General features: G+C 44.4%; 1 protein-coding gene across 2 annotated transcripts; it reads left to right on the top strand.

Moving 5' to 3' along the window:
* The first annotated feature begins 120,587 nt into the window (after positions 1 to 120,587).
* On the top strand, positions 120,588 to 644,678 carry LOC147701763 (sulfotransferase 2B1-like). Of its 2 annotated transcripts, none has more exons than XM_086930379.1 (7): positions 120,588 to 120,702; positions 154,859 to 155,001; positions 293,828 to 294,039; positions 321,950 to 322,076; positions 336,468 to 336,562; positions 526,761 to 526,938; positions 644,290 to 644,678. In XM_086930379.1, the coding sequence occupies exons 2-7, from the start codon at positions 154,866 to 154,868 to the stop codon at positions 644,406 to 644,408; spliced, it is 867 nt and encodes a 288-aa protein (XP_086786505.1). In that variant the 5' UTR covers positions 120,588 to 120,702; positions 154,859 to 154,865; the 3' UTR covers positions 644,409 to 644,678. The 2 variants fall into 2 exon arrangements, with proteins under 2 accessions (XP_086786505.1, XP_086786504.1); XM_086930378.1 differs by lacking the exon at positions 644,290 to 644,678 and adding an exon at positions 582,124 to 582,662.
* The last annotated feature ends 256,404 nt before the right edge of the window (positions 644,679 to 901,082 follow it).

The following is a 901,082-nucleotide window of genomic DNA, read 5'->3' as shown; positions in this document are numbered from 1 at the left end:
AATGCTCATAGTGTGCCTACCGGGTGCAAGTCGCCCCCTTCCCATAAAAGACATGAAACAGGTTGTTGTCATTCACCGCGTAGTCTTTTATTTATTAAACTTCAAGCGGTGTCATTAATCTTTTATTCCTCTTGATTAAGGTTTAAGGTAAATCTTTAAAATTACTTGCTTATCAACACACATTATTAGATAATCTCAAAGTTATAGATTGTCATTATATTTAGACCCCGCTCTCCAAGGGGCCTTTTGCTTGTCCTTCGGGCTGTGTCAGCAGGCCACAACCAAGATAGCCTGCTCTCCTTAAGTTGACCGCCCTCCGGTCAACAGAGCCGCAGGTAAATAATCTGCCACTACTTGTGACCAACATACCGGGGTATACCCCCTCCAATGTTTATAAACCGACACCCCGTCATACGGGTAGGACAGGAGTGGTCAGGACCACCAGCAGGTCAGTCCCACCTCTCCCGCCAGCCCAGAGTCCCACAACGACTGCTTGCCCTTTTCCATGGGCAGCCAGTCCATACCAAAAGGGGAAGTCCACACCCTTTTCTTGCCTGGGACCCCGCCGTTCTCTTCCTTGTTGCAGGGATGGGTGGGTGGGTAATTCTTTTGCTGGTCTGCTGCCGCCGGAGCTGGTGGAAGAGGACAAAGAGGGTTAGTTCAGCCTCCCCCGGGGCTTTGTACCCTTGGGGGAGGGACGGTCAGCCCTGCCTCCCTGACGACGTGTGCTAGCTCTTCCCTGCCCTGATTGGTTACCACTTTTAAAAACATCCCTTCTGGCTCTGCCCCCGGATGCCACTAAGGGCGCCACGCCTCTAGGCTCGGGTGGCGCCGCTCAGTGTCGCTAAGCATAGCCTGGCTTACTGGGTACAGTTGGGCCCAATCTAAGTATGGACAACGACTCTCTAAGACATATGTAGGAACAAGGTTTATTGTTTAAACCTCACTCTGCTGACTGCCGTTTCGGGTTCGATGGTCTTTGGATGCTGCAGGAATGCTAGTGTACTGTCTGAAATGTGCAGCATCTAGTGGTGGCCCTCGCCGTTTCTGATGGCTGCGTAGTAAGCATAGACTCTGTCCCTGCAGTCATGACTCACGTCTGTCCTGGATTTCTTCTGATCAACTCGTGCGTAAGTGAGTTCAGGTCGAGCAGCGAATGTCTGCAAGGTGAGCTTTGTATGATATGTGGTGTATGAGTGAAGGGTGAGCACATCTTGAGTGCAAGATGAACAGTGCACGACTGGGAGCCGGGCCTCAGTGTAGGGACAGCAGTGTGTGTGTGTACACAGTGAGGTGTGAAAATGTACTGTGTAAGTGCAGACTGGGAGGAGTGAGTGCAGTACGAGATGAGTGGAGGGTGGAAGATGTGTGAGTACAAGGTAAGTGAAGCTTGGCAGCAGGATGAGCTGTGTCGAAGTCAGTCAGGGCCGTTTCTAGCTGTTTTGCCACCCTAGGCGATAATTAAAAAATGCCGCCCCTCCTCTTTATGGATGTGTACATATTGTTTGCTATGTACGTAGGCTTGTGCATTGCCTCAAACACTACTTTGCCGTGAAGGGTAGATGGACAAAGAAATGTGCGTGTTTTTTTTCCGTGTTTGCCTCAAAGCACATTTAACAGCTATCGGAGTACATCACCAAGGGCGACCAGGACAAAGACGGCTGGGTCAGAGGCCACATTTGGTCACACTCTAGCAACACCACTGCAAATCACCCACCTTTACACATCTCTTATCTACATGCCTGGGGCAGTGCAGACTTATACTTTCCCTGCCTGGGGGAAGTGAAGAGCCCAAGGTGCGAGGGCTGGCTGTGGTGAAATGCTATGTCTCTCTTGACACCAGGCCCAGTTCAACGCACTGCTGGACTGCGCACAGCTCAAGGAAAGGACTCTTCTTTAAGGCACACTCTCCGCGGCCTTCCTTGACCCCCCCTCTCCCATGTCATCTAGCCTCGCCCACATGCACAGTGGTATTCCATCACCTCACCGGCTAGAGGCCTGGACATGGGGCCGCTGCAGCCATTTCATGATCTTTGGACAGGGTCTGCTGCAACAAACAAGCCCGCGCCAACATCCATATCCCTCGTGAGGTATGCTACCCCTTGGAACTCCGAGTTATTTGTAGGGTTACTACATCCTGTAGATGGCAATTGTGGTGATTGAGGGTTCTACAAAAAAAATGTAACCACATATTCCTAAATTCTTTATAGAATGATTTCCTATGCCAATAAGCAAGAAGTGGCGCTGAAAAAAAGAGCATTTTTAAAATATGAAATGCGGAACAAAAACAGGAACATAATTCATGCGTTAATACTCAATAACAGTGGAGTTATGCAAGCCCCTGCAACCCCTGCGGCGAAAGGGGGATCCCAACCCTTCAAGGTCTCCCATTAGGCCCAAGGCCAATGAATAGCTGTGCGATATAGGAGACTCAAGGGCCCCTTTTCACTTTCTGCAGGGGGCCCATTATTTTTCGTTATGCCATTGCTCAAAAAGATGATTCAGAAAAGGAGATGGTGATGAATTGGGGCAGTGAGTTAAATAACGGTGATGGATCAAGCCCTGATCTTTGGACAGGGTAAGAGTGGTCTGCTTAATTCAGACACTCTGTTCATCACCACCCCCTTTTCTGAATCGTTTTTGGCCACTATGGGTGTGGCGGGGTATACTCAGACATGAGTCCCTTACTCACTGCTCCATCAGGATTCAAGCAAGCCGGGCCGACGACGGCTGAAATGCCAGAAACCGGTCCCCGGAAGCTTGTCTCCTTTCTGGTGAAGAATTGGCTTGGTAGTTTGGTCTGCCCTGTTCCCATGATGCACTGGGCCAGGGACAGACTGATTTGCATATAGCCAGGTTCTGAGCTGGGATGGGGCAGTGAGTTAAATAACGGTGATGGATCAAGCCCTGATCTTTGGACTGGGTAAGAGTGGTCTGCTTAATTCAGACACTCTGTTTATCACCACCCCCTTTTCTGAATTGCTCAAAAAGGGCACCCAGCTCTTGCAGGTTTGCAGCAGCTTTCAATGATTTTCTTTTGTAGGTTTTTTTTGCATTTGTACTTCTTAAATGTAGCTCATGGTTTTTGCCATCGCAATATAGTGAATGAAAGACAGAGGAAAATTGAATGGTCACAAGTTAATCATACGCCTTTAAATCATAACATTCTTCCCTTTCTCAACATTGCCTGGTAGAATACATCATCACAGTGCCAGATAATTTGCTGTTGTCATGCCTCTAGGGTAATTTTCTTAAAACAATTATTGGCCTTCACAAGTCTCCAGAACTTTCAGCTGAGCGACCTACTCGAAGCAACACATGTGACAATTAGCGATCTATGAATAACACCAGTCTGCCTAAAGCCACCCTCATGGACTATCTTTAATAAAATTAAGTTTGGAGGTGAGGCCAGTTTCACCCACAAATTGATAGTTTGAGTTCTTTGAGGCTCATGTGAAGTGCACATGATTTATGACCCACGGAAGAAGAAGGCATGGTCATTAAAAACAAAAGTAGATTTCTCTCTGAAATGAGGGCTGACAAGTTTGCCCCTCTGTTGTGCGCCTGTCTCTGGGGCCGTGAGGATGAGCTCGGAGACTCACAGGCCTCTTTTACAGCATTACAGCCGAAATATTTTACACGTTCGCAGGCCTGCACGTTGTAACATAGCTTTGCTCACTGACTGCAGTGACTCGCCTGTGCTCAGGTGAAAGTCACGTCCACAAGCAGGCGCGGTGCGTCCATAGGGGCGTGGGGGCATAACCCCCCCGCCCGCAGCCGCCCGCAGCCGCCCGCAGGAGACACCGAGGGAGAACTGACAATGCATGCCAGTCAGCATGACATCGGGAGGCGTCATGTTGATTTACATGATTGTTACCAGGCAGGCAGCAACACGAGTGCGCATGCGTGGGGACGGAGGGTGAATTTTTTACCCGTGCCCACGCATGCGCACTTGTGTTCGTGCTTTTTTGCGCATGCCCAATAGGAGCCCTTCGGTCTCCTAATGGGCGTGCTGTGGGCGTAGAGTAACCTGTGCCCCTGCAGCGCCAGGATTGGCTGCAAGGGGCTGCCAGTGCCATTCGACGACGTGAAGGTGCCAAAGGGTTGAGGAGAAGAGGAGGTGCGGACCCGGACTTGTTGTCATCATTCTGTGTTACACTGGTGTTATGTTCCTGGAGGTCCGCCCCTGGCGCCCCGGGCGTGGGGCGCGCTGGTCATGTGACTCCTGATAGTAAAAAGAGGCCTCGCATGCACGCAGGCGTTCAGAGAGGCGCGCAGACCAAGCACCAAAGTTATTCCCAGTGTCCGACTGAGTTTATTCTAGGGCCACGTGTTAGGCCTAGTCAGGATTAGAGGCCCCGGAGTGTAGGTCCCAGATTGATACCCCTAGGGCGATCACTTCCCATCTACAGGACACAACAACTGGTACTAATAATGTTGAAACCTACGCCCGACTGTGTTAACAAGTGTTAAAATGACAACATAATGCATTAATATTATCACAAAATGACATCAATTATGGCACATAATTTGCCATTTCTTGGTACATAATTTAGACCTCCCTTGCCGCGTATTTAAAGTCACCCTGGCAATAGTTGTTCCTGTACATAGTCACAAATTTAAAAGTATCTAGAACAATACACAAATGACTGTGACACTCTAGAATATAAGGTCTGAGCTGTACCAATGTGTATTCGGAATTGGAGGACTCAGGTTCGAATTCCAGCTAGATAGATCAGGGAGTAATGTACCTACAGCAGTGATCTTTCTGTAACCTGCAGGTCACATAACTGATGAATGAATGATGTATGGATGCAGGATGGGTGGGTGGGTGGATGGATGGGTGGATGCATGAATGATGTATGGATGGATGCATGCATGATGGGTGGATGCATGATGGATGGATGGGTGGATGCATGAATGAATGATGTATGGATGCAGGATGGGTGGGTGGGTGGATGGATGGGTGGATGCATGAATGATGTATGGATGGATGCATGGATGCATGCATGATGGGTGGATGCATGATGGATGGATGGGTGGATGGATGCATGAATGCATGATGTATGGATGCAGGATGGGTGGGTGGGTGGATGGATGGGTGGATGCATGAATGATGTATGGATGAATGCAAGGTGGTTCGGGCTCTCTCCCTGCGGTGCAATATGCAAATTAGTTTACGCCTCACCACTTTCAAATGTCACCAGCCGCCCCTGTCCAGAAGCTCCTCTATGTGGGATGCGGAACAGACCCCGGATGTGTTCTTTGCAGGTTCGTTCTGGTCTCAGACGCTCCACGCCACAGCACTAGTGAGACTCTGGTCTGGGGCCTCAAAGCGGGAGCCGAGGACTTGGAGTAAAAGACTGCTGGGACAGGTCTGTGTGGCACTGGCAGTACTGCAGGCAGTTATCAATTCACCATCACCTAAGGCACCAGAGCAGTGCCAGCCGACACACACAGTCTGTCCCCAGCGCACCTAGAGGGAGAGGGTGATGCGGGTGACTGTCACTGGCTGCTGAAGCACCGCTCGGGGTTGGCCAGAAATGATGCCCAGGGCCGTCATTGCGCTATCCCACGCTACAAGATTGACAGCCCTGGGGACCCACATATACTCTGGTAGTGTGTACCGCCGGCCCACTCCACACACCACTAGCTATGGTGCGCACAGTATGTACTAGCAAGTGAGCTTGCACTCCACTCACAGGTGCTGCTGCCTGCTTTTTTTGCCGCCCTCCCCATTTTGCCGCCCTAAGCGGGCGCCTAGTCTTGCCTAATGGCAGAAACGGCCCTGGTCGAAGCACCTCTGCATGTGAGATTCGTACCAAGTCACAGAGCACCTGCAGGATGATGGCTGGAGCAGTGTCAGGACTAGACGCTCCAATGACAGACCTCGTATTGAGGTGGAGAGAGGCCTATGTGGCTCTCGATTCTGAGGAGGAACGGAAATGGCTGCATGAAAACAACTGCAGCATTGAAAAGAAGGACGAAGTCTATCAAAGAAATACTTCATCAAAAGGAGTACACAGAGGAAAGCATTTTTTAAAATAGTAATTTATTCGCTTAGCATGTTGGGGCATTTGCTGGGTTAGAATTCTCCACAAAGCGCTTGAGCCTGTGCTGGCAGTCTCGAATGTACCTATGCCCCGTGCCTTAGAAATTATACGGTAGAGGAGGGGCAATTATGCGGTGGGGTTGAGTAAACTATGCAGCAATTTAAGATATTTTTGGTTTATTATTTTGACATTTCTACACTTAACACAGGCTGGCCGTTGACTGCACCGCCTTAGTACCAGCTTAACACTCAAATATAGCAATTTACAACAGAAAGGTCACCAGTCAACCTTTGCAAAGGGCCTGCCGCTGCGCTGTAACAGGTTGCTGTGTTTTTAGTAACTTTTCAACCCTTTGAGCTAGAAACAATATTATCGATTAAAATCTGCAGATTATGCAGAAGATGATGCATTACGTGGCAAATGTGACTTGCAAAAAATGTTGTTGAACAATACAATAATTCCAGTGGCCCTGCCTATGCTATGAAAAGCTGTGCTCTGGCAGTCTCTGAAGGGCTTATGCAATAAAGAGCTCTGCTCTGACAGTCTCTGAAGGGCGTTTGCTATAAAGAGCTGTGCCCTGAAAGTCTCAAAGGGACTATGCTGAAGAGCTTTGCTCTGGCTGTCTCTGAAAGGCCATCGCTCCACTTCCTGTGCTCTATGCCTGTCTGAAGGGTCTGCGCAATGCAGAGCTGTGGCCTGACAGGTTCTGAAGGGCGTATGCTGCCATGACTTATGCTCTGATAGTCTCGAGAGGGCTTATGCTGCCTTGTGCTATGTCTAGTCTCAGAAGGGTCTATGCCGTCATGTTAAGAAATATGCTGTGCTGTGATAGTCTCTGAAGGGCCTATGCGGCCATGCTTTATGCTCTTCACCATTGGTGAAGGGCCTATGCTGCCGTGTGGTATGCTCTGGCAGTCTCTGATGGGCCTCTGCTGCCTCGCGTTATGCTCTGACAGGTTACGCCACCATGTGCTATGTCCTGACAGTCCATATGCTATGCTGTTAAAGTCTCAGCCATGGGCCTTGGTTCAAGAAAGGAAAATGGCCCATTTGCCTGCTGTTGGGGTAATAAATTGCAGCACTGTCAGGGTTCAAGGTGCCCCAGTGCCACTGCACCTGCTGCATCAATGGTAGCTATGCCCTTGGTTTCACTACTGGACTAGATTCAATGTAATAATTCCAATCTGAACGGAACCTTTTTGATGTAGCCACACTCTGCTAAAGTGAGGCTCCCCACAATTTGTGATTATCTGCGATTATATTCTTAAATACTGTGACACTTCATCACCAGTGCTGACACCTTTTAATATTTTTGTTTTTTTCACATCCAAACTTCGATAGTTAAGATAGTGTAAACAAATAAAGTCAAGAGTGTTGCTATGCACCTGCAGCCTGCCCTGGGCCCCCTCTCCCACTTTTTTCACTTGTTTAAAACTAAAATGTTTTGGTTGAAACGCTCCAATTCAAAGTGTACAATGCAGAATACTCCTCATTGAAGAGAGGTTGATGGGCCGGACTGGGAACAGAAACCGGCCCTGGCAAACTGCTCAGCTGTCCCACCCCCCACTGGCCTGAGGGAGTGCAGCTCAGCAGTTTGCGAGGGCCGGTTTCAGCCGATTTTATTACAGAGGGCCGAAATTGCCGACCCCGGTAATAAAAACGGCCCCACCAGGGGCCAAAAACCGGCCCCCACCCTAGCGGCCTACCGGGGAAACGCCCAGTGCCTGCCATGGCCAGTTTGGCCCTTGTTGTATGCGGCTGTTTTCAGTGGCTGAGAAGGAGATTTATGTTATAATGCATCAGTTTCTTTAGAAGCACACAAACCACAATTGCCAATCTGGAAACTTCAAATGAAGAAATGGGAAATATCATAGACAAATATATTCACAAAACACTCAATCCATACTGGCCAACACACACGCAACACACAAAGATACAAGCATTCATTCTTGACACTGTATACGGACCACTTGCCTCCACACATCAGGTTCAAGTCGGATGTATGACGTTACCACGCTGTACATTTCAACGCGGTACATCACAAGGCAGCTTTTACAACGCAAGTCGTTACCATGACTTGCGCTGTAGGGTGCTGGACTTAGTAATAGTATGATTTACTGTTCCAACTCCAGCCTACGTACAGTAGGGACGGTGTTGGAATAGTAAATCACACTATTACTTAGTCTAGAGCGCCCTCCAGTGCAAATCGTGGTAACGACTTGCGTTGTAAAATCTGCGTTGTGATGGTACTGCTGTGTTTTGACCGTGTAGTAAAGGTTGTTTCCCGTTCAGGTCCCATGAACAGCTGAATGAAGAATTAACAACCATCTAATAATGAGATGCCACTTCAAAAGTATGTATTATTTAAATAGTTGCTGCTAATCTTTTCACCAGCTTTTTACAGTCACACATCGCAGAGCTATTTGTCGTTCTCATTGTTTCTTTTACTTTTTAAAGATGTTCCAGAGCAGAGTCTGCTCTCCAACATGGCTTGAAGTAAACAATAACAACAAGCATTTGCAATGCAATAGGTCTTACATTTACGCAAGTTTGAGCTAATGACATTGCAAATGACAATGGATTTTATTTTGTTTTAGTTTTTAAAACATAAATAAAAGGCATTGTCATTTGCAATGTCAATAGCTCAAACTCGCATAAATGCGAGACCTATTGCATTGCAAATACTTGTTCTCTCTTTTGCTGAGGGTCAAACAATGAGAATGTGGAAAATATGCGCTGGGGCCCCAAAGTGCCACTGGTGCCCGAGAGGGGTCGGGCAGAGAGCAGGGAGGAAAGGAAGCAGAAATGTATCATTATGAGGCATAGTAAAAAGAAGCATAGGATGGTGGGAGAAGGACATCCAGTGAAATCAAATCTTGTTGCATTGGTACTTAGCAGCGCCTGTGGCGGGCTCTGCAGAAAAGCTTTAGATCGCTGCACTTATTTGTTTATGCATACACTAATGGCACATTTACAGTAGCTTATCACTAGTATACCTAAGATAAAAGGAGCTTTTTGGTCCTGTGCGCAATTCTTTACTCTGCACCAGTGGCTTGAGTTCACGGAAGAGTAATATTGACAGGAGTAGTATTAATGATAATTTCTTATTATATACAACGTTATTACAGTTACTAAGCGCTATAAATATTAGCTGCTGTGCTTCTGACCCAAGTTAATGATACTCAATAGCACAAACAACTCTCAAAGGTAAGTCCTTCACTGCAGCTAGCGTTTTTCTGACAGCTTGCTAGCACGAATGAACTCCGCTCAAGAAGGAGCACACCAAAGACTAAGTGCTCATTCATTACTTGGCCTCTCGCTGATACTTAGCTGATCAACTCAACAGAGCGAGCTCGACTATGGGATTGAGTCCGATGTTGCACAAGAGAGCAGTGAATAACTCTAAATGTTCAGGCACTTATTGTTTTTGTATGTTTTATCATCACCGCATTTAAGTGTCTTCGCAAATTAGATGAACATGGTCTAGTTTGATTATTCGCTGTGTCCTCATATATATCTTGGAAAATGCAATTTTCTCTGGAGTAGCTGTTTTATCGATGAGGTAATATGTAAATATTCCACTTTATAGACGATAAGAGAGAGCTAGTAACAGTTGTCCCAAAAATAAATAAAGTTAACTTTAAAATGCAAATCAGCAAAATATTTCTCCCGTGATTATATTTGGTTCAGCTGGATCACTGACATAATATCGATGGAAAAAATATCGACCTACAAAAAAATCGACGTTGGAATATCGGAGACAAGAATATTGACAGCCTATCAACATCAACATGGTAAGTACAAAAATATCGAAACCAAAATATAGTTGTTAAAAATATCGTAGTTCAAAAAATCGTTTACAAAATAAATAAAATAAGTGTAAAATAAAGTAAATAATAGTTATACACCAAATAAACATAGTTACAAATATTTAATAATGTTTAAAGTTAATAAATAATACATATACAATAATATAACATTTATTAAACATATACATAAAAATTATAATATATACTAACAATAATACGTTTTAATAATTATTTTAATAACTTATACATTATTAAAAAGTATTATACATTACAAATACATCTACACACATAAACCAATAACATGAATAAAAAGTAAATAATTATATTTAATAAATTAAAAAAATATATATACTTTCAATATTTTTAAAATTAATATCATACTACATTATCAAAAATATTAATACAAATATAAAATAGCTAAATAAAAAAACTACTATTCAAAGTCCAAAAAAACTACAATAATGATAACATTGGATAGCGTAACACTTAAAATGACTTTTCTAACTTCAGAAAATGCAACAGTAGGGAAAGCGTTGGATAGCGTAGGGGTAAAAATTACTATTCCAACTCCAGAGGGGACAACAGTAGGGAAAGCGTTGAATAGCATAAGGGTAAAAAATAATATTCCAACTCCAGAGGGTGCTACAGTAGGGAAAGCATTGGATAGCGTAGGGGTAAAAATTTAATATTCCAACTCCAGAGAGGGCAACAGTAGGGACAGCGTTGGATAGCGAAGGGGTAAAAATTACTATTCCAACTCCACAGGGTGCAACAGTAGGGAAAATGTGGGATAGCGTGGGGGTAAAAATTACTATTCAAGCTCAAGAGGGTGCTACAGTAGGGAAAACATTGGATAGCGTAGAATTTAAATATAACATACTTATAAATAATTTTTGTATTTAAAATTATTAATAATTAAATTTTTTAATAACTCTACATCATTTACAAACACCCATTAATAATTATTAAAAACATAATTACAATTGAATAAGCAATTAACAATAAATTAACAATAAATACCAATACATTTTAATTATTAAAAAGAAGTCACCAAATAATAAATATTAAACAAAAAAATATATTTAATTACAAAAAAATATTAATTATTTAAAATTAATTCACAAGCAAAACATATTAAACAATAAAAAAAATGTCATACCAAATAAGACTTTTTATGAATCATTGATTACCAATAAATTACAAATATTTTCCAATTAATTAAAAATTATTACCAAATAAGAATAGTAATTGCCAATTAACAAAATTAATTACCAATTAAAAAAATAATTACCAATTAAAAAAATGGTTTGCCAATTAAAAACATTAAATACCAATTAAAAAAATTAATTATCAATTAAAACAATTAATTGCCAATTTAAAATTAATTAAAAATAAGTAATTATCCATACCAATAAATAAAAATAAATCATTAATTAATTACAATTAAATTACTTCCCACCCAATTCCCCTATGTATTCAAATTAATTTATAATTCCTAAAAATTAATAAATAATTTAGTATATTTAAATTACTTCCCAACCCATTCCCCTATAAACCCACAACCCACTCCGGTACTAAAACATAAAATTTACTTAAAAATAACATTATTAATATATAAAAATAATACCCATAACATTTAAAACAAGTAAAATACATAACAAAAAAAATATTACACATACATAATAAAATACATAACAATAATACAAATATCGATATTAGTAACTTTGATATTACTTGTATAGATATAAAAAAATCGATATTTCTTACCTTAGGGTCGGTATTCTGTCCAATAATATTCTTGACCTCGATATTCTGTACCTTAGTTATTTCCAACTCGATATTTTTGTAGGTCGATATATGAAACCCAATATTTTGACTGTGCACCGGTTCAGCTCATGTCTCCCCTTTTATCATTGTTTGTTTCCAGGTCGGTAGCCGACTGAAGTTATCTCTTAATCTTTTAATTGATTTTCTCAGATGTTTTTCTTTGCTGTGGCTAATCTAGCCAATTACACCCCTAGCAGCTCAGCAGGCATGCTGAATCAGTGATACCCTTGTTGAATTGCATTTCCAACTCACTGTTTATCACAGCACTGCACCAGTCCTCAGAGACGCTTTCTGATTCCAGAGCTGAAGTTACATTCCTGTAACATCTGTTACTGGGCAGTAACTAGCAGGCTATCGGAAAACCTCAATTGCAGGACACTGTCAAAGAAAGCACAAACCTGCCGTTAAGGAAGAAAACATTATGCTATTGTGAACTATCTCAGAGGCAACCTTAAAACAGCGCACAAGTGAAACAAGGCAAGGAGGAAGAAGAGGGGGCCATGCCCCCAACCACAACCGGAGCTTACATTTGTCGGCAGGGTCTCACACGTCAGTCAGGGAGGGGTATACAACATATGGCACACTGCAGGCAATTAAGTGCCAGGAAGCGGAGGAAAACTGTAGTTAGGCACCACTGCCTCGGGACTACATGGAAGTTACCATAAGAGCAACAGCCAACAGAAAGCAAGAAAAAACAGCAATGCCAGATTTAAACCAATCGCAAGGGGCAGGAGAAATTACATGAACTTGAAGCCAACATACAGATTACTTTAAGTCTCGCGGAGACAGCGCATGCGCTGCCAAACACGAGACCTAAAAAACTATGGTGCGGCCAGCATTGCCCCTGCAATACCACTTTATTTTCATTTACTTTAAGACATGTTGCACAGCAGTTGTGCTGCAGTGCAAAACTTTAAAAAACATTGACAACGCCATTGGTCGTGCATAGGTCATGCAAGGTGAAACATGATGGCTTTGCCAATTCTTGTCCTAGGACTGCAGTGATGTGACATTTATGGCAGCACTGAAAATAGTTCCAGCACCACTGGCAGGAATAATATGGGCCAATCAGAGGCTGCTGTGCCCCAAGGGTGCCTCTAAGCTAAGGTCATACAACAAGAAGCTCCTCGACACAAACCCTGTGACGATGGCGTGAATACCAGTCTCAGGGCCCCCTAAGAAGTCTCTCCCTCAAGCCCCACATCATGTTGGCTGCCCAAGCGAGGCCCCAGTCAGTTGACATTGTGTCCCAACAATGCCTTCAATTCAGCGAATTCATCTCAGTGCTGCAGAGTACGTTCTGTGAACAAGGGCATTGTCATAATAAAAAGCAACTAATTTATGTGACATACTGTTTGCTGGCTTCAGGGCTTTCAGTTGACTCAACAGTTCTAAAAAGTAGGCGCTGAGATGGGTCTTTATGGGGCTCTACATTTTTGCCCTCACTCGCAGGATGAAAAAAATAAATCTCAGCTCTGCAGGAGTACCACCCATCGCTACCTTTGGTGTAACTTCAATAAAACTTGTTATAGTTCTTTCACAGTCCTACCATTCAAGAACTAAAACATTTTTAATATGCTATACTACGAAGCCATGGTTGTTGCTTATTCATGTTATGCAACCAACACACATTGACAAAGTCAAAAGTGTTGGCTTGCTGTAAGTTAGTGTTACTAGCTGTATTATATAGCTGGGTGTAAAGACAGAAGTAGCAAAATACATTTGGGCAGCACACTAAGCTAAGTATAGATTTTCAATGCAGGTGCTTTTAATCCACACCCTTAATTACAATGGCCATGCCTCTAGGAGAGCTCGCACATTTTTTTCATCCCACTTAAAGTCCTGGCTGGGTGCTCTATTATGTGGGGAGGACATTAAAACATTGCTTATTGATCAAAGTTAGTCGTTATCAAATATAGACCATGGAAGTTCCAAATGTTGCAATGGTACATGTTCTCCAAACAAGCAGTAGAAAGTATCTTTCTTGGCTGTTAATGAGATGCCATGAAATGTACGGAATAATACTGGAGAGTAGTATGGTCATTGAGGCAATGTGCTACTCCTATTTAAAACGTAGCACTGTGGTCATTTTTAAAATATTACTTACTACTGAGTCAGCAATATTTTGTTACATGTTCTCTCTGGCCCCTACTTCCCATGTAAATAAATCCTACCCACTCACATGAATTTCTACATTGTGATGTTCACAGTGACATTGTCCTTGTGGTGCCTCGACCATCTCATCATGTGTCACTCTGAAAGATGGAAATTGACTTATATTTGTTATGACGGCAAAAATAAATTGAGAAATATGTTGGTGACCTCACATGAACACTTTCATTATGAACGTTCCAGATTATTGCTTTGCACAGAAGGGAGTAATATGACACCTCTGCATGATTACATGATCACAACCGCTTCCTTCACTGATGATAAAGAGTCGCTTAAAGTGTCACACATGTGCAATGAAATGTCACACTTTGACACACTGAAATAATAGAAATGTCACACATAACCATACTGAAAACTTGGCAGCTATGACACAAAGGGCCATATCTACCAGTAACGCTAGTTAGCAGCAGTTTTCTGACTGGTGTGTACCTCTGAAAACTATGGCCTTGTTAGCGACGTATGTACAAGACGTCGCTACATGGCTATAGCTTCAGGGATCAGTGGTGAAAACTGCCACTAACATTAGGGTGAAGGAGGTAGGATTTTTGCGGCGTTAGCGGGCAAAAACCAACGAAAGGCCCATTAGCGGCAAAAAAATGCATGTTAATCAGTCCAATTTGAGGTTTTTGCCTCTATTGGAAAAAATCAGTCGACCTCTAATAGAAAATAGGCAAAAAAAACAGTGAAATGCAGAATGGAGCAGCCAGGGCCAAGTCCAGCACACATTAACAACCCCCTCAAGCCACCCAACACCCAGGATGACTGGGATGAGAGCATGGATGCCTCACTGGACCTGCATCTGGAGCCTGGATGCCTCGCTGGACATGCGCCTGGAGCCTGGTTGCCTTGCTGGACCTGCGTCTTGAGCCGGAGTAGGATGCACAGGAGCTGTGGAGTCGATGACCCGTGGCGGTAGATATTGAAGTGTGGCGATCGCCTGTACCTAGTGGTGAATTCGTCAAGCCTCGGCAAGACAAGCCCTTGGACCACCTGCTTGAAATCAGTTTGTGGAAGGAATGGTTTGATATTTCTAAGGGTTCGCATCAAATGAGTAGCTCCCTTACATACATTACTGATGTGATTTTTCATGTTCAGGTGCTTGTCCAGGGAGATTCCGAGAGATTTGGCAGAGTTTATGATGAGAGGGGTGCAGTTGAAAGCAGTGAGATGATTCAGCCAATGGTCTAGCTTGGGGATGTGGTTCGGAGAAGAAATGAGAAGGAATTCAGTTTTGGAGGTGTTGAGCAGGAGATGGTTCTCAGTTAACCAATTTTTGCGTAGAGATTAGGGTAGTGTTGAGTGAGATGATGTTATCCGGGGATGAGATTTTCAGAAAAAGTTGTGTATCGTCTACATACATATAGAAAAGCATGTTAGTGGAATTTAGAGAATTAGATAATGGTTCGGAGAAAAGGTTGAAGGGGATAGGAGATAGGGCTGACCCTTGGGGGACACCAATGAATACTGGAGAGGGCCGGGAGAGGGAGTGGTTTGCCTTGACTCTTTGTAATCTGTGGTGGAGGAAGGGCGAGAACCATTGTAGGACCCGACCAGAGAGGTTGTCATGATTAACCGTGTCAAAAGCAGACAAAAGGTCAAGGAGGATTAGGAGGCAGGAATCCTTTTGGTCAAGCATTTTTAAAATGTCATCCATAACGTGAGTCAGAGCCGATTCAGTACTATACCCCTTCTAAAAGCCTGATTGATGCTGGTCTAGAAGTTGGAAGTTCTCTATGTGAGCACAAAGTGGGGATTATACGCATTTTTCTAGGAGTTTGGCTATGGTGGGATGTTGGAGTTAGGGCAGAAGTTATTGAGTTCAGCTTTATCTATGTTAGGTTTTGTGGCAATAACTCCTTGTACATATGCCCCAAAGTCTGGAACTTTTCAGTGTCCCATTAATGTAAAAAATATAAGGACTTGTAACTAACTTTACACTAACAATTGTATTACACATAATGGGATATGCACTTGCCCAATTAAAGTCTGAAGTCCAAAGGACAGGGATGTCATCTTACATAATCATATGAAATCATTGCATGGTCCAATATCTCCCTAGGTTTCTCATGTGCATGCTTATCTATGTCATTTGAGGTCTTCTCCAGTTATTTCTGTAATTATTGCTGAGTGCAGTTCGATCCTCCAATGTTGTTTCCTCTTGAATGTTTTGACCTAGTTTGCTGATTTTCCTGCCATTGCATTTTCTGATGTGTTTGAAGAATTTGGTGACTTTCTAGTTGTAAGAAATACCTGGGCTTTGTTGTCCCAATGGAAGTTAGCCTGCTGCAGCTTTGTATTACTCCATATTTATGAGGCCATGCAAAGTCACCTAGAGCGAATTGTGTTGTCTCTTACATGTAACTTAAAGGCTAACACCACTGGAGCATCAAAAAAGGTGACCCTCCAGGCACACAAGCCTCACATAAATAAGCCTCTGGGTGTGTAGAGTGGAGTACTCTACTGGATCTCAGCCCAAGAAGAATGGAGTAGCTATCTTGCTGCATAAAAATTTACCAGCACACATTTTAAAATCCTGAGCAAACCCAAATGAAATACATGTCATTATACAATTGCAAATGCATTTTTCATGTGTGAATCTCAAATCTGTGTATGCTCCCAGTTGGAACAATGCTGATTTCTTCTTGAAGTAAACAGAATGCCAGTGCTCGAAAGTGATAATTGTAGACAACTGGATTTTCACTATAGACTCCTTTGCTAACAAGTCTGGTCCCTTGGAAGTTGGTATCAGATAGGGGCGTCCTCAATGATTCTTTGATGGAGAATCACGATCCTTGGCACTTGCTACACAGCCTAATGTAGTAAATCCAGGACACAAGACGTAGGTTTTTGGTCGGTTTATTCCAAAGGAACAGCTTAACAACCACAAGTAAGTGGAGAAGTCCTTACAGCATCCAGTCCACAGAAAACTGTCCTAGTTAAGTAAAAACATTCTACATGACACAGAATAATTCTAAATGACACCAGGTAATTCCAAATGACATCAAGTCATGGAATACCACACACCTCCCCCCCTTTAAAAAAAACAACAACAAAAAACAAGTAAAAAAACCAAAATAAAACCCCAAGGAAAACAAGAATACTGAAATAAATACTAGTACATAGTTAAGTTCTAACATAATCCCTAAACTTTGAAGGAACACATTTTACACACTCGCTACGTCTTAAAGAGATTTCTTCACATTCTACATTCGGGGATTGATTACCAATCACAACACAAGGGTCAGGTTGAGCATCAGAGTGGGTCACAATATCAGAATTATTTACAAATTTATTTTCCAAATTGTCATAAACTTCGTGTGTACCAGGAAATCCATTTGAATTATGGTCCGAAATGGACTTCTGTGAGGGTGTGATCTTTTGAATAGAAGAAACAACAGAGGTCTTGCATAAGGAGATTCTTCTCAGATTCCATATTTTCCCTCCTTCCACTCTCACAGCTTTGCTAAAAATCTCAATAACTTTGACAGGGTCAGACCATTTAGAAACTTTCTTGTGTAGCAATCCACCCAATTTCACACGAACAAAATCACCAATTTTTATACTGCAAGAATTGTACTTCTTTTTGGCAGAATGTTGGACTATTCTTTCCTGGTATTTACCAATTTTATCTTTCAACTCTTTAAAATCTAACTCATAAGAGCATTTGCCTTTTAACCACCAGGGTAAAAGTCGAGAACCTGGTTTCCTACCAAGTAACAATTCAAACGGAGACAAACCAGTCACCGAATTGGGAGACAAACGATAGGTCAACAAGGTCGCTTGAAGAGCTTTCTTCCACTTCAACCCACTTTTCACAGCCAACTGACAAGATTCCTTGATGACCCTGTTGAACCTCTCAACTTGACCATTGGCTTGTGGAAAATAATTAGAAGTTCTTTTATGTGCAATACCACAATTGCTGAGGAACTCTTCAAATTCGTTACTAATAAATTGTGGGCCATTGTCCGAAATAAGCTCTTCCAGAAGACCTTCTCTTGCAAAAATTTCGTCAAGAAATTCAATGACATGCTCTGAAGAAGTTCTCTCAACAATCTTCAGTTCAGGCCATTTAGAGAAATAGTCAATAAGGACCAAAGCAAATAGTTCTTTTCCAGACTGGTAACTGAAAGGTCCAATAATATCAATGGCTAAACCACGCCAAGGACCATTGGCATATTCAATGGTAGTAGTGTCAACAGATACACTCTTCACAGACTTATCACTTAGCGAACAAGGAGAACAATTCCTGACCCAACAGTCCACCATAGCATCGACGCCAGGCCACCAGTAATGTTCCCTAATTCTTCTTTTGGTAGTGGACATTCCCATGTGTCCTTCATGTGCCAATTTGCAAATTGTTTCCCCTTAGCTTCAAAAGAGGAATGATTTTATCAGATCTAACAATAATGTCCTGAGACAACATTAGTTCGTCCCTAACTTTGTAGTATAATGACAAATCACCAGAAAGTTTCCTCTCCTCAGGCCAACCTTTAATCAAGAATTGCTTGACCTGGATCAAAACATCATCATTCCTCATAGCTTCTAACCAGTCTTTCTCAGAAAAGACCAAAGAACTCTCCTGACCTAATATCACATTAACATCTGCAAGTGAGTATGCAACATCGCAGTCGACACTTCTACCAACAGTTACACTTGCAGGGAAACGTGACATACAATCAGCATGAACATTCAAACGTCCTGGAACATACACAACCTCACAACGATATTCTTGTAATTTGGCCGCCAACCTCGCTAGACGGGCAGTAAGTACCCTTCCACCGCCAGCAGACAACATAGTGATCAATGGTTTATGATCAGTTCTCAAAGAGAATTTTGTTCCCCATAGAAATTGTCTAAAGTGCTGAGATGCCCAAGTACAAGCAAGTAATTCCCTCTAATTTTTTTCAGCATCACGTAAAGCTCTAGAGGCATACGACACAACAAACTCACCAGATTTGTCTTTTTGCATTAATACGGCACCTAAACCAACATTGCTAGCGTCAACATAGACGATGCACTCTTTACCTACTGAATATGGTTTCAAGAATGGAGCCTCAATGATTTTATGTTTCAGAGTTTCAAAAGACACTTGTTCTTTGCCCCATTCGAATTTAGCATTTTTTTTTAGTAAGATCCTTAAAGGATGTACAATGTCTGAATAGTTTTTTACAAATTCACCATACAATTCAGGTAAGCCTAAAAAAGAAAGCAATTGTTCTTTTGATATAGGTGCAGGCGCACTTACAATACTCTGAACATGGTTGATTTTAGGTTTAATACCGTTCTTTGAAATTTCGTGAGCTAGATACTCAACTTTATCTTATCTAAATTTGCACTTAGTAAATTTTAATGTAAGACCCTTGGATCTAACTTTCTCCAAGACAGAAACTAGATTCTCATCATGTTCAATGCTGTCTTTCCCAAAAATCAAAATGTCATCCTGGAACACTATAGCCCCTTTACAATCAGTTAATAACTCTTTCATAAGACGCTGGAAAACGGAGGCTGCACTCGCTAAACCAAAAGGCATGCGCAGATATTGGAACATCCCTTCTGGAGTGACAAATGCAGTCAACTTCCTGGAGTCCTCATGTAACTCCACTTGGTGGTAGGCACTGGCCAAATCAATGGAAGAAAAAACAGTAGCGCCAGATAGTGCAGAAATAAGTTCGTGTATATTTGGTAAAGGATGTTTGTCTATCCATATTTCTTTGTTAAGGCTGCGAAGATCCGCACATAAGCGAAGTTCGCCTAAGCTTTTAAGAGAAATCACAATGGGCGAAACCCAAGGGGAGGATTCAATAGGCTCAATTATGTTCCTTTTGACTAAATCATCTAAGATTTCTTTCAATTTAGGTCTGTAGGCTAGAGGAACATTTCTTACTCTGTGTCTAACAGGCAAAGCGTTGTCATTTAAGATAATTTTGTGTTTAAAGTCAGCATACTTTCCTAACTCATCGTTAAAAATTTCAGGAAACTTCTCAAGTACCATTTTTGTGAAACTACTGTTGGATACATCTAGAGTTAAGTTCACCATAGAATCAGTGATTGACTTCTGAAAACGAGGTTCATCAACATAAACTGGAGGATTAGCATTAGGATCTAATTTGATTCCTAAACCACGTTGATGAGGCCAACCAAGAATGGATACCCCTTTAGTAGATACATAAACTTTTCCCTCGATATCCCAATTCTTAAAGGATAGCTTAGCCCAAAAAAAAACCTTCTAAAGCGATCTTTTGTCCTGTGTACCCACCAGGATAAATATCTGGACTTAATAATCCTCTTTGGTCCCACAATTGTTCAAAAACGTTCTTGCTGATAATGGTGTACCATGCACAGGAATCAACAAAGACTTCAACAGGTTTACCATCCATAAGAATTGTACAAGAAGGAAACTTTTGTTGAACACATTCATCAACGGAAAGTATACAATTCAAACTATTGAGAACCTCTTCTTCCTCAGGAGAAATATAATTGACTTTTTGGCCAGACCTGCACACATTACCAAAATGCCGTTTTTTCTTGCACTTTATACAGATTTTGTCCCAAGCAGGACAACCTCTGTAATTTCCCACATGGTTGGGACTTCCACATCTATAGCAAAGTAAAGTACTTTTCTTAATAAAATTCCTATTATCATTGGGACTCTTAACATATTCCTTTTTAAAATTAGTTTTACTTGTGGAAACACTCGAAGTGGGTTGATTTTTAACAATGGCCACTTCTACCTCAGGGACATGTTTATTCTGAAGTTTTCCCCTAATTTCAGATACAAAAATTTCAGAATGTTCTATCCCTTTTGCTATATTTACTACTGCAGCTAATGTAGTTTCAGTACCCAACCAAAGTCTTTCTTGGATCTTTTTGCTTTTAGTTTTCATCATGATTTGATCCCTAAGGACTTGTTCATATGATATAGTCTCAAAAGCACAGGTGCAGGCAAGTGAACTTAATGCTGCAACGTCATCTTCAATTGTTTCGTCAGGTTTCTGCTCACGAGAATAAAATTTAAATCTTTCCATTACAGTGTTTATTCTTCTACCAAAACGAATCTTCATTTGTTTGGCAGCCTTATCAAAAACATCCATATCACCAGCATCTTCTAAAGGTGGTAAATTATCAAATTCTTTAATACCAGTTCCCCCAAGACAATGTCTCAAAAGAGCAAGTTTCCTTTTTGCAGAACAACCATCTTTTTCTAAGACCTCACATATGCAATAAACATGGGGTACCAAACATCCCATTCTATGGTAGGATCACCTGCAACTTGAAGAAAATGAGGAGGTGCAGCAATATTAGACATTCTGTAATAAAAGAGGTTAGTATTAATACAATATAAATAAGTAAGTAAATATAAAATTAAATTGGTGTGCAAATCACCGTAGTATAGATTTGCTGAACTGAAGTGGTGTGCAAATCACCATAGTATAGACTTGCTGAGATGAAGTTTCCCTTCTTTAACTTGTGGCAATGAAGTTTCCTCTCTTTAAATTGCCGTAGAAGTCTGCAGTGAAGCATATAACATAAAAATAGTAAAATTGTAGGTTGTTATAAATAAATGATTCCTTCGTTGGTAAGACTCAGAGAAAACACGAAGATTGAGCTTCAAACTTTATTAAGATGGCCGCCTTGAACGTCTTATTGTGCGCGATGACGTGCGCAATGACGCGAGTATCCCAGAATGCAATGCTCCGTGATCAGGCCGAATAGAAGACGAACTGCGGGAGGCGGAAGGCTCGAGCAATGCCCCGTGAACAGTTCAGGGAGAAACGAACTTCGGGAGGCTCGAGGTAAGCTCCTTTGAATGTAAACAAGTCAGGGAAAACTGCACACGATAAGCAAAACAAGTCCCGAATATGAAATTTGGGATCTACAATGCCTGATAAAAACACCGCTCGATGAGTGCGGTCGAAAGGCATGAATTTCGTGCAGGTGCAGGGTTTAAAATGAAAAGAGAACAAACTTACATTTGTCGAGAGAAATCAAACAGGTCCTTTTCGTAATGGTCAAAACTGCATTGTAGAGGAACTTCTCAGCGTTGAAGAAACAAGGTTTTCTTTTAATTAAAAGAAGAAAAAAAAATGAAGGTAACGTTTCATCTAACAGAAAAAGAAGTGAACGCTGTATCCTTCTGAAATTCCTATACCATCCTCGTCGGCAGTAATTATGTAGTAAATCCAGGACACACGACGTAGGTTCTTGGTAGGTTTATTCCAAAGGAACAGCTTAACAACCACAAGTAGGTGGAGAAGTCCTTACAGCATCCACTCCACAGAAAACTGTCCTAGTTAAGTAAAAACATTCTACATGACACAGAATAATTCTAAATGACACCAGGTAATTCCAAATGACATCAAGTCATGGAATACCACACCTAACAACTATAATACCTTTTTATCCTGCGCTAACTGCACTGCCTTGGATTGATTATTTTCTGATATTGATTTCTTGACACTTTTCCTACAGAGGAGCAGCACTTATAAAGACGCAAAAACATGTATTTCAGCTATTACAGTTAAGGAGTGATCTGTGTACAGTCGATCGCCAGTCTCTCTTTTCTCCTCACCCCTGTATCCAGTTGTTATTTGCCCCTCCTTTATTTAGCGGTTATTATATTAACCGAGTCCCTGCGACAAGTAAGAGATGAATTTGCAAGGGAACTTTGCGTGGGTGTAAATTTGGGAAAGAGCTTTCCCCTTAGCCCTAAAACACATGAAAATCCTTTGCTGATACAATGGGCAAAGAGAAGGCATTCAATGGCGTAGTTAAAGGTATATCTTCAAAAATATGAAATAGCGCAGCTGGAAATTGCTCTATTGAAGAAATTGACAATTTGGTTGAGGAGATGGAATCAATACTAAATACAAAATGTAAAATAATTAGCAATAGCAAAACAAAAATAACGGCCTTTTATACAAAAGGCCCCCTACGTACCCAAGTCATGAGCATTACACCAAAGGGCCTGAGAGCCGTAGTATTTGAACCCCAGCAATGCACAAGAGATATTAGCTTCCCCTAAACATAGAATGAAAGCCAGGAGCCAAAGTGTACCGCTCCGGAAGTCCCAAATAGTGCTGAGAGATGCAGAGAGGCCCTGACTCCGATTCTCTGTTCTAATAGGTTTTCCCCCCTAGTTGTCGAGATACCCGCAGACATTAACAGCATGGAAATACCCATACAGCCATCTAATACAAAAATGCAAGTAAAACAACATGTCAATACACAAGGAAAACCTAGCGAAACACATGCTCTGCTGATAACATTAGTATTATGTTATGTTATGTTATGTTATGTTATCTACATTTATTTTGCGCACAAATGCTCCAGCTAAGGAGCGTCCTGGCGCATGGAAAAGGTGGACATAACACAACGCAAGAAAACAAAAAGTGTAGGAGTCAACATAAAAAAATTAAAACAGGTACGTTTTCACGGCCCTACGGAATGCTAATAGATCCTCTAACAGGCGGATTTCCAAAGGGAGGGAGTTCCAGAGAGCCGCAGCTCTCACACGAAAAGAACGACCGCCCATCCGGCTAAGCCTGAAACGCGGGATAACCGCAAGGGATTGCCCAAGAGATCTGAGGGAGCGAGTCGGGACATAGGCGGATAAGAGATTATTGAGGATCTCAGGTGCCGATCCTTTTAAAATTTTAAAGGCAAGGCTAAGGGCCTTAAAGTGGATTCGGCTTTTCATTGGTAGCCAGTGTAAACTATTACAGGGCAATAGTTTAAGAACCAATCAAAACATGTCATTGATAGCTGGCCTTGTCCAGAAATAGGATGCACTACCAAAAGAGGTCGCTAAACTGAAGGGAATAATTGGCAACTTAACAATTTACAACGGGGCATCTAGAGACCCTTCCCCAGAAGAACACTGTGTATGCCATAAGAGGATCAAGATAGCCCCTCAAGATTCTGTAAATAATCATCCAAGATTACAAGATCTAGGAGATACAAAATCGAAGGACCCTAGAACTGATATACAGCGAGAGGGCTTAAGACCTGAATCATCATTTAAAAACTCTGAGGATAGGCAGAGTTAAGAAAATAGAATGAATCATAGTTAGGAAATAACAAGACCTGAGAGTGGGAATGAGTTGTCAGGAGGAGTGTGGAGGATTAGTACCTACACAAACATTCAATCAACTAAAAATAGAGGGGGTCACACTAGCTGGCACCGGCAAGGCAGGGAAAGTAAAGCATGGGTGCAAGATCAGCATTCTACCCAGCACATAAGACACCTACCCATGATACATATAGACGGCAAGCAGATTTTGACCACTCATAGGATAAGTAGTTGCACCAAATAAATGGATTGGAAAGTAGTTATGACATACATCCCCAAACTTAGGGGCCTATTATGATGATAGGCGGATTGCCCCCGCCAGGCTGGCGGTGGCCACCACCAGCCTGGCGTGGGCAATCCGCCCGAGATCCACGCTCGTTTTCCCCCCACCATATTAGTATGGCTTGGGGGACCTCGGCGGACAGAAAGACCGTCCGCCGCTTTTCCACCCCGCTCGCCTTGCAGCTGGGGTGGAAAAGGAATAATATGGTGGCGGTGTCTATCAGACACCGCCAGCCATATTATGATAGGCTTCTTTCAATGCCTTTCGGTGGCGGCAATGCCGCCACACGAAGGCATGCAGACTTCACTCTGGCGGCCCCCTGCGGGCCCCCAGAGTGAAGGAGAGTAGGGCGGTGCACACGGGGGTACCTGTGGTACCCCCCTGCATTTGTATAATCAAAGCAGCCGGCACCACGCGGTGCCTGCCTCTTTGATTATGCAAATGTAAAAGTGCTTTTTAAGCATTGTGGCGGGCGTTGCTGAGAGCACCGCCTGCCACAATGCTTAACATGCAGGATATGCCTGCCACTGTGGCGGGCACATCCTAATACCACCCCCGGGACCCCAGCCCTTATGGCGGGTGGTCCCAATCCCCGCTAGGATGACGGGCGGACAAAGTCCGCCCGTCATCCTAATAGGCACCTTAGTCTATTCTCATATACGGAGGACGAAGAGTCGCTGAAACATAAAGTAATACATTAAATTCGTCACAAGCGTGATCTGTAATCCGATCTGACCTATTGGAGGTGGAGCGTTTAACCCCTAAAAATTCAGCCTTCAATATCATACTACTCACGTTAAAAACAAAAGATGTAGCTGATGGATTAGCAACCCTTGATCAGAGGACGGGACCACTTTCCAGTAGCTCTATGAGATTCAGACAATTTAATCCCTGTGGTATAACAGAAGAAAACCATCTCAAATCTACTAACCCCAGTTCAGCAACTAACCCTGATCCTTCAAATAATAACTTAGAGGCAGTCAGTGATGGCTCCCCCATTGGGGCGTGGGGGCGTCGCCCCACTGCTTTCTCGCAGTGCAAGAAGACAGAAACATAAATGGTAATAACTACCATTTTATTCTAGCACTGTGAGAAAGCAGAAGTGCCTGGTTGGGGGTGGGCGGTTCTGCTCGAAGACAGGGCGGGGGCGGATTTGCTTGCCTACTGTTGTGGGTATTGACGGTTCGGTCGGCCTGGGGCGAACTGAACAGTCAATACCCACAACAGTGGGCAAGCAACTCCCCCCTGCCCTCAAGCAGGACCACCCACTCTCCCTTTTTCTCTAAGAAGGCTGCTGCATGGAGCAGCCTACATAGAGAAAACCATTAATGAAAATGGGGCAACCCAAAACGGTACGGACCTGGGTATAGTGCATTAAGAAAAAACAATGGTCCAAAACCTAAATCATTTCAGCCTGATTGAATCAGGCTGAAATGAATTAGGTTTTGGACCATTACATAGAGAAAACGGCCTGTCTGGGGCGCCTTCTGCTGCACCTCACCAATCACAATGCTGCCATTGCAGCGTTGTGAGTGGCGGAGGGGAGGGAGGCTGCCTTTCCGATGATGAGGGAGCTGCAGCCGGCTGGAATTGGAAAACGCAGGAGTCAGGACCGGATGGTGGGAGTTGGGACCCATCCAGAAGCTGGCACAGGAAGTTTTATTTTATATATTTTTTCATTAAACCCCTCCTGCCTGCCCCCCATTTTCCAGCGACAACCCCATTTCACCCGCCCATCATGCCGGCCTCAACTGCATTTTCCTATGGCACCAGGCGTAGATGGTGTGTACAGAAAGCACGTCACTATCTTCACCTTGAAAGAAAGTCTGGAAGATGAAATTGTTAAACGAAATACACAATTTTAAACCTTGAATTTTTCAAAAGACCATGTTTCTGTGGTGATATTTGTGCTGCCAAAGGGAGAAAACTAAAATAAACTGCACTTAAGATAAAATTGTGAAAAAAACGTTTTTAAGCATTAAATTAACAACCAGGTGGTATTAAATATAAATAATTTCTGGTTTCTGTGTTTAGGCCTTGATTGTTAGACCTGGCATCATTGGTGTGAGTCTCCCTTCCATTCTGATGGATTGCCTCCTCTGTTTTGATATGTTTTTGCTGGTTTTATGCTCTGGTCACTGTGCCACTGCTAATCAGTGCCAAAGTGCAAGTGCTCCCTATGTTAAATTGATTTACTAATTGGTGATTCCATGATTGGGTTATTTTATTTACCTATCAGCCCGTAGTACAGTGCGCCATGTGTGCCCAGGGCTTGTAAATCAAATGCTGCTGGTGGGCTTGCAGCACTGGTTGTGCCACCCACATAAGCAGCTTGTAAAGTGTGCTCAGGCCTGCCATTGCAAGGCCTGTGGGCAGTCAATTACTGCCATGTCGACTTGGCAAGTGCACCCACTTGCCAATCTCTAAACCTTCCCTTTGCTTCATATCAGACACCCCTATGGTAGGCCCAAGGGCAGCGTGCATTGTAAGTATAAGGTAAGACATGCTCTGGTGTGTGTAGCATGTCCTAATAGTGAATTGCAGCCATTTTCGTTATTCACTATTGAAATCTACCTGTTCTCCATGGGCTGGAATGGGCAGTTAGATTATTACATTCTTATAATCCTAACTGACTCAGGGAACATGGTAGAAATTCGAATTTAGTATGCCGGAACTCAGAATGATAAAATGCATCTTTTAGCAAAGCTGGTTTTAATATTCTGTGTTTGAAAATACCACTTTTAGAAAGTAGGTATTTTCTTGCCTAATTGTCCAGGCCTGCTTCTGCTAGGTTGTGTATTCCTTGTCTGGGTTTGTGAGTGACAGGGCTGGGGGATTCCAGGAGACAGGCTGGGGCAGCCCAGTGGTAAATAGAGAGATCTGCATCTAGATGGGAGGGAGGAGTTGCACCTGGGACCTGAATAAGGCTCGGCCTTCCCTCTACAATATCTGGCTCCACCTCCAGTGGCTTGTCTGATGTCTCTGCCCTGCACTGTGAAAGGAGGGAATGAATCATGTCAACAAAGTGCTCCAGAGCTGTATCTTCCTTCCCCTGTGCTGGCTCTACCTCCTGTGGGGCGGCTGATGGCTCTGCCCTGCACAGTGACAGGTAGAAGAGAGTCATGTAAACAGAGTGCTCAGGAACTGGTTTGGACTAGGCAGAGACCTCTCTGCCTTCAGAGAACAAAGGATTTTGGTGTATAAATATTGGGACCCAGTCCCAAGAATTTTAGATCACTTCTGGAACAAGAAACCTTTTGCCAAGGAGAATAACCAAGGAAGCTGCAGGAGTTTGACTGCCCCCCCTGCCAGTGTGCTGTTTGCTGGGTTGGCCTGCAGTGGTTGCTTCATTGCCAAGGAAAGGAGAAGGAACTTTTTAAGGACTTTCACCATTTACAGAATATTCTCCAAGGGCTTGCACTGTGCTTGCCTCCTGCTGAAGTCTCAGGGACAAAGTACTTCATCTCCAGCTCCCCTCTGAATTTCCTTGCTGGGAATTCTCAACTACAGACATTTGCATGTCGCTGGGAGCTGGAAGCGCGACGCATCAAGAGGAAGTGTGTCGCTGCCGCAGCTGACATCATTGCATCGCCTGAGAAGCGAGCCTTCGCCGCATCTCCCTGGAAGCGTGTGTTCATCGAAGCTGCCTGCTGTTGCATCACCGGAGAAGCGTGACACCATCGTGAGAGTCGCCATTGCATCACCGAGAAGCGTTTCGCAGAGCCTGTCGTGGCTCCATAGTACAGAGCTTTCGCAAGGCTGCCAGGACGTCTACGCATCGGCGTCGCATCACCGCATCAAGGGCGCCATCTTCTCGCATCACAACCGGATCATCGCATTGCAACAAGGCACCATCTTGCGCACCGCAACAGGCCCACAGGCTGAGAATCTACGCATCACCTCCGCACCAGTAAGGATCACGACGCATCCCCTACTCTGCGCAAGCCTTCAGGCACGACGCATCATTTCCCCCAGATCACGGAACCAAAGCATCTCCCCTTTTGCGAGCCTTTTGTTTACTTTACGTTACGCATCCAGGCACTTTGTTGAGAACTTTGTCGCATTTATCATCAACTTGAACTAAGTAACTTTTATCATCTTGAAAGCAATATCAAGTGTAGTATTGTGGATTTTTGTCATTTGGGGTCTTTTGTTTAAGTCGATATAAAGAATACTCATTTATATAAAACCTGTGTTATGCCCATCTGTAGTGGTTTCACTGTATTACTGTGTATATCCACAATACTTAAAACACTGCCTCTGAGAGAGCCTGTCCGCTCGTGCCAAGCTACCAAGGGGGTGAGCAGGGGTTATTAAGGAGTGTAATCTCCTTATCCTGACTTAGAAGTAAGGGTCCCAATTTGGACAGAGGTGAATAATACCATTGCCAACTAGAGACTCCCAGATCTAACATTGGTGGTTAGCGGTGAATATGTGGACTGTGCATGTGTGTTTCATATACAGTGATTGGTGTACACTACTAGTGAGTGCAGACCAAACACGCCCACATATGTTTTTTAGAATCTTTTTCCTTGGACTTAGTTTTTCCTAAAAAACCCCAATTTTTACTACCATGAGTAAACCAGTATCTGTTGCATCTATGGATCTTGAATTTGAGGAAGAGAGGTTGGATACCTACACTGTGAAACATCTGTGCAGGAAATTGAAAGTTGCTACACTAGGCATTTCTAAAAAGGATGACTACCAAAAGGTGCTGAGGGCCTAGGTAGAAGCAAGAAATGCCCATGATCTTGTGGTGGAGCCAGTTGTGAATGCAGATGGGGCCATTGAAAGGCCAGTGTTTTCAGATAGGGGAGCCTCTCCACCTGGCAGCAGTATCTCTTCCAAAGACCTGCCCCCAGAGAGTTGGAAGACAGGGAGAGAAATATGGTACTGTAGTTGGAGTTGGCTAAGCTTAAGATGGAGAGTCAGAGGGAAACAGAGAATAACAAGTTGTCTTTGGAAAGAGAGAGAATAAGAATGGAACATGAGAGAATGTTGAGAGAGTTAGAGATCAAGGCCAAGAGATTAGAATGCAATACCTCTGGTGTCAGCGCACCATCTGTGCCTTCAGAAGACAGGGTACATATTCCCAAGGATGTCATCAAAGATTTCCACAAAAGTGAAGATATTGGGCAGTGGTTTGCAGCCTTTGAAATAGCAATGTTGGCCCACCGGGTCCCAGAGTAGGATTGCGGAGTGGGGTTGTGGGGCTGCTTTTTAACTGAAGGTAGGGATACTTTGTTAGACTTGCCAGGTGATCATAGGATGTCTTATGCCCACATGAAAGGAGCACTGATGACCAGGTATGGGTTAACTCCGGAACTCTATAGACAGAGGTTCAGGAATTGTAAGAAATTGGAGAGAACCACTTGGGTAGAATATGTGTCTTTCTTTTGCAGAGCTATGGATGGCTGGGTGAGGGGTAGCAATGTTGAAAATTTTTAAGTGCTCCATGATTTGATTGCCAGGGAGAGGTGAGCCGCCGCGGCCAGGGCAACTGACGCTGGAATCTGGGGATCACGGTTCGATCCCCGGCTCCGGCAGCAGGTTAGCCCAGCACCATGTTACTCTGGGCAATAGCTTGCTTAATCTTTCAGACGGCCCCCAGCGCCTAACGGGTGATGGTTAGAGCTTTACAAATGTGGATTAATATTATTATTATTAATTGTCTGCTAATTGTTTTCCAGAGCTTCACCAGCACCTTATTGATAGCAAGTTAACTAACCCTAAAAAGCTTGTTGAAGAGGCTGGGTCAGTACCAGGGTCCACAAGGGTCTTTTGGGAGACTCCGCCAAAGGTGAATTGGGTCCCCAGCAGAAGAGTGGGGGGAACAAGGGTAAACAGAGGGAGTTCCAGAAAGGCCCCAAAGTAGTTCCCAAGGGAACCAAGTTAAGGGTTCCCAGCCTTCCCCTGAGAATAAGTCAGGATCCCTGAAAGGTAACCCTGTTCATAGTGGACCTGTTACCTGCCTTCAGTGTAAGCAGGTGGGACACAGTTGGTATGATCCCCAGTGCCCCCAGAAGGGTCAGTATGTGCCACCCCATGCACTACCCTCTCAGTTGGCCAGTGTAGCCCTGGGTTGGGAGGAGATGGGTGCTCAAGGTGGGTGGGGTCCCACAGAAATGTCCCTTGTCTTATTAGGAGACTTTGAGATGGTCCCTAGAACTCAACTGCCTGATAACACTAAGGAATACAGGCAGTGGGTGACCATAAATGGCCATAGAGTGGAGGCTCTGAGAGACACCAGAGCCAGTGTGACAGCTGTCAGGTGTCACTTGATGTCTGAAGAGCAGGTTGTCCCCAATGCACTCTTCCCAGTTGTTGCCGCTGACAACACAGTGGCTCAAGTTCCCTTTGAGAGGGGGGGGGTCTCTGGTACTCTTCAAGTAGCTGTGAGGCCCGTCATTCCTGTTGATTGTCTATTAGGCAGTGAGTGGAAAGCTCCCCTTGGGTTAAGGTGGAGAAGAAGGCGCATTGAGAGATGTTGGGTCTGCCTGAGTGGGCGTGTGTGACCACTTGGTCTATGGCAGCTAAGGGTGTTCAAGAGACCCTGGAGCCTGTAAGTATGTCCCAGGGACCTGCCTTAAAGAGGAGAGGTAAGGGGCATGGGAAACCGGCCCCCATTGTTACCATGGTCCAGAATGAGGCAGACTTTGAGGGGGATGCCCTGGAACCTAGAGGGGAGCAAGTTTATGAACTGGAGAACCTACCTGAGCTGACCCATTGGCAGAAAGAAGGTGCTCCCTCTAGGAAGGAATTTTGTGAAGAGCAGCAGAAGTACCCTTCTCTTGTGGGTTTGAGGCAACAGTCCACAAACCAGGCAGCAGGTGATCAGTTTGGATCACATTGGATCCACTAGGGGAACGGTCTCCTCTATAGCGAGCCTGGTTCAGCCTGTGTGCTGGTGGTACCCCAGTGCTTCAGAGCCTTCCTACTGGGTTAGGCTCATTATGTTCCTTTAGCTGGTCATCAGGGCCGGACAAGACCTTTGAAAGGTTTGTCTCCCACTTTTATTGGACCGAGATGCGGATGAGTTCAGAAACACATTGTAGGACCTGTCAAACCTGCCAGGCAAGTGGGAAAAGTGGGAGTAGGCACAAGGCCCCTCTCCAACCTTTCCCTGTAGTCAGTACCCCCTTTGAACGGGTGGGCATTTACATTGTGGGGCCACTAGACCCCAAGACAGCCATGGACAACAGGTTTATCCTGGTCTTGGTGGACCATGCTACCTGGTACCCGGAAGCCATTCTGCTCAGGACAGTGACGGCACCTGTGGTGGGACGTGCACTGATGGGGATCTTCTGTGTGGGGTTCCCCAGAGAGGTGGTGTCTGACCGAGGTACAAACTTCATTTCTAATTATATGAAGTCTCTGTGGAAGGAGTGTGGTGTTACCTACAGGTTCACCACTCCTTACCACCCACAAGGTAATGGGCTGGTTGAAAGATTAAACCGGACCCTCAAAGGCATGATCATGGGTCTTGAGGAACCAATGAGGCGTAAGTGGTACGTCCTCTTGCCATGCCTTCTGTTTGTCTCCTGTGAGGTGCCACAAATGTCGCTGGGGTTCGGCCCCTTTGAGCTTTTGCATGGTCACCCAAAAAAAGGACCTTTGAGTTTGGTCAAGGAAGGCTGGGAGCAATCACCCAGGAAACCTCCCCAAGATGTATATAGTTACATGCTGGCCTACAGGAACCAGACTCGGCAATTCAGAGATCTCGCTCAGGCGAATCTGGAAGCCAGCCAGGAGGAGATGAAGGGGTGGTACGATCAGAATGCCACTCTGATTGAGCTTCAGCCTGGATAGAAAGTTGCGGTCATGGTCCCTGTGGAGCCTTGTGTGCTCCAGGACAAGTGGACCAGTTCATATGAGGTGGTGGAGCGCAAGAGTGATGTCACCTATCTGGTGAACTTGCGGTCTCCCAGGATTCCCTTGAGGGTCCTGCATGTGAACAGCCTAAAGCCCCGCTTAGAAAGGTCCAAAGTGGGCATGCTCCTAGCGACAGATGATGAAATGGAGGAGGAGACAGAACCTCTTCCTGACCTCATGTCTGCAACAGAGCAAGATGGGTCAGTGGATGGTGTCATCCTCTCTGCCACACTGACCCCTGATCAGCAGCAAAATTGTCGCCAGCTATTGGGGAAATTCTCTTATCTATTTTCCTTGGTTCCTGTTGTCACAGAGTGGTGTGTCCAAGATGTGGACACTGGAGACAGTCCTCCTGTGAATCAGAAGGCTTACAGAGTGACTGAAAAGGTAAGGGCTTACATTAAGGAAGAAATCTCCAAGATGTTTACTTTAGGGGTAATTGAGTCCTCAAATAGTCCTTAAGCCAGCCCAGTGGTCTTGGTCCCAAAGGCTGCCTCGCCGGGTGCCACACCTGAACTCCGGTTCTGTGTGAACTACAGAGATTTCAATTCAGTCTCCAGGACTGATGCACACCCCATCCCCAGAGTTGATGAGCTCATTGATCGGATATGGGCTGCAAGGTACCTCAGCACGTTTGATTTGACATCTGGTTATTGGCAGATCGCCTTGACTGATGGGGCTAAGGAGAGGCCAGCATTCTCCACACCGGATGGGCACTACCAATTCTGGGTTATGCCCTTTGGGATGGAGAATTCACCTGCCACCTTTCAGAGGTTGGTCAACCAGGTGTTGGCTGGACTGGAGGATTTCAGTGCCGCCTACCTGGATGACATTGCAGTGTTCAGCGTCAGTTGGGAAGAACATCTACACCACCTCTGGGAAGTGTTGATGGCACTGTGTAAAGCAGGCCTCACGATCAAGGCGAGTAAGTGCCAGATCGGGCAGGGTTCCGGTCTGTACTTGGGTCACCAGGTAGGAAGCGGCCAGGTGGCACCCCTCCAACCCAAGATTGATACCATCCTAGCATGGGAACCCCCAAAAACTCAGACACATGTGAGAGCCTCTTTAGGACTCACGGGGTACTACAGGAGGTTTATTAAGGGCTATTGCAACATTGTGGCACCCTTGACTGCGCTAACTTCCAGGAAGCAGCCAAAAAAGTGAACTGGACTGACACCCGTCAGTAGGCTTTAGACGCTCTAAAGACTGCCTCAGATGGCTAATGCAGATGAGGGGTGAGAACCCGAAGTTGTTGAGGTGGTCAATTTCCCTACAGGGTATGGACTTTATGGTGGAACACCGCCCTGGTACAGATCACGCCAATGCTGATGGTCTGTCCAGATTTTTCCGCCTTAGTAAAGTAAACTCCGAAGGGGAAAGGTAGTTCTCCCCACATTACAGTTGGAGGGGACACGTGTTAGACCTGGCATCATTGCTGTGAGTCTCCGTTCCATTTTGACGATTGCCTCTTCTGTTTTGATATGTTTTTGCTGGTTTTATGATTTGGGCACTGTGCCACAGCTAATCAGTGCCACAGTGCAAGTGCTTCTTATGTTAAATTGATGTACTAATTGGTGATTTCATTATTGGGTTATTTGATTTACCTGTAAGCCCCTTGTACAGTGCACCATGTTTGCCCAGGGCTTGTAAATCAAATGCTGCTGGTGGGCTTGCAGCACTGGTTGTGCCACCCACAGAAGCAGCTTGTAAAGTGTGTCTCAGGCCTGCCATTGCAAGGCCTGTGGACAGTCTAGTACTGCCATATCGACTTGGCAAGTGCACTCACTTGCCAATCTCTAAACCTTCCCTTTGCTTTATATCAGACGCCCCTGTGGTAGGACCATGGGCAGGGGCATTGTAAGTATAAAGTAGGACATGCTCTGGTGTGTGTGTAGCATGTCCTAGTAGTGAATTACAGCATTTTTCACTATTGAAGGCTACCTGTTCTCCATAGGCTAAAATGGGCAATTAGATTATTATATTCTTATAATCCTGACTCAGGGAACATGGTAAAAATTCGAGTTTAGTATGCCTGAACTCAGAATGATAAAATACATCTTTTAGTGAAGTTGGCTTCAACATTCTGTGTTTGAAAATACCACTTTTAGAAAGTAAGTATTTTCTTGTCTAACTATCCAAACCTGCCTCTGCTAGGTTGTGTATTCCTTGTCTGGAGTTTGAGTGACTCCAGGAGACAGGGTGAGTCAGCCCAGTGGTGAATAGAGAGAGCTGCATCTAGAAGGAAGGGACATGTTGCAGGCGGGACCTGAATAGGGCTGTGCCTTCACAATGCTGGATCCACCTCCTGTGGTGCGTCTGATGTCTCCGCCCTGCACTGTGAAAGGAAAGAAGGAGTCATGTAAACAGAGTGCTCCAGGACTGACCAGAACTGGTTTGGACTAAATATGGGCGAAATTTGTGAATTTGCGGTACGCGAATTCGCACGAAAGCGAATTCGCGATCCGCAAAATCCATGAATTCGTGAGAATTTGCAGATTTTATTTTTGCATGTTCGTGGGCTGCTTGCAGTGCTTCAACCCCAAAGTTACCCATGCGGTCGTACTTGGGCGCGGCCATCTTGTTCACTTTGCGTATTTCCGTTTCCGGTCGCTATTTGCATGCTCGCGTTGTGCGCGAGGCGCGATTACATGTTGGCATGCGTTTTTGCGTGCTCGCGGGGGAAATATCGCGCAAACTTACCCAAGCAGTCCTCAATGGGCGCGGCCATCTTGTTTTTCATTCATGGTTCTGGCCATGCTTTTTCAATCCTCCCCTAATCTTTGCAATCTTTTGTTTCTTTGAACTTTTTTTTAATCTGTTTTACTCATTATGTATCCCTCTCTTTTTCTACATCTATGTTTTGTGTTTTTTTCTACTTTTGGTTACTTTGAAAGCTACTTTTTTTAACCCTTTTCTTTTCTATACTTTTTCCCTATTTTTTCCTATTTTTTTTTCCAGCTGTCCAGGACCATGGCAAAGGGAGCCTGGAAGAGCAAGGGGAAGGGTCCCACACCTAGTACCCGGCTCCCATGCGGGCGCTTACGGGGGGGGGAAGCAGTAATAGCCCAGGAGATTTTCTGCGCGGTGGAGGTTGCCACACTGATGTTCTTCATTCAGTGCCACCCCCCCAAAACCGTCACGGCAGGCGGCAGGCTCCGTGCCGGGTACGGGCTCCGGGAGCGTCAAAGGCTATGGGGGAAGGTGTGCCGGGCCATGTATCGTGAGTCTGGGGTCCGGCGCACCTACAGCCAGGCAACGCACCGGTGGTCCGACGTCCTGGACCGGGAACACGACCTGCTCGACCTGCTAGGCGTCGAGATCCCTGGGCTTGCTGAGTAGTAGTAGCTATTTAATCACTACTCTGTTTTCTGCTGCTCTATGTTAGCGTATTGCAAATGTTTTTTTCCGAAGAGCATGAATGCTGCAGATTACATTGCAGGTAAATTATGTTTCAAAAGCTTCTGTGAATGCAGGTGCTGGCCTGTTCACTGGCCGTGCTACTATGCTTACTTGTTTTCAATTTTGTGTTCATTTGGTCTGGGTGATGATTATGTATCAGTGTACTTCACAGAACTGTGTAATGCTAGACATTAGAGACTCAAGACCAGTCCTTCCTTTGTACTCCTGCCACTAAGAAGAGATAGTGGTGGTGATCATGACAGACTGTGTCTGTCAATTCGCGTGCTGCGTAGTGCTGCCTGCCAGTCCTAATAGAACCTTTTTGTAGGTTGGTTTAGTAAGTAAAATAACTAGTAAGTAAAATAACTTTCCAAGTAGTCTGTCCGCGAATCCAGCAATATCCTAGTAGACCACATCAGATAGGTCAATAAATTTAGTACAATTGTTGTCTATTTCCGCGAAATAATTTGTTATTGTTTTTTTTAAATGTTTGATGTGGTTGACAACAATCATCCATGTTTGTGTCTTTCTTTCATGTTGTACATTAGCTTCCCCCAGGGGCAAGGGGACACAGGAGGAGGTAGCGGCGCCGGCGGAGCAGGGACAACAGCAGAAAGGCCAGGATCAGTCCAGCGAGGGCTCCTCTGCTGGCCCCAGTAAGTTTTCCTATAAGAATTATAATTATAGTTCCCTATCTTTTACAGCACCTGTATTTTTTCCAAACGTTCCTCATTCTATTTTTTCCTAAATCGTCTTTGATCTTCATGTAGACTGTTTCTAAATTCTTATCCTGCCTCTAGTATGACTCCCTATGGTACTGCTAGATTATTATTAGTCTGTCTGTGTAGCTTACTAAGCTTGCACAGTTGTCAAAAGATGTTAAACAAAACTCCTATTCTATTCAGCAATAGCTCTGTGCACCGAGTGCAGTCCTCTGGGTTGTCCTTAATGTGTATTGTAGTCTTCCAAATGTTTATGCTTTGACAATTCCCAACAATAAAATGTCAATGGGCACCAAGAATAAGATACTAGTTTACTTTTTGATTGGATAGGACGACAATCCATACTACTACTGTTGCAGGGACTATTCTGCACAAACAGAACTATGGACAAGAAATAGGGCATTGGTTAAAAATTATAATAGGCGCAGTTAGACTTTCTCATAACAGAAGTTGAACCCCCAATCTCCTTACTGAATAGCTAGTGTGTCAGAGTCCTTATTTAGCTCCAGAATGCAGCGATGATTGATCTCCAATGATTATACAACCCAGGACATAAGAGTACGGAGTCAGAGTCCCGACCTCTCTGAGCCACGGACTCATGCTTGCAAATTGCAAACCCTTTCGCTCACTCACTCATGAACAAAAACCACAGAGCCTATGTAAGTTTTAAAGCTTTATTAAAAGTAAAAACATTTATTAAAATCAACTTCATCATATATGATAAACCGTGAAGGATTCAAAACTGAAAACTGTCTGATTTCACACATTAATTGTGGGAGAGCCCTCACCTGGTTGGAACTTCAAATCTTCTTTGTGGGGATGAATCGTTGCTGACTCCGTCCAAGTGGTGATGATCTGATCTTGCTTTTGTTCTTAGAAGGGAAGCTTCTGTCTGTTATGAGAAAAATGGTGCGTGTTAAAAAGCAAGCATTCCTCAGTTGCGCCAAAAAGTGTAGCAAGACATGTTACGGCTAAGAATAAATAAATAAAAAACCTTCCCTGAAGAAAAGGAAATTTGTAATTTAGAGACTAGAGAGTCACAAATTGTTAAATTTGTATATGTAGTAATAGTAAAAAATGTTCCTTCCTAGACAAAATAGGGAGTGGTGTATATGGCATCTAAGAATATGAAATGTATTTTCTAGGCGGAACATCGGCACAGCCATACACCATTGCCAGGGCTAGCGCGGAGGTGGGAACTCCTGGGGCGGAGGCGGTGCAACAGCCATCAGGAACTGCTGTGGGGGATGCCACGGTAGTGGCGGGCAGTGGTAAGCTATTATATTCCTTACTTATTGAGATTGCAGACTGCAGAGTGTGCTCCCTGCACGGGAGTATATGTTGTACAGTACAAGTACACTTTACTGTTAAGAAGACTTACAAATTTAGAAGTAAGTTTATGTCAACTAGGTAGAAGACATTCACCCTTGACTTCGCATGAGCAATAGCATTAGCGGCGGGAGTTGACGAGTAACCAATGGCCTACTCTAAATTTGACTTCAACTCAGCTGTGAAAGTTTTATCGGGAAGCCAAGTCAGATCAGAAATTAACTTGATGGATGGGATGAACGAAAAGGGAAAGAAGGGTGTAAGGAAGGACGAGTGACTTAAAAGTAATGACTGGCAAAGAATGTTATGTATTTTTGAATACTGCCCAAGGTGGCTGGGAATATGATACATGGCCGGTTGAAGGCTGAAGCAAGGATGGGTGGAAGGAGAAAGGGAAGAGGACTGCCTGGTGGGTGAAACAGAAACTGTATGTGTGTGCAAGATATCCTTTGGTTCAAATTCAAATGTAAGTCAAGCACAGATGCATAGCTGGCGGTTTCCAAAATGAAATAAAAAGGTGGTTTTTCTGTGAGAAAAACTAAGGTTTGTCCAGTTGAGACATTAAGAAGAATGATTGATATTTACTTTGAATGGATGGATGCCTGGATCATGGTGCTATCTTACGCATAGATAGCATAGGTGTATGTAGACAGAGTAGACGGTCTCTGGATGAAGTAAGTGTTACTTTGAAGAGCATGTAAAACCGCGCCTGCACGTCTGTTTCAGTGTAGCAAAGGCGAGGAAAAGAAGTTGTCATTTTTCAGAATACTACCATGACTAGCAGGGGCGGCTGGTGAGTTTTGTGAGTGGGGGTCGGGCATGCAGGCAAATAGACATGTATCTCATGCAGGGAAGATAAGGGATGCAAAGGAACAAGATCAGAGCTAGTGCCCTTGCTTGTATGCCTGTCTCATCCAGCCTTGCTTCTCTCTTTTTCCGTCTATCTCACTGTCCCTGCCACTTTCTTTTGTACTTGCTGCTGCTTTGTACCTCTCTGCTGTACCTTGCACCGGTCCCGACCTCTCACTACCCCATGCCTGTTTACCTCTCTTTTCCTGTTGAAAATTTGAGCTATATACAAACTATGCACGGTTGCCACTTGGCGCTGTGTAATATTTCAGGCTACTTCATTGTTATCACAGTGCGAGGTGTTGCCACGCAGTTGAAAGTCCTTTGCAAAGGTTTACATGCCCTCTTTAAGTTGTTCATTGCTGTATTTGCGTGTTAAACTGGTCCAAACGAAGTGAGACCTTCGCCCAGAAAGAGTAAACGTGTAAAAATGACAGAAGTAACACTAACACAGAAAGTGATGCACACGCTGCATACTTCGCCTTTTATGCCGCATAGTTTAGTAAACCCTGCTGCATAATGCGGTCCTCTTCTGACTCATAATTCCAGAGGCCATGCAAGAGGGCAACAGTGGCAGAGGTAAAATAAACCGGGCCAGCTGACACCAGCGAGAGCCGTGTCCCTGCTTCCTCAGTGTGTGGAGGGCTGCGGGGAAGCCCAGGGGCTGGGGGCGTGCTGCTCCTCATGTGTTAATATTACATTCATGGGGGACGGGGTTGCTCGCATTCCCTAGGGGTCTCTGTGCTCTGCATGCCACTTTTTCTGGACAGCACCAAGAACGTTTCACTTCCTAGCCCCAGACAGGCTCCTTCCCCCTTCCGGTACATTTCTTAAGAGCCACAACACAGAGCGCACACAGCGGTGTAACCAGTGGCTCGTGTACCCTCTGAAGGTGTTCTCCTGGCTGGAGGGCTTGCCTTGAGCTGCTGCAGGGCACGTTGGGGAGCCCCTGACAGAGGTAGCAATGTGAGTTTTCAAACAGGAAGGCTTGGAGAATGAAAGCTTACCTTGCTTTACACAGCCATTGCGCAGTTTGTGTTCAGGAGACACAAAGCCAAGGCAATCACAGCAAGTCCACCCCAAGGGATCAAACACAGTAAACAAGAATACAGCACACCTGCTGCCTGCATGCCGATTATGCCGAAATAAGAGCTGCGCAGCCAAACTCTTCAAAAGCCCACGCCCCCAGCTTCCATTATCCAACCAGGAGGCCTAAAAGTAACACAATGGCAATGGGTGCCCCAATTGTTGCCACCCACTACTTTCTCTTGAGAAAGGCCAGCCCTGCCCCATACCATTCATTTCAATAGAGCGCTGGTAAAATCGCCCTGGCTACAATAAAAGCGCCCTATTGAAAACTAACCACTTTCTGCTTTTTCTGGTAACTCCCTCCATGCTGACATCACTCTTCTAAATTGTGCATCGAGGGCGAGCAATAGTCCTCGCCCTAGTAGCTAGCACATGCGCAGGAGGTCTCTGACGTAACTTCATTCCTCCCTAAAAAAAACAACGGAATTTGTATTCACACGAAGCAGTGAGTACTTCATTTGTGAAGTGCTCACTGCATCGTGTTGTATATAAATTCTGTTTTTTTTTCAAGGAAGGGAGCTGCTGCATTATGTGCACAGTCTCTTATCTCCTCCCGTTGGATTCTAGTCCCGAAGCTAGTGGGGCAACACCCCTTTCGCCCCTCAACACCAGCCGCCTATGATGACCAATAGCAGTAGTTTGCAAGCACAGAATATATCCTGCCATTACGGTTGCCACTCACTACCTATGTTAATAATTTTATTACAACACCGTCATTCATGTGTGGCCTATCAGAGTTCACTCAATAAAAAAAAAAGCATCCCATATGTAAGTAAATATCCTGTGAAGGGATAGATAATCATATTATTTATCTTCTTCATTTTCCTTTTCTAGTAGTCATTGGCACTGCAGGGTGAAAGTTAAATTCATTAAGCAGTAGACCATGTAACAGAGTGTGGCCAGTGCCACCAGTAATAGAAAAGTAAGAGCTTCACTATCTGCATGTACTAGAGTGGTACAGTAACACAAGTCTGTGTCATCATGGTTTGCGTCTGTTTTTCTCGGGTGCAAGTTGACTGCGCTTATGCCGGCTTCCAGAAGTTTACGTACCAATTTTGCTAAACCAGAGAGAAGAAAAAGAAGAAGAAAAAGAAGACTGGTGTACTGTCTGAGTCTAATGTCATGAGTCCATATAGTGCTAGTAGAATTGATTCCTGAAACTCCCACTAATGTTAGAGCAGAGGCCGACAAAGTGGGAAGTTAGATAGATACAGGCCAAAAATGTTATGTTCTGTGCTTGCAAGTTGGTAGTGCTACTGTGACACAACTTTCTGCTGAATTATTTTGTGTTAATCTTAAAGAGCATTGGTTACATTATGTTTTTCTTTCTTTATATAGATGCTCCTTCCAAACCAACACGGGAGGAGCTGGCTAGACGGGCTCGGCAAAGGAAGCTGAAGGTGGTTGTCGCAGAATATCGGCGGCTGGTGGCCCAGGAGGAGGAGGACACGCAGTCTCTGCCCACAACATCCACCACGACAGCTGCATCCTTCTCCGCGCACCCTGGGTCAGCCAGTCAGCGCAAGCCTCTAGCGGTACGGAGCCATGGTACCAAAGCCACCCGCCACCGCACAGCAGCCAAAAAATCAGCTGCCCCCCACAGCAGGTGCAAGGCTCGTCTGCACTGCTTGGCCCTTAGGGTGTCCCACCTTGAGCAGGAGGTGGAAAGACTCAAAACCGTGCTCAAGAACCGCCGCAGGGAGGAGCATCTGGAACACCTGGCCAAAGGACACCGCCGGCGGCAGTAGAGGAAGAGAGACTGTCCCTTGCCCCTTTTTTAAAGACTTTTGGTGGGGTAGGAATTGGGGGTTGGGGTTTTGGGACTTTTCTTCGGGACATTTCATGGACATTGGTTGGGTTTAGGGAGGGGGGTGGGTTGGGTCGTGTGGGTTAGTTCATTTATGTTAGAGTCTAAATAATTATTTACTTTCAACTTAAACATAGCATAAGCATTTTTACTGTTTTGCTGGGGAGGTTAACTGTACGTTTGTTGTCCTGAAACTTAACTGGCTGCTTGATTCAAATTGTCAAAGTAATCGTCCAAATGTTTACAAAAGTAAGTGCCACTCACAGAGTTAGTGAATTCAATTGTCCTACTACTTTACTAGTACTACCGTCAGTCTCTCCTCTCTCCAAATCACATCACAAAAAATGGTCTGGACTAGCGGTGACGAGAGGAAGTTGAACGCTGCACCTTCTATCTATTAGTGATTTATACGCTCCTGATTGTTTTGGCTGACACATTTAAAATTCTCTCGAAATAACTTGACGGATTGACTGAAGCAATCTACATTTGGAAATGATTGCCCTCCCAGGCCTTACAACCTCCGGCTGGAGGTTTCTGATATATGTGTGCAACTTGTCCTGATGATGGTCCTATGGATTTTGTAAACCGACGAGGGACCGAAACGTCGATGCCTGACACCATTTTGTTTACATTTGTACCATTTTTTGTGATGTTACAATGAATGTATTATAATGAGAAAAATTCCTCTCCGCATAGTATTTCGTTTTTCCATGTAAATAGCAAAAGGTGTTATAGACTACTTGAAGCCAAATTTGCATATAGAGTAGTATTTATGTTGCCATGTTGCATTTTTTTTTTTTTTTGTTAAAATTTTTGAAAACCTTTATTGATACCAGAACACACAGCTATTCAGCCTGACATCCCGGAGGCAAGGCAGCAGGAATAAAGGAGAGAAATTGTGTCAAACAGTTGAGACATATTCATCAAAGGTTAATTTTATAATATAAAAACAACAACAGGCGCCCGCGGGCGCGAAGGTGGCAGTGCAGAAAACGTGACGCTGGGTGTCAGGGATGGGTAGGGAATAAGGCCGGTAAACACTTATTAAAAGCGAATTGCAGAATGGGAAGGAGGCAGGAGGGGGAAGGCATCAGGAGAATAAGTTACATTAGAGCTCAGTTGGCGTCACAGGTTAGGGAAAAGCGGTATCATGTTGATCAATCGGCTCAGGCGGCAAACACACATCCCCCCTATATTCGTTCCATGCTCCCCAAATTTTCGTCCAAATCCGAGGTTTCCCCCTGGCCACATAGACTGTCTTTTCCCTAAACATGCACCAGTCCATGCTGGCCTTCCACTGTACCAATAGGGGGGCCTCGGCCGCACCCCATCTCTGGGCTATGTCCCTCTTCGCCACCATGTTCCCAAGGGTGACCCACCTAGTCTGTGCAACGTTGTGGTCGGACGGCTCCCATACATTCAAGAGGCATCGACGGGCCTCCGCCTGGGAAGCCACGCCAGTAACCTCCTCCATAACGCGGTGGACCCTTCTCCAGTAGGAGGCGATCACCGGGCATTCCCAGAGGATATGTAGGAAAGTGGCAGGAGCTCCACAGCCCCTGCGGCAGAGACCTTCAGGTGAGAAACCCATACGCATCAATCGGGGCCCTGTCACATACACCCGGTGCAAGATCTTAAACTGTACGAGGCGAAGACGGGAAGAAATGGCAACCTCCTTAGGAGAGGAAACCGCCCCCTGCCAATCCTCATCGTCCAATTCAAGGCCATCTGTTACCCACTGGTCTCTCAATCTAAGGAGGAGGTCCGTGCGTGAATTGATCAACTTCTTATACGAGAGTGAAATTGCACTGTCTGGCATATGCCCATCCAGGATCCTATCTTCCAGTGGGGAACTTTCGGGAATGACGCCATCCGGCGGAGAGGCCGAAAGCAGCGCATGTCGCAGCTGCGCGTAGCGGAAGAACTCCGTCGCGCCCAGCTGGTACTCAGTTTGTAACTGGGGGAAGGTCTTAATCAAACCCTTGGAGAGCATGTCATCAACCCTGCTGATGCCGATGAGGTCCCACCTATCAAAACCCTTGGTGTGCCAGAGTCTACCCAGGATGTCGGAATCAAAGAGGGGAGTGAACCTCGTGAGTCTGCCCTGCCATCCTTGTGCCTTAGTAACCTCTTTCCAGGTGCGGACTGCCGTACGGGTGGGGCCCGTTAACTTACGGTCAAAAGACTTGGAATATAGGGCCCGGTAGTAATTGCCGTCGCCCATCAGCCACCTATCCATGGCATATCCGGGGCTCATCACTGGGCCGTAAAACCCATGGTTTAGGGCCGCTAGCTGCGAAGACCAGTAATAACGGCGCACGTCGGGGAGGGCGATGCCCCCATCATACCAGGGGAGCGTGAGTTTGTGGAGGGCGACGCGAGGGCGACCCTCCCAGAGGAGGCTACGAAGAAGGCCTTCAAGCTCACGAAAGTAGCGAGCTGGGACAGGGTCTTGTGCGTTTTGAAGTGCGTACAGGAATCTGGGCAGGGCCATCATCTTGAAAAGAGCGGCCCGGCCAAGCAGGGAGATTGGCAAGTGGCGCCAGCTGTCGACGTCACGTCGCAGCCTCTGAAGAGGAGGGAGCAAGTTATTGTCATACCTGAGCTTGGCATTACCAGAGATGTAAATGCCCAAGTATTTGAAACCGCGTGAAGCAATCTGAATACCGCAGCCTCTGGGGAGACGCGGAGTATCCCCCTTGAGGACATATAGAGAGGACTTGGCCCAGTTAATAACCAGGCCAGAGTACCGTCCAAAAAGTTTGATGACATCACAGGCCACGATAAGGGATCTGCCAGGTGAAGACAGGTACAGCAGTATATCGTCAGCGTACAAAGAAACCCTGTCCTCAAAACCAGGGGCCCATGTAATGCCTCTCAAGTCAGGATGCGAACGCAACAATGCTGCCAGGGGTTCAAGGGCCAAAGCAAACAATAGAGGGGACAGGGGGCAACCCTGTCTGGTACCGCGACGTAGGGGGAATGGCGCCGAAAGGCGGCCATTGACTGTGACATTGGCCATCGGGTCCGCATACAGGAGCTTCACCCAGCTCACAAAGACAGGGCCAAACCCGAGTTTGGTCAGAACTGCCCACAGGTAAGGCCATTCGAGCGAGTCGAAGGCCATAGTGGCATCCAAGGACGCCAACACAGCCGGCTCTTCAAGAGTGTGGGCCCGGGCCATGACCCCATAGAGGCGGCGCAAGTTAAGGGCAGTGTTACGGTGGGGAATGAATCCAGATTGATCGGGGTGCACAAGATCGCTAATGACTCCAATCAAACGATTAGCCAGCAGTTTGGCAAGGACCTTGGGCTCCACGTTAAGGAGGGAAATAGGACGGTAAGAACGACAAGCGTCTCGTGGTTTACCCTCCTTGTGGATGACCACGATGGTGGCCAGTCGTTGGTCTAGGGGGAGAGAACCTCTCTCAAAGGACTCCAAGAACATCCTACGGAGATGCGGGGAGACCGCGTCCGAGCGGATTTTATACAGTTCCACCGGTATACCGTTAGGCCCGGAGGCCTTTCCGGTATTAAGTGAGCGGATCGCAAGGTCGACCTCGTCCGCCGTGATGTCCCTATCCAGGTCTTCTCTTTCCTCCTCGGAAAGGCTGGGCAAGTCGATATCAGAGAGGAAGGCCGACGAGTCCTCCTCCGAAAAGTCAGAGGCAGACTCATAGACCCCCCGAAAGTAGTCAGCGAAAGAATCAACAACGGCGCTAGGATCCGTAAGGATCGCACCGTCGTCACCAATAAGCTCTGGCACCACACGGCTGGCCATCTCCCTTCTGTCAAGCCAAGCCAACAACTTCCCGGCCTTATCGCCCACATCATAGATGCGACCTTGCTGTTCCTTGGCCAGGACAAGAGCGGCATTAGTGGCCAGGGCGTGGTACTCCGCTTGTTTCAGCGAGAGAGTGTGGATGACCGAGGGGTCCGGGTCGGATCCCAATTGGGCCTCGAGGCGTAACACTTCCTGCTCAATAGTCAGCATGTCTGAGTCTCTGGTACGACGGGTATCAGCGATAATTGCCTGGGCCTCGCCACGGAGCACCGTCTTAAAGGCTTCCCACAGTGTAACGGCCGACTCCACCGAGCCCACATTCTCGGAGAAGTAAAGATCAATAGATTTGGCCAGGAGGGAGCGGGTCTTGAAATCGCGGAAATACCATGGATTGACCACTGCCGGGCGTCCCGACAGAGCCACTCCAAAGTCAAAGGAGACCCATAGCGGGGAGTGGTCGGAAATACCCTGCGCAAGAAAGCGGGCCTCGGAAACGGCAAGTGCGTCCGAAGCCAACGTAAGGACATAGTCGATACGCGAGAGACTCCCATGTGCGCCCGATAGGAAAGAAAACTGGCGGAGCGTGGGGTGCAAAAGCCGCCACCCGTCCACCAGCCCAGTAGACTCGAGGAAAGACGGCAGCCACCTCTGTGGTCCACATAGGTCGCGGGGCGGTTGACGATCAAGCAGACCAGAACAAACGGAATTAAAGTCACCCCCCACTATCAAACGACCAGCCGGCATAGACAAGATGGCACCACCAAGGTCTTGAAAAGTACTAGACTGGAGCCCTGGGGGGACGTACACAGACAACAACGTGAGGGAACGCCCTTCCCATCTACCAGCCACGGCGGCGTACCGCCCCCTATCATCAATCAAAGTGGTCTCTATCTCTAGGGGAAGGGACGCGGGCACAAGAATTCCCGCCCCCCTGGAGCCGGAAGAGAACCCCGAATGCGCCACCATTTTATAACCTTTGCGATTCAGGGCTTTACAAGTGTTGCCCACCAAGTGTGTCTCCTGAAGAAGTACGATATCTGGCATATGCCGTTTAATCAGTTGTATCACCACCCCTCTCTTGATTCGGTCACCCAACCCGTTAACATTCCAACTAAGAATTTTTAACACCCTACCCCTCATCCCTCCACTGCCCGCCCACCCATCACCCAAAGACACTCGCATCAAAGAAAGTCCAGGATCGCCATTGTCCAATTGCCACAAAAGAAAAAGAAAAAGAAAAACAACACAGAACATAACTGTACCCAACAAACCCCCCACCCTGCACCCCTGCATTAGACTAAAAAGCCCCCCCAACCAGCAGTGTGCCTGTCGCCCCATTAACTACTCTACAGAAGACCCAGAGGAGTGAGGAATCCCCGTGAAATCGTCCCGCCACCCACCATGAAAATAAAGGAGAAAGTAATAGCACCAAAAACACCAGTCCGGCGGTCATTCGAGGCAGGGGTAGCCCCAGCTCCCAGTTCATTCTTGCCGCTCCGCTCCGCCCGAGGCACCTCCAACATCGTCTTCATGCTCATCACGCTCTGGCGATACAGTGTCTAGCCACTCGCTAACATTCTCAGGATAGTCAAAAAAGTAGGCACGTCCCTTGAGTTCCACACGGAGCTTCGCTGGGAACTGCATAGAGTACTTGAGACCCATGTCTCTGAGGCGTCTCTTCACTCCCGCGTAGCTCAGCCGTTGACGTTGTACCAGCCTGGTGAAGTCCGGGTAGAAATGCACCTCCGCATTCTGGTAGTGTAGTGGCCCGTGCGATCTGGATGCCTGGAGGATCGCATCTCGGTCTCTGAAATTGAGAAGGCGCGCCACAATCGGTCGCGCGTCGCCCCCGTTTTAGGTGGTCCCCCTGGCACACGGTGGGCACGTTCCACTGAGAAAAAATTGCTCAGTCCAGAGGGCGCCAGATGAGTCTTGACCAATTCCTCCACAAACAGGTCCGCTGCGCCATTCTCGGACCCTTCCGGCACCCCTACTATACGGACGTTCTGCCGCCTGGCTCGCCCCTCAAAGTCCTCCAGTCGCTTTGAGAAAAGATCGGCAGTCGCTCGCAGGTTTCGGACCTCAGTTTGTAATTCGGAGACATCCGAGGTCAGACTGGTGGTCTTGATGTCAAGCGTTTTCACTCGCTCGTTTGTCTTGCCCAAGTCGGTCCTGATGAGGGAAATGTCTATAGCCATGGAGTCCACTTTATGGGACAGAGCCTCGTGCTGCTGCTGTACATCGGCACGGAGGCTGGTGATGGCACCCATGATGTCCGTGAGGGTAGGATCCGGGCCGTCCGGCGGGCTAGTCGCTGGGGTACCTTTGGAGATGGCCCCCGATGTAGGTGGCGACTTGAGATTCACATACCGCTCCATGCGGTTGTTCTGTGTTTGCGATTTGCCCCGACCACCTTTATTCGATGCCCTGTCCGGATCGCCTCTGCCCGCCATGATGGGTTCTTGAGAACAAAGGAAAGGCGGCAGCAGGTCAGGATCCACAGCCGAGGGGCAGACGGATCAAAAAGTCTCGATCAGGTCGGCGAGGGCCAGGCCAGTGCACAGTGTCTGCACCAAGGAGATGGCAGGCGGGTCCTGTGTAGTCCGATCAGGTGAAGTGACGAAGTGGCGAAGTCCGGATGGACAATGGCACCGTCACGGAGCGGAGTTCAGCTCGACATAACTTTGCTCAGGAGTCACCGATTTGGAAGCCGATTGCAGTCCCCGCCTCAGTAGGCCGTTAGCATTATAGTTCCACAAACGTGGGACAGAATTTCATGCAGGATAGTTGCGGTGGATCGGACGGTCCACGGAGCTCCGAGCTTACGCGGCCATCTTGGTCGCCCGCGAAGCTCCTCCTCTCCCATGTTGCATTTTTTGATAAAGAAAATAACTTATAAAAATAAACAACAGTAAAATACTGTACCTTCCTTGCATTTATTGAATGATAGATCACTGTTGTGACAAATTAAGAATTTATGAAGAGTATTTAAATAACTCCTACGGGGAGAAATTGTAATTTTGTTATTAATCATACCCAGTCCTCACGGGATTATTGGGTGGCTCTGTTTTGTTTAACAGTATTACATACAAGCATCATTTTGAAAGTGCGTACCATGAGTCTCCTTTTCAAGGATAGTAATTAGTAAGTATGGGCGAATTGTGCAGATCTGTGGTCCGCGAATTTGCGGGAAATCGCAAAAAAAACGCGAATTTGCGGATTTTCCTGCAAACGCGCAGATTTTTTTGCGATTTGCATAACTATTACTGGAGTACTTTCTACTGGCTAATCCAGTAAGTGCTACCTCGTTGGGGAAATGTATAGTGCTTTTCCTACACTACAGCTGCATAAAGTGCGATAAGAGTTGTCTCCAGTGACATCTGCAATAACGCTTTACCGGCAATGTTAGCCTATGGGCCAAATGACCTTTCCCCTCAACCTAAAACCAAACTGCTGTTTGGTATCAAAATTAGACCTTCTCAGCAGTGCTCCCAGACCCCTCAACCCACTCCCAAAAATCTAGAACACCCCACAGTACCCTCCCAAAAACATGCAATACTGCTACCTAGCATGAGGTCGAACTTAAAATCGTTTCAAAACGCTCTCTGCAACTAGGCCCAAACCCCCCTTTTTTACCATGGATTTTCTTCAAACCACTTGCAATCAAAATTAGACCTTCCCAGCAGTGCTTCCAGACCCCTCCACCCACCCCCAAAAATCTAGAACACCCCCAAACAGCCCCCCAAAAACATGCAATACTGCTAGGACTAAGTTTAAATCGTGCCAAAATGCTCTCTGCAACTAGGCTCAAACCCCCCTTTTCCACCATGGATTTTCTTCAAACCACTTGCAATCAAAATAAGACCATCCCAGCAGTGCTCCCAGACCCCTCAAACCACCCCCAAAAATCTAGAACACCCACAGTACCCTCCCAAAAACATGCAATACTGCTACCTGGCATGAGCCCTAACTTAAAATCGTGCCAAAACGCACCCTGAAACTAGGCCCAAACCCCCCTTTTCCACCATGGATTTTCTTCAAACCACTTGCAATCAAAATAAGACCTTCCCAGCAGTGCTCCCAGACCCCTCAACCCACCCCCAAAAATCTAGAACACCCCCAAACTGCCCCCCAAATACATGCAATACTGCTAGGCCTAAGTTTAAATTGTGCCAAAAAGCTCTCTGCAACGAGGCCCAAACCTCCCTTTTCCACCATGGATTTTCTTCAAACAACTTTCAATCAAAATTAGACCTTCCCAGCAGTGCTCCCAGACCCCTCAACCCACCCCCAAAAATCTAGAACCCCCCCAAACAGCCCCCCAAAACATGCAATACTGCTAAAAAAAAAAACTTTTCCACCATGGATTCAAACCACTTGCAATCAAAATTAGACCTTCCCAGCAGTGATCCCAGACCCCTAAACCCACCCCCAAAAATCTAGAACACCCCCAAACAGCCCCACAACAACATGCAATACTGCTAGGCTTGAGTTAAAATCGTGCCAAAACGCACTCTGAAACCCCCCTTTTCCACCATGGATTTTCTTCAAACCACTTGCAATCAAAACTAGACATTCCCAACTCTTACGATCCACTTGACTTTTTACCCAAGCACACGCACCCGCAAAACACCAAAAACGGCCAAAAAAGGCCAATTCTGGAGCAAAAAACACCAAACCCTGAGAATTTGCGTATTTTCGGCAATTTCACAAGAGATTCGCGGATTGCGAATTTACCGCCGAAAATCCGCACATTTCGCGAGCGGAACAGATTTTTGGCCCATGCTCAGTCATGGCAGGCACCACTGAGTGAAGCAACCTGATGTAGCATACCTAGGCTCTTTGTCACAGACAGACAAAGCATATCTGTAATGTTATGTTATGCTACTGGGGGTTTTGTAAAGCGCTCAGCTGCTCCGAAGAGCGTCCCGGCGCTATAGATCATTACACAAATAGACAGCCAAAGCGGCACTAACAATCAACAGGAACAACTTACAGGGCACAAAGATGAGCTTTAAGTCCCTTTCTAAAGGTAGACAGATTGGCAACGTTCGCAACGTCAAGGGCAGAGTGTTCCAAAGACGGGGGGCCAGGTAGCTAAAAGAGCGACCTCCACAACGAACACGTCTCACTGCCGGCACGATTGCATTGGCCTGGGCAGCCGACCTCAAGGGTCTAGATGGAAGATAGAAGTTGACCCTTCTCTGCAAATAGCCAGCGCCGAAATTGTGTAGCACCTTAAAAGCTGTGGTTAAGGTCTTAAAGGAGATGCGCTTACAAATCGGCAGCCAATGCAGAGTAACAAGGAGGTTGCTGCCGGCCCTGGCTCTTCTGGTAAGACCAAAGATTGCCCTGGCTGCCGAATTTTGGACTACCTGCAGGCGGGTCAGCAGATATTCAGGAAGACCCAGATAAAGGATGTTGGCATAGTCTGGGCGTGAGCCTATCAAGGCCTGCACCGTAATCTTCTTGTGCTCCAAAGATAGGTACGGCAGAAACTTTCTCAACATCCTTAGGATGGCGAAGCACTTCCCCATCAGGCCAGCTACCTGGGCCTTGAAGGAGAGGGTGTTATCAACCAGCATGCCCAGATTCTTAGCTGTAACAGAATCGCTGGCAGGGGGGAACATGACCGAAGGCCTCCAGTGCTTCCATCTCGGGTCGGCAGGACAACCAAAAAACAATATCTAATTGTATGCAGAAAGCCACATAGCCCCAATTTTACATGAACTGCTGTCTGGACTCTGCCTGGCATAACAACACTACACTGCCTCAACCACTCTATACCACAACTAGACAGACATGTAGTTCTGCTGTAGTAGTTGTTGTAGACTAGTTTACCTGTTTGGCACTCACGAATTGGCCATAGTTCTTCCGTAAACCAACACTGATGATCCATTCATCCCAGTGAGTGACTGTAAAGAAAAAATATATATTATTTAATCAATCATCATGGTATATTGGCAAACAGTAAGTCCAAGAACATTTTGCATATTGGAAAAGGCAACGTAGTGGCCCCTGCAGTTGAAGTATAATTTGAATTAAACATGCTAAAAAAAAGCAGAGTAGACTTCAGTTACATTTAGTGTGCAAAAGATTAAATAATAACAGAAGACATATGATTCATTTCATGCACAACAAACAAACAGCAATTACTTTCATCGGAGCCAGACAGCCGTTGCTGTCCACTACATACCATCTTCTTCTCATTATTCATTACCTGTTCCACTTTTTGTCTGCATCTTCTTCTTCTTCGTCCATAAGAACTCCATCCGCATCTCAACCAGCTCAGACGTCAACCTTACCAGAGCCGAACACCTTCACTTCCAGATCCACACCGATCCCAAGACCACACTCAGAGGCACCCTCCTCTACCGACCTCCAGGATCCCGTGCACAATTCAGCGACGACATCACTGACTTTATCACCCCACACGCCCTCCCCTCCGAGGAATACATTCTACTGGGAGACCTCAACTTTCACCTGGAAAACAGCAATGACAGCAACGCCACCACCCTTCTGGGCAATCTCGCCAACCTCGGACTCAAACAACTTGTCACTACCCCCACCCACATCGCAGGTCACACACTCGACCCTATCTTCACCTCCAGCAAACATATCTCCTTCAGTCACACCACAACTCTACACTGGACGGACCACAGCTGCGTTCACTTTATCTACAATAAGACCACAACCCACAACCATCCTCAACCTACTCTGCGAAGAAACTGTAACAAAATCACCATCGACCAGATCTCCTCATCGCTTCTTCAAAACCCCCCTGTCCACTCCTCAAACCCCGACCAAGCAGCCATTAACCTCACCCAATGGCTATCCAACAGCGCCGACATCCTAGCACCATTGAAAAAACGTCAAATCAAACTAGGCAGCAAAAACGCCTCCTGGTTCAACGATGATCTTAAGAAATCGAAGAAACTCTGTCGCTCCTTTGAGAAGGCCTGGAAAAAAGACCCAAACACCAGCACCAGGGACGCCTTCAAAAACGCCACCCACATACACCACCAACTAATCCGATCTGCCAAGAAAGCCGCATTCAAAGACCGACTAGACAACAACGCCCACAACAGCAAGGAATTATTCAACATCGTCAAAGAATTTACCAACCCCTCAGCCAACTCCAACGACATCACCCCCTCTCAAGCCCTCTGCGACTCCCTAGCTTCGTTCTTCCACAACAAAATCGCAGACATCCACAACAGCTTCGACAACCAACCCGGAGACCAACCCACCCAACATTCTGCAGGACCTTCACCCCCCTTGAACATCCTTAATAACTGGAACCCAATCTCCACTGAAGACACCATCCACCTGATGAACTCCATCCACCCAGGATCCCCCACAGACCCATGCCCTCACCACATCTTCAACAAAGCAGACTCCATCATAGCACCACACCTCCGAGACGTCATCAACTGCTCCCTCAACTCCGCCTCCTTCCCGGAAAGCTGGAAACACGCCGAACTTAGCGCCCTTCTAAAAAAACCCACAGCTGATCCCACCGAACTCAAAAACTACCGCCCCATCTCGCTCCTTCCATTCCCAGCCAAAGTCATCGAGAAAGCTGTCAACAACCAGCTCGCCGCCTTCCTCGAAACCAACAAATCCCTCGACCCCTCACAGTCCGGCTTCCGAGCCAAACACAGCACGGAGACCGCCCTCATCGCAGCAACAGACGACATTCGAACTCTACTGGACAATGGAGACACAGTCGCCCTCATCCTCCTTGACCTCTCCGCAGCCTTTGACACAGTCTGCCATAGCACCCTTCTACAGCGCCTCAGAAACATCGGAATCCAAGGAAAAGCACTGGAATGGATCACCTCGTTCCTTACCGGAAGACCCAGAGAGTCCGCCTCCCACCATTCAAGTCAGAGGCCACTGAAGTCATCTGCGGCGTACCACAAGGATCCTCACTCAGCCCCACCCTCTTCAACGTATACATGAGCCCCCTCGCGGCCATCGCACGCCAACACATCCTCAACATCATCTCCTACGCTGACGACACTCAACTGATCCTCTCACTCACCAAAGACCCTAACACCGCCAAAACCAACCTACATGAAGGAATGAAAGAAGTAGCCGAGTGGATGAAGCACAGCCGTCTGAAACTGAACTCAGACAAAACAGAAGTCCTTATCTTAGGTACCTCCCCTTCCGCCTGGGATGATTCCTGGTGGCCGGAGGCCCTTGGAAAAGCACCCATCCCGACGGACCACGCACGGAACCTGGGCGTCATCCTGGACTCCTCACTCTCTATGAACAGACAGGTCAGCGCAGTCTCATCATCTTGCTTCAACATTCTTCGCATGCTCAAAAAAACATTTCGCTGGATCCCCACCGAAACCAGAAAAACGGTCACCCATGCACTGGTTACAAGCCGCCTGGACTACGGAAACACCCTATACGCCGGTACCACCGTAAAACTCCAGAAAAAACTCCATCGCATCCAGAACGCATCAGCCAGACTCATACTAGACATCCCGCGTAAAGACCACATCTCCAGTCACCTGAAAAACCTCCACTGGCTCCCCGTCAATAAGAAGATTACTTTCCGCCTCCTAACCCACGCACACAAAGCACTTTACGAACTTGGACCCGAATGCCTCAACACACGACTCTCCTTCTGCAACCCCCCGCCAGCTACGATCCTCCAACCAAGCCCTTGCTACCGTACCTCGCATCAACAAGACCACCATGGGAGGTAGATCCTTCTCCGACCTGGCAGCTAAAACCTGGAACTCACTTCCCACTCACCTTCGTCTCACTCAGAACCACCTAGCATTCAGAAAGCAACTTAAAACTTGGATATTCGACAAGTAATTCCCCACCCTTCATCAAGCGCCTTGAGACCCTCTGGGTATGTAGCGCGCTATATAAATTTTTTGACTTGACTTGACTTGAAAGTGAGGGCCCTCAGGGCAGCCTCTCCTATCAATTTCAGAAGTAACTGTCAGCAATCAGCAAGCATGTAGTCAGTAATTCCAGTCCCACTTGAGGGGACTCGTCTACGAAGACAAAGTTTCTTTATTCTGCGTAATCCAGCCATCTGCCTTGAGGGAAATGGATAGGGGGAGTCTGGAGGAGGAGGATAGAGGAGCATGATTGAGTTGTGAACTTGTGACCCTCAGGAATGCAGACTGCGGCATATTCAAATCAATAAGAAAGAAGATGAAGACAGTGATGCTGATGGACTTGTTTTGATTAGGTGATTAGAGTTTTGTTGTGGTTAAAGTTGTAAAACAAAGAAAGACACACAGGAATAAAATTGAATAAGGATCAAAAAAAAGGGAAGTAATTTTCAGGCCTCTGTGTCAGGAAAGTAGAGCTCGTCCTCAAACTCTGTGAATTGAGACGTGAGTAGGTCAGCTAACAGAGAAGAACTTCCGTCAACTAAGTCGGTGTCCTCTTCTTCCTGCGTGCATTCACGTATTTTGTAATCTGGTTGTATGAAGTGCTGATTCATCTTGATCATTGTTAACCTCTCCACATTTTTGAGCGAGAGGCGGGTCCTTTTTGAAGTTACAATGGCACCAGCAGCACTGAAAACTCATTCAGAAGACACGCTTGCGAGTGGGCAAGACAAATAATTTAGAGCCAGGTTGGTGATCAGTCACCATAGAGGCCTTTGCCCGTACCAATACTGCAATGGGTTCTGATTAATAAAGACCTCTGTTGGGTCATCCTGATAGGCCTGCACAATCGACTCAAGGTTCTTCAGCGTTGCTCCACTTTGCGTACCATCTGTGGCCTTTGCAACACTGGAATGAGCAAACCCTTGATGAGTTAGCCAATCCGCTTCCGACAATATTATGGCCGGGCCTGGTGCAGGTGAGGATGATGATACTAAGCATGGGCGAATTTTGCGAATCTCGCGTTTGCGAATTTTGCGGATTTGCGAACTCGCAATTCGCAAAATCCGCGAATTCTCGCGAATTTGCGGATTTTTTTTTTTGTGTGTTCGCGCGGGTTTCTGCCAGTTCGCGAGGGTTTTGTACAATTTTCGCAAACGCGAACTTACCTGTCGGGTCGCAAGTTTTGCGAACTTGTTGTTTCTACATGTCCAGCCTGTTTGGGACACTCTTCTTCATCACTGCCACTCTCTGTCACCACTGCCACTCTCTGACTACTCATGCCACCCTCTGGCCCACCCATGCCACCCTCTGTTTCATCACAGCACCCTCTGGTTGTCCAGTCAGTGTACATTATTGTGGCAAAGCAAAGCACACCTTCCCTGCCTCAAGTGACCTGAATTAATTTGGGGCTGATTAATGTGTCACAGAATATTTTTTTAGCTGGCACCTGCTTCCTTAGTGCTTCCTGATTAGTGATCTTTTGCACTTGCTAAGTGCTTTCATTGTTGCAAAATTAGTTACAACACCTGCCCTGCCCCAACTGACAATAATGAATTAGGGGCTGATTAATGGATTTGAACTTCCAGCCTGGCTCCTGCTTGTCTCCCTTAGCTGTAATTCAGGACCTTTGTGGCATATGTGTAACTATTCTGAGGTTCAGAGCAGGGTCACATAATAGTTGCAAGTAGGCAACTGAACTCTGTAGGGGCCCCTCAGGAAGCACTACAGGAAATGGCTACTAATGATGAGCCTGAACTTTTGAACCTGGTAAGTTGTTTCAGTTTTGCTAAGATCGTATTTCTGCAATTTAGCGCTTATTCGCGGGCGCGAAGTTGTACTGGGAAGCCGCGAACTCACGCGAACAGTGCGAGCAAAATCCGCTGCTCGCGGATTTGCGGATTTTGCGGGAGATTCGCGAATCTCGCGGATTGCGAATTTACCGAAAATCCGCAAAATCCGCGAGCGAAACGGATTTTCCGCCCATGCTTAGATGATACAGTTGCTGGTGTCGTTAACGGCTGTGAGGGAAAGTGACTCCCTTCGGCCACAGATTCAGAAGTGGACCTTGACGCCGGAAGGCCTGCTGATTCAGTAGTACTTCTGCCGGATCTTCAATTTTCTGCCGCTCTTTTTCGAACCGAGTGGCTGACATACTTAGCCAATTTTTGTACCGTGGATCCTGAATAGTGGCACAAATGTAATGTTGTTCTGAATGTTTTTTTTTAAGCCTTTCATTGTCAACCAGGCAGCTTAATAACCTCTCCGCCAACTGATATACGTCTTGCTTTTCAGCATCATCTCGCAACGTTGAGGACACCGCCTTCAGTTGGTGCTCTAGCATGCGCAACAATGGGATAGCTTTGTCCAAAGTACAGTCCTCCCTGCTGACTTCACGGATGAAGACCTCAAAAGGACGAAGCAAGTCTATCAGGCTTTTAACTAGCTTCCATTCCTCCAACTCTAGCCACATGTCTTTCATAGAAGAACCCAGTCCATTGACATACTGATTGATTACCACCCACTGCTGAGACAGACGCTCAAGCATGTAGAATATTGAGTTCCAAAGTGTTATCACCTCCTGGATGAGTCTTCTGACTGGCAGTGTACGTTCACGTTGCATGTTTCTCAGCTGCTTCCGGGCCTTAAAATAATGGCTGAAATGTGTGCAGATTCTTCTGCAGGTGGTCAGTAACTTGCTGACTGTCTTTTATTTTTGCAAGAAATCTTGCACAACTATGTTAATACTGTGCGCCAAACACGGCACTCTGAAATACTCACCGTCATGCATGGCCTTAACTATATTAGTGCCATTATCCGTGGAAACATAAACAATCATGCGCTTTCTTGGATACAGCCATTGAAAGACCTTACTGTTAAACTCTTCCAAAATGTTTACTGCAGTATGAAATTTCTCCATGGCAAACATGTTTACTGTTGCATGTTTCTGAGCAGCTTAAAAAACTGTGTCAACACCTACATTTATCTTGTCTCTTACCCCTGCAAAAGAGACCCAGTGTGCAGTGATGCACATGTAATCAAGGGCTTGGCAACTGGTCCACATTTCTGTTCTTAGGTGGATAGTGTGAACAGCACTCTTCTGCAAAGCTGCCCCAATCACTTCAAGCACATCTTGATGTAGAGCTGGAACCACATCTCTGGCAAAATAGGACCGGCTAGGAACCTTCCATTTAGGACAGACTGTTGCCACAAATTAGAAAACCCACCCCTTCCACGATAGAAAAAGGGAGAAGGTTCAGCACTAGCATTTTAGCCAGCTTTGCGTTATACAGACGTGCCGTTGGGTGGTTGCGTTCAAATGGTGCATCTGACCAAAATATGCTTCTAGTGGTGGTCTGGACTGTTTTACATGATGATGATGATGCAGACTTCTTCAAACCAGTTAGGCTCATTGATGTACTTTTTTGCATTGGTGTCTCTCCCAGACTCTTAGTGTGCCTCATACATGTTGCAGGGCTAGAGGGTGTGGGCGCTACCACTGCAGTGCTGCTGCCAGGGGTACTGGGTGTACCAGAAAAAATGTCTGTCGCTTCTTCACTTCCCTCCTGCACGATCAGCTCCTCATCATCATCAGATGCAATATGAATGGATACATTTGGATTTATTTTTCTTTTGGCTTCCTGGATCTTACGTAGGTGCACCTCCCACTGGATAGTGTGGTGTTTTTTTAGATGACCTCTCTGGCCTCCGGTACCATAGTTGGTACCAAGCTTACCCCGACTAACTGATATTTTACAAATCGAACAAACAATCATGCTTTCCGCCTTTTGGATAACACTAAGGAAGTCCCAAACTGGGGATTGGAGATGTCTGCTGGTGGTGGAGGTGCTACTTTCAGGTTCAATGCCAGATGAAGTAGAGGATTGGCATGGCTGAATTCGACTCTGTTGTTCACTTACAGCATCACTAGTTGAGGTAATGGAGGTCAAGCTGGATGGAGGTCCCTGCCGGCCCTTCTGATGAGAAAATATGGAAGCTGCAGGTCATGTTGGTGTTGTAGTTAACTGCTTTGGTGGTGGTACAAGTGCCACGCCGCCCACATCCCGCTCAGCAGCCATTCGGGATAGGGTCAAAATGTCTGTCTGCTGTATGCCCGCTGGGGCTGGAGTGACGACTGTGATGACTGGGTCATCGTCAGACTGCTCTAAACAAATGTAAGCAGGGCCTACATGCAGGATGCACTGTTCCTAATGAGAATAATTCTCACAATTTCATACTAATTACATATCCTAAATAATGTGTAATCAAAAAATATATATATTTTCTTTGCAAAAACAAATTTATTTGCAATAGATTATATTCTCAAATCATACCATTGTCTTCAATAATTTGATTAGATAACAGAAGTTTTAGTATCTATATTTCACTATACAGTACAGTTCTCAATCCGTGCGACAACTCATAATGTTCCTGTGTACATCATTATAAGCACATGTTGCCTGATTTCATGTCTCAATAACTAAAACTTGTGAAGAAGCGTCACCTTATGCATTTCGGGATGCCCTGTTCCCTTCTTCAGGGACGAATACCTTCGAACCCGATATTGCAGGCTTTGTTTACGCTGCGTTCGTCAAATCTGTTATAAAAGCTAAGTTCACGGGTAAATGGGACAGAAGTGATCCTGGTGACTCAGCACTAGAGCCGAATTGTTCAAAGTGTTCATTGATAACAGCAACGGTAGGAGGGGAAATTCTAGATACTTCTTATATCGAACAGGATTGACTCTGCGCTGTTCATGCTGTAGAAAATCCTCTTGTCAACGGCTGATTTCGGCTTGTAATCTGTAGCTGCCATATCAAAGCTCAATCCGATGAACCGCGGAACAATATTTCATTGTCAGACTGTTCATTAGCAGCAGAATACACCACTTCTTGTTCGACGTCATCACCCATAACTGATAGCCTTCCGGGAACCTTCCTTTTAGGCTTAGCTACCTTTGTCAGCTCATTGCGTGCCTCCCCCTCAGACTGCATTGGTGGGTTCCAATCAATATCAAGATCATCAGAAGGAAGGGGGCTTGAAGAAGAACTTGTAGTAGCCCTCCTTGACCTTTTTCTTGCTGGGGATCTGGAAGTCAATGGATCATCCTCAGGAGGAGTGGCTTCCTCGGATGATACCTCTGCTTGAATCTCAATTTCCTGATGTGCCCCTACTTCTGGAGGAACAAGCATTGAGGGCAATTCTGCCACTCCGTGCGCCTCTCCTTGCGCCTCTACTTGCGCCTCTCCTTGCGCCTCTCCATGCGCCTCTCCTTGAGCCTCTCCTTGCGCCTCTCCATGCGCCTCTCCTTGCGCCTCTCCCTGCACCTCTCCTTGCACCTGTGCTTGCGCCTGTATTTGTGCCTCTCCTTGCCATGTACTTGCGCTTGTACTAGTTGCACCTGTGGTTGTCGTTGCAGCTTTCTTTGTTGAACACTCGTCAGCTGAGTTACACCCTGCGTTGATTGGGTGCTACTTTCTTGCGATGAGCCGACATCACTGGTCGATGGTGATTGAGCAATGACAGTGGCTGCCTCTGCAGCATTCATGGCCTTGGATCTAACCTTGCATGGTGGCACTGAGCCTAATGAAGCGGAGGTGCTGCTCCCAGCTTGGTCCTCGGCGGACCCCAATGCTGCAGGCGTTTTTTTTTCCCCAAAAAAAGTGTCTGTAGGCACACCAGTCTCCTTGGTAAGTGGCACCACTTGCTTCTTCTGCTACTTCTTACTGGCAGTGGCACTGGCAACTTTCTTTGTAGAGGAGCTACAGCCACCTTTCTTTGGGCCCATATTCTTCAGATGTCAGAACAGCAGGCCGCAGTTGCACGAGTTGCATAGTTGTCTGTGGTCACATGTGACGTCACGTGACATTGTCTGCACACACCGCTGCAGGACTTCTTCTTGGCACTGGTGGTTCTCTTGTGCACCTAAAAGCAAAGGAAGCCAGAGGAACATCAGTTAAACCCCCAAAAAGTAAAAAAACACACAAAAATCACCACAATCCAAATCCATCCATGCCCTCAATGATGTTTAAATTCAAGAGGCCAGTGGTTTTTGACCGTGCACTGCTTTACTGTTAAACAAATTTCATTCTAAACTCCACGTACTACCAGGAACAAATATGTTCCCACTTACGGGATGATAACACTTACATGTTATTAGACTTCAATCCTACGGCTGAAATCCAAGATACACTTGACAAGATCTTATTAAATGCCATGGAGAATGGGACCATCGACGGAAAAGTGAAAAACTATCTCACCACTAACAACCCCAAAGCTCCTAGATTTTATATGACTCCTAAAATCCACAAAGATCCCATTAGACACCATGCCGTCCTATTGTATCCCCTTGTGGAAGTCTCCATGAGCCAGTTGGAAAATTGTTGGATAAATATCTCCCAAAATTTGTACAAAACATGGGATCATTCATTAAAGACACCACTGACTTTTTGAATAAACTTAGTCAGGTACACATAGAAGGAGAAGACAATTTGTTGCTGTGTAGCATTGATGTTCAATCGTTATATACATCTATACCGCACTAATTGGGCATAGAGGCAGTTGAAAAGGATTTACTCCATATGGATTATGATGAACCCATGAAAATTTTCCTACTGCACAGCTTTTTCAAACACGAACAACAGTGGTATCTTCAAAAGAACGGAACTTCTATGGGCAATTGTGCCGCTCCTAGCTATGCCAATATCTTCATGCATGAGTATGAAAGTCAACATATCTTACAGTCGTCAAAATGGAAGCACCATCTACGTTTGTACCAACGCTACATAGACGATATTTTTATTTTGTGGAGAGGCACAGAAGAGCAGTTGAAGGACAATATTCTTGAGCTTAATGAAGTGGATGAACGCATTCAATTCTCTTTTGAAATTTAACACAATTCCATCAATTTTCTGGATGTAACCATTCTAAAATCAACCACAGGATTCACCACCACATTGTTTACTAAAAAAACAGATCGCAATAACATGTTGGCCTATCAAAGTTTCCATCCCCAGGCACTGAAACAGAATCTACCGTATTCACAACTTTTACGAGTGAAAAGTATTGTCTCAAACCCCGAGGAATACACTAACCAATCCAACAGAATGATACAGCGGTTTCGAGAGAGAGGTTATCCAGAAGCTGTACTGAATAAAGCAGTTGAACGTGATAACACCCAGGACCACAAATCACTTTTAACCGCTATAAAAACGTTAAAAAGAAACCTAGAATTACATGTGTCAGCAAATTTTCCACGGTCAGCTTTCAGTTCAAGAAAATCATTAAGAAACATTGAACGCTACTACAAACAGAACCTGATTTCCACACCATTTTTAATGATATTCCATTGTTCGGCTTCGGCAGAGCTAAGAATATTGGCGAAATGATTAAGCAATCCACACCCAAGGTCACAGCAAAAAAATACAGAGGTACAGTTCCGTGTCTGAATTGTAGTAACTGCAACAATATATTGCAGGGCAACAGCATACAACATCCTATGAAGGACAAAAGATACCATTATATGTGAACGCTACCTGTGATACTAGCAACCTCGTCTATATGTTGAAATGCCCTTGTGGAATGGGATACGTTGGCCAAACAGAGAGGAAACTCAAAATCAGACTTAATGAACATAAAAGTAACATCAGAACTAAATCGACAAAATCATTGGTTGCGGCTCATTTTACTGAAGCTAATCACCAAGTGAGCCAGATAAAAGCATGTATTTTAGAAATAATTGAAAGATCAGAGGAAAAGGACAATAAGAAATCCCTTTTGAAACGTGAAAAGAACTTGATTTACTTTCTTCAAACCTTGAAACCTTACGACATGAATGAAAGGGTTGAATTTTCTTGTTACTTATAACTTTATGCGTATGTACACATTCACACATGTGAGATGCTGGTTTTAATTTCCATTTTACATTTCGTTCTCATTGTAATTTTTTTCGTATGCTGTCATTCCGTTTAATTTACATATCAGGCAGGTATTACCACCACTGGCTCATGTTAGCTTCAAGTTGCCGGAGGAACTTTATTAGTCACGCTTTGTACACACTCCCCACCTTTAGCGGCACATCTTTAAGATCTCGTCTGTTCACATACGCGTATTTAACCACACACCCCCACGTCACAGATTTAGTGTTCCGATTCCGGTTTGGCAGAAACGCGCGGCGTTTGAATCATCAACGATGAGCAGCTTAACAGCCCCTGCAATCGGTAAGCGTTTTTTCCGTACTCCCGTTGCAGCATAATACTGACTTATCTTTCAGTTTAAGGTGGAGGTAAACACATGTGGTTGACTCGATTCACTCGCAAACCACCATGCTCCATTTCACCGTTATGAGATCTTTCACAAACGGAGTTTTACTTTCCACTCATCACACATCCCCTCACTGCTCAACCATCTTATAGAGCACGTTCGCCCTCACAATCCCCTTACCTTCGTTTTTTCACTTGCATGTAAACATTTCGGAAGTTCACGCTATGGCCCATAATATATCACGCTGAGATATCTGCCAAACTCTTAGTTAATGTGCACTATCCCTTAACCCTCACTTACCTGCTAAGCACATTCAAGCGTCATTTTGATGTTCAGTGATGTATTCATGTATAGTGATGTATACTATATATTTCTTAATAGATATTCCCCTGATGAAGGCAGCTGCCGAAATGCATTGGGCATGAAAAGAATATATGTTATATGGCATACCCAGGAGTGATAAACATTGATACAAATTTGCCTACCTGGATGCAGTAAACGGTGAATAAAATCACTTACGATACTTAAGAAGAACAACTCTTTGATTGTTTCATTTCAATTTTCAGCTGTAGTACACAGCGCCCCTTCTGTGCCCAAGGAGACACCAATACATGCGTGTTGGTGCAACTTCAATCGTTAAATTCAGGAGGCCCCACACAAAGCCTTGGTCCATGCACCACTCACTACCCCTGGGCATAATGTGTGAAAGCAGGGCAGGCTGGGTGCAGGCCTATGGAACAAAGCACATTGACTGGCTTCAAAATGGTCCCTTGTCCCCCAGCCAAATGGCAAGGCCCTGTTTGGAACAGGCCTCAAAATGGCCCCCACCCACATGGCCAGGCCCCAACTACACCCCAAAAAGTAAAAAAACACTCAGAAATCATCACAATCCAATGCCATCCATGCCCTCAATGATGTTTAAATTCAAGAGGCCCCACACAAAGCATTGGTCCATGCACCACTCACTACCCCTAGGCATAATGGGTGAAAGCAAGGCAGGCTGGGTGCAGGCCTATGGCACAAAGCACACTGCCTGGCTTCAAAATGGCCCAGGGTCCCCCAGCCACATGGCCATTGGCCAGGTCTTGCCTGGACCAGGCCTCAAAATGGCAACCACCCACATGGCCAGGCCCCAACAACACCCCAAAAAGTCGAAAAACACACAAAAATCACACAATCCAATGCCATTCATGCCCTCAATGATGTTTAAATTCAAGAGGCCCCACACAAAGCCTTGGCCCATGCACCACTCACTACCGCTGGGCATAATGGGTGAACGCAGGGCAGGCTGGGTGGAGGGCTATGGCACAAAGCACACTGCCTGATTCAAAATGGCCCCTTGTCCCCCAGCCATATGGCAAGGCCCTGCCTGGACCCGGCCTCAAAATGGTTCCACCCACATGGCCAGGCCCCAACAACACCCCAAAAAGTTGAAAAACACACAAAAATCACCACAATCCAATGCCCTCAATGATGTTTAAATTAAAGAGGCCCCACACAAAGCCTTGGTCCATGCACTAAGTGTGAGCATAAAATCCGTTCCGCTCGCGGATTTTGCGGATTTTTGGCAAATTCGCAATCCGCGAACTCCCGCGAATTTGAAGAAAATCCGCAAATCAGCGAGCGAACGGATCTGGGGGCAAAAGTTCAAGCTTCAAGCTTGTAACTATTTTAGGATGGCGCGGGCAAGCTGCCAGCACCATCCTAAAACAGTAACTAAGTTAGCTTCATCAGGAAGCACTAATAGATAAAATAAAGCAGCACCTGCTTCATTTTATCTATTAGTGCTTCCTGTTGAAGCTAACCTTCTGCCCTCTGCACTTCTGCCCTCTGCCCCGCTCCTGTTTTACTTTAGGATGGAGCCGGCAAACTGTCAGCGCCATCCTAAAACAGTTAATAAGTTATCAGGAAGCATTAATAGATAAAATTAAGCAGGTGCACCTGCTTTTTTTTATCTATTAGTGCTTCCTGATAACTTAGTAACTGTTTTAGGATGGCGCTGGCAGCTTGCCGGCGCCATCCTAAAATAAAACAGGAGTGGGGCAGAGGGCAGAAGGGCAGAGGGCAGAAGGGAACTAAAAGTAAAAATGAAAAAAAAAAACCCGCGACCACGCACAGCGCCCCGCGAACACGCACAGCGCCCCGCGAAATTGCAAAGCACCCCGCAAACACACAAAAATAAAATGAAAACGCAAATTCGCACAAATTTGTGAATTTTGCGGATCGCAAATCCGCAAATTCACGAATCGTGAATTCGCAAAATTCGCCCATGCTTACCATGCACCACTCACTATTCCTGGGCATAATGGGTGAAAGCAGGGCAGGCTGGGTGCAGGCCTATGGCACAAAGCACACTGCCTGGCTCCAAAATGGCCCCTTGTCCCCCAGCCACATGGCCAGGCCCTGCCTGGACCAGGCTTCAAAATGGCCCCCACGCACATGGTCAGGCACCAACAACAGCCCAAAAAGTCAAAAAAAGCACAAAAATCACCACAATCCAATGCCATCCATGCCCTCAATTATGTTTAAATTCAAGAGGCCCCACACAAAGCCTTGCTCCATGCACCACTCACTACCCCTGGGCATAATGGGTGAAAGCAGGGCAGGCTGGGTACAGGCCTATGGCACACAGCACACTGCCTGGCTTCAAAATGGCCCCTTGTCCCCCAGCCACATGGCCAGGCCCTGCCTGGACTAGGCCTCAAAATGGCCCCCACCCACATGGCCAGGCCCCAACAACACCCCAAAAAGTTTTTAAAAAACCACACAAACATTTCCCCAATCCAATGTCATCCATGCCCGCAATGATGTTTAAATTCAAGAGACCCCACACAAAACCTTGGTCCATGCACCACTCACTACCCCTGGGCCTCCTGGGCCAGTGTGGCTTTACACGCACCCCAAAATTAAACCAAAATTCCACATATAACAGTGAGCTATTAAATTCAATATCATGACATAATGAGATTTAAGTTCACTAAAACTCACAGAAACAGTTGTATCTTGCACCCATGACTAACCCTGGGCCTTGTGGCTACCCCCAATATATTTTTATTAAAAGTTGTGGAAAAGTTTAAAAATTGTAGTTCCAGCAACTGCAATGCCCCAAACAAACAACACCAACTTACTTGTAAAATCTCAAATCCAAAAGTAATCCAAAGTCCAAAAAGTCCTCAAATACAAATATCCAGCAGCAGCCACAAAAAGTAATCCTTCCAGCTCCAGATCCAAATGAAAAGTGACCAGGCCATGGACAAAGCACTGGGAGGAGCCTGCTGGACAGGAACAGGAAGTTGGAGACTCAGGGCCAATTCCTTCCTCCTACCCCTCAATATTGGACTCCTTGCACAAAAAAGTGCAGCCAAATGTCAATCTGAGGAGTTATTCTGATCAAAATCATCATATTCAGAAGGTTTATGCTGCCTGAGGTGGATTTCTTGTGCAGAATTAAAATTTTTGCAAGTTAGGCAATGCGAGCTGTTCAAATCGCCCGCAGGAAGTCAGCTGCGCGCCGCATCTACGTGATCGCAAGTGTTTACTCCCGCGATACATGATCGCGGGCCCTTATGACATACTCGTGTTGTCAAAACTCTCCCACTGCAAGATGGCAGACCGCGATGACGTACTAGCGGTCGAAAAACTCTTGCGCGATCACGCAGCAAGCTCCAAAATAGCGCAGCACGCGCAAGACGGGATAAAAAACAACTTGGCGAACTCAGAATTAAGGTAATTCAACGCCACGCGCGCGATATTGTATTTTTCAAACGCGACCAAGCAAAAAAATTCGCCGGCTTGCGAAATTCCGGATTTCTTGGCAAATTCACAGGATACGCGGACAGCGAAATTGCCAAAAAGTCCGCAAATTCCGCGAACGGAATGGATTTTGCACCCACGCTTAGTTTGGACTAGGCAAATGCCTTTCTGCCTTCAGAGAACAAAGGTAAACTGTGTATAAAAGAGGGAACCCAAACCCCAGAATTTTAGATCACTTTTGGACAACAAGAAGAAACCTTTGCTGAGGAGTGGAACCAGAGAGGCTGACGAGAGACTATCCCTAAGTTGAAGTGCTTTTTGTTGGATTGGCCTGCAGTGGTTGCCTGACTGCCAAAGAAAGGAGAGAGGAACTTTCTGTACTTTCATCAACTTATAAGGATCTCCAAGGGCTTGCCTCCTGTTGAAGTCTCAGGGACAACAGACTTCAACCACCAGCTCCCTACAGTCCTTTTGGAAGTGCCTGTAACTGTTGTGGGCCTTCTGAGAGACTGCGTGTCGCAAGGAGCTGGCAGCGCCACTCACAAACAAGAAGTGTGTTGCCATCGCAGCCGCTGCCATTGCATCACTGAACAATGGTGTCCCCGCTGTGGCTGTCGCATTGAACCGCAACCCAAGAAACATCTCGCAACATTGAAGATGCATGTCGACGTCGCAGCCACTGCCGTTGCTTCACTGAACAAGTGTGTCACCGCTGTAGCTGTTGCATTGCACCGCATCACAAGAAGCACCTCGCATCCACGGAGAAGCGTGCAGCTGCCGCAGCCTCTGTCATCACATCACTGAACAAGAGTGTCGCGGCTGCAGCTGTGGCATAGAGCTGAAGCGTCACGCATTGTTTGAGAAGAGTGTTGCAGCCAAAGCCGCTGTTGTGGGATCACTGAACAAGGGTGTCACCGCTGCAGGTGTGGCATCGAGTCAAGACATCTCGCAACATCGGAGGAGCGTGTCGCATCAAGAAGAAGATGCCATCTTTGTTTCTTTGCACCCGATATTCAAAGCATCACCGTCTTTGCGTGTAAGGAAGTACCGCATTACCATCCCCGCCACACTTTCGTTGTATAAGCGTTACGTGTCTTAAGGTACACTGACTCAAAGTGTTACATTTTGTTGTAATTTATCCTTTAAAGGCAGATTTTTTCGAAAGAATGTTGGGTTGGGGTTTTGGAATGTTTGTGTTGAAGCCAGGCAGTTGTATCCTGGACTGGCTGCTGGAAGACTTGCCTCCCTGGTGGGATTATAATAAAGCATGTTCCTGCTCAACCAATCTGGTTATGGACTTTACATTACTGGCGACAATCGACCCACCAGGAATTTATGGACCCAGTGGGGAAATTTATGGTGTTTTGCCATCTCTAACGGAATAAGGTATTATTTTCATCTTATGAAAAAGGATTTAATCGTCGTGGGAAATGATGAGCATTCTTTGATATTGCCGTTTTTTTTCGTTATTGGAACTTATATGTTTTTCTTCACTCGTTTTTGGGATGTCCTGAAGTAATTTATCAAACCTTGTTTCTGGCATTTTTTAAAAAAGGGAAACAAACGTTACCTTTGGCATCCTCGAGCTCCGCTGTGTTCTGTTCTGGACATTCTCATTCTTCCGCCATTCAGAAGTGCGTAACGTGAGCAGAGAAGCTCAGCCTTGTGACGTCGTTACGTGCGAGTGTGAAGGAAGGAAATAAACGGAAGCTGAGCAGCTACATGAAGTACTGCTTGCTTGTCTATTCCAATTCCAGGAAGTGAAAGCTGTTGATCGTGTTGAAGCACATTTCAAGTTGAATAGACAGCGTTTAAGGATAAGTAAACGACTTTACGAACAAAGAGGCAAGTCTGGACTTATTTTTTATAATTGAAGGAGCTTCTTTTAAAAAGGCAAGTTTGAATCTATTTTAAAAAACGGAAATCGATTTTTGAAAGGAAAAATTTGGATTTATCACTTAAGCTGAAGTTGGAGGAGATATTCACAAGCCTAGAAGTTATTTCTGGACAAAATATTTATTTATATTTTAATTGGCCGATTTTAACCACATTGTTGTTTTAATTAGTTATTTTAGATTATTATTTTGGCTTGTTTTAGTTAAATTTTATTGCAGGATGTCGGCAGCTAGTGAAATGAACCAAAAAGGAAGCAGGCAGTATTATTGAACAATTTGGGTATTGAAGGTAGAAACATTTATGACAGTTTGGATCCTATGCCTGTTGGGAGAGGAGCAGGTGAACCCAGTGATGTTTATGAAATGAGCGTTGTGCTTCTAAAGAATCATTTTGATGCACGCATTAATGTTGTAATGGAGAGACATACATTTTTTATGCGTGTACAGGGAAAAGCTTAACGTGTTGGAAATTATATAGCTGCGCTTAAGTCCCTTGCACAAACTTGTGATTTTGAACAACTAACTCATTCTCTCATCTGTGATCAGCTTGTGCGTTGCACGAATGATCAAAACATTCAAAAGAAATTACTATGAAAAAACCCCAGTTTGAAAGAAGCTATACTCATTGTTGAAAGCGAAGAACATACCTCCACTTGGGTGAAAGAAGTAAGGAAGGTCCCCAACCAAACTGATCTTGTTTTGTGCATTAATGATGAGAAAAAAGATATTTTTCAACCTGAAATAAATGTGGCTGCCGTTAGTAAAGTTCCTTCAAAACAAGAATTTTTTTTGTGAAAAGTGATAAACAAAAACAAAGTTTTAACTTTAACAGAGACAGTAGATTCCGGTGTAACAGATGTGGAAGTGAAAGACATGGTCCAAATTATCCTAATTGTTTTGCAAGAACTACCATCTGTAGAAATTGTGGAAAAAGGGGGCATTACGCAAGGATGTGCAAAAACGCAAAAGTCAATTTTATAGATGAGGAAGAAATGTCTACTCAGAATGCAATTCATTGTATCACTGACTTGTCCTCAGTTAACAATGTTAAGGCAGTAGATTCTGATGTGGTGACCATGCCAACTTGTAACATTTATGTTGCAAATAAGGTTGTACCGGTTTTGGCCGATTCTGGTTCTTTATTCACTTTAATTAGCAACAAATTTTGGTTTTCGACTTTTAGGATGGACAAAATTGAACTTTTGCCTCCTGATTTCAATCCTGTTGGCTATGGACGTAAAAAGATCGATTTATTGGGCTACTCTATTCAAACCAGTCTTTAAAGATAGAGAAACAGTGGGGAAAGTTTATGTTGCAAAGAGAGGGGACAATCTTCTGGGTTGGCGTCACCAAAGGGACCTTGGCATCACTTTAAATCCAAATGCTCCTGAACAGGTTATGTTCGTTTCTCAAGGTAGTGATGCGCTTGATATTTTTGAGAAGTTTCCAATGGTTTTCAGTGGAAAGCTTGGTCTTTTAAAAAATGTTAAACATAAAATAATTCTGAAAAACAATGCAAAGGCTGTGGTGCATTAAGTAAGGAAGGTTCCTAAACTCATGTTGAAACCACTTCAGGAGGAGAATGAGAGATTGTTAAAACTAGAGGTGATAGAAGAAATAGAATCTTCAGAATGGTTTGCACTGATTGTTTTGGTGCCCAAGAACAAGGGAAGTAAAATTAGGATGTGTGTAGACCTCAGGAGTTTAAATAATTTAATATGGGTAGATAGGCAACCGCTGCCCAATATCAATGAGATTCTGACAAAAGTGGGTGGTGCTAATGTGTTTAGTGTCATGGATTTATCTGCCGCATATCATCAGATAATGCTTCATGAGGATTGTAGGCAGCTTACATCATTTGTTACCCCGATAGTTGCTTACAGATTCATCAGTATGCCCTTTGGTTTAGCAAGTGCTGCTGCTTGTTTCCAGAGGGTTATGAAAAATGTATTATCAGGTATTGATTCCGTCCTTTTTTTTTCAGGATGACATTTTAGTGCATGGTACAGATGGGAGCGAGCATGATGAGATTTTCTTCAGAGTGCTATCAAAATTAGATGAATGTGGTTTAACCCTGAGTCGTGAAAAGTGCAAGTTCAGACTCAACTCTGTGTCATATCTTGGTCATTCAATTTCTGGGGAGGGTATTAGCCACAAAGTTGATTTGGTCGAGGCAATTTTACAGGCCCCAACTCCATGTAATAAAGACCAAGTAAAATCTTTCAATGGATTGGCTGAATACTACTCAAAATGTATTTGTAATTTTGCGAGTGTTATGCAACCTATTAGACTTCTTTTAAAAAAGGTTGTCATCTTTAAATGGGACTGTGAGTGTGCCAAGGCATTTGGTTTTGTGAAATCAGAAATTGCGAAGATGCCAACTTTAGGACATTTCGATGTTAGTAAGAAGACAATTTTGACTACGGATGCAAGCTTGAGGGGTTTGGGTGCTGTCCTTTCCCAAATTGTTGATGGTAGTGAAAGAGTAATAGGTTTTGCTTCTAGGGCACTTAAGGGGGCTGAAGAGCGTTACTCAGTGATAGAGAGAGAGGCTCTTGCTTGGTATTGGGCCATTAATCCCTTTAGGTTTTACTTATGGGGTTTACCATTTATTGTAAGGTCTAATCATAAGCCTCTTGTACATTTGTTTACGTGTCGGAATGTTGAGTGCACAACTCCCAGGATCAAGAAGTGGGTTGAGGGACTCATGGAATTCAATTTTTGTGTGGAATACTTACCAGGCCTTAGGAATGTTCCTGCTGATTTTCTTTCAAGGTTGCCATTGGAAAAGATCTTAGTACATGATTCAGATTTAGTGCAGCAAAGTGTCTCGTGGGTGAAAGAATCAGCGATAAATGAAGAAGAGTGGAAGAATTGTTTTTCAAATGATTTAGCTAGAGTGGAAGTCATGGATTTTACCATAAATGGTTGGCCGATGTTAAAAGATGTTAGTGATGTGGCTAAAGGTTATTGGAATGTTAGGGACGAATTGCACATTACACGAGGTGAGTTGTTTCCTGGTGATAGATTAGTTCCTCCTTTGATGATGAGAGAGAAGATAATAAATTTGGCACATGAGGGACATCTTGGACGCAGCCTTACCAAAGCTAGAGTTAGAGAGTCATATTGATGGCCGGAATTAGACCGTGAAGTGGAGACTGTTGTCAAAGATTGCAACATTTGTGCAGGAAATGATAAGTCAAGGAAAGTGAGAGTCACCCCACTTTCACCTGTTGCAATTCCAGAACGTCCTTGGTCGAAATTAGCAGTGGACATTGTTGGTCCTTTTGATAATTTAGCGCCTTCTGAGAGATTTGTTGTGGTTTTAGTGGACTATACGTCCAAATAGTTATCTGCGTGTTGTATGAGTTCTGTTCTGAGCAAAAATGTTATTGAGTTCTTGAAAAATGCTTTTACATGTGAAGGGGTTCCTGACATCCTAGTGTCTGACAACGGGGTACAATTTACATCGCAGGAGATGACCAATTTTTTGAAAGATTTGTCTATTACCCATCACAAAACTGCACTTTACGCTGGCCTGGTTGAGAGCATGAATAGTTTAATTAGAGCTTGTGCTCAGACTGCTTTTGAATCAAAGGTTGCCCTCAAACCCATTCTTAGAGAAAAACTTTGGGCGCACAGGAACACTCCTAACAGTGTGACGGGCATCTCACCTTTTAAAAGTTTGAAGGGGAGGATGGCTGGTTCAAAGTTGAATCCTTTATGGTTGAGTGTGAAAGACAGAGGTTGTGTTGTAAATAATGGGAGAGTACAAAATTACCAAAATAATTACAAAAGGAGATTTGCTTTTAAAAAAGGTGTGGAAAAAGTATTTTGGAAGGTGGGTGATTATGTTTTTGTAAAGGAAGCAGTGTGGTCACCAAAAGGTGAATCAAAATATTTTGGACCAAAAAGAATTGTTGAAGTTATGAGAAATGTTGTTAGGCTTGAAGGGGGCGATGTATGGAGCATGTCTCGTTTATCGCATTGTGCGAGGGAGGATGGTAGAAGGGTTTGTTCTGACAATTTTGTAAAAAAAATGGTTTAATAGCTTGATGCAGAACATCACTTCATGCAGCACTAGAATTAGAAGACCTCCTTTGTATTTACAAGATTATTGTGTTAAATGATTCTTTGTTCCATTATCATACACATGGTCATGTTTTCTTGCTTTTATTTTTTGTTGTTTTTTGTTGCATTGCCTTTTATTTAGTTTAGTTACTTTTGTTTTTATCTGTTTTATTATAATAAGGGAGATGTGTTGTAATTTATCCTTTAAATGCAGAATTCTTCTAAAGAATGTTGGGTTGGGGTTTTGGAATATTTGTGTTGAAGCCAGGCAGTTGTATCCTGGACTGGCTGCTGGAAGACTTGCCTCCCTGGTGGGATTATAATAAAGCATGTTCTTGCTCAACCAATCTGGTTATTGACTTTACATTACATTTTAAGATCTAAAGAGTACTAATGCTAATCCTACCATTTTAAGTACAGTATTGTGGATTTTTGTTGTGCGTACGACTTGGTCCCTAAGTGTCGGACGCGTCTCATCAAATCACACCCGCATATAAAGCTATTACAGTCTATGACCAAGGCGTGCGTACGCCTTGGTCCCTAATGTCCGAGGAGTCTCTTCAAATCGCACCTGCATTTATAGTCATTACAGTCTATGACCAAGGTGTGCGTACACCTTGGTCCCTAAGTGTCCGAGGCATCATTCAGAATTGCACCGGCATATATAGCCATTGCAGTCTGTGACCAAGGCGTGCTTACGCCTTGGTCCCTATGTTTCCGACGTGTCTTTCAGAATCGTACACGCCTGTGTGACCATTACATTCTATGGTCAGAGGCTGCCAGCCTGAATGTTTTGACATGGACTTAGGGGCTGGACAACACAGTGACAGCCTGTCACACAGTACAGACAATCACTATTCATGCTTCATTACATGTGTGGGTACATGTCTACACATGTCCTATTTGATGTGCACAATCTGGTGCACACTACCAGGATGTGCCATGTTACATGGTCACGAAAAGGCATTGTGTGTGATGCACCTCCCTACTGTGTTTGGGGTCTTTGCTGGTCCACGCAAGTGGCCTGGGCAATGGTACAGTGGCACATTGTGTATTGCCATGTTACATGAACCCTACATTACATATGATATGTCATGTGTGTCCCTGGGCTTGCTGTGTGTGGTACATCATGAGTGTGTGTGTATAGTGCTAGGCAAAATGATTTAATTGTATCTGGGAGTTGTTAGTCCCCCCAACCTCCATCAGTTTTGTGAATGTGATTTGGTTTTGTATCTGTGTGTCCCAGTCATCCACGTTAGACAAGCTTGTTTGCACATCCTGTGTGTAATTGTTGTGTTGGATTGTGTACATAAGACATTCCATGGTGACTGTGTCTATGTTGCGATACATGTTCCCCTTGTGTGTGACTGGCAGTCCCCTGTCATTTTGACAACACAACTATCCTCACTAGTTGTTGAGGTGTGTGTTTGGTATGTGACATATGTTCAAATGTACTGTGACAGGGAAAAACAAAGACACAAATGGCTGGGTTAACAATTGCACATCGTTGCAAAATTTGTAATTTCAGTTCAATTAGTTAGAGATCAAAGGATCAGGTGATGGGCATTCAACATTCACCAGAAGGTGTGGAAAATCCAAACCGTTAAGTAGAACATAGGATATATCCTCAGCTCAAATTCCGAGTAAAAAAGTTCATAGAGACAAGATGATCTTCACAACTTTCTTCTTTAATTCAATTATTTTTTTCTTCTTCGAACGTGGATATTATATCTTCTTACGTATGCCAATATTTTCAGTGCTTCTCGTACCGCCATTCTCAGTAGATTGATGCCAATCTGCTGAGAATGCCGGTACGAGAAGCACTGAAAATAGTGGCATATGGACACTGAACTGACAATTGGAAAGGATCGTTGGAAGAAGATATAATATCCACGTTTGTTTTTTCAGAATAATATTCAAAGGATTGGATACTCAACAGTTTTAACTTCATAAGGATATGGTACTTATGATGATTTTGCCCTGAGGAAGTCCGTGGTTGATTTCACACACGTCGAAACACGTGTTGGCTAGTGTTGGCTAGTGGTGGCAAGTTCTGTTTTTCTGAAGAAGAAGAAAATCGTTGAAATAAAGAAGAAAGTTGTGAAGATCATCTTGTCTCTATGAACTTTTTTACTTGGAATTTGAGCTCAGGATATATCCTATGTTGTACTGCGACAGGGCCCTACAGTTTGTAGACAGCAGAGCATGGCACTTGTAGTGTCACCATGTGGAGCTGACAAATTAGGTGAGGGTCTAATGGCTGTAAAATGTGTCCACGCTGAATTGCACACACCTGACTCAATTGTGTCCTGATGTGACGTAGCATGTGGTATTTGGCATGGTCATAGCCACAGATGTGGGGAAACTGAAATACTTTCTTTGATCCCCTATGTACCACAGGAGACCTAATGTCCTCAGACCTTGCAACCATGACTGAACGTGACTGCATGCAACGGTATCGCTTCACAAGCCAGCTGATTGAGGATTTGGAGGAGCAGTTGTCCCCAGATTTACAACCTGGGCATGATTATCCAACTGCGCTGACCCCCAAGGTGAAGGTGATGGCAGCCCTACATTTTGGTAGAACCGGAACATTCCAATACACAGTAGCTGGTGCTGGTGGGATGTCACAGATCATGTTCAGAATTGATCGCCGTGATGTTTTGGAGGGAATGTTGTTGTATCTGGACCAATACATCCAATTTCCAAACCAACAACAAATTCCAGGCATAAAGGGAGATTTCTATGCACTAATGTCATCGGCTCAATTGAGGAGACACATGTGGCGTTGGTACCACCACAGGACCATTAGCAGACTCACCGCAACCGTAAACATTTTCACTCTATTAAGGCCCTAGTGGTATGTCTTGCGGATATGAAAATGTTCACATCTCTGTGTCTGTTTACCTGCTTCAGAACACAACGCCTACATCATGCAGAATATCAGCATACCACATATGATGTCACAGCTGCAGAACCAGCGTGCCTGGCTTGTCGGTGTGTACTTGCACTTTACCCTGTGTGTTTTTTTGTATCTTGAGATTACAAGCTCTTTCCTGACCCCTTACATGTTTGGCTGCTTGTATGTAGGTGACTCCAGGTACCCCACCATGCTGTGGTTGCTGACTCCTCTTAGGAACCCTGTCACACCAGCGCAGATATGTTTCAATGAAGCACAGGGGCGGACCAGGCGAGTGATTGATCGGACATTTGGACTCCTGAAAAGCCGATTTTGCTGCCTGGACTGGACAGGAGAGGCACTCGGATTTGCACCTGAAAAGGTGTGCAAGATATTTATTGTGTGTTGCATGCTGCACAACATGCAGTGAGGGAGGAGGTGCCTCTCATCGAAGATTGTGACAGCCAACATCCACCAGCATAGGAGGATCTGGGCCTGGGACATGTTGAGAGTGACGATGAGGGTGAAGAGGATGTATGGACTCAGCTCATCAACAACTTCTTCTCCTAATTGTGAGTATACAGTGATGTGTTGTCAGCAATTCTTTCATCACCTGATATGTGTCTGTGTTGTGCACTGTGAGAGCATATGTGTATCTGCATGCTATGTGTCCTGATTGGTGCATTGATGTGTCCCTTGACTTAGTATGTCTGCCCAGTAATTGTTGCCATGAATCTTCGTATCTTTTCACAACTCTTTGAAATAGTGTTTGTAATTTGTACTGTGGATGCATGCAGTGATGTAGTGATTTTACTACTAGTGTATGTCTGTCATTCACAGGGTCCATTGGCTGATGTCTGGTGACATGTTACCTCTGAATCTCACAATACGGTCACAGAGTGCAACCTTTCATGCTTCCTGGATGCATCATCCCACACAGCCTGGTGCTGGCATGTCTGCCATTCTTGGTTACTTTTGGATCACTGTCATGTGAGGTTACCTTGCATCTGATGTTTAGTTTACCTGTTTTGTATGTATAATAAAGATGCACACCAGTTTGTGGTGGGCTTCATCTGTGTCCACACATCTGATAATCCTGATAATCCTTGGCATGCTGTACCTGTGGGCTGATTGCCACTGCTTCAGCATTAGTCTGTACTTGCATTTCACAATGTTTTAGGCAAAGAATCTGATGGGCATGGTGAATTTGTGTTGTGTTGACCTAGTAGTGTGCACCTCTCATATGCGTCACATCAACATAAAACACATTTCAGTGTTAAGATTGCTCTAGTGGTTTGCCTCAACAGTCTTACTTCAGCATATCATTACCTACATGTGACAAACCCAGTTAAATTTGAAACACAGAGGCTACAATTGTGAGTTGAAGTGTTTATTTGCATACATGTGTGTGAATGATATAGGTGACATGAAGTGCTGTACAGTGCAAAGGGAATACCAAGTTCACAGTTGAGTTGGTAGTGTTGGTAGATGAAATTACCAGAGTAAAGTCCACAGTCATTAGATCCATTGGTTCAATTCAGACCCTCCATCAGATGTGGGAGAGTCGGGGACAGTCGATAAGGTGAAGGGTTTGGGCACAATGGTGGAAATCAGGAACAGGTGTTCACTGCCTAGGGGATGTGCATGGCCAGCTGCCTCTCACTTATCCTTCTTTGGACGACCCCTTGTCTTCTTTGGGGGGTCCCTCAGGTGCAGGCTGGGGCGGTGCGTTGGAGTTTCCGTCAGAGTCCAGCTTCCTACCTGTGGCATTCGCAGATGTTGTGGCAACTGATATAGTGGCACACAGGGAGGTGGGGCCATGTTGTGTTGTTTGCAATCTGACATAGGCATCCAAGTAATTCTCTGTGCACCGCAGTGACATCATCCAACTTGTCCATCTTGGACTCCATGCGGGCCATGTGTGTCCCCACCAGCAACATGTGTGCATCCAATCTGGCATGATGTTCAGACTGCTGTTGTTTGATGTCCCTTAGGTGCCCCACAACCTGGCCAAATTCTCAGGTGCATTGCTGGTACGCATTAATGATGCATCACAACTGAGGATCAGCTTGGAATGCATCGCCATGGGTATGACGTGACCTCAACCTGCCCCCACTCCCACCACCCCTGCCCTCACGAGCAGGTCCTGCTGTTACAGGCACAGACGACACTGGGACTCCTCCTGTGATGGCACTGGTGGTATTGGCAGCTACCTCCGGTGTGTCCTGTGTTGCTGTGCCCTTGGTTTTGGGTTGCCTTGGTCTGTCCGTGTTAGTAGGGGTCATCTGGGTGTTGTCAGATGTAGCAGAAGTGGTGGCAGGGGATGCAGATGTTACTGATGCTGCACCCTGATCCACACCGGAGGGTCCTGGCTGCTCGTGGTCATCGTCAGAGGAGTGAGAGGCATCCACACCGGCCAGCTCTGTGTCAACCAGAGTTTGGGACTGGGAATCTTCCTCGTCTTTTCTTGCTGTTTCCCCAGCAGCCCCAGTGGGTGGAAGAGACACACAATGTGTGTTGTGATTCAGCAAACATCAACGTATCACACACATTAAAATTGGTACTATGCTTCATGAAGAGTGTATGTGCATGGCATTGTCCTAAATTATCACAGGCAGGTGCCAAAGTGGGTTCGGAACATTGACCTGATAACCAGATGGATTTTATGTGCATGTAGAGCTGTGTGCATGGACAGCTCGTATATAGTTAATTGACTTACATGGACATATCAAAATGTGTACTCCTGTGCCTTACACCGGTGTGTTGTTTGGTGTTGGTGGGAGTGATGTCTGTGACAGGGCCCGCTGACAGATGTAGTCTGAAGTGGCACCCCTCCTGCCCCCTGGACCAGATAGGCAGACATGGACCATTCTTCCATGATAGTGAGTCTGAGTACATGTTCAAGTTGTCTGACAGTGGTGTCATGGTGTATATTGGAGCCAAAGTCACAGCAAGGCCTTGTGCACCCCACACCAGAGGCCAGTGTAAGCAATATTATCAGTACTTTGCCACTCACTGTGAGGTGAGCATGGTGCATGGGGATATTCCTGGGACATGTGTGATGATGAGTATGTGCTGGGACTACAAAACCATCATGCTTTCAGCTACACTCACCTTCCCGGCACCTAAATCCTTCCTTCCTGTGACTCCGCTACCCTGGGAGTGTGTGTAACTGTGGTAGCATGATGGCTGACGTTGTTCGGTGATGTTTGTGGCCAAATCCCTAGTGTATTTGTCACTGGGTTTGTACATTTATGGGTGAGGTACATGTTACTGGGACATTGCAGGTATTGTGTTTGTCTAGGTGATACACACATGAGAGGATAGTTATCTTTAGGTTGATGTGGCTTGATGACAATGAATGTTTTCTCTGTCCCCCTGACATTAATGTCTGTGGGTGCAGATTGCTATCACATCACAATTTGGAATAGTTGTTTGTGTACTCACCAGGCTCTGGTATTCCAGGCAATCCATGGAGGATAACTGGTAGGAGCATGGCCCGCACCTTCTTCTTCCAGGAAGTGAAATGCACTGGTTTGGCAGCAGGGCCACCACCAGTGTGGTCTCTCAGAGCATGTTGTTTGCCGATGAGTTTCTTGACCCTCCTGCGTATGTCGTTCCACCTGTTCCTGATGTTGTCCATTGTGCGCATTCTAGGTGCTAGTACGTTCACCTTGTCGACAATCCTCACCCACAACTTGTTTTTCTGGGATAGGGGGATCTGTTGTACCAAGGAGCCACATAAATGTGGCTCTACTCTGATGGTTTCATCTACCATGAGTTCCAACTCACTGTCTGTGAACTTTAGATTCTTCTTTGGGGGCATGGTGATGGGTGTTGGTGGAGATGGATAGGTGGGTGGGTGTGGTAGTGATGGTTGGTGAGTATGTGTATGGCTGGGTGTATGTGAGTGTACTTATTGTTTGGTGCTAGTGGTGTGTAGTGTTAGCTGTATGTCTCAGTGTGGTGGTGTCGTCTGTTTGCAGGTCTGTGTGAATTGCAAAGGATCATGGTCTGGATTTTTGACCTTTTTATAGGTGGAGTTGTGGTGTGTCTTGGTTTGAATATTGATTTTTTTTGGTTTTCTAACTGCCTGTTTAGCCTTTTTCTGTATCAATTCCATGATTTCTTTAGGGCCTGATGGAGACGTTCAGTAGACTGGGTTGTACTCCTGTGGAGTCACTTGCCGGGTGATCCGAGTCGGTCACACTGACATTATGCTATGTTGCATGTTTCACATACGCGCTGGTCGCAACGGGCTCATTATCTTGCCAATCTCTCTGTTCTGTACGAATCGGTTGTATGACTTGGACTCTATGTGACTCGCTTTTGCCCGAGACACATTGCATCGTACTTGGCAGGTTGCACGGAACATGTTAGTGTCGGTCAGAACTATAGCCGTTCCGTGTCGGTCAGAAGGTTTTGGGTCCATTTCCGAACGGGGCACTGTTTTCCATACATTTCGGTCAGTCTGGATTGATTACGTGAGAGTCGGTTGGATTATGATCGGGATACATCGTACTTGCCATGTCGACTGACGCCTGTACGAGTCGATCGGACTTCAGTCCCGGTCCGTGTCGGTCGGAACGCTTTCCTACCTGGATCGAAATCGGGCTCTAAGTGTAGCTATAACTCAGCTGGAATTTCCAACTCAAGACATATTGGGGATAAAGATATTAACACACTATAAAGCTGGAATTTATACAGTAAAAATTAATAATAGACCAAGTCCACCCAGTAAGGAATCTCCAGTTATAGAGTTGTTGGATACGTTTTTAAGCACAATTGACCCGAGGGCAATTGCGATTGTGGGGGAGATTTTAACTGTAAATTTGAACCGGTTGTTGGATTGGAAAATATCTTTGAAGAGGAGGACATTGCAAATAATATTCCTCCTCTGGAAACCAGCCTCCCAGTGCCTTGCACAGTTGCAGCATCGCAACGTATTCAACTCTCAGGGCAGGGACTTAGGGTCGGTAATGGTCGACTGCCGTCTGATAGATAGAGTGCCCCTACATTTAGCAGAGGAACCACTAAGAGCAGCATTGATTACATATTGGTATCTATCAACTCCTGGCCTAACAACTATGATCTAATAGTTGAAATCAAAGATGATAGCAATCATTATCCTTTGTGTTTAACATTAGCAGTCTCTCTCTTTCAACCTACGAATTGGAGAAATAATGATAACAACTCAATTTCAACCCAGCCCAAAGTTAGTAACAACTGTAGAGCCCTGAAATTGCCATCAATAGTGGGTATAGACGAGGTTATGATAAGGATTTATAACACCTTTTCAGATGTCATTTCTCCATACATTGATATGCCTGTTGCAGAGATCCCTATAGCGCAGATCCACCACACAATGATAGGCAAATGAAAACAGATCTTGAGTAAGGTCCCTAGGGAGAATAGGGGGGAATACAGCCACTAATATCACAGCCAATCAGTGGTACAAACGCAAGTGCTGCAACGCTAAGAGTGGGCTTATAATGGAAGCAAAATCTAATGATGTCAAGACACTAAGAGACAAAAGGTCTTAAAGCAAACTAAGAAGCATTGGGACGATAGTGTCTGGATGGAACTGATTATTGAAGCCAAAACGAAGGATTACGCAAGCTTCTGGCAATTGATAGCCAAGGGTAAAAAAAATGGGAAGAAGTAGTATGGATCTCTTTTTGGACTCAGGCACTTGGGTCAACCATTTTTCAAAACTGCATTCAGAGACCATCAGTGATCCAATAAATAATCAGCAAGGACACATAAAGAACCCTGAGATATCTACCAATAGGGAACAAACTCAAACCCCGTTTTAGTATGGAGGATACCCTATCAGCCAACAATGCAGTTAAGCCCGGGACAGGCCCAGGTCCACATAAATTACCTGGCAAACGGTTGAGGCATGATAAAGCTGTTTGGGGGCCATATATGAATCATCTCTGTAATGCAGTGGTGGCAGGGTCCCCAAATACCGGAATCATGAAAGTGGCAGAAATTATTACTATTTTCAAAAAAGGAGACCGGCAGGACCCTTCAAATTTTCAGCCTATATGTTTAATCAATACTTTACAAGAGATCTATGCTAGGCAGATTTTATCACATTTAAATGACTGGACAGAGGGAAACCCTATTTTATAACAATACCAGGCTGGGTTTAGAGCCAGAACTAGTACAATGGACCAGGCCTTTAGACGCCTTTGCATGAATTGGAAACACGATTTTAAAGAAAGGCCACTTGTATATAGCTTTTATAGATTTGAAGGCCGCCTTCGACCTTATTCCCAGATATTTGCTTTGGAGTGCTCTAAAAAACCAAGGTGTACCTGAGGATCTTCTTGTGAAAATAATAAGATTACATGAAGTAAACTACTCAAAGGTTAAATGGGGACCCAAGTGGCGAGCCTACTGAGGCAATCCCTATAAGGAGGGGTGTAAGATAGGGCTGTGAACTGGCACCCACCCTTTTTTCACTATATGTAAATGATGCCCCCAAATATCTTCTGGGGTGTATACATGACTCACCAAAGTTAGGTGTGGTGCCAGTACCAGCTCTTTTATTTGCAGACAACACCATTCTATTATCTCAAACTCCGAAGGGACTTCAATGTCTATTAGACTTCTTCAGTGATTAATAAGATTCAAAGGATCATTGTTAGAACTGGGGGTCTCTAGTTGGCAGAGGTAGGTACCTTTGACTAAATATGGACCCTTGCTTCCAGTCAGAGTAAGGGTCTGCACTTCTAAAAGAACCCCTGCTTATCTCAGAGGCAGTGTGTGTCAAGCATGTGTGTACACATATACTAATAAGGTAAAAACACTACAAAAGGACACCATTCCAGTTTAGAAAAATGAGTAATCTTTACTAGACTTAACACACAACCAAACAACAAAAATCCACAATACTGTAGTAAAAAATAGACTTTAAAATGGTAGAAATAGCTTAGTTCAATGTAGATGGTAAAGGTGACTGTTTACTCTCAAAGTACCTTAGATGCCTCATGCAAAACAAGCAAGAGGGTCGCAGGGAAGTTGATGCACCGTTCCTTACACTCAGGGGAGTGGATGCATCAGTTCCTCAGTGCTGCTCAGGGGAGTTGAGGTTCGATTCCTTACTTTGTGGGGAGTCGATGCGTTGTTTCTTACTACGGCCCAGCGACAATGCGAAAAGATGGCTCCTCAATGCAATGTGAGGATCCGTTGCAATGCGACAAAATGGCGTCTGTGTTGCGATGCGACAATGTTGGATGCGTTGTGTGTACGCCCGAGTGTCACTCGGTGAACTCTGTAACTTCTGAGCCACAACAGGCCCTGCAACACACTTTTCCTGTTATGTGACAGCGACCTCTGTGTCGGAGACACGCTTCTCCAGGAATGCGACAAGCTTCATCGGTGATGCGACGCCGAACAACTGCTGCGGTGGCATGCTTCTTCGGCAATGCGACGGCAACTGCTGCGGCAGTGACACGCTTCTCTTCATTGCATCGCGCTTCCAGCTCCCAGTGACACGCAGTCCTCTCAGAGGGCCCAAACAACAGTAGGCACCTCTCTGCAAGTAGAATTCCCAGCAAGGAACTTCAGGGGGAGCTGGTGGTGAAGTCCTTTGTGTCCCTGAGACTTTAGAACAGGAGGCAATCTCAGCTTCAAGCCCGATGGAGATCTTCCTCAAGATAGTAAAAGTACACACAAAGTTCCTTTACTCCTTTCCTTGGCAATAAAGTAAACACTGCAGGCCAACCCCAAAAATAGCAAAACAGCACAGGGGCAGTCTCCTCCTTCAGCTTCCTTGGTTCTTCTCTTAGGCAGAGATTTGTCTTAATTCCCAGAAGTGATCTGAAGGTCTGGGCCCCAATATTTATACCAGTAAATCCTTTGTCCTCTGAAGGCAGAGGGTGCCTATACCCAGCCAAAACCAGTTTCATGCAGCTTCCTGGCAGGAGGTGGAAACAGCATTGTTGAAAGCTGATCTGGCCCAGGAAGCTGGAAAGGAAATCTCCTCCCCCTACTCTCTATTCAATACAGGTCCTATTCATCCCTGCCTTTACCCATCAGACTGCTGGAGCCAAGGCCCTCTCCAGCCCCTTGTCACTCACAAACCAGACATGGAATACACAAACCTGGCAGAGACATACTGGATGGTTAGGCAAGAAAATACTGAATTTCGAAAAGTGGTATTTTCACAGAATGTAAAAACCACCTTCTCTAAAAGATGTATTTTAACATTCTGAGTTCAGGCATACTAAACTAGGGCCTATATGTAGGTAATAGCAAATTACCGAATGGTAAATACCGAATTTTACCGATTCGGTATTCACTATTCGGTAATTGCTATGTAGGTAAAATATTCGCTAAAAATACCGAATCTGTAAGATTCGATAAATACTGATTCTGTAATTACAGAATCGGTATTTTCCATTGATTCCTATGGGCCTTGAAGCCCATAGGAATCAATGGCAAATACCAATTCTGTAATTACAGAATCGGTAAAATTACCGAATTTGCAAGGGTGACAGGGTGTTACTTTGACACCCTGTTGCACCCCTGTTTCTGGCTTGTTTGCCATTTGACACTTAGACATGCCCTTAGGGCATGTCTGTGTGCCACATGGCACAGGTGTACATGCACAGATGTGCATGTACTCTGGAATTCGTTATTTACCATGGAATAGTATTCCATGGTAAATAACGATTTGGTAAGGGCCTGTGGCACTGATTACAGTGCCACCTACATCTTGATTTACAGAATCGGTAAATTTACCGATTCGGTATTTTACCGATTCTGTACATTTACCGAATCGGTAAATATACCGATTCTGTAAATAAAATGACCTCTACATGCCAAATCCCAAATACCGGCCGGTAACGGCCGAAATCGTCCGTTACCGGCCGGTAATTGGCGACCTACATATGGACCTTCGTTCCCTGAGTCAATTAGGATTGTATGATGTTATAATCAAACTGCACATTCTGGCCTATGGGAACATGTAGCCTTGCAATGGTGAATAACGAAATTGGCTGTAATTCACTATCAGGACATGCCACATACATCAGGGCATGTCCTACCTACTTCATACAATGCACCCTGCCCATGGGGGTACCTTGGGCCTACCTTAGAGGTTAAAAAAATATAGAAAAGGAAGGTTTAGGGACTGGCAAGTGGGTGCACTTTGCATTGGCAGGCCTGAGCCACATTTTACAAGCTGCTTCCGTGGGTGGCACCACCAGTGCTGCAAGCCCACCAGCAGCATTTGATTTACAGGCCCTGGGCACACATGATGCACTTTACTACTGTCTGAAAAGTAAATCAAATAAGCCAATCATGGAGTCACTAATCCATTACAACAATTTACAAAAGGGAGTACTTGCACTTTGGCACTGAATAGTAGTAGCAAAGTGCCCACACCATCTAGACCAGCAAATCATATTTTGAAAATACAAGAGGCAACAATAAAAAATGTACAGGAGTCCCATGCCAATCATGACAGGTCTAACAGTCTTGAAACAAATTCTAACAAAACAAAATATATGGCAGTTAAACCCCATACATCTTTTAAGAAGAACATTACTGTCTAAAAATAGAATATGTGTTGAATTGATATTATTTGGGTATCACACTTAAAACCAAAATCACTTGGTACCCACTTCTGCAAAAGAGCAAGACCATCTTGCTCCAAAATTCCTCACCAATTCTAAAAAAAAAACAGAATAGTACCACTAAGGCAGTTTCCCCTGCACTTGTGTATATATATAGGGCACAATCACCAACCCTTTATGGTGCGAAACTATGGGGTGCTACCTGTAGGAACAAGTTTGCGGGGGAAGAAAATACTTTTTTTAGAAAGTTGCCACATCTCCCTGTGCGCACACTTGTCACTCCTTTTGTCATGGATTTGAAAATGAAACGCATTGTCCACCAGGCTACACTGAGACCGTTGTTGTTCTGGGTGCGATTGTGGACCACAACAGAACTAGCAAGTTATAAAGACGGGCTAGAAGAAATTCTAAGGTGTGATCAGTGTACTAGCCTCCAGTGGGTTAAGCATGTGCACATATGGTTTTGTAAACTTGGGTTGAAGCAAGCCCACTTTAATGACATCAACCTTTAAAAAACATTGAAAACTGCTTTTTGGGCATACGTACAAAATAGTGTTTCCCATATCCCAGGTATTGGTGGATTAACTTCTCAGTTCCGTTTTTCAAAACCAATTCCGTTTTTTGAGCATTATCTGGACGAAGTACAGCCTCAGTTGGAAAAATCACTGTACATTAAATTTTGATATGGTGTTTTGCAAATTAATTCTAACACAGTGAAATGGGGTAAAAAAATAGGTGAAAATAATGAGGACTGTTGTTTATTATGTGAACCCAATGTACAAGAAAAAGATTTACATATACTATTTTTCTGCCCAGCATATGCCATCCCAAAGGCAAAAATGGTTTAAACCCATCTGTCAGAATTTGGGAACTAGGGGGCATATTACCAAGCAATAACGATAATTATCGCTATTGCTTGGTTAGAGACAAAAATTTACCGCTGAGCTGCAGAGATTTTTACCGCAAATAAACCTTGGCATTACCAAGGTTTATCGCAAATGCGATAAAAATCGCCGCAATGCATGAATATCGCTGAAAAGTCAGCGATATTCATGCATTACCGAGCTAATGATCTTAGCCATGTTATCCACCTCCCATTGGATAACATGGCTAAGAACTGCTTAGGGCAGATGCAAGCTTTTGGAGATATTCGCGCTTAGCGCGAATATCTCCAAAAGTTGGTAATAGGAGATAGCGATGTTAGCGACTGTTTTCAGGCGCTAACATCTTGGCACGCGCACTTTGCATGTCATTAGTGATAAATATCACTGACATGCAAAGTGGGGCCCAAGATGGTCGCTATCTCCTACTAGCTGTCGCTAACTGGTGTTAGCGACAGCTAGGTAATAGGGAGATAATTTTATCTCCGCTTTCTTGGCTTTTAAAGCCAAAAAAGCGGAGATAAACCCCCTTGATAATATGCCCCCTAGGTCTTGTTCTGATGCGTAAAGAATACTTAAAACTGATACTTCACAGAAAGTTGTTTTTAGTGTTAGCAGATATTTGTTTGCCGTTGGTATATTAAGGGGAAAAAGGGCATGACATATTAATGTTCTAATCTTATGTGTTGTCTTATTTACCAATATGCACTTTCTTGCATTTGAACTTTAGAACTGTCTAGAGATCAGGCAGAATGCACGCTTGCATACGCTACGTGCTGCTCAAGTTCGCATATACGCACATCTAAAGCACTTGCACTTTTGTTCGCTACCCAGAATCTATGAAGACAATTTTAAACAACTACATGTACCTTTCTAGTACGTTCACCTTCCTACCTCAACCTGGATTATATATTCCCCTCTATGTTTTAATTGTCAATCAATCAAGTCAACTTTATTTCGGTTTGTTAATGAACCATAAAAGTACATAACAGTTAAAAAAAAACAATACATTTGCAACTCATCCAATGCATTGTAGATCTCAATTAGCATATTTACAGTAATCGGTTGACGTGCGGTTATAATATAACAATAAAGACATAACAATAAGATACAAAAACTAAGAAATTTCCTTTAAAACAGATAAAAAACTGATTATTACTAGGACAGAGCCATCCACCCACATAAGCGGTTTACTACACATGGATCAGTCTTCGTCTAGTTAACCACATCGAGAACAAGAATTTGGAAATAGCAGTAACTATCAATGCATCAGTATCAGTTTTTAAAATTCTAAAATAGTCTATATAGTTCCTCAGTCCTAGGTTAACACATAACTGTATAATCCATTTTTTCCTGCTGGCAGAATAAGCAGGACAAAACAAAATTACATGGATTAGAGATTCATTCGGGTCATCACAACCTGGACAAGGACGAGCTAAACCCAATTTCCATTTATCAGAATAGGAATAGAGGGGTAATGTACCATATCTGAATTGTAGAAACAATTTTTTTGCTAAGACAGGTTCTATAGCATCTAACTCTTTCTCAAAACTGTAAACACTCTTAAAGTGCAAGAAACTGTCGGTGAGACTAGATGGCCTGGCTGTTCGAAAGACCTCTTCAAGGTTATGATGTTTTATAGACTCAGCCAGGGTTCTCTTTGAGATAGATTTGCATGTGTCCTCCGGGTTAGACCAGAGATTCTCCATGCCTATCTTGGACGCATGCCCCCTTATAAAAGATAACCACTTTATCCTCCCCACACCCGGGCGAGCCATGACTATTTTTAGTTCTTCTCTATAACACTCAAGCTCCGGGACACTCCACAGTCTACGCCAGTAAAGAAGCGGGCGTGAGGCAATTACTTCTGCAATTGGCCTCAGATTTGTATCCAGCCTTAGTGGGACTAGGGGGGTGTTAGTGGGTAAGGAGAGCAGTTGTCTAAGGAATTTGTTCTCTGTTATACTAATCTCATTCGCTGGACAATGGCCCCAGAGTTCTGCCCCATAAAGGGTAGAAGATCTGGATTGTACCTTGTATATTTCCAGCGGTACACTGACCAGCTTGTGAACACAAGATTTCTGCACTTTAAGGATACCCCCCATGGACTGAGAGAGGGTCAGATTAGCCTTAGTCATTTGGGTTTCCCAACTCATTCTATCATTTAATGTCAGTCCTAGATAGGTAAAATGATTTACCCTTTCCAGGGCTCGTCCATCCATAGTTGGACAAGGGCAATTAGTTGTAATGCCATTAAACACCATGTACTTAGTTTTATCTATGTTTTTTACCAGATTCCTGTCCCTACAGAATTTGGTAAATTGATCTAACACCCGCTGCATCCCCATAGGTGTTTTTGAGAGTAGCAGGGTGTCGTCTGCAAACATCAGTGCAGGAAATTTACCACCAGCTAAATTAGGAGCATCACTGTTTTGGACACTAGTTAAGTCATCAACAAGGCCATTTAAAAAGAGGGAAAATAACATAGGGGCCAGTACACATCCCTGCCTAACTCCCTTCTCAATGGGAAAATCTCTTGTTAGCTGGCCATTTTTGCCATAGCAAACTTTTGCATAGGTGCCGTCGTGGAGTCTTTTAAATTGGAGACATAGATAGGGTGGTACCCCCATTGTTGTTAATATGCTCCAAAGTTGATTTCTGTCCACCATATCAAATGCGGATTTTAAGTCCACAAATGTCAGGTAGAGGCTCCCCCCTTCCATCACCACATGCTTCCAGTAAAGAACCTGGAGCCGTAGTAGTTGGTCAATGGTCGAGGTTTTGGCACGGAACCCTGCTTGCAAGTGGGAGAGGATGTTATTCTCACTAATCCAATCTTGCAAGCGTTGCAAAAGCAGTTTGGCATAGATTTTTTGGGTAACGTCAATTAGACTAATTGGTCTATAATTTGACGGGGCCAGCGGAGAACCCTTTTTATAAATCGGAATTATTTCGGCCCCCAGCCATGTGCTAGGAAGCTCTTGGCCGTCAAGAATGGCATTAAATATGACGGTCAAGTAGGGAACCCAGATCTTCGGCTCATCTCTAAAAAGATCACCAGGGATCTTATCCAGCCCAGGGGCCTTATTACTTTTTAACCCTTGAACTGCAACCTCCCATTGGATAACATGGCTAAGAACTGCTTAGGGCAGATGCAAGCTTTTGGAGATATTCGCGCTTAGCGCGAATATCTCCAAAAGTTGGTAATAGGAGATAGCGATGTTAGCGACTGTTTTCAGGCGCTAACATCTTGGCACGCCCACTTTGCATGTCATTAGTGATAAATATCACTGACATGCAAAGTGGGGCCCAAGATGGTCGCTATCTCCTACTAGCTGTCGCTAACTGGTGTTAGCGACAGCTAGGTAATAGGGAGATAATTTTATCTCCGCTTTCTTGGCTTTTAAAGCCAAAAAAGCGGAGATAAACCCCCTTGATAATATGCCCCCTAGGTCTTGTTCTGATGCGTAAAGAATACTTAAAACTGATACTTCACAGAAAGTTGTTTTTAGTGTTAGCAGATATTTGTTTGTCGTTGGTATATTAAGGGGAAAAAGGGCATGACATATTAATGTTCTAATCTTATGTGTTGTCTTATTTACCAATATGCACTTTCTTGCATTTGAACTTTAGAACTGTCTAGAGATCAGGCAGAATGCACGCTTGCATACGCTACGTGCTGCTCAAGTTCGCATATACGCACATCTAAAGCACTTGCACTTTTGTTCGCTACCCAGAATCTATGAAGACAATTTTAAACAACTACATGTACCTTTCTAGTATGTTCACCTTCCTACCTCAACCTGGATTATATATTCCCTTCTATGTTTTAATTGTACTTGACTGTAAGCTTAGCATTTTAATCACACCGTACTTGATATATCGACTCGCCCGCATTTTATTGTAAATGTAAACATTTTAGTAACTGCATTTGTTTAAGGCCATAACAATAGAATGTTTTGTATTTTAACTGTGTTTTATCAATATGTATAAACTGTTTATTCTGTATGTTTAAGTTTTTTTTTTTTAAATCGAATAAAGATTAACGAGAAGAACGATATCGGATGCTTCCGGGCTAGGTTACATAGATGTGGTATATTGGATCACATCATTTCAGATCACTCAGCTGTAAAGCTAACATTGGTAATGGGCATTATTTTGACAGCAAGACGGCACTGAAGAATGCCAACACATCCATTTAAAACCCTGTAGAAAAGAAAAAAACTACAGGAAACCTTAGTTTCTCCTAAACCTTCAATAGAATCTGTGCCAACTTTGTGGGCAGCATGCAAAGCATTTGCAAGAGGGCATAAGGAAAACATGGCACATACATTCCTACTATTGGAAAACAAAATCAAAGAATTGGCACTTCTCGATAGAACTTCTACTCCTGAGTGTTTACAGTTATTAGCAAAAGCCAAAATTGATGTCAGTTCACTTTTTACTTCCGAAGCAGAAAGAAAACTGTTTTGAATTAAATGCAAACAATAAAATCAATGTGAAAAAGCTGGTAGGCTTCGGGACACGAGTCAGCAGTGGCTCCTTACCAGGTGCTTAAGGGTCTAGCCCTGCCTCCTATGAGGCATCGCTCTCTGCCCCTTATCTCTGCTGCTAAAGAATTAACCGAACAGTGGGGCATATTATCAAGAAAGGGCCTTACATTATCGCCGCTTTTATCGGCAGGAAACTGCCGATAAAGCGGCGATAATGGGCTTGATAATATGCTTTATGAATTGCAATCGTAGCCCATGTTAGATGTGAAGACATTTAACATGGGCTTCGATTGGAATTCCATAGAGCATATTATCAAGCCCATTATAACCGCTTTATCGGCAGTTTCCTGCCGATAAAAGCGGAGATAACGTAACGCCCTTTCTTGATAATATGCCCCAGTGTTAATAAAAACACAAGTGTCATGTTTTCATGAACACTGTCAGCGCTGCAGGTCAGTCCTCTCACCCTCCTCTCCAAGATTCTGATGACAGTAGGAAGAGGAAGGGACTGAGGGTGCTGAAGCATGACCAGCCACAGATTGTTGTTTCAAAATGCAACACTCATAGCTGATGTCTGGATTGCTCATGTCTGAGGATCGAGTTCAAATAAGGTCCCCTCACAGAAGCACAATCCATTTTATTTAGAAAACATACTTGCATGCCTCAGGCAGTATAGAATATCTGCTAAAATGTGGCTGTCAGGTTGCATGTCAGGGTATCCCTGAGGCCTTTGAGAAGCCCCACAGAGCAGCAGGTGCAGGATCCCCAACACTATCGCAGATTCTTATAGGGCTGTGCTTTCAGTACTCTCAAGAAGCTTGGAGAGGGTTTGAGTTGGGGCTTACCTTTTTCAATCCTGTCCTTGCTGCTCCGCCTGGCTCCTCCTTGTGAATCATGGGTTGCTGCCTGCAGTGCCCAGCACCAGACACCTGCTCTGCTGCTGCCATGGAGCCTCCGTGTTGCCATCTAAGGAAGCAAAGTAAATAAAATAAAAATGGTTGCTCTCTGCAAGTGTGTGTATGTGTGAGTATGTTTGTTAGTGATTGACAGTGACTGAGACTGTGCTAGAGTGTGTGTGAATGTATTTGCAAGTTAGTGGGAATCAGAATTTTGAGAGTTTCTGAATAAGTGTAAGCGAGGGAGTTTCTGAATAAATCTAAGCGAGGGGGTGGGTGAGTGTGCTATAAGAAGTGAGTTATTGGAGATTGTGAGAGGGCGTGGAAGGGCATTTGGTGTGTAGCAATCAATGGTGCAGCAGGTGCAGTTGCACCACTGCCAAGACTTATTGAGCGTAAAGTGGTGAGTTTGTGTGTTTGTAAGTGAGAGAAAGAAACAAAAATGCAGAGCCTGAAATACTGGAAAAAATATTTGACATTATAGGACACCTATTACAATATGCTGGTGCTGGCATACTAGAGACAATTATTTGCCTAAGAAATGACAGCCACGGCATGCTGGGAACGAGTGGGTGGGTTGGAGGAAACAAACTGATAAAATGATGCCTCTGAAATATTGTAGGTACTTGTTGATATCTTGAACATCCATATAATTTGGGCAGTACCAGTAGCAAAACTCTGGTTGAGGAATATTGTATGTAATTATTGTCATTAAAGGTCTACATAACAAAATGCTGGTTTTGGGACAATGAAGGCAATTCTTAATATATGAAGCAAACACAAGGAGAAGATGGACGTAGTGCTGAAACATTTCAAACTCTCACCCCAAGTCACAGATCTGGGCTGAATCCATCATCATTCTTTAACTTACTCTGCCACCCCAGTTCAGACGCAGCTATATGCTAATCAGTCTTGACTCTGTTCCTCATGGGAACAATCCTGACCGAAATGCCAATCCATGTCTTCCCTGGACTGGCAACAAGCATCCTGTGACCATTTTCGGGCTAAGAGCCCTCATCAGCTAGGCTAGCTTGAATCCAGTGGCAAAGTGAGCAAGGGGCCAACATCTGGGCATACCCTGCCAAATTAGGGCGAACAAAGCAAACACAAGGAGATGATCGACGGAATGCTGAAACTTTTCAGACACTCACCCCCACTCACAGATCCGGGTTGAATCCATCATCGTTCTTTAGGTCACTTCGCCACCCCACATCAGACGCAGCTATATGCAAATAAAGTCTTGACCCTGTGCTGCATTGGAACAGTCCAGCCCGACCTGCCAAGCCTTGTCTTCCCTGGACCGGAAACAAGCATCCTGGGACTGGTTTCAGGCTAAGAACCCTCATCAGCCAGGCTAGCTTGAATCCAATGGCAAAGTGAGCAAGGGACCCACGTCTGGGCATACCCTGCCAAATTAGAGCAAACAAAGCAAACACTAGGAGATGTTGGACGGAGCACTGAAACTTTTCAGACACTCACCCCCAATCACAGATCTGGGTTGAATCCATCATTGTTCTTTAGCTCACTTTGCAACCCCAATTCAGAACCAGCTATATGCAAATCAATCTTGACGCTGTGCCGCATGGGAGCAGCCTATATGATCTCTATACTGGGGTGAATGTATGACATTGTTCTGCATTCTGTCCATCAATTGTTCTTTTTGCATTTGTCCTTTTTGTGCAGACTTGGAACACAATCTGATTCTCAATACATGATGGTGCTTCTTGATCAAATTCCAAAACCCAGAACATCCCACCTAGAATCAATAACAGCTTGATTGCGGCATTTAGAACCCTTCAAAAGAATCTATCTGCACTGTCATACGGGCCACTGTTAAAAATCATAGCTGCCAAGCTATTACCATCCTTAACATATGGTGCTGAAGTGCTAAACGGTAAGGATGCCGTACTTATCAACAATGCTGTGGCAAAAACCTATAAAATATTATTCTCCCTACCATGTAATGCCTCACAAGCGCAAATAAGGATGGAATTCGGTATGAACAATCAGCTATATGTCCGGCAAGGCCAAATATTAAAAGTTTGGAATAGAGTGAAGAATGATCAGGATAATCAATTGTCTATAGCTTTGTGGAGAGAGGTGAAAGATAACCAGAAACTGCAAGCGTGGAAATACCTAAACAACGCAAAAGAAGAATTTGGAATATCAGCAATCTGGGAAAACACAATAACGCAGGAAAGCTTTAAAAAAACAATCAATAAGCTGGTTACTCACCTATCGCTGCTAAAAGACAAAGCTCTATTAGTAAAACGTAAGCACTCATGGCCAATCATAAACGGCTACAAAAAAAAACAAGTCCAACCATACCTTCATACTGCATGGTCAGTCCAAAGTAAGCGAACATTTATAGGAGCACGCTTTGGTCTATGGCCAGGTTTATGTCATCTTCCACCCTGGAAGTCAAACGAGGGGCATACGTTATGTAGACTGTGCAAGGGGGGAAAAGAAGACATTGTGCATTTGGTATGTCTGTGCCCTGCCATAGACTCAGAAAGGAGGTTAATCCTCAGGAGGTTGTTTAACGCACGAGAAATAAGAACCTGTAGACAAGCAATAATGGCGTGCTTAAACCCGAATGACCTACCAATGAATGTTGCTTTTGTAAAAATTTTAAATGTGATTGCCAAAAGTCTTAACAAAAATTTTATCTAGTTATATTTTTCTCTTTTTCTCTCTCTTTTTAATGACATTTACTATTTGCATGATGTTTTAAATGTGTATTGATGCTGATAATTTCTCTAAGGTCACATTTTTGTAAGATTTTAATTAATCAAACAAATAAACTTAAACTAAACTAAATAGCAGCAAAATCACAAAAATAATGAATAATATATTTTACTTGATAGACTAAAATATACGTGTATGAACAAGGATGATCACTGGCTGCTCTTCGTCAGCAACTATTCTTCCAAAGGGGTGCATGGCAAATAGTGAGACCAGGGGGAGGAAAATGCCAGCAAGGGGATTATACTAGTTCCCAAAGTCAGGGCCTCACTGGTACAGGCTCCTATTGTCCATTAAAAACGTTGGCGCTGGAGGAGGTGCTACGCGAGCACCCAATATGGCCATGTAGTTTAGCATCTCCGTGAGACCCGAGCCTCAACCCGACATCCTGATGCCTATCCTGCGGCGCAGAGTCTGATATCGCCCGGCGGAGAGGGAGCCGTGCTTATTGAAGTTACTCCGGTCCCACTGTGAGGTCGGGGGGCCGACCGGGATGCCTGGCTGGTTCGGGCCTGGTGGACTGCCGGGGACTCGATTGGGAGAGGTGGCCATCCACTAATTGAATAACACCCAGGAGCGGAAGTCACCGGTCTGGCCTGGGTGCCGAAGGAATCCTACCCGCGTCGGTGAGCGGGGCTTGCAGAGTATGACCGGGGCATCGTGGAGGCCCCCACCCCCCTCCCCCCTGCCTGTAACATCGGCTGTGCACTTCGGGGGCGACCAGCCTGCGAGAAACTGCAGTAGGAGGACCCGGTTTTCGGCGGTGGAGGAAATCCTTGTAGGGGGACTAATTATTTGTGCCTGTGGCGGGTGCTGGGGGCCTGGAATGCCTGCAGGAGTAGGACTCGACTGCTGGGGCCGGTGGAGGCTTGGATTTGCTACATATTGGAGAGACAAGACACGCACCGGCTGCCCTACTGGATGCACGTGTGATAGCTGCAGCGTAGAGAATAAGGGGCTGTTGCGAGGTGCAGTGGGGCCCCTCATAAAAGGGGCTGTCAGCTCGATTGCCTAAGCCCGAAGCTTTGCAAGGGTGAGATATGCCTCTGGTGGGGGCTTGATAATAAGGGCGGTGTAGCGCCGTGGAGAGACGTTGGATGGGCTCCCAATTGATGGTTCGGATCAGGAAGTGATCTGGCACAGACCACAGTTGTACGGTCTCAGGACCCTCGAGGCAGGCACCTTCACCACCTTTTCGTTGAGAAGGGTACCTAATGGGTAACTACCTGGAGTCTGGCTTTGGTGTTTATGCTGTCCCGCCTTGATTGTCAACCAGTGATTTTTGTGCTGGCTGGGCATTGGCCCTCGGATTGTTTGTTGGCAGACCAGTGTGTTGAGACACAGACTTGTGGTGTGAAGGCCGAGTCACACAGTGTCGCTCGGTGTCGCTTAGGGTGAAATTGATGTGCCCGCTGTAGCGGTGGGCCTTGGGTGGCCCTGAGAAGCAGCAGTCTAGGTCAACCAAGGGGTCTCGCTACGTCCAGGCCAACAAGCTTGACCGATACACGCAGCCCAGAGGATTGCCTCCCGGGCCGGGGAGAGTACAAGACGGTGGTGGAGAATCTGCTTGGCCTTCCTTGGAGCCCACGATGCTGGATGCGATGGCGGCCATCGATGGTGTTAAGACTTCTCTTGAACAGAAGATGGAGTCGCTAGACCACAAGCTGGATACTGTGACCATCGAGGTCAACCCTATCCGAGCCGATCTCACCAAAACCAGTGAGAAAGTGAAGTCATTAGACATTAAAACCGCTATCCTGACAGATGATGTATCGCTGATGCAACAGGTAGTACGGAATCTTGGAGCTTTTAGTGACCTTACGAGCCGAAAGCTGGATGACTACGAAGGGAGGGCTTGGAGGAATAATGTGCAAATCATTGGTGTTCCGGAGAAAGCCGAGGGCCAGGCCCCTGACCTCTTTGTTGAAGACATCATCCTCAACCATCTGAAACCCAAGGGGCTGGGAAATTTCTTCACGATAGAGCGGGTGCACAGAGTCCTGGGGGAAGACCGAGGCCCAGAGCCCCACCTCGTCCAATGATCGCAAGGGTGCTTAATTTCAGGGGCAGAGACGCAATCCTGCAAGCCTCCAGATCGGGAGGCCCCCTGAAATACGAAAACTCCACTCTCACATTCTTTCCGGATTTCACTGAGGCGGTCCAGAGGCAGCGTCAGAGTTTCCTTGGAGTTAAGAAGAGACTCAGAGAAAGAGGTTTAAAGTACGCTATGATGTTTCCGGCCCGGCTGAGGATTGAAATTGAGGGGAAGGTATGGTTCTTTGATAATCCAGACATTGCTTCCGACTGGCTGGAGAGACTTCCGCCCCCAGTGGGGGGCTGCAGGGACAGCGTGGTGAGGGCTTGCAAGAGCAGGAATGATGTGCGTCACATTAGTTTAAGACGTTGGTGTTTGTCAGGTGGTACACCGCTCATAGGAGTTCCCTACCACTTTGAGAGTGAGCTGCAATAGGCGTAAGTCGTGACATCCTGGAAAGTGGGGGTTCTGACATCCCTCTCAGTTCTACTTTTAGGTAGTTGGTTAGTTAGAGTATGGGGCGACAGGCACACTGCAGGTTGGGGATTGGCGGAGGCCGCGAGCAGGGCTGCAAGGTGGGGGGAGGGGGGTTGGGAAAGTTGTTGCATAGTTGTTTTTTTTCTTTTTTTCTTTCCTTTGTATTAGGAGGCAGACCTATGATTTCTCTGCAGGTTCCCCCTCCTTTTTTCTTTTTGCATCAGGTGACAATGCTGCACCTAGACGTTCTCTGTGTGGGTCAGATGTTGCATGTTAGTCAGGGATCGGGATGAAGGTGCTGAGCTGGAATATGAATGGTCTGCTTGACAGGATTAAGAGAGGGATGGTGAATCAGCTTATTTTAGGTTGTATTATTGCAGGAGTTGTATTATTGCAGGAGACGCATCTTGTTGGCAACCGCTGCATGGCCCTCTATAAAGGGGGATATAAATTGGTGGCACATGCCGGGTTTACATCTGGATCCAGAGGAGTTGGTATTTTGACAAAAAAATTCCTTTCCCCCTGGCAATACAGGCCACATGGTCGGATAAAAGGGGCAGATATGTGGGTGTCTCAGGGCAATTGTGGGGAAGACAGTTACTTTTTTGTTGGTATATGTGCCACCTGGCCTTCAGTCCGACACTTTCTGAGACCTAAGTATAGTTTTCTTACTCTGCCCCTGGGTCTTTTGGTGTTGGGGGAGGCCCGCAGAAGCCCAGTACGAGTACTTAGATCATCGCAGAGGTGGCTCTCAAACTTCCTTGAGACGTTGGGGCTGGTAGATGGTTGGCGAGTGCGTAACCCGACACGGACACACTTCACCCACATATCTGCTAAACATAACAGCTTGTCCAGATTAGATTACATATTGATACCGGCGGCTATGGCAGCCACAGTTCAAGAGGCACGGTATCTTGGTAGAGGTATTTCTGACCATTCTCCACTGTGGTTGCAGTTCCGGTTTGGACAGCTGGCGGTGGGCAGAGTAGCTCCTATTAGTGCATGACATTTAAAAGACCCTGCCTCCAAGAAGGAGGTGATTCAAATTTCGGAACGCTATTTCCAGGAGAATGTGGGAGCGGTCGCTTCAGCGCAGTCTGTGTGGGAAGCATACAAAGTTGTAGCGAGAGGTGAGGTCCTATATTTAGTGGCGGGGAGGAAAAGGAAACGTCAGGCGGAGATGACTAAGGAGACGGAAGTGATAAGATTGGAGGAGAAGGTGGCTAGATCGGCCGCTCCGGAGGACCTCCACCTTTTGAAGTGAAGACAAGATGAATACAAAGGCCTAGCCAGAGAGAGAGCGATGGCCCAGAACAATGCCATACAGAGCTGAATATATGAACACGGAGATAAGGCTGGCAAATTGATTGAGCGGCTTGAGCATGAGGAATGGGCATCGAGGCTGGTGCCTGAGGTAGAGAGAACAACGTCAGATACATTTACGGTCCCGCAGGCGGTGGCTGATACATTTTCTGATTATTACAAAGGGGTATACACCGCAGGTAGAGGGTTTACAGAGGCAGAGAACAGTGAAATGATTAAAGATATCAACATGCCGGGGTTATCTGAGGAGGATAAGTGCTATTTAGACTCCCCTTTCTCCGACGATGAAGTTGCACAGGCAATTAGAGGGATGAAATCTGGTAAGGCGACTGGTCCCAATGGGATACCAATAAAATTGTATAAAATGAATGCTCATAAACTCGCCCCGTATATCTGGGCCATGTTCCTAAAGAGTAAAGAGAAGGGTCAGCTTCCAATACGACCAGCGAGTTGCATATATAGTGGTTATTCATAAGGCGGGTAAGCCCAAGACACAATGCTCTTCACATAGGCCCATTTCACTTCTTAATGCAGAACCCAAAATCTTGGCGAAATTACTTGGTACCAGGTCGGTCAAGGTAGTCACAACCTTGATACACCCTGATCAGTCTGGCTTCATGCCACACCGGAACACGGCTCTAAACCTGTGGAGGCTATTTGGGATTCTGGGTGGTTCCTCGAAGATACAGGAGCTGGCGGTCCTGGTGTCCTTGGAAGCCGCCATGGCATTCGACAGGGTTGAATGGAATTATTTGTTTGCAGTGTTGGCAAAGTTGGGTTTTGGAGTGGAGTTTATTGGATGGGTACGACTTTTGTACGCTAATCCCCCGGACAGAGTGGTTGTCAATAACTGTAGATCCCACGATTTTTCACTGGAGAGTGGCACGAGACAATTGGACTCCCGGATTTAAGAAAATACTACTGGTCTTTGCAATTAGCGGCTGTGAATCATGTCTTTTACGGTCCCCCTGGGGACCCAGGTTATGCTATGGACCGCGGGCAATCAGCCGGTGGGGATATTAGCAGAGCTTTGTATGCCAGGTCAGGGAGGTTCGCGCTATTGGGCCCAACTGTGCATGCAGTGCATGTGTGACACGCTGCTAATGGGTATTTGGGCTGGGAGGGACGATTGACATTGGCCACCCCCCTGTTAAATTTGGAGAGACTCGGGAGCTTGTGGAAGTCTAAGGGATTTGACACGTGGGATCATATAGGGATCACCCGGATTAAGGATGTGTGGGGAGGGGTCAACATACATACATTTGACTTTCTTAAGCAGCAATATAGTTTGCATGATAATGAGCACTATTGATATCGTCAGGTGCGACATGCTCTCCTCGTTCAGGTACCTAGGGACACAACGCTTCTAGAGGCTTCTCCTCTTGAAGATCGAGTGCTGGATGGGCACCTTCCCGAGAAGACTATCTCCTTAATATATAAGAAGCTTGATAATAATATGGAGGACCCGCTGGGACGTGTCGGAGCGCAGTGGAGTGCAGATAGGTTGGAGTTAGATGACCAAGACTGGGTGGAGGCGGTTTCCTCCCCAAAGGTAGTGGCCATTCGGATGAGGCTTCGACTAGTGCAGCTAAAGATCTTACATAGATCGTATATCACCGGGCCTCAATTGGTGCGTATGGGGCGAGTGGTGAGTGGAGAGTGCAGAAGGGGTTGTGGAGAGCCTGGTACTGTTATACATATTCTTTGGCACTGTGTGGCAGTACAAACGTTCTGGACGAAGCTTCATGATGATATGAAAGAAGTATTGTGAGAGGGAATACGACCTGAGGCTCAGAGGTGTATACTGAATGTGTGGGAGCCCACGGATCTGAATTTGTATTGGAAGCAATGGGTGACACTAGCGCGCATGGTGGCTAAACAAAATATAGCTCAACTTTGGGGATCAAGCCAGCCACCTGGAGTTTCCAGATGGGCATATGATTTAGCCTGGTTTATGCTTAGGGAAAAATCTGTTTATGTGGCCTTGAGAAATGGGGGAAGGTTTGGGGGGCATGGAACAGTCATCGTGGTGAGATTTGTGAGCCTCCGGTGCCACGAGCGGAATCGGAACCGCAAGAATCCCTGCGATCCTGTTAAAATATATAGAGTTGCATGTAAATCTTTGCATGTGGTATATTGACCTATACGAGGAGAAGATTGTTGTTTCACCTAATGTTCCTTTTTTCCTTTTAGTTTAATTTGTCAATAAAAAGAATGAAAATAAAAAAAACGTTGGCTCTCTTGAGCACCGGCGGTGGAGCTCGCTCTGTCCCAAGCTCGGGTTCCCACATCGACCAGGATAATGTACCCCCAAAGGGAATACATTTGAATTATCCTGTCCAATGTTCAAACAGTGCACAAATCTCACATCTCCCTAAACTAAATCCGTTGGTACTATAGCGAAGTACACCCTAACTTACACAGTCCATCACTAACTAATCTGAATTCTCCTTTGGTGCACTGTCTTTCAGCCAAGGGCACATACTGTACAGAGGGACTTCAGGCACAGAGGGGTCAGCGAAAAGGGGATCCTGAACAACTCGGATATCTGGAATAACAGCCGCATTCAACACATTATCATTTTCCTCATCAGTTTTTGTCCAGGTTAGCCTTGCATCACTGAAAGGGACAAACCGTCGTACCCTCTCACACTTGGAATCCCCTACTCCATCTTTCATCCACTGATCATAGGGCAGAGGCAGAGGGACCCTGATAGAATGGATCCAGTTCTTACGGCCAGCAACCTTAGCAGCTGTGCATGTAGATAGGAGCACCTGTTCTGGTCCCTCCCATCGTGGCTCTAAACTCTTCTTCCACTGGACGTTTTTCAGTAATACAAAATCACCACGCTGAATCTTGTATCTGGGCCCCTCTGGTGCAGCTGGTAGGGTGTCTGGACCTGTTGGTGAATAGAACACACATTTGCAGTTAACGGCAGAGGTAGTCAATCAACAACAGATACTCAATATCTGAAAACCACAGAGGGCGTGGGATGCTAGAGATATTTGCCCGACGTCCAAATATGACATCATACAGTGACAATCCTGTCGTAGAATGAGCTGCTGTTCTTGTCGACAAAAGAGCTAATAGGAAAGCATCTGGCCACTGTAACCTTGTGGTCTCCTTAATCTTTGCCAATTTCAGTTTGAGAGTACCATTGTAATTCTCAACCAAACCTGCTGACTGAGAATGATTGGCAGCATGGACCTTCTGTCTGATACTCAAACCATCACAAATCAATGAATTACTTTAGCATTGAAATGACTTCTGTTATCACTCCATATCAAACAAGGCAGCCCGAAGCGAGGAAAGATCTCCTTCAGGAGTACCTTTGCTGTCGTGATGGCTGTATTGCCTCAACCCATATACTGAATGCACAAATAACCACCAGTTCAGTTCAGAAAACTTTATTTCGGTTATTACGACCTTATAATGTACAGATCTAAAAATATATACAGCAGCATAATTAATCTCAAATATCAAAATGGGGAATTTGGGAAGAGGGAGTCAACACCAATTATATTAAAGCATCAAATACCAGATACAATACAGAAGCTATGATACGGACAGGCTAGCTATACAGTACAAATCTGGAGATGCATGATAATAGGTAAATAAATACTTAAAAGACAAGGCTAGTCTATGAAAAAGTTAAAAAACAATAGCACAGTATAAAAACTTAGTAATAGTTTAAAATAGACAATTATAAAAAGGTTCCAATAAAATCATTGCCACGTACCCTAGGCCTCATTGGATAATTTCAGTTGGGTCCTTCTAGTACAGCACATGGAAAACAAAAATGTAGAGACTGAAAACACAATCGAATACTAAGGTCAGATTTCAATATCCGAAATGCTTCCAGATGATTCCTGGTACCAATATTTCTGCAAATCTGTGCCAGCCAACGCTTCCGAGCCTTGCGGTAGCCAGGGCAGGCAAAAAACACATGCTGCACTGATTCATCTAAAAAACCCGCAGGCAGGGCACTATACCTCTTGTTCCTTACTCCACTTTGCAGTGTAACAGCAGAGTGGAAGGACCCCAAAACTGAATTGTAGGAAAACTTGTCTTGCCTCTACCGGTGTAATCAGGTCTAGAATTGGCTCAAAACGTGCAACATCCTTGACTTCCAGAAAAGCCATGGATAGTGTGCCCGTCCTGGGGCAAGAGTATAGTTGGGCCCTTCTATATTCTTCATACCGGGATTTGATAAGCTTTCTTGTGGTTTGGGGCAAGCACGTTCTGAGTCCGACCAACAATCACCCAGGCCCAAATTTGTCAACAGAGACTTTATATGTATAAACCAAGCGAGGTTAGCTGCACCCAGGGCTGACATAACCTCAGCTAACTCCTCCCTATATGTAGCTAGTTCTGGAGTGGACCAGAGGTGCCGCCAATATAATATGGGTCTAAGGCCCGAAGTGTCTGATATTGCCATTAGTCCTGAGTCTAGTCGAAGCGGGATCAGCAGGGTACTCGTTGGGAGTCCATACAACTGTCTGAAAAATTGGTTTTCTACCTTTAAAAGGGAATCTAGTTTAGAATGATCCCATAATTCAGCATCATAGAGTACTCCCCCTCGAGCTTGGGCATTGTAGATTTCTAGGGCTGGACTGACAGCTCTCTTACTTGATTTGCTATAGGCCTTCATGATGCGACCAGTTGCTTTAGCTAGTTTTAATGTGCTCTTAATATTATGGGCCACCCATTTCATGTTTTCAGCAATGGTGAGGCCCAGATAAATAAAGGATGAAACTCTTTCCAAGGTTTTCCCATTTAGTTGTGGGTTAGAACGAGAACTTTTTGGGCTATTAAATGCCATGTATTTAGTTTTCTGTAAGTTAATATCTAGGCCTCTTTCCTTACAGAAAAGTTCAAATTTGTCTAAGACCATCTGGATCCCCATGGGTGATTTTGAGATTAAGAGAGTGTCATCAGCGAACATCATTGCTGAAATTTGACGGGGCTCTAACTTGGGAGCATCGAGATCTTTTACCGTTGCCATTTCATTGATTAGCCCATTAATATAAAGACTAAATTGTGTTAAAATGATTGCATCTATCCAGCTGGATATAATCCATCTGGAGAACCTCAAAAGGAAAAGTGGGTAGTGCAAAATTACCAGGTGGTGTAAGGGTACATTTACCAGGAGTGTGAATCATGCAGTCCATGCAATACCTCACTAAATGTGCATCAAATGTTATCATTCTGCCATACAGGGTCTAATAACTTGCAAATACCCTTAGCACTAATATGGGCTGGGCCATGGCCCATTGTAACTACAAGAAGAACAAAAGCATCTGGCAACATCCATCTCTGTTTTCCTGACTTATCAATTCAACCTCCCTCATTATTCAATTGTGCTGTGCTTTGTTGCCACACTGCTAACTCTTCAATGGTGGCTTCACTTTTTATCTCTTTCACATTCTCAAGTGTGTCTTCAAACATGGTTACTTCAGGCACCCACCTAGCGGAACCTGCTATAAACATTCTTTTCATTTTAGTCCGGGCTGTTTCGAATTAGCCCTACCCACATCATCAGCAACTTTCTGATTGGCACTACACTTTACTATAGCTAATTTCTTATGGAGTGTCAAAGCGGACAAAAACTCTATATAAGATGCCCAAGCTGAATCGTTGTGCCATGCGAAGTAAGAAACCCTCTCTCGGCCCAGAGTTGCCCGAAGTTGTGACTCAATCCGAAGGCATACTGTCTGTCAGTATAAATATTGACAACCAATCCCTCACTCAATTGACAAGCTTGTATCAAGTCAACAAGCTTAGCAGCCTGGGCTGACTGTTAAGGGACTCAGGATGCTTCAACTTCTGTACGCAGCGTGGTAATCGCATACGCAGCAGTTGGTAATTTAAAACAAGAGCCATCGATATATAGTTTCCCTTGTGGGTCAGATAAGGGAACATCAGTCACGTCTACATGTAATGTAATGTAATGTATGTGTTCTTGTAAAGCTCACTGCTGCCCTAAGGCGTCATGGCGCTGTAGACCGCTGGGGAACCCATCCTGGCTATCCCTGTGAGATGGTCCCTACTGGGTATCTCCAAGGTGAAACCAGGCATCCACGGCGAATGTGAGGGGCCGTTGTAGAGATGAGGCAAGCTAATGCCCAGAGTTGCTGAGTGTGATTCCTGGTTAGAGTAGGCACCGAGGCGTGAATTATCGAGTCCGCTGACCCTGGTCCGCGATTCTGCTGCGTCTGGAATTGAACCCTGGTCCCGGGCCGTTCTCTGCTTCCGGGTCTGCCGCCTCTAACCAGTGAGCCACACCACTCCACTTACTTTCATCTCTTCTTATCTCTGGAAGATGCAATCATGTTTGTCAACTTCTTCATTCTCAGAAGCAAGGGTCAGTAACATGCGAGGTTTTAAAGTGGCACATCTTTTAATCGTGATGTGTTTAGCAAACAATGTTGTTTAATAACCAGTCAGACATGCACTGGTGAGTTGCTGTGTCTTTGTCTTATTCAAAAGGGCATTCACAGCATGTGGTACCATGACTATGAGATCAGTATAAAGTACAAGTCCAGCTGATTGTCTCATCTAGACTGCCACAACCACGACTACTCTTAGACAGCTCTGGAGGGCTTTTGCAATAGGGTCAAGAACAGCAGAGAAAAAAGCTCACAGCTGTTGCTTATCACCAAATTTTTGTGTTAAAACAGAAAGCGCAGAACCAGGAATCTCATAGATGAACAACACAAATGGCTTGTCATAATCAGGAGTGACAAGTATTGGAGCTGAACAAATCACAATTTTCAATTGCTCACAAGACATTCAGGCGTCCAAGGCAAGTCTTTCGTGGTTAGCACAAGCAAGGGTTTGATTAGTAAAGAGTAGTTAGGTATCCACTGCCTACAATAGGAAGTGATACCTATAAAAGTGTGCACATCTTTCTGGGTCTGTGGGATGGTGATAAGGGTGGGCGTAAAATCCGTTTCACGGGCGAATTTGCGGATTTTCCGCGATTTCGCGATCCGCGAATCTCGCGAAATAGCGGTAAAATCCCTGAATCAACCGGGACGAATTTTCAGCCAAGCAAGGGTTACAGCAGCAGGTGCAAAAGTTGAACCTAATTTCTTTGTAACCTTTTACAAAAGGGTTACAAACAAATTAACTTCAACTTGGACACCTGCTGCTAATTGCTTCCTGGCGCCTCGTTGCCTACTTGCAACTATTCTCTGACCCTTCTCTGACCCTTGAAGCAGGGTCAGAGAATAGTTACAAGTAGGCAACGAGGCACCTGTCCGAGGAATTAAACCTCATCAGGAAGCACTTACAGATATAAAAAACAGGAAGAAGGGAGAGGATGGCAAATACACCCATTTTGAGTTGTCAGGAGGGGTTAAACTAAAAGAGACCTTTACAGCACAATTTTCATATGCATTTTGCTAAAAATAAAAAGCTGTATGTTCTGTAGGGGCAACTCAGGAATCTGGCCCTTCAGAGATCTGGCCTCTCTTTCTTTCTCTCGTTCTCTCTCTCCCTCTCTCTTTCCCTCTCTTTCTCTCTCTTTCTATCTATCTATCTATCTATCTATCTCTCTCTCCCTCTCTCATAAACGCCTGCATGGGTAACTTCGCTATGCAAGCGGCTTGCGAAGATGCAAAAATCCCCGCGAACACGCAAAAAACCCCGCAAACACGCAAAAAACCCAGCGAACACGCAAAAAACCCAAAAATCCGCAAATTCGCACATATTCGCGAATTTTGCGGATCGCGAATTCGCAAATCCGCAAATTCGCGGATTGCGAATTCGCAAAATTCGCCCATGCTTAACAATGGTACTGTTACACTCAGGGGTTAATCTCCTACCCTCCTTTGATAGAAGGTGACCTAAATAGGTGGCCTCCTTTCAACAATACTGGAATTTAGAAAGATAAATGCAATTTCCTAGTCGGGCCAAATGCAACAACAATTAAACTGTGCTACAACCCTGCTCAGAATCAGAAGGAATAAGATGATCATCAACGTACTGCACCAATACATTACCTGTAGGAAGCAAAAGAGAATCCAATTGAGACTTTAAAGCTGACTGTAAATACTAGGACTTTCAGTATAGCCCTGAGGAGCTCCACAGAACCTAAAGCTCCTACCAGCTAGTGTAAACCCAAAACATTCCTGCTATCTGGATAAATAGGAATACTGAAATATTCATTTTTTAAATCAATACCAGAGAAGAATTTAGCAGTGGAAGGAATCATTGTCAAAGGAGTAGTAATGTCAGGGACCTCTGGAAACTGAGGAACCACTATTGTATTACTTTTGCGCAAATCAATCACAAAATAATAAAAATCTTCATGATCACCAGGAGAACCCCAAGGTGTTCGTTTAAGAATGAGAATGGGAAGAACAGTGTGCCAAGATGGCTAACGGATGAGGAACTCCGGCCCCTAGCGCTCTGGCCAGGGAATGACTTTTGGCGATAATCCCATTGAATATACCCCCTCCTCGGATCTTTTCACTCACCTGGGGTTCAAATGGACAATGGGCTGTTTGACTCTCTGATTCCTGCGATTCTATTCGTAACCTCTGAAGAACAAGCTCACGAGTGCGAAATGACACACAAGGTAACAGGACATCAAGACAGCAGGGAGGGTTGGATCACCCTGGATAAACTTCTACATGCAAGGCCCGATGTGATTGATCTGGCTCAGCGAGTGATCGTCTGCACACAGTTCCAATCAGCAGACCTGATATACCCTGCAGTAGCATGTAGATCAAGAAGAAACCTTTGGTTTTCTTTTGGCCTTTTGCTGATCCACCTCGCTACATTTCTCCGACTTGCCTGACCTTGATGCCTGTCCCTAAAATGGTGGTTGTCACCGCAAAATGAGCGTGATACAGAAGTTTGGTAGGTGGATTTGTCATCCAGCGTTAAACCGATTAGCCAGGAGGACCAAGTAAGCACCCACTCTTCCATCTACTCTCACTGAGCTCCTTCACCATTGCACCAACAACTCTACTAATTGCCTGACTCATTTGCCTGACCTCACTATGCCAGCTCTCTTTGCAATTTAAGTGTGAGCAGCATAAATAGAAAGAGAATGCGCACAGATCCAGGTGGAACCAGATGGTAGACCTGACTTACCTTGCAGGAGCAAGTAGCTCAAATGAATATGTCCAGTCCTCTTTGCCCTTCTTTGATCCACCTAATTGCAATTCCCTGACTTGCCTGACCATGCTGCCTATACCTAAAGTGGCGATGACCACGAAAATGAACAAGTTCCAGAAGTGCAGCGGTTGGACTAGATCAACCGGCCTTTACATTGTCTCACCTAAAAGCATCAATTAAGCACCTCCTCTTACATCTACTCTTACTCAGGCCACCATCTTTTTAGGGCCCGCCTAACCCAAGAGTCAAGGAGTTTGGGGCATGTGAGAGATTCAGAGGGATGCCGACAAGCTTATCCGAGTCACCCATGACTGGTGTTTGACTCAGCTTCACCAGTTAGCTTTTAAAAGTTCTGATAGTGGCAGTGAGCTCCCCTTGACTAGTCCAAGGATCTACGGTGGCGTGCTTGGCTCCCCCTGGGGTTCGAGCTGGAGGATGAGGTGAGCGGCGCTTCCCAGTAACTCTGGGACTGGTGCAGTCGATAGAATCTATGACAATGCCCCAGGGTGAAACTATTTAAATATTTTACGGACCTGAAGAGCCTGAGCAACATGGCTGATGCCCAGTGTAGCTATTTAGGCAGCTTTAGAGGAGTTTGGCTCTGGTTCACCCCCTCGACCGGCACCTGCCCAGCCGGACATTGGACATCGTTTTTTTCTCATCTCTCCCTTGTTTTTCCTTCCCTCCCCCACCTCCATCTCCCTCCTTAGGTCGCCTATACCCCTTCCACCCTAAACCTTCACTGATACACTGGATGTTTTGTATTATTGACCCCCAGCCGGTTTGTTTCTGTCTTTCACTTTGTCTGTTTTGTCCCCCTGAAGTACTTTCCCCTATGAAGGTATGCCTTAACATGATCTGCTTTCCTTACTCCTTTTTACCATTTCCCCTCTACCTGCCATTTCCTATTTGTCATGTGCCTTGTCTATGCTATGAGCTAATAACTCTTGTTATAATGTAATCACAGTTTTTTTGTTTGTTGTTTTTTTATAACTTTATTGAATTTTGCATGAAATACAAAACAAGAGACTATCTTTTAGTATAGCAGTTACAAATGTACATATCAAATATATGCATAAGTTACATCACCAGGATGTATCAGGCATAGTTGGTTACTAGGCAATAGAATGTAAGAACTTATCCACCCACCGCTCCGTTATAACTGCTCAGAGCAAACTGCACATCAAGCGTTGAAATCATCAAAGTAGGTGAAGAAGCGACACCCCCACCTATACAATTTGGTCAAGCACATATGTTGCTTAACTTGAATCGTCTGCAACTGTGGCAACACTCCCCTTGTCTCAGCGCAGCTTTTGTACAAAGCCCAAAAGTTTTTAGGTAGACTTCGTGGCGGTAGCAGGTCACTGAAGTTTTCCGTTTGTGTAGTGCTGTATAGCATATCACTCGACCATTGTGATATTGTAGGAGTCGGCCCCAGAGCAACACATTGCCACCCTGTATTTGGGTAACAAAAGGCCCATATCTACTAATCTGCGAGCCTCCTTATGTAACGATTTGCAGAATCCTAATAGTGCCAGCACTGGGTCTGGAGTGAAGGGCACCTCCACAATTAGACTCATTTCTTCGAATATTAGGTTCCAAAACTGTTGCGATCCCCGTACATAGCCACGCTAAGTGTATGTAGTCAGCCCTCTGTTCACTACACCTATCACATTCAGCCCCATCCCTCAGTCCATATCTTCAGAGTGTTTCCAGGGTGTAGTAAACTCTATTCAGGTAATAAAAGTGTATGAGTCTGTGTCTATCATTTAACGATATGTGCTTCGTGCTCACACAGCAGTAGGCTCACATTGCATCATCAATCTCCCTGCCCAGATCTTTTTGCCACTCTTATGGGGCTTTAGTGTAATGATTCTCACTGTAATCCATGAATAGCCTATATAATCGCGAAACCATCCGATATGGAGACGCAGCCTTAATAATATAGGATAATGCTGGCAAATCAGGCGTTTCCGCTAAGTCACCACCCAGGATGTACAATAATGTCTGTAGTATTCTGTGATGCTGAAATTTACTGAGTTGAGTAGCAGCCGTATCTTCCGGAACCAACTCATCCCATCTCTTCGCAAAATCCTCCACAAAGAAGTCCCCGACAGTCCGAACACCTATAGCATTAAGCGCCCTTATAATCCCTTGTGCCCTGCAGGGGGGCAGCCAGAGACACCATTCCAAGAGTGCATGAGGAGAATATAATCTGTGTCCCACCTGCAATTTCAGGAGATGGTACCAAGCGTGTGTTGTAGCATTAACCGAGTCCAGTATCTCCATTCTGAGATCTGGTGGTGAGAAAATTAAAGCTGCCAAGGGCTGAGGGGAGGCCGCCACTCTCTCTATGTATAAAGGTGGGGTGTCTGGTAATCCATGCATCCAATAGTAAACATGGGTACACTGGGCAGCTTGTTAATAAAGCTCCAGGTCCGGCGCACCCAGCCCTCCCATATGGTATGGCATACTTCCCATCTGATCCGCGCCTGTTTACCCGCTCAAGCCAATTTGATCGGCAGGGAATTAAGACGGCGGAAGAAAGAGCCAGGGAAAACGAGAGTTATATTGTGAAAAGAAACAAAAAAGGGGGTAGTACAACCATCTTCCTGATGGAGACTCTGCCCAGCAGAGATACCGGCAGATGAATCAACTCCTCAACGTCGTCATCTAACTTATAAATAACAACTCTATCATTTTCTTTAAACACCACATCTGAGTCTGTATGTATTTTAATCCTAAGGTAATGCACCAAGTCTGTTGTCCACTGTAGTGGACAGTCGGGCTCAAACGGAACAGTGACAGGCATAAGGGGAAATATCACAAATTTTGACCAATTGACCCTTAGCCCCAGCACCGCCCCGAAATACACCACCTCACGCAGCAGAGAAGAGAGATGTCTTTCTGGGTCATAGACATATACAAGGTGTCATCTGCGGAAGTAGAGATGATCAACTCGTAATTAGGGAATCTTATATCTTTAAACCTGTGATATTTATGAAGTGCACATGCCAAGGGTTTAGCACCTAAAGTGTATAATATGGGAGATGATGGGCAACCCTGACGCGTGCCTCTGGTGATGTGAATAGGGTCAGTAACAAGATTACCGATTTTAATTCTAGGAGTGGGCGCATAGTATAAAATCCCTATCAGCTGCAAAAAGACTGCCCCCATCCGCAGTAGAACTAAATGACCATTCCACTGAATGTGTTTGTAGGTTATGGTATGCTGAGTAATGTGTGTAGCTCCTTTGTCCGGGAAACTGTTACGACACACATCGCATAAATCAAGCTGCACCAAAAAATCTGCGACTGTTCGAGCTGATGATGTAAGTAGCCTGTCAGGCTCCCCGACCTATCTTTTCATGTTTTTTGCGCCATGTTAAAGTGACCACCCCAAAGTTGTTTGCCCTCACCACACTTACGGACCAACTCAAGTAAGAAAGTATAAAAAGCTGGTTTGTCATAGTTCGGCCCATAGACATGTACTAGCAGGAGTTCTACTCCCCGACCCCTGCACATAGATATCACGCATTGCCCTTCCGGGTCAGTATAGATTGGTTCTACTTTAAGCGTAGATCTAGGGGTAACCCACGTAAGGACCCCACGTGCATGCCTTGTGAAACCTGTAACATGTACATTACCAAGTAAGCCCCTGCTACGAGCATGGGGCTGTCTCGAGGCAGGTGAGTCTCCTTCAAGTACGCCACTTCCACATTGAATCTTACCAAGTAGGCTAGGACCTTTCATAGTTTCTTATAACCGTTAAGGCCTCTGACGTTCCACGTGAGTGCCCTAATCTTGCAATTAGGTGTGGGTTCACCTGTGTCAGTGAAGTCAGTTTTGGGGGAATGTGTGGTCTGCAATCCCCATCGAGCCATCGTAACAAGAAATATACATAACTAACAACATTCCACCTGGTGATAGCGCAGTAAAAATATCAATAAAAATATCATTGTAAATGCGGCGCACCATGGGTGGCGGAGCTGCGGCGCACAATAACTGGCGCATCCCTGTGGATGCACCAGTTATTATAATTCTGCCCCTATACATTTAGCCAACGAGGGAGCACTTACTGATTAGACAGTAGAAAGTACTCTAGCTGAGTAAAGGTATTGCACAAAAATGTGGCATCTTCGTGGACAAACACGCAGGGCGGGATTCATTCTGCCCCCTGTTAGACTTGTTTTTTGTGCCCTTCTGCCCTCTGTTAGACTCGTTTTTCCCTTGTTTTGCTGCCCTTCTGCCCTCTGTTAGACTCGTTTTTCCCTTGTTTTTCTGCCCTTCTGCCCCCTGTCAGACCCTTTTTTTGTGCCCTTCTGCCCTCTGTTAGACTCGTTTTTGTGCCTATCTGCCTCGTTAGACTCGTTTTTTGTGCCCTTCTGCCCTCTGTTAGACTCGTTTTTACCTTGTTTTTCTGCCCTTCTGTCCTCTGTTAGACTGGTTTTTTGTGCCCTTCTGCCCTCTGTTAGACTCCTTTTTACCTTGTTGTTCTGCCCTTCTGGTCTTTGATAGACTGCTTTTTGTGCCTTTCTGCCCTCTGCATCACCACATCATCACTCAGCGCTACCCCAGCATCACTCAGCACCACCACATTATCACTCAGCACCACCACATGCGAGCGGAATACATTTTCAGCCCATGCTTACATTAAAGCTTTCTTGGATAGCAGAGCGGCGGTAACGAGTAGGGACATAGGGGCTGACAAGAGATCGCAGATGCTGTGGTGCTGTGCCAGTTTTGATTTTGATATAGAAAAAATTGCTTACAAGGGAATTCTTTTATAAATTATTCTATAACAGGAGGTTGATCAATCTTGACTAAGAAAACTTAGGACCAACTTAATTCAATTAAAACCTGTTATTCATCTAATTAAACATTTGCAAATTCAACAAAGTGGTAACAACTCACAGTAGAAAAAGCTACACGGGAAGTAGATTCTATAGAATATCTTTTTATATCAAGTTTTAATTTTGTAGGGTAAGTTTCTTTAAAAACAGTGAAAATTAATCAACAATGTACAAGTGGACAAGACGTAGACTAGTTGTTCTTAAAATCCACTTGCGTTGCAGTCCACTCTTTTAAGTTAAGTCACAACGAATCTTGTTCACTGTATACAAAGATAACGCTGTATCGAATTGATCTGAAAACAAAGATGTGGACTAATATGTCAAGGTTTCAGCCTTATCATTGAGAAATCCTTAAAGCCATCCTCAGGACCTTCAATGTTTAGTAAAATGTGACCCCCTGAATCTCCACCTGATCGTCACCGACCACGCGGTTCGTGTGGGACCTCTGATTCAAAAGTTCCTTATTTATTGAGGCTTGTACTCGAAAATGGTGTTGTGGCGTCCCTAGTCCACTTCCACAGTAAATGCTTCGTTATTCAGCAAAACTTCGCCCGACGTGGCGTAGTCTCACAGGATAGTCCAGCCTCTCTGTATGTTTGTCAATTCTTTCTGACATTCTGTCCATTCTATAGGAGAAGGAGTCAATTTTAGTCCCCAGGATCAACAGACTACTCTGAAGGCCTTTCTCCATCGCTACCAGCATAGACCGAATATCCCCATCCTCCGAGGTAGTGTCTTTACTCTTAATCATTTTTTGTTTGAATGTGAACTGTGACCTGTCCACCCTCCCTATCTCAAGATTGACTCCAGACACTCTGCTTCTTTTAGGTTGACCATCCAAGCAGAAGCGGGGGAGGGATATAAACCCTGTGGGGGAGATCTTGACTGAGCGTGACTTTTATAAAAATGCTCTGAATAATGTTACGCCAGCAACCTGGAGCAACCGAAGTCAGGCCAGTCCTCGGCACAAACTCTCCAAGTAGTCACTCCACGTAAGGCGACATAAATCTCAAAGTGCCCCTCTGCAAGGGCTGATACGCCCCCTCAGTAGACCCCCGCCATGTTACATCTCAGCAGCAGGGCTCACACAGTTCTCTGCATCCCTCACAGGGTCACCCCACAATACCTGGCAGGCAGTGGTCAGCAGAAATATCTGTACCCTAGCTGGAGCCTTGAGTGCTTCATCATGGGGCCAGACACCACCATTCACAGATTCAGGCAGCACATCCAAGAGGAAATAGTTTGTTCCCAACAGCAGGCGCAAAATGACTAATATGCACTGAAGGCTGAAAGCATGGAAGCCTGACAATGGGATGGCCAATGAGGCGGCCAAAGATATTGCAGAGCATGCGAGCTGTCTCAAGTATCATCAGCCGCTCTCACTATCATGCACACCGCTACCGATGGGCACAGCTGCGCTATTCCTCTTCCTGCACAGTTAGTAATTGGTCTTCCTGGGGCCTTCACTCTCCCCCTCCGCCGCTTACAGGCAGCCATACAGGCCCGCAGCCGACTCACAGCTCAGCGCGGCAGGGAGAATATGCTATTGCAGCAATGTAAGATAGCGTCTACTACGTTGTCTGTGGTCGTTCCCTCACAACAGATGTCGGGCCATGGTGCCACTGTTCCACTGTATCGCCGGGGTCAGTCGGCTATAGGACGCTGCTTGTACACACTTCTGAGGGAGCATTGGTGGTCGACGCCCCGTGCCTGTTCTCCAAGGGTGCTCGGATGAGATCGGGACCAGTTTGCCTCCAGGTGGCTGCTCTGCTCCCGGCAGCGCACTTCAACCCCAGACTGCGGCTGCAGGCCCAGGTGCAGGCGTCTCACCGCCGACCCCTGTAGCTCGCTCCGCACCTGTTGTTGGGCACCCGAGACTGCTCGTGACATCCTGGCTGCTGTCCGGTGCAGGCTGCGGTACATTCCAGGATAGGTAGGACACTGCAGATGTAGGATTATTGATGCATAGTTCAATGGCCACGTGGAGCTATTGAGTTAGGTGGCCATCGCTGTTGCAAGCAAGCTCCGCCCCCATAATCACAGTTTTTTCTCCTACGTTTATACTTAGCTCCTGTAACTGATGTTAATTTAGTAAAATTGGGCAAAATTGGGCAACCTCGGCCGATGCCAGGTGAAGATGTCCTATGCAGCTATAGAATAGTTTAACTCTGGTTCAAACATCAGCCATCATCTACCCAGCCGGGCATTGGACATTGTTTTCCTCATCTCCCCACTGTGTTTCCTTTCGCTCCCAGCCTCCTTCCTCTGTTATTCATTGTCTACCTCCCCTTTTCCAGCCTGACCTTTCTGCGTCCCCTGAATTACTTTCCCCTTGCTGTTTTTTTCTACGTTATGCTATGCATTAGTAAGTCATGTAACTATGTTATACTGTTTCCCTTTCTCCATTTCTATGTTATGCGAGGCTCCAGAAACTGATGTAAGTATGTAACAATGTTCTGAAACAAGGTCCTACCTCATGTAAAGCGCTCTGATATATCCTGGTATACCCAGCGCTATATAAAACTTTTAATATAAAAATAAAATAAGGACTATTTCAACTATTGGCAGACCTGTCCTCAACCACTCCCCTCTTAATCAAGTCCTGAATAATTTGCAATAAGGCTCGCTCTCTTGCCTGTGGTATTTTATACTTAAGTATACGGGGATAAATAGCAACCTCCTTAACCTGTATCAAAACTGGCGGTATCTTCAGCAGTCCCACCTCTATATCACCTGTCACCAATAAAGTGGGTAGCACATCAGGAAATTCAACAGGAAAAGGCAGATCCTTCTATAGACAAACACTGTTTATCGACACTACATCTGGACCTATTGTCATGCAGACACCTGCTGGGGAACAATAAATCATAGTGTGCAATTTCTTCAACAAATCCAAACCCATAAAATTTTCACCACAATTAGATGTCAGTAAAAAAGGCAAATGCACAGTAAAAGGACCAATAGTCAATGCAAGATGTTTTAAAATGGGGCTTACAACCAGTACACCAGAAAAACCTACCAAAACATTATTGTGGCCAGACAGAACCGTCCCAGGGACCATATTTTGAGTAACAGAGCTTTTTCTCTCACTTGTGTCCACCAAAAATATCTTAGTCGAACCATGAAGTTCCGCTGTTACAAAAGTGCCACGCTGGTCTACAGGTATCGGAACTGGTCCCCTACGGCGTCCATGGCTGTTCTAGCTGTAAGACATTGATCTCACTTCCTCCATATCGTAATCATCATAATAGCACTGTCCCTCACAGGGGTTTTCAAAGCAATTGGTATCATTCGAGCCTGTGAGGCTGCAGCATTCTGAACTCTATCAACCCCAACAGCTCCACGACCCTGTTCATGATAAACTCGTTCTCTAGTGACCGCCAAAAGCATGGGACACTCGCTATGCCAATGTCCCTGCTGCTTACAGTACGTACACTGATTTGGGTCCAAAGGCGTAGTATTCAGCTAGTGTGTGGAAGCTGTCGGGCAAGACCCGCACATCCTATACCATTCCCTCTAATAGCCAGCTGCAACAAAACCTTTATCTTCAAATCCTTATGCTTTTTCTCTGTCCTCTCCTTTCCCTCATTATACCTATGCTCATAATGCTATGCCATATTCAAAATAACAGAAGCGGAAGAGGTGGACCAAGTACTTTCAGAAGCCTGCAATTGAGTCGCCACCTCAGGAAGTGAATTGGAAACAAATCTATCAACAAACAACTGAACACCTCCCACGATAGACAAATCCTGTCCACTGTAATCCAAAAACGTGTCCTCAAACAGGGTGAAAAAATCAGACACACTCATCTTTCTTTTGTCGGCAAGCTGACAATTTATCCCAATCTAAATTTCTCTGAAGAATAAGAGAATGCACATTTGTGATAATGTGACCAGGCAAAGCAAGTATCTTAGCTCAGGGTGTATCTCCTTGCTTCCTTTCCTGATCCCATGCTTTAATTTGATCCCATGTACCTCCCAACTCCACAACATGATCCTGCGTGTGTACCTGCCTCCAAATATCAACTGAAACCAAAAGATAGCCTCTCAATATCAGCAAGAGTCTATACAGTAGAAAAGGAGCTGTTAATTTTGGTATTTCTGAATGATATATAGGATGAACCACCCACATCGGAAATTGAGACACTGACCTGGGACTTTTCTCATGCAGTCTTCCCCTATAATCTATTATTGTCGCAACATTAGAAAATACCTATCCTAATTCACTAATATACACCTTATCTATAATGTCATATAAAATTTGGGGTCTTGCGCTTCAAAGTACTGTTGCCAAAGACCAATTAATGTTGTGCGCATGTGTTTAAGGGCATGCTGCTGTATAAAGGGCTCAACATCTATCATAGTTGCCCAGCTATCCTCTAAACCAAAAATAGGTTTACAGGCTCACTGAGCAGCCTGGTCTATTACCTGCTTCTCATCATCTCCGCATCAGATTGCACTAACAGCCCATGGGTTCCTTACATTTTGTCCAATCCCTATCATCAAATCCACATGGCCGTGTCCTGCTACTTACCAATGTCGGAGGATGAAAAACCATAGTAAGAGAAGCAACAGAAGTGACAGGCACTAACAATGCTGATGGTTGCGTCACAGGAGAAAGAGCTGGCAAAAAGGACGCTGAGACAATAGATGTGATGCCAAAGGGGATGATGAACGGAGCATTTGAGCAAATCAAACACTCACCCCCAGTCAACTGATCTGGGTTTAATCCATCATCATTCTTTAGCTTTCTCCACCACCCCAGTTCAGATATGGCCATATGCAAATCAGTCTGATCCTGTGCCTCATGGGAACAGTCTAGCCCGAACTGCCAAGCCATGTCTTCCCTGGGCCGGAAACAAGCATCCTGGGACCGGTTTTGGGTTCATAACCCTCATCAGCCAGGCTATCTTGAATCCAGTGGCAAAGTGAGCAAGGGACCCATGTCTGGGCATACCCTGTCAACTTAGGGCGAACAAAGCGATACCAAAGGGGATGATGTACAGAATGTTTGAGCAAATCAAAACACTCACCCTTAGTCAACTGATCTGGGTTTAATCCATCATCATTCATTAGCTCACTCCACCACCCCAGTTCAGACATGGCCATATGCAAATTAGTCCGACCCTGTGCCTCATGGGAACAGTCCAGCCCGAACTGTCAAGCCATGTCTTCCCTGGACCGGAAACAAGCATCCTGGGACCAGTTTCAAAATAGGTGTGGTAGGGGTACTAACAGTCACAGTTGCCAAAGAAGGAAGAGGAGGAGGAGAAGGAGGACCGAAAGCCACAGTTGTTGAAACAACAGCAGTAGATACAGGGGCAGAAACAGTAGACACAACTGTAACGGGCGACCGTTAGGCCATCAGATCAGTGTGATATATTCTTTGCGGGGCATATGGAGGCGGGGGTCAGGTGTATAGCAATTATTCTACAAAAATATCATCTTCTTCCTGAACCACATATGATTTATCAATTTTTAATCTGGACCTTATATCTTCACATTCAACACATTTTTCCTGTTTGTCCTTGTCATATGCAACCACTTTCTGAGTTAGTGTCTGCATTCTCCCCTTCCGAGCTTCCTTCTCTGACTTTAATCGCTTCTGTGTAGCTGCATTCTGCCATGTCCTGAGAGAATCAAACATAGACTGCCTACTTCATCACTTAAACAACTGCTCTTGTAAATGCTCAATCTTTTGTTCATCGAAAGTGCATTGTCCCTCGTATATTTGTGCCATAATGTACTAAACATAATGTGGCCAAGACCATGCTTCACATACATATCAACATTTGGAGTGCCTTCTGGAGGCACCGGCTAACTTTCTTCCAATCGAGCATCAGTAGAACAATAGTAACAACACAAAGAAACCAACTTACTTACACTACGCATTCTGAAATAAAATTATGTTCACTATTTTAAGCCTAGTAAAACAATTCCAATTACTTTTATCCAAAAAACGGCCCTTTGACCGTACCAAATATGAACCAAAATGGTACCATATCCACAAAGAACCCAAATAAATTAACCTGATGTTTACAGGTCAAATGAATTAATTCTCCACTGCTGACTCTTCAGACCAAACGGTCAGATCCGAGAGTTTTGCCGTTCAGGACTCCAGTTGGGATGACCAATGGGCGAGGCACCGCCCGCAGGACAGACGGGGCAGCTGCGAGTACCAGGAACTCTTGGTGCAGGGATTCCTGATCATACCCCTGTCCGCGGAAGGGGATGGGTCAGTCACCCGAAGTAGTCCCTGTTCATTCGCCAACTAAAGGAAATGACCCAAATAGGGTCACCCGGGTCACTCACGACCACCTCTCAGCCTTTCATACCAAATAAAGAGTAGTTCAAACAGTAGAGAATACAAACCAATGCTTGTTTATTCAGATACACTCCGAGTGGAGCCCAGTCTGCCCAGTTGCTTAGGAGTGCTGCTGAGGGACTGACATCAGCAAGCATAAGAATACATTATGTACAATTCGAAACTAATGGAAGCACCCTCACCGTGGAATTTTCCAAGCAGATGCATCTGGGCAGTAAATTACAAAGGAGTAAGTTTCGATTCTGAGGCCGGGCACATATTATCTGCTACACAAGGCCATTCTGCCTGTGCTCACCTCTAGACAAGTGGGAGAAGGTCTACATCTAACAAGAAAGGTTTGCCCTAATAAGAACAGTACATTCATTCGTGTGGCAGAACTCAGCTCTGAAGAAACATAACCTAGAGAAGGCTGCTTCTTGGAAACGGCAAAAGATTAGTTTTGATTTTGATTTCAAATGGCGGCCATACATAAAATGGTGCAGCGAATGCTAACTTTACATAAAAAATGCTAAATCATATTTTTCTATTCAAACAAGATCACCTTTTATTCAGGTTTGACAAAAATGTGTCTCACCTAACACAACAGTATCCATTGTGGATGTTATGTTGTGTGATCTAGTATGTAATTACAAACAAATAATCTGTAGATTTATGACTCCGAGTGTTCAGTGGATTCACTTCTTCCAGTCTCTGGGGTTGGGTGCCTTGTCAGAAACTGTGGCCTTGTTAAGTATGGACATATCAGGCCCAGAAGTGTCTTGGCTTGTATCACTGGTACTCCAGGTCTCCTTCCTAGATGTGCCACTGAGACTAGAGCCCTCTTCGCTCTGAGGTGGAGGCAGACTTTTGGAGACACGGAGGTTGTGGGTCTGTATACTTTCCAGGGCTGTGGTCACTTGAACTAGCCCACATACAGCATCCTGACAGCATTGCCCCATGTCAATCTGTATGTTTATAGTTCTTCTTTCCAGGGTTGTTGTGGACACTGCCAATCTGTTATTGCAACAGGTAGCGGCATCAAAGCATGACAGGTATTCTTTGTGCCTCTGTCTCTGCACATGGTGTTCTTTTTCCATGGCAGCAATCCATCTTGTCCTTTCTGCAGCTGGTGTATGGAGCTTAGCAGATGCCTATTGACAGTCTTCATTTGCTCATTTGAAAGTCTTGAGATGATGGACTTCTCCAGACCGCCAAACATAAGAACTTTCTGCCATGTTGTCTGACACATTCCCAGTGTGAACTGCTGTTGATTTCCATCTACGTCATCTGAGTGTCCTGAGCACTGGTGTTGTTGTGTCCCTGCTTTAGGATTGTCCCTCATAATCGTCCACAAAGTCTGGTAGAGGTGTTGAAATTGGACTGATGGGCAGAGGGGTTGCTAATGTGTTTGGCTCCATTTTGACGTGCATGTCAGTAGCTTCTCCAGCCTCAAATGTTTCTCACACATTCTGGGTGTGATCAGTGGAAATGCATGTATATAGTTAATGTAAATAAATGAGTAATATCTTTTCACAATATTGTTGTAACAGTGCTTGATGTGTGTGCCATGTTGATAATGTATAGGTTTGTGTAGTGTAATCTTCAGCCCACTGAATAGCATGCAACTATGGTGTACTACAACTCCCATTTTGCACTGCCAATGTAGTGCAAGCATCTCAATGTGGTCAGATTTGCTTTGATGTTTTAATTGAGTAATTGCAAACAGTACGTTATGTTAAGTAAGTAAAGGGGAGTTGACTTACCCTGGCTGGTGCCTGCAGCATTAGAGGTGTCAATGTCAGACACACCCACCACAGTTTCTGATTCCAGTCTCTCCTCAATGAGTATCTCTATGGGAGTGGGAATGGAGTGCTTTGAGGATATACCACCCGTGCCCCAACCCTCAGCCATCCAGAAAACCACCTTCTCCTTTGTGCGGGATCTTATGGCATATCACCGTTTGCAGATCTCTGGGATGGTCCTCTTTGTTACCCCAAGCGAAATCACCTTCTCCAAACTGTTGTTCCATATCTTGATGTTCTGATTTTCACTAACATTGAGAGATGCCTTTCCTAATAGCTGGTCCATATTGGCCACACATTCCTCTGTTAGAAGTTCCAGCTCCTTTTCTGAGAACTTCACTTTCCCCTTCTTGATCCAAGATTCCTTGTCCCCATCTTCATGGGCATGGTGCAGTGCAATCAGAGGTATTTCCTTGCCAGTACTCAGACAGGTGCCCTCCTACCTTCCTGCACCATCCTAGGTCTGCTGGGTTGTGGCCACAACCTGTATTTGTAAACTTCCTGATCTGACATCATCATTCTGCATCCAGAATGCAACTTTTCCTAATTTGTGATTTCCTAATAGGAAATCACAATTTAGTAATTTCCTAAATTGTATTCCCTAATTGCGAATGCAAATGTGTTGGCATCATTATTAATGGAATTCATGTTTACGGCCATCTGATTTTGTGATTCCCTAATAGTGGCTTTTACATATTCACTATTTGGAAATTGCAAATCCTGAGTTTTGTACATATTGCCCTATGTTCCTTATTGTTGATCCTGTTACACCCTAAACTACTAACCTCTGGCATGACTCAAACTGCTATCTAACCCCTGATCCGACATAACCACTAGGTAATGCACCATGACCTACATTTTATGCTATTGTAAACCCATCTTCTGAAATTCTCACAGACTGTAGTAACTATTTTAACACCCCTTTATCAACCTTACAAACGTGGGTACTGATTCCTCTGTAAATCATTTACTTGGTAAGTGTATGTCCCTTAGTACTTCAGTTCGGCTAATTTGGGAGTGCCAGTCAATGGCTAATCAGCAGTTTAAGCTCAATTTATAGAACTTGGCAAGCATGTTTCAAATGGTATGCAGCAGACACAGTGTTTGTCTGTACTCACTGAATTAGATATGGCATTTTGTTCCAACTTCTCTGACCTGCTAGTGGGAGACACTGCGTGCCTATGGGTGTGGTCAATATTGCAACTCCTACAAGAGAGCCTGAGAGTCAACTACAAGATCCACAGACCCTTGGAGCTGTCGGCAAGGCATCAGTGGGAGACAGTCTGTGCCAGCAGAGGAAACATTGACTGAGCCAGACTACAGCTACCGAGGTTTGGAATCACAGCCTGAATAGTGAAACAGGTAGGTGATCAATGTAATATTTAACAGAAGTACGAAAAATGCATTTGTTCCTAATTTTTTATTTTTCTCTCACTTCTCTCAGACCCCCTGCCCTCTCTATACCCTCCTCTTCTTCCACTTCTGGGTGATTGTTTGTGGGAGCGGAGAAGAGAAAGAGTTAAATGTTAAATATAAGCGAAGAACAATAAAACAGAGGCATTCAAGTGTTTCTAATCTGGGCGGTCTTCAGTATCATTTTATGAAAGTGTGAGCATGTTAAGTTTATTAATTGTGCAAGTTTATTTTAATTGAATTGGGAATAAAAAGTTTGAAAACATGCCTTTACGATATATTGCATGGACCTGATAGGTTCCTGTAAAACGATTGTCTAAGCTTGTAGGGAGGCACAGATTGGCAGTGGAAAGAGACAGAATTCAGTTGCCCTGAGAGGATGGGAATGTGTGCGTCACCAGGACACCAGGAGGCTGGAATACTGAACGCTTGATAGAAATTGTGGTACGACACAGTTTTATGTGCACAAATCCTGCTAAAGCTATGAGTTAGTATACACCGCATTATTGGTAGGAAGTTGGTGGTGGTGGGCCTGGACCTGGGATCAGGGAGCGGAGGCAGGTAGCTGATGCTGGATGTCCCTAGCATGGCATGTATGCACCAAGTTGCTTTCTTGTGGCTGTCTATGACAGGTCCTGCGGTTCTTCAGTTTCTTCGTAAGTTGGGTGGATTGAGAGAGGGGTATCACTGAATATGGCCAGGTACTCTCCAAGTCCCCTTTTTACCTTTGTGGACCCACAGCCCTTGTGCGGATGGGGTCTCCCTCACTCCTTCAAGACAAGCATTAAGACCACACCATTCTTTTGGATTAGGGGGTGTAACCCCCAGCCGTATTTATTGCAAAGTTAAAAAACATTAGTTATTAACATGATGTACAATTACACAGAAAGTCCGGATACATTGTTAGACAGATGATGTAACATGGCTAACCTTAAACTCTAATACACACAACACTCCTACCGTAAACCTAACAATGCATTTATTTACTTTCTGCGTGTCCCCTCTAGAGCCTACAGCAAGGCCAATGACGGGCAGCCTCCAGATGCCAGCAAACTACAAAGTACTCCGCCGGAGTAGGCTTGCACAGGGGGTAGAGCTTATCGGACGGATACTTTGCTCCCCCCATGCCCTGTGCCTTAAACTCCATAACGGGGGCAGCAAAAATGTTGCATACTTGCACCCTGTTGCGCATGCGCGTTAGACGGTGGCCACAGGCCCACTTGAAAGAGTGCCTCTCCCGGCCACCGCACCCTGACAGCCTACCTATCGGCTGTCAAAGCACCTGGAGTTACGTGGTTCTGACCTTTAAGGACTGTAGACTATGCTTACCAAGCATGACCTTACCGCCACAGGACAGCATAGTTGCCCAACTATCTGTCCTCCCCCTCAGCTCACTAGGAAGGTCATGCCCTGTAACTCGCGCCCTCCAACCATGCTAAAATGTCCTCCGTGAATGCCTGATCCCTTTTTGAATGATAGGTGAACCCCGTCTTGCAAAAAAGAACCGATCACCCCAGATTTACCCATGTCCTATTGAATTCTGTTTAGGGGTCCTGAACTGCTTCTCAAACCTATTGTCGATCTGCTTTACCACATGATTTAATGCTCGCGCTGACTCGTCCTCTCTCTGTTGGAAACTTGGAATCAGGTGAGACCAGACGATCATAGCATTGGGGCATCTCTTTGCTAACCATCCAACCTCAGTGAGCGGCTCCTCAACTAAAACGCTTCATCCCAGGTGAGCCGGGTCGTTACCCCCTAGGTGCAGAATCCGGATTGCTGGTTGTCCCTTACTTTCTTTTAAAGCGCGGTTCACCAGCTCCCTGAATTGCCCCATATACAGTATGGTCTGTTCATGAAACTCTATTCTTGTTCCCAACTTATGCACCTTGACCGTGTGAAACTGCAAGCAAACATGAAAATAGAACATCTGTCAGTGCATTGCCCTACTGACAGGCTAAACCCTACACTACTGCACATGATACTATGTAACAGTGTACTGATGCAAACTTCTTCCTGAGTCACAGGATAAAAAAAACTTGCAATTCACATGTAACAGAACCAATGGGCTAGAGCATGTGCAGCCACACATAGTCTTTTTTGCAGTTAGAGGACCACCTACAGATCCACTTGACCTGCTCCTCCCTTAGACCCACTGCTACTGCCTTGGTGGCCACCCGAGTTCTAAAGGAGTGGGTCCCAAAGATAGCCGAATCCAACCCGGCATCTTGGATGGCCAAACCCATGACTCTTTTGAACGGCAAGATAGTGAGGATTGACCCATCGCCACGGAGCAGAAGTGGCCCTGACTAGGCCGACGTCTGTTGTGCCATAAAGGCCTCTAGTCTGGCAATGGGGCCGCACGTATTACCACCGCTTGCCTCCCCCATGCTGGATCTTTTGGGCCCCACTTTTTGGCTGTCATTGCGGTGTGGATCAACTCCCAGGTATCACACTCAATGATATACCATACATAAAGGAACATAAAACACAGATGATTAGTGCTCCTAGCCTTTGTATAAGAGATGCAGTTCTCCTGCCAGCACAAGGGTGCTGAGGTACTGTGTGATACAATACATAACTTATTATAAGTGTACAAGTACATGGGTGCATAGGTACTGTGTGACAAACCACAGGCAAATATTGCATTAGTGTACAAGCACACAGGTGCAGAGGTAGAGAGTGATATAACCAGCTTCCAATTTATACGTGTACCTGCGATGGGTGCATAAGATGCCATTTGACAACAGACTTCCAATTCATGTGTGTAACAGCACACACGTGCATTTGGCACTCTCTAAATTGTGACAACGAAGCCTGGGATGTATTGATGTGACATCACAAGTACTGATAATGTATGTAAGTGACAACACAGAGGCAGGCGCTTTGCAAGACTGACATCAAAGACTTGGAATATATTGACGTGACATCACCACAGCTTTGAATGTCTTGATGTGACGCCAATAGTAAGCAGGTTTAAGGAAAAAGGGTGAACCCGGAATCACTGGGACCTGGGTGCTAAACAGTATACAATGAGGTGGTCCCAGTGTTGTAACATCAAACGTGTCAGACAGACAAACAAATCACAATAACATACAATTGTAGAAAACAAGGTGCAAATAAAAAGCTTCGGTTGTTTTAGTGTTATTTAATCACACTGAAACTGATAGTCTTTTCCTCAGACAATTATTGGAGAGCCTACATTTTTAACATAGTTTCAAAATGACAGTGCCCCAAGTAGAAAGAAAAGGGTAGGGGAGGCTGTGACTTATTTTGGTAGTGAGGTAGAGTTTAAAAATAGTGACGGAAAATCACAGACAGTTCAGGCATATATTCCTCATATGCCAGTGCAACAGGTGGTCAAGTACACATTCATCATAGTACAAAATAAATGTACAATTTTGCCATGTAGCATGAGGTTCACAGTAAGGAAAGTACTGTTGAAAGGACTGGCAAAAATTCAAATGTAGACGTTTTAACCCCATTTGTTGTGTAGGTTCTCTGAGACCTTACGCAAGGGGTCTTCCTCAGGACAGTGGTTTGGGGTGAAGGGGGACCTAGAAGGGGACAAGGGATGGAGTGTTGCGTCCAAGCTGAGATTCACAAAAAACTACACAAAATCCCATTAACTGTGTTGGGCCATTATAATTACCATGAGTGAAAGGGAGGATTCTCACTATCAATGGTGGAGAATCAAGGAGCTCCGTTGCTCACAAACAAATGGCGGCAAGAGTGAGAAAACACCTGTAGAGTTAAGGTGACTGTCAGCCATCTGTTCCACAATGAAGGGAAAACAAAAATAAGGGTTCTAAGTCAAAACAATAGCTCACTCACTAAGCCAGTGAATGGCAATCCAGGCAAATCAGGATGGCCAAAGCACGTTACCGGAGTCATAAATAAATTAAGGCTCCTGAGTCAATCAGGGGAGAAACCAGAATCAATATGTGAGGGGAAAACAAACCAGCTATAAATAATGACCAACAGCGTGGCGGTCAAAAATACATTACAAGTAATGTTACCCAATGTGAACGGGTGTGCAGCATGCAAGTGCAGCGCGTAGAGGGAACTAATAACACAGCGCGTGGGGCAGCCAAGAATTAGTCAAGTGCTGATGAAGACACAGTGGAGGCAAATATATAAATGCAGCAGAAGAAACTAAATCAGAATTGAGTGAAAAGCGGAAGCCGGCGAGTGAACGATAAGTGAAGGGCTAAATTATTTGTATGGTAGTTAGTACTAGAAAGGAGTGCCTCTGCATGGTTAAGGTATCAAGTTTAGAAAGGCTGATGGTGCTCTGAAACAGATCAAATGCCCCTGTTTAGCAAAAAAGTGAAAATGGCATGGCCCTAGTCGGAAAATAAATGTTCTGGTATCGCAATGTGCTCAGTGAAAGAGCTGCCACCATAAGTGTTAAAACACGGGGCCCTTAAGCTCTAAAATACATCAATAGTCTGTGAAGGGCAATTGGTGTGCCCTCTGTGGATAAACAATGAAGTGTAACCTTGTCGCAGAGCGCATTGTTGGTGTGCCATGTGCAGCAAATGTCAGAATGGTAATCTACAACCTAGGATGGCGTGGCTGCGAACCCGCGTCAAAAAGCAGCCACGGAAATGACTCGGCAGGCTGGTAATTGAAATGCTCCAACCCAGTTAATGGGATTTTGTGTAGTTTTTTGTGAATCTTAGCTTGAGGAAAAGACGCTCAGTTTCAGTGTGATTAAATAACACTGAAACAACCAAAACGTTGTGTTTGCACCTTGTTTTTTACAATTGTATGTTATTGTAATTTTTTAGCCTGTCTGACACTTTTGATGTTACAATACTGGGACCACCTTACTGTATGCTGCCAATCGTAAGCAGCCATGTTTCAACCTGAAAAAACGTCAAATGGTTTGACCATTCCATGGCAAATAATGGTCACTCCATGGATGGGTAGCATTGCGTTCTTTGCGCTCAGATGACCAGACACATTCTTAATACACGAGTAAGTTCTATGATAAAATGTGGCATGAAATTAGAGCGAGCTAACCAGGAAGTCATCACTCTTTAGCAAGTAAGGATATGTTTGCTTCCGCAAGGATTCGTTTGTGAAACTACAATGAGAATAACGGGTAATATACTGTATATACACCTTGCTGGCTGACCCGAAGCAGCGCTTTTAAACTCTACATTGAAATCAGACTTTCAATTCTGACCACTTAGCAAAGCCTCGGTTGTATTACATAAGGGACATTGAAATCTGACTTTCAATAAGAGCGCCTAGCCTAGCGCCAGTTGCATTAAGTGAGGAACATTGAAATCATACCGCCATTTAAGAGCGCCTTGCATAGCACAGCACCAGTTGCATTTACATGAGGAACAATGAAATCAGACTGTCAATGAGAGCGCTTAGCATACCAGCAGTTCCATTAAGTGAGGAACATTGAAATCAAAAAATTCAATTAAGAGCGGCTAGCTTAGCACCAGCTGTATTACATGAAGAACATTGAAATCAGATTTTCATAGAGACATTGAGAGCGCTTAGCGTAGCACCTGTTGCGTTAGCTGCTCAACATTGAAATCTGGCCATGACAGGCTGAAGTCCACTTGCGCCCAATGCAAACTGGGGCCAGATCACAGGATCTGCGCTGAAACACACAGTGTGCATTCTGACTGCTACCTTGTACCTTATTGTTTGACCAGCAAACATATCCTCATTAGAATCACAATCACACAACTTGGTCACGAAATGGCATCCCATATATCGGAACCTCAGTTTGCTATGCATTATCACCAGTGATTCATAACAGCCATTTACCTGGGTGAAATTCTAAATTCCAAGTTTTTTTTATTAGTTACTCTTGTCGTTACGATTAGTGTAAGAGTGTGTCGGCTCATTTCAGGGCTGGCTAAAAATAGCATAGTTGAAATAAGACATTATGTTGAGAGCAGTTAACATAGCCCAACTGCATTATATGAGGACACATTCATATTTTTTAGGCACGGGGAGATTAAGCGATCCCCTGCCTTACTCCTGCATATCATGTGATGCAGTCGTGCTAAGATGGACATGATAATATGTGGGAACCACCCCACAGTAACACACATGCTGTAACACGTGCTGACACTCATGCGGTAACACCTACGTGGTAATGCCCAGAAACGTCCATGTGGTAACATCACGGCAACCACCTCCATGTGGTAACAGCCACTTTGATAACACACGGTAACACTTAAACAGTAACAACCACTTGTTAACACCTAAGTGGTAACCCTTACACGGTAACAGCCACTTGTTAACACCTACGTGGTAACACACAATCACAGTCATGCGGTAATACCCACGTGGTAACACCCCCACGGTAAAAACACCAACGCAGTGAACACCCACACGGTAACACCCAAGCTGTACTCCTCTCTTCAGCAATGCGGGCATCTACCCTCGATTATCTAGGATCCAACCCCCCAGCGATAACCTAAAAATGTAAATGTACCTAAATGAGATGACAGAAACGTGTTAAAAACCATTCAGAGCATAAAACAGGCTGTTTATTTAAGGTGGTAAAAGACCTTGCTGGATCACATACAGCTGCCATACCCCCCCTCTCTCCAACACGAAATGTGATGAACTTGCTCAATATTTTACATCTAAAATTGATACCATTTATAAAGACATAGCAGCCCAAGAGGAATCCGTCATTGATGTATTTCCATCCTTCACTACTTCTTGTCCTCCTCCGGCCTTATTGCAGACCTGGCCCAATCTTGTACCAGCTACCCTTTTAGAAATTTTAAACATCATTAAATCCGGCTCACCTTTGGACCCCCTACCTATTTCGGTTTTACGTCAACTTGAGTCTTCTCAATTAGATGTTATCTGTACTTTGTTAAATGCTTCTCTTGATTCAGCCACGATGCCTCAGAGCTGGAAGCATGCAATGGTGACCCCACTTCTTAAAACACCAACGGCAGATCCAAATGTTGCTGCCAACTTCCGTCCCATTTCGCTGTTGCCGGCTTTCTCTAAAATCCTGGAACGGCATATTCATGCACATTTATCTCGTTTTGTTGTCACCAACAATCTTCTTCACCCCTCTCAGTCAGGCTTCCGTCAAGGTTTCTCCACTGAATCCACTCTTTTAGGAGTAACTGAGAATATTCGCCAACTACTCGATCGAGGTGAAACAGCTGCACTGATATTGCTTGATCTCAGTGCAGCCTTCGATACTGTATCGCACAGTATCCTTCTCAGTAGCCTTGCCTCTTTTGGTATCTGTGACAAAGCCTTACACTGGCTCTCTTCCTTTCTTACTGACCGGACCTTTCAATTTTTTTTCCAATACTTCCACTTCTAATACTTATCCTTCTCCATATGGTGTTCCCCAAGGTTCTATTTTAAGCCCTCTTCTCTTCAATCTTTATGTTGTTCCTTTAGCACATGTCGCTCATCACTCTGGTCTCAATCTTTTTACTTATGCAGATGATTCACAAATTGTGTTTTCCTTATCCCAAGCTGACCCTTCATCACCTTCCTCTTTACAATCAGGTCTAAGGGACATCTCCCGCTGGATGAGCTGTAATTTCCTAAAGCTCAACAGCGATAAGACGGAGGTGCTTATCTTCGGTAATAAGCCTGACCTTTGGAGCTCGAGACATTGGCCGTCAACTATGGGCGACTTACCCATTCCATCGGAACGAGTGAGAAATCTCGGGGTCATTATCGATAGGGAGCTATCGATGAAGGATCAGGCTAACAAAGTTGCAGCCACCTGTTTTATCATTCTTAGATGGCTGCGAAAAATCTTTTGGATCCTTCCTTCTGACACCCAGAGATCTGTTGTGACGGCGCTGGTGACCTCTAGATTGGATTATAGTAACGTGCTCTTTCTGGGGGCGACCAAGGCGGTCATGCGCCGTCTCCAACTAGTTCAGAATGCCGCTGCTCGGCTTCTGTGTGGCTGTCGGAAATATGATCCAATTACCGAACGCATCAAACAACTCCATTGGCTCAACCTTGATAAACGAGTCAAATTCAAGGCCCTATGCTTTATGCATAAGATAAAAATTGAAGTTGCCCCTACTTATCTGCAATCCCTGGTCAAACCCTATGTTCCCGCACGTTCCCTCCGTTCCTCCTCCCAACACCTTTTCTGTGTGCCTAAGTTTAGGCTCACTAGAGTGGGTGGCCGTTCCTTTTCTGTACTGGGACCCAGACTTTGGAATTCTCTTCCTCTGGACTTGCGAGTGGAGCATTGTCATCTTCGTTTCCGTAAAGCCGTTAAGACCTGGCTTTTTGCCCAATAACTCTTTCGGTTAGCCACAAAGCTTTCTCTAGTTCTGGCTTTTGTGATATATCTCCCTTTGGATTACTATGCTATACTGCCAATTAGCGCCGGGAAACCCTCACGGGTAGCTGTTCGCGCTCTACAAGATAAATAAATAATAAATAATAATAATTTCACCTCCACTATTGCTAGAACACTTCATCTCGAGTGTGAGTCATGACACCAGGGCCCCAGAAGCTGACTTAAAAAAAACACCACCTCTGTACTGGACGAGAGGCCATGTGATTGGACATATAATTCCACTGGGAACCATACATTAAGTAATAACAACAACGGCTATTCAATGTGCTCAAAATAGCCAATACTGTGGTATGAAGAGCTCCATACAACAATTCATCATTATTTACAGATGCTCAATACTATGGTATGAAAAGCTGCAATCAATAATTTAGCATTACTTACGGATGGGGAAGATAGTGCACAGGTTATTCACTGAAAGCCCCGGGAGCAGTGTCCTATCAATAATCAGTTAATTCATGTGTTTCTATCACAGTGCACGTGTGCAGAGACTTATGAGGCAGGGTCGGATTGGGATCGCAATTCGGCCCGGGCACTGACGAAAAAAGTGGCCCACATTCAAGAGGCGTGGCCCATATTTAAGGGGCGTGGCCCACATTCAAGGGGCGTGCCCTTTCATGAAACACCATTTGCACAGACAAGGAATGAAAGTGGGAGGATACTGTTCTTGCACCCGACACAGGGCCAAGATGACAATGGCCTACATGCTGAGCAACTAAAAAAAATAGCAAGGCCCCTTTTTGTCACAAAATTATTCCAGCCCTCCAGCACAGGAGCACCTGAAAAGCAGCAAAGCCCCTGCTATTACTAACCTACTCAGCCCTCCCCAGACCTTCAGCTCAGGAGCACATGAACAGAGGTAAGGCCCCTGCAATTAGTAAATTAATCAGCCTTCCAGGCCTCAGGAAAATGTCCTGGCAGGGGAGCACAAAACACAGCTTTCTGGGTCATCCAAGGTAGCCAGGTAGCCAGGGGGGAGGCTGAGGTGAAGCTGGTGCATGGGAAGTGACTTCCCAGTGTGTTCTGGCAGTTTGAGTATTTACCATTTACTGTAGTATTACCCTTGTACCTGTGTATGGTACCCTTTTGTAACTTGCACAATTCACTTTTCTCTTGTAACACACTGTTTGCTACCTCACACTTTTGTTTGCTTTAGATACTTGCACAAGTGCCACCATTGCCTACGTAACGTTTGTTCTTGTGCTGGAGTGTCTGCCATTAATTGCAGTATTATACCTCTACTTGTATTTTGTACGCTTTTGTAACCTGCACACATATCTCTTTTTCCTCCTGTAATGTATCGTTTGCTCCTCTTGTATTTTGGTTGCTCACTATTGTCACTTTTGATTCATGTAACTTAACGTTTGCTTTTGTAATTTGTCCACTTATAATTTTCTCCTCATGTATTATTGCTGTTCCTAGTGTGAAGCGCTCTGACACCTTCGGGTAAAGTCTGCGCTATATAAAATCGCATAAATAAATAAATAAAAACAAAAAAATTACAAACATCACCAGGCCCCCACAGCAAGACCCATTCTTCCTCGCCCACTATGCCCTGAATGTGAAGGGCTGTGGGCGAGGTGTTAAGACTAACACCGCTTCTGGGCTGCATGGGCGCCAGGGGGCCGAGGTGCAAATGGCTCAAAGGCCTGAGAAACACCTGGCCCCCAGGGAGGCCGATTATTGCAAACAATCACCCCTCCCCAGCCCAGCCTCAGCTTGATTGCTTGGCAGGGTAGGGGTGAAGGAGAGCCCACAGCTGACAATCTCTGTCTGCAGAGGCTGCTTTCACTTTCTCAGTCTCTGTCTCCGTGCACTCTGTGGGCCGTTTTTTTTTCCTCCCCTTTCCTAGTCAACTCTCTGTGGACTGGGACAGGGGAGAAAAAAAACGGCCCACAGAGGGCACTGAGGCACCGGCCCTTCGGCCCATTCCCGAATGCCCGCCTTGCCAATCCGCCCCTGTTATGAGGCGAGTTTGTTTAACATGTAGTGCATGCTTACTCCCGCTTGGATGGTAGTACTAACATGGATGGAAATTCCTTAGAGCAGAAAAGCAGCTGTCTATTTTCAGCAGACTTTTTCCCTCCCATTAGACTGTAGCGCCGAACTGTAGACTTCAGGCGCACAGTTCTTCGTCAAACAGTTTGAGATGGGCTGGGTGCGTCATAAGGGCCAAGCAGTTATCTACTTTCAGCCAACAGACTTTACACCACGCAATACCACTTTAAACACCCGGGCCTAATTTATGTGGCCATGCGTCACTTTTACGCCGCCGGTGCGTCACTTTTTGTGACGCACCAGCAGCGTAAAAAATGAGCCTTGTTGCACCATATTTACAAAGTGACACATCCAGGTAGATGTGTCACTTTGTAAACCCCTGCGCTACATTATACCTGCACCAGGTATAATGTATGCAGGGGGGCATTCTGATGCAAGATTTCAGTGCGCCACTTCTAGGATGCAAATGCATCAATTTCTTACGCCTGCCTCACAACAAGCGTAAGACTGACGCAGGCACTTTCACATGGGGCTTGCCCCATGTGAAAGGACACATTACTGGAGTTGCGTCACTTTTGTGAAACACTCCAGCAATGCGTCACTTTTGTGCCATACAGATACGTCAGAAATACTGACGTATCTGTAACTCCTTGCGCAATGATGCGTCATACTGTAAATATGACGCATCATTGGTGTCGCAAGGAGGGCGCAATAAAAAGTGACGCATCCCTGTTTTTTTTTTTAGTTTAAAAAGCTTTATTAGATCAAATATACGAAGTAAAACATCAGTACAAAATACAATTCACAATGCAATGAGGAAAAGGAAATAAAAAGGTATAAAAGGATGAAAAAACCTGATAAGTACAATATAAGTGTGAATTGCAAAATACGGAAAATCCCCAAGAAAAAGGGAAAACATAATGCATATACTAAGAGAAAATGCTTTTTTAAAGTTTTATGAGTAAGAAAGAAAAGAGAGAAGGAAAGAAAGAAAAAGAAAGGAAAGGAGAGAGAGAAAAAGGGGAAAGAAAAGAGAACAGAAAAAGAAAGTGAAAATAACATAGTAAGAACAATAAGGCATATTATGTTACACACCTGGAAAGAAAATCAGTTAAAGGTAACCATAACAAATCTCTTTTTTATCAAAAGAGAGGTAGTTGTTGCATGAGCACGATCAAGTCTATGGTGATGGCATAACAGGTTCCACCATGCAGTATAGGAGATTTTAGAACTGTCTTTCCAATTCGTAGTAATAATCGAAATGGCTATAAACAAGTCTATAAATTTACGAACAACATTAGAAACATTCCATATAGGAGAAGAACCACCTAAAAAGATATGAACAATATCAAAAGCGTTGTTGGAACCCAAAATATCATTCAGCTTGCACCATATGTTTTTCCATGGGGGATTAACCAGGGGACATTGGAAAAACATATGAAAGATGTTGCTGTCAGGGTGGGAACAAGACCAGAATTGACTAGAGTCTGAGGCTTTAAACTTGAGGAGGTCAGAAGGGGTAAGAAAAAGTCGATTATAAAAAAAATACAGAGTCTGAGTAGTGCTAGCTGAACGAGACACAGAGTGAATCCCAGACCAGATGGAATCCCAGACAGGAAAAGAAAATTCCTGTGCTAGATCCTTCTCCCAAGCAAGTTCGGTTTTGGATTTTGAACGATCAGGTATAGAACGGTAAAGGATCTTATAAATAGTAGCAGCTTTGTGTGGGGTGGTGAAGTCTAAATAAATAGAGTTTGATGGAATGTCATCCGAGAGGGAATTGTGGTATGAGATAAGAGAAGAAAAAGTGACCTTAAAATCTGGGAACTGGGAAGAATACTTATTAGATAAATGAAAGGACGAACAAATATCAGAGAAATCAATTAAAGAACCATGGGATAAAAGTTTATCAGCAAGTATAATGCCTTTATCAATCCATTCCTTCCAAAAGAGAGCTATATTATTAATGTTAAAGGAGAAATTGTACCATAACGGTGTGAGGGAATGCAAATAAGCTTGAGAAAAAGAGGAGCGAAACAGTGAGAGGGAAAGCGCCCTGGAGAGTTTGAAGGTGGGTGAAAAGAAGCGTTTAGGGGGTTGAGATAAATGAGTGGCAGCGAAAAAGGGGAAAGGCGAGAGTTGTGCCAACTCCAAGGCACTCCATGCAGTAATAGGAGGAGAGGGTGAATCAGATAGAAATGGCCAAATTTGTTTTAAAGTGAAGGAAGAATGAAAACGAACAATGTTCGGAAAGTTTACCCCTCCCAATTGCTTTGGATGTTGAAGGCGAGAGAGAGATATCCTGGCTTTGCGGTTATTCCAAAGGAAACGAACAAAGATACGATTAATTTGTGTAAAAAAGGAGGCGGGAAGAGAAATGAGTAACATAGAGAGGTAGAAGTTAACAATGGGGAGAAGCATCATCTTAATGGTTGACAATCTACCCCACCAGGATAATTCTAATTAATTCAAAAACTTTATTCGATCATTAGTTAATAATCATAAAAGTACATACATACATAAGTAATAAAAACATAAGGTTACAACAAATTTAAGAATAATCACGTATCAAGGAGCATGTTATTCCTCAAGCGTATCGCCTTTAAAATGAATACAGCAGTAAAAAAACAGATGTCCTGCGAATCAAGTCCAAATAAAAGCCCCATGGCCGATACAATAGTGAATACATTATATTTTTTAAAAAGCGGTTTCAAATATAATTTTCGAAGGTGAAGATAAAAAGGGCATAACAATAAAAAGTGCTCTGTGCTTTGCTTTGTGGTCCCGTCACATGGACAGGGGGCAGTAGTATAGGTCTTCATATCAGGATACGCGACAAGCAAATGAACAATCCCCATCCGTAATCTTGTCAATACATATTGGTGGGATCGGATAGTAACCATTTTAAGGTATCCTGAGAATCCCATTTCTACCTTTTTATACCTATCGTAAAAAACATGTGTGGAAAACTGAGCAGTAGCTACATTTCGCTTCCCCATACTAACCCTCAAAATTTCATGTTTAAGCTCAGTCTTCGGGATATCTAAAGCACAAAAAGGGTTATCGTGCACAGTAAGATTAAAGACATCTTTAAATGCTTGAATAATATAGTTAAGCCAGGTGATACGGGAACATTTATCCATGTGGAGACAGTCTAAAATAATCTTTCTTGTGAAACCCGTCTGCTCCTTAACCATATAGATATCCATACTAACAGAGGTCTTAATCTGATCAAGTCAGAAAGATGTTCCAGGCCAACCTCCTGATGGATCAGTTTTGTTGAAGCAGAAGACGGTAAACACAAGAGTTTTTTGACAAATTTGTTTTCCTCCACCTGGAGCATATTGTTATTACAATGGCCCCACACACCTGAGCCATAAAGGGCCAGAGCAACACATTTATGGCGGTATAAGTACAGCATGTCAGGTATCCGCCTAGAGCCTAACTTGGATGCAAACTTAAATATGCCAAAAGAACACTTGGCCATATTAGCTCTTACATTAATCATTTCTGGCGCCCACATCCCCCCACTGTTAAAAGTGATACCCAAATAACAGAATTTGTCAACCACTTGTATAGTTTGGTCCATAACTGTAAAGGGCCTTAAATTTTTGATTTTCTTACCGCAGGGCATTATAAAAGTTTTTGAATTATTGATTTTTAATTTTCTCCCATTAATAAAATCTGCAAATTTGTTCATGAGTTTTTGCAGCCCAAGGGGAGTTTGTGAGAGCAGAACCGCGTCATCCGCATAAAGCAATATTGGGATGGAAAGGCCGTCAGCGGTCGGTGCATCTGCATTGACGGTCCGTAGTTCAGACTCAATTGCATTAATAAAAAGGGAGAAAAGAAGAGGAGCAAGGACACATCCCTGCCTAATTCCAGAGCCTACCTTAATACTAGGTGTACACTCCCCCGATTGCCCATAACGTATCTTAGCCGTCAAATTCCTGTATAATTGGGCCAAGAAATAAATAATATCCTGTGGAGCGCCCATATCCAATAAGGTTGACCACAGAAGACCATGGTCAACCAGGTCGAAGGCGCTGGTCAAGTCAGCAAAGCAAAGAAACAGCGAGCCTTGTTTAGCCCGTGTATATTTGCCTATAATGAGGTCCAAATTTATGCACTGTTCTATAGTGCCTAACCCCTTACGGAATCCAAACTGGGAGTCCGCAAGGACCCCTTTACTTTCAATTCATTCCTCCAGACGACTCAGTAATACCCTACTCATAATTTTTAGGGAAGCAGTGAGGAGAGAAATCGGGCGATAGTTTTTTGCCTCACCCCTCGCCCCTTTTTTGTAAACCGGGATAATGATTGATTCCCCCCAGGTCTGTGGGGCCGCAGTCATTGCAGCTGCATTAAAAACCTTGGTTAACAATAGGCTCCAGATGGAAACCTCGGCTTTATAAAGATCAACGGGTACCCCATCAGGGCCCGGTGCCTTTCCCCCCTTACTGACCCGGATGGCAGCATCCACCTCGGAGACTGTGATGTTAAGAGGTAGGGGGGTGGTAGCTGCAGCCTCCCTATCACCCCCTACAACTAGTACTTCAGGGTTAAAAATACTAGAAAAATGAGCCACCCATTGTTCCTCAGTCACCTGAGCAGACATTACCGGGGCTTCATCATTTTGAAGAAAGGGACTGTTGACAGTGGACCAAAAAAGCTTAGCATCCTGAAGATCCACTGCCATGGTCAGGTTGTTCCAGGCCTCTTCCCTTAGTTCCTGTTTCCTGTCCTTCAGATGAATTGTGTATTCCCTTCTCAGGGCCCTAACTGCTTCCTTATCCCTGGGTTTACACTTAAGAGCGGCTTTAAGTCTTTGTAAGGATTTTGTGCATTCCTTGTTAAACCATCCCCCGGTGTTCCTAGGGCCTTTCGGTTTTATACCAGTTAAGATTTGTGCAATGTTTTTATTAATAATATCAAAACTAGCTTAAAATATCGGCATTATCCTTATCGGGTTCAAGACAGCATTCCACCTCATCTATACAGGCTGACACTATGGTACATAGTAAACGTTCCTCATTTTGCCTACTCCATTTAATTCTTGGGCCATTGGATCTATGTGGGACTACATCTGTCACTGCACCATGCAACGCCTTTACCTTATCCCCCCACAAAGAAAGATACATTGTTAAACAGTTGTGGTCACTAAGGGCTGGGTCAACTATTGCAGGTGAGGTACACAAAGCCATAATGCTGGAGGAGGCGATGAGGTAATCGATAACCGTGGCACAGTTCCTACCAATAAAGGTCGGTACCGAATTTCCCTCACTGTATACGCCAGGTAACATGATGCATAAATCCATTTTAAGCATAAAAGTGTTTAGAGATTCCCCATAAGCCGAATGTAAAAAGTGGGTCTGATCTTCCCCAACCTCCCCACCATACCCACACACCCTTTTGCCAACGAAGGGGCACATGTGAATGTTGAAATCTCCACCCCACAAAATATCAAAGGACACACTACTGCAACCTCATAGCCTTTCCACCTCCGCATCAAGTTCATCAACCATAACTGTTTTAGAGTGGTTAAAGACATTGTTATAGTGATTTATTACTAGGACATTTCGCCCATTCCTATGTTGTAACCATAACAACAGAGTTCAGACCAACAGTCCGGTGGATTTTCACTTGAACGGGTAACCTCACAGAGAGCAGTATCACCATCCCACCACTGGCTCTCCCCATGTTGGATGGCTGTGCATGACAGTCATAGGCAGCATACCCATCAAGATAGACATCTTCGGCCACCCAGGTCTCCTGGAGACACAAGATGTCATATTGGGTTATAAATTCTAACCATCCTAGACGATCTATCTTATTATTCCACCCTGCAATATTCCAACTCGCCATCTTATAGCCCCTTTCTGTTAAACTAACGGCCTCAATAGATAGTGGGGGCGTATGGATGTAGGTTACTTCCCCAAGCACGGGGTCATCAAATAGCCGAGTGGGTGTTATACTTCCATTGTCCAGGGTAGGAGAGTCTGGGTTGCATTGAAGCTGGCCAATATTACGTATATCACAACCAGAGTTACAAGTAACATTATACCCTTTGGGTGAGTTAACTTCAATGGGGCATTTTACCCCCATGCATACGCCCATATCTCTCCCTGTGTCTCCACAAAATCCCTTACCCACCTCCCCTGTGGCTTGTTGGCATCAGTCACAGTCTTCCAGGCCACTAAATACGTCAAACCTATTGGTGGTCTCCTGGGGCGTAAAGGGTTTAAGATGATCCATTCTCCTATGTGTTAGGGAATTATACCTTGGGGCTACAATATTCCACCCATACGAGTCTACTGCTATAGATGAATGATTACCATTAAATGTAGGGCCTTTATTGTAGACGGGTGGGCGGTATGGATTTGAGAACATTTGCCTCAATAATGGGGGGGGAGGGGCTCGCTGAGATTGATGATTGGGTGGGAACACCACTGAACGAGGATAAAAATATGTAAGAGGGCGGGGGGTAATAGATTTACTACCGGGATCAGAGGACCAGTTAAGTATAAAATGAACGGCATTCTGGTCTCTAAAATTTATGACCACTATGTCTCCCTCAATATCTTTGGGTCTTCCTCCCAGCCAGGGGAGACGGCGAACATGGACAATTTCTCCATTGATATTATTTGAAATGGGTCTATATAGGCTTAACCAATGCGATATTTTGTTTTTCAACTGGGCAAAGCCCTCCCGTTTGTTCTTCTCCAACTCAGGTACCCCAGTAAGGACTACCACAAAGGGTACAGCTTCTGGTGGAAGTTCTGTAAGGGGGCCCTTGTTATAGTTACCTCGAGCAGATCGCTCGTTTCCCCTGTCTCTCTTATTATTCCCTAGGACTTGACCTGTATTATTCGTCGGTCCATTAATCGTTACAGCCGGGGGCAAAGTGGATTTACTCTTAGATATAACAGAGTTACCCTCGATGTAATTTCACTCACAATATGTAAGGATTGAGGCAGGATGGTAGTCTGGACAGGGGTAGGTATAGTAGTTATAGCTGGAATACCTGATGAGGTAGGTAAAGTTGGAATTTGTATAGTGGGATTAGGCAATACTTTATTAATTGCTATCTTAATTCCCAGTTCATGCTCTATCTTCCCAAGTCTATCATCCAATTTATTAAGTCTTTCTACGATAGCCAGAGTATAGGCCCTTAATATAGACTCTATGCTATCGATCAAGGCACCGTTTGGAGGTTCCTGTAACGTCACAACAGCAGGAGGGCTGTCAGAGGTAGAGATGACCGGATCTATTATGGGGATTGCGCATGGATGTGTAGGTGATATAACTATCTTTCTTTTATCTGTTATTTTTACCCGTCCTCCCATACTACTGTCATCATTTTTAATGCCAAAGTCAGCATGATTAATTTTCCTCTTAGGTAAGTCAGATTTTTTACGCCTTTTGTAGGAGGAGGGCCATACATTTTAACTGGCGTGACTTTCTTTGCCCTACTTTTTACTGCTTTAGTTTGCTTAGGAATGGGGGTTATTTGTGCCTTAGTTATAACTATAGATTTAGTTGTGCTTGGATGAGTAACATTAGTTGTCAATATGCTGGTTGTGTCTAGGGGTTCAATTTCACTCGTAGATGTTCCCTCTCTAAATATTAGAGGAACGCTGTCCTGCGAGGGGGTACAGACATTCTCAATAAGGGTACCTTCCCCCGTAGAAATAATTAACACTGGTGAAACAGGTAATGGTCTATTTTTTAGGCTTTCAACCGAGCGCCAACGCTCAGCCCGAAGTTCTGCAAGGGTAGGGGTAGTTGGAGTATCCATGAGAGATTTCTTAAAATAATTATCTAATTTCCCATTAATCAGGCTCACAGGTTTCTCAGGGCCAACCAGCTCCGGAGTTAATATTTCAATGGACATAATGGTTGAAGATATAATATACCCCCAGGCACTTACACAATAGTCCTGGGCAGTTCAATGGTCGACCAGGGATTCTGGCCTTCGGGCCTCTGAGGGCCACAGAGGGCCCGCCCTTTGCCCGGGCTTAGCCCCGGGCACTCCCGCGCGCTCCCGCGCAGCAGGACGCAGCAATTCTTATAGGGCGATTACTCCAGTTAGATGAGGGGGCGGGGCAATGAGGGAGAGCAGCCCAGGTGTAACGGGCGCGGGGTTTCCCTTGGACTCCTGGGAGAGTGAGTCCACACCCCTTCGCTCACAGCCCTCCTGTCCCAGTCCACGGCCACAGGTGTTCCAAAGTGCTTCTGCCCAAGTCCCAGGGCGACGCGGGACCTGCGAAGCGGGTTCCGCTAGCAGCTGCAGGAAAAACGGCAGTTGGGGTCAAGCAGCAACCCGACCCAGTCACAGGCAGGCAAAGTAGGTATGTGTCCCGGTTCTAAAGCCAAGCGGGGCACTTTATCTCGATCCGAGGGGGCGGGGCGATGAGGGAGAGCAGCCCAGGTGTAACGGGCGCGGGGTTTCCCTTGGACTCCTGGGAGAGTGAGTCCACACCCCTTCGCTCGCAGCCCTCCTGTCCCAGTCCACGGCCACAGGTGTTCCAAAGTGCTTCTGCCCAAGTCCCAGGGCGACGCGGGACCCGCGAAGCGGGTTCCGCTAGCAGCTGCAGGAAAAATGGCAGTTGGGGTCAAGCAGCAATCTGACCCAGTCACAGGCAGGCAAAGTAGGTATGTGTCCCGTGTTCTAAAGCCAAGCGGGGCACTTTATCTCGATCCGAGGGGGCAGGGCGATGAGGGAGAGCAGCCCAGGTGTAACGGGCGCGGGGTTTCCCTTGGACTCCTGGGAGAGTGAGTCCACACCCCTTCGCTCGCAGCCCTCCTGTCCCAGTCCAGGGCCACAGGTGTTCCAAAGTGCTTCTGCCCAAGTCCCAGGGCGACGCGGGACCCGCAAAGCAGCTGCAGGAAAAACGGCAGTTGGGGTCAAGCAGCAATCCGACCCAGTCACAGGCAGGCAAAGTAGGTATGTGTCCCGTGTCCACCAGGATAAAAATAATGGAGACCAACATTCTATAAGAGCAGAGAGCTTGGAAAAAATATCTTTGTGATTAAGCTTACTAGTATCTTTGATAGAGTTAGCATACAAAACACCCAAGCATTTTATACTAATTGGATTCCATTCAAAACCCGAATCCAGAAACATATGTGGAAGACAGTGCTTATTAAGGGGTAAAACTTCAGATTTATTGATATTTAGCTTGTAACCAGAGACAGAGGAATAGTCTTTGAGTGAGGAAAAAAGGGCAGGCAGGGAAGTAGAAGGGTTAGAAATATAAAGTAAAATATCATCGGCATATGTTGTGAACTTAATATCTAATGATTTATAAACAAAACCAGAGTAAGAAGTGGAGCACCGGATCTTTTCAAGGAAAGGTTCTAATGCTAAAATAAAAAGGAGGGGAGACAGAGGACAGCCCTGTCGGTGCCCCTATGCAAGGGGAAGTAAGAAGACTGAGCGCCATTAACCCATATAGAAGTGAAGAGGGTTGAATAGAGTAGTTGAATAAGATTAATGAAACGAGGACTGAAACCGTGCCATCGTAGGGCCTCAAACATAAAGTCCCAATTAACCCTGTCAAAAGCTTTTTCAGCATCAAGGGTGATGGCCCCAAGGGGGTCATTCATCTTAGAAGCAAGGCGAATAATGTTGAGAAGTGTTCTAGAATTATCCGTAATGGATCTACCTTTGACGAAGCCGGATTGATAAATATTGATAAGATCTGGAACAACAGTATTTAATCGAGAGGCCAACATTTTTGCATATATTTTACAATCTGTATTGATTGAAGAAATGGGTCGATAATTTTTGCATAGCGAGGGATCTTTATCTTTTTTGGGGAGTAAACATAACATGGCTTGAGTAAAAGAGCCTTTGGATTCTCCCATGGCGAGAAACAAAGCTATCAAGGAGGAGAGGTGAGGAATGAGATGTTTTTAAATTGAAAATAAAAACGAACCGCAAAGCCATCAGGACCAGGAGACTTATCTTTGGGTAAAAGAGTAATTGCTTGTAAAATTTCTTGTTCAGAGATGGGGGCATCCAATGAGGAGAAATCAAGATCTGTAGAAGAAGATTTAGGTATATTAAGAAAGAAAGAGTCTATTTGCGAGCGGGATGGAGTAGATTCAGGGGTATATAAAGAGGAGTATTATTGAACAAAGCACAAAAGAATATTTTCATCTGTACTATGGCAAATACCATGCGAATCAGTAATGACAGCTATGCTGGATTTTTGTTTCTTGATTTTTAAATAATTGGCAAGAGATCGACCAGCTTTGTTGCGCCCACCATACATTTTGGAATTCAATTTTAAAAGATGATTGCAGGCCGTTTCACAAGAAAATGTATTAAATTGGAGTTTAGCTTTAATAAGAGAGGCAAGGGCTTCTGGGGAGTTAGATGTATAAAAGAAGTGCTCCAGATCTTTAATCTGTTCAAGTATAACAGAGGACTTGGATGGGGCCTGCTTCTTTTTACGAGAGACATAGTCAATGATAAAGCCTCTAGCCGAAGCTTTAAAATCGCCCCAAACTAAATGAAACTGGGAAGAGGAGTTAAGATTATTGTGAAAGAATTCATCCAAAAAAAGAGTAAATTGATCAATAAATTGAGGATCCAGAAGGAGAGAATTGATAAAACGCCACCGACCGGAACTAGGAGCATGTGAAGGAAGATCAATATGAAGAATGACAGGGGCATGGTTGGAAATAAGAATTGAACCGATTTCAATATTTGTCATGAATTGAAAAGTGTGTTGAGTGAGGAAAATATAATCAATCCGGGAGTGTGATGCATTAACAGGGGAAAAAAAGAAAATTCCATGGTATCAGGGTGAGACAACCTCCAGGAGTCAATTAATCCTCTAGAAGAAATTGCTTTGGAAAAAGACTTTTGCATTTTGTTAGGAATGTATCTAGTCTGAGACTTACGGTCCAGGAAAGGGTCCATTAATTGATTGCAATCACCACCCACAATTAGGTCAACATTTGTGTGAGAGGATAAAAACTTAGAAAAATCATTCCAAAATGTAAGGTCTATACCATTAGGACCATAACCATTGCAGAAAGATAAAGCAGACTTATTAACTAAAACATCTAAGTACAGCCATCTACCATTGGAATCCGAGATCTCATTGGTAAGCTGAACAGACAGTGACTTGTGGAACAAAATCACAACACCATTCTTGTTATTAACTGAAGGCGAACAGAATACTTCTCCCACCCACTGCTTACGTAAAGAGGACAGGTCTTTCTGGGAAAGGTGCGTTTCCTGCAACAAAGCAACCTGACATTTCAATCTTGCTAAGTGAGATAAAACTCTTTGCATTTTCACCGGGTTGCAGAGACCCTAAACATTCCAAAATATTACTCTAAGACCAAACATTTAAAGATTACAGAGAAAAGTAGGCATGGAAATAAAGAAAGATGAGGAAGGAAACTCAGACCGGGGATGAGAAGCTTAGAAGAGGAAGGAGAAACACTTGCAGAAAGAGAAATAATTTTTAAGAAATTGATTATATATATTTACCACAATAAAGAGAGAAAGAGTAGGTGAGCTGTAAAGAAAGTAGAAAGGAGGAAGCAAAGTCTAAAATTGAAAGCCCAGGAAAAATGGAGAGAGGAAGGCAGAAGTAAGTAACGAATGCCATAAGGAAAAGAAAAGAGTGGGAAAGAGGGTGAAAAGGTGAAGAGAGAGGTGCAAGATCAAAACTCCCTTGAGAAAAAATAAAGATAAAAAGGATGGCAAAAAACCAAGAGGTTTCAGCCATGCAAATTAGAGGCATGGAAAACAATAACGTGAGAGCGGGAGCAGCAAAGAACAAACAGCCGCACAGCAAAGAAGAAAGTCAATGCAAGGTCTCAAGAACGTTGAAGACTGGAGAGGAAAAGAAACAAAATACAAACTGATTAGAGACCAAACATGACAATAAAAACAAATGAAGGAAACTTACCAAACAAGTTAGAAAGGGAGGCAGCATACCGGAATGTACATAACAAATAACGACGGAGCAGCACAATGAAGGGTAGGTGGAGTCAAAATAATTGAGGGGGAGACCTAAAAAAACAAGATAAAGAGAACTAGAGGGTATTACAATGAGGAACAACAAAACAGGGAATCACAAGGCAATATACAGACACATGGAAACATTATGAACTGCTGTGTTCCATAGAATCTTCTTTATGTTTGCTGATAAATTTCTGGAGATCAGCTGGGTCTTCAAAGCTGAAAGTTCTCTCTTTGTAGGTGACTTTGAAAAACTAAGGGTGAATGAGGCTGTATCTCCCATTCATGGATCGCAACGTAGGTCGTAAGTCCAGAAATTCCTTACGACGCGCAGCTGTCAACTTGGAAACACCTTGAAAGAAAAAAAGTTTGTGGCCAGACTATAGCAACTGCGTGTGCTGTTTAGCAGAGTGAAGAACAGTCATAAGGTCGGAGTAGAGAAGAAAATAAATGATGATGCCTCTGGGTTTAGAAGAGGTGGAAGAATTTTTTGGTCCAAGACTGTGCGCCCTTTGAATGTTCACATCCAAGTGCTTAGGTATACCAGTGATGGGTAAAACTTGTGACTTTAAAAATTGGATGACATCAGACCCCTCCGAATTCTCCGGAACACCGTAAATACATAGGTTGTTGCGCCTATTGCGGTTTTCCAAATCCTCAGAGGATTTCTTGAGCATTTCACTTCTTTAGTGAGGCTAGCAACCCTGGCAGCAACATCCTGGGCTTCACTAATTTGTTGTTCCACATCCGAAACCCTCTTGTCCAGATTGGACCATTTATCATCCAGTCTCTGTAAAGTGGTGGTGGTGTCCGCCATGAAGGGGCGAATGAGGCGTAACTCTTCCATTATATCCTCAAGAGTCACAGGAAGTGGAGACTTAGAGGGAGAATGGAGGGTCCTTTTTAAGGCGCTTACCAGAGGAAGCAGAATCCTTGCGTGAAGCAGAGGTGGCAGTTGAAGCTTTTGAGTTGTGAGCGTGCTCCATTGCAATATAAGCAGAGAGGACCAATGTAGAAATAAGGAAAAGAAAAACAATAAAAGACCGAGCCACCAGAGTGCACAAAAGGGTGGATTAGCCCAAAAAACTACAGCAGAACAATGAAAGGCGCAGAAAAAGGAGCTGGGCACTCAAAAGTAGAGCAACTGTGAAGCAACAGCAACTGCGCTACATAGACCTCCAGATATACGTCAAAAACCAATGACGCACCATGAAAGGAGTAACGCTGAAGTAAATAGTGGGTCCGAGAACATCCTTGAATCAGTAGCTTAGGGCAAAAGATCTGAAGTTGCAGCAGTGACTGAGAAACAGAGGCAATTTAAGCGACATAGTCAATAGAGAAGAAGAGAGAATCCTTGTAGAAAAAAAACGAGTGAAAAAAATACTAAATGGCGGCAGTCGTCGAAGAAAGAGCGTTTTTGCGCTTTTCTACATGTAAACAGGCATTGTAAGTAGAAAGAAGAATACCCAGCTGGTGAGGGACATTTCCGACATCAGAATCCGCCTTTTTTGAGGGATGACGCTTGCAAAGAGCGAGTCCTTCGTGAAGAAAGCGCCGCCAGGATCGCGGAGCTCAAGTAGGAGCGGCCATTTTGTTTGCCACAACGCTCGCTCTCACGCATCGCTGTTTTCACGCAGCAATGCTTTACTTTTCATAAATGAGGCCCCCGAGGTGCAAATGAAACACTACATACACAGCATATGCAGATAAAGAATCGTGTAACAAACGTGAAGCTTTTCCACGAGTGTGATTTCTCAATCCCTCAAAACCACCAAACATTTAGCAAAATTGCACTCTTTCAGTAACCCCTGCCATGACTACATTTTTCGTAAATAGCACATGGCACCGTCTTGAGAAATTTGTACATTTTCCAGGCTAAAAGTATATGCTCGCCTCGACTAATCAGAGCTCTGACAGAGCTAGGGATCGCGCTGGGACAGCCGCCCCCTGACTCGTTCTCCTTGTTAGTAAATTACACTCTTTCCAACATATTGAACACACCCTTTTGGACTTGTGTTCCCTGAAACAGCTGATTTTCTTTAGATACCGCTGCGTTGTTTTTTCACCGCTCTACTAACTCCATGGGATGCATTGCCAGTGCCCTTTAAATTCCCAAATACGTACTACCCAAACCATCGCTGACGGCTACAAGTGCGCGCCTGCTAAAAGCACATGCTCCAACTCCCTCGCTATAGTGCCCTCCTCACTCGCTTCCTCACCAGCTGATTGGAAGGAGCAACCCACAAATAGATGTGCTATAAAGCGTGATCGCTCCCCACCCGGGCACTCCCATGAACTTAACTTAATTGAAAAATGCCTCTGCTGCTCTCCCGGGCTCCGCAGCTCCAAACCGGCTCGCATGCGTCTCCCCACCGATGATTTATTTATTTAATGCAATTTTATATAGCGTAAACATAACCCGAAGGTGTCAGAGCGCTTTACAAAAGAACCAGTTGCAATACATTTGGATTTTGGATTACATGAGTTACAAATAAGATACAAACAGAACAAATTGCAAATGTACAAGTTGTAAAATGACACAAGGAAGAAATACAAACAGAAAAAATTGCAAATGTAAAAGTTGTAAAGTCACTCAAGGAAGAGATACAAATGGATAAACTCTAAGAATCACATAAGAATGGCAGTGAGTACAAAGGTCTACTACATATTCTAGTGGTTAGAGTTATCTCTATATACATATATATATATACAAATAGTAGATTTTCTCAGGATTACATTTTACCGGCCATTAGGCTTGGACAAGTATATATCACATATTTACAGAGTGAACGGAGAAATAAAAAAATGAAATGAAAAGGGGTAAAGAGTGGAAGGTAGGGGAGGCTGAGATTGGTGAGAGGAGAGAGGGCACAATTGTTGCACAATAACATACGTTACAATAACATAGCAGAAAATAAGGACATGTTCAGATGGGGTGTGTTAGGTAGGGGAAAGACAAAAAGGGAGGAAAAGAATCGGACCAGGTGGTATCAGCAAGGATGGAGTTGCTTCAAGGGGGACAAAAGGAAAATTCCAAGATGGGATAAAAATAAATAATATCAGGAGGCGAGGTGAATGAAAAGGAAGGAGGGAGATCGCAAGTGGGGGGATCAGCACATCATCACAGGGAAAGGAATTGTCGGGAAACAAAGGGCGTAGTTCAACAGCAAATGAGCCGGAGGGGTCCTCCAAGATGGATGACCAGGGAAACGAGCACCGTATGCAAAGTCACAAAATGGCGGGACAACTCACGAGAACCAATTTGCAAAACAACACGGGTGCTGGAATAAAGGAGAAGAGCAGAGGGGGGCAGCCACAGGAGCAAGGAGGGAAAGGGATTGGGGGACCACCGAAACCCAAACGAGTCAATTAGACTCAGGGTTACTGGGCAGCAGAGTCGTCGAGGATGTTGACACGCCGTCTGTTTAAAGGCACAGTGTCTGGGTCGCAAGGTCAGCAGTGCCCTTCAGGCTGCACGCCAAACATTTGTGGAAGTCCGCATGGGTGCCAGAGACGCAGTCCAGGAAGGTGGTCTCGCCCAGGTTCAGACAGCAAAGAAAAGCCTTGGGGCGTCACGCTGTAGTGTAGAGATTCTCCCCAAAACTGCACCCCTATACCTGGCAATAATGCAACCTGAGTCCACCGCTCCACGATAATCAACACGCTACCTGAAAAACAAAGCAGAAAACAAATTACAGGCTTCTGGTGGCCCGGGTGCCGTGCCTATCGAGAGCGAAGGAACAAGAGGCCGTTCTGCTTCCCACGCCCCATTTTAAAGGGAGGGCTACGGGCCAGGCCGGTTTAAACCGGTCGAACCCTAAAGTGTGAACCGAAAGCACTAAAGTGCTTCCAGTTCACGGCCTGCCGAACGCCTCCAATTGGACGCTCAGGGGAGGTGGGAGTGCTCCCACCTTCTCCTTACCCCAGGGACCAATGCGACCGCCAAAATGGCGGCGCACGCTAATTTAGCGCTCAGCCTTGCCCAGAGTTGCGGTTCAGGACTGATAGGTGTACATGACACAGATGAAACGCAGAGAGAGATTTAAAAGCATAAGAATGTCAGTGCAATCTGTGTTGGACCAAATGCAGCAGGGAACCAGATATGTCCCCAAGGAAAGTTATAAAAATGGGTCAAAGCACTCATCAACAGATCCACTTTGTTTTGCCTTATTGAAGGTCATAATAATTTTCAGAAAATTCGGAATGTATTGTCCTATTTAAATAGGCGCATAACCGACACAGCTTACCTTCAAGGGACGTATTTGCACCATGGGTTGAACCTGTGCTTGCCAAATTTTTCCCCTCTTATAATAGTCCTTCAACGGGAGTTTCTATCTGAGGTTTCAATATTTGTAATATACATGGAGTCGATATTTAGATGCCTCAACGTGCACTCAGACTTTCAGGCACGTAGTTTGATACACCGGGGATTTCTAATTGGGGAGCATTTCACGCTAGTCAACGCATATCTTCCCGTTGTGATCTTAGTTTGCGTGAGGAATGACTCCCACGATCTATAAGAGAGGTAATTTTAATATCAAGGTGGTACTATCATGACATGGCCATAGACACTGAGGCATACCTGGGGAGATGCTCATGCCCTATATCCAATATTTATCAAAATGTTCAGCTGAACATATAGAAGTAGTGTCACGCTGGATACAAAGAGGCTGCAATGTATTTATCAGTCTATGGCACAGTGACACTTTTAGACTATTTGCTGCTTACTGGAGACATGGACTACAAATGATGGATATAGTGACTCGTCCACTCTGCTCATTCCCCAGTGATTTTGACTGTGACCCTCTACGAGGCTGGACAGTGACTGTGGGATTTGAGAATTCTGTTCATGGCACTGTTAGATCAGATGTTTTACACAGCAGTACGCCAGGCTATAGTGGAGTACTTTCAGTTGAATGTGGCTTCAGCGTCAATCCTGGTACTCTGTGGGAGGCTTTTACACCTTTATTAATGGGAGTGTGTATCTCCAAAAACATATGGCATTCTTGTGCTATTGGAGACAGACTCAACAGGTTGGTGAGCGAGATACATGAATTGGAGAAAGAAATATTTCCAGTTAAATGGCAAGAGTTGCTGTGGGGTATACAATGGGCCACTAAATTAGGGAAAGTGTTAGATAGCGTAGAGTAAAAATTACTATTCCCGCTCCAGAGAGTGCAACAGTAGGGAACGTTTTGGATAGCGTAGGGGTAAAAATTACTATTCCAACTCCAGAGAGCGCAACAGTAGGGAAAGTTTTTGATAGCGTAGGGGTAAAAATTACTATTCTAACTCCAGAGAGTGCAACAGTAGGGAAAGTGTTGGATAGCGTAGAAGGTAAAAATAACATACTTATATAAAAAAAAATAATTATTAAATAAATCTAAACTATTTACAAATACCAATACATAATTATTAAATATAATTACCAACGAATTGTTAATTACCAACGAATAGTTAAGTATAAAAAAATACTTCCCACCATACTCCCCTATAAACTCATAACCTGCTACAGAACATAATTATCAATTAATCAATTAATAACAATTAATTACCAATTAATAATTAATTAACAATAATATAATTAACAAAAACTATTAATTAAAGTAAATTATTACTTAATTACATTTAAATTATTCCCACCCTATTCCCCTATAAACCCATAACCCCCTACAGATCATAATTATCAATTAATCAATTTATTAATTTAAATCAATTTCCAATTAATATAATTTAATTACCAACTAATTCAAATTAATTTATTATTCTTAAAAATGAATAATTAATTAAGAATAATTAAATTGCTTCCCATCCTATTCCCCTATAAACCCACAACCCACTACAGAACATAATTTCCAATTATTCAATTAATTTAAATTAATTACCAATTAATAAAAATTAATTACCAACTAATTCAAATTAATTTATAATTCCTAAAAATTAATAATTAACGTAGTATAATTAAATTACTTCGCACCCTATTCCCCTATAAACCCACAACCCGCTATGGTACTAAAATACAATATTTTATTAAATTAAATTAAATAAAAAAAGAAAAATACATATTAAATACATAATGATTTACATAAAAATCATCTAAAAATCGATATTAGTAACATCAATATTACTAACAATGATAGTTGTGACATCGATATTACTAACATCGATATTAACAAAATCGATATTCTGTCCCATTGATATTAAAAATATCAACATTACTTACCTTCTATATTCTGTCCCTTCGATAATTAAACATCGACATTATTGTATGTCGATATTTAAAAATCGATATTTTGTCTGCCTACCAGTCAAGAGATCCATTAAGAACTGATCAATAAGAAATTGGAAGATAGAACAATTTTAGTTCATAGTGACTTTGCTTGAGCTATAGTATGATGGATAGCACATTCTTACTGTACTTCATCTGTAAGCCTACCTGAAAATAATCTTTTTTGAGCTGATTATTTACTGACGCAAGCTAAGTTATTTTCACTAACTCCAACCTAGCACAAAACCCAAGCTAAACATTAACTCCCAATCTGGAGGAGAAACAACCCCCAGGTAATTAGCACATATGTAGCAAATTGTTATATTAAATAGATATTTATTAGTACAATACCATATCTAGAACAAACAGACGGAGAACAAGCAAACAAGAAAATTGTTTAGAATAGCCCACAATCTTTTGATGAGTGATTTTACCTGTGAAAGACAGTGAGTACAGTAATGCAGATTCCCTTAACCTTTGAAGTGGGATGGAAGTGGTAAGGGTACCCGACATAGGAATCCATCACTACATTCTCATTTTGTTTTAATTCAGAATGAAGATACCAGCCTTTTAAGCTGGCTTGATGTTAGCTGATGAGTGATTCATACAGGCAATTCCGGATGGATGGTGTGTCATGTCTGGAGCTGAATATGGTGGATCAGTGGACTGATGTATTCAGTCCAGGAAATTGTTTGATCTCATGGTCACAGGTTCAAGTCCCATTGGATCCACTCAGCCGTTCATCCTTCATAGAACAATGCAATAAGTACCAGCGGTTTGGCTAACAATAAACATCAGCTGTTAAGTAATTTATCATGTTGCCCCAGTTGATGATCTTTCCCTTTCAAAATAGTTGTTAGGTTGTATGTGGTCAATAAATTCTATGTGCCCTAAGATTGACATTTATTCTCTTGCACCTTAGCTTTACATGGTAATGTATTGTCATACGTTAGTGGTACATTTTAAAGATTTGCCTGTAAGTAATGCCCCGTTAGCCTGGCAGTGGCCCTCTTGCAAGTTTGGACCAACTTACTAAATTGAACTGGGAAAAACGTCATGCTGTGACACACATCTTCCAGGCCTTACTTGGAGATAATGCTGATCATGTCTACAGCATTGCTTTGGGAATACAATACAACAAACCACAATGCGACTGACCAAGGTACGGCACCTCAGTTTCTCAAGTAAGCCAAATCAATAAATTGTCTGTGCAATCTCGTCCGTAGTATCCCGCACAAATACTCCACTGGATACCAGATAAGAAGATTCAATAATGGAAGGGCGGTGCACCAGAATGAAGTCAGAAATTCTTTATTAAGTCTTCAAATTAAAATCTTTTTGTGGACATCTGCCAACGCGTTTCGTTCCTGGAGGAACTTTGTTAGGGCAAAAATGTCTATGTCTGGTATCCCTCGAGCATTATCCAACAGTCAGTAGTTTCCTCAATGACTGATATTCAATAGTAATTTCATTTCTTTCACAGTTTGGTTTCATAAATCTTGCACACACCTCAACATCCCTCAGCTTCACAATTAAATCAATCTGTGCAGAGGGTAAGATACCAGATCCTTTAAGAACATCAAGAGTAGTCTCATCAAATTAAAGAGTATTCCAGGCCTCAGTATAAGAACCCCAAAAAAAAAGTCCTTGTCGTTGTAGACGTAAAGGTCCAATTGTCCCGTAATCCGACCATTAGAAATAACCATGATAGCTGAGTCAATTTTGGGCTTTGTTAGTATAGTTTATCAAAGGATAAGGTAAAATAATTGTCATCAGTAAATTTGCATCAGGTCCTAAACTAATTTGGGCAAATTCTAAATAAATATAACAAAGCGCAAGAGTTCAGGAAGGGATATGAAATATGCCATTTCAAGCGGTCTCCCAGCAAGGAAGAGACAACTAGGTCACATATGACATATGCACCAGTTCAGACGGGAAGTCAGGTAAATCCGCATCAGGCAAGTTCAAGATTGCCGTGGAAGTTCTGCAAATCTCTGTAATAGGATAATCTGCAATCCATGCGTTACCATCAGCATGTGTGCTCATGCCAACCAGCTCACCGAGCCCCCTGTTCAATCAGGCAATATTATATTAATAAAATTCCAGGGTGACACCTCCTAGAGTCACCTCTTCTGATCAGACCACCCAGTTCATTGGTCATCTCGTATAGGTTGAGTGTCAGGCAGCATAAAGAAAACACAAAGGGGTCGATTCCAATCGGGAAAAAAACATCCGTACGATTTGTATCCGGAGCCCTCTCCGTACGAATCATACCCGTCCATCCGATTCACGTAGTACGATCCGTTTCCGTGAATCCGTCCGAATCGTCGCGATCCGTATGTATTGCAAGGCTGGAACCGTGAACTGTACGACTCGTACACATGTCGTACGACTCGTACACATGCCGTATGACCTGATGAGTACGATCCGGACCGGGGTATGAGGACGCGATTCGTACGGTCCACGTCAGGTAAGGGTGAGTCGTATGGAAAAGCACACAAACACATACACACCGTACGGTCGGTACACCTACAATCATGGGGTACAGTTCTTACACCCCATGATCGTAGGGGTACGGTTCGTACACCTATGATCATGGGGTACGGTTCGTACACCCCATGATTGTAGGTGTATGAACTGTACCCTGGGGGACCGTTCTGTACCTGTTTCGGCGCGAACTCTGCTTTTACGGCTGTTTTCAGCTCCCGTAGAAAAAAGGTTGTACGGTGCGTACCCGACACGTATCGTACTTGCTGGGTCGTAAAAACCAGCCGTGAACCGTACAGATGTCGCGTACAGCAAGTTCCGAGGGGGAATCGTACGGAGATTAGAGTCATACGGTCTCTGTACGACTCATACGGAGTACGGCTCCTGGTACGAATCGTACTTCATCTTACGTACGGGGGACGTTGCAGGGTACGATTTGTATGGGAAAAACACTACAAACGGCTATTCAGAGCGTTTTTTCCCAAATCGGAATCGGCCCCCATATGTAGAGAAATAAGTGGGACAATTACGCATATCTTAAGCAATCCAATAAGTGAAACACTGAAACAATGCTTCTTTAGAAAGAGCACAAGTTCAAGTGGACAGTTTCTCAGGCAGGTGCATTGTAAGAAAAATTTTAGAAAAATATCCTGTTCAGTGCATGAGAACTCAGGAAAGAAAACACTGTTTCACGTTATTGGTTATATTGAATATTTCTCTCAAGAGCAGTTGACTCAGTAAGTCAAGAGATTTTACTTTTTCAGTCAGGCCCATATTAACTGAAACTAATTAAATGTAAAATATATTTGATCATTGGACATATGTTCATAGAGAATATAAGGATCTCATGATTCTAAAATAACTCTGATGCATTTGAAATCATTTCGTATGGTTACAAATACCACGTGCCAGTATGATGTATTGCTTGTTTGAAAGTAAAAAATATTTTAAATCAAGGTATTAAAAACTCGTTTTAGGCATGTAACGTTAGCAGATGTGTAGAATATATTCTCTGAAAGTTTCGCAAGTACATCATTAATTAGGCATGTGTAACACCTTTTTCTATTTTGTCATTTTGGTGCACGCGTTTACACATAACAGACAGATTTTAAACTGAATTTGTCATCTTATTCAGGCTAAATCTTGTCTTGATAATTAACTAATTCCTATTAGTTATACTCACATAAAATGATAGCAAGGAATTATTGGAGATAAACCTCCATAACATTAGAGCACACCATTTACATATATCTAGCACACATTAATGTAAAATAGTACTTCCAATTACTAAATCACAGTCTAGATTATTTACACAAACAATACTGTCTAACTACATTGTTTTCTGCATGCTTTTACAATGCAGTAACTAAAGTTCTCTTGTCTTGTCATATTTTATTGAATGTGAGTTGGTGCACGTTTATTATTTTCCCCTCAGAAATGCTATAATTCAGTTTCTCACATCTTTGAAAGTTTAAATGTGATTCACTCTCCAACACAACCAACTTGAACTTTATAAATGTTTATTAATTTATAGTACCCTATGGAAGAGAGAGGTGTGGGCTATGAACACATAGATTGTATTTTCTCATTTTAGAGGAGCAGCAAAAAGCATGAGGCTGGAGAAGAATGTGCTGGATACTGGGTGATGCAAAGTTGCAGGTTAAAATAGGGGTGTTCTCAGAAACTGGATGAATAGAGGATTACAAAAAAAAACAATCACTCCTGCCTTCATTTCTCAAAAGATTCTGGTACATAGCACACCACAAATCCTTATTCAGTTGAGTGACTATGAGGCCTTAGACACATAGGGGCTAATTTATGAACCTTTGCGCTTGTTTTGCGCAGCCCTTGCGTCACTTTTCATGACCATGCGGCAGCGTAAAACATGCACCATGTTGCAACATATTTACAAGGTGACGCATCTAGGCAGATGCGTCACCTTGTAAAGCCCTGCTCTACATTAAACATGCATAATGTATGCAGGGTGGGCGTTCTGACGTAGGAAAGCCCCATAAAAGTGTTGCAGTGAAATTTATGAAATTTCACTACAACACTTCTATGCTGCCAATGCTTCACAACCTAATGGCTGCCTCACGGCAGGCGTAAGGGTGATGCAGGCCTTGCCACATGGGGCATGCCCCATGTGAAATGAACATTGCTGGAGTTGCATCAGGCTTCCGACACAACTCCAATGTGCCACTTTTTGCGTCAACAGATACAGCAGTAATACTGAGAGCACTGGTTTATGGTGCAATAGATGAGCATGGGTCAGCTTAAATATGTGGTGTGCACTTGTCAAATGCTCAACAGCTCAACAAATGTAAAAGCTGCCCACTGTCCCAAGCAACCATTAAAACAGTGCACCTCAATTGCAGTACATGGACACTTGACGATCCATGTACTTCAATGGAGGTACTCTCTAGGGAGACTAATGCAATTAATAGCTAGAAGCTCGGTGGTGAGAAGAAACTTTCTATCTGGGCTGATCTTAACTGTTATTGACACATTTTTCAAGCAATGGTTGAATGACTCTGACCCAAGCGAAGCAATATTTTATGGCGGCTAACCCAAAGCCATGCCCAGTGTACTTTTTTAATGCTCATTACATGGGCTAGGGCAACACCTAAAGCGCCATGTACCTATCTCTAAAAACGAGACTGCTGTTATTACCACTACGAGTGTTGTATACTCAGAATCATTCTACTCTGCTATAATTCTCTTTAGGGTAACAAAATGTATTGGCTACCTAATCTTTTGACTTTGTTAGAAACGTGATGCATAATAATGACCAAGAATGTTCAAAGTTTGGGGAAATTAACATTTGCCTATCTTCCATCTCTGCATCAAAATCCATTGATTTCCTATTGTTTTAGTATTATTTTGTAATTATTATTGTGTGCTTTGTGAAAAAGCATGCAATGTATTTCCATATGAGAATATATACTGACAATGTGCTACATTAATCATACACTGAATTCATAATAATTTTCCTTATGTACCCGGGTTTGGTTTCTTTCTGCAGCTACATCATGTCTGATGATTATATTTCCTACAAAGGCTTCTTGTTTCACCCCTTGTCAAGCCACCAAACAAATCTCAACTTTGTAGAAAACGAGTTCCTGGTTTTGGATGATGACGTCTTCAATATAACATACCCCAAAACAGGTAAGTCTGAACTTGAATTATATCCTTTTCAAATGCTTTTTTTGCTTAAATGACTTCTCAGGTTGTGGTATTTGTGCTGGTCATGAGTAAAACTGAATAAACTACTATGTATGGTCTCTCAGTGCATGCAATTTCAGCAAGAGAGTTGGTTCTAGATAGGATGTAACAATGCCAGTGTTCTTTAGGAATAGTATTTAACATTTCCAGAAGAATTATCTTAAGCGATAACTTTAAATAGATTTCGTCCCAATTACATTTTTGACTCAATCAACAGAGGAGGACAGTTATTTTACCTGGCTTTAATGGTTCGATTGCCTGAGGTCACCCTCAATCAATCAATCAATACATTTGTAGAGCACGCTACTCACCTGTGAGGGTATCAAGGCGCTGAAGGGAGGGGGGGTGCTGCGACTGCTCGAATAATCAGGTCTTGAGGTGTCTCATGAAGGTGAGATGGTCCTGGGTCAGTCGTAGGTGTGTGGTGAGGGAGTTCCATGTCTTGGCTGCCAGGTAGGAGAACGATCTTCCTACGGTGGTGGCTCTGTGAATCCGTGGGTTGGTGGTGAGGGCGAGACTGGTGGAGTGGAGCTGGCGGGTGGGGGTGTAGAACGAGAGGCGATTGTTGAGGTATTCAGGGCCCATGTTGTGGAGCGCTTTGTGTGCATGGGTGAGCAGCCTGAACGTGATCCTCTTGCTGACTGGGAGCCAGTGCAGGTTTCTCAGGTGGGCGGATATGTGGTTGTGGCTAGGGATGTTGAGGATGAGTCGTGCGGAGGCGTTCTGTATGCGCTGAAGTTCTGAAGTTTGGCTGTGGTTTCTGCGTATAGGGTGTTCCCGTAGTCCAGTCTGCTTGTGACGAGGGCCTAGGTGACCGTCTTTCTGGTTTCGGTGGGGATCCACCGGAAGATCTTTCGGAGCATGCGAAGGGTGTTGAAGCATGAGGACGAGACTGCGTTGACTTGCTTGGTCATAGTGAGGGAAGAGTCCAGGATGAATCCCAGTTTGCGTGCGTGGTCCGTGGGTGTGGGTGCGGTGCCCAGTGTCGTGGGCCACCAGGAGTCGTCCCTGGCAGATGGGGATTGTCCGAGGATGAGGACCTCTGTCTTTTCCGATTTGAGCTTCAGACGGCTGTGCTTAATCCATTCTGCGACATCTTTCATTCCGTCTTGAAAGTTGGCTTTGGCAGTGAGAGGGCCTTTGGTGACGGAGAGTATCAGTTGGGTGTCGTCGGCATAGGAGATGATGTTGATGTTGTGTTTGCGTGCGATGGTGGCGAGGGGGCTCATGTAGATATTGAAGAGGGTTGGGCTGAGTGAGGATCCCTGGGGTACGCCGCAGATGATCTTGGTGGCCTCGGAGCGGAAGGGAGGGAGGCGGACACTCTGGGTTCTGTCGGAGAGGAACGATGTGATACAGTCCAGGGCCTTTCCTTGGATCCCAGTGTTGTAGAGGCAGGTTATTAGGGTGCGGTGGCAGACGGTATCAAAGGCTGCCGAGAGGTCCAGTAGGATGAGAGCGGATGTCTCTCCGTTGTCCATCAGGGTCCTGATGTCATCGGTGGCTGCGATTAGGGCGGTCTCGGTGCTGTAGTTGGCTCAAAATCCGGACTGGGATGGGTCGAGCGAGTTGCGTGCTTCGAGGAATACAGTCAGCTGTTTATTGATGGTCTTCTCGATGACTTTAGCCGGGAAGGGGATCAGGGATATGGGGCGGATGTTCTTGAGGTCTTTGGGGTCCGCTGTTGGTTTCTTCAGAAGGGTGTTGATTTCTGCGTGTTTCCAGCATCCAGGGAAGGTGGCTGACGTGAAGGAGCTGTTGATGATGTTCCGGAGGTGGGGTGCGATGATGGTGTTGGCTTTGTTGAAGATATGATGAGGGCATGGGTCGGAGGGGGAGCCGGAGTGGATGGTGTTCATGACGTGGGTGGTGTTGGGCGTCCATGCGCTGCGGCTCGTGGTGGGGGTCGTTGGTTTGATGGCTGGAGGCGGAGTCTGAGGTCCGAAGCTGTCGTGTATATCTGCGATCTTGTGGTGGAAGAATGTGGCGAGGGAGTTGCAGAGGTCATGTGACGGTGTGATGTCATTATTGCTGGCACTGGGGTTGGAGAGCTCTTTGACGATGCTGAAGACTTCTTTGCTGTTGTGGAAGTTGTTGTCCAGCCATTCTTTGAACAATGTCCTTTTGGTGGTGCGGATCATCTGGTGGTATCCGCGGGTGGCGCTCTTGAGGGCTGTCATGTTTTCTGATGTCCGTTTGTGGCGCCAAATTTTTTCGAGGGTTCAGCATGATTTCTTTGCGATTTTGAGGCCGTCTGTGAACCATGAGGTTTTTCTGTTCCTAGTCTTGCCTGGGGGTTTCTTCAGTGGAGCGAGGTTGTCGGCGCAGTTGGTGATCCACTGTGCGAGGTTGTCTGCTGCGTCGTTGGTGTCTGGGGTGTCGACAGGTGGGTTCTGGCTTAGCGATGTGGTCAGCTGGTCTGTGGTGACTTTGCTCCAGCATCTGTAGGTGACCTGTGGTGTGTGGTGGTGGGATGTTGTCTTCTTGAAGGTGAAGTGGATGCAGCTGTGGTCAGTCCAGTGTATTCTGGTGGAGTGGCTGAAGGAGACGTGGTTACTGGCGGAGAAGATGGGGTCAAGCGTGTGGCCAGCGAGGTGGGTAGGCGTGTCCACCAGTTGCTTGAGTTTGAGGTTGGCGAGGTTGTCGAGCAGGGTGGTGGTGGTGTTGTTGTTTTTTTCTCTAGGTGGAAGTTCAGGTCTCCTGGGAGGATGTACTCTAGTGAGGCTAGGGCGTGCGGGCTGATGAAGTCGGCGATGGTTTCACTGAATTGTGTCCATGGGCCCGGGGGCCTGTAGATGAGCGTTCCTCTGAGGGTTGTCTGGGGGTCGGTGTGGACCTGGAAGTGTAGGTGTTCGGCGGCAGTGAGTGTGTCATCCACGTTGGTCGTGACGCTGATGGTGTTCCTGTAGATGATGGCGATTCCTCCTCCGGTTTTGTTGACGTGGTCCTTCCAGGTGATTTTGTAGCTATCCAGGATGGATATGACGATGTCGGGGGCCGAGGAGGTGTTCATCCAGGTTTCTGTGAGGAAGGCGATGTCTGGTGCTACTGTATCAAGGAGATCCCAGAGTTTGACGACATGTTGTGGATGGAGCGGGTGTTGAGGAGGATGCAATTGAGGTGGTTGTTGTTGTCATTGCTGTGCTTGGTGGGTGGGGAGTAGGTTCGGTGGCAGGTGAATTTTCAAGCTAGGCAGATGAAGGGTCCGTGGGTGCGCCTCGGGGTGGCTGGGTGGCAGGCGGTAGGTTGTCCTGTGTTGAGTGTGGTGACGGTGGCGGTGTTGTATCTCAGTCTGGTGTCCTGGCAACGCTGGGGCCAGGGGTTCTGGCGCCGGGCGCAGTCCAGGCGTGGACGGGTGCAGATGGGCTTGCCTTTGGCGCGCCGGCTGTGCGCCCACTGCGCACGTCCGCTGCGCTTCCGCGCGGTGACCTCCATAAGAGGCGAAGTGGGAGGGAGGAGCAGCTGGGAGGCAAAAAGGGGTGGGCCGTGGGGGAGCAGCGGTGGGAAGCGGCGGCAGGGGGGGCACTGAAGGTAGTGTCGCGAAAAGGAGCGCCTAGCAGGCAAAAGGGGAGACAAAGCACAATGTACCAAAATACAAACAGCACGTTACAGAAGGCAATGGGAGAAAAGAAGAATTTTTCAGTCCAGGCAGCATTTAACCATAGGCGGCGAACCCCCGGTGGCAGCGGGAGTGAGGCAAGGGCACCAGGAGGAGCCGTGTGGTGTGGGGAGTGACCCAAGGTCAGGTCACCATTTGTGTTGGGGTGGGAATCTCCCAGGTAGATGGTGGTGAACTATACTTCATTTCATAAATAGCAAAGGCCACACTAGACTAGGCCTATTTACAGTAGAGAGTAACAAGATCTCATCATTCAAGTGCTGTAAAGTGCCTAAAAACCCATATCTCCATGATGTGCAGTCCTCAAATTCCACTTTGGATACCTGTAACCTAAACAAATAGTGAGTGCAAATCTCACTCTTCTGATGTCTTAGCTAAGCATGGGCGGAAAATCCGTTCCGCTCGCGGATTTTGCGGATTTTCGGTAAATTTGCAATCCGCGAACGCTCGCGAATTTACCTAAAATCCGCAAATTTGAACGCAGCTGATTTTTTTTTCTTGGTGATACAATTTTGCGGCGTGCGGCGTTCACTTTCCGTCATTCAGCGTTTGCCAAGTTGTTTTTCTCGATATTTTGCTAGTGCTGCGCCATTTTGGATCTTGCTGCGGGATCCCGCGGGAGTTTGGCGATGCATCGCGAGAGTTCGCAATTGCGAACATGTAGGTGCGGCGGGCAGCAACAATCTCGCACTCGCGAAATTATAAAATTTGCAATTCTGCACAAGAAATCCCCTAGCAAGCAGCATAGACCTTCTGAAAATGATGATTTTTATCATAATAACTCCTCAGGTTGACATTTGCCTGCACTTTTTTGGATTTGAGGCCTTTTGACTTTCTTTGGATCACTTTTGGATTAGAAATCAACTTTCACAAGTAAGTTTGTTTGGGGCATTACAGTTGCTGTTCTGCAGAAAAACGAGTTTTGCAAAACTGAAAGCACTCAGCAGGTGCAAAGGTTCACTCATCATTAGTAACCATTCCCTGTAGTACTTCCTGAGGGGCCACTCCAGAGTTCAGTTGCCTATGTTTGTTTGGGGCATTACAGTTGCTGTTCTGCAGAAAAACTACTTTTGCAAAGCTGAAAGCACTCAGCAGGTGCAAAAGTTCAAACTCATCATTAGTAATAGTAACCATTTCCTGTAGTGCTTCCTGACTGGGGCCCCTCCAGAGTTCAGTTGCTAGTTGCAACAATTCTATGACACTGCTCTGACCCTCACAGCCGGCTCATAGAATAGCTACAAGTAGGCCACAAAGGTCCTGGAAAAAAAATGGCACTGCAACAGAAAGCAAATTACAGATAAGGAAGCAGGTGCCAGACTGGAATTTTAAAACAGTGACACATTAATAAATCAACCCCAAATTAATTCATGTCAGTTGAAGCAGGACAGGTGTGCTTGCTTTCCCCCTCATAATCTACAGTGATGATGAACCAGAGGGTGGCATTGATGTACCAGAGGGTGGCATGGGTGAAATAGAGGGTGGCAGTGGTGAAACAGAGGGTGCTGGGAACCTGTGATGATGAACCAGACGTAGAAACAACATAGTCGCGACCGTTGCGAGCCGACAAGTAAGTTCGCAATTGCAAACTGGTACAAAACCCTCGCGAACTGGCAGAAACCCTTGCGAACACAAAAAAAATCCGCAAATTCGCTAGAATTCACGGATTTTGCGGATTGCGAGTTCGCAAATATGCACATTCGCGAACGCCAGATTCGCAAAATTCGCCCATGCTTAGTCTTAGCTGTTAAATCCAAATATTCCAAATTCAAAAATAAGGACGCTTCCGGAAGTACATCTGAGACTGCTAAAACCTTGAACAAGCAAGTCAAAAGGCCTCCTTTCAGACAATTAGAATGTTATCATTGTGGGAGTCCTTCTCATTTAGGGAATGCCATTTTTTGTCCTGCTAAGGACCGCACTTGTGATAAATGTATGCGTTAGGGTCATTTTGCTAAAGTTTGTAGAGCTTCCAATAGGGTTCAATATAAGAAAAAAGTTATTTGAGTAAGTCCTAGTAATGGTGTTGAGGAAGATCACATTCTCTTAATGGCATTAATGTAAAGGTTATGACAGACTCTGGTTCACCTTATACCTTGTTGAGTTACAAAGTTTGGTACAATAAGTTCAATGACAATCAGTTAATTGATTCCAAATTGCATCCTGTGGGTCATGGTGGCAAAACTATTGATGTAGTGGGTGAATTCTCTGCCACATTGAGGTTCCAATCCAACTCTTCTGATGGGATTGTGTACATAGCCAAGGATGATTCCTGTTTATTGGGTTGGTAAGATCAGAAGAATTTAGGTATTTTGCTTCACCCAAATAATCCAGCTCAGGTGGTGTTAAGGGACAAATATTTACCTATTATGCCTGTTAAACATACTAACATGTGGGAGTTGCAGTTTCCTGAAGTTTTCCAAAAAGGGTTAGGTACCTTGAAGGGTTGCACCCATAAGATCAAGCTTATTGAGGAATCGTGTCCAATGGCTCACAAGGTTAGAAGGGTTCCTTTAGCCTTGCAAGCTCAGTTGAAAGCTGAGTTACAAAAACCCTGCGACCTAGGTGTTATTGAACCTGTCGAATTTCCCTTTGGGTGGCCCCCATTGTTTTGGCGTGCAAGGCTAATGGTTCTGTCCGCATGTGTGTAGACTTACACGATCTTAACAAGCAAATTTGGATTGATCGTCACCCTTTGCCAAACATCACTGAAATGCTTTCCACTTTGCATGCTGGTAACATGTTCAGTTTACCTGATATGACCTCAGCATAACATCAGATCAACCTTCATCCTGATTGCAGACACCTGACATCCTTTATTAACCCTAAGGGCTTATTTCAATTCAAGTGCATCCCTTTTGGGTTGGCTTCAGCTTCCACCGTATTTCAACAGGTGGTTGAAGGCATGTTTAAGGATGTCAAAGGGGTAGTTGCATTTCAGGATGATCTTTTAGTGTTCGGCAATGATCAAGGTCAGCATGACAATGGAATGCATCATGTTTTTTTCCATTTTGAAGGCTAAGGGTGTAACTTTCAGTACAGAAAAGTGTAAATTTAGTGTTACCGACATTGAGTATTTAAGTTACAAACTATCTGCTAAGGGTATTGCACCTAAGCTTAAACTTGTTAAAGCCAATGATGATTGTGATACTCCCAAAAACAAGGATCAACTAAGGTCCTTCCTAGCGCTAGTTGAATTGTATTCAAGGTTTATTCCTAAGGGTACTGAAAAATATTTTCACATGAGAAATCTTCTTCAGAAAAAGGTAACCTTTGTTTGGTGTAATCTGTGTGATCAAGACTTCTCTCTTACCAAAAAGAAACTCGTTCATGCTATACCTTCAACACCTCTGATGAAACTTTCATTATGGCTGATGCCAGCCAGAAGGGTTTAGGTGCTGTTCTCATGCAACGCAGAGAAGGGAAGGATGAAGTTGTAGAGTGTTGAATCATCTTATTCTGTAATCGAACGAGAAGCCTTAGCGTGCTGGTGGGGCATTGTTCATTTTAAAATGTACTATTGGGGGTCCCACTTTTCTGTTCGAGTTGATTACAAGCCTTTGGTGCAGTTATTAACTACCAAAGGCATGGAACGAGCTACACCTAGAATTGCCAAATGGCAGTATAGACTTCAGGATTATGATTATACTGTTGAATATGTACGAGGTGCCAAAAATGTCTTGGTGGATTGCATGTCTTGTTTGCCTAGTTGCAATGAAGTGGATGAACTTGAATTATCTGAAAGTATGGATGCTGATTTGGTGTAACGGTACTATACTTGAGAGTGAATGGCTTACAGCTTGTGATACTGATGTCCAGATGACTAAAGTGAAAAATAGTATACTTCAAGGTTGGTCTGAATCGAAGTCTGATGGTGTAAAGAGTGATGTTTCCAAACATGTTTTTGGGAAAATTTCTATCATTGATGGCCTGCTTTACCTCTCCAGTTTGCTGGTTGTTCCAGAGAGTATGAGGACTCGAGTTCTCATTTTGGCTCACAAGGGGGATATTGGTATGCGAGCCATGAAGAGAAGGACCAGGGAAAACTTTTGGTGGCCTGGATTGGACAGAAGTGTTAAACACTTTGTAGGGATTGTATCAATTGTACTAGAATCGACATTTGTACGGTCACTGTTACCAGTCCGTTTGAAGCTATTGAGGTTCCCAACAAGCTAAGGGGGAAGTTAGCAGTTAATATTATTGGCCCCATGGTTATCTCTGGAGGTTTACTGGAGTATGGTATTGTTATGTATTTCTACAGTCGTTGGCCAGAGGTCAAGTTTGTCAAATGTCCCAATACCTTAAATGTCATTGAATTTTTGGAGTCCATTTTTCTTAGGTAAGGCATTCCGAAAGAAATCTTGTCTGATAATAGCCGTCAGTTCACTTCCTCTCAATTTGCTGATTTTGTCACCTTTTGGGCATTAAACACACCAGGACTGGTAGAACAGTTTAACAGAGTCATCAAAGATGACTAGGTCTAGTGGTTTGAACAGTAAGTAGGAGTTACACAAATTGTTGTGGGCTGTTCACACCACTCCTAATGCTGACACTGACCTATCTCTGTTTTCCCATCTAAGAAGCAGATTACCTGCATCTAAGTTAATTAGAGAACGGATGGGGCGTTCATCCTTTTCCAAGGAGAAAGGGGAGAATGTGATCAAGAAAAGAGTGTTTGCCCAGGATAAGTATGTGTGTGTGCGGGGAAGAGAGTCCAAAGTTGCAGTTGATAATTTTGTTAGAATTAAAGTACCCAGGATCATTGCTATGAAGGATTCCAAGTTCTCCTCTCCACAAAAAGTTGTGGATGTGAAAGAGAATGTGGTACAGTTACAAAATGGTAAGTGGTGGAACAAATATAAGGTTTCCATCGCTCATGACGTTCACAGGTGTGTGGTTCATAAGCCTGCTAGTAGAGATGATGTTGTGGCTGGTGGTGGTGAGAGAAGTGTGTCCAACAGAGCCATATTTCCATCATCTAGGTTGCATGGTTTTGTATCTTTAATTGTATTATTTTGTTCCACGTGCATTTGTACAGTATTTTATATATATCTTAATGTGTCTTCTTCTTTTGTTTTCCATTCCCTTGACTTCTGTTATTTTTGTTATGTAAGGGGGAAGATGTGTTATGTTCTACCTAGGTTCTACTTGTGGAATCGATGGGTTACCTGGAGAACGGAAAGTTGGAATGTTGGTTGGGAGTTGGGAGTTGGTTGTTCATGGAGTCAGAGGTCCAACTGGTCCTGTCATATTTCTTACTTCAAAAGGATATTTGCTTCACCTACCGACGTCCATTTAGTATGTCAACTAGAACAGGAAAGGATTTTTGGAGTAATTTAAAAAGTTGATATTTAGAGGTATCAATATTAATGTTTTCTATTATTAATTATCCTTTTTCCTGCTTAGCATGATTGATGGTTTCATTTGAAAGATTGTTTGAATTTGTCTGTGTTTGCTTATTCGCATCCTGACTCAGGATGCATGGAATTTTATTTTCTGATTGTAAAACAGTAACGTTATTTTGTGCAGTTGTTATTATTCCTCATGGGATGGAGAAAGAGCACTTTTTATGTTAGTGCTCTAGGTCTAGGTAGTGCCTTGGCCCTACAAGAGCATATGCATCGAGCAGTTCCCATTGCCTGCCTGCTACTGGGATCTTAAGAAGCTTTGTGAGCACTGTGCAAACATCTCCTCCCTGAGGTTCAGGAAACCACTATGTCAGCATGCTATGTGGAAAGGAGTCTGTAGCCCTTCTCCCCCAAGGAGATGGGGTGCAGTGAAAAGTGCTGCCAGTGACTGTAGGAATGCATCACTTTGCTGCTGGAGCCGATCATAGTGTATGGGTGTGGGTAACAAATACTGACTCTATCTGGAGCGGGTATGACATTTCTGTCATTGTGTCCACATTGAGATAAGCCATCTGACCACCTGTGCCAGCAGATGAAGCATTGTAAGTTGAGTTGTTGAGACACAAGTCAAGTATTTTTACTGGGGGAGTGCCAAGCTTTTCAAGAAAAAGGTTGTAATTGTAGGTGACAGCAGCATTTGCAAGTGTTTTGGTAGTAGGAAGTGGCTGGATAAGCAGGAAGAAGTAGAGAAGAACACATAGACACTAATAATAGAAGGTCATAGAAGAATATATCCAAGTATGCTCAGTCATCCCACTGATACAGCGTTGACCCTGAGAGACAGAGGGGTACTGATCAGGACGTTCCTTTGACCTTCAATTACAAATCAAAACACAACAGAAACCCTCAGAATGATATCTGGTGGAGGATATGTGGAGGTATTTAAACCTGGATTGCCCAACCATTTCAGATGTGTTATGCCCATGTTGAAAACATGAATTTTTAATAATCATTAAACTGACATCATTTTAGAGAGCAGTTGCTACCTTATTCATTCAGGTCCATTCTGATTTTTACTTTTTTTTTGTTGGCCACACAAGTACAGAGGTTCAACTCGTAAAATTCTTAGAGGTGGATGGAGTGACAAAGATTCTCTCAAAGGAGCATATGTAATCTTTCACTACCTCTGTTCGATATATGGACGTAGATCACTGTCATTTTGGAACACTGAGCAGTTCAAGCATGCTAAATATCCCACAGCATGCACTTTTCTCCTGAAACATGGTGCCTCATTAGCAAACACCAATTAGCATATTTGCCTTTTAGGTGGGTCCGAGGTAAATACTGTGTAAACCATGCATGAGTGGCATTAATGTGAAAGGCCTTATGCTGGATACAGTGTGGCTTTACACCACCCAAATGTGGGATTTTACTCCCATGGCAGAAAGGCTGGCAAGAAGCCTTGTGGCAGTGGTGGCACAATTATAATGTCAACATGTCGCAATAAAACCAGTTTTAAGATTTTTAAGCCTCCTCTATCATTCAGTATGACACATGCAGAGCATCCCTTAAGGCCTTGGAACATAATGTTCAGAAGTGAAAAGTGCAAGTTGTTAAAAACGTTCATGTATTTGTAATTATTTATTTCTGATACACAACATATTCCAGACAAGCTTAATTTCAAGTTGCAGTAAGGCAAAATTAACAAAGATAGGAAGACAGAGTATTCTAATAGATTTAGAGGATGCATTAAGGTGAGAGAGGTAAAAAACAGAGGTTTACATCATAAAAGCTAAGGTAGCTTCTCAGCAAGAAATTTTCAAAGAAATAACTATAAAAAGAATGAATAGTTCATAGGGATCCAGAACAATGTTAGTCATTAGTTGTGTTTTCAACTTGAATTTGAAGAGCTTTAGAAATGAGGCAAATCTTCAAAAAACGATGCGCCAACTTTGCCAACTTCTTCAATGATAACATCATGGATAATAAGCTCTCCCTTGAATATCACAACCAGTCAAATGAATGAGAACTTTCCTCACAGTAAGGAAGATACAAATCCCCCTTATCTATTAAGGCCTCTTTATCAATGATTCCTCCACAGGAAAAATACAGGGGTAATCACATTCGTAGGCCCCTCACAACTCCTAGAAGTTTTAAGTATTCAACCCACTGGAGAACCGGGCATTATGGGCCTGGCGGCGCAGGGCACGCCTTTAATCCCCGAGTTCACCTGCCTTGTTGAACAGAGACACGAGACACTCTGTTGAGCGTGGAAAGCCAGATTTATTAGCTGCAGCCAAGCACAGTTATCCCATAAGTTACACGCAAGGTAGGTTCTGAGGAGACTGCCACTTCAATCCGTGGTGCACAATCTTTTATAGGAAACACATTTACGAAGTTTACTCCTTCCACATACAAAACGGACCAATGAGAAAAGTTGGAAAACAAGCTATCAGGTATCTCAAATACGCCCCTCTCTCAGACCCTGTGTGTTACGTCTCCCAACAAATTAATCAGTGATGGTACCAACAATCCAATTTGCAGGTGGCAGGACGTATTTGTGTGCCTCAAATGATAGCTGTGTACCAAGAGAATACAAGAAGAGAATAGCGAAGCCAGTAGTATAAGATAATGTAAGGAAAGAATAGGAGAAGGCAAATAGTCAGTCGAGACGGGGATCAGTCAACCCAGACATGGATTAACGTAATCTCGGCCAGACCTTGACATCGGTTTCGTAAACAAGGGCAATGGAGTTACTCTTTAACTGAAAGGACACGCAGTAGCTGGGAAAAGCAAAAACACTCTGTTGCGCCGTGTGGCCTGAGTGAGGGCAACCCAAAATGGCGAGGAGACACAAAATGGCGGCTAGATACGGGACGAAGTCAGAAATCAAAGAACCTCAGACCCTCCTTTTGCCATTACTCAGGCAAAACACCGAGGACTCAAGTTAGTCTGAGTCGATGTCAATGGCCATGAGGTCATCGAGCTGTTGCTGTAACATCATTCTAATATTCTCTGTTTTCTGTGTCACAGGCTTTGGGATACACATTGTGGCACAAAGACCACAGATGGCAGGTCCACACTGTACACGGAGACAACAAGAGAAAATTATGGCCAAAACCATTCTAAAGAAAGTTAATATCTTCCATCCCCATGTGGACAGTAGTCTCCAAAACCATCCCATCACAGACCAATCTCCCGTGTCCTGATGTATAGACTCGGAGATGATATGCAACTTGGAGATAGCTTGGTATACCATAGGGGCATTATCAGGAATGTAAACACAGAAACTAGGCCCGATCAATTTACAGACTCCTCCACGATCTGCAAGGACAATGTCCAGAACCATTCGGTTCTGCAAGGTCATAAGGCGATACGCCTGAAGTTCGGCTGTCAAATTACTCAAGGCTCCAGAAGTTACATTTATAGTAGCCTCAAAAACACAAACTAGTTGTCTAATGTCTCTACTATTCGCCATTGTGCCCCAGAAAGGAAGCAACCCTTTCATAAAGTCACCTCCTTCTTGTCCTGCAGTGTCTTTTGAATGAATAACTCCCCTGCCATATCTCTTCCTATGATGACCTGAAGGAGCAGTATATGTTGGAGGAAGAAGAAAAGCCACATATCAAGTTCCTGAAAAGTAAGTAGGAAGCCATGTATAAGCTCTGTCATTGCAGATAAAATATGTGCCTTGTGATGGCACTAAAGGTGAGGGAATCTGAGGTGTATAGACATAAGTATGGGAACAAACACCCCTTTCCTGTTGATTCTTAACATTCTGACCATTAATTTGTAGACAGAAGTTACCTCGATGAGGTTCAGTCCAAATTGATGTGGAACTCCTTCGCCTAGCCTTATCCGTGAGGCTAGTAACATAACGAGTTATATTCCAGCCATCATATGCTCTTTTCTCATCCACGGGAATCTTGCTAATCTCAGCAATTCTAGCCATAGCTACTATTCCCTTTATCAAAGAACTATGACTGAAATCTGCTCCACCACCATATGGACTACCAGGAGGATACCGTAGTTGATTCTGATAGACATTAGAGAACATAGCCACATAGGCCCAGAGGGAGCCTTCATAGGAAAACGGAAGGACTAAATATGGCATCCGTCTCTCTGTATTATGAGGCATAAGCCCACAGACTCAACAATCAGTGGTATTCATTACCAGTTGATGCAATAACTGAATAAATGAATTATTGAAATATTCTGTTCTCCTAATCTGTTCGTGTTCTGGAAGTGTATGAAACCGATGTGGAGAGGCAGTAGTAAAGAGAGATAAAGAGACAGAAGTTGGAACAGGTGATGGCTGCATAGTATGAACAACCCAACTTACACACGCTAATAAAATATATGAACGTATTAAAATACATAATATTATGCCACACGGACTAACCAAGGATTTCTTAATTTTACTTTTCATCTTCAAATTTTGGTAATTAATTTCCACCTTTGTATCCATACTCTAAAGCATTGCTCACGGCAATCTTCCTAGATCACTTGCTGTGATTGTTAGCCATCCTATGGCACTGCAAGTCCTGCAGACCTATGTCACTACTCAGGTCACTGCTTAAGACTCCTACCGTGACCCTGCAACTTGATGGATAGTGGAAAAAGAATGTTTCTCAAAACAAAAATGTAATCAGGAAAAAGACAAATTAAATTGTCCTTTGCTATTCTTGGTGGCAAATTATAGCGAGTCTTATTAGGGATCATTTGCTCCTTAAACAAAGTTTCTGGGTTACCCAATCGCAGATGTGATGGTACAGCTTCTTGCAACACGTCGTCGTCTTCTTTCTCAGAGTTCGTTTGATCCAGGCGTCCACTACTGAAAGGTACAAATCGAGGGACTCTTTTCCCTTCACTATCACTCATGCCCTTACGAACCCATTGATCAAAAGGTAGAGGCAAAGGTACCCTCTTATAGTGCACGCCGTGGACCCAGTTCTTTTTCCCGATGACCTTTACCGCTGTACGTGTTGTCAATAAAACTTGCCGCGGCTGGCCCCAACGAGGTTCCAAACTCATTTCCGCTGGAAATTCTTTATGCAGACCCAGTCTCCGGGTTGGATGAAGTGACCTGGGTCCACAGAGGCCTCCGGCAAAGCGTTTTGAACGTGTTGATGAAGAACACGTAATTTAGTGGTGAGGTCATGCAAGTAGTCAATAAGCATTGGGTATGGGATATCAGAATACTTTTTAGGTCGAGGGACTACCCAGACATTGGCTGGCCGCCCAAAAATGACCTCATACGGACTAAGACCTAAACGAGAATGCACAGTAGTTCTCGTGGACAGAAGTGCCAAAGGCAAGGTATCAGGCCAAGCAAGACCCGTGCTGGCCTGAATATATGCCAATTTGAGCTTGAGAGTGCACTCTACCAAACCTGCTAAGGGTGGTTTGCTGCATGGAATTTCTGCCTAATACCAAGACCAGACAATGCGCGGCAAACCAAACCTCGGGAAAAACTCCTTCAAAAGGATTTTGGCAGTAGACAAAGCAGTATTGTCCTTTAGGGGGTAGGCCTCTATCCATCTGGAAAAGGCACACACCACCACCAGAACATACTTGAGGTTATTACAACGATCCGTATGAATGTAATCGGTTTGTAATACCTCGAAGGGATACGTAGGAGGAGCAAAATGACCTGCTGGAGTTGGGGTTCCCTTTCCTGGATTATGCATTAAACAAATAATGCAATGCTTTACCACATTTTCTGCACATTTAGGAATTCCTTCATTCTGCCATACTGGAGCCAAAAGTTTACATATGCCTTTTGCACTGATGTGGGCTAGACAATGTGCCATAGTAACTACAGGTAGTACATAGGCGTCTGGTAACAGCCAACGCTGATGTTTTGACAATTCCGTCCAACACCCAGTCGAGTCCAACATTCCTGTACTTTCTCTCCACTTACTCAGTTCTTTCTCAGTACCCTCTTCTTGAATCATTCTCACACTTTCTATCGTGTCCTCACACATTCCTCCTTCTTTGACCCATCTTGCAGGGCCCGCAACACACATGCGACTTGAAACATCTCTCGCTGTTTCCTTCGCTACTTCATCTGCAAAGAGCATTCCCACGAACCACATCATGAGTAATCTTCTTATGGGCACTACACTTGATTATTGCTATCTGTTTAGGCAGAGCAAGTGATTCGAGAAGGTCAGTTACCAACTGACCATGCTGTATTTTAGTCCCATGGGAAGTAAAGAATCCTCTTTCCTTCCACAAGCGACCAAAGCTATGAGCCACACCAAAGGCATATTGGCTATCAGTGTAAACATTCACTCTCTTTCCCTTAGCCAACACACGCTCTCGTCAGGGCAATTAACTCAGCTGCTTGGGCTGAATTCTGTGCAATACGTGCTGTCTCCACTACCGTATAAAAGGTGGTGACAGCATAAGCTGCAGTCGTTTCGCCATTTGGAAGCTTGAAACAAGACCCATCCACCCAGAGGATCCCATCCGTGTCCACAAGTGGTGTGTCTTTTAGATCTATTCTGCCTTTTGCCTCCTCCTCTGTTCGGAAAAAAACAATCATGCTGTTCTTGAATGCCTTTCTCGACCGGAATGGGCAACAATGTTGCTGGATTCAAAGTATTACACTGCTTGATGTGTATATGGCTGGCCAAGAGCATCAGCTCACATCCAGACAAGCGAGCACTAGTGCGATGTTGTGTCTTCGTTCTATTCAAAAGAGTATCTACTGCATGTGGAACCATGACAACAAGAGTGTTATATAATACCAATCCAGCAGACTGACGAATAGAGATTGCTGCCGCTGCTGTAGCTCTGAGACAACTAGGCAACGCCTTGGCTACTGGATCCAACGTAGCCGAAAAATAGGCACATGGTCGTTGTTTGTCCCCAAATTGCTGCATTAAAACTGACAACGCACAACCTTCTCTTTCATGAACATAGAGTGTGAAAGGCTTACTGTAATCTGGAGTACCTAACACAGGGGCAGAACACAAGGCAGTACGTAAGTCAGAAAAACTTTTCTGACATTCATCAGTCCAAGGAAGAGGTTGTGGTGTATCTTTCAACGTGAGTGCCAACAGAGGTTTGGCCAGCAAGGAAAAATTTGGTATCCATTGTCTACAATAAGAGGTAATGCACAGAAAGGCACACACCTCCCTTTGTGTGGATTGCACAGACATTTGTGCAATTGTTTGAATTCGTTCTGGGGTCAACCGCCTTCACTCCTTCGACAAGAGATGACCTAAATAGGTAACCTCTTGGCGGCAATATTGCAACTTAGAGGGGGATACTTTGTGATGCAAGTCAGACAAATGACGCAACAAAGAAACAGTCACATCCTTACAGACCTCCTCCGAATCGGCAGCAAGAAACAAATTGGCAACATACTGAATCAGAGTGGCACCTGGGGGCAAAATGAAAGCATCAAGTTGGGATTTCAAAGCCTGACTGTTAATGGAGGGACTTTCACAGTAGCCTTGAGGTGCATGTTTGAACCAGAAACTTTGACCTCCGAGAGAGAAACCAAAAATATCCCTGCTTTCCTCAGCAATAGGAATGCTAAAGAAAGCATTCTTGAGGTCTATAACCGAAAACATGCCGCTGAAGCTGGTATCATAGTAAGCAAGGCAGTGGTATCTGGGACAACAGGAAACTGGGGACAACAATCTTGTTGACCTCCCGAAGATCGATCAGAAAACGATATACAGGAGGCTGAGAAGGGTCAGTGCGTTTTAGAACATGCAAAACAGGACTATTGCAAACATTACCTCTTGTCTCTTCCATCACACCCTTCTGAACCACATCATAGATAATAGCTAATAGAGCTCGTTCACCATCATTAGAAATCTTGTACTGAGGAATACGTGGCAATTTAACATCAGGTTTAATAGTAACCACGTAAGGTGGAATCTGTAGCAGACCAACATCATTCGGACCTGTAGCCCAAAGCGTAGCAGGAAGATATTGCAATTCAGGCGGAAACTGATCTTTAGATAGATATGTAGAGGAGACCAATTTCTCACCCAAGGTAAGATGCACACCAGAGGGGGAATAATACGTGAAGACGTTTCAACAAATCCAAACCCAACAAGTTTTCTCCACAACCAGTCGTTAGAATAAGCGGAGCTTCCAAATCGTAATGACCAATCGAAAGAGGCAAAGGACAAGAAACTGGGTTGGCAACTGGGGCGCCAGAGAATCCTACAGAAACGTTCGTTAAGCCAACAAAGGTGCCCCAGGGAGTTTGGAATGAATGATAGAACTTCTCATCGCACCAGTATCCAAAAGAAATGGCTCTGCAACACCCAATGCAACTACTTCAACATAAGGCCCATTCTGATTCACTGGAACTGATACGACTCCCCTACTTTGTTCATGGCTGTCCTAAGTAGAATGAAAATCCTGGACCTCACCCTCAACATAATAATCATCATTATAATATTGTGCAGACTGAGTATTTTGCTGATCAAATTAATTCAAAGAATTCTGAGGGGGAAAAGGAACGCTGTCCTTGAGGCAACGCACCTCGCCCTCTACCTCTAGGTGCTGATTGAAAACCACCACGGCCTCGCGGCCCTGGAAATCCACCATTACGCTGCAATAAAACCGGACAGCTACTCTTAAAATGACCTTCCTCTTTACAATAGGCACACTGATTAGGACCAAGCAAAGGTCGCGGAACAAAAGGCTCAGGTTCCTGTAACAACCTCTGAGGCTGGGGAGGCTGTTGAAACTGATGTTGGCCAGATCGAGGGAGATAAGCCTGTTGAAGAAGAACCTTCGTTTTTAATTCCTTAGTCTTCTTCTCCATCTTATCTTTCTCTTCTTTATCCCTATTCTCGTAATACTGGGCAGTGGCTAATATCTGTGCAGACGAAGAAACAGCCCAGGAACTTTCGGAGTCTTTCAACTTATGGGACAGTTAAGGAAGTAAATTAAATACAAATTTATCCATGAATAATCGCTGCCCACCTTCAGTACTCATATCCTGACCACTGTGATCGATAAATGTCTCCTCAAAACGAGTAAAGAAATTGGAGACACTCTCATCTTTCTTCTGTTTACACGCAGCTAACTTATCCCAGTTAACGCATAAGGCAGGCATCATTGTCTTAATTAAAGCAATGATCCTACCAGGCAACTGTGCAATCAAATCATCTGGCTTAGCACCACCCACTTGTGCTGCATCTGCAGCAGCTATAGCGGCCCAATTACCACCTAAAGCTTGGTCATGGTCCTCTCTACGAATCCGAGCCCACAACGCTTGTGGAACTACATTCCCCATCAGCATATCAATATCGGCCAAGTTCATGATACATGCATCAACAGTCTGGGACAGCTCCTTATAATAGCCAGCAGGATTTTTACGAGGTTCCAGTAAAGACTGCTTAAGTGCTAAAACTTCAGCTCATTTCCAAGGGACATGTACCCATATACACTGGAAATGAGCAGGAACACCCTGAACAGCGCCCGCTTGCGGAAGTGCTTCTCTCCAGACTCCCTCATAGGATAATTGTTTGTTCTCTGTCTAACTGCAGGATCAGGTTCAGGAATAGTCTGGGAAGAATATAACGATCTTAAAGTAACAAGTGTCTTTACGGCATCATAAACTTCAGAACCCACAATAAGTCCTTTATCAAACCTGTCCTGTATATCTAACAGACCCTGAGGAGTTAAATCCAACTCCATATCCTCCCATCCTTTGACAAGAGCGTCACACATGAGATTAAAAACATATCTCTGCGTAGGCGCATTCCACTGGAGAAAGGTACTCAGAATATCGGGTACACTATACAGCGGACCACTCATCATCCATTTATGAGCAAGTGAGTCAAATACAACTAGTTCGGCAGAATCTGGAATTTTACTACGGGATTGCCTTCGAGAAAAGGCAGGAGTCCTATTAAAAGACCCAAAAAGAGGCGAGAAGAGACCAGAAACAGTATCAACCAACCTACTACGAGTCGGGGAAGAAGCAGACAGTAAAACCGGAGTTGCAGTATGAAACAAAGGAAGAGAAGAACTAGCCGTCACAAGAGAACCTGAAGATGAAGGAGACTGAGGTACAGAAGTTGGTGGCAAAGGAGGTGCAGGTGGCAATGCAGGAAGAGGCAATTGTGGAAGAGCCGGAGCACCTGGCTGAACAACAGGTTGCTGGACAGGTGGCAAAATATGGGTGCATTAGCTCCTGGTACATAAGGCGGAGCCAATCTCAACAAATGAAACATTAAGGGATCTTTGTCAGGGTCCTTACTCCGTGGAGAAATAGGCAACACAGGGAGCATCTATCTATTGCCATATGATGTTGTCTGTCTAAAACTTCAATTGCTCACTCATTCTCATTATCCTTGAATTGCTGAGCAGCCTGTATGATCGTCATATCTTTCGATTTCCTATCTCTTTTGCCTGCTTAATTTCTCTCTGTTTGGCTTCCTTACGCCAGAGGCGGAAAGAGTCAAACATTGCCGGCCAGGCTTTTCTTTTTTTTTTTTTAAATTTTTATTTTTGGTGCAAAACAAAGATAGTAGGTACATTGTCATCCATCGCATTTCCATACATAAGTTACTAGGTGAATGAGGTGATACAGTATTCACAAAGGCAAAACTTATAACATCCACAGTAGTATATAGCATTGCGAGTTTCGTTGACGATGTGATGAATAGGAATATACTTGTGTCGAAAAAAGACAGTTTGCAATTTTGTGTTTTGTTGGCTACTATCCGTCTGAGTCTTGCCGTTCGCACCTTGCAATAAACATAAAACAGTAAAAACAGCACACTTTAGTCCGGCACGTACTTGAAGTAGTAGCTTTCGGCACTCGTGGCACAGTCCATCTGTAAAGAGAGCAGTGTATTGTTACATAGCCCCCTAGTTCCCACCCCCTCCCATGCCACCTCCCACGGCTGCACCCACCCACCTCCGTTGCGCTCGCCCTGTTCACCTAGTTACAACCCAATCAACGCTCCTCGTCACTCTCTGACCCTCCTTCATCATCTTCCTCCAATGGTTCGCAGATATCCCCCCTGTATGCGTTCCAGGATTGCCACACCCCGTTCCATTTACGTGGGTTACCCCTCAATTTGTACACCGCCCTTTCAGTCAACATGAGCATGTCCATGTTGCGGAGCCATTGGGGTAGCGTGGGGAGATCAGCCGACCCCCACTTCTGTGCTATGTCCCGTTTCGCTGTTACCATCCCCACTGTGACCCAGGTTCTTGCATGAAAGGTGAGGTCTGTCGGCTCCCAGATGTTTAGCAGACAGAGCCGTGCGTCTAGGGTGAGGGTGGTATGAAGAGCTTGGGCCATCGTGCGTATTACCCGTTGCCAGTAGCCGACTAACAATGGACATTCCCACACCGTGTGTATGAAGGTCCCTTCTGCCCCGCAGCCCCTAAGGCAATATGGATGATCCGCCCTGTGCAGTTTGTGAAGTAATGTACGGGTGTAGTAGATTCTGTGAAGAAATTTTAGCTGCACTAGGCGAAATTTAGATGATATGCCTGCTTCACGGGGGGATGCCATGGCTGCGTTCCAGTCATTGTCATCCAAGTTACCCACTTCCGCCATCCATTTGTCCTTCAGTTTCCCCAGTGGATCAGGCATATTGTTAATCAGCTTGCGGTATGTCAGCGATGTCGCCCCTTCTTGCATGAAGTCAGTAAGTAGCCGATCCTCCAGAGGGGAGGATTCGGGCAGGGGTGCGTCTGGTGAGATCGCTGCCTGTAGTGCGTGTCGGACCTGGATGTATCTGTAGAGCTCTGTGTTCCCCAACTCATATTGGTCCTGCAAAGTGGCAAATGAGATCACTCCTTCCCTCGTCCACACGTCCCCCACCGTGGAGATGCCGATGCTGTCCCATTGTGCGAAGCCCTTGGAGCGCCGCAAATGGCCCAACGCCTTTGTGTCCCACAGGGGTGTAAGTTTCGTTATGACTCCATCCCACTTCAACTTTGCCTGCGCCTTGTACCATATGCGGACTGTGTGTTTCGTAGGCCCCGTGAGTTTTGCCGCCACTCCACGGTGATACAGTGGGGCCAATAAGGTGTTGGCACCCAGTTGTGCCCTGTCGGCCTTGTACGCTGGGTCTTCCTGCGGGGCATGTATCCATTGGTTAAGGATTTTGAGTTGGGCCGCCCAGTAGTACAACTGTACATTCGGGAGGGCGATGCCCCCGTCGTACCACCCCCTGTTCAGTTTAGTGTGGGAAATGCGGGCTGGCTGGTTGCCCCATAACAGGCCCGAGATTTGCGCCGTTATTTTCTGGAGGTAGCCATCCGGCACCAGATACGGGGCGTTCTCCAGCACATATAGGAAGCGCGGCAGAGCCATCATTTTAAATAGTGCTGCACGGCCAAGGAGTGTTAGGGGGAGATCCTTCCAATGTCGCACGTCTCCTCGGAGACGAGCTAAGGGGGGTAGTAGGTTGAGGCGTGAGAAATCTGCCTCGTTACGGGTGATATGAATCCCCAGGTATTTAAATGACGTGTGGGCCAGTTCCAGTGGGCAGGAATCCGGGAGAGGCGGGAGTGGGCCTCGCAGTTCAAAAATGGTGGACTTAGCCCAGTTGATGGTGTAACCCGAGATTCGCCCATGAGCCGTACATAGAGCCAGGAGGTTAGGGAGACTCTCTTCCAGGTCTGTGAGATAGATCAGCATGTCGTCTGCGTAGAGGGACACTCTGTCCTCCCATAACGGGGTCCATTGTATCCCTTTCAGGAGTTGGGTGGTACGAATCGTAACCGCCAGTGGTTCTAAAACTAAGGCGAAGAGCAGGGGTGAAAGCGGGCAGCCCTGTCGAGTGCCTCTGCCTAGGGGGAAGGTGTTTGAAATATGGCCGTTGGCCGTCACCTGCGCCACCGGGTCCTTGTATAGCATTCGTATCCAGGAAAGGAACACCGGGCCAAAACCCATACGCGTGAGTACTGCAAAGAGGTAGCTCCATTCCACCATATCAAACGCCATCTTGGCGTCCAAGGAGAGGATGGCTGCCGGTTCTTGCAGTAGTGGAACTCGCGCCAACACGCCATGCACCCTGCGGGGATTTAAAGCAGTGCTGCGGTGTGGCATGAATCCGGACTGGTCCGGGTGGATCAGGTGTGACAGAGTTGGCAAGATCCTGTTCGCCAACACTTTGGCAATAATTTTGGCCTCCGGGTTCAAAAGGGAGATCGGCCTATATGAGGTGCATTCGTTGGGGGGCTTACCTGGCTTCGGTATCGCCACAATAGTAGCCATCCGCTGATCGAGCGGCAGCGTTCCCTGTGTTCTAGATTCCTCGTACATATTGAGTAGGGGTGTGCTTAAGGATTCGGCCATGACTTTCAACCACTCAATGGGTATCCCGCTGGGGCCCATCGCTTTGCCTGGATGAAGGGCGCCTATGGCCATCTGGATCTCCTCCACCGTGAGAGGTGCGTCTACGTCCTCGGACATCTCAGGTGTCAGCTCTGGCAAGGGAACATGGTCAAGGGCAGTCTGCACCTCCCCCTCCTCTACCACTATCTCTGGGGTGTAGACTGAGGCGAAATAATCGGCGAGGACGTTTACTATCTCATCGGGGCGGGTGTGGTTGTTGCCCTGTGGGTCCATAATCTGCAAGATGTTCTTCCCCCCCCCCTGTCTTTTGTCTAACCATGCCAGCAATTTACTGGCCTTGTCTCCAATATCGTATACCCTGTGCTGTGTAGCCGCAATGTCCGACATCGTGACCCTGCGCATGTGCTCTGTGAGGCGGTGCTGGTGGATCTGGAGTTCGTGAAGCGTGTCGTCAGAGGGGTTCGCCATATGGGCCGTGTTGGCCCGCTCTAGGCCTAGTTCTATCTCGAGGGCCTCCCGCCTGTGCGTCTTTTTGTGATTCGCTATCACTGCTATGGCCTGACCCCGGAACACTGTTTTATACGCCTCCCACAGTATGGAGGGGGAGGCCACCGAGGATTGGTTTTCTTCGAAGTACTGTTGGGTTACCTTCTTAAGATCCCTGTTAATCCGGGGCACTTTGAGGTAGCCCGGGAAAATCGGGAATAATCTGCGCCGCGCCATGGTCGAAGTGGTGAGTGTCAACGTGAGTGGCGAGTGATCGGAGACCCCCCGTGGTAGTATCTCGGCTTCGGCTATCGTAAGGTGACCATTAATCAAAGTGAAGATGTAGTCTATCCTGGACAGGCTATTGTGTGTGGCCGAGTAGTATGTGTATTGTTGCTGAGTAGGGTGCAGAGCGCGCCAGACATCCACCAACCCCTGTGCAGTCAAGAATGTCTGGAGCCTGTTGGGCCCACCTGCGTGCGCACGTGGGGGAAAGCGGTCTTCTGAGTTTGTGAGTGCCAAGTTGAAATCCCCACCTAGTAGTAGTTCCCCATCAGGGAGTGTTAGCAGGAATTTGCCCAGATCCGGCAAGGCCTCAGAGTGTAGTGCTGGTGGGATATAGACAGAAACTATATTAAAGAGCTTCCCCTCCCACTGGCCATGCACTGCCGCGAATCTGCCATGGTCATCCGTTGCTGTAGACTTGACGATGAATTTGGAAGATTTTTTCTGCAGGATGCCGGTACCACGGGACCCCGAGGTGAACTCCGCGTGCACTACCATATGATAGCCTCTCCTATCCAGGGCCTTCGTGGCCGCTCCCGACAAGTGTGTCTCCTGCAGGAGAATGAGAGCCGGGCCCCGTCTCCTTATCCCCTGTAGCACTAGCCCTCGCTTGATCTTATCCCCCAGGCCCCTCACGTTCCAGGACATGACAATCAGTGAGTTCTTCGTGGTTGGGCTATCTGTTGCAGCCATTGCTAGACTCCCAATCCGACCTCCCTGCGCCCCGAGTGTGCCAGTATTTCTTGGTTACATAGAACATGCCTAGATACTTAAGTGTGCATAAAACATAAACTTGTAGGACCAAAAAGTCCCATAGAAACAACTTTTTCAACTCTTCCCCCCTCCCTGCCCCCCTGCTACACGGACTCAAAACTGCCCGCCCCCCCAACTTAGCAGAGTGCATATCCCATCCCCAAACCAGTGTACTTGCGCGTTGGGGTGAGGGACTCTCCGCAGCCGGCAGTCTCTCATTCACACCCCCGGAGGCCCTTCACCCAGTGTCCAATGGCGGGAAGCGCTTCACAGCTTAATAGTCTCAATACTGAAGTATGAATGAATTGTCCCCAAGCTTTCATTGTTCCTCAGTCTCGTCCACGCCGCCCTCAGCTCCCAAAGAGTCACTGTTGTCCGGCCTCCCGCCGGAGGCCTGCGAGTCTCTGCGATGGCCGTCGGCCCGATCCTTTCTGGAGCGATTCGTCCGTCTGTGGTTCTGACCCGGTCTCCATCCCTCGAGCCATTCTTGCACGTTTTCGGGGCAGTCGAAGAACCAGGTTTTGTTCTCCGCTACCACCCGTAGTCTTGCGGGGAATAACATGGAATACGGCAATTCCCTGGACCTCAGTTCCTTTTTCACGTCGAAAAACGTGCGTCGCCGACGGGCGACTTCCGCGGTGTAGTCGGGGAAGATGGCAATGGTGGCGTTCTGGATCTTGAGGGGAGGGGAGGACCTGGCTGCCTGTAGGATTGTGTCCCGGTCACGGAAGTTAAACAGACGTGCCACTATGGGTCGCGGGTTAGCCCCTGGCTTCGGTTGGCCACCCGGGACTCGATGGGCCCTCTCCACCGAAAAGAAGTTGGACAGTCCCTTTGGCTTTAGTTCGTTGGTGATCAGGTTCTCTACAAAGAGATCCATCGCCTTCACGCCTTCCGATTCCGGTACCCCTATAATGCGGATATTGTTGCGCCTGGAACGCCCCTCCTGCTCATCCAGCTTCTCCCTGAGCATTCTATTGTCCTGCGCCATCTTCCCCATTTCTCGCTGGAGTTCCGCGACGTCTTCCACCAGTGATTTTGTGATCACCTCCATACTCTTGACCTTCTCCGACATTTTGTGGAGGTCTGCTCTAAGTAGGGTGACGTCCGTGGAGATTCCGCCAACAGTTGTTTGCAGTTGTGCCAATGCTACCATGACGTCGTCCAGCGTGGCCTGTTTCCCCCCAGGGGAGTCGGCTGTTTTACCGGTCTGTTCCTTCCCTGCCGGGGATCCGGTGGGCTTGTCGGAGGTGAAGCGATCTATGCGAGTCTGTGTGACGCCGCCCTTAGGGCCCTTCCCCGCCATGCCGTCGAAGGTTGTGCTCCTCGTGCCCCTACGCGCCAGGATGTAGGGATCAGTGCAGGCCCCCAGACCAGTCCGATACAGCAGCGAACAGGTCGGGCGAGCTTCTTCGGGGCGGGAGGTGCTCCGTAGGTCGCCAAGTGCGTAGCGACGATCAGGTCATAGGATGGCGGGTACTCACTCCGTTGTCGATGCCCAGGCTCCCGGCACTTTGGGAGACGACCTCCGATGCTGTCAGGATTCCAGCGGTCCCCCCCTTGGGCACTGCTTCCTTGATTTGCCTGAGCCGCCGTCTCCGACCTCCTGAGGTTTGGTCGAATTGTTGAGGCCACCGCCGCGCGGGCACTTCCGGTCCAAGTTCTCCGGTCAGGATGCACTTCCGGCGGGGTGAAAAGCCAAGGAAGGTCCCGGCTCTGGAGGTGTTGGCAGGCCGGTCGGAGGCTTCGACGTATCTTTGGCTACTGACGTCGGATTTTCTCGCTGCTTGTCGCTGCTCACTCCGCCCGGTCCTGGGATCCGGTGCCTGCCTTTGGGGCTTGAAGTTGTAACGGATTTTGTGTCGGATCGACGAAGAGGCCGCTTCAGCCGCGGAGCTCGTCCCTTATGCTGCCGCCATGATCGGCTGCTAGCCACGCCCCCCAGGCTTTTCTTTTAAACAAAATTGCTTCCAAATTATCTAAGATATCAGACTCGAAGCTACCATTTTGTGGCCACCGTAAAACACCATCTTTCTTCGTGTATCGGATCCATGCCTCATTAAAGGCAATGGGGCTAACACCATGTTTAGAATAGAGCTCATAAGTAGGAGTTCCAACCGGAGGAATCGGACATGAGTCCTCGAATCGGGAATCCCTAGTACAGCCAAAACAACAAAGTTTCCTAAACCCCCTCAAACCAGGCACTTTCAAGCACACTGGTCCGTTTACCAATTTCAAGGAGTGAAAGCAAAGAGCACGGTACAAATGTACTCACCCCTTGGCTTCGGCTATTGCAATAGTCGAATAACAAAAGTTAAAAACAAAACAAAGAAGTGGGCGCTACCCACGAATACTTAACTAAATGGTCTTCTCACGCCAACAGAGGCCCGCCTAATGTCTCGCGGTACCAGTCATCACCGGAGGGTCCAAGGTAGGGCGGCAGTCAGGTCAGCAGTCATCAGCAGCCATCGGAAAGGAGTAGCCACGCTGCAAAAGACCTTCGGTCCACTTCGACATACAGGGGTCGCTTGACGTGGCTCGCGAATTTTCTGGAATTTTCTTGCGGGGCTTTTCACGACCCTCAGGCTGAACCGCTACCACGTTGGGCGCCAGTTGGAGAACCAGGCCTTTTGGGCCCGACGGCGCAGGGCACACCTTAAATCCCCGAGTCCACCTGCCTTGTTGAACAGAGACACGAGACACTCTGTTGAGCGTGGTAAGCCCGATTTATTAGCTGCAGCCAAGCACAGTTATCCTAGAAGTTACACGCATGGTAGATTCTGAGGAGACCGCCACTTCAATCCGTGGCGCACAATCTTTTATAGGAAACAAATTTACGAAATTTACTCCTTACACATACAAAACGGACCAATGAGAAAAGTTGGAAAACAAGCAATCAGGTATCTCAAATACGCCCCTCTCTCAGACCCAGTGTGTTACCTCTACCAACAAATTAATCAGTGATGGTACCAACAATCCAATTTGCAGGTGGCGGGACGTATTTGTGTGCCTCAAAGGATAGCTGTGTAACAAGATAATACAAGGAGAGAATAGTGAAGGCCAGTCGGATAAGATAATGTAAGGAAAGAATAGGAGAAGGCAAATAGTCAGTCGAGACGGTGATCAGTCAACCCAGACATGGATTAATGAAGTCGGCCAGACCCTGACAGCGGTTTCGCAAACAAGTGCAATGGAGGCGGCCTTCGAAACATTTGACCTCAAGCTTTTCCTAGATGCCTCCAAAACAAACACATGTGGGGTGGTCCTACACTGATTCACATCCTATCTACAGAATCCCTCTCAACTATTAAAATAAAAATAAGCAATCTGACCTCTGATACAGCAACACTCTCCCAGGGAGTCCCCCAAGGCTCTGTCCTCTTGCCTACACTATTAAGTATCTACTTAGAGTCCCTCACCATCATTCTCAACTGAGCAAACTTCCCCTTCCATCTATACGCAGATGACACCCTGCTCTACATGGAAATCTCCTCACTGGAGGATGCAATCCAGCTAAATGCCACCCTCAAAGAAGTACACCAATGGCTATCCCTCGACCACCTAAAACTCAACCAAGATAAGACAGAAATTCTTCTCATTTCAAAGTCAGAGCAATTCCCCCATATGCAAGAATAGATAAACTCCATAGATAATCTTAACTGCAATTTAACCCTAGCTGATTCCTCAAAATCTCTAGGAATCACACTGGGCCCCAAACTGATTATAGAAGATCACATAAAGAACAGTGAGAAGAATGCTTTCCACCACCTGAAACTTCTGAAAACAATTCGACCCTTCCTGCCCAAAATGATCTTAAATCTGCCCTGCAAGCGCTGGTGCTGTCCAGACAAGACTACGGAAACACCACTCTCAGGTCAATGGAATAAAAAATGACCTCATCTCCCCTGCACTGAAAGAATATTAGTCTTATAAAGTGCAAACTTTGCGCAAAGGCGTGAAGGCGCTGAACATGTATTGATGTGAAGTGATCTGATACCCTCGGGTCATGCCAGCGCTATATTAAACTCAAAATAAAATAAAAAATAAATATTTGCAAGACAGGAAGGAGAAATTTCCATCATTCAGTGACAATGTGGAGAGTTCTTACCTTATTCATCTTTTCCTTTGCTATTTTGCAGTGGAGAAAATAAAGTATTGCATGTTTTTGTTTGCTTTTACTAGGGGTAACAGGTTTGTGACATATTTGGGGAAGCAACAGTGTGTGGTCTTTCAAATAATGCAAATGCAAATTTAGTTTTATTTTTTGATAATGGGAAGACATTTCAGTTTGTTTTGATTGGGTCACGTCTGTTTTTTTTTAGTCCCAAAATGTTTTTTTTTGCATTAGTCAGGGTATTCAGTGGAGTCAAGATCTTCTGCGTGGTGTTGATGAAAAAGGACGAGCAGTAGAGTAATTTGGGTAAAACTAGGTATTCTATTCTAAGGATCCCTTGTGCTAAGCCTAGAATTGGAGCTGATTTTGTACTTGTAAAGAAGAAAATACGCCTCACTGATACATTCTTGGACATGAAGGAAAATGAGTGGCCAGAGTCAAATACACCCCATCTTATGTTATGTTTTTGCCAAGAGCATGAGGAGGTGTCAGATATGATGGCCAAATGAACGAGAAGTCAGAGGGATCTTTCACACCAAATGTTAGTACTTCAGCTTTGTCTTTGTTTAGCCAGAAGAATTGTGTTATTCATCCATTGTTTAGTGGCCGAATAGCTGAGGTATTCCTCCAGTGTGAAGCAGGGGATAATGTCAGAGAAATCTGACCTGTCTTGGTGAAGGTCAACTAGATTCTGTATGTCTTTGGCATACATTTGGAAACATAAACACAAAGACAAAGACCAGATGATAGATGGAATCCTGAATCAATCAAACTTTAACCCCCAGTCACAGATCTGGGTTAAATCCATTGTTGTTTTGCATGCCACACCATTCCAGCAATATGCAAATCAGTCTTCACACTGTTGCCCATGGGAACTCCATGGTATCCATGGTAAAATACCGATTCCTGTGTACATGCACATCTGTGCATGTACACATGTGCCATGTGACAGACTGACGTGCCCTTAGGGCATGTCTGTGTGCCACATTGCACACATGCCCGTTTTGGGGGTGCTAGAGAGTGTCAAAGTGACACCCCCTGCACCCTTGGCAAACTCGGTATTTACCGTTTCGGTAAATACCGAATCGGTATTTGCATTGAATCCTATGGGCTTCAAGGCCCATAGGATTCAATAGCAAATACCGATTCGGTATTTACTGAATCTGTAAATACCGAGTTTTAAGGTATCGGTAAAAAATCCAGATGTTGGTACCTACATCCCATTTATCGATTTTGAAATACCGAATCGGTAAAATTCGGTATTTCAAAATCGGTAAATGTGATTTACCTACATCTAGCCCTAGATCTATTGGACTCATGTTAGTTTAAGGTGTTTTTGAAAGTGAGCTGATTTAGTTTGACACTTTTTTTCCTAGTTGTTAGGAAGGTTTGTATCCAAGCTTTGTTTTGTGTATGAAGGCCAACATCGGGGTCCAATCACATGCTTAACTAAGTAAAAGGCTGAAGAAAAGTCCATTATTTGTCCCCAGTAATGTTTCATTAGTAAAGAACCATAAGTTCTTTAATGCAGAGGCTGGCGGTGGCTTTCCACTTGCAAAACTGTATTTCGGACAGCATACATTTTTATATTGATCTGGACACCATGTAAAATAAAAATGTTGTCACATTTTCCTCGCACCTCCCAATTCTAATCCTCAGAAAAGAGAGATTAAAAGCCATATTTATGTCTCAATTTGCATTGTGCATGTACCACACTGCAAATTAAAATTAGATTCATGAAGGCAAACAAGGCCACTTTGTGTGACCGAGTGGCTTCATAAAACTCGAGTAAAGCAACCCAGTGCAAATCGCTGCATTGCCTTACTCTGCACTGGCGAGGCATTCCATGGTCATTGCATGGATGTTCCCATTCAACTCAATTTTTTTTTGATGCATTCCCAGATTTACCAGAACTGGTAAACCTGGGAATGTGCCGAAAAGATACACTTTCCAAGGAGAGGCGTAATGTGGAGAAATATATTTATTTCTACTCTTTACTGCCTATTTCAATGTTGCTGCAGCGCACATATATTGAGGGAAATGCCTTTAAGGATTGTTTTTGTGCAGGAAGGTGCACTTTTTTGCACAAAAGGAATCTTGCATGCAACACAGGCACCCTTGCGCAAAGTGCAAAGGTGCCTTCTTTGGCCCCAGGCAGCCAAAATTGCACCAGCGCCGGGGAAAATGCCATTTCCTTTTCAGACTGTGCAGTGCAGGAAGGTGATTTGCTGTGCTGCACTGCGTGACACTTCTCCTAAATATGCCCCTTGGTTTGTAGTAATAATGCCCCAGAAAGGATTTCTGCTAAGATTGCCCATTTCTGTTTCATGGACCTGAGAGTCAATATGGCAGTTAAACCGCTTGTGAATCTTCTGCAGTGCATGTAGGTGGCCTCCCCCGAACACAGGCCTCATGGGGTTTGAAACATTGCCATAAAAAGGCCTCTGAAGAAAGAACAGTCCTGTTAGGAGAGATGAGGAAGAGGGCAGTAGTCATCCATCCCCCAAGGTTAGGTGGGCTGGGCAACACTCTCACATTCCAAAAAGCTGAGCCAGGATATAGGTCTATCCCCAGATACCTCAGTGACCAGGTAGGTACAGTGAAGTGGAGAGGAAGCCAACTGATTTTAAAGGACTGGTCAAAGGTTTGCCTCAGATCACCTATAGAGTTCAGCACACTGGAGCTCCCTTGAAACATTTTTAAATCCTGCCTTCTAGGAAAGCGTTGAAGATAAAGCAAAGTAAGTGCTGATAACTATTGGAATGGACAGCATAAGAAGTCATCGCCAACCAAAGGTAGGTGGTTCTTTGTCGGAATATTGTTAATAAAATATCATCTACTGCAACTACTTGTACACAAATATTGTCACATTTAGTGTAGAATTTCTATTAATTCTGTTTGGCCAATATATTTGGAAATGATAATTAGCACCCAATATATTTGCGGGTCAATGCATGCAATTCTGGTACAATTCCATGGTGAGTTACTACTTTAAAGCATTCACCCCTGGGAAGTAAAAATGCTTCTTTACTGAAGAAGACAGAGGGGCCCTCGAAAAGTGTACTCTGTAGTGTTTTACTGGGTGGTGGCAGGCCTCACTGGGACAGGCAATAACAGGCTCCACACTGCATGTTAATTAGTGGCCAGCTACAAACTGAAGCACCGTGTTCTTTATTATCTTTTCCTTACGCTGGACTGGCGTACGTCAGTCCAGATCATTACACACACGTACTGGGGGACCCAACTGGTTTCATGACTTGGAGAGGTGGTCTCGCCCTCATGGCAACAACACTACATTCCTCCTTTACCAGTAAATAACAATGGCCAAACAAACTTCAAACAACAACATTGAACAATTGGTCCACAAGAGTTCACAGGCAAATAATAATCCGCAAAAGTCTGCTACAACATGATACTCATGGAATATTCTTAGTGGGTTGCAAGTCACGGGTACTCGCCCACAGCAAATGGCTTGGCAGTCATCACCAGTCAACAAGACACAAAGCTTAGGCTGAGACCGCAGTTCATATCGACCTTGGCTGCTTCTTAGTTAGGGTGTCGGCGAAGATGATGGTGGATTATTGCTCCTTCTGGTTCTGGCACCCCTGCCTCTGACAGCGGGGGTTTCCGGATCTGAGCCCTGGGAAGTGCTGTTTCATTTGGTGATTTGTCATTTTCTCCACTAACCCTTGGGGGGTTTGTTGTGACCTCCTCTCGTTGGGGTACTAACTGCTGGAAACTCCTCAGTGTTGTCTTCCAGGACGGACATTCTTGAATTAGGAGATGTTGCGGGTTACACTCTCTTGGCCTCTGCGAGCGGTTACTATGGTAACTTTGACTTCGACAACTGTCCACGAGTCTAGTTCAAACGGTTATCTAAATTTTCCTTTGGGGTGGCTGTCTTGCACCAATACACGGTCCCCCACTAGGACGAGCGTTTCTTTTTTTTTTTTCTTTTGGCACCAATCTACCAAAGTGTTTCAACTCCCAGACATCATTAATGGCAGCGTAGGGTGCTCGATGATTTGACGTTTATTTCCCCAAGATGCCTGCTTGGCTTAGTATATAACGATGTATCAGATACCTAATTCCCTTTAATTGCAAGTCTGACTTTGTCTCATCACACCTTTGCTCATTCCTGAAAAAAATGTAAAGACACAAAGCCCTACTAATGGTGCACAAAGTTCTCCCCTCCAACGACAATAAATCCTACTCTATCTCACTACAACAATTTCCTCCATAATTGGACCAAAATGCTTTAGCAAAAGCATCTTCCTAGTGGCGCATCTTTTTTGCAGAAACCAAATCCTTAACCTTTGCCGCTCTACAAGAGAAACATGTACTTTTCTTTTTTAATCTTCTTTTTTTTAATTGCAAGCAGCTCAGGTTACCAGCATTTCCAAACAAATACAGATAAAAGCGATTACAGTAAATACATTGCATTTCGATGCATTCCATAAAGATTCCCACCAAAATATTGCAGAAGAACCTAACGAGAAAAAAAAGAAATATACAAAATTCAATATATCTCTACCCCCGTTCGCCCTCCATCCAACGCTCAATTGGAGCCCATGATTTTATACCTAGTGCTTTTTTTTGCCCTTTTGTTCTATAGATAGCTCGCTCTAAAGTAAACATAGCCAGCAAACGTGCCCTCCATGAAATAAAAGATGGCGGGTCTGAGCTAATCCAGTCTTGAGTGATACATGAGCGTAAAATTCCGATAGCAATGAATATTAGCTTCCTATGATCCTCATCAAAAAATGCCAAAGAGACTCCGATCAATACAAGCTCCGAAGTCAGAACTACTGGAGTACCAAGTAAAAAGAAAGAAAAAATTGGATTTCAGATAATATTAAGGAGAGATGAGGACAGAAAAAAAACATATGCATGGTGTCCGCAGCGTGCAAGCCGCATCTACTGCATGAAGTGCCAACAGAAGTTCCCCATTTGGATATTTTAGCTGGGGTGTAATACAGGTCGAACAACACCATATAATGTTGTGTCCGACTTCTTCCTGATAATAGAATGGAATTAGCCAACTTAATAGATTCCTCGATCTTAATATGATCTACTCCCATTTTCTCAGCCCAACTCTGTTGCCTAAACAATAAATCATCTGGGGAGAAGGTCAACAGTAAATTGTAGAAAAAAACAATTTTCCTTTTATTATACAGAGAATCAATCAAGGGAATCCGCTGCAATCCTGCACGTTCCTGAGAGCTTAACGAATTGAGCAGACCATACCACTGAAAATATTTAAAGTAATCGGCATTCGTGAGCTCGAATTTGGTTTGTAAATCCTGAAAAGATACCATATGATAATTCTGCCTGAGGTCACTCAGGTATATAATACCATGATTACGCCATCTTCTCAAATTGTTATCCCTACCAGCAGATGAGAAGATATGTGGAGACGCCAAAGGGGTATATCGCGTGATTTTGGGAATATCAGGAATACGGCTAATACATTTCCAAGCCCTAAATGATGCTTTTAAGATCTTACATTTTATTTTTTGTGGTAGCTGGGCTCAACCATTTTTAACAACCATCCCCTAGCCTCTACCCCTAGGCACAGCTCATAGATGGATGGTGCGTGCGCATCTGAAATCGGCGCCTTATCTCCAATTATTAAGGGAGTAATGAATTGCAACCAGAAGCAAGATAATAAAATAAGAAATGTGGGATGCCCCATCCCCCCGTAGCCTTTGGAAGTATCATTTTCTGGTATGCTCTACGATGACGCTTGTATCCCCATAAAAATCTTCCTGTCATTCTCTCTAATTGTTTGAAAATAGAAAGAGGGAACTCTAAAAGAATACATCGAAAAAGATATAAAAATTTCGGCAAAATAAGCATTTTTAGGACATTATTTCTCCCATAGAGTGACAAATGTAAATGATTAATACGTTCGAGTGTAGCATTAGACTTTTTAAAGATAGGATTGACATTAAATTCTGGGATCTGAGAAATTGGAGATTTAATCTTAACCCCCAGATAAGTCGCTGTGGATACTATATTGGGCAATGCCAGGGGCGACTGACCTGTAAACAAGATTTGTGTCTTTGACAGGTTCAGCTTTTAGCCAGAGAAGGCACCACACTGACTAGCCAATTCCTCTATCTTTGGGATAGCTTTTCCAATATCCCTGGTCATGACCACTACGTCATCCGCATAGGCTAATGTCCTATACAGTGTACCTGCCACTAACACTGGTGTTATCTCCTCCGCATGGTTTAGTTCATTAAGAAGAACATCAATATATATTGCAAACAGTAGCGGGGAGGCGGGACACCCTTGTCTTGTTCCTCGGTAGATGGGAAACGGAGTAGATTTATTTAACCCAATTTTAATGCAGGATGTAGGTGCTGAATACAGAGTTTTCACAGCCCTGATTATGCCTGGTCCGAACCCCTTAAAAGACAGGATATCCCAAAGGTATTGCCAGGCCACCCTGTCAAATGCCTTCTCGGCATCTAACAGGGTGACCCCTATGGGTGTGTTTGTACACTCGGCCCAGTCCAACAAAGCGATTACTCTCCGGATATGATCCGAGGTATCGCGGTTAGGGATAAACCCATGTTGCCAGCGAGAGACTGTGCTAGAGATTACTGATGATAAGCGAGCCGCTAATATTTTAGAGAAGGCCTTGCTATCAGCATTAATGAGTGAGATCGGCCTATAAGAGGCCGGGTTAAGTGGGGATGTGTCCTTTTTAATAAATGCCATTATAATTGATTGTCCCCACAAAAGGGGGGCAGTCCCTTTCTGTGCCTCCAAAAAAGAGGTTAATAGATCTTTGTTTTAGCACTTTTCTAAACATTCAATAAAATGCTAAGGGAATCCCATCAGGTCCCATGGCTTTACCCGTAGCAAGAGATAGTAGTGCTGAGTCGATTTCTTCCCATGTAATATCTGTTCTAAGATCTGGGCCTGTGCAGATAATAGTTTTGAAATATTGTCACATGACATAAAATTCAAAAATAACTCATTAGAATAGTCTAAGGTGTCCTGTTCATAAAGCTTATGATGAAATTGCCGAAAAACCTCTAGGATCTCTTCTGCTTCAGTATGAATCTGACCTGCCTCACCCTTGATTGTGCCGATAAAATTTGATGCCTCTCTTTGCCTGATCTTTTTTGCCAAGATTTTCCCAGAGTGTTCCCCCATTTCATAAATCTGTGTCCGCATTACTGCTGCCTGTTCGGCCAATTTAGATGCAAAGACTTCATAAAGTTTTGCTTTATAAATGGCTAGGGTTGTTTTAATGCCTTCGGTGTCCTGATTAGATGTAATAGCTGATGCTAACTTCTCTTCCCACTCCCGCACTGCTTTGAAGTGATGATCCATTTTGTCCCGCATGTTTTTATGCTTTTTAATCGAGTAAGCTAGGGACTCCCCTCTCACCTCCGCTTTAAAAGCGTCCCACACTATTTGAGGGGATAAGACGAGCGGTCTCGAGCGTGTCTTTTCTGGAAGGCTTCTTCTTTGTTGTGGGTCCTTCCGGAGTTTGACTGATTTGGGTGGTTGGGTGTCTCCTCCCACACAGGGTGATGTGTGATGGCATCAGTCACAGTTTGATCAAACCATAGCTTGCTCGGAGAAATACCAGTGACACAGTACGGGGTAAGCCGGTATTCTCATAAGAATTTGTACACAGCTTGTTCCAGGTTGCGGTTTTCTGCTAGGGCGATCTCAATCATCTTGTTGAGGGTTCTCATTAGGTGTTCCACTATGCCATTGGCCTGGGGCCAGCGCGATGTTATCCAGCGGTGTTTGACATTGTGGGATGCTAGATAGTCCATGAGTTCTGCACTGGTAAATGGTGGGCCGTTGTCAGTGTGGATCTCTTTGAAGAGTCCGTGTGTTGCCATGAGCTTTTCGAGCTTTGGGATTATTTCAGCCACAAGCGGTGTGGGTTTGATTTCTACTTCAGGGTACTGTTAAAAATCATCCATTACAACTAGCATGTGTTTCCCTCCAGGGAAAATGCCAAAATCTGCGCTTAGCTTTCCCTCTCCCACGGATTGCCAGGAGCTGCTTCCATGATGACAGATCTTTGTCTTTCTGGTGGACTAGTCGCTAGGCAGACGGGACAGTGCATCAGAATGTTTTCTATCTTTTGGTCTAGGCCAAGAACCCAGACCTCGCTTCGAAGGCGGTTGTGGATTTTAAAAATCCCTTGGTGGGAACCGTGCACTAAGAGAGCAGCCTTCTTGGTCAGGCCTTCAGGTAGCACTAGGCGCTGGCCCCTAAGGAGGCAGCCATCAGTAGTCACAGATAGCTCCTGGCAAACCTGATAGGGGGCTTTCAGGATTTACTGAGCTGCCTCAGTACGGAGTGGGGTTGAATTTTGCAGTGTCCTCCAGTCACCCGAGGTGACTGCTTGTATAGCGATTTGAAGGCAGTTGTCTTTCTTCGTGGCCTCTATGACATCTCCCAAGGAAATCAGGAGGGGTTGGGATCTTTCTACGATCATCCTTACATAGTCCTCAGTGGCAACCGCCTCCTCGACCTCCGGAAGTGTGGCAGGTCGAGCGTGCCTTGATAGGAATCTGCTGGGTTTCGGGCTTTGCTTGGCCTAGTGCGGAGCTGACTTGGATCTGTTCCCTTGCTTCTCTGTGTGTATGGCGTTGACTGGTTCTTCCTTGATCGGAGTCGTGGATGTGGGGTCCATGTGGGCTGCTCTCGCCTTGGACAGTTCTTTGGAGCACCCCAGCATGAGAATGTCGTTCATGGGCATGTTATGCCCATGAACGACATGTGCCCGGATTTCATCATCTTCATCCAGGAGGGTGCAGGTGCTCACCAGTTCTCTCAGCCACCCATAGAAAACGTCTACTGACTCATCCTGCAGCTGTCGTGCTTGGCATAGGAGAAACTGCTTATAGTCAGGGAGGTTGGCGTAGGGTTCTAAATGTGCCGTGATAGCATGTTTGCCAGTTCTCTCAGCCACCCGTAGAAAACATCTACTGACTAGTCCAGCAGCTGTCATGCTTGGCATAGGAGGAGCCGCTCATAGTCAGGGTTGGCGTAGAGTTCACAATGTGCTCTGATAGCATCATATATGGTGGCTTATTTTCTCGGAGGTCCTGCCTCTCGTACCGTCTAAGAGATTTTGTGGATGTCAGCCCCACCCAGGTGAAGGAGCATGGCCCATCTGCACGGTGCTGGTAAATCTGCTGTCTCAATGTAGGTCTCTAGGTGTTCAACCCACACCTTACAGCACGCTGCTTGTGATGGGGGGTGGCCTGTGATGGTGAATGGCTCCAGCAGTGGGACTGACATCATGTTGATGAGTGTAGGGCTGCGGTGGTGGGTGCTTTGTTGGAACGCTGAGCTGTTGCAATTCTGGGCACACTACTAGTTGGTAGTGCTGTTGTGCTGGCTTGCATGTGTAGTGAGATGGCTGTGACTATCCACTACTCTGCAGGGGCTGTTGCCGGGTGCTCAGAAGTGTGGCTCTCCTGTGGGCACTGGGCAGAACAGGTTGTGTGCTTTAGACCTCTGTGAGCCAGCCAACTGTCTGTGTTGTAAGGTTGCATGGCTGTGTGGTAGTCCTACCCTGCAGCAGTGTGTTATGGCACAGGCTTGAATGAACAGGGCATGTGGAAACTTGACACCTCCCAGGGGCTTCTGGATAGGAGTTGCACCTGCGATTCCGCCAGAGGGAATTGCGGTGACAATTGCCAGTGACACCGTAGGAGGCCAAGGGCTGGAACAGGCAGGACTAAAGATGGGGATGCTCACCATAAAGGGTCTGTTTATTGCCCTGCGTGGATGTCTTTGGCCTTTGCGGGGGCATTGGTGCCACAGCATGGAGGCTTCCCGCTGGGAAGTACCAGTACAGCATGGGTGACGGCTGTGGCAGATTGCTTCTTTGACTACACCAGGTGCACAACGGGTTATGCAATGGGCTGTAGCCACCTTATCACCAGTGTAGTGTTTGACTGGGTGACGGCAGGCCTCACAGTTACAGGCAATAACAGGCTCTACACTGCATGTTAATTAGTGGCCAGCTACAAACTGAAGCCACTCCGGAGTCCCTGCCTCTTTATTATCTTTTTCTTACACTGGACTGGTGTACGTCAGTCCAGCTCATTGCACACATGCACAGGGGTCCCCATTGGTTTCTCCCCTACATGACTGGGAGAGATGGCCTCACCCTCACGGCGATGACACTGCATACTCCTACAAGGGACTTATTTCAAAATTATTTTGTGTGATTAGTGAGTTGTACCAAAGTAACACACTCAGTAGTATCCACATGATAACAATCTTACTACACAATTGTAAATAAATTAATGGAAGGTTGAAGGAAAACAGAGCAAAAGGGTTATATTTCAAATAAAGTTTTTACTGCAAAACAATTATTGGGGAGATAAATACAAACAAATCAATTAGAGCAAAAAAGTCATGAACAAAGATGGACAGTGTTTCTTCTATAGTTCATAACTCAAAGCATCATCTCCTCGTAAGTAAAGCAAACAATCCTAATTAATCAATAAACAGTGGTTATAAGTTGGTGTCAAAAACAACATTAAAGGAGATGATGAGGTGTCGACGTTTCGGTCTTTGCTGCAGTCGTCAATAAGACCATCATCAGGACGATATTTATTCAAATGCTGAAAAGAACTACCTATATAAAACAATAAATTTGTATTATAAACAAAATACATCACTAAAATTATTTCACAACCATGAAAGCTCTGAAAATATTTGATAACACATGTTCATTTCATCATACCTCATGTCAAATACCCATTGAAATGAAATCTAGTCATATTGACTCATTGTTAGTTTTAAAACCAACCTATAACCACTGTTTATACCTTCCATTAATTTATTTACAATTATGTAGTAAGATTGTTATCCTGTGGATACTACTGAGTGTGTTACTTTGGTACAACTCACTAATCACACAAAATAATTTTGAAATAAGTCCCTTGTAGCATTCTTTGACTTGAATCGTACAGTGCCCAAGCCTACAAGGGTTTATTGGGTTTCACCTGCCTATAACACTGCATACTCCTGGCACCTTAGAAGTGCTGGTGAAATCCTGCTTTACTTGAATGTACAGAGGATTTGTGAACCTTTCTCTAGGGAAGCTGATCCCTTGAAAGTCCACAGGGAGACAAACTACTCAAAGAACCTTGGAAGAAGGACCTGCGGACAAGGGGCACTGGGTTTAGGAAGGAACCTCTGCTGACGAGAATGGATGTGAGGGATTTTTCCAAAGGGAGGAGCGGCGTGGTGCAGCGGGCAAATCTGCTGACTCCGGGGCAGGGGGCTCATGGTTCGATCCCCGGCACTGGCGGCAGCACAGCTCATCACCCTGTGACTCTGGACAGTAGCTTAATTAATCTCCCCAATGCCCCCGTGCGCCTAGAGACCCCTAGGGGTGATTAGTTCGCGCTTCACAAATACCAGATATGTAACTGCTACCTGTGGCCTGGTACCTCAAGAACTGTAATTGAAGGTTGGAAGCTGGTCATAGTGGGCACTGGGCAATCCCCTGGTGTGCGGCACGGGTGGGGGGCGATTTTTGGCCCCTGGGGGCTGTTTTTGTGACAGGGCCCTGTACCAAAATCTGCTGAAAACCAGCCCCGGCAAAGAGTTCACCCTCCCCCCCAGTGGGGAGGGGGAGCCAGCCGAGCACTTTGCCGGGGCCGGGGTGGTTCCCAGTCCGGCCCTGAGTAAAAATCTATATAATGTTTGGCTATGGTATATTTAAGGCAGGGTTTGAGAAGTATGTCTCCCACCAAAATGCCTGGGCCCTGGGTGATGTCCAGAACAGTTTACTAAGGGCCATATGTAGGTGGCCAAATACCGGTCGGTAACGGCCGATTTCGGCCGTTACCAACCGGTATTTTGAGTGTCAGATGTAGGTGGCCAAAATATTACCGAATCTGTAAATTTACAGAATCGGTAATATGGGATGTAGATGGCACTGAAAACAGTGCCACAGGCCCTTAGGAATTCGTTTTTTACCATGAAATACAATTGCATGGTAAATAACGAATTCCTGTGTACATGCACATCTGTGCATGTACACCTGTGCCATGTGACACACATACATGCCCTAAGGGCACACAAGCCAGAATCAGGGGTGCAACAGGGGGTCAAAGTGACACCCTGTCCGCCTTGACAAGGCCCATAGGAATCAATGGCAATTACCAAATCGGTAAATACCGATTCGGTAATTACCGAATCTTACCGATTCAGTAATTGTTACCGAATAATTACCTACATGGCATTTACCGATTTGTAAATACCGAATAGGTAAAGTTCAGTATTTACGATTCGGTAAATGCCATTTACCTACATATGGCCCCAAATGTTTTGCTACATCTTCTGAAAGCCTTTACACTTCTATTTGCCACTGGTGTTTGGTACCAGATATCTGCTACATTGAGTGACACTGTGCCTTGGGGTAGAAAACTTTTGCTTAAAAATGTAACTCCTTTAAAAAGTTCTCATTAGAGAACATGGTACAAGTTTCAGTGCTAAAAACAAATGCTATCATGTCCTCTAGTGGCTGTTTTTGAAAAGTGCAACGAATGCACTGTTGGAGTGGAGTAAATACGGCAGAAAGCGTTTCAATGCAAGCAAACATTCCCGTTTAATGTTTTTCATCCCTCTTGATCGCTTTAACAATATTTGCAGAATTTTTTGGGTCATTTTGTGTTTTTATTTGAATTGGAATGAACATTTTAAAATACTAATTTCTCATATTTAAGTGTATTCTTTGTGTTGCTGCTCGTCCCCCACGTATTTTATTCTGAGGCGAGGCAAATACTTAAGTCATATCTACTAAGGGTAGGCCCATGTCTTTCATATGAACCTGTGTTCATGTTTTAATTTTAATTTTTTTATGTGGTTACAGCATCAACCTACTGAGACTCCTCTCTTCCTGTTCAAGAAGCCAGATTATTACAGTAAATAAATGTGACTGTAACACTTAATGGATGAATGGAAGAGATTCCGGGATGTGCTGCAACTGTTTACATTTGTTTCTTTGTGGTTACATCAAGTTGTATGGCATCCTCCTTTCTGCTGTTGAAGAACCACAATGCTACTTGTTAGCAATATCCTGGAAAGCTTGAGCAGCGTTTTCATTTAGCAGGCTAATATAAATAATTAAACTATAATATGAAAATATTCAGATATCCAGAGACTTATGCACAGTACTAAAATTGCAATTTTCATGCTATTTATTTTGCAAGAAAATGGAAATTGACCTATCTGTACTGTGCAGTAACAATGATGCACATTGCATGTTGTGATACAGTATTTAACTAGCAAAAAAACTAGCGGTGTGTGGTAAACTCCGCTCTGCCGGCAGAGTTCAGGACATTTTCTCCACTATGCTCTATGCTTGAATGTGGAGTTCATCAAGAAACAACTAAGGGATGGCTCTAATCAGTAAGGCTGAGCCAAAGTAATTATAAAACAAAACAGGGTTGCCAGTACTGATGTGAATTACTTATAACAATTGAATGTCTATCCTATACTAGAAAAAGAATTCCAGAAAGGGAAGTTCTACTTAATAGCTTTTTATTTTATCAGAATATAACATCAACATTTCAATAGATTTTTCAATTTATCATACACAAAAAAGCGTATTATACAAAAGGACATATAAAGTATTAAGATATAACTATACATTGGTCATTCATACAAGATTGCACACATATCACATTCACACATTCAACATTCAAAATATCCACAACACAGTGTATAATACATTATATGTACATTCCAAAAAATATAGAAAAAAGAGATGAAAAAATATATATGATCAAGAAAAGCCACTGGCTGCAAAGAATCTACACAAAGTAACAAAATCTGTTAGTTATAGTAAAGTACATTCCTGTATATTGTGTTGCTAAAAGAACGTCCATTCAAGTTTTGAACAAGGTAATGTACAACGTGGAACTGCGGGGAACGTTTATTAGATACCCAACAGTTTATTGCAGACCAAGTAGTGGCAAGGCCTACGCATTTCGAATCCCGCCAAGTTCTTCGGGATTCTCCTCAGGGCCAAGAGTATTCTCTGAAAAGAAATAAAGCAAGGCAAAGAAGATTTTAAAAGGCAAGAATTGAACAACTAGCCCATTCAGTGGGAGACCTTATAACATAGGAAACTTTGCAGAGTGACTCTAGCGTGCCTTCAATTATTAATGGCTCAATCTAACTGCATAGCATGTGTAGGGGACCTTATGGGTAGTAACTATAGTCTGATCTCTAAAGGGAGAGTGGCATTACATTTCCTGCTTCTTTCTAATTGAGCAGTCATATTCACTTTCGATCTTTAGCCAGAGATACACTTAATGTGGATCCTCCACCTTTGAATTGTTTGGGTACCATGTCGATGCCCCAATTATCATTATAGGATTCTTAAACGGATGAATTTTGACATCTAATTCCCCTTTCACCTTGTTGGCTCCTCCTTTTAATTTTGGCAAGCATTCATAGATCGCCCTTGCTCCACTGCTCCGCGGCCAACTCTCTAACCACGCCCCCTCCTAGAGTGTGTGTGTTTCTTTGCCTTGACTGCAGGACGCAGGCGCCAGGAATTAGTGCCAACAATAACACGCCTTCCATCAGGCTGCCCGAGGACTCCCTGACCACGCCCCCTGTGTAGCTCGGTCTTTAAAAAAGTGACTCAGTTTCGCCCTGCCGTAGGACGCATGCACCACGGATCAGTGCGAGCTGGAACGCTACGTTTACTCGGACGCCTTGATCTCGAAGTAAGTGATTCTCCGCGGCTTTCCTCTGCTTTATCAATCGTTCCGCTTTAGGGTTTCATTTGAGTACACGTTAATTCTATGTCAGGACAGGAGGCTCCGATTATGCTTTCTCATTTCTTTAATGAAATGCTCAGCAGCCAATCAAAAAACAGAACTACAAATCCCATGAACACTTGGGAATGACCCTAGAGGAAACACTATATAAGGTCCATAAATCAGTCTTTCTTCCTCTTTCTTTGCTGCTCCGCAGCCAGTTAAGTCACTTTTACCTTACTTGCATTGCTTTACTTGTTATTGCTCTGCTTTGGTTGTGTACACTTGCCTTATATTGCGCTGCTTGTACTTTAGTGCGCGTCGCTTGTGTACTCTTGTTCGGTTTCATTGCCGATATTTTCTGCGTCCGTTAGCGACGTGTCTTCCTGGGAGCGTGTGTTCACCTCCCTGCGCCTGGCCGCGTCCTTGTGCCCGGTTGCTTTGGTGGAGTGGGAGCAGGGGTCGTCGGCTTCTTGGGAGAGCGCGAGCGCTCTTGAGCCGGTGTTTCAGCGGCAGCAACGTCGCGCATGCGCGTTGCTTGTTTCCGGTTTCTGGCTGTTCGCCTCACGCCGGTCGAGTGAAGGAACGCTTCTCACCAGCGCTCACGCCCACAGCCCTGAACTTTCGACCCCGTCTACGCCGGAGCACAGTGAAGTGTTTTGGCTGATAATTGTTGCATAGGCTCTGCCTAGAGTGGTTTTTTGTTGGCAGGCTCTCTCCCTCCACGTTCTATAGATTTTTCTGGAGTTTGGTATTTTACCAACCTCTCTCGGGCCTGCTTTGGGGTTATCACTCCCCCTTACTGGTATCACTGATACTCAATATTTTGGTCAGTCATCTAGTGGGCATTCATTTTTGTACCTTGATACAATGTCTGAATATTACGGCGCAGAGGATGACTGTTATTATGACGAGGAGGAGGATGACTCCATGGAGTACAACCTGGTCGAGGAATTGGACAAGGGTGTTCAGTTTTCAGTAAACAAGGCCTTGGTTTGAGCCATTACCCCTCTCAAACGTCATCTCAATGACTATGCTGTTCAGCAAGGGTGGTTACCGCCTTCACAAAAGGCCGCGAAATCTCCTCACAACCCACACAAATCGGACTTTCAAAGGCTGGCAAGGGCCTTGTCTTCCGACAAGCCCAAGACTTCTGCGTCACATACTGTGGATGAGTCGGACCAGGCTCAGGCCTCTTCCTAGCACGACTCTTCGCCTCCAAAGAAGCGTCTCCGCAAGGAGCGTTTCGTTGACGCTCCTGAGCGTCCCCTACTCTTGAATTTTGAACTGGAGGATATTATCCATCCTAATTCCACGTCCTGGTTGCCAGCTCCGGCAGTGGCCGCATATCTTGAGGCGCATGTTCGCCATCCCTTTGAGGCGCCGGTCAGGGCTCGTCTGCGCTCTGAGTGTCCGAGACCGGACCATGCGGACCACATTGCTGAAACCCCAGAGGTGGACCACATGATGGTGACCTACCTCAAGAAGTACTCCAAGGACCCTAAGAAAGGCCTCAACCGCTCGTGGCGGTCCTGTCAAGACAAGTTAATGGACATGTTGGGCCCCCTCTCAAAGATCCTGGATTTGGGCTACAAGGCAAAGGAGGCTTCAGCGACCGTCAATCCTGACGAGCTCATTGAATGGGCTCAAAGAGCTGTCTGCATGTTTGGCAATGTGAACTGCGCCATTTCTGCTGAAAGGCAACGGTCTATTCTCCTCAAACTAGACCCAAAATTGGCCGAATTAGCTACATCTGAAGCCGGTCCGGAGGCGCAGGGCCTTCTTTTCGGTCAACCCTTCCTCAAGGAATTGACTAAATTTGTTTCCGCCTTCAGCGGCATTGACAAGGCGCAGGCATCTTTGCGCCGGGCCATGCGTCCGGTTTTTAGCAAGGCCGGACGTCGGGGACGGTCGTTCGGCTGCGGGTTGCAGCAGCAGTCCCACAGAGGTTCTTCACAGCAGCGCGGTGGTCAGTACGACTCCGGTTACTCCACCCGCGCAAACTTCTATCCTTCCCGGAAAGGAAAAGGCCAGTACGGCAAAGGAAGATCTGGTGGCCACCAGGGACAATATCAGGATTCCGGAGCTACAGGTGAGCCTGATTCAAGCATGCGATGTAATGCTGGGGGGCAGGATAAAGATTTTTCTGAACAATTGGCGCTTAATCTCCAGCGATGCTTGGGTGCTGGACACCGTTCAAGGGTTCAAGATCGAGTTCTATCACCCAATTCATCAAACCTGTCTGCCGACCCCTATGCTTTTTTCAAGTCACTCTCAAGCTTGTATGTCGGAGGAGATAAAGGTGCTCCTCAGCAAAGGGGCGATTGTTCCAACAGTACGCCATCCTCAGGGCTTTGTCAGCTCAGTCTTTCTGGTCGAGAAAAAGGGAGGCGGATCTCGCCTGGTTCTCAACCTGAAAGACTTCAACAGCGGGGTTGTGTACAGGCATTTCAAGATGGAGGGCGTCCATCTTCAGCGGGATCTCCTTCGGGAAGGGGATTGGATGGTCCGTCTGGACCTGAAAGATGCCTATTTATCCATCCCGATATACAGCCCCCATCGCAGGTTTCTCCAGTTTCAATGGCTGGGTCAGTGGTACGAATATCAAGTTCTCCCGTTCGGCCTTTCGTCAGCACCGTGGTGCTTCACGAAATTGCTGAGGCCGGTTGTGGAGCATCTTCGTTCCCGGGGGGTCAGACTGATTATTTACCTGGACGACATTCTTTTTATGGCAGAATGTCCTCTCAAGCTCCTACAGCATCTGGAGTGGTCCATCACCCTTTTACAATCTCTGGGTTTTCTAGTCAATGTTCCCAAATCGGTTTTGGTTCCCGCTCAGTCTATCGATTTTCTGGGTTTTCGGATAGATTCGTTGACTTGCCAACTACTCTTACCCAACCAGAAACTCCGTTACATCAGGAGAGAGTTGACGTCTGTTATTTCCAGACAGACTGTGTCGTTGAGGTCGTTGGCGCGTGTAGTGGGCCTTCTAGCGTCCTCCATTCAGGCGATCTTCCCGGGTCCCTTACATTACCGGGCGATGCAACGCTTGAAAATCCAACATCTAGGGTCTCCGATATTCAGATCAAATTCCTCTTTCGGAGGAAGTGCGGATGGAGATGCAATGGTAGCTAGACCACAAGGAGGCCTGGAACGGTCGAGCCCTGTTCGGGTCTTCTCCGGAACTGGTGATCGAATCGGATGCCAATCAATGGGGCTGGGGAGCCCGTTGCGGGTCCATCTCGACGGGGGGTCGTTGGTCACCCCAGGAATTATCTCTTCATATCAATTGCCTGGAACTCCTGGCGGGTTCCTTTGCGATTCGGTGTTTTTCCCCCCTGCAGGCGAACTGTTGCATTCTTCTCCGAATGGACAACGTATCTGCAGTCCGCTATGTGAACAAGCTGGGCGGGACACGGTCCAAGATTTTAGCGGAGATTGCCAAAGATTTTTGGCATTTTTGCCTTCACCGGAAGATCACAGTTATTGCCGAGTATCTTCCGGGCCGCAACAATCAGGTAGCGGACTGGCACTCCCGTCATCTTCGGGACTACAGCGACTGGAGACTTCACCCTCGAGTCTTCCGCACCATTCTTCATCAATGGGGCCAGTGTCACCTAGACCTTTTTGCATCTCGCCTCAATACGCAGCTTCCCCAGTTTTTCAGCTGGAGACCGGACCCATCAGCTCTGGCCACAGATGCTTTTCTCCAACAGTGGCCCTCGACTCTTTGCTATGCATTTCCCCCGTTTATGATGCTTCCCAGAGTCCTGGCTTACACCAAACGCTTTCGAGCGGAGCTGATTCTGATTGCTCCCTTGTGGAAAGCTCAGGCATGGTTCCAAGGTTCTCCTGGAAATGTGCTGCGCGCCTCCTCTCCTTCTTCCCCAGAAACGGAATCTGTTGCTGGATCCTCTCGGATATCCGCATCCCCTCATTCTCGCCGGCACTCTCCAGTTACTAGCGTGGCGAATTTCGGGGATCGTTGGTCGGTCCCAGGCATTTCTAGCGAAGCTGCCAACTTCATCAGTAACGCCTGGTCTCCCAATACCCACAAGCGGTATCGAGGAGCATGGAAACGCTGGAGTGATTGGTGTGTTCAACGGGAGGTTGATCCCGTTTCGGCGGATATCAGTCTAGTCATAAATTTCTTGACTTCCTTGGCCACGTCTGGTCTTGCATACCGGACTGTTAATGGTTTTCGGTCGGCCATTTCGGCGGGTCATGTCCACGTTGATGGTAAACCTGTTGGGGAACATCATTTGCTTTCCAAACTGTTGAAAGGAATTCGCCTTGCGAAACCTCCCACTCCGAAGTACGTGTCTTTGTGGGATGTTTCGATTGTCTTGAGATACTTGGAGGCCTGGCCTTCTAATCTTCTATTGTCCCGGAAACAGTTGTCTGCAAAACTAACAATGTTATTATGCTTAGTTTCTTGCAAACGTGTTTCGGATATTCGGGCTTTAGACCTGGCGGGCCGCTCCTTCACTCCCGAAGGTGTTACTTTCACTCTCTCTAGAAGGACTAAAACCAACACCTCATCCATAACGTATCCTTCCTTCCCGTATCACCCCAATCTGTGTGTTGTACAATGTTTGAAGGATTACGAGGTGAGTACCGCTTCTTTGCGCGCAGATATGCAAGGTCAGCTGTTGATTGCTTTGCAGAAGCCTTTTCGTCCTGTAGCACCAGCTACCTTAGCTCGCTGGGTGCGCTGGCTTATGTCCGAGGCAGGCATTGATGTTTCTGTGTTTGGGGCGCATTCTGCTAGGGGAGCAATGGCCTCCAAAGCCTTCTCCATGGGTGTAACTTTGTTTGACATCATGAAGGCTGCAGACTGGTCTTCGGACTCTGTTTTCAAGCAATTCTATTATAAACCTATTGTTAGTGTTGCCTCTGTTGTGGTAGACGAGCTTTGAACAAGCATAATCGGAGCCTCCTGTCCTGACATAGAATTCAAAATTTGCAAACATTTGTGACAAGAATTTTCAATTCTATTAAGGACAAGGAGGCGAGGATTATCCCACCCGGATTATACTTATTTGGTATTATCATGTACTGTATAAAATTGCATACTGTTACAGTTGTGAAATTTTCTGTTTTCCCTTCCCTGTATATCTTATTTTCTCGATGATTGGGATATTACGGCTCTGTCTCTGTTTCAGGTTCTGACCAGAAGTGATATGGTTGATACGCCTCGTGAGCCTCCTCTGTCTCCTTGCGCACGGATCCCGAATACTTCCATCTTTGTCTACAAGATCCTGTGGATTTCGGCGGCTTGCTTGGAGCTGATGCTGTTGCTTTACCTTGGATTGTTTTTTGATGTCGAACTTATTACCCAAAGAAAGAGGAAGAAAGACTGATTTATGGACCTTATGTAGTGTTTCCTCTAGGGTCATTCCCAAGTGTTCATGGGATTTGTAGTTCTGTTTTTTGATTGGCTGCTGAGCATTTCATTAAAGAAATGAGAAAGCATAATCCTCGCCTCCTTGTCCTTAATAGAATTGAAAATTCTTGTCACGAATGTTTGCAAATTTTGAATTGGAGTACACCTTGCCCCCTTTGCTATGTCATAGAGACAATGCCCCCCTGATTCTTTTTTGATTAATACTAGTTTGTGCTCAGTGACGGAATTCAGTATGCGAAGCACTTCCTTCACCCTTCAGTTCCACTGTTATTGAAGTGCTGTTCAGTTGGATCGTTTACTCCGTGTTTTATTCCTTTCTCTAGGGGCTCCGTTCTTAAGCAGTTCCCATTTACTGGGGCAGCTTATACTACTACCCCACTGTTATAAAAGGTAATTGTTTATTAATATATGGGTGTGAAACCCCATAATTTATCCGTATCACACGATCTAATATATAATATATGGTGTGATTTTTGTTTACAGTTAGACATCGTTCCAGCCACCTCCCAGAGAGAGCACTCGAAGATTTCGAATTGGTAATAAACAATCCTTTTAAGATACCAACATTAGTCTTATGCCTGATATTTCTGACTCTTTGATACTCCTACCTTTTCTTAACAGATTTTTGAACATATCCCGAATTAACTATAGAATCTCCGCCACCATTTCGTCACTGATGCGGGTGAGAGATTTCTCTTTAATTTCATCCTTCTATGCCAACTTAATTTACCTGTTGAGGACTAATAGAGGTGCTATTCCCTGTGAATAGGTGCGCGCGTACCATTTGAAAACTTGAACTGCCCTGTAGACGTGATCTTTGAAACACAGGGGTGAGAATGTTTCTCCTTTTTCCACCATTTGGTCTATTCCACTTCAAATAAACCCAGAAGGTTTTGAAAAGTTTCTTTCTAATTGTCGAACAGGTATACATTTCGAAATCAACCTTCGCTTAACTTCAAAAGCAGCTGAAAAAATAAGGATTACGTAGCACCACCGCGGGGTGAGTCCAATACGCTGAGCTAAATTGTTCCTATTGCAATGCTCCGCCCAGTATCCCCTCTTAAAAGGCTTCTTTGTACTCTTTTTACCTCGTACATAGGTTCAAGTTTTATAAATCCAGCCTCTGTCATACACCAAATAACATTGATCAAATAAGGAAGCTATTCTTTACATCTAGGGTGAGTACTCATTGTCGAGCATCCATTGATAGCTCTCTTTACTCAACCCCTAAAAAGGAAAATGTAATGCCGCTTTCCCTTTAGAGATCAGACTATAGTTACTACCCATAAGGTCCCCTACACATGCTATGCAGTTAGATTGAGCCATTAATAATTGAAGGCACGCTGGAGTCACTCTGCAAAGTTTCCTATGTTATAAGGTCTCCCACTGAATGGGCTAGTTGTTCAATTCTTGCCTTTTAAAATCTTCTTTGCCTTTGCTTTATTTATTTTCAGAGAATACTCTTGGCCCTGAGGAGAATCCCGAAGAACTTGGCGGGATTCGAAACGCGTAGGCCTTGCTACTACTTGGTCTGCAATAAACTGTTGGGTATCTAATAAACGTTCCCCGCAGTTCCACGTTGTACATTACCTTGTTCAAAACTTGGATGGACATTCTTCTAGCAACGCAATATACAGGAATGTACTTTACTATAACTAACTGATTTTGTTACTTTGTGTAGATTCTTTGCAGCCAGTGGCTTTTCTTGATCATATATATTTTTTCCTCTTTTTTTCTATATTTTTTGGAATGTACATATAATGTATTATACACTGTGTTGTGGATATTTTGAATGTTGAATGTGATATGTGTGCAATCTTGTATGAATGACCAATGTATAGTTATATCTTAATACTTTATGTCCTTTTGTATAATAAGCTTTTTTTGTGTATGATAAATTGAAAAATCTATTGAAATTTTGATGTTATATTCTGATAAAATAAAAAGCTATTAAGTAGCACTTCCCTTTCTGGAATTCTTTTTCTAGTATAGGATAGGCATTCAATTGTTATAAGTAATTCACATCAGTACTGGCAACCCTGTTTTGTTTTAAAATGAATGTGGAGTTCAGCAAAATCTCCTCAAGCGCTAGACCACCTCAATGCGAAATTTCTCAATGCAGGCAGTCATCGCTACCACTTGTGTTGAGAACATTGCTACTCGAGTAGAAAATCAACTCAAGCAGCAAAAAAGCTGCCCCCTTTGGCGCGCGGGATGGTGCCTTCATGCTGATTTTACAGCGTGGGATAAGCTCCTGGCACTAAAATTCAGCACAAGCACAAAATTCAGCACAAGCAGTGCATTGAACCAGAAGTCTGCCACTTGCGGAACCCTGTAGAATCTCACAGAGCTTTTAGGTAATTCTGCAGAAAGTTACAGCTTTTTAATATACAGCTTATTGCGTATCAATCTAAACTCTCAAGCTCAGTACTGCCCTGTTTAGTAAGGTGAACGTGTGATTTGCCCAATCTTTCCACCGAAATGTATTTGAGTTGCATGTATACTGTCCATGGTCTGGTTACATTGCTGCCAAGCAGTTGCACGTCACATGTAACCACTTCAGCGAATCCTGGTTATTGAACAGCAGCGCATTCAGGGGCATATTACCAAGCAATAGTGATAATTATCGCTATTGCTTGGTTAGAGACAAAAATTTACCGCTGCGCTGCGGCGATTTTTACCGCAAATAAACCTTGGTATTACCAAGGTTTATCGCAAATGCGATAAAAATTGCCGCAATGCATGAATATCGCTGAAAAGTCAGCGATATTCATGCATTACCGAGCTAATGCTCTTAGCCATGTTATCCACCTCCCATTGGATAACATGGCTAAGACCTGCTCAGGGCAGGTGTTAGCTTTTGGAGATATTCGCGCTTGCCAGTGTCTGGGGAGGGAGGCTCGCGCCTGTGGTTGCCAGGTGCAGCGAGCACACTGCATTTTTATTTCATTGCCTGTGGTGCTTCTTTCTAACTCCAACCAAAACCTCCCAGTGTTTCTGCCCGCCCTCCTTACAAGCCCCCCACCCTCCACCCTTTTATACGCACCCATTCGTCCTCTCTTTGCATCCTCTCACCTCAGCCCTAGGTGCTGCTTCAATCATGCCCCTCCTGTGTTGCTTTGGCCATCCTTTCCTTCGATTCTCTCTTTCCCCTTCCAAGTTCCCCATTCATTATTCCTTCTGTGAAGGGTTACTTTGTTCCCCGCCTACTAATGCACAGTAACATCTGATATTGTGTTCCCTTTTCCCATTGCATACCCGGCCACTAGCGCTTACCTCAGCCCGTGTCAGGTTACATAGGCAAGTCACTTGAACATTTTGCTACAGTCATAATTTACATTAGTTCTCTCTTTAAGACATGTTGTATTCTGAAAATGGGCTTCAAGCTCTCCCCATCGTTCACCCATGTATTTAATTGGCTCCTCTGACTGTTTTAAAAAAAAAAATCCATTGGGTGATTTGTTTAGTAGTCCCTCCTTAGTACTACCCTTTCACCTGTTGTAATGTCCCATAAGGACTGTCTCTGTTACATGTGCTGTTACACAGTATGTGATATTTAAACTTTGTGAGCACTCTTCATGACTTTCTCCAACTGCTGTTGCAGGCGCAACATGCTCGCTCGCTTCCACAAAGCAGATTTTACATGTTTTCCTGACTGTGTGGCACCTGATCATGAATGCTAGGCTTCATCTTTTAAAGAAGGTTTTTTTGATGCCGCCGGCATAAACACAGTATTGTTTTTTAAACAAGCATTTGCAATGCAATAGGTCTCGCATTAGGAACGTTTTTGCTATTGGTCTTGTAAATGACTATTTTTTTTATTTATATGTTGTTTTTGAAAATAGCTACATTAATAGCTTTGTCCTTTACAATGCCAATAGTTATAACTTTCACAAATGTGACACCTATAACATTTGTAATGCAACATGTTTTGTATTTACGTGACTTAGATGTATTGATATTACAAATAAAAATGGCTTTTAATTTTTTTAAATAATTAATACTTAAATAAAAGTGATTGTAATTTATAATGGCAATATCTTAAACTTTTGTAAATAACGTTTGTGAAAATTATGTTCAGTGCATTTTATTGTGACGAAAATCCAAGAACAGAAGTGAAATATTAACATCTTTTTGTGACATTTGTAATAAAGCTTGAAACATTGAGAGAACATATTTGAACGAGTGATGCTGTGGTTGCGCTGAGTGATGCTGTGGTTGCGCTGAGTGATGCTGTGGCTACGCTGAGTGATGCTGTGGTTGCGCTGAGTGATGCTGTGGTTGCGCTGAGTGGTGCTGTGGTGATGCTGAGTGGTGCTGTGGTGATGCTGAGTGGTGCTGTGGTGGTGCTGAGTGATGCTGTGGTGGTGCTGAGTGGTGCTGTGGTGGTGCTGAGTGGTGCTGCGGTGGTGCTGAGTGATGCTGCGGTGGTGCTGAGTGATGCTGCGGTGGTGCTGAGTGATGCTGCGGTGGTGCTGAGTGATGCTGCGGTGGCGTTGAGTGGTGCTGTGGTGGTGCTGAGTGATGTTGTGGTTCTGCTGAGTGATGTGGTTGTGCTGAGTGATGTGGTTGTGCTGAGTGATTTTGTGGTTTGCTGAGTGATACTGTGGTTGTGCTGAGTGATACTGTGGTTGCGCTGAGTGGTGCTGTAGTGGTGCTGAGTGGTGCTGTGGTGCTGCTGAGTAGTGCTGTGGTAGTGCTGAGTGATAATGTGATGGTGCTGAGTGATAATGTGGTGGTGCTGTGGTGGAGCTGAGTGGTGCTGTGGTGGAGCTGAGTGATAATGTGGTGGTGCTGAGTGATAATGTGGTGGTGCTGAATGATGCTGGGGTAGCGCGGGCAGAAAGGCACAAAAACGAGTCTAACAGAGGGCAGAAGGCACCATTGAAACGAGTCTAACAGAGGGCAGAAAGGCACAAAAATCACTTAGGGCCATATGTAGGTGGCCAAATACCGGTCGGTAACAGCCGATTTCGGCCGTTACCGACCGGTATTTGTAGTTTCAGATGTAGGGGGCCAGAAAATTACCGATTCTGTATATTTACCGAATCTGTAAATTTACCGAATCTGTAAATTACCGAATCGGTAAATGTACAGAATCGGTAATATGGGAAAAGAACTGGGGCTTGCAGCGCTCATCCTTTGTAAAAGGGGGAACAAATTATCTGCTGAATAGGTGCACTGGCGCCATTGTTAAAATTAATGCACTGCATGGCACACTATTGACCCAAAAAACGAATCTGCAGAATATGCATACAGGTGCCATTGTTAAAGTTGATGCGCGGCATGGTGCACTGGTGAATACATCAATAATTATTTACTGCTTAATGTAGGTGAGCCGTGCTAGGTTAACTGTGAAGCGGCTGTGGGTGCATTGTACATATAAACATAGTTAAGATTAAAGTAACGTCGCAGCGTGTGGTGAGAGCTTTTTGTAAATATAAAGTGGCCATAAAATAGGTGCTGACATCGCGTGGGATCCGGCTCGAATGACACAAGGCAGCGTTTCGCAGCTGTAGAAACAGTACAGAGCTCGGTACGATTGTAGGTGACGGACAGATGCTAAGACGGCACTCAAGGCCCCGCCCCCACCCCCACAGTCACCTTTGCTCCCTCGTGCCAGGCAGTTTTACCCTGGATAATAGCCCACCGCATCAGTAATTAGTCTGCACTTTTGCTGCAAGGACGCCTCAGGGAGTAATTAACCGAACAACCTGTGACAGACTTGAGCAAGAAGACTACACAATGCTGAACCGGCACTTTACACCTTACAGTTTTAGGTGTTAATTACGGTTGTGCTACTCCATAAGCAGGGCCTGAGTGGCATATATACTTTATCCTTTTTAGTGGACTAGGCTTGAAGTACTGCAGTTGGGGGGAGGGGCAAGGGTATGCAAGCAGACCATGTACAGAAACAGGGCTGTCATCTCAGTCAAAGGTCAGCTGCCTTAGTCCCTCATGCTAGTTTGTTTTGCACCCTCTGTAAACTGGCACACGTGTCAGTCTGGGAGGAAACAGAGCCCAGGCGGACAGGGCAGCACATTCAAATTGGGAAATTCAACAAGCTCTAGGCATTGCTGTGGGGAGGGGGGAAAGGGGAGGAGAAACGCGAGACACGGCCTGTCGGCCGTGAAAGTGAAAGTACGGCCGGCCGTGAATAATTAGGGGAGGAGAAATGCCTCAGGCAGAGCGCACAGCTTCAGATGCATGTGGGAGGGAGGCTGGTGGCTTTGAAGTGCACGCACTTTTTTCATGGGCACTGCATGCAATCGCCGATGGTTAAGCTCTGGTTAAGCCCCAATATCTCTCGCAAGCTCAATGCGCAAGCGCATTGACAGGCTCAACCTAAAAAAACTGCTCGCCACGCTGTGCTTCATCTTCAACAATGGTAGCAGAGCCCTTTTTTTACGCATGCACAGCTCGCCCAAATCTTATTTTAAATATTATGTTTTTTTTAAGCAGCATGGCATGCCATTTTCAAACAAGCATGGCACGCCACACTTTATGTTTAGCAATGGCAACCGCTCGGCTTTGGGTGGCATCACACACTTCATTTTCAACAATCGCTGCTGTATGCCTTTCTTTTTTTTTTTTGCATGGCTTGCCCAACTGTAATATTTACTATTATATGTTACTCAAACAAGCGCAGCATACCACGCTTCATCTTAAAAAATGCCAGCCTTGCGCCTTTCTTTTCGTCAGCCCAATGGCTCACCCAACTCTTTGCACATCTATTCTAGTTAGCAACATTGGAGTACTAGATGTCTTTAAACAGAACAAACTGTGTTTGCTCCTCTGTTGCAGCCACCAGCATTATTTACATCATCGGCCATGGCTGCCTGCATACAGTGCATGTTTGCTGTTGACCTCTGTTGTCCATAAGTGGGTTCTAAGTAGTGTTCACCATGGCTGCATGTACTCTGCTCAGTTAATTTATGTTAACATTGCCATTACTTTACTGTAAAGTTGATCTGAAAGTTATATTATGGTATAGCATGCACTTTGTTTCTTTAAATAATCACTCCACGGCAAACAAAAACATAAATAAAAAACATTGCCACTTACAATGGCTGTAGTTCCAACCCAAGCAAATACGAGATCTAATGCACTACAAATAGTTGTTAATAGTTATCAGTCACTGTAAGGAAGGCCTTAAAAACCCTTGAGAGCAAAGTATTTTTTCTCTGTGACATGGCTGGCTCTTACATAAGCTAATACTGTTTTACACTACTGTACTGAATAAGTGTTAACATCATTTTGGGAACAGCTAGAAAACGAATTCAAGGACTCTGTTTAATAGCAATTTCAAATCCTTTTTAAGGGTAAGGTTGGATATTACATGACTATTTTGGGAAAGTCAATTTTAGATAGTTGTTTTATTCCTGCTTAAAACCAAAATGCATTTTTTCCTGCATAAGTGTTGTCACCAGCCTACTGATGTCTCCCCTGTGCTGTGATGTGAATTGCAGGAGAGTTCTGAGGCTGGCACATCGAAAAAAAGTGTCATCCTAAGGACTCTTCTCAGAACACTCCTGGACCTGAGAAAATTCAGAAGACAGACTATCCTGCTATCTGAGTAACCTGATAAAAGGTTGGATTCGCCTACCTTCACTCCAGGACTGCAGAAGTGACTCCAAGGGTCATTTTGCAGACATCTTATTAAAGTTGCACGGTTCTTTTCTGCTTTACAGCTGACAAATCCCAACTGAACCTGACCTGGTACCCTTCGCTTGCCTCAATGATAGTAAGCCCATACACCCAAGACTGTCCCTAATGTCCTGAGCCCTTGGATTGTGTCAGAGTGTACTTCTTCCTGCCTAACAAAGTTTCAATGGACTCTGTATCAACACCCTTTGTCAACAGCTTCACAAGACTCAATGCTAAGCAGCATCCAATCAACGTTAACAAACCTCAACATGGTGTCAACTCCAAGTCCTTGTGTCGCAACTCCCCAGCGTCATCACAGCCCTCTTTGGATCCAGCCTTCTGCCCTGCTAGTCTTTCAAACTCTATAATACTTTCTTTGTCCAAAGGTAACTTGCTACTGGGACAAACATGGTCCCAGTATTTGACAAGCAGTCCATTGTGGTCGACATTAACCTTTGAGGTTGACCAAGTCTAGGGCAGGCAAATGCCTGCGGGTGGTGCTCTAGATTTTGGCACTATTTATAACTCAAATTTTAAAAATTAATATAGCCTTTTCTTCTATTGGTTTAGGAGTTTTGTTGTTTGATTCAAATGTTTTGTGTTTTCACTTTATTACCATTTAGGTACTGCATACATACTTTATACATTGCCTCTAAGATAAGCCTGATTGTTCTGTGCCAAGCTACAGGAGGGTTGAGCATAGGTTTATTTAGTGACTTTAGTGGTTAACCCTGACAAGGATTGTGATTATTATTCGAGGTGGGTACTCACCCCCCTCAATTAATACTTGAATGTCTTACACTCGTTCAAAAGACGTAAGCCTTCTCATGCTGACCAGACCCCATACACCTTCCCATACTGCCATAATCCAGTACTTTGCCATGTACCACATAAAGTGCAGCTCAAAACACATCACACTTTGTATCAATCCCCGCTCACATCCCTAACCCTATACACTGTCCATCCATCCATTGATCCATCCATCCACCTCTCACTCTCTTATTGATCCTGCAATGCACTCCCTTGCTTATTTATCCAGCCATGCGCTCACTTGCTTATTCATATAACCATGTGTTCATTTATCCATGCATTGACACATTCACACATTCACTAAATCTCCTATTCACTGTATATTAGAGAAAAATCTACCTTCAACAATGAAGCGCTTCTTCTTCTATAAAACGTTTAGACCTATAGGCTTTGTTAGTGGGATATTTTAGTATTTGCTGTCAGAACATGCTCCGCCCAGTACAGTTGAACTTTTCACACTTTTCTTCTTGTGTTAATTCATCACTAAGGTGCTTGTTTATTACTGATAAGGGCTTCAAATTGGAACAGCCTTCTTTTGGAAAAACAACCTCTGCCAAACATTAATCAGCAAGTTAAACCAAACTATGGTGTACTGTAGACTACCATAGAAAACATGCAAAAATATTCTTCTGTTTAAACGTAACAGATCTTACACATCTTGATCAAAAGAATAGGAATACAGTGTTGCTTTCTAGAACATAAATTGTATAATCAAATTTGTGACCATAAGGTTGTGTATGGTTATAGAACTGATCATTTTATTTATGCGTGGATCTTAATCTGGGGTCTTCGGATCCATGGGGATCCGTGACAGTTACTTAGGGATCAGTAACTGTTCAGAAAAGTAATTATAAATTTCATATTTTTAAATGCTCAGTAAAAAATACGGAATTTGAAAGTAGAGGATAAAAGTAAAGCAGGTACCCTTAGCGTTATTAAGGAAGCAGTGCAAGTAAAACACACACAATCTAGTTTGCGATGTCATGAGTGATGTCATGAGTGATGTCACTGATCATATCATGAGTGATGTAATATGTGGCGTCATCAGCAGTGGATTGCGGGCGCACAAGTTATAGTTAGGGTAACTAACTATAACGGGGGAATTTCAATGTTTTGTATGAGTGAAATGTCCAGCAAACTATAACATGTGTGAAACCTATGGTTTTTCAGTGAATTTCTAAGGTTTTTTAAATGCTAATTCCTAACTATAACATGTGTGAAACCTATGTTTTTTTTCAGTGAATTTGCAAGGTTTTTTAAATGCTAATTCCTAACTATAACATCCCTAAAACCTATGGTTTTCTCAGTGAATTTCATAGGTTTTGAAAATGCCAATTTTTAAATGTATTAATTGTTATATTTTTTTTATACTAATTTCTTACATTTTTTATAATATTTATTTTTAGTTATTTTTTTAGGAAAATTACATTACATATTTTAAGGTAAAATAATAAAAAAAACGAAATTCAAAAAGGATTTTTGTCAATTTTTTTCAACATATTAAAATTCATTTCTATATTTTTATTTGCATTTTTTTGTGGTAAATGTACAGTATGCGTACCAGTGCATACGTTACTAATACGTTTTGACGTTCCGTGTCGCATCCGCGCTTCCACGTGATGTCATGTAAGTTTGTATGGCGCACCGTACGCGAACTCCGCAAAAGTTTCTTAATGTTTAAAAAGATATCTTTATGATTTTAATGTAAATATTAAGGCAAGCCATTATCTGAGATAATCATGAAAATAGTATGTATTTACTTTTAATAAGTGTATATTACTTTTAAAAGCAATTACGCAAATCGCGATGTACGTCGTACGTACGCGCATCATAAGAGCACCGTACGCGCACCACATGTGACTTCAAAACAAGAGATTTGATTGGTTCATAATACTTCCTATTCCAACTGTTGAAGGACCCCACCCATTTTATTCATTCTTCTTTGACTTTCACTGAAGAACCATCTGTTTTCTGAAGCTCCTGTGTTTTGAAGACATCTATAATATGACTGCACTCCCGGAGGAAGATACATCTGAGCACTCTTCAGAAAAAGAATTTCTTGCTGAGGATGCACAGCCAAAAAGGAAGGAAGCTCTAATCTGGAAATTTTTTACATTTCCAGACGGAGAAAAGAAAGCGAATGCAGCCAAGGTCACCTGCAAGGTGTGTGGGACCATGATTTCTAGAGGTGATCCGAATAAAAAAATATTCATTTGGGACCGCCAGCATGGTACGACATGTGAAGAATCTTCATCCCCGCAATTATGCGAGGGCTGCATGTGACAGGCTGCGGGAAGACCCTCCATCAGCTGTAGCCAGCACTTCCACAGCACCATCTAGTCCGCATCCAGACATCCATCCCGATTTTGGAGACCTTATCATTCTTTGCAAATTTTGTAAACAGACATTATGTTATGGCGAACAGTATATTGATTTGATTTGCAGGCGCGAACAGGAGCACCGTTAATTTTTTTGTTTATTTGTTCCCGTTGCAGACTGTTTTGTTTGCGCAGTTCCTTTTTTTCCTTTGACAAAAATCCCCCTAAAATACAAAACTACAAAAAAGACAAAAAAAAGATGTTCTTTTAAGACCTAACTTCACTGGTCAAAAAAAGAGCTATATTAGTATGAAAGTGTGTAAAAGTTTTTTGGAATGAATGTGTAGTGCATAAATGAATGAAAGAATACATTAGTAGTGTATGGTGAATGTAAAAGTGCAAAACTATAAGGAAGTGCTACAGCATAACTCTATAAGGTGTTTACTTGCAGTATACTGTAGTACTTCTGAAGCACAAGAATGTAACATATGTACATAAATATGTTACAAGTCTATGCTTCCCTCTGCACTGCTGGTAAAACTGCCTGGGTGAATTTATCTGTGTTTGAGTTTTAGTGCAGTGAATGGATTAGAACAAACTGCTGAATGGGTCACTACAACAGTGAAACAGCAGTGACAGACTGCTTGGTGAAAGTGTAAGGATACAGATTGGGGAATTGAAGGTATAAAAGACAAGTGTGCAGGTAGATAGAAGACTACAAGCATAGTGCATAGTGGTTTGAAGCAGTTCATGCCCTAAGGCCTACTTCGCTGCATGAGTACTTGGGTATTGACTGAATGATTACAGTTCTGTAAGCACAGTGCTGGACTGAATTTTTAAGTGCTTGAGTTTTCGTGCAGTGAATGGATTAGAACAAACTGCTGAATGAGTCACTACAACTGTGCAACAGTAGTGACAGTCTGCTTGGTGGAAGTGGAAGGATACAGACTAGGGAATTGAAGGTATAAAAGACAAGTGTGCAGGTAGATAGAAGACTACAAGCATAGTGCATAGCGGTTTGAAGCAGTTCATGCCCTAAGGCCTACTTCGCTGCATGAGTATTTGGGGACTGACTGAATGATTCCAGTTCTTCAAGGACAATGTCTGACTGAATTTATAAGTGCTTCAGTTTTAGTGCAGTGAATGGATTAGAACAAACTGCTGAATGGGTCACTACAACAGTGCAACAGCAGTGACAGACTGCTTGGAGGAAGTGTAAGAATATAGACTAGGGAATTGAAGGTCTAAAAGACAAGTGTGCAGATAGATAGAAGACTACAAGCATATTGCATAGGGTTTTGAAGCAGTGCATGCCCTAAGGCCTACTTCACTGCATGAGTACTTGGGTACTGACTGAATTATCAGAGTACTGTAAGGAGAGTGTATAAGTGAATCTATAAGTGCTTGAGTTTTACTGCAGTAAATGAATTAGTACATACTGCTGAGTTGTTCACTACAACAGTGCAACAGCAGTGAGAGTGCTTGGTGGAAGTGTAAGAATACAGACTAGACAACTGAAGGTATAAATGACAAGTCGGCATGTAGAAAGACGAGTACAAGCATATTGCATAGAGGTGTGAAGCAGTTCATGCCCTAAGGCCTACTTCGCTGCATGAGTACTTGGGTACTGACTGAATGATTACAGTTCTGCAAGGACAGTGCCTCACTGAATTTATAAGTGCTTGAGTTTTAGTGCAGTGAATGGATTAAAAAAAACTGCTGAATGAGTCACTACAACAGTGCAACAGCAGTGGCAGACTGCTTGGCGGAAGTGGAAGGATACAGACTAGGGAATTGAAGGTATAAAAGACAAGTGTGCAGGTAGATAGAAGACTACAAGCATAGTGCATAGCGGTTTGAAGCAGTTCATGCCCTAAGGCCTACTTCGCTGCATGAGTATTTGGGGACTGACTGAATGATTCCAGTTCTTCAAGGACAATGTCTGACTGAATTTATAAGTGCTTCAGTTTTAGTGCAGTGAATGGATTAGAACAAACTGCTGAATGGGTCACTACAACAGTGCAACAGCAGTGACAGACTGCTTGGAGGAAGTGTAAGAATATAGACTAGGGAATTGAAGGTCTAAAAGACAAGTGTGCAGATAGATAGAAGACTACAAGCATATTGCATAGGGTTTTGAAGCAGTGCATGCCCTAAGGCCTACTTCACTGCATGAGTACTTGGGTACTGACTGAATTATCAGAGTACTGTAAGGAGAGTGTATACGTGAATCTATAAGTGCTTGAGTTTTACTGCAGTAAATGAATTAGTACATACTGCTGAGTTGTTCACTACAACAGTGCAACAGCAGTGAGAGTGCTTGGTGGAAGTGTAAGAATACAGACTAGACAACTGAAGGTATAAATGACAAGTCGGCATGTAGAAAGACGAGTACAAGCATATTGCATAGAGGTGTGAAGCAGTTCATGCCCTAAGGCCTACTTCGCTGCATGAGTACTTGGGTACTGACTGAATGATTATAGTTCTGCAAGGACAGTGCCTCACTGAATTTATAAGTGCTTGAGTTTTAGTGCAGTGAATGGATTAAAAAAAACTGCTGAATGAGTCACTACAACAGTGCAACAGCAGTGGCAGACTGCTTGGCGGAAGTGTAAGGATACAAACTAGGGTATTGAAGGTATAAAAGACAAGTGTGCAGATAGATAGAAGACTACAAACATACTGCATAGTGGTTTGAAGCAGTTCATGCCCTAAGGCCTACTTCGCTGCATGAGTACTTGGGTACTAACTGAATGATTACAGTTCTTCAAGGACAGTGCCTGACTGAAATTATAACAACTTGAGTTTTAGTGCACTGAATGGATTAGAACAAACTGCTAAATGGGTCAATACAACAGTACCACAGCAGCGACAGACTGCTTGGTGGAAGTGGAAGGATACAGACTAGGGAATCCAAGGTATAAAAGACAGGAGTGCAGGTAGATGGAAGACTACACGCATATTGCATATCTGTTTGAAGCAGTTCATGCCCTAAGGCCTACTTCACTGCATGAGTACTTGGGTACTGACTGAATGATTACAGCTCTGCAAGGACAGTGCTTGACTGAATTTATAGGTGCTTGAGTTTTATTGCAGTGAATGGATTAGAACAAACTGCTGAATAGGTAACTACAATAATGCAACAGCAGTGACAGTCTGCTTGGTGAAAGTGTAAGGATACAGATTGGGGAATTGAATGTATAAAAGGCAAGTGTGCAGGTAGATAGAAGACTACATACATAGTGCATATCGGATTGAAGCAGTTCATGCCCTAAGGCCTACTTCGCTGCATGAGTACTTGGGTACTGACTAAATGATTACCGTTCTGCAAGGATATCGCCTGACTGAATTTATAAGTGCTTGAGCTTTAATGCAGTGAATGGATCCGAACAAACTGCTGAATGGGTCACTACAACAGTGCAACAGCAGTGACAGACTGCTTGGTGAAAGTGTAAGGATACAGACTAGGTTATTAAAGGTATAAAAGACAAATGTGCAGGTATATAGAAGACTAGTGCATAGTGCATAGCGGTTTGAATGAGTTCATGACCTAAGGTCTACTTCGCTGCATGAGTACTTGGGTACTGACGGAATGATTACAGTTCTGTAAGGACAGTGCCTGATTGAATTTATAAGTGCTTAAGTTTTAGTGCTGTGTATGGATTAGAAAAAACTGCTGAAAGGGTCACTACAACAGTGCAACAGCAGTGACAGACTGCTTGCGGAAGTGTAAGGATACAGACTAGGGAATTGAAGGTATAAAAGACAAGTGTACAGGTAGATAGAAGAATACAAGCATAGTGCATAGCGGTTTGAAGCAGTTCATGCCCTAAGGCCTACTTCGCTTCATGAATACTAGGGTACTGACTGAATGATTACAGTTCTGCAAGCACAGTCCCTGACTGAATTCAAAAGTGCTTGACTTTTAGTGCAGTGAATGGATTAGAACAAACTGCTGAATGGGTCACTACAACAGTGCAACAGCAGTGACAAAATGCTTGGTTGAAGTGTAAGGATACAGACTACGGAATTGAACGTATAAAAGACAAGTGTGCAGGTAGATAGTAGACTACATGCATAGTGCAGAGCAGTTTGAAGCTGTTCATGCGCTAAGGCTTACTTTGCTGCATGAGTATTTTGGTACTGAATGAATGATTACAGTACTGCAAGCACAGTCCCTGACTGAATTTATAAGTGCTTGAGTTTTAGTGCAGTGAATGGATCCGAACAAACTGCTGATTGGGTCAATACAAAAGTGCAATGGCAGTGACAGACTGCTTGGTGAAAGTGTAAGGATACAGACTAGGGAATTGAAGGTATAAAAGACAAGTGTGCAGGTAGATAGAAGACTACTGCATAGTGCATAGCGGTTTAAATGAGTTCATGGCCTAAGGCCTACTTCGCTGCATGAGTACTTGGTTACTGACTGAATGATTACAGTTCAGCAAGGACAGTGCCTGACTGAATTTATAAGTGCTTGAGTTTTAGTGCAGTGTATAATTTAGAACAAACTGCTGAATGGTTCATTACAACAGTGCAACAGCAGTGACAGACTGATTGGTGGAAATGTAAGGACACAGACTAGTAACTGAAGGTCTAAAAGACAAGTGTGCAGGTAGATAGAAGACTACAAGCATAGTGCATAGCGGTTTGAAGCAGTTCATGCCCTAAGGCATACTTCGCTGCATGCGTACTTGGTTACTGACTGAATGATTACAGTTCAGCAAGGACAGTGCCTGACTGAATTTATAAGTGCTTGAGTTTTAGTTCATGAATGTAGTAGAACAAACTGCTGAATGTGTCACTACAACAGTGCAACAGAAGTGACAGACTGCTTGTGGAAGTGTAAGGATACAGACTACGGAATTAAAGGTATAAAAGACAAGTGTGAAGGCAGATAGAAGACTACAAGCATAGTGCATAGTGCTTTGAAGCAGTTCATGCCCTAAGGTCTACTTCGCTGCATGAGTACTTGGGTACTGATTAGATGATTACAGTGCTGCAAGCATAGTCCCCGATTAAATTTATAAGTGTTTGAGTTTTAGTGCAGTGAATGGATTAGAACAAACTGCTGAATGGGTCACTACAACAGTGCAACAGCAGTGACAAACTGATTGGTTGAAGTGTAAGGATACAGACTAGGGATTTAAAGGTTAAAAAGACAAGTGTGCAGGTAGCTAGAAGAATACTGTGAGAAGTTGGCCTGGTATATAATGCTCACTAATTCTAGTGATCACTTTGCACCATGCCAAGCAACCCTTATGATGATTGGTTGTAATTCAACCTTGTAGACCAGTTATCCTAGTGGTAACGTGGACAAAGCAGTCTTAGGCTAAACTCTGAAAGGCATGTGAAGCCAGCTGTATTACCATACACAACCCCCTTGAATACCAAATGAAAGGACACCACACAGATATATATTGAAAATATATATTGATTTATTAACTACAAAATCCCCTGGACTCTTTATGAGCACTGAAGTACAAGCGTTAAATCACAAGACAGTTTAAAATACACAAAAGTTGCACAATATGGATGGGCCCTAGGGGCCACCTAAACCATATACTAAGAAAGTGGTATAAGAGATACCAATCGGAAAGGAAACAGGCCCAGGGCCTTGGGAATCGCTGGAGCTATTCGAAACTAGCAGTGACTAAGTCGGGAAAGGCCCGCGGGACTCGGGTGCAGTGTTTAAATTGCACACACTCACCAATGTAAAGTCTATGGTGCGTAAAAAGTACAAAGTTAGTTAGTTCGGAACCTTCCGAGTGACCTAGAACGCTGAAACTTAAGACACAGGCCCTTGAGATGTGTACCAGTGTAGGAACACCGGCGGAGCTGAGTTACCTCACCCACAGGAAGCGGGTGCACAGGGTCGATGTAGTGTCGGGTTTCGTCACGCTGGTCGATGGTGCTTGGAGCTGAAGATGCTGCAGGCGGCTCGATGTGAAGAGTTCCGGCGGATCCAAGGGTGGATCTGTAGATGGGAAGACCTGAAAGCAGAGGGGACAATGTTCAAAGTCACTAGCCAGTGACTACCGTGGAACCAGATTGGAACCAGGCGATGTCGGGTGCAAACAGGCGTTGAGGTGTAGCTTCTCTCTGCAGCCACGTGGACACCGGGGGTTGAGGACATCCAGGAGTCGATCATGAGCTGTCCCACGCAGGCTTCTCGCTGTTGGCGGTGTCGGCAACTTGATTGTAGCAAACAGGCCTTGGCTAATGCAAGCCACACAGGAATCAAAAAAGGCTTGTTACTCAGACCAGCAAGGTCTGAGCAGGGGCTCCTTTTTACAGAAGCTAGGGCAAGTCTGGAGCAACCAGACCCGCAGTGTAGTTTGTCGGTTTCGTCGCCAAGATGGCCGCTGACCACGTGGCTAGTGGCCGGGATGGCGCATCGAGTGGCACAATGCAAAAGGGCCCCAAGCAGATTGTGGAGATGCTGGGGGGCTGATCTTCGGTGCAAGGGCTGCTCGGTAGTGGGGGTTCTCAGTCCCCAAAGCACAACGTCGAGGATGCCTCGGTTGCTGCGCAGTCAGCTTTTCAAGTGTCTTTCAAGAGGTCCGGTCCCACGTCACTCGGTGCCTCCACGGGTCCCTTCTTTGCAGGGACTGTGGATCGGGCGGTCAGAGGTCTGGGAGTCTGGATCTTGTCAGGCTCTGGGCTCGGGCTCTGGCAGGAGGTGGCGGCAAAGCAGACATCGAGTTGCTGGTTGGTGCCTGTGTTCACAAGGTGGCCACTCCTAGGCCACAAGGGAGATTCTCTTCAGTCTTCTGAGTGGCAGAATGTCGAAGTCCAGTCTTCTTCTTTGTTTAAAGTTGATTTCAGGATGATCTGCTGTGCAATGGCACTGCTCCCACTCTTATTCCCAATCTGAGGGGTGGATCACCTACTAGGTCCCTCCTCTGGGAGGAACCAGGAAGGGGGGCGGTTACACCCCCTTTCCTTTGTCCAGCTCCTCGCCAGGCCTGGGTCTGGAAAGTCCTAGGACCGGTTTGGACTGGCTTATGCACGGGGACACCTTGTGTGCCCCGGGCATGTCTTAATCTATTCAGCCCTGTCCTACCCAATACACAAAACCCTGTCTGGGGTGGTGCTCGCACCTCCCAAGGCAGGAAACCCTTTGTCCAAGCCTCCCTCGCTGGAAGGACTCCCAGCAGCAGGAGGTCAGACTCGTGTCTGTGGTGGCAGCATCCATTTTGTGATGCTGAGGCTCGGGTTAACTTTAACCGGGGTTAAGGCTACACACATGTCGTGTCCCTCTAGAAGGGTGGAATGCTATCCCCGTCAACAGAACTGTCGAGGGGATAGTATTCCAATTCGTATGACACTTTACTCGACATGTTTTGATAAAGCCAAACCAAAGATAGAATATAACCGCGAGGATTATAATGCACTTAAGAGTATATGGTATGGCAATATCCCGGAACAGCTTAGGGAGTGGTTCCCGACAGCTGCAGACAGGCTCAGCTCATGCTAGAGCACCATCTCACATATTTCCAAGCACTCTGCCTCCAGGATTGAAGAGGCCTTCCAAAGGAGTGGCTGATAGGAACATATGTGTCCAGTTTAAGGTTAGATATAGGGATACTATATCTAAGTAAGAGGTGATTACACCAACTTACCCCAGCTGAGTGATCAGCCAGTTGTGTCAAATATGGAGGCCAGGCCAGGGGTGGCACAATACATGCTGCAGCCCCTGGTAGGCCTTGGATGCACCTATGCCCTGGGTACCTAGGGTACACTGTTACAGGGGCCAATAAGGTGAACCAGTTCCAATTGTGTATGCACCTAAGGTACATGGAGTCCATTTTAAGGAGAGAGCAATTAGCCTGGGGCCCTGAATAGCAGGATCCCAGGCCAACTATGCCAAAAACCAGCTAAACACCAGGCAAAAAGTTTTGGGGTAACCATAGTCAGATATCCACCTTCCTACAAATACAAGCATAGTGCATAGCGGTTTGAAGCAGTTCATGCTCTCAGGCCTATTTAGCTGCATGAATACTTGGGTACTGACTGAATGATTACAGTTCAGCAAGCACAGTCCCTGACTGAATTTATAAGTGCTTCAGTTTTAGTGCAGTGAATGGATTCGAACAAACTGCTGAATGGGTCACTACAACAGTGCAATAGCAGTGACAGACTGCATGGTGGAAGTGGAAGGATATAGACTAGAGAATTGAAAGTATAAAAGACAAGTGTGCAAGTAGATAGAAGACTACGAGTATTGTGCATAGGGGTTTAAAGCAGTTCATGGCCTAAGGCCTACTTCGCTGCATGAGTACTTGGGTACTGACTGAATGATTACAGTTCTGCAAGCACAGTCCCTAACTGAAGTTATAAGTGCTTGAGTTTTAGTGCAGTGAAAAGATTAGAACAAACTGCTGAATGGTTAACTACAACAGTGCAACAGCTGTGACAGACTGCTTGGTGGAAGTGTTAGGATACAGACTAGGGAATTGAAGGTATAAAAGACAAGTGTGCAGGAAGATAGAAGACTACAAACATAGTGCATAGTGCTTTGAAGCAGTTCATGCCTTGAGGTCTACTTCGCTGCATGAGTACTTGGGTACTGACTGAATGATTACAGTTCTGCAAGGACAGTGCCTGACTGAATTTATAAGTGCTTGATGTTTAGTGCAGTGAGTGAATTAGAACAAACTGCTGAATGGGTCACTACAACAGTGCAACAGCAGTGACAGACTGCTTGGTGGAAGTGTTAGGATACAGACTAGAGAATTGAAGGTATAAAAGACAAGTGTGCAGGAAGATAGAAGACTACAAACATAGTGCATAGTGCTTTGAAGCAGTTCATGCCTTGAGGTCTACTTCGCTGCATGAGTACTTGGGTACTGACTGAATGATTACAGTTCTGCAAGGACAGTGCCTGACTTAATTTATAAGTGCTTGATGTTTAGTGCAGTGAGTGAATTAGAACAAACTGCTGAATGGGTCACTACAACAGTGACACTGCAGTGACAGACTGATTAGTGGAAGTAGAAGGATACAGACTAGGGCATTGAAGGTATAAAAGACTAGTGTGCAGGAAGATAGAAGACTACAAACATAGTGCATAGTGCTTTGAAGCAGTTCATGCCTTGAGGTCTACTTCGCTGCATGAGTACTTGGGTACTGACTGAATGATTACAGTTCTGCAAGGACAGTGCCTGACTGAATTTATAAGTGCTTGAGTTTTAGTGCAGTGAATGGATCAGAACAAACTGCTGAATGGGTCACTACAACAGTGCAACAGCAGTGACAGACTGCTTTCTGGAAATGAAAGGATACAGACTAGGAAATTAAAGGTTAAAAAGAAAACTGTGCAGGTAGATAGAAGAATACAAGCATAGTGCATAGCGGTTTGAAGCAGTTCATGCTCTCAAGACTATTTAGCTGCATGAATACTTGGGTACTGACTGAATGATTACAGTTCAGCAAGCACAGTCCCTAACTGAATTGATAAGTGCTTCAGTTTTAGTGCAGTGAATGGATTCGAACAAACTACTGAATGGGTCACTACAACAGTACAATAGCAGTGACAGACTGCTTGGTGGAAGTGGAAGGATATAGACTAGGGAATTGAAAGTATAAAAGACAAGTGTGCAAGTAGATAGAAGACTACAAGCATTGTGCATAGAGGTTTAAAGCAGTTCATGCCCTAAGGCCTACTTCGCTGCATGAGTACTTGGGTACTGACTGAATGATTACAGTTCTGCAAGCACAGTCCCTGACTGAAGTTATAAGTGCTTGAGTTTTAGTGCAGTGAATGGATTAGAACAAACTGCTGAATGGGTCACTACAACAGTGCAACAGCTGTGACAGACTGCTTGGTGGAAGTGTTAGGATACAGACTAGGGAATTGCAGTTATAAAAGTCAAGTGTGCAGGTAGATAGAAGACTACAAGCTTAGTGCATAGCGCTTTGAAGCAGTTCATGCCCTAAGGCCTACTTCGCTGCATGAGAACTTGGGTAATGACTGAATGATTACAGTTCTGCAAGAACAGTCCCTGACTGAATTTATAAGTGTTTGAGGTTTAGTGCAGGAATGGATTAGAACAAACTGCTGAATGGGTTACTACAACAGTGCAACAGCAGTGACAGACTTCTTGGTGGAAGTGTTAGGATACAGACTAGGGAATTGCAGTTATAAAAGTCAAGTGTGCAGGTAGATAGAAGACTACAAGCTTAGTGCATAGCGCTTTGAAGCAGTTCATGCCCTAAGGCCTACTTCGCTGCATGAGAACTTGGGTAATGACTGAATGATTACAGTTCTGCAAGAACAGTCCCTGACTGAATTTATAAGTGTTTGAGGTTTAGTGCAGGATTGGATTAGAACAAACTGCTGAATGGGTTACTACAACAGTGCAACAGCAGTGACAGACTTCTTGGTGGAAGTGTAAGAATACAGACTAGGGAATTTAAGGTATAAAAGTCAAGTGTGCAGGTAGATAGAAGACTACAAGCATAGTACATAGTGGTTTGAATCTGTTCATGCCCTGAGGCTTATTTAGCTGCATGAGTACTTGGGTACTGACTGAATGATTACAGTTCTGCAAGCACAGTCCCTGACTGAAGTTATAAGTGCTTGAGTTTTAGTGCAGTGAATGGATTAGAACAAACTGCAACAGCAGTGACAGACTGCTTGGTGGAAGTGGAAGGATATAGACTAGGGAATTGAAAGTATATAAGACATAAATGGGTCACTACAACAGTGCAACAGCTGTGACAGACTGCTTGGTGGACGTGTTAGGATACAGACTAGGGAATTGCAGTTATAAAAGACAAGTGTGCAGGTAGATAGAAGACCACAAGCTTAGTGCATAGCGCTTTGAAGCAGTTCATGCCCTAGGCCTACTTCGCTGCATGCGAACTTGGGTAATGACTGAATGATTACAGTTTTGCAAAAACAGTCCCTGACTGAATTTATAAGTGCTTCAGTTTTAGTGAAGTGAATGGATTCGAACAAACTGCTGAATGGGTCTCTACAACAGTGCAATAGCAGTGACAGACTGCGTTGTGGAAGTGGAAGGATATAGACTTGGGAATTGAAAGTATGAAAGACAAGTGTGCAGGTAGATAGAAGACTACAAGCATTGTGCATAGCGGTTTGAAGCAGTTCATGCCCTATGGACTACTTCGCTGCATGAGAACTTGGTTAATGTCTGAATGATTACAGTTCTGCAAGCACAGTCCCTGACTGAAATTATAAGTGCTTCAGTTTTAGTGCAGTGAATGGATTAGAACAAACTGCTGAATGGGTCACTACAACAGTGCAACAGCAATGAGAAACTGCTTGGTTGAAGTGTAAGGATACAGACTAGGGAATTGAAGTTACAAAAGACAAGTGTGCAGGTAGATAGAAGACTACAAGCCTTGTGCATTGTGCTTTGAAGCAGATAATGCCTAAGGCCTACTTCACTGCATTTGAATGTGGGTAATGTCTGAATGATTACAGTTCTGCAAGCACAGTCCCTGACTGAAATTATAAGTGCTTCAGTTTTAGTGCCGTGAATGGATTCGAACAAACTGCTGAATGGGTCACTACAACAGTGCAACAGCAGTGACAGGCTGCTTGGTGGAAGTGGAAGGACATAGACTAGGGAATTGAAAGTATAAAAGACAAGTGTGCAGGTAGATAGAAGACTACAAGCATAGTGCATGGCGGTTTGAAGCAGTTCACTCCCTGAGGCCTACTTCGCTGCATGAGTACTTGGATACTGACTGAATGATTACAGTTCTGCAAGCACAGTCCCTAACTGAAGTTATAAGTGCTTGAGTTTTAGTGCAGTGAAAAGATTAGAACAAACTGCTGAATGGGTCACTACAACTGTGCAACAGCTGTGACAGACTGCTTGGTGGAAGTGTTAGGATACAGACTAGTGAATTGAAGGTATAAAAGACAAGTGTGCAGGAAGATAGAAGACTACAAACATAGTGCATAGTGCTTTGAAGCAGTTCATGCCTTGAGGTCTACTTCGCTGCATGAGTACTTGGGTACTGACTGAATGATTACAGTTCTGCAAGGACAGTGCCTGACTGAATTTATAAGTGCTTGAGTTTTAGTTCAGTGAATTTAGTAGAACAAACTGCTGAATGTGTCACTTCAACAGTGCAACAGAAGTGACAGACTGCTTGTGGAAGTGTAAGGATACAGACTACAGAATTAAAGGTATAAAAGACAAGTGTGCAGGCAGATAGAAGAATACAAGCATAGTGCATAGCGGTTTGAAGCAGTTCATGCCCTAAGGCCTACTTCGCTGCATGAATACTAGGGTACTGACTGAATGATTACAGTTCTGCAAGCACAGTCCCTGACTGAATTTATAAGTGCTTGACTTTTAGTGCAGTGAATGGATTAGAACAAACTGCTGAATGGGTCACTACAACAGTGCAACAGCAGTGACAAACTGCTTGGTTGAAGTGTAAGGATACAGACTACGGAATTGAAGGTATAATAGACAAGTGTGCAGGTAGATAGTAGACTACAAGCATAGTGCAGAGCAGTTTGAAGCTGTTCATGCACTAAGGTTTACTTTGCTGCATGAGTATTTTGGTACTGACTGAATGATTACAGTTCTGCAAGCACAGTCCCTGACTGAATTTATAAGTGCTTGAGTTTTAGTGCAGTGAATGGATCCGAAGAAACTGCTGATTGGGTAAATACAAATGTGCCATAGCAGTGACAGACTGCTTGGTGAAAGTGCAAGGATACAGTCTAGGGAATTGAAGGTATAAAAGACAAGTGTGCAGGTAGATAGAAGACTACTGCATAGTGCATATCGGTTTAAAGGAGTTCATGACCTAAGGCCTACTTCGCTGCATGAGTACTTGGGTACTGACGGAATGATTACAGTTCTGCAAGGACAGTGCCTGACTGAATTTATAAGTGCTTGAGTTTTAGTGCAGTGTATAATTTAGAACAAACTGCTGAATGGTTCATTACAACAGTGCAACAGCAGTGACAGACTGCTTGGTGGAAATGTAAGGACACAGACTAGTAACTGAAGGTCTAAAAGACAAGTGTGCAGGTAGATAGAAGACTACAAGCATAGTGCATAGCGGATTGTTGTGGAGAAGTGTGGCTCACTGGTTAGAGCAGGCAGACCCTGAAGCAGAGGTCAGACCCGGGACCAGGGTTCAATTCCTGACGCGGCAGGGTCTTGAGCTCAAATGTCCATGGACTCGATAATTCTCGCTTCGGTGCCTGACCTAATCATGGGTTCACACTCTGCAACTCTGGGCATTAAGCTTGCTTAATCTCCACAACGGCCCCCTCGCGGCGGGATGCCTGCCTTTCACCTTGGGGATGCCCTGTAGGGGCTATCTCACAGGGAAAAGCCAGGACGGGTTCCCAAGGCAAGCGCGGAGATACCCCTTCGGGGGTCGATTCAGGTGCTATATAAGAAACATAATAATAATAATAATAATAATAATAAGTAGCAGTTTATACCCTAAGGCCTAATTCACTGCATGCGCACTTGGGTACTGACTCACAAGATTACACTTCTGCAAGGACAGTGCCTGACTGAATATATAAGTGTTTGAGGTTTAGTACAGTGAATAGATGAGAACAAACTGCTGAATGGGTCAGTGCAACAACAGTGACAGACTGCTTGCTGAAAATGAAAGGATACAGACTAGGGAATGAAAGGTTAAAAAGACAACTGTGCAGGTAGATAGAAGAATACAAGCATAATGCATAGCGGTTTGAAGCAGTTCATGCTCTCAGGCCTATTTAGCTGCATGAATGCTTGGGTACTGACTGAATGATTACAGTTCAGCAAGCACAGTCCCTGACTGAATTTATAAGTGCTTCAGTTTTAGTGCAGTGAATGGATCAGAACAAACTGCTGAATGGGTCACTACAACAGTGCAACAGCAGTGACAGACTGCTTTCTGGAAATGAAAGGATACAGACTAGGAAATTAAAGGTTAAAAAGAAAACTGTGCAGGTAGATAGAAGAATACAAGCATAGTGCATAGCGGTTTGAAGCAGTTCATGCTCTCAAGACTATTTAGCTGCATGAATACTTGGGTACTGACTGAATGATTACAGTTCAGCAAGCACAGTCCCTAACTGAATTGATAAGTGCTTCAGTTTTAGTGCAGTGAATGGATTCGAACAAACTACTGAATGGGTCACTACAACAGTACAATAGCAGTGACAGACTGCTTGGTGGAAGTGGAAGGATATAGACTAGGGAATTGAAAGTATAAAAGACAAGTGTGCAAGTAGATAGAAGACTACAAGCATTGTGCATAGAGGTTTAAAGCAGTTCATGCCCTAAGGCCTACTTCGCTGCATGAGTACTTGGGTACTGACTGAATGATTACAGTTCTGCAAGCACAGTCCCTGACTGAAGTTATAAGTGCTTGAGTTTTAGTGCAGTGAATGGATTAGAACAAACTGCTGAATGGGTCACTACAACAGTGCAACAGCTGTGACAGACTGCTTGGTGGAAGTGTTAGGATACAGACTAGGGAATTGCAGTTATAAAAGTCAAGTGTGCAGGTAGATAGAAGACTACAAGCTTAGTGCATAGCGCTTTGAAGCAGTTCATGCCCTAAGGCCTACTTCGCTGCATGAGAACTTGGGTAATGACTGAATGATTACAGTTCTGCAAGAACAGTCCCTGACTGAATTTATAAGTGTTTGAGGTTTAGTGCAGGAATGGATTAGAACAAACTGCTGATTGGGTTACTACAACAGTGCAACAGCAGTGACAGACTTCTTGGTGGAAGTGTTAGGATACAGACTAGGGAATTGCAGTTATAAAAGTCAAGTGTGCAGGTAGATAGAAGACTACAAGCTTAGTGCATAGCGCTTTGAAGCAGTTCATGCCCTAAGGCCTACTTCGCTGCATGAGAACTTGGGTAATGACTGAATGATTACAGTTCTGCAAGAACAGTCCCTGACTGAATTTATAAGTGTTTGAGGTTTAGTGCAGGATTGGATTAGAACAAACTGCTGAATGGGTTACTACAACAGTGCAACAGCAGTGACAGACTTCTTGGTGGAAGTGTAAGAATACAGACTAGGGAATTTAAGGTATAAAAGTCAAGTGTGCAGGTAGATAGAAGACTACAAGCATAGTACATAGTGGTTTGAATCTGTTCATGCCCTGAGGCTTATTTAGCTGCATGAGTACTTGGGTACTGACTGAATGATTACAGTTCTGCAAGCACAGTCCCTGACTGAAGTTATAAGTGCTTGAGTTTTAGTGCAGTGAATGGATTAGAACAAACTGCAACAGCAGTGACAGACTGCTTGGTGGAAGTGGAAGGATATAGACTAGGGAATTGAAAGTATATAAGACATAAATGGGTCACTACAACAGTGCAACAGCTGTGACAGACTGCTTGGTGGACGTGTTAGGATACAGACTAGGGAATTGCAGTTATAAAAGACAAGTGTGCAGGTAGATAGAAGACCACAAGCTTAGTGCATAGCGCTTTGAAGCAGTTCATGCCCTAGGCCTACTTCGCTGCATGCGAACTTGGGTAATGACTGAATGATTACAGTTTTGCAAAAACAGTCCCTGACTGAATTTATAAGTGCTTCAGTTTTAGTGAAGTGAATGGATTCGAACAAACTGCTGAATGGGTCTCTACAACAGTGCAATAGCAGTGACAGACTGCGTTGTGGAAGTGGAAGGATATAGACTTGGGAATTGAAAGTATGAAAGACAAGTGTGCAGGTAGATAGAAGACTACAAGCATTGTGCATAGCGGTTTGAAGCAGTTCATGCCCTATGGACTACTTCGCTGCATGAGAACTTGGTTAATGTCTGAATGATTACAGTTCTGCAAGCACAGTCCCTGACTGAAATTATAAGTGCTTCAGTTTTAGTGCAGTGAATGGATTAGAACAAACTGCTGAATGGGTCACTACAACAGTGCAACAGCAATGAGAAACTGCTTGGTTGAAGTGTAAGGATACAGACTAGGGAATTGAAGTTACAAAAGACAAGTGTGCAGGTAGATAGAAGACTACAAGCCTTGTGCATTGTGCTTTGAAGCAGATAATGCCTAAGGCCTACTTCACTGCATTTGAATGTGGGTAATGTCTGAATGATTACAGTTCTGCAAGCACAGTCCCTGACTGAAATTATAAGTGCTTCAGTTTTAGTGCCGTGAATGGATTCGAACAAACTGCTGAATGGGTCACTACAACAGTGCAACAGCAGTGACAGGCTGCTTGGTGGAAGTGGAAGGACATAGACTAGGGAATTGAAAGTATAAAAGACAAGTGTGCAGGTAGATAGAAGACTACAAGCATAGTGCATGGCGGTTTGAAGCAGTTCACTCCCTGAGGCCTACTTCGCTGCATGAGTACTTGGATACTGACTGAATGATTACAGTTCTGCAAGCACAGTCCCTAACTGAAGTTATAAGTGCTTGAGTTTTAGTGCAGTGAAAAGATTAGAACAAACTGCTGAATGGGTCACTACAACTGTGCAACAGCTGTGACAGACTGCTTGGTGGAAGTGTTAGGATACAGACTAGTGAATTGAAGGTATAAAAGACAAGTGTGCAGGAAGATAGAAGACTACAAACATAGTGCATAGTGCTTTGAAGCAGTTCATGCCTTGAGGTCTACTTCGCTGCATGAGTACTTGGGTACTGACTGAATGATTACAGTTCTGCAAGGACAGTGCCTGACTGAATTTATAAGTGCTTGAGTTTTAGTTCAGTGAATTTAGTAGAACAAACTGCTGAATGTGTCACTTCAACAGTGCAACAGAAGTGACAGACTGCTTGTGGAAGTGTAAGGATACAGACTACAGAATTAAAGGTATAAAAGACAAGTGTGCAGGCAGATAGAAGAATACAAGCATAGTGCATAGCGGTTTGAAGCAGTTCATGCCCTAAGGCCTACTTCGCTGCATGAATACTAGGGTACTGACTGAATGATTACAGTTCTGCAAGCACAGTCCCTGACTGAATTTATAAGTGCTTGACTTTTAGTGCAGTGAATGGATTAGAACAAACTGCTGAATGGGTCACTACAACAGTGCAACAGCAGTGACAAACTGCTTGGTTGAAGTGTAAGGATACAGACTACGGAATTGAAGGTATAATAGACAAGTGTGCAGGTAGATAGTAGACTACAAGCATAGTGCAGAGCAGTTTGAAGCTGTTCATGCACTAAGGTTTACTTTGCTGCATGAGTATTTTGGTACTGACTGAATGATTACAGTTCTGCAAGCACAGTCCCTGACTGAATTTATAAGTGCTTGAGTTTTAGTGCAGTGAATGGATCCGAAGAAACTGCTGATTGGGTAAATACAAATGTGCCATAGCAGTGACAGACTGCTTGGTGAAAGTGCAAGGATACAGTCTAGGGAATTGAAGGTATAAAAGACAAGTGTGCAGGTAGATAGAAGACTACTGCATAGTGCATATCGGTTTAAAGGAGTTCATGACCTAAGGCCTACTTCGCTGCATGAGTACTTGGGTACTGACGGAATGATTACAGTTCTGCAAGGACAGTGCCTGACTGAATTTATAAGTGCTTGAGTTTTAGTGCAGTGTATAATTTAGAACAAACTGCTGAATGGTTCATTACAACAGTGCAACAGCAGTGACAGACTGCTTGGTGGAAATGTAAGGACACAGACTAGTAACTGAAGGTCTAAAAGACAAGTGTGCAGGTAGATAGAAGACTACAAGCATAGTGCATAGCGGATTGTTGTGGAGAAGTGTGGCTCACTGGTTAGAGCAGGCAGACCCTGAAGCAGAGGTCAGACCCGGGACCAGGGTTCAATTCCTGACGCGGCAGGGTCTTGAGCTCAAATGTCCATGGACTCGATAATTCTCGCTTCGGTGCCTGACCTAATCATGGGTTCACACTCTGCAACTCTGGGCATTAAGCTTGCTTAATCTCCACAACGGCCCCCTCGCGGCGGGATGCCTGCCTTTCACCTTGGGGATGCCCTGTAGGGGCTATCTCACAGGGAAAAGCCAGGACGGGTTCCCAAGGCAAGCGCGGAGATACCCCTTCGGGGGTCGATTCAGGTGCTATATAAGAAACATAATAATAATAATAATAATAATAATAAGTAGCAGTTTATACCCTAAGGCCTAATTCACTGCATGCGCACTTGGGTACTGACTCACAAGATTACACTTCTGCAAGGACAGTGCCTGACTGAATATATAAGTGTTTGAGGTTTAGTACAGTGAATAGATGAGAACAAACTGCTGAATGGGTCAGTGCAACAACAGTGACAGACTGCTTGCTGAAAATGAAAGGATACAGACTAGGGAATGAAAGGTTAAAAAGACAACTGTGCAGGTAGATAGAAGAATACAAGCATAATGCATAGCGGTTTGAAGCAGTTCATGCTCTCAGGCCTATTTAGCTGCATGAATGCTTGGGTACTGACTGAATGATTACAGTTCAGCAAGCACAGTCCCTGACTGAATTTATAAGTGCTTCAGTTTTAGTGCAGTGAATGGATATGAACAAACTGCTGAATGGGTCACTACAACAGTGCAATAGCAGTGACAGACTGCTTGGTGGAAGTGGAAGGATATAGACTAGGGAATTGAAAGTATAAAAGACAAGTGTGCAAGTAGATAAAAGACTACAAGCATAGTGCATTGCGGTTTGAAGCAGTTCATTCTCCTTAGGCCTATTTCGCTGCATGAGTACTTGGGTACTGACTGAATGATTACAGTTCTGCAAGGACAGTGCCTGACTGAATTTATAAGTGCTTGAGTTTTAGTACAGTGAATTGATTAGAACAAACTGCTGAATGGGTAACTACAACAGTGTAACAGCAGTGACATAACTCTTGGTGGAAGTGGAAGGATACAGACTAGGGATTTGAAGCCGGTATAAAAGACAAGTGTGCAGGTAGATAGAAGACTACAGCATAGTGCATAGCGGTTTAACGCAGTACATGCCCTAAGGTCTACTTCGGTGCATGAGTACTTGGGTACTGACTGAATGATTACAGTTCTGCAAGGAGCATGCCTGTGAGAAGTTGGCCTGGTATATAATGCTCACTAATTCTTGGTGATCACTTTGTACCATGCCAAGCAACCCTTATGATGATGGTTGTAATTCAACCTTGTAGACCAGTTATCCTAGTGGTAACGTGGACAAAGCAGTCTTAGGCTAAACTCTGAAAGGCATGTTAGCCAGCTGTATTACCATACACAACCCCCTTGAACACCAAATGAGAGGGACACCACACAGATATATATTGAAAATATATATTGATTTATTAACTATAAAATCCCCTGGACTCTTTATGAGCACAGAAGCACAAGCGTTAAATCACAAGACAGTTTAAAATACACAAAAGTTGCACAATATGGATGAGCCCTAGGGGCCACCTAAACCATATACTAAGAAAGTGGTATAAGAGATACCAATAGGAAAGGGAACAGGCCTAGGGCCTTGGGAATCGCTAGGGCTATTCGAGACTAGCAATGATTAAGTCGGGAAAGGCCCACGGGACTCGGGTGCAATGTTCAAAGTGCATGCACTTTCCAATGCAAAGTCTATGGTGCGTAAAAAGTACAAAGTTAGAAAGTTAGGAACCTTCCGAGTGACCTACGGAGCTGAAACTTAAGACACAGGCCCTTGAGATGTGTACCAGTGCAGGAGCACCGGCGGAGCTGAGTTACCTCACCCACAGGAAGCGGGTGCACAGGGTCGAACTAGTGTCGGGTTTCGTCACGCTGGTCGATGGTGCTTGGAGCTGAAGATGCTGCAGGCGGCTCGATGTGAAGAGTTCCGGTGGATTCAAGGGTGGATCTGAAGATGTGAAGACCTGAAAGCAGAGGGGACAGTGTTGAAAGTCACTAGCCAGTGACTACCTTGGAACTAGATTGGAACCAGGCGATGTCGGGTGCAAACAGGCCTTGTAGGGTAGCTTCTTTCTGCAGCCACGTGGATACCCGGGGTTGAGGACGTCCAGGATTCGGTCACGAGCTGTCCCACGCAGGCTTCTCGCTGTTGGCGGTGTCGGCGACCTGATCGGAGCAAACAGGCCTCGGCAAATGCAAGCCACGCAGAAGTTGAAAGATGCTCATCACTCGGACCAGCAAGGTCAGAGCGGGTGCTCCTTTTTACAGGAGCTTGGGTAGCTCTGGGGCAACCAGACCTGCTGTATAAATCGTCGGTTTCGTCGCCAAGATGGCCGCTGACCACGTGGCTAGTGGCCGGGATGGCGCGTCGAGTGGCACAATGCAAAAGGGCACCACGCAGATCGTGGAAATACTGGAGGGCTGATCTTCGGTGCAAGGGCTGCTCGGTGGTGGGGGTTCTCAGTCCCCAAAGCACAACGTCGAGGATGCCTCAAAAGCTGCGCAGTCAGCTTTTCGAGTGTCTTCCAAGAGGTCCGGTCCCACGTCACTCGGTGCCTCCACGGGTCCCTTCTTTGCAGGGACTGTGGATTGGGCTCTGAGAGGTCTGGGAGTCTGGTTCTTGTCGGGATCTGGGATCGGGCTCCGGCGGGAGGCGGCGGCAAAGCAGACGTCGAGTTGCTGGTTGGTGCCTGTGTTCACAGGGTGGCCACTCCTAGGCCACAAGGGAGATTCTCTTCAGTCTTCTGAGCAGCAGAATGTCGAAGTCCAGTCTTCTTCTGTATTTCAAGTTGATTCAGGATGATCTGCTGTGCAATGGCACTGCTCCCACTCTTATTCCCAATCTGAGGGGTGGATCACCTACTAGGTCCCTCCTCTGGGAGGAACCAGGAAGGGGGGCGGTTACACCCCCTTTCCTTTGTCCAGTTCCGTGCCAAGCCTGGGTCTGGAAAGTCCCAGGACCGGTTTGGACTGGCCTATGCACGGGGACACCTTGTGTGCCCCGGGCATGTCTGATTCTATTCAGCCCTGTCCTACCCAATACACAAAACCCTGTCTGGGGTGGTGCTCGCACCTCCCAAGGCAGGAAACCCTTTGTCCAGGCCACCATCTGCCGAGTTTCGGTCAGCAGCAGGAGGCCAGACTCGTATCTGTGGTGGCAGCATCCATTTTGTGATGCTGAGGCTCTGTTTAACTTTAACCGGGGTTAAGGCTACACACATGTCGTGTCCCTCTAGAAGGGTGGAATGCTATCCCCGTCGCCAGAACTGGCGAGGGGATAGTATTCCAATTCGTATGACACCTTACTCGACATGTTTTGATAAAGCCAAACCAAAGATAGCATTTAACCGCGAGGATTATAATGCACTTAAGAGTATATGGTATGGCAATATCCCGGAACAGCTTAGGGAGTGGTTCCCGACAGCTGCAGACAGGCTCAGCTCATGCTAGAGCACCATCTCACATATTTCCAAGCACTCTGCCTCCAGGATTGATGAGGCCTTCCATAGGAGTGGCTGATAGGAACATATGTGTCCAGTTTAGGGTTAGGCACAGGCATACTGTACCTAAGTAAGAGGTGATTACACCAACTTACCCCAGCTGAGTGATCAGCCAGTTGTGTCAAATATGGAAGCCAGGCCAGGGGTGGCATAATACATGCTGCAGCCCCTGGTAGGCCTTGGATACACCTATGCCCTGGGTACCTAGGGTACTCTACTACAGGGGCTCATAAGGTGAACCAGTTCCAATTCGTAATGCACCTAAAGTGCATTGGCAGTAATTTAGAGAGAGAACAGCAGGCTGTGGGTCTGATTAGCAGGCCCACAGCCACATTAAGTCAGAAACCAGTGAAGCAAAAAGCAAACATTTTGGGTGACCATAGGATAGCAGACCCTACTCTCCTACATAACCCCCCCCCCAAACGCAGGGACATTAGACTAACCTTGACCAGTTGTGTCTTCATGTTCTAAGTGGAAGTACCTGGAGAGACCATCTGCGTTGCCATGGTCAGTCCCTGGGCGGTGCTCCACTGTAAAGTCCATCCCCTGTAGGGAAATGGACCACCTGAGTAGTTTGGGGTTTTCACCCTTCATCTGATTAAGCCATAGGAGGGGCTTATGGTCGGTCTGAATCTTGAAGTGAGTGCCAAACAAGTATGGTCTCAACTTCTTCAGGGCCCACACCACAGCAAAGGCCTCCCTCTCTATAGCTGACCAACGTTTCTCTCTGGGGGTCAGCCTTCTGCTAATGAAAGCAATGGGCTGGTCCTGGCCATCTACATTAAGCTGTGAAAGCACTGCTCCCACTCCCAACTCAGAAGCATCTGTTTGGACAATGAACTCTCTTGCGTAGTCAGGACTCTTCAGGATAGGTGCAGAGCACATGGCCTTCTTCAGGTCATCAAATGCCTTTTGACAGTTTTCTGTCCACTGAACCTTTTTGGGCATCTTCTTGGATGTCAGATCATTAAGAGGAGTCACCATGGACCCATAGTTCTTAACAAACTTCCTGTAGTACCCAGTCAGGCCCAAGAAAGCTCTGACCTGAGTCTGGGTGGTTGGAGGGGACCAGTCCTTGATGGTCTGGATCTTACTCTCCAGTGGTTGAACTTGGCCTCCACCTACAAGGTGGCCCAGGTATACAACCTTACTCTGCCCTATCTGGCACTTTGTTGCCTTGATAGTGAGGCCTGCCTTCTGCAGAGCCTCAAGCACTTCCTTCAGGTGGACCAGGTGATCCTCCCAGGTGGAGCTAAAGACAGCAATATCGTCCAGATAAGCTGCACAAAAGTCATCCAACCCAGTAAGGACTTGATTCACCAACCTTTGGAAGGTGGCAGGTGCATTTTTCAAACCAAAGGGCATCACCACAAACTGATAATGCCCGCTAGGGGTCGAAAATGCTGTTTTGGCTTTAGACTCCTCAGCTAACCTGATTTGCCAGTAGCCAGCTGTCAAGTCAAATGTGCTCAAATATTTGGCAGAAGCCAACTTGTCAATGAGCTCATCTGCCCTTGGAATAGGGTGTGCATCTGTCCTGGTGACAGCATTGAGTCCTCTGTAATCCACACAAAACCTCATCTCTCTCTTGCCATCTTTGGTGTGAGGTTTGGGGACCAGAACCACTGGGCTAGCCCAGGGGCTCTCTGAAGGCTCAATAACACCTAATTCCAGCATCTTTTGCACCTCAGTCTTTATACAGTCCCTGACGTGGTCAGGTTGCTGTAAATCTTGCTCTTTACAGGAAGACTGTCACCAGTGTCCACCACATGGGTACACCAGTTAGTCTGACTGGGTGTCAAGGAGAACATATGCCTGTATGCCTGCAGAACTTGTCTGCAGTCATGTTGCTGATGCTCAGTGAGGCTGCCACCTAAGGCCACACCATCAACTGAACCATCCTCAGGGTTCTGAGTGAGCAGGTCTGGGAGAGGGTCACTCTCTTCCTCCTGTCCCTCATCTGTAGCCATGAGCAAGCCCATGTCTGCCCTGCTGACATATGCCTTCAATCTGTTTACATGGAGCACCCTGTGGGGGCTCCTGGGAGTTCCTAGGTCCACCAAGTAGGTAACCTCTCCCTTTTTCTCCAGAATTGTATGGGGTCCAGACCACTTGTCTTGGAGTGCTGCTGGGGCCACTGGCTCCAACACCCATACCTTCTGTCCAGGCTGAAATTCAACAAGGACAGCCTTTTGGTCATGCCAAGCTTTCTGTAATTCTTGGCTAGCCTCAAGGTTTTTGGATGCCTTTTCCATGTACTCTGCCATCCTGGAGCGGAGACCAAGTACATAGTCCACTATGTCTTGCTTAGGCTTTTTGAGAGGTAACTCCCATCCTTCCTTCACCAGACATAGGGGTCCTCTTACAGGGTGCCTAAACAACAATTCAAAGGGGCTGAAGCCAACCCCCTTTTGAGGGACCTCTCTGTAAGCAAACAAAAGGCAGGGCAGTAGGATGTCCCATCTTCGCCTGAGCTTTTCAGGTAATCCTTTAATCATGCCCTTTAGGGTCTTGTTAAATCTCTCAACAAGCCCATTGCATTGTGGGTGATAAGGAGTGGTGCATTTGTAGTTAACACCACATTCCTTCCACATCGCTGTCAAATATCCTGACATGAAGTTGGCACCACTATCAAATATTACCTCCTTAGGAAACCCCACTCTGGAGAAAACTCCAAGTAAGGCCCTGGCCACAACAGGAGCTGTTGTGGTCCTAAGTGGAATTGCCTCTGGGTACCTGGTGGCATGATCCACTACCACCAGTATGAATCTGTGCCCAGATGCTGTAGGGGGATCCATTGGACCAACAATATCAATCCCCACTCTTTCAAAGGGAACCCCCACCACAGGTAGTGGTATAAGGGGGGCCTTTGTTGTTCCACCTGCTTTACCACTGGCTTGGCAGGTTTCACAGGAGCGACAAAACTCCTTGGTGTCTTCAGACATGTGAGGCCAGTGAAAGTGAGGGACAAGCCTGTCCCAGGTCTTGTTCTGGCCTAAGTGTCCTGCTAGAGGAATATCATGGGCTAAGGTGAGAAGGAAACCCCTAAATTGCAGAGGTATAACCAACCTCCTGGTTGCACCAGGCTTGGGGTCTCTACCCTCTGTGTAAAGGAGTCCTTCATCCCAATAAACTTTAAGGGCACCTTCAGCATTCCCAGCAGCCTCAGCAGCAGCCTGCTGTCTGAGGGGTTCAAGAGAAGGACAGGTTAACTGAGCCTGCCCCAAGTCTGCCCTAGAAGGTCCCCCTGTCCCCAGAAACTCAACCTGATCAGGTTCAAGTTCTTCAGAGACAGTTCCTTCAGGGGTCTCAAGATCAGTTTCCTGTGAAGCCTGATCCTCACTTGCAGGCAGTTGGGAAGGCGCAGCCTTAACCCTCCTGTTCTTCTTCTTGGAAGGTGCTTGGTCCATTGTTCCAGGATCCAAGACCTGAGGTTCAGAGAGGCACTTTTTGGCCTGTGACCTGTTCACAGCAAGGACATGTGATGATATCCCTAACATCTCTGCATGAGTCCTGTACTCAACTTCTGACCATAGAGAGTTCTCCAGGTCATTGCCCAACAAACATTCTACTGGAAGATCAGCACTAACCACAACTCTTTTTAGGCCAGTTACCCCTCCCCAGGAAAAGTTAACAAGTGCCACACTATGTGTAGTAGTGACATTGATGGCATTGGTCACCAGGTAATTATCACCTGGCATGTATTGTCCAGGGTCCACAAAGTTAGGTGTCACCATAGTGACACTGGCACATGTGTCCCTGTAAGCTTGAGCCACTTTATTGTTGATCAAAGGCGTCTGTCTGTATTTGCCCAGGTTACTGGGACTTATGTCAGGGGTCAAATCTATGTCCCCTTCACAAATCAGAACAGCCTGTGTAAGGGTTCTGACTAGGTCAGAATCTCCTTCAGTTCCCAAAGTGATACCCACTACCCCCTTGGTTTGAGGACCAGCACTGCTAGCTGTACTAGTGGGTGCAGTTGCCTTAGGGGCTGCAGTGCTGGGGGCTCCACCCTTTTTACACTCACTTGTCCAGTGAGAGGTGTTCTTACAAGTTTTTCACCAGGGTTTCTTCTGACCTTCTTTCTTCTTCTTCTTGGAAGTTTGGGACCCACCCTCTGTCTCAGTTTGGGGCCCTGTTGAAGACTTCTGGTCTTTAGATTTCTGCTCCCCACCCTTCTGGTCTGTTTTCTTCTGGTCACCACCCTGGTTCTGGTTCTGGTTCTTTTGCTTAACTCTGGTTCTTACCCATTTATCTGCCCTCTTTCCCAATTCTTGGGGAGAGGTCAAATCTGAGTCAACCAAATGTTGATGCAACTGCTGGTTCTGACAATTATTTAAAATTTGTTCTCTCATCAGCAAATTATACAATCCTTCATAGTCTGTAACCTTGCTTCCCAGCAACCATCCCTCCAGAGCCTTAGTGGCACACTCAACAAATTCAGACCAGTCCTGAGTCTGTGTCTTCTGGGTATCTCTGAACATTAACCTGTACTGTTCAGTGGTTAAGCCTAACCCATCAATTAGAGCACTCTTCAGGACCAGGTAGTTTCTAGAATCCCCATCACTAACTGTGAGGAGTCTGTCTTGGCCTCTACCTTCAAAGGAGAGCCACAAGATTGCTGCCCACTGCTCCTGAGGGATCTGCTGTACTCTGCAGGCTCTCTCCATTGCAGTAATCCATTTATGGATATCATCCCCAGCTTTGTAGGGGGGCACAATCTTACTCAGTTTTCTGTTATCAAAAGACCTGTCTTTATCCTTGTGGATATTGCTGCCACCAGTGGGTTCTATTACCCCACTCTCTCTAGGCTGTCTTGCTCTAGCAAGTTTCTCTTGGGCCAGGGCAACTTCTAACTCTTGTCTCTGGATCCTCAAAGCAGCCTCTCTCATTTTGGCCTCATGTTCCCTTCTCTGAGGGCTAGTCATCTCTCTTCTAGAGTGACCATGAGAGCCTCTAGAAGCATGGGAGTTGTCAGAGTCACCTGAGTGAGTCCTTCTCCTCCTAGGCTTCTGGTTAAGTCCACCTGGGGGTCTGAATGGGTTGTTACCTGATTCATTCCCAAGTTGGCTTAAGTTAGCCTGGTTCAGCCTACTGACCAGCACCTGACTATTTCTGTCATCATCTGACTCACTGCTTTCCACCTCCTCCTCTTCTTCCTCTTCCTCTTCCTCCTCATCTACCTGAGGAGCTCCAGTGGTGGAGGCTTCCTCATCTACCAGGATGATAGGACCAGGGGTGTCTACAGTGTCATCCTCTGAAGGATGGCCTCCTTCAGCATTCCCTGTGGGGTTTGCCTTAGAGGGCATTAGAGTCTCAGACTGGTCTAAGAGCTCTCTTAGGTGGTCTGTAGTAGGGGAAGGCCCTGTCTTCAGACCCCTTAAGACACAAAGCTGTCTTAATTCCTTAAAGGAAAAAATAGCAAATTTGGATGGTGCCCTTGGAGGGTCACTCTCAACAGGGTTGTTCCCAGTGGAACCCTCTGCTCCAGACATTGCTCTAGTGTGGGTGGATGTGTTGCAATCTACCTACACTGGTGTTTACCTACTAAACCTATCTAGTAGTTGTAGTTGGGTGTGCTACTCCCTTTGCTCTACAACAACTAAGTTCAGTAGAACTTAAGTATACTAGTCTTGTTTTATATGTACCTAGCAGGTACCTGTATGATCTTTCAAATGATAATCTCAAAGATTGTAATGGTAAAACAACAGCAAGCTCAGATCCCAATCCGCTGCTCACCAATGTGAGGAGTTGGCCTGGTATATAATGCTCACTAATTCTTAGTGATCACTTTGTACCATGCCAAGCAACCCTTATGATGATGGTTGTAATTCAACCTTGTAGACCAGTTATCCTAGTGGTAACGTGGACAAAGCAGTCTTAGGCTAAACTCTGAAAGGCATGTGAAGCCAGCTGTATTACCATACACAACCCCCTTGAATACCAAATGAAAGGGACACCACACAGATATATATTGAAAATATATATTGATTTATTAACTATAAAATCCCCTGGACTCTTTATGAGCACAGAAGCACAAGCGTTAAATCACAAGACAGTTTAAAATACACAAAAGTTTCACAATATGGATGAGCCCTAGGGGCCACCTAAACCATATACTAAGAAAGTGGTATAAGAGATACCAATAGGAAAGGGAACAGGCCTAGGGCCTTGGGAATCGCTAGGGCTATTCGAGACTAGCAATGATTAAGTCGGGAAAGGCCCACGGGACTCGGGTGCAGTGTTCAAAGTGCACGCACTTTCCAATGCAAAGTCTATGGTGCGTAAAAAGTACAAAGTTAGAAAGTTAGGAACCTTCCGAGTGACCTACGGAGCTGAAACTTAAGACACAGGCCCTTGAGATGTGTACCAGTGCAGGAGCACCGGCGGAGCTGAGTTACCTCACCCACAGGAAGCGGGTGCACAGGGTCGAAGTAGTGTCGGGTTTCGTCACGCTGGTCGATGGTGCTTGGAGCTGAAGATGCTGCAGGCGGCTCGATGTGAAGAGTTCCGGTGGATCCAAGGGTGGATCTGAAGATGTGAAGACCTGAAAGCAGAGGGGACAGTGTTCAAAGTCACTAGCCAGTGACTACCGTGGAACCAGATTGGAACCAGGCGATGTCGGGTGCAAACAGGCGTTGTTGGGTAGCTTCTTTCTGCAGCCACGTGGATACCCGGGGTCGAGGACGTCCAGGATTCGGTCACGAGCTGTCCCACGCAGGCTTCTCGCTGTTGGCGGTGTCGGCGACCTGATCGGAGCAAACAGGCCTCAGCAAATGCAAGCCACGCAGAAGTTGAAAGATGCTTATCACTCGGACCAGCAAGGTCAGAGCGGGTGCTCCTTTTTACACGAGCTTGGGTAGGTCTGCAGCAACCAGACCTGCTGTGTAAATTGTCAGTTTCGTCGCCAAGATGGTCGCTGACCACGTGGCTAGTGGCCGGGATGGCACGTCGAGTGGCACAATGCAAAAGGGCTCCACGCAGATCGTGGAGACACTGGAGGGCTGATCTTCGGTGCAAGGGCTGCTCGGTGGTGGGGGTTCTCAGTCCCTAAAGCACAACGTCGAGAATGCCTCAGAAGCTGCGCAGTCAGCTTTTCGAGTGTCTTCCAAGAGGTCCGGTCCCACGTTACTCGGTGCCTCCACGGGTCCCTTCTTTGCAGGGACTGTGGATCGGGCTCTGAGAGGTCTGGGAGTCTGGTTCTTGTCGGGCTCTGGGCTCGGGCTCCGGCGGGAGGCGGCGGCGAAGCAGACGTCGAGTTGCTGGTTGGTGCCTGTGTTCACAGGGTGGCCACTCCTAGGCCACAAGGGAGATTCTCTTCAGTCTTATGAGCAGCAGAATGTCGAAGTCCAGTCTTCTTCTGTATTTCAAGTTGATTCAGGATGAACTGCTGTGCAATGGCACTGCTCCCACTTTTATTCCCAATCTGAGGGGTGGATCACCTACTAGGTCCCTCCTCTGGGAGGAACCAGGAAGGGGGGGCGGTTACACCCCCTTTCCTTTGTCCAGTTCCGTGCCAAGCCTGGGTCTGGAAAGTCCCAGGACCGGTTTGGACTGGCCTATGCACGGGGACACCTTGTGTGCCCCGGGCATGTCTGATTCTATTCAGCCCTGTCCTACCCAATCTACAAAACCCTGTCTGGGGTGGTGCTCGCACCTCCCAAGGCAGGAAACCCTTTGTCCAGGCCACCATCTGACGAGTTTCGGTCAGCAGCAGGAGGCCAGACTCGTGTCTGTGGTGGCAGCATCCATTTTGTGATGCTGAGGCTCTGTTTAACTTTAACCGGGGTTAAGGCTACACACATGTCGTGTCCCTCTAGAAGGGTGGAATGCTATCCCCGTTGCCAGAACTGGTGAGGGGATAGTATTCCAATTCGTATGACACCTTACTCGACATGTTTTGATAAAGCCAAACCAAAGATAGCATTTAACCGCGAGGATTATAATGCACTTAAGAGTATATGGTATGGCAATATCCCGGAACAGCTTAGGGAGTGGTTCCCGACAGCTGCAGACAGGCTCAGCTCATGCTAGAGCACCATCTCACATATTTCCAAGCACTCTGCCTCCAGGATTGATGAGGCCTTCCATAGGAGTGGCTGATAGGAACATATGTGTCCAGTTTAGGGTTAGGCACAGGCATACTGTACCTAAGTAAGAGGTGATTACACCAACTTACCCCAGCTGAGTGATCAGCCAGTTGTGTCAAATATGGAGGCCAGGCCAGGGGTGGCATAATACATGCTGCAGCCCCTGGTAGGCCTTGGAAACACCTATGCCCTGGGTACCTAGGGTACTCTACTACAGGGGCTCATAAGGTGAACCAGTTCCAATTCGTAATGCACCTAAAGTGCATTGGCAGTAATTTAGAGAGAGAACAGCAGGCTGTGGGTCTGATTAGCAGGCCCACAGCCACATTAAGTCAGAAACCAGTGAAGCAAAAAGCAAAAATTTTGGGTGACCATAGGATAGCAGACCCTACTCTCCTACAATGCCTGACTGAATTTATAAGTGCTTCAGTTTTAGTGCAGTGAATGGATTCGAACAAACTGCTGAATGGGTCACTACAACAGTGCAATAGCAGTGACAGACTGCTTGGTGCAAGTGGAAGGATATAGACTAGGGAATTGAAAGTATAAAAGAAAAGTGTGCAAGTAGATAGAAGACTACGAGCATTGTGCATAGGGGTTTAAAGCAGTTCATGCCCTAAGGCCTACTTCGCTGCATGAGTACTTGGGTACTGACTGAATGATTACAGTTCTACAAGGACAGTGCCTGACTGAATATATAAGTGTTTGAGGTTTAGTGCAGTGAATAGATGAGAACAAACTGCTGAATGGGTCACTACAACAGTGCAACAACAGTGACAGACTGCTTGCTGGAAATGAAAGGATACAGACTAGGGAATTAAAGGTTAAAAAGACAACTGTGCAGGTAGATAGAAGAATACAAGCATAATGCATAGCGGTTTGAAGCAGTTCATGCTCTCAGGCCTATTTAGCTGCATGAATACTTGGGTACTGACTGAATGATTACAGTTCAGCAAGCACAGTCCCTGACTGAATTTATAAGTGCTTCAGTTTTAGTGCAGTGAATGGATACGAACAAACTGCTGAATGGGTCACTACAACAGTGCAATAGCAGTGACAGACTGCTTGGTGGAAGTGGAAGGATATAGACTAGGGGAATTGAAAGTATAAAAGACAAGTGTGCAAGTAGATAGAAGACTACGAGCATTGTGCATAGGGGTTTAAAGCAGTTCATGCCCTAAGGCCTACTTCGTTGCATGAGTACTTGGGTAGTGACTGAATGATTACAGTTCTGCAAGCACAGTCCCTAACTGAAGTTATAAGTGCTTGAGTTTTAGTGCAGTGAAAAGATTAGAACAAACTGCTGAATGGGTCACTACAACAGCTGTGACAGACTGCTTGGTGGAAGTGTTAGGATACAGACTAGGGAATTGAAGGTATAAAAGACAAGTGTGCAGGTAGATAAAAATAATATAATCATTGCGAATAGCGGTTTGAAGCAGTTCATGCCCTAAGGCCTACTTAGCTGCATGAGTACTTGGGTACTGACTGAACGATTACAGTTCTGCAAGGACAGTGCCTGACTGAATTTTTAAGTGTTTGAGGATTAGTGCAGTGAATGGATTAGAACAAACTGCTGAATGGGTCACTACAACAGTGCAAAAGCAGTGACAGACTGCTTGGTGGAAGTGTAAGGATACAGACTAGGGAATTTAAGGTATAAATGTCAAGTGTGCAGGTAGATAGAAGACTACAAGCATAGTACATAGTGGTTTGAATCTGTTCATGCCCTGAGGCTTATTTAGCTGCATGAATACTTGGGTACTGACTGAATTATTTCAGTTCTGCAAGCACAGTCCCTGACTGAAGTTATAAGTGCTTGAGTTTTAGTGCAGTGAATGGATTAGAACAAACTGCAACAGCAGTGACAGACTGCTTGGTGGAAGTGGAATGATATAGACTAGGGAATTGAAAGTATAAAAGACATAAATGGGTCACTACAACAGTGCAACAGCTGTGTCAGACTGCTTGGTGGACGTGTTAGGATACAGACTAGGGAATTGCAGTTATAAAAGACAAGTGTGCAGGTAGATAGGAGACTACAAGCTTAGTGCATAGCGCTTTGAAGCAGTTCATGCCCTAAGGCCTACTTCGCTGCATGAGAACTTGGGTAATGACTGAATGATTACAGTTTTGCAAGAACAGTCCCTGACTGAATTTATAAGTGCTTCAGTTTTAGTGCAGTGAATGGATTCGAACAAACTGCTGAATGGGTCACTACAACAGTGCAACAGCAGTGACAGACTGCTTTGTGGAAGTGGAAGGATATAGACTTGGGAATTGAAAGTATGAAAGACAAGTGTGCAGGTAGATAGAAGACTACAAGCATTGTGCATAGGGGTTTGAAGCAGTTCATGCCCTAAGGCCTACTTCGCTGCATGAGAACTTGGTTAATGTCTGAATGATTACAGTTCTGCAAGCACAGTCCCTTCCCTGACTGAAATTATAAGTGCTTTAGTTTTAGTGCAGTGAATGGATTAGAACAAACTGCTGAATGGGTCACTACAACAGTGCAACTGCAGTGAGAAACTGCTTGGTTGAATTGTAAGGATACAGACTAGGGAATTGAAGGTACAAAAGACAAGTGTGCAGGTACATAGAAAACTACAAGCCTAGTGCATTGTGCTTTGAAGCAGATAATGCCCTAAGGCCTACTTCACTGCATGAGAACTTGTGTAATGTCTGAATGATTACAGTTCTGCAAGCACAGTCCCTGACTGAAATTATAAGTGCTTCAGTTTTAGTGCCGTGAATGGATTCGAACAAACTGCTGAATGGGTCACTACAACAGTACAACAGCAGTGACAGACTGCTTGGTGGAAGTGGAAGGATATAGACTAGGGAATTGAAAGTATAAAAGACAAGTTTGCAGGTAGATAGAAGACTACAAGCATAGTGCATGGCGGTTTGAAGCAGTTCACTCCCTGAGGCCTACTTCGCTGCATGAGTACTTGGATACTGACTGAATGATTACAGTTCTGCATGGACAGTGCCTGACTGAACTTATAAGTGCTTGAGTTTTGGTGCAGTGAATGGATTAGAACAAATTTCTGAATGGGTCACTACAATAGTGCAACAGCAAAGACAGACTGCTTGGTGGAAGTGTAAGGATACAGACTAGGGAATTGAAGGTATAAAAGACAAGTGTGCAGGAAGATAGAAGACTACAAACATAGTGCATAGTGCTTTGAAGCAGTTCATGCCTTGAGGTCTACTTCACTGCATGAGTACTTGGGTACTGACTGAATGATTACAGTTCTGCAAGTACAGTGCCTGACTGAATTTATAAGTGCTTGAGTTTTAGTGCAGTGAATGGATTAGAACAAACTGCTGAATGGGTCACTACAATAGTGCAACAGCAGTGACAGACTGCTTGGTGGAAGTGGAAGTATATAGACTAGGGAATTTAAAGTATAAAAGACAAGTGTGCAAGTAGATAGAAGACTACGAGCATTGTGCATAGGGGTTTAAAGCAGTTCATGCCCTAAGGCCTACTTCGTTGCATGAGTACTTGGGTACTGACTGAATGATTACAGTTCTGCAAGCACAGTCCCTAACTGAAGTTATAAGTGCTTGAGTTTTAGTGCAGTGAAAACATTAGAACAAACTGCTGAATGGGTCACTACAACAGTACAACAGCTGTGACAGACTGCTTGGTGGAAGTGTTAGGATACAGACTAGGGAATTGAAGGTATAAAAGACAAGTGTGCAGGAAGATAGAAGACTACAAACATAGTGCATAGTGCTTTGAAGCAGTTCATGCCTTGAGGTCTACTTTGCTGCATGAGTACTTGGGTACTGACTGAATGATTACAGTTCTGCAAGGACAGTGCCTGACTGAATTTATAAGTGCTTGATGTTTAGTGCAGTGAGTGAATTAGAACAAACTGCTGAATGGGTCACTACAACAGTGCAACAGCAGTGACAAACTGCTTGGTTGAAGTGTAAGGATACAGACTACGGATTTGAAGGTATAAAAGACAAGTGTGCAGGTAGATAGTAGACTACAAGCATAGTGCAGAGCAGTTTGAAGCTGTTCATGCACTAAGGTTTACTTTGCTGCATGAGTATTTTGGTACTGACTGAATGATTACAGTTCTGCAAGCACAGTCCCGGACTGAATTTATAAGTGCTTGAGTTTTAGTGCAGTGAATGGATCAGAAGAAACTGCTGAATGGCTAAATACAAATGTGCAATAGCAGTGACAGACTGCTTGGTGAAAGTGTAAGGATACAGACTAGGGAATTGAAGGTATAAAAGACAAGTGTGCAGGTAGATAGAAGACTACTGCATAGTGCATAGCGGTTTATAGGAGTTCATGGCCTAAGGCCTACTTCGCTGCATGAGTACTTGGGTACTGACGGAATGATTACAGTTCTGCAAGGACAGTGCCTGACTGAGTTTATAAGTGCTTGAGTTTTAGTGCAGTGTATAATTTAGAACAAACTGCTGAATGGTTCATTACAACAGTGCAACAGCAGTGACAGACTGCTTGGTGGAAATGTAAGGACACAGACTAGTAACTGAAGGTATAAAAGACAAGTGTGCAGGTAGATAGAAGACTACAAGCATAGTGCATAGCGGTTTGAAGCAGTTCATGCTCTCAGGCCTATTTAGCTGCATGAATATTTGGGCACTGACTGAATGATTACAGTTCAGCAAGCACAGTCCCTGACTGAATTTATAAGTGCTTCAGTTTTAGTGCAGTGAATGGATTAGAACAAACTGCTGAATGGGTCACTACAACAGTGCAATAGCAGTGACAGACTGCCTGGTGGAAGTGGAAGGATATAGACTAGGGAATTGAAAGTATAAAAGACAAGTGTGCAGGTAGATAAAAATAATATAATCATTGCGAATAGCGGTTTGAAGCAGTTCATGCCCTAAGGCCTACTTAGCTGCATGAGTACTTGGGTACTGACTGAACGATTACAGTTCTGCAAGGACAGTGCCTGACTGAATTTTTAAGTGTTTGAGGTTTAGTGCAGTGAATGGATTAGAACAAACTGCTGAATGGGTCACTACAACAGTGCAACAGCAGTGACAGACTGCTTGGTGGAAGTGTAAGGATACAGACTAGGGAATTTAAGGTATAAATGTCAAGTGTGCAGGTAGATAGAAGACTACAAGCATAGTACATAGTGGTTTGAATCTGTTCATGCCCTGAGGCTTATTTAGCTGCATGAATACTTGGGTACTGACTGAATGATTTCAGTTCTGCAAGCACAGTCCCTGACTGAAGTTATAAGTGCTTGAGTTTTAGTGCAGTGAATGGATTAGAACAAACTGCAACAGCAGTGACAGACTGCTTGGTGGAAGTGGAATGATATAGACTAGGGAATTGAAAGTATAAAAGACATAAATGGGTCACTACAACAGTGCAACAGCTGTGTCAGACTGATTGGTGGACGTGTTAGGATACAGACTAGGGAATTGCAGTTATAAAAGACAAGTGTGCAGGTAGATAGGAGACTACAAGCTTAGTGCATAGCGCTTTGAAGCAGTTCATGCCCTAAGGCCTACTTCGCTGCATGAGAACTTGGGTAATGACTGAATGATTACAGTTTTGCAAGAACAGTCCCTGACTGAATTTATAAGTGCTTCAGTTTTAGTGCAGTGAATGGATTCGAACAAACTGCTGAATGGGTCACTACAACAGTGCAACAGCAGTGACAGACTGCTTTGTGGAAGTGGAAGGATATAGACTTGGGAATTGAAAGTATGAAAGACAAGTGTGCAGGTAGATAGAAGACTACAAGCATTGTGCATAGGGGTTTGAAGCAGTTCATGCCCTAAGGCCTACTTCGCTGCATGAGAACTTGGTTAATGTCTGAATGATTACAGTTCTGCAAGCACAGTCCCTTCCCTGACTGAAATTATAAGTGCTTTAGTTTTAGTGCAGTGAATGGATTAGAACAAACTGCTGAATGGGTCACTACAACAGTGCAACAGCAGTGAGAAACTGCTTGGTTGAATTGTAAGGATACAGACTAGGGAATTGAAGGTACAAAAGACAAGTGTGCAGGTACATAGAAAACTACAAGCCTAGTGCATTGTGCTTTGAAGCAGATAATGCCCTAAGGCCTACTTCACTGCATGAGAACTTGGGTAATGTCTGAATTATTACAGTTCTGCAAGCACAGTCCCTGACTGAAATTATAAGTGCTTCAGTTTTAGTGCCGTGAATGGATTCGAACAAACTGCTGAATGGGTCACTACAACAGTACAACAGCAGTGACAGACTGCTTGGTGGAAGTGGAAGGATATAGACTAGGGAATTGAAAGTATAAAAGACAAGTTTGCAGGTAGATAGAAGACTACAAGCATAGTGCATGGCGGTTTGAAGCAGTTCACTCCCTGAGGCCTACTTCGCTGCATGAGTACTTGGATACTGACTGAATGATTACAGTTCTGCATGGACATTGCCTGACTGAACTTATAAGTGCTTGAGTTTTGGTGCAGTGAATGGATTAGAACACATTTCTGAATGGGTCACTACAATAGTGCAACAGCAGAGACAGACTGCTTGGTGGAAGTGTAAGGATACATACTAGGGAATTGAAGGTATAAAAGACAAGTGTGCAGGAAGATAGAAGACTACAAACATAGTGCATAGTGCTTTGAAGCAGTTCATGCCTTGAGGTCTACTTCGCTGCATGAGTACTTGGGTACTGACTGAATGATTACAGTTCTGCAAGTACAGTGCCTGACTGAATTTATAAGTGCTTGAGTTTTAGTTCAGTGAATGGATTAGAACAAACTGCTGAATGGGTCACTACAATAGTGCAACAGCAGTGACAGACTGCTTGGTGGAAGTGGAAGTATATAGACTAGGGAATTTAAAGTATAAAAGACAAGTGTGCAAGTAGATAGAAGACTACGAGCATTGTGCATAGGGGTTTAAAGCAGTTTATGCCCTAAGGCCTACTTCGCTGCATGAGTACTTGGGTACTGACTGAATGATTACAGTTCTGCAAGGACAGTGCCTGACTGAATATATAAGTGTTTGAGGTTTAGTGCAGTGAATAGATTAGAACAAACTGCTGAATGGGTCACTACAACAGTGCAACAACAGTGACAGACTGCTTAGTGGAAGTGTAAGGGTACAGACTAGGGAGTTGAAGGTATAAAAGAGAAGTGTGCAGGTAGATAGAAGACTACAAGCATAGTACATAGTGGTTTGAATCTGTTCATGCCCTGAGGCTTATTTAGCTGCATGAGTACTTGGGTACTGACTGAATGATTACAGTTCTGCAAGCACAGTCCCTGACTGAAGTTATAAGTGCTTGAGTTTTAGTGCAGTGAATGGATTAGAACAAACTGCTGAATGGGTCACTACAACAGTGCAACAGCTGTGACAGACTGATTGGTGGAAGTGTAAGGATACAGACTAGGGAATTTAAGGTATAAAAGAGAAGTGTGCAGGTAGATAGAAGACTACAAGCATAGTACATAGTGGTTTAAATCTGTTCATGCCCTGAGGCTTATTTAGCTGCATGAGTACTTGGGTACTGACTGAATGATTACAGTTCTGCAAGCAGAGTCCCTGACTGAAGTTATAAGTGCTTGAGTTTTAGTGCAGTGAATGGATTAGAACAAACTGCAACAGCAGTGACAGACTGCTTGGTGGAAGTGGAAGGATATAGACTAGGGAATTGAAAGTATAAAAGACATAAATGGGTCACTACAACAGTGCAACAGCTGTGACAGACTGCTTGGTGGACGTGTTAGGATACAGACTAGGGAATTTCAGTTGTAAAAGACAAGTGTGCAGGTAGATAGAAGACTACAAGCTTAGTGCATAGCGCTTTGAAGCAGTTCATGACCTAAGGCCTACTTCGCTGCATGAGAACTTGGGTAATGACTGAATGATTACAGTTTTGCAAGAACAGTCCCTGACTGAATTTATAAGTGCTTCAGTTTTAGTGCAGTGAATGGATTCGAACAAACTGCTGAATGGGTCACTACAACAGTGCAACAGCAGTGACAGACTGCTTGGTGGAAGTGGAAGGATATAGACTAGGGAATTGAAAGTATAAAAGACAAGTTTGCAGGTAGATAGAAGACTACAAGCATAGTGCATGGCGGTTTGAAGCAGTTCACTCCCTGAGGCCTACTTCGCTGCATGAGTACTTGAATACTGACTGAATGATTACAGTTCTGCATGGACAGTGCCTAACTGAACTTATAAGTGCTTGAGTTTTGGTGCAGTGAATGGATTAGAACAAATTTCTGAATGGGTCACTACAACAGTGCAACAGCAGAGACAGACTGCTTGGTGGAAGTGTAAGGATACAGACTAGGGAATTGAAGGTATAAAAGACAAGTGTGCAGGTAGATAGAAGAATACAAGCATAGTGCATAGCGGTTTGAAGCAGTTCATGCTCTCAGGCCTATTTAGCTGCGTGAATACTTGAGTACTGACTGAATGATTACAGTTCAGCAGGCACAGTCCCTGGCTGAATTTATAAGTGCTTCAGTTTTAGTGCAGTGAATGGATTCAAACACACCGCTGAATGGGTCACTACAACAGTGCAATAGCAGTGACAGACTGCTTGGTGGAAGTGGAAGGATATAGACTAGGGAATTGAAAGTATAAAAGACAAGTGTGCAAGTAGATAGAAGACTACGAGCATTGTGCATAGTGGTTTGAATTTGTTCATGCCCTGAGGCTTATTTAGCTGCATGAGTACTTGGGTACTGACTGAATGATTACAGTTCTGCAAGCACAGTCCCTAGCTGAAGTTATAAGTGCTTCAGTTTTAGTGCAGTGAATAGATTAGAACAAACTGCTGAATGGGTCACTACAACAGTGCAATAGCAGTGACAGACTGCTTGGTGGAAGTGGAAGGATATAGACTAGGGAATTGAAAGTATAAAAGACAAGTCTGCAAGTAGATAGAAGACTACGAGCATTGTGCATAGGGGTTTGAAGCAGTTCATGCCCTGAGGTCTACTTCGCTGCATGAGTACTTGGGTACTGACCGAATGATTACAGTTCTGCAAGGACAGTGCCTGACTGAATTTATAAGTGTTTGAGGTTCAGTGCAGTGAATGGATTAGAACAAACTGCTGAATGGGTCACTACAACAGTGCAACTACAGTGACAGACTGCTTGGTGGAAGTGTAAGGATACAGACTAGGGAATTGAAGGTATAAAAGAGAAGTGTGCAGGTAGATAGAAGACTACAAGCATAGTACATAGTGGTTTGAATCTGTTCATGCCCTGAGGCTTATTTAGCTGCATGAGTACTTGGGTACTGACTGAATGATTACAGTTCTGCAAGCACAGTCCCTGACTGAAGTTATAAGTGCTTGAGTTTTAGTGCAGTGAATGGATTAGAACAAACTGCAACAGTAGTGACAGACTGCTTGGTGGAAGTGGAAGGACATATACTAGGGAATTGAAAGTATAAAAGACATAAATGGGTCACTACAACAGTGCAACAGCTGTGACAGACTGCTTGGTGGAAGTGTTAGGATACAGACTAGGGAATTGCAGTTATAAAAGACAAGTGTGCAGGTATATAGAAGACTACAAGCTTAGTGCATAGCGCTTTGAAGCAGTTCATGCCCTAAGGTCTACTTCGCTGCATGAGTACTTGTGTACTGCTGCTGCTGAGGTATCGTCTGTGCAGCGCTTTTGCTCTATTCTAGACTGCAAATAATTGCGTGTTGGAACTGCCGCTCTGCCCATTTTGTTTGCTGCTTTGCCCATTTTATTTGACCTGGCTGCCAAAACATGGAACTCACTCCCCGCTTACCTTCGCCTCACCCAGAACCACCTAGCGTTCAGAAAGCAGCTTAAAACGTGGATATTTGACAAATAATCCTCCCCCCTTCCTAAGCGCCTTGAAACCCTCTGGGTATGTAGTGCGCTATACAAATTTTATGACTTGACTTGACTTGACTTGACTGAAAGTTTACAGTTCTGCAAGGACAGTCCCTGAATGAATTCATAAGTGCTTTGGTTTTAGTGCAGTGAATAGATTAGAACAAACTGCTGAATGGGTCACTACAACAGTGCAACAGCAGTGACAGACTGTGTGGTGGAAGTGTAGGATACAGACTAGGGAATTGAAGGTATAATAGACAAGTGTGTGGGTGGACAGAAGACTACAAGCATAGTGCATAGCGCTTTGAAGCAGTTCATACCTTAAGGCCTACTTTGCTGCATGAGATCGTGGGTGCTGACTGACTGAATGATTACAGTTCTGCAAGGACAGTGCTTGCCTGAATTTAAAAGTGCTTGAGTTTCAGTGCAGTGAATGATTTAGAACAAACTACTGAATGTGTCACTACAACAGTGCAACAGAAGTGACAGAATGCTTGGTGGAAATGTAAGGATACAGACTTGGGAATTGAAGATATAAAAGACAAGTGTGCAGGTAGATAGAAGACTACAAGCATAGTGCATAGCGGTTTGAATCAGTTCATAAACTAAGGCCTACTTCGCTGCATGAGTACTTGGGTACTGACTGATATAATACAGTTCTGCAAGCACAGTCCCTGACTGAATTTATAAGTATTTGAGTTTTAGTGCAGTGAATGGATTAGACCAAACTGTTGAATGGGTCACTAAAACAGTGCAACAGCCGTGACAGTCTGCTTGGTGGAAGTATTAGGATATAGTTTAGGGAATTGAAAGTATAAAACACAAGTGTGCAGGTTGATAGAAGACTACATGCATAGTGCATAGCAGTTTGAAGCAGTAAATGCCCTAAGGCCTACTTCACTGCAAGAGTACTTGGGGACTGACCTAATGATTCCACTTCTGCAAGGACAGTGCCTCACTGAATTTATAAGTGTTTGAGTTTTAGTGTAGTGAATGGATTAGAACAAACTGCTGAATGGGTCACTACAACAGTGCAACAGCAGTGACAGACTGCTTGTGGAAGTGTAAGAATACAAACTATGGAATTTAAGGTATAAAATGCTGTTCCACTGTTGTAGTGACCCATTCACCCAAGACGCCCACGGGTATCAGCGCCAAGACGCCCACGGGTATAAGCAGCGCTTTAGAAATGTTAAAAATAAATAAATAAATAAATAAAAGACAAGTGTGCAGGGAGATAGAAGACTACAAGCAGAGTTCATAGTGCTTTGAAGCAGTTCATGCCCTAAGCTCTACTTCGCTGCATGAGTACTTCGGTCCTGACTGAATGAATACAGTTCTGCAAGGACAGTGCCTTGCTGAATTTATAAGGGCATGTGTTTCAGTGCAGTGAATGGATTCGAACAAACTGCTGAATGGGTCACTACAACAGTGGAACAGCATTGACAGACTGCTTGTTGGAAGTGGAAGGATATAGACTGGGGAATTGAAAGTATAAAAGACAAGTGTGCAGGTAGAAAGAAGACTACAAGCACAGTGCATAGCGGTTTGAAGCAGTTCATGCCCTAAGGCCTACTTCGCAGCATGAGTACTTGGATACTGACTTAATGAATACAGTGCCTGACTGAATTTATAAGTGCTTGAGTTTTAGTGCAGTGAATGGATAAGCACATACTGCTGAATGGGTCAACACAACTGACTCACAGTGTGATTCTAGACAAATAACAGTATTTCTCATAAATGGAGTGTATAGATACTGACTGGGGAACTGTAGGCCTGAAACACAAGTGTGATGGTGATTATACTGCTACTTGCATAGTACATAACAGTTTCAAGCACTGCCTGACCCTAAAGCCTGGCTCACTGCAACAGTACATGTACTTGTATGTCTGCAAACGCAGCAACCAACCAAATCATTGTCTCTTAAGTTTCTCAAATGGACACTGACTCACACTGTGATTCTGGACAAATAACAGTATTCTTATAAATGGACTGCATTGATACTGACTGGGGAAATGTAGGCCAGAAGAAAAAGTGAATTTGGTTACACAACTACTTGCATATTGCAAAAATGCTTCTCTCAGAATGATTTCTAAATGCCAATTCCAATTCCAAAAATTCTTTATTTCGGCCATATAGACCATAAAAGATGCAATGCAAACATTACAGACATTAAAATACATAATTTTAAAATACATTTAAATAAAGTCCGCTCTCCCAGCGAGGAGTAAAATAAAAATTACATTAAAAAAGTTCAGGGGGCTTCAGCGGATCTTTTCTTTCTGATCAACCATATGGCCATGAGAAATTTTGAAACAGCGAACACAATGTGACCCAGGGTGCTGGTTTTCAAAATCCTGTAAGCCTGTGCATACTCTCTGAACCCCAAGTTCTTGCATAGCGGCGCTATCCAGTATTTTCTGGGCCTTTGGTATGCAGGGCACACAATCAAGATGTGGGGGTCATCTTCCACATGGTTGTTACAGCAGGGACATAATTTATCGCCCCCATTTGTCCACTTACATGTGTATGAGTTAATGGGGAGTGTGCCAAGCCTCCATTGAACATACAGTTTCCTCGCCAGGATGGGAAAGATAAAATCCATAAAAGGTTCAAAGACATATGAATTTTTGGATTCTAAAAATCGCAAGGTTAAGGTGCCGCTATTTTGAGCGTCCATCAGGTGAGCAAGGGACCTGGCTTTGTAGATTTGTGCCAGGGCTTTGCGCGAGATTGATTGGCAGCCTCGAGCGGGGTCCTCCCACAGGTCACGGAGATTGATGGCAGACAGTTCATTTTCCACAAAGGTGAGCCAGGGGATTTTGCCACTGCGATTTAAACTCATGACATGGATAAGATCCTCCCTATAGTGATGAAGTTCGTCCGTAGACCAGAGCCTGTGCCAGAACTTCACTGGTTTTGACACAAGCTCCTCTGCAATAGGGGGGAGACCCATGTCCATTCTCAGAGGCTGAAGTGGCGTGGAACTTGGAAGGGCTAGAAGGCGCCTTAGAAAACTGTTTTCAACTGTTGATAAGTCCTTCACCGCTTTGTACCCCCATAGCTCACTGCCGTACATGGCCGCAGCCTTGGCCTGGGTCTTGTAAATTCAAAGGGCCGGACTTATAGGCTTGAAGGAAGAAGTATTAGCCACTTTCAGGATTGCACCCGACAGTTGGGACAGTTTGGCCCTGGATCGTGCTATCTGGCGGTCCCATGATAGATTTTCCTGCAATGTTACCCCCAGATATACGAAGGTAGACACCCTCTCAAGGCTGGCGGTCCCGAGGGTGGGATTGGGCCTGGTTTTGGTTGGAGGGTTGAAGATCATGAACTTGGTCTTTTCTGTGTTCACCTCCAACCCATGCTGGTGACAGAAAAGACCAAATCCATCCAGGATCCTCTGGATCCCCATGGGGGATTTTGAAAGGAGGAGGGTGTCATCGGCAAACATGATTGCCGGTACCTTCCTACCTGCCAGACAGGGGGCGTCGTTGTCCTTAACGTTTTCCAGGTGTGAGATGACATTATTGATGAATAAACAAAACAGGGTCGGAGCCAGAACACAACCCTGCCTCACGCCTCGACGGACAGGAAACCTGGATGATAGTTTGCCATCTCTCCCACACCTGACTTGTGCATAGTTGTTTTCATGCAGCCTGGCTAGGATGTTAAGTAACTGGGGGGGAATTCCTAGCTTTTCCAGCACCTCCCACAGTTTCCTGCGCAGGACTAGGTCAAAGGCTGACCTCAGATCCACGAAGACCATGTACAATCCCCCCCCCCCTCGATCCTCACCGTCTTCCAGTAGAGGAGAACGAGGCGGAAGATCTGGTCCATGGTCGACGTGTTTTTCCTGAAGCCAGCCTGCAGGGGACTCATGATGTCATTTTCCTCCACCCAGTCTAATAGATGGTTCAAAATGAGGCGCGCAAAAAGCTTTTGGGGAACATCTATCAGGCTGGTAGGCCTATAGTTTGCCGGGCTCAAAGGGGACCCTTTCTTGTAAATCGGAACTATTTCAGCCCCCAGCCAAGAGGAAGGGACCGCCATACCTCCCAGTATAGCTTTAAAAAGAACAAGAAAGTACGGGCCCCAGATGTCAGGGTGGTATCTGAACAAATCGCCGGGCAGCTTATCCGGCCCTGGTGCCTTCCCCAGCGCTAAGCGCTCCAGTGCTAACTTCACTTCCCCTAAGGAAAATTCCAGGGACACATCCGGGGGACAGGGGAACTCCAGCACCATCCCTTCAGGCCAGAGAGTGGTTTCTTCATATAATGTCCGAAAGTGGGCCTCCCAGATAGAAGGGGCAATGTTGGGTTCTACTGCGGGTGACAGATCCCCTGTCCCATTGTTTACCAGAGCCCAAAATTTTCTAGAGTCTTTGGATTCGAGGGCTTCAGTCAGTTCGTGCCAGTGGTTCCAATCCCACTCTGCCCTTGCGTTGGCCAGTGCTAACTTGTATCCCCTCCTGAGGGCTGCAACCTTCCCCTTATCGCTACCCTCTTTAATTGCGGCAAGTAGCTCAGACTTGGTTTTCCTACAGGTAGAGGTGTACCAAGTCGGGCGCGAGTCTTTTTCCTTCTGGTGGGCAGCGCCGGATTGAAGACATCTGCGAGGTCCCTCACTAAGGCCTGGTGAATGCCATATAATCTCTCATTGTAATCAGAGGGTCTTGGTTGATTGATGAGAGCATCCACCTCCTGGAACCTGGGGAGTGCTATGCCATAGAGGTTATTTATAGCTTCTTCTTTGTCAACTAGCTTCCCCCATTTCACCCGGCGCCTACTTGTAGTGAGTAGTAAGTCTCCCTGGTCGACTCCAGAATCGATGGTTGGCAGCCCTACAGCAGGGGCAGGGTGATGGATCCCCAACAGAAGGGAATTGTGGTCGCTGTCTGTCCTCGGGATCACTCTAAAATCTTGAAGTTTGGGCCACAGGGAAATATCTATAAATATGTAGTCCAACCTTGACTCCTGTCCCTTTTTGTTAAAAGTGCACACCGAAGGAGTGTCGGAAGGGGTGCGTCCGTTACACGCCCTCAGTGCAAAGTTCAGAGTAAGAGAGGTAAGTTGTACTACCAGCGGGGACCAAGCTTTGGGATGAGGTGAGGTAGAAGGTGGAACTCCCCAATGATCATCCTCGGCAGTAAAAGCGCCCTTCCAGGGGTTCAAAATGACAGTTGAAATCCCCTCCCATCACTATTTTCAGGTCACCTGGCAGTTGCCCTAGAAAAGATGAAAGATCAAGTACGGTTGGGGATTCCTTACCCACAGCGACTGGACGTGAGTAGACGTTAACAATAGCCCATGTACTTTTACCAGGCCATCTGAGGAGGACACACTGAATGTCCTGTGAAAGTGTGTCCATCCTTTCCACCTGGCACCCAATGTGGCTCGCCACCCAGATTGCTAAACCACCCGAGGGTCTCCCCCTCCCATTCGACTTTGCCGGGATTTCAAAAATGTCATATCCCCTCCTAAGCTGTGGTGCCCTTGCCCATGTCTCCTGAAAAAGGAGGATGTCACCTTTACTAACCAGGGTTTCCCACTCTGGGGTGCCCACCTTACTTGAAATGCCAGCTACATTCCAGGAAAGAATAGTCAAGCCTGGATCTTGGGATTGTGGACCTGCTTCACTTGGTGTAGGCAGGATGACATGTGCAGAATTACCCAGGTCACCCAAACCAGTAGTATTGGGCGGCGGGGTTGGTAATTCAGCAAGCTCCACCGATTGCATTGTAAGAGCAGTTGGTGTGCTTGCTGGATCCCCATCTAGAACTTGGGTGCTTCCCAGGGCGGTCCCCCCCTCATTTACAGGGGCCAGGGACCTTATTTCAATTACGGGAACAGATGTGCCTTCCCCCCTGAGTGTAAACCCATAGGCAGAAATTGCTAGCATTTGTGCTGAGTCTCCCCTTTTTTGTCAATCAACCTGGTCCAGGCAAGAAAATCTATTCTGATGGGCAAAGTTGTCATGAGCGGGAAGTGTGTTATACTTGGGTCTGTACCGTGAGCCATCTACGGCGAAGCCCACTCTGGTCCAACTCTGATCCCTCCCCACAGCTAGATTGGAAACATTTGGATAGAAATATGAGAAGGACACTAGTTCTATGTTGGACTTATTCGGCCTTATCAGCCAGTTACAGATGTAAGGGGCAACCAGTGGGCTTTTAAAGCTAATTATGATACAGTCCCCTACCCTGTTTTTGGGGGTGACTCCGATCCAAGGGATCCTTCTGACCATCAACACATCCCCTTTAATATTGGGAGGGAGGGGCCTGTTAATATTAAGCCAACTAATTACTTTATTACGGAGTGAGTCCTGTGGCTCTCTGGTGTCGCCAGTGAGCTCAGGAACTCCCACCATAATCGCTGTGTAAGGCACAGCCTCAGGGGGCAGATTGACCGCCCTGCGCCTAGTGTTAGGGCTAATAGGGCGACCAGTATGGTCATTGTTAGCTCGCCCCACACTCGTTGGATGGGGTAATGTCAGTTGCTTAGATCTTCTGGGTGCAGGGACAGGGGGCCTAGACGTTTGTGAGGAGGGCAGTGGGGGAGGATGACTGCCTGTGACAGTGTGTTGTGCCCCAGCCGGTGCCTGTATGCTTGTTCCAGCAGTAGATGGTCTGTTCCCTACAGATTCCCGGGGAGCCGTCTGTGCACTTGGGCCCAACCCCCTACTAGGACTATTTCTGTTATATGCATTTTCTATAGCCGTAAGTCTAGCAGCTATAGAGTCCAGTTTTGCAGACAGGGGTTCCAACAGGCTCCTAAGAATGTCCCTAAATGAGCCAATCAGAGCCTCTGACGCATTAGGAGGATTTCCACCAAATATGAACGGCCCAGAACACCCAGGTACCACTGTGGCTATTGGCGAGTCTGGTTGATCAGACCCAGTTCCCGGGGAGGTGATCACAGGAGATGCTTGAAATGTCTGAGCTAACATCTGATGTTGGGTTGGTTTTATCGACTTTGGCCCTTTTTACCCCTCTAAGCTTCCTTGGCCTTTTCCTTTTCGGAGGATGGTCCACTCTACTGCTTACAAGGTCTGTTAGCGCTACAACTTGCCCTTCATCCTGCGCCTTAGTCAATTCCGCACAATTCATATGCGGAGTGGTCTCCACCACACCCGAGGGGCGCAATGGTTCACTATCCCTAGGTAGATTAGACGGGGTCCTAAGTTGTTGGAGGACGGACTCAATTGTCTGATCTATGCTATCCATGAGGGATAAATGGGTGGCGTCAAGGGTTATTGGAGTACTAACATCGATGGAGGAGGAGTCCGAGGGGTCCACTGACACTGACGCGTTTTCTACGTTCACCTCAAGGAGAGTGTCTGATACTGTGCGACCTTTACTAGCCGCAGCACTGGCCTTAGGAAAGAATTTCTCCAGTGTGTTAGAGCACTGTTGGGCAGCCTTGCTCCTGGATACTCTGGTTGCCATGGCGAGAGAAACAGTCAAAACCACAGGCTGATGAAGTAAGGAGAATAGCCTTGGGGCAGGGACGACGTTAGAGGGGGGGGCCCAGTCCGGTCTCTGCCGGCCTCTAACGGCCTAAAACGGCCCGCTCTTTGCCCGGTCTTTGCCCCGGGGATCGCCCCGCGCGCGTCCCGCGTTGCACGTGACCAGGGCTCCTAAATATGACAGGGGGGCGTGGCACTGGGAGGGGGCGCGGCGCGGGCGGGAAGAGGAACCAGCTGGCGGTGATCTTCAGGAATGCTGGTCCTCGCAGTCCCGCTCGCCGCGCCTCTCACCTCCTCTGCGGCCAAACCCACGGAAAGCGGCAAAGACTCTGCCCTCAGGACACAGCTCCCAGCTACTCCAGTAGCGAGCAGGGCGAACCTTCCACAATAGTTCCACTCTCGAGCGGCACCCGGACTCACAATGTGAATCTAGACAAAACATATTAAACCTTGCATTTTACAAAACCACATTTACTAGACTAGAAACTGTAAGGTGACTAAACACATTCTATATATATGACTGCTGCATTTTACTATAGAATCTTGACGCATTTTGCAAATACATAAGCAATCTGCTGCATTATTGGCACCAACATTTAATCAAAAAAGTGTCACAATAGAACAACAAAGAGGCACAAGGGGCTTGTAAATCTGCCCCAGAGTTTATGCAGCAGTGAATGTATACTGACAGGTAAATTGTAGATTTGAATCACAAGTCTGATTCTAGACAAGCAATACTATTAATTACTCTTGAAAGGCTAATATGACTGCACACATTCCAGAAATATAAATTCTGCATTTTACAGTGCAACAATGAGTTATTTGCAAATACAAAAGCAATAACTTGTTTCAAATTCGATCGAAACTTGATAAAAGGATAGGTTTTTAAGCACTTATATGTCTGCAAACACAAAATGTACAAAAAAGCTTCTCTCAGAATAATTCCTAAAAGCACACGGATGCATAGTGTGATTGTAGACAAAAAATATTAGACCTTGCATTTTACCCAAAAACATTTACTAGTCTAGAAACTGTAAGGTGATTAAACACATTCTATTTATATATTACTGCTGCATTTAACTATACAATCCTGACTCATTTTGCAAATACATAAGCAATCTGCTGTATTATTGGCGCCAACATACCATCAAAAAAGTGACACAATGGCAGCACAAAGAGGCACAAGAGGCATTTAAATCTGCCACAGAGAGTTTGCAGTAGTGTATGTATACTGCCTGGAAAATTGTAGATTTGAAACTCAAGCCTAATTCTAAACAAGCAACAATATTAACTACTCTAGAACTGAAAAAGTGACTGCACACATTCTAAATTTTTTAGTACTGCACGTTACGGCACAAAGCTGACTCACCAAACACATTAAGTTACCAAATGCTTTTCTCACAATGGTTATCCAAATGCTGACAAACTCAGAATGTGATTCTACACAACTAAACTCCTCCTTTCACTTTAGAAGGATAAACACATTACTCGTATTAAAAACAAAGTGCACCACATACATCCCCTTACACGTTAACAACTCACCTTTCAAATTGATTTGTAGATTAAAAAGAATGTCAGTCACACAGTAGATATCCTTATACAGAATCTCTGTACTTCAGTGTTCTTGGCAAAATCAGAAAATGGTAAACTTTTCCTCTCATTCTATACATATATTCATGTAAATAGCAAATCAAATTGCTTCCCACAATCATTCAAAAGCAAACACACATTTCTATTGGTTGGACATTTGAACCCTTTCCAACTGACATAACTTTGAACCCTACCCCAAATTTACTTCCTGCTGTTACCATACTAACAGATCATGCAAAACTCAACTGACCACAGAGGTCAAAAGTTACGCACACTGTAAAACACTCCTCCGCAACAAGTTTAGACTCTGCATAGGTACTTACTTATAAGTACCAATAAAGAGAAAGGCTCTTGTTAGAACCAACCAACATCTAAACACATAATCTTGATAGATATCTGGAAAAAATATTTTTTTTCTTTTTTTTTCTTGCTTAGGTACACGTATCGGAGGTTTTACAAACCTCTCAGCATACGTGGTACAGCAGCGCTTGGTACGCGTACCCTAATTTTACTGTAAACAAAAAATAGCCCCTATCACTCATTTTTATTATCCCCGGGGACCCCATTCCCCTGGGCTCATATAAAAATGTGGGGACTGTGCAGGGAGCTCCAATGCCCCCACGGTCCCAGCCGGCTCCTCGCGTCCTTCTGGAGCCGGCATTGCTTTTCGTCAGGGAGCAGCTGCTCCCCCTGAAGAAAAGCTATCTGCTTGCCTATTTGGAAGAGAGATTCAGAAAAGGGGGTGGTGATGGACAGAGTATCTGAATTAAACAGAACACTCATACCCAGTCAACAGATCAGGGCTTGATCCATCATCATTTTTTAGCTCACTGCACCATCCCAGCTCAGAACCTGGCTACATGCAAATTAGTCTGTCCCTTGCCCAGTGCATCATGGGAACAGGGCAGACCAAACTACCAAGCCAATTCTTATACTGGGAAGGAAACAAGCTTCAGGGGACCGGTTTCTGGCATTACAGCCGTCTTTGGCCCGGCTTGCTTGAATCCTGATGGTGCAATGAGCAAGGGACTCACATCTGAGTATACCCTTCCACGCTTATGGGGGACAAAACGATTCAGAAAAGGGGGTGGTGATGGACAGAGTATCTGAATTAAACAGAACACTCATACCCAGTCAACAGATCAGGGCTTGATCCATCACCGTTTTTTAGCTCACTGCACCATCCCAGTCCAGAACCTGGCTACATGCAAATTAGTCTATCCCTGGCCCAGTGCATCATGGGAACAGGGCAGCCCAAACTACCAAGCCAATTCTTATACTGGGAAGGAAACAAGCTTCCGGGGACCGGCTTCTGGCATTACAGCCGTCTTCGGCCCGGCTTGCTTGAATCCTGACTGCACCACCAGGATTCAAGCAAGCCGGGCCGACGACGGCTGAAATGCCAGAAACCGGTCCCCGGAAGCTTGTCTCCTTTCCGGTGAAGAATTGGCTTGGTAGTTTGGTCTGCCCTGTTCCCTTGAGGAACTGGGTCAGGCTAATTTGCATATAGCCAGGTTCTGAACTGGGGTGATGCAGTGAGCTAAATAACGGTGATGGATCAAGCCCTGATCTCTTGACTGGGTAAGAGTGATCTGCTTAATTCAGACACTCAGTTCATCACCACCCCCTTTTTGAATCGTATTTGGAAGAGAGAGCAAGTTAACCTGCTCTCTCTCCCGAATAGGAAAGCAGTTTGCAATGACAGGGTCTGCATGCAGTGTTAGTAGCAGCGTTTGTCATATGTGGCTTCTTAGCTGGGCTGTATTCGCAGCTACTTGGTTCTGTGTGTGTCCTCAGGTTTAAGTATTGGCCGGCGTGATTCTGTGCTTGAGAGGGCTGGTTTGAGTCCCAGCGCGTGCCTTGTCTTTCACTTTAAGGTATGTAGGGTGAGAGTGCACAGCGTGATCCCGTGGTTGCGAGGGCTCTTTTGAGGCCAAAGTGAGCCCCGGAGTAAAAGTCAATTGTGAAGTGTCTTTGATCGTCTTTTTGGCTGGCTGCCTTCAGTTTTCGCTGGAGCCGTTGGAGCATGAATGTCGCAGTCAAAGAATCTGGCGCTTGTGCGATCTTTTATTATTTTTCTTCATGCAGCGACTTGTGACAAATGTTACGTAACTAAATGAGTGAATGTTCATTTTGTTATTTAAAAATTGTCGCTTTTATGTCAAGGATCCGAGAATGCAGCGCAGCTTGTTGTTTGTAGGGGTACGTGTGAGAAGTGATCACAACGGCGTCTGCGAAAGCCGCGCCACTTTTTTTTGTAATTGTAGTGCATCCCTCTGTGAGAACGCAGACGCCCACAAAGTTATCGGCGCACTATATATCAGTAATGTGGCCTCATGAGAAGGGAAAGGTGGAGCGTGAATGTGTGTGCACACTGCTTGCGCAAGCCGTGCCTCTTTTTATTTTAATTGTGTTTTATTCCCGGTGTGACAATGGTAACGCTTATGCCCACAAAGGTTGCAGTATATATGATTAACATCACCTGAATCTCAATGTGAGTGAATGCGGCGCACCTTCGTGTTTGTATACAGACGTGTGAGAAGTGATTAGAACTTCAAGGTGGATCGTAAATGGACAGGCGCGCTACTGAATGACGCGGCCATTTTTTATCAAATTTGTGGCATGCCCCTCTGACAACGCTGTTGTGGTGCGGCCCTCGGAGTGTCAACTTTGACAAGCCCACGCCCACGCCCCTCTGAGAACAGTTTACACCCACAAAGTAATAATGTGTGTACTTTGACACACCAACGACCATGCCCACAAGGGACTACTTTACCCCTAAGGTTCTTTGACGTTTGTAATGTATATGGTGGCCAGCTGTATAGCCTATGTCCATCTTCTGCAACTCCCCTTTACAATGCTGTATTGGGTGTTGTGATTGGTGCTGTACTTCTTGAGTTTACCCGCCTCAAAGGTTTCAGCTCTCTCTTTATAATATATATATATATATACTTTCAATAAAACTACATACATTTGTAGAATCATATATATATATATACACATGAACACCACACCCCCTGTCAAAGACACGGAGTCGACCATCAACGAGACTCCAGGGAAAACTGCAAATAAATCCTTTTTATTTCGGCACAGGCAGACGCGTTTCGTTCAATACAAACTTTATCAATGCAGCCGAGGATCAACTTGAATAGTTCTCACCGCCCTCTTTTAAAGTCAAATGTCCCGCTACGATTGGACGGGGCACTTCAGGTGACTGTAGCACTGGGATGCAGGAAAACCCGGCATGGATTTCCCCAAAGAGCAGACAGGTAACGCACAGTTGCACTCCCCAGCGGGCGGTGTCTGCCCTAATCCCAAATAGTGCTCACCAAAGTTCTTTTCAGAAGGCGCCGTTTTGCAGTTTAACATGTCCCTCACTCCTCCGCAGTAGCTCGTAGCTGTCACCCAAATGCGCTGCATAAGTAAACAACACACTTCCCACGTCGCGTTGCGGTGCACACTGTGTGTCGGGCTGGGCTACTGGCAAGCGGCGTGTCCTGCTGCTACATATATACACATATGAACAAATTCTCGCCAGACGTCAATGGCGCCACCAACTTTTCTGCCGGTAAGAAATGACAAAGAGTAGAAACCCAATCTGGTGCCAAACAAAGGTGCCTTATTCGTGCCTTTCAACGCCCAGCATGTCCTCCATGACGCGTTTCGCCTGTGTCTTGATCACATGATGTATATACATATATATATATATATATATATATATATATATATATATATATATATATATATATATATATTACCTACTGGCGATAGCCAGTAGGTATATATAGTTAGGATTTTTTCTCTATGGAACTTTTGAAAATTCTATGTCTAATAACTTTGGCGTTTGTGGACGGAATCGGCTGAAATTTTCAGGAAAATGGCACATTTTGTTTCTGAGCAGCCCCTGAACATTTGGGGGGGTTTCGTCAAGGGGGGGCCGAGAAAAAAGGGGGGTCCCAAAACACGTTTTTCCCATTCATTTTTCCATAGGGCGTTTGGCCTCACTTTTAGCTCGAACGGCTGAATGGATTCACACGAAACTTGGCAAAATTGTAGGGACTGTTAGCCCGATGTGCCTTTGCTGGGTCTCAATATATGTGCTCCAGTGGATTTTGAGAAATTAACGTTTTAAAAAACAGATATATCTGTGACAGCGTCCCGGATAGCGAACCAGTTCGCGTACTTTCCGCGTAACGGAGCTTTGCGAAGCTGATTGGCTCTCCGGTGTCTGTCAACATTCTAAACAGTCCGGAGCGGCCGCCATCTTGTCTCTCGGTAGGATCGAGAGACAAGAGGAGGCCAAAACGAAGGGGGAAATGAAGGAAAGGGGGCAAGGTAGACCCCTTCTGACCCCCTAGGATTGATGAGGGGATATTAAAGTGCCCCGCGAGGCCCCCAAAAAATTTGCGATTTTTCGTCGTAGCGGCGCGTCTCGGTACGCGAACCGGGCAGCTAACCGGGCAGCTAACCGGCAGCGTAACGGGAGTCTGAGGAGAAGCTGATTGGCTGTCAACATTGTAAACAGTCCGGAGCGGCCGCCATCTTGTCTCTCGGTAGGATCGAGAGACAAGAGGTGGTGAAAAACGAAGGGGGAAATGAAGGAAAGGGGGCAAGGTAGACCCCTCCTGACCTCCTAGGATTGATGAGGGGGATATTAAAGTGCCCCGCGGGGCAAAAAAAAATAAAAAAAAATTGCGATTTTTCGCCGTAGAGGCTCGTCCCAGTACCCGAACCGGGCAGCTAACTAGGCAGCTTACCGGCAGTGTAACGGGAGTCTGAGGAGAAGCTGATTGGCTGTCAACATTGTAAACAGTCCAGAGCGGCCGCCATCTTGTCTCTCGGTAGGATCGAGAGACAAGAGGTGGAAAAAAAAAGGTGTAAATGAAGGAAAGGGGTAAGGTAGACCCGTCCTGACCCCCTAGGATTGATGAGGGGGCTATTAAAGTTCCCGCGGGGCAAAAGAAAAAAAAAATTGGGATTTTTCGCAGTAGAGGCGCTTCCCAGCTAACCGGCAGCGTAACAGGAGTCCGACATCTTGTGTTTTTGGAGCGTCCGGTTTGCGTACCGGGTAGTGTTCCGGTAAGCGTAACAAGGGGAAAACCAAGAGAAACAGTAAAATAAAATTTAAAGGAATAGATTTCCACCAAACTTGGCAAAATTGTAGGGACTGTTTGGAAAGGGGCGACCATTCGGTCCCCCCGAACGTATGGCCGAGTACCATGAGCCCCCCGGGAAGCCATTTTGGGGCGGGAGGCGAGCCTCGGCTGGTATGCCCGAAGCGGCGTAGCCGGGGCGTGCTGTTTCCCGCCCTCGAGTGGGCTGGCCTAGACACTGACGCGGCTGGCCACGCCCTAAGGGCAGGCAGGGGCGGGTTTACGCCCGCCCTGAAGACGGATAAAAGGAGCAACAAGCCAAGAACGCATCCTCTTGTTCCTGTGCTCTGAAGCTGCACCCCCTCGCTGCACGTGAGCTCGAGACGGAACGAAGAGCCAATTTTGAACGTGGTAATCTTTCTTCTTTGTCTTACAGATATTCGGTCGGAGAATGCCTAAGAAAGTCGGAAAGCGAATGACTACCGACCAGATGCTGCGAGTTCTTATGAAGGAGGTGACCGACCTGAAGAAGCGAATGGCGGAGAAAGATGGGGAAGAGGGACCGAAACGGCCGTTGGTCGGAGCAGCTCCGGGGGGAAAAGGCAAGAGGCCCAGAAGGGGAGCAGCTGGAGGGGACATCCCGGTTCCCTGTACCCCACTCGAAGAGCCAACTCCGGTGCCGGCAGAGGGGAATCCGATTCCCGTGGTGGTCACCCCCGTGTCCGGGGAGGACATGCCGCCCGAGCTGGCAGCACAATTAGCAGCGTGGTTGGGTAAAGATTCGGGCGCCACGGCTGACGACGCACGAGTGTTGGTGAGGCAACTGCGTGAAACGAGGGAGGCGGCGAAGGCAGCATCGCCAGTTATCACGCCGGCTGCGGCAGTAGGAAAACCACCTGGGACAGGCTCAGCCGCAGATACAGCTTCTGGTTCAGGTAAGCGGCCATTGCCGATTGCGAGGGATGAGTCTGCCCCGTCAAGGCGGGAAAAGTTGGGTCAACATGTCCCTCTAGCTATTAAGGAAAAGATATGGGCAGATGAATATGTAAACATCTTCTCGTTACTTACCGATCATTATGAGATGGAATATGTGAAGAGCCAAAAGGAGCTCATGCATCCGAGTGTTTGGCGCGCAAAGATGGCCGCCTTCAAGGTAAATGAGAACATTGGCAATTGGGGCAAGGCGTGGGGGATTTTTACATCCATCCTGGGCGAACGTAAGCCCGAGTTATTGTCTGAATTGCCGATTTATCAGTCACGTATCATGGGGTATTCCGTGTCACATGGGGGCAATCAATGGTTCTGTTACGATAATATTTTCAGGAAAGCGAAAGAACATGATAGAAACTTAACTTGGGATTGTTACGATTCCGTGTCATGGTCAAAAATGTCGGAGACTGGTATGTTGAATTTGCCATTAGTAGGGAGTAGTGTGGGGGAGTCCTCCCGCCCATATTCTGGGTCCTCCTCTCGATCAGGCGCGAGTAACGAATACCAGTCCAGGCCGAACGGCACCACAGGTAAAAAAGGGAGTTGCTGGAACTTTAACAGGGGAAAATGTACGAGGCCTCAAGGGTCATGTAAATTCAGGCACGAATGTAGCGGGTGTGGGCAAGCGTCCCATCCTGAGTCCATGTGCAGAGCCAAAACGGGTGATAACGGGGGTAGAGGAGGCGCCAAACAGGTCTGAAATAGTCCGAGGGGCGCCTTTACCTACTCCGATTGATACCATGGCAATGATTCCTTGGCTCAGCGAATACCCGGACCACGCTTCCGCTGGGGTGTTACGGAACGGATTTTCATATGGTTCCCGCATCCCAGTGGGGGAGTTTCAGGGTTTAGCGAAATGTAAAAACCAAGGATCAGTCTTGCAGCACACGACCGTGGTACAGGAGAAGATTGGAAAAGAGGTGGCTCGAGGTCGAGTCGCCGGTCCGTTTAGTGCGCCACCGGTTGCTAACTTTGTTTGTTCCCCCTTAGGGGTAGTCCCCAAGAAGGACCCGGGTGAGTTTCGGCTGATACATAATTTATCAGCCCCACGTGGTCTATCCGTAAACGATGCGATAGACCCGGCAGTGTGTTCAGTACGGTATGCATCTTTCGATGAGGCCGTAGCCATTTTGAATCGCCTAGGGCCCGGTGCGCTGATGGCGAAATCTGATATCGAGTCAGCGTTCCGGTTGCTCCCGGTACATCCAGACGATCAGCGTCTTCTTGGTTTCATGTTTCAGGGACATTATTACATGGATAGATGTATGCCAATGGGTTGCTCTATATCTTGTTCCTATTTCGAGCAGTTCAGTTGTTTCCTGCAATGGGTCTTCACAAGGAAGACGGGGTTTCATCAGGTTATGCATTATCTCGATGACTTTTTGTTTCTAGGGGCAGCCGGGGATCCGGAATGTGGTCAGGCTTTGAATGAATTTTGTGTCTTAATGAACCATTTTGGTGTGCCATTGGCACCCGGTAAGACGGTGGGTCCTTCGACTTGCCTTGAGTTTCTGGGTATTGAGCTCGACTCGGAGGAGGGTTGTTTTCGTTTACCAAGAGAAAAAGTGCTCAGGTTCAGGGCATCCCTGGAGACGTGTATTAGTCAGTCCAAGGTTAAGTTGCAGCAATTACAACAATTGGTGGGACAGCTGAATTTCGCCCTGAGAGTAATACCGATGGCCCGCCCCCTTTCCCGCTCGATCGCTCAGGCCATGGTCGGCCTGAAGGAGGGTCACCATCGCACGAGACTCTCGGCCGAGGTTCGCCAGGACATGCGCATTTGGTTGGCATTTCTGGCGGATTTCAATGGTCGAGTTGTCTGGAACAAACCGGCGGTGTCCTCCGAGGAGCTGGGGCTGTGGACAGATTCGGCAGGGAGCATTGGTTTTGGTGCCATCTTTGGCACACAATGGTCGGCTCAAAAATGGCCGTCATGGTGGCATGAGGATGGGTTGACGAGTAACATTGCTTTTCTTGAACTGTTCCCCATTCTGGTGGCCCTAAAAACTTGGCCTGAGGGGTTTAGAGATCACTCTGTGGTATTCTGGTCTGATAACATGACCGTGGTTGAGTGTATCAATAGCCAGGCGGCACGATGCAAATGGATCCTGAGGCTGCTGAAAGAAATTGTCTTGTTGTGTATGCAATTGAATGTCCTATTTAAGGCAAGACATGTGCCGGGGGTGATGAACCAGGCGGCTGATGCGCTTTCTCGTTTCCGTATGCAGGCCTTCTGGGGTTTTCTGCCCACAGCGGACCCGGTGGCGGCACCCTTCCCCGAAGCTCTCTGGTCTCTCGGTGCCCCGAATTACGAAACCTCGTGGGAGAGAGTTTAGCACCCAGGACAAGGAAGGCGTATGAAGGGGCGTTCCGTTCCTATTTGGCCTTTTTGGGGGCTGCTGGAGGGGAGCTTTGGGGCCAGGAGGAGGAGGTAGTAAATTTCCTGCTGTCTTTACATCAGGCAGGCAAATCTGTGGCTACTGCCCAGAGGCATCGGGCAGCCATTTCCTTCGTGGCAAGGGCTTATGGGATCCAGGACCCGACAGCGTCTTTCGTTGTACAAAAAGCGCTACGTGGGTGGCAACGCCTTGAGGGTCGCAGAGTAGATGAAAGGCGCCCGATAGGTCTGGATAGGCTGGCCCTGTTATTATCTGTACTCCCTTCAACGTGTTCATCCCAGTATGAAACAGTGTTATTCCGAGCCGCTTTTGCGCTGGCATTCCATGGGGCTATGCGGGTAAGCGAACTAGTGGCGAGGAACAAGCGGGATGTGACCGGAGGACTGTGCCAAGAGCACGTTCAGGTCAGAGGGGAGACGATGTCCATCTCGTTTGTCAGGTCCAAGACCGACCAGGGTGCGATGGGGGACTGCATAATCATACAAAGGATTCCCGGGTCCTCCATGTGCCCGGTAAGTTGCGTAGAGGAATATTTAACGCAAAGGGTGGCATCATGGGGGGGGACATTGTTGCGACACGCTGACACCACCCCACTGACGAGGTTTCAGTTTCAGCGGGTGCTTGCGATGTCAATCTCCGCTGCGGGCTTGAACCCCGGCGAGTTTGGGACCCATTCCTTTCGGATAGGGGCTGCTACAGAGGCTAAAGCCAGGGGTCTGAATGTCGAACAAGTTAAACGTGTGGGGCGTTGGTCCTCGAACTGTTATAAAAGGTATGTGCGGTTGCACATGTTATGAAGCTGTAATGATGTACTCACGCTTCCTGTTTTTCTTTGGTTTTCAGTTGCGCAAGCCTACGAGGCGGGGCGGACTGGGCAGTCGACCCAACACCGGGTCAGCGGTCAGACATCACCGGCTGTGAAAAAGGAGGTGTGGGTCGTGGGCCACTCATACGTGAGGCGGGCCGCGGACGTATTCAAAGCAGGTGACATGATTCACGTGGCTGGGGAATACGGGTACAGTGTGTCCTTCTACGGAAAGGGCGGGCTCTGTATTGACCAGTTTCAATCATTTTTTGAGGGTTTGTTAGGGCGGACGAGGTCACCGCCGTCTGTAGTCATAGTACATCTTGGGGGCAACGATCTGGTGTCCACTGGTAGACGACTACTTCTTGAGGCAATGCTTTCCACTGTAAGTTGGTTAGCGAGAAGAGTTCCAGGGTGCACAATCGCATGGTCCCATATGATACCGCGACAAGTATGGCGGGGGGCTCTTTCAGTTTTCTGCTCTGAATCATTCAGTAAGGAAGATTAATAATAAAGTGAGTCGATTGTTCCGTTCAAGTACACTGCATTCTATTTCGCATGGTTGTATTAAAGGGGACAGTATGTATTTGGGTGATGGTATTCATTTGTCCCGGGTGGGGAACGAGTTACTCATAGGAGACCTGATAGCTTGGCTGGGGACTTTAAGACATGACCTTTAGGTAGGAGTGTGTGGGGGGTCCGGATAGCCGGTCAACTATCCGGCCTGTGGCAGTAAGGTCATGATCGGTGAGCACTAATTAGTAGATCCCTATGAGTGGGCGTCACCCATTACGGATGGGAGCGCTCGAGGGAGGTGGCCATTGGCCCCTCAACGGGTAGGCGGTCCCTTCTAAGGATGGGACGCCGAAAGGAAAGGAAAGGCGGTCAAGGCCCCTTCCTGGGTAGGAGGGGCTACAGCCCCCTCCTGGGGAATTTCCCGGGGCCAGGATATCTGCGACGGCAGATGTGGTAAGTTGTGTGGGGTTTGGGAGGGGGTCTACGCTACCTTCTAGATACCTCACACGAGTCCTCGAACGACCTTTAAGTGGCGTCGAGTTTATTGGGGCCCCCGTCAAGTCAAGGGAAATTGGTAGTTGCACTTGAGGTACACCTCTGTGCGGTCGCCCCTCACAAGTGAGGGGGATTTTCGGGTTTAGGGATCTTGACACCGGTTACGACCTTGCCGTTGGCCCTTAAACGTTAGGATGTACAATCTCAAAATTTCAAGTTAATGTTTTGTAGGATGTTAGTTCGGCTAGGAGAACCTTTGTATTAGAGAATATGTTAAGGTTAGCCAAACATCGCAATGTGGTAATGAAATTGTACATAATATGAAACTGTTATTTTAATGTTTTAATTTTGTTTCATATTTTAATAAATACGGCCGGGAAGGGTAACTCCCTTCCCGCCTTCCAAAAGTTCAAGAACTGTTTCCGGTTTCCCATCCTTGGGGAGTGTGTTGAGAGGGGGTGGCGGGTATCGCGACCATATGGAAAGGGGCGACCATTCGGTCCCCCCGAACGTATGGCCGAGTACCACGAGCCCCCCGGGAAGCCATTTTGGGGCGGGAGGCGAGCCTCGGCTGGTATGCCCGAAGCGGCGTAGCCGGGGCGCGCTGTTTCCCGCCCTCGAGTGGGCTGGCCTAGACACTGACGCGGCTGGCCACGCCCTAAGGGCAGGCAGGGGCGGGTTTACGCCCGCCCTGAAGACGGATAAAAGGAGCAACAAGCCAAGAACGCATCCTCTTGTTCCTGTGCTCTGAAGCTGCACCCCCTCGCTGCACGTGAGCTCGAGACGGAACGAAGAGCCAATTTTGAACCCACCCACCAGCCCCTGAGGACAGCCAGTTGTTTTGAATAAAGTTTTGATATGGTAATGATATTTTCTTGCAGGTTGTGGTGATTGTCGTGTTATTCTTAGTATGCAATAAAGAATGGTCAGCTACAATATTTTCTTCAAATAAAGTAATTCTGCACTAAGTATTGATCAGTAGTCATACGTGAAATGGTTTATGGTTGTTTTTTAATTGAATTATTTAGTTAAATCGTCGTATTTATTTTTTGGTCGGGCGGTAAGGTCATGATCGGTGAGCACTAATTAGTAGATCCCTATGAGTGGGCGTCACCCATTACGGATGGGAGCGCTCGAGGGAGGTGGCCATTGGCCCCTCAACGGGTAGGCGGTCCCTTCTAAGGATGGGACGCCGAAAGGAAAGGAAAGGCGGTCAAGGCCCCTTCCTGGGTAGGAGGGGCTACAGCCCCCTCCTGGGGAATTTCCCGGGGCCAGGATATCTGCGACGGCAGATGTGGTAAGTTGTGTGGGGTTTGGGAGGGGGTCTACGCTACCTTCTAGATACCTCACACGAGTCCTCGAACGACCTTTAAGTGGCGTCGAGTTTATTGGGGCCCCCGTCAAGTCAAGGGAAATTGGTAGTTGCACTTGAGGTACACCTCTGTGCGGTCGCCCCTCACAAGTGAGGGGGATTTTCGGGTTTAGGGATCTTGACACCGGTTACGACCTTGCCGTTGGCCCTTAAACGTTAGGATGTACAATCTCAAAATTTCAAGTTAATGTTTTGTAGGATGTTAGTTCGGCTAGGAGAACCTTTGTATTAGAGAATATGTTAAGGTTAGCCAAACATCGCAATGTGGTAATGAAATTGTACATAATATGAAACTGTTATTTTAATGTTTTAATTTTGTTTCATATTTTAATAAATACGGCCGGGAAGGGTAACTCCCTTCCCGCCTTCCAAAAGTTCAAGAACTGTTTCCGGTTTCCCATCCTTGGGGAGTGTGTTGAGAGGGGGTGGCGGGTATCGCGACCATATGTTTGATGTGCCTTTGCAAGGCCTCAAGATATGTGCACGTGTGGATTTTGTCTAATTAAGGTTAAAAAAAAATATATATATCTGTAAGCGTGCTCCGGCGCGCTTACGTTACGGGTTTTGTTTGCGCTGCAGAGACTATACGTCACGTTTATGTGACGCGTCATGAGGCGTCTCACGTGGATACGTGATACGTCACGTAATAAAGAATATATTTTACAGCTATAGATATTAGCTTTTAAAAAACCAATGAAATTCACTGAAAAAACCATAGGTTATAGACCATATATAGTTAGGAATTTGCATTTACAAAAACATTGAAAATTCACTGAAAAAAACATAGGTTACAGACCATATATAGTTAGGGATTAGCATTTACAAAACCTTATTTTACTCGCACAAAACCATAGAAATTCGCATATATAGTTAGTTGCAATAACTATATATCGCGCACCCGCAATCCACTGCTGATGATGTCACATATTACATCATTCATGACATGGTCAGTGACATCACTGATGACATCACTGATGACATCTCAAATGACATCACTGATGACATCTCAAATGACAATGGTTTTGTGTGAGTAAAATAAGGTTTTGTAAATGCTAATCCCTAACTATATATGGTCTATAACCTATGGTTTTTTCAGTGAATTTTCAATGGTTTTGTAAATGCAAATTCCTAACTATATATGGTCTATAACCTATGGTTTTTTCAGTGAATATATATATATATATATATCCGTCGAAAGCGTTGTCGTATCTTTGCTTAAAAAGACAACAAGTTGAGGCCCATTTCACGGTGAAATTTTATTAGCGTTTCACCGTGAAATGCAAATGGGCCTCAACTTTCGGCGGATCTACAGGGGTAAGGCGGACCCCGTTGAGGCCCGCCAGAGAAAAGCGGCGCGGGCTCAATTCGCCATTGTTGTTGTGATATATATATATATATATATCTTTATATATATATATATATATATATATATATATATATATATATATATATATATATATATATACACACATATATATATATATCTATATATATATATCTATATATATTACCTACTGGCGGTCGCCAGTAGGTAGTTATAGTTAGGATTGTTTTCCATAGGAAATCCTCAACATTCTATTTGGAATAACTTTGGCCCTGGTTGAAGAATCTTAGCGAATTTCTCAAAGAAGATGGCTCGGTCCGCTGCGCTCCTTCCCTGAAAGTTTGGGGGGGATTGGTCAAGTGGGGGCTGAGATATAAGGGGGTCCCAAAACGTGTTTTCTACATGTTATTTTCCATAGGACCTTTAGACTCGGCTACAGGTCGAACGGCTGAATGGATTTATAAGAAATTTGGCAAAACTGTAGAGTCCGGTTCGCAGATTACGCTTTTTTCGGAATGGTGTAAATCTGTTCAGTAGTTGTTGAGAAAATTAAAGTTAAAGTCAATTATATATCTATAGGCGCGCACGCGTGCGCGCACTCAAGCGACTGCGCGTGAGCGGAATTTTTCTTTCCTGCGTGACGTCTGTTAACGTTCGATTCGAAGGAAATCAGGAAGTTTTGTTCGCCATTTTGTCACTGCGAGTAAATATATTGTTCATTTCAAAAAGTTGAAACATGGAAAGGGGAGAAGGTAGAGATTGTTTTGCTGCGTAGCTTTTCTCGGGGTGTGCAGTAAGGGCGTTAAACGCAAAAAGATATAATTTTTTCCCGAAAAAAAAATACGGGGTGCGCGCACCCGGTCGCGCACACCTATTTACAAGAGTGTGAAAATGGAGATAAATCAGAATTTTGAGTGGTTAGATATAAGGTGGCTCTGAAAGAGCCCTTGTGTTAATTGAGTGTTTTCTGCATTTATAAGTAAGTACCGATGCAGAGCCTGATGTTGCAGAGGAAGATTCTGTTTCCCTCATTCGTGAAATGAACACCGTCTCTCCTATAGACGTCTTGCATGTGGTATCGCAAGTTGTTGTGGTAAATAGAACCCATGCTATAATCTCTGAGGAACGCAGAAACAGATTTATTTACATGTCTCCTTGCTTTCTCAAATTGTGCACAATGTTGATTGGACCAATTCCATTTCTGTCTTTGGCATATATTGGAATATACCAAGGCAGATCGAGGAAAAAGTGTCATCAATTGTCGAAAGGTGTCTTTTAGAAGCATTTCCAGACCTACCCCAGTGATTGTGCCTAGATCGTTCCCACCACAGTGCACAATTATAAGGTCTGGTTCTGGGAGATGCAAAAAAGTTTTCACCAATGGAATCAATTGGTGACATTTCAATCCTCTTTTGGCAATCCATGTTATGTGTACATTTGGTAAGCCGAGGTTGCAAATTCGTCTGCTTACTGCATATTTTTCACTCCAGTGAATATAACTGTGTCCTATTAGCCAGACCTTCATTTTCAAGGGATTTGTACTCGTCCTCCGATCGGTTCTGGAAGTGGAATGGGAGTTAGAAGTTGAAATTCTAAATAAAGAAAAAGGAAGAGGCTGGGTGTGGTTAAAAAAATAAAAATGATTGGTTGATTGTAATAAGTGGAGATTGAACAGTACGTTGCAAGTTAATGTTTATGTTAAATGAAAAGTACTATTGGGTGTGAAAAAACAAGACATGTAACAGAGCTGTGGATTGGCAGGTGTTTCTGGAGGGAAAATAGTCTTATTAGTTTGTTGTAGAATGTTGAGACATGAACTTTTGACCTGTGCCTTCAGCAAGGTGCAGAATGAGGTGTAACCATGGAAACAGCCGGAGATGGCAGTTGGTGATGGGTTCACTCTTTGGTGCCTCTGCATCTGCACTCTGTTCTGTGGTGGCTGGCGGAGAACTGTTTGTTATTGTGGAGATGAAAGGGTGATAAGGAGAGAAATACGACATAGCGTTTGGCCTGTAGAAGCGTGGGAGCAGTGATTAAGTCTGAGTGAAGCGGAACTGTGGCGGTGCTTGGTAACAGTAAAAAAAATTTTTTAACAGTGGTATAACTGTCTGTACGGTGCGCGACCTACTAAGAAAGAGTTCACGGGCCGTAATTGGCTTGCAGGTTCTAGTATCAGTAAGTGAGGTTGAGAAAAGAAAACATTCAGGACTTTATTTATGAAGGCCTTGCGCCACCGGTGCGTCACTTTTTCCCATTTTAAAAAATGAGGCACCGGCGGCGGAAGGTCTTCATAAATAAGGTCCTCAGTGTCTACTGTTAAGGTTATGTGGAACCCATGAATAGTTTTTCAATATGAAATCATTTCAGTTGAGATTATGGATTAAAAGAGAAACCGTGAATATTTGAAATGTTTATTTAGAAATGTACTGTTTTAAAGGCAAATCATTATGTAATATGAGTACAGAAATTGCAAAAACACAGTAATTGGTATTGTCAGTAGTACATGGAATACAAACGCTATAGTTGAAGAAAAATGAATATAGTTGGAAAAAAACATTGTACACTCTTATAAGGAAGTATATCATATTTTAATAAATGGAAGAAGGTCTCTGGCCTTTCAGTTAGGGAACAATATATGAAAATGCAAGTGGTTATACATCATTACTTTATCAATCAGCTGTCTACATGCGAAGCACTATCAAGTTTATGTTATGTTACTGTGTACGGGGAAAAAAAGGCGCCAAAAGCGACAAAATGGCGAGAGGTGCATGTATGTAATCTGTTGGATGGTGGGCAAATCAGTATTGAGGAGAACTACTGTATTGATATATCTTTTGAAGGTTGCAGTATTGCATTTGAAATACAGCAGAAGTAACAATGGAAATATTGTTGAAATAACATATTTTTCTGTAAAGTATTTTAAATTAATAATTTTATAGAAAATTAAAGGAGCAGAGGCATGTGAGGCGGATATAAGCAGTTGAGATGCGAAATGGCGTTTACAGTTATAAAAAACTTGTTTAAAATTTACACATTAATTAGGGTACATGTAGCATATATTAGCGAGTTTTGCATCGAGTATGTTTGAAATAACCATACATAAGATATGCAATAGAATTGTTGAGATTAGACTGTAAAAAAATAAAGTTGAAAATCGAGTAGCTGAAGAAACAAATGTAGTCCACATAAAAGATCAAAATTTAAACAACACGAAATCATAATGTCCACTGTTAGTAAAGCCAATAGGTCTGTTCTTCAAACGAAAATATGGAAAAGAACGTGAAGAATATAGGGAAGCAAAAGGAAATGAGGACGTCAATGGTTTGTATAAGAGTTATTGAAGCATTGTTTAGGCAAAATAGGTAGCTTCTGCTTGTAACAGGAAATCACTTTTATCATTTGAAAGTATGTCAGCCATCCAATGGAAAAGAGTAAAGCAGTACTCATGATCTGTTAAAATCGGAGCCTCTTTTATTATCAGAGGGCAGGTCGGTGGGTTTTCGATGTAGTTCTCTGTTAGGAAAGAGTTAACCGTCCATTGTGTAGGCAAAGTATGCAGCAAGTGCTTCTAACAGGAAATCACTGTTATCATCTGAAAACATGTCAGCCATCCAATTGAGAAGAGGAAAGGAGCATTCATGATCTGTCATTATTGGAGCGTCTTTTACCATCATAGGGCAGCTCGGTGGGTTTTCGATGTAGCTCTCTGTTAGGAAATCTTGCGCCGCTGCGAATATATTCCAATGACCCAGAACTCCTTGTATCGCTGCAAAGGCCATAAACCCTCTGTTGTAACAAAGCTGTTCATGATCAAGTAACGGATTCATGAGGTGATTGTAATTCGGTTCAGGAGGTACCAAATTGCAGAGACATAAATCCAGGGCCCACGTGAAATCACAGCTCAGGCAATGAAATACAGGCTGCACACAGGTGAAATACGAATATCGAAATGATAATCGATATGAAGTATTCAAAGTTGAGAGTGGTAAGGTGCCGTAGTACAGAAGCATTCTCTGTCGAAATAGTTCTAACTGATCCGGCTCGTTTGTGAAGGCAGGAGGGACATCCATTTTGAATTTCCCAAGATGGTAAAGGAAACGGCGCAGCACTGCCGGTTGTATAGCAACTCCACAGAATTAGGTCGCCGGCTATGCAGTGGAGAGGAGCAGAATGACTTGATACATTTTCTAGGAGTCTAGTCACTTATATATTGCTTAGTAGTTATCAAAAAAGTAGCTTTTCTTGAACTGGAGGATGCGTTTAAAAATAAGGGAGTGATTTGAGGAAGTTGTAAAGCAAGGTCAATTTTTTTTTACATCAATGCTGTTTTCTGTGAATGTTAGCTAAGTGAAAGATATGTGTGTGAGCAGATGCAACGTTCAGTTTTAAATGTGACAATGGCGCTCTTGTTCATGTCTTCCGATTCAAGGTCGGTATTCGCTGCCAAATACAAAGATCAAGAAACGCATGCGTGGGGTAGATAGTCTGCATTCTTAAAGGAAAGCAAATGAAGGGTTATTTTTACCGCGTTAGCATTGTCGTTTAAAAAGTTACAGTGATTTCCATTATATGTTAAGAAAGTGTCACTGATGAAGACTGAAAATAAATCCTTATAAAGAACAGGGACTGGTGTATTTTAGAAAAGGTGTGTAACATTACATGAATTGTGAAAAAAAAATAATGTAATTGAAAGTGTATGGTTTGAAAATGAAAAGTAGAGGTTTATAGTTCTCGTTTTGAAAGCAGTTCTAGAGGGTCAGATGCATGATAGATTTGTAAAAAATAGAACATGTTTTTAAATAGTATTATGGAAAAAATATGTGCCTTTATGTACTATTTACATTATCTAACTGTTGCCTATTCTTTGAGTTTTAGTAATCCTGTGTCTTATAAGTTTTCCAGGGGCGGTTTGAGGTTCATGGTGGGTTTGGGCAGGGAGGGTAGGTTGGGGGTTTGTAATAGGGGGTCCGGGTGGGGTGGAGTGCGGAGTTTAGTGAAGAGTGAGGGGGGCGGGGGTTAGGGTGTTTGGTAATGGAGCAGAGTCAGAGGACGCCACATTTCTGTTATGGGGTGCCACGGAAATATGTATTTATTCTCAGAGGTTTATTATATTAAGGATATATATCAACATGGTGGCTCTTGTCGTTTTGTGGTTCTGTGCATGTTTATAATGCTGGCCCTGTAGTTTTTGTTTATGGACCTTATTACGACACACAGGGGAGCCACGTTGCACAGTTGGAGATCAGAGACTTAGGAAATAAAACTTTATAATTGTAATTTTTTCTTAAGGGGAGGCTTTAAAAGTTTTTCGAAAAACTGGTTTTCCAGGGAAGTGGGTGGAGTGTTCCGTGTAAATTGCAGAATAGAAACTAGTAAGAACTAATTGGAAGTGTTGTTTTAAAGTCACATGACTGCACATGCGTGTCTCGACGCCTGTTCGCGATAGGTGGGTGCGCGCACCCGGTCGCGTGGTAAAAGAAAGCGGCGAGAAAATATCAGGTAATATGCTCTTGAAGGTTGTTTTGGTACAAAGAGTTAGTTCTGAAAAGAACTTTTTTTTTTTTTTTTTTTGGGAAACAAGTGTTATGATGCTTTTGATTTCTTAAAGTTGCTACGACATTTTTCAGTATGTCATACTATCCAAATAAAGTGAAGAAATTTAACTTTTCTTGGAGCATTTATGACTCTCAATTTTGTGTTTAATTAGAATAAAGCTTTGCTCTCCGTATACAAGAAGTTTTCCACAGTTCTTGCATTTCATGTGCACGTTCGCCACATATGGTTTCAAGTCCATTTCAGCACTCGATGGAGATACAGGTCGTCCACCGGAAGATGTGCTGATTACTTCTGATGGTAATAGCGTGGCCTCCGTTTTTCTTGTCAAAGGTGGTCGCTCATTTCCTTCAGATTCGGAAGATGAATGCGGAACGGTAGCCATTGTAGCGAAGTCTTCGGGAAGATGTTCGACGTTGTTCTCTCTTGAGATTAGAAAAGAAAGTGATGGAAGTGGGTGGAGTGCTGCGTGTAAATTCCAGAATAGAAACTACCAAGAACCAATTAGAAGTGTTGTTTTGAAGTCACATGACTTCACATGCAAGTGTCAGGTCCTGTACGCGATAGGAGGGTGCGCGCACCCGGTCTCGCACTAAAATAAAGCGGCGAAAACACATTTTATAATATGCTCTTGGAGCATGTTTTGGTGGAAAGAGTTAGTTCTGAAAAGAACTTTTTTTTTTTTTTGGAAACAAGTGTTATGATGCTTTCGATTTCTTAAAGTTGCTACTACATTTTTCAGTATGTAATACTATGAAAATGAAGTGAAGAAATGTATCTTTTCTTGGGGCATTCATGACTTTCAATTTTGAGTTTAATAAGAACGAGGCTCTGCTCTCCATACAAAAGAATTTCTCCACACTCGTTGCATTTCATGTGCACCTTCGCAAGATATGGTCTCAAGTCCATCTCAGCACTCGATGGAGATACAGGTCGTCCACCAGAAGATGTGCTGGCCACCTCTAATGGTAATAGCGTGGCCAGGGCTCTTGTCGATGCTTTTGCATAATGCTCAGGGTGCCTTTGTTTAACATGCCGCAGCATGGTGTGTATAGAAAAGGAATATTTTCTATTTGGATTTCCCCTTGAGAGCTCCGAATTGCATATCGTGCAGGTTACTTTTGGCGCATTCACTTTCTTTTGATCTTCAGGATAAGTGAAAAATTGCCAAATGAAAGATTCCTTTTTTCTTCTTAACGGTGGTCGCTCATTTCCTTCAGATTCGGAAGATGAATGCGAAAGGGCAGCCATTTCAGCAAAGTTTTCTGGAAGATGCTCGACGTTGTTGTCTCTTGAGAGTAGAAAAGATTGTGAGGAAAGTGGGTGGAGTGCTTTGTGTAAATTCCTGAACAGAAACTACTAAGAACCAATTGGAAGTCTTGTTTTCAAGTCACATCACTTTACATGCGCTTCTCAGGACGTGTAGGCGGTGACACTATCTAGTTACGAACGTGATTTCATACTTAGGAACTAGCATTAAAAAAACCTATGAAATTCACTGAAAAAAACGTAGGTTTTACACACGTTATAGTTAGGAAATAGCATTTGAAAAACCTATGAAATTCACTGAAAAAACCCTAGGTTTTACACACGTTATAGTTAGGAAGTAGCATTTAAAAAACCTATGAAATTCACTGAAAAAACCATAAGTTTGACACCAGTTATAGTTAGCTGGAAATTTTACTGACATAAAACCAATGAAATTCCACGTTATAGTTAGTTGGACTCACTATAACTTGCGCGTGTAATGCACTGCTGATGACATTACATATTACATCACTCATGACATGGTCAGTGACATCACTTATGACATCACTGATGACAGACCTCCTTTAAGTGTAATGTAACCCTTAAAACACATATTGGAAAATAGAAATTAACATTTTCAAAAAAATGGAGATACCCATACCAGTTACAACAACCAATTCAGTAATTCCACCATCTATATACACATTCTCTCATTCACCAACAGTTCTATATAGTCACTCATACATATACTCACTCATCATATGTAGTGATACACCTATACATCCTGTTACACACCGACAATCATTCAAAAGTTACTCACACACATACTCACACATGCAAATAAACTATTGAACATCCATTTATTTGCATATAAAACTATACACACACTACCACGTTACTTCTAAAGAAACTTATACATACTTACTCTCTTAAACAATCACTTATAGAAACACATACTTATTTAAACAGGAACTCTTTCTATCTCTTAGTCTCACATATACTGACTTATATATATCAATACTCACGTATACTAAATTAAAACATATCTCGTTACTGATAAAGACACTAGTGAGGCAGGCATTCACTCACTAACACACACATATACACACTCAACCACCCATACAGTCCTGCACATATGCTGTCTTCTAAACACATACAAAGAGAGAGTTAGTCATTCATGCATCTATGTGATTAGTAATACCCCCACAAAACCATACAAACACTCATACTGATACTAAAAAAACATCTAAGAACCCAAATACCTACACATGTAGGTACTCATCAACCCATGCAGCCACTTATTCACAAAGTGAAACACTGATACATATATTTAAATATTTAAACATTACTCGCTAATATATGTATTCACTAAGATACACTTAATAAGCCAGTTATCCAATCATTTCTTTTTGAAAAAAACATTCATAAAGACAATAATTTAAACATTTATTCTTCCCTCGACCTTTACCTATACATATATAAAACATATTTATTTTTTAGAAAGACACACATTCACTGGATGGTGTCATAAGTGATGTCACTGACCATGTCATGAGTGATGTAATATGTAATGTCATCAGCAATGCATTACACGCGCAAGTTATAGTGAGTCCAACTAACTATAACGTGGAATTTCATTGGTTTTATGTCAGTAAAATTTCCAGCTAAGTATAACTAGTGTCAAACTTATGGTTTTTTCAGTGAATTTCATAGGTTTTTTAAATGCTCCTTCCTAACTATAACGTGTGTAAAACCTAGGGTTTTTTCAGTGAATTTCATAGGTTTTTCAAATGCTATTTCCTAACTATAACGTGTGTAAAACCTATGGTTTTTTCAGTGAATATATATATATATATATCTATATATATATATATCTTTATATATATATATATATATATATATATATATATATATATATATATATATATATATATAGATATATATATATATCTCTATATATATATATATATATATATAGAGATATATATATATATCTATATATATATATATATAGAGAGATATATATATGTGACCGCTCAGTTTTCCTGAAGTTCATATACAAGAAAGAAGCACTCACGGGGGTTTCTTATCAATATCCGTCAATGTTTTATTTAGGAGTAAACATGACGCGTTTTGGCATCTGCCTTACTCTGATGTTTGGATGGCGCGCCAAAACCAGTGCAATCTTTAAAAACAATTAGTCACATGATGTGTTTCATGACACAATCCTAGAAAACGGACCACCCACACTATTAATATGTTTTCGCTAAAAGTCAGCGCGATATTGGTACATATACCTTGTAACTGGACAAACATATTTTCTAACGTGTTAATAGATATTTCTTTTTGTCCGGGAGTGCGCTGGCACGGTGCAATGGAGTGGTGATATATATAGATAAACAAATTTGTTTCCCAAACTACTGAGCGGAGTTACACCAAATCACAAACAGCACAATCTGCACACCTAAATCTAGCTTCAGCTCAAGCTGTAGTTGCAAATTTTTGGGGAAAATTTCATATAGATTCATCAACCAGCACCAAAGATATATTTATATATATCGGCCACACTGGCAACAGATTAGATTACCCAGTGCCCACCCATGCTCAGTAGTATTCGCTATTCTCTTTTTTCCAAGGGCAACATAATTATATTAACACATTATTAATTATTAATTGTGAACCACAACCTGAACGACATGAAGAAGTGCATCAGGGAAATGACAGGTGCAATTAAAGAACTGTGTCCCACAATGAAGAGACCAGGCAGCCAGACGCAGGGGGAGACAATGTCTCTACAGCCAGCTGGACACTTATAGCAAGGCTGTCTACCGCCGGTGTACATCCACTTCCCTGCTGTCACACCGCTCTGTAACCATAAAGGTTGAAATGGCACACTGCAGCCAGGATGTGGCCAAAGGGTTGGTGCAGGTAACAAATGCGGTAGAACAGCTGCAGACAGCTACCAAAGGTGGCACAGGACTCCTGGACTCAGGGGATAGTGAGGAGCTATCAAGCAGAAGCAGCATCACCCCACCAATTGCAGAACACAGATGGCACAATGTGAGGCAGGGAACAACACCCAATGCCTCAAGGGAGAGCAGTCAGCACCCTGAGCGTGCGACAGCAGGACATGCATGCAAAAAGTAAACTGGCACCACAGAAGAATGCCAATGGGTGAAGCAACCTGTTGCATGTGGACTTTTGTTTGGCCTTCGTCCATGCACTGTGGGCAAAAAATGTGCAAAATCTTGTGGCACATATGAAGTGTGTGTTTCGGTTGTGTGACTGATATTTTCCTGCAGCTAAAGGAATAATTAAACACAGTTATGCAAAAATCATCTTTTGCATTGTGTCATCATTACTCACTTAGAAATAGTTTTGTGTTATCTCATCACGCCTCTGTCGGCCGGCAGCTGCCCCTACACCACCTGCTGGTCTGCAACGTGTACCTGGGCCCTGATTCTCAACTGAATCTGTATCAGTAAGTTCAACTGGAATGCCTTTTGTGGAGCATGTCACAAGTAGCCACAATCTTGCAGCAAGAATTTGGGCTGTATTGCAGTGCTCCTCCGCTTTTATGCAGGCAGCAGAACCGGCTCTTTAGTATCCCAAATGCCTGCTAAATTACACAGCACTTAGATTTGTGTGCATGATTATATGTTCGCACCCTTGCAATGGCTGGATTGAGGAACAGTGTTAGGATGAAATCGCGCACAGCATATGCACTGTCTCCTACAGTAAGAAAGACACAAGGTCAATCACTGTCCTCCCACTTCAGACTTTAACTGTATGCTCAATTGCTAGACATAAATTTACCTAGCAGGTAGCTCTCACAAAATCGCCACCAGTGAGACATCTGTATATCCAACTGTGTTTAAATATAAAGTAGTTGGGTGTACTGCCAGGGTATTTTGCAACAGAATAGGTGATGATATATTTGGCATTGCAGATAACTTGTATGTTGAGTGAATGAATAAGATTTGCGGTTCCTGAATGCATACTTATTGTTTGATTGGGGTGAGAGGGCTACCTGGGTTCCATCTATGCAGCCAATGACTTGGGGAAATTGGACAATCTGGTACAAGTTCTGTTTTGTTTGCTGTAATGCCTGTTGTGTGCTGGGGAATTGGATGTGATGATGTAGCCTCTGTACCACTGCATCCAGGAAAGCATGGAAGAAAGTCAACAGGTAACTCTGGGAGACCCCTCCTGCTGCTGCTATCACCCCCTGGAAACTCCCTGATGCCAGTAAATGTAGTGAACACAGGATCTGCACATGGGTTGGAATGATTTGGGTCCTGCGTGCTGGGTGTTCCAGCAAGAGTTTTAGCTCATCTATCAAATCCATAATGGTAGCTGAGTCCAGCCTATACTTCTTATGGATCTCCTTGTCAGTCTGCTGGAACAGAGTGATGCGCACTCTGAAGATCTGTTCCTGTCACCTCCTTCTCTGTGCTGCAGCTATCACATACAAAGCTGTCATTGTGGAAGTCCCTGTTGCATTGTGGTCTTGTTTAAATATGTTGGACCTGGTTACCACCTGCCTTGAGTTGGTGGTAAAATCCATGTGCAAAATTGTGATTTTTAAGAATTTGCATTTTTGCAATGTGCAATTACGCTATTTACGATTATTGCAATTAGTGTTCGCTGATTGCAATTTTGCAAATAATATTCAACATTTTTGGGCCTCGCAATTTTGGTAATCGCAAATTTTGCGAATACCTATTTTGCAGTACCAATCTATGTTATACATGGGACAAGTCTATTTTGCGACCTCAAAATAGCTTTATACATATGCCTCGTAAGCCTTCCCATCTCACAATTCACAAACCTGCAGATATACCTTACTTGTCTTGGGCGGTACACAGTCAAAATATCGATTGTGTTATTTCGACGTACACTAATATCGAGTTGCTAATATCGATGGGACAGAATATCGATGTCCAGAATATCGATGGCCAGAATATCGACTCTAAGGTAAGTAATATCGAAATTACTTATATCGATAGCATATATATCGATGTAAGTAATATCGACATTACTTATATCGATATCATATATATCGATGTAAGTAATTTCGATTTACTAATATGTGTTAGAAATATTAGTTAAGTATTTAAATTAATTGTTATAATATGTGTTTATTATGTTTTTATAAAGAAAAAATATATAAAAGTAAATAATATGTTTTACTACCAGAGCGGGTTGTGGGTTTATAGGGGAATAGGGTGGGAAGTAATTTATTTGTAATTAAATAATTATTTTTTAATGATTAATTTATTCTGCTATTCAATAGTAATTGGCAATAAATTATTTTAATTGATTAATTGATTAATTAATTGCTAATTTATGTATTTTTTAAGTAAATTATATGTTTTACTACTGGAGCGGGTTGTGGGTTTTTAGGGGAATAGGGTGGGAAGTAATTTATTTGTAATTAAATAATTTTTTTTTAATGATTAATTTATTTAGCAAATCAATATTAATTGGCAATGAATTATTTTCATTGATTAATTGATTAATTAATTGCTAATTTATGTATTTTTTTAAGTAAATTATATGTTTTACTACTGGAGCGGGTTGTGGGTTTTTAGGGGAATAGGGTGGGAAGTAATTTATTTGTAATTAAAATAATATTTTTTAATGATTAATTTATTTTGCTATGGAATATTAATTGGCAATGATTTTTTTTAATTGATTAATAGAATAATTAATTGATAATTTATGTATATTTTTAACTAAATTATATGTTTTACTGCTGGAGCGGGTTGTGGGTTTATAGGGGAATAGGGTGGGAAGTAATTTAATTGTAATATTAATTTATTTTGGGTAAATGAGTATTTTTAGGGTTCAGGGTCAGTTTTGGGTTTTTGGGTAAAGGGGTACTTTTAGTGTTCTGGGTCAGTTTTGGTTTTTGGGGTAAAGGGGTATTTTTTGGATTCAGGGTCAGTTTTCAGTTCTTGGGTAAAGGTGTATTTTTTGGGTTCAGGGTCAGTTTTCAGTTTGTTGGTAAAGGGTTCTTTTAATGGTTCAGGGTCAGTTTTCAGTTCTTGGGTAAAGGTGTATTTTTTGGGTTCAGGGTCAGTTTTCAGTTTGTTGGTAAAGGGGTTTTTTAAGGGTTCAGGGTCAGTTATCAGTTTTTGGGTAAAGGGGTATTTTTAGGGTTCAGGGTCAGTTTTCAGTTTTTGGGTAAAGGGGTATTTTTGGTGTTCAGGGTCAGTTTTCAGTTTTGGGTAAAGGGGTTTTTTAAGGGTTCAGGGTCAGTTTTCAGTTTTTGGGTGAAGGGGTATTTTTAGGGTTCAGGGTCAGTTTTCAGTTTTTGGGTAAAGGGGTATTTTTAGGGTTCAGGGTCAGTTTTCAGTTTGTGGGTAAAGAAGTTTTTTAAGGGTTCAGGGTCAGTTTTCAGTTCTTGGGTAAAGGTGTATTTTTTGGGTTCAGGGTCAGTTTTCAGTTTGTTGGTAAAGGGTTTTTTTAAGGGTTCAGGGTCAGTTTTCAGTTTTTGGGTAAAGGGGTATTTTTAGGGTTCAGGGTCAGTTTTCAGTTTTTGGGTAAAGGGGTATTTTTGGTGTTCAGGGTCAGTTTTCAGTTTTGGGTAAAGGGGTATTTTTAGGGTTCAGGGTCAGTTTTTAGTTTTTGGGTAAAGGGGTATTTTTAGGGTTCAGGGTCAGTTTTCAGTTTTTGGGTAAAGGGGTATTTTTGGTGTTCAGGGTCAGTTTTCAGTTTTGGGTAAAGGGGTTTTTTAAGGGTTCAGGGTCAGTTTTCAGTTTTTGGGTGAAGGGGTATTTTTAGGGTTCAGGGTCAGTTTTCAGTTTTTGGGTAAAGGGGTATTTTTAGGGTTCAGGGTCAGTTTTCAGTTTGTGGGTAAAGAAGTTTTTTAAGGGTTCAGGGTCAGTTTTCAGTTCTTGGGTAAAGGTGTATTTTTTGGGTTCAGGGTCAGTTTTCAGTTTGTTGGTAAAGGGTTTTTTAAGGGTTCAGGGTCAGTTTTCAGTTTTTGGTTAAAGGGGTATTTTTAGGGTTCAGGGTCAGTTTTCAGTTTTTGGGTAAAGGGGTATTTTTGGTGTTCAGGGTCAGTTTTCAGTTTTGGGTAAAGGGGTATTTTTAGGGTTCAGGGTCAGTTTTTAGTTTTTGGGTAAAGGGGTATTTTTAGGATTCAGGGTCAGTTTTCAGTTTTTGGGTAAAGGGGTATTTTTAGGGTTCAGGGTCAGTTTTCAGTTTTTGGGTAAAGGGGTATTTTTAGGGTTCAGGGTCAGTTTTAGGTTTTTGGGTAAAGGGGTATTTTTAGGGTTCAGGGTCAGTTTTCCCTACTGTTCCACCCACTGGAGTGGGAATAGTAATTATTGTTAAGTAATTATATATTATATATTATTTTTAATTATTATTTTTTAAATTAAATATGTATTATTTTTTTTCTCCATTATTACATATATTTAAATATGTTTAAGTAATTAATAAGTATTATTTACAGTATTTTTTATGTTATTTTAAATAAAAAAAATCGATATATTTAACATCGATATTTTTAACATCGATATTATTTTTTCGATATTTTGGTACTTACCATGTTGTACATAGGGCGTCGATATTTTTGCTATCGATATAATCACGCCGATATTTGTGTAGGTCGAAATTCTGTCTGTCGAAATTCTGTCATAGATTCGTCTTGGGCATGCAATCTGCACCGCACATTAGTGCTACTAGCAGTAATAAGGACTCGGACTCCTTACTAGTAGTAGCCTAGGACCAATCGGTTCTCTGAGTCTTACAGTACCACTACTAGGCAATCCACATAAGGGGACAACCATATTTGTCACGGAGCGTCCATAGTGGTGGCTATGCTACAGCTCTTCTGCCGGCTCTCCCATTCATCACTGTTTGCAATCGTGGCGGTCGGAAACAGCAGAACGTACCGCAGTCACATCGGGGATGTCCAAATTTTCCGTGCGGTGTCTCCACTGTCCTGGCGGCGGCTTGGATGATATTTGGCCTTCTCTGCCCACTACGGGTGTTTTTTCTTTGCCTTGTTCCGTCACAGTTATTCTTTTGGACAGTTGATCCTAATTGTACCACCGGTTTTGCCACGGTACCGGTAGGCGGTAGTTTTCCGCTACCATGGCAGTTGGGGTGGTTTTCCAACCGCGATGCTAATGGTCCTCTTAGAGTTGACTTTTGCAGCTAAGTCCATAGCATTGGTTAAAGTGGGAATAGCAACCCTGGATTGCTCTATGTGGGTAGCATTTTAGTATAGTATTGATCATGGCTTGCTCAACATCAATAATTTTTTTCCGGGAAAAATAATTCTTGGTTTTATCTTTTATTTTGTTTAGAATTTCTTGGTAGGTAGCTTGTTGTTTATTGGGGAATAGGGTCTAGATAAATGGAATATTAGTATTTTTTTTTAAAACATGGATTGTGTACTACTGATGAAATGATTTGGGACAGATTATGAAGGTCCCAGCCATCATCCAGGTGGTACATTGTTGTAATTTAAGTAAATTGTTTGCATAGTGAACATAATAATTAATTTATCTTTGCATTTATTGTCAAACAGTATAAATGGTTCGTTACTCTGTGTTACACTTAGTTCAGGGGGAATCTCAACCTCTTGAAAGGTTTTAGGGGCAAGTGTAGTAATTGTAGTGGCGTTCTTTTGTCTAGCTATTGTTCTCTTTAAAGAATCAATGGAGGGTAATTGGCCAGATGCATGTTGGGGTACTCTTAGTAACTGCTCTTCTGTTTTTACTGTAGGGTTGTAGTGCATATTAAATGTAACTTTTCGTTGTTTATATAGTGTTTGTTTAATTGATTAGTTCATTGGTGTATTTGATTAGTGTGAAGTTATCATTTGTTGCTGTTAATTGTACTTTTAGTTTTTGGCAGTTGTTTTCCATATATGGGAATTGCTAAATAAGCAGTTGCTAGTGCTAATTATTTTTTTCTTCAGATTTCTTTGCTTATGTACATTTTGAATTGGTTATAATGTTAAATGTTGTATATGTTATGTTTCATAATATTTTATTTTGTATGTATTAGTGTGTTTTGCTATTATTTTATGCTTTTATATGTTTATATATTTTAATATTATTATGTTATAGTTATCATGTGTGTAGTAAGTGTTTATATTGTGAAAATACATTTTGGGCCTAGGATATCTTGTTTTTAGTTGTTTTTTATAAGTCACTATTTATATAAATTCAATAAATTTGCTGTCTATATTTTAGTTTTTGATATTTAGGACTTATTGTATGTTTTAAAAGAAATGTCAATATTTTGTTCAACGATGTTTGTGTGTTTGATAATGTTGGTTACGATATTTGTTGGTGACGATAATGTTATGTTATGTTATGTTATAGCCGTACTTTTTGAGCGCACGGCTACCCCAAGGGGTGTCCCGGCGCTTTAGCAAAGAGGCCTGATAACCCAGAAACAGAAAGGCAGAAACACAGCGGTCACACTGATTACACGGAGAAAAGCACGGTCTTCAACTCCTTCCTAAAGGCTAAGAGGTTATTAGCTTTACGGAGGGAGAGGGGGAGTTCATTCCAAAAACGAGCTGCCACATATTGGAAGGACCGACCTCCCATCCGGACTCGTTTAACAGCAGGTACAACCATTGTGGCCAAATCGGCTGACCGCAGCATCCTCCGCGGAACATAGAAAGCAGTGCGCTTCCTAATGTAGTTGGGGCCAACAGAGTGGAGGGCTTTGAAAGCCAGCGTAAGGATTTTAAACCTGATTCTGCTGGAAATAGGTAGCCAATGCAACCTATTTAGCAGCGATGAGGCTATAGCTCTCCTTGGCAGGCCAAATATGGCTCTGGCCACCGAATTCTGGACAATTTGCAATCTGGACAAAAGGTACTTTGGCAGGCCTGCGAAGAGCGCATTCGCGTAGTCTAAACGAGACCCCACAAATATGGATTCGATATTTGTGTTATTTCCTAAATAAGTATGGTTAGTCGATAGTCGTGGTGTTGATAATTTTCTGCCAATATTTTTGCATGTTGATATTGTTGTTATCGATATTATGTCAATGATTCACATTTTTCAGCCGTATTGACCTATAATAGTACTGTGGCCTTCTTCAGGATCTCTTTTGTAATAGCTACTGCAAGTGTGTGAAAACAAAAATAATGAAGATAAGTCATTTACAATGTCAATAGCTCTAGCTCACAAATGCGAGACCTATTTGCATTGCAAACGCTTGTTTGAGTGTGGGATCACTGATACAGTTGCCCCTTACCTGAAATAAGGAGGACTGTAGTAGCCTAGAGTAGTCTGTGGCAGGAATGTCAATGTTACATTTCTAATTAGACAAAGCATTTGAATATGGCCATTATAAACTCAGGGCCTTACTTATGGGCTTTTGCCGTAGAGCAGCACCGGAGGCCTCCCTGCTGCACTGCCCTATGGCAAAAGGAAAGGGCAGGAATGTGCTGTCTCTACATGACATGGCGCATTCCTGGTATTTTCCCCTGCACCAGAGCACAATGGGCTGCAGTGCGCCAACACAGGCACCTTTGCACCATGGTGCAAGGGTGACTGCATTGCGGGGATGATTGATTTTGTGCAGGAAGAGAGCCTTCCTGCACAAAACCAATCCATTTAGGCACTATCCTTAGTTTATGTGTGGTGCAGAATGCAGCTCATATAGAAAAAGGAAAGCACGAGGAGAAATGTTTTCATTTCTTTTTATTGCTCCTTCCTAACGCCTACCTTTGTGTGGTGTTAGGTTCTGATGCATTCCCAGGTTTTTGATGCCTTATATACCTGGGAATGTGTCAGGTTCCATGGGTGTAGTGTGAGAACATCCACAGGAACATGAGGTTTACTGTGTGAAAGGGGCACATATTTATAAGGCCCTGAAAAGGCACATAAAGTGGCTTGAAGTGGCCTTATAAATATGCGGTGACACATTGCACCACTGGAACGTCAAAAAAGTGACATTCTGGGGCGCGAAAGTGCCGATAGGGTCTCATGAGGCCCACCAGTTATTTCAGCAAGATTTGTAGTGCTCTGAGGTCCAAAAGTTAAATCTTCAGGACTCCATACATGAGTCATCCAAAATCCAAATGTGTGCTATTTTAAGGCTACCGACTGTGAATCAGGTGAAATCAAGTGGTGCATTTAGATCTTTTAGACAGTGGGAAAGATCCAGATAATCTTATGGTCTGGCGTTAGTCAAGACCTTTTGATTTACTCAAATTAAGTGTCTGAGGTACTTACCTAAAGGGGCCTTTTGCCAGCCCTCTTTTTCCATTGGTCTGTTATTAGGTCATTCACATTTTGCTTCCACCCCCACACAGTGGCTGAAGTAGGCTAAACTGCCCCAGCCAGGCACAAATGCTCCCTTTAAGTGCTAGGGACTACTCTTGCAATGTGCAATCATTAAGAATGAAAACGTATTTTTCTTTTGCCCACTTTTTGGCAGCTTCCTGACCAATGCAGTCTTGCAAAAACTAAGATAAAACAAAAGAACATTGACGGAGCCTAAAGGCTGATGGCAAACACCAGACCTATTGGTTGCCAATTCTTTCTAAAATAAGCAATCCAAACTGCCTAGAGCCTCAGGTGATAATAAATTCTTCAGTTTGAACACACAACTGTCCTTTCTGCATCCTTTTTTCCATGATCATAACACATCGAAATTGGCTTTAAAAAGTTACCGTTTGGCACAAAAGACCTTTTTTTATGGTTATTATATGTATGTACTTTTCAGTTGCTACTGCCAGTCATTGTGATGTTTTTGAGCAAATCTGATTTGCGAATCATTTTGTATTTCCTTCTCCGTTAAAAGGAACAACATGGATGATAGAGATTTTAAGTCTCATTCGCTCTAAAGGGGACCCAACATGGACCAAAACTGTCCCGAATTGGGACCGGGTCCCATGGTTAGAGAGCAATGAATCAACACAGACTGTAGTTTCCATGTCCTTAAGACCTCGACACATCACCAGTCATTTGCCTAGGAAGATCTTCAGTCGTTCCTTCTTCAGCTCAAAAGCAAAGGTAAGAATAAAACTCAGCCACTAAATTCAGTGTACCATGTGAGAAGTTGATATGGAATGACCGTTGGCGGTAAAATCAATGACTAGAAATGCTGTTTACTAAATTTCAGGCTATTATTTCCAAAATGTAGCATTGCAAGTAATGTTACTTATATTTTGCTTCAAAGACACCAATCCTTCATTTACCCGATTGTATTTCTTTCCTGCCTTGTAGATTCATTCGATTGTGCAATTACTTACAATTGCCTAATGGGTAGTATGGCCGGGATACCCGTCACCCCCTCCCAACACAATCCCCAAGGATGGGAAGACGGACACAGCTCTTGAACTTTTGGAAGGCGGGAGGGAGTTACCCTCCCGGCCGTATTTATTAAAATATGAAACAAAATTAAAACATTAAAATAACAGTTTCATATTATGTACAATTTTCCATTTATACATTACGATGTTTATTGGCTAACCTTAACAAATCTCTAATACAAAGGTTCTCCTAGCCGAGTCTAAACATCCTGCAAATGCATATTCTCTAAATAAAAATTGTACATCCTAACATTACGGGCCAACGGCAAGGTCGTAACCGGTGTCAGATCCCTAATACCAGAACTCCCCCCTCACTTGTGAGGGGCGGGCGCACAGAGGACTGTACCTCTGTGCCAACTTCCTATTTCCCTTGTCTTAACGGGGGCCCCTTATTAACTCGACGCCATCTTAGTGGTCGTCCGAGGACTCGTGTGAGGTGTCTAGAAGGTAGCGTAGACCCCCCTCCCACCCCACACTTCTTACCACATCCGCCGTCGCGGATGTCCTGGCCCCGGGAACTTCGTAGGAGGGGCCGTAGCCACCTCCTCCCCTGGGAGGGGCCTATGACCGCCTTCCCTTTAGGCGACCCCCTACTCAGAGGGTGCCGCCTCCCCGTGTGAGGGGCCAATGGCCGCCTCCCCCCGGGCGCTCCCATCCATAATGGGTGGCGCCCCAACTCAAGGGATCTTCAAATTACTGCTCACCGATCATGACCTTACCGCCCGACCAAAATAAATACGACGTTTTTTGAACCTAATGAAGAGCGGAAAACAGTTAAACTGGACTTTCGCAATATAGATCTTTGCCTCGTCTACACATGTAACACATCTTTCAAACTAGACTGTGATACCCTGCTTACTTTGAGTGAGAAAACATGCTATGAAGAAAATAATTTTATTGCATTAAAAACAGTCGAACAATCCAAACTTTATTACATATAAAAAACCTGGAAAAAGAGATATTATCACCGTAGATCAACTTTATTGTCATACCAATCATTGCCATAAGGGGCTGGTGGGTGGGTCAAAATTGGCTCCTTGTTCCGTCGAGGGCTCACGTGCAACGAGGAGGTGCAGCTTCCAAGCACAGGAACAAGAGGATGTTTCTTAGGATTGTTGCTCTTTTATTCTTCCTCGGGAGGGCGTGTACCCTCCTTTGGCCCGCCTCCAGGGCGTAGCCAACGGTGTAGGTGTCTAGGACAACCCCTCTTGGGCGGGAAAAGGCGCGCCCAGGCTACGCCGCTTCGGGCATACCAGCCGAGACACGCCCCCCGCCCAAAATGGTTTCCCGGGAGGATCAGGGTACCCTACCACACGTTCGGGGGGACCGAATTGGTCGCCCCTTTCCATATGGCCTGGATACCCGTCACCCCCTCCCAACACAATCCCCAAGGATGGGAAGACGGACACAGCTCTTGAACTTTTGGAAGGCGGGAGGGAGTTACCCTCCCGGCCGTATTTATTAAAATATGAAACAAAATTAAAACATTAAAATAACAGTTTCATATTATGTACAATTTTCCATTTATACATTACGATGTTTATTGGCTAACCTTAACAAATCTCTAATACAAAGGTTCTCCTAGCCGAGTCTAAACATCCTGCAAATGCATATTCTCTAAATAAAAATTGTACATCCTAACATTACGGGCCAACGGCAAGGTCGTAACCGGTGTCAGATCCCTAATACCAGAACTCCCCCCTCACTTGTGAGGGGCGGGCGCACAGAGGACTGTACCTCTGTGCCAACTTCCAATTTCCCTTGTCTTAACGGGGGCCCCTTATTAACTCGACGCCATCTTAGTGGTCGTCCGAGGACTCGTGTGAGGTGTCTAGAAGGTAGTGTAGACCCCCCTCCCACCCCACACTTCTTACCACATCCGCCGTCGCGGATGTCCTGGCCCCGGGAACTTCGTAGGAGGGGCCGTAGCCGCCTCCTCCCCTGGGAGGGGCCTATGACCGCCTTCCCTTTAGGCGACCCCCTACTCAGAGGGTGCCGCCTCCCCGTGTGAGGGGCCAATGGCCGCCTCCCCCCGGGCGCTCCCATCCATAATGGGTGGCGCCCCACCTCAAGGGATCTTCAAATTACTGCTCACCGATCATGACCTTACCGCCACAGGCCGGATAGTTGACCGGCTATCCGGACCCCCCACACACTCCTACTAAAGGTCATGAACTCACAAACCCCTTAACCATGCTATGAAGTCTCCTATGAGTAAGAAATTCCCCTCCCGGGACAAATGGACCCCATCTTCGAGATACATGTGGTCCCCCCGAATACATCCATGCGGAATACAATGCAACTGTCCTGAGCAAAACAACCTACTAAGTTTGTTATTGACTTTCTTAATTGAATGATTCAGAGCTGTCACAGAGAGGGCCCCCCGCCACATTTTCCTGGGAATCATGTGTGACCATGCTATCATGCACCCAGGAACCCTTTTCGCCAACCAACTAACAGTGGATAGAATTCGCTTGAGCAGTACTCGTCGACCAATGGTCACCAAATCATTTCCTCCCAGGTGTACTATGATTACAGACGGCGGTGACCTTATCCGCCCTAACAGTCCCTCAATAAAACATTGAAATTGGTCAATACAGAGCCCGCCCCTTCCGTGGAAGTTCACCCTGTACCCGTATTCCCCAGCCACGTGAATCATGTCACCTGCTTTGAATACGTCCCCGGCACGCCTCACGTATGAGTGGCCAACGACCCACACCACTCTTCCCTCAGCCGGTGATCTTTGACCGCTGGTCCCCAGGTGTTGGGTCAACTGCACAGTCCGCCCCGCAATGCCTGCTCGCGAAACTGTAAACCAAACAGAAAACAAGAAGCGTGAGTGCATGACATTGGCTTCACAACATGTGCAACCGCACATACCTTTTATAACAGTTCGAGGAACAACGCCCCAATTGTTTCACTTTTTCAATACTCAGACCCCTGGCTGTAGCCTCTGTAGCAGCCTCTATCCGGAAGGAATGGGTCCCAAAATCGCTCTGGTCCAAGCCCGCTGCCGCGATTGCCATTGTTAGCACCCGCTGAAACTGAAACCTAGTCAGCGGGGTGGCGTCGGTGTGTCTCAGCAAGCTTCCCTCCCACGATACTGCCCTTTGCTCCAAATATGTCTCCACGCATTTCACTGGGCACGTGGGGGACCCTTGAATGCGCTGGACAACCACACTGTCCCCGATAGCTCCCTGATCGGTTTTGGACTTGGCTATTGTGACTACCATTGAATCACCCTTGATCAGAATGTGTTCTCGACACAGACCTCCCCCCGTATCCTGCTTGTTCTTTGCTACCAGCTCGCTTACCCGCATAGCCCCATGGAATGCTAATGCAAAAGCGGCCTGGAACAGCACTGCCTCTGACTGGGACGAACATGTTGCAGGGAGTACGGACATTAACAGGGACAATCTTTCTAGCCCGATCGGGCGCCTCACGTCCCCTCTACGACCCTCGAGGCGTTGCCACCCACGCAGTGCCTTCTTTACTAGAAAGGACGATGTGGGGTCCTTGATGCCATGCGCCTGTGCCATGAAAGCAATGGCGGCCCGGTGCGTATTGGCCGTTGCCGCTGATCGGCCTGCCTGGTGGAGTGACACTAGGAACTTCAGGACATACTCTTCCTGCCCCCAATGATCCCCCCTAGCTGGACCCAAAAATGACCAATAGGAACGGAACGCCCCTTCGTATGCCTTCCTTGTCCTGGGTGCTAGACTTGCTCCCACGAGGTCCTGTAATCCGGGGCACCGAGAAACCAGAGAGCTTCGGGAAATGGTGCCACCACCAAGTCCGCTGAAGGTAGATAACCCCTGAAGGCCTGCATGTGGGAACGAGAGAGTGCATCAGCCGCCTGGTTCAGTACACCCGGCACGTGCCTCGCCTTAAAGTGGACGTTTAGTCTCAAACACAGTAGTACAATTTCCTTCAGTAATCTCAAAATCCATTTGCAGCGTGCTGCCTGATTATTGATACATTCAACCACGGTCATGTTGTCGGACCAAAACACCACTGTGCGGTCACGAAACCCATCTGGCCATGTCTTTAAGGCCACAAAAATGGGAAACAGCTCAAGAAACCCAATGTTACCTGTGAGCCCACTGTCGTGCCACCACGTCGGCCATGTTTGCGCTGACCATCGATTACCGAAGATGGCGCCGAATCCCACACTCCCCGCCGAGTCGGTCCATAAACCCAGCTCCTCGGAGGAAGCTGGTGGCTTGTTCCACACGACGCGACCGTTGAAATCCGCCAGAAATGCCAACCATATGCGCATATCCTGGCGAACCTCTGCAGACAGTTTGTGCGGTGGTGCCCTTCCTTGAGACTGACCATGGCTTGTGCAATAGAGCGGGAAAAGGGGAGAGCCATAGGTATCACTCTAAGGGCAAAGTTAAGCTGGCCCACTGCTTGTTGCAACTGATGGAGAGTCACTTTTTCTTTGCTGATGCACAATTCTAGAGAGGCCCTAAATTTCTTTACTTTTCCCCTGGGCAGACGGAAGCATCCCTCCACTGAATCGAGCTCAATTCCAAGAAACTCGAGTGAAGTAGATGGCCCCAATGTCTTCACTGGTGCCAATGGCACGCCGAATTGTTTCATGAGATCGCAAAATTTCAGTAAAGCCTGTGCACATTCCGTGTCGCCGGCTGTCCCCAAGAACAAAAAATCATCAAGGTAATGCATAACCTGCGTATAGCCCGTAGCTCTGGTGAACGCCCATTGCAAAAAACAACGGAATTTCTCAAAATAAGCACAAGAGATGGAGCAACCCATTGGCATACATTTATCCATGTAATAGCGTCCTTGAAACACAAAACCTAGCAGACGCTGATCCTGGGGGTGTACCGGGAGCAACGGAACGCTGATTCAATATCCGATTTGGCCATCAGCGCTCCGGGCCCCAGGCGATTCAACATGGCGACGGCCTCATCGAAGGATGCGTACCGCACCGAACAAACTCATGGGTCAATCGCATCATTCACCGAGAGACCCCTCGGAGCCGACAAATTATGAATCAACCTAAATTCACCTGGGTCCTTCTTGGGGACTACTCCCAACGGTGAACAAATGAAGTTAGCGACTGGCGGTTGTCCATATGGGCCAGCAACCCGGCCACGGGCAACCTCCTTTGCAATCTTAGCCTGCACCACCGCCGTATTCTGTTGAACCGATAGCTGGTTCTTACACTGAGACTGCCCCCGAAAATCCCCCGCCGGGATGTGGAAACCATACGAGAAACCGTCTCGCAACACCCCAGCGGAGACATGATCAGGGTACTCATTCAGCCAAGGGATCATTGCCATGATGTCTACGGGGGTAGGTAGTGGTGCCCCTCAGTCGATGTTAGACCTGTTTGGTCCCTCCTCTACCCCCTGTATCACCATTCTTGGCTCTGCACGAACTCTCAGGGTGTGAAGATTGTCCGCACCTCGCACACTCATGCCTGAACTTACATGTCCCTTGTGGCCTCGTGCATTTGCCTCTGTTGAAGCTCCAACAGACCCCTTTCCTACCCGAATTCCCACCATTCCTTGATTGTTGGTCACTATTGGTGCCTGCTCGAAAGGGCGCCGCCGAATAATGGCGGGCGGGCTCTGCCCCATTCCCGCCAAGCGAAGACGACTTCGTCGTGCCCGGCATGAGCTGCTTCTGCCACGAGATGGAGTCGAAACAATCCCACGTCAGAGATGAGTCGTGCTCCTTGGCCTTACGAAACTTATTATCGTAACCCAACCATTGATTGCCTTCATATGTCTCATAGAAACCCATTATACGTGTCTGGTAGCAGGCCAATTCAGTCAACACCTCTGGCCTACGCTCCCCCATGATCGCAGTGAACATTGCAAATGCCCTGCCCCAATTAGAAATTGTCTCATCCACCCTGAATGCCACCATTTTTGCGCGCCATACGCTCGGGTGCAACAAGTCCTCCTGACTCTTGACATGCTCTATCTCATGGTGGTCAGTTAAGAGAGAAAACATATTCACATATTTATCAGCCCAAATCATTTCTTTCGTGGCCAGCGGGATATGTTGGACCACCCTTTCCCGCCTCGAGGGTAACGATCCCTCCCCCGCCATCGGCAACGGCTGCTTACCTGAATCGGTAGCTGATCCTGCTGATGCTCTAACGCCAGACGCCGGTCGTTCCGAGGGAACCTGAGGGGAAACAATAGGGAGATTCGCCTTCGCAGCATCTCTCGATTGCCGCAACTGCTTCATTAGTAACCTGGCCTCTTCGGCCGTGTCTCCTGGCGCCGTAGTGCCCTCTGTATTTCTCCCCAGCCATGCTGCCAATTGGGCGGCCAACTCCGGAGGCATATCCCCCTCATTATTGGGCGTAACTACAACGGGGATCGGTTGTCCCGCGTCCGGGGTCGGAACGGGGGCCTCTACTGGACTAACCGGGCTTGCCGGGGGTGACTCGGGAACTGGGGCTTCCCCCCCTGCCGCCCTATTCCTGGCCCTTTTACCTCTCCCTGCGGGGACTACTCCCGGCAATGCTGGTCCGATGACCTTCTTCGGTCTGCCCGTATTATTCATTGCCGCCATCTGTTTCTTCATGTTCGCCATGTCCTTCACCAGCATGCGAAGCATCTGTTCGGTTCCAACCTTCTTTCCGACCTTTTTGCCAGGCATTGTCGTCGGCTATTCGAAACTTGCTGCTCGACGAGGTCCTGGATCCAAAGATTCGGAATCGCTGAAAGAGAAGCACAAAAATTACAAGTTCTCAAAATTGGCTCCTTGTTCCGTCGAGGGCTCACGTGCAACGAGGAGGTGCAGCTTCCAAGCACAGGAACAAGAGGATGTTTCTTAGGATTGTTGCTCTTTTATTCTTCCTCGGGAGGGCGTGTACCCTCCTTCGGCCCGCCTCCAGGGCGTGGCCAACGGTGTAGGTGTCTAGGACAACCCCTCTTGGGCGGGAAAAGGCGCGCCCCGGCTACGCCGCTTCGGGCATACCAGCCGAGACACGCCCCCGCCCAAAATGGTTTCCCGGGAGGATCAGGGTACCCTACCATACGTTCGGGGGGACCGAATTGGTCGCCCCTTTCCATTTTCCTGGTCCTTCCGATAAATAAACCCGTGATTTATGATTCCTCCCTATCAACTTCTGCCTAATGTATGTCTTCCATCATTCTCTAATGTGCTAAAATGCCTTGTTTATTCACACCTTTCTGCTTTGCTTGACTAACAATATTTAGGTTGAGCATTCAAGACCTCTTGTGAATACTTTAGTATATACAGTAAAAAATACACTTGCACTCCTGAACTTTAAGTTATAAATGTGTGACCTTGATAAGTTAGATCCAATAGGACAGAGGTCGACTGTATCACAGGGAAACACCAGAGATGTATTCATACAAAAATTCTTCAATTTATTCTGTACAAGGATTTAGAAAAGCATCTCTATAACAATTTTCGACAGGACTGAATGCACCACAGTTTTAGAACAAGTACAGATGGAAAGACATTCCTTGAGAAGTAGAGACATGAGTCGGTCCTTGTCACCAAACACGGAAATAGCCTACACGTGGTTTGTCACACCCAGTGACATCCTCAAGGCTGTAAAAAAGTAATATAGGCATAAATAAACTATTTTCAACCTCTTCTTTTATCACATTTCTTAGAAATATAAGGCCAATGGACTTGTAGATAAGAATTTCATAGTGAAGAAAAAAGGCCCAAAAGCACCGTGCAACAAGAAGTAATAGTGTTTGTTTTAAAGAAAAATACAGCTGTGATTATGGTTTGTTTCATTCTGCAGAAAAGAGAAAACAAGATTCTACTAAAAGACCCAGAACCGCAAAAAGTGATTGTGCATCCAAGATGGGGATGAGAGATTTCACCTGATTCGTGAATGTAGTTCAGAAAGTGAAGACTTGGTAATGAAAAGAATATCTCAAACTGCCCTCTAAACAATTTTTTTATTTTTTATGGTTGGGCTGTTGGAAGACCATAGTTTGCCAATAAATGTGCCTGATATATGTCACGTCGTCCATGTAACAAACAGGCCGACACTAATTATCATTTCACGGAGCTTTATTACATGCAACCTTCCTTCTCCTAGTCCCTACTCTAATTGCCCCTTTCCTGTCCCCGCTCCTCCTCTTCCTGTAGCCCCCTAACTCCACCCAACAAAGACTAGACTGCATACACCTTATTACAATATACATGTCACTTCAGAATCCAAGTAAGTTCTTAAGGCTATAATAAGAACAGAATACGGTAACAGACTCCCAGAATTTGGTATCTGGATGTATTTAATCACTACAGTATACACTTACTTTAAGATTTGCTCGTGGAAATTCACTAGTATGCCGGTAATAGCTAAGATGCAAATTTATTGGCAGCTCCTGATGGACTCTTAGAGGCCCCTAATAGACAGCAGGAGAAAAACGAATAGAGCCGCTGTTGCATTATATATTCATATTTAGCCTTTAATGTGCAACCACAACCCTCATAGGCTAGGTAGCACCAAAAACCCATGTCTTGAAAAAGGGAAAGGCCCACAATTCTGAAATAAGCTGTGTTTCAAATACACCCGGCTAGTTGGAAAGGCTTTTGTACGCCCCTACAAGAATCCAAAGATGCAGTTTCTTAGTGTCCATCAAATCACTTAATCTCTTCTTGCCTAAAAATGAATGTGTCTGTCTGTAATGCAACTGGTGCTCAAGTAAAGTGCTCTGATATCTTTGGGTCAAGTTCACGCTACATAAAAATGCAAAAAAACTGTGCCTTTTTGTCTAAGGTATAGATTTTGCATGAGATCACTTGGATGGTCTGGCAAAATCTGTTTCTGTATGGATTTGTCCCCAAACTGACATAGGCAAAACAAGGGCTTTGATTTAGACTGCAACGATCATGCTGAGTTAATTTCATATAGATACTCTTTGGTTTTTTAACTATCCCGCAGACGTCAGCAATTATGTTTCTTTCTCCAGCCTTTCTTTCCCTTATTCCAGCTTGCACATCTGCTAATTTTCCTTCCATATAGAACTCTAATCTATGTTTAAATATTCTGAGCTTTATATTGTTGCCATGTGAAATTAAGTAATTGTACATTAGTTTTCACAGTTCCATGAGATCTCCTATCTTTGATTTCTGAACATAGACTGATCTCTTCCAATCCATTGGTCATTGCATTGTTTTGCAAGTCTGCTGCCCCAATTGGTGAAAACTTTGATTTAAACATCTACTGTGGCTTGCAATATTTCTGTTGGAATACCACCAACTCCTGCTGTGTTCTTCTTGGCAGTGACCTCAGGGTTGTCCTGACTTATTTTTCATTAATAGAGGTTCTTGTGTGAAACTAATGTCCTCTAGGATACCTCAAATGTTGACATACCCACTTTGCAGGTCTTCAATTTACTATTTCTACCTCTATTTGGTTTTCATTAGATGAGCTGGAATATATCCATTGTTGTATTTACAGATACTATCTCATGGATGAAGCATCTTTTAGATTTTATCAATCCTTTCAATAACAGTCCTTGATTTTTTGTAATTTGTTTTTTCATCTTCAATGTCCTTGCAGATGTTATGATATTTGCCTTAGTCTCTCCTAGACGTTCCCTGAAATGTGTAATTCAATTCTTTCATTAGGACTGTAGGAAAGTTGCCCTTTCTTCAGGGTCACTTTGGGTTTTTCGCCATTTGCTGTATCTCATATTTCTGTTGAGTATTGAACTGCACTTTACCCCTGCTAACAACTGATAACTTTCCTGTGCTCCCCCTTTCTACATGTCGAAACTGGCATACCCCTGACTGGCATATCTAACTTACCTATAAGTCTCTAGTATATAGTAAGATGTGTACCCAGGGTTTGTACGTTAAATCAGTAGTGGACTACAGCACCCATTGCATCACCCCCTATTTCAGAGGTCTTCAAACTTTTTGATGCCGAGACCCCCTCGTAAAACCTTTTTAGGCGTAAGGACCCCCTTCCGACAAAAGTTTCTACAAACTGGTACTCCTCATCATCAACTTTTGACAACCATAAATGCGCCTGTTAGACCTCATCACATCCCTCCATCATTCATCCACCCACACTTTCACACATCCATCCATCCACCCTTTCATCCTTCCATCCATACATCCATCCATCCTTCATCCATCCACACTTTCATTCTTCCATCCATCATTCATCCATTCAACCTTTTATCCATTCATACATCCATCCACCCTTTCATCTTCCCATCCATAAATCCATCCTTCATCCATCCATCCACCCTTTCATCCTCCCATCCATACATCCATCCTTCACCTATCCACCCTTTCATCCATCCATCCACCCACCCTTTCATCCATCCATCTACCCATCATTCATCCCCCCACCTTTTCACACATCCATCCATCCATCCATCACTCATCCATCCATCCACCCTTCCATCCATCCATCCTTCATACGTCCACCCTTTCATTCTTCCATCCATACATCTATCCTTCACCAATCTATCCTTCATCCATCCACCCTTTCATCCTTCCATCCTTCCATCCATCATTCATCCATCCACCCTTTCATTCATCCATCCACTCACTCATCATTCATCCACCCACCTTTTCTGTGCCTCTTTCATGGGGAGGGGGGATCAGTATCTCTCTGCGTCGTCTTCCCTCTTCTTTCCCGCTCATAGGAGGGCATCTGTGTGCCTCCCTGCTGGGGGCGGGGGACGTGTCACGGGACTCACAGCTCCAGGTGCGCAACATCCATTGAACTCAAAGGGCTACACTACAGCCACTCTCCCCCCCCCCCCCAGCTCCCCCCATCTCGTGTATGTGAGTCCGGCTATAACCGCTTCAGGGACACACACACAGTCACACCCAAGTACTTGACAGGTCTTTAAAAGACCTTTTACTTGTTAATGAGGCGTTGATGTTTTTCACACACCTGTGTGAATTAGGCCTCCGCCGTGAGCACCCTCAGCCCAATGCCAGGAACTGCACTCTGCAGAATCTGCGACCCCCTTCCAATGACTCCACGACCCCCCTGGGGGTCGCGCCCCACAGATTGAAGGCCGCTGCCCTATTTTGACAGTCCAAACATGATTACAGGTCTACTATTTGTAGCCTGGCTGTTGCAGTATTAAACAGAAAGTTCGGCCAATCAAAGTAATCCCAAGGCAAAGCCTTTCTTTTAAATATTTATATGTCAATCCTACATGAGTCTTACTAACCTTGGAGGAAAGTGCATGGTATATCAAAGTAGGACATGCAGGAATTTGATGTTGAATATATACTAAATGTGAAGACGCCTGAAAAGTTATTTTCACTGTAGCACAGCTGGATGTTCAATTGCACTGGGTTACTTTATTACATACTTTTTTTAACTTGTATTTATAAAGATCAATATAGAAAAGTCAAGACAGGTCGCTATAAAATCACCGCAGTTAAAATATGATATGCAATAAATCAGATGGTCCAATGATTACGGCAAATGAAACAACGATTTCAAGCTAACCACTTGACCAGAATAGTCATAATGACTAGCTCCCTCCCTGCTGAAAATTGTGTGCCTTTTGGTTCGGACAAAAGAAGGCTCCAAAAAAGGACAAGGCAAGAAAAAAAATGTCTTTCAGGACAAATTCGGGCCCTCCACTTCAAAGCTCTGAAAGAACACTGGTGGCCTTTGACTCCTTCTTACCTTAAGACTATTTGCTCGATGAGGACTAATAAAAAATAAAAAATAAAAAAATATATCACTGCCGGATGACATCCGACTCCTCGACACAACTTTACAAAACAAACACACCTGGCTAACCAAAAACCACCTCAAACTCAATGCGCTCCAAATTGACTTTCTCCTAATCTCCACACTAAAAGGACGAGGTGACATAGTAAATTGGAAGAAACATCTAACAGCCCTCAATTGCAAACCTCACTTTATCGATTCCACAAGATCACTGGGAATAATACTAGACAAGAATCTCAACATGAGGGAACATATCAGCACAGCCACCAGAGGAGCCAACTTTCATATGAGTATTATCAGAAAACTAAAACCCTTCCTCAATGACAATGACCTAAAAACAGCTGTTCAATCTCTAGTTCTACCCATAATAGACTATGGGAATACAACCTGATGTGGCTTGCCGAGATTCAGTCTGGTTCCTTTAAGAGCCTCACTAAACGCGGCAGCAAGACTCGTCACTGGCTCCAGAACAGAAAGAACAACTACATCACCCCGGATCTAAAGGAACTGAATTGGCTTCCTTATGAGGCAAGAGTGCAGCTAAAGATTGTATGCATGACGCACAAAGCCCTGCACCTCAATACACCAAAGTATCTAGCCAATATACTCAAATTAGCAGGCAATAGCAGAACTCTGAGAAGCACCAACACCTTGCTATTGAAAGAACAAACATTTCGGAAAAAGAAAACCTACACACACACCTTCTCTGGCCCAGCACACAGGATATGGAACACCCCGCACCTAGCAATCAGAGTGAACCCCTCCACCACCTCATTCAGAAAATGAAGTCAAACTACTTCTGATGAATAAAACGCTCTCCTAATCCCAGCCCTGATGCAAGTAGATACCAACCAGAGGCTACTCATCAACCAAGAGCAGCGCTGACCTCTAATAGAGAATGACTAACACAATCATGACCTTCAACAAAAATTAACAACATATACGATCTCTTCTTAGATACTCATTGTGACTAGCGTGCAACTTTTCTTTTTTTAAGTTTCAAAAGGAGTTTATTGAAATATAGATTGCAATACATAAAATTATAATACTCTTAATGCAAAAAGAATAGCAATCAGGTCAAAGCAATAATGAGACATTGCCCTTTAAGACATCATAGATTGGCGCTATTAAAAAGAAGGAGGAAAAGGATGAAAATTAAGCTAAATAGGGAAGTGAGGATTTGGTATGGATTAAACTGCGGGAGGTGTCTTCAACGGCCAACCTAGACTATTCTGGTCTCTGATTGGGGAAGGTTGTGGTCTTAGATCCAGATCCCTACTTGTACCGATTGAAGAACAAAAATGGGTAGAATACATTTCGAACTTGTATGCCAGAAATGGAATGGAAGTTGCTCAGATTAGAAAAAAAGAGAACAATTCCAGCCTTGTTCGACCCTCTGAAAAAACTATTGAATTAGCCATCAAGGGTATGCGTTCATCTGGAGCAATGGGTCCCGAAGAGCTCCCCATTTCTGTACTAAAACAGAATAGTGTTATATCGAGCAAGATCCTCTTCCCGGGGTTTAAATTTTGTTTTTTGCATGCCGTAATTCCTCCTTCCTGGAAGGGCAGCATTCTGGTCCCCCTGTATAAGAAGGGAGACAGAAATGTACCCCAAAACTATCGACAGATTGCCCTCCTCAATGTCATCGGCAACATTTTTGCTAGATGTCTTTTGCAATTAATTAATGACTGGGTAGCCGAGAACAATGTATTGCCGCTTGAGCAGACGGGGTTTCGAAAAAAGCATGGCACCATGGACAATTTTTCCGCTCTACAAGTGTTTTCGGAGAAATACATCAAACTCCGGGGAGGGAGAATATATGCAGGATTCATAGATTTCTCCACAGCCTTTGACAAGGTGGATCGTCCTCTGCTGTGGAGAAAGCTATCGGATCTGGGCATACCATCTGAGCTCTTAGACTTGGTCTGGGAGCTCCACTCTGACACATGGTGCAAAGTGCTTTTGGGAGGGGAAAGGGGCCTCTCCCAAGCTATCCCGTCTGCCAATGGGCTAAAACAAGGTTGTCTGTTGGCACCACTATTGTTTTCCTTATACCTATCTGATCTTCCACAAACTCTATCATCAAGTGTTGGTATTGCCCCAACTTTGGGGGGCAAACCAATAGTATGTCTGTTATATGCAGATGACATACTAATTTTGGATTTGACCCCCACTGGACTGAACAATCGGCTGCAAGCTCTCCACGGATTTGCAGAAACACATCATTTAAGGATAAATGTATCCAAGAGTAAAGTTATGTGTCTAGTAGGAAGGAAAAAACGAAAATATGGGAGTTTTTTCTGGAATATAGGGGGCCTTGGATTGGAAGTTGTCCAATCCTATACTTTTTTGGGGAAAATAATTTCTAGCACACTAAGTGATAAGGCCCATATAGCCAACAATGTTCGGAAGGCAATGTCTCATGAGAGGGGATTAAATACCCTCTATAGATCTACTGGCCAGAGGCATTTTGCCTACCTATTGGAGGTTTTTAGAGCTAAAGTCCTGTCCTCCTTACTATATGGCATAGAATTACTCGAAGTGGTGAAATGGGGCTTTCTGAACACCACAGAGGGAAAAATTCTATGGAAATTGTGTATGGTTAATACTGCGTGAAATATAGCGGCTTTTAGGTTGGAATTCGGTATACGAAGTGCTTGGGTCCAGGGCCTTGCTGGGGTAGTACGGTGGGTCTCCAGCTTGGCGAATGGTGAACCTGGTACCTTAAGATATTTGATTCAAAAAGAAGTTGTCAGACCCCTAAAAGAGCCAACCTCTATTGTAAAGAATTTTAGACTAGCAGTTAAACTATTGAAATTAGACGAATTGACACTTTTTTCGCTATCTACTTACCAGTTAAAACTGACTCTAAAATTGGCCTCATGGAATCTAAGTTTTGATCTAGATAAAGAGGCCCTCACGGCAAAAAGAGGTCCGCTATCAGTCATTAATCATTATCAAATTAGGATTCCTCAACCTTATGTTTCCTGGAATCTTCCCCATGGGGTACGTCGATTTTTGTTTCTCCTGAGGCAGGACCTACTCCCTTTAAATATTTTACTGTCAAAATGGTATGGCTCATCAGTAATGTGTAATCTCTGCAACAAATTTAAACAGGATGTTAATCATGTGTTATTTGATTGTCCGGCCTTAAAACAACACCGCCTCAAATGGTTGAGACCTACTTGTTTAAGGCTAAATATTGCTTCCGCTTCTGCTTTTTTGGATGCTATCTGTAATCCGCCAAATGAGAGGTTTTGTTGTGCAATTTTTAACTTTTTTAAAAGCTTTATGGAAATATATTAGATTTGTTCTTTGTATATTGTTGAAAATGGCTCAAATATCAATGTTTGATGATTTATATGGACCTCTGTTATGAGTTCCAAAACATAAATAAAATAAACTTGAAACTTGTGAAAGCAATAATGAAATTACAATATAAAGGGAAAAAGAAAAGAAGAGAAAAAAGAAAAGAAAGAAAAGGGGAAAGAAAGAGAGGAAGGGGTAAAAAGAAAAAGAGGGAGGAGCGAAAGAAGAAGAAATCACAGAACAAAATTCTAATAAAAATGCAGTAAGAATATAAAATAAATAGAAATTCGACATAAGCTGTTACATAATAAATAGAAAATATTCATGTAATATATGAAACTGGAGAATATAACCACATCATGGGGGTTTAGAAACTTCTTCACGAGAGGGGGTATGTAATGGGTGAGATTTAGCAGATACATTCAATTAACTGGCAACCATAATAAATCTCGTTTGATGGCAAGTTGAACAGGATATACATATGCTCTGTCAAGTCTATGATTGTAGCAAATACCATACCACCAAGCTTGAAAAGAGACGTTTGCAGCATTCTTCCATGACTTAGTGATCTGTTGAAAAGCTTCTGCTAAAAGAAGATCAATAATGGAAACATTGGAGGTGTGGGAGGACCATATATCAGCTGAACTGCCTAGAAAAATGTGGGAAAGGGAAAACGGAAAGTGAGTAGAAAAAATCGAATTGATTTGTTGCCAAACTTTGGACCAAAAAAGATGAATCAAAGGGCATGTAAAAAGCATGTGTTTGAGATTAGCAGATGTATGAGGACAGGACCAACAGGATGAGGAGATAGATGAATCAATAGCATGTAATTTGGAGGGAGTGATAAGAAGTCTGTTGTAAACAAAAAATAGTGTTTGAGTAGTATTAGCTGCTCTGGAGGACTTCCGTAATTTATTCCATATATCATGCCATAAAGGGATATTGAAAGAAACATTCAAATCAGATTCCCAAGCAAGTTCAGTTTTGAATTTATCACGGAGAGGAGAAACATTCTGTAATTTTGTATATATTTGAGAGGCTGAAGAAGAAGATATGAGAAAGGGAATAGTAAGAGAAGAAGACAATGAAGGAGGAGGAAGAGAAGCAGAGAAAGAGTTATAACTAGATTGAAGAGCCACACACAATTGGTTATATTTGGGAAGGAAAGAATCAGGAAGAGAGAAACGGGATTGGAGAGAGGAAAGGAAGACAGGTGCCATCCTGAAAGAATTGATGAACCCAAAAGAGACCAAGAGAATGCCAATCACTCCAGAAGATCATTCTATTGTTGATCTTAATCACAGGATTATACCAAATGGAGGATTGTAAAAAATGATCACGGTCATCAAGACCATTGAGAAAAAGAGGAAGGAAGATGTTCCTAAAATTTTTAAGAATAGGAAGAGATAATTTCGGTGGATTATGCTGTAAGGAGACAAATTCCTTAAAAGTAAAGGGATAAAAGAAAGAAGATTCAACTGTAACCCATAAAGGAAAAGAGGAAACATCAGCAGAAGAATGTAATAGAAAGGAAACAGAATGAGAAAGAAAAAAGGAAGTATTATAAGAAGAATAATCCGGGAAGTTAACTCCACCTAAACATTTAGGACGTTTGAGTTTGGCAAAGGACACCCTAGCTTTTTTATTTTGCCATAAGAATTTTGAAAGAATAGAGTAAATGGATTTATACCAAGATTTAGGAAGAATAATGGGAAGATTAGAAAGAAAAAATAAAATTACCAGAACCAACATCATTTTAATGGAGTCTAATCTACCCCACCAGGAGAGAAATAAAGGATGCCATCTAGTAGTGGAATCTGTTAAAGTAGTCAGCAAATTTTTAATATTTAAGGCAACGGTGTCTTTAATAGAAGGGGTAAACCAGAGACCCAAGTACTTTATTTTAGAGGAGTTCCAATGAAAAGATGAGATAAAAAAATCAGCCTGAAAACAATATTTATTAAGAGGGAGAATTTCACATTTATCAACGTTAAGCTTATAACCTGAAACAGCTGCATAGGACGATACTTCGGATAAAAAGGCTGGGACAGAGGTTTGAGGTTGGGAAATAAATAAAAGAATATCATCCGCATAAGCAGACAGCTTCAATTGATTTTCCCCGTATGGAAACCCAGAGATATCATTGTTTAATCTAATCCGGGATAAAAAGGGTTCTAACGCTAAAATAAAAAGAAGAGGCGAAATAGGACAACCCTGCCGAACACCTCGAAGAAGAGGGAAGGAAGAAGAAACTAGACTGTTAGCAAAAATAAAGGATCTAGGAAAAGAATACAATAACTATATATAGGAAATGAATTTAGGACCAAAACCAAACCAAGATAAAGTAGATAGCATAAAAGACCAGTTGACTCTATCGAAAGCTTTCTCAGCATCCAGTGCAATAGCAGCCAAAGAGCGGGGAAAGGAAGGGGATTTACTGAGAACATTAAAGAAAAGGCGAGTGTTGTCCGAGAGATGACGACCCTTTATGAATCCACATTGTTCTCGACCAATGAGTTGAGGAAGGATTTTATCTAAACGTAAAGCTAACATTTTTGCAAACATTTTATAATGTAAATTAATTATAGAAATAGGCCGATAGTTTTTGCAAAGAGTGGGATCCTTATTATCTTTGGGAAGAAGACAAATTAATGCTTCTTGAAACGAGCCTTCAGATCTCTGAGAGGAAATAAAGGAAGAAAATAACTGATGTAATTTAGGTATTAGGAAAGAAGAAAAATGAGAATAGAATTCGATCGAAAATCCGTCCGGACCAGGAGCCTTGCCTCTTTCAAGAACTTGGATTGCCTCTAATATGTCTTTAGGAAGAATATCCTTATCTAGGGGCGAAAAATCAACATCTGACACTGAAGGGGGAGGAATGGATGAAAGGTAAGAGTCAATAAGAGAAGGCAGGGGAGGAGATTCAGGAGTATAAAAATTTTGATAAAACTTCGAAAATTCTTCCAAAATATCTTCATCGTTATGTAAAGATACATTAGAAGAAGACAGGACTGAATCAATTTTCGTGCGCTCTTTTTTAACTTTAAGATAATTAGCAAAAACATTACCTGCTTTATTTTGCGAAGAATACAATTTGGCACTAGATTTAAGTAAAACCAAGTTGGCAGAATTGGTAGATAATTTATTAAATGAAATTTTCGCGGTAATGAGTTGAGTTAGAACAGAAGGATATTTGGATGAAAAATAAGAATGTTCAAGATGTTTAATTTGAGATGGTAAAGAGGATATAGATTTGGAAGCAAGACAATGCTTCTTGGCAACATATGAAATAATGAAGTCCCTAGAGGCAGCTTTAAAAGTGTCCCAAATTAAATGAGGAGAAGTGTGGGGAGACTCATTCTCAGTAAAAAAGCGGGAAGCAAAATCTGGGAAAGCAGCAGTAAAGGATGGGTCTAAAAGGAGAGAATTGCTAAATCTCCATCGTCGTGTACCTTTAACAGGAGGGAGTAAATCAAGACCTAGTGATACAGGAGAATGGTCGGAAATTAGAATAGAACCAATGTCTGAGTGAGTAATGTGTTGGGTCAAAGCTTTAGAAATAAAAAGATAGTCAATTCTAGATTGAGAGGAGTGAACGGGAGAGAAAAATGTGTACTCTTGTAAAGTAGGATTACAAAGCCTCCAGGAATCAACTGGAGCTCTTTGGGAAATAGTGTTTGTAAATTGAGTGTGAGCCTGAGAGGAAGAAAAACGTGAGGAAGATTTCCTGTCAAGAAACTTGTCCATAATCATGTTGCAATCCCCACCAAGAATAAAATAATCGTCTGTATATTGCATGGAGGAGGAAAGAATTTGGGGCCAAAACAACTTATCAGGAGCGGTGGGAGCATAAATATTGAAAATGGTAAGAGGTATTTTATCAACCAATAAAGACACAACCACCCACCGACCCTCAGTATCAGAATTTTGGGATACAAGCTGAACATTCAAACGTTTATGGCATAAAACTGCAACCCCATTACGTTTACCTCAACCAGGGGAAGCAAAAACATGGCCTACCCAATTGCGCCGCAATTTAGGGATTTCAACATCTTTAACATGAATTTCCTGTAACACAGCTATATCTGCTTTCAAATGAGCTAAATGAGAAAGAACACGTTGTCTCTTAATAGGAGACCCCAGACCTCTAACATTCCGAGAAATTATATTAATCGACATTTAAAATAAAATATGAACAATATCAAAGATGCAAGAACAATGAAATAATAACATGAGTATATAATAACAACTTATCCAAAGTAAATAGAAACATTATAAGCAAAATAGATAAGAAAAGATAGTGAACATGCAGGAAAAAAGAAACTGATGAGAAAAATTAGAAAAGACTGCAAAGGCAGAAAATTGAGAAGGAAGGAAAATCAAAGGAAGAGAAAGGGAAGAAAGAAAAGAGACAGAAGAAAAATACAGAAAAATAGACGAAAGGGAAGAAAATACACAGAGAGAAAATAGAACATAATAGAAGGAAGCAAAGAGAGAACAATATGTGAAGGAAAAATAATGCAACAAAAGACATACCACAAGAAAACGGAGAAAACAGGGGTGGTGGAGCCACATAAGGGAAACGGAACGCTAAACAGGAGACTCCAAAACGGGATCGTGAGGAGAAGAACAACTGCCAGGAAAGACATATGGGGTACAAATTGGTGAGGGACCACAATACAGCTTACCTAAAAGAGAGAAATATGAGGGAAAAAGAACAAGATGAGCATTAAAACACATACTGCAATGAAAGACAAGAAAAATCAATAAGAATATTACAAATAATCACCACACAATACAAACAGAGAGAAAGAAACTATGATAAAACACAACGAAATTTTCACAGAAGAAAAAATAAGTCATCATGGTCGGGGAACTTCCATGGATTCTGCATTGCAATTGTCCAAAAATTTCTGAAGTAGAGCAGGGTCTTCATACGTGGTCGTCTTATTATTATAATTCACTCTGAAGAGGCAAGGGTGGAACAAGCCATATCTAGCATTCAAACTGCACAGTACAGGCCTCATCTCCAAAAATCTTTTTTGACGATCTTCAGTGACTTTAGCGTAGTCTTGGGCAAAAAAGAGAGTAGAACCATTCCAAATCAATTTTCAACGTTGTTTCGCAGCATGAAGAACTTTGAGTAATTCCGCGTGTTCCAGAAAATAAAGGATAACACCTCTGGGTTTTGAAGAGGTCATAGCTGACGGAAAAATTGAACCAAGACGGTGAGCACGTTGAATATTCAAAGGAGGAGTATCATGAAGACCCAAAAGAGTTGGCAAGAAAGTTTGAAAAAAGGATATTGGGTTCGGACCTTCAAGACCTTCAACCAAACCATAAATACGTAGGTTGTTGCTTCTATTACGGTTTTCCAATTGCTCAATCTGCTGTTTGAGGTGAGATATCTCCTTAGACATGAGAGGGACCTGGGTAGCAAGACCTTGAACTGAGTCCATACGATTTTCCAAATCACCAACTCATTGTTCAGTAAGGGACCATGAGGACTCCAAATTTTGTAGGCGGGCATTCGTCTCCTCCATATGTGGCTTAAGGGCACGAATCTCCTCAAGAAGGAGCTCCATCGATATTGAGGAAGAAGAATTAGTGGGAGAAGGCGGGTTAACTTTCACTCTTTTGCCAGAGACAGTTGTTGACGATGAGAGTGCTTTAGCAGTTTGCTTCGAGCTGGTGCGAGAGCTAGAGGAAGATGTGGAACCTTTAGACACAGGAGATTCCATATAAGATTCGTCCACAGATTCTTGGACAACATTGAACGGATTAAAGTCTTCCAAACCAGCTTGTTTAGATTGTAGAGACCCACCAGAGTTATTTCGAGACGTTGCCATGAAAAGACGTATGAAAAGAGGTCCGTCAGGAAAATTATGAGGAGAATCTCAAAATGTGAGGTAAAGACGAAAAAAATCTGTCAATCAGCAGAGAGCAAAATAAAAGAGTCAACGTGGTGATATAAAGGTCAAAAGTACCCAATATTAAAAGTCAATGAAGAGAAAAAAAATTCCTGAGAGAAAGAATCATCGCACACAGAAAAGAGCGAAAGTCCGCGGGAACGCCGAAAACAAAATGGCGGCTGTGACGTTACGCTAAGGGGTAATAACAATTTGAAGAAAATAAAGCCGCTGTGTTCACCATGAGAGCAGATTTTCACCGCATTAGAAGCAGCTCAGGTTCCGACGTCCGGAAAGGAGAAAATTCTGGTCCGGACCTAAGAAACAAGTCCTGGAGGCGCTCCACACCCTCACGTCTCGGCGGAGCTCCCAAGAACAGCGGCCATTTCCGAAGGCTCTAAAGCCACGCCCAGCGTGCAACTTTTCTGATAATGTAACTTTTGTAAAGCGCTCTGATACCATCATCGTGTCTAGTCCGGGCTACATAAAACTCTATAAATAAATAAGGGGGTGGCGTGTGTAATTTTGCCTCTAAACCCCATGCAGTGAAGTGTGGTATGCAGTAGGGTTAAGGGTAGGCGTAGCCCCAGGACCTCCATAAAGGGCTCTAAGATGGCCACCCAGCCTCATGTTCTCCCTATCCATCCTATATGCCAGTTCCCCTCTAGGGGAATGGACCCAGTGGTTTACAGCTGTCACTGTGCCACCCAGTAGTACTTTTTTATGTCAGGATGGGCTATTCCTACTTCAGACCAACTCCAAAGTCATCTTATGCAGGACTATCATCTGTGAACACCCATCACAGAGACGGCAGCGCACCTGACCCTTGATGGTCTGGATATAGGTCACTGGGACTGGATATGTCATGTGTTCAGGAGTGCATACATGAATTGGGGTAGGGCCTCATCTTGAAGATGGCCTCCCTCCTCAAAAGAGACAAAGGTAGGGCTCTACAGTGTCCGATATCCTCTCTCAGCCTACACAGGAATGGCTCCAGATTACGGGGATTTAAAACCCCAGAATCGCGTGTGATAAAAATCCCCAAATATTTGAAGCCACCCATCACCCCTTGGGTTGGGCCTCCCAGGTATTCAGCAACAATAGAGTCCTACCTCTGAGTATATATATTAGTGACTTGTGCCAATAGCCTGAATATCTGTGGTTATAGTAAGCACCTGTATGATTCTTTCCAGGGAGTCGACGGTGTCAGCAGAATTATATCTGTGTTAAGGGAAATTCTATCTTCCCACTCCAGGGTCCATCCCAGTTCTCTAATCATAGCATTGGTTCTCGCCAATGCTGCCAGTGGCTCCAGAACCAGGGCAAAGATCAAGCGAGAAAGAGGTCAAGCCTGCCTGGTGCCCTGTCGCAGCAAAAAGAAAGCCAATGTACACCCATTTACTGCCACCTGGGCAAGTGGATCAGAATACAGGATCCAAATCAAGGACAGGAAATAAGGGCTGAATCCAAACTTTTTCAACACTGCATATATAAACGTATATAAAGGATTACCCTATCCTGTTGAACGCCATGTGTACATACAGAGATAGTATAATTGCGTCCTCTCAGATCAGCACCGCTCGACCCAAGACACCATGTAAGTAACTTAGTTTAAGCACTGTGCTCCTACCTGGCATGAAGCTGAACTGATCCGGATGGACCAACTGGATCAAACATGTGGCCAGAAGTTTGGCAAGTATTTTATCTTCTATGTTCAATAACAAAATGCGCATGTATGAGGCACATTTCTCAGGTGGTTTGCTGTCCTTGTTGATCTCCATTTTAGTAGCCACTCTTTGATCTCCCTGCAGCACATCAGCCACTTAGGTTTCCAAGGACCATGCTCCGGAGGCGGAGTGCCATTAATGGGGCTGCAAGTTTATATCATTCTATGTGGAGTCCATAGATCTCCTACCGCTTTACAGGAAATAAGAGTGCTGATTGTGTACACCACGTCCTCCTACTGGGCGGCTCTTTAGATTTAGCATTTGCTTTTTTTTCATAGCTGTTTATCAATTGAATGCAGTCAGCTTTTCAATAAATATTGTTTAAGGCAAACAAACAGTGCTCATAATTTCAGTCAGTAATTCAGTAATTTTGGTATTTGCAACACTAAGACCTCACAGATTGCTTCACTAACATGAGATAAGCATGGTAAGAAAGGGCTTAAAGAACATGAAATTAAATGAAATTAAATGAAATTTGATTTGTAGAGCGCATGGCTGCCCGAAAGCGTCCCAGCGCTTGCTTAGGGAACCCGTCCTGGTATTCCCCTGTGAGATAACCCATTACTGGGCATCCCCAAGGTGAAAGCCAGGCATCCCGCTGCGAGGGGCCTTGGTGGCATGAGGTCTGCAATAAACCAACATTGAGGGGCCAAACTTGGGTCTGGGGAAAAGTGAAGAAAAGACTGGAGGCATGCCTTTGGTTGAAGAATGCAGTATGCCACCAGATGATGGAGGAATGGAGATATCAGGGGCTGATTAGGGGGGTAAATAATAAATAAATAAATTAAAAAGCACTTACCTGCTCATCTGCACCTTTCCTCTCAACTCTCGATCGTCCATGCAAGGTTCCAAATCCCCTATGTCAATCATGAATCTTTTCTCATGCTGGTAATGCATGAGAGCAGAACTGTGTTGGTGTGAGCAGGCTGGTTTAACACTCAGTTTGGGCCTAAGAGCCTCTGCTTGGTCTCCACCCAGCTGTGCAGCAGGAATGTATGACGTTACAAAGCATACATTTACAACAAAATGCCTTTACAATGCAGTAAATCCTTTACAACGCATTCTTTTACATTGCACGTCATTACATCGCATTTTCAGAAACTAACTTTACAATGCATTCCATTACATCACATTATACCTTTACAACGCATACCATTACAATGCATACCATTACATCGCATTTAAGGTAAGTGTTGGATAGTATTGGGGTAATACTTACTATCCTAACTCCAGTGAGTACAACAGTTGGGTAAGTTCAAGTTCAAGTTCAAGAATTTATATAGCGCACTACTCACCCAGAGGGTCTCAAGGCGCTTGGGGGAGGGTGGGTGCATTACTTATCGAATAGCCAGGTTTTTAGCTGCTTTCTGAAGGAGAGGTGGTTCTGTGTACGGCGGAGGTAAGTGGGGAGAGAATTCCAGGTCCTGGCCGCTAAGTAGGAGAAGGATCTTCCTCCCATGGTGGATCTATGGATGCGCGGAACTGCGGCGAGGGCTTGATCTGATGATTGAAGCTGGCGGGTGGGTGTGTAGAAGGACAGTCGTGTGTTGAGGCATTTGGGTCCTAGGTCGTAGAGGGCCTTGTGTGCGTGGGTGAGGAGACGGAACGTTATTCTCTTGTTGACGGGGAGCCAGTGGAGGTCTTTCAGGTGACCGGAGATGTGAGCTTGACGGGGGATGTCCAGTATGAGTCTGGCTGAAGCGTTTTGGATGCGTTGGAGTTTTTTCTGTAGTTTCGCTGTGGTTCCGGCGTAAATGGTATTTCCATAATCCAGTTGGCTAGTGACCAGTGCGTGGTTGATTGTCTTTCTTGTTTCGGTGGGGATCCAGCGGAAGATTTTTTTGAGCATGCGTAGGATATTGAAGCATGAAGATGAGACGGCGTTGACTTGTTTGGTCATCGAGAGGGAGGAGTCTAGGATGAAGCCCAGGTTACGTGCGTGATCTGTAGGTATGGGTGCTGCACTCAGGGCCGGTGGCCACCATGAGTCGTCCCAGGCAGAGGGGGATGATCCTAAGATGAGGACTTCCGTTGTGTCCGAGTTTAGTTTTAAACGGCTGTTCGTTATCTATTCGGCTACTTCTTTCATTCCTTCGTGTAGATTGGTTTTAGCTGTGTTTGGGTCTTTGGTGAGGGAGAGGATCAGCTGGGTGTCGTCTGCGTAGGAGACGATGTTGAGGTTGTGTTGACGCGCGATGGATGCGAGGGGACTCATGTAAACATTGAAGAGGGTGGGATTGAGCGATGATCCTTGTGGTACGCCGCAGATGACTTCGGTGGCCTCTGATTAGAATGGGGGGAGGCGGACTCTCTGGGTTCTTCCAGCGAGGAACGAGATGATCCAGTCCAAAGCTTTTCCTTGTATTCCTACGTTGATGAGGCGTTGTATGAGGGTGCTATGACAGACTGTGTCGAAGGCGGCGGAGAGGTCAAGTAGGATGAGGCAACTGTTTCTCCGTTGTCCAGTAGCGTTCGGATGTCTGTAGCAGCGATGAGGGCGGTTTCGGTGCTGTGTTTGGCTCGGAAGCCGGACTGTGAGGGGTCGAGGGAATTGTTGTATTCGAGGAAGGCGGCGAGCTGACTATTGATGGCTTTCTCAATGACTTTGGCCGGGAATGGGAGGAGTGAGATGGGGTGGTAGTTCTTAAGTTCAGAGGAGTCTGCTGTGGGTTTCTTCAGTAAGTGTTGGGTAGTGTAAGGATACTATGCATTTTAATGGTATTCATTGTAATGACTTGCAATGTAATGGCTGCGTTGTAGTGACATGCTATGTAAAGGATGTTGCGATGTAATGACTGCTATATAAAGGTAGTGCGATGTTACGACTTTGTTGTAAAGGTTGTTTCCGGTGCAGCACAGCTTGGGTTCGAGGAGTCTAAGTGTGCATGACAGTTTTGCTGTCCTAAGACAGCCAGCCAAACTGTCATGCACACTTGCAGCAGTGCCCATCACTCCTCCCCCCTGTCAGCAGAGCCTGGCCCCATCCTGCCCTTGACTTGGCTCAGCATGGAAAAATAAAATGATAATAACTTATGTTTGCTGAGAGAGCAGTGGAGCGATGCTCCTCCGCCTTAATGGAGGATCCACCTCTGAATGGAGGTAGTTCATGCTTGCGGTATGGTAAGTCATTCAATTGCAATTTGATGGTACAGGGCAGGGATACTCATAGTACGGCCCGCGAGCCGGTGGCGGCCCTGCAACCCTGACCTGGCGGCCCGTGGACCTTGCAGACATTGTACCCGAGTTTTCTTTTTTTTATTAAGATGTCTTCAACCAGAGCGCGACTCAGACTCTGCTCCTTTGTGGGGGCCGGGTGATTCCCGCCATAGTCAGAGTGGGGCTGCAGGGGGGCTGAGAGGTGAACAAAGTCTCATTAACATGCCAATGGTCTTTTAAAGACCTGTGAAATGCTTGGGTGCGGCTATGTGTGTGCACCTGGAAGCTGTCAAAGCCCAGGCACACACAGGCAGGGTGAGGATGGAGAGCGAGGGAGGGAGAGGAAGGGAGGGAGAGAGAGGGAGGGAGGGAAAGCAAGTGAGGGGGAGCGAGGGAGGGAGGGAGAGCAAGCGAGGGAGAGCGGGAGGGAGGGAAAGCAAGGGAGGGAGGGAGAGCAAGGGAGGGAGGGAGAGCGAGGGAGGGAGAGCGAGGGAGAGAGAGCGAGGGAGGGAGGGCAAGCAAGGGAGCGAGGGAGAGCGAGAGAGAGGGAGGGAGAGGGAGGGAGAGCGAGGGAGAGAGGGAGAGTGAGGGAGGGAGGGAGAGCGAGGGAGACAGAGCAAGGGAGACAGAAGGAGAGAGAGGGAGACCTCAGAGAGAGGGAGACCTCAGAGTGAGGGGGAGGGAATGAGAGAGAGGGAGACTTCAGAGTGAGGGAGAGGGAAGGAGAGAGAGGGAGACCTCAGAGTGAGGGAGAGGGAAGGAGAGAGAAGGAGACCTCAGAGAGAAGGAGAGCTCAGAGTGAGGGGGAGGGAAGGAGAGAGAGGGAGAATTCAGAGTGAGGGAGAGGGAAGGAGAGAGAGGGAGACCTCAGAGTGAGGGAGACCTCAGAGTTAGGGAGACCTCAGAGTGAGGGAGACCTCAAAGTGAGGGAGAGGGAAGGAAAGAGAGGGAGGCAGAGTGAATGAGGGAGAGGGAAGGAGAAAGAGGGAGACAGAGGGAAGCAGGGAAAGGGAAGGAGAGAGAGGGAAAAAAGAGTGAGGGAGAGGGAAATAGAGTGAGGGAAAGGGAAATAGAGTTAGGGAGAGGGAAATGGAGTGAGGGAGAGGGCAATAGAGTGAGTGAAAGGGAAATAGAGTAAGGGAGAAGGAAACAGATAGAGAGGGAGACAGAGGAAATGAGGGAGAGGGAAGGAGAGAGAGGGCAACAGAAGGATGGAGGTAGAGGGAAGGAGAGAGAGGGAGGGAGAGAGAGGGAGGAAGAGGGAGAAAGAGAGGGAGGAAGAGAGAGAGAGAGAGAGAAAGAGAGAGAGAGAGAGAGAGAGAGAGAGAGAGAGAGAGAGAGAGAGAGAGAGAGAGAGACAGAGAGAGATGTGTGTTTGCAGGGTCTGGTGGCTCAGTGGACGAAGGCATCCGCTGCAGGGACCTGTGATCAACCTCATGGTCACAGTTTTTTTTGCTCTAGCCCCGCCCCCTTCCCCACTGACCCCGCCCCCACCGGTGCGGCCTTCGGACACAAACCACACTGTAAATTTGGCCCCCGAAAGAAAGTTTGTGAGTACCCATGGTATAGAGAATCCATGTGAATAAAAAAAAAAAACATCATTTGTGCAGCAGGATGTTGGAGCCCAGGGCCTACCACTGCAAAGAATTCAAATAAACTATTGTTGAACCCTATTTTGAAACAAGAGAGAATGCAAAAGTGCAATATATTTTACTTCTAATGGGAAAGTCTGACATGTAAATTGCTATGCTTTTAAGATATTGGTGTTACTTTTGTCCTCATAACTCTGTTATTGTGTCTCATGTTTAGGTTATTTACACTGTGAGAGACCCAAAAGATGTCCTAGTCTCTCTCTACTACTTTTCCAAAATGACCATTTTCCACAAAGACCCTGGGACATTTGAACAGTTTTTTGAGACCTTCCTGAAAGGGGAAGGTAAGGATCTGATGCATGTTTATAAGTAGTCTTTATTTTCAGGCTTGCTTGTTTCAGTTGTTTTGGAAAAAATGCATGGCAAAACATACTGTCACCTACGATGGCACCTGCAGGGAGGATAGCAAACATTCCAATGTGCTAAGCAAGAAAAGAGATAGCAGAGCTTTGCCTTTATGCAATTGGCAACAAACATAATCTCAACCAGACCAGTCTCCGTAAGAATTAGTGATTCATTTTCAGTTCGGTACATTATGAATCATATTCCTCAGCGACTCCTATTTCAAAGGTCCCTTTCAAGTCTATTTTAGTCGAATCAGCTCAGCGAAGTGCACCAAGCAGATTACACCATGTCCTCTCTCCTTCTCCATCTTCACGAATATATATGGTTAATGGTAAGATATTGACAACTTATACAGAAGATTCAGATCTATTTAGAACTTCTGGCTACTCTCCAATGTTCTGTTTTCTTTTACAATAGGCAGCATGTTTAGTATATGGCTGCCTCAATTTTATTTTTCCTATTTTTATTCTGCTAGCACCTTGATAATGCGTTTAACTGAATTTAATGGATCTCTTTTGCATGGTACCAGTAGGTACCAACTCCAGGACTTAGTCTAGTCAAATTAGTTCATAAAATGGGCTTACCTAGAACTAATTACAATACAATTTCTGTGAGTGGATACTTATTGAAAATTTTCCGTAGAAAACAATGGTGAAAAGTCTACCACTCTATCATGACGTGTTAATCAAATATGGCGGATTTTTCAAAATGGCTGCCCATTATTTGAGATATAACTGTTTATATGCCCATGTGTGGTATCATTTTATATGTTTTTAGGGACGGAAAAGTAAAAAATAACATCAAAAATTGTTTCTGATGACCATAATATCAAATTGGGATTAATACAATAAACAACGATAATTATATGTTAATATGTCAAACATAGTTTTGACATTATTTTTTATTTAAATTTTTTTAACAACATTTGAAAAGGATAGACAAATTTCAGCTAGATAATATAGCACTTCTCAATATGAAACTGACAAATGAAAATTGTTAAAGAGATAAATTCAAACAGCACTCCTTAGTATAGGAATAGTATGATTTCAATCATCGTCCATGTCCACTTCCATGGAATTACAACAGCTTATTCCTCGACAATCCATGCACGCATCTGTGCACACTATTCCCTGTCTTTTGCATATACATTGCAGAGCCGCACATTGACTCTTGATACAGTCCCATTTCACAAATTTTAATAAATGATCTGGTGCTGATGCTTGACTCATTTTAATGGGTGCCAATCTTCCATCTTTCACTTCAAATCCCCACGGTATTGGATCCATATGAATAGACATACACTGCTGCACCTGATGATAAACTCTGAGCGAATGAAATGTGCAGGCATCCTCTGAAGGAGGCAAGACTTCTGGTTTCACATGTATTGTTGATTGTGTTGAAAGTTCGAAGTCTCATATCATGTAGTGTGCTGTCTCCTGTTATTCCTCTATACAACAATATAATAGCATTAAGACCAGCATTTTCAATTTCTTATGTTGATTTTTGTGAAGTTTGGAATACGGCAGCACTTTCTTTGAAGCTGCCTGATTTTTGTAGCAACTTTATGGAGTCTCGAGCTTGTGTTGTCATGTAATTGAACTGCCAGCCCTAACTGCAACCGTGCAACTAAGACTCGTGGGCGCACAGCTTGCATAATTGCCTGTCCTATAGAAGCCTCTTTTCTCTCTCTGTTGGTTTTATCAGTAACAAAAACTGATAATAGGAGCCTTAACGAATCAGGAATATAGCTCACATTATAGTTAACACTACTCAGGTTTTCAATGGGTGGATATATTTCTGGTTCTACAGGGATGTCTTTAATACCATTTCTTATTATTTCAGCAGCTGCCATAAGGAGATTGTTTTGATCCACTTCAACATCTTCATGGCTATGACTTTGGTACGCTTGCAATATATGAGCAGCTGTACTTTTAAAAGTAACAACATCAGCAGTCCCTGCAACTGTTCCTTTGAAAATGTCATCTTTAAAATGTTCTCCGAGTTTTTGTTTCATACACTTTGAACTGTATGGTTCGTTATCTTCTGGCAGTAATTCTTGCATTTAATTAACAAGTTCTTTAACAGTAGTTTGTTCTTCATCATTTTCCTCCATGTATTTACCTACTTGAAGAAAAGTTTTCTGGCGAACTGAGTCCTCTGGTTGACTTGAAGATATTGGAGGGTTATCAGTGAACTGCCCCGGAATGAATTTTCCAGTATAAAAATTGACGTAACACTGTTTGTGGTAGCATGCATCTACAGCATGTAAATCAGATACATTTTGGATACGTCTCTTAACTTTGTCTGCCCATTCATAATTGCGTTTGTTGCATTTTTGTAAAACTGATGATTTGAATTCAACTGTTTGTGCATTAAAGTACACATTTTTTTCTCTCCCTGAAGTGTAAACTTAACTCAGTACCACAGAAAAAAAAAATTCTAAAAACAAATGGGGGTTCACACGACCGTAGAACACGAGAAGTTGTGGGATCTGATTCTTTCTCCTGGAACACAGTTTTCAAGTTAACAAAACACGTTCTACATTTCTTGTGAACTTTCTGCTCAACGCAAACGTGAAACCTAGATATTTTTCTCTCCTTGCATGTTTTTTGAATTCCAGCCACTCCTCTTTCAGTGAATACAGATACATCGTCATCATTGAAACACCACATCACAAATGAAACAGTTTTCTACGTCCATTTTCACTATATCTCACAGCAACTCACAAGAACCTGTAACACATAAATGAAACATTTTTGATTAACAAAAAAACAAACAATAACAACAAAGTTACAAAACAAAACACAAACAATAGCAAACTTTTTATTTCAAAAATTAATTGTAATATTTACGTTCCTTAACACTTTGTCATATAAGTCAACGAAAAAATAATACAAACTTTGTCTATCTGACATATTACGCGATTATTTGATATGGTCATCAGAAACAAGTTTTGATGTTATTTTTGACTTTCCCATCCCTAAAAACATTTAAGATGATACCACACATGGGCATATAAACAATTATACCCTATATCTCAAATAATGGGCAGCCAATTTGAAAAATCCGCCATATTGGATTTATGCGTCATGATAGAGTGGTTGACTTTTCACCATCGTTTTCTACTGAAAAATTTCAATGGCAATCCACTCACAGAAGTTGTATTACAATTAGTTCTAGGTTCCGCAACAAATTGACTAGTCTAACTATTTCATCTCTCGTGATTACAGTGTTTTATTGTGCAAAGATAGATGGGCGACATCGGTATACATATTCTTGATCTTATTTGTGGGGTAAGAGCACAAATGTACTTTTTGGGGGCTCTAAAGTAATCTCACCCACTTTTCACCTGTACCTCATTTGCGTCCAGATATCATGGCTTATCCGGTATAGAGTGCCATTGAGGTGTTAAAAGCACTTGTTTATATGGCCGGGATGCCCGTCACCCCCTCTCAACACAATCCCCAAGGATGGGAAGTCGGACGCAGGCTTGAACTTTTGGAAGGCGGGAGGGAGTCACCCTCCTGGCCGTATTTATTAAAATATGAAACAAAATTTAAAACGTTAAATAAAAGTTTCATAATCATGTACAATTTTACATTTATTACATTTCGACTCCCCCCATCCCCACACTCTCTATCCGCCGTCGCGGATATCCGGCCCCCGGGAAATTAGTAGGAGGGGCATATAGCCACCTCCTCCCCTATGGCCGTCTCCCCTTAGGCGACCCATCCTTAGTGGGTGCCGCCTCCCCGTGGGAGGGGCCAATGGCCGCCTCCCCCGGGCACTCCCATCCATTCTGGGTGGCGCCCCCCTCTAGGGACCTTGAAATTACTGCTCACCGATCATGACCTTACCGCCCGACCAAAAAATAAATACGACAGTTGTTCACCTACTAAGGAAGGAAAAATTCAGCATGCCTAATTGTATCACGACTGTTTACTCCTAAAAAGAAAAACAGTACCTACAGACAGAATTCACATCCTCAATCTAAACATTCCTTTACTTTTCTACAAAGGCAAAAAGGGGCCTAACTCAGCAACTTTATTACAAAACAAACATTGCCATAAGGGGCTGGTGGGTGGGTCAAAATTGCTGCTTGTTCCGTCGAGGGCTCACGAGCGGGACATCATCAACACCTCCTTTGACACCGCCACCTTCCCGGAGAGCTGGAAGCACGCCGAACTCAGCGCCCTACTAAAGTAACCTACAGCAGCCCCCACCGAACTCAAGAATTACCGCCCCATCTCGCTCCTCCCGTTCCCAGCCAAAGTCATTGAGAAGACCGTCAACAAGCAGCTGGCCGCCTTCCTCGAGACGAATGGATCCCTCGACCCCTCACAGTCTGGCTTCTGAGCCAACCACAGCACCGAGACCGCCCTCATCGCCGCCACCGATGACATCCGAGCCCTGATGGACAACGGAGAAACAGCGGCCCTCATCCTCCTAGACCTCTCCGCGGCATTCGACACTGTCTTCCACCGCACCCTAGTGCAGCGCCTCAGCAACGTCGGAATCCAGGAGAAGGCACTGGAATGGATCATCTCCTTCCTCGACGGAAGAATACAGAGAGTCCGTCTACCACCGTACAAGTCAGAGGCCACCGAAGTCATCTGCGGCATCCCTCAAGGATCCTCGCTGAGCCCCACCCTCTTCAACGTCTACATGAGCCCCCTCGCGGCCATTGCACGCCAACACAACCTCAACATCATCTCCTACGCTGACGACACCCAGCTGATCCTCTCCCTGACCAACGACCCCGCCGCCGCCAGAGCCAACCTGCACGAAGGGATGAAAGACGTAGCCGAGTGGATGACGACCAGCCGCCTGAAACTGAACTCAGACAAGACGGAAGTCCTCATCCTGGGTTCCTCGCCCTCCACCTGGGACGACTCCTGGTGGCCCCCCGCCCGGGCAGCGGACCCAAACCGACAGACCACGCACGCAACCTGGGCTTCATCTTGGACTCCTCCCTCACCATGACCAGACAAGTCAACGCCATCTCCTCGTCATGCTTCAACATCCTGCGCATGCTACGGAAGATCTTCCAGTGGATCCCCACCGAGACCAGGAAGACGGTCACCCAGGCCCTCGTCACCAGCCGACTGGACTACGGCAACGCCCTCTACGCCAGAACCACCGCCAAGCTCCACAAGAGACTCCAGCGGATCCAGAACGCCTCAGCCAGACTCATCCTCGACATCCCACGACACAGCCACATCTCCGGACATCTGAGAGACCTGCATTGGCTCCCCGTCAACAAAAGAATCACCTTCCGCCTCCTCACCCACGCACACAAAGCCCTACACGATCAAGGCCCGAGCTACGTCAACAACCGCATCAACTTCTACGCTCCCAAACGACATCTCCGATCAGCCAGCCACGCCCTCGCCGCCGTCCCCCGCATCCGAAGAACGACAACAGGAGGAAGGTCCTTCTCCTACCTGGCCGCCAAGACCTGGAACTCCCTCCCGACCGACCTGCACTTGACCCAAGACCACCTCTCCTTCAGGAAGATGCTCAAGACCTGGCTATTCGAGCAGTAGCAGCACTCCCCCCCCCCCTAGCACTTGAGACCCTCCGGGTAAGTAGTGCGCTATATAAATGTCTGTGATTTATTGATTGATTGATTGACGAGCAACGAGTGGGTGCAGCCTTTAGAGCGCAGGAACAAGAGGACGCTTCTTCGGATTCACGCTCAATTTATTCTTCTGCGGGAGGGCGTGTACCCTCCTCCGGTACGCCTACTGGGCGTGGTCATCGGTGTAGGTGTCTAGGACAACCCCTCCTGGGCGGGAAAAGGTGCGCCCCGGCTACGCCGCTTCGGGCATACCAGCCGAGACACGCCCCCCCGCCCAAAATGGTTTCCCGGGAGGATCGAGGCACCCAACCATACGTTCGGGGGGACCGAGTGGTCGCCCCCTTCCAAAGTTGTGCATGACCCATGTAAGAACTACCAATTGTCTAGCTGGAGCTTACTCACGATAGGAAACGATGATATTTCCACTATTTATGAACTACCCAATGGGATTTATGAGTCTGCATAGCAACATAAGACTCCCCATCCTGCAAAATATAATCCAATAGTGAATTCTAAGAGATATAAAACCTTGGATGATTTTTTTGTTTTTGTTAAAAAGAACATTTATTTTTGCTCCACTCCTAGATTCAAATAAGAATGAGAAAAGCACTAACTAAAAGATCGCTTTACTACTTTTTCTTTTGCTGGCTTTCTATTACCACTTGCAACACGCTACTGATGAGGAACTTCGTTGTGAATATTTTTGACAGGATTTGTTTGAAGAAGATACATGTATTCCTACCCCACATTGCTTTATATGCTTTTCAAGCACCCTTGCTTCTTTGCCCCTTCTTTCTTACTGTGGTTTATGTTTGATGACCTTTGTGATCCGACTTTTTCAGTCATCTTTGCCCAAATACCCCATTGTAACTGATGAAAAGCTAGAACGTGCTACGCTTATGCACCCCTCATCACTTTTGTTATACTTCACCCCATGCCAATAGTTTGGAAGAGCAGTGAAAAGTCGAGTCTGGGTCATTCATTGCCTTAAGCCTTGGCCCACCACTATTCCCTTAATCTCAGTACACCAAAAAGGCACAACTGCATCAATTGAGTGTGACACTAACATAACTACATGTGAAGTGTTAGCCCAGAGACATCAAGGCAGCAGTACTTGTCTGCCAAATATGTCTCACTGTTGGTGCATCCTGATCCCCTTCACACATATCCCATAAGATTGCGCTCCTCTTCCTGCTCAGAGATAAACTCACATCTTACACATCAAACACCCATGCTTTCACATCCCCTTTCCTACAAGGGCATTGCAGCCTAACCAAACATTACCTACTACTTCGATTCATATATCATAGTTTTTTGCGTCCTAAAATTATGATCCACACATGAAATGCCTTCCTCATCCTTTTCTATTCCATCTCCCCAACCACTTTTTCCTACTATCAAAGCTATTTCTACCTTTCCACCCCTCACCATCCCAACTCCTGCGTTACTCTCAAGAGCTAATATCCAGATTACTCCCAGTCACCGTTGTCTTGCCCTCACCATTTCACCCTTTCACTCCACAGTAAACTCTGTTTTCCACTTGCCTCTTTGTATCTAAAATCAGTTGCTAATTGAATGTCAGTGAAAATAGCATCTACTTTCCTGTATTTCACCAGGCACCACTTCCCTAATGACCACTTTGAACTTCATTCACATTATAACACAGACTTTATACATGACAGTAATAATGCCACCACTGATGCTTTCCAACTGATCAAACATTCTTTATGTATACCACTTACACAGAGAAAAGATAACAATAGGCTTTGCTAAAAAGAAAAACATCTTAAATAAATCACATTTGGTCTTTATATCACTTCCACCTTAACATTTGTGTTAATTTCTGATAACAATCCTTCAACAACCTTAATCCAGACTTTCTCAACCACATGGCTTCCTCTAACCAGTCAGCATCTTCGTATACACATTAGGGGTGTTCTGAACTCGTGAAAAATTGACCCTGCAGAATTCCATGCAGTCACATAAAAACTCTGCATGATACCACAGAGTTCCATCAGTAGGCGGAAATAGGCATCTCACACCTGCTTGCACTGGCAGTGCGTTACGCACTAACAAATCAGTGTGATTGGCACCACAGGGCGCTCCAGTGACTGCAGCTACGCAAGTTCATTTTTCTGCTGCTTAAGTCAATTTTCTACTCGAATTACAGCCTTCTGACTGTGAATGGTTGTGACTGCCTGTGTTAGAAGAATCTCACCAGATGTCTTCCTAGCTGAAAATTTCGCTATTGGATGCCATATCTCACTTTCCAACTAACTGTTCTGGAGTTGCGTGCAAGAAGCAATTCCACCATGTGACGATTGGCGGAATTTGTCCAGTACTCCCCACAACAGGAGTAAAGGAGAGTCGCCAAACTTCTGCCAATTCCACGGGCAGAACAAAATATTCAGCCCACCCTTAATACACATCTGAACTTTTCCTAGATACCTTACCTACAACCCTTCAATGTGCTGTCATTGAGAATGTAATCTCATTTCAAGAAGCCCGATCTAATCTTTGATTTTACCACCCTACTCTCTTCCTCAAACCACATAACCAACATTTCACTCACCACTGGCAGAAGTTGAAACACACATTACTTTATTATCATCTCTGGCTCACTCTGTCCCTTGTTAAAAGTCCCTTTTTCCTAGCACTAATCGTAAAACCATTTGCCATTGATCAGCCTCTGACCTATACTCATCAGTGCGCGCTTTAACACTATTTACTATCATGATAAGCAAATTTACACTTAAGGTCGATTCACACACTGACCACTAGTCTGCCTACTCCATAAAAGAAGCAGTCCAAAATACATAATATTAATTTGATTTCCATAGTTTTGCCATTATAAAAGATATGCTGGAGTGAACATAGAGGCTGCCCTGCACCACGTATATTGCCAACCAAAAAATGGTTCAATGGGCCAGTCAGTCTCTGACTTGAAAGACTTTAACCTCTTGGACTCATCATCACAATTACCCTCTTCACCCTCAATAAATGCTTGATACCCCCACTAATTTTTAAGTTCTTATGTAACACATGCTGATCCCATTGAATATTGTTCTATGTTCAGCTTTCATGATGAAGGTCTTCTGGAATTTAATAAATTATAATAGGTACAATGGAACAGACCGTGGCACTAACTTTTAGTAAGTAAAGTAGATAATCAATTAATTAATCGGTCTCTTTAGATAGCAACAAAATATATAATTGTATCAATATTCTGACTTGTACCCTGTGAGACAGTGTTAAGCTAATGGAGCTTCTTAGATATAGTATTCAGGAGAAACGTTCATCATCGCTTAGTGGGCAAAGTCTAAACATTAAAGTCAACATGTATATGATTGGCATACACTTTTTTCCATGGTGACTCAAACTTTATTTCTACAGCTTTTACAGACCAGATAATAGAATCTGTATTAGATATCAAGCCAACATATCAGCAGTTATAATCACTTTTCCTTTATAGACTTCATGCAGTAGAGAATAATTTTATCACTTCTCTCTTGAAAAATTGATCTGCTTATCTAATTGGCATGGGTAAATATTTGCTTTCCTGTACACATTCTAATTTGGTTTATATTTTTAATCTATATATGCATTGTGTAGGAAATTGGGTTAATAGTAGAGGGGGTGAAACCCTGATCATGCAGAAATAGCAATCCTTGTCAGGGTGAAGTCAAAAGCAACCCTAAATTAACCTGGGCTCAACCCTCTGGTAGCTTGGCATAGAGAAGCAGGTCTAACTTGGAGGCATCGTGTAAACTATTTATGCAGCACTTCAAACAGTAATAAAGTGAAAAAAACAGAAGAAGAAAAATCCCACACCAATTTAGAAAACTAGAGTAAACTTTAATAAATAATTTAAGACCAAAATGACAACATCAATTCAGAAGAACAGGATGCTGGTAAGGGGTGAAAATAGCACCAAAAAGTACAACTCTGGTTGTCTGGTTGCGCTAGTCCAAAACAAAGTCACAAGTTCAGCCAGACTGCAATGGAGTGAGGGCTGGCTACAGGGACCCAGTTAGGCCTGCTAAACAAGAGTGCCTTAAATCCTGATTTGCAGTGTCCCACGTCAAGGATGCATTGCACAGCCGAGGTGATGTGAGGTCCAGGTTGTAAAGGTAATGTCCAGTTTTGTTTCCAAGGGACTGTGAGTCAGTGATGCAAGGTCCTGCTTTAGGGATGCATTGCATAGAGGCAGTTCTAATGAGGCTGTGGACTGCACGGGTGATACAAAGTGGAGATAATCTCTGTAACAGAGGCAGAGTATTTGTTCAGCTTGGGATTGTTCATCAAAGGCGATGCATTGGTTCTGCTGTGCCCATCAATGGGCTGGCAGAGCACCTTTAGGCCAAGAGTCAAGGACTGAGGTGGCACCCTTTACCAGGGTAGGCTTTCCAGAAGGCTGAGTTCAAGTGCTGGGTTCAATTTTGTTGAAAGCTTGTTACCTCCCTGAAGCTTCTGATCTGGAGGCCAGTCCAATAACCCTTGGAGTCACTCTAAGGTCTTGGGTTCAGAGTTGCGGGTCCATTACTTCTCACCCAGGCAGCAGTGCAGCAGGTAAGCTTCAGCAGGGCAGCAGTCTTTCAGAGAAGCAATCTAGTAGAGTTGCAGTCCTATCCGCAGCCTGGCAGTCCTTCTTCTTGGCGGAGACCACTAGTCCAGAAGTGTACTGAAGAGTTGGAATCTGAGGTCCAATATTTATGGGGTGCCCACTTTGAAGTAGAAGAAGCTTCCAGATGATTCCACCCCTAGAGGTGCTTGGAATTTCCTGCTTCCCTGCCCTGCCCTAAATTGTATGGGTCAGAAAAGGGGGTGGTGATGAACAGAGTGTCTGAATTAAGCAGACCACTCTTACCCAGTCCAAAGATCAGGGCTTGATCCATCACCGTTATTTATCTCACTGCACCATCCCAGCTCAGAACCTGGCTATATGCAAATCAGTCTGTCCCTGGCCCAGTGCATCATGGGAACAGGGCAGACTAAACTACCAAGCCAATACTTCACTAGAAAGGAGACAAGCTACCGGGGACCGGTTTCTGGCATTTCAGCCTTCTTCGGCCCGGCTTGCTTGAATCCTGATGGTGCAGTGAGAAAGGGACTCATGTCTGAGTATACCCTGCCACACCTATAGTGGCCAAAAACGATTCAGAAAAGGGGGTGGTGATGAACAGAGTGTCTGAATTAAGCAGACCACTCTTACCCAGTCCAAAGATCAGGGCTTGATCCATCACTGTTATTTATCTCACTCCACCATCCCAGCTCAGAACCTGGCTATATGCAAATCAGTCTGTCCCTGGCCCAGTGCATCATGGGAACAGGGCAGACTAAACTACCAAGCCAATTCTTCACCAGAAAGGAGACAAGCTACCGGGGACCGGTTTCTGGCATTTCAGCCTTCTTCGAGAAAGGGACTCATGTCTGAGTATACCCTGCCACACCTATAGTGGCCAAAAACGATTAAGAAAAGGGGGTGGTGATGAACAGAGTGTCTGAATTAAGCAGACTAATTTGCATATAGCCAGGTTCTGAGCTGGGATGGTGCAGTGAGCTAAAAAATGGAGATGGATCAAGCCCTGATCTTTGGACTGGGTAAGAGTGGTCTGCTTAATTCAGACACTCTGTTCATCACCACCCCCTTTTCTGAATCTAAATTGTATGGGGTCACAATAAGCTAGTGGCAAACCCTTTGTGAGAGTACCCATGCATGGACTTTGTGATGGGCAAATGTGGTAGGTGACAGGTCTTCCTCCTCGTTAATTCAGAGTGGACCATACTACCATCATCTAGCTTCCCTTTGTCTTACCATCTGCGAGCAAAATACAAAGACCATCTGCCAAATACATGTGACCCAGATACAAGCAGCAGGCACCAGATGATTGGGACAAAAACTTGTCTTCTTTCTAAAAGTACCATTTTCAGAATTGTGAATAAAAATCCTGATTTTGCATTAAAGAGAGCTTTTAATTACATGCTTAATCTTCAGACACCCAACTCGACCTGTCTACTTACTCCCCGTTACAATTCACTGTTTATTAAAAGTAATAATATTACTCCAATGTTCTCTTAGGGGAGAGGAGGTGGCCTAATGGCTAGGGTGGTCGACCTCAAATCTGGGGAACTGGGTTCGAGTCTCTGCAATGATGCTGAACATCCTGTGATTCTGGGCAAATCACTTAATCTCCTGTGCCTAACAAAAATGAATGTGTTCTCATGTATTGCAACTGGTGCTATGTAAGCACCCTGATACCCGATTTGGGTCAAGTTTGCGCTATATAAACTCTATAAATAAGGCAGGCCTTGTGGTAGTGAAAACCAAATTAGGGAGTTTTTGATGTATTTAATTTATAGCATTTTTAATGCACATATTTTCACCAAACTGGTATCCTGGTGCTATAAGCTTATATGTAGGCACAGGACTGCTAACATAAAAGAAGGAATACAAATGAATGAGGGGCAGATTTACTTAGAGAAATGCCGGGTCTTTAAAGTTTTCCTGCATTGCAACAATTCCGTTGATGACCTTAGAGTGGGTGGCAATTCGTCTTATCTTAAAAAATGTATTTATTCAAATGAGATTTGTAGAACTCAAGTGAATATATATCCCAGGAGTTTATCCTTTCAGTCAATGTTGTGAAGACACAGGACACTTGCCATGTAGCGCCTTAAACACACTACACATCACTTTAAAGATGATCCTCTGACTCAGTGGAAGCCAATGCAAATCAATCAGTTATTTGGTTGCAGACGATCTACCGGGTCTGTTTAAAGGAAGTTTAGCGGCTGCCACTTAGACTCTATGCAGTCTGTTGATCAAATAGTCAGGAGCTCCAAGTAATCGGACATTGCAGCATTCCAACCTACTACATACAATGAGAGATTTAGCTTGGGTAGTAGTAAAAGGTAGCTCCTTTTTCAATACCAGGATGTGTAAAACTGAATGGTACATGTCCAACATTTAAAATACAGTGCACCCTGCCCTCTGGGCTGTGCAGGGCCTACCTTAGGGGAGCCATATATGTATTAAAAAGGAAAGTTTGACATTGGCAAGGGTCTATCTTGCCAGGTCAAACTGGAAGTTTAAAACTGCGCATCCAGGCTGCAATAACAGTCCTTGGATAAGATTATGAAGGGTACTTGAATACTTGGTTCAATCAGTGCTGCAGACCCAATAATAGAATTTAAATTACAGGTCCTGGGTACATGTGATAGCACTCTACTATGGACTTATAAATAAATTAAATGCTGCAATTGCGATTGAGCCAATTTAACTATGTGTTATGGAGAGAGCGCAAGGACCTGCACTGTAGCACTATATAGCAGTGGTACAGTGTACAGAGTCATAAGGCCAGCAAAAACAAGATCAGCAAAAATAGAAGGGGTGAAGTAAAAACGCTTGGGGAACACCATCCTAAAGCTGATAGGTCTAACATATTGTAATAGTAATAAAAATATGTTTAACTTCAAAAAGATATTTCAACTAGTACTTCTTCCTTTTGTCCTGCATATCCCAACCAAGATTTTTAAGAGGCCCGTGAAAAAATAACTTTAAAAAGTATCCTGGAGCTAGTTTTTATGAGGATGAGATTCTTTTGCAGCAGGTAATTTGATTAAAATATAACTTGCCGTTTGCATTCATTCATTCATTGAATGTAATGGGGCTACCATGTTCATTTTATCTTGTGGTGGAAAACATCTTGGTGTACCAATGTGTTACAAATGTATAAGTGGATTAACAAGGTACAAAAACACTGATGGTGCTGCAAAATAATCACCATAAAGGCAAAATTAGGCTGAAGCAGGTTTGGGGGCATTGTAAAATGAGACCATGCATGACCACAAATAGAGGACCAGACACAGAGGTGAGAGTGCACATGACTACAAGCAAATCCCACCTAGACCAATCAGATATATAAATGGTGTTGTGGAACACTGATAAGGTGTATGTTTACTTCAATCCTAACAGTAATGGAGGCACACAGGGATAGAAAAGAGACCAACGCCCACACTAGGAAACCTAGAATGGAAATATGGAGAAAATTAAAGTGAAAAGAGAGATTCAAGATATTCTGGTTACATGGGTAATAGACTAAAGGAAAGGAAAGACAGTAAATAATGAATCAATAGGAGAAAGAGGAAGGAAAGGCAGAGGGATTACATTTGAAGTAGATCAAGGTCAATGGATTGAGTGCAGAATACCATCTTAGAGAAGACAGTATTATGCTACCAAAGGAATGATTATACATTGTGAAGAAGGATATTTACAATGGAGAAGGAGATGTGGCCTAACTACCAAATGGATTTGACATTGTATGATGTAATATGGTGCTCATGTAAAGTGCTCAATATTTTTGGGCCAAGTTCATGCTTTAAACCTGCAAAATAACCAGAAGACAAAACATATTGGCTTGTGCAGCATAATTGGAATCATGTTCTAGAGCTTGGTAGTCTGCTGATATGTTTTTCCTAGGTTAGCTCTCGGAAACATTTAAATAAGATGAAATGTAAACACTTCATCCCTAATATGTTGCCAGTTAGAACGAATAAAAGAGCATCCCCCCCAAAGCACCCATGATTTGTAGTGCTGATGACAGCAACTATAGGAAACTTCAGTAATATAGAAAAATGGATGTTCAAAATAAAATAAATCACCCTTACGTGCTTCTCTTCAGTCCACAACATTTTATGTTACATAGAAAAAGCAGCACCACTTGTTCGTGTTTTTTCTTTTTTAATTTAGTTCCTTATGGCTCCTGGTTCGATCACGTCAATGGATGGATGAAAATATGTGGCCAAAATAATTTCCTTTTACTTACATACGATGATCTCAAACAGGTAAGGTACATCTGGGAACTGAAAGAAACCTACAGTTTGACGTGAATGCTAACAGTTTTGCAGCAAGATGTTTCTTGGACAATGATTACAATTTAAATATAGAGTTATTTACGTTGATCATTTTACTTTTTTGCATTAACAAAATACCCAGCAGTGTTTTCATCTATCTACAGTGTAAACGATATTTCCAATTGTAATCATTTGGCATTGCTTGTTACGTCATGCAGAGTGAAACTGACCAAACAGTTCAAGGCCTTTGTACATTTAGATGCAGGGCTTAAGTGACTTATTTATCTGACTCACTTATAAACAAATAATTGAATCATTATCTTTTATAATAATTAGATGAGCTTAAAAAAATAGTAGAATGCTGCTCAAATATGTTTTGCCTGGTTTTTGAGAAGCGTTCCTCTCCTGTTTCTGATATTTGGTGTGTTTGTCTTAAGTGAGTGACATTCCTTGTATGTTGTGTCTGTGGGCATACAGATATCACCAAGTTTAAATGCCTTATAACCTAAAATGTACTTACCCTACTGAAATACATTATCCAAAAAGTATCATTTGAGCACCATAATATATAATCCTGCCACATTTCATGTAAATCCAAGCAGACATTTTTGAGCTATGTCAAATAAAACATTGTATGAAAAATGCATTGGTGGAAAAACACATTTTGGGGACCCCTTTTATCCTTGCACCCCATAAAAAATGCTATGTAGGTATCAAGGACCCCCTGGTTAGGATATGGCTCCTGGGTCAGGGAGAACAATTTTTGTGCAAAGGTATATGCCCAGGCAGACTCACAAAACAAGAACTGGCTTTTAAAAACACATTATACAAACATAAATCGAGAAATTAGCGCAATGGACTGTAATGATATCAAAAAATAGTTTTTAATTCCGATATTAAAAAATGAATAAATACATATAGATCTGTATACCTGATATACACAATAAAAGCTAATGATTCTTAGTGTAATCCTTCTTTAGCAAATCACAAGAATTCATCACAGTTAAATTATCCCTGATTATGGAGGAATGGGCTGTATCTGTCAAAGCGTTTCGACAATATCTTTTGTCTTCATCAGGACAAATGAATATTCAGCCACTTTTCTAAACAAAATAAAACAATGTTTTAGTTGACATCAAAATTACAGTGCATTGCATCTTTGTTAATTATATACATCAAATGTTTCTAAACAAAATATCATTTGTTTGATAAAAATCTTTATAGCCAGACTTGTATTTTTGAGCGAACTGTTAGCAAAAGAGGTTGGAAAACATTTATATCTCATATTGTCGATAGTTCATGATATTTCTAAAACGTTTAACAGACAATTTGAACGGTAAAACACACATTAAATACTGTCATCTAGAGATCGGCGTAACATATTACTATGTAGCATTAGAAGGTGTCTATAGCGGTAACTATAATTCGGTATATTCAAACGTTTTTCTTAATTTGTTCCCTATTTAATTTTCTAAAAATTGCTAATTTATTTATGCCATATGGCCTACGTGCGACCGGATTTTATGCATCCTACAAAAAACAGGGATTATTCTGTTCATAAACAACTTCATTTACCAGAATTTAATATCAATTATCCAGACTGGGTTCAAAGGTCGGTAGATGAAAGTTAATTTTTATCCGGATTTACCACATATAACCTTCTTTACCTTATCGATATTCGTTATTTATTTGTTATTGTTCTCTTAACTCGGTCTTACCTAAAATTCTTTTTGATATAAACACATTTAAACAACCCGGTTGAAGGGAGTGAGGCACCTTTCCTTTAATATTTGGAGTAGGTATGTGAAGTCTGTTTTGGAGAAAGAGACAACGATTTATTATTTTGCATAAAAAATGTGCATCATCTCAAAATGCAGAAAATGCTGTAGGTCAAGAAAGTTTTAGGGTCAAAGGAATTTCTATCTCTGGCAATACTACCTATAACTAAAGACTGAAAATCAGATTTGATGCGATGTTTTATTTTTATCTATTCTATTTGCTGTGCATTTGGTTATTGGTTCACTTGATCATGTGAGCAATAAATGGCAATTAGTTATTCTGAAACTTTATATATGCAGTCTATTTTTTGGGCTTCCTTACTATTTGTAGTAAGATGGTGCTATATATGAAGGCCGAATAGAATGAAAGACGATAAATATTGCTCTTTTTGTCCTCATTCATAAAGAAGTAACTTTATTAGGAGTTATGACCTCTGATTGTGTCTTGGAGGGAGGAGGAAAGAGGGGCTTGATCACTCGAGGTAGGCAAGGGCCTCCAACCGACTCCATATCTCATTCAGAAACCGACCTCTTAAAGACGTGCCGAACTGAGGCTTTTTCTGTGAACCGGGGGTAACACGTCCTCACTGGCAAGGTTTTACTTTTTTCTTAATCATTGGACCATTGATAATGAAGTCTAATGATTTTTAATAGATTTTATTTACCCACTTCTCCCAGGCCACCCATATTCTTGCTCTTTTTTCTTAAACACCGGATCAATATAGCTGTTTACTCTGTTAACAGACTTAACCCAACCCAAATAGTCTGGTGGTAAAGGGGATACCCATTTTAAGCAGATTTCCCTTCTTGTCAATACCATAATTACAAATAGCAATTGAACATGTTGTTTTATGAGCTTAAAACGTGCCTCCCCACCCGACAAGACCCCAAAAATGACCAAAGCCAGACTTACATCGATTTCCTTCCCCAAAATCTCTGAAATAGGCTTACCAATCTCTTGCCATAAGACCTGATGTGGACACCTGCTGAACACTTTGGACAGAGCTTGAGTTCTCCACCTCCCAGCTTTGATAAACCTTTTGGAGTCCAATACGCTCTATGGACTGTAAAATAGCATTTCTTCTAAGTGGAGCAGCTTTGACAACTGGTCATAGCAAGAACATTGATACTTGCCATAGGTGTGTAAAGTCGATTGTCGGCAGGTTGATCCTCCTGGTCTCCTCTGGTGGTACTAGAATCACGTCCTCACCCCTTAACAGCATCCCGTACCACCTGGAAACTTCATTAAGTTGGTCCAGGGCCCCCTGTGGAATATTTCTGCACTCTTCATTTCCTTCACCATCTTTACCTAAACCATGGGCCCAGCTGGATAGTTCATGAAACTAGAACTTGGATAAATGTTGATTTGTAAGAATATTTAAGGTCTCCCAAGGGAATATTTTATTGCCCTGCAATAATTGCACTCATTTGTTTATACCCGCTTTGATTAGTGGGACAGGCATTTTGTACTGCAGGCATATGGGGTACCTGGAGAGTTCCAAATGGGCGCACCAATGCTATAATAGGGTAACCGCAAGATTCTTCTGGTCATATATCAAATCTCACTAGCGTCTCTTAAAATGTTTAGTTTGACCCTTTTGAAAAATTTGGGGTGGCCAAATTTAAAAAGGTAAATTTTTGTGTCAGAGCTTGTAAATAAGGAGTAAAACAAGCTATGTTAAACAAAAGTGGTCTTATTTTTTTTTAACTGGAAAGCCCAGCAGTATAGGCAGAAATTGGGACCTGCAATACCACCCTCTGATGTCTGATCTTCGAAGTTTATTCCAGGCAACACTCACTCCCTTACAAGATCAAATAAAGCTTATAATTTCTCTTTGCAATGCTTTTATGGCTTTCAATTCAAAAGGTAGTGGTATCATGTTAAAGATAAAGGTACATTTTGGTAAGATTGAAATTTTCACCAGATTGGATCGACCTATCATTGAAACCAGAAGAGAACTCCAAGACCTTAGTAAATCCCCTGTCTCCCTTTTTTTATCCTGCTTGAGCGGTGGCCATCTTAGCATGATCCTGTGTAACCTGTATCCCAAGATACCTTATCTCTTGGTTTTGGAGGAGATTAATTAGTTGGATATTCCATGGCATGATCTAATTTTTTTGTTGGCCAATTTGGTATCTAGAAACTTCCCCGAAGTCTGCTCAACTTTGCTCGAGAATACGGGTGGAGCGGGCAAGGTCTTTTGTAAGACCATCAAGTCGTCGGCATATAGTATCCCTTTTTTCACTTACCCGTTCTCCTAGAACGGCAGGATGTTTTCATTTGCCCTGATTTTACATGCTAGGGGTTTGATATATGTATCAAAGGGTAGAGGAGATAATGGACACCCCTGTCTTGTTCCCCGCTCATTCTTGATTGACCTAGTGAGGGACCCCTTAACTAATATCCTAGACGTAGGCGTCTTATATATGGCACTAATGGCATTAGCAAATTGCTCACCCAAACCAAATTTGTGGATCATTTGTTATCAAAAAGAGCTAGCTTAGTCTGTCGAAAGCTTTTGCTGTGTCAAATATGAGAATGGACAGAGGGAGATTTTGCAAGATTGGCAGATCAAATTGAACCTATCAAATTGTGCAATAATTCATGGAGCTGTTGGGTCCTGGTAAAGCCCGTCTGATCTTTGTGGATCAGGGAACAGATTACTCGCTCCAATCTCACTGCTAAATTTTGTGCATAGATTGTATAATCACAGTTTGAGATTGGCCTGTACGACTCACTGTTTTTAGGGTCCTTTTCTGTTTTCAATATTAGACTGATCGCAGCTTCGTCCCATGACTTTGGACCCAGCAGGTTCTCATAGAATAAATCGCTCCACAACATCCCCAAATTAGGCGAGAGTTCTTCAGAGAGTACTTTATAAAATACCTTTGCTATACCTTCCAGCCCTGCACTGGTACCTCTTTTGAGTTTTTTAACTGCTGCATTAACCTCCTCTAAAGTTATTTCCTGATAAAGCGACTGTGCTAGAACATTATTAAGCAGAGGAAGAGCTACCCCGTTAATATAATCTTTTAACTATATCTCAGAGACTGAGAGATCATCCGTGTACAGCTCTTTAAGGAAACTCTTAAAATTTCAGTGCTCTCAGAACTACACATACCAGTTTCCTTAGATGCTATTTCTTTAATAGTGTTGCTCTTGATATCAGTTTTTGACTTCCAAGCAAGAAGCTTCCCACACCCCTTCCCATATTCATGGTGAGCTAACTTACTGGCCTCCCTCTTTTTTGCCCAGCACAGTTAATTTCGTTATCATTCTTATCCCAGTCCTAATCCTCTTGGTACAAGTCCCTCTTTCCGAGGGCCCTCAGTGTATCAACTTTCAACTTTCAATTCTTATATCTTCCCTCTGCTCTCCTTATGTTTTTTTGCTGCAAGTCTTGTAACCCTCACCTTAATGCAGGACTTGCAAGCATCCTTAAATTGGGAAGGAGAAACCCTTAGTGAAAAGGGAGGGGGTTAATCATCAAGAAACAATACAAGTTCCCTTTTCATCAAATCTAGTAAAGACGAGACTTTTGTCTCTGAGAATTTACAGAGGGCGCTTAGAGTGAGCCAACCACGTATCACAAAGTTGTAATGGGATCACTGAATTTACAATCTGTTTCACTACCCCTTAGTGGTCAACATTCTAACAGACAAAGTTGTAATGGGATCCCTGCATTTACAATCTATTTCACTACCCCTTGGTGGTCAACATTCTAACAGACTTAATATTATGAAGATGTAAACACTTGAAGCTGTGATTTATGTAAAAGAAGATTTATTATTTATTATAAATTGTTCTCTGTTCAAACTGCCTCGCGGAGCATATACATACATTTATTCATAAAAAAGATTTTGATATGTTAAAAACACATGATCTGGCATTAAACAAAATATAGTTAAAAACAAGGTACACTTTACTGTACAACAAATTTATCACACAAACAGATATTGTCGACGCGGCGTTTCGGTGATATTATGTCGTCACCTTCTTCAGGACAGTATGTTATTTAAAATCACTTAAATGTGTATTGTTGGTGGGTTAGTCGCTTTTTTTTAGAAATTGGCGATATCTAACCATCTGGAATTTCCCAATTTCTTTCTTAAAACAAACTTTTTCTTGGTAGGAGAGGGTCAATTATAATCCGCTGCTCCGTTGGTGTGAGTAGATAAAACAACTGCCTGGAATGGTTGGCAGGCGGTTCTTATGCAGAGGACGGTCTAACCTTGCACATCCCGGTATTTCTTTCACGTTTATTTCTGACCTCCCATACTTTCTTTAGGGTGCCTGCTCTCGTTTCAGATGAGCACAGATTCTCTGCTGCCTTCAAGAAGGGATTATCTTTTTAATTTGGCAAATCTCTTCGCGTTTTCCGGGTGTTCTCCTCCGCCGTCGTGCAAATGGTCTCTCTGTCTACTGGACTTGCAAGCATCCCATATTAATGGACTCAGGTCAGAGAGAATTATTTACTTTAAAAAAAAAACCTGCATGTTGCTTTTTCAGCTGGGCAATTACTGCTGGATCCAGTAATAGAGTTCCATCAAATGTCCACCTACTAGGGGCTAAGCCCTTTCCTAGTCGTACCTCTATATGAACTGCTGAATGGTCTGACTGGTGTTCAGGGATATGTTCCACCTTCTTAACTCTATTAGCCCATCTAGAATCAACCAAGAAGAAATCAATCCTAGAAGCATGACCATGCCTTCTATTATGGAAAGTGAAATTTTAGTTACCCCGTACCGCTATGGTTTGGGCACTCCATATGTCTATTAGTCCTATATCTTTCATCATTGTCTTAATAAACCTTCTCATGTTTGATGAGCTAATGTATTTCCCTTTAGTGGAGTTATTAAGGCTGGGATTTAGTAATAAATTAAAATCACCTGCCAGAATTATTGGAACTCCGATCTCCAAAAGCTGATTGTATAGGGAGCTCAAAGGCACGGTCTCTCCACTATTTTGCCCATGGTACCTTGCTAGGACACACCATACGTTCCATATTTTAATATTAGCAATGATCCAATGCCTTCCATTATCTACCTTGTACTCTCCCAAAGTAGCTGTAATAGATTTTTATACCTAAGGTCACTCCCTTTGCACAGCATGATTGATTGATGTGGATTGACTCTGCTATCCATTCCTGTTTAGCCAGGATAGCCTTGAATTCATCCTGCATTAAATGTGTTTCTTGTAACATTATAGTATCATAATTAGCCTGTTTCAAATATTGCAGAATTCTCCTCCTTCTGCTAGCTACATTCCAAGTTATAATGTTAGGAGAGACACAATCCAAAGGGCCCGTCATGCTAGACATAGCTTTATCAAAAGCATCCTACCACGTAATTCAAACCTCCAACCCCTGAATCTAAATTCCTATGACTGGAGACTTTTTTCTTTTTTTAAACTTTCTCCCAACTGCAATGCACCAAGTGAATTTTTGAACTAACTATCTGAATAAGTGAAACTGGACCCATCCCCCTTCCCGGGAACACCCTTAAACTAAAATGGGTATGTTCTACTGTTACCCAATTGAGCCCTCGGCTTCCTCCGGCATTTTACCCTTAAATCTTTTGCTGCACCCTAATCTGTTCAATAAAAATTCCTGCCTCCTTGGTTATATATAAAGTTATATATCTTGTTATTCCATATGACTTTCAGTAAGGCTGGGAATCGAACATGAGTGGCACCTCCGAATGATTTTGACTCTAGAATAACTTTTCCCAGTTCCCACTGTCAGTCATGTTTAATCTTAGAGATATCAAAGCGAACCCGAAAGAACCACTCCCCTTTCGTAAAGCTACCAGCTTTTAGGGTCTCAGACAGAATTTGTTTTTTTTAAATGTAAGACTTGAAATTAATCAGGATTTTTCTTGGATTCTTCCTTTTAACATTTTTTAAGAATGGGGCTCCATGAATCCTCTGAATGTCTCCCTGAAGCTCAACAATGTCAATAGAAGGGATAAATTCCTTGAGGAAAATTAGGGAAAAGCCTTTGATGTTATCCCCTTCAAAGACTTCTGAGATATTGAGCACTCTAATGTTAGTATGTATGGTGTTGTTTTCCAGCAACTCTATTTCATGAAGCATACTCTTTCCCCATTTTTTTTACATTTGGATTTGAGCCTGGTTAACCTCCACAACCTTCTTCAGAACCTCTAAAGAGGATTCTATTATGGAGATTCTATCTGGCATTCTTCCCGGGGAAACATGGGGGCATATTATCAAGAACAGGCAATTAAATTATTGCTGCTTTATTGGCGGGAAACTCCAGCTAAAGCGGTGATAATGGGCTTGATAATATGCTCTTGTGAATCCCCATAGCAGCCCAGGTTAACACCAGAACCTGGGTTGCTATGGGAATTCACATATTATCAAGCCCATTATCGCGGCTTTAGCGGCAGTTTCCTGATGATAAAGCAGCGATAATTTTATCACCTGTTCTTGATAATATGGCCCACGGCGTCCAGTTAGACTTACCACTTGCGAGCTTCGCAGTCTTCCTTCAGTGCTGCATTTGAGGATTGGTTTGCGGATTCCTTCTGCTGGTCTCTGCCGGTGCATTTTACACTTCTTTTTTCAGTTTTTTCCCTTTTGTTTTCTGCCATTCCGAGTGCCTGCAGCAGTGCGGTTGGGGTTTGGACGGCTTTGGTGTTCTTGCCCCCCTTAGATGCCGGCTGGGTCCAGTGCTTACATCACACCTTCACGCTTCTTGGCAAGGGGATTGGCAGTGGGCAGCTGCAGGGATTTGCCTCGGCAGGCGCATTGCATCACAGATTTCCTTCCAGGGCATCCTGAGCAGGGTCAGATCCTGCTGGGTGCCCCATAGCCGGTCTGAACAAGGTCTGGGGCACTAAACAGTGGTCGGCATGTCCAGGTCTGCGGCAGTGACTTGGATTCAATACAGCCCAAGAGGGGGTAAGCGTTTGGGGGCTAGGAATCTGGCCCCTCCACTGATTTCTCCGTGGCTGCAAAGAATAAACTGTCTAAAGAAAGGTTGGTGCAAGAAGCACAAGTAAGGGAGTGGTTACTTGCTGGAATGAGTCAACCAAACATATGTACTCTATGGAATAAAAATATTAGTCCAGTGGAAGCCGTTCCACTCTCTCTGGGCCCTACCTTGTAGAAAACTGAGTGTAGACAAAGAGGTAGAAGTAGAGGAGGGTCAAGTACAGCAGGCATTACTTAATACCATAGCCTTCCCTACACCAGCCCCATCCCCTGTAAAAAATCCATTAACCTCCAGTCTACCTAATAAAAAAAGTCAAGATAACCCCCTCACTAAGAATCTTTTTCAAGGTTCAGGCCAAGGCACAGTTTAAAAAAGCCCCACACAATAAAACCTCCTTTCCCCACTCTTGATAAAAATAAATAAATCTACAAGGGGGAAGTGTAATCATTATTGAGCCCAACAGACAAGGTGCTGAGGCACCAATTTTGGACTTTGGGACCAGTAACAGATAACAGGACAGTGACAGTGATGATAATTTCATGGAGTGGGGGTTGCAGGATAATCATCCCTCTGCTATAACAATCCCTTCTAGGACAAGGAAGGTAGTGAAAAGCAGCCCTGCCTCACAAAGATATGTTTGACTCCTAAACCACAGAAATCAGAGACAGGTTTGCCATATCTGAGAAAAATCAAGCCAGAATTCAAGAGGCCTCTGAGACTCTAGAAGCAAGAATGTTGTCGATAACTGATCGAATCTCAACAATAAATATTGTTGTTATCATTTTTTTTTTCTTAGTGGCCAATAATCATGTCCTCCAAATAGTAGTTTGGGTAGCTCAATGTTAGGTCACTTTTTCATTTTGTTGCATCGGGACCAAAGGAAGATAGTTCAGATTGGCTTTTTGTCTTTTTTTTTGTTGAGCCGAGTCCATGTAAAGAATAACTCATGTAGATTAGGATATATCTAATTGTTATGTAGTTCCATTAGCATGTGACATTAAATTGGTCTTTCAGTATTCAGTATTTGAAATACTTTATTTTGGTCAAGGACAATAAAGCAGCATATTGTTAAAACATGACATGGTTCATTCAGTTTACAAGACAGCTACATGGTCACAAGGACTGTAGCCCAAAAAAATTCTAAACACGCATTTATGGGATTTATACATTAAACTCAAGCATAAAATACAGTATAAGAATAATGTAATTATGAACAAGAATAGACAATGTAGTGCAATGGTATTCTGTAAATTTAAATCACTAGCATCAGAAAAAAGACCATAGCGATTAAAAGATTGTAGGAAATATATGGGGAATAAAGTGCAATCATCAATTATGTACATATCAGAGATCCCATAGAGAATAGAACAGCCTGCAGGTTGAATCAGAATAAGGTGCCAGCTGCGTCAAAATCTTAATTCTAATGGGCTGTATAGGTATTTCACAATAGAAACGAATATACACCATGTGTTGCCTCCCTACACACAGGGCAGAAGGAGCATACCTCTGTGTTGCCTCCATTTTTCTGGTGTGGGTTGGCAGTGGTGAAGTCCCCAGCATAGAAAAAGGAGGTTCTATTTCATCAAGGAGCCTCTCAAATGCTGGTGTACCCTTAATTTCTAAGAACTGTACAGTCAATCTACGATGGTGCAATAATCAGATTATTTTTTCTTTTTCATTTTCCCAAAGGTCAGTTTCACAACTTTCATGGTAGAGTTAGTGATGAATAAGGGATATTTTCACAGATCTGGCAAGCCCAGGTTAAAAAGTATGTCTAACATATTTCAGCCAGGGAAGTGAAACTGAACCCCAGGTGCTCAGGATGTCTTTCAGTTCAGTTCCATAGGGTTCTAACTCATCGATTAACCAAATCCACAGCTAATACAAGATAGGCTTAACCCAAGTATTGCTACTTGAAAGACGTATTGACGGACACCTAGGTCATTCAAATCCAGTCCCCTACCCAAGTTTACTCCCTCCACTAGACCCTATTATTTGCCAATGGGGATTAATTGTCTTACATTTTGTTTTATTTGCATTCACGACCAAGCCATGATTAATACAAAAAAGATTAATCCTGGCGAGAAGGGTCTTGATTGGAGTTTTTGATGTCAATAGGGTGTTGTCAGCAAACAATAAGGATGGAGTTTTAAAACCACCTAGTACAGGATAATCACAGCCCCCCAAACAAATCTACACATCCATTTATGAATAGCTATAATAGGGTAGGGGCAAGGACACAGCCTTGTCTGACAACTTTGTTGACCAATAATCAGTCGCTTGTTTCCTCATTAGTACCCAATCTAATTTGTGTGTAGTTATCTGTGTGGAGGCAGACTATGATGTACAGTAAGGGTGGTGGTCATCCAACATCTCTTAGAATACTCCAGAGTGTTACTGTAGGGACCAAATCAAAAGCGGTCTTCAGGTCAACAAGTCCACCATATTCCATCTTAGTAGCTGGAATCTAAAAACTTGATCTATCATACTTGGTTTGCAACTAAACATTTCCTGAAATTTGGATAGAATCTTGCTGTCCTCCACCCAGGATAACATTTTGTCCAAAATCTGATGCAAACTATATATGTTGGTCAGTATCTATGAGGCTAATCGGGTGGTAATTAGCTGGGTTAGGTCTTAGACCCTTTTTGAAAATAGGTATGATCTTGGCTCCTCTCCAGGTTGTGGGTATTGGTGCAGCAACTGTCCATCCTTTCTATCCAGCATGGTCAGTTTTCTGCCCTTGTTTCTTCCCCCTCTGCTCTCTGTAGTCAATGTACATGGCCCTCTCCCCTCCCTATTGCTTTCCATGTGTCCATGGTGCGGCACTGATATCCCTCTTGCCCTGTGTGGTGTATTGTGCTGCTGCAAGCCCAGCGATGTCAATTGGTGCCCCTGCCCATCTCCCTACGTGATCCAATGTACCTTAATTGGTAACATTTTGAAAAATAAACCTGGGGAATTGATTTTTCCCATTGACTTACATTGAAAAAGAGGAGATTTTAAGCAAGGGACAGATAACATAATGCACATTTGTGATTAATAACATCAGGAGCCTCTTGCCTGAATAATGTCTGTTTGCATGTATGGCTGTACTGCCACTGCCTCTTCCTTCTGCCCTCAGTCATCTTTTATATTGCCTCAGCCTTTCTAGCCTGTGCTGCATGGGTGATTTGCTGCCCTTGCCCCCCTTTCCTCTGCCCTCCATGGTCTATTTTTCTGCCACTGCCTCTTCTGCCTGCCTAGGATCGTCAACTTGTTGCCTCTGCATCCTTCTCCACAGCCGTGGCCGGTAGTGGGAGTACCTGGCGGGCGGTGACGTGGGGAGGGGGAGGGGCAGGGTGGGGAGTAGTAATGTATGGATTACGGACCTTAACAGGTAAGTAAATAAAACCAATGTTGTTGCACGCACTGCATTACCAAATGCGAAGCAGTGCGCGTAACAAAATTAATTTTATTTATTTATATGTTTACTTACCTGATAAGGTAAGTAATCCATATATTACTACCCCCACCCGGCCCCTACCCCTCCCCACGTCACTGCCCGGCAGGTACTCCCACTACCGGCCGCGGCTGCTTCTCCATGAGCGGGTCTTATGCCCATAGAAAGTATGGTTAGTGGTCTAAACAGCTGAATCTTTTTTGAGTTCTCAAATAGTGGAAAAGCACTTTAAATATTTACTTTTTTTATGGCTTTTTTGTCCAGCTGATCACTTGATTATATGTTACACTTAAGGGAGAGGATGTGATGTTATGGCCAGAGCTGCCGACTTTGCAACTAGGGAACCAGGTCCAGTGATTGTGGTCAGATCATTTAATTTAATAAACTAATGTAATTTCTTATGCCGAAAACCAAAATGAAAGTCTCCTTGTGTAATGTAACTGATGTTCATGGAAAGCACTCCAATACCTTCAAGTGAAATTGGTGCTATATAAAACTGCAAAAAAAAAGAAAGTAAGTGTTTTGCAGACTTCGGCCATTGGGCTATACATGGGCTATACATGGGCTACATTTGGGTAATATTTGTGTTATATTTGGACTCTTTTTTTCTCTGGTGGCCATCTTGCGAGACTTATTTGTTATGATGCTCCCTAAGTTCCTAATTTACTGCAGCATCCTCAGTAGAAAATGCTTTCAGTTTTCCAATTTGATTCCATCAAGATGGCGTTCAGATGTGCCACACTTTTGGCATAAATTCGGAATATGTGCACTCTAGTTGTTCATTAGAACACTGTAGTAAAGCTGTTGATCACCAGGGAGTTAACTCGGAGTCTGCTGCTGGTGATGAAAGTGTAAGTTTCAGCCTGCATCTCAGAATGTTTTAATGAATTAGAAGAGGAAGATATTTGAGAACTCACTTTTTTTTTTACAATTTACTTAAAATGTGTCCCCATCTTTCTTTCTGCAGCACTAACCATAATTTCTATGACAAGGTGGACCCCCTCATTTTGTTTCTTTCTGAATTAAATGGTTTAAGTTTTACTAGTTTGATTTAATCAACATGGCTTCAGGTATGCCATACTTATGTCATATGTAACACTGTAAGCACCCTAGTTGTTCTTTAGAAAACTCTGGGAGGTTACAGTAGAACACAAGGGAATCAACTGACAAGCTGCTTCTGTTGGGAGAACATGATTTACTGAGATTGTCAGACTTTATTTTCATATGGCTGTGAATTTAGATTAAATATGCTCTCATTTTATTTTCTGGAGTACTTTCAATAACCTCTATAAGAAAATCATGAGAAAACAGTTTCTCTCAAACATGATTCGTGAAATCCCAGCGGAAGGGCAAAATCACCTTAATAATACACCAAAATTCCTAAAATAAGAAGGTAGCATCCACAAATGATTGATATGTAACTAAAATGTTGTTATATGCTCTCTTTTCTGTGACCCTCAAAACATGCCATTCACTACAATGCATTTCAATGGGATGCTATTATGTATAGTGGTTCCAAGATGGCTGTCAACACTTCCTGGTTAAAGTATTGGCAACCTATAATATCCCACCATGAGATCATGCTTAGGCTCCAGCAAGATATACAAATTTGATTTTCCTTTAACATCTATTAAGAACTACTGAACAGATTTACACCAAATAACAAAAAGTGTGATATCCGGTACAAAATCTACTTTTCTGCCAAATTTGGTGTAATTTCATCCAGCGGTTGGAGCTGCAGCAAGGTGTATATAAAAACTCTATGGGAATTAACATGGGAAACACACTTTTTTAAAATCCCCTTTCTCACCCCCGCTTGATGGATCACCCTGATACTTTTCATGCAGCACAAGATCCAACTTGACACTTTTTGTGGTAAATTTCAAGAAGATTTGTCAAATTGTGCCAAAGTTATTGGCAAGTGAAAAAAAAAATATATATATATATATATATTCGCTCCAATTCCACAAAGACAAACGTGGGCAGACTTGCGGATTGTGGACACCGCAAACTTATTTTCGCTCAGTCCCTCAAACTTCCCCAATCAGCAGCAGCAGCAGCAACAGACGCGTTTCAGCAAGATGCTTTTTTCGAAATAGGCATCTCGCCAAAACGCGTCTGTTGCTGCTGGTCTTTGATAGGATAAAAAGTCTCTGTAACGTCCCCTGCGAGTGTGGATTTTCTTTGGGGAAGTTCGAGGAACGGAGCGAATATATATATATATATGTATATATATATATATTCACAGAAAAAACCATAGGTTATAGTGGATATATAGTTAGGAATTTGCATTTACAAAACCTTGAAAATTCAATGAAAAAACCATAGGTTATAGGCCATATATAGTTAGGAATTAGCATTTACAAAACCTTATTTTACTCGCATAAAACCATTGAAATTCCATATATAGTTAGCTAACTATAAGCGCTAACTATATATCGCGCACACGCAATCCACTGCTGATGATGTCACATATTACATCATTCATGACATGGTCAGTGACATCACTGATGACATCACTGATCACAACATCCAGTGATTGTATGTGTCTGTAAAGTTTAAATATGTTTCACATATTGAAGAATGAGTGGATGTATAAGTGTCTGGATGAAGAATTTAGTAGGTGCATGACTGACTGTATGAGTGAGTGATTAAATGTGTCTCACTGAGTACATGGGTTAGTGACTAAACTGTCTTAATTCGTGCATCAGGATGTTTGATGTTGTGTAAGCTGCTGCATGTGTTGATCAGTAGCTATAAGAGTGGCCATATGGGTTATTGATTGGTTGCCCAAATATTTGAATGGGAGGCTGAGTGTGTGTGTGGGTGGCTGGGAGGTGCGTGACTCTGTGCATAGATGTGTAAGCAGTTGATTCACTAGGAGTATGAGTTCAAGAGTGCATGTGGAAACAGCTATATGGGCGGTTGACTGTGCATGGGTGTGTTGGTGAGTGAATGGATTTCTCATTGCTACATGTGCAAGTAAGTACGTATGTAAAACACAATACATGTGAGAGTTGAGATATATAAATAACTGAACATAAGAGCCAGTGAATGTGTGAGTGGCTGTATCGATCACTGTGAGCTTGTATCAGGGATTATATAAGAGAGTAAATATGTGTTATTATATGTTTGAATAAGTAAGATGTGTATAACTGTATAGTTGAGGAAATGGAGGTGTGATTGATTCTTTGCATGACTGACTAGGTGTGTGAGTAACTCCATGGATGAGTGACAGTCTGTGAGTGTCTGTTTATACTGAGTGTATGTAAGGTTATATTAGAGTCTGAAGAGGTTCATTGTATTATCACATGAGTGATGTGATCAGTGATGACAAATGAGATGTCATCAGTGATGTCATTTGAGTTGTCATCAGTGATGTCATTTGAGATGTCATCATTGATATCATTTGAGTTGTCATCAGTGATGTCATTTGAGATGTCATCAGTGATGTCACTGACCATGTCATGAATGATGTAATATGTGACATCATCAGCAGTGGATTGCGTGTGCGCGATATATAGTTAGCGCTTATAGTTAGCTAACTATATATGGAATTTCAATGGTTTTATGCGAGTAAAATAAGGTTTTGTAAATGCTAATTCCTAACTATATATGGCCTATAACCTATGGTTTTTTCATTGAATTTTCAAGGTTTTGTAAATGCAAATTCCTAACTATATATCCACTATAACCTATGGTTTTTTCTGTGAATTTCATTGGTTTTTTAATAGCAAATATGAAAAGCTTTAAAATGTCAAGTACGTGATAGATAAAAACATTTTCGTATTTATGCACGCTGATGTGCTTTGAACGCTACCCCCCCCCCCTCCCCTCTTTTGCCTTAGTAGTACTCTCTCTTTGCAGATACTGAAGGGTAGTTAACGCAGGCCTTTACCCCCGTTGTAATCCGTCGTGCCTCCTTGTCTCTCCATTTGATTGATTGTTGTCCAAGCATTTACTGTTTTAGAATTGGTTCTCTTTGGATCATTCTCTATTTACAAACAAGCACAAAGTCGCAATACTCTGTTTATTCTTTGCAGATAGTGAAAAATCGTGTAAAAAAATAAAAGTAATCGAGCAAAATCAGTAGGCCACTAATTGGATCTCTTTTTGACCTCGCTAAAATAGAAATATTAGGAACAACCCTTCTTGAGAAATACGAAAATAGTGAGATGAACTGAGCTCCACACCATGAGGGCTGCAAGACAGCTCGGCTCCATCACCCATCCCGCACAAAATAACGACAAACCCTATGCAAATATTAAAAATATAGACAACACACCAGCAAAGAAACAGGGTAAAACATTTTATTAAAAAACTATTTACATAACGTTGGTTTATAAGATGATGTCAGTAGTGGACCGATGTGTGAATAGATCGAAAACAGCACAAGGCTCCAAGATCCGGATAGCAAGCTCCTGGATGTTGGGTGCCATAGTTTAGAGTTCTGAATTTCAGCCTTTTTCAATGCCTGTGCTTTGTTGAATCAAAATGGCGGCTTGACACAAAGCTGACTCAAGCGTTGTTACTGATGCTATGCAGACCAAAACTGGTTTTCAGTTTGTACATTTTTCTAGATTTTTCAATCCAAGTTTGGTTGACTTTGTAGAACGATGGCTTCAGATTTTCAACATACGGTGTGGTGGCGCTGACTGGGAGGGGGCGCTTCGCTCCTGCCCCCTCCCCAAGTAAGATTTTCATACGTGAAAGTACGTTAATGGTTTTGGTCCCTGAGATGCTTCGATGTCACTACCATTCTCAAATAGCATAAGTTCTGGATGTTGGGTGCCATAGTTAAGAGTTCTGAGCAGCGCTTGTAACACTGTCTGAAGCTTATTTCCACCTACTGCAGCTTCACTATTCTCAAAGTAAGTGAGTGTCGTTTGTGGACCTGACTGCATTAGAAAACAATGTGATATGTTACCTTCCTAAACAGCTTGACGGAGGCCCCTGAGGGGCGGTGTGATGGCCATGGACTCGGAGAAGACGCTTGGCTCCGACACCCTCCCCAAGTCTTATAGCACTGGTGTAGCCTGAGATCGCCCCCGACATAGGCGGCCGGCTCCCGGGGTCCGGCGGAACTTTTTGCCTTTTGATGACTCTTCAATTCTGGACCTTGTCCCACAATCCGTTTGACCTGAAGACAAGCTGTAGTGGGGCGCCCCTTTATCATTTTAGTTGCCATTCCGCCCGCTTTTGCTACACTGTGCCTCTTCCGCCATTCAGCTGTTTTCCGCCCGCTCTTGCGACTACAGCGTCTCGCTCACCATGTAGTTGAGATGCGCCCGCTCTTGCGGTGCAGCGATAGGCGGCTGCCACAGGACTCTCAAAATGGCGGCCGGCTCTTCGGTTTTGGGCCTGGTCCACTAAAATGGCCCTGGGACACCTTGGAACTCGGACGCTTGTCTGCTAGGGCTTGGGTCCCATTCTCGAAAAGCGTCCCCTCAGCCGTGAAGATTCTACAAAAGTCTTGGGGGCCTCCGACTCCCGCAGGCTTCTGGTGGGGAGCGGCTGCCATGATTGCTCGTGGAATGGCCACGACGGAGCTACGAGATGGTAGTGGTCTCATGCTGACGCCAGCTTTAGTCTGAAACATCCAGAAACACTGTAGACTACCAATTCGATCAGTTCCGGTAGCGCCCCAACATGACCCGGAAGAGAAGAACTTGCCCTCCCCTCTTTGACTGATCGTTCTTGTTGCCTGTCCCCTCTGTTGTCATTTAACAGAACTTTTTGGACTGCTGAAAGGGGTTGTGTTCTGAACGCTGGTTGGTGGAGACATTTAGACTATATTCTTGACCTACGTTGTCGCGTAATGCGTTTTATGACACGCCGCGTTAGCGCACCCGGAAGTGATCCGAGGCGCGGCGCGCAGCGCGTAACGTAAGCATAACAGGTCATGTGACTTGTTAATAAAACTTTTCATTGGTTCATTTTACTTTTGTTAATTTAATGATGAAAAGCTTGGCCATATGACCTAAAAATTACGCTTTTTATTATTTTCGAACAATATTTTTTTTTCAAACATATGTTATAATATTCCAGGCTAATGTACTTTCCCGGAAAATTTACAACTGTCTTGCAAGTAAAATATATTCCTTTTTCGAGAAAAAGGGCGTTTCTTCCTTCCATGACGGAGCCGTTGAGTAAAAGAGATTCGGCCTGCTGTCTTAGTCGCCGATACGCCTGATTATCAGATTCTTATCGATCACTTTATGTTGCAGACATGAAAAACACAACTGCCCTTGACCATTTATCTTTACTGCGTTCCTACATATTATACCTTTTATCCGTCATGTAATTGGACTGCTTTATTTCACTTGCCTTTTACTGATTCGAAAACAGTCACTAAAAGTAAAAACTTTACAAATGAAAATACTACTACCGTGTTTTGTTTTAAAAACCTTTATTGTGAAAATGTCAGTATACAAATACGGGCCTATAACCACGTGGGCCGGCCACGGAGCAAACTGAAATCGTATATGATGAGGAGACATTTACACTGTAGAAGAACGTAACGAGCGGGCCATTAGGTGACAAGAACAAAGGTGTCTAACAGTTGCGGAATCGGTGGACGTACATTTTGTAATTAAAATACGACAGGGCCACTTACAATAACATTTTCTAGATATACATTTGCGGGCAAAGAGTTACGAGTCCCATTTATACCGGCGCCATTTTGGGCGAGGCCGGGCAGGTCCAAGATATAGTCAAAATGTCTCCACCAACCATCGGCCAGACCAGAACCCCTTTCGGCCCTTTATGCTACAAGATGGTGTCTTCCATTCAGAAAATATTGGTGGCAGCATTTTGAAAGGAAACAGAAACAGCCGTTCTCCTAGTGAGTTTCACATTGTTACATTTAGGAAGAATATTGAAGAGTAGTATGTGGAAAATCTGAAGCCATTTTTCTACAAACTCTCAATCAGACTTGGATGGAAAAAAAAAACCTGAAGAATGTACAAACTGAAAACCAATTTTTGTCTGTATAGCACCAACAGTAACGCTTGAGTCAGCTTTGTGTCAAGCCGCCATTTTCATTCAATCAATAGCGTCCCCCTGCACACATTCAGGGACCTGGTCGTGTCTTCAGATGAAACGCATTGTAGGAAAAAAAGCAGAAAGGAAAAGGCAAAAAGTTCCGCCGGACCTAGTGAAGCTGCAGCAGGTGCAAATAAGCTTCAGACAGTCTTCAACTTACTCTGATTCTTATAATAAACTTCAGATAGTCTTACAAGCACTGCTCAGAACTCTCAACTGAGGCACTCAACATCCAGGACTTGCCATTCGGATCTTGGCGCCTTGTGCTGGTTCCGACCTATTCACACATCGGTCCACTACTGACATCACCTCATAAGCCAACGGGGCACCCCACGCCGACTTTCGGCGCAGCATTGTAGGATGGCCACACCAGTGCGGCAATTTGCTGGACACCACCTCGGTGCCATCCGGATCTCGGCGCGTTCGAGTCACTGTACCGCAACAGTGACCGCAATTCAGCTGAACACGCCGTCTTTCGGCGCAGCATTGTAGGATGGCCACACCAGTGCGGCAATTTGCTGGACACCACCTCGGTGCCATCCGGATCTCGGCGCGTTCGAGTCACTGTACCGCAACAGTGACCGCAACTCAGCTGGACACGCCGTCTTTCGGCGCAGCATTGTAGGATGGCCACACCAGTGCGGCAATTTGCTGGACAACACCTCGGTGCCATCCGGATCTCGGCGCGTTGTGCTGCCTTCGGCCTATTCGCACATCGGTCCGCTACTGACGCCGCCTCACGTGCCAACGGATTTTCTACGCTTTTTGTAGCATAACAGGTCATGTGACTTGTTTATAAAACTTTTCATTGGTTCATTTTACTTTTGGTTTCCTAAAGATGGAAGGCTTGGTCATATGACCTAAAAATAACACTTTTCATTGGTTTAGAACATTTTTTTTCCCAAACGATGAAAGCCCCACCTTGTTTCTGGATCATTCAGACTGAAGCTGGCGTCAGCATGAGAGCACCACCATCTCGTGGCTCCGTCGTGGTCATTCCGCGAGCAATCATGGCAGCCGCTCCCCACCGGAAGCCTGCGGGAGTCGGGGGCCCCCAAGACTTTTATACAATCTTCACGGCTGAGGGGACGCTTTTCGAGAATGGAGCCCAAGCCCTAGCAGGCAAGCGTCCGAGTTCCAAAGTGTCCCAGGACCATTTCAGTGGACCAGGCCTAAAACCGAGGAGCTGTCCGCCATTTTAAGAGCCATGTGGCAGCCGCCTATCGCTGCACTGCAAGAGTGGGAGCAACTCAACAACATGGTGAGCGAGACGCTGTGGCCGCAAGAGCGAGCGCAACTCAGCTAGATGGCCGCCACCTGGGGAGGCCCGTTCACGCCGGCTCCCCTACGCCCCCCCCCCCCCGGGCCGCCGCACGCCAATTTTCGGAGCAGCATTGTAGGATACCAAAACCAGTGCGGCAGTTTACTGGACATCACCTGGGTGCCTGTCGTACATGTTGTGTCAGCCATGTGACACTGGACACAGACCGCTACTGACGAGGCCTCCCCCCGCACCACCCAGGACGCCCCACGCTGTTTTTCTGTGCTGCATTGTAGGATCCCTAAACCAGTGCGGCACCCAGGCGACATCACCTGGGTGCCGTCCAGAACTCTGCACGTTGTGCTGCCTTGGGACTATTCGCACAACAGACCGCTACTGACGAGGCCTCCCCCCGCCCCACCCGGGACGCCCCACGCCAATTTTCGGAGCAGCATTGTAGGATCCCTAAACCAGTGCGGCACCCAGGCGGCATCACCTGGGTGCCGTCCAGAACTCTGCACGTTGTGCTGCCTTGGGACTATTCGCACAAAAGACAGCTTCTAACCATTGTTGCTTTTTGTGTTAATAAATGTTTAAATGTTTTTAGTTTTTGTTCTGTTCATTATCGTTAAAAGTTAATAAAGTTTTATAACCTTACTTTGTTGGAGTGTTATCTATTTTTTGAAAAACGGGTGAATGGGGCCTTGAATCGGGTTATTGTCATGTGTGGGCTTTGGAAGTGTGCTGCTGCAGGATCGGACATTTCAAACTCAAATGCACGTTCTTTTTCTTACCTTTCCGAAGCATGGAGCGCAATAGCAGGCAGAGAAAGGGTGATGCACGTGTTGAACACTACCTGACCTGGCAAGTTGCTGGCAGTGCCCCCCCGCCCGCTCCTGAAAGAGGGCACACACACACCGCCGCCCCGAGTACTTCAGAAATCTTTAAAAGACCATGCGCTTGTTCATGAGGCTTAAATGGTTTATCACTTCTTCTAGAACCCCTACATCGACCCTCTGACGTTTCATGGAAAAATTACCATGTAACACAATACCAAGCCCTATCAGCTGAAACCCCCAAGGAATCGTGGGGCATATTAGCAAGGGGGTTTATCTCCGCTTTTTTGGCTTTAAAAACCATGAAAGCGGAGATAAAATTATTTCCCTATTATCAAGCTGTCGCTAACACCAGTTAGTGACACCTAAAAGGAGATAGCGACCATCTTGGGCCCGGCTTTGCATGTCAGTGATACTTATCACTAATGACATGCAAAGTGGCGTGCCAAGATGTTAGCGACTGGAAACAGTCCCTAACATCGCTACCTTCTATTACCAACTTTTGGAGATATTCGCACTAAGCGCGAATATCTCCAAAAGCTGACACCTGCCCTGAGCAGGTCTTAGCCATGTTATCCAATGGGAGGTGGATAACATGGCTAAGAGCATTAGGTCGATAATACATGAATATCGCTGACTTTTCTGCGATAATAGCAAGGTTTATCTGCGATAAAAATCGCCGATGTGCGGCGATAATTTTTATCTCTAAACAAGTTATAGACAAAAATTATCGCTTGTTGTTAGTAATATGCCCCCGGGTTTTTGCTTGCAGAAATCGGGAGGCGGGAGACTAGCACTGAAATCAGTACTCACACGCCTGAATCAGGAGAATTGGCATGTCTGAATTCTCTACAGCTGGGGCCATAAACTACATCCGCAGGGGTAGGTGATAGCCTGGGACCAGCCTAGCATCTAAAATGGCTGCCGTGCACGACAAAATTGTGGCATTCGAAAAAAGGCAAGATGGCGCAGCCGCTGGAAGAGATATATCAACATATATCAGCCTCCTCAGCCACCCTCAGGAAACATAGGGGATTAGGATATGTCTCCCGCACCCCCTTATACCTAGTACTTTAATTAACGAAGCACAAAATGGCGAATTCCCGTTTCGCTACCAGTTTGCGGCCCAGTTCGCGGCCCGTGAAGCGCTTCTACCGTGAAAAATCATTTTTTTTTTATTTTCCCCACGGGACCCTTTAATAACCCCAACAACATTCCTAGGGGGTCAAGAGGGGGATACCTTGCCCCCTTTCATTAAATTCCCCCTTAGTTTTTCACCTTTTCTTCTCTCTCGATCCTACCGAGAGACAAGATGGCGGCCGCTCCGGACTGTCACGCAGCAAAAAAAAAAAAAGCTCACGCACAGCCGCTGGAAGAGATGTATCAACATATATCAGCCTCCTCACCCACCCTCAGGAAACATAGGGGATTAGGATACGTCTCCCGTACCCACTTATAACTAGTAATTTAATTTACGAAGCACAAAATGGCGAATTCCCGTTTCGCTACCAGTTCGCGGCCGCGCTTCTACCGTGAAAAATCATTTTTTTTTTATTTTCCCCACGGGACCCTTTAATAACCCCAACAACATTCCTAGGAGGTCAAGAGGGGGATACCTTGCCCCCTTTCATTAAATTCCCCCTTCGTTTTCCACCTCTTCTTCTCTCTCGATCCTACCGAGAGACAAGATGGCGTCCGCTCCGGACTGTTTAGAATGTTGACAGACACCGGAGAGCCAATCAGCTTTCTGCGCGCAAAGTTCCGATAAGCGAAAAGTAAGCGGACCGGATCGCTGCCCAGAGCGCTGTTACAGATATATATCTTGGTTTGAACGTTAATTTCTCAAAAACTACTGGAGCACATATATTGAGACCTAGCAAAGGCACATCGGGCTAACAGTCCCTACAATTTTGCCAAGTTTCGTGCAAATCCATTCAGCCGTTCGAGCTAAAAGTGAGTCCAACCGCCCTATGGAAAACTCAATGCAAAAAACGCGTTTTGGGACCCCCCTTTTTTCTCAGCCCCCCCTTGACGAAACCCCACCAAATTTTCAGGAGCTGCTCAGAAACAAAATGTGCCATTTTCCTGAAAATTTCAGCCGATTCCATCCACAAACGCCAAAGTTATTAGACATAGAATTTTCAAAAGTCCCATAGGGAATTTATCCTAACTATATATACCTACTGGCGAACGCCAGTAGGTAATATATATATATATATATATATATATATATATATATATATATATATATATATATATATATATATATATATATATATATATATATATATATATATATATATATATATATATATATATATATATATATATATATATATATATATATATATTCACTGAAAAAACCATAGGTTTCACACCAGTTATAGTTAGCTGGAAATTTTACTCGCATAAAACCATTGAAATTCCAACGTTATAGTTAGTTGGACTCACTATAACTTGCGCGCCTGCAATGCACTGCTGATGACGTCACATATTACATCACTCATGACATGCTCAGTGACATCACTCATGACATCACTGAGGACACCATCCAGTGAATGTGTGTCTTTCTGAAAAATAAATATGGCCGGGATGCCTGTCACCCCCTCCCAACACAATCCCCAAGGATGGGAAGACGGACGCAGTTCTGAACTTTTGGAAGGCGGGAGGGAGTTACCCTCCCGGCCATATTTATTAAAATATGAAACAAAATTAAAACATTAAAATAAATGTTTCATATCATGTACAATTTTCATTTATGACATTCCGATGTAGACACGTTTATTGGCTAACCTTAACAAATCTCTAATACAAAGGTTCTCCTAGCCGAGTCTAAACATCCTGCAAATGCATACTTTCTAAATAAAATTGTACATCCTAACATTACGGGCCAACGGCAAGGTCTTAACCGGTGTCAGATCCCTACTACCAGAACTCCCCCCTCACGGTGTGAGTGGCGGGCGCACAGAGGACTGTACCTCTGTGCCAACTTCCAATTTCCCTTGTCTTAGCGGGGGCCCTTTTACTTAACTCGACGCCATCTTAGTGGTCGTCCGAGGACTCGTGTGAGGTGTCTAGAAGGTAGCGTGGACCCCCCTCCCACCCCACACTGTACATCACATCCGCCGTCGCGGATGTCCTGACCTTGAAATTACTGCTCACCGATCATGACCTTACCGCCACAGGCCGGATAGTTGACCGGCTATCCGGACCCCCCACACTCCTACGAAAAGGTCATGTTTACACAAACCCCTTAACCAGGCTATGAAGTCTCCTATGAGTAAGACATTCCCCTCCCGGGGCAAATGAACCCCATCTTCGAGATACATGTGATCCCCCCGAATACATCCATGCGGAATACTGTGCAACTGTGCTGAACGAAACAATCTACCAAGTTTGTTATTGACTTTCTTTACCGAATGATTCAAAGCTGACACAGAGAGGGCCCCCCGCCACACCTTCCTTGGAATCATGTGTGACCATGCTATCGTGCACCCCGGAATCCTCTTTGCCAACCAGCTAACAGTGGATAGAACCCGCTCGAGGAGTACTCGCCGCCCGAGCGCCACCAAATCATTGCCTCCCAGATGTACTATGATTATAGATTTAGCACATTGTACTTAGCAATTTTAAAACTTGGCGATATTGTTTTTACTTGTTTAACGTTTCGGCTGATTTAATAAGCCTGACAAACTGATAGCCCAATTTAGCACTGCCACTCACCACGATGTGCCCCTGATGTTCCCCAGTGCAGCCGAGTAAACGCTGCCGGGGTCCCCGCCATCTTGGGTGAGGGCAGGAGCAGGGCGAGCAGGCGAGTGCTCAGCCCCTCCCACCCTCCCGCCCCTCGCCACTACAAAAAGATCCAGCACGCTTTCCCTCAGTGTTTGTAACTGAACGTGGAGTGTGAGTTAAAAGCGTCCTGAGGCGGAAAGCCAGGACTGTTTATCTGCTTTTTATCTGCAATTTAGCACATTGTACTTAGCAATTTTAAAACTTGGCGATATTGTTTTTACTTGTTTAACGTTTCGGCTGATTTAATAAGCCTGACAAACTGATAGCCCAATTTAGCGCTGCCACTCACCACGATGTGCCCCTGATGTTCCCCAGTGCAGCCGAGTAAACGCTGCCGGGGTCCCCGCCATCTTGGGTGAGGGCAGGAGCAGGGCGAGCAGGCGAGTGCTCAGCCCCTCCCACCCTCCCGCCCCTCGCCACTATAAAATGGAGCCACCACGCCGGAAGCGCAGCGGACGGGTGCAGCGGGCGCCGAAGGCGCGCCTAAGGCAAGCCCGTTTGCGCCCGTCTGCGACAGACCGGGACCCGGGGCCACAATCCCTGTCTCACCCGCCAGCCACCCACGGTCTCTGAGCAAACGCTCCATCACCTACTCAGGGAGCGAGTTAAGAAAATTTAACACTGCTTACTCTCAGACCCAAGCATCATGTGCACTACTGGAGCCCTCTAACACCATGGGACCAGTCAGTTGTCGGAACTGCCACTGGCTGAGCAACCCCTGGCACTGCCCTACCAATCCCGCCTCCCTTGAAGTGACTCTAAAATGTATCCACCTTAACGTAAGGTCCCTCCCCAAACATGCAATCGAAATATGGGATATCCTAGAAAATGACAAACCAGACCTAGCCTTTCTCACAGAGACCTGGTTAGATACCCATAATACTCCGGATATTGCCTCGGCCCTCCCAGACAACTACAAAATTCTCAACCTTAATAGGAAGAAAAAGAAGGGGGGGGGATAGCACTACTGTTTAAAGACTCATTTAATTGTAAACAGGAAATGATCACTCAGGTCGGGATCCACAAAGTTTTGGCTTTTTCCCTATCCACTAACACCACCATCCTATTTTGTGGAGCCATCATCTATAACCCCCCGGGCTGCACCGCGGAATTCAATACGCATCTTTTAGCACAAGTCATGCCAATTTGTCTCCAGAATAAAAACATATTACTGCTAGGAGATTTTAATATCCACTATGATGATAATAATAACACCCTTGCTAAACAATTAACTGAAAATATGGAGATACTGCAGCTGTCCCAGCGAATTAAGCAACCAACCCACCAGGCCCGACATACCCTTGACCTGATTTTCTCCAATATTAACCTTATCTCCATTTCAGGGATAAGACCATTACCGTGGACAGACCACTTTATGGCTGAATTTGATATTCACCTACCGGTCAAAAATACCAGACCTTCTCATCAGATAGCAACCCACAAACGAAGTTTTGCGAACTTCAAGGTTGAAACTTTTAAGAAACATTTTGTACATCCCCCTTCCGGAGTAACAAGTGTTGATGAAGCAACAGAGAGACTTCAGGACCACATCGCATCAGCCCTAGAGCACTGTACGCGACAGTGCCGGAATCCTAAACCCAGGCGCACTATGTCTGAAAAGTGGTACGGTCAGGAACTAAAATCACTTAAAAGGAAATGCACTATGCTCGAACACAAATGGAGGCTAACGAGATCCCAAGAGACCAGGGCAACTTACAAAAAAGAATTGTCGCAATATACCAAAGCCATTAAAAAGGCAAAAAAGGACTACTTTTCCAATAGAATCCTAGAAAAGAAAGACTCCTCCAAAGAGCTCTTTAAAATTGTCAAAGAGCTATGCTGCCCGCCCAGCTTATCATCTAATCTGGTTCCCTCGCAAATCAGCTGTGATAAAATGAACAACTTCTTCTGCGAAAAGATAGACAAGATCTATTCTTCCTTCCCCAATCCTGAGACGGGCCTCTCAGGGGAACACGAGCCACTTACCTCCCATGCCCACTGTACCAGCTTCGGCCCATTCTCCGAAGAGGAAGTAGGCAAAGCAATGCTCGAAATAAAATCCGGCTCCCCCTTGGACCCTTGTCCCCACCATATCTTCCGTCAACTCATTCCTCTGATTTGCCCTGCAGTAACCCAGGTGCTGAATCACTCATTAGAAACAGCAGAATTTCCATCCAGCTGGAAGAACGCTACAGTCACCCCCCTTCTAAAAAAAGCAGGTCTTGATATCAACAACTCGGCCAACTACAGACCCATTTCCCAACTTCCCTATCTGTCGAAAGTACTAGAGAAACTGGTCAACAGACAACTGGTCAGTTTTCTCGAAACAAACAACCTCCTAGACATTACACAAACAGGATTTAGGGCCAACAACAGCACTGAAACCACTCTCCTTGCTGTGCTTGATAACATCAGAATGCATGTGGACAAGGGGAAAACAGTTGCCCTAATCCTGTTAGACCTCTCGGCAGCATTCGACACTGTCCCCCACAATCTGCTCCTGGAAACCTTGGCATCCAGGGGCATCAGGGACAGAGCACTGGGATGGCTGCGGTCTTTCCTATCGGAAAGATCACAATCAGTGCATTTGGGCAACTTCTTATCCCCTTGCCGGACTATCAAATACGGGGTCCCGCAAGGGGCCTCGCTAAGCCCTACCATGTTCAATGTTTTTGTGTCTTCCCTTGCTGAAGTTGGCAGAAGGTGGGGCGTTGAAATCTGCTCATATGCTGATGACACCCAGCTTACTGTAATTTTAGACGAGGAGGATAACCCCAAGGATAGGCTTATAAACTGTCTCTCTGATTTGGCTGACTGGATGCACAAGCACTATCTCAAGCTTAATGCAGACAAATCAGAGATACTGCTGTTCGGAGGCCATACTGAACTGTGGAACGACACCTGGTGGCCGGTAGCCCTGGGTGTCCCTCCTGCCCCGACATCAACAGCGAAGAACCTTGGAATAACCATTGACACCTCCCTCTCCATGAAAACGCATGTAGCCACTATATGCGGCAAAGGCTTTGCAACCCTGAAAATGCTCAAAAGAGTCTTTCCATGGGTTCCAATAGAGTGCCGAAGAATCCTAGTTCAGTCTCTCTTGATGAGTAGGCTGGACTATGGGAACTCCTTGTTCGTTGGCATGGCGGAGTACCTATTCACCAAACTCCAATTGGTGCAGAACGCAGCAGCCAAGGCCATCTGTATGAAAAGGAAATACGACTCGGCCTCAAACTGTCTGCGTGATCTACACTGGCTGCCAATGAAACAGAGAGCAACTTTCAAAATGCTATGCATCACTCACAGAGCACTGCACCAGACAGGACCGCTCATTCTGAGAAATAGGATTCACTTCTACACTCCCACTAGAAACCTCCGCTCTCAACTTTCGACGCTAGCTAGCGTCCCCCGGGTTAAAAGAGCCAGGATGGGCGAACGAGCCTTTTCCCACGCTGCAGCAAAGAAGTGGAACGAATTGCCTGTGGCCCTCCGACTCACAGAATGCCACCTGGCATTTAGGAAAAAACTAAAAACTCTCCTTTTCCCCCACTTCGACTAAATCAAGCAACGATGCCCACTGCACCCGTTCTCTAGCAAACTTAGCGCTGTGATATCCCTTTGGGATGATTGTTAGCACTCTACAAGAAACCTAAATAAATAAATAAATAAATAAATAGACGGCGGTGACCTTGTCCGCCCTAACAGTCCCTCGACAAAACATTGAAACTGGTCAATACAGAGCCCGCCCCTTCCGTGGAAGGTCACCCTGTACCCGTATTCCCCAGCTGCGTGAATCATGTCACCTGCTTTGAATACGTCCGCGGCACGCCTCACGTATGAGTGGCCCACGACCCACACCACTCTTTCCACAGCCGGTGGTCTTTGACCGCTGGTCCCCAGGTGTCAGGTCAACTGCACAGTCCGCCCCGCCTCGTAAGCTCGCGACACTGTAAACCAAACAAAAGACAAGAAGCGTGAGTGCATGACATTGGCTTCACAACATGTGCAATCGCACATACCTTTTATAACAGTCCGAGGACCATCGTCCCAATTGCTTCACCATTTCCACACTCTGACCCCTGGCTGTAGCTTCTGTAGCAGCCCCTATCCTGAAGGAATGGGTCCCGAAATCGCTCGGGTCCAAGCCCGCTGCAGCGATTGCCAACGTTAACACCCGCTGAAACTGAAACCTTGTCAGTGGGGTGGCGTCGTTGTGTCTCAGCAAGCTTCCCCCCCATGCTACCGCCCTTTGCGCCAGATATTCCTCAACGCACTGCACCGGGCACATGGGGGACCATCGCATGCGCTGGACAACAATACTGACCCCCATCGCACCCTGGTCGGTTTTAGACCTGGCTATTGTAATTACCATTGAATCACCCTTGATCTGAACGTGTTCCCGACACAGGCCTCCCCCCACATCCTTCTTATTTCTTGCCACCAGCTCACTCACCCGCATAGCTCCATGGAATGCTAATGCGAAAGCGGCCCGGAATAGCACTGCTTCGGACTGGGAGGAACATGTCGAGGGGAGCACCGACATCAACAGGGACAATCTTTCTAACCCAATCGGGCGCCTCTTGTCCACTCTATGACCCTCAAGGCGTTGCCACCCTCGGAGCGCCTTCCTTACCAAAAAGGACGATGTGGGGTCCTTAATGCCATACGCCTGCGCCATGAATGCAATGGCGGCCGGGTGCCTATTGGCCGTTGCCGCTGATCGGCCTGCCTTGTGGAGTGCTACTAAAAACTTCAGTACATACTCCTCCTACCCCCACTTATCCCCTTCCGCTGGACCCAAAAATGCACAATAGGAATGAAACGCTCCTTCGTACGCCTTCCATGTCCTGGGGGCTAGACTGGCTCCCACGAGGTCCTGTAATCCGGGGCACCGAGTAACCAGAGAGCTTCGGGAAATGGTGCCGCCGCTAGATCCGCGGAAGGTAGATAACCCCTGAAGGCCTGCATGTGGAAACGAGAGAGTGCATCAGCCGCCTGGTTCAACACACCCGGCACGTGCCTTGCCCTGAACTGAACGTTCAGTCTCATGCACAGTAGTACAATTTCCTTTAGCAATCTCAAAATCCACTTGCAGCGTGCTGCCTGGTTATTTATGCATTCCACCACGGTCATGTTATCGGACCAAAACAACACTGAGCGATCACGGAAATCATCCGGCCATGCCTTCAGGGCCACAAAAATGGGGAACAACTCAAGAAACCCAATGTTACCTGTGAGCCCACTGGTGTGCCACCACGCCCGCCATGTTTGCGCAGACCATCGATTACCAAAGATGGCGCCAAATCCTACGCTCCCTGCCGAGTCGGTCCACAAACCCAGCTCGTTCGAGGATACTGGTGGCTTGCTCCATACCACTCGACCGTTGAAATCCGCCAGAAATGCCAACCATATGCGCATATCCTGGCGAACCTCGGCAGACAGTCTCGTGCAGTGGTGTCCTTCTTTGAGACCGACCATGGCTTGAGCAATAGAGCGGGAGAAGGGGCGGGCCATTGGTATCACTCTGCGGGCGAAGTTAAGCTGGCCCACCGCTTGTTGCAACTGATGAAGAGTTACCTTCTCTTTGCTAATGCACAATTCTAGCGAGGCCCTAAATTTCACTACTTTGTCCCTGGGCAAACGGAAGCATCCCTCCACTGAATTGAGCTCAATTCCAAGAAACTCGAGTGAAGTAGATGGCCCCACCGTTTTTCCGGGTGCCAATGGCACGCCGAATCGTTTCATGAGATTGCAAAATTCCAGTAAAGCCTGCGCACATTCCGTGTCACCGGCTGGCCCCAAGAACAAAAAATCATCTAGGTAGTGCATAATCTGTGTATAGCCCTTAACTCTGGTGAACGCCCATTGCAGAAAGCAGCTGAATTTCTCAAAATAAGCACAAGAGATGGAGCAACCCATTGGCATACATCTATCCATGTAATAGCGTCCCTGAAACACGAAACCTAACAGACGCTGATCCTGAGGGTGCGCCGGGAGCAACCGGAATGCTGATTCAATATCCGATTTAGCCATCAGCGCTCCGGGCCCCAGGCGATTCAACATGGCGACTGCCTCATCAAAGGATGCGTACCGCACCGAACAGACTCCTGGATCAATCGCATCGTTTACCGAAAGACCTCTAGGAGCCGACAAGTTATGAATTAACCTAAACTCACCTGGGTCCTTCTTGGGGACTACTCCCAACGGTGAACAAATGAAATTAGGAACTGGCGGGTGCCTATATGAGCCGACGACCCGGCCCCGGGCAACTTCCTTCGCAATCTTGCTTTCTACCACCACCGGGTGCTGCTGAACGGACAGTTGATTTTTACACAGGGAGTCCCCCCGAAAATCCCCCGCCGGGATGTGGAAACCATACAAGAAGCCGTCCCGTAACACCCGAGTGGAGACATGATCAGGGTATTCGTTTAGCCTGGGGATCATTGCCATGATATCTACGGGGGTAGGTAGTGGTACCCCGCGGCCAATATTAGACCTGTTTGGCACCTCCTCTATCCCCGGTATCCCCATTCTTGGCTCTGCACAAACTCTCTGGGTGTGAAGAATGTCCGCATCCCGCACACTCATGCCTGAACTTACATGTGCCTTGTGGCCTCGTGCACTTGCCTCTGTTAAAATTCCAGCAAACCCCTTTTCTACCCCCATTCCCACCACTCCGGGGTTGGTGATCACTAGCGGGGCCTGCTCGAAAGGGCGCCGCCGATTGATGGCGGGAAGGCGCCGACCCATACTCGGCAAGCAAGGACGATTTTGTCGTGCCCGACAGGAGCTGCTTCTGCCAAGAGACGGAGTCGAGACAGTCCCACGTCAGAGACGAATCGTGCTCCTTGGCCTTACGAAACTTACTATCATAACCCCTCCATTGATCGCCCTCATATGTTTCATAGAAATCCATTATGCGTGTCTGATAACAGGCTAATTCAGTCAAAATCTCTGGCTTACGTTCCCCCATGATAGCAGTAAACATCCCAAAGGCCTTGGCCCAATTAGAGATCGTCTCATCCACCCTGAAGCCCGCCATTTTTGCGCGCCACACACTCGGATGCAACAAATCCTTCTGAGCCTTAACATACTCAATCTTGTGATGGTCAGTCAGAAGTGAAAACATATTTACATATTTATCAGCCCAAATCATTTCCTTCGTGGCCAGTGGAATATGCTGAACTACTTTCTCCCTCCTTGAGGGTAAAGACCCCCAATTTGCCATTGGCAATGGCTGCTTACCAGACTCCATAGCTGGTCCCGCTGATTTTCCACCGCCAGCCGCTGGTTCCTCCGAGGGAATCTGTGAGGGGACAAGAGGGAGATTCGCCTTCGCAGCATCTCGCGATTGCCGCAACTGCTTCATTCGCAACCTAGCCTCTTTGGCCGTGTCTCCGGGTGCCGCAGCACCCTCCGTATTCTTACCAAGCCATGCGGCCAACTGGGGGGCCAACTCTGGAGGCATTTCCTCCTCGCTGGTGGGCGTAACTACAACCAGAATCGGTTGGCCTGCATGCGGGGTCGGTACCGGGGCCTCGAGTGGACTAACTGGGCTTGTCGGGGGTGACTCGGGAACTGGGGCCTCCCCCCCTGCCGCCCTATTCCTGGCCCTTTTACCTCTCCCTGCGGGGACTACTCCCGGCAATGCTGGTCCGATGACCTTCTTCGGTCTGCCCGTATTGTTCATTGCCGCCATCTGCTTTTTCATGCTCGCCATATCTTTCATCAGCATGCGGAGCATCTGCTCCGTCCCTGCCTTCTTTCTGGCCCTCTTGCCAGGCATCGTTGTCGGATAGTCGACCCTTGCTGTTTAGCTGCTCAACGAGGTCCTGGATCCGGAGGCCCGAAGTCGCTGGAAGAGAAGGCTCCTGGAAGAGAAACACAAAAATTACAAGTTCTTAAAAATTGCTCCTTGTTCCATCGAGGGCTCACGTGCAACGAGAGGGTGCAGCTTCCATGCACCGGAACAAGAGGATTCTTCTTCGGATTGTTGCTCCTTTTATTCCTCTTCGGGAGGGCGTGTACCCTCCTCTGGTACGTCTACGGGGCGTGGCCAACGGTGTAGGTGTCTAGGACAACCCTCCTTGGGCGGGAAAAAGGCACGCCCCGGCTACGCCGCTTCGGGCATACCAGCCGAGACACGCCCCCCGCCCAAAATTGTTTCCCGGGGGGATGCCCCCTACCATACGTTCTGGGGGACCGAGTGGTCGCCCCTTTCCATATGTTTTATATTTGTATTTGTATAGGTCGATGGAAGAATACATGTTTAAATAAGTGTCTTAATGGATGCTTTTAAAAAAAAATTGATTGGTTAACTGGCTTATTAAGTGTATCTTAGTGAATACATATATTAGCGAGTATTGTTTAAATATTTAAATGTTTGTATCAGTGTTTCACTTTGTGTATAAGTGGCTGCATGGGTTGGTGAGTAGCTACATGTGTGTGTATATGGGTTATTAGATGTTTTTTTAGTATCAGTATGAGTGTCTGTATGGTTTGGTGGGGGTGTTACTTAGCACATAGATGCATCAATGACTGACTCACTGTTTGTATGTGTTTTGAAGACAGCATATGTGCAGGACTGTATGGGTGGATGAGTGTTTATATGTGTGTGTTAGTAAGTGAATGACTGTCTCACTAGTGTCTTTATCAGTAACTACATATGTTTTGATCTACTATATGTGAGTATTGATGTATATAAGTGAGTATATGTGAGAGTGAGAGATAGAAAGATTTCTTGTTTAAATAAGTATGTGTTTCTATAAGTGATTGTTTAAGAGAGTAAGTATGTGTAAGTTTCCTTAGAAGTAAGGTTGTAGTGTGTGTATGGTAATCAGACAAAATATCGAAAAAAAAATATCGTAAAGACAAAATATCGAAGAAAAAATATCGAAGGCCAAAAATATAGGGAAGCAAAAATATCGGATACCAAAATATCGTAATAGGTAAGTAAGTAAAAATATCGAAAACAATAATATCGTTTGACAAAATATCGACAATACAAAATATCGTGTAGTAATGGAATTAATCCATAGTATAGGAAAAAGTAAAATAATTGTACATAAAATGTTGTTAAAAAGGTGTCTCCTTAAAAAAAAATTAGAAAAAAAAAATATTATTTTAAAAACATATATAGGTTTAGGATCGGGTTATTGGGTTTATAGGGGATAAGGGTGGGGAGTGTATTAAAATGTATGTAAAATAACCTAAAATAATAAAAATATGTAAAAAAAATTTTTTACAATCATTTATTTTTTACATTAAAATAAAAAAATAATAAATAATAGATATCTAGTTCTAGGAGCGGGTTATTGGGTTTATAGGGGATAAGGGTGGGAAGTAATTTAATAATTATTAATTAATATATGTTAGTCAATATTTCTAATTTATACCTAATTGGTAATTAATTAAAATTAATTAGTTAATTAATGAAGATCATATAGTACATATAATTATTACTAATTAATTGGTAATTAATTAATATTAATTAGTTAATTATATTAATTAGGTTAATTTTTTAAATACATATATATTTTATTTTAGTGTTAATTAAATTGTGAAAAATAATTATAAATATTTACATTTTTTAATTACAGCTAATGAGTTCATATATTAACGTTATTGTTAATTAATCATTAATTGGTAATTAAATAATAATAATTTATTTTGGGAAAATGATTATTTTTTAGGGTTGTAGGTCAGTTTTCTGTTTTTGGGTAAAGGGGTATTTGTAGGGTTCAGGGTCAGTTTTCAGTTTTTGGGTAAAGGGGGTATTTTTTGGGTTGAGGGTCAGTTTTCAGTTTTTGGGTAAAGGGGTATTTTTTGGGTTCAGGGTCAGTTTTCAGTTTTTGGGTAAAGGGGTATTTTTTGGGTTCAGGGTCAGTTTTCAGTTTTTGGGTAAAGGGGTATTTTTTGGATTCAGGGTCAGTTTTCAGTTTTTGGGTAAAGGGGTATTTTTAGGGTTCAGGGTCAGTTTTCAGTTTTTGGGTAAAGGGGTATTTGTTGGGTTCAGGGTCAGTTTTCAGTTTTTGGGTAAAGGGGTATTTTTTGAGTTCAGGGTCAGTTTTCTGTTTTTGGGTAAGGGGGTATTTCTTGGGTTCAGGGTCAGTTTTCTGTTTTTGGGTAAAGGGCTATTTGTAGGGTTCAGGGTCAGTTTTGGGTTTTTGGTGTACAGTTGTACAGGGTAAAAATATAATTAATTTACATTCAATCAATTAAAGGAAATTACAAATATATAACATTACACCAACTCTAATTTACTGTAGACTGCAGTTGGAATATTATTTAATAATTAATTAGTGTCCAGCAGCTATTAAAATTTAATGTAGACTGGAGTAGGAATATTAATTATTATATAATAAGTGTGCAGCACCTACTCTAATTTAATGTACACTGGATTTGGTATATGAATAATTACATTATTAGAGTCCAACATATACTCACATTTAATATACAGTGAAAAATTATTAATAACATTTTTACTTTCTAGTAAGATAATGATACAAATAGTTTAACATGATTGTAGAAACTTTTTTTTTATTTATGTTTCAAAAAAAATATTTTTTTCATACAAAATATTTTTTTTATTTACATTAGCTTTTTAAACAATTTTTTATAAACACAATCATAAACAACTATAAAGAAGCATTATTATTTTGTGATCTCTTTTTACAAAAATTAACATTCTTTATTATCTCTTTTACATATTGTTATTTCAGAAAAAAATGTAGAAATATCACAAGTATTTTTCAGTTAAGCTTTTTTCTGCTTCATTTGTGAAGATCAAATATTTATAATATAAGTCACACATTTTTAACACTTTTTTACATTATTTTATTTTGTGACAATGTAGTTATATTTCTATACATTGTTAACATAAACATTATTGTTTTCATAATATTTAATTATTACATTCATGTACATATTTGTTAATTAAATCATAGTAGGATTAAAGAAAATATTTTTTCACAATAATATAAACATACATTTTTCTTTCCCTATTTTGTTAAGTATAGATATTATTTTTTTTAACTTGGGACTATTTTATTGCATTTGGGTGCTTTATTTTGTAACCGGGTTAGGTCGTTATGGGTTATTTGGAAGAAGGGCTGATCGCGGTTGGGAGACACTTCACGTCGCTTCAGGTAAGGTTGATTTTATATGTTTTATGTGTATTTTTATGATGTTTTTAGACTAGTGACCTTATATTTAGTGTTGTTGAATGTGAGGGAGTCATGTTTTAGATTTTGTAAACAGATATTTACTTATGGTATATACACGTAGTGTTAGTTAGTTAACTATTTATTTATAGAGTGAATTTTAGTCTTTTAGGGTATATCTAAAAGTTAAATCATCAATGTTAATATGTTGGTATCTAATTACTAGCTAATTAATGTGGGTGGGAATGTCTGTTTTCTATGTTTTTGTCATAGGTGTACGCTACATCGGAAGTTCCGTTTTTTTTTCAAGGAAGTGTTTGTTTGTTTAAATCAACACTGATTTACAAACACTTCTTTACACTTTTCGGGTTTCCAGGAGCGATTCTTTCTATTTTTCTAATTTTTCGGGTTTTTTATGGTTATTCGATGGCTCAGGACCACGTGGATTTCTTAATTTTGGAACAGTTGTATTTTTACATATTTTTTGGGGTTAATTTTGCACTACATGGATTACTTTGGTGGAGAAGGACGTTATTGGATTGACAACATAATTGGTAAGTCATTGCTTTCTATTTTAGTGTGGGTGGGTAATGTCATATGTATTATGGAATTGTTTTTTACTTGTTATTTCGTTTTCATGTGTGCATATATTATAATAATATCTTTATATATTGCATACATTAAATACTTTAGAAGATCATGTTACAGATTTTTGCATACTTAGGGGATACTTTTTGTGTTTTATAACAGTTTGAGAATTATTTACAGTAGTGTTTTGGCTATGATGTTTAGGTATTCTATGCCTTTTGTATTAGGGTAAAGTTTTACTTGCTCTTCCAGGTACTTGTGCATTTGTTTATTTTGCTTGGATGTTTTTGGGACAAGTTCTGTTACAGATTGGTCCATTCTAAATTCTTGATAGCTCTGTTCTTTCTGTAGGCATTTAATGAAATTTTCTAGAGTAGGTTTGGTTCTGCCAGTTGATTGTACAAATGCATTGTGCCAACCTTCCACTGCATTATTAGTTTTTGATTCTCCGTTAAGGGTACTATTGTACACGTTCCACCAGGGTATGAGGAATTTTGGATTTCGTCTGTGGCCAGATCTGTGGAGTCTGCCTACCCAGGTGTCTTCAAAGTAATCGAGAAAAGGACTTAATCTAGCTTCATTTTGTTTGTAGAATGGACTGTCTATAATAATGTTGTAATGTTCAGCTACATCTGTTACAGGGACATAGGCAAGTGCAATGAGTTTTTTGATTTGGAAAGCAAATGATGAATTTGTAGCATATTCAACACTTAGGGTAGTTTTTTGAAGGTGTCTCCATAAACACTGGTTGAAATGATAATAGCAGCCTTGAATGCAGGTATGGGGGTGGATTTTTAGAATAGTTGAGAGCATTGCATGCTCAAAATCAAGAATGATTTTTCTGGAGAAAAATCATTCGTTTTTTGTTTTATTATATTTAATAATTCCATATATGTAGAATTATTTTTGTTTGGCAATAGTGCATATAGCAAAGGGATGTTGCAGTTGTGGTAGAGGCCATGTATTGTGTATAATTGGAAAAATGGTTTGGGACAGATGTTAAATGTTCCATCCATCATCCAATATTGGCTTTGCTGCAGTTTAACTAAATTCATATTGGTACCAAAAATTATAAGCCTTTTGTCATTGTTTCCGTTGTCATAAACTATAAATGGTTGTTTATTTAAAGTTATTATTTGGTTTGCAGTTAAATTTATATCCTGATATGTTCTGGGAGATGGTGTTGTAGCAGTTGTAGCTTTTTTCGTTTGTGCTATAGTTCTTTTTAAGGACAGGATATTTGGCATTTGGGTTGTGGCTGTTTTTGGGATTTTAGGAATGGCTTCTTTTAAAATGACATTTGTTTGCTTTTGGGAACCTGTACTGGAAAGGGGCGACCACTCGGTCCCCCCGAACGTATGGTGGAGTACCCCGATCCCCCCGGGAAGCCATTTTGGGCAGGAGGCGTGTCCCGGCTGGTATGCCCGAAGCGGCGTAGCTGGGGCGCGCCTTTTCCCGCCCAAGAGAGGGTTGTCCTAGACACCGACACCGCTAGCCACGCCCGGGAGGCGGATTGGAGGTGGGTCTACGCCCGCCCGAAGAAGGATAAAAGGAGCGACAAGCCAAGGAAGCATCCTCTTGTTCCTGTGCTCTGAAGCTGCACCTCCCCGTTGCACGTGAGCTCGAGACGGAATGAAGAGCCAATTTTGAAATTTGTAATTTTTCTGTTTTCTCTTTTAGCGCTAGAAGCCTTGTCCAGGACCTTTCGGTCACCTATCGTGAGAAAAATGCCGGGCAGAAGGGTCGGAAAGAAGGTTAGCACCGAGCAAATGCTTCGTATGCTGGTGAAAGACATGGCGGAGATGAAGAAGCAGATGGCGGCCAGGGACGGTACGTTCCGGCCTAAGAAAATCATCGGGCCAGCATTGCCGGGGGTGGTCCCTTCCGGGAGAGGAAAAAGGGCCAGGAACAGGGCAACTGGAGACGAGGTACCAGTTCCGGGGGCTCTCCCGGCGAGCCCGCCCAGGCCGGTAGAGGCTCCTGTGCCGTTTCCCGACGCAGGGCAGCCGATCCCTGTTGTAGTTACCCCTGTGAACGAAGGGGATATGCCACCGGAGTTGGCCGCCCAGCTGGCGGCATGGTTGGGCAGGAACAACGAGGTCTCTGTTGCTCCGGGGGACACGGCCGAAGAGGCCAAATTAATAATGAAGCAGTTGCGGCAATCCCGAGATGCTGCAAAGGCACCTTGTCCTTTTGTTTCCCCGCAGGCTCCCGTGGGTCAACCAGGATCGGGCGTTGCTTCGGCAGCGTCTACAGTTACGACGGCAGGTCCAGGTAAGCAGCCATTGCCGATGGTGGGGGAGGGATCGGTACCTTCGAGGAGGGAAAAAATTGTTCAGCATATCCCGATCGAGGTGAAAGAGAGGATATGGGCAGACAAATATGTGAACATGTTTTCCTTGTTGACCGATCACTACGAGATTGAGCATGTAAAAAATCAAAAAGAGTTTCTACATCCTAGTGTATGGCGAGCCAGGATGGCCGGTTTCAGAGTCGATGAATCGATAGGCAATTGGGGCAGAGCGTTTGGAATGTTCATTGCAATTATGGGGGAACGTAGGCCCGAATTGTTGGGGGAATTGGCCGTGTACCAGACACGTATCATGGAATTTTATGAAACTTACGGGGGTAATCAATGGTTTTCTTATGATAATATATTTCGTAAATCCAAGGAGCACGATTCATCCCTGACGTGGGATTGTTTCGACTCCATTTCATGGCAAAAAATGGAAAAGCCAGGCGTGGGGAAGTCGCCATCGTTGGGGGGTGATGTGGTTGAGTATTCCCGCCATTCGTCAGGGGCGCCCTTTCGGGCAGGTTCAAGCAATGACCGGAACTCAAGGAATAGTGGCAGCTCAGGTAAAAAAGGGATCTGCTGGGGCTTTAACAGAGGAAAATGTACCAGGCCACAGGGTTCTTGTAAGTTCGGGCACGAATGTTCGGGGTGTGGGCAGTCCTCGCACCCCGAGACTATGTGCAGAGCCAAGGCTAGTGATTCGGGGAGTAGAGGAGGTGCCAAACAGGTCTGAAATAGTCCGAGGGGCGCCTCTACCTACCCCGGTTGATATCATGGCACTGATCCCTTGGCTAAACGAATACCCAGATCATATCTCCGCTGGGGTGTTGCGAGATGGTTTCTCATATGGTTTCCGCATCCCGGCGGGGGATTTTCAGGGTGAAGCACAATGTAGGAATCAACTGTCGGTGCAGCAGAATGCGGCGGTGGTACAAGCAAAGATTGGTAAAGAGGTGGCCCGAGGTCGGGTTGCTGGACCATATGACATCCCGCCAGTTGCTAATTTTGTTTGTTCACCCCTGGGTGTGGTCCCCAAAAAAGATCCGGGGGAATTCAGGTTGATACATAATTTGTCAGCTCCAAGGGGTCTTTCGGTGAACGATGCGATTGACCCGGGAGTTTGTTCGGTGCGGTACGCATCTTTCGATGAGGCCGTCGCCATTTTGAATCGCCTGGGGCCCGGAGCGCTGATGGCTAAATCAGATATCGAGTCAGCGTTCCGGTTGCTCCCGGTACACCCAGATGATCAGCGTCTCCTTGGTTTCATGTTTCAGGGTCGCTATTACATGGATAAATGTATGCCAATGGGTTGCTCCATCTCTTGTGCGGATTTTGAGAGATTCAGTTGTTTTTTGCAATGGGCTTTCACAAGAACAACAGGGTTTACACATGTGATGCATTATCTTGATGATTTTCTATTCCTGGGGGCAGCCGGGGACACAGAGTGTGCACAAGCTTTGAATTAATTTTGTGATCTCATGAGACGCTTTGGCGTGCCATTGGCACCCGGTAAGACAGTGGGGCCGTCTACTTCGCTCGAGTTTCTTGGAATAGAGCTCGATTCCGAAGAGGGGTGCTTCCGTTTGCCTAAAGAAAAGGTGACGAAATTTAAGGCATCGCTTGAAACATGTATTAGCGAGACGAAAGTAAGATTGCATCAGTTGCAGCGGGTTGTGGGTCAACTAAACTTTGCCCTTAGAGTAATGCCGATGGCGCGCCCATTTTCCCGCTCTATTGCTCAGGCCATGGTGGGCCTTAAGGAAGGCCACCACCGCACAAGGCTCTCGACAGAGGTTCGCCAGGACATGCGCATATGGTTGGCATTCCTGGCGGATTTCAACGGTCGGGTCGTGTGGAGCAAACCCGCGGTTTCCTCTGAGGAGCTGGGGTTGTGGACGGACTCGGCAGGGAGTGTTGGATTTGGCGCCATTTTTGGTAATCATTGGTCAGCACAAACCTGGCCGGCGCGGTGGCACGAGAATGGGCTCACAGGTAACATTGGGTTTCTCGAGCTGTTCCCTATTCTGGTGGCCTTGAAAACATGGCCTGAGGGGTTTCGTGACCACTCCGTGGTGTTCTGGTCTGATAATATGACCGTTGTTGAGTGTATCAATAGTCAGGCTGCCCACTGCAGATGGATCTTGAGATTGCTGAAGGAAATTGTTCTGCTGTGTATGAGGCTAAACGTCCACTTTAGGGCAAGACATGTGCCAGGGGTGTTAAATCAGGCAGCTGATGCGCTTTCTCGTTCCCGTATGCAGGCCTTCTGGGGTTTCCTACCCTCAGCGGACCCGGTGGCGGCACCATTTCCCGAAGCTCTCTGGTCTCTCGGTGCCCCGGACTACAAGACCTCGTGGGAGAGAGTCTAGCACCCAGGACAATGAAGGCGTATGAAGGGGCGTTCCGTTCCTACTGGTCCTTTTTGGGTTCTGCTGGGGGGGAGCTTTGGGGCCAAGAGGAGTATGTCCTGAAATTTCTGTTATCTTTACATCAGGCAGGCAAATCAGTGGCCACGGCCCAGAGGCACCGGGCCGCCATTTCTTTCATGGCATGGGCTCATGGTATCCAGGACCCCACAGCGTCTTTTGTGGTACAGAAAGCGCTGCGTGGGTGGCAACGCCTTGAGGGTCACAGAATGGACGAAAGGCACCCGATAGGTCTGGAAAGGTTGGCCCTGTTACTGTCCGTACTCCCTGCAACATGTTCATCTCAATCGGAGACAGTACTATTTCGGGCCGCTTTTGCGTTAGCATTCCATGGGGCTATGCGGGTAAGCGAGCTGGTAGCAAGGAACAAGCAGGATACGGGGGGGGTCTGGCCGAGAGCACATCCAAATTAAGGGGGAGACAATGGTAGTCTCGTTTGCCAGGTCCAAGACCGATCAGGGAGCGATCGGGGACAGTGTAGTAGTCCAGCGGATTCCCGGATCTCCCATGTGCCCGGTTGCATGCGTTGAGGAATATTTGGCGCAGAGGGCGGCATCATGGGGGGGGAAGCTTGCTGAGGCACGCCGACACCACCCCACTGACGAGGTTTCAGTTCCAACGGGTGCTTGCACTGGCAATTGCAGCTACGGGTTTGAACCCGTGCGAGTTTGGGACCCATTCCTTCCGGATAGGGGCTGCTACTGAGGCTACAGCCAGGGGTCTGAGTGTTGAAAAAGTGAAACAGTTGGGGCGTTGGTCCTCGAATTGTTATAAAAGGTATGTGCGGTTGCACATGTTGTAAAGCTAATGTCATGCACTCACGCTTCTTGTTTTGTTTGGTTTACAGTTTCGCAAGCTTACGAGGCGGGGCAGACTGTGCAGTTGACCCGACACCCGGGGACCAGCGGTCAAAGATCACCGGCTGAGGAGAGAGTGGTGTGGGTCGTGGGCCACTCATATGTGAGGCGTGCCGCAGACGTATTCAAAGCAGGTGACATGATTCACATGGCTGGGGAATACGGGTACAGGGTGACCTTCTACGGAAGGGGCGGGCTCTGTATTGACCAGTTTCAAAATTTTATGGAGGGTTTGTTAGGGCGGACGAGGTCACCGCCATCTATAATCATAGTGCATCTTGGGGGCAATGATTTGGTGGCCACTGGTCGCCGAGTACTTCTCGAGGTGATACTATCCACTGTAAGTTGGTTGGCGAGAAGGGTCCCGGGGTGCACAATTGCATGGTCCCACATGATCCCACGGAAGGTGTGGCGGGGGGCTAATTCTGTGTCTGCTTTAAATCATTCAGTGAAGAAAGTGAATAACAAACTTGGTAGATTGTTTCGTACGAATACATTGCATTCTATTCCTCATGGATGTATCAGGGGGGATCAGATGTATCTAGAAGACGGGGTCCATTTGTCCCGGGTGGGGAATGCTTTACTCATAGGAGACTTCGTAGCTTGGTTGAGGAATTTGCAACCATGACCTTTAGGTAGGAGTTTTGTGGGGGGTCCGGATAGCCGGTCAACTATCCGGCTTGTGGCGGTAAGGTCATGATCGGTGAGCAGTAATTGGAAGATCCCTAGAGGTTTGGGCGTCACCCATTATGGATGGGAGCGCCCGGGGGGAGGCGGCCATTGGCCCCTCAAACGGGGAGGCGGTCCCCTCTAAGGATGGGGACACCGAAAGGGAAGGCGGCCATGGGCCCCTCCCTGGGGAGGAGGGGCTACGGACCCCTCCTCGGAATTTCCCGGGGCCCGTACATCTGCGACGGCAGATGTGGTAAGTTGTGTGGGGTGGGAGGGGGGTCTACGCTACCTTCTAGACACCTCATACGAGTCCTCGGACGACCACTAAGATGGCGTCGAGTTAACAGGGGGCCCCCGCTAAGACAAGGGAAATTGGAAGTAGGCACAGAGGTACAGTCTGCTGTGCGACCGCCCCTCACAAGTGAGGGGGGAATTCTGGTATTGGGGATCTGACACCGGTTACGACCTTGCCGTTGGCCCGTAATGTTAGGATGTACAATTTCAATGTTCAGAAATGCATTTGCAGGATGTTTAGTATCGGCTAGGAGAACCTTTGTATTAGAGATGTGTTAAGGTCAGCCAAGAACATCGTAATGTGTAAATGAAATTGTACATGATATGAAACTGTTATTTTAATGTTTTAATTTTGTTTCATATTTTAATAAATACGGCCGGGAGGGTAACTCCCTCCCGCCTTCCAAAAGTTCAGAACCGTTTCCGTTTTCCCATCCTTGGGGATTGTGTTGAGAGGGGGTGGCGGGTATCTCAGCCATATGGAAAGGGGCGACCACTCGGTCCCCCCGAACGTATGGTGGAGTACCCCGATCCCCCCGGGAAGCCATTTTGGGCGGGAGGCGTGTCCCGGCTGGTATGCCCGAAGCGGCGTAGCTGGGGCGCGCCTTTTCCCGCCCAAGAGAGGGTTGTCCTAGACACCGACACCGTTAGCCACGCCCGGGAGGCGGATTGGAGGTGGGTCTACGCCCGCCCGAAGAAGGATAAAAGGAGCGACAAGCCAAGGAAGCATCCTCTTGTTCCTGTGCTCTGAAGCTGCACCTCCCCGTTGCACGTGAGCTCGAGACAGAACGAAGAGCCAATTTTGACCCACCCACCAGCCCCTGTTGACAGCGATTTGTTTGAATAAAGTTGAGTGACGTGATATTGTTTCTTTTACAGGTTGTTTTGAATAAAAGTTGGTAATGTGGTGTGTAATAAAGTGATAATTTTTCTTTTCAGCATGTTTATTCAGCAGGAATGGTTGCAATTGAACTGAACAGTGATGCTCAGTAGATTTTATACTTGGAATTGCTTAAATGTGATTGTTTTCCTCCTTGTTAGCTTAGATTGTCGTATTTATTTTTGGTCGGGCGGTAAGGTCATGATCGGTGAGCAGTAATTGGAAGATCCCTAGAGGTTTGGGCGTCACCCATTATGGATGGGAGCGCCCGGGGGGAGGCGGCCATTGGCCCCTCAAACGGGGAGGCGGTCCCCTCTAAGGATGGGGACGCCGAAAGGGAAGGCGGCCATGGGCCCCTCCCTGGGGAGGAGGGGCTACGGACCCCTCCTCGGAATTTCCCGGGGCCCGGACATCTGCGATGGCAGATGTGGTAAGTTGTGTGGGAGGGGGGTCTACGCTACCTTCTAGACACCTCACACGAGTCCTCGGACGACCACTAAGATGGCGTCGAGTTAACAGGGGGCCCCCGCTAAGACAAAGGAAATTGGAATTAGGCACAGAGGTACAGTCCGCTGTGCGACCGCCCCTCACAAGTGAGGGGGGAATTCTGGTATTGGGGATCTGACACCGGTTACGACCTTGCCGTTGGCCCGTAATGTTAGGATGTACAATTTCAATGTTCAGAAATGCATTTGCAGGATGTTTAGTATCGGCTAGGAGAACCTTTGTATTAGAGATGTGTTAAGGTCAGCCAAGAACATCGTAATGTGTAAATGAAATTGTACATGATATGAAACTGTTATTTTAATGTTTTAATTTTGTTTCATATTTTAATAAATACGGCCGGGAGGGTAACTCCCTCCCGCCTTCCAAAAGTTCAGAACCGTTTCCGTTTTCCCATCCTTGGGGATTGTGTTGAGAGGGGGTGGCGGGTATCTCAGCCATATAGCTTCTTTTATATTTTCCAAAGCTGTCCTAACTTCTATTTCTGTAACATTAGGTGGATGATTGTGTTCCCTAGTATACAGTACTGTAGCTTCTCTAGTTGTTGCTCTACCATAGCACTTGTTCGAATAATATTTACAACATTTCCAATTAACTTTCATGCCATATTGCTTTTCTTGTGTATACGTGTAACCCATGTAGGATAGTAATAGTTTTCCTTTTTGGCTGGTCACAAATTCGGCTCCTTCGGTCATTTTGTACTTTGTATATCTATAAAATATATATATAATAGTTAATGTCAAATTAAATGTGATAAATAATCTATGTCAGTGATAAGTAGGAATGTTTATACTTACGTGTTTTAGAATTTACAGCAAAACGTAGGAGTTCCTTGCTTCTTTAGTTGGGGATAAATGGTTGTGATGTTGGTGTAGCTGTTATGAGAAACAGGAAAGTAGTATATTATTAAATAATGTTTAGGTACATTTGCAATGTTAGAGCTCATTTCTACTACAAAAGTGTATCTTCATGATTCACATTGTGAAGATACTTACATATTTTTTTAGGTTGGTATTTGGCAGTATAATTGTTTCTTCAGCTTCTGGAGAGTACTTTGTAGTGTTATCTTAAAAAAATAAGGAACATATGTGTTAGAATAATCACCATGTTGGTACGTTTTTTAATACATTATCTGGTAATTATGTTCTTTAATATACTTACTTTGTGATTAGTATCAGTATTATTTAGAATGTGGGGTTCTGTATTATGTCTGTATATCTATTCGCCGTGTTTGCTCTGTAAATAAACAATATATAATAGAAAATAATTAGAACAGTTATAAATGTTTGTATTGTTTTTCCACATTTATTTCAGTTGCATAATACTTACTTAGTAAAATGTATTCTAGAAATAGTACTGATGTTCTTAGTTCATTAGTAGTGCAGTTTTCAGTAGTAGAATCTACAGAAAAAAAGAAATATGTGGGGCACAATTGATTATTTCTGTGTGTTTAGATTTATGTGCACATAATGAAACAATGTGAAATTACTTACATAGTTATTCGAATCTGTATTCCTATGCTTTGTTCACAGTTAGTTTGAGTAGAATATTCAGTAGTCGTAGTATCTAAAAAAATAGTTTTATATAATTATTTAGCATGTGAAGTAGTATGAATAGCAAATGGGCACTGGGTATTTAGCAGGTAAATAAGTAGTAGTAGCAAATAATGCAGTTTCTATTTTATGTACTTACTTACTAAAAAGTATTGTAGAAATAGGATTGATGTCTTAAGTTCAGTAGTAGTGCAGTTTTCAGTAGTAGAATCTACAGAAAAAAAGAAATATGTGGGGCACACTGATTATTTCTGTGTGTTTAGATTTATGTGCACATAATGAAACAATGTGAAATTACTTACATAGTTTTTAAAATCTGTATTCCTATGCTTTGTTCACAGTTATTTTGAGTAGAATATTCAGTAGTCGTAGTATCCTAAAATAAAAGTTGTATATAATTATTTAGCTTGTTAAGTACTATGAATAGCAAAGGGATACTGGGTATTTAGCAGGTAATTAAGTAGTAGTAGCAAATAATGCAGTTTCTATTTTATTTACTTACTTAGTAAAAAGTATTGTAGAAATAGTACTGATGTCCTTAGTTCAGTAGTAGTGCAGTTTTCATTAGTAGAATGTGAAATTACTTACATAGTTTTTAGATTCTGTATTCCTATGCTTTGTTCACAGTTATTTTGAGTAGAATATTCAGTAGTGGTAGTATCTAAAAATAATATTTTTAAATCATTATTTAGCATGTTAAGTAGTATGAATAGCAAAGGGGCGCTGGGTATTTAGCAGGTAAGTAAGTAGTATTAGCAAATAATGCAGTTTCTATTTTATTTACTTACTTAGAAGATGTAATAGTAGGTTGATAGTCTGGTTCTTCTAGTTGTTGTGCAGCAATTCGAATAGAGATGAATCTCCTTCAGTGACTTTTGGCAAGTAGTTTGTGCTTACATTTTCATTGCTTATATAGGGGAGTGTCAGTAGTAATTAGTTTGCTATTGGTTCATTAAAAAAATTAGGGTTGTGATTGGTTAGTTAGTATATTTGAATTTCAGTTGTGATTATTTTGTATTAGAAGTGAAAAACCAAAAATAATTCTACAAGTATACAAACTAGCATAGAATATTTTTATATGTGTAGGTGATATAATTATACCAATAGGAACATTTTGATGAATTAATAGTGTGTCTATAGTATTAATGAAAGTATTGTATGTTTATTTTGATGTGAAAACATATAAAACGTTAATTAATTATGTTAACAGATGCTTATAAAAAGTCGATATAGTTTATAATCTGATATTTATGTGCACGATATTTTTGAAGTCGATATTATAGTTAATGTCATTATTTTTTGTAAAAAGCGATATTTTTGTATTCCGATATTAATGTAGTCGATATCACAGTAAACGATGTTTTTGTATATCGATATTAAAAAATCGATATTTGTGTATATATGTAGTTAAGTATAGGAAGCCGATATTTTTGATTTCGATATATTTGGTCCGATATTTTTGTACATCGATATTGTGGATTTCGATATTTTGTCAGACATTCGTGTGTATAGCTGTATATGCAAATAAATGGATGTTCAATAGTTTATTTGCATGTGTGAATATGTGTGTGAGTAACTTTTGGATGACTGTCGGTGTGCAACAGGATGTATAGGTGTTTCACTACATATGATGAGTGGATATATGTATGAGTGACTATATAGAACTGTTGGTGAATGAATGGATGTGTATATAGATGGTGGTATTACTGAATTGGTTGTTGTAACTGGTATGTGTATCTCTATTTTTTTGAAAAATTTAGTTTCTATTTTTGAATATGTGTTTCAAGGGTTACATTACACTGAAAGGAGGTCTGTCACTCTGTCACTCTGTCACAAGGATGGTGTCATCAGTGATGTCATGAGTGATGTCACTGACCATGTCATGAGTGATGTAATATGTGACGTCATCAGCAGTGCATTGCAGGCGCGCAAGTTATAGTGAGTCCAACTAACTATAACGTTGGAATTTCAATGGTTTTATGCGAGTAAAATTTCCAGCTAACTATAACTGGTGTAAAACCGTTTTTTTTCAGTGAATTTAATAGGATTTTAAAATGCTAATTCCTAACTATAACTGATGTGAAACCTATGGTTTTTTCAGTGAATTTCATAGGTTTTTTAAATGCTAATTCCTAACTATAACTGGTGTAAAACCTATGGTTTTTTCTGTGAATTTCAGAGGTTTTTTAATAGCCAATCTCTATAGGTATGAAATGTAATATTCTTAAGATGAATTTTATATTTTATAATTATGTAATACTATTTTTTATGTTTATTTTATTTTTTCAATTTTTTGTTTGCCCCGGAGCGCTCCCGGGGCGCGTACCGATGCGCTCACCGGTGAGCGTATTACTATGGCGCGCCCCTGGGCGCGTACTGGAGAGCGTCCCGTTAGCGCTAATGACACGAACGAAAACATCTTCGTGAAGTTTCGCGTAGCCGCATCCATGTGATATGCACGGCGTAAGCGCACCCGGAAGTACCCACGCACATACGAACGCACTTTGTAAGCGCCGCCTGGCACGCCCCGGTGCGCGCCCCGGGGCGCGTAGCGTAAGTGCGTCGGGTCATGTGACCTGAAAATAACACTTTTCATTGGTTCAAAACAGTTTTGGATTCCAAATGATGAAAGCCCGGCTCATGTGACCTGAAAATAACACTTTTCATTGGTTCAGAACAGTTTTGTTTTCCAAATGATGAAAGCCCCCACCTTTTTTCCTGATTCTCACTTTATTCTTTGAGTGAGGGAGACCTGCTGTTTTTTTACAGATATGGCTACTGTACTATCTGCAGCTGGAGCATCTGCCCCACCACCACCACAAGGACCACCAGAAGATCACATTGGTGGTCAAGAAGAAGAGGAGGAGGAGGAAGAGGAGGAAGGGACAAGGCAGTTCCTGCATGAAGACAATCCCCCATACAAACCAAGAGAACACTTCATATGGGAGTTTTTCAAAATCCCAAGGGGTTTTAAAAAAGTAAATGCTGCGAAGGTGACTTGTCTCATCTGTAAAGCTGTGCTATCCAGGGGGAACCCTGCTAAAAAATATTCCTTTGGGAATCATACTATGATACGACACATGCAGCGTTTACACCCTAATAACTATTCTGCAGCAGAGGTGAGGGAAATCTGCAGTAACCTACCCCAATCATCATCCAGAACCTCTACAACTCAAGAACCCACTCCATCAGGTCCAGAAGCAACTGAAGTGATTCCAAATATACAAACAAAGTTTGGGGATACAAAATTGTTTGTATTTATTGTAACAAAACCATTAGTTATGGTGAAAAAAGCATTACACTTATCACTGTTGCTATGGATCATCACAAATGCCCGAGGAAACATAATTTTTCCTGTTTTTTTGTGCTCCAGTTGAGCCATTTTCAATTCCGTTTTTTTTGTTTCTCTCCATAAAAAATACAAAAAAAAAATAAAACTGTTCAGAAAAGCCAAAAAAAAGAAAATAATGTTAAAAAAAACAATAAAAAAAATATAAAACAACAAAAAGAATAAAAAAACAGTTCTTTTTAGAACTATCTCCAATATATAAAAAAAGCTTCATTTTTAAAAAACTCTGTCATTCTTTTTTCCTCATGGTACGCTTCCTGGTCCGCTCCCAGGTGCGCGTACCAGGCGCTCCCCCCACAATTTTTTTTGCCCCGCGGGGCCCTTTCATGGTCCCCACAGCAAACCTAGGGGATCAGGGGGGGACTACTCTACCCCCTTATGGTCATTTCCCCCTTTGTTTTTGCCTCCTCTTGTGTCTCGATCTTACCGAGACACAAGATGGCGGCTGCTCCGGACTGTTTCAAATGTTTACAGACACCCGAGAGCCAATCAGCTTTACCCGCGCAAGTCGCATAGCGCGCCCAGAGCGCTCCCCGGTGCGCGTACCGGAGCACGGCCATCGATACATATATTTTTTTAAACCTAAATCCTCAAGATCCACTGGAGCACATATCTTCAGACATAGCAAAGGTACATCGGGCTACCAGTCCCTACAATTTTGCCAAGTTTGGTGGAAATCCATTCAGCCGTTCGGGCTAAAAGTGAGGTCGACCACCCTATGGAAATTAACATGGGGAAAACACTTTTTGGGACCCCCCTTTTATCTTGGCCCCCGCTTGACAAATCCCCCCCAAACTTTCAGAGAAGGACCGAAGAAACACGAGGCAAATTCGAGGAAATTTTCAGGCAGATTCCTCAACCGGTGCCAAAGTTATTCACAATAGAATGTTGAGATTTTGCATTGAAAAAAATCCTAACTATAACTACCTACTGGCGACCGCCAGTAAGTAATATATATATTTATATATTCGAACACTTTTCCACTCCCAATCCGGGCTGAAAGGATGGCAAGCACGCAGGTATCCGTTTCAAAGTTGTTTATTACAAACCCCTCACTCCAAACAGACGCGTTTCGCTTAAAAAATCTTCGTCAGTGTCAGTTTGTGTGCACATACGAACGCCATTTAAAGCCAAGATATGTTGTACATTCATCAACATAGAAAATGGTGCTCAGTGCCTAGATTGTATTCATAGTGGCCATATTATAGTGTGTTACTATTAATAAAATTCATGTGGTCATTCAGGCGTATTTCAGATAAAGTGCTCTAGTGCTAACCATTTAAAAACATGTGACAACAAACTGAAAATCTTTACAGTAAATACTGGCTTTGAACAAAACAAGGGATAATTTGCAAAAACATAATGCATGATATAAATACATATTTGACAGATTTTTCCCTTTTCTTTTCTCCCATAATATCATTTAGGCATTACTTATCTCTTTCTCTTTTTCTAATGCTTTTGTGGCCTAGAATAGGCTTATCCCTTTTTAGTTTTGAATTAGTTTGTGGCCCTGAATGGGCCTAGTTCTTACTCAGTCTCTGCGGTTACAGGCTGTCATTCACAAAAGAGTTCATTAATGAGTGTTTAGGGTGTCTATTCCTATTTACATTCATCCCTCAGTAGGCTATCAGTCAGGTTTTTTTTATGATCCAAGGGTTCAAGATTTATAAGTGGACCCACATTTCTTCATCCTTATTGAGTCCCCATGGTGCCTTGGTTTTGAGATCAATTATATATTTTGGTTCTAGCGTACATAAGGCCTTTACCCTGTCCCCCCATCTTTCTGAGCGGTCCACTTGATCAATGCAGTAAAAGCTCAACAGGTCCCTGTTGCTTTGATGTAATTTTGCAAAGTGGCGTGCCACTGGATAAGATTTATAATTTTTTGCTATGGCTCGCATGTGTTCCAAAATTCTTAACCTTGTGGAGTTGATGGTACTCCCTATGTGGCGTTTTCTGCAGGGACATTCTAGGCAGTAAATGGTGTACTCTGAATTACAATTTAAGAGCTTTTTGATCTCCCTGTTTGGTTTGTTTTCATTAGTTCTTCCTGGGTAGTTAAAAACCGTTTTACTACCTTTGCAGGCCTTGCACCGCAAACATGGAAAGAACCCTTTGGCTTTAGAGAGTTTGGTTGACGGAGGTTTAGAGGAGAAGTGACTGTGGACGAGGTGGTCTGCAAGAGATTGACTACGTCGATAATTAATCAACGGTCTCTCAGGAAGAACTCTTTTAAGCACATGATCAGTGGTCAGGATGTGCCAATTCTTCTTGAAGATTTGCACTATTTTTCCTGCTTTTGTACTGAAATTGGTGATCATTCTTGTTGGTTCTTCCAACTTCAGTGTCGGTTTGATTACTAAAAGATCTCTTCTATTTATCTTGGAGGCTTTTTCTTCAGCTTGTTTTTATATGCTGTTAGCATACCCCCTGACTTGGAATCTTTCTTTGGCCTCATTTTTAGCTAGTGTGAATTCTTCTGTCGCCGAGCAGTTAAGTTTTAGGCGTAAGAATTCTCCATAGGGAACGCTCTGTATTAGACTCTTTGGGTGATGACTAGCTGCATGCAGCACGGCGTTTCCCACCATTGGTTTCCTATAGAGTCTTGTTTGAATCCTGTCATTCTCTATGAAGACCTCCAAGTCCAAGTAGCAAACACTAATGTCACTGATTGTGCTTGTGAATCTTAGATTCCAGTCGTTGCCATTCAGCGCAGAGATGTATTCCTCCGCTGAGGCACGATCCCCGCGCCAAATAACAAAGAGGTCATCTATGTACCTCGTCTATATGAGAAATTTTCTCAGTCCAGTGGTCGTTGGCCTCACCCCATGCCTCGTGCTTCTCCCACCAGCCCACGAACAGGTTCGCGTAGCTAGGGGAGAAGCACGAGCCCTTTGCGGTGCCCCTCGTCTGTTTGTAGAGTTGGCCTGAAAAAAGAAAGATGTTGTGATACAAACAACATTTCATCATTCCCAGCAGCAGAGAGTTGCGTTGTCGATACTTTTCTGACTTCTTATCAAGAAACCATTTTACTGCTGCTAGGCCGTTCTCATGGGCAATATAAGTATAAAGATTTACAACGTCCAGTGTGATCAAGAGCATATTGGGTTCCCAGATGATGTTATCCATGTGTCCCAGAAAGTTCTGTGTGTCCCTCACATAGGAGGGAGGGTAAGTCTTTCGCAATTGGTGCCAAAAAATGATCAATGAAGCGTGACGTATTTTCTGTCCCAATAGACGACACTATCGGCCGCTCTGGTGGTCGTTTGGCGTTTTTATGGACTTTTGGCAAATGATAAAACGTTGGTAATACTGGTGCCTCACATTGCAGAAATAGAAATTCATCCATATTAAGCATCCCTTCTCGTTTCCATTCTTCCAGGTTTTGTTGGAGGTCCATGGTGCTATTCACGTAGTCTGTTCTTTTGATGATAGTGTAACTGTCAGGGTCTCTCAATTGTCTTAGAGCTTCCTGTTCATAATATTCTCTTGAAAAGATCATGATATTTCCTCCTTAATCGGAAGGTATTATTTCTATAGAGGTGTCATTCCTAAGGGATTTTATGGCTTCCCATTCTTTTCTCGTGATGTTTGAGTCTCTCATGTCCATTTTTTCTTTTGCTAGTTTTTCTAAATCAATTTGAATCGCCTCATTAAAAACATCAATTGCGTCGCTAGGAGCATTGGGTAACTTTCTGGATTTATTTTTCATATTGCTCGGGTCATGAACCTGTAAGACGATAATATTCTCAGCTTGTGATTCATTTGTGCTCCACCCCAAATTATCTTGTATTAGAATTCCCTAATCGGGTGGTGTGTCTGGAAACTCTTCCATTATTTCTGTTGTATCTTCGGCCATGTCGTTCACATTTTTATAGCTTGACAGATTCTTTGGTTGTTATGCGAAGATTTTCTGAAACTTTAATTTTTGAATATATCTGAATAAGTCAATTCTTGTATTCGCAAGATCAAAGTCACTTGATGGACAGAAGCTTAAACCTTTCTTTAGGACCTTGACTTCATCCACAGTTAGAGTTCTTTTTGAGAGGTTTATGATGTTTTTGTCCTCTATGTTATTCACCACTTCTTGCGTCTCGATGCGCTCCTTGTTACCATTGGTGAAGCGGTTGACACATTTCCCCCCTTTTGCCCCTCCTCGTTTTCCTCTTTGGCTTTCCTGGGAGGGGGGGGGGGGTGACTCCGTTGTTGTGGCCTCTGCTATGTCTCCTTGATAACTTGATATTCGTCGAAAAAAGGCGTTTCATTCTGCTGTTCTTTACTAGCCTGTGGTCCCGTTCGCTCTTCATCAGACATCTCCACTTCTGACTCTGAGGTTTCAGTGTTACTTGGGCCAGCAGTACCTTGTGCGAGATGTTTCCTTGTCGCATCAAATTTATGAGCAAAAGTCAGGATCCTCCCTGTCATGTAGTCATGCTCGTCACGTTGAAATTTTGTCTGCTTCCTTTTTCTGATCCCCAGTTCATACTCCTTCACTCTTTTTGTCATCGTTTTTCTAAGATCTTCACTTGTTTTTGTCTCTTTTTCCTTTGTAATTAGTTCCTCCAGGTTAGCTATCTCCATCAGGCAATCCTCATGATCTATCCATGCATATTTTATAAGCATGCGTACCATTCCTTTCGCTGATTCAGCCGTGTATTCCACCCATTCTTTAAGTAGGGCCGGATTCAGTTTCTGATAGGAAGGCACGGTGAAGATGCGCAACCCTCTTGGAATCCTGTTGCAGTCCACATAACGTTGGAGGGAGGTAGCCTCCCACCACTTTCGCACCTCTCTCTCTTGTAGCTTTTCCAGCCTTTGGTATAGAATTTTTAGATTGCTTATAGGCATCATTGGTGTTGTTAAAAAAAAAAATATATATATATGTCTATATATCATATCATATCGAGAGCAGCAACAACGCGGCGCTTTGTTCTGAGCCACCCACTTGGGAAGACATTGCATCAATTTGGAACCAAGCATCAGCAACTCACAGGAGATTTAAGGTGAAATACTACAAGATCCAGTGACCACCGCGGTGGCCACGCCCACCTGGGCGGGGACTTAATAACTTTTAAACGCTCGACCCGATGCTGTGCTGTGTTTCTATTGCCATGCCTGAAGCCCCTGATGAAATGCCAGTGGGGCATGAAACGCGTCGGATACTTCAGGAGAATCAAGGCGAAGCCTTCGCGCTGTGAGTTGAATGCCGTACCTTCACCAATAAAGTTGGTTATCTCTACTTACCTGTGTGGGCTGACTCATCACCAGGCAAACTTGTGTGGGAATGTTAGCGGCGAGCCTGAGCCGCGAGTCAAGTCCTGCTGCACTTGTGTGCAGACCTGCGGTGGTGTCGAGCGGCGCCATGGCATTAGGACGGGTAATCCACGGTGAAGGAACATATCAAGAGCAGCAACAACGCGGCGCTTTGTTCTGAGCCACCCACTTGGGAAGACATTGCATCAATTTGGAACCAAGCATCAGCAACTCACAGGAGATTTAAGGTGAAATACTACAAGATCCAGTGACCACCGCGGTGGCCACGCCCACCTGGGCGGGGACTTAATAACTTTTAAACGCTCGACCCGATGCTGTGCTGTGTTTCTATTGCCATGCCTGAAGCCCCTGATGAAATGCCAGTGGGGCATGAAACGCGTCGGATACTTCAGGAGAATCAAGGCGAAGCCTTCGCGCTGTGAGTTGAATGCCGTACCTTCACCAATAAAGTTGGTTATCTCTACTTACCTGTGTGGGCTGACTCATCACCAGGCAAACTTGTGTGGGAATGTTAGCGGCGAGCCTGAGCCGCGAGTCAAGTCCTGCTGCACTTGTGTGCAGACCTGCGGTGGTGTCGAGCGGCGCCATGGCATTAGGACGGGTAATCCACGGTGAAGGAACATATCGAGAGCAGCAACAACGCGGCGCTTTGTTCTGAGCCACCCACTTGGGAAGACATTGCATCAATTTGGAACCAAGCATCAGCAACTCACAGGAGATTTAAGGTGAAATACTACAAGATCCAGTGACCACCGCGGTGGCCACGCCCACCTGGGCGGGGACTTAATAACTTTTAAACGCTCGACCCAATGCTGTGCTGTGTTTCTATTGCCATGCCTGAAGCCCCTGATGAAATGCCAGTGGGGCATGAAACGCGTCGGATACTTCAGGAGAATCAAGGCGAAGCCTTCGCGCTGTGAGTTGAATGCCGTACCTTCACCAATAAAGTTGGTTATCTCTACTTACCTGTGTGGGCTGACTCATCACCAGGCAAACTTGTGTGGGAATGTTAGCGGCGAGCCTGAGCCGCGAGTCAAGTCCTGCTGCACTTGTGTGCAGACCTGCGGTGGTGTCGAGCGGCGCCATGGCATTAGGACGGGTAATCCACGGTGAAGGAACATATCGAGAGCAGCAACAACGCGGCGCTTTGTTCTGAGCCACCCACTTGGGAAGACATTGCATCAATTTGGAACCAAGCATCAGCAACTCACAGGAGATTTAAGGTGAAATACTACAAGATCCAGTGACCACCGCGGTGGCCACGCCCACCTGGGCGGGGACTTAATAACTTTTAAACGCTCGACCCGATGCTGTGCTGTGTTTCTATTGCCATGCCTGAAGCCCCTGATGAAATGCCAGTGGGGCATGAAACGCGTCGGATACTTCAGGAGAATCAAGGCGAAGCCTTCGCGCTGTGAGTTGAATGCCGTACCTTCACCAATAAAGTTGGTTATCTCTACTTACCTGTGTGGGCTGACTCATCACCAGGCAAACTTGTGTGGGAATGTCTATATATATATATATATATATATATTCACTGAAAAAACCATAGGTTATAGACCATATATAGTTAGGAATTAGCATTTACAAAACCTTGAAAATTCACTGAAAAAACCATAGGTTATAGACCATATATAGTTAGGAATTAGCATTTACAAAACCTTATTTTAGTCACACAAAACCATTGAAATTCGCATATATAGTTAGTTGCACTAACTATATATCTCGCACCCGCAATCCACTGCTGATCATGTCACATATTACATCATTCATGACATGGTCAGTGACATCACTGATGACATCACTGATGACATCTCAAATGACATCACTGATGACATCACCGATGACATCTCAAATGACATCACTGATGACATCTCATTTGACATTACTGATCACATCACTGATGACATCTCATTTGAAATTACTGATCACATCACTGATGACATCATTCATGTGATAATACGATGAACCTCTTCAGACTCTAATATAACCTTAGATACACTCAGTGTAAACAGACACTCACAAACTGTCACTCATTCATGGAGTTACTCACACACCTAGTCAGTCATGCAAAGAATCAATCACACCTCCATTTCCTCAACTATACAGTTATACACACCTTACTTATTCAAACATATACTAACACATATTTACTCTCTTATACAATCCCTGATACAAGTTCACAATGATCCATACAGCCACTCACACATTCACTGGCTCTTATGCACAGTTATTTATATATGTCAACTCTCACATGTACTGTGTTTTACATATGTACTTACTTTGACATGTAGCACTGAGATATCCATTCACTCCCCAATACACTCATGCACACAGTCAACCGCCCATACAGCTGTTTCCACATGCACTTTTGAACCCATACATCTAGTGAATCAACTGCTCACACATCTATGCACAGAGTCATACACCTCCCAGCCACCCACACACACACACTCAGTCTCCCATACAAATACTTGGGCAACCAATCAATAACCCATATAGTTACTCATATAGCTACTGATCAACACATGCAGCAGTTTACAGAACAACAGATATAATGATGCACAAATTAAGACAGTTTAGTCACTAACCCATGCACTCAGTGAGACACATTTAATCACTCACTCATACAGTCAGTCATGCACCTACTAAATCCTTCATCCAGACACTTATACATCCACTCATTCTTCAATATGTAAGACATATTTTAACTTTACAGAAACATACAGTCACTGGATGCTGTCATCAGTGATGTCATCAGTGATGTCATTTGAGATGTCATCAGTGATGTCATCAGTGATGTCACTGACCATGTCATGAATGATGTAATATGTGACATGATCAGCAGTGGATTGCGGGTGCGCGATATATAGTTAGTGCAACTAACTATATATGCGAATTTCAATGGTTTTGTGTGAGTAAAATAAGGTTTTGTAAATGCTAATTCCTAACTATATTTGGTCTATAACCTATGGTTTTTTCAGTGAATTTTCAAGGTTTTGTAAATGATAATTTCTAACTATATATGGTCTATAAGCCATGGTTTTTTCAGTGAATTTCAATGGTTTTTTAATAGCAAATATCAAAAGCTGTAAAATGTATTCTTCTTTTAAAGGAAAATATATTTTATATGTATTTAATATAATTTTTTTATGTGTATACATTTTTTGAGGGAACAAATGTATCAACTATCATGCTGAAGAAGAGTGTGGGGAAAAAAAACAAAGAGGAGGACTAAGAGGAAAGAACAATCAGTTCAAAAATACAATTGCTTTAAAGCATGAAGTGCTTTTCCACACATTTACATTTAAATAACCCATATTAGAACATACAAAATATCTACAGAGGAGACGGTGTACATTGAATTTTAGACTCTTCATTGGTGCCTACATGTGGGTACTTACATCACCCACACAACACAACAGCTCTATTCAGAGCTACCCTACCTCAAAGCACTCTAAAATAATATTTTCCCTTGGTTTTCCCCTTGTTACGCTTTCCGGAACGCTATCCGGTGCGCGGACCGGGCGCTAACCGTGCAAAAATTTGAACATATATGGGCATCCTCAGCCACCCTCAGAAAACCTAGGGGGTCAGGATATGTCTCCCGTGCCCCCTTATACCCATTCCCAACATTGTTTATCCTCCATCTTGTGACTAAATTCGTCCAAAACACAAGATGGCGGACTCCCGTTACACTACCGGTGAGCTACCCGGTTCGCGTACCGGGTAGCGCTTCCACCGCGAAAAATCGAAAAAAAATGTATTTTATTGTTTGCCCCGCGGGGCCCTTTAATAGCCCCCACATCAATCCTAGGGGGTCAGGAGGGGTCTACCTTGCCCCTTTCATTCATTTCCCCCTTCGTTTATTTCCACCTCTTGTCTCTCGATCCTACCGAGAGACAAGATGGCGGCCGCTCCGGACTGTTTAGAATGTTGAGAGTCACCAGAGAGCCAATCCGCTTCTCCTCACGAAGTTCCGTTACGAGTCTGGTACGCGAACCGGGGCGCTAACCGGGACACTGTCACAGATATATATATTTTTTTGAAAGTTAATTTCTCAAAATCCACTGGAGCACATATCTTGAGACCTAGCAAAGGCACATCAGGCAAACAGTCTCTACAATTTTGACAAGTTTCATAGAAATGCATTCAGCCGTTCGAGCTAAAATATAACATTTCTATGGCAAAATGAAACCCCTCATTTTGTTCCTTTGCAAATTAAATGTTTTAAGTGTTAACACTTTATTCCAATCAAGATGACTTCAGTTGTGCCATACTTTTGTCATAAGTATGACTGTTAGCGCTCTAGTTGTTCTTTAGAACTCTCTGGGACATTCTGTCACTGGGCTATAGTTGGGCTACATCTAGCTGATATTTGGGCTACATTTGTTTTTTTTTGTCTCTGGTGGCCATCTTTGGGCTACATTGGGCTACATTGGGCTACATTTGGGCTCTAACATATAAATAGCCCAATGTAGCCCAATATATATTTTTCAAAGTTAATTTTCGTAAAAACCACTGGAGCATATATCTTGAGACATAGCAAAGGCACATCGGGCTACCAGTCCCTACAATTTTGCCAAGTTTTGTGGAAATCCATTCAGCCGTTCGAGCTAAAAGTGAGTCCAACCGCCCTATGAAAAACTCAATGTTAAAAACACGTTTTGGGACCCCCCTTTTTTCTCGGCCCTCACTTGACGAAACCCCCCCCAACTTTCAGGGGACGCTCAGAAACAAACTGTGCCATTGTCCTGAAAATTTCAGCCAATTCCGTCCATCAACACCAAAGTTATTCAACATAGAATTTTCAGAAATCCCTATTCAAAAAAATCCTAACTATATATACCTACTGGCGACCGCCAGAAGGTAATATATATATATATATATATATATATATATATATATATATATATATATATATATATATATATATATATATATATATATATATATATATATATATATATATTCACTGAAAAAACCATAGGTTTGACACCAGTTATAGTTAGCTGGAAATTTTACTGACATAAAACCATTGAAATTCCCGCGTTATAGTTAGTTGGACTCACTATAACTTGCGCGCCTGCACTGCTGATGACGTCACATATTACATCACTCATGACATGGTCAGTGACATCATCCAGTGAATGTGTGTCTTTCTGAAAAATAAATATGTTTTATATATGTATATGTAAAGATCGATGGAAGAATAAATGTTTAAATAAGTGTCTAAATGGATGTTTAAAAAAAAAAATGAATGGTTAACTGGCTTATTAAGTGTATCTTAGTGAATACATATATTAGCGAGTAATGTTTAAATATTTAAATATATGTATCAGTGTTTCACTTTGTGTATAAGTGGCTGCATGGGTTGGTGAGAAGCTACATGTGTGTGTATATGGGTTGTTAGATGTTTTTTTTTGTATCAGTATGAGTGTCTGTATGGTTTGGTGGGGGTATTACTTAGCATATAGATGCATCAATGACTGACTCACTGTTTGTATGTGTTTTGAAGACAGCATATGTGCAGGACTGTATGGGTGGATGAGTGTGTATATGTGTTTGTTAGTGAGTGAATGACTGTCTCACTAGTGTCTTTATCAGTAACTACATATGTTTTAATCTAGTATATGTGAGTATTAATGTATATACGTGAGTATATGTGAGAGTGAGAGATTGTAAGAGTTCCTGTTTAAATAAGTATGTGTTTCTATAAGTGATTGTTTAAGAGAGTAAGTATGTGTAAGTTTCCTTATAATTAAGGTGGTGGTGTGTGTATAGCTGTATATGCAAATAAATGGATGTTCAATAGTTTATTTGCATGTGTGAGTATGTGTGTGAGTAACTTTTGGATGACTGTCGGTGTGTAACAGGATGTATAGGTGTATCACTACATATGATGAGTGAGTATATGTATGAGTGACTATATAGAACTGTTGGTGAATGAGTGGATGTGTATATAGATGGTGGAATTACTGAATTGGTTGTTGTAACTGGTATGGGTATCTCCATTTTTTTGAAAATGTTAGTTTCTAATTTTTGAATATGTGTTTCAAGGGTTACATTACACTGAAAGGAGGTCTGTCACTCTGTCACAAGGATGGTGTCATCAGTGATGTCATGAGTGATGTCACTGACCATGTCATGAGTGATGTACAATGTGACGTCATCAACAGTGCATTGCAGGCGCGCAAGTTATAGTGAGTCCAACTAACTATAACGTGGGATTTTTTTTTTTTATTGAACTCAATCCAGACAGGTACATAACAGAGAAGTAAAAAAAAAAAAACTACAGAAAAGTACAAGTTGAAATCATAAACCATCATAATCATAATCATAATCATATTCAAGGGCTTCACATCGATAAGGAAGAAAAAATAGTACAATATTTGATACAATAGTTGATACACACCTTTGATGAGCCAGAGATTTCCCCATTAATTCACGAAATATATTACTTCAATAACAAAGAACTTTTAGATAAATTACTGTTTCATATATTATAGGTTAAATGTTACCTTCCATCCCATCAAACAAAATCTAGATAGATGAATTTATTCCTGCTTTCCAGCTCAAAACTGGAGACCAAATCGATTCGCCCATTCTTTTCCACTTAAGCCCTCTTGTAGAATATATGGCCCTCTCGAAGCTGAAAACAGCTAAAAAACGAGCCAGCCACATCTGGAAGCTTGGTGGTTCGGCTTCTTTCCAGTGGGCAGATAAAATAATTCTAAGTACCGCCCTACCAATAAATAATACATTTTGCTCATTCTTTGATAGAGCGATCGAGGAATCATACCCTAAAATAAACAATGAATCTGTTTCTGGAAGGTTATGGCCAAACAGCACCTCCCAGTATTGAGCAATCATATGTTTGATTTGAGTGAGTTTGAGGCAACTGCTTAGCATATGTATTAAGTTAGCCGGTCCTTGTGTGCACCTTGGGCATAAATCATTTTCCCTTTTACCCCAAGAATACAATTTAGCGGGTGTATAATAGAGGCCAAAAATAGTTTTATATGTTTGGGCTTTAAGGTTGCTAGCCCTAAAAAGTTGTTGGCTCAACTCTAGACTTTTATATATGTCAACATTGGGATTGCTAAGTTTGGCTGCCCAGCTATATTCAGTTTTTTCCTGATCATCTTGTACATTAACAAGGAGAAGATTATAGATAACACCAATTCTTGTATTAGATCCATTAATAGCCTCCAAAAGATCTATTTTCTGTAGCCCAAGGGTGGGTCCCTTAGCCTTGAGGTTTGTATATATTTGCACATATTTAATGTAGTCCCCGTTGGAGAGATGATATTTATCCTTAACATCTAAAAAAGTGGTTTCCAAATCATGTACAAGAAAATATTTAACACGCAGGATTCCAAGTCTCTGCCATTTCCTTGCTATAATGTTGTTTGAAAATGCCAGGGTCGCATTTGTATACCACAAAGAGGTATACCTATTCCATTTACTAATGTGCATGTGTTTAGTAACTTTGCCCCAAACCTTTAGTGCCCCGTTTATAATTTCGTAGTTCCGATCATTGTTGTAATCCCGTGCCTCAATCTGTTGTAAAAACAATCCATTGGCCTTATCCCCTAGTAATAGCTCATATATTGAGGGAGGAATATTGTCATCAGGGGTTGATACCCTTACATTAGAGCTAATCAGTGGGGTCATTTGTTTAAGAAGTGCTACATACTAGAATTAGGTATTGCCAACCCACCTCTTTCGCTAGGTAGAGACATTAACTTGTGAGACCTTCGGATTTTACCATGTTGCCAAACAAACTTAATCATGAGGGATTCAAGAGTTTTTCGGATCTTAGGATCAATAGCCAGGGGAATCGCTCGAAACAGGTAAAGGCATTTAGGAAGTATATTCATTTTAAGGAAATTAGCACGCCCTATAATAGACAAGTGGAGCCCATTTACCCTATCCAAATCTTTTGTAATATTTTGAATCAGTGGGATGAAGTTATAGTTAATTATGGTTTTAACAGTGGGAGCAATGACAATTCCTAGATAAGTAGCGTTTGCAGCTCTTCTTTGATCATTATAGTCGATGTTATCAGTACATAATACAATTGTCTTCCTTTTGCTTAAAGAGTATCCAGAATAAATGCCATATTCTGTAGTTATGGTCTCAATTTCCTCCATAGCCTCAATCGGGTTCGATGTTAAGACCGCGATATTGTCAGCATATGCTAATACTTTAGTAGAAAAAGGGCCAAGGACAATTGGTTTAATACTAGGGCTCTCAATAAGTTTCAAAATTAAAGGGTTAATATATAGGGCAAATAATAAGGGGGAGCAAGGACACCTCTAGTTATACTAATATCGTCAGATTCAGACCCCATCAATTGAACTTTAGCTTTGGGAAATAAATACATTGATCTTATCGCCTTAATAAATTTGGGGCCGAAGTTGTTTAGTTGCATAATTGCCCACAGGAATTTCCACAAGACGCGATCAAACGCCTTCTCGGCATCTAATAGTATCATTGACATTTGGCCCCCCGTGACCGTCATGGCATCAAACAAGGCAATTACCCTAGATGTATGGTCCATTGTTCATTTTCCAGGAACAAAGCCATGTTGCCACGGGGAGACAATTTGCTCAATAACACCACTGAGTCTCGTAGCTAACACCTTGGCATATAATTTAGAATCCGCATTCATTAAAGATATGGGACGGTATGACGTTAATTGCTGAGGCGATTTCTGTTTTTTGGGGAAGACAATTATATTTGTTTTATTCCAGGAGTCAGGGGATACCCCGTTCTATTGAATACCTAAAAAAAGATCATGAAGTAGTGGTCCCAACTGAGAGCTCAGAATTTTATATAGGTCTATGGGTAGTTTATCAGGACCGGCTGCTTTGCCCGATGCAAGTGAGGTTAGAGATAATAATACCTCATCTAGGGTGATTTCTCTTTCCAGATCCTGGCGTGTAATATCATCTAGTCCTTTTATACCCTCAGTATTAATAAGAAAGTTATTCAGAAACTCATATACTGTATTTGACAGAGGAGTAGAATCTTCCGTATATAGATTCTGATAATACTGCTGGAATAGCGAAGTGATCTCATCTGCCTGCGTATATGATTTACAATTATCAGTTATTAGTTTTATCTGATTGGAGACATTCCTTTGCCGGGTGTGTAGCGCCAGCTGTCTCCCCACTTTTTCCCCATTTTCATAAATATCTCTCCTATGAGCGCTGTAAGTCTGAGCTGCTTTTTGACTAAGGCTATTGTTTAGCTCATTTTTTAATTGAGTAACTAAATACCTTGACTGTGTAGCATCTGCCCCGTGGGAAATAACTGTGGTATGATCTTCCCCCGCCTTAGCCAAGGCTAATACTTTTGTGTTAAAGTCATTCTTATTTAGCTCTCTCGCCCTAGCTTGGTAGCTAATGGTCTCACCCCTAAGGGCAGACTTAAAGGAATCCCATGCAGTATTTCTGGGGGCACTAAAACGGTTGATATCAAAAAATTCCTCTGTCCATTTTTTAACGTGTTTAATATATTCATTATCAACTAACAGTTTTCGATCAAATGACCACTGTCGAGACTGCTTTCGATCGCTAACTGTCAGTGTGAGAACCAAAGCATTGTGATCAGATAAGATCTTAGGACATTTAGTAATTAGCGCCTGAGCCATTAAATCCCTAGTAGAGAAAAAAATCTATTAGGACATGTTTTTGATGTGGGTGGGAAAAGTATGTACATCCTGAATCCTGCTGATTCTTAACACCCCATATATCTACTAGCCCCAGACTATTTGTGAGTCTCCTGATAGCCTTATAAACTTTGGGTTTGCGTCCTACATAGCTTCGCAGATTGTGGTCATTTTGATCGTTAAATAGATGTGTTTTTAAAGAAATGTTAAAATCCCCACAAATAACTAATGAACCTTGCCAGGTTGCAAGCTCAGCTTCAAGTAGTGAGAATACTGTTGGATCGTCCTGATTAGAACCATAGATCGTGAAGATAATCAGACCATTTGCTAATTTCACTACTGCCCATCTACCGTGTGGATCAGAGGCAGCACATGTAGGTTGGCCAAGATAGGTTTTAGCGAGAATCGCCACCCCTCTTATACTTGATGTCTGGGTAGAGACGGCTAACAGGTTATATCCTCTGAGCCTCAGTTGTGATCTTTTAACCCATGAAACATGCGTCTCTTGTAGACATAAAATGTCTACAGGATTAAGCTTTACAAATTCACACAATCGACGTTGTTTTTCCCTATTCAATAGACCCCCAATATTCCAAGTTTGAATTTTCAATCTAGCCATTAGTCAATGAGTCAGCATAGATAAAAAGCTCTCTAATTCTCTCATTGTAATTGTCAAGGAAAATTGACTTCTTCATCATACAGTTACTTACTTTATTTATACAGTTCTTGTAATTTAAAAAAAAAAAAGCTTTAACCTCTGGATCAGGTTCTTTTCCTTTTTCCAACCCCCCCCAAGCCCCACCCACCCCCCTCCCCCTTGCAGGTCCCTCCTCCTCTAGGGACCCCCCCCTACATTTAGTAGGCAATCGGACTCTGCCAGAGTCCTGGTGATGCTAGCAGTGCAGCGCCTGAGCTACCGTATCCGCTTTAATTATGTAATATAGGTTTTACCCTAAAGGAATAGAGAGTTGCAAACTAAATAATAAGCGACACCTCATTAAAGCAAAAAAAATAATCAACCGATGGTAGCTACTTAGCTAAGAGATTCAATATTCAATATTACAACATGAACAGCCCCTATTTGTTAATCTCATCCAGGTAAGCCTTCGCTTTAATTTCTGAGATGAAAAATTTGGCCTGCCCAGCCCATACCACCTTTAGTTTTGCTGGGTTATTTAAATAAGCCTGGGCCCCCTTTTCTTGAAAGGGTTTAATTAAGGAGCGTAATCACCAACGCCTCTCCACTGTAGCATGACAGAAGTCAGGCCTAGTGAAAAAAGAAACCTCATTACAGATACGTTTATGATCAGGTCTAGCTTTCTCGGCCACTGTTTGTCTCAATAAAAAATTCCCAAAATAGATTAGGATAGCACGGGGAGAAGGGCCAGGTTTAGCAGGAGGGTTAAACGGCATCCTGTGAGCTCGCTGGATCTCAAGTTCCCAGTTCCAATTTGTTAAGTCGGGCATAGATTCCTTGAACAATTTAATAACAAAAGCGTGTGCATTCTCCCCCTCCATTTTTTCCGGAATTCCCAACAGTCGTAGGTTATTACGGCGTTGGCGATTCTCAAATCCTCCAACTTCCATTTCATATCCATTAGGTCAGCTTCTTGGAGTTTGATCTTCTCTACGTTTGCTTAAGTTTCATTTTCACTAGTCAGCACTCTTGCCTCAACTTCCGTAACCCTTTTGCCAATTGATTTACAAGTTTTGGTCAGTTTCTTAACCACCCCTTGAATCTTGCGTAGAGCCAGCCTAGATCGTTTACTGTCCTCCTCCGTCTGTTCCCTATGGGCTGCGATGGCCTGTAGAATGGTTTCTACCGCGGTAGGGGGGAGTACATATTGATTAGACAAATCTGTGCTACAGGGGCCTCGTTGTTTAGTCCTGGACAGGGGTTTAGGTTTGGATTTAATTGTATTTATTTGTGCCTCCTCCTCTATACTCCCTTCCGTTGAAGATGAAGATGTAAAAAGAAGGGATTCGCCATCTTCATCATATTCCAGGTCGTCATCATCATACTCTATACTGGAGTTCGCTTTGTCTGACTCTCCATCCTCAGTCTCCGCCTCTACTGCTGTTTCATCAGAAAAAGAGTAGAACACATTCCCTTCTTTTTCAGCCTCAGGAAGGGAAGAACATGTTGGATCTTTAGGCAGAAATCCCTGAGTTATGGGTGCTCCCCTGTTCCCATCATTACTGCCAATCAGCGGTTGAGGGTCAGCATTTACATGGCCATGAGTTAGAATAGGCCCCCCCAAGGGCATTTCTTCCATCGCAGTCATTATGGAAGGCCCCTCTGCTAAGCCCTTCGTAGGTAGTGAGGAACTTTGAACTGCTTGATTATCTTGGGGCAAAGTATCATCCACTACCCCCATTATGTTCTCACCAGTCCCTGAGAACGACATTGAGAATTTTGAAATTGTATCATCTTGTGTGTCTGGAGAGGTGATAATAACGTTTGGAGTGGCGATTGGAACAGTATTAGGACCTATATGGCCGTTAATGTTAACGCCAACAACACCATTAGTAATGCTTAAAGTACTTACAGTCAGATTCTCCTCCGGACTCTCCACCGGTGTTGCTTGTTTAAGGGAAGGAGCACTTTTCTCTAGATGCTGCGGGGACAGTGACACCTCGAGGGCTGCCCCCGTACTCGGAGAGTGTACTAGGGTATCTTCTGCATTCCCTGCATTCCCTGGAGCCCCCTTCTTTCTCCTGAGTAGGTCCATAACCGTGTTCCCGGGGCTCGCCACTTCATGAGTGCTGTTTATTTTACGCTTTGTTGCTAAAACCTCTTGGCGTGGTAAGCAGGCGGTAGGTGTCTTCTAGGTCTGTTTCCTCGTCTTGGCATTAATTGTAGGAGCACTGGATGCACCGCCACTTTCACTGCCTTCCCCCGACTGCTGCAACTGTTGCTCTTCAAGCTCCGCCTCATGGAATGCTCTTGCTGCTTTTGCAAGTCTTGCTCTTGCCGCTGCTGACGAGGCTGACTTAGACGGCATATCCACAGCTACTTTCAGGTTGGTGAAGCCTTCAAACTCAGCTAAATTCAATAGCTCCACAACTGCTCCTCCCAGCCGTAAGCACAGGCTGTTAATATCGAGTTTCTCGTCGGAGCAGTCGAAGCTGACCTTGTTCGGCTCTGGTGAGTTACTGCAAAACGCGGAGGAAAATTCCACAATCAACTCCGCCCTGAGCTGCGCCCTGAGCTCCGCGGAGTCACTAGGCCAATGCTGCCGCTTCCGCTGCTGCTGAAAGACTGTCGGTGCGATTCTAGAGACAGCCCAACCAAGTAATATGACCAACTCTCTGCAAGCCGCTGAGCCAGCCGCCGGCAAGCCACATTCATAGAGGGAAGGTTGCGTGACGATATCGGGTGAGCTCATGTTGTTTTCTCTAGCCGGCTTTTTGTTCCGTCCCCTCCTCTTCTCTTTCAGTAAGCGTGGCAGAGTGGAAGAGTCTGTATATAGTTTACCCCGTTGAAAGGGTCGATAGGATCATCTCATCTCTGCCGCTGCAGCTGCAATCTCCAGTCTTGAGATGTATCCCCCTAAGACAACTTTTTCATCATAGCCTCGGCTGGAGGTTTTTACTGGTGATTGCTCCCTATTCCAGGTATTCCACGGAGCTCAGGCAGGACGCTGCTGTGCGGTCACGGCCAGACCGCCATCTTGCCTATAACGTGGGAATTTCAATGGTTTTATGTCAGTAAAATTTCCATCTAACTATAACTGGTGTCAAACCTATTTTTTTTTCCAGTGAATTTAATAGGTTTTTTAAATGCTAATTCCTATCTATAACTGGTGTGAAACCTATGATTTTTTCTGTGAATTTCATAGGTTTTTTAAATGCTAATTCCTAACTATATATAGGGCCTCAAACCTATGTTTTTTCTGTGAATTTCAAAGGTTTTTTAATAGAAAATTTCTATAGCTATGTAATAAAATATTTGTATAATGAATCCTATATTGTATATTTATGTAATACTATTTTTTTATGTATATTGTTAATGGTCTTTTTTAAAAAAAAATTTGCCCTGGAGCACTCCCGGTGCGCGTACCGGTGAGCGCACCGTTAAGCGCAGTCGTCCGGCGCGCCCCGGTGCGCGTACTGGTGAGCGTCCTGTTAGCGCACCCCAAAAAAAAAAATGAAGGAGTGAGCATGAGGGAAGGGGACAGAGAGAGTGATGTTCAGAGAAAGAGAGCTAGAGGGAGGAACACAGAGGGACTGTGTAATAGATAGTAAGACAGAGAAAAGGTGTAAGGTGTAAGAGGGTGTAACTGAAAAAAGGAAAATGAATAAGGGAGCGAAAGAAGAGAAGAGAGAGGAAGAAGACTAAAGCAGAGGTACTGGGAGAATGTGAGTGGGTGTTGAAAGTAAAGGGAAGGAGAGTAAAGGATGGGGAATGAGGGGTAGTGACGGAACCGGAGTAAAGGAACAGCGGTGAGGGAGGGTGAGAAAAGAGCAGTGAGTGTAAGTAAAGAGGGATGAAAGAGGGTGGATAAAAGTGAATAAGGGTAAGACATGGGGAGTGACAGAGAGAAAGGACAGAGAGAGTAAAGGAAAGAGTGACAGAAAGGGACTGAGTGAAGCAGCAAAGAAAGGTAAGTGAGGGAGTGTGGGTGAGTTATAGAGAGTGAGCATGATGAAAGAGTAGTGACAGAGTGAGGGGACAGAGACAGTGAGGGTAAGAGAGACGGAGTGAGGGAACGGGAGTGAGGAACTGTGAGGACAGAGGGACTGAGAGAAGGAGTGAGAGGAGTGGAGTAACTGAGTAAGGGAAAGGGAATGAGTGAGGGAGCGAAGGAAGGGAACAGAGGGTAAGGGAAGTAAAGCAGGGGGACTGAAAGAAGTTGAATGTGGTAGGAAAGTAAGGGAAAGAGGAGTAAACATGGAGGATAAGAATAAGTGAGGGAAGCAGAGTAAGGAAACGGGGGTGAGGTAGGGTGAGAGAATAGTAGTGAGGTTTAAGCAAAGGGTGATGACAATCTACATTTTTTAGTCCCACTTACCATATAATTAATGTAAACTTAATTACATGTTTTTACTACACTTTATATCTGTGAAAGAGAGAAGAAAAAATAAGTTATAATTAGTAAAATATATATTTTAAAATAGAAGAGACTGGTCAAGAGGTTAAAAATCATAAAAGTGTACTAAGAAATAAAGAGTGAAGGACACAGAAAGGGAAATAAAGTAATGTAGAAGGATAAAAAGAGGGAAAAAGAAATAGAAGGAGAGCAAATTACTAAGAGTAATGCAGATACATTCAGTGACAGAGAGGAAGAGAAGAAGAGAGAAATGAACTGAAGGTAAGTAAGATACTAAAAGAATATGAGTTAGCAAAACTAAATGAGGAAAGAGGAGTAAATAAAAGGGGAATGAGTGAGAGAGAAAGCAGTCTGATTGAGGATGCATATACACGAATGAGGAATGGAAGATGACTGAGAGTGAGTGAAGGGGAGTCAAAGAGTGAAGGGATGAAGGGAGTGAGGATAATATAGAAGGATTGAGGGAAAAGGAGTGAACTATAGAATAAATTGTACAACATGTTAGATAGTTTATTTTTGCTGTTCTCAGAATATATTGAATTTCACTAAAAACAGTGAGTTCAAACTAGGCCTGGGCGAAGCACTACGCTACGCTCTCGGAATTTGCGAAGTTTGCGCAACTTCGCACTACGCGAGCTACACATAGCACAGTGCGAACACGCGTAGTGCAGCGTAGCGTAAAGCAGCGCTAATTTTTTGCTTGTTCACGGTCCTGAACTTCATGCTCGCGACCGCGAGCAAGCAAAATTATATCCCAGCGAGATTCTCAACGCGGGGAGGTAAGGTTTCTCATTGTGAGTGGTTGCGCATGCTCGCGACCGCTCTCAATGAGAAACTACCAGTTCGCATTGAGAAAGCTGCAGCTCGAGTAATAATCTACTCGAGCAGCAGAGAACTACAGCTCGCACTGTGCAAGATGCCGTTTTCAATGATTGCACAGTGCCGGATGCTTGTCCATACTGTGCAATCATTGAAAACACATCTTGCACAGTGCGAACATGCTACTACGCAGCTCGCGTAGTGCTACGTGAAGTTCGCGTAGTGCGAAGTGCACTATGGCCGGGATACCCGTCACCCCCTCCCAACACAATCCCCAAGAATGGGAAGACGGAAACGGTTCTTGAACTTTTGGAAGGCGGGAGGGAGTTACCCTCCCTGCCGTATTTATTAAAATATGAAACAAAATGAAAACATTAAAATAACAGTTTCATATCATGTACAATTTCATTTATACATTACGATGTTTATTGGCTAACCTTAACATATCTCTAATACAAAGGTTCTCCTAGCCGATTCTAAAACATCCTGTAAATGCATTTCTCAAAATTCAAATTGTACATCCTAACATTACGGGCCAACGGCAAGGTCGTAACCGGTGTCAGATCCCTAATACCAGAACTCCCCCCCTTACTTGTGAGGGGCGGGCGCACAGAGGACTGTACCTCTGTGCCAACTTCCAATTTCCCTTGTCTTAATGGGGGCCCCATATTTACTCGACGCCATCTTGGTGGTCGTTCGAGGACTCGTGTGAGGTGTCTAGAAAGTAGCTTAGACCCCCCTCCCACCCCACACTGCTTACCACATCCGCCGTTGCGGATGTCCTGGCCCCGGGAAAGTCCAAGGAGGGGCCCGTAGCCCCTCCTCCCCAGGGAGGGGCCTATGACCGCCTTCCCTTTCGGCGGTCCCATCCTTAGAAGGGTACCGCCTCCCCGTGTGAGGGGCCAATGGCCGCCTCCCCCGGGCGCTCCCATCCATAATGGTGGCGCCCCACCTCTAGGGATCTTCCAATTACTGCTCACCGATCATGACCTTACCGCCCGACCAAAAAAATAAATACGACATTTTTTAACCTAATGAGGATGAAATAAACAGTTATGCTGGGCATTTCGACTTATAACTTTTATTCAAGAAATACCCTCTTTCAACTCAGTTGCGATACCACCCCTACGTACATGCAAACAGAGCAACCATTTTATTGTCACATCAAAAATTTCCAAACTTTATTAACACAACCTGAAAAGAGATAATACTTCATTAATCGACATTACTGTACTAAAAAACGCTGTCATCAGGGGCTGGTGGGTGGGTCAAAATTGGCTCTTTGTTCCGTCTCGGGCTCACGTGCAACGAAGAGGTGCAGCTTCCAAGCACAGGAACAAGAGGATGCTTCCTAGGATTGTTGCTCCTTTTATTCTTCTTTGGGAGGGCATGGACCCTCCCCCGACCGCCTACAGGGCGTGGCCGACGGTGTAGGTGTCTAGGACAACCCCTCTTGGGCGGGAAAAGGCGCGCCCCGGCTACGCCGCTTCGGGCATACCAGCCGTGACACGCCTCCCGCCCAAAATGGTTTCCCGGGGGGATCGGGGCACCTGACCATACGTTCGGGGGGACCGAGTGGTCGCCCCTTTCCATTTGCGTTGCTTCACCTAGCGCTACTTTGCGAACTACACCCACCCTTAGTTCAAACTATTCATCATATGACAGTGGGAAAAAAAACACAATCTAAAAGATTGTGTTTAAAAAAAAACATACAAAATCACATATGTACACTAATCTTTGATTCACTTACTTTTCCTTTAAGCCAAATAGTACATCATGAAGGTCCTTTTCGTTGGAAAATACTCTGCTGTTCTCTAAAACTTCCATTTCATCGACTTTCTATAAGAAAAGCTCCAAGAACATCTGAAATATGTTTCAATGTTTTTATTTCCTCCTTGTGTTCAGTCATGACTCTTTGCTCATTCCTTCACCTTTCCTTAATGCCAAATAGTGTCAGATGTATGAGTATGTTTTCAAATTACTCAAAACAAACTCTGAAATTACCGTTTTCCCGACGTTCTGAAAAAAAAGCTCATACAACATTTTCACAATGTTTAAATATTCATATTTCCATCTCTGGCTTACTCATGTCCAACATTTCCTATAATATTGATATCACTTACTATGAGATCCACTTACAGTACCTATATGAGAACTAGAATTTTTTTATTATCTTGATCACTTTTACTCACAATATAATTGTTTTTTTTTTTTAAATTTTTTGAAAACCTTTATTAGACAATATATGCAAACAAATACGGGCCTACAACCCACAGGCCGGCCTCGACAGTATAGAAAGCACATCAGCAAGCAGTTGGGCGACTCAGCAGCATAGCAAAGCAGGCACGATTAATCCGAGTTACACTATACGTAATTGCGCTGCCGAGAGGTAGGATAAATGAAGGTTTAATTTTAAAGTTTTTAAGTGTGTCCATAGCAATAAAAGTCAAGAAGGATCAGAGTCCAAACAATACGGCCAGGACAGAAGTGGGCAACGGTCTTCAGAGAAATCAGCAAGCATTATCCACAAAACAAACGGCTGGAGGCAAGTACATCAGGATAGATGACGAACACACAGTATAATGCACCCCAGCCACTACCCACAATTCCCAATCCACCCCCTGACCCAAGGAAATAGGAGAAGAAAAGAATAGAAGAGGAAGTACAAAAGAAAAATTGAGGCCCATAGGAACTGAAACGAACAAAGAACCCCCCCCCGCGCACCCCCCACCCTACACGCATGCAGAGGCTACGGCCTACCCCCCCCTAGCAGTGTGTCTGTCGCCCCAAAAGAGTACCCGAAATTCAGAAGGAAGGAAAAGAAGGAAAAAGAGAATCACATAAGACCGGAGGAGGGCCAGAGAAATAACCAAAACAATCAATACTTTTACCCGCGGCCACCCAACCCCGGACTCCGACCCATTACCTAACCAACATTTACCTCCAACAATTGTCCATTACAGCCCCAGCAATGCACACAGCAGGTTTCAACAAAAAGGAGAAACATCCTCAGCCCTGTCCCCTTCAAACCAGCATGACAACAGAGTCCAGTACTAAAACAGCCAACATGGACGGAGAAGGCAACTGTGAAATCCATTGCAGAAGTCGAGGCACTTGAGATGAATCACACTGGCTGGGAAATCGGTCACAAAAGTCAATAGAAGCCACTGCTGCTTGTCCGAGGATAGTACAGTGGGGAGCAAGACGAAACAATGGTTCCACCGTAGCAGCAGGCCGAGGCAAGGACAGCAAATCCAGGAAGAAGCAGAGAGGCACGCCATCAGAAGACAAAGGAGATAAAAAAACATGGCGTCCGAAGCAGAAGCACCAGCCATCGCGAAAGATCGTTATCGCCAGACTCCTTCAGATCAACCACGGGGAGCACTGCAGCGGAAACTGAGGCTTGACCAGCTATCGCCTCCACATGCTCCAGGGCAGACAATCCACCGTAAACAGGTTGAGGATGTGGCGTAGTGTGCAGCACTGAAAGACAATCATGGCCAGCCAGAGAAATCGCATCGAGCCGGTCCCCCAGTCCATGGGCAGTGTCATGAAAGGCCATCCTTAGATCTTCCAAAGCTTCCAGAACATCACGAAGCCCCAGCGGTGTATCCAGAATGGAGGATGCAGCATTGTCTCCCGCCCAGGGCGAACGGCAGCAGAGCATTTCGGGAAGCACTCGCCATTTTCAATCATCGACTCGCAACGTTTCTGCAGAGGATCTGCGAGGCACCGCTGGGACAGAAACATGAGGACAGCTGATCGTGAAGAAGCTCCAACTGTGATAATGCCGGCAAACAATTAGCCCCGGGGATGAGCAGATGACTCCACTGGCAGGCGCTGGGTTACCAATGCGGAAGATGGCGTCCGCTACAGGGGAGAAGCAACAAAGAAACAGACCAGGCCACCTCCAAGCCGGGCAAGGATACAATGTATGAGCGCCGGTACAATGTTTCAAGGCGCGTAGGGTTGCCGAGCGGAGGGAAGCGCTGCGGCGAAAAGCCCAGCGCCGCACTGCAAGTCCAGCCGACCGGCTCCTCCTCCACCACGGCGGCCGCTGTTGTTGTGGCCGTTTCCGGCCATCCCCCACAGGCAATGGCCCGGCTGCGATCCCTCGAAGGGCCGGGAAGTAAGCAGGGACTCCTCACCACCGGTAGCGCTCGGATTGCGCCGGGAATAACATCGACGTGATCAGGAGCACTTCTCGAGTGTACGTGGTGTATGGAGGCACAGGATATGCGGCAGGATAATGAAGAAAGGCACAAGGGTCGGCGGAGCCGAGAGACTAGGCGGCCATATCGGCTGCAGGCTAGGCTCCTCCTCCTCACAATATAATTTTAAACAGCAGACTAACTTTTATTAACTGCTCCCGTCTTTATAGGCCAATTACCTTTACTTAAATTTCGGTTCTAAAAACACTAGGTAAGAATTTTTTAAGTCAAAAGGCAAACATTGTTTGAAAGTCAAATGAGTATCATTACAGTAAGTCCAGCCTTTTCGACATTTTAAATAAGCTGTATAATGCCCTGATGTTGTCGAAGGACCATCATGATAAATAATAGCTACAGTTGCAAAGGTTCTTCTTGAAATTGATAACTGAGAAGCTACGACATTTTTAATAGAAGTTGTCAATTTAGTTCCATCAGGTCTACATTGTTGGAACATTAAAATGACATACTGACCATAAGTTTGTATAAATAATGTGGACAGCATTGCACACTTACATTGGGTACACACCATATTATGATCAGCTGCTTTAATTAGATTATTAAAAGACACTGATTAGCAGTCTGGTAAAGTCAAATATATAAATCTTTCAGTGTCTATTCTAGTACTACTTGATAAACTACAATTGTTGCTGTCATGCTGCCATTGATAAGAAAGGCTAAAAAGATTTTCTACATCTACACCTTCATCTTCCAATACACCAAACATATAAATTAAAAATTCCTGACAATCCTGCTGAATATTCTGTGAAAATGTAATTTGACAAGAACATATGTCTAAAAGATTTCGAATTTCTGAAACACTTTCTATTTTTGCTCTATCACTGCTACATTTCTCAAACACAGAATTCAATAAATAGCAGAATCTTTGATCCCGATTTTCAACAATCTGTTCTTGTAAAGTTTGAAGAAAAAAACTACATTAACCACTACATTAGCATAGCAGTTGACACCAGAACTGTTTTCAAACTGAAATCCAAGAACATCTTCAACAGAATCTTTTTTCTTTCTGCTTACAATTACAGTTTCATCTATTTTTTGTCTTTTTGCTACTACCTCACTGCAATTATTCTCATTTCTTCTTTTTCGGCTTACCACACGTTTTTCAAACAGAGGATATTGAGGGAAATTTGGAGCATACTCTCTTCTTAATCTATTGTATTCTTTAACACAATATAGATCTGCACAAATCTTTGTTTCATCACACTTAATCAAGTACAATCCTGATAAAGTTCTGACTCGTGATAATGCCACATATGCCATACCCTCTTTAAACACAGAACTTCCAATGTTCACCAAAGCACTATCTACACTTAAACCTTGAGATTTATGAATTGTCACCGCATATGCCAAACAAACAGGAAACTGTTTTCGGCGGACATATAACTCATTTACAAGCAAAAATCTAGCAGAACAATGACTGATTTGTTGTACTTGCTCAATGCCATCAAATTTAATTTTTAAAAATTCAATTCCATCTCTATTTCTATAATTCACAAAATCAACAACATGACCCATTGCTCCATTTACCAGACCTCTTTCAACATTTAAATTCCTTCTCAAAATGATACGACAATTTAAACACACATTCAGAGTCTTTTCAAAACCAGCAGTTTTACATATACTCTTCTCTAATGAATCCAATTTTGATTTCAAATGTTCTGACAAAATACTTTTTGCTCCCATATGCTCTATTTTATCTATAGCTTCCAGTTTCACAATCTCTTCATTTTCTAACTTTAACATTTTGTTGTTGAAGATGGAACATTCTTGCAGAGTTGGCATCAAACATATGACAGATTTGTTCTCAGTAATTTTCTTAAAAATATTCTCTGGAAGAATGTTTTCATTTGGATACAAATTTGAAATTAATCGTGCTTGTAAAGCTTCTTTCCCATGCTCACTTACTTTTCCGATTCTTACATCTTGTAGAATATTTTTATAATCTTCATCCTTTGCCTGTCACATATTTTGAAGCAGTTCTGCATATTTGAAATTTAACCATATATTAACGTTACCAATGCTTCCTAGGGACTTCCTGGTATCTTCATGCGTGAGCATTTTAAACACTGGTTGTCCTTTCACTGGAGTCAACTGCAGTAGATCTCCAAAAACAATAATGTGTTTCCCTCGAAATAACACCTCATAGTCTATTCTAAGAATTTCTTGCATTCTCAAATACACAAAAGCAAGCATTAGATTTGAGACCATGCTTATTTCATCAATGATAAGAAGTTTCATTTTCTTCAGGACTCTGGAAACTTCAGAACAAGCATCTCCAGATAGCTTGTGGTATTGCAATTTATTATCATGCTCAACTGGTAGCATCAGTAAACGATGTAGAGTAATCCCTTTAATGTTATGTGCTGCCAGCCCAGTTGGAGCGGTTACAACACAAGACAACGGTGATTCAGTCCTTTTCTGCAGATAAGTTGCAATTGCTTTAATCAGAAAACTTTTTCCAGTTCTCGCTTCTCCACTCACGTACAGTCGGACAGGCTTAAATGATGTACATGAGCACTCTTTTTTCTCATGACTGAATCCATGTTCATTCTGTTCTGTGACGTCGTCATATATCTGTTTCTGCTCAACGTTTAGTTGTTTCACCAAATCTTCTAAGTTAACTTCATCCTCTTGAGCTTGTTCCATAGCTCTTTCCACCTCATCCATGGCAGTGGCAGCTTCATTTTGGATAATTGGTCCTCCTAGTGGATCCTGACTCAATGAAGTAGAACTCTGACTGTCTTGAGAACTGTCTCTAGCAATCTCTGCAGCGATTGTGGCTTCTTGCTCTATTTCTTCGTTCAACATTTGCAGATAATTTGGAAAAGCAGGACTTTCTATGGTATCCTTGGTTGCATTAAAAGAGTCTTCATAACAGAGAGAATCTCCAGGTAGTTCCTCTTCTGTACGCCATGGCTTTAAGAGTTGCAAAAGAGCTAAATAGTAAAATTCCCTTTTGTCTGGAGATTCGCAACTCAATTTTCGATGATTAATCAAATGGCCTTTTCTCTGCTTCACTAGACATCCTTCACATCCGATGACAGCATATATTCCATTATTGATATCTTCTGTGATGTTCCTCTTATAACTATAGTTTTGCAGAACTTCATACAAACAAGTGTTCTCAAGATGACTACTTCTATTTGGATAGTATGTATCCAACATGTTTGTCTTCAAAATATCTGAACTGTTTGGTTCTTTCTCCGCCAAATACTCAATTTCTTGTACAGATTTCAAAACTCGGTTTCGTGTTGCAGGAAGACCTAGACTCACCCAAATGATTGTTCTAGATTTGGCATAGAGACTTGCTGACTATAACCGATCAGAACATTCATATGCTCCAATTTCTCGATGCGACAACATCTTCAGACTGAAACTGTATTCATGTGAAATGTCCTCCCACATTTCCTTCAGTTCTGTCTTTTCTTTTTTTTCTGATGTAAGACGTCACATATCGAGCCACAGCAATAGAGTTGTCAGCAACAAACTGAATATCCTTGTTAGCATTCCACATGGACAAAATCACTGGGTTGTAGTCGTTGATGTACTTGGACTCTTTGTTTCTTTTTAAATTGCATGTATTTTTTGGTGATTTCCTCGTCACAGTGTGTCGTACAGAAGACATCAAATTATTTACTCTTCCTTTAGAAATCACTGGTCGTGGGAACCCAAAATGACATTTTGTGTAGAACTTGTCCTGGTTTCTGAATTTTCGACGACAGTACTTTCCACAACGATGGGATTGAAAGCGTAAAACTTGTTGCCTTAAACTGTTTTCTTTGGTAGTTTTCCCAACAGCACATGTTGAATACTCTTCGAAGAAACTCATCACTGTGTAATCCGAATCTGTTCCAAATGTGGGTCCATACATTTCAATTCCCCATGACGATGGAACCAATACTCATTTGTACCACGCTGACATGCCATGAGATTGATTAGCTGAGATTCCAAAATACTGTCTTGCAGATTGACTTTCTCCATAAAGTCCCTCGCCGAAACATTTTGCAGATGTGCTCCACTTTTCAGTATATGGTTCACTGCATAAGAAAGCCCAGACAAGTCACTTTCATATAGTAGATGAAACAAATACGGAATGCTTTGACGAAACCTTGGATCTTCAGCATATAATATTAAAGTCCGGTATTCAGATGCAGGAATTTGAACTGGTCGATCGTCATATCGTCCACCTCGACCTGTTGGAAATAGCTGTGGAACACAACGAGCTTCCAAACTTTCTGGAAAGGGGCGACCACTCGGTCCCCCCGAACGTATGGTTGAGTGCCCCGAACCCCCCGGGAAACCATTTTGGGTGGGGGGCGTGGCTCAGCTGGTATGCCCAAAGTGGTGTAGCCCAGGAGGGTTTGTCCTAGACACCCACACGGAAGACCACGCCCAGTAGGCGTACCGGAGGAGGGTCCCCGCCCTCCCGCAGACGGATAAAAGAGCGGGAATCCAAAGAAGCGTCCTCTTGTTCCTGTGCTCTGAAGGCTGCACCAACTCGTTGCTCGTGAGCCCTCGACGGAACAAGCGGCAATTTTGAGAACTTGTAATCTTGTTGTTTCTCTTTCAGTTATTTGGAGTACGAAGGATCTGGGACCTCGTTGATCGACTAGAGCGGAGTATACAAAGCTATGGCCGGCAAAAAAGCAGGAAAGAGCTCCGAGTTGGAGAAGGTACTGCGCACCTTGTCGAATCGAATGGCGATCATGGACCGAAAATTCGGTAAAGTTGACTCGATCGGTCGAGGTTTGGCCGAAGTTAAAAAACAGTTAGCGGCTCAGAACAGCGCAGGCCGTCCTAAGAAGGTAATAGGCCCGGCCTTGCCGGGAATCGTCCCTGAGGGTAGGGGGAAGCTTATTAAGAGGAGGGCGGTTTCCGGGGAGGATACGGTTCCTGAGGTGCCCCCAGTCGCCCCCATCACACCAGCAGACACCCCGGTACCAATCCCAGATATAGGTTTACCAATCCCGGTAGTAATTACCCCTGTTAATGATGAGGAGATGCCCCCGGAACTGGCCATCCAGTTAGCGGCAGTGTTACCCTGGCTCAAGAAGAAAGCGTGGGGGGCAGTGGCCGCGGGGGACCTGGCCGAGGAGGCTAGATTAATAATCAAGCAGTTACGTCAGTCGAGAGAAGCCGGGACGGCGAATGTTCCTCTTGTTCCCCCACAGGTGGCGCCAGGAGTACCTACGGTTAGCCGGGAAAAGGCGGCAGACACGATGGTAGAACCCGGTAAGCACACATTGCCAATGGCAGGGGAAGGTTCGTTACCTTCAAGGCGCGAAAGGGTGGCCCAGCACATCCCTGCGGCCACAAAGGAATTGATATGGGGGAAAAATATGTGAATATGTTTTCATTGTTGACTGACCATCGCGAGATGGAATATGCAAAATCCCAGAAAGACTTATGGCACCCCAGTGTATGGCGGGCCAAGATGGCGGAATTTAGGGTCGATGAGACCGTAGCGAATTGGGTAAAGGCCTTTTCGATATTTTCGTCAGTCATGGGTGAACGAAAGCCGGAAGTGCTGACCGAGTTGCCCTGTTACCAGAATAGGATTATGGATTTTTATACTATGTATGAGGGGGACGAGTGGAAAGGATATGACATGAAATTCCGAAAAGCGAAAGAGTTTGATACATCTTTGACCTGGGACTGCCTCGACTCGGTGTCATTGCACAAGCAGCGCTTGCCTGGTGCGGCGGGTACGTCCTCGCCTGGCGGGAGCGGGTCGGGGGCCGTTCGCCATAAGCCTGCGGTGCCCTTTCGAGCAGGCGCCAGTGGGGAATTTCAGCCCAAGACCGGCGGAAATGGCGGCAAGCGGGGGGTTTGTTGGGGCTTCAATAGAGGCAACTGTAGCAGGCCCCAGGGAACATGTAGGTTCAGGCATGCGTGTGCGGGCTGTGGGAACTCCTCACACCCGGAGAGTAGCTGTAGATCTAAGAACAGCGGAACGGGAGGAAAAGGAGGGTCTAAGCAAGAGTGAGGGGATGCTTGGGAACCGATTGCCTACACCTGTGGATATCATGGCTCTGACTCCTTGGTTGAACAAATACCCTGATCATGTATCCGCCGGGGTGTTGAGGAATGGATTCCTATATGGCTTCAACATCCCGGCGGGGGATTTTCGGGGGGACTCTTTTTGTAAAAATCAGTTATCTGTCCAACAGAACCCAAGTGTAGCAGCAAAGAAAATTTCCAAAGAAGTCGGCTTGGGGTGGGTGGCGGGGCCTTTTCATTGCCCGCCGATGGCGGATTTCGTGTGTTCCCCGCTAGGGGTGGTTCCAAAGAAAGACCCAGGGGAGTTTAGACTCATTCACAACTTGTCTGCCCCAAGGGGTCCCTCGGTGAACGAAGCCATTGACCTGGATATTTGTTCGGTGCGGTACGCATCGTTCGACGATGCCGTTGCCATATTAAATCACCTAGGCCCCGGAGCGCTGATGGCGAAATCGGACATCGAATCGGCATTCAGGTTGCTCCCGGTACACCCGCGAGACCAGCGCTTGCTAGGTTTTGCGTTTCAAGGGAGTTATTACATGGATAGATGCATGCCTATGGGTTGCTCCATTTCTTGTGCATATTTTGAAATGTTCAGCTGTTTTTTAGAGTGGGCATTCACCGAGGCCACGGGGCATAGGCACATTATGCACTATCTAGATGACTTCCTGTTCTTGGGAGCGGCCGGCAATACGAAATGTGCGCAGGCGCTGCAGGACTTCTGCATCCTCATGCGGGAGTTCGTAGTCCCATTGGCACCAGGTAAGACGGTTGGACCATCTACTTCATTGGAGTTTCTGGGAATTGAGCTTGATTCTGTGGAAGGATGTTTCTGTTTACCGATGGAAAAGGTGGCCAAGTTTAGGGCTTCCTTGACGCAATGCCTGGGTAAGGAAAAAGTGACCCTGCACCAGTTACAACAAACAGTGGGTCAGCTTAACTTTGCCTTAAGGGTGATACCAATGGCCCGCCCCTTCTCACACTCTATTGCACAAGCTATGGTTGGCCTCAAGGAGGGACACCACCATACGAGACTGTCGGCAGAGGTTCGCCAGGATATGCACATCTGGTTGGCATTTCTGGCGGACTTCAACGGTCGAGTTGTGTGGAACAAACCACCAGCATCTTCGGATGAACTAGGTTTGTGGACCGACTCAGCTGGGAGCGTGGGATTTGGCGCCATCTTTGGTAACCGATGGTCGGCACAAGTATGGCCGACGTGGTGGCACTCCAGCGGTCTGACAGGTAACATTGGGTTCTTAGAGCTATTTCCCATTTGGGTTGCTCTGATGGCATGGCCAGACGACTTCAGGGACCGCTCGGTGGTGTTTTGGTCTGATAATATGACTGTGGTTGAGTGCATTAATCAGCAGGCAGCCCGCTGCAAGTGGATCTTGAGATTGTTGAAAGAAATAGTTTTACGTTGCATGAAATTGAATGTACAGTTCAGGGCGAAACATGTGCCAGGCGTACTGAATTATGCAGCTGATGCACTCTCTCGTTCACAAATGCAGGCTTTCAGGGGCCATCTACCCAAAGCGGACCTAGTGGCGGCACCATTCCCCGAAGTGCTATGGCTAATCGGTGCCCCGGATTACAAGACCTCGTGGCAGCCAGCTTAGCTCCCAGGACAAGGAAGGCTTACGAAGGGGCGTTTCGCTTCTACTGCACATTTTTGGGTCCGACATAGAGACAGAGCTGGGGGCAGGAGGAATCCTTCCTGGGGTTCCTGGTAGCGCTGCCAGAGAAGGCCGATCAGTGGCAACGGCCAATAGACATAGGGCGGCCATTTCGTTCATGGCACAGCTGCACGGCATAAGTGACCCAACGGGCTCCTTTTTGGTTAAGAAGGCACTCCGCGGCTGGCAACGCCTCGAGGGTCGCAAACAGGATACGAGGCGCCCGATTGGCTTAGACAGATTGTCTCTGCTTTTAGCAAAGCTGTATGAGACGTGCTCCTCCCCTTTCGAAGCAGTTCTGTTCCGGGCAGCTTTCGCCTTGGCATTCCATGGGGCTCTGCGGGTAAGCGAGCTCGTAGTAAGGAACAAAACGGATATGGAGGGAGGCTTGTGCAGGGATCACTTACAAATAAGGGGTGATTCGATGATAATCTCGATAGCCAGGTCCAAGACAGACCAGGGGGCTATGGGAGATAGTGTTGTCGTGCAGCGCGCACGAGGGTCCCCCACGTGTCCGATAAAGTGTTTAGAGGAATACTTGGCACTGAGGACGGCTAGATGGGGGGGAGCCTGCTTAGGCACAATGATGGCACCCCACTGACGAGATTTCAGTTTCAGAGGGTGCTAGCACTGTCAATCGCTGCCGCGGGCATGGACCTGTGTGATTTTGGGACCCACTCATTTAGGATAGGGGCTGCTACTGAGGCTACGGCCCAGAGTCAGAGTGCGGAGGAAGTAAAACAGCTAGGCCGTTGGTCCTCGAATTGCTTCAAAAGGTATGTGCGATTGCACATGTTGTAAAAGTCAATTGACCTGCATTCACGCTTCTTGTCTTTTGTTTGAATTACAGTTTCGCGAGCCTGTCACGCGGGGCGGAATTGGAAGTCGACCCAACATCAGGAGACCAGCGGTCAAGGATCACCGACTGGCGAGAGAGTGGTATCGGTCGTGGGCCACTCATATGTGAGGCGCGCCGGGGACGTATTCAAGGCAGGTGACGCGACTCGTGCATCTGGGGAATACGGGTACAGAGTGACCGTCCATGGGAAGGGCGGGCTCTGTTTTGACCAATTTCAATCGTTTTTGAGGGTCTTTTAGGGCGGCAAAGGTCACCGCCATCTGTAGTCATAGTACACCTGGGGGGAAATGACTTAGTGAAGCTGGGAAGACGAGTGTTATTAGAACACATCCTGTCGGCAGTTAGCTGGTTGGGTAAGAAACTCCCGGGGTGCACGATTGCCTGGTACCACATGATCTCCAGGAAGATTTGGCGGGGGGGTCTTTCAGTGTCAGCGTTGAACCGCTCAGTGAAAAGGGTCAACAATAAAATTGGGAAATTGTTTCACTCCACGCAGTTGCATAGCATTCCTCACGGGTGTATTCGGGGTGATCACATGTATCTGAATGATGGGGTTCACATGTCCAGGGAGGGGAATGATTTACTCATAGGAGACTTCATAGCATGGCTAAGGGGTGTGAGGAAGCATGACCTTTCTTAAAAATATTCTCTGGAAGAATGTTTTCATTTGGATACAAATTTGAAATTAATCGTGCTTGTAAAGCTTCTTTCCCATGCTCACTTACTTTTCCGATTCTTACATCTTGTAGAATATTTTTATAATCTTCATCCTTTGCCTGTCACATATTTTGAAGCAGTTCTGCATATTTGAAATTTAACCATATATTAACGTTACCAATGCTTCCTAGGGACTTCCTGGTATCTTCATGCGTGAGCATTTTAAACACTGGTTGTCCTTTCACTGGAGTCAACTGCAGTAGATCTCCAAAAACAATAATGTGTTTCCCTCGAAATAACACCTCATAGTCTATTCTAAGAATTTCTTGCATTCTCAAATACACAAAAGCAAGCATTAGATTTGAGACCATGCTTATTTCATCAATGATAAGAAGTTTCATTTTCTTCAGGACTCTGGAAACTTCAGAACAAGCATCTCCAGATAGCTTGTGGTATTGCAATTTATTATCATGCTCAACTGGTAGCATCAGTAAACGATGTAGAGTAATCCCTTTAATGTTATGTGCTGCCAGCCCAGTTGGAGCGGTTACAACACAAGACAACGGTGATTCAGTCCTTTTCTGCAGATAAGTTGCAATTGCTTTAATCAGAAAACTTTTTCCAGTTCTCGCTTCTCCACTCACGTACAGTCGGACAGGCTTAAATGATGTACATGAGCACTCTTTTTTCTCATGACTGAATCCATGTTCATTCTGTTCTGTGACTTCGTCATATATCTGTTTCTGCTCAACGTTTAGTTGTTTCACCAAATCTTCTAAGTTAACTTCATCCTCTTGAGCTTGTTCCATAGCTCTTTCCACCTCATCCATGGCAGTGGCAGCTTCATTTTGGATAATTGGTCCTCCTAGTGGATCCTGACTCAATGAAGTAGAACTCTGACTGTCTTGAGAACTGTCTCTAGCAATCTCTGCAGCGATTGTGGCTTCTTGCTCTATTTCTTCGTTCAACATTTGCAGATAATTTGGAAAAGCAGGACTTTCTATGGTATCCTTGGTTGCATTAAAAGAGTCTTCATAACAGAGAGAATCTCCAGGTAGTTCCTCTTCTGTACGCCATGGCTTTAAGAGTTGCAAAAGAGCTAAATAGTAAAATTCCCTTTTGTCTGGAGATTCGCAACTCAATTTTCGATGATTAATCAAATGGCCTTTTCTCTGCTTCACTAGACATCCTTCACATCCGATGACAGCATATATTCCATTATTGATATCTTCTGTGATGTTCCTCTTATAACTATAGTTTTGCAGAACTTCATACAAACAAGTGTTCTCAAGATGACTACTTCTATTTGGATAGTATGTATCCAACATGTTTGTCTTCAAAATATCTGAACTGTTTGGTTCTTTCTCCGCCAAATACTCAATTTCTTGTACAGATTTCAAAACTCGGTTTCGTGTTGCAGGAAGACCTAGACTCACCCAAATGATTGTTCTAGATTTGGCATAGAGACTTGCTGACTATAACCGATCAGAACATTCATATGCTCCAATTTCTCGATGCGACAACATCTTCAGACTGAAACTGTATTCATGTGAAATGTCCTCCCACATTTCCTTCAGTTCTGTCTTTTCTTTTTTTTCTGATGTAAGACGTCACATATCGAGCCACAGCAATAGAGTTGTCAGCAACAAACTGAATATCCTTGTTAGCATTCCACATGGACAAAATCACTGGGTTGTAGTCGTTGATGTACTTGGACTCTTTGTTTCTTTTTAAATTGCATGTATTTTTTGGTGATTTCCTCGTCACAGTGTGTCGTACAGAAGACATCAAATTATTTACTCTTCCTTTAGAAATCACTGGTCGTGGGAACCCAAAATGACATTTTGTGTAGAACTTGTCCTGGTTTCTGAATTTTCGACGACAGTACTTTCCACAACGATGGGATTGAAAGCGTAAAACTTGTTGCCTTAAACTGTTTTCTTTGGTAGTTTTCCCAACAGCACATGTTGAATACTCTTCGAAGAAACTCATCACTGTGTAATCCGAATCTGTTCCAAATGTGGGTCCATACATTTCAATTCCCCATGACGATGGAACCAATACTCATTTGTACCACGCTGACATGCCATGAGATTGATTAGCTGAGATTCCAAAATACTGTCTTGCAGATTGACTTTCTCCATAAAGTCCCTCGCCGAAACATTTTGCAGATGTGCTCCACTTTTCAGTATATGGTTCACTGCATAAGAAAGCCCAGACAAGTCACTTTCATATAGTAGATGAAACAAATACGGAATGCTTTGACGAAACCTTGGATCTTCAGCATATAATATTAAAGTCCGGTATTCAGATGCAGGAATTTGAACTGGTCGATCGTCATATCGTCCACCTCGACCTGTTGGAAATAGCTGTGGAACACAACGAGCTTCCAAACTTTCTGGAAAGGGGCGACCACTCGGTCCCCCCGAACGTATGGTTGAGTGCCCCGAACCCCCCGGGAAACCATTTTGGGTGGGGGGCGTGGCTCAGCTGGTATGCCCAAAGTGGTGTAGCCCAGGAGGGTTTGTCCTAGACACCCACACGGAAGACCACGCCCAGTAGGCGTACTGGAGGAGGGTCCCCGCCCTCCCGCAGACGGATAAAAGAGCGGGAATCCGAAGAAGCGTCCTCTTGTTCCTGTGCTCTGAAGGCTGCACCAACTCGTTGCTCGTGAGCCCTCGACGGAACAAGCGGCAATTTTGAGAACTTGTAATCTTGTTGTTTCTCTTTCAGTTATTTGGAGTACGAAGGATCTGGGACCTCGTTGATCGACTAGAGCGGAGTATACAAAGCTATGGCCGGCAAAAAAGCAGGAAAGAGCTCCGAGTTGGAGAAGGTACTGCGCACCTTGTCGAATCGAATGGCGATCATGGACCGAAAATTCGGTAAAGTTGACTCGATCGGTCGAGGTTTGGCCGAAGTTAAAAAACAGTTAGCGGCTCAGAACAGCGCAGGCCGTCCTAAGAAGGTAATAGGCCCGGCCTTGCCGGGAATCGTCCCTGAGGGTAGGGGGAAGCTTATTAAGAGGAGGGCGGTTTCCGGGGAGGATACGGTTCCTGAGGTGCCCCCAGTTGCCCCCATCACACCAGCAGACACCCCGGTACCAATCCCAGATATAGGTTTACCAATCCCGGTAGTAATTACCCCTGTTAATGATGAGGAGATGCCCCCGGAACTGGCCATCCAGTTAGCGGCAGTGTTACCCTGGCTCAAGAAGAAAGCGTGGGGGGCAGTGGCCGCGGGGGACCTGGCCGAGGAGGCTAGATTAATAATCAAGCAGTTACGTCAGTCGAGAGAAGCCGGGACGGCGAATGTTCCTCTTGTTCCCCCACAGGTGGCGCCAGGAGTACCTACGGTTAGCCGGGAAAAGGCGGCAGACACGATGGTAGAACCCGGTAAGCACACATTGCCAATGGCAGGGGAAGGTTCGTTACCTTCAAGGCGCGAAAGGGTGGCCCAGCACATCCCTGCGGCCACAAAGGAATTGATATGGGGGAAAAATATGTGAATATGTTTTCATTGTTGACTGACCATCGCGAGATGGAATATGCAAAATCCCAGAAAGACTTATGGCACCCCAGTGTATGGCGGGCCAAGATGGCGGAATTTAGGGTCGATGAGACCGTAGCGAATTGGGTAAAGGCCTTTTCGATATTTTCGTCAGTCATGGGTGAACGAAAGCCGGAAGTGCTGACCGAGTTGCCCTGTTACCAGAATAGGATTATGGATTTTTATACTATGTATGAGGGGGACGAGTGGAAAGGATATGACATGAAATTCCGAAAAGCGAAAGAGTTTGATACATCTTTGACCTGGGACTGCCTCGACTCGGTGTCATTGCACAAGCAGCGCTTGCCTGGTGCGGCGGGTACGTCCTCGCCTGGCGGGAGCGGGTCGGGGGCCGTTCGCCATAAGCCTGCGGTGCCCTTTCGAGCAGGCGCCAGTGGGGAATTTCAGCCCAAGACCGGCGGAAATGGCGGCAAGCGGGGGGTTTGTTGGGGCTTCAATAGAGGCAACTGTAGCAGGCCCCAGGGAACATGTAGGTTCAGGCATGCGTGTGCGGGCTGTGGGAACTCCTCACACCCGGAGAGTAGCTGTAGATCTAAGAACAGCGGAACGGGAGGAAAAGGAGGGTCTAAGCAAGAGTGAGGGGATGCTTGGGAACCGATTGCCTACACCTGTGGATATCATGGCTCTGACTCCTTGGTTGAACAAATACCCTGATCATGTATCCGCCGGGGTGTTGAGGAATGGATTCCTATATGGCTTCAACATCCCGGCGGGGGATTTTCGGGGGGACTCTTTTTGTAAAAATCAGTTATCTGTCCAACAGAACCCAAGTGTAGCAGCAAAGAAAATTTCCAAAGAAGTCGGCTTGGGGTGGGTGGCGGGGCCTTTTCATTGCCCGCCGATGGCGGATTTCGTGTGTTCCCCGCTAGGGGTGGTTCCAAAGAAAGACCCAGGGGAGTTTAGACTCATTCACAACTTGTCTGCCCCAAGGGGTTCCTCGGTGAACGAAGCCATTGACCTGGATATTTGTTCGGTGCGGTACGCATCGTTCGACGATGCCGTTGCCATATTAAATCACCTAGGCCCCGGAGCGCTGATGGCGAAATCGGACTTCGAATCGGCATTCAGGTTGCTCCCGGTACACCCGCGAGACCAGCGCTTGCTAGGTTTTGCGTTTCAAGGGAGTTATTACATGGATAGATGCATGCCTATGGGTTGCTCCATTTCTTGTGCATATTTTGAAATGTTCAGCTGTTTTTTAGAGTGGGCATTCACCGAGGCCACGGGGCATAGGCACATTATGCACTATCTAGATGACTTCCTGTTCTTGGGAGCGGCCGGCAATACGAAATGTGCGCAGGCGCTGCAGGACTTCTGCATCCTCATGCGGGAGTTCGTAGTCCCATTGGCACCAGGTAAGACGGTTGGACCATCTACTTCATTGGAGTTTCTGGGAATTGAGCTCGATTCTGTGGAAGGATGTTTCCGTTTACCGATGGAAAAGGTGGCCAAGTTTAGGGCTTCCTTGACGCAATGCCTGGGTAAGGAAAAAGTGACCCTGCACCAGTTACAACAAACAGTGGGTCAGCTTAACTTTGCCTTAAGGGTGATACCAATGGCCCGCCCCTTCTCACACTCTATTGCACAAGCTATGGTTGGCCTCAAGGAGGGACACCACCATACGAGACTGTCGGCAGAGGTTCGCCAGGATATGCACATCTGGTTGGCATTTCTGGCGGACTTCAACGGTCGAGTTGTGTGGAACAAACCACCAGCATCTTCGGATGAACTAGGTTTGTGGACCGACTCAGCTGGGAGCGTGGGATTTGGCGCCATCTTTGGTAACCGATGGTCGGCACAAGTATGGCCGACGTGGTGGCACTCCAGCGGTCTGACAGGTAACATTGGGTTCTTAGAGCTATTTCCCATTTGGGTTGCTCTGATGGCATGGCCAGACGACTTCAGGGACCGCTCGGTGGTGTTTTGGTCTGATAATATGACTGTGGTTGAGTGCATTAATCAGCAGGCAGCCCGCTGCAAGTGGATCTTGAGATTGTTGAAAGAAATAGTTTTACGTTGCATGAAATTGAATGTACAGTTCAGGGCGAAACATGTGCCAGGCGTACTGAATTATGCAGCTGATGCACTCTCTCGTTCACAAATGCAGGCTTTCAGGGGCCATCTACCCAAAGCGGACCTAGTGGCGGCACCATTCCCCGAAGTGCTATGGCTAATCGGTGCCCCGGATTACAAGACCTCGTGGCAGCCAGCTTAGCTCCCAGGACAAGGAAGGCTTACGAAGGGGCGTTTCGCTTCTACTGCACATTTTTGGGTCCGACATAGAGACAGAGCTGGGGGCAGGAGGAATCCTTCCTGGGGTTCCTGGTAGCGCTGCCAGAGAAGGCCGATCAGTGGCAACGGCCAATAGACATAGGGCGGCCATTTCGTTCATGGCACAGCTGCACGGCATAAGTGACCCAACGGGCTCCTTTTTGGTTAAGAAGGCACTCCGCGGCTGGCAACGCCTCGAGGGTCGCAAACAGGATACGAGGCGCCCGATTGGCTTAGACAGATTGTCTCTGCTTTTAGCAAAGCTGTATGAGACGTGCTCCTCCCCTTTCGAAGCAGTTCTGTTCCGGGCAGCTTTCGCCTTGGCATTCCATGGGGCTCTGCGGGTAAGCGAGCTCGTAGTAAGGAACAAAACGGATATGGAGGGAGGCTTGTGCAGGGATCACTTACAAATAAGGGGTGATTCGATGATAATCTCGATAGCCAGGTCCAAGACAGACCAGGGGGCTATGGGAGATAGTGTTGTCGTGCAGCGCGCACGAGGGTCCCCCACGTGTCCGATAAAGTGTTTAGAGGAATACTTGGCACTGAGGACGGCTAGATGGGGGGGAGCCTGCTTAGGCACAATGATGGCACCCCACTGACGAGATTTCAGTTTCAGAGGGTGCTAGCACTGTCAATCGCTGCCGCGGGCATGGACCCGTGTGATTTTGGGACCCACTCATTTAGGATAGGGGCTGCTACTGAGGCTACGGCCCGGAGTCAGAGTGCGGAGGAAGTAAAACAGCTAGGCCGTTGGTCCTCGAATTGCTTCAAAAGGTATGTGCGATTGCACATGTTGTAAAAGTCAATTGACCTGCATTCACGCTTCTTGTCTTTTGTTTGAATTACAGTTTCGCGAGCCTGTCACGCGGGGCGGAATTGGAAGTCGACCCAACATCAGGAGACCAGCGGTCAAGGATCACCGACTGGCGAGAGAGTGGTATCGGTCGTGGGCCACTCATATGTGAGGCGCGCCGGGGACGTATTCAAGGCAGGTGACGCGACTCGTGCATCTGGGGAATACGGGTACAGAGTGACCGTCCATGGGAAGGGCGGGCTCTGTTTTGACCAATTTCAATCGTTTTTGAGGGTCTTTTAGGGCGGCAAAGGTCACCGCCATCTGTAGTCATAGTACACCTGGGGGGAAATGACTTAGTGAAGCTGGGAAGACGAGTGTTATTAGAACACATCCTGTCGGCAGTTAGCTGGTTGGGTAAGAAACTCCCGGGGTGCACGATTGCCTGGTACCACATGATCTCCAGGAAGATTTGGCGGGGGGGTCTTTCAGTGTCAGCGTTGAACCGCTCAGTGAAAAGGGTCAACAATAAAATTGGGAAATTGTTTCACTCCACGCAGTTGCATAGCATTCCTCACGGGTGTATTCGGGGTGATCACATGTATCTGAATGATGGGGTTCACATGTCCAGGGAGGGGAATGATTTACTCATAGGAGACTTCATAGCATGGCTAAGGGGTGTGAGGAAGCATGACCTTTAGGAGGAGTGTGGGGGCTGGATAGTCGGTCAACTATCCGGCCTGTGGCGGTAAGGTCATGATCGGTGAGCAGTAATTTCAAGGTCCCTAGAGGGGGGCGCCACCCAGAATGGATGGGAGCGCCCGGGGGGAGGCGGCCATTGGCCCCTTCCACGGGGAGGCGGCACCCACTAAGGATGGGTCGTCTAGGGGGAGACGGCCATAGGCCCCTCCCAGGGGGGGGGCGGCTAGATGCCCCTCCTACGAATTTCCCGGGGGCCGGATATCAGCGACGGCGGAAGAGAGTGTGGGGATGGGGGGGAGTCCACGCTGTCCTTCCTACAGATACCTCACACGGGAACTCGGACGACCTTTAAGATGGCGTCGAGTGAAAGGGGGCCCCCACGACAAGGGAAGTTACAGTTGGCAATGAGGGTAAAGTCCTCTGCGCATGCGCCACTCACACCGTGAGGGCGGGATTTTGGTAGTAGGGATCTGACACCGGTTAAGACCTTGCCGTTGGCCCTTAATGCTAGGATGTACAATTTTTATTTAGAATGTATGCATTTTCAGGATGCTAGACTCGGCTAGGAAACCTTTGTATTAGAGATCTATTAAAGTTAGCCAAAGAACATGTCTTCATCAAAATGTAATAAAAGTAAAATTGTACATAATTCATGAAACTTTTATTTAATGTTTTAAATTTTGTTTCATATTTTAATAAATACGGCCGGGGGGGTAACTCCCCCCCCGCCTTCCAAAAGTTCAAACCTGTGTCTGTCTTCTCCCATTGGGAAGTGGTGTTGGGAGGGGGTGGCGGGCATCCCGGCCATATTCCCATACACTAATGGGACTTCCTTTTGCTGTTTTCATTTGAAACAAGTCAATTGCATTCCCCATTACTTCTTTGGAATGCAAAGGATGAACAGTATAATGTTCATATATTTCTTCACTTCTAGACACATCAACTTTTTCAATTTGGCCGGCTGAACAATCACTGTCTTCTTCTGCAGCTATTTCCTCTGCTCCAGCACATACATGTTTGTAGTACTCATTGTTTTTGACCAAATACAACGTTGCCTTTTTGACTTTCCTAACATCGACTAAATCTTGCCAGATTTTCTTACTCTTTGTTATAACCCCATTAACTAGAATAACCAGAGGTTCCTCTTCCACTTTTTCTACACCAATTGTATCAGTATTTTTCTTGAAATCTAGAGGCAAATAAACAACTCTTCCCTTTAAACCTCTCTGTAAATCTGAAGGAGGCAATTTCCCTATCTTAGGCTCCATGCGAACAATAGCCTGAAAAGGATGGACACATTGAATCAAAATAGATTCATAGGTATTTAAATCAATCAATTCAAAAGGAATGTCTACCAACTCAAGATTATTATGAACAGCTCTAGCAGGCATTCTGTTTTCATTTAATTTTTTTAAACAATAATTACAAATACGCTGATCAGAACTCAAATCAAAAGAATTCTCCACCAACAAATAAGTTGCAAAATCCTTTGATTCACTATTATTTTCCATTTCACTTTTTGCATATAAATCAACTAACCTAGTCTGAATCTTATAATGAGTCCGTCGACAACACACACAAGTAAAATTAGGCCTTTCACTTGATTTCACCTTAAACTTGGTAATTTCCTGGTCAAACTTTTCTGTACTTGAAATCTGTATATTGTCTTCCACATTACCTTCTATTACTGTGTCAATTTCTACACTGTCCTCTTTTTCACCAAAATAACAAAACTCAATTTCTTCACAAATGTTCTTCACATCTAATTCAGATTCATGCAAAAGAGCACTGTTTAACTGTTTCAGCTTAAGTGCAGGACTTTTTGCACAATACAATCTTCTCACTAACTTCCTCACTTTATTATGATGCACTGCTAACATCCTAAAATGATGAAAAACACTCTGACATACTTTTCTAGAAAGACAAGCCAGTGAATGCCCATGCAAACCGTGTTTTCTCTCACTCTGCAAAGATCTAAGTCTTGCAACATCTTCATTTTCTGTTTTAGACTTTTCTTACTATATGTACGAAAGAAATTACGAAGTAAATCGATTGAATCCTGTCGTACACTACAAATACTACTACACTTCCAAGTGTACACTGGACCCTTAGTACGTCTTCCTAAAACTTCATCAGCTAACACCTCTTCTGCATCTCTAGACACAAGTTTCTCTTTTTCAATCGGACAACCGTCTTTCACCTCATATGCTCGACCACTGATGTCAACTGCATGCACCAAAAAATTCTCCTGGAAGTAACTCTCCTCATTAAAAAATGGCTCACAACTTGAACTATGCATCCATTCTCCAGAAAAAACTTCACAAAAATTAGTCCAATTAATTATTCTTTTCCATCTACTGTTCGATTTGAAAACATCAATTGCCTTGTTACGCATCCTAATTCTATTGATTACTAAAATAAATAAAAAATTTTAACTTCAAAAGCCTGATCAACAATCTTCTCTACACTTTTCTTTTTCTTGTAAAAAGCACCTCTCTGTTTACCTTTCTTAACATTTTTTAACAAATTTAAAACTACCCTATTGCGAAACATTCGTCTACGAATGTCCCTAAATTGGTTTTGCCTTCTATTTCTTTACATACTGTTCTCTCCTGCTCCAGTAGTAACATTTTTAGGGGGCCTCTCCTTCCTTTTCAAATTTGCTCTCTCCTTCTGTATATTCACATTCCCATTAACATTTTTTTTATCTACATATGTTCCGAAAAAAGACTTAGTTGTCTTACCAGGAGCTTTTTTTGTGTTTTTTGAAGTATTTCTTGTAGGGGAGTGCTTTAATTCCGTTTCAGTTTTTGTTTTTTTCCGCTTGGCATCTTTCCTTCTCCTCTGCCTTGAGGGTATATTTCCTTACTATTGAAATCTTGATTTCAATATGTGGTAAAGAAAAAAATAACACATTATAGACAACTATTACCAAACAACAAAGCAATGACAATAAGCAAACAATGTAAGCACTAGTTTACAACATATCTAAGTTTATACCACAGCAACTATGTAACTAGGAGTAAGACAGAGAAAAAAAGCTAGAGGGAGTAACACAAAGAGACAGAGAGAGGCAGACAAAGAAACAGGCAGAGGGAGTAAAACATAGAGAAAGAGTAAGACAGAGATAGTGTATAATATGTTGTAAGACAGAGTAAGGATGTAATAGGGAGAGGGAGTAAGTCAAAGAAAGGGAGAAAGGGAGTAAGTCAGAAAAAGGGTGTAACAGGGTGTAAGACAGAGAGAGGGTGTAAGAGGATGTAAGACAGAGAGAGGGTGTTAGAAGGGGAGAGGATGTAAAAGAGACTAAAACAGAGAGAGGCTATAAAATGGAGAGAGAGAGAGAGAGAGTAAGTTTGAGAGAGGGTGTAAGAGGAAGTAAATCAGAGAGAGGATATAACAAGGAGTAAGTCAGACCTGTGTAACAGGAAGAGAATAAAAAAGTCAGAAAGAGGGAGGATGTTTGTAAAACTGGCAAAAGGTGTAATAGGGAGTGAGTCAGGGAGAGAATGTTACAAAGAGAAAGGTTGTAAGACGGAGTAAATCAGGAAGAGGATGTAAGAGAGAGTACGACTTAGAAATTGCTATAAAAAAGAGAGAGAGGGAATAAATCAGAGTCACGGTGTAAGAAAAAGTAAGTCAAAGAGAGAGTGTAAGAGAGTGTAACACAGAGCCAGGATGTAAAAAGGAATAAGTCAGAGAGAGTGTGTTAGAAGGGGACAGGTGGAAAAATAGAGTAAGTCAGGAAGAGAACATAAGAGAGACTAAAACATTCTTGATAATGCTTGGTAAAGAAATGTTGGTGCATAAAGGAATTGTATTTTGTAAATGAGTGAGGTTTCAGTAGTGTAATGAAATGCTTGTACATATGACCTGTGCTCTGTTTTTTAAATGTTATTTAAAAAAAGATTTCGGGCACATGAATTGATTTTACATTATGGACAAGGATTAGATAGTATCTGCATGATTTAAAAAATATATTAGCACATTTCACAATCATGGCACCTGTGTTTTCTCAGATTAGTAAGCAGATTGTGCAGATGAGGTGAGGCCTGTCCAGGGGTGCAGAGGAGGTGAGGTCTGTGTCCAATAGTGCAATGGACAGGACTTACCTCTTCTGATCCCTAGACAAGCCTCACCTCCTCCGTGCCCCCTGGACAAGCCTCAATGTATTGGATATAATAGATGGTATCAGGATGCAGATGAGGTGTGGCCTGACCAGAGGTGCAGATGAGGTGAGGCCAGTCCTGGGGAGCAGAGGTGGTGAGGCCTGTGTCTAAGAGTGCAGTGGACTGGACTTCATGAAGCCTCTCCCCCACTGCACTCTTAGACACAGGCCTCACCTCCTTTGCACTCCTGTACAAGCCTCACCTCATCTGCAACCCTGAACAGGCCTCACCTCATCTGCACAATCTACTTCCTAATCTGAGGAAACACAGGTGACATGATTGTGAAAGGTTCAAATATATGTATTTAATCATGCAGACACTATTTATTCCTTCTCAAAAATGTAAAAGCCATTTTTGCCTCAAAATCATTTTTTAAAGAACATTTAAGAAACAGTTCACAGGTCCTATGTACAAGCATTCAAATTCACTACCGAAACCTCACTATTTCACAAAATACAATTCCTCTATCTTGCAAATGTTGATACCAAGCATTATCAAAAAACATGACACAAACCAACAAGAAAGAAGCTCAATCTGCTTCCTAATCTGAGGTAACACAGGTGACATCATTGTGAAAGGTTCAAATATATTTATTTAATCATGCAGACACTATGTATTCCTTCTCAAAAATGTAAAAGCCATTCATTTACCCCAAAATCGTTTTTTAAATAACATTTTAAAAACAGAGCGCAGGTCCTATGTACAAGCATTCAATTTCACTACTGAAACCTCACTATTTCACAAAATACAATTCCTCTATCTTGCATATGTCAATACCAAGCATTATCAAAAAACATGACACAAACCAACAAGAAAGAAGCTCAATCTGCTTCCTAATCTGAGGTAACACAGGTGACATCATTGTGAAAGGTTCAAATATATTTATTTAATCATGCAGACACTATTTATTCCTTTTCAAAAATGTAAAAGCCATTCATTTACCCATAAATCGTTTTTTAAATAACATTTTAGAAACTGAGTGCAGGTCATATGTACAAGCATTCAATTTCACTCCTGAAACCTCACTATTTCACAAAATACAATTCCTCTATCTTGCATATGTTGATACCAAGCATTATCAAAAAACATGACACAAACCAAGAAGAAAGAAGCTCAATCTGCTTCCTAATCTGAGGTAACACAGGTGACATCATTGTGAAAGGTTCAAATATATTTATTTAATCATGCAGACACTATTTATTCCTTCTCAAATATGTAAAAGCCATTCATTTATCCCAAAATCGTTTTTTAAATAACATTTTAGAAACAGAGCGCAGGTCCTATGTACAAGCATTCAAATTTCACTACTGAAACCTCACTATTTCACAAAATACAAATCCTCTATCTTGCAAATGTTGATACCAAGCATTTTCAGAAAACATGACACAAACCAACAAGAGAAAAGCTCAATCTGCAACCTAAACTAAGGTAACACAGGTGACATCATTGTGAAAGGTTCAAATATATTTCTTTAATCATGCAGACACTATTTATTCCTTCTCAAAAATGTAAAAGCCATTCATTTTCCCCAAAATCGTTTTTCACATCACATTTAAGAAACACAGCACAGGTCCTATGTACAAGCATTCCATGTCACTACTGAAACTTCTCAATTTTACAAAATACAATTCCTCTATGCAGCAAAATCTTTTTACCAAGCATTATCAAAAAACATGACTCAAAGCAACATTAAGAAACCACAATCTGCTTCCAAATCTTCTCCATAGAGCATAAAAGTCTCTGTCTATATTAAATGAATCATTACTTACCTTTGCAAATGCTTTGGGAGATTGAGAACAGTGTCAGACACACACCAATTTTTCTTTAGCAGAGCAAAAGGTATGCACTCCAGACACTGCAACCATGACTGGCACAGAAAACCTCTAATTCTACACACATATGCCTCATGTCAACCAATTAAAACTCTTCCCTCACTATTTTCAAACCAACACCCTTCCCCCCCTCAGCCCTTTCTACCTGTTACCATAGCAACTCCCTCCTCACTGAACTCTCAGGTTTAAAAGTTTATTCTACAATGTTGCAAATCAACTCAGCAAGGATGTTTGACCTCCCAATACACCAGCTTATCCGGTGCAATGTTTCTTTAAATGACGTTTTCTTAAGCATTCAAATTACTTCTTTCACAGAACAGAACCATGCACTCTAACTTTCAGTTTTCAACTATCTGAATCCACCGATCATTGCTTGTGATTCAAGGGCACTGAAACTCCACAGTTTTTTTTTATAAACTCCTACTGTTCCAACTGTTATTTCATTCCCACACTTCATCTGACTGCACCAGAACCTCCCCTCACCATGTATTCTGTCTGGATTATTGGACATAGCTACATCCACTGGGCTCAAAGGTACACAGCTATCAGAAATGTTCACAACCTTGATTTACCAAATGTGGACATCAAGTGGATTGGCCAGAGAGGATTGAGATGTCACCAATTGATACCATTGGTGAAAACCTTTTTGCATCTGCCACACCCTGACCTCATAATTGTGCACTGTGGTGGAAATTACTTGGGCACTTTTACTGGGGTAGGTCTGGAAATGCTTTTAAAGGACACCTTTGGGAAATTGATGGCACTTTTTCCACAAACTGCCTTGGTATATTCCAATATATGCCAAAGACAGAAATGGAAGTGGTCCAACCAATTTTGTCCACAATTTGAGAACGCACGGAAACATGTGAATAAATCTGTTTCTGCTTACATGAGAGACTATGGAATGGGTTCAATGTACAACAATAACTTGCATTACAACATGCAAGATATCTACAGAGGAGATGGTGTGCACTTCTCAGATGAGGGGAATAGAATATTCCTCTTGAATTTAAAACTGTGCATTGGAACCTACTTGTAGGTACCTAAATCAGCCACAGAACCCAAAAGCTCTTTTCAGGGCTACCCTACCTCTGATCACTGAAAATGATTATCTTAATCTAACTTTTTTCACTATTTTTCACCAAAGTACGCTCCCCGGTACGCTCGCCGGTGCGCGTTCCGGGCGCTCCCCCCGCAAAATTTAAAAAAAATAAAAAAAAATTGGGACTATATGGGCCTCCTAAACCCCCCTCAGAAAACTTAGGGGGTCAGGGGGTGTCTACCGTGCCCCCTTTTACCCGTTCCCAACGTTGTTTGTCCTCCATCTTGTGTCTCAATCCTACCAAAACACAAAATGGCGGACTCCCGTAGCGCTACCGGTGCGCGTACCGGAGCGCGCACCGGTAAGCGCTCCCCAAAAATGTTGGAAGGTAATTTAGATAAAAACCACTGAAGAGACTTTCACCAAATATAGAATAGGCCCTACTACATACCAGTCCCTACCATTTTCCCAAATTTGGTGGAATTCCATTGAGCAATTTGGGCTGTAGCCCTGTCTAAATATCCTGAGGTAAATTACATGACAAAAACACATATGAAAGTGTTAGAATATACAACCAATTAAAATGTTACTTTCATTTTGTACTTTTATGTGCTGACATTTGATTGGTTATGTACATGAATATATATGAAAAATGAGAGGGAAACACGGCCATTTTGACTAATACTACCTGAGGTACATTTATAAAGGATTTTCTCTCAAAACTTCAACTGTTTTCTGAAAGGTAAGTTGTTAATTTGTAAGGGGAACTAGGTTGCGCACTTTAAGTTATTTTGGAAAAACGTTTTCTGATAGTTATTTACTGTCCCTATGTTATAGTTATAGATTGAGATAGGCTTCTCTGTTATAGTTATGGATTGAGTTAGGCTTCTCTGGTATAATTATGAATTTACTTAGGCTTCATCACATGCACTTTTTTATATTTCTACTTCCTGCCTGAAACCATACACTGCCCAAAGATAACTTCACTGTTAAAAACTCAGAAGTACCTGTCTGAACTTAAACTCAACAGTGCCCTAACTCTACTGATATAGTTATTTTTTATGCAATTTACAGCAAGAAAATGGAAGGGAAAGAAGACACCATTAATTTTTTCTTTTGAAATTATGGTTGAGGACAATCTTGAAGAAGATATTGTAGACGTGGATTTCATGGATGAGTCTCCGGACCAAGAAATGATTAACTGTTTAGAAACTATAGAATAATGCAATCAAAATTATGAGGAGATTCCAGATTATCTGATGTTGGAAGTTCTATTAAATTTTGAAAATTCTGAAGAATAAATTTATATTTAATAATTAAAAAGTGTTTGAGACATTATTCCTTTTTATATGTAATTCATGAAGTAGTACCAAAATGATTATAATGTAAAGTGAGACTTATAGTATACTGTGCAACTTTTTTGTGTTACATAGTACGTTTGCTCATAGTTACTTCCTTTCTCCCACTATATTATCTCCAATGTGTATTTAACATCTCTTTTTAATCTCCTGCCTCCTTTCTCTCACTGTCTGTCTCTAATGCACCATATCACCGCCAATTTTGTGTAGATTCAGAAGAGAGTAAAATGTAATACTTGAAAACATCATAAGGGAGCAGGATAGACTACCCATGAACCCCTAGGCCTTCACAGGGAGTGCTTAAAGGATCTGTTTCTGCTTTCCTGACAGACTATGGTATGGATTCCATATACCACAATAACTTCTGTAACAACATGCAGGATATCTGCAGAGGAGACGGTGTACATTAAATTTAAGACTCTGCATTGGTACCTACAAGTTGCTGCTTAAATCACCCACACAACACAACAACTCTATTCAGAGCTACCCTACCTCTAAGCCCTTTAAATTATTATTTTACTGTTTCACTGGGTTTTCCCCATGGTACGCTCCCCGGTACGCTCCCCGGTGCGCGTACCGGGCGCTCCCCCCGCGAAAATCAAAAAAAAAAAAGTTGCCCCGCGGGGCCCTTTTATGGCCCCCAAATCAAACCTAGGGGGTCAGGGGGGTTTACCCTGCCACTTTTGGTCATTTCCCCATTTGTTTTTGCCACCTCTTGTGTCTCGATCCTACCGAGACACAAGATGGCGGCCGCCACGGACTGTTTGGAATGTTGACAGACACCCGAGAGCCAATCAGCTTTCCGCTCGCGAACTCGCGTAGCGCGCTGGAGCGGGCCCCGGTGCGCGTACCGGGGCGCGTTTATAGATATATATATATTTTTGAACCTAAATTACTCAAAATCCACTGGAGCACATATCTTGAGACATAGCAAAGGCCCATCGGGCTACCAGTACCTACAATTTTGCCAAGTTTGGAACCGCCCTATGGAAATTAACATGGGGAAAACACGTTTCGAGATCCCCCTTTTATCTCGGCCCCTGCTTGACGAATCCCCCCCAGACTTTCAGGGAAGGAGCGGAGCGCAGTGAGGCAAATTTAAGGAACATTACAGGCAAATCAGTCATTCTACGCCAAAGTTATTCACAATAGAATGTTGCGGATTCTCTATAGAAAATAATCCTAACTATAACTACCTATTGGCGACCTCCGGTAGGTAATATATATATATATATATATATGAAGAAGTTTCTTTCCGAGGAAAAGAAACAGCTTTATTTCAAGAGTCCCAGCGGTGGCGGATGCATTTCGGCTTGGTTGCCTTCTTCAGCGCCCTTCGCTGTGAAGATACGGTCCCTCATAAGGTCCTCCTGTTTAAAATATCTGCAAGCACCTGGGTCTCCTCCCCCTATGGCGGTCAGCTCACCAATTGGAGTTCGTGTTGGATATGGCGAACTTCAAAACTCAGCATGCACTGTATTTGCATTGTCAAGATGGTGGCGTGGGGGAGTGAGTAACATTGTGGGATCGGTACAAGCTTCAGGTGAGTAGGGTGGGTCAAGCATCCGTTGAAAAGGCCGAATCTCCTCTGAGTCCCCTCTGACTACAGCTTCCAGTCGCTTCAGGTCAGATGTTGAGTGGGGGCAGTCAGATGCGAGACTCCACGCCCCAATGAGATGAAATATCTCGATCCACTCTCGTCTTCCTGTCGGTTCTAGCGGACTCCCGAGTTACCAGTACCCTGGTCACAAAGATGCTGCAAGCAGCGAGTTGCCAAATTTATTCCGGGTCTTGTTGATGCTGCATGGCCTTCTGGGCTTTGCATCTGGCGAGCGCAGTATATATTAAGGAGTTTCTTTCTGAGGAAAAGAACAGAGGCCGTGAGGGGGATTCAGTGAAAGAAAAAGCTTTATTTCAAGAGTCCCAGCGGCGACGGATGCATTTCGGCTTGGTTGCCTTCTTCCGCGCCCTTTGCTGTGAAGATACCGTCCCTCATAAGGTCCTCCTGTTTAAAATATCTGCAAGTACCTGGGTCTCCTCCCCCTATGGCGGTCAGCTCACCAATTGGAGCTTGTGTTGGATATGGCGAACTTCAAAACCCAGCATGCACTGTATTTGCATTGTCGAGATGGTGGCTTGGAGGAGTGAGTAACATTGTGGGATCGGTACAAGCTTCAGGTGAGTAGGGTGGGTCAAGGATACGTTGAAAAGGCCGAATCTCCTCTGAGTACCCTCTGACTACAGCTTCCAGTCGCTTCACGTCAGATGTTGAGTGGGGGCAGTCAAATGCGAGACTCCGCGCCCCAATGAGATTAAATATCTCGATCCACTCTCGTCTTCCTTTCGGTTCTGGCGGACTCCGGAGTTACCAGTACCCTGGTCACAAAGATGCTGCAAGCAGCGAGTTGCCAAATGTACTCCTGGTCTTCTTGATGCTGCATGGCCTTCTGGGCTGTGCATCTGGCGAGCGCAGTATATAAGAAGGAGTTTCTTTCTGAGGAATAGAACAGAGGCCGTGAGGGGAATTCAGTGAAAGAAGCAGCTTTATTTCAAGAGTCCCAGCGGTGGCGGATGCATTTCGGCTTGGTTGCCTTCTTCAGCGCCCTTCGCTGTGAAGATACGGTCCCTCATAAGGTCCTCCTGTTTAAAATATCTGCAAGCACCTGGGTCTCCTCCCCCTATGGCGGTCAGCTCACCAATTGGAGTTCGTGTTGGATATGGCGAACTTCAAAACCCAGCATGCACTGTATTTGCATTGTCAAGATGGTGGCGTGGGGGAGTGAGTAACATTGTGGGATCGGTACAAGCTTCTGGTGAGTAGGGTGGGTCAAGAATCCGTTGAAAAGGCCGAATCTCCTCTGAGTCCCCTCTGACTACAGCTTCCAGTCGCTTCAGGTCAGATGTTGAGTGGGGGCAGTCAGATGCGAGACTCCACGCCCCAATGAGTTGAAATATCTCGATCCACTCTCATCTTCCTGTCGGTTCTAGCGGACTCCCGAGTTACCAGTACCCTGGTCACAAAGATGCTGCAAGCAGCGAGTTGCCAAATTTATTCCGGGTCTTCTTGATGCTGCATGGCCTTCTGGGCTTTGCATCTGGCGAGCGCAGTATATATTAAGGAGTTTCTTTCTGAGGAAAAGAACAGAGGCCGTGAGGGGAATTCAGTGAAAGAAAAAGCTTTATTTCAAGAGTCCCAGCGGCGGCGGATGCATTTCGGCTTGGTTGCCTTCTTCAGCGCCCTTTGCTGTGAAGATACCGTCCCTCATAAGCTCCTCCTGTTTAAAATATCTGCAAGTACCTGGGTCTCCTCCCCCTATGGCGGTAAGCTCACCAATTGGAGTTTGTGTTGGATATGGCGAACTTCAAAACCCAGCATGCACTGTATTTGCATTGTCGAGATGGTGGCGTGAGTAACATCGTGGGATCGGTACAAGCTTCAGGTGAGTAGGGTGGGTCAAGGATCCGTTGAAATGGACGAATCTCCTCTGAGCCCCCTCTGACTACAGCTTCCAGTCGCTTCAGGTCAGATGTTGAGTGGGGACAGTCAAATGCGAGACTCCGCGCCCCAATGAGATGAAATATCTCAATCCACTCTCGTCTTCCTGTCGGTTCTGGCGGACTCCGGAGTTACCAGTACCCTGGTCACAAAGATGCTGCAAGCAGCGAGTTGCCAAATTTACTCCGGGTCTTCTTGATGATGCATGTCCTTCTGAGCTGTGCATCTGGCGAGCGCAGTATATATGAAGGAGTTTCTTTCCGTGGAAAAGAACAGAGGTCTGAGTCGAATTCAGTGAAAGAAACAGCTTTATTTCAAGAATCCCAGCGGCGGCGGATGCATTTCGGCTTGGTTGCCTTCTTCAGCGCCCTTAGCTGTGAAGATACCGTCCCTCATAGCTCCTCCTGTTTAAAATATCTGCAAGCACCTGGGTCTCCTCCCCCTATGGCGGTCAGCTCACCAATTGGAGTTTGTGTTGGATATGGCCAACTTCAAAACCCAGCATGCACTGTATTTGCATTGTCGATATGGTGGCGTGGCAGAGTGAGTAACATTGTGGTATCGGTACAAGCTTTAGGTGAGTAGGGTGGGTCAAGGATCCGTTGAAATGGCCGAATCTCCTCTGAGTCCCCTCTGACTACAGCTTCCAGTCGCTTCACGTCAGATGTTGAGTGGGGGCAGTCAAATGCGAGACTCCGCGCCTCAATGAGATGAAATATATCAATCGACTCTCGTCTTCCTCTCGGTTCTGGCGGACTCCAGAGTTACCAGTACCCTGGTCACAAAGATGCTGCAAGCAGCGAGTTGCCAAATGTACTCCGGGTCTTCTTGATGCTGCATGGCCTTCTGGGCTGTGCATCTGGCGAGCGCAGTATATATGAAGGAGTTTCTTTCTGAGGAATAGAACAGAGGCCGTGAGGGGAATTCAGTGAAAGAAGCATCTTTATTTCAAGAGTCCCAGCGGTGGCGGATGCATTTCGGCTTGGTTGCCTTCTTCAGCGCCCTTCGCTGTGAAGATACGGTCCCTCATAAGGTCCTCCTGTTTAAAATATCTGCAAGCACCTGGGTTTCCTCCCACTATGGCGATCAGCTCACCAATTGGAGTTCGTGTTGGATATGGCGAACTTCAAAACCCAGCATGCACTGCGTATGCATTGTCAAGATGGTGGCGTGGAGGAGTGAGTAACATTGTGGGATCGGTACAAGCTTCAGGTGAGTAGGGTGGGTCAAGGATCCGTTGAAATGGCCGAATCTCCTCTGAGTCCCTTCTGACTACAGCTTCCAGTCGCTTCAGGTCAGATGTTGAGTGGGGGCAGTCAAATGCTAGACTCCGCGCCCCAATGAGATGAAACATCTCAATCCACTCTCTTCTTCCTGTCGGTTCTGGTGGACTCCGGAGTTACCAGTACCCTGGTCACAAAGATGCTACAAGCAGCGAGTTGTCAAATTTACTCCGGGTCTTCTTGATGCTGCATCGCCTTCTGAGCTGTGCATCTGGCGAGCGCAGTATATATGAAGGAGTTTCTTTCCGAGGAAAAGAATAGAGGCCGTGTGTCGAATTCAGTGAAAGAAACAGCTTTATTTCAAGAGTCTCTGATGCATTTTGGCTTGGTTGCCTTCTTCAGCGCCCTTCGCTGTGAATATACCGTCCCTCATAAGCTCCTCCTGTTTCAAATGTCTGCAAGCACCTGATTCTCCTCCCCTATGGTGGTCAGCTCACCAATTAGAGTTTCTGTTGGATATGGCGAACTTTAAAACCCAGCATGCACTGTATTTGCATTGTCGAGATGGTGGCGTGGGAGAGTGAGTAACATCGTGGGATCGGTACAAGCTTCAGGTGAGTAGGGTGGGTCAAGGATACGTTGAAAAGGTTGAATCTCCTCTGAGTACCCTCTGACTACAGCTTCCAGTCGCTTCACGTCAGATGTTGAGTGGGGGCAGTCAAATACGAGACTCCGCGCCCCAATGAGATTAAATATCTCGATCCACTCTCGTCTTCCTTTCGGTTCTGGCGGACTCTGGAGTTACCAGTACCCTGGTCACAAAGATGCTGCAAGCAGCGAGTTGCCAAATGTACTCCAGGTCTTCTTGATGCTGCCTTCTGGGCTTTGCATCTGGCGAGCGCAGTATATATGAAGGAGTTTCTATCCGAGGAAAAGAACAGAGGCCGTGAGGGGAATTCAGTGAAAGAAAACAGCTTTATTTCAAGAGTCCTAGCTGCGGCGGATGCATTTCGGCTATATATATTCCCTGAAAAAACCATAGGTTTCACACACGTTATAGTTAGGAATCAGCATTTAAAAAACCTTGCAAATTCACTGAATAAAACATAGGTTTCACACAAGTTATAGTTAGCTGGACATTTCACTCATACAAAAGCATTGAAATTCCCCCGTTATAGTTAGTTCAGCTAACTATGAGTTGCGCGCCAGCATTGCACTGCTGATGACGTCACATATTACATCACTCATGACATGGTCAATGACATCACTCATGACATGAATCATCCACTCTCACATCTATGAACAAAGTCACACACTCCCCACCCCTCCACACAGACACACAAGCATCCATTCAGATACTCAATCAATCAATAACCCATAAACACACTCATGTAGCTACTCATCAACCCATGCATCCGCTCACACACCAACTGACTGATTCAGACATTCACACAATTTAGTCACTAACCCATGCATTCAGTAAAACACATTTAATCAGTCACTTATATAGCCAGTCACACACCTACATCCATACAGACACTAATGCACCCACTCATCCTTCAATACACCTTGGTATATATATATATATATATATATATATATATATATATATATATATATATATATATATATACATACATACATACATATATATATATATATATATATATATATATATATATATATATATATATATATATATATATATATATATATATATATATATATATATATATATTCACTGAAAAAAACATAGGCATATATAGTTAGTTGCACTAACTATATATCGCGCACCCGCAATCCACTGCTGATGATGTCACACATTACATCATTCATGACATGGTCAGTGACATCACTGATGACATCACTGATGACATCTCAAATTACATCACTGATGACATCACTGATGACAACATCCAGTGACTGTATGTTTCTGTAAAGTTAAAATATGTCTTACATATTGAAGAATGAGTGGATGTATAAGTGTCTGGATGAAGGATTTAGTAGGTGCATGACTGACTGTATGACTGACTGTATGAGTGAGTGATTAAATGTGTCTCACTGAGTGCATGGGTTAGTGACTAAACTGTCTTTTGTGATTTGTGCATCATTATGTCTGTTGTTCTGTAAACTGCTGCATGTGTTGATCAGTAGCTATATGAGTAACTATATGGGTTATGGATTGGTTGCCCAAGTATTTGTATGGGAGACTGAGTGTGTTGTTGCGTGCTTATCTAGGTTCCTGATCGATACTGTGATCTTATGCCCCTATTCGGCTATAAATCCATTTATTCCCTATATTGGCATAACCGTTCAAGTGCGATTTTCTGAAAAGTCATCTCTGGCCTCACACGAACAGAGCCACATTCCAGCATGACTCTCTGCTACTTCCTTTGCGACCAATTAGTGCAATGACAGAGCAGCAGTCACTATCTGATATTCCTAGATAACACTCCGAGTTCTTCAACAAGATAAAAACTTAGCAAACCTGGAAATCCCCGCTTGCTATGTTTTGATTAGTAATGGAACTCTAATGAGCAACTGATAACTGTCACTTCCTAGTGACATCTTTAATTGACGTCTTATGTCCAGCAAACTTGCGTCAAACCCGGCACCTGACAGGTATAAATATTACCAACGTTGCCTTAAGCAATGTGAGCTGTGAGCTACAAGCTACTGTTGCTGATGCTGGCTGCCTGCATGACCCTGTGTTGGTAAATCTAGCACTCTGTCGCTGCAGCCTGCTATCCTGTGGTGGTGAAGCTGCTGATTACCATTATCGCCGCTACAGCGCGAACTATGGTGCAGTACGCTTAAGGAGCTGAACAGCCGTCCTCTGCGAAGACATCCAGCAGATTCCAGCTGCCCGCGGACGCTGTCCCCCCTCCTTCCTCGACGCGCTGAAGAGAGCCGCTGCCTTTCTCGTGCAGAGAAATCCAGTCCCGGCGCTTCCGGTTTACCCTCGCGGGTGACTGGGATATCGAGAGAGACCCCTGAAGGAGATACCAATCCTCCATCATTCTATTCAGAGGTATGGTGTTGACTAAACCCTTAGACGAGAATTCTTGAAACAAACCTTGGCAAAACCAACTTAACTTAAGCTACTTACTTACTCCCCTTTTCACGTGTTAGGCTTAGGTCAGGCACACTGGGGTAGGCTTAGTTAGAAGCACCAGTTGAGTATGTTAGCCTAATGTATATATGACTGTATATATGTTTTATTACTTTTAAACCATTGTATGGCTAAGAAACCATATCAATGCTTTTACAGTTCTATTTCGCAATACTTATCTTACTGTACGTACTTTTTATAATAACAGTTATTGCAATTGTGGCAATACATTTCTCTTGTACGAGAAGAAAGACTGTTCAATAAATGTTAACCCTTTATTGACAAACGCCCGTCTCTCTATTCTCTACATCTCGTGAAAGTAAACTGCACTAGACTGACTGAGTGAAATACATGTCTATTGTTTCACACGACCCTAGAGATTGACTCTTGATCTGAGGAGCAAAGTTGTCATGTTGCACGGTTGTTGGAAAACTGAATCCCTTCTTGTCTGTGCCAAGGGAGCTGATCACTTCCTATGCAGAGAAGAAAGTTTCCAGTGACCTCCGAGCTAGTTGGTAACACAACCCAATTAAGTTTAGCATAGTCAGTGGAGGCCTGGAATATAAGAGGTTCCACGTCGATACTACTGTTTATGTTATTCCAATGCGCAGGGCCTAGTGGGAAACTAGGAACTACACTACATGGCGCCCAACGTTTGGTAAGGCAATAAACTAACGTAAGACTTATAGAGTAACTCAGTCGTGCATATTTCACAGACCCCTTTCTCCCGTAAATACTCCAATAGACGTCTGGAGTGGGTGAAAGGTTAAAATCCGCCCGACCTTAGTAGGAAGAGATTCCTATGTAAAGCTCCGGTTTATTCAACGTTGAAGGATACAGTGTTCCAAAATATTGTGCACCTAATCTTTGTCTCCTTGGAGACCTACTCTGCAAACCTGCATTTTTTAAAATGTCAGTAGAAAACGGAACCTCTGGGGCCGCAGTAGATGCGACTCAGCAAGGTCCCGAACAAGCAGACCCGGATGCTATTATCATCCCGGTCAACTTAAGAAGATCTATAACTTTAAAACTTATAGAAAACGGACTGACACCTCAAGGTGGTACAGTAATTTTCGTGATAGAGGCTCACGAGTATCGGCAGACAGAGGTATTCTATTCATGGATAAACTTTCCAGCGGCAAACGCTGCAACACAAGAGTTTCACTATTACAAAATAGAGGAACCTCCGGGAGAGTACGCTCCTTTCGAGGAGATTGAAATCCCACTTAAATTTCAAGAGCACCTGCTCTGGTTTAATGGCGCCCTAAAACACAATAATCACATAACCAGGCTCGGTCCACTAGGTAGACCAGGAGCAACGTGGCCGGTTCTAGCCAGCTACACACCACATCCTGACATTGCAAGAATGTCAAGAGAAGAGCTGTTAGTACAGCTAAACACATTAATAAAAATACATAGGCAATTAGTCCAATATGTAATGCGGACTGCAACAGTCCAGCCAGCTGTTAATTCACACCAGCTGACCCCTCATCAGGGAAACACAAATAAAATTACACCACAGAACATACAGTCATGTCTTGGTAAAACACCCGTAAAACGGGAACAAATTCCTTTCTGGTTAGCACAGAAAATCACTCAAATAGAGGCAGTATTTCCTGATACTACCCCTATTGAGAAACACAGAATCTTGACCATCTGCCTTCCTATGGGAATCGCACCACACGTGGAGGACTGTAACACTTGGGGTACAGTCTTTGCTTCCATTTACACAAAAAACACACGGTGTGCCGTCTATGGCGGTAATACCAGAAGTGCTAAAACAGATTCAAAATGAATTCGGTCCAGAGCCCGCTTTAAATCTAGGTATGAAATTACTGAAAGACTTCAAGCAGGTCACGGCTATATTATTAGCCAACATAAAGGGAGAAGCAGCATCTGTGGCGATTCGCCAGAAGTTGAGGGAAACAGATATAAAAGATCCTGTTGAGCTTGCAAAAATCATAGAAAAATGCTATGAAGAATTAGGTAGAGACAGCTTGGGTGGAAAACCAGTTAAGCCCCAACTGCTCGAAAATCCTGAAAAATTATTTATTAAAAATAATTTAAACACTCCTAAAAAGAGCTGGGATGGGAATAAACAATCCACTCCCAAGGAAAAAGTTTTCCAGACCAGAGGAAGGTCTCCTCGACGGAGGGAAAGAACTCCGACTCGAGAACGCCAGTCTCCCCAGAGGGAGCCCTCTGAGAAAAGATATAACCTTAGAAATAGGGATAATCTAAAAAAACCTGATAGATATCAAAGTATTGATACACGTCCCTCTCGATCTTTTCCACAGAATTCGGAAAGAAGAGGACGGTCAGACCCAGGAGAGCACACCAAGTCCAAAGACAAGGAACTCAATTTCCTAAAAAGAAGGTAGCCAGTATTAGAGTAATCAACCATGCCGAGAATACTGAGGACACAGTTGAAAAACGGGGAGTGGGCATTGACAATGTTGGACAGTGCAGCAGAAATCAGTATAGCGCGCAAGAACTTGATGAGTCATCTGGAGACAGTGGACACGAATGAGTACATTCAGGTTGAAACTGCCGACACCAGACTTAGCGAGCCCCATAAAATATACGAAATAACATTGCGTATGGAGGGTGATAAGACTAGGAAAATTAAGGGTCTATTTTGGGATAAGCTCTCAAAAGGCTATGATATTCTGTTAGCTGAAAAAGATTGGCCCCCGGAGTTTGTCAGGGAGTGCCCTCGTGGCGAAGAAGTAATTATGCCTGCCTTCTCGAATCACATACCGATTCATAAAAAATATACATATGCACGGAAATGGGCAGTAGCTCAGGCACCTGCATTATATAAAAATCATGTAGGATGGGATGAGGACTCTCCTCCTCACAAAATCCAACTAAAAAGTGAACCAACTGCCCAACGGCAGTATCCCATAAAGCAAGAAGCTCAAAAACAGGTCAGGGAGATCTTAGATCAACTTGAATACCAGGGGGTGATTGAAACATGCACCTCTCAAATGAACAATCCTTTGTTTCCTGTCTCCAAGCCAGACAATTCATATCGTCTAGTTTTGGACTACAGACATCTTAATACATGTTGCAAAACTTTTGCAGTACAAAACTCGCATAGTGCAGCCCTAATGAATAACATAGTTAGGAAAAAATATAAAACGACATTAGACATATCTAACGGTTTCTTTTGTCAAAACATTGCACCAGAAAGCAGATATTTGACCGCTTTCTCCGCATTTGGGTCGCAGAAAAAATTCTGTCGACTCCCACAGGGGTTCAAGAACAGCCCAGGACTATTCTCAGCTAGGGTAACAGAGTTACTACAAATCTATGATGATGAAGCATTATCTTACGTAGATGATATTTATCTCACAGACGACGACTTGGATACTCACTTGAAAAGAGTGAACACCATCATACTTGGGTTCGCAGCAGAGGGTTACAAATTCAACTTTAAAAAGTCCCGAATTGCCCATCTGACAGTACTATTTTTAGGGTACGAATTATCAAGTGAAGGGAAAAGCCTAGCGGACAACTTCTTAGAGAAGTGCGCTGTACTCCAAGCTCCAAAAACGCTGAAGAATTTACAATCCATTCTAGGTTTTCTGAATTTCGGAAGAACTTACATCCTAAATTACGCAGAGAGGGTTAAACCTCTCTACGAACTAATTAAACCTGATTTTAAACAAATCAATTGGACTCAAAAACACACAGAAATTTTGAGATCACTGCAAACAGACATGTTAGCAAAAACAAAATTAGATACACGTGACAACACGATCGATCTTGTAATCCGAGTCATCCCAGGAAGATGCGGATTCACATACCTAACCACTAATAAGGGAGAAAAGGTACCAATTTCAATTAAATCTCACTTGTACACACAAGCAGAAAAAACATTCAGTCACACAGAAAGAACTGTGAACGCAGTGCAAATCGCATTAGCAAATGAACGAGAACTAGCACACGGCAAAAGGATTAACATCCTCACAGCGGAATCCGCCTTCGAAGCGCTATTCAGCCCAGTAAACCTGCCTACAGTGTCACTGGATCCAAAATGGATACAGTGCATAGATTCTCTAGGAGCGGAAGACGTGAAATACTATTTCGCCCCGCAATACGAAGAACTGAATGATTTAGAGTATGAAGAAGAATATCCTCTGCCAATCGAAATTCTGCCTCTCCCATTATATGCCTGTATAATCTATACAGATAGCTCTGTACAGCATTTCAACGTAGAGAGAAAATCCTACGATGCAGCATGTGCGATCATTAAATGTCGTTGGCTGTGCGGTAAAATCAAACCGAAAATAACAAAAACTGAATCAGTAAAGTACTGTTCGGCTCAAAGAACTGAAATCAGATGTTTAAAGATGGCGCTCGAAAATGCAGAACGCGAATTCCCCACACTTATAGTGTGCGATTCTCATTTTTGCGTCAACTCTTACAACAATAAACTGCAGAGTTGGATCGAAAACAATTACAAAGATGACACAGGTGCCACAATAAAGCATAAAAAGCTCTGGAACGAGGTTGCTCTTTTATACAAAGAACTACAAAAGACTCACGTGATTCACGCACAGAGTCTTCAACGTGATGGCGTTCACGTTGCAGGGAATTCATTGGCTAATACAGCCACCGCGGAAGCAACTAAACCGGCTTCCGTAGCCACAAAAAAGCGTACAGATAAATACATAGACGGGGAAACCATGCTGGCAGTAAAAACGACCGTAAAAGGCGACTGTGCAGCACTACCCGTAAACTATCCACTCAATTATGCATACATAATCGATGCGTCCTATTAATTAGTTAAGACGAAAAGCACTTTAAAAATGAGTCCTCCAGCACTCGGCTGACGCCTAGAACTGTTATAAAAGATTTGCGAGTCTTTATCGGCACATACGCAATTACCACGTTCCATTCTGACCAGGGTCCTGCTTTCAGCTCTCGAGCCTATAAGGAGGCCATGGCCAGCATGGGAATTGGGTTGCTGTATTCTTGTCCGTCGCATCCCGAAGGGAATAGTGTGGTAGAAAGAAAAAACCGTGACATAAAGCAATCTATAACAGCGAAGGTATTAGGTTCAGGCGTTGGGTGGGTCAAACATTTAATAAGTGTCCAGACTAGTCTTAACAACATGCCAAGAAATTCTCTAAAAGGTTTCAGCCCATACGAACTATTGTTCGGAATTAGAATGCGCGTTCAGGACCTCGATAGTCAGATGTCAGTGGTACAAGAAGAAACAAAGCACTTTGATGTAAAGGATCGTTTGGCGGTTTTATAGGAATTGAATGATACAAGAAAATCATTAAGCAACATAAAGTTAAAGCAACAGCCAAGTACCACTGACGAGGCACCACCCGCAACAGCCCCAGCAAGGCCTGTCTGGATTCCAAAGATTGGGGATCTAGTCAGAGAAAAGATCGCGGTTAAGAAGGAATTTGGGCCTTCTTACAGAAAAGCAGTACCTGTCTTAGCAGTCACCGGAACAAGATCAGTTGTGCTACCGCCCCTTGCTGGTAAAAAGGAGAACAGAGTTGTGTCTATCGATCTGGTAAAACCACAAGCATGTGGCCTATAATCAACAGTAGGCCCAGTGGACTCCCAAGAAACAACAGAATACCCAAACTTGCAACAATCCAAGAGGTTCAAACTGAAAGACTCATCACATTCGATCAGCCTGCAGTGCACAATGAAGGACTATGCAATAATGCCATGGAACTCGTGCCTCTTGAAACACAGATTGAAACAGTTCGTCAAGAAACAACACCAGTCTACAATGATGTGGCATCAGAAAGTGCTACCGAGAGACAGATTGAAAGAACAATCCCATCAATTGACAGAACTGCGTCTGGTTATTTCATCAACTTCGACAACTTCTCTGAAGATCTGAACGAGCCCGAAGTGATGCCAGAAACAAAAAAGTATTCTAAAGAAAATACAACAGGACTCCTTCAACAAATCAAAGAATTATATCTGGATTCACCGTTGATTGAGCATTGGATAATTTCAGGGGTATTCATACTCCTACTCTGCCTAATTTTAGTTTTAATTTTAGGAAAGTTCATTACAATTGAATGGACACAGCAAGTCAGAACATCAACCTAGTCCTGAAACCACACAGATCATCCCACGTGAAGAAAAGTGAACTGTCAACAGTAAATGTCACAGCAATTCCAATACCTGGTGGGGTAGTATGGGAGAAAACAGACTATGAGATCTATGGTCCGGTCGAAATCCTGAAGTATCCTCATCAACTAAAGGTTTCCTTAAGTGACTTTGTGACACCAAGTACATTCTCTGATGATTGGGACTTTAACAGTATTAATGACATGATGTCTGATTTAGTAATGTCAGCTAGATTCATAGATCATGATTATTTACAAGGTTCATCTAGTTATGAGCAATTATTCTGTTACACCCACTATGGGGATCATTACTTGCATAAATCTGCACAGCCTAGAAATGTTTTTATGTACAATCAATGGGAACATTGTTCTACACCACCTAAAAGCAGTTCTAAAGCATTTTTTGAGAAATTCAAATACTTCTCAGGGTTCAACACCAGTGATGCAGAAACGTTTTATTATAAACTGTTAGAGAAAACAGGAATGAAAACAATGCTGACAAATTCTAAATTGATATATTCAGAAGCATTTTATGACAAAATGATGACATTTGGTTTTAATTATTGGAAAAATAATATTGAAACAAAAACAATTTGGGGTACAAAAGATTGGCAGGTGCAAGGCATAGAAGCACTATTTAGAACCTGCATGATACCAGAACAAATGTTATTTTTAAATGACACAATACACCAAACATCTTGTCTTGGCCTAGCTAAGAACAAAGACCTTAAAACACCGTCTATACCAAAGCCAATACCTGAAAATGCAACCGCAGATATTGAGTTAGACGTATCACAAATTTTACATTTCAACAGAACACATCCTGATTGGAAAAAGTGGTTAATCTGGCCTACAGACACAAACAGCTGTCAAGATAGATTCCTGAATAAAACACCGGGGTTAAAAATGACCAGATTAGACTCGAGATATTCCCAGAGACAACATCCAGGGATTATAACAACATACAGTGTAGGGAAGCTCTGCCTTGAATGGCTAACAACATCCACACTGGCTGAAATTAAGCAACACTTGTCTTTACTAAAAGATGGTGCTGATTTGCGCGATTTCATTCTTGGACCACTCAAACAGCGTCAAAAGCGTTTCATAGCGACCAGTATCTATGCTGCTTACAACGAGGCTTGGAAAGTAAAGCAAATTGAAACTGCTGAAAAAATACGAGAAATTGATCGTATTAATTTGGAGAAATCACTTTCTGTGGTAGACAATGGGTTAATGACTCTGTCTTCCAGAATATATTCGTTGGACAATATTGTATCCTCTGCCTTTGATGTGATAGACAGAGATTTGCTAATGTTACAACATGGCCAGTCTCAATTACGCTCTATTATAGAACTAGGCTGGACGCTGCAAAAACCTTCGTTCAGGCTATGTGCCTTGGCGTTTAATCAACACAACGTCATTATTTTCCAGTTTTAACCTTACTGATAAACAGATCAGTTTGGCACAGAAAGGAGCAGACTATACAATCCTGAGCATCGAAAGACTCGAGAGATTACCATTGACAATGTCAGAGAGTCCTGTCATTGAATGGATAATACACGGAATTATCACAATTCCGATAACAACTTTCCGATTTAAAAAGTGCCTTGAGTACATACCTGCTGGCCAGTATGAACAATTGGGTAAAGGATATTTAAAATCCGAATGGAAATTACCATACACTCATTCTTGCTATAGTGACAGCGACAAAAATGTATTTCTTAGTGGTGAGAACTGTAAACATTCACTAAGCGGTATACTTTTGTGTCAGGGTATTAATTTACACGGAGCATGTGATGGGAATTCAAACAACCTTTCATGCCACCAGCTAGTCACACCTGCAACTCAGATAGAGCCCTTCTTTATGCAACTCTCAAACTGGAGTTACATTCTTAGAACGGATCACAGGTGTTGTGGCCTCGCGCCAGGGACAAGTTATCTAGTACATGTTACGTCCATGGTCAAATGCTGTATGCAAGCATTGTTCCCGAGCGGGCCTCCAGACATAGTGACTCCCCTCTGGCCTCGTCTGAATCTCTATTCTATACGAATTGATACATTAAGCAAAATGAAATCTGTGCTTTTACAGACAACAGTGCCTATAACGTCATCTAAAGAGACGTATGATCTTCTAGTCGCAAGGACGGCTACTGAAGTCCATGACCTTTTATCGACAAATTGCCCCGTGCATTTCGTAGAAATGTTCAGCCAACTCCTTAACATGTCTAGTGCAACAAGCATCCCAGGCATATTTAAGACAGTCTTTACGGGACTGCTAACACCCTTCCAGGCAATTTTGGGAATCTTTCCTAATTTTGTGCACTCCATTTTTGGCGGCATACCACTATTTTTGGGACTCGTTGCAGGGATTCTATTTTTGACCCTCCTGCTACGTTATGGCAAGCCTCGGCTCAGACATAGCTTCCATGGGAATGGAAGAGACAATCCTAGCAATGCGCTACAGGGACAGGATAACTGACGTCCTCGGATTGGCCAGGCTGAGAGATCTAAACATGACCTGGTTCCTTTCATTCAGACCGATATGGCAAAATTGCATTTTACCTGTGCTACGGTGTATGCTTTGCGGCGATGAATGCGTGTTGGACATCTGTCTTTCACTTCCATCAGCAGTACCAATGGACGTCGATACTTTGCTCAGTCCAATAACGGCTCACGCATTGTGTTGTCCCCAGCGGCTACCAATCCTGATGACGGCATTTGTGGAGACTCCTGTACTACAGCCAAGTGGTAACAGTGGAGCGAGTGACAAAAACAACATCACCCAGGTACAGCGAGCTGTGAGCATTGCTGCTCCCGAATATGATGACAGCAATCATTCTCACACCTGCCAAGTTACAGCGCTATCTAATTTGGTTGAACTATCACCTGAATTTGTAGACCAATTCTTTGAGAGCCTGTCTGATTTGATGTTCTCACCCGTAGAGAAACAATAACTTTTAGAAGCTTTCCGACACACAGCGTTCCATGAACTCTGAATTCGGCCTTCAGTTTTGATCAACAATAACTGCCAAGAGCTTTGGAAATCTATTTTCTTTGAATTGGACAATTTTTTTAATATTGACCCTTTTTGGCACGAACAATTCTTTGCTTAACGTAAAAACTATTCTTAGAGAACAGAAGCTTCACACTTCTATTTCTAAACACATCTAGAGACATAAACAACATAACAACAGCCTCTAGCACACATGTTATTACAATGCATTTTTATGTGATGATTTATCTCGCATTTCTTCTGTCAGAGATACTTCATGTGTAATTCTCTATGCATAATCGTTCATTGATTTCATATGCAATAAGTTTTGAATGATTACTATGCTTTAAAAAACGTACAGTACCTAAATTCCATGTATTACAAGTACGCCTATTTCGAATGCATTTATGTATTTTGGGGTGGGCAATGTTACACATGCATCTAATTGCTTAGTTTTAGTGATTTTGATGGACATGAAAACGTGGAGTGGGTGTTGCGTGCTTATCTAGGTTCCTGATCGATACTGTGACCTTATGCCCCTATTCGGCTATAAATCCATTTATTCCCTATATTGGCATAACCGTTCAAGTGCGATTTTCTGAAAAGTCATCTCTGGCCTCACACGAACAGAGCCACATTCCAGCATGACTCTCTGCTACTTCCTTTGCGACCAATTAGTGCAATGACAGAGCAGCAGTCACTATCTGATATTCCTAGATAACACTCCGAGTTCTTCAACAAGATAAAAACTTAGCAAACCTGGAAATCCCCGCTTGCTATGTTTTGATTAGTAATGGAACTCTAATGAGCAACTGATAACTGTCACTTCCTAGTGACATCTTTAATTGACGTCTTATGTCCAGCAAACTTGCGTCAAACCCGGCACCTGTCAGGTATAAATATTACCAACGTTGCCTTAAGCAATGTGAGCTGTGAGCTACAAGCTACTGTTGCTGATGCTGGCTGCCTGCATGACCCTGTGTTGGTAAATCTAGCACTCTGTCGCTGCAGCCTGCTATCCTGTGGTGGTGAAGCTGCTGATTACCATTATCGCCGCTACAGCGCGAACTATGGTGCAGTACGCTTAAGGAGCTGAACAGCCGTCCTCTGCGAAGACATCCAGCAGATTCCAGCTGCCCGCGGACGCTGTCCCCCCTCCTTCCTCGATGCGCAGAAGAGAGCCGCTGCCTTTCTCGTGCAGAGAAATCCAGTCCCGGCGCTTCCGGTTTACCCTCGCGGGTGACTGGGATATCGAGAGAGACCCCTGAAAGAGATACCAATCCTCCATCATTCTATTCAGAGGTATGGTGTTGACTAAACCCTTAGACGAGAATTCTTGAAACAAACCTTAGCAAAACCAACTTAACTTAAGCTACTTACTTACTCCCCTTTTCACGTGTTAGGCTTAGGTCAGGCACACTGGGGTAGGCTTAGTTAGAAGCACCAGTTGAGTATGTTAGCCTAATGTATATATGACTGTATATATGTTTTATTACTTTTAAACCATTGTATGGCTAAGAAACCATATCAATGCTTTTACAGTTCTATTTCGCAATACTTATCTTACTGTACGTACTTTTTATAATAACAGTTATTGCAATTGTGGCAATACATTTCTCTTGTACGAGAAGAAAGACTGTTCAATAAATGTTAACCCTTTATTGACAAACGCCCGTCTCTCTATTCTCTACATCTCGTGAAAGTAAACTGCACTAGACTGACTGAGTGAAATACATGTCTATTGTTTCACACGACCCTAGAGATTGACTCTTGATCTGAGGAGCAAAGTTGTCATGTTGCACGGTTGTTGGAAAACTGAATCCCTTCTTGTCTGTGCCAAGGGAGCTGATCACTTCCTATGCAGAGAAGAAAGTTTCCAGTGACTTCTGAGCTAGTTGGTAACACAACCCAATTAAGTTTAGCATAGTCAGTGGAGGCCTGGAATATAAGCAGTTCCACGTCGATACTACTGTTTATGTTATTCCAATGCGCAGGGCCTAGTGGGAAACTAGGAACTACACTACAGTGTGTGTGGGTGGCTGGGAGGTGTATGACTCTGTGCTTAGATGTGTGAGCAGTTGATTCACTAGATGTATGGGTTTAAAAGTGCATGTGGAAACAGCTGCATGGGCGGTTGACTGTGTGTATGAGTGTATTTGTGAGTGAATGGATATCTCAGTGCTACATGTCAAAGTGAGTACATATGTAAAACACAGTACATGTGAGAGTTGACATATATAAATAACTGTGCATAAGAGCCAGTGAATGTGTGAGTGGCTGTATGAATCATTGTAAACTTGTATCAGGGATTGTATAAGAGAGTAAGTATGTGTTAGTATATGTTTGAATAAGTAAGGTGTGTATAACTGTATAGTTGAGGAAATGGATGTGTGATTGATTTTTTGCATGACTGACTAGGTGTGTGAGTAACTCCATGGATGAGTGACAGTCTGTGAGTGTCTGTTTACACTGATTGTATCTAAGGTTATATTAGAATCTGAAGAGGTTCATCGTATTATCACATGAATGATATCATCAGTGATGTGATAAGTAATGTCAAATGAGATGTCATCAGTGATGTCATCAGTGATGTCATTTGAGATGTCATCGGTGATGTCATCAGTGATGTCATCAGTGATGTCATTTGAGATGTCATCAGTGATGTCACTGACCATGTCATGAATGATGTAATATGTGACATCATCAGCAGTGGATTGCTGGTGCGCGATATATAGTTAGTGCAACTAACTATATATGCAAATTTCAATGGTTTTGTGCGAGTAAAATAAGGTTTTGTAAATGCTAATCCCTAACTATATATGTCTATAACCTATGGTTTTTTCATTGAATTTTTAAGGTTTTGTAAATGCTAATTCCTAACTATATATGGTTTATAACCTATGGTTTTTTCAGTGAATTTCAATGGTTTTTTAATAGCAAATATCAAAAGCTGTAAAATGTATTCTTCTTTTAATGCAAAAATATATTTTATATGTTTGTAATATAATTTTTTTATTTATATATATTGTTTTTATTATTTTTTTTTGTTTCGCTGCCGGTCCGCGAACCGGGCAGCTTCACGTTAGCTCAATTTGGTTCCGCGACCCGGTCCGCGAACCGGTAAACGGTCCGATAGCGCAACTACCGCATTAGAAAACAACATCGTGACGCATCGTGCAAGCGCGACGTATCGCGTTGCCGCGTAATGCATCTTATGACGCGCCGCGTTAGCGCACCCGGAAGCGCTCCGGAACGCGAACCGAGGCGCGAAGCGCAGCGCCCCGGAAGCGCTCAGGGACGCGTAACGTAAGCATAACAGGTCATGTGACTTGTTCATAAAACTTTTCATTGGTTCATTTTACTTTTGGTTTCCTAATGATGTAAGGCTTGGTCATATGACCTAAAAATAACACTTTTCATTGGTTTAGAACATTTTTTTTCCCAAATGATGAAAGCCCTACCTATTTTCCTCACTCTGACTTTCATTTTTATGAGAGAAAGACCTACTTTCATTGCTTAGAAATGGCCTCATTGATTGCTGCAGCTGGTGGACCCCCACCACCACCACAACCTCCTAGGAAGAGAGGACCACCTCCTCAGGTTATCCTACAACAAGAAGAGGAAGAAGAGGAAGAAGAGGAAGAGGAGCAAGTGACCAATATGTTTTTACCTGAACAGCCAAGGAGGTCCCATGCCAAAGAAAGTTATATATGGCAATTTTTTAAATTTCCCGAAGGGCAAAAAAAGGTAAACGCCCGGTATGTTACCTGCCTGATCTGCCAAAATGAACTGTCCAGAGGGACAGAAAGAAATATAGCTATGGGAATTATACCATGCATCGGCATATGGAAAGATGGCACCCTATAACTATAGTGCTGCACAAGTACGTGACCTGCAGAATAACCCCACACCTGTGGCCAGTACATCCAATCAAGAGGCAGTGAAGGGACCAGAGGCGAGGGAGATGGTCCCAAATATACAAATGAACTTTGGGAACATGAAATTTACTTGTATATTTTGCGGCAAATTAATTACCTATGGAGAGAGGAGTATAACTCTAATCAATACAGCTTTTAAAAATCATCGATGTACAAAACGCCCCAGAAAATAAATTATCTTTTTTTTTGTTGCTCCTGTTGAGCCCTTTATAATGAATCATTTTCGTTTCCCCCCCCAAAAAAAAATATATAAAACCGTTCAAAAAATACAAAAAAACTCAAATAAAATTCAGAAAAATAATAAAAAAAATATAAAACAACAAAAATAATAAAAAAAAGTTCTTTTCAGAACTACCTCCCCTTTATAAGAAATTGCTAGAATGTTTAGCACTCTGGCAACCTCTATTTCTTTTGATTCGCTTCCCGGTTCGCGCTCCGGTACGCGAACCGGGAAGCGAACTAAAAAAAAAAAATTGTTTTTTAAAAATAAGAGTAAGTAAACAGAGAGTAATGTTAAAAGAAAGACAAATAGAGGGAGTAACACAGAGATACTGTTTAAAGAGGGACTGAGAAAAGGAGTGGAAAGAGTAGTGTAAGTAAGTAATAGAAAAATAAATGAGGGAAGTAGCAAAGGCAGGAAACTGAGGGTTAAAGAAATGAAGCAGTGGAACTAATAAAAGTTAAATGTGATAGAGATGTAACGTAAAGAGTACTAAACACTTACCTTATAATTGCCGTTAACTTAGTCACTTGTTATTTTTATACTTTTAATCTGTGTAAGAAAGAACAAACATTTTAAAATTAATAGAAAGTAGTAAAAGATGAGTGAGCATGAGACAAGATGAATACATATTAAAAATCACAACTCAAAGTACAAAATTAATTATACATATTTAATGGTTTATTTTTGCTGTTCTCAGAATATATCAAATTTCACTGAAAATAGTGAGTTGAAGGTATTCATCAAATAACAGCGGAGAAAAAAAACACAATCAAAATGATTGTGTTTAAAAAACCCATATAATATAATCAATCAGAACTCCTCAAAAGTAACTTACTTTCTATGACGTCAAAGGATCTCCTATGAACAGCTTATACTCTGTTGTGCTGTTATTATTTTCTGCCCGCCACTTTCTGAAAGATAAGCTCCATCGTTTTAAGAAAAATTAGACATACAAAGCAATTTAAAACAGCACACTAAATTACAACAACACCTAGAATCATTATAGTCCAGTTACCTACCCTAAATTCTCACTTCTAAAAATAAGTCAAAAGGCAACATTGCTTCATACTCAAATGGTAATCATTGCCAAAAGACCAGCCTTTTTTATATTTCAAATAAGCTGTGTAATATCCTGATGTTGTCAAAGGACCATCATGGAAAGGGGCGACCACTCGGTCCCCCCGAACGTGTGGTTGGGGGCCCGGATCCCCCCGGGAAGCCATTTTGGGCGGGGGGCGTGTCTCGGCTGGTATGCCCGAAGCGGCGTAGCCGGGGCGCGCCTTTTCCCGCCCAAGAAGGGTTGTCCTAGACACCTACACCGTTGGCCACGCCCTGTAGGCGTACCGGAGGAGGGTACACGCCCTCCCGAAGAGGAATAAAAGGAGCAGCAACCCGAAGAAGCATCCTCTTGTTCCTGTGCTTGGAAGCTGCACCCTCTCGTTGCACGTGAGCCCTCGATGGAACAAGGAGCAATTTTTGAGAACTTGTAATTTTTGTGTTTCTCTTTCAGCGATTCCGAACCTTCGGATCCAGGACCACGTTGAACAACAAGGGTCGAACATCCGACAACGATGCCTGGCAAGAAGGCCGGAAAGAAGGCAGGGACTGAACAGATGCTCCGCATGCTGATAAAGGATATGGCGAGCATGAAAAAGCAGATGGCGGCAATTAGCAATTCGGGCAGACCAAAGAAAGTCATAGGCCCAGCACTGCCGGGAGTCGTCCCCGCTGGGAGAGGTAAAAGGGCCAGGAATAGGGCGGCAGGGGGGGAGGCCCCTGTTCCCGAGTCACCCCCGGCAAGCCCGGTTAGTCCAGTTGAGGCCCCGGTACCGATCCCGGACGCGGGCCAACCGATTCCGGTTGTAGTTACGCCCACCAACGAGGAGGTTATGCCTCCGGAGTTGGCCGCCCAGTTGGCCGCATGGCTTGGCAAAAATACAGGGGGCGCTGCTGCACCTGGAGACACGGCCGAAGAGGCCAAGTTGCTAATGAAGCAGTTGCGTCAATCGCGAGATGCTGCGAAGGCGAATCTGCCTCTTGTCCCCCCACAGGTTCCCTCAGAAGGACCGACGGCTGGCGGTGGAAAATCAGCGGGACCAGCTATGGAGTCGGGTAAGCAGCCATTGCCAATGGCAAAGGAGGGGTCTTTACCCTCAAGAAGGGAAAAAGTAGTCCAACATATTCCGCTGGCCACGAAAGAAATGATTTGGGCTGATAAGTATGTGAATATGTTTTCTCTCCTGACTGACCATCACGAGATAGAGTATGTTAAGGCTCAGAAGGATTTGTGGCACCTGAGTGTGTGGCGCGCAGAAATGGCGGAGTTCAGGGTTGATGAGACGATCTCAAATTGGGCCAAGGCCTTTGCGATGTTTACTGCAGTCATGGGGGAACGTAAGCCCGAGGTTTTGACCGAATTGGCCTGCTATCAGACACGTATAATGGATTTCTATGAAACATATGAGGGCGATGAATGGAGGGGTTATGATAGTAAGTTTCGTAAGGCCAAGGAGCACGATTCATCTCTGACGTGGGACTGTCTCGACTCCATCTCTTGGCAGAAGCAGCTCCTGCCGGGCACGACGAAGTCGTCTTCGCTTGGTGGGAATGGGTCGGCGCCCTCCCGCCATCAATCGGCGGCGCCCTTTCGAGCAGCCCCCGCTGGTGACCACCAACTGAGGAATGGTGGGAGTGGGGGTAGAAAAGGGGTCTGCTGGAATTTTAACAGAGGCAAGTGCACGAGGCCACAAGGGACATGTAAGTTTAGGCATGAGTGTGCAGGGTGCGGACATTCTTCACACCCTGAGAGTTCGTGCAGAGCCAAGAATGGTGATACTGGGGGTAGAGGAGGTACCAAACAGGTCTAATATCGACCACGGGGTACCGCTACCAACCCCCGTAGATATCATGGCAATGATCCCCTGGCTAAACGAATACCCTGATCATGTCTCCGCTGGGGTGTTGTGGAACGGCTTCTCGTATGGTTTCCACATCCCGGCGGGGGATTTTCGGGGGGAATCACTGTGTAAAAACCAACTGTCCGTTCAGCAGAACCCGGTGGTGGTAGAAAGAAAGATTGCTAAGGAAGTTGCCCGTGGCCGGGTCGCCGGCCCATATAGGCACCCGCCAGTCACTAATTTCATTTGTTCACCGTTGGGAGTAGTCCCCAAGAAGGACCCAGGTGAGTTTAGGTTGATTCATAACTTGTCGGCTCCTAGGGGTTTTTCGGTGAACGATGCAATTGACCCAGAAGTTTGTTCGGTACGGTACGCATCCTTCGATGAGGCCGTTGCCATGTTAAATCGCCTGGGGCCCGGGGCGCTGATGGCGAAGTCAGATATCGAGTCAGCGTTCCGGTTGCTCCCGGTACACCCACGGGATCAGCGTCTGTTAGGTTTTGTGTTTCAAGGATGCTACTATATGGAGAGATGTATGCCAATGGGTTGCTCCATCTCTTGTGCTTATTTCGAGAAATTCAGTTGTTTTCTGCAATGGGCTTTCACTAAAGCTACGGGCTATACCCAGGTTATGCACTACCTAGATGATTCTTTGTTCCTGGGGGCAGCCGGTGACACAGAATGTGAGCAGGCGTTGCAGGGATTTTGCACTCTCATGAAGCGGTTCGGCGTGCCATTGGCACTGGGGAAGACGGTGGGGCCTTCTACATCGCTCGAGTTTCTTGGAATTGAGCTCGATTCGGTGGAGGGATGCTTCCGTTTGCCAAGGGACAAAGTAGCGAAATTCAGGGCCTCTTTGGAACTGTGCATTAGCAAAGAGAAAGTTACTCTCCATCAGTTACAGCAAGCAGTGGGCCAGCTTAACTTTGCCCTTAGAGTGATACCAATGGCCCGCCCCTTTTCCCGCTCTATTGCACAAGCCATGGTTGGTCTCAAGGAAGGGCACCACCGCACAAGACTGTCTGCAGAGGTTCGCCAGGATATGCGCATATGGTTGGCATTTCTGGCGGATTTCAACGGTCGAGTGGTGTGGGGAAAGCCACCAGCGTCCTCGGACGAGCTGGGTTTGTGGACCGACTCGGCAGGGAGCGTAGGATTTGGCGCCATCTTTGGTAACCGATGGTCGGCGCAGACATGGCAGGCATGGTGGCACACCAGTGGGCTCACAGGTAACATTGGGTTTCTTGAGTTGTTCCCCATCTTTGTGGCTCTGAAGGCATGGCCGGAAGAGTTTCGTGATCGCTCAGTGGTGTTTTGGTCCGACAACATGACCGTAGTCGAATGCATAAATAATCAGGCAGCACGCTGCAAGTGGATACTGAGATTACTGAAGGAAATTGTACTACTTTGCATGAGTCTGAACGTTCAATTTAGGGCGAGGCATGTGCCGGGTGTGCTGAACCATGCGGCTGATGCACTCTCTCGTTCCCACATGCAGGCATTCAGGGGTTATCTACCTTCCACGGACCTAGTGGCAGCACATTCCCCGAAGCACTCTGGTTACTCGGTGTCCCGGATTACAGGACCTCGTGGGAGCAAGCCTAGCCCCCAGAACATGGAAGGCATACGAAGGAGCGTTTCGTTCCTATTGTGCATTTTTGGGTCCAGCGGGAGGGGACAAATGGGGGCAGGAGGAGTATGTCCTAAAGTTTTTAGTAGCACTACACAGGGCAGGCCGATCAGTGACAACGGCCAATAGGCACCGGGCCGCCATTGCATTCATGGCGCAGGCGCATGGCATCAGGGACCCCACATCGTCCTTTTTGGTGAGGAAAGCCCTGCGTGGTTGGCAACGCCTGGAGGGTCGTAGAGTAGATGAAAGACGCCCGATTGGGTTAGAAAGGTTGTCCCTGCTGATGTCGGTACTCCCCGCGACATGTTCCTCCCAGTCCGAGGCAGTGCTGTTCCGGGCCGCTTTCGCATTAGCGTTCCATGGGGCTATGCGGGTGAGTGAGCTGGTTGCAAAAAATAAGAAGGATGTGGAGGGAGGTCTGTGTCGAGAACACATTTTGATCAAGGGTGATTCAATGGTGGTCACAATAGCCAGGTCCAAGACCGATCAGGGTGCTATGGGAGACAGTATTGTTGTCCAGCGCATGCGAGGGTCCCCCGGGTGCCCGGTGAAGTGCGTTGAGGAATATTTGGCGCAAAGGGCGGAAGCATGGGGGGGAAGCTTGCTAAGACACATTGACGCCACCCCACTGACAAGGTTTCAGTTTCAGCGGGTGCAATCACAGCGGCGGGCTTGGACCCTTGCGATTTCGGGACCCATTCCTTTAGGATAGGGGCTGCTACGGAGGCTACAGCCAGGGGTCAGAGTGTTGAAGAGGTGAAACAATTGGGACGATGGTCCTCGAACTGTTATAAAAGGTATGTGCGGTTGCACATGTTGTGAAGCCAATGTCATGCACTCACGCTTCTTGTCTTCTGTTTGGTTTACAGTTTCGCGAGCATGCTATGCGGGGCGAACTGAGCAGTCGACCCGACACCTGGGGACCAGCGGTCAGAGATCACCGGCTGTGGAAAGAGTGGTGTGGGTCGTGGGCCACTCATACGTGAGGCGGGCCGGGGACGTATTCAAAGCAGGTGACATGATTCACGCAGCTGGGGAATACGGGTACAGGGTGACCTTCCACGGAAGGGGCGGGCTCTGTATTGACCAGTTTCAATGTTTTGTCGAGGGACTGCTAGGGCGGACAAGGTCACCGCCGTCTGTAATCATAGTACACCTGGGAGGCAATGATTTGGTGACACTCGGGCGGCGAGTACTACTCGAGTGAGTTCTGTCTACTGTTAGCTGGTTGGCGAGGAGGGTCCCGGGGTGCACGATAGCATGGTCCCACATGATTCCCAGGAAGGTGTGGCGGGGGGGCCTCTCGGTATCAGCACTGAACCATTCAGTAAAGAAAGTCAATAACAAGCTTGGTAGGTTGTTTCGCTCGGCGCAGTTACACTGTATCCCACATGGATGTATTCGGGGGGAGCACATGTATCTCGAAGATGGGGTTCATTTGTCCCGGGAAGGGAATGTCTTACTCATATGAGACTTCATAGCATGGTTAAAGGGTTTGTAAAAGCATGACCTTTAATAGGAGTTGTGGGGGGTCCGGATAGCCGGTCAACTATCCGGCCTGTGGCGGTAAGGTCATGATCGGTGAGCAGTAATTTCAAGGTCCCTAGAGGGGGGGTGCCACCCATTATGGATGGGAGCGCCCGGGGGGAGGCGGCCATTGGCCCCTCACACGGGGAGGCGGCACCCACTAAGTATGGGGTCGCCTAAGGGAAGGCGGTCATAGGCCCCTCCCAGGGGAGGAGGCGGCTAGATGCCCCTCCTACAGGAATTTCCCGGGGCCAGGATATCCGCGACGGCGGATGTGATGAACAGTGTGGGGTGGGAGGGGGGTCCATGCTACCTTCTAGACACCTCACACGAGTCCTCGGACGACCACTAAGATGGCGTCGAGTTAAATAGGGGGCCCCCGCAAAGACAAGGGAAATTGGAGTTGGCACAGAGGTACAGTCCTCTGTGCGCCCGCCCCTCACACCGTGAGGGGGGAGTTCTGGTAGTAGGGATCTGACACCGGTTGCGACCTTGCCGTTGGCCCGTAATGCTAGGATGTACAATTTTTAGAAAGTATGCATTTGCAGGATGTTTAGACTCAGCTAGGAAAACCTTTGTATTAGAGATTTGTTAAGGTTAGCCAATGAACGTATCTGCATCGTAATGTAATAAATGAAAATTGTACATAATATGAAACTGTTATTTTAATGTTTTAATTTTGTTTCATATTTTAATAAATACGGCCGGGATGGTAACTCCCTCCCGCTTTCCAAAAGTTCAGAACTGCGTCCGTCTTCCTATCCTTGGGGATTGTGTTGGGAGGGGGTGACAGGCATCCCGGCCATATTGAAAGGGGCGACCACTCGGTCCCCCCGAATGTATGGTTGGGGGCCCGGATTCCCCCGGGAAGCCATTTTGGGCGGGGGGCGTGTCTCGGCTGGTATGCCCGAAGCGGCGTAGCCGGGGCGCGCCTTTTCCCGCCCAAGAAGGGTTGTCCTAGACACCTACACCGTTGGCCACGCCCCGTAGGCGTACCGGAGGAGGGTACACGCCCTCCCGAAGAGGAATAAAAGGAGCAGCAACCCGAAGAAGCATCCTCTTGTTCCTGTGCTTGGAAGCTGCACCCTCTCGTTGCACGTGAGCCCTCGACGGAACAAGGACCAATTTTTGACCCACCCACCAGCCCCTTATGGCAAATGTTAGTACTGCAGTGAAATTGATCTGCTTTGATAATGTCTTTTCTCTCCTAGTTTAGTAGTTAATAAAAATGTCAATGTTGGTATTGCAATAAAATGATTTGCTTCATAACATTTTCTTCCTTAGTAGAGCGGAGTGTGACAGTCTAGTTGAAGGTAAATTCGCAATGTGAAGTTGATTTTTCTTTCTTAAATAGGTTAATAAAACGTCGTATTTATTTTTTGGCGGGCGGTAAGGTCATGATCGGTGAGCAGTAATTTCAAGGTCCCTAGAGGGGGGGCGCCACCCATTATGGATGGGAGCGCCCGGGGGGAGGCGGCCATTGGCCCCTCACACGGGGAGGCGGCACCCACTAAGTATGGGGTCGCCTAAGGGAAGGCGGTCATAGGCCCCTCCCAGGGGAGGAGGCGGCTAGATGCCCCTCCTACAGGAATTTCCCGGGGCCAGGATATCCGCGACGGTGGATGTGATGAACAGTGTGGGGTGGGAGGGGGGTCCACGCTACCTTCTAGACACCTCACACGAGTCCTCGGACGACCACTAAGATGGTGTTGAGTTAAATAGGGGGCCCCCGCAAAGACAAGGGAAATTGGAGTTGGCACAGAGGTACAGTCCTCTGTGCGCCCGCCCCTCACACCGTGAGGGGGGAGTTCTTGTAGTAGGGATCTGACATCGGTTGCGACCTTGCCGTTGGCCCGTAATGCTAGGATGTACAATTTTTAGAAAGTATGCATTTGCAGGATGTTTAGACTCGGCTAGGAAAACCTTTGTATTAGAGATTTGTTAAGGTTAGCCAATGAACGTATCTGCATCGTAATGTAATAAATGAAAATTGTACATAATATGAAACTGTTATTTTAATGTTTTAATTTTGTTTCATATTTTAATAAATACGGCCGGGAGGGTAACTCCCTCCCGCCTTCCAAAAGTTCAGAACTGCGTCCGTCTTCCCATCCTTGGGGATTGTGTTGGGAGGGGGTGACAGGCATCCCGGCCATATAACATATAATAGCTGCAGTTACAAATGATCTTCCTGAAATCGATGACTGTGTAGCCAAAACATTTTTAATTAGACTTGACAACTTATTTTCATCCAGTTTATGTAGTTGAAATTGTAAAATGACATTTCACCCATAAGTTGCTATAAAAAATTTGGACAGCATTGCAGACTTACATTTCCTCTACTCCTTGTTTTGATCTGCTGCTTGAATTAGCTTATAAACACAAAGAGTTTTCGCTCTGTACTACACTTATCCACAAGGCCATATAGAGTAGGAGCCATTAGAACCTCTTGAAATTCCTCTGAACAAATCCCGAGATTCCTTCCCTAAAATTTTGGTTGTAAGAACACCAGGTAAGAATTTTGAAGGTGGAAAGGCAATCTTTTTTTGAAAGTTAAAACAGAATCATTGCAGAATGACCAGCCGTTTCCAGATTTTAAATAAGCTGTGCAGTGTCCTGAAGTTGTTGAAGGACTGTCATGATAGATAGTTGCTGTAGTTACAAAAGTCCTTCCTGATATTGACAACTGCGAAGCCACAACATTTTTCATTAAAGTTGTCAATTTAGTTCCATCAGACCTACATCGTTGTAACATTAAAATGACATACTGGCCATAACTTCGTATAATTAACGTGGACAGCATTGCAGACTTACATTTGCTACACTCCATGTTTTGATCAGCTGCTTTTACTAGCTTATTGAAGGATACTGATTTACTGTCAGGCAAAGTTAAATATATAAATCTTTCTGAGTCTACACTAGTAGTACTTGATCGCCTACAGTTCTCGCAATCATTCTGCCATTGATAAGAAAGGCCAAACAGGTAATCTACATCTACACCTTCATCTTGCAATACATCAAGCATATACATTAAAAACTCCTGACAATCCTGCTGAATATTTTGAGAGAATTCAATTGACCTGAACATTTGTCTAACAGATTACGAATTTCAGACACACTTTCTACTCTTGTTCTATCAGCGCTGCATTTCTCTAACACAGAATTCAACAAACAGCATAAACTTTGTTCAGAATTGATCACAATCTGTTCTTTTAAAGTGTCTAGTGAAAAGACGACATTAACCACTACATTAGCATAGAAGTTGACACCAGAACTATTTTCAAATTGAAAACCAACAACATCTTCAACAGAATTCATTTTCTTTCTGCTTACAATTTTGGGTTCATCGACTTTTGGTCTTTTTGCTACAACCTCCCTACTATTAGTGATATTTCTTCGTTTCCGGCCTACCACATGTTTCTCAAACAAAGGATATTGAGGCAAATGTGGCGCATACTCTCTTAACCTATTGTATTCCTTAACACAATCTAGATCCGCACAAATGTTTGTGACATCACAGTCAATCAAGTACAATCCCGATAAAGTTCTGACTCGTGACAATGCTACATAAGCCATACCCTCTTTGAACACAGAACTGCCAATATTCACTAAAGCAGTGTCTACACTTAAACCTTGCGATTTATGGATTGTCACTGCATATGCCAAGCAAACAGGAAACTGCTTACGGCGAACATATAAGTCTTTCACAAGCAAAAACCTAGCTGTGCAACAACCAATTACCTGTACTTCCTCAATGCCATCAAATTTAATTTTAAAAAATTCAATTCCATCTCTATTTCTGTATTTCTCAAAATCAACAACATTACCCATTGATCCATTTACCAGACCTCTTTCAACATGTAAATTCCTTCTCAAAATGATACGGCAATTTAAGCACACATTCAGAGTCTTTTCAAAACCAGCAGTTTTAGATATTGTCTTTTATAATGAATCCAATTTAGATTTCAAATTCTCAGACAAAATAATTGTTGCTCCCATATGCTCTATTCTGTCAATAGCCTCCAGTTTCACAATCTCTTGGTTCTCTAAATTCAACATTTTGTTGTTGAAGATGGAACATTCTGCAAGAGTTGGCATCAAACATATTCCAGATTTCTTCTCAGTAATTTTCTGAAAAATATCCTCTGGCAGAACGTCTTCTTCTGGATACAAATTTCACAGTAATCGTGCATGTAAAGCTTCTTTCCCACGCTCGGTCACTTTCCCAATTCTAACATCTTGTAGAATATTCTTGTAATCTTCATCCTTCGCCTGACGCATATTTTCACGCAGCTCAGCATAATTGAAGGTTAACCATATGTTAACGTTGCCAATGCTCCCTAGGCACTTCCTGGTATCCTCATGCGTAAGCAGTTTAAACACTGGTTGTCCTTTCACTGGTGTCAGCTGCAGAAGATCACCAAAAACAATGATGTGTTTGCCACCAAATAACACATCATACTCTGTTTTAAGAACTTCCTGCATTCTCAAATGCACAAAGGCAAGCATGACATTGGAAACCATGCTTACTTCTTCAATGATAAGAAGTTTCATCTTCTTCAAGACTCTAGATACTTCACAACAAGCATCTCCAGATAACTTGTGGTATTGTAATTTGTTATCATGCTTCACTGGCAGCATCAGTAGCCGATGCAAAGCAATACCTTTAATGTTATGTGCTGCCAGTCCAGTTGGAGCGGTGACAACACAAGACAGCGATGACTCAGTCCTTTTCTGCAGATAACATGAAATTGTTTTAATGAGGAAACTTTTTCCAGTTCCTGCTTCTCCACTCACGTACAGTCTGACAGGCTTCAACAACGTGCATGAGCACTCTTTCTTCTCATGACTTAATCCATGCTCAATTTGTTTGGTAACTTCGTCATATATTTTCCTCTGCTCAACGTTGAGTTGTCTTTCCAAATCTTCTAAGTTAACCGCATCCTCCTGAGCATGTGCCATAGCTCTTTCCACTTCAATCATGGCAGTGGCAGCTTCATTTTCGATAACTGGTTCTCCTAGTGGATCCTGACTCAATGAAACAGAACTCTGACTGTCCTGAGAACTGTCTCTAGCAATCTCAGCTGCAATTGTTGCTTCCTGCTCGATTTCTGCATTCAACATTTCTAGATATTTTGGAAAAACAGGACATTCTATGGACTCCTTGGCTGCATTGAAAGAGTCTTCGTAACAGAGGAAATCTCCAAGCAGTTCCTCTTCTGCACGCCAGGGCTTGAAAAGTTGCAAAAGAGCTAAATAGAAAAACTCTTTTCTTTCTGGAGATTCGCAATTCAATTTTCGATGATTTACCAATTGACATTTTCTTTGCTTGACCAGACATCCCTCACTTCCAATTACAGCATACACTCCTTTATCAATATCTTCTTTGATGTTCCTCTTGAAAATGTAATTTTGTAGAACCTCATACAGACAAACATTCTCCAGGTGTCTGCTTCTATTAGGATAATATGTATCCAACATGTTGGTCTTCAAAATATCTGTACTGCTTGGCTCCTTCTCCGCCAAATACTCAATTTCCCGTACAGGTTTCAGAACTCGATTACGCGTTGCAGCAAGACCAAGACTCGCCCAAATGATACTCCTAGATTTGGCATAGAGACTTGCTGAAGATAACCGGTCAGAACATTCGTAAGCTCCGATTTCTCGATGCGACAACATCTTCAGACTGAAACTGTACAACTTCTTACTGAGGCTCTTTTCATGGGAAATATCCTCCCACATATCCTTCAGTTCTGTCTTTTCTTTTTTTGTGATGTAAGACGTCACATACCGAGCCACAGCCATACAGTTGTCAGCAACAAACTGTATATCCATGTTAGCATTCCACATGGACAAAATCACTGGGTTGTAGTCGTTAATGTACTTGGACTCTTCGTTTCTTTTCAAATTGTATGTGTTTTTGGGTGATTTCCTCGTCACATTATGTCGCAGCGAAGACATCAAATTGTTCACTCTTCCTTTAGATATCACTGATCGTGGAAATGCAAAACGACATTTGGTGTAGTACTTGTCCTTGTTTCTGAATTTACGACCACAGTACTTTCCACAACGATGGCTTTGAAACCGTAAAACTTGTTCTCTTAGACTTTTATCTTCCTTTGTCTTTGGAACAGCACATGTAGAATACTGTTCTATGAAACTCATCACTAAGTCATCCGGATCTGTTCCAAATTTGAGTGCATCTTTGATCCATAACAGCATATGTATATGAGGAGCACCTCTTGCTTGATACTCCTTTCTCCAGAAGAAATCCAACACCTCTCCAAGAGGTGGATTTTTCTTGTTCGTAATGAAAGACATCATAGCTTCAAATCTATGATTGAAGTACCTGCATACATTCACTGGATCCAAAGAGCACAGTTCTCCCGGTGTCTTGAATTCAATATTTTCAATGTTTCCATTTGACTCTCGTAGAAATTCAAGTAAGTCTTCCCAGCCATACTCAGCACAGCTGAGAGTGAGGAACCAAGTAGGAGTTCCTAAGTTCCTCAGCATACATTTTAAGTCACCATGACGAAGATACCAATACTCATTAGTACCACGCTGACATGCCATGAGATTAATCAGGTGAGAATCCAAAATACTGTCTTGCACATTGACTTTATCCATAAAGTCCCTTGCCGAGATATTTCGCAGTTGTACACCACTTTTCAAGATGTGGTTCACTGCATAAGACAGTCCAGACAGATCACTTTCAAACAGTAGATGAAATAAATAGGGAATGCATTGACGAAACCTAGGATCTTCTGCATACAATCGTAAAGTCCGGTATTCTGAAGCAGGAATTTGATCAGGTTGCTCATCATATCGTCCTCCTCGACCTGTGGGAAATAACTGTGGGAAACACCGAGCTTCCAAACTTTCCTCCCAAACACTAATGGGACTCCCTTTGGCTTGTTTCATTTGAAACAACTCAATAGCATTCCCCATGACTTCCTTGGAATGCAAAGGATTAACACTATAATGTTCATATATTTCTTCATTTTTAGAGGCTTCTACTTTCTCAATTTGCCCAGCACACAAATCGCTGTCCTCTTCTTCACTTACTTCCTCTTCTGCAGCACATACATTCTTGTAGTACTCATTATTTTTTATCAAATACAATGTCGCCTTTTTGACTTTCCTAACATCCACTAAATCTTGCCAGATTTTCTTACTCTTTGTAGGAACCCCATTAACTAGGATAACAAGAGGTTCCTCTTCCACTTTCTCTACTCCAATTGTATAAATGTTTTTCTTCAAATCTAAAGGCAAATAAACAACTCTTCCCTATAATCCTCTCTGTAAATCTGATGGAGGCAATTTCCCTGTCTTTGGCTCCATTCGTACAATAGCCTGAAAGGGATGGACACTTTGAATCAAAATAGATTCATAAGTATTTAAATCATTCAATTCAGAAGGAATGTCAACCAATTCCAGAATATTATGAACTGCTCTAGCAGGCATCCGGTTTTGGTTTAATTTGTTAAAACAATAAGTACACATACGTTGGTCCGATCCCAAATCAAAACAATTTTCTACCATCAGGTATGTGGCAAAATCCTTCCATTCACTATTGTTTTCCATTTCACTTTTTGCATATAAATCCACTAACTTAGTCTGATTCTTATAATAAGTCAGTCGACAACACACACAAGTGAAATTAGGCCTCTCACTTGATTTCACCTGAAAGATGGAAATTTCTTTGTGAAACTTATCTATATTAGAAATCTGTACACTGTCTTCCACATTACCTTCTTCTACTGGGTCAATTTCAACATTGTTCTCTTCACCAGCAAAGTAACAGAACTCAATTTCTTCACAAACATTCTTCACATCTACTTCAGAACCATGCAAAAGAGCAGTGCTTAATTGTTTAAGCATAATTGCTGGACTCTTAGCATAATACAACATTCTAACTAATTCCTCACTTTATTATGATGCACTGCTAGCATCCTGAAATGATGAAAAACACTCTGGCATACTCTCCTGGAAAGACAAGCCAGTGAATGACCACGCAAACCTGTCACTTCTCTCACTCTGCAAGGATCTAATTCTTGCAACAACTTTATTTTTTGTTTTAAACTTTTCTTATTAAATGTCCGTATAAAATCACAAAACAAATTGTTGGAATCCTGTCGCACACTGCAAATAGATCTACACTTCCAGGTGTACACTGGTCCCTTAGGACGTCTCCCTAAAACCTCATCACTTAACACCTCTCCTGCATCTGCAGACACAAGTTTTTCTTTTTCAACCGCACAACCATCTTTTACCTCATATGCTCGACCACTGGTGTCAACTGCATGCACCAAATCATTGTCCTGGAAGTAACTCTCCTCATTGAAAAATGCCTCACAACTTGAACTATGCATCCATTCTCCTGAGAAAACTTCACAAAAATTACTACGATTAACTACTCTCTTCCATCTACTATTTGATTTGAAATCATAAATTACCTTGTTTAGTTTCCTAATTCTATTGATTACCAAAATAAATAACTTTCGCTTAATTTCGAAAGCCCGATCAATAATTTTCTCTACATTTTTCTTTCTCTTATAAAAAGCCACTTTCTGTTGACCTTTCTTAAATTTTTTTAACAAATTGCCAATTATCCTGTTGCGGAACATTCGTCTACGAATGTCTCTAAACAGATTTTTCCTTCTACTACCATGCACAGAGCTATCTCCTGCTCTAGCAGTTACATTTTTGAGGGGCCTTTCCTTCCCGTTTAAATTGGCTCTCTTGTTCTGAACTGAAACATGTTCTCTAGTGATACTTTTTCGTCTGCAAATGTTTCTTAAAAAAGATTTTGTTGTCGTACCCGGAATTTTTTTGGTGTCTTCACAACTTTTAATTCTAGAGGACTGCTGCAAAGGTACATTATCTCCATTTTTACCAAGGTGGGATGTAAGTCGCTTTGCTTCTTTTTTTTTTCTTTGCCTTGAGGGCATGTTTGAATTTTTAAGAATATCTTGAGTTGAATCTGTGGAAAATTTATTAAAAAAATGTTATTAAATACTATTACCAAACAGTAAATCAATAACAGAAAGCAAACAATTGAATGGAAGGATTTTGCAACATACTTGATGGTAGAAAATAGCAATGGAATGGAATGCTTCTACATATGACCTGTGCTCTGTTATATGTTAATCTCAACTAATTTCGAGACTCTATTTCTATTTAGAGATTGTTCCAGAACAGACATTGTTGATACACAAGGCCCTTGCACCAGGGGGAAGTGACTTAAAATTGCCAAGCACACATGGGGGCGTATTTACAAGGCCCTTGCACCAACGGGAAGTGACTTGAAATGGCCAATCACACATGGGGGCGTATTTACAAGGCCCTTGCACCAGGGGGAAGTGACTTAAAATTGCCAAGCACACATGGGGGCATATTTACAAGGCCCTTGCACCAGGGGGAAGTGACTTGAAATGGCCAAGCACACATGGGGGCGTATTTACAAGGCCCTTGCACCAGGGGAAAGTGACTTGAAATGGTCAAGCACACATGACGGCGTATTTACAAGGAACTTGCACCAGGGGGAAGTGATTTGAAATGTGCAAGCACACATGACGGCGTATTTACAAGGAACTTGCACCAGGGATAAGTGATTTAAAATTGCCAAGCACACATGAGGGCATATTTAGAAGGCCCTTGCACCAGGGGTAAGTGACTTAAAATGGCCATGCACACATAGGGGTGTATTTACAAGGCCCTTGTACCACTTATGCATCCCTTTTAACATTTACAATGTGGAGCACCATGGGGCAAAAACAGCACAGATGCATCATGCATCTATTCAACAAAAGCGACGCATTGCAAGAGTCACATCACAAGTAAATAAATTCTTATAAATTTAAAAAGCATTCCTTTTCCTTAAAAACGATTTTCTGATCATAATTTGAAAACATAGCACAGCTCCTATGTAGAAGCACACCTTGTCAGTACTAATACGTCACATTATCTACAATTACAATTTGTAAAAGAATGCAAAACTTCTTGGAAAACATAATGCAAACACTTTACACAAAACATCATTTTAAATGCACAGCTGGCTTCCTTATTTTCTCCAAAAAGCATACTAGTCTCTTTCTAAAATAAAGGAACCATATCTCACCTTACCAAATGCTTTTTGAATTTCAAAACAGTCTCAGAGGCCCTTGCACCAGGGGGAAGTGACTTGAAATGGCCAAGCACACATGGGGGCGTATTTACAAGGCCCTTGCACCAGGGGGAAGTGATTTGAAATGTGCAAGCACACATGACAGCGTATTTACAAGGAACTTGCACCAGGGGTAAGTAATTTAAAAATGCCAAGCACACATGAGGGCATATTTAGAAGGCCCTTGCACCAGGGGTAAGTGACTTAAAATGGCCATGCACACATAGGGGTGTATTTACAAGGCCCTTGAACAACTTATGCATCACATTTAACATTTACAATGTGGAGCACCATGGGGCAAAAACAGCACAGATGCCTCATGCATCTATTCCACAAAAGCGACGCATTGCAGGAGTCACATCGCAAGTAAATAAATTCTTATAAATTTAAAAAGCATTCCTTTTCCTTAAAAACGATTTTCTGATCATAATTTGAAAACACAGCACAGCTCCTATGTACAACCACACCTTGTCAGTACTAATACTTAACATTATCTGCAATTACAATTTGTAAAAGAATGCAAAATCTTCTTGGAAAACATAATGCAAACACTTGACACAAAACATCATTTTAAATGCACAGCTGGCTTCCTTATTTTCTCCAAAAAGCATACTAGTCTCTTTCTAAAATAAAGGAACCATATCTCACCTTAGCAAATGCTTTTTGAATTTCAAAACAGTCTCAGAAACACACCAATTTTTCTTTACCAGAGCAAAAGGTATGCACTCCAGAGGCTGCAACCAAGAAAGGCACAGAAATGCTGATATTCATCACACATATCTCTCATGTCACCCAATCAAAACTCTTCCCTCACTTTTTTCAAATCAACACCCTTCCCCCTCTGCCCTTTCTGCCCTTTTTCCATAGCAACTACCTCCTGCCAGACCTCTCATGTTTACAAGTTCACACAACAATGTTTCAAATGAACTCTGAACTCTCAGTACACCTGCTAATCCACTGCAATCTTTCATAAAATCATTTTTTCTTAACCATTCAAATGACATCTTTCAAAGAACACATCCATGCACCCTAACTTTCTGTTTTCAGCAATGGAAATCCACCAATCACTGCTAATGAACCATTAGCACTGAAACTCCACAGTTTTTTTTCTTTACAAACTCCTACTGTTTCAACTGCCATTTCATTCCCACACTTCATCTGACTGCATCAGAACCTTCTCTCACCATGTTTTCTGTCTAGATTCTTGGACATAGCTACATCCACTGGGCTCACAGGTATGCTGATAACAGAAATTTACACAACCTCAATTTACAAAATGTGGAAATCAAATGGATTGGGCAAAGAGGATTGAGAATTCACCAATTGATACCATTGGTGAAAACCTTTTTGCATTTGCCAAACCCTGACCTCATAATAGTGCACTGTGTAGGAAATGATTTGGGCACTTTGACTGGGGTAGGTCTGGAAATGCTCTTAAAGGACACCTTAGATCAATTAATGGCACTTTTTCCTCAAACTGCCTTAGTATATTCCAATATATGCCAAAGACAGAAATGGAGGTGGTCCAATCAATTTTGTCCACAAATTGAGAAAGCGAGGAAGCATGTAAATAAGTCTGTTTCAGCTTATATGAGAGACCATGGAATGGGCGCCATCTACAACAATAACTTGCGTTACTACATGCAAGATATCTACAGAGGAGATGGTGTGCACTTCTCAGATGAGGGAAACAGAGTTTTCATACACAATTTAAGACTGTGTATTGGTACCTACTTATAAGTACCTAGAACTTACACAGAACACAAAAGCTCTTTTCAGAGCTACCTTAACTATAATTACTTTTTTAAAATTTCAAATGTACCTTTTTTCACTAATTTTCACTTATGTTCGCTTCCCGGTTCGCTACCCGGTTCGCGTACCGGCAGCTAACCGCGCGAAAAATTCAATTATTTTTTTTATTCCAACATATATGAGCCTCCTTAGCCACCCTCAGAAAACCTAGGGGGTCAGGATACGTCTCCCGTGCCCCCTTATACCCATTTCCCACATTGTTTTTCCTCCATCTTGTGATTAAATTCCACCGAAACACAAAATGGCGAACTCCAGTTACGCTACCAGTGAGTGACCCTGTTTGCGTACCGGGAAGCGCTTCTACCGCGAAAAATCGATTTTTTTTTATTTGCCCCACGGAACCCTTTAATAACCCCAACATCATTCCTAGGGGGTCAAGAGGGGTCTACCTTGCCCCCTTTCATTAAATTCCCCCTTCGTTTTTCTCCTCCTCTTGTCTCTCGATCCTACCGAGAGACAAGATGGCGGCCGGTCCGGACTGTTTAGAATGTTGACAGACACCAGAGAGCCAACCAGCTTCACTTTGCGAAGTTCCATTACGCGTCAGGTACACGAACCGGGGCGCTAACCGGAACGCTGTCACAGATATATCTGTTTTTTAAAATGTTAATTTCTCAAAATCCACTGGAGCACATATATTGAGACACAGCAAAGGCACGTCGGGCAAACCATATCCACAATTTTGCCAAGTTTCGTGTAAATCCATTCAGCCGTTCGATCTAAAAGTGAGTCCAACCGCCCTATGGAAAACTCAATATTAAAAACACGTTTTGGGACCCCCCTTTTTTCTCGGCCCCCACTTCACGAAACCCCCCCCAAACTTTCAGGGGACGCTCAGAAACTAAATGTGCCATTTTTCTGAAAATTTCAGCCAATTCCGTCCACAAACGCCAAAGTTATTCCACATAGAATTTTCAGAAATCCCATAGGAAAAAAATCCTAACTATATATACCTACTATATATATATATATATATATATATATATATATATATATATATATATATATATATATATATATATATATATATATATATATATATATATATATATTTCTCACCACGTTCTCCTCTTTCAAAGTACGTAGACGACACACCAGGAGTTTGCTGTGATGTGGAAGTTTATTGGCAGCAAAAGAAAGCAAACAACGCGTTTCACCTCACGGCTTGATCACGTTTGCCGAGGTTTCAAAAACAAAGTCCTTTTACATTGTTTAGCCCTCATCATAGAGGTAGGACTACTCCAAACTCACCATTCGTGCACAGTGTGGGGGACATTTTGGAACGGGAATTAGCAACCTTTAGATCCAATGTCATTCACAATGTTAACCAAAATAAATCTTTTAGTATAACAACACAAATTATAGAGAAAAATAAATTCTCTATATTCATTCTTTGCGCCATGTGGTAATGTTGGAATTACATAATTAGCTGTTTATGGATGACTGAAATACCGCCCAAGTGGGCATAGTATGATAATTGTGCTTTCCATACGTGGTCTGACTGCACTGTTTGAATTGATCACAGTAATTTCATCGGCATGACAATTTACAGACAGATTGCAAATGATTATTTGTGTTATCAGACTGATCTGTGTTTTTCTTTGCTCTTGACCCATATAATCAACAACATGCCTGGTAAAAAGCAGTTTATGTCTGTCGTTAAATAGGTGTTATGGGGATAATTGCAATAAAGCCCCAATGGGCATGGATTGCGGATAGTGATCTTTAGAGCAATATTTCTATGTGGAGTTAAACAGATCCCAATAACAAGATTGCTTCTAGGCCAGCAGCTAGCAAAGTTATTGTGTTTGTACATGTCTTTTTAATAAAGTTATTTCAAAATTTTTCAATATGCAAAATGAAATGAAATGAAAGTCCAGCCCAAGTGGGCAAAGATCCTAGTCATATATTATCTCAATATGCACTTGCAGCAAGTCCCACAAAAGGTTGTCTTCAGACTTTTCCATATCAGTTCTCTATTGATTATCCAAAAAATGATTTCCAACGTCTCTTAATGGTTTTGATTGTGATTGATAGTTCTGTGCGTTCAGGTTCCAAAGTCCAGCATATATACAAACAAGTTCTGTGAATTAAAACATGGAAAAACTGTGATCAATTCAAACAGTGCAGTCAGACCACGTATGGAAAGCACAATTATCATACTATGCCCACTTGGGCGGTATTTCAGTCATCCATAAACAGCTAATTATGTAATTCCAACATTACCACATGGCGCAAAGAATGAATATAGAGAATTTATTTTTCTCTATAATTTGTGTTGTTATACTAAAAGATTTATTTTGGTTAACATTGTGAATGACATTGGATCTAAAGGTTGCTAATTCCCGTTCCAAATGTCCCCCACACTGTGCACGAATGGTGAGTTTGGAGTAGTCCTACCTCTATGATGAGGGCTAAACAATGTAAAAGGACTTTGTTTTTGAAACCTCGGCAAACGTGATCAAGCCGTGAGGTGAAACGCGTTGTTTGCTTTCTTTTGCTGCCAATAAACTTCCACATCACAGCAAACTCCTGGTGTGTCGTCTACGTACTTTGAAAGAGGAGAACGTGGTGAGAAATATTTGGGTTTCCGGGACCCCAGAGGCGACCCACTCGTGAGCGGGTACTAGCGTGTACCGGATTTCTGTGCCTGCATATATATATATATATATATATATATATATATATATATATATATATAGTGATGTCATTTGATATGTCATCAGTGATGTTACTGACCACGTCATCAGCAGTGCATTGTGGGGTGCGAGTTATAGTTACCTCAACTAACTATAACGGCTGAATTTCTCAGATTTTGTACGACTGACATGTCCAACTAACTATAACGTCCCTGAAACCTGTGTTTTTTCAGTGAAAAAAATAAATATATATATATATTTTCACTGAAAAAAACATAGATTTCAGGGGCGTTATAGTTAGTTGGATATTTCACTAGTACAAAACCAAAGAAATGTCCCCATTATAGTTAGTTCAGCTAATTATAACTCGCTCCCCCCCTGCAATGCACTGCTGATGACGTCACATATTACATCACTCATGACATGGTCAGTGACATCACTCATGACATCACTGATGACATCTCAAATGACATCACTGGACATCACATACATTGGTGTGTGAGCAGCTGCATGGGTTTGCAAATAGCCTCATGAGTGTCTATATGGGTTATTGATTGGTTGTCTGAGTATCTGTATGGGTGCCTGAGTGTTTGCGTGGGTGGTGTGTGTATGACTCTGGGCAGAGATGTGTCAGTGGGTGATTCACTGGGTGCATGGTTTCAAGAGTGCATCTGTGATAGACTGTATGGGTGGGTAAGTGTGTGTATGGGTGTGTTAGTAAGTGAATGTATATCTCAGTGGTACATGTGTGAGTAACTACATATGTGAAAGGCAGTATATATGTGTGTTGGATTATATCATCGGCTTTATGTGAGAGTGTGTGATTCTGAGAGTGGCTGTATGGATGAGTGTGGGCTTGTATCAGTGATTGTATAAGAGCATAAGAATGTGCTGGTATTTGTATAAGTAATTGAGCTGGTGTGTTTATAACTGTTTAGGTGAGTAAATGGCAGTGTGATTAATTATTTGCATGACTGACTAGGTGTCTGAGTACCTCTATGGATGAGTGGTGGTGTGTGAGTGTCTATATAAGTGTATGAGTGCATATGATAGCCCTGTACTGATTGACCATGAGTATGAGTGACTGTACTGGTGAGTGAGTGGATGTGTGCGCAAACCTAAGAATCAGTGCATGGGCATGTAGTTATTGGTGTTGGAGTGTCTGTGGTTTTGAGAATGGCAGTCTGTAATTTAGAGTGGGTGTATCAAAAGTTATTTTAGGGTGTGAGAAGTGATGTCATCAGTGATGTCATTTGAGATGTCATCAGTGATGTCACTGACCATGTCACGAGGGCTGTAATATGTGACGTCCTCAGCAGTGCATTGCGGGGCGCGAGTTATAGATAGCTGAACTATCTATAACGGGGGAATTTTCTGGGTTTTGTATGAGTTAAACGCCGCTAAAACCTATGGTTTTCTTCAGTGAATTTCTAAGGTCTTTTAAATGCTAATTTCTAACTATAACGTGTCTGAAACCTATGGTTTTTTTAGGGATTTTTAAAAGTCTTTCAAATGAAATGAAATGAAAAGTAAATTTATAAAAGCGCAATTGCTGCCCGGGGGCGTCCAAGCGCTAGGAACCACCAGAAGCGGCCTAACAGAGTTGCTAGCTGAGATTACTGAGGGAGGTTGAACAGGAATGTCTTTAACTGTTTTCGGAATAAAGAAAGGTTGGGGTTAGATCTAAGATGAAGGGGGAGTGAATTCCAGGTTTTGGTGGCATTATAGGTGAACGTCCTGCCGCCAGACCTGGTCTTTTTTATTCTCGGAGCTATAGCCATAAAGGCCTGGCTCGATCGGAGGCTTCTGCTGGGTTGATAGTGTTTTATTAGGTCACGGGTGATCATAGGACCTGTGTCCCAGAAGGCCTGGTGGGCAATACACATGGACTTGAAGAGGATTATCTGACGCACTGGTAGCCAATGAAGGCTGATCAGTCCAGCTTTGGCTGATTGTCTGCATGGGAGCTGTAGCAGTGTGCGAGCCGCACAGTTCTGCACTGTCTGAAGTCTGCGCAAGGTGTACTTGAAAAGATCTGTCCCTCAAGAAGGACTCGAACCAGAGCCAGGCTTTATCCATTACTCCGACATTCGACAGGCGGTTCAGCAGGATGTCGTGGCTGACCGTGTCGAATGCAGCACTAAGGTCAAGGAGGATCACTGCCACTGATCCTCCTTGACCTAGGATTTTTCTGGATTCCTCGGTGACTAAAAGGAGGGCAGACTCAGTTCCGTGTTTGGGTCTAAAACACGTCTTGGTGGAGTCTAACAGCTGGTTGTTTTCCAGGAAACTCACCAGTTGGAGGTTGATGTATCTCTCCAGGATTTTACTCACCCAGGGAATCAGGGAAATAGGCCGGTAGTTGCTAAAATCGGAGGGATCCAAATTGGGTTCCTTTAGCAGGGCTCGGACCATGGCCCGCTTCCAAACGGGAGGGACAGTGCCAGAGGTGATGGATGAGTTCAAAAGGTCCATTATGGTTGGCAAGGTGATCTGGGATGATGACATCATGACATCTGGCGGAGCCGGATCGCCGGGGATCCAGATTCCACCTTACGAGCCACGGATTCTAAGGTTTCCAGATCTAGAAGGGGGAAGTGATCCAGTATCGGTGGAGGCTCTGGTGGGGTGTCTGCCAGATTTGTATTGGCCTTAGCTAAAGGGGCAGTGGCTATAGAGGTGAAGGATGAGTAGATTTTATTGACTTTTTGGTGGAAAATTCTGCCAAGTCATTGCAGTGGGCTGTTGTTTTTGCCTCGTGCAGGCTAGATGATGGAAGTTTGGTGAGTTTTTTCAGTATTTGAAAGATTTCTTTGGGTTTTGATTTGGCTAGTATAATTCTGTCAGAGAAGTATACAGATTGGGCAGCTTTGAATTCTGCTTTGTAGGCATTGATTGCGTCTCGGTATCGATTTTTTGCCTCCAAAGAATAGTCTAGATGCCATTGTCTTTCTATTTTTCTGCATTGGCGTTTCTTTTCCCTGAGAGCCTCTGAGTACCAGGGGCCAGTTTTGTGGGAGCGTTTCAGCGTTATTTTACTCAGAGGGAGCGTGGCTTCCAGGGATTGTGTGATCCAGTCTTCGTAAGCCTGATTGGCTAGACAAGGATCCTCATTGTGGAGGGGTTGGTTGCTGGCGAGCTTATTAGTCCATTCGTCAACTAGCAGGCGCGCCCAGGATCTGGCGTGTCTTATCGTGGGTCTAGTAGGTGGTGGCTTAAGCGTGGTCCAGGTGAAAGGTACCAGTGAATGATCCGTCCACGGGAGGGGGATTGGTAGTCCTACTACCAGGTCTACACAGTTGCTGAACACCGGGTCCAGCAAGTGCTACTGTCTAACTATGCCTGCAGATGTAGGACATGTGATGAAAGAAGAAACAACGCACAAAAAGATAAAAAAAGAAATGCAGAAAGAAGCAACAGAAGTCCACAAAGACTGTGGGGGGCCTCTTCTTTACAGTTTTTTTTCATTCATTACATGGTCAGTGACATTACTGATGACATCACTTGGCCTTTCAAATGACATCACTGATGACATCACCGATGGCATCATCCAGTGACTGTGTGTTTCTGTAAAGTTTAAATGTGTTTTATATATATATGTATGCCAAGGTGTATTGAAGAATGAGTGGGTGTATAAGTGTCTGATTGGATGATTTAGTAGGTGCATCACTAACTGTATAAGTGTGATTAAATGTGTCTTACTGAATGTGTGGGTTAGTAACTAACTGTGTGAATGTCTGTATAAATCTGTAATTTGGTGTGTAAGCAACTGCATGGGTTATTGAATGGTTGTCTGAGTGTCTGTGTGGGTGGGTGGGGGGTTGTGACTCTGTGCATAGATGTGTGAGTGGGTGATTTATTGGGTATATGGTTTCAAGAGTGCATCTGTGAAGGGCTGTATGGGTGGGTGAGTGTGTGTATGGGTGTGTGGGTGAGTGAATGGATATCTCAGTGGTACATGCGTGAGTAACTACAAAAGTGAAAGGCAGTACATGTAAGTGTGGGAGTATATAATCGACTATATGTGAGAGTTAGAGATTGTGAGAGTAGCTGTATGGATGATTGTATGCTTGTATCAATGATTGTATAAGATAGTAAGTATGTGTTAGTATCTGTTTTAATAAGTGAGGTGGTGTGTGTATAACTGTATAGGTATGTAAATGGGAGTGTGATTGATTCTTTGCATGACTAACTAGGTGTGTGAGTAACTCTATGGAGTGGGGGTGTGTGAGTGTTTGTATAGGTATATGAGTGCATATGACAGTGCTGTATTGATGAGTGACTGCATGTATGAGCGACTGTATGGGTGAATGAGTGGGTGTGTGTATAGACCTACGAATCAGTGATTGCGTATGTAGTAACTGGTGTTGGTGTGTCTATGGTTTTGAATATAGTAGTCTGTATTTTAGAGTGGGTGTTTCAAAGGTTATTTCAGGGTGTGAGGTTAGATATTAGCACATGGATGATGTCATCAGGGATCTCATTTGAGATATCATCAGTGATGTAATTAGTGATGTCACTGACCATCTCATGAATGATGTAATATGTGACGGCATCAGCAGTGCATTGCGGGGGCATGAGTTATAGTTAGCTCAACTAACTATAACAGCCAAATTTCTCTCATTTTGCATGAGGGAAATGTCAAACTAACTATAACGTCCCTGAAACCTATGGTTTTTTCAGTGCATTTCAAAGGTTTTTTTAAATACTAATTTCTAACTATAACGGCCCTGAAATCTATGTTTTTTCAGTGAATTTCTAAGGTTTTTTAAATGCTAAGTTCTAACTATGCATACATAGGTAGGGCATGTGCAGAAGGAGGAAGAAAGGTGCAGAAAGAAGCAAGAGAAATGCAGAAAGAGGTAACGGAAGTCCAGAAAGAGGAAGAAAGGTATAGAAAGAAGCAAGGGATATGCAAAATTAACCAACAGAGATACAGAAAGAGGGCTTGTAGCAAAATCATCCTGTGCCCTGGCACCCCCAAATTTTTGCTGACTGGTAATTCTGGTAACTGACTCTGACTCACCCTGGGGTCTACCTAACCAAGACCAGAGCCAGTGCTATGCTGAAAGACACTTGAAAACACCTACATACAATAGGGTATACTATAGGGTCGGGGTACCCCATGATTGCCTTGACCTCCCCTATAAGGCCATAGTAGATAATAGGGGAGGGGGATTATACTACCTCTCAGTCCCTAGCATATAATAGGTCATGGCAGTTTATAGGCCAGCAGACCTTTCCTGCACTTGCATGTGTGCAATGCTGAGCCCGAGGTCAGTTTAAACGTAGCCCTGTGTGTGCAGAAAGAGGCATAAAAGGTGCAGAAAGAGGCAAGAGGTATAAAAAGACGGAAGAAGGGTACAGAAATAGGCAAGAGGCGTGCATAAAGAAGCAAGAGAGGTATATAAAGAAGAAAGAGAAGTACGGGAAGAACCAACAGAGGTGCAGAAAGAGGCAAGAGGATTGCAGTAAGAGGCTAGAGAACTATAGAAAGAAGCAACCGAGGTGCAGAAAGAGGCAAGAGAAGTTCAGAAAGAGCCAGCAGAGGTGCATAAACAGGCAGAAGAGGTGCAGAAAGATGGTCCAGGGGTGTAGAAAGAGAGAAGAGGGGTGCTGAAATAGTCAAGAGGGGTGCAAATATTTGAAAGAGAGGGGCAGAAAGAAGTAAGTGCAATGTAGTAAGAAACAACAGAGGTGCAGGAGGAGGCAAGAGGCATACAGAAAGAGGCAAAAGAAGAGCAGAAACAAGTAAAAGATGCGTACAGATGCAAGAGAGGTACAGAAAGAGGCCAGACAGGTGCACAGAGGGAAGAAGGGTGCACAAAGAGGCAAGTAGGGTGCAGAAAGAAGTAGGAGCAGAAAGAACCAACAGAGGTGTGGAAAGAGGCAAGAGGGGTGCAGAAACAGGCAAGAGTAGTGCAGAAAGAAGCAACAGAGGTACAGAGAGAAGCAAGAGGGGTGCAGCAAGAAGCAAGAGCAGTGCAGAAAGAACCAAGAAACGTGCAGGAAAAGGGAAGAAGGGTGCAGAAAGAGGCATGCGTGGTACAGAAAGAAACAAGAAAAGTATAGAAAGAAGCAAGAGAAATACAGAAAAGAAGCAAGAGAGATGCAGAAAGAGGCAAGATGGGTACAGAAAGAGGCAAGAGAAGTGCAGAAGGAAGCAACAGAGGTGCAAAAAGAGGTAAGAAAAGTGCATAAAGAGGCAAGAGAGTTGCAGAAAGAGCAACAAGAGGTACACAAAAAGTGAACAGGGATGCACACAGAGGCAAGAGAGGTACAGACAGAATCAACAGAGGTGCAGAAAGAGATGATAGGGGTGCATAAATGTGTAATAGAATTGCAGATAAAAGCAAGAGCGGTTCAGAAAGAAGCAACAGAGGTGCAGAAAGAGGCAAGACAGGAGCAGAAAGAGGCAAGATAGGTACATGCAGAGGCACGAGGGGTACAGAAATGTGCAACATAAGTGCTAAGAAAAGCTAGAGAAGTACAGAAATTAGCAACAGAGGTGCAGATGGAGGAAAGAGGTTTACAGAAAGAAGCAAGAGCACTGCAGAAAGAACCAAGAGACATGCAAGAAAAGGGAAGAAGAGTAAAAAAGAGGCACAAGGGGTGAAGAAAGAAGGAAGAAAAGTGCAGAAAGAAGCAACACAGGTACTGAAAGAGGCACAAAGTGTGCAGAAAAAGGCAAGAGAAGTGCAGAAAGAAGCAACAGAGGTACAAAAAGAGGCAATGGTGGTGCAGAAAGAGGGAAGAGAGGTGCAGAAAGAGGCAAGAAAGTTGCACAAAGAGGGAAGAGGGGTACAGAAAGAGGCAAGATGGGTGCAAAAAGAAGCAAGTGAGGTGCAGAAAGAGGCAGGAGAAGTGCAGAAAGAGGCAAGAGAGGTGCAGAAACAGGCAAGAGCAGTAAAAGAAAGAGACATCAGAATTGCTGAAAGATGCCAGAGAGTGGTGGAAAGCAGCAAGAAAAGTGCAGAAAGAGGCAAGTGAGATGCTGAAAGAGGCAAGAAAGGTGCAGAAAGACGGAAGACGAGTGCAGAAAGAGACAACAGGGGTGCAGAAAGAAGCAAGACAGGTACAGAAGAAAGCATGGGAAGTGCAGAATGAAGCAACAGGGGTGCAGAAAGAGGCAAGAGAAGTGCAGAAAGAAGTAACAGAGGTGCAGAAGGAGGCAAGCGAACTGCAGAAAGAGGCAAGAGAGTTGCAGAAAAGGCAAAATTGGTACATACAAAGGGAACACTGGTGCAGACAGAGGCAAGAGAGGTGCAGATACAGATAAGAGATGTGCAGAAAGAGACAAGAGGGGTGCAGACACTTACAAGAGATGTGCAAAAAAGAAGCAAGAGCAGTGCAAAAGAACAGAGGTATAAAAAGAGGCAAGTGAGATGCAGAGGGAGGCAAGAGAATTGCAGAAAAAGGCAAGAGAGGTACAGAAAGAATCAACATAGGTACAAAAATAGACAAGAGAGGTGCAGATAGAGCAGCAGAGAAACAAAAAGAGGCATGAAGGGTGCAGAAAGAGGCAAGAAAAGTTCAGAAAGAAACAACAGAGGTGCGGAAGGACAAAGAGTAATGCAGAAAAAGGCAAGAGAGTTGATGAAACAGGCAAACGGGGTACAGAAAAAGGGAACAGGTGGGCATACTGAAGCAAGAGAGATCCAGAAAGAGGGAAGGGGTGTGCATAAAAAGGTAAGAGGGATGCAGAACTTTAGAACAGAGGTGCAGAAAGAAGCAAGAGCAGTGCAGAAAGAACCAACAGAGGTGCAGAAAGATGCAAGCGAGGCACAGAAAGAGGCCACCGAACTGAAGAACGAAGCAAAAGAGGTACAGAAAGAACCAAGGGAGGTAAAAAAGCGGTAAGAGGGGTGTCGAAAGGGGTAGGAGAAGTAACAAAGAGGCAAGAGGGGTAAAGATAGAGGCAGGAGGGGTGCAGAAAGAAGGAAGAGAATTGCAGAAAGAAGCAACAGAGGTGCTAAAAGAGGCACGAAGGGTTCAGAAAGAGACAACAGATGTTCAGAAAGAAGCAAAACGATACAGAAAGAAGCATGAAGGGTGCAGAAAGAGACAACATAAGTGCAGAAAGAAGCAACAGAGAGGCGGAAGTTGGCAAGAGAACTGCAGAAAGAGGCAAGAGAGTTGCAGACCGAGGGAAAAATTGTGCAGAAAGAGGCACAAGAGGTGCTGAAAGAAGCAAGAGAGGTGCTGAAAGAAAAAATAGAAGTACAGGAAGAAGCAACAAAGATGCGAAAGATGCAAGAGGGTTGCATAGATTTTCAAGAGAGGTGCAGAAACAGGCAAGAGAAGTGTTAAAAGAGGCAACAGAGGTGCAGAAGGAGTCAAGGGAAGAGAAGAAAGAGGCAAAATAGATGCAGAAAGAGTCAAATGAGGTGCAGAAAGAGGCAAGAGAAATGCAGAAAGAAGCAACAGAAGTACAGAAAGGGAGAAGACTGTGGAGAAAGAGGCACAAGGGATGCAACAATAAGCAAGAGGGGTGCAGAAAGAAACAAAAGAAGTACAGAAAGAAGGAACGGGTGCCGAAAGAGATAAGAGGGGTGCATAAAGAAGGAAGGAAGAGAACTGCAGAAAAAAGCAACAGAGGTCCTGAAAGAGGCAAGAAGGGTGCAGAAAGAGACAAGAGAGGTGCATAACCATGCAACACATGTACAGAAAGGGGCAAGATAAGTGCAGAAAGAAGCAACAGAGGTGCAGAAATAGGCAAGAGAACTGTAGAAACAGTTGCAGAAACAGGCAAAAGGGGTACATAAAAGGGAACAGGTGGGCAGACTGAAGCAAGAGAGGTGCAAAAAGAGGGAAGAGGGGTGCAGATAAAGGCAAGCGGGATGCAGAAATCTGGAACATAGGTGCAGAGAGAAGCAAGAGCAGTGGAGAAAGAACCAACAGAGGTGCAAAAAGAGGCAAAGGGGTGCAGAAAAAGGTAGAAAAGGTACACAAAGAGGCAAAAGGCATACAGAAAGAGGCTGTAGGGGTGAAGAAAGAAGGAAGTGAACTGCAGAAAGAGGTAAGAGATGCAGAAAGAGGTAGAAGAGATGTTACAAGAGGCAACAGAGGTACAGAAGGAGGCAAGAGAACTGCAGAAAGAGGCAAGAGAGCTGCAGTAAAATGCAAGTAATATGGAGAAAGAAGCAAGATAAGTGCAGAAAGAAGAATCAGAAGTGCAGACATAAGGAAGAGGGGTAGAGAAAGACGCAATAGAAGTGCAGAAAGAAGCAACAGACATGCATAAAGGGGGAAGAGGGGTGGAGAAAGAGACAAGAGGGGTGCAGAAAGAAGCAAGAGAGGTGCAGAAAGAAACAACAAAGTACAGCACGAAGTAACAGAGGTGCTGCAGAAAGAGGCAACAGAGGTGCAGAAATAAGCTAGAGTGGCTTGCACACCATTAGTACCAATTTAACACCCACATTTACCAATAAGTAACAGGTGACCATTCTAGGTTTGCAAAGGCCTTCTAGCTCGCTGTAACATTTGTCGCTGCATTTTTTATAATGTTTGAGCCGTTTGAGCCTGATACAAGGTTTTTTTTGCGCAAATCTGCAGATTAGAAAGCAGATGATGGATTATCTGTCTAACGCGGAAAATTTATAATGGTGCGAAAGTCGTTGCAGCCAAACAGTCATATAATTTTAGTGGCCCAGCTCATACCTATGACTAGGTCCACGACTGCTTCTCAGTGATTCCTTCTTTTTTTGTCTCACTGAGTTCATAGTTGATCTTCTTTGGAAACAAGGAAGACTAAAACTGAGGTTACCACTCCACAACACATAATTACTCTCCATAACACATAATCTCAATCTACATACACTAAATGCTACATACTTACTGTCTACATAATTGCACTGCACAACATACTACATGATTCCACTACACACAACGTATATCCATTCCACTCCAAAACAAATTAGTAAAAAATGTTCACATTTACAACACCAATAGCTCTAACTCTCACAAATGCAAAACCTATTACATTGCAAATGCTTTAGTAACTGGTAGTCACATTTGCAGAGTGGTGGAGAGAGTGTGCTGGGCCTCGGACCTGCGCTCAGGAATTCCGCTGTGTAGGACTTACAGGAGGTACCAGGAGGGCTTCTTGGCCCCCAAAGTAACTCAAGAGTAAAGTGGACTTCATCCCCTTTCCGTAGTCTGCCAAGAGGCACGTTTGCAGAGTGGTGGAGAAAGGGAGGCTTGGCCTCTGAAAACGTCCCATCCTGCTGTGTGGCACTTACTGGAGGTAACAAGAGAGATAGTTGTTTCCAAGGACATCCCTGGGGGTCAACTAGCCCTCCTATTACATCCAGTAAGCCCCATAAAGCTGGTTTGCTGAGAGTGCTGAAAGGCCATGCCTCTTCTTACACCACTCGGCTCCTGCTGTACTGCTGCTCGGGGAATGAAGTCCACTTTAGTCCTGACGTCCTCAGGACATGAGAAGACCTCATTGTCACACCAGCAATGCGGCAAGAGGTGCGTTTGCAGAGTGAAATGAAATGAAATGAATGAAATGAAATGAAAGAAAATTTATAACGCGCAAACTAAGCCCCAAAGGGCATCAAGGCGCCTAGCTCAATATTGATAGATTATCTGTCCCAGGAGCTGATTACTGGTAGGCTTTCTTAAAAAACCATGTTTTCAGGGCCTTTTTGAAGAGGGAAAGTGAAGATAGAGACTTAAGTTCCAGAGGGAGTGCATATCAGAGACGGGGGGCGACTGTAGAAAAGGCTCTACCTCCCCATCTGGTCTTCTTGGTCCTAGGGATAGCCAGAAGATTTTGTTGCCGTGAGCGCAGACATCTGCTGGGGACATAGCTGGATAGAAGTGCACCCAGCACAACTGATGTTTCAGTTTTAAGAGCGCTGTGTACCAGACAAATGATTTTGAAAGAAATACGATGCTCTATAGGAAGCCAGTGTAAATTCTTTCTGGCTAGTGTTGCTGAGGAGGATCGGGGAGTGTCCAGGACGAATCTTGCAGCCGCATTTTGTACAGTTTGCAGTCGCTGTATTAGTCCCTTGTTAATCCCTGCATACAGTGAGTTGCAGTAGTCCAATCTTGAACCAACAAGTGCAACCACTGTCTGTTTCCTGGCTTGCGGGGAGAGATAATGTACTATTCGGCGGAGAATTTTAAGAATTCCCCAGCAAGTAGCCACTGTTCTATTAACCTGAAGGGTCATTGCCAGCGAGGTGTCGAACATAACCCCCAGGTTCCTAGCTGAATGGGAGGGGACCGGGCAGGTTCCCAGGGATTGCGGCCACCAATCACTTGACCACGCATCCTGGTCCATTCCAAAGATCAGCACCTCAGTTTTATCGCCGTTCAGCTTCAGGGAGTTGACTATCATACAGTCAGAGACTGTTTGCATGCAACTCCTGAAGCTGGAGGCGGAGGTACTGACCGGTTGGGCTAGTGACACCATAATCTGAGTGTCATCTGCGTATGACGTTACTTCCATTCCCTGGGCTTTTACCAATCTCGCTAGGGGGGCCACATAAATGTTAAATAGGGTCGGGCTTAAAGCCGACCCTTGTGGTACCCCACATTGCAGAGATGTAGCAGGGGAGAGGTATTCTCCTAATTTAATCCTCTGTTCTCTAAGATCTAAAAAAGAGGACAGAAGGTCCAGGGCTGACCCCTCCACGCCCATCTCCCTCAGACGAGATGTTAAAATTGAGGGAGATAGGGTGTCAAATGCTGCAGTCAGGTCGAGTAAGACCAGCAGTGTTGTCTGACCCTGATCTGTGGTGTAAAAAGGAGTGTGATCTCTCTGTGTGGTGCTTACTGGAGGTATCCGGTGGGCTAGTTGACCCCTAAGGACCCATAGGATTCTATAGGACTTCCTACCCAACCCAAAACGTGCCAGGAGGTGCATTTGCAGGTGGGCGGGGCCTTCGGCCAGATGCCAGTTTTCTGTTTTCTTTTTTAGAAAGGGGCTATGTGACCCCCCTTCTCTTAATATTTTTTGGGTCCTGGGGACCCCACCCCTCAGGTCTTGAGCAATATATATTTTTTATTTATTAAAACAAATGCCATTAAAAGAGGGAGGCTGCGTAGCCCCCCTCTGAGGCTATTTTTGGCCCATGGAGCCCATCCCCCGGGGCTTTGCCTCTTTTTCCAAATTATATATTTTTATGGGACTGGGGCCATGTGGCCCCTCTTCCTGGCCATTTGTGGCCCCAGGATCAAATCCCCGGGACCTCACCTCATGGTTGGGGACCATGGGGGGAGCCCCAATGCCCCTACGGTCCCAGCCGGCTCCCCCTGGAAGCCTGCATTGCTTTTGAACTGCAAACATAAAACTCCCCTTGTTCAAAAGCAATTCTGCTTTGCTTGATTGAAGCGAGAGCAGGTACCCTGCTCCTGCTTCCATGAAGCAAAGCAGGAGTTTGCTCCCCCCCTGCCACAGCAAACTGCAATTTCCCGGGGTGGGCACCCTGGGACATTGCTGGAGCTGGTCTCAGTGGGTGGTAGTCCCCAGGGCCATCAAGGGCTCCATGAGGGGGGCTGTGTGGCCCCTCTTCCAATGTAAACATAGCCCCAGGAAGGTGGTGGTCCCCGGGGCCGGGGAGCCAATACAGACTCCTGTATTTAATTTACTGAATGCCACAGGTAGCCTCCTTTATCAGGCTGGTGAATAATTATCTTTTTTTGTGCTTGCAATTTTTTCACCGGACTGTGATAGATTATGTTCTGTTTATTATATTTCTTTGCTGAGTGAGTCACTTTGGAGTAAAGTGTTTTTAATTCCACTGTAACCTTGTCATTAAAATGGTCTAAATTGTCTTTTGTCCTGATTGGGCAAAAGGTAAAACTGGGCTCAAATGGAGTGCGCACCAATTTTTGTACCTCTAGTTCATCATAATTTGATGTTTGAAAGTTCATTGTGCTCTCAGCATGTAATTCTTCCAAATTTCTGAGTAACTCCGCATCTTGTGTACATAATTTGTCTACGTTGTCAATTGCCGACGTTGATAAATCTGCTGTTTTTTCTTTACGCATCCCTTGTAGCAAGTGATATTTGCACAGTTTCAATTTCTGCATACATTTGTATAAACCCACTCGTTAATTAGCATAGTCAAAATTGGCATGTGGGCTGTAAGACAGTCCCAGCGAGAGTTTTGTAATTTCATCATCGCTTAGTGTCAGTTAAGTTTATTATTGTGTTAGATTTGACATTCTGATCTTTCACCTGCGTACCCATCTTTTCTTTGTTTGTTTCCTGTTCTTTGATTTGGGTTTGGCGTTTGGTGGAATATCTGCGCCTTGTTCTATGTTTTTGATTCCTATTTTTCACGTGTTTGTACTTTGCGCATTGGATCTGAGGGCATGCCGTCTGTCCTGGCAAAGGTAATCGACTTCCAGAGCCAAGGACGGTTTTGGAAACCCCACCGCATGCGATGATCTAGCTTGTTCAGTTTCAGACTCACTGTCCACATATGAGCTACGGTCTGATGTGGATGACAACAATGGAGCAATCACACTTATACTCAGTTTAGCATTGGCATTTAAGACAGTCTTGTTGGTTACTTCAACATTATCAAATTTCTTAGCAAATGTGAAAATGCGCCCCTGATCATAATCACATTTATCCCGATGGACTTTGAAGGCCTTACGCTTTTTTATTATGTCTTCTTCTTACTGTAATTGCACATGCATTTCCTCTCAATATTTGGAAACTGTTGGAGTTTGTTCCATTTTGCTGATTTCATCATTGATCTCGTCAATCTTTGCTTGGAAGGTTACTCTGTCAATTTCAGTGTACTTAACCTAGAATCACAACTATGTTGGTTGGTTGAAAGCTTTTATTCGATATGCAAGATATCTTGAAAGCATACATACAAGTAAAACACATTTTTATAACCTTGATATGTATGTCAACATTTAAGTACTAAGACAGATAAAATGGGAATGACCCAAAATAAATGAACTAAAAGTGAATTAAATTGAAACTGACAGTCTCTTGCAGCGAATCAACCATGAATGTTTTAAAAATTTAGAAACACCACAAACTATTAAAGGGGCGGTATCAGTCAATAAGATACGTAGTGCAACCAAGTGCCTACGTGTTCCCAGGCGTTTAAAAAGAGGTTTAAACCAATGCCTCCTAGGTTTAGTATAGTCCGGGCACTCAAAAAATATATGTGCTATCGTTTCTGGCCTAGATGGACAAAAGGCACAGAAGCGGGATCGATGAGCACCATTCCATTTTGATACAAAGGCCCCGATCAGAAGCGTGCCTACCCTGAGTTTAAAATACAGGGCCCTATCGGCTGGCAAGGTGATTAAGTCCAGAAAGGGTTCGAAAACAGCCACATCCTTTAATTCCAAAAATGATGCAGTCAGATTACAATGGTGTTGGTTCCTTATGAGTTTGCCAGAGACCCAGTCCCAGTAAAGTTTTTTGAGGTCAGACTTTGGTGGAGCAGATTTTGAAGACCAGCAGTCCCCCAGGCCCAACTCCTCCAAAAGATTTTTAGTGTCCCTCAGCCACTTGATCTTGGCCCAGCCTCCCATGTTCATTACCTCTGCCAGGCCGTCGGCATAGGACTTTAGCTCCGGGACCCTCCATATGCGGGACCAAAGAAGCAGTGGTCGAAGGCGAGCCTGGTCTTTGATACTCTTACAACCAACGTCCAGGAGCACCGGGACTGTTGGGGTACTCGAGGGAAGGGCTAGGAGATCTTTCAAAAATTTATTCTCAGCCTTAGATAGGGACTCCAGGTTGCAGTGGCCCCACAACTCTGCCCCATACAAAGCTGATGTTACGCCTCTGGCCTTATAGATCTCAATTGCAGGACTCACCACTTGCCTCGGTGATGCTCGAAATTCCCTAAGCAGAGCACCTCCTACCTTTTTATGGTTAAGTACCATCTTATCAATATGGGCGGACCAGTTCATGTTGTCCGTTATGCGAAGCCCTAGGTAGTCAAATTCGGAGACTTTCTCCAAGGGGACGGTGTTCAAAACAGGGGGACTTCCTAATTTCCTTGATGGGTGCAAAATCAAATATTTAGTTTTGTCCACGTTGATAACCAGACCTCTGGATACACAAAAGTCCTGGAAGCGGGTCAATAGCTTCTGTAGGCCCTGGGGAGTTTTTGAAATAAGCAAAGTATCATCTGCGAACAGCAGAGTAGGGATCTTTACTCCCCCCAGACAGGGTGCGTCCGCTGGTTCTTGCTGGAGATGCTCAACCACACCATTAGCGTACAACGAAAAGAGTGTGGGGGCTAGCACGCAACCCTGTCTGACTCCCCTACAGACCGGTATCCTGTCCGTTGTTTCCCCATTTTTCCCCCATCGGACCTGGGCATAATTACTGGTGTGGAGTTTAATAAGTAGGGATAGAATGTATGGGGGCAGCCCCAATCCCTGAAGCACCCTCCAAAGTCCCTCCCTAGGGACCAGGTCAAAGGAAGTCTTCAGGTCAATGAAGGCCAAGTAAAGACTGCCCTTGCCTAGTTCCACGATTTTCCAGTTTAAGAGTGCTAATCTGAAGACCTGCTCAATGGTCCCTGTTCCTGAACGGAACCCAGCCTGGAAGTCAGATAGCACTCTATTTTCCTCCACCCAGTTGAGTATCCTTCCCAAAATTACCTGTCCTGCCACCTTTTGCGTGGAATCTATCAGGCTTATTGGCCTATAGTTCCCTGGGCTATTTCTACAACCCTTTTTATAAATGGGGACGACCACCGCCCCTCTCCATGAATCCGGTACAGGGCCACCCTTCAAGATGTCATTTAGGAAGGCAGCGATTACTATGCCCCAGTCAGATGGATATGCACGCAGGAGGTCACCCGGAAGCCCATCCGGTCCTGCTGCTTTCCGTGGTGCCACCCACTTTATAACCTCCTCTACCTCCCTACCTGTAAACAGATCAAAAGTAACTTCCCCTAGCAAGACGGACGCGGGGGCTGGGTCATTTAAGGGGCCTTCTACAGGAGCATATAGGGACCCAAAGTGTTTCGACCAGTTCTGGGGAGGGATAATACATGTCCTCAGAGTGTCGTCGGGTCTGTTGCGGGCACCCACCAAATTCCAAAACCCTCTTGCGTCCTTGCTTTTACTGGCGGCCAATAGATCCGCCCAGAATTTTTCTTCCCAGTCCTTCTTCGCAATTTGGAGGGTCCTAGAGTAAACCTTTCTAGCCTCTCTGATCTCAATTTGAGATTTGGATTTGACTGCCTCTACCAGTCTAGTCTTTGTCACCCTGCATGTGTGGGTATACCATCCCTTGGTTCTTTCCTGTCTATCTTTGGTCCCTCATCTACTTGGAGGAGCAGTGAACAAGTTAATTAGGGCCTCGGTGAGCGCACTGAAAACCCCACAAGCCAACCCCATCCCTCCCGTCGTGATCCCCAGATTACATTGTGCTTGGGCTAACAGGTGCGTTATTACTGCAACCTTCTTCTCCGAGAGGATCAGTTTTGTCCACTTTATTCTCCTCCCACACAATGCTACTTGCGACTCACCCAATTCCGCTAAGGAGGAGGGGACCAAGTTTTCCCTATCGGCTAGCCACCAAAAGTCTAAGGTGAGTGAGAGCAAGTTGTGATCACTCTCTACTGAGGGGACCACAACCATGTCCTTCACTGAGTTCCACAAGCACACATCAAGCAAGATGTAGTCAATTCTTGATGTGTGATTGGGCCTATTATAGGTGTGGGCCCCCCCTTATCTGACTCTGACCTCCCATTAAGAGCCCTCAAGTTAAACTCCATACTGATGGTGTACACCTGCAGGGCCACCTCAGTCCACCTCTTTATGGGGGCTATTTCTAGAGCGGAAATTCCCCTCCTAGCGTCCTCCTCATCCTGGTCCAGGGAAACATCCAAGCCTAAGGGCTCAAATGTACAATTAATATCACCGGCAACCAGGGTGCAAGCCTTATATGGGGTTGATCTTAAAAGACCCTCCAGAAGAGCAATTGTAGGGGACTGCCTTCCCCCCTTGGTGCCTCGTGCATAAATGTTATAGATATTTAGAGAGGCACGACCTCTGGAGTCCTTCAAGGTAATATTTAGGAGGTCCGGACAACCAGTCTGATGCTCCACTATCCTACAATTCAATGAGGCAGCAACCCAGATAAGGAGGCCACCAGAGGGGCGTCCCCTCCCTGATTCTGAGCAAACTGCTGGGATAGAGAAGGCAGAGTAACCCACCCTATAAGTGGGATCCATGCTCCATGTCTCCTGAAAAATGCATATGAAGTGCTCGTTCACCAATGCATTCCAGTCGGGCAATGTCAACTTCCTTGTAATTCCAGCTACGTTCCAGCTGAGAACCTTAAAGACTGGGTACGTCACAGCTGGGACGATACTGGATACAAGGTCGTGACAAGGGGACACCTCCTGTAAATCCACCGGTGTTCCAGTTATGTCTGGGGTCTCTATCATTCCTGATGCATTTAATAATGTAGAATGGATTTCAGTTGGGGGCGGGGATAAGGGCTGCATCATGGGAGGGGCGAAAACTCTCTCTACTCCCCTACCATCGTCCCACCCCCACCCTCGAGTCAGTGTCCCCTGGAGCCCCAGATCATCTCCGGCCATCCGGCTTGGGGAAAGAAGAGGGGCGCCACAGGATGTCGCAGGGCTCCCCAAGGTCCTACGCAAGTATCCCAATTAACAGGCATAAAAGGATTGCCAGCAGGCCTGGGGTAGAAATAAGTCAAATCCACTGCTCTGACACCAGGGCCATGCACCTCATGTTTTTGGACACAGATTATCTCTGCCACTCTGCTATCCTGGAAATTATTAATAATACAGTCACCCTCCAACCGCATTTTGCCCTGACCCACCCAACCAACCCTTCGGACACCAAGAATTAATCCATCCATACCTATTGGGAGTGGTTTGTTTGCTTTTAACCAATGGAGACACTTGTTTTTTAGACCCTGATGAGTCTCAGGCTGATTTACCTTCAATGGTGGGACATTAACAAGGACTACTACATAGGGGTGGCAATCAGGGGGGACGTTAACCGGGGGAATCCGGATGGTAACCTTTGGGGGAACTATTGCGGCAGCATCAGGTGCCAAGTTGGAACTAGGAACCTTAGCTGACGGTGCTGTCCCAACCCCCTTAGTGTTAGCATTCGGCTGAGCAGTTTGACTACTCTTGACCAACCCCATGGCAGCCAGTGTTTTTGCTTGAGATGATTTATTGGGCTGGTTTTTAGAGACCATAGGGGGCTTTGGTTTTGTGTGAGAAGTACGAGGGGCAGGGCCTGGCTTAGGAGGGGGAGGGACCGGGGGACTAAGGGAGGATCCCTGCCGGGAGTTACCTCGGGGAGAAGGGTTGAACTCGGAACGGCCTGCACTGGGACAGGATTTGGAGGCAGTCCTTTTCCCGTGTTCCTACCCGCAGGATCCTCACTTGCTCTAGACTGATGTTTAATAAGAGTATTAAGTGAGAAAAAATTATCCTGGGTGGATTGTTCGAATTTGTCTACTCTCGCCCCCAAACCCTTAAGTTGGTCAATCACCGGGACAATTAGAGTTTTAATCAGGTTCATAATTGGTTTGAGGGAATCAGATTCAAGGGTGACGGCTATACTATCGTGGGGGTTTAGAAAGTGCTCTGGGAGTGTCAGAGGATGTTCCCGCACCCGGAGACTCCCCTACCCTCCCATTGTGAGTTGGAGCTAAGACCTTTTCTACTTTTGACCCAAATCCCATTAGCCCCTGCTTTCTTGGGCGCTTATAAAGTGTGGTGTTACTACCTTTGCGGGAGCTCATGACCCTTTTCCTTTTCGCCTGTTTGGAAGTGCCTTGGGGCTGGCTGGGCGGTAATGGCTCCGTAACGGGAGCCTGATGTAACAGAGGGGAGGTCTGCCCACTAGCGGGACACGATGGGATTTGAGAAATCGTAACCTCTCCCGTCTCAGTGCCAGCCACCACAGGCAATAGGTCGGTAAGATTCTCTAGTCTATCTATGCTTGCTCCTATAGCCGACAACCGTGGCTGAACAGTGGCATCTATGGGGTCAGCTGATGGGGCCCTTTCCGATGTTGGGGTCAAGGCCTGGGCCACAGCACCAAGGGAGGAGCGTCTAGTAGGTAAATAGACCTCGGAGAGGCGATGTTCGGTCATCACGATCTCCTTCTCGATGACTGCAGCTACTCTGGTAATGAAACGGTCCATAGTTCCTATTGTGGAAATCCCAGCTGCTCCTCCCTCAGTCCTTAGCAGTTTCCCAGAGCGGGTAGACATCGTAGGGTATATTCCCTCTTCCACAGTCACACACCCTACCAGAAGCGTAGGCAATATGTTAGGGACGAGACCCAGCCCAGCCTCTGTCAGCCCCTGACTGCCACAGACTGCCCGCCCTTTGCCCGGGCTTCGCTCGGTGTCCCGCTCGCGTCCCGCTGAGCGTCAGGCGTGATGTTAAATAGGGGGCGTTGCAGGCCGGGTGGGCGTGTCTCGCTGTGGGCGCGGCCGTGCACACCTGTGCAGCGCAGGGACTCCTGGTCTTCTGAGTCCCTGCTAGCGTGCTCCCACTGCAGCCAGTTGGTTCCTCCCTCCTCCTGACGACTTCAGGCGGCCAATCAGCACTTTCCCCTCGCCTCTAGCGGCGAAGCGTCACCCGCGGAGCGGGTGCGGCGAGCAGTGGCATGAAGCGGCAGTGGCGGTACCCTCAGGGGGTAAGGGCAGGCTAATCTCGGCAACTCGGCAACTCCGTGGCTCCCAGATGAGGTTCAGCGTTTGTGGTGTCCCATCAACTAGACGATGTGAGGAGTCCAGATTCTTAGGCCTCTTGGGGCTCTCTCAACTATGAGATAGCGTGTGAGGGATTTATGGTCTCACCATTTGGATTTGTCCATTTTCATTAGCTTTTCAAATTTCTTAAAAAGATCCTTAACACCAGGATTGGTTGGTAGTGCTGGATTCGAATGACTTGCCGTCATTGTTTCTCCACTAGGGAGATCCTTATACATATCAGTAGCCACTGCCTCGCAACTCCACAGCTCGTCGGCCGCCATGGTGTAAACTTGTGGGCATATTAAATTGGTAACAATTAAGCTTCTGTTAAAGTAACAGTGCTTAAATTTTGCACTCTCCTTCTCCAGATATTCGGCGTGTCCTTACCTTGAATGAAGATTTCGGCGTGACACACGTCCTCCAAAGCTTGCTTCGTCCTTTGCTTCAGTGGCAGGATAATTCAGCCTGTCTTGGGGCTACCGTGGCTTCTCCTTGCTGGAGGGTTGTAGAGAAAACCTGGAACAGAACCAGGAAGAAGCTTCTTAATGGTCAGCCCAAAAGTTGAAGGAGGAGTCCGCAGATACCGGGGAAGCTGACTTGGTATAATATGTGGATAGCATCGTCACGTAGCACTTTCTGTTGAAAGGATGACGAAAGCAGACCCAGTTCTGGTGCAGGTTTTTACTTTATTTTGTGGATGACTTGCACCTCCGCCATGACGCATTTCGAGCAACACAGTGCCCTTGATCACATGACACGCATGTGGAGTACTCTCAAATATTTAAAGTGGTAGTGCTAGAACGTGGTGTTTGAAAAAAATGCGTTGGCGTAATAGACATAGAAAATGATTTGTGTTTAAATAGCTTAAAAAACAAACACTGCCAAGTCCCAGAATGCCTGTATATAAAGCGATTAAAATGATTATGTCATCACAAATATACGCATTAAAAAGCGCAAGATGATAAAATATTTAAAACACACAATAAATATTTCAAAATGTTATAAAATATTCCTACATTTGTCAGGGTAAAACCTTAAGTCTTGAAAACGGGCTAAACATGAAATCAGTATATTTTGAACATGAAAAAATAAATAAAATCAATAGTTCAACACTGAAAACATTTGATAAATGTAATGGTTAACCCAGCTACCCATAATTAGACCAAATATACATTTTGAATTCAGTCTAAAGTTATCTATGTGCAAAAAAAGGGGGAGTATACAAGCAGTGCATTAAGCTTTTATATATATATATATATAAAAGGATAAAGGAACATCTTACATGTCGCAGTGATTTTGTAGTTTACCAACTAACCTGCACATGTTCTCTTTCCTACATCGGGAGTACCAAGTTGCAAGCGCATCAACGAATTTTGCAACACATCCGGGCCATAGTCAACTCAGATATGAATTATCCTGTGGCACGCCACTTTAAAGCAATGGACTTGACTGATATGACGATTTCCAAAGCGAAGGAACAGCTCCTCTCCTTGGGACTTTCTTATTGCCCACCGAATAACTTCTCCTATGTCCAGGCACGTATTGATGTTTTTACATTTATCAGGAAAATCAAATTACAAAAATATTTCCTGTTACATCCGGAAAACCCTAATACTTGTGCCATTGAATTAGTGACATCAGTAGATGAGGAGACATTACAAGTTAGGAATTTAAAAGGTCTACAAACTTTGATTTCCTTAGCTAATGAAGAAAGTTCGCAAACAGAACCGACAGTCAGTCAAGTTGTCACTGTCAATCAATCACCAACCATGGCTTTTCGGGGCAAATCCACATTTCTACCTTTGATGCCCAAAGACGCTGTTGATGTCTTTAGTGACAGGGTTATTGCAGAACTGAAGACACTCAATAGGTCGGTACTGGGAAAGAAAAAACAATGTGATTTTAACAATGTGCAATATGTCAAATTTGTTAAAAAAATCCAGGGTAACAATCAAGTAGTAGTGAAAAGTGCGGACAAGGTGGGAAACACGGTATTGTGGGCAAAAATTGACTATGTTTCTGAGGCAGCCCGCCAACTAGGTGATCCCCTTTGTTATTCAAAGACTACTAAATTTGCAATGCTTAATAGCCACGAGAAAACCAGGAAAGACATCAATGCCTGGTATAGACGTGGCTTACTTACAAAAGAAGAAACAAAATTTCTAAATGTATTGCATCCTATTACACCTTTGTTTTATTTGTTACCCAAAATTCACAAGTGTACTGTCCCAGTCCCAGGTCGTCCTATTATTTCAGCCCAAGGTAGCATGAATGAGAACATCTCAAAATATGTGGATTTTTTCTTACAGCCCCATATGATTTCTCTCCCTTCTTTTCTTAAGGATACCACTGATTTTTTGGTTAAGATTAGTGACATCCCGTGGGGTCCTGATTTGTGTTTCCTGGTGATGGACATCGAAGCACTTTACACCAGCATCAACCATCTACAGGGTCTGGAAGCTGTCCAGTTTTTCTTAGATTCTCGAGAGGCTACCATGAGGGACCACAATCTCATGTTACTAGATATGATTCTTATCTGCCTTTTCAACAATTATTTCCAATTTGACAAGGATTTTTACCATCAGGAACGCGGGGTGGCCATGGGTTCATGCTTCTCCCCCAGCTATTCATGTTTACATGTTGGCTGGTGGGAGGAGCATGTTCTGGGGGTCACTCATGCAAGTTGGCTTCCTCACCTTGTGTCTTATTGGAGATTCATTGACGACATTTTTATCATCTGGAGGGGATCACAAGAACTGGCTGCCGCGTTTGTCAATGGAATAATGTAAACAATAGAAACCTTAAGTTCACTGCCAATATTTCATCTACTTCTGCTGAATTTTTGGATGTCCTGGTTTACATTGATAACAACACCATCCAGACGAAGCTTTATAGGAAAAGCACTGCGGGCAATTCCATCTTGCCCGCAGTGCCCACCCCCCTCATACTATAAACAGCATACCCTTGGGTGAGTTTATCAGGATCAAGCGCATTGCAGTAGCCCAGACGTCACCCAACAGTGCCTTTTGGAATCTAGGGAAAGATTCTTCCGACGGGGCTATAATAGAGCTGTGTTAGATCGGGCTCTTAATAAAGCATTAGCCCGTCCCCGAGAAGCACTTTTGATTCCTAAAATCAAAACGAATTCTGATGTGACTAATCCGGGGACAGCCCGATTCATCAACACATACTGCTCCCAAACTTCCAAGCTAAGTAAGATCATCAGATCTGAGTGGCCTATAGTACTAACGGATGTTATTCTAGGTCCATTTTTGCCCAAAACACCGGCCATCACTTTTAGGAGGGCTCCCTCTATGAAAGATTCCTTAGATCGAACCCAGCCAGAGCTTCAACCTAAAACTACTTGGCTTAACAAACCTGGCTTTTATAGATGTACTTTGTGCCATGCCTGCACTTTTGCAGTCAACTGCACGCATTATACATCTGCTTTCCGATAAAGGAACATCTTACATGTCGCAGTGGTTTTGTAGTTTACCAACTAACCTGCACATGTTCTCTTTCCTACATCGGGAGTACCAAGTTGCAAGCGCATCAACGAATTTTGCAACACATCCGGGCCATAGTCAATTCAGATATGAATTATCCTGTGACACGCCACTTTAAAGCAGTACATGACAAAAATCTGAAAGATCTGAAGTATACTTTGTTGTACTCTGTAGCTAATACAGGCAGGGGTGGTGATCGCGAGAAACTTCTTCGTCAAAGAGAAGCTTTCTTTATTCTACTGCTTGATACCAGATCCCCCAATGGGTTAAATGCGTTTGATGAATTACACCATTATTTGTAATGGATGTTGTTTTTTCCTTACCTTTGATCAATGAAATGTGCTCCCTTTGATTATGATCATTCATTTATACACATTATTGGTTTTTGTTCCCATGTGACATTTTGATTCTGATTTTGATGATGAACTATTGCTGATTGGTATACATTTGGATATATATATACATATATATTTTTTTTAAATGACTGTTGGTGCAGGTTTTCATATGAGTGTCCTGTCGCCTATTATATTCCATGTATTTAACATTCTACTTTATGGTCTATCTAAGCATTTGCACTTTAGCATTCAAGCATCTCTGTGACAGAAAATTGTGTACTAGGCCAATGTTTTTTGCATTTGTTTTAGGAACCTCATTTTGCACTAGCAACTGACACTTATTGTCTTTTGCTATAGTCCTTCTGTTGTTATTATGTGAAGAAGGAATGGATTGATGTTGGGGTTTCCTAGCGCTAATGACGAGTCGGTTAGGTTTTATTTATATCTAAATGGACTCTTTTTGTCATTTGATACTTTGCACTTTTGACCACTTGGCCTGTTTCATAATATTAGAGCACTATGCTTTAATTTTGTCTTTATGTATTTTGTGTATGTATGTATCAATGGTTGATACGACATTTAATTTAATGCTTGTTTGCTTCTTTGTAAAACCCATGCGGCCTGTTTCTTTAGGCACTTGGGCTTTTAATCACCATTTATTTCACTGCCTACTTCTGGCGCGTCATGTAACCAAGTTCCGTCCGCGGAGAAAACGCGTCAGGGAGGGCACTTGCTCTTTCATTTTTTGCTAAATAAAAAATGCACTGCTGACACCTTATTCGGCGTGATGGCTCGATGATTTAACATCGTGAAATTCATCTTGTGGAGTGGAGGTCTGCGCCCATTCGAACCGCTACCAGGAGCGGTTGGGATTTTGCTTGTTCATATATATATATTTATTCACTTAAAAAACCATAGGTTTCAGGCCTTATATAGTTAGGAATTAGAATTTTAAAAACCATTGAAATTGCTCCTGTATAGTTAGTTGTACTAACTATATTTCACGCACCCGCAATCCACTGCTGATGATGTCACATATTACATCATTCATGACATGGTCAGTGACATTGAGGTAATATAAATTTTATGGTCATGTTGTGTTCCCTAGCGAGTACCCCACCGACTCCATGTACGAGTTAAAAGTGCATGTAACTTCCCTCCTGTACCAGCTATGAAGACGCAAATACATTTGCGTCCAACGTTAACTTGTCCTCTTTCAGACCCACCATGAATGGGTTTGATGGTCCGTTCCTAAGTATGCTATGCCAACGTCTTTTTGAAGTGTACTCCTACGTTTTTCAGCCTGGCTGAAAGTAGGCCCTGAATCTCTGCCACCGAGCCTCTTTTCTGGCTTCTGACTGCGAGGGCCTCTGCCCAAGCAGCCCCCGTACCCGTGAACTCTGACTTACTTCTAGCGCGGCCCTCCGTGCTCAGCTCAGCCTGCTGCCTGCCAAGATTGACTATAATCTTCGAGTTATCTGTTTTCCTCCCCGAAGATACATTCCAGCCTGCTAGCTTCAGTAAACATCCTTCCTCAGCTACAGGGCTAAAGGGCCGACCTGTCTTTATGCAAGTAATTCATAGCCTCTGTTGCCATGCTTCCATGGAAGGCCCCATGCCCCACGCTTCTCATACAGACACTCAGGCGCTTATACACGCACTCACAGCAAGTATAGAATAGCTTCTGCTCTAGAGACCTTTCTGCCCAGATAGCTTAGTTCCTAAACATCAGATATCAGATATGATAGAAGCACAAGTTGATCTGACATGCCAGACTTCTGTCTCTTTCCGCCAGTGTAAATGTCAAGTCCCCTGCACCCCGTCTATCACACGTCATGCAGCTGCGCGCGCATCCAAGCTTCCGATTTCTGCTGACATTGCAACATTCTGTTAGCACCACCCCTTGGTGCCACCCACTTGCGTCACCTATCAGTGACGTTTCTAGCACACACCCTAGTTCACGCCTAGTTTACGCCTCTTGATGATGTACTAGCACCACGTGTATACTGTTATCTTGTCTTCTCTCAGCTGTTACGCCTCTTACATTGAACATTATGATGTAAATCAAGTATATAAGCTATGTATTGTCAATAAACGACAGCGCGCTCATCTATCCCTTCTGACATCCTGTGTGGTGGTCAGAACATGATATCCTGATTCCTTTATGAGGAATAAAACCCTTAGAAACTCTTACACCACGGACTCTGTTTTCCTTCATTTCGATTGAGTTATTATTGATTAAGTACTTATCTGCATAGAAATTAAGAGAGTAAATTAATTATTTACATCATTTTGGCGCCCGAATAGGGACCCCTCCCCCACCTCACGCGCCGGAAGGTGCGTTGCAATCCGTGTCCCCTGCCATCAGTTAGACGGACCACACGTGTACTGGCAGGATTTCCTGCATCCCCCTCTGACACACGGAGGTGACGAAGACTGCGATCAGTGCCCAGACGAGGCGGTGAGGAGTGCGGAGGATCCCGACCAGAGCCCAGCCGAAGGAAGCAAGGTCCGAGGTGTGAAGAGGCCCACCAGTTTTCCGAAGTTTTCCGAAGTTTTCCGAAGTTTTCCGAAGTTTTCCGAAGTTCCGAGTCGAGTCCAGTCGAGTTTTCCGAGGCCTTCTGTTTTCCGTGCTTCCCGGTGAGTACCATTGCTGGGTCGTATCTAGACGGGTTTGGGTACGCAAGTCCGGTCTGCACTGTTTTTAGGCAGTGTATCTGTACTGTTTAGCAGTATATAAAGTATTCCGAATTTCTGCACTGTTACAGCAGTGTATCTGTATCGTTGAGCGGTACATTCAGAGTAGGGGGAAGTTAGCTATGTCTTTAAATGTTTCATGTGATTAATGTCGTGGTATGAATGTGATTGTTTTTGTGCATTATTGTGTTTTTTTTGTTTAAATAGTTACAGGCGAAATTAAGTATTAAGGATCAAGCATTTCAGTATCAAGTAGGCACAATGCCGTTTTTTAACAAATTAAAGCAGATAGGAACTAGGAAAGGGATGTTAGAGGAAGAGATTCCAATCCCCCCTAGGGACACTCCAGGTAATTTCATGTATAATAAGCATGGCATAGACGCCATCTTGTATCTAGAGTTATGGACAGATTATACCAAGCACCTAGAGGAAAGATACCGATGGCCAGTTAACGGAACATGGGATGCCGAGTGCATCATAAAGGTAGAAGAAATATTACGGAAAAAGAAAGCTAGACAATCTCAGAAAGACGCCATAGAATTTTGGCGTAAGGAATCACGTAAGCGTGCTGATAGAGCACTCCGTAGAGAAGACAGGCTTAAAGAATCAGAAAAGGCCCAAGAAAACGAATTAGTTACTGAGGGAATTCGAGTAAAAGTAGAACAAATAGATCGTATCCAAAATGGCAAAGTGAACAACATGTATCTTTTGGCCGATGGTACCCCTGACGCCATTTCAGAAATACCGAAAAATTTGCCGTCACCATTAGTTCCAACTAAAGTAATGCATAAGACTACTAAAGACATATTCCTAAATTCATATCTCGAAGATGTAGCGCCAGCTTACACCAATCTGCCTGTTCGTGCCCTGCCTACTGACAGGGCCGGGGGTGGTACTGCCCCCCAAGATCACTCTCAGCCGACACCGAAAAAGACTAGTTCCGTTCCGCCAGCTCCGCCACTTCCCTCACCTAAAACTGATCTGCCGAAACCACTTCAATCAGATCCTACTAAAAGACAAATTCAGATACTGACTACACACAGAGATAATGCCCAAGTTTCCGCTTCAGGAGGTGCGACCGCGGGTCTCCAGACCCCGCCACCGACTCACAGATTAAATCTCAGAGGTATGCAGAGTCCTCTTACGCACAGATCCCCCCGTTCTTCTAATTCATCCCGTCTTGATGCACTAAAAGAAAATATGTCAGTTTGTAGATATGATCCAGAACCTGGACAGGACGACTTAATGATATTAGCGTCTTTACGGTTAAGATCTGCTACTGATAGTTTGTTATGTTATGCAGGAATGAAGGAGCGCCTAGATAGAATATATGAGTTCGTTCAAACGGGAAAGGACCCCGACAGTATTAAGGATGCCCTGGAGAAACAGAAAGTTAACATGCAAGCACTGATACTACGATTTTTCATAAATTGTCTAATAAGAGAACGAGACAGGCCCGGAACAGATCAGAGTGAATTAGATGCATTGAACAAGTGGGGTCAAAATATAGCTGATGGAAAACATGACAGACAAAATTGCATAGAGGCCATGTATAAAAAGATTAAGAAAGCAGTGATAGCAGTACACGAGAAAGAGAAAGAAAAGGCTCCCTCCGAGGAGGAAGAAGAATCTGAAGAACTAGAACCGACTACAAGCACTATAGCATATGTAGGTAAGGGAACTTATCTTAGGAAGGGTATCCGTCCAGAAAGCAAGAGAGTTTTCTTCTCTGCCTTAACGAATCCGAATTCTGCTGAGCATCAGTTCCAGGAAACTGATAAACGGCTTCGAGATCGAGTGGGGTACCATGTACTCAATTCTATGGATGAACAAGAATTAGCCCGATCAGCGGTATCATGGGCCGAAAATGCAGACATATATAATGATGACACCGTAGCACAGACATTTCTGAACCTCTCCCCCGACGAACAGAAATTAGCAGGGGTATATATGATTCAGCACCTTCTCATTAAGTACAGAAAACATTATTCCGATCCAGGTCCCTTACATGAGACACTAGAAGCACTACTGATGGATAGATGGAGAGGCCTAAGCACTAAATTAGTTCAAATAATTCTAGAACAACGACGCAGATATGATACCTTTGTAAGTCCTGAATATGTCCCCGCCCCACCTCCAGAAAGGAAAATGTACCATATGCAGTGCGGGGGTGGTATTGAAAGTCAGAACCCCTTACGAGAAGTACACCCTGTTATGGGTGAGGACAAGGTTTTGAAACGCGTGTATGTGCACACGCCTCTGACTAAATTAGAACTGTTAGAAATGAAGAAATTAGTACCATGCCATGATAAAGACCCTGCAGGTTTCCATAGAGAGCTTAAAGACATGTTATTAATGGGGGACTACACATATGATGATATCATGAAAATGTTGAAAGTATTATTGCCTACGGGTATATTCGAGAAATTAAAGGAAAAGGAATGGGAGGTGGGAGACACAAAGATTGCCTGGGCAGAAATAGAAGACGAAGAGAAAAAACGGGTTCCAGGGTTAGGCCTTGGGGACAAAACTAAAGCATTACCAGGTTTGATAGTACAGGTCCTGCCCAGATTATTGACAACTAGAAAGGAGGATTGGGATGCAATCTCGTCCTGTAAACAGAAACATGATGAAGATACTAGCGACTTTTATTCAAGATTCGAGAAATGTTTTATTATCAATAGTGGCCTCCAGCCAAGTAGCGAGTCGTACCCACATCTTTTTGTATCAAAGTTAGTCGAGAATTCCCTACCGTTAGTTAAAAATAGAGTGTATAAAGTCGAGAGTACATGGCAAGCAAATACGCCATCCCAGATGTTACAAATGTTACAATATCACCAGAATAGAATTAGGGAAGAACAAGATCAGGAACAGAAGCGCATGAAAGACACGAAAATGAAAATGTTAGTAGCCCAGACGGTCCCATCCGACAGTCACAGGAAAGGTACGACCCAGACAAGTCACGCTGCAGCTCCTGTTAAAGGGACATGCAATTATTGCAAGCAGCCAGGTCACTACGTACACGAATGTGCAGTTCTGAAACATAACATAGCGACAGGTAAAACTAAAGAGAGACCGCATCCGCCTAGACAAGACCATAACCAGCATCAGTCTACACAGAATACACAGCCCATGCATGCATCTGCACAGACAGCACAGACCGTAGCAGTACCACAGCCACAGCCCATTGCTGCAACTCAGCAAGTCTCACAACAGATGTACCAGTATGCCCAGTCTGCTTACCCCGAATATTCCCGATATACATGAAACAGCCTAGAGAGGGAAGGTGGCTTGCCTCTTATCGAGATTCCTGTAGATCAAGAAGGTCCTTATGTACACAGTCAAGTATTGGGGAAAGATAGAAAGTTTTTAATTGACACAGGGGCAAGTCGCACTACAATAAGTCATGACGAAGTTCCAGGGGCACCCCTCTCAGGCTCACAAAATGTTTCCCTTGGTTTTTCAGGACAACCTATTGTAAATGAAGTATCAGAACCAGTTCCCCTGGCTGTGGGTCCATTATCACGCGTTACAGACCTGTTGCTAACAAAATCATGTCCGGAAAATCTGTTAGGAATTAAAACACTGAAGGCTCTAGGAGCTATAATATGCTGCTCCCCGGAGGGGGTTAGACTCTTTCTGCGGGATTTCAAGGGTCATTACGTCCTTCGTGAGTTTGACGTCAGATTGAAAAATGTACCTGATTACTTGTGGGCAAAAGGCCCAACTGATGTAGGATGTATGCACATTACACCATACCGCGTTACCCTCAAGGCAGGTGTTGTATTACCCAGAATCAGACAATACAAGTTACCACCCGATGCTGTAGCGGCTTTACTGAAAATCATTGAAGAGCTCATTGCCCAAGGAGTGGTCGTCGAGACCGACTCCAATATCTGTAACTCACCCATCATTCCGATTCTTAAACGTACTGATCCCAATGCACCGCCAGTATATCGGCTGGTGATTGATCTTCGAGAATTGAATAAATGCATTATCCCACAGTATCCTGTGGTCCCCGATATATCATCTCTCTTGACTGCTATTGATTCAGAAGCAACGTTCTTTACTGTAATTGATCTCAAGAACGCCTTCTTCAGCGTGCCTATTGATCCAGAGAGCCAATATCTCTTCGGATTCTGTTTAAATGGACGCAGTTTCAAATTTTCGCGCGCACCTCAAGGATTCACAGAAAGCCCCAGCATCTATAGTCAAGCACTGAAAAGACAACTAGATTGTATTCAAATGCCAGTTAACACCGCTTTACTACAATACGTCGATGATCTGCTGATCACCGCACGAAGTGAGCCCGAATGTGAAAAAGCATCACTGACAGTTTTACATTTCCTGGCCGACAAGGGACACAAGGTGTCTCCTTCGAAGCTACAATTCTGTGTTCAGCAAGTTGTGTACTTGGGTCACTTGCTGTCCAAAGTGGGGAGACAGCTCACTCCCGATCGCATTCAGTTAATTGTGAACATGCCGCAACCCAAGACACAAAAGGAAGTGCGGGCCTTCATAGGCCTCACCTCGTACTGCAGACAATGGATTCCCCAGTATGCATTTCTAGCTAAACCACTCATCCAGTTAACGACACAGGAGGCAGCGACTTCGACTGTCCTCCCTTGGACTCAGGAACACACACAAGCTTTTGAAGAATTAAAGAAAGTTTTATGCCAAGCACCAGTTTTAGCGACACCATGTTACAGCAAACCGTTTACACTTTTTGTTACAGAACGTGATGGCACAGCGTTGTCTGTCCTCACTCAAGACCAAGCAGGTTCACATAAGCCTTGTGCTTATTTTTCTAGTACATTGGATTCAGTAGCTCAAGCACTCCCTGCGTGCTTAAAGTCAGTAGCAGCAACAGCGTTAGCAATAAGACAAAGTGATTCAATTGTTTTAGGTCATCAGTTAACAGTTCAAGTACCACATTCTGTAGAGGTTTTGTTAAACAGAACCCAGACTCAACACTTAACTATAGCACGACTGACAGGTTATGAATTAACACTATTCCAGCCACACATAGAAATCAGACGTTGCAGCATCCTGAACCCAGCAACACTGTTACCTACAGTTATGACAGATCCAGCTCCGCATGATTGTATAGAAATAATTAATGCAGTAACTAAGCCTAGACGAGACTTAACAGATGTCCCATTGACAAATCCAGACCTGACACTTTATGTGGATGGTTCATGCATGAGAACAAGTACAGGAGAATTAGTGGCCGCGTACGCCGTGACCACTGAAACTGAAATTAAAGAAACACATCGTATTGACACACTGTCTGCTCAAGCGGCAGAGCTCATCGCTCTGACTCGAGCCTGTATTCTAGCCAAGAACAGAAATGTTAACATATACACAGATTCCCGCTATGCCTTCGGAGTTGTACACGACTTCGGAGTCCTCTGGCAAGAACGAGGTTTTCTGACTTCCCATGGGGCCAAGATCCAACATGGCCCCCTCATTCAAGCACTGTTAGAAGCAATACATTTGCCCTCGGGCATATCAGTCATGAAGTGTAAGGCACATACTAAAGTCACAGATTCTGTTTCCCAGGGTAACGACCTGGCAGACCAGACAGCAAAACATACAGCACTGACTCACACCCAGACTACTGATGTGACAAAGACAATAGTCCAGACCCAGTGTATGGCAGTTAGAGATCCCGCCCTAGATGTAATTGATATCCAGACACATGCTACTCCAGAGGAGATAAAGAAATGGACTGAACTAGGAGGGATTCAGACAGATCAAGGTTGGGTGACGAAGGGAAAATCTATATGGTTTCTCCCCGACTCAATGGTTCAAGTCATGATAAATACAGCACATAGTCCTGCCCATCTTGGAGAGAAAGCCATGTTAGACAGTTTACAGAATCTCTGGTACAACAAACACTTACGAGCAGCAGCAAAACAGAAAGTGCGTACTTGCATGATCTGTTGTCAGTTCAATCCAGGTAAAAGTGTCCCTGTTGAGCAAGGTGGATTTCATCCTCCCGATCACCCTTTTGAAGTCCTCCAGATGGATTATATCCAGATGAATAGCTGTAGAGGATTTAAGTATGTCCTTGTAATTGTTTGTGCTCTGTCCCGCTGGACCGAAGCATACCCAGTCCCAGACTACACTGCTCCGACCACTGCCAGACAGTTGGTTCGTGAATTCTTCCCACGGTACGGTTTGCCCCGTGTCGTGTATTCAGATAACGGACAGCCGTTCTCGTCCGAGCTGATGAGACAAGTTTCCCTCTTGCTAGGATATCAGTGGAGGTTCCACTGTGTCCGACATCCCGAAGCAGCTGGCCTTGTAGAAAGGCATAATCAGACACTAAAAATCCGTCTTGCCAAGATCTGTCAGGAAAAAGGGGTCGACTGGATAGTCGCCCTGCCCGTGGCACTATTCTACATGAGAATGGTCGCCCACTCGAGATCAGGGCTATCCCCGTACGAAGTGGTCTTTGGCAGACCGCCGAATATGTGGGGGACGCCCGTTCCGAAAAAGATCACTGATATTGATTGTAACATGTTGACAGATTACCTTGCCTCCTTGATGTCTGCACTCCAATCATGTCGTTCACAGGTTGCCGCAGCCTTCCCTGACAACACCGATGTAAAGGCGCATGAGGTCCGTCCAGGGGACCTGGTACTCGTCCGGAATTTCGACCGGAAAAGTCCGCTGGAGCCCCGCTGGAAGTCTCCAAAGACCGTTCTGCTTACCACCAGGACCGCCGTGAAAATCGAGGGGAGAAAGGGGTGGGTCCACACGAGTCACATCAAACTATGCAATGAACTAAAAAACGGACTGAAACAGGACTCTGACTCGTCCACCCCCACCAAAGACTGTGTTGAAGCACAAGACGTTACTGTGCCTAAAAGAGAAAAGACTCCTCAAGAACTTTACCGTATGAAGCTTCGATCTAGCAAGTCAGACAGTTTAATTGTTTAAGTCCTCCCCTAGGTGAATCGGTTAAATAGTTTCTGACATGTATCCCCTAGATCGAGTTAGAGAGAGAGAGGAAAAGAGAAGAACATATTGCAAATCACTTCGTAGTCACTGCATAGTGACACTAATAATCATGTTTATTCTGAGTATTCTAATTATTATTGCCAGCATTCTGCTTCCTATGTACTGGCCTATTTTCAGGCGTGAACAATCTGCTTACAATGTCTCTGCTGAACACACTTTTAGTGAACTTCCCGCACATGAACTCTCTTACAGACTTGCGCTGCGCAACAATACATTCATTAGTATGTTACACCATTCCCATCAGACAAATAATGCTACAGACTGTTGGATATGTGGCCGACTCCCTCCCTACCAGAATTACAAGGGAGCTCTGCCTCTCTTTCCGTACCCATTCACTCACAATGGCTCCTGTGGAGCATGGTTTAAAATAATTAATTCTTTAGATCCTGATATTGCTGTTTTCGATGGGGGCTGGGTTTGGGGAAACTTGAACTTAGTCCTGCTCAACGTCTGTTATCCTGATAAAGAGGGACTTCCCACTCGAATAGGAACTGATCTAGAAAATGAAGTATATGGATTAGGTAATTACACAATTAGCCTTATGATCCTCACTGTTGAATCTGAAACTGCTCCAGTTCTGCCCCATATGTTAGTACTACCAGTCACAGGTGAATTATGTGTTAGCAAGAAAGGTTCAGTACACGTAGGTCATAGTAAATGCACTACTGTGGTCGAGTTCAGTGACCATGGTAAATCGTCCTTTAAAGCTATCAGTCATTCCTACTTTGTTTGTGGTCATACCGCATACATACGTTTGCCTCCAGATTGGGATGGTACCTGTTACATTGCCTTCCTCCTGCCACCTGTTTTTCTAGCTCCCCCTGATTACCATAGAAATACGAATCTAGCACCGAATAGACCCAAAAGAGATATTCCCCTTGTCGACTACACAGAAACGGCATGGGAACAGTACACTGATTTCAATAAAGGATTCTTTTTCTTCCTAGGGCCTGTCCAAAACAGTAAATTAATACGCAGATTAACGAGAACACTCGAAGCAGTAGTGAACGAAACTGCCTCCGCTCTAGGTAACTTAACAGAGGAGCAGTCTGCTATACGGACTGTTGTCCTTCAAAATCGCCTTGTGATTGACGTCATCTTGGCAGATAGAGGTGGAGCCTGTAAGGTCATCGGGTCAAGTTGCTGTGTTTTCATTCCACAAAACGCACCATCTGTCTATCAAGCTATCACCCGTTTACATAAAATTGCAAATCAGATACATCAGAATCCAGGCACCTGGACTTGGTCCGGTTGGTTCTGGACTACGTTAACAGCTTGGGGATGGAAGATCTTATCCTTCCTAGGCATTGGCCTTGTTATAGTATTCAGTTGTTGCCTGTGCCTGCAGTGTGGGCCAGCGATATGTGGACTGTGTGCCACATCCTGCATTGAGCATTCCAGTTGCCTCTCAAACAGTCAAAGAAAGAAAGACGAACATATAATGTTACAAGAACAAACTGATCGATTTATGAGGATCGATATATCATGAAGGGTCCGTAGGGAACAAGGAGGGAATGAGGTAATATAAATTTTATGGTCATGTTGTGTTCCCTAGCGAGTACCCCACCGACTCCATGTACGAGTTAAAAGTGCATGTAACTTCCCTCCTGTACCAGCTATGAAGACGCAAATACATTTGCGTCCAACGTTAACTTGTCCTCTTTCAGACCCACCATGAATGGGTTTGATGGTCCGTTCCTAAGTATGCTATGCCAACGTCTTTTTGAAGTGTACTCCTACGTTTTTCAGCCTGGCTGAAAGTAGGCCCTGAATCTCTGCCACCGAGCCTCTTTTCTGGCTTCTGACTGCGAGGGCCTCTGCCCAAGCAGCCCCCGTACCCGTGAACTCTGACTTACTTCTAGCGCGGCCCTCCGTGCTCAGCTCAGCCTGCTGCCTGCCAAGATTGACTATAATCTTCGAGTTATCTGTTTTCCTCCCCGAAGATACATTCCAGCCTGCTAGCTTCAGTAAACATCCTTCCTCAGCTACAGGGCTAAAGGGCCGACCTGTCTTTATGCAAGTAATTCATAGCCTCTGTTGCCATGCTTCCATGGAAGGCCCCATGCCCCACGCTTCTCATACAGACACTCAGGCGCTTATACACGCACTCACAGCAAGTATAGAATAGCTTCTGCTCTAGAGACCTTTCTGCCCAGATAGCTTAGTTCCTAAACATCAGATATCAGATATGATAGAAGCACAAGTTGATCTGACATGCCAGACTTCTGTCTCTTTCCGCCAGTGTAAATGTCAAGTCCCCTGCACCCCGTCTATCACACGTCATGCAGCTGCGCGCGCATCCAAGCTTCCGATTTCTGCTGACATTGCAACATTCTGTTAGCACCACCCCTTGGTGCCACCCACTTGCGTCACCTATCAGTGACGTTTCTAGCACACACCCTAGTTCACGCCTAGTTTACGCCTCTTGATGATGTACTAGCACCACGTGTATACTGTTATCTTGTCTTCTCTCAGCTGTTACGCCTCTTACATTGAACATTATGATGTAAATCAAGTATATAAGCTATGTATTGTCAATAAACGACAGCGCGCTCATCTATCCCTTCTGACATCCTGTGTGGTGGTCAGAACATGATATCCTGATTCCTTTATGAGGAATAAAACCCTTAGAAACTCTTACACCACGGACTCTGTTTTCCTTCATTTCGATTGAGTTATTATTGATTAAGTACTTATCTGCATAGAAATTAAGAGAGTAAATTAATTATTTACATCAACATCACTGATAACATCACTGATGACATCTCAAATGACATCACTGATGACATCACTGATGACATCTCATTTGACATCACTGATGACATCACTGCTGACATCATCCAGTGACTGTGTGTTCTGTAAAGTTTAAATATGTTTTACATATTGAAGAATAAGTGGATGTATAATTGTCTGGATGAAGGATTTAGTAGGTGCGTGACTGACTGTATGAGTGAGTGATTAAATGTGTCTTACTAAATGCATGGTTTAGTGACTAAACTGTCAGAATGTGTCCATCAGTATGTCTGTTGTTGTGTATGCTGCTGCATGTGTTGATCAGTAGCTATATGAGTGGCTATATGGGTTATTGATTGGTTGACCAAGTATTTGAATGGGAGACTGAGTGTGTGTGTGGGTGGCTGGGAGGTGTGTGACTCTGTGCATAGATGTGTGAGCAGTTGATTCACTAAGTGTATGAGTTCAAGAGTGCATGTGGAAACAGCTATATGGGCGGTTGACTGTGTGCATTGGTTTGTTGGTAAGTGAATCGATATCTCAGTGCTACATGTCCAAGTAAGTACATATGTAAAAAACAGTGCATGTGAGAGTTGGCATATATAAATGACTTTACATGAGAGCCAGTGAATGTGCGAGTGGCTGTATGGATCATTGTGTACTTGTATCAGTGATTGTATAAGAGAGTAAGTATGTGTTAGTATATGTTTGAATAAGTAAGGTGTTGTGTGTATAACTGTATAGTTAAGGAAATGGAAGTGTGATTGATTCTTTGCATGACTGACTAGGTGTGTGAGTAACTCCATGGATGAGTGGCAGTGTGTGAGTGTCTGTATAGGTGTATGAGTGCATATGATAGTGTTGTATTGATGAGTGACTATGTATGAGTGATTCTATGGGTGAATGAGTGAATGTGTGTGTAGACCTAGGAATCAGTGAGTGTGTATGTAGTAACTGGTATTGGTGTGTCAATGGTTTCAAGAATGGTAGTCTGTATTTAACACTGGGTGTATCAAAGGTTATATTAGAGTGTGAGGAGGTGCATCGTATTATCACATGAATGATATCATCAGTGATGTGATCAGTGATGTCAAATGAGATGTCATCAGTGATGTCATCAGTGATGTCATTTGAGATGTCATCAGGGATGTCGTCAGTGATGTCACTGACCATGTCATGAATGATGTTATATGTGACATCATCAGCAGTGGATTGCGGGTGCGCGGAATATAGTTAGTACAACTAACTATATAGGAGCAATTTCAATGGCTTTTAAAATGCTAATTCCTAACTATATAAGGCCTGAAACCTATGATTTTTTAAGTGAATTTGCAAGGTTTTTAAAATGCTAATTCCTAACTATATAAGGCCTGAAACCTATGTTTTTCTAAGTGAATTTACAAGGTTTTTTAAATGCTAATTCCTAACTTTATAAGGCCTGAAACCTATGGTTAAGTGAATTTGCAAGGTTTTTTAAATGCTAATTCCTAACTATATCAGGCGTGAGACCTATATTTTTTTTCAATAAATTTCAAAGGTTTTGTAAATGCTAATTCTATTAGCAGATAACGTTTATATATGTGATTATCCTTCTGGTAACACCTGAGCAGCCATCTTGTTTCTCAGGAGAAGTGAGGCACAAGAGAGCACAAAACAAGAGTGGAAAACGTGAAAAGGGGGCAGGGTTGAGACCCCCTGACCCCCAAGCCCTTCTCAGGGGGTCCCAGAAGTACCACCAAGTGCAAAAAAAATAATTTTTTTTAAATCGCGGGGTGCGCGCATGGTACGCGTACAGTGCGCGTACGCGTATGGTGCGCGTCACCCGGGTTTTTTTTTATTTGTTTTTTGCCCTTGGGGGTCCTTTCGGGACCCCCTGAGAAGGGCTAGAGGGTTGGGGGGTCTCTACCCTACCCCCTTTTCATGTTTTCCACTCTTGTTTTGGGCTCTCTTGTGCCTCTGTTCTCCTGAAAAACAAGATGGTGGCCAACACTTCCTGGTTTGGACAGTTTGGAATGTTGACAGTCGACTGCCAGCCAATCAGAAACTCGCTCGCGCACGTAAGGGTACGCGCACGTACGCGTACGGTATGCGTACCGTACTCGTTCGGTGTGAGTACGGTGAGCGCATATAGATATATATTTTGCTCAAATTCAATTTTCTCAACAACTACTGGAGGGATTTTCACCAAATATAGAAAAGGCACTACTGCATACCTGTCCCTACCATTTTGCCAAGTTTGGTGTAATTCCGTTCAGCCGTTCGGGCTGTAGCCGTGTCTAAAGGTCCCATAGAAAATGGCATTTGAAAAATTTCAAATGCCTTGTCAGAATGTCCCTATGAAAATTAACATGGGGAAAACACGTTTTGAAACCCCTCTTTTTTCTCGGCCCCCAAAACTTTCAGGGAAGGAGCGGAGGGCAGCGAGGCAAATTTAAGGAAAATTACAGGCAGATCCCTCAATCGGCGCCAAAGTTATTCCCAATAGAATGTTCGGAATTTCCTATGGTAGCTAGGTCCTAACTATATATACCTACTGGCAACAGCAATATATATATATATATGTCCATATGTTTATACATATATTTTTGTATGTGCATATATATGCTGCTGTGTTGGGGGGCGCTAGAGGGCGCACTTGCAGCATGGCTGCACTGCTGTGAGGCTCCTGCAGCCTGGAGAATTAATCCGATCATTTATCCTGCTTAATTGTCGCCAGTTCCTCTTTTGACCCCGGATCCTTGGAGGGGATGCCACGTTGCCCACTCGATCCGAGTTTTAAGTAAATCGGAGCTTCCTGGCCGGAGATCTGCGTGGCTGAAAGTTCCCCCGAGAGACGTCCTGGAGGTGACCCGCACTGCTGGTCGGCTCTCTGTCCTACCCGAGCCCGTGGCGTCCCACGTGGTGTGCAGGCCCTGACGCGCGTCTCTCGGAGAGACTCCCTGGTGGGGCGCTCGGCTGCGGGATACGCAACCGGAGAGTGGACACGGTGCCTGGATCCCACCCAGGGGTGTGCGGAGCTCTGCTGCGGTTTGTGAGAGGCTGCAGAGGGAGCATCGCCTATACCGGGCCGGCGGCCGTTGCTGGTGGCAGCCGGTGCACTGACCGGTGTGGCGGGGTTCTGGGACCTGCTCGTGCCTCCGTCTGTTTCGCCGCATTACCCGCCTGGCCGGCATACTGAGGATTAAAGACAGGCGGTGCTGAGGAGTTGTGCTGCACTGTGGGCGCTCATCGGCCATATTGCTGGGGCAAGGTACGAGTGCTTATTGGCGCCATTGAAGACATCGGGCCGTGTGCTGGGGGGACGGCCATCGGCGGGACGCTGGCTCCACCGTACTTACCAGCGCTGGAGATATTTTGATTTTGTGCAGCGGAGGTCACCAAGTGAGGAGCTTCTGTTTGTGGATTGTCCAGCTCATCTCCCCAGTTGACTCCCTTTATGTACAGCCTGTCCTGGTCTATGTGCTACTGGAGACTAGCGACATTACTATTGACATTGACGTGGCCTGCACATTGCCTATGGTGCTGCCTGGTGAGAGGGATTGCCATGCTGCTTGCTTGCCTGTGTAGCTGTGTTGCTGTCGAAATCGCACAGGGCTAATTGACTTACTGCCGTGAGTGTTCCCCACTGCTGCCTGGGCTGTGACCGCTCTTGGTACTGCTGGAGTGCGTTGAGACCTGTGGAACTTGTCTGAGGGTTGATGTGGCTTGGGTACTGCAGCCTGATCTGGGACACCTGTGCATGGTGAATACCGACCGTGGGACGGGGGACTCTCTGATTGGATCCAGTTGTGGAGAGATCTGAGGCTCCTCTGACTGTCTTTATTGCCTCCAGTGGGTGCTGTGACGGACTGCAGGCGTGGTACCATGGGAAAGCCGGACAATAAATAGCCTAAACTGTCCTTTGATTCGACGGCGGCCAGGAGGGGTGCATGTCTTGCACAGGACTCCGGGAGCTCTAGATCCCCCCCGCCTATCACTGACACTGCTCAGCAGCCTTTTGCCCCGGACTTCCAACAGATGATGCAAGAAATGAGGCAGGGGTTTGCCACCATAGTGGACAAAGTGGATAAGTTATCCTCGCGGATGGATGCGGTGGTGCAAAAATTGGACGTGCATGAGGAGCGCATCACTGCAGCGGAGCAGCGCATCTCAGACCATGATGATACGGCGGCCACACACACGACACAACTGGCGAGAATGGACAATATCCTGCGGGTGATAGCTGCAAAGAATGAGGAGTTGGAGGCCAGAAGTCGGCGTAACAATATACGCGTGGTGGGTGTACCGGAGACGACAAATGTGGGGAAGATGAAGACGTATGTGGAGAGACTCCTGATTGGGGCGAGTGGTGCGGAGGCGTTCTCTGCGCAATTCATTGTGGAGCGAGCGCACTGTTCCCTTGGGCCGAGACCAACCACTGGTACCCCACCGCGCCCTATCATTGTGCACCTCCTGAACTATCGGGACCGGGACGCGGCTCTTAGGGCAGCTTGCACTGCCCTTACGCTCTCCTATGACGGGGTCGACTTCACCATATACCCGGACTTCACGCCGGTGGTGCAGGAGCAACGGCGCAAATTTCTTGCAGTTAAGAAGAAATTTAGAGAGATGCAGGTGGATTATGCTCTGCTATATCCCGCAAAGCTCAGAGTGACACATCAGGCAAAACAAAATTTTTTTATGAATCCACAACAGGCGGAGGATTTTGTGAAGCGCCTCAGGCGGGAGCATGCTGCGGGCGGGCGGCGAGATGAGGATGGACAGGAGCGGTTCCATTCAGCGGACGAAGATGCTTGATCCTACCTACTTCTTGCGCTGTGGTTGCTCTATACTCTTTGGACTGGTTCTGCGGTGGCCGCTTCCATTGTCTGTGTGTCTCCTGGCCCTGTACTGGTGGGACTTACTGTGAGGCAGAACGGACTGAATCGACTGGATGCTGCTGAGGGTCGTTGGAGGAACGTTGGTCGATGATGGTAATATGCTCCAGGCACCCACCCCCCCTACTCCTGGGCCGTGCACATGACTTACGAAGGGGAATATGGCGTGGTGTGGGGGAGTGGCCATGTGCACCTCTGGAGTACACCCCGGAGGGAATACCCCACTGTTCCTGAGGTTTTTTCTACAAATGTTTTGTTCGGTGGGTGGTGGGATGGGTGGGGGGAGGTCGCGGGCCTGACATGTTGGGGTTGTTCAGGTGGGAGGGGGAGGAAGGCACTATTTCTGCAATGTGTTTGCTACCTGGAACTGAGAGTTGGTGTGTCGAGGTTTGCGACTGTGCTGTCGCTATGGATTCCTTTTTGGATCAAAGTCTTGGTTATTTCGGAACCGTACTGGGTCGTGCCTATCTGGACATGCCTAGGGATGTTCCTATGCCTTTTGCTCAATATTGGTGTTGCCGTGAGGGAGGAGGGGTGCGGAATAGATGTTCTACTGATGTCAGCAATGCCAATGCTTTTTGGATGCAATATGTTGAGTTTGTATTGTTCCTGGTACTGAACACGTGCCTGCTACACGTGAGTTGTTGGTTGGGGCTGGGAGGGGGGTTTCTGGTTCTGGGGATGGAAGAGGACGGAGATGGATGTGGTGTGGATCTGATGTGGGTGGGAGTATGTACAAGTATTGCGGTTGGTTGCTCTACATTGGGGAAGCGGTGCTGTCAATTGGATGCCCATGTCACAGTGCTCATTGGCCATGAGTGATGCCAGATAATGCGTTAGATCGGATATCGATATTGTCCTGGAATGTACGTGGGCTTAATAATGCCAGGAAATGTAGGAATGTACTGCAGTGTTTAGATAGACATTCAATACAGATAGCTTTACTGCAAGAAACACATCTGCGTCAGACGACTGATCCTACATTTGGGAGGCAGTGGGCTGCAGTGAGGAGATTTTCATCATACTCATCATATGCACGTGGCGCTGTTATACTGATTAAGAAAACACTTTCTTTCCAGGAGTTGGGGGTGCGAGTGGACCCGGATGGAAGATATGTGCTATTGTGGGGGAGGCTTGGGTTGGATACTGTGCTATTTGTGAACTGTTACGCACCGAATGTTGATACTCCTGCCTTTTTTCTTACACTCTGGGGTCATGTTATGGCTGTGGAGGCCACGCATATTGTTTGGGGTGGTGACTTCAACTTAGCGATGCGAGCAGCGGAGGACAGGTCTGATGGGAGCCCTCAATACAATGTGCAGGCTAGAGATGTGTTGCAAGGCATGGTGGAGGAGGCGGGCCTGGTGGATAGCTGGAGGTATGCTCACCCGGGCGGTATGGAGGGTACGCACTTCATGGCGCACGCTCGTACCTGGGCACGGTTGGACTATGTGTTTCTGTAAAGGGGGCTTGTTGTTGGGGTACATGAGGTGGTACATCTCCCCAGGACATACTCAGATCATTGCCCGGTTAAGGTCACGCTAGCGGTACCGGGGCTTCATAGACCGTGTCCACCATGGACGCTGTTCCCTTCCGCCCTGTTAGATCCCATATTCAAGGCAGAGCTTGGAGAGGAAATTGAGGCGTTTTTCCCCAGGAATAGGAGATCAGTAGACAGTGTGGAAATGAAATGGGAGGCGTTTAAAGTAACAATCAGGGGTGTCACGATATCCAAGAGTTGTGGGGTGCTCAGGACTATTGTTTGTACTCTCTCAGGTTTGGAGGCTGATTTAAAGCATTTAGAAAATGGAATGCAAACCAGCCCTGACCCGGAACTTAGGCATCAGTTTAGGGACAAATTGTCTGAGTATGAGGAAGAGGCGGCTAGGGAGGTCAAACACAGAGGGAAATACTGGACTGCGAGGAGGTACTGTGAGGGTGAGAGACCGGGGAAGGTGCTTGCTGCGATCACGAGACACCAACGATTTAGCAGAGATGTGTTGGAATTGGTCATGCCAGACGGTACGCGTTGTCGGAGTGCGACGGAGATTCAGGAGACATTTGTGCAACACTATACGCAGTTATACACCACACAACAAACGGGAGAGGTTCGATATGGGGGATTCCTTGATGATCTTGCTTTATGCTGGCTGTCGGATGATCATAGGGTGTTTCTCGGTAGGCCCCTCGAGGTGGAGGAAATCAGAGGCGCCATCATGTCCTTGAATAATGGAAAAGCTACGGGGTTGGATGGACTCCCTGCCAAGTTTTACAAATGCTATGTGGATATTATGGCTCCTGTACTCAGGGAAGTCTTTGAGGAGTCCCTGGAGGTGAAGGTACTACCGGGGTCCATGAGGGAGGTTGCAATCACCTCTTTACTTAAACCTGGCAAGGATCCCCTGGATGTGGATTCCTACCGGCCCCTGTCGCTACTTAACTGCGATGTCAAAATACTGGCGAAAGTTTTGGCAGCGCGGCTCTCAGAGCTTATGCCCACCATCGTGCTGCCGGACCAGTCCGGTTTTGTGCCGGGACGTGCGACCTCGCATAACCTTCGCACTTTATTTTCTCTGATCCCGACGATAGCTCCGGACCTCCCTGTTGCCGCTGTTTTTCTGGACGCTACGAAAGCGTTTGATTCTGTGGAGTGGAATTAACTTATAGATGTCTTATGCAGAATGGGTTTCCCCCGGATCTTTATTTCATGGGTCAAACTGTTGTACACTCAGCCGATGGCAAGGGTGATTGTGAATGGTGTGCTCTCCCCCAATTTCTCAATAACAAGGGGGACCAGACAGGGCTGTCCTCTTTCCCCCCTTTTATTTGCTATTGCCATAGAACCACTAGCCTGTAGAATTCGGCAATTACATAAACACAGTGCGTTTAATTGTTTCCAGCGCCAAATAGGAATTTCGCTATACGCGGATGATGTCACTTTGTATGTGAAGGATCCGCAGGCAAATCTCAACGCGCTACTGCGAGAGCTCGTTGCGTTCGGAGGTATATCTGGCATACATATTAATTGGCGTAAATCTCAATTTTTTCCGCTCACTGCAGCGGTTCGCCGGTTCCCTTTGGACTACCCCCTGGAATGGTGCGACTCGGATCTCCGCTATTTGGGCATTGTGGTGTCCCTTGAAAGAGAGGAAACACTCAGGCTCAATTATGGCGTCGCTATTACTAAATTGGCGGACGATATTACTAGATGGGTGTCTTTACCCCTGTCTATGGCGGGTAGAGCATCATTAGTGAAAATGGTGATACTACCCCGCTTCCTGTACTTGTTTCAGAATATCCCCTATTACCTGGGGGCGTATTTCTTTAAACGTCTCCGTTCTGAGCTGCTTTGACTGCTCTGGGGGGGTAAACAACCGAGGTTGGCATGGTCTACTCTAATACTGCCGTACGATAAGGGAGGGTATGACATCCCGGATTTTGAAATATATTATGTGAGCGCTCAAGCGCAATATGCCTATCACTGGAGGAGACCCACGCCATTTATGCCTCAGATAGCTACTGAGCAGTGGATTGCGCATCCCCTCCCGTTGGAGGGTATGGTGTTGGGGAACGTCGGTGATGTGGATACACATCCTACCACGGTGACATGCACGGTTGATGCCTGGGCACGTGTTGCGAAGGCGCTGGACCTCACATTCCTTTATTCACCGGCACTTCCTTTGGCCTACCATCCTGCCCTGTCCTGGGTACAGGAAGTGGGATTTCAGCGCATGTGCAAACGACATGGGACACTTACGTGGGGGGATTTGTTTCGGGAGGGCACTTTTCGTACCCGTGAACAATTCTTTGGTGGAGAGGCGCCTTCTCCATTGGATGTGTTTTATTATGTCCGTCTGTGGCAGGGCCTGCGGACACTGCTACCTGGGTTCCCAAGGGAGCCGGGAGTGGCGCTACCACTTCACGCGATGTTAATATCTGATGGACGTCATTTGGTGTCTAAATTGTACGGCACCATCAGGAAACAACGGGTTGTGCCGGCTAGCCGTGTGCGAGAACATTGGAACCTCGAGCTTAGAGTGGAAATCTCTGATGATAAATGGGCTTAACTGCAAATATTTCTTATAGCTGCCGCCTAAAGATCATTCATTACAAAATCATACAGAGGTTCTACTATACTCCGGCTCGGAAACTCAGGAAACTCAGATTCCACTTAGCGGAGGATGATAGATGTCTACGATGCCTCGCGGCGGGGGCTGATTTCCTCCACTTGGCATCGGAGTGTGGAGCCATACATGAGTACTGGGTGCAGGTTCACAACGCCCTGCAGGTTATGACTGAAAATGCGGTGTTGTTTGACCCGGTAGTGATGCTATTGGGGTACACGAAGGAGGTGCCGGCACTTTACCGTAGGTTTGCGGATGTGGCTTTAATGTTGGCGAAACGGCGAGTGGCCTGTCGCTGGGGTCGAGGCAGGGCGCCGAAATTCAAGGAATGGTTGGACGATGTCATATATTGTCAGGATCAGTACAATGTATATGCTGAAATGATGCCTGTGCGCTGTAGGCCTAAAGATTTCTGGAGTCCGCTGCAGGTTTATTTATTGACCGAGGCTGTGCGGGATACTGATTCAGAAAGTGCAGAGCGGGTTGGGGTTGGTTAGTAGCGCAATGCTTAACAAACAGATAGCTATATCTTTTGAGATGTGTGTACTACTGCGGGTAGGGTTGACACTCTGCCCTGATGGAATGGTGACTGGATGGGCGTTGCCGGCTGCACGCCGCAGATGTGGAGATTGGTTGCTGGGTGCTTTGTCAAAGGTGTTGCGGATTCCTCGGCCGTGCATGCTGCCAGTGGTGGGGGAGCTCTAACCACATTGACTTTGATTTGATCCACCGTGATCTGCGGGATTAATATCCACAGTACTCTGATTCATCATTGACCTCTGAAATTGTATTGTATGCTACTTGCAGACTCCACTATAAACTCCTGATTATGTCTGTAACGCATTGTGACCGGGACTTGGGACACTGATTGTTTGTAACTGTTGCTGGAATGTACTTTCTTCACTCATGTGCCAGTTCTGCATGTACACCGCTGATATCTCCTGTCTTCTTTCCCAATAAAGGTTTAAAAAATATATATATATATATGCTGCTGTGTTGACTGTTTTGGGGTGATCTGTCAAGGTGGGGCTGAGAAAAAAGGGGGGTCCCAAATTGCATTTATCCCATGTTATGTCTATGGGGATTTGTCATAATTATATTTATGTGTGTGTGTGGAACAGAATGTTCTCCTTCTTGTGACTACCCTAAGTATTGTTGCAGCAGCCCACTAAAAAGTATGAATAGCAATTTCCTCAATGGCTGGACATCTATCCTATTTTAGGATCATAAGAAAGATTTTGATTTAAGCTATTTATCTGAAGCAATATGGTTTAGACAATGTGCCTAACTTAACGGCTTCGTAGAGATATATTCATCTAGTATAAACATATTTTAGTCAGCTATATTAAAAAAGGTAAACTTTACTTAGGAAAGGGGAGATTATTTAATTTGCCCAGAATCACAGGATGATGAACTGACATCGGGATTCAAACCTGGTTCCCCAGTTCTAAAGCTGGCAACTCTGGATGTAACGCCTCAATTCCCAAGAGCTCTGAAGATGTGACACGTTGTATCTATGTTTGCTTCCTCCAGGAAAATAAGGCAATATATTCAGTAGGCTGAAATGTGATGCTAATATACAGCAGGTGTTACATGCAGAGCTGTTGTCATAACCCTTTGACAATAAAACTTCCCAAAAGAGATGTATTATATTAAAAATCACATGTGAAAATGGGGCTTTTATACATAACTATGTCAATCAATCAAAGCATTTATATAGCGCACTACTCACCCAGAGGGTCTCAAGGCGCTAGGGGAGGGGGGTCCGCTACTGCTCGAACAGCCAGGTCTTGAGTTGCTTCCTGAAGGCGAGGTGGTCCTGGGTCAGGCGGAGGTGGGTCGGGAGGGAGTTCCATGTCTTGACGGCGAGGTAGGAAAAGGACCGTCCCCCTGTGGTGGCTCTTCAGATGCGGGGGACGGTGGCGAGGGCGTGGCCGGTTGATCGAAGCTGGCGTTTGGGAGCGTAGAAGTTGAGGGGGCTGTTGAAGTATCCTGGTCCTTGGTTGTGTAGGGCTTTGTGTGCCTGGGTGAGGAGTCGGAAGGTGATTCTCTTGGTGACCGGGAGCCAGTGCAGGTCTCTCAGGTGTCCGGAGATGTGGCTGCGGTGGGGGATGTCCAGGATGCGTCTTGCTGAGGCGTTCTGGATCTGCTGACATCTTTTCTGGAGTTTGGCGGTGGTGCCGGCGTAGAGGGAGTTGCCGTAGTCCTGACGGCTGATGACGAGGGCCTGGGTGACCGTCTTCCTGGTCTCGGTGGGGATCCACCGGAAGATCTTTCGTAGCATGCGCAGGATGTTGAAGCACGACGAGGAGACGGCGTTAACTTGTCTGGTCATGGAGAGGGTGGAGTCCAGGATGAAGCCCAGGTTGTGTGCGTGGTCTGTTGGTTTGGGTGTGCTGCCCAGGGCGGGGGGGGCAACCAGGAGTCGTCCCAGGCAGAGGGTGAGGATCCCAGGATGAGGACTTCCGTCTTGTCCGAGTTCAGTTTCAGGCGGCTGTTCTTCATCCATTCGGCTACCTCTTTCATCCCTTCGTGGAGGTTGGCTTTGGCGGTGGTGGGGTCGTTGGTGAGGGAGAGAATCAGCTGGGTGTCGTCGGCGTAGGAGATGATGTTGAGGTTGTGCTGGCGTGCGATGTCTGCGAGGGGGCTCATGTACACGTTGAAGAGGGTTGGGCTGAGCGAGGAGCCTTGAGGAATGCCGCAGATGACTTCGGTGGCTTCAGATCTGAACGGGGGGAGGTGGGCTCTCTGTGTCCTACCGGCGAGGAAGGAGATGATCCACTCCAGTGCCTTCTCCTGGATTCCGACGTTGCGGAGTCGCTGCACTAGTGTACGGTGGCAGACAGTGTCGAAGGCCGCAGAGAGGTCTAGGAGGATGAGGGCCGCTGTTTCTTCGTTGTCAAGCAGAGCTCGGATGTCATCGGTGGCTGCGATCAGGGCGGTCTCGGTGCTGTGGTTTGCCCGGAAGCCAGACTGCGAGAGGTCGAGGGATCCGTTCGTCTCGAGAAAGGCGGCCAGCTGCTTGTTGACGGTCTTCTCGATGACTTTTGCAGGAAACGGGGGCAGCGAGATGGGGCGGTAGTTCTTGAGGTCGGTGGGGTCGGCTGATGGCTTCTTTAGTAGAGCGCTGAGTTCGGCGTGCTTCCAGCTCTCCGGGAAGGTAGCGGTGTCGAAAGAGGTGTTGATGATGTCCCGCAGGTGGGGTGCGATGACAGCGTCTGCCTTGTTGAAGACGTGGTGAGGGCAGGGGTCGGTAGGAGATCCGGAGTGGATGGAGTTCATTGTGGGGACGGTGTCTTCGGTGCTGATCGGGGTCCAGGCGCGGAGGGTGGTGGTGGGGGGCGGTGGTTCGGTCATGGCGTGCGTCAGTTGAGTGCTGAAGCTGTTGTGTCTGTCCGCGATCTTGTTGTGGAAGTAGGAGGCGAGGGAGTTGCAGAGGTCTTGCGAAGGGGTGATGTTGTTGTTTCTGGCGTTGGGGTTGGAGAGCTCTTTGACGATGTTGAATTTTGAGAAGAAATATCTTCTTATAAAATGTCAAAGTTTAGGTTGCTTCAATCATATAAATATTAGTGTAGAGAGCAGAAATAAAGGGCTACCTTTTGTAAATTGCACCCATAGTCGAACTTTGTGCATGAGGAGCTCTATTTTCAACCACAAAGTCACCTGAAGTCACCTATGCCCTTTTAGTGTTAATGGGATTTTATATTTGTTTTTCCAGGATCTGAGAGGAGCAGTGGTGATGATCTGTAAGTTCCTTGGGGAAGAGTTGGATGACCAGGCCATTGATATGGTGGTAAAACATGCAACCTTCGAAAATATGAAGGACAACAAAATGGCCAACTTTTCCCTTCTAACTGATTATTTTGACATGAGCAAGAGCCTTTTCATGCGTAAAGGTATGGGGATTTTATCATTACTTGGCATATCGTTATCACTTTTCTCATTGCGCAAAGACATCTTATTCTGCAGCCCAAAAATGTTTCTATGACACAATATCTTAGTCATTAATATCTACCACAAAAATGTGGCATTCACAATAAAGTCTAAGACTATATTGACAATGTAAGTATATCTAAGGATGCATAGACTTGTAATTCTTAATTCCACATCTACTTACCTTTATGAAAGTACCAGGCAGATGTTGGAAACCCTCTCACCCAAAAGTATATATTGTCATAGAAATAATATAATAATGCTGACTAAACTGTAGACGATAAAATGGCGAAGTTGGTATTTGGATATTCTTTCTCTGAAAAAATAATGATTTGTGTGCCACCTATCTGAGGGTTTGTCCTTAAAGATATTAATCAACCGGTTATTTTGTTTTAAAGTCGTCATTAGGACAAGATGCTAAAAACTGAAGTGGTTCCCTTCCATGAGAAGGCATCTTAATGGACAACATGGATAAATACTTACAATAATTTATTTAATGTAAAGTTTTAATTTTACGCATTCATTAACAAATTCTAGAGATGCAAAGAGTAATGATTTTCAAGTGCTGTGTTTTTAGGGCTGGCGATAAATACTCCTATACATACATAAATATGTGAACTTTTCAGTCTGTCTCCTCATCTGCTTGTTGCTGTAGTGTCAAACACAATTAGCTTTGATTTACCACCTTGTATAGCATAGGGCAATGAGTCAGCTGACTTCATCTATTGGCAGACTTTAGAGTAAGTGATATTTTACTTTAAAAATTTGACTACTGGGCCTTCTCCTACCCAGCCTGAGCCCCATTTTGTCAATATGCAGTAGATCAGGCTTAGGCCTCCATAACTTATTTGCTACATAAGGTATACACATGTTTGTCCTTTTTTTCCAACATCCTGAGGATTCTGAATGTACTAAGGGGGACCAAGGAAATAGCCAAAATACAGTTCAATTTTTAGCTTTGAGGAAAAATGGGCCCAAGTGGAGTATCATTTTTATGCGCACAAGTGGGGCAATGCTGGGTGTTACGATTTTTTGGGGGATTCTGGCTGATTCCAGATATTTTCAGCACATAAATGCATGATTTCAGCAAAGTTTGAGGTTTGCAGGGCATTTTGGGTAAGATAACTTAGCAGTATTCACAAAAGGCGGACAAACCCTGGAAATCCTGGATGTCTGCTTTTTAAAAATGCCTGTGGTTAGTAGGTTTCCATGGGTGGTGGCCAAGCAGCACCAAAGATGTTTATGACAGAAGTACAATACACAATATATACAGATTGACTTTTCCAGCCTAAATAAGGTCAATTAGTTCCTATATATACATTGCTCATAAGTACATTTTCAATTGATACATTTTGTTCTATGAGCATGTGGGCATTTGATAGGACGGTCTACGTTTCGACCCCAGCAGAAAGGAGGTTGAGTGGTTTCCTCACAATGGCAATTCTATGTTCATCACATATAAAATTCCACCAAGTTAATGAAGACATTTTGGAATTATCTTTCCAGGAGGATAAAATAAATAACTTTGAATGCTAATGCAATAAGAAGGTCAAATAGTGAGGAAATAGAGGAGGAATCCGCAATAGCAGGTGAAGAAGAACTAAGAAAAACATTTTGTAGCGTTAGAGTAAAATCACAGTTAAAAACTTTCATACAAATGGTCTAAACAGATTTCCAAAATATCAATACATTAGAACATTCATAAAGTTGATGACACAAAGTGCCAGTAGCATTAGAACAAGACCAACATAATGAAGAAGAGGAAGGGGAAAACTTGGAAATATAAACAGGTGTAATCACAACTCTATTGTAAATAAAATACAAGGATTGGGTTACATGAGCAGCAGCAGAAACTTTAAATACTTTAGACCAAAATTTGTCCCATTTGCGAAATAGGAAGATAAATGTCCAAGTCAGTTTCCCACACAACTTAAATAGGAGACTTAGGTCTTTCAGAAACATGTAATGACAATAGATTGTATACAATAGCTGCTTTAGGTCTTTGTGTCGTAAATAAACTAAATAACGGAGTAGGTGGAGTGAGAGAGGGTGTATCAACAGGGATATCAAAGGAGGCAAGCTTTAATTGGAAAGCATCTGAAATTACAGTATAATCATGCAAACATAAACTAGATCATTGAAACTGCTCCTGCAACTCAACAAATGGAATAACAGTTTTGGTGAAGTAATTGGTGCAAATAGATAATACCCTTCTCCTTCCAATATTTGTAATGGAATGATTTACTTTTATACTTAAGGGATTTGTTGTACCAGATGGTGGAGGATAAAAAACATTGAAAATGAGTTAGACCAGAGGTGAGAGTATTGTATAATAAATTCTGGGAATATTTTAAAATAGGATTGTTAAATTCAAGTGTACAATTTGACATATACACAACATTCTGAAAAAAAATCCTTTAACAAAGAACGCTCAAAAGCAATCCATCTAGGGATAGGATTATCAGCAAAATCATAAGCTTGAGCAAATGCTTGTCTAATTAAGAAGGCCGAATGATAAGGTTTAAAATTGGGAAAACGTACACCACCTTCAGATTTAGGACGTATAAGTTTTGCTAGAGCAATACGTGGGTGTTTCATATTCCATAAAAATTGTGAACAAATAGAATAAATTTTAGAAAAATATTATAAGGGAATATGAATAGGTAACATAGATACTGCATATAATACATGTGGTACAATAATCATTTTGATGGTGTCTAACCCACCCCACCAGGAGAGGAAAAGCAGAGACCAAGTGAGGAAGAGTGATTGGAGTTTAGTGATTAATGCATTAAATGTGACCTTAATTGTTTTGGGCAGGGAAGTAGAAAACCAAATACCAAGGTACTTGATTTTAGTGGGGCATCAAGCAAAATTAGTATCTGAAAACATATTTCGATAACATAAAGAATTTAGGGGTAAAAGTTCAGTCTTAGAGAGGTTCAACTTATAACCAAATATACCTGAATACAACTTAACTTCATCCATGAATGGAGGTAAGGAAGTAAGGGGATTAGACATATAGACTAAAATATCTTCAGCATAAGCTAATATTTTTGTTTCAATAGAATTATGTGAAAAACCTGAAATATGAGTAATAACTTGTATGCGTTCAAGAGAGGGTTCAAGACATAAAAGAAAGAGTAAGCGAGAAAGGGGACAACCCTGGCGCGTGCCTCTAGATAAGGAGAAAAATGTAGAAAAACGCTTATTTACAAAAATACTAGCACGTGGACAGGAGTATAATAGTTTGACGTAGGAAATTAATGTAGGCCCAGAGCCAAACCATTCAAGAGTTTTGAACATGAATTGTCAATTAATATGATCAAAAGCCTTTTCGGCATCCACAGACAACGCTGCAAGGGGGAGATTTGATTTATTGCCGTAGGAGATGATGTTTGCAAACATTCTAGCATTGTCCGATGCTAATCTGCCCTTCACAAATCCAACTTGATCTGTTTTTATTAGCATTGGAATAATATGTTCGAGAGGAGATGCCAGAATCTTAGCAAATATTTTACAAACATAGTTAATCAATGATATAGGTCTGTAATTCTTACAAAGGGAATGATCCTTATCAGGTTTAGGGATGAGGATTATTAGAGCATCCATAAAAGAACCAGAGGTTTTACCATTATCAATAAAAGAATTAAAGAGCTGTAGCAGTTTGGAGACAGAAATGGAGGAAAAGTAGAGTAAAATTCCACGGGAAGACCATCAGGGCCAGGGGCTTTTGATTTTTTCAAAGATTTAATAGACTTGGTAATCTCTTGGGGGGTAACTTTGCCCTCCAATAAGCGGAATTCATCAGGCAAAGACGGGGAGATGGAAGGCCCCTAAAAAACGTATCTATATTTTGATTAGAGGGATGCGTGTTATCAGTATAGAGTAATTGATAATAGTTATGAAAAACATCAGCAATATCATCATCAGGTGTCACTAAGGTGTTCGTAGAGTCATTCATGATATTACCAATGTTTTTACGTTCAGACTTAATTTTTAAATAGTTTGCTAACATTTTACCCCCTTGTTCTGACCTCCGTGATACTTAGATTTAACTTTTAGCCGAATATTACATGCTTCAACTGTTGCAAGTTTTTTAAGTTCAGATTTAGCGGCAATCAATTCATTGAGAGTTTTAGGGGATTTGGACGTAAAATACGTATTTTCCAATAATTTAAGTTGTTGTAATTGGTCCTCATGTTTTTTCCGATTAGTTTTCTTTTTCCTAGAGATATAAGAAATAGTAAAGGCATGAAAAGAAGCCTTAAAAGCATCCCAATTATTGGAAAAGAAAGTGTCTGATGGATTATTAAACTTGAAATATTCATCAATAAAAGTAGTGGCTTCTTTAATGAAAATAGTGTCAGATAACAAAAAGTTATTACATTTCCAATGGCTAAAATCTGGCGAATTAATGGATAAGTCAAGGACAGCATGGACTGGTGCATGATCGGAAATGTAAATAGACCCAATTTCGGATGAGTGAACAGATGGAAGAAAGGATTTGCTAACCAAAATAGAATCAATCCTGGAACAAGTTTGATGGACATTGGAAGAAAAAGTATACTCAAAAGAATCAGGGTTACAAGTTTTCCAAACATCATATAATGATCGAGAGGTAATGGCCAATTGGAAAGCTTTGTGGGATTTATCAGGATTAAATTTGCATTTAGATTGTCTATCAGAGAAGGGATTAATCCAATGATTAAAATCACCTGCAATAATAATGTTAGGTCAGTCAATGGAGGAGAGTAACATTTTGATATCAGTCCAAAATTGAGGATCTGATTTAACTGGGCCATAAATGTTCAGCAATACCAGTATTTTGGTTTCAATTACAACTTTGGCCATTACCCAGCTTCCATCACGATCATTTTGTGTAGACAAAATTTGTACAGGTAACTATTTATGAAATAATATAGCAACACCCCCTTTTTTGCTAGAAGCAGGAGAATAAACAACTTGTCCCACCCATTGCCTTTTTAGTTTGACTGATTCTGCATCAGTACAATGTGTCTCTTGAAGAAAAGATATCTGAGAATTGAGTTTGGATAAGTGAGAGAGTACCTTTTGTCTATTGACGGGATGTCCAAGGCCACGTACGTTCCACGTTACAAACTTAGACATGAAGGAGGGATGGTAGGGTTATACATTAAAAGTTGATACACATCAGGAATATATCTAAAAAGAAAATGACACCACATATGAATAACATAAGGGAAATATGTTGCAAAGAAACAAACCAACCTACAAAGCACATGCACCAAATGAAACATTAGCAAGAAAGAAAAATAGCACAAGATGAACACAAATGAGAAAGAGAAGAAAAAGAGAAGAAAAGGAAGATAGATCAAGGACAGAAGTCTAGATCTATGAAGAAAGATACCTGAAAAAACAAATTGCTGACAGCCAAGAAGAGAAGGATAATCAAAATGAGCCACAGGAGCACTTGAGGACGGGAGGAAGGACCTCCCATATAATTGGCAGAAAAGCTGTGGAGAAAGGATCTCAATTTGACAGGATCATCAAACAAGTGCATGGACCCATTATGAGTAATTTTACACAGACAAGGATGAAGAATGCCATAACGGATACTCAATTGTCTCATCTGTGGGCATAGAGCCAAAAATTATTTCCTTCTAGCATTGGTGGCATTAGATAAGTCTTGAGATATGAAGATGTTGTGACCAGACCATTTGAGGTTACGCTTGGCTTTAGCTGCGGAAAGGACTCGCATTACATCTGTAAATTCTAAGAACAGCATAATTATTCCTCTGGGTTTGGAAGCATGGGGTTGTATTCGACCAAGTCTATGCGCATGTTGGATATTTAATGCAGGTACAGATTGAAGGTCCAAGAGTTTTGGTAGGAATTTCTTTAGAAAAAGAAGCATATCCTGTCCCTCAAGATTTTCTGGAAGACCATAAAGATGTAGGTTATTACGTCTATTTCTATTTTCCAGGTCCTCTATATGAAGCTTTAAACAATGGATTTCTTGTTCCAAAGACGGAATTTTTGTAGAAACATCCTGGATATCACTAATACATTGCTCCAAATCCAACACCTTGGCTTCCATATTAATCCATCTATACTCAATTTGTTGAAGTTTCTCGTTAGTCGTGGTCATAAAAGTCTTAAGACCCCTCACTTCATCCAAAATATTATCAAGAACAGGGTTTTGAGAGGAATGAATGGGTGAAGGAGGATCATTTTTACTCTCTTGGGTTTTGTACCTGTTGACGAGTTTTTTGCGGAGATCAGAGTTTCATTAGCCATCTTCATATGCTGTGGTGAGCGAGAATTTATCTTTAAAGCGTTCTCAGTCTGTCCATACGTCAAATGAGAACACTTCTTTGAGTCACCCTCCTATCAGCACTCAAAAATGCACTCGCAATGAATATATAAGAGGCTAAAGGGAATGTGGTAATTTACAAGCCTACATGAGGCTAAGAGGAGTGACTAAAAACATGAAAGGCTTGTACTACAAAAATGCTACATTTACTAACATAATGCCCTTCAGTTCATAGTTTGGATAATGAATTATGCCAACTAAGGAAACGTTGGCAAGTATCAATGCCTATGAGGAAAAAAAATAAAGAAAAATTTTGACTGAAAGCGCTGAAAAACGATGTTGACAGCATGGAAGTAATTGTCTTGCAACGCTGCAACTGCTGCTGAAATTCCCTCTCATTCCAAGCTCTTGTGAATAAATTATGCAGATAATAAAACCTTATTGCTGACTGAAAACGGAGGTATAGAAGTGAAAATGCTAATAACAACCTCATTTGTGAAGTTAAGCAGGGTATCAGAAAGAGAAAATGAATTACACGTTGCCGCGCGTTATTGTACTGAAACGCCAGTTACCTTTGAATTTGGATGAGACGAACAGCCGATACAAAATGGCGGCCACCACTCACAGGACAATGAGGGAGAGACAACGTCCTCAGCGCTGGGTCACCGCATCAGGTCAATGCAAAGAAAACACAAGGAAGTGCTCTCTGAGCATTCAGCCGCTATAATCCTTCATCAAAACTCCTGTGGACACAGAAAAGCAGGCTGCATTTGTGTGAAAAGCTCTGCAGTCACACGGAGCTTACAGTTAAGGCGCCATCTTCCCACAGCGTGAGACCACGCTCCCCGATAACTCATGTTTTGACACAGATAAAAGCGGTTGCAGGCATTGCATCCACATCTTCTGCCCATTATCTGTCTGTGCCTCCCTCGCGTTCCATAACTACAAAACCTACCTCACAGTAGCCACCACACACATCAGAGAAGGAAGAATTGGACGGCACATCTTATCAAAGAAAAAGTCTGTGGTATCATTCAACTGTGCCATCTGTCCATTTTCTACTTAGCCCTCTGCTCACCAACATGCCTTGGGAACATGTGCTATCACTGTCCCCATTTTGACTGTGCCCTGTTCACCTTAGACATTTGTGGACCGCCAATGTAGCGTATACTCCACAGTGACACAGCAGTCATTCTCCTGACTGATGTATTCCTTATCCTCAACATGTCCCATACCATGTTCCCCACAAGGACTCTGTTAGGACATCCACTGGATTCTAGCCTCCTGTGAGGTTTTCATCCTTTGACCTGTACTGTGTGGCCAAATAAAAACTGCACATGTAAATAAATGCACCATAAATCACTTGTTGTGTGTTGTTTGTCACTATGAGTCAGAAAAAGGATGACAATTTGGATAACCAGTGTGGCCACTATATCAGAAACTATAAAAAGGGACATCATTGTGTGAGCAGAGTCTGAGACAATGCTAGGAAGTGAATAATTGGCAAATGTTAGAAGCACCTATTATGTGATTAGAACTGGGTGCATGCTGAAGGTGACCACAATAATGAACAACGGGTGTCATGCAGACAATGTGAAAGGTAATATTAGCCAACCCACAAGTGTCATGTCCAGACTTGGTTACTAGTGAAAGATACCACATTTCGTTGACAGGTACACGTAGCAAATGTAAGAGGTTATGAGGTAGGAATCAGTGTACCAGTCAACATACCAACTATATGTGCAGATGTCTTAGGGCAAAACATCCCTCCAAGACATCTTGAATTTGAAAAACACATTGATCTCATATTTGACTTCAAAATGAGTACTCTGTCATCATGCATTGAGAAAATCAACATCCCCTAGTCAACAATGTCTGCATGTCAGATCATGTGAATTAATAGTAGTATGACATATCCCTGTACTCAGATCATAAAACCACTCAAACTTTTTGGCTGACACTACTAGTTAAGACTAGTGTATGTATACTGCTTCAGCTGAGAATAGATCAGTGATACACAGTAATCCATTACATACACATTTATGTATCAAAGTAGGAAATTTATTTGAAATATGAAGTCATTAGATCTATGCCTATCTGACCTATGCTAAAAACCTATCCTAATTTATACTACACTACATTATCCTATCTACACTTAACCCTACCTTAACTTAGCTTATCTTAACCTACACACTTTCCTTGACATTTTAAACTTCAACTCCACACCCCCCTTAAGTCACATCTTAAGACAGGACAAATCTAACTATACCCAAACATAAACTAGCTAAACATTTAATCTAAACAAGTGTGCCTCCACGCAGGCTGAAAAAGATGGATGGAACATGGTGTGTGGTAACGTTTGCCCTGCCCAATGCTTCCTCGAGAGCCTGGTACACCTTTGTTCCACCACTGCCATGCGGAGTTTAATGTCTGATAATTATTTGCACATGTCAACCTCAAAATGTGCATGCCCTCCTGCACGCTGTTGTGTGGGTGCTATTGTGTGTGATGGCCCACTCTGAGATATACTGGGAGTCGGTGCTGGTGATGGTTCTGCAGGCAGTTGTGAGCGGCTGGCCTTACGTCTTCTGCTGGCTGTTGGTGGGCCCCTGAGAACACAGACAACTGCCTCTGTGCCTTTTCAGTCTGGTACCGATGCTTCATGGCCCTGTACGATTTTGCAACCAATTGGAAGTGCTGGTAGTGTACCTTTCATGTTGTCTCTGAAACAAGGTTACATCAAATGTCAGACATAGACAGACTAGGTACACATAACATAAGAAACTAGAGAGAGAGAGAGGATTAGTAACAGGGTTTATCCGTTTCCCCTAATTGACACTCTACAACATCAAGGACCCCAAGGTGAATTGTTAAACAAGGACAATTGTCCTGTAGATCTAGGGGTGCCAGGAACCACTAGGGTTATTAAGAAGAACCCTCACCCAACAACATAGTTGGTTGCATGCTTCATCATCGGGTTCCCAAATGGGCAGACAAATGCATCCCAGCTGTGCGTCAATGCCTGAATTACGGTGGAGGGGGGGTTGTTTTGTTTTGACAGGTGCTCCAAAAGTGGTGAGGTTCAAAATGCCTCCGGGACTCCTTGTTGATAATTATTTTTAAGGTTAGGCAGCCCAGGACATGTTAAAAAGAAAACAGGGGAATAAAGTGAAGACAAGAAAATGGTCCTCGTTATCCAGCTGGTGCTGGTTACAATGTTTCTGCCTCAAAAAATAGTTTGGAGGCTTTCTTCAGGAACATAAAATCTGAAAAAATGGTGCTGTGGCAAAACTATGCCTCGTGTTTTTTTCTTCAGCACACACACAAAGGTGTACTGTTGTGCATGCAGTGGTTTAACTGTACTTACGGATCCATCGTCTGGTTTAAAACACAAGCTATGTCTTTGAAGTAGCTTTCATAGATCCTGGAAGAGGTGTACCTGTAATGAAACATTCATCAAGGCTTGCCACCCACCCTTCAAACCTGCTCCGGATTTCTCGGGATCTTGACGATCTCCCCTATATCTACAGGACAATTGTCCTTTTTTAACAATTCACCTGTGGGTCCGTCCACGTTGTTTTTGAGTAGGTACACATAACAACATTAGGAATTCTCATATTTTTATTACAGCTCAGTCAGTTACCCCAACAGCCAACATACACCTTGCTGCTTTGATTGACTACACAGATACCTATATCTAGAATAGCTAATGTAGATGGGACTTTTTCCAAAGGTAACGTATTTGAAGGAATGTGCTATACCAAGACCATAGGAAAATGTAATATTTTCCATCTCCATACAGGGTATGTTTGGGAGCATATTAGTTTCAGTACCCATCGATTGGGACACAATTTCACATTGACTGTGTATTGGTGGATCTTGGGACCTTGGGCATCCTGTGATGACTGTCATGCCATAGGCATTTTACACTTTCAGATATGGCATGCCTTGATAGCACATTACTTGTGTCACAATGTTTTGGAATTGATGGGACAAGGAGCCATTTCAAGACACATTTCTACCTATATAGATAACCTCTTAAGCATGATATGTTACAATGGATGCAGGAAATGTACACCACATTATACAGTGGCATGTGAACTTTTTCATATTTGACATGATGCCTCTCTATGGTGGACCATGCCACCACTAAATTCATGTACACATCTAGTCGGCATGCGGAGGGAATATGCAACTTGTAGCAATCATATCCTAATTATTAAATATTGTCCTTCCATTACCACATACATTGGCATTGTCAGACACTTGAAAAATGGCGACCTGACACACAACTTTCATTTGCCATTTCAAGATAGACTTATTGTACTCATCAAAACTAGCCTGATACTGAAACATATGGAACATGTTGCGACATTTATCTATTACCTATTCCAATTTTTCAAGCAGTCAAAATTGTAAGTAGGATGCACAATGAATCAGACAATTCCCAACACATCTGACATGACACTCCCTCCTTGCAACACACTTATTACGCAGATTAAGGCACTCACAGTTGAAGTTTGGATTGCTGAAGTTGGCCATCTCTGTGTCTGTGTAAGGGGGTGGTCCAGCTACAAGACATAAAAAATACTGAACATTATTAAACTATTTTACACATATATGAGAAGCAAATACACCACAGTACAAACGCTTGACTGGAAATGACAGCTGTGCAAGGGCCTTGAGCTGAGCAACAGTCTCTTTTTGTATGAAATTGGTACTGTAATCACAAGCAAAACTGGAAATTGCACATGTCAGCAGCAGAAATAATTTCTTTGGAGCACATGTGTAGCACCAGCCATGTAATCACATGATGTTTCAGGAATGCATTTCAACTCCATGCTTCCCAGGGACTCATTTCTCTTACCTATGGTAATAGTGACAATAATGATAGACACACTATAACACAGAAGCCACGGGTGCACATGTTGCTGCTGCACTATAGGCAAGGGATTTGTACATTTTGCAAGTGCCCAAGACAATTTTGCACTAAATCTAAAAAAACACTAATAAGGGTTCTGCACCCTGTGCCTGCTATTTGGAATTTCTCTTTATTGCCAGGTGTTCACTCCAACGGGGTAAAGACCCTTGGTTTACCCAATAATTGTCTTGTTCAAGGAAGTGTAGGAGTGTCTTCCCTTTTATTAATAAAGCTTACTCCAATCCGTATGTGTATATTTCGCAAATTGTGTTTTATTATATATTTCCCTTTTTCTTTTTCCAGAATGGCAATCCATTATTCAGTGAAATTGAAGGACAGCTAACACGTATTTTACCTCCCAGGACTAATAGGCGTGAGGCTTTCTCATGGCTGTATCAATCATATAGGAAAAAACTTAATACAGTGTTTGTGTTTGAAAGAGTAGACTGATTCAAATCGTACGGAAAAAGAAAAAAGGAAAAATATTGAAAAACAAAATTGGAGAAATACACATAATGATTGGAGTAATCTTTATTAATAAAAGGGAAGACACTTCTATACTATTGTGAACTAAATATCATAGTGACCTATACTTAATGGACCCTAAATTTTACCATGGTAACATCAGACACATTACATAGCAGAAAAAATATATGTACTTACATTTTGGTCCACCAACTGGAATGCATATCAACTCCACGCTTCTCAGGAAATAGTGACAATAGTGATAGTTGCACTATAACACAGAAACCACTGGTGCACATATTGCTGCTGAAGTAGAGGCAAGAAATATGTCTACTTTGCAAGTGCTCAAGACAATTTTGCACTAAATATCATTGTAAGCACACTGATAAGGGTCCTGCACCCTCAGCCTGCTATTTGGAATTCGCTTTATTGCCAGGTGTTCACTCCAACGGGGTATAGACCCTTGGTTTACCCCTTAAATGTCTTGTTCAAAGAAGTGTAGGCCTGTGTTAGAACTCGGGGTCTCTAGTTGGCAATGGTATACCCCTCTGACCAATAGGGACCCTTGCTTCTAAGTCAGGCGAAGGGCATTACACTACTGGATAACCCCTGCCCACCCCCTTGGTAGCTTGGCACGAGCAGACAGGATTATCTCATAGGCAGTGTGTTAAGCATTTGTGAATACACACAGTAATGCATTGAAATACAGTGAAAACACTACAGATGGACACCACACAGGTTTTATAAAAATAAGTATTCTTTATATAGACTTAACACAAGACCACAAACAGCAAAAAATCCTCAATTAGACTTAAAGATGGTAGAAGTTACTTAATTCAAGTTGATGATGAAAGTGACACAGTTCTCACAAAAGTACCTGAATGCATAATGCAAAACAAACAAAAGGTTCGCAGGAAAAGGATATGTGTTGGTTCCTTGCTTTGGGGGCGATTGTAGTGTAGTTACAATATCCCTGATAGGCTCTGCGCATTGGAATAATATACACTATAGTTGTGGCATAGGACTGAGATCAGTATGCCTCTATTGAGTACATTAAACCTAATTACTTGTGTGTGCCAGCTAACTCAGAGATCACTAGAAACTTCTCGAATAAACAGGAAAGGATTAGTTTCTGACAACCACATAAATATGACAAATTTGTTTCCCTTAGAATCGGAATAGTCTCAGAATCGTGGAAAAAATAGATAACAGATTCACTCAGTCAATCGTGCATGCTTAGTTTATACACAGTTTACACAGAAATAGGTAGACAGGTGTTTCAATAAAAAAGGTTTATTGAACAGTCTCATTTCTTGTGCAAGGGATATGAACTGCTACAATCATAAGACAGAATGCAAAGTATAATACGTACAGTGTTGGCAGTAATATAAAATAATACTGCAATATCATGATTTGCAGCTCTGACATATATTCATAAAAATACATACATAAATAACACAGGCTAAAATGTTAATACTGGTCTGGTGCTGCTAACTAGTTCTACCCCAGTGTACCTAACCTAAGTGCTGTACGAGGTAAGAAGTAGGTGCTGTTTTTCTATAGTCTAGTTTAGCTATAGTTAGGATTGGTGTTACCAAGATTTGCCACATGTCCCTCTAGGTTCTAGTCTCCACCATACCTTAGAATAAGAGAGGTTGGAATCTCTTTCTGGGTCTCGATCTCCAAGGGGAGTCAGAAACACTGGAGGTGGATTCCCATGTGAGGAGGATGACAGCATCTGCTCAGTGCGTCAAGGGGGGACTCAAATTCCTTCCGAACTTGCAGTGGCGAGCCGTGCAAGTATACAGTCATGACTTGCCATGGCAAGTGAAGGTATATTTATACCTTGAAGGTGTTTAGGAATGCCAGTATTGACATAAAAGTCGGGCAAAGGACCGTCATGAATGGACCCCTAAGAAATAGATGTTCATGCATAATAAATGAGTTCTTAGAGAAATCAATAATCCAAGCAAGGGGAAATCTTAAAGGCTTAAGAGTCTGGTTATCCCAGAACTCGTGACGCGGATGGATGGATGTCAGTGGCCATGACTGTATTTGGTTAGAATGGATAATGCCTAAATAAGTGTAGGATTTCCATGCCTAAAAAAGAGCAATAAGCCCAATCAGTAATTTGTTCTGAATTTTTGAGTGACGTTTCGGAAAGGTACCTATTTTTTCAGCTTTCATTTCCACTATATTAGGAGGAGGCACTTTTTATAAGTCACTTAATTTTAAACTATGGACTAGATAGGGGCTCACCTGACTTAAGCATTTAAGCAGCTACTGTTGAAAATTGACTTTGTTTGATATCTATAACAGGCATTGATGTCTTGTATACAATGTTGAACACCTATGTATTTTACAGCCATTACAACTTTATATATAGTATCAAATATGTCTCAATCTATTTAGGCATTTAAGCACGGATACAAACCAATGCGGAAATATGTCTTCTATTTCCATTGTTTGTGTGTTTGCTATAGAACTTTAAAAGGCGGTGGTACAGTCTAAACATTGTCATGTGAGCAAGGTCGCTAGTTCGGCAGAAACGTGTCATGGCAGACTTCAGCAAATAAACGTAATTTGCACTTACTTGGGTCCACACTCATTTTTCCTTGGAGTTGGAGTGACAGCCAGGTGTTTAGATACATATATATTACCTACTGGCGGTCGCCGGTAGGTAGTTATAGTTAGGACATAGCTTCCATAGGAAATCCACAACATTCTATTTGGAATAACTTTGGCGCCGGTGGATGAATCTTTGTGAATTTTTCCAAGAAAATGGCCTGCTCCTTCCCTGAAAGTTTGGGAGTGATTCGTCAAGTGGGGGCTGAGAAAAAAAGGAGGTCCCAAAACGTGTTTTCCCCATGCAATTTTCCATAGGGACCTTTAGCCAGTGCTACAGCCAAGAAGGGCTGAACGGAATTACATGAAATTTGGCAGAGAGGTAGAGTTTGGTTCGCAGATTGTGCTTTTGTTACATGGTGGAAATCCGTTCAGTAGTTTCTGAGAAAATTGCAAGTAAAATCATAGCGATATCTAGAGACGGAGTTCAGCACGCGTACAGAATTCCGTTCAATTACGAGCACGAGTTGCATGCTGATTGGCTGTCAACTGTCTGTCAACACTCGAAACCAGGAAGTGTTGGTGGCCATCTTGTGCCCCGGTAGAACTGAGTCACAAGAAAACAGTAAAACAAAGTTGAGAAGTAAGGGAAGGGGGCAGGCTAGAAACATTCTGACCCTCTAGGCTTTCTCAGGGGGTCGTACATGGATGTTTAACCCCTTCGATGCTGATGTCGAGCTGAGCTCGTCATCAGCCACGGGTGGCGTGTGCTAATGACGAGCTGAGCCCGTCATGTAACGCGGCTTTTAAAAAAAAGCTGCACAGCGCAAAAATCGCTGCAGCAGTGATGCGGTTAAGCTCTATTTTTTATTAAATTTTTTTTTAAATCGCGGCGTACGCGTACGGAAATCTGTACAATTACGAGCACGCGCTGCATGCTGAAAGGCTGTCAACTGTCTGTCAGCACTCCAAACCAGGAAGTATTGGCAGCCATCTTGTTTGTCGCTGTAACGACCGGATTCTCGGACCAGATAGAATCAGCTCGCCAGAGCACCACCAACCCAGCTGAAACGTAACCACCTCCCTCCTTAGGACCTATTTACAACAGGTATCTATGTCTCCTACCCAAAGATGGGGAATTAGCAATATACATGCCTAAGTCTTCTACAATACCACACTCATACCATATAGTCTCACGGCAACTCAGACCTAGACTATTCTACCCTAGGGCAGTTCTGATTATTTACCATTGCACACTGATTGCAACCAGTGCTCGCTTAAGCCACAATACTGTGGGTACAGGCATCAGTATCCCCCCTGATGCCCTCTCTTTTTCCTTACAAGCCACAATCTTGTGGGTATAAACACCAGTGTCCCCCCTGGTGCTCGCTTACTTCTCTTACAAGCCACAATCCTGTGGGTATAAACACCAGTGTCCCCCCTGGTGCTCTCATTAACGTGGCCTCATAACGACGATCACTTTCCTATGAATACCGTTAGCTCTTCATGTTGGGGAATCTCTCGCTATTTACTAGAGGTACAATACTACAATATTATAGATCACACAATGATAGCCAAATTATACAATGTACAACTTATTCTCTATTTCAAGGGCTCCTCTCTCCCTCATTATTCAGTTACCATTTACCTGATCGGGGGTAGCGTCCGTTCGTGAAACAGTACCTGACTAGAAGAACAGGTTACCTTAACTATACAAGAACAAGAGGCACATGCTGGTTCACTAAGAACTGGGGTACTTTATTTATCACAATAACAATAACAATATAACACTATACTATAACATATAGCCTGCAAAGGAAAATGAAAGGTTAGAATGTGTGCACGCTAATAAGAAAGGGTCGACATCACCTTATTAATATGAAGTCTGGACTCAGCAGTCATCTGGGTTCCCTTCTCGTCTGTGCCTTGGCTCATCTTAGGGTCACACCTCTGCAGTCACGGATACACATCTGCACCGCTATGCTCTGTCTCCTTTGCTTCCCTCCAAGTCACTGGAACCTTCCTCTTATCAGCTGCTTTCTCTCTGGCTGTTCTACACTACTCCTCTCTCCTCTTAATCACGGACCATCTTCACTTCTCGGCTTCAATCTTATAACTCAGTTTCTGCCACTCTGGTATTCGTTCCCTCAACTAACTGCTTCACTCTGTATGCTGTGATCTTAATGTCAAAGCTCGCCAGCTGCTCCAACTAAAATAACTTCAATCTTTCTAAGAGAGTATCAGCTTCTCGGTCTTTCTCAGACTTCAAAATGGCGACTGCCTGCCTTGGAATAATTAATAAACAAAACAGGTGATGGACAGAATGTGGATCAATGTCACACATTCACCCCAGTCCAAAGATCTGGGCCCAAATCCATCGTTTTTTTGCACTCCACACCACCATGGGTTAGACAATGGCAATATGCAAATCAGCTCTGACCCTGTGTCCCATGGGAACAGACCAGTCCGAACTACAAAAGCCATGTCCTTCCCGGAACGGAATCAAGCATCCGAGGACCGGACCGGTTTCGAGGTAACACCTCTCATCAGCCCGGCTAGCTTGACTCCAGTGGTGTGGAGTGCCTGGGACCCATGTCTGGGCATCCCCAGCGCACTTATGGCGGAATTTGCAAACAAAACAGGTGATGGAGAGAATGTGGATCAATGTCACACATTCACCCCAGTCCAAAGATCTGGGCCCAAATCCATCATTTTTTTGCACTCCACACCACCCTGGGTTAGACAATGGCGATATGCAAATCAGCTCTGACCCTGTGCCCCATGGGAACAGTCCAGTCCAAACTACAAAAGCCATGTCCTTCCCGGAACGGAATCAAGCATCCGAGGACCGGACCGGTTTCGAGGTAACACCTCTCATCAGCCCGGCTAGCTTGACTCCAGTGGTGTGGAGTGCCTGGGACCCACGTCTGGGCATCCCCAGCGCACTTATTGCAGAATTTGCAAACAAAACAGGTGATGGACAGAATGTGGATCAATGTCACACATTCACCCCAGTCCAAAGATCTGGGCCCAAATCCATCATTTTTTTGCACACCACACCACCCTGGGTTAGACAATGGCGATATGCAAATCAGCTCTGACCCTGTGCCCCATGGGAACAGTCCAGTCCGAACTACAAAAGCCATGTCCTTCCCGGAACGGAATCAAGCATCCGAGGACCCGACCGGTTTCGAGGTAACACCTCTCATCAGCCCGGCTAGCTTGACTCCAGTGGTGTGGAGTGCCTGGGACCCACGTCTGGGCATCCCCAGCGCACTTATGGCGGAATTTGCAAACAAAACAGGTGATGGACAGAATGTGGATCAATGTCACACATTCACCCCAGTCCAAAGATCTGGGCCCAAATCCATCGTTTTTTTGCACTCCACACCACCCTGGGTTAGACAATGGCGATTTGCAAATCAGCTCTGACCCTGTGCCCCATGGGAACAGTCCAGTCCGAACTACAAAAGCCATGTCCTTCCCAGAACGGAATCAAGCATCCGAGGACCGGACCGGTTTCGAGGTAACACCTCTCATCAGCCCGGCTAGCTTGACTCCAGTGGTGTGGAGTGCCTGGGACCCACGTCTGGGCATCCCCAGCGCACTTATGGCGGAATTTGCAAACAAAACAGGTGATGGACAGAATGTGGATCAATGTCACACATTCACCCCAGTCCAAAGATCTGGGCCCAAATCCATCATTTTTTGGACTCCACACCACCCTGGGTTAGACAATGGCGATATGCAAATCAGCTCTGACCCTGTGCCCCATGGGAACAGTCCAGTCCGAACTACAAAAGCCATGTCCTTCCCGGAACGGAATCAATCATCCGAGGACCGGACCGGTTTCGAGGTAACACCTCTCATCAGCCCGGCTAGCTTGACTCCACTGGTGTGGAGTGCCTGGGACCCACGTCTGGGCATCCCCAGCGCACTTATGGCGGAATTTGCAAACAAAACAGGTGATGGACAGAATGTGGATCAATGTCACACATTCACCCCAGTCCAAAGATCTGGGCCCAAATCCATCGTTTTTTTGCACTCCACACCACCCTGGGTTAGACAATGGCGATATGCAAATCAGCTCTGACCCTGTGCCCCATGGGAACAGTCCAGTCGAAACTACAAAAGCCATGTCCTTCCCGGAACGGAATCAAGCATCCGAGGACCGGACCGGTTTCGAGGTAAAACCTCTCATCAGCCCGGCTAGCTTGACTCCAGTGGTGTGGAGTGCCTGGGACCCACGTCTGGGCATCCCCAGCGCACTTATGGCGGAATTTGCAAACAAAACAGGTTATGGACAGAATGTGGATCAATGTCACACATTCACCCCAGTCCAAAGATCTGGGCCCAAATCCATCATTTTTTTGCACTCCACACCACCCTGGGTTAGACAATGGCGATATGCAAATCAGCTCTGACCCTGTGGAGTGCAAAAAAACGATGGATTTGGGCCCAGATCTTTGGACTGGGGTGAATGTGTGACATTGATCCACATTCGGTCCATCACCTGTTTTGTTTGCAAATTCGCCATAAGTGCGCTGGGGATGCTCAGACGTGGGTCCCAGGCACTCCACACCACTGGAGTCAAGCTAGCCGGGCTGATGAGAGGTGTTACCTCGAAACCGGTCCGGTCCTGGGATGCTTGATTCTGTTCTGCGAAGGACATGGCTTTTGTAGTTCGGACTGGACTGTTCCCATGGGGCACAGGGTTAGAGCTGATTTGCATATCGCCATTGTCTAACCCAGGGTGGTGTGGAGTGCAAAAAAACGATGGATTTGGGCCCAGATCTTTGGACTGGGGTGAATCTGTGACATTGATCCACATTCGGTCCATCACCTGTTTTGTTTGCAAATTCGCCATAAGTGCGCTGGGGATGCTCAGACGTGGGTCCCAGGCACTCCACACCACTGGAGTCAAGCTAGCCGGGCTGATGAGAGGTGTTACCTAGAAACCGGTCCGGTCCTCGGATGCTTGATTCCGTTCTGGGAAGGACATGGCTTTTGTAGTTTGGACTGGACTGTTCCCATGGGGCACAGGGTCAGAGCTGATTTGCATATCGCCATTGTCTAACCCAGGGTGGTGTGGAGTGCAAAAAAACGATGGATTTGGGCTCAGATCTTTGGACTGGGGTGAATGTGTGACATTGATCCACATTCGGTCCATCACCTGTTTTGTTTGCAAATTCGCCATAAGTGCGCTGGGGATGCTCAGACTTGGGTCCCAGGCACTCCACACCACTGGAGTCAAGCTAGCCGGGCTGATGAGAGGTGTTACCTCGAAACCGGTCCGGTCCTCGGATGCTTGATTCCGTTCTGGGAAGGACGTGGCTTTTGTAGTTCGGACTGGACTGTTCCCATGGGGCACAGGGTCAGAGCTGATTTGCATATCGCCATTGTCTAACCCAGGGTGGTGTGGAGTGCAAAAAAACGATGGATTTGGGCGCAGATCTTTGGACTGGGGTGAATGTGTGACATTGATCCAGATTCGGTCCATCACCTGTTTTGTTTGCAAATTCGCCATAAGTGCGCTGGGGATGCTCAGACGTGGGTCCCAGGCACTCCACACCACTGGAGTCAAGCTAGCCGGGCTGATGAGAGGTGTTACCTCGAAATCGGTCCGGTCCTAGGATGCTTGATTCCGTTCTGGGAAGGACATGGCTTTTGTAGTTCGGACTGGACTGTTTCCATGGGGCACAGGGTCAGAGCTGATTTGCATATCGCCATTGTCTAACCCAGGGTGGTGTGGAGTGCAAAAAAACGATGGATTTGGGCCCAGATCTTTGGACTGGGGTGAATGTGTGACATTGATCCACATTCGGTCCATCACCTGTTTTGTTTGCAAATTCGCCATAAGTGCGCTGGGGATGCTCAGACGTGGGTCCCAGGACCTCCACACCACTGGAGTCAAGCTAGCCGGGCTGATGAGAGGTGTTACCTCGAAACCGGTCCGGTCCTCGGATGCTTGATTCCGTTCTGGGAAGGACATGGCTTTTGTAGTTCGGACTGGACTGTTCCCATGGGGCACAGGGTCAGAGCTGATTTGCATATCGCCATTGTCTAACCCAGGGTGGTGTGGAGTGCAAAAAAACGATGGATTTGGGCCCAGATCTTTGGACTGGGGTGAATGTGTGACATTGATCCACATTCTGTCCATCACCTGTTTTGTTTGCAAATTTCGCCATAAGTGTGCTGGGAATGCTCAGACCACTGGAGTCAAGCTAGCCAGGCTGATTAGAGGTGTTACCTCGAAACCGGTCCGGTCCTCGGATGCTTGATTCCGTTCTGGGAAGGACATGGCTTTTGTAGTTTGGACTGGACTGTTCCCATGGGGCACAGGGTCAGAGCTGATTTGCATATCGTCATTGTCTAACCTAGGGTGGTGTGGAGTGCAAAAAAACGATGGATTTGGGCCCAGATCTTTGGACTGGGGTGAATGTGTGACATTGATCCACATTCGGTCCATCACCTGTTTTGTTTGCAAATTCGCCATAAGTGCGCTGGGGATGCTCAGACGTGGGTCCCAGGCACTCCACACCACTGGAGTCAAGCTAGCCGGGCTGATGAGAGGTGTTACCTCGAAACCGGTCCGGTCCTCGGATGCTTGATTCCGTTCTGGGAAGGACATGGCTTTTGTAGTTCGGACTGGACTGTTCCCATGGGGCACAGGGTCAGAGCTGATTTGCATATCGCCATTGTCTAACCCAGGGTGGTGTGGAGTGCAAAAAAACGATGGATTTGGGCCCAGATCTTTGGACTGGGGTGAATGTGTGACATTGATCCACATTCGGTCCATCACCTGTTTTGTTTGCAAATTCGCCATAAGTGCGCTGGGGATGCTCAGACGTGGGTCCCAGGCACTCCACACCACTGGAGTCAAGCTAGCCGGGCTGATGAGAGGTGTTGCCTCGAAACCGGTCCGGTCCTCGGATGCTTGATTCCGTTCTGGGAAGGACATGGCTTTTGTAGTTCGGTCTGGACTGTTCCCATGGGGCACAGGGTCAGAGCTGATTTGCATATCATCATTGTCTAACCCAGGGTGGTGTGGAGTGCAAAAAAACGATGTATTTGGGCCCAGATCTTTGGACTGGGGTGAATGTTTGACATTAATCCACATTCGGTCCATCACCTGTTTTGTTTGCAAATTCACCATAAGTGCGCTGGGAATGCTCAGACGTGGGTCCCAGGCACTCCACACCACTGGAGTCAAGCTAGCCGGGCTGATGAGAGGTGTTACCTCGAAACCGGTCCGGTCCTCGGATGCTTGAGTCCGTTCTGGGAAGGACATGGCTTTTGTAGTTCGGACTGGACTGTTCCCATGGGGCACAGGGTCAGAGCTGATTTGCATATCGCCATTGTCTAACCCAGGGTGGTGTGGAGTGCAAAAAAACGATGGATTTGGGCCCAGATCTTTGGACTGGGGTGAATGTGTGACATTGATCCACATTCTGTCCATCACCTGTTTTGTTTGCAAATTCGCCATAGTGCGCTGGGGATGCTCAGACGTGGGTCCCAGGCACTCCACACCACTGGAGTCAACCTAGCCGGGCTGATGAGAGGTGTTACCTCGAAACCGGTCCGGTCCTCGGATGCTTGATTCCGTTCTGGGAAGGACATGGCTTTTGTAGTTCGGTCTGGACTGTTCCCATGGGGCACAGGGTCAGAGCTGATTTGCATATCATCATTGTCTAACCCAGGGAGGTGTGGAGTGCAAAAAAACGATGGATTTGGGCCCAGATCTTTGGACTGGGGTGAATGTTTGAAATTGATCCACATTCGGTCCATCACCTGTTTTGTTTGCAAATTCACCATAAGTGCGCTGGGGATGCTCAGACGTGGATCCCAGGCACTCCACACCACTGGAGTCAACCTAGCCGGGCTGATGAGAGGTGTTACCTCGAAACCGGTCCGGTCCTTGGATGCTTGATTCCGTTCTGGGAAGGACATGGCTTTTGTAGTTCGGACTGGACTGTTCCCATGGGGCACAGGGTCAGAGCTGATTTGCATATCGCCATTGTCTAACCCAGGGTGGTGTGGAGTGCAAAAAAACGATGGATTTGGGCCCAGATCTTTGGACTGGGGTGAATGTGTGACATTGATCCACATTCGGTCCATCACCTGTTTTGTTTGCAAATTCGCCATAAGTGCGCTGGGGATGCTCAGACGTGGGTCCCAGGCACTCCACACCACTGGAGTCAAGCTAGCCGGGCTGATGAGAGGTGTTACCTCGAAACCGGTCCGGTCCTCGGATGCTTGATTCCGTTCTGGGAAGGACATGGCTTTTGTAGTTCGGACTGGACTGTTCCCATGGGGCACAGGGTCAGAGCTGATTTGCATATCGCCATTGTCTAACCCAGGGTGGTGTGGAGTGCAAAAAAACGATGGATTTGGGCCCAGATCTTTGGACTGGGGTGAATGTGTGACATTGATCCACATTCGGTCCATCACCTGTTTTGTTTGGAATAATTAATGGCATTGATGCTAACGACTAGCTGCCGCCTACAGACTGACTGATTCACTACCTCATGCTTTCGCTAATATGGAAGCTTGTCCATTCATGGAAAGTTACGGCCAGTAACCTGCCGCCCACCAAATTCTTGTACCTCCCCGTACCAAGGACACTTTCTCAGCCGGCCGGCCTGATGTTATGTCTTCGGAATGGTAGAAAAATACAGTCTTTCGATAAGGGCCAGCCTGAGCCGGTTCTCTCCAAGTGAACAACACCTCGTAACTAAAACATTACATTTGACCTAGAAGCATCTCAAGCTGCCGGGGCAGAAAGAAAGATGGAGTCTATCCCGTTTGAGGCCTACAAGGCCCGAAATAAGCATAACTCCATGGAAAGTATACTAACACTCTTACAAAAGGACGGATTATCACTAGTACTAACGAATCTATCCCCTAACATAAGTTTATAAGCCCTGATCTAAGGAAAAGGTAACGGATTTATATCAACACGCCTTGTGAATAGGCTCTATTTACGGTTCTAATCCCTCCATTAGTAGATAGTAGATAGTAGATAGTAGACTGACGTTGTGAGAAGTTGGCCTGGTATATAATGCTCACTAATTCTAGTGATCACTTTGTACCATGCCAAGCAACCCTTATGATGATTGGTTGTAAGTCAACCTTATAGACCAGTTATCCTAGTGGGAACGTGGACAAAGCAGTCTTAGGCTAAACTCTGAAAGGCATGTGAAGCCAGCTGTATTACCATACACAACCCCCTTGAATACCAAATGAAAGGACACTACACAGATATATATTGAAAATATATATTGATTTATTAACTAAAAAGTATCCCCTGGACTCTTTATGAGCACAGAAGCACAAGCGTTAAACACAAGACAGTTTAAAATACACAAAAGTTGCACTATATGGATGAGCCCTAGGGGCCACCTAAACCATATACTAAGAAAGTGGTATAAGAGATACCAATCTAAAAGGAAACAGGCCTAGGGCCTTGGGAATTGCTGGATCTGTTCGGGACTAGCAGTGACTAAGTCGGGAAAGGCCCGCGGGACTCACCAATGCAAAGTCTATGGTGCGTAAAAAGTGCAAAGTTAGTTAGTTCAGAACCTTCCTAGTGACCTAGAAAGCTGAAACTTGAGACAAGTCAAGTCAAGTCAATAAATTTATATAGCGAGCTACATACCCAGAGGGTCTCAAGGCGCTTGAAGAAGGGTGGGGACTTACTTGTCAAATATCCACGTTTTAAGTTGCTTTCTGAATGCTAGGTGGTTCTGAGTAAGGCGAAGGTGAGTGGGAAGTGAGTTCCAGGTTTTAGCTGCCAGGTATGAGAAGGATCTACCTCCCATGGTGGTTTTGTTGATGCGAGGTACAGTGGCAAGGGCCTGGTTGGAGGATCGTAGCTGGCGGGGGGGAGTGTAGAAGGACAGTCGTGTGTTGAGGCATTCGGGTCCGATTTCGTAGAGTGCTTTGTGTGCGTGGGTTAGGAGCCGGAAAGTAATCCTCTTATTGACGGGGAGCCAGTGGAGGCTTTTCAGGTGACCGGAGATGTGTTCTTTGCGCGGGATGTCTAATATGAGCCTGGCTGAAGCGTTCTGGATGCGTTGGAGTTTTTTCTGGAGTTTTGCGGTGGTACCCGCGTAGAGGGTGTTTCCGTAGTCCAGTCGGCTCGTGACCAGAGCGTGGGTGACTGTTTTTCTAGTTTCGGTGGGGATCCAGCGAAATGTTTTTTTGAGCATGCGAAGAATGTTGAAGCAAGATGAAGAAACGGCGTTCCGTGCGTGGTCCGTCGGGATGGGTGCTTTTCCAAGGGTCTCTGGCCACCAAGAGTCATCCCAGGCGGAGGGGGAGGTGCCTAGGATGAGGACTTCTGTTTTGTCTGAGTTCAGTTTCAGACGGCTGTGCTTCATCCATTCGGCTACTTCTTTCATTCCTTCATGCAGGTTGGTTTTGGCAGTGTTAGGGTCTCTGGTGAGTGATAGGATCAGTTGAGTGTCGTCGGCGTAGGAGATGATGTTGAGGTTGTGTTGGCGTGCGAAGACCGCAAGGGGGCTCATGTATATGTTGAAGAGGGTGGGGCTGAGTGAAGATCCTTGTGGTACGCCGCAGATGACTTCAGTGGCCTCGGACTTGAATGGTGGAAGGCGGACTCTCTGGGTTCTTCTGGTGAGGAACGAGGTGATCCATTCCAGTGCTTTTCCTTGGATTCCGACGTTTCTGAGGCGTTGTAAAAGGGTGCTATGACAGACCGTGTCAAAGGCTGCGGAGAGGTCGAGGAGGATGAGGGCGACTGTGTCTCCATTGTCCAGTAGAGTTTGAATGTCGTCTGTTGCTGCGATGAGGGCGGTTTCAGTGCTGTGCTTGGCTCGGAAGCCGGATTGTGAGGAGTCGAGGGATTTGTTGGTTTCGAGGAATGCGGCGAGCTGGTTGTTGACCGCTTTCTCGATGACTTTGGCCGGGAATGGAAGGAGTGAGATAGGGCGGTAGTTTTTGAGTTCGGTGGGGTCCGCTGTGGGTTTTTTCAGAAGGGCGCTTAGTTCGGCGTGTTTCCAGCTTTCCGGGAAGGTTGCGGAGTTGAGGGAGCAGTTGATGACGTCTCGAAGGTGTGGTGCTATGATGGAGTCTGCTTTGTTGAAGATGTGGTGAGGGCATGGGTCTGTGGGGGATCCTGAGTGGATAGAGTTCATCAGACGGATGGTGTCCTCAGTGGAGATTGGCTTCCAATGATTGAGGATATTCAGGGGGGGTGGGGGTCCTGCAGGGGGTTGGGTGGGTTGGTCTTTGGGTCGGTTGTCGAAGCTGTTGTGGATGTCTGCAATTTTGTTGTGGAAGAATGAGGCTAGGGAGTCGCAGAGGGCTTGAGAGGGGGTGATGTCGTTGGAGTTGGCTGAGGGATTGGTAAATTCCTTGACGATGTTGAATAATTCCTTGCTGTTGTGGGCATTGTTATCTAGTCGGTCCTTGAAAGCGGCTTTCTTGGCAGTCCGGATCAGTTGGTGGTGTATGCGGGTGGCGTTTTTGAAGGCGTCCTTGGTGCTGGTGGTTGGGTCTTTTTTCCAGGCCTTCTCAAGGGAGCGACAGAGTTTCTTGGATTTCTTAAGATCCTCGTTGAACCAGGAGGCCTTCTTGCTGCCTAGTTTGATTTGTCGTTTTTTCAGTGGTGCTAGGATGTCGGCGCTGTTGGATAACCATTGGGTGAGGTTGGTGGCTGCTTGGTCTGGGTTTGAGGAGTGGGCTGGGAGGTTTTGAAGAAGCGATGAGGAGATCTGGTCGATGGTGATTTTGTTCCAGTTTCTTTGCAGAGTGAGTTGGGGGTGGTTGTTGGATGTGGGCTTGTTGTAGGTAAAGTGAACGCAGCTGTGGTCAGTCCAGAGGAGAGCTGTGGTGTGGCTGAAGGAGACATGTTTGCTGGAGGTGAGGATAGGGTCGAGTGTGTGGCCTGCGATGTGGGTGGGGGAAGTGACAAGTTGTTTAAGTCCGAGGTTGGCGAGGTTGTCCAAAAGAGTGGTGGTGTTGCGGTTGTTGTTCTTTTCAAGGTGAAAGTTGAGGTCTCCCAAAAGGATGTAATCCTCGGAGGGGAGCGCGTGTGGAGTGATGAAGTCCGTGATGTCTTCACTAAATTGTGAGCGTGGTCCTGGTGGCCCCTAAAGGAGGGTGCCTCTGAGTGTGGTCTTGGGGTCGATGTGGATCTGGAAGTGAAGGTGTTCAGAGTTGGCAAGATTGACGTCTGAGCTGGTTGAGATGCGGATGCATTTCTTATGGACGATAGCGATGCCTCCTCCTGTGTGTCCGGTACGGTCCTTGCGAATGATGTGTACCAGTGTAGGAACACCGGCGGAGCTGAGTTACCTCACCCACAGGAAGCGGGTGCATAGGGTCGATGTAGTGTTGGGTTTCGTCACGCTGGTCGCTGGTGCTTGGAGCTGAAGATGCTGCAGGCGGCTCGATGTGAAGAGTTCCGGTGGATCCAAGGGTGGATCTGAAGTTGTGAAGACCTGAAAGCAGAGGGGACAATGTTCAAAGTCACTAGCCAGTGACTACCGTGGAACCAGATTGGAACCAGGCGATGTCGGGTGCAAACAGGTGTTGAGGTGTAGTTTCTCTCTGCAGCCACGTGGACACCCGGGGTCGAGGACGTCCAGGAGTCGGTCACGAGCTGTCCCATGCAGGCTTCTCGCTGTTGGCGGTGTCGGCAACTTGATCGGAGAAAACAGGCCTTGGCTAATGCAAGCCACGCTAATGTTGTTTGTTGATTGAATTCTGCATCAATTTCATTTAAAAGGGACAGTATGTCTCACTGTGACATAAAAGTGTCACTCTTGTTTGTGATTATTTATGGTGCGCTGAGTAAGTAGTATCTGTGGCGGTGAACTGTATGTTCCCTGTGCAGTGTGGATTGAAGGCAGTTGTTAACAGACATAGATGATTGTTTTTTGTCACTTATTTAAACAAAATGTGAAACACACATAGTAGAATTTTGTCTGCATTAAATCAATGAAGGCTGAATTTCTTAGTGTTCAAAGTTTAAGAAAATTTGAGGATATAGTGCAATTGTCTGTGTTTTAAGTAAATAAAGATTGTATTGAATGTTTTCTGTAGTGCTGGCGCTCTTGTTATCTAGTTGTGAGCTCTACTGAGCGCAGAATTGATTGAAGGCAGTTCTCAACACACATAGTGAAGAGAAATTTACATGGAAAACTGAATTGAAGTTGTGAACCCTGCTGTCTGTAATGTAGATTGAAGGTACTAATCGATAGAAACATTGATGAATGGTATTTTGTACAGTTAACAGAATCTTAGGACAGAATAGAATTGTATCTGCGTTAAGGAAAACAATGGTGAATATAATGCTGACCTTAATGTAGAAGGAAAGCTACATTGAAGGTCTGAACGCAGCTGTCTGCAGTGTAGATTGAAGGCAGTTGTTGACACAAAGATCGATGAATGCTATTTTGTACAGTTAACAGAATTTGAGGACACAGTATAATTGTCTCTGCCTTAAGGAAAGGAAGGCTAAATGCAATGCTGTCCTTTATGTAGAATGAAAGCTGAATTCAAGTTGTGAACTCAGCTGTCTGTAGTGTATATTGAAGTCAGTTGTTCACACACAGATTGAAGAATGGTATTTAGTGACAGGTAACAGAATCTGAGGAGACAGTATAATTGTCTCTGCCTGAAGGAAAAAAGGCTGAATGCAATGCGGTCCTTAATGTAGAAGGAAAGCTGAGTTGAAGTTGTGAATACAGCTGTCCCCAGTGTAGTTTGAAGGCAGTTGTTGACACAAAGATTGATGAGTGCTATTTTATTTTAGGAAAGCAAGGCTGAATATAATGCTTTTCTTAATCTAGAAGGAAAGCTGATTTGAAGTTGTGAACCCAGCTGTCTGGAATGTAGATTAAAGGTAGTAGGTGACAGAAAGATCTGTCAATGCAAGTTGTAAAAGTTAACAGTATCTGTGGACGCACTATAATTGTGTCTGTTTTAAGGAAAGTAAAGCTCAATACAATGGTGTCCTTAATGTAGAAGGAAAGCTGAATTGAAGTTGTGAACTGAGCTGTCGGTAGTGTAGTTTGAAAGCTCTTGTGAGCAGTTATAGATGAATACTATTTGTGTCATTCTTTTACAAAATTGGAAGACATAAAATCCATTAGTCTCTACCTTAAATAAAGCGAGGCTAAATTCAATGTTTTCTGTAGTAGTGGAGCTCTTGCTATGAAGTTTTAATTTTTACTGACCACAGAATATATTGAAGGTTGTTGTAAGGACAGATATTGAAGATAATTTTAGTTCTAAAGCTGAGTTGAAGTTGTGAACCCGGCTGTCCGCAGAGTAGATTGAAGGCAGTTGTTGAGAAAAAGATCGAAGAATGCTATTTAATCACAGATGCCAGAATCTAAGGACACAGTATAATTGTCTCTGCCTTAAGGAAAGCAAGCAAGAATACAATGCTATCCTCAATGTAGAAAGAAAGCTGAATTGAAGTTGTGAGCCCAGCTGTCCGCAGTGTAGATTGAAGGTATTTGTTGACAGAAAGATCGGGCAATGCAAGTAGTGAACGCAGCTGTCGGCAGTGTAGATTGAAGGTAGTTGTTGACAGAAAGATTGGTCAATGCAAGTTGTGAACCCAGCTGTCCGTCGTGTAGATTGAAGGCAGTTGTTGAGACAAAGATCGAAGAATGCTATTTAGTCACAGATAACAGAATCTGAGGACACAGTATAATAGTCTCTGCCTTAAGGAAAGCAAGGAAGAATACAATACTGTCCTTAATGTAGAAGGAAAGCTGAATTGAAGTTGTGAACGCAGCTGTCCGCAGTGTAGATTGACGGCAGTTGTTGACCCAAAGATCAATGAATGCTATTTAGTCACAGATAACAGAATCTGAGGACACAGTATAATTGTCTCTGCCTTAAGTAAAGCAAGGCTGGATTCAATGTTGTCATTAATGTAGAAGGAAAGCTGCAGTGAAGTTGTGAACCCTGATGTCAGCAATGTATATTGAAGGTGCTACTCGACACAAACATTGATGAATGTTATTTTGTACCGTTAACAGAATCTGAGGACATAGTACAATTGTCTGTTCCCTTAAAATAAATTGAGATAAATATGTCATACTCTGTTTTAAGAGTTTGCAGCATTCTTAAATGCACAAAGGCAAGCATTACCTTTGATACCATGCTTATGCCATCAATAATGAGAAGTTTCATTTTCTTCAAGAGTCTTCACAACATGCTTCTCCAGATATCTTGTGGTATTGTAATGTGTTGTTATGCTCCATAGGTAGTATAAGTAAATGATGTAATGTAGCATTGGTAACATTAACATTTGGTTATATTTTTAATATAAGGAAGGTATTACAAATATGCAATATGGAAATGATGCTGAATATGGAACTTTTCTACAAGATATAATAATTGGAGAAATGACTGAACATGTCAAAAAAAATTTACAGAGACGATTAGTTTGAAATGTGTTTTCAAAAGAAAATATTGTTGCTAAGCTTGTAGGTGCTTTTAAAATAATGGACAACCCCAGTGAAGAAAAGCAACAAGTGTGAAAATATCCTACTTTGTTCGGCCGGGTTATTAGCTACAATAAAAAGGTTCGCTAAAGGTCCTTGACTTTGAATCAGAAAATGAAATTGAACAATAATTGATAACCCCTAGCCAAGAAAGGCAGTTAGTGTGCAAATTTTCACTGCCTTCGGCCGGAGTCGTAGGTCCAACAAAAAGCCTTAAAAAAGGGCCACGAGTTTGTATCAGAATATGAAATTTCACAAACAATTGATAACCCCTAGCCAAAAAAGTCAGTTGGGCCCGATGTAGGTCGCCAATTACCGGTCGGTAACGGCCGATTTTGGCCGTTACCGACCGGTATTTGGGATTTGACATGTAGGTAGGCTTAATTTACAGAATCGGTATATTTACCGATTCGGTAAAATTACCGATTCTGTAAAATACTGAATCGGTAAATTTACCAAATCGATAAATACAGATGTAGGTGGCACTGAAAACAGTGCCACAGGCCATTACCGATTTGTTATTTACCATGTAATAATATTACATGGTAAATAACTAATTCCAGTGTACATGCACATCTAAGGGCTTGTATGTGTGTCACATGGCACACAAGGCAAAATCAGGGGTGCAACAGGGTGTCAAAGTGACACCCTGTCACCCTTGCAAAATCGGTAATTTTACCGAATCGGTATTTACCGATTCGGTAATTTACATTGATTCCTATAGGCCTTTAGGCCTGTAGGCCCATAGGAATCAATGTCAATTACCGAATCGATAAATACCGATTCGGTAATTACCGAATCATACAGATTCGGTAAGAAATTACCAAATTTTTACCTACATTTGATTTACTGAATCTAGAATACCGAATCAGTAAAATTCGGTATTCTAGAGTCGGTAAATCAGATTTACCTACATCTGGGCTTTAGTGTGTAAATTTTCACTGCCTTCGGCCGGAGTCGTAGGTACAACAAAAAGCCTCAATAAAGGGCCATGAGTTTGTATCGGAATATGAAATTCATGAACAATTGATAACCCCAGCCAAGAAAGGCAGCAAGTGTGCAAGTTTTTTACTGCCTTCGGCTGGGGTACTTGTTACAACAAAAAGGCTTGATAAAGGGCCTGTAGTTTGAATATGAATATGAAATAGAATAGTTGATAACCATAGGCAAGAAAGGCAGCAAGTAGGTGTGTGTACGTGTACATAATGTGTTGATTGAGTGGTACATGAATAATGTAAAAACTAAGAAAGGCTGTAAGTGTGCAAATTAGCCACTGCTATTCACGGGTAGTACTTTGCAAGAAGGCTCAGTAAAGGGCCTGCACTTTGAACTAGAATAAAAAAGAGAAGATTCGATAACCATAGACTATACTGGCTCTTTTTTAATATTGGTAGACTTTTGTTACTCTTTTTTTCATACATGAACGGCAGGAAGTGCGCAAATTACCCACTGCTATTCACGAGTAATAGTTACCAAGAAGGCTCAATAAAGGGCCTGCACTTTGAATTTGTATTACAAGAAGGATAATTGATAACCCCAGCCAAGAAAAGCAGCAAGAGTTCAAATTTACTACTGCCTTCGGCCGGGGTAGTTGATAGAATAAAAAGGGCTTGATAAAGGGACTGCAGTTTGAATAGGAATATGAAATTGAACAATAATTCATAACCCCTGTGAAGAAATCCAGCAAGTGTACACATTTCCCGCTGCCTTCTGCCAGTGCAGTATCTATATGAAAAAGGCTTGATAAAGGGCCTTGAAATCAGAATATGAAATTGAACAATAATTGATAATCCCAGCCAAGAAAGGCAGTAAGTGCCCAAATTTGCCACTGCCTTCGACTGGGGTAGTAGCTACAGCAAAAAGGCTCAATAAAGGGCCACGAGTTTGAATCAGAATATGAATTTGAAAAAGAATTGATAACTGCAGCCAAAAAAGGTAGCACGTTGGTGTGTGTTATGTGTAGATGATGTGTTGATTGAGTGGAAGATAAAAAAGGTGAAAAATTAGAAAGGCTGCAGACAACAAACTATCCACTGCGTTGTCAGGGAAGTGGATCTTTGGATGTCCAAGTCATTATAAAGATAGGGCATCGAATTTTGCAGTGGGAGCATAAGAAATGGCTACAACATCGAAGGAAGCAATGTAAGTGCATTAAGTTACCATTGTGGGGGGTAGGGCTGAAAAATTACAACACTGGGACCATTTCAGGGACTCTACTTTGAATTAGAATAATACTTGGCAAAGGCTGCAAGAAAGTTAGGAGGTATGTGTGTTTTAGGTAGTAGATGCAGAATAAAGTGAAAAGGAAGAAAGTTAGCAGATGTGGAAACAACCCACTGCCTTGTAAAGGAAATGGGTGTTTGGTTTGCCAGTCCATTACAGACTGTGAGTCGGATTTCGCAGTGGGAGCCTGAGAAACGGGTATCTCATCTAAGGAGTTAGGCAAGTACACAAAGTACACACACTGTGTGGTAGAAAGGACACAAGAAAGGACGCAAGTGTGCAAATTACCCACTGCCATTCTCGAGTAATAGTTACCAAGAAGGCTGAATAAAGGGCCTGCACTTTGAATTTATATTAGAAGAAGGATAATTTATAACCGCGGCCAAGAAAGGCAGCAAGAAGTTGTGTGTATGTGTAGATGATGTGTTGATTGAGTGTTAGATGAATAATGTGGAAAATAAGAAAGGCTGCAAGTGTGCAAATTACCTAGTGCCATTCATGGGTAGAAGTTACCAAGAAGGCTCGATAAAGGGCCTGTACTTTGAATTACAATAACAAACAGAAGATTTGATAACCAAAGACTATACTGGCTGTTTTTTAATATTGGTAGACTTTTGTCAAGTTTTTTATTTAGACATGAACGGCAGGAAGTGCGCAAATTACCCACTGCCATTCACTAGTAATAGTTACCAAGAAGGCTCAATACAGGGCCTGCACTTTGAATTTGTATTAGGAGAAGAAGGATAATTGATAACCCTGGCCAAGGAAGGCAGCAAGTGTTCAAATGTCCCACTGCCTTCGGCCGTGGTAGTTGATTGAAGAAAAAGGGCTCGATAAGGGGCCTGCACTTTGAATAGGAATATGAAATTGAATAATAGTTCATAACCCCTGTGAAGAAATGCAGTAAGTGCGCAAATTTCCCACTTCCTTCTGGCAGTGCAGTATCTACATTAAAAAGGCTCGATAAAGGGCCCGCACTTTGAATACAGATATGAAATAGAAGAATAGTTGATAACCATAGCCAAGAAAGGCAGCAAGTAGGTGTGTGTACGTGTAGATGATGTGTTGATTGAGTGGTAGATGAATAATGTAAAAAATATGAAAGGCTGATAGTGTCCAAATTACCCACTGCCATTCACGGGTAGTAGTTAGCAAGAAGGCTCAATAAAGGGCCTGTACATTGAATTACACTAATAAACAGAAGATTTGATAACCATAGACTATAATGGCTCTTTTTTAATATTGTTAGACTTTTAAGCTTTTGTTTATACATGAACGATAGGAAGTGCGCAAATTACCCACTGCCATTCATGGGTAGTAGTTACCAAGAAGGATCAATAAAGGGCCTGTACTTTGAATTTGTATTACAAGAAGGACAATTGATAACCCCTGCCAAGAAAGGCAGCAAGTGTGCAAATTTCCCACTGCTTTCAGCCAGGGTAGTAGGTACAACAAAAAGGCTCGATAAAGGGTCACAAGTTTTAATCAGAATATCAAATTCAAGAATAATTGATAACCCCAGCCAGGAAAGGCAGTAAGTGTCCAAATTTACCCCTGCCTTCGGCCAGGGTACTAGGTACAACAAAAAGGCTCAATAAAGGGCCACAAGTTTGAATCAGAATATGAAATTCAAGAGTAATTGATAACCCCATCCAAAAAAGGCAGCAAGTGTGCACATTTTCAACTGCCTTCGGACGGGGTAGTTTTTACAACAAAAAAGCTTGATAAATGTCTAAAACTAGTGTTGAGGACACTCTGCTCCTGTTTCTTGTTTTTGATGAGGTTGATATAGTGTTTGCATAACAAAAAAGTTAATCACAATAAATACATAGAAATTTAAGTTTACGAAACTCAAGATCAATATGCGAGTATGGACTGTTTGCTAAAGATGGTGTTGCAGCTGTTGATGTGCTTGGTGCAGCAGCAAGTGGGTGTCCTGCAATCTCTGTGTTGCAGCTCAAGCAAAGTTGTTGGGGTGCAAGTAGTTTATGTGTTTGTACTATATTTGATGTGCCAAAGGAGTATCACACCTTGAAAGAGTTGTTTGGCAAATTTTACAGGTTACTAATGGTTGGTGTGTTTCAGTTAGTGTGTGTTTGGACTTTGTTTGAATCTTTAAGGGATGCATTAGGGATTCCATAATACAGAAATACTTTATACTTAGTGACATTCAATTCTATTTTATTAAGAATAGTTGAATTCTACAACCACCTCTAGGACTAGTGGGAGGGTAGTATTTCAAAGTGTTTGATAGGTTACACTAAATGTTTCTATGTAGCTAAAGAAAAGTTAGCTTGGTTATGTATGGGCATCCTCTCACACAAAACTCAGCACTCAGCATTCAGGATTGTAAAGGCTTTCCATAGGAGTGACTGGTGAGTTTACATATGTCAGTTTACAAAGGAGAACTCAACAACAAAACCTGGTCCTGATCCTAATAGGTGATTCTTTTTACATCACATGTCTACTGCTGTGTGTGGATTTACTTAAATCTAACACTCATAATGTTTCTTTCGACAGGGTGTACCTTCTTAATATCTTACTACTAAAACCAATGTGTGTCTACATGTGCCTGCGTGGCTATCATCCAGGCAAACTGCTGTGTTTCTATGAAAAAATGTGTGTGAGGAAGGAAGGAACCTCACAGGAGCAACCACCAGGGAACTGCTGACTGGTACTCGTCAGTTTGTTCCTCTTATCGTCATTGGATCCTTCCAACCATAAATGAATAAGATATAAACAAAAATAATGTAAAAGAGTGACTAATAATAAACAACTCAAAAGTGATTCTACCTATTTACATCCATGTTCACCTACCCCCAAGGGTAAGAGAGCCGCTATTCGGTGCTCTACCCTGTCTAAAAATGGGTTAGATATCCCTAGCTATGTGATACTCTTTATTCTTGGCTGCGTATCTACTCCTATTAAAACCTACACTCTACAGTTGAGCTTCGTTTTAATCTATAAGAAGCCAACATGTTTTGTTGCCTATCTCACTTGGTCGGCAACTTCTTCAGGGCTGGGGGTGTTTGTTGCCACACATTTCTGGGAATGTCTGACAAAATATCGATAACACAAATATCGATATACAAAAATATCGGAACAAAAATATCGAAGTCAAAAATATAGGAATCCTATCCCTAACAAGGTAAGTACAAATATATCGAAAATAAAATATAGAATGACAAAAATATTGTTTTTTGTAAAGTATCATTTTTTTTATATAATAAAAATCTAACATTAACAAAATAATACTTATAAATGTAATAAACATATTTAAAAATGTACTATAATATTTAAAATTAATACATAATGTAATACAAATTAATATTAATAAATATATAATACATAATATATTTTTCATTAATAATAACTCTACATTAATTATTTTCATAACTTATAAACAAATAAAAATGTAATAAATTACTAATACATTTATTTACATAAAATATTCACATAAATAACAATTAATAACAACATAATACTAGCAAAAAAGCTAAATACATTTTAGATAGCGTATGAGTAAAAATTACTATTCCCACTCCAGAGAGTGCGACAGTAGGGAAAGTGTTGGATAGCGTAGCGGTAACAATTACTATTCCCACTCCAGAGAGTGCAACAGTAGGGAAAGTGTTGGATAGCGTAGGGTTAAAAATTACTATTCCAACTCCAGAGAGTGCAACAGTAGGGAAAGTGTTGGATAGCGTAGGGGTAACAATTACTATTCCAACTCCAGAGAGTGGAACAGTAGGGAAAGTGTTGGATAGCGTAGGGATAAAAATTACTATTCCCACTCCAGAGAGTGCAACAGTAGGGAAAGTGTTGGATAGCGTAGGGGTAACAATTACTATTCCAACTCCAGAGAGTGCAACAGCAGGGAAAGTGTTGGATAGCGTAGGATTAAAAATTACTATTCCAACTCCAGAGAGTGCAACAGTAGGGAAAGTGTTGAATAGCGTAGGGGTAACAATTACTATTCCAACTCCAGAGAGTGCAACATTAGGGAAAGTGTTGGATAGCGTAGGGGTAACAAATACTATTCCCACTCCAGAGAGTGCAACAGTAGGGAAAGTGTTTGATAGCGTAGGGGTAACAATTACTATTCCCACTCCAGAGAGTGCAACAGTAGGGAAAGTGTTGGATAGCGTAGGGGTAACAATTACTATTCCAACTCCAGAGAGTGCAACAGTAGGGAAAGTGTTGGATCGCGTAGGGGTAACAATTACTATTCCAACTCCAGAGAGTGCAACAGTAGGGAAAGTGTTGGATAGCGTAGGGGTAACAATTACTATTCCAACTCCAGAGAGTGCAACAGTAGTGAAAGTGTTGGATAGCGTAGGGGTAAAAATTACTATTCCCACTCCAGAGAGTGCAACAGTAGGGAAAATGTTGGATAGCATAGGTGTAACAATTACTATTCCAACTCCCGAGAGTGCAACAGTAGGGAAAGTGTTGGATAGCGTAGGATAACAATTACTATTTAAACTCCAGAGAGTGCAACAGTAGGGAAAGTGTTGGATAGCGTAGGGGTAACAATTACTATTCCAACTCCAGAGAGTGCAACAGTAGGGAAAGTGTTGGATAGCGTAGGGGTAAAAATTACTATTCACACTCCAGAGAGTGCAACAGTAGGGAAAGTGTTGGATAGCGTAGGGGTTTAAATTACATACTTATACATTTTTTTTTAATAATACAAATATGATCTATTAAATAAATATAAAACATTTACAATACATATACATAATTATTAAAAACATGATTAGCAAAATACATGTAACCTAAAAAAATCATGAAAAACATACCATTTTATAATATTTAATTACCAATTAATAAATAATTAACAATTATTAAATTAACTTAACAATTATTTTTAATTCATTATTACTTAATTACATTAAAATTAGTTCCCACCTATTCCCCTATAAACACACAACCCGCAACAGAACACATCTATCAATTAATTAATTCTTTAAAATTAATTAACAATTAATTAAATTTATTGACCAATTAATAAAAATGTATGTATGCTTCCTACTAAATAATAATTAATTCTACATAATGAAATTACTTCCCACCCTATTCCCCTATAAACCCATAACCCACTACAGAATATATTTATCAATTAATCAATTAATTAAAAAAATTACCAAAATAATTAAATGTAATTGCCAATTATTTTTAATTAATGTATGATTCCTACTAATTAATAATTATTTAAACATTATTAAATTACTTCCCACCCTATTCCCCTATAAACCCATAACCCGCTACAGAACATATTTATCAATTAATTAAAAATAATTAAAAATAATTCTAAATTAATTAATTTATAATTCCTACTAATTAATAATTATTTTAACATAATTAAATTACTTCCCACCATATTCCCCTATAAACCCATAACCCGCTACAGAACATATTTATCAATTATTCAATTAATTAAAATTATTTAAAAATTATTCTCAATTAATTATTTAATAATTCCTACTAATTAATAATTAATTTAACATAATTAAATTACTTCCCACCCTATTCCCCTATAAACCCACAACCCTCTATAGTACTGAAAGACAATATTTACTTAAATTACATTAAAAATAAATAATAAAACATAATAAATACAATATAATATACACAAAATTTATTTAAAAATCGATATTAGTAACATCGAAATTATTTACTTCGATATTACTGACATCGATATTTAAAACTTCGATATTACTAATATCGATATTAAGAGTGTCGATATTACTTACCTTCTATATTATGTCCCATCGATATTTAAACTTCAACATAATTGTATATCGAAATTTAAAACTCGATATTTTGTCTGTGTACCCATTTCTGGATATTTCCAGCACTTAATTCTGCAGAAACATAGACACACAACAAAGATAAAAACAAAGAGTGACACTGATCATTATACTGCCCATATTCCAACTGGTTGTTTTGTATACCGACTGTGTCCAGGACGTGCTGTGTTTACCTTGTTGTGGTCCCCTGTTGGCATACCTGTGATCCCTCATATGCCAGACTTAAATATAAGTCCACCTTCGTACAATGCGGTCGCTGTATGTCAACCTAAGAAAATGATGTACATTGTGTCAATATTATTTGTTTATGTACTCGGTACCTGTTTGTTTGGTGCCTCACGTCACAATCATATCTCAACTCAGCACTTCTGATGGTTCCTATGTACTACCCATCCAACGAGTGCCATTGGGTCTGCGATACTTGGTTTTGGCGTGTAATGTTTGCCTCCATCTCACTATCTCTACGGCTTGTCACTCTCACGCTCTCGGCACCTGCATGCCTGCTCCAACACCCTTTACGAACAGACACATCAATTCTTTGATTACATATGGATGCGCTCAGTTGTTGCCTCTTATCGTCACCTTTCGTCGGTCAGTACTCGTATCGGGCTCCATTTCTTGCTCCGTTGGACTGTCTTCTCAATGTTTGCACTTAAGCGGACGCCCTGGCGTACTGCGTCATCACGTGCATCTGTATGTCACATGTTGTTATGCCCGCTGGTGGCCATCTTAGAGTGGTAATACATTGCGTATAACATTACTGTATTGAACATTATTACTGCGATGAGAACTCCTGATTTGTCTTAAAATCAATACATCAGTGTCACTAGCTCCTTATTCAGACTCATACCTCAATAGGTATCTTATTAGAGGTAGCCCACTGAGATGCCTAACTCATACACCTGCAACCCTGATTGTATTAGAGCCCATGTCATGTGTTATTTTATGCTAACATACTATTCCCAATTGGAATGAAATGTTAATCGCTATTTCCCATTATATGTCTTAAGTTTCATAGTTACAGTAGTAACAATTCTCTGCAAGTGAAACATATATTCATTGCAATTTTCTGTTGAGCATAGAATAATCTGGCAGAATGGTTGTCGCTCTGGAGATGTCTCAGGCCTTTTTCTCTTATTGTTTCAAGACACCCTCAGTTGGCCATTAGGCCTCCATACATGTCCATCATCCATTCGACCTCCAATCAGGGATATGCTAGGTATTTGTGCTGTGTATGACAGTGGGTCAAGACACTGTGTTCAGGAGAGCCCTCCTGATAAGACCTCTTCATCGTGTGATTACCTTGTTCCATTCAATAAGGTCGAGTGCCAGTGCCAGTGCCAGTAACTACTGTGGAAATGTGTGCTTTTTAAAACCAAAAATATTTTTTGCTTTTGCCAAAGTTTGTTATAATAGTGAGGGTGCAGCAGCTTACATGCCAATAACGTTTTACAAACACAATGCCAAAACGAGTCACACAATGACAAAAGTAAAAAGGTGACCATCAATTTCAGACCTACCGTGTTTGCCAATGCTCGTTGAATTTTGTTTCCCATAATTTTATTGAAAGTAGTTACCGAGATGTCCCATAATTAATATTTTTGGGAAATACTAGCATGGATTATAACGTTATTAAATGATGCTGCAAAAAAATGGTAACAGAAATTTTATAGTAGTTTTGCAAAATGTTTTTTTTACTGCGTTCTCTTTTTTATGAACATTTTATTTTGAAAGCAAAGTATTATTAAACTTGCTTTTAAGCTTCTGCAATTATTTGCATCAAATCGCAGAGCATTCTGGGAACAGTATACATAGCCTCATAGTGCTAAACTTTGGAAGTGTGTGTACACCTTTTTTACTACAGAAACTGTCAGTAGTGCTCCCCACGAGCACTCCTTGTAATTGATGCTGTGCCATCAGAAATACCTCCAGACAGGAGGAAAAAGCAGGAAGGTGTCTGGCTGAAGGCGGCGGGTCAGGTCATCCCAGATGCCGGGAGACTAATAACGGTTAGGTGCTCTAGAATCACTCTGAAAATACCCTGAAAATACATTGTATCATCAAGCGGAGCAATCCCTACCAGATGAGAAACGGCGGGGAAGATTTCTTCGTGGTGGCGGAGAGGCTGGTATCGGCGATCCTGCTTCCTGTGTCAGCAGCGCTCATGGAGCTGCGAGAGCACAGAGAGCACAGAGGGATAGTCAGCAAAGTCTGCGGAGCCGGCGAAGTCGGAGGTGGAGTCAGCTGTGGCTGAGGAGCCCAGAGCTTCACCAGCGGAGTAGGATTGGTGGGACCGGCGGCCCAATCTGTATGAGGTGCCACGGGGTCCAGTTCGGGACTAGCGGGACTGGCGTGAGGGAGGCGGCGGGGACTGTCAGGATGGCACCTAAGAATACCTGTGGAGGTAAGACCCTTGAACCTGAGCAGGGGGGCGTACCCCAAAAAGCAGCAATACAGATGAAAGATCCAGGAAAGGAGTCGGCAAAAGGCATAAAGAATACCCAAGGTGAGCCAGTTGAAGCACTTAAGGGAGTGGACATGGGGGCATGGAATAACACAAGGGGGAAAGGACCCAAACCAGGGGAAGTGAATACTAGTGGTCGAAAGAGTATAACTGGTTATTCTCCCCTGCTAACCAGTCTGGTCAGCCAAAGAAAGGCGCATTGTCAATAGACAAAGACAAAGAAAGTGCAACCCTAAGGGGGAAGAAAGATGTGCAGACTGGCTCCCAACAGACCTTAATTACAGCAACTTCCCCAGCCGCACTCACAGAGCTAGGGCAGAAAGAGAACATGTCGAGAGCTGAATGGGGGGACATTTAAAAGGATACTGAAGCCCTCGCAACTAGCATAGAGAGACACACAGAGGATTTTGCTACTCAACCTCTCGAAATAGCCCAGGAATGGCTAACTCAACAGGTTCTAACAGAGCCAGGCTTAAACACAGCATCTATAGATCTCCTAAACGAGGACCAAAGGATTACGAAGGCACTAATCCAGGATGTCATTGCCAGCAGCGGAACTAGCGGAGCCGAGGACAATCCACAACTTGGGGATAATTTCTACTCTGTGATGAATGGATCAGAACCTACCACCTCAGAGGGTGAGACGGAGGGCAGTGGGAATTGCTCACGGCCTAGCTCAGTTAGTAGCTCAGAGGTGGGAGTCGGGCCGGGCTAAAAGATAAAGATGCAGCAGTAAGGAAGAAAAAAAGGCTGACAAGGAGACAAAGAGACTCCCTTTCCCAGGAAAAAATAGAACAGTCTCGGCAAAGCAGAGCGCATCCTGACGCAGCCCTTAAGTGGGATTATTCAGCCACCAGGAATGTCTATCCAGAACATCTTGTCCAGGAAACAATAAGAACAGATGATGAAGCCCCCTCTTTACGTACGATACTGGAGTCTATAAAGCAATTCCAGGAAGAGGAAATAACAGAGGGGAAAAAGAACAGGCTGGCTACCAAGAATATACAAGGAGCTGTAAGAAAGGTGGCAAAAATCTGCACTGACACAAACACTACACTGGCTCAACTGGAAGAACGTACAAGCCAGCTGGAAGATTGCTAGGCCAAAGATACAGCTAGACTAAACTCGTATGATAAGCAATAGCCGGACATGCAGTGGAAATTGGAAGATTTAGAAAATCGACAAAGGCGGAATAACCTTAGAGTCCTGGGAATAGAAGAAGGGCCGGAAGGAGATGATATTAGGGCTTTCGTCTTGAAATTGATGAAGGGTGCCTTCCCGGAACTAACCCAGTGGGAGTGGGAAAAACCAATACAAAGAGTCCGTCGATTCCCATTGGCCCTCAAGAAAAACCATGCTAGATCACAGGAAGGAGCAACAAGACCCAGAGCTATAATGATATATTTTGGGAACTTTCTGCTAAGAGAGGAGGTCTATTCTAAGTGTCGCCTGAATGCTAGAAGATCTTATGACAACCAGACTTTTTTCACCACTCCAGACTTTTACCATCTCACTGTTGAGAGACAATGGTGACTGAGGGAATTGGTAGAACCATGTCGGCAGATGACCCTGCAGGCATACCTTATGAACCCGGCAAGGCTTAAAATTATTCATAAAAACAACACTAGGGTGTTTCTTTCTGAAATCCGAGCCAAAGCCTACATGGATACATTAAAATCAGAAAATAGAAACGGAAACGCTGAAACCTTGTGAGAAGAAGAAGAGGGTTGATAAATTGTCTAATTCATATGTATAACAATATGGATATTGATTCACTATGACAAGATATGGTAAATATAGGCTGTTAAAAGAAGATGGAGTAGCGATGAGTGGGATGTGGGGGGGAGGTAGTATAGCTCTACACACAATGGGGGAACTTCTTTAATACAGAGGTTGAGTATAGGGGGTGATTCTAGAGTTAAGCACATTGGAGATTAAGGTATATATTCGAGCACCTGGTATCTGGTAGATGTCAGCCAGGCACCATCACAGAGACCTTAAGTCTGCTTGCTTTAATTTTTGAGGGGGGGAGGGAGGGGAATCAGCAGGAGGGGGTATATCTAAGTTGGGTAGGGGCCTGGGGGTCAAAAGAGAAAAAACATAATCATGAGCAGCGAACAAAAAAAATCAGAGTGGGGCACACATGAAGAGAGAAGATGAATTTAAACAAACTTCATGCGGATAGTTACGTGAAATATATGTGGTCTGAATTATGCAAGGAAACGCAGGGATCTGAAGGAGTATCTGAGAACTGTACGCTCTGACATATTATGCTTGCAGGAAATGCATGTAGCGGCCTCTCGTAAGTCCCTATTGGAACAGTTGGGCTATCAACTTTTAACATATACCATGCAAGGACCTAGAACGAAGGGGGTGGCGATATTAGCTCGAGGTAAGGCGATAACGGCAAAAAACGACTTGCAGATAAATTCGGGCGTTGGGCCAAGGTGGAATGCCAAATACAGGGATGGAACTTTACCTTATGTTCTATATATGCCCCCACAACTGATGACCCAGAAATTTTAAACCAAGTTAACACCAAGATGGCGTCTTGGCCTCTCCCAATAATATTGTGTGGGGATCTAAATATCAATGGTCTCAATGGCTTATGGAAAGATGATCCGGACAGATTTAAAGGTCGAAAGAAAAAAAGTCACAAAGCCCTTATCCAACTAATGAGGGACAACGGCCTAATTGATATGTGGGAGCAACAGTTTTCAGTAGGGGGGGGTTAGTACATATTATTCAGCACCACACAAAGCCATAGCACGTTTAGATTACTTTTTGGGTTCACCGGCATTGATATCACTTTCCAAGATAAAACTGTTGCCACGGGTAATCTCGGATCATAATCCCCTTATGCTAGATGTAGGAATTCCAAATAATCAAGTGCAAGTTACTAGCTGGTCATTCGAGAGAGCCCTGTTACTGGACACGAACCCTGTTACACATATGGAAGGGTGGCTTAAGGAGTTTTTAGAAATAAACAGAGGGTCTGCACAACTTGGGATAGTTTTGGATGCATTGAAAGCAGGTATCAGGGGGGAAACTATGAGTTATTCTATCAGGTGCAACAAGGCAGAAAAAATTGGGACGGCGGAAAAGATGAGGCTGATCATGACATTGGAGGAAGAACTAGTCAAGGCCATCAGCCGTAAGGTAGATCTCAACGAGATATTACAGAAATTAGCCTTAGCAAAAACAGCAGTGGGGGCTTTAATTGCTTCTCAAGCGGCAGCAACATTTTTAGCCTGGAAGCAGGAACAGTACGAGTATAGTGAACAAATAGGGCGCCTGTTGGCAATCAAAACTAGGCAAGTGGCTACTAAAGGGGATATTTCAGAATTAACATCAAACACTGGGGTAATAGCGACTACACATAAGGAGATTTGTTTGATCTTTCAAGATTTTTATCAAAAGATATATAATGCGGACAGGGCGGGAACCAGAGAAGAAATAGATCAGTATCTGGAGTCAACAACTATTGAAAAATTTGGAACGGCGGATAAAGAGGACATGGAGACACATTTCTCGTATGAAGAGATACAGGGAGCGGTCAGTGATTTACCCGCCGTGAAGGCGGTGGGCCCGGACCTTATTCCATTAGAGTTTTATAAAAAATTCCTGCTTGTTATACAAGAGGACTTATATAATCTTCTGACCCAAATCCAAAACGGCGCTGAACCCCCGCCATGTTGGGGAGAGGCTACAATGGTTATATTCCTGAAGAAAAATAAACCTCCATCCCAACCCGGCTCTTATAGGCCAATCAGCCTTATGAATAGCAATACAAAAATCTATTCAAAGATTTTAGCAAATAGACTGAGCTCTAAGATCGGAAAGATAATCTCGCCCAGGCAGCATGAGTTTATACCAGGCAGGGGTACCGAAGACCACATCAGAAGAGTTTGTACGCTCTTTGATGGTACGGCAGCCTCACGAGATCCTATGGCCCTTACTTTATTAGATGCTGAAAAAGCCTTTGATAGGGTCTCGTGGGGCTTCTTATGGGCTGCATTAGAAAAAGCTAATGTAGGCAAAGGGTGTATTAAGGCTCTGCAAGCATTATACATAAACCCTAAGATCAGACTTAGAGTAATGGGCGAGGTCAGTGGAGCAATAAACATTGGGCGAGGGACACAACAGGGTTGTCCCTGTTCCCCGTTACTCTTTGCCTTCTACATCGACTCCTTTATAAGAACAATAGACTGCAATAGAAATATCTTACCGGTAATATTAAATGGGCATGTGACCAAAATCCTAGGCTATGCCAATGATTTGGCGATTACATCACCTGAACCAATGTCGGCGATGGCAGAAATAGAACGTGAGGTGGATATCTATGGGTCCCTATCAGGGTATAAATTGAACCAAGGGAAGGCACAAATTGTGGTCAACAGGAAAATTACATTGGTAGACCAAAGAGTGACAGGTTCGGCTGTCTATTTGGGTATAACGAGAACAGCAGATTTAGCGAACTTAGTGGAGAAGAATGTTACCCCAGTGCAAGGAAAGATTTTGACAAAATGAACAATCTAAATTTGACAATAATAGGCCGCTGTAACATAATAGAAATTTAATTTCTCCCTAAAATGTTATATCTTTTCAGGGCGATCCCATTAAAGTTTAATGGGAATTGGTTCAAAGATATAGAAGGAGTGGCAAATCGGCTCATCTGGGCAAAAGGCAGAACATTTAGAGCTATAAAATTTATGTCATTGTCTAAAGAACGGGGGGTCTAACAGTGCCTGATTTCAGGGTATATTATTGGGAAGCAGTACTTCAATATGCAAGAGGCCTTCTGGGGGGAATTATTGAAGATAAGTGGAGAGGTAGTGAGGTTATCCCAGACACATATGAGCTTATAACATCAGTCGCTAAAGGTTGTCTTTCAACCTATAATGAGACAAATTCTTACAAGAAAGTAAAATTTAAGACACTGGGTGCCGCAATGTCAGCATGGACCTCGGTCCGGAAAAGGCTAGGCATTGGCAGGATGAACTACTATACTCCCTTATTCAAGAATCCCTCACTACCAATGGTATTCCATGACAATGTAATGAAACGGTGAGAGGGGCTTGGCATTAAAACTATAGGGGATTTTATAGATTCCACTGGCATAATCACATTTGATAAAGCACAGCGCCTATACCATCAAAGAACGCAGAGAGTTTTTTTCAGGTACCTACAGATCAGGTCTGCCCTATTGAAAAAACAAGGAGGCAACATGGTATTTAACAGAGATGTCATAGAACAAGTACGGAGTGAAGAGGGATGCACAATTTCACATTTATACGAGCAGCTGAGTCAGTATTCTGAAGATGATCAGGGGAAAATTGCTGAAAAATGGCGAGGGAAATTGAATTTAGAAGGGGGTGAATTTGCAACTGGGCAATACTGTACTAAAGGTAGCAAATCTGCAGGCGTAATATTTCAAAACTATCAGAGAGCTTTACTACACCCCATATAGAATAGCGCGTTGGGGTTGAACAAGTGGCATAACCTGCCCATGATGCCAAAGTGACGAAGCTGACACAGTGCACATGTTCCACTCCTGCCCAGGTCTGGATCCATTCAAACAGTCATTAGAACAGTTTATAAGTAGAACATTGGGGATTTCAGTAAACCTAACTGATGAATTAATGATACTGGGTGTAGTCGAGGAGGGTATTTCTCTAGACCATCAAGAATTTTTATTTTTAGCGATGGTGATAAGCAGGATATGCATAGCTTGGTTATGGAAAGTTCCAAATCCTCCAACATTCCAACAATGGATCTCGCGGCTTTTAGCTACATATAATTATGAGAAAGCATTATACGAGAAAAAGGGCCGGAAAGCTAAACAGTTGGGGAATCGCATTTGGATTCCAATTGAAGAATGGAAGCAGAAGCTGGTAGGAGGTTAGGGCGGTACTAGCTACATGGTCTTAAAAAGGATGTACTTTGTGGAGAAATTCTTATCTTATTTAACGCTGTAAATATTGATCCTTTGGTTTCTTTGCTGTGTCCTCTCTCTGCTAATTTAGTTAATTTTGTTTTGATTTCTTGATAAGAAGTTTGAATTGAATGAACTCACTATGTGTAATTATGAAATATGATATATGACATTTTGTTTTGATGATGAACAATAAAAAGAAAAGAAAAAGAAACTCTCAGTAGTGCAGTCTGAGTTTACAACATTTATTTGGAACAGTCACTCTAACTTATAATAATGACTGCATCAATGTTGTACAAGTTTGAAGGTCTTTAACATATGGACACAAATATTACCTCAGCAGCAGACACTTCTGATAAGCATACGTGGGTCAAGCGTGTTTCAGAGCTGCACGCTTTTGTATACTGAAGCTGCTGACAGTTGTGCACTCAGAGGTTACACTTTACTTAGAGTGCGAACCCAAGTAATAAAGGCATTCAATTAATGAACAATAAATACAGGTTTGAACAGCATTAACATAGGGGCAAACATATTACGCTAACTGCAGACAGTGCCCTTCTCTGACCCATTATGTGGTACTGCTAACTGGCAGCCATAGGGTTTGTGCTACTGGGAGTTGGGCCTACTTGTGCCAAGGACACAAAACACATGAAAACTTGTTGCCCTTGACCTCAAACAATACGTGCTGTGCGTCGGGCTATAGGAATTACACATCCCTGACGGTGCATAGTCAGCTTTCCAATATAGTGCACGCAACTCAGAAAAGATTCTTACCATAACGTTTTCTGTATAAGTTGCTGAAGCTTTTTGGTTGCAGACACCACAATACTTTTCAATAGACTGTAAATGCAAAAAAGATGTATATTAAGGAATCATAATAGCAATGCTAACCATTGAAAAGGTAGTTTGCAAATTATTGACATGTTGCAAGTGTTTTAAAATAAAAGTAATGGGGCTGTCACAACTATTCAAAAGAAAAGTAATAGTTCGTATTAGAATTGTGGTAAAAAACAGTCATAGGTTTCAGAGCAACCGTAGTAGTGGTGAGACAAAATGATATGCAAGTAGCAATATCGTTCCGACGGGCACTATAGATTCGTTTGGTAGATATTCCTAAATGTTATCCTTGAAAACCCTCTTTGGTATTTACGAGTATTTTAAAGAAGTTGCATCAAGCAAAACAACAGTCACAAATGGGCAGATTCTCAGAATGTTTCCATTTGTGACCGGTATTTTTGCATTTGGGATGCATCATCCCAAATGCAAAAATCGCAATTAAGGAATCTCTAAATTGAGTTTCATTAAATTGCGATTGCATTTAAGCAGCCACAGCTCGTGTAGGGCGTTAGGCTGGGCGGTGACGTCAGGCAGAGGAGGGGCAGGGTGGGGGGTTGTAAAATGCGGTATATGGATGATGTCAGGTAAGTACCCAAAAAAATAAAACAAATTTCGTTACTCGCGCTGCATCGCCAAATGTCATGCAGCGCGGGCAACTGAATTCGGGTTTTTTTTTCGGTACTTACCTGGCATCGTCGTGCTGACTTCACCGCCCGGCGTAACGTCCTGCACGAGCTGTGGCTGCCAATTACATTTGTTTAGACTTACAAGTATTCAAAAATGAATACAGGCTTGGGAGTGTCACGTGACGCAGTAATAAATATTAAAACTAATGGGAGAATTGGGAGGGAGCAAATACGATGAACCAGAAAGCATATATTCTAGAAAAGCAAAGCAGAGCTGGGAGGGCCACGTGATGGATTAAAAAAATATTAGTATTATGAACGCATAATGTTTAAGAAAACAGGCTAAAGCATGTGACAGTTAAAAAATACCAAAGCAAAATTTATGTACGCAGAATTGATAAAAATACAGGTCTGGGGAACTTCGTGACACAGAAAGACACACTTATACTATGTACATACAAAATCATCGCGGGGTAGGAGGGGCACGTGATGCAGAAAAGAATACCATCATGAACATACAAAAAAAGAACACATTGTAAAGCACGTGACACACTTCAAAAATTCGATACAGAAATTCATGGAAGCTCAATTTATAAAAAAAAGTTGTGGGAGTGCTCCGTAAGACAGAAGGAATTATTAGGATCAACAAAGGAAGATCAATAAGAATGGAGGCCTGAGACCAGGGCCGGACTGGGAACCAAAACCGGCCCTCGAAAAGTGCTCGGCTCCCCCCTCACCCCTTCCCCCGGGAGAGGGGGTTGGGGGTGCGACCGAGTTTTTTTCACGTGGCCATTTTTCGGCCGATTTTGTTACAGGCTGAAACCTATGGTTTTTTCAGTGAATTTCCAAGGTTTTTTAAATTCTAAATCCTATCTATAACATGGCTGAAACCTATGTTTCTTCAGTGAATTTCTAAGATTTTTTAAATGCTAATTCCTAACTATAACGTGCCTGAAACCTATGTTTTTTTCAGTGAATACATATATATATATTACCTACTGCGTTGCCAGTAGGTAGTCATACTTAGGACCTAGTTTCCATTGGAAGAACATTTTTTGTTTTGCTTATAACTTTGCCGTTATTTGATTAACCTCCATTAAAGCTTCAAAATGAATTCCTTGTTCATATCAGTTAATATGTTGAAAGTTTGGGGGTGATTCATCAAGGGGGGCTGAGAAAAAAGGGTGGGGTCCCAAAACGTGTTTTTTCCATGTTCCATAGGAACATTTAGACAAGGCTACAGGTCGAACCGATGAACGGAATTACCCCAAATTTGGCAGGGAGAATGGTCTAGAAAGCACGCTTTCTAGACCATTTTTTGTTCATTTGGTGCAAATCCGGTCAGTAATTTTTGAGAAATTTAGAAATTTAGAGATATCGATATTTGGGAATTCTGCCATCTGATTGGCTGAGGCATTATGAGCACAAGCCTGCTGCTTATTGGCTGCGAGCACTGCGAGCATTTGCAACTAGGGAGTGTTGGGCGCCATTTCGTGATTCTGTTAAAGCGAGTACGGGGAAAAAAGGGGAAAAAAGTAAGAAAGAGGAGGGGAGGACGACTGTAACCTCTGTGGGGTGATTAGCGTGTGTTTTAGAAGGGGTGCGAAGCAAAGTATTTATCCCTACCGGTGTGAAAGTGCTGGGCTATGGAAATCTAGTGAGGTATTGCGCAGAATCTGATGCTGGTAAGGTGAGCTGGTGCGGGACTCGGAGATTAAAGCGTGAGCCCAAATTATGGAACTTATGCTGTGAAGTCATGTGCTGTGGTCTCTGTACTACACCTGTTGAAGTAGTGTCAGCATGTGTTTACACCTACTAGGATGAACTACTGACCCCTACTGGTCTGAAAGTCCTGGAGTACGGAAAATATGTGAGGTTCTGTCTAGAGTCTCATGCTGCTAAGCTGAGCTGCTGCCGGACTCGGGGATGAAAGCGTGAGCCAAAACTTTGTGTCATATGCAGTGAAGTCATGTGCTCTGGCCGCTGTGCCACATCTGTCCAAGTAGTGCCAGCATGTAGTTATATCTACTCAGAGGAACTTTTATTTAGAACATTGTAACTTCTGTATGGTGCTTAGGGGGTGTTATATAGGGAGTGCGAAGGTACATTTGTGCGTATCAAATGAATTCGCTATTTGTAAAGTGGAAAGCACTGACTCCTATGAGTCTGATGTTGCTGGGGGATATTTGTAAAGTGGAAAGCACTGACTCCTACGAGTCTGATGGTGCAGGGGGCATAAGCTGAGGTGCTGCTGGAGTTGGGGATAAAGCTGATGAACTACTTACCCCTATAGTGAACTTTTAACCTGCACATGCTGCTAAATGTTCGATAAAATGTTGCAAAACTACATTGTTAGGTTAAAAAATAAATGTATGAACTTTTAACCTGCAATTGTCATAGAATGTTCTAGAAAGTGTAGTGATAAAATAGGTTGTTCTTCTGACCTATATGTGGTGTGGAATATTAAGTAGCTTTTTGTATGGAAAATTCAAAATTAACCAATGGAGATAAGTTTTGGATTGTCGTTGAAGGAATGAAGTATTCTGATTTGTTCTTTACATGAATTTATGTGTGGAGCAACAGAGAAATTGTGCCATTACTGGTTCGATTCTTGATGAAAGCAGTGCAATATATGTACTGTGTGACAAAGAAAGAATTGTATGCGTGTGTGATATTTGCAATCCGAATACCAACTACAGAGGTGAGGTAGAAATGAACAAGGTGTTCTATATGTTCTGTAGTGATGATTAAGTATTTGAGGTGATGTTTTTAGGTTTGAATTTTTTTTCTCCAAAATAATACAGTGTTAGTAAAGTGTGGTGTTTCATATTGGTTATAAAATATGCATGAAGTTTGACCTGTTGTTAAATAAGTACTTTATATATGTTTAGGAATTTTTCACAAAGAAGAAGTGTAGTTTGTCATCTTTAAAGGACTGTATGGTTTTGAAAATGAGGTACAGCATTAATTTGGGTTTACTGATGTATTCAGGTGAGATAAACAAAATTGCCCACGTTTGCAAATTATACTTTTTGTGGAAATAGTGGGGTGGTGGGTAGTAGATGTATGTGTTATTAAGGTAAAAGTGATAAAACGAAATCCAGAACTGTTATGTGAGCAGGCTGTGGTCTCATTTTTGACACAGAGAGGTAGATTTGAAAGTAAGTTGAGGTAGGTTGTTGTACTGTGAGGCCGTCTACATTGTTTGGAGATTACATGGAGAGGAGATGGAGATAGTAAAAGTTATATGTTCCTTTTATATGTACGCTTAGTTTGAATCATTTGATCATAGGTTGAGATATAATATCAACATGGTTTCTGGTTTGCATTTGGGTATAGTTGCTAGTTTTAGTAGTTTCTTACTAGTGAATAATAAAAAGGTATATATACTAAAATATATGGTAGTAAACAAATTAATGATTGTCTGTTCTTATGAAATAGAAGTGGTTGGGGAGTGCTTCTTTAGAAGAGATTTTTCATCAATGTAAAAAGAAATAAAAATTTGCGGTATAATTTCTGGATGAATTTGTTGACATTAGTATAGTACATGTGATATTTGTCAGGCTGTGTCCCTCTGCAGGATATATGTAGGTGTTGAAGTGATCCGGGTTTTACCTGTGCTCAGCTTCACTATCCCTTTTGAGATACTCATCAATTTTTTCATTCCATTTAATGTCTTTAATAAAGATACAATAAAGGGACGGTATATTAAACGTTTGGGCATTACAACTTTGTTTACTCTCCCTATCCCCTGCTATACACTCAACAGAGAGTTTAAAGGACTTTAGTAACATATAGATGTCTAACTAGTAAAGGTGGTGTAGCTCCACTGGGCCCATTTATAAACCATGCTATGGGATGTTTTATGCTTTACCCGTCAGTTTGAATACTTGTTGCTGATAAGTGTTCCAGCAGACATCTGTTAAAATTAACCCAGTCTACGGGTATAGTGGCGATACTGGGAATGGTGGGTGTTTCTGTTTGATTTCATACAGTTAAGCAAGGGCGGGGTGGGTGTGGCAGAGGTGGGTATGTTGGTGATTAAAACACAAACTTTAGTAAAGTGCAGATGTTGAGCTACTTAAGGTGATGTAGTACCATGTAGTAAACATTTATAAAGCGCCCTATGGCATGGTATATGTTTTACCCGCAAATTTGCATGTTTTAATACATTTTGCTGGGAGACTTTTGTTGAAATTAAGCCTCTGTATGGCTATAGTGGCGCTTCTACGTTTGCTGGGGCTCTTTCTTTTATTGCGTAAAGTTAAGCAAGGGCGGGTGTGGAGGTGCTGTAGTGGTACTGCGACTATTTATAAACCCTCTTATGGTATGGCGTATGTTTTAGTTGCAAAGTTGCAGGTTTTAATAGCTTTTGCTGATGAGCGTTCCGGCAGACACCTGTTGACATTAAGTCTATGTATGGCTATAGTGGCTGTAACAGGAGTGCTGGGGCTCGTTGTTTGATTTTGTAAGGTTTAGCAATGGCAGGGGTGGTGGTGGGGGAGGTGGGTATCTTGCTGATTATAACACTGACATTTGTAACGTGGACATGTGTAGCTAGTACAGGTAATGTATTGTCACTAGGCCCATTTATAAACCGTGATGGTTTATGTTTTACCCGCAAATTTGCATGTCTGAATACTTATTGGTGATGTGTTCCGGCAGACACCTGTTAAAATTTACCCTGTGTATGGGTATAATGGCGCTACTAGGAATGGTGGGGTTTTCTGTTTGATTTCGTACGGTTAAGCCCGGGTGGGGGTGGGGGTGGGAAAGTGGGTATATTGGCTTAAAACACAAAATTTGGTAATGTGCCTATGTCGAGGTACTAAAGGTGTTGTAGAACCACTGGGAGCACATATAAAGTGCCCTATAGCATGGTGTATGTTTTACTCGCAAATTTGCATGTTTTAATAAGCTTTGTTGATGAGCGTTCCGGCAGGTAGTTGTTGAAATTAAGTTCTTGTATTTGCTATAGTGACTCAACTAGGTTTGATGGGGCTCTTTCTTTTATTTTGTAAGGTTAAGGATGGATGGGAAGAGGGTGGTGTAGAGGTAGTGGGCCCATATATGAATCGCTTAATAGTATGGTATATATTTTTCTGGCAAATTCCCATGTTTTAATATGTTTTGGTGATGAGTGTTCCAGCAGACATGTACACAAATTAGACAACATTTCTGTGGATAACAAATATGCTGATAGACACTCTTGCACTGTGGCAGAAGACTGCCAGCATTGATGGCAAATTATGAAACTTGGCGCCATTGTAGATTTCAATGGAAGCTTAACTATTTCTTTGTTACTATGGTGTAGTCAGGATTTTATGTGGGAAAAAATAAACTGGGGGTGCTCTAAAAGGGGGGCAAACCTCTTAAAGGGGTGTGGGCCATGTAAGTAGGCGTATGGTCTAAATCAAGATAAATAGCATTGTGTGATTTAGAAAATCCCCTCCAATTATCATACATTCGGAAAAAAACATTCTTTCTACAACGTGGCTCCCCTAACATGATGTCTCCAATTCTCAGTAGTGAGCAAAATGAGCATGCGTACATCGATGTGCATGCTACCACTGCAGTAAAATAAAGAAAAATTACTATGTTTGCGAGGGCCGAAAATAGAGCCTGATAGAGACCTGTTTGGAGGCTCCCTGAAAATAACTGCCGGGCCTCAGACCCGGCCCAATTAAAGCCCAGCATCCATCCATCCTAAGCACTGTGCCATCAAACAATCTTTAATTGATGCATACATTCCTACTTATATACATACATCTGTTCCTGCACGTATCTTAAGCATCTATCAGTTTCCTCCCCTTTCATAAGCACTGTGCCATCCATGCAGCCATACTCCTATATATCCATAGATACATCTGTTCCAGAACCAATCCTAAGCATCTATAAGCCCACGCGTCTATCCTAAGTACTGGTCTATGCATTCATTTATCCTTCCATCCATACATTGATACATCCATCCATCTAGACCTTTGTATTCATCCATCTGGCCATGCATCCACTCGCCCTTTATTCAACTAGCTTTCCCTATTTCCGTGCACCCTCTGCCCGATCCTAAATACGGCATATTATAATCATCCACCCAGCCTCTTAAGGGGTCGAAAAGGCTGGTGATGACAGACAGATGTTTCTTATAAAGAACAACAAAGCTTTGAGTTTCTCTTTGTGGTGGTGTTTTGAACAAAGGTTCATCTAGCAAAAGAAATGTAAAGGAGCTTTTCAGGGTAAGGCGTTAATTTATAACCATAAAGTTTTGTCCAGTTGTATATAGGAACACTGCTTGAAAGTGGCTGTGACTCACAGATACTGAATACCTATACTTCTTACATTTGAGAGAGTATACTGAAGAGCTAATTTGGGGTGGTGAAAACCTGCAGTTCTATATTTCCACATGAAGCAAAGTATAGGAATATAAAAGGAATTGCACAGCTTTTATCTTTATATTAAAAGAGGGTGTGAGAACTAAGTGGGCCAGCAAAGTGTGTGTTTTCGTAGCACTAAAACGAGACACTGTGGAAGGTCAGAGCAGGGTCGTGCTGGAGTTGCCTGCTTGTGGTCATCTGCAGAGGAGCAACTAGAGCAAAATTTCAGGGGGACCTAATTCTTCAAGCGATAGGCTGAGTTGGGATGTAGGGGCTGTAAAAAAGGGTGAAAAAGACAAGAGTCTCATTTACAAAAAAAATGGTCTTTCGAAGACCTGTGAAGTACTCAGGTGCGGCTCTGTGTGTGCGCCCGGGAAGCTGTCTCAGAGATTCCGGGGAAATGGGCGTTGTGCACCTGGTGGGCTGTCTGATAATCACCCTACAATGATGTTACTCCTGCTTTGCAAAAAGAGAAGGGAAATCCTGAGAGAAAATGGCTCTCTTTAAAGAATTTCCCTTCTCCTATAATGCGACTCACCTCGCATGATGTCTGCACTTCTCAGTAGTGAGCAATGTGCATGCTCTCACAGTTGCACTACAGTGCAATAATAAAGAAAAAATGGACTACATTTGCGAGGCCCGAAAATAGAGCACAATAAAGACCCGTTTCAAGGCCCCAAAAAATAAAGTGCCTGGTGCTCAGACCCCCAAAGACACCCCCCAATTAAAGTCCTGGTTGCAGTGTTATGTTTGCAAAGTTGTAGATAAAATTGTTAGGCTAATAATGGTAATTTTTGTGTGTGCCGTTTGGTTGATAATATCATCCTAAGTACATAGATTACAATGTTTAAAAATACTATCTATAAAGTTGTCTGCAATGGGTTGCAGAGAGAGTGCTGTGGGGTGGTGGGGTGCGGCAGAGAGGTGAAAAGTACGTAGTAGTGCAGTTACATATAAATAGTAAAGGTGTATTTGAATAATAAAATAAATACTTGCTGTTTGTTCTATGGCACTACTTGTCATCCTATTGCTCCCCTGTTGTGCTCCATCAGTCGTTAGTAGAAGTTTTGCAATTGTATGTTATTATTATATTATAGTGAACAGATGTAAAAGATAATTGAATCTATTTTTTTGTTTTTCAGAAAATTGTTTCATTTGGATTAACATTTCCAAATGCCTAGAGGGAGTGAAAAAAAAGAAAAGAGAAGAAAAATATATATTTGACAAAAGGAAAGGTCTTCAATTAGAGAAAAATGCGAGTAGTACAGAAACAGTTTGTTCTAGTAAAAGTACTAGACATTTTGTGAAAAAATTATTACGACCATTTAATGAAAAAAACATTGCACAAAGCAAACAGAAGAATGTTTCAAGTAAAGGTGAAGAAGACTTCAATTTAAAATACCAGGAAAAGGAAACATGATAAAGAAACAGTATCTGTTTCTCGGAAACACAAGCAATTTCAAGAAATTCATCAGAGACGTTTTCGATCTAGAGGAGGGGTACTCATTGTACGGCCCGCGGGCTGGTGGCGGCCCAGCAAGCCTTCCCTGGCGGCCCGCGGACCTTGCAGACATCGTACCCGACTTTTTTTTTTTGGAGTGTCTGCAACCAGAGCGCAACTCAGACTCCGCTGCTCTCTGGGGGCCGGGCGATTCCCGCCATAGTCAAGAGTGGGGCTGCAGGGGCGCTGAGAGGTGAACAAAGCCTCATTAACATGCCAATGGTCTTTTAAAGACCTATGAAGTGCTTCGGTGCGGCTGTGTGTGTGTGCCTGGAAGCTGTCACAGCCACGGAACACACAGGCAGGGTGAGGAGGGAGAGCGAGGGAGGGAGAGCAAGCGAGGGAGGAAGAGCAAGCGGGGGAAGGAGGGAGAGTGTGTGAGGGAGTGAAAGGGAGCAAGCGAGGGAGCGAAGGAGAGCCCGTGAGGGAGAGCACGCGAGGGAGCGAGGGAAAGAGAGAGACCGAGGGAGAGCGAGAGAGCGAGGGAGCGAGAGAGAGCGAGAGAGTGAGGGAGAGCGAGGGAGAGCGAGGGAGCAAGGGAGAGAGAGGGAGCGATGAAGGGAGAGCGAGGGAGGGAGGGATAGCAAGCGAGGGAGGGAGAGCAAGCAAAGGAGAACGCAAGCCAGGGAGGGAGAGCAAGCGAGGGAGGGAGAGAGAGGGAGGGAGGGAGAGCAAGGGAGGTAGAGTGAGGAAGGGAGGGAGAGCAAGCGAGGGAGAGTAAGGGAGGGAGGAAGATCGAGGGAGGGAGGGAGAGGGAGGTAGAGCAAGCCAGGGAGAGGGAGGGAGGGAGAGCAAGCAAGGGAGAGGGAGGGAGGGAGAGCAAGGGAGGGAGAGCAAGGGAGGGAGGGAGAGGGAGAGCGGGGGAAGGGGGGGCGAGGGAGGTTGAGCGAGGGAGGGAGAACGAGGGAGGGAGAGCGAGGGAGGGAGAGCAAGGGAGGGAGGGAGAGCAAGCGAGGTAGCAAGGGAGAGTGAGAGAGAGGGAGCGATGGAGAGTGATGGAGGGAGAGGGAGCGCGAGGGAGAGTGAGGGAGGGAGAGGGAGTAAAGGGGAGGGAGAGCAAGGAAGGGAGGGAGAGTGAGGGAGGGAGATCGAGCGAGGGAGGGAGAGCAAGCAAAGGAGAGCAAGAGAGGTAGAGGGATGGAGAGCAAGTGAGGGAAAGAGGGAGGGAGAGCAAGGGGGAGCAAGGGAGGGAGAACGAGGGAGGGAGAGGAAGGGAGAGGGGGAGCGATGGAGGGAGAGGGAGTGTGAGGGAAGAAGAGCGGGGGAGGGAGAGCAAGCGAGGGAGAGTGAGGGAGAGAGACGGAGGGAGAGCGAGAGATGGAGGGAGAGCAAGCGTGGGAGAGCGAGGGAGGGAGAGCAAGGGAGGGAGAGCGAGCGAGAGCGATGGAGGGAGGGAGAGGGGCACGAGGGAGGGAGAGCAAGGGAGGGAGAGCGAGGGAGGGAGGGTGAGCAAGTGAAGTAGCAAGGGAGAGTGAGGGAGGGAGAGCGAGGAAGGGAGGGAGAGCGATAGAGGGAGAGCAAGCAGGGGAGAGGGAGGGAGGGAGAGCAAGGGACAGAGAGTGAGGGAGGGAAAGCGAGGGAGGGAGGGCGAGGGAGAGGGAGCAAGGGAGGGAGGGAGGGAGAGCAAAGTAGACAGAGGGAGGGAGACAGAGGGAGACAGAGGGAGGGAGACAGAAGTAGAGAGAGGGAGACCTCAGAGAGAGGGAGACCTCAGAGAGAGGGGGAGGGAACGAGAGAGAGGGAGACCTCATAGTGAGGGAGACAGAGGGAAGGAGAGAGAGAGAGGGAGACCTCAGAGTGAGGTAGACAGAGGGAGGGAGACAGAGGGAAGGATAGAGTGGGTGACCTCCAAGAGAGGGAGACTTCCGAGAGAGGGAGACCTTAGAGAGAGGGAGACCTCAGATAGAGGGAGACCTCAGAGTGAGAGAGACCTCAGAGTGAGGGAGAGGGAAGGAGAGAGAGAGAGGGAGACCTCAGAGTGAGGTAGACAGAGGGAGGGAGACAGAGGGAAAGAGAGAGAGAGAGGGAGACCTCAGAGTGAGGTAGACAGAGGGAGGGAGACAGAGGGAAGGATAGAGTGGGAGACCTCCAAGAGAGGGAGACCTCCGAGAGAGGGAGACCTTAGAGAGAGGGAGACCTCAGATAGAGGGAGACCTCAGAGTGAGGGAGACCTCAGAGTGAGGGAGAGGGAAGGAGACAGAGGGAGGCAGAGGGAGGCAGAGGGAATGAGGGAGAGGGAAGGAGAGAGAGGGAGACAGAGGAAAGGAGAGAGAGGGAATTAGAGTGAGGGAGACTGTCAGGGTGAGTGAGACAGAGCAAGAGAGGGAGTGAGACAGTCAGAGTGAATGAGACAGAGGGAGAGATGGAGAGAGGGAGTTGGAGTCAGAGAGAGTGAGACAGAGGGAGAGAGACAGAGGGAGAGAGACGGAGAGAGAGGATGGAAGGGAGAGAGAGGGAGGGAGAGAGAGGGAAGGGGAGAGAATGAGGGTGAAAGAGAGAGGGAGAGGGAGGGAGAGGGAGAAGGAGAGAGAGAGAGAGAGTGTATGTGTGTATTTTGGGTCTGGTCGCTCAGTGGACGAAGGCGTCCGCTGCAGGGACCTGTGATCAACCTCATGGTCACAGTTTTTTTTTGCTCTAGCCCCACCCCTTCCCCACTGACCCCGCCCCCGCAGGTACGGCCCTCGGATACAAACCACACTGTAAATTTGGCCCCCAATAGAAAGTTTGTAAGTAACCATGATCTAGAGTGATCCAGAGTTTAATGAAAACATGCTGCAAATATAAAAGGAAAGTGTTGCAATTCAAAGAGAAGCAGCGTATTGAAAGTATACTGGAGACTGCTTTCAATTTAAAACAGAATGTATTCATTCTGATCTTGAAGAGAATCAAACTGTTGGATGCAATAGTCAAAGTGTTGAAAGACAAAAGTAGAAAAAAGTGACTTGTGAACAGAATCAACTTTTGCAAAATCTTTAGTGAACATTGGAAACATACTTCTACTAGTGAGCCTTTTTTAATGAGGAAAGTTGCTTCTAGGTAAATAGTTTACCATTTGCAGTTGATACTGGAGGTCGTTACTATGAAGCCCAGGGTGGTTGTCCTCTTCCAAAGGAGGAAATGGTTGGTAAAAGTGCAGTACAGTTAATAGCTGAATAAGCGCAAGGGAAATGTCCGGTTAAGCCCGGGTGGGGGTGGGGGTGGGAAAGTGGGTATATTGGCTTAAAACACAAAATTTGGTAATGTGCCTATGTCGAGGTACTAAAGGTGTTGTAGAACCACTGGGAGCACATATAAAGTGCCCTATAGCATGGTGTATGTTTTACTCGCAAATTTGCATGTTTTAATAAGCTTTGTTGATGAGCGTTCCGGCAGGTAGTTGTTGAAATTAAGTTCTTGTATTTGCTATAGTGACTCAACTAGGTTTGATGGGGCTCTTTCTTTTATTTTGTAAGGTTAAGGATGGATGGGAAGAGGGTGGTGTAGAGGTAGTGGGCCCATATATGAATCGCTTAATAGTATGGTATATATTTTTCTGGCAAATTCCCATGTTTTAATATGTTTTGGTGATGAGTGTTCCAGCAGACATGTACACAAATTAGACAACATTTCTGTGGATAACAAATATGCTGATAGACACTCTTGCACTGTGGCAGAAGACTGCCAGCATTGATGGCAAATTATGAAACTTGGCGCCATTGTAGATTTCAATGGAAGCTTAACTATTTCTTTGTTACTATGGTGTAGTCAGGATTTTATGTGGGAAAAAATAAACTGGGGGTGCTCTAAAAGGGGGGCAAACCTCTTAAAGGGGTGTGGGCCATGTAAGTAGGCGTATGGTCTAAATCAAGATAAATAGCATTGTGTGATTTAGAAAATCCCCTCCAATTATCATACATTCGGAAAAAAACATTCTTTCTACAACGTGGCTCCCCTAACATGATGTCTCCAATTCTCAGTAGTGAGCAAAATGAGCATGCGTACATCGATGTGCATGCTACCACTGCAGTAAAATAAAGAAAAATTACTATGTTTGCGAGGGCCGAAAATAGAGCCTGATAGAGACCTGTTTGGAGGCTCCCTGAAAATAACTGCCGGGCCTCAGACCCGGCCCAATTAAAGCCCAGCATCCATCCATCCTAAGCACTGTGCCATCAAACAATCTTTAATTGATGCATACATTCCTACTTATATACATACATCTGTTCCTGCACGTATCTTAAGCATCTATCAGTTTCCTCCCCTTTCATAAGCACTGTGCCATCCATGCAGCCATACTCCTATATATCCATAGATACATCTGTTCCAGAACCAATCCTAAGCATCTATAAGCCCACGCGTCTATCCTAAGTACTGGTCTATGCATTCATTTATCCTTCCATCCATACATTGATACATCCATCCATCTAGACCTTTGTATTCATCCATCTGGCCATGCATCCACTCGCCCTTTATTCAACTAGCTTTCCCTATTTCCGTGCACCCTCTGCCCGATCCTAAATACGGCATATTATAATCATCCACCCAGCCTCTTAAGGGGTCGAAAAGGCTGGTGATGACAGACAGATGTTTCTTATAAAGAACAACAAAGCTTTGAGTTTCTCTTTGTGGTGGTGTTTTGAACAAAGGTTCATCTAGCAAAAGAAATGTAAAGGAGCTTTTCAGGGTAAGGCGTTAATTTATAACCATAAAGTTTTGTCCAGTTGTATATAGGAACACTGCTTGAAAGTGGCTGTGACTCACAGATACTGAATACCTATACTTCTTACATTTGAGAGAGTATACTGAAGAGCTAATTTGGGGTGGTGAAAACCTGCAGTTCTATATTTCCACATGAAGCAAAGTATAGGAATATAAAAGGAATTGCACAGCTTTTATCTTTATATTAAAAGAGGGTGTGAGAACTAAGTGGGCCAGCAAAGTGTGTGTTTTCGTAGCACTAAAACGAGACACTGTGGAAGGTCAGAGCAGGGTCGTGCTGGAGTTGCCTGCTTGTGGTCATCTGCAGAGGAGCAACTAGAGCAAAATTTCAGGGGGACCTAATTCTTCAAGCGATAGGCTGAGTTGGGATGTAGGGGCTGTAAAAAAGGGTGAAAAAGACAAGAGTCTCATTTACAAAAAAAATGGTCTTTCGAAGACCTGTGAAGTACTCAGGTGCGGCTCTGTGTGTGCGCCCGGGAAGCTGTCTCAGAGATTCCGGGGAAATGGGCGTTGTGCACCTGGTGGGCTGTCTGATAATCACCCTACAATGATGTTACTCCTGCTTTGCAAAAAGAGAAGGGAAATCCTGAGAGAAAATGGCTCTCTTTAAAGAATTTCCCTTCTCCTATAATGCGACTCACCTCGCATGATGTCTGCACTTCTCAGTAGTGAGCAATGTGCATGCTCTCACAGTTGCACTACAGTGCAATAATAAAGAAAAAATGGACTACATTTGCGAGGCCCGAAAATAGAGCACAATAAAGACCCGTTTCAAGGCCCCAAAAAATAAAGTGCCTGGTGCTCAGACCCCCAAAGACACCCCCCAATTAAAGTCCTGGTTGCAGTGTTATGTTTGCAAAGTTGTAGATAAAATTGTTAGGCTAATAATGGTAATTTTTGTGTGTGCCGTTTGGTTGATAATATCATCCTAAGTACATAGATTACAATGTTTAAAAATACTATCTATAAAGTTGTCTGCAATGGGTTGCAGAGAGAGTGCTGTGGGGTGGTGGGGTGCGGCAGAGAGGTGAAAAGTACGTAGTAGTGCAGTTACATATAAATAGTAAAGGTGTATTTGAATAATAAAATAAATACTTGCTGTTTGTTCTATGGCACTACTTGTCATCCTATTGCTCCCCTGTTGTGCTCCATCAGTCGTTAGTAGAAGTTTTGCAATTGTATGTTATTATTATATTATAGTGAACAGATGTAAAAGATAATTGAATCTATTTTTTTGTTTTTCAGAAAATTGTTTCATTTGGATTAACATTTCCAAATGCCTAGAGGGAGTGAAAAAAAAGAAAAGAGAAGAAAAATATATATTTGACAAAAGGAAAGGTCTTCAATTAGAGAAAAATGCGAGTAGTACAGAAACAGTTTGTTCTAGTAAAAGTACTAGACATTTTGTGAAAAAATTATTACGACCATTTAATGAAAAAAACATTGCACAAAGCAAACAGAAGAATGTTTCAAGTAAAGGTGAAGAAGACTTCAATTTAAAATACCAGGAAAAGGAAACATGATAAAGAAACAGTATCTGTTTCTCGGAAACACAAGCAATTTCAAGAAATTCATCAGAGACGTTTTCGATCTAGAGGAGGGGTACTCATTGTACGGCCCGCGGGCTGGTGGCGGCCCAGCAAGCCTTCCCTGGCGGCCCGCGGACCTTGCAGACATCGTACCCGACTTTTTTTTTTTGGAGTGTCTGCAACCAGAGCGCAACTCAGACTCCGCTGCTCTCTGGGGGCCGGGCGATTCCCGCCATAGTCAAGAGTGGGGCTGCAGGGGCGCTGAGAGGTGAACAAAGCCTCATTAACATGCCAATGGTCTTTTAAAGACCTATGAAGTGCTTCGGTGCGGCTGTGTGTGTGTGCCTGGAAGCTGTCACAGCCACGGAACACACAGGCAGGGTGAGGAGGGAGAGCGAGGGAGGGAGAGCAAGCGAGGGAGGAAGAGCAAGCGGGGGAAGGAGGGAGAGTGTGTGAGGGAGTGAAAGGGAGCAAGCGAGGGAGCGAAGGAGAGCCCGTGAGGGAGAGCACGCGAGGGAGCGAGGGAAAGAGAGAGACCGAGGGAGAGCGAGAGAGCGAGGGAGCGAGAGAGAGCGAGAGAGTGAGGGAGAGCGAGGGAGAGCGAGGGAGCAAGGGAGAGAGAGGGAGCGATGAAGGGAGAGCGAGGGAGGGAGGGATAGCAAGCGAGGGAGGGAGAGCAAGCAAAGGAGAACGCAAGCCAGGGAGGGAGAGCAAGCGAGGGAGGGAGAGAGAGGGAGGGAGGGAGAGCAAGGGAGGTAGAGTGAGGAAGGGAGGGAGAGCAAGCGAGGGAGAGTAAGGGAGGGAGGAAGATCGAGGGAGGGAGGGAGAGGGAGGTAGAGCAAGCCAGGGAGAGGGAGGGAGGGAGAGCAAGCAAGGGAGAGGGAGGGAGGGAGAGCAAGGGAGGGAGAGCAAGGGAGGGAGGGAGAGGGAGAGCGGGGGAAGGGGGGGCGAGGGAGGTTGAGCGAGGGAGGGAGAACGAGGGAGGGAGAGCGAGGGAGGGAGAGCAAGGGAGGGAGGGAGAGCAAGCGAGGTAGCAAGGGAGAGTGAGAGAGAGGGAGCGATGGAGAGTGATGGAGGGAGAGGGAGCGCGAGGGAGAGTGAGGGAGGGAGAGGGAGTAAAGGGGAGGGAGAGCAAGGAAGGGAGGGAGAGTGAGGGAGGGAGATCGAGCGAGGGAGGGAGAGCAAGCAAAGGAGAGCAAGAGAGGTAGAGGGATGGAGAGCAAGTGAGGGAAAGAGGGAGGGAGAGCAAGGGGGAGCAAGGGAGGGAGAACGAGGGAGGGAGAGGAAGGGAGAGGGGGAGCGATGGAGGGAGAGGGAGTGTGAGGGAAGAAGAGCGGGGGAGGGAGAGCAAGCGAGGGAGAGTGAGGGAGAGAGACGGAGGGAGAGCGAGAGATGGAGGGAGAGCAAGCGTGGGAGAGCGAGGGAGGGAGAGCAAGGGAGGGAGAGCGAGCGAGAGCGATGGAGGGAGGGAGAGGGGCACGAGGGAGGGAGAGCAAGGGAGGGAGAGCGAGGGAGGGAGGGTGAGCAAGTGAAGTAGCAAGGGAGAGTGAGGGAGGGAGAGCGAGGAAGGGAGGGAGAGCGATAGAGGGAGAGCAAGCAGGGGAGAGGGAGGGAGGGAGAGCAAGGGACAGAGAGTGAGGGAGGGAAAGCGAGGGAGGGAGGGCGAGGGAGAGGGAGCAAGGGAGGGAGGGAGGGAGAGCAAAGTAGACAGAGGGAGGGAGACAGAGGGAGACAGAGGGAGGGAGACAGAAGTAGAGAGAGGGAGACCTCAGAGAGAGGGAGACCTCAGAGAGAGGGGGAGGGAACGAGAGAGAGGGAGACCTCATAGTGAGGGAGACAGAGGGAAGGAGAGAGAGAGAGGGAGACCTCAGAGTGAGGTAGACAGAGGGAGGGAGACAGAGGGAAGGATAGAGTGGGTGACCTCCAAGAGAGGGAGACTTCCGAGAGAGGGAGACCTTAGAGAGAGGGAGACCTCAGATAGAGGGAGACCTCAGAGTGAGAGAGACCTCAGAGTGAGGGAGAGGGAAGGAGAGAGAGAGAGGGAGACCTCAGAGTGAGGTAGACAGAGGGAGGGAGACAGAGGGAAAGAGAGAGAGAGAGGGAGACCTCAGAGTGAGGTAGACAGAGGGAGGGAGACAGAGGGAAGGATAGAGTGGGAGACCTCCAAGAGAGGGAGACCTCCGAGAGAGGGAGACCTTAGAGAGAGGGAGACCTCAGATAGAGGGAGACCTCAGAGTGAGGGAGACCTCAGAGTGAGGGAGAGGGAAGGAGACAGAGGGAGGCAGAGGGAGGCAGAGGGAATGAGGGAGAGGGAAGGAGAGAGAGGGAGACAGAGGAAAGGAGAGAGAGGGAATTAGAGTGAGGGAGACTGTCAGGGTGAGTGAGACAGAGCAAGAGAGGGAGTGAGACAGTCAGAGTGAATGAGACAGAGGGAGAGATGGAGAGAGGGAGTTGGAGTCAGAGAGAGTGAGACAGAGGGAGAGAGACAGAGGGAGAGAGACGGAGAGAGAGGATGGAAGGGAGAGAGAGGGAAGGGGAGAGAATGAGGGTGAAAGAGAGAGGGAGAGGGAGGGAGAGGGAGAAGGAGAGAGAGAGAGAGAGTGTATGTGTGTATTTTGGGTCTGGTCGCTCAGTGGACGAAGGCGTCCGCTGCAGGGACCTGTGATCAACCTCATGGTCACAGTTTTTTTTTGCTCTAGCCCCACCCCTTCCCCACTGACCCCGCCCCCGCAGGTACGGCCCTCGGATACAAACCACACTGTAAATTTGGCCCCCAATAGAAAGTTTGTAAGTAACCATGATCTAGAGTGATCCAGAGTTTAATGAAAACATGCTGCAAATATAAAAGGAAAGTGTTGCAATTCAAAGAGAAGCAGCGTATTGAAAGTATACTGGAGACTGCTTTCAATTTAAAACAGAATGTATTCATTCTGATCTTGAAGAGAATCAAACTGTTGGATGCAATAGTCAAAGTGTTGAAAGACAAAAGTAGAAAAAAGTGACTTGTGAACAGAATCAACTTTTGCAAAATCTTTAGTGAACATTGGAAACATACTTCTACTAGTGAGCCTTTTTTAATGAGGAAAGTTGCTTCTAGGTAAATAGTTTACCATTTGCAGTTGATACTGGAGGTCGTTACTATGAAGCCCAGGGTGGTTGTCCTCTTCCAAAGGAGGAAATGGTTGGTAAAAGTGCAGTACAGTTAATAGCTGAATAAGCGCAAGGGAAATGTCCACAAGCTCCTGTGTATAAGTGCGGTTGTAGTAGTATTTGTAGTATTCAACAGGAATCTATTGATATAATGCGAAATTTGCTACGAGTATATACACAGAAAATGATTAAACAGAAGATTAAGTTGTTACAAGGACTAGATCCATGTAATGTAAGAAAATAGACAAAATATGGGCATTCACTGGCTTGTCTTTCAAGAAAAGTTTGTAAAAGAGTTTTTCATCACTTGAGGATGTTAGCAGTAAACCATTCAGAAATGCGGAAGTTTGTAAGGAAACTGTACTATGTAAAAAGTCCTGCAGTATGTTTAAGTGAACTGAATACATGTCTTTTTATGGTTCTTTATCGGATGTTCAAAAGAAAAGTGTGATGATATTGAAATGCGATATATTGGTTCAGACGAGCAGTCCATAGAAAGTGAAAGTTTGACAATTACAGATGTTGGAGGAGATGGGAAAGTGATTAGTACTGATCAGTTTGAAGAAAAATTTGGAAAGTTTATTGTAGTGTGCTCTAAAATACCAAACTTCGGGCCAGATGTGGGTAAATCAGAAATATTGATTTCTTAATAGTGAATTTTACCAATTCGCTATTAAGAAATTGGTATTTCCTACGTAGGTAAAGATTCGGTAAAAAATACCAAATCCTTAATATTCCTTATAACCGAATCGGTAATTGAGATTTGGTTATAAGGAATACCTACCGATTCATTTCTATGGGCTTGGAGCCCCATAGGAATGAATGTGAAGACATTCAGTATTAGCGATTCGGTATTACCAAATCAATATTACCAGGAGGTATTTCAAGGGTGCCAAGGTGTACAAGGGACACCCTATTGCACCCCTGAAATATGCATGTGTGCACATGTGGTGCACATACATGCCTTAAGGGCATGGATGTGTGCCACATGGCACTTTAAAAAAAGCAAAAAATTACTTTTTTAAGGGAAATTGGTAATTACCACCAACTTGAAGTTGGTGGTAATTACCGATTTCATAAGGCTCAAAAGTACTCTTAAATGTGCTTCCTACATTGCATTTAAGGAATCGGTATTACTGAGTTTTGTACGAGTAAAATGTCCAACTAACTATAACGTCCCTGAAACCTATGGTTTTGTCAGTGAATATCTAAGGTATTATATATATATATATATATATATATATATATATATATATATATATATATATATTTATATATATATATGTATATATATATATATTTTTTTTTTGCGCGGGGGAGCGTTTCATGGGGAAAAAAGAATGATAGAGTTTTTAAAAAATGTAGCCTTTTTTATAAATTGGAGGTAGTTCTAAAAAGAACTGTTTTTTTTCTTCTTTTTGTTGTTTTATATTTTTTTATGTTTTTTGAACATTTTGTACTTTTTTTGGCTTTTATGAACTATTTTTTTTTTTTTGTTGTTTTTATGGGGAGAAACAAAAAACAGGGAATTGAAAACGGCTCAAGTGGAGCAAAAAAAATCAGGAAAAAATTAAGGATTTTTGGGGCATTTGTGTTTGTCACCAGCACGGTTGATGAGCGTTATGCTTTGCTCACCGTAGGTGATGGTCTTGCCACAAAAAATACAAGAGATCTTGTATTGCCCAAACTTTTGTTGAATGTTTGGGACCATCTCCCTTGTTTCTGGTCCCGATGGAGTGGGTTGCTTTCGTTTGAAGGTGCTGGGTGAAGATTGGGGAGGGTTGCTGGCCAGTTCTCTCACCTCTGCAGCAGCATAGTTGTTGGGATGCTTGCGCTGCATGTGCCGGATCATGGTGTTATTACCAAAGGAACATTTTTTATTAGGGTTCCCCCTTGAAAGTTCAATGCCACAGATTTGGCAAGTCACCTTTGGCGCATTCACTTTCTTCTTTCCCTCTGGGATGGAAAAAAACTCCCATACAATGTGCTGCTTTGGCTTATATGGGGTATTGTCTTCTGACAGCCACCTCCTCCCCTCCTCCTATTCCTCCTCCTCCTCCTCTTCTTCTTGACCACCAATGTGATGTTGTGGTGGTCCTCTTGGTGGTGGTGGTGGTGGTGGTGCAGATGCTGCAGCTGCTGCTGCTACTGTAGCCATTGTAAAGTACAAAATATAACACAAAGATCTCCAAACAGGTCTTCCTCACTCAAAGGACAAAGTCAGAATAAGGAAAAAAGGAGGGGGCTTTCATCATTTGGAAAATAAACTGTCCTGAACCAATGAAAAGTGTTATTTTCAGGTCACATGACCCGGGCTTTCATAATTTGGAAACCAAAACTGTTCTGCACCAATTAAAAGTGTTATTTTCAGGTCACATGACCCGATGTGCTTACACGACGCGCCACGGGGCGCACCACGTGAGTGCGTAATTTTTCTGGTTTCATATGAGTCAACTAACAATAACATCCCTGAAACACATGTTTTTTTAGTGAATTTCTAAGGTTTTTTAATGCTAATTCCTAACTATAATGTCTGTATAATCTATGGTTTTTTCAGTGAATTTCAACTTTTTTTTAATGTTAATTTCATATTTTATTGTTTATAAAACCTATATTTTTTCTATTATATTTTTAAATATTTTGGAACTCTATTATACTTTTTTATTTTAAATTAAAAAAATTATTTCATGTTTTATCTCTTCCCTTAAAAATATGTAGCTCTTTTTTTTAGGGAGAAAACTGCAATCCCATACCGGTAGCGTACCAAGCTCCATCACCACATGAATCCGATCCACCATATTGCTAAACTCGTAAAAGATGCACATTTTGTATCCAACGGGTTTGTGGCACCGCGTCCCACGTAACATCATATACGCATGAAGTCGCCCCAGCTGCTACTTTGGTATCTGATGGGTACGAAGTACCAAGTCATGCATTACTTCATGTACATATGGGGGCGCGTCCGGTGCACGTTGCGTATGTGACAAGTGCATGCCACCAGGCCCTGTGTTACTTCACTGACGTATTGTGTCGCACCGGGTACGCCATTCCCTCTTATTTTTTGTCTCAGATGTATATCTAAAAAACTTTTAAAAGTTTATGATAGCAAGCAATAATCTAAAATATTTTAAACATTTATATAGTTCTAACTGTAATAAACGTATATTATAATAAATATGTTTTCTCAAAATCCCGTCGGGTGCGGCCTCCTTGCACGCTCAGTGCGCGATTGCCATGTGACCTTAAAAAAAAGCATTTGATTGCTTCATAACATTTCCCATTGTAACAGTTGGACGACCCCACCCATTTTAGTCATTCTCTCTACAGCGTTTGATGAGAGACACTTCTTCTGCTTAAAGAGCTTTTTTGAAAAGTTTTTTTTCTGTAAACACATATATTATATTACACACAACATGCAACAATCATCTTGATCAATATTCATGGTCTGTACATTAGCCTTCCACGTGAGATGGCCATGCATCTCAAACGTTACATCAAAAAACAAATGTGTGTTACACGATGCCGCTGGTGTGTGTGTGCACATTATTGTCTTTCGGCCTGGGTATTGGTGGCTCTAAGAAGTATCATCAGCCACGGGCAGAGTGCACACCCTAGATCACATGAGACAAACAGTAAACAGTAATGTGCTGATTTGTATTGCTGTACCCTCTGTTGTCAGGCTTTACCTATATAGTAGTGTGTTATATGAGAGACTTTCAGATTCACGTTTGACATACATTGCTTGACTGTAATGAGCGTTATCACTTTGTATGAAATGGCCTCACCGCTGATCCTCCCTCCATCCGAGCACATTCACATGTGTACGCTTCGCGATAGCAACACTTTTGATAATACCGCACATCATTGACATGCGTGACTGCACATATCCACAACCTTGACAACGACATGTGATATTCGCCATTTAATCTTTTCGAACAGCATCTCATTAACAATAGTTGCCGCCCTCCCGATACATGCTACATTAATTTAAATTGCGCATTCTGCAACATCAAAACTGCAAAAGAAACACACATAAGTACACTTCCTGGCCAGCTAGGAACTGAACAACACCCAGATCCCCAGAACAATTAATCACACCCCTACGCTGGCCTGGTGTACACAAGCCCAGCCCAGTTTGCATACCTATAAATAGGATAACAACAACACCACATGTCCCAGTTCTTCCACACTGCCTCAGGTGATATGGCCGCATCCACCTCGCATATCACAATGCGCAATAAAAAAAAGGGATCCATGAGGTGTACACGATTCTGGCAATCAACACTGGCTCTAAATTGTAAACCCTACTGCCCCATCATGTTTTGTAAGGAATCCATGAGGTGTACACCATCCTGCAACCAACACCACAACTGAATTGTGAACACTGCTGCCCGTAGTGTTTACACAGACGACAGCAGGTATGCAGTGAGCGTGGGTGCACAGGGGCTCCAATTGAGCATGGTGCTGCAGGAGGGGTGGGATGCATCAGCCTGAGTGTATATTTGCAACCAAGCCAAGCTGCCCTGTGTAATGATGTGGTCTCTGACCTCATTCAGTCCCATCTCTGTCTCATTTTAAAGACCTGCTGGACCGCACTGTAGGCCTGAGCGTTGGTATACCATAATATTATTTTACCTTGTGTATTCTCATGTACTCTAACCACAATTCCCACTAACAGATCGTAATTCAAAAACAAAGGATGCACTCAACTGTTGTTTTCTATTAAGCTTGAAATAAACCTTCATTTACCTCCAGACATTTCCACCATTAAATTAGTTATCCCTTTTCAGACACTTAGTTGATTGAGCCAAAAAAGGGGCGGAGTGGGTGCTCACCCCATCATGATGCCCTCTTGCATTCTGACGCCTTCCATCATGGAATCAAGACACCGTCCCTGACCGGATACCTGCTCTCCCATCCTACAAAGGTACCCATTCTCAGAGCTTGCACCAACATGTCATTGGACACACTTATGGTGGCAGGTGAGGAGTGAAGCCTCGGCATGCAGGACCTACAGTGGAGCACAGTGCGGGGGAAAGTGCTGGGGTGTAGCACCCTGGGGGCACAGGTGCAGGCATGCAATGTTCCCGTAGCTAATAATGTAATATCTGGCCTCATTCATATGTTTCATTTTAAGGACTTGCTGGACCACACTCTTTCTCGTGGATCCCAGCATCCTACACAAAAGGGTGAAGGGAGGTAAAAACGGAGGGCTGGGTGCACTAGGCCGACGCTCTGTCTCCTCCTCCCTCTGTCCTTTTGACTCTCCCTCCCCTTCTCCCTTCCAATCACTCCCTCTCCCTCCCATTCTCATTATTTTCCTTTCATTCGGATAACCTTTATTTATTTATTTATTTATTTATTTAACTTGTAAGGCGCAACAGCTACCCAAGAAGGGTTCTCCGGCGCCGAGACACAGCATAAAGGTAGCAGGGGATTTCTGGTTATTCAAGTTATTGTTCGAATAGCCAAGTCTTGACGTGCTTTCTGAACCTAGCATGGCTTTCCTCATTTCGAATGTAGAGAGGAAGTGCGTTCCAGAAGGATGGTCCTAGGTGGGCAAAGGATCTGCCTCCCATTCTTGCAAGTTTAAACCTTGGTACGCAGAAGTTAGCGGCTGATTGCGACCGAAGGTTTCGCTTGGAAGTGTAAGGATGGCCAGAGCTAAAAGGTATTTGGGTGCAATGCCTGCTTTGATTCTGAACATATAGTTCAGGGCTTTGAATCGGATTCTGCTTTCTACCCTGAGCCAGTGGAGCTCACAACGGTAGCTCGAGACTCCGGAATTTTTGGGGATTCTGCACAGTAGTCTAACAGCTGAGTTTTGGACAAGCTGCAGCCGACTAACTACCGCTTTGTTGGAACCAAGGTACAGAATGTTACCGTAGTCAAGCTGTGATGTGATGAGGGCATTGACTACAGTTTTTTGAGTGAGGGAGGGCAGCATCCAAAGGATTTTCCTCAGCCATTTGATGATGGTAAGGCATAGGCCGACAGCTTTGCTGGCCTGTTGTTTCATGGAGAGGGAGCTATCCATGATGACTCCCAGATTACGTACTTGGGTAACTGGGGTGGGGAAATTTCCCATCTGGTTGGGCCAGTGTGAGAGGTTCCAAAGATCTCGTTGTTTCCGTAGAAGAAGAATCTCCGTTTTGTCTCCGTTTAGCTTTAATTGATTTCTTGTCTTCCAATTTAGGATGTTTTGAAGCCCTAATTTGAGGAGAGACAGGGATGAGGGACTGGATTCAGATAGGGAGAAAATAATTTGGGAATCGTCGGCGTAGGTCATGAGGGTGAGTCCAGATCTTTCTGCTAGGTCGGCCAGGGGTCTGAGGTAGAGGTTAAAAAACAGGGGAACTCCATGAGGGTCTTTAAAAGTGTCGGAGCAGGTCGAAGAGGATGTTATTTGGAATGTCCGTTGAGCCAGGAAGGACCGGATCCATTCGAGCGCTTTCCCACGGACGCCGTTTCTGTTTAATGAAATCAGCGGTCAGGGTTTTTAGAAGAGTTCAGACATGTAGGGCGCTCTGCCTTAATTTCTACGTAACAGTGTGTGGTATGAGTAAGTCAGAGGTAGTGCGTGAAGAGCAGACGGAAAACACCCTTAACCGTCCAATGAAGTCAGAGACTTGGCAACAATTATACAGCTGTGCTCTCGCAACTACTTAAGGGTATCAACATTCAGTACAATGACAATTGAAAAATAAAATTTAGAAGCAGATTCTTTGGTGTGTTTCTTGTCACTGCAAGATGACGATTTAATATGTCCAGACTTGAAGCACAGTCACAGTAAGCCGACACGTGTTTCGTCGTGTACTGGTGAGTCAACACGACTCTTCAGGGCTTTATGCTCAACTCAGAGAAAGTGAGTTGAGGATAGTCTGGCGCTTGAATTGACAATATGAAGACTAGTGGAAAATGTTCTAACCACTAGTTTTTGTCTATTCTTGTATAGACATCGGTAAGACAGTATGTTCAATTGGTAAGGAACACTGGAGTGATTTCACTGCTATGTTTTATCCAATGGGTTGGTCGAGTTATTCCAAGAGTAAAGACGGCGACCGGGAAACTAAAGAGGAGGGATACCGCACCATCGCGCATCGCGTATGAAGAAACGCACCCGTTTTCTTTTGTGCCTAATCTAATGGATCCCCTCCCGGCACGGTTATCCACTTACCCGTATTAAGTTTACTCTTGGAATAACTCGACCAACCCATTGGATAAAACATAGCAGTGAAATCACTCCAGTGTTCCTTACCAATTGAACATACTGTCTTACCGATGTCTATACAAGAATAGACAAAAACTAGTGGTTAGAACATTTTCCACTAGTCTTCATATTGTCAATTCAAGCGCCAGACTATCCTCAACTCACTTTCTCTGAGTTGAGCATAAAGCCCTGAAGAGTCGTGTTGACTCACCAGTACACGACGAAACACGTGTCGGCTTACTGTGACTGTGCTTCAAGTCTGGACATATTAAATCGTCATCGTGCAGTGACAAGAAACACACCAAAGAATCTGCTTCTAAATTTTATTTTTCAATTGTCATTGTACTGAATGTTGATACCCTTAAGTAGTTGCGAGAGCACAGCTGTATAGCCGTTTCTGTTTAACGCCTTAATAAGTGTTTCGTGGGATATGGTGTCAAAGGCCCCGCTCAGGTCTAGGAGCACGAGCGCGACCGTTTGACCATTATCAAGGAGTTTCCGGATGTGTTCCGTTACTCCTAGAAGAGTAGTTTCCGTCGAGAAACCAGCACGAAAACCCGATTGCGAAGGATGCAGGAGCGAATTGTTTTCAGCAAAGGTGGATAAGACCGAGTGGACCTGTCTCTCTAAGCATTTGGAGAAGGCAGGGAGCAGAGATATGGGACTGTAGTTTGCTAGGATTTCCGGATTTGCTGTGGGCTTTTTTAGCAATGGAGTTATCATGGCGTGTTTCCAGAGGGCTGGGACTGTCGAAAGTTCTAGCGAGGAGTTGAGCATATCAACGATGATTTCCAGGGAGCGATCATCCAATTGTTTGAGTACTTTAATGGGAATCGGGTCCAGGGGGCGAGCCGGATTTAATGGTCTTAAAGATGGTCTTCAGTATGATCACCGTGATGGAAGGCCAGAATTCCAAGGTATTCTCGATGGAGGGAGCGTAGTCCGTGTCAGCCAAAGGGGATGGGTCATTATTGTTAGTTTTAATGTCCCTGATGATTTTCTCGATTTTGTCCGTAAAGAAACAGGCTAGATCTTGGCATTGCTGAGTATTAAGAGGGGGAGCCATGGCTGTGGTTTGTGCACCCGCAAGGTCTTTGACCTTGTTAAACAGAGTTTTAGGCTTATTAGTAGCTTCCATGATAGTGTTCGAAACTAACAAGGCTCGCGCTTTCGCGCAAGCAGTGTGGTATAGATTCCTGGCTTCATGGTAAGTCTTTTTTATGTCAGGACGTAGTCTTACGCCATTGACGCTCAAGTGCCTTGCATTTCGATTTTTCAATTTTCAGAAGGTCGTTAAACCATGGGGCAGGGTGACGGTGTCTGTTTCCTTTGGTATGAGGGGTGGGTAAGCAGTAGTCAGCGGTGTCACTAAGCCAATGTTGAGTAGCTACTGCTAAGCTTTCCATGTTGTGATCTTTTCTAGGTGGGTTTTCATGGAGTGCTGAATTTAGTTTTGCCATGTCAAGTAATTTCCAGTTTTTCCTGGATGTAGCTGGAAAAACTGGTTGCGTGGTGGTGACAGGTGGGAGTTTGAGGCTGAATTTTATTAAGTGGTGGTCAGACCAACAAATGGGGGTGGTGTCATGCCTTTTTAAGTCGTTGATATTAGTAATGATAGGGTCGAGCAGATGGCCTACTTTGTGGGTAGGTCCAGAGTTGACTAAAGTCAGGTTAAGAGCCATCAGATCATCTGGCAAGTTAGAGCAAGAGGGGGTGGATGGGTCGTCAAGATGCAAGTTGAGGTCTCCGAATAGTGAGAAGTTTTTGGAGGCTATGTAATACGGAGTGATATGATTGGCTAGGTTTGACGCCCATTGGGATGAGTTGCCCGGGGGCCAGTATATCAGTAGGCCGGACATCGTAAAGTTCGGGTTCAAAGATATTTTAAAAAAGCCGGCTTCGCATTCAGGGATGTCGACTGGGTCTAAAGTACATTTCAGATCTCTATTGAAGATGATTGCAATTCCACCTCCTAGTTGGTTAGATCTATCTTTCCTAGCGATTGCATAGTTGGCGGGGAGGGCAGTAGCAACGTCCGGGCCAGCACTCTTGTGTAGTCATGTTTCTGTCAGGAAGAGGACGCTTGGTTTGTCTTCCAGTAGGAGATTAAAGATGTCTAATTTGTGTTTCGGTAGTGAGCGGCAGTTGGTGCTGTAGAACAAGTATTCTTGTGCCTTGACATTACGGGGCTGTTTGCGTTTCCTATGCCTCCTCCTGGAGTCAGGATGAGGTTGGCAAATGGTAAGGGTAAGGTTGCAGTTTAGGCAGGAAGTAACTCCTGTCTTGTGGAGTTCAAGCGATTTACACCTAGTGTTAGTGGTCGGGCATAGCGCTTTAAGCTGACTAGGGGATCTTACCAGCCTTTTGTGAGTAGGTGGAGCATAGCCTTCTGCCCTGTGCCCTGTCCTGGCACGGACGGGCACAGACAGCTAGTCTTTGGCGTGTCTTCGGCGCTTGGACGGCGCGGACGCTGCGTGTCTCCGCTGCGCGTCTCCGCTGAGCGTATTAGGGGGCATCAGGTTTATGTCGAGGACGGGCTAGCATTCAGCTCCGCCTCCACAACACTCGCCCAATCAGTGCCAGCACCGGGAGGGAACCCAGAAGAAGGTACCGCCCTGCACCCTCCACAACAAACAAGCCTAGCGCTTGCCGTGGACCGGGGTTGCAGGGGCGACAGAGTGCAGCGATAAAATTCACGAGACATGAAGGTGAGTGAAAATTAAAGTGTGGCAATAGAACAGATTGCTTCAGTGAAATAATTAAAATCAACCCCACAGGAAGCGATTAAAAAGTAGTTTACTCTCCAGAGTTACTGTCATCCGTGCAATTCACAATCAATCACAACAGTATTATTTTAAAAAGGTTTCGAAATACGTTTCAATTCAATCGCGCTGCAGTCAATCATGCGCGTGTCATCACCTTTCTTTTCCTCTTCCACATGGCACACATACTTATGTTTCATTTTTGTCTTGCAGGTTTTGTACGCTGCTCCCATAGGAGTCCAACCCATGTATTTCATGTTTTACTGTTGTTTGTTCTAATGAACTTGTGTACCCATTTATTTGTGTTGTTTTAATAAAGGTTATTTTTTTCCAATAAATAAGTGAGAGTATAGGTCTTCTTTTTCTGACAACACTTGTCTGTAGTTTATTGTGAAAATTGTATGTTATAGGGGGTTATGAGGGAAAACATTTATAAATTTGCAGTGCACCTTGCATAAATAAAGCCTGCGTAATTCTACAACTACAAGCGTTCTATGCGTTTATCACTTTATAACACCACTAGCAGCCCGTCCCGACGTTGTCCGGGTATGAATTGCTGCCGGACAGTAGTATGTTGTTCTCTAGGATTTCGTTTTGATAGCATTTCTTATCTGTGACAGGCCAGTGAAACGCTCCGATTCACAGTGCACTGCTGATGCACTTAAGAGTGCGCGTTCAGTAGTGTGTGAACTCGAGTTTACTACATTATTTTTCCTTACAATATTATATAGCGCAAACTCGACAACATGGCATGAGCACAATTTACATTACAGAAGAACACATTCATTTGTGGTAGGCACGGGGAGACAAAGCGATTTGCCTGGAATCACAGGATGTTGAGCTGATGCCGAGATTCGAACGTAGCTCCCCAGCTCTAAAGTTCGCAATTCTAGAACTTGTGGCGGGAGGTGTGTCTAAAAGTGTATGTTGGTGCTGGCCATCAATGAGAGAGACCTGTGCATTTTTCAAATGGGTGGTGAAACAATATGAGTATGTTGCTGGAGATGTGGGCCGCCGCACCACCAATTTACTTACCGGGATAGGGTAAACAACCATTATTCCGCAACTTTCTTTCCGCATACTATCACTCCGCATACTTTCATTACAAAAGTACCATCACTCCGCAATGCCATTATAACGCATGGCATTACATTTTATATGCTTTTACCACGCATACATTTACAACGTAATTCGTTGTAAATGGATGAATGGTATAAGCATGTTTTTTTTAACCACATGCTTGCTAGCGGAATTCCGCTCCTACGCTGAGATTTTCAAAAGCGCATGTTACGTGACGAGCTGGGCTCGTCATCAGCGTGCGAGGAGGCTACGCCATGACGAGCCCAGCTCGTCATCAGCGTGGAAGGGGTTAATGTTTGGATAAGGTAAGTATGGGTATAGGGGTATTGTTTTGGGGTACTGAGGTATATGTTTTGGGGTGTTTGGGTATTTTAAGGGTTCAGATACAGTTTTAGTTATGGGGTACAGGGGTAGTTTTAGGGTTTAGGGATAGGTATGGGTTTTGGGGTACAGGGGTATTTTTAGGGTTAAGGGCTAGGTTTGGGTTATGGGGTATAGGGGTATTTTTAGGGTTCAGGGGTAGGTTTGGTTTTTGGGGTACAGGGGTATTTTAAGGGTTCAGGGCTAGGTTTGGATTTAGGGGTACAGGGGTATTTTTAGGGTTCAGGGCTAGGTTTGGGTTATGGGGTACAGGAGTATTTTAGGGTTCGGTGTAGGTTTGGGTTATGGGGTACAGGGTTATTTTTAGGGTTCTGGGCTAGGTTTGGGTTTTGGGGTACAGGGGTATTTTTAGGGTTCAGGGATAGGTTTGGGTTTTGGGGTACATGGGTATTTTAAGGGTTCAGGGCTAGGTTTGGGTTTTGGGGTACAGGGTATATTTATAGGGTTAAGATGGGTTAGTGTTTAAGGGTTTTGGGATATTTTGAGGAGTAAGGGTGTGTTATGATTATGGGGTGCAGGGGTATTTAAAGGGAGCAGGGTGGGATTAGCACACGATATGAGACATGGCATGAAGGGCGGAACGTTCCACACGCCCCCTGCGTTTGTTATGCCCCCAGCACAAGCCCACAGCACGGCGATCCCCTAGGCTGCAAAACGTCTCTGTGCCCTCCCGCGTCTAATTTACATGTGACATTAAGATCCCCAGTCCTACAGAGACCCCACAATATAATAATAGGATTGGCCACAGAACAGTACCCACCAGGGGCCTCATTTAAATGAACGGGTGAGACCCAGCTTCTTTTTTTTCCCTCCATTTTTACCATCTAGATCCGCTCTATTAAAGCGATACAAGGTTTTCCTCCTCTCACTTTAACTAGTAAAACAAGGATTTGCTATCACAGGGTGGAAGCCATGCACCCGCGCTCTAATAGGAAACATAAATGTCCCTCCGATGCACACCCCGGGACATTGTACGAGCTGCGTCCGGGAGGTAGCGCTCCCTAGGACCATGATGCATTGGTTAGTATACTAACACTACTTACACACATGTAGTAGAGCAACCAGAGTGTAGTGAAGAGGCAGAGGAAGTCCAAAATCTAAAAATATAAATCCTACCAGAGGTCGGATGGCATAGTTCAATGACCCAACGACCCTGGGATGAGTAGAAACAGCTACTCAAAGAAAATGGGTCTTCAGCACAACGCCAGCAACTTTTAAATATTTGTGAGTGCTGCTTTCTTTTTACCTTTTCCCGCTCGTTGCCAACTTTATGTAGTGAAGAGGCAGACAACATTGGATCTGATAAGTAGATTTATTGCAGGAAAACAAGACACCTTAAATACCCACCAACAGGAGCAGACAGCAAGGCAACCGTCTTCTACAGCACCGTGTACAAACTCCCCAAGGTTCCCCTCACGACAGCCCTACATTCTAACATTACATACTTACATTCTAGTAAAATTACAAACTAACATTTTACCCATGAGCTGATGGAAATTGTAGTCCCCTAGGCTCCAGGATGGCTCCTCCTCACGAAGCCTGTCACTGTAAGTTGCCAGTGTTGCCTGACACCTCTGTATTCCCCTATCAGCTTATCCATGATCATGACAGAACCCCCCACTTTATGGCCATTTTTTGGTCTAGGATTTTTAGGGTGCATTTTAAAAAATCTATGATTTGGGATGCATGAATATTTTCAGCATATTCCCTTGATCTATCCTCAACTCCATAACCTTTTAATTAATCAAATACTGCAATTTCAATTTTGTGAAATGAAAATACAAAATTGACTGTATTTCATATTCTACATTAGAGTTGTGAATGATAGGTGCATGAGGCCATGCAAAATATGAGTACTTTTCTTTACTGGTTTCATTAAATATACATAAAAGAGTTGATGGATTTTCATGGTCTATGGAAATGCCATCTTCATAGCACTTGGACTATAGATTTTATGTAATGAAAATGGACTGACAACTCAGTGTTGGAATTTCTTTTTTCTATACAGTGTTATATGCTTGGTGGACACCCAGACAGCATCCCTAACTTTATATTTAAAAGCAGATGGGCATATGGAATCTTGTTTTATAGTGGCAATGAAGAATTATAGGTGGAAATTTTGGAGACCGGAAGAAAGAAATGAAGCCTGTAGGCAAAGGGTTAGTGTTATTATGGCAAAAGTTTGCAAAACATAAATGATTCACCCAAAATGATTGATCCTGAATAGGTTTCTATTTCTTGAGTGACTTTTTATGTCTATTATTACAGCTTTTTAAATTCTTTTTTTAATTCTTTCCAGAATTTGGATTTAAATGTAGCTCCCCGGTCAGTTATTACTATGGTTGGTAGCCAATGTAATTTGACAACTTATTGTAAAAATATTTCACTGGGTTCTGATGCAATGTGTTTCCCATGATTGGAATAAAATGTGCCATTTTGGTGAACAAGTCCATAACCACTGCAATAGTAGTACATTTGTTGTCTGGTGGAAGATCTGCTATAAAATCCATAGTTAATGCATTCTAAGGTTGTGATGGTGTTTTTAGTAGTTTTAATAGGCCTATGATTGGTTGATGATTCTTCTTATTTATTGCAAAAACATCATATGTGGAAACAGGCTGTTTTTCCTCCAGAGATTTCATTTGACTAAACCCCAGTGGACCCTTTCCCTTCATGACTGGCTCTAAAAATATTTTTTAAGGGCAGCCCTTAAAATTTTTTACAAAAACATTTAACTTGCCTCTTTTTAAATGCATCCAGTTTTCCTTTAAAGAAAACGGATTGCATTAAAAAAACGCTTTATAGAAAAGCAGTCCCAGACATGGAGGTCTGCTGAGCCCTGCAGGCCATCATACCTGGGAGGGCCAGCCATTCCCACTGGGGTCACAAATTGCGAGTGCCTTATAAATATGCATGAGGCATGCAATGTATGGCCCCATTGGGAATTGCAATCAGCGTTGCAGACACTGTTGTGCATACCAAATTGTGACTGGCAAATTCTGAGTTGCTATTGCGACGCAGTTTGTTAGTTGCAAATTCCTTGGTCATACATCTGGCCCCATTTCCCTCTCCCCTAAAACATGATTTGATTGACATCACAAATACAAAATTCTTAATGTATCTATAAGTCTACAGTAGAGTGCACTATGTGTGCCCAGGGCCTGTAAATTAAATTCAACTAGTGGGCCTGCAGCACTGATTGTGCCAACAACACCAGTAGCACTTTAAACATGTCTCAGGGCTGTCAATGCAGAGCCTATATGTTCAGTTTTACTTGGAATTTAAAACCCCAAGCCAAGCCTTAAACTCCCCTTTATAACATATATGCCACCCCTTCGGTCGGCCCTAGGTAGCCCATAGGACAGGTAGCTGTGTAATTAGAAGGTAGGACATGTACTGTTAAGTTTTGCATGTCCTGGTAGTAAGAAAAACCTAAATCCATTTTTCGCTAATGTGAGGCCTACCCCTCTCAAAGGTTAACATTTGGATCCTTCTTACACTTATAAGCTGCAATTACTGATTGAGAAGTAGTAGCTCTGTCATGTTTCATATCATTAAAATGGTAATGATAAATTCTCTTTGCTGGCAAAGTTGAATTTATCATTACTATTTGAGAAATGCCACTTTTTGAAAGATTGCATTTCCCTGCTTTTAGCACTGTGTTCATGCAGCCTGTTTCCAATACACGTTTGGTGTGGGTGACAGCTGGACTTGTATTCATTCCCTCCAGACAGCCACACACAAAAGAAGGTTTGTTGTGACTGAGTGGCCATACAGATCCTCATTGGCCATTCTAGGATGGATTGGATGACTAGGCAGTGTTCCGTCCCCTCAAAAAGGGCTGCATACCCCCCTGTAGTGAGTCTGGAGCCAGAGCAGGGATAGAGAACCTCTGTGCACTTAAAAGCCCTTCTTGTAAATCACCTCCACTTCAAAGACACAACTGAGTATAAGTACTGGGTCTCTGACACCACCAGATCAGATGCTACTGGACTTGTGAAGAACTCTGACAGGAGGAAGGACTGCTGTCCTGGTATGATGACTGCTGCTCTAGAAGAACCGCTGTTCTGCTGTGTTGCATTGCTGACTGCAACCCTGACCATGCTGGAGAAGACCTGACTCTTGATTGAGAGCACAGTGATCCCCAAGATCATGCAGGCTTGCCTCCTTTTTTAAGACTCAGGGATATCAAAGTATTGACTCCTGCTCCTGAGCATGGTGCCATACACTCATATGGTCCCAACTGTGGAGACAACACTGGAGCCGATATTGAATTGCCTATACCTCTCGAGGACAGTAATTGCAGAGGAAACTAACCTTAGGTCACAAACTCTGCCCTGGGGGGAAAGGGGTTAGATAAGATAAGAAAAGCGAGGCTTGCAATGCTGGATCTGTTCAGTGGCTGTGAGACACTGCGCAACAGGATTTTCCACTCCTGAGACCTTCTGTGTCCACGAGGTACATATGCACTGGACCTGAACCTCTGGTTGTGCTTTGATGCAATACACTGGAAATAACTAGAGGAGGCAGTTGTCATCGGTACAGTCACAGGTGTTGATATACACTGACCATGTTTTGACTTCATGGACAGGTACATACGGGTTTCATTGACAGAACGGCATGAAAGCAGAATAACCAAAATGACAGATTGAAGTGCGGGACACTCCGTAGAGTTAAACTCGAAATCCTAATTTAAGTGTACAAGGATCATACATAATCAAAGACTCTGAAGTGCTTTCTATATGCACTACTGTACATCAGAAAAACACAGAGCTAAAATATTTAGTCCTTCTGCAATCACAGGTCAAACACAAAGGTTGCAAGAAGGGTCCTGATTATAAACACACATGAAGCGCTGGAGGAAATCACAAACAAGGCACACTATCCTGATAGCAAGTACTTAGCCTAGTGCTTCCACTTGACTGAAGTTTAAAGAAGGTCTTGAAGCTTTGACTTAGGATGTCACAGGGAATCCAGAGAGAGTAGCTATGCAGGAGGGAGAGATGAGGAAGACATCATGGGAACCAATGGTATTCTTTGGACGTCAAGGAGACCGGAGCACTTCTTGGTTCCGGCTGGAAATTCAGGTGAGCAGGGAGAGTGAAGCTTGTTCTCATTTCCCAAAATTCCATCTTCTAATTTGTCCCTATTACCCTTTCCATTCTGTCCACCCAGTCCCCTCTCTCTTGTTCCTTCCTCATTTTTGGTGTAATGAAGATACCATCTTTACATGCAAAACCTACCATGACACACACCCTTCATAAAAAGTGCTTCAAATTAACAAGGAAAATCATAAAAACAAACATTTTAACATTTAACAGCGCTTCAGTTAATGTGAAGTACATTGCAACCTTCTATTATGTAAATGCATCAGGAGTACTAGCACTGAAGACATTAGCTTTACATTGAATTTTCTTAAAAATTCACGCATCGTCATATCAACTTAATATCCACAAACTTTTTCATGTTTTTCATTTAGTCAATTGTTCTACTCCAAGGTATCAGCTGGATTGAGCATGATCCATTCATTTGCAGTCAAGGTCTGCATTATATAATGACAAGTTCAGCTTCATCAATCTCCTTTATGCATCAGCTGCAGTGCTTATTCTACTCAGGTATTGTTACCCACCAGCATTTACTGACGGGCACCTAATTAGAGGCAAAAGACAGTCTTTCCAAAATTGAGTTTCCAATGAAAATATAAATAAGAGTCTGCAGATCTCTGAATAGACACATTATATTCATTTCTCAATGAGATAAGTAAGATCAGATTCTTATGAATCACAAACTCTTGAATGTACCATTTGATGATTTTGAATCAAATCCTCAGATCTCAGGGCCCAGGGTTAAAAACCTTTCAAGGTACAGATACAAATCCTGCTGTAGAGGCTGCTTTTTTAACCAATGACAGTAAGGTATAGTTCTTGCCAGGCAACAGTAAAACTGAAATAGACCCAGCAATGATGATCTCCAAATTCATTAAATCTTCTCCTCTGTTTAAATTTACTTATCACAATATTCAACTCCAGAGCCGACTCCCTACTTAATCAAAATTCAATATGGTTATCAGGAACCATAAAACACCCATGCAACTCACCATCAACCTAATTTTTGCATCTATCCCTCAACCATGCACTTGTGTCTTAAATGGGATTCACAGTCAATGTCATTCACTGGTTCTTCTCCTACCTTTCCAATCAACATCAGTTTGTTCACATGCACACCTTCAGGGTCCGAACGATCCTAATCACCAGAAGAGTCCCCAAGAGTTTCTTACTGTCTCCTATCTCCGCTGTAATCTCTACATGGGACCCCTTAAGGCTCTACTCACAGCTGTCAGGTGCATCAATATTCCTGCAATGCTTAACTCTACCTGGAAGTCTCTTCTGCTCTAGACATCCAATACCTCAAACACTTCCAACACTTCATCCACATCTGGGTATCTAGTACTTACTTGTAGATCAACCCATCCCACACCGAATTCTCATTTGACAAGGACAACAAGTAAAGAATAGTACAACTCTGGTTCAATGACATCAACCGAAACCGATTTCAACCTAACTTTCTCTGAATGCTGAATCACTCTGATTCACCTTGAACACCAACCTCACCCTCAAGTAATCCATTGCCAGAAAAACAAAGATAGTCTGGTACCTGCTCTATCATGTAAAGAAAGTTTAACTGTTTTTTTCCAGAAAGCTAATTCAGAGTTGCTGTTGAAGCTAACATATTCTTGCACCTTGATGGCGATGACGTCCTACTCCTGGTCTTCCAGACTCCGCACTCGTAAGCCATAAAAGGAAATCCTTCATACCGCAGTATGTCACATCCAAGGCTGGGATGATCACATCATCCACATCCTGATGGAACTACATATCCGCACAATCTTTAAAACTGGATGCATCATGTACAGACTCATCATGACCACTACCCCAGCTCACCTCAAGGACCAGCTCACCATCTATACTTGCTCTAGACACATCCACAGCCAGGTTCCCATCAGACGAAAAACAAGGCAGTAGGCCACTTCCCTCTACCCATCTCGGATATGGAGCAGCCTTCCCTCATCCTTAAAGACCACCCCTACACTGCTTCAATTTAGGATAGAGTTGAAGATGCACCTCTTTAAAAAAAGGCACTACATAATGATGTGATAATAACCTTGTTGTAAATGAATGCCATGCAGTTCCATTGTAGATTAAGTAAGTTGACTTATTTAGTAAGATGTTATGATAAAGAGCCCCACCAGGAGCAGCATTCCTGCTGCTCAGCCAATTCTCCAACTGCCTCTCTCACTCAATCAGCATTCCACAGCATCACTAACACGAACATCGGAAACCCCAGTCACACTAGCTGCACAGCAGGTATAACACATCTCCCTTCTTTCCAAAGGATTACAATGGAAGCTCTTGCATGCAAGTTTGTACTATAGCAAACAAGGTATGATTAAGGTGCATGGAAATAACAGGTGGAAAACATTACACACATGATGCAAAAAATGAATAAGCAACATGCCATAACATATTAATTTGAAAGGACCATGCATGTTGCCAAAGCCAATAAAGAAAATGCATTTAACAAAATGATAAGAACATGTCACCCTATATACAAAGAAACAAATTGGAATACACTCATCTTCTCCCTTTCTACATATTAATAAAATAATAATAATAATAATAAGAGATTTGTAAAGCGCCTGGCTGCACAACTGTGTATCCCCGCTCTAATTGCCTACAAAACCCACCGAGAATAGAAAAGGGACGGTCGGAGAAGACGGTTATTGAGGAAAGAGGTGAGTTTTAAGTTTGGCTCTAAAAAGAGTCTCAGAGGGTTCCATTCTTAGATGAATAGGTAGAGCATTCCAATGTTTTACTCCAAGGTAGCGAAAGGAGCAGCCGCCTATTTTCGCTTTGTGGACACGTGGGATTTTGAATTGTGACATTCCTGAGGACCTAAGGTCTCTGGTTGGGCGGTGGACAATCAGGAGATCTTTTAGATAGGTGGGACCTTTGTTATGGGCTATCTTATGGGCATAGAAAAGGCTCTTAAATTTGATTCTTTCCCTAACAGGGAGCCAGTGCAATTTGGACAAGGCCGCCTTGGCGGATGTTCTTTTGGGTAAGCCCAGTACCATGCGAGCGGCCGCATTTTGTAAGCATTGAAGCTGGTGAAGATGTTTTTTGTTCAGTCCTAATAGGAGAACATTCCCATAGTCCAGATGTGGTGTGATAAGCGCATGTACGATGGTTTTTCTAGCTTCAGTAGGAATGAGATCAATGATTTTTCTTAAAATTTTTAGCGTACCGATGCATTTGCCTATTATTTTGTTGACTTGGGATTTTCCTGACAAGTCAGAGTCAATCATAATGCCAAGGTTTTTCACCTTTTCAACAGGGCGAGGAAAGTCGCCCAATGTTGTGGGCCACCACGCCTGCGACCATAGAGAGGTTTTATTTCCTACCACCAACACCTCTGTTTTATCTCCATTCAGCCGGAGGTAGTTGTTATCCATCCACCTGGCGACGGCAGCCATGCATTCCGAGAAATTGGAGGCGTATTTCTCGGTATCAGGAGTGAGCTTAAACATGAGCTGGGTGTCATCGACGTAACTGACAATTCCCACCCCGAAGTTCTCTATGACCTGAGCCAGGGGCTCCATATAGATATTGAACAGGGTTGATTGCAAAGAAACCATGGCTACCAGGGTTAATTGCAAAGAAACCATGCAAGTTAACACAGCAAATAACAAAAGAAAAGCTAAACTACACTTATTTCCTCCTATTCTAACCAGAAAACAACATATACTCTATCATACCATAATCCTCTATCAAACCCCTAATACCACAAACATGCCAGCTGGCCCGGCTGACATAAAAACAGGGCATTGGGCACCAACTACAGGAGGCACACCGGAGAACCGTTCAAAGCGACTGAGAAAACAAAACATCAAGAAAGGTGCCAAACCTTGGCTTAACACTGCCCCTCACCCTAAGCCACAGTGAGGGAATATCCTGAAGCTTTGTGTAAATATCCCAGGCTTAAAAATATAAAAAATATGGACATTGATAGCATTGCTTTCTCTGCTCCGGAGCCCGATGAGATAAAGGAGACAACAGAGATAATCTTCTCTAATCTGGTTGTGGCTAATGCCCCAAGGAAAAATAAAAAGTGATCGAATGACTGTGGGATTCAGATCAAGAACCCTGTTACCATAAAATATCCAGAGATTCTGAAGAGCGGAGTGTTTAATGTATTGCAGGCAAACCAAGAACAAAAATATCAGGAAAGAAAGAATAGAAAGGACACAACAGTCTGCAGAAGGGAGCAAACACCTATGCTTGACTAGGGGGAAGATTAGCAAAGTTTAGTCTTGGTTACCAAGGTTCTTAAACCCCTCTCCCTAACAAGCAAAATCCTACCTCCAAGTTGAAAATCTGCTCCTGGGATATTAGGGGCCTACCAGCCGACAAAGGCAAACGGGACGCAATTTTACATCTCCAGAGATATGATATCATTGTGGTACAGGAAACCTGGGCTTGACCTCAACACCATGGCTGAATTACACTGTCTATGATTCACATGCCATAACATATCAAGTAGGTGGCCACGCCACGGGTGGGGTAGCCATTTACGTTAAAAAACAATTTGGCCACTCAGGTATCGCAGATAAGTGAGGGAAGTGGAGATTAGGTTTTTGTTAAGTCAAAGTAGATAAAAACAGACTTGCCGGCCCATGATCTTAGCTTGTATCTATCTTCATACATCCAAGATCACACAAGAAAAACTCTAAGTAGAATGCTACCAACAATAGGTGATCTCCTTTCCCAGTGGCCAGATGACAAATGGATGATAATGGGTGACTTTAATGGGTGACTTTAATGCCAATATAATGGCCTCAGATCTAAACTCCTCCTTGGTAGCCCATTCATTGGTGACGAAGAAAAACTGGAACCAATAAACAAAATAAGGTGGGCGATAGAACACCAAGAAAAAATCAATCCTAAAGTGGAATCTTTATTGAACAAAGTAACCCAGGGTAACAGGGAATTTCCCTTATCTAAAACATGGGAACTACTCTTGGAATAAACAAGGGAAAAATTAACAATGTTCACAAATGCAAGACCAACTAATTTCCCCCAGAAAAAATGATTGCCTCACATAACAAAAGCTACTATTAGAAGCAATACAACACAAACTACATAACCTTATGAGCAAAAACCACTAAGGAGGCACCGGAAAATTGATCTCTAAAGGCAAAATATAAAGATATCAGCCGAGAAAATAGAAAAGCGAGATTTGCCTATACTAGAATGATGGAATAAAACCGCTGGAGCAAAGCACACTAGATCATAAAATCACTAGACTAGAAGCATTTCTGGAATTGGATGAATAAGTGGTGTAGATCTATTCATCGCCCCACAATTACAAATATCTCGCCTACAGCTTGGAGAAAATTACTTTGAAGTTCTCTATGTGAAAACACTGAGTTATAATGGCACAATTCCCCTTATGGGAAACATTAACAATGTATATCGGAGCACAGAGTTGCAAGACCACTGCGATGACCGAAAATAAATCAAATCTGTTGAAGTCTTGCACCGTATTAAAAAAAATGAGCTCTGGAGGGGCACCTGGCCCCAATGGTATTCCACCCATGGTTTTCAAAGGGATGGCATGTAAGTGGGCAATAATTATGGCGCCTTTATTCTGGGAACACAGGTTGAGAAGAAGTATCCCTGAGTCATGGAGGGGATCCCTTCTTGTCCCAATTCATAAAAAAGGTTTACAATCTATCCCAGAAACTATCAAATGTTTGTGCTCCTACATGTGGATGGGAAATTCTATGCTAGTAGACTGTTGCAAGAGATGATGGCTTGGGCTGAAACACACAAATTGATCCCTCATATGAAAACAGGGTTCCAAAAGGGACCGTGCATTTAAAACAACCTGATTGGTATTTCCAACCTGATCGAAACAACATTGGCAAAAAAAGGCAGGGCTCTGTATCTTGCATAGATCGACTAACAAAAAGACTTTGACAGTGTGTCCCGCCAGCAACTATTGATGAAACAAAAAAATTGGGGCATTGATAATACACTCTCAACAGCACTGATTGCTCTCTACACGGACACCTGGGTCAAGATTAGAGTCACTATAGCCTGGTCCACCAACAAAAAATTGCAAACCAACAAAGGCTTAAAGCAAGGATGCTTATTGGTCCCAACACTTTTTAATCTATACTTGGCCGATTTACCTGAATGATTGGTTGAAGCACAAGCATTGTGTAGTAATGGTAAGGTTTTAGTATAGGATTTCATTATATAATGTTTCTGGTGTATGTATTTCTTAGAGTGTTTGAGCATGATAGGTTCTGCATTCTACTACTGTGGAATGTAGAAGGGCAGATGAGAGATAGCAAGTGATCTGTCCAGTGCTCCTTTGTAACCTTCTCCTTACTTAAATAGATATACTATTTCTACATGAAGAAATGTCCTTGGATTCATTACTTTAGAAATTGGCGACGAGGATGGGATTGTTCCACCTTGAATCCTCGATGGAAATATTTTTTTCATTAAAAAAAACCCTGAAATTTAACGTTTATCTGGAAGCAATAAAAGGACCTACTTACAAGAAACAAAGAAACAAAGGAGCCAAAGGACATCTAGATTCACTTGGCAACCTCCGGTAAGAAAGCGGAATGTTTTTTTTTGTCTTTCTTACTTTAATCGGTTTTGCACTTACCGGTTGCTGTAACGGTCACTGTACCGCATTTTTCGAGTGACTGACATTCCGGTGCTCGAGCGACTTGGTTCGCGAGCTTTCCTTAACAACGCGATTCGTATTTGCGCGCACACGTCACTACGACGGGCGGAAACATGATGACGTCATCACGTAGGTCGTAATCGTGCGTGGCGCCATTTTGAATCCGGAAACCAAGGTAACTAGACATCTCCGAGGTCTGGAAATAAATCGGAGCCAGATTTTCACTGATTTCGCATTCCAGCATACTTTCTTCTCGAACATTAAAGAAGTAAGTGTTTTCCTAGCGTTTTCATTTCAATAACTTTACTATTGTGAATTTATTTCATGATGTCCACAGACGCTAACACTAGGAGTGAAGCACCTCCAAGAGGTGATTCTGCTTTCCATTTAAGCACTGCCAAAGAGTTTTTATTCTCTCCCGCAGAACCAATTATCCAATGGAACGAATGGAAGGAGTATTTTTTTTAATTATATAGCCAATCTTGAGGATTGTAGTGGATTGTATACTCCTGAAAGGAAAAAAAGAATTTTAATGTATTGTCTTGGCCCTGAAGGACTACGTGTTTATGGTCAACTACATAAGCAGGGCAGATCTGGAGATGTTGATGTTTTCAAAGCTGCATTGTTAGATCTTGATGAACATTTTTCTCCTGCTGTTTGTTTTGGAGTAATGCATCATGCCTTCTTTCAAAGGAAGCAAGAGAAACATGAGTCCATTGAAGACTACGTTTCAGCTTTAAGGAAGTTGTCAATTAATTGTAAATTTAGCACCTTGCTTGAAGATTTGATTAGGGACCAAATTGTTATGTATGCCAACAATAAAGCCATTTAAGATAGGTTGTGGGTAGAAGGAGACTCAAGCTTGAAGGACATCGTAGCTTTTGTCAAGAAGGCTGGATTATCAGACCGTTGCGCTAAAGCTACCTTGTCCTTTGAAAAAAAAGATTCTTCTGATTCAGTCAACAAAATTTCTGACAATAAGAGCAAAACTTCTCAGTCGGTTGATTCAAAGAATGATAAGAAAGATGCAAAGAAAGGGAACCATTTCAATAAGAAAAAACAGCAATCAAAATACATTTGCTATCGTTGTGGCAGCAGTTCTCATGCTGCTTTGTATGATAGATGTCCTGCTAGGGCTGCGAAATGTTTAGAATGTGGGTAAGTTGGACATTTTGCTAAAGCATGCAGGCACAAGAATTACAAAAAAAGAGTAATGTAGCTTGTATTAAAGAAAGTGATATTGGTGATGATACATCAGATGATAGTGAATATGAGAATACCAGTAAGCAACACAAAAAGAAAGTTGTTTTGCAAATTTCAGCTGAGGGTGATAACAAACCTTTGTGTGTGATTTCTTTTGGTGGAGTTAACTTTCAAGTTGCAGCGGACTCAGGTTAGCCGTATACTATAATCGTTGAAAATGTTTGGACAAAGCATTTTCACTCCAGTATTGGATGTCACTGAGAAGAGCCTGATATCAATCCTGAAAGTTATACAGGTGAAACAATTGATCTGGTTGGTTTTCAGGAGCTGATTTTTAGGTTCAAAGGTAGACATGCTTTGTGTAAACTATATGTTGCTAGAGAAGGACCATCTGTTCTCGGATGGAAGGATCAACGGAAGCTTGACATAATCTTGAATCTCAATAACCCCGAACAGGTTTTAGTGGCTTGTGATGCTGAAGACACCAAGACTTGGGTACTAAATGATTTGCCAAATGTCTTTTGTGGGAAAATTGGAAAATTAAGAGGTTTTCTGCATTCAATTAGATTAAAGAGTAATGCTGTTCCAAAAATTCACAAAGTACGGAACATTCCACTCATTGTCAGGGACGAGGTCAAAAGTGAATTAGACAAATGAATTGATGCCAATATTATTGAACCTATAGAATCCTCAGAGTGGATCTCTCCATTGGTCGTCGCAGGGCGTTCCAACGGAAAGGTCCCTCTATGTGTTGATTTAAGAGGATTAAATAACAACATTATTGTAGATCAATTCCCTTTGCCTCATATTGATGAGATGCTGTTGTTACCCAGAGATGCAAAATGGTTTTCCACACTTGACTTATCTTCAGTGTATCACCAAATTACGCTCCCAGCAGAAGCGGTCGCTCCACACGCTGCTCCACGCCTTCACCTGGTACAGTAGCGATCTCGCACTGCACTGCTTGAGCCTGCACAATTTATTTGATGTAAATCGATTGCCTGCATATTAATCTCATCTAAATTGATAGCCTGCATAATTATTTAGTTTTTGCTGAGGTATACTTGATAGCAGCGCTTATTGCCAAGGTGCGCTAGTCCAACTTTTAAATTGTGCTGCCTGCTGATTGAATTTGCCTGATTGTGCCGACGCCACTGCCATTTGCCTTGTGCATTTGCCTATCGTGCCCCAGTCCGGTTTCATTATTGGCTTGCAGCAATTTTGTTTGTTGTTATTTCAGCCTCCCTGCCTTGATCTCCACCCCACTCCCGCCTCCCAGCTGACCCTCCCTCGCCCCTCCCCTCCAACTATCCACTTATGACAGATGCTATTGCGCGCAGCGTTCACGCGCAGCGGATGCGCTCCGAAGGTGCGCAAAGGTAAGCCCGTCTATGCCCGTCCGCGCCTGGACCGCGCCCAGCGCCAGACCCCCTGGTCCTCGCAATACCCACCCCACTCGCTTAACGTATGACGCCGGTACTCTCCTCGCCCTTAACCCCGGAGGCACCCCACAATGCTGCGTTGCTACCCCAGGACACACCCACGGACCATTCGCATGCCACTCATGCAAGTTCGCCTGCATCAGGACCCACACCAAATCATCCTCCTCCAAACACAGCTCCAACCCTACCCACCTGAAGTGCATCCTGCTCAACACCCGCTCGGTCCACAAACACGCCACTGAAATCTGGGACCTACTCGACACCACATCACCGGACGTCGCCTTCCTTACAGAAACCTGGATGAATGCATCATCAGCGCCCGACATCGCCATAGCCATCCCGGACGCTTACAAGATCATCCAAAAAGACCGCACCTACCAAACAGGAGGAGGCATCGCCATCGCCCATAAGAACACCATCCAAATCACGACCAGCTCCGACGATAACCTCGCGACTGCCGAACACCTTCACTTCCAGATCCACACCGACCCCAGGACCACACTTAGAGGCACCCTCATCTACAGACCACCAGGAACCCGCACACAATTTAATGAAGACATCACTGACTTCATCAGCCCACATGCCCTCACCTCCGAGAACTACATTTTACTGGGAGACCTCAACTTCCACCTGGAAAAGAATAACGATAACAACACCACCACCCTTATGGATAACCTGGCTAATCTCGGACTCAAACAACTTGTTGACACCCCCACCCACCTTGCCGGAATCACGCTCAACCCTATCTTCACCTCCAGCAAACACATCTCCTTTGATCACACCAAGGCTCTCCATTGGATGGACCACAGCTGCGTTCACTTCAGCTACAAAAAGACCACGACCCACATCCCACCACAACCTATTCCTTGAGGAAACTGGAACAAAATCACCACCGACCAACTCTTCACTTCGCTTAACCAAAACCCCCCCACCATATCATCGGACCCAAACCAAGCTGCCACCAAACTCACACAATGGATCACCCACAGCGCTGACGAATTAGCACCCTTGAAAAACCACCAGATCAAACAAGGTAGCAAAAAGGCCCCTTGGTTCAACGATGACCTTAAGAAATCCAAGAAGCTATGTCGTGCCCTCGAGAAAACCTGGAGAAAAAACCCAACCACTAACAACCTGACCACTTTCAAGGACGCCACCCGCAAACACCACCAACTGATCCGATCCACCAAGAAATCAGCATTCAAGGATCGACTCGACAACAACACCCACAACATCATTCAATATAGTCAGAGAATTTACCAACCCCACCGCCGGCACCAACGACATCACTCCCTCCCAAGACCTCTGCGACTCCCTATCCTCTTTCTTCCACAACAAAATCACCGACATTCATAACAACTTTGGAAACCTGTCCGAAGAACAACCCACTCCACCCACCGCCGAACCAAAACAACACTCTCACAACCTTTGCGCCTGGAACCCAATCACGACTGAAGACATCATCCGCCTGATGAACTCCATCCACTCAGAATCGCCAACCGACCCATGTCCCCACCACATTTTCAACAAAACAGACTCCATCATCGCACCCCATCTTTGCAATGTCATCAAGTGCTCCTTCAACTCCGCTTCCTTCCCAGAAAGCTGGAAACATGCCGAACTCAGCGCCCTTCTGAAGAAACCCACAGCAGACCCCTCTGAACTTAAGAACTACTGCCCCATCTCACTCCTTCCCTTCCCGGCCAAAGTCATCGAGAAAGCCGTCAATAGTCAGCTCGCCGCATTCCTTGAATCCAACAATTCACTTGACCCCTCACAGTCCGGCTTCCGAGCCAAGCACAGCACCGAAACCGCCCTCATCGCTGCTACAGACGACATCCGAACGCTACTGGACAACGGAGAAACAGTTGCCCTCATCCTACTTGACCTCTCCGCCGCCTTCGACACAGTCTGTCATAACACCCTCATACAAAGCCTCAGCAACATCGGAATACAAGGAAAAGAGTTGGACTGGATCATCTCGTTCCTCGCCGGAAGAACCCAGAGAGTCCGCCTCTCCCCATTCAAATCAGAGGCAACCGAAGTCATCTGAGGCGTACCACAAGGATCATCACTCAGTCCCACCCTCTTCAATGTGTACATGAGTCCTCTCACATCCATCGCGCGACAACACAACCTCAACATCATCTCCTATGCTGACGACACCCAGCTAATCCTCTCCCTCACCAAAGATCCTAACACCGCCAGAACCAATCTTCACAAAGGAATGAAAGAAGTAGCCGAATGGATGAAGAACAGTCATTTAAAACTAAACTTGGACAAAATGGAAGTCCTCATCTTAGGATCATCCCCCTCTGCATGGGACGACTCATGGTGGCCACCGGCTCTGGGCACAGCACCCATACCTACAGATCACGCACGTAAACTGGGCTTCATCCTAGACTCCTCCCTATCGATGAGCAGACAAGTCAACGCCGTCTCTTCATTATGCTTCAACATCCTACGCATGCTCAAAAAAATGTTCCGCTGGATCCCCACCGAAACAAGAAAGACAGTCACCCACGCACTAGTCACCAGCCGACTAGATTATGGAAACACCCTCTACGCCGGAACCACAGCCAAACTACAGAAAAAACTCCAGCACATCCAAAACGCCTCAGCCAGACTCATACTGGACATCCCCCATCAAGCTCACATTTCCGGTCATCTGAAAGATCTCCACTGGCTTCACGTCAACAAAAGAATAACGTTCAGTCTCCTCACCCACGCACACAAGGCCCTCTACGTCCTAGGACCCGAATGCCTCAACAAACGACTATCCTTCTACACACCCACCCGCTAACTACGTTCATCCAATCAAGCCCTCGCCACAATCCCGTGCATCAATAGAATCACCATGGGAGGAAGATCTTTCTCTTATTTAGCGGCCAAAACCTGGAATTCCCTCCCCACTCACCTCCGCCTCACACAGAACCACCTCTCCTTCAGAAAGCAGCTAAAAATCTGGCTATTCGATAAATGATGCACCCACCCTCACTCAAGCGCCTTGAGACCCTCTGGGTGAGTAGCGCGCTATACAAATTACTGAACTTGAACTTGAACTTGAACAATTTGATGTAGACGAATTCATTTCAATCAAATACATTTTTCTTTTCATGATGACATTATAGGTTAAAGTCCCGATGCATTTCGTGTCAAACAGCACTTCTTCAGGGGGAATGTATGTCTACAAGAAATAGATAGCAAGAAACGATATAGAACACTTATATATAGGAGCACAAAAGCATAAGAGGTTCTAATAAAAAAGGACAAGTGGGGATGAAACAGAGTCAAAGTAAATATAAAGCTGCACCCGTGATTGTGAGGAAAACGTTGAGGTTTGGAAACATCTGTGGTGAATATAATGTGGTTTAAACAACCAAAAGTCCCTTATTTGAAAAAAGCACATCGAGAGTTATGAGGAACGTGAATTACGAGGGTGTGCAAGGTGAAAGACTGAGTTATCATAATGGCATGGATATAAAGGAACGTTACAGAGTCATTGTGCAAACAGTGAGAAAGAAACAATAAATTAAATAGGTGGAGTGGCTTACCCGTCACGAAGGTGAATCGGATTCGGTACAGAAAGTAATCGGTCCGGTTTAACCAGACAGCGACCCGGAAGACGCCGGGCATGCGCATAAGCTGAATCTAAAGTTACTTACCTTGGTCATAAAATTGGTTGTGATGGTATTAAACCTAAAGAAAAATTACTGGAAGCAATTCACAAAGCTCCATCCTCACAGAACAAGGATGAACTTCTTTCCTTTTTAGGACTTGCTGAGTATTACTCCAAGTTTGTGGAAAAGTTTTCTGAAGAAACTCATGAAATGCGTTCCTTACTCAAAAGCAAAAGCAAATGTATTTGGCCAGAAGAATGTCAATCTTCTTTTCTTGATATTAAGTCAGCAATTGTTAAATCTCCTACTTTGAAAGGGTTTGATACCTCAGCCAAAACTTTTGTTACCACTGACGCCAGTGGAAAAGGACTGGGTGCAGTTCTTTCTCAAGCTAATGTCAATGGTGGTGAAAATGTAATTGCCTTTGCATCTAGATCACTTTCTCCTGCCAAGAAAAGGTATTCTGTTATAGAGAGAGAGACATTAGTGTGTTTTTGGGCCCTCGAACACTTTAGGAAATTTTGTTTGGGGAAGTGATTTTATAGTCAGAACTGATCACAAACCACTAACAAAAGTGCTTACTACTGATGGTTTGTCTAGGGCTTCTGCTAGGATGGCTAGGTTGTCAATGAGGCTACAAGACTTTATTTACACGGTACAGTATCTCCTGGTAGGATGAACAAAACAGCAGATTTTTTGAGTAGGATGTTACTACCTTTAGCAAAGATTGATACTAGTCCTTGGAATGACATTTGTGTTGCAGGTATTTTTGTTAACAAAGACTGCAAAGGTTTACAAGAGAAAGAATGGATGGATGCACAGTCTGATGATGAGTTATTACAGTCTGTAAAACAAAAGGTTGAGAATGGATGGCCTAATTCTGAGAAAAATTAACTTCCAGCTGAGTTGAAAGCATTTTGGGAAGTACGAAATTAATTGGGTACTGAAGGATTTTTTCTAGTTGGAGGGGAGAAAATGATTCCACCTTCTAATTTAAGAAATACAAGCATCTCACTTTGTCATGAAGGACACCCTGGCATTTCGCGTACCAAGCGTAATGTCAAATCCTTATATTGGTGGCCTAAAATTGACATTGAGACAGAACGTTTTGTCAGGTCTTGTGTTAATTGTGAAACAGCTGATAAGTCACAAAAAATGTCCAATCCTCCTTCAAGTTCTCTTTCTTGCCCTAATTCACCTTGGGAGAATGTAGCTTTGGATATTATGGGACCCATGTCCTGGGATGATGGTTCCCAAAGGTTCATTATTGTTTTAATGGATTTGTTTTCTAGATGGTTGGAATTGGAAGTTGTAAGGAAGATTGACACGAGTTCAGTGATAACATTTCTTGAAAGCATTTTTGTTAGAGAAGGTTTTCCTAAATCTGTACTCACTGATAATGGTGTTCAGTTTAAATCATTGGAAATGAAACAATTTTTGAATCATGCCAGTATTGAACGCAAATTTACAGCCCTTTACCATCCCAGGGTAAATGCTAATATTGAAAGGGTCAATAGAGTAATAAAAGGTACTTTTCAGCAAGCCTTACATAATAGGAAAAATGTAGATGCTGAATTAATGAAGATGGTACTGAGTTACAGAGTCACTGTTCATTATTCAACAGGTTTTAGTCCTTGCCGCATCATGAGAAGTAGAATACCTTTTTCTAAAATAAATCCAGGTTGGATGAACAAAGGAGACAAAATAAATTGGGATGCTGATGATATTAAGGAATGTATTGTAAAATCTCAAGAAAAGAACACTGCATATTTTAATGAAAAACATGGTGTTAAAGATGTCAATTTATGGTCAATGGGTCCGTGTTAAATCCAGTAGGAAGATTGCCAAAGGGAAGAACAAATATAGTTCACCTAAGAAAATTGTTAAAGTTTATAAAAATACAGTCAAATTAGCTGATGGCTCTGTTTATCACATGAGCAAATTATCTTTGCTGAGAAATACTGATCTATGTGAAACTGTGCATGACAATGTTATGGATTGTAATTCTAACAGATATTGGTGGATTACTCCAAATACCATTTGTAAACAGGTTTCAGTTCCACCTGCCTCTTCTCAAGCTTCTGAATGTGATGAAGTTGATGTCAATATTGACAATTCTGATGTTGTCAATCATTTTGTTACTTCTGAGGGGAGTAATAGTAGTAAAATTAGCAGTTTTGGAAGAAACATTGTTAAACCTAAGAAATTTGAAGATTATATTTGTTCCACTTTAATTCTGTACTATTTTTTATTATTATTATTATTTTCTTTTTCTTCTTTTGAAAGAGGGAGGATGGGTAATTAGTTTTTATTGAAGAAAATGGATGTGTAGTAATGGTAAGGTTTTAGTATAGGATTTCATTATAGAATGTTTCTGGTGTATGTATTCCTTAGAGTGTTTGAGCGTCATAGGTTCTGCATTCTACTACTGTGGAATGTAGAAGGCCAGATGAGAGATAGCAAGTGATCTGTCCAGTGCTCCTTTGTAACCTTCTACTTACTTAAATAAATATACTATTTCTACATGAAGAAATGTCCTTGGATTCATTACTTTACATTTTCTCCCAAACTAGATAAAATCTAAATTCAATCGCTCCAATATGCAGAAGACACAATATTGATTGATCAAACACTGCTTGGTCTACAGCGGCTGGTAACAGCACTGTCTCTATCAATCAATCAATCAATCATAACACTTGTATAGCGCGCTACTCACCCGGAAGTGTCTCAAGGCGCTTGGGGGAAGGGGGCCGCTACTGCTCGAACAGCCAGGTCTTGAGTTGTCTCCTGAAGGCGAGGTGGTCCTGGGTCAGCCAAAGGTGGATGGGGAGGGAGTTCCATGTCTTGGCCGCTAGGTAGGATAAGGATCTGCCTCCGGCGGTGGCTCTTCGGATGCGTGGTATGGTGGCGAGGGCGAGGCAAGCGGACCGTAGCTGGCGGGTGGGCGTGTGGAAGGTCAGGCGGTTGTTGAGGTACTTGAGGCCCAGGTTGTGGAGAGACTTTTGTGCGTGGGTGAGGAACCTGAACGGGATCCTCTTGTTGACGGGGAGCCAGTGCAGGTTCCTCAGGTGGCCGGAGATGTGGCTGCGTTGAGGGATGTCCAGGATGAGTCGGGCGGAGGCGTTCTGCATGCGTTGGAGTCTTTTCTGTAGCTTGGCTGTGGTTCCGGCGTAGAGTGTTTCCGTAGTCCAGCCGGCTGGTGACGAGGGCCTGGGTGACCGTCTTCCTGGTTTCGATCGGGATCCATCAGAAGATCTTGTGGAGCATGCGGAGGGTGTGAAAGCATGAAGACGAGACGGCGTTGACTTGTCTGGTCATCGAGAGGGAGGAGTCCAGGATGAAGCCCAGGTTGCGTGGGTGGTCTGTTGGCATGGGGGCGGTGCCCAGGGCTGGGGGCCACCAGGAGTCCTCCCAGGCGGAGGGTGATGGTCCTAGGATGAGGACTTCCGTCTTGTCTGAGTTCAGTTTCAGGCGGCTGTTCTTCATCCACTCGGCGACGTCTTTTATCCCTTCGTGGAGGCTGGTTCTGGTGGTGTCGGGGTCTCTGGTGAGGGAGAGGATCAGCTGGGTGTCGTCGGCGTAGGAGATGATGTTGAGGTTGTGTTGGCGTGCGATGGCTGAGAGAGGTCTCATGTAGACGTTGAAGAGGGTGGGGCTGAGTGATGATCCTTGCGGGACGCCGCAGATGACTTCGGTGGCCTCGGAACGAAACGGGGGGGGGGCGGACTCTCTGTGTTCTTCCAGCGAGGAACGAGATGATCCACTTCAATGCCTTCTCTTGGATGCCGGTGTTGCTGAGGTGTTGGACTAGGGTGCGGTGGCAGACAGTGTCGAACGCGGCGGAGAGGTCCAGGAGGATGAGTGCCGCTGTTTCCCCGTTGTCGAGAAGGGCTCGGATGTCGTCGGTGGCTGCGATGAGGGCGGTCTCGGTGCTGTGGTTGGCTCTGAAACCGGACTGCGAGGGGTCGAGGGATCCATTTGTCTCAAGGAAGGCGGCAAGCTGTCTGTTGGCGATCTTCTCGATGACTTTGGCAGGAAAAGGGAGGAGCGAGATGGGGCGGAAGTTTTTGAGGTCGGTGGGGTCCGCTGTTGGTTTCTTCAGATTGGCGCTGAGCTCGGCATGTTTCCAGCTCTCCGGGAAGGTGGCGGTGTCGAAGGAGGTGTTGATGATGTCTCGGAGTTGAGGTGTGATGGTGGAGTTGGCCTTGTTGAAGACGTGGTGGGGCAGGGATCAGTCGGAGATCCAGAGTGGATGATGTTCATCGTGCGGGCTGTGTCTTCGGTGGTCACTGCGGTCTAGGTGCGGAGGGTGGCTGTGGGGTGCGTTGGTTTGACGGTTGGGTGCGGGGATGGTGCGCCGCAGCTGTTGTGGATGTTGGCAATCTTGCAGTGGAAGAACGAGGCGAGGGAGTCGCAGAGATGTTGTGATGGGGTGATGTCGTTGTTGCCGGTGCTGGGATTGGAGAACTCCTTGATGATGCTGAAGAGTTCCTTGCTGTTGCGGGCATTGATGTCCAGTCGATCCTTCAGTGATTTCTTCTTGGTGGCGCGGATGAGCTGGTGGGGCTTGCGGGTGGTGTGTTTGAGGGCGGTCATGTTGTCAGTGGTCTGGTTGAGGAGCCAGGCTTTCTCGAGGGTGCGGCAGGTCTTCTTGGAGTCCTTGAGTTCGTCGGTGAACCAGGGGGCCTTCTTGCTTCTGGGTTTGCTGGGAGGGTTCTTCAGTGGTGCTATGTCGTTGGCGCAGGCGGTCAGCCACTGCGTGAAGTTGCGGGCTGCTTCGTTGGGTCCGGTGTGCTGGCAGGTGGGTTCTGGCTGAGGGAGATGGTGAGTTTGTCGGCGGTGATCTTGCTCCAGCTTCTGTGAGGAACCTGCTGCGGGTGGTGGTGGGTAGTGGTTTTTCTGAAGCTGAAGTGGACGCAGCTGTGGTCTTTCCAGTGAAGTCCAGTGGAGTGGCTGAAGGCGATGTGCTTGCTGGATGAGAAGACTGGATCCAGCGTGTGGCCGGCGTAGTGGTGGGGGTGTCTCTATACAGCAGAGAGAACAATTAAAAAATAAACGTGGTGATAATATTGCAGCAAACAAAAATTAAATGTGCATGGAACATTGCAGGTAAACCTATTGGGATAGTGACCTCCTACAAGTTCATAGTTGTGTGGATTGATCATAAAAGACGGCGCTCCGCTCATATCACTCCAATGCAAGGAACAGCTCAATTTGTAGAGCAAGAAAAGCCATAACTTCACCTGATCTCACTCCCTTAATCAAAATAATGAGGGCAAAATGTTTTCCGTCGCCCTCCCATACGCAAGTACGTAGGGAATTTAACCTTTCGTCCCAAAGTGGATCCTGAAAGCTAGATTTATAGTGTATTGTCTAAAATCTAAACAAGCCCAGGTCAGCACACTAAAGAAAAACAACTGGACAATGATAAACCCCAGAAGATCCCCATGGTGTGAATTTCTAGCCCATTGTGTCGAGGTATTGGAAGCAAAGGAAATATGGTCAGCCCCCTTACCTATATCAGCGACTGCAAGACATTTAACGAAACAGGCAAAGTTACTGTCCCCCAACAGTGATATGCAAACATTGAAAAACTTAAGTCATGGATGCTGGGCATCACATCTCTATAATAGTGGGACCTTGTCACACTACCTGTCCTCCCCCTTAAAACCAATAATGAAGCATCAATTAATGAAATTGTGGTTCAGATTGATCCTCCTTTTGGTATACAAATATGGGCGAGAGTATAAAGAGTCTGTAGCTACTAAGTGCCGAGCATGCTGAGCTGTAGAGGAATCTCTAACTCACACACTGTGCATCTGCGAGACAATACGCCCACTGAGAATGTACTGGCTGTGCCCATTTGGCATATTCAAAATATACAGACATGTCAAGCTGCCCAAGTCGAGTGCATGTAAGGTGAATCAGTGCAGCTGGCAGCAAGCTTCTTGAAATATCTGATGATAGTAAAGGCAGTTCTGGATTCTGACCATCGTACAGAACTACATAATGCTGTGCCTACATTTTTTTAAAGGCTTCATGTTTATAGTTGCTCAAGCAGTGTTTAAACTTTTTACATTTTTTTGAGCAAGCAACTGAAATAACTTGTTATCCTTTTTTATAATATTGGAACACATGCCTTTATACTGTTTTTTTATATATGGCCTCATTGCAATGATTTTAAATAATTGTGCAATAAATTATCTATCATATCATCAATCAATCAAGCATTTGTATAGCGCACTACTCACCCGGAGGGTCTCAAGGTGCTTGGGGAGGGGGGGTCCGCTACTACTCGAACAGCCAGGTCTTGAGCTGCTTCCTGAAGGCGAGGTGGTCTTGGGTCAGGCGGAGGTGGGTCGGGAGGGAGTTCCAGGTCTTGGCGGCCAGGTAGAAGAAGGACCTTCCTAATGTGGTGGCTCTTCGGATGCGGGGGACGGCGCCGAGGGCGTGGTTGGTCGATCGAAGCTGGCGTGTGGGAGTGTAGAAGTTGAGGCGGCTGTTGAGGTATCTTGGGCCTTGGTTGTGTAGGGGTTTGTGTGCATGGGTGAGGAGACGGAAGGTGATTCTTTTGTTGACCGGGAGCCAGTGCAGGTCTCTCAGGTGTCCAGAGATGTGGCTGTGTCGGGGGATGTGGAGGATGAGTCTTGCTGAGGCGTTCTGGATCCGCTGGATCTCCTTTGGAGTTTGGCGGTGGTTCCGGCGTAGAGGGAGTTGCCGTAGTCCAGTCAGCTAGCGACGAGGGCCTGGATGACCGTCTTCCTGGTCTTGGTGGGGATCCACCGGAAGATCTTTCGTAGCAAGCGCAGGATGTTGAAGCACGACGAGGAGACAGCGTTGACATGTCTGGTCATGGAGAGGGAGGAGTCCAGGATGAAGCCCAGGTTGCGTGCGTGGTCTGTGGGTTTGGGTGCGCTGCCCAGGGCAGTGGGCCGCCAGGAGTTGTCCCAGGCGGAGGGTGAAGAACCCAGGATGAGGACTTCCGTCTTGTCTGAGTTCAGTTTCAGGCGGCTGTTCATCATCCACTCGGCTACGTCTGTCATCCCTTCGTGTAGGTTGGCTCTGGCGGGTTCGTTGGTGAGGAAGAGGATCAGCTGGGTGTCGTCGGCGTAAGAGATGATGTTGAGGTTGTGTTGGCGTGCGATGGCCGCGAGGGGGCTCATGTAGACGTTGAAGAGGGTGGGGCTGAGCGAGGATTTTAAACAACGAGGGGAACAAAGAGAGGACGATATTTAATGGGGTCCAGTGTACATGTCCTAATCCAGAGCACAAAGAGGAGTACAAAGTTCCCCAGGGATTGTGATACAGTGTGGAGAAGAGAGTAAATCCGAAGAATCAAGGAACCTGGAAGGTTCCCTTGTCGGAACTAGAGAGCCTCACACACCCAGAGCGTTAGGTGTGAAACACACCCTGACTGAAGGATGTCCAGTATCATCATCGGCTCGCTGCCCCTCGTCAGACCGGCACTGCAATGTCCGACGGAGTACCCGAGGGTACTCTTTTGGCGGGGTTCTTTTGTTCCTTGCCGATGGTGAGTGTGAGTGAGGCTGGAGTAGTGTGTAGTCAGTGCAATGTGAGTGAATGTTAATAAGGGTAGTCAGTCCACAATAAATTTTATTGACGTGGCTGATTCCCTAATTAAAAGGGGTGGGAGGGGAGTTAGAGGCTGAGGGGGTGTACAGACATCTAACTCAACCCCCTGGTGTGGTCAACATGTTTCTCGCCAAACGGCGATTCATCAGGACCTAAAGCAAGGTACTACACAACAAATTGAACAATACAGTGCTCATGCACAAAGTAAAAAGCAAATACAACCTCTCAGGGTCGGGTGCATAGAGGGCCACAGAGTCCTGCTCTAATTAGGCGACCTAGAGGTAGGGGAAAAAGGGTTACAAGAGAGCGAGTCAAATCATAGCTAAGTTATGTGACTGTATAATTAGAGGCGTAGAGTGACTTCAGTGAAAGCTCTCCACACTGTGAGGGGTGAAGGGGGAAGTGAAGGGAAACTGATCATACCGAACACTGGGTGCAAATTCCCTTCATAATCGGTCTAAAGATGGCACGGTTATTATCTCTATTTAGAGCAAGCATAATACAGATAAAATACTAGTCTGAATTGTAAAGCCGAATCTTTCAGAATGACGCCCATTCCCAGGGGAGTAGCAGGAAAAATCCTTACCCTAAGGGAAAGTAACATGGGCCTCGCAGCATGCTCCCGTGAGGCCAGCACTGTCTGGTGGGTAAACCTGCAGGGTATGGAAGGGAGGGGTTAATAAGTGTGTTACACCTCAAGGGTTTTTTTTTTTTGGGATGAGATAGTTATGTTAATACCTGGTAATGGAGGCTAGTGTGACAGATGACCTCCAAGGTTTGAAACAGGCGTTCCTGTGACTACTCGTAAAGTAGGAGGAAAGGGGGGGAGGGGGAAGGGGGGAGAGAGGGGAGTTGGGACAAACACTCTATCACACAAATAATGTAAAGAGATCAGCGGAGCCCAGTCATGAGGTTCTGTTGCCTACTGTCAATACATGCTGGCAGTTCTAAGGCATTTCTTAAAAACGGCGCCGTGGTGCTTAAGGTAACCGCTCTGTTTGATGCCCCCAACATATGCTTAACAATGAGTGGGTTAGGTGGAGGGCACGCTGTTTATTGCCTCCAAAGCATGGTTCACATTAGCTTATTTTGGTCGGGGCAGGGGAGGGAAAACGGAGGAAGGGGGAGGGGGGGCTAGGGAATAAGGGCTCTCCGCAAATCCGCTCGACTGGTGACCGTGCTGAGCGTCGGTCAATGGTAGGGTGAGGAGCGATCTGTGTAGCGGACAGGATCATCGGGCTGCTGGATAAAGTGTAGCCGGTAACAGATAACTTGCACTGATGGACGCTGGTCCAAAACGGAGTTGGGTGCAGTCACCCGAGAGGGCATGGGGGCTGGGCTTCAAACCCTTGGACGAGCCTCAGTGGGTCAGGAAATCGAAGTAAAGCTTACCTCAGTGTGGGCGCTGGCACGGCGGGACACCTACCCCTCGCGCTCGCGGCACCTGGTCAGGGTGCGGAGCATCTGGTGAGGGATCACGGAGGGGTACGCCATTAAATAGGTTGAATTGTGATCAACCATTGCGCCTTTCGGTATCGTCGCGCCTGTCACGCGTCACGCGCATGCGTGGGAGCAGAGCGTTGATTAGGCCTGCTACCGGATCGCGATGGCAAAGCATCGCGGCCATATTGGGAAGGTCGCTCATACCGCGATTAGACCTAGAAAGGATTGGTGATGGTCCCGGTGGATACCAGCCACAGAGTCTCATTCCGGTCCATATGTGGAGAGCTCCCCATGGAAGAGTGGCACTCGAGGCGAGTTGTGTCTACAGAGTAGACCGGGGGGGGGGGGAAATGTTATGGGTGCCGGGGTTTTTTTATGGGGTGCCGCATTAATAATGGCGAAAGGGGGGGCTTTTACCAAAGTGAGGCCACATAATTGTCGAGGGCGGTACTTTTTAGTCAGGTTGAAAGGCTCTTTTTAAGGAAGGCAGGGGTAAGGTAGGTACTCATGGACCGTGAGGTCGGGATGACTCATTTGTGAAGGGTCAATGATGGGACATGTCATAGATCCTATGTCATGGGAAGACATATTCAAAAAATAAGGTATGACTGGTTCATGGGGTAAATAGGTTACTGGGCTAAGTCGTGAATTATACTCAGAGGCGGAAGCCCAGGGGAATGGACCATGAGTCCCTTATGTCATACTCTTAATCCTATGTAGTGGTAAGATCAGGGCCTGGCTAGGATGTGTATGGTAATCACCAGGTGCATGGGCTGGTTAGGGGATGTTATCTAGAGACGGTGGCCCAGGGAATAGCGTCATTAAGTCCCAACACATCTAGCTGAAGGCGGTGTATCCATCTTTGTTCAAGCCTGAACAGTGTCTGTTTTGTCATGGTTGGTTGGGACTCAAGCCCTAACCATTGGATGCTGTCTGCAGAGTGATTGTGTAATTGGTAGTGTTCATACAATCTCGTGTGAGTCTTGGAGCACCGTATGTTGCTTTTGTGCTCCGTTATTCTGAGCTTGACCTGTCTCATGGTCATTCCTATGTACAATTTGTCGCAAGGATAGATTAGGAGGTATATACATTTAGTACTGTGACAGTTTGTGTGCCTGTTGAGTTTCCACGTGAAAGAATCAGTGAGCTTGATTTCTTTACACTGTCTAGATTGAGGACAAACCGCACACCCACCACACGGGTAGTGTCCAACAACAGGAGGGAGGTGCCAGAGTGTATGTTGTCCACCCCCGGGTAGTCTCTTAGGTCGTGTGTGGATCAGGGAGTCTTTGAGGTTGGCCGTGCGTTTGAAAGCGAACCTAGGTTTAGGTAACTCAGTGCCTCCTGAGTTAAGGATGCCCCAGTGCTTATTCACAGTTTTTTTGTTGAAGTTGGAGTTGCTGGTAAAGCTTGTGACGCACGCAATTAGGTCATCACGTTCCTTTTGATGTACTTCAAGGAGGGCCTCCCTTTAATTATTAAGGGCTCGTATCAGCTTGGTAGGGTATCCTCTGTCTTGAAGTTTGTGTTGGAGGGTATTGGCTTCTTGCCTATAGTCTTCCCTCGAGGATCAGTTTCTGCGTACCCTCAGGAATTGGCCAAAGGGGAGATTTTCACGTAGTGCTCTCGGGTGGTGACTACTGAACAAGAGAAGGCTATTTCTGTCCGTATTCTTGCGGAACAAGGTAGTACTAAGACCGGCTGGGCCCAGCCGTATCGTGAGCTCAAGGAAGGGCAGTGCCGTCTCAGATATAGAACCTGTGAATTTCAGATAGGGGTTCGGTTGGTTGATCCAAGTACAAAATTGGGTGCAGCTGTCGCTTTGCTCACATTACTCACATTGCACTGACTACACACTACTCCAGCCTCACTCACACTCACCATCGGCAAGGAACAAAAGAACCCCGCCAAAAGAGTACCCTCGGGTACTCCGTCGGACATTGCAGTGCCGGTCTGAGGAGGGGCAGCGAGCCGATGATGATACTGGACATCCTTCAGTCAGAGTGTGTTTCACACCTAACGCTCTGGGTGTGTGAGGCTCTCTAGTTCCGACAAGGGAACCTTCCTAGTTCCTTGATTCTTCGGATTTACTCTCTTCTCCACACTGTATCACGATCCCTGGGGAACTTTGTACTCCTCTTTGTGCTCGGGGCTGTGCGAGGAGCTTTGAGGAACGCCGCAGATGACTTCGGTGGCTTCTGATCTGAACGGAGGGAGGCGGACTCTCTGTGTCCTTCCAGCGAGGAAGGAGGTGAACCATTCTAGTGCCTTCTCTTGGATTCCGACGTTGCTGAGGCGCTGCACTAGGGTGCGGTGGCAGACAGTGTCGAAAGCCGCGGAGAGATCCAGGAGGATGAGGGCCGCAGTTTCCCCGTTGTCGAGCAGGGCTCGTATGTCATCGGTGGCTGCGATAAGGGTGGTCTCGGTGCTGTGGTTGGCCCGGAAGCCGGACTGCGAGAGGTCGAGGGATCCGTTCGTCTCGAGGAAGGCGGCAAGCAGCTTGTTGACGGTCTTCTCAATGACTTTGGCCGGAAACGGGAGGAGTGAGATGGGGCGGTAGTTTTTAAGTTCGGTGGGGTTCGCTGATGGTTTCTTCAGTAGAGCGCTGAGTTCGGCGTGCTTCCAGCTCCCTGGGAAGGCAGTGGTGTCGAAGGAGGTGTTGATGATGTCCTGCAGGTGGGGTGCGATGACAGCGTCGGCCTTGTTAAAGACGTGGTGAGGGCAGGGGTCGTTTGGGGATCCGGAGTGGATGGAGTTCATCGTGCGGATGGTGTCTTCGGTGGTGGGCGGGGTCCAGGCGCAGAGGGTGGTGGTGGGGGTCGTTGGTGCGGTCATAGGGTGCGTCGGTTGTGTGCTGAAGCTAATGTGTATGTCTGCGATCTTGTTGTGGAAGTAGGAGGCGAGGGAGTTGCAGAGGTCTTGTGATGGGGTGATGTCGTTGTTTCCGGCGTTGGGACTGGAGAGCTCTTTGACAATGTTGAAGAGTTCCTTGCTGTTGTGTGCGTTGTTGTCCAGTCGTTCCTTGAATGCGGTTTTCTTGGTGGTATGGATCAGTTGGTGGTGCTTTCGGGTTGCGAGCTTGAGGGTGGTCATGTTGTCTGGAGTAGGGTCTCTGCGCCAGGCTCGCTCGAGGGCACGGCAGTTTTTCTTGGAGCTCTTGAGTTCGTCGGTGAACCAAGGTGCTTTCTTACTGCTGGGTCTGATGAGCGGGGTCCTCAGTGGGGCGAGGTTGTCTGCGCAGTTGCTGATCCACTTTGTGAGGTTGTTGGCGCCCTGGCTGGGGTTCGCAGAGCTGGTGGGGGGGTCTTGGCTCAGGGCTGCGGTGAGCTGGTCGGCTGTGATCTTGTTCCAGTTTCTGCATGCGACCTGTTGCTGGTGGTGGTGGATCATGTTCTTCTTGAAGCTGAAGTGGACGCAGCTGTGGTCCATCCAGTGGAGTCCGGTGGCGTGGCTGAAGGCGATGTGTTTGCTGGATGAGAAGATGGGGTCGAGTGTGTGTCCGGCGTAGTGGGTGGGGGAGGTCACCAGCTGCTTGAGACCGAGGTTGTTGAGGGTGCAGGGTGGTGGTGTTGCGGTCGTTGTTGTTCTCCAGATGAAAGTTGAGGTCCCCGAGGAGGATGTAGTCAGCGGAGGGGAGGGCGAGCAGGCTGATGAAGTCGGAGATGTCTTCGCTGAATTGTGTGTGCGGTCCCGGGGGTCTGTAGATGAGGGTGCCTCTCAGGGTGGTCTTGGGGTCGGTGTGGATCTGGAAGTGTAGGTGTTCGGCAGTTGTGAGGGTGTCGTCGGTGTTGGTCATGGTGCGGATGGTGTTCTTGTGGACGATGGCGATGCCTCCTCCAGTCTTGTTGACGTGGTCTCTCTGGGTGATCTTGTATCCGTACGGGATGGCAATGGCGATGTCGGGCGCTGAGGAGGCGTTAATCCAGGTTTCCGTGAGGAAGGCGACGTCTGGGGATGTAGTGTCGATCAGGCTCCAGAGTTGGACGGCCTGTCTGTGGACGGAGCGAGTGTTGAGCAGGATGCACTTCAGGTGGTTGCTGATGGTGCTCGGTTTGGCGGGTGCTGGTGTAGTGCAGGTCCTGATGCAGGTGAACTTGCAGGAGTGGCAGCTGAAGGGTCCGTGAGTGCGTCTTGGGGTGGCTCGGTAGCATCCGGGGATCTGGCCGGCGTTGAGTGCGTTGAGGTCGGATGCGTCGTACGTCCGGCGGGGTGGGGTTGCATCTGCGGGGGCCAGGGGGTCTCGCGCTGGGCGCAGTCCAGGTGCGGACGGGCGCAGACGGGCTTACCTTTGGTGCACCTTCAGCGCTCAATCGGTGCTCCCGCTGCACGCGTCCGCTGCGCGGTCGCTCCGGGGGAGTCATAAGTGAGGAGCCGGGAGGGCGGGTCAGCTGGGTGGTGGGAGCGGGGCGGCCAATGGGCAGGAGGGGGGCAGGGTTGCCGGAGGTCTGTGGCGGGAAGGAGGTCCGAGGGCGGCTCAGCGGCGGCTGGGTCGTCCGGCTGAAGCAGGACCAGCACACAGGTAGGGGGAAGGCAGCAGCTGGGGGGAAGGAGAACACAGCAGGCAAAACGAGGCAGCAGATGGGGGGAGAAAGGAGCAAAACGAGGCAGCAGATGGGGGGAGAAAGGAGCAATACGAGGCAGCAGATGGGGGGAGAAAGGAGAAAAACGAGGCAGCAGATGGGGGGAGAAAGGAGAACACAGAAGGCAAAATCGAGGTCAGCAGAGCAGAGTCCAGGCAGTCAGCGGGCAGGAGCAGCGGTGTGTGGGGGCGACCTCGCCTGGAGCAGGCTCAGCGGTCGCATAGTGAGGGTGGAACAATGGTTCCAAACGAAAGTATTTGGCTTAAATAATGCCCTTCACCCTAACCCAAAGTAAGGGTGGAACTACACTCCAAAGACATGTCAAATATAGCTTAAACACTGCTCCTCACCCTTACCCCGTAGGAATGGTGGAACACAAAACTCCAATAACCTCTAATTTGACTGTAACCTTTTTTTTTTACTATACAGCACTCTACAGTACACAAATAGACACGTGGACACATAGATATATGCATACATACATGCATACTACTTATATACATATATACAAAGACATCCCTTCACTAGAACCAGGACAGAAATGACTCCTTAGTTAAAGTTAAAGGACCTAATACCATTCATGCAAGACTTTGATGCAGTACACTCTATCCCCACAAACGATAGCCAGCTTAACCTTTTCCTGACAAATACCCTTTTACCAATCTACATGTTTTCTCATTTTGTTGGTAGGCCACTATGCAATCTGTAACAGTTTTATCTCCAAACATTGCTTATTAGAGATTTTAGCAGAGTTTATTTTGAGTTGGGTGTTGCTAGTGAGCTGATATTTTGCATTCAATGCACACTGAAACGGTTTTTGTATGATCTAAAAGTACAGCATTATCAGGGTACAAAAGAACACGAATAAGCCTGGCACTCAATTTGTGTGCCACTCTTTTCTGCCCTTTCTTGTTCAATTATTGGGTTGGCGTTATAACATAAAAATATGGAAGGAGCTTGGACGCATTCCTGCCTTCCTCCCTTTGCATGGTGTTTGGTGAAGAACATTGTCATTTCATTTCATATGCAACCGCGTGTTGATGTATAATTTGCTTATGATTTGAGTTACTATAAAATAACTCACTGGCTCATCCAAATGTTGACTTTCTCACATTCACTGACTCACACAGCCACATTGCTGCACAGAGTAAGCAAATCCACACTAGACAATGAATGAAGAACAACGTTCACTTATTAAACAAGCATTGACAGAGTCAATAGGTCTTTCCTGTGAGACCTATCGTCTTTGCCAATGCTTTTAGAAATTATGTTTAGCACTAGGGCTGCTGTGTAACATGGCTACAACTAGAAAAAAGAAAAGGTTCTATGATGCAACCATCACTTCATTTTGTAGGCATGCAGCAACACTCCTGCATTTTATTTTTTTACTAATATGTAAATAAGGTACATAAAAAAGAGCTAAAATGCTATTAAAAAACAATTGCACACAAGCACTTTAAACAAAAAGAAGGGGAGTAGGTGTATGTGTGGAGCGTGTGGAGACAATGCAACATAGAGAATGGGTAGACTGAGGGAGAAGTGCATTAATAAGTAAGAACCTGGAGGCCTGCTGAGAAAAGGACAAGGACAAGAACATATTTACAGGGGCAAAAGCACAATAGGCACAGATGGTGAGAGAAAGCAAACTGCAATGGAGGGCAGGAAGAGGGGGAATGTGCATGGCATTAGAAGGAGGGCATGCACTTTCACGGAGTGCTTTATTAAAAAGAGGAAGTTCTTCCCCAAGAGCGGGCACTCATGGAAGAATAGAAGGATTCAATCAGAGAGGTGGTAAACAGGATGTGCTCTACTGGAGAGGCAAAGACCATGTGGATGGGCTAAAACAAATAAAGCCAGCGAATAGAAAACTAACAAATGTGAGTCCCAAAACACAAAGGGGCATATTACCAAGTAATAGCGATAATTATCGCTATTGCTTGGCTAGCGTGAAAACATTACCGCTGAGCTGCGGCGATTTTTACCGCAAATAAACCTTGGTATTACCAAGGTTTATCGCAAATGCGATAAAAATTGCCGCAATGCATGAATATCGCTGAAAAGTCAGCGATATTCATGCATTACCGAGCTAATGCTCTAAGCCATGTTATCCACCTCCCATTGGATAACATGGCTAAGAACTGCTCAGGGCAGGTGTTAGCTTTTGGAGATATTTGCGCTTAGCGCAAATATCTCCAAAAGTTGGCAATAGGAGATAGCGATCTTAGCGACTGTTTTCAGTCGCTAACATCTTGGCACGCCCACTTTGCATGTCATTAGTGATAAATATCACTGACATGCAAAGTGGGGCCCAAGATGGTCGCTATCTCCTACTAGCTGTCGCTAACTGGTGTTAGCGACAGCTAGGTAATAGGGAGATCATTTTATCTCCGCTTTCTTGGCTTTTAAAGCCAAAAAAGCGGAGATAAACCCCCTTGATAATATGCCCCAAAGTCTCTGGTAAGCAATGCGCAGAATGCATTCCTGAGCAAGCGTTTGGCATGGCCAAAATATGTCTTTGCAACCAGAAAGCTGTACAGCATATTAGGTTTTACCTAAGAAGGAGGACCCCATCCAATTTTCTGAGCACTAATATTCTGTCCAACTTTTTATATATTAGAATGTTCTTATATGTTTGTCTGATCAGACCTAACATAATATGATTCCCTGTTTATTCTGTACCAAAAATCTATGGCCTTCCGTTCTATTTTAACAAACTTTCAAGCAAACTAAATTTGCGAATTTTTTACCAATAGAAGAGCTCCCTCCTTCAGTTTAAATCAGTTAATTCTATTCATGTTCTTCCCCTGTGTTGATGTTGAAATTCAGAGTCCTCAAATACGCTCAGTCGTTAGTCACTGAAGACCTCCTAAATTGTTATCCCCACAGTATTCATCCTTTTGACTCTGCCTGTAAACTTTGAACCTCCAAAGAGTAGAATTATGAGACCATCTTGGCTGGCAGAGATTCCCATACCCTCAGATGACAACGATAGGGATTTGTGTTCCCAATTTACACCCCTCTCTTATATTGAGGGGGGACATGTACGCATTATTCCTAAATATATTGCATAAACCATTAAGAAGTAATACATACTCATTGTCTTCGCTGCTCCTTCATCGATATGTTTTTCTTACAGAAATAACCAGGCTTTAGTTGTGGTCAGAAACAAAATTCAGCATTGTCATGTCAGTGGCATTGAAGACAGCAGGATCAACACAATTTATTTTATTTATTTGGATTTGTATGGGCTGTAAACAAGGTCTGGTGGCTGTCAGAGCACTTTTCATAAGAACTGTTAGATGTCAGAGCGCTTTACAGTACATACACACATTTCAAGTACCATCTTTTATTTAGGCATAGTATTTGCATTACATGGTTTTCAGGTGATTGGTGAAGAATTTAAATTAGAGATATGTGAGGGGCCAGGCATATATATAGTAAATGGACTGCAATGCCTGTCCCCATAGTGCCACTGCCAGCCCTAACATGGCTTCCTTTGGTTCCATCTTGCTGGGACTAGGGTGAACTAGGAAGGAGACCACCTGAGTAATGTCTAATATATATCAGAGGTTCATGACCATCTCCAGCACAAAAAATACTTGCTATTTATTTGTTTTTGATTGTTAATTCTTATAAAGACCATGGGAAGAGTAGGAATATATAAACAATGGGAAAAGAGTAAAAGCAGTAGCAGTTTGTGGTCCCAACAGGATTGCTGCCAGGAAATAACTATGCTGGTAGTTGGGGGCTGGTTGTTGAAAGGTTGACCAGAAAATACATGGCGGCCTCCAGGTGAGTCAAGATCAGCATTAAGTGGTGGAAGCACCATGCTAGTGATTTGTCATACTTCATTTGGTAACTGTCTGCCCCACGCATCTTTCCCTCACACTTGGCTGGTATCCTACTCCTCAAAGTTGTCTCAAGAGCGACATCCGCCTCTCTCCACCTAAATACGAGGCCGGTCATTGGAACACCTACTCCTGAAACTGCTCCAGCTGTGCATTAGGTGCATTGTGACGTGGTGCAGATCTTACATGCAGAGGTGCACGTCAGAACACATTCCAGGGTGGACAGAGGGAACAGTATGTGACTGTCATAGATACTCTCCGAGGAATGTCTGAAGCTTCTTTCATCTCCAGAGGTTTATGAACACACCTTATATATTTTGGTTCAAACTTATTTTGGGAAATTGTAACCCAGGATATGTGATGTTAAGAGAAAATAGAAGTGTGTAAAAATCCAATGGAAATGTATTCCAAACCACTATGCGTTATCTAAGTGTCACACTTTATTAATATATAACTTATGAGCAAGAATCCCATTATCAAATGATAATCAAGCACTGTTGTACTATAAATGCATGTAGATGAAAGGGCACATAATTGTTATAAATTTGCATATTATTCCTGTGAGAAGGTGGTCCTGACCATCTGAGCTGCCTGGATTGCTGACATCACTCCCCAGGGCGGAGATATTCTTTTCAAGAGGGAGAGATGGGGGGATATTGCAGGGTATCAATCAGCAGCTGTCACCCAGTGTAAGGCACCAGGCCTTCTCCCGGGCCTTGATGTCAGCAATAGGGGAAAGGGGGCTTTTCAGAGAGTATGTGGCATGAGACCCCAAGACTGCACCATCTTGAAGTATCCCAGACGCATGTGCAAGAAGGAGGGATCATGGGAAGAGAGGTGATGTGTCACTGCAGGATAGGGCAGAAGTGCATTCCTGCCAGCCCCCTCCATTTTCTCCTAAAAGGTCTTGCACAGGAAGAGGAGCTCTCTCTGAGGTGTGGTCTTGCTGAGGGCAGCCAGGTGAATGTCTGGTGCAGTGATCAGGGAAGACAGCTTCTGGCTTAGTTTGCCTTCTTGGAGGCTAGGAGGGTGGCAAGAAGTACTCCAGGTGGCTAAGGCTTGCCACCAGGAGCAAAACATTACCAATCAGTGAAATCAATCCACCAGGGGCCGAGATAGGCCCCCCAGAAGGTAGGCAACTTTTGACTTTTAACGGTTCGATGACAAAATGTTTGGGGCTATTCCGCCAGTCTCCGATGTGCCCCCTACTTGGCTCAGTCCCGGGGGCTGCCCCCAGAAGAAGGTGATTTTTGGGGAGCACCATTGATCCTCCACAAAGGTGCCTAGGAGGCCAAGTTTCCCATCACTGGGCCAAAACATAGTAAAGTCGGGGAGCGCCACCGCACCCCTGTAAAATTTTCCCAGGGAACCTTGCCAGAGCTCAGTCAAAAAAGAAGGCTTGGAGCTCCATTGCGTCCCCTGTGAAGAAGACTCAAGGGCTCAGGATCCCATCCGTGGGCCCCAACGAAGAGGAAGTTGGGGATCAACATTGAGCTCATTGTGAAGATGGTGGAGGGCCAGGACCGCACTCCTGGGCCCCGGGTGCTAGCAAAAAGGAAGGGGGAGTGCGAGTGGGAGAAAGAAGGCATCCGCCAGACGGGCCACAGCATCCATTTCTGCCTGCAGAACAGAATGAAGGGCCAACTCCTGCTGCAGTCGCAAGGCTGCTGCCCAGGCGGGGAGCATGCAAGAGCAGCCAGGGTTGGGCTCCCCGAGTTGCACTCCTACTTATCTGTGCGTGGGTTGCCCAGGTGAGACTGGGCCCCAGAGGAAGTGAGGCCACCAGTCAAAGCAGGATGGCTGTCCACAGACCAGTGGGAGAGCCGCTGATCAGAAAATGCATGCACTCGAGAAAGAGCCCCATAATGCCATGTGGGGCATGGCCCATTCTAAAGGAGATCCTGCTTGTTTTTGGCATGTGGTGACCCAAGAAAGATGGGGTCACTCCAATTCAATGCTAAGGTGCAGGGCGAGCTGCAGGAGCAAGTCAGACTCCCCTAGCACAGAAGTGAAACACTTATATTGTACCCATCTTTGGGGAATCTCTCTAAAGATGCTGTCTCTGGCCATTTGTAAACATAAACATGAGTCCCCATACAGTGCTCCCTGTTCTGGGCCTTCTCTTTGACAATATGTATGAATCTCACTCCTTTCCTATGTCTCCTAGACCATTACTTTGAGGCCCAGGGATCGAGCAGATTAGGGCTCTTCATCTGAATGCAACCATGCTGGCATTCTACCTGCCACCCCATGGACTCAGCTTTCACAGAAAAACTACTGCCCCTGAATGGTTAATACTGACTTTAAGATGTCTCTGCCTGAAAGCGAAGGGGATAATGTGGCCCTCTTCTGCTTCCAGTTGCTCTGCTTAAAGAGCTTCATGGTGGTAAATATGTATTCTTTTCAGGTGTAATTAAGGGTGTTATCAGCTGAGATCTGTAATATTGGAGACACTTACAAAAATGTCTGCATTAGATAAAGTTTGATTACTTATTACTAAAAAGTATATTTTGTAAGAACTTGTTTTACCTCAATCACCACATCTTGTTGCAGCAGCCTAGCTTAAAATTTGTGTAAATGCTGTTTTAAATTAATGACTTACATATTCACAATGCTTTCTGCCACAGGCTGGGACCTCATTGCACAATAAACAGGTCCACTGGAATTATGCGGCAGGAGAAGTTCAAATTATGCAGCAGTGTTGGCTAAATTCTGCAGCAAGCAAAGGCGAATTATGCTACATAATGCTGCATATTTTGTAAGCGGTACAAAAGGGGGTGGTGATGGATGGAGCATCTGAGCAAATCAAACACTCACACCCAGTAAACAGATCTGGGTTTATAAAATCACTGTTCTTTAGCGCACTCTGCCACCCCAGTTCAGACATGGCCATATGCAAATCAGTCTGACTCTGTGCCTCATGGGAACAGTCCTGCCTGAACTGCCAAGCCATGCCTTCCCTGGACCGGAAACAAGCTTCCTAGGACCGGTTTCTAGCATTTCAGTCATCTTCAGCCAGGCTTGCTTGAATCCAGTGGCAAAGTGAGCACTCCACACATCCTGCATTCTGATCCTTGAGGCTAGTCTAAGCCACTGGTGGCTGACAAGCGGCCCCCAAGGATAAGTTAAGAGGACAGTGGACTGATTTGGGTGTGTTGTTGCACAAGGGTTTGAAGCAGAGTAGATAGTTTGGATACCTATTGTTTCAATGTTATCAGATAGTGGGGTAGTACTGGGGCTAATGGTGCAGGTACATGCGGTGGGTAATGTGCAGAGTACATTGCTGACTAGTTTAATTCATAGAGTATCTCTTTTCACTTATATATAAACTGCCTGCCACCCCTCCTTGTTCTGCCCATCAATAAAACTAATGTATGGACTTCAGCTTCTTTTTAAATGCCTCATTACCTCTTTCCCAATTAAGAATGCCTGTTGCTACGATCAAAGGTCCATTTCCTGACCTAATTCAAGAAGTCAAGAAGGTGAAGAACCTAGGTTTTATATTTGCTGACAATCTGTCCTTCAAACATCAGATCAGCACTCTTACTTCTACAATTTTCTTTATCTTAAATAGGATAAGGAAAGTTCGCCCTTTCATTCCGTAGGACACCCTAAAAACACTGGTGACACCATTGTCCTGTTCAGACTGGATTATTGCAATGCCCTTTGTATGGGCATCCAAAGTAGCACTTACATAAGCTGCAGCGCCTTCAAAATGCGGCAGCAAGATCGCTGCTGGATATTCCTAGATTTCAGCCAGTCTCTCATGGACTGAGAATGCTGCACTGGCTCTCGGACAAAAAAAGGATTAGATCAAATCCCAATGCTTAGCATTCATGGTATTGCATAGGGTGGGTCCTCAATACCTGAAGCAGCAACTGATCTGGTATGTACCCTCTAAAAATGTAAGATTGCGATAGAGCAAGCTTCTACAGATCCTTAGGCAAAATAGCCAGCTGCAGTAGAAGAAGTCTCATCTTGGGTACAGTTAAAATATGGAACCTGCTAACGGTGGATATAAAAAGCAGTCAAATGGAGCTATCTTTCGGACAATCTAAAAAAAACTAGCTTTTTGCCAACTAGAGTCATGTTTATTACTTTGCAGCCTTTTTGGGTCCTGCAGGTACTAGCGCCTAGACGCTCCCGGGCATTCGTGCTCTATACAAATTCTCAAATGAACTCAAACCTAATTGAGGGAGTTCATTATGCTCTTCCGCAGCATTACCCACAATTGCTCCCACCATTCGTCCCAGTTCAGAGAGTCCCTGCAACTTGCTTACAGACTCACCCTCTTCCCATGTAGAGTCCATGATGCCCAACCTACGGTTCTGCAGTGCCTGGCGGGTGTCAATAGCAAAAGTGGGACACTGCAAAGGTAGAAGAGAACCATGGCCTCCCAAGACAAATTATGGGGACCAGCACTTCTTTTCAAACAAATTAAACACTCATTCTGGATATGTAAAACTGATTTACAGCATAAAAGAACTAGGAGCTGATTCACAGACGACCGCCGCACTTGTTGCTAAGGCCCGCAACCTCTGGGGGGGGGGGGGGGGCACACACATGGCAGAGTCCCGCTCTCATGGCGGGACCATCGTAATGGATAACTGTAGTACAGAGGTCCTGCCACGAATGTGGGACCTCCACCTTAAGTGCATAGGGCCTTTGTGAATCAGCCCCTTCGAGTCGAGAGAGGCCTGAAAGAACCCCCCATACATCATTAAGCATTTTCTCATTCAAATAAGCATTTGCATAGTTACATTTTGAAGAGTTTACAAACTCTCAGGTATTTTAGTTCTGCCCTTAGACAATGGTCCGGAGTGGACTGGAAGTAGGCCTGGGTGAAATTTTGATTAGACCGGAGTAATCGGAGTCAGGAATGATGCATTATTCTTGTGATGCGAAATTTCAGGGATTACTTGAATACATCAGCTTGTGTAATAAGAATAATGTGGGGCAAAAATCCCACTGCAGAAGCACCGGAACAGCGAACTAATAAGCGTGTGCTTGCAACTGCTGTTCATGTCCGGTATCATATAATGTTTTTTTCTTATCACAAATTCCATCCCCGGACCCATTTTGGATGCAAGAGTGCACTTTGCGAAAATAGAGCTAAATGCGGGATTACGCTTCTTTTTGCCGTAATGATAAGTAAATACACTAGAAATAATTATGGCAGTTATGCCTATCTATAACTGAAACATCTAATGTATGGCAGCTGTGTTACAGCAATTTTAGGGATTGTGGACGAATCAAGTGAGGGGTGGTTAAAGAAAGGGTCTATTCATAACCTTAAAATATTCACTAGTTATGAAATTTCAACCAGTCTATAACATTTTGAACTAATACTCCGAGTCTTTTGCAGCTTGTGGAAGTAAATCGCACGTATTGCCTTATCTATTCGTGCATGCAATTCATCCAGTCTGTGTATGGTTTATTGTTTTTCATTTTATTTCTCTAAAAGCGCAGTGATTTGAAGAGTCCTTTCTCCTTTATATCCTGCAGGAATTTCAGGGGACTGGAAGAACCATTTCACTGTGGCGCAGAGTGAACATTTTGACCTGGTCTACCAAGAAAAAATGAAAGGATTGACTGGGCGTTTCCCATGGGATAAAACTGCTTGAGCTGTGTCCATATGTACAACAAAATTGTGTCCAAAATGCAATAAGAAGTTGTTTTCCGTTCATGGAATTGACTTATATGGATATTGTCCTGAGATATGAGTGACTGTTTGGCCACCATGGATTTTCAGAGCACCAGACTATTTTTCCAAGATGTGCTCTCAAAACTAGAAAATGTTTTGCAGTGGTAGTAAAATCATTCAATTGTTTATTTTCAACTACATAAATAAACAACTTTGGTCTATTGTCAAAAAACTGGACTACTCAAATCCTCCTTATCCTCCTTATATTGGTCTACCTAATAAACAACTAATATAATTTCAGCTTGTTTAGAATAGACAAATTTGGGACATGTTTATATGTTACTCGTTATATTCCGACCAGTAAACCTATGTCTACATACAGGTCGGAATTACGAGGTATTTAAAACTGCTGATAATTATCGGTTTCATTAAATACCTCAACATTCACTTTAATGTGGCAGTTCAAAACTTGCATGAATTTAAAAGGGGAAAGGTGTGCGGTGTTTACCGTACCATATGGATTTTGCTGCGCTAAACACAGAAATTACATGTAATTTCCAAATAACTCATAATAGGTGTTGTTTATCTTACTAGATAAATAACGTATCCCATGGTATTGTTATTTATCAAGAGCACTAAATAGCATCCATACTTGTGATCAGGCACTAAGGGCCCTAATACGATCTTGTTCGTAAAGCTTCCGACCTTAGGTCGGAGGCTCTATTACTGAGATCGTCTGTTTTAATTTAGACCGGCTGATTACAGTACAGTCAGTCGGAATTGAAACCAGCCGGTCATTCTGGCTGGCTTCTCACAGGTCAGGCAGAACCGGCCCGCAATCCATCTGGATGACGTTTTACGCCATCCGGATTACGATGCACAGTTTCCGGCAGGCTTTCCATGCCAGGCATTCTGTCATGGAAAGTCTATCGTAAAGTGTGTTTGGGGGCCCCTGGCAGGGCCCCCTTCTGTTTGAGGTCGCCGGATGGGAGCCACAGGGGCACCTATGGTGCCCTCTTATTGATCACTGCACCTTGTGGCAGGCAACTTGTGGTGCTTGCCAAGGCGTGCAGGGATTAACACAACCTCCCAGTTGCCTATGGGAGTTTGTGCTACGGCCAGTTTACGGCCATAACACATGCTCTCATAGAGAAAAGTAGGAATTCAACTGCACCATATGCGGTCTCATCATAGTTAGGTCGTTGGGACTGCATACCAGAGGTCGGTCAGTCCAGTTTCCTCCACAGTGTTGGTGGGAGGAAGCTCCAAATGACATTGTAATAAGCCCCTTAGCATGGGCTTCAGAAGTGACAGCGTGGGTTCTATATTGAGGGGGACACTGCAAGACACAAACCACCGACCTGGGTGTAGCGGGGGGAGCTGAGGAGCTCCAGTGCCTTCCCTGCTGCCAGCGCAAGTCTTCCTGCCTGCTGTCACCTGGCCCCTCTGCCTACGAACATCTCGGCGGACCGGGGACTACATCCCCCAGCAGCCTTTGCGGGAGGAAGCCGCGCACGCCCTGTCCCGCCTCCGGAGGTGCTCTAATACCAGCAAGAGCCCCTGGGGAGCAGGGGACACTGCAAGACACACAACCACCGACCTGGGTGTAGCGAGGGGAGCTGAGGAGCTCCAGTGCCTTCCCTGCTGCCAGCGCAAGTCTTCCTGCCTGCTGTCACCTGGCCCCTCTGCCTACGAACATCTCGGCGGACCGGGGACTACATCCCCCAGCAGCCTTTGCCGGAGGAAGCCGCGCACGCCCTGTCCCGCCCCCGAAGCTGCTCTAATACCAGCAAGAGCCCCCGCGTCGCGGGAAGCGCGCGGGCAGAAGGCGGGCCGTCTGTGGCCGTCCGGGGCCGATTGAGGCCCGGCTGGGCCACACATCTAACGTCTGCCCACTTATCATCGAACTGCGGGAAATAGGATCCAAGTTCTAAAAGGTACCGGGTGGTGCGAAGGGACCTATGATTATTTAAACCCTGTTTCCATAATCTGCTGTACTGACCCATTTGTAACAAGGCCCGAGAGTGAATTAAACTATCTGCCTTCCTCTTAACAATGGGCAAGAGAAAAACTATGGAAGGGATGGCTCAACAGTCTTTACCAAAAAAAGGGAAAAAGGTGAAAAAACTGACCCACCCTGGCTCAAATTGTACCTTGACTCGCATTGAATCTCTCGTCAATGACCTTGAGGAAATATTGACAGATAATCCCAATACCCAACAGGAGAAGAACCCTGATAGGGGGATAGAAAGCCAAGGACAGTGCCGAGGGAAAGTGATACCAGCTATTTTCAATAGAAACCCCCCCCCCAAAACGTAACCACTTGTATTATTCATAATTCCCAAGCGGGAGGGCCCGGGCTGGATTCTCCTGACATCCCTGAAGAGAGTAGCACTGTATTTAATGTGTGTGGAAGCATTGATCAGGGGGGCAACACAAATAATGTAGGGGAGCTAGCCACAATGTGCACTAATAAGTTTGCTGTCCTGGAAGGAGAGTATGGGGTAGCCGCAGGTGTAATTGCGCGGGCTATTAAAAGTGGTAGCAAAGCTACGGATGCTAGTACAGACCTATAAGATGACTGCCTAAAATGTGGGTCTTTTCACAGGGCGATCCTAAAAGAATTAGAGAAACTAGAAAGGGACATAGTATTCCTAAAGAAACTACTTAATCCACCAACTCAGAAGGGAAAGATTGACATAACAAACACCACTCAGCAGCCTGAAACACCCGCAATACCTACGACAAAACCTAATTTAACAAAACGCACAACTCCTGGATTGCCCAACAAAAATGTTCCAACTAAAAAAGGGCAGCCGGTTAGTAGTGCGGGAGTGTTAAGTAGGACTGATGTGCAGCATAGCCGTAACACTAAGTCATATGAGGACATCACAATGTCAAAAGGCCCTGCACTAGGTAACAAGACTGCGAATAACCAGGTATCTTTCCCTAAGGGTATAAGGTTGGGAAGCCATGGGAACTCTAAGACAAGCCAAAACACAACATCCCAATCCAGTGTGATAAGGAACCCAGTTACAACAGTCTATATGACAGGCGTTCCTAAATTACACTTGAATTCAGAACAAGAAACAAGAGATTCAATTCACAACAAAGCTATCCATTGGATAAGACATGTGAGGGGCTGTAGATCTATCATAAGGGAGGATATAACTAGCATTAAGAGACTGTCCCTGTCGAGCTCGCAAACTGACTGCATTGAAATTCAACTTTGTAACAAATTCCTGGCAGAGAATCTAGTGACGTTAGAGTTTCGAACTTGCCCCCCGAGACACTCTAATATACAGATTAGATCGTCCCCTTGGTGGTGAATCACTCAAGATGATAATTTTTCTGATCTAAATAGAGTAGACTGACTAAATAATGGTAATTCTTGTACCGATCCGGAAAGTAGCCTCAATATGGGCATTATGGGAAATTTAACCACCCCAGTGAATGAACCTTCTGGCACTGATGTCACAATCCTCTCAAAGCAGAATAGAACTGGAAATAATATAGAAGTGGGGGACACTTCAGATACAATTCGTATCCTCTCCTGGAATATTACTGGCCTCAAAAAACACCTGGTAATTCCAGAATGGAATGATTTTATTGAGAAACATGAGGTCTGCATGTTCCAGGAGACCTGGAGTAAGACACCCCTGTACAAATCAGGCTCCTCTACTTTCTTCGCTCCTGCTGTCAGCCAAGGTAGGGGCCACCCATCAGGTGGCCTTATAATATGGGTCAAAGTAACAATGAATCTAGATATTACCTGCCATAATACAAATTCAGAAGATATCCTGCATCTATCTTTTAAGGGTCCGCTAAAGGGCAACAGAGTAGATCTGTTTAACGTCTATGCTAGAGGAGCGCCAGCTTGCAAAAAATAAGAAACTATATCTCTATTGGAAACGGCTCTAGAGGGTACCCCCCCAAGATCTAATATCATATTGGGAGGAGACCTCAATTGCACATATGAACCTCTAACGGAGGATGACCTACTAGGGGTCACTGAGGAGGACATTAAACAGTCTATCCCCCCATTGAATCTAAAACCCATTAAGAGATGGTCGGTTAGAGCATTGCAGATCAATGCTCTGACATTGGAATATAATTTGCGTGCTTTAAATGGCAGAACAGCTTCAGACCCTAACGGGGCCTTGACTTTCAATAGCCCCAACGGCCAATCCCGTATTGACTACATTCTCCTGGACACAAGATTATGGGGGAATGTTGCCGACATGGATGTTAAGCAGATGCCAGACAGCGATCATAATCCTCTCTCCGCTGAAATTAGATGGGATTTAAAAAAGAAAACTCTTAATAATCACCTATACACCAAAGAAGTAGTTCCATCTAATTGCAATAGAAGGTTAAAATGGCATAAGGTGGCATCCCATGAGAAAACTCTGGATAGTATAGGCCTTTTAGTGGCATCTAAGGGATTGGAATTTAGTAAGCTGAACACCTTGCAGGGTGGTGTCCTTAGTCCAGACCTGGGCAATATCTACAGTGATTTTATAGTTAGGCTGGGCTCCTATTTTAAAATTATAGGACCAAACAAGCGGACACACACTACTCCTAAAAATGGCAACCCTTGGTTTTCAACAGACTGTAGGAAAAAGAGGAAAGCCATTTCTCTAGCGATTCAAAAAAAGGACCCAGCAGCTTTAAGGGTAGCTAGGAAAGATTATAAAAAAACTGTAGAATTATCAAAACGAACATGGGAGGAAGATCACTGGCAGGAACTCGGGAGGGCTGCTTCCATAAAAGACTCAACTCTTTTTTGGGATCTAATAAACAAATCATCAAGAAGGGGAGAGGATTATGTTTTACACCATATAACCGAACAGTAATGGTACTCCCACTTCCTGAAACTCTACTCCTGCGAGGTTGACTCCGTACAACTGCTAGACCCACATCTAGAATCTGAACCAACCACCATGAATGTCAAACCAGTAGATCCCTTCACCTTCCTCGAGGTCCAAGCTGCTATCAAAAATATTGCTCCAGGGAAGGCTGCTGGCCCGGATGGCTTGCCTGGAGATCTTTTATTACATGTTCCGACCCTATAGGCCAATCTTAATTTTCCACTAATCAACCTTCTCACTCAGGGATACCCAGTCCCTGAGTCGTGGAAAGGGGCAGAAGTGGTTATGATATATAAAAAGGGGGCTAGAGAGGACCCTGCCAATTATAGACCAACCAGTCTAATTGATGTCATTCAGAAGGTGGTTGGCAGGGTCCTCATATCTAGAACTGTGACTTGGCTAGAGGAGGGTGACATTTTAACACACCTACAAGCAGGTTTTATGAAAAAGGTCGGTACGATAGACCAAGTCTTCTGATTCACTGCGATTTATTGGAAGACTGTTTCTGTCAGCAAAGGGTCATTATATCTGGCGTTCATAGACCTGAAAACCGCCTTCGACCTTGTCCCACGCACCAAATTATGGCAGGTACTTCAGGCCATGGGTTACCCACGCTACCTCCTTGAGCTAGTTAAAAGACTGCATGAAGGCACGTATGCAAGGATTCGATGGGGGAGTGAGGGCCAACTAACTGATAAAATACCAGTGGACAGGGCGGTTCGTCAGGGTTGTGCGATGGCTCCCACTCTGTTCTCCCTCTTTATAAATGGGGTGGCAGACCATTTTAGGGAGGACCCTGTGGATGCTCCAACCCTGGCAAGTGAAAAAATACCGACCCTCCTTTTTGCGGACGACACCCTCCTACTGTCCAAAACCCCCTCTGGTCTCCAAAAACTTTTGACCAAGTTTGACACCTTCTGCGAGGAACGTGGGTTAACACTTAACACCGCAAAAACTAAACTAATGGTTCTGTCCCAAACTAAGAGACCAAGGAAGATCAATGTTGCGCTTAATGGATGTACACTGGAGGAGGTCGATGCATTTGACTATTTGGGAGTAAGGGTGAACCGGAGAATGAAGTGGGACTCCCATCTAGCAAAAATGCACTTGAATTTGAAAAGGGCTACGGGAGCCATTGCTAGAGAACACCGAGCCTCTGCAAGCAGGCCCATTGCCCCTGTCCTTGCCATCTATGAGGGGAAAGCATTGGCTGCAACAATATATGGGTCAGAACTATGGGGCTTTGATAACATCACAGAACTAACGAAAACTGAAAACAAATTCTTGAGAGACCTGGTGGGCCTCCCAGTTTCTACCCCCTTGAAACCACTGCTTCAAGACATGGGCCGCCGTGCAATTAAAGACATTGTAATCCTTCGACCGTTATTATATTGGGTACGACTAAGAAGGACACCGGAATTGGTACACTATGCTGCAGCTCTGAAAGAACTTATTATGCTGAATAAGATGACTAAGATTGCATGGTTGGACAATCTAAGGGACATGATCGCCAAATTGGGGCTAAGCGATACATGGTTGTCCCAATCACCACCCCCGAAAGAAACAATTAAAAAAATATACTGGGAATGGGTCCTAGCCAAGGAGCTTGAAAAATCAAACTGGGGGGTTTTAACTGATCAATTCCTAGGACACAAGCCGGTGAAGAAGTTTGAACCCTTCCTCGATGTCATTAAAGCACCTAGAGACAGAACTTTGTTTTTAAAGTTTAGATATGGAACACTTCCCTTGAACACTTTTACCAGGCGCTGGAACACATCTATGTCCAATCATTCTAGCTGTCCTGGATGTCCAAACCCTAATGAGTCTCTAGCACACTTTCTATTTGCCTGTAGAGCATACAGTGGACCCAGGAGAAGGTGGTTAAAGCCAGTATGCAGAGAACTGGGAGTTAGGCACCATGTAATGGCACTCCGCATACTGGTAACGGACACAACATCCTTGATGATTTTTTGCGGAGTTGCCAAATTCCTGGGAATGGCCTGGCAGATACATTCTAGACTGATAAAATCGAGAATGGGGTAGGAAACTGTATATAACAATGCACCAGGCCATCCCCCGGTTGTTTGTTTCAGGACTTTTTCCTAATCTAGCCTCTAACCTCCTGTGCCTCCACTTGTTTCTGAAAAGATTTCACCTTTTTAAAGTTTTTATTCTTTTTTTTATTTTTTTAAATAATGAATTGCATGTACTTTTATGATAACGTTTCTTTTTATCGAAATAAAGTATTAACAACAGCTATATTGAGAACCGCAAACCCTGCTCTATGAACACAGCTTATTATAATCAGAATTCTCTGCGTGGTATAGTCAAGAAGACTGGCCAGTGCCTGCTCTGGAAGCTACATCAAATCCTTCAATGCTGCTCGACTGGTGGTTTTAGGCTGTATCACTGCACATGATATCATTAGCACCATTCTGTCGCTACAAAATTCAGACAATACAATATATTGATGCTTACTAAGGGGTCTCAAAGAAGCACAATAGCTAATAAAATACAGTACTGATAGTTGAAATATACCAAAGAGTTCACAGTGAGACTGTTAGTACAATTGATATGGGTTTTTAGTACGAAGAAGGAGAGGATTGGCTGTGTAGGACTGTCAGTGAGCACAACTACATGTGCAATGGGTTGCCTAAGATTAGATCTGACAGTGCCCATATCCACCTGCACTGTCTTAGTTCAGATATTCCTGAGTGCAGAGTAAACCATTGTGTACCTCAATTGGATGTAAGCAAAAATCTGACACTGCCCTTGCAATTCCCAGTGTCAGTGTCATAAAGATAGTTCCTGGAGCAAAACCACTGATTCTGTTTTTAGTTTCCACTGGCAGTTCTTCATCATCTGAACCATCAACATGGAGAAACTTGATTGTAGTAGTAGACACTATGAAGCCATCAGAGATTAGATACAGTACAATGCTAATTTGCTACTCACATTGTGATCGGTTGAAATTCATGTTTAAACCCCTCCGCATCGGCTAAAATCACTCCTGTACATCGAGAACCTCCAACCACATTACACCTGAAAAAATCTCTGACATCAAATAAACTCATTAGTTTTCCATTACAATTTTGCCTGAGTTCTCTTCTTTTGATCACCTGCAATCCCTGTGGCCTTTACTTGCCCTCTCTTTCTCCTCTATTTGTACCTGAGGTTCATGCTGCGTGGTAGAGTTGGTTGTGAACAGCTACCTGCTGTGGAGTAAGCCTAGTGCCCCCAGCAGTGGGCACCGGTTAAAAGACTAGGTCAGGTTGATTGGTTCAAGGTTAGAGTTGTGTACTAGTCTTGTCATAGAATGCTTACAGAGTGTGTTATGAGTGGATTGCAAATGAGACAATGACCCACGGGGTGCTGTGAAATAAGCTGACAAGTTGGCAATTAGAGAACTTGCAACAATCATCAAGAAATCACTGAATTGATCAATAGACTTACAGAACGTTAGACTGAGTAGAGCATTTTTCTCCTCTCTAACCTTGTGCATTCCAGCCTCATCATATCTGACCTGTACAATGAGATGCTGTACCTCCAATCTCTGAACAGAGACAACAAGAATCTTGGATATCGCACTACAAGGAATCATTCCCACAGTGGCATAGCAAAACCTTAGGGGGCCCTACTGCAAAAAATGGTAAGGAGCCCCTCGCAAAGCCTAAACCATTGATCGCCAACCACACTGTTAAAGTACTTCACCTCTGCCTTCTGCATCCACATGGCATCAGCAAGAGTTCCAGTGATACGTTTAGCGTGAAAGAAAAATCAAATCACCATGTCAGATCAGCATACTTTGAATCGTATTGTGTTCAAATTTATAAGACTAACAATCTTTGTTATTTGCAAAATTGCAAATTGGAAGGCAACTGTATGTGAGCCTCGCAGATGCCTAAATATGGGAGCAGGTTTAACAAACAGGTAGAAAGAAAAGGGTTCATTTATAGTTTGGTGGAGCAAGTTGCTCTACCAGAAATTTGTAGAACTCTTCTACTGCTGGATTGGCTGTTTCCACTCCCACATAAGACCTCATTCTGCGTGTCCTATCACAGTACATAGTTATTCTGCCACCCACAGTTACTGATACTGGTAGTACCAGTAAATCTAGATAGATGAACCAATCGGTTCTACAAGTGAGACCTTTGTCCAATGGCCGATTTATTCTATCTCAGGTCCCTCTTCTTAATTCACCTTAAGGTTTTCATCCCTACCCTTTCTCTTTATCTTTTTACCTACCTCTACACCTCTATTTATACCCTTTCTTTCTCAACTCTCTACTTCACCTATGTATATCACACCAGTCTCAATATACCTCGCTCCAACCCTCGGTCATGACCATACCTCTCTCTACCAATCTCTAGTCGTGCCTCTATATAGCTATCTCTCTATACGCTCTATAAACCTCAACTATCTGTCTCGCTGCCTTATCCCTCTCTGTGCACCTTACTGAACTGTTTCTATTCCACTTCCCTGAAACATCTGCCATATATTTCAATTCACTGTTAACCTCATCTCTATTTAGCTCACCTCCAAATTTCTACACTCTAAATCACTCTATCTCTCTTTCAGTCCTTACTGTTCCTCGCCTCTACCTTACATATCTCTCACTTTTCATGTCTCTATAGCCCACCTTTGCCTCTCACTACCAAACCTATCATAAACTCAATATTCATTCACCACTTCATCCCAGCTTATCACTCTACGTCCCCTCCCTACAGCTAATCTCTGTACCTCATTTCACTCACTACCTTTACTTCTTTTGTGTTGGCGCTTTTTTTCTCTGTGGCAACAGTGCAGCTGTTGGAAGCCCTTAAGAAGGGACCAGGAAAATAGGCTTAACAGGTAGGATGGAGCGACTAGAGGAGTTTAGGGTTTGCCCATAATAAATATCTCTACAAGCTTTTGTTGGGCAGAAGGTGTGACCTTCTGCAAAATATCTGTACTGTTTTTAGACATTTTGTATTGCTGGGCAGCTTATTTCTAATGCAGTAGTTTACTTGCTTATAGTGACAAGTGCATGAGCAATGCTATAGTCCTGATTTGTTTGTGGGAAAAGTTATATCAGGTGCCATTGGTGTTCTTTATTGTTCATCAGACGGATGACTACTGGGACTTAATGAAAATAAGAAACTTATATGGTTTAAAAAAAGTTTGACAATAGGACATCCCACTCTGACCCCGAGTTAAGAGCAGAAAATATGAAACTCGCCTAAGAGACTACTTGTTTACATGTATGGGTTTTTCTATTTTATATATAATAAAAGAGAGAGGTGTATCACTGCTACTACACAAGGATTGGTGGCATGCGGTGGATGTGTGAGTATATATACATATATATGTGTATGTGTGTGTGTGGGTGTGTGTGTGTGTGTGTGTGTGTGTGTGTGTGTGAGTTCACACTATTAACTGTGAGATCTTAGTAGAAGTTGTGAATGGAATATTTCTCCTGGGCCACGAATGTCGAAAGTATATATGATTAAAGAGAATGGTTCTAAAATCGCATTGACTAACAACAAAATCATTGTGTTTTAGGAGTTCTCTGAAGTATTACTACAACTGGCAAGTATAGTAACTTATAACTTCCACGCAAAAAATATTGTGGGAGGCTGGTTGATGGGATCTAGGGGCCATATGTATCAAGCCTTTTGCGATTCGTTAAGGCCGAAATTCGCAGAATTTTGGCCTTAGCGCATCGCAAATGGCCTTTTTACCGATTTTGTAATGTATGTACAATTAGCAAAATAAGGAATCGCAAAAAATTGCGATTCCTTATTTTGCTTAAGCATTTAAGGAATCACAATTTTGCGATTCCTTAAATGTTATGTATGAAGCTTTTTAGACTTGCGATTTCAGGTTTAGAAATCGCAAATTACCACCAACTTGTAGTTGGTGGTAATTTGCGATTTCTTGTAAATATGCACAATTGTGCATTTGTGAGGGTGGCATATGAGGCACATACATGCCCATTGGGCATGTATGTGCGCCATATGCACACACATGAAATTTACAGGGGTGCAGCAGGGTGTCCTTGAGACACCCCTGCACCCTTGCAATAATTCTCAAAATTGCGACTAGCAAATTGCGAATTCACAATTTGAGAATTATTTCGCAACCATTCCTATGGGCCTCCTGGCCCATAGGAATGCATTGGAAATCATTCCTTAATTGCGAATTCGCAAAATGCGAATTCGCAAATAAGGAAGATTAAGGAATCGCTAAAAAAAAGCAAATTTCTACATACATACCATTTTGCGATTCCTAAATAGCGATTCCTTAAAAATCGCTATTTAGGAATCGCAAAACGGAACTATGATACATATGGCCCTAAATCCTGAAGAATGCCATTGACCCCTAGTGGGCAGACAGAATTTGCTTAAACATGTCGATCAAAGCACAGAGGGTGACAGGAACATCACTTCCAGAAGTACACCCTTAAGACTTTTTAATCCTGTCAGGAAGGGCCCAGGAATAAAAATTGAGAGGGTAGCATCCTAGATAGGGTTATCTTATTATTGCCACTGCAAAGTGGATCACTAGCCTATTCTAAATATGTTTGCCCTCCACCCTGTATGTTGGTCTATGGCAGGGTGTGTCAGCGGTTCTATGATGAAGCATGCCACTATCTATGGGGTTGAGGGCAGAATTAAAAGCCCTTAGGGTTCCCACTCTCAGACTCTGACTTAAAAAATACAATAGGTACTACACAGACACTTTCCTTTCTTTATGTGAGTATATATAGTTATGTTTGCCGACACAGGTATTGTGTTCCGAATTTTAAAAATAAGATGGGAGAAGAATCTTCTATCCCCTCTAGATCTGTGAATTTGGGGCACCTTCAGGAGTCGGGCAGTAGATAATGTTAATGTCCTGCTTGGGGAATATGGTATCAAGAGTGTCCTCATCATGGAGGAGCCTTTGGAGTGAAGCACTCTGAATACTAGATATAGATTTTTTTAATTTCAATCAATCAATCAAAGTATCTTTATTCGACTCAAAGAATCATCAAAGCATTTCATAAAATCTTTTGAAACACATTTCGCAAAAATCCCTTCAGGTACAAACATTGGGTACAGTCCTCACCAAGGAAAAAAGTGCAAATTATTTGTGCAATCGAAGATTTTCAATTTTTCACAGTACTAATAATTATTAGTCAGTTTAAGATGTTGTGGATAAATACTTATAAAGTGCAAGTCCATGCTCAATTAACAAGTGCTGACAGTAAAATTTGTTAAAATGATGCTTAAAATATTCATTGAATATCAATGAGATGAATTATTGCTAAATAACCTCTAACGGCCACATGCATCAAAGTCCGGTTTTGAGATTCCTTATTTGCGATTTTTAGGGAATCGCAAATAAGGAATCGCAAAACGGGATGCATGATTGAAAGTGCATAAAATTTGCGATTCGGTAAAAATCGCAATTTTTACCGAATCACAAATATTATGCGAATTCCAATTTGCGATTTCGCAATTCCCATTGATTCCTATGGGCCAAAAGGCCCATAGGAATCAATGGGAATTCCGAATTCGCAAATTAGAATTCGCAAAATGTTGATGCATTCCATGGGTGCAGGGGGGGGTCCAAAGGACCCCCCCTGCACCCCTGAAATGTATTTTGAAGTGCATGTGTCAAAAACACATGTCCTAAGGACATGTGTGTCTGTAACATGACAGTGTTTTGAAATGAAAATTAGAGCATTTTAACACATTTTCGCAAATTACCACAAGGTTCAACCTCGTGGTAATTTGCACCCCCTAATTGCGAATTCGCAATTTTAAAATTAATCATGCATTGCTTTTAAGGAATCTCAAATTTGCGATTCCTTAAAAGCAATCGCATTTTTGGAATTCGCTAAAAATAGCGATTTTACCAAAAATGCTTGATGCATCCCAAAAACCTATTTAGGAATCGCAAACGGCCGAATTTTGTGATTCGCACCGTTTGCACTTCCTAAATAGGTTGATGCATGTGGCCGTTAATGAACTAACCTGGATCAGATAATTCATTACTGATATTAAAAGACAAAGAATCAGGCCTAAACTTAATATCTACATTAAACTTTTAGCCCTCTCTTTTTCCTTATATAGATGAAAGCCAATAAAAATCTGCTGACTCTGAACACAATGAGTTGTGCGCTGTCTTATTTTAGTATTCTCAACATCTCAATGTAGTTCCTGATATTCAAACTACTACATAGAGGGTTTATCCTTTTCCTTCTGTCCATTACATATGCTGTGCAAAAAAATAAATCTTGTGAAATGTCTTTGTCGCACCCAATGGGTATACCTTGCACTGAGAGTGCCCTTCCTTAATATGGGATATGGCCTATTTGGCTGTAAAGGCATTGATCTGGAGTATGTCATATCTAAATTTCAGATATAATGTCTTTGCTAGTTGAGGTTCAATTTCATCCAGAGATACCTCAAAGCTTGTGGTCGTTTTAAAATATAAAAATTGTGCTGTGAGCCTCCTTGATATACTACTTAAACTGACTTTGTGCAAAAATAAATTCCAATAGATGCAGTGGCGGCTGGTGTCATTTGAATGTGGTGAGGCATAAAATTGTTGTCATACTGCACCGCAGCGAGCGATCATAGTGAGTGAGCCGGAAACATCAGCAGGGGATTCTAGGAAGTTCTCCCCTGGAGACATTTTTGAAAAAAGAGTGGACAAATGGTGCATTTTCAAGCAAATTTGAGAAAGCAGGAAGGTTAATAAATCAATTGTGAAAGTGCAGTTATTACGTGTGCGATTAATACTAGGCCACGCTGAAACTGTGGAGGGGGCACAAGGCCTCCAATTCTAAGTGAGCGCGCCTGTAAGCCCCACCACGATAATTGCTTGTCGCGGCACAGTGAGGGAAGCATGGCGATAAAATTCAGTAGGTGACTTTCACTTTTGTGAGCGTCTGCAACAATAACACTAGCTGTGGCAAGATATTAGGAGAAACTATCGCAAGCACTTGGAGTGAATTCAACCTTCAGAACTATGATCAACGTAAAGAAAAGACAAGAGTTTGGAGATGGGGTGGTAGGCAAGAAGAGACTCATCCTTCAATGCCAGCCTTTCTCGGAGCTGAGCAGGAAATTTAAGGTCAAAGGGCCGGTCTGTGTCACACCATACGGGGATGATTGCACTGCAGACAGTGGTCCAGCGCCAACACCTCCGTTGTCCTGCACTTCACAATGCTCGCACCAATATTTACCACTGTCAGACACACGGTTTTACTCTTTGCTGTATTCAATATGTAGACATAGCACAGCTGAACCATAAAAATACAATGCAAATGCAACAGAAATATTTTTGGGCACATAACCAGGTCCATCGCTGCTTTTGTTTCAAATCCTCAGAAACCCACACTAAATGCAAAGACATATTCCAAAGAGCTGTAGTGCACTGTGCACCGCTGTCAACTTCTAACTATGCATAAACAACAGTACTTAACTGTACAAATTTCCATACTACTGCATACTGCTGGCAATCAAACACCCAAAAGGTGATGGTGTCAATCACTTGGGGTAGCATTTCCAACCCATTGTCTTTTGCCCACCATGCCACTCTAAGCGAAGGTACACCTAATGCAAATCACTACTTAACATGTTCCTCATGAAAACAAGCCATCCTGAACCTTGAACATCTCATCCCTCCACCCTGCTGCCCACTACTTTTTCACTTGGGAATTTTGAGATTCATACGCCCCCTTTCCCCCGAATCTCACTGACTGAGCTATAACGGGCGGTAAAAAAGGGACAGGATGGTCAGGCCCTCCTAAATGGGCCCAGTCTCAATGTAGAGGGACTGTTTTTTTAATGTTTTAGGCATGACGGCCAGCGCTCTCTGCCCAGTCACTCACTTGCAAGATTGCATCGCTGCTGCTACATATTTTTATTGTGCATCTTTGCAACATTTCAAAGTGTTAAGTATGCCACTTTGAGTGACACTTTAGCTTCCTGCTTTTGAATGCACTACATCATAGCACATATTCTTTAGACTGTGATAAACTGCTGTCCCTGGGGGTCAAGGCCTACAATTCTGCGCGTGCCTGCCTTTGAAAAAAAAGAGAGTTCAGTTCACGCTAACGCTTGATGGCCTATGAAGCTCATGGCTGGGCCTGGCTGATGTGATGGCCCACCTGGCAAAAGCGTGATCATGCCTCAGTCACACTTCAACAACCACCTGTCCCTGAATGATATAGAGACAACCATTACACAAAAAATACCTGTTAAGCTCACACCCTGTGACTTTGAGTCTTCTGTCTGACAGCTGATTGGAGGACTCTCTGTCAGTCAATTCTCGATTAGGTCTCGAGTCTCGAGTGAGGAGTTCAGTACACTAGCACACATGCTCCTATGGGATGGTGAGATTGAGGAGGAGGTAAGGGTGACTGGCCAGCCAATTTGCCCAGTAATGGCAGAATGACCAATCACTGCATGGCTTAACAATAAGCCATTACAGTGATTGGGCATTGCTACGTTGGACTCTGGGCGGGACGGGCAGACCCACTCACCCGCGGTGCCAGGTCAATCATGCCTCTGCTCAGAGACGAGACTGGCAACCGCGCACTTCATGCTGCAGCAGCCAATCCATACGCTGCTCTTTTACAGAGAGAGGTTTTCTCTGTATGAGAGCAGCATCAGGATTGGGGTGAGCAGGCAAACTTGCTGCTCATTTTCTAACTTCTGGGGTCTGAGGTTTTGGGCAACCCCCCCAGTCACCCTGTGCCTGCTGATGAAAAGCCACTGTGAGCATGTTGGGTTCCTGGCCAAGGAAAGGCAGCCGGCCAAACCCAACATGCGCACTGCCAACCTGCCGCCGCACACAATGCACAGTTGCATACTTGTCTAACTTACCACAATGCTCATCATGCTTCTATCCACTGCAGGCTGGTTTGTCAATGTCAAATGACGTTACGCCACCGTGCGACACGAGTGCGCCGCTTTAAATTATTAAAACTATTTCAATATTGAAAGCTGAAGTTGTATTAATAATTTAAAGCGGCACACTCTTAAAATGCACAATCATTATAAGTGGGGCAACACCCCACTGTCCAAATGGAGAAATCGCCACTGAATAGATGATCTCGCTCTTTGATTCAGCGTCAGCAGGCTGGGATTGCCCAAAACCTACTCAGACCTAAGTCAAGAAGCCATTCCTGATGTGGATCAACCAAGGAAAATTGACATGAACATCCAATTCCAGTAACTCTATCAGGGTTTGCCTTCAGGTTTCTTATTCTACAATTGTCCAAATTCTAACCCAATATGACAGTGTTCTCCATACGGCTAGATGTTCCAGTCTTTTTATGCCAATGTCATATGTTAGTAGAACCCCTGGGGCAATTGGGGGAGAGACGTAAACATTCTCAAGATTTTGTTTCCCCCAACAATTAAAGGCTGCAAAATGTCACCACCCCATAGCTCTGATCCATATAGGGTGGCAGTTTGAGCTTTGAATTTATATACTTACAGGGCGGGAATAATATCCTTTGACACAGTTGAGTATTGGTTCTTTACAATGGGGATAGAATTTTGCACTAGGATAGTCTAAGATTTATTTATTTGTGGCTTCCATGAAAGTTTTGAGTCAAAGGTAACCCCCAGATATACAAAGTTGGAAACAGACTCCAAGGCCACCAAATTAAAGGTTATTTTACTTGCAAAGCTTTTATGTTGTCTGATGGCCATATATTTGGTCTTAGTAGGATTTATCTCGAGGCCTTTAAGTTTGCAGTCATTTTTAAGGCTATCAAGTACATTTTGTAGACCTCTTGGTGTTTGAGACAACAAGATTGTATCATCTGCAAATGTTAAGGTGCCAATATGAGACCCTCTGAGCTTAGGTGAGTTATGAGAATATTTTTGCAAACACTGGGCCATTCACATATAGTGAAAACAAAGTTGGCACCAGGATACAACCCTGGGGCACGGCCCTCCTGACTGGAATCTCACCTGTAAGCTCCCCTCCTATGTCCCAGCGTACCGTGGCAAAGTTACCCTCATGTAACCTCATAATTTGGTTTAAAATCTACTCTGGCACTCCCTATTGATATAAGGTTTTCCATAAAATATCTCATGGGATTGAATCGAATTCTGCTTTCAAATCAATGAAAGCAACATATAAATGTGTGACGTTTAGCTTTGTATACTTCCAGGCTGAGATTACAAGCCTGGAAACTTGATCAATTTTATTTGTTTTCCATGTGAAGCCAGCCAGACAAGGTGAAAGTATAGTTTAGACAAAATTTGTTTAGCTTTGACAAAATTTGATTAGCATTAACTTTTTGCAGAATGTCTATCAGGCTTATTGGCCTGTAATTTGCGGGGTCATCCCGGCTGCATTTTTTATGAATAGGAACGATCTCTGCTGCCTTCCAGGATTCTGGAATGGGCCGTCCCTGGCCACTGCATTGCATAGAAAGTTTACGTATGGCACCCACACTTCTGAGGCATGTTTTAGTTGGCCACATGCCTGAACAGGAATTACCCTGCTCTAGTGTGCACTGTACATTTTGAACGTCTCGTTCAAATTAATTTAGACCAATTATTTCTATTTTCATAACCATTATTATTCAAAATGTTAATACTTTACACATAACTCTTCACAGGATATTTTCTTTAGTCATAATCGCTTTTACTTTTTCAGTTGTATGGATCAATATTATGTTATGTCATCACATTTAATGTATATTCCATCTATTGTACAAAAAATCTTTTCTTCATCCAAATATCTTGTGTTTAATTGTTCTTAATATTTCTTCAATACATCCACAGTTGATAATAAACTACATTTAGACGATAGCCCAATGCATTTCGGAACGCGTGTTCCTTCTTCAGGGGAAATATTCTGCAAATAAAAATGTCACATTGCTTAATATGTATACACTGAAATTAATCTTGTATAAACCTTGTATAAGCCTACGGGGTCTCCATGTACTAAGCAACCTTTCGTTTACAAATAATTGTAAGTCACTAGACGTAAAATACATGTCATTTGAACTTAAATGCTTTCACCATAAAGCAACTAGTAAAATCAAATAGTTGTCCAACATGCATACATGATTGAAGTTGTTTTACATGTAGCTATTTTTAAAAAAGCTTTTTTTTAAAAAAAACATGATGAGACTTTGTAATATACAATTATCTCCAATGTTGTGTGCATGCTTGCCTCTGTGCTAAAGTTCTTGGCATGCATTATACTCACTTATGTTACGTTGATCTAACATTTTGCGTTATTACACTGTTTACAATGTTACGATAACTATAAACACGTATGTCGTCCTTTCTTTGGAGTTGTCATTTATTGTCTTCACTATACTACCGGTCTTTGTTGCACTCACCTAAGGTGCTGTGTTATAATCTCTTCACCTTCTATGTATTGGTGTTATCTCTTGTAGAAGAAATGTAGCTCTTGTATCTGAAACTAACCACGTAATTTCCTTGAGTGAACGTTCTTACTCGTACATTTTCTCATTACTTCAAAATTCTGCACTTGAATTAACTCTGGTGCTGCGCACCCACTACACTCACCACTGATACATGTTCAACAGGTAGCCTTCTTATCCCGTCAGTAGAGTTGAAATCTTTTGTCCGTAATTCCCCATTTCTAGAAATAAACAGGAAGATATGCTTAATCTACCGCTTAGATTATTGTGGAACTACTCCATTAGATTACCTATGATTCTTTTGTTCTTACCTTCCCAACTGTGTGGCGTCTCCTTGCTAACTATGGAGTCCTTCTCTTTCCAAACGCTACTGACTTTATTACTCACATCATTAACTTTCAATGTGGTCACGTGTACCAGGAAAGCTGAGAAATGTAGTTTAAACTCGAGACAACGCGATTCTAGTTTAACCTAACTTGTATCAATCCTTTATGTTTTGTAACTCTACCTCAATCTGTGTCTTTGATTGTATTACAACATATATTCCTTCGTGTGTTAAAATAACTTCACTTTGTCGAATTGAAAATTACATGAACATCGTTTATCCTATTTAGATAACTTCAATACAATAAATTGTCGTGTTTTACACAAATAGATATTATTTTCTCATAAGCATTCTTTTCGTGAATGATTTTACAAGAAAATACATACATAAAGCATATTGTTACTATGTTTTTGTACTATTCAATACATAAATGCTTACTTTGTGGCAATTCATCAATAAATACCTTTCTAATCCATTACCATATCCTCTCTCTGGATTATATTCCGTTCAGTTTTGATTTTCTAAAATTATTTCATAGCCTATACTCAAACACTTCATACCGCCTGAATATCCTGATAGTATCTCATCTTGAATAGTACAGATTACATATTTGCACCAAGGTAAACTTACTCAATTTTACAGGATTTGTCGGTCAAAATGTCATATAAATCGACGCGAAGTATATACAATTAACAAATATATTCAATGTATTTATATTAAACATTCTATCGTCATTTCTGTACTCATTTCAATTACAAAATTTCAATGCCTACTGCGTACAGAAAACAACTCATGTCTATTTTGTCATTTAATCCTTTCGGTTGCAGTGTCTGTAAAAAATCAATCCAAAACACCTCTCTCTGTAGAGGTTTTTTGCTGTTATCAGTACCCTCATTTTTCACAACCACTTCGACTACTTGTGCTCTTAATTGTGCAATTGTGTGTTTTGCTTCTGTCCAATGCACCGCTACACTCGATGTCATATTCTTAAGTCTTATGGTACTTTTATGCTCTGATAATCTGAGTTTCAGTTTTCTTTCTGTTTTTCCTATGTATGCTTTACCGCATGAACATTTTAAACAGTAAACAATGTTTGCTGTGTTACAGTCCAAAGTGTGTCTTAATTTAATGGTAACTCCTGTCACTGGATGGGTAATAATTTTCCCACTTATAATAATATTGCAATGTATGCAATTGTGACACTTGTTCGTCCCTTTATAGTCTATGTTCTTTACTTTGCTAGCTCCTGTTTGTACAAGTTCTTGGAGATTTCTTGATCTCGTATATGCAAAAGTCGGTTCTTGACTGAAAATACCATTGAAATCAGGTTAATTCACCAGTAGATCCCATCTCTTTTTGATAATCCTCTTGATTTGCAAAGACTTGTTTGAAAATTTAGATACAAAAGTGGGGGTATTTGATTGCTTCCTCCCTGTTTTAACAAAAAGTTCTTCCCGTTGTTTCATTGTGATCCTATGTATATTTTTCTGCAAAATCTCTTCTGGAAAGCCTCTTTGTGCAAATCTATCCTTAAATTCTGCAATCTTTTGGTCTGCTACTTCTTGTTCAGAACATATTCTTTTAATACGAATGAACTGTGAATAAGGAAGATGTTCGATGAGGCTCCTTGGATGAAAACTTGAATGTAACAGCATACTATTCCTGTCAGTGGGTTTCGTAAAGATTTCTGTACTTATTTTCTTTTGTATTTTCTTTATCAGAACATCCAAGTAATTGGCTTTGTCTTGACTGATACAATATGTAAACTTTATCCTGGGTTCTCTGTCATTGAGTTCCCTGATTAATTGTTCAGGAGTTTCTTGTGATTGAGTCCAAATTAAAAAAATATCATCTATGTATCGACAATATTCTGCAATCCCTTCTGTTCAGTCTTTCTGTGTCAAGATATAATCATTCTCAAATTTGGCCATAAAAATATTTGCATATGCAGGTGCCCCCGAAAAACCCATTGAAGTGCCTGTTAATTGACCAAAAAATCATCTTTCCACTGAAAATAACTGTTGTGCAGACAAAAGAATAATAACTGTCACATAAAGATACTTTGTTCTTGTGATAGATCCATTTGTAGAAGTGCCCATTCCACTGCTTCAATCCCCTGTGCGTGTGATATGGAAGTAAACAATGACGTGACATCTATTGTACAAAGTAACAAATGATCTTGAACCAAAAATTCAATTGTGTGTAATTTTCTGAGGAAATCGGTTGTGTATTTTACATATGTGCACCAGCTCTGTACGAACTGTTGAAGAAAATAGTCAAGATATCTATCCAGTGGATCGAAAATTGAGTTGCACGCAGAGACAATTGGTGGAAAAGGAGGGTCCTTTGGGTTCTTGTGAATTTTCGGCGTCATATAAATCCTTGGTCTTCTAGGATTGGATGCTATTAAACTCCCTTTTATTGTTGTGTTGTTTTAGTTGGCCCCATGGTATCTTATCCGGGCCTGGTGCCTTTGATGTCTTAATAGTAGCTATTGCTAGTGTAGTGTCCTCACTACTAAAGTGAAGAGGTGCAGTTTGTGCTAGTAGCAAGGACCCCTCAGTGACAATGGAAGGGTCTAGTAGGAGCTCATCGGGGGATGCAAAATAAATTAGAGAAATGTTTTTGCTGAGTACAAGGGTCTAAAAAGTGATCAGTAACCGTCTTGTTCGATTTGCTACCATGGGCTATTATTCTTCAACATAGATTGGTCCCTGGTTTTTGAGGATACTATAAGATCACCCCAGCTAGCATCTACCCAAATCCTTAGTGCTGCCTTCTGTGCTTTTCTGTAATCTACTCTTTCCTGTCTAATCTGAATAATGTTTTTGCCCTTTAAGGCCCGAAGGAGCCATCGTTTGGCTAAGGCACATTCTTTATCAAACCAAGAGCTCAATGTCAAGGACAGGCAGCAGCGCAGGCTCACACACGCCACTAACCTGATGCAGGGTGTCCGGCAGAAACGACTTCTGATGCTAAGCTCTCTTCTCCCAGCCAACCACGAAACCCACAGTGGAAGCAATACACACTGTGTGCCCTCGTACCTAGCCGGGAAAGGGGAAGTGGATAAAATAATAAATGGGTAGCGATGATTCTTTGGGATCCCCCGGGAGTCTGGTCACCAAGATGCGGAAGACAGCATGGAAGGGCCCATCTAAGTGGGGAGAGTAATGAACACCGTTAATACTATAGTTCAGGTGTTTCGGGGTGTATCTGAAACAAGACCTAGGCACCTCACTTACCAGAATCATGCACCACCCAGGCCGTGTAAGAAAAAACCTCCAAGCAATCCTGCTTGATTAATAGTAGTTCAGCCAATTGTTCAGGACTGCAGCAGGCAGTAATCACAAAGAAAGGAAATGGTCGCGATTTGTTGAAAAGCACAAACCGCCTTCAGAGCTTTGCCACAAAGTGAAGCCAAGAGACTGCTAAACAACTTCACAGTAAAAAGGTCTCTGTCTCTCAATGGCAATATAGTTCATGAACCAAACATAAAGACTTTGGACTACAGCTCCCAGAATCCTTCTCCTGGGGAGCTCCAACACAGGTTATCAGCGCAGCGCATCTTCTGCAGTACGTTGCCTGACAGATCACAAACAAACGAATGTCCCAGTTCCGCCCTAAACTAACTAACTACAAACTAAGAACACGAAGGAAGAAAAACGAAAGTGAGCCCACTTTCGTTACAAGAGTACTTAGCCACAGAGCTCAGTCAGTCAGCAAGACGCTGGGGGAATCACGGGTTCTTCAACAGGAAACTTCTTGCTTCTCGCTGGGATCCGGCGGGGAACACCATCCGCCACTCCGGTCGACTTGGGAATCACAATGACAAGCACCGTCCGTCTGGGTGGGAGGTGCTAATATGCCTTTTGGTCTCGTGGCACTTCCTGCTTGCCCCTTGGAATGCTGGTCATTGTAGTTCGCTCGATTCCTTCTCCTCATGTCCCCGCAGGCATACCATCTCCTAGATCGTGATAGTAGAATCCTTCCTCTACCCCCGGGCACCACAATCGCTACAGAACCCCCTCTCGAGGACTGCCGACTCGGCGGTCGACCCGGCTTACCCGGATGCAGGGCATGGAAACGGTCAACTAGCTCTGGACAGTGCAGGTTCCCCAGGGGTTCCCAGGACCGATCCTCAGGGCCATAACCTTTCCATTCCACCAAGTACTGGATTCTACCCCTCACCATACGGGAATCTAGAATGGACTGTACCTCAAATTCCTCCTGACCATCCACATCAATCGGGAGTGGGGCTACTGGTACTCTCATAGTGGGAGGGCAAGGTACCAGGAGGGAGACATGAAACACTGGATGTATCTTCCAACCCACCGGGAGTAGGAGTCTCACTGCAACCGGGTTAATCACTTCCACTATGCTGTAGGGCCCCACATATTTAGGTGTCAGTTTGGTATGCCCTTTAATGTGGAGATTCTTGGTGGAGAGCCAGACCTTGTCTCCCACTCCATATGATGGTTCTACTCTCCTTTTCCTGTCAGCGAAGCGTTTCTGCGCGGACTGAGCATCAGCCAGGCTGTTTCGTGCGTCCAACAACACCGCTCTGAGATGGGCGTGGTGTTCGTGGATGCTAGGAACAGGGGAACGGACAGGCCACTCGAAGGGAAGTATATGTGGATGATACCCATGGAGACAAAAAAAAGGTGAACAACCCAGTGTGGAGTGCACAGCATTATTATATGCGAATTCGGCCATCCAGAGTAGCACAGTCCATTCCATATCATTTCTCAACGAGAAACAACGAAGATATTGCTCCAGGGTTTGGTTCAGGCGTTCTGTCTTGCCATCCGTCTGAGGGTGGTAGCTGGATGACAGACGGGCATCGATGTTCAGGGTGGTACATAATGCCTTCCAGAACCGGGAAGTGAACTGGGAACCCCTGTCGGTGATCAATACACAGGGAAGACCATGAGCCCTGACAATATGTTGAAGGAACACTTCTGCCAATTCCGCTGACGTGGGTACCTCCTTCAGGGGTATGAAATGGCCCATTTTCGTTAAGTGATCAACGACAACCAATATCACTGTCTTTCCATTACATGGGGGCATCTCAACGATAAAATCCATGGAGAGAGTATGCCAAGGTTGTGGAGGTATGGGCAAAGGTCTCAGTAGACCCACCGGGCGAGCATGCACAGATTTTCCTTGCGTACAGATGGCACAATTCCTCACATAAGACCGGACTTCTTCTCTCAACTGGGGCCACCAGAAGGAACGTTCCACGGTGGCAATTGTTTTGTACATTCCCATATGTCCTCCTAGGACAGAATCATGAGACCAATTCAATACTTGTTGCCTTAGGGCTTCAGTGGGAATGAATAACGCAGTATCCTGATAGGCGAGATCATCCTTCATAGTACGATGTTCCGGATCTTCTTGTATCCACTCAGGTATGTTCATATCTGCAAGGGCTATTTTAACGTCTTCAAGAAAGTCGTCCGAGGACAGGAGAGCTACCGCCCCTACAATGGTTGTTGTCTCCTGAAGGATTAAAGGTGTTTCTACCTCTTCAGTCTTCCTCTGTTCGCCTTCTTCCAAACGTGAGAGAGCGTCTGCCTTTCCGTTTTGGGTTCCAGGTTTGAATTTGATTACGAAATCGTAGTCGGAAAAGAAAAGAGACCACCGTAATTGTCTGGGAGTGAGGGCCTTCGCTGTCTTCAGGAATAACAAATTCCGGTGATCCGTGTAGATCTCCACAGTATGGATCGCTCCAAGTAGATAGTGACGCCATTCCTCACATGCCCTCTTGATGGCCAAGAGTTCTTTATCCGTTATGGCATAATTCACCTCACAGGGCGTGAGCTTCTTGGAGAAGAAGGCAACAGGATGTACTTGGCCTGTACTAGGGTGTCTTTGGGAAAGCACTCCTCCCACAGCATATTGGGACGCGTCGGTCTCCAGGATGAATGGCAATTGCGGGTCAGGGTGACGAAGAATGGGAGCTTGAGTAAACTGCTTCTTCAGGTATTGAAATGATATCTCAGCCTCCTTACTCCACACAAAAGGCATATTTTTCCGTAACAGACTAGAAATCGGATGAATGATTTTGGAAAAATCCTTGATAAACCTACGATAGTAGTTTGCAAAACCGAGAAAGCTTTGCACAGCTTTCACAGACTTCGGTGTAGTCCATGTGAGTATCGCTTCCACTTTGTTCGAGTCCATTTGAAAACCCTTCTCATTAATGACATACCCAAGGAAAGACACTTCTTGGACGTGGAATAAACATTTCTCCAACTTCGCATATAGAGAGTTCCTTTGTAACCGGTCCAATACGGACTTCACATGTCCGACATGTTCTGAAAGAGTGGAGGAATACACCAGGATGTCGTCGATGTACACAATGCAGTAGGTTTCCAGGCATCCCCGCAGAACCTCATCCATAAAAAACTGAAACGCTGCGGGGGCGTTGCATAACCCGAAGGGCATTACCCTGTATTCGAACAGGCCTAGCTTCGTTCGAAACGCCGTCTTCCACTCATCCCCTCTTTTTACACGCACCAAATGATATGCTCCACGAAGATCGAGTTTAGTGAAGTATTTGGCTCCTTTGAGCTGGTCCATGAGCACAGGTATTAAGGGGAGAGGATACCGGTTTTTTATGGTCACTCGGTTAATGGCTCTATAGTCAATACAGGGTCTGAGTTCTGCGCAGTCCTTCTTCGGAATGAAAAACATAGGGGATGAGGCAGGAGATGTAGAATGCCTGATGAATCCCGATGCGAGGTTCTCTTCTATGTACGTTTTCAGATATTCTGTCTCTTTCTCGGTCATGGCATAGACCCTGCTACAGGGAATATCGGCTCCTGGTATGAGATCGATTCTACAGTCGTATGCCCTGTGTGGAGGCAATTGAGTAGCTTGTTGTTTATCAAACACAGGGGAGAACGCCTGATACTCCGAGGGAAGTATGGTGGCACAACAGTATTTGTCTGGGGAGCATGAAGCCGCCAGACAGAGAGAAGACGAGAGTTCTGGAATGCAGGGAACAGTAGAAACCGGAGTACAATGCTCTTGACAGTAAGCAGACGACAAGGTAATAGTGCGTGCTGCCCAACAAATCTTGGGATCGTGGAGAGTTAACCATGGCATCCCCAAGATGAGCCGGAATTGGGGGGCATCAATGAGATCAAACTGGATATACTCCTGATGATCTTTTCCAGTTTGCATGAGCATAGAACAGGTATGATAGGCCACTGGACCCGATGATAAGACTGTACCATCCACAGCTTTCACCAACTCTGGTTTTTCTTTTTTCTCGCAAGCAATCCCTATTTTCAGGGCGTATTCCTGATCGATGTAGTTTCCGGTGGCCCCGGAATCCACTAAGGCGTCAATGTTTAAGGATTTCTGGGGGGTGACCCAGAGGATGATTTGGAGGTTCATATGCGCCACTGCAGGATGCAAGGTGTTCGCAAGACAGGGGGAGATCATTTGCGGCAAACAACCCAAGTCAGAGACCTCTTCCTGGTTTGGGTTCTTCAGTTTTCCGTCGGTTGCTCGGATTCTACTAGGGCTTGCACCTTTGAAACGGGGTTTCTGGCTGAGACCGTATTCCTGGCTCTACAGTCCTTTATGAAGTGGCCCCCTTTTCCACAATAAAGGCATAGCTTCAACCGACGTCTTTTCTCCTTCTCCTCCAGTGTCAGTGGACCACGGATACCACCGATCTGCATGGGTTCAGGACCTTCGGAGGGTTTAACACGGTCTTCGGTAGGACCCCTAAAGCGAGGGTAAAAAGGGCGAGAGTCGCCTCTTGATCTATCCCCTCTTCTCTCTAGGAGCCGGTGATCCAATTGTACTGTTAAATCGATGAACTCTTCACAGGTATCGGGCAACTGTACCACTTGTGCCAGAACGTCCTTTAGTTCTCCGCGAAGGCCTTGATAAAACAATGAGATGCGTTTTGCAGCGGGCCAATCAGTCTCTACCACCAACCGGTTGAATGAGGTGATATAAGACAGTAAGTCCTGAGAACCTTGACGTATGGTGAGTAGTTCTCTATCCAGGGTCAGCATGTGGGATTTACGATCAAAAAGCTTGCGCAACTCCACACAAAAAGCAGAAAAATCGTGCAACACTGGGTCATTCTTCTCCAGCAATGGGATATTCCAACTGGCAGCATTACCCCCCATATAAGACATCATGAATGCTGTCTTTGCCGAATCATCTTGGAAAACCCCGGGTTTACATAAAAAATGTAACCTGCACTGATTCAAGAATGTTTCAAATTTGCGGGGGTCTCCATAAAAGCGTTCAGGGGCAGCTAACGGAACGCCTACGGTCTGTACCACATGTACAGTATGAGCAGCATCAGCCGATGATGCACTAGAGGTGGCTAATTGAGGGGGAACGGAGAACCCACCCCCTTCTGCTTCCACAGATTTTTTTGCACCAGGGGGAGTGTAAACTTGGGCTTGTCAATCTGTCAAGGACAGGCAGCAGCGCAGGCTCACACACGCCACTAACCTGATGCAGGGTGTCCGGCAGAAACGACTTCTGATGCTAAGCTCTCTTCTCCCAGCCAACCACGAAACCCACAGTGGAAGCAATACACACTGTGTGCCCTCGTACCTAGCCGGGAAAGGGGAAGTGGATAAAATAATAAATGGGTAGCCATGATTCTTTGGGATCCCCCGGGAGTCTGGTCACCAAGATGCGGAAGACAGCATGGAAGGGCCCATCTAAGTGGGGAGAGTAATGAACACCGTTAATACTATAGTTCAGGTGTTTCGGGGTGTATCTGAAACAAGACCTAGGCACCTCACTTACCAGAATCATGCACCACCCAGGCCGTGTAAGAAAAAACCTCCAAGCAATCCTGCTTGATTAATAGTAGTTCAGCCAATTGTTCAGGACTGCAGCAGGCAGTAATCACAAAGAAAGGAAATGGTCGCGATTTGTTGAAAAGCACAAACCGCCTTCAGAGCTTTGCCACAAAGTGAAGCCAAGAGACTGCTAAACAACTTCACAGTAAAAAGGTCTCTGTCTCTCAATGGCAATATAGTTCATGAACCAAACATAAAGACTTTGGACTACAGCTCCCAGAATCCTTCTCCTGGGGAGCTCCAACACAGGTTATCAGCGCAGCGCATCTTCTGCAGTACGTTGCCTGACAGATCACAAACAAACGAATGTCCCAGTTCCGCCCTAAACTAACTAACTACAAACTAAGAACACGAAGGAAGAAAAACGAAAGTGAGCCCACTTTCGTTACAAGAGTACTTAGCCACAGAGCTCAGTCAGTCAGCAAGACGCTGGGGGAATCACGGGTTCTTCAACAGGAAACTTCTTGCTTCTCGCTGGGATCCGGCGGGGAACACCATCCGCCACTCCGGTCGACTTGGGAATCACAATGACAAGCACCGTCCGTCTGGGTGGGAGGTGCTAATATGCCTTTTGGTCTCGTGGCACTTCCTGCTTGCCCCTTGGAATGCTGGTCATTGTAGTTCGCTCGATTCCTTCTCCTCATGTCCCCGCAGGCATACCATCTCCTAGATCGTGATAGTAGAATCCTTCCTCTACCCCCGGGCACCACAATCGCTACACTCAAAGACTGGGTCTTAAGCCTGGATTTACCGATTCCGGTCTGGGGTTTTATCAGATAAATTTTTATTTTAACTACCAGTCTTTGATGAATTTGTGTTAGAGGTATAGACTCTGGGCTCAATTCCACATAAGGAGTTTTTTAATTTTATCCTATCATCAACAAGGAGCCAATGGAGCAAGGTCAGGGCATTTTTGTCCGAGGTGTGTTTTGAGACATTGATTAGAGCCCTTGCTGCTGCATTTTGGATGACCTGAAGCCTTTGTTTACTTCCTTAGAGGAGCCTATGCATTGGGAGTTCCCATAATCCAGGTGAGAGAGAACAAGAGATTGGACCATAATTCTTGTTGCGGGGATGAGTAAAAGATCTAAGATTTTATGAAGAGTTCAAAGAATGCCGAGTAGTTTGCTGCAAGTTTTTTGAACTGTGCACCCATTGAAATGTAACTGCCCAGCCACATACCTTATCTTTTTATGGGGGAGGAAGAGGTCGGTAGGATGCCCAAACACTCCAGCCATTCTAGAGATGGTTGAGGATAGGGTCTATTCCCTAAAATCATCACCTACATATTTTCCTCATTTAGCTTAAGACAGCAGTTTGCCATCCACCTAGCTAGTTTTCTTAAGCAGAGAGAAAGCTGTGGGTATTGTGATCCTTTCCCAGGTGTAAGGGAGACAACTGATTGTATGTCGCTGGCATATGAGACAATTGACAACCCGAATTCCTGAACAATGTCAGTTAGCAGGGCATGTGTAGGTCAAAAAGTGTGGGGCTGAGGACAGATCCCTGTGGTACCCCACACTTCATGGGAAAAAGTGAGAGTAGCATGAGTTTTTAAAGATTTGAAATGACCTGTCCTTTAAGAAGCAAGCAAGCCAATTAAGAGTGATGTTCTGTAATCCGGATTCGCTCATGTTTTGTCTAAGTACTTCATGATCAACCGTGTCAAGGAGGGTGATAGCAGCAGAACCTCCCTGGTTAAGCAGCAATTCCAGTTCCCCCGTAACTATTTGGAGGGCTGATTCCCTATGGGTAGGAGCAAGGAGATAGACCTGTAATTCTCTAGGTATAAGGGGTCAAAATTGCTATTTTTAATAGAGGTTTGACCACAGCATGTTTACATACATGCTGGGGTGGGGGACCAGTTTCATAACTGGACTGGGGTCCTGCCCAGTTATGAATGAGAGATTGAGGTGGTCCAGTAGTGCAGGGAAGATGCATTGCACTCTTTGCAGGAGTATGTGGGATGGTGCATTGTCCAGAAGGGATCCCGATTTCACAGTGCTTAGTGCTGAGAATAATTCACTGGAAATGGGAGGGAACTTTGAAAGGTAAATAGAAGGTAGAGAAGGCAACTGAGGGGATATTGGTAGCTTTATTAGTCTGTTGTAATGTGCAGTATATGTCAGAGATTTTTTTCCTGAAAGAATGTTGCAAGTTTATTGCAGCGAGCTACTGTAGGGACTGGGAGATTATTTCCTGATTTTGTTGTGGTGAGAGATTTTACGATTTGGAATAATTCCTTTGGGAAGATGGCTGCCTTGCCAATTTTGGTTTCATATTAAGAAGGTTGGACCATTTTAATTTCAATGTGATAGTTCCTAATTGCAAGCCAATAGGAGTTTTGTCTGGTGTTCCTCATAGTTTTTTCCCCATTTCCTTTCTAGCGTTTTACATTCTTTTTTTAAGTATAATAGGCGAGAGGTAAACCAAGGAGCAAATGTTTCTTTTTGGCCTCTTCTGGTCGAGGTGCTTGGAATGATTTAATCAAGCGATTGTTTAATCCAATCTTCAAATTTAATTTTGGCAGGTGTAGGGTTGTCACTTAAAGCTGGATTAACGGAGGTTAAGGAGGAGATACATTTCTCTTTCTTTAGTTTTGACCACCTACAATCAATTCTTGGAGCTCGATTCAGGCCAATAGTCGGTGGGTTAAAGTCCAACATAAGTGGAATCAGAAACTGGTCTGCCCATGGCACAGGGCAGGATTTCCTAACCTTGATGTTGTGGTCATTACGAAAGACTGAAATGAACAGTTGAAGGAAGCAAATGTCATCGAACATGAACTTGGAGCAAGACCCTGGGGTTCTGTAAATCAGTACACCTGAGAAGGAGTATGTAGGTGACATATTCATGGAGAAGTAAAGGTACGGGGATGGGGAAGTTAAACACACATTTTAGGAGTCTTTAAATATTATAGCAGTTTCTCCTCCCCCCACCCAATATATTTATATGATCTTTCCTGCTCGTGTAATAGCCTGTAAAGAGTGCTAGGTTAATTTTCGGTGTGGGGCTATCCTATAGCTACGTTTCAGTGCAATTAATCAAAAACAAATTCCAGCACTTTATCGTCGGGGGTTCAGACCAGTATTCCATGGTTGTGTCTTGAGTAAAACTACAGTTCGGGCATTGTTGTTCTCGCTTTCTAGGTTTAGGAGGAGACATGGTAAGTAGCAGTAAGATACCTTACTTCAAATTGCTGGTGTGATGAGTTGACTGCCTCATTTGTAGACATTTGGGAAGGCTTCCTGGCCCCTAGTCTTTCTCAGGCACAGGCAGTCACAGACAGGCTTGTCCTTGGAGTTCCTTCAGAGGCACAGCAGTGCTCCTGCACCACAACCATCATATATCCTGGTAGTGCAAGTCAGACACAAGTCCGCCAACCGCCCTGGCGTCCCTATGGCAAAGTGGACACTTGCAAAAACTACTTCCCTTTTAATCTCCCCCTTATGTTAAAAGAGATTAATATTCACGACATAAAACAATATTTAGCAGCAGATTTTAAAAACAACCTCCTATTGGAGCGAGGTGCAGCAAGTGGCTCAGCTGTATGCCTACGCCTCAGGCGTCATATATGTCGGTATCGCAAGTCGGAACGCTGACCTCACTGTTCTGAGGTACTGTGATATGTATTATCTTGTCACAATATTTACAAGCAATGAGGCATTACCTTGCACCGGAAATATAATGGCTGTGTGGCAAAACATGCTTCTGCTTTACAGCCAATGTTATGGTCAATACATGTTTCTGATGGAATATTTTGTATGATTGGAAACTCCTCAGAACTCTTTCTAAATTCAGAATTTTTTAGACGAGATGTTTAGAAAATGTATTTTAAAATTCAATATTGACACTTTGTGACTTGAAAGATACATGCTTACCCTCCAGTTTCGCAAAAATGCATTTGAAGAAATTTAATGTCATCCTGGGCCAAGGCACACAACAGAGCCCGATAGAGACCCGTTTCGTGGCCACCTTTAAAAAAGCTGCTGATGCTCTGACCTGGGATACCCGGCCCATTTAAAGCCCTGCATATCTCACACACACACACACACTGATATGCAAGCCTCTCTCATACACATGTATTCTCACATAAAGCACCAATACACAATCGCTCATACACACAGGCACACGCACAAACACACACATGCACACACACAGGGAGAAGTGTGGCTCACTGGTTAGAGTAGGCAGACCCTGATGCAGAGGTCAGACCCGGGACCAGGGTTCAATTCTCAAAGCGGCAGGGTCTTGAGCTCAAATGTCCACCGACTCGATAATTCTCGCCTCGGTGCCTACTTGAATCATGAGTTCACACTCTGTAACTCTGGGCAATAGCCTGGTCTTCACCTTGTGGATGCCCAGTAGGGGTTATCTCACAAGGAAAGCCAGGACGGGTTCCCAAAGCAGTACAAAAGGGGGGCTGAATCAATCAAACACTCACACCCAGTCAAAAGATCTGGGTTTAACCCATCACTGTTCTTTAGCCCACTCTGCCACCCCAGTTCAGACATGGCTATATGCAAATCAGTCTGACCCTGTGCCTCATGGGAACAGTCCAGCCCGAACTGCCAAGCCATGTCTTCCCTGGACCGGAAACAAGCTTCCGAGGACCGGTTTCTGGCATTCCAGCCGTCTTCAGCCCGTCTTGCTTGAATCCAGTGGCAAAGTGAGCAAGGGACTCACGTCTGAGCATACCCTGCCACACTTATGGCGGCCAAAAGCGGTACAAAAGGGGGTGGTGATGGACGGAGTATCTGAATCAATCAAACACTCACACCCAGTCAAAAGATCTGGGTTTAATCCATCACCGTTCTTTAGCCCACTCTGCCACCCCAGTTCAGACATGGCTATATGCAAATCAGTCTGACCCTGTGCCTCATGGGAACAGTCCAGCCCGAACTACCAAGCCATGTCTTCCCTGGACCGGAAAAAAGCTTCCGAGGACCAGTTTCTGGCATTCCAGCCGTCTTCAGCCCAGCTTACTTGAATCCAGTGGCAAAGTGAGCAAGGGAATCACGTCTGAGCATACCCTGCCACACTTATGGTGGCCAAAAGCGGTACAAAAGGGGGTGGTGATGGACATAGCATCTGAATCAAACAATCACACCCAGTCAAAAGATCTGGGTTTAATTCATCACAGTTCTTTAGACCACTCTGCCACCCCAGTTCAGACATGGCTATATGCAAATCAGTCTGACCCTGTGCCTCATGGGAACAGTCCAGCCCGAACTGCCAAGCCATGTCTTCCCTGGACCGGAAACAAGCTTCCGAGGACCGGTTTCTGGCATTCCAGCCGTCTTCAGCCCGTCTTGCTTGAATCCAGTGGCAAAGTGAGCAAGGGACTCACGTCTGAGCATACCCTGCCACACTTATGGCGGCCAAAAGCGGTACAAAAGGGGGTGGTGATGGACGGAGTATCTGAATCAATCAAACACTCACACCCAGTCAAAAGATCTGGGTTTAATCCATCACCGTTCTTTAGCCCACTCTGCCACCCCAGTTCAGACATGGCTATATGCAAATCAGTCTGACCCTGTGCCTCATGGGAACAGTCCAGCCGGAACTGCCAAGCCATGTCTACCCTGGACTGGAAACAAGCTTCCGAGGACCTGTTTCTGGCATTCCAGCCGTCTTCAGCCCGGCTTGCTTGAATCCAGTGGCAAAGTGAGCAAGGGACTCATGTCTGAGCATACCCTGCCACACTTATGGCGGCCAAAAGCGGTACAAAAGGGGGTGGTGATGGACGGAGCATCTGAATCAATCAAACACTCACACCCAGTCAAAAGATCTGGGTTTAATCCATCACCGTTCTTTAGCCCACTCTGCCACCCCAGTTCAGACATGGCTATATGCAAATCAGGCTGACCCTGTGCCTCATGGGAACAGTTCAGCCCGAACTGCCAAGCCATGTCTTCCCTGGACCGGAAACAAGCTTCCGAGGATTGGTTTCTGGCATTCCAGCCGTCTTCAGCCCGGCTTGCTTGAATCCAGTGGCAAAGTGAGCAAGGGACTCACGTCTGAGCATACCCTGCCACACTTACGGCGGCCAAAAGCGGTACAAAAGGGGGTGGTGATGGACGGAGCATCTGAATCAATCAAACACTCACACCCAGTCAAAAGATCTGGGTTTAATCCATCACCGTTCCCAAAGGAAGCGCTAAGAGACCTGTTGGTGATTTGGCGCTATATAAATCGAAATTAACATAACATAACACACACCAACACACACACACACACATGCTCACACACACACACACAGATATACATATATTGCTGCTTGCAAATAGGTGCCAATGCTCATTATCTCTTCTGGAGGCGAGACTGGATGGCACCTTTTGATCAGGAAGAACCTCATGAGTGGGACTAGGCCTACTCGCTGTATTCTGTGCTGATAATGTAAAGTTGCCTAGTAATTCATGACAGAAAGTCATAATTGTATTAAAGACATAGCGGCGAGTAATATGCTTTTCTAATCTTGCTTTAGTCAATAGCAGCCAAGATAAACAGTGCAAACTACAATTCCCAGAAGGCCAAGCAACCAATTGCCTAATGGGGAAACATGGAATCTAACACTAATAACCAATGAACTGCAGTACCCTGTATAATGCTTGTCCTGACTGTGAACAACCCTCTTTTCTTGCTCCGCGCAGTCAAGATAAGTACATGTGCTAGTTATTTATATTTCTTATGCATATATTGTTGGTTTCATTCATATGTACTGCATATTTTGTTTGGTTTAGAGGTGCCAGTGATTTCCGTTTGTGCTTTGTGCTCATCTGCCGCTGCCCGCACCTGTACTATTCCCTACTGCTTGAGCACTCGTTATCTCTTCAGCGCATAACGAAGCAGCATTTTACAGCATTCCTGCCTCAGCTGTGTTATCAGCATTTCTCCCTGATGAGCCACAGCCTGCTCTGCCTTTCAGTATCAGAGCTTTGTTTCCCTTCATTCTTTCGTTCCACGCTCCACCTTTCCAAACAGTTTTCCCTCCTACTCTCGTCTTTTCAACCGACATGGCCAATCTCAGTTCAATAGAGGTACAATCCTGTTATAAATTCAAGCAGGACAACTTTAGGCTTTTGAAGGTGTATTGCCAGCAGCACAGCAACAGAGAATGCATCCAGCTTCTTGGCATACAGGAACAGAAATAACTGACCTGATGCCTAGTAGCCAGAGGTGTTCTAAAGAGCACGCAAAGATAAATAACAGAAACTTAAAGGAACAGAGTAAAATATATGTTAGTGAAGATGTAGCACATCTCCCTTCAATGAACAAAAATAAACAAAAACAGATTATGAAACATAATCATCAAGTTTCCTGGGAACATATCTTGGTCGAACAGAAATCTTGACCCTTGAGGCAATAGAGTCTTTATCTGCTTGTTGTGAACAAGAATTCATAGGCTGGAGAAGAGTAGGACATTTAGCAATACGTTTGATATTACACTACTTGCCATCTTGGGTTATAACACTATTACTAAACATTCTTACCACCTTCATTGGCTTGCCAAATTTATCAGAACATTTTGTTATCAAACCAGGTCTTTTGATCCTAACCAAATCTCCTACAGCAACATTGGGAGTTTTGACATTCCATTTATTGTCATACCGCAATTTAGTTTTTGCTTGTTTATTCTCAGCTTTCTGAGCAGCCTGTTCAACCAATTCCCTTGAAAAAGATTTATTTGAACATTTATCTCTGAACCACCAAGGACAAATAGTTGAAGCTGGATCACGTCCCTTGAGAAGGCGGAAAGGACTAACTTCTGTGGTTGAATGAGGAGTAATTCTATAAAACCAAAGTTTTTCTCTCAAAATGGTTTTCCAATTACTACCCAACTTACACACATCCGAAATGAACCCTTTCAAAACTCTATTAAAACGTTCCACCAATCCATTTTCATGCGGTTCATAAAATGAGACAGTCTGATGTTTAATACTATGTAATTTAAGGAAATTCTCAATTTCTAAAGAGGTAAGTTGAACTCCGTTATCAGTGACAATAGTCGAAGGACAACCCTCTCTGGAAAAAACCTCTTTGAAAACCTCTACAACCATGTTAGTAGAGGCAGACGAAGCAAACTTAATTTCCGGCCATGCAGAATGGTAGTCTACAAGGACAAAAGCATAGAGAGAATCACTCTGAAGACACAAAAATGGACCAGAGATATCAAAGGATAAATTTTCCAGGGAACAGTAGGCCAAGAGGTTGTCTTCAAAGGAGGAACACTGACTTTTAAAATGTTGTCATTTCCCATGCAAACAGTACACTCTCTTACTTTATGTTCAACTAAGCGATCTAAACCCGGCCACCAGAAGTAGTTCCTTATTAACCTTTTCATGGCCGACATTCCTGGATGAGATTTATGTGCCACATCCAAAATCATATTTTGCATAGCAAAGGGTGGTACACGTTTACCAGATTTGAAAACCAAATTGTTCTCAAGTTCTAATTCATTGGAGAGATTGAACATTGGCATAAAATCCTCTTTAAAAAGCTTCTTATCAGGCCAACCCTCTAAAATATATTTTTTAATGGATTGTAATGTGAGATCTTGGTTATCAGCAGAATCCCACATTTCCTCAGAAATTTCATCAAAAGAAACTGATAAAATATCCTGTAGACAAGTAACAACTTCAGTATCATCCAACACTTTGCTATATGAAGTTAAACAAGGATGACGAGACATAAAATCTGCAACTACATTTTTTTTTCCTGGAACATACTCAGGGGTGAAAGAATAATCTTGAAGTCTAGAAGTTAACCTGGAAATGCATGCAGTGGAATTCCATCCTCCACCAGGAGAAATAATATTCACTAATGGCTTGTGATCCGTTCTCAGTACAAACTTGCTGCCCCAAATAAAATTCCTGAAATGTTCAATCGCCCACACACAAGCTAAACGCTCTTTTTCTATGACCGCATATCTACGCTTGGTTTCATTAAGAGTGCAAGATGCAAAATACACATTCCACTCCTCCTTACCTGACACTTGAGACAACACAGAACCAACACCATACATACTGGCGTCAACCTTGATTACACACATTTTGACAGAAAGGTCTAAGGGTTGGGGCATGCAAAATTTCTGACTTAATGAGCTCAAAAGCCGACTGTTGTTCATTTCCCCATACAAATGAATTTCCTTGCCTAATAGGCTTCCTGAGGGGTTCCATTTTGGTTGCAAAATTGTTGACAAATTTACTATAATATTCACACATACCTGCAAAAGACAGTAACTGATCTCTATTAGTGGGAGGAGGAGCTTCACTTATACCATCAACATTTGATCTTTTAGGTACCACACCATCCCCTGACAAAGTGTGACCAAGATATTCAACCGAAGATTGAAATAATTTGCATTTACTGGCTTTTAAAGTCAAACCATTCTCTCTCAACTTTTAACACACACAACGCAAATGTAGCACATGTTCCTCATTACTACTGTAAAAAATTAAAATATCATCTTGAAAACCCTTTACAAAATGATCCACATCTCTGAAAATATTATACATGACTCTTTGAAATACTGAGGCCGCCGAAGCCAAACCAAACGGCATTCTTGTATATTGGAAAAGGCCCTGAGGTGTTATAAAGGCTGTGAGGCATTTTGAATCATCAGTAAGGGGAATGGAAAGGGGCGACCACTCGGTCCCCCCGAACGTATGGTCTGGTGCCCCGATCCCCCCGGGAAGCCATTTTGGGCGGGAGGCGCGTCACGGCTGGAATGCCCGAAGCGGCGTAGCCGGGGCGCGCCTTTTTCCCGCCCAAGAGGGGTTGTCCTAGACACCTACACCGTTGGCCACGCCCTGTAGGCGGTCGGAGGAGGGTCCACGCCCTCCCGGAGAAGAATAAAAGGAGCAGCGATCTCTTTTTCAGGTTGTTTCTAATAAAGTTTGATGTTTTGATATACAATAAATGGTTGCTCTTTTAGCATGAACTCAGGCGAGTATCGCAGCGGTAATGAAAGAAGTGTATTGTAGAGATAAAAGTTTATACTTGAATGCTTGTATAACTGTATATGTCGTTCTCAGTAGATTAAACAATGTCGTATTTATTTTTTGGTCGGGCGGTAAGGTCATGATCGGTGAGCAGTAATTGGAAGATCCCTAGAGGTGGGGCGCCACCCATTATGGATGGGAGCGCCCGGGGGGAGGCGGTCATTGGCCCCTCACACGGGGAGGCGATACCCTTCTAAGGATGGGACCGCCGAAAGGGAAGGCGGTCAAGACCCCTCCCTGGGGAGGAGGGGCTACGGGTCCCCTCCTTGGAATTTCCCGGGGCCAGGACATCCGCGACGGCGGATGTGGTAAGCAGTGTGGGGTGGGAGGGGGGTATACGCTACCTTCTAGACACCTCACACGAGTCCTCGGACGACCACCAAGATGGCGTCGAGTAAGTATGGGCCCCCGTTAAGACAAGGGAAATTGGAAGTTGGCACAGAGGTACAGTCCTCTGTGCGCCCGCCCCTCACAAGTAAGGGGGGGAGTCTGGTATTAGGGATCTGACACCGGTTACGACCTTGCCGTTGGCCCGTAATGTTAGGATGTACAATTTGAATTTTTGAGAAATGCATTTACAGGATGTTTTAGAATCGGCTAGGAGAACCTTTGTATTAGAGATATGTTAAGGTTAGCCAATAAACATCGTAATGTATAAATGAAATTGTACATGATATGAAACTGTTATTTTAATGTTTTAATTTTGTTTCATATTTTAATAAATACGGCCGGGAGGGTAACTCCCTCCCGCCTTCCAAAAGCTCAAGAACTGTATCCGTCTTCCCATTCTTGGGGATTGTGTTGGGAGGGGGTGACGGGTATCCAGGCCATATTTGGTGATAAGCCGATCTTAAATCGAGAGTGGAAAAAACTTTAGAGCTTTCCAGCATAGAAACTACCTCATTTATGTTGGGAAGGGAATGGCAGTCCACAATAATAGCCAAATTTAGAGCTCTGAGGTCCACACACATCCTCAAAGATGTATCAGGCTTCCTAACCAAAACAATTGGAGAAACCCACTCTGCAGAATCTATGGTTTCAATAATTTTTTCCAACACCAAGTCATCTAAAGTTTTTTTTAGATCTTCCCTAACATTAATAGGCACCCTGTTTAACTGGAACAACCCCAGATTTAAGTTTAATTTTATGAGAAAAGTTACAAATCATACCTAACTTGTCTGAAAAAACATCCTTAAATTCTGATTTTATCAACTCAATTCCTTTAGGATTGACAATAGAGGAAACATTTTCAACATCAAAAATTTCACCAAGCATAACAGGATCTTTGGCACGAGGATTAAGTATGATGCCAAATATCCATTGGTCCCTCCAACCAATCACATTCACACCTTTAACTGCAACGTGCAGTTTAATCTCAAAACATCTGGATTTAAAAGTGATTTTAACTACAAAATAACCTAAAATCTCTACCTTTGAACCATTGAAACTCAACGCAGAAATTTCAGATGGAAGAATATCTGAGAAGTTTAATAAATGTCCTAAACGTTCATCAAACTATTCTTTAGTAATGATCGTCCAAGGAGAACCTGAGTCAGCCATTAGGTTAAGACTTACACCCAAAACAAACAGTTCACAAATAGGTTTCTTAATGACTTGACAATCAAGTGAATCACCAACAATAGAAATTTCTTCACCTAAATAAACTACAAATTCCTTATTTTTTGTCGCACAATTCTCTCCAAAATCACAAACACAACTGCAATTTTTTGAAGGCTCCTCTGAGACAGAAGCTACTTTACTCTTAGGAGTTTTGAATACATTTCCTTACATCCCTATATACAGTTGAAAAATGTCCTAATCTCCAACAATTCCTGCATTCTTTATTAATGGCAGGGTAACCAGCATATGAGGCAACATGCATTCTACTGCCACATTTATAACAATACACATTTTTGGCAAATCACTTAAAATTCACAGGATTGTTTAACCTGTTGACATTAAAAGTAGGGTGTAGATTATCATTGACATGCCCATCTCTATGTTTAACCAAACATACTTCATCAGGAGAATCAGATTTGTTAATGTTATGTTTTTGAACAATGAGCATCCACTTCTCAGACTGTTCTAAAGATTTAGCAATAGCAATAGCCTCAGACAATTTAGGATCCCCAAGTTCCCAAAGACGTCCTTGTGTCTTCTTGTTCTTGACATGAACAATAATTTGATCTCTCAACATCTCATCACACATACTTCCAAAATTAAAATGTATGGATAACAATCTTAAAGCAGTCAAAAACTCATCAAATGGTTCTGTGTCTTGTTGTGCACGAGTGTAAAACTTATATCTATTAAGAGCTATGTTAGAAACAGGTTTAAATCTTATTTCAATCCTAAGAAGAGCTTCTTTATACACATTTGTACCTTCACCTTCACCATCCACAGGTGGAATGGGAGGTAAAGCCCTAAAAAACATTTGTCCTTCCGAGCCTAAACAATGTAACAGTATACTTTACTTTCTCTCCGAACCCATGCGTTCACCATCAATTGCTTGCATGTAGTTGAAAAACTCTTCCTTCCAACGTGTCCATGGAATAGGAGGACCTCCTTTGTTTTGTAAAAACTTCTCTGGTGGATCAAATTGCATGTTGTAAATATGGTAAACGCAATAAATTTGGTTCAGAAATATAAAAAAAAATATTGATGCTCTACAGAACAGAAAAGTATTAAAAATATGTATTCCTTTGTTCGTAGTAAGGGTAAGACTTTTTTCTTAAAAAGTATCCTTATGCACGTGGCCAGTATAAGATTTCCTTCTTTATGTTTAAAATAAATGAATCCAGAAAATAGTTCCTTGTAATGTTAGTTAAACGTTTTTCTGTGTCGTTATTTACCTAAATTAACAACACTTACTTGCTGATTCCATAAATCCAATGAACGCCATGTATTGAGAAATCACCAGCACTCGGTGAAAGATTACCAAGGTAACACAAATGCATCCAAAATGGCTGCCACGCAGCGTAACCACTTCATGCCGCAGTGAACGTGGTAACGTAATCAGGACTTGTGAGACAGCCCCCGTGCTACTTTAGGCTACCAATAGTGACGATTCACAAAATTAGCAAGACTTGGCTCTGTCGCGCCAGTGACGCTTGGAAGAGCAGTGACGGCTCTGAGTCTCGCGTCGTTGACTTGGAAACAGGCTGCAGCCGCGGTGCAAAAAATTCAACGGTAAACACCAGACAAATTTACCTCAAATTGTTAAAATCCAGCAATTCAATGTTGGTCGAAGCTATCACAACGGAAATTTCTTCAAACTGAAACAAAAATCCTCATAAAAATGAAAATTACGGTCATTTAAATAATCTTTTGAAAATTAAACATTTCCATAAATAACTTCACACCTGTGCTGCTGCATATCCAGAAATAAAGATGGTTTTCTCCCTCGTCGCCAAATTTGGTATAAATTCAAGCAGGACAACTTGAGGCTATTGAAGGTTTATTGCCAGCAGCACAGCAACAGAGAATGCATCCAGCTTCTTGGCATACAGGAACAGAAATAACTGACCTGATGCCTAGTAGCCAGAGGTGTTCTAAAGAACACTCAAAGATAAATAACAGAAACTTAAAGGTACAGAAGAAAATGATCCAAGCTATTCCTCTAGACCCTTCTGTTTTTTTCAGTTCCATCTTTCTGGTTCGAAAGAAAAACAAAATGCGTCCTGTCATAAATTTGAAGTGATTCAACCAATTTGTGGTTTATCGCCACTTCAAGATAGAAACCATTAGCCATCTCAGAGACTCTCTCCGTTTACACGACTGGATGGTCAGAATAGACTTACAGGACTGATTCCTTAGAACACCCCACCCACCCACTCCGCCGGCCACACGCTTGACCCCATCTTCTCCGCAAGCTCCCACTTCTCCTTCGACCACGCCACCGAACTCCACTGGTCCGACAATCGCTGCATCCACTTCACCTTCTGGAAACCCACCACGCACCATCGTACCAAACAGATCCCTCACCGCTGCTGGAGCAAAGTCACAGTAGACCAGCTAACCACCACCCTCGCCCGGAGCCCACTTCCCGACCCCACCAACCCCAACACCGGTGCCCGCAACCTCAGACAATGGATCGACATTTGCGCTCTCGCCCCAATCAAGATACCCTCCAACAGACACACCAGCAAGAAGCCAGCTGGTTCACTGAAGACCTCCAGGTTTCCAAGCAAACTTGCTGTAAGCTAGAGAAGAAATGGCACCATGAACAGACACAGGACAGCTGCGCAGCCCACAAGAACGCCACCCGCAGACACCATCACCTCATCAGATCTGCCAAAAGAGCCTCTTTCAAAGACCACCTAGACAACAATGCACACAACAGGAAAGAGCTCTTCAACATCGTGAAAGAACTCTCCAACTCCAGCTCCAACACCAACAACATCCCACCTTCGCAAGACCTGTGCGACACCCTTGCCACCTTCTTCCATCGCAAGATCGCAGACATCCACGACAGCTTCAACGTCACAACCGCCCCGACAACCACTAAGACCTCCATCCCCACGGCCACCATCCGTACCTACCCCCTGCTCTCCTGGACCAACATAAACGACCACGACACCATCAAAATCATGAACACCATCCACTCCGGATCTCCGTCAGACCCATGCCCACATCACATCTTCAAGAAAGCCAGCACCACCATCGCAGCCAATCTCCGGAAAGCCATCAACATCTCCTACGAGACAGCGACCTTCCTGGAGAGCTGGATGCACGCTGAGATCAACACCCTACTCAAAAAAAACCAAGGCTGACCCCAAGGACCCCAAGAACTTCCAGCCCATCTCACTGCTCCCATTCCCAGTGAAGGTCATCGAGAAGACCGTCAACAGACAACTGAGCCGCTACCTCAAGGAGAACAGCATCCTGGACCCATCCCAGTCCGGGTCCCACAGCAACCACAGCACCAAAACTGCCGTCAAGGCTCTGCTGGACAATGGAGAAAACGCAGCCCTCATCCTCCTGGACCTGTCAGCCGCCTTCGACACTGTCTGCCACTGCTCCCTACACACACGCCTCCATGACGCTGGGAGCTGGGATCCAAGACAAGGCCCTGGACTGGACCACCTTCTTCCTCAGGCACAACCCAGAGCATCTGCCTCCCCACTTTTTGCTCCGAAGCCATCGAGAACATCTGCGGCGTACCCCAGGGCTCAGCCCGACATTGTTCAACATCTACGTGGCACCGCTCGCCCACGTCGCCCGACTGCATGACCTCAACATTATCTCCTACGCCGATGACACCCAGCTGATCTTCTCCCTCACCAAGGACCCCCTCACCGCCAAAACCAACCTCCACAAAGGAATGGAAGCTGTTGCCGAGAGAATGAAGAAGAGCCAACTGAAGCTAAACTCGGACAAGATGGAAGTCCTCATCCTCGGTTCCACCCCTCAGCCTGGGACAACTCCTGGTGGCCGACCGCATTGGGAACAGCTCCATCACCCACCCACCACGCACGCAACCTAGGGTTCATCCTCGACTCCACTCTCTCCATGACAAAGCAGGTCAACGCAGTCTCCTCCTCCTGCTTCAACACCCTCCTCATGCTCCTTAAGATCTGTAGGTGGATCCCCACCGAAAAAAGAAGAGCGGTCACCCAGGCCCTCGTCAGCAGCAGGCTGGACTACGGAAACGCCCTCTATGCAGGAGCCTCAACAAAACTCTTGAAACATCTTCAACACATTCAAATCACCTCTGCACGCCTGATCCTCGACCTCCCTCACCTTAGCCACATCAAACCCCACCTCAGAGACTTGCACTGGCTCCCCGTCAACAAGAGGATCACCTTCAAGCTCCTCACCCAAGCACACAAGGCACTCCACAACACCGGATCAGCATTCCTCAAGAGACGACTCAGCTTCTACACCCCCAATCACCAGCTCCACTCCGCCAACCTCGCCCTCACCAGAGTCCCCCGCATCCGAAGAGTGACCGCCGGTGGCAGATCATTCCCTCATCTCGCCACCAAGACCTGTAACACCATCCCCATCCTCCTACGGCAGACCCAGGACCTTCTAACTTTCTGAAGACTCCTCAAGACCTGGCTATTCGAGCAGTAGCAGCACCCATGCCCCCCCCAGCACCTTGAGACCCTCACAGGTAGGTAGTGCACTTTACAAATGTTCTGATTGATTGATTGATCGTTCAAACAGAACATTTCTTCAATTTCAATAGTTAGGAGTGACTTATCGCTTTTGCTCTCTCCTCTTCGGTCTCTTGTCAGCACCATGGTGCTTTACAAAAGGTAATTAAACTGGTGGTGAAGTATCTGAGATCTCTTGGGGTCAGGCTAATAATCTATCTCGACCACATCTTGATAATGAATTTAGAAACACAAACCCTACTGTCCCATTTGGACATCACTTGTTCCCTTCTTTCAGAGCTGGGTTTCCTCTTGAATCCCGAGAAATCCATGCTCATTCCTTCTCATCAAATCGAATTCTTAGGTTTCCTCGTAGATTCCTCCACGGCTTCCCTTCATCTTCCGCAAGCAAAAGTGTCAGCTATAAAATCAGAAACCTCCCATGTTCTACGAAGTTCCTCGGTTTCCCTCAGATCTCTCGCAAGAATCGTAGGTCTTTTGTCTGCCTCCATTCAGGTGAACTTTTCCAGGGCCTCTGCACTACTGAGCCCTACAGTGCCTAAAAATACGCCACCTGCATCAAGGCCTAGCTTATTCAGATCTGATTTCTTTAGATACAGAAACTCATTCAGAACTTCACTGGTCGATAGACCATTTAGAAGTGTGGAACGGCAGGACAATCTTCACATCAGCCCCAGATCTTGTATTAAAATCAGATGCAAGTCTGTCGGGCTGGGGCGCCCATTGTGGCACAATCTCGACTGGCAGTACATAGTCACTTGAGGAGTCAAGATTGCACATGAACGGTTTACAGATGCTGGCAGGTTCCTTTGCAATCAAAAGCCTTGCAAAGGACAGAGTTCAATGTTCTATCCTTCTTCGCATGGACAATGTTTCCGTGGTCCCTTACATAAGCCGTCTAGGTGGCACAAAATCCAAACCTCTTGCGGAGTTGGCAAAGAGCCTTTGTGAGTTTTGCCTCCTCAACAAGATCGTGGTCAGTGCAGAATACTTCCGAGGCAATCGAAATTCCATCGCAGACTGGCACTCTTTGGACTCCAGAGATTGGAAGCTTCTTCCATTTGTCTTTCAATATATGTTTCAAAAATGGGGCCCTTTGCAGGTCAATCTCTTTGCCTCTCACCTCAATTCCCAACTTCCACACTTCTTCAGTTTGGCTGCTGTTAATATCCAGCTGCCAGGATTCAGAAGGAACAGGCAGGCGAGGGATAATGTTAGACTGTGTGTTAATGCTATATATATGGCAGTATGCACCCATACCACCCATACCTTCTTGCTTGATGGGGAGATGGCTTATGACCGGGTGGATAACAATTACTCCGGGCAGTGTTTCAAAAATCGGATAGTGCTCGCATGTAACGACTTAACGGTTGGAGAATTATATAACCCTGAAAGTTCATCTCAGGGTCACTGACATCCTTGCCAGACCAATCCCATTACATCAGGCAGCCAGACAAAGATGCTCCTTGTCACCTCTTATGTTTGCACTTACCATGGAACCTGTCATTTATCACTTATAATCCAATCTAGATTTTAAGGGCATGGACGTAGATAGCGTACAATATAAGCTAGTGCTTTTTTCGCATATGACATTCTGTTCTTCCTCATAAGCCCTTCCATGTCTCTTCCACTCCTTTTGAGTGAGCTGCAACATTTCTAGGAAGCCTCAAGTTTTCAAATTAACTACACATATTCCACAGGCATAGACATGGCAGACCCCATCGGAGTGGCTCAACGCTTATTAACCACATCAGGCTTTTCATGGGATGGTTCATCGCTGGATTTTCTGGGAATAACAGTCACACATTCCACATGTGCTCTTTATGCTAGCAATATTCCACAAGTGTGGGAGGTGCTTCCGAAAGACTTTTTTTGCTGGGGGTGACTCGAAATCTCCTGGTTTGGCCATATAAATAGCATTAAAATTAATTACCGCTCCCGGCTGCTCAATGTCACCCATACCCTACTAATGTGGATACCCACCAAAACTATGCTTATGACCTAGAAACAGTTGCTCTGGTTTGATGGGCAAAATCACACTCTGAAGGTCCCATGGCAGAATCTCTACAAGCCATGGTGGACAGGGGATTGAGATTTCTCAATATAGTATACTATGTTCAAGCAGCCCAGCTCCAGTCAGCTTTAGATTGAAACTGCCTTTCTTACACAAAACCCTTCAAGCATGGATGCTTCCCGATTCCGTTAAACCACCTCATTTGGATGAGACACTGAGATAAGTTTCCAGGCCTGCGTCAGCCTCACCCTTCTAAGTCATTGGGACAGAATTAATTGGCATCAGGCAGCCACTACATACCCTTTCCCACTTCCCCCCATAGTGGGGACCCTGGGATTTATTCCAGGCATGTTGGGTACCACCTTTGAGGATTGTATGGCGGGAGCGACCCACTACTGGGTGACTTATAGCATGATGGGGTTACATTTGACAGACATACATGTAGACAACTCTTCCACCTATCCGAAGGGGGATGAGTTCCGCCTTATTAAACTCCTGCATTGGAAAAACATATCTACACTAATATAATAAAGAGAGAGCCCAAACCTTTGAGGCGGGTAATCTCAGGAACCACAGCACCAATCACAACACCCAATACAGCATTGGAAAGGACAGTTGCAGCAGATGGACATAGGCTATACAGCTGCCCACCATATACATTAGAAACATAAAAGAACCTTAGCGGCAAAGTAGTCCCTGGTGGGCGTGGGCGTGGGCGGGGCGTGGCATGACGACAAAAAAAATTGTTCCTTAAACGTGTGCGCTGTACTTGGGGCGTGTGCTGGGGGCGTGAACAAGGCCAATGGGTGTGGCAATTGCAATTGCGTGGCACCAAGGGGTGTGGCCAATGGGCGCGACAAACGGCAACAATCGCACGGCACATCCCCAAAAAAAAACGTGCCTTGAGGGCGTGTGGAAAACAAACGTGTGCGTGGGCCGGGGGCATGGCCAAGGTCAATGGGTGCAGCAATTGCGTGGAAGCAAGGGCTGTGGCCAATGGGCGCAGCAATTGCCGGGGCTTAGGCGGGGGCAGACGCGACTGATCGTGCCTGCTGGGACAATAACTGCACAGTATCCTGCGCGCTGTCAGCCAGTCAACTCTCTGCATAAAGGACCGTGCCTGCGGGGACACTAACTGCAACGTCTCCTGCGCACTGTCACACACTCAACTCTCTGCATAAATGAATTGACACCAGGCGCACAACACATCAACCAGGGCTGGAGCTGGGCACAGGCGGCGGATGAAGCGACTAAGCGTGCCTGCTGGGACACTAACCTTTCAACTGACTGCACTTTCCCACATGCGCAGCATCTCCTGCGCACGCTGTCACCCACTCAACTCTCTGCATCAACGACTTTACACCACAAGCACAACATCACACAAAACAAGAGCCGGGCCTCAAGCAGGGGATGATGCGATTCAGCGTGCCTGCTGGGACACGAAATTTACAACTGAATGCACTTTTACACACGCTTACATATGGAAGTGGAGTACATACACACTAGAGACATCTGCTAATACTTCTTACTCCGAGGTACACACAGTATCTGCACACACATGCCTAACTATTGTGACACTTCATGCTAAAAATGTTGTCTACCGCAAGATTTTAAAATAAATTTCCCTTGCCTATTAAACACATTGCACACATTCTATTTCATACCCGGACAACGTCGGGACGGGCTGCTAGTATACAGATAAAGAGGAAGGACGCAGGGCTAAAACAACTCGTGAGCAGCTGTTCACCCAGGGCTATCCAAAGAAGAGGATTACCCACTTGTACACTGCCCATAGTAGCCTTTCAAAGGCACATACTCATGCCTATCAGTCACGCTGGTACTGGGAGCATGACCTTGGGATAAAGATATCAAGGGATACCTGGCAGCGACTGTGCGCACGGGCAGCAGGGATGTCGGTTTGCCTTCACACTAGTACGCATACATGCTAGGACGGAGGCCTCCGACCTTTGCTGGGGGGGATGCGGGGAGCGGGGCGTTTACATTCATATCTGGAGGCAAAGTGTGCATGTGAAACAATACTGGAGTGAGATGCCCAGACAGCGTAGTCTAATTTGCACAGTGATCCTGCTACTAGACCCCTAGTGCTACTTTTGGGTGGGATGGGGAACATTTCAGTCTATTCCTACATGACACCTAGGGGCTGGCTACTTACTTCCTTCCTATAGAATGCCTCACAATAGCACATGTTTGGGGCAACCCCCTCCCTTCGGGCCTTACACTACGTTGGATTAAAATATGCCTTGTTTATACTATGGATAACCTAACTGCACTATTTAACAATAAGGGGCCCGATTCACAGAACTAGTTTACTGCCATTTTGGTATTCACAGAAGGTACTTACTGATTGTGGTATTCACAGAAGGCACTTACTCATTTTGGTATTCACAGACTGCCCGTACTCATTTTGGTATTCACAGAATGCACTTACTCATACTAACTTTATGTCTACACTAGGGCCGGAGATTCTGGCCCTGTGATGGAGATGCCGGCCCGGTGGTGGAGGTTCCTGCCTGGAGGTGGAGATTCCGGCCCAATGGTGGAGATTCGGGCACGATGGTGGAGATTCCAGCACGGTTGTGGAGATTTCCTCTGGTGGCGGAATCTCAGCCCAAGTGCGAACATAAATTAGTATGAGAAAGTGCTTTTTGTAGAAAGTTAGTTCTGTGAATCAGGCCCAAGATGTTTAAGTTCAGAAGTATTTTGCTCCCATTTAAAACGTATGTAAAGAGAGATTGAGTCTGTTTGACTACCATGACCGATAAGCCCGTTATCTTGCAACGTGCTCACCTGTGGGGACCTTCCGTCCACAGGCGATTCACCTGACGAGGGGTTGATGAACTTTGTTAATTACAGTTTAATATTATAAATATGTATCATGATGCTGACTATAAACATGGGCATCTTGCTTTTCTTTCGAGCTATCATGTAATGTACCTACTGCTGGAGTGCCACACTCCTCTTACGTCATTGTTGTGATTACTCTGGATCCTCTTTGTTTTTTCCTCCTGTTTTTTCTTCTTTCTTTCTCCTTTGTACGAAACCTCACATAAAAAGTAAAAAAAAAAACAACTGCATTTCAGGTCTGCAGTAGTAGACCTGGGACATGTTTTAAAAGTCTGCTTCAGTGAATAGAACAATGAGTGGTTCAGGTTCTCTAGCAGCATTTAGTGTATGCGGGCCTGTGTACATATAGTACTATTTTCCTGGGACTTACAAATAAATTAAAGGTATAGGCCAATGTTTTATTGACAGAGCACAAGCCCTTTTGCATTTTGCAGTGGTTCACAGTGGTAAAGTGCACAGAGTATTAAAAGCCTACAAAATATGTTCAGTAAAGAAAGGGAGTGGAGGCAAAAAGTTCAGAGTGACCCTGCAGAAAGGGCCAAGTCCAATAAGGCCTCTAGCTTTTTTTGATGTAACACACAGAACATCATCCATGTTAGTCCAGGGTAAAGATGGGAGCAAGTCCAATCATTCAGGTCTCCCCACAGGTCATAGACAGCAGTTTTCTTCTTCTTCAGTTCATCAACAGGTCCAGATGTGTTCTAAAGAGCTGGGGAGAGTTGCTACTTTTATTCAATTCTCTAGCCAGTTAGAACCATTACAATCGCCTGGACTTCCCAAGGGATGTACATAATTATGCAAAATTCAAATCTGGCATTTAGCAGTATATTTTTGGCCGAAATACAATCTTGTTTTCATTTTGGTAGCAAAAATGCATTTCACACTATTAGATTAGAGCAAATGAGAGGCACTTGCATTCTGGTCATGTGCATTGTCCCTGCTCTTCTGCAGCATTATTTCATAAGATGATGTAATGGCCAAGTATAAAGTAAAATTCCAGCAATTATGCTTTATTATAATAACGTAACAGAACTTTCACCCACTCCTATACTATACCATCATGAGCCAGTCTCACTAGGCTTATTTATTTGAAAGGTTTTATATAGCGCTGGCTAGACCATTTTTCAGGGGCTTTAGCAAGAAGTGGGAGATTAGAGATTGGTCAGAGATTGTTAGGATCGTTGGGGTCAGCAGTGAGGCTCCCCTTCCTTAGCAAAGTCCTGGAGTCCCATGTTGCTCAAACCCTTACTTCTTTTGTAGAAGACTCTTGTGTTTTGGACCCCCAGCAGGCTGGGTTTAGACCTGCGCATTCCACAGAAGCAGTCATCCTCTCTGTGATGGACGAACTACGCAGGGGCGCCGACTCTAACACCTGTCAGGCCCTGGTTCTTCTAGACCTGTCGGCCGCCTTTGACACGGTCGACCATGATATTTTGGTCGACCGTGTCAGAGAGGCTGGCATCCAGGGCACTGCCCTGGACTGGGTGCGCTCTTTCCTGACCCATCGCCATCAAGCTGTCAGGCTGTCCCAGTTTTCTGCTTCTCAAGTCGAGCTGAGCTGTGGTGTCCCGCAAGGCTCCTCCTTATCCCCTCTCCTTTTTAATTTATACCTGGGCCCGCTAATCCGCTCCCTCCGTCGATTCAATGTCTCCGCGTTCAACTACGCGGACAACATTCAACTGGTCTTCACTATTGACTCCAGTGATGAATCCATCTCCATTTTCCAAAACACCCTTTGCTTCATCAGTGATTGGATGGGCACAAACCATCTGAAACTTAACCCCGACAAGACTGAGCTGGTGCTTGTCGGGGGGCCCTCCAATCCCTGGCACTCTTCCTTTTGGCCTGCCAGTCTTGGCAGCCCCCCCTGTCCCGTCAACTCAGCAAAAAGTCTGGGAGTTGTCATAAGTAACGATCTATCTATGACACCCCAGATCAGCGCTGTAGTTTCCGCCAGCCATTTCCAGCTCAGAAAAATACGCAAAATCTCCCGCCTACTTACCACCGATGCCCTTACTTTGGCCCTGCTTGCATTAGTCATGTCCAGGCTTGACTACGCAAATGCACTATACGTAGGCATTCCTGCATACCAACTCAGGAGACTCCAGTTGATCCAAAATCAGGCTGCCCGCCTGATTTACCATCAACCCAGAGATCAACATGTTCAACCTCTTCTAAAAAGTCTCCACTGGCTCCCGGTTTCTGCCAGCTGTAAATTTAAGCTTGGTTGCATCATTTCCAAATCCCTCACTGGTCACGGCCCCTCCTTCATCTCTTCTTTGCTTCATCCGTATGTTCCCTCCCGCACCCTTCGGTCATCTCAAATGGCTCTACTTTCTGTCCCTAGATTCAAGCGGAAGAAACACTGTGGCCTTAGGTTTTATTTCTTAGCCCCGTCTTTTTGGAACTCCTTACCCCTTTCTCTTAGGTTGTCCTCCCCCTACTCCAGATTCAGATCTTCCCTTAAAACGCACCTTTTCACTGAAGCGTACTATTAGCTGTCATCCTCTGTTATGTTATTTTCTGTCTCTCCTCCCTGTAGGGAGTCGGGGACACATCCAGAGGCGAGGGAGGTATAAATGATTTTGGTCTAATAAAGGGTGATGATATGGTTAAGGTTGTGAACTAGAGATGAAGGAAGAGGGTCTTTGGTGTGTGAAGGTGGTTTAAGTTTGGCTATAATATTAGAGACTTTGAGCTCTATCATGGGGCGGAAATTGTGCCAGGAGGCCTTATTTTTCAGTTGTAGGATAGGAGGTATAGAAGCATGTGAGGATGGAATGGGTAGGAGGTTAGAAGAATGAGGTGGAAGGGGTGTTGCAGAACAAGAGGTAGTGTAGAAGGCAAATTGGGGGTTGGGCGGGTCCTACATTTGACGGGAGGATTCATAATTTTGGACATTTTTTCCGTGAAGAAGCTGGCAATTTCCTCACATCTCGTGATTGATGCCTTCATCTCTAGGGGGGCTGAAGATGTTTGTTTTCTAACAATGTTAAAAAATTCTCCAGGCCTGTTTTTGGCCCGATCAAGTTGAGCACGGAAAAAGGCTGCCTTTTTGTTAAAAATGTGTTTCCTATAGCTGGATCTAGCAGTTCTGAGTAGGGCAAGGTGAGAGGGAGATGGGTGTTCTCCATGTCTCCATGTTCTTTCTGCCAGTCTAATCTGACGTATTTCGTTACTCAGTTCGGGATTGAACCATGATTTAGATTGGATTTTTCTTTGTTGTTTAAATTTAAGGGGTGCAACTTGATCTAGGACCTCACTTACGGTCTTATTGAAATGGTTAGTGAGCTCTGTAGCATTTTGGGAGTGTGGGGTTAGATGAAGTTGAGCTCGTAGTTTATCCTCAAGTTCACATAGTGAGATTTGTTTAATGTTTCTGATCCATTTTGTAGGCTTGTTATTTATTGTAGTGGTTGGAAGGGCTCTGGTAGCTATCTTAAACAGAATCAGGTGAAGATCAACCAGTCAATAGGGATGATATTGGTGAGGGAAGCCAATCAGTGTTGGAGATGATCTCATTGAGTGTGGCCCCTTTGATGTGGGTAGGTGTTAGAACTGGGATTTCTGGTTGGCTAAGGCTCACACTAATGCCAGGCAGAAAGCACCATTCTAGTCAGGGCAAGGGAGTCACACGCCTAGATAACCCCTGCTCACCTCCTTAGACGTAGATCACGCATGGACACATAACCTCTCTAGTATAAACTATACTAGGCAAAACAACCTCCTAAGAATGTAAGCACATCTAGAGGTATCACAGGCATAAAGGCAAAGCACATTACGCAGGAATCACATTTGGCCTAACTAGTACAAATACGGTAGGCAATCTCCTCATTAGTCTAAACACATTAGACCCTACCCCCTAAGCATAACTCACATTTAGGGGCGTAAATCATAGTGAAGCACAAGCTCACTAACACAAACCTCCACAGGTAAAACCATCTCTAGAGGTATCAACACAGGGTGCGTAAAACATGTTAGATGCATTACATTTCCTAGCAGCACAATTAAAAAGCACATTTCAATCACTTTAGGCAATTATCATCACAAACATAGTAAGTAATGACATTGCGCAAAAATCACATTAGGGCCTTGCACCCTATCCACATACCAGCCCCCTGGCCAACTGTCCATCTCAAGAAGGGGCTCAAATGCCCTGTGTCCAGAATGTCAGGGCGGGCTGCCAATGCAGCGCCAGTCAGGGGTGCAGCACCGGCGCAAACCTAAATGTTGCAGCTGCCCACTACTTGCTGGGCAGCTGATGACAATCACAAGGGCCAAAACGCTGCAGCTGGCACTAACTGCTGCGCAGCTGTAGAAGGCCTGGCACCTCTGTGCCACTTCTGTCCCTCCCAGGGACTCTCACTCTAATTTGTGCCTAAACGGTGCAGCTTCCCTTTACTTGCTGGGCAGCTGAGAAATCTTCAAATGGGGCAGGGGCTCTCAATAGCCCTTCAGACAAAAAATGTGCCAAACGTTGGAGCCCTTGAGGTGCTAAAGCTTCACATGTCCCCTGGGGGACCACGGGCCTCTCAACAACTTGCCCCATCGTTGGAGCCCTCTGGCTCTGAAAATAAACATGGCCCTGGTGCTGCAGCGGCCCGTAACTGCAGGGCTGCTGTGGAGGTCTGCCCTGCCTTGGGGGCACCAACCAAATGCTCACGGGCCCCTCGGGAACCCCCGGGGTCCTTTAAACACATATGGACCAGTCAGAGCTACACAGGCTCTCTAAACAACTAAAAGTGCCCCCAAAGGTGGGAGCAGCCCTCTGCCAATGGGGCCGCTCTGAACACTGGCACTGAAAACAGTGGGGCGGGCCACTGCCATCCGGGACCGCCATAACAACCTATATGTAGAACGTTGGAGCCATCCGAGGCTCGAGGAAATCATCAACAACATGGGGGCCTCCCGCTGCCATCCGAAGCCGCCCTAAATGCCCCCTGACGCTGTGGCTACACAGGCACCGACCTGAGCCCCCACGCAGCCCCCCCAGCCTGTTTCCCTCACTGGGCTGCTTCTCACTCAGCTGCTTCTTGGGGGCTGATGGTGGCTCTCTCTCTCTACTCAGCACTTGCGGCGGGGTCAGGCACCGGCAGTGTGCCTTGCACTCCCTCCATGCTGTACCCGGTGGCGCCTGCGGGGCTCTCCGTCTTAGCAATGGAGCCCCGTGCAGACTGGCACCTCTCGGGCTTCTCTGGCGGCAGCGACATGCGCCGGACTTCCTCCACGAAACCGGAAGTCCCGCCCGCCGTCAGGCGAATTTCTGCCTGACTTCCGCCTTCCTCACGAACCGAGCCGCCGTGGTGATCTCTTTGGGCAAAAAGCGAGGGGTAGGCTCCCTCGAGTTTAAAAATAAACATAGCGGTGGGGTGGGCCCCCGTGCCCGACTCTCACAAGCGGGGCGGGCACCCGCAGTAGGCATAGAACAAAAATGACGACGCAGGGCGGGGACCTGTGCACGGGGCAAAATCCCACAACAGGCAAGCAGCCATAATGCAGGGTGGGCACCTGCAATAAAGTACGCAAATAATGGCAATGAGGGGTGGACTGCCCCCAACAAGAGGGGGGGCAAATTAAGGTAAAATACTTCCCACAGGCCACCCAGTCCCCAATAAACTACCCCTACAGCAAACAGGGTCCCAAAGAAGTCCTCCAGGTATCCAGGGGCTGGGCAGGGCCCAGGGAGGCAAGCCTTCCCCTGGGCCCCAGCAGTAGCACGCTCCTGGTTGTTTCAAGTGCAAGACAAGAACATCTTCAGGGTGTCACAGCACCCTTTTTATACAGCAAAGTTCTTTGTCTACAAGGTGCAGGCAATGTGAGAACCAGCTACAACTGGTTATGGGGAACTCCCTTTCACTGGCCAGGCTAGGGACATTAGACACACCACAGGGTGTGGAGCCAGCATTGTGGAGGGAAAAACCATCCCTATTCAGGTCCCAGGTGTACCCCTCCCTCACATCAGCATGCTAATCTCTCCACTCACCACCGGGGCAGACCCATCCTGACTCCTGGAGCCCGGCTCACCAGCCAGCTCCAGCAAATCACACGCCAGACACAAATTACACTAACATGCCAACTTCTAGAATTGCCACTTCCACACTAGACACAATCATGCCACATACATGATTGCGCAGCATTCAATCTCACGAGTTCGCACATACGAAACTCGACCCTGCACTCCCCACACATCAAGAACTACCATGGTCACACATATTCCCCATGCATTCCTATGGGAGGGCAGGTCTCTCTCACCACACATACACAGAGAGCACACGCACTTTACACTGGACCACAGTGAAAAAGTGTGCAGAGGCCTAAAATCACCAACTCCAGGTTACAGAAATACGCTAGGAAAAGCAAAAACCTGCCAAAAGGGTCAGGTCCAACAGTAGGCTTGTGGCATAATTGCTTGAGGTCGTTAACCTCAAAGAGGTGGTTGAGGCGTTTAACTGTGGGATCAGATATCTTATTCCCGTGGATGTTGAAATCTCCTAAAAGAGTTATTTTGCATCTGAAGGGGAGGAGTGAGTGAGAAGATCGGATAGTTCATCTGCGAAAAGGAGAGGTTCACCCAGAGGATGGTATGTTATGAAATCTAATCAAAGCAGAGCCCTTGACCATGAGTTTAATGCCATGGTATTCAAAAGTTAGGTGATCCCTGTTCTGTAAAAGGGAGAGTTGAAAATCAGACTTATGGATTATTGCGAGTCCACCTCCTTTTCTGTCTGGTCTGTCTTGTCTTATGATGGAGTAGCCGGGTGGGTGGGGCGAGTAGGTCCAGAATGGCAGTCGAGTGATCATTAAGTCAGGATTCAGTGAGGAAGGCAATGTCAATTGCCTCATTGAGGATCGTTTATGATAATTCAGTTGCATGTCTGACAGCCGACCTACAGTTGAAAAGCATGCAGGAAAGGTGAGTTGGGGTATCATTGGTGAGTTTAAGGGAGTGTATGCTGGTGAGCCGTGAAGGTGGTCTGGGAGAACTGGGTGTGGCAGGGATTCTATTTATGCCCAAAATAACTGGGATGTTGGATTAAGGGGGGTTTAGTGATAAGAGCTTTAGGAAAGTAGGAGAAACAGAGGTTGATTAGGTCAGGTGTGGGGAGGTAGCTTACTATGCGGAGTGGTCTATGCGTTCGACTGCAAAGCGGTCTGGTCAACCCTATGGTATGTTGGGGGCAGTTATGTGAGAGAGAGCAAGGGGTTTCACTGAGGATGGGGGTCCTGGAATAGAGGGATTTGAAAGCCTCTCTAATATGAGTTAGTTCGAAAGTTTAGATTCAATGTTGAGAAGAGACTGTGAAATAAGATTGGTCGGGAGATCAGATGAGACGTGCAAAGGGGATGAGGAAGGGTTAGGAACTGTCTCCATTTCTCCTGCACGTACTGCACTTGTTAGCAAGATAAAGCAGCTATGTTAAAGATGTAGCCCTCTACTCCCAGTATCAGATGTGTCCTAGTACCTTTCCTTTATGGGCTGAAATCAGGCATTGTCCTCTATAACAGTTCGCCACACCACAAAATGAACTGCATGTAAGTGTTTAGAATTTTCCTGAATGTTTTACAGTGTAACCAAAGAAAGGGACCCCAGTCTAAAAGGTGATGGTATTTTCCCAGAATTACACTAAAGTAAGAGTGAGGAAGTCAGATTGGAACTTTGGTAACCTGGAACTCCTGTATACAACTAATTTAGCACTTGCCCAATCTTCGATGACAAATATTTAGAACCATCCAAACACAGGTACAAAACCCAGCAACAGTGTTGACTAATTTCCGTCCTCTGGTCCCCATAAGTTTCATGCAATTGTTATAGTATATAAAATATAATATAAATATATATATATAAATAATTCTGCTCACACCTTCAAACAATCAGCTAAATCATTTATGCTCTCAGCAGTTGTCAAAATAATCACAATGTGTAAAGGGAAGGAAAAGGCGGCAGATGCATGTCGATAAAATCATTTGCCCAGGATCGCATGGATGGTACGAGTGAAGAAGAAAGGAGTTGAAATCAGATGCTCCCATTCTACAGTCTATAACAATCTAACAGCAAAACCACCTGTTCCCTGTAAACATCAAGATTATTCCTAAATGTGCTTCCTTGGAGTGACCGTTACCAACCTGCTTGATTGAATTCTGCATCTGTATTCATATATCTCCATGCCATTAGTTAGTCTGAACAACTGACGAGAAGATCGGTCAGCAAGTTAAATACTTCTCACTGCCTCCAATAGACATCTGTACATCAAATCTCTCCAAGGCTAGCACAGCCTTCTATATTTCTGAGGCTATTTACTGAGCTTAGGATATGAGATGCTGCATGCACCACCGCATAAAACACACTGTTAAAACATCTAATAAGGCCAGCAACGGTATGCCTATTGCCACCCTTACTCAGTGAATCCAGATGAGGATGAACATAAACCTGTTATCCATTTCTCAATTTAGTAGTAGTAAAGTTAGGAGTCCTAACTTTACTACTACTACTTAATTGAGAAAAATCCTAATTTTAAGACTTTTGGTATTCACAGAAGGCATTTAGGAGTCCTAAAGTTAGTAGTCCTAACTTTACTTCTACTAAATTGAGAAAAATCCTAATTTTAAGACTTTCGGTATTCACAGAAGGCATTTAGGAGTCCTAAAGTTAGGAGTCCTAACTTCTGTGAATACCGAAATGAGTACGTTCATTCTGTGAATACCAAAAGTAGTAAGTGCATTCTGTGAATGCCAAAAGTAGTAAGTTCATTCTGTGAATATCAAAAGTAGTAAGTGCAATCTGTGAATACCAAAACAGTAGTAAGTTTAGGCTTGAGTCTTAAGTTCATTCTGTGAATCGGGTCCAGAGAGTTCATGCACACAGACTGGGGGGTCATATAGGGGAAGGAAGAAGAAGGTGTATAATGCATTAGCTGCTATGGTTTCTCTTAATGCCTTGGTTGATCCATGGATAAAGATACACCCATATTTGGATGGGAGTACTTTCTGCTCAACACCGCACAAAGTAATGGTTAGACTGGATTACTTTTTAACCTCTACTACCTTACTTCCTGGCTTACATATAGAAAAACTCCCACGGGTTATCTCGGACCATAGCCCGTTGATTTGCAAGTTTAAAATCACTCAAACACAAAGAACATCCTCGCAATGGTCTTTTGAGAGAGCTTTGTTAAAAGATGCTGCATATAGGGAGCATATGATCCCATGGATACAATACTTCTGGGATATCAACAGAGGGACAGCATCCCCAGGGGTGGTCTGGGACACCTTTATGGCTGGAGTGAGGGGAGAAACTATGAGCTTTGCTTTAGCAAGGCAGAAGAGGGAAAGGGATAAGAGAGAACAGATAGCAAAAGAGCTATTAAGAGAGGAAGATCATTTAAGTAGGGCAATTGCACGGAAGCTACCCCTAGAAGAACATTTATTTAAAATTATAGCATTGAAAGCCGAAGCTGTTGAAGGGCTGGCCAGGAAAGCAGCAGATCATTATTTAACGAAAAAGGAAAGAACATACGAATATAGTGAGAGAATAGGGCAAGTATTAGCAATGAGAACTAGGCAAAGAACAGCTGCAGCGGCAATAAAAGAGATAAGGGATGGACAGGGGAACTTGGTTATAGATCCTAATTTAATAAGGGAAGTTTTTAGAAGGTTTTATTCAGATTTATACACTCCGGAGGAGTAAACAGTTTATTTTTCCATCAAATTTAAAATTATCTATTGTTGTGATTTCTGTAGGGCGCCGTGTAACACTGGTTCAATCGGACTTCCCAGATTTGGCGGTCTTTTATCTGTATTTATGCAGATTAAAACGAACCGGCTGCAAAAGGTTCCCAGCGTCTTTTATCTGAAATTAAGCAGATTGAGGCGGACCGGTTGCGATAAGATCCCGGCGGTATCTGGGAAACACCAGATACCGCCGGGATCTTACTGTTTACTCCACAAAATATACTGGAATCAACACCGCACGTCGCCTTTTGATGTAAGCACTAGGGAAACAGGAGAAATAAACTTTCTGCCTCCACCACTATATCCACATACCCTACTTTATGCGATTATTTGATGTCAGCCGCATAATTTGACCATCATATAGAATTACGATGGTACAGTCCTGAGGAAGACACATCTCAGTGTCGAAACGCGTAGACAGGAAACCATCTATTAGTTTTTATATTTAATAATTGTTGAATGTATGAAATTATGCATATGCTACAATGCTGAAATATTTTATCATTTGTCTATAATCATGTATCAATTTTATCAATTAGTATGTTGTGTATAAGGAATTAAACTGTATCTTATGTGTAAAAACAGTTGTTGATCATTATTATTCTTGTTTGGCAAATGTCATTGCTCATGTGTTAGTGGTTATTAGATATTTGCCTGGGTGTTTTATTCACACAAATTGAGTAGTGAAAAAGACAGTGGTAAATGGTTGTTTGTTCCTTTGAAAATTCAAGGTATGTGCTGCTTTTTGGAATGGTCACAGCATTTTTTGGCATATCTAAAGTAAGCAACATAACACAATAGTGTGCCCAGAGAAACATAGCAACACCATTACCCTTTTAATTGCAGGTGTTGGTTGCTGAACCAAAGGGTTTCCTTTTTACTTTTTTGAAGTCCAGCTGCTGGGAAAGAGCTACACCAGCAGCTGAATCTGGTATTTTATTTAGGGAAATGACGATTAGCATGAATGGCGTGCTGACTCACTTTTACTGAAAGTTAAAATGAAATCAGCCGCTCACTAGATTGATGCTCAGGGCCCGAGAATGAATTTGCATGGAGAAGTTATCCTTAGAAACTGGAGAATCTTCCCTTTACAATGATGTCTCTTCTCAGTGGATTCCTGCTTAGGCGTTGCTGCAGGAAAGCAATCCACAGGCAGGAATTTGCCCACTAGACACCAGGGATAGGATTGTGGTGGGGGAGCAGTCCCCCTGGGCATGAGCCTGTGCTAACCCCCATCAGGGTCTCATTAGTCTTTCCCACCACCAGGCGATCAATGGGTATTCATGCCAATCTGCCCTTCTTGGGGGGGGCAGAATGCCCATTGGATGCCAGGAAGTGCAGTTTTGCAGTATTTTTTGGAAGGGGAGTAACCCCCTTGGGCATGGCCTCCACCTGAGACACATTACACTTGGGGGGATTTGATGGGGGTATTCATCCCAATCAGCCCACTAGACTCCAGGGATTGCAGTTTTTCAGCATTTCCTTTTGGGAGAGCTCCTCTGGGCATAGGTCCAGGCTTCTACCCCACCCAGGGGCAAATGGGAGTGTTCAACATCATCACTGACATGGCAGAAAACTCTCTAGACGCCAGGGATATATTTTATTGATGCAGCAAAATAAAAATGGTGTGTGGGTGGACTATCCTTTTGTTGGTCCTATCCTCTAGCCCTAAGACCCACCCCTGGTTCCCCCTCCGCCCTAAGTTGGGTGCAGAGCCCCATTCCCATAGTAAGCAAGAGGATATATTCATTCTTTTGGCTGAAGTTTTGACATATGGAGCAGCAGAGTAGAAGCAAATCCTAATTTCTATCTACTTGCAATGGTGAATGGTTGCACTATGCTGCACCATGCTCTGTCACCCAGGGAAACCAACTAAATCCAGCCTTTTTGAAAAGTAGACACCTAGGGGACTTCAGAGGGATGTACCTTGCATGGAACCAAAAGAGGTTTCTTTGTCACAATGCCCTTCAAACCTCAAAATGTGCCTAAAATCATGCATTTGCTTCACATTTCTATCAAAGAAAGTTAAAGTATCTGAGGCGAATCACAAGCCCTACCTCCTAGCATTCCAACACTCACAACACAAAAGGCCCCAAAAAGAAACAATGAGAAATTGACAATTTGAGTAGCTGCGGTATTTGAGACCAGGTTGTTAACCTTCCAAATCTACCAAGCTCTTCTGAAAAACTAGACACCTAGGGAAGTCTAAGGTTGTGTGCAGTGCATGGATCTTATAACGGTTTCCTACCCACAATGCCCAGCAAATCTCAAGCTGTCCCTAAAATTGCTTACATTCCTTCCATTTCTGTGATGTTAACTAGCTGAATCTGCAGGGATCCAATTCCTACCACTCAGTATTCCCCCACATGTTCTTTTATAAATGCTACCTCACTTGTGTGGCTAGGCCTGGTACGTCTCACCACCCTGGACACCCCTGGGTGTCTAATTTTAAAACATGTGCAGGTTTATTGAGGTGCAGACAAGGGAAGGTTTTTTGTGAGAAAAATGTGATCCGTCCACATTACATTTTGGGCCTTTTCCTGTCAAGGTACTATGGCCAGCCGCACCGCTGGGGTATTTTCAGCACAGCAACATCATTTTTGTTGATGCCATTTGTAGGACAGAAAACAGATACTTTTTTGTGGAGCAATTGTTTTACCCAAAAAACAAACATTTAGCTATTTTGGCTATTTTCTTGGCCTACTCCAGGGGAATACAAAACCCTGTTTACTTATACAAACTCCATGATGTTGTGAAAAAAAAGAATGCTAATTTGGTGTAGATATCTTATGTGGGGAAAGGTTATGGAGAGGTAAAGTACCTCAAACAACAAAAAATAAGGGTGCAGCAATGGAGTGGAAAAGTCTCAGCCATTAAGGGGGTTAAGGGGATTAAACAGATCATCACAACAGTAAAAACTGAGCACCACTACATCACATTGTAAGAATAGAGCACAAAAACAAAGCAGCATAAAAATCTGAAGAACTCTTCACCACCAGAATAAAATGCCACACAACACATTTGCTCACACTTACTTCTAACCTATAGAACACTGTTTTCACAAAACAGTGGTAAAATATGTTTGGAGCAGGAACTGCCTTGACTTACCACCAAAGACATGAAGTAGCACCAGTCAAATAGATTTTTTTCCAACTCTGAAAGAGAAAACTAATACTGAGTAAGGGTGGGCATAGTTCGCAAAGTAGCGCTACGCGAAGTGCACTTCGCACTACGCGAACTTCACATAGCACTACGCGAGCTGCGTAGTAGCATGTTCGCACTGTGCAAGATGCGTTTTCAATGATTGCACAGTGTGGACAAGCATCAGGCACTGTGCAATCATTGAAAACGGCATCTTGCACAGTGCGAGCTGTAGTTTTCTGCTGCTTGAGTAGATTTTTACTCGAGCAACAGCTTTCTCAACGCGAACTGGTAGTTTCTCATTGCGAGCGGTCGCGAGCATGCGCAACCAGTCGCAATGAGAAACCTGACCTCCCCGCGTAGGGAATCTCGCTGGGATGTCATTTTGCTTGCTCGCGGTCGCGAACATGATGTTGAGGACCGCAAACAAGCAGAAAATGACCGCTGCACTACGCTACGCTGCACTATGCGTGTTCGCACTGTGCTACGTGCAGCTCGCGTAGTGCGAAGTTGCGCAAACTTCGCAAACTAAGGAGGATAGCGTAGTGCTTCGCCCAGGGTTGATACTGAGTTAGACAAAATATGTATTTTTGTCATTCATGTATTTTTTACTTGTTCAACTGATTGTTTGCACCTGCTCTTTGCTTTGTATTTCAAAACTGGGCAGCACTTTTGAATGATCTTTTGCTTTTCCTATAGCTGCTCCTTAATTGAATGCACAGTTGGCTTTTCGATAGATATTGCTTAACACAAATGAACAGTGCTCATCATTTCACTCCAAATAAGCTTTCTTCAAATTTAATGACAAGATAATCTGAATTTCATTAAAGACACATAGGCTAACATAATGCATTATTCCTCTAATGCCAATCCACACAGCACTTATACATCACAAAGTAAACATTAAAGAATAGACCAGTCAGCACACATAAAAAGTCCATGCAGCGAGTATTCTGCCACTATTAATGGCAGTACTATTAAATCTTAACAAGGAAAAAAATGCCCTTGAATGAACAAAAAAAATCCTCTTGAACATGAAAACGATTGAGAAGGATCTCTCTGTTAAATTCCCGAATTACTTAGGTATTTTCTAGAATAAAAAAGGTAAACATTAAAGTTGCACAAAAACGGGCTCTGTAACTTAATCCAGAGGTCCTAAGGGATATGAGAGGGTATATGGAGTACGTCCTCCCTACAAATACTTTAAAACAACAAATACTCCAAAGGAGACCTACTACGAGACCCACTAGATCAATGTAGGTAGCGCAAATAGGGATAAAAACCTATGGGTGGAGTGAGATTAAACACCAACTCACTAGGGATGTGTATGATATGCTAACCATATCTATGTAGTGGGAGGGGGCAACACTAGTTGTTTTTAGTTACCTTCACACACCCTAGTGGTGTCATGCTTCATCATCGGGTCACCCAGACTCCTACAGGTCGGGGTGGGGTCAACCACAGTGTTGGGAAGCTCTTGTGATAGTAAAGGCAAGTGGATATAAATAAAATACCACAATCAGACCCCTGGTATCCCTTTATTTAAGGGTCTGGTTGGGTTGTTAAAAAATAAGTAAAAATGGGCCTTACAAGGATTATTATGGTCCTATGACCCTAGTGAAGTGCTGACATGTTTCAGTCCTTGTGTGGCCATAAAGGTCCTGGACTTTCTGCAGGGCAAGAATAAGACACCCCCTTATGTGTGGGGATACTAAAGAGGGGGAATTCCCTATGTATCAATGTAGCGAGGGAAGAGTGGCTTCTCCTCGTGTTTGTATAGTAATAATATTGTGAGATGCCAGGCTCCATCTGCGGAAAAATTATGGCAAAAAACACATTATCCAATACAGACATTATCCATATTCTTGTGTGAAATCCCACGCGTGGCACACTGACTTCTCAGTGAACATGCTAGAATTGTGGAGAGCACAAGTGCTCTCATTCTATGTCACTCAATCTTTTATGTAGTGGCATTTACATTGTGTGACACCCAATAGTTAGTGTCAAATATCACACTCTATTTTGATCAAAAGAAGTGACATTGTGAAGTGAAATACCAAAACAGTGGTCGCAGTCTCAATTGCAGTAAAAACTCCCATAGGAACAAACACATACATGTTCTATAATCGTGTATAGCGTTCTTCACACACGCACATTCATGCATATCATGCAGCTGTCAAATATTCCATAGTAGCACTTACCCAAATTATGTTGGGCGTAAGCTTCTCAGTCAGCAAGACTCTGAGGCATTCTTTCCTAACCAAAGAATGTTAGTGAGGTAAGTATCGGTGGTGGTATTGTTGGAATTAGCATTAGACTAGAGAGAGCCTCCAGCGTAGTAAAGAACAGTTCGTTAAGGTCCGTGGTTAATGCGGGATGGGGGCGGGAGTGCTACTTACTTATTGCGAGGACGCTCCCTACCGACAAACAAACTGTCTCGCCTCCCGGCTTGCGGCTGCTGTTCTGGCCAGAGCCGGTGAGAGCAATGTTTATTTCCGTGTTGTGCGTGACGCTTGTGACGTCACAGCCGGAAGTAGTCCCGTTCCTGGCTTGAGTGGATGACGGGAAACGTAGTCTTTAGCTCCAGTTTCGGGCTGAGTAACAGGGCTGCCTTAAACAGGGGTTGGTCATGCGAACTGTTGTTTTTTTGGCGCATATCTCTTTGTAATAGGTATTAACACCTGTACTTGTAGTTATAATGATGCAGTACTTAACTATATAGTGGTGTAATACACGTGATTCTTACCAATACAAAGCATATTTATAGTCAAAATATGAAATTCTTCATGTAGCGAAGAACCATGTCGCACGGGCACATTGAAACATCGCAACGAAGTGCGATGTCACCATGACACACTGAAAATTGTGACACAATGTGTAAACATATTTGCAACATGTGAAAATCACACTTTTTGCATTTATCATGACTATTTGTAAAGGGCTTAGAGAGTGAACGGTCTGTAATCTGTAGGATCACAGCGATGAGTTCCTATATTATTGGTGACTACGTTTTTTAGCAGTACTGGGGTCAATCATTGACAGGATGCACAGAAGGCATGGTTATGCACATCGGGAGACTTTTTATTGCAGGCTAACTAAGATATGTCTGTATTGTTCAATATAAGGTTCGTTCCATTCAGTGATCACAGCAGGGACTACCATAGTGTCCCTGATTCATAGTCTGATGCTGTACTATTATACTAGGGTTGAGGGTCTATCTAACCATAGTATCATTTTCTCAATTGTGCCCATGGTATGGAATCATTAAGGCCCATGATGTGAGTTTTGAGACGATAGACCCACCTCTGTTCTTTCTCTAGTAGTATTTTTTGTAGGTTGTTGCCCGGCTTAATTTTCTTGATCACAGTCCATTTTATATCAGTGTCCTTATGATGTTTCTCAACATAATGAGCTGTGAGTCTGGTAGCGGTGATTGCCCTCCATATTGTACTGCGGTGTTCACTGATACGTATCTTTATCTTCCGGGAGGTCATTTCCACATAGGACAATTGACACGGACATTTGATCAAGTAAACTACAGCCTCCGAATTACAATTTGTGTGGCATCTCTGTTCCCAAGGTGTATTTAGGCCAAGATCCAGTTGTGTAGTGTGTTCAGTAAATTCACAGTCCACACATGTCCCGCAAGGATAATGTCCCGTCACTGGAGCGGTATTCCAAAGAGTCGTTTGTGTATTTATTGTTGGTTTGAAGCTGTTGGTATGCACAAGTGAATCTTTTAGGCTCTTACTTCTTTTAAATGAAAGCATTGGTTTCTCATATTCCAGGTTATTGGATGTCAAGATATTCCATTTTTTGTTTATGATCTTTTTGATCTGGTTTGACGAGGAATTAAATATGGTTACACATATTAGTTGTTGTGGTTCAGTTCTCTCATTGGTTTCGAGTAGGGACTCCCTCGGTGTGTTTCGTGCTCGCTTCCTAGCATTTTCAATTATTCTCATTGGATATTTTTTCTCTTTCAATTTACTTGTCAGAATATCGGCCTCTTTTTTGAAGTCCTTGATGACAGAACAGTTTCTGCGAATTCGCAGGAATTGGCCTATGGGTAAATTTTCTCTTAGGCTCCTAGGATGTGCACTATCAAACCGTAAGAGACTATTCTTGTCCGTGGGCTTGGTGTACAACGAGCTGGATAAAATATATAAAAATGTCCTGTGAGAGAATGGGGTTCCCTGATCTGTGGTCCGATCCAACTAATGCGTCATTTATGATCCCGCGAAGAGTTTTGGCCAAGGCTTACTATGAGCAGAAACTGGCAACTGTTTTAGATTGCCAGCATGAGGAGTCATTAACATCTGCATTCATACAAAGTAAGGATTCCTACAGGCTGGAGAGGGTCTTGGATGGGATGACTCCTGCACTGACCAGGAAGCTATTTCTCCAATGGAGATATGGCACACTGCCCTTGCGGTCATACACCAGTTCCTGGTCAACACCGCCCTCCACCAAGCAGTGCCCTGCATGCACTTGTAATGACGAAAGCGACCTACATGTGGTTTTGTTCTGTCCAACTTATAAGGCCGCTAGGAAATATTGGCTTTTACCTCTTATCAGAAACTATGGTTGTAGGCAATACCTCCCGATGTATAGAATTTTAAAAACCGATGTTTCGGGACCAACGGTGTTTGCACTAGCCAAATTCCTTACAAGTGTCTGGCATACCCGCACCCGTATTTTAAAGTCGCAGTTGAGTACCTAAGTACAAGAACATGAATTTTAATGTATGACCTTTTATCTACTGTTACTTAAGATGTATTTACTTTCTTTTTCATGGTGGAAAGGTTTTATATTGTATCACATGTGTTTTATTCAATATCTTTGATGGTCAAATTGACCGAAATAAAGATTAAAATTGAAAAGGTCGCTTTATCTTCCAGGTGCGATTGATTTTTTAAGCTTTTGTTTACAACACGCTTGAATTGCACATGCGGTAAAGGAGTTTCCCATAGTTCTTTTAGACCTGTGACAGTCAGGGATTCCTCTAGAAAAGTTTTCGCCGGCAGTTGAAGAGAGCTGCTTAGGTCTAGCCATAGCAGATGGTTCAGTGAATTTTCTGGCGAGTTCTTTATTTTCTGCCAGCACTTTATGTATGAACCTCTTCTTGCAAGCTTTTGGGAGGTCAGTCCAAACTCTAACCGGATCTGGGCTTGTGAGGTGTAGGTTGGCAGATTAAAGAGAAGTCGGTAGGCCTTTGCAATGGTTGTGTCCAGCAATTTCTCATCTATGCCTTTTAGAGCCTCACTGCCGTATGTTATAGATGACTCTAGCTTGATTTGTGCCACACGGAGCAGTGGGAGTAGAGTGGGACCATTCAGATTAGACTTTAGCTGTTTAAGCGTGGTAGCTATCAGCATCCCTTTCCTCTTGATTGCCTCTAGTTGGTTCAAAAAGCGACCTCCTTTATCGAACAATATTCCAAGGTATTTGTACTCTGAACAGTTTGCGACAACCTTTGTTCCAAGGAACCAAGTGTGCAGCTCTTTGTTCCCATTTATAGACAGAACTTTGGTCTTGTCGATATTTATTTCTAACAGGTTCGCTTCTGCATAACCATGCAGTGCATTAATGAGGTTTTGGAGACCTACTTTAGTGTGGCTGACCAGGACCACGTCGTCTGCGTAGGATAAGCTAGGCAGCGCTTTGCCCCCCAAGCGTGGAGCGTGCACGTTACAGGTTTCTAGGGCAAGTGGTAAGTCGGCTGTAAATAGGTTGAAAAGGGTTGGTGCTAAGACGCACCCTTGCTTTAGGCTGTTGGTGGTTGGAATGCGCCTGGAAAGGTGTGTGCCGTTGCCGAGCTTTATCTGGACCCACATGTTGGTGTGCAGTTCGATCAAAAGGTTCAGTAGGGGATCAGGGATCCCCCAGGAGGCCAGTTTTCTCCAGAGGTAGCCCGGGTTGACGTTATCAAACGCCGCCTTGAAGTCGACAAAGCAAAGGTGAAGAGCCTGTTTGGTCACCCTTGCTTTGTCAATAAGTTGCAAAATTGCCAGCAGGTTTGTCGTTGTTCCCGTTTCTCTGCTGAAACCAGTTTGGCTCGGCGGAATTATATTATGGTGTGTAGCCCATTCGCACAGGTGGGTCAGTAAGAGCCCAGCAAAGTATTTAGCCTCGATATCCAGGAGTGCTATCAGCCGGTAATTTTTTGGCAGCGTTCTATCCCCCGCCTTGTAGATTGGTGAAATGATTGAACCCCTCCATGAGGCAGGAAGAATCCTGGATCGACTCACAGACGTGAAAACAGGGGTTAGCGTTTCTGCCCAGTATTCTGGCTCAAGTTTGAACAGGGCCGGAGGAATCCTGTTTGGCCCTGCTGCACCATCCTTCCTTCCCTTCGCAATGAGTTTAAGCAGAACCGCGGAGATTCCAGGTTTGGATTCTAGCCAAGTTGTTGTTGTTTGTAGCGGTTGGCCCTCTGGGGCTTCCTGGGGCTTAATTACAGTGGCGACCTGCTGGTTAAAATGCGAGTCTAGGAAGGATTCCCAAGAAGATTTGGTAATGTTAGACGTTATTCCGCAGTTTTTTGGATTTATGATTTTTTGTTTATGTAGACCAAAACTGAGCGCTGTTATTACCCTTTAAGTCGTAATGATGTTTTGCCCAGAGGTCGTCATCGTTGGATCTTTTGACTGTCCATTTCATTTTTTTTAGGTCCGACCAATCCTTCTGAAGTTTTTCAAGAAGGACCCTGTCCCCCGGGCTTTTTCTCAGCATTCATAACAGTCTGTTGATCTCTTTTTTCTGGGTTTTTAGGGCTGATTTCTGGGAGCTTGAGATCTTCCTTAGGGCACCAGAGCCAACAGATGAGCTGTGCCGTACGATAGATGAGTATTGATTTGCAAAATCAGCCGTAAATTGTTCCCAACCTGCTACTGGGTTGCTTGAGGGGTAGTTTAAGCTGTTTAGTTGATATTTAGCAGCTTGTAGTACCTCAGGCGTATTAGCAACTGAGGTTTTGATCCGTTTAAGGTCTATGGTGTGGCTAGCATGTGGACCTGTTGGATTTAAAAGTATTAGGTCCGGGAGTACGCAAAAAGAGACTTCCTGGGGGCGATGGTCACTGTCTCCCTTATCCCCTAGGTTAAAGCCAAGAATGTTGTGGAAAAGAGGAAGAGAGACCAACGTATAATCTATTGTCGAGGTTATGTTGCCTGAGTTGAACGTGGCCATGGGTGGAGAATCTTCAGGAAACCTTCCATTTAGGACCCTCAAGCCCATATGTTCCAAGTCTTCCAACAGGTCCTTTGCTAACTTAGCGGTTTTACCTTGGCTGCTCCAAGTTTGATTTGGGATGTTCCAATGGTAAGACTGGGCCTGAATGTCACTGTTCAAGGATGACCCTAAAATAAATTGGTTGAAGTCAACAGAGACAATTAAGTAAGGTGAGGTTTGCGTTGTCAAGACATGATGTATATAGTCCGTTAGACGCTTTGCCTCTTGTTTTTTCTTTTTTGGGTTGATGTAGGTGTTGATCAGCTGGACATCTTTCTTGTTTCCCCCAATATTTAATACCATCTCAACAGTATTTATGGATGGAGAATTGGAAGTGAGCACCTGTAGATTCCCAACAGTTGAGATTTTAATGTAAGTTGCTAGGCCACCTGATTTTCAAAGTGGCTCATGTACAGGCACGCTAGACTGGGGGCAAATGTACTGCCCATAGATGTATCATGGACTTGCAAGTACATCTGGTCTTCGAATTTGAAAATGTTTCTGTCAGTGCAAGTCTAATGAGGTTGACTATCCACTCGACTGGGGCTGACCATTTCCAATTTTCACTCTGGAGTAAATTTTGAATCACTTCTACACTCTCAGTTTGTGGGATACTTGTATATAGTGCCTCCACATCAAGGCTTACCAAAATGTGTTGGTCAGGGTCGAACTCGATGTCCATGATCAGATTTAATAGATGTTTCGTATCTTGTACATAAGATTTAATGTGTTTGACCTAAGGGCGTAATAGAAACCAATCTGTATATTGCGAAAGAGGCTCCAAAATCGATCCACAGCCAGACACAATAGGTCTGTCAGGTGGCAGTGTTTTCCCTTTGTGGATCTTGGGGATTGTATAGAACAGCGAGGTCCTTGGTTCCCCAGGTAGTCTCTTTTTGCGTTCTCCCGGACCAGATGTACTTGCATGTCCATGGTACATCTATGGGCAGTACATTTGCCCCCATTCTAGCGTGCCTGTACATGAGCCACTTTGAAAATCAGAACAACTGGGCACCTAACCCCTACACAAATAACATCTGTGGGTGGTACAGGTACACAGATGATATTCTGTGGCTCTGGTGCCCTAAGGAAGATCTCAAGCTCCCAGAAATCAGCCCTAAAAACCCACAAAAAAGAGATCAACAGACTGTTATGAATGCTAAGAAAAAGCCCGGGGGACAGGGTCCTTCTTGAAAAACTTCAGGATTGGTCGGACCTAAAAAAAATGAAATGGACAATCAAAAGATCCAACAATGACGACCTCTGGGCAAAACGTCATTACGACTTAAAGGGTAATAACAGCGCTCAGTTTTGGTCTACATAAACAAAAAATCATAAATCCAAAAAACTGCGGAATAACGTCTAACATTACCAAATCTTCTTGGGAATCCTTCCTAGACTCACATTTTATAAAACTATTTCGAATTCGGAGGCAGTAGTTTACTTGATCAAATGTCCGTGTCAATTGTCCTATGTGGGAATGACCTCACGGAAGATAAAGATACTTATCAGTGAACACCGCAGTACAATAAGGAGGGCAATCACCGCTACCAGACTCACAGCTCATTATGTTGAGAAACATCATAAGGACACTGATATAAAATGGACTGTGATCGAGAAAATTAAGCCGGGCAATAACCTACAAAAAATACTACTAGAGAAAGAACAGAGGTGGGTCTATCGTCTCAAAACTCACATCATGGGCCTTAATGATTCCATACCATGGGCACAATTGAGAAAATGATACTATGGTTAGATAGACCCTCAACCCTAGTATAATAGTACAGCATCAGACTATGAATTAGGGACACTATGGTAGTCCCTGCTGTGATCACTGAATGGAACGAACCTTATATTGAACAATACAGTCTAATCTTAGTTAGCCTGCAATAAAAAGTCTCCCGATGTGCATAACCATGCCTTCTGTGCATCCTGTCAACGATTGACCCCAGTACTGCTAAAAAACGTAGTCACCAATAATATAGGAACTCGTTCCTGTGATCCTACAGATTACAGACCGTTCACTATTTAAGCCCTTTACAAATAGTCATGATAAATGCAAAAAGTGTGATTTTCACATGTTGCAAATATGTTTACACATTGTGTCACAATTTTCAGTGTGTCATGGTGACATCGCACTTCGTTGCGAAGTTTCAATGTGCCCGTGCGACATGGTTCTTCGCTACATGAAGAATTTCATATTTTGACTATAAATATGCTTTGTATTGGTAAGAATCACGTGTATTACACCACTATATAGTTAAGTACTGCATCATTATAACTACAAGTACAGGTGTTAATACCTATTACAAAGAGATATGCGCCAAAAAAACAACAGTTCGCATGACCAACCCCTGTTTAAGGCAGCCCTGTTACTCAGCCCGAAACTGGAGCTAAAGACTACGTTTCCCGTCATCCACTCAACCCAGGAACGGGACTACTTCCGGCTGTGACGTCACAAGCGTCACGCACAACACGGAAATAAACATTGCTCTCACCGGCTCCGGCTAGAACAGCAGCCGCAAGCCGGGAGGTGAGACATTTTGTTTGCCGGTAGGGAGCGTCCTCGCAATAAGTAAGTAGCACTCCCGCCCCCATCCCACATTAACCACGGACCTTAACGAACTGTTCTTTACTACGCTGGAGGCTCTCTCTAGTCTAATGCTAATTTCAACAATACCACCACCGATACTTACCTCACCTTGCTGACTGAGAAGCTTACGCCCAACATAATTTGGGTAAGTGCTACTATGGAATATGTGACAGCTGCATGATATGCATGAATGTGCGTGTGTGAAGAACGCTATACACGATTATAGAACATGTATGTGTGTGTTCCTATGGGAGTTTTTACTGCAATTGAGACTGCGACCACTGTTTTGGTATTTCACTTCACAATGTCACTTCTTTTGATCAAAATAGAGTGTGATATTTGACACTAACTATTGGGTGTCACACAATGTAAATGCCACTACATAAAAGATTGAGTGACATAGAATGAGAGCACTTGTGTTCTCCACAATTCTAGCATGTTCACTGAGAAGTCAGTGTGCCACGCGTGGGAATTCACAAAAGAATATGGATAATGTCTGTATCTGATAATGTGTTTTTTGCCATAATTTTTCTGCAGATGGAGCCTGGCATCTCACAATATTATTACTATACAAACACGAGGAGAAGCTACTCTTCCCTTGCTACATTGATAGGGTAGGGAATTCCCCCTCTTTAGTATCCCCACACATAAGGGGGTGACTTATTCTTGCCCTGAAGAAAGTCCGGGACCTTTATGGCCACACAAGGACTGAAACATGTCAGCACTTAACCAGGGTCATAGGACCATAATAATCCTTGTAAGACCCATTTTTACTTATTTTATAACAACCCAACCAGACCAATGAATAAAGGGATACCAGGGGTCTGATTGAGGTATTTTATTTATATCCACTTGCCTTCACTATCACAAGAGCTTCCCAACACTGTGGTTGAGCCCACCCCGACCTGTAGGAGTCTGGGTGACCCGATGATGAAGCATGACACCACTAGGGTGTGTGAGGGTAACTAAAAACAACTAGTGTTGCCCCCTGCCACTACATAGATATGGTTAGCATATCATACACATCCCTAGTGAGTTGGTGTTTAATCTCACTCCATCCATAGGTTTTTATCCCTATTTGTGCTACCTACATTGATCTAGTGGGTCTCGTAGTAGGTCTCCTTTGGAGTATTTGTTGTTATAAAACATTAAAGTTACACCAAAAAGCATTATTAATCAGAAATAAACAAGATTCATGCGAACTTCACAAGTTGACAAACTACAATACAATGTAATCAAGAAACAGAGAATGACAGTCTCTATCAAATATTTCATTAACATTTTCAAGTACCTCGCATTTCTATGCTACAATTTTTTCAGTTTTTAAAATATTTCTTTTTTATTTTTTCCTAATTATTAAAGTTTTTTTATATCTTCTTTGTTGGTCTCGCTTAGAGACCTGTGGTATTCAGTCTATGGGCTTTTAAATTGTCCAGCGCTTACCATTGTTTCTTTCGTTTCCCTTTCCAAATTCCTTTCTTTTAGTTGGTATATAGCATTCATTTGTCCCATCTTTGGGCTTTTTTGTTCCGCCCTGAAGATTGCCCCTACTACATGGATCCTCTCATTTTTTCTCATATGTTTTGCTTCGGTGCACTACTTTGTTATTTCGGCTCTCTCCTCACTGTTCGCAGTTCACTTAATCTCCCACCTCCCATGATGTTCCAAAACAACACCTCCCACCAGGTGTGCAACGCCCGTAGGGCTGAAAGGGCTTCAGCCACCCCGTCGTGTGTCTCAGCCTGGGCTGCAGCAGCTTGAGCTGCTGTGGGCTTGGCTGGGAAGTGTTTGGAGTCTTATCTCCAGCACACTCAAGTTTTTCACAGGTCTTTAAAGACCATTTGCATATTTACATACCTTTGTAAACTGGTTACCAAGGCATAGTTTTCCTTCTGGTTCCAGTACACCTGGGCCCACACTCGGCCTATTTGTTACATTTTTTCTGTAGTGTGAGAATGCATTTCATGAAAAGGAATATAAATTAGGGTTTGTGTGTTGTTTAAAGAGCCCGCAAAGACCTTGTCTTGACACAAAATTAAGTTATAAATAAAAAAGTATGTATTCATTTATAATGTGACTTTTATGCCTTTGTTCCCTTTAATCATCAGTCATGGATCATTCCGGCAACCCTACAACATAATTAATGGCTTTCTATTTATAGTTGCTGTTTGAAGTATGCACAGATAAGTGTTAAAAATACAGCTTTATATGACTGCTTATTTTTGCACCGTCTGGGACATCAAAGTAACGAGTGGGCAACCCTAATAATAAAACTGGAAGTTTTATGCAGGAGTAGAACATTATTTATTTCCTCCACCCTCGATCCATGATTAATGTCATAATAGCAATAGTTTAACTTATATCTGAAACCCTTCGCCGCCATCATTAACAGGCTGAGTTACTTCAAGTGTCTTGGAATGCACTCTACATTCAGACAACACACTCCTTATTCTCGCCCTTCACTTTCACACTCATCCTGCACTGACAGCGATCACAATGCACGCATATGTAATTTGAAAAAGTTTAACCAGTCCTTCTCATATTAATGTTCTTAAATCAATTCACAAACTGACCAACTGAATTATCCAGGTTAAACTGAATACTACATTGTTTGGCCTTCGCCCAGACGTGAGTTGCGTTATACAAAAAAGGCTACAGATATTTTGTGAAACAAATACCACAACACTGCTGGGTGCGCTTTTTTATGTTTTAATTTTTTCTATTTATATTAATTTTTCATGTGTATGTTGTCATTATTATTTTTTAATTGTGTGTGGAACCCTAATGCACAAATTGGTTTGGTACTAAAAGTTGAAGTTTTTTGGGCGTGGCTACCGGCCAAACAAGATGGCCGCTTAGCCTTTGAGCTCCGAGGACCCCGCTGCCCATTTCATTAATCCGTACACTTCTCCGTGATTCTTTGATGCCCTGACGGCTGTAGCCTGAGTTGGAACGCAAGCGGCACTGTCCGGTTCAACTCTGGCAAAAATCGGGCCCTGCCTTCTGCCCGAGCGGCCGACCGAGAGAAAGCGGCCTAACTGCAACGCCTGGACTGGGTACTAAAGTACCAGGTCCCGTCCGGGACGGAACACGCCTCAGTGGGAGCCAGGCGCCACTGCCATCTGGGGGTACGACGGCGGGGCCTTCGCCCCCCCCCCTATTGAAGGTGTGGAAAGTGTGCGCTCCTCTCCTGTGCTGGCCCACATTCGTGATTTTTTCCAGCGTCTGGTGCCTGCTCCCCTGCAACGCGGCTGCTTGATTCAGCCGCCTAGGAGGCCCTGCTCCCGCTGCTGGCCGCGAGAGAAGGTATGGCACACCAACAACTGCTGCAGCTGTGGCATGCTCGAGGCCCCCTCCTCCTCCCGCCGCCACAGATTTGACGGCTGCTGCCCAGGGCGTGATTACTGCCCACGCTGACCTGTGTTGCGCCATAGCCCCTCGGGGGCCACCTGAAACCTGGTGCGGTGATCCTGGCGCCTGGAAGGGTTCTGCGCGGTGCCCAGCCTGGAGTGACGGTGGTGGGAGAGTCTGGGGGATACACCCTGGTGTGAGTTGTCGACAGGCTGCAGCGCACCCTGCACTACCTTTCACTTAGATAGGTGAGGACTGCTGTCATCATGCTGGTTCACGGTGGGAATCCCTACTTTGCCTACTCCTACAGCGCTACGAACTGTGCCGGGTCCCTTTTAGGCACCTGTCTAACTCCTGCCACCTAAGAACATTAGTCCGGTCTGGTTGTCAGGCATTGTGCGCTTCACGAGCTGCGTGAACATGGCGGGCAGAGGGCCAAAGCACCACACCACGCAGGCGAAGCTGGATAAGTTCAGATACGAAAAGGACTCATCTCTGGTGCCATCTCAGGGCAAGCCTCCGGACAGCGAAGGAACAAAAAAGATCACTTTTAAAGACGTGATGAGGGCCCTGGCGAATGTGCAGAAAACGGTGGGCACTATGTCTACAGATGTTTCTCTGTTGCAAGCTGACCTCCACAAGCTGGCGGATTGGGTGAAAGAAGTAGAGATAGTCGCCAAATCTCTAGTTACGGACACTTCAGAACTACAGACCTTTGTCGCCCAGCTGGAAAAGGAAAACAAATCACTTGCTGAGAAGCTAGACGAGCAGGAAGGGCGCGCAAGACACAACAACGTAAGGATTATTGGTATTCCGGAGTCTGAAGGTGCCCGGGCAATGGACTTATACGTGGAGGACCTAATTACCACTAATCTGCAACCTGAGAGGCTCTCTAATTTTTTCTCTGTGTAGCGTGCCCACAGGGTGCCTGGTGGCAAACCCAAGCCGGGAGCGCCCCCAAGACCGGTGCTCGCCAGGCTGTTTAACTTCATGGACAGGGATGGCATTTTACAAGCAGCAAGAGTCTCCCCCCATCCGTGTTTTAAATTCCACTGTGACGTTCTTCCCGGACTACACGGTGGCCGTATCCAGAAGACGGCAGAGCTTCTTTGAAGTTAAAAAGTTATTCCGGGCACAGGAGCTACCATACTCTATGCTCTTCCCCGCACGACTTCGAGTAGTGGCGGACAACAGGACTTGGTTCTTTGATTCGCCCGAGGCGGCACATGACAGGCTGGAGGGATGGCGCACGGTCCACAGTTCAGATCGCAGGTCCAGACCGCACAGCCACCGAGAAAACGAAGATGCTACAGGAACTCTTGGCTCCAGAAGCCCGGATGCGAGCCAAGTCCCACTACAAGAAAAGGAATGACCACCATCCTGACAATACAAACTCCCGATGTACACGGCGGTCCCGTATAAATCTGTGCTTTCGCCGTTTTGTGGTTCTGAACTGGGACAGGACTGGGGGCTCTAAAGGGCTGGAGCCTCGTTGAACTCTTTTCCCCGACAAGCAAGTACTGGGTTATGGGAGTTGGGGTGGCGGGCAGTTGAAGGTCCGCCAAGCAGGGAGGCAGGGAGGGTGGGAGGGACCCAGGGTGAGGGGGTAGCTGGGTTGTTTCATTTTGTTGTTTCTGTTGTTTGTATGGTTGCAAAGGTGACATGCTGCTCTAGTGAAGGTACATTGCAGGTCAGGTTCATCTCGGTTTGCACAACACAACTCTCATCCATAGATGGCTACACACGTGATAGGTACACCTGAGACTCATCAGACACAACCTTCCCATCAGTCAGCCCTAACCGTTTTGACATGGAATGTCCGGGGATTGGGAGACAGGGTGAAGAGAGGTCTGGTACTGCAGTACTTGAAACGATGTAATCCGGCGATAGTTCTACTGCAGGAAACGCACTTGGTGGGCTCTGCTTCCAAGGCGATGTATAGGTGGGGTTATAAGATTGTGGCACATGCAGACTTCTCCTTGGGTTCTAGAGGAACAGAGATCCTTGTAAGAAAAAAATTCCCGCTGGTATGCCAGCAGATGCAAGTTGATGATCAGGGCCGCTTTGCGGCCATAACATGCCAATGGGAGGGTCGTCTTTTTAATTTTGTTTCTGTTTACATCCCACCTGCCCTACAGGCTAAGGCACACTCTGCATTCACGGCATTCATAATGACTTTACCTGTAGCGACGTTGGTGATAGGGGGCGACTTTAATGATATCATCGATGACGAGATCGATAGATACCCGCCCACAACAGTGGTACGAGGGGGAGGGTGACTGCTGGGACTGCTGGATGCCCTGGGGCTTAAGGACTGCTGGAGGTGCAAACACCCTGATGATAGACAATATACCTTCTATTCTGCGGTCCATTATTGTCTCTCCCGGATTGATTATGTTCTGATGTCCGCAGATGGCTTACAAGGCATTGAAGAGGCGGATATCCGCCCCAGGGGTATTTCTGATCACTCCCCACTGCTATTCACGTACACAAACCACCGTATGCATAGGCGGGGTATTTTCCCGGTTCATGCGGGCTATTTACAGGTTGCCCCCTTATGAAGCATCTTACCAAAACCACCAAGCAATTTTTTCAAGAAAATACTGGCTCCGTGGACTCCCACAGTACCCTGTGGGAGGCCTACAAAGTATTCCTGCGTGGGCAGGCGATGGCCTCTATTACCGGCCATAAGCGAACACAGCGGCAGAACTAAACGCCCTTGAGGAAGAGCTTGCCACCGCAATAACGGAGCAGGAAACTCACCCTTCGCCGGGGGCTACCCAGGAGGTTCACCTTAAACAAACCACGTGTGTGACATATCAGAGAGAAATGGTAAAAAACGCACTCTAGGTGACCCGCCACAGAGTTTACGAATTAGGGGATAAAGCAGGGAAGATGTTAGCCTGGCTGGACAAAAAAGAAAAAGCGGGTAGAGTCATTGCACAACTGACGTCTCCACGGGGTCTATGATCTCTGCCTGAAGCCATAGTTGGTCTCCTGGCCGATCATTTTGAAAACACTTATGCTCCCAAAGCGTCCTACACGGTGGAGGAAGCATACGATTATATCAAAGATCTGAAGATCCCTCGCCTTTCCCCAGAAGCGGTGCTCCTACTGGAGGCGGACATCACCTCGGATGAAATACAAGAGGCGACTTACGCGCTCGCGTCTGGCAGAGCACTGGGTCCTAATGGGCTTCTGGTGGAATTATATAAGAAAAATGTGCAAATGACGGCCCCCTTCCTACTGAATATGTTCTCTGATAGTCTAGAAACTGGGGAACTGCCTAGGGATCAATGCCTCGCCACGATTATCCCGATCCATAAACCTGGCACGACTCCGATGACTTGTGCTTCCTACCACCCTATCTCCTTGATAAACGCAGAACCAAAGATCCTCACCAAATTACTGGTGTTGCGACTGACCCCCCATCTTGCCAACCTTGTACATCCAGATCAGTCTGGCTTTATGCCGCATTATAGTACAGCGCTCAACCTGCACCGCTTGCAGGCGGTTCTGGCCCGCTGGGAACACATACAATAACCTGCTGTCCTCTCTCTCGACGCCACTATGGAGTTCCATACAGTAGAGTGACCTTACCTGTTCGCGGTGCTCCAACACATGGGCTTCGGCCCTAAGTTCTTCGCCTGGGTCCGTCTACTCTATGCCAAACTCTTGGCCCACGTGGCAGCTAATGGGCACATCTCAATGGATTTCCCACTCGGCCGTGGTACAAGGCAGGGATGCCCGTTTATCCCCCTTGTTATTTGCACTGATTCTTGAGCCGTTAGCGATTTGGATCCGGTGGGAACCCTCTATCAAAGGTATCCGCTGGTCCACAGTATGGGAAGATCGCATATCTCTATATGCAGACGATATGCTTCTTTATCTCACTTCCACCAAAAAATCAATTCTAGAACTTCTGAATGTATGTGAAAAATTTGGAAGAGTGTCGGAATACAGGATTAATTGGTCTAAATCTATCATTTTTGTTCCAGCCGGCCTCCCGCCTCTGCTCCCTGCGAGCTGCCCTTTACGACCCACTGGGTCGGCGTTCAAATACCTGAGTGTTTATGTTACATCAAACCCAGATGAATTCTACACTTTGAATTTGAAGCCCCCACTGGACCGTTTCAAACGAGATGTGAAGGTGTGGTGGACCCTCCCCCTCACGCTTCTGGGCAAAGCAGCCTTATACAAAATGATGTCACTCCCACGCTTCCTGTATCTCCTGGAAAATACACCTCTCCCGGTCCATGCACCTTATTTCACAGCAATCGCGGCGGCGGTCTCTAGCTTATTATGGGATGGGAAACCAGCGTGTATTGCACAAGGTAAGCTGGTAAAGGCCTGCTATGGCGGAGGCATCGCGCTCCCAAATATCGAATTGTACTACTGGGCAGCCCACCTCAAACAAATCAATTATTGGTTGCATGCCCCACAGACTGAACCAGCATACTTAGCAGACAGACAGTGCTTGGAGTCTAGAGGACTGTTGGGTAACCTCTACAGTCGTCATGTGCCTTTAGATCTATTGGGCCCTACACGCCACTCGGTGCAACTCTGGTACAAAGCGCATAGGCGCCTTCAATGTTTTAATCTTATCATGCAAATGACACCATTGTGGGACTCGTACAGGTTGGGTTCTCTACGCAACAGTAAAGGTTTCCAGGCCTGGAACAACATAGGTATTTCAGTGGTAGGAGACCTTTAGAAGAAACGCAAGGTGGTGGACTTCTCCTTCCTGCAAACAAATTATGATATGGCACAGATGGAGCGGTTTAGATATATCCAAATTCGACATGCGTTGCAAACAGCCATCCCAGCAGGGATGGACTTGCAGGAATCCACCCCTCTTGAAGATAGGTTACTGACAGAACATATGACACGCAAAGCAACATCTTTTACATATCGAAAGTTGGTTAACAACCTTCCTGACATGACATCCAAACTGAGGTTGAATTGGTCTGTGATATTGGTGAATTTGATGACTCGAAGTGGCAGGAGGCCCTTTCCTCCCCATGGGCAACGGCTATCCCCTCCAGGCTCAAATGAGTCCAACTGAAAATATTACACCGCAAGTACTACACCAGAACGATCCTTTACAAGATAGGGAAGGCGTCACATGTGTATTGTGTGCGTAGGTGCGGGGAGGAGGGGACATTCTATCATACTATATGGGACTGTGGTCGGGTGGCAATGTACTGGACTGCTGTGATGCGTTCCATCTCCCAGACTCTAACTGTTTCCCTACTGCCTGATCCCCGGCGCTGTTTGTTGAATGTATGGGAAGCTACTGACCTAACTCATCGCCAACAGGATTAGGCCATGCTGGGTATGATGATGGGGAAACGTAATATTGCCAGGCTGTGGGGCTCTGATGTGCTGCCTACGCTAAGGGACTGGTGCAGGGTCATGGATGAAGCAATGGAGGCCGAAAAAGCGGTATTTGTCCACCGTGGATGCCCTGGGAAGTGGGAGCGAATATGGGGTGCATGGAATAAGTTTAGGGGTGATATATGTGAGCCACCGCGACTAGACGAGGTTGAGGTTACCTCAGACTGAGGGTTGTAATTACGTGCATGTATGCTCCTATATTTCTGCATCCAATCTAGTTGAATTCCTACTGATTTGAAGCTGATATACTAGTTGGACCTGACTGTATATGTGCTGTATATGTTCTATGATGCTGAAACTGTATGTTTAATCGCCTTCCATGTTTAAATCAATACAAAATTGCCACAAAAAAAAGTTGAAGATTTGTTAACATTTTTACATGTACACATTGCCTGTAATTTAAAACATATGTGTGTTGAATTGTGTTGTGGTCTATGAAATCATTGAATAGATTTGAATGATAAAATATTATGATAAAAAATCAAAAAATCAAGAACTTGCGTTTTGCAATTTTCTTTTCAGAATTTACTAAAAATGAAAAAAATTGAGCTGCTTATCCTAGACTATCTCCAGAGCCCCAACAGGTCCGGGGATCAGGACAAGGTAGGTGGGGATAGTCCAAAAGATGGGGCAAGAGGGGTAACCCCTAGTAGCCCTAATTCTAAGCATGAACAAGAGGGGTCTGAGGACACCATTGTTCTGAACTCTGCCCCAGGGGACAGTGCAGATGGCACAGGGGGTTTCAATAGAAGTAGGCCCCCTTTATTCCTTCTGGGAGGGTTTAAAGCAGACAGACGAGATCTAGGTCTCCCTCTGCCGAGTCCAATGCTTCAAGACATTCAATTGGGACCTAATTCTCTAGTCAGAGAGAGGACTACTTGGAGAGGGAATACCACCTGATCAAACTTGAGAGAGTTAGACTCGAGCTCAGGCAAGATCCATTGGTCCTTGACAAGGAGGCCCTGGAAGTCCAAAAAGCTAGGAAAAATGGTGGCAGTGCGATTATACCTAGAATCAGGAAACCATCCTTTGACACTAGGAACCCCAGCAGAATAGTTCCTCCTTCGAAGGAGTGGGATAACATTCAGACATCGATATCTGCCTTAGAGGGGGGCTGCAAAGTTCACAAGGTCCCTCAAGGGTAGTGGGCAGCTATCCTGTGGCTCTCCTCTGCTATCAAAGGTAGAGTTAAGCTCCTCACTGTTAGAAAAGAGGATGATGACAAGTATTCAGTTCTAAAGAGTGCGCTCATTGATGGGTTTGGCTTACCACTGAACAGTACAGGATTAAGTTCAGAGATACCCAGAATACACACGCCCAGGACTGGGCAGACTCATTGATAAGTCTATTAAGTTCTGGAAGGATGGCTTCATGAAAGCAAGGTACAGGACTATCAGGGATTGTACAATTTGATAATGAAGGAGCACAGACCTAATAACTGTCAGAACCAACTTTTGCACCAGTACCTGGTGGACTCTGATCTGATATCTCCTCAAGAACACTGAAAGAATGCTGATAAATAGCTCCACACCAAGTTTAAGCATGAGAACCATGGTAGTGAAGGGACCAGAAGAAGCACGATTATTCTAAAACCCAGGAGAAGGGTGGGGAAAGGGCAAAGACAGAAAGGAGTTTTCTCAAGATCCCCAAAAACCTGCATCTAGGGGTAAGTCCCAACACTCCAAGAAAAGCAAAAAGACAATCTTGGTGTTATTTATGTAAAATAAGGACCCATTGGACAAGAGATGCAGATTTCCAAAGGCCAAGGAACCTACTACCACTTCCCCTAAGGCAATTGCTCCCCCTAGCACCATTACAAGTGGTAGTACAGCAAATAAGGGATTAATTGGGTTAACCTTGGGTTCTGAGGTGGGGTCTGGACTAGTCAGAACCCCATCTCAAGTTGTTCTAGTCTATGATGGTGGCATTGATCCTGCCACCTTACTGGCAAGTCCCATTAACCTGGTCAAGAACAGGCAACCGCATTTGATACATGGGAAGGAAGCAATAGCTTTCAGGTGCACAGGGGCAAGTGTCACCAAGGTGACAGATAAACTTCTGTCCCCTGAGCAAATCATACTTGGACAAATATACCAAGTCACCAACACTAGCAATGTCAGGACTGATCATTATTCGGTAGTTGTGAACCTCAGCTGGGGAAAGGTAACTGGACCTAAGAGAGTTGTGGTATTTCCAGGCCTACCTGTAGATTGTCTGTTAGCCAATGATGTAGAAACGTCAACCTGGTCTGAAGTATAGTTCAGGACTCATGCAGAAATTATGGGCATTTCTGCCAGGGTCTTTTCTGTAACCAGGGCTCAGGTCAAACAGCTCAGCACTGAGGGAGCAGTGGGTCCTAGAAAAATGGACCAGATTGCTCCTAAGAGAAGGAGCAGGAAGGGTAAGAAATTATCCTCCTACCAAACTCCCAGTGAGGATCAGTTTCCTGAGGGATATGACCCCAGTCCCTGTGAAGGAACTGTCTCAGAGGAACTTGGGTTTGGCCAGGCAGAGTTCCTGGGGCTGGGGGCCCTTTAAGGACAGACTTGAGTTTAGAGCAGCAATCCTGCTCCTCTCTTCAACCCCTCAGACAGTAAGCTGCTGCTGAGGAAACAGGGAATGTAAGTTGGTGCCATAGGATCTACTGGGAAGATGAGCTTCTGTATTCTTAAGGTAGAGACCCCAAGCCTGGTGCCATCAGAAGGTTGGTAACACCTTAAACGTTCAGGGGTTTCCTTCTCTCCCTGGCACATGACATTCCCCTTACAGGACACTTTGAGCAAAGTAAGACGTGGAACAGGATTTCCCTCATTTTTACTGGCCCCATATGTCAAAAGACACCAAGAAGATGTGTCGCTCCTGTGTCATTTGCCAAGCCAGCGGTAAGTCAGGTGGAACTACAAAGACCCCCTTAATTCAGCTTCCAGTGATTGGGGTTCCCTTTGAGAGGGTAGGGATTGGCATTGTTGGTCTCCTGAACCGTCCAACTGCATCTGGACACAGTGACATCCTAGTGGTGCTTAACCATGTCAAATCCTCTTAGATTCAATACAGCTCCTGTAGTGGCCAAGGTCTTCCTGGGAATCTTTTCCTTTTCCTTTTTTTTTTCTTTTTTTATTTTAGGACTGCTGCTACCACAGCCTCTGTGGATCTCCGTGGGGGTGCCCTCTACACCCAACACCTTTCTGCATATACATCCACAAAGCTAGCAGGTCTACCCTTCCACCTGCTGGAGCGCTCACAGCACCTCTAGTGCCTTAACTTGCCCATCTGATATACCTATTGTGTGAAGGCGTACATCAGTGCTCCCTGGCAAACAAATCTACCGATGCTAAGTGACCGCCTACCCCGTACCTTCTTGACCCTTTGCTAGCTCCACCTGCTAACGCACCCCCATAGCACTCTTAGCCTGCCCTGGACTGCAACACCCACTGGGCCGGACTGGTCGTAGCGGGCACCGGGCATTTCCCTGGTGAGCCGCCAGGGTAAGGGCCACTTTCGTACCCCTTGGGGGCCATTTTTATTACCGGGGGCCCGCAATATCGGCCCCCTGTAACAAAATCGTCCGAAACTGGCCCTAGCAAACAGCTCGGTCGCAACCCCCTGGGCCGGCCCAGCAGTTTGCCAGGGCTGGTTTCGGTTCCCAGTCAGGCCCTGAACACTCGCCCAAAAAAACAGGGAGCAGTTCTCCATCTCAGCTGCCCTAAAAACCCTTTTCTATGTTTATCAGAAAGCTCCACATTTACCGTGGAGCTGGGAAAGGCTTCACCTCACTTCACAAAACGTCACAGAACATAAATCCACTGTTGTGCAGCTTTATTGGCAAATTGGCGCGTAATTCACATTATTTTGAATCGTGAACCCTGAAGTTTTACAAGTCTCTGCTGATGTTTTGCTGCAGTTTTCCTGCCCTGTTTTGGCTTTTAAAAGTTTTCTCTCTTCGGCTTTTTTTTTATATTTTTATGCTTTTTTTTATTGAGAATTCATTGAAACAAAACGGGCAGATCATATAGAATTTTTACAAAAAGCAGAACCCTTAGAAAAAAAAAATACATTGTATAGTAGTATACCTTTGTGGAGCAGAGAAGCAGCATATATAGATCCATACAATAAATATACATATAAATAAATATTTGCACATACATATAAATATACATTTATAGATAGGAGGATCCAACCCCAGTTAGTTATTATAGCAGCCCCTCCCTCCATTTTTTCAGGGGATCCCATATCCTATTGCCAAAATCGCGCATTTTCTTACCCTTGTGGAGATATAGAGTAGATTCAATGTTATGGATACCAAGCAGCCTAGTAGCCACTTGAAAGGTTGGGGCATTTGAATCCTTCCAAGCGGCTGAAAGTAAGATACGCAAAACAGCGACAGCCAGAAAAAAAAAAGACTCTTTTTCATTGTTAACGAGCGCCGTTTTGCTATCACTCCCAAGAATCATTACCATCGGGGATAGGCAGATCTTTAAGCCTAGCAACCCCTCCAAAAACTTCTCAATCTCGGTTATTAACAGACTGAGCCTCTCACAATAAAAAAAATGTGCAAGAGATCTCCCGGCCCTTTCTGACACCTAGGGCACTTACTATCAATCCTCATACCCCAAACATGTAGGTTGGATGGTGTGTAGTACAAATTAAAGAGTGTTTTAAAATGCTGAACCTTCAAGTTTGAGGACCGTAGTACCTGCTTGCCCAAGCACAGAGCCTTATAAATATCAGTATCCGGATCTTGAAGTCTAGCTGCCCAGGTAGCCTCATGCTTCTAGAGATCGTCAGGCAATTTTTCTCTCAGATCTTGGTATATGCTCCTGATCCTATCGCCCCCTCTTAACAAATATTCCAACACAGGGCAACAGACACCTGGGGCAATATCCGAGATAGCAGTTCTGAGTGTTTGTGATACCTGTAAGTATTTAAAGGTTTGGCCAATGGGCCAACCATATTTCTCCTGTAGCTAACTAAAGCTCGTAATGCTGCCATTCAGCATCACATCGCCCACCGTCCTGATACCCAGCTGTTCCCAGCATTTCCAGGCCCCATCCATACTCAAGTTTGGTGGATAACCTGAGTTCCACAGCGGGGTGTGCATATTAATCTTAGGGATATGGAGCACTTTCTGTAAATTTTTCCACAGATCCCAAGCACTAAGCGATACCTTATACCGGGATTTTTTTTTTAAACTACGTCTGTTTTTTTCTCAGCAGTGCCCCCACGGCCTCCTTCTTCCATCAATAGTTCATAAATTGATGGTGGAACACATAGATCAGAGGTCGGGTCATGTGTATGTCTCCCACTGTGTACCGGTTCAAATAATATAGCCATCTGCGACAACAAGCAGGCCCAGTGGTAGAATCTTATATTAGGGACTGATAGACTTCCGCGTTCCTGTGGAAGAATCATATATCTTCCTGCCCGCCTGATTTTACCATATTTCCAGAGAAAACTGTTTAAAATAGACTCAATCTTTTTTAGCATCCCTTCCTCGATTAAATACGTTATACATCTAAACAGGTAAAGGAGTTTAGGTAACATAGTTATCTTTAACAAGTTAGTCCTCCCTATAAGAGATAGATGCAATGAGTCCATCCGCTTCAGATCTAGTTAAATGTGTTTGAGAAGTGGGGCAAAATTATCCTGAATTATAGAACCTGTTTCTGTGTTTATTACTACCCCGAGATATGTCGCAGAGTCAACATATCTTTTATCGACTTTGACCACATGCTTTGAGCAAATTACCTGAGTTTTTAACTCATTAGGCGGTACCCAGAGTGCATACCAAACTCCCTAGTGACTTCCACCAAGACCCGCATTGCCTCCGCTGGCTCTGCTGTAATCACTGCCAGATCATCGGAGTATGCCAAGATTTTACTTTCAAAACCATTGCTTATTACTGGTTGAATTCCCTCGTTCCCCAGAATTTGCCTCCCCAGCGGGTCGATATACAATGCAAACAGGATGGGTGAGCAGGGGCATCCCTGGCGGGTGCCCCTGCTTATCCCAATCCTATCTGAGCTCTGACCCATCATCTGTATTCGGGCCATTAGGTCACAATACATGGCCCTTATGGCCATCCTGATTTTTGGGCCAAAACCTCTCTCCGCCAGAACGTCCTGGGAATCTTTTCCATTGTGGGCTTCCATAAGGAAGTTTTAACAGACAGAGGTACCAACTTCATGTCTAGTTACATAACTGCAATGTGGAAAGAGTGTATAAGTTTACCACACCCTACCATCCACAGTGTAATGGGCTTGTTGAAAGGTTCAACAATACCCTCAAGGGTACGATCAAGGAAATCCCAGAAAAGCTTAGGCGAAAATGGGATGTTGTGTCCTGCCTTCTCTTTGTCTACAGAGAGGTTTCTTAGAAGGGGATTGGCTATAGCCCATTTGAACATCTGTTTGAATATCTAGTTAGGGGTCTATTATGTCTAGTTAAGGAGTGCTGGGAGCAACCTCTCAGGCCTCCTAAACAGGATATTGTGGATTATGTCCTTGGCCTTCGTTCTTGTATGGCATGTGGAAGGCCAATAAATACCTGGAGGCCAGCCAAGAGCTTCAGAAAGTTTGGCATGACGAAAAGGCTGTCCTGACTGTTTACCAGCCAGGCCAGAATGTGTGGGTGTTGGAGACTGTGGCGCCCACAGCTCTCCAAGACAAGTGGAGTGGCCCCACACAATCTTGAACAAGAAAGGTGAGTGTAGTGATATTAAGACTGGTATATTGACCATTGGCTCCATTTGGCATAATTGACTCCATTTTCTGTGCTGACTTCATCTTGTGCAACACACTGCTTTTTTTGTCTCCTCATGTAGCTGCAAAATGGGGAGGGCATGTTTTTGATTTTCACTTGTTTTTGCTCCTCACCCATCAGAATAAACTGGAACATGTTGTATGGGATGCGTGCTTGTTACCTTTCAGGGAATGGGCGGAATGTACAGCTGTGACTCGGAGTCAAAATACAGGAGCCTGGCCAGCTTCTGTTTTGACCTTCACACAGACCAGTATGGCCAGCTCGGTTTTCACAGCAGAAGGAAGGGGATGAGGTTTCTAGACCCTTCGCCTCACGTTGAGTAAACGTATTAAAGCCAGATAATGCTGACAGGTGAATTGGAACTCACTTACGGAGTAGTAGACGTACTGTTGTAAGACAAACGGAACTTGAGTCCTGGTCGAGAGTCCAAGCCCAGCTGTGAACAGACTCCCCAGCTATAGTTGGTGAGGATGTCGAGTGAATGATTGGTGAGGTGTTGCCTACTTTGTAAACATAATTTTTAAGTTTCTTTGCTCTTTGCTACACATATATATGCTATATTTTATTCTGGTTTTATGCTTGAATTACTTGATATTTGAAAGTTTGCATTACCAATATATTTTTCCTTCCTTTTTAAAATATTGAATTAATAAACATGTGTGTGTCACTTTAAATGCACCTGAATTTATTTTCTTGCCTCGCCTTAAGAGAGTGCTGGGTCTTGTTTTATCACCTCTTCTTTTGGGAGTGCTGTTTTACATGAGGTTTTTAACACCTTAGATGCGGCGCAAATATCCCTCCCCAGTGCTGCGCTGTCCATTGGAACTAGTGCTGAATGGACGTCCAATGGTCGTGCGCAGCACTGGGGAGGTAATGCTGCCGTTGGCCAATGCCCCGACGCAGCACTTAATAGGTTAAAGGTGCAATAGTGTGTTTGCCTCCTCCTGGGGGTTCCGGTTTGTCCTATTGTGTCAAATTACAAGCACTACAGTGAGGTCACACCTACTTGGTGGACCTAGGAACTCCCACAAGAACCCACAGGGTATTCCATTTGAAAAACCTTAAACCTTTTGTGGACTGGGTTTACATGAGCTTGCTGAGGGACAGGAAGAAGAGAGTGTCCCTCTCTGTGATCTCCTCTCTCAGAACCCTGTTGATGGGTCAGTTACAGGCAGCCTCACCGACCAGCAAAAAGCTGGTTGCAGGGGTATCCTCAATCAGTTCATACATATCTTTTCGTTGACACCCAGTCAAACTCCCTGGTGTGCCCATGAAGTCGACACAGGTGAAAATCTGCCAGTAAAGAGCAACATTTACAGACAGCCTGACCATGTCAGAAACTGCATCAGGATAGAGGTCATTGAACCTTCAGAAAGCCATATGGCTAGTCTAGGTACCAAAACCTCACCTCACACCAAGGGTTTAAAAAGAGGGATGAAGTTTGTGTGTATTATGGAGGCCTCATTGCAATCAATAGGACTGATGCCGATCCTATTCCGAGGACAGATGAGCTCATAGATACTCTGGCCTCAGGCAAGTTTTTTAGTATATTTGACCTAACAGATGAGTACTGGCAAATCCGATTAGCAGAAGATAAAAAAGCATTTTCAACCCCCAGTGGGCATTATCAATTTATTGTTATGTCCTTTTGTTTGAAAAATGCACCTACCACATTTCAAAGGCTGGCGAACAAAGTCCTAACAGGTCTGGAAGCCTATAATGCAGCATATCTACATGATGTCTGTAGCTCCACCTGGGAGGATCACCTGGTCCACCTCAGAAATGTTCTGGAGGCCCTGCATAAAGAAGGCCTCACTATCAAGGCTACCAAGTGACAGATAGGGCAAAACAGGGTTGTGTACTCGGGCCACCTGGTAGGTAGAGGCCAGGTTCCAAATTGAAGATCAAAATCCAGACCATCATGGACTGGGTTGCTCCCACTACCCAGACTCAGGTCTGTGCTTTCTTGGGCCTGACTGGGTACTTCAGGAGGTTTGTTAAGGGATATGGGTCCTTTGTGACTCTCCTTAATGATCTCACCTCCAAGAAAATGGCAAACAAAGTTCAGTTGACGATTAGCTACCAAAGGCATTTGATGACCTGAAGCAGGCCACATGCACTGCTCCCATTCTGAAAAGTCCTGACTATTCCAAAACCTTCTTTGCCCAGACAGATGCATCTGAGATAGGGGTAGGAGCTGTGTTGTCACAACTAAATCCAGATGGACAGGACTAACCAGTAGCTTTTATAAGCAGAAGGTTGACCCTCAGGGAGAAACTTCAGTCAGCTATAGAGAGGGAGGACTTTGCTGTGGTCTGGGCTTTGAAGAAGTTGAGACCATACCTGCTTATTTAATTTGCAGACAGACCATAAGTCCCTCTTATGGCTTAAACAAATGAAGGGTGAAAATATCAAACTTTCGAGGTGGTCCATTTCCCTACAGGGGGTGAACTATTTATTGGGACATGGCCTGGGAGTAATCATGCCAAGGCAGAGGGACTCTCCAGATATTTCCACTTAGAAAATGAAGACATAACTGAGCAAGGTTAGTCTCATCTCCTTACGTTTCAGGAGGTGTTGTGTAGGAAAGTAGGATCTGCTTTCATCGTCACCCCTACTTTTTGCTGGTGTCAATATGTATTTCTGATCAGTCTGACTGGGATCATGCTAATCAAGGTCCCAGTCTCTGTGCTTCTTTGCAAAATTGGACATGGTGAGTACTTAGGTACACTCCAGATTGGCTTCTGGTGTACCCTGATAAGCTCCTACTATATGGTACTAAGTTAACAAGGGCATACGTACACAGGCGGTCTCCCATGAGCTGAATCATGTATTATGCCACCCATGAGTGACCATTCAAATTGTGACTCCAGCCCTGCCAATGCAGTCTGCGTAAGCTGGTGCTAGCACCACTTACAACATATATAAGCGTCACTATATCTGAGGTCACCAAACTTAAAACGTATAAGTCACCAATAATTCAGGCCTTTAAATCCTGAAGGCAGGGTGCTGAGTCCTAAGTGTGAGGGTGCCACTGAATGAGTGGGCCCCCCTACAACCTTCAGAGTCCATTCTCCCAGGTTGTAAGTGCATTAGCCGTTATGACATATAGAGTAGCCCTGGTCATTATGTGATGACCATCTCTAAACTGGCTGTAATGAACCCTGTCATGTTTGATATCAAACATGTTGGAATCACCCCCCCACGCAGTGATCCCGGTACCAGTCTTCCAGCACTGGACAGCAAGTTAGGGTAGCTACTGGCCAGAGACACGGTCCTGGCCTCCTGCTGCTGAGTCAAGCTTGAGCAGGGAAGGTAGAACAATAGGTATCCAGTCACAGGGAGGGTTGACCACCTCCCAGACAGCATTTAGTTTACTGGGACAGGTTTGAGGCACTTGCCAGCCCCACTGAGACTGCTTCTAGGGCACATTTGGTGTTGTTCTTGCAAACTCTCTTTCAAACCAATTCAGGGAGCCATTGGCTCCCACTCTGGTGTGAAACTGGACAAAGGACATGGGAGTATCCAACCCACTGTCCAGCCTCTCCTCTGTGAGTGATCCCTGAATAGTCCCAAGCCTTTCCAGAAGGTACTTAAGGGCTTACCTGTGGGTGGGTCCCTAGATTTGTCATGGGGCAAGATTCAGCTCACATTCAACTTCAACCATCTGTACCTCAGTGGACTTCTCTTTAGGAACCGAGACTACAACAGGGAAGATTTCTGTTGCTCCTGGTCTCGTCGTCCTGCTGGTCTTCTGCAATATCTGTGCCCATTGTCCATACAGGTTCTTCACCATGCCCGTGTACCTCAAAGACACCCAAAGGAATCTACCTTGGAGTGAAGGAGTCGGTCCCCTGCATCTGCAGACACTGTGATGTTGCTGACTGGTATACTTATCCTGGATTCCCATGGACTTCAAAAGGCTCATTATTACAGGTGGTAGTTCTTCAACTCCCTCTAGGCCTGCACTGTCTTCATACTGAGTTTGCAGTCAGTATCCCTCATCGGAACCTCAGGAACAGAACCCATGTGCTCACCTCAACTTGCCATTGTCAAGGCTTGTTGGCTCACTCCTTCAGAGATCTTCAGGCTCCAAGAAGCACCAACCTCTTCTAACTCCTGCAGGCAAGATATTTGCCCTCACCACTTCCTCTGCACCTTGGGCCTACTTCATTGGTGAGCTGCTTGACGTCCTTTTGCGACTCCTGTGCCTTCTGTCTGTGGGACCTCTTGGGGGTCTTCTTCGGCTTCAGTGGGATACCCTGCTTGTTTGGGGCCGGCTCCAACGTACTTCCTTGTAGTGAGTCACTTGGACCTTGCTGGTTCCAACACTGCACCTTTTTTGTGAACCACATTGTTTGCTGTTACCAAGGTTTGTTGGTGCCCCTGCTGGACACTGACCCCATGGCTCTTGACATCCGACATGGGACAGCTCATAAACAGCTCCCCGTCTTCTACAGCATTGCCTGGTTTGCTCAACTGCAACTTTAAGGGCACTATCAACCTCACCTGCATCTCCGACATCGGTGGGCATTCGTCTTTGGTGCCTCCTGGTCACTCCTGAGTGGCATAGACTCAGTCCCCTCTACTTGCAGGTATCTCTCATCTTGAATCTACCTTTGGGTTCCACTGGACTCCTTTATCTTCTTCTCCAGCAGCATATTTCCTGAAGTCCTCCATTGTGGTCTACGGTAGTTTCTGATGTCACTTGACACCTATGTACCCCGGCTTCCCTGGTATAGGTATCCTGGTTCCTGGGGCATACACAGGTTGGGTGACTCTCCAACCTTCAATCTTCCAAGGGATTTCTTTGGGGTCCACTGGGAAGGGTCACTCTCCTTAAAAATTGCAACAGTGACTAACATATTGACTAACATTGAGAATGCGGTTGTGTTCCCACTCTGCACACAACCTCTGTGGGGTGCCTAGATACTCACCTTAAGTGGTTCCATGGGTCCCCGGCTCTTCTACGTCTTCTGGATCCATTCTTGACTTGAGTCTTGGTACGCATTCCACTACAATTCAATTCATGAAGCTTTATTCGGTACAAAAGAATTGACCATAAAAGCACATATAAAAAGTTCATACATAAATCATTGAGATTTAAAAATATGTTTCAATACAATACAGACCAATATGCTAAAATATCATGCTTTTACGTACACTGATAGATTTGATTAAAAACGTGGCAGTATAAAAACAGATATCAGCAGATTTGATGTTAAAAATAAGACTCATTGCCTCATCCACTGTACGTACCCCATATTTAACAAATAAAGGCTTAAGGTACAAAATTCGATAGTTCAGGTACAATTTGCATATAAGTAAAAAGTGCAAGGTGCTCTGTTTTGATATACCATCTCACTTGCACGGTCCTTTAGGATGTTGCTTTATGTTAGGCAAAGACTCCAACTCATGTACAATTCCGAACCTAAGTCTGGTAAGTCTGGTTAGGACGAACTCATGCGAAGACCTCATTACCAGCACAAGGTACGTTGAAAAGCCTTCAGTAAGGGAGTATTTACTGCAAAAGGAAACAGTCGTCATGGACCGACATGTAAAAGCCCTCTTCTTTGCCATATTGTCCAAAAAGGTTGCTTTCAGTTCTGTTTTCGATATAGCCAGCGCAGCCTTAGGGTCTGCTAGAACATCAAGATTAAATATTTGTGAATAACAATCAGAGACATATTTTATCCAAGGGATTTTTCTATACATGTCCAGTGAGAGACAATCTTCAATTATAGATCTGTTTAAGGTCTTTTCGTCCTGGAGCCAAATAGAACGCCATAACATTAGTGGTCTTAAGGCTAAGAGATCATTCAGGTTATTAATGTCTAGTTCCCGATGGGTCAGTGCAGTGGCGGCAGAAGAGGGCAGACATAAAAGTTTTTTAAAAAAGGAATTTTCCTCAAGCTGCAATTTATGGACACAACTATGACCCCAAATAGCCGCTCCATATAATGCGATACTGGCGCATCTCGCTTGACAGATTTTCAGCATGTCTCTTGTTCGTCTATCCCCAATTTTTGCCGCAAATTTTAAAATACCATGGGCACTTTTCGCCATTTTATTACTGACATTATTAAATTCATTAGACCACTTTCTATCATGGGAAAAAGTTATTCCAAGATAACAGAAGGAATCAACAGATTGCACCTTATTACCGTCAATGAAAAAGGCAGTAGGTTTCTTATTTTTTGCCCCACAGGTCATAATATGCGTCTTATCCTTATGGATGAGTACTTTCCTGTCCCTAATAAACAGAGAAAATCTATCCATCAATCTTTGTAGTCCCAGAGGGGTTCTAGAAAGAAGCACGGCGTCATCAGCATGTAATAACACCGGCAGTGATACGCCTTTTTGTCTGGGAGCATCTGCTTGAACACCTTTTAAAATTTCATCAATTTCATTGATAAATAAAATAAACAATAACGGAGCTAAAACACAGCCTTGTCTTATGCCGCGTCGTATGCTAAATTTAGGGGTACATTCTCCCTTGGTTCCAAAACGCACACAAGTTTGCAGTTTTTGGTACAGCCTAGCAAGGAAGAAAATAATACCCTCGGGGGCCCCCATACGCAACAAAGTAGGCCATAAAATTCCATGATCAACCATGTCAAAGGCGCTGCTTAGATCAGCAAAGCATAAATATAATGCGCCACCTTTAGCTTCTACATATTTCTCAATTATGAGGTCAAGATTTAAACATTGGTCCAATGTGCCCCTGCCTTTCCTAAAACCAAACTGGCTTTTAGACAGAATTGCCTTATCTTCAACCCACTCCTCGAGCCTAGCTAACATAACTCTGCTCATAACCTTTACAGAGGAGTCCAGAAGGGAAATGGGGCGATAATTCTTTGCTTCAGACCGATTGCCTTTTTTGAAAATAGGGATAATAATAGATTCCCCCCATGTGGTCGGAGCTTCAGTGCAAACAGCGGCATTAAAAACGTTTGCAAGGAGGGGGCTCCAGATCTCCGGGACTGCTTTGTAAACATCTATTGGGACCCCATCGGGTCCTTGGGCCTTCCCCCCTTACTTGGACAAATTCCTATCTCGACCTCGGCCACAGTAAGATTTAAAGGTAGTACGGGCCAATTACATGGGGTAGTAGCTGGACCACAATTTGAATCAAATATATATAGTCTTGGTCCGCATTCCACTATTTTAGTATATGGTTTTGTCTCCCCCGGAGACCATTGTGTATTTGTGCTAATTACATGCTCTATTTCCTAAGTATTGTGTTTCTATCTCCAGGTAGGAGATAGTACAAATGTGTTAGTGAGTGTTTGTAATAAAATACATGTTTTTGTAACTACACTGCGTGATTCTTTTTCACTTATCCTATACCTTGAAATACTGGTACAACAAGCTGCTTTACACTCCTTGCGGACAGCCTAAAGGCTACTCTCCACAGCTACCACTTAGAGAGCTTTCTAAGGTTGTCTAAGACCACTAAAATCACCATAGGGGTTGTTTGGATTAGTGCATACTTACATAAGTGAGCACCATATGTTAAGCCAGCCTTTCATAGTTCGAGTCTGGCTAAAAGGTCTATTTTGCCAGGTTTATATAGCAGTTAAAACGGCATGCACAGGCTCTGTAATGACTGGCCTGAGACATGTTTAAAGGGCTACTTAAGTAGGTGGCACAATTAGTGCTGTAGGCTCACTAGTAGCATTTAATTTACAGGCCCTGGGCACATGCAGTGGAATTTACTAGGGAGTTATAAGTACATTAAATATTCTAATTGGGGATAAGCCAATAGTATCATGTTTAGAGGAGAGAGTGCATGCACTTTAGCACTGGTTAGTAGTGATAGAGTGCTCAGTGTCCGAATACCGCAATAACAAGGTCAGAAAAAGTAGAGAAGGAAGGTAAAATGTCAGTGGGATGACCAGCATAGGTCTTACAGGTCGAACACCCATTTTAATTCCTCATTGTCACATCAAGAGAAACATTTAAAATTGTATGAACTGTTTACATCAATCTTTGCTGGCTGGTTGCTGGTACCTAGTCTGCAGAAGGTTCCATTCCATCAGTTTTATTTGGTTATTTTTGCTTGCTGTTTCTCTAGACAGCAGATCATATAGAATTTTTACAAAAAGCAGAACCCTTAGAAAAAAAAAATACATTGTATAGTAGTATACCTTTGTGGAGCAGAGAAGCAGCATATATAGATCCATACAATAAATATACATATAAATAAATATTTGCACATACATATAAATATACATTTATAGATAGGAGGATCCAACCCCAGTTAGTTATTATAGCAGCCCCTCCCTCCATTTTTTCAGGGGATCCCATATCCTATTGCCAAAATCGCGCATTTTCTTACCCTTGTGGAGATATAGAGTAGATTCAATGTTATGGATACCAAGCAGCCTAGTAGCCACTTGAAAGGTTGGGGCATTTGAATCCTTCCAAGCGGCTGAAAGTAAGATACGCAAAACAGCGACAGCCAGAAAAAAAAAAGACTCTTTTTCATTGTTAACGAGCGCCGTTTTGCTATCACTCCCAAGAATCATTACCATCGGGGATAGGCAGATCTTTAAGCCTAGCAACCCCTCCAAAAACTTCTCAATCTCGGTTATTAACAGACTGAGCCTCTCACAATAAAAAAAATGTGCAAGAGATCTCCCGGCCCTTTCTGACACCTAGGGCACTTACTATCAATCCTCATACCCCAAACATGTAGGTTGGATGGTGTGTAGTACAAATTAAAGAGTGTTTTAAAATGCTGAACCTTCAAGTTTGAGGACCGTAGTACCTGCTTGCCCAAGCACAGAGCCTTATAAATATCAGTATCCGGATCTTGAAGTCTAGCTGCCCAGGTAGCCTCATGCTTCTAGAGATCGTCAGGCAATTTTTCTCTCAGATCTTGGTATATGCTCCTGATCCTATCGCCCCCTCTTAACAAATATTCCAACACAGGGCAACAGACACCTGGGGCAATATCCGAGATAGCAGTTCTGAGTGTTTGTGATACCTGTAAGTATTTAAAGGTTTGGCCAATGGGCCAACCATATTTCTCCTGTAGCTAACTAAAGCTCGTAATGCTGCCATTCAGCATCACATCGCCCACCGTCCTGATACCCAGCTGTTCCCAGCATTTCCAGGCCCCATCCATACTCAAGTTTGGTGGATAACCTGAGTTCCACAGCGGGGTGTGCATATTAATCTTAGGGATATGGAGCACTTTCTGTAAATTTTTCCACAGATCCCAAGCACTAAGCGATACCTTATACCGGGATTTTTTTTTTAAACTACGTCTGTTTTTTTCTCAGCAGTGCCCCCACGGCCTCCTTCTTCCATCAATAGTTCATAAATTGATGGTGGAACACATAGATCAGAGGTCGGGTCATGTGTATGTCTCCCACTGTGTACCGGTTCAAATAATATAGCCATCTGCGACAACAAGCAGGCCCAGTGGTAGAATCTTATATTAGGGACTGATAGACTTCCGCGTTCCTGTGGAAGAATCATATATCTTCCTGCCCGCCTGATTTTACCATATTTCCAGAGAAAACTGTTTAAAATAGACTCAATCTTTTTTAGCATCCCTTCCTCGATTAAATACGTTATACATCTAAACAGGTAAAGGAGTTTAGGTAACATAGTTATCTTTAACAAGTTAGTCCTCCCTATAAGAGATAGATGCAATGAGTCCATCCGCTTCAGATCTAGTTAAATGTGTTTGAGAAGTGGGGCAAAATTATCCTGAATTATAGAACCTGTTTCTGTGTTTATTACTACCCCGAGATATGTCGCAGAGTCAACATATCTTTTATCGACTTTGACCACATGCTTTGAGCAAATTACCTGAGTTTTTAACTCATTAGGCGGTACCCAGAGTGCATACCAAACTCCCTAGTGACTTCCACCAAGACCCGCATTGCCTCCGCTGGCTCTGCTGTAATCACTGCCAGATCATCGGAGTATGCCAAGATTTTACTTTCAAAACCATTGCTTATTACTGGTTGAATTCCCTCGTTCCCCAGAATTTGCCTCCCCAGCGGGTCGATATACAATGCAAACAGGATGGGTGAGCAGGGGCATCCCTGGCGGGTGCCCCTGCTTATCCCAATCCTATCTGAGCTCTGACCCATCATCTGTATTCGGGCCATTAGGTCACAATACATGGCCCTTATGGCCATCCTGATTTTTGGGCCAAAACCTCTCTCCGCCAGAACGTCCTGGGAATCTTTTCCATTGTGGGCTTCCATAAGGAAGTTTTAACAGACAGAGGTACCAACTTCATGTCTAGTTACATAACTGCAATGTGGAAAGAGTGTATAAGTTTACCACACCCTACCATCCACAGTGTAATGGGCTTGTTGAAAGGTTCAACAATACCCTCAAGGGTACGATCAAGGAAATCCCAGAAAAGCTTAGGCGAAAATGGGATGTTGTGTCCTGCCTTCTCTTTGTCTACAGAGAGGTTTCTTAGAAGGGGATTGGCTATAGCCCATTTGAACATCTGTTTGAATATCTAGTTAGGGGTCTATTATGTCTAGTTAAGGAGTGCTGGGAGCAACCTCTCAGGCCTCCTAAACAGGATATTGTGGATTATGTCCTTGGCCTTCGTTCTTGTATGGCATGTGGAAGGCCAATAAATACCTGGAGGCCAGCCAAGAGCTTCAGAAAGTTTGGCATGACGAAAAGGCTGTCCTGACTGTTTACCAGCCAGGCCAGAATGTGTGGGTGTTGGAGACTGTGGCGCCCACAGCTCTCCAAGACAAGTGGAGTGGCCCCACACAATCTTGAACAAGAAAGGTGAGTGTAGTGATATTAAGACTGGTATATTGACCATTGGCTCCATTTGGCATAATTGACTCCATTTTCTGTGCTGACTTCATCTTGTGCAACACACTGCTTTTTTTGTCTCCTCATGTAGCTGCAAAATGGGGAGGGCATGTTTTTGATTTTCACTTGTTTTTGCTCCTCACCCATCAGAATAAACTGGAACATGTTGTATGGGATGCGTGCTTGTTACCTTTCAGGGAATGGGCGGAATGTACAGCTGTGACTCGGAGTCAAAATACAGGAGCCTGGCCAGCTTCTGTTTTGACCTTCACACAGACCAGTATGGCCAGCTCGGTTTTCACAGCAGAAGGAAGGGGATGAGGTTTCTAGACCCTTCGCCTCACGTTGAGTAAACGTATTAAAGCCAGATAATGCTGACAGGTGAATTGGAACTCACTTACGGAGTAGTAGACGTACTGTTGTAAGACAAACGGAACTTGAGTCCTGGTCGAGAGTCCAAGCCCAGCTGTGAACAGACTCCCCAGCTATAGTTGGTGAGGATGTCGAGTGAATGATTGGTGAGGTGTTGCCTACTTTGTAAACATAATTTTTAAGTTTCTTTGCTCTTTGCTACACATATATATGCTATATTTTATTCTGGTTTTATGCTTGAATTACTTGATATTTGAAAGTTTGCATTACCAATATATTTTTCCTTCCTTTTTAAAATATTGAATTAATAAACATGTGTGTGTCACTTTAAATGCACCTGAATTTATTTTCTTGCCTCGCCTTAAGAGAGTGCTGGGTCTTGTTTTATCACCTCTTCTTTTGGGAGTGCTGTTTTACATGAGGTTTTTAACACCTTAGATGCGGCGCAAATATCCCTCCCCAGTGCTGCGCTGTCCATTGGAACTAGTGCTGAATGGACGTCCAATGGTCGTGCGCAGCACTGGGGAGGTAATGCTGCCGTTGGCCAATGCCCCGACGCAGCACTTAATAGGTTAAAGGTGCAATAGTGTGTTTGCCTCCTCCTGGGGGTTCCGGTTTGTCCTATTGTGTCAAATTACAAGCACTACAGTGAGGTCACACCTACTTGGTGGACCTAGGAACTCCCACAAGAACCCACAGGGTATTCCATTTGAAAAACCTTAAACCTTTTGTGGACTGGGTTTACATGAGCTTGCTGAGGGACAGGAAGAAGAGAGTGTCCCTCTCTGTGATCTCCTCTCTCAGAACCCTGTTGATGGGTCAGTTACAGGCAGCCTCACCGACCAGCAAAAAGCTGGTTGCAGGGGTATCCTCAATCAGTTCATACATATCTTTTCGTTGACACCCAGTCAAACTCCCTGGTGTGCCCATGAAGTCGACACAGGTGAAAATCTGCCAGTAAAGAGCAACATTTACAGACAGCCTGACCATGTCAGAAACTGCATCAGGATAGAGGTCATTGAACCTTCAGAAAGCCATATGGCTAGTCTAGGTACCAAAACCTCACCTCACACCAAGGGTTTAAAAAGAGGGATGAAGTTTGTGTGTATTATGGAGGCCTCATTGCAATCAATAGGACTGATGCCGATCCTATTCCGAGGACAGATGAGCTCATAGATACTCTGGCCTCAGGCAAGTTTTTTAGTATATTTGACCTAACAGATGAGTACTGGCAAATCCGATTAGCAGAAGATAAAAAAGCATTTTCAACCCCCAGTGGGCATTATCAATTTATTGTTATGTCCTTTTGTTTGAAAAATGCACCTACCACATTTCAAAGGCTGGCGAACAAAGTCCTAACAGGTCTGGAAGCCTATAATGCAGCATATCTACATGATGTCTGTAGCTCCACCTGGGAGGATCACCTGGTCCACCTCAGAAATGTTCTGGAGGCCCTGCATAAAGAAGGCCTCACTATCAAGGCTACCAAGTGACAGATAGGGCAAAACAGGGTTGTGTACTCGGGCCACCTGGTAGGTAGAGGCCAGGTTCCAAATTGAAGATCAAAATCCAGACCATCATGGACTGGGTTGCTCCCACTACCCAGACTCAGGTCTGTGCTTTCTTGGGCCTGACTGGGTACTTCAGGAGGTTTGTTAAGGGATATGGGTCCTTTGTGACTCTCCTTAATGATCTCACCTCCAAGAAAATGGCAAACAAAGTTCAGTTGACGATTAGCTACCAAAGGCATTTGATGACCTGAAGCAGGCCACATGCACTGCTCCCATTCTGAAAAGTCCTGACTATTCCAAAACCTTCTTTGCCCAGACAGATGCATCTGAGATAGGGGTAGGAGCTGTGTTGTCACAACTAAATCCAGATGGACAGGACTAACCAGTAGCTTTTATAAGCAGAAGGTTGACCCTCAGGGAGAAACTTCAGTCAGCTATAGAGAGGGAGGACTTTGCTGTGGTCTGGGCTTTGAAGAAGTTGAGACCATACCTGCTTATTTAATTTGCAGACAGACCATAAGTCCCTCTTATGGCTTAAACAAATGAAGGGTGAAAATATCAAACTTTCGAGGTGGTCCATTTCCCTACAGGGGGTGAACTATTTATTGGGACATGGCCTGGGAGTAATCATGCCAAGGCAGAGGGACTCTCCAGATATTTCCACTTAGAAAATGAAGACATAACTGAGCAAGGTTAGTCTCATCTCCTTACGTTTCAGGAGGTGTTGTGTAGGAAAGTAGGATCTGCTTTCATCGTCACCCCTACTTTTTGCTGGTGTCAATATGTATTTCTGATCAGTCTGACTGGGATCATGCTAATCAAGGTCCCAGTCTCTGTGCTTCTTTGCAAAATTGGACATGGTGAGTACTTAGGTACACTCCAGATTGGCTTCTGGTGTACCCTGATAAGCTCCTACTATATGGTACTAAGTTAACAAGGGCATACGTACACAGGCGGTCTCCCATGAGCTGAATCATGTATTATGCCACCCATGAGTGACCATTCAAATTGTGACTCCAGCCCTGCCAATGCAGTCTGCGTAAGCTGGTGCTAGCACCACTTACAACATATATAAGCGTCACTATATCTGAGGTCACCAAACTTAAAACGTATAAGTCACCAATAATTCAGGCCTTTAAATCCTGAAGGCAGGGTGCTGAGTCCTAAGTGTGAGGGTGCCACTGAATGAGTGGGCCCCCCTACAACCTTCAGAGTCCATTCTCCCAGGTTGTAAGTGCATTAGCCGTTATGACATATAGAGTAGCCCTGGTCATTATGTGATGACCATCTCTAAACTGGCTGTAATGAACCCTGTCATGTTTGATATCAAACATGTTGGAATCACCCCCCCACGCAGTGATCCCGGTACCAGTCTTCCAGCACTGGACAGCAAGTTAGGGTAGCTACTGGCCAGAGACACGGTCCTGGCCTCCTGCTGCTGAGTCAAGCTTGAGCAGGGAAGGTAGAACAATAGGTATCCAGTCACAGGGAGGGTTGACCACCTCCCAGACAGCATTTAGTTTACTGGGACAGGTTTGAGGCACTTGCCAGCCCCACTGAGACTGCTTCTAGGGCACATTTGGTGTTGTTCTTGCAAACTCTCTTTCAAACCAATTCAGGGAGCCATTGGCTCCCACTCTGGTGTGAAACTGGACAAAGGACATGGGAGTATCCAACCCACTGTCCAGCCTCTCCTCTGTGAGTGATCCCTGAATAGTCCCAAGCCTTTCCAGAAGGTACTTAAGGGCTTACCTGTGGGTGGGTCCCTAGATTTGTCATGGGGCAAGATTCAGCTCACATTCAACTTCAACCATCTGTACCTCAGTGGACTTCTCTTTAGGAACCGAGACTACAACAGGGAAGATTTCTGTTGCTCCTGGTCTCGTCGTCCTGCTGGTCTTCTGCAATATCTGTGCCCATTGTCCATACAGGTTCTTCACCATGCCCGTGTACCTCAAAGACACCCAAAGGAATCTACCTTGGAGTGAAGGAGTCGGTCCCCTGCATCTGCAGACACTGTGATGTTGCTGACTGGTATACTTATCCTGGATTCCCATGGACTTCAAAAGGCTCATTATTACAGGTGGTAGTTCTTCAACTCCCTCTAGGCCTGCACTGTCTTCATACTGAGTTTGCAGTCAGTATCCCTCATCGGAACCTCAGGAACAGAACCCATGTGCTCACCTCAACTTGCCATTGTCAAGGCTTGTTGGCTCACTCCTTCAGAGATCTTCAGGCTCCAAGAAGCACCAACCTCTTCTAACTCCTGCAGGCAAGATATTTGCCCTCACCACTTCCTCTGCACCTTGGGCCTACTTCATTGGTGAGCTGCTTGACGTCCTTTTGCGACTCCTGTGCCTTCTGTCTGTGGGACCTCTTGGGGGTCTTCTTCGGCTTCAGTGGGATACCCTGCTTGTTTGGGGCCGGCTCCAACGTACTTCCTTGTAGTGAGTCACTTGGACCTTGCTGGTTCCAACACTGCACCTTTTTTGTGAACCACATTGTTTGCTGTTACCAAGGTTTGTTGGTGCCCCTGCTGGACACTGACCCCATGGCTCTTGACATCCGACATGGGACAGCTCATAAACAGCTCCCCGTCTTCTACAGCATTGCCTGGTTTGCTCAACTGCAACTTTAAGGGCACTATCAACCTCACCTGCATCTCCGACATCGGTGGGCATTCGTCTTTGGTGCCTCCTGGTCACTCCTGAGTGGCATAGACTCAGTCCCCTCTACTTGCAGGTATCTCTCATCTTGAATCTACCTTTGGGTTCCACTGGACTCCTTTATCTTCTTCTCCAGCAGCATATTTCCTGAAGTCCTCCATTGTGGTCTACGGTAGTTTCTGATGTCACTTGACACCTATGTACCCCGGCTTCCCTGGTATAGGTATCCTGGTTCCTGGGGCATACACAGGTTGGGTGACTCTCCAACCTTCAATCTTCCAAGGGATTTCTTTGGGGTCCACTGGGAAGGGTCACTCTCCTTAAAAATTGCAACAGTGACTAACATATTGACTAACATTGAGAATGCGGTTGTGTTCCCACTCTGCACACAACCTCTGTGGGGTGCCTAGATACTCACCTTAAGTGGTTCCATGGGTCCCCGGCTCTTCTACGTCTTCTGGATCCATTCTTGACTTGAGTCTTGGTACGCATTCCACTACAATTCAATTCATGAAGCTTTATTCGGTACAAAAGAATTGACCATAAAAGCACATATAAAAAGTTCATACATAAATCATTGAGATTTAAAAATATGTTTCAATACAATACAGACCAATATGCTAAAATATCATGCTTTTACGTACACTGATAGATTTGATTAAAAACGTGGCAGTATAAAAACAGATATCAGCAGATTTGATGTTAAAAATAAGACTCATTGCCTCATCCACTGTACGTACCCCATATTTAACAAATAAAGGCTTAAGGTACAAAATTCGATAGTTCAGGTACAATTTGCATATAAGTAAAAAGTGCAAGGTGCTCTGTTTTGATATACCATCTCACTTGCACGGTCCTTTAGGATGTTGCTTTATGTTAGGCAAAGACTCCAACTCATGTACAATTCCGAACCTAAGTCTGGTTAGGACGAACTCATGCGAAGACCTCATTACCAGCACAAGGTACGTTGAAAAGCCTTCAGTAAGGGAGTATTTACTGCAAAAGGAAACAGTCGTCATGGACCGACATGTAAAAGCCCTCTTCTTTGCCATATTGTCCAAAAAGGTTGCTTTCAGTTCTGTTTTCGATATAGCCAGCGCAGCCTTAGGGTCTGCTAGAACATCAAGATTAAATATTTGTGAATAACAATCAGAGACATATTTTATCCAAGGGATTTTTCTATACATGTCCAGTGAGAGACAATCTTCAATTATAGATCTGTTTAAGGTCTTTTCGTCCTGGAGCCAAATAGAACGCCATAACATTAGTGGTCTTAAGGCTAAGAGATCATTCAGGTTATTAATGTCTAGTTCCCGATGGGTCAGTGCAGTGGCGGCAGATGAGGGCAGACATAAAAGTTTTTTAAAAAAGGAATTTTCCTCAAGCTGCAATTTATGGACACAACTATGACCCCAAATAGCCGCTCCATATAATGCGATACTGGCGCATCTCGCTTGACAGATTTTCAGCATGTCTCTTGTTCGTCTATCCCCAATTTTTGCCGCAAATTTTAAAATACCATGGGCACTTTTCGCCATTTTATTACTGACATTATTAAATTCATTAGACCACTTTCTATCATGGGAAAAAGTTATTCCAAGATAACAGAAGGAATCAACAGATTGCACCTTATTACCGTCAATGAAAAAGGCAGTAGGTTTCTTATTTTTTGCCCCACAGGTCATAATATGCGTCTTATCCTTATGGATGAGTACTTTCCTGTCCCTAATAAACAGAGAAAATCTATCCATCAATCTTTGTAGTCCCAGAGGGGTTCTAGAAAGAAGCACGGCGTCATCAGCATGTAATAACACCGGCAGTGATACGCCTTTTTGTCTGGGAGCATCTGCTTGAACACCTTTTAAAATTTCATCAATTTCATTGATAAATAAAATAAACAATAACGGAGCTAAAACACAGCCTTGTCTTATGCCGCGTCGTATGCTAAATTTAGGGGTACATTCTCCCTTGGTTCCAAAACGCACACAAGTTTGCAGTTTTTGGTACAGCCTAGCAAGGAAGAAAATAATACCCTCGGGGGCCCCCATACGCAACAAAGTAGGCCATAAAATTCCATGATCAACCATGTCAAAGGCGCTGCTTAGATCAGCAAAGCATAAATATAATGCGCCACCTTTAGCTTCTACATATTTCTCAATTATGAGGTCAAGATTTAAACATTGGTCCAATGTGCCCCTGCCTTTCCTAAAACCAAACTGGCTTTTAGACAGAATTGCCTTATCTTCAACCCACTCCTCGAGCCTAGCTAACATAACTCTGCTCATAACCTTTACAGAGGAGTCCAGAAGGGAAATGGGGCGATAATTCTTTGCTTCAGACCGATTGCCTTTTTTGAAAATAGGGATAATAATAGATTCCCCCCATGTGGTCGGAGCTTCAGTGCAAACAGCGGCATTAAAAACGTTTGCAAGGAGGGGGCTCCAGATCTCCGGGACTGCTTTGTAAACATCTATTGGGACCCCATCGGGTCCTTGGGCCTTCCCCCCTTACTTGGACAAATTCCTATCTCGACCTCGGCCACAGTAAGATTTAAAGGTAGTACGGGCCAATTACATGGGGTAGTAGCTGGACCACAATTTGAATCAAATATATATAGTCTTGGTCCGCATTCCACTATTTTAGTATATGGTTTTGTCTCCCCCGGAGACCATTGTGTATTTGTGCTAATTACATGCTCTATTTCCTAAGTATTGTGTTTCTATCTCCAGGTAGGAGATAGTACAAATGTGTTAGTGAGTGTTTGTAATAAAATACATGTTTTTGTAACTACACTGCGTGATTCTTTTTCACTTATCCTATACCTTGAAATACTGGTACAACAAGCTGCTTTACACTCCTTGCGGACAGCCTAAAGGCTACTCTCCACAGCTACCACTTAGAGAGCTTTCTAAGGTTGTCTAAGACCACTAAAATCACCATAGGGGTTGTTTGGATTAGTGCATACTTACATAAGTGAGCACCATATGTTAAGCCAGCCTTTCATAGTTCGAGTCTGGCTAAAAGGTCTATTTTGCCAGGTTTATATAGCAGTTAAAACGGCATGCACAGGCTCTGTAATGACTGGCCTGAGACATGTTTAAAGGGCTACTTAAGTAGGTGGCACAATTAGTGCTGTAGGCTCACTAGTAGCATTTAATTTACAGGCCCTGGGCACATGCAGTGGAATTTACTAGGGAGTTATAAGTACATTAAATATTCTAATTGGGGATAAGCCAATAGTATCATGTTTAGAGGAGAGAGTGCATGCACTTTAGCACTGGTTAGTAGTGATAGAGTGCTCAGTGTCCGAATACCGCAATAACAAGGTCAGAAAAAGTAGAGAAGGAAGGTAAAATGTCAGTGGGATGACCAGCATAGGTCTTACAGGTCGAACACCCATTTTAATTCCTCATTGTCACATCAAGAGAAACATTTAAAATTGTTTGAACTGTTTACATCAATCTTTGCTGGCTGGTTGCTGGTACCTAGTCTGCAGAAGGTTCCATTCCATCAGTTTTATTTGGTTATTTTTGCTTGCTGTTTCTCTAGACACCAATCTTATGCAAATCAATCTAGCCGAGTAGAAACAAATTAACAGAATATGAGTATTACAATTCTGGGTATTTTAGGAATACAATGAGTTAAACAGTATTACCTAGTTTTAAAATGATATATGAAAGGCTACTGTGATTTGTGGATTTGTTTTTGGTCTTAAAGCAAATATCTAGTTTATTAGGTTAATTGTCATGACATTAGGGGTTACAGTCAAACCATACAAGATCACTAGTCACTGTAATAGAAATGGACGTGTCTCATTCTTCCACCTCTATGGCATTTATCATACAGACATATGTTTGTTCGCAGGTATCATAAAAACAACATAAAGTAATTTAATTTTTCAAATATTTTTGTACAAAATTACCCCTGCACAACATATGTACTGAGGCTAACGTCATATGTACAATTATTTAACAGTGCTAGTTTCTAAGTGCAATGCTGATAATTACAAAGCCAGCAAGTTAAATCCCTTACAATCGTGGTAACTAAATGTAGTTCACCTCAGCAAGTGCTGCTCACCATTCTACTTATCAATTCACTAGTCTATGAGATTGATCATATTGCAAAGGGACTTGAAACAGCGCAAAATAGTTGAGTTTTTTCACCCTCTAGATATGTTCTCTCTCTTGGTCTGAATACAATAGATTGATCATGTCATGTTTGAAGATCAATGAATTGTCCCTCTTATTTGTACCAAAGAATCTTTTGTGAGGCTCTGTACTTATAATTACCGGTAAATGTGACGTGAGTCCAATCACTGTTCATAAACTCAGTAGAGGTATAAAGAAAATGCTAACCCGGCAAATCTTTCTTCTTTCATAGCGAGAGTCCCATCAGATAGTCTTTTCACAAACCTAACTTAGCTTTATAAACCTAACCTGGCTTCATAGTTAGCAGAGTGCTTTACTAACATTTAACAACAACAAAAAAGCTGAGCTGCATTACCAGAAGTGGGTCAAATTGTCACTTAGTCCGACTTTGGAAATACGCTGAAATGTTGGATCTTCAAGATTTATGTGAAGTTTAATATAGACTTATAGCCCACTGGTGAGGCCAATACTAGTTGTTAAAGATCTCAAACCAGAGTTACAGGCCTGGGCACAGAAGAGGGACAAGGAGAGGGAGAGGGTCTTTAGTAACAAGTATAGCACGAGGCAGAAGAGCTATAAGGCTATTAGAACATTCCGCCCACTAAGCTAGAATGTTCTATATTTAAAAAAGGGAGAAACATTAAGACAAACATTGTAAATGTTGGAGCTTTGGTCTTACACCATCCATTATAAGCCAGGAGAAACTCCATTGATTTCAATGGAGTTAACAACATTCCAATGTTCTAACATAGACTTATAGCCCACCGCAGCGGGTTATACCCGCTATTAAAGGACCGCTCCAGTGTTTAAGGCCCGAGCAGAGGGTGAGGCACTTTAACAAGGAGCAGGACTTTAATAGCTGGTATAGCCCAGCTACGGAGGGCTATACGGCTATTAGAACTTTCTGCCACTAGAGGGCAGAATATTCCAACAAATAAAGCAAAGGCCTCTTGGAGTTTGAGGGGTTTAATGTTCCTCGGGATCCGAGAGGCCTTTGAAAACAGCATTGTAATGTTGCTTTGCAGACCTTTACCGGCCCATAAAAGCATTGTCTTCAAAGGAGCTCCCAACTTTCCAATGTTCTAATACATAGCAAGGATTTTGCTATCTAAAGGTCAGACAAACAGTGGAATATTGGAGCTTCTGGGTTATACCAGCCATTATAAGCCAAGAGAATCGTTATTTTCTTCAACGGAGCTCTCAATCTTCCATCGAACTAATAGATTAGAAGGATTTCGCAATCTGGAAGTCAGTAAAGTCAACTCAGACACAGTTGACCTACTGCAGGCCATCAAAGTGCCTTTCATATTATTGTTAGTAGCCAATAAGATTTTAAATCTGCACCCAGTGGAGCATTATTTTTGTGCACTCCACTCAAGACGCAATATTTATGTAACAGAAAATGTTTGACCATCCAAATATGAGATAATATTATAAGAACTGTGTAACCCTCAGCTGTGTCTGAACATTCATACTTATTGCAGATATTATAATTGTGTTGTAGACAGAATGCCCCTGCAAACTTTTGGTGGTATGCAGAACTTAACCGGGCCCTGTCGCATTCTTCATTGATGAGGAATTTGGGTACCCTGGTTCAATCCGACCTCTCCTTCATGACTCGAATCAAACAGACCTCCTCGATCTGCTTCCTAAAACCTAGATCTGTCAGGAAGCTGCTCCACCTGATCCCGGGGGAGCCCTGCAAAGTTCGGGACCATGAACTTGTAACATCACATCTTGACCATGCTAATGGCTTCTATCTGGGTCTGCCGCCTTTCTGACCCACAGACCCCAGATCGTTCAGAATGCGTCGGCCAGGACAAACCTATGGGCCACTTTTTGCCAACACATTTCACCCGACTTAAAGCGCTACATTGGCTTCAGGTGATGAAATGGATCAAATGTAAGGCCTTCATCCTGGTTTTTGAGCCTTGAAGGCAAAGGTCTTCTCTTTTTGAGAAACAGAATTAGCCTGTACCAACAAGAGAGAACTTTGAGATCTAATAACCTCTCATTTATGAGTGTTCCTAGATTTATTTCAGTTCGTCGTGCAGGCAGGTAATTTACGACACTGACAGTGATGCTTGGTGAATCCTTACCAATTAACCTTCACATGGTGCAGTAAGTAAATATCCTTAAAATTAAAAAAGACCAAAAACCTTGGCACTTTGACCAAGATTAGGCCTGATGATCCAGTATGATTTCAGTCGCTGCTTTGAGTAGCAGGACGCTGCTGTCGAAACATCTGATGGCTATACAAATGTATTTGATTGATTGATTCACTAGTACTAGACTCACTCCACACAATTGAGATACACCTTGACTGCTTGCTGATGCCCACCCCAGAGGCAAGAATCCTTAATTGAGACCTCCCTTTTGTTGCACACCTGGGCATTTGAAGACTCTTTACCAGGCACACTCTGCTTTCTCCATTTGAAAGAGCACAGTGACCTCCATGACTGCATAGTAGCCTGACCATTATTGTACGTTTTTATTTTATTATAATATGTTTGCAATGGAGAACCATCACTCATTGAATCACAAAAGAGATTTATGCGATATATAAATCAGAATATTTTATCATTACCTCCAGTGTGGTGATTGTATGTAAACAATATTTGGAGCATGATATTTATGTTAGCCAATATTCTAATTGTTATTCATCACTATGCCATTATATCTATACTAATATAATAAAAAGAGAGCCCAAACATTTGAGGCGGGTAATCTCAGGAACCACCGCACCAATCACAACACCCAATACAGCATTGGAAAGGGCAGCTGCAGCAGAAGAACATAGGCTATGCAGACGCCCACCATATACATTTAAAAGGTAAAAGAACCATGCCAGCAAAGTAGTCCCTTGTGGGCGTGTCTGCGTTGTGCTGTGGGCATGTGATGGGGGCGTGACAAATGCTGGGGGCGTGTGGTACGTTCCGCCCTTCATGCCAAGTCTCATATCGTGTGCTAATCCCACCGTGCTCCCTTTAAATACCCTTGCACCCGATAATCATAACCCACCATTACTCCTTAAAAAACCCCAACACGCTTAAATACTAACGTGTGGAGAAGTGTGGCTCAATGATTAGAGTGGCAAACTCTGATGCAGAGGTCTAGCCCGGGATCAGGGTTCAATTCCCCGCCTCGGCGGGTCTTCGGCTCAAAATTCCACGGACCTGATAATTCTCGCTTCGGTGCCTATTCAATCATGGAGTCCCACTCTGCAACTCTGGGCAATAGCTTGCTTAATCTCCACAACGGCCCCCACAACGTGAAGGATGCCTGGCCTCCACCTTGGGGGTGCCCAGGAGTGGACGCCTCACAGGGAAAGCCAGGATGGGTTCCACAGCGGTATTCGTACAAGTGCCTTGAGACCCTTGCGGGTGAGTAGTGCGCTATACAAGTATCAATTTACAACCCATCTTAACCCTATAAATATACCCAGTACCCCAAAACCCAAACCTAGCCCTGAACCCTAAAAATACCCCTGTACCTAAAAACCCAAACCTACCCCTGAACCCTAAAAATACCACAGCCCCAAAACCCAAACCTACTCCTGAAACCTAAAATACCCCTGTACCCCAAAACCAAAACCTTGCCCTGAACCCTTACAATACCCCTGTACCCCAAAACCCAAACCTACCCCTGAACCCATTAAAATACCCCTGTACCCCAAAACCCAAACCTAGCCCTGAACCCTGAACCCTAAAAATAACCCTGTACCCCAAAACCCTAAAATGCCCCTGTACCCCATAACCCAAACCTAGCCCTGAACCCTTAAAATACCTCTGTACCCCCCATACCTATCCCTAAACCCTAAAACTAGCCCTGTACCCCAAAACCCAAAACTATATCTGAAACCTTAAAATACCCAAACACCCCAAAACATATACCTCAGTACCCCAAAACATATACCCCTATACCCATACTTACCTTATCCAAACATTAAAAAACATGCTTTTACCATTCACGCATTTACAACGAATTTCGTTGTAAATGTATGCATGGTAAAAGCATATAAAATGTAATGCCATGCATTATAATGGCATTGCGGAGTCATGGTACTTTCATAATGAAAGTATGCAGAGCGATGGTATGCGGAAAGAAAGTAGCAGAATAATGGGTGTTTACCCTCCCCCAGTAAGTACATTGGTGGCACAGCGCCCCACATCTCCAGCAACATACTCATATTTTTTCACCACCCATTTGAAAAATGCACAGGTCTCTCCCATTGATGGCCAGCACCGACATACACTTTTAGACACACCTCCCGCCACAAGCTCTAGAATTGCGAACTTTAGAGCTGAGGAGCTACGTTTGAATCTCGGCATCAGCTCAACATCCTGTGATTCCAGGCAAATCGCTTTGTCTCCCCGTGCCTACCACAAATGAAAGTGTTCTTCTGTAATGTAAATTGTGCTCATGCCATGTTGTGGAGTTCGCGCTATATAATATTGCAAGGAAAAATTAAGTAGGTAAACTCGAGTTCACACACTACTAACTGAACACGCACTTTTAAGTGCATCAGCAGTGCACTGTGAATCGGAGCATTTCACAGGCCTGTCATAGATAAGAAATGCTATCAAAACGAAATCCTACAAAACAATATACTACTGGCCGGCAGCAATTCATACCAGAACATCATTGGGACGGGCTGCTAGTTTATATAATAACTGTGTTTACAATGTGTTCAAACTTAAGGCTAATAATGATTAATTAAATTCATAAAATAAAAAACATAATCACATTTTTAAAATCAAAGCAATAAGAGTGTACAAAGAGATCCTGTTGTCACAGTAGCTAAAACATCTGTTTGAGCAACAGCATAACATTTATAAAAAAACAATATATCTAACAGAGTTTTTTTAATAATGTTTAGATTAAAATATTTTAAATATTTCTATACATATAATAAAAAACATTAAGTGTAACCTTTATACCATAAATATAAATAAACCCGTAGGGATTAGCCCACTAATCTCAAGAAATTGAGCCAAGAGTTTAGGAATAGTTTTTTTCCAAGAGTGCGAGTACTTTGATGAGTGATTGATGGAGAGACGTGTGAGAATGGTTGATTGCTGAGGAAGTACACATGAAGGCTAGTAGGAGGGACGAGAAGCTGGCTGAGAATCTCACGACATGGAGAGAGTTCTCTAGAAAGTGTAATGTAGCCCGTGCTCGGGCGAGCCCATGTTTGAACCCCCCTGAATAAAGTTGAGCCACGCTCCCCCTCTTAGCGTGGGGACAATGGGCTGGCCCTGCGTCCGCGCGGGCTGACACGGCGAGCTGTTAATAAAAAGCCCAGGGCTCTGGGCCTGGTCTAGTTAGTTGCTAGCCACAACCGTAGCAAGCTGTGTACTTTGCGCAAGTCATTGGCAGGGCCTCGCACGACTCCACACTGGCGACGATGGTGGTCTCGCCACCCTGCCACGCTCAGGAGTGCCCCCGGTGCCTGCTGCTGACCCTGGCGCAGAAAGAGCGGCACACTGTGCATCTCGTGCGGCCCGCCTCATCTCCCCGGCGCCTCCCACGTGGCGCTACAGCCTGACTTCACGGGTGGCTCAATCCCGCCATTCACCCGCTCCTGTGTGGCTTCTGGTGCCGATCGCTGCCCCCTCACCTGTGGCGCTCGGCTGTCTCCTGCCACCATCACCACCCGCTGCACTGTGCGCCAGGGGCACATGCGCGCGCCCGGCTTTGGGCCCGCTCTGCCTCCCGGCCCGCAGGTGGACCGCATCATTGGCGGTGAGTGCGCGACATCCCACTAAAGCTCTGGACACGGCCCCCGCTCTGCTAACACCCCAGTTCAGCCTTCAGCAGCCAGAGCTACCGAGCATATGGTGCATGGGCAGAAAAAAATACCCTGCATCGCACCTAATAGAGCGCCTTTCACACAGTACTGTTTGGGACTTTGCCACAGCCTTCAAGCCTCATTCCCCCGTGGAAGAACCTCGTGCCCTGCCTCACACGCACAGCTGATGGTGCCCACGCACCTGGGCGCCCCGCTACGCACATAAGTGACTCTGCTGCACAGCCTGCCTGCTGCACCTCGGTCCCTCAGCGCCCCGCTAGGGGCCACGGAGGAGCTGCTGTACCACCCACATGCCCAGAGCATACAGCCATGACCACCGAACCGCCTCTAGAAGCTTTTGACACACAGGCCCCCCACCATCCCAAGCTGCACGGTGGAAGAAGTGGGTGGAGCGACTGGAAAATTTCTTTGAAGCGGCAGAAATTACAAATCCACGGTGGCGTGCCATGCTGCTGCACCTCGGGGGTGCAGCCATCCATGAGATCTCGAAGGACATCAGAGAAGACGGCCCGCCCAGAATTGACACCACAATGCGCAACACAATTGCCGTGTATTTCGAACCCTTCGTAAGTGCCGACTACGAGCGGTTCCAACTCTGCCAAGCCCGCCAACTCCCAGAGGAGTCCGATGACGTCTTCTATGCAAGATTAAAAAGGCTAGCCAGCACGTGCATCCTCCCTGATGCTGACTGTCCAAAGCCAGAGCCGCGCATATGGAATCCAAACCCGCCATTGAGATCAAGACGGGGCTGGTGTGCGCCTTACGGACGGACGCCTTGGACACACGCCCAAAGACACCCCGGTGAGGTACTCCCAAACCTGCGCAACCTTCACGCAGCCGCGCCTGTGCATGGTGCGGAGGCCCCACGCCCCATGATGGAGCCTGCCCGGCACAGGGTAAGACCTGCAGCACCTGCGGAAAAATCAATCACTTTGCAAGCGTGTGCCAGTCTACCCCGAAGAAGAAACAACAAGGCCCACTCCGGAGAGTGAGAACCACCCATGGCAGTCCCGCCAGCAGTGACATGGATGACGACGAAGCGGACACCGCCTCTGTCCATGTAGTCCGGATGCTAAACACCCTTGCAGCCACACCATCTTCAGCACCTATGTGCACCGTCGACGTGCAGGACCAAGCCATTGCAGCCCTGATAGACACAGGAGCAACAATCAACCTGATGGCGGCCAGCGTGTACCGGACGCTAGTGAATCCGCCAGTGCTCCATCCCACCAGGGTGTAAGTGTATGCCTATGGTACCAGAAGCCTGCTTCGCCTTTGCGGGATGTTCCAGGCAGACCTGTCCCACGACACTGCCCGCCAACAGACGAAAATCACCATGTCCCAAGAAGGCTCAGGATTACTATTGGGGTGCAGAACAGCACAGGACCTTGGCTTAATCCAGTTTGCCCTTACCTTCCAAGCCCACAGCCTCGACCACCTGGTGCAAGGTTTCTCGACCCTGTTCAATGGGATTAGATGCCTAAGGGGGCCAGCTGTTCGCCTCCATATAGACAGGTCGGTCGCCCCAGTGGGCCTCCGACACCGGCGCATCGCTTTTCATCTATGGCCCAAGGTTGAGGCGGAGCTCAGTTTGCTAGATCGAGCGGGGATCATTGAGAGGGTAACCGGCCCCACCCCGTGGGTGTCGCCCATCGTGGTGGGGAAGAAAGCAACCTGACGCTGTCCGGATATGGTGGACATGCGCATCCCCAACCTCACCATCAAGCACGAGCGCAACCTGACGCCGACTATAGATGATATTATAGGGGAGCTATCCTGCTCAAAGTGGTTCTCGAAAATGGATTCACGGTCAGGATACCACCAGATTTCCTTCCACCCGGACTCGCGCCCGATTACCACTTTCTCCACTCACGCCGGGCTCTGGAGATTCACCAGACTCAATTTCGGAATATCAAGCGCCGCGGAAGTATTCCAGAATATCATTCAGGACATCCTGCAGGGGCTGGAAGGCATCTTGAACGTCAATGACGATATCCTAGCTCACGCACCCACACTAGATGAACACGTCAGACGCCTCCACGCGGTGTTTGCTCGACTTCAAGACCGAGGCCTCACCCTCCACCGGGAAAAGTGTGAATTCCTGCGCAAAGACATTAGTTTCTTCGGCTATCGCTTCTCTGATCAAGGGATAGGCCCGGATCCAGACAAGGCCAAGGACATCCACGATGCCCCCGCCCCAACATCAGTGACCGCCGTCGTCATTTTTCTAGGAAATCTCACCTACTGTGGGCGGTTCATCAAAGACCTGTAAGACCTCACTGGCCCCCGCCGAGACCTCACCAAGTCCACCAGCATTTGGGCGTGGTGCACAGAACAACAAGAGTCATTCCGGAGAACCAAGGCCGCTCTCTCCGAAGACACGATACTGGCCTATTTTGACCCCCGACACGAGTCGCAACTAGTGGTGGTCGCCAGCCCAACAGGCCTCGGGCCGTTCTGGCTCAACAACAAGCCTGCGGAGAATGGGCCCAAGTTGCCTACGCGAGCTGGACCCTCACCCCGACGGAAAAATGCTACTCACAAATTGAAAAGGAAGCCATCGCGATCCTCTGGGTGGGCAAGCACTTCCACATCTACCTGTATGATAACGGACCACAAGCCTCTAGTTCTGCTATTCCAAGGCTCCTCCACGCGTCCTCCACCCCGAATTGAGAAGTGGATCCTCCAGTTTCAGGAATTCCAGTTCACAGTCAAGTATCGGCCAGGCACCTGTAATCCCACCGATTTCTTGTCAAGACATGCCCGCCCAGTCACCGAGGCGGAGGCGGCGGAAGCTGCTGCCACGGAGGAATATGTTTGGATGATCGTTGAGAGATCCAGACCACTCCCGATCTCCCTGGATGAAGTAGTAAGCGCCACCAAGGACGACGACTGCCTCCAAATCGCCATTCAAGCCCTCGCATCAGGAAACTGGAAGCCTCTTCAAAGTCCGACCTCCTTCCGCACTCCCGAGGCTCAATCCATGATGAAGGCGTTGTATCAAGTGCAAAATGAACTATCCATCCCTACACAGGGCTGTCTTCTGAGAGGCCCTCGCCTCGTGCTACCTGAATGCCTCACCCAACAAGCATATTTACAACAAGGGGTGGTGAGGGACAGAGTCTCTGAATTAAACAGAATACTCTCACCCAGTCAAGAGATCAGGGCTAGATCCAACACCGTTTTTTAGCTCACTGCACCATCCCAGTTTCAGAACCTGGCTGTATGCAAATTAGTCTGTTCCTGTCCCAGTGCATGATGGGAACAGGGCAAACCAAACTACAAAAGCCAATTCTTACACTGGGAAGGAAACAAGCTACCGGGGACCGGTTTCTGGCATTTCAGCCTCTTCGGCCCGGCTTGCTTGAATCCTGATGGTGCAATGAGCAAGGGACTCACATCTGAGTATACCCTTCCACGCTTAGGGTGGACAAAAATATTTACAACAAGGGGTGGTGAGGGACAGAGTCTCTGAATTAAACAGAATACTCTCACCCAGTCAAGAGATCAGGGCTAGATCCAACACCGTTTTTTAGCTCACTGCACCATCCCAGTTTCAGAACCTGGCTGTATGCAAATTAGTCTGTTCCTGTCCCAGTGCATGATGGGAACAGGGCAAACCAAACTACAAAAGCCAATTCTTACACTGGGAAGGAAACAAGCTACCGGGGACCAGTTTCTGGCATTTCAGCCTCTTCGGCCCGGCTTGCTTGAATCCTGATGGTGCAATGAGCAAGGGACTCACATCTGAGTATACCCTTCCACGCTTAGGGTGGACAAAAATATTTACAACAAGGGGTGGTGAGGGACAGAGTCTCTGAATTAAACAGAATACTCTCACCCAGTCAAGAGATCAGGGCTAGATCCAACACCGTTTTTTAGCTCACTGCACCATCCCAGTTTCAGAACCTGGCTGTATGCAAATTAGTCTGTTCCTGTCCCAGTGCATGATGGGAACAGGGCAAACCAAACTACAAAAGCCAATTCTTACACTGGGAAGGAAACAAGCTACCGGGGACCGGTTTCTGGCATTTCAGCCTCTTCGGCCCGGCTTGCTTGAATCCTGATGGTGCAATGAGCAAGGGACTCACATCTGAGTATACCCTTCCACGCTTAGGGTGGACAAAAATATTTACAACAAGGGGTGGTGAGGGACAGAGTCTCTGAATTAAACAGAATACTCTCACCCAGTCAAGAGATCAGGGCTAGATCCAACACCGTTTTTTAGCTCACTGCACCATCCCAGTTTCAGAACCTGGCTGTATGCAAATTAGTCTGTTCCTGTCCCAGTGCATGATGGGAACAGGGCAAACCAAACTACAAAAGCCAATTCTTACACTGTGAAGGAAACAAGCTACCGGGGACCGGTTTCTGGCATTTCAGCCTCTTCGGCCCGGCTTGCTTGAATCCTGATGGTGCAATGAGCAAGGGACTCACATCTGAGTATACCCTTCCACGCTTAGGGTGGACAAAAATATTTACAACAAGGGGTGGTGAGGGACAGAGTCTCTGAATTAAACAGAATACTCTCACCCAGTCAAGAGATCAGGGCTAGATCCAACACCGTTTTTTAGCTCACTGCACCATCCCAGTTTCAGAACCTGGCTGTATGCAAATTAGTCTGTTCCTGTCCCAGTGCATGATGGGAACAGGGCAAACCAAACTACAAAAGTGGATTTAGCCCTGATCTTTGGACTGGGTAAGAGTGGTCTGCTTAATTCAGACACTCTGTTCATCACCACCCCCTTTTCTGTATCGATTTTGGCCACTATAAGTGTGGCAGGGTATACTCAGACATGAGTCCCTTTCTCACTGCTCCATCAGGATTCAAGCAAGCCGGGCCGAAGAGGCTGAAATGCCAGAAACCGGTCCCCGGTAGCTTGTCTCCTTTCTGGTGAAGAATTGGCTTGGTAGTTTGGTCTGCCCTGTTCCCATGATGCACTGGGCCAGGGACAGACTAATTTGCATATAGCCAGGTTCTGAGCTGGGATGGGGCAGTGAGATAAATAACGGTGATGGATTTAGCCCTGATCTTTGGACTGGGTAAGAGTGGTCTGCTTAATTCAGACACTCTGTTCATCACCACCCCCTTTTCTGTATCGATTTTGGCCACTATAAGTGTGGCAGGGTATACTCAGACATGAGTCCCTTTCTCACTGCTCCATCAGGATTCAAGCAAGCCGGGCCGAAGAGGCTGAAATGCCAGAAACCGGTCCCCGGTAGCTTGTCTCCTTTCTGGTGAAGAATTGGCTTGGTAGTTTGGTCTGCCCTGTTCCCATGATGCACTGGGCCAGGGACAGACTAATTTGCATATAGCCAGGTTCTGAGCTGGGATGGGGCAGTGAGATAAATAACGGTGATGGATTTAGCCCTGATCTTTGGACTGGGTAAGAGTGGTCTGCTTAATTCAGACACTCTGTTCATCACCACCCCCTTTTCTGTATCGATTTTGGCCACTATAAGTGTGGCAGGGTATACTCAGACATGAGTCCCTTTCTCACTGCTCCATCAGGATTCAAGCAAGCCGGGCCGAAGAGGCTGAAATGCCAGAAACCGGTCCCCGGTAGCTTGTCTCCTTTCTGGTGAAGAATTGGCTTGGTAGTTTGGTCTGCCCTGTTCCCATGATGCACTGGGCCAGGGACAGACTAATTTGCATATAGCCAGGTTCTGAGCTGGGATGGGGCAGTGAGATAAATAACGGTGATGGATTTAGCCCTGATCTTTGGACTGGGTAAGAGTGGTCTGCTTAATTCAGACACTCTGTTCATCACCACCCCCTTTTCTGTATCACCCAACAAGCGTCTCTCCTGGTGCACGACGCACATCAGGGCATAGTGAAGTTGAAGAACCGCCTTCGGAGCAAGCTCTGGTTCCCTGGCTTAGACCAGATTGCATAAGCCATCATCCAGCGGTGCCCCTTGCACCTCGCAACCAGCCTGCCTAACCGCCCAGCACCAGTGATCACTAAGGATGGTCCGACATCTCCTTGGGAACCGGCCAGCGCTGATTTTGGCAACCTCCCAGGCGGAAGGTACAAGCTCGTGGTGGTGGATGACTTCTCACGTTATCCTGAGGTGGAAATCCTGTCATCCATAGCAGCCTCAGAGGTTATACCAAAGCTAAAAAAAGGTGATCGCCACCCACGGCCTCATTGGCGAACTGCGAACAGACTATGGCCCACCTTTTAACGGCTCTGAAGTTGACGAGTATCTGTCGTCCCACCACATAAAGCACCGCCGGGTAACCCCGAGATTGCCTCAAGCAAACGGGGAGGTAGAACGGCTGATGCGTACACTGAACAAGACTATCCAGATAGCGTTGGTGGATGGCCAAGATCTAGAGCTAGCCCTCTACCAGTTTCTACGTGAACACCGCCTAACCCCTCACTGCACCACCGGAGTTCCACCAAGCTGCCTCTGTTTTGGAAGGGTCGTTACGGACACCATCCCACACCACCCCACGTGGGCAGCATCCCCAGCTCCACCGAACCAGTCCATGGAACGGAGAACGAAGACGAACGAAGACGCATCCCGAAGAAGGAAGGCCGCAGACAGCCCAATTGGTGTGGGTGATAGGGTGTTAGTACGGGACCGCCACCCGGGAGGGAAATTCTGCTTACCTCTTGAAATGGATCCCTGGACAGTGATAAAAGTCAAGGGCACCATGGCCACCGCATCCCAAGGAGTGGAAAGGGTTACTAGGAATGTGTCGTTTTTCAAACGAGTCCCAGCGGATGACTGGGAAGAGTTCCAATAGCTAAGGGAAGCCGACCCCGACATGTCTCGAGATCCAGCGGAGTCCACCGAAGATCACGCTCCTACACTAGCCTCAAGCGGAAGGAGCGACAGAGCCACCCCGGACCCCAAAAGTCTCCCGTCGCCAGGGGCGCGGAGCAGTCACAACACGTCTGACATAGACTGCACCAGAGACCTGTTCCAAATCTAAACCCAGCCAAGCAGAGGGAACCAGAGCAGATACCACCTGCAGCCCCATCCAGAGCAATCACAGAGGTACCGAGACTTTGTTGCCGCTGCCAGCCACCGAAGAGGAATGAGCCTGTGCCCCGTGAAGACCAAGTAAGACTGTTCCAACTGGTTAATGGACTTCGTTTGAGCCTGTAAAACTGTTATGTAGTAAATGCATCATTGTTCTTTAGTTTTATCAATGTTTTGCATTTTCGGATGAAGGAGGAATGTAATGTAGCGCGTGCTCGGGCGAGCCCATCTTTGAACCCCCTGAAAAACATTGAGCCACGCTCCCCCTCTTAGCGTGGGGACAATGGGCTGGCCCTGCGTCCGCGTGGGCTGGCACGCCGAGCTGTTAATAAAAAGCCCAGGGCTCTGGGCGGGGTCTAGTTAGTTGCTAGCCACAAACGTAGCAAGCTGTGTACTTTGTGCAAGTCATTGGCAGGGCCCCCCATGACTCCACAGAAACCTCCTAACAACAGGAAAGGAGCTGAGAGCGGACAGAATGACTCGGATGCAGCCTGAAGTGAGTCAGAACAGAATCATCCCCAGGTCTCTAGATCTGAAACTATGTATGATTGGAAGTCGACTGCCCTGTTGTCTTTTTCTGTATTGTATAAACCGCTGCTGTTGGTCCCTCACTGCCTGCTCGATGGACAATGTGCGCTCTTTGTGTTCATATTGAAAAATAAAAATAAAGGTTATAAAAAAAAAGAGTGCTCGTAGCATTAAATTAGTAACAAAAAGACACATAATCGTATAAGACCACAGCAAACCTTGCCAAATAGATATCGATAGAAGTATTTTGCTAATTTGGACATGATTTAGATTATAGTGGATTGGTACCCCGTGTCAAATGTGTGATATCTCGTCAGTCTTGTTACTTCTTGTTACTAGTGCAGTAGGACAGAATGCACTTGTAATAAGTGGATGGAATATCTGTTATGTTTTTATGGAGTAGCCAACTACCAAACTTTAAATCAGACCCTTAGTTTATTAAGCATTTTCCGGTCATCGCCACAATGGGGAAATCTTGCAGCTTCTAAGGCTGATTGTCATCTGTGAGAAATGGATCTTATTTTGATGTGGATGGTAGCCCTCTTCCAGTAATAATAGCACTATTCCTTCTTAGGTCATCCTAGCTCCTAATAATTTTAACCGTATCCCATTCTTGGTAGCTGTAGCACAGAGCTGAAAGGCTTACCTTCTTACTTAGGAAAAATGTATAATGCATTTATCATTACCAAAACAGCTGAAAAGTAGACCGCCCCACACAGTAAATGCCACTCAAATGTATATAAATATAATAAATGCAATGAACAAATAGACATCAAAACAACAAAAATCAGATATAGGGACTCGAAGATATGATTTTTCAAAGTTCTACATGTTTCTTGCACAAAAAGCATAAAGCGTCAATTACGGGTATCTTGTTACACTAGACTAGGTCAAAGTCAAAAGTTAAGGTAGGATTCAAGGAGAAATTCAGGCCAGTGTAAATTTTACCTTCTAACTTAGTCTGTTTCTTGGAGAAAATCCTCATCAAAGAGGTCGTCATCAGGTCGGGGTGCCAGCTGGATCTGTAGGGGGACTCGTCATGGCAGCCAGTTGCAGTGCAGGACCCCAGTGGGAGCCTTGGCGTTGTGAGGAAGTTCGAGGTTCTCAACATCAAAGTAAGGAAGACTCAGGGCAAGTGAAGTCTGAAGACCAGGCTAAGGAGGATGTCCTAATCAGTGCGGTGCTTCTCTGCAGTAGCCCCGGCGAAGTTATCTATGTTGAGAACTGTTCAGAAAGTCTGAATCCATTTTGCAGAGCAAACCAGCAAGTTGAACCTGGCAGGCAGTTCGATGTCTGCGGTTGGAGCTCGATGTCAGTCCAGTGGTAGCCTCTGGTTCTTTTTGTGAAAAGTTCTGAAAGAGTTTCCAAGTGATCAGTCTTGCAATTATTGAGAGAAAAAGAGTACACTTTAACACCAGCCAAGGGTCCAGGGCATTCTTGGCACCAATTGAGGCATCATTTGAGGTTTAGGACTCAATCTTCCTCAAGCCACGAGCAGGATTCAGGGCAAATTAATTTGGAACTGATCAGCTGGGCTCATCTGAGTCTTGGGCTTATTGCATCTTTTATGTTCATGGAGCTTAGGAGGAGGCTAGCCAATTAGCCTTTGGAGTTCACTCGTCAGTCCTGGGTACATGTGAAAAGCAGGTTTAGACCTTGAGGTTTCGCTCCACAGTTCATGAGCAAGGGCAGTCCTTCTTCTGTCTTCTCACAGGTCTTGAGAAGGTACCCAGAAGTGTCACATTTATTCCCGGCAGTAGCTTGTCTGTGAGGGAACTTCCCTGGCCCATATAAAAAAGGTTCCCAGCAGCAGGTCTGCCCATTTTGACATTGGCATCCTTACCCACTTTGACTTAATTTCCACAGTATTTAGCCCTTAACAGTCCAACAGTGCCCGGCTGTACCAAAATGAAACATGACAGAATCTTTCTTCCCCTGGTCAAAGCTTTGAGCTCACCTCAGAATTGTGCTAGGGAAATACCTCAGAGGTGTGCCTAGGGGAATGAGGAACCCACCAACAAACCCATTCTAGAGCTGGTTTTCTGCACTGGGATTGGGCCACTCTGGCTACTTAGACAATGGCAGAAGCAGACCTAGATGTGAATTACATCACCTGTGACAGGGGATGCATCTTTGAAGTTTGTGTAGTTCATGGGCACATCCACAGGCCATCCTCTCAGGAGGAGGTCACACCTCCTCCCAGCCAGGGCTATTCTATGCTCATGCTAGGAGCCATTCATAGTGCCAAGAAGGCTGCCTGGTGGCAGTTTGGGATTAACTTTGAAAAGGCTACCAGGGTTTTTTTAAGTAGGAAATTGCCAACATTCTAAAAGTGGTATTTTCAAAATAGCAATTTAAAATGTGACTTCACTATTAGATTTGGATTAAGATCCTTATTCATTTGAGTTGTTTAATCATAGCCCTAGCGATTCCCAAACTGGTATTATGCATTACAAGGTTCTATAAGGTAACCCTTGCCTATTTATGGGAGAACCAGCCTTGCCACAGTGAAAAATTACTTTAGAGATTTTTTATTGCCAGGACATGTAAAACGTATGTCCTACTTTTAAATACCATACACCCTGCCCTTTAGGTATATAGGCCTACTTTAGGCCTGAGTTAGTAAGTATTAAAATGAACATTTAGGCATGGCAGAATTTTTTTTTTGGGCCAGGTGGAATTTGCATACTCAGGATGCAGGGGCAGGCCTGAAGACATGCTTTGCATTGTGACTTTGGTGGTGGCACAATCAGTGCTGTAGCCCCTTAGTGAGATTTAATTTACAGGCTCTGCATACACTGGGTACTCTATACTAGGGACCTAGGTAAGGTAAATGTGCCATTAAGGACTTTTAACCAAATCAACAAGATTTTAGGGGTTAAAGCACATGTACTTGAGCCTGGTAGCAAGGTCCAAGTGTACAGAGTCTAAAAACCAGCAGGATCAGTTAACAAAAACATGAAGGCGATCATGCAAAAAAGACTTTTTCTTACAGCATCCCTTTACAATAAAGCCCCCTTGCAGCTATTTGGTTAAACTGCAAAAAAACATTTATTACTGCACTGTTCTTCGTTTTTAACAGGAAGAGGCCGCTTCGTTCTTAAATAAATAAATAGTCTTTTTTGCGGCTCCCTATCCTATTTTAATCTCACCACTTTCGTAATTTTTCTGCACTGCACTTGATTCCCTCAAGATCAGAGTCACATGGTCCTAAAATGATTGTGGGTTGGAATCGCATTTTTCGAAAAAAAGTCCCTGTCTCAATGATCTAGAGACTTGCAACCCTAATAGGATTACCAAGTGATAATATTGATCATACAATTGTTTGATGGGGATCCTAAATAAATGTGTTTCCTTTACAATCATTGGTGGCCTACCTGCCTGATATTCCTTATCCTGAGCCGGAACTAATTAGTCTTGGCTGTATCTGGTTGCACTAATCTACACTTCCAGGTAAATACATAAAGGTTGTCAATAATACTCCCTTTTCTAGACCCTAGGTTTCTTAGTTGTATACATGGCTATCTGGTGTGAACAGGAAATGGCCCCGGGCCCTGCTCATCGGCCAGCACCAGCGCTAGGACTAATGTTTCTGTTCAAGAATCCAATTTCCCCTTGGATGATTGGGGTACTTATATAATCCGGTGAGATGTTTTTGATGTGCTGTAACAGATTGCACCTTCCACAGAAAATCAATTGCCTTATTTATTTGCATCCCATAGCAGGCTCTGTTTTTAGATTTCAGCTGAGTGTTTCTGGTTGGTGGAGCAAGCAGCACCAGGCGGCAATCCCACCATGTGTTTTTTCAGATTTACAGTTTGATGGTTTTTGTGCAGTGCTCTGTGGCCCATTCTTTATCCGTCAGTTACACTCATCCCTGCCAGTTTACGCCTTCCTTTGTGCACTGCGCAACAGGCACCAAGTTGTGAACCTGGGCAGCCTGGGTCTGAAGCATCAGCAATGTTGCAGTCCTGGGTGGCCCTCCATGCTGCACCGCTGGAGACCGATGGGTGGAGTATTGGTCGAATGCTTATTAAGAGCTGGTAGATCCTGAAATGGTTAAATGCTGCCGCTGTTGTGTCCAGGCCGTTCTCAACGCACACTCCTTGGGCCTCATTTGTGAGTCATTGCGTCAGTTTTGCACTTCCGATGCGTCTCTTTTTGTGATGTATCGGCGGCGTAAAACATGCCTCCTGTTGCTCACTATTTACAAAGTGACACATCTAAGCAGATGTGTCACTCTGTGAACCCCTGCGCTACATTATCAATCAATCAATCAATCATCGCATTTATATAGCGCACTACTCACCCAGAGGGTCTCAAGGTGCTGGGGGAGGGGGGTCCGCTACTGCTTGAACAGCCAGGTCTTGAGTTGCTTCCTGAAGGTGAGGTGGTCCTGGGTCAGGTGGAGGTGGGTGGGGAGGGAGTTCCATGTCTTGGCGGCGAGGTAGGAGAAGGACCGTCTCCCTGTGGTGGCTCTTCGGATGCGGGGGACGGCGGCGAGGGCGTGGCTGGTCGATCGAAGCTGGCGTTTGGGAGCGTAGAAGTTGAGGCGGCTGTTGAGGTATCCTGGGCCTTGGTTGTGTAGGGCTTTGTGTGCGTGGGTGAGGAGGTGGAAGGTGATTCTCTTGTGACCGGGAGCCAGTGCAGGTCTCTCAGGTGTCCGGAGATGTGGCTACGACGGGGGATGTCCAGGATGAGTCGTGCTGAGGCGTTCTGGATCCGCTGGAGTCTCTTCTGGAGTTTGGCGGTGGTTCCGGCGTAGTGACGAGGTCCTGGGTGACCGTCTTCCTGGTCTCGGTGGGAATCCACCGGAAGATCTTACATAGCATGTGCAGGATGTTGAAGCACGACGAGGAGACGGCGTTGACTTGTCTGGACATGGAGAGGGAGGAGTCCAGGATGAAGCCCAGGTTGCGTGCGTGGTTTGTTGGTTTGGGTGCGCTGCCTAGGGCGGGGGGCCACCAGGAGTCGTCCCAAGCGGCGGGTGAGGATCCCAGGATGAGGACTTCCGTCTTGTCCGAGTTCAGTTTCATACGGCTGTTCTTCATCCATTCAGCTACCTCTTTCATTCCTTCGTGAAGGTTGGCTTTGGCGGTGGCGGGGTCGTTGGTGAGGGAGAGGATCAGCTGGATGTCGTTGGCGTAGGAGATGATGTTGAGGTTGTGCTGGCGTGTGATGTCTGCGAGGGGGCTCATGTAGACGTTGAAGAGGGTTGGACTGAGCGAGGAGCCTTGAGGAACGCCGCAGATGACTTCGGTGGCTTCAGATCTGAACGGAGGGAGGCGGACTCTCTGTTTCCTTCCGGCGAGGAAGGAGATGATCCACTCCAGTGCCTTCTCCTGGACTCCGACGTTGCTGAGGTGTTGTACTAGGGTACGGTGGCAGACAGTGTCGAAGGCCGCGGAGAGGTCGAGGAGGATGAGGGCCGCTGTTTCTCCGTTGTCGAGCAGCGCTCGGATGTCATCGGTGGCTGCGATCAGGGCGGTCTCGGTGCTGTGGTCGGCACGGAAGCCAGACTGCGAGGGGTCGAGGGATCCGTTCGTCTCGAGGAAGGCGGCCAGCTTCTTGTTGACGGTCTTCTCGATGAGTTTTGCAGGAAACGGGAGCAGCGAGATGGGGCGGTAGTTCTTGAGGTCGGTGGGGTCAGCCGATGGCTTCTTGAGTAGGGCGCTGAGTTCGGCGTGCTTCCAGCTCTCCGGGAAGGTAGCGGTGTCGAAGGAGGTGTTGATGATTTCCCGCAGGTGGGGTGCGATGACAGCGTCGGCCTTGTTGAAGACGTGGTGAGGGCAGGGATCGGTCGGAGATCCGGAGTGGATGGAGTTCATCGTGCGGACGGTGTCTTCGGTGCTGATCGGAGTCCAGGCGTGGAGGGTGGTGGTGGGGGGCGGTGGTTCGGTCGTGGCTTTCGTCGGTTGAGTGCTTAAGCTGTTGTGTATGTCCGCGATCTTGTTGTGGAAGTAGGAGGCGAGGGAGTTGCAGAGGTCTTGCGAAGGGGTGATGTCGTTGTTTCCGGCGTTGGGGTTGGAGAGCTCTTTGACGATGTTGAAGAGTTCCTTGCTGTTGTGTGCGTTGTTGTCCAGTCGTTCCTTGAATGCAGTTTTCTTGGTGGCGTGGATGAGTTGGTGGTGTTTTCGGATGGCGAGCTTGAGGGCAGTCATTTTGTCCGGTGTTGGGTCTCTGCGCCAGGTTCTATCGAAGGCTCTGCAGTTCTTCTTGGAGCTCTTGAGTTCGTCGGTGAACCATGGGGCTTTCTTGCTACCGGGTCTGCTAGTCGGGGTCCTCAGGGGGGCGAGCTCGTCTGCGCAGTTGCTGATCCACTTCGTGAGGTTGGTGGCCGCCTGGCTGGGGTTTGTTGTGCTGGTGGGAGGGTTCATGCTCAGGGAGGTCGCAAGCTGGTCGGCTGTGATCTTGTTCCAGCTCCTGCATGCAACCTGTTGCTGGTGGTGGTGGATCGTGGTCCTTCCGAAGCTGAAGTGGACGCAGCTGTGGTCCGTCCAGTGGAGTCCGGTGGCGTGGCTGAAGGCGATGTCCTTGCTGGATGAGAAGACGGGGTCGAGTGTGTGTCCGGCGTAGTGGGTGGGGGTGGTGACCAGCTGCTTGAGTCCCCAGGTTGGCGAGGTTGTCCAGCAGGGTGGTGGTGTTGCGGTCGTTGTTGTTCTCCAGGTGGAAGTTGAGGTCCCCGAGGAGGATGTAGTCAGCGGAGCAGAGGGCGTGCGGGCTGATGAAGTCGGCAATGTCTTCGCGGAATTGTGTGCGTTGTCCCAGGGGTCTGTAGATGAGGGTGCCTCTGAGGGTGGTCTTGGGGTTGATGTGGACCTGAAAGCGCAGGTGCTCGGCGGTTTGCGAGGCTGTCGTCGGTGTTGGTCGTGATGCGGATGGTGTTCCTGTGGACGATGGCGATGCCTCCTCCGGTGTGGTTGATGCGGTCCCTTCGGATGATCTTGTAGCTGTATGGGATGGCGATGGCGATGTCGGGCGCTGAGGAGGCGTTCATCCAGGTTTCCGTGAGGAAGGCGACGTCTGGGGCTGTGGTGTCGAGCAGGTTCCAGATCTCGATGGCGTGCCTGTGGACGGAGCGGGTGTTGAGCAGGATGCACTTCAGGTGGCTGCTGCTATTGCTCGTCTTGGTTTTGGTTGGTGCTGGAGTAGTGCAGGTCCGGATGCAGGTGAACTTGCAGGTGTTGCAGCAGAAGGGTCCGTGGGTGAGTCTCGGGGTGGCTCGGTAGCAGCCCGGGACTCGGCCGGCGTTGAGTGCGTTGAGGGTGACGGCGTCGTACATCCGGCGGGCGGGCTGGGGTCTGCGGAGGCCAGGGGTCCTGGCACTGGGCGCGGTCCAGGCGCGGACGGGCTTACCTTTGGCGCACCTTCGGCGCTCAGTTGGCGCGCCCGCTGCGCGTCAACGCTGCGCATTTGCCACTCTGCCATATGTGGAGAGTGGGGGGGCGGAGCGAGGGAGGGTCAGCTGGGAGGCGGGAGCGGGGTGGCGAATGGGAAGGACGCGCAAGGGAAGGGGGCGGGGCCGCAGGGGGGCAGCAGCAGGGAGGTGGCGGGAAACGCGGCAGGGACTGGGCACAGCAGACAAGGGGTAAACAGCGAAGGGTAACACAGCGGAAAAACTATACACACACGGCGAAGAAAACAAGTAAGCAGAAGTAAAAATACGCAGGGGGATGACGCGGCAGGGGCCGGGCACAACAACAAGGGGGGAGGAGGGGGAGAGTCACAGAGAGCAAGGCGGCGCAAACACGGAGGTGGAATTCAGCACAACAAAAGGGGAGAGCGGAAGGAGAGTCACAGAGCAAAGCAAAGGTTACATGGGGGCAAAGTGCAGCACAACAAGAGGGGAGAGCAAAGCAGAGATACACAGAGGCAAAATGCGAGGTTAGCAGGAGTACAGAATGCAAATGCGGTGGAGGTAGCTCCGGCGGTCGAGGGCCGAGTACAGCTGCGAGCAGTGGCGGCACTAGGCGTGAACCTGCCTCAGGTATAATGTATGCAGGGGGACGTTCCCCTGCAAAAAGCCTCATAGAAGTGACGCAGTGAAATCTATGAGATTTCACTGCGTCACTTCTAGGACGCCGTAAGACTGATGCAGGCCCTTTCACATGGGGCTTGCACCATGTGAAAGGACGCATTGCTGGAGTTGCATCACTTTTGTGACACACTCCAGCAATGCGTCACTTTTGCGCCATACAGATACGTCAGAAATACTGACGTATCTGTAACTCCTTGCGACATGATGCATCATACAGTAAATATGACGCATCAGTTATGTCGCAAGGAGTGCACACTGAGGAGTGACGCATCGCTGCTTTCACGCAGCGATGCGTCATTTCTCAGAAATGAGGCCCCTTAAATTTAGTACATCACAAACCAGAGGGACATTGGAATTCATAGAATCTGTACATTCTGGTTATATTAAATGTTATCGCTTGTAAGATGCCGTCACTGGGCCGACACCGTTTTTTTTTCAGTTGAAATGCTACCAATTCGAGTGAACTCAGAAATGCTCAAAAAGGCAGTCGAAGCGAAGCAGAAACCTGTCTCTAGTTTTATTTAGCGCCTAGTTGAATATCAAGTATACAATGGAGACGTTAAAACATTGTTTTAGAATGCTTAGCAGTAATTCTACCTGCGAGCTTGTTAACAGACGTGGAAACTGTTTATTGCCCGGGTTTTTTCCCATATATCGACCTGCACCTCTTTTTATATTTTCCACAATTGTGGGTTTGTGTGCCAACTCTTATAGCACCTATATTAAAAGGGCCGTGCATTTTGCAAGCACGCGCGCACAGCTGTTTCTTGTGAGGGAAGTCTTAAGAGGTTCATGATGCGTTTGTTTCTTTAGCGACCTGTACAACCCCTGAACCAGTGCTCAGTTTGGAATGACATCTCTCACAGCAATACCATATAACTCAGAACATTCTATGTGCGAAGTAGTTTGTGATTGCACGCAGGGCCGGTCCTAGGATATGTGGGGCCCCGGGCAGAATAGGTACATGTGAGGCCCCTAAGCAGAGACCACGTGGAATCTGATCGGGCCGGCTAAAGAAAGGTTTTTTTGGTGTTTTTTTTTAATAATTAAAATTAAACCAAACTGCACACCCTCGACTGGGTTTTGTCAATATATGCAAAAAAGCATTTTCATTTGGTGTACATTTCTTTTTAGCACTCGGTGTAGGTAAGAAAGTAAAACACGACATCTTCCGCTTTTTTAGGAATAACAACAGGAAAATGCACAGTTCAAGATAGCAGGGACATGTACAGGCTGACGACAGCGGCCACAGGCAGCAGCAGCGTTCGAGATGAGAGAGAGCAAGAGGAAAGAGGAAAAGAAACAACAAGAGAGGAGAGAGATAAAACAGAGCAAAGTAGAAGAAAAGGAGGAGAGCAAATCAGATACAAAGAGAAAGCAGCCATGATGTGAAGAAGAGAGCAATAAGAAGAGAGACGATAGAATGAAAGGATGTGGAGGACAGGACAGGGGAAAAAATGATAAAATGGAGACACAGCTAATCACTGCTAGAGAGTGATAGTAAAGAGCGGAGATCTAGGGGAGAAAGAGCAGAGCATGCATAAAAGTGAAAAGAAAAAAGGGCAGGGCTAAAATGACTAGAAGGCAAATCAGAAATACAGGGTGTGACAAAAATGATAGAAAACAATTAGAGAGGCGAGAGGATAGACTCTTAGAGCAAAGACTTAGGGGACAGACAACAGATCAAGGTTAGAAGATAGAGACTGAGGCAGTGAGAGTGTTGAAAGTGGGGCTCATCGGAGGACGAAGTGAGCGGTGGCCTCCTTGGCAACATTTTCAGCACCTGCACTTCTTTTTTTTTTTACAAATTAAGCACTGCAGTCGCCTGTCCAGCTGCTATCTATGTAGGGTTGGGGCAGAGTCGGTATCCTGTCAGTCTGAGGCCAATGTATTGAGCAAAGGCAGCGCTTTAAGTGAGCCGGGTCCTGCCCGTGCTCAGCACCTGCAGTTCTGAAAAGCAGGTGCTGAAAGGGGTCTCTATCGGGCTCCCAATTTTTGCTCTCACCCTCAGGCGAAAAATAAATCTTAACTCTGCAGCAATACCACCCTTCACTGCCTTAGAGGTAACTTCAAAGAGACTCGTTTTAGTTCTTTCAGAACTGAAGCATTTTCAGAATTCTGAACAACGAAGCCATAGTTGTTGCTTATTTATCTTATGCAACTACCAACTATTGACAAAGCCAATAGGTCCGGCTTGGTGTAGGTGTAAGTTTACTTGTATTTTATATCTGCATGCAATGATGACGGAAGCAGCAAATTGCCAGTCTGGCGACACACTGTGCTAAGCACAGATTTTGAGGTTACTTTTTAAGCCACGCCCCTTTAAGAGACCCCCTCTCCCCAGTTTTTTCATTCCACTTAAAGCCCTGAGCAAGGGCTTGAAGAAAAGTGAGTCGCATATCAGGGCCCACCCTCTAAAAGTATAGTAAGACCAGAGTAAGGAGTGACAAGTCGAGCTGCTATCCGTGAAGGCCGTGTTGAGTTTTAACGGGGTTAACCCAAATAAAACTACCCCACCTGGGTCAGCATAACATTACGTTCGAGAAAGGGTCATAGTATCGATATTCTTAAATGTTTAACACAAATTACACCACAGTAATAGTTCATGGTTTGTTCACCAGGAACATGGATTTATTCTAGTAAGTGACACATTCATTAAATGCTTTTCAATTCAAAACATTTACATTACTTCATGTATCCACTTGTATATACTTCAATTGCGTGTACTATTGACAGTGCTCACAGTGTGATAGAGGGAAGGTTTGATGGGAGTGATTGGATAGGTGAGGGACAGGGTAAAGGTGTTGTGACATAGGCACAAGTACAATTATCTACAATAAAACCTTTACGGCCTTAAAAAGTTCCTCAATTCTCCTAGAATCATAACCCATAGGTCGTAATCAATTAATTTCTTCTATTCCTATGGGTTTGAAGGTATGTAGAAGTCTACGTTTCGACCCCTGATGGGTTGTTAGTTCCTCATTATGGGGTCTTCGTCAAAGGCCGGCAGGGCTGGGCAGAGCTGGTCACAAGTCACGATGATTCTTGTGAATGGCTGGTTTTGCGGGGGCGGGGGGACCACACCCCATGGTATGTGTGAAAGGCCGGCAGAGCTGGTCACAAGTCACGATGGTTCTTTGAAAGGCTGGTTTTGTGGGCGATACATCCCATGTTACGCCTGAGCCTCTGACAGGCCGACCGGCTGGGCAGAGCTGGTGCTTGTGAAAGTCTGGTATTACGGGGGCCATGTCACGCTTCTGCCTGTGAGAGGCCAGTAAGGCTGAGGCAGAGTCAGTCACTTGTCATGACTGAGGCCAGTCTGGCGGCGTCAATCACATCCGGAATGGTTGATGTCTGGCGGCCCCTGCCCCGGCCCTTCCATCCTCGCAGCTGCCGAGCCGTGCACCAGCCGCTCCTGACGTCCAGGCAGGCCAGGCCCCCTTCCTTGGCACCGCCCGGCGGGACTTCCAGGAACACCGACTCATCGGCCGAAAATGCCAGGCCCTCGAGAGTGCGGGAAAGGTGAAAAAGCAAATAATTCCTGAGCGCGTGGAGGCAAAACAAAAGGGGGAGGGCGACCGGAGGGGGTGGAGGTGGCTGGCACCTGCCCTGCTCTCACAACCAGGCCGGCTGGAGGCATGCGAGGACCGGAGAGGGTTCAGGCCGGCGGAAGATCGGGGTCTCTGCCCCCCTAAGACCCAAACAAACTCCGAACCGCAGGTGGGTGGGCAGGATTCATCCGGGGTCAGAGGGTGAGCCAGGGTGGGCTGGCACAGTCCCGGGGTGCATCAGTGGGGAAGGGCATGAACATTCACCTAAGCTCCGAAATAGCAATCGTTTTAGAAGTTGAAGGGCTCAACAGGCATTTGGTCAATACACACTTTCACTAGTGCAGCAGGTGCAGTGGCACCGGAGCCCGAAGGGGCAAAAGGCCTTCTGTTCTCTGAATGTGGCTATAAAATCAAACTGTGACTGGGGCTATTTTCCGCCATTGCAGAGGGCCCACGTGCACGACTGCAACAGGGCTCCATCGTCAGGCGTACTTTCAGTGCCTTCTCTGGGCACTTTATATGATTTAATTATATGTAGGAGGTTTTCTAAAATGCGCCTAGGCCCAGGGAAACGGGCAAAAGAGCGCTGTGTAGACAGCCCATGCTAGAGGACCATTTTATATTTGTTTTGTTTTGTTTTTCACAAAAAAGTCAAGGTTACTATGACGATATAATTACAAAGAAAATTGTAACTTTGAAGGAAAAAAAGGCAAATTCACTGGAAAAAAACCTAAAGTTAAAAGGGACGTTATAGTTAGTTATTATGTGAGCCAATGCTTTATGTTTTAAACAGAAAACCACAGAAATTCACCAGCTACATTTCACTTGGCTAACTATAACTTGCACTCTCGCTATGCACTGTTTATGACCTCACACATGACATCACACCCGACATGTTCAATGACATAATTGATGAGATCACTGCTGACCACTCAGATTATGCCATTGATGACATCACTGATGACATCATCCACTGACCCTAGGATCCTAGGATATGTGGGGCCCCGGGCAGAATAGGTACATGTGAGGCCCCTAAGCAGAGACCACGTGGAATCTGATCGGGCCGGCTAAAGAAAGGTTTTTTTGGTGGTTTTTTTTAATAATTAAAATGAAACCAAACTGCACACCCTCGACTGGGTTTTGTCAATGGTTGTTAGCTGTTTAAGCTAAAAGAGCAACAACAATACATTATTTTCCTTTCACCTTGTTGCATTGACCAATAAGTAGCTCTTTCACACACATTTGCATAGATCACAACTGGAATGCAGGACCATTGCTCTTTGTACTCGGCAGAGAGGCCATATTTTGAATGATCATGTAATCTGAACACCTTTTTGACCCACAGACAGGCATAATGTGAAAGTTGTACTGCCTTCATACTCAACTCCAAAGTGCTCAACTGTAACCTGTTATAAACACCTGGAGGCGACAGTACAAAGGGTGCATCATCCAAGAGTAATATGCTGTGAAATGAAATACAGAAACACACATGCTGAAAATAGCTAGCACTCTTGAGGAAAGCAAGATTAATTAAAGCATGTGAAATATAAACCGGAACGAAATCACTGCATTGTTTTACCCTAACATCAGGAGCACTGGAATTATGTGGCAGGGTGAGTACATTATGCGGCATGAAGGGGCCCCCATTAGTGAGTTAGTTAGCTAGAAAAGTGTCTCATGTTTGCAAACTAGGGCAGTTTTAAACTTGTAAAGACATGCTGTATAAGTTTTTTGTAAGGTATGAAAGACTGCACTGATTCTAGTTTTCTGCAGGCAATAAAAGCTTTAATATCATGAAAATCAACCGTAAAAACTGGCTCACCTGACCATAAAGCAGGTCAACAACTAGCCAAAAAAACGGCCAACATACTGACCTGACAGCAGGGCTTTAAGTGGGATGAAAAAACTAGGGGGGTCTTTCACAGGGGCATGGCTAATGTAGCTAAAGGAGTGGCTTAAAAACATGTAAGCTATATAAATCTGTACTTAGCATAGTGCGCTGCCCAACTGGTATTTTGCTTCTTCTGTCATTGCTTCCAGATAAATATTACAACAAGTAAAATTACACCTATAACATGCCAGTACTATTGGCTTTGTCAATGATTATCAGCTGCATACGATAAATAAGCAACATCTATGGCTTCCTTGTATATAATATCGAAAATGCTCCAGTTCTGACATGATGAGACTGTGAAAGAACTATAACGAGTGTTGTTGAAGTTGCATTAAAGGCAGCAGAGAGTTGTGCTGCTGCAGAGTGAAGATTTGTGTTTTCACTCTGATGGTGACTGTAAAAATGGAGAGCGGCCCGTCTCATCACCTGCTTTTCTAAACTTTCATTTGTTTTGCAGACACTAGATTAATGTTTTTGCAGGAAAAGTTAAGGCCCCTTTTCAATGTCCATATTAATTTAATACCAGGTCTAAGGCTCGAGTAACCCAGTAACTCTGCTCCATCCACTTTTGCATGCTGATACTGCTCCTCTGCATGCACCTCTTGTCTCGTTGCCATACTCACACCTATCTGCTCCACCCCCCCCTGTTGTTCACTCCCTGCTCCCTTTCCACTTGTCCTAGGTGAGGAGTTTCCATTGTGATGCGCCGCCATTCTTTTGCTCTGCGCCCAGCAGGATATTCTGCCTTTCATTCATACAAGGGCAGGGCGCACTTCCCAGGCAAGGGTACTTTAATAACTTTCTAATCGCTGTCATCGACATGCAGATGCAGCCATTAGGCCCACAGAGACAGGCCTGCAGGGGAGAGTGATAAAAAAAGAAGAAATGTAATCTCTTGGGGGGCCCCCTGGGCCTCGGAACTCTGGAGTCATTAAAGGCGCGAGGCCCCAAGGCTGCCAGCAGGCGCGGGGGCCCTGGGCAGCTGCCCATGCTGCCCATGCCTAGCGCCGGCCCTGACTGCACGCCCTTCAGAGGCAGCACAACACGCATTTGCTTTCTTCAGGCACCAGCCGTTGGCACCACCTGCTTCCGTGCACCCACGCTGCTATTTGTAAAGACAGACACACTTCCCAAGACGCAACACAAGGGCCCTGGGATCGAGAAAGTTCCCTCTAAATCATAACTCCTCTCACTGCAGAGTTGGGGGTTATTTCTAACTCGAGGAAACAAATTGATTGTTTTTCCTCCCTACATTATTCTTTCTGCCTGTCCTGTCATTGGGTCATCATTCCTGCTCTTTAGAGTTTGTTGACCCTATTACAGGTTTCATCTAAGTTGTTTATTTGCCAGAGCCAACGCTGCTGCTGGGGAAGACCGACATTTTGGAATATGAGCTGCGCATTTGTCAATTATTGGCTTAGGAAATACCACAATGGGCGGAATTAGAGTGCGGCCCAAACCATGGGTACTTTAAGGTAATCTGTTTTCTTTTGAAAATAGATTTTGATAGTATGTGTTTTTGTAACAGAGACTGTGTGGCCTTTTACCTATCAAGCGTGAGTTGAGGCGTAGCAGAGGAGATTATATCAAAACACGTTTGAATCGACTGGCCAGGTGTTTTGAAAATATTGGCCCAGATGACAGTGTTAATGCAGTCGTATCCCGCACCTACCACTTCAAAGGACCAGTTACAGCCCTCAGTCACCTCGTATTTCCCTGTCTGACAAACATGGAATGTGTGCGAATGAACAGGGGAAAATGGAACCAGCAGAGAAATGCCAGATTCCTTTCAGCTGAGCAGTTAATGTGGATCTGCTATATTTCTACATACACTTCCCCTGGAAAGGGATAAAACTAAACAAGCAATGGCATAGGCAATAGGTCTCGCTCAATGAGACCTTCTAAGTATTTAGTTATGCAGCACAATATTCCTGGTACTACAACAACTGTTTCATGGCTAAACACTTAAAAGGTCCCAAAGGCGAGACCTATTGGCTATGCCAATGCTTGTATTAGACTTATTGAAGAGAACGTAAAGCGATAAACATATTATTCATCGCAGTACCGCATAGTTTCACTAGATGGTGTTAGAAGTTCATAAAGCAGAAGATCAGCGTGTGGGCTGCAAGATGAGGTGAAGGAGGATTTAAAAAAAAAGGTAAGTCCTCAACATGCCTTTGTACAGTGTACAGAAACTCATCTGTGTGTGTACAGTAACCCTCAACTTTATAGCACAGATGAGGAATTCTCCTGACCAGAAACATTAACAATGGTCGGTTTATGCTTCTGCCAAACTTTTGTTTAATTGCACCCTTAAAGCAAAGCCCGTTTTACCTGGCTCAGTATTTATCACGAAGCTCTTCATTCAGACGTTGTGGTGTATGGCTGTAAACCATTAAATATTGAGCCTTGCTGGACTATTATAAGCCCACTGAATATTATTAAAACATTTTATCAAATAATGCTGATTTATTTATTCTTTTGTTCATCTGAACCACAGAACAAACATCGGGGCAGATTTATGAGTTCTGGCGCATCTCTGCAAATCAGCAGGGATGCGCCAGAACTGATGAGTCACGCAATTCCCTCCTTGCGGCACCACAGATATGCCGAATTTACAATGCGGCGCACCATGGTGCAAGGAAGGGCAGATGTGTGACGCATCTTGTGGTGTACGGGCGGCGCATTGCTGGAGTAGCGTCGCAAGTGCGACGCAACTCCTGCAATGTACAGAGGCCACCCATACATAACGTGGTGCGTCACTCCTTACGCCTGCTTCAAGCAGGCGTAAGGATTTGACCCAGCAGCGTCGTAAAACTGACTTAGTGAAATCTTATAGATTTCACTGCATCAGTTTTACGGGGCTTTCCTACGAGGGAACGCCCACCCTACGACAGAACGCCCACATGAAACCTGATGCAGGTTTCATGTGGCGCAGGGCTTTACAACGTGACTCATCTGCCTAGATGCGTCACGTTGTAAATAGGTCGCAGGGATGCGCCACGTTTCCACGCCGTTGCGTGACGCAACGGTGGCGTAAACGTGGCACAAGTCCGACATAAATCTGCCCCATCAAGTCTAGCCTAAGTTGTGTTTTTATAAAATAGTATTGATTTGAGACAAGGCCTCCGCATTCCCCCTCTTATCTCTGTCTGTGAAGCTCTACGTAGGCAGACTTCCCAGAGCGCTATGTTTAATGTCCGAGCCACGGGGTGTGGTGGCAGATGTAGGGGCAGACAGCAGAAGCAACAGGAAGACGGGGTCCCGTAGGGCCGGCGGGGTTGGCTGTTCGATGAAGTAAGTAGTTTAGCAGATACCAAGACCCCTCCCCCAGTGTGTCACCCTCAAAGAGGGGTGCGTTGGCAGTGCTTTAAATGACCCGGTGTCAAGTTATTATTTTGAGAGGGAGTGTGCAGAAGAAGTGCAATTGTTTTAATTGGAGAGAACTGGCACTTTACAGAAGCAAGTAGGTACTCAGGTAAAGGTTACTCGTACTTCTATTTTTCCATTTCAAACACTGGTTTAGAGGCATGAGTATGTAAAGATCATTACACATTTGCAAAGTGTATCAACTAACAATAGAGAGGGCAACTTCCCACTATGGTGTTGCAGGCAGTGGTTGAAGTGGGGAAAAAAAGTAGGGGAACTGTGGGCGGAGAATCAGAGGGCGGGAATAACCGGAGCATTGGATCAGTGGGCGGAGTTAGAGGTGTGGCCAGAATGCGCAAAACATCCAAATCTTTAGTATTTGTGTGGCATTTCAATGACCAGTTACAGCTTATTATGTTATGTAATTCAACAAATGGATACACATGATAATTTAACGATTAATATGAGCTATTGACATTAGAAACATATTCCACTTTGTGAATTTATTTTAATCACAGAATGTCCCAAAAATGCTTAAAAGCGGAAGCACGAGCCATTTGTTTCCGAGCCATGGAGTTTCTGTCGTCAGCAATATACACAGAGACAATCAATTTTACGTGTGTAAATGACTGTATAGGAAATGTTACATAAGACAAAGGACTACAAGGTGTAAGAGTCACATAATAAACATACTAGTAGACAGTATAGTTTAATAGTGGCCTGGAGAAACACAAACTCAGAATTTAAAACTTAATACCATGATTGGGGGTTCTCTTTAAAAATCATTATTGATTTGGATCGAAAATAACTCTTTTTGCAACTTTAGGATAACCAAAGGCTTAGGGAAAAAACCATAACTGTTCCGCGCCACCGTTGGAGCGCTAGACGTGTTGGTAGGTCTTCGTACCCAGGCTGCCCGCACTAGAGGCATCATACCTCACTGGGCAGCCCCACGGGAACAGACTGCGGGGCCCACTAGGGACACTTCTTGGGTCACCCCGCTAGAGCAGGACCTTCTGGCCTGCCTCCTTACTGACCCAGAGAGGTTGTATCTTTCTCCTCTTATTTTTGTTGTTTTTTAGTCACCGTGTAGTACCGAGCACTTGAGGTCCTGAAGAATTGCCAGTCAGGCAAGAAACATGTCGACCGATTTAGAGGGTTGAGGTAGTCCGCTGTGCCCCTTACAGTCCTTATCTCCCCTCCCACCCTTTTAACAACGGGAGTCAGCCACGCGAATAAAAGTGTTTGTTGACTGACCCACCTTCTTTTAAACCACCACCCCCTCACGACTACACCTTCACCAGACCCCTCACACACAATCAACCATTGGCTGGAACAAAAGAACTCCAACAAAGAGCGCCTCTTCGGCGCCCGTCGGACATTGCAGCGCCAGTCTGACGAGGAGCAGGAGACCAATGATGAAGCATGACATCTTGCTCACTGGGTGTGTGAGGTCTTCTAGTTCCAACAAGGGAACATTCTGTCCCCTGCCTATGCTCTCCTCCCTTAAACACACACGTTGTTATCTTCCCCCGGGAAACTTTGTACTTTTGTGATATATGGTTGACTGGACATGTACACTGGGCCCCGTTAAATATTGTCCACATGGTGTTCCCATTTTTGTATTGAAAAAACCATAACACTCAAGTTTATACCTTGCAGTTTGTATGCAGCTCTTAGATGAAAGTTAATAGCTCACTGCTCTTTGTTAGGATTTTAACTTATAAACTGCAAGTAGCAAAAGGATCTCACTGACAAAAGCATTAACCCGCTGACCTATTTACAATATGTGCACTTTGTGATGGGCCTGGTACATTTTCTTTGCAGCAGGCACATTAACCCTCTGCTCTATCTTTCCATGAGTCAAAACTTCCACTAGACAAATCTCCGATCTCGCTCTAGGAAGAAGTTTATTCATCAGGCTTATCATGACATTTTTATTATTGCCGAAAATAGCTGGTGGCCAGGAAGGAGGCAGCAAGTGCTTTTAAAACCATAATATACGACGCCCCCACTCAAAGTCAGCGCCCGGTGCGGTCACACCAGTCGCACCGCCCTAGAGCCAGCTCTTCTCAGGGGTCCTGTGACCTCAGTGACAGAGTCACTGTTGCTCTAGGGTCTGCAACTTCGTAGGCCTGCCTGCAAGACTGGAGGTGAACTTCAGTATGGATTGTGGTGGGCAAGCCTTCAAGGTGAACCCACACTTGCCACTGCTAGGGTCCACCTGCTGGTGCTAACACACCAGTGCTTTTCTGGTGCCTTCTAAGGTCTGGCATGGGAATGTGCTCCCTCAGGAGAGTGGTCTGGGGGACTGTTCTTGAAGGCTGAACCTGGTTCCCCAGTTCTAAATTTAGCAGCTCTGCCCCCAGTGCTACATCTGCTCCCTCACTGAACACCATACTGCCCCACTGAGAGAAACTCATACTGCCTTCAGCTACAATCCAATTCGACCTGCTATAAATAACTGGATGCGACTCAATTCAAATTACACACTAGGCAAGAGCAATATGCTGCCTAAAAGAAAAGGTAACAACATCCTGGAAAAAGCAAGCACTCATAAGGAATGAAAGATTTAATAAAGCATGTAAAATGTAAGCAGGAACATGGTGAACTTAACGCTTTTACAGTCATTATTCAGAAATCAACAAGTATTTTTGCCTGAAAAATTAAGGACATAACTACAGGGCCCAGAAACGACCCATTTCAATGTCCACTGCTTATATGCTTCAAAACGTAAGCAGTATGGTTTCAAAAGACCACATTTGATAACACAAAGCCGCTGTACACATTTCATTTTCCAATCCACCCATCAACCAGGTATTGCAGTACCTCCAGGGAGGGCCAGTCCAAGGATTTTCGGGGCCCTGGGCAAAAGGGAATGTGGGAGGCCCCCTGAAGTCTACGTAAGTGACACCTTCTGTTCTGGGAAGCTGCTTTGTGCAGAATCCACTTGGGCCGCAGCTCCTCTTCTCAGCCACCCCAAGCAACTCTTGTACAGCCCATTTCGAACTGAAGGTGTGAGAATTGCTTGGGGGCTGATTTAAACCTGTGTGGGCTAAAGTGCTGACAATGGGCACCCTGCCGAGTCTCTGGACTGCCTGCCTGAGAGGTGTACCCTCCCCTAGGCCTTCCCACACCATCCCTTAGAGGCCCCAGGAGGGGGTGGGGGGGGGGTCCCAGGAGCACGTTTGTGAAGCCCTCCCGTGAGCCCGTTTGTGAAGCATTTCTTTCACTCTGATGGGCAGACATACACGAGGACTAGTGGGGTGTTAATTGCCATTGTGGGGGCCCCATCCTGGCAGGCAGAGTGCCAGGCCCTGGGCAGCTGCCCACACTGCCCAAGCCTAGTGCCAGCCCTGCCTCCAGGTACGAGGTACTGGAGGAAAACAATGCTGTTCAGAGAAAAACAAGAAAAAAAAAGTAGCGCTTTACTGGCAAACTCTGTAAAGTGACGCTAATGTGTTGGGGTTCGAAAAAAATTATCTGGCCACTTTAAGAACACTCCCTCTTGCTTTATTTAATTATTTTTCAGAGTTTGAACATTTTATTTCTGAGGCTGCACTTTGGAATAGAACAATGTCAATATGGCATTTCCAGCAAAAGTGGTTTTCTGTTTTTTGCATCAATTTCCAAGGATATTAATGGACGACAGGAAGAGATGGTGAGAACCATTTCTTGATTCATTATTTTCGGAAAAGTGAGAAGGAGTTAGACAGAACAAGAGGGAATAGGAGTAAGAAAGAGGGGGTAGCTGCCAGCGGCAAAGCAGAAGCGGACACCTTCCTTGTCTTGTCTGGGCAGGAAGTAAGAGACAGAGACCTTTGCCTTCTCTGCTCCCCACCCGTCAACGAACAGAATATTTCTGACGTCCGGAGATGCATGTTCATAATAAAAAAAGTAGGGGAACGGAATCTACAGAATTAGAGAAGTAGGGGCACGCCGTGCCCTGCCGTTGCCGCCCACTTCGACCACTGGTTGCAGGACATTTTGGCACATAGTGAGATTTTCTGAGCACAAAGCCTCTCTGCCGGCACTGAGCCCTCAGACATGTCGTTGGGGTGGTGATTATTGTACAGGGGTGCCACCCAGTCTCGGATTGGCAAGGTGGGCCATCTGACATCGCCCTCCCTTCCATGGAACTTCCTCGGAGCCAAGGTTTCCCTCCTTCCTCTGCTCATCCACAATGCAGGACTGTATCTTATATATGCAGCCTGCAGGGCACAATAGACATGGCTTTTTTCTGGAAACGGCAGCCACAGTAAAATAATTAGACTTCATTTCTTTCCTTTAAAAGCACAAGGATGGCAAGGGATTTACATGTATTACTGGTGAAACAAAACAAAGTGGGGAATGTTAAAATTACGGCATCGACAAGATGCTTGGTTGAAATTGAAATTTTTTACTTCTGGCGAGGTTTGTGAAGCTGACTTAGCACTGTAAGTCTTTGTTGAATGCTGAATTTCATAAACGTTATTCTGTTTTTAAAACCTTGTTGTGTTAGGAAGGAAGCCAATACTACCTGCATTTGAGACCACATGCTGTGAACACACTTTTATGTATGCTGTTACTCTAAAAATATGATATGCTGGTCATGATCTCATGTAACCCGTTCACCTTAAGGGAAGCAGCAAAAAATATGCATAACGATTAGCATCATTGAACACATGTCTGAGTTTTAACTGCATTCCATCATGAGTTTTTTCGAACCCATGCTAGAACACAGTATATTGTCGATAATAGTTAAATCTTTTACTTGATATGGGAACATTCAATCTATTTCAAAGGAAAAGTGCCTTTTGTGCACATTAGACTGTCACTAACAGTCCCTACCCGTACACGCATGTGTATATATATTGCATATTATTAAATTCTCTGCCCTTTGAACATAACAAATAAGCCAGTATGTGAAACTGTTGTCCCATATATTAAAGCTGTATAGTGGCTGGCCAACAACTTAACATAGTTTATTAGTCCAACTGGAAGCAAGCACCTTCTTTACAGTAAGCATGTGCCGAACCCCAACGGACTGGTTTAGGTTGGAACAATGAGTTCCGTAACCACACGGTCTGTCATTCGACCGCGTCCAAACAACGATTTGTTTTACCACACATTCTTTTACCACAAATTTTCATGATAAAGGAATGCCTGGTAAACCACCCCCTAAAATCTGTTCCAAACCCCTGCCACTCCCTAAAATCTATCCTGTAAGCCTCCACCTCCCACTCCCTAAAAACTTACACAAATCCCCAGCCTCCTAATAACTAACACTAACCTCTCCCTCTCCTAAAAACTAATAGTAACCCCTCCCACTCCCTAAAATCTAACTTAGCCCCCCACTCCCTAAAAAGGAATACAACCCCTACTCTCTTAAAACTGACTCCAACCCGTTTCACCCCCGAAAAACCTACACAAACCACTCCCACCCCTAAAAACGATCTGAAACCCCATCCCTAAAACTATTTCATACCCGTCCCACCTCCTTAAAACTAACTCAAACGCCTCCCACCCCATAAAAACAATCACAACCTCCCCAACCCCTAAAAATAAATATAAAACCCCCACCCCCTAAAATCTAACATGACACCTCTGCTTAAAATTTACCCCGAACCCCTCCCATTATAACTAACACCCAACCCCCTCCCGACCCTAGAACCCCTCTTACCTCTCCTGTTCCTCGACGCTCCTCTGGACTACCCATCCCGAACACTAGACCATCTTAGCAAGAACCACGCACGTGCATGGTTCAGGCTAAGTCGTTGTTTGTGCAAGTCATTGTTTGGCTTGCGTGATCGTTGTTCCGGAGTCGTTGTTAAATACAATGCAATAAAGGGTTGCCATCCATGAACAGATCTCTACTGGTCTGGTGCTTTGGAGACAGCCTGAACTGCAGATAGCAAGGTTCAAGCTCTGCTCAAATAATTGGGCTTTTGTAAATTCAGTGATAAGTTTACAGCGGGAGGTGTTTTCAATCTGTCATCTTATTATTTCAAGCATAACTTTCCCCTAACGCTGATTCTTCAATTTGTTCAATACTCCACTGATACAGTAGCACACAGAATGTTATACTGCTGTTGACTTGCATCAAGGGACTTGTATTTCTGTCTGTGCACTAAAAAGCCTCGAAAAATGTCCATAAATGTTTAGTGAGGCAGCATGTATTCCTGGACTAGAGTGCATGACCTAGTGTGAAGTAATTGTACAGCTCTCCAATCTCCTGTGGCACCCCATAGGTCTCCCATGAAGCCACTGTTACATGCGTTGTCTGATATCTCCCATTAGTTTTCATGCAGTCTGACACAGTGCTCCTTTTAGAAATGGGATTTCTGGCTGGCTAAGGCTTGCACCATAGCCAGGCAGAAACCACCACTCTAGTCAGGGCAAGGGAGTTACATGCTGAAGATAACCCCTGTTCACCCCCTTGGTAGCTTGGCATGAGCAGTGAGGATTATCTCAGAGGCAATGTGTAAACAATTTGCGCAACTCACACACACAGCAGCAACATACTAGGCACACTACAAAAGGAACTCCACACAAGGTTATATAAAAAATGGCCTTTGTATTGTCAAAAACGCATTAGAAACATAATCACACATTTACACTGTGCCAACTGGCATGGGCAAAAATTCACAGGGGATTATATACAGGACCAGGCCAATCGGGCCCTGGCCAAAACCATCAGAAAAGGTAAGTAAATATAAACCACAACCAGTACCTACTGGTACAATAATGACCTAAGCATTATCACATTAGCATAAACCCACATTAGGCCAAACCTCACCAGCATAGACACCCTCCTAAGCATAAACACATTTCACATTAGGCTTCCCCAGCATAAACACGTTAGGCCATAACCTCATGAGCATCGACATCATTAGAGGCATAAAAATAGGGTGCATAAATCAAATCACACAAATCACAGCCTCTCATATCGGGGATTACCACTGAAACACTGATCAGGGAACCCCAATGCATTCCTATGGGAGGGCAGACCCACATTAATGGGAAACCAAAATGACTGTTTGTCACTACCAGGACATGTCACACAGATACGGTACATGTCCTATCTTTTACCTACAATGCTCCCTGCCCATAGGGCTAGCTAGGGCCTACCTTAGGGGTGACTGACATGTAGTAAAAGGGGGGTCACAGACATGGCACACACTTTAGGTGCCTACATCACAGCGGCAGTAACACTGCATGCACAGGCATTGCAATGGCAGAGGCCTGAGATAGGTTTGAAAGGCTACTTTGGTGGGTGGGACAATCAGTGCTGCAAGCCCACCAGTAGCATATAATTTACCAGTCCTGGGTATCTGAGATATCACTTTACAAGGGACTGACAGGTAAATTAAATAGGCCAAACAGGTGTAGACTAATCTTACCATATTTAACACAGCGCGCACACACACTTTGCACTGGACAGCAGTGCTAAAGTGGCCAGAGGCCTAAAAACCACTAGCACCAGCTTAGAAAAAAAGCTAGGAGAAAGGCAAAAAGTTTAGGGATGACCCTGCAAAAAGTGCCAAGTCCAACAGCTCCATTCAGAAGTTGAGTACTTTTTGCCCCATCTGCTTCCGGGCACATGACTCAGCATCAGCGCAGCATCAATTCAACAAAGCACCAACTCAGCATCACTCAGCACTACCTGAGCACCAGCACAGCACCACCACTACAGCATCATTCAGTACCACCTAATTATCTCTCAGCATCACCTTCGCACCAGCACTAGCCAATAGCTCTGGCTAAATATTTATAAGGTCTCAAAGGCGAGACCTAGTGGCTTTGCCAATGCTTGTTTGAATTGCGCTTGCTGCCTTTTACTGACCATACAATGTTCACCATGGTGTTCTGCTCCCCTCTTCAACATGGTTATATCCCAACAAATCCAGGAGAAGATGCCGCTAATTTGTTTTTGCTTGCGAGCGGTAGGAATAACGTGCCTATCAAATAACACTGAAACTCTGAAAGTTATTATGCTGGGTATTTGGGTGTGTGATATGCAAGCAGCACACATGTCTGCAGCAGCGTATTGACCACTGTGCTGTCTCATTCTCTGAGTGCAGCCAGTGCCACTCTCTCTACTCTACCAGTGATAATTGCATTTATTTCTAAATGATTGTTAGACATGGGGGTCTTAAGTTGGCAACAGTATGCGCCTTTGTCAAAATTGGGACCCTTGCTTCTAGTCAGGTAAAGGATACACTCCTTACTAACCCCTGCTCACCCCCTTGGTAGCTTGGGCATGAGCAGACAGGCAGTGTGTCAGGAGGCAGTGTGTAAAGCATGTATTAATACGTACAGTAATACAGTGAAAACACTACAAATGGACACCACACCAGTTTAGAAAAGTTCTTAACCAGACTTAACACAAGACCAAACTACCAAAAGTCACAAGAAAATATCAAGAATAAAATTTAAATGGTAGAAATAGCTAAGTTCAATGTAGATGGTAAAAGGGAGGGACACTTTACTCTCAAAATACCTTGGATGTGTAACGCAATACAAACAAAAGGGTCGCAGGGAAGGTTATTCGTCGGTTCTTTGCTTCGGGGGAGGTGATGTGTCTGTTCCTTACTGCAGCGCAGGGGAGGTGATGCATCCGGTTACGATGCAAGAAGAAGGCACCTCGATGAGATGCGATGATCCGGTGCGATGCGACAAAATGGCGTCTTTGATGAGATGTGACAATGTGGATGCGATGCGTGCACGCCCATCGGCAGTGCGGCGAAATTGATGAACTTTGGAGCCGCGACAGGCCCTGCAACATGCTTCTCCGGTGAAGCAAAGGTAACCTCTGCGGCGGCGGCACGCTTCTCTGGTGATGTAACCGCTGCGGCACCTTTATTTATTTATTTATTTATTTTGAACGTTTTATAGAGCGCGAACAAGATCCTTACAGATATCAGAGCGCTTTACAAACAGAATGGGATAAAAAGGCAAAGGGGTAATGATTAAAGAAAACATTTTGAGCAAAGATGAGCAAATGGTTTCAAAAAGAAAACAAGGTAAGGTAGCAACCGTGCATAGGAGGTCAATTTACATAGTCATAGGAGCAGGAGTACTGAGTTCCAAGATTACAATAGTCAAAGTTCAGGTAAATTTAGCTAAGAGGAGAGCTTTTACTTCTTTTTTGAAGGATGCCGTGGATGAGATGAGTCTGATTTCTGGGGGGAGGGCATTCCATATCCTCGGCACCATCTGTGAGAAGGAGCGTGTTACAATAAAGAAAGATCCTTAGTCTGTAGGTATATTCAGGTTCATGACTTTATTTCATCTTCAGATCCTTGAGATATTGTAGAGATAGACTAGAGACCCCACCAGGAGCAGTTCCACTGCTCAGCCCTTCAAGCCAACTGACAACTCCTTACTGATCAACCCACCCAACATTCCAATGACATCATCAAGGGCCAAGCAGGACAGCAGGGGGGAAACACAGGGAGGATGCACAAGACATGTTACATTACAACACATCCCCCTTTTATCAAAATCAACAAATGAATCATAAGCAAACATGCAAAACAATTCACAAGAAAGTAAAAGTGCAAAGATGAAAAAGCACAAAGAGAATGTTAAGAAAATTAAGAAACAAAGAGCCAAATAACACAACGATTCAACATCTAAGTACTAAATCTTCTAACACTCCAAACATAAATAAATAAAGTCAGGGACTAGATTTTTCACACCCAACAACGGAGGTAAACCATCCTCACCCCACCTCCTTCCCATAGGAAAATATAAAAATGTAAACTTTGAAGCATATTGTAAAGGGCATATCACCTCCCAATTGGGAAAACATCTCCCAAAAACGCAAAAACAGATTGAAAGGGCAAATCACCTCCCTATTGGGAAAACACACCTCCCATTGCTCTTACATTATCCTGCTTCAAAAATTATTTCAAAACAGTTCACTCCAACCTTACAATCGTGTGGCAAATGTCTCGCAAAACTCCCAAGGATCATTTCCATGGTGACAACACAAATGAAGGCTCGGTGTATTGCTCCTAAACAAAACAGTGACAGGGTTAAAATGGAGGCACGCATACTGTGAAGCGCTGGGTGGCTCTGGGCACGTCGCTGCCTTAAACGTGGAAGTGCGGCATAACAAGACTCCCATACGTCATAAAGGGCTGTGCTGCGAAGGTAAGCCTCACGCGTTTTCCTGCGATCTTCGAAATGGCAATGACAGTTAAAGTGTCTGTGGCGCATTTCCAAATGGCGCAGCTAGAATATAACTGTTCAAAAACACCCCAACAGTACGTGCCAGTAGTAACCAATTCTCCGCATGGCTCCGCTCAGCCTTTAAATACATCCGCTGCGTGCAACCCTTCCACCACACGATGTGACAGCTCAGACTGTTCCGAGATACATTTGCTGCGTGTTGTTCATTCGGACTCCCTCACGCTCACGATGTGCTGAAGCATGTGAAACATTAAAATTGAAACGCTCATCCACAAAGTCCATGTCGCTCCTTTAACAGTTGAACAGCTGATGTACAGCGCACTAATTAGTCATCATTTAACTCGACACTTCACTGTAGGCAGCATGTTTACTTTAGGATAAAAGACTCTAGCTTGCCTTCGCGCTGCCTTTCACATTGAAATAAAAACGCTGTTTAAACAAAATTAACTTTCAGCTGTTCAGAGATTCTTTAGAAAATAACACTTTAACAATTGTGGAGACAGTTCCTTGAATAAGTCAACTAATCCGGGATTTAAGTCTTTTACTTGACTTTTACTTAACACACGATGCTTTAAGAGTGTAACCTCTGCCTTCCAAGAAGTTCACTCACACAGTTCAGCTGAATATTTTCTAATATTGCTGTGACAGCTTTTTGAAAAACCAAATAGCAAAACAGTTGGGCCGTAAACCACTGCGCAGAGAGAAAAAAATATTCAAGTCTTTAAAATGGCACTTACATAAATAAGGGCGACCGATGACATGGTCACTGGTGGGGTCTTTGCGGTGCCAATTCAAATTCAAATCCAAATCCATTAGTTTCTTGAAAGTCCAAAGTCCAAATCCATAGAAGTAGCATGCAGGTTCTTTTACATCGTTGCCAGTGTTACAATAAAGAAAGATCCATAGTCTGTAGGTATATTCAGGATCATAACTTTATTTAATCTTCAGATCCTTGAGATATTGTAGAGATAGACTAGAGACCCCACCAGGAGCAGTTCCACTGTTCAGCCCTTCAAGCCAACTGACAACTCCTTACTGATCAACCCACCCAACATTCCAATGACATCATCAAGGGCCAAGCAGGACAGCAGGGGGAAAGCACAGGGAGGATGCACAAGACATGTTACATTACAACAGAGCGTTTATAAGTTTTTTTCTTGTGAAATCTCTGAGGTTTCAAAAGAGATTGTCTGCTCTTCTTGTCACTCTTGAGCCACCCGAGATTGTTAGTTTCTGAGCGAGGTAGTTGGGGGAGTTGTGGTGTATAACCTTGTGGGTCATGCAGACAATTTTCAGGTGTATTCTAGCTTCGTAGGTAAGCCAGTTCAAAGCTTTTAGATCAGGAGAAATGTGTGAGTGTTTTTTTGAGCCCGTGATAAGTCTCGCTGCAGCATCAATAGAGGCTTTTAATGGTGCAGTTGTCAATATGTTATGTTATGTAATGTTAATTAATGTGTATAGCGCGACTGTTACCCGGAGGTGTACTGGCGCTGTCTGCTGTCTTTAAGGAAAGGAAAGATGCACAATCAGAAAAGGAGTCTAGAATAACCAGGTTTTGAGCATTTTTCTGAAGGGGAGTAATTTGGTACAGCATCTCAGGTGGACGGGGAGCTGATTCCAGAGTTTTGCTGCCCCGACCACGAATCTCTTACCACCCCAGCGAGCTTTTTTTACCTGTGGTACTCTTACCAATCTTTGCGCTGATGAGCACAGAGATCTAGGAGGTAAGTACCATTGGAGTTGGTCCTGAAGATAGAGTGGACCCTGCTTCTTAAGTGATCTAAAGACAAGGCACAATGATTTAAAATGTACCCTTTGTCTTACTGGTAACCAATGAAGTTTACGAATTTCGCTAGAGATGGAGGAGAATTTGGGTAAGCTCAAAAGCAGCCTGGCTGCTGTATTCTGCAGCAGCTGTAACCTCTGCAACAGCCTCTCTTGGGTATTTAAATAGAGGCTGTTGCAGTAATCAAGTCTAGACATGACAAGTGCAGTAACCACCATCTGCCGACTCTCATTAGGCCAGAAAAGGGAGAATTTTCTTGGTGGTTCTGATAGTGAACATTGTAGAAAAAACCACTGTGTTAATTTGTTTCCTCATATCCAATCTGTCATCCAGGTAAACTCCCAGGTTCTTCACCTGTGTAGAGGGAACAGGTAGAGGACCCAGGGAGTTTGGCCAGCATTTTGGAGTCCAGATGCTGATGTCATTGCCGAATAGGATGACCTCAGTTTTATCTGAGTTTAATTTCAGACAATTGTATGGGGAGACCACAGAGGGCAACACTTCCATAATCCACTCGAGGGATGACTAGGGCTTGGACTGCAGTTCTGAAGTCATTGGGAGGAAGGAAAGGTTTCAATTTAAGCAATGTGTTGATTTGGAAATTGTTAGACCTGTCAGCCTTAGGGTGGTCTCCCCTACATTTTTGCTCTTTTTTCCTCCCATTTTTACCATACCTTTTGTTGGACTTAGGACCTTAGCGCCTCTCCACTGCTAAACAGTGTTGAGGTGCAGGTGCTCTCCCCTAAAACCTTGTGAGGCTGGCATATCTGCCACAAGCCACTGCTACCGCAGTAAGGCTAATCCTCCCTAGGCTAATATTGGGAAACTCCCCTTATGGGATAACTTCTGAAAGGGACCTAATAAGTCTGTCATGTTTGGTCTTGTTGGACTCTGGGCGGGGAACCCTTTCCAATGATATATGGGTTTTGGGCATTACTACGCTAGGGATCCCACTTTTATAAAGTGGACCTTTTCCTGCCTACACTTAGATTAGGCTCAGCAGACTCCCCTCTCCCCTCTGCATACTGATAGCCTGCCTGGGTTGGGAGGTGGGAGTGGTGGTTCACACCTTCTTCGCTGGGATGAGCTGTGATGGGCTGCCCACTGTAGCCTTAACGGCCTGTCTCTCGTCACTGTGACAGCTAGGTCAGGGAAGGCAGGGAACATACCAGAACTCCCTGGACTCTTCCAGAAGCCCCTGCCCCAAGACCCTTCCAGAGACTTCCACCACTTTCTAGCCCCTGGACTTTAGAATATATGAGGGAGGGTCCTGGCCTCACATTCTTGTTACACTGCTGGAGCTGGAAGAATCCCTGCTGGAGTGAGGACTGCTGCGCAAGAGGATTACCACTGGGAAAGAGGCTGACTGCTCCAAGGAACTGCTGCCCCACAACCTGCTGAGCTGCCCTACTGTCTGCTGATCCTGCCCTGCATGGGAGACTGCAACATCACCACCAGAATGTCTCCACAACATCCCAAAGGAACTACTTTTCTTTGAACCACATTTTAAAGAGTCTTCAACCTTTTAAAGATTGCCTTTGTGGGACTGCACCCTTTTTAAGCTAAAGGAAACTACCTGTCCTTGGACCACAGAGTTTTAAACACTGCCCTTTGGAACAGCAACAACACTCTCAAGATTTACCCTGCAACGCTGTGCCTGCCCTCAGCACTGCTGGCCCCTTGATCCTCCTGAGGGCTTTGTGATTGCCTCTGCTTCTGGCGCAAGCCGACTGAAACTGGCCCTGAGGTCACCGCCACTGAGACCGGAGCGCGCTGTGTAGCGCTGAGAAGAGAAGCGCTGTGTGGCAGGAGGCTCCGTTGTTGCCCCAGACTTGGAGGCACTGTTAAGCGCTGTGCTAAAGGAGCGCTGTGTGGCCGTGACCCCCACCCGTGCAGCGCCTGCTAAGCCCGAGGCCCCAGGGGGAGAGGAGCCTCGCACCCGCGCCCGCAACCACCACCCCAGGTAACGCCTCAGTGCAACCAGGCTGCTGCGAGGGGGCAGGGTGCGGGTTGGCCGGGTACCTGGAGTGTGGGCTTTGTGCTTGGCTGGGAACCGTCCTTCACTTACCGGCCTACGGGGGCATAATTACTTGGTAATTGACACTGGGGCATTTTTTACCATTAACAGCAGTGCCTGGGTAGCCGCATTTCCTACGCTGTGAGCATCATTTCTATGAGAGGCACACTTATAACGCTACAAGGGAACTTTGGCCTAAGAACCTTCCTCCAGTGAATTTTGACCATAAGAACCTACCTCAAGGGAACTTTTGCCATCCGAGGACACTGTGAGAAAGACATTACCAGCAGGAGCCCTTGGCACACCTGAGCTTTTGGTGATTTGATCAGGCCTGGGAACTGGATTCATTCTTATTGGTTATTGATCTTGCTTGGAAACTGGAATCCTTTTTATTATTGATCAGGCCTGGGAACTGCATTCATTCTTATTGATTATTGATCTTGCTTGGAAACTCGAATCCTTTTTATTATTGATCTTGCCTCGAGCTGGACTTACCTGCTTTTGGTTCTCGCATATCTTTTAGATAAAGAAACTTTTTTTCTTATACAAAACTGGTGTGGTGTTCCTTTTGTGAGTGCTTTCACTGTGTCATCGCCGTTGTGTGTTGCACAAATACTTTACACATTGCCTCTGAAGTTACGCCTTTGCTGCTCTGCGCCAAGCTACCAGGTCGGAAGCGGTGGTCCCTACTTGGACTAGGGTACATACCCCTGCCAACTAGAGACCCCGGTTCTAACAGATATTAGCTCCCTTCATTGCATTGCTGATGTGATGTTGCATATTGAGCTTGCAGTCAAGGGTTATGCCTAAAGATTTCACTGAGTCCACAATAGTAGGTTGAACATTGAGTGCAGTGAGATGATTAAGCCAGGCCTGAGTGATGGGGACTTTGGTGGGAGGCGCTATTAGGAGGAATTCCTTTTTTAGCGTGTTAAGTTTGAGGTGATTCTCTGCCAGCCAAGTCTGTGTGTTCCTAAGCTTTGTGTTGAGTATTTTGATGTCATCAAGGGTGTGAATTTTGAGGTAGAGCTGGGTATCGTCTGTGTACATGTGAAATTGAACATTAGATGCTTGGAGTAGTGTGGTAAGTGGTTCCATGACTGGATTGAACAGAGTAGTGGAGAGGGAGGATCGTTGAGGGACACCAAGTGTAACAGGAACTGGTGTGGACATAGTATTGTTAATCTTGAATTTTTGAGTCCGGTTATGCAGAAAGGAGGTGAACCACTTGAGAACTGTCCCTGAAATACCCATTCTGAGATTCAGCAAATCGAGTACGTTCTCATGTTTGACCGTATCAAAGGCTGATGAGAGATCGAGTAGTATGAGGAGACAAGAACCGTTCTGATCAAGAATTTGAAGTGCGTCATCGATTATGTGAGTCATGGCTGATTCCGTACTGTGGCCTGCTCGGAAACCTGATTGTGTGAGTTGAGGTGGTGAAAGTGCTTGATGTGTTTTGTTAGTTGAAGGTGTACACATTTTTCTAGGAGGTTGGCCAAGGTAGGGATATAGGTGATTGGGCGATAGTTGGGGTCCGCTGTGGTCTTCTTTAGAATGGGCGAAACCTGTCCCACTTTGAGGGAGTCCGGAATGCAACCTTGTTGAAGTGAGCTATTAATGATTTTGGTCCAGAGGGGGAGAAGTAATCGGATAAAGTCCTTTACGGCGTTTGCGGGTAGAGGGTCAGTGAGGTGATTGGAAGGCTTCAGTGTGCTTAGAATCTTGGCAATATTTTCTTCCGAGTACGTTTCAAAGGATGACCACGAAGCATTGTTTTTTAAATAAATGGGCGTTTTGCTGTGGGGGTTAGAGTAAAGACTTAGATCAGTGAGGAGATCTTTCCTGATGTTGTCTGTCTTTAAGTTAAAGAAAGTGGAGAATTCTTCACAGGTCAGTAGAGCACTAGAGGTGTTTAAGAGACTTTGAGGGCCATCTCTGGATTGAGTTTTGATTAACTCGAACTGTTTTTTTGGTCGGTTTCTTGCTTGGTCAAGCTGGTGGCTAAATAAAGCAGCTTTCGAGCGTTTGATTTATCTAAAGTAAGCGCTTCTTTTTTTCCTAAGTGTTTTGAGGTGTAAAGCTGATGGGACAAATCTCCAGTTGCGTTCCACCAGTCTCATCGCTCGTCTACAATAATTTAGAATCCCGTCGTACCATGGTTTAGAGATTTTAGAAGAAACATTCTTTAACTGAAGAGGGGAAGTCGCCAGAGGGCCCAAAACAATAGCAGGCACCTCACTGCAGGTAGAATTCCCAGCAAGGAAATTCAGGTGGAGCTTGTGGTGAAGTCTATGTGTCCCCAAGACTTCAGAACAGGAGGCAAGCTCAGCTTCAGGCCCTTGGAGAACTTTCTAAAGATAGTATAAGTTCACACAATGTGCATTTTCTCCTTTCTTTGGAAATAAAGTAACCATTGCAGGCCAACCCCAAACAGCAAACAGCTCAGGGGCAGTAATCGTCCTTCAACTTCTCTGGTCCATATCATTGGCAAAGTGTTTGTCTTGATTCTTAGAAGAAATCTAAAGTTCTGGGGCCCGGGCCTCAATATTTATACAGTTAAATCCTTTGTTCTCTGAAGGCAAAGAGTGTCTGTGCCCAGCCAAAACCAGTTCTGTCCTTCCTGGTGCAGCTTCCTGGCAGGAGGTGGAGACAGCATTGTTGAAAGCAGACATGGCCCAGGTAGCTGAAAGGAAAACTCCTCCCCCTACTCTCTATTATATGAAGGCTCAGGTCAGTGAAAAGAAATCTCCTCCCCTACCCTCTATTCAATGTAGGTCCTATTCAGCCCAGCCCTGACCCATCAGACTGCTGGAGCCAAGGCCCTCTCCAGCCCCCTGTCACTCACTAACCAGACATGGGATGCACAAACCTAGTAGAGGCATGCTGGATTGTTAGGCAAGAAAATAACTACTTTCTAAAAGTGTTATTTTCAAACACATAATGTAAAAATCAGCCTAAAAGATGTATTTTAACATTCCGAGTTCAGGCATTCGAAACGTTATTTTTCTATCTTGTTCCTAGGGTCAGTTAGGATTATAAGATGTTATAATCAAACTGCCCATTCTGCCCTATGGGAACAGATAAAGCGAAACCAAAGGGAATGATGGACGGTGTGTTGAACATTGCAAGCACTCATCCCAAGTCAACTGATCTGGGTTTAATCCATCATCATTCTTTAGCTCACTCCGCCACCCCAGTTAAGACATGGCCATATGCAAATCAGTCTGAACCTGTACCTCATGGGAACAGTCCAGCCCGAACTGCCAAGCCAAGTCTTCCCTGGACCAGAAACAAGCGTCCTGGTACTGGTTTCTGGCTAATAAGCCGTCATCAGCCAGACTAGCTTGAATCCAGTGGCAAAGTGAGGAAGGGACCAACCTGGGCATACCTTGCCAACTTAGGGCGAACAAAGCAAAACCAAAGGGGATAATGGAGGAGTGTTGAACATTGCAAACCTCACCCCCAGTCCACTGATCTGGGTTTAATCCATCATCATTCTTTAGCTCACTACGCCACCCCAGTTCAGACATTGCCATATGCAAATAGGTCTGACCCTGCGCCTCATGGGAACAGTCTAGCCGAAACTGCCAAGCCATGTCTTCCCAGGACCGTAAACAAGCATCCTGGGACCGGGTTCTGGCTAATCAGCCATCATCAGCCAGGCTAGCTTGAATCCAGTGGCAAAGTGAGTAGGGGACCCACGTCTGGGCCTTCTTAGGGCGCACAGATAGCCTTGCAATAGTGAAAAACAAAAGTGGCTGTAATTCACTATCAGGATATGCCACACGCATAAGGGCATGTCCTACCTTTTACATACAATTCACCCTGCCCTTTGGCCTACTTTAGGGGTGACTAATATATAGAAAAGGGAAGGTTTAGGGACTGGCAAGTGTTTGCACTTGCCAAGTCGACATGGCAGGCCCGGACTGAACAGGCTCTGCAATGGCAGGTCTGAGCCATATTTTACAAGCTGCTTCTGTGAGTGGCACAATCAGTCCTGCAAGCCCACCAGCAGCATTTAATTTATAGGCCCTGGGCACACATGGTGCACTATAGCAGGGGCAAACAAGTAAATCAAATAAGCCGATCATTGAGTCACGAATCCATTACAACAATTTACAATAGGGAGCACTTGCACTTTGGCACTGAATAGCAGTGACAAAGTGCCCAAAGCATCTAGACCAGCAAAAACATACCAAAAATACAGGAGGCAACAGCAGAAAAATGGAAGGGAGACCCACACCAATGATGCCAGGTCTAACAAAGATCAAACATATCAGTTATTGCCCATTCCTTTCCTGCTCCTCATGGTGCATTTTTGATGTTCCGAAAAGTCTTGGGCCTTCTAAAACTATTTAACTACTGCAGGAAGTAGCCATGGGACAAGCATTTATAAACACCTTTTTTTGGTCTCGGCTCTAGATAGCATGCATGTTCTGTCTCGAGAGACACGCTGTATCTACTTGATGGACTTCAGCCTGCTCATAGGCTTCACATTTACTTGCTTCCTCATTGCTAAATTATTCATTCTCGCAATTTGCTCTAGGCATGTATGCCTCATGCCTCTTCTAGGGTTTAGACTTCCCTGAGAGCAGCAACCAACTACTCCTAAACAAACGCAGCGGACATTTTGAGTCATTTTTTTGGACTAGTTTTTTCTTTCCGGTAGTATGTTGTTGAGAATGCAATGTTAGTGATGACATGATTATCGCTCGCACTAGTGCTTGCTTTTGTTTATTTGTTTAGGTGTAAAAATATATAGGGTGCTCATGTTCTGTCACCCACATATTGCCTTGTTGTTGCCAATAATAGAATTCTTCCTGACATCTTGCTGTTATGTTGCTGTTGTTTTGTTTTATTCCCCGCTGTGTGCAGTCAGTTACAATGTGTTTTATTGAACATAAGCAGTCAAGCACATTTACCAGACAGTTTTCCGGTTGGATCATGCATTTTAGCTGCTATTTTTTTTTACTTTATCCTCACAGAAATCCCCAAACCTCCTGTTACTTACATTTATTTTTAGATCTTCCTGGCCTCATAATCGTTCTCTTTTGTTTGCTGGACCTTGTTTGTACATTACTTTTTTGCCCTAGTTCTGTATTTCCTCCTACCTCCACCCCGCAGTGCTGGTCATTCTACACTCGGGGCATATTCACAAGGAGCCATTCCGGAATTACCTACACTTTATCGCAGCCAAAGCCGTGATAAATTTATCCCACCATTCACAAGCTAGTGCTAACAGCCCACAGCACCACTTTTCCAGCGATAGCAGCCACCAAAAACATCGCCACAGAGGACCTCCGCAACTTTCGCTAATGAGATGCGATAAGGCACGTTAGCAGCTGGAATTTGACACCTGCTCTGACCTGGTGTAAAGTCCGACGACATCCTGCATGACAATAAGGAGCCCTGCCCAGGGCGTCATCGGTAAGCATGGGCGGAATTTGCAAATTTGCAATACGTGAATTCGAACAAATTCGTAATCGCGATTCGCAAAAATTCGCCAAATTCCGAAAGCTTTTGAAATTTTTTTTTGCAAGTTTGCGAGATTTTTTTACCAGTTCGGGAATGAGAATTTGTGCATGCGGTCGCAACGGTCACGAACATGTTGTTTCCACTTAACAAGCATGCTCGCGATGCCTTTTTCCTGTTTCGGGTCGCAATGACGTGTTTGCGCAATGACGTGTTTGCGTTCGCAATTTCCTGTTTAGGGTCGCGATCGCGGCGTCGCTCGGCCAGCTACCAAAATCTCATAGCGCACGTGAACAGGTAGGAAAACTCAATAGCGAACGCAGAATTATGGTAAGTCAATGCCGCTCGCGCGAGTTTGTATTTTTGAAGCGCGAACAAGAAAAAAAAATCCGCCAACTTGCAAATTGCGGATTTTTGGGCAATTTTGCGTGATTTGAGGATCGCGAAATTGCTAAAAATTCGCAAATTCCCTAAGTGGAATTAATTTTCCGCTCATACTTAGTCATCGGAAGGGCAACAGATGCCATGGAGCAATTGAACATGCAGTACAGACACCCGGCACCCCCACCCGGACCACCACAGGTGCAAGCAGACAACTACAGCGGCCCCCTAGGAAACACACCTGCCTCACAGGCACAACATCTGACAATGTCACTGTCCACTACAGGCTGAAAGGGACAACCAACCTACGCAATCTGGTGATTATCGCCTAACAGACCTACAACCAACGTCCCACCCCACACCAAGCTGCTGGCCTTGCACCACCTGTTGGCCCTCATGCCTGTCCTGGACATAACCCCCATCCAGTCCCTATACGGCCAACACAATGCGCAGGAACTGCTGGAGACCAAGCAAGGACCACACGCCATAGCTAAATGCACACACATGTTGGGGGCAATCCACTGCACACATGTCCCACCTGAGCCCCCTGGTGACACAGCACACAACAGGAAGCACATGTAAAACATCAATGTGCAGGCAACATCCGAACACCATGGGACCTTCACCAATGTCGCCTCCACATACATAGCCAGTGTGGGTGATCCCTTCTCCATCCAACAGTCCAACAGCAACCAGTTGTCCCCAATTAACACCACACTCACCTCAACTCCGCAACCATGCAATCCACAACTCTGGCAATGCACACATCACAAGTCCACCACAAAGATGCACAACAACATGCCCACCCACCAGACATAATAGAACAACTCACAATGGTAACCTGGGCAAGCCGTGAACATGACCAATCTACGGCAGGGCACCTCGACCACATAATAGACAAATGTTGAGAGAGTTGCCAACCAGGCATATGTGAGGGATGCAGTAGAACCATGATTGGGAAAGTACACAATGCCAAGAGTAGCAGCGAAGTGCAGAACAAACCGCAGTATGCAGAGCACACCCATATCCACAGTGACATACACCTCTGGTGAATGGAGTGCAGTGGACAGTGGACGCAACCATGTCACCCCAGCCAGTTGGGGTCCTTGCAGGAAAGTTGCCTGCTACGCCCCACCGGTAAGCGTGTGCAGAGTGGGATGGGCCGACCTACACCAGGCTAGTGTAGTGGTGTGATTAAAAGGCACGTAGTCCTGGGCGTTGTCCTCTTCTGGAAAGCCCAACGTCTCTGCCAGGGCAGCGCCTCCCACCCCGCCACGAGGCTGACACCGTTCTTGTTAGGAGAGTTGCCTGAGATCCCGTGTGCTAACATACCCCGGCCTGCTTGACCACAAACCCGTCAGGGCCAACCCTATGCAGCCAGGCCACACTGATCATCATCCGACACCGATGTGTGTCATGGAGGGCCCACCACGAGCCAGTGTAAGCTCCAATCCCAAGGCCCGTGACCCGGGCAGCTTTTCAGACCACTGCTGTCCCCCTGACGCTGGCCCACATTACTCCTTTCTTGGTAATATATCCTACCGGCGACCTCTGCAGCCCAGTGGGTCCCTTTTGTGAGACTGTGTCCCGTCTCCTGAGTTGCCATGACTCCAAATCCGGAACAGCGGCCACAGCACCAAACTCCCTTCGATCAGTGAGGCATAGTCCCATATGCGCATCTTACGACACATACTGCCATAAACCCTGTCCAATGCCATACGGCAAACCGTGCTGCCACAAACCCTGTCCAATGCCATCAGCGAACTGTGGCTGAGGGACCAGGGCAACCTTGCAGACCAGTAGGTCTCAAATCCAGCACCTAGTCACAAATCACGAATGGCAAAGTCCACACCAGTGGTCACAAGGAAAGAAGTAAGAGGAAGATGCGGCTCAGTCCGGACGAAAGCCGGTCACAGTCAAGGAGGTGACCAATCACGCGGTGCTATTGAACCTGAACAACGCAGGTCGGTGGGGCCACCAACCTATGCCGCGACACTCAGTGAATAGCCCGTGCTGTCTGCTGCCTCCGGCCTACACTGCTCTCGGCCTAGGCTGTGCTCGAGTTGGCCACAGATTTGGAACTGAACATCGAGGATGCAAAGGCAAATTACACATCATTGCACGCAAGGAGAGGCCTAAGAGGATGTTGCCTTGCTACTTGGCAGAGAGAAGAGGATCATCGCTATGGAGATGTTCGTACACTACTGACAACTGCCCTGGTGTCACTAGCGCTGTGCATCGCGAGTCGAAGACACGTGGCTGTGGGCCACTGCTGACCGCTGCCTACGGCCTACACTGCGGTCGAGTAGGTCACAGAGTTATGATTCAGCAATGGCAGAGTCCATATCAGAGTACCGGCAACATCGCAGTCAGCATGCCCACTCAGCCACGATGCCATTAATTCTGTTCTCCAACATTCATGGACACTCCCTGGCCAGACAGTGGTGGCGTCTGAGCCTAGGGGCTAGGGAAAGTTTTCACCCCATGTGGCTGATACGGACTTGGTGGTGGCAACGAGCTGTCGCATTCCACTCCTCCATTTGCTTCTTACTGATAAAATTAAGCCATTCAGTGTCTTGCCCTGGAGGACACCTTCCACTGTCCCATGATACACTCAGAAGCATACACCTCAGACAATGATGGTTATCCGCTCAGGTCGCGTGGCCCATCTGACTGCACCGCAAGTCACCTTCCCGTGGCTGGGTGCCTGTGACGGCCGCAGTACATCCAGAGCCACTCACTCTGTGCTGGTCAAGTCAGGGACCCCTTCTCCGGGGTCATAGGCTGGCCCTGAGGTGTTGGCCTAGGCTCATCAAAGTCATGACTATGTGGCCTTGCGCTGTACGTAGCCTCCGGGCCCAAATGTGTCCCACCAGGGCTCACACGCCAAAGCAAGTCCAGACCGGCTCATACGGCACAGCACCGCAGGAGGCACACGCCACCACCGCAAGGACCACCTCCAAATGCCATCTGCCAGCGTAAAAGCGGTGGTCCAGACAGACTTTGTGGGTGCTCAGGCCTGTCGTGGATGCCATCATCGGTCTGTTACCCTGCTCAACACTCCAAGTTCCAGTGACTCAGTGCACCGCAGGTCATTGTCCGTAACTGAATGTGTTTTGTGCTGTGGAGCAGTGGCGCAGGTATCCCACCTCAGACAGTGTGGGGGTCCTGAGACATAGATGGTGAAGATGATGCAGGTCTGACACACCCCACTGCATCTGCATCAGGAATATATAGAAGGGACACAAACCAAGACTTTTTCCTGCATATGAGCGCTATCATCTCTTGTGTCCACAGCCCAGTGCACTGCGACTCACGGACACTTTTGTTTGCTTGTTGGCTGTCATCTGGACTTTATCCGGATCACCCAATGTTGTCTCAATATTGCATGTGTTTTCTGCTTGCGTTGCACTGGTGTCCAATGTCCAAGTGGTTGCCAACACTAGACATTCCGTGCGGATTGGATTACACTCACCCTACACCCATCCAGCACAGGTGTCACTGTGCATGTGGCCCTGCCAATAAAGGGGCTGGGTGCCTGTGCCCGTAGCCAGTTCAACATGATCTCTACGTGTATCCCTGTGGTCTAGTAGTATGCATGTGGTCCCTGGGCCATACAACTTTCCATTGTGCAGTGTACCATGGATGCAGACATGTCACTGGAGGCAGCGAGTTGGGGCTTGGCCAAGGAGCTTTGTCATCACCCACTCCATTTGTGAGGGAAGTGGCAGGGCCATAGTACGCACAGCCAACATGGATGTGTGACTGCTAATTGCACACACCGGGGCATGGTTCTGTGCTGTGCATATGCATCTGCATGTGCCTCTATGGCAGCGTGGGTCTCCTTAGTGGGTGTGGGTGGACCCTGTAGGATGATAGACCACTACTTATGTGTCCTGGTTCACATTCCATGGTTTCGGTCCCCTCCCACACCTGTTGGGCCACCTCCTTGTGGCGTGCTGACATGCAATTGGTGTGCCATGTGTGGGTTGGTGAAGTGTCATGCCCAAGTTGTGTTTGCGGGTGCTTCCTGCTGGTTGGTCTGTTGCAGGCTCGGTGTTCTCCACAGTGTATCTTGACTGTCCAGGTCCTGGTGGGGGGTTGTGTGGGATATCCATGCTCTGTTGTAAGGCGTCGGTGTCAACTGTGTGGTCGTCCTCTCCGACACCACTGATGCGTTGTATTATGTGCTCTGCGCAGGTGTTGTGTGCCCCTCTGCGATGTGAAGGGGAGGTGCCCGTTGCCTTTGTGTTGGCATATATGTTGGCACATTGTGCTAGTTTGCATGCAGACTGTATGGTGGTGTACATTGTGTCTGTTTGGGGGGTGCTGGATTTATCTGCTTGTGGGTCAGTTGCGGGTAGTGTTCTGTCACCTCCGTGACGCTGGACTTGTTTTCCTGCGGTCTGCACCCCGTCTTCCTCTCCCTCTACTCCTTGGTCTTCCCCGACCCCTTTTTTCCTTGCTGGTAGTCTGTGGGGGTTGTGGGGTTCGAGTAGGGCTCTGCGCTTGGTCAGGGTGCATCCATGTTGCTACGTGCTTTGGCTTGTACCAGGGTTTTATGGTGCATTGTCCCACCAGACGCGTGGGATTTGCAGGCCTGTGGCCGCTTTTTGTTACTTTTTGCACAGCAGTTGGCCTTTGCGGTGTGGCGTTGTTTTTCACGTGGACATATGCTGCGTTGTCTGGTGTCTATCGCATGCTACCTCCTTTTTGTGAATTCCACGTTGACAAGGGGTTATTTTCCCACGATGGGCTGCGGTGTTGAAAGTTGTGTTGTGCTACTCTTGAGGTAGTTATCACACCTTCTTGTGAATATACCCCCCCTGTTTCTCACCCGAGTTTACATGACACAGATAACAAGATACGAGTGAGGCTGCAATTTGCGGGCACGGATGAGGGTAAACATAGAGGAGGAGGTATGTCCGAACTCTCGAATCCCAAAAACACAACCATCCTCATGAGTAGTGAAGACATAATGTCGGCCATTCGGCTCCACCCGGAGCCACGTAGGATAAAGCATCCCATATTTCAGACCACGTTTATGAAAAGAATGTGTGACATCTGTAAACGTGCTCTGGGCCTCCTGGACCATTGACGTAGAGTCTGGATACAGTGAAACAGTAGAACCTTGATTGTAAAACTGCCCCTTGTCTCGAGCAAGGCGCAATGCAGTCTCAAGCCCTAAAATTAGAGAGTCTAGCAATAATTTTCCCAGGGGTTGCTCCCAGTTTCGAGGGGGTCCTGGAGGTCAGTGTGCCCTTTCAACCTGCTCACAATTTTTGACACAACATTCTGGTACCATAATATTTTGCAGTCAATATTAAAGTGGAATACCACAGGTTATTCATCGGATCTAGTGAGACGATAAAGATGTACACCGCTGTAGAATGTAGACTCGCATAATGTATATATCTGTATTTCAATATATCAAATATGCCAATACTAGATGAGTTAGGGAGATTTCAGTGCAAATGTTAGAGCCATTCGTTTTATATCTAAGGCATAACATTAGGTTTTGCTCTTTGACACATAAATGAACATGGGCCATGCATGTATGCAATCACAAAAAACAGCTTCATCTGGGAATCCTGTAGCTGACTAATAACATATTGTACATTGTTCCCTTATTTTGTCCTTGCAAATGAAGATGCATATTCCAGATGATTCATCTTGCACAAACATGCATATATTATGGAGATTCATGACCCCCCCCACCCCGGGTATTATCAGACAAACACTGGTATTCAGCGTGAATACACATAGATGACTATAAATTGAACTGCAGAAAAGAAGATGAGGCATTTCCAACATACGTTTCATTTTTCCTTTTATGAAGATACTTGTCTGAAGGAACACATCCGACAAACAAGAATGAAACACATTATGATTTCTTATGCGAAATTGCCTAAAGTAGGCTATTATGTCATGTTATCTAAATATGCCGCAGTTCATGGCAAAATTATAGTGCAGGAGCATGGAAACAATATTAGCAACCAGAATGCAAATGCTGTCATTCTCAGAAAATGTGTTTTTCATATGATTTTTTAACGTGAAATGCGTCCTTCTGTCAAAAAGTGATTCTGTGATAAGTCTCAAGCTAAAATAAACAATGTAATGATGGATCTGCATTTCTGTAAATGCAAATGGAAATTATCGGATTATTGCGGATCCCTACCTGACACTTTAAGAGGATAACTGGCAAGTTTTCTGCTTGCTTATGTGTGACATTTCCATGTACATGTATAAAAAATTAAATATATATGTATAAAAAATTTAACTTTGGCGTCGGTCGACAAATCTTCGCAAAATTCTCCAAGAAGATGGGGCGTTCTGCTCCGCTCCTATCCTGAAAGTTTCAGGGTGATTCATCAAACGGGGGCTTAGGAAAAAGGGGATCTCAAAACGTGTTTTTCTCATGCAATTTTCCATAGGGACCTTCAGACACGGCTACAACCCGAACTGCTGAACGGAAGTACACCAAATTTGGCAAAAAGGTAGAGTTTGGTTCGCAGATCACACTTTTTTTTAAATGGTGTAAATCCGTTCAGTAGTTCCTAGGAAAATCAAAAGTAAAATCATAGATATATCTATAGACGAAGTACGGTACGCGTATGGTACGTGTACCATCCGGAGCACGAGCTTTATGCTAATTGTCTGTCAACACTTCAAACCAGGAAGTGTTGGCAGCCATCTTGTTCCGCGGTAGAATCGAGGCACAAGAAAACTGAAAAAGAAACGTGAAAAACAAGAAAAGGGGGCAGGGTAGAAACACCCTGACCCCCTAGGCCTGCTAAAATCGCGGGATACGCAAAAAAAAAACCCCAGAAGCCGCTTTATTGGTAATTAGCCCAATATATGTATGTTTACGGGGGCTCACGGCCCCCCCGCAGCCTCAGGGACCGCCACCCCCTGGGGCTTATTTTAGTTAGAATAATGGGGGGCCAAGGGGGGCCCCCCAGGACCGGGGACTGCCATCCCCCGGGGTTTTTAATATTATGTATGCGAGGGGCTCATGGCAGCCCAGGGGACCGCCACCCCGGGGGCTTCTTTTTTTTTAAATAGAAAAAAACCTGTGTGGGGGGATCAAGCCCCCTCACATGCCCCGGGGACCACCACCCCCCAGGGCTTTTAAATGTTGGGAGGGGGGCCACGCGGCTCCCTTCCAGGAGCCTTGTGTTCGCCCTGGGAACGCCACCCCCAGGGGCTGCTCCTGCAGTGTCCCGGGGTGCCCACTGCTGTTTGCAATGGTTTTTGAAAGAGAGAGCAGGAAACCAAAGACGATTGCTTTTCTGCATGGGGAGCAGCATGTTAGCTGCTCCCCATGTAGAAAAGCAATGCCGGCTCCCGCACGATGCGCGGAGCCGGCAGGGACCGTGGGGGGCTTGGGGACCCCCCACAGTCCCCAACGGAGAGGGCCAGGCCCCGGGGGATGGGGTCATCGGGGCCAGAAGTGGCCCAGGAGGGGGGCCACGCAGACCCCACCCCCAAATAATCAAAAAAAATATTTTAAAAAGAGGCAGGCTGGCCCTGGGGGATGGGGTCCCCGGGGCCTTAAGTGGCCTGAGGAGGGGGGCTATGTAGCCCCCCTCCTTTAAAAAATAAGAAAAATGTGGCCATGCCCCGGGGAATGAGGTTCCTGGGGCCTGGAATTAGCCACAGGAGGGTGGCCCCCTTCCTGTGAAAAAAAAAAATATATATATATATATATATATATATATATATATATATATATATATATATATATATATATATATATATTGGGGGTCAGGCCCTGGGGGATGGGGTCCCAAGGGCCCAAAAAGAAAAAGGAAGGGGGGCTACACAGCCTCCATTCTTAAAAAACGGGATGGGGAGGAGGCACGCCCCCTCCCTGCACCACTCTGCAAACGCTCCCCCTGGCGCGTTTGCAGAGGGGGAAGTAATTCCCCTTGAATACCGGGGCCCCTGGGGGCCAAGTAGCCCACCAGGAACCTCCAGTTGAGGCCTCCAGTTGAGGCCATGCCCCTTTTTACACCTCTCTGCAACGCAGCTCCCTGGCGTGTACTGGAGGTTCCTAGTGGGCTAGTTGGCCCCCAGAGACCCCAAGTATTTAAGGGGATTTAGTTCCCACTCTGAAAACGCGCCAGGGGGCTGCGTTGCAGAGAGGTGTAATGAGGCCATGCCCCTTTTTACACCTCTCTGCAACGCAGCCCCCTGGTGCATACTGGAGGTTCCTGGTGGTTCCTGGTGGGCTAGTTGGCCCCCAGGGACCCACAGTATTCAAGGGAATTTAGTTCCCCATCTGGAAATGTGCCAGGGGGCTGCGTTGCAGAGAGATGTAATGAGGCCACGCCCCTTTTTACACCTCTCTGCAACGCAGCCCCTGGCGCATACTGAGGGTTCCTGGTGGGCTAGTTGGCCCCCAGGGACCGCCAGTATGCATGGGGACTTAATCCCCCAACTTAGAACGTTCTACGGGGCACATTTGCACAGTGGTGAATGTAGGGGGCGGGGCTTGAGGTGATATGTGTGCAAACATGCCCTGTGGCGCGTTTTAAGTTGGGGAATAAATTCCTCTTCAAACCAGAGGTCCCCTAGAGGCCAACTAGCCCAACAGGTACCTCCAGTAAGCGCCACGGAGCTGCGTTGCAGAGTGTTGTAAAAAGGGGGCATGGCCTCTGAACACCTCTCTGCAACACAGCTCCCTGGCACATACTAGAGGTACCTGGTGGGCTAGTTGGCCCACAGGGGACCTAAGGATTGAAGAGGAATTAATTCCCCAACTTAAAATGCGCCACAGGGCGTGTTTGCACACGTCACCTCAGTCCCGCACCCTTCCTTCACTATTGAGCAAAATCTTCCTCTATTTTAACCGTACTTACCAGAAACTTGAATTTCCTTCCATAGGATATCATTGCCTGCTATATAAAATATGTATCAATTAAAAAATATATAAAATAAAATATATAAAATATATAAAAAATAAAATATATAAAATATATAAAAATATACATATAACGATTTTAATATTTTTTAAAACATATTTTTTCAATTTATATAAAAAATATGTAATGTCATTTAAAAAAAAAATCTAAAAATAAATACTTCAAAACAATGTAGTAAATCAGTATAAAAAATATAACAATTGGCCATGTGGCCTCTCATACGTGGGGCAAACAGCAAGAAAGATCAAAACAAGACTTGTTGAGCACAAAAGCAACATACGCTTGAAAGCAGTCAAATCAACAGTCGCAGCACACTTTAATGATCTCAACCACAATCCCAGCCAACTAAGGTTTTGTATCCTGGAGATGGTGACCTCATTACCTGGGAGAGACAATACACAACATTTGTTAAAACGCCAATTACATTGGATACATCGCTTATCCACGGTACAGCCTAAGGAACTCAATGAACGGTTAGATTACAGCTGTTACCTTTAAACTGTCATTACCGTTCATTACAGCTGTCAATCATGGGTATTAAGCCATACATGAAATCAGATACCAAGTACAGCACTTTGGTTTTATATTTGTATTTTATTTTTCCTCATTTTAATCATTTTTTCATTACCATACGTTTATTCATACTGTCATGTAAATGTATTTCACGTATGCTTTATCACTAGCATCTTCACTTGCATGGAAGTTTGATTCAGTAACCAACCAATAATAGACGTTGCCCGCACTTACATAGATTAGAGTGTAAGACACCTCTTCACCTGCATGGAAGTTCATTTCAGTAACCAACCTAAAGTAGATGTTACCCACACTTGCATACATTAGAGTGTTAAACACGCTAGAAGAATAAAGTTAGACTACCCTGTCTTTTACAAAAAAACGAGTTGCACACGTGGTCCCGTAGCTTAGCAGCCTCCCATCAGGAAGAGGCTCAAACCGACATCAGTCACATGACCCTGCAGGCACCAATCTCCTCCGGTAATATAGAGGGAATCACACATATTTTGACTAACACCACGATCGGAACATGAAAACGAACACCCTTGCATTCAATGCACTGAACGGTAAGCCATCACTTAAAGTATATTCAGCTTACTGAGCATGCCAGCAATGGAACATGAGCTTAAACTAACGCCGTTATCTTCGCTCCAAACTCAGATTGAGAACCGACTAAGATTAGCAGAAATACGCGTTATACGAAGCGAACGCCACAGGTCAGATTTCTTATCGGACACTTGCGGGGACTACAGCATGCCACACTTAGCCTTAGTACTCACCAAAGGGTTAATCACTGCACTCAGAACGCGTCTTGTGTACGGCACTAGTAATGCACAAAACTATAACGTTTCTCAGACTGGTTAATTGTTCGCTAACACACGTGAATATTTATCACAACCCACCTGTATGCAAGCACTCGTAAACATTATCTAATACAGTTACCAGAATCCACAGGTGATGGTAAGAATGCAGGTAACTCAAAGCACTGCCCTCCCAATCCCCCTTGTGCATGTTAATTTAATCATGATTATGAAGTGAAGACATGTAATCAGAACGATAGTGCCTTGATAGTTAATTGAACTTATGTCACTCTTGTATGATTTCACAGCACTAATAAACCCCTGATGAAGGGCACATGCTCGAAATGCATTGCGCACAATCGCAATGAACGCGTTGAAAGCTTTATGAAGGAATAACACGCATCAAAGAAATATGAAATAAAACAGAATCACGCATTTAATACACTTTTGAAGAAACTTTATTGAATGAATGAGATGAACATTTGACTTAAGTGTGCATCGAAGGGACGTCACTCCTGAAGGAATTGCCGCTTTTCGAATCATTACATGCCCACAGCACAGTGGGCAGTACTTCAATAGCACCACCCACACTTACAAACATACCACAACAGTATTCAACCTTGAGTGCGCTTACAACTCAACAAGTCATCAATATACAGATTCCCCACCTTTTGTTCTCATGGCTCCGAGGGGGGAGGAGGTGATCCTCCATAGTTTCGCGCATACTGTGTCTAAGGAGCATGAGCTGAATTTTGCAGAAAAGTGGGCTAAGACCCTTGCGCCGGCTTTGTACCTTACTCACTGTGGTTGGGATAAATTTTCCCCACACCACGAGATACATTTGCGGTCGCTGCCACAGCCTCAACCTCAATATCCCTTTCACGTGAAGCTAAGGCTTTCGTTGTGGAAATCCTTCAAAAATTGGAATATCAAGGTGTAATTGAATTGAAACTTGTGTGTCACTGATGAATAACCCGCTTTTTATAGTGACCAAGCCTGACGGTTCGTACCGTTTGGTATTGGATTACCGGCATTTGAACTCGCATTTCCATACCAGTACAGAATACCCAGGGCTCTGCTCTTGTGGATGGTCTTGTGCGAAAATGGTTTAAAACCACACTTGACATATCCAACGTTTTTTTTGCCTACAATTTGGATGGTCTAAGTTCCCAATGGACCAGTTTTACTTGTGGCGGCAAACAACATCAATTTAAGCACCTGGCTATGGGCTATAAGAATAGTCCAGATGTGTGTTGCTGCCCGTATCGTCTCCCTCTTAGAGAGAGTTGATCCAGATGTGTGTTCGTATGTGGATGACATCTATCTCACAGACGACGAAATTTGGGCGCATCTGTGTCACGTTGACCCCATAATTTGTACTTCGGTTACAAATTCAACTTTGCAAAGTCTCACATTGCAGAGTACACAGTGTTGTTCCTGGGCTATGAGCTCAACAATGAAGGTTGAAGATGGTCTCCTCACTTCTTAGAGAAATATGCACAGCTGCCCGCTCCCACAATGCTGAAAAAATTACAGTCCTTGCTGGAATTATTTAATTTTGGACGTACTTATATTCCCGAATATGCCCAGCGTATCAAGCCTTTGTATGCTTTGATTCAACCTACTTTCACCAAATTGTGCTGGCTGTAGCTGCAACTGAGAAGGGAAGTAAATATCCTAAGGGATTCCCTTCAAAGTATTCATACCACTTAAGTCCTGATAAAGTTCCTTATGTGAAAGTACCAGAGGTTGGTGAAAGGTTAATTCCCAACACGGACCGCAGGTCCACACTGATTACAGCTGCCCATGAAGGTGTTGCGTCTGCGCATGCGGGCGTTTTGGCTCCTGTATCTCAGTTACAACAATGTTTCTGGTGGCGGGGACTGTACAAACAGGCGCGTGATCATGTCATTCAATGTGACATTTGCCAGCAGATTATACCTTCAACTGCTGCGCGTTCCCCCCAGAAACAGTTGTACATTTCTGATAAGCCACTTGGTTGTGCTTACTTAGAATACTGCTTTCCTTTTTCTTCTGATACTGCGTATAAGTACATCTTAGTAGCAGTTGATTCATTCACACACTTTGTATGGGTGTGGCCACACCGCAGCACTGATTCGCATAAGAGACTTGCGTGTCTTTGTAGGGATTTTTGCCTGTTGTACCTTCCATTCGGATCAGGGTCCTGCTTTTGCCTCTAAGGCGTATAAGGATGCTATGGCTTCGTTGGGGGTCCAAGTCAAGTTTTCTTCTCCATACAGACCTGAGGGTAATAGTGTTGTGGAACGAATGAACCGAGATTTAAAGCAGTCTTTGACAGCTAGAGTTATAGGCACTGGCAGGAACTGGCTGGCCCACCTCAATAGCGTGCAGCCTGCCCTTAATAATCTCCCTAGAAGGTCTCTGGGTGGTTGGACCCCATACGAAATGCTCTTTGGTATCAAGATGTTTGTCCCGGACCTTGAAGGTCTAGACTGGGCAGCAGTTGCTGCCTCCTTTGACGTAGATGAACATTGCAATGTTTTACAGGATCTATAAAAGAGGAGAGACAGTCTTGCAAAGGAACATTTGCCCTACACATCTGAGGCTGCATTGCAGATTCCGGTAGTTGGCTGGCTACCCCAAGTTGGGGAACTGGTTCGAGAGAAGATCAAAAACAAGAAAGAATTTTGTCCCCCATATCGAGCTCCGGTTCCCGTGCTTGGCGTGAAGGGTACAAGAACAGTCATTTTACCACCACTTCCAGGTCGTAAGGAACAAAGGTACATCTCCATTGACAATGTCAAATTACACAGAGTGCCCGATTCTTCTTAGTATGACCCTGGCAGTCTCATGTCCATCGATTTTGAGAAATTCTGTTTTGGCCCCGGCTTCTGATACCAGGCCTGATGATGCCCTCGAGATGCCTGCAGTTTCAAGTCCTTTATTGAGTTCACTGCCAGGTGCTCACCTTGATGAGACTGACTATACTTAGCCCACTGACTTATTGATGCATGATTTGCAAACTCGTTTGGCTACAGAATCCAGATTTTCATTTGGCACTGACTCTCACACATCGAAGACCCCTTCAAGAATTTCTATTTTGACAACACTGTTTAAAAATCATTTTTTGATTCCTCCTTGGACCTACATTTGGTTGGTGCTTTTTTCGATTTGCCTGTTCATGTCAATTGGCTTTGTGGTGTATTTTTGTAGTCTTGTTAACGGACACTATGTTGCAGAAAGAACTTGCATTCAACATATTAATGGAACATTGGCTCCCCATTCCTCATCACACCGATTGAAGAGGGACCTGGCTTTTGTTAATATCACTGCTTGGCCCGTCTTAGATGGGATTGTGTGGGATGCTATTAGATTTCATATTCATGGGCCCACTGAGATTATAAATGTCCCTAATGTCTTTAGAGTTTCTATGGGGGATGTGATAAAACAAAATATACATTCTGATGATTGGGATGTTCAGGCCGTAGAAGCTTTGTTTTCTGATTTGAAATATTATGCTGCCTTTGATGCTGAAGACTTATATTTAGATTCAGCAAATTATGGTGATTTGTTTTGTTATCAACATTTTGGCAATCACTACCTGCATAAAGCTAATACCAGGCGGAATACTGTTAATTATACACAATAGGAACATTGTCCAGCTCCTATACAAGGCAGTTCCACTTCTTTTTTGAAGAGGTTCACTTATTTTACTGATTTTAATCAGTCTAATCCAAATGCGTTTTATTTTAAAATGACCGAAAAGTCCACTTCCAAGGTTAGACTTACCTACACAAAATATTGTATTCGCAGTCCTTTTTAGACCAATTGGCTATTGGGGGTTAAGAGCTGTGGAAGGATACCATTGATCTTAAATCTGTTTGGGGTTCCAAAAGTTGGCAAGTGCAAGGCACTGAGGCTTTGCACTGTGCATGCCTCATCCCGAACCATATGTTGTTTTTGAATTCTACAATTTCACAGACAACTTGCTTTGGATCGGCTACTACTAAAAAATTAAATGTTCCTTCTTTTCCTGAATTAGAAGAATATTCCGGTTGGCATAATAACACAAAGTTTTCGATCAGAGAATTACAGACTCTGTTACTGAATTCTTCCTTTAACCCGTTGCGCGCTAGCGGTTTTCCCGCTGTGTGCTGGATTTTTCAAAAACCTGCGTTACATGACGAGCTCAGCTTGTCATCAGCATACGAGCTCCGTAGCTGATGACGAGCTCAGCTTGTCATCAGCATCGAAGGTGTTAACATATCCAGTTTGGATCCATAGGGTTGTTTGCTCTGGCACAAAAGTGCTGATTCTTGCCAGCATCGTTTTCTGGGTTTAGCTCCTGGCTATACGCAGGTCAGGGTGGATCCCAGTTTTGAAAGTGGCCTTTCTGTGACTACCTATTCTGTAGGCTGATTATGTCAGAGTTGGCTCAAGCATTCCACTTTGGCGTCAGTTAAGCTGCATTTATCTAAATTGACTGACAATGTTGATCTGAATGATTTTGTGAAAGGCCTGGCTTCCGGTAGATCTAAAAGATGGATATATGCTATTTAAAACAAAGTCTGGAACTATCCCAGATAGAGGCGGCTTCCCGCATTAGAGCTATAGATCAAGCTAATTTAGAAAAAGTGCCAGGAGTTGTAGATAATAGCATTAACACACTTTCTTCCCGCATTTACACGTTAGATATTATTGTATCATCTGTTGTTGATATTGTGCAGGATGAAGTGTCTGTTTTGTATCATGGTCAGAGTCAATTGCGTTCCGTTATGCAGTTTGCATGGACCTTGCAAACCTTAAAAGCTGGAAAAGTGCCATGGCACTACATGGACACGTCGTCATTATTTGCCCCGTTTAATTTGACTGAAAAGCAAGGTTTTATGTTAATGAAAGATGCAACTTTTTCCATGTTACACATTGAAAACTTGCAACCTTTACCATTTTCAGTAGCTGAGGCCAACTCGGCAACGTGGCTTATCCACGGGTTAATAACTCTCCCTTTTCCACTTTTCAAATTCGAGGCATGTATGAAGTGCTATGGATTTGATAGATATGAGCCTCTGGGCACTGCGTATCTTCATGAAGCTTGGTCGCTTCCATTTACCTATAGATGCCTTAGGGAGGGTAAGGAAGTTTATTTAAATGGTGAAGATTGCACTGAAACACCAGATCACTCATTAATGTGTAGAAATATCCTATTGCATGGCTCTTGTAACCAGAACGAGACAAATTTAGCCTGTATTCTGAAAGGTACGCCAGTACCTGCTATCATACCCACATTCAAATTACTGGCAAACGGGAGTTATTTACTTTTAAATAATGAAGATTGTTGTGGGATAGTTGCAGGAATTCCTTATGTGGTTACCGTCAGTGAGCGCGTAGTTTGCTGTAAAAATGTAATGTTCCCTCCTCTGCAAGGGAAGCTTGATGTTTCCATCTGGACGACGTTTCTGACCTTGAAAGCAGAGTTCAACAAGATGAGTCGCATAAGAGCTCTATTTTCCCAGAAGGAAGTTGCCCTCACATCTGCTCGTGAGACATTCGTCCTTCACGTGGCAAACACTCGCACAGAGGTTTATTAAATACTGATTTGCCCTTGCATTTCGGTGAGTTAATCCACACTATCTTTAATGCATCCTCCACCACAGGGCTGGCACACTTTTTTAAAGTTGTAAGCAGTGGCCTTGTGACTGCTTTTCAAACTACATTTGGTGTGTTCCCGGCATTTTTTCATTCGATTTTTTCCAGCCTGTTTGGTGGATTTCCTTTAATGCTATCTCTGGCTCCAGGCGTTCTTCTGCTGTTTAGTTTATTTCAAAATGGATGCACGCCCTGTGTTACAACTGTTGCTGCTCCGCAACCGAATGCTTGCGTACTATGGAGCGCTGCCTCTTGTTACATTGAGTGCGGCTTATGGATTATCGTTTCGATTTTCCTACTGTACATGCATCCAGCCTGTCTTTCATTGCCTGAGTTGCGATTTTGACTGGGCCCTGGATTTGTGTCTCTGCAATACGGTGTCTCCCAATGCGGATTATGATCAGCTTATGAGCCCCTTAGTTGCTCATGAATTGCTTTGTTCTGGTGAAGGGATTATGGCCTTTGCAGCGATGCATGGAGTCCTGGGACGTTGGAATGTTTTCGCAGCGGCGCAAGATTTTTTGGCACACAGCTTCATTGAAAACCCACTGAGTTGCCCTCTGATGGTGTTAGAGGCTCCGGTATTTGACGACCATGTGTGTTCCCACCCTTTGCTAAAATGGATGGCTGACAAGATTTCGGATGAGAACAGTGACTTCCTATTGGAGGCTGTTGCTACATATTTTGCATATACAATATTGGATTGACTCGTGCCATCGCTTCTTTCTCTTCCATGACCGAGGTCACAAGTTGGTAATCAGACATTTTTTTTTAAACAAAAAAAAACCAACAAAAAAAAGAATTTTTTACTGAGCTTCATTTTTTTTCTGCCCAGACCTATTGGCTTCACTATGTCCATGGCTACATTTATTGACTTTGAACTATATTGGAACTATAAGGTTTTTTGTTCATAAAATTTTTCCCTGTGGCAATATGAGACTGGTTCTGAATGTCGTTCTTGAACTCTGCTTTCCAAATTTGCCCTTTTATCTTATCTTATCTTATCCGTGCTCGGATCAAGGGAGGGTGTCATGGAGATGGGCCATCCCTTTACACTGTGTTAAGTTAGCATGAGCTTATTAAAAGTTTAAATGCCATTTTTCCTTTCTGCTGCTTTTGCACACAGCACACAATATTATAAATATTTAGAGTCTAGCAGAATATTTTGCTTCACACGAGAATAATTTGTTTTCCTATAGTAGCAGCCTTGCTTGGTAAGCTATGTCTGAACTGTGAGTGCCGAGGCCTTCAAGGTTATTTCAACACAGCGGTTGTTGTTCGGTCTGATCAGAGCACGTTCTAGACATAACATATATGCAGCTGTGGCCACCTCTGCTTTTGGCCCGTTTAATAATTCACTGAGCAGGCATGCTCACACACACTTTGGAGAACATTCGCATTAAGGAGCTAGTGTGGAAAATTATGTGATCCATTTCTGCTAGGACCAGAGGTATGGGCCGCCCTTGTAATCCCAAGCGACCTCCTATAGAAATAAAATATTACACTAGCAAGGGAGGGTAAGATTAAGGTGCAATCTAGCCTTTTTCCATTTAGCATTTTAACATGCTTTCTCCCTTTGTATTTTATGGAATAGTAACTATGCTGATAACCTTGTTGCTTATAATATGTATACTTGTATTAGCTAAGATACTGCGCCTGAGAACACGTCATTAGCAATAAATATTTTCACACTTGCACGAGTCTTCATTTACTCCCCGTTTTGGACTGTTGTGAGAGTATAACGAAAGAGTGTTCATGTGTTCCACTTGTCCTGAGCTGTTCCAAGTTTCATGTTCTGGGTTGTCTAATCATTGGGGGTATGGAAGAAGCAATGAGACTCTGATTGCTAGTCTGGTAGAGGATTTTGGATACTAAGGTGAGTTTTGGTACACCCTAATTCGCTGAGGTTCCAAGTCTCTCTGCAGAGTTCTGTGTAGGAGCAGAATCCCTGCTATAAGTGTCTGTTACAGAGCACTGCAATCCATGTTTCAGACAATTGAAAGGTTCTGTTGCTGGCAAAATAGATTAATATATCAGAATCTCCAGGATTTAGCGATTTTGCGATTTTGAGGTTTGCCGCAAAATCGGCACTTTTGTAAAAATACCGCGATTTTTACAAAAGTGCCCGCGAATTCGGCACTTTTGTAAAAATTCCGCGATCCTAAGTGTATTCTAGTAGAAAACACTGGAACTAGACACTCCCATTAGATTTGTTGATGAGGTTTGAGGACACAAGCAGAGAAAGTGGTGCAGTCAACGAAAAACAAGCGAGTCACCGCTTGAGGCAATCCTACTATTCCACCCACTCGTAAATGAAACACATTAGCCCTTTTAAGACAGCGTCCGCATTTAACAGCAAGATTACAAGAAGCCAATCAGAATAGCACCACAGGAAGAGGAGTTTTTATTGGCACACCATCACCAATACAATTGAAAAAAATAAAAGCTAAGATTGATAGGCTGCAAGGAAAGCACATAAAGTACTGTGTGAAAACAGCTGAAAGGTGGGTGGGATAAAGACGTCATCCATGAAAACTTTGCTGCAGTGAAACAAAGTGTATATAAAATGACTCAGACAGTAAGAACACTCTCCCAGTCCTTAAGTTAGGGATTTCCCAGACTGGTCAAGGACTAGGAAACATGAGACACCACCAACAAGAATTCGGCAGGTCTGTAGAGTGACTTCTATCTTCTACAACCCCCCTCTGCAGCCTGTATAGGTGGAGCTTGATAGATAAGGTGATGATTTAACCAGTAACCTTGTCCAGGTCACCCATGTTCTAGTGGACCTCCAATGTCATTATTCATGGAGCACTACTACCAGCCAGGGGATAGTGAGGAGGCATCAAGTAAGAATAGCACATCTGTAGCAGAAGATGCAGTTTGAAGGTCAAGAAGGAGCAAGAGTGGTGACATTGAGTCTATAGTCACAACAGCCCACTGAGGAAACAGCAGGTGGCAAAGCAAAGAAACAATAGAAGCAAAGTTGATTTATATGTGATCTGTCTTTATTTTTTGTCATGTTACTTCTGAAAAATCATTTTCAAATTTTCTTGAATTGTAGTTAGTCTTTTTTATTTCTTTAAGTTTTTTAATTTAACTTTCACCTGTGAGCCAACATGACTTTGTTTAGTACTTCCAATAACATTGTCCATATGCCTAAATGTGTCATACCATTTTTCACCTTATAAGTAATTATTGGTGGCCCCCCTAGAGGATGAGGATGTGAGTGGCATTCACACATGAAATTACATGTGAAAACTGAACTATCCCATAACAATATATCTTAGTAGCATTAATCACAGCTGGGCTGCTTGGGAATATGTGGAAATTAATTTTGGACAACATTGTGTTTACAAAAGGATGAGAAAGTCTGAAAATGGCGCTTTAGGAGTGTCCTCCAGAACATTAGGGCCTATTTCAAAGGGGAATACTCAGCTAAAACAGTTTCCATTGTTTTAGAGTTGAAAATGAATGTCTATGAGTAAAATAAAGTGCTGCAAAAATGCCGGTAAATTTCCATATTTGTGCTGCTAAATTTCCATATTTGCGCTGCTAAATTTGTTAATCCATGCCGCTATATCCTGGGGGGGTCTGATATATATATATATATATATATATATATATATATATATATATATATATATATATATATATATATTACCTACTGGCGTTCGCCAGTAGGTATATATAGTTAGGATTATTTGTCTATGGAACTTTTGAAAATTCTATGTCTAATAACTTTGGCGTTTGTGGACGGAATCGGCTGAAATTTTCAGGAAAATGGCACATTTTGTTTCTGAGCAACCTGGGGGGTTTCGTCAAGGGGGGGCCGAGAAAAAAGGGGGGTCCCAAAACGCGTTTTTCCCATGTTAATTTCCATAGGGCGGTTGGCCTCACTTTTAGCTCGAACGGCTGAATGGATTTGCACGAAACTTGGCAAAATTGTAGGGACTGTTAGCCCGATGTGCCTTTGCTAGGTCTCAATATATGTGCTCCAGTGGGTTTTGAGAAATTAACGTTCAAAACAAGATATATATCTGTAACAGCGCTCCGGGCTGCGCTCCGGTCCGCTTACTTTTCGCGAAACAGAACTTTGCGATGCGAAGCTGATTGGCTCCCCGGTGTCTGTCAACATTCTAAACAGTCCGGAGCGGCCGCCATCTTATCTCTCGGTAGGATTGAGAGAGAAGAAGAGGTGAAAAACGAAGGGGGAATTTAATGAAAGGGGGCAAGGTATACCCCTCTTGACCCCCTAGGAATGTTGTTGGGGTTATTAAAGGGTCCCGTGGGGAAAAAAAAATATATATATTTTTCACGGTAGAAGCGCTTCCCGGGCCGCGAACTGGGCCGCAAACTGGTAGCGAAACGGGAATTCGCCTTTTTGTGCTTCGTTTTAATTAAATTACTAGGTATAAGGGGGTGCGGGAGACGTATCCTAATCCCTTATGTTTTCTGAGGGTGGCTGAGGAGGCTCATATATGTTGATATATGTCTTCCAGCGGCTGTGCGTGCACCATCTTGTCTCTCGGTAGGATCGAGAGAGAAGAAGAGGTGAAAAACGAAGGGGGAATTTAATGAAAGGGGGCAAGGTATTCCCCTCTTGACCCCCTAGGAATGATGTTGGGGTTATTAAAGGGTCCCGTGGGGAAAAAAAATTGATTTTTCACGGTAGAAGCGCTTCCCGGGCCGCAAACTGGTAGCGAAACGGGAATTCGCCATTTTGTGTTTTGTTTTAATTAAATTACTAGGTATAAGGGGGTGCGGGAGACGTATCCTGATCCCTTATGTTTTCTGAGGGTGGCTGAGGAGGCTCATATATGTTGATACATGTCTTCCAGCGGCTGTGCGTGAGCTTTTTTTTTTTTTGCTGCGTGACGTCTGTTAACGTTCGATTCGATGGAAATCAGGAAGTGTTGACCGCCAATTTGTCAGTGCGATAAAATATTTTGTTATAAATGAATCCTTATTGATAAACATTGTCTGCCCCATCTTGCCTTTTTTCCAATGCCACAATTTTGTCGTGCACGGCAGCCATTTTAGATGCCAGGCCGGTCCCAGGCTATCACCTAGCCCTGCGGATGTAGTTTATGGCCCCAGCTGTAGAGAATCCAGACATGCCAACCCTCCCGATTCAGGCGTGAGACTACTGATTTCAGTGCTAGTCTCCCGCCTCCCGATTTCTGCAAGCAAAAACCCGGGGGCATATAACCAACAACTAGCGATAATTTTTGTCTCTAACTTGTTTAGAGACAAAAATTATCGCCGCACATCGGCGATTTTTATCGCAGATAAACCTTGCTATTACCAAGGTTTATCGCAAATGCGATAAAAAACGGCCGCAATGCATGAATATCGCTGAAAAGTCAGCAATATTCATGCATTATCGAGCAAATGCTCTTAGCCATGTTATCCACCTCCCATTGGATAACATGGCTAAGAACTGCTCAGGGCAGGTGTTAGCTTTTGGAGATATTCGCGCTTAGCGCGAATATCTCCAAAAGTTGGTAATAGGAGATAGCGATGTTAGGGACTGTTTCCAGTCGCTAACATCTTGGCACGCCCACTTTGCATGTCATTAGTGATAAATATCACTGACATGCAAAGCGGGGCCCAAGATGGTCGCTATCTCCTTTTAGCTGTCACTAACTGGTGTTAGCGACAGCTTGGTAATAGGGAGATAATTTTATCTCCGCTTTCTTGGCTTTTAAAGCCAAAAAAGCGGAGATAAACCCCCTTGATAATATGCTCCCCGATTCCTCGGGGGTTTCAGCTGACAGGGCTTGGTATTGTGTTACGTGCTAATTCTTCCAGGAAACGTCAGAGGGTCGATGCAGGGGTTCTAGAAGGGGTGATAAACCATTTAAGCCTCATGAACAAGCGCATGGTCTTTTAAAGATCTGTGAAGTACTCGGGGCGGCGGTGTGTGTGTGTCCTTTTTCAGGAGCGGGCGGGGGGGGCACTGCCAGCAACTTGCCAGGCCAGGCAGTGTTCAACACTTGCATCACCCTTTCTCTGCCTGCTATTGCGCTCCATGCTTTGGAAAGGTAAGAAAAAGAACGTGCATTTGAGTTTGAAATGTCCGATCCTGTAGCAGTACACTTGCAAAGCCCACACATGACAATAACCCGATTCAAGGCCCCATTCACCCGATTTTTTAAAAATATATAGCACTCCAACAAAGTAGGATTATAAAACTTTATTAACTTTTAAATATAACGAACGCAACAAAAACTGTAAATACATTTAAACATTTTTTAACAAAAAAAAACAACAATGGTCAGAAGCTGTCTTTTGTGCGAATAGTCCCAAGGCAGCACAACGTGCTGAGTTCTGGACGGCACCCAGGTGATGTCACCTGGGTGCCGCACTGGTTTTTGGTTTCCTACAATGCAGCTCAGAAAAACAGCGTGGGGCGTCCCGGGTGGTGCGGGTGGAGGCCTCGTCAGTAGCGGTCTGTTGTGCGAATAGTCCCAAGGCAGCAGAACGCGCTGAGATGTGGATGGCACCCAGGTGATGTCCAGTAAACTGCCGCACTGGTTTTGGTATCCTACAATGCTGCTCCGAAAATTGGCGTGGGGCGGCCCGGGGGGGGCGTGGGGGAGGCGGCGTGAACGGGCCTCCCCAGGTGGCGGCCATCCAGCTGAGTTGCGCCCGCTCTTGCGGCTACAGCGTCTCGCTCACCATGTAGTTGACTTCCGCCCACTCTTGAAGTGCAGCGATAGGCGGCTGCCACAGGACTCTTAAAATGGCGGACGGCACTTCGGTTTTGGGCCTGGTCCACTAAAATGGCCCTGGGACATCTTGGAACTCGGACGCTTGCCTGCTTCCGGTGGGGAGCGGCTGCCATGATTGCTCGCGGAATGACCACGACGGAGCCACGAGATGGTGGTGCTCTCATGCTGACGCCAGCTTCAGTCTGAATCATCCAGAAACAAGGTGGGGCTTTCATCGTTTAGGAAAAAAAAATGTTCTAAACCAATGAAAAGTGTTATTTTTAGGTCATATGACCAAGCCTGCCATCTTTAGGAAACCAAAAGTAAAATGAACCAATGAAAAGTTTTATAAACAAGTCACATGACCTGTTATGCGGCATAGGGCTACAAAAAGCGTAGAAAATCCGTTGGCACGTGAGGCGGCGTCAGTAGCGGACCGATGTGCGAATAGGCCGAAGGCAGCACAACGCGCCGAGATCCGGATGGCACCGAGTTAGTGTCCAGCAAGTTGCTGCACTGGTGTGGCTATCCTACAATGCTGCGCCGAAAGTCGGCGTGGGGCGCCCCATTGGCCTGTGAGGTCGCGTCAGTCAGTGGGGGCTGTGCGTCTCCCCCAAGATGGAGGCTCCTCGGCTGCAGTGGAGCGCCCCTTAGCGTTTCACTCGCCGTCCAACTGAGTTGCGTCCGCACTTGCGGCTACAGTAGGCCGAAGGCAGCACAACGCGCCGAGATCCGGATGGCATCGAGGTGGTGTCCAGCAAATTGCCGCACTGGTGTGGCCATCCTACAATGCTGCGCCGAAAGACGGCGTGTCCAGCTGAGTTCCGGTCACTTTTGCAGTACAGTGACTCGAACGCGCCGAGATCCGGATGGCACCGAGGTGGTGTCCAGCAAGTTGCCGTACTGGTGTGGCCATCCTACAATGCTGCGCCGAAAGTCGGCGTGGGGTGCCCCGTTGGCTTATGAGGTGATGTCAGTAGTGGACCGATGTGTGAATAGGTCGGAACCAGCACAAGGCGCCAAGATCCGAATGGCAAGTCCTGGATGTTGAGTGCCATAGTTGAGAGTTCTGAGCAGTGCTTGTAAGACTGTCTGAAGCTTATTTGCACCTGCTGCAGCTTCACTATTGCCCTGGTGTGGCCAAAGATCGCACATGACATAGGCGGCCGGCTCCCGAGGTCCGGCGGAATTTTTTTCCTTTTCCTTTTTGCTTCTTGTCCCACAATCCGTTTCACCTGAAGACACGACCAGGTCCCTGAATGTGTGCAGGGGGACGTTATTGATTGAATCAAAATGGCAGCTTCACACAAAGCTGACTCAAGCGTTGCTGTTGATGCTATACAGACAAAAATTGGTTTTCAGTTTGTACATTCTTCAGGATTTTTTTTCCATCCAAGGCTGATTGAGAGTTTGTAGAAAAATGGCTTCAGATTTTCCACATACTACTCTTCAACATTCTTCCTAAATGTAACAATGTGAGACTCACTAGGAGAACGGCTGTTTATCTTTCCTTTCAAAATGCTGCCAACAATATTTTCTGAATGGAAGACACCATCTTGTAGCATAAAGGGCCGAAATGGGTTCTGGTCCGACCGCTGGTTGGTGGAGACATTTTGACTATATCTTGGACCTGCCCGGCCTCGCCCAAAATGGCGCCGGTATAAATGGGACTCGTAACTCCTTGTTGTGTACTGGTTGAACAACCTTGATATCACGAGATATGAATGCAGTTTTGATGCTCATGGCGGGCGGGGACGAGAATTGATTGAATAATTTGACATCCCTATTGATATTAAGTTCTGATGTGTTATTGATTACTGTAGTATTGAAAGTTCGAATTAACGTCACCCATGGTACTTGCCCGCAAATGTATATCTAGAAAATCTTTTTGTAACTGGCCCTGTCGTAATTTAATTACAAAATGTACGTCCACCGATTCCGCAACTGTTAGACACCTTAGTTCTTGCAACCTAATGGCCCGCTCGTTACGTTCCTCTATAATGTAAATGTCTCCTCATCATATACGATTTCAGTTTGCTCCGTGGCCGGCCCACGTGGTTATAGGCCCGTATTTGTATACTGACATTTTCACAATAAAGGTTTTTAAAACAAAACATGGTAGTAGTATTTACATTGGTAAAGTTTTTACTTTTAGTCACTGTTTTCGAATCAGTAAAAGGCAAGTGAAATAAAGCAGTCCAATTACATGACGGATAAAAGGTATAATACGTAGGAACGCAGTAAAGATAAATGGTCAAGGGCAGTTGTGTTTTCCACTCCTGCAACATAAAGTGATCGATAAGAATCTGATAATCAGGCGTATCGGCGACTAAGACAGCAGGCCGAGTCTCTTTTACTCAACGGCTCCGTCATGGAACGAAGAAACGTCCTTTTTCTCGAAAAAGGAATATATTTTACTTGCAGGACAGTTGTAAATTTTTCGGGAAAGTACATTAGCCTGGAATATTATAACATATATGTTTAAAAAAAAAAGTTCGAAATCAATAAAAAGCGTATTTTTTAGGTCATATGACCAAGCTTTTCATTATTAAAATAACAAAAGTAAAATGAACCAATAAAAAGTTTTATTAACAAGTCACATGACCTGTTATGCTTACGTTACGCGCTGCGCGCCGCGCCCCGGATCACTTCCGGGTGCGCTAACGCGGCGTGTCATATAACGCATTACGCGACAACGTAGGTCAAGAATATAGTCAAAATGTCTCCACCAACCAGCGTTCGGAACACAACCCCTTTCAGCAGTCCAAAAAGTTCTGTTAAATGACAACAGAGGGGACAGGCAACAAGAACCATCAGTCAAAGAGGAGAGGGCAAGTTCTTCTCTACCGGGTCATGTTGGGGCGCTACCAGAACTGATCGAATTGGTAGTCTACAGTGTTTCTGGATGTTTCAGACTAAAGCTGGCGTCAGCATGAGAGCACTACCATCTCGTAGGTCCGTCGTGGCCATTCCACGAGCAAACATGGCAGCCGCTCCCCACCAGAAGCCTGCGGGAGTTGGGGGCCCCCAAGACTTTTGTAGAATCTTCACGGCTGAGGGGACGCTTTCGAGAATGGGACCCAAGCCCTATCAGGGAAGCGTCCGAGTTCCAAGGTGTCCCAGGGCCATTTTAGTGGACCACGCCCAAATCTGAAGAGCCGGCCGCCATTTTGAGAGTCCTGTGGCAGTCGCTTATCGTTGCATCGCAAGAGCGGGAGCAACTCAACTACATGGTGAGCGAGACGCTGTAGTCGCAAGAGCGGGCGGTAAACGGCTGAATGGCGGAAGAAGCACAGTGTAGCAAAAGCGGGCGGAATGGCAACTAAAACGGTAAAGGGGCGCCCCACTACAGCGTGTCTTCAGGTCAAATGGATTGTGGGACAAGGTCCAGAATAGAAGAGTCATCAAAAGGCAAAAAGTTCCGCCGGACCCCGGGAGCCGGCCGCCTATGTCGGGGGCGATCTCAGGCTAAACCGGTGCTATAAGACTTGGGGAGGGGGTCGGAGCCAAGCGTCTTCTCCGAGTCCGTGCCATCACACCGCCCCTCGGTGGCCTCCGTCAAGCGGTTCAGGGAGGCACCATATCACATTGTTTTCAAATGCAGTCAGGTCCACAAACGACCCTCACTTACTTTGAGAATAGTGAAGCTGCAGTAGGTGGAAATAAGCTTCAGACAGTGTTACAAGCGCTGCTCAGAACTCTGAACTATGGCACCCAACATCCAGAACTTATGCCATTTGAGAATCAGAGTGCATGAGTTTCATGCTCGATCGATTGAGCTAGCCGGATCGGGCAATAAAAAGTATAAAATTGTTATGTAAATAGTTATTTAATAAAATGTTTTACCCTGTGTCTTTGCTGTTGTGTTGTGTATATATTTTTAATATTTGCATAGGGTTTGTCGTTATTTTGGGCGGGGTGGGTGACGGAGCCGAGCTGTCTTGCAGCCCTCATGGTGTGGAGCTCAGTTCATCTCACTATTTTCGTATTTCTCATGAAGGGTTGTTCCTAATATTTCTATTTTAGCGAGGTCAAAAAGAGATCCAATTAGTGGCCTACTGATTTTGCTCGATTAATTTTATTTTTTTACACGATTTTTCACGATTTTTCACTATCTGCAAAGACTAAACAGAGTATTGCGACTTTGTGCTTGTTTGTAAATAGAGAATGAACCAAAGAGAATCAATTGTAAAACAGTAAATGCTTGGATAACAATCAATCAAATGGAGAGACAAGCAGGCACGACGGATTACAACGGGGGTAAAGGCCTGCGTTAACTACCCTTCACTATCTGCAAAGAGAGAGTACTACTAAGAGAAAAGAGGGGAGGGGGGGGGGCAGCGTTCAAAGTGAATCAGCGTGCATAAACACGAAAACGTTTTTACCTATCACGTACTTGACATTTGACAGCTTTTGATATTTGCTATTAAAAAACCATTGAAATTCACAGAAAAAACCATAGGTTATAGACGATATATAGTTAGGAATTTGCATTTACAAAACCTTATTTTACTCACACAAAACCATTGAAATTCCATATATAGTTAGATGCGCTAACTATATATCGCGCACCCGCAATCCACTGCTGATGATGTCACATATTACATCATTCATGACATGGTTAGTGACATCACTGATGACATCACTGATGACATCTCAAATGACATCACTGATAAAATCACTGATAACATCTCATTTGACATTACTGATCACATCACTGATGATATCATTCATGTGATAATACCATGAACCTCTTCAGACTCTAATATAACCTTAGATACAATCAGTGTAAACAGACAGTCACAGACTGTCACTCATCCATGGAGTTACTCACACACCTAGTCAGTTATTCAAAAAATCAATCACACCTCCATTTTCTCAACTATACAGTTATACACACCTTACTTATTCAAACATATACTAACACATATTTACTCTCTTATACAATCCCTGATACATGCTCACAATGATCCATACAGCCACTCACACATTCACTGGCTCTTATGCACAGTTATTTATATATGTCAACTCTCACATGTACTGTGTTTTACATATGTACTTACTTTGACATGTAGCACTGAGATATCCATTCACTCACCAATACACTCATGCACAGTCAACCGCCCATACAGCTGTTTCCACATGCAGTTTTGAACCCATACATATAGTGAATCAACTACTCACACATCTAGGTACAGAGTCACACACCTTCCAGCCACCCATACACACACACTCAGTGTCCCATACAAATACTTGGACAACCAATCAATAACCCATACAGTTACTCATATAGCTACTGATCAACACATGCAGCAGTTTGTAGAACAACAGATATAATGATGCACAAATTAAGATAGTTTAGTCACTAACCCATGCACTCATTAAGACACATTTAATCATTCTCTCATACAGTCAGTCATGCACCTACTAAATCCTTCTTCCAGACACTTATACATCCACTCATTCTTCAATATGTAAGACATATTTTAACTTTACAGAAACATACAGTCACTGGATGTTGTCATCAGTGATGTCATTTGAGATGTCATCAGTGATGTCATCAGTGATGTCACTAACCATGTCATGAATGATGTAATATGTGACATCATCAGCAGTGGATTGCGGGTGCGCGATATATAGTTAGCGCATCTAACTATATATGGAATTTCAATGGTTTTGTGTGAGTAAAATAAGGTTTTGTAAATGCAAATTCCTAACTATATATCGTCTATAACCTATGGTTTTTTCTGTGAATATATATATATATATATATATATATATATAACCATAGGTTTCACACGTTATAGTTAGCTGAACATTTCTATCATACAAAACCTTTGAAATTCTTCCTTTATAGTTAGCTCAGCTAACTAAAACTTGCATGCCCGCAATGCACTGCTGATGACATCACATATTACATCACTCATGACGTGGACAGTGACATCACTCATGACATCACTGATGACATCTCAAATGATGTGGTGTTCCCCGCGAAGTGTACGAAGAGAGAGAGACAGAGACCTCAAAATATATTAGTTTTTTTTAAAAGACCGAGGGGACCGAGACTGCGGGGAGTACGACCGTAACCCCCCACATACTTTAAAAAAAAACCAAAGGAGTTCCGTTCCCCAGTGCGCGGGGCACCTTACAAGCCCCCATTATGCAGAAAAATTGCCCCCGTAATTTCCCCCCGGGACCTAATAAATAAAACAGACTTCTACCTTTTTTTCAACTTTTCCACCGCGTACAACTACTGCACGAGTACACCGCCATTTTTTATTTAAAAAAAAATTGAGCCTAAAGATCCCTGTACCACCCCCTGACCAAGACTATAGGCTCAGAATGTTTCTACCCTGCCCAGTTTTCTTATTTCTCAACTTTGTTTTACTGTTTTCTTCTGACTCTGCTCTCCCGACAAACAACATGGCTGCCAACACTTCCGGGTTTGGAGTATTAACAGCCAATCAGCATGCAGCTCCTGTTCGTAATTGTACGTATTTCCATAGACGTATGCCGGTATTTATCTTTAAAAAATAAAAATTAAAAAAAATAGAGCCTAAACATCCATGTACGACCCCTGAGCAAGACTAGAGGGTCAGAATGTCTCTACCCTACCCCCTTCCCTCATTTCTCAACTTTGTTTTACTGTTTTCTTGTGACTCGGTTCTAGCGAAGGCACAAGATGGCCGCCAACACTTCCTGGTTTCGAGTGTTGACAGACAGTTCACAGCCAATCAGCATGCAGCTCGTGCAAGTAATTGAACAGATTTCAGTACGCGTGCTGAACTTGTTCTCTAGATATCGCTATGATTTTACTTGCAATTTCTCAGAACCTACTGAACAGATTTACACCATTTAACAATAATCACAATCTGCGAACTCTACCTCTCTGCCAAATTTTGTGTAATCCGTTCGGGCTGTAGCCCTGGCTAAATGTCTCTATGAAAAATTGCATGGGGAAAACACATTTTGGGACCCCTTTTTTCTTGGCCCCTGCTTGATGAATCACCCCCAAACTTTCAGGGAAGGAAGTCCACCGGCGCCAAAGTTATTCCAAATAGAATGTTGTGGATTTCCTATGGAAACTAGGTCCTAACTAGAACTACCTACAGGCGACCGCCAGTAGGTAATATATATATATGTATATATATATTCACAGAAAAAACCATAGGTTATAGACGATATATAGTTAGGAATTTGCATTTACAAAACCTTATTTTACTCACACAAAACCATTGAAATTCCATATATAGTTAGATGCGCTAACTATATATCGCGCACCCGCAATCCACTGCTGATGATGTCACATATTACATCATTCATGACATGGTTAGTGACATCACTGATGACATCACTGATGACATCTCAAATGACATCACTGATGACAACATCCAGTGACTGTATGTTTCTGTAAAGTTAAAATATGTCTTACATATTGAAGAATGAGTGGATGTATAAGTGTCTGGAAGAAGGATTTAGTAGGTGCATGACTGACTGTATGAGAGAATGATTAAATGTGTCTTAATGAGTGCATGGGTTAGTAACTAAACTATCTTAATTTGTGCATCATTATATCTGTTGTTCTACAAACTGCTGCATGTGTTGATCAGTAGCTATATGAGTAACTGTATGAGTTATTGATTGGTTGTCCAAGTATTTGTATGGGACACTGAGTGTGTGTGTATGGGTGGCTGGGAGGTGTGTGACTCTGTACCTAGATGTGTGAGTAGTTGATTCACTATATGTATGGGTTCAAAACTGCATGTGGAAACAGCTGTATGGGCGGTTGACTGTGCATGAGTGTATTGGTGAGTGAATGGATATCTCAGTGCTACATGTCAAAGTAAGTACATATGTAAAACACAGTACATGTGAGAGTTGACATATATAAATAACTGTGCATAAGAGCCAGTGAATGTGTGAGTGGCTGTATGGATCATTGTGAACATGTATCAGGGATTGTATAAGAGAGTAAATATGTGTTAGTATATGTTTGAATAAGTAAGGTGTGTATAACTGTATAGTTGAGAAAATGGAGGTGTGATTGATTTTTTGAATAACTGACTAGGTGTGTGAGTAACTCCATGGATGAGTGGCAGTCTGTGACTGTCTGTTTACACTGATTGTATCTAAGGTTATATTAGAGTCTGAAGAGGTTCATGGTATTATCACATGAATGATATCATCCGTGATGTGATCAGTAATGTCAAATGAGATGTTATCAGTGATTTTATCAGTGATGTCATTTGAGATGTCATCAGTGATGTCATCAGTGATGTCACTAACCATGTCATGAATGATGTAATATGTGACATCATCAGCAGTGGATTGCGGGTGCGCGATATATAGTTAGAGCATCTAACTATATATGGAATTTCAATGGTTTTGTGTGAGTAAAATAAGGTTTTGTAAATGCAAATTCCTAACTATATATCGTCTATAACCTATGGTTTTTTCTGTGAATTTCAATGGTTTTTTAATAGCAAATATCAAAAGCTGTCAAATGTCAAGTACGTGATAGGTAAAAACTTTTTCGTGTTTATGCACGCTGATGTGCTTTGAACACTGCCCCCCCTCCCCTCTTTTCTCTTAGTAGTACTCTCTCTTTGCAGATAGTGAAGGGTAGTTAACGCAGGCCTTTACCCCCGTTGTAATCCGTCGTGCCTGCTTGTCTCTCCATTTGATTGATTGTTATCCAAGCATTTACTGTTTTACAATTGATTCTCTTTGGTTCATTCTCTATTTACAAACAAGCACAAAGTCGCAATACTCTGTTTAGTCTTTGCAGATAGTGAAAAATCGTGAAAAATCGTGTAAAAAAATAAAATTAATCGAGCAAAATCAGTAGGCCACTAATTGGATCTCTTTTTGACCTCGCTAAAATAGAAATATTAGGAACAACCCTTCATGAGAAATACGAAAATAGTGAGATGAACTGAGCTCCACACCATGAGGGCTGCAAGACAGCTCGGCTCCGTCACCCACCCCGCCCAAAATAACGACAAACCCTATGCAAATATTAAAAATATATACACAACACACCAGCAAAGAAACAGGGTAAAACATTTTATTAAATAACTATTTGCATAACTATTTTATACTTTTTATTGCCCGATCCGGCTAGCTCAATCGATCGAGCATGAAACTCATGCACTCTGATTCTCAAATGGCATAAGTTCTGGATGTTGGGTGCCATAGTTCAGAGTTCTGAGCAGCGCTTGTAACACTGTCTGAAGCTTATTTCCACCTACTGCAGCTTCACTATTCTCAAAGTAAGTGAGGGTCGTTTGTGGACCTGACTGCATTTGAAAACAATGTGATATGGTGCCTCCCTGAACCGCTTGACGGAGGCCCCCGAGGGGCGGTGTGATGGCACGGACTCGGAGAAGACGCTTGGCTCCGACCCCCTCCCCAAGTCTTATAGCACCGGTTTAGCCTGAGATCGCCCCCGACATAGGCGGCCGGCTCCCGGGGTCCGGCGGAACTTTTTGCCTTTTGATGACTCTTCTATTCTGGATCTTGTCCCACAATCCGTTTGACCTGAAGACACGCTGTAGTGGGGCGCCCCTTTACCGTTTTAGTTGCCATTCCGCCCGCTTTTGCTACACTGTGCCTCTTCCGCCATTCAGCTGTTTACCGCCCGCTCTTGCGACTACAGCGTCTCGCTCACCATGTAGTTGAGTTGCTCCCGCTCTTGCAATGCAACGATAAGCGACTGCCACAGGACTCTCAAAATGGCGGCCGGCTCTTCAGATTTGGGCGTGGTCCACTAAAATGGCCCTGGGACACCTTGGAACTCGGACGCTTCCCTGATAGGGCTTGGGTCCCATTCTCGAAAGCGTCCCCTCAGCCGTGAAGATTCTACAAAAGTCTTGTGGGCCCCCAACTCCCGCAGGCTTCTGGTGGGGAGCGGCTGCCATGTTTGCTCGTGGAATGGCCACGACGGACCTACGAGATGGTAGTGCTCTCATGCTGACGCCAGCTTTAGTCTGAAACATCCAGAAACACTGTAGACTACCAATTCGATCAGTTCCGGTAGCACCCCAACATGACCCGGTAGAGAAGAACTTGCCCTCCCCTCTTTGACTGATGGTTCTTGTTGCCTGTCCCCTCTGTTGTCATTTAACAGAACTTTTTGGACTGCTGAAAGGGGTTGTGTTCCGAACGCTGGTTGGTGGAGACATTTTGACTATATTCTTGACCTAAGTTGTCGCGTAATGCGTTATATGACACGCCGCGTTAGCGCACCCGGAAGTGATCCGGGGCGCGGCGCGCAGCGCGTAACGTAAGCATAACAGGTCATGTGACTTGTTAATAAAACTTTTTATTGGTTCATTTTACTTTTGTTATTTTAATAATGAAAAGCTTGGTCATATGACCTAAAAAATACGCTTTTTATTGATTTCGAACTTTTTTTTTTAAACATATATGTTATAATATTCCAGGCTAATGTACTTTCCCGAAAAATTTACACTGTCCTGCAAGTAAAATATATTCCTTTTTCGAGAAAAAGGACGTTTCTTCGGTCCATGACGGAGCCGTTGAGTAAAAGAGACTCGGCCTGCTGTCTTACTCGCCGATACGCCTGATTATCAGATTCTTATCGATCACTTTATGTTGCAGGAGTGGAAAACACAACTGCCCTTGACCATTTATCTTTACTGCGTTCCTACGTATTATACCTTTTATCCGTCATGTAATTGGACTGCTTTATTTCACTTGCCTTTTACTGATTCGAAAACAGTGACTAAAAGTAAAAACTTTACCAATGTAAATACTACTACCATGTTTTGTTTTAAAAACCTTTATTGTGAAAATGTCAGTATACAAATACGGGCCTATAACCACGTGGGCCGGCCACGGAGCAAACTGAAATCGTATATGATGAGGAGACATTTACATTATAGAGGAACGTAACGAGCGGGCCATTAGGTTGCAAGAACTAAGGTGTCTAACAGTTGCGGAATCGGTGGACGTACATTTTGTAATTAAATTACGACAGGGCCAGTTACAAAAAAAATTTCTAGATATACATTTGCGGGCAAGTACCATGGGTGACGTTAATTCTAACTTTCAATACTACAGTAATCAATAACACATCAGAACTTAATATCAATAGGGATGTCAAAATATTCAATCAATTCTCGTCCCCGCCCCCCATGAGCATCAAAACTGCATTCATATCTCGTGATATCAAGGTTGTTCAACCAGTACACAACAAGGAGTTACGAGTCCCATTTATACCGGCGCTATTTTGGGCGAGGCCGGGCAGGTCCAAGATATAGTCAAAATGTCTCCACCAACCAGCGGTTGGACCAGAACCCATCTCGGCCCTTTATGCTACAAGATGGTGTCTTCCATTCAGAAAATATTGTTTGCAGCATTTTGAAAGGAAAGATAAACAGCCGTTCTCCTAGTGAGTCTCACATTGTTACATTTAGGAAGAATGTTGAAGAGTAGTATGTGGAAAATCTGAAGCCATTTTTCTACAAACTCTCAATCAGCCTTGGATGGAAAAAAAATCCTGAAGAATGTACAAACTGAAAACCAATTTTTGTCTGTATAGCATCAACAGCAACGCTTGAGTCAGCTTTGTGTGAAGCCGCCATTTTGATTCAATCAATAACGTCCCCCTGCACACATTCAGGGACCTGGTCGTGTCTTCAGGTGAAACGGATTGTGGGACAAGAAGCAAAAAGGAAAAGGAAAAAAGTTCCGCCGGACCTCGGGAGCCGGCCGCCTACGTCATGTGCGATCTTTGGCCACACCAGGGCAATAGTGAAGCTGCAGGAGGTGCAAATAAGCTTCAGACAGTCTTACAAGCACTGCTCAGAACTCTCAACTATGGCACTCAACATCCAGGACTTGCCATTCGGATCTTGGCGCCTTGTGCTGGTTCCGACCTATTCACACATCGGTCCACTACTGACATCACCTCATAAGCCAACGGGGCACCCCACGCCGACTTTCGGCGCAGCATTGTAGGATGGCCACACCAGTACGGCAACTTGCTGGACACCACCTCGGTGCCATCCGGATCTCAGCGCGTTCTAGTCACTGTACCGCAAAAGTGACCGGAACTCAGCTGGACACGCCGTCTTTCGGCGCAGCATTGTAGGATGGCCACACCAGTGCGGCAATTTGCTGGACACCACCTCGGTGCCATCCGGATCTCTGCGCGTTCGAGTCACTGTACCGCAAGAGTGACCGCAACTCAGCTGGACACGCCGTCTTTCGGCGCAGCATTGTAGGATGGCCACACCAGTGCGGCAACTTGCTGGACACCACCTCAATGCCATCCGGATCTCGGCGCGTTGTGCTGCCTTCGGCCTACTGTAGCCGCAAGTGCGGACGCAACTCAGTTGGACGGCGAGTGAAACGCTAAGGGGCGCTCCACTGCAGCCGAGGAGCCTCCATCTTGGGGGAGACGCACAGCCCCCACTGACTGATGCGACCTCACAGGCCAATGGGGCGCCCCACGCCGACTTTCGGCGCAGCATTGTAGGATAGCCACACCAGTGCAGCAACTTGCTGGACACTAACTCGGTGCCATCCGGATCTCGGCACGTTGTGCTGCCTTCGGCCTATTCGCACATCGGTCCGCTACTGACGCCGCCTCACGTGCCAACGGATTTTCTACGCTTTTTGTAGCCCTATGCCGCATAACAGGTCATGTGACTTGTTTATAAAACTTTTCATTGGTTCATTTTACTTTTGGTTTCCTAAAGATGGAAGGCTTGGTCATATGACCTAAAAATAACACTTTTCATTGGTTTAGAACATTTTTTTTTCCTAAACGATGAAAGCCCCACCTTGTTTCTGGATGATTCAGACTGAAGCTGTCGTCAGCATGAGAACACCACCATCTCGTGGCTCCGTCGTGGTCATTCCGCGAGCAATCATGGCAGCCGCTCCCCACCGGAAGCCTGCAGGAGTCGAGGGCCCCCAAGACTTTTGTAGAATCTTCACGGCTGAGGGGACGCTTTCGAGAATGGAGCCCAAGCCCTATCAGGCAAGCGTCCGAGTTCCAAGATGTCCCAGGGCCATTTTAGTGGACCAGGCCCAAAACCGAAGAGCCGTCCGCCATTTTAAGAGTCCTGTGGCAGCTGCCTATCGCTGCACTGCAAGAGTGGGCGGAAGTCAACTACATGGTGAGCGAGACGCTGTAGCTGCAAGAGCGGGAGCAACTCAGCTGGATGGCCGCCACCTGGGGAGGCCCGTTCACGTCGCCTCCCCCACGCCCCCCCCCCGGGCCGCCCCACGCCAATTTTCGGAGCAGCATTGTAGGATACCAAAACCAGTGCGGCAGTTTACTGGACATCACCTGGGTGCCATCCACATCTCAGCGCGTTCTGCTGCCTTGGGACTATTCGCACAACAGACCGCTACTGACGAGGCCTCCACCCGCACCACCCGGGACGCCCCACGCTGTTTTTCTGAGCTGCATTGTAGGAAACCAAAAACCAGTGCGGCACCCAGGTGACATCACCTGGGTGCCGTCCAGAACTCAGCACGTTGTGCTGCCTTGGGACTATTCGCACAAAAGACAGCTTCTGACCATTGTTGTTTTTTTGTTAAAAAATGTTTAAATGTATTTACAGTTTTTGTTGCGTTCGTTATATTTAAAAGTTAATAAAGTTTTATAATCCTACTTTGTTGGAGTGCTATATATTTTTAAAAATCGGGTGAATGGGGCCTTGAATCGGGTTATTGTCATGTGTGGGCTTTGCAAGTGTACTGCTACAGGATCGGACATATCAAACTCAAATGCACATCCTTTTTCTTACCTTTCCGAAGCATAGAGTAGTAGGCAGAGAAAGGGTGATGCAAGTGTTGAACACTGCCTGGCCTGGCAAGTTGCTGGCAGTGCCCCCCCCGCCCGCTCCTGAAAAAGGACACACACACACCGCCGCCCCGAGTACTTCACAGATCTTTAAAAGACCATGCGCTTGTTCATGAGGCTTAAATGGTTTATCACCCCTTCTAGAACCCCTGCATCGACCCTCTGACGTTTCCTGGAAGAATTAGCACGTAACACAATACCAAGCCCTGTCAGCTGAAACCCCCGAGGAATCGGGGAGCATATTATCAAGGGGGTTTATCTCCGCTTTTTTGACTTTAAAAGCCAAGAAAGCGGAGATAAAATTATCTCCCTATTACCAAGCTGTCGCTAACACCAGTTAGTGACAGCTAAAAGGAGATAGCGACCATCTTGGGCCCCGCTTTGCATGTCAGTGATATTTATCACTAATGACATGCAAAGTGGGCGTGCCAAGATGTTAGCGACTGGAAACAGTCCCTAACATCGTTATCTCCTATTACCAACTTTTGGAGATATTCGCGCTAAGCGCGAATATCTCCAAAAGCTAACACCTGCCCTGAGCAGTTCTTAGCCATGTTATCCAATGGGAGGTGGATAACATGGCTAAGAGCATTTGCTCGATAATGCATGAATATCGCTGACTTTTCAGCGATATTCATGCATTGCGGCCGTTTTTTATCGCATTTGCGATAAACCTTGGTAATAGCAAGGTTTATCTGCGATAAAAATCGCCGATGTGCGGCGATAATTTTTGTCTCTAAACAAGTTAGAGACAAAAATTATCGCTAGTTGTTGGTAATATGCCCCCGGGTTTTTGCTTGCAGAAATTGGGAGGCGGGAGACTAGCACTGAAATCAGTAGTCTCACGCCTGAATCGGGAGGGTTGGCATGTCTGGATTCTCTACAGCTGGGGCCATAAACTACATCCGCAGGGCTAGGTGATAGCCTGGGACCGGCCTGGCATCTAAAATGGCTGCCGTGCACGACAAAATTGTGGCATTGGAAAAAAGGCAAGATGGCGCAGACAATGTTTATCAATAAGGATTCATTTATAACAAAATATTTTATCGCACTGACAAATTGGCGGTCAACACTTCCTGATTTCCATCGAATCGAACGTTAACAGACGTCACGCAGCAAAAAAAAAAAAAGCTCACGCACAGCCGCTGGAAGACATGTATCAACATATATGAGCCTCCTCAGCCACCCTCAGAAAACATAAGGGATCAGGATACGTCTCCCGCACCCCCTTATACCTAGTAATTTAATTAAAACAAAACACAAAATGGCGAATTCCCGTTTCGCTACCAGTTTGCGGCCCGGGAAGCGCTTCTACCGTGAAAAATCAAATTTTTTTTACCCACGGGACCCTTTAATAACCCCAACATCATTCCTAGGGGGTCAAGAGGGGAATACCTTGCCCCCTTTCATTAAATTCCCCCTTCGTTTTTCACCTCTTCTTCTCTCTCGATCCTACCGAGAGACAAGATGGCGCACGCACAGCCGCTGGAAGACATATATCAACATATATGAGCCTCCTCAGCCACCCTCAGAAAACATAAGGGATTAGGATACGTCTCCCGCACCCCCTTATACCTAGTAATTTAATTAAAACGAAGCACAAAATGGCGAATTCCCGTTTCGCTACCAGTTTGCGGCCCAGTTCGCGGCCCGGGAAGTGCTTCTACCGTGAAAAAACATTTTTTTTTTATTTTCCCCACGGGACCCTTTAATAACCCCAACAACATTCCTAGGGGGTCAAGAGGGGTATACCTTGCCCCCTTTCATTAAATTCCCCCTTCGTTTTTCACCTCTTCTTCTCTCTCGATCCTACCGAGAGATAAGATGGCGGCCGCTCCGGACTGTTTAGAATGTTGACAGACACCGGGGAGCCAATCAGCTTCGCATCGCAAAGTTCCGTTTCGCGAAAAGTAAGCGGACCGGAGCGCAGCCCGGAGCGCTGTTACAGATATATATCTTGTTTTGAACGTTAATTTCTCAAAATCCACTGGAGCACATATATTGAGACCTAGCAAAGACACATCGGGCTAACAGTCCCTACAATTTTGCCAAGTTTCGTGCAAATCCATTCAGCCGTTCGAGCTAAAAGTGAGGCCAACCGCCCTATGGAAATTAACATGGGAAAAAACGCGTTTTGGGACCCCCCTTTTTTCTCGGCCCCCCTTGTCGAAACCCCCCCAAATTTTCAGGGGCTGCTCAGAAACAAAATGTGCTATTTTCCTGAAATTTTCAGCCGATTCCGTCCACAAACGCCAAAGTTATTAGACATAGAATTTTCAAAAGTTCCATAGACAAATAATCCTAACTATATATACCTACTGGCGAACGCCAGTAGGTAATATAGATATATATATATATATATATATATATATATATATATATATATATATATATATAAATTGCTATTTGAAAATCAGTAAAGAAGATTACATGAGAAGTATTAACCAATATCATCAACTGATCATGAAATGGGTAGAGAGGAGCATGATTAACGATAGCGAACATAAATTTCTTTCATGCCCCTATCCTGTAACGTCTACCTTTTATCATTTACTTAAAAATACATAAGGACACTAAATGGCCACCTGGTAGACCTATTGTGTTACCTAGTAGCCCTGCGTATCCTAATGACGGATACTTCTCCTCCTATTGTATGTGGCATAGCCAAATTCTTAAAACAGTTTTGGTTGATTCGTTGTAAGAAACTGTCAGTAGCGGTTTAATTCTTTTTTTTAGCTAATTTATTCTGGGCACTTCATGTCCTTTTATCTTTTTAATGTGCATTTAATATAGCCTTCTTAAATGATGTTTTTGTAGATTTGTGAATGGCTGTATTGTGTGTACGCTTACAAGATATCTTGCATATCGAATAAAAGCTTTTCAATCAATATATATATATATATATATAAATTGCTATTTGAAAATCAGTAAAGAAGATTACATCAGAAGTATTAACCAATATCATCAACTGATTATGAAATGGGTAGAGAGGAGCATGATTAAAGATAACGAACATAAATTTCTTTCATGCCCCTATCCTGTAACGTCTACCTTTTATCATTTACCTAAAAATACATAAGGACACTAAATGGCCACCTGGTAGACCTATTGTCTTTTCAATTGGCTGCTTCGCACAATCCATGTCCCAATACATTGACTATTTTCTTTCAGACTTTGTCAGAACACTACTTTCGTATATACAAGATTCCACACATTTCATTAAAAGCATTATGGATATACCATGGGAGCAAGACATGTGGATGATTGTACTGGACATAACTAGTCTGTACACAGTGATTGACCATCAAAAGGGACTACAGGCAGTTCGGTACTTTCTAAAAGGAAGATCACTTGAATTGGCGGTCGCCAGTAGGTAGTTATAGTTAGGATTTTTTTCAATGTTAAATCTCAAAATTCTATTTGGAATAACTTTGGCGCCGGTTGACGAATCTGCCTGAAAATTTCCTCAAAATGGCCTCGTAAAGCTCCGGTCCTTCCCTGAAAGTTTGGGGGGATGCGTCAACGGGGGCCGAGATAAAAGGGGGGTCCCAAAACGCGTTTTTCCCATGTTAATTTCCATAGGGCGGTCGACCTCACTTTTAGCCCGAACGGCTGAATGGATTTACACCAAATTTGGCAAAACTGTAGGGACAGGTAGCCCAATGTGCCTTTGCTATGTCTCAAGATATGTGCTACAGTGGATGATTTTGAGTAATTTAGGTTCAAAAAAATATATATATCTATAAGCGCGCCCCAGTACTCGCTCCGGGGAGCGCTCCGGGCGCGACACGCGACTTGCGCGCAGAAAGCTGATTGGTTCTTGGGTGTCTGTAAACATTCGAAACAGTCCGGAGCGGCCGCCATCTTGTGTCTCGGTAGGATCAGTGTAAGAATTGGCTTATGTAGTTTGGTTTGCCCTGTTCCCATCATGCACTGGGACAGGAACAGACTAATTTGCATACAGCCAGGTTCTGAAACTGGGATGGTGCAGTGAGCTAAAAAACGGTGTTGGATCTAGCCCTGATCTCTTGACTGGGTGAGAGTATTCTGTTTAATTCAGAGATTCTGTCCCTCACCACCCCTTGTTGTAAATATTTCGGTAGGATCGAGACACAAGAGGTGGCCAAAACAAAGGGGGAATTGACCATAAGGGGGCAGGGTAGACCCCCCTGACCCTCTAGGCTTGATGTGGGGACTATAAAAGGATTTTTTTTCGATTTGCACGGGGGGAGCGCCCGGTACGCGCACCAGATAGCGCACCAGGGAAAAAAGAGAATGGCAGAGTTTAAAAATGTAAGTCATTTTATATAAATGGGAGGTAGTTCTGAAAAGAACTGTTTTTTTCTTTTTGTTGTTTTATTTTTTGGAACATTTTTTTGGGGGGGATTTTCAGAACAATTTTATATTTTTTTGTAGTTTTTCTGGGGTGAAACAAAAGACAGGGAATTGCAAACAGCTCAACTGGAGCAAAAATTAGAAAAAAATTAAGGTTGCTTGCTGCAGTGATGGTTGTCTGCAGCTCGATTAAGTAAAGTTTTGTTGCAATATATGCAAACAAATTTAAATTTCTAAAACTTCGTTTGAACATTAGGGACCATCTCCCTAGCTTCTGCACCCGATGGAGTGGGTTGGTTGGAGGTGCCTGAAGTTGAAGGATGGGGAGGGTTCTTGCTCAGTTGCCTGACTTCTGCTATGGAATAATTGTTAGGGTGCTTCCTCTGCATGTGCTTTATCATCGTGTGGTTCCCAAACAAATATTTCCTGTTTGGGTTCCCTCTAGACAGTTCTTGGTCACAGATGAGGCAAGTCACCTTTGCTGCATTAACTTTTTTGGCACCCCTTGGCATTTTGAAAAAACTCCCAAACAAAATGTTCTTTGGGTTTGTATGGGGGAGTGTCCTCAGGCAGATATTGCCTCTCCTCCTGCTCCTCTTCGTCCTCCTCTTCTTCATGACCAACAATGTGGTCTTGTGGTGGTCTTTGTGGTGGTGGTGGAGGTGGTGGTGGTCCAGATGCACCTGCAGCTGCTACTACTCAAGCCATTTCTCACAGTCTTCTTCACTCAAAGAACAAAGTGAAATGAGGAAAAAAGGTGGGGTCTTTCATCATTTGGAAAACAAAACTGTTGTGAACCAATCAAAAGTGTTATTTTCAGGTCACATGACCCGACGCGCTTACGCTACGCGCCCCGGGGCACGCCCAGGGGCGCGTCCTGTAAGCGCGTCGAATGCTTCCGGGTGCGTTTACGCCGTGCGTATCACGCGGAAGCGGCTACGTGATACGTCACGATCATGTTTTCATTCGCGACATTGGCGCTAATGGGACGCTTCCCGGTTCGCGCACCGGGGCGCTTCAAACGAGTACGCTCTCCGGGGCGCTCACCGGGGCGCGCTCCAAGGCAAAAAAAAATAAAATTTTAAAATGGGAAGAATTGTAGGGACTGGTAGCCCGATGTGCCTTTGCAATACTCAAGTGGTTTTTACGGAAATTAACTTTCAAAAAAATATATATTGTGCTACATTGGGCTATATATATGTTAGAGCCCAAATGTAGCCCAATGTAGCCCAAAGATGGCCACCAGAGACAAAAAAAACAAACAAATGTAGCCCAAATATCAGCCATATGTAGCCCAACTATAGCCCAATGATAGAATGTACTAGAGTGTTCTAAAGAACAACTAGAGCGTTAACAGTCTTACTTATAAAGTGAGACTTATAGTTAGGAATTAGCATTTAAAAAACCTTTGAAATTCACTGAAATAACCACAGGTTTCACACCAGTTATAGTTAGCTGGAAATTTTACTGACATAAAACCATTGAAATTCCACGTTATATTTAGTTGGACTCACTATAACTTGCGCGTGTAATGCACTGCTGATGACGTCACATATTACATCACTCATGACATGGTCAGTGACATCACTCATGACATCACTGATGACACCATCCAGTGAATGTGTGTCTTTTTGATAAATAAATATGTTTTATATATGTATAAGTAAAGGTCGATTGAAGAATAAATGTTTAAATAAGTGTTTTAATGAATGTTTTTTTTTAAATTGATTGGTTAACTGGCTTATTAAGTGTATCTTAGTGAATACATATATTAGTGAGTAATGTTTAAATATTTAAATATATGTATCAGTGTGTCACTGTGTGTATAATTGGCTGCATGGGTTGGTGAGTAGCTACATGTGTGTGTATATGGGTTATTAGATTTTTAGTATCAGTATGAGTGTCTGTATGGTTTGGTGGGGGTATTACTTAGCACATAGATGCATCAATGACTGACTCACTATTTGTATGTGTTTTGAAGACAGCATATGTGCAGGACTGTATGGGTGTATGAGTGTGTATATGTGTGTGTTAGTGAGTGAATGACTGTCTCACTAGTGTATTTTTCAGTAACGACATATGTTTTAATCTAGTATATGTGAGTATTGATGTTTATAAGTGAGTATATGTGAGATTGTAAGAGTTCCTGTTTAAATAAGTATGTGTTTCTATAAGTGATTGTTTAAGAGAGTAAGCATGTGTAAGTTTCCTTAGAAGTAAGGTGGTAGTGTGTGTATAGTTGTATATGCAAATAAATGGATGTTCAATAGTTTATTTGCATGTGTGAGTATGTGTGTGAGTAACTTTTGGATGACTGTCGGTGTGTAACAGGATGTATAGGTGTATCACTACATATGATGAGTGAGTATATGTATGAGTGACTATATAGAACTGTTGGTGAATGAGTGGATGTGTATATAGATGGTGGTATTACTGAATTGGTTGTTGTAACTGGTATGGATATCTCAATTTTTTTGAAAATGTTAATTTCTATTTTCGAATATGTGTTTTAAGGGTTACATTACACTGAAAGGAGGTCTGTCACTCTGTCACAAAGATGGTGTCATCAGTGATGTCATGAGTGATGTCACTGACCATGTCATGAGTGATGTAATATGTGACATCATCAGCAGTGCATTACACGCGCAAGTTATAGTGAGTCCAACTAACTATAACGTGGAATTTCAATGGTTTTATGTCAGTAAAATTTCCAGCTAACTATAACTGGTGTGAAACCTATGGTTTTTTCAGCGAATATATATATATATATGTGCGGGTTTGAAGAATTACACTGCAGTGATCATTCTTGGGCACTTTGAGACTGCTGATTATAATTCAGTCTTCTGGATTTATGCTGGTTGAGCGTCATCAGTTGTAGCAATTCTACAAGTCTCTATTTCAACATGTAACAGTTACAGCACAGCTTTTACATTTGTCTTATATTGTTTTTATGCTATGGGCATCTTATTAAGAGAAATTGTTGTCCCTTTATGTTATGAATGTTAGAGGTGTTCCCCCTACTGGCTGTTGATAGAATCAATTTGCACAGAAGTTCAGAAATATAATATGGCCCATTGAATTGATTAACACAAAACTGTTAATGCACTGCGCTAATGAGTCTTTTTATATGCAACTTTATATGCAACTGCATTCAGCGTTTAATACTTTCAGTATAATGTTGTGTTATCATTGGCTTTAGTTCTATCTGTTGCTTTGCTATAAGTACCATCAGCATGTTTATTCAAAATATAATGCAGTAGTATTTCTTTGATGTCCATTAGGGCTGTTAAGGGGGGAAACGCTATATATACTCTCAGGTCTAGGCGTCAATTAGATTGACAAAGGCTTATGTGAAGCCAAAACGCATCTCTTTTACTGCCAGGTCGAGTGAGACCCACGGCAATAAAGAATACCATAACCTACTTCCTCGAGTACATGCCTTCTTCTTTGTTGGAGTGGGATGATGTGTGTATATATATATATATATATATATATATATATATATATATATATATATATATATATATATATATATATATATATATATATCACATGAGTTTTGCCTCAAGGAAAAGCCGCACAGTAAGTATAAAACTCCGCCTTTTATTGTGAAGACTGCAGACTGGTTACGTAGAAACTGCACATCAGATTATCACAGCCAGACGCGTTTCGGGGCTTGATGTCCCTTAATCATTGGCAAGTTCGTCAGGAAAGAGCCGGAAAGAAGCACCACACTTAAATCTGTTGGAAACCGCCCCAGTGGGCGTGGCTATTGCACAGCATCTTGGTTCCTGTAGTTGCTTTAAGTGTTCCTCCAGTGAGGCCGCCTATGTGCCAAACAGAGTACAAATAATGAAAATTAAAACCCTCTGTAGGGTGATGTTTAGTCCCATACCATAACAAGCTGTATTTCTTATGCCATCCACACGTGGAACTTGCTCCCGTTTAGTTGGAGACACCTGTTGATATCTAAACGGGCCCGCTACTGTGGTGGCAGCTTTCCTACGGCTAGGCCAGCCGCTCTAAATACCATCACACAAGTTTTGCCTCAAGGAAAAGCCGCACAGTAAGTATAATACTCCGCCTTACTTACTGTGTGGCTTTTCCTTGAGGCAAAACTTGTGTGATTATATATATATATATATATATATATATATATATATATATATATATATATATATATATATATATATGAACAAAACATCCAGCTCCCAAAAAGATGAACTCCATGGAAGAAGGCGCAGGCACAAAGTGGTTGCAGGATTAGGCATCAGTTTAATCAATCATGTCGCCCTCAATCCCAGGTACAAGAGACGCGTTTCGGCCTGCACAGAGGCCTTTGTCGATCTAGTTTGGCGCCAAACATTAAAACACATTAAATAGCCCTTCCCCCTGGACCTCATCATAGACATAGAAAACACATTGATGTGTAACCGTTCTTTCTATGGCCCTGATAATAGATGTGTGTGTCTGTAAAATGCAGCCTAAAGTCTCTAGATAAAGCAGTTTAAACCTAACGCAAAAATGAATTTCATGATTTATGTAAAATCAGCTAATGAAAAAATCCCATTAAGATAGATAGAGAAAATCACACACATGCCATAAATTGCGTCACAGAGGGATTTCTATAGGCAAATATAATCTGCAGCCAAACTTGTAGTCCTGTAACGTCTGTTTTAAGTAAAAAATGTGCTTTAACTTAACTAACTACAACGGGGAAATTTCACTGGTTTTGTATGAGCGAAATGTCCAACTAAATATAACGCCCCTGAAATCTATGGTTTTTTCAGTGAATTTCTAAGGTTTTTTTAAGTGCTAATTTCTAACTATAACTTGCCTGAAACCTGTGGTTATTTCAGTGAATTTCAAAGGTTTTTTAAATGCTAATTTCTAACGATGCCTACAGAAGTAGGACATGTGCTGAAAGAGGAAGAACTTAAAACTACCTCTAATATTTTTATTAATGTTTATTAAACAATATTATATACTTTTCTGAAAATTGCAATGCTTTTTTTAAAAAATGTATAAAAGTGTTATAATGTAATTTTTTATAATTCATTTTAATATAATTATGTAATGTCCTTTTTAAAAAATTATATCTTTTTTTTCAATTTTCGGGGGAAGTCGCGCACCCAAAGCGCACCTAACATTGCTGGTGCGTGTGTACTAGCTGCCATTTTGGAAAAGTCGTGAAGGATCGCGTACGGTCTGCAATGAGTGCGTGGCTTCCAGTTACGTCATATACATATAATATCAAGTGGTATGGTCGATAGCTATGTGACTGCTGTGCGACTCCTTTTCCCGCTTATTTGCGACACATTCGCATTACTGTACATGACGTTTGCGCGGTGGCGGGCCCTGCATGATTCATATACATGCTGGGGCGTGCTGGGTACGCGACTCCTGTAAAAGTTTTTATATTCTAAAATAATATATATGTGTCTTTAATGTACATATTAGGACAATAAATTATTTGAAGTATTCATAAAAAATAATATATTTGTACTTGTAATAAACTTATATTATTGTTAAATATATTTTCGCGAAGTCGCGTCAGGTGCGTTCATCGTGAGCGCGGGGTGGGCGAATCCCATGTGACCTTAAAAAAAGGGATTTGGTTGGTTTATACCATTTCTCATTGCAACAGTTGAAGGACCCCACCCATTTTAGTCATTCTGTTTGGAGCAATTGATGAGAGACATCTCTTCTCCATCAACAGCTGGTTTTGCAATTTCTTTTGGTGTTTTTAAAATATTGCTTTGGAGCAATAGCATCTGGTTCACAAGCTCCTCATCATTCTTCAGATAAAGATATATTTAAAAAAGATCCACCCAAGCAGAGGCCTGAATCAGTGGTCTCGAATTTTTTTACTTTTCCTGCCGGACAAAAAAAGGTAAATGCAACAAAAGTCACATGCTTGCTGTATGACAGGGTCCTGTCACGAGGCAGTGAAAAAAAATACTCCTGTGAAACTGCAAATATGTACAAACATTTAAGTACCATTTACCCCCGGAATCAGACGTGAGAAGAGATGAGACGTGCACCAAAAAATCCACCAACAGGCATTGCTAGCACCTCTGGACCATCTACATCAACAGCTCCAATAGACATTCGTCCAGAATTTGCATTTCTCCAGCAGCACTGCACTAAGTGCAAAGCCATCCTCTGCTACGGTGAACAATCAGTGGATGCTGTTTGCGCAGCACAGTGCAACCTTAAATGCTAATTCTTGTTTCTTTTTTTGTTTTTGAAATGATGTTTAATTCCAAAAGCTACCTGTTTACTTTGTTCCTTTTTTGGTCAATTTTAAGAAAAACACAAAAAAACTACAAAATTGTTCAAAATCTACAAAAAAATACAAAACATAAAAAAATTCTTGTCAGAACTATCTTATCTGATTAATAAAAAGAACTATAATTGCATGGTAATGTCTGCAGGTTTGGTTGAATATATGTGTAGAGCACGATTGACTGAAAGAAATAGAATGCATTATTACTGTATGGTGAATTTATTGGGGCAGATCTATGAGGAAGTACTGCAGCGTGGCACTGCAAGCCCTTTGGCTTTACCGTGCTGCGACACTTCCAAAGCATAGGGGTGCAACATATTCCATGAATATGTTGTGTCTCTGTGCTTCCCTCTGCAGTGGCGCACAAACTGTAGCCATGCGCTGGCACAGGCACCCTTGCACCATGGTGCAAGGATGCCTGCGTTGTGGGGAGATTGTTTTTGTACAGGAAGGGACACCTTTCCGCACAAAAACAATCACTAAAGGCATTTTCCTCCTTCGATGCATGCTGTGGAATGCAGCATGCATTGAAAGAGGAAAAATGAGGAGAAAGTAAAACATTTGCTCTCGTTGCACCTTGCTACGCCACCTCTACGGTGGTGCAGCATTCACAAGCACCTCCAGATTTACGATTTCTCATAAATCTTGAGTTGTGTCTTGTTCCATGGGTGTTGTGTGGTAACATACACAGCAACACCCATGGATCGCACCTTCAACACAAAGTGCTGCGTGTGAAGGGGCCATATTTACAAAGAGAGGAAAAGCCATGCACGGTAGCTTTATCTCTCCTTGTAAATATGGAGGTGCCCCCAGTACCGCCACTACATCACAAAGAGTGATTTACTGGTGGCGCAGGGAGCTTCTAAATCTGCCCCATAAGTGCTTAGGTCTTGACGGAGTGATACGATAAAAACAAAGTGCTGGATGGGTAATTGAGGAAGTGCATGCGACTGACAGGAGGAATCCTAGGCTGTATGAGTACTACTTTATTATTTAGTGGAGTGTCCCAATAGTATGTGTGTGCTTAGATGGTTTGTAGGGAATGTGTACAGAATATTGTATGTGTAGTTGTGTTAGTGCCTAGGCCATTCAATAAGAACATCACTAGTAATTGGAATTATCACAGTGATGCAAATAGAGTGCATGGTCAACTTATAAATGCTTAGGTATTGGCAGAGAGATAGGATAAGTAGATAGTGCTGGATGGGTGGTTGAGGAAGTGGATGGGAGTGACAGGCTGAATGGGTAGTACCTTAGTATTTTCAAGAGTGTTCCAATAGTATCTATGTGATTGAAGGCCTGCATGCATAGTGCACAGAATATTGTAGGTGTACTTGTGTTAGTGGCTAGGCCATTCTATAAATACATGACTAGTAACTACTATCATGACAGTGCAGTAAACAGAGTGTCTGGTGAATTTATAATAGGCTATGTATTGGCGGACTGATAGAATAAGTAGATAATACCGGATGGGTGATTGGAGAAGTGCATAGGACTGACAGGAGGATTCCTTGACTGCATGGGTAGTACCCTAGTATTTAGAAGAGTGTACCAATTGTATGTATCTGGGTTAGAGGTCTGCATGCATTGTGCAGAGAATATTGTACTTGTGTTAGTGACTAGGTCACTCCATAAGTACATGACTAGTAATTTGAATGATCACAGTGCTGCAAAGAGAGTGCATGATCAATTTATTAGTGCTTAGCTATTGGCGGATTGATAGGATAAGAAGATAGTGCGGGATGGGTGATTGAGGAAGTGCATGGGAGTAACAGGAAGATTGCTAGGCTGCATGGGTGGTAAGTGGGAATTTGCATGAGTGTATGAATAGCATATACCTGGTTGGAGGCCTGCATGCATACTGTACAGAATATTGGAGGTGTACTTGTGTTAGTGGCTAGGCCACTCCATAAGTATATTACTAGTAATTGGAATGATTACAGTGCTGAAAATAGAGTACATGGTCAATTTGTGAGTGCTTAGGTATTGGCAGAGTGATAGGATAAGAAGATAGTGCTGGTATTGGCAGACTAATAGGATAAGTAGAGAGTGGTGGATAAGTGCATAGAGAAGTGCATGGGATAGACAGAACGATACCTAGACTGCACAGTTAGAGTGCTGGTAGTTGCCACTAGGGTGAGTTTATAAGTGCTTGTGTTTCAGCACAGAGATTAGATAAGGACATGGTTCAGTCAGAATGATTGCAAGAGTGAACAGAGAGAGAACAGAGAGTGACAGTGTGATTATGGCACTGCATGAGTACTACCTAGATTATTACAGGAGCGAATCAGTAGTCTACATGGGATTACGGGCCTGCATAGATTGTGCACATTTGACTATATCACTGCGAGTCTTAATGCCTGAGGTATTCTACAAGTGCATGGACAGTGACTGGATAGTTAGAGTGCTGGTAGTTGACAGCAGGTTGAGTTTATAACTGCTTGTGTTTCTGCATAGTGATTAGATAAAGTCATGGTTCTGTCAGGATGATAGGAGGAGTGGACAAAGAGTGACACTGTGATTGCTGATCTGCATGGCTACTACCTGGATTTTTGCAGGAGTGAATCAGTAGTCTGCAGGGGGTTAGGGGCCTGCATAGAGTGTGCACATTTGGCTGTAGCACTGCATGTGTTAATGCCTGAGTCACTGTGCAAGTGCATGGTCCGTGACTGGGTAGGTAGAGTGCTGGAAGTTGACAGTAGGGTGAGTTTATAAGTGCTTGTGTTTCAGTACAGACATTAGATAAGGATAGGGGGGCATATTATCAAGGTGGGCGATATGAAATTATTGTCACTTTAGCGACTGTTTCGGATGCAAAGCGGCAATAATTTCATCGCCCTATTAGCAAGCTGTCGCTAACAGTAGTTAGTGGCAGTTTGTAGGCGATAGCGATTGGTTGGGGCCCGCTTTGCATGTCAGTGGTCTACTCTACATGGGGTTAGGGACCTGCATAGCTTGTGCACATTTGACTGTAGCACTGCGTGTGTTAATGCCTGATTCATTGTAAAAGTGCATGGACAGTGACAGAGTAGATAGAGTGCTGGTAGTTGACAGCAAGGTATGTTTATAAGTGCTTGTGTTTCAGCACAGAAATTAGATAAGGACATGGTACTGTCAGGATGACTGCAAGAGTGGACATAGAGTGACAGTGTGATTGGGGCACTGCAGGAGTAGTACCTAGATTAATACAGGAGTGAATCAGTGGTCTACTCTACATGGGGTTAGGGACCTGCATAGATTGTGCACATTTGACTGTAACACTGCGTGTGTTAATGCCTGAGTCACTGTACAAGTGCATGGTCCGTGACTGGGTAGGCAGAGTGCTGGAAGTTGACAATAGGGTGAGTTTATAAGTGCTTGTGTTTCAGTACAGACATTAGATAAGGATATGGGGGCATATTATCAAGGTGGGCGATATGGAATTATTGTCGCTTTAGCAGCCGTTTTCGGATGCAAAGCGGCAATAATTTCATCGCCCTATTAGCAAGCTGTCGCTAACAGAAGTTAGCGGCAGTTTGTAGGCGATAGCGATTGGTTGGGGCCCGCTTTGCATGTCAGTGGTCTACTCTACATGGGGTTATGGACCTGCATAGATTGTGCACAATTTACTGTAGCACTTCGTGTGAAAATGCCTGATTCATTGTACAAGTGCATGGACAGTGACTGAGTAGATGGAGTGCTACTAGTTGACAGCATGGTGAGTTTATAAGTGCTTGTGTTTCAGCACAGAGATTAGATAAGGAAATGGTACTGTCAGGATGACTGCAAGAGTGGACATAGAGTGCCGGTGTGATTGGGGCACTTTAGGAGTAGTACCTAGATTAATACAGGAGTGAATCAGTGGTCTACTCTACATGGATTTAGGGACCTGCATAGATTGTGCACATTTGACTGTAGCACTGCATGTGTTAATGCCTGATTCATTGTACAAGTGCATGGACAGTGACTGAGTAGATAGAGTGCTGGTAGTTGACAGCAAGGTATGTTTATAAGTGCTTGTGTTTCAGCACAGAAATTAGATAAGGTCATGGTACTCTCAGGATGACTGCAAGAGTGGACATAGAGTGACAGTGTGATTGGGGCACTGCAGGAGTAGTACCTAGATTAATACAGGAGTGAATCAGTGGTCTACTCTACATGGGGTTAGGGTCCTGCATAGATTGTGCACATTTGACTGTAGCACTGCGTGTGTTAATGCCTGATTCATTGTACAACTGCATGGACAGTGACTGAGTAGATAGAGTGCTGGTAGTTGACAGCAAGGTTTGTTTATAAGTGCTTGTGTTTCAGCACAGAAATTAGATACGGACATGGTTCTGTGAGGATGATTGCAAGAGTGGATAGAGAGTGACAGTGTTATTGGGACCCTGCAGGAATACTACCTAGATTAATACAGGAGTGAATCAGTAGTCTACATGGGGTTAGGGGTCTGCATAGATTGTGCACATTTGACTGTAGTACTGCGTGTGTTAATGAATGAGTCATTGTACAAGTCAATGGACAGTGACTGGGTAGGTAGAGTGCTGGTAGATGACAGCAGGGTAAGTTTTAAGTGCTTGTGTTTCGGCACAGAAATTAGATAAGGACATGGTTCTGTGAGGATGATTGCAAGAGTGGAAAGAGAGTGACAGTGTGATTGGGGCACTGCATGCGTACTATCTGGATTATTGCAGGAGTGAATCAGTATACTGCAGAGGATTAGGGGCCTGCATAGATTGTGCACATTTGGCTGTAGCACAATGTCTCTTCATGCCTGAGTCATTCTACAAATGCATTGACAATGACTGGGTAGGTAGAGTGCTGCTAGTTGACAGCAGGGTGAGTTTATAAGTGCTTGTGTTTCAGCACAGCGATTAGATAAGGAAATGGTACTGTCAGGATGACTGCAAGAGTGGTCATAGAGTGACATTGTGATTGGGGCACTGCAGGAGTAGTACCTAGATTAATACAGGAGTGAATCAGTGGTCCACACTACATAGTGTTAGGGACCTGCATAGATTGTGCACATTTGACTGTAGCACTGCGTGTGTTAATGCCTGATTCATTGTACAAGTGCATGGACAGTGACTGAGTAGATAGAGTGCTGGTAGTTGACAGAAGGGTATGTTTATAAGTGCTTGTGTTTCAGCACAGAGATTAGATAAGTACATGGGGGCATATTATCAAGGGCCTTATTGCCGCTTTAGAGGGACTTGTTCCTGCTAAAGTGGCGATAATTTCATCGGCCTATTAGCATGCTGTTGCTAAGAGTAGTTAGCGACAGTTTGTAGGTGATAGCGAGTGGTTTGGGGCCCACTTTGCATGTCAGCGATATTTATCTCTAATGACAAGCAAAGTGGGCGTACCCAACCTGTTAGCGACTGAAAGCAGTCACTAACATTGCTATCGCCTATTCTCAATGCAGGCACAGCGATGAAAAAATTTGCTCTAAGCGCGAATATCGCCAAAAACTAACGCCTGCTCAGAACACTTCTTAACCTGTATTTCCAAAGGGAGTTGGATATTCTGCTTAAGACCCTATTGGCATTAATGCTTAATTTCGCTGGATTTCCAGCGATATTCACGCATTGAGCCGATATCGCCGGATATTTTATTGCATTTGAGATAATTGTTGCTAATAGCACGTTATCTCTGCGATAAAATCCGGCGATGCGGGCGATAAAACAAATATCGCTAAGCCCATTTAGAGATAAATATTGCTAGTTGTTGATAATATGCCCCATGGTTCTGTCAGAATGATTGCAAGAGTGGACAGAGAGTGACAGTGTGAGTGAGGCACTGCATGAGTACTATCTGGATTATTGCAAGAGTGAACCAGTAGTCTGCAGAGGGTTAGGGACCTGCAAAGATTGTGCACATTTGGCTGTAGCGCTTTGTGTCTTAATGCCTGAGTCATTGTACAAGTGCATCGGCAGTGACTGGGTAGATAGAGCGCTGGTAGTTGACAGCAGGGTGAGTTTCTAAGTACTTTTGTTTTGGCACAGAGATTACATAAGGATATGTTTCTGTCAGGATGATAATTAAACAACAGGGGGTGGTGATGGACAGAGTTTCTGAATTAAGCAGAATACTCTCACCCAGTCAAGAGATCAGGGCTTAATCCAACACCGTTTTTTAGCTCACTGCACAATCCCAGCTCAGAACCTGGCTATATGCAAATTAGTCTGTCCCTGGCCCAGTGCATCATGGGAAGAGGGCAAACCAAACTACCAAGCCAATTATTTCACTGGGAAAGAAACAAGCTTACTGGGAACGGTTTCTGGCATTACAGCCGTCTTCGGCCCGGCTTGCTTGAATCCTGATGGTGCAATGAGCAAGGGACTCACGTCTGAGTATACCCTTCCACGCTTTTGGTGGACAAAATAATTAAACAACAGGGGGTAGTGATGGACAGAGTTTCTGATTTAAGCAGAATACTCTCACCCAGTCAAGAGAGCAGGGCTTAATCCAACACCGTTTTTTAGCTCGCTGCACCATCCCAGCTCAGAACCTGGCTATATACAAATTAGTCTGTCCCTGGCCCAGTGCATCATGGGAACAGGGCAAACCAAACTACCAAGCCAATTCTTTCACTGGGAAGGAAACAAGCTTCCGGGGACCGGTTTATGGCATTACAGCCGTCTTCGGCCCGGCTTGCTTGAATCCTGATGGTGCGATGAGCAAGGGACTCACGTCTGAGTATACCCTTCCACGCTTAGCAGGAGTGGGCAGAGACTGACACTGTGATTACTGAAGTGCATTGCTTCTACTTGGATTTTTGCAGGAGTGAATCAGTAGACTGCACGTGGTTATGGGACTGTATAGATTGTGCACATTTACCTACATACTAACTATGAAATTAGACATTATAGAACCACAAATACAGTTCTCATGCACTTTAAAATCTAAGGGTGGGTGTAGTATGCGTAGTGGGGCTACGCGGAACTATGCGAAGTGGGCATAAAACTACGCCCACCCACGCACTCCGCGTAGCCCCACTACGCGCTGCCCGCCTCCCTCCTGCCCTCTCCTAAATACCTCATTGAAGCTTAATATTATACAAAAGTAAATTAATACCACTTACCTGGTCAGCGGCGTCCCGGGGCTCCCTCTTCTCTTTCACTGCCGCGTCTTCGATCCCAATGCGCATGCGCGGCCGCCCTTTAACTGATATCTTCACCCCTTGTCCTTAATATTAGTTTCCAGAGCAATAGGTCATGCAACATTCAACTTAGCTGCCAGGTCACAAGTTCACCACACAATGATGCAAATGACAACAGCAATTGTGGTTAGCTTTGCAAAGCATGCCCTTATCCTTTCTGCTGTACCTTTCAAACTTTTCTTAATAACCAATAAGAAACTTGCTTTCTAAACCAAGTAAAATGCACCCTATATTTGAAAGTAGAGCGTTCTCAAACAGCCAATCAAATCTCTACTTTCTTAAAAACAGCATTTTGTCCACCATTTTAAATAGATTTCATTCTACCACTTGCCATCCTCAGCTACAGACATCTTCTGATTACCTGCAGAGATCCCTTCATGATGCTTTCAGTGTGGATTGTTGGGCACATCTATGTTTTCTGGTGCAAAAGGTATGCTGAAAGCAAAGGTTTTGACAAAGACCTAGCTTTGCAAAATGTAGATATTAAATGGATTGGGCAGAGAGGATTGAAGTGGCACCAATTGATGTCATTGGTTAAAACCTTATTCACCTCCAACCTCCTGACCTCATGATTGCGCACTGTGGCAGCAATGACCTAGGCACATTGACTGGGGTAGGTCTGGAAATGCTAATGAAGGACACATTTGAAGGATTGATGTTGCTTTTCCCCCAAACTGCCTTTGTCTACTCTAACATATGCCAGAGACAGAAATGGAAGTGGTCCAATCAATTTTATCCACAGATTCAGTAATAATAATGACTTTATTGCATGATTAATTAAAACCTTCGCAAACAAGTACAACATAAATCCAAACAATGTAGCTTCACTATTAAATAATGCTAAAAGATTACAAATGTGTTGTAATTCTATAACATTGCGGGGGAATAAAAACTGGTAGGTAAGATAGTTCATCATAAAGCTTGTTCTCGTGGATGGTTGCACCCCAAGAAGAAATGTTTATGGAGAATATAAACGTCGATGAGCTCGAAGCCGACAGCTTAGCGACAAAGGATGTATTTGTGGACCTAATCAAAGCCCTACTGGTCGGGGCTGTTATGCTTGTCTCATAAGCCAGCTGGCATAGCATAAAGACCGGTAACTTGTGGACTTTCCAGACTTAACTTTGCATTTGCTTCCCTCCTAAACCGAACAAGGCTGCAAGACAGGCGAATATTACTGCCCTCAAAAGAGACCTTTACCGCCTCCGTGCATGATCGAACCTGACTTGCAATCAGGAGCTGTTTTAGAAACCGTTCTTTCGTAATTCTTGAAAAACCTGTTCCTAAGTATAATTGGGGCTTTGTTGACATGTAGCTCTGGATTACGAACCAGCCGTGGGCCCTCCTGCTGAGGGCAGCTATATCTTCTGTGAGAGATACAATCTTTACTGATTTGTTTACCTGGACCTTGAAGCTTTTCTGGGATGAGAGGAGTCCCATAGGTCCGGTAAAGCTAGCAGCTTGATTGCTGAATGAAGGTAACTCATTGCTGGGCTATCATTTCTCCTTGAGATTTCCAACCACAGGTGTGAATTTAATGTGCCCGGCTCAGCCCCCTTTATTTTAAACCAGCATTGGGCGTAGGCCCCTTTCCGTGAGATTTGCTGCTTTTGCAGTCCAAACTCTAATCTTATTTGAGGTGGTGAGGTGAATTGCGGAAGATTTAATATTATTCTTAGGGCCTTGGCGACCACTGTGTCCAAGGTAGCCTTGTCTCTTCCTCTCATTGCTTCACTTCCGTAAGTTATAAAGGGTAGCAGCTGCGCTCGAAGCACTTGTAGCAAAGGGAGAAGGCTAGGGCCGGTTATTTTTTGCTTGATGTTATTTAAAGCAACTGCCAGTACGGTCCCTCTGCCTTTGATGGATGCCTTCTGTTTGGAAAATGAGCCATTTCTCTCAAATATGATTCCCAAATACTTGTACTCCTCTGTTGGCACTAGCAGCCGATTGTTCATTGACCATCGCAGGTAGGGTTTGTTGAGTCCTTGGTTTAATACCATTACTTTAGAATTTTCCAGGTTTATTGTCAGCCCATTTTTATCAGCGAAGGTACTTGTGGTGTTTATCAGATGCTGGAGGCCGATTGGGGTACAGCTGATTAGTAGCAGGTCATCTGCGTACAAGAGGTTCAATAGAGTTAAGCCCCCCAGATTCGAGGCGTGATGGTTGCACTTGTCCAGCTCGGTAGAGAGGTCTGAGATAAAAAGGTTGAACAGGGTTGGGGCCAAGACACAACCCTGCTTCAACCCTTTGGTAGTTGGTATTTTCCTAGACAGGGTATCTCCCGCTCCGACTTTAATCTTTTTGAGTTTGTGGATTTTTTGGAAGGCGTCAGACAGAAGAGAAAGGGCGAGAATATTTCTTGAAGTCCCCAGACCTTCCTGAAAGCCAGTTTGATTGATGGGAATTAGGGTTTTTTCCTGAGCCCAAACTGTAAGTTCATTTAATAAGAGCCCTGCATAGAATTTGGCTTCAATGTCGATTAAAGCAAAAAGCCTATCGTTTTTTGGGTCTGTCATGGCGCCCTTTTTGTGGATCGGTGAAATAATTGATCCTTTCCAGGAGTCAGGGATTCTCTCACTTTCCAGGATGTTATTGTAAAGGGGAAAGAGTGCTTCAACCCAGTAGTTCGAATCCTGTTTAAATACGATTGTCGGATGACCGTTGGGGCCTGGAGCTCTGTCTTTGCGACCTTTCTTGATTCTGCCCCCAAGCTGCTTAGTTGTAAAGATGATGGGAAGATCCGGTCCTTCAAATCTGGATTGTTGTTGGTCACTTTGGAGCTCCAGTGAGACTTCTGCCGATTTGCCAGCTTCTGTGTTGAAGTGATTCAGTAGGAACTTTGCCCAGATGTCCTCAGTAATATGTTATTTGATTCCTAGAGCGGATGGATTCTCTAGGATTGGGATGGTCTGCCAAAAACCTGGCACTGTTGTTGTTTTTTGCGTCGTATGTCAGTTTAGCCCATATTGATTCATCCCTTTCTTTTTTGGCGAGCCAGATTATTTTTTTCCTGCGTGCCGTAAACCTCCTTAATTCAGACTGGATGTTATTAACTGGGCTGTGCATACGAAGACTGCGCAATGCCCTGTTGATGTTGGTTTTTAACTCCCTTAGTTCGGTGTCCTGCTGTCGTGAGAGGTGGATTCTTTCGCTTCGTACCTGCTTGCATGAGGTGGCCCCGGCATTTTTTGGTCTTACTAATCCTTCTGTTGACTTTTTTTTGCCTTCAATAGGTTGAAGCTTTCCATGAAGTTCTCCCATGCCATTAAATGGCTGGTGCTTAACTGCTTGCTTTCCTCCCATCTTTTTTTCACAAGGGCCTGGAGTTGTTCTGGATCGCGGGTGTTGCATTTGCTTCGCCGGTGGTTTTCTGTTATTGTTAAATTTGTATCCTCCATTGGTTAAGTAGTTCCTGTTCATTGAACATCGAGTATAAACTCTTGGGGCTGGTGGTCCACAGATTGAGAAAGCTAGAAAAAATGTCAATAAAGCTGTTTCTGCTTATCTCAGAGACCTTAGTATGGGGTCCATATACAACAACAATCTGCATTTTAATATGGATTGCATATACAGGAGAGATGGTGTATATTTCACAAATGAGAGAAACACAGTCTCAACAACTTCAGACTCTGCATCAGCACTTACATGTAGCTACCATCTTCACACAATAAACACAAGGGCTCGTTTTAGAGCCACCCAAGATCCAAACATACAACCTAGATGTATCATAAAAAAATAGTACATGTTTTTCCTGGGAGTCGCGCACCCCTCGCGTTCACACCGGAGGGCCATGCTGGGAGTTGCGCACCCCTTGTGTTAACACCAGGGGGCCACGCTGGGAGTCACGCACCTCTTGCGTTCACACCAGGGGGCAGTGCTGGGAGTGACGCACCCCTTGCGTTCACACCAGGGGGCAGTACTGGGAGTTGCTCACCCCTCGCGTTCACTTCTGGGGACCGCAATGGGAGTTCCGCACCTCTCGCGTTCACACCAGCGGGTGCACACTGGGAGTCACGCACCCCTCGTGTTCACACCAGGGGGCCATGCTGAGCACCAGGCTAGGGTTGTGACTCCAAATTTTTTGAAAAAAAACAGGCTCTTACCAGTGATTTATAATCGCCCCGGGGACCTCATCACCCAAGCCTATGCGCTTCGTTGGAGACCGTGGGGGGAGCCCCAATGCCCCAATTGTCCCGCCGGTTCCCCGTGTCCTGCAGGAGCTGGCATTGCTTTTCCTCATGGGGTGCTGCTGACATGCAGCTCCCCGTGTGGAAAAGAAATTCTGCTTTGAATTTAAGAAGAAAAAGCAGGTTTCCCTGCTCACTCTTGCAAAATCCAAACCGGAATTTGCTACAATAGGGCGGGAGACCATTCTCCTAACCTACCGTAGCAAACAACAGTGTCCCAGGGGTGGGCACCCCAGGACACTCTAGTAGCTGGCCCTGGGGGATGGCGGTCCCCAGGGCCATCACAGGCTCCAGGAGGGTATTGATACGGGGTTGTACCCAAATATGTCGCTGGGACCTGGGTGATCAATGTAATAAGAGGAAGGGGTCCCAGTACTAGAGAGTCAATTTGCAAGGCAAACCAATAAGCAAAAATTAATCAAGAGACAAATAAGTTCACATTGTTTTAATCACAATGTGAGTATTAACAAATATCTGAATTTCATCACATAAAAACAATTTGCGTAGTGCCCCAAATTGGTAAAAGGAGGAGGGGGGGGAGTGATCCTGTGAGGAAGTGGTGAGGGAAAAGAGGAATTCTGTAGTGACAATTAAATCAGTCAATATACATTATCTGTACATGCTACACAATGTGTGTAGGAATTTAGACCACATGGTTCAATTCATCATTCCTACATGACATCATACTCCACAAATTTCAATTAATGAAGGCGTTTAGGGCGTGGAGTTGGATTCTAATGGTAGTCGTCGACGTTTCGACCCTCTATTGTGCAGGTAGAGTTGCTATCCTTGCTGTGGGGTCTTCATCAGGACAGGGGTGGGGACACACCTATTAATATAAATATAAGAATTAATATTGGGGAATGAATCCCTATATTATTCCAAAGGGAAAAGCACATCATAACTAACATAAGTTGGCAGGGAGCATACTCACTATAATGCCCAACAACTAAGGCAAAAAAGATCGGGTATTACACAAATAAGGTTGACTCATTTAAATAACCGATGGTCAAAAGTAAACAGCACGTCTCGACTGGGAGACAATGAATTGCTCTAAACACGTTGAATAAATCTAGCGGTTTAAAAAGAAAGAAATGGGAGTAAAGCCGGTCCAGAATAGGCAGCAAAAGGACATTTCACTGGTAAAAGACCAAGGGCAAGGCGTGGTAGTTAGTTAAAAGGAAACTCACCACGACGTGATATGCGGTGGACCGGTTAGTGGCTGGGTCCAACGGAATCGTCAAAGCTGGGGTAACTGTTAATAAACAGTAATTGCGGGTGATTTAGATAGATAGAATTATCTGCAATTACGTGGTCAATTCAAGGTTATAAATGGCGAACTCACCACGGAATGTATCAAAGCGACCCCGGTTCAATGGAGAGATGTGGTCAAACGTACCAGCAATTTAAAACGATGCTGGGGAAAACACAAATAACACCAGGGTTTAGCACAGAGGAGGGGACCTGTGCCGCATCAGACACAATAAACAAATTGGGAGTTGACACTTACCAAAAATGCGTAATATTGAGCCCAAACATTAGGGGGTCTGGTCAACTCACACGGGTGCCTCGTGGGTATTACTAAAAATAGAGGAGGGTCAGGGTTTTAGTGGAGGTGAAGTCAGCTCTATACTGATCAGACAGAAACGATTAAGCGACTGCACTCACCCGACAGGAGCAGTCAGCTGATGACCGTGCGAGGTCCGGGTCAGTCAGGAAAATGATTTCTTGGACGATACTGGGGGAAGGAAAGCAGGAACCACTGTTAGGGAGTGCCCGCATAGAAGGTAATTACTTCCAAAATGCAGCCGTAGGAGAGGACGCTTACCGAAACAGCGATGAATCGCGTCCCGCAAGGAGCCGAGTTCGCAATGGCGATTCTCGGTTCCGGCTTGGGAGATATCCGTATGGTAACGGGATCACGTGGTGCAGGACACCCGTGTAGGCATAAAGAAAAGACTGCAAAAAGCGGCCAGAGTTCGATGTTGTCACAAGTGAAACTCGTAAATGACTTTGATAATTCCGAAAAGTTAATGGCTTCAAAAATAAACATAATGAAATCGGAAACAAGAATAAGGGTAATATTTAGATGTGTTGTCTAGCTATTGAGCACATCTTAACTCAGGACCGGTTTCCTAGGCAACAATAAGGTCATAACATATACACATCATTTATAACAACCTAAGAGAGGCGTCCTGTGCCATATACAAGATTGTTTAACGGCTGGATCATTCAGGAGTAAAAACCTAAGCAACAGCAGTACAGCCAATTCTAGAGTAGATGGTATGGTAATAGATTGTTTAACGGCTAAATCATTCAGGAATAAAAACCTAAGCAACAACAGTACAGCCAATTCTAGAGTAGATGGTATGGTAATGGATATGATTACATTCATTAATTATAGCTGTAAGCACAAGCGTGGCGTACCTCTCACACGAGGGTAAAGCCACAGGGCATGACATATGAATACAACCAGAATGATATCAAACATATGTATGTAGGAGTCACCGCGATGTCATATACATATATGGAGCCATGATGAATATAATTAATTATGATAATTCGAGACGTGGCGTACCTCTCACAAGAGGGTAAAGGCCACCAATCAGGTCATATAAATCCACCATGAATAATTTCAGACATATGTATTTAAAAACCACAGAGAAGGTATACATGTCTTATTTGGTTAGATTAGTTTACATGAAGTTCAGGTAGTTGATAGGGTAGCCAATTGGGAGAAAGAGCTGTCTTGCTCATTAAGCCCGTTCTCAATGGAATCAAATTTTAGCATCCATTTTAATTCCCGAATATTCAGAATATTCGCGATATTACCACCCCGGGGCCAAAAGGTGGCTTTCTCAAGGATAACCCATTTCAGACTTTCCGGTGTATGACCGGCTGTAGAGAAATGTTCGACCAGAGGTGCCCCTGGTGTTTGGCACCTGATCCTACTCATGTGCTGAAGGATCCTAGCCTTTGCTTTCTGCTGTGTTTGCCAAACATATATCATTGAGCATGGGCATAGGATGGCATATATAATGTTTGATGAGTTACAGTTGGTGTGTGTCCTCAGTGGAATTTTATGATCTTGATAAATGAATTCCTTGGTTTGGATGACACTGTCGCATGCCTTGCATTGGCCGCATCTGAAATGGCCCACGATAGCAGGTAAGTTCCAAAGGGTCGTGACTGTAGGGTCATCTCTGGTTTTTAAGAAGGAGCCAACCACTTGATCCTTTACACTGCGTGCCTTCCTAAAGGCATGTAAGGGCGGGTTGGATTGTCTGATGTCATCAGATATCAAATTCCAGTGGCGGTTGACAATGCGTTTAATCTTGTTACTCTGGGTGTTGAAAGTGGTAACGCATACAATCCTTCCTTTTTGATCGTCTTTATCCATTTTGGGAGTAAGTAACTCCTCTCGAGGGTAAAACCAAGCTCTTTTCCTTGCTCTTTTGAGGAGTTGGGTTGGATAACCCCTACTCAGTAATCGTTGTTTGAGTTCTTCCGATTCACTGAAGTAATGATCTTTATTGGAACAATTCCTGCGAATGCGCAGGAATTGCCCAAATGGTAAATTGTCTCGCAACGCTCTGGGATGGTGACTGTTGTAGTGCAATAATGAATTCTTTTCGGTTGGTTTGCGGTAAAGTGTGGTAAGTAAGTGACCTGAACATTCGTAGATGGTGAGATCAAGGAAATTGATTCTATGGTTATCCGATTCAATCGTAAATTTGAGATGTTCCGATTGATTATTGAGCCAACCAAAGAAGAGCGATAGTTCTTCCAAATCCCCGTTCCAGATTAGCAAAATATCATCTATATAACGCATCCAGAGACCAAGCTGGTCTCTGAATGGGTTAACCGGATTGAGAATAGTATCCTGTTCGAAAGCTGCCATATACAGAATGGCTACATCCGGGGCGAAAGGTGCCCCCATTGCAACTCCGGAAGTTTGAATATAAAATTTGTCCCTGAATATGAAGAAGTTCTTTGTCATGGCTATGCGTAGCAACCCTACAATAAACTCAGTTGGTACTTGAGCTGGTGCCGGGCGTTGGTTAAGGCAGCGTGCGATGACCGTCAATGCCTCATGTTGTGGAATCGATGTGTAAAGAGATACAACATCACAGGTGGCAAGTCGTTGTTTCGAGGGATCAAAAGTGGAATTTTCAATAATGGTGATAGTGTGCATAGTGTCACGGAGATAGGCCGGGGTGTCCTCCGCCAGTGGTTTGAGAAAGAAATCGATATATTTCCCAAGTGGCTCAAGCATGGAGCCACAACCCGAGACAATGGGACGACCCGGGGGGGCCACCATGGACTTGTGAATCTTTGGTAGAGTATATATGGTCGCAAGAGTGGACACTTCTTATTCAGAAAGTTGAATTCTAGTTCCGATAAAAAACCTTGTTCAAGACCGGCTTGGGTTAGCTCCAGGATCTCATTTGCGATAGTCCTTGAGGGATCTGACCTCAGTTGCTGATAGCTGGTCCCATCATTCAATTGTCTGAAAATTTCGGACTCATAGGCGGTGACATCCTGCACCACGATTGCTCCGCCTTTGTCGGCAGGTTTAATGACAAGTAGTTCATTGTTGGCCAGTGATTGTAATGCCATCTTTTCATTCCTACTGGTGTTGTATTTAACAAATGGTTTAGTGCCCAATAGTTGTAACACATCCCTGATGACAACGGATTCGTAGGCAAGAATCCTGTGCGACATAGTGCTGTTGAATGGAACAAACGTGGATGGTGGTCTAAGCCCAGTGATGGATGATGGTATCGAGGGTTCAGAATTACGGAAGAAGTATCTTAACCTGATTTTACGAAAAAATTGGAAAAGTTCAGTGCAAATCATAAATGCGTCAGGGTTGTTGGTTGGAACAAAAGATAGTCCTTTACCTAGTACCTTGATCTCATCGTCGTTGAGAGACTGATTAGATATGTTGACCACCGGGCTGGTTGCCACCGGTGGTGCTCCTCCAAGGAGTCTGAGTTTAGGGTGAATCTCGCAACTGTTCACCATCTGTAGGTTTTGTTGCGGGTCACTCGTTCTCCATGCTGAGGTTCTGTCTGAAATTGAACCTGTCGGGTGAGTGCAGTCGCTTAATCGTTTCTGTCTGATCAGTATAGAGCTGACTTCACCTCCACTAAAACCCTGACCCTCCTCTATTTTTAGTAATACCCACGAGGCACCCGTGTGAGTTGACCAGACCCCCTAATGTTTGGGCTCAATATTACGCATTTTTGGTAAGTGTCAACTCCCAATTTGTTTATTGTGTCTGATGCGGCACAGGTCCCCTCCTCTGTGCTAAACCCTGGTGTTATTTGTGTTTTCCCCAGCATCGTTTTAAATTGCTGGTACGTTTGACCACATCTCTCCATTGAACCGGGGTCGCTTTGATACATTCCGTGGTGAGTTCGCCATTTATAACCTTGAATTGACCACGTAATTGCAGATAATTCTATCTATCTAAATCACCCGCAATTACTGTTTATTAACAGTTACCCCAGCTTTGACGATTCCGTTGGACCCAGCCACTAACCGGTCCACCGCATATCACGTCGTGGTGAGTTTCCTTTTAACTAACTACCACGCCTTGCCCTTGGTCTTTTACCAGTGAAATGTCCTTTTGCTGCCTATTCTGGACCGGCTTTACTCCCTTTTCTTTCTTTTTAAACCGCTAGATTTATTCAACGTGTTTAGAGCAATTCATTGTCTCCCAGTCGAGACGTGCTGTTTACTTTTGACCATCGGTTATTTAAATGAGTCAACCTTATTTGTGTAATACCCGATCTTTTTTGCCTTAGTTGTTGGGCATTATAGTGAGTATGCTCCCTGCCAACTTACGTTAGTTATGATGTGCTTTTCCCTTTGGAATAATATAGGGATTCATTCCCCAATATTAATTCTTATATTTATATAAATAGGTGTGTCCCCACCCCATTCCTGATGAAGACCCCACAGCAAGGATAGCAACTCTACCTGCACAATAGAGGGTCGAAACGTCGACGACTACCATTAGAATCCAACTCCACGCCCTAAACGCCTTCATTAATTGAAATTTGTGGAGTATGATGTCATGTAGGAATGATGAATTGAACCATGTGGTCTAAATTCCTACACACATTGTGTAGCATGTACAGATAATGTATATTGACTGATTTAATTGTCACTACAGAATTCCTCTTTTCCCTCACCACTTCCTCACAGGATCACTCCCCCCCTCCTCCTTTTACCAATTTGGGGCACTACGCAAATTGTTTTTATATGATGAAATTCTGATATTTGTTAATACTCACATTGTGATTAAAACAATGTGAACTTATTTGTCTCTTGATTAAATTTTGCTTATTGGTTTGCCTTGCAAATTGACTCTCTAGTACTGGGACCCCTTCCTCTTATTACATTGATCACCCAGGTCCCAGCGACATATTTGGGTACAACCCCGTATCAATACCCTACTTCGTGCAGTCGCTGGTCTGCGAGGTTTCATTCTATGTCTAATTAATTTTGACCGCAGCACATCATGGTAGAAAGGGAGCTTTTATCTTTTTCTGAAGACTATATTGAGAAACTCCTTGAAGATCCAAATAATATATTTATCTCTTCTGACATCCCCACTATTGACTTTACACTGAAGGATAAAATTACCCGTCTAGAAAGACTGGAGAAAAAGCTGGTCCGTACCCGGTGGCATGGGCATCTCCTAACCAAATATCTTAAAGAAAACATAATCCCCGTTGGGCTGCAAATTAAGATTGAACCGGCAATCTTTGTCGAGGTACCTAAGTTCAGAGAGGGGTTCAGTTACGTGGCAAATAACTGTTCCCGTCACTGGATGGTCCTGGGTGTGGAAACTGCTGCGGACCAGATACAGGTGATTACGGCTGAAATAAAGACCTTAAAAGCTGAAATAGCGGCAGACGCCAACTTTGCCAGCGCCAAAGAAACCCTGACCAACCTTGAAGCCACCCTTAAAGATTTTGATTTGACAACGCAGAATCGGAAACTCGAGAAATTGGCACGAGACATCAGACTGTATGATAAGAAGAAAACCTATCCTTATCTACAGGAAGATTATTTTCGCCAAGACCAACAAGGCAGATTCACTAATCGAGGAAGAGGTGGATACAGAGGTAGAAGGAACTACCAAACATTCTCAGATTCTTCCTTTAGCTCGGAAGGTGAACAGGAACAACCTGGCCCTAGTTTTCAGCAATACTACCCTGATCCCACACAGTTTCAGCAGCATCAATACAACCCTTTTTTAGGGCAGCGCCAATGGTCATGGCGTCCACCGCGCGGCAGAAGCAACAACTGGCAGCGCGGCCAACAACGTGGATCGCAGCAGGGCACCAACACTTGGAATGGAGGTCGTGGCCAACCGCAAAAACAGGTTCAATTTCAGACAGAACCTCAGCATGGAGAACGAGTGACCCGCAACAAAACCTACAGATGGTGAACAGTTGTGAGATTCACCCTAAACTCAGACTCCTTGGAGGAGCACCACCGGTGGCAACCAGCCCGGTGGTCAACATATCTAATCAGTCTCTCAACGACGATGAGATCAAGGTACTAGGTAAAGGACTATCTTTTGTTCCAACCAACAACCCTGACGCATTTATGATTCGCACTGAACTTTTCCAATTTTTTCGTAAAATCAGGTTAAGATACTTCTTCCGTAATTCTGAACCCTCGATACCATCATCCATCACTGGGCTTAGACCACCATCCACGTTTGTTCCATTCAACAGCACTATGTCGCACAGGATTCTTGCCTACGAATCCGTTGTCATCAGGGATGTGTTACAACTATTGGGCACTAAACCATTTGTTAAATACAACACCAGTAGGAATGAAAAGATGGCATTACAATCACTGGCCAACAATGAACTACTTGTCATTAAACCTGCTGACAAAGGCGGAGCAATCGTGGTGCAGGATGTCACCGCCTATGAGTCCGAAATTTTCAGACAATTGAATGATGGGACCAGCTATCAGCAACTGAGGTCAGATCCCTCAAGGACTATCGCAAATGAGATCCTGGAGCTAACCCAAGCCGGTCTTGAACAAGGTTTTTTATCGGAACTAGAATTCAACTTTCTGAATAAGAAGTGTCCACGCCTTGCGACCATATATACTCTACCAAAGATTCACAAGTCCATGGTGGCCCCCCCGGGTCGTCCCATTGTCTCGGGTTGTGGCTCCATGCTTGAGCCACTTGGGAAATATATCGATTTCTTTCTCAAACCACTGGCGGAGGACACCCCGGCCTATCTCCGTGACACTATGCACACTATCACCATTATTGAAAATTCCACTTTTGATCCCTCAAAACAACGACTTGCCACCTGTGATGTTGAATCTCTTTACACATCGATTCCACAACATGAGGCATTGACGGTCATCGCACGCTGCCTTAACCAACGCCCGGCACCAGCTCAAGTACCAACTGAGTTTATTGTAGGGTTGCTACGCATAGCCATGACAAAGAACTTCTTCATATTCAGGGACAAATTTTATATTCAAACTTCCGGAGTTGCAATGGGGGCACCTTTCGCCCCGGATGTAGCCATTCTGTATATGGCAGCTTTCGAACAGGATACTATTCTCAATCCGGTTAACCCATTCAGAGACCAGCTTGGTCTCTGGATGCGTTATATAGATGATATTTTGCTAATCTGGAACGGGGATTTGGAATAACTATCGCTCTTCTTTGGTTGGCTCAATAATCAATCGGAACATCTCAAATTTACGATTGAATCGGATAACCATAGAATCAATTTCCTTGATCTCACCATCTTCGAATGTTCAGGTCACTTACTTACCACACTTTACCGCAAACCAACCGAAAAGAATTCATTATTGCACTACAACAGTCACCATCCCAGAGCGTTGCGAGACAATTTACCATTTGGGCAATTCCTGCGCATTCGCAGGAATTGTTCCAATAAAGATCATTACTTCAGTGAATCGGAAGAACTCAAACAACGATTACTGAGTAGGGGTTATCCAACCCAACTCCTCAAAAGAGCAAGGAAAAGAGCTTGGTTTTACCCTCGAGAGGAGTTACTTACTCCCAAAATGGATAAAGACGATCAAAAAGGAAGGATTGTATGCGTTACCACTTTCAACACCCAGAGTAACAAGATTAAACGCATTGTCAACCGCCACTGGAATTTGATATCTGATGACACCAGACAATCCAACCCGCCCTTACATGCCTTTAGGAAGGCACGCAGTGTAAAGGATCAAGTGGTTCGCTCCTTCTTAAAAACCAGAGATGACCCTACAGTCACGACCCTTTGGAACTTACCTGCTATCGTGGGCCATTTCAGATGCGGCCAATGCAAGGCATGCGACAGTGTCATCCAAACCAAGGAATTCATTTATCAAGATCATAAAATTCCACTGAGGACACACACCAACTGTAACTCATCAAACATTATATATGCCATCCTATGCCCATGCTCAATGATATATGTTTGGCAAACACAGCAGAAAGCAAAGGCTAGGATCCTTCAGCACATGAGTAGGATCAGGTGCCAAACACCAGGGGCACCTCTGGTCGAACATTTCTCTACAGCCGGTCATACACCGGAAAGTCTGAAATGGGTTATCCTTGAGAAAGCCACCTTGGGGCCCCGGGGTGGTAATATCACGAATATTCTGAATATTCGGGAATTAAAATGGATGCTAAAATTTGATTCCATTGAGAACGGGCTTAATGAGCAAGACAGCTCTTTCTCCCAATTGGCTACCCTATCAACTACCTGAACTTCATGTAAACTAATCTAACCAAATAAGACATGTATACCTTCTCTGTGGTTTTTAAATACATATGTCTGAAATTATTCATGGTGGATTTATATGACCTGATTGGTGGCCTTTACCCTCTTGTGAGAGGTACGCCACGTCTCGAATTATCATAATTAATTATATTCATCATGGCTCCATATATGTATATGACATCGCGGTGACTCCTACATACATATGTTTGATATCATTCTGGTTGTATTCATATGTCATGCCCTGTGGCTTTACCCTCGTGTGAGAGGTACGCCACGCTTGTGCTTACAGCTATAATTAATGAATGTAATCATATCCATTACCATACCATCTACTCTAGAATTGGCTGTACTGTTGTTGCTTAGGTTTTTATTCCTGAATGATTTAGCCGTTAAACAATCTATTACCATACCATCTACTCTAGAATTGGCTGTACTGCTGTTGCTTAGGTTTTTACTCCTGAATGATCCAGCCGTTAAACAATCTTGTATATGGCACAGGACGCCTCTCTTAGGTTGTTATAAATGATGTGTATATGTTATGACCTTATTGTTGCCTAGGAAACCGGTCCTGAGTTAAGATGTGCTCAATAGCTAGAAAACACATCTAAATATTACCCTTATTCTTGTTTCCGATCTCAATATGTTTATTTTTGAAGCCATTAACTTTTCGGAATTATCAAAGTCATTTACGAGTTTCACTTGTGACAACATCGAACTCTGGCCGCTTTTTGCAGTCTTTTCTTTATGCCTACACGGGTGTCCTGCACCACGTGATCCCGTTACCATGGGGATATCTCCCAAGCCGGAACCGAGAATCGCCATTGCGAACTCGGCTCCTTGCGGGACGCGATTCATCCCTGTTTCGGTAAGCGTCCTCTCCTACGGCTGCATTTTGGAAGTGATTACCTTCTATGCGGGCACTCCCTAACAGTGGTTCCTGCTTTCCTTCCCCCAGTATCGTCCAAGAAATCATTTTCCTGACTGACCCGGACCTCACACGGTCATCAGCTGACTGCTCCTGTCGGGTGAGTGCAGTCGCTTAATCGTTTCTGTCTGATCAGTATAGAGCTGACTTCACCTCCACTAAAACCCTGACCCTCCTCTATTTTTAGTAATACCCACGAGGCACCCGTGTGAGTTGACCAGACCCCCTAATGTTTGGGCTCAATATTACGCATTTTTGGTAAGTGTCAACTCCCAATTTGTTTATTGTGTCTGATGCGGCACAGGTCCCCTCCTCTGTGCTAAACCCTGGTGTTATTTGTGTTTTCCCCAGCATCGTTTTAAATTGCTGGTACGTTTGACCACATCTCTCCATTGAACCGGGGTCGCTTTGATACATTCCGTGGTGAGTTCGCCATTTATAACCTTGAATTGACCACGTAATTGCAGATAATTCTATCTATCTAAATCACCCGCAATTACTGTTTATCAACAGTTACCCCAGCTTTGACGATTCCGTTGGACCCAGCCACTAACCGGTCCACCGCATATCACGTCGTGGTGAGTTTCCTTTTAACTAACTACCACGCCTTGCCCTTGGTCTTTTACCAGTGAAATGTCCTTTTGCTGCTTATTCTGGACCGGCTTTACTCCCATTTCTTTCTTTTTAAACCGCTAGATTTATTCAACGTGTTTAGAGCAATTCATTGTCTCCCAGTCGAGACGTGCTGTTTACTTTTGACCATCGGTTATTTAAATGAGTCAACCTTATTTGTGTTATACCTGATCTTTTTTGCCTTAGTTGTTGGGCATTATAGTGAGTATGCTCCGTGCCAACTTATGTTAGTTATGATGTGCTTTTCCCTTTGGAATAATATAGGGATTCATTCACCAATATTAATTCTTATATTTATATAAATAGGATGTCCCCACCCCTGTCCTGATGAAGACCCCACAGCAAGGATAGCAACTCTACCTGCACAATAGAGGGTCGAAACGTCGACGACTACCATTAGAATCCAACTCCACGCCCTAAACGCCTTCATTAATTGAAATTTGTGGAGTATGATGTCATGTAGGAATGATGAATTGAACCATGTGGTCTAAATTCCTACACACATTGTGTAGCATGTACAGATAATGTATATTGACTGATTTAATTGTCACTACAGAATTCCTCTTTTCCCTCACCACTTCCTCACAGGATCACTCCCCCCCTCCTCCTTTTACCAATTTGGGGCACTACACAAATTGTTTTTATGTGATGAAATTCAGATATTTGTTAATACTCACATTGTGATTAAAACAATGTGAACTTATTTGTCTCTTGATTAATTTTTGCTTATTGGTTTGCCTTGCAAATTGACTCTCTAGTACTGGGACCCCTTCCTCTTATTACAGGCTCCAGGAGGGGGCAGAGCAGCCCCGCCCCCAACAATTCCAAAGCCCCAAGGAGTGGTGATCCCAGGGGCATGGGGTTCCAAAGAGGACCCTCGCATTTTAACAGTTAGGGCCCTGGGGAGATGTTGGTCCCTGGGGCATGTGGGGGCTGCAGCAACCTCACACAATTTTTTTATTTTTTTATTTGAGAAATAGAGCCCCGGGGAGGTGGCGATCCCCGGGGCTGCGGGGGGCTCTGCGGGCCCTCCCTTACATTGTACAAATCCTCCCGGGACCTGGTCCCCGAGGGTTTAAAAGTAATGAAGCAAGGAAGCCCTCGCTTCTTTTTTAAAAAACAAATTAGTCTGGATCCGAGCACGCATTCCACTGTGGTTTTTTAAAAAAAATGCTTTTTTTGGGCCCTGTGGGTCCTTGTGGGATCCCCTAAGCAGGCCTAGGGGGTCACGGTGTTTCTACCCTGCCCCCTTTTCTTCTTTATCACCTTTGTTTCCCTGTTTTCTTCTAACTCGGTGCTACAAAGTCACAAAATGGCTGATAGCACTTCCTGGTTTGGAGTGTTGACAGCCAATTAGAATGCAGCTCATAGTCAGGACGGTGTGCGGATCCACCGCGCCTCTATATATCGAAATGTTTATTTTGGGATTTTCTCAGCAACTATTTACACCATTTAAAAAAAAGATATCTTTCTGAACCAAGGGCTACCTTTTTGCCAAATCTGGTGTAATTCGGTTCAGCAGTTCGGGCTGTAGTCATGTCTAAAGTTTCCTATGGGGATTTGATTTTTTCACCTCTTTTTTTTTAATTTCTTAGTAACAACTGAATGGATTTACACCATTTTAAAAAAGGTCTTTTTCTGAACCAAGAGCTACCTTTTTGCCAAACTTGGTGTAATTTCGTTCAGCAGTTCGGGCTGTAGTCATGTCTAAAGTTTTCGGCCCCTCCTTGGTGAATCACCCCGAAACTTTCAGGATAGGAGCTGACCCGAGCGGGCCATAAGTTTTAAAAATGTCATGAAGATTCTTCAACCAGCGCCAATGTTATTGGGAAAATAAAAAATTAGTTTCCTATGGAAACTAGGTCCTAACTATAACTACCTACTGGCGACTGCCAGTAGGTAATATATATATATATATATATAGATATATAACTACCTACTAGCCGCTTGTTACCAGTAGGTAGTTATAATTAGGACCTAGTTTCCCTATGGTAATTTCCATAGAAAACTTTAGACAAAGCTGCAGCCCGAACTGCTGAATGGAATTACACCAAATTTGGCAAAAGGGTAGATTTTGGTCCAGAAAGCGTGCGCTTTTTTTAAATGGTGTAAATCTTTTCAGTAATTCCAGAGAAATTAAAAAAATAAAATTATTTTTATCTGAGCACCGAGGAGGATTTGCGAATCCTTCTGAGCACGAGCTTAATTCTGATTTGCTCTCAACACTCCAAACCAGAATGTGCTGGCAGGCATCTTGTGACTCGTTAACCAAGTCACAAGAAAACACTGGAAAAAACATTACAAAATCAAGAAAAGGGGGCAGGGTAGAAACACCCTGGCCCACTAGGCCTGCTCTGGGGGTCCCACAAGGACACCCAGGGCCCAAAAAAACATTGTTTTAAAAATAAAAGCAACCGAATTTGTGATGGGTTCGTGAATCCGACCGAAATTGTTTTTTTTTTTCAACCAGGCGTAAGCTTCCACGCTTCGTTCTGTATAAACCCACGGGAGCAGGTGCAACGCTGAGTGCAGAGGGGAAGTGCTGGGTGCTCTCTGGCACACAGGAGGGGAGGGTGCGTGTGTTGTGGAAGCACACAGGACGTGTGTCCCTCCCTCCCACCCACACCATGCGCAGACCCACACACATCCACTGTATGCAAATTCATCTACCAGCACGTCGCGAGCACATGGAGCCACTTGGTCCCTAATCCCAGCCTCCACCTGACAGCCCGTCTGCCCCTCTTTCTGCTGCTGCTGCTGCCACCTCTGCTGCTAGGAGTGGAGCAGACAGGCAGCTCCTGCAGCCTGTGGCACAGTGCTCTATCCTCACTCTCTGGTGGTCGTCCTGACCTTGCACCCCCTACAGCCCAGCAAGCCCTCTCGCCTCTGCTGAATTAGCTGGATTGTAATATTTTGATCTCCCACCAGGATCCTCTCGGCCCCTGCCTCGAAGCCCAGCCTCCCCTGGTGCTGGGAGGATGCAGGCTGTGCACTGGTATGCCGTGCTCCTGCTGCAGCCCACTCTCTATCTGGTAAGTGCCAGCACAGACTCTGGCCGGGCAGTAACTGTCTTTAATGGCCCTGGCTGGATTTTGCCACATGAACAGGGTTTTGTAGTCTAGAGGTGGTAAATATGGAGAAAGGGGCTTTTGAAATTTGGGGGAACAGTGACTGCGGACAGAGCTGCCACGCGGGATCCAGAGGCACAGGGGATAGTGCTTGCGGAGATACAGCTGAAACCAAAAGTATCTAGGCACTAGCAGTCTAGGGGATCGAGCTGGATTGGGAACACGTACTAGTGCAAACTAGGGGGCACTGCCCGGGGAAGTTACTGTTACATTCTAGGACCACCCAGGGTGAGGACACTGCTGCACCCCAAAGGCCATTAGAGGGCTGTGGGGCATTGCTGCACAACTGCTACTGGCAGAACAGGTGATAGTGCTTGCAGACAAACAGCTGCAAAACACATATATCTAGGCACTAGCATCCTAGCGGCCCTGTGCAGGATGGGAAGAGTAAATGGTGCATCCTTGAGGCCACTGGCCGGGAGTGTCACTGAGGCAGCTTCGGGGCACTCTGACTGATGACACTGCCTACCGTAACCTAAGGGCCACTGGTGGAAGGGTAGGGGGTACGGCTACAGTACAGGGGCTAGTGCTTGGGGGGATACAGCTGATGTAGGTATTGCAGCAGGCTAGGGGAGCAGTGCTGGAAAGAGCCATTGCTGGAGGCCAGGAGGCACTTGTGGCAGCACATCCTGTGACAGCATGGGGACAATAGTAGGTGCAGGTGCTTTTTCAGCCCAGTTGTTACTAATGGGTTAATGGATTGGAACTCTGCTGCAGCCTAGGGCGACTGGTGAGTGAGGGTATTGTTGCTGCCTAGGGCCACTGGTGAGTGAAGGCAGTTCTGCAGCTCAGAGCCACTGGCGGGTGAGGACACTGTAGCAGCCTAGGGCCGTGGGTGAGTAAGGACGCTGCAGGAGCTGAGGGCTCCTGGTGAGCGAGAACAGTGCTGCAGCCTTGGGCCACTGGTGAATGAGAACAGTGAAGCAGCCTACGTCCACTGGTGAGTGAGGACGCTGATACAGCCTAGGCCACTAGTGAGGGTGGATACTCTTGCTGCCTTGGGCCTCTGGTGATTCAGGACACTGCTGCAATCTAGGGCCACTGGTGAGTGAGGACACTTCTGCGACCTCGTGTCACTGGTGAGCGAGGACACTTCTGTGGCCTAGGGCCACTGACGGGTGAGGATGCCAGATGCAGTTTATGGCCACTAGTAAGCGAGGAAACTGCTGTAGCCTAGGGCCACTGGGGATTGAGGACACTGATACAGCCTAGGCCCTTAGCGAGGAAGAACATTGTTGCAGCCTACGGCCAGTGGAGAGTGAGGAGACTGCTGCACCCTATGGCTAGAGGTGAGCTAGGACACTGCTGCAGCCTAGGGCCACTGCTTAGGGATAAATCTGATGTAGACTAAGGCCACTGGTGTACAAGGACTCTGCTGCAGCCTAGGGCCTTTGGTGAGCCCGTACACTGCTGCAGCTTAGGAACACTGGTGAGCTAGGACTCTGGTGCAGCCTGAGGCCACTGGTGAGTCGGTACACTGCTGCAGCCTAGGGCCACTGATAGGTGAGATCTCCGCTGGAGCCTAAGGCCACTGGTAAGCTAGGACGCTGCTGCAGCCTGGGGCCACTGGTGAGCAAACACTTTGCTGCAGCCCAAGACCACTGGTATAAGAGGTCTCTGTTGCTGCCTGGGGCCATCGGTGTGAGAGAAGTTTACTGCAGCCTAAGGCCACTGGTGAGCTAGGACTCTGTTGCAACCTAGGGCCACTGGTAAGGTAGGACACTGCTGCAGCCTGGGGCTACTGGTGAGCGAACACTTTGCTGCAGCCTAGGGCCACTGGTGAGCAAAGACACTGCTGCAGCCTTGGGGCAAGAAAAGGGCGGGCATATCTGCTGCCCAGGGTTACTACTGAGTAAGAAGATGGCAGAATATGGGTGTATTACAGTGTGAATATGCATCTTTGACCACCAAGCTGACAGTCAAGATAGGACTGTGAAGTAATATAGGCGTGCCCTAGTGTGTGAGGTCACTGCAGCTGCCAGTGCTGTGTGAGAACACTACTGCAGCATAGAGGCCACTCGTGGGCGAGCGCACTACTGCAGTGTGGGCACTGGCAGCCGTACTGGTTAAAAACACTGATGCAATAGTGGCACTGTCGGCCTAGGCATGGAGAAGGCTGCAAAACATGCACTGGAAGCCTGAGGGCAGTACTTGGTGAGGGCACCATGCAATCATGACACTGACAGCCTATGGTCAGTATTGGGTGAGGGGCACAGTTTCAAAACTGGCACTGGCAGCCTGTGGGCACGACTGGGTGTGGTGACCACTGCCATCATGACACTGACAGCCTATGGTCAGTATTGGGGGAGGGCACAGCCGCGAAACAGGCACGGCCAGCCTGCGGGCAGTCCTGAGTGGGGGCACTGCTGTCATCATGACACTAACAACCTATGGTCAGTATTGAGTGCGGCACCGCTGCCACCGTGACACTGACAGCCATGGTCAGTGCTGAGTGAGTGCTCTGCTGCCATCATGACACTGGCAGCCAATGGTAGGTACTGGATGAGGGCGCTTCTTCTTACTAGGCACTGATAGCTTAGGGACCTCTTCCAGTGCCGCCCCTGCCGCAGCCATGACACTGACATCCAAGGGTCACTACTGAGTGAGGTCACTAGCAGCCTGGTGGCTGCAGCCAGGTGCTACATTCACTGGGTAAACCTTGGGCGAAGGCACCGCTGCAGCTCACACACTGCCCAGGAAGGGGGTAGTACTGTGTGCCTTGCTGAAGACCAGGTACTAGGAGCATAGCTTTCAGTACAGGGCTAGGGCACTGGTGCAGCACAGACTTTTAAAATAAAATAAACCGACACTAGCAGGGTATTGTCCATGCAGGGTGATGGCACGGCTGCGGTTAAAACACTGGCCGCCCGAATACATTTTTGAGAGAGGTCACGGCAGGACAAAGGGCACGGACCGCATGGGAAGCATGAGCGAGAAGAGTGCCGCATCCTGGGGAGGGAAGAAATGCACCAAAGAAAGTTTGAGAGCTGTGATAAGATGGGCGTGTAGTTAAAAGCAGACTGGTCTGTATCCAGTCTTGCGAAAACATTTGTACAAGTGTTTTATGAAACTCCCTGAGATATTGCATAGAGGGTCCTCTGCCCACTGACTGTGGCTTACACCTGGGGGGGGTGGGGTGAGGGGGAGGGAGGCGTTACAGGAGAGCACCTGGACAGGGTACTGTGCTCCTTTCTGTATGTGTGTGCGTGTACATTCTGCATGCGTTCTTATTCATTGTACAGGTGTTTCGCGTATCTGTGTCCGAGTGAAATAGCTTGTGTGTGTTCATTTGTGAGTCTAAATATATTGTATGTTGAAGGGTGCACATGATGGGTGTGTGTACACGTGTGTATCAGTGGCGGCAGGTGACATCCGAAAGTGGTGGGGCTTAAAGGTTTGTGAGGAGTGCCATGTTGAGAGCAAGGGATGGGGCCAAGCCCATGTGCCCTTAGAGAGACCTGGGGGGGGGGGTCTACCCCAGGGATTTTTTTTTAAAGAGTGGGAAAATGGTGCATTTTCAAGCAAATTTGAGAAATCAAGAAGGTTAATTAATCAATTGTGAAAGTGTAGTTACAACATCAATTAACAGATTTAGTATGATACTGACGAAGGTAGCTGCTTATTCAGTATAACCATTCCTTTTTTTAAAACATTTTTTTACTTTGTCCTCATACATGCCACCAGCAAATGTAACCTCTAAGTGGGATCGCTCCGTACCACTTGCACACTTAATTTTCTTCGATTCTGCCCTTGATGCAATGCGCAACACATACAGAGATCGCCCAGAGGCAGGCTAATTCTTAGTCCAACTCCCCTTCGACACGTTACCTGGGAGGACCAGGCCTTTAGCCTCTGGCATAATCATTGGACTTTGTTTATTTTTCGGCCCAAGTTCTTAAGGCTGATCAGACTTTGCTAGCAGTTTCGCCGCCACACACCATGTCCGACTTTCTTATCATCATGACATTCCTCAGGCATTCTGCAAATTTAGGGGGTGCCACCGACTTCCACTCTTTACATATTTCTCTCCTTGCGATTACAATTACATAGAAGATTAATTGAGTGGCCGGGTTATTAAGCGAGTACCCGAGTGGTAGCCCAAAAAAAATGAATCGAAGGCAACAGGTGATCGATGTTAGCAAAACCTCCTCCAAAAAACCACACGCCTGTCTCCAGTAGCTAGTGATTTGTGGGCACTCGAAGAACATATGCAGATCATCAGCTGCTACCAGCTTACACTTTGGGCAACAGTATCTCTCTGCTGATAACCTGGAGGGCTTGGCTGGAGTCCAATACACCCTATAAGTTGTGAATTGGTGATTCCTTCTGAGGTTAGCTGGTTTAATTGTCTTTTGTGATATTGCGAATGCATCTGTCCAAATTTTCCTGATCTCCTGCAGGTTTTCTACTAGATCTCCACTCCAAAGGTGGGATATTTCAGATGCTAAAGTGTCCTTTGCCCCAATCAGAGTATTATTCCAGAAGGCAACTACCATCTCCAGACATTGCCTCTTTCGATTAGATCTAGAAATTGGGGCTCCTCCTGCGACCCCCAGTCTTGTCTTCCCCACCATGAGGACAGTTGATAAAACTTAAATCTTGTTAAGGACCCCCAGTTATATTTACTAGTGATTCCCAGTCAAGCAATTGAGAATTGTTGCTAAGGTCTGCCCACTTTACAAGACCCGCCTCTCTCAATGGAGTTGCCAGTCTGTCTAACAGACAATCGGGGGTACCGGGTGAGTCCCAAATGGGAGTGTGCATATTATAGTAGGGAATTTGCAAGACTTTCCAGAGATACAGCCAGGTTCTTAATGCAGCCTGAAAAATCTTTAGGCGGACCTTTTTATAAAATTTTTGGTGGCCAAATTTATAAAGAAAGAATTCTGAGCTGAGTGACTGGTCTGATAGCATTGCCTGAAATAGGCGACCATGCGAGGAGGAGTCAAGCCTATTCGCCAAAATTCTAAAGTTCTGAAGCTGGAAGGCATAGCAGTACATCAAAAGGTCAGGTAGTGCAAGGACACACAACTTCAGCCCCCTTCTCAACTTCCTCCAGGCAATTCTGGGAGATTTTGTGGCCCAAATAAATGAACCTATTTTCCCTTGTAGGTTGGCGATATCTTTGTGGTCGAATAGTAATGGTATATTGTTAAACAAGAGAGTTATTTTGGTGAGAATGGTCATTTTTATAAGGTTCACTCTACCATAAATGTTCAAAGGGAGAGTCACCCACCTTAATAGTATCTTACTGACTTCCTTTACTACCATCTGCCAGCTGGTTTTGGCGGTGTCTGCTAGTTTTTGTGTAAGCTGTATTCCCAAGTACCTCATTATTAGTTTAGCACCCTGTACTGGGGGGGTACTGTTCCAACTCATAATTTCAGTCTTCTCCCTATTTATTTTATAACCCAACACCCTCCCAAATTCTTCAGACAATTTAAATAATAAGGGGATCGATTCTGTGGGGTTAGTGGTGTAAAGGAGAAGATCGTCTGCATATAGTGCAGTCTTAAGTTCAACTTCCCCCATTTTAAAGGGCAGGATATTGGGATTTGATCTCAGAGAACATACAAAGGGCTTGATGTAGACATCAAACAGTAGGGGAGACAGGGGACAACCCTGCCTTGTGCCTCTGGAGATGTTGAACCAATCCGTCATACCCCGTTGATCAAGACTCTGGCTCGGGGGTTCTTATATAAAAATGTTATTCCCTCAACAAATATGGGTGGGAACCTCAACCTAGCCATTGTCTCCCAGAGAAAGACCCAGTTAACCTGGTCGAACGCCTTAGAGGCATCTATCGCTACTATTGTAAGAGGGAGGCGTCCTTCTTCTACGATGTCTGTAGCCCCCAACACCTGAAAGGTAAGCTTGTTGAGCTGTCGACCAAGTATGAAGCCTCTCTGATCTTGATCGATTATTGATTTTATTACTTTTGCTAACCTGGAAGCTAGTAGCCCCGAGAAGATTTTCAGATCAGAATTCAAAAGAGAAATCGGCCTGTAAGATTCCATCCTCTGGGGATCCTTATTTGGTTTTGCAATTAATACGATAGTAGCTTCAAGCCAGGAGGAAGGTTTACTCTCCCCCTGAAGAAGAATTATGTTAAAAAGTTATACGACGTTGGGCAGAATTAATTCTAGATTATCTTCGTAAACTTCTGTTGGTAGGCCATCTGGGCCAGCCGCTTACCCCCGACTCATCTTCTTCACTTGTGCCCTCACTTCCCTTCAGTGATCTCACTGGCCAGTAAACTCTTTGCCTCCTCGGGTAGTTGGGGCAGGTCTATCTGCCCCAACCAAGAATCGGCCGCCTCTAGTCCTATATTCCCCTCCTCTTGATATAGGTCCTTAAAGAAATCCCTCGCTTCCTCCCTGATCAGGTCTTCTCCTGTTAACATGGTCCCGGATGTTCGCTGGATTAGCGAGTCTATGTTGTTCCTACTCTTCTCTGTCCTCGCTTTCCACGCAAGAAGGGCTCCACATTTCTCCCCATACTCGAAGTTCTTAATTTTACTGACCTCCCATCTGTCCTTAACCCTTTCGATGCTGATGACGAGCTCAGCTCGTCATCACCAAAAGGTGTCGTGTGCTGATGACGAGCTGAGCTCGTCATAGTGCCACTAAAATGGCATTTTCCAGCACAGGGGGGGAAAACGCCCAGCAGCCATGTGGTTAATGATTTTATCGCTTCTTGCTTGGAATTGAGATTGGAGATTCAAGAGGTCTTTTTCTAGCCTTGGTATGCTTTCCCTATCTGACTGGACTGCAAACTGCAACTCTAGTTCCTTCTTTTTAATCCCTTCAAGGTCCTAAATTTCTCTTCTCTTTAATGATTTTCTTTTAAAAGACATCAAAATACCCCTTAAGTAAGCCTTCAAAGAGTCCCAAACGAGTTGTTCCGTGCCTGGGCCTTTGTTAAATAAAAAGAACTCAGATATACTTTCTTTGACCTTGGATTTAGTCTGATTTTCCAGCATAAGAATTCTATCTAAGGTCCATCTGAGCACAATAGGCTTAATCCTGAAGTTTAATATAAGCTCTATCACTGAATGATCAGAGAGGCCTACCGGTATATGAGTTACCGACACTAAGTCAGGGAATAAAGTGCGGTCTATCAAGAAATAATCGATTCTTGAATAATGTTTATATTTCTTGCTATAGAACGTGTACTCTTTAGCAGTACCATACTTAACACTCCATGCATCTTGAATATTAAAATCTTTCATGATATTTCTTAAAACTAGGAGAGAGTTTTTTGGGCTAAAATATTTCGCTCTAGAAGTACGATCGAGCAGGTTGTCAAAAACCAAATTGAAGTCCCCTCCTATTATAACTGGCGCATTATACTGAAGTAGACTTCCCCCCAGCTTCAGGAGGAAGTTGGAGTTATCCTCGTTAGGGCAATAATAGACCGCGCAGGTATATGGGGAATTATCTATTAGCATATCCGCCACTAACCATCTGCCGGACTGATCCGTGTCCCATTTCCGGACTTTTATTCCCTTATTAGCTCTTGTGATGATAGCTACCCCCCTTGATGCTCCCATCTGCCTTGAACAGAGTACCTCTTCTACCCAGCCTAGTTTACTAAAAACTTGTTTACACAGCTTTGCCTCTAAATGGGTTTCTTGTGGGAAACAGACTGATGCCTCTGAATTCTTTAAAAACCCTTGCTTGTTTCTTCACACTCCCAATTCCATTGAGATTCCATTCTTAACATACCTGTTCACCAGGTCTCCAGGGAGCTCCTTTCTCAAAGATTAGATAACACTAGAATGGAGTATAACCTATTGCAACATGTCTGTGCCAGCCCATGGAATATGTTACCACCAGGCCCTGTGTTTTTTTATTTCCAGACAAATTACTTGAAATGTATTTCTTGCATTTGAAACTGCCTACTTTCAGCAAACCTGTTTATGTAGGCTGCATGCAAGCCATTTGTCAGGCCATAAGGACAGCACACAGCAGGATTGAGGGTTCAGGAGGAGTCAGAGGGGCTGTCAACAGTTTTGCTGGCAATGGAACTCGAGAACAGGAGAGCCGAGCCCACTGTGAAAAGTAAAACGAGATTTATTTACATGCGAGTCTGCAAGCATTTGTACAGTTTTATCAAGCCTCCTATGGTAAGAGACATCTATGTGACCTGCTGCTGCAATTGGTACCGGTTAGGGGTGATATTTGTCACTTTTCCAAATTAAGTTGTTCAGCACAAACAAAACATCCTGCACAAGCGGTGCTGCTTATAAATGTTTGGGTTGTCCATGTAACGGGCGGATAGATCGCGATCCTGAGTGCCATTCTTTAAATGGCAGAGGTTTGATGTTCGGGGACATTCTAAGATGCATTAATCTACACAAATAATTTTAAAAAATGCATCTTCCACATGGCTCTACCAAACAAAAGCTGATCCGAAAAGTGTCACTCTGGCCTGGAAAGTGAATTCTTATAGCGATGCCATAAGTTTATGAATTGACTATTGCTGCTGTAGCTGCATTTAAATTGGCAAAGCAACATCATTGAATGCTATATTTCACACCCATCTGACAAAAATGGGTCTAACATTACACCATTCATCTGTCTTGTCAGAAACAAGTTTGTGTTTTCAAAAATTTCAGTTTTTATTTCACTGTTGTAACCTTACTATGCACGGTGGTGATCCAACTTTCCAAGCACCACACACTCTGCACGGAGTATCATACAAATCACTTGGGCAAGCACTTCAATGTCTGGCCTGTACAATGCAGACATAAAAGGCAGTCAGGACCGCCTATTGACTGCTGGTTGAGAAGTACAATCTAACACTTTATTTTGTAAATGCAGAATGGAGTTTTCCAGGTACCTAAAAATACTAGTGCTGTCATCTGGAGGAGTGTTTGGCTCATTGGACCATCGGAGAAAATAATTTTTAGTTGTTTCAATATAAGGTATTACAGCCTGGTGAGTTTACTCTGTTCAAACACGGATAATTATGTCATTATTATTACCGAATTCAACAGTATTCTTTATCAGCAACTGAAGGATGAAAGGCTATGACTGACTAAGGGACTCTGCTGAAACTTGAACTGTGCCTGGTGTTCGCAGTCGCACACAGGTCTCTGATTGCAAGTGGTCCCTCTAGCCTTTCCGAAACATGTGGAGTAGATCAGGTGTGTCTCAGTTTATGTCACTAACGTCCTGGTAGAAGAGCTTGGAGATGTGAAAGGAAGTATGTTTTCGTCCCTTTAGTTACCATCGCCAATTGAGGCCCGCTGTGCACAGGCACATGTGCGTACAACTATTCTACTCGCAATTTTTAAACATTTTTCGAAAGCATGTACGGGTGTTGAAAAATGATATGCAGATCAAATGATGATACAATAACATTGTTTACTGAATACACGATGGGGCAGATTTACAAGCCCCTTGCGCCACTTTTGCGTCACTTTTAACATGTGAAAGGTGATGCAAAAGTGGTGCAAGAGGCTTGTAAATCTGCCCCCCCATGTATATAGTACTATTTTTGCCTCATTTTCCAAAGCTCTTTTGTATTTGATAATAGATTGTAGCAAAGGAGACTCGTATTGTCAAAATATACTAACATGCTCAGGACAAACAAAGCGTCATGTACAGGCTGCTCATTTAAATTGCTGTTGGTCGCTGACCCTTTCATTCGTGTGCACACAAACAGATCGAGGTCCTGACAACTGAAAATGCCATTCAAGCAAATACTGTACTCTCATTTCAAAGCTCTTATTGTGTTTGATTAATGAAGGTTCCTTTGGAGCGATTTTTGCGCCTTCAGCAAAAGAGACCCAGGAGCTTAATTGCTTAATTGCTCGAATCGTTAAAATAAAGGAACATGTTCGGCACAGACAAACATCCTGCATGAGCGGAGCTGAGCCAGGAGTTCCAGGAAAAAATACACAAAATAATGTTCGAGTCTCAGCGCTCGGCCCAAGTATATCCTGTGATTCTAGGCAAACCACTCAGCCTTCTGTTGACCTAAAAAATCTGACATTGTGTAATGGAGCCCGGGCGCTCCTGTAATGCGCGCCAATACCTTTGGGTTGTGTTTAACTACAGACTCTCCTGCGTGACCACCCCATGGCTGCTCAACTACACACAAATAACAAATCCACAAAAAGTGAGTATATTAATTACAGCTTAAAGTAAAAAAATTGGCACCTACCAGCCTATATTCTTTTGAGACTACGCTGTAACAAACAAAATGAGACATGGCTCAGCTTCAGCTGTGCGGGGAATGAGATTTTGGTATCAATTTATGATCAAATTAATAATCTATCTCATTCGTTAATTTTGGACCGCTAATATCTGTCGTTGAGTAAAAGACAACTCCCACATAGGTTTAGTTAAACCCCATTAAATGACGCCACTCTGAAGAACCACTTACAACTTGATAAAGTTTTAAAAGGTTTATATAAAATCAAATTTGAATGCAAATTACAATCCTCTCAGGATAAATCTCAAAGTATACAAAGAATACAAAATCAATTAAAGCTTCGATGTAAAGTGGTTCCTTTGCGTCATCTACAGAAAGAGAAAATAATCAAGTTAATCTGTCCCTACTCTATACTAGGTGACATCCCTACTTCGCAAGTTTCTTCCCTAAAAAGGTGTCAGCAGTTTGACTTCCAAAGAAGTTCAAACTCTCTTAGCCTCTAAAGGTAACTTAAGTTTAAGAAGCAGTACCCTCTCTGCCTACCCATCCGCTCTTCTAAGGGTCCTCGGCCTACTGCTCCCTTGCGCTCTGATCTCTCTCAGCGCATCTGCTCAAGGCATCTACCCTTGCCTTCGCTCTGAGCAATTCACCTCGTTGTTCCTAATCTCCAATTGCTCATTGCTACCTCCTCCCCGGGGTGCTGTCCCTAAAATACACAATCACAGTGTGGGTGAAACGCCCCTTGACGCCCACAACGGACTTTCCCCGATGATGTCAGTTTCTGGCTCTTTCCATTGCTTCATCTCCTCGCGTCGTCCGTTAGGTTGACCCTTCTCCTTAGATGTCATCTTCATCTTCTCGTTGGCGACTTTTAGTTGACACTTTCATCCAAAGTCAGATAACCTTAAACAAGACCTTAACATTACAATTCTTTCTCTGACCTTACTAGATCCTGTGAATGGTCATTCAAAACAAAGCTCAAATTCCAATCGCCTCCTCTCATGTTTAGGCAATAAACTTCGTTCGACATTTGTCACCTTAAATCTAACAAATGCTAGACTCTTCGGCTCGCACCTTCATGTGAAGACTATTCACGACTCCTGTGAGCCCACTAAATTACATACATTGGACTACACTCTTGCGAACCCTTGGTCATTCAGGTTATAATCACAAATGACCTAAATTCTTCTAGCATTCCTACAAACTTCTTCTCCACAATATAACCTTTAACATACATTTATATACAATCGTATCTACCAAATACTTCGTTCATATGTGAATAGATCTTAGCAAAAATACAATTTCGTAGAATATAAACCTTAATACATAGAATATAAATTTCATAGAATACAACTTTATTCTCATTGGTTGCTTCGTTATGTATGCTCTCTGCACGTTTCTCCATGTTACATTTCTCGCCGTTTCTGCATTTAAAGCTACACACGTACATGAATTCTACTCTGCACGTTCTACTGTTCGTAGGCATTTCTACATTAGCCCACTACGTATACGAGCCTTCTAAATCTAATGCATGTTTAACGTGTAAATACATTTACGTTTCCTATACCATAATATCACTTTAATTGACTTTATGCTATAGTCATCAACTTCACATTACGATATGCATTTCATTCCTACGTTTATAACATATACGTCTAAATATGGCTACGATATACTTTATATTCAAATTGCGCTCTCTCAGGTCCCCCCTTTGATGACTTTTAGGAGTCATCACTAAAAGCAATTTGAATACAACCCTTTATACAGAACTAGTTACATCATTTCCTCTTTTCATCATTTCAAGTGCTCTCAAACTTTTATACTGTTGATCTTGTAAAGCAGCTAATCTCCTTTCTTGTTCTTTCATCGATCTTTGTAACCGGTTCGTCTTATACCATTTATATAGTTTCACAAATCCTAACAATGAGATTATGCAAATTAATACTATTAATACAGGTTTTAATATATACCATATAATACTTTTGCCAAGGTTAGCAAACCAACTCCCAACTTCTCCTACTCCATTACCTACTTTTTCCCAAACATTTATTTTTGTCAAATCTTCGATTTCTTGGTGAATCTGTGTAATGTTTCTTATAACCTTCTCAAGTGGTTTTGAATTATCAGGAATATAAGTACAACATTCCTGAACCTTCAAAGATTTACAAACTCCGCCTTCTTTTGCTAATATTACATCAAGAGCAAGTCGATTCTGAAGAACCATTGCTCTAATCGATTGCATCTCACCTTCTATTAGCATTAATGATCTTGCAGTACTTGCAGATAATCTATCTACGACTGTAGCTAGTCTCCTGATCTTAACATCGTTAAGTATTAAACCTAACATAGGAAACATCGCTCCAAATACGTCTCCTACTACTTCTGCATCTCCTACTTCCCTTTTCATTCTTGTCGAAGCCCTTCTTTCTATTATCGCTAAATCCTTTGCATGGTATATTTTGGGGAAGACAATTGCCAAGTAACATGAACCATACCAATTGTCAGGCAGTTTTACATAGGCATTTCTCCCACATACAAAATATACATTAGGAATAGCCTGCATCCCTTTCATAAAATCTTTCGTATAATACTCTAACTTAAAAGCATGCTCACAATTCACTTCACCTACGAATTCACTCTCATAATATGTCTTGCTTCGAGTTAAACATAACTTTCCTTTCTGCGTTCTATCCAGTGCTATTGGACCATTGCTACCTTTCTTTTTATGTGCCTTCTCTTCTTCGGTCCAATCAGTTTTCCACTGTCCTGACATTTTTAGAATTTTCTGCCTTCTGTATCGATCATCTACTTGTCCTATAAACTTCTTTTCTACCTCTGACACTTTGCAAGTCAGATTATTTCTGCGTGCATATGATGTATCTAACGTATCCCAAGGAAGAAAGAATTTGGCTAGTCTATCCTCCTTTTTGTAATAGTCCCACTTATTCATTTGCTTATAATTCGGAACTTCTGGCAGTACCGAATCATAATTTGAAAAGTAGTACTCGAATCCTTCTCTACCATAAAATATACTAAGCAGTAAGCTACATGTTATCCCATAAGTCAATGGGAGATGATGATATCGGATGCCCTCGTCTACAGAAGCCGGCAATTGCATACAAACGTAGCAATCTTTGGCCTCCATGGCATCGATATATTCGTATAATAGTTTAGCATATGCGTTTGACCTAAAGTTTCCCTGTGACTCATCTACGTGTAATCTACGAGTTTCATCTGCTAGTAACGCCTTTTCACGTATAACATTGCTCTCCTCCTTCTTTCCCACAAGAGCAGGTTTCAAAGTCGTTACAATTTTTACATCTGCTATTTCTTTATCGGTTTCATGTCCTACTATGTATGATATTGTCACTACTGTAATTATGAGAAATATCACTATCGCTATAAGTGTACCTACTATACATCGAGCTTTTCTGTTTGGGTTGCCGTTCTCCATGTTGTCAAAACAGCGTGACTCTTTCTTTTGCGAAAAAGTTTATCAGTTCAGTCCTTAGCTTGCCTTGTTTTCTTCTCGGTTTGTAAAGTTCTTTTACCAACAAAAGTCTCTTTTTCGCAACAGTGTCTCTTTATTTTTAACAACAGACAACCCTAACCCTTCTCCGTTCTCTAAATGTAAACCCTAATTTTATTCTTCTTTCCACTCGGCGCTAGGTTATCTTCTTCTTTATAACTTATATACAAAAGTCTTTATACATCAACAATTATTCTCGTACCTGCAGCTCTTGCAACAAGTTCCAATAATTCAAAACGAATGACTTTGTCTTCTTCCTCTGATATTTGATGACCAAATGTTGGAAATTGTAATCTGTTCAACACTAAATCCTTAATCCGACTCAAGTATGGGGGTATGGGAAGTGTGAAAGTCAGTAACCCCTCAGTCTCGAGTCCAGGCGTCAACATCCATATCTCCACTGCCACAAATGGATCGAGATCGATTACTTTCACACTCTTCACTCTCCCAGATTTCTGTCCCCAAGACATCTGCTAGATAAGTCCACTCTGGGGTGGCGTACCTTCTGCAGGGCACACGTACCCTTCTCGACCTTCGTGGACTCTCAGTTCCTGAGTCAGTCGTTTCTTCCTCCTGATCCGATTCTTCAGCGATCGGGACAAGAGTTCTTTCTTGCTTTTCTTCCGAGCTTGGCCTTTTCTTTCTCTCCTGCCAACTGGCTTCTTCACTCCTTGTTCTTCTGCTCCTTGTTCTTGGACCAGTCTCTTGGTCACTCTCAGCTTGTTCGGTATCCGATTCAGTCTCCCAGTTACTTTCTTCTCCTGAGGCGACTTCGGTCTCGCTAGTGTCTTGACCTTCGTCGACTTGTTCCAACACAGGTTCAGCCTCTTCGATCACCTCCACAGCTTGGCTTTCCCCCTCTATGGCTTCTCCGCTTAGAGGAGCTGTTTCTTCTAGAGGTGTTGGCACTCTTCGAGTGTGTGAGGCATGTATCCAATTTGGCAGGCCTCCACACTTCACCGCTGTGTTCGTGACAAGTATGACTTGAAACGGTCCTCTCCAGCGCACGTCTAAGCAGTTCTTCCTGACATGCTTTTTCACCAGGACCCAGTCTCCAGGACTCAGGTCATGGCACAAGTCTTGTGCTGATGGAACCTCTGCAGCCTGGACCTGGAGGGACACAGAATTAATGGCATCAGATAGTCCCTTGCAGTAGTCCAAAATCAAGTCGTCTGTGATGTTCACTAGCGCTGCAGTTGGAACCGATGGCAATCTCATAGCTCTCCCCATTAGCACTTCATGTGGAGAGAGGCCTGTTTTCCTATCAGGTGTGCTACGTATGCTCATAAGAACCACTGGAAGTGCGTCTGGCCAACTCAGGGATGTCGATGAACAAACTTTAGCCAGTCTGGACTTGATTGTACTGTTGATTTGTTCTACAATCCCTGAAGCTTCGGGTCGATAGCTGCAGTGTAACTTCTGATCAATATTCAAAGCTGAGCACAACATCTTCACTATTTCGCTGTTGAAATGAGTTCCTCTGTCCGATTCCAAAGAGGATGGCACCCCAAACCTCGGTATTAACTCTCTAAGTAACAGTTTCGCTACTGTAAGTGTATCGCATCTACGTGTAGGGTAAGCCTCAACCCATCTAGAAAATATGCAGACAATCACTAAAACGTATCTGAGTCTGTTACATGGAGGCATTTCTATAAAATCAAGCTGCATTCTATTGAAAGGCCCCCCAGACCTTCCTATGTGACTCAATGTAACTGGTGTTCTTTTTCCCACGTTTAGTTGCTGACAAATCGCGCATCGCTGACATACTGCTTCTGCCGCTACTCTAAACTTAGGATTAAACCACGTTTGTCTGAATACTCTCACCATTGCATCTCTTCCTATGTGTGCTGATCCATGCAATTTCCTTGCCATTGGACTAACAAGCTCATTTGGTAAAACTGCTCTCCCATCGGCAGAAACCCAAAAATTCATCTCGCTTTTCTCACAACCCGCTGTTTCCCAGCCCTTTTTCTCATCATCTGGTGCATTCTCCTGAACACTCCTTAATTCATCCCACGTATCCACAGTGTCTAACAACATTGTCAATTCAGTTCTTTCTTGAATTCCCCCCACTTTCACATCAGTGTGAGAATATCCTTGTTCTGCACAATAACGTGCTACTTCATCAGCATAGCGATTGCCCTGCGACACAAAGTCTACGTTCTTCGTGTGCGCGGCACATTTGACAACGGCTATGGCTGACGGACCTTGCAATGCTTCTAACAAAAGTCTCACGAATTCTCCATTCCTAATGGGAGAACCCGAGGAGGTCATGTAACCTCTTTGAGACCATAACTGCCCATAATCGTGAACTACCCCGAAACCATACTGGCTATCGGTGTATATGGTGACTCGAAGTTTGTCGCCTGCTAAGCAAGCACGAGTCAAAGCAACAAGTTCAGCTACCTGTGCGGAGTGTACTCCTTCCAGGCAAGCGGCTTCTACAACTCTGGTAATCGTGCAAACTGCATAAGCTGCTCTCAGCTGACCGATATCGTCTCTTACGCATGAACCATCAACAAAGAAAATTTCATCAGGGTCAGTCAATGGCTCATCTACGATATCGGGTCTCGGTTTGGTGCATAGTTCAGTCACATCAAGGCAGTCATGATCTGTACAATTTTTATCTTCCACTTCATTCGGAAGTGGCATCAAGGTAGCAGGATTCAAGACGGAGCATCTTTTTAGGGTCACATTCTCGGCAGCCAGTATGACCTGCTCGTAGCGTGTGAGCCTACTATTCGTCAGATGCTGAGTCTTCGTCCTGGTCATTAACAATTCCACAGAATGCGGTACATACACCACTAACTGATGTCCCATCACCACGCTTTCCGATCTCTCAATGCTGACACCCGTTGCAGCTACGGATTTGAGACATCCGGGCAACGCTGCGGCTACTGGATCTAATGTAGCCGAAAAGTACGCCACTGGCCTACGCGCATCTCCGTGGATCTGAGCTAAAACTGCTAAAGCGCATCCCTCTCTTTCGCAGCAGTAAAGCAAAAATGGTTTTGTATAGTCAGGCATTCCTAAAGCCGGGGCGCGACATAAGTCCTCCCTCAGCTGCAAAAACGCCATCAAGCAGTCTTTGTCCCATGGTACCGGATCACTCACTCCTTTGTGCGTCAGTTGTAATAACGGCTTTGCCTTCAGTGAGAAGTTGGCTATCCACTGTCGACAATAACCGACCATGCCTAGAAACATCCTGACCTCTCTTTGTGTGGTAGGCGCGTTCATTTTCATAATCGCCTCTATTCTGTCTGGAGACACCTTCCGTTTCCCCTTTTCAATCCTGTGGCCCAAGTATTGCACTTCAGTCTTACAATATTGCAATTTACTTGGTGACACCTTGTGCCCGTTCTCGGCCAAGTGATTTAACAAGGTGATGGTGTCTTCTCTGCAAGCTTCCTCTGTTTCTGACGCAACTAGGAGGTCGTCTACGTACTGGACTAGAACTGAGTTCTTGGGCAGTACTAGACTTTCAAGATTTCTCTTTAAAAGCTGGTTAAAAATCGATGGGCTTTCTGTATACCCCTGAGGGATACGACACCATGTTAAAACGCGATCTTCCAGCTTAAAAGCGAAAAGATACTGGCTATCTTCATCTAAAGGAATCGAAAAGAAAGCCTGACACAAATCTATCACAGTAAACCATTCAGCTTGGAACGGTATCTGAAATAATATCACTGATGGATTCGGTACCACTGGACAACATGAGACAACGATATTATTAATCTTTCGAAGATCCTGCACTATTCGGTATTTTCCACTAGGCTTCTGTAAACCCATAATCGGTGAGTTACATGGACTACCCACGATCTCCTTCAGTATTCCCTGTTTAATCATGGATTCGATCACAGGCTTTATTCCTGCAATCGTCTCTGGTGTCAACTTGTATTGTGGTGTTCTTGGGTACTCAGCATTGAGTCTTACCAAGATCTTTACTGGTTCTACTCCTTTGATCAAGCCTATTTCTTCTCCAGTAAAATCCCACACCTCAGCTGACACTTTCTCCCTCAAGTCCTGTGGAAGCTCCTTCACTGTCAGGGTAGGATATAATTCCACACATTCCTGCGAATTTACAACTTTGAAATCGGCATCTTCATCGTTGGTCTGTACTTCTACTCCTTCTGGTGTGCAATGTATTGTGCAATTCAGTTTACACAACAGGTCTCTTCCTAACAAACACACCGGGCTAGAATCACAGATCACGAACTGATGTTCGTCACTGTAATTCCCTATCTTTACTGACACTGGTTCTGTCAGAGGATTCGTCATCCTCTTGTTTGCGACTCCTACCACCTGAATCATTTCTCCTGATATCGGCAGACCTGGGACTACCGCTGATCTCAACGTGGATCGAGTGGCTCCCGTATCCACCAAAAAGGTTGTAGGACATCCAGCTACTTCAGCTTCTACGTATGGTCCTCTCTGATCTACTTCCAGGGCTGCTCCTAAAGTACAGTCTTCTTCCCTATTCACTCGTTGCCCTGTAAGAGGATCAACGTAGTAGCATTCTTCTCCTCCTACGAATAATGGCATTTGTCTGTAAGTTTTCCCTCCATTCGCAATTCGAGGCGGTTGAGGAAACGGGGCTCGAGGAGTCTGAGTCCCCCCTTTGATAAACTTTCCCTTCGGGACTGTTGCTCCCTTAACCACGTTGTTCTGTACCTCTTCCTCCTCCTGTTCTAATTCCCCTATCTCAATATTGTAAGGACACTCGCGTCTCCAATGTCCCACCTCGTTACACTGATGACACCTGGTTGTCCTTTTCAGTGTTGCGATATCCATTCTCGGTCTCGGTCTTTCTTCCTCTTCTCTGCTCTGATTATTCTGTTTCTTTGCTTGCGCTCCTGTTCCCTGCTGTCGCTGTCCACCCTTTCCAGCTGCTTGCATCTGTACTAACATTAACTTTTCCTTGAGCTTCTTCGCCTTCGAGTCTATCTCATCGCTACAGTATCTTGCATACCTCAGAATTTCGTCTAAAGGTTTGTTCTGCCAACAGATCAAGTGCTGTTGAATCATTAGGCTTATGTCTGGTCTCAGTCCGAGAACAAACTTCGACACAAACTGTCCTATGTCCTTAGGATCCATTACGTCCAACCCACTATACTGTTTGAATGCTTTCAGTAACCTCTCATAGAACTCGTGAACTGTCTCTTTAGGCTCCTGAGTTGTTCGATCTATCTTAACCCAGTCTATGTCTTGCACCGGCACTTTCTCTTTCAGCCATGTTATTACCCTTTCGTATTTTTCCATGACTCTGTCTGATGGACCACCTGTCTGGGTATCTCTCTGAGGCTCACAAGTGGGCCATTCAATACTAAGTTTGCATGCCGTCCACAAATCTCCGGGTACCACGATATCGAACAATGTGTTCAAATCGATCCAGAGAACCTTAGAGATCTTCACGAATCTCTCTACCTGCTTGTACCACTCAACGGGATTTTCTCTAAGTTTCGGGAAGGAATTAGTGAATGCCGCTAAATCCCCCCTACTCCATGGTACATGCACGTAGTTTCCGTTCGTGATTTCTCGCAAAGGAAAAGCTTCCATTCGCATTAGGTCTGTATCCTGAGACTTCACAAGTGTACTCCGTCTGACAGATCCCTTCTTGGACCATCTTTCCTCCCATCTATCCAGATCTCTCCAAATTCTAATACACATGACCAATTCCCTTATGTGTACTCTCAGCCCAATCGTTCTGCGCTCATCTAAGTCTAGATCCGTGCAATTCAGCCTATGATTGGCCTGCAAAGCCTTAGTTCGTGATATGTCTATCATGTACTTGTCAGCCAGTTCAGATAACTTTTCATGAGCTGCTCTTGCCTTTCGAGTAACATCCTTGGATAAAAACAGTATCTCATCTGGAGCGTACAGCTCTAACCTCTCGATTGCCACTGTGCCGTCAATTATTTCATCTAAGTCTGATTTTAAACTCATTACATCTATGCGTCTTGCTTTTATTTCGGCTTTCAGTACGTCAGTCCTAGGTTGTTCTCTTGCATCCCTCTCTCCTCCACTATGCGCCCTACGCCTGAGCACAGGTGAGTTATGAGGAATCTTTCTTCCATCTCTTTGTTCCCACCTCTCTAAATCCCAAGCCTTTCCATCTTCCCTTGGGGTGTGGTGGAACAATACTCCATCCCTTAATCCTACACTCCGTCTTTTCGGTTCGGTTTCTCCGGATACAAGATAAGATCCTCCGTGCTGTTCTAAACCACTGTAACTCGCTTGCTGTCTGGTATCACTTAACAGACGATAAGGTCCTTCATGGCTCTCCATGCTCCCGCGATCTCGTTCGTGATCACCGGATGTATGGCGAGACGTTTCGCGACTCCCTAAATTCTCATGACTTCGTCCACTATCACCGGATGCATGTCGAGACACTTCGCGACTCTCCATGTTTCCGTGATTCCAATGTTGCACATTTTCATCCGGAGTATGGTGTGTGCATCTGAAAGTGTTCCGGTATTCCTGCGTCCTTCGTTCTCCTTCACTAAAGGTGACGCGAGGCACTTCGCCACACCCTGCACTCCTATCATCGCACATTTGCCTATTGCCACTAGTAGTAGGGCAATTATCTCTTCTGCTTCCTTGACTCCCTCTCTCCCACTCTGGGCTGCTTTCGCCAGCTCCACAATGAGAGAGAATCTTATTATCTTGGTCTCTCCACTCAGCTCCTGTTTCTAAACTTTTATTCCTAGCCTCCTCAGCAGTGTCCCATTCTTTCAGATATTCCCTTAATTCCTTATAGGATTTCGGTTTTGGTCCCCTCAAATCCATCGATCCTCTTTGACCCCCTTGTTCTATCCAGGGACCCGTTGCGGAATCTAATGGGGTACTCCGACTCACTGGTGCTAATCTCTGTCTTTGAGGATTCATCGTGTTATTCCTATTCTCCATCTCTGCCCTTTCCCTGTCCCATCGTGCCTGTTCCTCCTGCTGGACCCCCTCTGGGTTGTAGATTGACACAATAGGGCCTATGGTAACAGGTACTTGTAAAGCGTCTGGCATTTGGTACGACCTTGCACATTGCGTCTCTGGCACCTTCTGGACCACGAATCTTCCCACTACTTTCTGTTCGGAACTAGTTTGGGGTATTTCCTCACTCTTGTTGGAGTCCCACTCTGTTACTGGGATCGATTTATATTCTCCCCATCTAGCTCCTTCCCCTTGCTGTAATATGGGACTTGCGGATTCACCGCTATACGGAGGTGGTCTCTCTGTTAACAGCCTCTCTAACAGTTCTTCTTCCGTTTCGCTATCCTCGTCTTCCTCTTCTAGGGGTTTCTTTTCTCCCGTAGCTTCTATCATGGTGAACAGTTTGTCTGCTTCTATCTTTTGCACTCTCCACTTCTTAGCTTCCTCATCCCATTTAGCATCCTGTAATGCCTTTACTGATCGTCTCACTCTTTCTTGACGCCTCTTTACGCCTTTTGCGTGTGCTGCTCTAAACCATGCACTAAGAGCTTCGAATTGTGTTGGCCTCGGTAGAGGTCTTGTTGCAAGCATTACCGCTTTCAATTGGTTCAACACGTCTAGCTTAAACGTTCCGAATCTCGGAAACGTCAATTCCTTTTCTCCTTCTGTTAGCCTATTCCACTCGGAAATCCATAATATCGAGTGTAAGCCTACATTTACTGCCATATGATAAGCTGGTGTGCCTTCTGGTGGAGCTTCTTCTCCGGCATATAAGTTCCTTCTATTCTTCCTAAAGATCTTTCTTAAACCGTTAAAGCACTTCATTTTTGATGATCTACGATTTTCCTCTTATTAATTCTCTTCCTTATTTACGTCCCGATGACAACCACCAATCCCCGTGCGACTCTCGCTAATCAGCCTATCCCAACGCTGTTCTACGCCGACTGACCAATCTCAGCGCGACTCTACGCTGACGTCACTTGTTCCCTCTGCAGCAATTTCCTTCGTTTCTCAACTCGTCTCGCGATCTCACATGCGTTTCATTCATACGCCGAAAAATGACTACTTCCGTCCAAGCGATCACTTTTCTCTGACTGTACGGCCACAGTCTAACTGTAATTGCCACCTCAACTGGCGAGACGTCTTTCCTCGTACGGTCAGACATTCACCTCAACTGATAGGTTACTTTCACACAGTAAACGTACGACCAGCATGCGTTTACTCATACACTCACTCAAACGCTCCCCCTATCATCGGTCTGCGGGCGATCAATGGTACCTCATGACCCCCATTAAATGGTAGACAAATTACTCTGGGTGTTCGATACACCCGAACCACTTAAGCCCTCTGGACATAAGATTTTATCCGGTTGCGCGCGCTCACAACCTTCCCTCAATCACACTACAGGCATTCAACTCCGCTTGACATTACAACACAGGAACAACATAAAACACCGCAATCTTACAACGCATGACCCTTATACTCACTCTCGACCGATTCTGCTGCTTTTCTCTCGACGCACCGTCAGCACCTTCTTCGGCAGGGATTCGTCTTCTGGTCGTCGATGACTAGGGACCTTGGGGTAAACTAAACCTGGCCTAGGTTGTCTTCCTCAAGAAGATAACCATCATACTCTGCTACCAACTGCGGGGAATGAGATTTTGGTATCAATTTATGATCAAATTAATAATCTATTTCATTCGTTAATTTTGGACCGCTAATATCTGTCGTTGAGTAAAAGACAACTCCCACATAGGTTTAGTTAAACCCCATTAAATGACGCCACTCTGAAGAACCACTTACAACTTGATAAAGTTTTAAAAGGTTTATATAAAATCAAATTTGAATGCAAATTACAATCCTCTCAGGATAAATCTCAAAGTATACAAAGAATACAAAATCAATTAAAGCTTCGATGTAAAGTGGTTCCTTTGCGTCATCTACAGAAAGAGAAAATAATCAAGTTAATCTGTCCCTACTCTATACTAGGTGACATCCCTACTTCGCAAGTTTCTTCCCTAAAAAGGTGTCAGCAGTTTGACTTCCAAAGAAGTTCAAACTCTCTTAGCCTCTAAAGGTAACTTAAGTTTAAGAAGCAGTACCCTCTCTGCCTACCCATCCGCTCTTCTAAGGGTCCTCGGCCTACTGCTCCCTTGCGCTCTGATCTCTCTCAGCGCATCTGCTCAAGGCATCTACCCTTGCCTTCGCTCTGAGCAATTCACCTCGTTGTTCCTAATCTCCAATTGCTCATTGCTACCTCCTCCCCGGGGTGCTGTCCCTAAAATACACAATCACAGTGTGGGTGAAACGCCCCTTGACGCCCACAACGGACTTTCCCCGATGATGTCAGTTTCTGGCTCTTTCCATTGCTTCATCTCCTCGCGTCGTCCGTTAGGTTGACCCTTCTCCTTAGATGTCATCTTCATCTTCTCGTTGGCGACTTTTAGTTGACACTTTCATCCAAAGTCAGATAACCTTAAACAAGACCTTAACATTACAACTCTTTCTCTGACCTTACTAGATCCTGTGAATGGTCATTCAAAACAAAGCTCAAATTCCAATCGCCTCCTCTCATGTTTAGGCAATAAACTTCGTTCGACATTTGTCACCTTAAATCTAACAAATGCTAGACTCTTCGGCTCGCACCTCCATGTGAAGACTATTCACGACTCCTGTGAGCCCACTAAATTACATACATTGGACTACACTCTTGCGAACCCTTGGTCATTCAGGTTATAATCACAAATGGCCTAAATTCTTCTAGCATTCCTACAAACTTCTTCTCCACAATATAACCTTTAACATACATTTATATACAATCGTATCTACCAAATACTTCGTTCATATGTGAATAGATCTTAGCAAAAATACAATTTCGTAGAATATAAACCTTAATACATAGAATATAAATTTCATAGAATACAACTTTATTCTCATTGGTTGCTTCGTTATGTATGCTCTCTGCACGTTTCTCCATGTTACATTTCTCGCCGTTTCTGCATTTAAAGCTACACACGTACATGAATTCTACTCTGCACGTTCTACTGTTCGTAGGCATTTCTACATTAGCCCACTACGTATACGAGCCTTCTAAATCTAATGCATGTTTAACGTGTAAATACATTTACGTTTCCTATACCATAATATCACTTTAATTGACTTTATGCTATAGTCATCAACTTCACATTACGATATGCATTTCATTCCTACGTTTATAACATATACGTCTAAATATGGCTACATATACTTTATATTCAAATTGCGCTCTCTCAGCTGCATAACGCTTTCAAAAGTGAAAACACACTACACACTAGGAATGGAAAGGAGAGTGGTGAGCGGCACCCTCTACAGCACGCCCTCTCTCGTGATGACTGGTAAATTTTGCCACCCACTACCTCCTTCTCCCTCTCAGCCTGTCCTGCTCATTTGCCATTGAAATTAACAGAGTTCTGCCATCTCCTCTCAGGGCCATTTTTTAAATACCTGATAAGCAGCCTGATCCACTGCATTCTAACTAAGCACACTCCCTGTCATGTCACTGTTGTAGCTTTTGCCTGCAGGTCGAAAGATGACCTTGCCCTGGCAGGCACATGTGCAGCAGGACGTCTGCAGTTTATTACAGCTGCCCCATAAAATGTAAAAGAGCAGCCAGCAAGTAGAATTTTCTTTTCGGCTGCTTGATTTTTTAAATTAATTTCTTGCCTCTCCCCTCAGCCTCAGGATGGCAGGGCAACTCTCCTTTTGCCCAATAACATCAGTCGCACCTGATGAGCGCCCTGCAGACTGTCCACTGCTTTGCACACCTTACTACATGAGTTTATTTTGCAAATGCTTCTTTTGATCTTTTTACATGAGAACCTATGGACCTTCATACCCAAGAAGACCCTTCTCTTGATTTAATTGGTCAGTTTGTTGATAGATTTGATTTATCTCAGCTAGATCCTATACATAAAGAAGAGCTAGCGGCGCCAATTACAATGCAAGAGCTTGAGACCACACTTAAAGAATTGGCTTTGGGGAAAGCTACTGGCCCTGATAAACTTCCTCTAGAGGTATATCATGTCCTATTTCCCATCATTAAAGCTGATATGTTGTCGACATTTATTGCCGCTCAAGCGGGACACCCCCCCATCATGGGATGATGCAAGTATAATTGTATTAAAAAAAAAGATAAGCCTTCGCATCTTCCTGGGTCATACCGACCTATTTCACTTATTAATGTGGATGCGAAACTATATTCTAAAATCCTTGCGAACCGGCTGATTCAAGTTGTACCGGCATTAGTCTCTGAACAACAACATGGTTTCCTTACAGGCTGTGGCACGATTAATCATATACAGCGCGTTATTGCAGCTTTGGAATATGCTGCTGTAACTCGTATGAATGTTGGTTTGGTGTTTTTAGACTCCGAAAAAGCATTTGATCGCGTTGAAATTTTTGGAAAAATGGGATTTGGACCCCGATTTATATATGCTATACAGGTTATGTACAGACGTCCCAGGGCCAAGATTTGTTTGTCAGGCCAGGAATCAGCAGCTGTTAATATCACTCGGGGTACACAGCAGGGGTGCCGTTATTGTTTGCTATGTACGTCGAACCACTTTTACAGATGCTGGTGTCATCTCAACACATACAATCTATGGTGCTACCCGGGGGCAGTATACGTGTATTAGCTTATGCTGATCACGTTGCCGTCATAACATCTGTTCCAGAATCAGCACTACGTGAGATTGAAGATTTAACTTGCAAATTTGGTAATGTGTTGGGGTATAAACTTAATATTCAGAAAACGCAGGTTATTTGCTCAACAGGACTCTGCCTTAATGACTGTCGTGTTACCCTCGAGGCTAAATACCTTGGCATTAAAATTAGGCTATCGCTTCAAGAGCTGGTTATGGTGAACTGGACAGATATATTACAATCTGTTAAAAATCAGTTGGAAAAACTTGAATGCTTACATCTGTTGCTGGTTGGGAGACGCAATGTCTTAAAGATGTCTATTCTGCCTAAAGTGTTGTACTATTTCTGGTCAGAACCATTCCGCGTAGGGCTTCTAAATTTATGACACTCCCACTTCTACGCGGTGGATGGGGGGTTCCAAATTTTGCATTATATTATTTGGCTTGTCTTCTGCAGAATATTAAATATTCTGTGATCGAGGGGACTCCACCCATATTTGAGAGCCCAGATATTTTTTCTCTTTTACTTGGCCCTCAATCACGACAAATGTTGCTTCGCTTTTTAGAACCTAGTTATTGTAAAATGACCAGATTCAAATTAGTATTATCAGCCTCTAAAGGATGGCGATCAATTCGAAAGATTATCTCTTCAGGACGCATTAATTTTTATACTCCATGTAACTCTACATGATTGTTTCCTCTAATATTTTGGGATCGTACGATGCGTACATGGGGGGAAAAAGGCATGGTGTTTCTTGGCTCTATGGTTAAAGATGGTACAATTGCTTCATTTCAGGAGTTGAAAGATATATATACTGTTTCCCAGCATGATTTTTTAAGTATTTACAATTACGTGACTTTATTCTTAAACATCCAAGTATCTTACAGCTATATCCAAATGACTTTATTGAAATACTTAAAAAGCCATCACGAATAGGGACTTTATATAATTATCTGTTGAATATACAGCAGGACGATATGGGGTCACAGGAGTCTAAATGGTGTATTAGATTGGGTACTTCTGTAGTACCCTTTCAAGATTCAATCTACACGGCTGCTAAAATTATTTTATCTGCCAATTTATGTTCACAGCATTATAAAACTTTATTTAATCTTTATCATACACCTTTTAAAATGTTGAAATGGGGTAATGCTTATAATGGGAAATGTTATAGGTGTCAATCGGATCTGGCGGATATTGGGCATATTTTTTCTGATTGTTCAGTGCTAAAACCCTTTTTTACATCTATTGAAAGATTTTTGTCACATATTATACACTGTGATGTGGTTATCTCCAGAGAGTTGATTATCTTTGGTCTATCTAATGTCACCGATCTTTTTTTTAGGATATCATGAAAATAGATATCTTTTATTCATGGCTATGGCCGTAGCTCGCCTATTTATTTCTTCTATGGGTGGAAACCAGACGCACCTGTAAATGAAATGTGGCGGGCAAAGTTCTATAATGTTTTTAATTTAGAATATAACCTTTATCACATTAAATCATTTAGGGAAATGCAAAGGGGGTATAAAATTTGGCAGGCAATGATAGACCATTTAGGCCTGTTAGAATGACCTCTGTTTAACTGTATTTGATGGTATTGTTCCCTGTATTGTTTTTTCTTTGGTTTTGTTTTCGTGTTTATTTTCACCATAAGTCTGTATATATGATGTCCTGCTATGATTTAATGTTTTTTATATTTGGCTTTGAACTGAACCAATAAAAGAAAAATAAAAAATAAAAAAGAACCTACGGTTGTGTTGAAGCTTTGCAGGTTCCTGGGATTTAGTCTGAACATTGCCAGCAAGGTCTAACAACAATGCCCAATGTTGTTCTGTTCTGGTCGGGCCCAAGCACCTAGACAAAACATACAGATGCATCTGTTATTTGGGAATACGTACTTTGGTCTTATTGGAATACACAGATAGGTAGCACACACTTGGAGAGGGATCTTTCCAGGGAGCAGAATATGAGATCATTTATGATGAAGAACTACCATTTATAGACTGAGGTATGAGGTCTGCAGATACCACCCAGGGATCTTCTAATATATAATCATCCTGCGTCTGTGCAAGGGGAGGGAGGTTAGGCTACTTTGTACCTCACTATGATAGCTCCTTTTATAATCTACTGACCGAATTTGTAATATGCTTTTTGCTGCTTATTGTGGTATGCATATTAGAGCACGTTAGTTAAAATACATATTTTAAACATGTTCTTGCCTCTGTCAGATCTTATTGTGAACAAGTACAAGAGTGTGAGTGAAAGGGTGTGCTTTGTAACCATGACTCCTGAGAGAGTCGGGAGTGTTGTGTTTT

Source organism: Lissotriton vulgaris, chromosome 7, assembly GCF_964263255.1.
Source record: "Lissotriton vulgaris chromosome 7, aLisVul1.2, whole genome shotgun sequence".
NCBI lineage: Eukaryota > Metazoa > Chordata > Amphibia > Caudata > Salamandridae > Lissotriton > Lissotriton vulgaris.
The sequence above is the reverse complement of the archived record's forward strand: the minus strand, read 5'-3'. Positions and strand labels throughout refer to the sequence as shown.

Coding starts and splice junctions, on each gene's coding strand:
- LOC147701763 (XM_086930378.1), top strand. CDS start 154,866: ATGTCTGATGATTATATTTCCTACAAAGGCTTCTTGTTTCACCCCTTG. Junction 322,077..336,467: donor GACCTTCCTGAAAGGGGAAG/GTAAGGATCTGA, acceptor TTTTTAATTTAG/TTCCTTATGGCTCCTGGTTC. Junction 336,563..526,760: donor CATACGATGATCTCAAACAG/GTAAGGTACATC, acceptor TTGTTTTTCCAG/GATCTGAGAGGAGCAGTGGT.